Genomic DNA, 951248 nt, shown 5'->3' with positions numbered 1-951248 from the left:
ACAGTGACAGAGCTGCGTAGGAAGAGGAAGTGAGGGAGCTGGGCTAAGAGCCAATGAGAGGACAGAAAAGCAAGGCATATAAGCCTGGGTAGAGAGGAAGTCATGCTCTTTTGGAAGCTGTGGAGTTGGTGAGGTGACTTTCCGTATTTCCCTGATCTCTCTAAGGCTTTAACCCAAATTTCTGGCTCCGTGTTTTTTATTTAATAAGACCATTTAGAAATTCGGCTACAGAAATGAGAGTTTCCATTTGACTGCTTCATAAAGGGCCTTCTTTCAGCTGAACTTCTGATTGTGGCAGAGATGCCAGAGCCAGGACCAGAGGCAGAAGCCCATTCTTGCCTTGGCTTGTATGTATCTACACCCTGTTTCCCAAAGCAAGTTGCTGATTTGGGTTCAGGGTTTAAGTGTAGACCAAAGTAAAAATGATGACTTTTTATTTTATTAATTTTATATATGTAAATTCCCGTCACAGGTAGAAGCTGATGAGAGAAATGCTCTCTAGAGAGCTGAACAATTAGGATCATCTTTACCCTCTACCATGCCACAACATTAGAGTGTGCCCTCTCAAGGGCAGGGACCATTGTTCATCGACTTGGAATTCCTAGGTTCTGCACAGCACTTAGGATAGAGTGAGGGTGTAATAAATGATTTTTAGACAGAAAAAAACCACTGGCCTTGGAATCTACTGAGTGGCTGGAACCAGAATCAGTGAGCCATTTTTAACTTCTGCAGCCGCACATTACACTCTGAGTCAGTCATTAAGTAATATTGATTGACACCGTTTTATAAATACCCCTTAAATCATTCTGGCCTTTCAGGTGGAATTAAGCCTCTTATGTTTCTTCACAGCCCTGAGCACAGTCTTATTTTATACATTTGCCTCATTGTTTTACAGGTATCCATTTGTCTGTCTCACCTCAAAGGAGTGTAAAACTTTGCCCTGCAAAATCAGGATCTTAGATTTTTTTCTTTACTCTTTTGCAGCAAAAGAAATAACAGCCTATATTTTAAAGTCAGTAAGATGTGGTGAAGATACAAATTTCAAAGGACTGTTCCCCACCAAGCATTCCTGCACCTCAGGAAAATTAATAGATGCCTGTGTCTTATTTAGTCTGCCTAAATCTACACCAGTGAATGCAGACAGAATTGCCCATTGATACTCTCTTTTCTTTCTCCCTCTTCCATTATGGTTTGAATATGAAATGCCTTCCATTGGCACATGTACTGAATACTTAGTACCCAGCTGATGGCACTGTTTGGGAATTTGATTAAAACTTTTAGGAGTCGAGGCCTACCTGGAGGAAGTGGGTCCTCTGCGGAACGCCTTTGACAATTTTACTTGGTTGCTGGTCCCTTGTTCTCTCTGTCCTTCTGTTTGTCATGAGGTTAACTGCTCTCTTCCATACACTCCTGGCACCATGATGCTCTGCCCAATGATCATGGATCAGACTTTCTGAAACCATGAGACAAAGTGGATCTTGTACCCTGTAAGTCATTCTCTAAGGGACTTTGCTCACAGTTATGCAAAAGCAGCTCATGCGCCCCTTTTAAATCTCATAGATTTTAAAGATATATCTGTGCATATAGAACAGCCCCAATCCTTTCTATTGCATGAATATAACATTATTAATGAATCAATTAATTTGGGGCTGGAAAGACGGGTCAGTTGGTAAAGTACTTACTCTATAATTGTGAGGACCTAGTTCAATCCCAGGCCTCAAGTTGAAAATAAAAATAAAGCCAGGTGTGGCCATGTGGCAGTTCATACATGCAAAGCCAGTACTGGGGAGACAGAGACAGGGGATCCCTGGGTCTTGTTGGCTAGCTACTTGAATTAAAGCTCCAGGTGAAATGAGAGAGCCTATTTTAAAAAATAAAGTAAAGAGCAATTCAGGAAAACACCCAGTATCAACCTATCACAGACACATACATACAAAATCATTGACTTTTAAACTTTTTTGGATATAGTTTATTTCATGTGTATTAGCGTTTCACCTGCGTGCATGTAGGAATACCACATGCATGCCTGGTGCCCTCAGAGGTCAGAAGAAAGCATGGGAATCCCTGGAACTGGAGTTATGGATGGCTGTGAACCACAGTGTTCACAGTATGGGTATTGGGAAACAAACCCAGGTCCTTTGCAAGAGAAGCAAGTGTTCTTAACCACTGAGCCATTTCTCCAACCCACAAAAATTAATTTTGGAGATGAAGTTGCTGTATTGCCCAGCCTAATCCTGAACTTGTGGGCTAAGTGAGTCTCCTCCCTTAGCCTCCTAAGTGGCTAGGCCCAGGGACAGAAAATTGTCCTGGATTTTAGATTCCTATCATTTACTATGTCTGTCTGAATACTCTTCATTACAAATGGTCATGACAGCATTATAAATCATTTCCATTTCTTTCTTACTTCCCTTCCTCCCCTTCACCATACAATATTCTAGTTGCTCATATCCTTATTTTCAGCATTAACCTTTGTAATTTTAGATACCTCTTGGTTTTTATGACTTCTCTTACTCGGGTTCAGAATACTGTCTTTGGCATTGCTCTGCAGCACAAAACCTACTGTGTACCTGCCCTGTTTCCCACAGCCCGCCTCCTTTCCTCAAAGCTATTTCTATTCTCCCTTCAGGTTGCAAATTTGATTGGCATTTGAATTAATCTAAGTCTTACAGCTAAATGGTTTCAGCAATGGCCCATTTATTGTGTTTTCTCCATTCATATCTTGGTTTGCTGACATCTGCCTCTAGAATAATTTCTTTTTAAAGGGATGATGAGATCCATATTCCTTAAAGATTTTATGTCAAGATATCTGTGTGTTTGCTGTATGTATAGATGATTGCTCAGCTTTCTGTAGGCTTGTCTTCACTTCCTTTTATTTCTTAGGGTCATTTTATACATTGCCACCAGCATGTCATATTGCTAGAGGAAGTCTGAGGCTGCTCTGATAGGTTTTGCCTCAAAGACAATTAATTTTTTTTAAATCAAGTTTTTCACAGGATTGCCTTTGAGATAACATAACTTTATAGAAATATTTCACAGCAAGGGCAATTTTTTTGTTTGTTTCTTTTAAAAGATTTTATTTTCTTTTCAATTGTGTTTTTACATTCATCTGTGTGTTTGCACATATGAATGTGGTACTTTCAAAATCCAGGAGAAGAAGTCAAATCCTCTAGATCTGGAGTTACAGGTGGTTGTGAGCCAACTCACCTGGGTGCTGGGAACCGAACTCTGGTCCTCTCTAAGAATAGTTATATACTTTTAACCCTGAGCCATCTCTTCAGTCTCTATTTGGCATTTTTAGTCAGAATCTCATTCTCTGTCCCAGGCTGGCCTTGACCTGATAGCAATTCACCTGCCTCAGCCTCTCAAGGGTTGGGTTTATAAGCATAATCCACCACGCCTGGCTTCCAGGATTTGTATTTTAAATTTCATATTTATAGTTGATCTAGCAATATTTACTGTCAACTAATATGCCTAGGAAATGTTTAACAGACATTTCCTGAAGAGACTCTGGCCAGTTTGAACATGGCAAGTATGGCTCTGGCAGGCCTTGCCCTTCTCTCCCATACCCTCTGCCTTTCGGAAAAACCATTAGATTACATTCCTAAAGCTAGCCATCAGTCTATTCCCTTATTTGGCTGACTAGCAAGGACCAGCTACCAAAGTATTAAAACCCAGCAATCAAAAGCCCCCTTTGTAGCCTGGAGAGATGGCTCAGTGGTTAAGAACAAGTATTGTTCTTACAGAGGACCAGAGTTCAATTCCCAGCACTCACATCAGTCAGGATACTCCTAACCTCAGGCACATGTATGCAGACATACACATAAATAAATAAATAAATAAATAAATATGTAAATAAAAAGCCCCCTTTAGCTCATCTAATTAACCTGTTCAATTAAAATTAAACACCTCATCTTAACTCTGGGTTTCCCCCTTGACCTTTATAAACCGCCATTTTCCTATGTGCCGTGTTTGTTTCCCCTCTCTCCAGAGGCAGTCCTTTGTCCCCCCAGGGACAAATATCCCTGATCCCTTTCCTTTGCTCCCTTCCCCTGCTCCCTGGTCCTCTGTCTCCTCTGTTTGTCTCTTATTCCCTTACTTCTGTCCCTATGGGGCAGATGTCACTATTCTGACCTGCCCCTTGGAAGCCAATGTTTGTTACTATTCTGACCCGCCCCTTGGAAGCCAATGTTTGTTAGTATTCTGACCCGCCCTTTGGTGCCGCCCTGCGTCCTGACATAAAAGTCTCATTTTTGGGAAAGGCCCTTGTCCTTCTTCTCTTCCACTTTTCCTCCCACGAGGTGTGCACCCTTCAATCTCTCTCTCTCTCTTCTCTCCCTCTTTCCTGTCTTCTCTTTGTCTCTCTACTATAATAAATCATTTCCATGTGGATGCAGGGTCTGGGTTATGAATGAATGTCCACCTGCCACCGCCGCCGCCGCCGCCGTCCCCATGCCCACATGGTGTGGGTCACCCACTAGCCCACCGCTGCATCTGCCCAGCATGCCAGCGTGTTTCCCTGCACACGTGGAATACCCTGGCCAGCCAGCGTGCCCTGTACAATACATCATAACAGCAAATCAATCTCCTTTGGGGGTCCTGAGATGTTACTTTTCTTTTCATTTCCCATGGTTTTTTTTGTTTTTGTTTTTGTTTTTTCGAGACAAGGTTTCTCTGTGTAACTTTGTGCCTTTCCTGGAACTCACTTTGTAGCCAGACTGGCCTCGAACTCACAGAGATCCGCCTGCCTCTGCCTCCTGAGTGCTGGGATTAAAGGCATGCGCCACCACCGCCCGGCTATTTCCCATGTTTTAAATGATATATTTTATTCTTCCTGAAAACAAAATAATCAAAACATCTATCAGTCTACTTTTATGAACCATATCATCTTAGCCTCACTCTGTAAAGCAGGGGATTTCCACTTACCTCATATATAGGTCAACTACATGAGCACAGAAATAATATACATCCCTTTAACAAATTCTTTCTTTTTATTGTATTTTTTTTTTGTTTTTTTTTTTTTTTCCGAGACAGGGTTTCTCTGTGTAGCTTTGCGCCTTTCCTGGATCTCGCTCTGTAGACCAGGCTGGCCTCGAACTCACAGAGATCCGCCTGCCTCTGCCTCCCGTGTGCTGGGATTAAAGGCGTGCGCCACCACCGCCCGGCTTTTATTGTATTTTTTAATTAGAAATTATTTAAACAACATACTTTGATCATCTTTTCCCCTCTCCCTATGCCTCCCAGATTCTCCCCAGCTCCCTTCTTACCCAACTTTGTTTTCTCTCTCTCTCTTTCAAAAAATAAAAACACAAAAGAACAAGAAACAATAAACAATTCAAAAACAAAAATTAAAGCAAACAGGCAAAAGACCAACAAAACAAACAAAGGAAAAAGGTGAAACAAAGAAAAACAAAACAAAAAGTCCACAAAAATACCGCTGATTTTATTTTGTCTTGGCCAACTACTCCTAGGCATGGGACTTGCCCCGGAGAGTAGTGACACCAGCTTGGAGAAAACCAATTTTTCCCTTTGCCAGAGACTATCCATTACAGATAGCTTCTTGGTTAGGGGTGTGACTCCCTGTGGTGGTATTGTGTTCCCCAAAATATTGTGTACCTTAATAAACTTATCTGGGGTCAGAGAACAGAAAAGCCACAAGATACTTAGGCTAGAAAATGTTAGCACACGCCTTTAATCCTAGCATACCAGAGACAGAAATCCCTCTGGATATCTGCGAGTTCAAGGCCGCATTGGAAACAGCCAGGCATGGTTACTCACGCCTTTAATCCCAGAAAGCAGCCTTTAATCCCAGGGAGTGGTGGTAGAAAGCAGAAAGGTTTATAAGGCATGAGGACCAGAAACTAGAAGCATTTGGCTGGTTAGGAGGCATTTTGGCTGGTTAAGCTTTCAAGTTTTGGAGCAACAGTTCAGCTGAGAGCCATTCGGATATGAGGACACAGAGGCATCCAGTCTGAGGAAACAAGACCAGCTGAGAAGTTGGCCAGGTGAGGTTAGCTGTGGCTTGTTCTGTCTCTCTGATCTACCAGCATTGACCCCAATAACTGGCCTCAGGTTTGATTTTATTAATAAGAACTTTTAAGATTCATGCTACAACTCCCTGTCCTCCTCTCCCACTCAGTGTGTGCAGCTTATTATATCTCCCTTATTGATATAAAAAAACTGACTTACCTTTGCATAACTAATCTTTACTTTTCTCTTCTTTCCCATCACCACTCTGTGACAGCTAGAATAATGTCCCAATCATTCTTATCCTTATTTCCTGAGTCTACAAGAACATATCTCCTTCCATGACAAGATGGGCTTTGGAGATGTACTAAGCTAAAGATTCTACAGTATTACAGCTTATCTTGAGTCATCAAGGCTGGCCCCTGTAACCACACTTTCCTTCGCAGGGCAAGAACAAAACAGATGCAGAGAGGGACACCCGTGACCAGCACTTGACCTGCCTGCAGCCAGTGCTACTTGTAATGTATAATTGAGAAATACAGGTTAGTAGTTAGTCATCTATAATAATCAAACTTGTAGTTATATTAGGTATGCTTTCAAGGTTAAACAGAGATAATTTTAGATAGGTGATCTTCAAACCCTTTAGAGATCTACAGAACACGCCATTTAAGATGTCTAATAACCTAAGGCTTTTCATGACAGTGAGACATGTCTGCTCCTGGCAGCAAAATCTACTTCACAAAAGGATGATGGACATCCAAGAACCTCCATATGGAGTTTTCTTTTATTGTGGCAAAGCTAGCAATTTGGGCAAGAAACTGCCCTTGCCTCAACTGTTCACAGTATGCTGTCCAAACTGGAAAAGCAGGAAACAAAGGTAAAAGACTACTGAACTTTGCCAAGACAAGGTGGGGCAGTCTTTCAAAGTTTCTGCTTCACAGAAAAGTCTGTCAGATATTCCAGGCTTGTAGGCCAAATATGGACAACCCAATATTACAGAGGAACCTTGGTTGACTGTCCAGGCAGTCAGCTGCTTTTGTCATTTCTATAGTTTTGGAAGTTGCTTCCTCTGCACTTCCTATTTACTCAGGTAATATTATGTCCTTCTCGGGTCTTTGATGGAGGTGAAGACAAGATAGTTATGTTCATAGTTTTCCTTGTTACCAAATTCAGAAAAGAAACTTACATAAGAGTTGTAAAGTAGATAAAGTTGAGAGACATAAAAGCTTAAATTGTTTAATCTAAGAAAATGTTTTGAGGTCTAAAAAGATAATTTGGGGTTGGTAATACAAGTTAGGATAGAAAGTAAATTAGGTACACTACTTTGGACTCACCAAAATAGGATAGATAATGGAGTATTTTCTCTGAATTTGCCAGTTGTAAATGGACTGCATATTGTAAATGTAATTCTTACTTGATAATTGTTCTTATTGTATATAGTCTTACTATGTTAAAGCTTGAAACCTTTCTTTTTATTTAGACAAAGAGGGGGAAATGTTGTGGAATATTTATTTAACTATGTAAAGATGTGTTGCATTTATTTATGTTGGGGAATATTTGTTTAACTATGTAAAGATGTTGCCTGCCTAAAGCACCTAATTGGTGTAATAAAAAGCTGAATAGCCAATAGTGAGAAAGGAGGTATAGACAGAACTTCCCGGCAGGGACAGTAAGTAGGAGGAAGAATTTAGGATTGAGGAAGAAAGAAAAGGAGCTGCCAGGGAGCTGCCAAGGGCCAGCCAGCTAGTCATGGAGGAAGCAGGAAAGTAGGACACACAAAATGAAAGAAGGGTAAAAGGCCCTGAGGCAAAATGTAGATGGATAGAAACAGGTTAAATGAAGTTAAAAGAGCTAGTGGGACAAGCTTAAGCTAAGACCTAGCATTCATAATTAATAAGTCTCTGTGTCTGTATTTGGGAGTTGGTTGGCAGCCCAAAATAAATGCCAACTATACCATGTACCTATAATCCCAGCACTGAAAGTTTGAAGATCCCAGGGGCTCTCTGGCCAGTCAGTCTAACAAGTTGGTGAGCTTCAGATTCAGTGAGAAAGTGAGTGTGAAAAAATAAGATGAGAGAGAGAAAGACACTTGGAAGTCCACTTCTGGTCTCTAGACATTCACATACACACACACTTCACACACATGCATGCATGCATGCACACACATGCATACACACACACACACACACACACACACACACACACACACACACACACACCAGAAATAAACTGGTTGTAGCTGAGACTGACCCTCTGACACCTTGAAGAGAGAGATATGTTCATTATTTTTAAAGCAAGAAGAAACAGTGGTTTGGGGCATCACCATGCAGACTACTAAAAATCTGAAGGCCAGTTATTTCTATGCTCCTTATAGCATGTAGAAATTGGTTTTCTTTTTTACTTTTCTTTAATCCCATTCAGAACATAGTAGCCCTTGTGCTGTGGAATAATCCTTTTGTACACTGAAGATTTGTCACTCGGATTGGTTTAATAAAAAGCTGATTGGCCAGTAGCCAGGTAGGAAGTACAGATGGGACAAGCAAACTAAGAATGCTGGGAAGAGAAAGGGTAGAGCCAAAGGAGACTCCAGCAGATTCAGAGGGAGCAGGACTTGTAGAAAATGAGGTAACAAATCACAAGCCACATGTTAGAGGGTAGATAAGAAATTTGGGTTATTTTAAAACTTAAGAGTTAGCTAGTAACAAGCCTGAACTATCAGCTGAACATTTACAATTAATATTAAGTCTCTATGTTGGCTATTTGGGAACTGGTGAATGGGAAAGAAAATCTGTCTAGACCTCTGTGATGTTTCTTTATGGTGGTTGTAGGGGCCAGGCTGCAGCCCGGAGCACTTCCCTGATGTGTGCATGGTCCTGGGTTCCAACCAGGCACTACAGAAGTTCAATTGTTTTCTTGTTCTGAGGCCTCCCATGCAGATGTTGAACTATGGAAATGCTATAAGGACAGATCGTACCTGAGACCACCGCTCCTCGCTATCTCCTATTACTGCCCTGGTGCTTTTCCAAGGAAGTATGACATTGGTTTCATGAGGTTTCTGGGTTTGACTACTTTTTTCTTCTGCTTACTTTAATGTCATTTCCACGAGGGCACAGCAGTACTTTTTCAGTGAACCAGGCCCAGCTGATTATGGGCATTATGGCTGGGTTGACTCAGCCTTCAGGCTAAATTTAGAAAACTAAATAGAAGCAGAAAGGAGGTAAGTGGAATTAAATGCAGGAGCAGATGAGGGGCTCACTGCTTCAACGGCGCTTTCCAGGTGCTGTTTTGGTAATCTAGGTAAGAAGCAGCATGTGGTGTCTTTCAACTTCAGTTTCCTCATAGTTTTGTTAAGAAAAATATTGATCCTTTATTAAATACTGGTGCTTTATTAGATGCCCAAACCAACGCTGAGCTCCATAGAAGCCACATGGAACAGGTTTCAACAAGATTTTATCCTCAAGAGAAACTTTGTTTATATATAATGTTGCTTGACTGGAGTTTTCTTCTTGTAATTCTACTGTAGAAGTGTCTCTATTATACTCACAGAAGTAGGCACCAGGGTAAGGTTTGTAGGACCACAGGAAGGGCGTTAGCCTATGATCCTTGGCCACACCTTCCCATTCCTTTTAATAGTCTTTCAAGGGACTGCCCACCCCTCTCCCCTGCTCCCTTTCATAGTCTTCCAAATCTTTCTTTTGTTTTTTTGTATAACAAGGGTCTACTAGGCAGGGAGTCCACCTGAGATCTTTCTACCTGAGTGATCTGAATCTTAATATACTCATATGTAAATGCAAATAGAGCAATCACTGTACTTAGCAGGTATTTTGAGGACTAAGTGAGGTAACTGTTATATTAGTCAAGGGGCTCCAGGAAAACATGACAAGGGGCAGAGAGGTAAATTACAAGGAATTTACTCATGTGATTATGGAGGTGAGGAGTCCCGGGATCTGCAGTCAGCAATCTGGAGATGCAGAAAGATAATAGGAATTTTCAGCCCAAACGAGACCTGAGCACAAGAAGAGTGGCTGGTGAAACTTCCAGTCTTAAAGTTGGTCTTTTAGAGACCCACGAAGAGTCAATGTCTCATTAAAGTTCGTCAGTTCCAATGCTACTCTCACCCAGAAACACCCACAATAATGAATGTTTGACTGACTACCTGGACATCATATGGCCATGTCAAACTGACATAAAAAGTTAACAGTTACATCTTATCTTGGTACCCAGCTGTACTAATGAAAGTTTTCTAATACCACCAGTTCTCATTAATTTTATTCTTTCTCTGGACTTCTGTGGTGTTTTAGTGGTGGCACTATAAAGAAGTGACGATTTATGACACTTATGTCATTGAAATACGTTTTATTGATTGTTTAGGACCATTTTGTTTTCCCAGAGGTACTAGAGAGAAAAACAAGAAAGCCACAATCATCTCCAATTGCCAAATTAGTCAAGACAGCCATGACTTTTTCTGCCTGCTTGTTAGAGAAAGAAGGTAACTTCTTGTCTCATCCCATAAACACAACAGGAAGATACTCTGGAGCAAGCCATTCCTGGAGATAAGGGCTCATTCATCGGAGAGAAAGACTAGTGTCTCATTAGGCATCTAGTTTGGAGATGGATCGGTGCCATAACTTCTCAGCCTAATTTGTGCCACTACAGTGAACTGGCAGCCGAGGAGGGCATTCTTGGGAAAGACTGAGAAGTAGATATGGAGATAGACACTGTTGGCAAGAACTTGGGGTGGAGGGTGGGGAAGGAGCCAACCACTCAGGAAGGGTATAATGGTATAATATACAAAAAGGAGATAATGTCAATCTTCACCATAGCCCACTTCTGTGAGACTCTCGGGGGCACCAAAAAAGGATGCAGCAATTCACATGCATGAGGAAGCATGAAGGGTAGAGAAGGAAACAAACCAAATGACTTCTTCAAGCACTCAACCGCCACCCCACAGAATGAACTAGAGACAAGAGGAGACTGCAGCTCTACAAAGAGTCCTCAGTGGACCAGGAGCTTAGAAACAACAAACCACCAACCAAATGAAGATTGCCTGGAGGCCACCAGCAACATCCTCACATCAGGAGACATTGGGGCCCATCCTCCTTCTGACAGACAGCCATCTGTATTTCCATTTCTTCCAATCTTCATCACCTCTGAAAAACAAAGGATTCAGAACCAGAAGAAGACAAAGAAAGCATTCCTCACAAAGACCATAAAGTTCTTCCCTCCCTTCCCTGAGGAAGCAATCAAATAGCTTCTGGGTTAGTCATTTTTTTTTTTTTCTGTTGCCATGACAAATACCTGACAAAAAGCCACCAACAAGGAGGGATTATCCATTTTGGCTCATAGTTTTAGAGACTTTACTCTGATGTCCTTGGCTCTGTTAGTTCTGTGACTGTGGAAAGACAGTAATATGAAGCTGGGATCATGAATCAGATGCTACACATCTTATGACAGTCAGAAAAGAGAGGGGGCGGGGCTGAGGTCAAGATACAAACCCAAGGACACAAACCCTTTGACTTACTCCAGTTGGCTAGACCTGGCTATGGAGCCTTCCAGAGCCTGCTGAATCAGTGCTGCCAATGCAGGTGAACGTTGCTGTCAACACAGGAACATGGGAAGATATCTTACATTTAAGCCATAACAGCTTCTCTCCTCCAAATCTCTAAGGCAGGAAGTAAGAAGTGTTCTAAGCTAGGTTTAAGCTAGAACATACTGGAGCTCCAAATTGGATCACTCTGAACTCTTTTAAATAACAAATGTAGTAGAAATGCCGCTAATGATACAGATATCAAATTCTCTCTTTACTGCACTACCAAGCAAACAAAAAACTATCGATCTTGTAGTTGGGCAGAGTTGGGTGTTCATTCCGTCCAGTGGACCCTGAACAAAAGTTAGAAGTTTCACTTTTGAGCTAAAAAAGTAAAATCTTTAGACATTCTCCAGTGTTTATTCCCCCTGCTGGGGCCTGTGAAAGATATATATTACAGTCAACAGTGTCATGAAATCAAAGCAGATGGGGCTCTGAGTCATCCCTTGGAAGGGAGATGCCTTGGAATTCATTTTGGTCCATGTCAGGTTTTCCATGAGTAAGAAATAAGCCTCCTCACTGAAATTCCTGATTATTTTATAACCAAAAGGATAATCTAACCGATTCTGACCAATGTAGAAACTGATCTTGGAAGAGGGAGGTCACTTCAAATCCTAAACTGTTTTGCAGAAGTTTACTTGTCACAGGATGGATGAACACATCCAAGCCTGGAAAGACAATAGTCCATGCACAAAGGAGAAAAGTTAAAAGTGTTTTCAGAGAAAACCCAATATTTTCATTAAATGTCTGCTCCTGCTGTAATAAAAAACTACAAGTGTGGGCATAAGGCAACACAAATTTATTATTTTAAAGTTGCAGTGAGTAAAAGTCCTATTTGTTGTTTTACCTGCCTACAACTAAGGTATCTGCAGCCTGCTTTTCCTTGCAATTCTTCCTGCAAACTCCAGGAGAGAATGAGTTTTCTTGCTCACAGTTGAACTGTAGGCAAAAACTAGCTCCTGGCAGTTGCAGAACTGAAGTCCCAGTTTCCTTGCTGGTTGGTATCTGAGAGCTGGCTTTAGTTTCAGAGGCCACAACCTTTTTCAAAAGCATGTGGATGGAAAGATGGATAGGAAGAGAAGAGACAGGGAGCTTCCTTGTTGCTTCTAAATGTGCCCAACCATTCAGGAACCTTCACATGTTCAGCTAAATGAACATTCTCCAAACCATGTTCTCTTGAGATTTGTGGCCACTTCGTTGTGTTGGCATGAATGAAGGATACACAATCAAGTCAGAGTGTGATCAGAGAGAAATGGGCTCTCTATTGCTAAGTGCTGAGAAGGGAAATTAGCAAGGCCTGTCTATGCACTCAGATTCTTCTTGGCCTTTGAATGGCACCCTTCTCTAGTGTAAAAGACTAGACTAAAGAGGTTCTTTTGACTACTACAAGACAAGGGTAGGCTGGAGAATTTATTTTTGCCCTATTCCAAAATAGAAAGACAGGGGAAGATTAGCTGTGCTCTTAACTGCTGAACCATCTCTCCAGGCCCCTATTCCTTTTGAAACAGTATTTTTATCTTTTTTTGCTCTCTCTCTCTCCCACTGCATTTTTCTTCCTTTCCCCCTCCACAGTAAAGTCTCCTCTCCTCTGTTTTTTCCCTTTACCCCTCCTACATCCTAGTCTTCCCCTCTCTATCTCCTTCTTTCCACCCACATCTATGGTTCCCCTTTACTTTCCTGGTTTCTGCAGTTACTTCAGGTTATCTACTCACTGTTAGAATTCTGCCCTTACTCCAGCTACATGACCACACATGTGCAGTTCAGGAGTTAAGCAAAGGGTCTTGTGTCTTACGTCATTAGTGTGCGTTGGTGACTACATGTACGCGGCCTGGTCACGCATTCAGTGCATGCATAGTGTAGCTCTGTAAGCCTGCCTGTGTTCACTGGGAACCCTTAAAAAGCCAGACACAGTTCTCTCTCTCTCTCTCTCTCTCTCTCTCTCTCTCTCTCTCTCTCTCTCTCTCTCTCTCTCTGTTCTGCTCTGTCTCTTCCCCACCATCTTTCCCTCTCATCACACGTGCTCCTTTCCCAGGCCTAGTTCTTCTCCCCCACCCCTCTTCCTCTTAATAAAGCTCCAAAACTAATACTGGGTTCTGTCATGACCATGACCTTTCCATACAGTAACCAGTGCCACCACCAGAGCCTCTCGCTTATCATTCATTTCACTCACATCTAAAGTTTTCAGGCTAGGATCTGCAAGTAAAAGGGAACATGTGTTTGTCCATCTGGGTCTGGGTTAGCTCACTCAGTAAAATATTTCCTAGTTCCATCCATTTACCTGTGAATTTCACTTTTCTTAAGAGCAGTATAGAATACCATTATGTATAGCTACCACATTTTCATTATTATTCTATTAGTTGAAGGTATCGACACTGATTCCATCTTCTAATTGTTGTGAGTAGATGGAAATGGCCAATCAACTGTCTCTGTAGTTGGATCTTGAGTCCTTTGGGCATATGCCAACAAGTGGTATAGCTAGGTCATATGGAAGATGTACTTTTAGCTTTTGGAGAATTCTTTCACACTGATTTCTACAGTGGTTTCTGCATCAGTTTACAACCCACCAACAGTGTATGAGGATTTTTTCTTCTTTCAAAAATTATAATACTTTATGAATTGGTAGAGAATATAAATACATGTATATAATGCATTTTGAACATTTTTACTCAGTCTTCTCCCAGATCTTTCCTTATTTCTCCCCAATACTTCCTAATTTTGTCTCCTCTACTTTTTTTTAATGTGTATGGATGCTTTACCTGCATATATGTCTGTACATAACATGCATGCAGTGGCCTTGGAGGCCAGAAGAGGGTGTTGGATCTCCTGGGACTGGAATTACAGTCAGTTGTGAGTCCCTGTGTGGGTACTGGAAATCAAACCCAATTCCTCTGCAAGAGTAGCAAGTGTCCTTCACAGCTGAGCCATCTCGCCAGCTCTCTTTCTCACTTTTAAATAACCCAATGAGTCTCATTTGTATTGCCTATGCATTAATGTTTGGGGCCTTTCCTGGAGCATAGTTGACCTCCCAAGGGCCACGCCATTAAAGAAAAAGCTGTTGGTTTGCTCTTACTCGGGTCTCATACAGATAACTATAGCTGTTGTGAGTTCATGAGTGCAATAGTACTGACATGTCCAGAAAACATTGTTTCATGCTGGTCCTCCACAACCTCCCTCTAGCTCTTAAAATCTTTATACCTCTTCTTTCACGATGGTGATTGAACTTTGGAGGGAGAGTCTATTATTTAGATGTTGCCTTTGTGGCCACAGGGCCTCTCAAATTATCACTTGAATGCATGCTAAGAGCTACTAGTCACTCCATAAACTTTGAATGAGTGAAGCATACACCTTCGATACACTTAGCCACTGAGATGTTAATGCTTGTTACTTTAGACTAACTTAGCCTAACCTGACTAACCAGGAAGTAGTTAATAAGCTTTAGAATCTATCTAGGATGTCAATAACAATAGGCAAATTAAATTGGCCCAGAACTATAGAAATTGAGACTGGAAAAATGAAAATAATTTATTGTTTATACTTCTTGAAAGTATTTAAAGACATGATTTTTATGTGTGCATATTTACATGACTTATAAACACATTCTTAACATTGCTTTAGAGCAGTAACTTAAGTTCATGTCAAAGCTGAAAGTACAGAAATTTCCCTCTTTCCTTTTTCCTTACATGTGAATCACTGCTCCCATTGTCAACAGGCCTCCACAGAGTCATGCAGTTGACACAATGAACCTACACATCACATCATCACAAAATATCAAGGTTCACTCTTGGTGTCGTATATTCAAGAGGTTTAGAAAACTGTATGAAATACATACAACAGTATAGTGCCACAAAGCATATTTTAACTTCCTATGAAATTCTTTATGCTCTTGTTGTGGAATATTATTTTGACTAGGCAAAGATGTGTTATATTTGTTTATACTGCATTGTTTGATGATGTAAAGATGTGTTACTTTTGTTACTTTGCCTTCCTAAGGCACCTGATTGGTCTAATAAAAACCGGAGTGGCCAATAGCTAGGCAGTAGAGGGATAGTCAGGGCTGGCAGGCAGAGAGAATAAGTAGGAGGAGGAATCTAGGACAGAGAGAGGGAGAGAGAGAGAGAGAGAAGAGGAGAGGAGAGGAGAGAAGAGGAGAGGAGAGAAGACAAGACAAGAGACGTGAAGAGAGAACAAGAGAGAAATACAGGAAGACACCCAGGGCCAGGCAGCTGCCAGACAGACAGACATGGAGTAGAACATACAAAATGAAAGAAAGGTGAAAAGCTCTGAGGCAAAATGTAAATGAAGAGAAACAGGTTAAATTAAGTTATAAGAGCTTGTGGGACAAGCATAAGCTAAGGTCAAGCGTTCATAACTAATAAGTCTCTGTGTCAAGATTTGGGAGCTGGTTGGTGGTCAAAAGAAAGCATGCTACATGCTCCACCTCCATAGCTTATTCCATCCTAACCTCTGGGTACCAACCTCTGATTTTTGTGTTCCGTCATGCTTCATTTCCCAGATAGTTGCATACATGCATGTTGTTGCTACTTTTACAAGAAACTGCCAGATTGTCTTCCAAAATGGCTAGACTGCTTGGTCTCCCTTCTTGCAGTGAATGAGGGGTTCTGCTACTCCATGTGTATATTTTCAAAAGACCCAGAGGAAAAACTTAATGAAAAAGAATATTGGGATTTGTTATATAGTGTTTAAAGAACACAATAGCACAAGAAATACAAGGAAATCAGGATGTGTTTTCCTTTGGACCACAGGGGCTCTAAAATATAGATTCCCTGTGCATAAATTTGATGAGGTAATGACAGATATAAGCTGTGTAGATATAAAACTTTCTCTCTTCCCTCCCCTCTCCCACAATATTCGTGCCCTGGTGTAACCCAGTATTACTTCACGCTGAGATGTTTGAGAAGCTAAGTGAGGAAGGCTGATTTTCTGTTTCTCATTGCCTTTTCCTCTCTACGTAATTACCACTGGAGAGTCACTAATTAGCCATGAACTCTCAGGTGAAGTTCACCCTTATCATCACCATAGAATCCGAGTCTATGGGTACTGCTCATGTCACTCAGGGATGTCTTCCTGGAGTGTTACAATAATGGAAGGCTTTTGCTGTCAAATCGAATTGATCCCAGTTTCACTAATACTTTAAACCAGTACATTTTTTTGTCCCTACGTTTCTCTGCTGAGGTGTTCAGCATCTAAATGATCTGCAAATGCATAGAATTGTTTGTCTTTATTCATTATGTCGTAGGATCAACAATCTCTGATGATTTTTTAAAAGTCTTTTTGCTCTTATTACTTAGTTTTGAGTTTGTATCCATCCAAGCTTTTTCAGAAGGTTTTAGGGCTCAGTAGAGCATATGCTTAGTACACTCGAATCTTGGGTTCGATTCTCAGTTCCCCACAAAGGGAAAATGAAATCTTTATTTCCTAGAATCCCAAATAAAAAACTTAATTGTTCTTAAACATATGAGCAGCCATTCTTGGAATTCCCCAAAGAGATCGATTTTCAAAGGTTATGTCTCTGAATCATTCCCCCACCCGCGTGTGTGTGTGTGTATGTGTGTGTGTGTGTGTGTGTGTGTGTGTGTGTGTGTGTGTGTGCGTGTGTGTGCGTGTGTGCGCGCGCACACAGTGTCCTGCCTCTGCCAAGGCTGAAGGGTTACGGTCATATACCACAATGCCAAGGTTTGGGGCTAACCAAGTGTTTCTAACAGTTTGAAGTGTTTGAAATTCTGTAACCTAAGCGGTCTCAAGATATGAAGAAATACAGTCTCAAAACAGGAGATGACAGCAACTGATAGGAGCAAGAGCAGAGACCGGAGCCAAACATTAGGCGGAGCTCTGGGAATCCCACAGAAGAAGGAAGGATTGTAGGAGCCAGAGGACAGGACCCACAGAATCAACTCACAAGTGATCATAGGAGCCCACAGAAACTGGAGTGACAATCAGTTTCTTATTTAATAAAGAATAAGGGGCCATGAATTTGGGGAGGGTTGGCATGGGAGGATGGAGGGAGGAGAGGGGAGAAATGATGTGCATATAGTACTCATATATCAAATTATTAAACATAAATATTAAAAAACAAGAGAAGAAAACCATTTACACAGAGATGGGAGTAGACATCTTATTGAATAAGTAAGTGGAAGATACCTTTCAGTCTCCTCTCTTTTGGTACAGAAGAATCAAATTCAGAGCTATACACATGCCAGGAAGGTATCTTTCAGTGAGCCACACCTGTAGCCCATTCTTCAGTCTTTAAATCAGCTTAAAGTCCCACTTTAAAGAAATGAAAGAGAGGGGCTGAATAGACGACTCCGTGGTTAAGAGCACTGGCTGCTTTTTCAAAGGGCCTGGGTTCGATTCCCAGGACCCCCATGGCAGCTCACAACTGTTTGTAAGTCCAGTTTCAGAGGACCTGACATCCCCACACAGACAAACATGCAAGCAAAACCTCGATGTACATAAAAATAAATGAACCATCAAAAAAGAAAGAAAGAAACAAAAGAGATACTCTCTAACTTGATACTTGCATACTCTGTCACTTGTACACCCATAACGGTTCCTAATAGTCTCTTCAAAATACAATTTCCAGACAGTAATTTATATTCTAGAATATTCATTTCAATGAATAATAAGTCCTGAGAAACAAGAAACTGAATCAATAAAAATGCCAAACAATAGAAATATTGTTTGCATTAACTGCATAAGCAACCTACCCAGATTCTTGGGGAAAGTTGAGATTTTGCTGTGTCTCACCCAGATTCACATTTCAGCTTAAAAAAAGAAAAAACGCTTGAACAAAATCTTAGTCCCTCTGAGTATGAGTGTTCCCATCTGAAAAATAGGTGCAATCATATCTATGACTTATGGTGGTTATAGAACAGGGCAGTGGTGGCACATGTCTTTAATCCCAGCACTTGGGAGGCAAAGGCAGGTGGCTCAGTGAGTTCAAGGCCAGCCTGGTCTACAGAGTGAGTTCCAGGACAGCCAGAGTTATGCATAAAGAAATCTGTCTCAAAAAAAGAAAAAAGGAAAAAAGAAAAAGAAAGAAAAGGACTCCTTTCCAATGTCAGGAGCATCTTTTTTACTTCCTAGCTCTCAATACCCAACCATTACTTTTAATAAGCCAGGAATAACTGTTAAATTAGTCACACCAGCAGTGGTACAACTGCTCAGTGGCCAAATATGGATACTAGCTGCTATGTTAGACAGCATAGTCAGCAAACTTCCATTACTTAAGAAAATTCTTTTGACTTTGCTCCTCCAGAGCCTTATTGTATCCACAGTAGAAATGTCCTGGAAATATCAAAACAAGTGAAATCATAAGTGACAAGAATGTTTCTACTATAATAAAAATGTCAGCTTTCAACACATATCTTACTTGAATTTAATTTTTCTTTTTATTTTAATGAACATGTATTGTAACAACATATTCCAGTTTCTAAGCATTATCCTGATGTCTAGTTAAAGGAAAATAGACTTAATTACAATAGAATGATCACATTAGAAACAGTTATACATGTCACTGAAATGGTCATTTTTTTTTTTTTTTTTGGCCTGGATTTCCTTGTTTACCTTACGTTTCATTAGACATAGATCAATGCTTGATTTTTGCCTGTTTTACCCAATTCTTTGAAAAGTAATTTTTGGATTAAAATACTAATGGTTTAAAATGTCCTTATAAGTACTCCTTGGATGTATTACCCTGCTTGAAAAATACTATGAATTTGTTTTCTCTAATTAGTACAGAACATTCCCATCACTTCAGTGTATAGCATGGCATAATGGATGATTTGGAAGCCTCCTTCTTGTGATTGACACATCTCATGGCTTTATTTCTTACCTGTGAAGAATCTTCTGACTCCTCCAGTATCTAAAATATCTGGAGACAAAAAAGAATACAATAATAGCTGGATGGTGGAGGTGCATACCTTTAATCTCAGTACTCAGGAGGCAGAGACAGCAGATCTCTGTGAGTTCCAGGCCAGCCTAGTTTACAAAGTAAGTTTCAGGGCAGCCAAGGATACACAGAGAAATCCTGACTCAAAAAACAAACAAAAACCAACAATAACAATAAAAGAATACATTAATAACTGAGTCCTTGATTATTCTATTTCACATATTTTATAGTTTTAGAAATCATACTTTACTAGTTTTAACATAAAGTTTGCTTTACAATTTTCTGAATAAATGACAATTTTTAATTTGATAAAATCTCAACTCTTTGAACTTAGAGACTACAGATTCAGCTCTAAAGAGCCCTAAGTTGTCCTATTTCCCAATTGTTTCAAGAATGTAAGTTGTGACCAGCAGGGTATGACATCAGGAAACTGTTTCTCAATCTACTAAATTTGCACAATAAACTCAGCCCTAAGAGGTAAACTGAGGTCCAACTTAAAGTGCGTTAGGGTTTACTACTGATGCACACAATGGGTTTTCCTCCTGTCACTTTGTGTGCTCATTTCTTACTCATTTTTCTATATCCAGATCTATCTAGTGCTTCTGTGTATTGAGACTAGTTGGTTTTCTTGGTTTAGATTTGGAATGGCGCTCTTTCTTACCCCATTGTAAAGCACGCATTGTCATAGCCGCACTTGCTAATCTGTAATGGAAGCACTTGCTGATGGATTGTTTTGAGGATTAAATAAAAAATGTGTTCAGCTTAGTTCATGGCACCTAAAAACTTAGTGGTAGCATTGAGGATAAACTTTTCCACTCATTTCCAACCAATCATCCTCAGACGGCTGAGACTCCCAGTGATCCTTTTACTAGCAATCAGGTGTGCTGACAGTAGAAATTATAATGTAGTGTTATTTGAATGTGAAGCGTCCTCCATAGCCTCCAGGGTTTAAGCACTTGGTCTGTAGCTAGTAGTGATGTTCTGGAAGGTTGTGGAGCCTCACTGGAAGGCATGGTTCACTGAGAGTGGGTCTTCAGGCTTCGTAGCCAGGCCCTGCAATCAGTCCATTCTCTCCTTTCTGTCTATAGGAACATTGCGACCAGGTGCTTCATTAACCTGCTTCCATGTATGATGAACTGTATCTTTTCTTAAGCCATGACCCAAACTAAACACTCCCTTAAGTTGTACTTGTTACAGCAATGGGAAAATCAATGGACACATGCACCCTAGAAAGGTTGTCTGCCATCACACTGTTATGAGTTTGAGAACTATGCATTAGTCCTGTAAGGCTGATCTATCTATAGACTACCAAAACTGAATTTTGAAATATACACTTAAGACTGATCCCAAATTAGAATAACAAAACATGGCAATCGATAATCTATTACAAGAGAAAGGTGGGCCCCCTTTAGAGGAATCCATTCCTTGAGTTGCTTTAGCTGTGGATGACATAGTAGCCACACAGTTTTATGATTCATGCATATCCACCAACCCTTTGTTCACTGTCTTCTATGTGCAGGCTGATATTCATTGTAAAGATGCATCCAGATTTACCTTTTGCTATTGTTTGAGAATGTAGCTTCTAAAATTTATTGTAAAATTCAATTGCCACAGTAACAGTGTTGAAAGTAGGACTGGTCAGAAGCAATTCAGTCATAAGGGCTCTGACCTTGTGAATAAAAATGGATGGATGATGTTATGATGGAGGTGAAAACCTGATAAAAATAGTAATTTCCAGCTCTCTTTCTTCCTCTCGCCTCCCATTCTTGCATATGATCACTTCCATTACACTGGACACAATAAGATGGTCCATGTTAGATGACCCTGAATCTTGGACTTCCAGCCTCCAGAACTGTGAGGCAAATAAGCCTCCATTGTCCACAGTTGACCCAGCCTGCATTCTGCTATAGCAGCAGAAAATGAGGAAGCACCACTAATCCCATTGCTTTTTACAATGTTTTATGGCACTACATTGCAGAAGTAACTCAATTCAATCCCAAATAAACCAAAGCAAATATTTATTCTTTAAGGTTAAAAAAATATCTAGAACCATTATCCATAGTTAATCTCTCACACAAAGTCATGCATCAAAGTTTCTTTTCTCATTCCCTTTTCCTGTCTTTAAAGCCATCTCCTGACCGTCTCATGTCACCTTCTGGCTATCACTCTTCTACCTTTCCCCTACTACTACCAAAGATTGCTTTAAGCAGGGGAGGGATCCAATAACCTCATTCACATTAAAATGCAAATTAGTAATTCCCTGCAAGGCTTAATAGGGTCTTTCCCATGGGGAATTTATATTTTAATGTGAACCAAAGGACCACATCTATAAAAGTCTAATTTCAAGGATCAGATATTTAAGTAGAGAAGGTCACTCAAGGAGGCTGTAGGCCCTTCTCAGCCTTGTATGTGTCAGATCATGGGCAGTGGAGTACACAAGGCCTGTGAGGGAACAGCCAGGAACTGAGGAACAGAGTACTACAGCGACTCCTAGATGACCCCAGGTGATAGATGAGGTAGAACATTCATTGAGGGCTCTGTGCAGGTGGAATTCAGTGGTTCAAATCCTCCAGAAGTCAACAAAGGGGAGGACTGGCAAGGAGAAGCTAGTTGGCATTCCTTCAGGCATGAGATGAATCTGACAACAGTCAATTTGTAGACACCTGGACAAATTAAAAACAATGATAGGAAACATACACTCTCTTGGGGCAGGCGGGCATGTTTAATGCAGGAGGAGAAATTCTGAAGGCTTATCTTCAAGGACAATGGGCTAAGCAAGAGTGGCGTTGATGCTTACCCTCAAACAGGAAATACCCAGACCAAATGATAAGGGATGTAGCTAGAGAATTTTTCTCCAGCTCCCACCAAGTCCCGCCAGTTCTGGAGCCCACTTATAAAATAAACACACAGACTCTTCCATTATTTAAACTGCTTGGCCATTAGCTTAGGCCTATCATTGTCTAGCTCTTACTCTTATATTTAGCCCATGTCTAGTAATCTATACTTTGCCATATGGCTCTTGGCTTATCAGTACCCTATGTCTTCCTTGTCCTGGCGGCCACTCCCGGCAGTCCCTCCTCTGCCTTCCTGTTTCCTGTTTTCTCCTCTCTGATAGTCCTGCCTATACTTCCTGCCTGGCCACTGGCCAATCAGCGTTTATTTATACAGAGCGATATCCACAGCAAAGGGAGGCACAAATTTGATCTTGCTGTGCTTTGCCTGTCTATAGCTTATTCTTCATGACAGACTGCCGCTTGATTGATTCTTTACAGTGAGTCATTTTGGAACATCTTGATGCTCACTAGACATGGTCCATGGGCTCTCAATCTTTGGCTCTTGTTCCCTTGTCCTTGTTTTTTTTTTTTTTTATCAATTGACTCTTCCTTCTGGTCTTCACACTTGGCTCTAGTTCTAGCTTCTAAGATTCATCTCCCTTGGGGGCATTTATGTTTCATGCAGAGTACTCAAAATGTGCCTCTGACAGTGTCCAAGCCATTCCCCTCCTCTGAAGTCAATGTTAGCTAACTTTTTCTCAATGGTTGTTATTGAGAGCCCTGAAGAAACTTGCTGCAGAAAGAACCTGGCCATGTATGTCAGTCACAGTGTGTGATAAACTTCATCCCATATCCTGGGCCTTTCCTCTCTTCGAAGGCCAGCATCTACAAACATAGGAACAGCCATTTGTGCTTCTCCTCAGGTTCTTCTCATCCAGCTTGCTGAACAAACAACTGCACGTTGGTTGCATAGCTCTGTATATAGTACATTGATTTAGATCCCCCGATGGTTCTCATTCCTCAATCTGGACTGGAAGGAAGAGGACTACTTGAGACATGCTTTCTCATATCAAATTGCAGTAGTATGAGAAAATAAGAACTATGTGAGTATATTGGAAACATTTGAGCATAGAGGTTGTAGAGTTGTATGACCTACTCAGAGTGAACCATGACATAACCCAGAATACTAACGCATCAAACAACAATAACAACAACAACAAAAACCCCACAACCTACCACATTGGCCCACAGCTGTAATAAAGATAAAATAATAAGAGGGAAAAAGAGATAAAGTTTCACTTTTTGGGTGGTTTCTTCAGGCTCAGCAGGAGCCTTTGCGTCCCACACTCACTATCTCATACATCTACTAACAACTCTGCAAACAGTTTTCTCATTCTCTACTTGGTAGATGAAGACACCTAGGAACAGAGACATCAAGTAAGCAGGGAACAAGAGTGACAAAATAATTAAAGAGTTCATAGTTATTGAATATTATATCAGTTTCACGTCTTTTCTGCTACAAATAATAGAAAATAGAGCTAAAGTTGTTTTAGCAACGACATTGACTCCTTACTGTGCAAGAAGTCTTAGTGGAGGGGATTTGAGGGGTGGGTTCTACTGAGTCATCATCATTCCTAAGACCCAAGGTCTTCCTTGTTTCTTTCCTGCCAAACTCAGTGTGTTAGCGCTTACACCTCACAACACTAAAACACCCGCTGCAACGGCAGTCCTCTGCACATGACCTCTGTTGTACCTTTACCCAGCATCTGTTATTAAAGTCCACACAAAACACTAATCTTGATTTCTTATTGACTAGAATTACGTCATACAGTTATGTCTAAACCTATCCTTTGAGGAGAGGAAAACCACTCAGATTGATTTAGACAAAATTATGACTCACCCCTACATCCTAGAGTTCCGAGATTTCTGGTCTTCTAAACAGACAGGATTTCTGGGACAGTTAAATAAAAAAAAATTGTGTTCTGTTAATAAGGAAGAAAGAGACAGAAGTCTGGCTAGACAACCATTGACTCTGCCAATGGTCTTCTTTCTTTGTGCTTGCATTATATTGCATTTATCAATTTATCAAATACGCCCATGACTTCGCAATATAAAAAATTGATAGACTTAAATTTTAGCTTTGATTCTAGAAATTGGAGTAATTTTTTTTTTGTTTGTTTTTTGAGACAGGGTTTCTCTGTGTAGCTTTGTGCCTGTCTTGGAACTCACTCTGTAGCCCAGGCTGGCCTCGAACTCACAGAGGCTGCCTGCCTCTGCCTCCCGAATACTGGGATTAAAGGCGTGCACCACCACCACCCGACTTGGAGTAAAATTTCTAACATCCTTCAAATAATAAATTAAAACCCTGAATCAAAATTAGTTTTCCAAACCAGGGCTCTTACAACAGTTTAAATATTATACCTTCTGTTGATTATAAGATTGATACATGATAGGTAGATAGATTTTACATATGTGTGTGTATCTGAAATCAGAATGCAACTACACTAATAATCTTTTAAAGTCTTACTGACAACATTTCATTTCCTACATGTTACATAAAATATAATTATGTATCTTACAATCAGAGGTACAGCTGGGAAGAATATGACCACCAAGTTAAGATAGGGTTTTAACACGTGATAGCAGTTTGTCTAGTTTTGTGTATTCAAAATACCAGTGTGCTGATTAATTACTACTGTGAATATTTGGCTTGTCTCTTGCTCTGGTCTTGGTTGAAGAGCCATGGGGAGTCCACACAGCATGTTACAGTACAATACACTAGTGACAGTCTTCCTCTTACGTGTTCAAACCCAGACTGACACCCTCTCACTGAGGGTTGTCTCTTTCCTTGAAATTTATCCACTTTCTTTAGTAAATGAGTATGCAAACACCTACCTACAGTGAACACAGAGGACTATGAGGGTCAAAGCAGGGTGTTTTAGAAGCCTGGGTTGGTTGAGGAAAGGGAGGACATACTCAGAAATACGTTATGAAAATGTTTACATGGCCAAGCTCATCAAAAAGTGGTTTTGGTATGGGTGTAGTATGCTAAAACTGACTAATCTGCACAGGAGAAATAGAAATCAAAGGAAGACAAGAGTAACAAACAGGAAGGAATAAAGATGGTACTTTCAATTAATTCTCCAGAAACAGAAACAGAAGTTCTCAGGAAGAACTTTGCAGAGAGCACCAGGAGAGAAGGGAAATTGATTCTGTGTCAGGTAAATTTAAGCTTCCAAATGTTCAGCAACATCCTGCAATGAGAGTGGAGCTCTTACTACCTTCTTAGGCACTCCTGGGCTTCCCTAGGAGAAGGCACAGTTTCCCAGGCTATCCTAGGGAAGACCATGTCTATAGGCTTGCACTTTCACACCTGCATTGGCTTGGTGTCAGTGGGCACCTTCGTCATCAACGACAGAACTTTTATATTCTTATAGGCATAGTGGATGCTGATTTTTTTCAAACAAGATTGTTTTTCTTTTTGTTGTCACTTATTTGTACTATAGACATACATCTTAAGACATAAGGCAACGTATACACACACACATACACACAGGGAGGGAGGGAAGGAAGGAGGGAGGGAGAGAGGGAGGGACGGAGGGAGGGAGCGAGAGAGAGAGAGAGAGAGAGAGAGAGAGAGAGAGAGAGAGAGAGAAAGAGAAAGTGAGAATTAGAAAGCTCTATCTGTTTCATAGTGAAAAAGCAAATCTGTCTTCCCCTCTCTTCTCACTCTAACAGAGATACAGAATTCCTAGGACTTAATGATAAACTACATTTGAGAAAAAAAAAATGAAGCATTGGACCAGGACCGTCCATTTCAAGGCTCAAGTCACGTAAGAAAAGAAGGACATTATGGGCTCTGGTCAGTAGGAATCATGAGTCCAGAGCTATCCTGAAAGATAAATGGATGCAAGACCCAAAGCAAAGTGGCCAGGACCCATTCAGTACACTGGCATTTGTCCTCTGTGTTAGGCTCTCTCCCTCAATGCAGTGGAAACAAATAGTGCTTCCCAAACAACTTCAGATTCGTGCAGAATAGTGACAGGAGTTCTTACACTATTACTGTTTCAGCCTTAGCAAATCCCAGCAAAGACCTCTGCTTAGCTGCCTTAGGCCACGTGTATGCCATGTGTGTCAATCACCATCAGCAGGGTATGTGGTACAGACTGCTATGGGTTGGCAATGGTTTCCCTTGCCTCCTGCCACATGCATACGGCCCTTGCTTTTAGACTTAGCCATGTTGAGTGTATTCTGGACAATAGGGTGTAGAATCATCCTGATGTTCTCTCTCCCACTGTGTGCTGGATAGACACTGCGACCCAAGCGGCAGAGGCTAAGGCTAGCTGTGTGAAAATGCCTTCTGTGCTTAAACATTCATCTTGACCTTCACATGATCAAGAAGTATGTATTTCCTATATTGAGGTACCACAATTGGGTTGTTGTATGTTACAACTACTGTTTCCTGCCCCAGCTAACACAGAGTACTCTGAAGTGCTTTGTGCTCAGTCTTACAGACATGTGTACAGATAATTGTGGCCTTTGGTGCCATGGAACTCTTAGCGCTCGTTCTGACAGACTTAGTTACAATATCTTTGATAATAGTAACTGTTAATGAAGCAAGGATAGTTACCAGATTCAGCCAGGTCCAACTGTTTTTCCATAAAAAAGAATTTTTTAATGTGGATGTGGGTGCTTTGCCTAGATGTATGTTTGGGGACCATATGCATGCCTTGTGCTCATGGAGTGCAGAAGGGCACTGGACTTCCTAGAACTGGAATTACAAATGTTTGTGAGCCACCATGTGGGTGCTGAGAATTAAACCTGGGTCCGCTGGAAGAGCAGCCAGTGCTCTTACCACTAAGCCATTTCTCTAGCCTCTCCAATAGCTTCTTTTGCAACCAAAAGGTCATTGGCAGCATTCTTTTTTTGTTTGTCTGTCTTGGTTTTGGTTTTTTTGAGACAGGGTTTATCTGTGTAACAGTCTTGGCTGTCCTGGAACTCACTCTGTAGACAAGGCTGGCCTCAAACTCAGAGATCCACCTGCCTCTGCCTCCCAGGTGCTGGAATTAAAGACTTATGCCACCATGCCTGGTCATTGGCAGTATTCTTGAGAATAGGTAAACTAGAGTAGGAACTAGTCCCTAAAGGAAACAGGAGCAGCAGTCAGTCAAGGGCAGCCATGCATCTTCATCATTGAAACTGAAAAACTGACACCATCAATGCCATCTGCACACAAGATAACCACTGAAGAAGAATGCAGTTTGTCCTGACAGACTGGAATTCTTGCCTAAAAACTTTTGGTCATGAAAACCTTACTAAAAGTAAGCATCTTATCCTAATGATTAACGGTCCATGTCCTCTGTGTGTTTTGGTAAATTCTACCTGCCAGCACGCTCTCCCTGTTGCATCCAGATCTGCTTTCCTGTGTTGTAGCCTGGAAGATCAGCCCTGGTGCCCTGAAGAAGTGGTCCTCAGCATCAGTGTGCTTAGCCTCATCTTGGGTGGGGGTGGGATGGCAGTGAAATGAATATTCCTTGGTACCACACACAGAATTTTTATTTATTGAGCCTTAGCTGAGAATTGGCCTTTCTAAAAGCTTTCTGCATGATGCAGATGCTGCTGACCTGAGAGCCAAATTCTGAGAACCATTGTCCTAGGGAACAGGGAAGCTGGAAAAGTCAACCTGCCGGCATGCTGGCAACTGCACGTGACTTTTAGCGAGATGTTAGATTTAGAAGGTCACAAGGCTTAGAGAAAAACCAGCTGGTTTTGAAGTAAATATCACAGGAAATCAAAGGAATCTTAGTACAGGACTGGACCCTTACATAGCAATAGTTAAAACTGAAAAGCCTTTGATTGACAAGTTCCAGGAACGCTCCATATTAGAAAAGAATGATTTAGCCCAAAACAAAGGTCAGATAAACCTGATCCTGTACTCTTGCATGTCTCAAAGCAGCTGCCGTAGTTCAACAGAAAGACGTGGAGACTCGGCATAAGTTAACAACAACCAACCAAATAGAAAACCCACAGGATCTGAGAATTCTGCTTAGGATCAGAACTATGGAATGATATAACCATACTGTGGAGGCCCACAAAGGTTTCCTAGTGAGATCTGAGCTTGCTTTACCCAGCAGGGCTGCATTAGAGGTTTGCTTGACCACATGTATGGTTACTAGGTGATTGGAAGGGTTTGTACTTGGCTGTGCTAGCGGGAGGTCTTTGCTCCACCCCTTGGCATTCCTATACAAAGCCCTTTAGAAGAGACAGGAGGGACCAGTGGATAATGATCCAGGCCCTTCCGAGGCTATCCTGTGTTTCTGTCTTTCTCTCTCTCCCCCCTCTATATTTCTATCTAAATCTCTTATTCCTCACTCCTCAAGAGTACCCTGGGGGAAAAAGTGAGAGCTGGTCTCCCACCTCATACTGAATTTTTCAGCATGTGATTGCAACTGTGAGTCTGGGCTGAAGTTGTCTGAACCTTAAGGCAAGAGGCAGTCGGTATCCTTCACTGAATGTAAGATACACAAGAAAAGGGACTTTGTGTTCTCAACCACTATGTGCAATGGCCAGTACAGATTCTTACACAGAGCGTAGGCTTGACAAATATGAGAACAATGGAAAAGAGCCCGATAAGACTCTTCATAGATCTAAAATTTGCTGGTAAAATCTGACTATGAAAGCTTAGTGTCTCTCATGGAAGATATAGTTCCCACTGTGTTCCGCAGACATGGAGGTATATAGACATCAAAGAATTTTATTGAGGGCAGAACTAGGGATGTGGAATAAAAGGGTGAAGAGCTTTCCCCCACAGGGCAGAATCACGCTCTGTCAAGGAAGTCCCCTACTTTTGGGGAAATATTAAAGGCAAGTATGCATTGTGTGCCCAGTGGGATTTTGTAATCACTGTGTGTCTCTCTGTATTCCCTTCTAGAATAAGAAGTTTACTTGCTTTCTACAAGATCAGTCTTTATTATATGTTATAGGCATTTTCTGATCATTTCCATTTTGGAATATAGGTGAGATGGAGCTTTGTTTGCCATTACCTGTGACCTCAGGGTTGACCTGGGTGTGTGAGCACATAAAGCTGTTTGTGGCTATGTCATTCCAGTCTTCAAGGCCAGCATCTTCAAATCCCTCTCTACTCGGTCTTCACAGTGTCTTCTTCTCTGTGTGAGGGAATACCCCAGGGCCTCCCTCTTGCAAGGATAACTAAGGATAATCGCTCATCCTCAAAATTCTTAACATGGGTATATTGTGTATGTTGTCTATGACAAGTACTATTCCTACTTAGTATAAGGTTATAGAGGTCACATGGCCGCGAGTCACAAGTTGTTAGGATGGTGTGAAACTGTTTCGGGAGGCAAACTGCCCATTCACTGACACCCTTTTCTCCTCCCAGCATGAGATTCCTGGGAAAATTCCCATGACTTTTGGGGTCCATAGTTTCAGTAGTCTGAGAAATTGAGAGACACAAATGTCTCTTTAGAAAAAGCTTCATTTCTGCTAGGCCAGTTACATAATGACATCCGGGAACACTAACCCTCTCCAGTGGTTAAGCTAAGATAAAAGAGCATACATAAACTGCTATACAAACTCTAGATGTGGATTAATCATAGATTTTGGTGTATGACATTAAAGCTTCTTCCATGTAAATTTCATCAGACTATGTCTCTCACTCAGCAGAAATATTTTTAATATCCTCTATGATTTCTTGAGTGTATTATTTAGAAGAAAATTTCCAAATATTTTGATTTTTTAGGGATATGTTATTAATCTATTTCCTTCATAGGCAAAGAACACACTCTGTAGAATTTGAATCCTTGAAACTTGTTGGGGATTTATCTATACCCTAACATTTGGTCTATCTTTGTGAACCTACTGCTTGTACTTGAAAAGAATACATTTTGCAGTTATTGGGTAAGATGGTCTATAAATATCAATTGGGTCAAGGTGGTTGATACAGACTCTTCAGATTTAGAAAAAAATTAAATGACTAATCATTTGGGGAATAGAAATTAAGTATGGTAAATTTATATACAAAGCTATTTTATTACTGAACACTCTGAACAGTTTTACTCTGTTGACTCTCTCAGACATGGCAAATGCTCTCATTAGTTTCCTGCATTTCTCTTTTAGAAACATGTCCTAAGTGGATGAAAATGATTAGCCATCATTATTAAGGCCTTATATTGTACAAATCACGAAGAAACATTTGTCAGAACTCTTCACGTATCATAGTACACTAAGCCCTGGCTTTCCAAGTGTTTGCTGAAGGGCTGTTCAAAGCTTGAGTGACCTATGGATTTGGAAATATTTGCCTTTGCTCATCTTAATTATTGAAGTAAGTTAATCCCTTTAAACAAATAATAGGCTCAGGTCGATTTTATATCTCTAATGTTCACCTATGCGCTACATTTTCCTCATAAGCCAGAGTGATGGTCCAATGGTCAAAGCTCAGTACAACAAAACACCAGAAAACTCCCATTTCAAACTAAAGGGGAGCAAAACAGGACACTCAATGCTACTTTGGCGTCAGGATTAATTTGAGAGCAATTAAGAAAGAGCAGATAAAAGGAAGCTTCTTTACCTTTTTGCTGTTTGCCTAAAAAGCAGGTCACAGTTTGTAAAGGTTCCCTACTCCCACCTCCTTGCAGGAGTGATAGATTCTAACTCTAGATCCTTATGAGCCCAGACATGACATTAAAGGGACACACAGAATGAATCTGCCTAAAACTAGCTCTTTTTATTTTATTTCAACTAAAAATAGTTTTATCTTTTTTTGTACATATATAAAGTGTATCTTAATCATGTTTATCCCCAACTCCTCCTTCTCACTCCCCTCTCCCCAGTACAGCTCCCCTTTCCCTTTGATGTCCTCTTCTGTATGTATGTATGTATGTATTATTTATATAACCAATGAGTGCAATTAGTGCTTCCATTCGAGCATGTGCAAACCACCAGAGGCCACACCCCCTGATGAAAACTGACTGCCTCTGTAACTGGCCTGCCTTGTGGGACTGAATGTGTTCTGAACAGTCACTTCTGCACTGCTCTTTGACTCTGAGACTACTGAAACAATGGACCCCAAGAATTAGAATTCCACCAGTTATCTCCTGCTGGAGAAGGACAGGGGTGAAAACCCTGGTGGAGTAGGGGAGTGGCCAGGGACATAGCTAGAGTAGAAACTTGTATCTAAGAGAAAGATTTACAAGCTGTTTGATGACCTTGCAGGAGAGACTGGAGCTCAGACAATAGTAGGTGGAGGACCACATCTTGGCTGGACCATTAATTATTCATACTTCTTTGCTTCTAGTTGAACCTTACCCTCCTGTTAGGATGTGAAGATAAAGGTGGGAGGCATCCTTCTGGATCCCTTTGTCCCTCTTCTTAATGTTGCTGTACTGAATAAACACCCTTTTTCTGCTTTGAACTTTTAAATGGGCTCTTTTAATTAGTTGAGGATGGTGGCCAAACTGGGCTTGCTGGGGGAGTAGGCTGTGGCCCTAAATACTGTAATCTTCTTCAGTACCTCTCAATTGCCAATAACTCCTCAGCTAGAGTTGGAACCTCATGAGCCCCTCACCAGTCCTTGCCAGAATGACTGATTGGCATGGCCCTTGTGCAGGGATTATGCAGGTCACTGTAGCTCCTGTGAGCTCCTCTGGACAAAAGCTGTTTACACCAATAGCTCCTCAGCCTGTGCTGGGACTTCACAAGCCCCTCCTCCTCCATTTTTTTTTAAATATCTTCTACATTCAAGCACAGCCACCATGAGTTCATGATTACAACAGCCCTGTCACATGCAGAGGACACTATTTTACAGCCGTCCACAACTTCTGCCTCTTACAATCTTTTTGCATCCTTTCCTGTGATGAACCCTGAGCCCTGTGGGGAAAAGTGTGACACAATTGTCACATTTGTGGCTGAGCACTCCAGGGTCACTTATTCTTTGTCCTTTAACCATTTGTGAGTCTTTGACTTAATTACTGTCACTGAAAACAACAACCTGGTGAGGGCTGATAACTGCACAACTTGACTTTTGATAAAGTGGGTGTGATACTCAGGAAGGCACAAGAGCAAGCACACAGGGCAGGAGGCACACAAGGTTTTTTTTTCCCCGACAAAGGTGGTGACGGTGTCTTCTCCCCGTGGTCTGGGTTCCAGCTTCACAGTTCTTCTTGATTGGCTAGTTTTTCTTTGTTTGTTTTGTTTTGTTTGTTTGTTTTAATGGGGTAAAGAAAATGAAGGAAAGAGGGAAGGGATCATAGCTTCAGGTCATCCAGTACTGGGAATACAGCAAGTCTTTCATGTAAACAAAAGTCGGACTGGTTTGGGAAAGGGATTAATTAAAACATTTACATAAATGTTTTACAAGGTGGAAGATGAAGGTTTGAATTCCTTATCATCAGCAAACGTTTGACAGTGTTTGACAGAAAAGACTGTTATTTAATGTTTCTGACAAGACCTTTCCAAACAGGTCCATGGATCAATAGAATAGAACAAAGGACCTGGTTCATGCTCCTACAAACACAAAATTTTTGACAAAAATACCCATTAAAGAAAACATAGTATCTTCAACAAATTGTGCTGGAAAAACAGAACAGCAACATACAAAAAAATAAAGTTGGTTCTTTATCTTTGACAGTACCCCAACCTCCTCACCTTCCCCACCATCCCTACTCCAACCTCACACAAACTTCAACACCAAATACATCAAGGACCTCCATATAAAATATGATACTCTGAATCTTCTAGAGGAAAAATTGTGTTTGCTTTAACTTATAGGTGAAGTTAAGGACTTTTTGAAAAAAATTCCTATAGCACAAAGAGGTAACAATCAACAATTAACAAATAGGAATTCATGAAACTAAAAAGCTTTACAGCAAAGGAAATTATCAATCAAGTGAGGCATACTACAGAATGGAAAAATTTTTTTTCCCCAGCTATACATCTAACAGAGGATTAGTATCTAGAATATACAAAGAGCTGATAAAAACGAACAAAAAAAAAAAAAAAAAAAAAAAAAAAACGGACACCAAGACAACAAACAACACAAAAATGGGCTGAGAAACTGAATTTCTCAGAAGAAGAAATATAAAGAGCCAAGACATATTTTTAAAACTGTTCAACATCTTAGCCATCAGGGAAATGCAGATTAACACTACTTTTCTATTACTCCAGCCAGAATGGTAAAGATCAAGAAAACAGGTGCTGGTGAGGATGTGGAGAAAGGGAAACACTTATTCACTGTTGATGGGACAATAAACTGGTGTAGTAATTATGAGAATTAGTTTGAAGTTTCCTTAAAACACTAGAAATAGATCTACCACATGATCAGGCTATACCACTCCTGGCCATATACCCAAAGGACTCTGAATCCACTACAGAGACACTTGCTTGTCCACGTTCATTACGGCTATATTCACAATAAGGAGGAAATGGAACTAGAGTAAACATCCATCAGCTGATGAAAGGGTAATGAAAATGTGGTACATATACACAACGGAATTTTCAGTCAGCTGTGAAGATTTTGAAAGTGTGCAGTCTGTAGGTAAATGGATGGAACTGGAAACAAAAATCACACTGTGAGATAGTTCACCTCAGAAAGACAAACGTCACACGTGTTCACTCATATTTAGATTTGTGTTTCAATTGGTGTATGTGTAGAAGCCAGAAGACTAGATAGGTGAGTCTGGGGAATGATTTTAAAGGTGACAGGGGTGGGGGGGGGAGATAATAGAACAGAGGTGGTGGGAACCGGGGAGGGGGAGCAAGGCAGGGGAGGGGAGGTTTAAGGGGAAAACAGGTTTTTTTTAAATCTCCCTTACTAAAAATCAAATTAATCTTAATATGACTAGTCCATTTTATCAGGTAGGATTTCTAGTTGCAAGCAAGTAAAATGAATTCAGGATTATTGACTTGAAAAAAATTATTTAGGAACAAAAGGTAGCCCATTCAGATGGTTAAGAAAGAGAGTTGGAATTTTAAAATGGTGAAGAAGCTAAGCATAGTAGCATATGTTCATAATTTTAGTTTTGCAAGGACGAAAGTGGGAGGATTGTGACTCCAAGAAATATCTAACAGGACCCTGACTCCAAACAAACAAACAAGTAATGAAATAAAATAGGAAACAAGGTGAGTCTCATCACTGCCCCACACTTGCAGTGGCCCAAGGGGGCAGGAGTGGCTGCTCCACCCCCTCTGTCTCTAAAGTTCCCTTTGACAATTTATTGGATTAGTCAAGGCTGCTCATAAACCCATCTCCCAGCTGCAAGATAAAAGAGGGAAAATGGTCATCTTATTTTTTCAGCTTCTAAGAAGGAATTAAGCTCCACATTTCACCAAGCCGCACACAGCAGGAAATACGTGACCGAAGGAAAAGGGTTTCAGACAGAAGGCAGGAGAAAAAAATATAGATATTTACCACATTAGTGTTTCCGGTCTGTCTTTGTAAATGACTGTGTCACACAGGAAGCAACAAGAGAACTTTGCTGTTTTGGTTGCTTGTAAGGAAATCCATAGCACGTCCACATCCTGTTAATCCATAACAATCTGTGGAATCAGAGGAATTGGGTTCAATACTGGACTTGTCCTGACCAGCTGTCTGGGCTTCTTCAAGTCACTGTTAAGGAAACAGTGAGCCCCAGTGCTCTCACAAGGGAATAGGAGTAGATGAAGCCTATAGTGGTTATCAGAGACAAAAATCTCTACCATTGGAACTAGCTTTGATGATGGAAAATCTAACCAGAAAGCTACAGCCAGTGAGACCACTGAGCACTTACAATATGGTTGACATCATTGAAAAACTGGTTCTTCCATTCTCCTTCATTTAGTGAATTTAAATTTCAATGGTTTCTTGTGACTAGTGACAATTGTACTGGACAGTGTAACGTTGGATCCTAAGACCTGTAAAAATAGGAGTCTTGTCTGCCTTGCTAGCTGTCTGTTCTACTGGCTTCATGTACCAGTGTCAAGTTATCAGGTTGCAAGGTTCCTGTAAGCCTTTATTTGGTCAGCAATGAGTCAGGCACTGGGCACCACCCTGTGAACACATGAGGTACAAAACATTGTTCTTGTGGCACTCCGTTCTTCAGCGGAAACACCATAGATGAGTAACATTTTAGTATGATAAATGATGAAGACCAAGACAGGGTTTGTTGCTCAAATACAGAGACCATACAATAAGAAGGCAACATGTGAGTGAAGACGTCTCAGAAGCACAGGAGTCAGCCCTGCTGTGAGGGAACAGAAAGGGAGACCGTGCCTGGAGATTCTAGAAACAAGGAGTTGGGGAATTAAGGGATGGCCAGTAAGGCAGGTAAAAGGGCAAGGTAGTTTGTATGTGGGGGCCTAGGAGATGTTTTATTAGCAACCTCTTTCGCTTCGCTTTGAGTGAGGTGGAAGTCATTGAAGAGTTTCCAGAAAAGTCTGTGACACATGCCCTTTGTGTTTTTCAAAGGGTCCTTCTTGCTGTACTGTTAAGAGTGCTGTGACCCAAAGGCTGGTGACATAGAAGGACCACTGAGGGAGCTGAGGGAGACATTTCAGCTACCCAGGCAAGGCAAGACATGGTGATGACTTGAATTGTAGGAGCAGTTCTTGTATAATATTAAAAGGACCAGCCTTAATATTATACTTCCCAAGGGCTCAGAAGAGAAAACTATGAACGGCGAGAATTATTTTCGGGAAAAGAATCTAAGTACACCGAGTTCTTTGTCCAATCATTTATTCTTCCAAGTCCTCTTCTCCATCCTCCTGTGCCCTGGGAGTCCCAGTATATATACATTTATAAGCAGTAATCCCTTGGCAGTGCAAAACCAGGTTTCCAGGGTCAAACGGAAGGGTGATAAGAATCACACAGAGGGCCAGTAATTGTTAATTATCATTTGCAACCCAAAAGGGAAGTGACTAATGGGGAAATGAATTAACTAAGGGCTAAATTTGGGTAATATCAAGAAGAGGGATCTTATGTGCTCAACTATAATTTCAAACATGATTGGAAGAAAATGTTAAGAATCTGTAAGTTGCTAGGTCAATGGGCGAAAGTAAAACTGTCTTCTTTTTTCCTGTGGCTCCTATCTGTCCAAGCTATCTGCCGTTTTCCTGCAGGGTGGGGGAAAAGTGTGCTCGGTCACTAGGCAACCTGTGCACAGCCAGATGCCTCTGGTGATAGTTAAAGGGAGATCTGGAACTAGAGGTAAGATTTGGGAAAGGAGAAAGTTAAGCTTAATTAGCACATTCACCAGGCCTTCCCAAACAGGTAGTCTGGACGCTTAAGTCTGTTCTTAGAGAGTACAGAGGTATCTCTGATAAGGTAGTTTCCTCCATCTGGGGATGGACCTGGCCGGATGCTGCCAGTGACGATAATTACAGGGAGGCTTGAACTGGGGTTCTGGCTGAGAATAGCTATCAGTGCAGAGGGTTATCTAAATATTCCTAGAAGTGGTTAGGTAAGGAGTTAGAAGTCTATAAAGTTAGTAAGGCTGTAAGAAAAGGAGGATCTGAGCTAAATTGTGCAAAGCTATTACTTATGGTCCACCTGACCTAGGCGGTGTCTCCATGTGGAATTTACCTTAACTTCAGGAGACTTATTATGTGGTGGTTTAGACTGTTATTCCTGTTAGTCCTTGAATGTGGCTAAGGGAGATATCTGATTCCAATTCTAAAAGGAGAAAAAACGGATGGGCCTGAGGGAAGGAAGTCTTTCCTGAGGTTGTTCTCCAAATACCTCGAATATATATGTCCAAATAGTGATCAGTCCACATTGTTAGCATTAGTAATTCTTACAGAAAAATCAATTGGGAAAACTATGAAGACACACATGATTTTCATAACAGAAGACAGATGATATATAACAAGCCAAATAACACCAAAAGCTTCTTGGAATTTGGCTTCCTCTGAAGGAATTCCTTGGTCCCTTCAGGTAGTGGCTTTGCCATAACCAACTGAGTTCTTATAATATATTCCTGCGGCCCATAGCAAGCAGTGAAGGTGATATCTTAGTCTATTTTCTTTATTTTAATTTTACTTTTTTTTGTAGTGCTGAGAATCTTACCTTAGACCTTACATAGTCTAAGCAAGCAATATGTACATTGAATCATATACCCTAGCATTTAGTTTACTATCTGTAACTATGACCGAATAAAATAGATTGGGTAATTTGTGCCACATAAAAGTGTATTTATTCACACTTCTAGATGTAGAAATACCAAGGCATCAGTGATTCCCAACTTTTAGTGAAGGCCTTCTTCATGGCATGACATGGCAGAGGATGTCACATGTTGAGATAGCAGATATTCCAGAAGGATACACTCATAACAAAGCCACTCCCCTAATAACTAAACAATCCATTAATGGATTAAGTAAGCCACCCATGAGGGCAGAGCCACAAAGAAATACTCATCTATCAATGGTCCAACCTCCAAATATTATCAGCATATTAACTCAAAGTTGTCTTTAGCAAATGAATTCTCGGGTGCAAATGCTGAAACCATAGTCGATGACTGGAATGGTCAAATTCAGGGTTTGAAGGTAACGTTGGCAGCATTGGGTAATGGATTGACCATGGTCTGCAAGGAAAAGATGAGATGAAGACCAAGGTAAAACCAGAAAAAATGGAGTTAGAATTTACTAGTTTGAACAGAACTGTGGGTGAGCAGTTTTGGAGGCCAGACAAGGAGCTTCAGTTGAAATCTACTGAACCTGAATCGAAAAGTGAAGAGTGAACATGCTCCAGAAACCTCTCAGCTGCAGTGATCTAGGGGCTGTTTGTAGCGGAGTGTACCAGCTATCCACCTAGAGGAACAAGCAAAGGCATTGTGCTGTGGAGCCTGCTCTTCTGCTCTGTCAGGAGTTGGGCAGTCCCCAGCTACCTCCTGCTCCCAGAGTTCCCAGCTCTTGGTCACTGCCCATTGCTCAAAGGGCAAGCCATCCGGCTGTGCCAGTCACCATGTATTCTGCCTGGAGGAAGCTGTCTAGACAGTGTCTTTCACTCCCTGCTAATACACTTTTGCTTTAAAAATCATTTTAATTCAAAGTGATGAATAGAATATATTGTGTGTGTGTTTCCCTAAGTACTTACCTTCCACATAAAAAAAACATTGCACAATTTCAGTACAGAAGAGATTGTAGAACCCCACCCCCACTGAGACAAACTATTAGTGAGAACATTTAAAGGTAACTTTATCTTTGCTTTATGGAAGTTTCTTTAGAACCGATATGGGAAATAAATGTAATTAACTTTGAAATGCTAAATAGAAGTGAAAACACCCTCCTCCTCTTTAGCCTTGGCAAAGATTTTTCTAGGTTTTGGATTTGTTCATTTACGAAGTCTGGAAGTCTGGCAAATGCTTGTTGTTGAATTGGTGCCAAGAAAATGAGATGTTTGTCATCTGATGGAACAGAAGGCCTCTTTGATTTCCTGGGAGAGTACAAACGTGGAGAATGTGCAGTCTGCAGAAAAGGAAAGGGAAACCCATAGGATTAGCCCTAGGCTGCCAAGCTTTCTCTTGAGGGGTTTGTAGAACAGAAACCATGTTGGGAGGCTTCTCAGCTGCCTAGGACTTTCACTTATTGCTCCTTGCTGAGTTCCTACCTAGAACCTTATTTAAGAGCTAGAGATTTGTGTCCAAGTCCTAACTACGTCCATATTTCTCCTGTCTGACCCGAGGACAGCAGTTGACTTCTCTCCCAGTGTCTCTACATATGCATACCTTTATTTTACGTCCCTCCTAAGTTCCCTGTATGGAGAAAGGGTTTGTTCGTTCACCAGGGAAAGATGTCTTCATTTTAAACAATTCATGCACACTGATACGTCTCTTTATATTCCGAGGAGGCAATAGTGTTTTCCTGCTTAGACCCCATTTACTATCCTGTATCCTTGTCCATTCAGCTGCAATGAAAGCTGTTGCTGATGGTATGCTTTTCCCTGGAACATTGCCCTTGGATGAGGGAAGACACCTGGCCTGGAGATGCCTGACATGTTGTCTGTACCTTGGACCTATGGTCATTGACTAATAAACAGGAGTCGTAAACTTATGCCTAATCCTTTGCCCCAAGGTTAGACAAACCCACAGTGCAACTGGTGCTTCATGGCCCAAAGGACCAGGTTAAGGCTATGGGGTTAAGGTGTTGTCTTGAAACTACATCCTTGCTTGTCTCCTGCTTCTCTATCCTGCTTTGCTCCCTTGGTCTCCTGGAGGTCTTCTGACAGCATACCCTTAACTGTATGTGCACACAGCCCTAGTTTGTACTGTGTTTCTAGACAACTCAACAGCAGGCTCCTGATTCCAGAATTGGGAACACATCTTACCTTGGGAGTCAGAGAGCACCTGGCTAATTTTGGTTCTGGCAAATGGATTCACTCATAGCTACAATTGTGATATGCAGTGGGCCTGTAGAAGATGACTAATGAGTGACTGTTATCCCTCAAAGAGATGCTTTCAGATGTTTGGCACTTACCTGCAGGCCACAGAGGGCTATGAGGTTGAATTTGTGGATAAATGCCACCTAATGACCACATCATAAACATGTAAACTATGGTGCCATCACAAGGACTTCACAAAGGCATTGTTTTGAAGTGGGGTCTTGTTCGGTTGAGTCTAAGCTGACCTTATATTCATGATCCTCATACTTCAGCCTCCTGAATGCTGAGATTATGGGCATATAGGAGCATATCAAAAGTTGATTTTAATCTGCAAATATTTAAAGTTTTTTCATAGTGCTTAGTCAAGATTTTCCAAATGCTGTGGGATGATTCTTCTGTATGCTGTGAATGTGTGTTGCTCTCATTGGTTAATATTAAAGCTGTTTGGCCTATGGCATGGCAGGATAAGGTTAGGCAAAAAAAGCCAATCTGAGAACTCGGATGAAGAGGGGAGGAGTCGAGACAGACATGAGCAAGCTGCTCAAGAAGCAAGATGCCGGAGGACTGGTAAAGCCATGGCCACATGACAATACACAGATTAATAGAAACGGGTTAATTTAAATGTAAGAACTAGTTGGTAATAAGCCTGAGTCATCAGTCAAGCATTTATAATTAATGTAAGCCTCTGTGTGGTAATTTGGGAAGCAGCTGTTGGGTATTTGGGAACAGGCAGACAGGACAGAAAACTCTGCCTCCATTTACATCCAAAAAGAGCATCTTAACCTATTTTTTTTTTCTTCATAAAATGTGGACCAGTGGTATCAACAGCACCTGAAAGTTTCTTAGAGATGTAGACTCTTGGGTCTTAATCCAGCTGAATCAGAATTCACATTCTTAACATTTCCCATGAGATTCTTAAGCATAATGTAAATTTGAGAATATTGGCTCAAAGACATCCTTTCAGCAAATGTATTAGTGACATTTGGGTCCTGTGACAGGTGACTAACATGAACATCTTAAGGGAGGCGTCTTACTGTTCTATTGCCGTGAAGAGATAGCATTTAAATTGGGAGCTTGCTCATAGTTTCAGAGAGTTACATCCATGATCATCAAGGCAGGAAGCATGGCGGCATGAAGGCAGGTGTGGCACTGGAGCAACAGCTGAGAGCTTATGATCCACAGGCAGCAGGCAGAGAGAGAGAGAGGTGGGGGGGCTTTGAAACCTCAAAGTCCACCCATAGGACACACCTCCTCCAACAAGGCCACACTGCCTAATCCTTCCCAACAGCCCACCAACTGGGAACAAAGCATTCAAATATATGAGCCTATGGGGCCCTTCTCATTCAAACTATCACAAAGTGAAGATTTATTCTGTCTCTAGGTTTCAGAGAGTTCTGTTGATGGTGTTGTGGTCCTATATGCTTAAGCAGAACATAAGATAGAAAGTTTGTCCCCTCATGGAAGACATGAACAGAGAGTGAAGAAGGCACTGATAATGAGGATTACTATCAAAGGCATGCTTACTATGACTCACTTTCTCCAGCTAGGTCCTACCTTCTAAAATTTCCAGAACATTCCAAAATAGCATCACCAACTAGAAATCAAGTGTTGAATGCCTGAGTCTATTGGGGGACATTTCATATCCAAGGCATAAAAACATATTTTCATGATTAACATAACTAGAAAAATTTGAAAGTGACCAAATCTACAAAACAATAGCTCAAGGTAGAATAAAGTGGATTCGTTGGCCCAGTCTCTGTAATCTCAGCACTGAGGAGACTGAGGCAGGAACATTGTGAGTTTGAGGTATGTATTGACTATAGAACAAGACCCTGTCATGAAAAAAAAGATATAGCCACAGTTACAAATTTAAGATACAGGCATAGATTAGTGCTGCTCTCAGCTTTCATCAGAGAATCAATCTTCCTTTTGCAATGGTAGCAGTTAATGCAGAGACTCAAAGTGTTAAGAATAAGCAAGTGTTGAGTGCCAGGCCCCAAACAGAATTTCTCTATCACCCCTGCCAAGGCTCAGGGAACATTGAAGAAAGAGTATAAGGGTTAGAGATGTGGGAGAGTGCTGCAAAATGACGTCCCTAAACATGTCATGGGTGTTGTACTCCTGAACTCACTGTACCTGTGGTTATCTGTATAAGATCTGCTCAAGGTTAGGTGCAGGGTAAAACCAGGGCCAGCCAAAGAAACCCACCCTGACCTTGAAACCAGGGCCAGCCAAAGAAACCCACCCTGACCTTGAAACCAGGGCCAGCCAAAGAAACCCACCCTGACCTTGAAGCTAGAGCTAAAAGATTAAAAAAGGGCCAGTGAAAGAAACACACTTTGGCACTAAAACCGGAGCCAAATCTGCCCCTGACCAACTGAACATGAAACCAAACAATCCCTGAGCACAAAATCCAACCAATCCATGAGCACGAAATCAAGCCAATCTGAGTTTATCCAAGATCAAGGTCATTGAAATCCAATCAATTCCCATCCTGAAAATCTTCTCCCTGGAAGAACTCCACCCCTGAGAAGCCCTATATAAGCTCTGTGCCGATTCATTCGGCAGTTGCCCTTCTCCACCCTGAAAGGGGCAGTTACTCTCCTGGATTCCTCCCTCCCAAATACATTTCTTGAAAGAGTTTTGGGTGAAGACCTTCTTTTGTCAGAGTATAGCAGAATCTCTGTTGGGAAATTCCTGTTGCAGAGTGGAGCAGAGAAACAATGGACACCACTGCTGGGAAACTCCCTTAGGGGAGGGGAGCAGAGCTCAGTTGTAAAGATTCTCTCTTGGAGAGGAGCAGGATTGCCACATCCTGTGGGGAGACCATCCCCCACTGGGAACCCAGCTTCCTGTATAGCCTGACTTCTCCTCCGACCAGTCAGGATACCATTCTCCTCACAGTTGTGGTTATCCAGGATACCTTCCCTTCACAGTTGGAGGCATTATCTGACTTCTGACAGTCAGCGTACCTTTGTCTTCAGAGATGTAGGTATCCAGGATACCTCCCCTTCATGGCTTCAGGTATAGCCTGACTTCTGGACAAGTCAGGATGCCTTTCTCCTCACAGCTGTAGGTATCCAGGATACTTCCCCTTCACAGCTGTAGGTATTGCCTGACTTCTGACAGTCAGGGTACCTTTGTCTTCAGAGCTGTGACACTTGCAATGAGCCCATCAACAACTCCTCATGGATGAAAGGGGGGCTTATGATGCCACCCCACCTCCAAGAGACTATTAGTAGCTAATGATTTCTTGGAGTGTGTGCCATTTTCTTCAGTGGCGCAGCCACTGATAAATTATCTATGCTCCATTAAATAATCCACACCCATCCCCATGTAAGTGACCTAATTAAACTCATTGGGATACGCACAGAGACATGAAATGAGAAAGGGGACTTGTTAGAAAGAAGCGATTCAGGAGCGGGAAGAGGAGGAGAGAGAATATAGGAATTGAAAACGACTAAAATTAATAAAATACGTGTATTAAGCTGTCAAATTAACAAAAAGATTGAATGACAAAATTAATAATGAAAATAGAGAAGAAAAAGAAGGGTGAGGAGAAGAAGGAAGAGAAGGAGTAATTACTTAGTTATCTAGATACCATTTATTCTGTATCTTATAACAATTCAAAATAGACTCTAGAACTGGGGATAAACAAATTATTTCTGATAAACTGAAACGAACACCAAGGAAGTCACAAATCAAGATTATCTTACAGAAAAAAAACAAAAAAACAAAAAAACCCAAAATCTCGGACCTTCTCAGTTGGTGCTTGTTTTCAGCTGTCTGTCCCAGTCCAATCAGACTACTGCTCTGGCTTTGAAATCTCAGGGAATTTTGAGAGTCATTACACGGAGAAAGTGGCTTCCTGGCCTTCAGGTCACGTCCATCCTTGGCTTTGCTTCTGTGAGTGTGCACTGGGGGGCTCCTAGGGTGCCTTGACTTGATGAAGGAAGTGAGTAGGAATTATTTCAGTGAGATGGGCCAGTCTCAGTAAAGACACAGAGTGATAAAATACCTACTTGCATGGCCGGAGCAAAGATTTTAAAGTTTAGCAGATAAGATGCTAAGCGACAAGGAGTCATTACAGACTATTCAAAGAGCTCAACTTTCGTTCTTCTCGGTGCCGATGGGCCATTTATCTGCAAGGAGAGAAACACGGCTAAGAAAGGAAGGAAAGTGCAGGTGAGAGAGAGAGGATTCTCTTATCTGAAGGTTTAATTTGCCCAGGGTGTTGAATAAAAGAGACGCTATTATAGTCAGGCAGGCAGGGGAATAATGCCAGGTAGATCTGCCCGGAAATCTCAGCCACAAAGCACTGCTGTAACAGGATCCAGTCTACTGAGATGTTATTTTGTGATGGGGACCTTCGTAGAGAATGAGAGTGGCCAAGTTAACACTCCAAGGCCTGGTTCAGTGTTTGGTTACATCCTTCTCTGACGTCAAAACCCATTCTACTCTAACAATATTTATGTATTATAAAATTCACTTTACCATATTTTTTTTTACATTTCTGTGTCTCTAACATGCTTTCAAGCCACAGTTGGTCTCTGATTGAGTGAAACTAAGTTTTAAGTAGATATTAATATTTATTCAAGAAAGCCTCTGGTCTCCCCTGACGGCTGACTGATCATGATTTTCTCATACCTTATTAGATTTGTCCTGTTTGTGTTGATGAATTAGATAGATCGACACTAAATTACACATGTTCTCCTAGGTATGGAGCTGAGTACTAGTATTAAAACAAAATGTCAAAAATGTCCTTTAGATTGGAGGATTGCAGGGGTACGTTGTAAGGCATAACTCTGTGAGCATAATTCAGTAGCTAGACTGCTTGGCACTTTACATTTAAATTATTGAGAAGTTAAAAAAGAAAGTCAGATGATGTGGCTTCAGGGAGTGAATATGTCTTTAACCACCGACATCAAAGGGAATAACATTCATTTAAGACGGTTGTGCTAATTTAGAGCAAAATTCTACCCCGATAAACAGACACACAGCCTGCTCAGTTGAAGAGCCTGTGCTTCTGTACTTCTGAAACACAACTCTTTAAGTATCTGTGTTTCTCACCTAGCACAGAGAAAGATTTAAGCTCTAACAGTGATTGCAGGCTAAGGGGTACTCACTCTCACTGTTCAAATCTTCTTGCCACAGAAAAGAAAGACACAGGTTGCATCTGAAGGGCTTTAATAACACTTCCACAATCATTACTAAACATTCAAGAAGTGCTGTTGTTTTTTATTTCTGTTCTTTTTGTCTTTTTTGGGGGACCTGTCATCCAGCTCCCAAATAAATCACACACAGAGGCTTATTCTGAATTATGAATGCCTAGCCTTCGCTTGTCTCAGTTTCTAGCCAGCTTTCCTTAAATTATCCCATCTCCCTTTTGACTCTGAGCTTTTTCCATTCTCTTAACTTCTGTAATCCTACTCTTACTCCGTGGCTTGCTGGTTGTGTGGCTGACTGGCCCCTAATGTCCTCATCCCTGTACGATACCCTACCTCTAGGGTTGATTCCATCTGTTTTTGAGACAGACTTTCATTATGGAACTCTGACTGACTTTTGCCTCTACTTTTCCTGCCTCAACCTAAGTCTGGACTCTGCCCAGCTCTGCTGTTGGCATTTCTCATTTTTAGATAGTGCATCAGGAGGGGTGACACTTTTAGTTTGTGTCATTATTCACTCTGGGCATCTTCTGCGTAACCTGTTTTGAGACGGCTTGTGAATCTGGCCTCTGTGATCCTCAAGATGGCCTGTCCCGAGAGTTCCTGCTGCTGTTGCTGGAGGTAACTCACAGGACAGACATACCCCTTCCTGGTTAGACTTTTCTTCCCGGTCTGGTCCTGAAAGGGCAGGTGATAAGTTACCAAAGAACTTTCCACTCCAAGTCTTCCAGCCTTTGACCCCAGCACCCCAATACCAATGTTACCGTGTACTCTCCCCCAAATTAGGTCCCAGCTGTGCTGTAGAACCTCCACCCCCATAACCTTGCACATTTCCCTGCCCACACAATATTTTACTAAATAAAAACATGATTTTTATATTGTGAAAAAAGCAAGGGAGATATGAAACTATTACCTTATCTGTGTATAGATAGCCCCAGGCTTAGAATATCTAGAATATCTAGTCGGTGTTCAGGGGTTGCACGATTACTGTATCTACTTTCGTCCCCTAACAGATAGGATAATTCAAGAATACTACAATCAAGAGCCTATTAAATGCTATAATATCACTTAAGTAAACAATGCTTGTTAAATCTGCTTACAAGACAGAATCTTAAAAATGAATGTTCCCTTGCTCTGAGTTCACTAACTCTGGTGAAGGAATTTCACTAGGGGCATGTATTTTGTTCCCAGAATATGAAAATTTTGATATAGTTCTCAAAGAGATTATGAAGCGCAGGAAGAAAATCTAATGCCAGAAGAATGTGACCTAAAGCAATTTCCAGCTTGAGCTACTGTGATTTTTATCTAATAAAATATGTAATGAAAACATGCTATACACCATCAATTATTACCTCAGGATAATTTAGGCATCATTGGATAGCCCTCTCAGCCTATTTTATGAAGGTTATACCTCATCTTTTGACTGTTGTCTCTGGCTTAGGTGCTGTCCAAGTCCAGTGGCTCCTTCGTGTACACATCACCTGGCCTAGAAACCCATGGCCATTTGGCCCTGTGGCCTCCATTTACTTGATGCAGATACCCAATACAACCACAGCAAATATTCATCAGACACTGCTTTCTAAGCAGTGGACTAAATTCGTGAGAACTCTCCCACTCTCAGACTTACTGCAAATGTATTCTCAAAGCTCCTCCTGTTTTAAAAGCTAGACCACTATAGTTGACAAATATGTCCAAAGTTTCAGACTTGAAATATTACTAGTTCTGAAAGCACATGGTCTGATTCTAAAACAAGACTTCATCCCTGGACTGGACTGTTTTCACATATTAATGTAAATAAAAATGTATGTGATGAAGTCAATTCTGGTTTATTTAAAACAAGTAAGGCTAATCACAAAATACAGCTGATCCTAAAGGGTTTTTTTCCCCCTCTGTTGTATATCTAATTGAAGCATTTATCTAAATTGTTCTATTTTCAATAAAAAACTTGGGAGTCAGATTTTGAGGTAAAACTCTGATAGATCAAGAAAGCTGCAGAGGAATGACCAGCTGACCCTCTCTCCACGTTTGCCAGATCAAAAAGACCCAAGAATCGTTCTAAGCCCCTCCTTTTTTCTTTCTGTGCCTCTCTATCATATCCGGGATCCTCCAAAATCTCTATGACTAATTCAGCTGGTCTCTGACTCTGCTCCCTGATTCAAGGTTAACTTTATAACAGTCTCAGAGTGTCACAGTGCAATCAAGTATCTTGCAACATCTATTGTGTGCTGTGTTTTGACAAAGCAGTTGTGGTTTACATCTGTTAAGATTTCCAGTTACTGATCCTCTGCTATGACAGTCAGTATTCTGATTATGTGAAAATTCTGAATCAAAACAGCTCCACCTTAACATCAGAAAACAATAACCTCTACTGGCCCTGAGGGTGGTATGGGCCCACCCAGGTGGGTCACTGGGAAGTGGAAAAGGGGATTCCCTTCCCCCTAGTTTATTGATATCTTCTAATGGAGTGTTTAGGGTATATGTAGTGCTCTGTGAATGCTCCCCCAACGATTAAATGAATGAAGGGATAGGTAGAAAAGTGAGTGAATGACTTGAGAGAGGAAAAAAAAGGAAAAGAACCATACAGAAACAGTCTAAGGCCTTCTATTAAAAAACAAAGAAGGATGCCTAGCTAAGCTGAAGAGTCAAGAAATAGTTTCTATTTTATGTGAAACATATGTTAATTTTAAAAGCCATTCAATGTTAATCAAATTACTGTATTTTCAATAAATAGCTATCAAATAATGTTATAAAATATTCACTCATGACGGAACTTGTCATTTGTCATTCTGTGAAAATGGATACAGCTCAGCTAATAAAACCAAATATGGTGGTATTTTACTTGTACTGAAATGTGATTTTAATTGTATGTTAATAAATAAAGTTGCCCAGGGGTCAGAGCTATTAGAGCCATAACAAGAGCGTGGCGGTGGTGCCGCATGCCTTTAATCCCAGCACTTGGTAGACAGAGCTAGGTAGATCTCTGTGTGTAAAAAGATACAGCCAACATTGGAGACACACGCCTTTAATCTCAATACCATAGAGGACCTGGAGGGCTGTACATACATACAGGCAGTGACGAAGCAGTCATGTGTTTGGGTTTACAATCAATAAGAAGGCAGAACAGACAGTCTATATAAAGACGAACAGACAGGAAGTAGCCCCCTTTTCGGAGAGCTCTCTTGGCTGAAGAGGATCGCTGAAGCAGGAAGGGTGAGGCTCTTAGCTCTGACCTCTTGGCTTTCTTCTCTGAATCGGTTCTGTGTTTCTCATTTAATAAGACGGTTGGTTACATCTACAACCAAGTATTCCAATTATATATATATATTCAGAGTCATTGTGGCTTAAGGAACCCTGACACTGCCATGTAGAACACAAAGTGATGGGAAAATGAAGAGGTAGTTAAAACTCGCCCTTCTCCTATTCCTGGTTTCCATCAATAGAGGCCGCAAACCTCATGGAACTTCTTTGCAAATCAAGCAGCAATTGGAGTCAAATCTCTGATGACTCAGAAAATCTCAGGGCCTCAGGACCAGAACATAACCAGACTGGATATGTGACTCTGTGAAGCCCCAGAAGTATAATTTAAAAATGACTGGATTAATTTGCTTTTCTATGGCAAATGATCCCTGAAAATGATGGTGTAATTTACCACCCAGCTATGAGGATGGGAAGTTCTTGGTGGATAGCCAGGCCTTGTCTGATTGCAAGTCCCAGCATCATGATTGTCTCACTTATCCTCAGTGAGCTTGTAGAAGTCCATGTTTTCATCTTTTTTTTTTCCAGTTCTGGCAATCTAAGACTTTCTATTAAAAAATAAAAACAGACATAAACACCAATAAGCATTCAACAATTAAAATATCTAGACACAGAGAAGATTAGTACTTGTCGTAGCTCACCATCATAATCGGGACTTTTTAAAAATCTTTTCCAGCCATCTTAGAAGATGACCTTTGCCATGGTCTTTGCCACTCCAGCTTTACTTCTCAGCAGGAAAGTTCACAACTGTACCAGAACCTCTCTTCCAAAGGCTGCTGCTGCAATCCTGATGGTGAAATCACTGCTGTTATTGAGAATATGCTTTGGGGTTCAGTGCATTTTTCCAGATACTTCTCCTCTAATCTGACTCCCCCCTCTCCCTCCCCTTTCTCTCCTTCTCTTTCTTTCTCTCCCTCTCCCTCTTCTGACAGAGTCTCACCGTATAGCCCTGGTTAGCTATACAGTGGAACTCACTATATAGACCAGGACTTACAGAGGGCCTCCAGCCTCCTCTTTCCAAGTGCTGGGATTAAGGCTTGTACCAGCATGCCTGGCTCCCATTCATATTTTTCAATACAGTGCAATACATCCCTGAGATCCATTATTGTCTCTCTTTCTAGTTGAAGGGATATTTAGTTCTGCGGCCGCTTTATGCCTTAGTTTATTCTCCTGTAAAGTGAGAATGATAATACTGAAGTTGCAGAGCTACTCTGAGGGAGAGTCCGTGACTTTAGTTAACATACCTGGAACTCTTGTTTATGTCAGTGCTGAGGACTGAGCACAGGGCATTGTGCCCAGCAAGTGCTCTACTGCTGAACCACACTACCCATCATCACATAAGGGCTCTTAAACTTGAACCTGATGCCTGTTGAAAAATGGCCTAGATTCTAACTATTGAGTAACTGCTAAGTACCACTGAGTCTACTAAGCCATAAGCATACAAAGATGAAAGCATTTTGCTTGCATGTATGTCTGTGGATTACATGTGTACAGTGCCCAAGGACGTCAGAAGACAGCATTAGATTTCCTGGAACTGGAGTTACAAACACATGTAAGCTGCCATGTGGGGTTCTGGCAATCAAACCCAAATTCTCTGGAAGAGCAGCCAGTGTACTTAACTATTGAGCCATCTCTCCAGTTGCCCCCACCCTTTTGAAAATATATTTGAGGCAGCATTAAGTTGTGTGGTCTTGAAGTGGGATGCAGATGGCCCCAGATAGAGAGTATTGTGACCAGCTTATTTGGATCTTGACTCATCAAGAAAGTTAGAAACACTGTGAGAAAGTCAAAGCTGTTAGCATATTGGATTATCTGAGATTAGGCCTTCTCTAGGAGGCTGGAAGTTTAACAAAGAACCAATCAAATGTGCTGTTGGTGAAGAGGCAGCCATCTCATTACTCAGAAGAGGGCCATGGTTAGTCATCTGCGGTCAGTACCAAGTGGTCTTGTGTGTTTCCTGTTTAGACACAGAGTGAGTTTTGCATATGTTCAGTGAAGGATTCCTTGGCCTATTTGTCAAGAGATCCATTTTCACTTGCACAGTACATACATGGGGAGCAAAGACACTGACTCCTGAAGACATAAGAGCTAGCCTGGGCTCTCATGGGCAGTTAGATGGAGTTTGGGGAAGACTTCTTAGCACTTTGGGCAAACTTCAGTTTTAGTTGTGTTGCATACAGAGAGCATGTGTATACACATCTGAAATGGTAACAGGGGTGGGGGGGAGATGTCAGAGAAAAAAATGGATTCCGATTAACATGAGCAAGTATCAGTCTCACAGTTATGAATGAGAATAGCATAACCAATTATCTAGCAAGCCCTACATAGAACAGAAAACTCATTAAAATAAAAAATTAAAAGGGGTCTCTCTAATGGTTCCAGCAGTCCTGCAGATTGTTTTAGAAACTACGAACAGAAAGCTGGGTTGTATTTCTTTAACGTACATCACACCATTAACTTTACACAGAGAACAATACCATCAAGAAATAAATTGAAACAGCCCAACTAGCATCAAGAACAGGATTTCTCAAGAAAAATCACCACCTAAGAAACAAAACCCTAGTTGCCTTTCCATTTTCCATTCATATTTTCTTACTGGCCACACCAAACAAGCTCAGCTAAAAGGAGAAGGACAAAGTAACTTAAAACAACTTTGGTTCACATATTAGTGAACTGCCGGCCATCTTTATCTTCTTAGGCTGAAATGTTTTCCAAACGACTTTTTGTTCTCTGTTTCACAATTGGAGCTCTGACTGGTGGAACTTTTGTTCACGAATGTTGCCATACTTGGAATCTTAAATATCCATCAGAGGCTCGTGTGTTACCCATTTGTTCTCCAGAATGACATTATTAGAAAATGGTGGGCACAGGGGCTCCCAGGAGGTCTTCAGGCCATTACAGATATGGCTGGGAGGTCAGTTGGATTCTGACTTCTTCCTTCCCTCTTTTCCTTCCTAGCCATGAGATGAGGAGTTTGAGTTCTCCACGGTGTGCTTCCTCACTACAGGTCCAGAAGCAGCAGGCTAATCAATCATGAACTAGATAGACCTTCTGAAACCATGAGCCAATGCATCTTTTCTCTTTCTAAGCTGGTGTTTCAGAAATTTGCTAGTACTTACAGAAGGCTGACAGACACAAATGAGAAACATCTTATACTTCACACATCCAGAAAATGGAGTGTCCTTCTAATATGGTCTAAATGGAAATTTACAGGTTATCAACAAAACCAAGCCACATACCTTCAAGGAAATGGCGTTACTAAAAGTTGAGGCCTTTGAAGGTGACTGTCTCCTCTTCAAGAACAAGGCTCGTTCCCATATAAAGGAGAGCTCCCTGCCTTCTTTTATCTTGTAAGGTCAGTGACAAAGCTCCATCTGCAAACCAAAGCCGGCTCTTACCAGACACAGAAGAACATGCTAGTGATCTCAGATTTTCCAACTTTCAAAGACACAGGGAAGTAATTTCTGTAGTTTATAAATCACCCAGTTTAAGGCATTATGAGGCATCCTCTCTCTCCAAGAGTCACGGTAGCTGAACACTATGGGGAATTCCAGGGATGGGGTGGGGAAGGGCAGGAGCTTGTTCTAATGCACGCAGAAACAATGCCTTTCCAAGGAGTAGGGCTTGAGCTCAGAGGTCCCTGATGTGAGAGGCTCTGGAACAGAGACAGGAGAGAAGGGAGAAAGTTGGGGAGAAACCAAAAGGTTGGATACAGGGAGGGGGAAGAAGAGAATTGTTGTGATATTTTAATTGTGCTGAAATGTGATTTTATTTGTATGTTAATAAATAAAGTTTGCCTGGAGATCAGAGGTCACATAGCAAGGTCACATAGCCATAAATAGGAGTCAGGTGGTAGTAGCACACGCCCTTAATCCCGATCACATGGCAGGCAGAGTCTCTGTGTGGTCAAGGACACAGCCAAGCGTGCTGACAGGAGCCTTTACTCCTAGTACCAACCATAGAGACCTGGAGGTCTGTATAGACAGATAGTGACGAGGAAGTCATGTGGCTGGGCTTAGAGCCAATGAGAAGGCAGAACAGGAAGGCAATAAAAACACAAGTTAGATGGGAAGAAACTCTCTCTGGGGAAGCGACAGCGGCAAGGTGGTAAGATAAGGTAGTCGTGGCTCTTCACTAGTTCTCTGATCTCTTTGGCTATTACCTCTGTATTTTGAAGAATTGGCCAGAAGAAAAGCAAGAGAGACAGATACAGTAAGAACCTTCTGTGAATGCTATGCACTGTAGACTTGGTAACCCCTTGATGCTCACGAAGTCCCCTGAATTATATATTACTGTTCACCACATAAAGCAGTGGTCCTCAACCTATGGGTCACAACCCCTTTGGGGGCTGAACACCTCTTTTACTGGGGTCACATATCAGATATCCTGCATATCATTTTACTTTATGATTAGTAACAGTAGCAACATTACAGTTACAAAGTAACAATAAAAATTTTATGTATTAATTTAATTGTATTGAAGGGTCGCAGGAAGGTCAAGAACCACTGGCTTAGAGGAAACAGAAAACTGGAGAAGGTGGTTAGTTCCTTGGAAATATTGTTGGGACTGTAGGGACACTGATAGGTGAGGAGATATGTTCAAATTGTTTCTTTGCTAAAAGGAAACAAGCAGGTACCACGAGAGCCATTTGTGCTGAAGTTTGGGAAATATGGCCAACAAAATGCATCCTACTCGAAAACCATGATGTTTTGTGCTGAATTTGCAAAACCTTCATCGATGCCAGCAGGAAAAACTTCAGTTTAAGACCTAGGATTCACACTGATCATGTCCATGGCACTTTCTTTTCCGTCTTTTACCATCCTGGCTTCCTGTGATGTCCTCCCTGGCTCTCATCACCAAGTTTCTCTTTATTAGAAAAATTCCCTGATTTCTCCTAATCCTTCAGAATCACTGGGTCACTTGAAAGGTTGAAAAACATACTATTCTCATCACAGGTCAGCACCAAATTCATGGCCAATGCTTCTTTCATAAAAGTCCCTCACATTGTTTCTTTTTCTCGTTTCCTTAAATGTTTCTGGTTTCCATTTTCAATTTTTCTCTCAAAATAAATCTTCTCTGTCTGTTTCTGGGGCAAGTAGAATTATTACTAATATTTCCATCACCTTATCGGCATTGATTATTTACTCTTTGTAGCACACATTCTCTTTGGATAAATATATTTCATCTGCCACAGCATTTTTTTTTTTTCAAGACAAAATTTCTCTATGTAACACCCCTGGCTGTCCTGGAACTCACTCTGTAGATCAGGCTAGCCTCAAACTCATAGAAATCTGCCTGTCTCCACCTTCCAAGTGCTGGGATTACAGGTGTGCGCCATCACGCCTGGCCAGTATTCTTTATCCTAGTTACCACAGAGTCCTCGACATAAAAGCCCCTTATACCTGCGTAATTTAGTAGCAAGAACTAGTAAAATAGCCGAAGAGGAAGGAATAAAGCACCTTCAGTGATAGTTTTGTTTGTTTGTTTTTCTGGTGTCAGGAATGGAACCCAGAGCTTTGTGCGCATCAATCCCATGGTCTGCCATGGAATCATGCCAAACCTCAAAAGCACTTTCGTCTTGTGCTCTGTGGTGGATGAAAGAGACCATCCCTCCCTTGATGCCATGTTTCCATGTAAGGGGATTTCAATTACTAACACATCTGGCTGTTTCCATCTCCCTACCCATTTCTCCCCAAGAAAGAAGAAAGGGCTTATCTGATTGCAGAATTGAGAAACAAAAGCTGAATGTGCTTCCCTGTGACACCGACTTGCTAGCAAAGAAGACTCATTCTCATCTATTCCATTGTGTAACTTTTTTGAAGAGCAGCTTCACTAGGGACATGCTGCTTTGTCAACTACATGTAACTTGCATATAGGTTCCAACTGGGAAGGCTCTATTGGAGAGCAGATAAAATACACTTTTTTTTTTTTTGGTTTTTCAAGACAGGGTTTCTCTGTGTAGCTTTGCGCCTTTCCTGGAACTCACTTGGTAGCCCAGGCTGGCCTCAAACTCACAGAGATCCGCCTGGCTCTGCCTCCCGAGTGCTGCGATTAAAGGAAAATACACTTTCTTAAGCCCAGTGTTTTTAGTCATAAAACTATGGGGAAAGAATATGATCAAAATATATTGTATGAAAACTTCAAAAATAAAGTTTAAAAAAGTTTGGATGGACAAAAAATTTAATATCCATTCTATATTAACTTCATAAACTTCCTTCTTGATTCTAAAACAGATTTCCTAAATAAACTTTTCAGAACATCCTCTTCACACAGCCCATCAATTAAGAGTCATTAGATGGATTCCATAATTTATCCCACTTATATGACTGACCATCTCCTCCTCTTAAGAAGTTAAATACATGAACCTGTGGACATTACATACCTGCCACAAATGACCATTGGGATAAATGCTACTGTCGTGTTGTGTTCATGACATCAGAGTCAAAGACTCTTAAAAGTCAAAGTATCTTTAAATGGTAATGCACATTGTGTGTGTGTGTGTGTGTGTGTGTGTGTGTGTGTGTGTGTGTGTGTGAGAGAGAGAGAGAGAGAGAGAGAGAGAGAGAGAGAGAGAGAGAGAGAGAGAGAGATTATTCAACACATAAGTGAGCAAAACACATAACAAATAGGTTCCTTTTATTTGCTATAATAGACTCTCTTACAGCAAAGGAAGCCTACAAGACCACTCCTAAATATGTAACACAGACTTGTCCTTCACAACTTTTGGAATCACTTGGGCTTTCATGGAGAAAAAGTCACAGCCTGGCTGATGTCTTCTTTTCTCCTGTTCCTGATGTGTTAGCACCATGCCTGGAAGCACAGCAGCCATCTTTTACCCATGATGATGCTGGTGATGCAATGCTGTAAGTTATAAGAAACAGACGCTGAATCAGTAAGACGGAAGAGCCAAAGTGCCTATTCACATGAAGCAATTCGCATGAAGCAAAGCCACCAATTGCCCACCTCCAGTTTCCTCTTGAGAGGTAGGAAATAAATCTGTATTTATGAAAGCCCTGGTGGGCAAATGCTTTCCTAACATGACATGTGCAATGATGGATAAGACATTGTTCCTATTCTGAAACCTCCCTAAGTCTGGAGTCCCATCTATTTATCTGGAAAGCATTGTCATAAAAGAAAAGAGAAGGGTAAAAATAGTAAATGGGGGTGCTAGCTTAGTTAAATGGTTTTTGGAAAAGTTAAATCCAAGAGAAAACCTGAAAATAAGGACTTAAGTACAGGATGAAAGGAACTGGCAGGGTGAGTTGGAAGTAGGAAGAGAATCATCAAATGAGGATGCAGAGATAAATGAATGGATATGAGTCAAGTCAAACCTGACTCCACCTGTACCATCTACTCTGTAGCTCCAAGTCTCCTGCTCATCTTAGGCTGAGCGGCTCCCTCGATGCTGACCATACATTATGGACAAAGAACTATGATCAACCATTATCTCTCACTGGTCTCATTTTGTCAAGAAATATATCTCCTTAGACATATTGAAATTTTTGCCATGATTTAATATGAAAATCTCATAAAAATCTCTCTAATACTTGCATGAGATTATCCAGGAAATAAACTTTGTTTCAGATGCTTAACAACAAACATTCTATTCAGTAGTTTTCTCTGAGAAAAACTGAAATCAGAAACCAGGTTGCCTATGTCTTCTTTGAAGGTCTCTAGTCTCATTATGAACAGATAGTCTAGTTCTCTTATGGCCTTTGGTGATGGCTGAGTGGATTATCAGATTCATGGAATACACTGGGACCAAGGAACTGCACCTCAAAGAAGAGTAGGTGGAGGCTTCCTCAGAGTCACCTGGTAAGTAACGTGAACCTAGAATGATCTTGGCTTGATGATGATCTTCCTGGAGTCACCATTTCATTGACAGTAAGTATTCAAAACTTCCCCCTAAGTTGACTGGCTTGACGTAATCACTGTTTTAGTTCATTTTAAGCAAGTCAGCTCTTCATTCTTGTTTGGTTTATCTTGGTACATCGAGACTGGTTGCAGTTTTTCAAATCAATAAATTACTAAAATTTCACATATAGCCAGGTAATGGTGGAGCATACCTTTAATCCCAGCACTTGGGAGGCAGAGGCAGGCATATCTCTGTGACAATGAGGCTAGCCTGATCTACAGAGCTAGTTCCGGTGAGCTATGCAGTGAGACCATGTCTCAAAAAAAATCATATATATGTACTATATTTATATGATTTCCCCCTCTTGTACTTATTATCCCTCCCATATCCCCCCTCAAATTCAGTGCATATATACACCAATAAATATATGAATACAACCTGGTGGATCTGTTTAGTGTTGCTTGCATGTATAAGTTTTTACGACTGGCTATGTGGTATTGGATAAACAATTAGGGGGCTCTTCCCTAGAGAAGACTGCTTCGCCCTATATCAGTAGTCATTAATTGCCTGTAGCTTTTCATCTAGGAGTGGAATCCTCTGAGATTTCCCCCATCCACATTGACTTGTCAGCTGGTGTTGTGATTATTCTGACTTTGTTTAGACAGTCACCGTGTTAAGATTTCACAAGTGTAGCTTCCCCATCATATATAGAAAACACAACCTCGTAGCAGACTTCCTGGTCCTCTTGTTCTTCCAATTTTTCCATTTCTTATTCCACAATGCCCTGACCCATACGTGTAGGGGTACGTAGTAGATGCATCAACTGGGCCCGGATGCCCAGTAGTCAGTTCCCTGAATTGTGTTGACTGTTTGACTCATTGTGGCTTTCTGTAATGATTTCTGTCTGCTTCAAAAAGAAGCTTCTTGGATGAAGAGTGAGGGATACATTTATCTGAGGGTATAAGGATAAGAACTTAGAATGCAGTTAGTAATTAGACTGGTTTAGGAAAGTGGCAGTTGTAGTTCTCCTCCAGGACCCATGACCTCATTAGCTATGGGTAGTTGGCTGGGTTTGCAGGCCCAGAGATGATTTCCTTCCTGTTGAGAGAGTCTTCAGTCCAATTAGATGGCTGTTGGTTACCCTCAAGATATTGCTCCTTTAGGAATAATTTACTGTGCTGGTCATTGTTGTGGTTCCTAGGCATCGCAGCTGGCTAACAATACTAATTACTTTCCTCTCCTGACACCTTGCGTAGCACCTTCCAGTACTAGGAAGGCTGGTCCTCCAGAAGGAGGTTTTTGGGTCACATCCAACTCGGTTCATCCAAGTCCTGTGTCTGAAGTGCATGATGTCTTAAGCAATAGGGACTTACCTTCAACTTCAGGGAGGCAACCAAGGGCAACAGCAATATCTTACATTGATTTGGAAGTTGCTTAGACTCTTCTGATAAGCAACTTGAAAGGAAGTTTCTCATGCCTGGTACTGGGGGTTTTGTTAGATAGTCTATGGCTCTTGGAGGGAACATTATCACTCCAAATGATGTAACTTCGTTTTATAGATGAGGGCACTCTCTTTCTCTCTCTTACACACACACACGCATACACACACACATACACACACACAGACACTACATATATATATATATATATATATATATATATATATAATCTCTTATACACACGTACACACACAGACTATATATATATATATATGGGTAAATACAAAATAATATGACTCCCTATGCCATTTTCAAACATCCTTAGAATTATTCATCCCTCCTTCCTTCTTCTCCTTTTGTATTGTCCTCTTCCTTCCTCCCCAATTGAAGCCCACCCCTTCTTCCTATTTCTTCCTTCATATCACCAGTATCCTGTTATTCCCTTCCCTAGAACTCTCTTCTCCCAACTCCATTGTCCATTTTTACTTTTTTTTCCCCCACTGTGGTAACTCCAGGGTATATACTTACATCTGAAAATTTGGGGCTTGGAACTACAAATGAAATAAAACTTTTTATTTATTTTTTGTCAGGGAGATTACAGAGAGGCCGTCTGAAGCCTCTTCCTCATGGGCTCTCATCCTCTAGGCTGGTCTGTAGACATCCCATTTCCATTTCCAAAAGCAGCAAATGAGCAAGTTCCAAAATATGCGTGCCTTCCAAGTCTCTGCGTATGTCATGTTTGATACTACCCCATTGATGGAAACAAGTCATATGACCAACACCAACCTTATATTCAAGGAAGCAGAGATACCAGGGATGGGGAAGTGGCTCTGCTGGTAAACTGATTGCCATGCAAGTGTGAGCACCCAAGTTAGGATCCCTAGATGTATGTAAAAAGCTGAGCATGATGGGGGGAGTACCTGTAATTCCAGTCCTGAGGAGATAGAATTGGGGGGATCCCCAGGATTTACTGGCTAGCTAGTCTATCATAATCAGTAAGCTCTAGGTTCAGTAACAGACCCTGTCTCCCCACTGAAATAAAGTGGCGAGCTATCAAGGGAGACACTTGATGTTAAACTCTAGCCTACATATAGACATGCAACATATGCATGTATACCTGCATACTCACACACATGCATATACATAGAAACATGCACACATTCATACACTCATGCATACAAAATAAAGTAAAGAAGTATATTAGTTTCTGTGAGAGAAAAGAGATGAGGGAGATGGAGCGGGGGTAGGGGAGAGAGAGAGAGAGAGAGAGAGAGAGAGAGAGAGAGAGAGAGAGACAGAGACAGAGACAGAGACAGAGACAGAGAGAGAGAACAGATGCTGGGAAATAAACTTAGAGCCTTGCATGTGCTAAGCAAGCATTTTATCCCTGAGCTATACCCCCAGCCCCTAAGACTCCTCTTAATAGATAAAATAATGAAAGCATTACAAAAATCCTGCATAATTTGTGGCCATTTTGGCAATCAGTCAAGCACAGATGCATGCTGAAGTTCATTGGGGATTATGCCTAATGCTTAGGCAGCACACTAAACTAATTACATCCATTTCAGGAAGTGAAATTTCAGGGCTTTTTTTTTTTTATCAGTATGTATATATGCATGCATCCATGTATGATGCATGCTAATGGTCCAGAAGAGAAGAGTGAGGTCCTCTGAGGAATTAACTCTCCAGTTTTGAACTTTTGAATAATAGTTCAAGACTTGATGCAAACACTGTTTTAGTATAGCTAACTTTGCAGGTCAATTTGAATAGTCAAGCTGGATTGTTCTTCATAGTGCAGGTTCCTTCAAACTTTATGTGCCCAGCATCCCCTGAAGGATATATTTAAGTAGATTTCTAGACTCCACCCACAGAGATTTTGATGGGGTTGGCTTGGGATGAGGCAGGAGAATATGCATTTCTGATAAGTTCTAACAGGGTGCTTCTCATATGATATGTCAATGCCACCTCAATTAAGTATAGTAAATAATCAGCCTGGAGTCATTGCTCTGGAGAAGAGTCATGATCACTCTAGCTCAAATTTATCATTCATTCTCAAAGACTTTGTCCCTCAGGCATTTCAATACAGCTAGACAGGAAGTAACTCCCACCACAGATGATCCTCCATTGGGACACACGGTTGTTTCAGCTGTTCATTTCTGTAAGGTTGCCACTTGACTTCTTTTCATTCAGCTTCCTATTAAATGAACAGAATGGATGATGATCTGGAGTAGTTGCAGGAAAGAAACTTGAAGTCTTCAGTACCCAACAACAAAAGTGAGCTGTGACAGTGAGCTCACTTTTCAGCTAACAGCATCTGTCAGAACACACAAAAGATCGAGAATGAATCCCTGGCGAGTCTTAGTCTGACCTCTGCTAATCAGGACCTAGGAAGAATAGAGACAAATCACTTGCTTGCTCTTTGGTAAGAGTGAATGCTTTTTAAGTGCAGTATTTGCAGCTCATGCTCGGTCAGAAGAAAGTGAATGCCCTGCTATATCCTGATAATTGCAATTGAGAGCGGTTCTTATCAGCATTGGCCAGAAAAATCATTGTCTATTCTTTACTGTAATCAGTGGTCTATTTGTAAAACACACCCTCTATCCAGGCACGTCTACTTTCTAGGTAACAGGTGCCATAGTTGTCTAGACAATTAGCTCTTTCTCTTTGGGAGTTTCCAAAGACGAGAAGGATGATTTTTATCATGCGTGGGCCACTGCCTGCCACCACTTTTGTGCTAGTAGCAATGTCATCAGCTTTGCGGAGCACAGTGCTCTAACCCCAGACTCCCCAACCAATATGCAGCTGGACCTCCCATCTTAGCTCTCCAGGAAACCTGATTTTCCTTTTTACATGTCCCTCAGTCTCCAGTGTTTGCCTATGCTTAGTCAGTTAGCAAACATTTTCTCCCTGTTTAAGAGAAAGCCCTACAGCAGTGATGTTTGGGCCTGGGTTAGTATGGTTATATCAGGTTTACCACATAAGATTTCCTTTCAAATTAACAAAGAATGTCTCAGGGAACCTTGGGATATATATAGCCTCATTATATGGTAATCTACTTTTAGCTTTTGGGGAATTCTCCACACTAGTTGCCTCAGTTTTTAATCCCACCAATAGTAATGAGGGTCTTCTTTCCCTACCTCTTCACCAGCATTTGTCATAGATCCAAGAGAACAGCCTACTACTGACACTTTGCTTAATCAGTATAATTTCTAACTGCATTTTAAATACTGTCCTTATACCCATAGATATGTATAGCTCTCATCCTTTATCAAAGAAGCTCTTTGCAACAGGTAGTGTCTGTTACAAAATTCACAACTTATCTAAGTGTGCATAACAAGTGACTGGATTCCAACCCAAATTGCTATATCTACAATGCAACCCCTATGCCTAAGGCTCAGGGAAGAACCATGACACCTGCTGTCTTAGTGGTTGTCACATTGCTGTGAAGAGACAACATTTCCAAGGCAAACTCTTAGGAAAGAAAGTATTTAATTGAGGGCTTGCTCACAGTTTTAGAGGAATAATCATAGCAAGAAATAGACAAGCATGGTACTGGAGCAATAGCTGAGAGCTTTACATACTGATGTGCAGGTAGAGAGAAAGAGAGAAAGCAAGAGACTGGGTCTGTGTGGTGGTTTAAATAGGTATGGCCCCCATAGACTCATGTGTTTGAATGCTTGGCCTGTAAGGAGTGGCACTATTAGGAGGTGTGGCCTTGTTAGAGGAAGTATGTCACTATGGGGTAGACTTTGAGGTCTCATATGCTCAAGCTATGCCCATCGTGGGACACAGTTTGCTTCCTGTTGCCTGTGGATCAAGATGAAGAATTCTCAGCTCCTTCTCCAGCACCATGTCTGCTTGAATGCTGCCGTGAAGATAATGGATTAAACCCCTGAAACTATAAGCCAGCCCCAATGAAATGTTTTCCTTTATAAGAGTTACCATGGTCATGGTGTCTCTTCACAGCAACAGAAACCTTAACTAAGATAGTCTGGCATGGGTTTTTGAAACCTCAAAGTTACCCCCATTAATGCACCTTCTCCAACAAGGTCACATCTCTTAATCCTTTCTAAACAATTCCACTAATTGGGAACCTAGGATTCAAACATTTAAGTCTATGGGGACCATTCTCATTCAAACTACTCTACCTGGATTGAGATTATGACTTGTAGACATGACTAGGAGGCTACACTCACAAAATTGCAGCAATATGGTTACCTCAATAAGATCTGAATAACGAGAATACCAATTCACGTGTCACATGACTGGTGGGAATTTCTCAAGGCCCCACCCATAGGTTAAGACATACAGGCAATCAAAGACTGCTGAGAAAGGGAGAATCAGTTTTTTACAGGGATGAGCACCCTGATAAGTTATCCCATCCCAAGTGGATAGCCATAAACATATACATATGACCAGCACTAAATGGACTCAATAGGGCTTATACATGCATGTGCTTATGTTTTACAATAATAATTATAGAAGTCCTGAATTTTAGGGACTATGGGAAGGGTTAGAGGGGGCAGAGGTAGAGGTAGAAATGTTGTAAATACAGTACTCATGTATGAAATGATAAAAAATTGAATTAAACTAATATAATGATTATATATATGTATATATATGTATATATATGTGTATATATATACATATATATTTGGTTTTTTTGAGACAGGGCTTCTCTGTGTAGCTTGCACCTTTCCTGGAACTCACTCTTTAGACCAGGCTGGCCTCAAACTCACAGAGATCTGCCTGCCTCTGCCTCCTGAGTGGTGGGATTAAAGGCGTGTGCCACCACCATCCGGCATGATTTACTATTTTTGTTTCTAGTTGTTATATATTTTGGTAGCCTCTCACCTTGTTTTAATTAATTAATTTTTTACATTTATTTGTTATTTAGTGTGTGGGTGTGTATGTAGGGGGGCATGCATGTGTCATTGCACATGGAAGTTTGAGGACAAATGACCAGAGTCCATAATCTCATTTTACCATGATGGTTCCAGGGGTTTGAACTCAGTTGATTAGGCTTGATGCCCTGTGCCTTTGCCGGGTGAAACACACTTCTTTTATCCCTTGCTTGCTTGTTAAAACCAGAAGTCTAGGTTCTGTTCCCTTGCACTAAATTAAAGACATGTATCCATGATACCCATCTAGCTGGCTGACCTCATCTGTCTCCATTACAGACAGTAGGAGTGTCTTTCCAGGCAGAACCTATCACGAGTGCCTGCCACGCAGAGACAGAAAGCACACCAATGCCAGAATTACGCTGAAAGAGAAGACGCCAGTTGGAGCTGCATGAATGCCTATGTTTAGGTGGTTAACAAGACACATAGGGGACGTTTCTGTTCTGGAAACACAGTAACTTAGCCCAGCTGTGGAATAATGCCCATCAAAGATGACCATCGGGCATCACTTTAGGTAGGTAGTGAAAGAGCACCCAGGCAGGAGAGGCCCCCTTCTGAAAACAGCCTGTGAGAAGCATGTCTGCTTTCTGCACCCCAGTCCCTCACTGCACTATGTCAACTGTAGCTTGATGGATAGCTTGTTTGGTCTCTGCTCTGTCCTCAAAGCACCGTGGGAATCTCTCTATTATCTTCCAGATCTTTGCTATGTCCTTTCGCTGCAGCCCTGAGAGCCATTCAGCCTTCTAGAGCAGGGATGGCTCTCAAGCTGTGGGGATTGGAAGCTTTGCTGTGATTCCCCCCGCCCCCATGGTGTTTTGGGGGTTTGCTTTATGGACTGCTAATACTCCCTAGAAACTGGTTGGTAGCTGAAGTGAGGAGAAGGCAATGTTCTTGAGTAAGCCACAGGTATCATAAAATCTCTTATCACCACAATAGTATGCAAAGAGATCATTCACGACCACAGTGGGTGGGAACTCCGTGTTTTCTAGGTAGAAATAAGTTTTAGTTTCTGGATTTCTGTACACAACACCAAGGGGCCCTGACTTTACATTACAAATGTTGTTTTGAGAGTCTAGACAATCATAATTTTTTAAAAAATGCAACAGATTAAACAGTTACAAGAAAACTCATTAATATTACTCTATCATCAAAATTGGTTATCAACTGTGCATTTAAAAATATTTTTATTTTGAAAATTCAAATGTTCAAATAACAGTATAGAATCTGTATGTATCATTTTCCAAGGTACACATGTTGCCATGTTGGTTTGTGCTCCTTGGCCACAGTACAGATGTGGCTGTCTGCCTCTTGCTTCCCAGATCTCCCTCTTTATTGCTCTCTCTTTTTATCTCCCTCCACCCCCCAAACCCATGTCTATGGTTTGGTCCTTTGTATTGTTGAGTTTTCGTAGGCTGATTTAACCAACCATGGATTTAAATATTTGGACAAAAAGAACTGCATCTGTATTAAACAGGTACAGACTTCTTTCTTGTCATTGTCCCCTCAATAATCTAGTATAACAATGGTTTACAGAGTATTTATTATAAATACCTAGAGATGACTTAAAGCACATGGAAGATACACCTAGGTCATATGCAAAAACAATTTCATTTCATATAAGGGACAGAATGTTGTCCACAATGCTTTCCCTACATATTGCTGAATGCATCCAGACAGACAGCCATGTGTTCTACATAACCGCTGAACAGTGGTCAGACCAAGAAACTTAATATTAATACAATATTGTTATTTTGAACAAATACTCAAATTTTGCTGATTGTCTCTATGTCTTTAACAGAAGTTAGAATTTTTGTTTGGTTTTTATTTAACATGGCAAAAGCGTATTATGTTCTTCTGTGGCATTGTATTTTTGACAAGCTCAGGACAGTTCTTCATAATCTGATGAGATCAAACACAGGAACTTAGTTGAGTTAAGAATGAGCATACTTAAAATCTACAGACATGATTAGTTTCTCTTGATTGTTCCAGCTTGTGGTTGACATTTTGTAAAACTGACCCTTCTGTCTTCACTGTACTCTATGATATACAAGTATATATACAGCTCAATTAGAAGAGAACAAATGAATTTAGGACTTTGAAACACACTGTTGTAATTGGGGTCAATCCTCTGATGCAGTTGCCAATCAATTCTCTATTACAGAACACAGAGCCCAGACTTCATGCTTTGGCAGGCAATCACCACTCAATACACCACTCCTAAGAAGAAACACACCTGGAAATAAAACTTAGGGCAAAATACAAAGTGAAAATTGCATCAGCAAAATGATTTTATAGTTAAAATTTTTTTAAATGTGGTTTTACCCTTTGAGAATAAAATTGCTGATTCTATACAGTAACCTAATTTTTAGGAGATTTCCCCTTAGAGCTAAAATCCCAGTTATAATGTAGAAAAAGGATATTACTTATTAAAAATGCTCTGATATCAAAAGCACCGAAGATGGGCTCTGTTTATATGCAGCATGTCTGTATCTCCATCTGTATCTCCATCTCCCTGCACCTTGCCATTGAGTGTGCTTCTGTCGGACCAAAGTGCCACTGCTGTCACATCATTGGAGTAAGATTTTGGTTTTCAAACAGAATGAAAGACAATCCAGAAACCAAGAGAGTCAAGTAGCACAGAAAGCTATGACAGGTGCTCATCCTCGGGACTCCTACAGGTTAACGGACCTGGAACCAGGAACTGCAATGGTGCGGACTGAATGTAAGTTATCTTTATATTTTCATAGTATTACCCATCCTTTAATATACTGTGTTATGCTATGAGCCTAGAGACAGAATTTTCTCATTTGTATACAGTGTGGGGACCTACTCCTATCCTGGCAGTATTGGATGCTGAAGGGTTTCCCATGTCTTCAAGCACAGGTGCTAGTGTGATGTTTGACACATTTCTACTTTCTTTAGTCCATTATGCTCTCTTAATGACGCTAATAAGTGTGTTACAGTCCGGTCTAGTTCCAGAAAGTTGCTGCCTGATTGTGAGAGTGTACTGATTATAAGTAATCAGTACACCGTGTTGCTGCAGCTGCTGGTACTAATGTCGGGAACTGAATGATCAAAGTGTCTGTCAGATTAAGAGGAATGGAAACCCTCTCAATAATTCGTGCAGAATCCCAGATCAAAGGAGCAGAGGGCATTGCTGCTCACAGCCATCGCTCAGAGAGCATTATTATTCATTTGGGACCCAGACTTCAAGAAGATGCCCCACACAGCACACGCTTGTAGAATGTGTAATTTAACAGGTGATGGTGTCATGAAAAGGAAATTACAGAGTTGTACTGTAGCCCCAGGTAATCTTATTAATCTTTTTTACCTTTTCTTTTGCTGTTGAATTGGTTATTTCTAATAGGAAGACAGCATTATCATTCTTTACTCAAGTGGGAAGTAGGGAAAACACACAGAGCAATGGTGCAGTTTTGTAGCATGTTACACTTACTTATGGAGACAATGCACTTGTGTGGGGACACTGTAGTCACACAAGTAGATAATTCATTTGTTTAAAGCTCGTTCCTGCCCTTCCCTTTCTAATCACAAGAGAATTCTAGGTCCTGACATAGGACTCTTATCTAGCAGATTTGGTGGCTTTGAGAAAAATAAAAATACAAGTAATCAGTAAAGTATTTTTAGTTTATCTGAAAGGGAGAATCTAAAACTTCCCTTTCCCTTAAGCGATGAGAGATGGGATGCAAAATCCCTAAAGAGCTTCAGATACATCACAGAGGGGACCATGAGAGAAACCCCACATCTTTAGGTTCCCCTCAGATGTTCTTCTCCTTTCTTTTGGGGGTCACTTGTCTTTCTGTCAGAGAGGCAGCATGTAACAGATTTCCCATCACATCTGAAAACTGAAGCTCTATGAAGATGCTCATGTCAGCAAAGCTCCAGAAAGCTGCTTTCCTGGGAAGGATGTGTGATTTGTGGATTAAGAGTAGGAAAAGGGGTTGGAAGGAAACAACCCATTTAATAATTGTTTTTAAATCTGTGTGTGTTTGAAGATCTCTTTGGTAATTGTGGTGATATTTTGTTTGTGCACCCCAATAAAACTTATCTGGGGATCAGAGAACAGAGCCAGCCACCAAATTAGACATAGAGGTCAGGCTTGGAGGCACACACCTTTAATCCCATCACTCTGGGAGGCAGAGATCCATCTGGATCTCTGTGAGTTCAAGGCCACATTGGAAACAGAGCCGGTGTGGTGGCACATGCCTTTAATCCCAACACTTGAGATCTCATGCCTTTGCTACCAAGTATTTGGGAAGCACACATGCCTTTAATCCCAACACTAGGAAGGAAGCAAGACGACAGGGCACAGAAAGGTATATAAGGCGTGAGGAAACAAGAACTCACTCTCTTGAGGCTGAAGATTTTGTAGAGGTAAGAATGTGGCTGGCTTGTTCTGTTTCTCTGATCTTTCAGCTTTCACCTCAATATCTGGCTCTGTTTTTTTTTTCCTATTAATAAGACCTTTTAAGATTCATCTTATAGGCAATATTTTTAAATATCTCTTTTTACCTTTATTTTTCTTTTCTCTCTTCCCTACTTGCTACATGATACCACATTGGGCACTAACGGTGAGGGTGTACTTAAGTCCACACATGGTTGACAAAGGTGTGGTTGAAGGTCACTGCATGGTGCCTGCTGTGCCTGGAGCCCAGTAAAATGACATGGGTGGATGAGATAAGGAGCCCGTCGAACCACCTGTTGCCTACAGGCAAGGGGCTGGCCACATAGAGTTTTAGGTGGGTTTTTTTTTCCGCCCAAATAAAAGTTATTGGAACTTTTTTTCCATTTATTTATATATTGTCTGTGGCTCAAAGGGAAAGATGAGCAGTGTGACAAATATTATGTGGTTCCAAATGCCTAAAAACTTTAGTTTAATTTTTTAGCTTATTTTAATTTGTATAAAAGCTTTGAACATGACATTAAACTGCAAGCAGATATTAAGTGAATAATTCATCAGTATTGTCTATAGTTATAGCATCGTGTAGTAGATCATTGTAAAAGTATCCCTTTTCCTTATTATGACATGACCAGTTAATATGTGATCTTCCCTTTTAGTAGGCTTTTAAGCAGGGCAGTGATGGCCTTTAATTAATCCCAACCCTTGGGAAGTAGAGGCAGATGGATCTCTATGAGTCCAAGGCCAGCCTGGTGTATAAAGCGAGTTTCCAGAGAGCCAGGGGTATACAGGGAAACCCTGTCTTGAAAAACCAAAAAAAAAAAAAATTTTTTTTTAAATGTATGGTATTTTACTGTTGACTTGAGTTCAATGCTGCAGAGCAGATCATTAGACCTTGTCCATCTTGCTTGGCTGGCCCCTCTCTTCCTCCTGCAACAAACATTCTATCTTTTGATTCTGTGAATCTGACTACATATTTCATGTAAGTGGAATCATGTAGTACAGTTGATTTTCTGTGACTGGTATATTTCAGTCAAGATATCTTCAAGTTATCTACATTTTTTTCTAATTGCAGAGTTTCCTTCTTTTCAAGATCGAATGGTATTCATGGTATTCCATTGTTTTGTCATACCACATTTTCTCTATCCATTTATCCACTGATGGAGACTTAGAGTCATTTTCACATCTTATTTATTGTGAATAGTGCCACAATAAATGGAAAATACAATGTGATATCTCTTCATACCTGTCAAAATGGCTATTCATAAAAAAACAAAAGTCAGCAAGTGTTGTCAAGAATATGGAGCAATTGGAGTGCTTGCCCTCTGTTTCTGGCCATGCAAAAATGGTACAGAAAACAGTATGGCAATCCTTCAAAAAAAATTTAAAAAAAGTAGAACCACCATATGATCAGGCAGTCCTCCTCCCTGGCGTTTATCCAAAAGAATTGAAATCAGGAGCTAAAAGAGAATTTAGTCCTGTGCCCTTTGTGGCACTACTCACAATACACAAAATATTTATTATCTTGCTCATCACAAAAGTATTTGCTGCCCCCTGTTCAAAGCTTAAACTCTGCTGCTCCCAGATCAACAGATTCAGCATAACCACAGGGCTTGTTAGACTCTTATTGATCCAGCCCCATTCTAGATCTCAGGAAGGAAATCCCTGGGGGTGGGAGCCAGCAACGGTGCTTCAGCATGATCCCAGCAACAGAGTCAAGACTATGACTCATGTGGTCTAGAGCATCCTGCCCTGATGTCACACTAGGTGCAGATGTACCAGGGGCATCAATTTATGGGTCATGGTTGGATCTCGTAGTATCTCAAAAGCTCACAGTCTAGAGCAGCACACAGTTCAGGGTACCTATGAAAATTTCATTTAGCTGACCAATGGTTTACATGTACATTCAATTTCCCGTTAAACTCAGAATGTAATTTTACAATGACAAAATGAACATTTGCAAATAATTCACTGTAAACAAAGTGGCTTAGGGTGGACTCAAGAAACTTATGCAGCTTGACAATGTTACTTTAGGAAGCAAAATACCCACGATATAAGTAAGGCCTGTGTCTCTGTGCATGTGTTGGTATGTAGTGATTTTTTTTTTTTTTTTTTTTTTTTTGGTTTTTTGAGACAGGGTTTCTCTGTGTAGCTTTGCGCCTTTCCTGGAACTCGCTTTGGAGACCAGGCTGGCCTTGAACTCACAGAGATCCGCCTGCCTCTGCCTCCCGAGTGCTGGGATTAAAGGCGTGCGCCACCACCGCCCGGCGTGATTTTTTTTTAAATCAAGGACATACCCTCCTTGCCATATATGCTTCCTACTCAGGTTTCTGGATATCCATGGTGTAGGCTAAAGAAGAAATGTGGTCCTTTGTGGGCAATCATCCTGCACTATGCAGAACTACACAATTAAAGGAAGGATAGAGATTCCTCTGAAATTTGGGATCCAGGATTGAGACCCAGGTTGAGAGAGCCTAGGTTGGCTCCATATAGGACTTTCAACCTTCTCATTATTGATGTTCAAGGCTAGCTAATGGTTTGATGTGGGGAAGTGCTGTGTACTATAGGATGTGTAGCTGTATCCTGGTCTCTGCACATTAGTGATGTCAACTAAAGGTTGCCTCTGTACCATATATAAAGCCCTTGAGCTAATGAGCTCCCATCTCAGCTTCATCCAGAGTCCTGGGATGATAGACACAAGCCACCATGCTGGCCCTGACTTCTAAATGTTTACATTCATCAAGCTAGATTGTTCTTCAGGCAGCCAGTTCACACACACACACACACACACACACACACACACACACACACACACACACACAAATGACACCGAGATTTATTATTAATTATGAAAGCTCAGCCTATATCTTAGGCTAGTTCCTAATTAATTCTTATAACTTAAATTAGCCCATTTCTATTAATCTATGTGCTACCACGTGGCTCACTGGCTGTTACCTCTACTCCTGCATGTCTTGCTTGTACTCCACATCCTGGCATCTCTCCTGCTCCTAGATTCCTCTCTCCTCCTCTTTCTGCCTGAAAGTCCTACCTAACTTCTTCCTGCCTAGCTATTGGCCATTCAGCTCTTTATTAAAGCAATCAGAAAGTGTCTTGGCAAAGACACATCTTCATAGTGTACAAAAAGTTTATTCCACAAAATTTTCCCCTTTTTGTCTAAATAAAAAAGGAAGGTCTTACTTTAACACAATAAAACTATATATAATAAGAACAATTATTAGGCATTATCTAAATAAAAAGAGATTTTAACTTTATCATACTACAACTATGTACAATAAGAACAATTATCAAGTAAAAATTATATTTACAATGTCTAGTCCATTTGTATTTGGCAAATTCATAGAAAATACTCCATTATCTATCCTATCCTAGTAAGTGCAAAGTTTTGAACCTAATTTACTTTCTATCCTAAATTGTATTACCAACCCCAAACTATTTTTTTTACCTCAAAACATTTTCTTAGATAAACAATTTAAACTTTTATGTCTCTCAACCTTATACACTTTATATACCTTTTTTGTGAGTTTCTTTTTTGAATTTGGTAACAAGAAAACTCTATCTAATCTTCAACCCCAGCAGAGACTCTAGAAGGATATAATATTATCCGAGCAAACAGGAAGTACAGAGCAAGCAACTTCCGAAACTACAGACATGACAGAAATAGCTGGTACCCTGGACAGTCACCCAAGGTTCCTCTGCAATTTTGGGGCATCCATGTTTGGCCTACAGGCCTAGAATATCTGATAGACTTTTCTGTGAAGCAGGAATTTTGAAGGACTGTCCTACTTTATTTTGCCAAAGTTCAACAGTCGCTTTCTTTTGTGTCCTGTTCATTCAGTTTGGACAGCATACTGTCAGCAGTTGAGACAAGGGCAATTTCTTGGTCCACTGGCTAACTTTGCCATAATAAAAGCAAACTCCATATGGAGGTTCTTCGTGCTGCCAGGAGCAGACACATCTCACTATCACGAAAAGCCTTATGTTATTAAAACATTTTAAGTTCCATATTCTATATATCTTTGAAGTGTTTGAAGACTATCTAAAATATATCTGTATGACCTTGAAAACATACCTAACATGACTACAAATTTGATTGTTATGGATGACTAACTACTTGATAGTAAAATGGCACTGGTTGTTCTGTGGAAAAGTCACAGGCCATGGCTACCAGAGTTAGAAAGAGCTTTATTAGAAAGGAACCAGGCCTGAAGAGAAAGGAAGATGGCGGGAGCAGAGAGAGAGAGAGGCACAGAGAGGAAGCACAGGAAGAGAGCAGAGAGAGAGAGAGAGAGAGAGAGAGAGAGAGAGAGAGAGAGAGAGAGAGAGAGAGATTGGAACATGTTAAGCTTTATCAGAGACAGATTGTTTAAGGCACCTGTTTTCTTGGGAACAGAAAGAGGAAACACAGGAAGAGAGGGGTGGGGGTCCATGTCCGGCTTTTTAAGGCAGGGACTGCATGACCACACCCCCTGATGACCTAAGATGTTAGACCCAAGTTCTGCATGTACAGAATTCTAACAATACTAACCTGTGTGTTTTAATTGTCCTAAATAGTTTATAATAATAACTTTCAAGAACTAGAAATTTGCATTACATTGTTAAATGAGCTGCATAGGTACAATACCTTAACTAAGAGTCAAAGCTTATGTAGAGTATAACAACATAACCTTACATTTGTATCAACATACAGAAATATCTTAAACAAGAGTAGAAACATATATAGAGTATGTTCTAAGAAAAATAACCTTAAGTTTGTATCAATATACAAAAATCCATGCCAATGTAAAATATTTGAGATTAATAGTTGTTCAAAAGTAGATTCAACAATTCACCTTTTATTCTACCATTTCTATACTATATTCTTTTTTTTTCCCTTTAGAAAGAGATTCCCGAATCTAATCTCCTTTGTTTAGCTTTCTCCCTGACGATGACCAGTAACAATTTGTAACCAACTTCCCTAAATGATGACAAACATCCATAACTAGATTAATAGTTGCTTTTTAACTTAAAAGTTGATTCAATAATATGCCCTTTTATCATATCATCCCTATATTCCCCCTTTTCTTTTCAGAAAGAGATCCTTGAATCCAACCTCCCTTGCTTAGTTTCCTCCCTTCACCATGACCAGTAACAACTTGTAATCAATTCCTCTAAGCAATGACAAACATTCATAATCCACAGAATGACCAAAAACCACCCATCCCACCTTTTGGGAATTTGGGTGTTGTGTTCTCTAGACTGCCATTGTCTGGGGGCAATGGCATCTTTGTGGGATCCTGAGAAAATTAGGATAATGGTCAAGTTCTGAGAGAGCTAGCTGTAACACTTGTTGTCCAGTCTCTGTGCAATGAGAAAGCACAAAGCTTATCTGTATTCAGGACTAGAATAGTCTGTAAGGCTGGACAATGTTAGCCAGCAGCCTTGAAGCTTGTCTGTAACAGAGGTACCCTGGGAGGATGGATCACATGGGCCACCTGTTTTCATTGGTGTCTGGTTCCCTTGCTCTGAAAACACACAAACTTTCAAAGTTAACATATATATCTGCATTAATACAAGTATGGACTGTGCATTATACACAAGCCAGCCAAAGATATATATATATATATATATATATATATATATATATATATATATATATATATATATATATATATATATAAAATGTTTGAGCAGGTAAAAATACGTCACTTGTCTTGTAGTTTTTCTAGATTTATTTCCTTAAGCAGCCAGAATTTTCAGGGAGTCTCCCCAAATCAAGCCTGATCTCTTTCAACCTTGAATAAATCTGTAGCCTTTCATTTTTTTGTGAAAATAAAAGCATAGCCTCTTCCCCAAAGCAATACATTTTCTATTTTGATGTCAAGACATCCATAAAGTATCTAGGCTGGTTTAATTCATCAGTCCCTTCCATAAGCCAATGTCTTTCATCATCTGTTGTTCTCTGTTCATTAGCATTCAAAAAATTCAAAATTAACAAAACACCATATAGGATCCAAACTGTGTTATAATATATTCCATCCTTATTTGGCTATTTTTAAAAAAATATTAATTTAGTCTCTTTTTAAGACTTTATTACTTTTAAACTATTTTTTTCTACAACTGACTATACCCATTTTGTTTTCTTTCTGCAGCATCTAAGGACATTTTTAAACATACTTTACCTTTTTAGAGGGTTTCTGTGTCTGGATCTGGCTTTACTAAGCATCTGCAGCATTTTTCAACTATGTGAGACAAATCAACCTGCCATGTCAACCACTGCTTCATGGATCAGCTTAGCCCATTGCACTGGCAGCTGGCTCCAGCCTGCAGGCAGCAGCCGGTGGCTGTGCCTCTGTATGCCACGCACTGGCACACCTAAGAGACTATAGGACTAGAAAGCCATATCCAGCCACCTTTCTAGAACTTCTTTTTAGCTTTCTCAGGCCCTATGTTTGGATATTTGAGGCCCAACATTGGATGTCATATGTTGTCAGATTTTTCTTTGGACTGCCAGCTCACAGAAAACAACATGGAGACTTACTATTAATTATGAAAGCTCAGCCTATAGCTTAGGCTAGTTCCTAGCTGATCATTATAACTTACTTTAACCCATTTCTATTAATCTATGTTCTGCTACGTGGTTCATGGCTGCTACCTCTCCTCCTGCATGTCTTGTTTGTTTCCCATCTCCCGGTATCTCTCCCGCACCTAGATCTCTCTCCCCTTCTTCTCTCTCTGCATGGAAGTCCCACCTAACCTCTTCCTGCTTAGCTATTGGCCATTCAGCTCTTTATTAAAGCAATCAGAAGGCACCTTAGCAATGACACATCTTCACAGAGTACAAAAAGATAACTCCACAACACGATCGTCCTCGGTTTGCATCACTTCTTGTTGAAGAGGACTGTGGTCACTGGGTTTGGTAGTTTTCTGGGTGTGTCATATTGTGAGTGATGTGATTTTCTTTTAGCTATTTAAAACATAGGAGAAGATGGTGTTTCTGGATAGATGAATACAATTCTTTTTTTCTGGGTAACTGCCATAAGCATATCTTGGCTAAACATGCTGTTGTTTATTAATACAATTATCCTCAATCAAATTATTCCTCCTTAAGTGATATGTCAAAAATGTACCAAGTCTTAAAATGGACTTTAGAATCAACAATTCTCTTTGTCTTAGATAGACAGACAGATAGATATTTATCTCTTTGTCTTGATATTTGCTCATGTTTTCTCTGAACTACCAAGAACGATGTTCTGATGGATTCTTTCCTGTGCTCCTGCGAAAAGAAGGAAGGTCGGTGTTGTGTAGCTTACTATTTGTCAGTAGGGTGATTGTCCAACCATTTCATGGCATTTTCAATTTTACTTTTGCTTTTCAGATTCCAGGTAAGTCATGATTGGATTTTACTGTGATACCCCAGAGCAATCATGCTTATTTCAGACTGTTGACAGAAACTGGGGGATACTGTGTTTGAGAAGACTGAAGAACTGTAGAAAACATTTATGTATTTTTAAAATACTGGGGTTGGGGGACACATCTCTGTTTGTAGAGTGCTTTCTATGGAAGCATGAGGACTTGATTTTGGTCCTCAGCATCCAGTAAAAAGCCAAGTGTGGCAGTACTTGTTTGTAATGCCAACACTAAGGAAGCAGAGACAGGGAGATCCTGTGGCTCACTTGTGAGCCAACCTTGCCTCATCAGTAAACTGATTCAGTGAGAGATCTTGTCCTAAAAACAATTTAGAGAGTAATTAAGGAAGACATATGAATTTAACTTCTGACCCATATATGTGCACATACATGTACAAATGCGCCTTTGCACAGGTGTATGCTGGTTCACACACACACACACACATACACACACACACACACACACACACACACACACACACACACACACAAAGAATACAAAGAATTTTTTTTAATTTTAAAGTCTGAGTTTACTTGATGGTATATGTTGTACAGTACTTACAGTTCTTAGATGGCTGTAGTATACTTAATATTTTATGTTTATCATTATTGGCATTATAACATAAAATACAATATCTAGCAGCTTTAGTATTTTTGTATGTGTATGGATAGATAAGCTCTGTATGCTCATAGGTGCATGGAATTTTGTGCATATTTACAGTATGTGGAAAAACAATAAATCCGCACTGAATGTAAGACCTTGAAGCGGGAAGTTGCTTGTCAAGGTTGTTGTCTGATACAACTGAACTGCCTGGAACTGACCCTGTTGTCTTTGAATGTAGCTTCTGAAAGCTGATTGTCTGAAACAAAAAATTAGAGACAGATTTCTTTCAATTTTTGCCTTTTATTCTTGGTTTTTCCTTTTCATTATCTCTTCAAAGTTCATTTATATGAATCCTTTCCCACTGTTTTTGTTGGTGTCTCCTTCAAAGCTGGCCTTGGAGCATTCTGATGAATGCTCTTGATTCACCAGAGAAGTATCTGAGATTCCTCACAAATACAATGTCCTTTGGGGCCAAACCTTTATTTCTGTCTGAACATTCCTCAGTCAGTTACAGTCATCCTGTCCTTAGAAACAGGGAAGGCAGAAAGCCAACAAGTGAAAGAAAAGCAATAGCCCGCCAGTCCAAAACAGTGGACTAGAGAAGAGTAACTGGAACAGCAGCCAAATGCTGACGCCATCTTTATTTCTGATATTGTTACATCAGCTTAGCCTCTTCACCTTGTTATCATGTTCCTTTCCTACTCTGCAAGGGCAACTATGCATTGATTATCTTTATATTCCTCAAGACAGAATCTGCATATTCAGAGACAAATGAATATTTGTTGAATGAAAAATAATTAAGATGACTTTGAAACACATTATCTGAGAACGAGAGAATAAGCAACGGATTAGGCCCTGTTTCGGTTTAACTGATGCTGATAAAAAAACTGCAGCTTTGAAATGACTTGAAGCACTCACATAGTTTGTTACTTGTTATGTCTGTTTTGGAGAGCATTTTGGAGAGCCCCTTTTGAGGGGGATGGAATCTCATGGGACCCAATATGTATTAACTTGGAGTGAACTGTTCTTTAGACCTTCAGGAATGTTATATCAAACTTTATCAGACACCCAATAAAAGAGCTACTTACCTTAGCTACTAGACTTTAAAAATACACATGAACTTGAATTTGACTGACACTTTGTGAGCTTAGTCTATGGCAGATGTTCTTTACAACATCAGGAGCATATGGTATAATGTGTCACAGCAGACGCTTCTCTGAGTACTGAGAGTTCAGTTTGAGTCAGGGCACAGCCCTCAAGCCTGGAGGGACCTATGAGTCATCACAGATGTCCTCAAAAGCATTGTTTTAGGGAGACATCAAACTTCAGTTAGACTTTATTTTCTACAGAACTTTAACTAACTGGGCTTTAATAAAATTATATTAATATAGTCTATTCCTTGTGAGGTTTGGTCTCAGTATTCTTTCTCTCTTTAATCATTGTGAAGCCAAGAACCATTCTGTTTGCATGACAATGAATGATATGATTCATGGAATCATACTTTGATCATCTTTTTATTTCTACCACATTCACATTAAAAGGAACACAGGAACTTCATATCCGGAGAGGAAATAGTCATTTAGTTCACATATCAGCTGATGTTTGAGATATGGGAGGAGGAGGGCTGACATAAGCATTTATATGACGTCAATCAACTACATGCTAGCATATGCTTCGCACATATCTGATCTTCAGGTTACTTAGTATTATCTTCTTATATTCTTAGTACTTGCTTTGAGAATTAGAAGGATAATGTGAGAAGCTATGGCACGGTAGGTTTCCATACCAATGAGCTTCTGTACATTGGTCACCTTTCTCACTCCCTCGCACCCTACCCAAGAAGCTCCTGTCTTAGTCAATTTGGGTTGCTATCACACACTACCATAGGCTTGATGTCTTATCAATGCCAGCATTTATTTATCACAGTTATAGAGGCTGGGATCCTGAGGTTGAGGTGCCAACATCCCGGGGGGTACGGGTGACAGCATCCTTCTGTGTTGTAGCCTTCAGACTTTTCCTTGCATCCTCACACAGCTGATGGAGGGTGTCTCTTGCTTCAGAACACAAACATACTCATGAGGGCTCTACCTCATGACCTAAAGATCAGAGCACTCTTCATGTTATACTGTCAGATTTTCAACTTACTAAAATTTGGACCTTATTTGTAAAGGTGATAAGAGATACAAACATTTGGTCAGTAATGGTATCCCAGTACTAAAATCTTGCCAAATAGAAACATGAAATAATATCATATAATAGGGGATACACAGAGAGAACAGTACAAGGAAGCCATAGGCTGTAGCTAGAATTGAGGAAATCCTGTTTCGGTAAATAGTCCTGTTTGTTCAGCTCATACATAACATAAAAATGAATAGGGACTATTATGTAATATGAGACTTGAGAGACACATTAACCAGGTGCAACCCATGGACCTTGGATCCTGACTTAAGAGCCAGCTGCAAAAAGAAGAAAGTGAGAAAACTGGAACCTGAAGAGGAAGTGGCATCAGGGGCTGCTGTGGGTCATTTCAGTGTACAGCTGTGACTTTGGTTCTGTTTAAAATATTTAGGTGTCAGAAATATATGCTTAGTCATGAATGAAAAAAATATACAGGGCTTAAACTGAAGAAATTTGTTTACTTACTCTGTGTGATTGTAAGTTTTTGTTTGGTTTAAGAGCTCTAGTAGCTAGATCCCACCTCTCAGTTCTGTTATGGAGCCTGAGGTAGAAACAAAGCGACCCATCTGTATTTAATATGAGTCTATGTGTAAACAAAACCAAATTTCCTTAAAAGCAAAGACATATACCCTTGAGCTCAGTGTGCTTGAAGAATGCTCCCTTCCTGAGACCTAACTGCCGTTAGAGGGTCAGAATGTCCCATGCTCAATGCCAAGCTCCAAGGTCATCTGAAATGTCTCCTTCGGAGGCATCTCTTTAAAGCCAAGTAAGCAAGGCCACCTCTGTTCTAAAGTGAGGTCAGAGGCTCTTGTGAGCACAGAACCACTGGCTAAAGGGAAACAATTTTCAAAGAGTTTTGAAGGACTTTCCTTGAGTATGTGCATGAGGAATGTAGGGATTCATGGTTCATTTACCTAGATGCTGCCTGCAGATCCTGGGAAACCTCATTTCTTTCCCAGTACTGCGTTGGAGGAGAGCCTGGAGCGAGACAGGAAATAAATGGCTCATATCCTGCTGTCTGTTCCTCACTGAAGGCCAGCAGGCTAGCTCCTTTGTGAGGTTTAAAAGATAACGGGAGTTGAGGGCAGCGAGACAGAGCTTTCTAAGGCTGCCATGTTTTAAGCAGAAAGCAGAAACTTTTCTTTCAAAGTGAAGCAAGGGAGCGTGCAGTTTAGATACTAAAACAACCATCAGGCTCTCTTAACATCACTGCTTCTCAGTCTATAGCATGCACACACATATTTTGAGAATGCTCGTAAAATGTTTACGGCAGGGCTGGTGATGACTCAGCAGAGAAAAGACCCGTGCTGCCAAGACTAAGGACTTAAGTTGGATTCCTGGGAGCCACATGTTCTCTGACCTCCACAAATGCCCTGTGGCCTGTGAGTGCACACACACACACACATACACACACACACACACACACACACACACACACACACACACACACACACACACTCACACACACACACACACACACACACACACACACAGATACACACATATCCACAAAGACACACACATCCACACACACAACATAAATAAATAAATGTTTAAAAAGGTATATTATGACCCAGTGGGTCTGGGATGAGACCAGAAATTCTGTCCTTCTAACAGACTTGTAGAAGGTACTCCATGGCCAGTTCAAAGCTCGTTGCTTTAAGTTTGAGATCGCAATGGTCGCTTTTCAACATAGAATCAAATTTCTTTTACTGGCTCCCTCTTTAGGGTGGGTCTTTTATTTTATATCATTTGTGAAAAATACATCTATTAATCTTCACGAGTGCAATCTGAGAATAAAGCTAATGACATGAGAAATGCACGGTTACTGTTCAGAATCACATGGCGAGCCTGCAGAGGGGACTGGAAGAGGAAGGGCAGCCAGAGCTGCAAAAGAACAGTTACTAAACTCCGGGCTGTTTTTCATGTTTTCTCATCGAGCCTTTCAGGTGTTATTAGGTGAGGGCTATTGTCTCTATATAAGAAAGACCCAGAAGTGCCAGCTTAGAGCCATTCAAAGCAAAATGGGAAGCTCTGCAGAAAACATGACCCAGTTTCCTCAAAAATAAATGCCGGGGAGAAAAGGAGGAGGGGCAGGGACTCTCACAGATGAAGAGATCTAAGGGCCATAGGAAACAATACAGTATGGGCATCTTGCTGGAAATCTGATTTGGTTGAATAAAACCTATAACAGATGTTTTTGGAAGCACTTGGTGACCTGGAACATAGGTATTAAATAACTGTTGTCATTTTGTGCTACATGGCCTCATGTTATTGCAGGCCTGTTACAAACAGAGCCATTATCTGTAGAGATCAAACAGTAAAATTATATCCTGTTTTCATTTGCCTGAAAGCACACACACATGCACACACTTACACACACACACACACACACACACACACACACACACACACACACACACACACATACACAGAGATGAAACGGGAGGAGAAACAGATGAAACAAGAATGGCAGAAGGCTAAGAAGCATCATCATTCCTAAGCCTTCATGTTTTAAAGCTTACATTTTAGAATTAAAAAATTTTTATAATATTTTATTCTAGCAGCAAAGGACCCAGTACATGTTGCATAGCTTCTCCTAATACAACATCCTATGTCACTGAGACACAAAGATCAACACCAGGAAATTAGCAATAATATAACATGATCAAGTGAATCAGGAGTTCCATTCTAATTCTACTCACTCCCCCAACTAATGTCATTTTTCTTTTCTAGGAAACAATGGAGGGTCTCATCTTGTTTGCTTTCATATCTTCTTATTCTCCTCTGGTCTATAATTACTGTCAGTGGCCCACCCCCATTCTTCATGCTCTTGACACATTAGGAGCATGCTCATTTGTTACAGTGTAGAAAGTCCTTCAGTTTGGGGTTGACCTAGGTTGTCATGATCCAAACTGAGGTCTACTTATATTTTCATTATGATATTCCCTCTACAGGTATGTTTGACATTTTCCATAGTAGAAGTCAAAACGACTTTGAAGTTCAGGCATTGTGACGTTACATGACTTCTTTATGTTGAATAATTCTTAAAAGAGAAGAGCTGATATTAGAACCCAGACTCATCCATTAGCATCCTTTATATTACAGAAAATGTGATGTAAAACAATCTTTAGATGGGAGGCTGGTCACATGAGGGATCAGAGCTCTATAGACATCTCACTGCTCTGAACATCATCATCTCTTCCCAGTTTATGCGTGCTTTTCAACAACGAGTATATGCCATCAAAGCCGAGTTTTGTTTTGTATGGTTCCTTGGTTAGGGATAATGTACTTTGAATTCTCATTCAAAATCCACACAGGTAAGCAAAAATAAATATTGAATGTATGGTAACAGAGAAGGTCATAGAATTTAGAGTTAGATTGACAGGCTTCCCTTGGGAAATGAACTGAGAAAAATAATACAGTTGGCATTCATCCTTTTGTTACATTTATCCTTATGTCTCTTTCTCTCCTGGAGACACAAGAAACAGAAGATTTTTCTCAAGTTATTTTGGTGCGTGTACGTGTTCCATTCTACCACTATTCTAACCATTCTTCATCCTATGTGCCCTAAGGAGCAATTATCTATGTAGCAGGCTTTCTTTTAGACCCCCAACCAGATCCCAAATCATGACATGGGGACACTTTTAGTTATGAATGCTCTGTCTTAACTTATGCATGTCCCACTAGTTCTTATAACTCAAATCAACCTGTTTCTCTTCATCGACAATTTGCTTTGGGGCTTTTTACCTTTCTTTCATTCTGTATGTCCTACTCCATGTCTGTCTGTCTGGCCCCTCTTTTCCTCTCTTTCTTCCTCATTCTCTTCTTTCTCTCTCGTTCTCTCTTTTCTCTCTTTTTGAGCCTTGATTCCTCCTCCTACTTATTCTCTCTGCCTGCCAGCCCTGCTTTTCCATCCTCTGCCTAGCAATTGGCCACTCAGCTTTCTATTAGACCAATCAGGTGCCTTAGGCAGGCAAAGCAACATACCTTTACATTGTTAAACAAATGAAGCATAATCCAATGTAACACATCTTTACATAGTTAAAGAAATATGCTATTCCACAACATATCTGCTTGACTTTTAGAGGACATAACCTCAGGTATAGGAATATCTTCTAAGCAATTTCAACTTCCAGTCATCTTCATCCATGCAATGTAGTATAAAAACTAATTTTATGGACCTTGTGAATTAAATAGCCATTCAGTCAGATAAGCTATGGCCATGGGAAAGTAGGATGTATGACTCCCATAGTACTGGCAGTCTACTTCTTCAGTTGTGGCTATGGGGAGCTGGTAGGAATCAACTTAGCTGAAAAACCAACAAATAATTTCCTGCATTCCTCATAATCAGTCTTATGGAATATCCATATTGTGTTGATTATAAATTCCCAGGACATATCCTGATAGCCGATGGTGGTTCTCACATACACATGGTTCTCACATACAAATGACAAGAACAATACATCTCAGTAAAAACAATTCTGCAGAGAAGAAGACTTCATGAAAGCCTCCAGAAAAAATGTTTACATCTGGAACTTGAAGGCCAAGTTTGAAGACACAACTCTTTCTAGGTCAGATGTTACTGTGTAAGTGGAGGGCTCCATAGTTCAGCTCCATCTGAGCTCTCTCAAGATGAAGTTATGAGTGTTATGACTTGGTTGCCCAATGGCCAAAGTATTTAAAATTCAATCTCATTGGTCATGAATCTTCCTTAACTTCATAAAAATACTAATTTTGTCAGCTACCAGATAGTCTTGGATGACTGTATTGTTCACTTTAGGTGTATTACCTGTAGGCTTTCACCCTGAGGACTTGTACCCCATCTTCTCGAGACCTTCCATGGGTGGTGCAATTTCCCACCCCATTGATACTAGGCTTGTTCCCATGACTCACTTTGGTCAGTGGAACAGAAGCAGGCATGGCATTCTTATCCTTGAGAATGAGTTTGCAAGATCATTGGGAGACTGACAGCATCTTCAACCACCTCTTGTTTACACTGTAAAGTGTACAGAGGAGAAAAATTCTTCTATAATCAAGTGTTTGTTTATTTGTTTTAATAAATATTTCTGGTCATAGAGTAGCAGAAACAGGGAGAGAGTCATGTGAAGGAAAGGAGAAACTGTGTCTGAGTTTCTGACTGGAAGAGTAAGAATGCTTGCCATGCACATCTTTCACTATGATTCCCAGCATCCACTTTAAGCATGAAACTGTTGAATTTCTGGGTGGAGAGTCACTGGGTAAATGATCAAGAGTGCTGGGTGGAGGGGATGTGTGTCTATAGACACTGAGTCCTCCTATTGCCAACCTAAGCCTAATCAGGAGCCACAGTGTTGAAAGAAGCAACAGGAGAGAGGCACGGCTTGATTTACTCTAGAACAATGCAATGACCCCACCTTTCTTCCGATGCCATACACACATGACACCAGCAAAGGCCTAAACAAGTGAAGTCATAGTTTAATCTGGGCTTGTCTTTGTACTAGCCACTGGCCATCTGGAGCACACAATAAAGGGAAATCCACTAGAAGGGAACTTCAGAAATGTCCAAACACTGTAACTTGGATTTGGAAAGTTTAAAAGAGGATAGCAGAACCAGTTCCTACTTGGAGCGGAGTTTGTTTACTCTGCTTGTTAGAAACCAGATCCAATGACCCTAATGGTTTGGGCTGGTACTCAGGGCTCTTCTGTTTTTGTGTGATGGGACACTCGGTCTTGGCCAGTTTCTGCAAATGAGTTTTTACAGATAGAGCAGGCAGGTCTTTCTTCTCCAGTTTTAAGGACCTTCAGGACTAATGGGAAGTTACTCCTGAAGCCATAGCTTCCCTCAATGCTGCCTGGGGCTGTAGGGAGAAAAGCCACTTAAGGAGTCCCCGAGGCTGGGAAGGTAGGATGAGGATAGGGGAGAGGTGTGGGCGAAGGTATGGGGGTGAAGAAACAACAGAAGCAATGACATATTTTAGCATAAGCCCGTGCTCTACTGAGGAGGAAGATACATACTCCAGATTTAGCCGGGGCTTGGCTTTTAAAAGGTGGGGGATAGAGGGAGTGGGAAGGAAAGGCAACAATTTAGCAGTATTTCAATAGCAACATTAGAAGCAGGAATGGTGTCCTTTTGCATCTCCCCCATGCACAAAGTGGCACCAAATGCCTTCCCCAGTCTGAGCACAGTCCACCTTAGGTGGAGGGCCCTGCTCAAGATTTCTTCCTTCAATGTGGTTGGCACCCAGAAAGTCTGAGGACTTAGGACACTGGCCGTCTCCTACTTGTGATGAGAAGATGCTGACCATGTCCCGAGTGTCTACACTTGGAAACAGAGCTGGCATTAAAACCTCATCTTGGCATGGCTGCAAAGCCCAAGCCCCAGTCTTTGCCCAGACACAACAGAAGTCATGTACCCTCTGAGCCCAGATTCTTCACTGCCAAAACAAGAGTGGAATCAGTGGAGCAATGAAGCATTTCTTTCCATTATTACTCAAGCCTGAGATAGAGAGCATTGCTGTGGTTGAAGCCAGTGTAGGAGCCAGGGCCCTGAGCTCTCTATCACTCTAAGGAGACCTGTGCTCTGTTGTATTACTGTCCTGCAAACCACCGTCTTCCCCAACGTCCATGGACAATACACTTCACCCCATTGATGTCCAGCTTGCTCCCATGACTTGCTTTGGCCAATGGGATAGCAACAGATGTTCAGAATGAGTTTGAATGTCTTGGCATCTAGCATTTCTGGGGTCTGAGGTGTAAACAGTATGTCCATGAAACAATGTTCTTCAGCCTGGAGAGAGAGAGAGAGAGAGAGAGAGAGAGAGAGAGAGAGAGAGAGAGAGAGAGAGAGAGGATACATACATATATTTTACTCTTAGGCTGCTTAAACTGTAGACCCATGGATAAGAAATAAAGGTTTGTTTTTGAAGTCACTGAGATTTGGGGGATGTTTGTTACACAGCTTTATTATAGCAAAGCCTGGCTAACGGACATATTATTCCATAATATTCCAAAACATATTATCAAAACCTATGTGTAGTTATTATTTGTATAAGAAAGTAAGCATCTAAAACATTAAAAACAAGTACAGCAATCCTAATAACCCTACATGTTTCATTGATGGTGCTCATGGTAGGCAACTGAGTCGTTTTTGACACCTAGATATCTAGTGTTGCTATCTTGTTTTCCAGCCTAATTTTCTAAAAACTAGACTACTCTGTAAGCTCTCTTAATTACTCAAGTGAAGTATTCTTTAAATAGGTTTCTCTGGTTAGTTTTTGTCAGTGGGACACAAAGTGGGGTCATCTGGGAAGAGGGAACCTCAATTGAGGAATTTTCTCCATTGAATTGGCCTATGGGTGTGTCTGTGGGGCATTTTTTTGATTGATGGTTGATGGGGAAGGGCCCAGGACACTGCGGGCAGTACCACCCCTTGGCAACTGGTCTTGGAATGCAGAGGAAAGCAAACTGAATGAGCTGTGAGGAGTAAGCCAGTAAGCAACATTCCTCCATGGTTCTTGTTCCTGGTTCCTGCCCTGACATCCCTCAATAATCAAATGTGATCTGGATACATAAGCCAAATAAGCCCTTTCCTTCCTCAAGTTGCTTTTGATTATGGTGCTTATTACAGTAACAGAGAAGCAAGGTAAGGTAATGATGCCCCTATAAAAACAACAGCACCTGAATCCAGGTGCAAGATTCTGATTATTGGCAAACAAACTTAGCCACTTCACCTTCTAAGTCTCAGCTCCTTCCTTCCCATTAGCCTCACCTCTTTATAGCCAAAATAATATTTACCACAGGTACACACTGATTTCTTCATAAAGTGTCCAGGGTTAAGTAGAATGGGGAGCCCCAGGGACCATGCAAAGCGGTAGATGCCTACACACTGACCCCTTCCCACCTACTGCAGCCCAGACCAGCAGCTATTAAAAGAGTGAGCTCAGTCATCAAGGAAAGATGATCATATTTGTTCATCTAGAGGCAGCTTCACTTCAGCAAAGGTAGAATGGTTCATCCAGGCTTCAATGCCAAAAGGCTTTTGTTAGCCTCCCTCTGTGCGCTAAATTTTCTCCAGTATGTTCCAGAAACTAGTCCCTGGTTGACATCTGAACAGACCAGGAAAGAATTTCTGTATTTTCCAGGACCACTGACTGAGCACCTTCTAGACAGACACAACAGTGTGCTTAGTACCACAATATCTCCACGAGTGCAACCAGACCCATCAGAGTCATTGCTAAGTGGGCCAAAGATAGCCTAGCTTAAAATCTGCGGAATTAATTTTTATACTGCATTGTCATTGAAACAACATAGAAAGACACAGTTGGAGATCCTATGGCCTTGGTGGTTCTATGTGGGTCACAATTACACCCCTCACTTAGAGATGCCTCTTATAACAGCCCTTCCGAACTTGTAAAAATATAGACGCAGATAAAGAAGTTCACATAGATAAGCGTAGCCTTTTCAATTAACACTTGAATACTGATGCTGTACTTAATATTCAAGTAGTGCTAGTATGTGTTTCTCAAAAGTTAGTCTTTGAGCATACATTTGGTTTCTAACGATTCCTTTGCTGATCTTTTCTGCCTCAGGCACTCTCTCATCCTTTGAAGCACTGTTCAGAGGGAACCCAGTCCAAAACCTATGGCAGCTCAGCCCAGTGAACACATTGCATTTTAAAAGAGGTCACCTGTAGCTGTCCTCCCCATGCCTCACACCACAAACAAACCATGACCTTCTTTAGAGAAAAGATCAGGCCACAGTGTGGGCATTCCAATGACAATGACCATCAGAATAAGGATTAATTCAACACTTACCTCAGACCACATATAGTTCCAAGAATTTCACCCTGACGAATTACAACTTCCAAAATATTCATTAATCTCTAGTTTTGCAAACAAAGCATAAGAAATCGAGATGACCTGCCAGACAGATTTCCGACTTCACAGAGTATGACTTGTAACTCCAGTCCTCAATCTTATCAGGGATTCCTCACAAAGAATTCACAGGGAATCTACGGGCAGAATTCAGGGGACACTTGTATAAGAATGAAAAGCTGGGCATCTTGTAGTGATTTCTAACTGAATTGGTGCATTTCCTTTGGTTAAGGAATGTAGAGAACAAACTGACTGTGACTTCATTATCAGTAAACACCACAGATGTATTTGCTTATCATGTGACAGCTGTGGCTGGATTGTTTAAATATGGTTTATATCTTTCATTACATAATAATTGTGGAAGCTGTTATACCCACCGCTAGAGGTTGTTGTTTCCAGCATCAGTAAGGAGCATGTCTTTTAGAAAAATGTATTATAATTCTATGTCAGTGGGTTGTTTTGTTTTGATAATTTATCTTTTTTGTTTTGTGCTTATAAACCATTATTCTCCTACAACATGGGTAAAACTCAAGTATCATGTTAAAGGAAAGAACCCTGTCACAAAGGACCATCGTATTTATACCACTTCCGATGAAGTTTCTAGAACAAGCAAATCTACAGAGATCAACAACTGACAATGGCTGTTAAAAGCAAACACCGCAATATTCAGGAGCAGTCAGAGCTTCCCTGAACTTCTTGTGGACCCACAGTAGGAAGCACAGATGCACAGAAGCCATACTAGGGCTGTGCCCAATAAATACCTGGAAAAGTTCTATTAAAAACTTTAAAAGCGCTGGGCTTGGCAATGCATGCCTTTCATCTCAGCACAGAGGCAGGTGGATGTCTAAATTGGAGGCCAGCTTGGTCTATGTAGAATCCAGGCCAGCCAGAGTCACACAGTGAGCTCCTGTCTTAAAAAAAATGTATATATATTTTAAATAACTACTCTTGTGAGTGTAAGTAAGTGAAATTCGATTATGAATTAAACTGACACAATGAAATTGTCAGGACAGGAAATGGATATTAAGGAAAATTTCCTGAAATCCATCAAGAAAAAAAAAATCAGCAAAACAAGAACTTGCACTCTGGTCTCTGCTCCCCATCCTGGTGTAATGTTCCTTCCCAGAGTCCCCACGAAGCTGCTGCTCCTCAGGATATTCAAGAGCAGAAAACAGGGACTAGCTTTCTGTTTAGGGCTAGTCTAGCCCACAAGATGTGTCGTGCTGAGTGAGTGCAAGATAATCCTTTTCCACGCCCTTCTGGAACCATCACCTCTGCCAGCAATGAGGATTTGTGTGTGTGTGTGTGTGTGTGTGTGTGTGTGTGTGTGTGTGTGTGTGTGTGTGTGTTTGTTTTTGTTTGTTTGTTTGTTGTTTTGTGGACTGCTCTTTAGGTTAGTGGTCCACCTTGAAAGAAGATGCTTTCTTGGTGGCTTTATACCACTTAAATACTCATGGAAGATCCTCCCTACCTTCCTCCATACCCTGCAAGTCTCACCAACTCCAAAAAGACTTACCCTAACATAGATTCAGTCTGCCAGGAGGACATTGACAATGACAGCATCCTGTCCTCTCGTAGCCCACCATGTGCCCTTCAGTTGAGCTTTACTGGATACTTGGTGTCCTGACCATGGTCTTTTTGCAATTTTGGGGACAATGTGTGTGTGTGTGTGTGTGTGTATGTGTGTGTGTGTGTGTGTGTGTGTGTGTGCGCGCGCGTGTGCGCGCGCGCATGTGTATCTTATGCACCTGCTACTGTACTGGGCAGAGGGCTTCCTTGAGCAAAGAAGGGCAGCTGGCCCTCAATGAACCAGGGATTTAATGAGCCCGGGCACAATTTACAACCAGTAAAAAGTAGGGCTTGGACTTGGAACCTGTTTTCCTCACTTGTGAACTATTTATTCTGTGTTCCCAGGAGGACTGAACACCAAGTATCCAGTCAGTAGTGTGCTCATTAGCACACTGTCTATCACCTTTCCTCCATTCCTTGACTCATTGCACGCCCCCTCATGCAAGCTTGTTGAAATCATCTCCAAAACCAACTTCTTTAGACACAAATTCTTGCCTCCAGGTTTGATCTAGAGAAACATCAGTTTAAGTAAATGTGCATGAGATACATATACCTAGACCCAAGTGTAGCTAGAGTTTTCCTGCTTGGTCCACAGTCAGGACAAATCTCTCTCACCTGCCAGTCCCACAGCCGCTCAGACCCAACCAAGTAAACACAGAGACTTATATATTGGTTACAAACTGTATGGCCGTGGCAGGCTTCTTGCTAACTGTTCTTACAGCTTAAATTAATCCATTTCTATAGATCTATACCTTGCCACATGGCTTGTGGCTTACCGGCACCTTCACATGCTGCTTCTCATCATGGAGGCTGGCAGTGTCTCTCTGACTCAGCCTTCCACTTCCCAGCTTTATTCTCCTCCTTGTCCCGCCTATACTTCCTGCCTAGCCAATGGCCAATCAGTGTTTTATTTATTGACCAATCAGAGCAACACATTTGCCATACAGAACATCCCACAGCACCCAAGTAAAACAGATCTTTAACTGTGGGGTATAACAGCACCAAGCCCCCATGACCACTGGGATGTATGCTCCATAGTCCATTAATTCTGTCAGTGTTCAGACATTTGGGGACACCTGTTTGTTAACTATGAATGTATGCTGAGCTCTCCAGTGACATCGCTTTTTCAGCTGGTGAGCATTAAACACACAGTTTTAAATTGCCCAACGTTAGTCTAGGCCAAGTCTAAAGCACAGAACTGATATGGGTAGGTAATAGAACTCTTCTTTTCTTTGGCAAATCAAAAGTGGTTCAAAGGGGAATAAATAGTTAACCAACCTTGGTCAAACCATGGTCTGGTTGGTTATTGTAGTTCTTGTTCTGCAAGGTGGCTCCAGAGAAGTTGCCCTCACTGTCAGTACTGGCAAGGGCAGTTTAGTAGCCACAAGAGAATTGTTCCTGCTTGGGTGCCTCATCCAGCATGGCTCCAGGGACAGACCTGAAAGGGGCAGGAAGTAATGAAGAAATGACATGGACACAGGGACACAGACAGAAAAGCTGGGATCAGGTGGGCTGAGCTCTCTGATAGAGAGACCACAGTACCCCAGAAACTCAATGTGTTTACTCTATAGAGTTGAACAGGGAGGTGGGTTTATGGTATACAACTGAATCAAGGCGGCAGGTTTACCTAGTCTCAGTAGGAGCAGTCTCTAGAAGTATGGTCTTTAGGCCATGAATTTCTGGGAGGAGAAAGCTACAACAGATATTTCTGCAAATGCTATTAACAAATACTATTAACTCAGACCCCTGAGGAAGGCTTTGCCATCCCTCTCAGCCTCACCTGGGGAAGGTTTCACCACTCTCATGGGGCCGAGGCAAGGGAGTCGTTGACATTGCCATGCCCAGGTCAACAGCACACACTCACTAGGAACTTCATTCATTCACATTTGGGATGGAGGGGAGAAACGCCTTCAGTTCCCCCTTGTGGAGTAGTTGCTCCTCCGTAGAGGGCTAATCTCAGCATCAGGTGACCTGGCTCCCAGGCTGCACTGCTCCTGAAGGACAAGGTGAGCACAGGTCTAGGACAAGGACTGGAGACTTCCAGGTGCCACTCTGGGTATCTGAAACAGGATGTTGTAAAGCAGCATATCCTAGTTACCCTCATCCTCGTGCCTTCTACTCTAGAGGGATGAGGCAGGCTAACTGAACCTAAGCCTAGTCAGTTGTGTACCACCGGCTTCAAGACAGGCACTCCTTATGGGGTCAACATGCTTGCACGCAAAGTCAAGCAAGAACCAGCCTCAAAGTTTTCAGACAAAAAAATGATGGTTGCAAAATGAGGTCAGAGATGCCAAATTTCTGTTCTGCTTTTAGCTGCTCAAGGGGTGTCTTCAGGCCCAAGTGAAGAGTCAGTAGAAGCAGATTCTACATCCTTGTCACATTAGTGTCTTAACTGGACAGTCTTCCTGAGTATACTGGCTGAAGAGCAGCAGTTCTGCTCACAAGGGACTTCAGAGTACTGACCTTTGTGTTTGCTCAGCGGGGCCTTTTTTTTTTTTTTCATGAACATTCCTCCTTCAGGCCCCAGGGTAGAGACAGGGTTTGGTCAGGCCTAGAGAGAGGGGTAGGACTGCACCAATGTCCCTGCACCAATGCCATCTACTCATCTGGAAGCTCCCAGGGTTTGATGCCAGAGGAGAGCTGCCCCTCCCTTTCTCAGCCCTACCTTCGAGGCTGGGAAAATCTGTATTTGGGAGCCTGAGGGGAGCTCATGCAGGGAGTCCAGCTTCACAGCTTCGCTCTTATGGGAGTGATCTGGGAATAGCAACTAGAATCTTCCTGGGAAGCTCCTTAGAAAAGCCGGAACTTGGATCTTCCCCAGCCCTGCTGAGGAGGGCCTTGGGCTTGGAGGATTTCAGGCATCCTTTGCATTGGAAGCAACCCCGTCCCTTCTCTCCCTTGCAGATCTTTTACTGCCAGGATTTGGAAAGAACATATGTTGGGGTTTTTGTTGTTGTTGTTCTGTTTTCTTGCTTTGTGTGTGTGTGTGTGTGTGTGTGTGTGTGTGTGTGTGTGTGTGTGTGTGTGTGTGTGTGCTATCCCCCAAAGAACCCAAAGCAGTTTATATAAAGCCTGTGACTTCTTCAGTCTCTTGTTTTACCTTAGAGACGTCTACGGATTTTATATTCAATTCCATAACATACTGACATTTGCCTTAAACTAAAGCTATTTGCTTTAACCTCTAAAATCTTTTAAACAGACTCTTCAGGGAGATGCAGCATATGCCTACCCTTCCCGCCCATGACTTCCACTATGGCTTGGATAAGGTTCTGCCCAGGCACTTGTGTTTAAAGGCTTGGTCACCAGCCTGTCGTGCTGTTGGAAGGCAGGGAAACCTTTAAGAGATTGGACCTAGTAGGTCACCGGGGTGTTCCCTTGAAGGAGAACTTGGGGCTCCACCTTCTTCTCCCTCTTTGTTTCCTGGCAATGTTAGGTGAACGGCTCATTCCATTATAGTCTCCCCACTGTGTTTCACATTGTCAAGCTCTCAAAGCATCAAGGCCAGTGGACCAAGGACTGGAAACTCCAAAACACTGAGCTAAAGTAAACCTTTCACTTTCAAAGTTAATTGTCTTCTGCACTTTGTTATAGCACTAGAATGCTGATTCTTACAAGTTCCCATCTTCTAGCATTCTTTGCACACACACTACAGCAGATGCAAAATGGCCCGATAAGTTAATAATTTAACAGGGAAATCCCTGGAAATTGCAGACTCCAATTATTAGGGAAAACATAGGGATTCATATATTTGATTAGAATAGGAGACTTTTCTTTAAATGTTTAATACTAGACATTGATCACAAATTAGAACAAAAATTTGTGTGAGGTACTCTCCAAAAACAGAGATTTATATTAGTTCCATATTTTTTTTCTGAAGTCAGTAACACTCTTATGTTTGGTTCCCTGCAGGCAGACCCCTGAGGCAAGTGTTTGAGTGTGTCTGTCTTATGTATTTTTGGGGGGAGAGGGCGGGGTTATGTCTTGAGAGAAAGCATAACGGGCCGTGAGTTGGGTAAGAATATGGCTTTAGTAATGTCTGGCTGTGGCTTGAATTACAGAGCATGCTGGAGCATGACTCATACCACTGAGTTGCCTCACTTGAGGTAAGAGCCAAGGCTGTGTCTCCACACAGGCCAGTCACTGACTCTGAGCTGCTTGCAGAGGAGAGGGTGAGTCTAGGCAAGGTAATTCCTGATTATGGTAGCAGCAGCCCAGGGGAAGGGATCTTTTATTTCAGTCATATTCATAAATCTCCATAGCAACCTGGCAAGGAAAACTTGTGGGAGTGGGGGCTGGGGTAGGGAGTGGTAATATCAGTGTCCACCTCAACTTCCATGATGGTATGGAACTTTGACATTCCTGTTTTGCTGCAGTGTGGCTCAGAGGTCATGCCCTCTTTGCTGTATCCCTTCAGTTCCCATCACTCGCTGTATAGTGATTGGGCTGTGTCCAACGAAATGTGTGCTTAGCTGGTTTTGTCATTGTGTTAGCATCCTAGAGTATACTTATAAAAACTACTCCTAGAGTATACTTATAAAAACTACTCCTAGAGTATACTTATAAAAACTAAGGTGGCTGCAGCAACACTGGGCACAGTGACTTCATGGGCTCACAGAAGCACAAGCAGCTGGTCACTGAGACATCTGAGACGTCATTGTGTATCACATGATGTGACACATTAGCATCATTTTCTTCCTTGTACTGTTGGCAATTGCCACCAAGGTAGACAGTCCCTGGCTTCGGCTTTTGAAAAAAAAATAAAGGTTCCAAGGCGTCTTTGGGATTCCCATCTCCAAGCCTTTCTAACACGTCACAGCATTCAAGTGACATTCCTAAAGTGGCTCCCTTCCTTCCCACATTGGATTTCCATTGTGGACTTGCCCTGGACACACCCATTAGGTCAGAGTGCTTTTTCCTGAACACTAAGTCCCAAGAAAATAACAAGGGCAGCCCTGGCCTAATCGCTCTTGTTGATTACTTAAACAGCTGCCAGAATGCTGAAGCTGCCTTGGCGAGCATCCGTGGTGGGGAGGGGGACACACCAAGCCCTCACAGTGAAGCCACTGCCATTACCAGGCAGGGAAACATCCTTAAGCTTCAAGTGGCTTTCAGACATGGAGATTATAATTCTTTTGTAATCACCTTAAATGACCTGGTGCTGGGAAGGTGGCCTGCTTTCAGACTGCACAAAACCTGGAAATGCTTTTACCACTGTGCAAATTAATCAGAATGCTTAAGTCAGAATCAACAGGAGGCAGCATGCTGGGTTTTTTTTTAAACTCTTTTCTTCTTTTTACCCAACTTTCTTCTCATCTGTTTTCTTCTCTCACCAGGCTAGGGTTGCAGAATGGCTTTCCACATCCTGTGAGTAGCAGGCAGAGGCAAAAATCCTTTAAGCAAGCCTTATGGTCCTGAAACAAAGCGGGAGAATTTACAATACATGACTCTCAATACAATTATTTTATTTTATCATCTAGATTCCCACTGTATGTGTAATCACTATGTCTATCACATATGAAGAGCATCCTTTAAAAATAATATCACAGTCCATTCCACATCCTCTGCAGTGTTGACTAGTAACATGAGACTGTAGAGTTCTTGGGAAGTTTTTGATCTTTCACAGGCATCTATGGTTCCCAAGTTCTTTCTCTGAGAGCAAATTGTTGGTATGCCTGAGTTGTCAAGTTGTTCCTGAATGGAAAAAAAAGAAAAAAAAAAAGACATGACTGCTCCTAGGTATGGTGGAGAAGAAGGCTTATTGTAGATATGAGGGAGAACATAGCCAGAGGCACAGACAGAGGCATCTAGGAAAGTCTACAGTGAATGTGGCCAGATTGAGCAGGACCATGAAAAGAGAGAGGGAGGGAGGGAGAGTAAGAGAACAGAGGCTGACCAAGAGGGGTGGCCTGGGCCGAGAGACTGACCAAGAGGCAAAATAGACAAAATGGCGAGGTTATATAGGGAAGAGCAGCTGGGGGAAGGGCAGCCCAGGTCCTGGGTTGGAGAGCTCAGGGTAGAGGGCGGGGTATGCCAGCCAGGAGGATCCTGTAACAGGTAAAGACTGAGGGATGCTGGCAGAACCAGGCAGCCAGAGTCTGCTTTGATTTGTTAATAGGCATCTCAGCCATTTGTTCTGGGTTTGAGACCTCAACAGCTCCACCAGAGTTACATATGCAGAGACAACATGGTTGTGTGGAGGGTTGTGTTTTCCCCTCTCCCTAACAAATGTTTATCCTTGTTTACAGTAGTCTAAAGTACTCTTTTCATCCGTGGACATGTTAATTACTTAATTTTTCGAAAGAGAATTGAGGGGTCTGGGGATTTAAATCAGAGGGGAGTCCTTGCCTAGCACGCACAAAGCCCCTAGCATCAGATAAACTGGCCAAGACAGCACACACTTGAAATCCCAGTGCCCAGCCAGAGGAAGTCTGAAGGACATTCTTGGCTACATAGTAAATTTGAGGCCAGCCTGAGATCCACAACACACACACACACACACACACACACACACACACACACACACACACACACACCGAGAGAGAGAGAGAGAGAGAGAGAGACAGAGACACAGAGACAGAGACACAGAGAGAGACAGAGACACAGAGAGAGACAGAGAAACAGAGAGACAGAAAGACAGAGACACAGAGACAAAGAGAGACTTGGGAGAGACAGAGAGTACACTGAAGGAGAGAAACAGTCTACTTTAACCCAATGTTTTAGAAAAATCACCTCACTGTGGTGTCTTCTGGCCTAAGGAAATATCGCTTTCTCAAGTGTCCTCAGGGAAGCCCTTTTCTCCCTCATTTCTTGAAGGGAATAGGGTATGTGATGGGAGGAACCTCAGTAGCCTGGGCACATAGTCAGCAGGAATCTGCCCAAACAGCCCACTGGCCTGTGCCTGATATGGCCAAGAAAGGCCCATATTCACATAGTAAGCTGTCCCCAGGTTTCTTGGTGACAGGCGCCTTCTACAGAGATGGTGCCTGCACCCCGAGCTTTGCAGTTGTGGATTTCTAAAGAGAACGGGAGTTCAAGTGGTGGCTGCAGAGCCCAGCGGATCCTGTTCTTCTGGCCCACCTGCTTCTTTGGCTTCTCTTTAACCCAGAGCTCTTTCCCTTCAGGCAGGATGATGCTGTCTGCATTGGAACGCAGCCTCTGACCCTGAACTGCCTGGCTTACTTTCCGGCCTCACAGAACACATTGTGCTTGACCCCGACTTGTCACAATCTAGATGTTCACTTCATGGAACAAGTGGACAGAAAATGTGCCATGGGTGTGACTCAGCAGTATAGCCTGGGCTACCCTAACCTTTATTTTCTTCTCTTTCCCTCACCAATTCTTTCATCATTTCCAACCTCTTTTACACACGGGATCCAGGAGAACTCCGGGAGGAATTGAAATGTACATTTGACCTGTGTGCGAATCTCAGCATTCCCCTCATCCCATACAGATTCTTGTGCCCATCAAATCCTTGCTACCCACTCCAGCTCTCAGAGGAGCCCCCTGTCCTGATTTCTACCACTACGGATTCCTTCCCCATTTCTGAACTTTATAGAAGTGTCTGGCTTCTTTCACTTGGGGATGGTACTTTTGAGACTCAATGGATTCACTTCAAATGATTGATGGGAGCAGCGCTGTGTGTCTGGACATTTCTCTGATCATCATTAGGCTTCTGGTTGATCTCGGGGGAGAGAAAGGGAGGCCTAAGGAAGGGAATCTGCTGAGGCCTCCCCTTGTTCTTTCCAAGGTCGACACCTTGTCTGAGTGTGCACAGTGATTGGAAACTGAGATCTGTGGCTTCCCTGCAACTCCTTCACAAAGGATCATTGCCCAGGCTAGGGCCACAGTGTTTAGAGAAAGCCTCCAAGAGGTCCTTTCAGCTGTCCACTGGAAGCCCCACCCCTCCTCCCCTCCAAAGGCTGGCCTTGGCTCTCAGCACGGGACGCTGCAGACCACGTTTCCTGCCTAGGGGAATCTCCTTCCTAGTGGGATCCTCCCCATCCCCCAAGCACAGGGACATCTCTGTTCCCTCCCTCCTCCTTATCAAAGGCCTAGAATGGGATTGTTTTCTTCCAGCAGCTTCCCGTTGGCTGAGCCAGCCCTGGACCTGAGACAAAAGAACACAATGAATGGCCTTCTCTGTGGGCCACTCCAGTGGCCTTGTAGTTTGTGGAGATCTTAGAGGTGGCCCTTTTACCTCTTTAGTCTTATCTGGTACTCTGCCTTTTACTCCCTATACTCCAAACCTAGTGCCCTTGTTACTAGCAGTATTAGGGCCAGAGCCTGTGCCCTGATAGCCCTATAATATGACAAATTGGCCGCCTGTCCTCAAGAAGCCAATTAAACAAACAAGCAATAGTGAAAATCAGAAAAAGGGGATTTAGTCAGCGTGGCCACACTGGGAATCAGGACAAAGCCATCAAGTGATCCTCAAGGTCTGTCTTCTGAGGTCCCCGTTAGGTCTCAAGCTTAAGACAAATGGCTGAGATGCTTATTTCACATATCAAAACAGAAACTAGCTGCAAGGTGCTCCTAGCATCTCTCAGTACCTGTCAGAGTCATCGGGGCTGGCATACTCCGCCCCCTACCCTAAACTCTCCAGCTCAGGGTCTGGGCTTCCCTTGCCCCAGCTACTCTGATTCCTCCATCACCTCAGCCATTTTGGACATGAGGTCCTTTTTTGGTGTTCCTGACTCTTAGCCACTTGGTTCATGACTCCTCTCTTAGGCCCCATCTCCTCTCTCCTTTCTCTTCCTCTCTCAACCCTCCCTACCCATGGCCCAGTTCAGTGTGGACCCCTCTAGACACCTCTGGCTGTGCTCTCCCTCACATCTTCAATAAACCTTCTCAGCCATACCTAGGAGCAGTCATGTCCTCATTTTTTTGTGTCCCCACATGAGGTTGAAGGGAGGACAGAGCTGTGCTTCCTAAGCAATGCGGGTCAAGGCACCGTCCTGCCTGTCACTCACAAACTGTAATCACAGCTCTAGTTTCTCCTGAAGCATGTCCTGCTGCTTTGTTCAAATTGCACAAAATTTCCTCCAAAAGACAAGTCCCCCCTCTGGCTGGCACCAGGCTTCAGCTTTTTCCTTCTCCCAGAATGAAATTTGGGGAGAAATTCCAATTTCTTGGAGACCATTATTTTACTAGCCTGGTATAGCCCAAAGGAAGGGCATGCTGTCTCTTTAGCTTATTGCCATTCTTGCCAGGTTAGTTACCCTCTGTCTCCAGAACAGTCAAATCTGTCCCTTCTTTAGGGCCTTCCCTGTAGCTCCTTTTGTGTGGGTCACTTTTTTCCTTTGTCTTTGCCTAGCTGGCTTTCCTTCATCATAACCAAAATGTAACCCTCACAGAGTAGAAAAGCCATTGTTCACAGTGTGCTGAACCTACTTCCCCTTCTTACGTCAAAGACGGCTTTGCAGTGTTTTACCAGTAGCTATTTTTTCTAGTTCATTTCTTTCTTTTGTTTGTTTGTTTAAGACAGGGTTTCTCTGTGTAGTCTACAGAGGAACTTGCTCTATATACCAGTTTGGCCTTGAACTCAGAGTGCTGAGATTAAAGGGGTGTTCTACCACCACCGCCCAGCTAGCATTTATTTCTTTGTTTATTCATTCATCTATTATCTTGTTCCCACCTTAGAATGTGAACCTGGGAGAATGGAAGCCTTGTCTGTCATATCCACTATGTTTGCTAGTTATCTATTGCCACAATGATGCTGGGTAACAAATTAAAGACAAATTAAACCTCAGAGTCACCAACAGACATGTATTTGTCATGCATTTTTATGTCAGCATCTTAGACTGTGTAGTGGTGCAGTTTCTGGTGCTGAATAACCAAGGCATTTGGTCTTGGGGTAGGGACTGGGTGCTATCAGCTGCGATGGCTGGACTAGGTGAGTTTGCTTTAAGGGTACTGAGAGGAATGAATGCACTAGTGAGAGGCCTCAGTGAATGAATAAGTTACAAGGCCTTGTCATGGCACAGTTGTTAATATCTACTGGCCAAAGAAGTCACAGTCAAAGAATTCTAAGAAAGATTCTAAGTTTGCTCAAAGAATTTAAAGGAGAAAATAAACTCCCAAATGAATATCAAGAGAATGCAAACATCTGAATGAAATATGGAAATCAATACAAGATACAGAAGAGATGTTCAGCACAGATGTAGGAGTACTGAAGAGAAACCAAACTGAAATACTGGAAATGAAATCCACAATAAGTCAAATAAAGCATTATGGAAAGCCTCACCATAGATTCCAGACTATCTCAGCTTAAATAAATAAATAAAATGAATAAATGAATATATAAACAAACAAACAAGGGCCTACATGGCCTCCCAGAAAGTAATGAACCCAGCTGTGCTTGCTTAAGCCCCCTCACATCATCTCTGAAATTCCTGCACCAGGAGCCCAACCCACCCAGTCTCCTAAACCCTTCCTCCCTTGCTTAGGCCTACCTCTGCTTCCCAGGAATGGCACTCCAGGAAGCAATATCATGCCCCTGCACCAGGCTAGCCTGCAACTACCAGGAACCTTTTTCCCACAGCCTCCTGCAGGAGTAGCAGCAGCTACCTTATATCTGACAGTGATGTCATAAATGCTCTTTGGAGAAAAGATAGGCTCTTTAGCAAGTGATGCTGGGAAAATTGGACATCTGCATGTAGGAGAGGGAATTATTTATCGATCCCCAGCTATTATCTTTCACAAAAACTAATGCCAAATGGACCAAAGACCCCTATGAAAGTCCTGAAACAGCTGGTGGAAAAAGGATGAAAAATATTTTGACGTATGGGATCAGGGACAACTCTAGCCACTCTGTAAACAAGGTCAGCAATTAACAAATGGAACTTTGTGAAACTAAAAGGCTTCTGTGCAGTAAAGTAAATAGTTAATTGAGGGAAGAGACTGCCTACAGACTCAGAGCGGGAGAAAAAAACTCGCTAGCTCTAGCTATGCGTCTGACAGAGGATTAATATCTTGAATGCACAAAGAACTCAAATAACCAAACGACAAGACAACACATGACACATTCTACAAATGGCCCCTGGAACCGAACAAAGGGTTCTCGAGAGAAGGAGATTAAACAGGCAATAAATATTTTTAAAAGGGTTCAACATCCTCAGCCATCAGGAAAATATGAGCTAAAGCCACTTTGGGATTTTTATGTCGCCCCAGTCAGATGGGCATCATCAAGAAAAGAAAGGACAAGAAATACTGGTCTGAATGTGGGGAAAGAGGGGCCTGTATTCCCTCTGGGTGGGAGTGTAACTGAGGCAACCACTATGGAAATCAGTGTGGAGGTGTTCCCAAGAGCTAAATGCAGAGCTACCATATGACCCAGCTACATCACCCCCTGGGTGTGTACTCAAAGGACTCCTTCCTACCCCAAAGATACTTCACAACCATGCTTCTTGCTATCCTATTGACAAGAACAAGGAAATTGCACCAGCTTAGATGTCTACCAACTGGTAAGTAGGTAAGGAAAACCTGGTAAGGCGCACAGTGGAATTTTGTTCGGCTACATGGAAACGTGAATTTGGCAGGAAAATGTATGGAAGTGGAGAATGTTTTATTAAGTTATATAATCCAGGCTCAAAAAAGACAAACACCACGTATTGTGGATCCTAGTTTCTAATTTTTATGTGTGTGTGTGTGTGTTTCTGTGGGAGTGGGTGTGTGTAGGGACAAGACATTAGAAAGGAGCCCAGCAGAGGGGAGAAAGAGGCTTAAAGGGAGAGGAGTAGGGAGGGTAATCGAATACATGTGCTATGATTTGGGAAGTGGGTACAGGGGGTGGAAGGGCTTAAGCAGGGGCAGGGGACAGGGAAATGGGGGAGGGTCAGCAAAAACTAAGTGTGCATGAAAATGTCATAGGAAAATACGTAACTTTGCAAGCTAATAAGAAAAAGAATGAGAAAGAAGACAGAGGCAGCCCTAGAACACACACACACACACACACACACACACACACACACACACACACACATACACACACACACACATACCCACCCCACACACAATTTCCAGGGCTGTTGTAGGATAATCACTCTAAACCCTCTTAGATTATTGTAAGCATCTAATGGCCTAAAATATCTTATCTGTAATTCTAACATGGATTGTAGTACTTTGCTAGAGTATCGACTCAGAGAGTGATCTGGAAACAGGGAAGAAATGACTGGATTTATCTTCAACGTGTGCTTTCAGAAAGAGAAATAAACAGTACAGAAAAGACTGATAGACAGTCCTGGTGAAAAGCTTCATCCTTGTTCATTTCTCCAGAATTACAGGTCATTACCGGCAGCGATCCCTGGGACCGTCTTCAGTCGGAACGCTTTGTCTGATAGCTTTGCTACGTTATGAGACAATTTTTCTAAGTGACAGAAAGTAATTAAAAGATATCACAGAAAATCAATCTGCCCAGTTAATCTTGCCACTTCCAAACTCGGGAAGAACCTCCTGGTGACTTGCTTCTCAGCTCCACCATCAGACATCAGAAACAGAGTTTTACATTTAGACACCGAGTGTGGGTAGAATTCTTTCTGGAAAGTAGTACAGTAAATATTTTTATCCTTCTGGGACACGTATTCTCTATTGCAGCTACTGAGCTCTGCCTTTGCAGTCTAGAGCAGTGCTAATATACGAAGATGAACTCTGACTCAACATGACTTGGAAAAGCTTCAGTATCCTATGGCATTGGCCGTGGTTTACAAACCCTTATTTCAAGACCTTCAAGAAAGAAGACATTCTTGGGGAAGTCTTTAGAGAAAGAGTTTCAGAATGACTAATTTGAGACATAAAATCCCCTTCAAAACAAACAAACAAAAATCTCTTCCACCCCACCTCCAGTGAACAGCTTAACACATCTAGAAGATAAAACACTTTTACTTAACAAAGAGGAGTTTTGCAAAATTATGTTTTTATGTCAAGGGAACATATGGATTTCTCTCAAGAGAAGGTTGATTGGCTATCTTGGTGTGGAAAGGAGATTACAAAGGAGCTGCTGTATTTGGAACAAATCTTTTCTTTTGCCCTCTCAACAGTTCCTCTGCATTCCTTGAAAATGACAAGGTCTCTCGAGCAACTTATGACCCAGTGTGGCTGTATAATAAGAAATGTAACTTGCTCTCAGGGCATATGACTTAGTAAGTGAAATCCATGATTCTCAGTAACATTTTAATTTTTAGATCAACAAATATTAGCATAAACATGTCCTTTGCAATTCTTAGACCATAAATATTATAAAAATCCACTGTTTATTATCTTAAGTTTGTATGTAAATGGGCAGCCTGAATTTCACTAACTACCTCACCTGGACCACTTCACTCATTTGCAAAATATGAGAAATTGTACCTCTGTAATAGGAATGTTGTCAGTTATAATGTGATCAATATAACTTTAATTTAAAACACATTGATGACATCCTGACACATAATGAGAATAGAAGATGACCTACTATCACCAGCTACTTTATTATCTGATTGGTATTAGTAGTACACATAAGTGATGATGTAATTGTTAAGACTGGATTATGTCAGCCTCCAAATTTTTAAGCTGAAGTCTAAATTCCCAGTGCGACTCTGAAGGTGCAATTAAGGTGAAATAAGGTCGACATACAACTTAGATCCTTACAGGAAGAACGTGAGGATCCATTCATGCATGAGCAGAGGAAAGGCACTGTGCACACTGTGCGGTGAGTGAGGAAAGAGGCCTCAAGGAAACCAAGCCTACCAAAGCTCGCACTGTAACTGTGAACAGCTGCAACTCTGAGAACATAAATTTCTGTTGTTCAGGTCACTCAGGGGCATTTCCTTATGTCAGCATTGGCCATTAATATCGTAATCAGATAGACAACTAAACAAAGCCTTTCATAGGCTACCCAGAAACTAAGATGCTGTTTTAGGAATAGGTGGAAATGGTGCCCTCATAACGTCTTGGTCTGATGATTCCTTTTATTCCTTTTAAATCTACTTATACAAATTTCTTATTTGTGCTCTTTGCTTTAGTTTTGTTTTTCTTTGGTGTTTTTACCTCAATGCAAACTTACTCTTTATTTTTATTTTGAAATCACAGGATGTTTTCATTTATGAAAGCAAAGAACTTTGGCCCCAAGCAGTCAAATTCTAACCCACAGACAGAGCAACATTGGTTAGCATCTTACGTTCTCTTTGCTGTAAATTTCTTCTCTTCTGCCATTGAGACTAATGGACTAGATAAGAAGTGGGCATTGACTTTTATTATTTTGTGGCATTCATAATTCTAGCTAGATGGGAAGTGAAATATCAACCTCATCAATATTCAGAGTCAGTGCCTATATGCAGCATGTGGCGTTGACTGATTCTGTGTGGTTAATATGTCTTAGTGCTCATTTCTCATAGTGGTGTTGTGCTTATAAATTGTTTTTACTGTTTTGTAAACACTTTGAGATCTGAACAATCTTATGTCTCCTCTAAAAGTATAGTTTCTTTTTCTTTCCATAAAAGACCCTCATAAAACACAGGATTTGCTTCAAAATAATGAGGGAGTAGGAAATAAGATTCATAGGGAGGTGATGGCTGCAGCTGTTTGATGGGCACATTAGGGTTTATTGTGACTTTCTGTTACTCTGGAGTATGTTTACAAATTTCTGTATTATGGTAGGTGTCCAACTCTTCACTCCTCTAAATAATAGAAATATATATGTGTGCCCTTCACTGTTTGACTGTGCAGTGCTTCTCAGTTAGGCACTAATATGCCTTTTCTCAGACAGGGGATCAGGACATTCTCTAGTTAATGGAATGAGAGTAGCCCTGATCTTGACAGCTTGCATGCAGACACTCCTTGCATATGTAATTTACATATTAATACTGACCAATAAAACATGTCTATTTATGGAATAACATAATGTTTACAAAATATTTATGTATACATATATGCCCATATACACTGTGAAATGGCTAAATCTAGCCAGTCAATATAGAGACTTTAAATGTGCATGCATGGTTGTCTTTGGATCTATGTATTCTGCCTTCTACCATAGAAGAACATGGGGTAGCTATTGTTCCTTTATCCTCTTTCCTGGAACAAAAAACAAGAATCATACCCAACCTTGACTCACAATTTGAGGGCTGGCTCAGTCCAGGCTAGTTGGAAAATGGTCAAACCTCAGCCAACCTATAGGCTGTAATAGTGCCATAAAAGTTTGCATTTTCAAACCACTGGGATGTTAGAATTGCTATAGACCATTATCTGGAGAATATCTAACACAGAAGCATGACTTTTTTTTTTTTTTTTTTAGCAATTTTTGAGACTGATTAATTGATTGATTTAATGTGTTTGGAAGTTCTGTTTGACTATATGTCTGTGTACCATATTCATGCAGTGCCCAAGGAAGTCAGAAGAGGGGATCAGACTCCCTTGAATCAGGAGTTAAAGACAGTTATGAGCCACCATGTCAGTACTGAGGATTGAACCTTGGTCCTCTGGAAGAGCAGTCAGTGAATCTAATCCCTGAGCCATCTCTCTAGCCCCAGAACATAATGTCTTAAGTGAAGAAAACTTGTACTTAAAAATTCGCTCAACATTGACAGTTGAATCTACATAAAATTATAATCTAAACTTTAGATTAGTTAAATATTTTAGAATCTAAAATTTTTGTTTGAATTTTTTTTTTGGTTTTTCGAGACAGGGTTTCTCTGTGTAGCTTTGCGCCTCTCCTGGAACTCACTTGGTAGTCCAGGCTGGCCTCGAACTCACAGAGATCCGCCTGGCTTTGCCTCCCGAGTGCTGGGATTAAAGGCGTGCGCCACCAATCCATGTATACCAAGTTAACAAATTTGAGAGCTAGCAATTTATTTTACCACTGCTCCTTAGGGCCCTGTCCTATTCATTGTGATTAAGAACGTGACTTGGGGTCTTTCTGGTATTTTATGAAAGACTAGAGACCCATTCAAGGTCTGTTTAGTAGGAGAAAGAATGGAGCAAGGATTCTTGACAGAATCCAGAAGCAGAAACCATAGCCCACCTGATATTCAGGAGAACAAGAGTTAGAACCGAAGCTGAAGTGCAAACAGAGTTATCACCTATGATTGTTATATGTCGGGGACAAGGGGTCAGTCTTTCACAGTTTAGACATTGCAGTTTCTATATTTATGATGACAAATGTCAGGCAGATGACAAAATCTCTTGTCTTGTAGGTGTTTCAGTGCATGAGAGCCAAGTGTCTGGAGGGTTTTAACCTTCGCCTCTCTGCTCATGGGGTTGTGGCACTGGCTCCTCTCCGGTGCACATCTATCTTTCTCAAGATACTCAAAACGGTTTTCTTACTCCTCAATTCAATGTGTTCTTAGTATGTTGTCTTAGTGCAAAGCTAATGGCGTTTAGCAGGAAATTTTCATGTTTTCACTTAGCTGTAGTGTCTTAACAGGCAGATGGAGAAAAAGTCTTGGGCATGTGTAGTTTGGTTGGGAGATGATCCTTAAAAAAAAAAAATCCTTAAAAGAAAGAGGAGCCACAGAAGGACGAGCTGGCTGTTGCTGTGGCACTGGGGTCTCCCTACCAGAAGTTCTCCGTGGCATTATAGAAAACACATTTGCTTTTTTTTTTTTTTTTTTTTTTTTTGCAATACAACTGTACTGTTCTACATACCAGCCACGGATTCCCTTATTCTCCCCGCTCCCATCCCCCTCACCTTCCCCCCAGCCATTCATATCAGCATTGTTTGTAATAGCCAGAACATGGAAACAACCTAGATGCCCTTCAACTGAAGAATGGATAAATAAAATGTGGTACATATACACAATGGAATACTACTCAGCAGAGAAAAACAATGACATCATGAGGTTTGCAGGAAAATGGATGGATCTAGAAAAAATCATCCTGAGTGAGGTAACCCAGACTCAGAAAGACAAACATGGTATGTACTCACTCATAGGAAGATACTAGATGTGGAACAAGGATGACTGGACTGCTACTCACATCACCAGGGAGGCTACCTGGAAAACAGGACCCCAAGAAAGACACGGGGATCGCCCAATGATGGAGAAATGGAAGAGATCTACATGAACAGCCTGGACATGAGTGGGGGTAATGAAGCACATTTGCTTTCTATTTCCTTACATTTTAGAATTTACTTTAGATTTGGCCACTGAGGCCTTTCCAAACTGTCTCTTGTTTCTCAATTCTTGAGGGCTGCTTCTCCTAGGGCTGTTAAATCACCAGCTTCCTGTCTGTGTTGCAAGTGGGCTCTGCACATTTCTCAGGCTCAGAGAAAGCCCTTGAGCTGTGAAAAACGAGAAGCCGCTTCTTTGGGTCAGAAGCTGATGGGGACACCAGGAAGCGCCCCTCCCTAGGTGACTCAGGGGTCCACTGAGGAGATATGGATGGAGCATCCAACATAGCAGAGAATAGTTACTTCACTATACACTCACAATAGGTGTACAAGTGCCCATGCTCCCAGTGTGTACGTCCTCTCTAAATTTAAATATTGAAATTGCCCCGACCAGTGCATGGTGTTGTCTGGGACTTTTGAGAAGTGAGTAAGTCAGGATGACAGTCCTAATGAAGGATGTGTCCTTAGGACAGAGGTCACAGAGAGTCCTTGCCCTTTTGCTAGGTGAGACTACAGCAAAAAGACAGTGTCTGTGAATCACAGAGCAGATCTACCCTTCTTGCCCTCAAAACTGGGAAAAATAAATTTCTGTTCGGAAGTCATCCATCCGACTGTCATTATTTTTATAGCAGCCCATTATTTTTATAGCAGCCCAAAAGGATCAGGCCAGAACCTTGTATCCAAGGAGTTCTTTCTTGCACCCACCTGGTATTCTTCAAGCCCCAGGAAAGGAAGAAAAAGGAAGAACTAAAGACTACAGCACAAAATAAAAGCATTCCATCCACTTAGCCTGTTCCTCTTGTTAAGGGTCTCCTCCTCTGTGGGAGCAAAGAAATTCGCACAGGTGGAGACAGGAAGAATCATGGCTGGGAGCATCTTCCGTCTCCAGCCTGTACTCTCTCTTTTACAATGGTCGGACTAAGTTTACATGATTTTACAATTAAGTCTCTGTCATTTTTATCATCTTCTACTTCAGTTTTATTGCTCTTGGCATCTGTCAGGCTGCCCAGACTTCATCAGGAAACAAAGAGCATCCTGTATATGTTAATGTTCCCTAAAACAGCATTCAAAATCGTTCTCACACAAGGTAATGTAGCCAAGTCCCCTGGGATATTTGGTGAGCAGACTGAAGAAAGGCAATTTTGATTGCTTAACCTTGTATATTAGTGTGTGGTTTTGTTTTGTTTCTTTGTTCCTTTTTTTTTTATAAACTTGATGCAGACTAGAGTCACTTGATAAGAGGGAACATCAATCTAGAAAATTTCCCTGCCAGCCTGGCTTGTGGGAAAGCCTGTGTGCATTTTCCTGATGAATTATTGATGTGGGCAGGCCCGGTCTACTGTGAGAAGGGCCACCCTGAGCAGCTTTTTTGCAGTTACTCCAGGTTTTGGAGCTAGTGGCCTCTGATGAGAACATACAGTGTTTGTCTTTCTGGATCTAGGTCACATAGTTCACTATGATCTTTTCTAGTTCTAAACATTTACCTGCAAATGTCATGACTTCTTTCTTATTTACAGATGGAAAGGTATTACAAAGTGTAAATATGCCATATTTTCATTATCTATTCATCATCTGGAGGAATTTTTTTTTCCATTTCCTAGCTATTGTGAATAGAGCAACAATTAAGGTGGAAGGAAATTTCCCTTTATTGATGACACCATGCACTTCTGACACAGGGCAAGGAGGACCCAGGCTTGGGTTCTGATTGGAAAGCCTCTCCTCTGAGGACTAACTTTCATGGTACCAGAAGACAGCATGCAAGCTTCCAAAGGAGGGAATCAACCAAATAGTTTAATACAGCTATGATGCCTATGAACCACAGCAATATCCATATCAGCATGACACAAAAACTTTAAGGATGTACTATTGGCATTGTGGTGGTTTGAATGAAAATGGCCCCATAGACTCATAAGGAATGGCATTATTAGAAGTGTGGCTTTGTTGGAGTAGGTGTGGCTTTGTTGGAGGAAGTGTGAAACTTAGGGGTGGGCTTTGAAATGTCAGACGCTCAAGTCAGGCCTAGTGGCTCACTGTCTCTTCCTGCTGCTTGTGGATCCAGATGTAGAACTCTCAGCTACCTCTCCAGCACCATGTCTGTCTGAAAGCAGCCATGCTTCCCGCCATGACAATAACCTCTGAACTGTAAGCTATTCCCAAATAAATGTTTTCCTTTATAAGAGTTCCTGTGATTATGGTGTCTCTTCACAACCATAGAAACTGTAACTAAGACGTGCATGCTTCCCTTGGTAGAAATCAACAGCTCTCTAACTGGACTTAAAACTTGCTCAACAATAGGAAAAATCATGCCTAGTGTGGGAAACATATCCAAGTATCCAAGCTAGTGAAATCATGGATCCTGGAGGAGAACCTATAACCTCTAATTTATTAAACCGACATAATTCCTAACTACATTCTAAATATTTATTGTTATACCCACAGATAATTGTAGTTCTCATCCCTTATCAAGCAAACTTCTCCTTGCAGCAGACAGAGACCATTATAGAAAACCACAAACATAAAGATGTGGAGTTGGGGACAACACAACTCCTGTACCTAAAACTCAGGGATCATTGTAGAAGAGGGGGTGGACAGATTGTAAGAGCCAGAGGAAAAGGAAGTTTTCTGTGAGATTGTGTCTCCTAAGAATGTCAGAGGCTACACCCATAAAGTATAAACAACATGGCTGCCTAACTGTGACCTGAATGAGTACAATAGGGATAAACATGCTAACTTGGAGGGGAGAAAGCTCTCAAAGTCTCAGTGCTAGATGACGAACTACCAGCAATGAAGGAATGTTGTGAGCAGGAGAAACAGTTTTCTCTAAAAAAGAGCACATCAATTGGTTATCCACTACCAAATGGTCAGCCTTGAAAACATATGTACAAGTAACAAGATATGGACTAAACAGGTTTTATTCATATATTTTAGGAATATATATATTAAAGATTAAAGAAAAAAGCCACACATTTGAAAGAGAGTAAGGCAAAGGTACGTGGGAGGTCTTCTTGGAGAGAGGAAAGGGAAGGGGGAATTACGTAATTATATTAATGTAAAAAATTCTTTAAAAATTTTATTTAGAAAGACAAAGAAAGGAAGAAAGAAAGAAAGAAGAAAGGAGGGAAGGAAGGAAGGAAGAAGAGAAATAGAGAAAGAAGTCTGAGGAGGTCATGAGGAGCAAGTGGGTAATCAACATTCCTCTGTGGCTTCTGCTTTGGTTTATGCTCTGAGGTTCCTGCCTTGCTTGAGTTCCTGCCCTGACTTCTCTCAGTGATAGCATGTGACCTGAGGGTTATAAGATAAAATAAACCCTTTCCTCCCCAAATTGCTTTTTGTTGTAGTGTTTTATCACAGTAATAGGAACCTTAGCTAAGACAGAAATTGGTACCAGGACAAAGGGGATTGCTGTGACAGACTTGACTGTGTGTGTTTGTGAGGACTGTGGTAGCATTCGAACTTTGGGCTGGAAAAGCCGATGAGGGCTCAGAGCTCAGTGGGCTGTGCAGTGGGAACCTGGGGGATAAGATTGTTGACGGCAATGACATGATGGAGTCTCAAAAGAAAGTCTGAGAGTCCTTTAAAGACTCTGTTGGGGCCATCCAATATTTTGAAACAAGAGTCTGTGGTTCTGGCAGCCAAAGAATCTGCTGTTGAGAACAAGAGATTAGAACCACTAAAGTGAAACTTTTACTAAAACCAAACACATCAGATGAGCTGAAGAATCAGCTGCGATTAAGAAGAGACCAGAATCATTGAAATAAGATCTTTGGGAGTATTTCCTCAGGGTCAGCACACAGAAGCTGTGGGGCAGGACAAGAATACCTACCTTGTGCTGGCAGCCAAACTTCATAATTGTAAGCATCACCCATGTGGTACTGGATTTGAAGGCATGAAGGGGTCATGGAAAACGAACAGTTAAGGTCTGGCACTATGAGAAGCTGGAAGAGGACATTGGCTAAGTTACAACCTCAGTTGCAGTACCAGCCCCAGGTTTGAAGAGGTCATGGAGAGAAGTCAAGACCGGGTATCTTAGTTAGGGTTTCTATTGCTGTGAAGAGACACCATGACCATGGCAACTCTTTTTTTTTCCTTTTCCTTTTTCTTTATTATGAAATTTTCTACTCACTCCACATACCATACACAGACACCCCCTCCTCCTTCCTCCCATCCCCCAGCCTTCTTTCCCAAGCCACCCAGCATCCCCACATCTCCTAAATCGAGGTCTCCCATGGGGAGTCAACAGAGCCCAGCACACTGAGCCTAGGCAGGTCCAAGCCCCTTCCCACTGCACCAAGACTGTGCAAGGTGTCACACTACAGGCACCGGATTCCAGAAGCCTGCCCATAGACCAGGGACAGATCCTGATCCCCCTGCCTGGGTGCTCCCCAAACAGTTCGAGCCAAACAACCATGTTCCGTAACCAGAGGGCCTAGTCCAGTCCCATGGGGGCTCCACAGCCACCAGTCCACAGTTCATGGGCTTCCACTAGTGTGGCCGGTCATCTCTGCATGTCCTCCCATCATGATCTCGACATTCCTCACCTGCAGTATCTCTCCTCTCTCTCATCAATTGGATTCCCAGAGCTCAGCCTGATGCCTGGCCATGGATCTCTGTATCTGCCTCCATCTGTCACAGGACAAAGGCTCTATGATGACAGCTAGGTTATTTGCTAGGCTGGTTACCAGAGTAGACCAGTCCAGGCACCCTCTGGACCACTGCCATGGCAACTCTTATAAAGGAAAATATTTAATTGTGGTGGTTCGCTTACAGTTCAGAGGTTTAGTCCATTATTGTCATGGTGGAAAGCAAGGTAGCATGCAGGCAGACATGGTATTGGAGCTGAGAGTTCTTACATCTTGACTTAGGGACAACAGAGAATAATCTGAGACACTGGTTGGTATCTTGAACATATGTGAGACCTCAAAGCCTGCCCCCACAGTGACATACTTCCTCTAACAAGACCACACCTGCTCCAACAAAGCCGTATCTCCTAATAGTGCACTCTCTTTGAGGGCCATTTTCTTTCAAGCCACCACACTTGGCAGCATGCAGCAGGGTGAAGAGACCCCTACGGGTGAAAATGCAGCCCAATTGTAGTGTAGACCCCAGCATTTTGGAGATTCCAGTACCATGGCATGACTACTAATGTCAGCAGCAGCTGTGGAATGATGCTAGTCTGAACCTGCTAGATGTGCTATCTGGCCTATAAATGGCAGAGAAGTGGAGCTATCTAGATCCTTTGGAGTCCAAGACCTAGGGTTGTGAGTGAATCCCAGATGCCTAACACTGAGCTTTTTACCCTGTTGGACTTCGCTTTTGCTTTGATCTGATTATGACACTGGCAGCTCTTCCCCTTTGAATAAGAAGTATTTAACTTTTTTTTTTAAAACTTTTCTAGGATCCCATCGTTAAGAGACTTTGGAGATTTTAGAGAGGCTTGTGATATTTTATAGAGGCTTTGAACTTTGAAAGAGACTCTGGATGTTTTAAAGAGACTGAACTTTCAAAGTGTTTGAATTAAATAATTAAATTTAAAGACTGTGGCACTTTTAAAAGTTGGAAAGTGTTTCATATTGAGATATTGATATTAATATGATGTCTTGGGGGATAAACAAGAAAGTACAGGTTGTGGTTTAATAGTATTGTAGCAGTGTGTCAAGTTGTCAAGGGGTCAATTGTCCTGATTCGGGTTTTTTTGTTTGTTTGTTTTTGTTTTTGTTTTTTTGTTTTTTGTCAACTTGACACAAGCTAGAGTCATTTGGGAAAAGAGACCTTCAACCGAGAAAGTGTGCCCACCAGACTGGCCTGTAAGAGAGCCTGTTGCTTGAGTTTTCCTGCCTGGCCCACAGTCAGGACAAATCTCTCTCACCTGCCAGTCCCACAGCCGCTCAAACCCGATCAAGTAAACACAGAGACTTATATTGGTTACAAACTGTATGGCCGTGGCAGGCTTCTTGCTAACTGTTCTTACAGCTTAAATTAATCCATTTCTATAAATCTATACCTTGCCACGTGGCTTGTGGCTTACTGGCATCTTCACATGCTGTTTGTCATCGCGGCTGGCAGTGTCTCTCTGCAGCTGTTGTTCCTTTCTCATTGGCATTGAGAAAATTCAAAGTTAATAGAGCATTATGTAGTCTATTTCTAGGGGTTTTTGTTACTCCTTTTTGTTTATTTAGCATATCCTTTAGAGTTCTGTTTGATCTTTCTATAACTGCTTGACCTGTAGGATTATGTGGTATACCTGTAACATGGTTTATATTATAATAAGCAAAAAACTGTGGGGTTTTTAGTGATTGTTATAGGGTAGCCCAGTTCAGTGGTTGTGCAGCATCACTCCTAAGAAGGTGGTCCTGAGTTGTATAAGAAAGCAGGTTGAGCAAGCCATGGGAAACAACCTGGTCGGAAGTACTCCTCCCAGAGAAACCCTCTCTCAAAAAAACAAAAACAAACAAATAAACAAAAAATGAGAAGTACTCCTCCATGGCTATGGCTCCTGCCTCAGTTCCTGCCTTGACTTACCTCAATGATAGACTATGACACGGAAGTGTAAGCCAGATAAACCCTCTCTTCCTTAAGTTGCTTATAGTCATGGTGTTTTATCACCAGAGCAACAGAAACCCCAAGGCTCTGGAAAAGTAGGAGTCAAAGCAGTGCATGATGTTTAGTAAATGAAATGGGCACCATTGAGAACAAACTGTAGTAACTGTATTCTAGTATCTGAGTTAATAAAACATTGAGATATGGGTTTAAATCTCAGCATCTTCCTTGCTCCTCTGTCTTCTTATCCCTATGTTTACAGATTCAGAATCCCAAGAAGTGAACCTCACTGGTCTATGCTACAAGGGAGGCTACTCAGGTTGATTTTGGTAAGGACATGAGCAATAAGTGGCAGTTTGTGGGAGTTTGTGCCTGTCAGTAAGGATGTTTCTCCAAAAAGTTAAATGCTGGGAACCCTGTGTAGGAAATTTATTTCCCCAGGACATAAATCAGAAAACTGATTTATGAAGACAGAATTATATGGAGCACTCTGACGTCTTGGAACGTCTTCTAGGGGCTCAAAAGACAAAATATAAGGACTGTGGTGTGAGGAGAAAGATTGCATTGTGGCCAAGCTGTTTGAGTCTAGTCAACACATTTTATTTCTTAGCCTCAGGACTCTAGTTCACCCACCAGTAAGAGATCAATTTCCCAACTCCTGATTCTGGCATGGCCTTTTGTTACTGGTGGTCAAGGTCTGGGCCAGGTGTTTTTAGATTCTTGGCTTCTTATCCAAAAAATTGGAGATAAAGGCTCACCAGGATTGGCAAATGAAATGAGAAAACTTAATTCAGAGCAAAGTGATAGTGTAGATTACAAAGGTATACACTGGTAAGATTGACAGGTGGCCACAAGAGTGAGATCACTCAAGGGCCCTGACTAGTGTTCGGCACTTTCTTTTATGAGGTTCCAGAGAAGGAAGGGTTTGGATACTATTTTGATGGTCCTCAATTTTGGTTGATAGAGCAGGTCATATAGTCCTTTTCCTATTGCGCATACTCCTTCCCATAATGCACCTGATTTAACTAAATGTACACCCAATATGCATAGGCGTAAGATCATAAATAGGAGAATTTCCTTAAAAGTGAACTAGAGAACACAATTTCCCTGAGCTTCCTGAACATGTACCCCAAACCAATTCAGTCCTTCTATTTCTCATAAAAGGATAAGTTGGGAATATACTTAAACAGAAACTGTAGCACAAATTCTAATTGGTCTTAATAATAAAAACTCAGAGTCAGATATCAGGGTGAAAGCTGAAAGATCAGAGAAGAAGAGTAGTCAGCCACTGGAAAGACTTCTTACCTCTAGGAATTCTCAGATTGAAAGGGCCAAGCTCCTGTCTCCATCCTGGCTTGTCACTTCCTCTCTCTGCCTAGCCATATCACTTCCTGTTTCCTCCTCCCAAGTGCTGGGATGAAAGGTACGTGCCTCCTAAGTACTGGGATGAAAGGCATGAGATCAAAGTGCTGGGATTAAAGGTGTGTGACATCCCTGCCTGGTCTCTAGTGGCTAGGTCCACACTCTGATTTCCAGGCAAGCTTTATTTGTTAGAGCACACACAAAATATCACCACAAGAAACCATTTACGTTTGTTTGTTATTAGGGTTGGGGAAACTCATCCTACTGTTCAGAGATAGAAGTTGCTGTAGCGTGATTCAGATTGGGGGACAAAAGAGTTCTGAGGTTGCTTGCACATTGTTTGGAGAAGGGTGTCTGAAACATACATGGCACATTTGAGTGAAGGAACTGGGCTGCCAAGTGCATTGTTACAAGAGAGGACTTGTAACAATGACTTATGCATGAACCCCCAAACAAGATACTAAACTATGTGTACTGACCTGTCTCACATTCTTCTTTCTCTGGTCTTTTGAATGTAGTGGAGATGGCATGACCATTCTGTGAGGGTTCAGCAGTCTCACATGCTCATTTTCTTGTATGTTGAGCTATGTGCAAACAAAGAGGTCATATTACTAGAGGATGAGAAACAGCTCATATCACACTATAGTGAGCCCATCATAAAATATGTGATTGAGACCACCCTAGTCTAGCCACGTCCCCATAGATGGGACCTGCCTGCTCATCAGCACCAAACTGTGGAAGCCAGAGCCAACCTAGCAGTGATCAGTGGAATCACCCAGCTGAGCCAACGGAGTTGCTAATTCATAGATTGTGAGCTAACAAAGCTGCCATTTTTAACCCACTACAGTTTGAGATGGTTTGTTTAGTATAGTAGGTCACAGATGAAATTAAGAAACAAAAGTTTTCAGAGCAGTCATCTTTTCTTCTTCATCATTGTGAAGACCACCCCTTTCCATCCGATGAATTCCCTGAGAGCTTTCTTGTTCACTGGTGAAGAGAACAGTGGGATGAATCTGGGTTAGAATAGGGTGGAGAATTTCCTCCATATGGCACTGCTGTATTTGGCTGGGTGTTAGGGCAATGGGGAAGCAGGCACAGGCAGAGAAAAATGAGAGTGTAAAGTGGAAGCTATTTACCAGCCCAGGTCAAGCAAACACGGAAGCCAGTGCCGCCACAGATCCCAACACAAATCTAACAGCCGATGCTACCCAAGCAAGTCTTCTCAGCACGCTTGCATGCTGGCTCCTACAGCTATGCAACATTATTTCAAGAATCTATATGTGCCTGGCAATAACTCGTTTAATTCTTTCTTCTGAGCTCACTGATTTCTGCTTGTGCATAGATTAAATGTTTTGAAAGTGAGGCTGTATCCACCTGTGCTGCTGGGAACCTTCCAGGAAACTCCCCAATCAGAACGCTCAATCAAGCCTGTCCGTGAAGTCTGTCTACACAGTGGCACCATCAGCAGGTGGCACAAGTGGCAGTCTCCCCCACAAGACCACAAACACAGACATCTGTTGCCAACTTCTTGGAAGAAAGCGGCACATGAAGCGTGTCTGAGAGAGCACATGTACATGGCCTCGGAAGGGTGTTCTTAAGAGTCACACATATGTCAGGGGCTTGGCTCTGTTTTTTAATCTAAGAAGAATTTGCTAAATTACTCAGAATATACCATATGCAAGAATGGAGTTACTTTTTTCTGGGCTCTCTGATGGATTCTACTTTAGCTCCTAACTGAAGGCCCTGGATTTTCCCATAGTGCTCTCTCTCTCTCTCTCTCTCTCTCTCTCTCTCTCTCTCTCTCCCCCCCCCCCCCCCCCGCTCTGTCTCTCTCTCCCTCCCTCCCTCTCTCCAATTAGGAAAGAATTCCTTCTGAAAAATGAGCCTGTACTCCATGAGCTGCATGTCCTGGGATACCTAAGCCAAGTTTCTAAAGAGTGTTTTCTCCAAGTCATGATGGCAAGGTCTCAGCTTCTTCACCTGGAAAGACAATGGTTACCAGGAAAATCCTACCTAGATCCAGCAATCATTAGAGAATTAAGTAGGTTGAAGAATGAGGTAACAGAAAAGTGTGAACAGCTGTGTGGTAATGAGACTCTATGGGAATTGCTTCCCAGAGGATTGCTCTGGAGAATATAATATTTTCCTGATGTTTCACTAAGAGTGGGATTTCCAGAGTCTGGAAACAGGGCAATCTGGACAATTCTTAAGATCGTGCCATGTACATGATTTTAGAAATGTTTCGGTTAACATATTCACTGAGCGTACTAATGGGATTCAGTGTGCTATTTGAACACATTCAAATAGTGTGCAGTGATCCAAGTCAGCCTCTCTTCTTCCAGTCTCCCCTTCCTTTCCAATCTCTATTAATCATTATTCTGCATTTGGGCAAAAAATGCTTTTTAACTTCTTCATATGAGATGTAACACATAGCACTTGCCCTCTGTGTCTGGCTTTAGGGTTATTTCACTTAACTTGGTATCTTCTACTTTGATCTGTTTTGCTTCATATGGTAAGATTTAATTCTTCTTTATGGCTGACTAGTATCATATCTATATATGTGTGTGTGTGTGTGTGTGTGTGTGTACTCTTTTCCTTTTTCCTTTCTTATTGATTATTTGGGAATCTCACATCACGTGCCCCAATCACACTCACCTCCCAGTCTTTCCATGTCCACCCCCTTCCCCTGTGACCTCCCCCACCACCAAAAACAAACAAACAAACAAACAAAACCAACAAAACAAAACAAAACCAAGTTGTGTTGTCTGTACGCTGGAGTATGGACAAATTCCTAGTGGCCAGCCTCTCAAGGTAGGATGACTCTTTCTCTGCCTGCATCTGCCCCAGAAGCTATCAGATGAGGAGAGCCATGCAGTGGCCAGAGCCCAGCAGGCTGGGTTGTGAGGGGTGGGACTACTATCCTGTGCTCAAGCCACAGCTGGCGCCCTGTGCCCTCCCATGATGGCCTGTGGGGGGGGGGGGCAAATCTCCTGTGAGGGGCAGGGCCAGCTCTCCTGTGAGGGGCTGGGCTGACTCTCCCCCAACGGTTGGGGCCAGCTCTCCTGCAAAGGGTAGGGCCAACTTTACCGTGCCCACGGCACCATCAGCACCCCTGTGCTCCAGAGGGGGGTTGCATATGTACATTTTCATTATTTACCCATCGGTAGGCTCGTGGGTTGCTTCTGTATCTTAGCTATTGTTAATAAACATGATGAACATAGCTGCAGGTCTCTCTTTGGTCTTCTCAATGCACCTGCTCCAGCTGAGCATTGGTTGTACCTGTTTCGTGGTTAACTCAGGACAAGCCTCATTTGTGCTATCCACAGTCTGTTCTGCTGCAAAAAGTTGCAACTTAAGTTGAACAAGCATTCATTAAGCATACGACTGGCCAGTTAGCCATAGAGACTTACTTTGGCCTTAAAAATTGGGAATGATTCTCAATTTAAGGGAATGGTTCTCAATTCCTAGTCTGTTTGGTGCCCATATAGGCTTTTACCAAGTCTTGTTGTAACAAAATCAGTCAGTAAGGAAGAGCAGAAGGGGTGAAGGTGAAATGGTTACAAGCATGGGCAAGGTGTAGGAAGAGTTGTGTGTGTGTGTGTGTGTGTGTGTGTGTGTGTGTGTGTGTGTGTGTGTGAACACACTGTTCTATCACTGAGCTCCATTGCTAGCCCCTGTCCTTGTCTGAAACCAGCCATTGTTTCACTGGCCCCTTGACCAATCCTTCAGAGTACCTTTTTTTGTCATTAGCATGATGCAAATTGGGCTCACTGCTTCTGACAACTAGAGGAATAGGAATTGATTTCTGAGGTTTTTTTTTCCTAAAACAATCATTTCTCTAACAACCCACAGAAGTCCGCTTTCTTAATAGATAGCCATTTATACTGACAGCTAGTTGGAAGTGTCTGTTGTCCAGTCCCTTTATGGATACCTATTTATACTAACAGTTAAAGTGGACACGCAAGGAAGGATGCATTACCTTTGTACTTTCCATCTAGAAGTCATACCACCACAACAAGGACTGCCTGGCCACCCAGCCCCACACATCTTGGAAGAGGAGTAGATCAGATGCTCCAGACAGCATAGCTCTCTGCTGTCTTGGGCAAGGGTGGCCAAGGGCAGGGGTGGCCAGGAGACACTGGGCCAGGTTAAAAGCTTGTCCCTTCTTTTTGTTTTGGCAGCTTGAATGCTTTCCTCGTCAGACCCCTCACACCAAATGCAAACAACCAGTTATTTGGGCCAATCCTTCTTCTCACTTGCCTTCATTGCTTCTCCGTTTTTTTTCCTGTTTTTGTTTTTGTTCTTGCTCTGTGGCAAAATGGGGCATGCAGAGGAGGGAGGCTCCAGCAAGGGAATTACATAATCTGGTGGCTTCCGGAAGAGTTGATGGAGTTACACAGCTCTCTCCTAATTATTTCTCTCTTGGGCTCCAATTACATGTTAGAAACTTTTGGGCACTCCACCAACTCATCATCTTCAAATTCCCATGGATTATGAAAAGCAAAGAGCCTGGACCCAAAGCTTAACACTGTTCCAGTGCCAGCAAAAGGCTTAAAGGCTTAGATCCCGGGAGGCAGGAGGGGATAGTTTCTGTCTGAAGACGGCAAGCAACGGCCTCCAATTTGGCTAGTATTCTCCAGCTGGGAAATCTCCCTTTGCACATCACTGTCAGAGGATGAATAGAATTTTTATTTCTTACAAGGGCATCAGGGGCTCTTCATATAAGGCAAAGGTCACTGCTGAACAAAATTATTATTTCTCTCTACTTGAATGGCTACTTTGTGTTAATTTTTTTATGGTACTAATTTTCCTACTCCCCATGTTTCCTTCCACCCCACTCTGTGCACTGGTGATTCTGTTCAAGGCCTCATGCACTTCAAGCAAGCGCTCTATCACTAAGCTGTATCCCCAGCTTTTATCCTCTTTTGACGTGTTCCTAGAGGGGTTGGGAGAAGTCAGGCTATCGCCTTGCCTCTCAAAGTGGAGGTCACAAACACTTAATATGATGTAGCACAAATCCAGAACTGCACCTCACTTGGGAATAACAGCTTCTGTTACTGAGTCCTTGTCAAGGCCATGCCTTATGTTCTGGTGTTCTGGTCAGTCCCCTGACAGAAAATGCATGACACAGTCAAGATGGTAGTTGATGGGTGCTTACGAAAACACCAGCTATATAGCTGTGCCTGAAAATGCCAAGAGCTTCCCCCTTTTACTAATGGCCTGACTGGAGAAGGGGTGATTTGCAAAGTTAATGAATGCTCTAGGAGACTGAGAGCTTGGACGCCACCAAATAGAGAGCTTTGCAGATGCCTAAAAATGGCCTTCTAGTCTTCTGGATCTGTCCCTGCTGCACAAATTCACATAGAAGCCAGAGGGAAGGGAGCCACAGGGTAACTAGCCAATAGAGATCGGCTTTCTGATCTCAGCTGAAACTAGATCTCATATTTGCTTTAATGTTATGACTGTTTCGCAGAGAAACAGAGAGGTTCCATAATGGCCCAGGGTCACATGTATAGAGAATATGAGAAGTGGAATTTGAACTTGGTGAGACTCTAGTGCTGGGACTCACAGTTCCTTGGTATTCTATTGTTGGTGACTCTAGGCACAAAGAAAGCACTTCAAGCATCCTAGAGGACCTCTACATGAGTGTTTACCTTATGTTCGCTCTTATCAATGCTGTGTTGGTATGTTCATGTGCCAAGAAGTCAAGGTTATTTTGTTTGCTTCATTCAGGATGAATTTACTGCTGCACAGTGGAGTGGGCACCTGTTTTTTTTTTTTTTTTCTTTTTCTTTTTCTTTATGACTAATGAGTCTACAGAGAAGCTACAGTGTATCAGGTTCTGCCTTGCCCCTTTTTGGGGGTGCATCTTCAGTTTCCCAGTGCTATTGTGCTGCCCCAGGAATTGCCACTGCTTCAAGTGTAAGTTCTCATTTCTCCAGGCTGAAAGGAGTTTGGAGTTCCAGGCCCCAGCCGTGAGTGGGTGGAGTAAAGGGACCCAGGAGGCAGTGTTGATTTTCCCGCCCCACCCGTGTGCTTACCAGATCCCAAGGTTGCCTTTTTCTCTGGAGCCTGAACTCTTTCATTCCAGCTCCCCCAGCTGCCTCTACCGAGTAGGGAGAGTAGGGAGACTAAGAATTTCCAGGGCCTTTGTTTTCTGGCCTCAAATCTGTGCTGGTCTCTTGTTGTCCCCAAATGAGGCCAGGGCAGACCAGACCTGCAGTTGTCCTTCTTTGTTCACCCAAGCTAGGTAAAACCCAGCTTATCCAGCAACAGGTCCTACCTAGTTAACACAGGACCCACAAAGGGTTGATTGGACATGGGGAGGGAGACCATTTCGTGGCAGGATATCCAGAGGCTAATTTAATGACCACATAAAGACATGGGGGTAGAAAGCGCCAAAGAGCGTGTTGTCCTTGGCATGCTGCTTGGAAAGTGAGGAGGTCTGTTGAGGTAAGGAAGCAAAGATTTGGGGAGTGGGGAGGGGAGGCAGATTTTCAAACAGACAGCTTGAAGCTTCTAAACACAGTCAGCAAGCTGTCCGCAAACTGCTTGTCACTGCTTGGATAAAAATGAACCAGAAGAACAGCTTGTGGTCTTAAGCTGGCCACAAAGCTAAAGGGTGAAGTGATGACAGTAAAAACAATTGCTGTGCCTTCCTGACCCGAAGCTAACAAAGGCTAACGGAGAAATCCAGGTTGATAAATATGGCTGCCTATCTCCTTCCTCAGACACCTCCAACAGGCCGTTCACCTGACTGCAAAGTTGCAGCAACAGAATAGGATGCAGTTAATTATTTCCTCCTATGATGCCTGAATGGGTGGGGTGTGGTTTTGTGCCCCAGGCTCACGCTATCCTGGGCAAGACACACTTTTTATATTCACTCCAGTAAGAGCCCTAATAGGTGGGTTCTGTGCGACCTGGCCTTTGCTCTGTCCCAGTTTGCTCCGTTGGCCCTTTGGACAAGGTCACCACTTTCCCCTGCATTCTGGTTTTCTTCCAATTTTAGTATATGTGTCTTCAAAGCGAGCGTGCATTCTGCTTTCATCCAAGCTCTCTAATGACTCTCCTGGTTTCCCATGGGGTTCTTCGGGAAGATACTTGAGGAGAGGCATCTTTGACCTTAGGCTGTTTCACCTGAGGACCAAGGTGATTTTCCAGTTCTCCAGTGCCAAGTCTATACTCAAACTTTGTTCTCCGGGTCTGTCCAATGAGAGCTAAGGAAATCATAATTATTTCACTTATTATGAACTATTTGTGGTTCTCCAAATATTTATTGAAACCATATTTTACACCTTGTTTAGGGAGAAAAGCTTCCATTTCTGATACAAGATAACAAATCTGTATCTGTTTTTTAGGGGGAAGGAATCTTAAAACGTTACTTGGGAGTCTGGTGGAGATGGCTCAGTGGTTAAGAGCACTTATTATTTTTCTAGAGGACCCTGGTTCACTTGGTTCTAGTACCCACGTAGGGTGGCTCCGAACTTTGCAATCATCTGTAACTCCAGCTCTAGTTATAGGATCAGACACCCTCTTCTGCCCTTTGAGTGCACCTGCACATATGTGGCATCCCCACCCCCCACATGTGTGTGTGCACATGTATACACACACACACACACACACACACACACACACACACACACACACACACACTTAAAAAAACCATTAAAAATGGCATTCGGTTCATTTCTGTCTTTGGTACAGTTCATCATATAAAAGAAGGATTTCTTTTGTTTCAAAAGAATAAAACAATCTGAGATTTTTGTTAAACATGTATGATTACAAAGCTTTTTAGAATCTTTATCTAAATAAATTAGTACATTTAAATCCAACTACTAAAAATAATCTTAATTTTTTCATATGAACATTTCGGCAAAAAGAACAGTGCCATAAGCTACCATCTAACCATTACCCATACTGAATAATTACCAGAAAATTGCTAAGCTTGATTTATCTTTTTCTCTCTGAAAACATTTCCTCTTCCAATCTATGTTACTAGGACTTGGTTATTTGAGTCTCCTAATATGTTAGCGTCAGCTTCTTCGCAGGATTGAGGTTTTCATATACTTGTTGAATCTACTTATACCATGGTGCTCACTTATCTTATTTAAATCTCAGCATATTATTAAGTTTATGGTAGGATTATTCTGAAATAAATGCCAGGCATCGATCGTGTCATGATATGGCCACACACAGTGATATGTATCTACAAACACTACAGTGTTGGTATTGGCTTCCACAGTGTAATGCCAATAAATATTTTTTAACATAATAGCTATTACAGATTAATTACACCATAGGATCTTAGTATAGTGTTTCAGTCAAGCATGCTTATGAGAAGAGTCAGAAGGTCGTTAGAGCCAGTTCTTGGGTGTGACTATCTCTCCGAACTATGGCTGGGAGGTAGCTAGGCTATACCTCTAGGATACAACTGGGAAAAAGAAACAACATCAGCTTCTTCCCCAGGCTGCCAGGTTGTTTCCCTGACAAATTCGAAGTGATGGTAATCTCAGGCCCCTTCCTTGCACTCTTCTGATGCGACCCTATGTACGTGATGTTTCCTCACTGCTAGGACATGAGCTCAGATACTGGGATGCATGCTCAAGAGATTGCTGTCAGTCTCTAGCAGATGCCCAGTGTGTTTCTGGCAACCAAACACCTGTCACCTACCAGATGCCGATATCCCCATATTTGGATTTTATGCAATGGGGACCGACCATCTCTGTGTGAAGCTTTTCTATTCCCCAGTTTTCTGAAGCTAAAAGATTCCAAATAAAGGGGCTGTAGCATGTAGCAAATGCATAGAAAAAATAGAGCGAACTTTGACACCTTGTTTCTGTAGCTAATCCTGAAGGGGTGAGGATCTCTGGGGGACTGACAGGTGTCAGCAACTTGGAGCTACCTCCAAGGTGGGCTTGGATACTGGGCAACACTTATGACCTTAAACTAGACCACAAACCAGGAATGGTGGCTTCTGTGCAGACCAGACTCATCAGAGCTGCCATCTCAACAGAGACTATTTATTTCTCTTATATTAGTGTCTTGTGGTGTCTTCATTCTGCTCTGTCTGAAAACCAGTTTTTTTTAAACCTTTATTGTAATGGAAAGAAGAGTGTCCAGTGTACATATCTGAGCTGGACCAACTCGAGCTTCTATTTCATGCTCAAAAATATTTCCAGGTGGAGATACAGTTGCCCTGGAATAGACTTTGCATCATTTGTACAGAAAGTGTTTGGAGTTGGGGAATAGTCCTTCTAGAACTAATCTTTGGATGCGGAGATACACCCACGAGATATCTGTCATATCCCACTCAACACCTACAACATTCTATGAGGAAGATAACTTTAGCACCATTTTACTAAAAGATTAGTTGAAGCTCAGAGACTTATTTTGCCTAAAACGACACATATAGATGTCAAAACTTGGATTTTGTTGTTGATATTGCTTTAAAATACAGTATGTTCATGAAATCTTTGAGAATTTCATACATCCATAGATTGCATTTTCATCAGATCACTCCAATTTCTCTCCTAACTCCTCCCACTTCTCCCACTTGGTGTATTCTCTTTGTTTGGAAAAACAACTCACCAAGACCAAATTTATGCTGTCTGTATAGTCATAGTTGCTGGGCTATACACTAGAATGGCAGTTTGTCAGGGACCACTCCTTAAAGAAGAGTGAATCTTCCAGACAGTCCCCATCAACTGTCATTAGCTCCTCAGCTATAGCAGGAGCCTTGTGAGCCCCTCACCCCTCCATGCTGGAATGTTAACTGGCTTGATCTTGTGCAGGTCTCATGTAGGGAACCTCAGCTGCTATGAATCCATGAGTACAGTGGTCGTGTGGTATCAAGAAGACACTGTTCAGCTCCTGTCCTCTTTGATCCCTGGATCTTACCATCACTTAACCTCCACTTCCACCATGGTCCCACAGCCTTGGGAGAAGGAGGTGTTTTATAGATGCCTCCCAAGCTGGAGCTGAGCACTCCACCAGCACTTACTCTTTGCAGTTTGATGAGTTGGAGTTTCTGCATTAACATGGTCCCATGCACAAAGAAACTTCTATGGTGACAGAACCTGGATTTGAATGCAGCTCTGCATGAATCCTAATCTCACAGTCCTGCCAAGCTCTGTGGTGATATTGTGTTCCCCAAAATATTGTTCACCCTAATAAACTTATCTGGAATCAGAGAACAGAACAACAACTAGATACAGAGGCCAGAAAATGGTGGCACCACACCTTTAATCCTAGCCTCCTGGAGGCAGAGATCCATTGGGATCTCTGTGAGTTCAAGGCCACACTGGAAACAGCCAGACATGGTGACACACACCTTTAATCCCAGGAAGTGATGACAGAAAGCAGAAAGGTATTTAAGGCGTGAGGACCAGGAACTAGCCTGGTTAAGCTTTCAGGCTTTTGAGAAGCAGTTCAGCTGAGATCCATTTGGATAAGGACTCAGAGGCTTCCAGTCTGAGGAAACAGGAACAGCTGAGGAATTGACAAGGGGAGGTAGCTGTGGCTTGTTCTGCTTCTCTGATCTTCAAGCATTGACCCCAGCACCTGGCTCCAGGTTTGTTTTTATTAATAAGACTTTTTAAGATTCGTGTTACAAAGCTCAGCCTATAATCTTACCATCTTAATGCTAACACATCTATTCAGTATTCCTCATCATGGTGACCTGAGAAGTTTCTATTTTTATAGCATTTATCCTTATAGGAAACAGAGAGTAGTTGTTTTCATGTTTCCATGTGTAGAGAATCAAAATCACTTCCATCACTAGATTTCATCCAAAAGTTTAGGAAAACGCTCTCTAAGAGTCAAAAGTTAATAGATGCCATGTTGCCTATATCTGTGGCTAGCATACCTTTTCTGTAAATAATAATATAACAAATATAATAAATATATAAAATATAAAGATACAATAAATATTTTAGGCTTTCTAACCAACTACTTAATGTTGCTCTAGTCTGAAAGCAGGCATCCCAATAAAATTTTCTGTACAAACACTAAAATGGCAATTTTAAGGAATTTCCACTTTTTGAACACCAATTTTTGGTTTGAGACTTTTCAAACATGTAAAGTCATCCTTAGTTCACAGGTCAAGTTTGTTCAGTGGACAATATACATACACACATGCTGGAAACAGCGCCAGATCTTGCTATCATGGAACTGGCCATCTAGAGTTAAAAACAATAAATTCCATGGTTGCACCAGAATTTCCAAGACTACAGTAGTGATAAAGGGTAAGAAAGGAAGATAAAACAGCCCTTAGTATGTACTGCAAGGGGAGTGGATCAAGTCTGCAAGTGAGATTGGAGAAATGCCCCTTCTATAATATTCTAGTCTTCCTGTGAGCTTCCCTATTTGAAATCAATATTACTGATTCCCAGCCATCACATGGTACCCATCGTTGTGCCAAGTCAGCCTGTCTTTACAGGCAGGTGAGTTTACATAGAGAAGAGCCATCTTACTTTGGTTCCCAGAGCTTTTCTGTATCACATCCCTAACAAGCTGTCCTTTTAATGTAAACAGGATCATATTGAATTTCAGTCTGGTGCCTTAAACCCTTGAAACGCCATCTAGCTGCTTTAGCTTCTCATCCTAATCCTTATTAATTCTTTGTTCTTTCAGCCAGGCAACTGATAAAGATACTATGTCCCCAGAAGAAGATTTCTTTCCCTTACCCAGGAGCACAGCTCTGCTTCAGTTCAAAAGATTGTTCATTTCTCTTTTCATTAATCAGAAGAGCAGTAAGTAATCGTATATCTGCACGCACCAGAATTGGTTTCTAGACCCCCTATGGATACTCAAATCCCTGGACACTCAAGTTCTTTGCATGAAATGGTGTATTTGCAGAGAGTTTACATATATCCTCCCATGTATGTTAAATAATCTCTAGATTACTTATAATACCTAATAAAACATAGATGCTGTGTAAGTAGTTGCTATAGTCCATTGTTTAAGGAATAGCGATTTTTATAAGTCTGAATGTATTCAGCACAAACTTATTTTTTTCTGAACAGTTTAAATTTTGAGATAACTGAACGTTAAGGCACAGATCCCACAAATAGGGGCCCATTCTTTTGGTCCTGAAACAATGCCCAGGTCAAACATCTGGGTCAGAATATCCTAGGACGGTGATAGGATGCCAGAGGTAATCTCCAAGCATCCAAGCACTTGTTACAGATGTCTCTGAAATGACTGGAACGCTTTGAAACTCCAAGCTCTCGGAGATGTAGTTGTAAATACTGGACATAGCCCCAGAAAAAATAAACTCCAAATTTGTCCTGAAAGTTCACAGATGGGGACTTATGAACTTTCTAGGGTTCCATGACTTTCAGTATAGCAGGGGATGACCAGGCCTCTATTACATATTTAGAGGAACAAGGCCCATAAGGACTGTTCCTATTAAATTGGAGCATTTGTGACTTCTTTGATAATAAATGCAGTGGTATAATTTGATTAGCTGATTTATGTGCCCACCATCACATGTGTGATTCTAGGTATAGACCTAGAAAACATATGAAAGACCACCAATTAAATGTATTTTGATTATTGTAATTGTCTCATGGAGTGGCAATTTTTTTAAAAATGGCCAGAAGTTCTTTGAGAGCCTTTTCATCAAGAGGTGAAGTCCAATCCTCTCTCTTGCAGTTTGGCTGGGTTTATGACTTGCTTGTAATCAAAAGAATGTCATAGGAGCAATACTATGTTACTTCCAAGGCAAAGTCAGTTCCTTTTCCTGAGCTCGCACTGAACTGTCAACTTTGGGGATGGTGGTAGGTAGAAACCATGTAAGAAAACCAACTACCCTTGCTCAATGTGCTGGAGAGTCATAGGCAGAGGGACTCCAGAAACCAGCCCAGGCCAGCCATCAGTGTGAAGTACTCCAGATACTCAACTCAACGAAGCCTTCAGATGATTACAGTTCAGTCAACAGCTGATTGCAATCACTCGAAGATCCTCAGAGATAAGTTCCAGGCTCCAGTGTTAGTAGACTCCTGGACCCCAGAACCAAAAGTCTGGGGAACAATTCATGACACAGCAGAAGCATCAGCAACAATAAGCAGAACTATATTCATGACAACCTATGAATTTGATTCCAACCACACCAAGGTGGAAGAATCAGCGGTAAAACAATATTCTTACAGTGTTGGATGCACACATGCTGATTGCGGTTTATCAGTGTCACCATTAGGAGTCAAAGAGATGCATGATGGAAACAGTGAGCTGGGGTCCAAGCGTTTGTTGTTGCTCATTCCTATTGAGATTTTAGAGCCAACTGTCAAGTGCTGCACTTCTCCTTTGAGTCTGAGCTGCCTAATAGCATCAGGCAAGGTCTGTTTTACTCCTCTGTGGAGGTCTGAAAACCAAAGTGAGTTTCCTAGCTTCCATCCTCACATAGTCCCTTCAATATAGAATACTTCACTTCTGGTCACCAAAAGTAGGGTAATTTCTTCCCAGTAGCAACTATTCACCTCTCCACTGGGCACCCAGTAGGTGTCATGCAACTCAGTTCAATTATTGTACTTCCTACCTGGAAATGCTGTCCAGTTTCATGGACTGAAAACTCAGTCCCACAAGGCTGCCTCTGGATCTGGACACCAATTACAACTGGTACAGAAAGGATGCCCTTTACTGCAGATCAGTGCTATAGCCTTTCACTGCCACTTCCTTGAATTTGGTTAATTTGCTATAAAACCCTTGGAAACAGCTGGCACTTATTCACTCACTGCTAAAGGATATAACAAAGGATGCAGATGACCTGCTCAAGAGAAGTATTGTTGTTGAGTGTGAAATATTTTGGAAGGAGCTCAGAGTTCTCATGCCCTCTCTAGCTACTACCCCTCTAGCCACCTAACTTGTCCAGCTATCCAGAAGTTTCCCAAACACAGTCCTTTTGGGTTTTGTGGAAGCCTCATCACTTAGGCATGATTGGCTAAGAAATTGGCCATTATGGATGAGCTCCACTGTCAGCCCTCTCCATCCCCTGAAGGTTGGGGGCTCCTAAACCTTTAAACTTGTCCTGGTATTTCTGTGACAAGCCTTAATCCTGAAGCTGTATAGGGACCCCAAACTCCTGCTTATCTCATGAGCATACAAAAAGAAAGGCTCTAGATTACAGAAGGCGTTTAGAACTGTATGTCAGGAAACAGGGTTGAAGACCAAATATTATTCTACCTCTCACAACTTCCAGACATTATTCATGGAGAGTGAATCAATCTTGAACTGTACCAACCACTTTATGATGTATATTCTGCCATGATAAAAGACAGAAAGAGGTCAGATAGGCAGGAGATGCATCTTGTCATACATATACCCATTAAAAACCCATTTGTGCAAAAGTCTTTTAACTTGATTGACTAATTAGCAACACATAACTAAATCCAAGATGATAATTTTTCCAAAAAATATTTGAGATGTAATTCATTAGTTGGGGGTTCCTGAACTCTGAGGGATCCATCAATGAGGATCATATAATTTTATTATTATATTGTAGGCAATTATTTTTTACCAAAATATGTTATGTCTAGCATATATGTAACATATATGATATGCCTAACATAAGTAATAACTATAACATGTTTAATACATACACCGTGCTTGGTAAATTTCTTTGCACACACTTAGAGAAATACAACCAAATTTGAAACATTACAGTTCTGCAGGACTCCTAGGCCTTCCAGACTCAACATTCAAAGGTAACCATCATTCTGTCTTCCAACATAATAGATCGATTTAACTTTTTAAGAGACAGGATCTTGTTGTGTAGGCCAGGCTGGTGTCTGTCCTCACTGTAACAAACTGAGTTTATGGGTAAGAAGAAACACAAAAGGGAAGGAAATAGGGCTCCTAGAATATTCTAGAAGTCCAGAATGCCAGTATTACACTATTCTATGAGTAAGAAATAAATCTTTGTGAGGAATTGTTTATTACAGAAGTCAGAGTTAATCAGAATTTGTTATTTGTCAAATTCAAGAGCTGAATGTTTTCCTGGTTATAAACTGGCTCTCTATAGGGACCACTGACAATTTTAGTGCCAGACCCAGTGGTCACTGGCCAAAAGACATAGTAACTTGAAGAAGGTTATTACCATGGTCGAGGTAAGACCACTACTGCATTTTTGAAGCATTAATTTTTTCTTCAGAGAAAGTAGCTGTCAATCAGATTCTCCTCCATAAGAGATCAGGATTACAGTGAACTCATATGCCAACCTAAAGCATAGTACCTGCTCAAGATTCTCAACAGAATGGGTTCTGATCCATACTTCAGTTCCCCATTAATCTGGATGATATATGGTAAACCAATTCAGAATACTAATAGAGAAATGAACAAAGTTTGGTTTATTGGCATAACAGAATGCTGTACTATAATGAAAATGGATAAACTTCAGTTAGATCTGGTGACGTGTATTAATTTCCCAGACATAGTAAGCAGACAAAAGAACACGCAATGTCTGTGTCTCTTTCTATAAAGCTCTAGAATAGGTGGCATTATAGGGCATGGTGGGAGGTGCTTATACTCCTACTTCACAAAAGGAAAATAGATTAAGCCTGGCAGGACTTCAAGACTAGCCTCGCCAACACAGAAAGACCCTGTCTTTTAAAACCACAACAGAGCAAAACAAAACAGATTAAAATCATCTACAATGTTAGAAGGTAGGATGGCTGCTTCTGAAGGTTGACTCTGATCCGAAGAAGTGGTTGACTTGAATTCTGCTTCTTTAGTGATGATCTTGCAAAAAACCTCACCAAATTTTTCACTAAATTTTATTGTGCATAAACTATGCATGTCACATATATGCCACATATATGTGTATATATATGTACATGTGTATGCCAGTGAAGTCGTCAGTTTAAAAAAAATCAAACAATGAACGTTTTAAAAGACTTCTTGAAAGACCCTTTAGGATTTATAGACTTTTCAACATATGAATTATATATCTTTGAAAAAAAATCCATCTTGGATATTGGCATACATTGTCATTTATAGTCAGTTTTTAATGGACTGTATGTCCATTATGTATGTTTGGTTGGACACGGGCCCAAGGAATCAAACTTCTCATTCAGACACCTGGACTTTAGAAAGATCAAACAAAGCTACCCTTTCTACTTCTGTTGGGGCCACATCAACTACTTTTCATTTTCCTAACAACACTTCCACTCAATTCCCATTTCAACAAATTTAGGAATACTTGTACAATTCATTCTTTCTAGAACTTAACATCATAAAAGCTGTGCTGGTGGTAAAGACATTAGGGAAAGTGAAATCCCACTCTCAAAGTGGATTTGCTCACTGAAATATGTATGTACTTTTTTAAGGGTGGTAAGACACATGCGTGCCTTTAGGAAGGCCTCTGTCTGGAAATGGAAGCCAAGGAGGCCATAAAGAAACAGATATCTGGGAGAGAATGCTGCACAGAATGTTGATTTTTGTCTTTGAATGAGGGGCAGCAGCAGGGGAAGGCTACCCTGAATCCAGGAAGCTGCCAGATTCTTCCCAGCGGTTGCTGGGTTCCCCATTGCTTCCCTACTACAGCACACATAAAATGAATGGAGTTTTCTGGAATATTAGGACTGAAATTCAAGGCGGAAAATTACTTCTTCCTGGAGATGCAGGGAAGGGACTGTAGCCCTACTCCCTCAGCCAAGGGAGAAGGGCTCCCCAGAACTACTCTCATCCCCTAAATGTCTTCCCTGGATGATCACTAGCTGTTTTCCAGTCATTCTAAATGATCTTGGTATTTCAGTGTCATGTCCAGTGTGGTGGGTCGAGACCTGGTTTGCTCTGCACGAATGCAGATTATGTGAGGGTTTAGCTCCGGGGATGAGCTTGCTAGAAAGTAAAACTAGAGTCACATTCTGAGTGTCTTCCTTTTTAATCTCAACTCCCACTAGCCTCAGGACTATGTCCTTGCAGAGTGTTGACCAGGAGTCCCTCTTGTGCTTCTGGAAATATCATTCTTTGTTCTTTTAAGTGCTCTGTGGGCTTCTAAATGTGCTGCTTGACACTGCTTCATTTTGTAAACTGGCTGGAAACTCCTTGTAAATTTTTACTCTCTTTCTCTCTCTCTCTCTCTCTCTCTCTCTCTCTCTCTCTCTCTCTCTCTCTCTCTCTCTCTCTGTGTTCCCCAACATGACTTGTGACAGTAACATATTAATACTGTGGCCCTTAAACTTGGACAAAGCGAATCTGTTGAAATAATAAGCAGTTGACTACAACTTAAGTCAGAAGGTAAATGTAACTCAGAGCAGTGGATTTGGTACGCTAGTACTGCTTCTACTCTTTACATTGCATGGATGTCAAAGCTCTATGTGTTAAGATCTCACCCCCTCCTCCCCGTGTGGCAGTGTTGAGGTGGTGAATCCTTAAAAAATATGAAGCCCAGTGCAAGATAAAAAGGTGCTGAGACACCTCCGAAGGCCATGATTCATGCTGATCTCACTAAATGAGGTAACTCTTGCAGGAATGAGTTCTTATGAAGGTAGTCCACCCTTTCCACACATGCTTACCTTCCCCATTTCTTCAATAGCTTCTGATGGAACCAGAAGGCTCTCAAGAGGACATAAGTACCATGATTCAAGCAAACCTCTGCTGTGGGATGTTCTGTATGTCAAATGTGTTGCTGATTAGTCAATAATTAAAACACTGATTGGCCATTGGCTAGGCAGGAAGTGTAGGCGGGACAAGGAGGAGAATAAAGCTGGGAAGTGGAAGGCTGAGTCAGAGAGACAATGCCAGCCACCACGATGAGAAACAGCATGTGAAGATGCCGGTAAGCCACGAGCCATGTGGCAAGGTATAGATTTATAAAAATGGATTAATTTAAGCTGAAAGAACAGTTAGCAAGAAGCCTGCCATGGCCATACAGTTTGAAACCAATACAAGTCTCTGTGTTTACTTGGTCGGGTCTGACGGCTGTGGGACTGGCAGGTGAGAGAGATTTGCCCTGACTGTGGGCCAGGCAGGAAAACTCCAACTACAAATGGCGCCCAACGTGGTGGCAAGAGTTTCCACCTAAAAACCTGAGAAAAGATTCTAAAACGGAGCTAAAAACAGTTCCTAATTGCCTCTCTCAAATGAGCGGCAGCTGCCGGTTTGAGCTACTGGCGGGTTGCTGGAGTGTGCGCTCGACCTGCAGTATGGCGGGAATGAGTCCTCTGCAAGTGGCACATTAAGCTGCATGGTGGATTTAGCCTTTGCAGGTATAAAACAAAAAAAAGAGGTTTCTGGACTACACGCTGCTTGGCTAAAAGCATAGACCCCCGATAGCTCCCAGAGCTGGCGGTAAACCATGGCCATGTTGGGAAGCTGAGGTGGGTGGATCCAGCAGCCACAGCTGCTGCAGTTTAAGGCAATAGATTTACAATAAGACAGATTCAGATGTAATAGTTTACAATGTGTGTAAAAGATACGTAGGCTTGAAAGAGACAAAAAAGATGATATATAGAGTTATAGAAACAAATACATAGTTTTAAAAAATAAAGTCTTTAAAGAGACAGTAAAGGTAGTATAAAAAATAAGCCACGTAAAAATGGATATTACACAGAGAATCTGCATTGTGTTGTCTTTGGGACTTTTAACTGCAGAAAAACATTTGATTGTAAAAGCTGTTGAGTTATGCCAAAATGTATATTTTAAAGGTACCTTGACTTCAAAATTTGGATATAAGGATATGTTACTTTGGAAAGGAGACTCTGCTTTTGTTTCCACAGAAAGCCAGAGGCTATGGATTTGTTCCAGATTAAGACACATCAGGTTTGACCAGCCAAGACCCCCTGAAAGGTCTCCGATGACACCATGGCCCAGATGATCCAACATCCAGAATGGTTTGAAGGCAACTGGCTCAGACGATACACCCTCATGGACTATTCCATAATCCTAAAATTTTCTTTGTTTCCCCATAAGATACAGCGCCCCCCTCCAGCAGGAAGTAGTAAGAGAAGCTACGCCCAAATTCCCAAATTGTATGTAATTTTACTTTGTTAAGGTTAAAACCTTCCTTTTTTTTTTTTTAAAAAAAAAAGGGGGGAAGTGCTGTGGGATGTTCTGTATGTCAAATGTGTTGCTGATTAGTCAATAATTAAAACACTGATTGGCCATTGGCTAGGCAGGAAGTGTAGGCGGGACAAGGAGGAGAATAAAGCTGGGAAGTGGAAGGCTGAGTCAGAGAGACAATGCCAGCCACCACGATGAGAAACAGCATGTGAAGATGCCGGTAAGCCACGAGCCATGTGGCAAGGTATAGATTTATAAAAATGGATTAATTTAAGCTGAAAGAACAGTTAGCAAGAAGCCTGCCATGGCCATACAGTTTGAAACCAATACAAGTCTCTGTGTTTACTTGGTCGGGTCTGACGGCTGTGGGACTGGCAGGTGAGAGAGATTTGCCCTGACTGTGGGCCAGGCAGGAAAACTCCAACTACAAACCTCTTTACGGAATAGCCAGTCCTCAGGAGTTCTGCCATAGTGATGCCAAATCAACCAAGACAAGCTTACGCATATTCTTTTGCTGATGTTTCTGTAGTTAGAAAAAAGCAACAACTAATGCATTTAATTTACTTCAACTAGAAAAATTCACCTAAAGCAAATCAAGGAACCTTGGTCAACTTGCATTTATGTTATTTTTTTATAACTACTGACAATTTATTTGACATTACAAAGGGGATGCATGATTTTCAAATTTTGTACGGGCAAGGTTCTCGTAGAGACTTATTTGGTACCTTCTATGAGTCATACCTCAAGTATAGGAAGGGATGACACAGATACAGCTCTGTCCTCAGAGTTCACAGCCTGGCAGAGCTGTTTGCCTGCAGTGAAAATGGTTGTTCCAGTTAGTGTTTTCTCATTAATAACAATAACCTCGTTTTGCCTCAATAGTCCTGTAACACATTATCATAAAATGTAACTGCTTAAAATGACTGCTTATTTCTGCTCACAGTTTTATGGGTTGGAATGTGGGGTGGGCTGTCCTGCTTTCTCTCATATGGTTAAAGTCCAACTTGGGCTGGGCTGTAGTTGTGCAAGTTTGGACATCCCAGATGGTTCCTGTACTGGAGAGACAGTGCAGGGTACCAGCCAGGACTTGGGGGTTGAGGGGCATACTTCCGAATGCCCTTTCCAGCACCATGCTTCTGATAGAAGTGGCTCCCCAAGAACAATCATTCCATAAGAAACAGCAGAAGTAGCTCAGCCTTTCTGGACCCACTCTTGAAATTCCCACTTCTGCTGTCTTCTATGGATTATATGGAAGTCAACAAAGTTGGGCTGGATTCACATGGTGGGGAGGGGCATCGAACTCCTCCATTAATGGGAGCTGTTGCCCAAAGTTTGAGCATACCATGTCTGGTATAACAAGATTTATGGGACCATTTGAGGGCCTATTAGAGATAAGCCAGAAGCTGTGCTTGAACATGGCTGTGGGATTTGGATCTCTACCAACAAAGCCACCTCCAGTGTCTCTCTCTGAACACTTTTGGTAAAACTAACAGAAGCTAGCCTTTCTCTCTGCAGTCCATTCCTTATCAGGCTTCTTCACAGGCATTGTGGGACAACAACCTGTGCTGTTATAGCCAGTACTTGTTTTATTCAATATTTGTGGTATATCGGAAAGAGGGAAAGTTTGTTCTAAACAGGGATTTCTTGTTCAGACCTGCCAATGAAAAACTAAAAATTAGTATATTTGCAGTTTTAATAGCAGAAACTGTAAGGTTGTTAAAGCATCAGGAGTCACATCTGTGCCACTCGAGCACAGGCACCAAGTTCCTAATCCATTCCGACCTACAGCCTTGCTCAGCTGATGTGTAGACTTCTCTGCCATTGGCTCCTTCCACTCGAGCAGGACTTTTCTGGGAAAGCCTCCCTGGCACAGTTTTGAATATCCAGGTTTCCTCAGTTAGGACTAGAGGCATCCACTGACCTAGCTAGAGGCAGAGATATTATCATCTCACCTTTGCTACAGCCCTGCTGAGCAGGCTGCCTCCTAAGGATGCTTCTTCTGATTGTCCACATTCTAGTGGGTCCTGCTCACCAGCTCAGATCTATTTACCATCACCAGACAAAGAGGACCCCTCGGGAATCCTTCCTCCATTGACAGCTTTTGATGCATGTCAATCACATGGCATTGTTGCTGAGAGCCTCCCATGGTCCCATGAATAACTAACTGCCTCCATATATAGGATTCTGCTCTGAATGTCTTTGGGTTGGCCCTATGGATTGGATTAATCTCCCAATGTCCATTGCTTTATGCTTTCAGAAAGTGGTTTTCAATCTTTCTTGATCAGGACCCTCAGAAGAAATACATTTTATGGCATGATCCTGGATAAGTGCCGCTAAAAACTTCATGAAATAATGTTTAGCTTTACTTTTTACAAGGAGCTGGAATACTTTTAAATATTCTTTATGCGTGTGTGTGTGTGTGTGTGTGTGTGTGTGTGTGTGTGTGTGTGTGTGTTTTATGGTGATTATAAGCTAACAAGTCAATAAAATAGATATTCCCACACAGTTAGACCACAGACAGCTGGAACAGTCTCTCTCTCTTTCTCTCCTCTCTCTCTTTCCACACCCCCCCACCCACACACACACCCCACATCCCCCCCCACACGACATAGACTACTGAACAGTTACCCTCACTCCAGTTAGGCCAAATTATGTTGTTATTTCATCTTTATAACTAATAACTTCCTTAGACACGGTTTGGAAAATCACTAAGTGCTTAGGGATTTGGAAGGACGTCAGGATCAGTCAGAAATTGATCTAGACTCTGCATATCTATCGATAGCTTAGCTCTCACACACCTTTATGGGGAGACTCCTGAGGATTCGGTTTCCTTCCTTTCTGATGGATGCTGGACAGGATCATTCTGGATGACCTGACTATCTCCAACAGCTTAGCTTGGATTATCCAAAAATATGGGCCATGTCTAGATAACTTACATTCTAGGATTCTTCTTGGCTTCAAAAAGGACCATTTTGCATGACTCACCCAGGGAAAAGACTACACACCAAAGGACTGAGAGGATGTCAAACTTCAGTCAAAAAAAAAAAAAAAAGATGGCAATAAGGCAATAAACTTTCCATTGTCTACTTACCTTGTGCCAGGCGCATTTCTAAATACTATAGATTACCAACTTACATAGTTTTCAAAGTAATCCCATTTTACAGATGAAGAAACCAAGGCACCAGCAGATAAGTAGCTTGTCTGTAACATTGTTAGGAAATGATGTGGCAACAATTTAAGTCCAAGTTTCTGGCCTTAGATTTCAGTTTGTTCAGAGTAGTGTGATAACCTGCGTGTCTTTAAGAATGAGTCCTGAAGTGTGGTTTTTTTCAGTCAGCCTTCCACGACTGTGACAGAATACCAGCATAAACAAGTTAACTAAGGACAGGTTTATTGAGTCTTGAGAGCTGTCAAGTTCCAGCACAGACTGCTTCTTAAGTCTCTGTCCTACAGAGAGCTGCAGGGAGGCACCATGTCAGGCTGTGAGATCTGCCTAAAAACACAGGCTCAAGTTTTATTACAAACATGTTTTAGGGTGCTAGGCAACTTGTAGATCTCTAGATAAAGATATTTTCAGCAGACATTCACAAATAAATCTGAAACCCAGGAAAGAAGGCACATCTAGAGTTGTGAGCAGCCCATGTCAGAAACAGATGAACACACTTGTGTCTTTCTACAATGTTAAAGTTCATTGAATGATAATAAATTCACAAAGTACATTAGTTTAGTTGGCAGGTATAGTTGGTTATTCTTTTTCACTCTTTGGGGACCTACCACCTAGCTCCCAAATAAATACACGGAGTCTTATTCTTACCTGTGAATGTCCAACTTTAGCCTGGGCTTGTTTCTAGCCATCTTTTTTTTTTAAACTTAAATTAATCTGTTTTTCTTCTTCTACATTTTGCCTCTGGGCTTTTTTCCTTTCTTTATTCTATATGGCTTTCTTCCCTTCTTACTCTGTGACTGGTTGTGTTGCTGGGGTGGCTGGTCCCTGGCATCCTCTCCTCCTTCTCCTTTTCTCCTTCCTATCTCTTTTCTCTCTTCTATTTATTCTCTTTGCTTGCCAGCCCCGCCTATCCTTTCTATCTATTGGCTGTTCAGCTCTTTATTAGACCAATCAGGGGTTTTAGACAGGCAAAGTAACACAGTTTCACAGAGTTAAACAAATGCAACGTAAAAGAATGCTGCACATCTTTGCATCATCAAACAAATATTTCACAGCATAAATGAATGTAACACATCTTCAACTAATATTCCACAACAGGCAGGAATTTGTCAAATGGTCCTGATTCTCTTTTAAGTTGGCTAAAGCAAATATAGGTCCTTTTAGTATGCTAGCTCTCAGATCACACATTACAGGTCACACAGTAAATATCTACATATGTGTATATATGTAGGGTATAGAGGGTTAAGGAGGCTGCAATAGACTTCAAAGAGTGCAAAGAGGCCTAAGACTTGGAAGCAGGAAGCTGATAGACATGCTAAAAGAGTCTTGTGGAGGACTCACACAACTTTCCCTAACAGAGGTCCACTGAGACACTGCTGCAGAGTCGAATCATAGAGTCACAGATATGAGCCAAGCCTTGGGATCAGGTCAAGTCAAGCTGCAGTAATGAGATGCAGCACCAGGATATCTTGGAAGTGAAGAGCAGGACTTGCTCTAGATGGGAAAACTAGTGGACAAATGGCTGGGAGATCCAGGTGGTCGAATGGGTGGACAGACAGATGGCCATTGGAACAGTTTCCATCAATAGTGGGGAGTATGCCACCCTGAAGCCCCTGGGATAGCTGGAAGTTCTCTGCCTGCTGGTCCCTTAGCATATATACCAAGTGGTCAGATGACAGGTTTGTGGGGGTCACTATTATCTCAGTGTTATAACTTAAAAACGACATAGAAAACTGGTAGGTTTGTGGGAAGAAAGTGACATGACTCCTTATGACATGGAGGGCTGTGGTCCAGCCTTAAAATGAGAGAGCAAATGTGGATCATCATTCTTTAGGAAACATGGCAGGGCTTTGAAGGGACAGAGATCCTTCTCTTCAAATCCCAAAGAGGAGCGTCCTTATACAATATAACTGCCATATACAGCACGGCAGGGATCCTTAAGGGGGTATGATGGCAGTAGGGAGGGCAGGAGGGAGAGAGGGAGAGAGAGAGAGAGAGAGAGAGAGAGAGAGAGAGAGAGAGAGAGAGAGAGAGAGAGACTTGAAATCCCTAGAAAAAATGTTTCTGGCTCTCACATGTTCTCAAGGGCGTGGAAAAGTTTCATACCACATGTGACCCAATCTAAGTGACTTTTGGTATGGAGATAGGTACTAGGTGGGACCATAGTATAAAATTGCCTTTGCCCCAGACAGTAAAGGTGGGAGGCTGGGCTTGTTTTTCCCTTCTAGGTCTGAGTACCATAATCCATCATAGCAGGGGCTTGTTGGTTCTTTGTTCTAAAGAACAGGCTGCAGGGGTGTGGTCTATTTTCTTTTAGGCTGCTCCATCAGGCCTCTAAAACCAGCCCATCTAAAGCAGCAGGTCCATTATGTAGCAGGCAACATTAGGTCTCTTCCTCCTCTCCATGAGGTCGAAATGAGGGTTTGGCCACCTTTCCTCAGCCTGGTGTGCTTTGTAAGTTCCCAGGCCTGGTTTCCTGATAGGATTTGAATACATCCATGTGTCCATTTGATCCCAGTCAACTTTGGTGCATTTAAAGGGTGGCACTCTTTCCTCTCTTAGGTATAAGTTATTGGTAAGTCTGTGTCCTATGTGTGGTCCCGGGCAGGTGGTAGTGTTTATGTGCCCGCCAAGGTGTACAGCTATCCTACTTCTGCATTTATATTCAAAATGGAGTAAAAGGTGCTTCTGAAACAGAGTCCCTCTGGGGCAGGCAGACCCTAGAAAAACACTGTTTTACACAATGTAATATTATTTAGAGTAGGATACAGCCTGATCTTAATATCTACAAACAGAGACTTGGTAATCTTTAACAGAACATGGTAGTGCAGTTTGGATGAAGACCCTAGTTTAAAATCAATCGAGAATAAAAATCAACAAAGTTGAGAGCTTTATAAAGAGTAATGAAGTACTGACGAGATCATGGGAGACACAAAGTCACTTTGGAAAAAATGATGAGAAGGATATGTCAGAGGGCTGAAAAGAAGACCAGAGGCCAATGGGAAAGTGGACATAAGTAAGGGAGTGTCAACCAGCAGGTCATGCCTAGGATGAGTCTAGAGAGCCAAGGCAGAAAGCATCATTAGTCAGCTAAAGCATCCACCAGGCACTTAGAAGAAGCTAGACCAGTCAAGGCTGGAGAGTCAGTGGGAGAGAAGGCATAGAGAACTGAGAAGCTTGCCTAGGATCAGGCGAGAACACGGGGCAGGAAGGATTCTGGTATTGAAAGAGTTTTATTTTAAAGACTGTAGTGGATTTAAAGACAATGAGACATTGTGGGGGGGTCTAGGGAAGAGGTGATGGAAAGTAAAATCAACCCAGGGACAAAGGGTCCCAAGGAACAAAAGTGGGAACTCACCTCGGCCTTACAAACAGGATGCAGTTCACCGTTGGCCTCAAAAGAAGTGAAAGAAAAAAAATAAAATAAAAATAAAATAAAAAAAAGAAGTGAAAGAAGTCAGAAACAATGGTCCACTTCTATCATATAATTAATATTCATACACAGTCTTACAGTGACGAAGTAGATTGGTGATTGTCAGGTGTCAGTGGGAGGGAAGGGTGGGAGTGATAGCTGATGGTTCAGGCTTGGACTTCTGCTTTGTAGAATCAGGTGGTGATGATGTTTAACTTTGTGAACATGCTGTACCAAAAAAAATGGGCAAAATATATGCTATGGGGAACAGGCTAATGGTTTCTAAACGCTTGGAAAAAACAATTTTCCTTGAGAATAATGAAAAGTCTCAGTCTCTGGGGTAAAAATACCACATATCTGTGGTAGGAGGCCACCCTAGCTGTGTGATTTGTACAGACACGGCACAGTGTGAATGTAGAGCCCTTGGTCACAGTTATTAAGAATTTTAAGACAGCATTAAACTGAACATGGGGCTTTTCTAATCATGGGCCCTTTGTCGAAGGAGATCTCTTCTGAGCTTTAGGCTTTTCTGAGTGTGAATCCTGGTTCCATGAGACATATCTCATGAAGGAGCATCTTACTAGGTGGGTTCAATCATAGAACCAGAAAGTATGGGGAGGTTCTGAGATGAGAGAATGAACAGAAATCTGGAATTATTCTTGAAGGGAATTGGCAAAGAAAGAGAATTACTAGGCAACCAAGAAAAGCCAGTTAGTTTTTGAAAGCACCCATTTATAATAATATGGTTATGATTTCTTTTCAGCACTGGCTCTCCAAAAACTAAATAATTGTGTAGCGACATCTTAGTCAATGTTCCATTGCTGTGAAGAGACACTATGACCATGGCAACTCTTATAAACAAAAACATTTAATTGGGGCTTGCTTATAGTTTCATAGCTTTAGTCCATTATCAGCATGGTGGGAAGTGTGGTGGCACACAGGCAGGCATGGTGCTGGAGAAGGAGCTGACAGACAGTTCTACATCCAGATCCACCAGCAGAAGGAAGAAAGAGCCACTGGGCCTGGCTTCTACCATTGAAACCTCAAAGCCCACCAGTGGCACAGTTCCTCCAACAAGGCCACGCCTACTCCAACAAGGCCACACCTCCTAATCCTTCTCAAGTAGTGCATTCCCTGATGACTAAGCATTACAATATATGTGCCTATGGGGGGCATTCTTAAACCACCACCAGTGATAAGCTCTTTCTGGGCAGATATGGTTGAAGATCAAACAAACAGAGGGTTAAAAGTTAATAATTAGGTTAATTGGAGTTAATATATTATTTCAGGTAGGTTAGGGAGATCACCTCACTAGCACATGTTTATATGATATCTGAAAGCAGCAAGAATCAAGGGGTTAAAATCTAAAGGAAGTGCAAGTGCAGAAAATTGGGAGAGAAGAGCCAGAGTGGCGCTGGTGGATTTTGAGGGAACTGTAAGTTTTCAGATGGCCATTCTGGGCTTTGAAAAGCCAAGGATCCAGCTCTGCCTTTGTTGAATCTACTAGACAATATGACTCAGCTCCCAGAGCATTAAGACTGAAGCAATCGTTGTCGTAAGAACTAAAAAGGACAAGTTATTCTCTACCCGAAAAGAAATGTCCTCCACTACATATAGCAGATGAGCGTTGATAGATGCTGCATATGGCGTGCCAGATGGAGGAAGTCGGGGAATACACTTTCCTCTGTCACAGACATGTTTCCTCTCATGGTTTTGCTCCTTTGTGTGGTAGCTGCTCTTCTTACAGTTCTCACCTCCTCTCCCATTGCTACCTAGAAAGGGCGAATCAGCCACCGCACTGATGGAGACCAGAAACTTGGCCAGTGTGTAGTTATCCAAAGGATTGCAAATTCATTTCTTCTTCAATTTCTTTAAAGATACTTTCTGTCAAAGCTCAATAATTGTAAGTTTGTACATGCATGGGTCCATAGAGAAAGCTCCCACACCTCCTTCCAGTAAGGACTCTCCCATGATGGTGGGAATGATCCCTGTTTGTAGCAGTGAAAATTAGTTTCTTTCCTTTTGTACTTTGTAAATAGGACTGTAAAGTGTGTTTTCTTTGTATTTGACATAATTTACTCAGCATCATGTTTGTTCATCCATGTTTGTTGTACCAGCATTGCTCTATCTTTCTAATAGTTGTTATCCTTGGGGGACCAGTTCCAGGGTTTCCAGTGATACTGAGCATCACTTACTGATGTTCAAGTCCTTTATATAAGCTAGCTTAGGATCTGCATCTATCCGATACTTGTATTCCCATATGCTTTAGGTTATCTCCAGAATACTTATAATACCCAATGCAATGTAAATAGATATATACCTTATTGTTTAGGGAAAATGACAAGGAGGAAATAATTGCGCAGCTCAGTACCAATGCTATAGTTTCCAAATAATTTGAACCATAGTGGTCGAATCTATGGATATAGAGAGGCAACTCTATTGCATTGACATTCTATCTATGTATCTATCTATGTGTAAATGTATCTATCTATTGATTGTTTCCATTTTTGGTAGAAAATTTGGTTGTGTCTAGTTTGGGACTACTCATATATATTTTTATTAGACCTATCTTTTATTGAAAATATATTGTATTCCTATTGTATATATGCCCATGATCTTCTGGGTCCTAGTGTATTAACATATATTAAAATTTCCTAGATACAGTAAAAGACATTTCCAAAATTACAATGTTACTTTTTTTTTTTTTGGTTTATCGAGACAGGGTTTCTCTGTGTAGCTTTGCGCCTTTCCTGGATCTCGCTCTGTAGAACAGGTTGGCCTCGAACTCACAGAGATCCGCCTGGCTCTGCCTCCCGAGTGCTGGGATTAAAGGCGTGCACCACCACCGCCCGGCACAATGTTACTTTTTATTGTCTTCTGAACTGCAAAAAAAAATCTCAGTTGCTCTGTACTTTGCCAACATTAGTATTGTCTGTATTTAAAAATTTTTGTAGCCGGGCGGCAGTGGCGCACACCTTTAATCCCAGCACTCGGGAGGCAGAGGCAGGTGGATCTCTGTGAGTTCGAGGCCAGCCTGGTCTACAGATCGAAATCCAGGAAAGGCACCTAAACTACATGGAGAAACCCTGTCTCAGGAAAATATTGTCATTCTTTGATGTTTAGTAATACATTGTATTACATTCTATTTAACATGCACTTATGAAGTAACTCATTGTGGATTTAGCACTGTGCTAGATTCTGAAGGATATTCCTAAGTCATATGCTTGAGCTCTCTGCTTATAAGTGAGAAAAACTCAATTAGAGCTGGCACAAAGCAAAACAAATTTATTGCCTATAAAATTGAGCTGTGGGGAGGAAGCTGAAACAGAGACCTGGCACTAGCTAGCCATTCTTTTCTTTTGTCTCTTCTCTCTGAGTGTTGACTTCATTCCTTCTTGCCCTAGACAGTTTCTCCATGTGGATGGGTCCATGGTCAATGACAAGGGTCTGCATCTAAGAACAAAGTGGGAGACAAGTTGTTCTTTGTCTTATGGGTGCCTATAATAAACACTCAGAGACATATTTTTATCAGAATGGCATGGGTTGCGTGTTCACCTCTGAACTGGTTTTGGAGTTCATCAGAGGCATTGGAAAGGAGGGTGGCAAGTAAATCATCATAACTGACACTCTTTAGATAGAAGTCCACTAAAGGGTTCATTATTTTGTCAATGGAGGTATTGATTATGGAAGAGGATTCAAATGATGTGGCTCAGATTAGAAAAAGATACAATGCCTCAGGATGAGAAGGGTGAAAATATGTAGTTCCTTGAAAAATTCTGAAGAGTCAGGCTAGTGGTTTTCTGTTGTTTTGTTTTTCAGTGGATTATTTGTAAAACTAGCTGCACCATTCTTCTTTCAGTATTCTTTCAAGAGCTTGAGCAGCCCCATCTCCCCTGCTCTGCCATCTGCAGCTTCCATGACTCTCTCTTAGGCCAGCCACATTCTACATCTGAAGCTCTCCTTGGCAAATGTCCATGCTCCGGCTTTTCCAATATCCTGGGATCTCCATTGCAACTGAAGCTGCTCTTTTACGAATGACCTCTCCTGTCATCTGCAGGGACTCCAGTCTTGGCATATGGGGCCTGGCCTCAGCTCTTCTCTGTGATCCCTGAAATCCTGTATCTTTCATGCTTTTTAAGAAACCAACCCAAGTCGGGCGATGGTGGCACACTCCTTTATTCCAAAAAAAGAAAAGAAAAGAAAAAAGAAACCAATCCAGCCACATAACCTCCAACCTAAAATCTAAAATCTATCCTGCCTATGGGATGTGCTGGGATTGTGCCTAAGCCCAGTTGTTGTCAGGGAGGTTTCATCCAACAACTGATGGAAACAGATGCAGACCCACAACCGAACATTAGGCTGAGTTCGGGGAATCCTGCAGAAGAGGGAGAGAAAGAATTGTAGGATCCAGAGGGGTCAAGAACAGCACACACACACACACACACACACACACACACACACACACACACACACACACACACACTCACACCCACACACACACACAACAGAATCAACTAACCTGGGCTCATAGGGACTCACAGAGCCTGAACCGACAACCAGGGAGCTCGTGTTGTGGGACTGACCTAGGCACTCTACATATATGCTACAAATGTGTAGCTTGGTCGTCTGGTGGGACTCCTGACAGTAGGAACAGGGGCTGTCTCAACTCTTTTACTGGCTTCTGGGACCCTACTCGTCATACTGGGTCACCTTGCCCAGCCTTAGTACATGGGGAGTGCTTAGTCTTACTGCAACTTGATATGCCGTGTTGTGTTGATACTCATGGGAGATCTGCCCTTCCCTAAGCAGAACCAGAGGAGAAGTGTATTGGGGGGTGGGTGGGAACGGGGTAGGGTTGGGTTCAGGGGAGGGGATGGAAGGAGAGGAGGGAGAGAAAACGGTGACCAGGCTATAAAACAAACAAACAAACAAACAAATAAATAAATAAATAAATTTAGAAAATAGAATTAAAGCTAACAGCAGAGGGAAAAACAAACAAACAAAACAAAACAAAAAACCCAATACCACATGCACAACACCTACATACAAAATCGCTCTGTTCTGCTGCCAACTTAAGATGTAGCCTGGCTGTCTTGGACCACAGCTGCTGTGTGTTGATCCTGAGAAACATACTGCTATTGTCCCAGTGGCAGTCTAAGCTTTCGTCTAAGTGGTACTGATCTCTTATTAGTCACCACTGATTCTTCAGCAACAGCCTGATCAGCACCAATTGTCCCCATCAAGCACAAAAGCCTTCACCTCAGTGATGTTCTTCTATCTATTATAGTTGATTCCTCGGGGCCATTCTGGTCAGCACACATAGATTCTTAGCCAAAATGTCACACAAGTAGCCTGTATCTGGTTTCCAACAAAGTCTTCTCTGAATCTTGTCTTTCACTGTGCGAATTATTCTCAGCATTCTTATGTTCAGAGCACCCTTAAGAATGGCCCATGAAGCTCTGTTCATAGTACTAGATGCGTTTTCCAGCCCAAAGTTTTAAAGTCTTTCACATTCGTTCTAAAAAGCAACATGGTCATGTTTATCAGAGAAGGTGACCCCACTTTGCAGGTACAAATCTCTATCACAGGTTCATTTTTGTTATGTGATGAGAAAAAAGCAACTCGTACAAAAAGCAATGTGGGGGAGAGAAGGGTTTATTTATCTTAAAATTCCAGGTCACAATCCATTCTATGGGGAAGTCATAGCAACAGGAGCTTGAGACAGCTTGTTACTACACTCACAATCAAGAGCACAGAAAAAACAAAAAACAAAAAACGCTAGCTGTCTATGTGCTTGCTTACAGTAGGCCAGTTTCTTCCATTCTTACACAGTCCAGGGCCCCCTACCCATTTACAGATGCCTTTGAGAAAAGGAGAATTTGAAGTACAGAAGAAATAACAAAAGCTGTTCTTGATGGCTGGGCAAATAATCCATGTTCAAATGTAGCCATGAGCAGAGGAGACATAGGGGAATGTCTGCATGGGTCGGTGAATTAACAGTAAGGCAGAGGACAGAGCGTAGTACAAGAAAAGTTAACTGTGTGAGTCAAGGCAGAAGCGGACAATACATGTGATCAAAATAGGAACATAGTTCGGATCCCCCACTTAGATGAGTATTTTTAGTTTTTGAGACAAGCTGGGCTCAAAATTGGTATGCAGCTCAGGATGCCCTTGAACTTGTGACACACATGCCTCAAGGGCAAGGATTACAGGTTTGTGCCAACATACCTGGCTTAGATGAACAGGCTGAACTTTTGCTCAGTGGCAGAACATACAGATGGTTTTACTCTTTTTCTGTTTATATCTACAATACAGTGTTTTACTGTCTTCTACCTATAAATGTTATTTCCTCACCCCATGAAACAGTCTTGTAGTTTATTTTGGATAATAGAACCAAGAGGAAATAATAGTGTGCCAATTTCAAGCTAGGCTTCAAAAAATCTCGTATGTTTCCACTAATTTTGGAAGGCTGCCTTCACCATGTAAACAAGCCCAGACTAATCTCCTGGTGGATACGAGTTAATATAAGGCAAGCATGAACCCTCGTAGCTGTCTCTTTCTTAGAGCAACTGCCTCTCCCTAATCCATGCAATATAATGACAGACTGCAGGCCTAACAAGAAGCTAAGCTAAAATAAAGACATACCCAGTCATGGGTATTTGGCTAGGTTTACAATACCAGATATAAATTTCCTCCTATCTAGTCGGCCATAGACCCAATTAGGCAACTGTTGATTATTCACAAAAAAAGTGCCACTATTGCAACATTAAGGATGTATTGATAAGCCAGACATTGTTGTGGTTCACAGACTTTACAGATGGATAGGGCTATTGATTGCTGTTCTGCCTTGGCAGCTTGCATGGCACCTTTTGGTACTATGAGAGCTAGCCTTCAAGAAAGAGTCTTCCAGGTCAGTTCCTCCAAGTCCTGTGTCCAAAGTATGTGGCGTATTCAGCAATAGGAATACGTGTGTGTGTGTGTGTGTGTGTGTGTGTGTGTGTGTGTGTGTGTGTGTGTGTGGTGTATGTGTGTGTATTTTGAGTAACATAAAATAATGTTTCCATTTGGAAGTTTTCAAGTATTTCTAGTGTTATTTATTTCTTCTCTCTCCCTCTCTCTCTGTTTTACCCTCTTTCCTGCCCTCCCCCAGAGTTACAGCCCTCTCCCAATTTTTCCATTTCCTCCTTCACAACACTTGTGCCTGCTATCCATCCTCATCTTTAGAGCTCCCATTCACCCTCCCACAGTCCCTTTCTACTTTGCTTCATTCAGCTTGTATACTTGCATGTAAAGTTCTGGAACTAGGATACACCACTAAGACAAAACATGTGGTGTTTTTTTCTTCCTGGGTCTGGGTTACCTTACCCAGCATAGTACTTTCTAGTTCCATTCATTTACCTTCGAGTTTCATTTGTCTTTGCATCTAAATAAGTATTCCACTGTGCATATTATATCCATTCTTTAGTAGAAGGACATATGGTTGTTCTCATTTTCTAGCTACTGTGAATAAAGTGGTAATGAACATGGTTGAGCAGGTATCTCTGGAGTAGGAGTCTTTGGGGCATATGTCAAGGAGTAGTAGAGCTGGGTCATATGGAAGATCTACTTTTAGCTATTTGAGAATTCTCCACCCTGGTTTCCATAGTGGCTGCCTCAGTTTGCAATGGTGCCAACAGTGAATGAGTTCTCCCTTCTCCTGGCATCCTCACCAGCATTGTTGAAGTCATAGCCATTTTCCCAAGCCAAGTAGATAGGAACTCTACGAACAGATAGGTGTATTCAAATCATGTTAGGAAAACTACACCTGAGAGCGTACTGAAAACATTGGACTGGGGGAAGGGAACAGCTCTTATACAGAGGAATTAGCCAACCCTGAGATGGTGGCAGGGCCTATCAGTTCATCATCTTACCATCCAGTATACTCAGTAGGTAAATAACTCCCCTCTCTCCAACGGGCTTCAACTCAGCTTAGTCCCCACTACTTATGGGGCCTGTTTGAATTGCCATCTGTTCCCAGTTTGTTTATATGTCTGGACTTGGTTCTACACCTTACCCCTATGAATTTCATGGTCCTATAACTCATGTTGGCAAGCAATTTGACTCAATACTAAGAGTAGGCTAAAACCTGTGGCTGGGCAGCTTGGCTCTGTGGTGGCCTTCAACAGAGTTATTTATCTAAATCCTCTACATATTGCCCAAATCCTCTTTGCATCTCTCAACCTTCTGCTTCTGCCTTCAATATGGCCTCTTGAATTCTCCTATGGCCTCCTTAGCTTTTTTGTAGCTATTCTGCAACAGTATAACAGAGATAGGTAGACAGATAGCTAGCTAGACAGACAGGCAGGCAGGCAGGCAGGCATACAGATAGAGATATTATAGATATAACTACTGAGTGATATATATGATGTGAATTGTACCACGTGATCTGAGTTAATATTAGTGGTTAAGACTGTAATAAAACAATATGTTTTTGCTAACAGTCACCAACCAAGAGAAATTAACTACCTGGAGAATTGCAGCCAATAAAGTATTTTGTGAATTCATTATGAAACACATTCTGACACTGAGGAAAAATACATGTGTGCTCATCTGTGTTTCTGACATAGCCCACTCATGACAAATGAAATAGCAAATACAATTTTAAAGAAGGCTATTCTAATAGCAGAGCTTAAGACTAGAAATGTGGAGACAGAAAGCAAAGAAGCTAACAGTTACTAGAGAAATATCAACATGGAATTCAGAAGTCACTGTAAACATGGAGTTTTAGAAGATCTAAACTAGAGATTATCTCTAAGTGGCTAGAAAATTGATATCACAAACAACAATAGGAAAGTTGGAAAGAGGAACTAATTTTTAGGATACAATAATGTCTGACTTATGAGCTAAGCCCAACAGACCTTTTAAGTGAAAGCTATTACTCCACGGCATAAAATGAATAGCATCAATTCAGTAAATTCAGATGGTGAGTCAGTTGTTCAGGGAAGAATATTTAGTTGGCCATTATGAATCACAGATCTTCTGCCCTAGTTAGCACTAGCTGTTATGTATTTTTATCTGCTGATGAGAGCTTTAAAATAATCATAATCATTTTCTGATTGTTTTTCATAGTTCTGAGGCTTACCTGGGTCTGTGTAGTAGGGTATTTCATAGCTTGATGGACTTCAAGACATGCTGACATCACATGGAGTACATTGACACTTGGAGCTTTTAAAGCAAAAACAATTTGAGAAAATCTTGTACAGGAAGGTCAAGCCCGGCTAGCTCAGTCGGTAGAGCATGGGACTCTTAATCCCAGGGTCGTGGGTTCGTGCCCCACGTTGGGCGCCAGATATTGGTGAAATTATTAAGGCCACTCCACGTAGTTAAAAGGAGATTTATTTAATGGCGTAACTTACAAATTAAGGGATAGGTAGGCCGCGGGGTCTGGGGAAGGTGTATCACAGTCCAGTGGTGTTCTCTGGAGCTCTGCTTGGTCCACCTCCACTATCCAGGGTCCCGGAACAGAGCGAGTGCCCGCCGATCCAGATCTTGGGTCCCCAGGCGCCTCCCTTGGCCCCGCCTTGTAGGCGTGACAGTTGCCGAAGTCTCAATGGGGGTTGGAACTTCCAGATCAAAGCTGGAATGGCTACCCACTACAAATCTGACCTTAAGGTATGTCATAAGACCCTGATGCAAGAGTCTTATTACCTGCAGGAGAGGAGCATCTTTGTCTTTCAGACAGGGATGCTGAGAAGCACCTCAACACATTTTGAAAAAGTTTCTCCAGGCTAGTACCCTTAGTTCAGAATCTTCTTTTTGTTGTATAATATTACTTTCCATTCTTCATCAAATCTTATGGTGGTCTGAGTGAGAAATGTTCCCCACAGATTAATGTATTTTAACACTTGGTTCCTTGTTGGTAGACCCCTTTTGGGAAGGTTATGAAGGAAATACATTACTGAAGGCAGGATTTAAGAGTTTATACCATGAACCCACTTCCTGTTTACTCTCTCTGCTTCCTGTATACACAGGAAGTTGAAATGTGATCAGCCAGTTTCCTACTCCTGCAGCCATGCTATGTCCTTATAGATTCTTAGCCCTTAGAAGCCTTAAGCCAACATAAACTTTCTTCCTTAAATTGCTTCTGGTCACGGTATTTTATTACAGCAACAGAAAAATAACTAATATAAATCCACTATTAAAAAAACATAAGTTGTCAGGCAGTGGTGGTGCATGCCTTTAATCCCAGCACTTAGGAGGCAGGCAGATTTCTGTGAGTTTGAGGTCAGCTTGGTCTACAAGGCCAGTTCCAGGACACCCAGGACTGTTACACAGAGAAACCCTGTCTTAAAAAAACAAACAACAACAAAAAAACAGCAACAACAAAAATTTACTTTCTATGAGCTTTATTTCCTAATGAAGGGTTCTATGTTGGTCATACTTACACTCCATACATTTAGACCCTTTATTCATATTCAAGGGGAGAGTCCACTGTTTGCTGGGAGAAGTGTTATCGTCACGTTATTAGAGGACTATTCAGAATGGTGTTCTTTGTTTAGCTTTAGGAAACCTGCGACACACATATCTGAGTGAATATAATTCTGATTTCTTTTTATTTTGAAGAATTTCTAAGGATGTGCAAGATCACAGACTCTAGTGTGGCAAAGAAAATTTAACGTAGATGGCTGGAAATCTGGGTTTGGTATCATTGCAATTAAACTTGCCAACTTTGTAATTTCAAACCAAATAAATTCCTACCCAGGAATGAAAATGTAAACTCAAATTTGTACAATTGCTATAATGGAATACTTCACTAGAGAGCATCTAGCACATTCCTTCAACTCCAGACAATCTGACTTTAACACATTCCAATGAGATTTTTTTTAACCACCCTTTCTAGAATGTATCCATACAAGGAAATTCTTCTATGGGCTTTCTTAATTGTGTACTCCAGCTTCTTCAAATAACTCTGGACCTTTAATTTGTAAATGCTATCAGTAGTGACATTCTCCTTGTCATAACATTTTAGGTATTGCTAAAACCTAGGTCTGAATCTGAAATATGCAAATAATTCTACTAGCCTCCAAGAACTGAAAACATGCTTCAAGCCAAAAATTTATCAATCTCTTCATGCTTTTCTTAAGAATCTTAATTCTAAGTGTTCCAGGATCCTTAATTATAGGCTCACATTAATGAATGCTGTTGAAACATAAGAATCTTATAATGAAAAAAATCTATGTTAAACAAATTTTGTCTTTTATATGTAAAAGCAGATCAAAGTGAGACTGCTCAGACTTCTGCTGCATATCCCAATTCCTATATTACCCACCACTCCACTAAGCTGCCTCTCTTCCTGCCTCTGTGTTAAGCCAGACCTGAGCTCTCATTTGTCACTCTGCTCAGCTGCCTTCCCTGTGTACCTCTGTGTTAAGTCAGGGCTGGGCTCTGCAGTTCCTGGTTTGGAAATTCCAGTTACTTAGAATTCTGTGCAGATTGATGACAATTATTCTGAGGAGACATTTAAAGCTCTCTCAGCATATCATTACCACCCTGTCATCATCATTACGACTATCATCTTTATAAAATACTAAAACCAAGTATTCATAAGCACTCCATGCAAGGTCAGGCCGAGAGCCACTTCATTACAATAAGTAGAACCCAGGCAGACAAGGCACAGAAAACAAAACACAAAGCCTAAGGAGATGGCTCGGTGGGAAAGGGAGCTTACTATGTAAGCATGAGGACCTGAGGTCGAGTCCCCAGCACTCAAGAAAAAGTGGCATGGCTGCACATGTCTACAATTCCAATGTTGGAGAGCAGAGACAGGTAGATCTGGAGCTCACTGTCCAGCCAGCACAGCTGATAGCATGCCTCTTAGGTTCAGTCAGCATCAAGGGAGTAAGTGGGGAGCAATAGAGAAGGAAATCTGACATCCTTCTCTAACCTCTGTTTGTGTGCACCAGGGCACACACACACCCCTCCCATTTACACATGAAGACAGAAAACACAAGGTGAAATCATATTACAATTCATAAAAGGCTAATATTTTTTAAAAACTTTTCTACCCAAAGCATGTATTTTGCCTCAGATAAAATTTTTAGAGAAAGGAATAGATTTAGGGATGCCCGGCCTCCAATCTATTATGAATCCATGGAGGAAGACACAGAACCTGGGAGGGGCTTTGGAGATTTGGGTGTCTTGGGCATTGGCTGCTTTTCCAGGTAGAGTTGAGTAGTGTATCACAGAAGCCTGTGAACTTGGATCTAACTATGGTTCTCCTTTGTTAAAAATGAAGACTCTGATTCTGAAGGTTGCAGGTAAGCCCCCAAATAGCACTCATGACCACACTGTAAGAGAAGTGTCTGGGGAAGCATCTGTGTCGTGTTAGGAAGGATGCATTGACCAGGTGATGAGTGAATGAACAGGAGAGATACTTGGAACCACTTGATAATTGAGGAGAAGCAATGGTAGATTCTATCTCCTTACCAATTCACAGCAATGGCTAGACATGGCTATTTATTTATTATTTATAAATATACAAACCATATTATCTTATTATACATGATAATTTTGCCTTAAAGAAATTTGCCCCTTGGAGGTGGGGTGGGAATGGGAGGACAGGAACATGAGGGATAGGGTTGGGGGGTCTGGGGGACAAAAAAAATTTACCCCTAATACAGAACATATTTTGCAGAGGTTTGGAAAGACAGTTTATTGGTGTAACTTTATTTTATTCACTTACCAAGTTAATAAGAATTTGTTGAGAATACATTGTACCTCAGGCATTGGAAAAAAATCAAGTACTCCCCACACTCTGGGTATGGAATGAGGACTCAGGGTCAAGTCCAAGAGACAGCTATTTCTAATCCACATGGCATGTTTGATAAGATAACGCCACTGAATTCCTTTCCATATGGAAAGAAGACAGATGACTCAGTATTAAGCATGAGAAGACATCACGGTTTACAAACACATTATTGAAACTGTCAACAGCACAGGTCCAAAGTGAGAAAGAATTCTTGTCCTGGTGAGCATATGACTCTAACAGATGGCTGTTGTCTAATAATGGGGAATGTCTAATAATGCGAAAAAAACACCAGAACTTCTTTTTAAATAGCTCAAGTGAATAAATCAAAATACCAATTCTTTACAAACTACTATGTCTCTGTCCCATTAACACTTACAATTTTCACTGCTTTTAAAGAATGCATTAATCTTTCTCTTTTTCTGAGGCCCTTTAATCAATGTGTACATTGGACATGTGAACAAGAGTAAGCATTTTTTTCTTCCTTGGGTGGTAAAGGCTTCTGTGAAAAGCCTTAAAGACAGTTATGGGTATTGGCTACATGAGAGCATCTTTACACTAAAATGCTTAGCAGAATAAGCTTTCTTAGTCCCACAACCGGCAGGTTAGGAAGCTCCCAGAACTCCTGACAGTACATATAGAACTTTCAGGAGATCTTATAATAGAATGCAATACCATACAGTGCTGTGCGATGCTGGGCAGTTCCATCCCGGACAATTCAATTCCGGACAGTTCAATCCCAGAGTTCAGTGCATGTCCCCCAGGCATGCCCCCAGGCATGTCCCCCAAGCAGTGGAGTTATAGAGAAGGCTTCTGCCAACCCGTAGCCGGGAGTCATGGCTCGGGCCTCATTTCATCCTCCATTGCTCCTGCCATGAGCGCTCCGACTGCACTGGCTCTGCAGCAGTCCTGAAGACCTCTTCTTGTTTTGGCACCCTGTTAGCTAATGATGATTTAATTGGCAATTCAGACAGCTTGGTGAATGCTCTCAGGGGACCAGACATTTCGGTCCCTGTTTAGACAGCTAATGAAAGTAGGCAGGAACAAGCTGAAGCTCAATTAAGTTTGCAAAGACTACCAATAGGGAAAACCCTGTGAAAGGAACTATGGGAGGATTATGTAGACCAAAGAGCAGGCACCTAGCTACTTTCCATTTTTGCCTGGGAGCAGATGATGAGAGGCATTCTGTCTTGTCTTCTATCTTTTAAGTTGCTTGTCCTCATTGTACATTGTATTTATTGGAAATAAATCTCTGATGCTCAACATCCAGCCTGGAGAAATTCTGTTTTTCAAAGATACCTCAGTGGATTGGCACTCTATGCTCAGGCTTCTGTGATGAAAATACCAGAGGAGTATGTCCCACAGTTCTGGGGTCTGAAAGCCTCAGACCAAGCTGCCAGCTGATCTGTTGTCTGATAATGACCATCTTCTTAGAGTACATATGGCTGCCATCTTTAAAATGCTTTAGTAATAATGTATATTCATTATTCACAACAATTTTCATTATGACATATATATATATATATATATATATATATATATATATATTTATATGGTGTTTTGTTTATATTTGTTCCCATTACTTACTCTCGTCTCTCTTCTTCTTCTTCTAATGGTCCCTTTCTACCAAAATAGTCTCTCATTTCTTCTACTTTTTGCATATAAACATACATATACACATACATTTAGATTCTTTATATGAGAAATAATGTGATTTTTGTATGAATCTGCTTATTTCAGTTACCATCTCGGTCTTCAGTTCTATCCTTTCTCCCGAATATTATATAATTTCCCTTTTCACTATGGATTAGAAGCAACCCCATTGCTCATATATACATTTTCTTTGGCAATTCATCTGTTTATGGGCATCTAGGCTAGTTCCATATCTTACCTATTATGAAGAGTGCAGCAAATAAATATGGATATTCAAGTATCTCTGTGGTATGCAGACTTGATTTTCTTTGGGCATGTACCCATTATTTTGAGGAATCCCTATACTGATGTGTTCAGTGGCTGTTCTGATTGGTATGTCCGCCAGCAGTGCCCAAAGGTTCCTTTTCCCGGGCATCTCTACCAGAATTAGTTGATGTCTGTTTTCTTGATGATGCCTAAGATGGTTGTCTTATTCATTCACACAGCCAATCAAGCTTCACTCATGCCTGCTCTTAAAAGGGTGTTTGCTCATCTTATCAGGAGGGCTGTACCCTCATAACCTAATTACTTCCCACATTAGTCAGGGTTTGCTAGAGGAACAGAGAGGATCGATGTATATAATAAAAGGTGACATGTTTCATTAGCTTACATGATAAGAGGACTAGGTAGCTCAACAACAGCTAGCTGGCTGGCTGTGCTGCTGGACAGGTAATCAGGTAACTGCCCAATCCAAGAAAGAAGTTGCCTCAGTAGTCCCAGTCCAGTACTAAGGGCCTGAAAGATTTCTGAAAAGTCATTTGTATGAGTCCGCTTGGAAGAGCCAAGGAAGCAAGCACCTGATGCTAGTCGATGATGGTAGGGCCAATCAAAACACTCATTCAAAAGGAAAACAACGTCTTCCGAAGTCCATATGGCTCCAAGCCTCTGGAGGTTGCCATGTGTATTCAGTGCAGATCTTTGCCTGAAGTCACTGTCCTACATGGCAATGTCTCCACAGACACACAGGTACATTTTACCTGTCTCAGACAGCTCTTAATCCAATGAAGTGAAAAATCAAGACCATCAGTCATACCCCCCAGAAGCTCCACATCTGAATTCTATCCCATGAGGAGCAGGGCTTCAGCATGTGGATTTAGACGAGAAGAGAGGCAACATTTAGCCCATAGTAGATAAGACGACTTTATGTTTTTATGAGACAGACTAGAAATGAAGAAATACATTTTGAAAAGTGGATTATATAGGAAACTTAAGCCCTTTCTAACCTAACTCTTTCAGAATTGGCACAGGTTTGAGTGGGACTCATGGCATCTGGTTTTCAATTTCATCCTGATAATAATATTTTAAAGTAGGGTTTATTATCTACATTTCATGGAAAACGATCCCGTAAACACCAAGTAGCTCATCCAAATTTTAAAAGGGAAGTTAAATGAAGGGACTGTGATCTGAAGCAAGCTGCATTCTTAGTTGTTTTCTTAAGCACAGAACATTAATTTCACAGGATGCCTGACAAGAGGAACTCTGAACCCAGTGAATGAGTTAATGATGGAAATGAGGACATTGCTTGGAATCATGACCGCAGCACACATTCTCCCCATTCATATTTACATTCTAACTTCCAGAGATCTTCTGTTTATTTGATCAGATTCCACATATTTTAAGTACATTTTGGAAAAACACATGGGAAACATTGGAATGAATCAGTTTGGTTAAATAATTGCCATGGTTGAGAAGATAAATAAGTGATTATCATTTTTTTTGTGATGATGATGATATTAATAATAATAATAATTCCTACCTGTGATATTTCTTTGAGTCTGATGTTTGACAAGGAACTTGTGTTTCTTTGGAATGTGATCATGTACCAAGGTTGAGACAATCAATTGTCTGTCAGTTATGCAGTTAACAGGGACCCTAAGAGCCCATGCTATCTGTCAGTGCACTTCTGACTGATACCTATTTCTCAAATTTCTCATGCAAGTTTAAGAAAACTTGAACCTATTACAAAATATCAGGTCATATATGTGTACTTGTTCCCTCTCACCAAACTCAGTCTCAAATTCTAAATAAGATTATCCTGTTCCATGTTTCATTTTTTAAAAAGAATAACTAAGAGTCTGAGATCAGAGAACACAATAGACACCTTTCTTTCTTTGATGTCCTGTGGCATCACCTTAATGAAATACTGTGACAACGGTTGACATTTCTCTCCTTAGGAGGATGCAAAGAGCAAACAAAGGAATATTCACAGAAAGAAGTCACTCAAAGGCACCATCTACTTGCAGATTTCTTATTTTAGGTTGCCGTTTGGTTAGGTGCCTGAGTTGTTTGACTATACATGTTCCAACTGCAGCTCCGGCCTATGCAGAGCTGTCTGTACAGAAATAGAGCAGGGAGATGGAATGGAACACACCATGGCCACTGCTGCTGGCTAAGCTAATTACTTCAACATCTTAAATGAGACATTTCAAATGTCTTCAGCAAGGCCATCAGCCATGTATGGAGCAAAGACTTATTTTTAAAGTTGTGACGTTGCCCATGGAATGCTTTGTTACTAATTTAGAATGCTTGTCCTGCGAGTTCAAATCTTCGGCATCTGCTGCCACCCACCATGAGCTTTGTTCAGGCCAAAGTCCACTTGGGGTGAAATCTGAGAGCTGGGCAGCTCCACAGGGAGCCAGCAAGGCCTGGGAGAGGGGTTGTCATTCAGGGGTTTGTTTAGACAGGGCTCCAGCTTCGAAAATCACATGTCTCGGATATGAGAATTGGAAATCATTTTGGTGAATATTCATCCCATTTTTTCCTTCTTGTGGCAGGTGCCATGGACCTTCTGGCCTTTAGAATTTGGGATTGGCTATGAACTGTTAGCAGATGATAGGTAAATTGCAGCTTTAACTGGACTTGGCCAGTTAGGCTTCACTCTTGCATGCTGTGGTCGGATAAATGAAATGGCTGTTGGACTCTTGCCACTCCTCCTTGAATTTCAGTCAAAAAATACAAAGAGAAGAAGCAAATTTACCACGGAGCCCCACAGACATCAGCTGACATCCAGATCTCGGACTATAATATTAATACTTTTGGGGATGTTATTTGGATGTTTGTTATATGGCATAATCGCAACAACCAACTGACTAACATGTGAATGAATTGAATGATCTCTATTTCCCTCACATGGTTGTATATATATGTAAACTAACATGATAATTTAAAACTCCCTCCCACAAGGTATAAAGATAGATTTAACTAACATCACCTTGAAAAAGAGACTGGCTTGGGACATAGTAGATACCAGCTTTTTCCAAACAGAGTAAAGGTAAGAACAGGGTTAGTAGTAATCCAAGGGTGGTTGGTGGTGAGGTGTTTAAATTAATTGCTTTATGACCTTAAGACTGCTGAGTCTGTAAAAATTCTCTAGTCCAAGGAAATTACCTAAAAAATAGTGGGAAAAGGTTGGATTTGGGCTGGGGTTGTAAGTCAGTTACTAGAGTTCTTGACTAGCCTGCTCAAAACCTGAGGTTCAGTACCCAGCAGTGCATAAACTGGGTGTGATGGCCCATACCTATAATCTCATCTATCCAGTGGTGAACAGTATATTTATATTTGTATGCATACATTTAACAATGAAGTAGAGGCCATGGATTTGAGAGGGAATAGGGGAATGGGAAGAGCTGGCTGGAGGAGGGAGAGAAATGACACAAACAGAGTACTCATTTATGAAATTCCAAATTTAAAAATGAAAAAAAAATGACAAATGCTCATGAGTATTTGGAGGAAAAGAAGCTTAGAGCCTACTGAAGGGAATGTGATTGTGTGCAGTCATTATGGAGAGACCCTACAAACCTAAAATAGATCTACCATATGCTGTCCCTGTATCCTTCTCCTGGTATATACCCAAAGGAAATGAAACTAGCCTACTAGATCTCTATGTGTGTGGTTACTGTCCTAGCTAGGTCACAGTAGCTGAGATGTGAAATTTGTCTATATGCCCATTAATGAACAAATGCATAACAACATGGTAAAATTATATAATGGAATAGTGTTCAGTCATCATAAATAATGAAAATTTAAAAAAGTGCAAGTGGAGGACATTAAGTTACATGAACCAAACATAGGAAAACAAGTCCTGTGTGTTCTTTCTCATAGAATGGAAAGTAAGAAGAAAAGTCTTCTTGAGTATATAATAGGGGTTAGTAGAGGTTGGGGAGGTATATGTAAGAGAGGAGGACATGAGGGGGGCTTGGGTTTAATCATTACATACTGTTTATAGGTATGGAAAAATCACATTGACATCCATTTGCATGTCAATAGAAATCAATACAAGTTAATAAAAATCTTAGTTAAAAAAAGGAGTTGGCCAAAACCAATGGTTGGTATTAAGCTATAGATATAAACGTAACTATTTATGTGGCAATTGGATGGCATATCATGTCCATTTAGCAGAACAAAACCAGTACTTTCCTGACCAGGGCCTATGACCTCCCCAGGAACGGGCTTTTGGCCAGGTTTACAGTACCAAACATCGATTTTTCTCTTGTGTGGAGTGGGCCACTAATCCAATCAGAGAGGAGTAACTGGTTACCCCATTACTAACTTGCCACTGCTGCAACACGGGCAACTTTGCCTGATCAGTCCTTAGTATGCCATGCTGAGTATGACTTTTGAGCACTCTCCCCAGAAGCCTGAACAGCAGCCTCCAGCAAAGTAAGAACGACCTAGCAGGGAGGAGTCTTCAGTCCTGGTTCTGGTGACCTATGTAAATGGTGTCTTCAGCAACCGGAGTCTTACAATCCAGGTCTGGTGGGCAAAAACCTGTATTGTTTTGGGGTCTTCAGGCTTCTTGACTAAACCTCAGGGTGGTAGCCCATTATTGGTACCGAGCTTTAATAACTTATGTTTTCTGGAAACAGTTTTATGTTTCCATGCAGGGTATTTCCATTTAAACTGCTGATTATCTATCTATCTATCTATCTATCTATCTATCTATCTATCTATCATCTATCTATCTATCTATCTATCTATCTATCTATCCATCTATCCATCTATCTATCTATATTTTAAATCAGCTTATCCATTATCAGGTTTCCCTCAGGCTTTTTCATGCATCCCTGTTTTCAGCTGATCCTGTCTTCACCCCCAGCAATTTGTCCCTCCGTCTGTCTTAAGCCTTTCCCTTCCCCCACTATTCCTTCCTCTATTTTCACATCAGATATGTTCTGTTATCCCACAGGACCTTGTTTCCTCCCCTCCCATGGACTTTATTCCGGTTTCCAGGTTTCTACAAATAATCCTACAAACATTCTAAAAATGCACATGTATGAAAATTAGAAGCCAGGATTCACATATGAGTGAGAACATGAAGTGTTTCTCTTTGGAACCTGGAGTTAACTTACATTATAATATTTTCAGTTACAACCATTTTTATGCAAAGTTTATAATTTCTTCTTTCCTTACCACAGAATAAAATTCCATTGTATATATATGCTAAATTTTGATGATCCATCTATACTGATCTCTAATTGCTTTGGGGGTTTGTTTTGTTTTCTTCGAGCCCTTCTAGAAATAAATTTTCACTAGAAAGTGGGTTTCCTTCACCTGTTTAAGGGGAAGCTGAAGTGGTTTCCCTCCCTTACTTAATTGTCAGTACTCCTGGTCTAGCCTTCGGCATTACACTTGTGCCCCAGGTAAGGCTCCAAGACTGTGGCACTGGGGTGCTAGTTGGAGAAAGTAAGCTTTCTAGATCATTTAAGTAAAGGGTGTCAGTGCTGAAGTTGGCGATGGATGGAATGGGAGATGAAGGGAATACCAGGTAGAGTATGGTAAAGATGGCCCGTGGGCTGCAGGTGTGGAGTGGAAGAAAGACTTTATCAGAAATGTGGAAGAGAGGGTTTCTCTTACTTTAGGAAGGGGAGGGACAGTCATAAGGGTCTGTCATAATGTGACAGGAATTAAAACACCGTGGCTTAACAATTAAAATTGCAATGTACAAAATTACAAGTAATATGTAAGTATATATATAATATATATATATATTATATATATATATTATATATATATACACACACACACACACACACACACAATGCCAGGCTGTGATGGCACATGCCTATAATCTCACCATTTGGGAGGCAGAGGCAGGCGGATCTCTGAGTTCGAGGTCAGCCTGGTCTACAGAGTGAGTTGGAGAACAGTCAGAGCTTCACAGAGAAACTCTGTCTCAGAAAACAAAAACAAACAAGCAACCAAAAAAAAAAAAAAAAAACCAATGAGGAGAAACTAAATAACTAAGACACTAGGAAAAAAACTGAAACAAGACAAAATGAACAAAAATAAAAAAGCATACAACTAAAATATGCATGCAACCCAACTCACAAATGAGCAAACACACACATGGGGTGGTGGTGGAGAGCAGAGATGGAGACAGACAAACACAGAGCAGTAGTAACCTAAGATAGACCATATTGGTCCAGTTATTTCTTTCTCAGTGGGATGCTGTGATTCCTCCCACTCCTAAGCCTGTCCTTTCCATCAGTTCAGGCACAGAGGACAAGGAGTGGAACTCAGTAGATTAGTCATCTTAAGCCTCTGTGTGCTGTGGGATGGTCTGTATGTCAAATGTGTTGCTCTGGTTGGTCAATAAATAAAACACTGATTGGCCAGTAGCCAGGCAGGAAGTATAGGCGGGACTAACAGAGAGGAGAATTGAGAGAACAGGAAGGCAGAGGGAGACACTGCCAACCGCTGCCATGACAAGAAGCATGTGAAGGTGCCAGTAAGCCACGAGCCATGTGGCAAGGTATAGATTTATAGAAATGGGTTAATTTAAGATGTAAGAACTAGATAGCTAGAAGCCTGAGCCATTAGGCCAAGCAGTTTAAATAATATAAGCATCTGTGTGTTTATTTTATAAGTGGGCTGTGGACTGCTGGAGCTTGGCGGGACCCAGAGAGAAAACTCTCCAGCTACACTCTGTGCCCTTCCACTGAGGACTTCTGTAGGCATAGGCATAGGCATCTTCCTACTAGACTTTGCTGAGCTGGGTACCTGTATCCTGTCTACCAGATACAAATGTGCCACCTGTGAATGAGGGAACCTCCCACAGCAGAACCCTAAAAGGATGGATGTGGCCAATGCGCCCACCCGAGCACAGAATCCACAACACTATACTCCCTTGTGTGTGGCTTTCTCTGGCTGGTAGGAGTCTCCTAGTCAGTTTTGTAGGTCTGTGTTTGCCTTGCTTTGTTCAGCACTTGTTGGGTTTTTCAACTGTGGAGGCTTCACTCTGAGATTCCTAGAGCTGTATCTGCATGAGGTTCACTTGTGAGACAATTGATGGTGATGCTTGGGTAGGGTGGCTGAGCTGATCCTGGGTGAGCTTAGTGGTAGTTTCTGAAATTAAGGTGGGGATAGATAGTAGAGTGGTACAGCAGCTTTGATGGCTGGGAGGGGGGACAAGTTCTAGGGATTGCTGTCAATAAGAACACCATTGAGGCAGAAATGTACCTGTGGTACCCTTCTTTGTTTCTGCTACCCTTGGGAATTGAACTCAGGGCCTCACACATGCTAGCAAAGCACTGTACCACTGAGCTAAAGTCCCAGCTCTGATGCTCTTTCAGTGTGCCATTAGAGGAAGCATCAGCTTGGGCCTCAGAGTGCCTGTGGCCATTGGGTCATGGCTCAGGTGGCCGCTGTGCCAATGCTGAGCCCCTTTACAGAGGAGATTTTACTGGTGAGCCAGTGTTTGCCTGTGTGCTGCATCAGGAGTAGCTGGGCTGTATGGGGCAGCAGCTGTGGTCCTTCTGCTTGGCCTACTATTATCACCTGCTTGCTCAGATGCAGCTTCTGCTCTGCCCGCTTCCCTGGTAGTCCAGGATACTGATTTCTGTAGATTTTGTTTGTCTGATTTCTACTTTCAGTTGAAAATGGAAAAACTAAAACCACAGAAAACACTGGATAAGAATTTCTCTTCTGAAAATACACTTTCAGAGTCTCTTTAGAGTAGAGAAATAACACTTCAACTCAACTTTCTAGAATTTTTAAAACTTGATGTATCTCAGAAAAATCAGTACATGCTCAGTTATGCAAAAGAATCAACCTCTTTATCATTTGAGGCTTTAGGAATATATGTATACATGCTAGATTAGAATATAACACACAAGAATAAAACTTAGAGCCGGGCGGTGGTGGCGCACGCCTTTAATCCCAGCACTCGGGAGGCAGAGCCAGGCGGATCTCTGTGAGTTCGAGGCCAGCCTGGGCTACCAAGTGAGTTCCAGGAGAGGCAAAGCTACACAGAGAAACCCTGTCTCGAAAAACCAAAAAAAAAAAAAAAAAAAAAAAAAAAAAGAATAAAACTTAGAAGACTCTCACATCTAAGGCACCATAACAGAAAAGTAGGCTCAGGACCAGCAAACTCATGGCAGAGGCTAAGTTTGAAATGAGGGCATCTGACTTCCCATATGGAGTCCTCTTTTCTAAAACTCTTTCAAGTAGGTTTATAATCAAAAGTTCACACCAGTCAGTGCCTTCTGTATTACAAATCACCCCAGAGCTTAGTAGCTAAAACCAACAATCCTTTATGAATACTAACAAGTTTAGAGTGAGTTGTCCGGGTGTTTTGGGCCACTGTGGCTGCCCTAGCTAATGGCAGTGACCCATAGGGGCCAGCTGCTGGTCAGTTAGCTAGATGGCTTAGCTAATCTTGGTTGGCTTCATTCCACATCTGGTGTTTTGAACTTGGAGAATGAGGTCAGCTCTGCTTAAAAGTATTTCTCACGCATCCACAGGTTAAGGCAAGGCTATCTCCATGGCAGAGCCACGGTTCCCTTGTGTGGCACCTAGAATGGAGTAATCTCATTGATTAGCCAAAGCTCATCTTAAGGCCAGGCCGGGTACAAGGGCAGGGAAAAGACAGGAAGAGTCATTTCCTCTTGACTGCACAATCTATCAATCAAAGCATACCAGGGAGGCCATTTTTGCAATCAATCAACTACAGGTTAATTAATTTAACCTTTCTTGCCATCCTTTGTGCCTGGCCTAGTGCCACTGCAGTCCCTGTAGATGAAGAATAATTGATCTTGAACCTCTTAGTGAAAACTATGTGATGAGAACACGTGTTTCCTTAGGACATCTTTTGGTGCTTCGGGGTCAGAGTTTTCTACTGCTGTTGTCCAGAAAAGCATACTCCTTAAAGAAGATATTCTATCTTCTATTTAAAAGTCACATAGAAATTCAGAAGCAATGTAGGGTGCATAAATTAAAATTGGCTTTGGTGAGAATAATTGACTTCTCGGAGGTGCGGCCAACAGGGAACTGTCAGGATAGATGAGTTTTTACACGTCTCAGAGAGAAACTGGAGCTCTCAGTGCTAAATTTAACTTACAAGGATATCATACATACATTTGACAACTTGAAGGTCTTCAGTGTATAGGAATTTTTTCCATCTCTGTCTGATATTTTCCTAATTGCTATTTCAGATGAAGTATGTGAGTGAAGCTGCAGAGTATCCCCAAATAACACACGGGCCACTTCATTTTTAGACTTTGATTAGCTACTTTTCCCCAGGAGATTGACAGCCAAGAGAGTAAGCTATCCAGTGGCTGGGTTTGGTGTGGATAGCCACAAAGTTGTTCTTGGGGGGAAATGGTTGAAACATTTCAAATAAAAACTGAGTAACTTTGAGACAACCACTAATATGCTTGATAAAACAGAAAAGGAAGAAACAACGAAATATTGAGTGATCACCAAGCTGGAATCTGGGGGTTGGGAGTTTGGCAAGGATGCAAGCAAAGCACTGAGACCAATTTGTTCTGTGATTATATACCTGTTGGGGTACTCCAAAACATCCATTTTGAAGGACTCATGAGACAAACAAAAATAAAAGTCTGAGAGACTGCTTCCATTGGAGAGTCCATGGACTCTGCTGCGGCTCCATAGGTTCAAAGTCAGGATATAGGGAAAGCAGAAGTAATTCCATCTAACACTGTCTCTGTTATAGGCTATAGAGAGAGTTTTCCCAGTCCTGGGCCTTATGCATGCTAAGTGAGCAATACATCACTGAACTGTGCCCCAACCCTTATTTTAGTTTTTACTTTTGAGACACCGTCTCACTAAGTTGCCCAAACAGGCCTTGACCTCATGAATGCCCTATCTCAACCTCCTGAATATTTGCAATTATAGGTTTGCATTACCAGGCCCAGTGGGGGTAAAGGCATACATTTGGGGATTGAATAAGACATTATGACCAACATTTCAAAGAGGAAAATCAGTGGTCAATGAAGGGACATTAGGGAACTTTCTCTTCATGATAAATTCTCCCTGGAAAAACCTTTTATTTTGAGTGTCATAGAAGTGTTTAGGATAACACTGTAATACTTGATATTTTAAGGCTATAAAGCTTCTTACATTGGAAGAATTCTTGTTTTGGATTTAGGTGTGGGGGTGCCCTTAGGTTAGGGAGTGGGAATTCTGGCCCATTCTCTGAAGGTCCCAGTCCATCTTCTTCTGGCTGTGTTTCCTTCCTCCACAGAGAAGTATTTCTTCAGGACTTAGGAGTATAAATGATTATCTTCAATAGTTCCAAAGTCTTTGGTAAAATGTGAATTAATTTTATGAAAATACACTTACTTCACTTTTGAATATTTATCTCCAAAAGTAAAAAATAGAACCTCTCAGTAGATCATTTTCAGTTCCGGGAGGCTTAAGTAGTGTCAAGATACAGTACTGGGAAGGCATTCTGGCCTTTTTTTTTTTTTTGGTTTTTCGAGACAGGGTTTCTCTGTGTAGCTTTGCGCCTTTTCCTAGAACTCACTTGGTAGCCCAGGCTGGCCTCGAACTCACAGAGATCCGCCTGGCTCTGCCTCCCGAGTGCTGGGATTAAAGGCGTGCGCCACCACCGCCCGGCCTTTTTTTTTTTTAAGATTTATTTACTCATGCATTTTTATTTATATGAGTGCTCTATTTGCGTGTGTGCCTGCATGACAGAAGAGGGCATCAAAGAGAAGAGGGGATCAGATCCTATCAGAGATGGTTGTGAGCCACCATGTGCTTGCAGGGAATTGAACTCAGGACCTCTGGAAGAGCAGCCAGGGCTCTTAACCGCTGAGCCATCTCTCCGACCCCACATTCTGGACTTTAATGTCATCTTTTTATGCAGGCCTCCATTGTCCTGCCTTGCCACTGCCCTGGTCCATTTATTGTAGTAGTTCTTTCTGCTTCTTCTGTCTTAGCCTGAGGAATATTGAGGTTTTTCTGTTGTTTTCAGGCCACAGCAAGATACAGGAGTTTTGTGATGCTGTCTCAGCACCATTTGCTGATGCTGAATGTGCCCTCTCTGGGGTTCTGGGTTTTTCTGTTTGTTGTTTGTTTGTTTGTTTGTTTGTTTGATACTTTGCAGTGATGGAGGTGAAATTCCTCTCTGACACTTGCAATCTTAATATTCTTTACATCCTGAATTTGAATAATTCCCTCAGAAAGTGGCTAATGTCCCCTCACTTCATTTAAACCGTGTGCCCATCATTTGAATCCTTTGCCTCCCTCGGAGCATACATCCTTGTGACTGAAAAAGCCTGGGAAGCAGATTACATGTCTCTAGCCTTCCAGCTTCCTGCTTCAATCCCTGAGGCGCGGAACACAGAAAGTCACAGCATTTGAGATCAACGAAAGTTCAGGTGGAGAAAATAATATGGGGTAAAGCAGTATAATGTTTGAGATTTGAAAGCCATCAAGCTTCTTATGTTGGAAGTATTGTACTAGATTTAGATGTGGGAGTGCCTACCTTGGGCCCATGCTTTGAAGGCTCCATTCTAGGCTTCCCCTGGCTATGCTTCCTCAATGGAAAAGCATCTGTTAAACCTGGGATACCTGCTCAACTGGGGGCCTTGGATTCTTCTTCTGTTGGCTTATCACTTTAAAATGCCTTTCCCAAATATCCCAAGTCCTATTCCAGGTCTCCCTAGCTCTGGGTCTATCCCCTGAAGTCAATCAAGCTGAAATTATATTCAATGAGAAGTCTCATAACTGGGCAATGGTCAGCTGGAGGCTTAACAGCTGATGATCTATAATCCCTACTTCTCTACTTTCTAGGTAGTTTTAGAAACCATGAGACCTGCTACTGACAGATGCAATGGAGCTTTTCTTGATGGGTTGGGTGTTAGAATGAAGAAATTCCATGATAAAATGTTCCTTTTCCTTATGAGGTTCTTTCCTTCTCTGGAGGAGGTTGGCCAAGGTAAGCACTGGATTAGAAGTGTTGGAGCTAACACCCCTGCAGAGACCCACAACCGATGACCAGATTCTCAAAGTCTTGGGGGGCTAACTGTGAGAGATGTTCTGTAAGTCTTGTAAAGGAGGAGTGGTATCCTAGCCTGGTTGCCCCTCAAGGTAACTTGCTTAACAAAATAGCTTTCCTCATGTTTGCCTCACATTAAGAAACTAGAATAAAAAAAAAAAACCATAGAATCAGTTGACTGGGAATTGGGAAAATGTTTAGAGTCGTATGTTTCCAGTTACATAAAGCAAGGGGGAAAATAAACGAAGAGCAACGTTAAGAGACTGTGTAGTGAATCAACATAGCTTGCCTTTTATTTGACAGAGTTAGTAAAAAGCTTATCTCTTAAATCAGCTACCTGGACTCATAGCTCATGTCCTGGTGGGACACGGGGCCCATTCTAGGTTAAAAAGCTTGGGGCTGCCCTTTGCTGGGTGAAAGGAGGGAGCAACTAGGGCAGCAACTCTAACAAGATGGGGACGTATTACGTGCAAGTTGATGCTGAAGTGCTTCATCCAAGTCTGAGGTGGGTGTGCAAGCATGCATGTGTGCCAGTGCATACCTAAATAGCAATAGTGCTTCTGGCATGAAAGGACAGCTGTCTCTTTTCTCTTCCAAGTCATGCTGGGGTAGAGACATAGGCTGATTCATTTTGAGAGAGTAACCTGAAAGGCGGGCTTATCTGGACATGATTATCACCAAGAAACCGGCATTGTATCCTGTGCCATAACCCATGCTTGGAGCATAGTTTGTTATGTGTGTTGACCACATGTATGGTTGGGAAAATATACACAGTGCATTTAAAGTTCCTCCCTGTGGAAGGGTGATTCTGTTGCTGCCTTCTTAGTGTGTAGCTTTGGGGGCTCTGAATTGGAGGACAACACTAAAATATTTGGGAAAGAGAGAATGAGCATCTTGGAGAGCTTACAGGGTTGCTGAAGTGGCAAAAGAAAAGATACTAAACCCAGAGATGAAGGCAGAGGAGACAAAAGCCCACAGAGATTCGAACTGGTGGAGAGCAGAAGCTGCAGGATCTTTGTCGGTGGCAATCACATACATCAAGAGAAAGAAATGCACGAAGAAGTTTTACGAGACTCTGTCAGGAGTCAAATCCTAATTAGCTTTTCCTATAGAGATACCAATACACATTTATCTCTTCTTTTCAGTCGTTTTCCTGGTCTTGGCCCAATGTTGCTCTGGACACAGCAGTGCTGGAGATGGGGCTGTCTGTTGGTTTTCAGTAAATGCATGTGCAGCCTCAGGTTCTCACAAATCAGGTGTCTCATAGAAAAGAAGAAGGACATTCTGCAATTTGCCTGCTTCTAAAAAACACGTATGCTTCTTTTCTGAAGCAGGATGCACTCTCATAATTTGACAAGGAGTCATAGTTTAATTGTCAAGATTCTTCTTCTTTGAGAATAGGACATTTCTTATTGCCAGCTTGGATTTCTTGACAGTATAAATCGGATGATGTGTTATGTAATGCACTTTAACTTTTAAAGGCCATTCAATCATTATTTCCATTCACTTGTCTATAAAAAAATTTCCTCCCATAGGAAACATGAAATCATAGTGAATTTACCAAGTAGTATGCACCTTGTTCTTAAGAGAAAAGGGAAGATCTGGGGAAGTAAACTTTTGATATTTAGTTTAAAAATACACAGAAGATGACTTTGTAAATCCACAGATTTACGCTGTTGTCAACCTGAACAGAGAAGCTTCCTTCTGCAGTGGGTAGAGTTTAATTGCAGAGACTGCCCAATTTGCTGAGAGTAAGTGACTGGAAGTGCTCAACTATCGCTGGGGCCTCTGTATCCCGCAACTCCTTCCACACTCAGGGCACATCACGGATGAGGAGGAATATTGTTAAATGCTGTCCTTTGACATGACATGGCTGCTGTGCACACAAACTCAGAGCAGCTGTATTTACCTGCACAAGACCGCCACATGATCAAGTCAGTTGAAAGTCTGTTCATAGAGTTGGGCCTGAGCCCCCACTCTTTGCTGAGGAGCTATTGACAGTCGATGGCTACTGGGAGATGGAGAGTCACTTTTCTTTGGGAGGGCAACCACTGGTGATCAGCCCATGCCCTACTAGCTGACTCCATATCCATGTCCATTTGGGTATCACTAATTGGAGTCAGTGGGTTATTTTTAGATAAAGGGTATGGGTGTTACATGTTTTGGGAGGGAATACAAGTCAGGGAGCAGGGCGAGTTGGAAGGAGGAAGGAAGAGTAGATATGATTAAGATCTATTGTGTACATGTATAAAATTGTCAAAGAATAGGAAAAAGAGAAATGATGAGAACTATTTTCTTAATAATCTGCATCCTTTTTTCAGTCCAAAGAAGGATGCTGACTGGGAGAGCTTTTCCAAACGAGATTTTGGGATGGGGAAGCACAGCTGAAACTAGGGTCAACCATCAAGCAAGGGAACTCAGACTTTAAAATAAATATCAACACAATGACAGAAGACTTGAGTAGACACTTCCCTAAAGAAGATGTTCAAGCAATCATAATCTACTCAAGCATCAGTCACTTTGGTGCAAGTCAAAGCCACTGTGAGATACTTCTTGTCATGTTGATACTATTGTATCCATGCCAAAGACAGAAAATAAGAAGGGAAACATGGCCTCATCTGCTTTGGAAGAGAGTTTGGTAGATTCTAAAAAAGTGAAATATGGAGTTACCACATTGCCTTGGCATTTCCACTACTCAGTATACACACAAGACATCAAAAAATGCATTTCCACACAAAATCATCCAAATGCTGCTAGCAGCACAACTCATAGTAACTAAAAGATAGAAACAAAATACCTGTTGATTAAGTGTGAAAGAAGAAAATGTAAACCCAGGGGGTTGGAGAGATGGCCCTGCAGTTAAGAACACTTCCTGCTCTTCCAGAGGGAGGTTAGGTTCCCAGCAACCATCTCTGATGGAGGCTAACAACTTCCTGTAACTCCAGCTCCAGGGTATCTGATGTACTGGACTCATGTAGCAAAATTCACACTTGCACATGAGTAAGAGCAAAAGTGAAAAATTTTAATATGTACCCCTCATGGACTATTATTCAACTGTTAAAAGAATGAAGTCTTAGATACATGTTACAACTTATAAGAACCCATGAAAACTCTGCTAAGTGAAAGCAGCCAGACACTAAAACCCATATACAGAATCTGATTGTATGAAATGTCCAGAAAAGAAATATCCAAAGAGATAGATAGTAGATTAGTGGTTTCTAGTGGCTTGGGAGAGAAGGAAGTGGAGAAATAGTAGGAAGAGATTGCTTATGGGTATTAGATTTCTTTTGGGGTGAAGAAAATACTTTGGCGTTAGGAAGTAATGATTAATGAGAAACTCGGCAACTACACTAAAAACCACTGAAGTGTGTATTATGAAACAGTGAACTTTATGGTACCTGAATTACACTCAGTAGGTAAATTATTAGAAAAATTAATATTCAGAGGTGATGAAGTGACTGGACATGGTATCTATGGTTAAGAAAAGCTCCTGATCTTTGACAAAATAAAATATTGCTCCATGATAAAGGTTCTGGAGAGGTTAGGGATACAAGGGACATACCTCAGCATAATAAAGGCAGTTTACAGCAAGCCCATAGCCAACATCAACTTAAATGGAGAGAAACTCAAAGAGGTTCCACTAAAATCAGGAATAAGACACAGTTGCCCACTCTCTACACAGCAATTCAATATAGTACTTGAGGTCTTACCTATAGCAATATAAGAACTGAAGGAGATCAGGGTGATACAAATTAGAAAGGAAGAAGTCAAAGTATATATGAGTGACCTAAGAAATTCTACCAGGAAACTCCTACACAGCTGTTAAACACTTTTAGAAAAGTAGTTGGATACAAAATTAACTCACAAAACTCAGCAGCCTTCCTATATACAAATGACAAACAGACTGAGGAAGAAATCAGGGAAAAAACCCATATACAACAGTCTCAAAAATATAAAATATCTTGAGGTAATTTTAGCCAAGAAAGTGAAAGACTTGTATGGTAAAAACTTCAAGTCGGTGAAGAAAGAAATTGAAGAAGATGGAAAGATCCCCAATGCTTATGGATAGGTAGGATTAATATAGTAAAATGACCATTCTACCAAAACCATCCTACAGATTCAGTGCAAACCCCATCAAAATTCCAACACAATTCTTCACACATCTTGAAAAGACAATTCTCAGCTTCATATGGAAATACACACACACACATACACACAAACAAAAACAAAACAAAACAAAAAACAAAAAACCCCAGGATAGCTGAAACAATTCTGAATAATAAAAAAACCTGCTGGCAATATCACCATTCTTGATTTCAAGTTGTACTACAAAGCTATAGTAATAAAAACAGCATGGCATTGACACAAAAAACATGTAGATCAATGGAACTGAATTGAAGATCCAGACATGAATCCACACACCCATGGACACCTTTTTTTTTTTTTTTTAAATAAAGAAGCCAGAAATACACACTTGGAAAAAGACAGCATCTTCAACAAATGATGTTGGTCAAACTAGATGGCTACATGTAGAAGAATCCAAGTAGATTCATATTTATCACCCTGTACAAAACTCAACTCCAAATGGATCAAAGACCCCAAAATAAAACCAGACACACTGAACCTGAAAGAAGAGAAAGTAGGGAATAGCCTTGAACTCACTGGCATGGGAAAAGACTTTCTGAACAGAACACAGTTTGTGAAGGCACTAAGATCAACAATTAATAAGTAGGACCTCATGAAAGCGAAAAATTTCTTCATGGCAAACAAAGGACACTATTGTTCAGACAAACCAGCTATCTACAGTATGGGAAAGATTTTTTATACCAACTCCACATCTAATAAAGGACTTACAATCAAAATATATAGAGAACTCAAAAAAAAACTAGGTAGCAAGAAAACAAACAACTGAATTTAAAAAAGAAATGAGGTACAGATTTAGGCAGAGAATTCTCAAATGAGGAAACTCAAATGGCCAAAGAACACTTAAAGAAATATTCAACATTCTTATTCATCAGGGAAATGCAAATCAAAACTACTTTGAGATTTCATCTTAAACCCATCAGAATTGGTTTGATCAATTAAACAAGTTACAGCTCATGTTGGTGAAAATGGGGAATAGGGACAAGCTGGTAGAAGTACAAACTTGTATGGCCATTATAAAAATCAGTGTGGTGGTTCCTCAGGAAGATGGCAATTGATCTACCTCAAGATCCAGCTATACCACCCTTTGGCATATACCTAAAGGATGCTTTATCCTACAACAAAAGCACTTACTTGCTCAGTGATGTTCATTACTGCTGTATTCATAGTAACCAGAAACTGGGAACAACCTAGATGTTCCTCAACAGAAGAATGGATAAAGAAAGTGGTACATTTACACAATTCATTATTAATCAGCAGTTTAAAAAATGACATCATGAAATTTCAGGCAAATGGATGGAACTAGAAAAAAAACACCCTATGTGAGGTATTTCAGGCCCAGAAAGACAAATACGGTATGTATTCACTTATATATGGATATTAGTTGTTAAGTTAATGATAACTGAGTTCCAATCCTTAGAATAACAGAGGATAGGTATAGAGTAAGGGACTACCTCATCAAGAAAGGGAAATAGATAATTATGGATGGATTAGGGGGACAGGGGGAAACTGGAACAGGAAGATCAAGTGGGGAGAGGAAGGGGAGAGGGGTTGAGGGAGAGAATACAGAGAAACCTAACTAAAATTAAGGGGCATTTGGGGGTAATATGGAAATCTAATAAAGTAGAAACTTCCTAAAATGCATACATTATATGAAGATGATCTAAATGAAATCGCCAAATAATGGGGAGACAAAGTCCCAACTGGACATCTTTTGTCACTAAACAAAGCTTCTACTACCAGGGTTGCGTTACATCTAATTGAGTTGTTTGCCAATGGGGTCCCAAGGGAATTCCCCAAACAACCCAGGCTGTTGCAAAGACAATAGGTTGCTTTCCACAAACTGACAGCAAGGCCCCATACAACTCACTGAACGTGGGGAGGTTCAGCTGGTGACTACATAGAGCCTCATCCCTCAGTTCTAGTATGTTTGGTATAGGAAGGTATTCTGCATGCTACAAAAAGAGGAATGTAAGCACCAAGACAGCCACAGACCCTTTGATCTACAATGGTGTCCTCTTGCAAGATTTGCTAGGGTATTTGCAAGATTTGCTAGGGTATTCATGTCACAAAGCTTGTGGGAGTAACCAATCAATATCTGATTTGACTTAAGGCCCATTCCACGAGATAGAACCCATATCCAACACTGTTTGGGGGACCAAGAACCAGAGACTAGATATCCCAGGGACCTACAGGAAAACTGAATACTATTGATCTTTAAAGAAAAAAAAATAGTGATAAAAAGGCTTCTAATGATATTTTGCTATACTCACAGATCAGGGCCTTGTTCAGCCATCACCAGAGAAACTTTGTCTTGCAGCAGATGGGAACAAATACAGAAACCCACAGCCAGGCATTACTCAGTGAAAGAGAGAGAGAGAGAGAGAAAGAGACAGAGACAGAGAGACAGAGAGAGACAGAGAGACAGAGAGAGACAGAGAGAGAGAGAGAGAGAGAGAGAGAGAGAGAGAGAGAGAGAGAGAGGGAGAGAGAGAGAGAGAGAGAACTTGAAACTGGAATGTGTCCATTAAATCCCTCCTTTCATTGCTCAGGGAACCCTGAAGAAGAGGGAACTGAAAGAGTGTAGGAGCCAGAGGGAATGGAGGACACCAAGAAAACAAGGCCCTCTAAATCAATAGGAGCAAAGCTGATGTGAACTCACAGAGACCAAAGCAGCATGCACAGGACCTGCACAGATCTGTACCAGGTCCTCTTCATATCTATTATGGCTTTCAGTTCAGTGTTTTTATGGAATTTTTGAGTGTGTAAACAACTGGGTCTCTGATTCTTGTGCCTTCTCTTGGGCTCTTTTTCTTCTGTTTGGTTGATCTTGTCCAATTTTGATGTGATAGTTTTTTGAATTATGCTTTATTTTGTTACATTTTATTATTATTATCTCTTAGAAGTCTGTTCTTTTCTATTAGAAGACAGAAAGGGAGTGGATCTGGATGGGAAGGAAGATGGGGAGGAACTGGGAGAAGTAGAGGGAGGAGAAACCATAATCAGGATATGTTAAGTGAGCAAACAATCTATTTTCAACAAAAGAAGGAAAGAAAAGAAAAAGTGGTGGGGCCAGGACTCCTGAAGTTTTTCTTGAGACAAAGAGACTGGCTGGTACCCCTGAGAGCCAAAATGAGCATCATTTTATTCCACCATCATTTATTCTCATAACCTAACAATCAGAGACTGACCACTTTCCACATTCTGTGTTTGGGGGTTGGTCCCTTGACTCAGAGACACCATGGACTTGACACTGGTTTAGCTCGCTGACAAGAAACTAAACAGGGACACACATGCGACACAAATTTCAGTCTTTTCTGTTGGTTGTACCTTCATACATTGCTGACCCAGGGAGTGCCAGACCATTGAGCTTTGAGTGGCTGGCATTCATTATTTAGAGTTGTATTAGAGTTGTTTGCTTTTCTTCCATTTTTTGATAAAGCTAGATGAACGAATGAATTTACTCACCACAAATATAATATCTGTCCACTGAGCACATTGTGGGGAGTGGAAGGATTGACTTGTGAGGCATGGCACCTGCTTGAAAGAGGCACTTAAGGGAAAAAGAGAGAAAGGAATAGTCAGAAGTCAAGGGAAGAGCATTGGAAGCCCACTGAGACAGTGAATGAGGCTAGAGAGAGATGCATAGGGCATTGCACCAACAAGGAATACCCGGTGGAACCCCCTTGTTTAAGATCTCAGACACTTACTGGGGGACTAGTCTTTGTCCTGGGGATAGCTTGGGGCATTTAAAGGCTTTCCATCTCCTTTAGACTTTGACATTGCTAGTCTAGCTATGGCATGGGGAAAGGGTTACAGGACTGACAAGGAACTTTGGGCAGGTGGGAGGTGAGGGTGGCTCCACTCAAGTATGGGCACAACGACAGAAAGCCAATCAACATGAGTTATCATGGAGTCAGAACTGACTGACCTGAGTTGGCAATTTGTTGGAAAAGGGATAAGGAAGAAGGTACTATCAAAAACAATGTTGAGGTGTGGAAATGTAGCTCAGTTGATAGTGCTTGCTTAGCATACACAAAGCCCTGGGTTTGACCCCCTTGCACTACATACACCTGGTGTGGTGGCATACCCCTATAATCCTAGCATTTGGGAGGTGGAGGCAGGATGATGAGATAGTCAAGGCTATTGTCCCTTACATAGTGAGCTTGAGGCCATCCTGGAATACACGAGAGCCTCCCTCAACAGACAACAACAACAACAATAACAACAAAACAGCAACAACAACAAAAACAAACCATTAATGTCAATGTTCTGTCTTGTGCAAGTGGAGTAATGTTTCTTTTTTCAGGGATGAAGAAAGCAAAGGAGTTGGAATGGCCATAAGAGTGACAGGACTTCTGCTGGGTGCACACTGCCTATGCAGACTGTGTTGGCTAAAGACAGCTGTGTGTTTATAACTCTTATGTTCTTCAATGACTAAAATTCTGCCCCACGGTGTGATAGATGTGTCTGCATTGGTTCCTCACTATGAATTTGGGAAAGAGCTTGTGTCAGTACCAATGAACACTGTATGCACAAGCACATGAGACTTTCATGTTTGGTCATAATAATGTTCGCTATTCCTTCCACTGATGTCTCAGAAGCCTTACCTTTGGATTCCAGCTACCTCATTGTTAGAAAGCCCAGGCTACAGTAAGGGCACTATGGTGTTCTAGCCCAGAGAGCCCCAGATAGTCTTCCAGCTGATGAATCCATACATGGATGTCTAGAGTAAAGTCCCAAAGCATCCACTGTTCCCCAGACATTTAGACATTGTAGACAGAGGAAGACCATTCTCAACTCTGCCTTATTTGAGTTCCTGACTCAGTCCCCTAAATCTATGACAGACAAGAGATCATTTGGAGTCACTTACAGCACAGAAATAGATAACTGGGATGCTACATTTGGGGTGCTTTTGTCACATGTACAATCCTTTTCTCACCAATGCTACAAACTACATACTTCATTAAAAACTTGCAATGTCTCTTCTCCTACTTTCCATAATTTGTCAAAAACATTTGCTTTGCCTTTCTTAGATTGGGAAGAAAGGAAGGAAGAAAGGGATAGCCAGAGGAAGGTAGAAGGAATTCTGTCATGGGGGTAGTGGCAAGGACAGTGCCACTCCTGGAAGGTGGTGGTGGGACAACCACAGTGACAGCTGTGTCGCGCACAGCACCACAGAGTCTAGTCTGCCTGGGCACTGGTGTATCGTGTAGGGTGGGCATTAAGCTCTAATGACTGGCGTTATGTCTGTCCTCACTGTCCTCCCTATGAAGTGGGCTCTGACTCTAAGAAGGTCCAACTGGACTGTGTTAAGAAATTTTTATTGTTTCCTTTGGATTTGTGATGAAAGCACATAAAATTACAAGTGGAAGAAACATCATGCCACAAAATTGCATAGAATGATTACAAAAATGTGAATTATGCATTTTAAATAATTTGAGATAGAAGAACCCAAATATGTACATTTTAAGAGCATCAAATACTTCGCCCTCTCTTTCTTTTTCTTCTTAAAAGGCAAAAGTCACAATGTTCAATCCATCACAAACAGTATTAACACAGTGCACAAGGGCAACATTAAATTCAAAGGGATGCAAGCAATGGCCCTTTCTTCTGGAACTTAATTAATGACTGCTTATCTATTACAGGAGTATTAACTAATGTATGGTGGTACTGAAATGTTAAAAGCCAAAACACATGGCATGTCATTAGAACTTTGAACACTGATATACACGGCCCAACCACATTATTCTCAGTAGTTTAAAGGTGTCAGGGACACAGTCTAATTAATGCATGACTCTACTCTCTATTATAGGAAAAACCACAGTACAGAATTTCACACATTCAACAAAGAACAAGGCAAATACAGAAAGGCACAAAACTGCACATCATATAGACCCCTTTTCTTTACCTTTGTCTATTTTCAAGTAATATTAATATTATTAATGGATAGTATCACGGTAGTAGTTTCAAAGATGCAAGATGCACAGTGTTACACACTACCCCACAACTGCAAAAAGTGTCACTGTACAGATATAAAAATGTGATTACAGTAAATGACCAAATACAAAACATTGTAAAATGACTAGAATCACCAAGATAATGAAGTCCAACTACCAAAACAGGGTTTGAAAGTCAAGGTTATTCAATCTCAGTCACTATATGAACTACGATGAAATCCATTGTTCTGTAATAACCGCCACTGTGTTTGGTTACGAATGCTGTTATCAATTCATTCTTCTCCAGTTTTCAACAGTCTATAATTGTGTTTGTAAAATGCAGCATTCCATCTGGACCATTCTCACTTCTTTCTGAGTAATGCCTTTCCTTCAAAGTGCAAAAGTAGTACAGTTTACAAAAGCTCTCTCTTCGGTGGAAGGTAAGTTTTAATACGTGTCTAATTAACACTCCTGATTCTTCACATAAAATACAATCATCTCTAAAGGGGATGTGATTTCCCCCTTGTGTCTCACTAGATATGTTTTTTTTTAATCAAACACTGTCATAGTGTTCGAAGCAAGCCTTCATTTTGATTAAAACTTAATTATGATCCTAGTTATTGCTTAAAGTTAAATAAAATCATTTCCATAAAAATACTAAATTCTTGAAACACAAATTTCAGGACACAACTGGTTTTTGCATTGTAAAATGCTTTGCTAAATTATAACCAGACAGGTTCACTTTAAAATAAAATGAAGCCATGAGCGTGTCATTGCTGGGTTTTTATGTTCATTGTCTCACTCTCTAAACCATATTTTTTCTATATAATTATTATTTCTTAAGACTTTTAATAACATTTTATTAGCTTTAACATGATATAATTTCTCTTATTTCCCCTTAAAATAAAATAAAAACTCAAAAAGATATGACTAAGTGCAGTAAGTATACAAACTAAAATATAACAAAAGCTTTATTACTATTAGAATAAAATTGAAATCAATCAGTTAAAATTTATTGAAGATAGTAGTAATATATTTGCACTCTATTTCCTATGCATTTTTGCAAATTCTGACCATTAAAACAACCTCAAAATCTGATACTTAAAATCCAATTTTGATCCTACAAAATTTTTTAGCAAATTTATATTCTAAATTCTAAGTCTACCTCAAGTTGTATCAATGACTCCATAAACTGATTCTTAACATTTCCATATAATTTAATATCCATGTGACATATATATTTGACCCATTTCTTCTCTGTCCATGTATCCCTGAACTTGCTTTTAAATCTTATGGAAGAGATTTGGGTCACTGCCAATTAATAAACACACATGTACACTCATGCGTATGTATGTGTGTGTGCACTTATATGGCTGGGTGCATACATGTAATATATACATGGAGATAATGTGTATCATTTATACATGTGCATTTTGATAAATATTCTATCTTCCTTTCTACAGTAAAAATAAATGAACCACAAAAAATATCTGACAACAAAATAACCCACTTGAACCTGTTCAGTCTAGCTGAAATCCTGATTAATACACATCAGCTCAATTCTTACTCAACAGAACAGACCCGTTGTAGCTGTTGGATCATTTTAGGACAACAACCAATAAATACCCAAAGGTGTGCAGCCAAATATACAATCCATATTGATAGTAGGGAAATGGCTTCACTGGGCAATGATACAGTCAAGTGATTTATTTATTTTTTTTTAATGAAAGAAACCAGCTTATAAGAGTCACTATGGTATCTAATAAAGCCATGTCAATAGCAAATACAGACGCCTCTGTGATAAATAAATTAGCAAACGGCAAGCCACCAGTGCTTGCAAAGCAAAGGATGACACAATTTAATATACATGTTAATTTGAAAACATGGAATTGCGGGGCAGTTTGGGAAACAATGGTCAACGTGGGATGTTCCATAGTGTTAAATGGTACTATGCACTTCTCAAACTATTTCTATTTGAAATACTTTACACCAGGGCTTCAAATGAAGACATGAGCTTGAGTTTTCTTCAAAGAAGACATTGTCCTTCACTACATGTTCCATGGAGCCTGGGAGCTGCCTGCTTTCAATTTACTACTGGAAAGAAAAGAAAAATCCTGCATACATGCATCCTTCTCTCTAGACTGGCAATAGTTTCCACACGACACATGGAACTGGGGTATGGGACTTCCACACAGATCCTTCTGGAACTCTTGCTTTGGTGTGGATTTCAGGCTAAGGGATGCTTCTCAGGAAAGATGGCCCTGGGCAGTGATCTTTGTCATTAGAGTCTGATGGAACTCAAGCAGCCGTGCATATCTAGAAGGCCTGGCAGGAATATCACAGAGGAGTATCAAACTCTCTTCCTGGGTTCTCTCCTTCCACTTCCTCACTGGAGGGAGACTTGTGGTTCACCTTTCCAGGCTCTGAGGCCAGGGAGGGAGGGGCAGATCCGTGATTGCTGTCTTCACTGATTTTCCCTTTCATGGCCTCCTGTACAAACTCCAGAATCTCCAGGGGCAGTCTTTTGAACTTGTCTTGGTACTCTTGCTCCAGCTCCATCTGCAGCTGAGAGACATCAAGAGAGGAAAAGGTTTAAAATATAAAGGTCATTTATACTTCTCAACTCACCTATACAGAAACTCCTTCACAGAGACATGTGAAGGGCACAGAGAGGATACATGGACTTATGATATCTTTCACTGGTCATCTGCATTTAGATAAAAAACAGTTTAGTAGGACATATCATTCGTTCACAGCTGAAAATTAAGTCCTGGTCATGTTTTGTGTAATGAGCCTGGGGACTTGGACTAAGATAAACACAACTGTAAACACACGTACATTTGGAAAGGTTTAGAAGCAGTGTATAATGGTTGAAATTCTTACATTTAGGGATTGAATAATGTCAACAGTAGGAATTGTCAAGGTCAACTATGAACAGGGCTGAGGGTCTGAGGTGACTGCGGCGGAGAGGGTTCAAGTGAACTTCAAGGACAGGGCTTCAGTTTGAGGTTGGGAAGCTAAGAGTGTTTTGAATTTGTTTATTTGGTTAGTATTTTCTTTTTCTTTTCTTTCTTTCTTTTTTTTTTCAGGACTTCATACATGCTAAGCAAATCCTCTCCCACTGACCTATACCTCAAGCCCATTAGAGCCTTTAAAGAGAAGCCTGGTGAGGATTTTTCAAGTTAATGCTCCTCATATACAACATTAACGTTTGCTATGACTTCTTTTTTATTGCTTCCTTATTTCCTTTTTCACTGCAACTTTTATTTGTCTTTTAAACTGTTACAGTTACCTTTTAAATGTCTTCTATTTTATCTGTTTTATGCCTTGGAAAATTGGAAGACCTTTTTAATGTCAAGGAAGTGTGTCTTCACATACAGGCTTATGTAGCTGTCTTAGTGAGAAGGTGGTTGTAAATGCATGTCTCTTATACAGAAGTGAAGTGCGGGCGCTTGTAGCAGGGAGCACTGCTTACTAGGAAGTCTCTGTTATCTGTACCCAAAGAAAACCCCAGATTTAAAATATCATATGACCTCCTGGAGACAATGCTCCTTTGCTGTCATTATTAGCTTTGAGGCAACCCTTTTTAATGGCACCAGGGAGGATGAGGCAGGAGGATCATCATGGGTATGAGACTAGCCTGAGCTACACAGTGGTTTTAAAAAAAGAAAAGCATTCGAATAAAATCCAGAAAGTCTTTAAAAATCTGAAAATGATTCTGGTGCTCGTCAGCCTTTTAATGTGCACAGATTGTGGGGGGCTTGACCCTGGTTCTCGCTCGGGAGGTGTGGGTGGGCCTTGCTTCTGTATTCTCAGCTCTTCTCTGTGATGCCAGTACAGCTGGCCCACGTTAGTTACACTGATTACCATCTCTCCTAAGCCCCCAGATCTGCTTTGCCACATCCTGGCTGTATCTCTTCCATCTGTAACAACCAGAGAAGCCTCGAGGGTTTGGCCTTGACTCGTGGACCTTCCGCGGAGAAGTCTGTCCTTGTGGGTCTAAACCTCTTTTCTGGACATTGCCAGCCACTTTACAGCATCCACAAGCTCAACTCTTTCACGATTGCTTTCAGGCCAGAGATATTTTGCCATGTCTTAGCTATTTAATCTGTGTATCTATGTGTAATCATCTCTGCAACTCTGAAACTCCCAAAATTCTGAAATACAGAAAATTTCGGTAAATCTGTGACAGTCATCAAGACTGACAGCCACAGGGCTATTTGTGCTCTTGTGTAATCCCCTCCTTGTGGCTCTCCCCCCTATGTATTTTATTACCAGAAAGTTAAATTGTGTGATTAGAGTGTAGAGCAGGCCTTCTGGAGTATTGCACTCATGGTATACACAATGCATTGCTTTTCCAAATCAAAATCATTATGATTTCTAGAAAGCAATGGACTGGAAGGATGGTAGATAATGGATTCTGGATCTGGGGGAATGACTCCCTCCAAAACATATATCAAATGCAGTCTGAAAAAAAATGGCTTAGACTGAGTATTCAAAATCAACTTTCTCTCCTCTCAAAGAAAATACAAGATGTGTGTGTGTGTGTGTGTGTGTGTGTGTGTGTGTGTGTGTATGTGTGCAGAGATGGAGGGAGGGAGGGAGAAAGAGAGGAGAGAGAGGACTCTACTGGACCAGTGGAAAGGGGTGCTCACAGCCTCCAAATGCATAGGATTATGATGGAGCAAGGACACCATGAACACAGTCCCACACTCTTTGTCCAGCTCACAAAAACCACTGCAGCATCGGAGACAAGAAGACAATTGTCCTTTTGTCCCCCACTGTTCCAACAATCCAAAACAAAACATGGTTTGTGTAGCAGCTCAGTTGTTTGCAGGAATGGCGTCCCACCCTGATGACTGGTCCAATACTACCACCAGTTGTTGCCATCCGGTCACAGCCCTCCATTCAGCACACATGTGTTGAGTTTCATTTCCTAGCAAGCTAAGGAAGGGAAGAACAGCATGGGCTCCTGTGCTATGACACAGAAGATGGTCATTTTTATTTAGGGTTGATGGGTGCATCTTCACGTATGGGTGCGTCAGACCTGACCTAGCAGACAGTCTTTTCTTAAGATGTTGATCTAAGACACCATGGTATTTCAGAAATGACTCATCATAATCGTCATCGTCATTTAAAAGAAAAAAATGTGAGATTTGGTAATTTGATTCCTATGAAGACTTAATTTTGATAATTTAATTTTAATAATGATGCTTAACAATTTGTAATTGTTGACCTAATTGTGGCTAAGTCATAACTATCCTGGACTTTTCCTTTTATCGTGAGGTAGAAGCAGATTTTTTTTGCATTCTAAACTAGGTCACTGCCTCACAGTTTTGATGAAATGCCATATAAGCTATTCTTTAGAAAAGTCACTCAATTATTAATAAGCTAATTTCAAAATTGTATTTCCTACTAGATGTCAACTTAGACACTTTTCCTTTTCTTTTCTTATAAGCTAATGATCTGTTCATTGTAAGAAAATATAAAAAGTATACAGGCGAATTTCTGGAGCCATTCCCAGAAAGCCCCATCCAATGGGAGCTAGTGCAGCTCAAGGACCAGTTGATTACAGGGGCCAAGAAAGTCAGGGGAGTGAGGGAAGCAGGCTGTGTAAGAGGGCGTAGGAGGGTGGGACTGGAGCCAACTAAAGGTCGTGCCAGCAACTCTCTTCTAGCTGAGGCTTTTCAGATTCTGGTTTTTCAAGAGAAAACAGAAGTTGAAAATTTCCTGTGAGGGTTTCTTTTTTTTCTTTTTTTTTTTCTTGTCAGCCATCAAATAAAATAATATTTGTCAGTCTAGCAACATTTTCCAATGCTGAGTAGTAATCTAGTAATATCTGTAGGAAGGAAAACAGGTCTGTCCACGCTGGGTTGAGTCTTCCACTCTCAGGAGCCCCCTTCAGAGGCTAGCCTCGAGGTAGCAGGTGCCCAATCCTCACAGGTGGGTCCAAGTACAGTGATGGGGTTTGAACACAGCTCCTGGTGTGTCACAGTTGAAGACAGAGTGAGCTCTGAAGCCCACACCGGGGCAGTTTCCCTTGCCTTAGATTCTGCATTAACCTGATGACTAATCGCCTAGGGTCTCGGCTCTCCTCAGACGTGACTGAGAAGGCAGGTAAGCCTAGGTGGCCGCTCTGCTATCATCTTCATCCTCATTCCACATCAGGCTGGAGAGCAAGCCCTTTCTCCTGCTTCCCATGATTTTTGTGCTGCAAATGACCTGTAAGTGAAGCTGGGCAGACTCTAAGAAGCTGGTTTTGCCTGTATTCTGCATGAGAAGCTGTCAACTGAGTAGGCTCCAGCGTGTTTATGTGCCAGGCAGACAATATTAACTGTGCGCGGTGGCAGAAGCTAGTGCTGCCATCTCAGCTATTCCAAGACATGAGCCAGAGGGTCACCGGGGCATGAGTTCAAGATCAGTCTGGATAGAGTACTAAGGCCTCATTGTCCAAAGCCCAGGGGACAGCATTTACTTACATTTATCTTCTGTTAAAAGCACCTATTTGAGTTAAAAAAGATACCAAAAAGTATCTTAAGACAAAAACAAGCTGACAAAAGAAACAAAGTAAAAAAAGAAAAGGACAACACACATAACCTTCCATTGGGTAAGTCTGCCTTTGGGAGTCTGGCTTACAGGCAGAAGAGTAAGGCTGTTCAAAGCATTATGATGTTGACTGTTTGGAGAGGAAAACTACATGAATGATGGTAACAAAATCCACCCCGATGTCAACCTTCCTCAGCAATCTTAGTTACCTTACCTTTCTTTCTTAATAAGCATGCATTTTCTATCTTTCTCTATAACATCTGCTGAATCATTTGAAACTGTTTTAGACATGAACACCAAATCGCACGTCACCTGAAAATAAGGACATTTTCTTACACAATGACATAATTAATCACTTTCAGGAAAATAGTAACAATTATTCGTTGTTATTCAAATTTTTCAAATGTCGTCTCTTCTTAAACCTTTTCAGCTTCTTTTAGACCAGACTCTAGAGTTCACGTATCATCTTTGTATGTCTTTTTCCTTTCCCCCATTTCAGGTATTTATCACGGTCTTAGGTTTCAGAAGTCTCGTCTACATTTCTTACTGAGTTTGTGTGATTAGTGGCTTGCACTGTCATTTAAGCTGGCTCTTGAGAACAAGAAGCTAACTTTAAATTTCATTAAGTGAAATCTATAAATATTTGATTTGGCAAGAATATTCAACAGGTATTTATTTCTATCTCCTATTACTACATCTTTGTGGGTGCCTAGGTCAGCTGGTTCTATTATCAGTGGTGTTATTTAATACCTAGATAACTTCGTAACTGCTGGACCTTGATTTTGCCGGGACCTGTTTTTGTCCTTTTAATTGGCAGTTCTGCTGTGAGGTCAAATTCTAGATCTTTTTAGAAGTTTCCTTCACACCTTTTTTACTTAATCGGTAATTCTTTGCTATTTGTTGGAGGTAGATGCCGATTTCTATGTCATATTTAGTTGGTATTCCTCTGTAATGAACAGCAAGACCCTGTCTCAAAAACAAGCAATCACTGATGTGTACCAACAACTTTCAACCTGGACTAGAGTTTGCCCTCAAAGGCAAGACAAAGATTAAAAGGTTTTGTTCTTTTAATTACATATCTTTCTGAATGAGAAGTTGGGAGAGTAATCAATTTTGAAAGTTACATGACTTTTCTTCTTTTTTTTATTCTCCCCATCTTTCTTTCTCTGTCTCTCTGTTTCTGTCTCTGTCTCTCTCTCTCTCCTTCCCTCTCCCTCTCTGCCTGTCTCTGAAGTGACTGCAGCAACTCTTTTTTCACTTATTCCTTGGATTTAAATCAGTTCTAACAATTTTATGCTCCCTCTTTGCTTATATCACAGCTCAAATGACTGGTGTGTGACAGTTGGTGGCCGGGGGGGGGGGGGGGGTGCGAGGGCTTTCAGGCTGCCTCTGAGGTCTGTTATAATGTCCCTTTTGATTTTTGAGTATTTAATTGCTGGTGTGTGTGTGTGTGTGTGTGTGTGTGTGTGTGTGTGTGTGTGTGTGTGTGTTAGATGCCCAGACACTCTTGTGTGTTCTCTGCACCAAATCTGGAAGCAGCTGCTTTCCGAGGAAAGTTCGCTGCTTTTAGTCACCAAGTACCGGTGACCTCACTGGATGGTAAGGAAATGCACTTTGGAAAGCCATTGGTACAGACTGGTATTTCAAATGTCTTTGTTTGCTTTTGTTTTTGAGATAGAGCCATGCTATGCAGTCCAGGCAAGCTTGGAACTCACTGTGTCTACCTGGCTAGGTTTGAATCCAGGTTCTTCCTGCTGTCTCAGCTTCCTAAGTGCTAGCATTGCAAGTGTACACCAACGTGTCTGGCTCCAATTTTACATATAATACTATAGTTTCTTCCTAACTTATTCATTTTTTTTTTACTTAGAGTAAAAATTTTGCCTTCTGATAGCATTATTGTATTTACCTCCATGCTTTATGTCAAGTACGAAGAAAGTTTCAATATTATGATTTATTAAAATAACAAAGTAACATTCAAAATTTTTGCTGGATTCTTTTTATTCCCAGCATAAATTCAACTAAGAATAGTTCCCTGTTAAAGTGTGCCTGAAATAATTATATTCCTTCTGTAGTTGTGTTACCTTTGACAGACAGACAGACGGACGGACAGGTGGTTTGTTCTCATCAGCTCTTTTAATTTAGTGTACTCTTCCCCCCCCACTAGTTGTAGCTACCATATTTAAAATTCAATTCTTGATAATCTTTTAATATTCTTAAATTATATCCTTTTGCCTTTGGGAGATAGGTATATATAGTATTTTAATTATCTTGTACAAATATTTTTAAATTTATTGCTAGAGATAAGGAAAATAGTAAAACAAATTAGTAAAGAAATTAAAAATCAACAAAACACAAGTATTTCTGTGAAAGAGTTCTACTTAAAAAAATATGATAAAGCCAAAAAAGTGTAAATTAATAAGTGAACTGAAAACAGAAATAACCATCACACTGCTATTATGATCACTGCAAAGTCCACCTATATTGGTATACATCTTCTGTGAATATGAGAAAAATTTAAAAATATAGAACTACTTTGCCAGGAAACATGAGAACATAAACTGTATGAAGATCATGAATATTTTTATTTTTTCTATTGCCCACTCTCAGGGTAATATGATTATTTTGTTTTTGGCATGAAAATGTCTTTCTAAAATAAAAACCCAATCTAATATCTGTTTTAAAAATACATAGGAGAAAAAAATAGAACCGTGAATGTGTAATATAATCAATGATTATTGCATGGAATATAGTGTTCTAGCTTCAACTTTACTGGTTGGATAAATGGATATTTAAAACAACATGAAGAACCTTCTGAAAATACATTAATAGAATGCGTAGTTTCAGACTTAGCCTGAGCAGCCTTGAAAGGCCATGTCTTATTTTTAGAATAAGCTCATGAATTCTTAGAAAAGTACAGAGTGAGGTTAGTCAGGTTACCTGAGGATCATTCAGAAGTGCCAAGTCGGAAAAGCAGACTCTATCATGTATCTTAACCACTCTATTTTTTATTTGTTCTCCTTTAAGTTTTCTTAGAATAAGTTACCGTGAGACTTTGAATCAATAGGGCTGAGTCCATGAGAAATTCCTTTTGCATCTAAACACTAAATAAAACAGAACAATGACATTTACTTAACTTCTTGTGTGGGTTTGAATATAAGAAAAGAAAATTACTAAGTCGTGGAAATAACAAAAGTCCTGCACAGTAAGAGGCTCCGTGGCTAGCAGAGTAGTCTCCATTGTACAGGATTAGGCTTCTGTGTTCTACCAGGATGGGTGGAAGCCCTGTGTAAGGTCAGAGGTCTCTACCCTTGAGATGAGAATTAGTAAAGGGGTATGGGCAAAGAAGCTAAAATGATTCATGGGGCCTATGGAGGAAAAATATTTGCCAAGGGAATTGGAAATCAGAATCAACGATCAAAAAGTAATATAGCTTCCAAATTCAAATTACTGATGTGAATGAGGAACCCAGTGCCAGTAAATTTAAACAGAAACTAACTGTTCAGCAGTTATTGTAACCTGTGATGTCTCAGCAGGGAAACATCAAATTTAGACACTCTGGAGTCCCTCAAAACCCAGGAGGGATCAATATAGACAAGTAGGTACCAGCGACCATGAAATAAAGTTCAGAATCATAGACATTCAGCTTATGTTGGACCTTGTAATTCAAGGTTGCCATTGGCAACAGAAATCTAAAGAAGGAGCAACATCATGATCAATACATTTCTAGGTCAAAGTAGGAAATACTTGAGACATGACATAAATAAATTAGAAGAAGAAAAGATTTTTGGGTTTAAAAAGAAAGGAAACTGTGCATCTCATGCCAATGTAGAAGAATGCAGTGAATTCACAAGATGAACTTAAGATTATCAGGGGCATGAGCACAGTACATATTTTTGACAAAATATCCCAAGTAACTACACTTCTTATAAACAATAAAGTTAATTTACTTTCATCTTAGAAGCAAACATCAACTAGAAATAAGGCTTATTGTAAAGGACCTACAAGCAAACCATGAATTACATCATTGCCAAAGAGTCACACAAGGAGAATAATTCACCATCTAGATAAAATTTTTCTTCCAAATTGACATCAAATGTGTACATTCAATAAAATTGACCTTGGGAAGCTCATTTTATCTAATGGAGTTTCAACTGTCTTATACATAATTTTAATTTTATTTACTATGTTAGAGCTTGTGTGTATGTGTGTGTGTGTGTGTGTGTGTGTGTGTGTGTGTGTGTGTGTGTGTGTGTGATAGTATATGTGTGGTCAGAGAGCAACTTTCAGGAGTCTGCTATCTCTTCCACTCTGGGTTCTGAGCATTGTTGAACTTAGGTCATTTAGCCTGTACAATGAATGGTTTTACTCATACAGCCATCTCATTGGCTTCAATTGTCTCAAATATAAAAGGAAGATTTTCTATACTTATACACTCTTGCTACTGTTAAAAGGTTTAAACCAGACCAGGTGTGATTGCTTACTAATGAATAGTGTTAAATCTTATTTCTAAAAGAAGAGAAAGAACAGGATTTGTACACAAACACAACGGACACCCTATCTGCTAAGTGGCCCCATCCCTTCTAGTTATATCTCTTGAGTGGCTTACTTGGCCAAGGCAACGTAGTCATGATTCTTCTTGGCTCTCTTTTTAAACTGGATTCTGGTTTATTGTTGATTTTGATACACTTATCAATAAATAATATTTTTGAGTGGTTTGATGCCATAGGTGAGGAAGAACTAAGAATCTTTTTAAGATAAGAAAGGTTAGGTATGTTTGGCTGAGGGGATGCTACAGACCAGGATATGGTGTATAGATTGGCAATGACGCTTGGATTGTGACCTTAAAGTGATACTGGAAATACTCTTTTGAGGAGTTTAGAGCTAAAAATTGCATCACATTGTATCTATCAATACTCTTGCCATTATCATACCTGGGGGTGGAAGCCCTCAGTTTGCTCCCTTTTCTGTAGAACAGATGATAAATGACATTCCCCATGCGGACAGTTCTCTAGCTTAAATTCCCTTTTTGGTGCCACACCTAATGGTAAACTGTGTGTGTATAAATAGTTGATTCTTAGGCTTTGAATCTACTCTGATATATATATATATATATATATATATATATATGTATATATATATATATACATATATATATACATATATATATATGTGTGTGTGTGTGTGTGTGTGTGTGTACAACCCTTGGTCTATTTCTTTCATACAGAATCAACTATAAATCACAAGTCAGCCCCACATACTCTGTAGTTGAGACACATTAAGAAAAGATGATGCTGTCTAAAAAGAGGCACAGCTGGCAAGCTTGAGTGTGTCTCTAAAGTTAATGTGCAAACCAAGGAACTGGGCTTTATTAAGGTTCAGGCTCCGAGTCCAGTACTGGATCTGTGATGGGTGGTGAAAATCTGCATTTCTGACCAGCTGTCAGAATATGCAGATGTTGCTGGTCTGATCATACTTTGTAGAACTCCAGTTTAGACAATGGTCTTCAGACAGTTTTCTTCTGTTGGACATTCTTTCCCTCCTCCGTGTTATTTCAGGAATATATAAATAAATAAGTACACACACACACACACACACACACACACACACACCCTCTGAAAGACTTCTTTCTGGTAAATCTCTCCATTGTAGACCTCTGAAGTCTGTAATACTTAGGGTTGGGTTCAGAGTGTTCTCTGGAACATATAGGGTAAGGGGCAGCATGAGGGATGCTAAATGCACAGGGAGGGAAGGAGAGGAGCCAAGGACAAGGTAGGCCAAGCAGTAAGTTATTCCAGATATCGAGTCAATAAAAGGAGTCCCTAACATGCCTTTACATTCCGACGTAGCTCTTAGGCGAGCACTTCTCTTTACATCACGGAGGAAATTTGCTCTTTGTATGATGAAGAGCACCGAAGTTCTGGTGCCTTTCCCTTAGCTCCAACTCCGCCTCTTCTTCACTCTCCCTTTCTGAACGCACCCCTCCTCAGATGTTACTATTTCTTAACACAGCCCATACTTTAGACTTCTGAGCTTTGAGATGCCTTTCAAATTTTCTTTTGCAATTATCTCACAGGCACCTAGAGATTACTGCAGAGCCCTTGGAGAGGAATGTTAGCAATTATATAGTCAAATCCTACAAGATTTCAAAGTCTTGGAAAGGGACTTTTGCAATTATACAGCCAAACCCTTTCCTTTTACTAAGTGCAAACCTGTGGCCCAAAGTAGTTAGTGGTTTCTAAGAATACAGGACTCACTGGTGGCAATGCTAGCACCAGATCTAGTCAGTTCTCTTCTGTGGCAGACTGACTGGCTGACTGGCCATGACATTTCACTCGTCTCTGTATTTATAACCTTTGCCTGTAACTAAATTTCTCACATCAAAAGTGTAGATGTATTTTTTGTGTCTTTCAATATGAAGAGGCTATGTGATTTGTTTTAACCAGTCATATGTTATCGGTTGTGGCCTAAGCAGAGGCATGGAGAAAAAAAATCATTTAGCTTTTCTTCCAGCTTTTCTGCCATACCCTGGGGTTTGTTTTAGCATTTCCTAATGACTTTCATGATTTTTCTCAAAAGTTTTATAGTTGTGGTGTAGAAAGGGTTGTTTTCCATGTTCTATAAATAAGACTCCTGCCGTGTGTGTGTGTGTGTGTGTGTGTGTGTGTGTGTGTGTGTGTGTGTGAAGTTATATACGTAACCATATCCTAGCCATTCAACATCTAGAAGCAACTCATCCTACAAGTTAAGGCAGTGATGGAGTCCTTCGCAAACCACTTATTTAGCTGTGGTGCAGTTCTGGGACTCTGGAGTTTTTCTCTGGCTCTAGGACACTGTTCTCTTACAGGACCCTGTATTTGAGTCTTGGGAGTTTTCTCTTTTCAGTGGGCACATTTTTTGTACTCAGCTGTCATCTATTAGAGCTAAGAATAAATATGATTATGAATGAGGAAAGTAATTTTGATTTTGCTAAACACTCCACACTTTGTCTAATGGGATGTTGTGATTGTACTCAAAATGCCAAAGTGCAGGCCTCCATCTCTGAAAACCCATGCTTTGGTCTAAGGTAGTTTAGGAGAACTATTTTGTAATCTGGAGGGAATAAATTTTTAGCACATTATTCAAAAACTCCCATCATTCATGGAATGAGGGAACAGAGGCTTACCACCTAAGTGACTTGGAAAAGAATCATAATCTGAACCTAAATTCTTGCCTTCTCATGTAGGCTGCATCCCCATTGTTCCAGACAAAGTCCATTCTGTGGAAAAGACAAAATGTACAAAGACCCTGGCACATAATTGTATGTGCCAAGGGAAGACTAGCAAATCATTCCAATATGTGTCCCTTGAGTATCTAGGATTTCAGAGTTGTCTTCCTAGGACAAGTGGGGAGTCTTTCACTGAAAAGTGACCCCAGGGAAGGACCCCATGGAACAGTCTTACTGATACACTGTCCTTGTAATAAGAGTAGGAGTTTGTGGAAAATCATAAGGACTCCCAACCATGTGCCATTAGCCCAGTCTATTTCTAACCCTTCACTGGGCGTTTCTCCCTGGGTCTGTCCTGTTTGGAAGATGCTGGCCTTCCACTCTCCCTGCACAATTCTTCAGTTTTTAGAGCCTGTTTATTTGCTCAGCTGGCTGTTCTTCTGTTTGCCATTAAGAGTCTAATTTAATTTGACTATTTCTGTAAAGAGCCAGAGACTATAAGAAAGGGCAAGCAAATGGAAAACTGGAATAAGGAAAAAAACATAGTTGAAAAAAGAAAAGTATAAACAATCTGGCAAACTGCTAATAAACAAGGAAACACAGACCCAGAAAAAGAATTATAGTAATATAATGGGAGCAACATTTACAATTTGTCAAGTGTTTACTGTCCTTAGAGCTTTTCCTGTAGAACAATACTAACTTCAGAGTGTCCACACTGAGGTATCATTGGAGTCCAAGAAATAACATGAACTCATGAATTAGATTTGGGACAAAGCAAGAGAGATAGAAACTTCATTATCTGTGGAGAGTTGGTGTTGTGTTTCCTGCTTAAAACAGTAAATCTGCCTATTTTGACATGTACCAAAGCCACGTAAAAGACTCATCTGGCTTTGCTAGTTTTCACTAGTTTGTAACACTTTATTTCCCTTACTATGAGAAGCAAGAGCATGTCTGCCAATGGTGACTGATGCCCTCTAGAGAGACAGTAAGAAAAAAACACACCAGAGGAATCTCACTTTTCCACCACATAAACCCTAAGATGATCGACAGTCTTAAGGACCATTAAGGACAGTCTTAAGGATCATTCAAAGGTGAATTCTAGATTCCGCAACTATTTCATTTTCCTGAGAGGAAGGGTTAAATTTACTCTCCGAATTTAATTTCTGCAGGAATCAACATCCAAAGCAAGTCCATGCTCTTGTGGTGAAGGCAGCTGGCTTAGGCAAGCTGCATTTCAGTGTAATACCCTCCGGAAGTCTTGGGTTCTCTGAAGGCTTTTCACAAAGAAAGGACCTGCCCTTGTCTGGACCTCAGCTCAAGGAAGAGTCTCCCCATCTGCGCATGCCTTGATGCTGGCTCCTTTTAAGACCTAGGAAGCATAGTAAGAGCCCAGCCTCAGCCCTAGCAAGGACCACTGTCTTGACTCAGCCTGAGTATTGTATTCAGAAAACATGATGCAGGCTCTGTCACATGTCCTAGAATGAACTCAGACATGTCCCTGGAGAGTGCCTTCTCCTGATCACCTAAAATTAGTTTAAGTTTTTTTTTCTTTTTTTTCTAAGTGTGTATTTTGAGAGTGGTAAGCAGTCCTAGGGTTTTATCAGGAGAGTTGATTTTGGTGCTTAGGGAGTGAGTATGTCCTAATTATATACTCACTCCTAAACAGATGCTTATGTCTCCTGCTTAAATTGCTGTGGTTTAGGGTTGACCATTTACAGCTTGATTTGAAAGGGGGCTGGATACTGTTTTCATGGTCTCAGAGGCGTTTAAAGGATTCTGATTTCCAGGGGCCTAAATTCTCCACCCAAGGTGAAACTGAATGCGGACAGGATGTCTTAAGAGCAGCAAACTGAAGCTGAACCAAGGAGAAGGTCTACGAGTGAGGCAGGCTGAGTGGGAACTGTCGTGAACACAGAAGACATGTCTGGGTTGCAAATGGTAGTCACCCACTCTTCCTGATTAGATTACTGTCCAGCAAAGTACCTGCCCAAGTATGCCTCATCTGATTTTTTTTTTCAAAAGAAAAGACAGGAATATGGGTGTTGTATTAAATCTGATTTTTCAGCCTTGCCTTCTAAATCAGAAATTCCTAAAACATGAAGCAGGTCAATATTCACCTTCTAGGGAATCTGAGTCATATACTACATATGTGTTTGTTTTTGAAGCTGAAAGATTGCTCCTTCACTTAGCCAGAGCCTCTCCTTGCAGGGATTGGCCTCCATCAAATTCTGCACCATTTTCCTTTGGCATCTGCTGCACCTAGCTGGGAGTGCCTAACCCTGGAACATGTTTACAATTCCAACTAGAAGGTTCATTGAGATGTACAGAGTTGGGGGCTGGCTAATCTCACTGCTTAATTTTTTAAATCCATTTGCAAATTCTTTATAATGAAGTTTACTGACTGTAGTAACTCAGACCCAGAAAGACAAATGCTCTATGTTCACTCTTGTGTGTGGTGCCTAGCTCAAATCTTCAGATATGAGTGCATAACCTGAAGTCGCTGGGGAAACCAGGAAAGTGGAAAGGAATGGTGGAGGCAGAGAGAGCAAGAAAGAGCTCGAGAGAGGAAGAGCAGCTTGTGGGTCCTATGAACTGGGAGTAGACAAATGGGAGGGAGTTTGGAAGAAAGAAGGGAATGACAATACAATGAAAGGTGAAGAGATAAGGGATAAATGAGACTAAGGATGTTTGAGAAGGCTATAAGGAAACACTTTATTTTATGTTTACCTAAAACGTCATATTATATGTTTTTGTGTATATGGGTGTGTACTATATTAATGATGTTATGTCACTAGGGGTGTTAATCCACACCTCCTACTCACAAGAGTCAGTCTTTCTACTACAAATTCCAGTACCAGACAAAAAAACATCCTCTTGAGTTTTGGTCAGGGAAGCCTAAGACACTCTCTCACAAACCAATATAGACTATTGCCATTGTTTCTTGGTTACTTCTCAGAATTTGAAGGTAAGTCTCTGTTGCTGAAGACACCATACACATTGAACATAGGACTTGCAGGATATGAGATGGATCTGACCTAAAAGCGTCCTTGCTATAGTCTAGCTCTCATAATACAAGAAGGTGCTATGCAAGCTGCCAAGCGAGAAAAAACAGCCAGTATTTATACCCAGCTGTGATATCTACAAAGCACAGTAATAACCAGTATGGCAAGATACCCCTACAGGTGTAATAGTGGCACTTATATCCTGGGAATAACCAGTTTCTCTCTAATGGAAGTAAAACCTGTTCACTAGGAAAAAAATTCATACCTGCTAATATAAACCCAGCCATCTACCTATGACTAATGAGGTCATGGACTCTAGAGGAGAACCTACTGCTATCACTTTCCTAAACTAGCATAATGTCTAACTACAAACTAAATACTTATCCTTATACAGCACAGAGTAAGTGCAGCTCTCACTCTTCATCAAAGCAACTTCTTTTTGAAGCAGATGGAGACATGTACAGAAAGCCACAAATGGTCAAAATGTAGAGAACTGATTCTGGAGTACCAAGCCTGATGATTACATCTACAACACAAGCCTGCCACCTAAGGCTCAGGGAACACTGTGAAAGAGGGGGTGGGAACATTGTAAGAATCAGAAGAGCAGGGTATATGCTGAGAGACTGTGTCTTCTAGATAGGACAGGGAAGACACACCTATGAAATCTTAACAGTATGTTAGTTAAAACAATACCTGAACAATGACATTAGTTGACATGCCAACATGGAGGAGGGAAAACTCACAAAGCCCTGCCTTCAAATTAAGACTTATAGGCAATTAATTATGCTGAGAGAAAGGAATCAGTTTTCTCTGGGGGCAAGACTCTGGTATGTTATCCAATACCAAGTAGCCTATCCTAAATACATATGAGCAACACTAAATAGACCCAGCAGTTTTTTTTTTACATGTATATGTATGTACATGTAACTATAATAATTAAGTAAAAAGGAAACAAGAGAGAAAATACAGGAAAGGAGAAGGAAAGCTTGCAGGGAGAGGAAGGGTAATAGAGGGAGTAGGAAGCCAGAAATGGTAATGGGTGATTTAAGATGATCAAAGTATATTATAAAAATATTTAAAAAATAATAGGTACATGGGGTACCATTGTGTTTCAATCCCTTTGTCAAAGTGGCTCCAGTGTGTGACACATGTTAGGAAAGGAACCTGATATTCTGATTTATAATGTGGAAATAAGCTGGCCAACTGGGAACACTCATGTACAACTGTTCTATTTTATGAAGTCATTTTTTACTCGGTTTGTCGCAACAGCTAGTATTATACAGGTACATTCTGATGCACATAATTTATGTTGTATAATTTACATTGAAATTAATGAACTGATGAATATACACTAAGATATTGTGACTATTTCTCTTATTCCTGATTCGCCTTTATTAGCCATTTTGTACCGTAAAGATGGACTCTTGAAGTTGCTGTAGGCTTTTTTGCTTATTCTGAATTTAAAGTAAAAATTAGAGAATAATGTCAACTATAAATCTTTAATGCTTTAAAGCTACTCCATGGCTATAAAAAAGAGGTGGTGTTATGAAACCCAGGGGGGCATTATTATGTCACATCAATCATTATCATTTTTTCCTTTACAAGGAAACTATAGAAATGGAGGAAATTGCTCCTTTCTTCCATCAGGGGTTAAAATATACTGTATTGATGGTTTATGACGGAAGTGAAATTAACTTCATAACCACAGGGTTAGGTGACTTCAGTTCAATTCTACTGTAAATCAACTTTAAAACACTACTCCCTTTTTCTTCTGCCTGGGTAAGAAGGTAGAGAAAACAAGCAAAAGCTGACTTTGTGCACCTACCTTACTAGGTGTCCATATCCTGGAAGGGCTTAAAAGACCTGGGAGGGGGTGGGCGTGTCTCTAAATTGCTCAGTGTAGGGGATCAAAATCCTTTCTGATGAATCCTGGATCGATGCGTGATGAACAGCACAAGAGAGCTATGATTCATTTACTGGTAACAGGAAAGTCTACTGGGTTCCACCAACCCTGTCCTGCTCTCAGTTAATCACACCAGGGAGAGAGCCAACCTAGTCTCACATTACATATGGCATGTGCTTAGAAGTGGACAGTAAGCCCTGACCTGTGGTTCATTTTCTGCTTACACTTACATTCTCTTTGTCTTCACTACTTTTACCAATGACCTCACATAGCCAGATTGTAAAAGTGCATTTCTCTCTACTTGGCACTGTGTCACAAGCTAGTCATAGAGACACAGCCCTGATTTTACAAAGTCCCCAGATCAGTGGGAAAATATCACATCTGAAACAACAGTGTGGTATGGTGACAAGTGCCATGCTAAGATTCTACACAACAGACAAGGAGGTACCAGTCACCTGTCCCTGCCATCACAGGGCAGGAATTGCTCAACACCAGAAGTGTTGGGCATCATCAAATGCTAGCTTTCTTGCATATTTTTCTAGATGACAGCCACTTAGGTTCAATAATAAGCCATTGGGTCACTTCCAATTTCATCCAGTTACATTCTAATGCAACTGCAAGAGGAAAAGTGGCAGGAGTTGGGTGAAGTATAATAATGCGTTCCTGTAATCCCAGAAACTCAAGAAGGGGAGGCAGGAGAGTCATCGAGAGTTACCAGGCCAGTCCCAGACCAGCCAGGGATGTGTGGTAAAACCTCTTGTCTCAAGAAAACCAACAACCAAAATTCAAGAATTCTAGACAGGTTTTTAAAAACCTGAATAGGTTGTCTAGTTTTATGTGAACTAATGTAAAACACCCTAGCAAATATCCCATGATAAAGCAGAGACTAATAGCCTAATCAATCATAAAATCATAAAAATTATTACGCATAATTTGTTATGTGATACATAAAATGCCACTCTGATGATGTACCAATATAATTCCTATAAATGTACTCTCCCTTATGAATTACTGTTTCAACACATGCTAATGAAAAATGGGCATAAATATGAAACTTTTTATTGGTGGCACAGGCTTGTCATGTCAGCTACTTAAGAGGCTGAGGCTGGAGAATCACAAGTTCAAAGCCAGCCTGGGCAACTTCACAAGACTGTCTCAAAATGAAAAAGTAAAAAAGGGTTAAGGACATACTTGCAGCAGATCACTTGTCTAGCATGAGTGAAGTCCTGGTTTCAATCTCTAGTGTGGCCCAAAACAAGATAAATATGACAGGCTTCTCAGCCTCCATTAAAAGATTTCAACTTTGAGTTGTCTACTTTCTTGAGAGATGGGAAAGTTCCCCCGTTTAATTCTTCCAGTGAGAAGTGGTTTGAAAATGTGTCAGGGCCTCTTCAGTTTCACAAACTGACAAGGACAATATGCTTCTAGTAACACAATAATGATACAGCACAGAAGTGTTCAGCACAGGTCAGGCAAAGCATGTGAGGTCCCCAGAACTAACAATGCCATGAGGAATCTTGTTAGAAATACAAATTCTCATGGTGACCCTAAACTTAGGAAAGCCTAGGGATAGGATCCCACTTGTCTGTATCTTATTAGTTGGTTCTGATGACGCCAACGTCTAAGAAGCCTGGTTAGAGCTTGAAGAGAACGTGCAGGAGATTCTCATTTAGATGAAGCAATGGCCGTCATTCTTGTATTTAGTGATGGTGTCTTCAAAAACGTAATGCTAGATGTCAACGTGTTTTCTTGCCCCTACACACCTGGTAATTGTCAAATACAAGGACTCTGTGTCTAATATTCCTGAAGTTGGCATGGCTGTAGTGGTAGCATCATTTTCTTGGTGGCTTTGTCATCTGCTTGTCAATGCACAGCCCATAACCCTTTGGTCCAGCCATTGCAGTGACGTCTGTCTACTTCCAGCTGCCTGCATCTCTAGCAGAGGTGTAGCTGTCTCAAAGTGCTATGAAACATTTCGCCCTTTGCAAGAAATACTCAAAGGTACATATTCTGTAGGATCTCCCAGGATGCTTAGGGGACTGAACACAAGTTGCTCATAATTGTAATTTGCTGGCCCAAACCATACCTTTGAATAACTTCTTTCCTCACCAGATTAGTTTCCTGGTTTTACTATAGTCCTGCCTGAAACACTGATTTAATTAAACACAATGTTTGTCCTGGGGTCTATTTCCAGAGAACCCAAACTAAGTCACGAACTGAACTTTTAGTCTGAATGTGTTGGCTAGTACATACTGGGTGGACACTTGCACGTTTCCTTTCTTTTGGGCCTGGTGTATGCCAGCTCCTAATGCATGTTGGCATTATCTGACTTTATTAAAAAATATTGGAGAACAATCCTTCATCAATTGTCCAATGTCTTCACCTAGTTTGACAAAAAAAAAAAAACCACCCAAAAACATAATCCATAGATCCGCATGGGTTTGAAACAGGTTACAAACAGTACTCAAGTGAATTTGAGTTTGAGTATATCTTGTCCCCAACCTTATGTAGAGACCCTAACCTCAGAGCCACATATAAAATATAACAGAAGTCTAAGCTGTTGGGAAATAATTTCCATAGAGAAGTAAATACACAAGAGAACTGACGGGCTGTGCCTGGAACACAGGTATTACGTGACAGCACAAACCCATTTCTTTTCCTCTAGCAACACATGGAATAGACAGATGCAGGAAAATTCCAGTTGGTCCCAGTGTTTTCGCTACATAACATTTCAAAAAAAAAAAAAAGAAAAAAATCTGTCAAGAAAAATTACGCTCCACTTTGAAATAAATGAAGCGTGTGTGACACGTGAATGTGTTCAAAAGCAGCGTATCCCACCAGAACACAAAATATTTTAAAAGTAATTTGTTATTGCACTATGTTTAATAAATAGCATAGGCCATTCAAGAAAGTTGACTTTACACTAAACAACAATCAAATACCAATGCTGGAGATACAATGTATACTTAAAAGAAACATCTTTAAATGTTTTCCATCTCCAAGGAATTAAACACTCATTGAATTTTTCTTTTTAGCTGCCTCTTAAGCAAATATCTTGTCTCAAACACAAGGACTTAATTCACACTCAAATGAAGTAATCTTTGCTCCTTACTTTTTAAAGCAAAAGTGTATTATTCTTTGCTCATATCTTCTCTTCCTTGATCACAAATCATTCCCACAAATGCACACATTACGCCTGTTTGCCTTCTATAAGTAAATCGTTCTTCTGAGCAAATATTACCAAAATTTTTAAGTCAGAAATGCTACTAACAGAAACATAAGGCCTGATTTAAAAGATAGCCCTTTGATTTAAATGTAGTCAGAACAAGAACAAATTTCGTGATCTCTCCCCTTTCCGAGTGGAAGCTACTCTCTGGAGTAAAAGTGCCATGAAAGCATAATGGACCTAGATTCCTTTGTAGCAAAGGTATTAGAAAGGGTCGTTCTGTGTGTCTTTTCCCTTCCTTCTCTTATTCCCACTGTTTTCCCGATGTCACACAGTCCAGTAGGCAATGACTCAGTTGAATTATCTGCCACCCAGGAAGATAATTAACTTGTTCTAAGAGACTCTGATAGAGGCTACATTGGAAAAAAAAAAAAGTGTCTTCAACAAGAAATGCTCAGTCAGCATCTCACAGTTGGGAAGACAGGTTTTTAAATATCTAAAACTACACCATCAGGAAGTCCATATTCATATGAAAAATTTAGATACATGAGTTTGAACAGAATCATTATTGTTTTATTCACATGGTCATGAAGGGTTAAACAGGAAGACTACACTTGTCAACTGCTTCCTTTTGTGAACACAGTTGTTTATGCAGATGTTCAGGTCTCTCTCTCTCTCTCTCTCTCTCTCTCTCTCTCTCTCTCTCTCTCTTACACAAATTAGAACTCAAAGAGCAGGCTCACCTCCCAAGTTCGTACTGACCTTAGTGTTAGGTGAACTGACTAAAACATACCTGTGGTGGCTTGAAAGAAAATGGCCCCCCAAAGGGAGTGGCTCTATTAAGAGGTGTGGCTTTGTTGGAGTAGGTATAACCTTGTTGGAGGAAGTGTGTCATGGTGGTGGCAGGCATTGAGGTCTCATATATGCTCAAGATATCAACCATTGTCTCAGATTATTTTCTGTTGCCCCTGAGTCAAGATGTAAGAACTCTCAGCTCCAACGCCATGTCTGCCTGCCTGCTGCCTTGCTTCCCACCATGACAGTAATGGACTAAACCTCTGAACTGTAAGCAAGCTACCACAATAGTGTTTTCTTTTATAAGAGTTGCCATGGTCATGGTGTCTCTTCACAGCAATAGAAACCCTAATTAAGACAATGCCCTTCTTTCCCAGTAGAAACTGGGGGCAAGATGTCCTAGTCAATAAGGAGCAAGCCACCATCTTTGTGACTTTTCAGGTACAGGGGTTTTGCCCAATTGTCTCACCTGGGCAACAATCTGAGACACTACATTATGTCTCAGAAAGGAAGCAGAAGAGCAGGTTAAAGAAGAACTATTAACCATACTTCTGTTGCCGTTTTTTTTTTTTCTGACTCTCCAATTGCCAAACCATACTACCTTGAAACCAGGAATTGGGAAAAAGGAAGTAGGCTTTTTTGCTTACTCTAGTCCCGTTTAAAATAAGGTCTTATTTTAAAAACTTACTATTAATTAGGGTGTGTTTATTGATTATTTTTTAAGTAAATCCGTCCCCCCCCTTCACACACACACACACACACACACACACACACACACACTGAAAGATACACCAGCTGTTTTTACTACTGAAATAGTTCAGCCGTGCTATTACAAGAAACCCTGTGGAGTCCACACTAACAGCCCATAGCACTTCATCTGGAAAGTCTTATAGTGAACCACATGACCCTGGACATCTATGCCACAGACAGCCTAAATTATTCAAAGGAGCCAGGGCTCTCAGAGGGACTAGTACAGCCTTCTACCATTCAATTTCGCATGATCTCTGTGTCATTCTAGCAAGGACTGTCCGTGACCTGTCACTTTCATGTAAAAATTTCCATTTCTACACAACATCAGGGTTTGATGCCAAAAATAAATGTTCTTTCCAACTATTCCCATGACTTGTCAGATCAATTAGACCCTGAGTCTTACATAGCTAGACACTATTACCAAGTACAAGTGCATACATAAATATTTCATAATGACCACAGGAAAACATGACTATGATGACTTGCATACAAGAGCAGGCCATGGAGTACGTGCAAGTGTTTGTTGGTGAGATTAAGAAATGAAAACTATAGGTATGGCTGCACTGAATTTATAAAAGGGCTCAAAAGACAGTTCAATAATAAGAAATATAAAAAACGATGCCTTAAAGCTATTTAAAAACACATTTGAGAAAGCAGGCTACTAAGGACTTAAGACTTTTCTTACAAGGAAAAAAAAATTATAAAATTCCTGTGAATAAAAAGCCAAGAATTACTCTTCAAAGGGCTGTGTTAAGGACCAGTCCCTAACTTGATGCCACTGAGAGGCTGTGAAAACCTTCAGAGGTCATTGAGGAGATCCTCTTGAAAATCCTAGGTCACAGAGGGTCCCACCCCTTCCTTACTCTCTCTTAGGTCTCAGTGAGACCCCACCCCTTCCTTATTCTCTCTTAGGTCTCAGTGAGGCCCCACCCCTTCCTTATTCTCTCTTAGGTCTCAGTGAAACTCCATTCCTTCCTTATTCTCTCTTTTTCCACATGGCTACCATGAGGTAAAGAGGCTCCTTGACAGACATTTTGGCTGTGATACACTGTGCCATCACAGGCCCAGAGCAAAGAGGTCAACATGTCGTGGACCAAAAAATTTAAAACTATGAGCCAAAATAAAGTTAATCTTTATGAAGCAATGCCTCGTATTTGATGCAGTAACAGAAAGCAAGTAACAATAGTCAAGGCAATACTAAAAAAGAGAGGTGGAACCTGCCTGCTGGGTTGTGCTGTAGAGTTGAGACAGTCAAGAGAGCGGTATAGATGCAAATACAGATGACTTAACCAAAGGAATGGCATAGGGATCACAGACGCTGACATATGATTGGTAGAACTCTGTCATATGATGCCATGGCCAAGTGGTGGAATAGATTATACTTCTAGAGACACTTACAAAGGTGATTACCTTAGGGGTAAATCAGACATCGGTTCCTCATTATGCACTACACATCTTTAGATACTTAAAGATTTAAAAGTCAGAGTCAAAACTTGGATATTTTAGGTTATATAAATTAGTACAACCAGTCCTTGAATAGTTAAAGATTGCATTGAGATGCCTCAAGTACAATTAAATTAAATTAGAGAAGTCTGTCAATGAAATGCAAATTTAATCTTCAATAAAGTGAGAAACTGTGTAAACAGGACAAAGATGTTAGCAATGAACACATGAGACAAAAATGGCTTTGAGCACTATAAAGAATTATTACAAGCAACAAGGCAACCCGAGTTTTAAAAAGCCAACAATAGACACACAGGCATTTGCATAAGAAGGAATACATTTTACCAGAACCAAAACAACAATAAATGGAAAAAGGATCACTGTCTTCACTGATCAGGAAAAGGCAAATCAAGACCACAGAGCAATCCATCTTAGTGGGAAAAAATCAAGTCTCATTTAAAAATCAACCATGGCAAGTGCCTAGAACAGCAGGGTTCCCCACACACTACTCAGCGAAACATTGTAGTACTTTGGAAGATTGTTTAGCATCATCTTTAAACCTGAAGACCCACCCTTACTCCTGAAGGTACTTGTTGTGGGATATTTGTACACTGTGTGAAGATGTATTGCTGTGATTGGTGTAATCAAAAGCTAAACAGCCAATAGCTAGGCAGGAGGTATAGGTTGGACTTCCGGGCAGAGAGAGAACTCTGGGAGAAAGAGAGGTAGACACTGAGCCAGCCAGACACAGAGTGGAAACAAGAGGTACAAGATGGAAGAAAGGTAACACCACATGGCAGAATGTAGATTAATATAAATGGACTAATTTAACTTATAAGAGTTAGTTGAGATAAGCCTAAGCTATAGGCCAAGCTTTCATATTTAATAAGAAGTCTCTGTGTCATTATTTGGGAGCTAGCTGGTGGGACAGAAGACTCTTTACAGGCACTGCAATGATGTCCTTGGTAACCAAGTATAATTCATACAGAGCATACATCTTAGGAGACACTGTACATGGATATTAATACCAGATCTGTCCCTTATAGCAATCTCTTGGAAATCATTCAAATCACCCACCTGTAGGAGAAGGGATAAATAACTATAATATATTCATGGCATAGAAGACTGTATGGATGTTTCAAAAAAAAAAAGCTAGAACTAGGCAGGGTGGCGGTGGCACACACCTTTAATCCCAGCACTTGGGAGGCAGAGCCAGGCCGATCTCTGTGAGTTCGAGGTCAGCCTGGTCTGTACAGCAAGATCCAGGACAGGCACCAAAACTACACGAAGAAACCTTGTCTTGAAAAACCAAAAAAAAAACCAAAACCAAAACCAAAACCAAAAACCAAAAACCAAAAAAAACTAGAACTACACTCAACAGGTACAGATAGATTATGCATAGATATACTTCACCTTATTAAAACTTTCTTACTAGTAAACATAGAAAAAAGTGTGTTTATTGTAAGTAAGATAGATTGATGTTTAAAATGCCACTATTCATCACTCCTTATTTGTAAGGGTTCAGATAGGACATGAGTGGCATTGCTCAGTCTTGAGACTACTGTTCAAAAGGCCTCAAGTTCTTTCTCATTCTCCTGGATCTTTGACACCAGCATGTGACTAAGACTAGGCTTGTTTGGTTAAAACAACAACAACAACAACCTGTAAAAATAAACCCAGTTGTTATAAAGAAGGCCATTTTGTACCCCTATACAGCCTGCTAACCCCTAAACATGAGAGGGGACAACAAATGTCAGCAGTAGAGCTGTGTTCCTGACCCTCAGCCAACTGTAAATACATCAACAAGAAGTCCTAAGACCAGAAGATTTTCCTATATCACCAACTCATGAAAAATAGTGTACACTTCTTATTTCATGTCCTTGTTTGAAATGGTATTCGTTGTTCAGCAATAACTAACTGAAGCATCAATTTCATGGATTCAAGACTGTTTTTTGACAAGTGAACATACCCATTTATTTATCCAGCACCCAGCTCAAGAAATGGAACAACCCAGAAATCCAAAGGTCTTCTCGTTTTCTGTCCCAGTCACTAAGCACCCTGTGCCCCACCTAAGATGGAGGCTAACATCATATAGACTGCATAATCCCGTGACTGGGTCCTTTTACTCAGCATTTCATCTGTAGAATTTCCCCTTTCATTGTGGGCCCCTGTGGCTTGCTCATTCTTATTGACTGGCTAGATTCAGTCTTGTGAACAGGTTTCACTCTATATCTGCATGGACCAGTGGATAGCCATCAGGCTAGTTCTAGTTTGGGGCTAGTGTAACTAGTGCAGTTGTGAAAGTTCTAAAATGTCTTTGAAGAATATACATGCACATTCCTGATGACTTTAGCAGTACATTTTAAAGTGAAAATTGTATAAGAGTTGCATACAATATACATCAGTATACTTCAATACATTATCATACTTTAGTACTGTACTCATAATGTCATAGGATGACATTTTATTCAGCTGAAGAGAAACATACACACACATCCACACACACATGCACAACCTAAAATGCAAAAGTACAAAGTATAATGTTATAGAAAGACATATGCATGTGATACACAAAATCTGTGTGAATATAAAAAGTGTAGGAATTGTACAAACAAGATTCAAATTCCCGGTTACCTTGGAGGGTTGAAAGTGGAAAAAGAGAGAGGAGATGGAGAAGGATGGGAAGAAGGGGGGGGGGGAGAGATAGAGAAAAGAAGCAATGAGGAGGATTTGTGTTGTAAAATTTTTATAGGAATACAATATATTAGAAATATACTAATAGGATCTTGCATGGGACGACATGAAGGGAATTTTGTGAATTAAGTTTTTTTTTTCTTTTTCAATTCTTAAAATGTAGCATAGGGCTATCTACTCCATGAAAGAGGGAGTTAGAACTAGGTGTGGTGGTGCAGGCCTATCACCAAGCCTCAGGATATGGAGGAAGAGAACAAGGAAAGAGGACAAGGTCACCCTCAGTTACGCTGAGAATTTGAAATCAGTCTGAGCTACCTGTGGGTGACGGGAGACCATCCCAAAAACAAATCAAAGAAGTACAAAGTAGAACTGGTGAGTTCTGAAAAGTCGCTATCCCATGTGGCAGATTTTACATTTGAAATGACTTAGAAGTGATTTGGTTGTGAGCCTAGCCTTTAACGGCTGAGCCATCTCTCCAGCCGGGCGGTGGTGGCGCACGCCTTTAATCCCAGCACTCGGGAGGCAGAGCCAGGCGGATCTCTGTGAGTTCGAGGCCAGCCTGGACTACCAAGTGAGTCCCAGGAAAGGCGCAAGGCTACACAGAAAAACCCTGTCTTGAAAAACCAAAAAAAAAAAAAAAAAAAAAAAAAAAAAAGAAGTGATTTGGTGATTTGGAGCAGAAATTTGGTATAAATTTTCTTTAAAGATCTGGGCATGTTGGCACACACCTTTAATTCCAGCTACTTGGGAGGGCAGGCACAGAGGATTCTAAATTGGAGGTCAGCCTGGGAAGATAGTGAGACTTTGTATCAAAAGAGAAAGAAAAAGATTAATTTTGTAGGGGAAAAATACATTGGCACCTAACCTGTATCCTCACAAGATGCTAGCGGTTAAAACATTGTCTTTACATAATATGACAGTCTCAGGTGCAACCAGATGATTAATGCATTGTCTTTGTGTAACATCATGGTGTCAACAATTTCTTAAAAACCTGTCTGCTTATTCACTCGGAAAGTGTCTGTTCTTCAGTGAAGTGTCCTTAGCTCTCTTACTAAACATGCTGGAAGGTGGAATGGGAAATGATTTTCTTTTCGTCAGTAGTGATTAATGACACTACATTCCTTAGAGCTTTGAGGACCCTGAGCCAGGAGGTGGGAGTGATTTGGAGCAAGGTCTGCTTCAGCTAGGAGAACTGGACTTTGTAGACTTCCACCTCCAGGTGGTGCCAATAGAGAACAAAGAACAGTGATGGACATGCTGGCCTCTTTTTTCTTATTTCATCTTCCTTACTAACAGTATCGTTCAAATCATAGCCTTGACTTCATTTCTCTGGTTAGACAACTCCTTAGGGCTGGTGGGGATGAGTCACGGAGAACCTGCTCCCTGACATCCTAAGCCCCATTTTGGAATTTGTGAGCCTCCTCTCCAACCATATGCTCACAAACATTAAAGGGGGATTCCCAGATCAATTCTACATGTGGTCTCATCCCCTTATTTTAATCAGGTGTTTTTGCTACCTTCCACAACAGATAGAAATTCTAAATTCACTGAGCACACATCATTTCAAATTTCCCCTATCCCTGTTATGTTATTTAAACTTTTCCTACATATCAATTAGTTGGAAATAATAAGTCTTTAGGCTATCCATTAATTGCTGCGCTGTAGACATGATCTGTATTTAAAATTATGCAAGGAAAATTAAGGTGAAGCACGGAGTCTTGGCTAATGGAGAAGGCTTCCTAGTCCTTCGGAGCAGCAAAGGCGAAAACAGGCCAGGGGATGATGCTCTGGGGGCTCCTTCCCGGGTCTGCCATTCGCTAGTGTGAAATGTGAGAACAGCCTGCTGCAGCTGGAGGCTCCTCTCCCGGCTTTTCAGTTTTCATTTGGAATAGTTACTGTATTTGGTCATGCTGCAGCAGAAGAAAACGATTGTCTGCCAAAGGCCCTTTTCTAGTGGAAATTTATTATAAATAGTTTAAAGGCAACAAGACTTCAGAATGAATTTCCCTTTCTCTCCTCCCTCTCCCAAACACACACAACACATCTCTGGTCTGGAATCTTTCTGTAATCTTGGTTAAGTCGTGGGGTGGGGGTGGAGGGGAAGCCGAGACGGGCTGAGCCGTGGGAGAGGGGAAGAGATAAGAGGTGTCACCCCCAGCCACCTCACCCACCAATGCTTTTATTTCAGGAAATGCTGCAGTTTTCCTGGAAGATGTCTCCTGAGGAAGAAGCCAGGGAGCCCCCACTGCTGGCCCTGGGCCACTGGAGCTGTGACAATTTGTAAGAGTCTTTGCCTTTCTAATCACTAAGCCCCTTGTTGTGCTAAGTGCTCCCCCGCTCCCACCCCCCTTCTATCTGTCTGACCTAGTCCCTCCCCAGGGAGTGTGGTGAGGATTCCAGGATGGATTTAGAAGGGAAAGGTGGGAGGAGTGTTTGGGTATGGGCATCTTTTCACAGCTCTCCCTGTCCTGGGAAGTTCATGCTTGTTGATCTTTGCATTTGCATGCTCCTCGTTTTTGTTTGTTTTGTTTTTCTCCCCAGCTTCTTGTTTTGGCCTCCCCATAACTAATCATTTTGACTGTGGATCCTGAAAAGCCAAGCATTGCGGGGTCGTTCTTGCCCTCTAGTGGTGAAATAATGCATTAAAATACTACTTTATACTTTATAGTCCTGGCCAATACTTGTTTAGAGTTCAGTCAGGTAAATACTGTCTCTCTTTCCTTCTGTGTGAGCTGTTTTTGAAAATCTTTAACATACGTATGTGTTTTCGTATTTTCTTAAGTTGGAGTTGCCACTGGGACCCTTCCTGTCTCTTCTTTTTAGAGACGGGGCCCTACGTTGTCTTGAACTCCAGGTTTGAGAGAACTTTCCTGCCTCATCATCTCCAGTCTCAGAGTTGCATGTTATTTCCTGGAGAGATGTTTACACGTGTCTAATCCCCCCAGACAGGACATTGACAACCAAAGGAACAATTATACCCAAGTCCTACTTGGTGAACTAGTGAGTTCATTGGGGTTACTCTTTAGGAGCATGGGCAAAGGCCTTCCTTAAAAGAGTGTGGGTAACTCACCAACTGCTGCATCACTGCAAATCCCGACCCCAGCATAGGTATCAAAAAATGCATTATGGAGTACCCTTTTTAATAGAGTCTTGTGTACTCTTGTATACTTTAGCTTCCACTCAAAACCACGTGTACCTGGGGTAAGGGGAGCTAACGGGTAGAGCCCCAGGTAAGGGTCTTATGGGAGACCTCTCCAACTTTTTCTGCTAGGGAGTATCAACAAATCCATTACCGTTATGATGGACATAGCCATCATGCATTGTTTTTCTTACTCTATTGCCTTGACTAGGGCCACACATTTTTACCACAGCAACCTCTGTTCCATTAGGGCTCATGGCTGGCTGAAAACGACTCATTAAAAAGCATTTAATCCAGGTTATGACATGTGGACCCACTTATTCTATCTGTAACTAATTAGTGTTGGGTGAATTGTTGGAGTCCTATCATTGCCTGGACGGGTGTGTGTGTGTGTGTGTGTGTGTGTGTGTGTGTGTGTGTGTGTGTGTGTGAGAGAGAGAGAGAGAGAGAGAGAGAGAGAGAGAGAGAGAGAGAGAGAGAGAGAGAGAGAGAGCAGAAGCTCTTCTTGAGAAGTTTTAACATACATCTGTTTTTTCCTATTGTCCTTAGTGGGAATTGTTACTGGAGATGCTTCAATTTCCACATTTCCATTCCTAATGTGGGTGAGCTCATTTACTTCCCTGGCCCTCAGTTCCCCATTAGTCCTAGGAACTATTACCTTGTAGATTGACATAGTGCAACTTCTGACCACACAGGGGAAGTGACAAAATCAGAGCTCATGCCCACAAACCCTGGGGCACCTCAGGATTGGTTGGATGTGATCACTCTGTTTACTGTGTTTCTGTTACCATTTCAGTAGGTAGCTATGGCGAGGTAGGAACGACTGGTAGTTGTTATAGGAAAATAAGGAACATTAAGCAGAGGGATGTGAAGTTAGATCTCAAACAATACTTGTGGATGTCTAATGACTTCTGGTACTTTCTAGTCTTAGGATGTTAAAGTGGTACTTCTCATATCCAACTAATCTATCCTAAAAAATACACGTGGATGCTTGCCCTTGAGTCACTTATTCCCTGTCTGTGACTTGCTTTCTACTGATGACAAGGGAGCAGAGGGAACACATCTCCCAGGACTACAAGCTTGTCCTGAGAACGCCAGCATATGGCCAGCTCTACACTACTTGTTGGGATGGGGTCCTTAAATCAGACTCAGAGGAACAATGTCACTGAATAAGGCCAGTGTTAGACTCACAGTGTGGTACAGTTCACTGGGGTTCCTCCAAACTGTCTTGGAAGATTGCTTTGTTATTGATAAAGAGGAACACTCTGTAATAGTGAGAATTTCTTTTTTTAACATTAGTCCTTTCTTCGAGACATGGCCTCAGGTAGCTCACGTTGGCTTCGAACCACTATGTAGCTGAGGCTCGGTTTGAAGTCCTAATACCCTTCCCTTTACCTTCCAAGAGTTGGGATTGTAGGAGAGAGCCACTACGCTTGGCTCAACAGGGAGATTTTTCTCAAGGTCTATAATTAGGGGCTCAAAAGTGATTGATCTTTCTTTCGGGAGACCTAATGAGAAGATATTCACTAATGTCACTAGCCAGAATTTAGTAGTGACACTTCGTAACCTCAATATGGATGAAATGACAGAATAATTAAGAGGTAGTAAAGGCACATAAAATAGAGAGAACGGGAAAGGAGGATGGATGTCCACAGCTATAACCTCAGATATGATGACCAAGGCAGACAATCATGGCATGTACCTAGATAGCCCTGGAATTCTCATCAACTTGAAATCTGAGGCACTGTGGCCTGGAATTGCATGCTGAACTTGGGAGGCAAAGAGCAACCCACTGCCATTCAGAATAAAGCTCTTGGGGACCAAAGTTGGGATGATTGCTCAGGGTTGTTTTGCAGCCTATTGCAGATCCTGAAGAAATGACTTTTTTGTAGGTTAGTGTGGCCTACTGTGGTCCCTTAAATCATAACTTTAAGGGACTTTAAACTGCAGGAAAGTACAGTTATTAAATATGCAGAATGGAGACAGGTGAAGAATGAGAGTAAAATGGCAGTGGAGTATGTGGCTGGAGGATACATGAGTAGGGTAACTGGCTGAATGGAGGGCACGAACCCTTTTAGAGGGAAGTGGTACTAACGTCCCAATTCATTGGAATGTAGACTTAGAGTGGTCTTTTTATATTTCAAAAGAAGCAAGAGGCCATCTTTTTTTGTAGAGAAGTCCTGTTTATTAAAAGAAAGGAAAGGTAAAGAGAAAGTGGTATACTGACATGTGAGTTACACAGATTGCGTTTGAGGGTTATTTCAATTAGGTCACCAGTTGGAAACTTGTGGTTTACCACACTTTGGTTGGAATAGTATTGTCAGTGTCAGGTTCCTGGAACATGCTATGTCTCATGTCTCTTCCTGCAGCTACAACACATCCCTTACAATGGGTGATTGATAAATGATAAATTCATTCCTTTCGCTCCAGAGGCTGGGGCATTCAAGGTAAGGACACCTGAAGAGTCAGCATCTGGTAAGGACTTCTCTCTGTCACCAGGATGATACCTTTCAGCTGTGTCCTCCATGATGGAAGGGGAAGAAGGACATGGTGCCTCAAGTCCTTACAAGGACACTAATATGCTCTTAGAGAGTTAGCCCTGCTGCCCTGTGGATTGCATTTCAACTTGGATTTCAGAGGCACAAAGATACTCAGAGCACAGAAGGAGGGGATTTATGTTTCTACTTCTCGGATACTAGGGCTGAGACTCACCAATGCTTTTCCAGTCTTTTCCTGACCAGGTAATACCTGGCCTGGATTCTTAAAAGTGAATCATTCACAAGCCATACTGGCACAGCTGTACACGTGCCTACAGCCCCAACCCAATTCCTGAACATACTTCCTGGCTCTGAAAGGACAAATAAACAATGTGCCTTCGGGTATCTTTTAGTGTTTTGGTTTACACCGAAGTCAAGAGGGTCTGCTTTGGCCACAACAGATATTTTGCTTTTCATAGTGTTATCCCTTTGCTCAGGGGAAGGGAAATCTGCTCAGAGTCACACAGCTCCAGACCGAAAGCTGTGGCCTCTTTACACTTGCATGTTCTGAAAAAGCAGTTTCCAGCTGGGGCTCAGAGATCAGAGCTGTCGTGCCTGCCTGCCTGTTTGTTTGCTAACTCTGGTAGTGAACAGCCATCTGAGCTTGACCAGTGTGGCCATCCCTTATTCGTCAGACCTCTAACTAAAATGATGATGGCACAGTCAACCTCCCAGATGCTCTGGGAGACTTCAGAAGACAGTTCCTACTTGGGCAGGTAGTAGAGGCTTGAAAATTAGGTCAATATGGGTGATCATCATCTCACAATCTTCTACCAAAGGTACAACTTCCTTTCTAGGGTAAAGCCAGATACAGGCAGGGCTCACTGGAGTGTTTGGCTTCTTTACTTGTAAGAATATGACAAAGGGTGTTCTAACAGAAAGAACTCAGAGGAGCAGAGAGTGCAGCCAGAGCATCTCTCTCCCATTTGTCTTGGGACCTGCAGTCATTTTCTCCTGGGATAAACTGTTTGCAGACTAAGTAGTTGGCTTCCAAGCCCCCAAACACGATCCATCTGGAAAAGTGTGACAAATTCCTAGTTTGGCATTGCTGTCAGCTGCCAGGCTCTGTGGAGAGCTGGGAAGTGTTAGGCAGAAAGGAGGAGACAGGGAGCTATTCCTTAGCTCTACATCCCATGCACTACGTGTTTATCTAAGCACACCCCCCAGACGGTCTGTAGCAGAACAACCAGGGAAGACAAGGCTCACAGGGTCCATCCAGACTGCCACTATGGGCTAGGAGGGTTACTCCTTGGGCTCTTATTGGCTCCTCTGGCCCTCTATAAACACATCCCATGTGGTTGGAATGATTTAGACCCCAAGTCTGAATACTACTTTATAGAAGTACTCAGGCATGATATAATATGAATTACATTCAGTCTTGGTCCTGAGTTCGCAGCGTACAGCTCCTACAATCCTCAGGACCTTCTGAGTAAGAGGATTATCTTCCGTTAATCACAATGAGTACTTTCAATCATGACTTGATGCTAATCAGGTATATAGGGATCAGGTCTGTGGACAGTTTCCAGATGGGGCTAATCACGAGAAAGACAAAGTGATTAGAGGTGGGAACTTCTAACCTTTCATTGGTAGGGGAATTAGAGATGGTAAAAAACTCTTGGTAAAGACAGGAGAGCTTCCATGCTGGTGCAGCTTCCGTGTTTAGGACTCTCTCTGACTTTGCGCTTTACAAAATTGAAGTGTTGAGACTGAATGGCCAATGCGGTGGTGTGAAGAAGTAGGGCAGGGCTGTGGATGTGGCTCAGTTGGAGAGGACCCCGCCTAGCATGCACAAAGCTCTCCCTGGATTTGATCCCAAGCACTGCATAAACAGCAAATGTAGGGCCTTTGCAAGAGGTTATGGCCAATGGTGACTCCTTCATGAAATTACATTAAGAACCTTAGAAAAGAGACTTTTTAAAAACCTTTATAACCTTTTATTAAAAACTTACAAATAATTAAAAATACCACGCACCCAAATTAAAACAGTTTTTCTAGTTCTAATTCTGCCATGGATTTTGTTTTGTTTGGTTTTTGGTGGTGGATAAGTACAGAAAATATATTTGTTACACAAAGTTTCGTGATGCTCTACATCTTCCATACTGAACGCATTTCTAAATGTACAGAAGTTCACTGAATCACATAGACTTTGCTCTGGTTAAGCTGGGTGTGCGAAAAGAGGCTTCATGCATCTTTCAGATCTCTTAATGTTCTGCCTTCAATCATGAGGGCACAGTGCCCTTCTCATACGGAAGTGGACACCTTTAAAAGACCAAATCTGCCAGTGCCTTGATCTTAGAAAATGACTACAAGACTCTAAGAAAATGACTTTTTAAAAATGAATTAACCAGTCTCAAATACCTTGTCATAGCAATACAAAGCCAAAGCCATTCTATATTTTTACAAGCTGGTAGATACAATTAAAGTAGCCACCCGAGTTCTCTGAACCTCTAATTCCTAGTCACTTGGTCAGGACCACAGGCAGTCCAGGACTGAACTTGCAATTGAGCTGGAGGCAGCCTTGTGAGACTGGATCCCTATGAACTGATTCCAAGTCAATTGCACCAAAATCAATTGCATTGGGCATCAAGCTAGTGATGGAAAATTGGTCAGTGTCAAAAAATGTTCCACACAGTTACCAGAAATCCCTTGCTTATTTCAAAGCCTCTTTCTGGCCCCACTTCCCTAGGTCAGAATTCCTGATAGCAGAACATATAGTGACTGTGCCTGTATCTAACTTGAAGGGTGCCTAAAGGGTAGGGTGGAGTGGGACTTGAGGGTGGAGAAGGACTTGAGCTCAGGGCTCCATTATCCCAAGTCCTGCACATACCCTAGATCCCTTTATCTTCAGTTTGCATTTATATAGTTTCACTTACCTGTGGGCAACTGTAGTCTGAAGATATGACATTACAAACTAAACTAAAGATGTACAAAGCTCACAATATTTATAATAAATCTGTAATTTATTTATAATTTATAATAAATAATTCTGTTAATTGTTTAATATTACTTTCTCATATGTATATAAAGCATCTGGTACTGTCAGAAGCTTCTGAGGCCTTGGAAGGTATCCCTCTGGATATGAAAGAAGCTAATGCAGCAGAAAGGGGGTGGTACTGACCTAAACCAGAAGCTCTGAAGATGCTGGTTCAAGAGCTTTATGAATGTGGTCCCCAGACTAACTTAACTGGAAGTCCTCAACCTTGGCTGTACATAAAAATCACCCATGGACATTTAGAATGGCCCGTCTTCTTGCCAAGCTAATTACCTGAGGATTTGGGGGTTGAGGACAAGGAATCAGTGTTTTTCCAATCTGTTTCAATTCCTATAGTTAACTCAGGTTGGCAGCTCTGGCCTGGTGGATGAAGAGGGTAGTAAACAAGGAGATGATGTGTGCAGGGCAATGGAGGTGAAGCTTGGGGCTGGGGATGAATCCCTTACTTCTTAAAATGGATCCCTCTATGCTGCTCCAGCTGACTGTCATGCATGCTTGGCCCTATCTTCAACTTTCAAGTGAAGCTTCAGATCATCACATGAAAATCTGCACTTTGTAACTGCTAACAAGATGTGTACTGCCAGGATACAATTCTGACGGGGCAGCTTCTTTAATGACTTGGTGTTTAGGGTGCTAGTTGGGGCTTTTGATGTAGAATTTTCCTATTCAAAATATGGACCATGGTCCAGCAGCTTTGAAAGCATCTGGGAGCGTGTTATAAAGCTGGACTACAGAAGTGGACTTTGAGTAGGAGACTTTGTATGCTTTATATATCTGTTCTGCTGAGTTGCATTATTATGGGATTACCCATCCACTATCCTACCCCATGGAGACTGGGCCTGTGACTGTACCCGTTATGTTAAAAAATGACATTTTGGTCATGTTGTCCTGCCTCTTTGGAGGCAAAAGCGAGTTCATTTTCATTTAAAAATATGATAAGCTATCCTTTCCTTCTCAGTGTCTATTGAGGAAGACTCATGTTAAATGTCACACCATGCTCCACATGGTCACAGATCCACTTCCCCTCAGCACCCTTCCCTCCCTCTGCTCTTCTGTTTTCCTAATTATCCTCTTACCACATAATGCAACTTAACTGATGAAAAACTCTGGCATAATAAAAAGAAAATCAGCTTGGATAGAAGTTAACAAATTGGAGCTTCAAAGTAAATGCTTTGTATCTGAGCAACAGATACAGTGAACCATAATGAACTGGAAATAAATTAGTCATGCAGGGGGACTTATCAATTTTATTAATCTTTTTAGGCACATAAAGCAAACTTCTAATTTCATGGATTTTCTCGGTTAATTGTTTTTCCATTTTGCCGCTTCATGCTCTCCTTCTCAGCGTTCCCTGCTCTCTGCCCTCTTTGGCTCTAAGATGTGGCTTCCTTTTTAGTTTCTTGAGCTAGAATTATAGGGTGCCATCCTTTCTCCGTATACATGAGTTAAAGCCCCACACTTTCCTATGGACACTTCAGAAGCTCCATTCTGTATGCTTTAGCAAGTTATATTTTTTATTTCAGTTTAGTGGAAGTTCCAATTCTATTTGCTCTCTTTTTCTGACACAAGCATTTATTGAGAATGCTATTGCCGGTTTTCCAAATACTTGAAGACTTTCAAATATTCTAACTGCTTATTGATCTCTAGCTTTGATCCAAGAACTTATTCTGCATTACTTCAATAACTTAAAGCTTTGAGCCTTGCTTTATGACTTCATCTATAGACTCTGTTGGCAAAATCAATGTGTAGTTGGGTATGTATTGTTTACTAGTTGACTTTGGTGCATTGAATGTGTGATTAAGTGACACTCATTAGTTGTGTTGCTCAAATTCTCTGTGTTTTTCTATTTCATTGTCTTGCTACTTTCATCAGTAATAGAAACTATGTTACAATCTCCATCTGTGATTTGAAGGGTGGACAGTGGTACTCTTGTTTATACAATAGTTTCCAGCTACAAAACTCTCAGCTCACATGTACCTGGGTTGAGAGAATTTACAGGCTAGCTTATCTGTTTTAAACAAATGCTGCTAAGAGGAGCAAACCTCTGCAAAGCGACAGAAAAGGACCATGTTAGCAACAATGGGAGCGGTAACCAAAAGGAAGATACAGATTTGGCATTTCTTTTTTACATTCTAATATTGCAGAAGAATCAGTTTCCAAATACTGAGTATTTGAAATATAGATCTACTTCCTCTATGGCTAATGACCTTTGCCTCAAGTGTACAGGATGTTAATGAAAGCTTGAAGCCATTAGAATTAGCAGGGCACTTAAAAGCCTAATCATCAATTATACAGGTAAACCTTTGCAGTTGGTGCCTAGAATTAAATAAAAGGTGTTTGGTGTAGTTACCACAGGGGGAAAATACCTCTTCCATTTAGATTTTCAAATCTCTAAGAGGAAATTCTAGGGGACAGCAACAGCCATTAAAATTAGGAATTAAAAAAGTCTAATGCTAGACTCTGATTATGGATTTCTGTATCTCAGTGTCAAACCAAGTGTTTTGAAAATTATAAAGTTAACAAATTGGAGCTTCAAAGTAAATGCTTTGTATCTGAGCAAACACATGTGTTCATTATGGAGGCTGTCCAAACACACATGTTCTTACCTTGGAAGCAGTGAGTTATTTTGAAGCACTATCAAATAAGACTAAATGTTGCTTTTCCAATTTCCATTTGTGCTGTGGGATGTTCTGTATGGCAAATATGTTAATAAATAAAACACTGATTGGCCAGTAGCCAGACAGGAAGTATAGGCGGGACTAACAGAGGGGAGAATTAAGGGGACAGGAAGGGAAGGAGGAGACTGCCTGGAGCCACCGCCAGGACAAGCAAGATGTAAGGTACCAGTAAGCCACGAGCCACATGACAAAGTATAGTTTAATAAAAATGGGCTAAATATAAGAGTAAGAGCTAGACAATGATAGGCCTGAGCTAATGGCCAAACAGTTTAAATAATATAAGCGTCTGTATGTTTATTTTATAAGTGGGCTGTCGGACTGCAGGTGGCTCCGCAGGACCCAGAGAGAAGCTCTCCAGCTACACATTTGTATTTTAATTAAAATTTATTTATATATTATATCCTCGTATTATGAATATAGGTGTCAGTCTAATAATTCCATTAAAAAAAGCTTTGAGTGGGGGAAGAAAGCATCCAATTTTTAGGGGCATGAAATTGAAAAGTTTGTGTGGCATTGCTCTAAATTACCAGATTACTATTTGATTTTGTCCCAGCATGGGAATACAGGCAGTTGGGTTGCCAATGCAGTTTTCACTTTTCAGAAAATGAAAGTTTCCAAAGCTAGAAAACTCCAACTTTGAAAGACTTCCTTCAAGATGTTCTGTATATTCGTGATGTAGAAGATCTTCACAATTTCTGTCTAGATGATGCCAGGAAGTCTTGTCTTCACAAGTTGGTGAAACACAGATGGGTGGAACATGCTCAGTCTCTAAGCTCAAATAGTCATATTACATCTCTGATCTTCTGATTTTTAAAGAATCATACATAGGCTAAAATCAATCAAAGGATATATATCTACAATATATAGCTTCTTCTCTTTCATATTTTGGCACTTGGTTTTTCCCTAGTGATTTCCTCCTAAAGCCTATAACTAAAGCTCGTAATGTGGGGCTGGAGAAATGGCTCAGCAGTTAAGAGCACTAACTGCTCTTCCAGAGGACCCAAGTTCAGTTCCCAGCACCTGTATGACAGCTGACAGTTCTCTGTAACTCCAGTTCCTGTGGATATGACACCTTCTGGCCTCTGTGGTCACTGCATACAAGAGGTGCACAGATATACATGCAGGCAAACACTCACACACATAAAATATAATACATATATACTACATTAAAAAGGCACTGGTTGTTCTTCCAGAGGACCTAGGTTTGGTTCCCACCCTCCATATGGCAGCTGAGCTGAGAACCATCTTAAATTCTAGTTCCAGGGGATCTTGTGCCCTGTTCTGGCCTCCTTGAATGCTAGGCATGTACCTAGAGCACATACATACATATATGTAGGCTGAAACCCATATCTATAAAAATTTTTAAAAATCTAAAAAATACTTTAAATAAAATCCCTTATGTTCTGAATTCATTTAGCCTCAATAATTCAAAATGAGATAATATAAAACATTTCAACATAAAATTTTGTTTTGACACAAAACCAGACTTCTGCATATATTATAAGATTAGACTAATCCAATCAAATACAGGAGTCATTAGAAAGAAACAATAATATTTAGCTGTGTTTATTTAATATAAGGATGACAAACACTATCCCAATTGATCAAATATTAAAAATTTGCATTTAAACATCATCATGAAATGTCTATGTAAGGATTCTTGCTGATTGTTTGTTTATTCCTGAGATAAAATAAGTTAACCCTGGTAATTCTCTCAGGCTTTCATTTTTTTTCCACTGTTGAAAAACATTGGGGTTCTGAATCTAGGCCTTACACAGGGTAAGCATACACTTTACCCCGAGTTACACATTAGCTTTCCTCCTATACTCTGCTTTTCAGACTATTAGACAGCCTAGTATTTGCAACTTTCCATCTCGTTCTATTTTACATTGATGTCACCATTTTCTTGTCTTATCCTATTTTTATTAGTTTGCAACAATGGCCATATTACCCAAGATGCTTTCAAAATTATGAGGAATGTCAATACTAACCATAGTAGAGGCTGGACAATGTCAAATGTTTTACTTATGTTTATTCTCTTATTAACCCCAAGCAAAACACACACCAAATAGCTATTGTTTTTGCACTAATCTGAAAAAAAAACAACTTAAGGCCCTCCAAATAAGTTCATTTCTATAAAATGACTTCAAGATGTTACCACAAGTATGAATCACACAGCTAGGGTGCAAGCTCAGGGTCGCTGGAGAACTTGATCTGCAGAGTCTGATACCCTCCCAACACAGTCAACAGGTCTGTGTAGTTCAAATAGTTCAGCCTTTACATCTTCTGATGGCACTCTAGACTTCTAATTTTAATGTCAGTTAGTGCAACATAAGAGCAGAGGTGATAGGTCAAGAAGAGTATGCACATACTAACATACTTACTGATATACGTGATAATACTAACACACTTACTGATAGAGATATACACTGATATATATGCTAACACTAACACACTTACTGATAGAGATATACACGGATATATATGCTAACACTAACACACTTACTGATAGAGATATACACTGATATGTATGCTAACACTAACACACTTACTGATAGAGATATACACTGATATATATGCTAACACTAACACACTTACTGATAGAGATATACACTGATATACTCGCTAATACTAACACACTTACTGATAGAGATATACACGGATATACGTGCTAACACTAACACACTTACTGATAGAGATATACACTGATATACTTGCTAACACTAACACATTTACTGATAGAGATATACACTGATACGCTTGCTAATACTAACACACTTACTGACAGAGATATACACTGATATACTTGCTAAAGAGGCCCCTACTAGGGAAGGCAGAAACAATGTGGAATTTCACTGAACACAGGATTAAGAAAACTGTTGTTCTCAATTATTATGACTGTCCTGAGTCCCTTTTAATGAAGAGCTGTTTTAGAAGAAAAAAGGCAAACAAATTAGCCTCAGCATTCTCACAAGGGAAAATCATTTGTATTTGTAGCAGGCATGATAAATGGTACTGTTCTTTAAAATACAGTCACAGCTAAAGGCAATTAATGTAACAGGAATACAATGTAATGTTTGAGAAATGACTCCACAAAATGATTGAATAGCCACTTCAATGTGTTTTAAGGCAACTGCCTCATAAGATAACACGTCTAATTCTACAAACTGTGGTCACAGAAAATGATAATGCAACATAATTTTATTAATGTCTGGATCTAGAATTGTTGGGAGCTGCCATGTCTGCATATAGAATCAAACTGATTTCAAATTTTAAAATATGCTAGATTCCTCAGATCAATTATTCTTGATGAGATTCAGTCTGAAGAAGTCTCTTCCAAATTAAAAAGTAAAATGAAATCACGGGTTCTGGGTTGAACTTATTTTTTGTTTGTTTGTTTGTTTTGTTTTTTTGAGACAGGGTTTTGTTGCCTGTCCTGGATCTCGCTCTATAGATCCGGCTGGCCTCAAACTCACAGAGATCTGCCTGGCTCTGCCTCCCACGTGTTGGGATTAAAGGCATGCGCTACCACCACCCAACGAACTTATTCTTATAGAAGTTTTTTTTTGTTGTTGTTTTCTATTTTTGTTTTGTTTTGTTGCTATTTCCTTCAATAACTACATGCTAGCCAGCCCAAACTTTTGCGAAGTTTCTCAGGAAAGAGACCAAAACTGGACACAGAGACTATGTGGGGTCCTGTGGTCTAAAACATCTGTGATACACAGTGAAACATGGCAGAGAGTGAGAGAAAGAGAGGAGATGGAGGCAGAAAGAGATGAAATGGGGGTCTTATGTAGATTAGTGTGTATGGGTGTGTGTGTGTGTTAAGGATGGTGATAATGTCTATTTTCCAGATATATTGAGACATAACATATGAGATGATATTAAATCCAGAATTTCCTAGATCTGCTGCTCATGTGGTTCATGTGGCCATATCCTGAGGCAAAACACACTTGGTTTAAAGTCAAGAATCCCCAAAGTTGTCACCATTTCAACTCTGTTCAAAACTTCTAAGTTCAACTTTCTGAGACTCAAGGCAAACTCTTGTTAGTGCCTATAACATCAGAAAGAAAGTCATACCCATCCAACATACAATGACATAGAGTAAACGTTTCCATTCTAAAGGGGAAATACCAGAGGTCAGCAAGGAAAGATTGAATCAAAGCAAGATCAAAACCTAGCAGTGCAAATATGATTTCCTGTAGACACAATCTCATCATCTTGGGCACAGGTGATGTGATGTGAGCTCCAACCAGCTCAGGCAATCCTACACCTAGCGTCCTGTTGCCTACAGCACACATGTCCTCTTTCTTGGGCGGACTATTCAGTAACAACAGCTTCCCTCAGCAGATATCCCATGGTCCTTGCATCTTCAACATCTGGGGGTCTCCTCTGAAGCTCAGGATTCACCCTCACAACTTCATAAGGGTCCCTGAGTGTCAGTCTCTCAGGGACTCCTATAGGGAATCTGATAGGAAACACACACTCTACCTTCATTGACTTCCCGAGAATTTTGGATATAACCCTACACAATCATGTAACTTGCATTCTGCATATTGGTAAGTCTGTGCCATGAAGTCTGTTGCCAGTTCAAGAAATAGCTGGACTGATATGGGTCATGGCCTTATTGAGTGCTTGAGCAGCTGATACCAAGAAAACACTTCCTTAAGCAGTTGTTCTCCAGTAGGGCATCTTTTAAACTAGTCCCCCTTAGACAGAGACTTTTATTTCCTTGGAGCCTGTGATGGGTGGGTTACCACCCTCCAGACATCTTCCTTATTTTGATGTGAAAGCACATGGCTTATTACTAATGACACTTAGCCTTTTAACAACCAGGGCTGTTTTGTTGGCACTTGTCTACAGCTGTAAATGTGCCCATGCTCCTTTCTAGGACATGCTGCACATTTTCCATGTCCTTTTCTTCTGCTCTTTGCTTGTGATTCTCACTATAAATGTGGTTACAAGCAGCTAGCAATAACCACGACACAGCTTTAATGCTACACATCGGAAAATTGTCCCCTCCACATTAATTAGTCCATTACTTTTGAATTCAGCCTTACTCAAATTTTCAGGTGCTGGGTAAAATGTAGTCAGATCTTTTTAGAATATAACACAAATGCCTCTACCCTAGCAGAGTTCTTACTCCCATCTGATGCTTCATGAACTTGGGTTGTACCATCTGCATTTCAATCAGCATTCTGAATCTTCTGAATTCTCATTAGAATCACCCTTTAAGTTCTGCTTCCAGCATTCCAAGATTCCTCTAACCATGGCTCTAAAAGGCCTAAGAACCACATGGTCAGGTTAGTTATAGCGATGACCCCACTTCTACACTATTCATTTTCTGTATTACTTTCGTGTCAGAATCAGATAATGAAATTAATTACAGGAAATTGGCTTATGGGGTTATGGAGGCTAGGAAGTCTCAAGATCTGTGTTTGACAGGCTAGAGATGTCAGTGAGTCAATGTGCAGTTCCAAAATGAGTCTGGAAGCCTGCAATCCAGGGGGACCAAAGTAATAAGGTCTAGACCAAAAGTCAACAAGCTTGAGACTCAAGATGAGCTAATGTTCCAGAGCCAGAAGGCTGGTCTCTGACTAGAAATCAATTGCTCAGCTCTAACAGTCAGAACAGAGGAGTTTCCTCACCCCATCCTTTCCATTCTTGCCAAATCTTCAGCTTATTGATGGGAAGACAATTTGTTTCTCTCAATTTACAGATTCAGATGTTAATATCATCTAGACAGAGACCAACTGAGACACCCAAATAATATTTGATTGAGTGTCTGGGCACCCTGTGGTACAGTTAAGTGAACAAACAAAATTTAGTATCATAGTTAGATTTCTATAACTGTGGTAAAACACCACGACCAAAGCAACTCTGAGGAGGAAAGAGTTTATTTCATGTAGTGGGTAGCCATTCCAGCTTTGATCTGGAAGTTCCAACCCCCATTGAGACTTCGGCAACTGTCACGCCTACAAGGCGGGGCGAAAGGAGGCGCCTGGGGACCCGAGATCTGGATCGGCGGGTGCTCTCTCTGTTGCGGGACCCTGGACTGGAGAGGTGTACCAAGCAGAGCTCCAGAGAACACCACTGGACTGCGATACACCTTCCCCAGACCCCGCGACCTACCTATCCCTTAATTTGTAAGTTACGCCATTAAATAAATCTCCTTTTAACTACGTGGAGTGGCCTTAATAATTTCACCAATAATTTCAGCTTACAGTTTTACTTTATAATCCATCACTGAGGGAAATCAAGGCAGGAACTCAAACAGGACAGAAACCTGGAGGTAGGCACTGATGTGGAGACCATGGAGGAGTGCTGTTTACTGGTTTGCTTCTCATGGCTTGCTCAGTTTGCTTATAGCACTCAGGACCACCAGCCCAGGGGTACTGCCACACACAACTGGCTGAGCCCCCACACATCAATTGCTAAGAAAAGATTGAGCTTTCTGAGAGCCCAATCTTATGGAGGCATTTTCTCAGTTGAGGTTCCCTCCTCTCAGATGACTCTAGCTTATTTCAAGTTTATATTAAAAAACCAAACATGTATGGATAAAGAAGAGGCCTCAGACCCTTTGTAGCTCTCCACATCAAGCTTTAGAATCTGTTCTGTCATCCCTTGAATGTGAGCTAGCATTCTGATTTGTTTGGATTGTACGATGTGACAGAAGTGACCATTTGCTATATTTGAGCACAGGCCCTAAGAGTCTGTAAATACCAGGTTTTGAAAATCTGGGCTAGACTGTTAGAGGTTGAGAGACATGGGACCTGATCATTCCCACTGTTCCAGCTTCCAAACTGATAGCTGAAGCTCTTCCTCAACCAGTCACCATAATTATTGACATAATAACACCTGGTTACTGACTTAAATCATCAAAACTTGAGGTAGCTAATGACTCAACTGAAACTCACTGACCCAATTATTTTAAAAATGATGCCCATGCTTCAGACTATTTCTTATACCATTTGAGGTATGACTGGTTAAGTATTTATGGAGAGATAATCAAGTCTATCATGCAGTTTATAAAACTTAAACAGCCAGAAGTCTGTCCACAGCAAATCTGCAATGAGTGGTCTTGAAAGACAGGGATCCACAAATGGATTCGATTGGTCAGTGCCACCGTAGGGCAGGCTAATAGTTATAAAGACGTGCCTGTAACCTCCTGTGTGTGGCAAATCTCTACACATGCATCAGGGTAGAACCCAATGAGGTGCTTCAACATAGATCTTCAAACATCAGGGAAAGGAGAGGGATATCACAGGGGTGAAGAGTCTTACAAAATAACAAAAGGTAGGCAGAAAGTCATCGCTCTAATTGACAAGATGGCTCAGAGGGTAGAGCTGCTTGCTGCATAAGCCTGATGGCCAGAGTTCAATCCTGGAAACCTACGTAAGGGTGAAAGGAGAGAACTCACTTGCAAAAGTTGTTCCTGACCTCCACACACATGCTGTGCTATGCCATGCCTTGCCATGTGTATTAAACCCTGTTTCCATATGAGGTAATATTCATGCAGGCTATGGGAAATTAGGATGCAGATATATCTTTGGGGGGACCTCCACTCAACCCCTTGCTATTTAATGATCCTTGATAGTGTGTCCAGCTGTGAGATACTTTCTAAAGAAGTGAATCTTTGTCTGTAAGACAACTAACCCACTTGGGTTCTTCAGTACTCAGATTAACCCACCCTGCAAAGTGAGAGGCAGTTAATTATCATAAAGATCTTTACTCCGGGGTCATGCACTGAAAACAAGATCAACATAGCCTTTAGACAGGGAGTTATCTGTGGGTCAGGCTTTTGGTGTTTAGTCTTATGATAGGGATTCTTATGATCTGCTCAGAGTCGGAACCAGCATGTGCTCAAATTTATGAAAAGAGAACACTTTGTATTTGAGCTTTTAACATGTTAGTGGCTGTCAAGCTCATCATTCAAGCACAAGGCCTTGCCAAAGCTTTCCCTGGCTTTAGTCTCTACAGCCCTGGCAATAGGATACTTCAAAATGAAATGAAATTTAATTTCTTTAATGTATTACACTAGACAATTTTCAGAACCAAGTGTTACAGAACTTATTAAATATGCTGGATAGCTCCCCATTTGTCTGAGTAAGTATAAACAACTGTTCTACTGAAATTTTAAGACCTCTAAATTTTACTACAGCCAGTAATTATTTCTTTTCTATAGATGTGGATCCATTTAAGTGCATGTCTGTATCATACTTTGGTCAATAAAGCATCTGTTAAAGAGCCGTATGCAATGGCAAGGAAGACTCAATGGGTTAGTTCAAAAGTTGGTGCTGATTTTTAGACTCCTTGAAAGTCACATTCAGCTAAAACAATGGGAAAGCATTTTATAAAATTTATTTTTAAAATTCTTTAATCAACAGAGTAGCAGGACTGGAGAGATGGTTCAGCAGTTAAGAACATTTGCTTCTCTTGCAGAGAACCCAGGTTCAATTTCTAGCGCCCTCATGGGAGCTCACAGCCATGTGTAACTCCAGTTCCAGAGAATCCAACATCCTCTTCTGGCTTATATGGTCACCAGGTATACATACATACACATACAACATACATATATATACACACACATACATATAAACAGGCAAAACACTCATACACATAAACTAAAAATAAATCTTTAAAAATAAATGGCTAGTTGATCATTTTTCAAAAATTAGACTTAAATTTCAAGAAAAAAAGAGTAATAATAATTAATAGTAAATAAAAGTAATTGGTGTTGTTTCATCCACATTCTAACTAGTGTCTAGGCATGCCCTGAGGTCTTACAGCCTCATTCTTTTATAATGATCTGACTTTATTTTGCTAATCCCAAAACACCGTAAACTCAGGCAGAATAATCCAATAAGAAATAAGCTGGGTGTGGTGGTGCACACCTTTGATCCCAGCACCCAGGAAGTAGAGGCAGGCAGATCTCTTTGAGTTCGAGGCCAGCCTGGTCTACAGAACACTTCCAGGACAGTCAGGGCTCTGTTATATAGAGAAAGCCTGTCTCAAAAAACAAAACAAAAAAACCAAAAAATAAACTAACAACTAACTAACTAACTAATTAACTAGATAAAGTGTGGTGATCACAGAGAGAGGCTTAAATAAGAATTTGGCCAAAGAAAGATCCTTACTGAAATCGGATGTGGATATCTATCACCTTGCAGAGAGATGTGTGAGACAGTGGCAGGATAGCATCCTTGTACATTACATGAACATGAGCAGCTGGGAGAGGCTGATTCTGCTGAGGGCTCCATCTGTGAAGAACAGCCTTGCTTCCTAAGCCTGTGCCTGAAGCTTAGGGAATTCTGGGATTCCCTGTGTTGCTGATGGGAAATCGGGTGCTAACATATAAACCCTGCCAAGATAATCTGTTGCAGTTTGCATGTGTTCCCTAACTTTGTGAGTCAGAAGGTCATCACTAGGTGTGGCAGGGTTGGGAAGTGGAACCTGACACAAAGTGATTGGATTACCAAGGTAGGGACCTTAGGCATTGTAAGAATATGTTAGTTACAAGGATGGGCTATTAAAGTGAGACCCTACTCATACTTTATTTTGTATTTGCCTATTTGTCTTCACCTTCTACCATGTTGTCAGGCAGCACCAGCACCAAGACCTTTCTCAGATGCCCAAGGACTTCAAGACACATTAAAATTTGTCCTAATCTGTATTCTTCTGTGATAGCACGATAAAGTGAAGGGTGGTATATAATGATGTCAGCCTCTGCATAAATATAGCCTTTTGCTATATTTAATACATGGAGACATATTCAGTAGGTTCTCACAGGACTTTTAATGTTTTTCAAGCTATGAAGTTTAGCTTCATTCAGAAAAGAAACCTCCTAACTTCCAGAGGATGCACACAGTGAATCTAGGCCTGTTTTCTTGTTAGCAGGCTTATTTTTTTTCCCAGCAGTTTTAAGTCTTAGACAACTGAGAAGATAACCATTTTTAAAAACACACTTAGAAGGAGACAGGTAAAACAATACAAAAACAACAAAAATTTTAACCATCTATCGAAGTCAGTGTGGCTTCATGCATGATAGTTTCTGATAAAAGCAGTCCTATGGCACTGGATACCATGAGGAGGGGGATCAGACACATCACAAGGTAGGATGTGGGAGACCCTGGGCTCTATTCAGCCGGCAGCAATGTTTTCTAAGCCACACAGACATACTTCTGAACCCAACGGTGCAGACAAACAGATGGTGCATAGTTAACAACAGGTGAGAAAGGACTAGGGTGAGGGCCACTTTTAAGTCTCAAAGTCTAAGCCCTTAGCAGTCTTCTTTGCACCAAGGTGTTAGTGAGAATTACCACCCAGTGGCCAATACGTGGAACCACAAGGGTGACATCAGCAGTCACACAGGACTGAGCTGAGATTTATTTGCATTTGTATCTAGATTTGATCCATGCCTAAGAAATCTTGGGCAGTAATCCCTGCATCTCAGGCTTTCCTTTGAAGTCAGTCATGCTTCAGGAAAATGCTGAGGAATTTGAGGATTAAATGAAATGTATTTCTAGAGACCTTTTCTCCAATATTTTATTAGAAAATTCCTCAAACATGAGTAACAGTTGAAAGAATTGTACAGCAAGACATCAACAGACTTACCATGATAATCTACCATTGACTACTACTATGCCTTTACATTTTAGCATACATCTGCCCCATTTAATTTTTGGGTACATTTCCTAGGGACTTTCAGACATCAAAACTAATATATCTGCACATGTGTGATTGGTTGAGGTTCATGATGATTAAAAAAGGCATTCTGCAAGTGCAGCATGATTCTGTGTTTCAAACTTGAATTCTCCCAGGTCTGGGTGAGGCTACAGTGAGAATTAGTATAGGTCAAAGCCATGTTTTGGATCTTTTCCTAAATAACTACTTCTAAGTATAGAAAAAAAAAAACACTTGTAAGGGAGGGAGGAAACAGAGAAGTGTTTCTTCTCTTCCTCTCTCATTGGTTGGTATCATTAAATTAGTTGGGTTGGGTCCTCTAGGGCCCTTCATCATGGCATCATGGTATTTATGAGCATAGAAGTTGGAGCCCTGGGTCTGCTGAAATTCTCCAAAATAGCTCTAGTGTATTTTTGATTGAACGAGTTGATGAGTTTCTGGCTTGTGTCTAGGCTTGGCCTGATAAAGGCCAGCGTGTTCTTATTAGTGGGGTCATCCTCATGCAATGGCAATAATGAGAACAGAACGATGCTGGGAGATCAGCTCCCACTGTAAAATAATCGTTCTTGTCTTCACCATTTTCGTAAGGAAAGGTTAAAATGACGATTGGCGTTGCTGTCAAGAGGGTCTGCAGATTTCCTTGTTTCGGATTGCCAAACCTTCGAAAGAGAACTTAATTTGACTTTGGACACTAGAGAAGATAGTGGCCTATACATAGAAATGAACTGTTGAGAGGATCTAAAGGAATTACAGAAGACAGAGAAATCTGATGTCTCAGTGAGGCCCTGGGATGCATGATAAAGGCTACTTCCCACATTGCCTGGGACTTTGTCTCAATGTATTACGGGAGTCTAAAATGCAAGTGTCTCACAGCCAGTGGAATCAGTACAACTCTGGAAATACTCTCCATTCATTTCATTTCCCTAAGTTACACAGAATATTCTCTATTAAAACAATTTGTCACACTGCTACTTCCCTTCTCAGCTCAAGAGTTGGCAAACTTATCCTTGAGGGAGCCACACAGAAAATATTTTGACTGTGTAGGCTGTATAGTCTCTGAAGCAACTGTTCAATTTGGTATGGCAGATACAAACACAGACAACACATAAGGAAATAGGCATACTTATGCTTAGTACAACTTACTTAAAGTCCTTGAATTTTGTGTTTCAAGTTATTACATGTGTTCTAAAATATTCTTCTTTTGATCAGTTTTCAATCATTTCAAAATCCAAAACTCATTCTTTGTTCATAGGGTACCCTGGAGTTGATTCTCTAGTAGACTTTCTATGATGGTAGAAAAGATGCACCTTGGCACAGTTCAGTACTGTAAGCATGAGCTACAGGGCTGTGGGGCATGGGACTAGGGGGTCACATGAAGGAAGAGGTTAATTTCAAATGCTATTTAATTGTAATTACATAAAGGTTGAATAGCTGGGCGTGGCTCATGTTTTATAATTCAGCTGTGTAAACTTCTTTCACATTAGCTTTAGAAAACATCCTCATCTCCAGCCTACAAACAAGAATCCTTCTTTTTGCAGAGTAAGTCACATAGGTAGTGTTCTCACTGCAAAGACCACATCTGTATATACCCTTGCATGCACACTGTGGGTGAGATCACGAGCATGGATTGCATAGTGTGTGTGCTCAAGTACACATCCAGTGCATAGTGCTCACGCATGAGTACACACAATGTAGCTCTTTGTATTTCATTCATCAAGCCCAGTGAAAAGTATAATTATGAGAAGAAAAATGTTCCTTGATATGTGCTTTCTCTTCCTATTTATTATCCATGCAAACACAATATAGGGTGACGAAAACTGTTGTATGGTATGAAGTTCAACGTTTCTTTTGGTTTGCTCAGTTACTTATTTTTTTTTAAATCCTATCTCCTTTAGTCAGCTTGCAGTAATGAATCTGCAAAAGTGATCCAGAAATTGATAGGTTCTGAGCTATGTAATGTGATAATTTCTAACCAAATGATGATACACAGTCCTAGGTCATTTCAGATGAAATCTCCATCCACAGGGAGCACTTCATGCTGAGCACACAGGTAAAGGCCAGAGAAACTGATTAGTCACACACAAAATCGCTACCATTTAAATTGCTTTTGTAACAAGTATATTCAGCAAAACTATACATGACTATTTAGATGCCTCAAAGGCATGCCCAACTTGCTGTGTGCAACAGTGCTCTCATGTCTTCCTCTCAAGAGTCTAAACTTGGTTGTCTTTGGCAGTTCTGTAGTCTGCTGATAGAGGCCAACATCCTCTCAGCCCACATCCAGAAAGCCAGATAATTCTTTCCTTCCTTCCTTCCTTGACACCTTACAGCTCACTTGGTACAGGATCCTGCCTCATGTGCTCCTCTCTGCTGTCACAATCCAGATTCATATGGCTAATGGCTCTTGTTGCATTAATAGAAGGGGATTAATCAATCTCTTGAAAGATTAAGAAGTGTGAATGGTTAAATGAACGTAACTGGAGGCAGAGCTTTCTGTCCCATATACCCATTATACCTGGCAGTAGCTTCCCAAATTAGTATTCAGAGGCTTATATTAATTATAAATGCTTGGCTGGTGGTACAGGCTTATTACTAGCTAGCTATTACATTTAAAGTAATCCATATTTCTTCTTTATGCTTTGCCATGTGGTTTGTGGCTTGTTACCACATTTTCTACATGTCTTGCTTCCTCTGCAGCTGGCTGGCATCTGCGGATTCTGCCTGCTGACTCCGCCCTTCTTCATCTCCATCCTCTTGAGTTTGATTGTACTACCTAACCTTATCTTGCCTCACCATTGTCCAAAACTGCCTTATTATCAATCAATTTGAGCACCACATGTTCACACTGTACAGAAGGACATCGCACAGCAAATGAATACAAGGATCTTGAGAAAGCTTGAATGACTTTATGGTGGCACCTATGAGTAAGAGGCCATAGTACCAGTGGCACCTACAAGCTCAAGCAGTCTACAGGAGGCTTCTACTCATACTGTCAACTAATGCACAGGCTTCGAGTTGCTTCCTAACTGTTCCCAATTTACTTCTCCACTCCATTCTTTGTTGTCACTTTATCCCACACAGTCCATTTGTCCTTAGATATGTTCATCTTTCTGTGCTTCATTCATTAGTGTTCTCTGTATTCTTCTTGGGAACAAAGCTGTCATGAAATAAATGTTTGTAGCTATAATTTAGAGCCCCAATTTTTATTGTAGTGGAGATGAGTTGTTCTCCTCCCTCCCACCCACCCACCCTCCCTCTCCCTTTCTCTCCCCCCACCTCTCTCTCTCTGTCTCTCTCCCTACTTATCTATTTATTTATAGTGCTGTGGACTGAACTCAGTATCTGGTGCATGTCAGGCAAGCCATCCCCAGTTCTGATGGCTGTATGACTATCCAGTGTCCAGCTGGACACACACCTCCTTGTGTCTGTACTATTCTTTTTTGTGCCCTTGAGACTACCTGTGGTTTCTATCACATACTTTTCCACATCCACTTTGCATCACCTCACTTTCCCTGGGTTTGTGAGCATGCAATAAAGTGTATATTAGTGAAGCAGAGACTGGGTCCATTCAGATTTTGGCATCCAAAGAAAATACAAGACAAAGAAATTATAGGCAGCATTTAAATCTGTGCTGTGATGCCTTTGGTTTGATTCTGAAAGTATTATTCTGGAAGTAGGTACTATCCTGAGATCTTTGCTTGGTATGTGAAGAGTCAGGAAAAGAAACAGGATATTACAAATTGATTGGTGTTTCTTACCACAGAATTTTTAGGTCTCAGACTATTTTATTTCCTTCACATCTACTCAACATTTAGGAATTGAGATTTTTTTTATTGAAAAGGCAGATGACAGTAGGCATGGCATCCTGGTGTACTGCAAGTGCCATCTGCTGATGGAGCATTTGTCACCCTCTTTAGCATTTTTCATTATGTTGAAATGATTCATTGTAACTGTACATAGAAAGTGTAAAGCAACTCCCTCAGACTAAGCTGTTATCTTGTTAAAGGCCCTCTGAGCTCTTCAGAAGGCATGGAGGGCATCAACCTCTTTGGCGGGCATCTCCAGCCTGCTGTCTCCTGCATGAGCTGAATGGTGACTGTACCTGCTCTCTGCCCTGAGATGGCCTAAGATTCTCTTGTTTTATGGCTGGAACGCAGTTGTGCTAAATTTAGAGATTCTTTCAAGCAATGAAAGGGGCTTGGTCTTCCTTTCCTGCTTTCTTTAATTTATGGTGTACAGCAGTATGAAAACACCACATCTATGTCTGTTCCATGTAATCTTCACAAAGGATCGCATCTCTTTGTCCTCTCCCCATGCACCTGTCCTATAGTAGGTTCCCAACCAACTTTATGGAATGAGTTGATATTGTTTTAGCCTAAATACTTGATCAGTAAAGAGTTAACAATGTCAGTGACATGCTCCCTAAGTGCTTAAGTGTGCATTCCTGGTTCCCTGTGGCTTTGTCAGGTTAAGAAGGATACCCATCACTCTCTTGCTAACCCAAACTTGACAAATGGGTTTAGCATCTTATTTTCCTGCTAGTTGGAGTTGTATCCAGCAATCAGATTACTCATGCCATGTAACACAACCAATGCAATTTCATTAAAAACAAAACAAACAAACAAACAAGCAAACAAAAACAGGTGCTGAATACTTTCATTAAGTATTAAACCACAGGCTGTTTGGCCTGTAAATAGGTCGCATATTGTGTTGAACGATCCTGACCTGTTATTTACCATCCGCCTACATACAACAATGTCAGATGGATACAAATATACCTCTAGAAAGAGACCCTGTGTCAAAATGTTGATACATCAAGCACAGACCTCAGGATAGTACCTGCTCCCAGAATAACATTTTCAAAATCAAACCAAAGACATCGCAGCACAGATTTAAATGCTGGTTATAATTTCTTTCCTAATATTTCCTTTGAATGCCAAGATCTGAAAGGATCCAGCCTCTGCTATTTGTGACTCTCTACATTAGAAACATTTATTTTAGTTTTTGTATGTTTTCTATTATCTCTAAATTTATCGGAATTTTGCTTATACTAATACTAAATATGTTAGTATAATGCATAGTATATATCATAATATACTAATTAAGCTTTATGCATAACAAGAAAATATAAATAGATCCGTGCCCAACACAACCTTGTCAGTGTGGATTTTCTCATGTTGTGTTGGGCATGACCCAGTTAACAGTTTCTTCACACTGATGACCCACAGTCCTGGCACTGTGTATTGAACGATTTCTTTGCTGATCTACAATATCAACTCTGTGAAAAAGAGTTTCACATGGTGTGCAAGTCTCTATTTGTAATTTATTTGTGTCAGTGTTTAACTTGCCAAGATCTCATCAGTAACTTTAATGTTACAAGAAACTTACAATTTTTTTTATAAATGATACATTTTTAAAGCTTAAAGTTACCTTAAAGTTCAGGACTTCCTCAATAACTCTTAGATTTTTGCTTTCTCACACACATTTGGGAATCTACTTAGCATATTCTACAAGTGTTGAGCTAATTTTCCTGGCATTGTATTTCACATATAGATCAATTTGGATGAACTCCTTTTATGCTGTTGGCTCTTTGTGTTCATAAGAATGTTATGATTGGCCTTGTTCGCTGTTGGTTAATCATGTTCCTTTTTTCATAATTTTTGGTATTTTCTGCTAGGATTATTACTGGACATAACACATTGGCTAAAACATTATACAAATTAAAAGCTATTCTAGTTGCTTGCTGTTTATTCAAGAAAATGCAGTTGATTTGGGTATCCTTTCTGACATGCAGGATAGTTTCTAAGTGCTTATTAAAATAAGTTTTCTGTAGAATTTTGAATGGACATACATCATTTACAAAGTCAATCTTTCTTCACCGAAAACCCAAATAGAATTCTTTTGGTTTCTCTTTCATTTCCTGCTGCACGGAGAGGAAGGTCTGAGAGTAGAGACATTTGGGTCTATTGGGAATGCTTTCATGAGGTTTTCCTCGGATTAGTGCAGGATTCCCTTTTTATACATGCATGAACAAATTAGTAAAATTTCAAATTCTGTGTGATTACTCAAGCCTTATAATGTGATATCTTTTTTTTTTCCAGTTTGTTTCATGTGTCAGTCACCAAGAGAAGTGTGTTGAACATTTTTAATGCAGGGATGGATGCACTAATGTCAGGGTTGGTACTGCGCATCTTTGTGCACAATGACACAGACATGACATATCAATTCTCCTATGTTCTTGGACACCTGGACCTTCTTTCATTCTGTGGCACTCTTCATTTATTTTAGCCTAAATCTATTTTACTTGACACAGCATAGCTAAAGAGGGGTTCAGTTCATTTTTGTCTGATATGTTTTTCTTTAGTTTTGATATGCAACTTTCCTAACCCCTCAAACTCTAAACATGTCCTTGTTGAGCGAATTTAAAAAAAAAAAAAAGTTCAGCCGACAGTCTTTAATATTGGTAAGTGGAACCTTGTGTGAATTTTGTAATTACTCATGCAGTGGGATTTGACTTCATCATCTCACTTCAAGTTTTTTATTTCTCTCCGTCTCTGCTTATTCCTTCCTTTCTCCTCTGACTTTTGTTTTCTTGTGCTTTTTAATCTCATATTTTTCTGCTTTGCAATTTACGATGTGATAACTTTTTTATTCTTTCAGTGGTATTGGGAATTTCAATGCTCACTAGGTTGCAGGCCAATCAATCTTTACTCTCTTTCTGAGCAACACAGGGACTCAGGTTTTAATATTGACTTCTTTTGAATAAAGCATTGCTTCACATTTAATTTCTATTCTATAACCACATAAAACATCCTTATTTTCTTACACAGTCACTGTTTGTTTAGGTTTGTCTGCTAATTTACTTCCAGGATGTTGCTGTTCAGTCTTCCCCTCTGTGGTTAGGGTATTTTTCCTCATAATGTTTCCTTATTGAAGGTCTTATGGTAGTGAACTCAGATTCCTCATTGTTCCTATGGTCCATATCTTGTTTTTTTAAAATTCTTTTATTTTGGATTTCTGAAATTTCAATAAGTCAGATCTGGATATGGAATTTTTTAAAAATGTGTTTTGTTTACAATTCTGATACTATGAATTTGTGTCTTCCATGAATTCTAAAGACTAGGTATTCAAATTCTCTCCTGCTTTCATTCTCTTATCTCTTCTCAATCTGTTCCAATCCCTAACCTCTCTACTGTATTTCTGCATGCCTTTGACATTCTTCTATATTATGATAATTTTAGAGATCTCTGGAAATGTACTAATCGTCACTCTGTGACTATAACTGTGTATTGCATTTAAAATAGAACTGTGTTTTGCATTTACGGGTAATCAATTTGTTCTAAGTCTGCTTCCCCCTCATTTAAGTTTCTGACTCTTGTCAATCTCCCACACACCTGCTCACCGTCTCTCATCATTCCTACAACCCCATTCTGAGGCACTCTGTCTGCTGTCTGCTGCTTCTGTGGTTCTTACTCAGGGACTGTCTTCTTGTATAGTGTGGTCACTTTGGTGAGATGGTGTGTCCTGGAAGTTTATACACTCCCAGCAATTGTCTAATGTATGGTTTAAAGACCAATTCTTTATAAACAAATGGATTAATTATACCAGCAGTTCTAAATGAGATACCTGCAGACCAAATACTGGGTTTGTAAAGTGGTAAGAATTCAGCTTCTGTGAGAAGCAGCCAGGAATCATGACCTCTCAGGGAAAACCTTCTTTCTCTTTGTAGTAGTACATCATACCTTGAAAACCATGTTTTCTTGAAATTCCTTATAATACAGGTTTTGTTTGTTTGTTTGTTTTTGAAACTGATGCATGGTCAGAGGCTATTGGCTCCTCGGGGTTCCAGTTTTAGGTGATGATTCTTCTATTAGACACACCATGTTAGCTGCATTTTCTGTTCTTTCATTGTCCAAACACCTTAGCAAACACCTTCACGAGGGAAGCCAGCTAACACTTCCCCTGCTATGTAGTGCTGCTTCCCCTCAGAGGCACCTCCACTGGACATCCTCGCTTTTTTCCCTCGGCTGATGCATGTAGACACATTTTAAGATGCACTTTGAGTTTTAACTCTCTGTTTCTCTTTCTATATGTTTTCATGACCTAAATCATTTCCGGAAATGGTGGTTTAAGCACCATACAAAGTTAACTTTAGCTAGCATTCAGGTAGTTATGATTTTTTTGTATGAAAAAATGTACAAAATTAGTTCAAAACCAATGGTTAGATCGTATCAGCAACAGCTGTGGAAATTTTATGCTGAGGGAAACATGTGACTTTAGGAGTACTTCAGTATCACTGTGATTCTACTAAGAACCAATCAAGCTTGAAGGGCTCATTAGCAGAAACATGATGCCATCAAGGAATCATAATGGTGTCTTTTAGGCTATATTGGAGTTTTGAAAAGCTAGAAATAGAAAGAGGGTACTTAAAAAGAAATGGATGCAGATGAACATCGGGGAAAAAGTTTAGGATTTCCAGGATTTCCATTTTAAAGTAACTTTTACTAGTACTACAGTCTTTACATTAAATTAAGAGCATTTTAACCCATTCAGAAAATGAATAAATATATTATTTTTTGGAAAAACAAGCCAACAATTAATACAGATAGAGAGCAATATAGCACCCATGATACCCTATCCCAAGCTTAGTTCCCTTCCCATGTTAACCATGTTTTAAGTTGGTAAATAAACACCTGACTTCTCTATTTATTCACATTCTTATCTATGCCTACACATCCACGCACAAACATCCTTTGTCTTATATTTTGGTAACATTTATAGGTTGTATGGTATTTCTGCATGTCTGGACATGTTTTAAATCAACTCTTCTGCTTGTCTGGCCACAGAACTCTCCAGTCAACCATTTCAGAAATTTGAAGATATGGCTTTGCTTTTCACACCTCCATATTATCCTCAGAGAAGCTGACCCCATGCTACCTTTCAATGTATCGTCTACTTTCGGGAAATGTTTGGAAACTGTTCCTTGCTTGTGATGTTGTAGATTTTGTTGTTTGGGGCTTTCAAATGGATCATTTTTGCTGCTGCTGTTATTGAGTACTCCCTTTGGATCTTGATAATTATTCTGTACCTGGAGTTGTAGAAGCAATTCCCATCATATCTCAATGATATTTGTATCTTTCGGTGTCCTTCTTTGGGCAACCTTCCCTCTAAGCTCCTGGCCCTGGGCATGTAGCCACATACTGTCCTGTGACTGCCCATCCATTTGTTTTTTATCACAATTATTTAGTAATATCCTGCACATAGTTGTCTCCTCTTTTTATCCTTGACTATTCTTCACTATCATTTTCAGAGAATCACTAAATATTACTTCTCAAAATCTATTCTATAGAAATACACAAGATTCCAGACTATATGATGTGATTCCGTATCTTATGTTTATTTTATAATATACATAAATATATATACACACTATGTATATAATATTTTATGTTCTTAAACAGAGCTATAGATATTATTGCTGTTGTAGACAGAATTTTAATTTTTTATTTAAATTATATCTATAAAGTAACGAATTACTTTGTATTATATATTTTCAGTGTTTTATGATGAACAGATCCATTTTAAATTGTCAGATATTTTTAGACCTTATTTCCCTTCATGCTGCACACTGTAACTCACAAGACAGGAATGTACTTGGGAAAAGAGAATGGCTGGGAATGGGGCTGTGGTCCAGACAAGAAGGCTGGAAGCTAGATAGCATGGCTGGCCTCACCACCCCATGAGTAGATCACTCTGGCCTCTTCCACTTCTGCTAAATCAAAATACCAGTCTGCTTAGGTCAAACTCTTAGCCTTTTATTGTAGTTTTCTATTTTAGGATTACAGCCCTAGTAACACCTCCTTTATTTCTCCTTTAGATGAATATAAATGAAAATTACCCCAGCCCATCAGCAAACTTTTATGTCAATAAGAGCACAGAGATCATTTAAATACCAGCTATGAGCAGAAGTTCAGTGGGGAAATGCTCTATTAAGGAAGAGAGGGTAAAGCTGAAGAAAGGCCACCCTGCACAGGGGAAGAAGGGAAAGCTCGGCCCTCAGGGGCTCACAATCAAGTATTGAGTTAAAACGTGTCCCTTCCCCTCTGTGACTGTAACTGTGTAGCAGCTGAAAGTGAATAAAGGAAGGCACAGTGGAGAGGCACCGGAACGAACAGTGCTGGGTGCAGAAATCGTCCTCTCCTCAGACAACTGTGCAACAGGGAAGCAGAGGCTGCTCTAAAAGAAAAGAGACCAGATTTGTACAATCCTGGGCTTTGTACTCACATGACTAGCATGGGGACAGCTAGGCAGGAAGGGCCAGTGAGCTGTACTTAGTAATCTGCTTGCTGGTGTCATCTAGATGAACTGACAAATGCAAAAGATAACTGTGTGTGGTACAGAATCCAAGAAGAGCAAGGACTGACCACAATGTGATTTTGTTAATGGTATGTTCTAAGTACTAAAAGAGACGCTTTTATCAGAGTTTGTGCCAAAGCAATGAGCTGTTATGCCTTTATGTCTGCACACATGCACACCCACGCACACACCCACCCACACCCACGAGTCAACTTTGTGTATTCATAGGATCTGCATTTATGGATTCAACCAATTATGGCATCACGGATCAGAAATGTTTGAAAGAGGGCTAGAGAGAAGGCTCAGTGGTTAAGAGCACTGGCTGCTCTTTCAGCGGTCCTGAGTTCAATTCCCAGCAACCACATGGGTGGCTCACAACCATCTCTAGTGAGATCTGATGCCTTCTTCTGGCATAAAGGTGTGCATGCAGCTAGAGCACTCATCCCTAAAATAAATAAATATTTTTTTAAAAGAAATGTTTGAAAGAAAAATTGGACTTATACTGACAGTGTATAAATGTTTGGTCTTGTCATTAGTCTATAAATAATGACAATAACGCTTATCATCATAGCATTCACATTGTATTAGGAATTAAAAGTGAGTTAGAAGTATATGGAAGTATGGAAAGCTATGTGCAATTCTAAGCTAACATCATATCCCTGTATATAAGATACATGAGCATCCATAGATTTTGGTACCTGTGGGTGGTCCTACAATTAGTTTCTCATGGATACTAAGGTACCAATACACATTCAAGTGTAACATTGTAGATGCATGAATAGATGGACTGTTGGATGGATGGAGAGCTACTTTTAAATTAACTGCCATTTATTACAAGCGATAAGAAAAAAACATAGGCCGGGCGGTGGTGGCGCACGCCTTTAATCCCAGCACTCGGGAGGCAGAGCCAGGCAGATCTCTGTGAGTTCGAGGCCAGCCTGGGCTACCAAGTGAGTTCCAGGAAAGGTGCAAAAGCTACACAGAGAAACCCTGTCTCGAAAAACCAAAAAAAAAAAAAGAAAAAAACATAGTCTCTTCTAGTTGTTCATAAGTAAGAATTTTAATTACAAGAGTAGATATCTAGGTGTTGGAAGTTTTAATGTGTAGTTTTTAGGCTTTCCAGTTCTCTTAGCTTTTTTGCTTATGCAGAATGCCTCCAAAGGCCAAAATCCAGATGAGGACCAAAATGCAACACAGTTGCGGACACCACATTATTTTTCATCATGGGCTCTTGTAAAGTCTTACACAGCAGCTTTTGATCATGTTTTAATGTCACCAGTAAGATCTAAATACCACTTACAGATTCTAGCTATGACAGTGATATGGGGTAAGCTGTCAACATCTAGGCACAGAGTTTAAAGAAAAATAAAACATGTCTAGAACTTCCAGCTGAACTTAAGGGTAAGCCAAACCAGGTAAGAGGAAGTATGTATGGGCTGCGTGCAAAGCTTTGCTATGACTGGGTCCTGGCAGGGGTACACACTGTGTGTCTTCATCTCTCTAGAACCTATCTACTAGAATATGACCACAAAAGGAGCTGTCAAGAGTTAATCTACCTTTTCTAATAGAACTATTTTATTTATTAATTTTTAAGACCTATCAACTACCTCCTAATGTTTTTTTTCTGCCTGATGAGTGGGTTGGTGTTTGTGTGTGCAATATTTTATTTTAGAGCAGATACTATTAGGCTAGTCTGAGTTTTAAGTGTGAAACAGTTTTTAAACTATTCATGGAGAGGTGTATGTCAGAGACGTAGCATGTGCCTAGCATGCTCCTGGGTTCAGTCCTGAGAACCACAAAACTAGAAAAAAATCCAATTTCAGCTTAGCAGATTCAAACCTTTGAGAGATGAAAGAGAATGGTTTTTCTACAAAAAAAATATGAGATTTTAAAAGCTTTTTCTTAAAGTACTGCCAAGCCTTTCTATGAAATTACAAACACAATAGAGAAAATTAAAAGAGAAAGCAAGAAAAGGCTGGTACTACCTAAGCCATATGCTTCTTGTTACCAAGGGACCCAGTGCCCACGAAGCTGTTTGTTATTCACTCCATTATAAACGTCTATCTATCACAGCAGGTGTTGGGGCATGAGAGGACACGGTGTCCAGGAAATCTGAAATTAGGTTAGAAATCTCCCAGGTGACCAATTCCCTTTCAATTGACTCAAGTAGCTGGCTGCACCTAGCCCAGCCCCTGGGCTGCCTGCCTGTGAAATGGCTGTGATTTAAGTCTCAGCAGAGATGCCCCTAAAGCATACTCCCTACAGATGCAAGGACCACACATCCAGGGAAGGGACAAAGGTGTCCATCTCCTTTCTAACTGCCGAAGGAAATAGTTCAATTTCCTTAGGTGCTTGGAAGTGCTGCTCCCCACAGAATTGGTTCCCTTGTGTCTTGTATGAGTCAGTCTCTTGAGTTAAAAGCTGTCACCCCCCTCCATTTATTTGCTTCCCCACATGGAGGGTAAGTCTATTACAGAACTCAGAGTATCTTCGAGGGAGAGCAGTGCTACATGCTCCGACCTGTCAAACTTCTTTCTATGTCCTCTCAGGGCCCAGCACCCTACTACTGGCCTAGACTTACCCATGGCCCAACATCAGAGAAGTGGTAGAACTCACTGTGTGAGTGAGCCCATGGTCTAGAAGAACTGACGTTAGTCACCAAGCCATCATCATGTCCTTTTATGCTTGTTGCTAGGTTTCAAGTAGCCTACTCAGAATGTCATTTTCCATTACTGGGGCATTACAAAACTCCCCTGCCCTCCTGAGACACATGGGATGTGGAGGGCTATGATCCAGTCCAGATTTTTCCAGATTGTGGGCTAGAGAGACACGCACAAAACTTTACCTCCTATTCTATTTTCTCCCTCCCCTTGGACTTCCAAGTCTGCAGTTGGAAGACCCAGGCTTTCCTCATTCTCTATCTCTTGTTCCTAGCTCCACTGTCTTTTCAAAGGTAGCAAAACTGGTCACTCAGACCTGGCTTCTGGGCTGAAAGGCTCTAAAGGAATCCAGAGATATCTCTTGCAAGTCTATGTATGTCCCATTATTGAGGATCTTCTCTTTTAGTAGCTGCATCCTTCCTTTGAAGAACTCCTCCTCAGGTGTAAAGCTACAGCTTAAAGTGGGAAAAGTGAGTTCACTATATGCAAAATGCTTTCCCTCTGCCATGAGGTAGAGTGGGTTCTAATGACTGAAACTAGAACTGGCAGCCTATTGGGTAGTAGATGCCTCAGTGTAGCAGCCGGGCAGGTCATGTAGTCTTATGTTGTAGGAGATCATGGTGTAAATATTATCACTAGAAAGCACTAAACAGTAGAAGAAAAGCCAGTGTTCAAATGGTGTCTTCAGGGGTGGTTCTCCTTATATTTCATGACAGTTTGCTGTACACTCACTAAAACACTGCTCATGGGGAGAAAAGCCACCATCCTGAGAGTAGGTGACAAACCATCTTTGGTCTTCTCTATGGCTATCATCTCCTTGAGTTCCTCATGTCAAACTACACTCAACTGTAACGGAGAAGTACTTCCTAGCTTCTCGGAACTGGGTGTCCCTCTATTTCTTTTGTTTTCCCATTATTCTTCTAGAACTTCCTTCAGTCCAAACTTTCAGAAGCATGTTAGGTGAGCCGTCTTCTATTTCTTGCCCCCTCCTGATCCTACCAGTATTATCTAGACTCCCATATCTACTTTCCGCTGATTGCCTCAAAACAACAAAGTTACTGACAACCTCATAGTTACTGAAGCCAAGGGACAGTCTTCGGAGGCTATAGTTTGAGTGAGTCACTCACATTTCCAGAGCAGGAGTTTTGGCCCCAGTGTGAAAGATGAGACACTTGGGAGTGACAGATTGATGGATTAGTGGGTTATCACAAGGGTGGCTTTGTGACACAATCCACCTACCTCTCTGGCAACTTGCTCCATCTTGCTATGTGAAGACTCTGCTACAGTATGCTACATCAAGACAGGCTCAGTGGGTACTCAGTAGAAGCTAGGGGTGCATTCTGTGACTTCTTAACCTCCAGAAGTGTCAGCTGAAGAGATTATTTTCTGCATAAATGACCCACTCTTGGAGAGCACGTGGTAGCAACGGAAAGCATACAATAGCTTCCGACACAGTGGGCAGTTCCCTTCACGCTGATGCACTGAGTTTTACTGTTGTTTCCCTGCTACTCTAGACTCTCCTCCCACCTTCTCGACCCCCCTTCTGTCTTTTCCTTCCTATTTTCCTTTTACCAGATTTTTTTTAATGTTCTCTCCTTTTCCCCCCAAACACATGAAGGATTTTATGTATCCTGACCTATACATTCAGGTAGATTTAGGATTCTCAGTCTCCCCTATCTCCACCAATGTCTTATGTATCCAAATCTCACATGCAGAAAAGATGAAAATGTTAAATCATTTAATGATTTCTGCTTGACCCCCCGCCTCCTGGAACCTCACAATGTGTTGTAATGACACAGGGAATCATGAACAGGTCTCCACTCGGAGAACAGATGGACTGCAGAGTAAATCCAAAGAGCAGGCCTGAGATGAGGAAGCCAGTGCCGCCAATCATTCTTACGGAACTTCGAGCAAGTCACTTCAACTTCCGGTTCCTCACACTTCAGAGCCCACAAGTGTAACTTAGCCTTCACTTCTTAAGAGGTTGAAGATGATCTCCTCCAAATGGAAACTCATTTTTCAAAGTCTGAACAATTCCTGACTCGCTTGAAGATGATGCAGAAGGGTGACATTAGAAAGATATGCTTCCCACAAGAAAGTCATATTTTATCCCTGAACTGCTTCTTCCCCGGCATCCATTCAGCTTCACTTAACTGCTACTTAAGACTTTTAGAAAGATTGAAAAAAAAAAAACCACACTCTGTAAAATGAACCAGGAAAGTGTTGGCTTGGCATCAGCCACGATTAAGTTGAGCCTCAGCAGTGGGAGAATTGTTTATGTGATAGCGGGAGCAATTTTCAGGAGACATTGTGACTGGGTTACAAACTGTTGTCAAGACTGGATTTATGTTTTAGGGGGCTCTTTTGTTTCCCCCAAATAGTACCTTCTGGTTACCTAGGAAGGATTATTCAAAACAACAGCCTCTCCCTGCTATGGGAAGAGAAGAGCATGAAAGGTGATATAATTCAACAGGAAATCTTGTTTTGTTTATAATGAATGAGTGCTATGGTTTGAATATGATGTGTCCCCTGTGAAACTCTTGTTGCAATTTAACTCCATTATGAGATATTAAGAGGTAGCATAACGTGAGACATTTAATAGGAGATTAAGGCTCTGCCCTAATGAATGGTTTAATGTACTCATGTGATTAATGAATTGATGAGTTATCTTAAGAAAAAAAAAACCAGGATTGCTATAAAAGATTGTTCTTGTCTCTCACCATGTGAAGCATTTTGCTACCTTGGAACTCTGCCAACAAGAAAGTCATCATCAAAATGTGGCCTCTGGACCTCCGATCAGAACCATGAGTGCCAGTAAACCTTTTAACAACTCATGTAGCCCATATATTGTGTTATGAACCACAGAAATAGATTACAAGGGATAATAATCTTCCTACAGTGGCATGCTCCAACAGGAACTCTATATAAATACTAGAGAAACTCTGTGCCTGAAAACCATAGTTTGAGTCAGTGCTATGCTGGCATGTATTCAACAAGGGACTCTTTAAAAAAAAAATGTCCTATTCATAGAATTTAGTATTTTTCATGGTATAAGTTCTTATACAATGTCCAACTTTAAATAATCAAATAGATGACTTTGAATAAGGGATTGTGGGAAAATACAGTTATAACTACCATACAGACCCTGCAAATATAAAAACATAAGACAATAATGCTGAGAGCTATTAAATAATCAAGAAGTGGTAACTTTGGGGTATTAATTATCTTTTCTTTTAATTTATTTGTAAATTTATGAAATTAAAAATTTAGCAAAAGCCATGTTTAATAACCAATACAAAGTCCTCGAAAAAAATAGATAATTGACTCCAGTATGCCAGTGGTTTGTCCTTAAAGAATAAAAGAAATTAATGTTAGCTTAATTAATACTTAGTACATTTGATGATGTTTATTAAACCAATAATAAACATATTGGTTTAAGCCTTTTTTACACTTGTTGATGTTCTAGAATGGCGTGTTATTTATGGCTACATGACTATAAAACAGTGACTAAAGTCATCAGACGCTAGCGAGGTGACAGTTTTCTGTAAACTTTGTGACTTGCATATGAACAATACATTTCCTTTTCTATGAAAAGCAAAGCACTGGGAAGACATTGGCTTGTTGTCTTGTCTTCTACACTGTGTGGTCTTGAATTTGCATCCAGAAGCCTCAGTTCCCAGTGGGACTGTATTTGGGATAAAGAGAAATAGACAGTAGGGTCCATGTCCCATGTTTGCACCAAAGCAAGGACATATGAAGACACAGTGCACAGGCTCTCTCTGTAAGCCTGGAAGGGAAGCTGCACCGGAAACCTTGATCTTAGACTTACAGACCCTTCAACATGGAGAAAATACATATCTTTTCTTTAAGTTCCAGTCTGTCTTTTGTTACCGAAGCCTGAGCAGATGCATGAAACAAATAATGAGACCAGATGTAGCTCCAGGACACTAATATGATGCTCCTATCTACGGCTTTCCATAAAGCTGTGGGTATTACTTTCTGTCTGCTCCTCTGCTTCAAGCTTCAACTCAGTTCTCTGGGTCTCAGTTCAAACCTTGCCTCAGGTTTGGTTTTCCCAAGTAGCTGCTTGCTCTTTCCCACTACAAAAAGCTTTTGTTTGTTTGTTTTGGCTTGTCTTGAACTTAAGGTGATTCTCTCGCCTCAGTCTTCCATCTTCCAAGTGCTGGGATTATACATAGAGCTACCATGATGTCTAGTTTGCAAACAGCTTTTTATAATAATAATCTTAGTGGGTTTTGTCAATGCAAATCTTTTGTAGGTAGGTGGCCCCCACACTGGAAATCAGGCATGTAACTGTTAAATTAAAAACTTAATTAAATAAAGAATTCCATTGTATAAACTACATTTCACATAGTGAGGAGCCACCTGTGAGCAGTGGCTACTGCACTGACTACTCAGACATTAAAGTCTTCTGTCCTTGCAGAAAGTCCAGTTGGACACTACACAGTGGTAGACAATCATCCACTGGACACAGGGCACCTTTCTGTTTTCCCAGTTCAAAACTTAATGCCTGCTAGGTAATAGGCACCTATGAGTTGAATCAATAAAAGAAAACAATGGACACTGTTCACCCAACTGTAACATTGCAAAAGTATCCTAGATTCCACGAGCTCTACAACTAAGCATAGACACCTGAACTTTTTATTATCAATGAGTACAAAGCTAAAAACAAGCTATTTTCATTTCCTCCAGGATGAGAACACCAATATGCATCATTAAGATATAATTATAGACTCCATCTCTCTGTGGTTAGTTAGGAAGAACACTATCGATTCTAATTTATTTTTTCTAGGCCATCGAGGCTCCATTGCTCTATCAGTGACCTTAAGGACTCATTAAATCTTTCAGCATGATATTTATGCAACTGTTTAATGAGTCCTCCAACACCTCCAATTCTCTGAATCTCATGCCTATTATTTTAGTGGTAAATGTCTGCCTTTAATTAATCATATCCTTGACAGACTCAAAGGAGACTATACAAAGGTTAAGGAACTTTCTGTTGGTGAAAGAATTGTTTTCACATTTACAGATCTTCAAAGACACACACCACAGTCCTTAGAGGTCCCTTTAAGGGCTTAGACATCCTTACTCTCTGAGAAATCCCTTTATTTCTTGCTTAAATCTTTCTTAATGTAGCCTGAAGCAGTTGTTTTGCCTCTGTTGCCAAAGAAAAAGAGCAGGGTGAGGGGCCATACATTCCAGAGAAGCCCCTTTTTGCTCTGTGAGTGACACTTAAATATAATCTAGAAGGAGATGGTTCTCTTTCAAGATAGTCTTTAGATTTCCCAGTATCCTCTGGGGTAAACTAGGGCATAATAAGTACAACTTCAAAGGATGTATGAAAGCCATCTGCTTAACAAATCAAACTAGGCCCACAGCACAGCCTACACACTAGCCCCTCATACACACTGGCCCTTCGGGTTCACTAGTCACTAGTGAACTCTAGCCCCTGGTCCACTGCAGCCCCGTCTACACACTAGCTCTAGTACACACTAGCCTCTTTCTGGGACATTTCAGAGGAAAGCTTAACTAACAGGGATGCTTATCGGGGGCTAGGGATGTGGAAGACTTCACCAAGGAGGGGTTAGGGACAGAAGAGAGTAAGATGCCAAGGGAGCCAAATCCATTTCGTCTCTGGTTTGAAGTCAGCATCTACATGCATATGCTACATGGTGAGTGGAGGATGGGGCCAAGGGCGGCCACTAAACTCTCAAACCTCAGTTTCTTCAAGTGTACAACACTGAGAACAAGAAGCCAGTACAAGTGATGTGGTCAGAAGGTGTGGACAACAGTGCACGTGAGATAAGCGCTATTTTAAACTTATTTTAATTAGGACAACTTTTAATACCTTTCTCTTGCCGCTAACTGACTTTTAATATGCCAACACATGGAGGAGCTATGCGTTCTGTTCTTTTGAGTTCCCTGTTGGCAAAGTCTAGAACACAAGAGGCACTTAATAAATGCTTGTCATTAAGTTGTATTTTCCCAAGGTAATGCCTTCAGTATTTTTAGGAGTGGGTCACTCTACAGATCCTTAATTTTTTCAAAGATTCATTTTATTTTAATTATGTTTATGTAAATGTCTGTGTATGTGTGAGTGCAGGTGCCCTTGGGGTCCAGAAGAAAATGTCAAATTCCTTGGAGCTAGAGTTCAAGGCAAATGTGAGCCTCTTGACATCATGGATGTTGGGAACTGAATGTGGGTCCTCTGCAAGAACAATAAACTTTAAAACTGCTGAGCTATCTCTCCAGGTCCCCTAGGCTTATCTAATGATTCACATCTACACAAAAGAAGCCAACACTTACTTGAAAGCTTGCTATACCGTGATTTGTCACTACTGAAAATAGAAGTAATAAGGATTAGAAGTCTGGGCTACCTGTTCAGCTTCACCTATTGATTTCCAGCTAATAACAAAGAATGTACTTTTTTCATCAGTGATGGAAGTGTGCATTTACAATTTTAAAAACATGAACTTCAGCTATTGTAGACAAGTACTCTTGGGACCCACCTTCTTCACGTCATAAACACGAGAACTGTATGTACTACTAGCTTCAATTAATTTGCTCATTTTCAATTGCTATGTATAAATAGAAATGTTTAGTGAAAAATAAGAAACATTTTGGGAAAATTAAAATGGGAGCAAAAATGACTCTACATACTGTTACATAAGGATGATTTGTATTTTTTAAACTATAAAATTCTATAATTAGTTCTTTTTTTCTGGTTTAGCAGTGAGACCTATTTTTCATGAAAAGTGTGAGGTTAGTTTATTTTGACATCACCCCTTGTCTCTGAGCAGCTAAGGGGAGCAAACTAACAATGTGATTAAAGATTTTTTGGGGGAAGTCCCGGTATTATGGGGATACTCTTTTAAAAGATGTACCATTTTGGTATTTTAGTTGTTTATTTGGTTGATTGTTTTGTTACTGTGTGCCAAGCAGGAAGTGCAGTTGTTATTCTGAAGGGAATAAAGTTGTAAATGGGGCCCCATCACAAGCCCAACAGGACACTAGGACAGAAAGGGACATTTAGAGTCTTTACGTATTTGTTTTGAAAATCAAGCTCAAATCCCGTATCTTTAGGGCCACTGTCATCGGCAACTTTTGAGAGATTCCAGAGTTCTACTCATTGCAGAGAATGCCTCACAAGGGCTCTCAAGACAGAGCCAGTGAGAGATGGCTCAGCTGGCTGGCGAAGAGACTGGTTGCCAAGGCAGGTTCAAGTTTGACCCCTGGGACCCACAGGGTAGAAGGAAAGAACCAGCTCCTGCAAACTATCCTCTGCCCTCCGCACATGTGCGGTGGTACCTTCCATCCCTCCACAAACAGATATAAACCACCAGGCAGCAATAAACCAACAAAAAAGAAGACTTAACATTCAGAACCCAGTGAGGAGGGTGTCTCCAAGCTTCCCCTGTGGCTTCCTGTACAAGATGGAAATCAGTATACACCAGCCTTCCTCTCCAGGAACGAGCTTTATCACAGGGTCACACAGTTGTTGCTGATGAAATGATGTGGTCAGAAATCATGACTAGGCTGTAACTTTGCTCTCAAAGGTGCTCTTTCTCTCTCTCTCCCTATCTCCTTCCCCCCTCCACCTTTTTCCCTCTCACTCACCAAGAGAAAAATAATGATATCAATGGGCCAAGCTTATGATTAGATAAAAACATAATTTAAGTATGGAGACAGCTTACAGATTTTTCCATAGGCTTAAGACAGGATGTAGGAATGTTCTAGAACCCTGACAGTCACATCATGGCCACAGGAAATGTGAGTGTCTGGTCATTAAATGGGGAAACTGGTTAGAAGGACAGATTCTTCTACCCAAACAGACCTCTTGGATCAGGATGTGTACTTAAGAGGATGCCCAAACAGATCCCCTAAGATTTGGTCAGCACTGAGCCAACGCCCCTGGTAAAGAGGGCATGCAGGGACTTACCTCCCTTCCTTAGCAAGGAGCTGTTTACAACCATTTTTGGACATGTTTCTATGCTGCATTACACCACAGGTCAACCAATATTTGAAGAAAAAATATTTTCAGTTTCATTGTAGAACTCTATTTTTGTTACATCAGAAAAGCATCTTGCTATTAAAAACATTGTTCTATTTTAAAATACACTTTATTTTTTAATCTCTCAATTCTTTATCACAGTATCATAGTACAATATTTCAGTACAGCAGTACAGGCAGGCACATGGCATGTGTGGATCAAGATAAGGTGATTGGTGTATGTGGGTATGTGTGAGAGAGCGAGTGAGCGGGAAAGAGAGAGAAAGACGTGTGTGTGTGTGTGTGTGTGTGTGTGTGTGTGTGTGTGTGTGTGTGTCCGTGCACATGGACACACACACACACACACATTCAGAATCCTCTCCACTAATTATTTTGCAGTATACAATAAGATGTTGTCAGCCATAATTAGCCAGGCTATTGTGTGGTAAAAAATTTGACTCATGTCTCTTCCCAAATGCTCACCCTCTGGAATGGCACAGACCCGTTTTCGGATTAGTGTAAGGAATGCAATAAATTCTCACAACACAGGTGGGAGTGCAAGTCTCCTGTTCCAAGTTCAAACCTGCAGTCTGCTCCAGTCTCTAGCTGCTAACCCAGAATCTCTACTGCAGGGATCTAGTGTTCTCACTTCCACAGAGTCAGGTTCATGGCCTGCCCTCTTAACTCTAAAGATCATGTGATAATAAATTAACTTTGTTGAATTTTTAGAAGGCATACTATGATGTAGAGTAGACTGGGTTACAAAGATTCCCTCAGAGACTCCCCTTTGGTTTAAAAAATAAAATGGGGCCATGTGAAGAAGAAAAGGGGGCAGAGAGAGTCACTGGAAAATACACTTCCACAGTGGGAAGAACAGATGAAGAGCAAGGAAGGGAAAAGTCAGAATAAAAGGGGAAGCCAATGTGCAGATAGAAGCAAAGGGAAGAAGGAGGAAGAGGAGTGAAGAGGAGGGAGTTTGTGCCCATCGGAAAGAATGCAAGGATGGAGGAATAAACAGCAGAGGGAACGAGGCCAAGGAAGGCATCCCAGATGTGCTGGAAATTCCATAGGCAATAGATGGGACTGTGGAGGAGGAGGGTGAGGACCAAACAGGCAAGTCCGCACTGCCTGCACTGCGGATGGCCACAAACCACCCTTCTCTCAAAAGGGCCCTCCCATCCAGTCCTACCTGGCTAGAAGGACGGTGCTCACCACTTGAGAGCTTGAGGGTTGGGGGGAGTAAAGTTGGGGGGAACAGAGGGATCCTCATGGCAAGTTTCCGACAAGACTGAGGAGGAGCCTTCCCCCTGTGTGGAGAAAAAGGGAGGCTGTCATTTCTATGGCAGGGAAATGGCTTTCTGAGTCACCTGGTGTTTCAAATTTAGGTCTGGGTGATCCCTTGATGGGCCATCTGGAGTGGCAGCTTAACACCCCCACCTCCCTCAGCACCTGCAGGGTAGCACAGGACCCAGCTTGCCAAAAATGCAGTGGTACTGCTAATTGACTTCTTGGCTCTTCCCCATCCTCTCCAGGGATTAGATGTGATGACAAATTTGTATGTCCTACTACATCAAGAGAGCTGAGAAAAGATGATATTTGATTGACAGCTTTTCAGTGGGATGAAGCAGTCCGATGGGTTGAGTTTTGATGCTCTACTTTTCATACCCAAAGAGAGAATGTTTTAAAGTGAAGTTAATTATCCCGCTACATAAATAAAGAAATTCAAAACTCTTTACTGGAACTCCCTTCAGCAGCATATATATGTGATAACTGGAGCCATGCTGAGAAGATTATTGTGGCCCCGGAGTCAAGTGGCATACGAATTTATGAGGTGTTCTCTACTAAACAAAAATATTTACTGAACAGCAAGAATGTGGCAGGCGTTATTCTTGGGTATCTAGAGTGCAGTGCATGGGCATCAGCAAATAGAAGTGGAGAAAATAGATGAAGCTCTTCGCTCCTTGCAGCTTACACCCTATGGGGGAAAGACAGCCAGACTTAGAAAAGAAACTGATGACTGACAGGGGCAGTAGTCTAGAATAAAAATGAGAAAAGGGTCAGAAATGGAAGTTGGTGGTAGTGTGCAAATTTAAGATTTTTTTCTTAACTTTTATGTATATGAGTGTTTTACCTCCATGTATGTCTGTGCACCACGTACGTGCCAGCAGACCACAGAGGCCAGAAAAAGGTGCTGGGTTCCCTTAAACTAGAGTTACAAACAGCCATGAACCACCATGTGGGTACTGGCATTTGAACTTGGGTGCTCTGGAAAAGCAGCTAATATTCTTAACAATCTCTCCAATCCTGCCAGGCCAAATTTAAATAGAGCGATCATGCAAGGTCTCCTCAAGACCTCATGTGTGAGAAAGACTTGAAATACAGGAGAGTTGTTGAATAAACATGTGGGGTGTGAGGAAACACTCTATACAGGGGCCCAGGGTTGGATTGGCTGGCTTGCTGGGGCTCAGCAAAAAGGTTAGTATGGCCCAGGCAGTGGTAGATCCATGTGGAAACTAAGAAAGGATATAGAATGAAGGGTTGGATCTTGTACGCATATACTGTGAGAGAGACAGAGGCCATCAAAAGGTTTTGAATAGAGCAGTGGCTTGATTTAAAGGCTGACCCTGGCTGCCAGGCTAGGAATAGGCTGTAAATGGATACACAGCTGTAGGGAAACCATTATAAACCCAGGTGAGATGGTCACTGTGGCTTTGGCTAAGGTGGGTGGAGTGAACAACTACTTGATGTCTTAATACACTATGTTATGTTTCAAATCCTAGGGTTTTCTGATGCCGTCGAAAACAAAGAATAATGAGTGAAAATGCTGTTTGAACCTTTCAGTTAGAAATCTCAAAACTTCCTTGTCAGGATCAAAGATTCAACTAATGATTGAATTAGTACAGAAGGCTTGTGCTAACTGACTTTTGCTTATGTAAAATGTATGAATGGGACTCCCATGGCTGACTGGTTACACTGATGCTCCAGATGCATAACCCAGGAAATAAAGTAACTCTCAGTGTTAGCTGCTGTTTTCCTATGTTGAACAGAATTTTCTAGAGTTTTTCCAGTACAGGACCCTGTCCTGGCCCTTTTATGACAACATTTCCTTTGGTCCCCACATTTTAGAGTTACTAAGGATTTCAAGAGTCTTAAGATATACTCTCTTTGGATAATGGTTAAATATGTTTCTTGATCTGAGTTTCACCATTTTCCCCTTAAAATGTCAAAGGCTTGTGTAAAATCATGTGATAGTTTTCAGATATCAACTATACTTTTATGTATTTTGCATTAAAAGTGTTTAGGATGTTTGTATTGACAATTTTCACTATCCCGTTTACCCCAAACGAGGACTTAAAAATTAGAGATACACTGAGAATTTAAAATCCAATTAGTAGTAGAAAAATGCAGTCAAATAATGCATGGTGGCATGAACACAGGACAGGAAGCTGAAAGGAGTCCCAAAGCTACTGCCCTGAGTGTCCAGTCTTTTTTGTGTATGGCGGTAGGAAGATGGAACATCTCTCAGTCAATTCCTGATGCTAAACTGGGGTTTTGTGAGAAGACAGAACCATAACTTAAGACCATCTACTTAGCAGGTAGAGAGTATTCCCGTTGGAGTCTCTGCCTTAACCCAATATAACTAATTGCATATTGCCACATCATCCCATTTACAGGAAGAGAAAATCCAGAAAAGGAGGGAGAAAGCAAGTTACCTGGGAAGAAAAAAGAAGGAGGAATCAACTGTTCCCAAGTGAGTCTTTGTTACAACTTTGTTGAGACTTCAAACTCATCACCTTTTAGAAGTCAACTGGTAACGGGAATCTGTGAAGCAGCCTAGGCTACACCAAGCTTAAGGGGCAGCCACTTCACAGGCAGAGGTTTGTCGGTGTGCTTCTCTCATAATTACATCGTCCAATTATTCAAGAGAAGTTGAAATTTTTTAAATAAGGCAATTTCTGACTTTTACACAGCATGGATAGCTTTGTGATAATGCCCCAAAGGGAATAAGTGGGATGGTTAATGTTCTCTATATTTTTCAGCTCCAGAGCGTCAAAGGGTGGCTGAGGCATGGCAGCAGTTTTAGAACATAGGCATTTGTGAAAGCAACAATGGGCTCTTTGGTGACTTGGCTTCATATCTTTATCTGTCTAGACTGAAGCCTGCTTGCCCATCTTTCCTACTTCGTGCCTGCATTAGATGGGGAAACAGCTTTGTAACTACATGGAGCTAAACTCCACACAGCAGGAAATTTCCTGCCATGCATAAGCAGAGTTTCCTGCAGGCTGCATGTCTCTGTCGAAGTGGGGCTAACTCAGATATTAAAGAATTCAACACTGCTATGAGAGGCCTTCCTATCTCAAGCATTGGCTAGTTGAGTCACTTGGGCTGTCTTTCCCACTGTAAACAGAAAAAAGTTGAATTTGCTTTTAAAATTATCTTATTTAGAAACCACTAAATCTTAAGGAATGACTAGGCCCAACTGAAAGGACCCATGAATCCAAGCAACTGAAATTCAAATGCTTTGCATGGCCCCATGGGCCTTGCTCAAACTGGAGCATCTGAATTCCTCTCTGGAAACTTTGAAGGGTGAAGAGCCTATACCCCAAATCTGAGGCCTCTCCAGAGTCAGGGAAGTCACAGGGGATCCTCCATACAGAAAGCTACAGCCTCCAGACCACTTACTTGACAAGAAACCAAATGGAACTTTTAGAAATAAAAGAAAGCATACAGCTTGGGAATTTAAAACTTAGTGGATGAGCAGGGTAGAACCAGTGTATCAGAAAGACACCTGGAAAAATACCTGTGCACAGAACAAAAAGGCGAAAAAAACTAAAGTTAAGAGGGGGAAAAAGGAAGTAAGAGTCTATTTTGTGCATGTGTGCATGCATGAGTGTGAGGGCACACAAACACACACATGCAGACGTATGCACAAACATGCATGTGTGCGCACACACATGTGCATGCGCACACACATACACCCAGCCTCACAGAATAAAATCCTAGAAGTGAAGAAAAACATTGCACAGAAGCCATTGTTTGCAGACATGACATCTGAGAATCTGACAGAACAGATGAAGCTCTGTGTCTGGCCATCACAAACACACAGATACATTTTAGAGTCATCTGTCTGGCCACTTCAAACACACACACACACACATTATAGGGTTATCTATCTGGCCACTGTAAATACAGAGATACATTAGAGTTATCTTTCTGACCACTTCAAACACAAAGATACATTATAGAGTCATCTGTCTGGCCATTTCAAACACACAAACACATTATGGAGTTATTTGTCTGGCTACTTCAAACACACAGATACATTATAGAGTTATCTATCTGGCCACTTCAAACACACAGATACATTATGTTATCTGTCTGGCCACTTCAGACACACAGATACATTTTAGAGTTATCTGTCTGGCCATTTCAAACACACAAATACATTATAGCATTATCTGTCTGGCCACTTAAAACACACAGCTACATTATAAGCTGTACAAGACAATTAAAGTTGTGTATCTGGCCATTTCAAACACTGAGATATATTAAAGTTATCTGTCTGGTTACTTCAAACACAGATACATTTTAGAGCTATCTATCTGTCTTCCCATTTCAAAAACACAAATACATTATGGAAACAATGTATAAGATCAAAGGAAAAAGTACAAATGAAGCCAAAGGGAAGGAATACAAATCATGTCTATAGAACTACACTATCGCAGATGCAGGAAGGCAGCAGAATTTTATCCCCAGCGAGCTGCCAGAAAGTAACCGCCAATACAAAATTCTATACCCAGTGAAAATATCACTGCAGAAGGAAGGCAATGTAGATTCTGGTACACATTTTAAGCTGACGAATGTTCAGCAAAGAAGGCTATAAGCATGTAGACGAAACTGAATGAACACTGATGGCATGGCACACACTAGTCTCATATCTTATGATTAAATGCTGTCTTTATCATCATCTCATGCCATTACCTTTTCAGTGTCTCCCCGAGTAAGGACATTTAAAAACTGGGGACACACTGTAATCATAGGTTGAAACTTCTGGGGAGCCTTTGCTCTCACTGAAGGAACCACTCATACCGGTGAGGTGCATAACTAATGTTTTTTGTTTTTGCTAGTTTTACTGTATTTTAGAGTAGTGGCCAGAGACACTGAGGCTTTTTTATTAAAATTTATTCTAATTTTAAAAGTCTTTATGATCATAAAAGAATTTTTAAAAGAGTTGAAATTGGACAAAGGGAGTAAAAAATGGTTCCAATATCCAATAGCATCTCCCAGAAGGAAAGTAAACATGTTTCAGTTTTATGTTCAAGAAAATAAAAGATAACTATATCATTTTCTAAGAACACAATTCTTTGCATAGATAAAAATGAAAACTAACCTCATATAGAACAGATAAGACCAAGCTAGTGTGTGGGTTAATCAAGATTTGACAATGTGAGGCATGGCCCAAAGGCTGCTAGCTCCCACTGAGGAGTTTGCATTCCCACAAGGAGTTCTAATTGATACTGGCAGGGAAACTCCATACTTGTTTATCAAATAGCAAAGATTAGAGGTATAAATGAATTAGGTGAAGAAAGGTCTAACTTTAGCTCCCTAAGTTAAGCCTTTCCCCTGTGAATACCAGGTCAAATGTCAGCTGCACCCAGGGTTCCATCTCAAAGACTGGCAGTGGTTTCTAGCATGATTAACTTCACACCCAAGGTGAACCACTCACTCTGCCTCAGAGATGTCAGAGGGAGAAATGAGGAAACCCAGTCTATATTCCACTCATTGACAAAAGAAAGAAGAGGCAGTGGCTACATGGTGAAATGTTCTTTGGGAATAAATGAAAAATGCCCTAAGGCTTCTTGGAATTCTCTCTTGATGAAGAGCTAAATTAAAGCAGAAAACCTATGGCCTAAGAAATACCAAAGACAAATTAAGTGTCAGAGAAAAAAGAAATTACAAATTTATCGACTGTTTTATGAGGTCAGGCAGACAGTTCATTAAAAGTCTCGTCAAAGGATGATTCCTTTAACGAGATCCAGTAGCCGCAGAATGATCAATACACATTGGGATATCTGCAACAGATTGAGGGCAACATGCTAGAATAAACATCTTTCAAATGTTCAGGAGTAAGAGCAGACGGCCCTCTGTATCATTGTAACTTGTCGTTTAAGTCCACACAGGCAGTGGCTGCTTGGCATTTGCAGCTGAGCTCTTGAATTGCTTCCAACACATTTTATATACACTAATTCTTTCTTATTGGCTTGGCAAACCCAGGTATAGAAATCCCAAGGAAACCAATTATGCCACTGAGTTGGAAGCCTGAACAGTGTTCTTGCAAGCATCTTATAGATTCTGTGGTTGAATTTTGCAAAAATACCTATCTTCGACACAATCGAAGGCATACATTTAAGGGCTCAGTGAAGCAGGTGACCGCCAGGAAACACGTATCTGAATATATCTCTGGAAGGGAGAATTCTGTTGAAAAGAAGCTGAGCATCACCTTTAAGAATGTCTATTGTCTGTAACTTAATAAGTCTCAGTGGGACTCGGGCACAGCAATGGACAATTTGATCTTATGTCAAATCCAGGGTCAAAATACCTATTTGTTGTATAAATTGCCTCTAAGGATCAAACATGTCCATTTTTTTTTTTTGCTATGCTCTCAAAAGTTACAAGTCAATGCAACAGACACACTGTGCCTTTTTATAATAGAAATACAAATGAATTCTACCTACCAAAGGAGTCTGCTACCAGTTGCAAGTGGGGCAACCCAAACTAAGCTTTTTTTTTTAATTTTAATTTTTTAAATTGTTTAATCTTGCAATTTGATTTAATTTTACATATCAGCCATGGATTCCCCTGTCCTCCCTCCTCCTGCCCCCTCCCTCCCAGCCCACCCACCCCGTTCCCATCTCCTCCAGGGCAAGGACTCCCCTGGGGATTCAGTTCAGCCTGATAGATTCAGTCGAGGCAGGTCCAGTCCCCTCCTCCCTTCACCCAGGCTGAGCAAAGTGTCGCAGCATAGGCCCCAGGCTCCAAAAAGCCAGCTCATGCACTAAGGACAGGTCCCGGTCCCACTGCCTGGGTGCCTCCTAAATAGTTCAAGCTAATCGACTGTCTCACTTATCCAGAGGGCCTGATCCAGTTGGGCTGGAGGGATAGCTCAACTGTTAAAGGCTAGGCTCACAACCAAATTAAGCTTTTGCACTGGGGCCATCATATGCTCTCTGGCAAACAGGGACCAAAAAGATTAAAGATGCTGTTTCTGATTAACCATACTCTCCTTTCATTGTTCTGTTGCAAGTTAGTAAGAACTTGAGGACTCAGGTTCATTGGGAGCCTGAGTATGCTGCTGAGTGAAGGCTCTGCAAAGCTCCACTTTACATGAACCTTCAAGGCAGCTTGCTCTCTGCTGGGCCAGGGAAATGCCTTGCCACTGAAGTACTGTTGGCTTTCACCAATTGGATACATTTCTTGTGTTCAATTTTTAAATCTCCTTTGACTTTTAAAAGACAAGAATTTGTTTATCAACAAGGAAGACTATATTATGCAGATAAGTCTAGGGTTCTGAACATCTCAAAATAGTAGATTAGGATTAAAAAAAAAAGTACAGACAAAAGAGCTTTCTCCGTGTTCAGGCCATGACTGTGGACACTGACCTGTGACTATATTACATGGATGAAGTGGGTGAAGGGAGAGTGAATGAGTATGTTCAATAACATGCTGAAAGACACTGAAGACTGAGGAGAGATGCCATCTCCTGACACTTCTGCTACAAGCAAATGATGATGCACGATCAGGTTCTACTTAGAACGCTTTTCTGTCCCCTTTTTGAGAAGGGCTGCTGCTTTCCAGAACTAAGAGTGACATTTGGGCATGCTTTCAGGTGAAGCTTGCCATCTACACAGTTCTTGTCGTAAACTTGGAACAGTTCATAAATTTCTAGATGTCATAAAAATCACTCTGCCTTGTCATCACTCTTACTGAATGGAGCTGACTGGGTGAACCTGTTTTATGGCAACTATTGATTATTTTCATTTCCTTGAGTTTTTCCTCTTTCCTTCGGTTGCTGCTCTTATTCATTTGGTTCATATCTATGAAACCCTCCAGAGCCCTTCCACTATTGCGTACTCAGGAGGGAGGACTTCAAAGGCAGTGCTATTCTATTTCTGGTCCCCATCCCACAGTCATAGAGCATTGAGGTCTGTCAGTCACCCTGGCCTTTCCTAATCTACACTTGCTGTCCTGTGCTTCCATTCCCATCTCACACCTGATTGTGCCATTCCCTCTACTGCTCACCACTGTTGCTTGCAAGTCTGGATCTGGTGTCCTCCAGAGGCCCATGAACAAAAGCTTGGTCTATGTACCAAGTGCTCCAAGGAGTTGGTGGGACCTTTAAGAGGTGAGGCCTGGCTGGGCATGGTACCTTACATACCTTTAAACAGTAACATGGAGGCTGAGGCAGGAGGACCACTGTGATTTTAAGCTAGTCTAGGCTGCAGAATGACCCTGTCTCATTTTCTTTAAGTGCATCTAGTGGGAAGACATGAACTCACTGGGAATTTGCCGTTGAAGAAAACATTGAGACTCAGGTCTATTCTTGCTGATTCAGGTTTCGCTGCTGAGCATGAACACAATTCCTCCACCATGTACTATTTCCATGACATGGTATGCTACTATAGGCATGAATGGAACAGGGCCAAACAACAGCGGACTAAAACCTCTGAGCTTGTGAGTGGAAATAAACCTTGTCCCTTTTGAAGCTGATCATTTCTGGAATTGTGTCCCAGAGGCAGACAGCTGACTAACATCCTTCTTGCTTCTGCTATCCTTTTCTTTCGTTTGCTATGTATCATACAATATGACTACATGTGATTGATTTTGTTTCGCTTTGTTTTGATGGAGAGAGTGTCTTACATGTATGGCTTCAAGCCTGATGTGGAGCCAAGGATGACCTAAAAAACTCCTGATCCTCCTGCCTCCTCCTGCCTCCTCCTGCCAAGTGCTGGGATTATAGATGTGAGCTACCATGGCTGACTTCACATGTGATTTCTTGTTTTATTATCGAAGTAATAGCTATAAAAACACATTCTTAAGCTTCAAAGAACACCCTTCAACAAATGATTTGGCTTGACATGGAACCAACAACCTTCAAGGGCTACCTTCAAATCCACTTACAACATGATGGCCATAAGAACAGCCTCACAGATAAAAGAGAAAATATGTTGTGGTTCCTAGTTACACTAAGAAATAAAGACAAGAGAATGATCAAGAATTCCTAGGAACACTTTAGATCTTTTCTAAGGAGCCAAGAAAGAAGAAACAAAAGCCTCTAAATATATAGTTGTAGCACAAATTGCTCACCACCCCCAAGTACTGTTTATTCAGTATACGATGAGAAAGCATCAGTTGTGTTTTGGTTTCTGGCAACCACAGAACCAAGGAGCTGAACTTCCTCCACCTCTGTGAATGAGTCCTAGTCACTCTAAGGCAGTCATAAATATTACACTCTCTTCCTTATGATTTCTTTAGGAACCAGAATGTGGTTCCATTACAGCAGATGAGAAATCTATTGTCGGGGGGTAGGGGGTAGGGTGGGGATTGGGGGGTTCTGGAAGGTTTCCACCAATCCTAAGAAGAACATAAAGTGGGGGGGGATTTCCTTCTCTGCTTTTGAATGATTCTACATAAGATCATGATGCGGGAGCCTCGGCATCCATCTTGTCATTGACTTTAAAGTCTGAGGGCACCAAACATCAACACCGAAATTCTGAAAATGCTGACTCTCAGGGAGATTGCTGAGCCACTAAACCAGCTACCTGTCTCTAGAACCGGCTCACCATCCCTAGAAGTGGTCAGTTATCCCTAGAAATGGCTACCCATCCCCAGAACTGGCTGCTCACTTGCTGTGGTTTGAATGAGAAGTGTCCCCCACAGAATCATGTATTGGAACACTTGATCCCCAGTTGGTACCACGGTTTGGGTAGATTGCGGAACTTTTAGGACATAGAGCCCTGCTGGTAGAAGTACATCACTTGAAAGTGACCTTTGAGGGCTTAAAGCCTCAACCCACTTCCTGTTCTCTCTTTCTCTACTTCCTGCCTGTGGGTGGAGATACACTCAGCCAGCTTCTTGCTCCAGCCACCTGCTGCCCTGTCTCTCTTGCCATTATGTGCTCTCTCTCTCTCTCTCTCTCTCTCTGGAACAGTAAGCCAAAATATACTCTTCTGCAAGGTGCTTTTGGTCATGGTGTTTTATCACAACAGGAAAATTACTAATATAGTATCTACAGTATCCCTAGAACTGTGCCTCCATCCTTAGAATTGTGACCCTACTCAAACAGTAATATTGTCACTTATGAAGTTGTCACTGTTTAAGGTAATTATTTATCTATTTAGTTAGTTAAAAACCTGGCCTCACTATATCGCCCAGGTGGGCCATGATCTCTCAGTCTTCTGTCTCCAGCCCCCAGTTAATGGGATTATCTATGCATGTGAGTAAGCCAGGCAGGTTAATTTGATTTTCTGGGAAACTGGACTCAGACAGATAAGGTGACAAAGGTTATTAGTCACGTTAATGTTTGGTTGTATCCAGTGAAGAAGCTTTAAGGTGCTTCAAAACTACTTACTTAACTTGATTTTAATCATGATGACATAGACCAGTCACATGTGTGGTAGTATACGTCTATACTCCTGGCACTAGGGAAGCTGAAGGAGAAGGAATCTGAGTACACACACACACACGCACACGCACACGCACACTGTAATTCCAGCACTGGAGAGAGAGGCAAATGGACCCCTGAGTCCCGAGCCAGTCAGCCTCATCTACTGGGCAAGTTTCAGGCTAGTGAGGGGCCCTGTTTCAAACAGTAAACATGGCTAGCATGTAAGGAATTACCTTCTGGCCTCCACATGCACACACACATGGGCACCTACACACGTGTGAATGAACATATATATATATATATATATATATATATATATATATATATATATATATTATATATACTATCCATGAGTTACTTAAAGTAAATTGTATAATTTTAACATATATGCATTGCATTTGATCTGTGATTAAATAGTTTACAATGTTGAACCAACACACATGCACACACACATACACACACACACACACACACACACACACACATGCTCAGAAGCCAAACAAAACTGAAAGTAACAGTAGTTGTCATGAAGGGTTCTTAGAGGTCCAGAACTGGCTATGAGGCTCACCATAAACAAATTTTATTACACCAGGATAGAAAGTGATGACAAATCCAGCATTAGATGCTGAGCTTGAAAATGTATGTGTCTGAATATATATACTTCTGACTAATTATATTTTTCTTAAATTTTAGTCAAATCTGGATCTGTTATTTAAAATACTTGAGCACATGAGTAAGATAGATTCTGGAAAGAAAATACAGTGCCCCCTCCCCCAGTATGCCCTGAAGCCACAAAATGCCAAAGCTAATCTGTCATTTAACGTCCTCAGCTCAGGGATTCCTTAGCATCATTGCTCTTGTGCTTTGGAGCCATTATAAAGTAAAAAGGGGTCACAAACACTGTGACACCAGATTGCGAATCTTGCATGAAAGAGGGCTGCTGTGGGACTGTGCTGGACAGAGGGACAGTGCACACCCAGAGTGGCTGAAACAGTGCCTTGAGGTTTCATCATTTGGCCACAAAGTTGTGCAATTTAGGACATCATGAACTGTTCACTCCATGAATTTCCCACTTAATATTTTTAGACCATGAATGGCCATGGGCAATGAAACTCAAGAAAGTGAGACTAGCAATATAAAGGGAGACTACTGTGTGGCAATTTCTAAAGTTACACTAAACTGTATCTCACTATATTAGCATAAGCAGACTGAGCCACAATTGGATACTAACAGGAGAAACTTAAGAATTAACAATATACAAAGTAACTATCAATTCTTGCTTGAGGGTTTATATGGCTAAGCCTTAAATCTTTAGAGATAACAAATATTAAGTGACTATCAATACAATAAACATGAAGGCTGAAGAACATAAATAATGTTCAATAAATAATGAGGAGCCTCTCTGAAGCCAACTAGGGAACAATACATACAAATAAATAAACCTAACACTTAAGTTCTGCAAACTCAATAAGCACTTAGATGGAATGGCAATACTTTTGAGAATCTGTATTTTCAACTGTAGCTTAAAAGGCAGGCAAACCTAAAAAGCACATTTTTTTTTTAAACAGAGAAAAACATCCAGCAATAAATGAAAATGGATAGAACGTTCTAGAACTGAAAGCTGTTGGCTAACCTGCAAATACTTGATTTACAGATAGTTCATTCAACTTGATGTCTACAGCCAACTAATTTCAACAAGCCACAAGCACAATCCGCTCTGATTTATTGTTTTCAATTGAACCCAGGACCTTGTACATGCCGAGCACTCTCAGTACCACTGAGCTACACTCTGAGCTACAATAAAAATTTAAAGGACAGCACTGATGAGCTGTTGCCATGGGGGCAAAGAAATTTCTTTCTTTCTTTTTTTTTTCCTCCTAGTTTATGGAAGATTTTGTTGGGTCAAGATCATGGCCATCTTGGTGAAGGGTGTCCTCTGCTGGGCAAAGTTGGATATCACAGCATTACAAGATGAAGTTGGTTAGTTAGATTAAAAATCCCTTGCCCAAGCCACTTAACAGACTAGCTGAAAACCACATCTGTGGAGAGGGTTCCACGCACTCATACGTTTTAGATAGTGCCAGTTGGTAATGAATTCTTGCAGAATACTGCTGTATTGTTACTACCACCAAAAATGATGAGTTTCACACATGCAAGGATTGACCTGTGAAGTTGTACAAGGTGCTTATGTAAACCAGGGATGCTATTTTTACTGCATAGAAAGGAAATGAGCCAAGGGTGTACAGATGTCCAATATTATTTACCTTGGGCTTTTCATCTAGGATCTGCTGGCGGACCTCCTTGTGTTTCTCCACGAGTTTTTCTTGTCTTTTACTCTGTGCTTCCTCTAACTGTAAGAAAGTTACCAGAGGAAAAGTCATTAAGAAACAAGCAAACAAAGAAAATAAAGCTTTTATGCATGTTACAAGAAACAAAGCAAAACAACAACAACAAAAAAACCCCAAAGTTTTTCAAGTCCACGGCATCAACTATTTGGTATTCCGGGAAAGAATTGCCCTTTGAAGCTAGGTAAAGGGAACCCAGGGCAGTGATAGGTGGTGATGGGTGGACACACATGTTTGTTTATGTCTGAAAAAATTTCCATAACACAAATTTTCTAAAAGCTTAAAGACTGACCTGGACGTGGACGTCACCTTTATCACTGTTAGTAACAACAAAGGGATCTTTGGGAACTCCCTTTTGTGTCACTTTTTTGGGGTTCCTAACTTGGGCAGTGATTCACCCCCATTCAATTTCATAGTCCTTTTATTTAGCTCTTTTATACATACACTTCTCAACAGCCAGAACATGTGCACTTTTATGGATTATCACAAAGCAGCTGAGTGCTGGTGACAAGCAGACACAGCAAGGTACAGCTCTCCTCCTAGAAGCTCACAATGAGCCTGGCGGTTGCGAAGGAGACATTTGCAATGGAGCCAGGGGTGAACAGACATACCCTCTTGATGTACTGCACCACCTCCTGGATGTATGACCGGATCATCTCTGTCTTCTCCCTAAGTGGAAATGAGCCACAGATTATACCAACCCAGCTGGAATTCCAGTCTTCTATGCTTTTACAATCATTGTATAGCTGTTGAAAGGAACTTCCAACCTGTATGTGGGGGCAGTGGTGGTGTGTGTCTCCAGGCATAGGCCCTGTTTTTATTAGATGCTCCCAAGGTTGTCTAACAACTTTGGGGAGTGAGTATTTAGCCATTTCCCAAAAGGGATCACTTCACATTTTTTCTAAAAGGCCCAGAGTGACCCTGTTTGAGAGCTCACTGTAAAAAATGTTACAGTGGAGATTGTAGTGGTGTGAAGGAGACTGGCCTGTATAAGCTCAAAGGCTTAGTCACCAAAGAGTGAAAATCTTTCATAGGATTAGAAGGATTAGGAGGTGTGGCTTTGGTGTGTCACTGGGGATGGACTTTGAGGTTTCAAAAGCCCAAGCTTGGGGTCTCGTTCTCTCTCTCTCTCTCTCTCTCTCTCTCTCTCTCTCTCTCTCTCTCTCTCTCTCTCCCTCTCCCTCTCCCTCTCCCTCTCTCTCTCCTTGCCAATCAGGATATAGCTCTCAGCTGCTGCTCCATCACCTGGAGTGAAGCCATACTCCTGACATGATGATAATGAACTAACCCTCTGATACTGTAAGCAAGCCCCCAATTCTTCCTTTTATAAGAGTTGCTTTGGTCCTGGTGTCTCTGCAGCAGTAGAACCGTGAGTAGGGCAGGGATCATGTGGTAGTAGAGAAACTTTACCAAGGGGTCTTTGGTTAAGACACTGGTTCTCTAATAGAGAGAACCCCGTTAGGGACGGGGGCTACTTTCCACTCACTCTTCCATCTGGCTTTTGTCTTTCGATTTGGCTTCTGTTATCTTCTCCTGCCTCTTTTTATCCATCTTCTTCTTTAATTCTTTCTTCTCTCTGAAGTTACAATGGGGGAAAAATCAGACAAACCCAATAGCAATCTGTAATCCATGCACTCATGTCTATTCAGGACAAGTGGGAGAGAACACAGGCTTACTTCTCACAGATTTCCTTGAGCTTCTTTAACTGATTGTTCTGACACTCTTCGGCAACATCTGTCAACTTCTGGATAAGCTGGGGAGAGAAAATTGCAGTTTGGTGTTTTCTAGAATCACAGATACAGGCTCCCATCCCTGCCCTTCCCACCCCAAACACTAGCACATGGAGTTAGACAATCTGCAGTGGACACTAAGCTACTGTTAGAGTCATCAGAATCTAACTTTGGCAAGGAGGACATGGTTTTAAAGGATAACATTATCTGTTTGTGAGATATATATATATATATATATATATATATATATATATATATATATATATATATATTCTTCTGATTTTCTCCTTGAACTGAATTGAATTCAGTAGATTATCATTCCAGTTCCTGCAGCGTGGCTCAGGGCAAACCCAGCTAACAGTGTGGACCTAGGTTTCTACCTCTACTCTGTAACATATAAAAAGTATTAATTGGGAGCTGGGGATATAGATGAGGGGTAATAAGCTTTAAAGGTATGATTTGGGCCAAAGCTCTACTTTTTTTGAACCAACATTTTCTTGATTATAATTAAGTCATTGCTACGTTTACCTCTGGCAGGTAGTGTAAAGCTTAAATAAAATAATAAGTATGATGTAAATGGAAGTTATAAAAAGCAGTGCAGTAGAATTATGGTTTCTGGATATATTTTTTATTCTTGTTGACTTGCTTTGAGGATGACATCAGTTATTTATCTCAGAAATGGATGTAGTATTCTTGCAGGGCTAACTTCAGTTGATATAAAGAATACCAGGAGTGCTTTTCTGTGCTGTTGTTGAAGCTTGGGTTGTGTGAATGGAACAGCTGTATTGTTCTGCATCCACTTTCTTATCAAACCAAGATTCAAGACAGTAGCAACTGTATCTTTGTATCCTTTGTATTCCATATGGTTCTCAACATGCCCAATGAATGCTTGTCAATTACATGAAAGTCAATTTTCATGTCAATCAACCCTCACTCCTTATTCCACCCCAAGAGTCTGTAGAACCTCAGATGGGTGGAGCAAAAGACTTCAACTCTTTTACCAGAGCATAAACTATATAGCATGGACTTTTTTCGAGAGGCCCTACTGCTATTTGCAAGGTGAAGATTTTCTTCCCCAAAACATATAGAGCAAGATTAGCTGACTAGTGCTATATAAGTAGTATTTATCATAGTAAAAAGTCAGTCATTCCTCAAGATCCATGGAGGATTGGTCTTGGAATCCTTTGCATTTATCCAAATCCCTGGGTGACTTACGCTAAATAGTTTTGCACTTGTAATATTCACATATCCTTCTGTGTACCTTAAATAATTCAGATTGTTTATAATATTTAGAATACTCTAAATGTTGTAAAATAAATTCAGGCTCCACATCCTGGGGTCTTCACTTCTGACTGATGCTGCTCTCCATTGTGGTTTCAGAGTTGTTTTTAAAAAGTCCTTTGAGCTAGGCAGTGGTGGCACACACCTTTAATCCCAGCACTGGGGAGGCAGAGACAGGCAGATCTCTATGAGTTCGAGGCCAGCCTGGTCTACAGAGTGAGTTCCAGGACAGCAAGGGCTACAAATAGAAATCCTGTCTTGAAGAAACACACACACACACACACACACACACACACACACACACACACACACACACACACACTACTCAGTAGGTAGAACTCTTGCTCTGCTAGCATAAGGATCTGTGCTCTAATCTCCAGCACCCATATTAAAAGGCAGATGTGGCCATTCCTGTCTGTAATCCCAGCATTGATTTTTAGCAGCTTAGAGAGATCCATGTTCATTCATGATAAACATGAAAGTTGGAGCATTTGTATGTGAAGTGGGTTAGATCTGAATAGCTATCAAGGAGGATGTGGGCCATAGAACATCTGTTTCATCATTTGGAAATGACTGCCTCAACATGGCTGTCGCAGTTGAGGACATCATGCTTCAATCGGTGCCATTTATCAAACTGTCCAAATGTAAAATGCTGTTGTTTTCTTTCTATAGGGGACCCATACCAAGTATCATCTCACTACCTCACTCCTTTCCATAGAGGACCTTATTCCTGTTCCATTTGCCCTAAATGTTTCATAGAAATTACTCAGAGATTCTCAACTTTAGCACATCAGATTCTCTTGGGGAGACTTCTGAAGAATGCAGATTGCAAGGCCTTGTTCCTGGGCTTATGGACTGTAGGTATCTGGTGTCTGGGCCTGAGAGTGAGTATTTTCATAATCTCCTCGGGGAATGTGGAAGGTCTGGTAGTCCCTGGGGTATCACAGGCACCCATTTGAATTTGACAGCAGTCACACTTCCCTTTCTGTGTTTTCATCTCTCATCCACACGATCCCAGAATATTTTTTTTCTGGATTATTTCAATACCCGCTGACATTTTCTGCTTTCTTCCTACCCATTCTCCTCACCCTTAGCACTTTGGCAATCAGCCAACAAAGCCACTAAACCAGAGATCCCTGGGCTTTGCACCCACTTAGTTCTGATATTTACTTAAATTTGGGGCAAGTCCTCAAACATGGCTGTACCACAGTCTCCCAGGCTTTCCCTGGCTCTTCGTCCTCAGACCCTGTGAACTTGTTTTTTGTTGTTCTGAATTCTTGTTGGCTCCCTTCGTTGGCCCCCACTATGTGGGGGAACTATTCATTTAGGCCCAAACACAACAGACATTGATCAAGCACCTACTTATAGACCTGGCACTGTTCTAGAAGCCTGCCTGGTGACTCATCCGAATTGATCTTGTTACTCATGTGTCTTAGGATCAGCAGCTCCAACATGACAAGGACACACATTAGAAAGGAAAACTCGCAGGCCCTCCACTAGACCAATAATTCAGGCTTGGCACTTCCTCAAGATTCCCAGGACAAAGTGGGCACCTTGGAATTTGAGAAGCCCTGTCTGGACTGTTGAGGAAGACACTGACATCATTAAAGGCCATTTTGGTTTGTCTGGCCTCCGTCTCAAGGTCTTCGGAACTTTGTCTGCGCTCTCTTCATTACTTCAAATTCAGTGTCCTCATCTTTGTAACCAGGGTGGTTTAGACAGCTCTGGGAAGATACCCACAATTCTTGACGGACCGTATACCATATCATAGGTCCATAATTTGGTTTGTCTTTTTATCCCAAATAGCATTTCTTTACTTCCCCTCATGTCTTCTCTACCTGAAAAAGCATTTCATGTTCTTCGCTGAAATGTCCTGTCTGCATGGGATAAACTCCCTCTGTACAAAAAACACATTTCTATCTATCCTCCCATGAACTCTTGTTCTATCTTTTACTCCCCTTCGTTCTAGTTCTAAATTGGATAAGTGAGTCCATTCGTTGCTTTGTGCCTTTAATCCCAGCAATCTGAAGACAGAGGGTCAACCATTCAAGGGCAGCCTGGGCATACAGTGAGACTTTGTCTCACAAAACAAAACACAAGGCAAACAAATAAAACAAATGAAGAAAGACAAGTGATTCCTACACTGCAGTGACCCCCTTTTCACCTCCTCAACCTTACCACCTGTTGTGGGTTTTTTGTTTTTAGTTTGTTTGTTTTGTCAACTTGACAAAAGCTGGAGTCATCTGGGAAGAGGGAATCCCAATTGAGGAAATGCCTCCACCAGACTGGTCTGTAGGCAAGCATGTATGTCATCTGCTGCAGGCAGTGCTGCTCCTGCTCAGTGAAAACTGAGCAAGCAAGTAAGCAGCATTCTTCCATGGCGTCTGCTTCAGTTCCTGCCTCCAGGTTCCTGCTCTGAGTTCTTGCCTTGGCTTCCCTCAGTGAACCATGACTTGGGACATGTAAGTCAGACAAACAAGCCCTTTCTTTCACCAGTTGTCTTTGGTCAGTGTTTTATCACAGCAACAGAAAGCAAACTAAAACACTGCCTCAATTCTGCTTCAAATACTGGAATTCACCTCATCTTTCATTAAGATTTCAAAACCCTCTTTGTTGCTGAACTTACAGTTCAGTTCTTAGAATTTTAATTATTTCACAGATTCCTAAATTTTTCTGGTTCACAGAACCTTTAGAAACTCAGTGATGTTTTGTTCCAATGATACTTTTAAGCTAAAAAAAAAAAAAAATTGAGGAATTGCTGTAAGGTCCAAACAACTTAATGCTAGTAATTTGCATAAGATTCCCAACAGATGTTCCTGTTTCTAAAATAAAATAGAAACTATCTCACAGTGTCTCTGTGAGTTTGGTGTTGTGCCTGAGGGTGCCTTGGCACACATTTTGGGAATAATTACTTTAAACTTCATAGAATGGGTAACTACTCTCACATAGAAATCTCTTCTTCAATGTCAACAGTAATTACCAGTTATTCCTTCCTTCAGCTTTCTTAGGGGTGTCTGTTCAGTTCAGATCTGCACCTACCTCCTGATCAACCTTAGCTGTGAATGTTTTACCACCTGCCTACCTCAGCATCTGCATAAGTAAGCCAAGGCTTCCTCTCTCCCTGGAGACAAGACTTTTACTTTTTATTAGGAGTCATCATTCAGCTCAGAAGTGTACAAGGCCTTTCCTGCCCTCTTGGGTAGGAAACATCCAGCAAATCACAGACAGCTGTGAATTTTTCCACATCACACAGCTTTCTAGTAACAGGAACCATTTTGCACATGTCTAAAAACTTCAGTCTTTACCTTGCAAGCATCTCTTTCCTGTCTGGAGTCTTTCTTTGGCTTTTCTACTCCAGCCCAAATATCTTCCCTTCTTAAATGTCTCTAAGACTTAACTGGACCCGTCCCCAGATATTTTTTCGACTTGTAGATTTTCTTTTTCAGCATTCATCATACCTCAATAAACAAGGCAATAGTTTGCTCCCAGAACTGTCTGCACAGACCTTTGTGCACAACCTTTTTTTCACATTATTCTACCCTTTCAGTGATATTCCCATGTGAACAAGTCAGCACAAATAGAGATCACCCCCATGATTGTAGAGCTACCTTGGGTTGTGTTGCTCTGCCTCAACCATTCTTATCTCTATTTAAAGTTTGCCCAATTAAGCTCTAGGTGGCAGTGTGCGCACTATCACAAGTTTGTTAGTGCCTGGAAATGAGATGATATATGTGCATACACAATGAGTCTCTTGTGAAAGTTAAAACCTTCCTTTCTGAAAAAAAAAAAAACAAAAGGGAAAGTTCTGGGGATGTCTTTCTGTATGCTGTGACTGTGTGTTGTTCTGATTTGGTTGATAAATAAAACGCTGATTGGCCAGTAGCCAGGCAGGAAGTATTGTATAGGCAGGATAGGTAGAGAGGAGAATTCTGGGAACAGGAAGGCTGAGTCAGTAGTCGCCAGCCAGACACAGTGAAGGCAGAACTGAGAAAAGGTACCAAGCCACATGGCTAAACATAAATAAGAATTATGGGTTAGTTTAAATGTAAGAGCTAGTCAGTGGTAGGCCTGAGCTAATGGCTGAGCAGTTTTAATTAATATAAGCCTCTGTGTGTTTACTTGGGTCCAAGTGGCTGCAGGGCCACGGGAGCCGGGCAGGATCAGGAAAACTTCAGCTACAGTCTCTTTTCTACCTCATCAAGAGAGAGCTTGGGCCCATCTGTACTTTCTCATGCAGCACTGTCTCTCCTGAAGGGCTTATTCTGCTTTCTGGTTCATGTTTGGCTCCCATAGGAACTGCTCTATACTTCAGCCTCCATCTTTTGGCCAAAGTAATTGATCAAGGAGATTACTGATTTAATTATAACTTGATTTCTAGCCATGTGCGACTTCTCTAAAGGTAGCAGAGCTGGCCAATCATATGACCCTAGCAAGGCTTTTCCCCAAGATTCACCTACAGGTCAATGGAGAAATAAATGAAAACCCTGTCTTGTTTACCATTCCAAGTAAGACGACTAAGACTAGCCAGAAACAAGAGAGAAAGGGGGAAAGCGGGAACAATCACAGGAGGGCTACAGGAAGTACAAGAGCCTGTTTCTGGATAGCTCTCTGTCAATTCCCTTCCTTAGATTTCTATAATACTTCTTACATGATTGCATCCTGTTCATTTTCTTCTAGACTATATTATTACTCAAGTTAGTCCAGTGTAAGTTTCTAGTTGTTGCAATCTGGATAAACCTGACAAAAACAAACAAACAAACAAACATCAACGGTGACAAACCCTAAAAATTTCTCCACAGCTCCCCAAATAAGATGAAGGGAATTGAGTTTTGGTCCAAAGTTTTCATTGCTTGAGATGTGAACACATGACCCCAAGGAGTGCTTTTTCATAGTAACAGAAGCACTTTTTTTTTTTTTTTTTTTTTTTTTTTTTTTTTTTTTTTTTTTTTTGGTTTTTTGAGACAGGGTTTCTCTGTGTAGCTTTGCGCCTTTCCTGGAACTCACTTGGTAGTCCAGGCTGGCCTCGAACTCACAGAGATCCGCCTGGCTCTGCCTCCTGAGTGCTGGGATTAAAGGCGTGCGCCACCACCGCCCGGCGCCAGAAGCACTTTTGAAGTGCTAACTTTTTAAGCACTGACCTAAGAGCAGAGGGCATTAACTTTTGGAGTTAAGTGTGTTAGTTACAAGCCTCACCAGGAAAGAACAATTATAGGTAGGAATGGAACAAAGATTTAGAGTTCCTATGAAATGAACCAAGAATACACATGGTTAATCTGGAATTCTGCAAATGATGTTTAAGCTTAACTTTTGATATAATTCCTCTTTTCTCAAAGTGATACACATCTTTTTTACTTTGTTTATTTGTTTACTATTCATGGCAATCCCCTAGATAAATGTCCAAACAATTTAAAGAATCAAAAAACCAAAACCAAACCAACCAACAACAAAAAAAACCAAAAAAAACCTAAAGCCCTGGAGAATAGAATTTCACGCTTGTTTTCAACTCTGAACTAAATTTAAATTTGTTTAGTCACTGGAGGAAGGGAAATTTTTTCCACAGAAGAAAATAATTCCCTGATGCTGAATCAAAGAGAATAAAAGATGTGCGGACAGAAATGACCATATTTGTAGTCTCTCTGAGAAGGATGGTTGAGGAAATGGGCAAAATACAGCATCAACATACAGGTCCCTTCCTCCTTCACCAACTCCCTGAGAAGTGTCTTTTTCATTAGTTCTTGGTGAGCATCAAAGCCCCTCTAGTGACTTTTCACTGTGAACTGGTCAACTTCTACAAAGAAGGAATCTACAACATAGGTTAATTATTTAGTGATCCAAAGGCCAAACACAACATGACAATTTGAAGACATGGTAGATGTTTACTCTGGGGTGTCTTGGCCACTGGAGTTGAGAAATCTTCATTCATGTATTCAGCAACTCCTTGCTGAACATCTACAGCATCACATACAGTCTTATTATGAGCAAAGGGGGCCCTGTCCACAGACAGCTGACTTTCTTCATTAATTTCGTTCTCATCTCAGAGAAGAAAGTTTTGGATGAAAAGGTAGCCATCTTGATTATTCTTTAAGACAGTCTTTCATACCTATGCAATCATTACATATATATATATATATATATGTATATATATAAATATATATATATTTCTATAACTAAAGTTAATTTATACCTACTTACTTAAATCTAAATGCTTTGGTGTTGTTTATTGCAGTTCTTAGGATCAAAACCAGGTACTCATACATGACAACCAAGTGTTCTGAATTAGACCTAGACCCTCAGTTTGGACTTAAATATTTACATGATCCTTAGATTAAATTTCTGTTATTCAGAAAGAAATAAAATTGAAAATCAGGCCAACACTCCTATTTATTGTAAAGAATTTCAACCAACAAACTCCTAACATTTTAAATTATTTTTCACTCTGAAATTATGCCACATTAAGTGCCTTCTTCCACTTTTGGGAGATGTGAATGAAACAGCATGATATGCTTCCTTAAAGATATGTCTGTTAGCCTTCTATGAGGCTACAAAACTACTTATAAACCAGTAAGTTTGGTGCAAAGAACTGTGGTCTGTTGTGCAGCCTAAGTGACACATGATGGGTTGTGTCATTGTAGCTCTTTGGCCCTTATGATTTTGAAAGCCACAGTGGCCACTTACTTCAGAATAAATGAAATAAATACTAGTTGCTTGAACTAACCATTATTGAAAAATAGATGTTTTCAGAAAATTAGCAATACAAGTCTGACTAGAGGAGATAAAGTTTTGTCTTATTTGTAACTTGCTTATAAATCATGGGCTCTATAGTCCATTTAGAAGGCAGGCCCAGGGGAGCCGTCCATGGAGATAAACATCATGTCAGTCATTCCTTTTCTAAATGCAAAACATATCATTTCAGCATTCTTCATTTGACAGATGAAATGCAGTAATTCCTGAAATTCCAGGATGCTCAAGTTGAAAGGTCCCTCAGGTGAATTCTACTTTGGAATTTTCCTTACACCAGAATGTCTTCCTCTTCAAGCTGCTTTATGTTGATTCAAACAAAAACTGTTCCCTGATTTGCCTTTGGGTTTTGTTGTTCATTGTTATTTTCTTTAATCTTTCCTAAATAGTCATTAGCAACATTTAAAATACATCAAGACCATATACATTGTGTACAGAAGAAGAAGAAAGAAGAAAAACCAAGGTTGAACAATTTGTTGTTTTAAACTAAATAGCCTAATTATTATTTTAATGTATGTTGGAGGTAAGTCATTTCTACATCCTATGATGTAAGAGAAAGTAGAGAAACTAACATCTTAGCCAAAGTAGACTTTCTAAGAATTCTTGCATAAACCTCTTGTTTTAGAAATGGTGATACAGACAACAAGGAGGTGAAATAGTTTTATTAAAAGGTACCTATGTGAAAACACAAGCCATTTCTCCTTTCCTCAATCCTGTGCAAATTATCTTTGGTAAAGAACTATTACCATATTCTAGCCACTTGGTTAAATTTCCATGAGCTGTTCTATGAAATCTAACATGCAAACTATGAGGAACGTGCACGCATTTTTTTTTTCTTCTAAAATTAGCTCTGATTCTCTACCTTTCCCTGCGTTCACACTTTGCATTGTGCTTTACACCTGCTCAAAACAACATAGAGTCTCTTTCTCTAACCGTTGCCAAGTTATTATGACTTGGCTTAACCAACATAATAAAAAAGAAGTTAGGAACTCTTGAGAGACTTTCATTCCAGGTTAGGTAGCTAGTAAAGACGAACAGGGAGGAGGGGACATTTGAAGGAAGGGTAAAGAGTACAGTGTTACAAAGAGATAAAGGGGAAACTAAAATAGGAAGATTAAATGGAAAGGGAGATGGAAGGGCAGAGTAGAGGAGGGAATACGGGGAGAGACAACTAACATTGAAAGACACATGGACACCTAGAAGTTTTCTAAACTCCATACACACAGACATATATATGGAATTTAAATGGAGACACCACATAATGGGGGAAACAATGCCCCAACTAGACAACTAGACATCTTATGCCACCAAGTAAAGCCTCCTCTACCAGGAATGAGTTACGTCTTGTTGAGTCTTTGGCCACAGGGATCTATAGACCCCACCCTCAAACACCACAGGCTGCAGCTAAGGCTATTGGTTACTCTCTGCAACCCGATAGTAAGATCCCATTGCTGAAGACACAACTTACTTATGTCATTGACCACGGAGAAACTGAGCTGGTGCCAAATTAGGAGCTTTAACCCTAATGATTAATTAGCATTCATGGTACTGGGAGGTACTTGCATGATATCAGAGGAGAAAACTAATCATCAATATCACCCAGCTACAAAACACAGGGTTTGTAGGTATACTTGTGCAATAGTGGCACTAATGTTATAGGAGTAATCAAGTACTTTTGATTAGATTTAAGGCCTATTTCATGATATGGAAGCCATATATGATATATAAAGTGTCCAAATCCTAATACTTGATAGATTATAGACCCTAGCTGAAAATCTACTGTTATTCTGCTAAAAGGATAATAGAAAAAAAAAAAGACTACTAATGACATAACACTATACACCTACAGATCAGAGTATCATTTAACTCCTTTTTTTAAATTTAATTTTTTTTCAAGACAGCATTTCTCTGTGTAGTTTTGGTGCCTGTCCTGGATCTCACTCTGTAGACTAGGCTGGCCCCCAACTCACAGAGATCCGCCTGGCTCTGCCTCCTGAGTGCTGGGATCAAAGGCATGCACCACTGCCGCCTGGCTTATCACTTAACTCTTAACAGAGAAGCTTCTGTTTCTTGCCGTCAATGGCAATTAACACAAAGACCCATAACTGAACAATGGGAAGAGAGTGAGAGACTTTGGTGCTAAATGCTAAAAAGGATGTCTTTGACAAATCCCTCTCCTCAAGGCTCATGGATCTATGCTAAATAGGAGGTGGAAAGAGTGTGAGAACCAGAGTGGTGGAGGACTCCAAGAAACAGTGTTTTCTTGATATTACAGGACTAATGCACATATGATGTCACAGTTCGTGAAGAGTGACAGCATGCACAAGACTACATAGGTTCACACCAAACAAAATCCCAGCACTGAGAAGGGCAAGTGGACACAAAGACCTTCCTCTAACCAAGAAGCTAGTAGTTATAGTTGCTACTTGCTGGAAAGGGAAAGGAATGGTTGCCCAGGAGTAGTTGGACAAGACAAAGTAGACTCCATTTTCTTGTGTGTGTACTTTTTGTCTTATCTTTGTCTGGTTTTGTCTTACTAGGTTTTTTTTTCCCTTTGATTTTTGGGTTTTTTTGGGGGGTTTGGGTGGTTTTCTGAGAGAAAGTTGTGTGGGTAGGGTAGTGGGTAGGGTCTTGAAGGAGTTGGGGGAGGGAAAAGAATATGATCAAAATACATTTATGAAAAACATTTAAATAAAAATTATAAATAAATATATATTCTAGTTTCTAAATAGGAAAAAAAAAAACCCAGAGCTAATCAAATTAGTAAGTCAAGGACCTGGCTAAGAAACCACCATTAGCGACACAGGGATTTCCCTGGAAAGGAGAAATAGAAGAGATCTCCTTGGTAAACTGGGGGCCAGCGGGGATGGGAACATGAGGGTTTGAGTTGGGTGGGGAGGATGGAGGGGGAGAATAATGAAAGAGATATCTTGATTGGGGAGCATTTGGGGTCAGGTAGAAACCTGGTGCAAGGGAAACTCTCATGTATCTACAAGGATGACCCCAGTTAAGACTCCTAGCAATAGTGGATAGGTAGCCCGAATTGGCTTCACACTGGTGACTACCCCAACTGTCATCAGAGAGCCTTCATCCAGTGATTTATGGAAACAAATGCAGAGATCCATAGCAAAGCACTGGGCAGAGCTTGGAGAATCCTGTTGAAGAGAGGGAGAAGGGATTGTACAAGCTAGGGGAAGGGTCAAGGTCATCACAAGGGAACCCACAGACACAACTAACCTAGGTAGTTCATAGGAACTCACAGACTCTAGACCCAGCTGGGGAGCCTGCATTGGACAGACCTAGGCCCTCTACATATGTGTAACAGTTGTGTAGCTTGATGTATATGTGTAGTTCTTAGTGGTGGAAGCAGGGCCTGTCCCTAATCCTTTGGCTGGCTTCCAAGAACCTATTCCTCATACTGGGTTGCCTCGCCCAGCCTTAGTACAGGGGAGGAGCTTAGTCCTACCTCAACTTGATATGCTATGCTTTGTTGAAGCCCATGGGAGGTCTGCCCCTTTCTGAGGAGGTGTGGATTTGGGGGGGCAGGGCAGATAGTGGGAAGAAAGGAGGAAGAAGAAACTGTGGTCTGGACATAAAATAAATGAAAAAATTTAATTAATAAAAAAATTATTACAAAAAAAAGGAAGAAACCACCCGTAGGAAGGCAGGTTCATTTTATGACAACGTACTTTTCCCTCTCAGATTTTCTACTTTGAGTATTTACATAGAAATCCTTGTGGCTGAACCTCCTTGCACCATGAAATTCTACGTCACACACTCCTTAAGTATACTTCATTTATTTTTGTCTTTGGCATCTATCAGAATGTTGTGCTAATGTTATTATTTTTAGTGTACATTTGTTTAGGAATTTATTGATGTCATGGCCTCTTAATCTCTGAACTGAAAAACCCAAGCAATTCTAACAGCCATTTTAGGAGATGGAATAACTTCTGTTTAAATTTCCTTATGACCCTTTTACCTGGGGCCTGCTGACTTTTTAATTATACTTGAATTTGTCTCATTTAGCCTGGGTAACCCACTCATCATTCAGACTCACCACCAAAGATAAAAAACTGTCACTCTGGCCAGCTTTCAGTCAGAGGCTCTTGGGCAGACCAATCTCCAGTCATTACATGTAGAATTGAAAAATGTGCTATTCATGTTGGAAGCAGGGTGACGGAGTGTGAACTGTGGAAGCCAAATGGCCGTGAAATAAGCTGTGAGCTTCCAAATCTGTGGAGTCTGGGTCTTAGCCTTCTTAACAAAAGCCTTTGTAAGTGGTTTACCCGAACTCCATCCCAGCTCACAAACACTGTGGTGAAGCGAGCGTTTTGAGACGGTTGCTTAACATTTGACCTGACAGGGCTGTGTTGATCTGGATGCATATACATATGTTTGTTTTTACTCTAGTTCTACAGCTTAGGTGTTTTCTTTCTTCAGCAGAGGGAGTGAACACATGTATTCTAGCATTTCACCTCTCCCAGGATTTCGGTTCTTCCCACCCCACAGCAAACAGGACTCAGCTGCTTTCCACACTCTTCAGTGTGGTTCCTTCATGTGGTATCTCCCACACCCTCTGACAGCACCTATCCAGCTCTGAGGACAACACACAGGAGATGGAGTCCCCCAAATCCCAGATCTGGGTTCCCTCCCCTATATCCCACCTGTCTTATTCAATACTGTATAACCTTCCTTACATGGAGCCATTCTGCTATTCTTTCAAGACCCAGACCAGATGCTTTACATGCCACATCTTCTTTCTAGAAAAACTCTCTTCCATGCATGTGCCTGGACCAACCCTTCAGCTCCTGACTCCAATGTTGCCTCATCAATCAGTATGTCAGTCTTTCCCTGATAAGTCTCTTTAAAATTTCCAGGCACATTCTTTATTCTTCTCCAGCCTTGAACATCTTTTTCCCCAATACTAATATTATCTTTTGCTACTTAATGTGCAAAATATACTGCTAACTCATTGTATTTATGATCTATGCCTCCCTGGTAGAAGGTTAGCTCCAGAAGGGCTAGGATTGTTGTTGCCATTTTTATCCAATATTTGTTTGAAATGTTTACTTAGCAAATAGTAATACGAATAACTATTTAATGAATCCATGAATGAAGTAGATTTTTCCTTTTGAGGTGATAAAAATTATGACATTGATTATAATGATAGTTGTTCTTATCTATGCATATACTGAAATTGTGCATCTTATGTGATATGTGACACAACGTTCTTGAAGGAGAGAGAATCCCAGCCACCAAAATTAAATATTTGGCTGTGCATGCTCTGCATGAGCAATAAACACAAAGCAATCCCTTCATCATGGCTTTGGCCTGCAATGTGAAGTAGGAGAGACATCGATGTAGTGGTTAGGAAGCAGGGACTCTATGGACAGATGGCCAATGTTCAAATCACAGATGGACCACTTTCTAGTCAGAACACCTTGGAAAAGTCACCACGTGGAAAATATGCTGATAATACCAAAAACTAATGAGTGCTTTTTGAGGACCAATCAGAATGATGATTCCTATAAATGGCTTAGCATAGTATATGGCCCATTAGTGAGTGTTCAATACACTGCTAGTGTATTCATTGTTATTTTCTGGAGTTTTAGGCACAGCTTATTGGAGAAGATCAGATGGTAGTGGTTGGAGCTGGAGGCAAGTCATCATTTATTATCAAATTGAACTTTGACTCTCTTGGGTCTTTCAAGACAATTCTCCGCCCAACCCTCAGTCCCTTCTCAAGCATTCTTTTATTGTTTCAATCTTTAAAAAATAATAATTTAAAATTTTTATGTGTATGTGTCTGTGCTTGAGTGTGTATCTATACACTGTGTGCATGCAGTGGTAGTGGAGTTCAGAAAGGGCATTGGATCTCCTGGAACTGGAGTTACAAGCAGTTGTAAGCTATGATGTGGGTGCTGGGAACAGAATCCAGATCTGCTGGAAGGCCAGTCAGTGCTCTGAACTGTTGAGTTATCTGTCTAGCCTTTTATAGCTTCCATCTTATTTCAGTAGTCCATCACCAAGCAATTCATTCCAAGCTGTGGAGCTTGTTAAAAAGGCCTCTGTGAACTTCACATTTAAGTTCCAGGTCCTCAAAGAAAGGGTCTTAGAATAGAATTATCATCAACAGCCTATTCTATAGAAGGCCTGTTGAATCAGGATTTAGAACAAGACCTCCATCTGGGTTTTAAACCAGCTTTCCAGAGGATCCTGATTTACGCTCTAAATTGAGAATAATTGGCCAAGTAGAATATGATTTTGGATAGGTTAGTCATGTGATTCTGACTTTTTAATTTTATATTGTCATGAAGGATCCAGGGTGAGGACAAAAGTATTATAACGAGTCACCTATTACACAGTACATTTTCTTTTTTCTTCAATAGTTTAGGTTAGCATATAAAATAAGGGGTTTCACTGTGACAGTTTCACACACGTGTATCATTGTGTCTTGTTTAGATTCAATCCTCCTCCCTTCCTCTTCTCTACCCCTAGCTGGTCCTTTTCTTCCTCCCAAACAGTATCCTCTGCTTTCATGCACGTCTATGTGTGTGGCTCATTCACACATCCAGCTCCTGTCTATGAGAGAGACAGGGTATTTTACCTCTTTCTCTGTTAACCTTGCTTGTTCTCCCTTTCCCTTCCCCCTTTAGAGTCCCTGTTCTGTTTTCATGCCACATGTTTATATTTAAATCTAGATTGGACACGTGAGATGGCATGTGTGATATGTCTTTCTGAGTCTGGCTTATTTCATTTAACATGATGATCTCCACTAATACCCGTTTTACTGCATGTGAAACAACTTAACTCTTCTCTATGGCCTAGTAACACTGTATATTTACCACATTTTCTCTATCCATTCATTTTTCTGATGGACATCTTGGCTAGTTCCCATCTACTGACTGCTGTGAATAGGGCAATGATAAATAGGAATGTGCAAGTGTCTCTGAATACATTGAATTAATATTCCTCTGGGCATCTGAGTCATATGGCAATCCTAATTTTAGTTTTTTGAGAGCTTCAATACTTATGTTCATAGTGGCTGGACTGGTTTACCTTTCCCTCAGCAGCACATGAAAGTTTGTCTTTTCCTACCCACATCCTCACTGGTATTTATTGTCATTTGTTTTCATGACTCTAGCCATTCTGACCTGGGTGAAACGGAATCTCAAAGTAGTTTTAATTTGCATTTCCCTGACAGCTAAGGATGTTGAACATTAAAAGAAAAATTAATTGGTCATTTATATATCTTCTTTTGAAAACTGTCTATTCAATGCATTTGCCCTGTGCACTTCTTTATAGATTCTAACTTGCTCTTAGATGTATAATTGGCAAAGATTTTCTTCCTCCCATGTACCACTGTATTTGTTCCACCCATGACCTTGGACGATAGGGCCTGAAGGAGGCAGTGCTTCCTGCCACTGTATGTGACCTCTTAAAAAGAGAGGGAGAAGGGTCACATGCCCCTTCTCCCTGCTCCTGCATGCTGGGTGGATACACTCCTGGTCAGATCAGAGGACTACTTCAGCTGTCTACTCCGTTCTGTATTCGTGAGTCTATTTCCTCAATTTATCTTAATAAATTTCCCTAATACTTCTTAAACAGATTCCTGTGGATTTATTGCTTTACTTCCATAGGCTGTCTCTTCATACACAGTGAATTTCCTTATGTGTGCAGACTCATAGCAAAGAGATGATAATTCTATGAAACCATTTCCTCAATATTCTACTCATTTCGGTCAAGGTTATTCATTTCGTTTGTTCTTGGCATTTGCTTGTTTTCAAGGCTAGTATTTTATTACTAAATTCACTTGGTGTGTGTCTCTGTGTGTGATTAAAGGTTAAATATCTCTATCATTGCTTAAAGCACCAAAAACAGTATCAAGAATTTCAGAATCCAAGGGAAAATATTTTGGCAGGCACACCTTGTCACTAACAAAGAGGGTGTCTTTTGCTTTCACAGGTAGCCTTGAGGCTTTGAAGGAAGAACAGGACAGTGGGCAGCATAGAGTTGGTTGTGTTGGTTCTTGAAAAGCTCGGCGATATTCAGAAGTAGAAAGGAAAATTTACTGGCAGCATACGCTTCATTTTTGAAAGAATTTTTTTTACTTCCTTGTACCATCCCAAAGATCCCTGGAAACTAAGATAACCTGACATCCAAAAATAAGTCAAGAAAGGGAAAAACAAAACAAAACAAAACATAGCTCCATGGAGGGAACAGAGGAACTTATCAAGCATGTGAGAAGTGTTAGTGTGGTGATCACTGAGTGGCCTCTGTATTCGCCACGCTGGTGCCATTCACGTCTACACTGTGCCCTTTGAGTCATCTGAGAGCTGCAAACATTTGCTCCTCCAAAAAGCCCTGCAGCTGCACAAACACAACTCGTGCCCCTCGGCTTACCAGTTTAATGTGCTCTCGCTTCTGGTACTTCTCACTGTAATACTGCTCTTGCCGAAGATTAAGCAGCTGCTGTTGCTGCTTGTCCTTCAAGTCTATTAACTTCTGGGTCATCTCTGCATCCAGGGCAGCGAGGTCTTGCTCAATGGCGGATGAGCCATGGTCAGGGCTGCTGGGTTCAGATCTGCAAAGACACAGAGCTTAGCTTAGGAATCAAGCAGGTGGTAACAGGTGCTTGGAAGGTTCTGGAATGACTCCTCTCAGGGTCACTAGTCTTGGGAAGAAACTAAGCCACTAGAAGGAGAAGGTGAGACTCCCACATCCAGATAGAAAACTGTCTTTGGGTAAATTGCTCTTCACATTATATGGAGTGCTCAGGGGAGATGATGGATGAGTGAGAAATGATGTAATGGACACAATGCCTGGTGACTACTTTCAGAAACATGTAGGATCTACTTGTGGATTAGGGAGATGGGAGGCAGGAATTCAGAGCTAGGACCTCAAGATCTTGGCTTCTCCTGACACAACTTTAGATATTACTTGTTTTCGAACTTTTTTTTCTTTTGCTATTTTGAGGAGCAGTCTAAAAAATAACCACATGGTAATGTTCTACATCTTCCATAAAAACGGGGTTCAAGCCATTACAACGCCACTAGAAATAAATCATTGGGTGATCTGATGCTGGGAAAGCATTTCTCTCTTGGAAGAACATGCAAACCTTGTTTAATCAGAGAAGTAGAATTATCTGATCTGTATTTCCTTTTCTCAGAGGCTAAGAGTTTATAGTACAGTGTTCAAGGACAGAAACTGCATCAAAAGTTGGTGGTGTGCTGCAGAAATACAATGTGAGCTATGCACATGGTATTTTACCATGCATGTTATTTAAAACTTTTAGTAGCCATCTTCAAAAAAGAAGTGAATGATACTGGTTTTAATAAGATATGTTATAGGATGGGTATGATGTGAATACCCGTAGTCTTAGCATTCAGGAGCCCGAAACAGGTAGATTGTGAATTTGAGTGCCATTTTAGCTACATGTCAAGCCCTGGATGCAAAATAATAATTGTGTGTGTGTATGTTAATCTAACAAATTAGAAGAACTCAAAAGATGTAATAGTTATTTTATCTTTGTTTTACAATAGACTCCAAGAAATCTGTTGTGTAATCCATAGTTTGAGCACATCATAGTACTGATAATTTCTTGCCCAGGTTAAATGTGGATTTCCCCACTGAGCTATACCCTCAGCCCAAATGACCCACATTTCAAGGGCCTAATAGCCACATGTGGCTCATGGTTCTTGTCTAAGATGTGTGTGTGTGTGTGTGTGTGTGTGTGTGTGTGTGTGTGTGTGTGTGTGTGTGTGTGGTGTGATTCAAGCAGATCATAAGGTTTTGGAAGCCCTGTCTGGCTTCCTCTACATGATGGCATCTTCAGGCATCACAGGATGTCTATCCATATACACATCTCCTGTAATATGATTTTCATGAGCTATTAGGACTTTGCAGAATAAGGTGTAAAAGTGAAAAAAACAAATGAATGTGTGCATCACTCAATTAGAGTTCTTAGGAGATATTTTAGAGCAAACTTCCCATCAATGGCTGTGTAGTTACAGGTAAATGTTATCGATTTAGCCTTTAGGTTCCCCTTCAAAGAGTGACACATTTCACCTGCAAAGAGCGATAAATTTCACCTGATATCTTTTTACATCTGTTCTACCTCTAAGGAAAGGTGATTTTGCTGCCTTTTAAAAACCAAGTATTGCATGTTGATCGTGTTTTCAAGGTGAGCACATGTTACCTCATATGTCACAATATGGCTCTGAAGCCGCATCTTGTCTTTCTCTATAGCCTGGTGGCAAAGAGGATGACTCTGAGGACTGTGAGAGGAGGGATGCGGCACAGCCTATTGTGTCCTCAGCCCGTGGATAGGTGGCTTGCCCCCTCACAGTTTCAGGGTGATTTATAGAATTGTCAGCTGGAGAAGAGGGCTGTATTTCTCAGTGGCAATCTTTCAATTTAAGTCAAGCCCTTGAAAGACGTTAATGAGAGCTGATGACATGTTTCCAGGAAAGCTCAGACTGTGAATTCTACATCCGGTTTCCTGGATCTGTGATGATGGTTGGATTACCCTGACTACATCTACCCATTTATCAGCTAATAGGAAAAATCAGGAAATCTCATAAGACTGATTTGTAAAACAAGTGTCTTGACTCATCCCTAGAACCCAACACTCAGGAGGCTAAAGTATAACAATGTAAAATTGAGGCTAGGCTCAGCCAGTTCGGGGCCAACCTGAGCTATACAGAGACTGTATCTCAAAAACCCAACCAACTAACCAAATAAAAAAAAAGGAATATTTTTTAATTCAAACTACAGAAAATCAAGTAAATAAGGAAAACAATGACTTAAAATGCTTTTTTTTATATATATATTTTTGGTTGTGAGCCTAGCCTTTAATGGCTGAGCTATCCCTTTTTAGCCAGGCGGTGGTGGCACACACCTTTAATCCCAGCACTTGGGAGGCAGAGGCAAGCAGATATTTGTGAGTTCGAGGCCAGCCTGGTCTACAGAGCGAGATCCAGGAAAGGTGTAAAACTACACAGAGAAACCCTGTCTCGAAAAAGAGGAAAAAAATGTTTTTTTTAACCACTATGATATTTATTTAAAAACTCAAAACATTGAAATAGAACTCAAGGGTACTTTTGCTTTTAAAAATTAAATATCTTCTAAATTATGTATTTTAACAACATAAATAACATTTTACTTTAAATAGTGTGGACTGGTGTTCATGATGATTTTTGAATAATGTCTTACACAGTGCTATTAGTGTTCATTAAAGAACTAAAGTTAAAAAATGTAAAATTGTTTTGACATTTAGCTAAATAAACCCAAGGAAGACAAAAATTGTTCCCTAAAAAGACAACAAGAAAACTTAAGTTACCTTCTTCACTTTATTTCTAGTTCCCTAATTATTAAACATTGAAGAAAATATTTTCACAATAAAAATGAACCTCACTAATCAGAGAGCAAAATATTATTTATCACCAACAGACCTGCAAAAGAAAAATGCCCCAAGAAAATACATGATCACCACTTAGGAAAGTAGGCTCAAACATTTAGAACAGTTGATAAGTAATCTTATTTGGCTTTTGCTGTCTTATAAATACATTCACAGTACGGACATATACACTAGAGTGTAATCAGTTTCTAAATCCTTTTGTGGGACAATAGGCACCTCTTCTGAAAACAGCCCCATGTCAGGCTCCAAAGTGACTATGCCACAGAACACAGCTGATAGGCAAGTATCACGCTTTGGTATGTGGCAGCTATCCTGTGCTCTGTTCGTGTTTCTGACCAGGCCACGGTGTGAGTGGGCTTCAGGTCCTTGTTGCTGTACTGTGGGCGATGTCTGTATATTCTTTGTGGGGCTGCTGTGGGGAATGCACAGGGAAGATGTCTGTATATTCTTTGTGGGGCTGCTATGGAGGAATGAACAGGTAAGATGTCTGTATATTCTTTGTGGGGCTGCTGTGGGGAATGCACAGGGAAGTGCATGTGAGTGCTCCATTCCTTTGTGTTCTTCCCAGAACCTCAGCTTATCCAGAAACATTCTTTGGAAATTTTCCTGTTTATCTGTTGCAAATGTAATAGTTATGATAGGTTAAGATTAGATAAGGATGGACCATAATCTAGTGATTATTATCTTCAGAAGATGGAGAACATGTGGGCATGTATCCCTACACAGAGAGAAAGCCATGTAATAGTGTGGGCAAGAGTCTGATGTGATGAGTCTACATGCTAAGGTAAGCCAGGGATATTTCCTGTAACCACTAAAAGCTGGAAGAGACCAGGAATGGTGTTTTCCCATACCTCTCAGAGCCGATGCCCTGCTCACACATTGATTTTGGATTCCTAAGCTCTGGAACTGTCTAACAGTGTTTTAAACACCTGGTTTGTGGCACCTTGCTCTATGATTCTAGGTAACCAATCCAGCACATCTGCCTAACACATCCTGGATGTGATCAATAGAGGAGATCAACCAGGGGTGAAACGGCCCCACACCAAAAGGCAAAAGAGCCCAGTGTGATCAGCCAAAACCTGTGTCACAAAGCCCAGGACCCTCTAGACGAATAACCTACAATGGAATTTGAAAGCAAATGCCAAACTGAGATCCATATGGAAATTGGGAAGCAGATGCTGAGACTCTGACCTTTGGCAGCTGCTATAGTTTAGAGACAAAGCCCTCGATCTTCATGAAAGAGATTTGACAGGAGGAGCCCATGAATCTGGGGAATCCTCTCTTCTCATCACAGCACAGTCTAAGCCAGCAGCAGTGGTTTTCATGTGGCTGGGGAAGGAGATTGGAGAGGCAGGTGGGATTTAACCAAGTGCTTTATGATGTCTTTCTATTTCTAGGAACCACTGGAGTTCTGGACCAAATCTTTTTTTTTTTTTTTTTTTTGAGACCTAAACAATATGAACTTTTATTAAAATGTTGAAGTTGAGAGAGATGACTGGGAATAGCTTAGTTAGAGCAGGGGGGTTTTCAGGGAGAGTTTTCTGAGAACTAATCTTATCAATAACAAGTTTTGGACCAACAGTGCCAGCAAGCCCTATAGCTTATCAGAACTGCAGAGGGCAGACACTGGGATGGAGGCCTAGATGTCTGAGTCTGAGCAGCTCTTCCATTGATGTTCTTGTGAGGTAAACTCTGCTTTAGCCAGAGTGGAGTGCCTTGAACAGATGTGGCCATGGTGAGCACATACATATATTTCAATCTCCCCAAAGGATACCTGCAAAGTTACAGAGCCATATAGACTATGTCTTCTCTCCTCAGGGTATCCATTTCACATCCAAAATTCTCTTAGAGAAAGAAAACAAAAACAAAAACACAAGAATCCCGCCCTTTCTTCTATTTTTGCCACCCTCTTTCTAGGAGAAACATTTAGCATCATTCAGCTGGACTCCTGATAAAGTGTCCCCTCCCAGTCTCCCTGCTTATGCTCTGAGTCCTCAGTCCTGACAAAGTACCATCTGGACATAACAACTTCAGCATCACCTGCTCCAAGCGTTACCGAACCAGAACCTGCCTGTAGCGCATGAAAAGCCCAGCATAAGAGTCCAGCTTCCATGCAGCAGCTAGGAGTATTGTCTGAGGCTATTAATTAGACTATACACATTTCACTGAATTGTTTTCTTCAGCGGATTCTTACTCAACCACTTAAGTTCTGAAGTACTTGCCACTTGCTCCAGCTCTAAAAGACCTTAGTTAAATGGTGCTCTGTCTGGTAGACTTCATTTTGTGTCATTCTACATGGGGGCTTACTAGGTCTCACTCATTTTGCCAACTCTACTAACCCTGGAACAAGTTGATTTTTCCCTTCTTTGAACCTTTCCCCTAGCCTGGAAGCATCTTCTCTCTCTCTCTCTCTCTCTCTCTCTCTCTCTCTCTCTCTCTCTCTCTCTCTCTCTCGTTGTCCGTGGTTGACACCTCATTCTGTATTGACATGTAAGAATGCTTTTCCCAGCTGGGGGTTTTGGCATGTGCCTATAATCTCAGCATTTGGACAGCAAGGCAGGAAGATCATGAGCTCAAGTCCATCCCAAGTGCCTTAGGGTTTCTATTGCTATGATGGAAACACTGTGACCAAAAGCAGCTTGGGAATGAAAGGTTTATTTAGTTTACATTTCCCGGGTCACAGGCCATTTAGGGAAGCCAAGGCAGGAACTCAAATAAGGTGGAAACCTGGAGGCAGAAGCTGATGCAGAGGCCATGGACAAGTGCAGCTTACTGGCTTGCTCCTAATGGTCTGCTCAGCAGCTTGCTTTCTTTTAGAACCCAGAACCACAAGCCCAAGTGTGGAAACACCCACAATGGGCTCGGGCCTCCCATATCAACCATTAATTAAGAAAATGCCCTGTAAGCTTGCCTACAGCCCAGTCTTATGGAGACATTCTCTATTGGGATTCCCTCCTCTCAGATGACTCTAGTTTGTGTCAAGTTGACATTGAAACTAGCTGGCACACCAAGCTACATGGTGGCACTCTGCTTCAAAACTCTATAGAGACCTGGGTACATGACTAAGTAGCAAAGACTTGTCCAGCACACACAAGTCCATGGGTTCCATCTCCAGCACTCTGTAAAACAAGACAACAAACAAACAAAAATGGAGGGTATTCTGTTCTCTGAAGTCATTTTACACCATGATATTGTTCCTTTTTTTGATCATCTTCATGATTATGCTGTATGGTTACATTAGTTATCCATTTCCTTCTCATTATCATGGTATCTTGGGTTTCTATCGCTGTGATTAAAACCCCATGACCAAAAACAACTTGGGGAGCAAGGGGATTATTTCATCTTATACTTCCGGATAACATAACAGTTCATCATTGAAGGAAGTCAAGGCAGGAACCTCAGGACAGGAAATGATGCAGAGACATGGAGAAATGTTACTGACTTGTTCCTTATGGCTTGCTCAGCTTTCTTTCTTATAGACCCCAGGGCTATGGGTGGCACCACCCACTGTGAACTGGACCCTCCCATATCAAACATCAGTCAAGAAAATGCACCACAACATCTTCCATGGGCAGTTTGGTGGGGACACTTTCTCAGTTGAGGTTTTTCCCCTTAGAAAATGACTCTCGCTTGTGTAAGTTAACATAAAACTAACCAGCATACGAGACTATATATTTGCTGTTTGAAGGTAAGACTTTTATAGGCTCCAATCATTGCATTATCCACAGGGCATGAGAGATACAATAATAATAATATTTAATACCTGTGCTAGGCAGGCTTCTCTCCACCGCATTCTGAGAACACGATGCTGTGAGAGCCGTAGCCCTCCGTGTATATATCAGGGCATTATGAGCTTCAGGCATCCAAAGAAGGCTGAAACATCTCCCTTGTCTCTCCAACTACATTCTAGTTACATAAGAGTTCTGTACCTGCCCTGTTGGCAGTTGCGATGGTGGGAGGGGGCGTCAGCCACCTGATATTTGAGTCAAAGGATAGAGCTCTGGGAGTCTGTGTATCCACCCCAGAATTTGTTAAAATGTAAAGAATCCCTACCCACAGTCCCGGCTATCCTGGAAACAGGGAAAGAAAGGTAACTGGAGTTCAGCCATTCAAGATTAGCCTGGACAACTAGCAAGATATTGTCTCTTACAAGGAAAGAGAAAAGGAGGGGAAAGAAGGAGGAAGGGAGGAAAAGAGGGATGGAGAAAGGCAAATGTAGTTCACAAGCAAAAGCAGAACAACTCAAGAACAGCAGAGAGTGGAGCAGGTGGTGTGACTTTCCTCCCTGTGGTGGCAGGTGAAAAAATATGGCACAACACATAAATCATCACCCCCTGGGGGGCAGCATCTCTTTCTGCATGGTATAAAGTTAGCAAGTCCCTGTCACTCACTTTTTCTTGCTGTCCTTCTTGGCGGACTTTTCCAGGGCTGCCCTCCTTCTCAGGTAGTCGTTCTGGATCTCATTGTACTTGGTGGTGTGCTCCTTGATGAGCTCGGTGGTTTTCTTGTGGTGTCTCTTGACCAGGTCTTTCATTTCTTTGTAGTGCTTCTTCTGAAGCTTCACGAACGCTTTCTGTTGCTTGAGCTCTTCGATGGTCTGTGCCTCCACTTCTGCAACAGAGGATGAGCAGGAGAGCTGAGTGACAGGGTGGACTGAGAGTCCAGAGGAAGGGATGGGGACATCCCACTCAGAGAGGAGCAGCCCATCCCCACCAAGAGCAGCTGGACAGCACAGCTTGGATGTCAGACCTATCAGTCAGCTGCTCTGGCTCGCCAGCTTAGCAAGGTGCCACCTAACTTTGCAGAGACCCAGTTCCTTCATCTGTAGCTTTGCAGCTTCGTGTCCCTAGAAAGAGAGTCTGGGATGGGGATTCCGGTGCCTGTGACTTACTGGGGGCTCAGGGGACGGGAAGGAGGCAGAGACGAAGAGCAGCAGTGGAAATAATGGAGCAAGGTGCATGGCAACTTCAGTACCGCTTTCGCATAATCCCAGGGGAACCCCATTGTGCACTGTACCCCAGGGCTGGTCTCGTCATGAATAAAGAAGGCCAGCTTCTTGAGAATTTGGGGGCACTCGGAGGACATAACTTTCTAGAAATGATCTCCCTTTAGAAAGAGGGCAAATTTGTTGAGAAGTAGAACCTGGGCTTTAGCAACCTAGGCTCACTCCAGCTGGGAACAGGGTGTACCACATCAGAGGAAAAGGGAACAGGTTTCCTACTTCATTGGTTTAAAGGATGATAACGCTTCTACCAGTTCACAAGCCTGGTGTGATGGTGAAATAAAAAAAAAATCATGGAAAGTGTTGAATAGTTTTGGGCACCATACATGTAGAGACTTTGCAAACAATCACACATCTCTCAGGGACTCACTGACAAGGGCCACACCACTGGTTTCTCCCTCTATCTCAGTGGATATGGTAGTTGGGTGTGTCAAGAAGGTGTCCTTTAATCTGAACTTTACGAAGGCTCCAGCAGGGCTAGTGGCCACCTGTATGACTGCAGTGTTTTATCCAACGTTGAGAAAAATGGTCAGTGTGACAAAATCTGGCCATAAATCATTCTGTATTTCATATGCACACTTCATCACTTCTTTGACATGCATTTTTAAAAATGCATTATCACGTTGGAAATCAAGATTCCACACTAGTTCCCCTAGTGCTTTTCCTAGTATTACAGGAACGGGGCTTCAATGTGTGGTGTCCTAATTTCAATGAATTATCATTTATTTGGACCCAGATTAAGTAAAAGTTCATATGTCTCCATTTCTTGATATGAAATTTCTGTTTTGGGAACAACAACAAAAAAGATACTATAAATATTTAGAGCTGTCAAGTGATTCCGAAATAATATATGTCACAAATCACAACAAAGTTGACTAGAAAACGAAATGGATTGTGCATAAACAGGGGAACTGGGATGGCAATTTCTGTTGCTAAATACCAAGGCCTTTAAACTGCTACAGGAGCATTTCCTGCTCTCAGCATGCATCTGCCCTGACAGCTCATTTTTCTTCTTTTTGAAGAAAGAAGCTAAGGAGAGAACTAGGTACATTTATTTAACGGTTTCCCTCAGGCTCAAACTGACTTTGGGTGGTTGCATAATAAGTGCTTGCATTAAGAATTTATAGTCCTGAGGCATTGCCACATTTCCTGGTAACAAACTCCACCTTATTTTTTAAAAGAAATGGTTTCTGGAAAATCAGCTGTGGACAGTTTCGAAATGGGACTCCCCATGCTCTGGCCTATAAGAAAAAGACACCCTAAACTGCCTTTGAAAAAGCCTCCAGGCCAAAGGCTATCCCTTGGAATATCCCAAAGTGTAAAAGTTAATGTCCATTTGCATAAAGACACAGTATTGCTAAAGGGTGGCTGCCCAGAGACGGCCGCTGTCAGGGTGGTGGGGTAGACCTCCCTGCCTCTGTGTATACACTCACATATTTTTAGAACACTTCAGCATCTGTTTTCTGCATCAGTGCTGTATTGCTTCCCATGGAACTCTTTCAAAATACGCTTCGTTGTCTTATCAGTTCCTAATAATTTGTATATTTTGATGACACATAACTGTGTGCATAAAGAGCATCTACCAAAAATCTCCAGTCCTGAACATTTTTGCAAAGTTCCCATGCTTCAGGGACCATCACCAGGTAAAAACCAGAATACTGCCAGGACCCTAGACATCTTCTGGAACCCCCGCCCCCAAGGCATAATCTAAGCCCAGGTTTCCTACAGTGATTGGTTTTGCCAGGCTTTCTTTGATCTTCAGGCGGGTGAAATCAGGATCTCTCATGTCCTACCTCCTTTTCTCAGCACACGCCTTAGCTGTCTGCCTTGTTGGAGGTGATCACAATCTGTTCTAATTGCTAACACACCCCCATTCCATTCTTAACTGCCCCATAGTCCACTTATCCGCCTCCCTGTTGGTCAACATCTGGTTCTTACAAGTGGCTCTGTTTTTGGTGAACACATGCATACATTCTTGTTCTGTTTTGTTCTAGACATTCTAACAATTTTTAAGACTCCACTACACAGTAAGTGCTAATTGTACTGAAGAAAGCTTAGGTCAGTTTGAGTCCTGTTGCTTGATGTAACTAACCCAAGTTCATACAAAAGATCATAACCATTGTGTATTTCATGCTAACAAGCAGGCTATATTCTGCATATCTGAAATATAGCTTATTATCAGCACAGTAGGGGGACACACATTCCTGTTACCTGTCTCTCGTAGCCAGGAGGAAACTACTATTTTTTTTTTTCTGAAATGGGTATCATCAGAAACTATTATTTTTAGCCAACAGGGTCTTGTCTGCCAACTCTGGCTACTTCTCTGTGACTTTACATTAGACAATGTGACCAAACTCAGGCCAGATGTCTACAAACTCTTAAAACATTTAATGATGCTAGTTTTCAGAGATAGATGGCAATCTCCTCCCCTCTAAACACTCACCATGCGGTGTTCAGTTGCCAACTTCCATGCAGAGAAAAGGCTAGCACTCACCTGTTAAAACACTCTGGACCAGGTCTTCTGTTTTGGCGGGCACCTTTACAGAACCTGCAACCACAAAGATCAAAGAAATGGCCTTCTTTGTTTTTCAAATTTTATCCCATTTTTAAAAATAAATGTTTGGACTTGGGGGTTGTGGCTCAGTGTTGTAGAGCACTTGGACATCTGGGTTTCATCTCCAGTGGGTTTCGTGTCCACTGGGGGACAGTGCCCTTTGATTCTAAGTGTCTTTAGAGACAATAGCTGATTGTAGTATGAAGCTATTTACAACACAATTGCTCTAAAACTTCCTTAATTTGTAACTTTGATTCAATCCTATGTCAATAAGCAATTTTGTGTATTCTCCACATACAGGGAACAGCATTCCACTTGCAACTGAAAGTTCAAATCAAGGAATTAAATCTCAGTAGTGCTACTGCCATCTTCTGGCAAAATCAGGAATGACGTGATTAAAGGCTGAATGTGGACCAAAGGGCAGTACCAAGTTTTGCAGACAAGAACCATTATCAGCACCCAAATTACTGAGCAAAGAGTAAGGGGAAATACGATATGTATGCACCTGCAGAATGCTTCTTCCCATACACCTAGGAGTGGAAATCAAAACTTTCAGAGGGATGCACTTTGACCTAGGGACCTCATATCAGGATGGGACATGCCAGCACCACTTGTCCCTGACAGGATGCATCAAGAAGGGCCCAGCATCAGAACAAAACCTCAGTCTGGTCACAGGAAAGCATGGAGACAGTTCAAAGTAAGGGACATTTGGAAAACAATGATCACAACTCCTCCAAACTATCCAGGGGTCTGAGAAATAAGAGAGAGTTGGGGGCTGTTATAGAGGGAAGGCGACCGTGCAGACAGGATGAGCAAGTGCAGTGTGGGACCCTTGGTGTGAATCTGCAACAATACATGGACACTGGAGTAAGGAAGGCCAAGTTCACACAAGGCTTGCTTGTTGTGAAGGTTTACTGTGATCTTGTTGAATGCTGACTTTAGGGGAAGAGGAGAATTGTGTCACACAGTTTGTACAATTTAAAAAAAATGTTTCCTGGCTAGAGAGATAGCTCAATGATTAAGAGCACTGACTGCTCTTCCAGAGATCCCAAGTTCAAATCCCAGCACCCACATGGCAGCTCACAGTTGTCTATGGGATCTGATGCCCTCTTCTGAGGTTCAGATGTACATGCAAATAAAACATATAAAATACACAAAATAAAAGAATTTTAAACAAAAATAAAAAAACGTTTTCTGTAAGTCAAATTAAAGTATTACTTAAAATCAAAATGTTAAAATGGTAAATTCTCTTTTATTCTCAGAAGCAATAAATTACAGTTCAGAAGCACTGCAAATGCTTCCACATGATAAAACGTGTTTCTTATTTATGGTTAACCACCTCCTATTATTGATTTCACTGACTTTCTTAAAAGCAGAGTTTCAGTTCATTCATATTTGATACAAATGAAATAGGAGTTGTATTTTATTAATTTGTACCCTTGCACACCAATGAGAAGATCTGAACTTCACCAATGTCACCTTCCATCATGACAGAGAAGGAAAAGGGATGAAGTCACACTCTCACGGAGGAAACTCTTTCCCCTCCTATTTTATTAATTTTATTAACTGATTCAACTTGATGGGTCAAGCACATGCTGCTCTTCAGCACTGGGTGACTGCAGAGGATGCACGGAGCTGAACCTGCTCTCAGGAACACTTCCGTCTGTTAAGAGAAGCACACACACACAAGCCGCGGCCCCCCTCCCCCCACAATATACACTCACATACTTTAATATATCACATACCACACACACACCCCATACACATTCACATACCACTTTAATATATCACACACATACTCACACCATACACACTCACATACCACTTTAATATCACACACACACACACACACACACACACACACACACACACACACACATGCTCGCTCACTCACTCACTCACTCACCTTAAACAGAGTGAGGTGAAATGCCAACATGAGCTGCCCTGAAATGATAGGATTTCTCTGAGGAGTGAGACAAATGAGTGTAGCTTTGGGTGAATGAAGAGTAGAAGGTAAAAGCAAGCCCTTTAGTAGCACCAAGAATCATGTCTGACCTAGCTTTCCCTTCACTGGCATTGTGCCTTTCAGGAGATTCTTCATCACCCCCAAATGAGACAACAATAGAACACATCCAATGGAGGACTGGAATGATGATGATGAGCTAACCTGTGGCCAAAGCCTCACAGGCAGCCTAGCATGGGCAGACATTTAAGGTTACTGGAAAGTCTTATGTTGGCAGAGACTTGAAGTAGAAGGGAGAATGTGCTTCTAAGGCATAGTTGTAAGTTGCTTGAAGAACGCTTCACAAGCTCAACTCTATCAGTGGGTAGATCATAATTCACCCCCAAATAACAACTCATGACACAGGTGGATTCTAGGTTGTCAGCAGAGCCAGGTGAGAACCTGGAAGACCCTGTGACATTCATCCATGCATCCATCTAGCTTCTCACTCACTCAAGTCACACAAGGGCATGCTTTCTTTCCTCCCTCAACGCCATAGTCTTCTGCAGCAGTCCCCAGAGGCTGAAGGTTGACGTCTAGCAAATAGCACTGTCTCCGCTGCTTACCTGGAGCTGGCTGGCTATGTGGAGCCTGGGAAGGTGGTTTGGGTGCAAGGGATGTTGTGTGAGTCACCCCATTTTCTGCTGGCGTGGTCCTGCTTTCACTCGGTGCCTCTGATGATGTTTCCCCAGGGTCAGCCTAAAATCATAAATACCCTTAAATTTTCTGTTTCACATTGCTTTCGTTGTCTTCCTATGCCAATGAGGCTACACATTACAGCATTTCCACAGTTCGTTTGATGTCTGAAATATCAAATTTGAAACTGTCTGGAAAGCAAGATTAACTCGGCATAGTGTGAAGTCACAAAGCAGCAGGTTAATTGCACAGAAGGCTCTGGTCTCTTCTCCAACTTGCCCATACTCTTGGACAGAGCCTTCCTATACTGCCTCTGGATCTGGCCAGGTGGTTTGCTTCCATCAAATGAACGAACAGCAAATCTAATGCAAACAAGGGACCATAAAGACACGCATCCGTCCAATCTTTAGCAGACTCCTGCTGTAGCCGTGGAGATGAGAGACTCTGTAGAAGGACAACTAAGTCCTTCTGGCTGGGCTGTCCCAGGCTACACAGCCCTAGTGGAACACACACTTGAATGACATAGGTAAATTAATCTAAGCCTGGTCCAGAGTGGCAGAGCTGGGCTTCTGAATAAATATCATAGAAGGAGATAGTAAGCATTTTGTTTCAGGCCGTCTGCTTCCATGCCACAGCAAGAACTGATGTGTTGTGTAGGAGTGCAGACTTCGGAGCCAGATAGTCTCAGATTCGAATTCAGTATGCCGTTAACAAGTCACTTAGCTCTCCATGCTGTTTCCCCATCTTTATCCTCGAGGGTATACATAAGCTTGGGGTCATGGTATTTTCTATCTTAAAAGATTTCTTCCAGGATCAAAACAGTCAATGTTTATTAAGTACCTAGAACACTTTCTTGTGAAACGTTAAGATTGTGTGACATTACCAATGGATGATAATAAATGTTTCAAGATTCATGAGCCCTTCATTCCACCCACTCCAGCAGCTATGTCCTACTCAAAGCAAAGGTTCAATAAATGTCTGTTGAATCAATGCTGATCCTTATAAAATAATTGCCTTTATAATTGCATAGTATTCCAACAGTTCTTTCCAGCACTCCAAGTGCCCAGCTATGGTGGTATTTTATTTGTACTGAAATGTGATTTTAATTGTATGTTAATAAATAAAGTTGCCTGGGGGTCAGAGCTATTAGAGCCATAGCAAGAGTGTGGTGGCGGTGGTGGTGCATGCCTTTAATCCCAGCACTTGGTAGACAGAGCTAGGTAGATCTCTGTGTGTTCAAGGATACAGCCAGCATTGGAGACACACGCCTTTAATCTCAATACCAACCATAGAAGACCTGGAAGTCTCTACAGAAAGGCAATGACGAGGCAGTCATGTGTTGGGGCTTACAACCAATGAGAAGGCAGAACAGAAAGACTATATAAAGACATACACACAGGAAGTAGGTCCCTTTCGGAGAGCTCTCTTGGCTGAAGCAGGAAGGGTAAGGCTCTTAGCTCTGACCTCTTGGCTTTCTTCTCTGAATCGGCTCTGTGTTTCTTATTTAATAAGACGGTTGGTTACATCTACACCCAGCTGTTTTAGACTTGCTCTCCATGTCCACAGCAAGTTTTACTGTTGAGTTTACCCTAGCATTTTGCTATGTAGTGCATTTATAAGGTACATGAGGAATGTTTTCTTCTACCGGTCATCTGGACCCCAACATTGTGACATTTGGGCAATTTTACCAAAGGAAAACAGAAGTATAGACAGCATCACTGATTCTTATTCTCTTCTCCCCCCCCAAATCACTGCTTTTCATTTTTCAAACAAAACCTTACTCTGTAGCTGTTGATGGCCTTGAACCCATGATCCTGTTCCTACAGCCTCAGAGTTGACTTTGAATCAGTCCCCCCAAAGTATCTTTAACTTAACAAATAGCCTTGTTCATTGATTAGGCCTCTTCAGTGTAGCTGATATCCCTGGGATGGGTGAAAAAAAAATAAGCCTTGTTACCAGGCCAAACATCAAGCAGGAAAGACAGGAGCCTAGCTACATAACCTAGAAGCATTAGATCCTGCTATTGTAAAATTATGTCTTTTGATGGATGGATAAATATGGCTGGTAAACTCCAGTATGGTCACATTTAGTCAGCATCCATCAAGAAAATTCTCCCTAGAGTCACATGCCAAGAGGAATGATGGTATATTCTTTGTTCAACCAGACATTGCAAATAAGAGCCTCTTGAATGCAGTGTATGTGTGGGGTTTTTGTTTGTTTGTTTTGTTTTACTTTGTTTTTTGCTTTTGTTTTGTCTTGTCCAGTGTTGCCAGACTTTTCCATGCAGGACATGCTATACACAGAGAATGGTTTTCATGTTTTTCTTAAAAACAAAGCAACCCAGGAGCTGTAAAGTCATGAGAAGGAAAAGGGAAGCCATACCTAAATTTTGAGAAAGCTCTTGTAAATACAACAGACACTGTTCAGTTTCTACCTATAACTGCCAGATTTTGAGTAATGTTGGAAAATGAAATATTCATGTGAACTAATACATTTTCAAATGACCAAAAGGCCAAAGTGCACCTTCAGGCTGCATTAAACCCAGAGCAGGCTTCTGCACTTCGTGACTGGAGGAGCAGAGTTTGCCTGGAATCCCGAAAAAAAAGATGCTGTGTGCTAGAAATGCCCTGAGCCAGGGGCCAACAAATGTGCAGCTCGCACATCCTCTGTCCTGCCAAACACATGTCAGGGGAAGAAGGAGAGTAAGGAGCTGATTAATGGGTCCTGGTGTAGTCAGATTTGCCAGGGCCTCTTAGGATTTTTCTGGAGACAAATGTGATGCGTGAGTGAGCATCTATGATGTCAAACAACAACAGACTGATGCTTGATCGGTTTGCTGAGGGATGTGTAGAGGAGCCCCAGCTGATAGTTTCCCTAATGGAAACTGATAACAGAAGTAGTTGAAGGTTCAGTGGCCTGGACACTGTTGTGTACTGGCTTCATCTCAGCTGCTCAGATGGGTCTTGCTTACACGGCAGAGTAACCACTGAAAGTCTGCACTAAAACCTATTAAAAGGAAGCTGGAGGTCAGAGAGGTGATATGAGAACTTGTTTATAGTTTAAAGTCTAAATACTTTGAATAGCAGGCATTCTGTATTCTATGATAGTGGCAACTCAAGGAAGCATTAACGCAACAGTGAGTCATAGCTAAGCCAGAGACACGTAAGTAGGTGAATGTAATTTCCAAAGAACTCACCCTGTTGCACTAAAACAGCCCTCATAGAAAAAGCAAATACATGGTTAAATAATACCTACAGCTGGGAAGTACTAGATTTAACTTTTTGTTACAATTGGAAAATCAAGTCATTCCCACCAGACTGATACGTGAGATTAAATGCAAAAGCTAATTCTGTGTCTAGCTCAAAGAAATCTACACGTTTCTCCCCAGGCCTCTCCATAATGGTTGCTTTTATGTGTTTAAACAAAACAAGCACAAAATCCTTTCCCAAGGTCCTGGACATCATTACAGAAACAAAAGCACCCAAAATATGTTTTTATAAGCTAAACTGAAAGACCACTGGAATTCAATTACATGAATTTCAATGAAGCAAAATTCATTAAAGTGGGACTTTGGTCGCACTTACTAGATTTTCGCTTTTAGCCTCTGCCCCCTAGTGGTCATATGGAATTTCTGCAATATATTTTTCTTCCAAACAAGACCAAAAACAACTTTTAAAAACTAAGATTTTATATTTAAAAATTACACCTTTCCAATAATTAAATTGGGCACAAATTTCTTGAAAATATACTGCAGGTAAGTCAGCGAGTGGATAACTTAATGACTCTTCTTACAGGTTTTGTAAAAGGGAATTTGTACGACATGCTGTACAAATGCAAAAGACTTGCATCCTGGACTCGTTAATTGTGACTTTGGTAATCAACCAGCAGAGAATACATATCTTTTTTTTTTTTTTTGGTTTTTCAAGACAGGGTTTCTCTGTGTAGCTTTGCGCCTTTCCTGGAACTCACTTGGTAGTCCAGGCTGGCCTCGAACTCACAGAGATCCACCTGCCTCTGCCTCCCGAGTGCTGGGATTAAAGGCGTGCACCATCACCGCCCGGCGAGAATACATATCTTAAGAACTCTGTTGAATGTTTAACAGGAAAGCAAAATGTCTTTCAGCTCTCAGATGTGACTGAGCCACGTGGGTTATTGGAGGATCCTGGTTTTCCTGGTTCCTGGGATAATGAGATGGCTGAGTAGGTAAAGGTGCTTCCCACCAAGCTTGATGACCTAAGTTTGATTCCTGGGACCCACATGGTGGAAGGCAGGAACAAACTCCAGAAGTTCTCCTCTGGATCTATACATATGTGCTGTGGCACACTCATGTATGCACCTCCCCCACTAAGTAAATAAATAAACAAATGTAAAATTAAAATACGCTGTCCCTTCCAGGTGGATGGTTCACATGACAGTATGTTGACTTGAATCCTGGTGGGTGAAGGATGAGGTTAGCCATTTTCCCAGAATTACATGGAGATTTGTAATTTCAGGGTATCAGGACAAATGTGGCAAGGGTTGTAGCTCTGTTAGAGACAACATCTCACTCAAAACAGCTTTTCAAAACACATGGGTAATTTGTACCTCAACTTTCCGTTAGCTCAATTAACTCAGCTGTTGTACCTGTCCTATTCCTAAGAAATTCAGACTCGGTCCTGAAAACCACATCGTGACTGTGCATTTCCACATGCTTAGGAGTGAAGCACACTGACGTTTGCAGCCTGCTTTGAAATGTACTAAAAATAAGTTAGAGTGTTAAGTGGGTAGAGGGATTTATATGTGATAAAATGAAAATCAGGATTCAGTTGTGGACTGATATAAGAACATTAACTTTACGATTCTTTCTTCGAGTTTTACTTGTGTTTGAAAATTTTTGAAGAGTCTAGTAGGACAAATGAGAAGTGAAGTCTTTAAGTAGTGGGATGAATTTACCTTTTGCCTTCAGTCTTCTGGCTTTCTTTAAAAATTATTAATTTATTTACTTGTTTAATCTGCATGAATATTTTTCCTGCACGTATGGATGTGTACCACACGTGCGCCCAGTGCCTTTAGAGGGCAGATGAGAATACTGGATCCCATGGAATTAGAGATGCAGATGGTTTTCAGTCCCCGTGTGGATGCTGGGAACTGAAACTGGGTTCTCTGCAAGAGCAGCAAGTATTTTTAACCACTGAGCCCATCTCCAGCCCTGTTTTTTTTTAAATATCTTAAAGAACACATAATATGTAAAATTAGCTTGGTATCTTTTGCAACTAATGCCCAAGAACTTCTTTCAGTAGTAACTGGAATGTAGTCTAAACGTCTCTTCATACATCAGGGCTGCAACATCACTTAGATAAATGTAGCATTCCCACCACATATTGAACCACCAGTGACAACTGCAAATTTAATGTGTGAGCTGTTATTAATGTAATTTTCTTCCTTAGAAGTGAGGAAGAGAGAATATTATTTTTTTCAGGGTATGTATATGTAAATATATATCCATGCACATATATATGTATATGTGATTTGATATACATACATTCCAGCATAGTAACTGACGTATAGTATTAAATAATATTTATTGAATGAATGAATTAATGAATGAGTGGGGGAATAAGCCAAAATTCAGTTTCCTGATGTTACATAAGCAATAGGTACACTTCATGGGCAAAGTCCTGAAAATACAGTACCACCTAAATCTTATGCTGAATTCAGAAAAATGTGTTTAAAAGAATGAATGGATAAATCCATGAATGGAAAGCATGATGCTGCCCCTCTTTCTACATTTGACTAATCATCATGACTGGGGGGTCAGAAAGCTTTTAAAATGTGAATGAACATGGCACTGCTGACTATTCTATATATGTGTCAGTATCTATAGAAAGTTGGTTCCACAGCCCAGAAAATCACAAAAGCCACAGGTGCTAAAGACCCTCGGTGAAATGTGTGCAAAACTGTTTAGGACTTTATGCACATACTCAGTATACTTGTAGATCATTGCTATGTAAATAGTTATTGTACTGACTGTTTAAGGAGAATTACCAGAAAAAAAGCCTGCACATTCATTACAGAGGCAATTTTAAACAAAACTCACAATCTACAGTTGGCTGAATGCATGGAGGCAGAACCCACAGATACAGAGGGCCAACTGTGTCTCAGAGTTCCTGCCATTGTAGCTAGAGTTTTCCTGCCTGGCCCACAGTCAGGACAAATCCCTCTTACCCGCCAGTCCCACAGCCACTCAGACCTGACCAAGTAAACACAGAGAGTTATATTGGTTACAAACTGTATGGCCATGGCAGGCTTCTTGCTAACTGTTCTTACAGCTTAAATTAATCCATTTCCATTAATCTATACCTTGCCACATGGCTCGTGGCTTACCGGCATCTTCACATGCTGTTTGTCATCGTGGCGGCTGGCAGTGTCTCCCTGACTCAGCCTTCCACTTCCCAGTTTTTTCTCCTCCTTGTCCTGCCTATACTTCCTGCCTGGCCACTGACCAATCAGTGATTTATTTATTGATCAATCAGCAACACATTTGACATACAGACTACTGTGGGATGGTCTGTATGTCAAATGTGTTGCTGATTGGTCAATAAATAAATCACTGATTGGCCATTGGCTAGGCAGGAAGTATAGGCGGGACAAGGAGGAGAATAGAGCGGGGAAGTGAAAGGCTGAGGAAGAGACACGGCCAGCCGCCATCAGGACAAGGAAGATGTAAAGTACCGGTAAGCCACAAGCCACGTGGCAAGGTATAGATTAATAGAAATGGATTAATTTAAGCTGTAAGAACAGTTAGCAAAAAGCCTAAGAACAGTTAGCAAGAAGCCTGCCACGGCCATACAGTTTGAAACCAATATAAGTGTCTGTGTTTACTTGATCGGGTTTGAGCGGCTTGGGACTGGCGGGTGAGAGAGATTTGTCCTGACTATGGGCCAGACAGAAAAACTCTAGCAACAACAGACCATCCCACAGCATGCCATCTTTGTTAGAAAATTTTTTTTTTATAAAGTTTCTTAAAGTTGAGACTGAAGTTTGCAGTGAGGAAGGTATCCTGGCTTTCTCTTCTAAAAAGTAGTCTAAACACCCTGTGCATCTCTGTAGGTGTACAGCTTTGAGATTAAGCCAGATTGTTTTGCACAGACCACTTAGAGTACAAATGCTAGACAGTATGAGTGGGGGTTGGGGGAGAGTTACTCCAGGAGCCCTTCCTGGGTTTCTGTGACTAAGCTGCCATTGTAGGAGATGGAGTGAATAGGCTTCATTTGAGGAGAGAGGGCACAGGGCTCCAAAGCAGTAATTCTCAAAGTGTGGTCCTTGGGTCAGCACCAGCAGCCCTTCAGATCCTTATTAATACAAATTCCTGAGCTTACTTCAAACCAATGGCATCACATCGGGGCCATCCATGGATGCTGGAGGAAGCAGCCTGGTGATTCTGACACATGCTAAACACCGAGAGCCCTGATGCTCAAGACCTGGAAGGCTATTAGAACCACAGAATTTTATGACCTGTGCAAGACTCATTGAATTGGCATTATATCATGATTTTTATGCACATTAAACTTTGAGAGTTCTACCTTGGAGCAGGGTGAAAGCCTTCACTACTTGAGAGTCATGCTTTTGTAATCCTTCTGCTGTTGTGTATGGCATGGGTGATGATTCCAGTGTTTTAGGAGGATGAAGCCAAAGCCCTGAATTGTAACCCACTGAAAACTTTCAATAGATTTGTGAAAGCAGCTGGAGCAAACCAGTGATTGATTGGCTGAAGTTCCAGTGGTTATCTGGGCTTCTCATGATGTCCTTCTTTAGAAGACCACAGATCTTTAATTAAGCAAGTTACTTCACAATTACAATCATTGCCTCCTCTAAAAGTGGGGGTTACTATGATTGCTCTAGGGTATTCAGAAGAAGTGACTTGTAATTGTCAAAGCTAAGTAGCACAGAGATGAAAGGGAAGGCATCATTTTCTTCTTTAAGAAAACCTTTTATTGGGCTGGAGAGTTGGCTCAGTGGTTAAGAGCACTGAGTTCCAGAGGACCCAGGTTTAATTCCCAGCACCCACCTGGCAGCTCACAGTTCCAGGGTACCCAACTCCCATGCAAAACACCAATGCACATAACACAAAAATAAATTTAAAAAAAACCTTTTATTGACTCTTTGAGAATTTCTCGCAATGTATTTTGATTATATTCATCCTCTCCCCCATCTCCTCCATATATAACTTCCTTTTCCTACCCACCTAACTTTATGTTTTCATGTTTTTTAAACCTAGAAAGTCCAATTTGTGTTGCCCATACACTTTTGAGTGTGGCACCCTCTAAAGGAGTTGGGTGGATCCACCAGGGACCATACCCTGAGAGATAACTGACTCTCCCTCCCCTAGCAGTTATCAATTGTCAATACCACCACAGCTAAAGGAACCCACCTCCCTTGTCTATGCTGGGCTTTTGTCGGCCTTGAGCTTGTGAAAGCCTTACTCATGCTGTCACAACATGGTATGTTCATCTGTACAGGTACTCTGCCGTCTAGGAGACAATGAAGAACCTTCCTTGCTAATGGTTTCCAGAATATTATGGTTTTGTCATGTGATGGGTGTGGTGTAGATGCATTTTATTCAAAGTATGCTCCATAGGCCAGAAGATCCTGTCAACGAAGCTTATTAAAGAGGCCAAGTCTCCAGACCCACACCCAGACCCACAGAATCAGGCTCAGCATGTTAGCCTCCTATCCCAATCTTGATGTAAAATTTGGAAACATGCTGGCATAGATGAGGAGTTGTGAGAACATGTTGTCTGTGCTTCAATTCCAACTCCTTTCCTTACAAACTGCGTGGCTCTGGGCAAGAAATTTAACCCCTCAGTGTCTACATCTCCTGATTTGCTAAGGGGGGCAATTAGAACATTATGGATTTTTAAAGCATAAGTGAAAGTGGGCCTGGCAGTTCATGCCAGCAATCTTAGTTTCTTAGGGCCTAAGGTAAGCTCATGACCTGTCCAGGCTACATGGGGAGTTCAAGGCCATCTCAAGTAATTAAACTAGCTTGGGATGGAGCTCAGTGGTAGAATATTTGTCCAACCAAAATCCAACTAAACCAATGAAAGTGCCACATATGATAATACATTAAAGGGCCCAATAAACTGGCAGGTACATGGAAAGCACACAATGCTCATTATATTTATTTTTTCCTCTGGTCCTCTGATATGCTGATATGATCACTGTATAGGCAAATAAAATAAAATAAAATAAAATAAAATAAAATAAAATAAGAACAAGAAGCAGCCTGCCATCCCATCCCCACTTGTCAGATCCTAACTTCTTGGTGTCTGGCCCAGGGCCTGAGATGCCCAGTACAGACAATTAGAGCCCACCTCCTAATGGCTCCTGGATTGGCCAGTCTCAGGGAGAACTCTAACCCATTCCTTCCCAGGGCTATGGTCCTTTTTCTCTCTGGGAATTTGCCTGATGTGTTTTTGTCTATAATGTATATTGCTTATTAAAAGTTTTCCATCAGGCTCAGTGGGTACAGACATTTGTCACAATGCCCAAGAACCTCAGTTTAGACCCTAGACGCCATATGGTAGAAAGAGAAATGACTCCCACAAATTGAACTCTGTTCTGTCTGCAAGCACTCTGTGGGATATGAATGTGCACACACACACATACACACACACACACACATGTGAATAGTAATGATACTAATAAAACATTTTTATGTCAATGCTATTCTGGCAAATCCTTTCACCTCCATGCCTTGGGCACACCATTGTCAGTATGACAACCGTGCTCAAATATTTTATTTTGACTTTAAGGTCTTTATGGAAAATTTTCTAACTGAAATATTGAGCATTCACATTTTTCCTTTATAGGTATATTTTAAAAGTAGAAAACAAAAAGAGTTGCTGATAATTTCATTTGGCATCTTTGTAATTACATTAAGGTATCTGGGCTTTGAACTTTTATTAAATTTGCGAACAAAAATACATCCATAGGCAACATGCTAGTTCCATATGTATCAATGACTGACAGTACTTATGTATTACTTAAGAGGGTTTTTTTGCTGTTGTTTATATCCTAAATTTTTTTTATTTGACTTATATATAAGTACCTGTAAGTACTATAAATCTACTCCTAGGATTGAGATTGTGTTTTTATTTTGCAATGTTGCTGACCAACAACCTGAACGGTGATTTGTTTTGTTTTGTTTTGTTTTGAGACAGGGTTTCAAAATTTAATTCTCCAGTTTCAAAAATGAGGCCAGGGAGGATTTAGACAACTCCACAGGGCATGGAAAGGGTGGTATTTTATTTTCTCTGAGACCAATGTGGAGTCTCTGTGATTTAGGGCTTCTTGAATGACATTAGACATGTGCAAAATAACCTAAATTTAACCAGCAGTATACATATATAAAAATCATTTCGAATCACTTTATTAAGAGGGAAAAACGAAAGCAATATTGATCTAAGTCTCAATTTCTGCTCTTTTTACATCCTTTACAGTTTTCATTCACCACAAATAGGCTCCTAATATGTGATATCAGCTCTTGGTATGTGATGTTGGGCACAAAATGAAGCTTTTGAAGGACACCAGAGTTAGAGATCTCAGCAGTCTCAAAGGCTCGCTATCTCCTCCCTCTCCTCAGAGTGACAGTTTGCCCTGTGATAGGGAAATAACATGGGAGGCACCATCACCAAAAGGCTCCATGGTGAGACTTTCACCAATGGCTGCTTCAGCTGAAGAGCTGAAGAATGTAGGTGTCTGCCAATGGGCCTTTGATATGAGTAATTCCTCCCTGGAGACACCAGCTAAAGTACCCTGCAGGTCCTTTGCATGTATATCATGACTTGCAGTTTAGTGTTTTCATGGGATTACAGAGTGTGCAATCGAGTGGGTCTCTGATTCTTGTGTCTTCTCTTGGGCTCTTCTCGTTTGTTTTGTCCAATTTTAATGTGTTAGTTTTTGTTCTATCTGATTACATTTTACTTTATTATGTTATATTTTATTATTGTCCCCTAGAATCCTATTTATTTTCTAATGTAAGACAGAAAGCTGGTGGTTCCCGATGGGAGGGTGGGGAGGAAGTGGAGGAGTAGAGGGAGGGGAAACCGTAATCAGGATATATTATGTGAGGAAAAACATCCATTTTCAATAAAAGGATCAAAATAAATAAATAAATAAATAAATAAATAAATAAATAAATAAATAAATAAATTCTTCTTAGCATCAGGATATATTATGTGAGGAAAAACATCCATTTTCAATAAAAGGATCAAAATAAATAAATAAATAAATAAATAAATAAATAAATAAATAAATAAATAAATAAATAAATTCTTCTTAGCATCCCATTGAAACTTCTCTAAAATATTCTAGGCCACAAACCTAGTCTTATCAAATACAAAAAAAGCAAAATAATCTTTAATATCATATCAGATCATAGAGTAATAACATTAGAAACTAATTGTAAGAGAAACCACATAAGCTACACAAATACATAGAGATTAAACTATACACTCTTAAATGACTAATGGGGTTTCAGAGAAAATAAGGGAAGAAATTAAAAATGTTTTAGCATCAAATGAAAATGGTAACACAATTTATGAGAACCTTCATGATACTACCAAGACAGTCCTAAAAGGAAAATGTGTAGGTATGACACTGTGACACTCCCAGCTGTGACGCCCCCCCCCCCCCCACCGCGAGCTGCAACCATGATTCAAGCCTAACATGTGTGTGAGCACATACATGTCACGATGCCCATGTGGAATTCAATTTGTGGGAATTGGTTCCCTCCTTCTACCATATGTGTCTCAGGGATTGAACTCAGGTCATCAGGCTTGGGGGCAAGCACCCTTACCCACTGAGCCTCTCATTTTGTGTATTATAAGAAATCATAAATTACTTGGAAAAAATCATGCACTTTAAATGAAAAGCAAAAGAAAATACTAAATGATTTAGTGATGATTGCTTTTCAGTGATTTAGTTGCTAAATCAACACAGAATCACCTAGAAACATCCAGAGCAGCAAGATGTGTACTATTCATCCACTACAGCCATGGGATAAGGCCCTGGTGTTATCTAAGGAATGCTAAGGGAAAGAAATGTGGATATTTTGCTGACTCATCATGCTTTGTGACTTTAGGCTGAATTCCAAGAAGTTGTGTTCTAGCATGCCATGTCTTTGAGGTGCGACGTTGCATAGGCCATGCCAGCCAGTAGATGTGGAACTCGTTACTGACATGCGTTAAGACTGGAGACCTTCTCACCTCTTTCTTCACTTCCTCTTCGTCCTCCAGGGTCAGTGCAGCCAGCTGCTTAGCTCTCTGCTCCATCAGATTGACATATCGGATCGGGTTGGACAGAGCTTCAATCACATCTAATCAGGGAAGAGACATTCTAGATCAAGGCTTCTGGAGGAGCTGACTAGCCATCATCCATCCAAGGAACCATCCGTGCATATAACCCACCATCCACTCATGCATTCATTCATCCCTGACCCACCCACTCATTGATGTAGCATCATTTATTCTTCCACCTAACCCTGTAACTCTCCACTCAGATATGCCCCATTTTGAAAATACATAAGGGGCAGGACTTTGCTAAAACTTGAGAGAGAAATCAAAGTCACTCGGTTCTGAGAGCCAAATGACATGCATTTCAAGTCATGGTTCCCCCTCAACTGCATCTTCTCTAGCTTTCTTTTGAAGCTTTTGTCTACTCCAGCAATGGCTTCCATACTTGACTTATTTGATTAAAAGTGTATCATAAGTGGAGACTCTTTGCATAAAGCCTGTCTTCTGGCCTAATGGAACAACCAATTTGACAGTTTGGCAGTGACAAGGCAGTGGAAGTTAGAGCTGCCACCTCTGGGCCAGAAACACGTGTTCCATGTTTGTCACAGTCTCCACCAATGGCCAGTGTCTCATTCTTAGGACCCTTGATAATAAAAAACAAACAAACAAAAGAAAACCAAACCAAGTCAACAACAACAACAAACAATTAAAAATGTGACTTTTGGTTAAGTTAGTGCCTGTGAATTTGAGACTTGATCAGAGACCTGCAGCTAGCTGGAGGTAAATTCACTGTACAGATATAGATGAATAACTGTAGAAGTGAACAGCATGGGCTGGAAAGTGTTGGTCCCATGAGGATAAGACTGACCTTGTGTAAAGAGAGTAAACACTAGGATATTAGGATTTCAATCAAGAAATGTTTAACGTGCCCACAGACTCAAACAACTGACTGCTAAGCATACACACCAAAGAAGTTGTGCTTATGAGGCCACAATGTCCCACCATTGGCCCAGTTAGCCTTCCACCAGGCCACAAAGATGCGGATACCCCCCAGGTGGCCCTGTTTACCTGCATATGTATCTGGCACGTAGTCTTTGACTTCTATGTAGACAAAGACAGCCGGCAACATCAGGGGCTGGTTCCTCTCATTCCGCAGGGAGATGTAGTGATAGCCTGCAGGGTGACAATGATACTGAGTGTCACCTGTTTGCTTCACAGTGCTAGTGACATCCATTCCCACCTGTGGTGCATGACAAACAGTCCACTTGTTTTTCATTTTCATCACACAATTCTGAGTGATAATGTAGTGTGTACCTCAACAGGCTGGGAAAATAATTGATTCTGTATTATTATTATTATTATTTCTGTTCTAACCATTTTTTTCACCTGCAAATTGTATATCCCAGTTTGAATTATTGGTTCAAATGTACCCCCTACAATAAACCATACTTGCAGTGATTTTGTGACTGCAGATCTGTGTTGTCTATGGGACATTAGTGCTTCGGGACCAACACAGTGTGAACATGCACGTGTAGAGTTAGGCACTTTTGACTTACCAGTGGGTTCCCTAAAAGAGCCCCATGTTGGGTGCCACCACCCCTTCAGCGTGCATCCCAAAATGAACACTGGATAGAAATGAGTCCAAATGGCATCCCAAAGTACAACTTTGCCATTGAGCACAGGCTAGCCCGGTCAATTGTTATGCTGTGGCTGTTGCGCTTTGTCCCCCAGGTTGGAGGCAGAGTGATCACCCATCTGTTGACCCTGAACAGCTGGAGGCACAGGCCTGTGCTTGCCAGAGATGGTTCTTGAGAGAGATAAAAAGACTGAGCCTGGCCGACCTAGTTCTCTAGTTTCCTGCTGGTGAGGTGATCCCCACCCCCCACACTTCCTTGAGGAAGCCTCCACTTAAATTAGTTCCTTACCAGAAGAAAGCTGATAAAATGACATAATCTTGACCTTGTAGCCTCTAAAACTGTGAGCAAAATAAACTTCATTTCTTCCTAAAGCAGCCTGACTCAGGTATTTTCATTAGAGTAGTAAAAAATAAACTAATATATGTTGCTAACCCACAAGACTCATGAGTCAGAAGCACAAATACTTGCTAGTGAGTTTTCAGACAGCTTATTGTGCACAAGTATTGTGGCCAAAGTTGATTTCTGGCAACACTACAACATGACAAAATTGAAAAATTACCAAATTGATTTGAAAAAATTTAAAGCCTCTGTTGTACAGCAAAAACACAAAGGAGCAATGTAGCAGAATATTAGTTTAAAATGAATTACATTTGTTTATACTGTGGAATATTTGTTTAATGTTGCAAAGATGTGTGTTGCATTCTTTTTTTTTTTTTTTTGGTTTTTCGAGACAGGGTTTCTCTGTGTTGTTTTGGTGCCTGTCCTGGAACTCACTCTGTAGCCCAGGCTGGCCTGGAACTCACAGAGATCCACCTGGCTCTGCCTCCCGAGTGCTGGGATTAAAGGCATGTGCCACCACCGCCCGGCTTGTGTGTTGCATTCTTTAATATTGCACTTGTTTAACTCTGTAAAGCTGTGTTACTTTGCCTGTCTAAAACATGTGATTGGTTTAATAAAGAGCTCCATGGCCAATAGCTAGGCAGGAAAGAGAAATAAGCAAGGCTGGAGGACAGACAGAATAAACAGGAGGAAATCTAGAGAACAGAGGGAGGAGCGAAAAAAGGAGGAGAGGAGGATGGTAGGGGCCAGTGATCCAGCCACACAGCCAGCCACGAAGTAAGCAGGAAATATATATATATATATATATAAAATAAAGAAAGGTAAAAAGCACAGAGGCAAAACATAGCTAAAGAGAAACAAGATAATTTAAATTAGAAAAGCTGGCTAGAAACAAGCCAAGCTAAGACCAGGCATTCATAAGTAAGAATACATCTCCATGTATTTCTTGGGAGCTTGGTGGCAGACCCCTAAAGCATATAAAAAAAAAAAAAAAACCAAAAAAAAAAAAAAACCTACAGAGCAACAGATCCTAAGTCATTCCTTAATGACAAAGTCTCTCACCACACTATCCATACCTGCTGTGGGATGGTCTGTATGTCAAGTGTGTTGCTGATTGGTCAATAAATAAATCACTGATTGGCCAGTGGCCAGGCAGGAAGTATAGGCGGGACAAGGAGGAGAATAAAGCTGGGAAGTGGAAGGCTGAGTCAGAGACACTGCCAGCCGCCACGATGACAAACAGCATGTGAAGATGCCGGTAAGGCACAAGCCACGTGGCAAGGTATAGACTTATAGAAATGGATTAATTTAAGCTGTAAGAACAGTTAGCAAGAAGCCTGCCATGACCATACAGTTTGTAACCAATATAAGTCTCTGCGTTTACTTGATCGGGTCTGAGTGGCTGTGGGACTGGCAGGTGAGAGAGATTTGTCTTGACTGTGGGCCAGGCAGGAAAACTCTAGCTACACATACCTGGCCGAATAGCCTGCACAGGCAAGATCCGGTGGCCAATAAATTTACCTCCTTCTTCATATGCTGCTATCCTCAAACAGGCCAGAGAAGGCAGAACTACCTGTGGGGACATGAATGATGCTGGTTACAAGAATAAGCAAAAGCAAGAAAGAACTAGAAAAGTATTGAAGAACCTGGCCCTGCCCTTCCCAAACCAGGTATCTACTCATCTAATCTAGGTAAAACTTAAGCTGCCTCTCTGAAGATAAGAAAAGACATGAGCAGAAACAGGGCTGCATTTGGGTGCACCACCATGCTTCAGAGGCCATTTGAGCCAAAAGGTACTTTCTTTTTACACACACATCATCAATGTAGAAAGTTCTGTGAACTCAGTTAGGGGATCTTACCATTGTGCACACAGGTTTTCAGATGAAGCTACTTTGATATATTAAATCAAAATTAAGAGGTTAGGGGAATGGCTCAAAGGTTAAGAATACTGTTTGTTTTCGAAGAGGATCCAGGTTCAGTTCCCAGCACCCATATGGCAGCTCTTAAAGGTCTATAATTCCAGTTTTAGGTGATTCACCTCCCTCTTCTGTGGGCACCAGGAATGTATAGGATGCATAGACTTACATACAGGCTAGACATTCATATAATTAAACAAAGCTAAAATATTGAAAAAATAAAATTAAAGCATTCACGATAGCCTTCAAAATACAATTGCTTTATATACTCACAACCAAATAATTGCTTGTTTTTCCTCTGTTTAAAACACCCAGAAAACACCTGCCTCTCACAGAAGAGACCCACCTTTTTGAACACAATAGGTTCTTCTTCCCAGACAGGATTTACAGCATTTCCTTGGGATGTCTTGGTTTTAAATGCCTTCCTCCTTGTGTCCACAGGCAAACCAAACATATCCACTTCCACATAAGTTCCAACCTTCTTATCAGAAAGAAACTGACCTGAAATAATCTAGAAAATATCAGAAAGTCTTGAAAAATGAGTAACAAGGAGTCAGGAGACAACTCTAAGGAGGCCAAATGCAGCCCGTGAGTGTGAAATCATAGGCTGAATGAAATAAAGGCAAGAGTAGAGCCATCTTTCCTCTTAACGTAGAGTTGATAGAGGAGACTGAGAATGGGGGTCGTTAGGAGCCAATCAGATGGAGTCATATGGGAGCAATAAATGAACCAGCATCCCTGGAAGCTACCAAGTTATCATGATCTCTGTCCTCACTCAGCCATCTGAACAACTGTGGGCCTCCTTTGTCTGGCTACAGAATTAATCAATGTTCATTAGTTAAATGAGATTTAAGACTACATATTCCTACAAGATATCCCATGGTTTCTTCTATCTACAATAGAGTTGTTAACATCCTAGGAACCCATCACCTGTCATAAAAGTGAATGGATACATTAACCTAGGACCAACTCAGAGAACTTTCCCGGCACTGTCTCCCTGACTCTTCAGGATTGCTGATCACATCAGCAGGGTCTTTGGCATCCCTCAGCTTCTAATGCCACCATTTTGCCAGACTTCTAGCCCAGTCATCATCTTCGAAGTACTGTCCCTATCATGGGTAAGCTCAGAAAGGCACTGAGTAGCCGATGACTTTGTTCCAAACACGTGACTCAGATTCCCCGGGTTTGCTCATCACTCCCTGTTCCTGCTGTTCTTTCTGGAATAAAGTACAGGCACATTTTATTTGTTTCCTTTAACCATTATGGCAGGTGACAGATCCCTTGGATGTTGACAACTGGGCTACACAGAGAGGAAGGTGAGGGAGATGTTTTGTGAATATGTCGTCTTAAAATCTCATTCAATTCCACAGTATTGAACCGTTCCATAGGTAGGCAGAGTAGGATCACAACTGGATGACTAGATGGCTAGCCGGCAAGAGTAAAAGCAATGAAAAACTTGGTGGGTACCCACTTGGTATCAACCACTGTTGTTTAACTTGGGTTCTACCTCCTAACAGGCTTTGTACAACATGTCTGAAACTTTCAAGTGACATGAATCCCACCAGGAATTCAGATGCCCAGAAGTCTTGGGTTCTTATGTTTCCTGATCAAAAGCAGAGTCCGAAAGTAGCCATGACCCTCAGCCTCAGGGCCTTTGTCAGTCAGATGGGATGGTAAATCACCATGTTAGCTTAGAGGTCTGGGACTGTGATGTCTCTGCCAGAAGACCCACTCAGAGGTATGACAGGACCAAGGGGAGCCCAACCCCAGGTTTGGAGGTGATGATGGAGGCAGGTGGGGCTCTATGCAGTGGCCTGCATTTTGGACAGAAGCTACAGGGTAAATTTTGGCTGGGGGCTCTCAACTATTTCCCAATTCACCCCAACTTTCCTATGTCTGTGTATTGGTTTTATAACTGTTTCCACTGACAGAGTAGAATTTTCAAGACAAAAATTAATAAGCAAAAAGACATATGGGAATAAGATGGATCTAAACAAGTCAAACTACTCCTAGTGTGACTCAGCTAGGACAACAAGTGCCAGGAATGCTAAAAATTAGTCTTCTGTTACTACATGATGCTTCTGGTGTCTTAACTGTTCTTGACAGGAATTAAACATCATTTGCTGAAAACAATTTCTTAAAATCAATACATTTATGCAGCATCATTTTTGCCTAGTTCACTCTATAATACATGGCTTGAAGTAACTTCAAAAGATATAATTACAAAACATTTTGCTGAAATTTTATTTTTGAAACTATAACATAAAGTGGCTCACTTTGGGGAGAACCAGGGGATGAACAGCAGTGTTGGGCATGCTGACATGTCATGTCCTGTCATCAGCACACTTGAGCTGGGGGAACTGAGAATTTAAGGCAAGCCTGAGCTACATAGTGATGCTGTCTCAAAAAACAAAACAAAACAACAACAAAAATAACAAGGGCTTGAGATGCAGGTCAGTGGTAGAGCACTTGCTTAGCTGATGCAAGGTCCTGGTGTTTTATCACCAGCAGTATAAAGCATGTGTTTGGGTTAGATATTAAACTGTCAGAGGGATGTATGGACAAGTTTTTCACTTGATTTTGTTAAGGTCAGTCTGAAAAAGGCATTTATGTTTAGTTTTGGAAGTTTATTAGTCATATAATTATTCATGGAAACACACAGTAAATGAGATTTTAAAAAGTAAATTTTTACGTTTTATAACATTCTAGTTTCAACAACCACATGCTTCCAGAATCCATGGGGAAGCTCTTTATAAAAATGGAGTCCTCAAGCTGGGCGGCAGTGGTACATGCCTTTAATCCCAGCACTCGGGAGACAGAGCCAGGCAGATCTCTATGAGTTTGAGGCCAGCCTGGTCTACAGAGTAAGATCCAGGACAGGCACCAAAACGACACAGAGAAACCCTGTCTCAAATAACCAAAACTAAAAAAAAAAAAAAAAAAGGAGTCCTCTCATGATATTAAAATACTTCTCCACAGTTAAAAATCTGTTGTCACATCTATTTCAAAGACCGAATAAAAGGATTTGGGATTCATTTTGAGAATAAAATGCATAGTGAATAAAGCAACGCTTTAAGATTATTAAAGTGACTTTTATATCCCTGAATATTCAGGTAGATTGAAAAACATGCTATGGTAACTTGGCAGCTTTTGTCCAATATTCAATCATTAGAATTGGTGAGAACTGGGGTGGTGGGGAGAACTCAAAGACCTCCATACGGGTGCCTGGCTTCCCTGTGCACTTTCCAGTGGGATATTTGCATCCAAAGAGAGGACTGGGCAATGGGAAGTCTCCACACATCTATTTTTTTTAGCTCCATTTACTCTCATCCTAAGAATGAGACTTGGCTCCTTTATTTCTTTGTAGTCTGGGGAAATTTTTAATGAGTATTTGATCCCTGAAAAGAAAATAATGTATGAAGGAGGCTCCTAACTCTTAAGCTTTTAATGACAAAGATACTTGTTTATGCAATATAGGTGATAGTTAAGTCTTTTCTCAGGGATGGGTTTGTGACTTACATAACCAGGGAAGGGGGTGGGGGGCCTGGCAGTCGTAAGGGTGAACGTGTACATACCTTAACGGATAGAGTGTTGGCCACTATCCCATCTACGATTCCCTCAGTAAATGGGTCAAAATGCTTGTCCGGCCTCCTCATGAATTCTGGCTTTAGCCTGTAGCCGCTCTTCCCATTGTACTCGTACATGCCCATGTTTATCTGCATAGCTAGATCTAAGATAAAAGCAGCCCGGTGTGAGTACATTTGCGTTTGGAAACTGTAGACGAAGACTGTATATTGTAGTCCACTTCCCCAACTGTTCATGCCTTTACAAGGAAATAGTAGTTACACACCACAATAATTTAGAGAGAGAGAAAAAAAAAAAAAAAAGAGCTGTAGTCCCCAAACCCAGAAAGAACACTGCCTGCAGGCTGGTTTATAGTGTTTTTCAATTTAAATACATTTTTAGAAGCATTACAGCTATTTTAGCAAGTATTTTTCGGCTTTAATTTTAACAGTTGCATAAAATTCCTTTGTATGCATATATTTGAGTTGATAATTTTAACTAGTCCCTTCTTCGGACACATTTGTTTCTAGTAAATTTTCAGCATTTTACGTAAGTGTTTCAGTGGATATCATAAGGAAATTTTTGAAAATTTGGCAGTGTTTTGCTAGAGTGAGTGGAATTGCTGAATCAAAAGGTAGGCACATTAGAAAATGCTGCTTTTGTTTTGGTAAGTCTTGTTAAAATGCCCTCCAGAAAGTTTAAATTAATTTATACTCATGTAAACCATTTTAAGGGATTTTTTGAGGACTGATTTCTACATAACTCATTATCAAGGGATGCTCTAATTCTTTGTTTACTAATTTATAGGAAGACATTTTAAACGTGCATTTCTGTGATTAATTACAACCAATATGAATTGTTCACACACTCTTTTCTAGTGGGCAAAGGTTACTGGTCAAAGTTTTAACAGTCAGTGCATTAAATGAATGTCTAAATTTACGGTAATTCCTGGGGTTAAAAAAAACGCAATATAGGACACAGGAGCTCAGTGGTGGAATATTTACCTAGCATGTGCCAAAACCTGGATCAAATCAGCACTGTGGATTTGATACAAAGCCATATATATATATATATATATATATATATATATATATATATATATATATATATATATATGAAAGATTAAAAAATTTTAAGGCATGTAGGAAATAACTTGCTGTTCCAAACCATCCAGGAAGTGATCTATTTGTACGAACGGGACCAACAAAGAGGTCGGTATGTCTCTGCCTCCCCAGAGCAGGGGTGACAAGTGCTTGTCATCACACCAAACTTTTTAACATGGGCTCTATCCTTACAAGGTAAGGGCTTTATCAACTGAGCATTCTCCTTAACCCAGGATTTCTCTTTTTCCCTTTATGCTTTTGAATTTCCAGTTTTCCTAAAATCATTTTATACTACTTTTAAAATTGCTTTAAAAAAAGCACGAAATCCATAGATACCAAACCCTTTTCATAAATTTATTATAGACATCTCAACTTTCAAATTTTAGTTTTGTTCCTTTGCTTTGATGATCCTTCATTGAAATTTAGTTTTTCAGCCAAATCTGGCTATCCTCCCCCCCCCCCCCCCGAAGTTTCCATGGTAATGGTAGTAAATGCTTGGAAATGTGACTTTGCAGGGATGGGAGTAAGCTCCTGTTACTTACCCACTGTCTGGAAATTGAGTGCCACCATCTGACAGCCAGCATTCCAGAAGAGCTGGGGCATGTAGTTGGATGAGTCCACACGCGTTCCTTTGGGATATATCCTGCTAAGTTGCATCTTGTTGTATCTGGACCATCATGTTAAGTAGTGAATACAATTTCAAAATTATCAGTCTATTATATTCACGGTGAGGCTACTTTCTTATCTCTCACTGGGGAAATAAAGTAAATAGCAACGATCACATTGCCCTGATAGGCAAAATGTGCACAGAACGAGTTAATAGAACAAACATGTTCTTAGAAACAAAGTATTACTATTGGGAAACCTGTGGATGCGGAGTCCCGGGGCAGTAAGAATGACTGAGTCAATGTCTATGTGATTAGGAAGCATCAGTCACAGGGATGATGATGAAGGGCACTGCAAGGAGCTGAAACATTAAGTCCCAGGGAGGATGGTATTGTGTGTGGCAGAAGCAGGAAGTATGAACCATAAAGCTGTTTTAGAAATGCTCTGTCCTCATTTTCTTAATCTTCTCTGGGAATGCTATTTGCAAAGACTTTAGTAATCTTTAAGGTTAATAAAGAAGGTAAATATAGCACAGAAATTTCTGATCTTGCTTCAAAGTTTAGTTCAGTTTCCATCCTAAGAACCTTGTAGTCATTTAACACTACTTCATCTTTGTAGCATGACAGTATGGCTCCTACCACCACTTAAGGCAGAAGTTAGTTAATAAGGTCTGAAGCAGGCAAGACAGACTTGAGTCTTAACAGTGGAACTTGTTGGCTATCTGATCTTGGGTAAGTTAACTCATCTTCTGGTCTCAGTTTCCTCATCAATACAATAATTCCTCTGTCATAGAATTCCTTTTAGAATTAAATGAGATAAAACATTTAACAAAAGAATATCACAAAGTCAGTACTGAGTACTAATGACAATGATTGTATAGCATTTAATCATTTAATTTCAGTGTTAACATTTGTTCCCTGTTCTCTCATTGATGAGTGTGTGTGTGTGTGTGTGTGTGTTTATATTTGAAAAGTACCATAGCTTAGGCTGTCCTGGAACTGGTGATCCTCCTGCCTCAGCCTCCTGAGTGCTGAAATTATATGCACATGCTGCCATGCTTACCCTCTGTTGATAAAGCTTTTGATTTGTGTGTGTGTATGCATATGAGTGTGTATGCATGTGTGTGTGTGTTTGTGTGTGTGTGTGTGTGTGTGTGTGTGTGTGTGTGTGTGTGTGTGTGTATGTGTGTGAATGTGTACAGGTGCACATGTGTTTACAAGGTTGTACCAGAAGTCAACCTTTAATGTTACTCCTAAGGAGCTATCTACATTGGTTTGATGATCCAGGACCGCTCACAGGCCTTCAGTTTGCCCAAGTAGGCTAGACTAGCTGCCCAGCAAGCCACAGGAATCCTTCTGTCCCTACCTCACTGTAATTATAGGTGCATGTCACCATACCCAACTTTCTACAAACATGGGCCCTGGGCTCAAACTTAAGTCCTCATGCTTGACGGAGTCATATTCTTAGCCTCACTGATGAGGTGAAAAAGTAAATTTTATTCTAGGAATTGCTTCATGAAATTTAACTCTTTAGAATAGTGGCATTAATGGATGAAAAATAACATGAAGGTGCTGTGGATTTCTGTATGCTGTAAACGTGTTGCTCTGATTGACTGATAAACAAAATGCTGATTGGCCAGTAGCCAGGCAGGAAGGATAGTATAGGTGGGCTAAGGAGAGAGGAGAATTCTGGGAGATGGAAGGCTGAGTCAAGAGATGCTGCCAGCTGCTGCCACCATGAGAAGTAAGATGTAAAGTACCGGTAAGCCACAAGCCATCTGGCAACTTATAGATTAATAGAAATGGGTTAATTTAAGATATAAGAACTAGATAGCAAGAAGCCTGCCACGGCCATACAGTTTATAAGTAATATAAGTCTCTGTGTGTTTACTTGGCTCTGAGTGGGACTGGAGAAAACTCCAGCTACACGAAGGCTTCTTCAATTTTTATTCATGGGAAATAACATAAAACTAGAAATCACCATTGCCATGCATTTACATTCATGTAATTTTGACCATTGTTCCCACCACTTTTAATTGAAACTATATCACATGTGTGTGAGGTGCTAAGACAGGTTCATAGCTATATGCACATACCATTGATCTACAGATTCATACATATTTATAATCCTAGAGAGCATATGTAGGCTAGTGTATACAGTATACACACTTATGTTACATATATTGCATCCAATCAAACAGCAAATCATAAAGTTAGCAGCATTACTTCTGTTTGAAGATGATGAAAATCAGAATTAAGCAAATTGCAAAGAAACTTAGAGGTTGAGGTTTGAGGCAGCCTTGCAGCCAGGGCCTCCACTACCCTAAAGTTAGTTCATTTCTCTACAGACCAGGCTACCCATGTTGCACACTACACTGGAGACTTGGGCTATAGATGGAAATCATTCTACACATCTTTCTCATTATTGAACAGACAGTCCATGACTTCAGCAGGTGAGGTCAGCAGTCATTCATCAAATCAAGGATACTCTACAAATTCCACTGGAGACTTGGTAAGTTGTTCAAGTCCCTTGGTTTCCACGAAGGAAGACATTTCAAAGCTTTTATTTCTTTCTGAGTTCAACAACAACAAAAGGGGTAAGAAATAAAATTCAGTATTATAAATTACAATATTATAAAAGAAATAAACAAATGCTAAGTGAATTGGAGGGTAACTGCTTTAACATTCAGTGTGCATAGTCAGACTTTTATCCATCAACTATTTGCCAGTAATAAAAGTTGAGTCTTGCAAGTAATATCTTCAAGTATTCATAGCTTGGGTGAGATATCCTCATGGTTCTGTGCTTTAGGGTGTCAATTAATTAATTAACAGGTGTAGTATGACAAGGAAAATCGTTTTGTTCTAAAGCCCTCCAGACTGACTTTCTGGGGGATCTGCAGGAGACATTGTGGGGATGTAGATGCTGACATTGCATGTTATTCATGCCCACATGTCAACTCTTAAAGTCATAACTAATGTGGCATCAGAATTAGGATCTACCAAAGGACAGGAATCTCTGGAGATGTTTCAGTCTGCCAGCCTCATTTCCATAATGGATTCCAACAGCCAAAGAGGTGAGTGTGTTAAAGAACTCAATGTCCTTGAACATTGGAGTATTAGGAAAACACCCTGAATGTGGAATTCAAGCCTCTAGAGAGGGCAGGGGACAAAAGAAAGTGATTGCAGTTTAGAAAGACAGACAGACAGTTTCATGGTTTTCCCAACTGAGGATCAGTGGCTATGCCCTACACTCAGGTATACGTTACACAGTTGGTAAACAGCTCTATGTTTGGAAAAATGGTGATCTTTGGGAAGTTTTTCCCTCTTTGACTCTCTCACTTTCAAAATGAGGCCCTTATTCTTCCTCCTGATCACCGAAGACTCTATCCATCGCCCATTTGCCTAACTTGCTTTCAGGGTACCCCCAATTCCTTTATTTGGGCTCATCATTAATTTACTTTCATACAATTAATAATTTTAAGCATGATTATTAATTAAAATTAAGTTTTCACAATGGGTAAAATTCAATCAATGAGATGCCTAGCATGATCAAGTGACAGGAAGCACATGGAGAAAGTGTTTGAATGCCCAAGGGCATCACTGGGTTCCAGAGAATGCCCACTTCCTGCTCCTCTACCTCACAGCATCTCCAGGAGCTGTGCACAGTGGAGTCATAGAAAGTGAAGCCAAAGGGCAGGAAACCCCCCAGCTTTAGGATGCTTTACATCGGACAACTTCGGATAAGACGAACCAGTAATGATGGCATCAGAAAACGCTGGAGCTGTAGTGAAATTTAAATTCCTTGTGTGGATCAAGACACCAAGTGCCACTAAGTTAAGACTCAGGGCAGAAGCTCCCAAATATAAATCATCATGCCACACAGAAGCTTGAAGTTGGATGTATCTAGATTTTTTTTTAATGAGGCTGTTGCATTTAAGCAAAATTTCAATTAAGCAACTAGGAAGCCTCAAGGCTCCTCTTGCTCTGATCTTACCTTACACTTTGTGTAAGTATAAAGGGCACTTTCATAAAAGGGTTTTCCCCATTAGCTAATAGAAAGATGACTTCTGTATTCAATTTGAATGTATGGTTGGGTAAAGGGAAAACGAAAAGTGGTGTGAAGTGAGTTACATAGTCTCCTCAGTACATGAAATGAGCTGGAGAAATGGAACCTGGGTGGGTTGGTTCTATTTTGTGTTACCAAGTTTGTGTAAGTCTTTCTCGCTTCCCCTTCTGTGATGTGGGCAGATGCTTAACACTGTCACTGTGTTACTATGTGTCCCACAGGGGTTGTAGACAAACAAATGAAATGTAAAGTTCTCAGTCACTTGGACACTGGTTTGATATCTTTCAGGTAACCATGCATAGTCTGCAGGCCCATTAAATATGTGCAGGAACATCATGAAATGCTATTTTGTGATTTTCTGATATATTAAATATAATATCAAAGTGTTAAAAAGAGTTATATTTCTGTAATGATACCAAGATAGCACAATCCATGCAAATATCCAAGACATCCAGAACAGAATAGTTCCTTCAGGTCTTGATTACCTCATGTTTGGGCTATACTAGGGACTTTTTTCTGCAGAAAAGCTTACTTTTTGAAATTTCAAAGGACTCAAACTTGACAGGTTGAATATAGTTCACTAGGTTAGACATCTCTTCTGTGGCCATGGCCTCGCTGCCGGCAGTCCCCTGGAAGCAGGAATAAAAAATAAAATAAGAAATATTCCCAGAGTCAGTATTATACTATCCAGAGTTATCTTCTCAGAAAATAGTCACATGAAGCACGGGAACAGAAAATCCTTCCATTCTGAAAAGAACTGCTGCACAGAAATCCACCACGGGACAGGAACAAAAGGCAGGCCGGGTCCTCATCACAAACACTTGGCAGCACGTGTGTTTAGAGTTTGGATTTTGCAGTATTTATTTATACATAATGAATATTTTGTGAATGAGTCATAAATCCAACAAAAATTTCATTTAAAACTCACCTGTATGTTATACCCACTTCCTGTCTTTTCTCCCCAATGCTGAGTATTACAACCAGCACAGAATGATTATAAATATGAAATAAAAACATTCATGACATAGAATTTTCCATCTGTGGCATCAGGCAAGCTTTTTAAAGTTTAGGGGCTTTGGACATTTAGATTCTAGATTTTCAGATTCTGTATGGTAACTTTATGAACGGGAGAGCTGGCAGGGTGGTCTGGGTCCAACAGCATCAGGACCTCCATTTTTAGCCTCTCCACAGGCATCAGGGAGGAAAATCTGTATTAATACGGTGATGGCCACAGGAACCGCTGTCCTCTACAGCAGAGAGCACAGATGTAAGTGGGGGCTCTACAAACAATTTCTATATTTTTTGATAAGCACACCCCTCCCTCATTGGTTCCTGTGTGACAAAGTGTGCTGTATGGAAACAGGATAGTTGCTTAGGTCCCAGAGCAAGGCCATCTGATAGTAAATCCAAAGGCCAAGTCAGAAGCTGTTCCACTACTCATCTGCAAGATAAAAATCAGTCCTATAGCACGTACATTTCTATAATTATTAAAAGTAAATTAAAAAACCAGGTGTAGTGGTGCACACCTTTAATCCCAGCACTGGGGGCGGGGGGGGGGGGGGGGGGAGGGGAGCGGGGCAGAGGCAGGGGAATCTCTAAGTTTGAGGCCAGCCTGGTCTACAGAGTGAGTACCAGGACAGCCAGGACTACACAGAGAAACCAAATAAAGGAAGTGAGCTCAGAACAGTGTCTGGCAATTACATATTCTTTAATATAAGTTTCAATGAAGAAAACCCATACCATTACTTGCACAAGACAGGCTTCTACAAAAGGGTCTAATATTTTCTAATTTTTTCGTTTAGAAGAGAAAATACACAGATATTGGGGTTTCTTTGTGAAAATAGCAGCAGGAATACTCTGGTTAAATGCCAACTGGGAAATACTCACTTGAAAACAGACAATTGCAAAACGATCCAAGTGCACCCTGAAGTCACTCTCATACAGATGGAGCGTCCTCATTATTACTGCAGTCTCCCTCTTGGAAACCAAGATTACATTTAGTGGGGACATAAAAGAGCACACTTTAAACTAAGCTGGGCACCATGGCTCGCACGTGTGTGGTCTCAGCTCCATGGAGGCAGAGGTGAGAGGACTGCTTGAGTTCAGGCATTGGAGACCATCCTAGGCTACACAGTGGGACTCATTCACAAAATAAACAAATAAAATGCATAAAAATTCAGACCACATCAAAGCATATAATTATAAGGAAAAGAATGCCAAAGAAGAATAGCTTATTGAGCCATGGGTAGTGATACACACCCACAATCCCAGCATTTTAGAAGGTGAGCTTGCCTAAGCTACAAAGTTAAGTTAGAGTCCAGGCTGGACTGCCTGAGATCCTATCACAAAACCAAGCAAGTAAGCAAACTTCTCAATAAACAAATGAATGTTAACAAAAAAGAAAGAAGGCGAGAAAGAAAGAAACAGTTACTTTTCTTTACTGTAATGGAACTATAAGGCCGTCGGTACATAGCCAAACACTCTATAGCATATTTGAATGCAGATCCAGTATAATGTTCACGATAGTGACTGAAAGAAAATTCTGCAGTCCTCATTGAACTGTCCCTGATTGGTTTCCAAGTTCTGCGCAGTTAATATTTATGAGTCGGTGGCATCCCTTGGGGAGCTGATGTCAACATGTCGCTTCAGTGGTTGCAAAACCAAAACATCGGAATCACGGTCACATCTCTGAACATTCCTGCAAACCCTGTATTTTCCCTGGACTTCAGACCACTCCAAAAATCATTGAATTGCCTCAAAAATTGGAGCCGGCAATCAATAAATTAAGCTGTCCTGTGCTTATTCTTTCTGCCACTAGATGGCAGAAGGGGATCGTAAGAGAGCCATAAGCCGGCACGTTGCGGGCGAGCGCCCTAGCCTGAACTCACCTCATCCATGGAAGACTTTTTACAGTCATCATCGTCGTCGTCATCGTCACTCTCTGTGTCTGCTTCCCCTGTCAAATTTCAATCACAGACACGATTTCAGTATTCCAAAGTTCAAAGAATTTGCAAGAGCACACTGCTGACTATGGTCAAGGATGCCCTAGAAGGCTGACATTCTGCTCCTTTTAAAGTTATTTTTTTCTTCCCCAGGATTTATGGTTGCTTAGCAACAGATAATTAAACTGACATTTTGACAAATTTTTCACAAGTTTGATTTGTGATAAATAACATCGAAAATTTCAAGTTCAATTAAAAATGTCCATCTTAAAATTTTCCCCTTCATCTGTTTTAAAAATACATGTCATTGAATATAATTTTATTTCTGTGCATTCTATTGTAATGTACATGTTCTCTCGGAGAGATGCAAAACTCTGCTTTTATTTTTCTGTCCTCTCCTAAGCCATGCCTCTTTAAAATAACCCTTGGCCAGCACACAGCTCAGTGACCAACCTTCTCCAAAGAAAGGACCTCCCGGAAGTTGAAGAAGAAGTTTATGAGTGAGATCAGGAACACCAGTGACAGCATGAACACCATCAAGTGTGGATCTACAGTTATTTAAATAATGCACAAATCATAAAAAAATGAAATTCTTCAGGTCTAAGAGTGTGAGAGCCAGAGCCAGTGGAAAACTACAAGGAAGAACTGTCTTGTGAACTCACACTGGGTGTGTCAGCATGCACAAGACCTGGTCACGCTCCAGCCAGACCAATCCTAACAAGGGGAGGGGAGGGGTGTGTGAAGTCTCACCTTTAGATGAGCGACTACAGGCAATTCCTAGCTTCTGCAAGAGGGTAGGTCGGTTTTCCCTAAGAGTTTGGACCCTAAGTTGGTCATGTTGGAGGGGAAGTCTGCACATCTAACCAAGAATATTTGGGCAGCACAAATTGGTATTGAAGAATTTAAAACAAAATTATAGGGCACAAGATTGGAATGGTAGGGAAAAGGGAGTCGATCTGGGAAGAGCTGAGGGGGAACGCTATCAAAATATACTGTAAGAAATTCTCAAAGAACTAACAAAGATTTTTTTAAAAAAACGATGACATTTCTTTTAAAGGGGCAAGATAAAATAATCTAATGCAAAAGAAAAAACAATGAAAGTCAACAAAAATAGAAAATAACCTAATGATTTAAAATCACTATGCTTTAAAATCGATGTCAGTCTGAACTGATTCAGCTTCATACTTAACAATCAATATGCAGTCATTTCAATCGGTTGGTTCTACCCTCCTCCTCAAGAGTTAATGGGCATTGTTCAGGTAAAATATCCACATTAGTATATCAAGCATTAAATTCTCGTGTACTTCTGGGCTTCGTGCAAATGCAACAGAGCATGTAAAAATACTTTCAAGGAAAAAGTAAACAAGGCACCGTTTGTAGGCCACCCTCTTCAGTTTCTCGCATTGCAATAGCAAGAACATGCCAATAGATGGCGGCATGAGCTCATCACAGAGGTAGCTTGCAGAGCCTGGCACCTGCTCCTAGAGAAGCCTTCTGGAAAGTTGGCCACAGTCTTCAATCAGTGTAGATGACATGGTGCCCATAGTCCTGCCTTTCAAGAAGCTCCTAAGGTCTTCATGTGAGTGACCAAGCTCAGTCAGTTACTGGATGGTAGTGGGGAAACATCTATTGAGGGGAAAGACTTCTGTGGCTGTAAGAACTGTGGATGGCCTGGTACAAAGAGCCATGTAACGTCCAAATGTGAATCCCTTGTATTTGGTGAAAAATATACCCTGTTATATTACAAACACATTGTTTTAGGAGGCTGCTACTTGATATTTTATATACATCTTTTTTGCCTGAAGTTCTTCTTTGTATTGTCTTTAATCAGAGAGGCGATTCTTTTAATAAAGCAATTTGAAAAGAGGATTGACAGAACCTTCTACAAAATGTTACATGAGACATAACAATTGTCCAATAATTATTTCAGATACAATGTCATGTCAAATCTTGGATTGTGTGAGGAAGAAAGACTGAATTTTCCTCGACTGTGAAAGTAAATACCTGACTTTTCCTTTGCAAGTTTAAGAAAAAAAACATATGGATCTGTATTTATATATCAAATCAGCAGAGTCTGCACATACTCATGGGCTTTTCTCCTAAGACCTTGAAAGAAACCTGGAGAAATCTATTTGAAATATAAAAAATAACATCCTTTTAAAGAGCAACAATAACAATAGCCCAAAGTGGTATCTTACTTGACCCTCGTTCTTTCTGGAAAGTGTACTGGCTAAGGGTTGGCTCTCAGAAGAGAAATCTACACAACAGAGTAAATTAGCTTTGAAATCGATCCACACCATGTTTTTGTAGTTGCTTGAGTTTCCGGTACTGGGAACATCCACAAAACAAATGGTAAATTAACAGGACTCTTTATTCAGGGGCCTACCTACATACTAAAACATCCAAAAATTTGCATGGCAATAAATACTGATTGCAAAACAGACTCCTGGTTAGCTTAGGCAACCTAGAGAATTGCTAACAGATTGCAGCTTTTTCCCTGTATGAAGCGATCGGGTTCACTGCCTGTAGAATTCATTATTAGAGTTATGTATCCAGTTAATGGGAGGGAGAATTGGAATTAGATAAAAGCAGATGGCACAAAAAACACCACGCGCCCACGTGCAAAGGGAGGCACATGGGGACAGGTTGGGGAAGAAGTGGCCTCTAATGGTAATCATTTCACACTTCAAATGCAGTCTCACTGAGAACGGAAGTTATTTTTCAAAAATGAATCAGAATTATATTATGGTATTTGAAAAACACATTCGAGAACCACGGGGTGGGGGATCTTTTGAAAGAATTATATAATGTCTGTTCATTAGGCTGCCAATTTAAATAACAGGAGCAGTTGACAAGCTAGACAGAAAGTAGAAGAAAGGGTAAATGAGGCTCAGTCAGGGCTTGGGGGTGTAACAGGCACAGAGGTCGAGCACCTGCCTAGCATGTGAGAGGCCACAGCACATCAGAGGATCAAACAAAATAAATCCAAATAACCAACCAGACAACAAACCACATTGGCCATGCTTATGTTCTGATTGCCCTAGGCTTTATACTTTAACATTCCAATTGTTTAAAAGTCTTTAAATTTATGTGTGATAGGCATAGGAATTTACAGATATATGAGCAGGGCATGGATTTTTCATCAAATAAATATGTATCTACATTGAGATAGAAAATAGGACGAGACTCCTGAAGACACTATGGCTGCCTTCTAGTTACTTCTAAGGGCAGGTTCCCTGACTTCCAGCAGCCTGTCTTGCTTTTACACCTTATGTAGATGGAGCTACATGGCAACTACGTTCTTTTTTTTTAAATTTTTTTATTTGACTTCTTTTGCTGACTATCGTGTTAACAGTCACCTACCCTTTCATGGACAGCCAGAACTTGCCCTCATCATACATATTATTCTTTTGGATGACTATACCCTGATTTACAATCAGCTGATGGATCGTTGGCTTCTCGTGTTTGGGTATTCTAAGTAACATACTGCTTATAGCGATTTTTCAGTCTCTTGATAAATATTTCTACCCATTTCTTGTTAGCTCTCTTTTGCGGAATGGAGCTGGGGTGGGGGAGTATCCGTGCTTAGCTTTTATCAACATACCCAACGTCTTCCTTCCTTCCCCCTTTCCTTTCTTGGCTTCTTTCCTCTTTCAACCCCTCTTCTGTTCTCTTTTCTTCTGTGCTGAGGACAGGACCCAGAGCCTCATCCCTGCTAGGCATGTACCACTGAGAAACTGTCAGCACCCCATGGTAAACTTTAACTGAAAAACGCCCTGAAGTCAAGCTTACAGTTCTTTTAATGTCATCACATCCCCAATAAGGAGGTCTTTGCAATTGTCAGGATTCCCCTGGATAAGGGAAAGTAAATTAGGCTCAATGACAAATAACCTAAAGAAAACTAGTGGCCCTTTCAATTTTTTTCTTATAATCACAGAGAGTCAGTTTCAAACTAATGTAAAAGGAAGTGTAAGCACTGCCCAGTTGCTTTCATAAACAATGCAAGTCATTTAATCCCTTCATGTTTTTAAAGAGCTCTGCAAAACATGGGAGAACTGCAAAGCCCAGCACCCTTCAGTGACCGGCCAATCTCTTGTCTTCCCTCCTCTGCAAGGGACTACTGTAAAGCTGATTCACCTCAAGTGCAAGCAGAAGGTGGGTACACCTTCCCAAAGATGTACTGACTCTACAGGTGAGGTCAGGCTGCCTCAGACTCTCTCCCCTGGCCTAAGTGATATCGAGAGTCTGTGAACTGACAGCACTTCCCAATGGTACTTAGAGGGTGAAAGTAACCACAGAAGAAAGACTCCAGAGATGCCACATTGCTGGCTTTGAAGCTGAAGGAAGGGACCTGTGAGCCAGTGAATGTGAGTAGCCTCTAGAACTTGGAAAAACAGACAAATCCTTCCTTTGAGCTTCCAGAAAGTAACTGAGCCTGCCTGACACCTTTGGTTTATTCCATAAGCTTTCTCGAGGATCTTTGGACCTACAGAGCTTGAGCTGAAGTGATCCTTGTTTTCAAGTTTGTGGTAGCCATAGGAAAGCAATGCAGCTTAAAACTTCCAAAAAGGGGGCCGGGCGGTGGTGGCGCACGCCTTTAATCCCAGCACTCGGGAGGCAGAGCCAGGCGGATCTCTGTGAGTTCGAGGCCAGCCTGGTCTCCAAAGCGAGTACCAGGAAAGGCGCAAAGCTACACAGAGAAACCCTGTCTCGAAAAACCAAAAAAAAAAAAAAAAACTTCCAAAAAGGGAAAGCTGAAAGCCCTTCTAGTTAATTTCAGAGCAGCAGATCTGAAAATCCACTCATTGTGAGCCCAGTAGCTCCTCACCAGCTCCTGGAGACGAGGGCTCGAACACACTGGAGGAGTCGCTGTACGTGTTGGAGGCTTGCTCAGAGAGCTTCTTTTTACCACTGCCTTCTGATGACTTGTGTGATTTCTTCTTGTTTTTCACCAAGATTTTATACATTAAATCCATAGGGCTTGGAAGAGGTACCCCAGATTCCAGCTATTTAAAAGAAAGCACAGTCTTTAAAAATACGGTCCCCCAAATATTAATTATTAATCATGAATTATATGCTAACACACCTCATTAATTGACTTTTACATCTTAGCCAATTAGGCATATATGTATATTTGAAACATTTACCCATGAATATTGCTTTCATGTTACTTCATGTTTTAATTATGTCAGTATTTATACTGAAAATTAACAAAGTCTTACTTGTTTATATTTTTCCCATCAAGAAGAAGATGAAGAAACAATAGTTAACTGCTCTTTAAAAAAAAAAGTGTCCCCTCCTTTTAGATATCTCTCCAAAGGCACTGCATAGCTTTCGACCTTACAGCATCTAGATTATCATTTACTATGTTCAACACAGCTTAAGAACAGTTCTAACTGTGCCCTGCATTTTTGTTTTTTAAATGAGAGATGCATTTAAATGACTGAATTCGTTTTCCAAAATGAAACTACAAAAGTAGGACCACAGGAATGTTCTGGTATATCTGATGGACTGAACGTGGACTCTCAGGCATTTTCTGATGGACCGTGCAAGTCCAACCACTTTACTGCAGAACATGTCAGTCATCTCTGACCTGACCTGAATCTTCAGTGAAAGGCCAGACATTTGACAGGAAGAATTGGTGAAGTTGGGCAAAAGTTTCCAAATGAGTCACTCTGCCAGACATAGCTTTATGGACAGTAAAATCCTGTGTTGGCTGTAGTTGGGTTTTGGCATCAGCCAAGGGGAACGACTTGATTTCAGACCTCTTTCTAGCCCTGAGATCCAAGCTGTCTTATTACTGAGGCTTATTTCACTGTTGCACGTTTTTGCGCATATAATGGGAAATCAATTTCCCATGAGAAGGTTATGAGCTACTGTATCAGGGAGCGTGTGCAAAGCACAAGATAGGTTTATTTTTAGAAAGTCTTTTGAAGTCCCACAAGCTAGTCCTCTATTCTTTGCTTGCCTTGAGTCTGGGGACTGATATGAACTCCCTTAACAACGTGCAGACACTGGAACAAAGTGTCCAGGAGGAAGCAGCTACTTTAGGTTATGGCTGCTCTTTTCCTTTCTGAACAGGGATGCGACTGCTCCCAGTCCTCTGGGTGGCATCCTTTTACTGTACTCAGAAGTCACAAGGAAATGAAGAGAAGTTCTTGTGACATTACAAGCTGCAGTCCCTTAAAGCTGCCTAAATCGGTATGCCCAGTGACTCACAGATCCAAGCCTTGAGAGGCAGGGTTCTACTGATCCAGGCTTAAGAAGTTGGGCTTTAACCACCAGTAGCCCAGAACTGGGCAGCTGTAATCATCTTCAGCTTCCTGCAGCAGTGAACAGCAGTAAGGAGTAGTGCCTATGTGTGTTCTAACTCTTGAAAGAGCTTAGGGTGTCAGGACACTGAGCACCCAGAAATCCTAGCATTATAGGTTGGGACCCTGGGAACTTAAGGCTTTAGCTTCCTCTGCAATTAACAGATGGGTCTCAGTTTCCCTCTTCCAGCTCTTTCCAGCTCATTGCGCCTCTAACACTTTTGTCCCTGCCCTGGCCGCTCTTTGGAATCCCACTGTCATCCCTGTGATGCTGTTGCACCGCTGCTTCCACCAGCTCCGCTTGCTTCTGCAGTGACAAAGGGGGCGTGGTAAGAGTATCTACACCCATCCCAGTGCAGAACCCCACATCAGTTCAGGACTGGGCTTGCACTAATCACAAGCCTCTGGGGGGCCACCAGGAATTGGGTTCCCCTCTGGCCTGGGTGAATGTGCCACTGTTAAGAGTCCACTGAGGCTAGTGATGGCAAGAAGTCTGGTGGATGCTGTTCAAAAAAGAGGTGGCTGGAATAGTGCTTCGTTGTGGAGCTGGATTTGTGCTTTGGCAGCAAGAAGCTTTAGTTCAGAGCAGCTCCCTCAAGACGGGCATATAATGTTTAGGGCTGTCAGGCTGCCATAAGGGCAGTCCAGCTGGCTGCTAAAGAGGTGCTGCTTGGCTGACAATCCTCTGTTCAAGCATCTGGACACCCAGAAAGAGACTAACAACTGTCCATTAGGGAATCAGATTTACTCAGCTCCCTAGCATCTTGTTTAAAGGAAAAAAATAAGCAATAAGAGAGGTTCTTACAAATGACATTTAACAATGATCTACTCTTAGCGGAATACCCATGGGGAGAGCTGGGCATCTTATCTGCTCATGACAATAGAAGCTGGAGCGCTGCTTCAAAGGTGACCACAAGTGGACAGCAGGTGGCAGAAACAAGCTAAAGAATCAGTGTGGCCACATTCTGCATTTATTTCGAAAGGGTGTGACAAAGATCCACAGGGGGTAGGCAGAGTCCTGTCCTCTTGGACTGTCTCTGTGAGTTGACTGTCATTGATGAGGGCTTGGCAATCTTGACTGATTCCTGCCAACTGAAACAGTCTCTCCTGAAGGGAAGCGGGAGAAGAATGAGATTCAGGAAGTACACAAATCTCACACCCTTAGGAAGCTCCTGAAACCTACGAGATTCTCAAGGCCCTTTTCCATGGTTATGTAAGCAGTAGGGACTGCTCCGGAGGAGAGACTGTTCAGCCCGTCTAGCTGCCTGCTTATCAGTCAGGGAGCACCAGAGATGTAACTTTCATGAGCTGATAGCCATGTCGGAGCTGCCTTTGCGTCATCCACAATCCTGTAAGTAACCTTTCACCTATATTCTTGTACATAACCCTTCACCTACACTCCTGTAAGCAACCCCAAAGAACTCATGGTGCACCAAGCTAGAATTCGGTGGAATTGCTACTTTGGCCTGTCCTCAGTAACTTCTCTGAGGTAAATAGACATGTGTTCACAAAACCAAAGACCTGCTGTGTCACTCTAAGCAGAGACAAGAGGGACAAGACTGGAAGAAAAGGAAACAGACTCATATCTTCTGGTCTCAGCTGCGCGCCATGCTAGAGTCCCACAGATCAAACCATATTGCTCATCTACCCATATACTGAGGCAGTATCTCCCCAGCTGTAACTAGTAAGTGCCCTCCCTCGAAGGCACACATCACAGCTACTTACTGGGTATTTTTCCAGTGGCTCCATAAGCAGGGCATCACCGAAGATTAATCGGCAATACTCGGCCATCTTGGCTTGCTGCTTCGGGCTAAGAGCAAGAAGAAAGGAATTATGGGGCTTTTTCAGAGAAATGACTTTGCATTGCTAACACAGAAAGAGGCCAGCCAGGATCAATTTCCGTCATTCTGAAATGCTATCCTGAATACCACACGCAAGCCCGCACACTCGTGCACATGTACCATACAAGTGCAGCATGTAGGCTGGATGTGTGAGGCTGTTTTTAAGGTTGCCCTACACAACCCAGATGAGGGCGCAACACACCATTTATTTCCCTGTCTCCAGATTCAAGAGATTCCGAGAGTTAGAACGTTTGTTCCTTTTGTTGGATTCCTTGGTTTTATGTCAACTGTAAGGCACCTGGGATAGGAATGCTTTCATGATTCCATGTGAATTCTTGGGGAAAACATATCGGAGCAACAGAAAATAGAAGAGGAATATTTATAAGGGGGCAAGAGGGGAGGGAAGAGTGAGAAAAAGAGGTGAATAGATGGAGAGAGAACTGTACACGCAGAAGGAAACCAAGCAGAAGCGGGTTTGTGTGCGCACGTGAAGGCTGCTGAAGGAAGGACATAGCAGCTTTGGCAAAGGCTGTCTGCAAATCAAAAATTTTTTGAGACATGGTCTCACTGTGTAGTCTGGGCTGGCTTGATGTTTGAGATCCTCCTGCCTCACCCCCCTGGGTGCTGAGAAGACAGGCAGACATACATCTCTGTGCCCAGATTTGCTTGTCCGTAACCTTTCTGTGCAGAACAAGTGGAGTAGAGGAGGGAGCAGGCCACGCCAGCTGCCAGGAGGAGCCTGTTCTGACAGCGGCTGGGGCCCAGGCTTTGCCAAGTTGAGCTCCTCTTTCCGAACTGTTCTGAATTTGTACAATGATTTTAACTGCTCCTGGAACTGGGCAAAGGATGCTGAGAAGATGCGATGAAGCAATGGATACAAACACCTTTGAAGAACTACAAGGGCAAGCAAGATGCATATAAAATGATCCCACAGGGAGCAGATGCCCCCGTCTGTGGCTAGCCTAGACAAACTGTGCCTCCAGCCCTTGTAAAGATGCTGTTAGAGGGAACATCCACATCCTTTCAGCACTCCTGTTTCCTTTGACCTTTTCAATGCAATTAAAAAACAGTTTTCTCATCCTGTGCAATGATAAACATCATTACACAGTACCCAGTACTGCTGGGTTGGGGTTTATGGACTTTGATTGTGATCTACAGGCTGTGGGTCTGGACTTCCCCTGGTTATACTGCAATGACACTCTATTCTAGCTAAAAAAAAAATGTACTAGAGGAATAGTAACTGTGATGGAAATGATGGTGCTTTACCATAAATCACAAAGATTAGAAGATATAATTCCTATTTACATTCCTTCCCTGAAGGTACGCCTAGAACACACTGTGTTTTCTGGGAAGAGGGTACTTAGATGGACGCTCTGCGGCAGTGCAGGAGGCAACTGCTCATTAGAACTGTCTCTCACAAAAAGCAAGCATGGGCTCCATGGTCAGGTGAACTTTCCGGGTTCATGTGTCAACTCTCAAAGTTATTATCTTCTTGGAACTTCAGGGAGAGCTAAAGGAAAGATTCTAAGAACTTGCAATGCCTCACATAACAATTTCCCATCTTTCTTTTGAGACAAGGTCTTCTTACATAACTAAAACTGGCTTCAAACTGTGTATCTCAGGCTGACTTCAAACTTGCAATCCTCCTGCCTCTGCAGGATCATGTCCACAGCAAAGCCTTACACATCTACATTTGTCTACATTTTTCCCGTCTTGCTTGAACAGGATTTTACTGTGTGATTTACACAGACCTACGAATAGAGAATGACAGACAGCTCTCCGAAGTGTGAGAAAGGACTGACCATTGACTAAATCCTGAAACATCCTGGAAGTGGTAGTTTAAGGACAACTAACCAGAAGATATATGGATGGGAACTTTGGGACAGGCAGGGAAGTGATTGATAAGATAGATGATTTTTGCTGAGTGGTAACTTACACAGGAAGTCTGCCAGGCCGATGTGCTCTCTGGTGGCTGCTGAGAACAGGGCACCTACGCTGGGCCCTGTTCTAGGCTGCACTGAGGAATGTGGGAACAACATAGTGTATTTTCAGCAAGGCTGTGGGTAATTCTAATATGAGCAGCTTATGAGCCACATATCGTTCAAATCACCTGGAGTGTCATTAAAATGCAGATTCACACTTAGAATCTAGTACAGGGCCAACATCCAGATATTTCTAAGAAGTTCCCAGGGAACATATGCTGCTGGTTTGAGAACTGCATTGTGAAGAAGTCTGTGTGGAGACCGAGAAAGGAAGATGTAGGTATCCAAGAAAAAAGTGAAGTGTGCTGTTTGGGAATCAGGCCATTTGTGTTCTCGATAAACACAAATGCCCTCCTAATAAAGCAGAGAACAAACTGAACACACGAACACACACACACACACACACACACACACACACACACACACACACACACACACACACATGTGGAAAACAAAGATAGTTTAATTGCAGGTCATGCCCACAGAAATAAATACATTAAAACTGCAATTAACAAAGAAATCCTGTAGCTTTTAGAATATCAACCACCATGGCAACAAAACAAAAGGAAAATTCACAAATATATTATGTGTTTCAGGCCATGGCATATATTCCTAAACATATTAAAGTATCCACACAGCATCTGCCAAAGAAGTCAGTTTTCTGACAAAGAATGTACCGAATTGCATGGGGTAAAATCCTACAAGATCCAATGTCCTTTTCAGACCTTGTCAAAAAATCTCAGTTTGTGGCGAAGCCAAGCTTGGAAGTCATTTCAATCAAACTCAATATAAGATTTTTTTCTTTGAAAATGCTAAATAACAAATCAAGTGGGACCTTTTAAAACTAACGTTCTCTCTCTCTCTCTCTCCCTCCCCCCTTCTTGTTTGTTGTTGTTGTTGTGGTGGTGGTGGTGGTGGTGGTGGTGGTGGTGGTGTGTGAGTGTACGTGAGGAGTGTGTGTGCAACACAGTGGGGTTGTGGAGATCAGAGGACAGTTTTGCACAGTTGTTTCTCTCCAAAGCCCCTTTTGTTCGGTTATGAGGATTGAACTCAGGTTACCAGGCTTCCAGTCACCTTCACTCATGGGGCCATCTTGCTGGCAGGAAGTGGGGGTATTTTTTAAACAAGAATTCTAATTTAGGAAGTGGGAAGCACCAGCTCTCTGGGCATTCTTGGCAGCAGGCAAGTGAGTAGAGAGCAGCTAAGTGCAGCATCCCCCATTATCTACGGGTAGGCGATTTCAAATGTTTGAAGAGAAAAATAGTAAAATCTGTGGATTTCTCCCCACACCCCACAAATAAGATTTTTTTTTTTTTGGTAATGTGGGACAGATTAGTAGGGAGCAGAGTTCTGAGCCTGGCCTTGCACACGAGGCACTGAGGACCCTGGGGTAGTTAACCAGAAATGGAAAGCCGGTTTCACGATGTGTGGGGGTTATGGTGCTAGGTCACTGACTTGAGGATTCTGAGGGTTCCTCTTGTTTGGATGACAAAGAAAGTGCTAGAACATGAGGAGTAATGTTGACTTCGGTGAGGTGACGCACAGGTCAAATACAGGGGTCTATCAGGACATGAGGAGTAATATTGACTTAGGTGAGGTGACCCACAGGTCAAATACAGGGGTCTCTCCACTAAAGGAAGTCCACTGCTTTCACTGGACGTGTGATAGTCCTCCTGGGAAGCCTGAGGTTGAGCTACTTGGCTGTCTGGATGTGAAGGAGGGAACTGTCAAACAACTTCCTCTCATATCAGAAGTCAGCACTTCTGTCCTGTGCTGCCATTACATTATCACAATTGTGTGTCCTGGGAAGGTTATTTTCCTGTTTTCTTTCATCATGTGTGAATTATGAATGAACTTGCAACAGCTACATTTATTCACTCAGGAAATGCAACATCCTGGTGCTATAACCTCTTTGCTTTTGTGCACAGTGTAGGAATTAAGTGTTGTGCCCAGTTTGGGATCTCTGTGTAATTAGAGTGGAGAATTGCAAAGCACATCCTGTGGTTGCAGATCACAAGCCACACCAGAGTGAATACTGGCTGACAGTTGCCTTGCAGAGCTCTGGTTGTCAGTTGTCTTGATTCCATGTCTTAGAGGTTTCTGATATGTGTGTGCGTGCATGCACATGTGCACAAAGCATGCATGCAGTGCTAATTCAGATTCTGCACTCAGAAGCCAGGCTAGCTTGGTTTGAATCTCACCTCAGCTGCATAGCCTCAGGCAAGCTAAATGCTCATTTGGGATTCAGTTTCTCTACCTATAAGATAAGGGTAACCCCACTGTTCCTTTGGTGAACACTAGGGTTTAAAGTATGGGTTGCATCAGCATGTAACATATTGGGAACAGTGCTCAGTGCAAATACATGTTCAGTAAATGTAAGTTTTTCTATGTCAGGGTGGTTATAGATGTGGTCGCTCAGTCTACCTCAAGGGAGAGTGTACTGTGTAGCGAGTGAGACACTGAAAATTGAATTGCATTTCTCGATTTTGTCTCCTTTCAGAAAATAATGCTGCTGAATGCCCATTATTAAAGCAAACAAAGGCAAGACACTGTCAACACATCTGAAAACAGTTATGTATGCCTGAACAAAAAGTGGCCAGGCGTTGCTGGAACCTGAGGAAATATGGAATAGACACTGAGGAAGAAAATCTCCAACAAAGTCACTTGCAAATCAGAGCTGTTGCTGCCAGCCAGGTGTTAAACACAGTCTGCAGGAGTGAGGAGAAATAGTAAGAAACGGAATAAATTCCACTCTCTTCCATGCCCTCTCAGGGCGTTAGAAAATCATGTACAATGATCTTACCATTCATAGGGTGAAATGCCATGTCTCAAAAATCAAGGCTCAATGTTTCTGCTCAGTAGAGGAACATGTGCGTAATATACAAAAGGCTCTGTACTCATACTCCATCCCCAGTATTGCAAATATTTGAGTAAATAAAATAGTTATGTCAGAATTATCTTTTCCTTGTATAGCTCAGCAGTAAGTGCTGGTTATTTTGAGGTAGAAAAATGTTTGCAATACAAATAAGCAGTGTAAAGCATCAGTAAGAGGAGGGATGCAGTCAACAGACACAGGTGAGAGAAAAGAGTTTGCAGATGTTCCATCACCAGTTGCAAGCAGAGGGAACTGGATTTTTTAAGGCAATATAAATTTGTAGCAATAGGAGTCACTGAAAGAGGGTTTTAAGAGTGGCCAATTGTAGCTGGGCAGTGGTGGTGCACACCTTTAATCCCAGCACTCGGGAGGCAGAGTCAGGCAGATCTCTGTGAGTTCGAGGCCAGCCTGGTCTACGGAGCGAGCTCCAGGACAGACACCAAAACTACATGGAAAAACCCTGTCTTGAAAAACCAGAAGAGTGGTCCGTTGCATTCCAAAACAGTAAAGGAACAACAGTGTAAAGACAATGTACTCTACCACACTGTAAAGCAATGTCCTTAAAATCATTACTATGGCATGAAGACAGACCCCACAAGCCCATGGGCTATTTTAATGCTCATAAGATTTAAGTGAACAGTTCATCCTTTTTAGATGAAAGCATGCCACTTTGAAAGACACCACTGATGATACCAAATCATTTGAAATTGGATGGAAAATTGCTAAAGAGGCCTCATTAGGGAAAAAGACTACTCACTGAATGCTCTAAATACTTACGAGTCCACGTGGTTCTCAAAGGACAGGAGGATGGGAAAAGGTGAAGTCTTGAACGCACATTCTGCTATGGCTTCTATGACTTCCTAAAACAAGAACACATATACATTCAACACTGCACATTGTGTGTGCATTTTTCCCCCTTGGAGTTAAATCCTTTAGTATGGTGGAGGGTTTTGTTTGTGTGTTTTAGTTTTGTGTGTGTCTGGTTTCTTGTCATTACTATCTGTTTATAGCAGTTCTGGGGTCAAAACCCGGACCTCATGCATGCTAGGCAAGTGTTCTACTTCTCACCTACATGCCCAGCTCATATAGCTGTCTTTTTTTTTTCTTATAGAATTATATCAAATGTCTTGGAATGGCTGTGTAGTTCTGACTTCTGGTTCTGTATGGTAAAAAAGAAATGAAAGTGGTCGTTGGTGGAGGGGCAGGTGGAGAAAATACTTCCATTTACTGATTATGGCTTCTGTTCTGTAATGAAACCATCTAGTCATGTCGTGAAAATTTGGACAATAAGATGAGGCAAAAACTTTTACCCATAAATTTATTTTCTGAACCAAACTGCTATTAGCATTTGGTTATATTTACTTCTTATCTGTTTGTCATGTTTTTGTGTGATTTTGTCTTGATGATAGTTATATAATCTGTATTTTTCATAAATATTGTTACTGAGAGATAAATAAAAGAGTGGGAGTATGGCCTTGTGGCAGGGTATCTGCCTATATTTGGCAAGGTCCTGGGATTGACAGTCCACATCAAAACCAAGCAAACAACAAACAAAACGGAGATAGATCTTGTGTTCATGACAGTAGTGTTTAAAGCATTCAGAGTTTCGTAAGCCAGTCTACCTCGATACTTTAGTCATCCCAAGCTACAGCCCTGCTAGCAGTTGCTGGCTTTACCCAAGCCCTATTCCACACTCACACTCTCAACAACTGGCTCTACAACTGTTATGTTTTCTTAGATCTGCTGTTTCAAACATTTCAAATACATGCAATCATGGAATATATGGCTTTGGAGATTGGGCATTTTTCAGGTGGTGTGTTTTCAAAGCCTATGTGTGTTCTAATATATATCAGTACTTCATTTTTCCTTTTATACTTGTTTTATATGTTTCTGTAAGGGCTGGAGCTGGAGCCCAGTGGTTGGGTATTCAGTACCCTATATTCTACATCCAACAATGAAAATACATTATATGTCATAAGCTTCAATAACTCTATGTAAAATTCCAGAAAGATGGAAGTACCATGATTGACTTAACTAGTCATCAACTGTTGGATGGGTACATTCTTCTAGGAATGAACTCTTGAAAGAAAAAAAACTGACTGGAATAATATGAACTCATTCATAGTTTCTTACAGATTTCCAAATTATTTTTCATTGTAAACTGTCTACAGTAATGAACAAAGGATCAGATTGAAAAGCATATTCACCACTGGGCATTTAAGCATTACTTTTTCCAAAGTGTTTCTCTTACTTAACTGGTATTGAAGTACAATCTCATTTATTTATTTATTTATTTATTTATTTATTTATTTATTTATTTATTTATTTGTTAGATTTTTTGGTTTTTATTTTATATGTGTGAGTGTTTTGCCTGCATGTATGCCTGTGTACCATGTGCATGCAGTACCCATAGAGGCCAGAAGACAGCATCAGATCCACTGGAACTATAATTACAGACAATTGTGATCTGTTGTGTGGGTTCTGGGAATCAAACCTAGGTCCTCTGGAGGAACAACCAGTGCTGTGGATGATTGTTTGATAAATAAAACACTGATTGGCCAGTAGCTAGGCAGGAAGTATAGGCGGGACTAACAGAGAAGAGAAAGGAAAGGACAGGAAGGCAGGGAGGGGAGACACCAGCTGCTGTCCAGGGAGCATTATGTAGAGGCAACAGGTAAAGCCATGAAACACGTGGCGATATATAGATTAACAAAAATGGGCTTAGTATAAGAGTAAGAGCTAGACAATGGTAGGCCTGAGCAATGGCCGAGCAGTTTAAATAATATAAGAGTCGGTGTGTTTATTTTATAAGTGGGCTCTAGGACTGGCGGCATTTGGTGGGAGCTGGAGAGAAACTCTCCAGCTACAAGCCAGTGCTTTCATCCCTGAGCCATCTCCCCGGCCCCTTGTTTATTGTTTAAGTGTTCCACCATCCATAGAATTTAAACTTCACACTCCCATACGCTGCTTTTATTTACATTTACTCTTTGCACATTTTCTCCTGTCCAGCTGTAACTACTGCTCTCATTCTTCACACTGAAACCTTCCCCACGGACTCCTCTCCCTTTCCTGTGTGGCGCATCGCTTTCTTTATAGATACACCATTAAGCTATTTCCCTTGCCCTGGAGTGTAAATGAGGCTTTCTAATTCTGGACTGCATTTGCATACATCCTCTAAGAATGATGGGCGTGCATAGAGCAAGAATCTCTCTTACTGTTTCTTAGAAGTGAATTCACAGATTGCTTTTCATACATAATCAATTTACCCTATTATCACAGCTGAGTCCATCAAAATAAGTGCACTATAAAAAGCAAGTGATGTCAGGATGTAACTTTTTTTTTTTTTTTATTTCATACATTTGCACACAGGTTGTAGATGCAAGCGTGCTCCCAACCAAGTCAGTCTTGTGTTCACTACCACATAGGTATGGGGCTTCTGGCACCTTCCTAGTGGGCATAGGCCAAGCTGGCAGGACACTGAAACTTCCCTCGCCAGTTTTACAGAGAAATAATTCTACTGTCAGCCCTGAATGCTGGATGGGCTCATGAGCTGAGTTTCTATTTACAGTGAGCCCAGGAGGGGTACACTATTACCACCTGTTTGCTGATAAGGAATGAGGTTTGGGCTGATGGGAAGATTTTCCAAGATCTTGCAGCTGGCAGTGTCAGAGCTGGTCTTGGAGCCCCATAGTTGGCCCACCAGTCAGCTGGAGAGCAGCACCCCAACATCTGTCTTCTCTTTCTCTTTCCCACCTATCTTCCTCTCCCTCCTCTCTCTGCCCAGCTGTCCCCCATCTCTACAATACTTTTTAGAGTATTTTAGCTGCTGGTTAAAAAGCTTTATCAAATCTTCACACCAAATAAGACTTTACCGAATTTTGTCTATTATTTTAAGTTGGCTACAACTGAAAATTCTAGAAGTCCTCCTGGGTGACTTTTGCTCTTTCTAATGTTTGAAAATATTTTGTAAGGTATGTATGTTTACTCAAGGTCAGAAAACTAGCAAAGGCTCTTAAGCTTCGTTCTTTCATACATGCTGTATTAGTTGCATGGGTGTTAAAGTCCTATTCTGTACCATTGCTTCCTATTCATCCAAGACTTAAAAAACTGCATTCAGTAACCTACTGTCTTAGTTAGGGTTTCTATTGCTGTGAAGAGGCACCACGACCACAGCAACTTTTAAGAAAACATTTAATTATGGTGGCTCTCTTACAGTTCAGAGGTTCAATCCATTATCAAGGCAGAACATGGCAGTGTGCAGGAAGATATGGTGCTGGAGAGGTAGCTGCTACATGCTGATATGCAGGCAACAGGATGTAGACTTTCTCACTGGGCATGGCTTGCGCATACATGAGATCTCAAAGCCTACCTCCACTGTGACACACTTCCTCCAACAAGACCATACCTACTCCAACAAAGCCACATGGTCCCAATAGTGCCACTCCTTTTGGGGGTCATTTTCTTTTAAACCACCACACCTACTGAGCACACAGATTAATGACTAACTTTCAATCAGCAAACTGTCCTTGGACACCTTTGCCCTTGACAGACAAGAGCAGGGGGAATATGGATAGAGCCATATAAAACTACACCCTAAATTATTTCTTTCAGCAAATCAAGCCTTATTTTTAGAAATGCTTGGGCTGACCATTTCATCCATTTCCATCACATGCTTTTCTCCATTCTATTCCATGGATATAGCTGGTTAAAAGTAGCTGCATGAGGGGAGAAAAATCCTAGGATGGAGTGGGAAATGCGGTGTCTGTCCTGTGTAAAGAAGAAAGATACTGGTGGTGAATGGAGAGAGTAAGACCAAACGGTGAATTTTGAGGGCAGCCATCAGAATGACCAAGAAAGGTGGCATCAAAACAGACACAAAGATCCAGAGGAGAAGAAGCAGAGCTGGGCCACAGCTCCAAGGCTGACATAAAGAGGCTGACCTACAGCCTCCCCACTCCCAGGCTGGCATAAAGAAGCTGACCTACAACATCCCCCCCTCTCAGACTGGCATAAAGAAGGTGACCTACAGCATCTCCCTCCCTAGAACATAACATTTTACTTCTGTCCATACAATAAGCAGGTGTCATATGTCAACAGGAATCCTTGCTTTGTGAGGTACATCACATGGCACTGCTCTGGGACACATAAACTGAGAGCAGATAAACACTGTGACACAAAAATGACAAATTTTGTGCCCTGCTTCTGTCGCTGCTGCCGCATGCACTGGACTCTTGAACAGAATCTAGTCACACTGGGAAAGCCACTTCTAAATGCACAGGAAACAGTGGGAGGAACATTTCCCTGCCCACCAACATGTGATACGTGGCATTTCACACGAAACCATGGAGAAGCAGATTTCACTTACATAATGGACACAGGAAAGGCGATGGACATGAATGTGAGGCTACACTTTGATTGGTCTAGGATGGCAAAACTCCAAATCTTTATTGATCACCTCCTCGGTGTCAGGTTCAATTCAATGCACCGTGGGGAGATGGGCTCACAGAATGAAGAGCCCTGTTTTTTGTGGGGATTACATTTTAGGAGACCCAGTAAACAAGAGACACGGCGAAGAAGTTCAGCAGAATGTCACAAGGTGACTGAGTACCACATGGAAATTTAAAAACACAGAGTGAGAGGGTGAGAGAATTTCTATCTGAAGGGTTTGGGGTCACCACTACAGAAGGATGAAATAGAGAAGTCCTAATAGTCATTACTGGGGTGACATTTGAGAGCACTTCAAAGAGGTAAGCGGAGAACTTCAGTACACCTGTGTGGAGATACAGCTGGCCTGGCAGGGTTAGTGAACAGCAAGGAGAAGATAATGGAGAGCAGAAGGCCCCATCCCTTGCTCCCAATCTCACCATTATAAAGTTCTCTTACACACGGGCTCTGGGAAAGCAGACTACAATTGTGCAGAGCAGGGACTAGACTTGTGTGAGGGAAGATGGGTCTGTCTCTAAGTGCCAGACTTAAGAGCCATTCACATAGGCCCTGCACTGCACTTACAGGACTCTGAGTGAAGTGCCTGAATCTGGCATTCTTAGTTCCTTCCTCACCTGGTTCTTGGAGAAAAAATCCTGCTGCTGATTTTTTCTACAGCTCAGGCTAGCATTTCCACTACTTGCCCCCACCCCACTTCCATGTCTGTCCAAATCGCATGAGCAAGACCAGAGGGGTAGTGGTCTGGAGGGTATAACTGGGCCCTCTTTGGCCCTCCTGGTTACCCTATCCACTAGCAGGCAGAGGAATACAGTCCTCTGGGCTGGCTGATACCCTTAAGCCTCTAAAGCTGCCAGTATTTGGACATGGTAGAGAAGCTGGCTGCAGGAGTTCAGGCAAGGACGTTCAGCAAGCAGAGACCAAGAGCTCACAGATGTGACTAAAGAACCACTCATATGCCAAGTACATGGGAAGAGTCACTCCAAGTGAACTCAGTGGCTAAGGCTGGGAAGCCAACGCTCTGCTCAAAAGAAATAAGCCATAGAATGTGCTAGATGTTTATTCTGTTCCCAGGATCTCAAAAAGAAAACAGAATTGCAACCCACAAGAGACTCTAAGGGCTAGAAGTGGGGCACAGGCAGGGTGGTGGGTGATCTTCCAGCAGCTCAAGTGTAGTGCCAGTTCATTTCCACTCCTCCCAAAGCCAGGACCCTCTCTGCCGTTGCCAGTTGGAGGAACCCCTGACATGTGGGCTATTCCCAGCCTCTTGTCTCTGGCTCCTGGTCCCACTTTTTCTTACAGAACCCAACTAGGTGAAACTGAGGCTAAGCAGAGGCTAAAAGGAAGAAAGGACGTAGGGGTATGGAAATAAACCCATAAAAACAGTCTTCATTTTTCTCACTTGAAGAATATTCAAATTTTTCATAGTGGTTCGTTTCAGGAGCCGATACTGTCCTTGAACACCTTTGCCCTTGACAGACAAGAGCAGGGGGGATTTGGATAGATGGACATTTATAGAGCCACGTATAGTCTTCATTTTAAGTATATTTGACAATAGTAATATACAAGAAAATAATGACTGGACAAAAAACAAGCAAAAACTTTGATATTTCCTTTCCTAAGCCAGCAACTTTAGAATTTGGATAGTAGGATAAACTGCTGCATTTTAGCTTCTGAATTCAAACACAGTGATGATTCTCAGCCTATGAACTTCATTGTAAAACCCAAACATTATCTGAGAAAGCTTTACCCCCCCCATAGGGCCAGGTCTCCGAGCTGCCTTTTAGCAACTTCGTTCATTCTACCTTGAAGGATATTTCTGTTGTCATGGTGAATCCATGGGTGATGACAGGCTCTTCCTCTGCAGTCCTTCCCTTCCAGCAGTCCAGCTCCACACAGCGACATCCAGACAGAAGCACCTGGCGATACATCTCTACAGAGGAGTTCCCAGCCAACTGGCCAGCTGTAAAACAAATCCCAGAATCCCTTGAGTCAAGGGAAGTATGGGGTAGGAGCTTCATCAAAAGCTCTTTTGGCAAACAAACTGCTGGAGCATCAGAGCTCCCTAGTGGTGGGCTGGGAGGAGAGGAGAGGAGAGGGGAGAAAGGAAGGGAGAGGAGGGGAGGGGAGGAACAGAGGGGAGGGGAAAGGAGGGGAGGGGGAGGGGAGGGGGAAAGGAGGGGAGGGGAGGAAGGGGGAGAGAGGAGGGGGAAGAAGGAGGAGAGGAGTGGGAGAAGAGAGGAGGCAGAGGAGAGAAGGGGGAGGAGAAGGGGGGAGAGGAGGAGAGAAGGAGAGGAGGGGAAGGGAAAGGTGTTGTAATAGTAACAATGACACATACTGCTTATCTGCTTACTGGGAGTCAACTACAGCCCTTTGCAGTCAACAGTTAATCTTGAAAAAAATTAAGTGTCTGGTATAACTCTTTTATAAGAAACAGTCCACTCCAGATAATGAAAGGGTCGCAGAGCAGTTAAGTCACCCCAGTTTCCAGGGGGAATGCATAGAAAACCACAGTTCTGTTCACGGAAGATACTTAGTAAGTGAAGGCAGCAGAACTCCCCAAACTGGTGTACGGTTTTAATTCATATTAAATCCAACAGAAATTTGGCTGCAGAAATTGACATTCTGACCCAAATACCACATGGCAATACGGGGGTGGGGGGGTGGGGGGTGGGGGGGCTTAATTAGCCAAAGTAATCTTGAAAAAATATAAACAAAGTGGAAAAAAACACACTTTCCAGTTTTAGAATTTACTACCAAGTTATAGCAATCAAGACAGTATGACACCATTATAGGAAGAATACACAGGTAAATGCAATAGAAACAAGGGTTTAGAAACTAAACCTTCAGTTTATGGTTCACTGACTTCCAACAATGTAGCCAATACAACTCAGTACAGAAAAATTAGTATGTCCAATGAAGTGACCTGGGGCAGTAGGACAGCCACATGCCGGGGGGAGAGAGGGAGAGGGAGAGGGAGAGGGAGAGGGAGAGAGAGAGAGAGAGAGAGAGAGAGAGAGAGAGAGAGAGAGAGAGAGAGAGAGAGACTATGAAGGTCTTAGAAGAAACACAGGAAGTGCCAATGATTGTGTGTAGTCAACACCAACAGCACAAGCAACACCAAGAAGACCAGGAAAACTGTATAAAATTGGTACTTGTGAGCACAGCTGAAGTAACCTAGCGAAGCTGCTGTGTAGCTAGTTAGGAGTGAGCAGGCACCACCAACACCCTCATAATTAGTTTTGGGCCCAACCTCCCAAGTCCTTGTTAAGCACAATGGTTCTGAGGAAGGGGCAAGTACGATGACTGCCCCTCAGAATTTGAAATAGCAGTGAAAGAAGGAGAAAGCATCCCAATTTCCCCTCAACACTTTAAAATACCATGTTAAATGATAAATAGGTCAGACAAAAGGAGGAGGAGGAGGGCGGAGCAGGCTTTGTGAAGAAGGCCTCTTAGGGAGGGCTACTAACTCCTAGTAAAATATGGCTATTTGTATAGGTTTGTTTTCTATTTTTTCTTTCTTTAGTTATTTTAAATCTGCTCTAGTATGTGATGCCCTCCTCACCCCCACCTTTTTTGGTCAAAAGAATGAATTCTTAGTCATATCTCTGATCCTGAGTGGAGATAAAACTTTCTGAACTGCCCAAAATATCCTAAGATTACTATGCGTTTAGAGGCTTTCTAGTAAAGAAGAAAGACATACCTAGTCCCTCCTTTCGGAATGAACCCAAGTGGCCATGTCAATCACCTGGACAGAAAACAATTCCGAGGAAAGCTGTTTCTTCCAGAGACTTTTAAAAAAGCAATACAAAGTATATCTAAAAAGTAGAGATTGTCACTTGGGTTGCTCAGACTACTGCCTTCCCATCTGGAGAGTGCTTCCTTCTGTCCTCTGTCCTTTACCTTTTAATAAGCTCCACTCATCTTCTGCATTGTTATCTGAGTGTCTTGTCTGGATTCTTTTAACAAAAATCACATGGATTGAGGACCTGAAGGGAACCGGTGAGATTAGACTGTTCTCCATTCTATGTTAACTCCATATTGGGCAAAATGGTGGCTTCAGGTTGTGTCTTGTCCTGAGAGACTCCAGTTTACAGACAGCCTTTGACTCCAGTTTGAGTACAGATGCAGGGGCAGAATGCCTCTGTATCTTGATTGGCATGTGAATACCACTGTATGTCCAACACCCCCATGAAACAGAGCATGATACATAGTTTATTCTTAACTGTGAAAAGGGTGTTAGCCTATGAATTTATTAACATGAACTTGGGATCCATAAGCAGATGTGTGTATCAAAACCGTATCAGTAAAACCAGACACCAGAATCTATTGAACACACCAGACTGAGAAAGAATACAAGGCTTGGGCTTCATAAAAAGGAGGGCACTTAACACCATGATGACAATAACCCTTGTTGTGGAACAATCTTTTTGTAAACTGTGAAGATGTGTTGCTTTCATTGGTTTAATAAACAGCTAAATGGCCAACAGCTGGGCAGGAAGGGGTTAAGCGAGACTTGTGGACAGGGAGAACTCTCTGGGATGAAGAAGGGTGGAGTCATCAGCCAGGCTCAGAGGAAGCAGGACATGTACAAAATGAGGCAACAAGCTATGAGCCATGTGGCAGCAAGTAAATTAATAGAAATGGATTAGTTTAAGTTATAAGAGCCAGTTAGAAACAAGCCTAAGCTATCAGCCAAACATTTATAATTAATAATAAGTCTCTGTGTGGTTATTTGGGAACTGGCTGCTAGGACAGAATATTTTGCCTACAGATCCTGCTGACTTGACTTGGTATATGCTCCAGGAATAAACTGGCAGAGGATACTCAACTATCTCAGGAGCTTCAGCTTGGCTCAGTCTCCATGGTTGAGGTGGCCCATTTGACTTGCCATGTGTCCATTCAGTCACATGGACTGGGCCTTGTAATTTATCATCATGGCTTCCATGATCCCACATCTCACCTGAGCAGCTTGACCAACCTGGGTTCCCTCTGACTCTATGCTTTACTCTTTACATCAGCACTTCCAGCATACTGCCAACAGAGTTTGCTACCTAACTCCCACATAAACCCTCTTTGCATCTGTATCAGCCTCCTGCTTCTGTCTCTTAATAAGGTCCTTTGAACTCCTTGAACTCTACTGAGCCTTCTTCACCCTCTTGTGGCCATTCTGTAATCTCCATATACACACATGTACAGAGAGACTTACTGTGTGATGGGTAGTATATGACCTGAGAGTTAATATCATTAGTCAAGACTGGAATAAAAGGAGTGCCAGTGGCCAATGTCCAGCCATCATAGGAAATTAAGGCTACTCGGCAAATTACAGTCAGCAAAACTGATGTAGCTTGTGAACTGATTGTGATTCAATAATTTTGGACGTCTGTCTATGTTTCTGAGGAAGGATTCTCATGACAGGGATCCAGAGTGAGATCTCTGTTGCAAACTTATGAAATTATGATAATGAAGACACATGAGAGGTCTGAGGGCAGAACAGCTTCTTTTTCCCTTAAGAAGTTAAGAAAAGTCACTAATTAAAAAAAATATTTATTTATTCATTCATTTAATGTGGACATATATGCATTGTACCTGAAGAGGTTAGAAGATGATATTGAATGCCCTGGAACTAGAGTTAAGGTAGTGGATTATGAGTTGTCATGTATGTGCTGGGACCTGAACCTGGTTCCTCTACAAGAGAAATAAGTGCTCTTGACCATCGAACCATCTCTTTAGTCCAGGTAGTCACCAATTTCTTGATAGAAATGTTTTTAAAAGATTAATAACAAATACATTTTGATTTTGAAACAAGTCTTTTACTAAACATACAAGTTGAAGACTTTTATTTCCATGTCAAAAGTTTCTCTGATCACAAACTGGTATGTTTTGTTTTATTTATTTATTTATTTATTTATTTATTTATTTATTTATTCTTTTTGGTTTTTTGAGACAGGGTTTCTCTGTGTAACTTTGTGGATCAGGCTGGCCTCGAACTCACAGAGATCCACCTGTCTCTGCCTCCTGAGTGCTGGGATTAAAGGCGTGTGCCACCACACCCGGCTTATTTATTCATTTATTATTTAATTATTTTAAGTCATAGTCTCACCCTGTAGTCTAGGCTAGCATCAAATTAAAAATCCCTCCTGCCTCACCCTCCTTAGCATTGGGAGTACAGGCATGTTTTCTCTCCTTTGCCCTTTTGGATCTTCCTTTTACAGCCAATTGAAAGACGGCTTGTTGATAAAAACTGTCGAAATGACTTTGAAATGGACAACATCTGCCTTGTGGAGACACACAGGGGGAAGGAAATGGGATTAGGCCAACTGGCTTAATTTTATTTCATATGCATGGCATGATACCCGACCATTAGCATAACAAACGGACGACACTCTTCACAGTGCTACACAGCTCCCGCAAAGGCACTGAAAGGCTGATTAAGTACATTTGCATAATCACTTTTCTTTACTAGAAAAATTAGGGCATTTAGACACACAAATGTATTTGCAAAGACAAAAAACGGCTGACAGAACAACCTGGAAAATCCTGACGCTGGATAATCCATTTATGATTGCCTCAAAGTTTACTGTCCCTGCAAAACTGTCCCCGTCATCTCCGCTGCATAAAGGACACATGGGAGCAGGGAGGAGTGCAAATTAACACTGTTGTTATCCCTAAACTTCTGAACTATGGGAAATAAAGACTTGAAATAATCGTAAGATTAATTCATCAAAAGGTTTGTTCCTGCACAAAACAGCATTGGTATGAAAGAACAGGGCAGGGCTGTACATGTGCTGTTATCCTGATGGCTAGTGCTAATTGCCAGCTTTACAGACTCTAAAATCACCTGGGAGATGGACCTCTGGGCATGCATGTGGGGAATTACCTTCATTTTGCTAATTGAGGTGAGAAGACCCATCGACTGCACATAGCATCTGAGATGGCTATTCTTGGTTGTCAACCTGACTACATCTGGAATTAATTAAAACCCCAAAATGACTGGACATACCTGTGAGGGACTTTTTTTTGTTTTCTGCTTAATTGAATCATTTGGAGTGGGAAGATGCACTTCTAATCTGGATCTTTGAGGCAGAAGACACATTTTTAATCCAGATCTTTTGAGGTAGGAAAATCCACCTCTAATCTGAGCCACACCCTTTACTAGAAGCTTATATAAAGACATGGAAGAGAGAAGCTCTCTTTCTCTGCCCGCTTCTTCCTGCCCTTTCTAGCAAGTCCATTCCTTCACTGGCATTAGAGCCTACTTCTTTGGGATTCAGACATATACTGAAGACCAGCTGACATATCCAGACTTGTGGACTGAACAACTACTGGATTCTTGGACATTCTGTCATAGGAAGCTATTGTTGGGTTAGCTGGACCACAGCCTGTAAGTCATTTATATATATATGTATATATATATATGTATATACTTATATATTATATATGTATATACTTATACTCATATAACTATAAGTGCTGTTACGATAGAGAATCCTGACTAATACATCATCATCCCCAGGCTATGGTGATATTTTATTTGTGCTGAAATGTGATTTTATTTGTATGTTAATAAAGTTGCCTTAGGATCAGAGCTAAGAGCAAGCCATTAAGCAGAAATCTGGTAGTGGTAGCACACGCCCTTAATCCGATCACATGGCAGGCAAAATCTCTGTGTGTTCAAGGATATAGCCAGTATGGTGACACATGCCTTTAATCCCAGTACCAACCATAGAGACCTGGAGGTCTGTATAGAAAGGCAGTGATGAAGAAGTCATGTGGTTGGGTTTAGAACCAATGAGAAGGCAGAACAGAAAGGCAATAAAAGGACAGGTCACAGGAAGAAGGTCTCTCTCTCAGGGGAAGAACAGCATCGAGTGGTAAGATAAGGTGGTCTTAGCTCTTGGCTGCTGCTTGATCTCTGGGCTTTTAACTCTATTTGGCTCTGTGTTTCTTATTTAATAAGACCGTTTAGAATTACATCTACACCAGGCTGGGATCCTGGGATAAAGGAAGCTGAGTAGCACTTTGAACTCATCCTTCTTGTCCTGATTGTGGTTGCCCTGTGACCAATTGCTTCAAGTTTCTGCCACTCAGTTTCCCTACCACGATTAACTGTGCCCTTGATCTGTGATGCAGAATAAGTCTTTGCTCCTTTACGTTGCTTTTACCAGGGTATTTATCAAAGCAACAGGAAACTTAAGACAGTTGTGAAAGATGTGTTACTAACAACACCAACACTATGGCATAGTGTTCGACTTCTATCTACATTGTCCATAACACTTTTTGTTAAGCCTGCCTACTTTTCTGAAGTGTAACATTCCCTTTTTATTTTTATCTCAGCTGGCAAACCTGGGCATGTTCTCTGGGGCACTCTGGGATTTCTCACTATTTTGTTATAAAAGTTATCTCATCCCCACCCTCCACCCTGACATGGAAAATATCCCTGCAAATATTTTCTCTCTTCTTCCTCTTCTTCATCTCCCTCCTTGAGGGCAGCTGATGAGGTTTACAGCTTGCTTGTCCCTACAGCTGGTAGTTGTTGATTTAAACTCTAGTAAAAATTGTCCTCAAGCTTTCTTCTGAGTCCATTTTTAAATTCTGTTATTAACATGACCGTGAACCCTGAGACGGGACCCTGATTTCTATGGTAACATTTGCCACCATAGGTGGAGTACTCCCAAATTTCTGGTACCATAAGATGTTGCAGAGAACTTGGTCTTGGCTGGCCATACATGCCATGGTTGTAGAGAGATGGACAAAGTCAAAATTAATATAGGCTCTTTTAGGACCATCAGTAGTCAATTACCTTTACTTTGTGTGTGTGTGTGTGTGTGTGTGTGTGTGTGTGTGTGTGTGTGCGCGTGTGCGCATGCGCGCGCGAACACTAGGGGGATCATACTATGTAGACCTTATTTCAATCTTTCTGCCTCAGCTTCCTAAGAATCCTAGAACTGGTTTTAGTTACCTTCCCTTCTCTGTCAGACCTCACAAGCTGTGACAAGTTGATACCAGTATCTCCAGACCTCCGGGTCTTCACCAACCTGAATGCAAAGAATTGCATGAGATGACATTTGGACCCATGACAGAGATCACTCCCTTACTGTATCCTGCTCCACTAGGCTCCCATAACTGCCCTTGAATTTGGTACATGTGCCTATTAATGCTTTCCATTTGTTTGGTGACTTCAAAACATCTTACAACCTTTTCTGTAGTGTAACGTACCCCTTTGGATAGCCTGGGCCTCTGTTCCTGGGGCAGGCTTACTCATATCTCACTCACAATAAACTGTTTTCTTGTTTTCTTCAAAAGCAGAGACGTTATTTTATGTCGGGAGTAACTTAGGAAAACTGGAGTGCTGTGTCATAAATGATTCAAAGCACTTTTTGAAATATTTCTGTGAATAAATACATTCGTCATTCAAAGAACAATTAGAGGGAATTGAATGTATTTTATGAAAAGTGTGGATTTGTGAGATGAAAAAAATCTGAAAACATTAAAGACTGTGTTTACCATCCAGCACCTACAGCCTGCAAAATCCCCCCAAAGTAAATTTCTTGTTCATTCTTAAAATGAACATTTTTATAAGAAATGGAAGTGTCCCAAAGAAAGCATATTTTGAGAAAAATCCATATCCTCAATCTTCCCATTTCTTGGAATTCCTATTGTGTTTCTTGGATGTGTTATAATTTCCATTCTTCTCTTTTCCTCCCTAAAGTCTTACTTTACTTTCATCCCTGAAATAGTTTATTTTTCTCCATATACCACATCATTCCACTATATTTCCATATGACTGGAGCTATGGACTAAAGATGTGTTCTGAATCTTTCAACCCTTGGTGTGGTGGTATTGTGTTCCCTGAAATACTGTGCACGCTAATAAACTTATCTGGGGTCAGAGAACAGAACAGCCACAATATTAAACATAGAGGATAGGCAGTGGTAGCACATGCCTTTAATCCTAGCATTCCAGAGGCAGAGATCTACCTGGATCTCTGTGTGTTCAAGAATACAGCCAAGCATGGTGACTCATGCCTTTAATCCCAGGGAGTGATGGAGAAAATATAAGGCACGAAGACCAGAAACTAGAAGCTTTTGGCTGGTTAAGCTTTTAGGCTTTCGAGCAGCAGTTCAGCTGAGATCCATTCTGGATGAGGACTCAGAAACTTCCAGTCTGAGGAAACAGGATCAGCTGAGGAACTGACAAGGTGAGGTGGTTGTGGTTTGTTCTGCTTCTCTGATCTTCCAGCATTCACCCCAATACCTGGCTCCAGGTTTGTTTTCGTTGATAAGACCTTCTAAGAATTGTGCTACACCTTGGTATTTCTAAAACTATTGCTTGATATCATCTCTGCCTGGCCAAGAACACTCTATGCAATTCACTCTAACTTTGCGACCAAACTCCAAGCTGCAGTTCCATCCCGGATAGATTTATAATGGTGCCTCAAGTCAGTCTGCAGTACCTCGCTTGCTGTCGTCTCTTGTGGCTGTGCTGGCTACAACCACCCAAGCGTTGACTCTGATTACTAAGGCATCCAGGGAGAGAAAAGACCAGACACTGAAAATTAACAGTTTCGCTACTAATACAACCTTCTCAGGAATTTCTCATGTTTTAAAGCCTGGCAAGGAGCCGTCCACCTTTATGCTTATCATTGTTTTGATGTTTCCCTTCAAAGTGACATGCTTTCAGAATGGGATGCACCTGTCAACTTGGTCTTCTCCTTCTGTGAATACTGTTCCCTTCAATACATGGAGATGGACACTATTTTTTGCTAACTTTCAATTCTGTGACACTCTTTCAGGGCATATGACCTCACAGCTGCACCTATGAGAGCAATCCAGGTTACCAAGAATGCTTTGAATTCACTGTTGTCCCACTGAAAACACAAAACTCTCTTGATTATAGATTCCAGTGATATTAAAGAGCCTAACTGAGAGAGTAGGGGAGATACAAAGTCATTCCCTCTTCTAAGAAAATCAATTTCAGCCCTAAGCCTTATTGTTGACAGATGTATCAGCAACCCTATACTTTCTTTCTCTTCCTTCTGTTTCTCCTTGCCAATAGAACATTGTATTTGGTTCCAATAGTCTCCTCCCAACCCTGGAAAATAAATCTAGTATCTTCTCATGCTGTCATCTCCATGGAGGTAGTCAGTGTGGCCTCTGTTGTATGGTGTAATTCTGACAATACATGATAAGAATAATGGAAAGAATAGTTGGTGGGGCTGAAGGAGTGGTTTAGGGGACCTTTACACTCTTCACTCTTATAAAGAGTCATAAATCAGGGACTTTCACAGAGGTAGGTATGGATATATGGATAGGAAGCCCATGCTTAGGGTGCACAGTCAACCTGAACTCATAAGAGACCCGAAAGATGAGGAGTACCTGAGTACCTGATGACTCAAGGATTTCTGATTGAGCCAAGCCTCAGCAGCTGATGTTTTGCTGCAAGAGGTATAAATTCCTCGTTCTTTAGGTCATTTAGATGGTATCCAATCACGTTTGTCCATAGGAACTCTTGCTCTTTTAATTTATCTTCATTGTATAAAGAAGCCAATGTAAGAGTGTCATTTAAAGGTAAATTCAAGTAAGGCTTATTTATTTCCTAAGTTTATTGCACCACTTGATTTTCTTAGGCCTGTGTGTAACTTAAATTAAACACAAATGATAAAAGCTTGCATATGCTACAGTCTAGTGAATGGGAGAGAGGTAAAGAAGGGAGTGGGTGGCACTCAGCTTTGGTGAATAATGCTTGGTCCATAAGGGAACAGCTAGGCCTTTTCTACAGCCAAGAAAGGCTATAGGAGAAGAGAATAATTATCTGAGCTCTTCAATGAGATAATTTAATTAATCAGATTATTGGGGTAGCTAATTCTAATATTTTTCAACATTAAATCTTCAATCTTGCATTTTGTTCTAAATGGGATAAGGATGTTAATTAGGCAATGATACACAACATAGCTGCCTTTATAGAGAACCATTTTCTTCTTTCAGATTTTTGGAGACTGGGAAATTTTACGAGCCAGCTACAGTGCCTGTTGAAAAGACTATAGAGTGTTCTGCCTGAGGAGAAGAGGCTTTTACTTTTTTTTTCCTCTTTGAGTCACTGGGACAGATGTCCTAGAGAGAAACAATAACTTAAAACATAATCACTCCAGGTACACTGCCAAGGCAGGCTGAAACACTCAAAAGTGACCGCTGTCATTAATAACCAGCTCATCCTGTGCATGCATTTTATTGATCTAATGTATTTTTCCTTTTGGGTCTATCTTCACATTTAATGAGGGGCAGTAATGGGGGTAGAGGAGATGTAGGGCAGAGACTGCCAAACAGAGGCATTCATCAGGCTGTATACATTTATTTTTTACAGTCCCTTGGAAGGGATCCAAAGAAAACAATCCAAGTTTTGAAATTCTTCTTGTTTGGGTTGAGAGTGGAGTGCCTCAGAAATACAAGTTCTGAAAATGCTCCAAGAAGAGCAGAGTGGAGACAGGGTGGCCAGGACTGGTGATCATCAGGTCACTCAGTCTTACCTCCTCCTGTCAGAACACAGCCCCATTGGTGCTGCCCTCTGCTTGAGCCAAGCATGGCTTAGGCTCATGTGAACAGAACCCTCCCTAGGTTGCTACATACTCCTATGAAATACGATTTCTGTAGTTTCTATTTGTTTCAGAAATGGGTATGATGCACAGTTATACACCTGGAAAAATGCAAAACAGCAGACAGGCGAGGGACCTGCAATCTACGTTTACAATCTAACTTATTTCTTAGTCATAAATTTAATTGGATTCTTCATTAGGCTTAGGTTACACACACACACACACACACACACACACACACACACACACACGCATGAGTATGTTTAAATGATTTGGGGAGTTTGAATTTATTACAGAGATATTTATTCAAAGCTCTCTGGGTAATAGGAATATTATATTCATTTTGTGTGTAATTAAAGCATCATCCTTACTACTAGCATATGAAGTAAAAGCATGTTTTGATCCATAAATCAAAAAAGGACTTTTCAAGCAAAACCTTGAATGTTTATGGGAAGTCTATCCTTCCCTCCTTCCTTCCTTCTTTCCTTTCCTTTCTTCCTTTCCTTCCCTCCTTCCTTCCCTTCCATCCTTCCCTCCTTCCCTCCTTCCTTCCCTCCTTCCCTCCTTCCTTCCTTCCTTCCTTCCCTCCCTCCCTCCTTCCTTCCTTCTTTCCTTCCTTTCTTCCTTCCCTCCCCTCTTGATTATATGGTATTCTCCTCATTTCCCCCACAAGAAAGAGAATACTTTGACTTGAACTGGGAAAATGTAATATGGTGAGAATTTATTTGATCTAATTCAAATCTGTGTAGTTCAGACCGTGGCACAATAACAGCTCAAAAGACAGGGCAAGAAAAATAACAATTAGAATATTCAGGATCACAACAGCAGTTAGCAGAACTCATGGTTTAAAAAAAAAATCTGTGTTTCTGGAAACTTGTACAATACTAGAAATCAAATAACGAGATGGAGCAATCAGAAATCATGTTACGTAAATTAGATACAGAAATGTGAGGATGCTGGCTTGAACTCTTTTTTCAGTAAATAGTCAGAAGGTTGGGGATGTCGCTCAGGGCTAGAGCATTTGCCTACTTTGAGATGCCCTAGGTTGCATGTCGAGTAGAACAGGGAAAAGGTGAGTCCTTCTATTTCCTAGCAGCTAAACATTGCACCTTCTGAGAACTGTTAGCCATTAGTACACAAATACTCTACCTGGTTTTTATTAATGTACACTAACTGTACAAAATTATGGGCTTCCTTATGAAATTTTCATGCATGTCTGTCATGTACTTTGATCTTATTTGTCCCATTTACCCCCATCTATTGTCCTCTTTCTCCTCTTTCCTACTGGTCCCCTTTCAGTTCCCAGAATAGTGCCTCATCTGTCTTCAGGTAAGCATTTTTAGAGTGTGGATTCCACATATGACTCACGGTGATCTCTAGTTCCGTTCATTTTCCTGAAAAATGACAAACACGCTGTTCTTCTTCACCGTCAAACAGTACTCTACTGTATTTATATACTGTTTGCTTTAGTGAGGCTAGGTCCACATCCTGGCTATTGGAAAGTACCCCAACACACATGGATGTCTAGAAACTTCTCTTGTGTGCTGAATTGGATTTCTTCAGGTACACACCTAAGAATAGTGTAGCTACACAAAAAAAGGAGTTGTGTTTTCAGATTTTTTTTTTAAACCCTGTGCACCAGCCTGGCATAATGGAGCCTGACTCCTCTGTGATCAGGGAACAGAGTTATGCGGAGGGAAGAGGATGTTAGTGATTGCCAAGAAATTATTTGTGTGAAAAATCATTGCTGAAGTGCAATTTATAGAAAGAAAACATCAAGGGAATTTTGAACTATATTCTCTGTGTTTAGTACTGTTTGTGTTTCAAAACACAGTACTATTGGGTTTCAATACTGAATAATTTTCCCATAACTGTTATTGTGATATCACAATGTAACACAATATATCATCAGAAATGACATATTATTTGGGTTGTTAGTAATTACATATAAATTGATACATACTAAAATTACTAATGGACACAGCTGTGGAATTAAAAATTTAAGGTGGACGATAGAAATATCTTTGTGAACCATGTCCTAAAAATAAAAAAATAAAAAGTTTCTTTTCTAGATTTATCTAGAACTTGTCACTGAAATAGTTTGGAAATGATATCTCATAGCACAGGGTTCACATTGTTGTTAAAAGGGACCAGGGCCGGGCGGTGGTGGCTCACGCCTTTAATCCCAGCACTCGGGAGGCAGAGGCAGGCGGATCTCTGTGAGTTCGAGGCCAGCCCAGTCTCCAAAGCGAGTTCCAGGAAAGGCGCAAAACTACACAGAGAAACCCTGTCTCGAAAAACCAAAAAAAAAAAAAAAAAAAAAAAAAAAACCGGAAAAGGGACCAGGGCTTATGGTGGGTGGTGCAGGTAGGGGCAGGATGGAGGAATGAGGGGGGCGGGAGTCTCGACAGAGAACAGGGTGAGCCTGCAGGAATTCAAGGGAAGGCATTTCCAAAGATCAACAGTTTCTGTCATCAAGCTTCATAAAGGGGTAAACTGAGGCAACTGAGCATTAGAGGGAGAAAGGTGGATGGTGGCAGGTGAAGGAACAGAATTTGAAAGGAAAACCACACATCCATATACTATGCAGATAGATAAACAGGGACACATTCCAGTGTGGTGAAAAGAAGGAATGCATACTTGATGCCTAATCACTGTGCTATTGCAGACAAGTGGGGAGTGATGACTATAAATACAAGTGCTGGAAGTTTTTGTACATCAAAGGATTAGCGCTATGGTATTTGCGATTGCAACTTCCAGGCTGGAAAGATAATTCTGCATGTACAAAATTTAGACACTTTTAAAAAAATCTTGTCATTAGTAGGTGATAAAAACAAGACTCCATTGTAAGCGGGGTCTTTTCAAGTTACAATTCCATGGATTAAAATCTTTAAAAAAATTCATATTTTCTCCTCCTCCTCTTCTTTTTTTGAGATTGGGTCTCACTAGCTCTGGCTGACCTGGAACTCAGTATATAGACCAGGCTGGCCTGGAACTCAACAGAGTTCTGTCTGCCTCTGTCTCCTAAGTGCTAAGATTAAAGGCATGAGCCACCACACCCAGGAAAAGAAAATCTGGATTTTTAACTTGGCATTTGACTCAATTCCTTGAACCTGTTTTTTTTTTTTTTTTTTTTTTAAAAAAAAGCAGCTACCCAAATTGTGACATTCTTTCCAGTTGTAAATGGAGGTTACAGGTCACAGGTCACAGTTGACTAGATCTGTGGCTTTGTTACTAGTAGAAATCACAGATGTTTTCCAATTTATTCCATAGTGCCTAACGCATTTAAAATTTGTTAGTAAAAATATGTGTTATTTTAGTACAAATTATTTTAGTGCTAATTAAAATGTCAGTGAACTTTATTTTTTTTTCATGCTAGATATTTTTTATTTCATATATTTATAGTCTGAGAAGGGCCCAAAATTTTCAACAAGTTTCTAAATAGGTCAGTGGTACCAAACCGAATATACCAAATAAAGTTAAAAACCCACCAAAAATGGAAAAATCTTTTCTAAAGGCTGATAGACATGGGTGAATGGTGCAATTTGATTTTTTATTTTTATTTTTTATTTTTGGTATCCTTAAGGAGCTAAACCCAAGGAAGGTGGTAGAGCAGACAGTTTTCTTTCTTTTCTTTTCTTCTTTTTCTTCCTTTCTTTTCATTTTTGAGACAGAGTTTCACCATGTAGCCCTAGTTGTCCTGGAACTTGCTGTATAGACCAGGTTGACCTTAGAGTCACAGAGCTCTGCCTGTCTCCGCCCTCTTAGATGCTGTTTTCTTAAACTTGTGAGACCCACAGTCGTTTTCAAACAGGGCTGAGAGTTCTTTGAGGTTCTCTCATTGAGGGCCTGACCATGTCCCCTCTCTTTAGACCTGGGTAGAATTGTTACTTTTCCAATAAGTACAGAAAAAATGAACCTCGCTAAGCTCTAGAAGGTAAATTGCAATAGATAGTTAAACTTCCTCCTGATTTCTGGGCATTAGTTTCGGCAGCCCAGAGTGCATGTAAGAAGGCCGCCTTCCCTGGGTTTGCCATGATATTGGGAAGCCCAAGCTATAACGGACTCTCTTTTAGGGAACAGGTTCATAGCGTTAACTGAGTCATTACAGTTGAACTGGCAGACACGTAGGAGATGGTAACAGAAGGTTCTGTCATAGAAACAATGTCATCTCTCACTTCCCCATTCTATTCTCAGGAGAAATCTAAGACACATCAGGACACAGATATGCTGTGACCTCTTTCACTGTTTAAATTCCCAACATCGTGTGAGCATTTACTTTCTGCCTCTGCATTGGACTGATTTGCTGGGTGGCAATGAGTGACTAGAATAAAGGTTTAGGATGAGCCAAACGATTTATCTTAGTAGACAACACCAGCGAAAACAGAGCAGGTCACAAATCAGTGTGCAAGCTGTGCAAATCTGACAAGCATTTAAATTGCAGTGCAATTCACTGTAGAACTCATATACTACAATACTGACTAGAAGGTTCTGGACTGTGTAGATTACCCTGAGATAGCCCATTCTGGCTGTCTCAAGGTTATGTTGCTATCTTTGCCCACGATTGTTTCTTACTTAGTGTAGAAACAACAAATATGTACTTGAGATTGGAGTTAAGGATATACCTAAGGAAGTACCAAGGATATACTAAGTAAGTCTAAAGGGTATACTAAGGAAGTCTAGAGAAATGACCTCTGACCTGTCACCTTTCTGCAGCCTGGAATTTTCTTAGATACTCAGTACTTGAATCTCTAGTCCTAATGTGTATCCCTGTGAGTCCAGCCTGCAGCACCAACTGAACAGGTCCACATCAGGCCCGCCCACTATCGTGTCCACACACACAACCTGGAAGGTACGAGGCTTATCTACCTCCCACAAACACCAGGTAACACCCCAGACTTCAGCTGTCTTACAAACATCATGATTACAAAACTGGGAAAGTAATGTGGTTTTTACAAAGCTTTTTTTTTTTTAAACCAGTAGCTAATTTTCTCCAAGAACATTTTAAAGCTTGTGATTAGAGAAAAAAACAACAAAAAACAAAAAACAAAAAAACACCCCTTTTTCTTTTGATGGTTTACCAAAAACCTTGCCAATGCTCAGTTTAGGATCAATGTAGGAGACAGAGTTTTGTTTCCTCTTACTTTATTATATTTACTATTAAATCATCATTTAGTTAATAGCTGTTTGTTTGTCTAAAGTTCTGTTTCACCTTGAATGAAAAGCAATTTGTCTCACTGCAGTCATTGAGGGGTCTCAGAGCCCTTAAAGATGAATCCAACAGAGAGAAGTGGGTGGAGTTGTCAATGGGTTTTTTCTTTTTTTCTTTTCTTTTTCCTGTTTTTGTGGTGCTGGGGATGGAGCAAGGCTCCCTGCACACTAAGAACTCTGAGCCGTATTCCCTCTGGAAATGGCTGTAAATTCACTATACTCACTCCTACTACACAAAATCCCCTCAGTCAGAAAACATCAGACGCAGGGACAGTCTAGGAGACTTGAAAACAACAGGAACTGTGAAAAGGGATGAAAGAACTTCACAAACACACACAGAATGGCTTCCAGCTGGGGAGGTCAGCAGGGCAACCCAGATCCCCAGAAGCATTGCCCAGGACAAAGAAGTGTGTGTTTTCCAATGACAGACACTACAGAGTAAACTCTGGTGGGGCTGGCCACTTGGCAGTCAGAAACCACATCATACCTGTGAGGTAGGTGTTGTGTGAGGAATTGATGAAATAGTGGGACAGGGGCTGAGACATGTCTTCATTCAGATCCAGTTTCTCAGGAGAAACGACTCCGTTTTCTTCTCCGCTCAGGTAGCGCATGAATCCATCCACTGACATCTGCCCTGGAGAAAATGGATTGAGAGGCATGTGAGTGGCTCAGCATCCTGAGACTGGTGGGGTCAGCCCGCTCTGATCCACTCCCAAACAAGCAAAATCTGCTCTACAGCATCCAAGGAGAAGACGGCGGACACAGTTTTGTCTTAATACAGACACACACACACTTGTCTAGGATCATGCTGTATGTTACCATTATCTTCATATAAATAAAGGAAAGATGTAGTTATTCTGATGTCTCTTCAGCTTTTCAGAGGATTTAAAACAAACTTTCTCTTTTTAAATATAACAGTGAACATCAAATTCATGAATTAAAAAAGAAAGGTTGCTGTACAGTGGTGGTACAAGCCTTTAATCTCAGCACTCGGGAGGCAGAGGCAGGTAGATCTCTGAGTTTAAGGTTAGCCTGGTCCATTGAGTGAGGTCCAGGATAGCCAGAGCTACACACAGAGACTCTGTCTCAAAACAAAACAAAACAACCCAAACAAACAAAAAAGTTAACTCTGGGTAAATCACCTTGAGATGGTTTTCCAAATTTTCCATTAAGAATATATATTGCTTTTATTTTTATAATAAAAATTATGAACAAATATTTTTACTTTATGTATTTACATAATTTTTCTTTTACACAATATAAAAATAACAACAAATGACTTTTGCTTTACATAGCAAACAGAGAACACAGAAAGGAAGAACTCTGAATTTTATTTGCAAGTTTACTTGAGATAGAAAAATATGACTTTCACTTTGTGATTCAACTCACAAATTTTTCATTTCTTATACCTTTTTGAGGTAGATCTAGCTAAATATTGAGACCATCTTTTGATTTCAGCATTACTGAAGTATACTTGGCAGACAGAAATTATACATATTTACAGAGGACAATTTGAGGCTGCCTTAAAGGACTGAGATAATCCCTCATTTCCAGCTCAGCAGTCTCATAAGCCCACAGAGCGCCATCACCACAGCCTGCTTGTCAACACTAACAGGCAAAGCTTCAAAATAACAACAAATAAATGGGAAATGAAGGTGATGTTAGTCAAAGTTGGGGGTAGCATATCTTATTTTCTTGTTAGAACAGTTTTGTGTTAATCTAAAAGTCCTAATCTCATTGAAGAAATTTAGGCACTGAGGTAAGCAAAGAGGAAAAAAAATCCTTTTCAAACACATATAACTAACTATTCCTTCAGAAGAATGTACTTTGGGAGCTTTGCTGTGTGCCATCAAAGAGATGTGTGTGTGTGTGTGTGTGTGTGTGTGTGTGTGTGTGTGTGTGTGTGTGTGTTTTAATACTGTGTAAATACACACACACACACAATACAGTACAGTGATTTCTTCTGAATTAAATGAAAAATACATTATAAATATTTAATCACAGTAAATTCTCTAAAATTGGTGCTTAACTTGAACTCATGATAAATATACCTGCTTATATTTTATATATTATGAAAGATAAAAATATAATATTAAATAACAGTCTATTATTATTGGTTATTAAATTTGTTTTAAATATTTTGTAAGTATAAATGACACTGCATTAAATGCTATGACAGTAATCATATCTTTATACGTAAACTTAATTCCCTCTGCAGGCTATACTGGCAGAAACAGATCTGTTGATTCAGACTATACATGTCATCAAAACTTTTAATGCAGACCACTAAAATTCTTTAGGTGTATCATTTATGAATGGCAGAATTAAACATGACATTTTACCACACTATTTTTTTCACATCTAATATATTTTCAAGATAACTATACCAAAGTTCTGGGAATATTACAGTTAAATCAATGTTAATATTATTCAAGAATGAATGAATGAATCCATCAATCAATAAAAGCTTGACTATTGGCTCTCTAAAAGAGAGGGGCTATTGTATCAAAGAAACATTTTCTTTACATTTTTATTTATCATCATCATTATTGCCTGTGTGCATCCATAATGCAGGTGGGTGGGTGCATATGTCATGGAACATGTGGGTGTGAGGGGACAATTCTGTGGAGTGTTTGTTTTTTTGTTTTTGTTTTTGTTTTTTTTGTCATCTTTATATGAGCTCTAGGAGTTGGACACAGGCCACCAGGCTTCCTCAGAAAGCACTGGCTAAACCATTTTACCAGAGCTGAAAGAAACATCTTTCTAAACAAATGTTTAAATAGAAACAAATATTTGCATCACAAACAGCTAAAAATGTACTCTAATATGGGTCTTGATAGTTCCCATAAAAAGTGAGAAGTACCAGGAAAGTCTCTTAATTAGAGATGAAAAATATGATATAAAGGCTTTAGTTGGCATGCTTGTGACCTACAGCAGTGACCCACCTGCAGGCTATGCTTGTGTGTGATCAGTCTTTAGCAGAAACCACCATCTATATATCCAAATAGCCATCACATAATGTAGGGACCTTCCTGGTCATGTGGCCATCAGAAAGACCATCTGCCATTGGAGCCTTCTGTTAAACATGCCTTGGAGGAATGCATACATCCCTTTGGACTGATCATGCATCTCATAAGTAAACCAGTTAGCTTAGTGCCAAAGCTATTTCTACAGATGGTTTAAAAAATATTTTGGAATATAAAACTCTTGAGGCAAAATTTCATAAAAGATCCAATTTTTCCCAATCTTCTAGTTTTCTGTGATTATTCTAATTTGGTAAACATTACTCCACCTAGTCTCCATCCTTTCCTTCCTCCTTTTCTTTCTTTTTTCTTGCTTCACCTTCTGTTCAATTAACAATTTGTTTAAAACTTGCCATGTGTTAAATGCACAGACAAACAGCACAGGAAATGCAGACAAACAGCACAGGAAATGCAGGCACAGACTCTGCCTTCAAAGAGCTTCCAGTCTGGCAGAAAGCGCTACTGCCCACCCTTGAGGAGAAGGCACTGGCAGAAAGGTGTGTACATTCCCAGCTCTGCCATCCTTGGGTTCTCCCATGATGCTTCTGCACCTAGTCAAAGTCATTCTTTCACAGGATTAGGGTCATTCAGATTAGAAAACAAATTGCTCTGACAGTGGAAGATCACCCAGGACGGGAGTATTTGGCGTTTACATCCCATGCAGATGGCAGTTTCATCCAACCCTGTCTCCCACTGGAACAATCCCTTAGGGCAACTAAACTCCATGGCAGGAAAGGATGGCAGTAGAACTTCTGGATGTGAGTGAATGCCAGGCAGTAAGCATTCACTCTAGTTACCAGGTTAGTGGAAGCTTTGTGTACATTCCTTCTAATGGAATTCAAACTGTACTGGCAGAGGATGGTGTGACCTAGCATCCTTCTTTTATGGGGCTGGGCTCCATTCTGAGGCTGTCAGCTTGTATCTGTTATATTCTGGTAATAAATAACTCCTGGTTTTACTAAATAAATAAATAAAGTATATGTCAACAGAACAGAGGTGGTGAATTAGTTTTCTTTTTAAAAAGGTTTATTTCATTTTTAGTTATGTGTGTGTATGGGTATGTGCACATAAGGCAGTGGTCACAGAAGACAGAGGTATCAGATACCCTTAGAGCTGGACTTACAGGTGACGGTGAGTCATCCAATGTGGGGCTCAGAGCCGAACTCCAGACCTCCAGCACAGTACAGTATGTGCTCATCACCTTTGAGCTATCTCTCCAGCCCAGGTGTAAGTAAGGTCAGCATCAATACCTAAACATTTTAATACCTTATGAGAACCTGTGTTGAGACTTTGGACTTTGTTTGTGATTAATTTTGTTTTCTGTATTGAATACAAAATGGAGGCTACATAATCTACAAATGTCATCTTCCAATGAAGCCATTATGATTCAGGTCAACATGTAATTTACAAAAGAGTGTCAAAATTGTATTCATTCATTAATGAGAAAGCCTGGAAGATGACAAAACCAGTTTAATGAACCACTAGCTAGCTCTCTCTCTCTCTCTCTCTCTCTCTCTCTCTCTCTCTCTCTCTCTCTTTCTCTCTCTGTGTGTGTGTGTCTGTCTCTCTTTATCTATCTATCTATCTATCTATCTATCTATCTATCTATCTATCTATCTATCATCTTGAGAAAGCCTGGAAGATGACAAAACCAGTTTAATGAACCACTAGCTAGCTCTCTCTCTCTCTCTCTCTCTCTCTCTCTCTCTCTCTCTCTCTCTCTTTCTCTCTCTGTGTGTGTGTGTCTGTCTCTCTTTATCTATCTATCTATCTATCTATCTATCTATCTATCTATCTATCATCTATCTATCTTTTTAAATTTTAATTAAAAACTCAAAATTGAAAATAAACAAATATGCCTCTTTACTTTTTTTTTTTTTATAAGTTTTCATGCTGAGAATTGAATACAGCACACATGTGAATACACACATGCTAAGCGAGTATTCTATTACTGGACTATATGCCTAGTGTCTTTGTCAACAAAAAACAAACCAAAGGCCCAAATTAAACAGAGACATGGACAAAATTGCTAAATTAAATACAAACCTAGCTAAAGATCTGCATGTCAACATTTTAGATCATCTCTTCTACCTTTAACGTTCCACAGAAATATTTTAATTTAGCTTTTCCTTTTTTGGTGCTGAATATTGAATCAAGGGCCTGACCCATTCTAAACAGGTGCTGAAACACTGAGATATGACTCCAGACCCTTAACATAGTATTTAAATACAGACTACAGGCAGAAAACAATTTAGGAGTTTAGATGAGTTAGTGTTTTTGAAGATTATTTATATTAAATAAAAAATCCTCAGGGAAGAAGTTACATAACTTTACTTTAAAATTGAACTCATTATTATTAGTGAGTATGCACGTGTATGAATGAAGACATGGGCACGTGAGTGCCACAGGATTTGGTTCTCTTCTTCCTTTGAAGGTTCTAGGAATCAAACTGAAGAAGGCAGGCTTGCAGTAGGGGAGTGACTTTACCTAATGAGACATCTTGCTGGATGACATTAATCTAAATTTGAAAAAGAACAATGCTTAGTTTTTCAGAGTGGTCAGACAAAATATACCCAAGAATGTAGGTGATCAGACACTCTCCACTCCAGAGCTCTACCTGCTAGTTACAGGAACAAGTATTCAAGATTTTTGCTGCCCCAAGTGAAGGGTAGAGGTGTGGAAAAGGCAAGAGATGTCACTGTGAAAATTAGGAGTAGTCAGTGCATATAAGAGAAAGTGAGTCAGTTAAAGGGTCAGGAGTTCAATTTCAAAATATATTTCACAGGTTGTACAATGTATGAAATATGCCTTTGACTGGTCAAGGTGTGGGGGCAGAGAAAGGACTCTTAGATTTTCATTGCTTCCATGTTACCTACAGTGGAAGAATGCTGTTGTCATTGATTTAAAAGTATCAGCATTAAAAAAAATGTCTTTCACTGTGAAAAACTTCCATTTATTTTCCTAGTCCATGGAGGAACCCAGAAGATGGACAGCCTTGAGAACTGACATAGGATGGAGTTAGACGTTGTAATTCAGTGTGGGGAGCATTTGCCTAATATGTACGAGACGAGGCTCTGAGGCTATGAGTTCAGTTTCCAGCACTGCAAAAGCAAAGCAAAGCAAAACAAACAGAACCAAACAGGACCCTGTGAGATGACTCAGTGGGTAAAGGTTTGTTACATGCCTGAGCTGAGTTTGATCCCCAGGACACACATAGTAGCAGAGCTGTCCTCTGACTTCTACACATGTTCCTATACACATACACATGCACACAAATAAATGTAAAAAAACAATAAAAAAACAAACAAAGCAAAACCCACACCAACCAACCAACCAATCAACCAACCAACCAACCAACCAACCAACCAACCAAATGGAAACACACTGTCGTTCTAAAGAAGTTTGTAACCAGACAAGATGCAAGGGCAAACCAACCACAGGTCTCCTTAAGATTTTATTTCAAGCTTTCAAGTTCTGTGAATTCAAGTGGGCCAATATATTAGGGATGATTGCTAGCTAAATTAAAAAACAAAAACAAAACAAAACGTCCCACATCAGAATGATTATGAAACATCAGGGCACCATAGGGAACAATGGTACATAATGGTTTTCTGAAACAAAATCAAATGAAGTTTGAAATGTCAGGCCAGATGACAAAGGCTGAAAATAAATTCCCTGACATTTTCTGAATAGATACTGGTTTGCTTTCCATTGTCCATGTCCATCACATAATACACCTTAAAGTCCTTATGAGAACACAAACTATTACACCATTTGGAGCCAACATAGGGAAACCTAAGTCCCTTGGGGAATACATTAACACTGCTCTGTGAAGCTCTTCAAAAGAAACTCCAGGTTCAGTGAAAAGAGCAACTGGTTCTGTAAAGAAAGGGAGAACAGGCCTGACTTCATTAGAGAGAAACCATCTTTGAAGAGACCTCAGAGGAAAGTGGCTTGATCAGATGATGGTACCCATGGGCCATTTAAATATCTGGTCATTTTTTTTTCAGCAACGTATTTGTCATAAACTCTCAAATGTCACATGGTTTTGCACTGATGTCATAGCTATGCACCACACTCTCCCTCTATCTGGCCCTCTCTTGTCCTTGGGACAGACAGTGGCTGCTGATGCCCTCCTGTGTAATCAGGAAGACAGAAACTCAAAACTCATCTGTGACATTCTGACATCTTCCAGAGGTGCTTTAAACCCCTGCAGTAAGCCTGTAACACCGGGCAGTGTGTAAGTCATCTATATAATGTACAAAAGCCCCTAGAGGAGTTACAGGGTAAAGGCATCATCTGAGGCTATTCCATGGGCCTTGAGGGACAAGAAAAAGGAGGAAGATTTATGCTCATGAAAAGGAACTCTGGAAAATGGAAAAGAATAATCTAGAAGAGCTTTTTGATTGGTACTCCAATATCAGGGTCTTATTAGCACATACAGACTATTTATAATAAAACTTTCAGGAATGACTCTTATGTTCGAGGCATCTAGAAAAAGGTATATGCATCTCAAGTCCATCCAGGAACACTAAGTTTTCTAGAATTCACATAGAAACTAGGACTCTTCTTGCTAATGGCTGTCAACAAACACATTTTTAGCAAAGGCTCATGTCTATGCGCCATGCAGTGAGAGAAATCAGGTATGTGTCCATCAACTCCTTGCCCTTCAAAACTTAAAATAAATAAATAAATAAACCATTTAGGGCAGGAGAGATGTTCAGCATTAGTTACTGTTGCAGAGAACCCAGGTTCCATTTCCAGCACCCACAGGCCAGCTCACAGCCATCTGTAACTCCACTTCTGGGGGATCCAATGCTCTCTGCTAGCCTCCATGGGCAACAGTCAAGAATGTGGTGTACAGACATACATGTAGGCAAAAACACTCATATATATATAAAATATGAATTCTGAATAGATACTGGTTTGCTTTCCATTGTCCATGTCCATCACATAATACACCTTAAAGTCCTTACGAGAACACAAACTATTACACCATTTGGAGCCAACATAGGGAGACCTAAGTCCCTTGGGGAATACATTAACATAATACATTAATTCCTAAAATGGGGCTACTATTCTGCTGCCCAGGTCTAGCATAAGATGGAGAACTGGCCAATTCTGATCACCAGTAGACTGAGCCTGGAGGGAAGACATGAAGAGGGATTGAGTGTAAATAGTGAACAGAACCTCCAAGGAATATTAAGAAGTCACCTGTGTAATTTGCTCTTGATGCATACACAGAAGTGTAAGAGGGTACTGAGCAAATACCAGCATGGTCTAGAAACCAAGACTGGATTTCTAAACTCATGGCATTTCTAAAGCTGCTTTTCATAATGACTTGTCTTAAGGCAATGAGCAGAAATAAGCTCCCCAGTTTCTCCTTGATTAGGAGCAATGACTTCCTAATCTTTCAGTGATGCTTCTATGTCAATTTATTTCTAGTTCTCAAAATAATTTTCCTGTTTACTGTCTTCTTTTTTCTTCCCATCATGGAAGAAGAGGTCATCATTCCTTCTTATATGTACTCCCCCAGCCCATATGAGGTCACTATATTCAAAGCGGATATTATCATTGCTATGTACCCTACTCAGAGCCAAGTTATGTAGTGATTCAACAATTATCTTGCACAACTTTTAACTTCCCTTGAGTTTAATAAATGTCTTATTTATCATTTGCAAATTTATTTGTGCATATATCTAGGACAATGTCAACTGTCCATCAGTTATCTAAACCTCACTGTAATGTGTTCAAATGCAAGTGCTTTCTCATTTACATTGTCTTGAAGTCTTTCTTGGAGCCTTCTGACCTACTCTAACTGAAACTGATGAATTCCTATTCCTTTTACTTTTATTCTATTCTTAATCGCTCTTATTTTCCACATACTATGCCCTACTTTTTTGTAAATATATATTTCATTTTAGTTGTAGCACACTTGTCAGTAGCTTCCTGATGAAAGATTTCAGAGTATTGAATTTCCTGAACTTTGCATGTCTGAAAATGGCTCAGACTGACTTGTGCACATAGTTTCTAGTTTAGCTGGGTATAATATTCTTGGTAGAATTTTTTTTCTTTTTCTTTTATAAAGTTGTTTGACTATCTTTTGATTTCCAGCATGGACGCTGGAAATATTGAAGTCTTCCTATGTCACTTTCTTAAAAACAGTTATGTGGCCTATATTCAGTATCTTTGGTTCAAATTTATTGAAATTTCACAATGATTGTCTTGGTATGGTTTTGTCTTTACTCTCTGTTTTGGTATGAATGTTACTAGCCTGCTTGGGATAAATTTCATAAATTTATTTTTATGAAGCTTTCTTTTCTCAAGAATATTATTTTCTCATATTTAAAACTTTAAGGCATCTTAAACATATATATTCATATAATTTTTCACATTTGTCTGATTCAGTTATTTCTTCAATTCTATTCCTACCTCTTCCTTCAGTGTTTTGTTTCTTCTATGCTCTTTTTAATATTCACAAGCTAATTTCTGATAGCTGACATTTCTTTTGAAACAACATCTGTTCTTACTTCAAAGACAAATATATTTGTTATTTTTCTAAGGATGAAATGATATCTATACATGTAATTAATTCTTGCTGTATGGTTGTCTTTTTCTGCTGTTATTTTCCCCCTTATCCCTACTTTAAAAGAAGTTCTCCTCCTCCATCTAGTAACTACTGTCTACTTATATTTTCTAGTTGGCAGAATGAGACATTCACTGGGTTATTTTAATTAATGTTGATGAGTGGCTTTGAGACTCTGAGATAGATGAGGCACCACTGTGGAAGGACCTGCCTTTGTCTCTTTAGGAGTGATGGATCATCTTCAGGTCTCCTTGTCTAATCTCCTGCACAAAGAATAAATGTTTAGTGCCAGTAGTCTAGGCCAGGATGGGGAAAGCATGCATGGGTCTCTTCGGGTAACAGTCTAGGATCTTATTTTCAAGATAGGTACTTTTCTTGCACCCATTCTGTGTCATTTTCACTTAGTCTGTTCCTTTCCCAGATAGAAATTCTGGCTACATTTCAACAGCTGTCAAGCCCCATTCTATTCTCTATTGGTACTCCTTCTGCAAGAACGTAGCAACTTCAGTTCCTGAGATGTTTATGATTTCTATGGAATAACTCAGGATGGTTCCCAGCACGCCACTTGACTGATTTATGATCAGTTTCTTAGATCTATTACAGCTGTAAGCATACAGCCAACTTTCTAAGATAATTGTTTATTTTCTTAGTTCAAACCATTTCTAGATCACATCTGTAAAATTATCTCTTAATACAGTTTAATTGTAGACTCAAGGTAGCTTAATTAGATAAATATGTTCATTCCATTATGTTATCTTGAAGTCCCATGATGTTTCTATTATGATACATACATTCTAGTATTTTAGATAAAATTAATTGTATTAGATAAAATACGTTTTAATAATTATAGAAAAATTGATTCATATAGTAGGGATTTTTTTTTAAGTCTTCTATTTTGCCAGGAACTGTTGTGGCCTTTGTTTTTTCTTTTTGCAGTGGAACATGAGTAGTGACTAACATCTCACGATAGGTGGCACTATACGGATAATTTGTCTATCAGGTTTTTCTTGCTATGTTTCTGCCTATACCATGCAGTCAGAGTGGCAGAGGCTGTCTGAACTTGCAACTGGGACACTGCTTGGGCCTCATGACTTCTCTTGCGAACCTCACAGGAATGTTAGTGTACAACAGGTATCGCTGGGTGTGAAAGGTGCTGTCAACTCTCTGAGTTTCTAACATAATGATAGCTGAATCAAGCTGGTCCTTGATGTCTATCTTCATCCATGATGGCATGGGAGGAATCTTTGAGATGTCAATCAGGAAATCATGTGCACATTTATAATTGAATTTCCTAAATCTCTCATGTCGGGTCACCATTTCAGTTCAAAACACTGCTGAAGAATTTATCCAATTATCTAAAAAAAAAGTCATAAGGAAATTCCAGGGACAAATTGTAAGACTTTGAACTCATTTGTGTGCTAAGCCTTATTATAGCTGGATATTTTCTCTCTGATCTTCCAAAAGCCTGACCCTCTAACCTTTTTATGAAATAGGTAACCACAAAACATGCTATATTTTTGCCCTTGGAAAGGGAGGATGACTAAAAAGGTACATTTTCTGCTTGTTTTGTGAACACTGCTATAGCAAAGGTGCCTTCTACTTCAGAATACAAGTCCTAGACATGTTGGTATCAAAAGCTATCAGACCAGAAAAGGGAATCGGGGACAATTGGGAATATAGTAAGCCAGTCTTTAAACGGTAAAAGAGTTCAGTGCACTCTATTGCACTGCTCCTGGCAAGCTCTGGATCCATTAACGCATATTCTTCTTAATGACCTTTGCTCTGGTAGAATTTCCTATTAAAGTCAGAAGTAAAAAACATATCTGAAATAAATCCATAGACTTCAATCTTCTACTTAGAAGCTTTTGCATATGGCTTTCAATAAAGACCACCTAACACAAGTGGATGCTTCTCATTTATAATGAAATTTCTGAGCACAGCAGATACCCATACTCCATTATATTTTGCATGAATGAGATGAGTCAGGGATAGAGAAAATATATAGTGCATGACTAAAAGCTAATCTCTGGATAGAATTCATGGTGTATTGGTCTGGTACCCAGAGAGTCCTTTGGTCATTTCTTTCTCACTCAGTATGCATTTTTTTCAACTGACGTGCTTAATTTTACTTTTTAAGACATGGTCTCTTTATGTAGCCCAGGCTGTCTTGGAACTTGTTGTGAAGATGAGGCTGGCCTTGAACTCACCAAGATCTGCCTGCCTCTGCCTAGAGTGCTAGGATTAAAGGCATGAGCCCCCACCTCTGGCTTCTGATGGTTAATTTTCATTGTCAACTACCTTGGACTTAGAACCACCTAGAACAGACAGCTCTGAGTGTGTCTGTGAAGGTGTTCCCATGGAAGCTTAACTGAGGAAGGGAGGAGCGCCTGAATCTGTGGCAGCTTTCCATGGGCCCAGACTGAATGAAAAGGAGACCAGAAAAAAGAGAGGTGGGCACCAGCATGCATCTCATCTTGCTTTTTGGCTGTCTTCAGTGTGACTGGCTGCTTCATGCTGCCGGTACCACAGCTAGGGCTGGTGGAGCCACCACTGTGATAAACTAGACAATTAACTGTGAGCCAAAACAAACCCTTCCTTATGTTGCCCGTGTCAGGCACTTCATCACAAAAATGAGAAAAGTCACCAATACAGAAAATAAGTACCAGGACCGGGGTGATTGCTGCGATCAATCTGATCATGTTGTTTGTAGGAGGAACATAGAATTTGGACTGTAGAGTGGAGAATGTTGTCAACAGAGCTGAATGGAGTATTCTGGTGGGAATTTGCAAGACCAGACTGCTGAGAGTAGTGGAGTGGAGACTATGCTCAGGAGCTTTCCAAGTAGAATTAGAGGACTACAGCAGAGCATGGGCTGGAGGCCATTTTTTGCTTTATCCTGGTGAGGAACCTACATAGTTATAGGCTGTGCATGCCATGAAAACTAGACTTGAGTGAAGCTGAATTCAATGGTCATGCACTAAACTTTTTCAGAGAGGAAAACTTAAGGCAACATAATATCCAAGGTGTGCATGGTAAATGCCACTGTTCTTAGCTCAGAGGGAGATTGAGGGGGAGAGGGAACAGAAAGATATGAAAAATGAGCAGTTTAGCTAGGAAAGGAGAATCAGCAAGCTTAAAGTTGGACAAAGTAGGTGGGGAGAAGGCAATTATAACTCTTAAAGAGATCATCACCATGAAAGAGAACCCTGGAATTCTGTCCTGACCTCTAGGCAAGGTGCTCTGAGATTAAGACTCTACCCATTGAAGGCTCCAGCTTGGAAACATGCACACTCACTTGAAAGGGAGGAGATAGAAACAAGAACATTACAAAACTTGTTGTCTACTCAATACCAGCCACCTATGGAAGCGCTTTTTTCATATTTGGCTGCCAAAATGTACAGAAGGCATGAAAGCTGTGGTCTAGCCACAAAGTGCTTCAGGCTGGCAATGGGCCTTGGCAGATTAGTCCACACGGTGCTGACTTTGCAGGCATGTGAGAGATACAAAGGATCATGGAGACTTGACCAAGATTCTGGAAGTCCACTGATTCAAACAATTATGTGACAGGATTGGATTTCCTGTAAGAAGGCCCTAAGATGCCATTGTATGAGGCTGTGAAAGTGAGACCTATGTGGCAATAGAGATCCCAGGATGTTGGGGATGACAGAACTATTGTCTGCCTCGGAAAACTGCAGATATAGAATAGATGCAATTCAAGAGAACTGGAGGGTTCTGCTGGGGCAGGTCGAGCTAAGGCTGTTGAAGCCCATATAATGCCACCAAAATCCCAGATATAGAATAGGAAGCTGCAGAATTTGATGGTTTCCCTACTGGGTTTCAGTCTTCCTTCCATTTTATCTTTCTCTTTGGATGAGAATTTTTATTCTGTACTATTATATAATGGAGGTATGTGACTTTTAAAATTTTTTACAAGAGTTTATAATCTTGAGCCGGGTGGTGGTGGCACATGCCTTTAATCCCAGCACTTGGGAGGCAGAGCCAGGTGGATCTCTGTGAGTTCGGGGCCAGCCTGGTCTACAGAGCGAGATCCAGGACAGGCACCAAAACACCGCAGAGAAACCCTGTCTCGAAAAACCAAAAGAGAGAGAGAGAGAGAGAGAGAGAGAGAGAGAGAGAGAGAGAGAGAGAGAGAGAGGATTGTCTTGAGTCTTAGGAGAGGCTTTAAACTCTGTGTGTGTGTGTGTGTATGTGTGTGTGCTTTTTTTGAGACAAGGTCTCTCTACATAGCCTTGGCTGTCCTGGAACTCACTATGTAGACCAGGCTGGCCTCAACTCAGAGATCCACCTGCCTCTGTCCCCCAAGTGCTGGAATTAAAGGCGTGCACCACCATGCCTGGCTGACTTTGGACTTTTAAACAGTGTTGAAACTGTTAAAGACAATGGGGGATTTTTGAGGCTAGGCTGAATTAATTTTGCTTTGTCAAATGGACATGATTCTTTGAGGACCAGGAATGGAGTATTGGGATTTAAAGGTGATGTGGCTGGGTGCCAAGTTGAGAAGGGATGAACTTGTGATGATTAACCTTCATTGTCAACTTTACTGGTTTTAAAAATCACTTAGGAAACTCACACCTGCCTGTGTATGTGACACAGAAGTTCAACTAAGGAAGTGTGACCCACCCTGAACACGGGTGGCATTATTCCATGGGATGAAGTACTCTGGTGAACAAAGGGGAAAAGGAGAAAGGTGAGCTGAGCCCAGCATTCATCTTTCTGATTTGTGACTTTGGCTGCACTGTGGGCAGTTGCCTCATGCTCCTGCCACCCCAGCTGGAACCATCAAAGCTGTTCTTATTGCCTTGACTTCCTCGGCTTGACGGAGAGCATCCTCAAGCTGTGAGCCAGAATAAACCCTTCCTTCTAAGTCACTCTGCCAGACATTTTGCCATAGCAGTGGGATAAGTAACCAATATAGATGCTTAGCCAGGAAATCCCCCCTCCATGGCAGTACCAATCGGTGCAGAATCACTTGTGAACTAGGAGTTTCTAGCAAAGAAAATATGGCTGGCCATGTTTATATGCACGGATTTTCTTTTTAGATAATGGATTGTGACTGGAAAGAAAACGTAATATGTAAGCACAGGCAGGGTCGTGAATGAGGAAAAATAGTCTTTGAATAGGTTCATCAGTTTGATCTGTTTCCCATGTGCTGCTTAACACATCATTCCTGTTCCTTACCATATACAGAATGAACTCAGCCTGTCGCTGTGGGATCGCTAAAACCTACATGCCTGTTTTATAGACAGGAAATCTGAAGGAAGAGGCTTGCTCAAGACAACATAGAACACAGAGGATTTGTGCCTTAGGTGGACAGGCTGTGTCTCGATACTGTGGAAGACAATGCCCATGGTCTAGTGTCAGAAACTAAACCGTAATAACAGTGGTAATAATATGAGCTACCTGCCACTCTGAGAATGGACCACATGCCAGTCACAGGCATTCTTTGAAAGACTGACTCATTTTCAGCTCAGTAAACTGAGGCTGAGTGGGAAACAAGTTGTCTGGCAAGTGTGGAAGCTGAACTGGTAGCTCATGCTGGGGCGGTGCAAAGACAGATGGAGCTGATGAGACTGGTCATATCTATGCACCCATCTCTCCTCACACTGTCCTGAGTAAGGGCCATGGACCATGGAAAAGGGGACGTTTTGCTGCATAGACAGTTGGCTTCCATCTGGCTACACTGCATCAGTCCTAAAAATAGCCCTGAATGTGACCAGGAAAAGAGTCTTTCCAACGATTTACTTATCTCTCTAAAATGTGTTACTTTAATCTTTTTGTTAGGAGAAGCCCGGGCTTTTGCAGATAAATGACCCATCTGGCAGAGGTGTGAGGATTAGGGTCTTTGATTTGAATTTGTCTATCAAGGTCCAAAATTCTTTTCCAGACTAAATTATGTTCTAATCTCTGCATGCAATTTAGAGGTGTCCTCCAGCATTTTCTTTCTCCAACCCATGAATCTTACATTTAGGAGAAGAAAAATAAAATACAATACAAAATGTGTTATGCCAACATAGGACAATAGAAATGCTAAGCAGTAGGTGACATTGTTTGTGGGATTTGCAGAAACTATTCAGGTTAGCTTGAAAAGGGTAAGAAAAGCCAAATACATGCAAATATCTTCAAAGCCGTTCAGCACTGAGAAATTTTGCCTTGGAAGACAGATGGTCCACATGTATCACTGCACAGTTGAGATGGGCAAACTGGACAATGTGTCTGCCAGTTAGCATGGGCACCAAACACATTCTGCTGTGCCAAATGCCAATTAGGCAGGATCTGGCACTCATATGTTTGGATGTCATTGGGATTAGGTGGATGAAAAACCATTCATCATCATTCAATCCTCACTCTCTGTGTAATGATAGCAAAGGTCGTTGGAACACTTCCTGCCCAAGGGCTTAACACCTCCTTAAATCACTTCCAAGCTCAGCAGTGAGATGCTATTTCTTGGCTTATGTTTATTCCTGGTGCTATGACCCTTGAGGATTCTGCTAGCTCCTCTCAGGGAAAGTGCAGATGGTATCGACACTTCATGGCTCACCCAAATCTATTTGCCTGCTTTCAGAAATAATCATTAAATGTTCCTCTTGTTTTCTGCTTGGGCACGAATTTTCCTACTACCTCAGATTCTCTATAATAGACGAGCTTTTCCGGCTTCTTTATTTTTTATCCAGATTTTCCCAATCCTGTATTTAGTATATTCTACACATGTTCTCATCCATTCTTACTTTATCTTAAATTGAAAAGGATCATCCATTCTATTCCTTGTGGACTGCAAAACCTGCCCTATTACCATAGCTGTGGACAAGTACAAAAAGCTAAGACATGGTGTGACGATGTTCAGTAAAGTGCTTATTTCCTCTGCTCCAGAGTCTCCAAAGGTCAGCCCCTGGCCTTGCCGCCTCAGCTCTACAGCTCTGCTGTTTTCCCACTACAGTGTTAAGTCGTACTTGTTGAGGTGGTTTGTGTGAAAGTTCTTAATAATGACACCTAACTTTGATTTAGCACATTCCCTTTTTCAAAATATTCTCACATTTGTAAATTTATTTACTCCTCACCATTCTGTTTTGGCAAGTCAAAGAAGCTTTGCTATTTGACTTGACAGATAGACTTTGGCTTAAAGATTTAACTGTCCCTTAATGTTGACACAGAGAGATAAAGACAGGGTCTAGATTAAACCTTTTGTCTAAAAGCTAGCTGTGGTGGCTCACACTTATAATTTCAGAAACTGGGAGACTGAGGCGGGAGGATTGCTATAAATCTGAGTCAAGTTGTGCTACGCAGCAGGCTCCAGGCCAGCCTTGGCTATTTAGTGAATCTCTGTCCCCAAATAAACAAACACCCTCTAAAAATAACAAAATGAAGATGGAAACTTTCTTATTCTCTGTTTTTCCCCTCTAGTCCTAGGGGCTCCTGCATGCTAGGCATGCACTCTGACCTATGACGTCATCCTCAGTCCCCTTTCTTTTTTCAATGTAGCCTTAAACTTGCACGTGGAGCCTAGGATTGCCTGAGTGTAGATCTAGCCTTTGAGCAGAGTCTTCAGAGGGCAGGGATCGTGCTCTACTGCATTCCACGAGTACACTTTTTGTGATTCTGACCACAATGCAAAGAAGGCAAAGTCTTCTAGATCCTAGACCAAGATGTCTGGGTCAAAATGGATGCTCCTTTACAAGGACAAAGTCTTCACTTGCCTTAATCCCAACTACTCTGCAGCACAAAGGCAGGCCCAAGTGTCTGATGAGGCACTTAGAACCTTCCTGGTGCTTCAAGTGTCATGAGACTCTGTCCCTCTTGGGAACCCTGCTCTGCAGAATTCTTGAAGCAGAGCAGGAAATGGCACTTTCTTCCTACAAAGCTTTCAGATCATCCAGGGATTACAGGGTTTTGCCACTATAAGCAATTCCAGCAATTCTTAAGTTAGATGCACAGTGCAAGTTTTTAAATTTTAATTTTCTGTGACCTTGCATCAGGTATCTGGTAAAGGAAACAGATGGACGGATATCTTGCACCATGGAGGACCTCTTCTTTCACAGGCTGGAGGTTGGCTGGTTTTTTTTCTTCTGTACTTAGGCATGCTAGGTAAGTGCTTTACCACTGAGCTACATCCCCAGTCACCTTTTTACTTTGAGACTTTTTATACTGTTGCAATCAGGGGAACATCTGTTTTGCTGGTGAGGCGAGTGCAGTAGACTGTATCAGTGTCTCAGAGAGGATATGATTGGATTTCCATTTGCATCTCTGTACCTGAGGGCTTACTTGGGTGCCCCTGGGAGTTAGAACTCCCTTAGAGCAGCCGCAAAAACAGTGAAGGATGGATGTCTCACATACTTAACATAGTGTTTGTCCCACAACTGAGCTCTGCTTGTGCACAGTGGAAACATGGCCATCACTAGCTGCCTTCTCCTCCCTGTTCTCAGTCCTATGACACTGCTACTGCTTCCAAGGATTGTATTTCAAACGTTTCTAGACTCCAATTTTTCTTTCAGAGTTAGTTCCCAAAGAAATATGGAACAATGGCATATAGCAAGAGGACTATGCAACATCTTTGGCTCATATTCTATATGTTAGCTGCAGTATTAGGTAACATGGTTGCTTTTGTCTATTGTTCGAAAATAAGGATTGTCTTAAGTAATACTATCTGTAAGCCTGGAGATAATTGCTTTGTAATTGGAATTCTAAAGACTGCAAGGATTCAGAGTTAAGACAGAGCTCCCAGAATTGCCAAAATCCATCAGTGAACTTCTCAGTATCTCCAGCTTCCCTGCTGAGGCCTTTTCCAGATCCTCAATACTGTGTTAATATGGACTGTCCAGTCTGATTTCCTTGTGATCATGACTTATTTGCTCCCTACATTCAATGTGTCTTCCTCTTGTTTGGTGTGAATGCCACCCTGGGTATTGCAGTCCTGAGGATCAAGGGCCCGTGGCTTAGCACAGATCAGCCTGCCTAGCTGTTTCTCTTACTGAATGAGTCCCACGTAATCTACAGCTGAGAGGGGAAAGGTGTAACAGCAGCAGCTGTCATTATCATGTTCTGATGGCAGGGCGACACGGAAGGGGAAAAGAGCTATTTGCTCAGTCTCAGTACATCATGCACAAAATGACAAGGTCTCTTGTGAAGAGGGAAGAGGCCTTAGGAAGACACAGCATACTGTAGGTGTCTTAGCCTGCCAGGCTCCCTTCCTTTCCCTGGGGACTGGCATTCCTCTTTGCCTTTTACTATTTTTATATTTCCTGAGTGGCTATTTTCTGAACAAAAGGAATTTTAGTTGTGACAAGATATGGCTGTAAGTTTCTGGCTAGAGTAGAGCTGCTAAGCAGACACTGAGGTCACCAAAAAAAAGGCCGAGGAAAGAGGAGGAAAAAACAGGCTTCCTGGGTCGGGCCTTTGCTTCCGTCAGGCTGAGTCCCTGCCTTCTGGGAATGAAGGAAAAGCTGAGGGAGGGAAGGTATTAGGAGGTACAGTCTACCACGCAACAGCAAGCACAGAATGGCTATTCTGGGAAAAGGTGGGGTTTAGTCTGTTTATTAGTTTCTGTTTCCCCCATTCTGCGCCCATTTCAAATGCTTCAGAGAGGTCTATGAATACAAGAAACTCAGAGTAAAGAGGGGTTTGAAATGCACTCAGGAATGACAATGCCATCCTTCCTTAACCTTCCACAGGGGCTAGAAAGTCAATAGGTGGAATTTAAATAGGATCCTAATCAATAAAATGCTAGTGCGGCTTTCAGCAGCTTCCCCAGTGCAGTAAATTAAGGCATGAAAGATTCAGCCAAGTCATACAGTTTTCATCTGTCTTTGTCTTTTGAGAAGTTGCGTCTGTTCTTCCGATTCAGTTCTTTTATTCCCTCAGTTGCTATGCGAGTAATCTGTACAACACACCTTAACTGTGAGGCAGATCTTTAAACTGGTCAATATTTCTTCCAGACGAGCAGTTTTAAAACTAAACATCTTACATCTCCTGGGGGAGAGCCAGGGCCTGGCCTGCAGAAGACAGAGGGGAAGGGAGGGCGCCCCGCACCCCCTCAAATACACATTAGCTTCTTTTCTTGTTAATCTTCACAGCGCTTTTGGCAGTTTTATTCCCTCTACACACTGACTTCCTTGTAACATTTTGTTACAAAATAGTGTCTCATCAAGGGCAAATTCGAGAACCATGGCTGGAGATGCCACTGCATCTCTTTTCTGAGAAGTGCTGTGGGAGGGTCCATGCGGGACTCCAGAGCAGCTGAGGGCAAGAGGGAACCGCGAAGGGGCCCCAGCCACAGGGCAACTTCCTTCTTCCCTGCTACTTCTGTGACCTGAGAGGGAGAGCTAAATGGGAATGGCTACGTCATCAATTGCTGACAAGAGTCCCCAGTAAAAACTTCATGAATGGTAACACGGGGAGTCTCTAGGGAAGGTGGAGCGTGCACTTCAGAATCGGGCAACAGTTCCCAGGGATTTTCAGGATGGCTATGGCTGGACTGAGAGAAGTTCTTGGAGGGTTACAGAGGATGCTGCTTGGCTAGGCTTGGGCAGGATGTGCCGAGGGAAACGAGAGGAACACTCACGTCACTGAACTGCAGGTGTCACCTCGTTGAACAGGAGAACAACACAAGGACTGAGCAGGGAGAGCTGCTCGCCTGGGTTGACTTGCTTAAGTCTGCCATCATGCCAGACATTTGATTTCTGAAGCATGCACGTGACGATAATAATGATAATAAATGCTGCTGCTGCTGATGATGATGATGATAATGTTTACATTTTTTGAGATAGTATTCATGTAGCCCAGCTGGCTTTGAACTTTCTATGTATGCAAAGATGACCTTGAACTTCTGATCCTCCTGCCTTTGCTTCCCAAGACTTGGAATTATAGGAGTGCCACTGTCCCTGACTTATGTGGTGTTGGGATGGAACCCAGGACCTTGTACATGCAGGCTAGCACTCTACCAACTGAACTATGTCCCCAGGCCATCCTTAATTTTCATAAGTTCTATCTAGAAAGGGAGAAATATTGACATGGAAATGTAACTTTAAAATCTATATGGAAAACTTAGAGAAACTAAAATAAGAATCAAGTGAAACTCCTATAACAAGTCAAATACAAATTTTTATGTTTATAACTTAATCATAATTCTAAATAAACATTTATAAAAAGATATATTAACCCAGAAAAAAATATTTGGCCAAAGACCTAACATGTTATTTTTTCCAGGTTTTATGACTGAGTGATTCTTATTTGCCACTTGCTAAATGCAATATGTCTGTAAGTCAAGAACTGTAACAGCAATGTCCAGTTTTACCCACTACTTTTAGGACATAAATGATTAAGTAAATATCGCTAGTTACTTGTTAACAGTTCAGCCAACTCTGTTTAGTGGGTGATGATCCACAGCGCCTTATCACACACTCCGTAGTTAACTCTCTGAGCACTTTTTTTTCACAGAATCATTTCAAAGATGAGACGATATGGAAGGGGTGGTATTGGGCAAAGGGGATAAAGTGGCCTGAAGTGTGACAACTGGGTTTGACCTTTGATCCACTTCTAGTGGGATATATTAGTGGGATGCATTAGTTACTTTCCTGTGACCAAATTGCCTGTCGAAGATAACTAAACGGAAGAAAGATTAATTTTGGTCCAGCTTCAATTCATCAATGCGGGAAAAGCACGGTGCAAGGAATCATTTCACGGGTGACAAGCGCTTGTGGCTGAGGCTGCTCACACTGTGGGAGACCAAGAAGCAGATAGAGTACGCAGGAAGCAGGAGCAGAAATGACCTTTGAAGGGTCACCTTCAGTGACCCACTTTCTCCACCCAGTCCTACCTCTTAAAGGTTCCTCAGCCTCCTAAAATAATGCCACTATCTGGGGGACAACCATTCAAAATAGGAGACTGATGAAGACATTAAGATTCAAACCATAGCAGGCTGGGCAGTGGTGGCGCATGCCTTTAATACCAGTACTTGGGAGGCAGAGGCAAGTGGATCTCTGTGAGTTCGAGGCCAGCCTGGGCTACAGAGTGAGTTCCAGGAAAGGCTCCAAAGCTACACAGAGAAACCCTGTCTCAAAAAGCAAAAAAAAAAAAAAAAAGGATTCAAACCATAATGTTGATTCTTTTATTTTTTATTTGCCTTGCAACCATCTCTCCTGTGTCTAATGAGCTTCACTTGCTTGAACTTTGAGGACCTTCTCCTCCATTATCAGGTCACATGATAGATGGTTTAGACAGATGACCATGCATTGACTCTAGGGAGAATCATGTGTCTAGTTATTTTATTTGATCCTCCTGAACACAATGACTTTTAACTCAAGAGCAGCCTTGGGTGACCTAGACTGGCCCAGGATTCTGAGACTTTTGATGGAGCTATGAGTGAAAATAATTTCTTTACAGTGGGATATGTTGGTTGGTAGGCCTGGAGCTATCATGGTACTTCAGAGAATCTCCCAAAGAGCTACAATAAATGCAGAGAAAATGATGAGAGGTGGGGAAAGATAACTGTTTTCTATTGGCAACAAATATATAAAAAACTGTGTATTATATATTTGTAAAAACAATCTGATGTTAATATTATTATTTTCACTTTTAAATTATTTGACAGTTTCATAAGTGTATATACTGAACATTTGATTATTTTTATTCTCTCTATAATTAGCCTCAGTTTCCCCCATGGAAACTCTATTTCCCTAAGTAAGGTCCCCTCTTACTTTGATGTCTTTTTTGATTTTGTGTCTCACTGAGGTTAATTTTGGTTGCTTGCATGAATTCCTAGAATAAGGGCTACCGATCAGTAGTTATCCAGTTGAAGAATACAACACCATCTCCCCAGTACCCAGTACCCCTGGGCAATGTGAGGTTTTGCTATATGGCTGGATTGCAGGGTGACGAACTCAAGCAAATCAACAGACCCATGGCCTCGGGTCCTTGGTTTTGTGGTTCACAGTTTGAAAATCTCTTCTCATAGCTATTTTAAAATAAGCAGTACATTATCATTTATTCTAGACATCAGTACGTCACTAACGCTTAGCTTTCCTAACTTGTATTTGGGCACTTTCTAATCATCACATTATTCCTCAGCCTCAGGCAACTATCATTGCACTCTCTGCTTCCAACAAATCACCTTCTAGATTCTGCGTGTAAGTGGAACCATGTGGTCCTTGAGGAAAGAAAATTCTCAATCACATTATTTGAGCTCCTGGATTCTCATGTGCAGAGCCACTAAAACCCAGACTCTTTGCTTGTTGGATAAGTACATCCTTTTCTCTGTTTCAGTCCAATTGGCATTCCTGTTGTTTTCCAATGAAGGAGCATTGCCTCCTAATATTACAGTTTGCAGGACTAGAAAGCTCAGAACCCTGTCACACTCTGCCTGCTTCCTGGTATTAATAATGTTCCAACATAGTTGGATTGTGTCAGGATTTAAAATGAAACAACATTCGAAACACAATAGAGTTATTCCTCCTGATACAAGCAACAGTATCCTGTTTCTACTTGGAGGAAAACTCGTTGTACCTGAACTTGTAATGCTTTGCTTAAAAGCAAATTGTTGTGCCATCCTAACAGTGAGTTTATTTTAATTCTCAAACCATTAACTCCATAGGTTCTGATCAGATACTAATGGGTATTACACAGCTTCAGTTTTTTATGGTTGAACTGAAATAAAATGGGGAGGCATTTATATAGTACAGCCTATAAGTAATTTAAAAGGAGGATTCAATGGCAAAGAAGGGTAGAACTTGGAATACCTGCTAATACTGTGTTCTGCTGTTTATCAGTTAAATTATTCAACAAACACTTACACACTTGCTCTTTACAAAGGAGTAAGAGCAGAAACAAACTGGTTTTTTTTATGTTTTGTAGTTTAAGCAAAAAGTGGCTTTCATTCACGGATGTCCATTGAATCTTGAGGACTATATTCTGTTATCAAAAGTACCAATATAGCTGTCTTAATTTTCCTGCTAATTATAACTCACTGATTTTTCTAAAGAGTGTAAGTGATTAAAAAGGCATTAGTCTCCAAACTAAAGCATCCATGACCATCTTGTCTGGGAGAGGCAGGGGTCACTCTGCATTCCTGTTTCAAGCATAGTTAGATCTGCATTCAGACAACTAAGCAAGGAAGAAGCAGTTGGTGACTGGGGCAGGGACATTTATAAACATATGACATTACATGAATAAACAACACAAAACTCCCTTGAGAATGGTATTCCCTATTACCAGATTCAAATCTTCTCTTCATGGAAAATAAGCATGCAAACACTTGGTTTAGAAGGCACAGAAACCCTTTGTCTATTTGGAATGCTCCAAGCAGAAATTCCATTATGGAAATATGGCCACCAAGCTCACTGCAGCTGACTAACAGAGCAGCAAAGGCCATGCTCTCTTCTGTTTACTTTACACTTCCTTGCACTGTATTCTTCAGATAGCTTGTACTTATATGGTTTGGTGTTCAGGTTTCTGGTCACATTAATTTTTTTCATTTAATTTTTGTCTTTTACTTAAAATGTAAAATAAATTCACATGAACTGGGCATGACAGTATAAACCTTTGTCTCAGTGCTTGGGAGGCAGAAGCAGACAGATCTCTTTGAAGTCAACTCATTCTTATCTCCACGGTGAGTTTTAGGCTGTCTAGGACTATCTTAAAACAAAATAAAACAAACAAACAAAACCAGCTCCTCAGAAACTAAACATTAACATATATCATGTATGTGTACTATTTAACCATTGAAAAATCTACTTTAAATGTATCTCTTGGAGGCCTGGGAACCTACAGGCCTCACCGACCAGGGAAACAGGTAGGCTCTAATTGTGGACCTTCACTTCTTCCTACTTACCTCCAAATCTAATCCCCTAGTCTCATCTCCAGTTCTGTAGCAGCCCCCCCCCACACACTGCAGCTTCCCCTTTCTCTGCCTTCATCTCCAGTGGATCACAAAGATCTTCTTCTCCAACTTCCCTCCTTATCTGCTCCTTTGTCTCAGCCCCCAACTCCAGCATGCATTTCCTAAGTGCCCACCAGCCAGGCATGACTGAGAAGCAAGTAGATCAGGGAAAGTTCTCCCTTCTCTCCTAATGCCCTAATGAGACTAATCCCCTAGTCTCATTCCCAGATCTATAGCAGACAACCCACTGTGGTCTCTTCTCCCTTGCCTGTTTCCAGGGAACAAAGCAAACATTTGTTTCGAGATACTTGATTACACTATGTAAAGATATGTCACTGTGATTGGTTTAATAAAAAGCTAAATAGTCAATAGCTAGGCAGCAGGAATAGCAGTGACTTCTGGACAGAGAGAGCTCTGAGAAAAAGAAAGGAGGAGTTGCTAGTCAGACATAGAGAAGACCCAGAGCAAGAAGGATGGGCAATACAGGGTTAAGGTAATAAAGCCATGAGGTAGAAAGCAAATTAATAGAAATGGGTTAATTTAAGTTATAAGAGCTAGTTAGAAACAAGCCTAAGCTATTGGCCAGGCTTTCATATTAATTATAAGTCTGTGTGTCATTATTGGGGAGTTGACAGTCCCCATGAAAAATCTGCCTACAGACAGTGGTGGAACACCCTGCTTTCCTTCCTTATGTGGATCCTTGACCCCTTCCCACTTCATGGTTCATCCCCATTCCAAAGTGTCAGCTCCCAATACCTAGAAATACACTGTATCTGGAATCCCCAGTGGCCACACCTGGTAGGAACTCAGAAGCATTCCCTACCAGGCAACCCAGAGTCACTGCACTCTCCTAAGATGCGGAGGGGGCAACAGAAACCAAGGAACAAAACACCCACTGAACAAAGAAAGGCCAGATATCAGAGCTTAGAATTACAATAATCTCAAACCTAGGTGCCTAGATGCCAGCCTAAAAGCACACTCACTCAGTAACAACCAGGGCAATATGTCTCCACTGGAGCCCAGCAACCCTACTACAGCAGTCCCTGAAAAATGCAACATAGCTAAAACACAAGGGAAGGACCTCATAAGAGCCTTTAAGAATATGTTAAAGGTCTTTAAATAAAAATGAAAATGAATAATCTATTAAAGAAATCTATGAAAACACAAATAAATAGTGAAAGGAAATGAATAAAACTGCTTAAGACCTGAGGATGGAAATAGAATTAACAAAGAAAACCCAAGCTGGGCCGTGGTGGCACACAGCTTTAATCTCAGCACTTGAGAGGCAGAGGCAGGCAGATCTCTGTGAGTTCGAGGTCAGTCTGTTATACTGGTCTGCAAAGTAAGTTCCAGGATTTCAAGGGCTACACACAAAGATACCCTGTCTTTTGGATAACCTAAAAAGAAAAGAAACAATAAAGAAAACCCAAACTGTGGAAAATCTGGAAATGAAAAATTTAGGAACCTCAGAGGCCAGTCTCACCAACAGAATACAAGAGATGGAAGAGAAAATATCATACACTGAAGACACAATAGAAGAAGTGGATACCTCGGTCAAAGAAAATGTTAAAAATTTAAAAACCTAAGCAGAAAACACCCAGAAAATATGGGACACCACGAAAAGACCAAATCTAAAAATAATAGGACTAGAGGAAAGAGAAAAGACCCAGGTCAAAGGCACCAAAAATATTTTCAACAAAATCACAGAAGAAAATTTCCCTAACCCAAAGAAGTAGGTGCCTATCAAGGTCCATGAACCATACAGAACACCAAATAGACTGGACCAGAAAGGAAATTTCCCTCAGCACATAATAATCAAAACACTAAACATACAGAGCAAAGAAAGAATACTAAAATCTGCTATGGAAAGAGATCAAGAAACATATAAAGACAGACCTATTAGAATAACACCTGACTTCTGAATGGAGAGTCTAAATGTCTTGCAGACTCTTAAGAGACCACAGATGCCAGCCCAGATTCCTATACAATCACAATAGATGGAGAAAAAAAGAGACATTCTATTATAAAACCAAATTTAAGAAGTATCTATTTATAAATTCAGCCCCTAATGAAGGTGCTACAAGGAAAATATCAACCCGAAGAGGTCAACCACACCAAGTATACACAAGGAAGAAATAATTCCAGGACAGAGAATCAAAATAGAAGATATATATATATATATATATATATATATATATATATATATATATATATATAGAGAGAGAGAGAGAGAGAGAGAGAGAGAGAAAAGACCATAACAACAAATAACAGGAATCAACAAATATTACTTATAACTCTCAATGATCTCAATTCCCACTCTCAATGATCTCAATTCCCCAATAAAAAGACACAAACTAATGGAATGTATGTGAAAATTGGGTCCATTCTTCTGTTGTATCCAAGAAACACACCTTAACATCAAGGACAGACATCATCCCAGGATAAAAGGATGGAAAAAAAATATTCCAAGAAAATGGACCTAAGAAGCAAGCTGGTAGCCATTTTAATTCCTGCCAAAATAGACTTCAAACAAAAATAATCAGAAGAGATAGGTAAGGACACTACAACCTCATCAAAGGATAAGTCCACCAAGAGGACATTTCAATTTTTAACATCTATGCACCAAGCACCAAGCATCCAAGTTTGTAAAAGAAATACCACTACAGCTTGAATCACATATTGACTCTCACACACTGATAGTGGGAGGTTTCAATAGTCCACTCACACCACTCTATAGGTCATCCAGACAAAAACTAAACAGAGAAATGCTGGAACTAATTGATGACATAAACTAAATGGATCAACAGATATTTAGAGAACATTTTATCTAAATGTACATTCTTCTCAAGCTCATGGAACTATCTCCAAAACCGACCACATACTTAGATACAAAGCAAGTCTCACCAGAGATAAGAAAATTGAAATAGTACCCTGACCTATCTGACCGCCTCTGATTAAAACTGAATATCACCAACAATAGAAAGCTTACAAATTCATGAAAACTGAATAACTCACTACCTGACACGGCTTGGGTGACCAAGAACTTGGGACTAGACAGCTCAGGGACCTACGGTAAAACCAAATACTACTGTCCTAAAAAAAAGTAGCAATACAATGACTCTTAAGGCATTCTGCTATGCTCATAGATTAGTGTCTTGCTTAACCATCATCAGAGAAGCTTCCTCTTGCAAGAGACGGGAACAAATATAGAGATCCCCAGCCAGACATTGTGCAGAGAATGAGAGACCTTGGACATTCAGCCCTAAATGGGATGTCTCCATCAAATTCCTGCCATCAGAGCTCAGGGAATCCCCTGGAAGAGGAGGCAGCAATAGTATTAGAGCCCAGAGAGGATGGAGAACACCAAGAAAACAAGGCCCTCCAAATCAACAAGATTGCAGTACGTAAGAACTCAGAGAGACTGAGGCGGCATGCACAGGGCCTGCATGAGTCTGCAGCAGATGGGGCCCTAGAGCAGAAAGGAGAAGTGAACACATTCCCCATCTCTAACCCAGAAGCTATCTCCAATTGATGTGGTCTTCTCCAAGGGAGTCACGCGGGGGATACAAACTACTCTTATGAATTGGCCTCATGCCCTGCAATAGATGGCTAACAGAAAATGAACTCAATGACATCTTCTGAGGTTCCTTGTCTCATAATGCCATGTCAGGGCTCCCCCCGCCCTTTTAAAACTAATTTAATTTACTTTTTGTTTTTATTTTATTTTATTTTTACACTACAGGTCTTTGGTGTATATATTATGACTCCCAGTCTTGTGTTTTTATGGGATCCACGAGTGTGTGAAGTAGAGCGTTTCTGCATCCACATCTGTTTCTTTTCCCTTTTCTTGACTGCTTTTTCTTCTGTTTGTTTCTTTGTTTCCACCACTATTGCCTGGCTATTTTTTTTTTAAGGAGAGACAGAGAGGGAGTGGATCAGGATAGGAGGGGATGTGTGGAGGAACCAGAGTAGAGGGAAGGAAACTAAATGTATTTTCAATGAAAGAAAAATACCTCTTTCTTAAGAATCAGAGTTTATATACGTCCCTAACACACATACTGTTACATTCACAATTACATGCACTTCTTATGCCTCACATTATAAAGTTAACTTTATGCCTCTTGATTTCCTTCTAAGACATATCAGACCAAGTCTGTCAATTCAATATTGAGATTAACAGCAACTTACTTGATTCTCGGGCACACCCGAGAAAATATTCAAAATTATAGCAGCAGGAAAAAACAAGCTAGATATCGTATTGAATTTTGGCATCTATTTTCTCACATTTTCATTGATAAAAATGCAAGAATCACCTGACTTAAAGTTCAAACTGGTTTCACGAGGAACATGCCTGTATTAAGTCTGGAGTAAGCCATTTGATCACAAACTCTTGGTTTGGCTCTTTGAAAAATGGTCACGTGCTTTTAAATATTTTAATTTTTTTTTTTTACTCATTATTTTTGGTAGTGCTTGGGATAGGACTCAGGGTTTCATTCCTGTTAGGGAAGTGCTCTACCAGTAAGCTGCATTGCTAGCCCTCACATGCATCTTTAAGTCACATGATTAAAGAAACTATATCCTTAGAGCTCCACACCAGCCAACACATTAAAGTTGACAAAGCTTTCTTTAACTATATTTTATTAACATTTACTCATACTCACCTAATAGAGACAAACTGCCTTTTTCTTTTAAAAGAAAAGAAATCCCAACATCATACTCAATAGATTAGGAAAATACAAACTCAAATTAAAAATAGTGATTTTCATCATCTGACAAAATATTACAAACTCTTAGTTTCTTTCTTCCTTTTTATTGTCTTTTAGACAGTCCTTCTATGCAACTCTGGATGTCCTGTAACTTGCTATGTAGACCAGGCTGGCCTTGAACTCACAGAGCTCTGCCAGCCTCTCCCTCCCAAGTGCTGGGATTAAAGGCATGTGCCACTACACTTGGCCTCAATCTTTAGTTTCTAAGCATTGCAATTTCTCCACCCTATAGATAAATCTCAAAATCCTTATCCTTTTGACTATGAAATCATAGTGAATAAACAAGAAAAAAAACCCTAGTCTTCTTTGTTACCATAAGCAGTGAAAGCAGCATGCAAAATGCCTTGGAATAAAACAGCTGAAGTTCACCACTGTTTTCTCACTCAAGCAGCTGAGGCTGGTTAAGAAACGGATACTGTCACTGCAAAAGATTTACTCTGTGTAGCTAATGGGAAATTAAGAAAAACAACTGTCTGGGCTGTTTGTCCAGATGCACTTGTCTGTTCTGTGATGTCTTCAGACTCAGCCCGCATGACTGGGTAAGTCCTGTCTTAATTTATCTTGGCAATAATTATATAAGAATGCTCAAGATCCTTTGTTGAACGTGTGCATGAATGGACAAAAGATGCTACCCTTGATCCTTGGAAAATCTTCCATTCAATCCTGTTGAAATTAATTAAGCCTGGAAGTTCCCTGGACCTTTTCTACAGGCTCCATCTTCCAGCTTTCTACCCATCCTCAGTATCTCTCAAAGCCTGGCTGCTCAGTGTGGCCACTGTAGGCTGGGCTAGGAACTGCTCAGTACCTTGTTAGAAATGAAGATCCAAGGACCTAAGTTTGACAAAGCTTCAGATGACTTAGACATGTCAGCACTTGAGAAATGAAAGTCATTCATATTTTCATGCTCTATTCTTGAAAAGAGTAGAAACCTTTAAGCCCTACCTTGCTGCTGTTTTTCTTTTGTTTATTGAGAAAGGGTTTTGCTGTGTAGCTCAGGCTGACCTTGAACTTGAGATCCTCCTTCCTCAGCCTCCCAAATGCAGGGATGACAGGTTTGTGCCACTCTGCCCACTGAGTAAAAGTCTTCAGAAGTGGAAATTTTATCTTTTGGTCTGTCATCTCTTGTTTTTTCATCAATAGTTTTTTTTGTTTTGTTTTTGTTTTTGTTTTTAATGCTGAAGTCATAAAGAATACAGATTTGCTGGGCGGTGGTGGCGCACGCCTTTAATCCCAGCACTCGGGAGGCAGAGCCAGGCGGATCTCTGTGAGTTCGAGGCCAGCCTGGGCTACCACATGAGTTCCAGGAGAGGCGCAAAGCTACACAGAGAAACCCTGTCTCGAAAAACCAAAAAAAAAAAAAAAAAAGAATACAGATTTGTGTTTGTTTACGGATTTCCCCCAGGGTCATCACACTGAAGAATAGAATCTATGTCTAAGTGGAGGCATGCCATCATCTCCTCCCTTAAACAGCTGATCCAGCTGAGTTCAGTCCTCTGGGCAATGGGACACCCCTCAGGAAGGTGGGTCTACCTTAAGTCATGCTAACAAGACAGGAGGAGCAATTAGTTTTCTAGGTGTGTCAAGAGAGATCCACCTGCCTTTCTGAGTTCTGCTCAAAATGCATTACTTTTCCCAATATTTTTTTTTCTCTTCTGCTTTTCTTCTGGATGCTGGCCAAAGCCTAATATGCTTTTTCTGGTGCTTTGGGTTTCCTTACATTTCTCTAAGGCTCCCCTTCCCTGTGGCTGATGTTTTCGCTGGCTTAACTCAAACAGCACAGACCTCTCTCCCTCTTAAACTCCCAAATATGAATCTATAAAAAAAAAAAAAAGAAAAAACTCTCTCTAAAATTCACCTTATCTGGTCTGTGAATTTCATTCTTCTAACTCTGAAATAAGAACCCCACAACCACTGGGTTGTACAGCTTTTGTGGCCCCTGAGTTTCCAGGACCCTAGATTCCTGGGAAACTGTCATTCCCCAAAACACCCTGATATTCCAGTACCATTTCTATTTTGTCCAACTTTAGATCATCATGTTAATTTATGGCTATTAGTTGTTAAGGTAACCCAAATCACATACTTTCACTTTACCCATAACTCTGGACAGTCATCAGAAGTTCTGTTTTTTGTCTGTGTTTTGGGGTTGAAGTGGCCCTACTTAGATCTTTTATACTTTGACTAGCCTACTACTGGAGAGTTGAATGTCTTCACTGGGGAAGGGTGACAGGTCTAGCTAACCAGATCTGCTTATTCATCATTTCTGTCTCATGGGGTGACAGAAGGTACATCTTCTTGTATTAGTAAGTGGCTAGACATCTCTCCACATCTTGGTGTTAGATGACAAACATGTGCCGCTTGAGGTATCCGTGAAGAGGCACTAATCTAATCTCTGTCCAGACTATTATGGGGGATGACACTCATGCTGAGGGTACAAATGATTTATGGAAGCAATTAGATCTTGCCTCCTAGCCTATAATAAATACTGCATCTGAAGCAGGTTCACTTTATAGGTCTTGGGGAAAACAAAAGAAACTCCAAGGCCTATGCACCTTCTAATCTAGAGGGTAGCTAGGTGAAACACACCAGAGGAATTAAAACCAACCTCCTATACTTCAATATACTGAGTAGACTTAATGCTTGGTCATCACATCATACGGCCGGATGCCTTTTAGTGGATATTATTTATTTCAAACTCACAGGAAGTCAGTGAAAAACTTTTCCCTCTTCAGTTTTGCAGCTGAAGCACCTCCTCATGCACAAAGAGGTTAAATATCAAGATGGCACTCTGTGCTGCCTCTGGCTATTGCAGTTAAGGGATTCCTGAGCAGAGTCATTAGATCACAGGGCGGCCTGCTGGTTTCAAAAACTTTTCCTTGTCTCATGGTTATGAGCTAATCATGTCCAGGAGTCATTCTGGAATTGCTCCACCACTGAATGTAAGCTGTTCTTGGAAAAGTCTGGATTTCATAATGGGAATGCCAATCTTCACCAAGAAGTTGCCCCCAGCTTGAAAATAAGGAGAGGCATTAGAGGAAAAAGGACGTATTTCCATATGCTTGCAGGGCAGACCTGCCAATGACAAGGCTCACAGTTGGCTTGTTGCTTCCTTTCACTGACCTCACCTAAATGGCAACACTAAGAATAGTATCAACAACAAAGGCGAATTGCTTGGGCAAGAAAATAGAGGCTGAAAAAAAAGTCTATAAATTCCAATTAAGAGACTGAAGAAAAAAGAAGATTTATTTTATACTTAATATACACCTCCCTTTTCTTTTGAGAGGGCTGATTACAGAACAAGTACAATGTATAAAAACCTTTATGACATGCAGTCTCATCTGTGGCTTGTGATTGATTGCTATTTCTGTTACTACATGAAGTGCCTGCATGTTAACATGTGATTCATTTCTTCTCAATAAGTGGTTCATTGTGGCTTGTTTTGCCCTATAGCCTATATAGACCTTTGCAGTAAGTTCAGTCATGATGGATCAGGCTTCTGCAGGAGGGTCTTCCAATCCAGAAGATATTCAGTATGAATGGTAGAGTTTGAGGACTACGCTATGAATATAGTTGGAACATATAGCTAACTAACTGTTCATGATTATATTTTGTTAATTCATTTTCCCAGAATAAAAAAAAATATATTTAAAAACAATTTCCAGGTAACTTAGAGTTGCCATTCTGATGTCATTTTTTGTAATATTTTTTTCTACCAAGATTTTAATTTAAACCTACCAAAACTTCAATTAAAAAAAACTATAAGGCCAAATTTCAGAATATTCTCCCATGTGAAAAAAATTATCAGCTACTGTAAACTGGACTAAGACATGATTCTAGCAGACTGAATATTCTCTTTAGCTTTGTAGACTTGGAGAAAAACAAACAATAAAAAAACAAAAACAAAACAAATTCATGGGCTACTTTAGAGAACTTTTAAAAGAAAAGTGACCACAATGGGCAACTTTTGAGCTAATAAATTCTCCATATGAGAAAAAAATGCATTAAGTTACTGAGTAAATTTGGAAAAACAAATGGTGAGAAATGTAAAAATATGTGGCATATACATGTAGCTATAACTAGAAAATTAAATCACCAAAGTTAAAAAAAAATCTACATCACACTAAACAACAACAACAACAAAATAAAACAAAGCCACAAGAGAGTTCAGACACAAAGGAGCTACATGGTCTTCCATCCCTAACTTCCAGAGTGTGGCCCGTCACAGAGGAAGAAGGGGCTCTGTAGTGTGGTGTGAAGTGAAGCATACTACCTTTCTTGGCGAGGCTGCTGTTGGGCTCATACTTCTCAATCAATACTTGGACCTGCTCTTGCTTCAGAGGTGGGTAAAGTATTTCATTGAGTCGGGGATCTCTCTGCTTAAGGTTGATAAAATCCATCATCTGCTCAACAGTAAGGTACGGTTTGCTTTTGGCACCACTGAAAGCAACGGAAACACAAGAAATCACACCGCTTTCCTCATCTTATTTACGTATTTAGCTACAGAGAAATGAATACATAATTGCATCATGTCTACAATGGAATTCTGACCATGCCCTAAAAACATGGTGCTTCCACACCACACTTTTCCACCCGACTCTAATGCCTAGAAAAACATCAGATGACTAACAATGTCCTTTATTACATTTATCACTTAAATATTGCTGACTTATTAATTTAAAAAGAAAAAATCCCAATGTGCTTGAATACATTTTTCATTTCATTAAAGTTACAGGTTTATAAACATCTATACCTCTTTCATTTGCTTGTGTTTGTTTTTGGAGGTGGGGACTCACTTTGTACCTCTGATTATCCTGGTGCTGTCACTACAGTCCAGGTTGCCTTCAAATTCATAGTGGGACTCTGAGTTGGCTTCTTGCAGATAATAATGATTTTATATATTAAATACAAATGCAGAACTAAACACACAATCTCAGTTATCCTCAAAACAGCGGTGTTATTGAATAGTGTTATTCAAATGCCCATTTCAATTTTATTGGCAACCCACAACAATTTGATGGTATAAATACTGCAGATACCCAATAAATGTTTTATGGTGATGAAATCACAAGCAAAAGCATTCAGTGTACAATGTCACACTCGCAGCAGGACTTATCTGCCTGCCACTTTACTTCTTTACCAAATTTGGATCAACTTTTTTCCATTAGGTAGATTTTGGTATATCAAGAGAGATAAATTGCAACTTCCATTTAATTGTTTCTTTTTTCTTTTCATGTCTGAGTCTTTTAAGAAGCAATATCTGGGCTGGAAAGATGGTTCAGTGGTTAAGAACACTGACTATTCTTCCAGAGGACCTGGGTTCAAATCCCAGCACCCACATGCAGCTCACAACTCTTGGTAACTCCAGTTCCAGGGCTTCTGACACCCTCATACAGACACACATGCAGGCAAAACACCAATGAACACAAAATAGAAAACAATTGTAAAAAAAAATTTTTTTTTGAGGCAAAACCTACAGGCTGGAGAGATGGCTCAGCAGTTAAGGGCACTTATTCTTTCAAAGGACCCAGATTCAGTTCCCAGCACCCGCATGTGTGGTGGCTCACAACTGTCTGTAACTCACTTTCAGGGAATCCAACTCCCTCTTCTGGCCTCTGAGAGAACTAGGCATACACATGGTAAACAGACATCCATGTAGATAAAACACTCATGCGTATTAAATAAAAATAAATCTAAAAAAAAGCAATGCCTATAGAAGTTTGTAATTCCTAGATTCAGAGAAAATAACATGCTGTCTGTGTGGGTTCTTAGTAATCTCTACTTCTTTATACTGCTCTGGTGCAGAGGCATGAGTAGTGTTCAGTCAGGAATCTTTCTGTTACATGAATCTCTCTTCTGTATGTCAAGACACTTCCTGCTGTATCTATAATATTCAATCTAAACAAAGCCAACTGAGCGTATGAAAATACCACCCTGCCATCCAGGTGTTATAGTAAGTATCTGCTCACTAAAACAGTAGTTATTTGTCGAGGTCAAAAGCATATCACCACCTCCATTGTACCACCCAGAAGCACTGCTTTTGGACAATCTCTTTCTAGTTATAACAAAATCCTGCCCTAGCCACTCCTAATATAAGCATAAGCTAGAAAAAGCAGATTAAAATGCATCCTCTTACAATTCAGAAAAGATGTTATCAATTTCAGGTCGGGGACAAAGATTGTTCAGGAACACTCTGTATACATCTGGAGTGAAATCCTCTTGAGGTATGGAATCATTCTGGGAAGAAAACAACATGGTAAACAGGTGGTCTCATTCTTTCTCGAGTTTCCTCTCTGAGTGTTCTTTGTCCCCTCACTCCCTCCCTTCCTCTTTCTCTCCCTCCCTTCCCCTCCCCTCCCTTCCTTCCCTCTCTTTCTCTTTTTCTTCTTTCCAAACCAGAGTAAATATTAAGAACACATCTCTGAGGCCAACTGTAGCCTTCATTTAGAACCTGTTCGGTGTGTCAACACTATTTTCTGTTGATTTTTAATTTTAATTAAAGTGTAAGAACATCTATTTATCCTGTTAAATAGATGTTAAGATCATTTCCTACATACATTTACTAGAGTAAGTTACATATAGGAAGACAGAATCTGTTCAGTAGAAATGGTTAACTTGTCCGTCTGTCCCTCCCTCCTTCCAAGTGTGGGTGTCCACGCGGGTGCACATGGGCATATGGAGGGTCAGACCTTGGGTGCTCTTCCTTGGGAGCCACTGACCTTGTGTTTTGAGACAGGGTCCCTCATAGGCCTGGAGTTCAACAGGTAGGTTACACTGGCTAGCCGTGAACCCTAGGGATCCTCCCTTGTTCGCTTTTCCAAGTTAGGATGTCTGGATTATTTATGTGAGTCTGGGATCAAATTCAGGTTCTTAGTCCCTTTACTGAGTGAAGCACCTTTGCAAATCATTCTCATTCTCCCTGTTATCTCTCTCTCTCTCTCTCTGTCTACCCTCCCTCTCTCTACTCTGTCTTTCTCTGTTTTGGGTTGAGTCTTCCTCTTTAAAAGTGGTGGTAGAAGGTATATGGCCTTGTTTGCCATTTTAATCATTTGAAGTGGGCAGATCAGCGGCATGAAGTATTTGTACATTTCTGTGCCCTTTATCAGGCTTTTGAGTGAATATTTTTGAAAGTGATAACCCTAGAGACAGTGCTAAAATAAAAACAAAAATTCTAAAAATAAAAACATAAATTCTAACTTTATGTTGTTTCTCTCTCTCTCTTCCTCTCTCTGTCTCTGTCTCTGTCTCTGTCTCTGTCTCTGTCTCTGTCTCTCTCTGAGGAAAGGGTTTTACACTTCCAGGTAACAGTCCATCAATGAAGAAAGTTAGGGCAGGAACTCAGGCGGGGCAGGAACACGCAGGCCGCGGAGGAGTACTGGTTTACGTTATTTGATTATGAGACGCCTTTCATAGACATCCAGCACCACTTATCACTTGTTACTGATTGCTCATTGTCCTATTGTTTGGGAAGCGAGTCACTGATACAAAAAAGGCCACTTCTACGGCTTATGTTTTCTGTTTGGCTGGGCTGCCATGGAAACCGGAAGCATATATTTGAGCCTTTGTTAACAGGAAGGACATTTTTCTTGCAGCTTCCTATTTCAGGTATGTGCTTGAATGATTATTTTTATTTTCAAGCCCCTAAAACAAGGAAACACCCTTCCTTTTAAATATATTCATATATTTTAACTGTATTTTAATAGAAAACTTAGAAAAATCATTGTCTGAAATTGTACACTGCTTGCTAACAGAGCAGAAAATTTAGCTCACCACTTAGCATATTGTAGAGGCTACATGTTTGTGGAATGAAAAAAATGAAGTAATATTTCCTTGACTATGTCCATTTATAGGAGGGAAAACATAATATTTTGTAAAAATGAATTTTGAGAAAAGAAAAGAATATGTAAGAACACACAAAAGATCTTTATACCAACAGACTTGGTGTCCTTAGACAGAGTTTTGAAATCATGAGCTCAAGGACCCAAAAGATCATTGGAAATTTTCTTGAAGGGCTTTATTGGTGTTTTGACACTCATAAAATGGAGACATGATCAACCCAGTTACAGGATTCCAGAATTCCATTTTGTTTCTGAAAAGAAATACCTTTGCCTGGAGGATGCCAGTTTCTGTCTGAGCTAGACACATGTTTCTCTTCTTTTCCGGATAGGCAAAATGACTCTACTTACTCAACTATTTGACTGTGAGACGAATGTTTAAAATTATCTGTCAAAAAAATATTCAATGGCACTGTTGGCCAACTCAAGTACTGAGTTGTATTTATAAATCTCGTGGGCCACCTCATTCTCCTATTAAATATAGCTCTCTAACCTCACTTGGCAGATGTAGACATTGATCTTATCTAAGGATATCAATAATGGTCTTCCTTGACTTTACTGACCCTCTTTTCTTATTTTTCTCTGAACAGCCATACCTTCCACTTGGGCTGCATTTTTTCCTGACCCCGTTTTTCTGTCTTATTCTGCTCACCTCACAATACAGAATAAATATTTACTAAATGTACATTATGAGAATGATGAACAGTGATATCAAGGGCAGAATATTATATATCCTTTAGAAAAATAGGCTTAACTACACTTGTGTGCAGACATATAATTTCATAGACATAGCTTACTAAAATGTAGCCATTGTTTACTTTTTAGCTGTGAACTGGGATTTTCAATTAGAGTGAAGAAGCTAATGAGACAGTCTGAATAAGTGCAATATTATTTTCATTGCATGTTGAAATTTAGCACATGGAAAACTTTTTCGTGAAGCTGGTTTTCTTCATCTTGTTGCTGTCCTATCCAACTGACCAGTAAGGATATCCCATGGTCTTTGGAGTCAGTGGAGTCATATAATGGATTGAAATAAATTATTATCATTGAAAGTAAGGTTCAAGCATCTTGGAGATATTTACTGCAAGCTATAGGCAATTCTAAGTTTTTTACATGTGCAATGAGTCTGTGCTTCACAGACCTCATTCATATACCTTCCTTTTCTATCTCTGGATTTGGTAGAGAGGAAAGCACAGATTCATTTTACCTGCTTGACTAAAGAGGCAGCCCAAAGTCTGGTGTGCTAAAGGTCATGCCCAATGTCCATGCAGTTCTCTGTACCACTTCTTCATATTTATTTCAGGATGGTGCTTTTTTTCTTGCTCACACATTTGAGTATTTAAAGGATCATTTTACCATGAACTTGTATTTAACATTCAAAGAGTTTTAGACTACATTTATTGAAGCAGACTCTCCATAGGTTTATTATTATGATTATCATTGCCTTTTTATCATTTTATTCTGTGTGTATCGGTGTTTTGTCTGCATGTGTGTCTGTGTACCACATGTATGTCTTAGTGCCCACAGACCAGAAGAAGGTGTCAAATTCCTTGGGAGTGGGATTACAAACAGTTGTAAGCCACTATGTGGGTGCTGGGAATCAAATCAGGGTCCTCTGGAAGAGTAGCATGTGCTCTTAACTGCTGAGCTTCGACTTAACTCCATGTATGTACATATACATACATACATACATATAAATATATATATATAATATACATACATATATATTGCTTATTACCCAGTAATTTTTAGACATTCAGCCCTTTGTAATATTTTTGTCTTAGAACCATAAAACAAAAGTTGAATTAGCCAGAGCCCTTGGAATCACTACAAATACATTGCTCATTATATACTGAGCTGGTTTGAAATAGAATTTTGATATAATAACTCTAAGAACTACAACCATAAAATGGTTATATTTCTGATTTATCTTCATGAAGTAAGGCAATGAACTACAGTTACACAGAGATGTTTCTTTATAAACTTTATAGCTTTATAGCATTCCTTAGTAAGATGTGTGCAAGTCTCTAAATAGAAGATAACTAGTCACCTTTTGGTTTTAATGCATACCTACCTACCTACTGTGGTAAAATTTATGTCTAAAACAAATATATGAATTTATTTCTTATTTTCTTCATTAAAGTGCAACCCCACAGGCCAATGTCATAAAGACTACAATATAATTCCAAATGTCACCAAGCCCTTTCAAGTTAATAAGTCTTAAATCAAGGGAATTTAGTACTGATAAATTATTTTCAATTCTCAGAGAGCTTGTGGGTAGAATAGTAATTTTCTGAATATGGAAAGGTTTTCACAGGTCTCACTGGAAAATATGTTTGGATTATTAATAGAAGGACAGTAATTGCTTTGTCTCATTTTAGGTACCGTATTACTTTTCACCAATTAGGGTAACTTGAGGCTAGTGACTGTACTCTCCAAAGGAAAACCCTCTAAAGCAATGTGTTATTCCGTCAGATCATGTCAGCCAGGGTACAAGTTCAAGTGCATTAATTATCCCTAACAATGTGCACAAAGATAATGTTTGAAAAATCTCAACAGGTTCCAACAGGATATCCACAGCATTTCTGGTAATGTGTCTATTTACAGAACACAATTAAGTCCAGTTTGAATGATGGCTGGCTAGGAAGCAGACTCTGATTTACGCAGACTTACCAAACATTTATGTAACCCCTTCCCTCTGTGGCATGTGTAAAATACCCCTAGGCAATACATTCTGAATCTTGTAGCTAAGAAGTGACTATTTCTTATACCGACTTTTCTGTACATATGAAATTACCACAAGGTACCACAATTTTTGAAAATTGGTTTTGATGTGCTGTAGATAGCTCACAGAACCATTTATTTCTTGGCTTTGAAATGGTCTTGGGTCTTTGGATCTTAAAAAGGCATTTGAATTCTACAAGTCCTCCAAATAAATTATAGTTTACAATGAAAAATGATCTTTCAAAACTATAATGGAGGTTGATTATATCTTAAAATATCTTCAGTTTGTTTTCAGAAAATTGTCATTACATTTAATTTGCTAAAGAGAAGTACTTTTTTTTTCCAATTTAAACATAACTCCTACTGCTTGAATCTCATTTTCGTTCTAAAATGTCTCCAGTTGATATCGGACTGAAAATTTAAGCCTATAATAGACATAGTGAATTATAAAGACTCCATTTATGTTTATTGACTGGGTTATCAGAATCCAATTGTTCAGAAAATTACAATTTACAGAGAATTGATTGATGGATTTGATTTTTTTCCTAGTTAGCTTCATTCTGTGTTTCTTCTTTCACTTAACTAGATGTAGAAGAAAGACTAAGTTCAACTCTTTGATCACTGCATTTCACAAGACTGTCTCAAGAAACAATGAACTTAGTTAGAGTGGTCACAAAGGGGAAAGACACCTTCTCATGGCCTGCAACTCCATCTCTATGCTTCCTCTTTACACTGAGTGTGTATAATGGTCATTCCTCAGCTTCTCAAACTCTTCCCTAGCTCCAGGCCTCTGGGCACTGTCTTTTCTGGAATGGACTTTTCTTCTTCTCATTCTGTTTGTAACAGCACCTCATTCCATTTACAAATGCATTTGGTGGCATATTTATTGACCAATTCTCCCAGAATACTCTAACTGCAGCATTCGTTCAGAGCCTGTGGGTGTGCAGCAGGAACTCATGGAACACTGGTGGAGTCAGTGACAGGAACTGCATTGTTTTATCTTTCCTACTCCAAAGCTTCTACCAGAAAAGCATCAATGAGCAGGTCTGAGCATTGTAATTTGCTCAGCACAATGAAGGGAAAGGTATTAAGATGGGGTGTGTAGTAACACATTCTCAAGGTGTAACAGAAGTCCTGGGTTTGATCTCTAGCATTACCCCTTCCCAGACAGGGAAGAAAAGAAAGAAAGGAAATAGAGTACAAGAATCAGAACTGTGTGCAGCTCTTCTAGCGTCACTGGCCACTTGCACTTAAGACAGCAAAATTGGAATTGGAGCAGCACCCTGGCTTTCCTCTGACCTAGCAACACCTTTCTGCTCTTTTATTTTAATTTTTGAAAGAACTTCTATTTATTTATTTATTTATTTATTTATTTATTCATTTATTTGTTTGTTTTTGGAGATAGTATCTCATTACGCAGTCCTGAGCTGGCCTGGAACTTGCAGTCATCCCAATCTGCTCCTGAATGCTGGAATTGCAGGCACACAACACCATGCCCAGCTAGCATTCTTTTAATTTGTTTAGTTTTCTAACGTTTGGAACAATAATTGGGTGACAAAAGTAGTAAGTAGTGCTCAGTCCTTTACTATAGTGTCATCTTATGTTGAAAAGTGGCTTTCTGGTCTCATTCGGTGCAACTTGAACATGGCTAGTTATCTCCAGAGGCTTAGAGTTCCCTACCATAGCCAGTGATCCAGATAAGGTTTTGATTGTTGCTTAGATACTAAGTGAATGTAATTTGGAAGAGAAAGGAAAATTCTCCATAAGCATGAGATGCAGAGTTCATACAACACACTCTGTTCTCCCAGAAGCAATGGTCACAATATCCTTTTAGAATCATATAGAAATGAATTAAAATGAAGAGGAGTTCTTGTTGGTGGCTAATGTATACGAAATGTCTTATGTGTCAGGCACAAAAATAAAAGAGCACTTTGTGTGCTGGTCTTCTCCCTGGGAGCAGTAAGTGATCTCCAAACTATTTCAAATCTGCATCCCTTTGGGTAGAACCTGTGTACACAGGCTTGAAGAACGTTTATACTGTTTTTTTTAAACAATATGTGTACTATGTACCAACTGTGTCTGTAACTGATATATTTAAAAACTAGAGATTTAAAAAGATAAGTTGAAGTTTGTATTTCGAAAGCTTCTAGAGCAGTGGTTCTCAACCTTCCTAATGCTGTGACCCTTTAATCTAGTTCCTAATGTGTGATGACCCCCAACCATAAAATTTTATCGTTTATAATCCATAACTGTAATTTTGCTACTATTATGAATCATAATGTAAATATGTGATATGCAGGATATCTGATATGCAACCCCTGTGAAAGGGCTGTTTGAGCCCCAAAGGGGTCAAACCTACAGGTTGAGAACTGCTGACTTAAAAAAATAAGGGTGAGGGGTTACTTACAGGAGCAGGTTGAGAACCACTGCTCTAAAGCATAATAGTTTGACATTATTAATAGATATTATGTCAAGAGGCATCAAGAGTGGGTTTATTGTAAATGATGTTTTCAATTCACATTGAGAATTGATGGTATAAAAAATATGTATCATTGAGTAGACTTTCCTTCATCCTTACTATCTGTCCTCAGCCTTCCCTCAATTCTGCCTCTCCCTCTCCCTCTCTCTGCCTCTCTGTGCCTCCCTCTACACTGTTCCCAAGACAAAAGTCTCACGTAGCCCAGGATAGCTTTGAACTCTCTATGTGGCTTGGAACTTGTTGTATATCCTAGGCTAGTCTCAAACTTGCAGTGATCCTCCTGCCTCTGCCTCTTGATTGCTGGGGTTAGAGACATGTAACACCACACCCATCTCACTTCCGGATTTTTTAATTGCATCAAGCTGTGTCTAGGAAATACTAGGCAGAATACATCTAGTATGGAATTTTAAGAACTTCGATGTGGTGAGATGATGGAGAGACAGCATGCTTACCCGTGAAGATGGAAGACTACAAGCCTCTAGTGCAGTTTCAACTCGCTTTCGGTCTGCTGAAAACAATCGATAGATGCTACAAAGTGAAAACATATAAATGAGAGTTGGTTAACAGGCAATATGGTTCACTGTACACACAGATGACCCCAACTCAAAATATTACACAGAATGGAAGTTAGGCATCTCTGAAGAGTTAAAAAATCAACCATTTCTCCACACGTCTGTACTTGTTCTCAAGATCAATGTGTATCTTTCAAAACTTATAGTGTCCGATATAAAATAAATATTCCAAGACAGTGGAGATGACCCATGAAAAACTATTGAGCTAACTAATTTTTTAAAAGATTTAATTATTATGCATATGGCGTTCTGCCTGCATGTATGCCTGCACACCAGAAGAGGGCACCAAATCTCATTAGAGACGGTTGTGAGCCACCATGTGGTTGCTGGGAATTGAACTCAGGATCTCTGGAAGAGCAGTCAGTGCTCATAACCTCTGAGCCATCTCTCCAGCCCAACTAATTTTTCACATTAATTCCTAAAATAAACAACTTCCCCAGTCTTCTCAATCTTGTCCTTGTTATGCACATGGTCTCCAATGGTATATTATACAGAAGCTCACTGCACGCTTCCACGTCAAAGCTTAAGCACTTCTGGCTACCATAGTCTAACCATGCACTTTCTTTGCTAGCAATTGAATACAGTGATTTGAATTTGTACACTCAGTTGATACACTAGAACACTCAGCCTGGTGCTCACCACTTCTTCAGGGTAAAGGTGATCTGCCATCTTGCTTATGCTGGCTTTTCTTTGTGGCTCTCTTCTTGCCCTGCTTGTTACTTGGGCTCCCTGCCTGGCTCCTGTGCCTACTTGGCATTGAGAGCCTTGCCTTATAGTAACCAAAGGCATACCAAAGTTACACAGTGTGCACTCCTGGAATTGATCTGAACCTCCTCAGGTGAATTCGGTGATTGACACAGTATGATTTCTTCCTTATTCCCTCTACCCACTTCCTAAACTCTCTCAAAAGTGACACCACAGGAAGTGGCAGTGAGGGAAGAGTCATGAGGAAGCCAGCTGCTCCTGTCTGAGACTAGCATGACGGAGGACAGGGTCACCACATCATTTCCATGCTCCCACACAGCCTGGTGAAGAAATAAACCAGACCAATGGCACAGATTCAAGTTTTTGGAACAAAGCAGATCAATGATGAGAAACATGGCCAGAGCTTACTTTTTGAGAGGAATGCGCCCTTCTGGAGTGACCTGAAGCTTGAGCTTAGTATATCTGTTGGGAGAGCAAAAAAGTTAGCCATTCATTTTAAAAAGTACTAAAAATAGGATACAAGAAGAGTTCAAGTCCATGTGCAGTGTGTTGAATTTGCCAAACTATCCTAATCTCCAAATTGGTACCTGGATGGTGAAATGGAACAATGCCTTTTAGAAGCTTCCCAGAAGTTCCCCTCATGCCTTCTTCTGGAGTCCATCTCTGTAAATCATTGGCATGTTTACATTAAACAGTAGAGATTGTCTTTGCCTGTTTTTTTGTCCCTACATAAAATGCAATTGTGTTTTGGGTCTTGTTTCTTTCCCTCAGTATTAAGTTTCTGAGATCCATCTATGTCCTGCTTAGTTATCACAGTTTGTTTATATGAAATTCACAAAGAATATAAGGACTGGATTTATCTCCTCATCAGCCTACAGACACAGAAGTAGAGAGTTAGAGCAACAGAACTCTCAACCACTGCTGGCAGAGTGTCAACAGGAAATGCTGCTTTGGGACACTGCATATACTCTGACCCAAAGACCCCATATCCCAATTTGTACACAACACATTCATCAAAACTCATGTGCTATAATTCCCACAGCAGCCCTCACAAGGGTCATCCATCTGGAATAGACATTTTCAGTAGATTATGATTAGTCAACCAGTTTCACCATGCTGTGTCTCAGCTTGAACATTCTATTTCTCTCTCTATCTCATTTATTAACATTGTGTAGAAAAATACATTTTCTAGAAATATTTTTTGGATAAAGGATGTCAAGTAAGATAAACAGGGTAAAAAGAAAGGAGGAAAGAAGGCAAGAAGCATGTTGGGAGGATCCTCAAGGTAACAAAATTAGGAGAGGGGATTATTCCATGATGAAACATTTGAGTAAAGACCTGTGACTAAAATTTACATAAGAACAAACTAGAAAGTGCCTTAGATGAGGTCCAAAACAATGGGTATGGCTCTGGAACAAGAGTGAAGACAGAAATATATTCAGTGAATTAAAGACATGCCTATTAACATTTCTGCTTGTAGTTTTGTTTTAAAGGTCCCCCAAGCTCCTGAACCACCAGAGTCACCAAGAGGAACACACCCATCTCCCTGCTGCTCATCTGGCATGCATCATTATTTTCCTTGGTCAAATAATTTTTAGAAAGGCTGATGCAATTCCAGGGTGATTTTCTAATCTTATTTCCTTTCTTCTCTTATTTTCTTTCTGCTTGTCCCTCTATTCTCTCTCTCCTCTATTGCTTGGTGCAATAGTCTGTAAGTTCCAGAATTCAACCCATTTGAATGAAAGGGGTAGGAAGTTCTTATGGTACCCATCAAAATTGTCCAGATCTAGAATAACAAGGATATATGCTGTCCATTCTCTTCAGGAGTTAACAAAAGAGAGAACACAAGCAAAGGCAGCAGAGGATGCTCTGAAAAGAGAAACTCTGTGTTCTGAGCACAGCTGCCTGAGTTTGGAGGCATCTCCTTTTGTACATCAAAAGTCCTGGTCTTCAGGCCACCTCAGCCTGATGTGCACTTGGTGGGAAGAGCCATCTCTCCTGGAAGTCTTCCAAACCTGAAGAGTAGAGGAATCTGTCCTCCAACCTATCCCAAAGGGAAATATATGTTTATGAATGTGAGAAGCCAAGGCAGCACAAACAGAGATTCACAGGAGAAAGGGAACGGATTTAGAAGAAGCAACACCCTTAGCAGTACAATCAGCGTGACTTACGCTTTCTCCAGAAATGCATCCCTGGACATGTTCTGAGCCAGCAGGTTTGTTGCCAGGCTGAAAACCTCACTTGTCCATTCCTGAAAAATATAAGTCACACTTGAATTAGCTTAACTATTATTCAGGTGTAAAATATGCTTTTAACTTGTCTTCCAGGAAGACAGATGAGTTAATTCAAGTTGGATAGGAACAGCTTCCTACCTACTCCCTCTTCTCTTTAAAATGTTATAATCAAATTCAAATCCGAGTGATTCTCTTTTAATAAGGAAATGTATAAATGAAGATACAGTTTTCTGTCTTTTAAGTTCCTCATGGATAAAACTGCTGTGCTTTAACAACTGTAGTTTTTACTATTTTTTGTTGAATTATAAAAAAATATAGAATAACAGAAAAGTTTAAAAATGTGGTAAATCTATTTTCAAAAGAATGAGAAAAATCTATTTCCTTCACTACTCACATAGTGGAAATTTATAGTAGGTTTCTACCTACTATACAAGGTTTATAGTGTTAGGCATGGATTCCCGCTTGTGGAGTGAGCCCCACATCCAATCAGGGAGCACATGGTTACCCTTATACAAATTGAGCCACTGCTGCCCCCATGAGCATGTCTTGCAGGTTTGGTACCATAGTTCCTGGATTTGACATCTGGGAAAGAGCAATGATGCTTTCACCTCCATTCCCCCCCCCCCCCCCAGCATGCATAACATCATCTGGAACTGTGCAAGATACTAGTGGGAGAGATCTCAAACAGTTCTGGTGGAAAATCTAGAATCTTCCGATCTTTGTACTCATTGTAAAATGATGTCTTTTACTTCAGCACTTTTCCAACTTAGGTTTGTTATTATTTCTACTGCTGATTTTACTTAGCTTTGCATAGTATCTTTAAAATTGTGATTATTTGCTTCCTGGCTTAAAACCCTAATAATGTGCTATCATGTAACAATGGGATACTTTGTACAGGAGTAGAACAACAGTGGATGAAGAGTGATTGGAAAGGGAAGGCAGACTGATTAAGACAGAAAACTAACTGAAAGAGCCAGAGGTAAGCAAACATGTTACAAGAAAAAGGAAATGATCTAACAGGAAAGAGGAGAGAGAGAGAGAGAGAGAGAGAGAGAGAGAGAGAGAGAGAGAGAGAGAGAGAGAGAGAGAGAGAGAGAGAGAGGAAATTCCAACTAAAAAGTAGAGTTGTAGGTCAGAGTAAAAGAACATTTCATGTGTGCTCAGATGTTCAAAGACAGCAAGTGAAAATGTAATAGCACCAAATGGGCAGGATGGGCAGTGAGGAGAGCCAGGATGAAGCTGAGCACTAGGGGAGTTACTTGACAACAATGAAATGAGGAATCTGAGGCTGAGCATGTAAAGACCTCAGCCGGGAGGCTGCAACAGTGCAGGTGAGGATGCTGAAGTTTTGACCTTTATGGATTAGACAGCGGGGATTTAGAAAGAACAGCACAGGACAGCTAAGGAAGGAACATAAAGTCATCTACTACAAAAGCTGAAATGCACACAGCAAAGCAAAGCATCAAGACAATGTTTTCAATGGCATGGAAAACAATTTTACTAAAATTAGATGATTTGAATAAATAATATTGCCACTGGTTTTAAAAATTTGTCTCTCTTATAGATTTTTCTAGAATAAGATCAAACTTAGATCTCTCTGTGGCAACTTTATTTAGCAGTGAAAGTATTTATAATTGAGGTTGTTGGATGGTTTCGTGGGTTTGTTTCGAGCAGCTGTCATCAACCTGTGGGTGGTGAGACCCTTTGGGGGTCTTGTATCAGACGTCCTGCATATTTACATTATGGTTCATAACAGTAGCAAAATTATAGTTATGAAGTAGTAACAGAATAATTTTTTGGTTGGGGGTTACCACAACATGAGGAACTGTATTATAGAGTCATAGCATTAGGAAGACTGAGAAACACTGGTTTAGAGCTAATTTCACACCAAATACAAAAGGAATTAAAAAGTTTCCAGAAATTTAATTTTAGTTTGACGTTTTAGGCTGAAAATCTGTCTTCCACTATATCCAACCCAATAAAAATATAATGTGAGCCAAATGGAACTTTGAATTTTCTAGTAGCCAAATTTAACAAAAGAAAAAAAGTACATAAAATTATTTTTAGTAAGGTATTTATTTTAGTTCAGTATTTAACCTGTTTGAGCACCTCTGGGGCATTCCAAATAAGAAAATTCACACAATTTCATGTACTTGGTCAGTCTAAATATAGATATAAAAATAAAAATATCGTATAAAAATTACTTTCACGCTATATATAGAAGGTAATTATGAAACATAAATTGGTTTCATGTTTAGACTTGAATTCAATCCTCAAGATTTCTCATTAGATTGGAAAAAAAGGAAAAAGTTCCAGAATCAGAGGCATTTCTGGTGGCCGTGGCTGCCAATTGGTCAGCACAGGTTTTCTAGATCCATTGGTCTCTCTATGGTCCTTTCACAGAAGAAACTATCATGTCTTACTTTGGGTTGCCCAGAAGCAGATCCTGAGATGAGGTTTGATAAGGATTGGGCTTATTACAGTGTTCCATGACAAAATTAGAGTAGTAGGTAGGAACAGTCAGAGAGGAGGGAGAAGGGTGAGAACCGCACAAGGTCCTAGCAAGCCTGACATCGGTTTAATCCCACCCTGTGCAGAGGCTATCTCAGAGCTGAGTTTGCTGACAGGTGAGGAGTATGGGTGTGGAAATGATTGTGCTTGTTAGTTTTGGTGAAGGGCTACAGGAAGAGGAGAGAAAGACGCAGGCACTCTGGTCTCTTTGCTATCAAGGTGTGTTCTAGCATTCAGGGGAGCAGCCACAAAAACCACGTGGCTGATGGCAATGTAAGCGGAATGACAAAGAACAAAGTCAGTGCCCTGCTAGAATCCTTCCCAGTACAGTAACTAGTAGTGTTTTGGGATTTTTTTGAGTAACAGAAGTAGCCACCTTGTACAAGGAAGGAATATACAACCAAGCTCTGGGGTAACTGGCCCATATATGGAACATTTCTCAAGTTTCACATGTATTTGCACCAGGGTTTTGTTGAAGAGAACTTGTTCCTTCAGTAGAGCTGAGGAGGGGACAGAGATTCTGTATTAGGAGTTTCTGGGCAAGGTCTTGGCTGTACCACAACATGAGTGGCCGGCCATGTTCTAGGGTCGACATGTAGCGCCCCAGAAAGCTTGTTAGAAACGTTGATTTCAGGCTCCACACCCCATCAGAATCTATACTTACCCAGGAACTCTTTATGTGTTTTATGTGTATCCACATTTAAATATACAGCTGGGCTAAAAGCAGCCTGCTGAATAGCAGGAGAGTCCAGGATCTGGCTTGGGAAGCTTTAGCCCAGTCTTTGTTTATTCTGTTCTCAAGCAAATAAATAGATGGTTTGGGGCTGTTGAGTTTTGCATAGCCCCCAAAGACCTTGCAGCTGTGTTAGGAACAACACGGCTAAAGAGAAGGGGCCAGAGCATAATGAAGTATGAGGAAATAAGAGTCACTGCTAGAGATCAGATTACTGGTTTCTTGGACTTCAAACCTGAACTCAGGAGAATATGGAGTATGCTTTGCTGTGGGACCAGTGGATCTTACTGGGACTTTGTTTTCATAAATCCAGTGCTGAGCCTATGGCCTGAGAAGGGCAGCTTCTTTGGTGTAGAGGATCTGGTCTTTTCCTTTCAGAAACCAAGTAAGGACAGTCACTCAACTTGGCTTGACCCCAGTTGTTTAAATCCTGAAACTTCTTAGAGGACATTTGCTGTGGGATGTTCTGTATGGCAAATGTGTTGCTCTGATTGGTCAATAAATAAAACACTGATTGGCCATTGGCTAGGCAGGAAGTATAGGCGGGACAAGGAGGAGAATAAAGCTGGGAAGTGGAAGGCTGAGTCAGAGAGACACTGCCAGCCGCCACCATGACAAGCTGCATGTGAAGATCCCGGTAAGCCACGAGTCATGTGGCAAGGTATAGATTAATGGAAATGGATTAATTTAAGCTGTAAGAACAGTTAGCAAGAAGCCTGCCATGGCCATACAGTTTGTAACCAATATAAGTCTCTGTGCTTACTTGGTTGGGTCTGAGCAGCTGTGGGACTGGCGGGTGACAAAGATTTGTCCTAACTGTGGGCAAGGCAGGAAAACTCTAGCTACAGACATTTCCTGTCTTAGGTTTAAACTTCTCCTTGGGACAAAGACCTTAACCTGAGAAGATGACTAAAGATGAACTGTGTGGAATTCTGCTGGAGTTTCAGAGCTCCTGTTTCAATCCCTTCTCCATTCCCTCTCCTCTCGGATGCCAATTTAGACATATTCCAAATTACTTTTCCTACCATGTCATGAAGGTAGTGCCCTTTTATTTCTAGAACTATTTAAGTTATGAAATTTGTGGCATATGATTTCATGTGTTCACTTAATTCTACGAACACTTATTAGTCACAAGTATCAATTATGGTGCTGACAACTGTTTGAATATTTATTACATTCTGAAGGGAGAGCTTTGCATCCAGTAACTGGCTCTCATAATATTTTTCTAGGAGATGGGTAGTTACTATCCTCATTTTACAGAAAGAACTCATGGATTCAAAGCGCTTATAATTTGTACTGGGGCTAATACAGTCACTGCTTGGGATCAGATCGCTGGTTTCTTGGACTTCAAACCTGAACTCTTAGATGCTGGGTTCATCATTGTGTTGTTCTAGAAAATTCAAGGACAGCTAATCTACACAACTAAACAGATGAATAAATCCACTGAACTGCATTCAATAGCCAACACTGATTTATAACTTCCTATAGCCAGGCTATGTTGTAAACATTTTATAAATAACTAACTCATAGTCCTCACAATACCCTCTGAAAGACAGTCTATTGTCAACAGCACATTTTGCAGATGAAAAAGCTGATGATGCAGAGATGTTGAATAAATAGCATAAGGTGGGCACATATAGTTAGGAGGCACTTGGAATTGGAACCCAGGTTTGCCTCTCAAGTTAAACACTTTACCACTCCCTTAGAAGGATGAAGTGAATGAAGTAGGGGAGAAACAAGAAATGATCTAATGGAGAGAATACGAGGCCAGCCACAAAATGCAGAACTGACGTCTTGCAGCCCTGATGGAGATGGGCACCAACTCAACTCAAATTTCCTTTAGTTCCTGTACAGAGAATAAAGAAAAAGATTCAGCCCCTGACATGATTCATCTTTGTCCTTCATCCAAATACCATCCATCCAGTAGTTCAATTAAATGCTCCCAGTTCTGAGAACAAAAAGGAATTCTCCAGGGCTAATTCAGCCTCTGGCTAAGAAGAGTAAACATACAAAGACTGTGTCTTTGGAAAGAAATGTCGTTCTTGCCAATGTTTCTGTTTTCTACTCTTCTGATTCATGTTATTTTAAATGTTCTAATATATTTATATTACCTTTCATTTTTCAGTATTTCATTTTTTGTTACACATATAAAATACATGGACTGATGTAACTAACACATATCTCTAATCCAAATTTGACAAACATTAACATTTTGCCACAGTTCCTTAATTACATTTTTTTCTTAAAAAATTTCTTAATACTTAAAACATTGCAAACTGTTGCAATACAGTTTAAATTGATTCTTCCCTATGTTCTCCGCCCCCACTTTTTTTTTTTACTTCTCTTTCCAGGAGTAAGCTCTAGTTTGAAAGGTAAATATCAACATTGCATCTATTTTTATGTGGCATTCTGAAGAGGGTGGTATAGTTCAGGGTCAATAGACTGAGGCCTGAAGACTTAATCTAGCCTGTCATTTGTTTTTTTTTTTTGGGGGGGGCAGGGATATTCTGTGTGGCCTTGGAGTTACTCTATAGACCATGCTGGCCTCAAACTTTCAGAGATCCTCCTGCTTCTTCCTCCTAAGTGCTGGGATTAAAGATGTTGTCAGCAGCCAATTTACAGAATGAGTTCCAGAACAGGCTCCAAAGTTATACACAGAAACCTTGTCTTAAAAAAAAACAACAAACAAACAAACAAACAAACAAAAAAGTTGTTGTCTGTTTTATAAATAAAGTTTTATTGGAACATAGACACACTTCTCATTTCTGCATTGTTTGTGGCTGTGTTCATGCTATAATGGTAGAGGTGACTATTTGTAATGGAACCATCCCTGAAATGTCAATACTACATAGCCCCTCTTAGACAATGTTCATTATCTCATACTATGGCACCCTCTATGCTTGAAATTCATTGCATGAGTTCTTGTTTATAATGAATATTATTTCTTTAAAACAAGGCTCTTTCACATAGGTCCAGTTCATTTAATTCCCATATTCTTCCTCTGAAAGAATGTATAACTTGAGAATCTCTACTTTTACTGATGGATATTTATCTTTATTTATTTGAAAATGTTTGTTTCATGCTTCATTTTATCTTAGGACATAGCCAAATGATTCTCTATTGTGAAGAACCTAAAGAATTCTAGGATTCCAGCATTTTTATCAGTATTATTTGTTCAATGAAATGATACTGTGCATTCTTACGGGCAGAGCACAAAAACTTGTGTTTCTTGCATTAAAACAAAGCCATCTGCTATCATTAGACATCCAGAAAAGTTGTTCAAATCTAACTGACACAATATGAAACCCTACAGTAGTTTTCATTGACATCCTGACTCACCAATGTAGTTGAGCATTTCTTTATGTATTTGGGAGCTATTATTTTTTTAATTTTTTAAAATTTCATACTTATATTCTTATTTTTTTTCCTCTGTAACAGAGCAAGTGCCCTAAACTCTATCTAGCCCCATACTTATATTTTCAACCCACTTTTCTTTTCATTGTTTTAAAAAGGTGTAGAGTTTTGCTTGTTTGTGGACTGAGTTCAAACACATCCACCAATTTCAATGCCACTGCTGCTAGTAGAAGTCAGAAGTACACAGTGCTTGAAAGTTTTGAAAGGATCCCATGGCATCATGGCATGTCCGTTTCCCAGGGAATGGCTTCAACTTAATATTAAGCTGGTCGAATCACATGAAAAGGCAAAGTGTAGCCTCTTTCAAAAATATATATTCACTCAAAATATTCTTTGGGGAGGTGAAAATATTCTAGAAGGTCTCTGAGTATCTCCCTGTTTATACACATATGCATATAAATAATACATTATATAAGTATATACATATAGAATTATAAATCAATGCGTACTGCCATAAAGGACTAAGAAGGCTCATGTTCTAAAAGTAGATACTTCCAAAGTGTCCAATTTGACAGCTGTATTGTAATTATGTATTAAAAATTATTTTGTGTGTGGTCTATGCATGTGTGTGAGAGCTACACTCATCTGAGTGTATGCATGTGTGCATATGGAGGGTAGAGGGCTAGAAAGTGACTTTGAGTATCATCTTCTATTGTTCTCAACCCTATGTCTGAGACAGTGTCTCTCACTGATCTCAGAGGCTGCTATTTGACTAGACTGGCTACCTGGCAAGCCCCAGGGACCTGCCTGTCTCTGTCCCTTTCCCCAGCACTGGAGTTACAGATGTGTACTGCCATAACTAAATTTGTGTATGCTGAAGTGTGGGAGTCTACCAGAGACCAGCTCCCACCTTGCTCCTACCTTTTGAAGGGTTCTTGGGTGGAAGAGAGAAGAATGAGGAAATATTTGGTAGAAAGTTAGACCTAGACAACGAGGAGAAAGACAAAGACACGGGACAACTTCGGGAGGGCCCTGAGTCAATACCCAGTTGTGGCTAGAGCTTTATTCAAAAAGGCTTTTATAATATGCCAAGGGGAGAGGCAAAAGACTTCCCCCTTGCAAGATCAAAGCACACCATACAGCCAAGTGTAGATCCTTCCAAATACCTGGTAACACACCTGTGGCCAAATCATCTCCTTATGCAACCCTGCTGGGTAGAGCAAGCTCAGATTCTCTGACCCTAAGGTCTCACTAGGAAGGCTCTGTAGGTCTCCACACTGAAGGTCCAAAGAGCCAGCACTTCCTCTACAGAGCAGTCTCCTCAGTTCTTGTGATGACATTTTAAATAAACATTTTAATGCCATTTTACGTTCAATGCAAAACTGAGTGGCAGGTACAAAGGGTTTCCATGTATCCTCTGCAGCACCATATGAATAGCTTATTTCATTATTAAATATTCCCCATCAGAGTGATAAATTTGTTGCAATCAATGAACTTCCATTAACTAATTATTATCACCCAGAGTCCACCTTGTGTATTAAAGTTTGTTTCTTGATGTTATATGCTCTATGAACTTGAGAAAACCTATAATGGCGCACATCAGCACTTATTTATCGGAGTAGCTCTCCTGCCGTAAGCATCCTCTATGCCCTATCTATTTACCTCTCATTTTACATAATGAGTTTCAAAGGGGTCTTAGGATTTGCCATAATTTAAAGCTAGATATTTTAACACTTGTCACATGTTTTAAATACTTCATATTCTACTTACTGATAGTTGCTAACTGCTGTCATTTTTAACAGTGATTTCCAACTAAGTCACCTCATCTGTGGCAGCAGCCTGGTATGTGAATGAGGCATAACACTTTATGGCTCCTTCAGAATGGCCTCGCCTGCCTGAGCATGTGTCACTACCCTGCTAGTGTGAAACAGAATCCATGATGTAGGGCATTTTTCTTAAGGATTCTGTGAAGAATCTTTCCATGACATGAGAACTTCTATGTATTGCACAGCCTGTGTTCAAATCAGAAAAGACTCTAAGAGAGGTCACTGCATGTGTGCTCTGAGACAGAACACTCAGAATGTTAGATACCATTCTGGAACTGTTTTCTTGTTATTTGGTAACAGAGCAGGTCTTAGATCCTATCATCACAATGTTCCTATTTTCATCTCGTATGCAAAGAGAAGTGACTGTCAATCACAAAACTGCAAGACTACCATCCTTGCTACAACAAACCCCAAACAAAAAAGTGTACTAGTGTCAAGTAATTTCAGTGTTGAGACACAAATATTATATTGCTCAGCTGATATAATATCAAGGAAAGATGCATTATTATTTTCAAATGGCTTTAGGCTACAATTGGAAAATGCATAACTCAAGCTAACTTGGGAAATAGAAGAATTGATCAAGGACATCGAGTTATTTATTGTAATGGAAGGAAAAACTGGACAAATTGAAGAAGAAGAAATGCATAATAAACCAAGACCATCAAGAATCGAGTGTGAAAGCCAAGGCACATTCTTTACTGCTTTTGCAATGAATTTGCAAACAGTCATTTTTTTCTTTCCCTACCAGTGAGCTCTTTCCTGTGGCCCCAACTGCACCAAGTTGTCATAGATGGTGGCTCCTGTCACCACAGAGAATCTGGCTGATTTTTTACCTCTAGTATAGAACAAATCTGGGACTGGTATAGTCGGTCTACCTTTGGGGTCAATCAGTTCATGTCAGAACCTTGTAATACATAAGAGGCCAAATCCTGAGCTAGGTGAAGCAGTACATAGAAGGAGGGGTGTGTTAGAAAACACTGCATTTTGCTCAAGAGCCCGGGGACAAGAATGTGTGCCATCCCTTAACATACATGGATCTCATCATTCTCTGACTGATTTTACAAATTGGGTGATTAAATTCTTAGTCACTGAGTTAGACTGTCTGACGCACTTGTAAATGAAAAATACTTCTATGCCTTCAAGGTTTTGTCTTTGGAAGTTAATCCCTATGCCTCTCCTATAGTTTTAAGTTTTGAACATCACATTTGGCTACAGGGTTGGTGAGTTGGTTTTGTTTGTTTCCTAGTGTAATGTAAACTATATTGGAATGGGTTTTAAGAAAGTTAGAGGTGCTGGGTATAACATGGCTGTGGGAGTTCTCCAGTAAACAAAGTGTGAGACGTTTTGTGTTGGGGTTTGGAGATCTGTCCTGAAAGCACTGGCCTGCTCCATGCCTTGCTTTGGGCTATATCGTAAAGAACTAATGGCCAATCACCTTTCTGCAGTCAAGTGAAGCAGCACTGTGCTAAATGGTACTCTAAAGGTCTAGGGAGGCAGTCCCATGCCTGGAAGTGCATTGCATGTGCACAGCTCCACACTTTAGTCTGTTTTTGACAGGTGTTAGGTCTAGTACAATGCTAGACTTCTTAGAAGAGTTATTTGTTTGTCTGACATACAGGGAAAGTTCAGTGCAGTCACATCAGACTCAGATTATATTGAAGAGGATAGTGTGAGAAAATAAAACCCTTTTGTGTTGGTTTGAATATATTTTGTCCCCTCTGAAATGCATGCTGAATTTTATTTGTCATTGTGGCATTAGGTGATGGCGTCATCAAGAAGTAAGTAGATCAGATGATTAATGGTTCTCAAGGATTATGTTAAATCCTGGAAGTGTGAAGGAGTCCTCATTCTCATGGGACTGAATTAGTGACACAGAGTGAGGTATTAAAAAGTGTGGCACCTCTCATGTTCTGTCTTTTCCACATGAACCTGCTTGCCTTTTATGTCACAGTCTAGGGTCTTGGCCGGATATGGAGTCCTCACTCTTGAACTGCAAACTTCAGAACATGTTTAGCTAAATAAATCTCTTTTTTTTCCAAGTACCAACTCTCTATTATGTTGCTACAATGCCAAAAAATGGACCAAGAAATCCCTCAGAGAACAGGTAGAAGCAAAAAGACAGGTAAGTGTGTCTGTTGAAGTTAGACAAGGAGAGGTCTGTGCCATCACTGTGAGCTACGAGGGTACTTTTTTAATTAGCTGGGTGGTGGTGGTGGTGGTGGAGGTGGTGGTGGTGGTAGTGGTATTTCTTTCCAGCTAGTTTCCTGACTCATTCCTGGTGTGTAGAACCCCCAAAGATTCACACCTATGGCTCCATGTCAACTTGCCATATTCTTGGGATAGTACCCCTCCCGTAGCCTACTGTCACTTTTATGAAAACATTTGCTACTAGTCTAATCCTGATAGTCTTGATGTCAATTATTTTGCCTGTGGCTGACTCAATACTGTGTACTATGGATGATAAAAGTGTATAACCAGGTTCTGTTCTTATAGTAGTTTTCTAATCCTGCTTATTTTTAAAGATATTCTATTTGAAGACGTTAAAACAAAGATTTTTTTTAAAAACACAGCTAATTCTACAGTGGGAGGAACTCCAAGAAGGAAATGGGGAGCAATCACTGTTTCTTGGAAGTTAAGTGGCACTGCTTATTTGCTAAACTGAAACGTTTGATGAAATTAAAACTGCATTCCTTGAAAATTGAGTTGTAAGTATGCACAGGTTGTTCCTCGTTAACTTATAACATAATGACGGAATTCTGCTAAAACGTAATTTTCTCATTTGGAAATCGATTTGTTTTAAATACCTTAATTATACCTCCCGACTTTATTTTAAACCCACTAGCAAACTGGTTTCTTTTCCTGGAAATGAGGAGGGGCTTGGCCCTTGGTAGGAATCTGGATCCTGATGGTCCCTCCTCTGCCATAAGAGCTACTCCTCTGCCTCTGGCTTTGAGTACTTCATTTATTTTCAGATTGTTGAACTCTCTTCTAGATGATTTGAAAGTTTTCTGCAGTGATCTTTAGTGCTACTATTTGCCATATCTGAGCTGTGGGGTTACCATTAAGTGCTGCCCTTCTACACTTTGGCCTAACTGAAGGCCACTGTCGCCTATATCAGCTCTACATCCAATCCAAAATTAACTCAACAACTTGCTTAGCTCTAATGTGCTCTGTTACACATGGACAGTCATAGGAAAGCAGAAGTTGCTGGGGTTTCTGAGAAAAATGTGACTTCCTGATGTGGGTGCTCCTGAAAACACATCATGGCTAGGGATGGGGAAACATCTCGTTCCTGTTAGCCTGGGTCTATCAATTTGAGAGACCATTTTACCTTCATGTATCCTGATACACAGAGGAAAAACGTAACAACACATAATATACAGACAGAAACTGCTACCTTTCCATGTTACCATTTGCTTTGGTGTATCTTGGCCCCCTAATTCCTATGCTACACACCACGGTTCTTTCCAAAGACTTTGCTCAATTTCTTAAAAGATAAACTCTAAGATTTGTGCCATTGGAAGTAACTGGCTATAAATTATTCTGCACAACCAGGAGAAGGGAATGAAGGGGATAGCAATTTGTCTGCTTTCCTTCAGTTATTCGTCTCATTGACATCCCCCTCTGGTGTACATACACACCCATGTTCCAGATTGAGCCAAGGCCCTCATGCATGCTGCTCTGAAGTACACATCCATTCTTTTTTGCTCTTCTCATCCCACTTTCCCATTCTCACTCCTTGCTCTGCTGACCAGCAGTACCCAAGCTCAAACACCCCGAGCTGTTTCTCAACAGGTCTCAGCGTTTCCTAATGGCCCATTGCATTCTCTTAGAAACTGGCACTTACATTTCTTTACTATCAATTTCATAATATCTTAAGCAGAGTAAGAGGACTCAGTGCTCATAATTCAATGTTCTAAGGCTATTTTTCCTTCCTAATTAGCTGTGTGTCTCAATAAAGCTATTTAAAAACAACAACCCTGCAATCATCCTTAGCATCCTCTTTTGTATCCTATTATACAGTAAAAACATCAGCAAATATTTGGCCTTGGAAGATTATCAAGAAACCAGTCTTTGTTCAGACTTCAGCCCAAGCACTTGAGTATTTCCTTTACCTTTCACTTTTGCACACCTGCAAACAGAGTGACACCGTTAAAGTATGGCACATCCAACCCATCCTTTGGTCACTCATAACAATAAAGATGATGCTCACAGTATCCACATGCCTCTGAACTAGCATCACCTCTCATCCTATACATTGTCATTTCTCTGCTACTACAGAGTGTCTGCTTTCAGCTAAACTGGCCTACCGAGTCCTGCCATTATGCTGGGCCTTCTCAGGATCTTGTCTCCCTTATCTTCTTCAGGCTTTCATCTACTGGCATCCTCTCATCCTGGCCCTTTCTCAACAATGTGTTTAAAAGCAAAGTGTTCTCCCTCCCACTCTCCAGCACTCCCTACCCTTCTCTACATGTCACTTGTCCTGACGTGTTTTGCTGTCGGTCTACTCCCAATTTTAATATTTGTCTATTTCTCTAACCTTAGCTCTCAAAACAGTGCGTGACAAACAATGGATAATTAAATATTTGTTAAATAAGTGGATATTACTATATAGCCATTAAGGAAAACTACTAAGTTGTTTTCAAAAACTTCTTGTTCTCTTTAGTGATGTATAAATTACTTGGGAGCACTTAGCTAGCCTCCTCAAGACAGTGACTGATATCCAGGGAGAGCCACCAGTCTCTCTCAAAGAGTGCCAAAGAACTGTTTTTCTCCAGGACTTTACATAAGGAGGGGAACATGAGACAAATCAGGCTGACCGTGAGCTCTTCTTCCTTCCAAAACCCAACAGTGATTCTTTCTTTTCTCTTCTTTCCTTCCTCCTGTTCCTTCTTCTCCTTTCTCTCCTTCTGCTCCCTCCCTCTCTTCCTTTCTATTATTATTAATTATTACTATTACTATTATTATTATCATTTTAAATTATTTTCCTTTTCTCCTTCTTTTACTTCTGTTTTTCTTTCTGTGTCCACATGTCTGCTTCAAGCCCTGTGTCCAAGAAAACACATTCAAGGCACACTCAGCTGCCAGGCCTCCGAAGTCAGGGGTGCCAAGGAGTGGGGAGAAGGTCCCCTGGCTCTGCACCCAGGGGTGGATAGGTGAGGAAAGATGCCACCGCTGAGCTGGCTTTCTGTCTTGTATTGCTGGGGCTAGCAGGACTTGTACACCTGACCGTCAGAAAGCACAATTATTTCTGTTAGCAGGTTTATATGTTCCCTTCACTTTAGCTCAGGTGCCTCTATGTGGGATCCTGATTGGCTCCATGCAGCTCACATTTAACACATGCAGAAAAGTGACTTGAAGGACAGAAGGCAAGAGATGCTTTCTTCCACAGTCCCAGCATGACAGCTGCTGTGGCTTATCTGTGAGTAAGAAAGAGATGAAGTCCAAGTTGCCCTTTCTTCTCTTTTTATTATGAGTCTCTCTCCTCTGACTTTTAAACTTTTATAAGAGTGTTCCAGGTGGGTGACATTTTCACAATGTAAAATTCAGGATTTATCTGACTAACACTCCTGCAAAACTCAGGTGCAGACTGTGGGGAAAATTGTATTTTCCAGAGGTGGACTCCCATAGCTATCAGACAAGAGTGCAGTGGATGGAGCTTAGCCGGTGTTATGATTGGCAGGGGAGAGCTGAAGATGATGACAGCATGGGTTGTTTAAACGAGAATGTCAGAAGTAACAAAGAATGAAGAGCTCATAAAATACAATAAATAAAGTGTCTTTAGGTCACGTTTCTCAGCAGTCATTTTTGGCATGTGTACCACCAATAACAAAATCACACATAGTGCCCCTTATATCCCTAAACACATTATGGAATATCATTTATGGCACCTTTCCCCCCTTTATTATTTTGCATTTAAAGAAAATTCAAAGTTTTAGTTATTGACTACTTATCACAAATTGGTCCTGAAATGAAAATAAACTGTATATTTTGAAGAGAATATATATTAGTGTTTATAAATCTTTAACTCAATGTACATGTTTCCATAATAAAAAAATATGACTTTTATCTATGGGGATTGGTTTAAAACATATAATACTATTAATTTTGAAGAATGCCAATGAAAATTTGCAAAACTTTTTTGCATCAAGTTGCACAGTAAAAAATAGCCCAGAACTGGCTTCGTAGGTCTCTTCAGCTATTCCAACTTAATTTCCAACTTCCCTCGATTGGTTGTAATTTTCCTTCTCTTCTTCCCTCTTCTTGTATTGATGTGTTTGTTATTGTAGTTCAGGTTCTGATTTTAGAGTTACCCTCTATCTCAGCTTCCCAAGTGCTAGGATTATCCAGGCCTGGCTAGTTTTTTTTTTTTGGAACATCATCAACAAGAACAAAAGTCCCCTCCATGGATCAACTTCTCTCATTTCTTTAGCTGTAAGGTGTCAACTGCTAGGAAGCAGAAGCTGATTTCCATATTTTAAAAAGCGCACAGTGACTATTGGTATACAGGCAGAAGGAACAGGGGTTCTCGATGGAAACAGGTTGGGTTTGGGGACAATTAGAAGAATGGAAGTCATTGTAATTGATACCAAACATGTCCTCCTACTCAGAATTTTTGTAAATTATGGACAGAAAATCATGGGAACATTCTATGCGAGGAAGCTAGAAACAACCATCCATTAAAGGAACCTCAATTTCTTCTACCCTCAAGGATGAGACGATTAGAGTCCATGGTGCTCAAAGCCTTCAGGGACTTGACATTTTCCGTGATCTACCAGTTGTTCTCAACAGTTCAAATGCTTCCTTTCCTTTACCCCTTCCTCTCTCTCACCAACCCTTCCTTCTTTCTTTCATTCTTTCTCCCACCCCTAAAGACACTCGCTGGCCATCTATCTATCACATACTCATCTAGATTCCTGTGTCCAAGAGTGACCCAGCTGTGCTGTTTGCTCTCACTGGTTCACACATTGCACTGCATTAAACACTGCATTAAACACACCAGCAGGCAATTCCAGAGTAATGAATGCAGCAGAAGACATGATGATGTTTTTGGCAAAACAGAGAGAATAGTGAAAGATTCCCTGAGATTTTTGGCTGGAAAAGGAGACGGTGAGTCTCAGGTGAGGTCTACACCTTATGCAGAAAGACAGGTAGAGTTGGAAAGTAAAGAGAAATTTCTAGAAAAGCAGTAGCTGACAATCATCAAGACCTATCAAGAGCTTTGATAAAACAGCCCGGAGAAAGAAGATGAGGGAGAGATATGGGAACTAATTATAAGGGGCAAGGAGCTCGGATGCTCCTGGGGTGGTGGGCAAGCAACTGATGTGGATGAAGTTAAGTAAGTTTCCAGGAAATCTGACATCGTAATCTTCAAATAAGTGAATTAAATTCCAATACAGAGTAGCAGAGGTTCCTTTTTAGAAAGTGGAGATCCTTAAGACTAATGTTCAGTGCACACAAAGTGTTTTGGAGAGTGCATTCTCTCTCTCTCTCTCTCTCTCTCTCTCTCTCTCTCTCTCTCTCTGTGCGTGTGTGTGTGTGTGTGTGTGTGTGTGTGTGTGTGTGTGTGTGTGTGTGCGCAATATCATTTAAAAATGTAGCTAGAAATTGACCATATCTACTAAGTCAGAACAGAAAAATCTACGACCAGCAATTATGCTTTGCAGCATATGCCCCCGGGAAAGGCAGCTGTGTGGCTTCACTACTGCAATAGCCTTAAATTAGGAACTGTCAGGATGTCTGTCAAGTACAGCAAACAGTACAGAATACTGTGTAACAAAGAGAATTAATGAAGTCTACTCATAAAACAGAGAATACTAAACTGGTAAATCTGGACTGATAGAAGGCAGACAAAAATGGCTACATTCCATTTACAGATACTTTGAAAACAAGCAAAACAGATCAATGTAAGAAGCCCAAACAAGGGCTGTTAGAAGAGCAGATGCCTGGGATCCTGATGATGCTGAATTTTACTGGTTGGCTTTAAAGTCTACCACGGTATTGTTAGGATATGAGCATTTTCCAGATGCTTAGTGACCATTAGTATGGCTACATGGAAATGCATGTGTTTTGTTTTGCCCTTTTCTAAATGCCTAAAAGAATTTAGTGCTAAAGAGAGATTAAAAACATGGTATCTGCCAATGCCTGTGTAGTTAAGCCACATATAATTTCCCCCTCATGGCAATTATTGGACAACTCAGTCTCAACCTATTGGGCTCCAAAGCTGTTGAATGCACTGCTTCCCAACAGAAAAGAGCAACATTAAGGCTAAAGCATACCAGTATGGCCATTAATTTAGTATCTTATATCATAGCCTGGACCTCAAGTGCTGCCTCTCAGGTGACAGATAACTTCACTGATTTCATGGAACAGGAAGAGGGAGGGCGAGGAGATTAGTCTCCTATTTCGCTGCCACTCAGGGATCACATATAAGACCCATTTCTCCTTAGACCACAAGCACCACGCTTCCTAGAACACTGACCCTACAGGTTTCACCATGGATGATTAGAGAAGAAGCTCACTAGACCCAAAGGTAAACATGCTGGAAAACATTTGGCTTTCTGAATGCAAAACAGTGAGGCGATGCCTTTGCCTCCTTTACATAGTGGGATTCCTTGGGCTGCATTCCAGGACAGATTTCGTTACTGGTTGAGCTTCTCCGGGAAATGAGTGTTCTCTAAGCAGTTGTAATCCAGGTCCCTGAGACCTGAAGGTGGATATACCAGCATATGGCACTCAGGAGATGGGCTGCCTCTGGCTCACAGCACTTCACAGCTGGCAGCGTACAGGATGCTGCTCACGTTGCATGTGATCAGGACATAGTAGTAGACACACCTAGAAGTCAGTTTCTCTGCCACACCCCAAGAGAAAAACAGGATATAGGATAAAGAATGGAAGTGGGCAAGCAGAAGAGAACTATTTTCTCTTCAGACACACTGGCCAACTGAAAATTTGATCTGATGAGTCAGTTAGCTTACTTGAAATGACAGGAATTTTGGGGGTGGATGTAAATGACCTGCCTTTCACAGTCCACAGTAACCTTACGAGTTAGGTCTTTAAAGTAACTCACTAACTAGTGAAGAAAAATGCTTGAGAAATCAAATTCTCATTGTTCTCACTGAGTGATTGCTGGCTAAAATTCGGCTTCAGTGATAAGAAAATTGAGGTAATCAGAAACAATTTCTTCTACACTCTGTCCTGCTACTAGGACCATTGATGTACTCTGCTTATTCACCTGAGCAAAGTGCCCATTGGTCCCGCCTAAGCTCAGCCTCTCCGAGCAATAGAATAAGAACAGTCTCTCCCACACACTGTGTGTGTATATGCATGTACATATGTGTTAATATATTGTTTATAATCTAAGAAATAAAGCTTGCCTGAAGATCAGAGGACAGAGCCAGTCACAGAATTAGCCACAGAGGTTCAGGCAGTGGTGTCACACACCTTTAATACTAGCACTTGGGAGGCAGAGGCAGAGATGTGTCTGGATCTCTATAATTTCAAAGCCATGCTGGGCTACAGGAGATTAATCCAGTCTCAAAGAAACAGAACGAGGCAGTGGTGGCACACACCTTTAATCCCAGCACTTGAGATCTCGTGCCTTTGCTACCAGTATTTGAAAGCACACACACCATTAATCTCAGCACTAAGAAGGTTGAGATAGGAAGTGAAATGGCTGGGCAGAGAAAGGCAGGTAAGGTGTGAGGAGACAGGAACTAGAGAGCCTTTTGGCTGAGGACTCAGAGGCATTCAATCAGAGGACTCAAGGAGTTAGTGAGGTGAGAAGTGGTTGTGGCTGGTTTCCTCTGATCTTTCAGCATTTACCCCAATATCTGGCTCCAGGTTTTTATTATAAGACAATTTAGGATTTGTGCAACATATATGTGTATGTATGTGTTGTTTATGTGTGTATGTATATGTTTTATGTGTGTATATGTATATGTTTTATGTATATATGTGTGTGTGTATGTATGTGTTATATTTGTATGTGTTGTATGTGTGCATACGTGTGTGTATATGTGTGTATATGTATGTGTGTATATGTGTGTATGTGTGTATATGTATGTGTCCATACATCTACTACATGTGTGTATGTGTGTATACATGTACATGCCACAGCACATATGTGGAAGTCAGAGGAAATTTGTGGGAGTTAGTTCTCTTCTTCCACCACATAGCTTCTGGGGATCAAACACAGGTTATCAGGATCAATGGCAAGCACCTTTACCCATGGAGCCATCTTACCAGCCTAGGGGTGGACAGTTTGGAGTTACAGCTCAAACAGTAGTATTTTTGAGTTTTGACTACTTCTATGGTTTATATCATAGCAACTCACCTTTTGTCAAGTACAAGCAGCCCTAGACAATATGGAAGCAAATGGGAGTTGCTCTGTTCCAATAAAACCTCACTGACAAAAGGAGAGTGTTGTTAGCTCAGTTTGGCCCCAGGCTTAACTTTCTCAAGTCCTATATTAAATCTTATTTCTCTTGTCTAGCCACAGACACATCCCAACAGTCCTGCTCACCTACATGGGCTCTTGGGTTTCTTGTACAAGACTGGCCTCACCACTATATAAGATGGTGTCATTTCTTATACCTTAAAAGTACCCTGAGTTCACTTCCCTTCCCTTCCCAGGAGCTTTCCCATGTCCCTGCTGTTCATTACATCACGACATCTCAAAAAACAAACAAACAAACAAACTGATTTTGATTTCTTAACCTGTCTCCTTCTGAATCCCCAATGTAATTCCGATCTGGGATTTGAACTCGAGACTCCACTGAGGTTGTCTTAACAAAGCTAGAGTGACCTTTGTGTCATTAGATCCAGTAGTCAATTTCTGGCCTTCATCTTACTTGGAACTGTGAGCAACAAAGGCACAGTTGATTTCACCCCTAAAATTTTTTTTTTTACCTGACTTCCAATGACACACATTTATGGTTGTTGTCTTGCTGGCTGTTCCTTCTCAGCTTCTTTTAGTTCTGACTCTTACATAATGTTGGAGTGTTCATGACTCTGAGGTCAGCTATCTTCTCCATCTAGGGTCACTTTCCAGTTGATCCTTCACCCAGCTTCATTAAGTTCCATGATAATTTTAAATGTTATTAATTAACTAATGCCTTTGAGAAGTTTATATGTGACATTTGTTGCTCAACCGCAGGCCCACATACCAAACTCCCACTCAGCATCTTCACATGGATTTTTCATAATCTCAAACTGAACAGGACCAAAACCGAACCTCTGACATAGCGAGGGGTGCTTCTTTCTTTCCTGACACTCAAGACAAAATTCTAACAACATCTTTGATTTCTTTCTCTTATATAGAACATGGTTTATAAGTATCCGCTGCTGGCTTTTGCTTTAAATTATGAAGATTTAGACCCCCTCCCATTTCCTCTTAAATTTCTCCTTCACTCAAATAACTGGCAATTCACTTAAAATATCCCAGAGTTTGTTAAATGATCTGCTTTTCCCCATTGTTGTCTTCTCCCTGCCCCCTAGCCCGTTACTGAACAAACACTAAGTCAGATCATATCCGAACTCAGTTCAGAACTCCTTGATGGCTTCCAATTCACTCACAGGAAAAGTCAGAGTCCTTCCTGCTACTGTGTTCTTTCAGCCTTGCTGTCTCAGTTCCTGCTGCAGGTACCCTGTGTTGTTTCAAGACATACCAGATACTACCTTGCTGGAGGATTTTATACTTTATATTTCTCTATCTGGAATATTCTCTCTAAATATATTTCTAGCCTATTCCTTCAGATGCTTCAAATCTTTGCAGAGGTAGCACCTACTCATAGATATTACAGGGATTAACAGCCTCGGAGGCCATTGAGTATAAACCACTCCTTCAGGTTGACTTTGGACCACAACCCACATTTCCCTGGTAACACTAGAAAGAGAAGCCCTTCCTCAGGATTGAAATTACTCCATGAGAAGGCTGAGGTATTGAGACTTCCTTGAGGCCCATTAAGAAAAAGCAACTTCTCCCTAGTCAAAACAGAACCCAAGCTCTATCTCTCAGCTTAAGTGGAGATCTGACATTTTAAGCTCCCCAGAACATTATATGCTAAGCTCTCCTCCTCTTAACGGTTAATACATCTGGGCCTGTCAATCACCTGGCCTAAGAAGAGAGGATTATTACCCCATGATGTAACATCCCCTTCTTTCCCACAAGGCCCTCTGCTGGTGCAGACCCATGCAGTGCTTCCACTACAGTCTTTGTACTTTTCTGAGACCTAACCATGAAAATATAGAACTTTTTCTTTTCTTTCTTAAAAATATTTTATTTTATGTGTATGGTGTTTGTATGTATGCCTGTGTACCACTGATGTGCCAGGCACCTGAGGAGTCTAGAACAGGGTGTTGGGTGTCTTGGAACTAGAATTACAGGTGGCTGTGAACCACCATGTGGGTGCTGGGAAATGAACACAGGTCCTCTGCTGCCAGTGCTCGTATCCACTGAGCCGTCTTTCTAGTCCCATCCTTATCCTCCTTCCTGTCTTCTTGTTTGGATACTGGCAAACAAAACAAACAAACAAACAAAACAAAACCCAAAACCAAGCATGCTTCCCTGGCACTCTGGGCTTTTTCACTCTTTCTCTGAAGCCACAACCCTACCAAGCTCTCCATGGTATGTTTTCTGATTCCATTGCAAATGAAATGACCATCTCTCTCCTTCAGGATTTCAGCTCGTCTACAATGTTAAATTTCTCTCGAACTCTATAAAATCCTTCTCAAGCCTCCTTCTGAGTCAGTTTTAAACTTTTTTTTTTTATATTAAGAAGGTTGAGAACCTAAAAAGGAAACCACTGTTTCCTAGGTAATAGAGATGTCTGGTGGGACCAATCTACATAATGTCTACTTGCCCACACTCCCAATCTCTACTTTGTTTGTGTTGACCTCACTTTTCACTTCCTTATTCTTTTATTTTGTTGATTGTCTCTTCCTCACTGGAATTCACGTTCCATATGGCAAAGGGTCTTTGTTTTGTTTTCTGCTATATCCTCAATAACAAGAACAGAACTTGGGACATGGTGCAGAGCTTAATACAATCGTAAGTCAATGGGTGAGTGATTCCAACACCTTCCTGTTACCGATGAAAAACACACATACTGTCAAGGGGCTTCAAAGGCTCACATCTATTTGTCTGGAGAGTGTGGCTGAGAATTCAGATCTGTAGACTCCTTAAGTGATTTCTTCCTTTTTATGTGTTCCTTCTTGTATGCCTAATTTCAGGACTTACTAATACAGATCCTTTCCCCTGCTTATTTCTTTACTACAGTAAGCGAAAGTGGCCTCCGTACTGGAGAAATATTTCACTTACAATGGTCTTGTTTTCTCCAGCAACACAGCAGCCTGCATTTGTCTCCTCAGCAATAGTTCTACTGCTCATTTTGCATTTGTTTAATTAATGGGTAGAATTTTGAAAGGTGACCTTGCAGAACACTGAGCAGTGTTTGTGTTCTTCTTGACTTTTGGATTTGCCCTGCCTACATCATATTCTGTGCCCCCTCCACCCCAGCTTTAATTTTCCTTACATACTCAGAAACAGAGACTAGAGACATCCAAAAGATTTTCTCTCATGTTATTCTCTCTCTCCCCCCAGTTTATGGAGATACCTGATTAAGAATATTATCTTATTGGAGGTACAAATAAGTAATTATTAAGAAACTCTTATAAAATTTCCACAGTGGTTATTAAGGAGGCTAGATAACTCCATTTCTTGAAAAGAGTCATCTAAAGAGGCCATATTTCTTAGGTATCCCAAAGACTCTGGGAGATGTTTTCAAGTTAGAGAATGCACACATGTGCTGAAGAATGTCGATTTGGCTCTGCTAAGTAAGATGATAGGCTCTCCCCATTGTGCTCAGAGGTCAAGACCTGAGATTCTATTCAGCACAATGTTTTTCTTCCTCAATATGAATCTAGACTGAAAAGCTGCCAACAGAAGTCCCCAAATCACATCCAGTTCATAGTTGTATTTGTTTGTCTAACATGATATGTGAAAATAACTGGTGTCTGTCTATATTTAACATCCTATCTGAATTCTCTGGCTGCTTTTGGAGCTAAACTCAGAGGTCAGACAGCACTAGAGTGCAATGCCCAGATCTGCAGGATGCAAATCTCCTGGGAACTTGTTAGACATGCAAATACTCAGAGTCTATCCCAGACCTGCTGGGTGGCACTGTGTACCCAGTCTTTTAATAAGCCTCTGTAATGATTCTGGCCACAGTCAAGTTTTGTGCCTACTGGTTCACAATTGGTAGAAGCTGAAGAGCGGCTGCATTCTGATGAGAACGGCCTAAGGAGACTGTCAGGAGGCTCCCATCCCCCAGTCTTCTCTGCCTTACTTCTGTGCTGTGTAGTTATTAACACACCTAATAAGGTCCTGCACCGATTTAAGTCCACAACCTGTATATAACCTATGCAGTCTCTGCGAATGAATGACTGTCCTTGTGGCTGAGGTTGTTACAGCAGTAAACTGATGGATGAACAGGGATGCTGAGTATTACAGCACCTCTTAACGGTAGAGAATCCCAAGGGAGACTGGACCAAAACTTGGAGAACTAAAGGTTCCTCCAGACTACGAGAAATGTCAGAGGGCAAGCGTGTGTCTAGAGGTGATGCAGAAAATAGAGCAAGGAGGTGTGACAGTTGTGTCTGAGTGACCTTCAAGTCCAAGGTCGGCATTAGAGTAGAAGAGATTGGAGCAAAGAAGGCAGCAGTGATGGCCTATGGACATTTGCTTCTGAATGAGGCTGGTGACTGGCATTGTGGGGGGTTTCAAGGAAGATGCAGTCATGGCGAGATGGCTAAAAACTACAGTGTGTTCCCTAGAGATATCTTCAGAGCCCAGGCTTTTACTCAGATGATAAAACAGACACATTTATTTTAGAGTTTATTTGTTCTTTTCATCCTTTGTTTTCATTTTCTTAGTGGATACCCCCAACCTTGCAGCAGATTGTGAATGCAGGTCCACTAGGAGTCAAAGTAAGAGAGGAAAGAAACAGGACATTCACCATCTCTCCTGGAGCTCCTCGGAGTAGTCAGGCATCTCAGGGAGGTGAGATGAAGTGCTGGGGTGCCAAGTGATAGCAAACACAATGTGAGCATTGGCTTTCTGGAGAGCAGGGATGTGTAGAGAACAGTATGACTTACATTCCTATTTCTCAGACGCGTTGAACTCCCAGAGGGGAGCTGATTGTTAGGGTGCAGGAAGGCTGATGAGTCAGGCTGTGTGAGGAAGACGTGATTGTTGTTTAACTGTAAGAGACACTGTGTTCTTAGTCCAAGCACAGAGGGAAGTTGGAAGACAGTTTCCTTTGCATGTCTGTCTCTCAAAGGATTCAACTTTCTTAAGGACTAAATTAAAAATTTGGTTTCAGCCAGGCATAGTGGCATGCAAACTTAGTTCCAGCACTTCTGTCACTGTGCAGGATAACTATGAATTTGAGGGCAGTCTGGGCTACAGAGAAAATTCAAGGTTTGAGATCAGACTGGCCCATATAGCATAACCCTGTCTCAAAAACAAACAAGCAAAAACAAACAAATAAGAAAACAACTAACTTCAGCAAGTCTGGAATTGTATCTAGGCTAGTGTTTCAAGTCAGCAGCTTCCCTCAGAGATTGGCCTTCCCTGGCTGGCTCATTAAGAGACAAGCTCCTTCTCCTCCCCTTACTCTCTCAGGCCTCCTGCTTTATCCTTCTGCACTCAACTTTATCTGGCACAAAGCATGCCATGTTCACAACTTCATTGGGAGGTAGCTGGTAAGTTTTTCTAGAATTGCAGAGGCAATGGCTTTGTTCATAGCTGAAGCCCTAACACTGGAAGTGTGTCTGGCACAGGAAAGATTCCCATCCTGCAGATTCATGTTGAAGGATAGCACAAGCTGACGTCTACTTGTGAACAAAGTCTGACAGCATTCAACTTTCAGAGGAGCCCAGGTTCTACTGTGCATCCTATATCATGACTGTTAGGTCTCAAACCCTGGGACAGATGGCTGATGTGACTTATTTAACATATCAAAGCAGACCTGGCAACTAGGTTCTCCCAGCATCCCTCAGTCCTTACCTGTTACAGGGTATTGCCAGCATACCCCACTCCCTATCCCAACTCTCAAGCCCAGGGCTTGGGCTGCCTTTCCTTGTATAATCCAGACATTTTGATTATCCGCCCCTTTTTATCTTTTGCTCTCTTGGCTGCTGATCTTGGGTCACCTCTCATCTCCCTTCCTCACTCTCCTCACATGGCTCAGGGTCAGGTCCACTCTGGACTCTCCCAGATGTCTCTGCCTCTGGGCTATGCTCTCCCTTTTATCTGTAATAAACTTTCTCCTCCACCTTACCTAGGAGCAGTCATGTCCTTTCCTTTTTATTTCTTTTTCTCATTCAATGGCACACCCTTTCCTTCAGGGCTAGTGCTATGCAAGACACCTGAGATTAGATACAAGATGTGATAGACTCAGAAAACATTAACAGCGAGAAATATGGCAAATGTGCTTTAGAAGGAAAATGGTATCTGCAGATTTTAACCCTCTGACTGTTGCAGTTTCACTGGCAGGGAGTGGGGAGGTAATTCTATAGAAATTTATATCCAGAGAATGTAAAATATACTATATAACGTCATTAATTATGCCAAGAGCTTCAAGTATTTGCTGAAAAGCAAAACAAAACAACTTTTGCAGATACCATACTCTTGAGGACCATAATGGGATTAGAAATTTAAATCTATGGGAAATTGGTATGTGGGAATCATAGAGAGGAGGAAACTGAACATTTTAAAAATATAACTGCACAAAGGCTTAGAGCAACAGAAGATATACAGATTAGTACACAACATAAGTAGGTCTATATTCAGTCTCAGTGAAGACTTGTCTGAATGTAACATTTATTAGTGTTTTAAACAGAAATATAATGAATATCAAGGCTGGTCATTATAGAAAGGGGAATGTAGATGTATTGGGGGAGACACATTTTTATGAGGGTTAGTAAACGCTTAGCATTTGTTTATCTGCAGTTGTCCATGGTCCACCAACTCATTCAACACTGGGAAATGGGGCTGTGCAAATCAGTGAGTTAACAACGGGACTCTAAAATCGGGAGGAAAGCAGGGCAAGTATGATGGCACAGGGGCAGAGTTCCCTGCCTTGTATTCTCTCCAAGTGTAAATTATACTCTGTCGTTACAAAGAGAAAACAGATTAGGTTTTAACACACCCGGAAAACATAGTTTTCAACACCCCAGAGGATTACATCAGGTTGGTATTTTATTCACTCTGTTGCAAGGACTGAAGTTGATGTTCCAGAAATGATCAGAAACAAACCCCTGCCAAAAATGATTAAAAGATGACAGAACAGGCCAACACGTTCGGCTGTAACTCATGTAATTTTCAGAGCACTAAAGATCGGACAATTATAGACCACAAGGCTCTGACAACACAACCTGACCAGGAGCGACTGTCTAGCTGTGATCTGTGTGGGTACACCAATGATATATAGACCCCTCAGTGCTCTTAGATTCATGTTCTTAACCCTTGAAGGAAATTGAAAGTCACTAGTGTTCTGTAATACAAAATATAAACATGGATGGGGTGGGGACCCTTCTTTAAAACTTCATTTCAGTCCTTTCCAAATAGGACTATTTTAGAATAGCAGTTCTCAACCTGTGGGTCATGATCCCTTTGGGGGTTGCATATAGATATCCTGAATATCAGATACTTACAATTCATAGCAGTATTAAAATTACAGTTATGAAGTAGAAATGAAATCATTTTATGGTTGGGGGTCGCCACAACATGAGGAATTGTATTAAAGGGTTCATATTAGGAAGGTTGAGAACCACTGCTCTAGAGAAGTATCATACTCAAGTCCAGGGAGTCTTAGAATGTAGAGCTTCTTGTCTACTATGTAGTCTCACTCTTCTGTGTACATCTGGAAGGCCCATTTTTTAAAAGTAGAACAGTCATTAGTTACTAAGGAAACACCTGTTTTAAAGTCACCATTCTTGTCTATAGCTGAATAAATATTTACTATTTAAATTCTTTATGTAAAATGTATTTCTTATTTCCCATATTAATTAAATAACTACTACACAACTGCTGGTGATCTGTGTGGTGTTCAGGAGAAACCAGTTTACAAATGTGTTGAAGTTGAGCATCCTCAGGCAGAGAGTTAAAAAACGGCAATGAAGTTAGAAATAGTCACAGGATCAAAGTGAAGATGAAAGGAAGGATGTTCAGTCCCCAGGTGAAATGAAATGTGGTTTTATCTACATTTTGTTTTGCAAAGGAATTTTATCTAATGCCCTATTCCTAATGAAAACAATCTCTGTCACTGAACATAGATGCTTATTATTGAAACATGTTTTAAATACATGGATACTTGGCAGCTGAATTATTTTTAGATGGATGTTTAACCCAAACTAAATATTAAACAAACTGAAAACCTTCCACATGTATTAAACAATATTGCTAGAAATCAGATGGGGACAACAGCTTTTGGTGTCCCCACTTACCATACCTTGGCCACTTCCTCTTGGAAAGCCACAAGATTCAAGTGAGAGATGTTTACCAGGTCGGGCCCATACACCACTGTTATCATGCGCTGCTCCAAGTGCCCGATGTTCCCAACATCCAGAAGTTCACGTAACTTGGGGTCCTGAATAAGAAATTTGAAAAAGAGTAGAATATAAGGAAAGATTCTAACGTGATCGCATACCTTTAAATGAACTCGAATTAGAACCGCCTTTTCCAAGAGGAACTTGAATGAATGGAAGTATTCCATTCTACAGAGACTAGAGAGGTGGAGCACTTGCCAAAGAGCGGTAGGGGAAGACTTCCCAGGGCAAGACCCATGGTTTTCAGTGATGTGCTCTTTCTGTCATATAGTCATCCTGCAACATATGTGTATGTGTTAGAATTCTCCTTTTACTTCCTCCCATCATCTCATGAGTTACACATTGAAATGGAAAATTTCATCTTTCTCCATTTGTGGCCATGTTAAAACAAAAAGGAATTTTTTTTTTTTTCAAGACAGGGTTTCTCTGTGTAGTTTTGGTGCCTGTCCTGGATCTTGCTCTGTAGACCAGGCTGGCCTCGAACTCATAGAGATCCAACTGGCTTTGCCTCCCAAGTGCTGGGATTAAAGGCGAGCACCACTACTACCCAGCAAACAAAAAGGAAATTTTTACAGAATAAAACTGTTCATGCCTGCTACAGTCTAAACAATTAAATAGCCTCTAGAAGCATATGAGTTGGTGCTATGGAAAAGTGGTGCAAAGTTAGGGGGTGAAGGTGAGGTGCTTTGCTGGAGCCTTTGATCATTGAGGGTATTCCTGTGAAGGCCGTATTGAGTCCTGTACCTTTCTTCTTCCTCTTCTTTAGTCCTTCCAGCTCATGGGATGAATGGGTTTGCTATATGTCTGCTTCTGTGAGATGCTGTCCCCTCATTTCACCTACTAGATGCCCAGTAGTAATAGGTCTTCCCAGTCATAGACTGGAACCCTCAAACATGAGCTGACACAAGCCTTTTGTCCATATAAACTGATTGTCTCTGGAATCTGTTACAAAGACAGGAAGACACCTGTGGCAGAAACATGGCCAAGTCTCCTGCCATGGCCCTTCCTCTGCACTGAGTACAGATGTAAAGAAACAGGGTGTCAGCATCAACTTTGCCAATGATAGTTTAAGTCCCTCACTCAGTGTGTTCTGGGATTTGGACATAGGGGATGCCTGCCATCTTTTTCTGAGCAAGCCTTATTCTTTGGAAACACTATGAGTAAGTATCCCTTGGAGATATGGCTTTTTGTTTTTTCCCTCCCCCCTTTTTTTTTTCTGGGAAAAGGAAGTTTCCAAACTCACAGAACTCAAAATAAAACCGAAAATAGGGCTTAGTCAACTTGGCTGTCTTTATTTTCCTCCCATAGGACAGGCCCTGTAGGACTTTTCAGTCCATGCAGAAAATTAGCATCAAATCAATCACTTAGCAAATTTGCTGCCAGCTTCTGAGCAAGGACCACGCTTGCATTTCTATTTATTTAGCAAAACACCAGGCCAACAGGGCCTGATTACTGAGGCTGGTTATTCTGGCCTCCTTCTGGGGGTTTTCTAAAACCTTACAAAGAAAGAATGAATTAAAAAAAAAAGAAGAAAAACAAACAAAAGCTTTCCAGCTAAGTTACTTACTTGGTATCATTAATTCTCACTTCACTTAATAAAACTTTCTCCTGTGTGGCTGTACAAAGAGGCACACTTTCGGGTAAGCTATAGAGAAATAAACCTCATTTCCAAGCTTGCCCAGTAGAGCTGAAGATTTGATTCCCTGACAAGATGAGAGCTTATCAAGCCAAGTGAAGCCTCCTGGAAAGATGAGCTGCTTCCCTCAAAGTATCAATTCCATAACCCACAGAAAAGGAGAGGGATAGAGTCAAATCATTCCCAAATGAAGATTGCAAAGTGGGGGATTTCAGCACTATAGAATCATCAGAAAATTAGAAGAGAATGCTTAAGCAAAATAAACAAAGACACCAGTTGTTCTGGGAAATGATTAATTACATCATAGTTTTCAAACACCATAGAGGCAAGTTTGAGAGTTGAGTGTGTTGATCAATACTTGTATACTTGAAGAGAAGAACAGTTCTCAGAAACCAACTAAAACTTGCATAATTCTCATAGGCAGTCAAAACACATTTGCTTACTCACTAAATAGTTCTGAGTTAAGGATTTCTACTTCCCAGGATTGCAGGGAATAGGTGTGGGGGTTGGAGGTTCTTGTGACTTATCACTGAAATAAAGGACCTAGAGGCATGTAAACTGTCTCCAAAGGAAGTGTCTAAATAGAGAATAATGATCAAAGAACTTCCTAGAATTCTGTTATGAATGATATTACTACTAGATATAGTCAACAAGAATTTAGAAGCAACACATCATCTTTGTAATTTTACTATTAATGACTGCTGATACATTAAAAGTCCCTTGGTCTTTCTTTAATTGGAGTCAGTGTCTGGGCTTGGGTGGATGGAGCAGACTGTGAAAAGAGAAGCAATAACTGAACCTGAACATTGGTGATTCTACCTAGAACTGTTCACATTTCTAACATAAATTTTTTTTAATGATTTTTGAAAATGAACTAGTGGAGCAATTGGATTAGAGATATATTTATCAATAGAAATTCTAATTCTTTAAAATCATGTAGTTCAGGATACAAAATAAGAAATGATTTAAAATATCTAACAAGAAAGTTGTGTCCTAACATTGATTTATTTTATTTTGGAGTGTGATATTTTAAACTACACTTTACTTTCTCTTATACCATTGCTCATTTTAATCCCCTCTGTGCTAATCTTATAATGTGTCTCATGTGAGACATATCAACATGTGAGGCATATGCTGATGAAGATGCCTGTCTCTTCAAGTACCACAGGCTATTCCCAGCAGCTTTAGACCATCAGACTGTGCAAAGGAACAACCTGGGAACACCACTGCATTGGCTTCACAGATGGGGATCTCACAGAGGAAAAGAATTCAATGAACACAGAAGTCTAAAATTTTGTTACTTCTAGACTAGAGTACTGTAGGTCTGGGAAAATGAGTGGTTGTAGTCTAAAAACAAACATGCAAAATCAAAATTGTAATAAGGACAAAGTCCTGCTGATAGTTTGTCTAAATTATTTTTGTCCCCTGTCTTTTCTCCCAAGAAACTTTATGTGAATCTCAAAATTCTTGATAAGTTCACAGAGACAGTTAAACTACCCAGTTCTAGAGCACTTAAACACATGATATGGAGCCTGTAGATGGTTTTACAACTACAACTATTCCTCGACTCTGAATACTGTTTAACTTTCCCCAAAATATTAGAGGATATAGGAAAAATTAAGAGATGAGGTGAACTTGGAATTTTACATTTTCACCTATTATTCAAGTCTCACTTTCTACCGAGAATATTCTTTCTGTGTCTCTCCAGTTGGAGCTAATAAAAGCAACTAAGAACCCTGGCAATTTTCATTTAACCCCTAGGTTATCTCTATTCCTATAAGAATTATGAAGCTGACGTGGTCTGGCTACACAAGTCAACTTTTTCTTAATCAGCCAGGACTTTTGATTAAATTACTTCATGCTCATCCTAAAGAAAGTAGAGTTTTGTTCTTGGTGATATCTATTAGTTAGTAACATTCCCCGGTAATTGGCTGTCGGAGAAATAAAGACTGTTCCACACCTAAGAAAGGTGGACTCAAGTATGACACAATTATGTAATTATATAATTTAGAATGTCAGAGACAGATGGAAAATTATACGTAAGGTTTTTAAAAAGAATATTAAATGCCAGTTTAGATCTTAACTGGTTAACCTGACTTTTAAAGAAAAGTCATTTTATTTATATGTCAGGCTTTTGCAAAACAATGCATCTCCTCAGGATACTTAGGTATCAGAAATTTTTTGTTTGGTGCAGAAAAATATACCTTACCCATTTGTTTTTTATTGTCATCAAATACATCTTTATCAGATTTTAGGCTTATTCAACACTTTTTACATGAAGGAAATTCTGTTCTCGGCACTTAATACAATGTTCTCAATCTGAACTATGGTTATCCATCATTCATAAGAAAGATTAGACATGTGAAAGTCTTTTGGTCAATACCAGTCTAATAATTATAAATAGAAAGTCATATTCCTTGATATAGTTAAATGAGATTGATATAAAAAAATCGTGTGCATGGTTCAATTGGCAGAAAAATAAAAGAGCACCTATTAGTTACCTTCCAAAAGTGATGTTTTAAGTCAGTTTATTAAAAATACAAAATAATCCATATAGTAAATTAAAATAGGAAAGAAAATATGAGCTAATAACACCAATTACCTTTCTAGGATAAATGGAAGCTAAAGAGTCACAGTCAGTGGCCTTTAGACAGTCACCCTTACTGAAAGTCTAAGAATACAAAGTGTATAGATTTTTAAAATTTAATAAGAAAAGTAGTTAGCAACCTCCTTTTCTTGTCAGTATTTATAGCTAATATGTTACTCATGTTACAAACTGCCCCAATCCTTTCTGCCTTCTTTAGACATCTACAAACTCACAACTGCCATCAAAATTCTTATTTTTAACTTTGATTTTTAGATTTATTTATTTTGTATATGAGTGTTTTGCCTGCATGTGAATGTACACTGTATGCATGCCCAGTGCCCTCAAAGACCAACAGCGGGCATCAGATCCCCCCTGGAACTAAAGTTATAGGTGGTTGTGACCCACCGTGTGGTTGCTGGGAATTAAACCTGTCCTCTGCAAGAGCAGCAAGTGTTCTTAACCTCGGAGCCATCTCTCTACCAATGCCAGCAAAACTGCTGCAGAACAACATAAAAGCCCCTAGGCTGGAGGGGCAGAGGTGTACACACAGTAGGCGGCTCGGAGTTCTGTGTTACATCCTGTTTGAGCCCCCAGCAGAAAGAGTGAAATACATCACCATCTCCCTCAACCTGCAAGGAAGCCAGTCTACTTGGTAATTTTCAGTAACCACATGGTTTCTGTGAGTTTGTCTCATCTCCCTAACAGGTAAGGTTTTTTGTTTGTTTGTTTATTGTTTGTTTGGTTTTGTTTTACTGGTCATTTTTGTTCTGTTTCATCTCCATTTTATTTATCTATTTTTGCAGAAACATCTGTTTTCTTTCATGGCACTCTGTGGTAGTTGTATATTGACAAGGGAGCTTCTAGAACATGATAACACACTCAAAAGCCAAATATATTTCTAAAGGAGGTCTGAAAATTCCTTAATAATGAGTTTTTGTTTGTTTGTTTGTTTGTTTTTTTTTGGCTTGGTATTCAACCTGCCCACACATACACACTAAGGACTGTACTGACCCATTGTCGCTCAACTTGGTTTATTGAGCCTACAATAGTTGACTGAGTCCAGACCCAGAGAAGTACAGGAAGCAGTTTCCTAAGAGGGCATCTGTCTCAGCTAGATGGGAACTGCAACTCTAACCAACAGCAAGTCAGACTGGATGCCCAACAGAGAAAGGACAGCTTATAAAGATAGAACATCCTCAGTTCCTGCCAACTCCTTCATGCAAATTAGGGATTTAAACTGCAACAGAATGTTCTTTCTTGACTGGCCAATGACGAAAGGGACCTGGTGGCTCATCCTGTAATCCTACTACCTGCTATAGAAGCTGAGTCGGGAGGATCACAAGTTCAAAGCTGCCTGAGCAAGTCAGTGAGCCCTGTTTTTGACAACAAAAACAGACAAAAAAGACTGGGCATGTATCTTCATGGCACACCTGTTCTCTAGAATTCATAAAGCTTTAGGTTTGAATCCCAGTACAGATGTGGGAGGCAGGTTGGCAAACGGGAATAAAAGGAATTGGTGATTCAAGTTTGTGATCCTGTGCAGTGTAGGGTCCTGATGGTCACCATCTGATGTCAACTGTAATCAACTCATCATTAGTTTTGACCTATAGGGTCAGGATGGTGGCCTCTCTTTACGTTTGTTTAGGATGTGTTCACAGACATGTTTTTAACTCAAGGGTAGCACGGAAGCCCCAAGTCTCTGTTTATGTCCTTGTGTGGATTTCCTGTGAAACTGGCAATTGGGTATGATCCCTTGGGGGCCTTCACATCTTTTTATGGTTCTCATCTGTCACTCAGTGAGGAAGGCAGCAGATTCTGCACTCACTCTGTTGGGCATTTGGCTCTATTTGAAGCAATGTGGTTGTGTGAATCTTTGTTAACCATCCCATGCTTCAGTATTTTCATCTGTGAATTGAAGCTGGCAGCAATATTCCATTTAAAATCCTGTCAGAGTAGATACATAAGCCTTCAGGAGAGCAGCTGAGAAGTAAATCACAGCTTGAAAATAAAAGCCAGAATGACCCACCCACTGAACAGCTTAACCTCATAAGAACCAGAACATTCTGCTGTGTGACTTACAGTCAAAGTTTTCATTTCCATTTGTATTTATGCTTACATGGGTCATGTATAATGGACTGACTACATTTTAAAATCATATATTTGAATTTAGTATTTCTCTTAATTCGCTCTTCTACTTGAAGCATTTTGTAGAGTGCTAAAGGATAAACCATTTCTAGAACTTCTCAATTTCCAGCTCCTTCATTCAACTGGTTTTAAAAAGAAGGCAACATGATTTCTGAACTTCAGCTTAGTTTCCACACGAGGCAGATACTCAGGACAATGCCTGAGACGAAGAACATTATCACAGTGAGTGAACTGAAGTTGTGAGGCCTAAAGGATCCCATGTTCTTAAGGAATTAAAGTGTGTGTGTGTGTGTGTGTGTGTGTGTGTGTGTGTGTGTGTGTGTGCATGTACACACACAAACACACCCTGACATGATTACTGTCATGAAAAACAGAAAAATAAATGTTGACTGCTACTTATCTTTTTTTCTCATTAAAACTCTAAATGCTTTTAGGAGTTAACAAAGAAGCTTTCCGATCGATTTACTACAAGTAATTGAAGGAGTATGGATTAAATGGGTAATTTGTCTCTGAGTGTCTGAGAAGATGCACATACTTGCTGAAGGTCTCATGTATCTCAAAATTAAATGTATTTTGACTCTCATGTTTTTCCTTTAATTTTACTTATATCTGTTTTCTATTATCTCTGCTAATACATAAATATAGATATGTTATTCCTTTAGAATCCCAGGGATATAAACTCCCCTACAATTCAAAGTCTTGAGGAGATTTGATATCTACTTTCACAAAGAGTAACTACTAACACCTAAATAAATCCTGGCTTAACTATGCCTTTTTATGTGTGTGCTTTTCATTGGCAGTAAGAACCTATCTTCAAAAACCCATTATACCTATTCATCAAAGCACATTATGCATGAAGACCAGAGTTGTAATCTCTACGACCTTCAGTTTCAATGAGGAAAAAAACATCTTGAGAGTTCTGTGTTTGGGTCTATTCAATGAGACTTGAGGGTTAATGATATCTCTATGCTGTAAAGGCATCACCAGCATTCTCAGCACAGTTCTGCTCAGGGAATAGAAAAAGAGTTTACGGAGCACGACGCACTCTTAATTTTACAAAAAAGGATGATCGCAAACAGTACCACTCCCAGGACCTTATTAGTCAGGTCTTTACATTTTACTTGTTGCTTTGACTGATGAGCTGTTTGTACATTTGTTCTCACATCTCTGCTGTGTTTACACAGTTTTTTTCTTCCTACTTTCTCAGTCATTTTTTTTGTCTCTCTCATCAAAAAATTAGCCAAGATATTTTGTTAATCTGTTGCAAATCAGGAAGCCAAATGTTCTTATGTCTTCCTGAGAAGATGACATTCAGTACCTGGTATATTTTGAGACAGGACATAATGTTACCTCTTTTCATATCCAGGGAATTTTAACCACCCTACTTGTCAAGGGCTGGTTGAAAATTTTCTATTTCTTGACTTATTTATTAGTTTATCCATATACATACTATATGGTTAACCAAGACAAGTACTACGTTGGGTGGTCCAGAAATAGGTGTACCTGAGACTGCATATGCTCCTCTTTGTTTTAACTACTTCAACTCAATACCCTTATATGGAACACAGTTTAGGACAAATAGAGTTTACAAGACTGAGAGACTAGTTCCCAGTTTGACTCCACTCTGGTGATTCTGCAGCATTGCTGGGTAATTTCAACAATTAAGTACACAAATTGGATCGCACTGGGCTGGGAATGAATACCTTCCTGTGATTTGCTAGCAATTGTTTAACAATAGTCTTTCAGAAATAAAAATAAAGCAAAACATCAAACATTCAAAACACAATATTCAAACAAGCCAGCAAGTTAAAGCCCCATGCTCTACAGTGGAACATTTATGGATGCCTGTGAAATAAACAGTCAATCTTAAGCAACCCAATGACATAGCTAAACTTGGAGCAGAAAAGACATTAGCAGTAGCCCACTATTACATGCTATCTAACTCTACATCTGTAAGAGGAACAACAAACCTCAAGATCACAGATAATCATAGCATTTAATAAAATAATTACAAAGTGATAGATTTTTTTGAGGCATCTTACATATAATTCATCTGGTTGCAAGTTTATATTCTTTAATGTATAATAATGTCTGAGGTTAACAATGAGGGAATTTTGTAAATATTTAACAATTACCTATTGCAAACTAGTACAAACTGGCTCTAATACTTCATTACTTGTACCCAGAGGCAGCCTATGAAGACAAAAAGGGGGAAACTCTATGTTACTGGGAACATGGCCCGATCTCAATTTGAACACACTACCTTGAATGTCTAGGCGCCCATTCTTCTGTTTTTGCCTGAAGAAGAATGCTTGAGATTGGCTTCCTGTCACAGATTGCTCTTGCATTCTCTGAACTATGTAGGAGGACCTCACTGAGCATTCCCCAGAACGGTCTCACTGGGCAAATCCAACTCTCTGGGCTCCATCCCAGTAGAGTTAGAGCTGATCCAATATAAAAGGAACATAATTAGTGCATCTCACTCCAAAGCAGAACTGCTGCTTTCTCTCTGTGAAGGAATGGCTTTCTCTAGGGACATTCTCCTGGGGCTCAGTATAGCAGTCACCACTCATTCACTGAACAAATGTTTATCAAGCCCCTACTCTTTATGTGATGCTGTGCTTACTGATGGAGTTATATATTTTTTTTTTCGTTTTTCGAGACAGGGTTTTTCTGTGTAGCTTTGCGCCTTTCCTGGAACTCACTTGGTAGTCCAGGCTGGCCTCGAACTCACAGAGATCCGCCTGGCTCTGCCTCCCGAGTGCTGGGATTAAAGGCGTGCGCCACCACCGCCCGGCGGAGTTATATTAATGAATAAAACCAGAGAGCCTCATCTTAGTGATGCTTACAATCTAATGAGGAAATAGGTATTAAAAAAGCAAAACAACAATAACAAACACAAGGTATCTAAGCACTTGGAGGCAAAGGCAGGAGGATTGCTAGTGTGAGGCCAGCCTGGGGTACGTAGTGAGACCCAGTCTTCAACAACCACAAAATAACTAAAAAGATAATACAAGAACCAAAGAACCTCCTAACTAAATATAAGAGAGTATAGTTCAGGAATCTAACAATGTTAATGAAATGGAGAGGGGAATCTCTCTAGAGACATTTCTTACTTTTCTTTGTATTGCAGACAGGGTTGCATCCATAGCCCTGACTGGTCTGGAACTCACTATGTAGACCAGGATGGCCTGGAACTCACAGAGACCCCCTGCTTCTACCTGTGCCTCGTGAGTTCTGGAATTAAAGATATGTGCCACCAAGCCTTAGACTCCCTAGAGGCATTTTGATTAACTGAATTGTGTTAACAGATAAAGTAGTTATAGTCAGAAGCATTGCAGACAGGGGGTGAGCATCATACGCAAATGCAACTTATTCCTCCCTGTGACTGAAGGAAGGATATCAAGTTTGAAAAGTCTGAAAGTTAGGGGAGAAGTCTGGGTGAAATAAAGCAGGAAAGATAAATAGGGTGCCAAACTGTGCAAGAAAGTATGATCTGTTCTTAGGAAGGCATTCTAAGCAAATCGCTATTGAATGATTTCAAGCTGGAGAAACCTAGAATAGCATTCATTAGAATGTTGAGACAGACTGGAAGAAGGAGAATATTATATATATATAATATATATCTTTCTATTTATTTATTCTCAAGCACACTGTCATGTAACTCAAGCCTCTGCCTCCTGAATTCTTGAAGTACAGTCACACCTCTACCTCATGTGCAGCATTATAATAGCAGAACCTAGTAGCTTAGACCAGGGGTACAGTGGTAATATGTACAGATTTGAGAGCTAGGCAAGACAAATCAGCATGACTTGACATTGGTATTGAGGTTCAGGAGATAGTGGTGCCCGTAGTTTTCTGAGGTTCTGAATTGCCCAACCAAGATGGTGCTATTAGGAGTGACAGGGATACCAGGAAGTCCAGGCTTGGGGAAGTAGAGGTTATGATGCTGTGTTTAAATTTTGATACTCTAAGCCTGAAGAGGTTCAGAAGCTATACCTACATTCAGAACATAAGTCCAGTTGGAAAAGACTTTTCCTACCAGTGATAGCTACAGAAAAAAAAGTCCCCAATCTCAGTTTGATAAACAGGTTTCTAAGCACAGTCCAAGAAGCCTATAGTGCAAAAACATTAAGGAGATTTGTCACATCTTTTTCTCTTTCATGGGTTTCAGGTCATTATATTTTCAACTCACATTTTCTCCCTTGATTCTCAGTCTAAAACCATTTTATATTTATCAAAACGTGACTACATAGGAAGGCCTAATGAAGTATGGCCCTGTAAAGAATAGCTTCTAACGAATTCAAAGAGAGGTGACATATTTTGGATAAGTCTCCCCAGAAGATAGATGTTAAAGATTTCTGTGCATTGTTGTATTCAGCGGCAAACAGGGACATTTCAGAAACAAGGCACTTTATTAAAAACATTGATTTCTAAGGCTACTGTGTTTTATGTAGGTGGTTTTGAATAGTGATGTAGAACTATAAAAGCACTTTCAAAATATGATACATCAGACGCTGCTATATGTATAACAAAAGAACTATAAATCATTGACTTGTGAATTAGATATTCTCAAATCCAAGTGATTTGCAAATTTCTTAAATATTCAAGGCAACACATATGCAACAGAAATAATTTAAGTGCAGAGGATGGCATTGTAAGTAGCTTTAAAAAGTTATGCTTATAAAGAATTTTAAGTTATAATATATATGGTGCAAGCAAAATTAATAAAGCTTTGCTGGGTGGGAAAGCTTTAAGCCCTCTAGGGCAAAAGCAGGTAGAGAATCTAAAGAGGTGATGTGTGTTGGCCAACCCATAATTAGAACAGAAGGATCTGGAACACTTCAGAGTTGATGGATCCACAATACTCAGTACACTTACAGAACCTGTGACATCGATTGCTTCTGGGATATATAAGTCAGTGGGTAACCAGATCTTCTGATCAAAAACCATGGATATCCACCAGGGCCATAGGAGAGAAGAGGACTTTAGGATCTAGCAACGCAGGCCAGGAGAAGGCGAAACCTAAAAGCCTTAAAGGACTTGGGCTGAGGAAAGAATGAGCAGTCAACGTCTCACAACCTTGTCCATTCAGTGAAGAACCAGGGCAAGGCCTTAAGAACCATCTTCCTGCAAACTCACTTTTGTGGTTTTTATGTATTTATTATTATCATTATGCGTGTGTGTGTGTGTGTGTGTGTGTGTGTGTGTGTGTGTGTGTGTGTGTGTGTGTGTAAATGCATTCCTCAGTGTGCGGGTGTGCAGGTAGAAGCCAGAGGACAGCTCTGAACAGCAGGCTTTCTCCAGCCACCTGTACTTGGGTTTCAAGGCTCGTTCAAACTCAGGTTGCTAGACTTGTGCCAGCATAGCGGCTTTACTTGATGAGCCATCTTGCTGGCCCACGTTTGTGTTTTATATCACAGAATTTCACGAAAATATTCATTGAAGTACCCTTCACTCTGAGAACCGACTCACAAGTGAATGCTCTGGAGCTCTACAAATACCATAAGCATACTCCTTTCAACCTGCTCCACTCATAGTTGTCATCGTTCATTCAACAAACCATATCTTCAGCACCTTCAAGGTTCTAAGCGTCTGGTAACGGAAACAAAGGCACAGCCGTGACTGTGCAAGTGTTTTTGGAACATGCAGCAGCTGCCTAATTTTGCTGATGGGAGTAGAAAAGGCAAAGGAATAAAGCTGATGGGTTTTCAACAGAAGGAGCTTGAAGTGAACGCACCACTTAGGAGTCCTTGCACAGTGCCAAGGGGACTGCCTGGAGACACTACTACAGAGCACTGAGTCACTGATACTCCTGTTCACAGAGGTGATGGAACTCCATAAACTGTATTTGGCCTAAAAAGTCTTTGGTAACATAGGCCTCCTGAAGAATTTGGTTTTATGAATTTAAGAGTAAAAACAAGTGTGACTGACTTGTGTTTTTGGAATTAAGAAACTGGAAATTTTTGTTGGTTTGCTTGAGATGGGGAGGAGGTCTTAGATAACCCCAAGTTGGTGTCTAACTTGATATGTAGTCAAGGCTGGCCTTAACCTCCTGAATTGTTTTGTCTGTTTCCCTAATGCAAGGGTTACAAACACGCACTGACATGCTTCACACTTCCTTTTTTTATTGTTCTTTTTAAATTAAAGGTGAAATGGAGGATTCTAACATTTTAAAATAATCATCCACTCCGACTAGCCAACTTCATGCATCTAAATGCACTGACTATAGTTGTACTTGGGATCTAGTATGCATCCCAATGGTCCATGTGTCTAAGGTGTGGCACTCCGAATGTCGTGTTTCTTGAAGCGATGGAACTTTTAAGAGGTAGAGCCTAGGAGAAGGAAGTTAGGTCACCAGGTAGGGATGTGCCTTTGAAGGGAATTTGGGACTCTGTTCCTATCTCACCATTCTTCCTGAGTGCATCAGATAAGCATCACCCCCAATCTTCTTCCTCCAGGACTTATTGTCTTACCACAACCCCAAGCATCAGAGATAATGGATCATGTCAGTCTTGTAAGCCATGAGGGACAATAACCCTGTATCTTCTTAAGCTGTGTAAACTTCATACATCAGGTACTTCTTACTGATGGAAAGCTAAGACAGCAGCGGCTAAGTTTCTAAATGATAGTTTGCTGATGATATTAATTTATTTTAAATCTTAACTTTCAGTAATACCCATGCTTAATCTTATCAAAAGTATAGTATTTATTTCTCATATTTGATAAGTAAGAATTTGATAAAACAATACCCAATGCTACCATTTTAGTTTCTCAGGTGCATAATTTGGCAGCTTCAGAACACATGGGCTTCTAAATTAAGACAGAATCTTACATTCAGATTGAGCTTGGCATGTAAACATATATAGGTGCCAATATCTTTCCTAGTCATGCTTTGTTCTTGCCTTCCATAAATAATAGTAAGAAGAAATAAAAGTAAAAGTCAAGGTATTGATTTCTTTAAGAGTGTGGGATGCTGGGATGCTTTTCTAGAAAGTTTAGAAAGAAATCATGGCACATTACTTAGATGTTTAAACATTGACTTCAGGTTTTTCTTAAAATTGAAAAAATTGAAATTAAAATCCATTTACTTATGATAAACTTACCCTCATCATAGTAAATATGGATTCCTACCTCACACTGTATACAAAAATTAACACACAATGTGTAATGGACCTAATGTAGGAGCTAAAACAGTAAAGACATTAGGCAACTGTGTAAATATAAACCTTCGAGGCCTTGAATCAGGCAACCATTTTTCTCAATCTAAGAGTTGGAGCAACAACAAGAAGTAGTAAATTAGATTTCATTAAGTGTAAAACCATTGGGCTGGGAAGATAGCCTAGTAGTAGGACATCTGTTTAGTATGTGAGAATCTCCAGGTTTGAAAACAAAAAAACAAAAACAAGATTCAGTCAATCTAGTAATGAATACAGCATTGCAGAGCAACAATTCTATCAAGAAAAACAAACCAACAAAATGGGAGAAAGCACTTGTCCATTCTATCTAAGAAGAGACCTGCCAAATATATTACTGGTGAGAATATCAAGTGATGTGGCCTTTGGAAGAGTGTGAAAGTCCTTGAGATAGTAAACATTGTCACCAACATGACATTGCAATTTCATTCCCAGGTATACATACACCCAGAAGAAGTAGACAAGTGCCATGAGTTATCAACAATTTTACAAAATTCAGCATCAGGGCTCTTTATAATAGCCAAATGCTGAAAAAGCCAGACATGATGGCTTAAACGTTTTATCCCAGTGGATCACCCAGAATTTGATGCTAACCTGGACTATTGCACCTATATATAGTGAAAGATCTTGTCTCCAAAGTAAATAAATACATAAAAGTTGAAATAATACAAGTGTCCATCCATTTATAGATAAGCAAAATGCAGCATAAATATGAAATAGAATATCATTTGTCAATCAAAGTAATGAAGTACTGATACATGCTAGCATAGAGAAAACCTGAAAATATCATGCTCTGTAAAGGAGGCCAAATATGAAAGACCATATGTAATATGATCCCATTTATATGAAATTTCTGGAATAGTCTAATCTTTTTCTTTCTTTTAAGCATGTTTTACATAGACAGACCTCAAACTAATCATGCCGCCAAGAATAGCCTTAAATTCCTGATCCCCCTGTCTCTACCTACTAAGTGCTTGGATCACCAACATGTATCATCATTACTAGCTTAGAATTGTACATTTAATAGAGACTGAAAGGTAAATAGTTGCTAGGGAGAAAGGAAGGTTGTCTTGCATATGGAGTTTCATTTTGGAGTAATAAAAATATTCTAAAATTAGTGATATGTATAAATGTGTATACCAAAATAAGAAATATTCAAAAAATCATTGAATTGCACACTTTTCAAAGGCTAATTTGCTGGTGCTTAGATAAATGTCGATCTTTAGGAATCTGTGCACCCTGACAAGAGTTACTTCAGAATGTGTTCATGAACCATAGGATCTGAAAGTGATTGGATTTATTTGGCCTAATGGCAATGGTGAATTGAAGGAAAAGAAGAGGTAGTAACCATGGAGGCAGTCATCATCTATAACAAACGCAGCTGGTGAGAGGACTTTTAATTCTCAATTCTCTATAGCTGTTAGATACCATTCTATTTCATCCCAATAGAGAGGGAATCTCCACACTTTCAATCTCATTCTGATGTCCTACCCTACAAATGAAAATTCTTGAGCCAAGTCTATGTCACCTTTGGACATGGATGACTATAATATAAATCTATCAGAAATCAGCTCAAGCCCAGCCAACAACACTGGTTTTCTTTTATTTTTTTAATTTTTTTATTTTTATTTTGCAATACAATTCAGTTCTACATATCAGCCACGGATTCCCTTGTTCTCCCCCCTCTCGCCCCCCCCCACCTTCCCCCCAGCCCCCCCCCCCATTCCCACCTCCTCCAGGGCAAAGCCTCCCCCGCGGACTGAGATCAACCTGGTAGACTCAGTCCAGGTAGGTCCAGTCCCCTCGTCCCAGGCTGAGCCAAGCTATCCTGCATAGGTCCCAGGTTTCAAACCGCCGACTCATGCAATGAGCACAGGACCCGGTTCCACTGCCTGGATGCCTCCCAAACAGATCAAGCCAATCAACTGTCTCACCCATTCAGAGGGCCTGATCCAGTTGGTGACCCCTCAGCCATTGGTTCATAGTTCATGTGTTTCCATTTGTTTGGCTATTTGTCCCTGTGCTTTATCCAACCTTGGTCTCAACAATTCTCGTTCATATAAACCCTCCTCATTCTCGCTAATTGGACTCCCAGAGATCCACCCGGGGCCTAGCCATGGATCTCTGCATCCAGATCCCTCAGTAGTTGGATGGGGTTTCTAGCACGACAATTAGGGTGTTTGGCCATCCCATCACCAGAGTAGGTCAGTTTGGGCTGTCTCTCGACCATTGCCAGCAGACTGTTGTGGGGGTATCTTTGTGGATTTCTGTGGGCCTCTCTAGCACTTTGCTTCTTCCTATTCTCATGTGGTCTTCATTTACCATGGTCTCCTATTCCTTGTTCTCCCTCTCTGTTGTTGATCCAGCTGGGATCTCCTGCTCCCCCAAGCTCTCTTTCCCTCGACCCTTGCCCTTCACTACCCCCACTCATGTCCAGGTTGTTCATGCAGATTTCTTCCATTTCTCTGTCAGTGGGCGATCCCTGTGTCTTTCTTGGGGTCCTGTTTTCCAGGTAGCCTTCCTGGTGATGTGAGTAGCAGTCCAGTCATCCTTGTTCCACATCTAGTATCCTCCTATGAGTGAGTACATACCATGTTTGTCTTTCTGAGTCTGGGTTACCTCACTCAGGATGATTTTTTCTAGATCCATCCATTTGTCTGCAAACCTCATGATGTCATTGTTTTTCTCTGCTGAGTAGTATTCCATTGTGTATATGTACCACATTTTGTTTATCCATTCTTCAGTTGAAGGGCATCCAGGTTGTTTCCATGTTCTGGCTATTACAAACAATGCTGATATGAACATAGCTGAACAAGTGCTCTTGTGGTGTGGTTGAGCATTCCTTGGGTATATGCCCAAGAGTGGTATAGCTGGATCTTGGGGGAGATGGATTCCCAATTTTCTAAGAAAGTGCCATATTGATTTCCAAAGTGACAACACTGGTTTTCTATACTCATCTACTTGCTCTGAAGATGAATGCAAGGCAACAGAGGTCAAAGGTTGGAAGAGAACTATACTTCCAGTTCAGTAACTTTTCATTTATTTCAATAGGAAATTTTAAAAAGGGCATTTAACTTCTTCTTAGAAAAAAAAATCAGGAATGCTACTGGGAGGGTTACTTTGGAAGTAGGATTAAAAATTGAGGATCTATAGTGATATATTTCAAAACATTTCAGAACTAATAGTACCAAATTACACAGGCCATCACTGCTGGGCAATTGATCATTGTTACAGTCCTCTGATTATTGCAACGTAATTATTGAAGCCATTCAAATGGTAGAAACTGCAGTTAAAATAAAGCTTTGTTTGGAATCCAAATAATGACCTCTAATACTTTTATTTTTCACTCTTGAGCGCTTGTTTATTTATTCAGGAAATATTTGAGCTGCTGCACTAGGCATGTGGCTATGCCAATGGCCTCCCATTTGGTGTTTTGTTTTGGTTTACAAAATGCATTTGTGAAACTGTTTATGAAAGGCATTAGCATCATGGGGGGAGAAACCATCACTCTACAAATCCAATTGTAACTATTTAAACATTTGGAAATATTTTCTCATTCCTTGTTAACAGACTCCACATGACAATAATGTCAAATTTGGGTGAGCAGTGGAAGTTCCCATGATGAAGGGATTCTGGATCTGGAACAAGCTCACTTTCTGGGTGTAGCCTTTTCCTTTAAGCATGAGCTGATGACTACCTCATTTCCAAGTGGATTTATTACCTTAAGAGAACAATTTTACCTCACAAAGTGGAGCTCAAAGTCTCTGCAGAATCCCCAAAGTCTTTCTAAAATATATTTTTTAAGTTTATTGGTGATACTAGGGTCTCAGACTAGGAGGATAGAAAACTTTGAGTTAAGCATATGGCTTTAGCATTATTGGGTCTCTGTGTATATTAAATACATATTTACAGTTATCTTTTAGAGGATAACACATGCATTGTAAAGCAATGAGTACATTCATCTGACACACCACAAATCATAATCATCACAAATCATCCACAGTAGGGCACAACATAGCCACTTGAGAAGTAATAGTTCAACATAATGTGTGCTATACAATGTGTTTCATATGTATATGTATATGTGTATGTATATGTATGTTACATATGTATATGTATATGAATCATGCTATTTAACACATGCATTACCTCACATACTCCCAATTTTGGGTATCATTTTTATGTATAAACATGACTTTTGACCAAAACCTCTGTGTGGTGATGTATTGTGTCCTCCAAAATATTATACACCCTAATAAAGTTTATCTCAGGATCAGAGGAAAAAGCCAACCACTACATTAAACATAGAAGTCAGGCAATGGTAGCACACGCCTTCAATCTTATCACTTGGAAGGCATGGATCTGTCTGGATCTCTGTGAGTTCAAGGTCACCCTGGGAACAGAGCCAGGCGTGGTGGCACATGCCTTGAATTCCAACACTAGTTAACCATAAAGGTCTGGAGGTCTGTACAGACAGACAGGAAGTGAAAGAGCTTGACAGAAAGAGGAAGTGATGTAGCTGGGCAGAGAGAGGAAGTGAGATGCAGAACAGAAAGGCATATAGGCGTGGGTATACAGGAAGTAGGTTTCTTTGGCAGAGGATCTCTAAGTGGTATGAACGTGATTGGCTTCTTTCTACTTTTCTGATCTCTCAGCTTTTCACCCCAATATTTGGCTCTGTAATAAGACCGTTTAGTACTTCATCCTACATCTCTGAAACTGTGAACTAAGAAAAATAAAACCAATCCTCCTTTTAAGATGACAATCTCAGGCTTTTTTTTTGTGATGTTTGTTTTGTTTTGCTTTTTGTTCACGTTTATGACCATTCTGCTATGTTTCAGTGACCAAAAGCTGACTAACACTAATAAGAGAGGGGAAATTACTGTTCCAGAGGCTGTTGCTATTGCTGACGGAGAGACCATGCTGAGAATCACTGAAGTTTAAATGTATACACAGCTGGGTTGACAAGCTTTGACTGTCTTTGGCTCTGTCATCTGGGTGGAAAGTGCAGTGGCCGAGGAGGCAGCTGGTCATGCTAAACCTCACCAGCTGGAGATTACCTACAAAGCTGTTTGAATTCCACCCCAGAGTCTCCCTTCAGGGAGAGTGCAAATGTTAACCTGAGTTTGGAACAGAACCACTTTGAAAATCTTAAACACCTGGCTTAGCCATAGATTTAGAGGGATGCGTTCAAAAGGGAGGCACTTGATTCCTGAGGTGTGTTTGTGATGCCTGGATCTGCTTTTGATGAACTGAAGTCAGTGAGACAAAAAGAAGAAGAAAAAGGAGGAGAAACTCTGGAGCATTGCTAAGTTGACAGATGAGTGGATGGGCAGCACACCTCCAGAGTTGGCTTGCCTGGGACTGGGTGTGAGCCTTGTCGTTCACAGACCCTGGGCCTTTCATCTTCTGTACTTTTGGGAGCCATTAACAGACACATGCTGCTGCTATAGAAACAATGTATCTGAACACTGAATGTATACACTTGGGACTCTCTCAAAGTAGAAAGAAAGGAGGAGCTTCCTGGGCAGGAGGTCCAGGGACCTCAACTCAGCTTGGGAAATTTCACTGCTTTGGAATATCTGCACCCTTCTCAACTAAGACGGCATCTTTGAACCACACACCAATGTCAATAGCTCCAGAAATTAAGCTAGGAAGTTAAATTAACTTCTAGCACACAAGTTCTCTACATTATCACGAACAAGAAGAGAAGAATTAAAAGCAAAATTTCAATACTCTTTACCTGCCTTGCTTGCCCTTTAAGTGATGGGAATTTTTCTGTTAATATTCTTTGACCTGCGAACACTCCCGTTAGCATTCTGAAGAACTGATTGGGTTTCAGCTCGAATCTGTAACCTCTGGTTAATCATCATGTATTACAGAGTTTGTGGATGAAATACATTTGGACAGGGATAGATAAGTCTATTCATGATAATTCAATGCTGACATTCAGGGCTTAATTCAATTTTCAGAAGTGATGATCTCCATGGCATTTCAGCAAGCCCATTTTAATTAATACCTCGACACCTCTTTAAATACCATTTTGCGTTCTATACACCTGCTTTAAATTAAGGCAGTTAAAGGTCTAGCTCAAGAGCCTCTATTCTGGGAATGCCGAGAGCCAACCTTTCTTTTGTTTGATTTTGACAGAAATAACTTGGCGTCAAATCCTCTCGGTTATCTCCATATTTTTATGGGTATTAGGACAATTATGCCTTTTTTCCTAGGATCAGCTTTTCAAACTCACCTCACAAAGAACTTCTCATCTGAGGTAGATAAGGCAGTGTCCCAGGTACAGTGTGGGAAGTGACACTTGAGGGACCTCAGTTATCCTGAACTACGGAGGTCACACAGGCCTACAGCATGAAGTGTTGGTGGTAATGGAGGTGCTGGATGGAAAGTGGGGAAGCAATGGGACAGATAGACCTACAGATGAAAGCTATCAGCAAGCTTTGTCTCAAGAGCAGGAAGTGAACCCTTGAAAACATCCGCCATGAACACGCAATCACGGGTTCTGCTTCTCTATCCCTGCATTTACATAAGGGGTAGATGCACCCACTCACGTCAGGCTTATGGCTTTAAACAGTCATCACTACATCTGAGAACACAGGGCATGGGCAGCAAGTGTTAGCCTATAACATTGCTGGTATTACTGGAGAATGAATCCAGGGTCTAGTACATGCTCTACAAGCGCTTCTCCATGGAGCTACATCACTTTTACTTCTGTATCTGAACTGCATGCTCTCATATTGGATACCACAGTGATAAAAATACAGAGAACAGTTGCCTGTCCTTTTCTTTTGTTCATTTGGTATGTTTTTAGATTAATTTTTGTCTTATCAAGTCTTTTATTTTCTCCTTGTATTTGGCAGAGGAATTTTAATTGCCCTTAAAAAAATCTTTATCTTTTAGGTTGCATTAGCCTTGAAAGAAAATCCACAGACCTATCTTTATTCTTGAATAAAAATTCATGGATGCCTCTTTTAAAAAGTTCCTCTGTGCTATTACATGCATTATAAAATGTAAGAGCAACCTTTAAAACAATCCAAAGGTTAATACAATAATGTGTTCCTTTACGGAATGCCCTTTTAAGCACCTAATTTGGGAGAGTAACTGTCATCTAAGAATGAATCAGATACGTGCTTAATGTCTGATGGAGGCAAGATGCACTTAGGGAAATGGTTTGTTTCTAAAGGCAGTGATTTATCTGCTGTGCTATTTATACAGTGTATTTAAGGCCCTGAGCTCATCCTGATATGCTGTCTACAGAGTGTCATTGTTTTGTTTCCTAACAGAGATACTGAAGGATTCCTGCAACTCACATCTGCAAAGGGCTCTACAAGGACTGGACCATCCATAGTGCTCTCAGAAGTCTGCTCTTAGAAAGCCAGAACTGAGCCAGACATACAGCACCCCATCCCCCAGAGTTCAGAAGGACTCCTATCTCACCCTAGGCTGACTCAAGGCCATGAAGATCCCCAGGGGGCTTGTGCATCCATGGCTGTCTAGGAAGTCCTGAACTAGGCTGTGGTCTGGAGTGTGGTGGAGCAGCTTGGGAACACCAGAGACAAGGTTAGAAGGCAGATCTCCCAATTCAGGCCAGAATGGTTTTCAGGGCCACCTCCAGCATTTTCTCAAGACACCTCAGTTGCTCACTGGGCTGGCAAACACCAAATGGACATAGTCCACTGATTCTCTGAAACAATGTGAACTGGGCTTGAATGCCTGCCTGGCCTGGCTCTGAGGAAACTATGCCTCAGTTTCTTCAGAGTGAAAGAACTTTCCCACAGGGTGGTGGTAGCACACACCTTTAATCCCAGCACTCAGGAGGCAGAGGCAGGCACATCTCTGAGTTTGCAGCCAGTCTGGTTTACAGAGCGAGTTCCAGGACAGCCAGGACTACACAGAGAAACCCTGTCTTGAAAAACCAAAAAGGAAAAGAAAGAAAGGGAGGAAAGAAGGAAGGAAGAGAGGGAGGGAGGGAGAGGGGAGAGGAGAGGAGAGGAGAGAGAGAGAGAGAGAGAGAGAGAGAGAGAGAGAGAGAGAGAGAGAGAGAGAGAGAGAGAGAGAGAGAGGGGGGGGGGAGAGATTTCCCCCAAAAGACTGTCAGGAAGCCACACGAAATCTCTCAAAATTCCTTGATGCCAAATAATTCCATGCATTTAGCCTTCCACACCCATTCCCCCACCAAACAAGCCTCAAACCCCAATCAAATTTACCATATTTTAGGTAGGAACGATGTAACACAATCACTGGGTCATATTAAAACTGAGTAAATTTTACTTTTCATTTAGTGACACAAACCTCTAAGGAGAGTAAGTGACCACATGGAAGACACCAAACAAGTAAGGAACTGGAAACCAAGTAGAAGGAGCAGAGAGGGCTGTGCATCCTCCTAGCTTATCAGACAAAAATGACAAACTGTGATTTTCAGGAAGCTCTTAAAATCTGGCTACCTGATCCCGCCTCCAGGTACTGATTAGGTAGTTGGCCTGGGTTCATCGTGGGATTCAGGAATTTTACAAGTGGCTCCAGTGGTTCAAATGCTCCAGAGTTTAAAAACTTCATAAGGACATGGGTGTGGCAGCACACACCCATAATCCTACACTCATGAGCTTCCTGAGATCTAGGCAGCCTCAGCTACACAGTGAGTTCCAGGCCTGTCTGGGGTACAGATTGAGAGCCTATCTCTAACCATGCCATGTCAAAAAATTTACTGTGTATAAAATCAAAGCTCATGCTGCATTACTTATGTTGCTGATGTTATGAAGGGGATTGTATGCCTCCCCACAGCTTCAATTCACCTGCTGAAGCTCTAACTCCTAATGAGATTGCATTTGGAAATAAGATATTTCAACAATACAAGTTCAATGTGGTCACAAAGATCCAGCCCAGGTCCAGTAAAGGTAGAATCATTATCAGGAGGGGAAAAGGAGCCTGGGGAGAAGTGTCCAGCATGGAGAAAAGGCCTCTTGAAATCATGGTGGGAAGGGTACTGCCAGCAGAGGAGAGGCTTCAGGGGAAAGCAAACCTGCCACCATCTTGACTTTGCACTTACAGCCTCTATGGCCATTGGGAAAGACATTTCCTCTCCCTTAAGCACTGAACAGGGGATGTCCTTAAACTGAGCGTATAAGTGCAGCTGACAGGAACTATGATGCTAGCTGCCTTTCGGCCTTCCTGGACTTTCTAATCCACCCTACCCCTCTCCAGTCAGGAAAATGGAAAGTATTCATATATTTATCCCCCCAAACTCCAGCAAAAATCCTCCATACCAGGATCTGTCAGAAGACCCACATTCGGTCTCCTGTGAGTTGGGGTCAGAATACAGGATGGAGAGAACGCTGTCCTTTGAGAACACCCGGGATTGGCTCCAAGGAGCAGGCAGCTGGGCAGGACCAGGTGAACATCCACCCGTTTTTTGCCTTTAGGCTCAACTGTCATCAGGACAGTGAGTAAAAGTACTTGCCACCAAAGCTTGACATCCTGAATTCAATCCCTGGAAACCATGGAAGAGGGGAAGGACTGATTCCTCAAAAGTTGTTCTCTGACCTCCACACTCACGCTGAAGCATGTGTGCACCTACACACACACATGCACATCACACAGACACAATGTAATAAATAAGGTTTTTTTTTAAGTCACAAAAATTAGTTTTTTTTTTTTTTGTTTTTCATACTTAGAGGATCCAGGAGGCATAAGACGGACACTAGGTCACCCTGACCTAGCATGGCAGATGCAGATTTCCTGATGGCCAAAGATACAACACAAAACAAAATGTTAAAAAAAATGTTTTCTGAAGAATCTGGTGTCACTTAGGGGTAGAACATTGCCTAGAATGTACAAGGATGTGGATTTGATCCCCAGCACTACAAAAAAATGAAGTCACAAATAATACCTTTTCCTGGTTATTGCACTTCACACTCAGAAGTCATAGCACAAGGGGCCAATGACCAACCAAGACCCTCAGCTGCTTTTGTGGGTCAACACAACTGCAAAGAGTGGAATTCTCTAAACTTCCTGTTCTGCTTTCTCTTTCTTCCCATTTTAACTTACAAAAGCCCCACTCTTCATCATCTTGAAAGTATTGATTCTGGACAGCTAAAATTTGTGTTTCCTCCCTGGGTGGAAATCTTCACTTTGGCTTTAATCAACTTTCTAATCTATAGGTCAGTGTGCCCCAACTTGCCTTTTAGATTGACATTCCTGGGAACCATGCCAGGTTTCTGTGACCCTCCCCGCTGCTCTCACAGGTCTCTCCTTGATCTTGACCAGGACTGGTTACCCTTGTGTTTTCTGACCCCACGAGCCCAGCCTAAGACCGTCAGCAGGTCCTCTCTGGGCCTCACGTCTCCCTTCTCTTTGGCCAAGGCTGAGCTTTTTCCTGAGCTGTTTCCAACTCTCCTTGGTGCAAATGAGGAGCAGATTGGCATCTGCATGGCATGGACACTGCTTCCTGCCTTCTTTGGGGGGCGGAGGAGGGTGAGCTTTCTTACAAGGGTTCCAAAGTTAGGACATAGTCCCCTCACTGCCATGACCTTGATTCAATTTGTAACGAACACAATTTCCGTGCTGTATAAGGCATGCCTGCTTTTGTTTGTTTTTGCTTTGTGACTCTGATTTATCTTCCACTGGGGCTGACCCTCTTGCTCTGACCTCCGGGATAGGAAATGATGCTCTCAATGAGGAAAGCATTAGTGGAAGTACTCAGACATTGGTCCATAACCTGTAGCAGTCTCCTGGGGACTTCCGCCAGAAGACTGAGGGGACTTTCAGCTCAGCCGAGAGGAGCACATCAAGGCACCTGGGTCAGCTGACTTCCAATAAGGTAATCAGGTTTCTCAGAGACATAACTGGACTAAATGGACTCAAGAGCAAAGGTACAGAGGGGGATCTCCTAAGTGGATGCTTGACTTCCCACACAGCCCAGACCCAGTCACTCAGCCCAGAAATCTAAATGGTGGCAAATGGATCCTCCCAGCCTGACTCTTCCCCTCCTGGGCGGAAAGCCTCCCTCATACTCCAGCTGGCTCCATGGATCACACGTATGGTGGCTAACCTGGCTGGTGCCTAAAGAACATGGCTTCATTTAAGGACACTATTAAATGCCAATCTTTTTTTTTTTTTTTCCCAAATTGGTATATTTCTACTTTGGGTTGGAAAAACTCAATTTAAAAACAAAACAAAATACAAGAATCATTTTTAATGATATTTAAAGCCTTCTAAACACAGCTCAGAAAAAGTCACCTCCCTGCAAACAATAAATGAAAAAAACATCAACAGAGATGATTTTAGGAATTAAGTCTTCCAGAACTGCCTTTTCCTGCCTACCTTCTCCTACCACTACTGTAGTTCAAGGAAGCCACCTTCACGAGTATTTTCTTGTGTAAGTTCCCCTTCCAACTGTCCTTTTCTTTGTTTTCAGGTAAAACTTCATGCTGAGCATGTCCAGAGACATTTCTGTCTATCCTTTGAGTCTTTTAAACATTTGCTTCATGACTTTAAATTAAGCATGCTTCCTCACAAACGTGTCTACTATATTTTCTTCATAAATTATGACCATAAACAGCATGCTCATGAATGGACCCATCCCCCCATGTATAATGTGTCTCCTAAATCCCGATAGTTCCTTGGTTTAAGAAGTGCACTTTTTTTTTTAATAATTGGCAAGCTGTGCTTGCCTGCTGCAGATGTAAAATTTGTTTCTACTATGTCTTTATTATTTTATTTTGGATTTGAACTCCAAGATGAGAGCCCACTATGCTCTGTGACAGATAGGATTCAGTCCTTTCATTGCTGTGGTCTGGGTTCAGTTTCCCTACAGAGGGCCATGAAACTCAGGCAACCTTCATGGAATGCTCCCCCAAGACAACCCACCTAACTTGCACAGGGTTGCTCTGAGAGTCCCAGGAGGCCTTTTGTTCCTTATCAACACCTGAGGAGAAACTGAAAGATCTATTAATGTAGCACAGTCCTTGGCTCTGGTCTATCCTGGCTGGAGAGTTCTCAATCCCATCACTTTCAATCATCCCTTTCAGGCCAGAAGCTCAGGTCAGTGCTCCAACACTTACCCAGCGTGTGTCAAGATATGTGTTCAATCCCAAACACCGCAAATAACAGATTATGCGCTCCATGAAACACAGAAACCATCCAGATGATGAAGATTTCTGACATCCCCCGACTATTCACAAGTACTGACTCATCATTCCCCCCTCCCAAGACCTCTTATAGCAATGGTTCTCAACATTCCTAATGCTATGACCCTTTAACACAGTTCCTCATGTTGCAGTGAGCCCTCAACCATAAAATTATTTTCATTGCTACTTCATAACTGTAATTTTCTACTGTTACAAATCATAGTATAAATATCTATCGGTGTTTTCCTATGTTCTTAGGTGACCTCTGTGAAAGTGTCCTTCTACTCTCAGAGGGGTCGAAACCCACAGGTTGAGAACCATTGTTTTATACTCTCTTCATTTCTTTTGGCTTATCTCATCTACAATACATATTCATTCAACCCCCTCCTCTCTCTTCTAGGAGTCTGCTGTGCTGCCTGGGATTATCTTGCAGTAGAGCTCAGGAGAATCTCCAGCTTCAGTCTCACAACCAGCTATGACTATAAGTGTACAGCAAATGGCTTGGTTCTTCAAAATTCACTTCCTTTTAAAGGGGAGAATATATTAGCACAATAAAAACAACAAGACTACCCCGATTTAGCCTTCTGTGAGGATCTACAGACTGTAACCCTTCCCCTGGGACTCTTTTTCTACAACATCTGAAATGTCCCAGAAATTAAAACAAAAGCTTGAGAAAGTATTGGGCAGGCCCTCCCAAATAACTCCACCAGGTCAAGCCCTTCCAGAAAAGCCTCTTTGTCCTTTTCCTTACGGGGTTATGTCCTGAAGTCTACAATCTAATTACAAAACTAGAAGACGAAGTACATGAAAAGGACTTAACTAATCCGTCCAATTGATATACAAAGGCTTTATGGCATTATAGTTGACTATTTTAATGCTTTTAAACAAAGGGTGATTTCTTTTCTTTCTTCTCCCCCCAACACCTTGTTCTTGTTTTTTTTTTTTTTTTTTTTTTTTAACTTTCCTTGGGTTCCAGGCATTGAACTCAGTACCTATGCTTGCATAGCGAGCACTTGTTCCACTGAGCCATCTCCCCATCTCCCTATGTATTTGTTTTAAGTATCTGATACTTATCATGAAGTGTACTCTCTTAACAAATGTTAGCAGTATACCATTATTGCTGATTTCCTTTGAGCTTGCTGCCATGGCAGACATCTGTGCACCTTGCTTAACTGCAACTTATGCCTGTGGGTTAATAATTCCCTATCCCCGCCCCACCCCTACCTACCCCAGCGGCCCCAGTTCCCAGTAACCACCATTCGAATCTGACTCTGAATTTCAGTCTGTTAAATGCCTCCTGCTGGTTTCATCAGCACCTCGACCAGTATCTAATAGGAACAATTTAAGTTAAGAAAGGTTGTTTTGGTCGTTGTATTCCACCACACACCATGGCAGGTAGGAGCTGAACAGTGATGACAGGAAGATGGAAGGACAGGATATTGTTCTCAATGACACCCCCTTAGTGGTCTTCATCCTTCAAGTCATCCCTATTTCCCACAGTTTAGCCATCTCTCAATAACAGATTCATTTAATTTTTGACAGCTTCATACATATATAAAATATATTGTGATTGCATTCATCCACCATTACCATCTATTACCCTTTCCTTCCCAATCAGTTCCCCACTGAAGGAAAAGACATCCTCATCCTCCAGCACCCATTATTGAACTTTGAATGCCAAACCCTATCAGGGTCCCCTTTCACACTGGGCCTTTACCTAAGACCTTGGCCTAAGTTCTATTTTTCAGTGGTAAATTTGGTTTCTTGTTTTACTAGAGCCATACCTTTAAAACTGCCAGTTTTGGACTACCTAGCTACTGAGATGACTTGAAGCAAAGACATAATAAAAAGATTGATAGTATAAGTATAAAACTACTAAAAGACCAGCAAAAGAAAGCCCGAGTGGTAGCTGGGAGACCTTTGTTTGTGTCTATGAGTGGGAGACACAAAACACATATGTCTGTTTTTATGCTTACCTACTCATACATTTGGACATTGTCTATGTGGTACCAATGTGACTTTGAAATAAAGTCATATTTATTTCAATAACATTAAGTGAAATGAGTCTTGGTATTACCTCAAGTGGCTTCCCTTCATGCCTGAAAGTCCTTGGGAGGGATAGAAATTCAAACTGGACCCAACTTTCCCTCAATTTCACGTGAAGGGATAAGGCTTTTCTCATTCTGACCCTCCACCGAATGCTTACCAAGAGTGCCATGAGCTCCTAGACTGGGATGAAGCAGTCAGCTGTTTATCATCAGGAGCTGAGTGCTCCCACTATCAGAGTTTCAGATTTCCCTTTGCTTGATTATTGTTCTGTTACAGCTAGAATTTAGTCAATCTGTTGTCTACCTTAGTGTTTCAAAAGCAAAAACAAAATAAAACAAAACGAACCCCCCAAACCCAAAAAACTGTGCTTTAGGAATTCACTGCCTACTTGAACTTTAGCTGTATGTTCCTCAGAGGCAAGGTGGGTATTGAATCCAGTTTGACCCTAGCCCCACAACTTCAGCCTTCTTACTCTCAGCAAAGTGCAAACATGACCATCTAGGGATGAGCCTTACCACTCAGAAGACTTTTAACTCTGAACTCTTGAGGACCCATGAGTTGACCACTAATATTCCCAGAGCAATACTGGTGAGACTGGGTCTTACAAAGGACCTAAAATGCCGCCGCTGTAACAATGACATTTTTTTAGCCCCAGGAGTACATGAAGCATGAGACCTACATAATGTAATCTACAGTGTTAGACTTTTGTAATACCCTGGTGTCAGGAATGTAACAAATAATTTTCAATTTAATCACAGTTTTTACCTGGATGTATATGGAAATGACCAATGAAAGTTTTGTCCTCCTCTTGTCAATCAATACAATTGTGACAATCACTTTATTGTTATCTCATTTTTATTACTATAATTTAAAAAATTTGTAATGATTCAGATGCCTCAGACACTGTGTTCTTATTCTATGTGAATAGAATTTGGGTTTTCTCTACATTTTGACTAAAATAAAATCTTTGTTCTCACAGTTCATGTGCCTCAACTTGCCTTTCAACTTGACAAAGGCTCAACATTTTGCAAGAGATGGTTCCTATCTTGGTTCATTCAGGAACTAGTTGCCTACAAGCAATGTATTTCTCCATGCTCTGGAGGCTGGAAATTCCAATGTCTAGGTAGAGTCTGTGTCTGATTAGGTCCTGCTTATGGATCCACAGACAGATATTAGCCTTTGCATGGTGTAAAGTGTGAAGGGGGGCTCTGTGATGTCCTTCATAAATTAATCTCATTTGTACGTGCTCTCATGTGAATCATTTCCCAAATGCCATTACTTTGGGGCTTAGGGTTACAACATATAAAATTTGAGGGACATAAATGCTCTCTCTGTCTATTGTATTTTCACAAAACGTGGATGACTTCAGTACAGTAATAAAAGTACAGAAAAGGAAGTCCAAACAGGACACCCGAAAAAGACCCGGTAGGAACTGAGTTGAGACATTTCTGAAGGTACCAAGGAATACCCTGCCTATTATGAATTATGAAACAGTATCTTTGGAACTAATTCTGCTTTATTTGCAACTCATTATTTAAATATAAAATGTGCCATCAATATTAGGTGAGTTATTTTGGGCTCCTTTTGTCTTTATTTATACAATTAAATTTAGCTCAGTAGAAGGTAAAATTGATATAGACCCTTTATTTGTTCTATATTTTACTATTTCCCTTGCTGTGTAACAAATTACTATACTCAGAGGCTTAAGCAACACACATTTAATATTTTCCAGTTTTATGGGTCAAAGTTCTGACTTGGATGCTTTCGAGAGGCCTAGGGGTGGGGGTGAGGATCTGTGCCTTTTCATTGTCCTGTTTCTAGAGACAGCCAACATCAGTTGGATTGTGATACCACCTTCCTTCCGTCTTGAAAAGCAGAAACATTAAGCCTAGTCCTTCTCTTTCTTATATCCCTCTGCCTCCTGATCCACCTTTTTCTTTAATAACCCATGCCATTCCACTTGGCCCACCTGTAATATCCAATGTGTTAAGATCTGGCTCATGTTTTGGTGGTTTCAGTCCATAGTTATTTGGCCACATTGCTTGGGGTTGGCTGGTGATGATACAATACATTGTGGAGGGAGTCTATGGTAAATCAAACTGTTGACTTCATGGAAAGGAGGGAGAGTGTAGCAGGATTTCTTTGGGGCCATCAAGCAGCTCCCAAATTATGACATGGAGAATTCTTATTAGTTTTGCCTTGGGGAACTTCACATTTCCTTCATTCTGTATGTCCTGCTCTGTGTCTATCTGGATAGTGGCTGCCTGCCTGGCTGGCCCTGGGTATCTCCCTCTTTTTTCTCCCTCGTTCTCTCTCTCCTCTCTGACTAGATTCCTTCTACTAACTCTCTCCACCCATTTGCCCCACCTATCCCTCTACTGCCTAGCTATTGGCCATTCTTCTTTTTTCAGACCAATCAGGTGCCTTAGGCAGGCAAGGTAAAACAGTACCACATCTTTACATACTTAAACAAATGCAGCATAAACATAAAAAAAACACCTTTACATATTAAAGCCACATTCTGCAACATAAAAAAAAATGTAACACATCTTTACATAGTTAAAGTAATATTCCACAACAGGATTAAGGGAGAGAGAGAGAGAGAGAGAGAGAGAGAGAGAGAAGGGAGGGAGGAGAGATACTAGTAACTTAATGATCTTCCATTAAGTTCCACCTCTTAAATTTTCTACCACCTCCCAACACAACCAACAGCACAAGTCAAGAAAATAAAGAAAGTAAACCTTCAACATATGGGTCACTGTGGGGGACACTCCAAATCCAAACTATGCTGCTGTGGGATGGTCTGTATGTCAAGTGTGTTGCTGATTGGTCAATAAATAAATCACTGATTGGCCAGTGGCTAGGCAGGAAGTATAGGTGGGACAAGGAGGAGAATAAAGCTGGGAAGTGGAAGGCTGAGTCAGAGAGACACTGCCAGCCACCACCATGACAAACAGCATGTGAAGATGCCGGTAAACCACGAGCCATGTGGCAAGGTATAGATTAATAGAAATGGATTAATTTAAGCTGTAAGAACAGTCAGCAAGAAGCATGCCACGGCCATACAGTTTGTAAGAATATAAGTCTCTGTGTTTACTTGGCTGGGTTTGAGCGGCTGTGGGACTGGCGGGTGACAAAGATTTGTCCTGACTGTGGGCCAGGCAGGAAAACTCTAGCTACACTATGCCCTCCAAGTTATTAACCCAATTTTAAAGCCATCTGACCACTATCCTTAATTTCATCTGCAACTGTAATATCCATTAGCCATGAAACCTAACACATCTCCAGGCTCCTAAAAACAAGTCAGAGAAACTGCTGGGAAGCTGGTTATTTACCCAATAGCACACCAGTTTAGCCTAATGCAAAGTAACACACACCAATAAATGAACAAAAATAGACTGATCTCCTACAATAAGAGAAAACAAGAGAATCAAGAACTTTAATTACCATACTCTCTATTTTGTCATTAGACAAATTTCGAACTTAAGGTAAAGGAATAGACTTTTAAACATACAATTAAAATTTAGCTTTATCCTAAGTAGAGAGCAATGCTGTATGGCTGTGATCACCCCACAGGCACGAAGGAGACATTAGAAACTCTTTGAGAAATGTTTACTGGAACAACATTTTTTTTTTAAAGCATTTGCTTGTTCACTTTTAACCTAGCAGGCAAACCCTTCATGGGCAGATATCTTTACTATGTACAGTCAACACTGTATGCTTTGAGGGAGTGATTGAAAACAGTTTATGACATACAACTTCTGGTCACTCAAAAATATGATAACAGTATCTGCTGTTTTATCATTGAGTAGTTACTAAGCGGCCAAAACTCTACCCTAAGAGCTTGTGATATATTATCTCATTTAGATATCACAAATTACAAGGAAATCTATAACCACCATCTGGTGCATGGCAGACCACTACAGAAAGACCTTTAGATTATAGCAAGATATTTGTAACTTCTTGTGGAATTCCCCCGGCTCATACCATCATGTTATTATTATATAAGAGAGCAAAGAGTCAAACTGCCACCCTGTCTCCCTGGGATGGTCCCAGGGCAGGCTACATTAAGAACAGTGTTGGACATGATCTGATAATTGTCTTAATTCCTACTAATTAATAATAACCCAACTCATTTAGTGTAAATCCTGGGAGAATTCCCTGTTGGTACTGTTCAAAGCTGAGAAAATCCAGCATCCTCCCTTTGTGAGTTCTTACTTAGCTCTTACACTGATAGCTTGGGCATCAGTCTTAAAGAGATCATTTTCTGATCTTAAAATTTTTGAAACAATTTTACTGATTTAATTAAAATTCTGTTAGGTAGAACACTTACATCTACTGAAGGTATTTTAAAGCCTGAAATTTTTATAAAAATGCTATTGTTATGAAACTTGGATCTAAGTCACATACTCTATACAGAGAAATAAAAATGTGTCTGAGGCTAGGAATTGGTATCTTAATGAATTCCCCCAGGCCACACAGTCCTGTTGAGGGAAGCCAAGGCAGGAACCCCAGGCAGGAGCTGAAGCAGAGACCATGGAAGATCTCTGCTTATGAGATTTTTCTCTATGGCTTGCTCAGTTTGCTTTCTTATACCACCCAGGGCCACCTGCCTGGGGTGGCACTGTGCACAATGGGCTCCCAATCAGTAATCAAGAGGATGCTCCACAGACAAATCTGATGGAAGCAATTCCTCAATCCAGATTCCCTCTGTCCAGGTAACATCAGCTGGTGTCAAACTGTCAGAAAACTTACCAATACAGGGCCTCAGCCTTTGTAGCTTAGACTTTTGAATTACTATATTAATTCTGGTTATTGGAGTTGAAATTTGGGGATCTAAACACAAGTCAGTGAACATACATTTGCAGGATCCTTTAAACTTATTTATTATTAATTTAATATGTAAACAATGTGAGGGGTTGGACACACACACCACGGCACACATGTGAAAGTCAGAGAACAACTTCTAGAAGTTGTTATTTTTTTTCTTCTACCACGTGGGAGGCAGGACTGAACGTAGGTCATCAGGATTGGTGGCAATTGCCTGTCCACTTATGGGAATCTAAATTTCCTTAATCTGATTTATATGAAAACAAATTTTGCAGAACATAAGGAGCAGGTATTTTGTGTATGTGCTTGTGTGTTGTCAGGGATCAAACAGAGGATCCTGTGTATGCTGAGCAAACACTCTACTACTGAGTTATATAATTCAAAATTTAAAATTTAATATTCTCAGTTAGTTTGGTTTGTTGCATTTGTGAGTGGCCATGAAAGCACAGGGTATTTTGATTTGTCACTATGAATATCAGTCCTCTATAAAGACTGACCAATATTAGAGAGTAAGGTAATTAGAAAGAAGCTTGGTCCTGCCACTGGCCCAGTATCAGCTTTTAAAGAATATATTTATTAATGTTAGAGAAGGTGGAGCATGCCTATAATATCAATATTTGGGAGGTGGAAGCAGGAAGATCAGAATTTCAAGGCCAATCTCAGCTACATCATGAGCTTAAGGGGAGCCTGGGCTATATACAAGTCTTGTCCCAATAATAAGAATCATCATCATCATCATCATCATCTAATTAACTTACATTTTGGTATCTAGAATTAAATCCAAGGCCTTGACTGTGCTAGACAAGACAAGTGTTTGAACACTCACCTATATTCTTAATCCCACATCTTCTTTTAATTTTTATTATTCGTTTAATTTTGCTTTTCCTAATTAACTGAAGTAGAATTATATCTCTTTCCCCCTCCAACCCCTGTCACATCCCCCCACTCTTAAGTTGATAGCCTCTTTTTCTTTCAATATTACTCCTATATATGTATATAGGCAGATGGATGCACAAATATATAAACACAACTTGCTGAGTCTATTTTGTTGTTTTGTGTATATAAACATGGTTTCAGGGCTGACTATTCTCCATTTGCCAACCACTCAGGGAACTCATAATGGGAAAGGCTAATCCTCCTTCTCTCAGCAATCATAAGTTGACTATAGTTCTTTGTCTAAGGGTGAGAAGATGTAAAACTCCCTTCTACATTAGCTTATTCACGGATAATGCCATTTTCTAGTCTTCATGTTGCTATGTAGCCATTTCAAGGAGAGACTGTTTCACAGCAGAATTCTTGTTATTCTGGCTCTTAAAATCTTTCTCCTCAGAGGAGAGGTGGGATGAGGAATAACTAACACCAAGGCTATTTGATAAAGCCTCAAAGAATAATTCTATTTTATATATTGATAAAGTAGAAGTTATACCATTTGGGCTGACAATGCTCCCACAAGAACCAGAGTCTAACAAAAGCCCTATACAAAGCAGGAGGATACCCCTGTAGAACGGCAGGTCAAGGTAGCCCAACTGACTCCCAAAACAATATAGACTATTGGTATGGTCCTCAGTTGCCACATTGAACACTTAGGAGATGGATGATTTGAGCTGACTCTGACCTGAAAGCCTCCTTCCTGTGGTCTAGCTTCCAGTGGAGCAGAAAATACTAAGCAAATTGCCAAGGAAGTGAAGCAATAGTCCTACTCAGATGTAACACCTGTGAACTGTGACAATGGCCAGTACAGTAAGATATTCCTAAAAGTGCAATAAATAAGTTACACTCACATGTTGGCAGTAGCCAACAGCTGTCTAATTGGACTTGAGGCCCACTCAACAGGAAAGAAATACTGCTTGGTACTGGAAACCTAGTCAATAACCTACTACTATCACTTTGCTAGGCCAGCATAATTCTTCATTGCATTCTAAATCTTTACATTCTAACCCTATACCCACAGATACATGTAGCAACCACCTCTCATCAAAGAAACCCCTCTTTAGAGCAGATGGCAGCCATCACAGAGATCATCTGGTGGTAGGAGCCCACCCCCAATGGGTGCATCTACATCATATACCTCCTGCATCCACTCTCAAGTGCAAATACATTATTTCTGCTTCTAGCATTGATGTCAGCTCTGATACCATACCTAAACAATATTGTTTCCTTGTGAAAAATGTTCCTGGAAAGAAGTTGAAGGCTAACATTGGTAAACTGACACACAACAATGATGCTGAGTCAGGCAAAATAAAGAGATTTCAGAACTACAGCAGTAGTTCTCAACCTGTAGGTCTTGACCCCCTTGGGGGATGAATGATCCTTTCACAGGGGTCACATACCAGATATCCTACACTTCAGATATTTATATTATCATTTGTAACAGTAGCAAAATTACAATTATGAAGTAGCAATTAAATAATTTTATGGTTGGAGGTCACCACAACATGAAGAACTGTATTAAAAGGTCATAGCATTAGGAAAGTTGAAAATCACTGACCTAGAGAAACAACCTCAAAGTGGCAGTTTCTTTCCCTGAAGGATAAGTCAGCCACATATATGAAGCATAAACCTGAAATACTAACTGGATATTTGAAATTAGATACCCCCTTTGTCATTCAAAGGGCTTCTCAAACTGCCTGCCTTTTTACTAACATGGTTCAAGGAGGAGCCTCCTACATGCCCTGAGGACTGCATGTGTTCATTCAGTGTGCACTTAATGACTCTGGGGTATTGATTTTGGATGAGACAAAATTCTCTTCAAGGAGTTTTCACAACCCAGCTGGAAAGGTAGAACCACTAACGTAATTTGGAGGATTAAGAAATTGTCAATTTCATGTGGAGAGGAAGCAGTGAGTTTTCCTAAAGAGAAGACAGAAAGATTTCATGGATGCATTGTCTACATTTGAATTTAGAATAGCTTTGGTAGTCGGACTACAAGCTGGCAAAGAGTAGGGGCTGTCTCAAATTTAGGAAACACAGGGAGGAATACTGAAGAAGCACATTGGGGCTAAAGGTGGGGAATTCACTAGAATGAATGTAGCATGTTCAAGGTCCCTGGTACAATCCCTGCTTCTCAAACAACAACTAAACCAAGCTAGGTTGAATTAAGCTAAAATAGAGAACACGGGAGCTGGGCGAATTTAGGATTCTGGAATACAACAACTTGATGGAGACTTGAGAGGAAACAAGAAGCATTCAAAGTTAGGTGTGGCGGCACAGACAGATTAAGAAAGATAAAATTTTGATAGTTCTTTCGAGTGTGAAGCCTGTGTGTGTGCACATGCATGTGCATTTTTGTGTGTCTTGTACATATGTGTTGGTGTCTGTGGAGTCAAGAGGTTAATGGATTAAGGTTGGGTACTTTCCTCTATTGCCCTGCACCTTGCTTTTTGAGACAGGGTTTCTCACTGATCCCAGAGCTCACTGATTTGGCAAGACTCATTAGAAATCCTCCGTTCTCTAGTGGTAAGATTGGAGGTACATGGAGCCACCTCTGTTTTTTGTTTGTTTGTTTGTGGGTGTTAGGAACCTGAACTCGGTTCTTTATACTTTGGAAAAGAACTTTACTGATGGAGTTATTTCCCCTGCTGCAAATTTTAGTAGTTAATAAAAGACATAATAATGTAACCAAGTGCAGGGAAACATGCCAATGAGGAGCTTGTTAAGTATTCTTGAAGTAAACAGAGTAAAGCCTCATGCAGGAAGCACATATCATCTCAATCAACCAAGGCAGAGACAGGTATAGGAGGAGAAGCGCCACTGTGGGATCTAATGAGCTGTGAGCAGTTATGGGAAAGGCCTGTGGCGGTCAGCAACATGGACCCAGTGCTAGAATGTACACTGAGATGGTCTTGCCTTTGGAAGCTAAGAAATACCTGAAAAAAGTTTGCACCTTAGAATATGCATGTAGACATGTGCATGCCCAGAACAGCAACACTGAGCCTTGAGAGCATTTGCTTCCAGAAAGTGAGCAAAGCAAAGCGCCAAGCATCATGTAGAGAATCCTGTCTCAGTATGAGTGAACACCTGACAGAAACAGTGCAGGGCAAGGTTTTTTAAGTAGAAAAAGACCAATTTCTTGGGATCATGGTGACTTACAGGTCAGAAAAGAGAACACTGTGACTAGATTCATCCCGATGGTATCTGGGGAACTAGTTCTTCCAAGGCAACATGCACTGTTCAGTACTATGATGGGAGGTCAGTAATGGTTACAGTGGTCAAGTACTCAAGGAACCTGCCAGAGGACTAGAAATTCTGTTTCCATATGGGTGGCATCTCTATGGTATGTGAACATGGGTAAGTCAGTGAAGATACAGATAGAGGCCATGTACACTGTCCTTTGTGCGAGTTATATTTTAACAGGAAGCAAATAATCGGAAAAAAGAAACCAAAGATGACTACTTACTGACACATCCCTGCTCGTCTGAATCCTGTGTTTGCAGTGAGTTAGATACAGTGTCCCCACAGAATGCTACCCACCATGAGATGCAACATGCTTTATCAGTTCTGTTCTTTTACATTATATATCTTGCCACTTGACTATGATCCTGCCTAAATAATCTAACCTCATTTAAGAATAAGAAGTAAGAACGTGTTCAAAATCATTGCTATTAATAATTAAACTGGAGGCATTATTTCTTCAGTTAATTTACAAATGCAGATGCAAACCAATATTGTTTTCTGCTGCTAAAGTGCTTCATTTCATTTCTCCTAGGTCCTTGTTTCTGCCCCGGAAATACTCATTTAAATGCAGGTGTGAGGACGCATAAGCTTCTTAGCGGTGACTCAGAGTGCTGACGGGCCCCTTTTTATGATTTTTCCAGACAGAGAAGAATGGTTCCGCATGTTAAGTAGCTACAGCGGTATAATTCAGTCATAAATGGCTGCTCCACATGGCTGCCTACTTCTCCTAAGTTTCTGAGCATTAAATGCCATGCTAATACACTGGAATTTCATTTCTTCTTCCCTTACTTAGCTAGATAAAGGCAGCTCCAAAGTTCATAATGCAAAATGGAAAGTTCCCCTTGAAAGCATTTTCCAGGCATGCAGAAAGAATAGAGACAGTCACATGAAGATATTCCAGTAAGCAGAGGTCTCAAGGAGATGTTCTTTGTTCAAAGTAAGCATGCAGATTATAAATTTCTCAGAAGAGTTTGCTATTTCATATGGGAGATCCATGCTGGAGACTCTGCATTCCATGATTATTCTCCTGGGCTAGGAATATTAGGTCAGGTTGCTAGAAGCCAAGCCTCAAATGAAGATCCTTAAAACCCTCATTTCTTGAGTCAGGCTCTCAGGGGAAACATATAAGGAAATAAAGGATGAATTTTTGAAAGAGGAAAAGCTAAGGATTCAGTTTCAGCTGGAGACGTCTTGGCCTCTTCCAAAGAAGATTCTAGAATTAAATGTGCCAAAATACAGTCTCAAACTGGAGTTCCTTGGTTCATTAATATGGAAAAAATTAAGAGATAATGGCTAAAACATCCACAGCATTTTACAGAAAATAAATCCTTTGAATTTTTTAAAAAAAAATTTAATTTGAAATTACCCCCTAAGAATAAAATCATGGGCACATTCAAGAACTTGCCACTCATGACCCTTGTACTTCTGCACTTGAGATGCAGAGGCAACAGCTTAACTTTTTAGAAACGAAGGTCTATCAGCCAGGTATCAGCTCATGAATGCCACATAACAAACTGTCCCAACTCATATTATCTGATAACAATAAGCAATTTTTAGCTTACACCCTTGTGGGTTGGCTTCACGGTCCTGGTAGTATTCATGGAGCCTGCCACATACATGGGAATGAATTTGCTGTTGCCTCATTGAGAGTAGCTTGGGTTGTAGCAAATGTGTTCAGTTCTGTCCCACACTTCCCCTTCCCAGCAGGTTAGCCTAAACGTGTTATTTGTGTGACAGTGTCATCTAATTACAAGTCCAACTGCACAAGTCCTTCTTTCATATCATTGTGGGTGTCACCTCTCTCAACATCTCATCTGCAGTATTAGTCACACTGCTGAGTTGACTGGAAGGCAGATATTAAGCTCCATGTCTAGGGGCACAGATTCCAGAAGTAGAAGTGATGAAGAATTGGGGTCCACAATGTAATCAATCTTCCAACAAAGTAAATGCCAAGTATACTTCAAGGAAAAGAAATGCTCCAAAAACAAATAATATTAATATTCTATCATCCGTCTTTATGCTTGAGAATTGAGACACATTTATTAAGCAATTTCTGCTGACCCAGTATGTTTTTCTATCAAAATCAACTGCTGTAAGAAACTTCCTTAGTCTGTGTATGAATCTCCCTCTTATTGATCTACTGAGTTGTGATACATGGTAGGCTTAAAGCAGAAACTGAATCATTCATACAAGTCATAATGGAAGTGCTGATAAACTGTGATTTATTTGCAGTGATCCAAATTGTGATGGATTTCTGTTCAGATCACCTTGAGTGGTAATGGACAAAGAGGAAATCTACAGTGTATAAAAAGGCCAGAGAAACCACTAGGGGGAAAAGTAAGACTTTTCTATGAAAAAATTTAATATAATTTTTATTCTCTGTGTAGTTCTTTAAACAGTATCAGTTGGAATTATTACTTAAAACTTTCTGTCTTTAGTATATTCAGCCCTCGTATGAATAACTTAGGCGGGTTCTCTCTATAACTTCTTGCTACTGCTTTTGTAACAAACCACTCTGATTCTTCATATTCCACTCTTCCCTGGGAGAGGTTATCTTTTATTTTAGTTTTATGGGTCAAAAGTTTTGTTTCTTCACTCATCATGCTTCCCCGGATCAAGGGCCATTCAGCTCTGACAATGGACTGTCATCACACACAGACATGCCAATGTCACTTCCCTGCAGAGAGGAATCACACAGAAGTGACTGTCTCATGAGCACCCCCCTCCCAAAAAAGCTAGCTCATTCAACAAACATTAATGGCAAATATAACATATGATAAACGCTCAGTTGGTGTTCATGGAATGTGTACAAGTTAGCCTGGCCTGTGTCCCTCACTGAGCTATTAATCAGTAAAGACTGAAATGAGCACACCAAAAATAAATTATAAAGGGTAACAGAGGTTAGGATTATGAGTAGTAAGTGCTTTTAGAAGAGAGACGGAGGCGGTCCCTATGGACTGAAGGGGTCAAGTTTATTAGCTACCAGGGAGGCCATTAAAGACATGCTCACAGGGTGGAGATTTTGGAGCTCACATGCACAGGCAGGTTTTTAATGAGAATCTGGTACATACATACAGACAATGCCTCTATAAACAACCAAGTACCAGAAGGAGTAATAAGCCCTGGACATTACAAACAAAATCAAACAAGGGAGACCTAAGGGGAGAAAACCTGAAAAACAACTGATAATCTTTTAATTAGCCAAAAGAAATCATATGGTCTGCTTCCATGCATTTACTTTTAGCCTTTTATGCTTACCAATCTTCGTTTGAAAATGTCAGCTGCCATAAGACTGCTGAGATATGAGGCTCATGATCCAAAAGTAAGACATATATCACAGGAGAATGTTTAAAGGTTTTCTTTCGCCAGCTAATATTGCTTAAGTTAAAACGTCATTGAAGAAAATGTGAACTGAACTGATGGCTCAACAGGATTGATTGTGTTTAAAACTCTTTAAAAAGTATGTATTTTTTGTCTAGAAACAATAGAAAATCTGATTAGTTATTTTGTTAATATAATTTGAAAGAACCAAGCAGACCCCATAACAGGCTGCTCAGTCTTCTCTCAGAGATCAGGCCTCAATTTCAGTTTACTGAGACTTGAGCAAGCAGTTTCTGGGAGGGCCATGAACAAAAGACATAATCCTTGCAGTAGTTCCCTTTCTGCATGTACTCTGACCACTCAAGGTCCAGCCAATTATTTACTGTCTGAGACCCCTCACCAACTTAGAGTTATGTGCATGGGTCAATGTGAAAGCCTGGGCCACTGAGTCAGCTTCCACAGTCAGTATGTGCTAGGTCAGCCAGCCTCCATGGCAGCTCAAAGACAAAGCCTAGGACTTGTCCAGGCCTGCCCCCTAAATGGATAACGCAACCCCCAGCTAAACCTAGCCAATTAAAAGTTACTAACATAATTTCCAGTTGCATAAACCAATTCTGAGTCTGTTCTGTAGACCCCAAACCTCCTTTGCTTTAAAAACCCTGCCCCATTGCTACTCGGGCTCTCTCCTGCTCTGTTGCTGCGTTAGATGGACAGAGAGTCTGGAGTTAACTTGCAATAAAAGGACTCCTTGCTTTTGCATAGGATTTGGTCTCTTGGTGGTCTTCGTGGGACTCTGGGTACAACATTATTTATCATGAAATTTTCTTGTTTGTTTATTTGTTTTTTCACCTACAGCTCCTCTAATAAAGAGTTCTATTCTTTCCCACAACTTGGGGACAAGGAAATATTGTAAATTCTCCAATTTTCCTCTTGTATTTTGTGTGTGGTTTGCTTTTATTTCATGAATAAACTGTTCTCACTGTCACACACAGTCTTGGAAAAACTTATAGAAATGTAGGCGATGTATGGATTGCTGTATAACAATCATTAAATTGTAGGCTGAAATAAAGGTGAACATAAAAATGGCATAAAACACAAGCCTATAGTTTATTTCAATTTAGAAAAAAAGGAAAAGACAAATTGATACTTTAGAATATACCCTTAGAATGTATTCTGATGAAGTGACAGAAAGGTAATAAGCTTTAGGGAGGGGCTGATTAGATTCTTTTTAGATGAACATACATATGTTCCCAAATATACTTTAAATGACTTTGCATTTTATAGCAACTATATAGGAAGATCTCTATATAAAACCAACTATGTCTGTGTGCATTTAAATAAAAACTGGAAATAAAATGTATTTCAATCATTACCTGTGTGAAGTGTCACCTTCAAACCACTTGCTAAAATGAAAAGAGGGATTCTTAACCTGCATTTAGAAATAGGTATGGCAGCCAGGCAGCATTCTTTGCTTCTCCTTGGTGACATACTCACTGCTCTACAGTTAGTTCATTACAGAGTAGAGGAATCCCATCAATAACAAGGAAGGACTCTTCACAAGTGTGCACAGCAGAGCACAGACCCTGCACTCTCCTGAGCATTCATTGCCTTATTAAAATGTGAAAACAGGCTAAGTGCTTCTGGAGGGCAGGCTATCTGACTGAACACCAGGCAGAAGTACTCACCAGCTGTGTGAAGATTGCTTCTCATTATTAATTTGGCCAACTGAGAAGTCATTTACAAAATTAAAGAAGAAATTATCATTTTAAAAGTGCTTGTATCACTTTTTAAACACATGCGAATGTGTGTCAACTAATTTGACATTCATTTTAACTGTCATGTTGTTATTGTATCTTACAGCCTATGGAGATCATGACTTAAGATGCAAATATCTGAAGACCAGATGCTCTTCCTGAAGCAGGAGTTTTTGTTTCTGAGCAGTCCATCCATTGGTTGTCTCTGATGCATATGTCTAAGCTTACTCTTGGTATGAACTAAAGAGACACAGCAAGCAGCAGTGACTACTGTCCCTGGAGGGATATGGATTATCAACTCTTACATGAAATAAAATCAAGAATTCTTCAGGTTGGAGCTTTCTTCAACATCAGTCCACACAGGCAACTCACATCAAGGAGAAGCCCTCTGTGACACTCTGGAGTGAGGCCAGAAACAGGAATTTTCCTGCATACAGTGAATCAAACCTGCCCATCAAAGGGGGATTCATCTCCAGCTAACTGCTATGAGGGGTTTCTGCTCACTCTGGACCTGGTTCAAAGGACTTCCATCACTCCTACTGCTTAGTCTATGACTGAGCCAAGAAAGTAAACACAGGAGTCACACGAACTCCATGTATACACATGTACTCTATATGAACAATTATCTCCCATGCAAAAAGAAAAGCTGTTGGGATCTTGGTAATGTCAGCCTAGTTCCATTTTGAAAGACTGTACTCCATTCTTTCTCTCCGTCTAAACATCTAAACCATTTTGCTAGTGCTCTTGAAACACATATTGGCAGTAAGAGGTCCTATTTCCCTAGTGTACTTGTATATACTTGAGTTGGTTACTTAAGTAACTGTGGCTCCCTACCCTGGTGATCCAATCAATGAATTACACTAGATGGGTATCTCTACGGGGGAACATGAGAAGTTTCTGTTTGAGTGAGCATCACATACAAGTTCTGGAGGAACTTTTATCTAACCACTACTGTGCCCTCTACACCTTGGCACCCTCATCCCAGTGTTCCACTCTTTGGTCATCTTTCTCTTTCTCTGTCATTGTCTTGTATTTGGCATCTAACTCTCAATCTTTGTATCCTTCTGACTGGAGTCATTTTTCTGTGGCTAGAGTCTGCTTAATGACTCTCCTGCTGAAAGTACCACAGATTTGATGTATCCAGCAGACTGTCCTTAGCCAAGCCACTGTAGAAAGTTGTTAGGCTAAACAGCCTAACTCGCTTTCAATTCAGATAGGGACACTGACCATGCCTCTTGGTTTCCAGTGGAATTGGCTCCAACTGCCCGTGAAATAAGTGTCATGACAATATATTCTTTGTTGACTACATTCCTACCTTGTCCTGCTTCCTACCACCTCTGAAGATGTTTTCTGCTAACTCCAAAAGGAAACTATTCTGACTCAAGTCTTCAACTTGGGACCAACATCTGAACATCCTGAACTAAAATAACTCACACTACTGATTCCTGTTAGAAAAAAACAAAAAACAAATGATTAAGAATCATACACCTACTTTTGTTTCTGATCTATTGCAAAATTCTACTTTCTTAGGACATTGTAATCTTTATCTGGGAATTTATAAAAAATCATTCTGGTCTTGTTATTTTCTCTTTTGTTGTAGAAACTGATTACTGGAACCTTCTGAGATCCAATTATGAGCATCAAACATGAATCAGACTTTTAAACAGAGCCTTAGAGGAAACTGTAAGAGATCTGCATTCATCTTTTTATATTCTTCTTTTGTCTGTAGGACAAGTCCATTAGCCACTAACTGCAGAAATGTTAATGTTCAATTACCCTGAAATAACAGGTTTAGAAAGGCATGGAATTCCTGGCTTTTTGTTTTGTTCTCACTGGATCTTAGCCTGAAAGCCATGAAAGGAACTACTACTGTAATCACCCATTGATACTCAGGAGTGCTGGTCTGAGAAAGACAGTAAATAAAATGGAAAGGATTTTATGCCTTTGAAAGCTTAGAGTAAAATCTGATGTTGCTGAGATCAAAGTGAATCATGGGCATTTAGAACTTGGGCTTTTTGCTGAGGGGTCAGAGAGATGTGTAGGTAGAATCCTGCCCTTCCACCCCAACACACACACTCATACCAGTGTGAATAACTCAGGATTCTTCTCTCTGCTGATGAGAGAAAAAGTTGGCAGAATGCTATGGAAGATAGACCTATATCCAGAAATTGGAAAGGATTTAAAATGAACAAAAAGCTTCAGAGCCAGAATCTTGCACAGCACAGGGATGAATTAGTGCCACACTCATCACTGTCAGTCTTTAACAGCACACCCCTCTACAGTTGCTGTCCTAAGGATTTGCACATTTCTCAGCAATGGTTCTTTAAAAAAAATGTCATCCTTCCTCACTGCTCAAGAGAATGCCTGTGCCTATTGTTTCCAGAGACCACCTTCATGAAGGTCACCAATGACCTCCACAGACCAAATTCACCTCTCTCTGATCCTCCTCCTTTCTTCCTTCTCTTCCCTCCCTCCCTCCTTTTTTTAAACCTTCCTTCCTGTTTTCCAACCCTGGTTGCTGAACCTAGGGTCTGTCATGTGCTAGGCAAGTGTTCAACCAGAGTTATATCCCCATCCCACTCTTTTCGTTCCGACCATAATTGATTACTCAGCCATGTCCAGTTTTATTTTATTTTTTTCATCATTTTGAATTTCTCTGCTGTCAAGGATGATATAACCCAAGGCCTTGCATGTAGTCAGAAGGAGAACAGAAAAGGGGAAGTGCTGTGGGATGTCTTTCTGTATGCTGTGAATATGTGTTGCTCTGATTGGTTGATAAATAAAGGAGCATTGGCCTATGGCAAGGCAACTTAGAGGCAGGTGGAAATCCAAGGAGATAGATAGAAAGATAAAGGAGAGGCAGAGAGACACCATCCCACCACTTAGGGAGCAGTATGTAATGGCACCCAGGTAAAGCCACGGAACACGTGGCGACATATAGATTAATAGAAATAGGCTTAGTTTATTTATAAGAGCTAGCTAGCAAGAAAATTGAGCCATAGGTCATATCCATACAGTTCATAATTGATACAAGCTTCTGTATGTTTATTTGGGTCTGAGTGGCTGTAGGACGGGTGAGACACAGGAAAACTTCCAGCTACACTTGCAGATGCTCTATCTTAAATATTGCCTTTGGGTTTTCCTTCTAAGTGACTGTTCATTCCTTCTCAATATACCTCACTGGTCCACCCCATTTATGTCACCAGTGACTAGTTTGCCTGGTGCTCTTTACATTATTCATCTATACCATTCCCCCTAAGTGCCCCTACTTTGTCTATGATCTTAAATATTTTTCCACAAGTACTTATACTTCTCAAGTCTGTCCCCAGGAGTGAGTGCACTGAAACTTCTCCAGACCTCATATCTACTTCTTACACATTTCATGCAAATGCAGAGTTAGCGTCATGACAGGAAACTTGAACAAATGCAGAAATAACTACACCAGGCTGAAGGTTCTGTAGACTGTCCTAAAATTCTCAATGATTTGATATTTGAACTAATATTTTACTTCTCAAGTCTGGTTCTGTGGTGGTTTGAAAGACAATGGCCCCCAAAGGGAGTGGTACTATTAGGAGGTATGACCTCATTGGAGTAGGTGTGGTCTTGCTGGAAGAAATGTGTCACCACGGAGGCGGGCTTTGAGATCTCATATATGCTCAAGCCACACCCAGTGAGTCAGTTCACTTCTTGTTGCCTTTGGAGCAAGATGTAAGGACTCTCAGCTCCAGCATCATGACTGCCTATGTGCTGCTTTGCTTCCTGCCATGATGATAGTGGACTAAACCTCTGAACTGTAAGTGAGCCACCCAGTCAAATGTCTTCCTTTGTAAGAGTTGTGGTGTTCATGGTATTTCTTAACAGCAATAGAAATCCTGGCTAAGACAGGTTCCCATAAGAAGACACAGGAGCAGGGCTGTGTGCACTGTGCATACCTATGATTCCTCCATGCCCAAAGGTTCATGTGCAGATTCATGGGGAAGAGATCTGGAAGCTGAGAGCTGTGCTTCCATTTGGATCAGAGCCTGATTCAAAAGCATAAAGAAGGCAATAGCCATCAATCATCAATAAACCTGATCTTACTTGCTCCATCCTATATGTCAGTCAATTGCTGTGCCAAAAAGGTGACAGAGAAGTGGGAGACCCAGAACACCAACAGTTCCCTTTCATTTCATTCCCTCCTGACTCATCTAAGCCATCTCCTCAGGTCTCCATGCATTTATTTTATTGCTTGTTTTCCTCTACAGGATGCCAACATCATACAGTATGTAACATTGGGTCTGAAACAAGCTAGGTCCTCAATAAATACATGCCAATGGAGTAAATAAATGAACATATAAAAATGAGGTAGGTATAATGGTTAATCTTGATTGTCCACTTGTCTACATCTGGAATTTCTACAACCCAACCTGCTGGACACCTGTGACAGATTTTTCTTGATTGGATCATTTGAGGTAGGAAGACCACCCTAAATCTGGGCTAGACCTTCTGGTGACAGCCCACATAAAAGGACATGGGAAAAGGATGCTTTTGCCTGCTTTTCCTCACTCTCACTGGCAAGTTTATCTATCCTGCTGCTGTAGCATTCCTTCACTGGTGTTAGAACTTACTTTTTAAGGATTCCAACATAGACTGAAACCAGCTGAGACATCCAGCCTCTTGGGCTCAGCAACCACCAGATTGCTGTGGATATCTCTCTGTATAAATAAATAAAATGCTGATTGGCCAGTAGCCAGGCAGGAAATACAGGCGGGACAAGCAGAGAAGAGAATTCTGGGAACAGGAAGGCTGAGTCAGAGAGACACTGCCAGCCGCTGCCATAAGAAGATGTTAAGATACTGGTAAGCCATGAGCCACGTGGCAACTTATAGATTAATAGAAATGGGTTAATTTAAGATATAAGAACTAGATAGCAAGAAGCCTGCCACGGTCACACAGTTTGTAAATAACATAAGTCTCTGTGTGTTTACTTGGTTGGGTCTGAGTGGTTTCAGGACTGGTGGGTGAGAGAGATTTGTCCTGACCGTGGGCCAGGCAGGACTGGAGAAAACTCAAGCTATACCAGATTCATAAGCCATTCCATCTGGAAACAGCCACTGTTAGACTAGGGAGTCAACAGTCTTTAAGCTACTCTAATAAATATCCTTTTAATATTCATTCTATTAATTCTTTTCCTCTAGACCCCAGATCAGTGGTTCTCAACCTGTGGATCATGATCCCTGGGGTTGAAAGACCATTTCACAGGGGTCACATATTAGATATCCTGTATATCAGATATTTGTATTACAATTCATTAGAAGTAGTAAAATTACAGTTATGAAGTAGCAACAAAATAATTTTATGGTTGGGGGTCACCACAATATGAGGAACTGTATTAAAGGGCAACAGCATTAGAAAGGTTGAGAATCACTGTTCTAGAGGAACTTAGAGTCTCAGGTTTGGTTACACTTCCTCTCTGGATGTCTGTGTATTCTTTTGTCTACACATATGTGTGTGCACATGTGAAAACACAGATATATATATATATATATATATATATATATATTATATATTTATAGACTATCCTAGATATTAACATAAATTCCATATCCATTTCTGTGTCTCTTTCACTGTAACAGGCACAGATCAAAACAAAATTGGCTTTAGCACTATGGAAAAGGATTGCTGATTGATTTATGGTCAATCTTTTTTTTTCTGAGACAGGGTTTCTCTGTGTAGCTTTGTGCCTTTCCTGGAACTCACTCTGTAGCCCAGGCGGGCCTCAAACTCACAGAGATTCGCCTGCGTCTGCCTCCCGAGTGCTGGGATTAAAGGCGTGCGCCACCACCGTCCGGCGATTTATGGTCACTCTTATCCCTCAGCTGCAGATTTTTGCTCAGTAATGATCAGGTAGCCTTGAAATAGAAGTATTCATTCTAATCCTTGGTGTCAGCAAGAACACTTAGGGTTCTGCTGGCATAAAACAGTCTTTTGGTACACTGTGAATATGTATTGCTCTCATTGCCTAATAAAGAGCTCACTGGCCAATAGCTAGGCAGGAAAAAGTTAGGCATAGCTTGCAGACAAAAGGAGAGTGGAGGGTAGAAGTCAGGGGAGTTGCCAGGAGATGCAGAGAGAAGCAAGATGAACATGCCATGAAGAAAAATGGTACTGCCATGTGGCAGAGTGTAGGTAAAAAAATATTGGTTAATTTAAGTTGTAAGAGCTGCTTAATAATAACCTTAGGTTCTTGGCTGAGCATTTATAATTAACATTAAGTCTCTGTGTGGTTATTTGGGAGCTGACCAGCAGTCCTGAATGAAAAAGTCCACCTATAGCAGAAGGTAGAATGGTAAAAGCAAAACCATGATGAAATGATAGTCCTGACTCTACCCTAGACACATGACACATGCTGTGATTAGAGGTGTGTAGTGAGCCACCATGCCTGATCTTCTGGTAACTCACATTGTGTTCCTTGCCTAATTTTCACTCTTGTTTCCTGCTCCCAAACTGCTTATCTTTAAGTTTATCTTTAAAAAAATATATTGTCTTTACGATAAACTCTTTATGCTCCAAATCTTTTGCCAGACTCTGTCTCTAGGGAATTCAACCTAAGATACCAATCAAATGAGACACTGTTGGTTAACACCTAAGATCCCTAAAAACATTTACTAAACATTTGAAATCTCCCCTACTCTATGTTTAAGACACTTCTAAACAAAGTAACTTGGTTTACTTTTGGAAATACACATACATGAACACACACACACACACACACACACACACACACTCAAGTCTATACAAACCACACTGACCTTTAAAAATACTTTAAAGAAAATCAGTGCAAATAATTGTTTCATGATTTTTAAGCAAAATAAAGTGTTTCTTCATTATAAATGGACCTCTAGAACTGTGTTTTGTTCACCATACCCCCAACCCTATAGGGTTCTTAGAACTTCTGAAAAGCACAAATTTCTCTCTCTGTGGGCTTTAATCATCACACTTTAAAGACATTTTTGAATAAAAGCAGCATATGTTGTAATAATTGGGTGCTTTCATTAAATCCCTTCTTAAGTAAAGCCTGTATTATTAACTGTTGTTGTTGGTTTTTGGTTTGTTTTTTTTTTTTTCCTTTAGTTCAAAGAGAACCTTTGCTAGAAAATCCTACAGGTAAATAAAAAGAGTAATAAGAAATTTCCAGGTATTAAAGTTTTCCTGAATCCACAGTATACTCTCTCCAGCATATATTTGTCAGGGCTATGGGATGGACAGGGCAGCTCACTGCACACTAGTCAGAAAGCATTGGAGATAGCTGAATAGGCTGGGGTCCCATGTCCTTCCAAAGGCATGCTTCCAATAACACATCTCCTTCCACTAGGCCCCATCTCCCAGAGGTCCTACACCTTCCAAAAGCATCACCACTATGGAAGCATGCTTTTAACATGGAGGCCACTGGGGGACATTTCAGATTCAAACTATTACAATATAGCCTCCTATTTTAAAAATTAATATTATAAGAATAAATTCTTTTCAAGGAAAGCATAGTTATCCATGTACACACTCACAGAGCACTGCACTTCAGAACGTCTGACTTCTTCAGCCTTCCAATTTGTGTGTGTGATCTAAAAACTCAACTGATCATAAATTCCCTTTAAAGTATAAATTACTTCAAAGACGCAGCTTTGGTTACTAAGTTACAGCTTCTAAATAGTGTCTCTAAATTTTAACAACTTCAAATAGACATTTCAACACTGGTTGTTTTTTAAGCAGAACGGGAACAGGGAACATGCCACGTACTCTAATGATTATTATTAACCTATTTTAAAGTGCAGTACCATTGCAAAGTTTCTTATGTACGCCTGTGAAAGTTAGTTTTAAAGGCATTGTGTGATGTTCACTAAAACATCTGCAATTTGCAAGGAAGTCTTTTTCATAACAATTTAGATCTTCTATAGAGATGGTGATGTTACTGGGGAAACTCTAAATTTGGAACATTCTGTCCTCAAAAGGGGAAAAGGAAGTAGGCATCTGAGGGTCTGCATAATTTGGGCTGCAGGTCGGCAATAACAGGGCAAGAGTTGAAGGTAGAGGAGGAAGTGGAAATGAGCCCGAATTTCTGCACCACTTCATTTTTTATTGTATCTCTAAAGCCCCTTCCTAACTATTGTACTTGTTCCCAGATTTAGTCCATCTTTCCTAGATTTGCAGGTCAGTCTATTACTCTGGGTTCTCTAGAGGAATAGAACTAAGAGAATGAAAACACACACACGCACACGCACACACACACACACACACACACACACACATACACACAATACATGAGAGAATATCTTAAATTGGCTTAAGCGATACCACGGAAACCATCAAAGAATGGCTGGCTATCTCACAACAGGGAGGTCCACCAGTAGCTAATCAGTCCATGAGGCTGGCTGTCTTCAGAAGTCCTAACCTGACATGGGAGGCCGGTAGGGTTCCTGGAGAGCTATGGGTCCTCAGTTCATGCTGGAAGCCCAGAAAAGCTGGTTCTAATACTAGCAAAGGAATCAGTGACAGCAACAGGATAGATGAACTCAGTACTGAGAGAGAACGAGAGTTCAAGGAAGTGAAAGGAGGATCTGGGCTGCTCGTCGAAGGTGCTGCACACATTTGGGGTGGGTCGTCCCATACCAATTAAGGCAATCAGGATAACTCGCCACAGACACACCCACAGGCAAACCTCATGTGGACAGTTCCTCGAGCCAGGATCCCTGTCTAAGTGATTCAAAGTTGTGGCAAGTGAACATTTGAAAACAACTCTCAAAGTCAGGGACACAGATGTTAAGCCATTGCCTTGGGAGTCCTGAGCATTTTAACTGGTTGAAAGTATGAGTATTTCCCCAGGTTTAAGAGCCTAATCCTCAGGCCAGTATCACATAATGGTCAAAAATGCCAGTGACACCCTCATGGGGAAAAGCTCAGTGTGGTCTGATCCAGTGAAGGGTCAGAGCTAGAAGTGCTGGGATCTTTTATCTAGACTAGGAAATTTTGAACCATCGATTATAGACCAATCCAGGGAACTCCAAGTACAAACAGCATTAGCAAACCCAGAGTATGCAGTCTTGTGCTGCAGAATCACTGCAAATATTCTGCTTTATTGGTATCGTACTTCATGAATTCACAGGTTAGACAATCAGAAATAAATTATATCCTCAGGATAGCTATAGGTAGGTAGCTGAGGTCCAGAAAATTGAAAACAGTTTTTTACCACCTATAGGTAGTAGACAAGTGGTCCTGTATGGCAGCCAGTTGCAAGCTACATTTGTGCCATATGACCAGGAACATTTCTAGGAAATTCATTAGCGTCTACCCTTGGAATTCAGTGCTATGATCACATACTTAGCAAAGTAGAGTTGAAATTTGTTCCACTGACAATATACCTGCTTCAAAGGTACCCACAGATATGTTATGTTTATTTGGCAACACTTAAATAATGATCATCATCGCATTCATATTCATGTGCTCTCTAGAAGTTTCTTCCACATTCCTGAGGATGTGAAGCATCATTTCCCAGCTCTGTGCAAGGTGTTAAGGGTGTCTGCTGTTCATTAGGAACAACTTTGGGAGGAGGTGTGCACCCCCTTCACTGGCTGAAGACAACCTGTGTGTATGCCTCAGCCATGTGCTCACTTGGCACACAGAGCAGGTGTTCCTGGTGTTTAAAGACTGCTCTGATCCACTCAGAAGGTGCACGTGTAATCTCGAGGAAGCACTCCTGTGAGCAGCAGTAGGCTGGAAGGCAGCTAGAGCACATTGAAATCGAAAATAGCTAGGGACATAAAGCCTATTTAGAAAAATTGAAAGTACCAGTTTTAAAATATTCATGGCATCCTTTAATTATATAACTTGTAGCAAACAACTAGTGAGGTAAAATTTCTGAGCTGTTGATTTTGTTTAAATTTTTAAGATGTTGTTTTTAATTTGTGTGTGTGTGTGTGTGTGTGTGTGTGTGTGTGTGTGTGTGTGTGTGTGTGTATGCTCATGAAGTCTTGAAGAAGGTTTTGGATACCCCTAATACTATGATTACAGGTGGTTGTGAGCCACCCAGCAAGGAAGATAAGAACTGAACTCGGGTTTTCTGGAAGAGCAGCAAGTGCTCTTCACCACTGAGACATTTCTCTAGCCCAAAGACTGATTTCTTTAATACACAGGAATTAGCACTACTACTCTATCCTTAGATTTTCCCTAGCACAAACACTTTTTTTTTAAAGATTTATTTATTTATTATGTGTACAACATGTATGACTGTAGGCCAGAAGAGGGCACCAGATCTCATTTCAGATGGTTGTGAGCCACCATGTGGTTGCTAGGAATTGAACTCAGGACCTCTGGAAGAGCAGTCAGTGCTCTTAACCTCTGAGCCATCTCTCCAGCCCCCACAAACACTTTTTTTAAAGTGTAAGCTGTCGGTTTTATAAACCTCTACATTTTCAGTCCCCTGGATTTACACGCTACAATGACCAAGAAGGACCAGCTTCATGTCGGTGGTGAAAGTGAAGACATGGGTGCCTACCAGACTATTCAGAGGCTCTTTGTAGATGATGGGCTGAAAAGAAACCCTGGGATATGTAGGTTTCCTGGCTTAAAAATTGCTGCAGTAATAAAAATAGTAAATCACCCAAATGCCACCCATGCTAGTAGTCTGAAATAGAAATAGTTTAGAAATCCTTCAAAGAGGTACTATTAATGACAAGACTTTGGCCAATGTGAATTCATACTGTCAGATGACTTGAAATTCCAGCTGACTGTGCTGAGCTGACTGTTACTTGAACTGGCACCCATCCCTCAGAAGTGTAAGGTAAGTCACTGCTGTTGAAGACACCATGCACTTCAGACACAGGGCCCAGAGGTCCTTGAGCTGGAACTGACAGGAATGCCTCCTCTCTGAAGACCATGATGACTAAGACATGATACCTGAAGGTGCCATGCAAACCCCTAAAAGAGGGAAATAATCCTACTCAGCTGTGACACCTATGAACCACATCATGCTTAGCATGGCATGATAACACTAAGGGTATAATAGTAGCATGCGTGTCTTGATGGTAACCAACAGCTCTCTAATTGGACTAAAGATCCACTCAACAAGAGGGAAACCATTCTTAGTACGGGAAACCTAGCCAACTACTCAGGGCTAATGCCATCGCAGATCTTGGAGGAGAACCTACAACTGCCATTTTACTAAACCGGCATAGTCCTAATTACATTCTAAATTTTTGTCCTTGTCCCCACAGATAAGCATAGTTCTCACACCTCCTCAATGAAAACTCTTTGCAACAGATGGAGATCATTACAGAAAAACCTTAACCAATCAAAATGCAGAGTTGCAGAGCCCAGTCCCAAAAGGTACATCTACAATACAACTCCAGCATCTCAGGCTCAGGAAACATGGAGCAAGAGGGGGCAGAAAGATGACAATCATCAGTGGATCAGGGAGTTGGCTGTCTCTTAAGAATGTCAGAAGCTCCACCCATAAAGTCTTACCAACATGACTTCCTAAATATGAGTAGAACAATGACAACACCAATAAGACATGCTAATGTGGACCGGGAAGGCCCAGAAAGCCTCTACCCTACACAAAGAACTGCAGGCGATGGAGGAGAGCTGAGAGCGGGACAACTAGTCTTCCTCAGGGAGTAGCACACCAATTGGTTTTCCAATACCAAAGGGTCAGCTCTGAAAATACACATATAAGCAACAGTATGCAAACTCAGCAGGTTGTACTTAAGTATTTAGGAACACACACGCGCGCGCGCACACACACGTTATGCATTCATAACAATTAATAAAAAATGAGGCCATGGATTTGAAATAGGGCAAGGATGGGCATATGGGAGGTTTGAAGGAAAAAAAGGGAAGAGGAAATGATAATTATCATCTAAAAAAAAGAATTCCTAAAAATGCTACTCCATCAAAAGAAGAAATCAATTGTTAAGTCCATAAATATGCTGTGTAGTGGAAGGACTGTCCATTATTCTGGTAGGCAGAATGTTCTGGTAGACTGGCATCATATAAATATTAGCCACGCAGTCAGAGCAAGTGAGGTTGCTTCATCCAGTCACTAGTTAGCAGGTAACAAGGGACACTTAACCCAGTGCTTTTCAGAACAGTACTCTCCTTGAGAGCACTTCCTTCCCCTTTCCAGAGTCCCTTAGCACACTGGTGGCTTCTCTTCCCTACAGGTGAAGTGCTGCTTAAAGGTGAAGCAGTCGCTCTCAGAAACACAGCCCCAGTTAAGGATCATGGGGCAGTTTCTCAAAACTTTTGGGGCTTAAACTGTACTCTGACCCATGTACTCGGAATCCTGGAGAGGAACATTGTGTGGCCAAGGTTGAGATCTACTGTTGCAAAGGCATAAGATATGAGGAGGATGCATGGGAACAGGTCTTTGAGGCAGTTTCTCGTCCAAGAAACTCTTCCTTTGCACAGAAGGCTACAGATGAACTTGGCAAGGACCCTTCACTCCCTCTAGCTTCCTTCACTTAACACCTGCTGAGAGGAAAAAGGCAAGCAGCCTTAACTAGACATTGTTCCATGTCAGGCCTGGGAAGATTTCTTGCTGTAGAGTTATGTACGGCTTCATAAGTAAATGCACTTTCTGCCAAGCCTAATTAAGGATTGGTTTCGGTCCCCAGCACTCATGTGCTGCAAAGAGAGAATTGACTTCTGCAAGTTGTCTTCTTACCTCCACATGCAAGCCAATGCATGCACATCTTCTCCCAGTAAATAAAACAACGTGATCAAGAATATCAACTTGTCCTGGCCTTATAAATGATGGGATAGAGAAGACTTATCATTCCATATGAGATACTTGTAGTAAATATTCTTAATTTTATAGGAAAGACCACTGATTTTAAATACAACCTTTAAATTATGTAAGTATGTATGTATGTATGTGTATGTATGTATGCATAATGGGTGTTTTGCCTGTATGTGTGGACACCACATCCATGCAGTTCCCACATAGATCAGAAGAGGATGTTGAATCCCCTGGAACTCCAGTTACACACAGCTGTGAGCTGCCCTATGGGTGCTGAAAAACAAACCTTTGTAAGAGCAGCCAGTGCTCTTAATTGATGAGTTCTCCTTTCCATTCAATAGCACCACAGGCCACAGTTTGCTTTCTGTTTCTTTGTTTTGAGACAAGGGCTCACTGTGCAGCCCTGGCTGGCTTGGAAGTCATGTAGATCTGCCTGCCTCTGCCCCTCAGTTAGAATCAAAGGAGTCCACCACCATCCCTGGCAAAAGTCACTATTAGTTGTAGGCTTAAATTTCTTTAAAGTCAACAACATTCATGATCTTTAAATCTAACAGCTTAGAGAGCAAAGCAGATTTAGACTATACACTGCACTTCCTAATTGTTTCTGGTAATAGCATTTAATCTTCATGCAAATTGAGCCATCTCAGCAAATTTCTGAACCCTAGGAGGAAAAGTAACCAGCAGGGTAAAGCAGTTGAAAACTCTTTCATTTAGGACTGGCCTTAGCAGAGACTTCAATGTGATTGTTGAAATTTTCCTTGAATTTACAACAAAGTGCATTTCAGGATGCCACAGCTGAGGACTTGGCACTTACGGTGGGGGAACTAGGGAGCTAAGGAGTGTTTCTGTGCCTCTACTGCCTTAGGGGCACAGACCACAGAGGAAGCCCCCATTGTTCGATGTGAGAGTTTCTGATATTTCCTTCCTCCCAGAGATTAGTTGTATTTTTCTTGTTTCATTTCATGCTTCATTTCACTATTGTTGAAGATGGGACCTCTTGCACTTTGGATAGTAACTGTAGACTCATCGTCATTTTATTCCTTGGGTTTGCTATTTCTGTGGGATGGAGTTTATTTACTGATTTTTTTCTAAACATTTTTTATTAACCTACATATTGTAAATCTTCCACTGTAGGAGTAGAGTTGAGTGACATTAAGTAAAACTGCAATGTATTTCCCAGGCTTCACCCTACATAGTTATTGAATGTATTCATCGCAATCTGAAGCCCTGCTCCATTAAACACTAATACCTCATTCTCCTCTCCAACTGGTAACTAATAACTTCAATTCTTTGGTCTCTATGGATGGGCTTACTCTACATATTTCATATAATTGGAACTATATAGGTATGTCATAATATTTGTTACAAAGGCATCTATCCTTTTTGTGTGGCTAATTTTATTTAATAGTCTTTGAAGTCTAACCATTTTCTAGCAGGTGTCCAATTTTCTTTACTTTTTTTTTTTTTTTTTTTTTGGTTTTTCAAGACAGGGTTTCTCTGTGTAGCTGTGCGCCTTTCCTGGGACTCACTTGGTAGCCCAGGCTGGCCTCGAACTCACAGAGATCCGCCTGGCTCTGCCTCCCGAGTGCTGGGATTAAAGGCATGTGCCACCACCGCCCAGCCCCCAATTTTCTTTACCTTTTAAAAGCTGAGTCATACTCCATTTGGTGCACATACTACATTCTGTTCACATGTGAATCTATTGATATAAATTTTGGTTATTTTCACCTTTTGACTATTGTGAATAATGCTTTATAAACAGGGAAGTGAAAATATGTTTCAGTCCCTACTTTCAATTGTTTGGAGGTATATTCCCGGAAGTAGACTTGCTGGATTAAAATTTGAAAACCCACAATACAATTTTCCACGGCAACTGTACCATTTCACATTCCTGCTAGGAATGAACAAAGATTCTCATCTTTTCACAATTGTAAGTCTTACTATATGCATTGGTATTTCAACTTGGCTTTGACTGACATTTCCTTCATGGCCACTAAATAATCTGTACCTTCTCACATGCTTGTTTCTCTTCTGTGGGTCTTCACTAGAGAAACTTATTTACATCTTCACTCATTCTTGTCCACTATTTTTCAAAGTTATACTTTACGTTGTGTGCCCCTGAAACTGCTGAAGCTGCTGTTCAGTTACATAGTAACTTCCCTAGCTGCACACACACACACACACACACACACACACACACACACACACACACACCCTTTGCAACCTTTTTAGATTGTGTTGGACACTTAGTTGTTGCTTAGCATAGCTATCTAAAACTCCACCTGTGCTTTCATTTCCCAACATTATATAGCGGAGAGTTAAGGTGGAAAGAAAAGCTGAGAGTCTGTAAGTATCAGTCCTACCTGGGACATCTGCATATCTGTAGATTCCTCATTACATGGGAGTGTGTCTTCAGAGCCATTATCCCTAAAGCAATCTTCCTCTAAGCTTCTTCTCTTAGGATTTATGTGTGCCTATTATTTCTACCAACTGACATCTTTTGCTCAAGGTAGCTTGTTTATTTAACTCTTAGAGTTTTTCAGGAATATTTTATATAACAGTTTGTCTCAGTGAGAGTCAAGAAACTTCTGTTACTCCTTCTAGAAAGCCCAAATACAAGGGTGAATGATTCCTTGGTAACAAAGCCTGGTCTGTGAGGGCACCAGAGCTAAGTACTCTTATCAGGGAGACAGTTATCATATTTAACAGTGATGCCATACTGAGAAGGTATGTGGCTAGGCTAAGTGAAAATGTCACTCTGTTTAAATTTGTCAGCTGAGTTGGAGTCGGCTACCTTCTGTGTGTCTACATGAGTCTTTCCAGAGAGAATCAACTGAGGGAGAAGACCTCTTCTGAATGTGTGTAGCACCATCCCATGTTTTGGGTCCCAGTCTAAATAGAAAGGGGAAAGGGAGAAAGCCAACTGGGTGACAGCATTGAGTACTCTCTGCCTCATGGTCCCCTGGGATGGGAGGAATTAACATCCATGGGCATCAAGCAGAAGCTGGCCCTGCTGCCACACCTTCCTGGTGGGATGCACAATATCCCCTGAACACTGCACCAAAACAACCCTGCTTGACGGGTATTTGGTCGCAGGAATAAAAAAAAGTAGTGAACACAGTCACAAAGCTCTCTCACCACATTAAAATGACCTTTTCTTGGTTCAGCACATACTTGGCTGCCTGAACCTTTGTATCATCTGCAGAAGATTCACATAACTTCACAGTTACAGTGTTTTCGTTGTTGTTCGATTTATCAGTGTTTTTATGGAGGAATTGGGCCTTTGGAGCTTCTTTCTCCACTGTTTTTGCTGAGTTGATCACTGACCCTCATGTCATTAGGATGTGCAGACCCACATCCTTAATAGGATGGAAAGGACTTAAGGCAGGTAAGGCAAAGGGTCATGTGTGTGGAGTTTATAATCTGAGGTTTGATGTGAAAAAAAGCACTTCTGGCAATATCCAGTCAAACACTCTCTCCTTTCCCTGCTTTTATCCACTGATTTATTAGAATCAGGAACAGCACATCAACCCTCCAGGCCAAGGTCATTTTGGTGGTTTGAATGAGAATGGCCTCCATAGGCTCAAAATTGAATACTTAGTCCCCAGCTAGTGGAACTGTTTGGGAAGGCTTAGGAGTTGTGGCCTTATTAGAGGTATGTCACTGGAGGTGGGCTTTGAGGTTTCAAAAGCCTAGCCATTCTCAGTTAGCTCTATCTCCTGCTTGTAGATCAAGATGTGAGCTCTCAGGTGCTCCTGACTCCAAGCCTTTGCTCTATCATCATGCACTCTAAACCTTCAAAATCATAAGCCCAATTAAATATTTCCTTTTCCAAGTTGCCTTTGTCTGGGTATTTTGTCACAGCGTTAGAGAAGTAACTAATATAGCCATCTGCACCAACTCCCAGACCAAAGCCATACTCATAAACTCAAACATTAAGGCTCTCTGCACCAACACCTAAAACAAGGCGATCCACACAGACTAAAATGCTTCCTATCATTCAATGTGGACCAAGACTTGGGCATTTATGGTTTCAGCATAACATCTCTAAAGACACATTTTCTAGCCCAGAACTGACCCTAAGTCTTTTCTGGAAAGGTCATGCTTCTCTATGTATTTCTTATAAATCTCCATTTCTCTCTAATGCCTGTTAAGTGTTTCATATAAATGTGACAAATACAAAGCAAGGCAGACATTCAACTTAATGATAAGGTGTTGCCTGTGTGTGTCGGGGAGAATATGGCATGTGCTCTTATCATAAATGTTACAGCAGCGATTTGGGTGTCAGGGCTTCATCAAAAGCATCTGAAAAGGTTTGAGTTAGAGAACAGACTATAATTTCCATGTCTGCCCCAAATAATCAGTCACTGACAGGCTAGAAATTCTTATGAGTAAAGATTGAGCCAATTTTCTCGATTTTATAAAAGCACATTATTTTCACAAAGACACTTTCAAATAATGTTAGGCCTGATTGAAATTGCATGAAAGAGACACTGAGTCACAGGAATGATTTTTAAATGAACAGAAGTTCAATAAGTGACTGTGTCTATTGGTGGGCTGGACAGCCTACCTCTGCAAAGACCCACTGGGTAACAATTAAAGCATCCAGGTTGGTCTCAGGATTGGAAAATTCTTTCCAAGTTAATGGATTTTAGCCCTAGCACCCTCAGCTCCCCTTACAGAGATTGAGGTTCACATTGTCCACGTTTGTTTCCTTCCACACTCTGATCAGTTTGCCTTTCTGAAGCTCTAACAGGTTAGTTGATATTAAGCACAAGAGTTGGAGACACAGGCATAGAGAACGAAGGAATATTCCACATGGGAAAACATAGTTTTTAAAACCACTTCTCAAGCTTACAGCAAAAAATATTAAATGGCAAAAAATTGTCAACACCCCATTAGGCGGTTCAGAGAAAATGGAGTAAGTTTTGTTTAATCTGTGTTTCCAGGGATGGAACCTAGCCTTGTGCATGCTAGACGACTGCGTGGACCCTGATCTAATCCACAGTCTCAATCCTGGAAAATGTTTTTAAGGGTTTGACACTTGAAGGTAAGAGCTTTAAGTCTCCAAATATATCATACAATAGGAATGTGCACAGTCCACTGGTTTCGTATGGGTAAGATCTTATCAAATTTGAATTTAGTTTCAGAACTAATGTAGAAAAATCAAATAGTATTAATATTGTCAAGTAGGAAATCAACAAGAGCTGTTGTTCATACCAATGGCACTTTACTGATATATAACTAACATAAAGACAATGCAAATGTTTTGAGGGGAGCTCTAACTTGAACTTAAGGCCTTAGTGCATGTTAGGCAAGTGCCCTGCCACAGAGCTACATCCACAAACACTAGATTATACAAATATTAGGCATATTATTTCTTGCAGCTCTACCATCATATGTGACCACATGATCATCACCCAGACTATGGTATGGGTTCAATCCCCAGTGCCGTGGTATCTTAGTTATTGTTCTATTGTTGTGAAACAGACGCTATGACCAAGGTGGCATATAGAAGAAATCATTTATTTGGGGACTTGCTCACAATTTCAGAGGATTAGTCCACAACCATCAAGGTGGAGAGCATGGAGGCAGACAGGCATGGTGCTTGGCAGTAGCTAAGAGCTTACATCCTGGTCTGCTGGCAGCAGGAAAAGAAAGTAAGACTGGACCTTGTGTGGGCTTTTGAAATTTCAAAGCCCACTCCCAATAACAGGATTCCTTCAACAAAGCCACACCTACTCCTATGAGGCCACACCTCCTAATCCCTTCCCTGCTTGAAATTCCACTTACTGGGACCAAACATTCAAATATATGAGCCTATGGGGGACATTCTCATTTAAACCATCACCTTCCACTCCCTAGCCCCCATCAGCCATTCTCATTCAAACCATCCATACACAGGAAAAGGAAAAGAGATACCACCTCCAAAGAGCTTTCCAAGCAGGTACAGCATTTCACATCACTACCACACGAGAGTTTCAACTGATGTAAAACTTTGTCAATACATGGTATTCTTAGTATTTTTACTGTGCTAAGTCTTAAGAATTTCAAGAGCATTTTGTGGTGAACTGCTGCTTGGAGGTTCCAGATAACTTGACTATGGCCCCTGCTTTGGATACATTTACTTGAATCTTTTTTGACTACATTGTTGATTCTATTCCCATACCTGAAATACTGTCAGTAGTCATATCAGTAAGAATAAAGAGTTAAAAAATCAAAACCTCCTATGTGGTATATGTGTAGAAATAGCTGACTCATGAGAAAAATCATTCTTATAAGAATCTGTTCTTAGAAGATAAAGGGCCTTAAAGAGTTGAGAAGTTAGTACATCTTAAAACCAAATTTTGGGGTACCAAATGCTTGTGACATGTTAGGAAATGATTCCTTCCTGTACTTGGAGCTGTGCTGACATTATTTATTCCACTGAAAGTTCAATAGCAAATCTAAACAGTGAGAAACTCTATCTAAAGCCTGCATTATAACAGCAGAAACCAAAACACAACTGTGAAATTGCCTTTTTCACACTTGTAAGAGTGTGCCTTTTGAATTTTGTCCCAAGAAAGTATAAAACACATGCAGATTATAAAGTTACTGTGACTGACAACTGATTTGCCTGTGGAACTCAGTTTGCAATTTCTAACCAAATACAGCTGGTAAAAAATTCAGCCTAGTTCTTTCATAGAGCTATGAAGTATAAGGTTTTCAGTTATTGTCAGATACATCAAGGACACATGCCGGCAACAGATATCATTTGCACATGTGGTCTGTGAGCATCTCCCAAGTTTATCCTGAGTTCCTAATAATGCCTGGAGGTGATTAATATATAGTAACTATAAAATCCACTATGAAGCTTACAGTTAAAGACTGAATCAAGAGTACATAAGTTTAAGATAAGCTTAAGCACAATAATTAAAAGAAGATGCGTTAACTCGGTTATATATTGTAAAATGGTAATTTAGCAAAACAGAAATTTATGAGTGATTTGTAGTAAAATACAGTCACTAATACTTTATGAAATCCCATTGAATTCAACTATTCCCATTACTAAGTGAGAACTGTGGCAATAATGGACAACTAACTTCAGATTTTAATGGATGCAATATCTTGGTGTCTGTTCTTTGTCCATTCCACTTCTCATATCCTGTCACAAAATCTGAATTTATAAGCAGATAGATATCTTCTAAACCGGGAGAGAGGGAGGGAGGAGTACAGGAAGGAAGGAGGAAGAGAAGAAGGAGGTAGGGTAAAGGGTGGTCAGGCAGGCCATTTTGTTGAATTAGCCCTTGAATTATGAAGTAAGAGACAAGAATTGGGACAGAAGAGAAGTAGGATTGATGGATGGTTCATCTTTCAGCCAGAGAAAGTCAGGAGAAGTAATGGAGTTGGAACACACAGGGTTCTGAGAGACATTTTAAGGATTTTCGTGCTTTAATAAAAAATAATGAACGCTATTGTAAGGTTTAAGCCTGGGGTTTACTTGACGTGCAAGCTAATTAGGAAGCCACGGTCATTATAGGTAGAGAAGAGAGATGGGTGTTAGTGAGGTTACTAGGAAATGTCCTGGGGAAGACAAAAATGGATGAGCTCCAAAAAAAAGTCAGGAAGAATAAATCCAGAAATGGTATTTCAGGACATGCACAGGATTAGATATGGGCCATGAGGAAGAGGGAGATGTAAAGTGTGACCAGCTTACATAGTAGGAGAGACAGAGGTGACCCCTCGGAACGAGAAGGCCATTCTATCTACTAAAATGAATTTGACATAAGCCTCCATGCAGAACTAATTTCCCCAGTCTCAACCTGAAGTATTATGAGGGGTCAACAGTATTGCAAATGTGTGATGGATGATTAGATCATTGCTTTGATGATACCCACACCTGAAGGTGCCATAATTGCTTATTTAAAAAAAAATGATGCTAGAGTCAGCTGTAGGGCTTCCATGAGCACAAGAGCAAGCCGTGTGAAGACAGAATGAGCACGAAAAATAAATTGCTTGGTGCTCAGTAGCCCAAAGAAACAATGAGCTGGCTTTATTACAAGTTTGGGGAAATGAAAAAGTTCTGTGAAGTGACAGTCTGCCACTTTGGATTCCTCAGAGAAGTATCCAAGTTATTATTCTGGAAACGCATGCATTTGTTTTATCACTGGGCCATTTGAACCGGTTAATTAAAGCCAACTAGGAAATGCAATTATAAATTTTCAGATACATATAGCAAAATATGCTATCTGGAGACAGCAGAGTAGAGATAGAGACAGGCCACATTTAGAGATAACATTCTGAAGAGCACGATTGAATTCAAAAGAAAAGCATAACAAAACTTACTCAGAAATAGATATGAGAGTTTTGTTTCCAGTAAGATTCATGGTCCTAGCCATTTATGACAAATACATAACTTAAATAAGACGTGGCTAAAACACATGGGTGATAATTTTAGCCCCAAATCTAAGGCTTATGGGCTGTATGGTAAATATATTTTTCCCCCCAGCAAGATTCATTGAAGGGGTTTTTGTCTTTTGCCCGAAGAATACCTGTAGTTTTCACTTCTTCCGATTGCAAGAGCATGGCCTGGGTTTCTTTAACGGTTAAACTCAATTGTCAGATTTTTGGATTGAGAATCTCCTAGGAGATGAATAGTCCTGTCTCTGTATGTGTCTGTGAAGACACGTGCATGGAGATGAAAGCATGAACTCTGACCTAATGAATGACCTGATGGATTCATCCTATGATGGCATTATTGGGAAGTGGTGAAAGGTGGAGGAAGTGGGTCAGCGGGCATGTGCCTGTGGGGTTCTGTCTTGCCCTGGACCTGTGTTCTCTCTCTCTGCTCCCTGTGTGCTATGACATGAGCTGCCACCACCCCCTTATGACATCCTCATCATGGATGGAACTCTCAGAAACTGCAAGCAAAATAAACCTTCATTCCTTGAGTTATTTCTGCCAGATACTGTTGTTAGGATGATAAAAAAAAAAAAAAAGTCTAATACGGTTTCCATGTAGAAACTTGGCTGTAGTCTTAGAAATACAAGAATATTCTGAGCTAAGATGTGTTTCTAAAATATAGTTTGGGCTCTGACTAGTATGTCATAAGTTAGCAAATTACTACTGAAGAACTCATGCAAGAAGCTTATTGGAATCTGCATTAGATAGATTTTTACCAACCTGTCACTAAAGTTACCTAAGAAGGGAAAAGCTCAGCTGAGAAAATGCCCCCATTGGACTGACCTCTAAGCAAGTCTATGAGGGTACTGATTAATGATTGACTTGGGAGGGCCCAACCCAGCCCACTGAGAACAGTGCCACCCTTAGACAGGTGGTCTTGGGTTGTGCAAGACAGCAGGCTGGCCAATACATGAGGAACAAACCAGTAAGCAGTGTTTGTCCCTGGCTTCTGCTTCAATTCCTGCCTCCAGCCATTTTCCCGCCTTGAGTTTCTGCCCTAACTTCCGACAGTGAGGCAGTGTGACAGGCAGAAAGTTCTAATACAAAGTAAACTCAAGTTGCCTTTAGTCAGCATTTTATCAAGGCACTAGAAAAGTAAAACAGTACTCATTAGAAATGATGTGGGAAAACTGTCTCAGTGTTCTACAGATGTTGCAAGAGTTTGCAGACCCATGACGCATCCTAGCTAGGAAGGCAAGTTCGTGTCTTGTCCCTGGCTCTTTGGTTTTAGTTTCTTTTGTCCAACTGCCTCTTAGATTTCTTTTTTGTAATGTTTAGTAAATTTTCATTATTATTTTTGTTTTCAGGCAGGGTGTCATTCTACAGCCCAGACTAGCATAGTGTTCACTGTGTAGGCCAGGCTAGACTAATCTTGAAATCACTAAGTAGCCAAGATCAGTCTTGAACTCCCGGGAACACTCTCCCCTCAGGCTCAAGTGCTGGGATTGTAGGCATGGCCACCACTCAGTTCAATTTCTCTTGAACGGTGATTCTGTTACCTTTGCCAAGTGATTTTACCCTCTGAGGCACGGTTTTTGCAGCTACAGCATGATACCATGTGATTTTTCCTAAAAACGTTATTCTGAAGATAAAATATTTGTGGAGTATTGAAAAAGTGTCCATCCATATTAGCTGTCCCATGGTGTCATTACTTTTGTAAAATAAACTGAGTACTTCCACCCAGTGGGCTCTTCCAGGGCTTTCCATATGGGCTGGAATCTGAGCCGTCTTTGACACTTTCTTCTGATTTCCCAAATCTAACTGCCATGCTCTGACACCGCTTTTGCTTACATTTGTGTGCCCTGTCAATCACGACCCCACTTGAAGACTTAATTCTCCGCTTCCCAGCCACTGCATTTGTTACTAATGATCTCCCCTAGCCCAGCCTCTCTGAACATGATTGCACAGCCAAGGGCTGCCAAACTCATCTTCCACTGAGAAGCACTGAGTCACACCACACCCCTGCTGAGAAACATTCAGGGGTTTCTATTTCCATCCCAGAAAGACTGCATGGAAAGTCTTCCGTGGTCTCATCCTCACATCACCTCCACCAGCCCGATCTCTCATGTCTTGTTCAAGTCCAGACACAAGGTCTCTCCTAGCCAAACTGGCCAGCCCATCCATCAAGGACTGCCTGTGAGCTCCTGTCCCACGGCATGCTCAGCTCGCTTCTCTACCTGTGAGGCCCATCCTCCTCCCAGCCTTCTCACTGCTTGGCGGTCACTACACCACTTCACTCAGAAGTGGTTCTAAGAGGTAAGACTTTTTGGAAAGAAAAATCATTTATAATTCCATTTCCTACATTTTTTTTCACAAAATATTTTCCACATAGGGCTTTGCATTTGACTTCCTTCCTTCCTTCCTCCCTCCCTTCCTTCCTCCCTCCCTCCCTCCCTCCCTTCCTTCCTTCCTTCCTTCCTTTCTGACATACACATCCTTCTAGATTGTCACCTTACTGACAACTAAGGCTGTTTGATCCTTTCTTGAGACTTTCTCATACCAGTGCCAGGTCCTGAAAAGAAATGTTATAGGATGAAGGAGAAGGTGCAGCAGATGAAGACTTACTGGTCGGCAGCAGGTGTGAGAACCAGAGTTCAGATAAATCATGTAAATGGAGAGCTGGCCCACCTGTAACTCCAGTGCTCAGAATTTGGAGATGAGGTCCCCAGAGCAAGATACCGTGTGAGACTAGCCTTCTGGTGATCACTGAGCATCAATTAATAGATCCTGACTCAATGAGTAAGGTGAAGAATGACCAAGAAAAACTCTTGACATCAACCTTATACCTACACAAGCACACACACATACATGTGCCCTGTTGGGTAGCACTATTCCTGGGGAGATTTGGACAAACATCCACTTAGTCTAGATAGTGAATCAAAGACACCCTAAGTAATGAAACCACTAAAGCCCAATTTGGTAAACCAGTGAGTTTATTAGGGTCCATTATGGAGTATGAGTGAGGAGTTACTTACAGGAGCATAGGTGATTCACAGCAGCTACATCACAGAAAGCCCATCCCAGCATGTGTGAAAACTCATGGAGGCTGGAATCCTAGAGCTCTCTTCGTGAAATATAGGCAGTGGGATAGGTCTGAAGCTCCTCATCAGTCCTCACTGTTTACTTGACTTTGGGGAGGAGGGGCCTTGTGCATGTGGTAGAGACCTCCTGAGACTTCTGAGTTGTTTCTTTCCTCAGTCCTAATAGCCTCATTGTAACTTCCTGAGGTTTTTATTGTTGTTTAAGATTTGTTTTTATTCATGTTTGTGTGTGCATATATGTTATGTGCATTCCTTGCCCAAGGAGGACAGATCCCCTGCTGCTGGACTTACAGGTGGTTATGAGCTGCCCATTGTGGGTGCTGGGAACTGAACTCAGGTCCGCTAGAAGGCCAGCAAGTGCTCTTAACCTCTGAGCCACCTCTGGCCCTGAGGACTTCCTGAGTCTTGAAGAGCTTTCCTTCAGGATGAAATGATTCAACTCAGAGGGGAGTACTACACAACACACCCATACACATACTAACACACGCATGTGCACAGAAGCATCACACACACAGCTGTATATAAACATGCATATACACAGAAACACCACCCATGTATACAAGAGAAAGAAAAAAAAAGAGTTACTGGATGCATGAGTGTGTATCAGATCTATTTTGTAACTTGTAAATTTAGTGCACACACCCAGACATTTTTGTCTCCCTTCATCTTGCCTTTTACTAAGAAGACGGTTCTATCTAGGAACTCCACTGGACTGGAAGTGCTGAACCTGTCTCAGAAACACTTTAGTACTTGAGACAACCCAAATTTGGCAGAAATACCAGCAATTGAGCTCATCTTGATGTTACTGTGATGCCACAAGATCGGATAACCAGAGCCTTTCCACCTCTCTGGCATGGCTGCTATGGCTGCAACTGAGAGAAGGAGGCTTCAGCAGTCCTCACAGGTACACAGTGCCTTCTAATTGCCAAAGCATGTTCCTGGTCTTTAATTTACACTTGACCCTTCCCTTGCAATGTGGAAGCGTGGGCTGCTAGTAGAAAGATGGGGACGATGACCTGTCCAGGTCCTGAAGGGGAAGCAGGAGTAGAATGTGTTATGAACTCGGTCGCAGGTGGTTTCACGTCACCATCAGTCTGAATTCCCTGCACTCATTCTGCAAATGCCCAGACTTCAGAGGCTGCTTGATAATCAACCCATCTGCATCCCCAGTGCTAGTTTGGAAAGGGGTTTCATTTCAGTAATTTCTTCTTGAAATGCTTGTTCTCCCACATGCTCTAGGTTTTGAGACAGGTCTTGCTCTGTGTCCCACAGTGGACTGGAGTGCCTGGGACACAGTCCTCTTCCGGTCTCCACCTCCTCAAGCAGCTGCAATGACCAGCACCACCTGTGGCCGAATTAAGTTTTTCTTTTACATAATTTGAGTTCGTAATTTTTTTCCTTTCTGTGGGTAATTTTCATGTACTAGAATGGACCCATTGCACACCACAGTGAAGTCACAGTATTCTTTTCACCTAAAGTCTTCTTTGCCCTGTAGCCTATGAGTGTTTCCAAAGTCCTCTCATTGTTCACATATGCTCAACATTCAGAACTATGTTCTGTGTGTGCTTTGCATATTCTTCAGACCTTCTTTCTCACTCAGACTGAGAATGCACATGCTTCCAATGGCCCCAGAGTTCTGGGCACTCTATACTAACATGTCTTTCATATTATCATACACCAAGCTCTGCCAATTCATATTCACATTCATATTTATATTCATATTCATTCTCGCTCTCTCCCCTTTCCTCCTTCCCTGCCTCTTACTTTCCTTACATTTAGTTTTACAACACTGGGGATCTGAACATACTAATTTCTTTTTAAAAATTAATTTCTGTACATATTCTAACATGTACAGACATCCTAGGGGATATTGTTCAAAAGGGTATTTTGATTTAATAGATCTAGGATAGGGTCTAATATTCTGCACTCCCAACCAACTGCTAGACTATATCAATGTGTTTTAACTGGTGAGTGACTAGGTAATTTATCTACAAGTAAGAGAGCAGAGCCTTGGTCTGATTTTTGTTTTTGTTTTTTAACCACTGTGTTATCAGTGCCTGGATCATGTCTGGTATGCAGTAGTTGCTCAATTAACAATCAAAGATAAATGATTTTATTTGAATAGAGGGAAACACAACACGGCTTGCTTGGTAACTATGGTTTTAAGTGGCTGACTTTGCAGAGACAATCTGGGAAAGTCAATGAACTCCTCTGAGGCCCAGTTTCCCGATTTTCACAAACAGTTCTAAACATCGCCTCTAAGATCCATTGTGCCTTAAAGCATATGATTCAGTGAATTCATAGGAATCGGAAACATAAGCATTTCCCAGGCAGTTGAAAAGCAAAAGCAATTGTGTAAACGTAACTGAGGCTCTTGTCTTTTTCTTAAAAGCTAGCTACTCTTCTTACTTTTCCAGCTCTTTGGCCTGGCTGCTCTGGACACAACTTAGAGAAGGAGACTTTAGCAGTCCTCACAGGTACACTGTGACTTCTAATTTCGAAGCACACTCCTGGTTGTTAATTTATACTTGACCCTTCCCTGGCAATGTGGGTCCCTCCCTGTTCTCACTGATCTCTAGTTAAAAGCCATGGACATGTGTTTTTAGAACAGTTGGGTGCTGAGAGTTTGAAAAAAAAAAGAAAAGAAAAGAAAGAAAGCTGCTAGGCCATATTCAAAGCCATGAAGGACCACAAGCAAGTCTACAGAATAGCCCATGAGATTTCTGGTAAGAGTGGGCAGTTACTGCGGAGAACATGGGGACAAGACACTTACTGTTTAAAATGATCCAGAGTGCCTGTCCATTTTGACAGCCAACTACCAAGCTTCCTGCTGACCTCTGCTTTTACATCGTGCTGGCTGGAGCTCAGAATTCTGCCCTTTCTCCATAGGCAAAAGATACCAGGTGCCTGAGGCACTAGGAGGCTGTGTCATCTCCAAGTTCAAATCTTTGAAAGAACAGGTCATGGAAACACAGGAGTTCAGAGACCTATTCATTTCTAGGCCATTTACTTAGCTACTTGGAGAGAGCACAGCTTGACAGAGGGAGGGGAAGGACACCATTCGAGACTACTACATGAGTGAAATAAACGGCCCTGTGAATTGGGAGCGCCTTCTGGGATCCTGCTCACATTGCGGTCTCAGTCTATTCACAGTTCTACCTCTGATTGGGAGGAAAATTACTCACAGCTGGGAAATGAAGTCACATCTGTGTCCTGTATGAGCTGAAGCCACCTCATTCCTTTTTGCTCACTCCAAATTGTACTACCATTCCAAATCATATGCAAATGCGAAAGGGAGAAGTTTGAAAGGAAAGTTACAGCTCGGAGCTCTTTGTAGCATCTGGATTGGGACACTGAAGGTGAGTCCTGATGCATTCATCCTTCCCTTCCTGTGCCGTTCACTGAAGCGTGGAATGAGTTAGCCATTTTACCTGGCAAATACTCAAAAATAAACATGTTTTTCAAAAGAAAAGTAAATTTTCCACACCCTGAGGAGGCCACATCCGCCAATCCACATGTCACCATTCTGTATCCTCCTTTGTTTACTGACTTCCACGGTCAGCCATCCCATGCTCCTTTATAGAGTGAGAGACAGAATGGACATGGGGCTTCTTATGTGAACTCAAGGAGAATGTGGCATGTGGTTCTTTCCCACGTGCGTGTTACCTTGACGCATTTCCCAGTGCTTAACTCTGAGTAAGACCCTCACTGCTGCAAAGAGAAGGGCAGAAGGAGATGTGACAGTGGCTTCCCCTTTTCTCCTTTGAAGGAAGGGTCTGTGAACATTTCTGTCCCTGTGTTTGTGCATATGCCACATACCAATGTTCCAATAATAATAAAAATAACATGCCTCATTGGGAGTGGTGGAGGAATTATTAAAATAAATAAATACAGGGCATCAGGGCTCTAAGTCATTGGCTTAGAAGAGCTTGGCAAAAGGTTATAATTTCTCGAGTCAAAACCAAGCCCCAACTTCACTAGATCAATCGTAGGAGCAACAACACTGCCTTTATTCACTGTCTGTCAACAACGTGGGACAGGTGGGAATGATTCTAATCATTAATTATACTTGACACAACCTCAACTCCGCCTTGTGTCAATGGGAGTCTGTGAAGAGGCGCTCTGGTGGTTTTAAAACATTTGAAAGGAGGTTTAAGACATCAGGTAATGTGAAAGACTGGGAGGGTGTGATCTGTGGTGCGGCTGCCACAAATAGACTGCCAGGATGATTTGTGTGAAAGGGCATGTTGAGGTAGACAGGGACAAGGGGCAGGCTTTTCAGGCAGAATGAGCCTCTGATTGCTGGTTGACAAGGTGTTTGCTTTTCTGTTTTCTAAATTACGCAGGAAGCGTTCCACATTGTGATTTATGGTGAAGTGGGTTTTCAGCCACCTGTGAGTCTCGGAAAACTCTGGAGAAGCAGGATGTTTTCCGACAAGTCTCTCCACATCAAAAGCTGGAGAGATAGGGTGTCCTCTCCACCTTCCAGACAGCATGGCTACGGAGAAAGTGAGGGAATGTCAAGTCATAGCTCATTCTCCAAGACTAGAGCTAAGTGATGACCTGCACAAGCGAGGCTTGACAGGCAGAGCCTCAAGTCTCGTTTTCTTGACTCTAAGGTGGCCAGGGACATTTTCTTGAAAATCAAATCCTGTTCATAAGCTATGTGACTACTGTCCTGAGTAGAAAACTAAACTGTACTTCATTTATTCTTTCAATTTACTTTTAAATTGATACATTAAAAACATAAAACACCTTCATCTGCTTGGGATGCTATGCGATATCTCAATGATGCACACACTGTGTGCCACCTTTGTGATGATAAACACGAACATCTCACCAAACACTTGCCATTTCTTTTTGGGCAACTGAACCAGTTGTTGTTTAATCTATTATTAATTGATTACTCTTTTTGTCAACCATTAGGTTAATGTAAGAGCTTCAAGGGAGAGAAAGATTGACTGATGTAACCTCTAACCTCAGGAGAGCTGCTATGATTAGGAAAACATTTGCTCCAAGCCCAGTGAACTAAGCACTTAGTGTTCTTCTGTTGAATTCCAAAAGCATTTATGTTCTATTGTCACTTAAATAAGAAAACTAAAAAGAGTGCCGGGCGGTGGTGGCGCACGCCTTTAATCCCAGCACTCGGGAGGCAGAGCCAGGCGGATCTCTGTGAGTTCGAGGCCAGCCTGGTCTCCAAAGCGAGTTCCAGGAAAGGCGCAAAGCTACACAGAGAAACCCTGTCTCGAAAAACAAACAAAAAAAAAAAAAAAAAAAAATAAGAAAACTAAAAAGAACCAGGGATAGAAGAAAGGAGTGGAGAAGGAGGAAAGGGAGGAAGGAGGGAGGAGGGAGGAGGGAGGAGGGAGGAGGGAGGACCTTTTTAGTAACGATCATTATCCTAAGTGCTATGGGATACAACAGTCTAACAGCAAACACATTTCTTGCTCCTTGTCCTCTAAGGGAGCGATGTTGGCTCCTTAGTCCTTTTAAATTTCAAGTCCCCTGTATCAGCACTGATTGCAAAACAGTCACTAAACATACATGGATGCAGTCCAGCCTTGGAAATGTATTTTCAAGCTTGTATGAACTGTTTCCAAAAATCAGAGACAAATAATTTTCAATTACTTTCTCCAGAGCCTTCCCATTCTCAGGAGGCCATAGTCTTACAAATGATCCCATTTGCTATGTGAATCAAAGAATATAGGGATTTTTGGTGATCCTAAATTCCATTTCTGCCACGGCTGTGGTAGAAAAAAAAAGGGTATGGGGAAAATACTTGATGACTTTTTAGGGGTATGTTAGTTAAAGTACTGTAAAAATGAAATCAAGAATGGAAAGATCAGCAGAACCTCCCCGTATTATCTCATTTGCAGATCACAAACAGGGACTATCACAGTTTGATATCAAAAGTCATGATCGTTTGACATCATTGACATTATAGACTCATATATCAAAGGAACACAGTAGAAAGTAAACGAATGTACCCTGGTTGAGTTGTGGCCATCATAGCACGCTTCTGGCATGCTCATTGTGAGTGGCTCCTTTTGAGCATATTCTTTTGTGAGAATCATTGCAAATCATTTGATTTTATACAGTGTACATATCTTAATTGCCCCGACTCTTTGTTTATTAATCACAAGATTAACTAAATTCACAGAATGTCAATCCTGTAACACAAACAACAGATTCATTTTTACACTTAGATGGAAATAAAAATTTAGTTAGCTAATAAAGAAGCCCAGGGGTGGGGGTGGTGCGCCACTAAGCAGTCAAGACTAATATCATGTTGGCTCAGGGGCACACCAGAGAGTTCTGTTTCCTTTGCTTGCCCAGTTGCTCTACAATCACACTGATCATAAAAGGATGGATATCTGAGCTTCAGACACCTTGCTTCAGTAGGAAGCAGTTTATATCTAATTTAAATTCAAATCCAAATGTTAGTGATTTCTCCCAAATTACTAATATTACACAAAACATACTATTACTAGTAAGTTGTAAGCTCCCACCTGTGTTGCAGTCTCTATTCAGACTGATTTCCATAACAGAAAACTAAGTTGGTGATGCCAGCCCCCAAATGGTCCATCTACAGGGCACTCTAAATGGCCAAGTGCTACCACTGAGCTCCTATGTCCTAAGGCTGGTTGTCATCTGTACTTGTTTCTTATCCAGATGTACTGGGTGCCATAGGTACGGATATCTTAGTCCCAGTTTTCTGAGAATGTGATTCAGTCCCACATGAAATCACTGTGCATGCCCAGATCTGCAGCATAAGTCATCAAAATTCCTTATGCTATTATATCACTAAATTCTTGTGGGCATGGGGATTTGTGGACTCTTGCACAAGACTGTATACTTTTCTTTTTAAACTCATGAAAAATATTAAAGATTTTTTTTCCTCACATGCCTATATAACATAGCCTTTTAGTATTGATAGTACTGATTGATGTGAGAAATGGTAAGGTTAATTGGAGAGAGTGGTGGAAATGGGCATTTTTGGCACTGCTTGGGCAATGGTGTTTCAGAATGAAGACCATTTAAATCTTGTGAGAAATAGAAATGGAAGTCTGATATCTGTTGAAGTGGCTGCCAGTTCTGAGACTTCTTAAGAAGCTTCCCTTGGATTTAAAGGAAAAGAAGTTCCGAGTTTTGTGCACACGGTGTTAGTGAGGATGTGTTTGCCTCTGTACATAACTATCTATAAAGGAAGGGAAGTATGTCACATATGTATTTCTAGAAATGATGCCTGATCTGCCTGACAGACCCCTCCCTGTATTATGGTCAACTTAGAATTCAAATGTTCCATATTGTGATGATAGTCTATGTTTAAAGAAGGCCACCTTCAAGTCTTCCTCTGTGTATTGCACGACACTCTGTCATGCAGAAAAGGTCTGTGCTGACTCCATGAGTGTGGGGAAAGAGATGCTTTCACACTTCAGATCCTGTTGTTAAGAGCCTTCCACTCTCTGCCCCTTGCTTCTTGGAGTACCGATTTGTCATACAGGAGTTCCAGGCTACTCTGCCATTCAGAGAGGTCTAGTCAAGAGCACTGAGGCACCAGACACAGAAGGGGTGATCATGTGTGATGCTCCACTCTGCTAAACCTTGCAGAGTACTTTAGCTGTTACCACCACCTTGATGTGACTGTGGGAGAGACTCCAAATGAGAACTCAGAAGAGCCTAGCCAACCTAGGAGGTTTGTAGATAAATTGTTACCTCTTAGTTGAATATAAATATAAATAATATTGATGGAGGAGAGTAAACTACATAAGTAGAAGGCTAGACTTCAGAATTTGCAAACCAAACCCACAAAATCCTCCTAAAGTACTCGAGAGAGAGGATTCCCCACATTTCATCCCATAAATCCATGAACTTTCTTTCTCTTACAAACACTTTCTGTATAGACCACATGGTTTAATTAAATTAAATTAATTAATTAAATTAGCTACTAGGGAGAGGAAGACCCTTCACAACACACACACACATACACACACATACACACACACACACACAAAATCACAGACATTTGAGGTGATGGGAGTGCCAGGGAACTGCAGATGATCACTGTACATTGTATTTATGTATTCCAATGGCACAAGGTACCCAAGAAATATATACAATTATTATGTGTTAATTAAAAAAATTACTTAAAAACAAGAAGCCTCCTACACTTCTATAGGAAGAATTACAGTCACCAAATTAACTATAAACTAATGTAGCAGCTTTTCAAAGATGTAAAAATTAGAAAAAAGAAAAATAAATCCCATGAGCTGACCATCCTTCCATTCCTGCCATTGATGATGTAGTAATTCCTCATTATATTTTTCTCTGATCGTGACCACTCTATTTTATGCCCTTAAAATTATAACCGAAGGTGGGCTTGGCTTACTGGCATATGGAACTTGCATACTGACAGAAGAAAAAAATTACAGCAAGAGAAAATTAAAATTGCCCTGAATGAAGAAAAAAATTACAAAGTCCAACAACATTAAGAAATGAACTGCCATCTGCCCTGGTGGCCTTTGAAGACCTGTGTAGTGAGCAGTCTGTGACTACAACTTCACCAGTTTCATGGCAAATCTGCCATGAATCGTAACACATATAACAATTTACATCCAATTTAATTACAGAAAATAGTTTTCTAGGTTGGAACCTGAAAGGCTGTGAACTTTAAAGATGACACATCCTCTGTGAGGTGACTATACTGTAAGTATCCTTTGAAGTATTGACATTTGGGGCTGGGTAAGTCTCTGCTGTGGAGCACTGTCTTTTGTGAGTTACCCACTAAACAATGGTAACAAAATTGTTTTACTTCAAGAAAAGAAAATGCCCCAATCAATGAACCTTCTCTGGTTTTTATATTATTCTCTTCTCTATTACTGTAATTAAAACATATTTCAATGGCAGATGATTTTATTAAGATTTCCCCATATAAACATAATTTCTATGTTAAAGGGAATGACATTTGCATTCATAAAGGCCTAACTTTTCTTTCCCAAAAGTCATTATAAATACACAGTGACACATCTGACTACGGGTGGGGATATGTTTAGCACATTATAGCGGAACATAAAATTAATGACATTATAATAAAATCATGTCTCATCTGTAACAAAGTAGGATAATTTAAACTATAACCAAACAGGCTATTCTCCTATAAAATGATGAGCAATAAATTCTCTGTGGACACAATCTTTTTCTAAAACAATACATAGTTCTAATAGTTTAGTTTTGGAAAAGAAGTGCTTTATTATACAAACCAGGAGAAAGGATGGAAGATGTGCTGGGAGACTCTGACTTCTGCATGGCTTAGTTCTTCACAGGGCAGATCTCTGTTTGAATGCAAATAGCCAGGCAAGAAACTCCCCTAGCACAGTCTGGGCACTGGTGTGGAGGAGTTGTGGAGTCTTGTTCTTGGCACCCCATGAACATCAGAGCAGACTCACTAGGCTTTGGACCCCTGTCTGCATCTACCAGGTGGATAACTTGCTGTGACCTTCTTTTTCCTTTACTTTTGCCTAAACATCCTTCAAACACCTCTTCCACAGAGAAGCAAAGATGTAGCTGTATCTATCATCAGTAAAACCAAGAAAACAACCATCTTGCTGTCTAAAATGCCTGCTGCCGCCTCTCTTGGAAGGAAAGCTCAGGGCCTCTTCTGATGGAAACATGGCCTCCCGGAGTTCAACTCCAATTCTAGAGTCGAATGTGCATTGTGGAAGACTCCTATAGGTTTTGATACAACTTTGGGGTCTACCAGTCCCTCTGAGGAGACAACCTCCTGCATACCAGGCCTGCTCTGGGGTCAGGTGATCCTTCCAAAGTACTAGAAAGGTGAGATTTGCAGGTCCCAAGGAAATCCCAGTCCAGGCAGCTAAAGAACCAAACACAGAGCTTTTATGAGCCTGTTGTGCAGGGCCTGTGTGACCATTCACATTCACTAACAATGTTTCTCAAAGATGACCTTTCAAGTTTACTCCCTTCTTCCACCCTTCTGTGTCTCGTCCTCCCCTCCTTCCTCCCCAGATGTCTATTTACCTCCTTTTCTTCCCCATTTTTTCTGTCTCACATCTTTACCTTCCAGCGTGTTTTGAACAAATCCATGAAAACTGAAGGGAAACAGAAGTTTTTGTTTTGCTTTTTAATGCTAATTTATTCTCATGCATGTTTCCAAATTCCACAACTGGCTTCATGGCTTTGATCTATGTCTGTTTAATATTATGCTTTAGAGTCACTTAATATAAATTTACCATATTTAGCATTCAGAAATACCCCTGATAAAAGCTGGCAAAGAATGTAACATTTATAGCTGACATGATAAACAAAGAAGCGAACAAGAAACGCTCTAGCAAGCCCCTGGGAAGTTCAGAGAGATTAGCACGGAATGCAGGTGGCATAAGACACAGGTCTGGAAGGAACTACATCCCCTATAGCTGCCTAGCAACCGGAATGTGTAGCTGACCTGGCTTTTAACAGGTAAGATCAGGCAGTGCCTGGATACCTAGTAACTGATAAAGCAGCTGTCTAGGTGAGGATTTGATAGACACACAGCTAAAAAGAATTCAATACATTGTTTTCCCTTTAAATGTTCAATAAGATTTTTTTTTTTCTTTTTGGTTTTCCAAGACAGGGTTTCTCTGTGTAACAGGGTCCTGGCACTTGCTTTGTAGACCAGGCTAGCCTCGAACTCACAGAGATTCTCCTACCTCTGCATCCCCAGTGCTGAAATTAACGGTATGCACCACCTCGCCCTACTCTTCGATTTGCTTTATTTACATAGAAATACTCTAAAATGCAGACACCATGACACTGGTTAATAAAACATAGCATTTGCAAATAAGACTCTAATTTTAGACCAATGTAGAAAATAAAATTTTAATGTCCCAAATACTTACTAGGCTTTTTCCACACTCTACCTTTCCCACAATGCTTTGGGTATGACAAAGATCAGATTTCTGTATTTAACTCACTATTGTTTTTATGTATCTTTGTATATTACTTTCTATTTCTAGTTTTTATACTTTTAAGGGGATTTAGAATAAAAGTTACATAAAAAATGATTTATGCTTTAAGAAATTTACAGGTCTTGTGGCCAGAGAAATGGCTTAGTGGTTAAGAATAAATACTGCTCTTTCATAGCACCCAAGTTCAGTCCCCAGTGTACATGTCAGGTGGTTTATGAGGCACGTGTAACTCTAGCTTCCACAGAGGATCAGACTTCCTCTTCTGCCCCTGTGGACACTTGCATACCTGTGGCATCCATCCATCCATATGGACACACAGAGAGATACATATAATAAAAATGATAAGAATGGATCTTTAAAAAAACAAAAATAGTAAATAAAAATTACAGATCTTGAAATCTTAGATGAGTGGAAATAATTTTGTGTTGAATACAGTATCAGATACTAGATACATATCTATAAATATAGGATGCATATATATACATGCAGAAGACTGTAAGATTTCATGAATTACTTACTCTATCATTCTTCCTCCTTTACTTTCTGAGATGGACAAGATTAAATTTTTTTTTTCTTTTTTTAAATCCTAGTGTGATCTGACACTGGATGGCCTGGGAATTGAACCTGGTTCCTCTGGAACATCAGTCAGTGCTCTTAACAGTTGAATCACCTCTCTTCTCCAGGATTAATTTTTTTTTTCCGAGACAGGGTTTTTCTGTGTAGCTTTGTGCCTTTCCTGGAACTCACTCTGTAGCCCAGGCTGGGTAGCTTTTCGCCTTTCCTGGAACTCACTCTGTAGCCCAAGCTGGCCTTGAACTCACTGAGATGCACCTGCCTCTGCTTCCCGAGTGCTGCCACTGCCGCCTGGCCCAGGGTTTAATTCTTAATGAACAGGAAGGTGTGGTGATATTTTATTTGTATGTTAACAAATAAAGCTTGCCTGGAGATCAGAGGAAAAAGCAAGCCATTAAGTAAACACAAAAGTCAGGCAGTGATAGTAAATGCCCTTAATCTGATCACATGGCAGGCAGGGTCTCTGTGTGTTCAAGGACACACTAGTGAACAGTTTAGCATGGTGGTGACACACGCCTTTAATCCCAGTACCAATCCTAGAGACCTGAAAGTCTGTACAGACAGGCAGTAACAAGGAAGTGAGGCAGCTGGGCTAAGAGCCAATGAGAGGGCAGAACAGCAAGGCAATAAATGCGGGGGTAGACAGGAAGTAACTCACTTTGGGTAGCTGCAGAGTTGGAGAGGTAAGGTTGGCTGGTGGCTATCACTATTTCCGTGATCTCTAAGGCTTTCACCCCTATATCTTGCTCTGCGTTTTTTATTTAATGAGACCATTTAGAAATTCGTCTACAGGGAGGAAAGGCATTGGAATAGAAAAAAAATCACTAAAATTTTATAAGTGAGAATTGATGTGCATGTTCTGTACGTATTCTTGCAGAGTAGACAAATGCAGGAAGGTGGCTCACCATGGATGCTTTAAGCACAAGGAAATCCCGTGCACATGTATGTGCACACAGCTGCTAACATATTCCAGTCAAAATTATTGTATCTTACTATTTTTGTTCAAAAGGATAAATTTCTTTAATCTAGTAGGTTCAAACCAGAATCAAAACATAAGTAGTTAAGCATATATAACCTTTACTCTGGAGACCTGGGCAAGAACTGAAAGACTATTTACTATGAGACACAGCTTCCTCATATGATGTCTTCTCAGAGCCATGAATGATGGTCCTTCCTTACAGGGGTTTATTGAGCTGCTAAAATGTGTCCTTTCCTTTGCTGACATTTGCACTAGCATTCATTATTTGCATACTCTCCTTTTGCTGAAAGTTTAAGACCCCCATCTCCTTTTTCTCCAATCTTTCTTTCTAGGTCTTCAATTTTCTGACTTGGGCCCACGATAATTTTGTTATATCAGAACCTACTTTTAATTTCCATGCTGTCAGCTAATCAAAAGTCCCAATACTGCATAGAAAGATCAATCGAGTAAGATCAATAAAAGCTGCTGTGAAACTTGGATCTAGATCACAAGAAACATCCAGGAAAGTGTCACACTCAAATGTCTGAATATGAAAACTGAGCATTCATTGTCTTAACACACAAATCAGATTTTTAAGAATTGATGGGTTAAACATGAAAGATATACGATAGATGAATTTATAATTTTGTAATTATCAATTTTACAAGTTTGAATTAATGGAGAATATACATTATGTTAGAATACTTGTAGGAATTTTCGAAAACTTAGTCACATAAAATGAATAAAGTAAACCTAGTCAAATTTGAAAATTCTGACTGCTATTGTGCTGAATACATTCTTTAATGACACTGCAATTTAAATCAATCATTAAAAAAGTTACAAGATGTCATCCTCCTTTTTATAAATACAAACACTTCAAAGGAGAAACAATGGAAGCCAGGCTACATTTATTTTTATTTTTATTTTTATTTTGCAATACAATTCAGTTTACATATCAGCCATGGATTCCCTTGTTCTCCCCCCCTCCCGCCCCCCTCACCTTCCCCCCAACCCACCCCCCATTCCCACCTCCTCCAGGGCAAAGCCTCCCCCACGGACTGAGATCAACCTGGTAGACTCAGTCCAGGTAGGTCCAGTCCCCTCCTCCCAGGCCGAGCCAAGCGATCCTGCATAGGTCCCAGGTTTCAAACCGCCAACTCATGCAATGAGCACAGGACCTGGTTCCACTGCCTGGATGCCTCCCAAACAGATCAAGCCAATCAACTGTCTCACCCATTCAGAGGGCCTGATCCAGTTGGTGACCCCTCAGCCATTGGTTCATAGTTCATGTGTTTCCATTCATTTGGCTATTTGTCCCTGTGTTTTATCCAACCTTGGTCTCAACAATTCTCACTCATATAAACCCTCCTCATTCTCACTAATTGGACTCCCAGAGATCCACCCGGGGCCTAGCCATGGATCTCTGCATCCAGATCCCTTAGTAGTTGGATGGGGTTTCTAGCAGGACAGTTAGGGTGTTTGGCCATCCCATCACCAAAGTAGGTCAGTTCGGGCTGTATCTCGACCATTGCCAGCAGTCTGTTGTGGGGGTATGCTAGAGAGGCCAGGCTACATTTTTAAGTCAATTAGAGAACACACACTTTAAGCTTTTAAAATGAAGATAAACTAAGACTTGAGAAAAAGTGGCTTTAAATATTTATATTAGTGAGCAAGGCAGGTTGAGTTAGGGAATCCTGGCACATAATTTCAAATAAACCACTCAGTCAAAAGCAATAAATAATAAATAAGTAATAAAGTAAATAAAAATGAAAACCAATGAAAGACCCTTGAGAGAGGCAAGTACTTGAAGAGATAACTCAAAGAAGTAAAAACCTGAAAGAGTAAGTGAAAAGGCACTTAATCTCATTAGGAGTTATATCATGGATATTTTAACGTGCTTAGATAAGAGTTTACATTCATTTGGTTGAAATGCTGGGCATAATTAGTTGTTAGCCAGGGTTTAACTAACAATTTTCACGCACTTTGAGTGGAAATGTAAGCTACTAGCATTTCCTGGGAAAAGAGTTTCACAGCTAGGCTGGAAATAGGGCCCGAGCAGGAAATGCAGAAATTCCATTTATGATCACTTAGCTTGACTGTCAATTTGCTAGGATTAAGAAGCACCTAGGAGATTAGTGAAGCAATATTAAGAGTGCCTGTGAGAGAGTTCCAAGTGATGGTTAGATTAAGAGGGCCTGACCTAAAGTGAATTAATCCTCTGATGTATTCCCAATAAGATAGATTATTGGGAGATAGTTAAAGACAGTAAAGGCAGAGCACAGCTGGAGAAGGTAGGTCACTAAGGAATGGTCTTCAGGGTTACACCTTACCCTGGCTTTTTCCTATATGATGTTTTCTCTGCTTTCTGCCCTCCCTAAGTGACAATTTTCTGTACCACACAATCCCACTACCATAATTTTTTGTCTCACAACAAACCCAGAAACATTGAACCAGTGTCCATGGACTGGACCCTTAGAAACCATGAGCCAAAATAAATCCTCCCTCTCTTACATTATTTCTATTAGGTATTTGTTCACTAAAGTCAGTAAAGCACTATTCTATACATAATCCAAGATCACAAAGATCTCAATACAAAGAGCACCAGGGAATACTGACAGGAATGTTCATTAAAAACACTGAGGTGTCAAAAAGTAATTGGCCCTCAAATGTGTATAACTAGAATGGATTACAACAAATTGTAGTGTATTTTTGTGATCCACATTATACAAGTAAAACAGGAACAAAAATAAACCCTACTGTTCTGGGTCTAATAGACAAATTAAAGAAGAATTTATATACAGTGGTTCTACTTACATATGTTCAAAAGTACTATGTCATTTAAGAATATGTACAAACATAATTTAGAGATATGTTTATATTTGGGGGAATCATGAACAAGGGAGATATTACAAGTAAAAATTAGTTTTAGTACTTAAGTCTTTCAGAGATATGTAAGAGTGCTCCAGAGAGTATTTAGAGAGGTGTACAGTAAGTATCAAGAGTTCTGGTAATATTCTTTGTTAATGTAGAAATGCTCTAAAGAAATCTGACAATGTGAAGAAAGATTTCCAAAATATGTATTTGTAAAATTCTCAAACCATATATCCTGATAAGAATGAATAATGTAAATACAGTCCAAAACATGTTTAGTAGTATGAATATAAAGTTATTGCATGTAGCCCTATTTGTAATGGGTAAATACTGAGATCATTCTAAATAGCATCAGGAGTGGATAAAGACAGCTGAAAGCACTATGGCCAATATGCCATAATTTGTATAAAATATGATAGGAGATGTACACTCAAATGTGTAGATAAGTTCAAGATAATACTTTTTGAAATGAAAAACAAGGATCATTGCTAGAAGGGAAATAAACAGACCTGATGAGGGATGGGTAAGGGGGAATTCCTCTCCATCTAGAATCTCAAACACTACTTCTTACTAGAACCCTTGATACTTACAAAGAAACACTCACAAACTAAGTGAAAATATTGCTACAGGGCATATTTTGGAGGTTATGAGGAAAGTGTTGCTGTTCAAACCTTTCTTTAGAAAGAAGAGTAAAACACATACATACAAATATAGAAATACAAAAATAGCAGAAGAAAATTAAAATAGTTATCACCCTGCACCAAACTCAGCTCCAAATGGATCAAAGACCTCAAAACTAATCCAGATACACTGAACCTGACAAAAGAGAAAGTTGGGAACAACCAGGAACTCATTAGCGTATGAGAAGACTTTCTGAACAGAACACCATTAGTGCAGGCACTAAGATCAACAAATAATAAATGGGACCTCATGAAACTGAAAAGCTTTTGCACAGCAAAGGACACTGTTGTTTGGATAAAGTGGAAGGCTACAGAATGGGAGAAGATTTTCACCAACTACACATCTGAGAGAGGACTAATATACAAAAATAAAAAACCCAAAGAAAACAAATAACAAGATTTAAAGAATGGAGTACAGATCTAAATAGAGAATTTTCAAAAGAGGAAGCTCAAATGAATGAGAAATACTTAGAAGAAAAGTTCAACATCATTAGTCAGCAGGGAAATAGAGGTCAAAATCACTTTAAAGTATCATCTGATATCCCTCAGAATAGTTTACCTCAATAAAACAAGTGACAACTCATGCTGGTGAGGAGGATATATAGTAAGGGGAACACTCAATCACTGCTGGTGGGAGTAGAAACTTGTATAGCCCCTATGGAAATCAGTATGGCAGCCCTTCAGGAAGATGGGAAACAATCTACCTAAAGATACAGCTATACCACTCTTGGGCATATACCCAAAGGATACTTCATCCTATCACAGAAACACTTTCTCAACCATGTTCTCTGTTGCCTTATTCATAATAGCCAGAAACCAGAAACAACCTAGATGTCCCTCAACAGATGAATGGATAAAGAATAAGTGGTACATTTACATAATGAAGTATTATTCAGTTGTTCAAAAAATGAAATCATAAAATTTTCAGGTAAATAGATGGGACTAGAAAAAAAAATCATCTTGAGTGAGATAACTCAGACCCAGAAAGACAAGGATGGTATGTATTCACTTACATGTGGATATTAGCTATGAAGTCAATGATAATCAATTTGTAGTAGAACCACAGAGGCTAGGTATAGAGTAAAGGAATAGAGTGGTGGGGGTGGGGGACACAGTGATAGGTCTCATTAGGAAAGAGGAATAGAATAGATAGTTATGGATGGATGGGGGAGCCTGGAACAGAAAGTACAAATGGTGGGAGGGAGGGAAGAAGGGGATGAAGGAGGGAATACTGGAGTGACCTCTAAAAGTAGGGGCCATTTGAGGGATAGTATGGAAGCCTAATAACAGTAGAAGCTTCCCAATATGTAGTCTCAATATATACATGGGAGAGCTAAATGAAATTACCAAATAATGGGAGAGACAGAGCCCCAACTAGACATCTCTTGTCACTAAATGCATCTTCCTTTACCAGGATTGGGTTACATCTCATTGAGTTGCTGGCCAAAGGGAACACTCAAACAATCCAGGTAGTTGCCAAGTTGTAGGTTACTCTCCACAAACTGGCAGCAAGGCCCCACACAGCTGATGACATGACCTACACAACTCACTGGAGGTGGAGGAATGGAGCCGGTGGCTACACTGAGCCTCCACCCCTATGTTGAAGTGTTGTTAGATACAGGAAGGTGCTCTCTGCACACTACCAAAGGAGAAATGTAAACACCAACCCAAATGCAACCTCTTTTGATCTACAGTGTTGTCCTGGCTGCAAGATACAGTCATGCAATGGCGGCACAAAGCTTGTGGGAGTAGCCAACCAAGATCTGATTTGACTTAAAGCTCGATACAGAAGATGGAACCCATACCCACCACTGCTAGGGTGACCAAGAACATGAGGCGAGACAGCCCTAAAGCAAAACCAAATAGTACTGTTCTAAACAAATAAATAAATAAAAATGTAGCAATAACATGGCTTCTAATGACATTCTGTTATACTCACAGATCAGTGCTTTGCTTAGCCATTAGCAGAGAAGCTTCTTCCTGAAGAAGATGGGAATACCTACAGGGACCCACAGACAGACATTATGCAGACAATGAGAGACCTTGGAACACTCATCTCTAAATGGGATATCTCTATCAAAACCCTCCTCTCAGGGATCAGGGAACACAGCAGAAGAGGAGGCAGAAAGAGTATAAGAGCCGGAGGGAATGGAGGACACCAGGAAACAAGGGCCTCTAAATCAACAAGATCAATGCACATATGTACTCACAGAGACTGAGGCAACATGTACAACATCTGCATGGGTCTGCACCACATTAGGTCCTTGAGCTGAAAGGAGAAGTGGACACATGCTTCCATCCTTAACCCAGAAACAATCTCTAATTGATAACCACTTGAAAATAAAAATTAGTTTTCTCCAAGGGAGTCTCACTGGGGAAACAAACTACTCTTAAAGGTAGGCCACATGCCCAGCAGTAGATGGCTAACAGGAAAGGAACTGAATGACATCTTTGGAGGTTCCTTGTCTTATAATGTCAGGACTTTTACTTTTTTATTTTATCTTTTTTAAAAATTTAATTAACATATATTCTTTTTTATTTGCTTATTTATTTATTTATTATTTATTTATTTAGCTTCTCTGCAGGTCCTCTTGCATATACATTATGGCTTCTAGTTTAGTGTTTCTATGGGATTCCAGGGTGTGTGAAGGAATGGGTCTCTGTGTCTATATCTATTTCTTGTGCCTTTTCTTGGGCTCTTCCTTTAGTTTGTTCATTTTGTCTTATTCTGACGTGTTAACTTTTGTTTTATCTTATTATATCTATTTTATTATTACCCCTTAGGTACCCATTTGTTTTCTAATGAGAGACAGAAAGGGAGTGGATCAGAATGGCTGGGGAGGTAGGTGGGAACTGAGAGGAGTAGAGGGAGGAGAAACTATGATCAGGATATATTATGTGAATAAAGAATCTATTTCAATAAAAGTAAAAAATAATCTGTTTCTCACAGATAATGAAACTGCTCAGAATGCTGTAAAGAATTAGAGGAAAACCTTAGTGCGTGTTTTTAACTGTTTGGAAAAATGATAAATGTATGCAATTAAATGTAATCATGAATTTTTTATAGTTTCATAATTTCCTTTCTCTTTTTCAACCTCCCTGTCTCCCTGCTTCCTTGCCTGGGATGGAGTTTTCCTGGGTGGCCAGGCTGTCAGTGGGATCAGGAGATTCTCTTTGTCAGGTCAGAAGGCGTTTGGACAACAGGTGCACGCCACCCCACCAGCTATTACATAATTTTCCTAACACAATACAAAACATATTCTTGGCACTTTTTGACACAGAACAACATGTAAGCCAAAATTTTCAGAAAAAAAGGTAAGGCATCCAGTATGTGACATTGCCAGATGTGGACATCTGGTTTTGAAGGTGCCTGTCTGTCCACTGTGAAGCTTTTATGTAGACCTCTTCTGTCATTGTCTGAGCATTTTGGGAGCGGCTTCTCATTATAGTTTCCTTTCTCACATTTATGACTTTTAGCATTAAATAGGAAATAGCCTTTCTTCATTTCTCTATGTAGGGTCACACCTCTTTTAGCCCCTTACATAGCTTACAAAGAAACAGCATTGGATGGGGATGATCTAGTCACTTGTAGCAATCCTTTGGTTGGAAACGTGGACTCTCTGCACAGTACCATGTTTTATAAATGCTAATGATCTTCAAGGGCTTTCACCCTGTAATGTCGGGGTGAAGGTTAGAGTCTTCTGAAATCTCTGCCACTCTCTTTAGTAACTCCCCCGCTTTTACTTTTCACTAGCAGGAATTACACTCCTATGTTGAATTATTTTATGGACTGGATCAGCTATCGGAGTTGAATGGTTGGTTTCTGTTCATTCTCGTGAGAAACAGAGAAGCAGATGGGTTCTGACATCCATTCTACACCTCAACAATTTTCAGACAGACACTTTCACAGCTCTTGGAAAGTCTTCAAGATCACACAATGGGTGCCCCAAATCCTGTCTAGCCCCCACCCCACCCCCCAAAGACAATTTCCATCAGCAAGTAATTCCTTACCTTCTCTCTTAAGGTCACCACTAGTCTAACGCCTACTGCCAGACTCATTTTTGCCTCTGCCTCTTTTACATGGGTGGGGATCTCACAAAACCACAATGCCCTTTCCAGGCAGTGCACTCTTCTGCAAGCTTCTCTCATTGCACGTGTTGCTTTGAGTTATTCATGACGTAGTAGGTTTGATGTTGCATTGTAGGACTACATCCGTGTTCTTTTACCCATTTGTCTGCACATGTAAAGTGCTTCCCGTTTTTAGCTACCTTACAGAGGTTGCTGTGAGCACTGTCATCTAAGCATATACATGAATTCACATGTGGTTAGAGATATCCAGAATGGGAAGCACTAGATCATAGGAACAACATATAACTAGTCTTTCCCAGATCACTAGGCATTTCATTTGTATTTGTGATGCTGCTCTTTCATGTGAAATGCTGCAGTGAACAATGTTTTACATACTGCTGGGATGTTTCTGCTGTCCAGACATTTCATTGAGAAACTAAGGGTGAGAACACAGACACTATTACAATGTCTTAAATCTCCACATTCCCTTCACAAATTTGAAAATATTATTGTTCATGACCCATCTTTCCCTACATAGAATTACAACAAAAAGATGATAATGTGCATACATCTTAAGGGGATAGGTAAAAGAAGCTTTACATAAAGTGCAACAGTTATGACCCAGGTCAAAAGGTTGAACATTTCAACACCACAGAAACTCTATTCATCTTCTGGATTATATGGTAACTCACAGGTAGAATTTTCATCTGATCCTATAAAATTTTTGTATTTATACATAAGCTTCATGTAAATGTGACCATACAGTTTTGAGAGATTGTGTAAGTTATGTTAAGTTTGAAAAGGAAAATAACTTTTATTATAAATCAAATTTTAGTATAATGAAGAGAATAAACCATATTATATTTAACAGAAAACAATGGTCGCCACAAAGTACATACCAGTTGTCCAGGGCATTTATATCCATAATATTTAATCTTTCAACAATTCAATGAGCAAGGTAATTGTACTCATTTTTCTGGATAAAAGAAATCTCAGACCACTTTCACACTTGGGAAAGATGGCCTGGTCCCTCATCACAGGCATGCACCTCATCTGGGTGAGCCAGGCCTGACAGCCTAAGACCAGGATAGCTGAATCCCCCCCATCTGCCATGTGGTGGCACGGGTGAGGGAAAGATGGCTTCCCTGCTTTGCACCTTGCTATCTGTGGCATGCTAGAGAGCTGGCTCCTAGGTCATGAGAGGGAGAGAAATAGCCCTGACCCACACCAGCTGCAGCACACAGGAGAGCAGGCCCTGCACCCCACCTGGGCAGCACACTAGAGCTGACCCTATATCAGGGGTGCAACTGAGCCAGTTATTAGAACAGGAGAGTTGACATGCCCCCCCTCATCCCCCTTACAGCAATTAGGATAGATGGCCCTGCACCTTGCCTGGGCAAAACAGTAGAGCTGGCCCTCATGATGTGAGTATGGGGGAACCCAGATCTGAGGGACTGAGAGCAGGAAAGCTGGCCCTGTTTCTTGCTGTAGGCTGCATTCACTGAGCTAGCTGAGGCAGTGCTGAAGAGTTCACCTGGGTAGTGACAATGAGGGAAAGCTAGTAGGCTGACCAACCCAGCTACCACCCAGACTCAGAATCAGGGCTAAGAGTTGACCTTCTCCAACATCCACTGAATCTATTACCTGTTGGAGCACATGAAGGGGATGAACCTACAGATCCAAGGATCTCCATGACACTGGATAACCAAGTGAGAACCCACATTTGGTAGTGTAGCAGAAACCAGAGGTCTTGAACCTGGAACCAGACAAATGACTAGTGGCAACGAACACTTAAAAGTAAGATGAATAAACTGTCCGACTCAATGGGCCACACTACAGATTCCACAACAAGATTCTTCTTTTTCTTTTTTATTTATTTTTTGTTTTGTTTTTCGTTTTTTATTTTGTTTGGTTTTTGCTTTTCCTTTTAAATTTGGTTTTGATCGGGGGTGGTTTGCAAAGGTAGAGGGAGGATGCAAGGGGACTGGGAGATAAGTGGGATTAGAATGCATGATGTGAAATCTACAAAGAATCAATAAACGTTAAAAAAAAAAAAAAGAATCTCAGACCAAAGGAGATGCAAATATCTTGCCTGTCTTGAAAACCTAGTACGGCTGACAAGAATGTATACCTGAGTCTGACATCAAGCAGTTGTACCTGACATGAAACAGCTGTGTGTGTGGTTATCCTGCTGAGCCTGACATCAGCCAGCTGTATGAAATTATCCTCTTGAGCCTGACATCATTTCCCTGAGCCTAATATCATACTGTTGGGTCTGATATCATCCAGCCATGCCCCAAATCGTCCATCAGTGTCTGACATCATCCAGCTGTGCCTGATGACATCCTCCTGTGTCTGACACCATCCTGCTGAGCCTGACATAATTTTCCTGACTCTGATATTATACTGTGGGGCCTGACATCATCCAGCTGTGCCTGACATCATTCTGCTATGTCTGACAACGTTCAGTTGTGTCTGTCACCATCCCGCTGTGCATGATATCATATATCTGTGACCGACACCATCCATTTGTCCATGATATCATCCTGCTGACATCACTCTGATGTGCATGATGTCATCCAGCTGTTTTCGACACCATTCTTCAAATGGCATCGGCTAGCGTGTTTGATATCATAGACTAACTTTCATTGTATGTACTGGAGACTAGTTCTCAAAGTTGCAAAAGTTTAATAAGCAGATAAATGTCTGAGTGAGCAAAAGGAGATACCTTACTAGTCCTGTCTTCCTCCTCTTTAACATAAAATATGAAAACCAGCTGCTAGAGATGAGGGTCACGACTTGACTAGATGGCAAAATGTAACTGCCAGGCAGTTTTGGAATCACTTACACTCTCCCGTCATTTTCTGTTTTTCCCACACAACGAAGCCATGAATGTATCTTACCATCGCAGCCTACAGCTAGCCATTTATGGGATCCATTTCTCATTAAAATGCAATTAATGCCTCAAGATATAAGAATACAAAATTGTAAGTAATACAAAAAGCAAACTGACAAGGCTGGATTCATGAAGTAGCTTGTCAATAATGATGATGCTTGTACTCAACACAGTACCCTGTTGAGGGACAATGAAAATGTTTTTTGTTCAGGGAAGGGTGATAGGGAAGCCAATGCCAGGATTCAAGTCTGAAGGCAGCTGGAAGTGCCACTGCCATTTAAACCAAGTGATTTTGTAATAATAATTGGGAAGACAGTTATCAAATAGTGTAACAGCAGGAAGAAATCATGGTCAAGAAGGCCGAATCTCTGGTCTGGGTGGAGCCCTAACGTTCCGTGGGGCCAGGTTATTTACTTGGCCAAGGGACCACCCCTAGGAAGGTGAGTTCACTTCTAGCCATGCTAAAGAGATAGGTGGGATAATTAGTCCTTTGGTGAGACATTATACCTTGTCTTCCCAGAATTCTCACCCCTACTATAGGGGCTTACCATAGGTCTGCCCACTTTTCTGAAGTCTTCAGAAAGATATGATTTGTCCTTCCTTCTTTCCATTTCTTTTATAAGCATGCTTAAAAAAAACACTGTGTTTACCCAACATTTTGGGCTTTCTTACTCTTTCCCTGGAGCTTCCCTCCCACCATGAGGCTACTTGTCATCTGCTGGTTTGACCTCCATGCCAGATTAAATGGGCCCCCACCCCCACTTACTCCTTTCTCCAGGCAGATGTTAAGATTTATATGTTGCTTGCCTAGGAAGTCTTCATCTTGGAATGCTAATAACATTTTCCTTGAGCTTCCTTTCCAGTCCATTCTTAAATTATTTCATAAATGAGACTACAAATGCCAAGAGGGGCTCTAATTTCCACCATATCATCAGACAACTAGAAAAGGGTCCCAAGATTCCAGGAACAATAGGATAATACGTTGGATGCTGCAAGTAAGTTTTACAGCACAAAAATCAGGGCCTAGAAGAAGGTATGTTAGAATATACTAAAGGAATATCAAATTTGATTCACTTGATAGAAGTGCATGAATCAAAGAAATGTTCTCAGGGAAACAAAATGATAAAGGCAGTGCTTGAATAAAGTTTCAGGTCTGTGGGACACCTTAAAATATAAGAATGGATATAGGAATGCAACTTTGAAAAGTAAATTCCTTCTAGATACTTTAAAAAGTTAAGAGTATAAGAGAATGAGACCTATATGTCTAATGAATTATCACAGATCACAGACCTGAGTTCCTTTGCCCAAATCATACCACAGAATACAGATCACATCACAGAACAGCCACTGTCTCAAAGCCACCCACATACTCTTCCTTGGGGATTACTCCACTCCAAAATGAAGGGTTACTTGAATTCCACTTTTGTTAGAGTAACATGGAGCTTCAGGTAAACACAGAGATGCTTTAGGGAAAATAATACTGAAAAATTGTTATCTAATCCCAACTTGATTTGAGTTGAACAAGTGTGACCCTAATAAGATGAAGCCACACATACAAAATTTGGTGTTCTGTAATATCCAGGCAAAAAGACAAATCTCTTTTTCCCCATTTTAAAAGAAATTTCCCAAGATTCACTTCATTCAACTAGGTCTTATTCATGGACAGCAAGGAGCTGATCTTTCTTTACAATTCTACTGGGCCCTGACAGCAGCAAAACGGACTGTTGAGAGGGTATGGAAATGAGTTTGTTTCCCAGTGTGACTTGCCTGAGGTTGGCTTTTCAATATCTCTCTGTGTCCAAAAAACAAGTTGGTCAACAGGATTGGAGAAAATTGTGTTTCCTTGCCAGTTTTGTGTGAATTTACCAGTCTAATGTTGTATGACATTTTTTTGTATTATGACAAATAAAGCTTGCCTGAAAGATCAGAGAAGCAGAGGAGCAGCCACTAGAAACTTTTTACCTCTAGGAATCCTCAGACTGAATGGGGGACAGGGTCCTGTCTCCACCTCCCTAGTGCTGGGATTAAAGGTGTGAACCTCTCATGTGCTGGGATTAAAGGCATGCACCACCACTGCCCTGCTTTGTTTTTCTTTTAGACTAGTTAAATATCGTGTAGCCCAGGGTGGCCTTGAATTCCTGATCTTCCTGTTTCCTCCTCCCAAGTGTTAAGATTAAAAGTGTGTGCCACCACTGCCTGGCCTCTATGGTTAACTTGTGGCTAGCTCTAATCTTTGATTTCCAGGCAAGCTTTATTTGTCAGAACACAAACAAAATATCACACAACAGTCTAATTGAGATTGATTACGTACACTCAGCCCTATAAACACCAATATCAAATTATCTATAATATAACTATGTAGACAAATATTTATGACATTTCAATGCCAAAATAAATGAAAATCTTACTCAACACCAGTTATAATTGAATAGCAAGACTTTCTGCCAAGGAGAAGCTTTCTCTTTCTTCATGAATGGTCTACAATAGATTCCTTCTCTCCTATGTATATCTGGGCTAAGAAGACGCTTTATAATGAATTTGTTTCCCACTCCATTCTCCATCCTTCAATCTGAGATTGGAAAATTAGCCCCCTCCACCACCTTTACATCATTGTCATTGTTAACCACATCTTTCTTTGATACTGGCTTTATAAAAGCAAATGAAATGATACAGATTACTATTCATAGCTGCTTCCAATATTGTGTTTTCTAAAAGTATGTGTTGGACACATAAGCCTGCCCACCACCTATCTCAGTGTTGCCCTGATGGTAGTTTGGAAGTACAAACTGCTGCATTCACAGCTGGACAGTGAACATCTCACAGCCCCAGGCCATCTCTGTATCACAAACTCACAGGGAATGAATTACTCACAATGTTTTTAGACAACTGTGACATCAATTAATAGATTGTAGATTGTAGCATTTACTTACCCCTGTAAACAAACCAACTGTCTTATCAATAGTGTCAATTATAAGTTTTAAAACCCCAACACCAGCCAGGTGTGGTAGCAAAAGCCTTTAATCACAGCACTCCAAAGGCAGAGGCAGGAGAATCTCTGTGAGTCCTAGGCCAGCCTGGTCTACAAAGCAAGTTCCAGGGCTGTTACACAGAGAAACCCTGTCTCGATAAACCTGAAAACAACAGCAACAAACCCACCTCCTAGCACATAATAGACCTTTTGAGTTGACACTTGGTTTTATTTCTTATGGCATCTTCTGTTCTGATTATCTTTATCCAACTGGACTTATAAATATTTAATCAGCTCATTGCTGCTTGCCTGATATAAGAAAGAAGAAACCTGACTAATGATACTCAGCCAAATTGACCTTGAAAGGACAAGACACAGTTAAATGTTATTCTTGTCCTGGTTTGCATTTAAGGAGGGAAGCAAATGCCAGAACAGTTTAGCTAAATGAAGTTATTAAAAGAAATATCTCAGGCATAGATTACAAAACAAGAATACCCCATCAGTCTCCACCTTGAAAACCTCAGATACACTGGTTTCTCTCATTTGTGCAATTTCTGAACTTTCAAAGGTATTTAAATATTTATATTTTATTAACTGTATTCTTTAATCTTATTTGATAGACCATTATATTATTGTTGGTAACTCCATATGAGTAAAACATTGTTTCCACTTTTCTGATATTTTTTTTAATCATGAAATGGAAAGGAATGGAGAGATTTTTTTCTTACGCTTTTCCTCTGTTGCTGCTACTCTTATTATTTATATATGTACATGTGTTTGAATGTGTATGTCCATACATGCATGCAGATGCTGGCGGGGGCCAGATGTGGTATTAGATCTCCTGGAGCTGGAGTTACAGGAGGTTGTGAGCCCAATGTGGTACTGGGCACCAGACTCAGATCTTCTTTGAGAGCAGCACGTGCTCTTAATTCCTGAGCTATCTTCCTATACACACTAGTTGCTGTTATTCTTATTTTTCAAATATTTACTAGATATGTACATCTTTGTTGGAAGTTTTTTCTATTTTAAAATTAAATTATCAATTAACCTATTGTATTGTATTGTACTGTACTGTACTGTATTGTATTGTATTGTATTGAATGAGGATTTGAAAGCAACTTTGTGGAGCAAAAATTAGCTTCAAGGTAAAGTTCTGTAAGTGCAAACCTACTATTATAAAAATTTGAGGAGCAACACAGCCATGTTGCTTCCACTTGCTATACGCTCACACAGGGTTTCTGGGGGCCCAGTTCTCAGTGGCTTCTTCTGTCTTACTGGAAATTCATCCTTAAGTGCTAATACTCCACATGTCACCAAACACTCTCACTGAGTGCCAGCATCTCTTTCCTTTCTCTATACACTGATGTGCAAACCGTCTTGATACACCACACTCTTGTGAAACTCTAGCTGTCCTCTTTCGGCAGATTTAGAAGTATAGTTTATAACACAGAGGTTGCTCCACTGACATTGTCTTGGTCTCTGATCACTTTCTGAGTCTGAAGCTCTCCTGAGACTGTCAATCAAATCTGCATATCATCTATTAGTTCATCATAAGGTGTAATGTACAATGCCTTTGTTTTCTTTCTCCTTTGGATCCACCTCTCCATCTTTAATTCTCCCCACTCCCAAGAACACACACTTCTGTTTGATCATAATCATTTATAAAACTTTATCTTGAATCTGATTTTTGCTCCACAAATATGCTTTTCCTTTCAAATCCTGATTAGTGCTTGGTACAGATACCCTGGAACCACTGAGTGGAAGGCAGTGTGATAGATACTTGAGCACAAGTGAAAACCAAACTTCCACCTTTGACCCAAGATCACATGAGCCTTGCAAAGCCCCTGGCATTTCATCCTTAGCTGCTTGATCCACTTTTTTTTTTTGGTAGAAAGATGTAAGAATTTATGGGAATATTGTCTTTTAGCTGTCTGTTCCACTGAAAACAATGCCCATGCTCTGTGACCAGCATTCCATTTGACAGCTTGTCTGCATACTTCAGCCAGTTTGATTTAAATGCCAGCATGAAGGACCTTGATTTGAGATTTCATCATCAGAGAAGGAGATGCACTCTATGTCATGTCTCAGAAAACAAGTCTGGGATGAAGATCATCCTTCACTTCATATTCCTTTTCGGTCACCTTCCTATGCTTGCAGTCCCTTACGAGTAAAGACTTCTAAACATCCTGTGGCTTAGCACACATTTATAACCAAACCACTCTGATTATATTACCATGGTTAAGAATCTAGAAGCCACGCTTTTTGCTTTCTGGTATTTAAAATGGCACCATTTGCTTTTGGTCACTGAGTTCTGTTCATTACAACAAAAATCGTTTTCTTTAATCTGACTTTTACAGATCCTGAGGAGGCTTTGACCATGTGTGTTTACTGAAGGAAGAAAAGTAGGACACAGAATAATGAACTATGAATAGACTTTGGATTCTGTTGGTCTGTGTTGAGGCATTTGTCCTTCCAGGTGGGTGAGTTTCTGGGAGAGGGTAGCTGGTGTCCATCAGAATCCAGTAGGAAAAAAATAGAAAATTAATCAAATGAGTATCCTTAAGTGAGGACCCACCCTCAACAAAAATGGGCCTGGGATGGAGATTCTTAAAATGATCTGTTGAGGAAGTCCTCAGGAAAAGTCCAGAACAGCAGAAGATAAATGAGGACTCAGCTGTTCTATGTCCTCAGTTCAACCCCCATAACTCCTCTGGACTCTATGTCACATCCTCCAATCTGTGATGAAGGAAGAGGGCTAGGTTTGCACACCACAGGTGCAAAGAATGCTACCTGGTAACTAGGATACTTGGAGGGAGTGTGGGACTCCAAGAGTAACAGGAGAAAGCGGCTGTCATTCAAGGACAGTCTCCAGAAGCATTTTCAGCTTCTCAGACCACAGTGTCAGCACCCATGGAAGAACCCACAAGAGCTGGTGGGTCCAGGCAGGACGTTTTATCTACTCCAATGATGAAGAGCCATGCTAAGAAAAAAAGTTGACATAAGTTGCACTCCCAAACTCTGGTTTCTGTGGTGCAACATGATCTCACCTCCTTCTCATGGACTTTGTGTCCATTTGTTAGTAGCCCAAGGCTGCTGAGCCTTTGGGTATCATTTGTCCCCTAAGTCCACAAACAGCTTTGAGTGACTATCTTAATCATTAGAGTCCTTGTGTGTCTTCTCTTCCCCACAGTGATCTGTTTGCTACTACATTGCTGGTAACTACAACTTCTGTATTTTGTTCACTTGGATACACTTTTCCATATTTTAACATCTCAGAAACTAGAATGCCGTATTCTAAAACAGTTGGCAGGATTTTTCCAAAGTACTCTTGGTTACATAACAGAAGTGCCTCTTATGGTCGCTAGCTTTTAAAATTTAGTAAAATGCAATGCACCGCAATGCAACAGGTTTATATGGACTGTTCTATAAAAGTACATAACCTTTGGTTCAGCATCTGTGTTCACTTATACAATAATAGAATTAGAGGTGACCTTTTAGAATGTAGCTCATGCTTAAATACCAGTGCATTTGAACTAGTAATCCACTGGAGGCAGTGGACTCCACATATGACAATCCATGGAAAGAACAGAGTTAGTGAGTGTAGGGGAGTTTGCCCTGGAACCCTCAGCCCACAGGATCGTATCTTTCTCTCTCTTCTTACCACCTTACTAATTTGTACAAACGAGGGGGGCCTGCCTGAATTAATGAAAATTATGGGAAAAATAATTCTTTTTTTTTAAACTCAAGAACAAGTAGCTGATACAAGGTTAATGAGGCATCACCTAGAATTAGCCCTTCAGGGAGCAGCCTTAATAAATGGATAAGAATAATTTATAATTAGGCTTTTCCTTCTGTACTTGAAAAGTGCTTAAGATGAGCATATTTAGAAGAAGGTTATACATATCTTCCACTGCTTTGCAATTTTATTTCTATTTTTAATTTGTCCTAGGATAGTTTTCTTAATTTTCGTTCAGTTGATTTAACACAGTCCCCTCCTGGAATAACATCTTGTTGGCATTATAAACATTCAGGTTAGTGAGTGCAACCTTTATTTTATCAATGTTTAGACAGATGGAATTACATATGCATGTAATATTTGCAGAAATCCTAGGCTATACTTAGTGTACAGACTTCTGATGAAAGAATTCAGACCCAGAAGACTGCCTATAGTATGATTCTACAGAGAAGAAGCATGAGAAGATGCACAAGTTATTTAGGTCATAGCAACTGTGTAGTAATTGCCTTTGTGGGTGGAGTGTTTGGTTGGAGCATAGAGGGAGGAGGCTAGTGTGACATTCCACATCTTGATGAAGATGAGTGTTAAGCGAGTTTGTATATTTGCCACAGTTCTTTGGAAGATACACTTCTACCCATGTATATTGCAGAAGGTAGATCTTTACCTTAAGAAAGTGCTACTGGGGAAAGATGTGTATGCTCTTACTCAGATCTTGGTCCCTACTTTAGAGAAAAAGTTAGTACAGAAAAAAAAAAAAAAAACAACAAAACCCAAACAAACCAACAAAACTAGCTGGATAGAGGTAATGGGAAGAATAGTTAACTAAATTTCTAATATGTATAATTGATACGATTTATCCAAACTGTATTTTTTTCCTAACCTTTCCGAACACACTTTAGATATTGATTCACACTGAAATAGCAATAATTAGAGTGTTGATTTTAAAAAACAACAATAGGGTAGCCTGAAATAAAATTCTAGAATAATCCTCCCATCTGAGTCTTAGCCTCACCAAGACCTTTTCATCCCTCTAGACTCAAAAGAGTTTTCACAGATAAAGTGTTAGTGGCTCCTAAGGGGACTTTTCTTATCACTCGGTCACCTCTGTGTGATTTCTAAGGAGCTTTTCTCTGTGACTTGGAAGTTTAAGAAAAGCAATCCCTTCTGGTCTAAAACCTGAACTCAACAGCATTCATGACTTCAAAAGGAAACTGAACAGACCCAGTGCTGCAAGCCTAATAACCTGAACTACTTCAGGGACAGAGGCAGAAGGATTTCAAGTATAAGACTAGCCTGGGCTATAGAGTGAGTTCAAAGTCACGCTGGAAAAAAAAAGATCCTTTCTCAAAAAAAAAAAAGGTTTGAGACATGGCTCAATGTTGGAGGATTTGCTTGCCATGTGTGAAGCCCAAAGTTCAATTCTCAGTCCCACTCCCTCATATACATAAGTGAATAAATAAATAAATAAATAATAAGCATAGTAAGTCAGCCAAATGAGTTAGTCACATTTAGGCCGTGTAATGATAAAGCAATGACTCTGGCCAAACACTACATCTCTGCACATTATCTACCAGGAAACACCTGACAATGGATCTATTAAAATATATTAAAAACAAGAAATAAATGTGAAAGCTAAGCATTTTTCAGGGTTTAATAAATGATGTCATAGTGTTGCCCAATAGTGTCCTATAAATAAAACTATTAAACTAAATAAGCATACAGGCATACAAATTACATTCATATGAAGATTTGAAGGCAAAGGAAGAGATAAATATAGAAATATTTGCATGCCATTTTTGGTGTTTTTTTTTTCCATGAGGCGGGGTGTAGAGTTCGCTATTTAGCTACTAGTGTGTCTAGTGCCTTTATTTACTCTCATAAACAAATTGGTAGGTTGTTATACACAATGGAGGCAATAATGCAAAAAAAAAAAATTCAGGTTGTGAAGAACAACTCCTGACTACTGCCTGCAGACCTGGTGGGTGGGCTGCAGGGGACACAGTGGGATGCTCAGACTCCCCAGCTGTGGGCTGTGTGTGCTTTGCCTCCTACTCCTTGGTTCTTACCTGTGCATCCCGTTTGCTTTCACTTTTTTTTCAGGTTTGAGATCAAGGTCTCAGAAGATTTTGCTCACTCTCTGCTTCCAAACACCTCTCTTCCTTCCACACTAATGAGACCCACACCTTAGCTACTCCCTTGCTCCAGGGCTGCGTTTTCTCCCTCAGGCCTCACACAATAGGTACCAGAAGACAAGGGATGTGTTTACTTTCACTGACACACTTAACATCAGCAGGTGTGACGCTTGTCACATTGCAGCAGGTGTCTAGTGGGCACCAAATGAGTGCTTGTCTGGATAAAAAATTGAATGACAAACATCAGTTAAAAGCAGAGTTGCAGCCTTGTGATATGCCATCTCCAAGGCCACTATCTCCACTTGGATTTTCTTGTTAGTCCTAACTTGCATCTCACATCCTCGTAAGTCCTCATGGGAAGAAGCGAGAAATTTGTTTAAACATAAACATGTAACACTGGGAAAGAGAAGCTGGCAACCTTGGTATTTCTTGGTATTTTAGTGTAGATTAAGAATACTAAGGAGGGCTGGAGAGATGGCTCAGAGGTTAAGAACAGTGGCAGCTCTTCTAAAGGTCTTGAGTTCAATTCCCAGCAACCACATGGTGGCTCACAACCATCTCTAATAAGATCTGGTGTTCTCTTCTGGCATGCAGGCACACATGCAGGCAGAATACTATATACGTAATAAATAAATTTGAAAAAAAAAAAGAATTCTAAGAAACAATTGCCAAACCTAACTGGTAAAATTATCAGAAAATATGAATTGTAAAATAAAAATAATTAATTGCATTCAAAATAAATTAATTAAAAGTTACTATCATCCAAAAACATTAATTCCCAGGACCAGGTTTCAGTCAGAGTTGAGAAGTGGGTAGTCTTCTTCACAAAGTCACTCAAGAATCCAGACTCCTGTGCTTCCCTTTGGCGCCCTTCTTGGCACTTAACTCCATGTCACTGGGTCAGTGGCTAGGCTGGGATTATCATGGGGTGAACTCCCTCACCTCATGTACAACAGGCAAGGGGTTAGGCACGTGTCCCCCTAACTACAAATAAGGCTGGGAGATGTACTGCACTGTGCTTCGGAAGCAAAGGACAGAGCCAGGACCAGGGCAGAGCTGCTGCTACCGTTTCTGCTGCACTGGGACTGTTGGATTTGTTGTTTGTTTGTTTGTTTTCTTCTGTCTGGAATCAGTCTGGCATTGCTCACAGTACACTCTCTGGTTGTCAGCCTGGCATGGCTTTGGCAGAGCACTCTCCTGTTTCATCACTCTGGCACAGATTCAATTTCAAATGTGCACCATTCCTTTCCGTTATTACTTTGGTTTATATCTTTCCATGTCCCAGTTTTATCCCTTCTTGTTCCCTCATTTTAAGTCGGCTCCAGGCTCACCCCACAGTCTCCCTCAGGCTCTAGGTTTCTAACTTATGGGACTGCAGACAGAAGGTGCTAGACACAAATAACACTTCATACCATTACTTATAGTTCTTTGAATACAACACACTGCCAGCACTCTAAGGGTTTGATGTTTTTTCTCCTCTTTTGGGATTTAGCTCTAGCATCTCTTCAGCTGCCTAGTGGTTGAACTTGATCCCTGAGAAAGCTGGCATACATCTAGCAAAAATATAGGGCCCATCACCTAGTATTAAATGTCTTATCAACTCATCTGCAAGCACTGTAGGGATTACAAAGCCTGGGACAGTGTTACATTTTTCTGTATGATCATAATAAAGAATATATAGAAATCTTTGATAGCATTTTTTTTTATGACTGAGTGAATATGCTCATCACCTTTACCATGACTCAACTATGTGGTGCCTAAGGATTAAATTCCTGGCATTCTGGAATTTAAAACACATATATAACCAGAAGAATATAATACTGTAAGCATATTAGGACCATAATCTCTCATTTTCTATCAAGCTTTGTGATTATAAAGGAAACCAAACAACCCACTACTCCTGATTTAGCTAAACGTAGCTATAGCTCTCTAGCACTCAGTAACAATGATTGATTGACTCAGATTTAGATATGACTTCCACGTTTAACAGAGTAAACCTTTCTGGTAGATCTGTCTGTCTTTCTGAAGTGGTCATCCAGCCCCTTTCACTGTCATGGGAGGTGACTCCTCTGTGTCAGGGTGTTGGAACTGGCCACGTGACTTGATTCGACCTCGTCAGGAATGAAGCATTCAGAGGTGTGTCTCAAGTCTATGACTGACTTTTAACCAATATAATCTAGCAGAATTGATGCAGTAGAGGCTTGAAACAGGTGGACATTGCTGAATGTGCCCTTGCATGTGCACTCAGGCTGTCACTGGGGAGAGAGCATGGCCTTATAGGAGGTGCAGGAGGTTATGTAGGCAGAGCTCCCTCAGTTACCCTGTCCAGCTAAGCACCCGAAGCTGATCTGCGCAGAGAAGAAGCATTTTCAGCTGAGCTGCTATACTTCCGGATGTTTGTTACACACCAGCATTTGTGTATACTTCTTATGTGAATTTTTCCTTGTACTGTGCCTCCCTCAAGTCTATGCACAACTAGACGGTAAGTGGTTTCTGAATGACGCCACATACTTCGAACAAATTCTGACTATAGAGCGTGGATATCAGGAAGGAAGTTCAAATGAGCTATTCATGAAAGTGGATCACGGAAAGACCACACCTCGGTTTGGATAACTGTACAAGGAAAAAACTTTACACACAGTAACAAAAGTTCACAGAGCCTAAGTGATAGGAGGAAAACTGCAGGAGAGGAAAATGAGGTAAACGATTAGAGTAGAAATTTCTAATAATCGTATGCAACCTGAGTATATTTAGTGCCATAATTACAAATGCAATTTACTGTAATGGTGTCTTCATGCTAACAGTTATTAGTTTAATAAAACTGCTGGTATAATAACGTAGACACTATTACTGAAACAGCTCCCTAATTGAAGGACTATTATTACAGTCACTTTAGAACAGAAATGGTAAATAGCTGGTAGACTGTCGAAAGCACACAGAGGTTCCTTTAGGGCTGAACCTATGAAAAACTCCTCTACTCTTTACCCTAATATTCCGGACCTTGACTTGAACAATTTGCCCCCTTTTTCCTCTGACTTTCAGAATGCATTAACATAGAATCTAAATACCACTTTACTTTGTTTCTTCTTTTGGAGGTGGGGTCTACTGAACAGCACTTGGGTCCTTAATGGAAATTCAGTTCAATCATGAAGGAGATTGCCAGTCTTAACAGGGTCTGAGGGTGATTTGCATCAATGTTTGAGAACCATTTAAAGAAATTTGTTAACATTGAAAGTAAAAATGAGTATTTACTCACACACAGAATATGAACTATACAATGGAATTTACAAAAATACAGTTTCAAATTTTAGTTATGTTTTTGTTAGGGTAAGAATGACACTATGATAGTGTTTTACCACTGGGGACACATTATTATTTAGAGACACGGTTTTCTGTTTTATTGTGATGTCCTTTTCTTTTTTAATGTTTTTTTGGTTTTTTAATGGTTAATAGTGTAATGTTTTGGTTCTTCAGCTCTGCAAGCATTTGATAACTTTTATAAATAAAACCTTTCCATTGACGGTATTTTGGTGCAGTTCTCATTTGGTTGATTTTAGGGATAACTCTCGTATTTCAGGTGGTGGTTCATGATAGCAGCTGGCAGAAAGGAAACAAATCTTGCAATACATAATGGGAGTGTAACATTCTCAATTTTAACACCTGTGCTATATGGCTTCATTCTGAACTGTCCAGTCTATTCCAACACACTCGGAACATTGAAAGTATGAAAACTATTTTCCCTGCAAAAAAATGTAATTTGTCATATTACAACTGACTAAAAAATAGTGCTCATCCTGTATACTGTTGACACTTCACAGATTACACTGGTTTGTTCTGTTTTTGAGCTAGAAATCACACCCAAGGCCCTGCACCTGCTGAGCAAACCTTTGTTCATAGATTTATTCTCCTACTCTGAATGAGTGTTTGTGTTGCATTCTGTATAAGTAAAACAGGGATAGCTGGGGCTTTACTGCTGAATGTAAAGCTTGTCCACTCTATCCCTCAGATGATCTCCACCCAGATAAAACAAGCCTAACACCATTAAGGAGTTCCTCTTGTCCTTTCTATCTCATTATTTTTGCTTGTTCTTGAATTTCAGACTATTAGAATCACACAGCAGGTACTTGTAAGGTGTACATTTACAAACTGAAGATTTTATTTAAACACTTAACAGTGACATTATTATGCTAAAGGAGAATATTGGTTTAGTAAGACAAATATTATATGATTGCATTTATATGTGGAATCTAAAACATCAAACTCAGAAACAGAGTACAATGATGATTTCTACGAGTAGCAGAGGGGATGGAAAGTGAGAAACACAAAGGGTCAAAGGCCACCAAGCTTCAAGTAGGTAGCAGGAAGTGTGCCGATGACCAATTGCAGAGCAAAGTAACCACAGTTAGTATTAATGTATATATAGTATTAATATATAAGTATTATATATTTCCAAATTGCCGAAAGAGTGTATCTGAAATGTTCTCATCACAAAAGTATATGAGATTATGATTGTACTAATTAGTCTGATTTGTTCATCTCAAAATTTGTATATAAATAGATACAGTTTTTATCTGTCAACAAAAATAAAACGAAGCCACAGCAAATGGCTGGGGGGCTGGATATAGCTGGCACAATATGCTTGTCTCGCACATATGAGGCCCAGGGATCGATTCTTAGCAACACATACAGATAAAGGCTGTCCAGAGACAACTTGCCATCTGCATATTCTGTGAAGAAGGAATAATCCACAGAGTGGGGGATAATATTTGAAAACTTGAAAAGGGACTATTATCCAAAATTCAAAAGGAACTCAAGAAACTCTAACAGGAGATCAATGTGGCCTAAAAACAGGCGAAGAACTTGTATAGACATTTTCTTTTTCCAGAAGAAGACATACAAATGGTAACACATCTATTAAAACCAGTCACCAAATCAGCCCCCAGTTGTTTAAGAAATGCAAATTTAAACTGCAATGGGGTTATTATCACTTCATAGCTGCTCTAACGTTTTCCGTCATCAAACAGATGGAAGACGAGAGACTGACGGCTCAGTAGGGAGGCACCTGCTGCCAGACCTCGTGACTGGGGTTGAATCCCAGGACGACATGATGCAGGCAGAGAACTAGTCTCCAAAGGTTGCTCTCTGATCTCTACATGTCAAGCATATGAACACATACACATGCATGCATGAACAGAAAACAAGTATATAAATAAAAAAATAAATAAAATGATAATTAAAGGAGACAAAGGATAACAAGCACTTGTGAGGGCATGGAGAAAAGAAAACCTTTGTACAGTGTTGGTGGGAACTTAAATTTGATTCTACTTTATAGAAAACAGTATGGAAGTGCTTTAGAAGACTGAAGATGGAATTATCTCCTTCCATTTCTGAGAAGAGATCTAAAAGAAGTGAAATCAATATGCTGGGTGGAGAAGGCATACTCCCAAGTTCACGGCAGCACTAGCCACAATAGTCAAAGTGCAGAATTAAACTAAGCATCTATTAGCAGAAAAAAATGGTTAAAGAAATCAGATACATGTACAGGCACACATGTGTGTGTGCACGCACGCGCGCACAGACACACACACACACACACACACACACATACACACACACACACACTATTATTTGTCAGTTAAAAATGAAATGTTAAGTTACAGATAGTGGTGAATCTATCAGAAGAAGTTCAGGGGCATATGTGGCCAGAGTTTCTCTCATTGGGCTGGGGATCTGCCTTGGTGGTACAATGTGTGCCTAGGAAGCCCAAGGTCCCGGGTTCTGTCTCCACTATTTAAACAAAGAAGCAACCCAGAAACTACAGGAAACAAAACAAAACCAAATCAACAAAACCCCCATTCCTGTAGAAGCAGTCCAACTAGAATTTAATTACTTCTTTATATTTAAAAAAATCAACTCTAAGAGAATGTGAGAAAGTAAACATTCTGAAAAGTTAAGTTTGAAAAGTGTCAGTGTTCTTTCCTAACACAATTTGTCATGAATTTAAAGGACTGCTTGGCTCCATGAAGGAAGAAGAAAGCAACCGATCCCTAGAACCAAAATCATTTGATAAAATAAACAATATGTCACTCAATTCATTCTTGAAAGGATGGCTCAGTGATCTTTTCACCATTGACATAGTAGACCATATGCTGCTTTTAGAGGCAGAGAACACCACAGGAACGTAATGATTTGAATGAGAAATACCCACAGGCTCATGTGTTTGAATGCTTGATCTCAGCATGTGGTACTGTTCTGAGAGGTTATGGATCTATGGGACTGTGGCTTGTCTAAGGGAAGTGGGTTGCGGGGGGCAGGCCTTGAAGGTGATGTCTTCTCATTCCCATGCAAGCTCTGTTTTCTGACCTAAGAAATGTAAATTCTGATCACCATAGACAGCTGCTTCCCCCTCCCACCCCACATGCCTTTCATGCCATGATGGACTGTAACTCCTAAACTGAGTCCAAATAACTCCTTCTCTTAAGTTGTGTCTGCCAGCTACATGGCCATAGTGGAGAAAAGTAACTAGTCTGCTATCTATCAAACCTGTGATAGTTACTCAATCAAAAAATCATACATTGGTTATGAATTACAATTGTCAGAAATGATGATGAGTGAAATTCCTATGAGGCAGCCAGGAAGAAAGGCAAAACAGCAAAGTCACAATGGAGCAGACGGTAACGTTTCTTTGAAGTCACCTGTCTTAAATGCCCTACCGAGGCAGTACCATGTGTAATCATTTGGAAAATGGACCATTATCTCCAAGTCTGTGGAAGGAGGCCCACAGTCATGTCAACAGCCTAGTATTGCCCAAAAAAGATTTTCATCTGGTCTCTTATTTTAATGACTTTACGTGTGCCAGTGTCTTCAGCAGAGGTGTTACTGTCTAAACACTAAGGCATCCCCGTATTCACTCCAGTGCATACTGACTCTGTACTTTCCCTTCGCTGTATCCTGTAAGCATCAAGCAAAACACAGTTTGATCAACAACAATAACTAGCTTTCTTTCAGAACACAAACCAAATGGCAGTCATCTCCTGCCTTTGCTTTCTGCCCCAGATTGAAGGGGTCTCATTTATGAGTGTTTCTTGTAAATTTGCACTTATTTTTAAAGCACATGAAAAAGCTGCTCAATACTCTGTTCTGTTTCTGCTCAAAATGATGCCTTCATCTCCAGCTGCTTTGTGGAGGATTGTTGCTCATTACTCTCTGCTATGGAATGAACTCTGGAAGCCCATGAAGCGGTCACCATTTTTATTATCTAGTGAGACAGAGTAAGTGAATTTGGGTTGATTTTTCTGGGAAACACAGCCAAAAAAAGAAGGAGGAGGAGGAGGAGGAGAAAGAAGAAGAAGAAGAAGAAGAAGAAGAAGAAGAAGAAGAAGAAGAAGAAGAAGAAGAAGAAGAAGAAGAAGAAGAAGAAGAAGAAAAAGAAAAAGAAAAAAGCAAACAAACAAAAAAACCTAGAACATGATTAGACATCAGTCAAGATTCAATGTAGCACTGCCACTACTCCAGAAATACCAGGCTTTAGGGACCAGAGACGATAGGAACAATAATCAAAGGAAGTGTATTTAAAAAATAAGTTGATTCAGGCTGATGATGTCTTCCACGGTGGTCTTCCTGAGAGTAGGTGTTAAGGACACACCATCGGAGAGAACTGCCTTCAGTTAGGAATTAAGTTTGGTTGTGCTTTATTATCACTTTTCCCTGGTACTTCCTAATAAATCAGTAGTAACAGTCCCCTACCTACACCAAATATCTTCCTGGTTTTACTTACTGTTAATTTTCATCTCTCTCTCTCTCTCTCTCTCTCTCTCTCTCTCTCTCTCTCTCTCTCACACACACACACGCACACACACACTCACACACACATCCCTTATATGCTTCAAATTAACACAATATTACTTAATTTGTTTGTTAAAATAGCCATAAACTCTACATGGACATTCTTTTTTAAGAGAACTATTGACAGTGTTGACCCCTGACATGTAGCCATTGCACAAAGTTCCACTCATATGCTTATTTCTCCACCAAGGAAGAAAAGGTTTGATTTGAATTTTCTCATCTTGGTCAAGGATCATATGTCTCCTGTTTGTGTTTACCAATGTTTAAACAGAAGCCTAGAAATACACAAGGAAAGTGAGAAAATGGCAAGAACAAAGATGTCATTCAGTGTGGCCACTTGGCTGTGTTTAAAATCTGAAATGGTGAAAAAGCATAAACTTCTGGTTATTAAATTTTGTTCAGGAAGCCTAACTTTTAGCTCCTATGTGAATATACTTATATCTCAGTTGAGATCCAGACTTATCTTAATGTTCTTTTACCTGCAACTCCCTTAAAACTAGCTTGTTGGTTTTCAGAGCTCTGTGCTAGCCCACTGATTGGTGGGAATATTTGAAAATGGGTTTTGGATGCAAATACATAATCATTTGTTGTGTCTGTAGTCATGTAAATAGGTTCACATTCATTAATTCTGTTACTTACCAAATGGAAAAATGAAAACTAATTCAGTCACTTTAAAATGGTCTAGAATCACACAGAAGCTAGTTATCAAAAATATCTAGAATGATTGTAATCATCTCCTTTTTGAAATTAAGTATTAAAGTAATATAGAGTTTGTATAAAGAGAGAGAGTGACAGATGTTAGAGGCTACAAAAAATATATCCTGGGTAGGAAAACTTCAAAATTATGAGAAAGAATGGCTTGAAGCATCCTAGCAGAATTATAAAGGGTGACATATAAAATTATAGTACCCAGTAAAGAATATTTGATAATGCAACCTCTTATTCTATTCTTACTGTGTTATATTTAACATGTAGCTTATTGAAATATTTATTTTCAAATACTATGTCCTTAAACTGTTTTCAGTTACTAAATAAACATTATCCAATTTCCTGACACCAATCTCCCCAATTTTCTTTATAAAAAATATAAAGTTTTTATAACTAACTACTCCCTTTGATCTTGCACAATTACTGTGTCTCAGTTATCCTTAGACTCTGTCCACTATACAGTGACCTCTAATTTATTAAAAGTAATAAATTTATAACCAGTGTGACTGATGTGGCCTTGTAAATTATGTAAAAACCAGGAGACTTGTGAGGGTAAAAGTATTTGATGAAAATTTCATTTTATTGCATCAGGAGATCTATACATCATGTCAGTTAAAGGTATTTCAAATATTAAGGACCATGAAGAAGGCTCAGCAGGTAAAAGTACTTGTGCAAGCATGAGGATCTAACCTTAAAACTCCAACACCTATTTAAAAATCTCAGGTACTTTTCTCACTGAGAACCTCAGCACTGTATGGGGCAGAGACGGCAGTGGGTGGTGTCCCTGAGGCTTGCCCATCCACAGCATAGCTCAGTGTTTGTTGAGAGACTGTCTCAAAGGAACAAGGTAGGGAGTGGTAGAGCAGGACACTGGCTGTTCTCCTCTGGACTCTGTGTATGTGTGGACAATTATATCCACATACAAGATACCTATACACAGCACATGTACTCACACGTACAAGAAAACATAATAAAAATAAAAATGGTATGTTCCTATGTGAGGAAACCGAGAGATGCTCCACATAAAAATGAGGTGACCAGTGCCTTGGTTTTGGACACTTCAGCCTCCAGAAAAAACTTGTTTATCTGACTAAAAAATGGGTTTTGCACTCATGCCATGAAGCATCCTGTGCACAAGAAAAAAGCAAATGTACGGAAACAATGAGAACTGCACAGACAAGTATCTGTAAGCACTACAGATACAATGTTTTTGTTGCTGAATATGTACAATGCACAATACCTTACATTCATCTATGCAAGTGCATGTACACCTTTATATTATATCTATGGGTTACTGTTTGGTTGATCTCTAAGATAGAAAAGTAAATTTGAATAATGATATTCTGTTAAACACAAAATCTTGGGGAAGTTGCATAATAGATGTCATCTGAAATTCTGTGAGATAAACTGAAGAAAGAGTAAGCCTTTTCATAAGCATCTGGGCTTCCAGAAAATAGTTTTAGGTTAGAGGTTGTAGATTCGATGAATTCATTATTTTTACTTTGCGTTTTTGGCAATCCCCTCCATAAATAACCAGTCAACACATAGAAACCTCATTAGAGTAGAACTGGTACCTTTTAAAGTGCACCCACAACTGTGTCTTCATTAAACCTTTGAGTGTTCATGAGACGTGCTCTGGCTTATTAAAGCCTATAAAATCACTAAAATGCAAAATTATTAAATCAGTGTCAGATACACCATTAAAAAGACTGATGCAGATGATTTCCCACTGAGAAAGAATGCATTTCTGGTGAAACCTACCATTGCAGATAGCATAATGTTGGTGGAGTTTATAACTAGATAAGGGAGCTTGGTTGCATTGGGTTCAAGTCCACAGAGAAAATACTAGGTTGGTATTACTAGCCAGGTACTGATTAAGTTGTTTTTATCATTTCCTGTAGACAGAAAGTTGATTGTTTCTAATATATTTGTAAGCCAAGGGAAACAAGCCCTTACCAGCTAATACTGTGTTGGTTCAGTGCTGTGCTAGACCCTGTTATAAATGACCAAGACCAAGAAAGAAAGAAGAAAGAGAAACAGGTGCCATACAGAGACTCCGGGCGATGATCTCATACCACACACCAGAGCGAAAACAAAGCCAAAACACAGAGCTATATTCTCCAGCTCTGCTGAAAGCTATTCCCCTAAGAAACATGGAAAACAGAGCTTCCCCAGTTGTCCATTTTGACAGATCTCTCCAATAATAATAGCAAGTCATTTGCATGTAATCCAACCTGCCTTTAATTAAATTGTTACCCCCATTTACTCTCTTAAAAGCCAACTTATTTCTCCAAACAGATGGGACATAATTACTGGCTCCAAGAGATTGCACCTCAACTGAGCCAACTGTATTTTCCCTCATCTTTCAGTGCTAAAATTTCCAGGAGTTTCTTGAAGAAGAATTGATATTACTGAGTCTCTAGACAGTTTCCAAAAAAACTGTCCATAGTTTAACAAATAGGATGTAGTTAATGAAACGTTTCACTCGGAAGTACAGAAGGAATAAAGAATTTGTTACTTCAGAGATTTCTTTTTAAAATAAATTTCAAAATGCTTAGTAGTCTGTATATGACTCTATTCCTTCTACTTTTCCCCTCCCCTGTAGGGAGGAGAAATTAAACCCTCAATTATTGCTCTAGTCACCAATTGACAATTGCATTGATTCAATGTCTCTGGCAGGGTAATGAAAACCAATATCCATTATCCACTCGCTCCTTCCCAGCCCATGTTTCCCCATTAGTCACAGTAGGTTGAGATGGAGCAAGCTTCTCTGTCTCATGAGGGCTCCCTGCTCAACCAGAGAAGGGGGAACAGACTGAAAGAAGGGAAATAGCCCTGCTAGACCTGCTGTTGGCAGCCTAGGGCATGGCTTTGTGTGGGCTTTCATGAGAAAAGGCATATGGCTTCTTTATCTCAGTGAGACCTTTCTAACTTCCATGTCAGGAGGAAAGCACAAGAGAACACAACTGCCCATTTTTCAACGCCTCCGCACATTTTAGACAACTTAGTGGTGCCATACATTGCTATGCTTTCTAGGAATCAGGTATTTCAGAGAGCACATGGCTGTTTTTCTGTTTCATTGTTTGATTTGGTTTTCTGGTGACAGATTAAAATCTCTTGTAGCACGAATCTTAAAAGGTCTTATTAATTAAAACAAACCCGGAGCCAGGTATTGGGTTGAATGCTGAAAGATCAGAGAAGGAGAACAAGCCACAGCTAACCTCACCTTGCCAACTTCTCAGCCAATCCTGTTTCCTCAAACTGGTAGCCTCTGAGTCCTCACCCAAATGGATCTCAGCTGAACTGCTGCTAAAAGCCTAAAAGCTTAACAGAACTCTAGTTTCTGGTCCTCACGCCTTATATACCTTTCTGTTTCTTGCCATTGCTTCCTGGGATTAAAGGCATGTGTCACCATGCCTGGCTGTTTCCAGTGTGGCTTTCTACTCAGAGATCCAGATGGATCTCTGCCTCCAGAATGCTAGGATTAAAGGCATGTGGGCCACTATTTTCTGGCCTCTATGTCTATCTAGTGGCTGTTCTGTCCTCTGACCCCAGATAAGTTTATTGGAGTGCACAATATATCGACCACAATCTCTTCTGGGTCTGATCAGAAGAAAACAAAGAGGAAGCTATGGGATAGGAACTTAGGCCATATTCTTCCATTGTTTTTAATAAAGTGAATTTCACATGTAACCCAAAGATCTTGTGGTGTAGAGACTAAATGAAAAGTGATTACATTCTCAACTCAGAATTTTAAGGACATACTGTTGCTGCCTCTGCTGCTGTTAGGTGTATAGGATTGAACCTAGGGACTCATGAATGCTAAGTATACACTCTGCTGATCTACTGCTTTTTTTGATATTTCTGGTGGCATGGGGACACTGTATATCTCCATCTACTATGGAGTTGGGTGTCATCATGTGTTTGATGTGACCAAGTAAATGTCAGCTGAAGGAGCCTATGACATGTCTGGGCAAACATTTTTAGAGCCCGTGTGTGAACTGCCACCTTCTCTTTCCTTTTGTACTAGAATTTTCAGTACCAGTGAGACTGCACCATGATTGGGTGTCAGATGGAGGTGACACAAGACAAGCCCCCTGCCACCCTGGGATGAAACATTAGCTAGACTGAGAAATATATTTTTTAGAAAACTGTAAAACTCATCTGACAAAAATTACATTTCCAGTAAAATCTATATGACCTTTGGCTTTTCTGGCATCCTTGCTTCAACACTAGAGATACCACACGTGCCACACCGAGTAATTGAGGGTGACAAGGAGAAAACAGTGTCAACACTGGTCACATTTTTTTCCTCCACTCCAAGCTTCCAGTCAAGTAATTTAGACATTACATGGGTGAATGAAAGCTTTGCATTCAACTTTCCTAGAACTAAAAATCTTTATATTAAATGTCCAAATTATTTAGTACCTAAATGAGAAATATATTCTCAGGATTCAAAATTTAAAAGTGTGTGTGTGGGGGGGGAAGAAAGCATATAATGAAATATGTCCCTTGTACCCACCCCTGAGCCTATCTGCCCAGGTCCTAATTCACAATCCCTAAGCTCTATTTAGATGTATGGACAGGAAATACAAACCAATATCCAGGTGTGGTGGCGCAGGATTTTAATCTCAGTACTCAAGAGTCTGGGTGTTGCAGGATATATGATCACACTGTGAACCCCAAGTTTGTGTTTGTGTTAATTAAATAAAATCAACCTTAGGTCAGGAGGTGAAACCAGCAACTAGTTGACAGAGAGTGATCATCAAGAGTCAGAGGGAATCTAGAAAAAGGATAGAGAGACTCACAGGAAAGATGAGAGAGGGATTATGAGTGTGGCAGTCCTTTTTAGTTTGCATGACAGAAGAGAGGCTCTCTTTTCTGAGATACTGGTGAAGAGGGAAGGTCAGCTAGTTGCTCCTCAACCTCTCTGAGCTAGTAGGTTTTCACCCCAGCCTCTACTCCCGTGTCTTTATTGGTGAATAGAACGAAAAAGATTTAGTTAAAACTTACATTTCGTGGCAGTGGCAATGGCAGGAAGCAGATCCGGCTGGATGAAAAAGACCCACTGGGCCGCTGCCTGAGAAGTGGGCTGGTAACTGTGGAGCTTTAATACCCTAACCCTAACCCTAACCTTAACCCTAACTGCAGAGCCACAGTTACTGGCTGAAACAGCAGTAGATTCAGGTGCAGGCACTGTGCTGGTGAAAAAAACATCTAGGCAGAGAGATAGTGAAACGGACATCAGCCTACTATGCTACACAGTGAGGTCATATCTCAAAAAATCGAACCCAAGCAAGCAAACAAACATGATAAAACATAAAACCCAAATACACATCTTCGTAAAACAACAACATAAAAAAGTCAAACTTTTAGATGTTCTCTGAAAACAAGGCTATTTATAAATATGTGGTAATAATTGGAATCACTGGGTTTACCAGGTAAATGGGAAAACTAATCAATAGAATTCAATTAAATTATTTTATGAGACATAAAATAAACAAATTTCAGTTCTCAACAAACTCATTAAAGATTGCCCATGCAACCACACAAGGTTTGTTCAATGGCAAAGAAAGGAAGAGACTAAGTTGATAATTTTTTGAGGATGACTTTGGGGTCATTGAAAGAGCAGGAAGAAGGTATCTTTAGTACTTAAGGAAAGGACATATAAGTAGAGTTGGAGGGAACAGGCAGTGGCAAGGAGGGCATCATATTAAACTGTGTGTAGAAAGAGAACAGGAATTCTAAAGAAACCAAAGACTATGCACAGTCACTAGGCAACAGAAGAAGTGGCAGCCCCAAACAGACACTAGTCATTATCACACTGACTAGTTTGGACACCATGCTCACAGAACAGTGTGGGAAAGTGATCAGACCAGTCACTGGAGAAAGCTCCTCAGCATTCTGGGCCCTATGTGGTTCACTTCTCAAAGTCTTGCCATTTAGTAATCAATTTGGTCTGATCATCAATCTCTAAAGGGTTCAATATTTTATTCCTTTCTAGATAAAAGGCCTAAGGTGCCTACTATCAGAGCACAGAGCTGCAACGAGAGGACTGCATGCTCCTCCCTTATCCTTGTCAAGGCCATGAGAGATGGAGAGCACTGACTGGCCAGAGCAGGGCAGCAAAGGAAACAAAAGGAGGAAACATGAATCAGAAATAACATAATATTCAATGTTTTTGCTTTTGCTAATTTATCTCTCTCTAGAGATTAAAAAAAAACAACAACAACTATTCTACCAGCAAGTTTTCTTAGAACTCTGAAAAGAACAAAATACTTTCAGTAAATGTTAGAAAGCAGTAGTTGGACCACCACTAAGAACCATAGGTAATTACCAATATACCAATCAGAAAGCTCTAAAAGTTTTCTTCTCAGTGAGAACTCAGCTGTTCAAACACAAATGGGTGCACTTCAGAGAAATAAACTGTAGAGAATCAAATGAGCCACATGCCAAAAAAAAAATACAGATCTTATACCTCTAAATAAAGTATGTATATAGGTATCTTTACAAATATGATAAATGATTTCCAAATGTATGCCTGCCCATCCGACTCGTCAATTGAAAGATGTTAAAGAAATTAATGTTGGAGAAATGCTGTGTCTCTTACAATGCTTCCTTTATTATGAACTGTGACATGTTGACAAGAGAGAGATTTCCAGGTTAGAGTGATTCATATCAATTATCTCCTCCCTGGGATACTTTAGGAACTTGTATTTTAATAGCTATGCTATCTTTACAGCCAATGCACAGAAATCATTAATTTTAGTCTTAACTTCCTGTGCTGACATATTTAAAATTAAATATGATTTAGTTATGATTAGTAGTTATATATATGAAAACGATAAATATCCTTAGCAATAAATAGGTATATTAGTTAGCAATTTTAAGTGAACCTGTGGACCATAAGTTTTAGTTGATCTTTTTTCCTAAAACTGTGTTTCTAAGAAGTAATAACCTTAGAGAAAAAAGACATGGGACTAATATAAGCAATGATAATTTATATTTAACAAAATAAGTATCTAATTCATGTTTCATGAATATATACATTCATAAAATATTTTAATAAAATAATATGTATGTTTAAATAGATACAATTATTGTATATATCTTTTTGTTTGGTTGTTTGTTTCGAGACAGGGTTTCTCTGTGTAGTTTTGGTGCCTGTCCTGGATCTTGCTCTGTAGACCAGACTGGCCTCAAACTCACAGAGATCCGCCTGGCTCTGCCTCCCGAGTGCTGGGATTAAAGGCGTGTGCCACTACCGCCTGACATTGTGAGCTCAGCCATTAAAGGCTAGGCTCACAACCAAAAATTGTATATATCTTTTAACAAAAGTGATAACCCACTTTAAATGACTTTTTGTAATCTTACTTTAAATGCATGTTAAGATGTTGAAAATCATACTAACAAGCCATAGGCACTAATTGAGGAGGATTTGTCCTGCATAAAAGAGATTGTACAATGTACAATGGTGAGGACTGAGGAATGGAACGTTTCCTACATCTCATTTCATGGAATTTATCATAGGCTGACATTTTTCCTCTCCAGCCTGAAAACCCAGAAGGACCAGGGTCTGTGGTCCAGAAGCTCATGGTGTCTTGTGCATGAAGCATATAAAGGTTTCTCAACAGGAGCCTCAGAAGGTGGGTGGGGTACATTCAAGAACCTTCATGAGACAACATAATAGAGGTGGCCTAGATATAGTCCACTGCCCTGCACCATTACTTCTAAAACAGGGGATATATCTGTATCTCATTTCTTTAATCAGCACACACTAAGCTTCCTCACTCAGTGCCTTGGACGCTCTGCTGGGCAACTAGGGACCAGTTTTCTATGCGTGTAGCACAGCTTCCATGCCTGGTTGCCACCAGAGCCTGGAGGGAGTAACGAAGCATATAAGAGAAGAAATGAACTTAGAGTGTAAAAATGTGCTAAGAGAAAGAAAGGTATTCACACACATACAAAGACTTCAAGGTAATATGAATATAAATTATAACCAAAATGCCCTACCTACTATGCACAGGGTACACACACCTGATTCTCTGTATACATGACCTCTTTGCCTTTTCTTCACTGAATTTCTGATAGAAATATACATCATTGAGCTTGTGAATGCTTGATAGACAATCTTGATGACAAAATAAGCATATAATTGTATAAGCATCCTTAGTGTTAACTTCTGAATAATGTTGTTTTATTTAACATTGCATTGGTGTTCAAAATTACAGGTACATATGTGAGAAATTATCTCTCCATAAGGGAAAAAAGTAGCAAATACAAAAAAGCAATACTTGATTTTGTTTGTTTGTTTGCTTGTTTGTTGGTTTTTCGAGACAGGGTTTCTCTGAGTAACCCTGGCTGTCCTGGAACTTGCTCTGCAGACCAGGTTGGCCTTGAACTCATAGAGATCTACCTGCCTCTGCCTCTCAATATTTGAAATTTTTAGAAAATAGTTTTCCTACTTTCAATGTCACTTGAGTATATCAGCTTCATAGTTCTTGCCCAGTGGGGAGACCATAACAAAATAGTTATTTTCCAAATGAAAAGGGTAAAGCAGTTCAAAGTGAGACAAACATGCATCTTGCACGTGGGTAAACTCTGCAAGCTGAGCCACACCACTCCACCTACAGGGTAAGTTTTATTCATTCTGTGGGTTTTTCAACCATGGAAAGTGATCCAGTGAGGGGTCTGAGTCTATGGTATGTAGTCAGAAGAATGAATGGCTAAGATGTTGGCTTTCCCAATGACCCTGCTTCACTTTAGAATCCTGCCAATGCTTCTAGGTAAAAGCCTGGGCTAATGTGCCAGAACATGAGCTGGGTAAAAGAGAAACCACCTCAGTGGAGTTCCTGCTCAGCCAGCACCAAGCTGACAGGGAAGATGAGAGCTTAGCCTGACTTCTCATCAGCAGAATCGCTCCCCAATGCAGAACCCAAATTACGACAGGCTAAGTGGGAACCTACATTGAAGTTTAGTTTATGAAATATTGGGCTAGTTTGTTGGTTAGCAAAGCAACCACTCCACTCCCGTGCACAGGTTAGTTACTACTGTATACCATGTGTCCCTGATTATTGGCCAGAAACTCTTATATATCCTCTTTGTTTCTTGTTCAATTTCTTGAAAATGGAGTCTCTATGAGGAGAAGGACCCCTGACAGCTTTATTTTATCCCTGTATTCTGGGCTCTAGGGTGTTCAATGAATTTACGTAAAGTAAACATATGAATCTATTTCACATGCCATTCTAAAGTTAAAATAATGTAAATGAAAATCTCAGTCATTGGCTGTTCAATTGATGATTGGAACAGACTGTTTTTTTAACTTTATTATTGTTCTAAAAGATAAGCAGTGAGTGACCAAGAAACCAAAGGATATTTGCAAAGTCATTATCATATACCAAAATAAGAGAGAAACTTGGGTAATTGTGAAAAAATATTATCTACTAGATTAGCAAATGAATGCAGTGTTTTTAAAAATAAACACCCTTTAATAAGCAAGGCTAAATTTCTGTTGCTAATGAGCTTCTTGCATGGCTATTTATTAACTGATTTTTTTAAGAAAAATAGTGAGTTCAGATAATTTTCTATACTTGGCTTATTTAATGAAAACATGTTTTGTACCTTTACCAACAAAAATATTTCATAAACTTACTAGGTTTTTGTTTTGTTTTCTGTCATTCACACATATGATTCTTGTAACACTGGTTACTCAAACTGTGCTTTGATCTGCATAAAATCATCTAAAGCTTTGGTCCAGCAGCCACATCCAATTTGTTTTATGGTTAAATGCATGGTTAAGCCTTCTATAATTAATTGGTTTGGTACTGTTGTAAGTAGCCTTCACAAACTAAAAAGTATTTGTCTTGTTTTTTTATAAAATGACAAAGATGGGATGGGTAAATCGGATAGCAATTTTCTCCTCAAAACATATTTAATAACTGCTGGCAAATATTATTTTCTTTCAAAATATTATCTTCTGAATTACCTTCCAGAAATTAATTTTACACAGACTGTATTTACTTAACTTCTCATATATCATTTTATAGTTCAATAACAAATATCAGATGGAAATTTCAAATGTTCAACAATGTATTTAATGATTTTTAAAATTTTAAAAATTTTGCTATTGGTGTGTATGGGTTGCAGTTAGATCCCAAATAAAATATAGATTTATTTTTTACTCTGAATTTTAATGTGTTTCTGCACATAAAATTCATGAGCCTAAGCAAAAATGTTGTAGATATTTTTCTTTCATTTCTAAGCAATTAAATTCATTAGCATGTCTATGGTATGGTTATATTTTAGCTTCCTTAGCCACATATATACTAGACACATGGCATCTGCTGTAATTACAGAAACCATTTAAAACAGGATGTCAATTAAACTTCTAAGATCATCAGTCAATAGTTCAGGCTCAGCACATAGACTTAAGACTAGCTTTTATGCCGGGCAGTGGTGGCGCACGCCTTTAATCCCAGCACTCGGGAGGCAGAGCCAGGCGGATCTCTGTGAGTTCGAGGCCAGCCTAGTCTCCAAAGCGAGTTCCAGGAAAGGCGCAAAGCTACACAGAGAAACCCTGTCTCGAAAAACCAAAAAAAAAAAAAAAAAAAGACTAGCTTTTATTTACATGAGTCCTATCTCTCTACATCAGTTTTCTACTTGCAAAATGAGCATTCTGCCCATGCCTAACCCCCATTATTATAAATGTGAACATGATGTTTCACAAGTATATGCAGGTAAGGTACTAGATACATGACTGGACAAAAGACTAGGGCTTTTTTTGTGAACAGATCAACTTGCTATGTGTATACTCTGTACCGTCACAGTCTCTCCCTGATCTGATTTTCTAATCATGCCAAAAGAAGGTGGCCTTCAAGAATGCCCTATAGGCTGGGAGTGTAGCTCTGTGAGAGGATGGATACTGAGCATGTTTGAGGCCCTGAGTTCTGTCTCTAGTACAAGAAAAGCAAACAAGCAAGCAGAAAATCACAGAAACAGTAAAATACACTCAGCAAACCTCGTGCCAAAAGAAGTATCTGAAGGAAAAAGCAGCCTCCATAAGTGGCCTGTTGACTATCCCTAGTTTACCTGGATGGCTGTATCTTCCTTAAGAGTTCCAGGGGAAGGAGATGAGAACACCACTCAGCTCATTGTTCTTGCTTCATGGAAATGGTTCAACCTCACAGTTTTAGTGAGTAAGTTTTCATTGAATGTTTTAGGTCTGGGATATACTTTGTCACCCTCCAATAAAACATGCCTCCAACTTGCTTTCTCCAGGTCACACTGAGCATTTATTGTGTGAAGCAACAATGGCAGGCACTGGGCGTTAAAAACTAAAGAGTGGCATATTCACACTGTTACTGATTCTATCCTTTAGGGACAGACAGAAAAAGGGAAGAAAGCCTAACAAACTGAAAAGATCCTACCATTTTTTGGTGATAAGAATTTTGAGCAAAGCGAACCTGGACAATGTAAAAGAAGCTGTGGGAAGACCTTCAGAAGTTGGAATAGAGTGGTCATGGATACAGTGTGTGGAGGTGACTCTTTCCCTCAGCTAGGAAGATGTGGAAACACTAGACAGAGACTACAAATGCAGAAGAAACTGAAGCAAGCAGCAGGTTGAGGCAGGAAGAAGGTTGGGCAATGAGGCCTTGAAGCAGGAAGGTTGGGTATGGAAGCCAGCATAGGCCCATGTCATAATTTGGTGATAAGAGCCAAATCTAGTAGAGGTTGCCCCATATTGTAGAATATTCCATTACACTGTGTGAAGATGCATTACTGTGATTGGTTTAATAAAAAGCTAAATGGCCAGTAGCTAGGCAGGAGGTATAGCGGGGACTTCTGGAAGAAGAAAGGCAGGGTATGTAGCCTGAGGCAGAGAGAGAGAGAGAGAGAGAGAGAGAGAGAGAGAGAGAGAGAGAGAGAGAGAGAGAGAGAGAGAGAGAGAGAGAGAGAGAGATACAGGAGAGATAAAAGCCAAAAGTCACATAGCAACATGTAGATGAACAGAAATGAGTTAATTTAAGTTCTAAGAGCTTGTGTGACAAGCCTAAGCTATAGGTCAAGCTTTCATAACTAGTATTAAGTCTCTGTGTCATTTTTTTTTGTGAGCTGGTGGCCCAAAGAAAAATCCATCTACACAGATCCACAATTTGTGGACATCAGTCCTGTCCCAAACACCAGTCAGAAAACCAGAGGTCTTCAGTCATCCAATGGTAGAGCTACTTCACAAGAATAAGAGGAGACTGAAGGAATGGAGGAGGAAATGTAGCCTCAGGACCTGAATAGCTCCAGCCTCCCCTGATTTTCATTACGAACTCTTATCACCAACTTGGCAGTCCATAATACAGCTGATGCCATGATGTTAGCAGTGGCTAGAGTTATTTCCAGAAAAACGGAGCTGCTTTTGTGTCAATCAAATTGGCTAAAATCATAGACCCTTTGGGGCCTGTCCAGGTGTTCATGAGGTAACCTTTTAACATCAGAGGGCCCCAAACAACTCTCTCAGAGCATACTAAGCCTGCCATTCAGAGTGTGTATCCTATGAAGAGCCACGGTTAACCATGTAGAGCAGACCACGGAGTTCCTTTTTCCTCTAATCACCTCTTACCACACACCAAATAACACCTTGTTTGCTTATGCCATAACTACTACAAAATTCAGTCCTTGCATAGGTAGATTTGGGATTTGGTGATCCTAATAAATTTCCTTACTAGTGACTTGCACACAGTAGAAAAGGCAAAAGAAGCCTCATTTGGGTAACAGGAAGAGATGGGGGAGAAGGTGAGCATAATTATGTTGGAAAGGAATGAGAAAACTTTTTGAGCCACAAAGAAGGAATAGAAACTTACAGAGAAATCTGAAAGGGGGAACACTCTGGCATAGTTTAGAAGAACACCTGGAATCCTAGGCTGTGTGAAGCTCATCTTCTCTCTCTTTTTAGTTCCTTGATCTTCCCATTCACTCTGGCAGCTGGCTTTTACTTTCTGACTTTCGAGCAAGCTTGCTTCTACAATAAAAAGCAGCCTTGGATACTTAAAAATTACATTACTAACGTGAAGACACCGCACCAGGATCTTGGCATGTCTTCCTGCTGCAGTATGAACTGTCTGTCCTCTTCACAAAGAGAATGGCATTACTTCTACACCGACACCACTAAAAGCAACTTAAGGAAGAATCAGAGAAAACGAACAGAAGTAAAAATAAACGTTTTACAGAGTTCATGTAATTTTATTACTAAAACTACATATCACTATAAGTAAGATCAAGTATGTCTCATTGTAACACAATAATATGTTATTGCTATAAATAGTAACTTTTTCTTTACTGAAATTAAGACATCAAATTCTCACATTCAAAATTAAACCAATATAAGAAAAATCTATCTGGGTTTAGGTTTAATCGTAACATATATTCCAAAACAGATATTTTTAGGTCCTGGCTTATGTTTGCCTTCTCGTGTGAGCCAAGGGAAATGCATCATTTCCCCTTACTTCTTCAATCTAAAACTGTAACCCACTACATCACTCCTCATTATGGGTGTAGGAGGAAGCCTAATCAACAAGAGCAAGCATTTCCTGCTTACATTGTTTAGCATTATTCCGTGATTTTTTTTATTTTAAACCACATGATTCTGAAAGACAATTGTGTCAAGCATTTCCACAAAACATTCTTTTACGCAAACTTACAAATGACTTATTTGAAGAGTTTACTGCACGAATTACATTTGGAAGATGTAGCCAGCAAGGCAAATTGTGTGAAAGGCATGACTCACCCACAGTCAAACAGGCTCTGCACAAATCAGGACTATTTCAAAAGCCTAAATGCCGGAACACTAGGCAAGTTAATAGAAAGTAAATGAACTTTCTTTCTTTTCATTATCAAACAGAGAAGAATTGGTTGGGAAAAAAATACGATTGACAAAAGTAATAAGTCACTAAAATTGAGAAGGTTTGCTACTAAAAAAGGAAGCCAATATGCAGAAAACAGTTTCAGACAGCTTCTTTGCCCCAATCACACTCTGAATGAAGAATGTGTACTCATTTTGAAGTCAAGTTAATAATTTCCATTTCCAGTCAAACGGAGCGAAGAGAACCTTCTAGAAGTGCCTTCTCCAGTCTCCAAGACAAAACACAAAAACAAAACCATTCGAAATGTTCTAGTACATTTTGTTTTTGAGCATATGCATGTAGAGTCTGTGTATGCCATGGAGCATACATATTTCATGGCCAGAGAACACCTTGCAGGAATTGTTTCTCTCTACCATGTTTGGCTTGTTACCAGGTCAGGCTTGTTGGCAAGCGCCTTCACTACCTAGGCCATTTCACCAGCCTGAAATCCCTGCTTTTATGACACAGAACACAAGTCAACAAATGACAGTAACTCCTTGGTGAAGGTCTATCAACAGAAGGAGTTGTTTCCTTCTGTTTCCCAGATGAAATGCACCTTATTCTCTTGAGACCACTATTGTTCAAGGACAGTCTTGAGAGATGCTAGAGTGTCCTTGTGCTGGGGGGAGGGGTGTACTGCTGAGAGCCCAGAGACACTGAGCCTGGCAGAGTTCACAAGAAAGAGTACTGAAGAAAAAAAGTTTCAGAGAGAATGAACTTCAGATATGGGTACCAAGCACTTCCACCAATACTGATCAGACCATGTATGTGAATGAGTGAATAAGTTAAGCTGAGAAAACCACCGGACAAAACAAGCCATCTTCTTCCACTAGCCAAGTCTTATGCGAAGTTGAGAAAGGGTACAAATACCTGAGAAATAGTATTGAAAAACTATCAAATTTGATGAGAAGCATAAATCTTAAGATTTGAAGAGCTCAATGAATTCCAAGTATAAAAAATATGAAGAAACCTAAAGTAAAGGATAATACTAACAAATCTCTTAAAACATGTGAGAAAATTCAAAAGAATTAGAAGTCTGATGAACAACAAAAAAAGAAAAGATTAAAAATTAACAAATTTCTTTAAAGACATGAACCCCCAAAAGGTATTTGAGAAGAAACTGATAACCTGAACAGCTCTGTATCTACTAAAGAAATTAAATTGGTAGATAAAAACATCACAAAAAAATGCTCTATCTCAGACTGCCTCACTCATGAACCCTACCCAACATTCAAAGAAGAAATAATACAAATCTATCTGATAAACTTCACAGGAGGAACTGCACCCATAGCATGGTATGCATCTCCAAAACTCAAACCATGCAAAATGATGAGGAGAAAAAAAGCTCAAAATACATAGAAAATATATAAGAAAAGAATGACCAACTAAATTCAATACATAGCAACAGCAACATAGTGTGACTAATAGAGGGCTTAACCCTAGGGATGTAAGGGTTACCCTATAATTTAAAATTTAATCACAAAAATCACAATAACAAACAAAAAAGTAAAAAAAAGAAAGAGCATCTCCATGATGCAGAAAGATGTATTTAATACAATCTAACATATTTACCTAAAAATAGCTAAAAGGAAAATAGAAGCTTCCTCAAATCTGAAAAGGGACACCTATGACAGTGTATAGCTATTATAAACAATGATAAAAGACTAAGTGATCATAAATCGGCCAAATGTGTCTGATATGTCATACTGCTCAACACAGCACTGGAATAAAGGGAGAACATCATGATCATCTTTTAGAAACACAGTGCAATCTGTAAAAAAAAAAAAAAAAAAAAAAGCCATCACATCTTATAAGTGGGTCTAAAAATTGTTGGATCCAGGAACAAAACACAAAAATCAACTTTATTTCTATACAGTGACAACAATAACTTAAGTTGTAAATAAAAGAAATGATGGTATAAAACACGTAATACTTAGGGATACATGTACGCCTATAAAAGATTTTTATACTGTAAACTACAGAACGATCCTGAAAGAAATGTCAAAGCTCTGGTTGGGGTTGAATCAGTGGTAGAGCATTTGCCTAACATGCAGGAGGTCTCAATTTGCTCTTCAGCACAAGAAGAGAGAGACAAAATCAAAACAGGAGGAAGGGAAGGAGGGGGGGGGTGGGGGAGAAGGAAGAAGGGGAGGAGGAAGGGAGAAGGGGAGACAGGTAAAAGAGGAGAGGAGAGGGAAGGAGGAGGAAGAAGAGCTAAATAAATATATGTATATTATGTTCAGGTTTTAGATGACTCAATATTTTAAAGAATTATTCCCCAAATTCATCTATATTCTTAATGTAAATATAACCACAAATTTCTTGTAGGAGTTGATGACTGATTCTAAAAATTTTATGTAAATGGAGAATCTAAATTCAATCTAACTCTGAAAAGGGAAATAAATGTGCAAGACCGAAATGATCTGATTTTAATAATTTGTATAAAATCATGATAATTAAGACAGTGCCATACCGGCATACAGAAAGACAAATTAATGGAACAGAAAAATATAAGTTCAGAAGGTGACACACTTTGAGACAAGTGATTTGCAACGAAGCACCACAGACAACTCAGTAACAAAAATACTAGTTTTAACAAATGGCTTGGCAAGGCTTGGATAACCATATTTTACAAAGAACTCCCAATTCTTTCACACCTCACACCACACACAAACACTAACATCAATAACAGACCTCAGCACTTAATTCAAACTAAAACACAAATTATTTTTAGAAAGAAGACAAAACCTTTGAGTTGGGTTTGGGTTTTTAATATACAATAAAGAGAGCACAATGTATAAGAAAGCAAATTAATAACTAGACTGCATAAAAGTTACATATCTCTGCTCTTTGAGAGACATGTCATAAAAATGAGAAAACACACTATGGCCTTGGAAGAAACTCTTGCAGAACATACACGTCAAAAATGACTCACACCTGACCCTTATACAAGCATCAGAAATGATTCATACCTGATTTCCTATACAAGCAAAGATAGTAAGAAAGAAAAGTGGGAGAGATGAAGTTGCCCTTAAAGTGATATTTGGTCTCTCTCACTCATCTGACTACTGAAACAATCGACCCCCAAAATATGGAACTTTCTTCAGGAGTCTTGTGCTGGGAGAAGGAGAAGGCAATAGCCAGGGGGGTAAGTTGTCTTCCAGGAAGATATTTCACAATGCTAACAACTTGGCTTCAGTAGAAGCCCAGACAAAGATAGATGAACAGTGGTTAGGGCCAGACCTTGACCTTGCTGCTTGGATATGCATGTCCTTGGTCCTCTTAAACTTGGATCTCACTTCAGCACTCCCAAAGATGGACTTGGGAAGTGCTTTGGATACCTTTTCCTTCTTCCCAATGTTGCTACACTGAATAAATCTCCCTTTTCTGCTTCCTGCTCTTAATTTGGCTCTTTTAATTGGCTTATTGAGGATGGGTTGTTAGGCCTGACTTAGGGCAGAGATTGTAACCCTCAAGTTCACTAACACAAACTGCCATGTCAAAATTGGAGGAAGACTGGCACCAACATTTTACTAAATAGGAATTTGGTAGGCAAATAAGCAGTAGATAAGACCCTTAACATCATTAGTCATTATGTGTGTGCAAATAAGGAGCATACTGAAATGCCACTCACTATCTGTCAGTAAGATCTGAGCAAATGAAGTGTTGGCAAGGATGTTGTCTCTTTGTAGCATACTTCAACATAATATTAAAAAGTGAACATATCCTACCATTTTCAGCTGAACTCCTGTTGGTACTGATGTACAGGAAAGGAACGCATATATGTATTTACTAAAACTTCTACACATATGTTCATAGCAGGTTTTTTAAAGAATAACACATAGACAGGAAGTTGACATGTTCTCACCAAAAGATGAATGCTGTGGTAACAAATAACTCCTCAATAATAGTGGCTTCTTTCTTCCTTTTTATATGTGCTGGCAGCTGAACTCAGAATCTCACACATGCCAGGAAATACTTGACCATTCAGCTCCAGCCTCAGCTTACAAAATGCATACTTCTTGCTTACACAAGCCCTGCTGTGAGGGACTTTGCCCCTCACTTTAGACTCTGACTGAATCAGGTAGGAAGTTTCCTGGAAGACCTTCTCTGCTCTCAGTGGGTTTTGGTAGAAATTAATTACATTTCTGCCTTTATGCTTAGCTGTCCAAAGCCGGCCACATTTGAACCTTACAAAAATGACATGGAAGGGTCTTTTAAGGGGAGGGGCTAAGGATGGGAGGATGGTGGGAGGGGCAGCAGATTATTTTGACAGCAGTAAAATGTGTCACAGTACTAGAGTCTTCTCTTGCCTGGCCTGAGATATTTTAATATTGCATTCTACATGGATAGTTTTCTGTCTTTGCCCCTCAAAATGCAGGGATGTTGTCAAAGATGCCAACAGACACCAATAATGAAACGCCTTATCAAACACACCAAAAATCTAACCCAAGGAGTTACCAGAGCCACAGAATCCCTTAGAAAACTCCAATTTGGGCTGGAGAGATGGCTCAGAGGTTAAGAGCACTGACTGTTCTTCCAGAGGTCCTGAGTTCAATTCCCAGCAACCACATGGTAGCTCACAACCATCTGTAATGAGATCTGGCGCCCTCTTCTGGCAGGCAGAAATACATGCAAATAGAATACTGTAAACAATAAATAAATCTTTTAAAAAAAGACTTGAAAAAAAAGAAAAGAAAACCCCAATTTACAGAAGGAATAGGGCTCCCCTTCAGCTGCACACTGTTCCAGGGAGAACATGTCTATGTTGAAAAGCCAGCTTTCAAGACAATACCTGTCAAAAATAAGAACCTTCTAGAACTGCTGTGCTACTGTGGCTGGGAGCACTGTATGAACCTGTGACTGACCAGTGCCCAGACAAACTCTCTGCTGCCTCCATGGCTTCGGCCCACTTGATTTTTGGAGGCAGTTAGAATTTTCATAAGCTGCTGGACCAACACTAGAACTTACTACAATATAGATATTTTGAAAAAGTTACTAAATCATCTTTCAGATTCTAAGAAATCAGTAATTAGTAAAAGGAGGTAGGAAAAATGTATTTAGCTAAGTTCTCCTTTTTATAAAACAGAGCTATATAAATTCAAAAGTGTTTTCATTTATTATGAAAACATCTCCAAGTCATTTAGCTGAAATATTTTAGCTACATAACACTTCCCTTTGATAAGAAAAACATCACTTAGCTTCCAGCAGATCTTTGATCCGAGTTCTCTTAGTATTTTGCTTACTGCACTGCAAAAGCCATGTCTACTATCTTGGCATGCTGAGTAATATTCTGGTGTGCAGAAATTTCATTCATGGTCATTTATGGATCTAAGTTCATATTCCATTCATTGACCATCTTTCCACAAGAACCTGTGAAGGTCTCTGGCAACAGAACTCACATCTACATTGGTTTCCCAGTCCCAAGCAGAGACACACATGTTTTTAAGGTAATCAATAAATGGAAAAAGAATAATTCAATGTTGTAAACTGTGCTTATCAGTACCACATAAAAAGAGGTGTTTTATTTAGGAAAATACTTTCTAATCTTCATTTGTCTGCATAACATGCCACATTGAAATTAAACAGGTCTACAAACCTTTGACATGCTATCGTTTTCATAGTACAAGCTATCAATTAAATGTGGATCTCTGCTCTAGCAAGGCTTGGTGCAGGAACACAGGTAGGAGGAGAGTAGGGTGGCCTGCTCACACATGTCCTACTAAAAATACTCAACTTTCCCCTAACAGACCTCAAAAATCCTTGTCGTATTTCTATTATTTGCATCAGAAGTGCAAACATTCAGAAAGCCTTTATCCAGTAACTTATGGAAACATATTTGAGAGACCCACAGCCAAACATTAGGCTGAACTCAGGGAATCTTGCTGAAGAGAAAGAGGAAGGATTGTAGGAGACAGGGGCAGGAGGCCACGGATATCACAAGAAAACCCACAGAAACAACTAATCTGGCTCATAGGAACTCAGAGTCTGAACCAATAATCAGGGAATCCTGCATGGGACCAACCTAAGCACTCTCTATATATGTAACAAGTTTTGTAGCTTGTGAGACTTCTAACAATGGCAGTAAGGGTTGTCCCTAATACTTTGGCTCTTGGGAAACTTCCCTGGATTGCCTTGCCCAGTATAAATACAAAGGGGGATGCTTAGTCTCACTGTGACTTGATAGGCTATGTTTTGTTGATACCCACAGGAGGCCTGCCTTTTTCTGAACACAAACAGCGGAGGAGTGCATGGGGAGGAAGGGAGAAGAAATGGGAGGAGAGGAGGGAGTGGATGTCAAACAAACAAACAAACAAACAAATTTGTTTGAGTCTGAGAAAAAATACAAATATTCTTAGAAGGCAACAAACCCGCTTCACCTTTTGCACATTGTTACCTTCCTCTTTGCTATAATCAAATACCTGACAAAGCAGCTAAAGGAAAGAAATGTTGCATTGTTTCATTATTTAAGAAAGGATACAGCTTACAACCCATCCTGCCTAGGAAGGCATAGTGGGAGGAGTGGGAGGTGGCTGGTTACTTTGTGTCCATAGTCAAGAAACAGAGTCCTGGATGTGGACCTCACGCCTTTTTCATTTTTTCAGTCTGGAACCAGTCTGTGGGATGGCATTATTTACATTCAAATGTGGATCTTCCTTCTCAGTTAAACCTATCTGGAAACGCCCTCATAGGTAAATGCAAAGGTATGTTTCCATGGTGATTCAAAATCCAGGTATATTAACAACGAAGATTAACCAACACATAGCCAAAATGTCAACAATCATTTTTTTAAAAAAGATTCTGGGATGCAAGCAATGGAGAGAAGCAATAAATAAATATACATGGCTGATAATTCATCATTTTTAAATATCAGGAATATTGCCAACTTGAATGTCTAAAGTGGGACAAGGAACTGGCATTTGATAAATGTATACTTCAATGACTTAGATGCAAAGATACTGAAGAAACTCATTTGATGAAGTTTGCCTTTTTTAAATATCTAATTTCATCCATCCTCAATGGATTCCATTCTTAATACTTTGGGGCCAAGAACATTAATGTCCTGATCTTACCACCATGCTCCATGGCACTGGTTTGGATTCCATGATACCACAAAAACAAAGATTCTGTTTTTATGTGGTGAGCAGTATGGTAGTAATCTTTTTCAAAGCAGGTTAGAATATTTATTTAATTTCATAACAAACTTTCTGTGTTCTTAGAAAACCACTGGGAGCCTCAAAATAATATTTATATAGACCATTAGGCTACCTCTCTTTTACCTTATACAGGAAACAGAAGTTTCACTTTTATTATTCATCTAACGAAAAATCCTTCAAAATATGCCACTATGACAAACTTTGGGACTGAAAGTCTGTTGCCCTTTTAAAATTTCAGACAGAAGGTCTTTGAATGGATTTAATAAACATCGTCCGACTGCCTTTCAAGTGCCCATGGCATGGGGTTTGTTCATCCTAGGAAGTATATAATCCCAGACAGTTGCCATTCTCTTGGGAGTGAAAGGTACATCTAGCCAGCAAGAATAGTTTTGGTTTGCCTGCTAAGATGGTACTTGCTTATTATACAATAGCTGATGGACAAGTAGTGTTATCAAATGTCTAAAGAAGTTAGATATGGACTTGTTTACAGAGACCGGCAATGACCAGAGCGTGAACAATGATGCTATTACTGCAAATGGCATCTATTATCCAGAAGGTCACTTCCCACAGACACCTCTTGCTGTGGGATGTTCTGTATGGCAAATGTGTTGCTCTGATTGGTTGGTAAATAAAACACTGATTGGCCAGTAGTCAGGCAGGAGGAAGTATAGGCGGGACAAGGAGGAGAATAAAGCTGGGAAGTGGAAGGCTGAGTCAGAGACACTGCCAGCCGCCATGATGACAAACAGCATGTGAAGACTCTGGTAAGCCACGAGCCACATGGCAAGGTATAGACTTATAGAAATGGATTAATTTAAGCTGTAAGAACAGTTAGCAAGAAGTCTGCCACGGCCATACAGTTTGTAAGCAATATAAGTCTCTGTGTTTACTTGGTTGGGTCTGAGCGGCTGTGGGACTGGCAGGTGAGAGAGATTTGTCATGACTGTGGGCTAGGCAGGAAAACTCCAGCTACAAATGGCACCCAACGAGTTGGCAAGAGTTTCCACCTAAAACCTGAGAAAAGATTCTAAAACAGAGCTAAAAACAGCTTCCTAATTGTCTCTCTCAAATGAGCAGCAGCCTGCCGGTTTGAGCTACTTGTGGGTTCCTAGTGTGCGCGCTCAACCCACCCTATGGCGGGAATGAGGCCTCTGCAAGTGGCACATTAAGCTGCATGGTGGATTTAGTCTTTGCTAGTACAAAACAAAAGAAGAGGTTTCTGGGCTACAAGCTGCTTGGATAAAAGCATAGACCCACGACAGCTCCCAGAGCTGGTGGAAAATGTACCACCGCCATGTTGGGAAGCTGAGGTGGGCAGAGCCAGCAGCCACAGCACCATTTCAGTCTTACAAATGCTGCAGTTTAAAGCAATAGATTCACAATAAGACAAATTCAGATGTAATAGTTTACAATGTGTGTAAAATATATGTAGGCTTGAAAGAGACAAAAAGGTGATATATGCAGTTATATAAACAAATACATAGTTTTAAAAAATAAAGTCTTTAAAGAGACAGTAAAATTAATATAAAAAATAAGCCACATGAAGATGAATATTACCCAGAAAATCTGGATTGTGTTGTCTTTGGGATTTTTAACTGCAGAAAAACATTTGATCGTAGAAGATGTTGAGTTAAACCAATATGTATATTTTAAAGATACCTTGACTTCAAAATTTGGATGTAAGGATGTGTTGCTTTGGAAAGGAGACTCTGCTTTTGTTCCCACAGAAAGCCAGAGGCTATGGATTTGTTCCAGGTTAAGATACATCAGGTTTGACCAGCCAAGAACCTCTGAAAGGTCTCTGATGACACCAAGGCCCAGATGATCCAACATCCAGAATGGTTTGAAGGCATCTGGCTCAGACAATACAGCCTCATGGACTATTCCATAATTCTAAAATTTTCTTTGTGTCCCCATAAGATACAGCGCCCCCTTCCAGCAGGAAGTAGTAAGAGAAGCTACGCCCAAATTCCCAAATTATATGTAATTTTACTTTAAGGTTAAAGCCTTCCTTTTTGAAAAAAAAAAGGGGAAGTGCTGTGGGATGTTCTATATGGCAAATGTGTTGCTCTGATTGGTTGGTAAATAAAACACTGATTGGCCAGTAGTCAGGCAGGAGGAAGTATAGGCGGGACAAGGAGAAGAATAAAGCTGGAAAGTGGAAGGCTGAGTCAGAGACGCTGCCAGCCGCCACGATGACAAACAGCATGTGAAGACACCGGTAAGCCACAAGCCATGTGGCAAGGTATAGATTTATAGAAATGGATTAATTTAAGCTGTAAGAACAGTTAGCAAGAAGCCTGCCACAGCCATACAGTTTGTAAGCAATATAAGTCTCTGTGTTTACTTGGTTGGGTCTGAGCGGCTGTGGGACTGGCAGGTGAGAGAGATTTGTCCTGACTGTGGGCCAGGCAGGAAAACTCCAGCTACAACCTCTTCTTTGTTTTCAATATGGCCTTGAGAACTGGACTCAGAACTTTGGTATAAGAAACACATACCTGGGCTGGAGAGATGGTTCAGAGGTTAAGAGTACTGACTGATCTTCCAGAGGTCCTGAGTTCAATTCCCAGCAACCATATGGTGGCTCACAGCCATCTATAATGAGATCTGGTGCCCTCTTCTGGCCTGCAGGCATATATGCAGGCAGAATACTACATACATAATAAATAAATAAAATCTTTAAAAAAAAAGGAAAGACTGATTTAATAAAAAGAAAGAAACGCACACCACTGAGATTTATCTCCAGATTCTCTTTTTATTAAACTATAATCTATTAATATGTATCCAATATATACACATACATAAACAATAGAATAGAAGTTGTATATATTTATGGGTACAGTGTGGGGTCTTTAATATATTTATATGGAGGGTAATGCTCAAAGCAGGGGAGTTGGTATCCCAGACTTAAACCAATATAGCAGTTTTCTGTGTTCATACCATTTGAAAATTCTCTGGATTAGGTTATTTTGAATATTTAATAAGTTATTGTCAATCATAATTATCTACTGTGCGTTTGTATGCTTCTTAAATTGCTAAATGTTGGCACTTCCTCAATGGAAGAAAAAAATCTGTCTGTGTCACAAAATAGCTCAATGTCATTTTAACCTGACTGGCAGATATCTGGAAATAGCACTTACAATTGCCACTTCTAAGAAATAAGTAACATACACAACATTTTTTTTTTTTATGGCCATCTAAAACTAATTGCACTTCAAGTGGAAACAATGGTTGTTTTGGGTTTACTCTCTTCTGTGTTTCCTATCTGGCTTTTAATCTCATGACCACATGGTGAGCAGCTGCCAATTATAAAACCATTATTATTCAACATAAAACCAAACAATGCACCACCCAAGTCACCTAAAGTTTAAGACCCCAGAGGTATGAGTGGTGAGTCAGGCAGTTAACTGGAATTCAAGAGTGCTCTGAATTACATTCTTAACAAGAATAGCTTGAGCTCTCAAAGCACAGTCAAAATTAAAACCTCCCCATTGTTTTTGACCAATCTGATAAGAATGAGAAAGGCGGACAAATTTTCAATTAGCTAGAATAAAGTAGCACAAAGGAGAGCACCGTTAGCTGGATGCTTTGAGTTCAAAGTGTCACGAAAATTCACCCCAGCAGGTGATTATTCAAGCTGGCACAGAGTGTGGCTGCAAAGGTACCACTATTGACCTGAGTTGCACAGAAAAAAAAAAATGCTACCTATGTAGCATTCCCTTTAGCCTAGAAATGCTTCAGGTAGCTTATTTTCAGCATAAAATGCTTCAGAGATTTTTATGCCCATAGTAAAATTCATTTTTCTAACTCATCTCCATTTATCTCCTCACTGAACACCTATAAACAAGGAGTATACAAACATCCTCAGTTCAGTGAGGGTTCATTTTTACATGTCTTTTTTTTTTTTTTGACAGTGTGATACTTGAGGACCTTAACAACAACAAAACCTAAGCTAGCTGCTTTAGTGAGCTTTCCATTTTAGCATACACTGAAACAATATTTTGCTCTTTTCCCCTCACCATTAGAAATTCAAATGAAAGTAAGACAATAATGAATTAACAGAGGACTCATCTAAAAATCCTTTTATATATGTTCACTTTATCCCTCTAAAATGTTCTAAGCATATTCTGAGAAAGATGGAGGCAGTTGTGTTGGAAAGGTTATGTGAGTGACTGCTATAGTGGTCTGAGTATTGAAAAACAAAAATAAAAATAATTACAGCCGGGCGATGGTGGCGCACGCCTTTAATCCCAGCACTCGGGAGGCAGAGCCAGGCAGATCTCTGTGAGTTCGAGGCCAGCCTGGGCTACCAAGTGAGTTCCAGGAAAGGTGCAAAGCTACACAGAGAAACCCTGTCTCAAAAAACAAAACAAAACAAAAATAATAATTACAAAGAGGTCACTTCTTCTACTCCCAGTGTCCAATGTCTGGGTGTCAGTGAGAGAGTTCATATGGATCTTCCCCATGGAGCTGCCTGCTACCACGGCAATATGGGGGCTTATTACAGTAAGTAACTGCATCTCTCTAACTTGATCTCTGCTATATATATTAAGTGTGCTGGTTAGTTTTTTTGTTGTTTGCTTGTTTTTTGCCAACTTGACATAAGCTGGAGTCATCTGGGAAGAGGGACCTTCAACTGAAAATTAAAAAAATGCCCCTATCAGGTTGGCCTATAGGCAAAGATGCAGAGTATTTCCTTTATTAATGACTAACTAATGTGTGTGGGGGGGCAGGCAGCCTACTGTGGATGGTGCCACTCTGGTGCAGGTAGTCCTAAGTTGCTTAAAAAAAAGGTAAACAGAGTGAGCCATAAAGAGCAAGACAACAAACAAATCCTCAAGGGCCTATGCTTCAGTTCATACTTCAGGATCCTGCTTGAATTCTTGCCCTGAGTTCCTCCTTCATGATGGTCTATAAGCTATAAGATGAATAAATCCTTTCCTCCTCAAGTTGCTTTTGGCTAGTGTTTTATCACAGCAATGTCAGAAATTAGTAACAGGTTAATGGGGCTGTGACCCACCTGACTCTGCTGTTCTGGGGAGGACTGTGGAAATATTTGAAATTTTGCTTGGAAAAGCCATTAAGTGCTCAAAGCTCAATGGGCTATTCTGTGGCAGCTTGGAAGATAGAGTGTTGAAAGAAATGTAGACAGTGGAGGCCTGGCTTGTAAAGTTTCAGAAGAAAGCTAAGACTTCATAAGGGCTTGCTGTGGATATCGCTCTGTATGCTGTGAATGTGTTGCTCTGATTGGTTGATAAATAAAACACTGATTGTCCAGTAGCCAGGCAGGAAGTATAGGCAGGATTAACAGACAAGGAGAATTCTGGGAAGAGGAAGGCTGAGTCATGAGACACCAGTCCGCCGACCAGGGAACAGCATGTAATGGCACATAGGTAAAGCCACGGAACACATGGCAACATAGATGAACAGAAATGGGCTGAGTTTAAGTGTAAGAGCTAGTCAGTAGTAAGCCTGAGCTTATGGTCAAGCAGTTTTAATTAATGTAAGCCTCTGTATGTTTACTTGGGTCTAAATGGCTGTGGGACTGTGGGGCCACCAGGCAGCAACACAGAAAAACTTTCAGCTACAAATGGCACCCAACATGGGGCACAAACCCACAACCCTGGGATTAAGAGTTCCATGCTCTACTGACTAAGTTAGGTTTTTGATTTTGTCTTTCAGGAGAATGAAGGCTAAGGAATCTGAAGAGCACTGTACAAATGAGACATCTGTAGAAAAAGGACAAATCATCTAGAAAAAAATGTCCTGAGAGAAAGAGTAAATTGGCCTATTGGTATATCACCTACAAAATTTCGTAAGTCTTCCTAAATATTTATTTCTGCTTTTCTCTACAGACACTTAACACAAATGGTCTTTTTGTAGTCCCAGTTCAATTAAAAATTAAAGCTGGCTTTGGAGTTGGAGAATGGGCTCTCCCCTTCTTTAAACCCAAGCATGCTGTTAAAAGGAAAATGCAAAATATCTGTATCATGCCAGAAGAAAGCGCCATCTTCTGATATGGAACAGAAGAAAATAAATAAATAAATAAATAAATAAATAAATAATAAATAAATAAATAAATGGATGGAATATTCTATTGCCACTAATCTCAATTCTTTGATTCTATTTTGATTCTTTAAAATCTTCATAAAGTATGAATTTTACATCAAAATTTATAAGACTTATATATATTATATATATATATTTTAAACTTTTGTTATGATATTAATGGTCATATGGAGTACTAACTAATTCTAGAAAAAAGGCTTCAATTAGCCACCTATACATGTTTTTGTGTTCAAGTCTCTATCAGTTTTCTGCAGGGAATCATGACTAGGCCTAACATTGAATTTGAAGTTTCCAGAAAGATGATGGGGCCCCACAACAATGATTCTACATGGACAATAATAATACCACTAAGCTGACAAACATCACCCAAAGATCAGCTTTGGACTACAAACTGCTCAGAACAATTTTGAGATGGCTAGCTGAGATGGTCCAGTTTCACAGACTACTCAAAGAAGGACTTGAGATAAACTCTGAACTTGGGCATTATGCAGAGACTGGACAACAAATGATAAAGCTACCTTTCCTAGAACTTGATAATTAACCCCAAATTTTTCTTTTCAGAATCCCCTAAAGATGCCTTCACCCACAAACAGCAGGAAGCAATTTTAAGAACACGATGTCCACATTCCCAAAGAGGTGGTGTGGGGCGGGTGGTTTTTGGTCTTTCTATGGGTTTTGGGTTTGAGATAATTTTCATTGTTTAGGAGGGTTGGTTACAAGTTGTTATTGTTAATGGTTAGGAAAAAAGCTAAACAAAGGAGATTAGATTTCAGGTTCTTGTTTGAAAAAAAAGATAAATAGAAATGATAGAATAGAGGGATGATTATTGAATCTACTCTGAAAAGTAAAGAGAGGATATAGATATGATATAAATAAAAAGGTAGAGTATTGAATCTACTTCCAAAAGACAATTACTAGTTTTACATACTTTACATTGGATTGGATTTTTATATATTGTATACAAATTATATATTGAGATTGATATTGTTAGAAAATGCTGTATTATATTTTTCTAATCTTATTCAGGATATTTTACTTAGACAGTTCATTTAACAATGCAATGCAATTTGCTAATCTTTGAATGTTATTATTACCAACTATTGGGATATAAAGAAATGAAAGTTAGTAGTTAGACATTACAATCGAACTTGTAGTCATATTAGGTATGTTTTCAAGATCAAGCAGAGATGTATTAGACAAACAGGTCATCTTCAAACCCCTCAGAGATCTACAGAATATGGCATTTAAAATGTTTTAATAACTTAGATTTTTTTCTTTTTTTATGACTATGGGACATGTTGGCTCCTGGCAGCACCAATCTACTTCAGAGAAGATATGGGCATTGAAGAAACTGCATATGGAGTTAACTTTCACTGTGGCAAAAATTAGGCACTGGGCAACAAAATGCCCTCTCATCAACTGCTGACAAACAGGACAAAATGTATCGACTGGACATGCAGTACCCATAGGAAGGTGACCACTGAACTTTGCAAGATGATATGGTCCTTCAGGTTCTTGCTTCAGAGAAGAAACTGCCAGATATTCTACAGGACACAGAGAGAAGTAACTGAGAGACTCTAGGCCTATTGGCTGAGGAATGGATGCCCTAATGTTACAGAAGAACTTTGGATAACTGTCCAGGCTGGCAGCTGTCTCTGTCATTCTGGATTTTTGGAAGTTGCTTACAGTGCTCTTCCTGTTTTCTTAGGTAATATTGTATCCTTCTGGGGTCTTTGATATAGTTAAAGACTAGATAGTTATACTTTTCCTTGGTTATGATAAAAGATAAATTGGATGTGAGACTTTAGACTCACAAATGTAGAATAAATAGAATATTTTCTTTGAATTTGCCAAATATAGACTGGATATTGTAACTGTAATTCTTCCTTGATAACTGTCTTGTTATATGTAATTTTGCTATGTTGGAGTTGAAATCTTCCTTTTTGAAAAAAAAAAGAAAGGGGGAAGTGCTGTGGATATTGCTCTGTATGCTGTGAATGTGTTGCTCTGATTGGTTGATAAATAAAACGCTGATTGGCCAGTAGCCAGGCAGGATAAACAGACAAGGAGAATTCTGGGAAGAGAAAGGCTGAGTCAGGATATGCCAGTCCATTGACCAGAGAGCAGCATGTAATGGCACATAGGTAAAGCCATGGAATATGTGGCGACATATAGATGAACAAAAATGGGCTGACTTTAAGTGTAAGAGCTAGTCAGTAGTAAGCCTGAGCTAATGGTCAAGCAGTTTTAATAATATAAGCCTCTGTGTGTTTACTTGAGTCTAAACATCTGTGGGACCATGGGGCCACTGGGCAGGAACACAGAAGAAAATTTCAGCTACAAGGGCTATTCATGAGCTATATCTGAATTAAGAATTTAGGGTTTCTGGTCAGTTAGTTCTTAAGAATCTGCAAGATTAGTAACACAAAGTGAAACCAAAGTAAAATCTTTACTTTACTGGGACAATTGAGCCCCTAGTTAGCTAGGGCTAGACAATCCACTGTGATTAATAAGATTGGGGTTAACTGTCATGGGAAGTGTTTTCTCATGGTCAGCATACAGAAGCTATAATCGAGGAGACAAAAAATTGTATCTCAAGTTGGCAGCCAAACTTGTTAATATGTAGGAGTCTTCCATATAGTACCTGTTCTGGTACCATGAGAGCTGTAGGTTTGAAGAAATCATAGAGAACAGCTTATGCTTGGCACTCTGAGAGGCCAAGAGGCCATTAGAGAATGTGTAGGCATACCTGCAGTGAGACTCAGCATGCTGGAGATGTCAACACAATGGGAGGACCACCAAGAATAGTAGCAGACATGGAGTGGAACCCACCTGTGCCTATCAGACAAGGTGCACGTGCTGTTGATGGCAGAGATGAGAGATGGGACTGCCTAAGCTCTTTGGAGCCCAGAAGATCATGAGTGAGTTCAAGATGTCAGAGACTGAGGTATTTACACTTGTGACCCTGGGCTTAGCTTTGATTTAATTGTGACTGTGTCTTGGTTCTTCCTTCTTGAAGTAAGAAAGTATTTAACTTGCTTTTGGCTTTACAGGAACCCACAGTTGTTGTTTTTTTAAACCCAGAGTTTTGGATTTTTTTAAGAGATACTGGACTTTTAAAATGCTGAAATTTTTAGGACTGTGGGACTTTTAAAGTTATACTAAGTGTTACACTGTGATATTAACACAAGATCTTGGGATGAAACAAGAAAAGTTATGGTTTAATAGTGAAATATTTGTGTGTCAAGTTGACAAGGGATAAATTGTGCTTGTTAAGTTTTTGTCAACTTGACACAAGCTGGACTCTTCTGAGAAGAGAGACCTTCAACTGAGAAAAATTCCTCCATGAAACTGTCCTGGAAGTAAGCCTGTGGGGGAATTTTGTCTATTAATAATTTGATGTGGTGAGGGGGCCCAGCCCACGGTGGGTGGTACCACCCCATGCAGGCAATTCTGGACTGAATAATAAAACAAGCTCAGTGAACCACAGAGTAAGACAGTAAGGAGCATTCTTCCATGGTCCTGCTCAACTTGCTGCCTCAAAGTTCCTGCTTGAGTTCTGCCATGACTGTTCTTCATGATGGACTATAATCTGTAAGATTAACACCTTCCTGCAACTTGCTGCTGGTCAGAGTTTTATTACAAGAGAAAGCAAGCTTGGACACTCTGAATATCAGTGTGTCCCTCTCAAATGTAGTGGGGTTTCAGCTGAGACTATGTGAGCCTCTCTCTCTGAGTCTGGGCTGGAGTAGAGGAGCCCATGTTCAACACCTTCCCTATGTAGGTAGATCACAGCTTCTCTTACATGTGTGTGGATCACTGACATTAGAATAGGCCTAGATTCATCTACTAATTTGCATTCAGGCCCAGGTTCATAAATGAAGCTCTTTGGCTCTGACATCTTCCTCTCCAGCTAATATTGTTTCTCAGAACTTCTTTGTAAAGGGCCAACAGAATACAGTTTATTTATAGACACAATGAACTCCTATGTGACAATTGAATTCATATAATAGCATCATTGTCACTAAACCTCAATTGTTAGTGAACATGTACTATGTATGGGAACTTCTTCTGCCCTAAAAATCAGAAGAATATTTAAGCAAACTATAGCTTCTGCCTTTACACAGCTTGCAATATCCTCAAAATTTAAAACTATTAGCATTAAGTACAGATGAAACACTAAGAAAATTAGTTTATTAGATAAATGGCTTATTTTTTTCTTCCCCACTGCCTGAGCTCTTATTTTTAAAAAGAAAAACAAGAAAACTCAGCAGAGAAGAATGAAATCTGTGGAGGACTGACTGGAATTCACACAGCCCTGCATCTTCAATCTAGTTCTCTTTGGATGAATCATGAGAGAACTTTCCAGATTTGAACCACATAAACTTGTCTACTTATGCAAAGTCCTGTTAGGTAGGAGCACTTTTTGCTTTGGTTTTTAATTAAAGAAAACTCTAGGAAACAGCTGGGTGTTTTCTGTTCCTGGATTTTCTGTGATGCTGTTCATTGTACTATCCAGTTCCCAGCAGCAGAGTCCCTGGCAATAGAATTCTATCATCATTAAGTGCAGATTTTCTCCCAACTCTCTCTTGAGACAGGTGCTCTCTACAAAGCTCTGGCTGTCCTGAAACTCACTAGGCTGGCATCAAACTCCCACAGCTCCACTTGCCTCTGTCTCCTGAGTGCTGGGATTAAAGGCATGTGCCACCATGGCGGGCAAGTACAGGATTTTAATTGTCCTTCCCTGTGAAGCACTTAACCTGTAAGCAAACTTGCTCTTCCCTTAGATGGCCAGAGAGCTTATGGCCACAGAAGCACTCCCTAAGAACATTTATTCACTTCCATCCACTTATAAAGATCTTGCACTGGAGTATATAGTGCATTGTGCAAACTATCCTGAAGCTGTTGTTCAAACTCCAAAGATGTGTAAGACTCTACACGTAAGTGAACAAGAAAGAACAAGCAAGACTGTGATAATGTTCTAAAGACAACAAAGGGAGGTGACAGATGGTGACCAGAAGGCCAGAAGATGCTCAGAGAAGGCATGTATGAAACAAAGACCTCTTAAAGGAGACACAATACAAAGCACCTATCTTTAGCACAAATCTCTGAGAGGGGAGGGTAAGTGAGAAAGCCCCTGATGTATCACCCACTTGCTGCCAAGTCTGTTTTACTCTTGGTTCATTTACTTATTTCCATTAGATCCTAAATGATGTCTATTTGGGGTTCCACTCTCATGCTACTGTTGCTAAAGTTTGTATCTCTGCTGTCTTTATCTATTAAGGAATGAACCCAGGCAAAAATAATTACATAGTTTAATAGGAAACTATTCTTTGTTTTCAGGACTATGGCATTCTATAACGTTGTTTATCTAGGCAACAAAAATTATAGAAATTTAGAGTTTAATACTGTCCATAACAAAGGTGTGACTAGGGACTTAAAAATATGCCTCTCAGCTTGGGGAAATAAGTCTGAAATTGCACATTTTACATATTTTTCAATTTTAAAGTTTAACTGTGCATTAGCCTTTAGAAGTGAGATGGTTTTGTGGTATTTTTAAAAAGATGAATTATCACTATAACTGCTTTGGAAGTCTTTAGCCAAGCCAGGCTGGCCTGGAACTTGCTATCATTCTGCCTTCCAGGTACTAGAACGCAGGCCTGCACCTCCATACTTGGTTGGGCAACAAGTATGTGGTTACCAGGCAGAAACAGAAAGGGGCTAAGATCTTGTTTCTGCTGAGAAGCACTGTTCTAACAGAAAACCCAGTTAACTGCTTCTATTATTTGTAAGTCTAAGGGATTACCTCTGTATTTTTCATAAGGACTCCACAGAAGAACTCTGTTCAAGTCTTTCTATTTGCAACAAAGAAGAGTTAATCAGATGAGTAATTGATCACAGGCTATTCTATACCTTAACTTTTCAGGGTCAACTTCTTTTCAGTAATGCTAACTGTAATAATTTTGCATGTGTAATTGTATGTGGATATGCACATGCACATGGGGTGGTGCATGTGGCCATATTCGCACATGTCTGTAGAAGACAAAGGACAACCTTGGGCACTCTTAGGTACTCTCTACCCTTTGTGCTCCTATTTTTGGAAGGAGACAGGGTTTCCAACTGTACCAGATCCTGGTAAACAGGATACAATGGCTCATTGTGAACCCCAGGCTTCTATCTGTTCCTGCATCTCCAGTGCTGGGATTAGAAGTACATATTAACACATGAACTTTGGTGTGGGTTCTGGGCATCGAACTAAGGTCCTTGTGTTGCAAGGCCAGTGTTTTAATGGCCATGTCATGTCCTTAGCCTTAACTGTAATAATTTGATAAAAACAATTGAAAGCTGATATGTCAACACATGACATATTTTCATTATGAAAACCTGTGTGCATTTGTTGTATTCATGTCATGCTACACTCAGAGTGAGGTAGGTCAGAAAACTCAACAGGTATGTCAATACTTCCAGGGTAGCATATTGTAGCCATCCTCCAGAGGAGGACAGAAGACAAAACTCAGATACTATTGTAGGTTGCTTACAATGGAACTGGGGAAAGAATCACTATGTTTTCATTTATTTAAGCTGAATATTTGTTAAACAGAAAAACAAAGGCTATTTGTAGAAACTTGTGCTCTCAAGTCGTAAGAGTCTGATTAATCAAACAGAGCTTTGGTCTATCCCATTCTTATTGCTTCCATAAATAACAGCCAAGATACAAGTTTCAAAATATGTGGAGAGAAAAATCTCCCCCACAATATCCAACACCTCTTCTCAAGGAACTACCCTTGATTGAGTTAAGAAGACGTAGGTGGGCCTGCCACATAGTTCTCTAATCACTAACAGCCTTGTCCTCTGTCTTTCTGACATGTTTTGAGCATGTTTTTAAAACCCACTCTATTGTAAACAATCCTACTTGGCAGGAAGTCTGCATTAAAATACATATTTTTACAAAATGTAAAATTGTATCCTTTGTAATTAAATTGCCTTTTATTTTTCTCAGTGAAAATAAGAAGCACTGCTGGGTTTTCAAAAAAAAAAATGCTCCAATGCCTTTTGCTACAATTGGGATTACACATCATTGGCTGGACCGACTGCTAAGCAATTTTGAAAATATTGTTATAATCATTTTCAGTGAGGAGTACATTATTGGATGTTATACAAATATTTTTAGTGAAATATTCTTTATATTCATCGTTATAAGTTAATGGACATGCCAATTTGAGAAGCTGGACAAAACAAACCAATTTTATCCTGGAATTGCAGAACCACAGCTCTAATATAATCTCCTTCAAGCACGGAATAAATTGAGCTATAGAGAAATGAGTTTTATTAAACTAGGAGCACACGGCATACTAAAATAATTTCTAAATCTGTGGGTGTTCATGAAGATTCACATCAATAGTAAATGATTTTTTAACTTAGAAGTTATCTTGATATTTATTTTCTCATTTTTCATAGGAAGATATTCAAATAGATTCCAACTTTGTAAAAAAAAGACAATAATAAAAAAAACTATAGTCACAGAAAGCATCAGCTTTCACTTGATTTCATTACCTGTGGATTTCCAATTGAAAGCATATTCAAATTATTTGTTGAGTGCTAACTCCATGATGTTCTATCTTACTTGATGTAATTCAAGTGAAGGATGAAGACAGATATCAAAGGCATATAGAAGGTAGTTAGAGAACACCTGACATATAAAGAAACGCCTTTCAGTGGTAGGACAAGTGTATGTAAGGTACCCTATAGGGAGTTCCCAGAGACCTGACATAAGTACAAGACAATGAACATATTTAATGTTTGATAAATGAAAAATACAATATATATTGAATACAGATATTCCTAGAGAAAAGTATTTTCAAAATAAAATAAGTATCAGAGTTGTTAAATCAGAATAGCCAATACTGGTGGCACTTGCCTTTAATCATAGCATTCAGGAGGCAAAGGGAGGTGCATTTCTGAGTTCGAGGCCAGCCTGGTCTACAGAGTGAGTTCCAAGACAGCAAGGGCTACAGAGAAACACTGTCTCAAAAAAATAAACAAAACAATTAAACTAACTTGTATTATCAAAGCAGTGTTATTTAGCACTAAACTTCCCTATTAGTAATCATAAAACAAGTCAGCTAAAGATCCTTGGAAGACAAATATCTTAAGGTTTTGATGTCTGCTTTGTAATACCATAAGAGTTTATTATTAAATATTAATACATGACAGTTTAACTTTAAAAATTAAACATGAGTTTGAATTCTTTCTGGTCCAGATGCAGAGGGAGTTTTACATTCTCCAGTTTTTGTGAAGACCACCATCACAAGTGCCTCCACAGTGGTTTTCAAACTGTGTATTGTTATGTCCTCAAGTCTCCTCCACTCAGCCTCTATCTAATGGCCTGGGAGTGTCTGGTTAGGGCTTGGAGGCCCTGCTAGGAAATTGTTGTTTCTAGGATGTCACTAAGTGAGTTCCTAGGATACTATTAAGTGACCTAGAACTCTTCCCACTGATATCATAGACCACACCCTAAATATTTAATCACTCTACACTAGAAACATTCTAAAAATTGCGGGCATATTGGGGAATGCTTCAAAGATAAACATGCCTTTCCGGTGACATCTGTTGGAAGATCTCCTTCCCACTCCTCTCACCCCCAGATGTAGGTCTTGTGATACACTTGGCTAAGTCTTCAAGCTTGTCTCCTACCCTACCTTTTGAGTCCTCATCTTCCTGTTCACTTTGTGGTGGGTCATAAGAGCTAGAACATCCTCCTGATTTTTATGCCCTGCCTAGATTGGTGGATTGCCACCCACTCAGGCACAAAGTTTGTTTCATATCTCTTTATTTGTTTATTTTGGTTTTCCTATTTACTTTGTAGTAGTATATATGAACTTGAATATGTCCTAGTGGATTGCCAACTACTTAGGCCCTGAGTCAGACTAGTGAAACATTTTGATGACTGTTTTCCCCTGCTGGCATGGCCATTTCTCCATTCCTGTGCTAGAGTAAAGCTCTAGAGACCAACAGAGCATCATCCAGGGGCTCACCCAATCTGTAGGTGGTCTATATTTCACAAGCACCATAAAATAATTGGAGCTCAGCTCAGGAGATCTCTATTCCTGAAAATTCTAGAACTACAACACAACTGCATGGAGGCACTCTGTGCATACAGGCTTCTCTCTTTGGAACCAGCAATTATTTGGAACACACTTTCTCTCATGGTGGATGGCAAGTGTCAGAGAATATCTTTATCAGAAAGCAAATGTAAAATTGCTGTGTCATTATATCGCTAACATTTGACTGAACCAAAGCACACCACAGGGTAAGAAAATGGAATAGACTATTGACTTCATCCACCTTCGTCCATGGCCCAGAAAGAAGGAAAAAGAGAAATTATGAATGAATGGCAGCACTAAACCCAAGTGCTAGTGATATAAACCTAATAAAGCATATCACTAAAGAGCCTATAGTCTGTTAAGAATTTTATATTCCATGTTTCCTATTAGTGGAAGCAGAGCTAAAACTTGCATCCATTTCTCTTTCACAGCTTCACAGTGTTAGTGAATGGTCAATTATTTCACAATAGCAATGTCTACAAAGCATACAGGCTAATACATTATAAATTCTTGTGAGCTTCAGAAATACTATACCTTATGAAATACATCTCAGCACTATCTTAATATTTACAATGCAATGCACTTATATGCTGACTATTATATCTACAGTGCAAATAAAAATGTTCATTTACAACTGCACAATTTGCTGTCTTATATGTATTTTTAATGATGTAATTTGTTCCCAATTAACATTCTAAACCAAGAAGGTAAAATAAGTAAGGTTGATGGCAAATTAAAGATATGAAAAACATAAACTTGTCAGTCACAGCGTTCTGTACCATTTGGAATATATGTATTTCTGGTGAATTAGGCTATGACTCCAGAAGAGATAATACTTGTTATGATTACAGCTACAAGCCCAGCTTTCTACATTGAAGAATTAATAACAACAGACATTCCAAAATAGTAATTAGATAATGAACTAGGCATAATTGCCAAACTATAAAACTGGCTCATGCAACAATATATTTTTTTTACAAATATAAAAGAAAGAAATTTACGAAGGACCAATTATATAACATCCAAGTAAATTTGGTCATTTTTAATTTGTCAAAAAATCTACTCCAGTTAGCAAATGTTAGACCATTAGTAGCTGGAATCTTTTTTTTTTTTTCCAGAATTAGCATTTCATAAAGCTGTCACTTTGAAATTATCGAAACTGCAAGGAAATATCACAGTCCATGTTCTTTTCTTCCTTTTATTTAAAAAATGTTATTACATGTTTATTTGTTATATATGTAGAGATGGGGGATGTGTGCCAAGTGAAGGTCAGAGAGTAACTTATGGGAGTCGGTTCTCTCCTTCCACCATGTGGGTCCCCGGGATCGAACTCAGGACTTTAGGTCTGGCAACAGATGGCCTTACCCACTAAGAAATCTCACAGGCCCCACAATCCACACTCTTGGGGAAAAAAATCATTATAACTAAAATATGTTTATCTTATAACTTGTTCTCATCCAAAATAAGAATTAGAAGAACTTCTATAATTTTCCCCAATATACATAAAATTCTCTGTTCAAAATTAACACTGCCAACTGAAAAGGTCCTTCGTGCTTGGGAGCAGGGCTGCTGTGGTTTGTGCTGCCATCATTGTTTTCGTTTGTTTTGCCCTTTTCAGGCTGTTGCCTCTAAACTGAACAAACTGGAAGTTCCTCCATTACTTTTGTGTCTCTTCTTTTTCTCCCTCAGATTATCTGGAGTTTCAGCATAAAGCTGTTATTTGATATTTCCCTCAGTTTGCAGAACATACATTGGTAAGTTAAATCCACAAACCATCAACCAGTGCCAAGCAACTCACCCTTTGCCTCTGCCATGATGGTACACACTAAGTTCTTCCTGGAAATGCCAATCGGTGCTAAGGACTGCCTTAATTGCATTAGAACAACCACAGGAACACAGCTGCCTCAACTATCTATTCCCAACTGAACTCACTGATTGTTCTTCTGTCATGCCAATTTTACTCGACAGAATTCAACCCAGAAGAAAACAATGAGACTTTACGGAGGTGAAACCTGGGCAAAACTGTGACTGCGAGAAGGCAAAGATGGTTGAAACCAGTGATGACTAAGTTATACGACACTCTGAAGTTTCGGGACTCATTATTTTACAGCATCCCAGGTGTCTCAGAGTCAGTAAAAATAAAAAAGATCCTGATATTTGGATGTATCTGTTGTGTATGAGTTTTATAGTGTTCAAGACCCACCCTGGGGCCCTGTTCACACAAGGTAAGTACTTGACTCTGCTGTACTCCAGCCCTGCATCTTCATTTGCTTCTAATATGAGGTTAAGACCCACACAACTAGGAAGGGAAGGGCATCTTTAATACCTTACAATTAAATGACAGTGTCAACTCTCAAGATGTGCCCTTTCACCTACTTCCAGGGGTATCTCAAAACTTATTATATTTTGGCTTAGCCTGGAGATCAGAAATGGCTGATTCTGGTTCAGCCATCTAGACAAGGCAGGAGAGATAGTTCGTTTGTCTCATAAGTCTGCAAGGTTTGCTAACATTTCTGGTCTACAGACCACTCATTGGGCCGTGCCCAAAGATGCTGATTTAGTTGGTCTGAGTGATCTTGAACATCTGTTCTCTTTAGAACCTGCTGAGTAAGCGAAAGCAGAGTCTAATTTCAGATGGTGGAGTGTACCATCTTTCTGACAGAATCCTTCTTCTACAGCTGGTGTTTGAATAGTCCTTCATGATAAGGGAATAATGTGACTGCTGAATCCTTGATTGCTGCCCTATATATGGGGGTGTGTGCCTCCTTTCACAAGCTTTCTGTGGTGTGTAAATATATAAAATCTTTATCCCTTTGGACATCACACACAGTTATTGCCATCTCAATTCAAGGCAATAACAAACACTTTGAGACCACTCTGAAGAGTGGTCCAAAGATTCACTGTATTGGCCTCATCTAGGAACTTGTGAAGAAAATGAAACACTTTGGTTCCCCTCAGACTCACTGAGTTAAAATTTATATTTTAATAAGATTCTAAGATAATTTGGGGGCTAGTTAAAATTAAAAAAGTGCAGCTTTGATGACATTCTCTTGTGTTTTCCCTAGGTCTCAAATTCAAGCACTTGATTAAAGGGATGTGTTAGTATAGCATCCAAAGCACTTAAGAAAATTAACATTAGCATCTGGCCAGAATGAGTTAGCAGAATGTAGGGAAACGCTGCATCCTTTCCTGTTTGGTTTTGGCAAGGAAAAGTGAGGCTACCCTATGGAGCAGTATTGATTCTACAAGGTGACCGGCACCTTCCTGTACTTTACAGTGGTCAAATTCTCCCTTAGGATATACTCCCTGCACCTTGGCCACACCTACACTCACACATCATTCTCTTTCTCATTCGCACTTGCTGATCTTTTTTTCCCCTAATATTTATTTTAATTTTATGTGCATATGTGTTTTGTCTGCATGTACATCTATGGAACACATATGTTGGAGTGCCAGAGCAGGCCAGAAGAGGATGTTAGATCCTCTGCAACTGTAGTTACAGATGGCTGTAAGCCACTATGTGAGTCCTGAGAACCAATCTGGGTCCTCTGAAAGAGAAACAAGTGTTGAACCATCTCTCCAGGCCCCTGATCTTTATTTTTTATTAATAGTCTCAAATAACGAGCTACTGAAGGCGATCACTGGTGAATTTCTCGCTAGCTAAGAGTAACTGACGACTGACTGATAACCTTTCCCTATGCATTCCTCCCCCACCCCCATTCTACTTCAACTCCTGTCCAGTAAACTTTTTTCAGATCCCACTTATGAATGAACCAACTTATTGTCTTTCATTGCTTGACTTCTTTCCCTTAACACAGCAATCTCCAGTTCCATCCACAGTACAAAGGGCTGCATCCTACTTGTAGCTGATACTGTTCTGCTGTTTCCCTGAAGCACATTTTCTTTACCCACTAACTGAAGGTACACTGTAGCAGTTTCCATTTCTTACCCATTGTGAAGAGTGTTGCGGTGAACACGCAACAGTAGATGTCCCATCAATGTCAGATATCTTTCCTTTGACCATATACCCTAGGAGGGCTGGACCACCCAGGGATTCTATTTTTAATTTTTTTTTTTTGAGGAAACTCCATACTACTTTTCATTATGGCTACACTGATTTATGTTCCTGCCAACAGTGTGCAAATGTTGCTCTTCCACCTTGTTAGCACACTCTTGACCCAAGGTCTATCTTGGCATTTCTTTACATCTGCATTCCTTTCCCACCAGATAGCCACAGCACTTTCTCCTCCAATACCTCTAGGTATCTGCTGCTAGGTGGTATTTTTGCAGCAGCCTCTCCATGAAATGCACTCTCCTTGTTCTCTAGTATTTCATGCCAAAATTTCTTCCTCCTAGGTATCTGTGCTTGACATTAGGTTTTATTTTATTTATAGGAATTCTGTTTTATTCATAGCTATATCCAGCATCTAGAGCATGACTATACACACACTGAGCAGCCATTACTTGTTAAATTAAAAAAAATCTTTAAGTTCTACCTTTCTTTGTTATTGGGGGCTGAGAATGAGCTCAACACTGTCATGATGTTTGAGCCCAATCTACCATACTACGTAAGCAGCTGACAGGAATCAAGAACGTAGCCGATAAGGAACTAATTGTCCAAAGGAAGTCTCTTAGAGGCTTTAGTAGCATTCTAGAGGTTGTGACCAATTCTTGTTTCTAAAGATAGCCTTCCATGTTTTCAACCAAGAAGAAAATCCACACATTGTACAAATGGTCCCACGGTTTATACATTAGAACTGGTATCAATAATTGACTGCTGATGGCCTAGCCTGTAGTGGGTAGCCATTTCAGCTTTGATCTGGAAGTTCCAACCCCCATTGAGACTTCGGCAACTTTCACGCCTACAAGGAGGGGCCAAGGGAGGCGCCTGGAAACCCAAGATATGGATGGGCCAGGGCTCGCACTCGGTTCTGGGACCCTGGACAGTGGAGGTGGGCCAAGCAGAGATCCAGAGAACACCACTGGACTGCGATACACCTTCCCCAGGCCCCGCGACCTACCTATCCCTTAATTTGTAAGTTACGCCATTAAATAAATCTCCTTTTAACTACTTGGAGTGGCCTTAATAATTTCACCAATACTAGCCTATGTGAGAATTCACTTCAAGAATAATGACATCATGCCTTAATCCTCCTGAATCACATTTTCACCCACTGAGAAGTTCAGACAAAGCCAATTACATGATGTCATTTTCTATTTCAAAAAGAGACCATGCACATGGCTGGATTTTTTCCTCCCCATTAGTGCCCTAGAGTGACGGCAAGTAGTTCAATCTCGTTCCTGCTAATGGCAGCTGGTGAAAGGAAAACAACAAGGCTAGGCTGTCAAAACCCATTTTTCAAGCTGTATATGAAACTCAGATACTCAGTTTGACATTTAAGAAAATTTGAGAGGTACAAATGGTTATTTGTTTTATAAAGTGAGATTAGAGCTATTGCTCAATAAAATTTGCCTTCCAGTAACATAAAAACATCTGTGAACTAATTTGTTGAAAACTTATTAACGAAATTGCTTAGCATGGAGATATAGTAATTATTAGGCTGAGATTTAAATGCATAATTAATATGTGTATGAACATGTAACTTTGAAGATAACTATCTCTACCTCATGATTCAGATTAATTTCAAGAAAATCATAAACATGAATGAGTAAATACTCAGCCATGTGTGTCAGGGATACATGAGATCTCTAAAATCCATACTCTATTCCTAAGCATGTGCTACATTTCCCAGTATATCTTGTGATAAGGATGTTCACATCATTGACTTCAGGTCAGCAAATATTAATTAATGTGCCTGTGTATTCAAAAATTCTTTAATTGACAATCCTTCTAGCTTAATGTAATCTTGCTGGGTAAATTAAAGTCCCAAGTTCAACCCTCAGCACCCCCAAAACATTGTGAAATATAAAATACATACACACAATTCTCTAGTGTTTTGATACTAAGATCGGGGCCTTATCTTTTATAGCATCTAGTACCAGAGAGAACCATAGTCTCCCTCCTGGGCCATGTCTTACAACATGGTCTCATGATCTTATAGCTATGATTCTTCAGTTCTCCAAAATATTTAAGATGACTACAAGGTCTCAGCAAAGAAGAGATGATTTCTTCTTCTAGATAGGCATTCTATAGCGATAGTATATCAGGAGTTTGGCTAGCTAAGGCAGCCTGTCCTACACATCTGTCTTCTATTTGATAACACAGAATGTCACCTTTGACATTTTGGGCAAAACAATAAAGTGAGTAAAAGAAATGATTAAAATACATAAAGCAAAATAAACACAATAACAAACAAAGAAAGGAAAAGGCCATTCTTTTGAGTTACTTGAGTTAGCTGGTCCAAAATAGAATCCACAAAGTCTGAAAACCATGATGTCAACCATGACCTCTGCAGAATCAAATCCTCTGACCTCATTTTGCTTGAAACAAAAGTTATGCTAATTTTCCAAGAAAAACTTAAGTGTTCCTAATGGATGCATTTCTACTTTCCTTAGGGAAAAATTAAAATGATCATGAACACAGAATGGTTTGAGAATATTTTATGTCTTCAACTGAAGAGATGGGAACTGACAGAAGCTCACACGTGTGTGTGTGTATGTGTGTGTGTGTGTGTGTGTGTGTGTGTGTGTGTGTGTGTGTGTGTGTGTGTGTGTGTCTGGCATGATAGTGAGAGAGTCAGCAACAGCTAAATTCTTAATTTCTATTTCCAGGAATAACATCTTTCATCTAAACTTAAGAGAAAATAGCAGAATCATCAAAACCCATCAAAAATATTGCCTGAATACGATTTGAATGAAACTGGCTGTGGCAAAATTACCGAGAAAAACCCCCATTTCTACAGAAGCATAGCCCCCAGACAGCGCTATTCAAAACACACACCTTGAGAAGCATCATGTATTCCATTTAGCACTCTTTGGAATATACAACAAAAACTGCCTGTAGAATGCAGTGCACCTACCAGGGGGTCAGTCATGAACTCTGATGACAAATAACATGTCAGCCCGCAGGAGGACTCATAACCCACTGTTTCGATCTCCCTACTTCTTCCTTTCCCCTTTTCTTTTTAATTATTGCAGTCTTTGTTTGGTGAATACCCAAACCTGCCCATATTAATTCTGACTTTGTGGCAGGCAGCTTAGTAACCACTGCTTCTTCATCTGGGCTTCATACCTGTCCTCTGGGGACAATTACAGCTTTCTCTGGCAATAAGTTAACATCTGTGAAAGTGATGCTCCTTAAATGCCTTCTCTATAGCACAAGTCACACAAAAAGGAGAACACTGCAAGGAAAGGGCTTCATAAATCCCCTGAGTGCATATATAATGTCCTTTCATAGATGAAAGTCCAGGAAAGCCCTTTACTGTAGGCACTACACTATAAGTGTATTGAGCCTAAGCTTTCCCAGCTGTAGAAAGCTCCTCTTGATATTAAACCAATTAATATTCCACAGACTGACTTCAGAGATGTGTAATTAAGTATGACATACAAAGTGGGAGTCAGACACTCGGTTAGAATCCAGATGTGGGTGGTAATTTGTAACTGGTAAATGAAACGTTAACCTGTTAGTAATTGGTGAGCGTTAGATATAGTGGCAAGCATTCCATAGTACTTCGTTCTCGCCTTTTCACTGCCTTTCCCTTATCTCCTTTAGCATTGCCACTTCAGCAGTCACTACAGGAAGTAGATTAATCTTGGCAAAGACGTGGAGACTCTGGATTTTCAGCCCCTTTTGGAGGGGAGTAAACAGCCTTTCAGTTTCTTAAGGATTAAACATAAAAGTGTCATGTGACCCAGGACTTCATCTACTGAAGATATTCTGACAACAGATGAAAATGGATTTTAACTGTAGTGTTAAAGTCTAGCAGCTCCAACAGGCAAAGTTTGGCCACCTATCCCCAAACACCAAAAGATCTCAGTCATGCCAAAACGTTGAGAAAAAAAAAATGTCTAAATGTACTCGGGAAGGTGAATGGATGAAGGGGTGACTCCAAGCTCTTTCACATGGTACTGACATGAGCTTAACTTAAAAAGAGGAAACAGTGGGGCAGGAGGCAAGAGAAATGCATTATCAAGTCAACAGAGATAGGTGTGGTCTGGCTGAGAACTATCTCTGTTCTGATTGTGCAGATGAGTACAAAGAAGTCCTGTTGCTTAGGAGACAGGTTGGTCATACTCCAGAGTAAGACCTTTCCATCACAGATAATTGCCTTGGGAGGTGGTCTGTCCTGTGAGGCTCTGCTCTTCCTGGGATAAGGTGACTGGATGTCTAGGAAAACACCTAGAGGAACTTTAGATGCCTTTTGAGGGTCTCAGTCAGGCACTATAAAAAGCTGACAGTAGAAGCCTCCCTTATTATCTTTGCATCTCTTGACTTGAAGGTAATGGGGTAAGTAGGTATCATGGGTTTCTAGATAGACTCCCTTGAGTGATTGACAAGCCTGTGTGAAAGACCAATGAGTGATCCAAAAGAAAGGACACAGATGCAGAATGGGCAGATTCCAGGTTATCACCCTGCTTTCATTGGCCTTGTTAACCAGTCAGGAATCAATGATGTTAGCAAAAGTAGTTTTTATAAACCTGTTACCGAGTATCTACATAAAAATTATACATAAATATATTTTTGCTCAAAGAGTAGAAATAGCTCCAAAGTCCATCAACTAAGCAGACAGACAAATAAAAGGTGCTGAACCCAGACACTGAAATATTATCTGGCTATAAAACATAGTGAACTTAACATCAGTGAATGGAGTCATTCGTTGTACATCACGACTAAATCAATCAAATGATAAGAAGAGACAATTCTGGAGAAGAAAGTTGCATAGTTACCCTAGGTTGTGAAGACCTGAAGACAAAAGCGGCTTAGTGGACAGCATCTCTTGGAGTTAGCAGAGTGATTTTTAAGTTCCATTGGGATGATGGCTACTCAACTCCACACACAGGAATCACTGAATTGTTCACCTTGTAACAGTGAAGGACGGTGTGTGAACTGTTTCTTAATAAAACTATTGTACTTCTTTGTTTTGTTCCACATGTGACCTCTGCACATTTGGAACAGCTCAATTCTGTAAAAGGCTGGCCCGAGATAAAGAAATGATAGGGGGAAATAACAAGTTTAAAATTTTTTTCTTAATGAGAATTATGGTTGTTTTACTTTCTTTCTTTTCCTCATGCACTTTCAGCCAATAACAATACTCCCAGGTACATGCATGTACTTAGAAAACAAAAGCAGAAATTACCCAGAATTATAGTTATACAAAACTGGGGTTTAGAATAAAGACATATTTCCATACTAAAGACCTAAACAACAATGGTTCAAACACTTAAAAATCGGACTCAACACACTACAAGACCAGTTTGCAGGCTTAACCACTCATAATCTTGAATTTACTTTAGAGTTCTCTGACATTTTACAAGTCCCTGAGCACTGCCACAACCAGCCTGCCTAAGTACAAATGCCTCCCACGCACAGAATCCGAGATCTTCCCTTCAATTTCTCTTCTACCATGGAATTTTCTTCCTTCCAAGGATGCAGTGTCAGACTCTAAGAAGTCTCTTGAGGAATCTTTGACTGTATCAACTGTGGTTCTGGTGTGGAAGCAACACAAGTTTCATGATATAAAGTTGCTTGGCTTTACACAGGAGCTCAGACATGGATTCCCAGTACAGCCACAGAAACATCATCACCATCAGCATCAGCATCACCATCATCAGCAGCAGCAGCAGCATCCCTAAAACATGCCACCTCAGGTGCCACTGGAAATCCACCATCTCTGACATCCTGGGAGGGGGTGCTGCACCAGTTCAGCAGGTGGTTCTAATATATCCTTAGCTTTGAAGAAGGAAGACAAATGGTTCTGAGTTCAACCTCTCCCTAACATTTCCTGATGATATCAGGCAAGAAAGACTCCACATGCCAGTCTGTGTCTTGATAAAATGAAGAAAACTTAACACTTGAAAGTACCCATTATGGGTAGCTGAGTTAGCTAGTATATACAGAAAATTTTATTAATATAAACAACTATGTAAATATTGGCTGCCATTATAATTATAAAGTAATTCACTAGTATGTAGCTAATAAAAACATCCTTGATGTACTGAATAATTTTATTCATTTGTCTAAATAGCAGGGGGTTTGAAAAGTATCACATTTTTAGTCTGGAAGAAATTAATTATACTAAAACTTCCATGTATTGTGACAGGCATGGTGGTGAATACACCCATTGTTCCACTTAAGCTTCATGTGGACATGTTTGTACATACCTATGATACCAGATGCTCAGGAGTCTCTTGAGTTCTAAGCCAGCCTGAGATACATCATGAGTTGGAGGTTAGTGTAGGAAACTTAAAATAATAAATGGCTGTTTATGTGGCTCTGTGGTAGAACATTTCTCCACTTGTCCAGTTCTAAGAACTGCCAAATGTACAATTACTGTTTCTCTTTTACAAATAAAAAGGTTTTAATGCCATGTAGCTTTACACAGTAACAATTATCTGTATAAGACTGCAGAAACCACACTCAAAAGCACTGCCTAAAAACTGATTAGCTTTTGTAACCTAAGTGAACTGTTTTCTTTATTAAGCAAAAATACATAGATAATAAAAGTCTAGACACTAACTACAATTTTATAAATTTTCATGTAAGTATACAACTATGTAACTACTGGTAGATCAAAATTTAGAACATTACTCCCAAAAGGCTCTTTCATACTTCTTTCTGGTCAATGACCCCTAGACACACAATTAACCACCTATTAGTTTTTTTCTGTTCCTGAAGGTCCTATGATAAGAACCATAGAGTTGACAGCATTGGGCTTGAATTTTAGTGTTTTACTATTTGTAAGACTCATCCTATCCTTTTTATAAAATTTGTATAATGGTAGCTTATTTTTTTCATACTATTAAGTAGAAACTTATCTGTTTTAATGATAAATAGGAGCATTCTAGTCAAATTCTTTTTAAAGTCATTCAAATAGTGTAGACAGAAGAACCCAGATGCCTCTCATTAGTCAACAAGGTTAAAATAGAAACTAAACTAGAAGTCTTTTTAATTGTGCAAATCAATGATACATACTTGATATAAAACCAAACCCATAATGTAAAATCACCTTGGGAAAAGCTCAGAAGATATAAAAAAAAAAAGGAGAGATTCAATGTCTTGCCAAACATGGCCTCTTTGAATCCACAGAAGGAAGGTACATAATTTTTAAAGAAAAGTAGAGAGAACTCCATTAAAAACCTGATTTGATTGTTGGATGAATGTAAGGAGTAGGATTCTTAGTCATCATCTGCAATTGGTGCCATTGAGGATGAAAAAGATAGCAAATGCTGACCTGATGTGGCTGTGTATAGAGTTGTTCATAGTTCAGTTTAGAGTTAGAATTGAAGTTCAAAATCTTATTAAGTGCTTCCATTTTTTTGGCTAGTAGACTCGGAAATATAGTTAGTATATGCTGAGTACAGGAACATATTTGGCAGAATATGCTCTGGAAGCTATAATGAAGAAATGTAAGATAGATGATATCATCATGAGTATTAATGGCTCTGGAATGTTTGAAACCAGCAGACCCATGAATGCCACACTTGGCAAGTTTCACATTGTGCATGCCTCTCTACCTGTGACACAGAAGACTCTATATTCAATGTGACCCTAATTAACAAATTTACAATGATATTTATTTAAAAAAAAAAACTAATTGTAGGGCCAGTAGATGGCTCAGAGGATAATGATGCTGACCTCTATACCTGACCATCTGAGTTCTGTCCCTTAAATCCACATGATAAAAGAACAAAATTGAATCCTATGGCTTGCTCTTTGAGCTCCACATGCATGCCATTTGTGTAGATACCCAGAAGCATGAATGTACACACATGCAAACACACATACACATACACCCCCCACACACACGTGCCTGAACACAAATAATAAATGTGTTATGTAGCAGTTTCCTAGGAGGTTAAAATGTTTTATTTTGGAGGGAAGCTTTGTAAGACACAGGATGTTAAAGGGGGAGGTAAAGCAACAGGATATATTTGAGACAAGATGAAAAAAGGGAAGGGGAAAAACAAGTTATTCTAAGAGGGAAGCTCACTAAGACACAGAATGTTTACAGAGACTTGAAATGATGGGGCATTGTAAGGAGAGGTGATGCATTCCATCCTGCAGAGAAGTTCAATAAATTCAGATAGCAAATAACTCAGTGGCTTCAGGAAGTCCCTGAAACTGAGTAAATTTATTAGGCTCTTCCTTCTCATAGCATATATAAGCAGTGAGGACTTCTAAGAACCATTCTCACACAGGCTGAGGTCCTAGAAGAGGCTTGGGTCAGCCTAACAGCCTGGAAGAAGCCAAAAGCAGCCAAACTACCTAGAAGAAGCAGACATGAGCTGAGCTGCCTGGAGGCAGCTCAGACTAACTGAACTACTTGGAAAAGACATACACCAATCTGTCAAGCTGCCTGCAGGCTGTGCAGTGTGCTCCGGGCTTCTAGGTCTTGTGAGCTGTCACTCATGTTGGAGTGGGCTTTGGTGATGCATCTGTCATTGAATCATTTCTGCTCCTGTAAGTCACTCTTCACCCATATTTATTTATGTCAGTAGTTCTCAGAGTGTAGGTTGTAGCTCCTTTGAGGATGAAACGACCCTTTCACAGGTATTACACATCAGATATCCTGCATATCAGTTATTTGCTTTATGATTCATAACAGTAGCAAAATTATAGTAATGAAGTAGCAATGAAATAATTTTATGATGAGGGGAGGGTCACCACAACATGGGGAACTGTATTAAAAGGTCCTAGCATTAGAAATGTTGAGAACCACTGCTTTAAGTAATTCCAAAAACCTCACTGATCCACTAAATTAGATTTTGGTGGTCTCCTTCCTTTGGTCTGTTGTGGGTTCCCTATCTTCAATAAGCAGATGTTTGTGTGTGTCTCTTCAAGAATAGTTTCACACACCATAAGGTTATAATTCTTCTAAATTAAGACATGAAAAACAAATGTACAGATAAAATGAATATGGGAGAAACTTAATGTTATAAATGAGAACCTCAAAGTTTTATAAAGCAAGTCATATCTACAAATAAGAAACTTCAACAGTAATAAATTTTTGTACCTAAACTATTTAGTTATTATATATAAAAAAAGGTAGGGAAGAAATGTCACATTGGCTTTATTTAGCTGATTGTAAGTTAACTAGTCTTTGCTGTGGGAGGTCTGAGCTGCCATGCATGGCTTCTGTTATCAGTACAACAGCTCAGCTAAGGTTCCCGGTGTAGCTCTTCTGTTGGAAGATGAAATTTAACAAAATGGGCTTAGAAGACATTTATACCAAAGGAAGGCTTCATTGTTGGGTGTGGAGGAAGCCCTTACTGAACATGTGCTGTTGACATGGGCACAGTCATGTCAAGGACCCTCCTTCCTGTGCTTCAGCCCCTCTGGAGTGGCAGTGTTCCTTGTGTGAGGCTCAGAAGGATAGCCAAGCCTTCTTCTGATCCTTGTGTGGATGCTGACAATGTGTGCAGAAAATGTCCACTATAACCTTCTCCACCTGGGTATTTATGGCTTGAATACTGCTCCCCTATGGAGACTGCTCCTACTGATATTAGCTAAACTGCATCCTTGATTCATCTATACACAATAACTCTGCCTCCTTGTTTATCTTATTTAATAACCCCACTTCCTTGTTCAGTTATGTATCATAACCTCCATCGCCTGCTTTCTTAATTCAGCCATATGCAATAACAAATAGGCCCCCTGTTTAACTATCTAAAATAAACACACTGAGTTTCTGGGTTGCTGTGTCTTCTCCATCAGAGAGCCTAGTCTACCTGATACCAGCTTTTATGTGTCTACAGGTATTTGTCTTTTCTTCACTCGCTTGGCATCCAAGTCAGGTCAATCCCTGGAGCTTACTAGATGCAGAACTCCACCCTAAGGATATCCACAGTCTTGGTGACCTTGATGTTCAATTTCCCTGACTTTTAGGTAAACAACTAGAACACTGAAGGACCTGAATTTGGGAGTTTAACAGTGTGTGGAATTCATATACTTACTGCGGGGTATTTACCTACCAACCCCACAGTTCCCCAGAGTTTTCTTGAGTGAAAGCAGCAGGAAATATTAGAAGGATTTAGACTGTGGAGATAAACAGATAGAAAATAAAGGATAGCCTCAAGAGGGCCTGGAACCTATTCCAACGAACCCTGACTCTCTCTGCCCCAGGGTATTTAGGGGTAGAGCAAAAGAGTCCCCCCCCCCACACACACACACAGCATAGCCAAGTGCAGACCATTTCAGACACCTGCATTCAGGCCCGTAGTCCTAATCATCCTCCATGCGGACCTGCTGGGTAAAGCCACGAGGATCCTGAAAACGGGCTCCCATATCTTACACAGTTGGAAGAGCTAAAACCGGGAAAGAAATTTTTTCAGGAGACAACAAGGAGAATTGTATTGTTTGCCTTGAACTTTTTTGTTTGTTTGTTTTTCGAGACAGAGTTTCTCTGTGTAGCTTTGGTGCCTGTCCTAGATTTCACTCTGTAGCCCAGGCTGGCCTCGAACTCACAAAGATCCACCTGGCTCTGCCTCCCGAGTGCTGGGATTAAAGGGATGTGCCACCACCACCCAGTTTGCCTTAAACATTTAATAAAAGGGAAATCTCTCCTCTGAAATGGTATCAATACATATTTTTTCATTTGTTATGACTTGCAGACAGACAGACAGACAAACACACACATACACACACACACACACACACACACACACACACACACACACACACACAGAGAGAGAGAGAGAGAGAGAGAGAGAGAGAGAGAGAGAGAGAGAGAGAGAGAGAGAGAGTTGGATATTCAGCAGTTTATTGGTCATTGATCGGCTGTCCACATCTATCCCCTTCACAATCTAGACAATCTAGTTCAAACTAATAAATATTTTCATTGGAGTACCACAGATCTGAGAGAATAATTACAAGAATAGTTCCTCTAGAAAATATAATAAATATATAAGATGACAAAGTAACTTCAGCAAGAATCTGAAATATATAATAATTTTAAAACATAAAAATTTCGATACAGGAATTATCTGAAAATGGCTAATACTTCACAGAACAAAGAAAAGAATGAAAACATAACTCAGAAGGAATAAATAAAAAGGAATAGAATCTGTTATTCTCAATAGAGCATGATGAATATAGTAAATAATAATGTATTGTGTATCTGAAAATAGATGAAATTATTATGACTGTACCCTCCAAAAGGAAATGACAAATTTAAGATCAAATATTTGCTAATTACTCTGATTTGATCATTATTCAATGTGTGTGGGAATCAAAACATCACACTGAACTTCATAAATATGTATAAATATTATGTGTCAGTCAATCAAAATAAAATAAATAAAAACAAAGAAGCTCAGAAAAAAAGAACAATGCAGAGTTGTGGAGCCCAGTACTAAGGGATACATTTATAAAAGAATTCCTTCACCAAAGGTTTCAGATGTAGAACTATGTAGAACAGCTCCTTCTCCCGCTCCATGTCTGTCTGCATGTCTTCATGCTTCTCACCATGCTGGTAATGAACTAAATCTCTGAAACTGTAAGCCATCCCCAAATAAGTGCTTTCCTTTAGAGGAGTTGCCATAGTCATGGTGTTTCTTCACAGCAGTAGAACAGTGACAAGGACAAGTGAAAATGGCAGAAGACACGAGACATATGAAAATATTAACAATGACCCGAGGAAATGATAACTTCAAAGGCATAACAAGAAGACTGGCCCATGAGCCATAATACTTGATCCTAATCTGTGGAATATTGTTGCTATGTACTAAGAAAGGACTAGCACCAACTTGAAACCAAAACCCCAGAAAATGTACCCTCTGAAATAAAAGATAAAAGAGCCCCATTTCCATTCAAATAAAAATATAACCTCTTTAACAATATGCCATTAGAAGATTTCCCATGGAGCATACTTGAACTATAGATCAGAAACAAACATAAAAAACCCAAATGCCAAGTCAGATATGCAGAGTTGAACCTAAAAAGCAAGTGGACGCATGAACAAATTCATATAATCACTGGGTGTGTTTAAAATGTCAAATTCTGTGCCTTGAGAAAATTAGATACCAGATGACCACTACTGAAGTGAAAATGTCTAACACATAATCATACAAGAGGAAGGAGATTGTTATGAAACAGAGCACACTATATGCTTTCACATTAATTGAAATGGTACCACAAAATATCAAAGTTGAAATAATCAAGACAAGAATAGCAAAATAATAACAATAATGACTAGCTAATCACATCAACATGAGCAAAATTGAATCAGCATTAATTCGGTGAGAATCAAGACTGATAAGATGATAGTCAGTCTAAGTCCATCTACATTCACCATAAAATTCTTTTGAAAGTCAGATATGTAAACATTAATCAACATAGTTTTGAAATCACTTGGTATGAGATAAAACAATAAAGAGAAGTATGTAGAAAATAAGCAAAAATTCACAAAAATAATTACACATGTGGGGGAAGGAGCCATCCAGAGGCTTCCTAAGATAAAGGAAGCTGTGGTAGCTGTACAAATGTTTACTGTTATTAATCCTAAAAATAGAGTAACATAATAAATTCTTATTCAAGGTTGAAGTGACATGGAAAGGTATTCTTTCCAATGTTTTTCAATTTTATTCTTGAAAAAAAAAGATTCTTTCTAGTGGTGTTCTGATTAGTGGGCAGCCAACACTGCTTAGTCTTGCATGCCTGAAAATGGTTAGGAACAATCAAATATTTTGTACACAGTTCTTATTTTGGAAGGAGGCAAGAGGACCACTTAGTAGGTTAGGACAGTGGTTCCAACCCTGCTCTCCTTCCTCCCACAGATGCCCAGAACCAACAAAACTCACTCTCGTGTGCCTGTTAGCATATTGCATTGGCTTTTACATCTAGTCAGACTGGTTGGCTTACTTTAAAAACTAATCCAGAACAAAGGTTGTATATTAATAAACACTGGTGGATGCAAAGAAGGAGTTGGGTTGGCTTCAATATAATGCTTTAGACAAAACATTGAAATTACTTAAAAAGGTCTATGGAGCTTGTTTAAGAATATAAAAGAAATAACTGCATTATAAGATATAAGCCATTCAAGAAATGCAAATCAATCTGTTCTCTTTCAGAAATGCCTCAATATGTCTTACTCAATCATCCTTAAATGGTGAAGCTCCCAGTTTCACCCATACATAAATCATGACTGTACAAAGGTCACTGGATGACTGTTTCATGCCATTACAAGTAATCAGAGGACTATCAATATTTCTAGAAATCAACACAACAGCAGAAAGTAAAAGAAAGACCTTAAAGATTCCTTCAGCCTCAATGGTGAGTCCATGTTTATGTGTGTGAAGTGTTTAGAACAGCTTTCCATTCTCACTAAATGCTAGCTGTGGTTGTTTCCTATTTCTATGAGGAAAGCAAAGCTTAAGATAAAAAGCATTGTGTGTGTGTGTGTGTGTGTGTGTGTGTGTGTGTGTGTGTGTGAGAGAGAGAGAGAGAGAGAGAGAGAGAGAGAGAGAGAGAGAGAGAGAGAAAGAGAGAATTGGGAATGCATGTGTCTCTCTGTGAGTATCTCTGTGTGTGTGTGTGTGTGTGTGTGTGTGTGTGTGTGTGTGTGTGTGTGTTGCAAACAAAGGTTATGCCAAATTAAACGATGTCTCAAAGCAAAGTTGCTCAAGTTAAAAAAAAAGAAAATATTGTTATCACTACCGAAGGAAGAAATTATATGCTTCACATCTGGAATGGGTAGTTTCTAGATGTTATAGACTTATAGAATCCCAATCACACCACCATGACATTTACGACATTTTTTTTTTTTTTTTTTTTTTTTTTTTTTTTTTAGGTTTTTCGAGACAGGGTTTCTCTGTGCAGCTTTGCGCCTTTCCTGGATCTCGCTCATCTAGACCAGGCTGGCCTTGAACTCACAAAGATCCGCCTGCCTCTGCCTCCCAAGTGCTGGGATTAAAGGCGTGCGCCACCACCGCCCGGCTTACGACATTTTTTAAAAGATTAAATTTAAGAACAAAAAACCCAAACCAAAAATACTATCTTTTTTTCACATAAAATAAAATAAAATGACAATGAAGCACTGCTCAAGGACCATCAGACTGCTTTCTATATATAGGAAAGATACAAAACTGTATACAGTTGTTGTGTGTGGCCATGGTTATTATTGCTATTATATTAGCAGTGCTGGAACCAAACCTGCTGCAATATTCTAAGTATGGGCTACATTCTAGACCTTTTATGTTATTATTTAATCGAGCAATTAGACAGTAGTTATATCTAAGCACATTTCTGTATGATTTCACCAAAAATATAACCGAAGATGAAAGAGCTCATATTAACAAGACCAAGAATTTTCAGAGCAAATTCCACTGCAAAAATGATGTGCCAAATATCCCATGTGAACAACGCAGCAAGTCTGTGAGCTAAGTATTCCATCTCCATAATCATGATTGCTATTTTGAGATGAGGAAATTGATGCTTAGAGGATGGATTCTCTTGTCAGAAATGTTGCTATAATTGGTGAAGGCAAATCTCTCCACCTACCATGTCTCCTAACTTCAAAGTAAAGCCTTTTAACATCTGACAGTCCTATACATCTTCTCCATAACCACAGACTGGGTCTATTAACAAAAATGTCATTTATGAGATGCACATATTGTTCTTGATCCAATGCCAGGCTCTGTAAATACCCTAAAAACAAGTGAATCTTCAAGAATTTGAGAGAATAATGGTGGTTACCAAAAGCTTGAAGAGAAGAGAGAATGCGTGGGTTGGCTAACCAGGACTCAATAAAAATTAGTTAGGAGTTCTGTTGCATAGAGGGGTGACTCCAGATAAAGATTACACAGCTCATATTTAAAAGTAGCTATAGCATAGAATTTGCAGTTTTATCACAAAGAACTACTAAGTGTTACAAGATTTTTATGTTTATCCTATGTGGAACACTGCACAATGTTTACAGGTATAGAAAAAATACTTGAAACCTCATAATAATGTATAATCTTTATGTGTCAGTTAAAAAAGATTCAAAGAGTTCAGAGAAAGTCAGAGGCAGCCTTTGACTCAGTCAGATATTTTTGTCCTCAAGACTAGGAAGAGCCAAGAAGCTGTAAATGTCTTTATTAAGGCCTCCAGGAGAATCAAATATGGCAGGAAGCTACTTAAATTTAATTTTATTAAACAAAATTCATTACATTAAATTTATGTTCCTCAGTTGCACTGGCTCTGTTTCTAGTACTCCGCAACTCTGTGTGGCTAAGAGCCACTGGCTTGGGAAGGGTCAGGAATGAGTGTGTCCATGTCCATCATAGCAGAACCCTTAGCAAAGCTGGCCTGCTTCGCTTGCAGTCCCACACTAGTCCTGCCACCCAAGGGTAGCTCTGACATCCGAGTCCCTGTGATTCATGCAATACTCAAGATCTCAAATGAAGTAGTTGAGAGAAAAGGTTCAAGGGCTTTCTCAAAGCTTTCATAAGCAAGCAAAGTTTGTGGGACAGATGAAGAAGATAGTGTGGGGCACTGAGCAGAATGCAGCAGATTTGAACGAGAAATTATGGTCACCACACAAGGATGGCCACCTGACATCTTCATACAGAAAGTTAGAGAACATTCAATAAAACTTCCTTGGTGCAGAAGGCTTCCTTTGTTATTAGTGAATATCAGCTACCCGGAATGAAGGGTTTCAATGTGGCAGCTTCTTAATGCATACAACATACATACTCTGATTATATCCATCTGTCATTATCTTCCCTTATTTTCACCTTCCTCTTCTCCTGGGCTCCTCCTTCTAATAATTCCATGTCATTCATTTCCTTTCTTCTTTTAAATTCCATGCATGAGAAAAACTATGATACTTTTCTTTCAGAGTACAATTTATTGCACGTAACATGGCCACCCTCAGTTTAATCCATGTTCCTAAGAAGAACATGAATTTGTTTTTATTTATAGCAAAATAATAATCCATTGTTGTGTGTGTTTGTGTGGATCCATGTATGTGGAGGGTGTCCCTATCCTCTCTCTCTCTCTCTCTCTCTCTCTCTCTCTCTCTCTCTCTCTCTCTGTATCTGGAGGTCAGAGGACAGCATGAATTATAAGAAGCCATCCATCAAGTATAGGAAACCATTCATCTTGACTTTGAGACAGGGTCTCTTGTTGTCATGGTGCTCTTAATCTCTTAATATAGGCTGGAATGGCTAGCCAATAAGCCTCAGGGGTCCTTAATGCTGCAATTACAAGTATGCACCTATGTGCACAGAATTTTACTGTTATGTGGTTTCTAGGGATTGAATTCGGGTCATTGTGCTTTCAAAGCCAGCACATCACAGACTGACCCATCTCTCCAACTCCATATCACATTTTGTTTATTCATGTGTTGATAGGTTCCAAAATTGATTTTGTAAATTGTCTATTGTGAGTAGCACCACAATAAACCCATTTTCCCCCTATGGTTATTTGATTCCTGCAAGTATACACTAAAGACTATATAGCAGTTCTAGTTTTAGTTTTTTGAGGGACATTCATACTGCTTTCTATCATTACTGAACTAATTTACACAGCAATGAACAGTATATGCAGGCTCCTTTACTCTGTGCCTCTCACTGGTATCCATTATCTTGCATTCTTGATGATCACCATGCTGGCCAAAGAAGTAACAGTAATTTATATGAATAATGCATGTGTCTTAGGGTTTAAAAATGCTTATTTTATTTATATGTACATTGTATTTGCACCAAGTACAATGCAGGAGCCGGTGAAGGTCAGAAGAGGCATCAGGTCCCTTGGAACTGGAATTCCAGATGATTGAGACCTACCATGTGGGTACTGGAAACTGAACCCAGGTTCTCTGTAAGAGAAGCAGCTGCTCTTACCCACTGAGCCATCTCTTTCCCCCATTGACTTAAGTTTGATGGATATTTGGGAGGAAAGACTATTTCCAGTGGTGTTGGAATAGGCAGAGAAACCTACAAGAAGAGTGCACTCAGCTCCACCAGGTATTCATTTGTGACAGCAAACTTCATGTGAATTGCTGCAGAGTCACTAGTCTAGAGAATATGAATGCTCTGAGGTGATGTAGGAGAGTTGTCCTTGCATTCTCTTAGCAAAATACTGGGTGATATCAATATGTAACTGTAGCCATGAAGTCTAGCACATGCTATAAATTATGAAAACTACAAGAAAATAGATATGCCATGCACTATGTCTCTCTCCACCTCATTCCAATCTAAAGTATAGAGGTACTAAAAAGAGTACCACTTTTTAGTCAATGGAAAACAAGTTTTGAAATACGTGCAAATAATTCTCTTTCATCCACAGAAACCAAACTGACTCAGGAAAATAGAACATTAGTTCATATTTCTCAGCTAGGCATTGTCATCACAGGAGCCCATGCTAAGTGTTCTCATATTGACATTCATCATTTAGGGGAGACATTACAGAGTGATTTCATTACATTTCTTCCACAAGTTATGGCAAACCCTACTGAGAAAAATACTCTGATTCATCATCTCCACGCAATTAATATCTAGAAGTCATCATGGTTGTGCCATGTAAAGCAGTGATTTGTAAAATGACTTCAAACCCACTGAGCAAATGGTGAATACTGTGGTCCCTGTAGATGATCGCTGCATGCAAAGCCTTAATGACCTGAGGTCACTTGAGGTTTCCTAGAATAATCCTATTAGATTTTTTTAAATGACAGAGTTTTCTGTTAGCCTTCCAACCCCTACAGTAAAAATTGGCTTAAATATCATATCTGTCTTCTATATCAGGGTGTTTAATTATAACTACATAGTATATGTAGCTATACACGAATTTGTCTAATTATATTATCTAATAATATTCATTACATTATACAGAATCATTTTTCTGTACTCCAGACTAATATGATGTAGAAAATTCAAGTGAACATTGTCCAGGAACAACAAAGAGAGAGAGGGGGTCATCAACTGTCAGGTCAAACATGGATATCTGAAAGACCCAAATGTGAGAAAACAATTAGAATTAAGTATCAATAATTTAATATTTAATGGTGAGCCAAGAACCACATTAATCCCTATCCAAAGAATACAGCCGAGAGAAAAAGAATGGTCCCCACACAGAGGCATATTCATACTCAGTACAATTGTTATGCAAATGCCTGAAGATGAAATGAACTTGCTTTGCCAATACTTTCTGATGAGACCAATGGAGAGAGTAATGTGAAATTTTTTCACCATAATTTCCTGGTTCGAGTTGTAGCTCACAGGTTCTCTTAAACACAAAAGTAAATGTCTATGAACCTGTACCTCATCCTTGCCTATCCTTTAAACCAAATTGACTCATTAGAAACATTGTAAGAACCCAGCTTTTAAATTGACTAGTGGCATCAATACACCCCGTGCCTCCATGTAAAAGTGACAAGCAATTCACATTTTATTCTACATTGGCTTTTAATTCTATTGAAATAAAATCTGAACATTACAAAGAGTAGGCACCATGTTATTAGAATATTTTGTGGAATGTCAAACCCTGTACAAACATTACTTCACTCATCTGCATGATTTCTTTTCTGGAGTGGGTGGTATGTTATTATTACCGTTAAGTGAGAAAAGTTTGCTTTGAAGGTCAGCTTCCCTGCCTGTAAAAGAACTTTTCATATAAGAGTTTGAAGTGGCAACCTCAAATGCCTTTCATTCCATGCAAGCACTGTAAGTCAAGCAGGCGGAAATGGACATGCAAAAAGAATAGCCTGACTCAAAAAGAGAACATGTACAAATTTAGGTCAACTAAGGCTGGTGATATATGGAAAGAGTTAAAGATAAAGCTTGGGGAGTTCTTGGTTCCAGAAAACCTGCATACCCTCAAAATTCCATGGATTTGTATGGAAGCTCCTTGCTGTATGCATTAAGTGGGGGGCACAGATTCAAAAGTATACAGAGTACAAATTATACTTGATAGGGTTGCGTTAAACAACACAAACGACACAGAGTTGGATAGGCAGGAAATGGGGTGAGATATGGAAGACATCTGGAGAATGAGTGAATGCTTGTCAAAATATGCTGCACAAAATTCTTGGGGAAATAATAAAAAAACGAAGAAAATAACAAAGGGAAGCATGGTGTTTAGAGACATAAAAAAGCTTAGGTATAAGAATATTATTATAGCTGGGCAAAGGAAACCTCTGTGAGTTCAAGGCCAGCTTGGTTTATATAATGGGCAATGCAATAAAAGGATGAAGACGGAGGTTTCAGAATGACCAGAAACACCCAGCTGTACACCAAATAACATGCCAAGAATAGTGTAGCGGCCTTGTGTGTGTGTGTGTGTGTGTGTGTGTGTGTGTGTGTGTGTGTAGTTGTGCAAATGTAGTAAATGTATAAGGATGTAACTGGTAGGAAAAGAAGGCAGTAAGATCATGAAGGCCTGGGAGCAGTGAACCTGCTAATCTATAAACTTCATAGCTTACTTTCTAGTAAAGAGTAGCAGTAAAAACTGTAGTGGGTAGCCATTCCAGCTTTGATCTGGAAGTTCCAACCCCCATTGAGACTTCGGCAACTGTCACGCCTACAAGGCGGGGCCAAGGGAGGCGCCTGGGGACCCCAGATCCGGCGGGTAAGCGTGACAGTTGCCGAAGTCTCAATGGGGGTTGGAACTTCCAGATCAAAGCTGGAATGGCTCCCCACTACAGAGAACTTCAAATGGGTACTGATGGGACTGAACTTGAAAGTTTTGAAAGGTAACAACTGCAGCATGGTGAAAGACGGATGGATGGAAGGCGAGGTGATGTGTGAACTGTCTATGAGGGCATGAAGGCTGTGGGGAGATGGAAGATGCTGTAGACCTGGAGGATGGTGGTAAAAAGGGAAACAAGGAAACGGCAGGATGACAGACACTGCAGACACATGCCCAGCACAATGTAAGGCGAAAACAACAGAATGAGAAGTTTCTGCATTTCTGGGTGGTATTGCCCACAGAGAAAGATGGAAATAACAGTAAGCAATAATGCCAGGCCAGAGCCTTACCCTCCTGAACTGTGGATTTCTGTGTTTATCAACTATCCAGTTTACAGTATTTTGTTAGAGCAGCCTACATAGAATAAGAACAAAAATTTTCTTGTCTTGTACATGGTAAGTCTAATCATGCTCACTTTATGTGAACATTCTCTCATGAAATGTGTATGTATTTATTAAAAGCAAAAATACACTCTAAAAGACCAACCAGTTCCTTCAGCGTACTTTGCAATTTATAAAGCTGGGAAAACATTCTTACAAAACAAAACAAACCAGTTCCACTAAAGTAATCCAACAGTTATTTCACTTTTTAGGGGGGAAAAATCACCACCACAAACTCATTAGGCTCAGAATCCTCAGCAGCTGAGACAAAAATCCACACAATACTACTGATACAAAAATATTAGGTTTTACTCATGCCAGCAACATTTTACTTCAAAAGAACTTTCTAGAAAGCCAGCCATTCTTTGAAGTACTCTATTAAGATAAATACTAAGAAAGTTTTTTTTTTTGAGGAGCATTGCTGTATGTAAAATAGAAAACCATAGTAAGAATACAGTAAATTTTTGCTATTAAAAATAGATATTAGCATGCTAAATTATGTGAAAGAAAGTCATATGTACTTATTCTAAACCAAATTTTGATTTTTTTCCTTTGCCACAAGCAACTAAGAGAGATGAGTCACTGATTAAGCCATAACATATATTCCTATAATTTACCACGTGCTTTTGATTACGATATAAAAAGCTTTGATCCTGTTGTACACATTATTATGATTACTGTCCCTGCTTGATTGCAACCTTTGAACACAGATTGGCATTTATACTCAACACAAAGATGAGTGCCTAGGAAAGAACAAGGAAACAGCAATAAGCATCCCTTGGGTGACACGATAAATGGGCACTGCAAAGGAACCCGACAAGGTTACAGTCTCTGGCCTGCACAGCTACATGACTGAGGATTTCTGGCACCAGCATGTGGGTATTACAGGAACAGAACTAGAAAAATACTACTGATAAGAATATTATCACAGTAAAGCAAAAAACTAGTGACAACACATGAAACTCCATGTTCTGTGAGCTGTCCAAACCAAAATAAGACTATAAAAAACATAATAAGATAGGCTAGGAAAACAGATAACACCTTCAATGGCAATAACTGCCATCAAGAGAGGGGAATAGGAAGAAAGGGAAGGCTGAGACACAAAGGTGACATCTGAGTAATGACATGCAAGAGGGGACAGAAAGCCTTGCTAGTGTCTGGAAAACAGCATCTAGACACAAGCAAGGCCATCTCCAAACACCATCGTTTGCTCGGCTGCTCAGTCCAATAACCTATGAGTCATCCTGACTCGCTGCTTCTCATTTCACATCCAATCCATCACCAATTCTGACAGCTCTACCTCCCAGGTCTATGCTTACATCTTCCTGCTTCTCTACAGGAGGCTCAAGCCCCAGCCCAGCCAACTGCTCCCCGGGTCATACTTCCTGGCCCAGAGCAAATTCTCCCCAGAGAAGGAAGGAGTTCCTCTAAAAGACAGTAACATTCTACTCCTTAGCACATCCTCAAACAAATCCAACCCTTGGCATGAAACCTCCACTCCCTGTCAAGGTAAAGGTATGGGGGTACTTCCTGTTGATTTCATTTCTCTCCTGTCACAGAACACTGTGTTCATTGGTTAGGCTGCCATTAATAAAATGCCACAAACCGGGTGAATCAAACAATGGGAACTTATTTTCTCACAGCTCTAGAGGCTGGAAGATGCCTTCGGGGATGGCTTCTGGTAAGGATTTTCTTTCTGGCTTGTTGGTGGCTGTTTTGTCTTTGTATCCTCATGTGACCTTTCATCCATACAAGCAGGAAGAATGCACTCTGTATGTATCACTTTTCTTATAAGACTATCATACCTGAGTCCACCTTTAAGACCTTATTTAACCTGAATTGATTGCTTAAAGCCCTGGCTTCCAAACACAGTTGCACTTGGGTTTGACCTTTTACATATCTTTTGGGAAGAAGACACCATCCAGTCTATAAAAGTTATTTCCGATTGTTTCCTCTGCCTGCCATAACTAGACTTCCATGTTTTTGGATGATCTGCTCCTTCATTTTCTGCAGGTGTAATGCTTTCCTTGGCCACCTCCACAGCACGGCGACCCCTGCCCCGCACCTCTTTCTTTACTCTCCCATTACCTGACATTATATTCAGTAGTTCATAGCTTGCTTCCTGTCTGGATCCCAGAAGGCAAGGATTTCCCCACACTCTAGCTTAGTAGACTGTACACAGGTGCTCAGTTCACATTGTTAAATAAAATCTCACAGCAGTTTGCCAAGGAGAAGGCAAGCACCATCATACATATAAAGAAATCAAGGCTAAGAGAAGTTGAACATGACTAGGCTTTCTCAGTTGGAAGCAAGATGTGAATCCAAGTGAAGTCACATTTCATCTTCTATCATCTTCATCCTCCACAAGGGTCCTATGAGGTAACTACGGAGGCTCCTGTAATTGGTTGGCTTTCCTTGGAAGTCAAGGGTGCTGCACTCTTCCAATGAAGGTAATGCTGAGAAGCAGTGTCAACAGCTTCCCTTACAAGGGCTGGACCTAAAGGGTAGCTTTTCAAAGGTCCATCTTGGAAAGAATGCTCTCATGGTAACAAATAGTCTCTAAAGTTCATCTATCCTGCTCAGAAAGTGATGAGAAAAATCATAATGCAAGGCTGGCCGGGTTCAAAGAAGGCTGAGTTTTACCTAGGTTTAAACTGAAGAGAAAAGAAATTCTTGTAGCTTTCAGGCTGGTACCCATGAAAGCTGGTTTACTCAGGGACAACCAACCAATCAGGCAGACAAGGCCTGGCTATTTACGGGTATCATTATGCCAACATACTTTCCACCTTCAGTCACCCTTACTTCCCTCTGCTAAGTCCTACAGTGATCTAACTCATCACGTTCCTATCGGGATACGTTTCCCCAGGGTATTCATCTGGTAAAAATCCTACTAGTCTTTTAAAATCCAAGTTAAATATCTTTCCCTCTTTGGCTCCTTTCAGACAGAAACAAATGTTTTTTTCCAGGGTTCACTGAACTTCATCAGCAGAACCAGCCACTGTAGAAGCCAGCTCAGTCCTAGTAAACACAGCATCACTTGTTTCAGCTCACGCTCTCTGAAAATTCTCTTCAAAGACACTGCCTATATGCTCTCTGTTCTATGTCATCAGGACATCAACACATGCCTAACACTCCAAAGGAACATAATGAATGTTTGGCAAGTAAACTTTCACAGTCAAAGAAGGCCCTTGATGTTTGCCCAAGGCCAAGAAAGAATTGTCTAGCTGAGAAATGAATCTGAGTCTTAGACTTCACACCCCCATGCCTCTCCAAGTGGACCAGGGGGCATCTGTTTAAGTCATTTTATCGTATGTTTTCATAAAGTCACCAATGTTCTCAGAACTTCCTCCATCACCTGCCTTTTTAGCTTTTGGTTTTGGCAAAAATGCTTCAGGCTAAACTAAATATTTAAATATAAATAAAGAGAGGCAAAGAAAAGGAACTCTTTCTCCTGGAGTGGGGGAAATGTTTATTTATTAGCGTGTACTAGATCAGATTTAAGAATGAAACTAAAAAATAAAAATAAAAAAATAAAGCTTTGTGATTGAGAAACATCTGACATCTAGTGTTATGAGAGCACTGACTACCTAACTTGATATTCACAATGAAATTTAATTTGCCTTTTTTTAGATCTTCTATAAAAATTGGTTTCAATTTTTTTTAAAGGGCAGGAATCTCGGCGTAGATTTCAGTTAACTTTTTAGTGAATATCAAATTTAAATCCTTAAACATCTGTGAGGGATTGTTTGTTTGGTTTTGGTTTTATTTATTTTTTGGTGGGGGGGTAAATGAAAAAGAAAAAAGAAAGGAAGGCAGGAAGGCAGATAGGTAGAAAGGTAGCAGGAAGAGAGGGAAGAAGGGAGTAAAAAAAAAAAGAGAATCAAAGGGCATGTCTAACAAAAAGTAACTCCATGCCTATTTTAAAAAGGCAGTCTTAAAGGAGTCCATGACAGGAGTCAAAAATAAACTCATCCATTCATACTTTCGGTCCAAATGCAAATGGTCTGTGCTTTTCCTTTCAGTGATTTCTTGTGATTTTTACCCACAAAGAGAATGAAGTTCAATAAGTTGATCTGTGATAGGGTCATGTATAGGCACACATGACAATGGAATTGGTGATAGGATGCCGTGCTGTTAAAGGCTGGAAAGTAAGTATGTTACAGGTGATAGAAATAAGTGTGCCGTTTCTTACAGTATTGTGAAGATTTAATGTTCACTCCACTGCTACTACGGTCTTTTATAAGGCAGCAATTAAAATCTTAGTTTAACATTTGGTACATACCTCCCAATGACATTACATATAGGTTCACACAATATTTTCTTGATACAAACACCCTGTTTACAACTTAGCAATGAAAAGATGTGGTCCCATGTGTCAAATTGTGCTGGTTTGAATGGATCTAATCCTGCAGTCCTTCATACTTTTTGATAACTGCCTAGAATGGCTTGAACTTCTAAGGAACACTGTTTTTTTTATTTTTGTGGGGTGTTTTTCCTCCCATATTTATTGAGTTGGCTACATGTCACGGATGGGATATGGTAGAATTCATCAAATAAAATTTACAAAGTATGAGCATGGAATTTGTAGTCAATCCACCACTAAAGACAAACTCCTTAATAAAAGAATGTGATTTCCATTTAAGGTTGTGGTGCAAAAGTATATATTCCTAAACATCTATGCTATCAGTAACAAAAGCCAAGCTAAGGAACTATGTCCAACTTTCAGTCATCTAACTTTGTTCTGAAGAATATTCTTTTACTTTGTAGATGCATTATGAAGTGTCATATAACCAACTAGTCATTTCTACGGTCACAGAATTCCAAAAGCTCCAATGCGGAAGGAGCCACCAAGTCATCCTTGTTCAACACCCTGTGCCATGGTTCTCAGTAGAGTAAATTTCCTTTCTCACCTCGAAACTGTTTGAGCAACCTTAAACAATTGAGACTGATTTGTGTGGGGTTCATCACTTTGCTGTCTGTTGTCGCTGCCCATACTAACAGCAAAAATCCAGACAAGGAGAAAAACATTTTTTGAAAAATAACAACAAAAAGTCCCTTCATAGAGGCATTTCAGCAGAAAAGACTCTCATTTTTCAAAAATGAAATTATCCCTGAGATAGTACATTGACATTCTCTCCAAATGTGCTCAGAAATGGTAGGCATTGTTATTTCTGGCCCAGTAGGAGCTCTGATGTTGAAACAACTTTTTGTAAGACTGAATTTTCACAACCTTGGGCATACAATTTGTCTTCGATGGTGCTCTAGCACAGCAATTATTCTGCCAACGCAGGCTTCTGCTGCTGCCTTTGAAACATAACACATCTACAGATTTAGTTAGAAGTGAATCAGCCACTTCGCCACACATGCATTCCACTCCCAGGAAAACATGGCGTCTGCTGTGTGTCTTTGTAAAGTTCTAATTGTCAACTCCTACCTCCTAGTTGTAGAAGCAGTGAAAGGCACAAGACTAGTGTGCACTTTAAGATTTCTAGAGCCCATTTGATTAAAAATCCCTGGCAGGGTCAACAGGAAAACAGACACTGTGAGGTGTCTTGGCCTTGCAATGTGCTTTCCCACTGCTTAAGAAAAGGGAAAGAGTAGCTTTTCAAGGGGATTTATTCCTGGTGTCCTTTCTTAAAGAAGTCTGCCTGCCGGCAACACAGAAGTCATTGTATGCAACAGAATATGTCTTTGGTGTGCAAAACCATCACAACAGGAAAATATATGTGGTGTTATCAATGCCAAATAGGGATAGCCTATCTTGGGATTGCTGCCAAGAGCTAATTTCAAAGAGGACAATACCAATACAACCAGGGTTGGAGACATTTTCCTGATGTTCTGTCCAACAAATACATGAGAGTCCGAAATCACAGAGCCCAGGGGAAGTAAAAGGTCATCTTGTCATTCTCTCTGTCCTTCCCTCCCTCCTTCAGCCTTTGTTGAAAATGCTCCTGCTAAACCCCTATTCTGCAGAGTTTGTGTCCAGATTTCATTGAGTGGTTCAAAGGGACATTGCTCATTAGCTTGCTTCCTTCTTTGACAGTTCTAGAACTTAGAAAAGTATTTCCTCTCCCCTCCACTGAGTGCTTGGTTCTGACTTCCTTAGGAAATCCCTTTACAGTTTGAAAGCAGCAAACTCTGCCCCTCACTGCACATTCTTCATTACAGCTGAACCCTCCCCATTTCCTGGGCTGTTATTCACACTTATATTGTGGTTTCTTCACAAACCACAACCTAATGATAATAATCAGTATTTTGTCTATTGTTGTGAATAATTTGGAATGTACCACAGATCACTTTAGGTTATTCTCTCAATGAGTCATCCATGAGTCTTAGGATCTCTATTTTAGGGACAATGACCAGGAACTATACTTCTTGCCCAAGTCTCATAGCTAGTCAGGAATGTACATAAAGATAAAACTCAAGCTTCTAATAAATGCCCAACACTTCAAACTCTGAACTCTTAAAATCTGTCACACAGCTCCCCTGACAGTAGTCCTACTAGTGGCTTTGTTCCAGACAGAGGCAAGCCCACAGACAATGTCTCACTGGTACAGGAACGCTGGTATCTGACTTTTAAAACGATACCTGGAGTGTTACTATTTCTAAAAACTCACTGTTTCATTCAGGTTTTTGCATCTATCCATCCATGCATCCCCACACCAATACTTAAGACCGATATGCAGCTTCAGAATTACAATTCTACTTATCTGAAACTAGAAATCACTGAGACCTCATCAATCTCCGATTATTTTATCCAATGAATTGATCATATCTCTAAATTATGCACAAAAGAAAATCCAAAGCAAACTTTCACATTGATTTTAGAGAACTTAACAACAGAAACAACTGGTCATAAGAAGGGGTGTAGGAACATAACCTAAGCTATGACTCAACATAAACACTGACACCTGGGGGTGATTGAACAAAGAATGACTAATTTGCTTGATCAAACAGTCTAGTGCTTTTCCTAATTGTCCCCCACTAGGGACTTAAACATTTACAAAAATCAAAATCCTAGAAACCAAGCAAAACAAACAAAACTAAATATAAGTCATTCAAACTAAGTGAAAAGACTTTAACGAAAAGAGAACTCTGAGGTATGAGCAAGTTAGGAACATCAAGAGGAAAGCAGGGCATACCCCAGAATCAGCCACTGCTGGGAGCTGCTGTTAGCCTAGGAACGAAAAGACCAGCAGAGGGAGCAGGTCGTAGGAGAGAGGTGTTACTATGAGCAGGGAAAGCTGGAGCCATAGAAGGGTCATCACTGAGAGTTGATGTTGGGAAAATAGATATAGACATTGCCTAACATGTGATGCTGAAGCAGAGACGACAAGGGAAAAGTACCTTACACCTCTTGCTGTGCACTCCAGTAGCCTGGTGATCCATTCCCCTGGCCACACCCAAAGCTAACGCAGCTAGTCATAGAATGCAAGTAACGCATCTCATCAGAGTCATCTTTTTCTAGAACAAGGAATAGAAAGACGGTGGCGTGGAAACTAGCTACATAGCTGGAGAGTGTAGAGTTAACAAGTGAGAGGACAGCAGAAAAAAGTTTAGCACATACTGCACCTTTGTTTTTCGCTAGTGGATCCACAGGCCACACTGCAAATTTATTTCTCATACTGGCAAAAGGTTATTTTTAAATGGATGTTGAACTCTACATTCTTCCTCTGCCTTATGAAAATTGCTGACTTCCACCTACCTGGATGAAGGACTTGATTGCTTCTACACCAGATAATAATTTTATAGGCTGCAAGGTCAGGGCCCACATTCTAGTATTATTTGAATTAAATCTTATGAGATGTTGATACACTGATTTTGGTATTGTTACTATTGTCTGTTTGATTTTGTTGTTGTTGACAATGGTATGGCAAAGGTAACAATCTTCTGGACTTTATCAAGAAAAACATTTAAGCATTTAAATAGCTAAGTCCTTCTTCTTCTAAGTTTATGATCTGAGAAAGTCCCTCAGTGTACATTTATTCTTACACTAACATTTATGATGGATTTAAATAATATTGCAAATATTGGTCATTTACGGCAAAATAGGTCCACCTGAGTTATATTTTTAAAAGGGCCATTTTAATTTGCTATTTCACTGAACTTTTGGTGTAGATATTCATTGAATTGGGCTTTAATTGCTAAAACATATGGTATTTCTGTAGAAGTTATCAAGGATATAAAATGGCAAGTGCATAAAATAGATATCGATTTTTCTAGAAAACACTCAAAACACAAATAAGAAATATATTACAGAATCACCAAATCATGCTTTTTCTTCATATCTGTACCTAAACAAGTGGAATGCATTCCATTATTTCATGTCTAGCAATATTGTCAACTCAGTCATGTCAGTGTGCCTTCTATTATTTGCTTCTTTCTAAAATCAGAGCAAAAACAAAGCACAGTGCTGAGAAACAGAGTCCTTGTTTTCTGTATGTATTTCTCTACAATGCTTCTTTATAGTAATTATGTAACATTTCTATGGTAAGAGGCCCCATTGTTTCTGCTTAACCTTCCTCAGTTGATATAAACACAAGGAGCTAAATGAAAGCTTCAGATAAAAAGCTTCACAGTTGGACAAGCCAAGTCAGAAAGTCGTCTGTTGATTGTTCAGTAAAAGCTTATGACCTTACAACAGGCTTGGCCGCCAACATGGGGCATCTTTGAGAAGTGATGGAATTGTTAATAGGTAGGGCCTAGTACAAAGAAGTTGGGTCATGCAGAATACCCTTGAAGGCTATATTAGGGCTGTCGCTGCAGCCTCTTTTTTGGCTTCCACCCCATCAGATCAGCGGCTTAATTCGACCACACATTTCCTGCTACAATGCTCTGCCTCACCACAGGCACAAAAATAACAGAAACAATGAACCATGAACTAAAACCTCTGAAATCAAGAACTGAGATGGCTTTTAAAATCAGATATTGTGTCATAGTTAACAGCACAAAAATGACTAACAATATTCAATCCCAAACAGAAGGACTACCATCTATCCTCAGCATAAGGACAATTCTCTTGGAAGAGAGAGTAACATTAAAGGTAACTCCTGCTATGATCAGGGATCAGTCACTGCCCATGTTTCATATATGCTCAGCTCATTTGTAAGTAAATAGTGTTTCATTCAGTCCTGGGATTCATGCAAAGCCATCTGTATTTGAATAAATATTATTTGTCAGCCTCCAGAATAAGGAGTATTTATTATCTGCTGTTGACATGAGTTGGCTTGCAATCATCAAATTTCTTATTTTGTGATCAGATTAGTTTGTAAGTAGTAAATTAAGAGTCGTTAAACGTCTTGGCTGGATAATGGACTCAAAGCAATTTTCTCTTGAATTGTACCATTCTATGTTTTGGATATTCCATTCTGATCCAGGAAATCTGTAACTGATGATCTTTGTTATCAGGCTCTTTGACATTCTTTCTTTATTTTCTTTTGCTGTTGCTGTTTTGCTATATTCATTTGTTTGCATGTTTGTTTGCGTGGTCAAAGTTTCACTGCTGTGGCAAATACCTGCCATAAATTGAAGTGAAGAGGATTTATTAGGCTCACAATTACAGAGCCTCCAATCCATCAGGAGGGTAGGGCATGGCAGAGTTTAGCAGCTCACACCAAGACAGAAGAAAGCAGAGTGAAAATGCCAGCACCGACTGACCCTTTCTGTATGCCCATGTATTGAGTCCATGCCCCAGTCTAAGGGATACTGCATCTCACGTTCAGGATATGTCTTGTGCTTTAGTCAACTGTGTCTGGAAATACCCTTCCAGACGTACATAAGGGTAAGCTTTATTAATCTCCTGCAAAATTCTCAATTCAGTTGGGTGGACATGCAAAACTAATCCTCACAATATTCCATTACGCTTTTTTCCTCTTAGTGAAAAATGATTCTTTTCTCATATAATATATCCTAATTACAGTTTCCCTTCTCTCTATTCCTCCCAGTTCCTCCCTACCTGCTCTCCTCTCAGGACCCATTCCTTTTCTGTCTCTCATTAGAAAATAATAGGCCTCTAAATGATAACAACCAAACATGACAAAATAAATTATAATAAGATGAAGCAAAACCGATCATATTGAAGTTGAACACAACAACCCAGCAGGAGAAAAAGCACCCCCAAAGCAGGCACAAGAGTCTGATATGGTTTGTCTGCTTATAAATTTATGCTTTCAAAAATATCTGAACCACAAACCATATCATTTTTCAAGAAATGCCCTAGGCAAAAGCCTCACTACAGCTAACCAAATATGCCCACGTCAATGAATAAAAGCCAGTACCCCTTTAGCTAGAATGTCACCAGTTACAAAGAATAGCTTAAAAGTAATTGCATGCAACAAAAACAACTGGCCCATGATCAAGAAGTAAGGTTAGTTATTCCTAGGTAAATGATGAGTTTTTGCATTGGCACCTTTTGGAAAAGATTCCATTACTGTCAGATAACAGCAAAGTCTACTGTATTTATTCTTCAAGTTTCTTCACTGTGAAATGATGAGGCTGGAGTAATGTCTTGCCCACCTTCTTGTTATAATATAATATGCAAACTCTCCAGATAAAGGTAAAATGGATAAACCCAAAGTGACCAAGTCGTTGGGTACTGTTAAAGAGACATATGGCAGAATATAATGTAACCATGAGTTTCTATAAAAGTCCAGGTACCACATTAAATCACCATGATGCAACTGATGTGAATTTTCCTTCTCTCATCCATGATCCAGCTGGAAGAGTTAAGTGGTTTCCTTAGACACCGAAAACAAACAAAATCCAGTTTAAAGAATAAAATCAGAACAATAGCCTCTACGACAGTTTCCACCAGCCATATCTTATTCATTATAGGATTAACAAATGCTTAAACCATTTTTTGTTACTAGAATACTATCATTAAGATGATTTTTTTTTATTTTTATTTATTTTTTTTTATATTTTTTTAAATTTATTTTAATTTATTTTGCAATACAATTCAGTTCTACATATCAGTCACGGATTCCCTTGTTCTCCCCCCTCCCGTCCCCCTCACCTTCCCCCCAACGCCCCCCCCCCCCCATTCCCATCTCCTCCAGGGCAAAGCCTTCCCCACAGACTGAGGTCAACCTGGTAGACTCAGTCCAGGTAGGTCTAGTACTCTCCTCCCAGGCCAAGCCAAACAATCCTGCATAGGCCCCAGGTTTCAAACAGCCAACATGGTATGTACTCACTCATAGCAGGATACTAGACATGAAACAAGGATGAATTGTCTGCTACTCACATCACCAGGGAGGCTACCCGGAAAACAGGACCCCAAGAAAGACACAGGGATCGCCCAATGACAGAGAAATGGAATGAGATCTACATGAACAGCCTGGACATGAGTGGGGGTAATGAAAGGCGAGGGTTGAGGGAAAGAGAGCTTGGGGGAGCGGGAGATCCCAGCTGGATCAACAACAGAGAGGGAGAACAAGGAATAGGAGACCATGGTAAATGAAGACCACATGAGAACAGGAAGAAGCAAAGTGCTAGAGAGGCCCACAGAAATCCACAAAGATACCCACACAACAGACTGCCGGCAATGGTCGAGAGACAGCCCGAACTGACCTACTCTGGTGATGGGATGGCCAAACACCCTAATTGTTGTGCTAGAAACCTCATCCAACTACTGAGGGATCTGGATGCAGAGATCCATGACTAGGCCCTGGGTGGATCTCTGGGAGTCCAATCAACGAGAATGAGGAGGGTTTATATGAGCGAGAATTAAGATGATTTTATGTAGCCTTAGCAACATATTTTCCAGTCACCGATCTATTGCTGGCTTTCAAGTCATCCATATACACATCTTTTAGGTTATCCTACCTTAAGGTTTCACTGACCCCGATGCTATTAGTTTATATTACAACTGCCTTCTTGGAAAAAAAAAAAACCTTCATGCATGTGAAATTATTTAAAGAAATGATAACAGAGATCTTATCATTCTTTCAGTTTAATACTGTTTAAAGTAGCATAGTGTTATAGGATATATTTCTGTAAACTCTACAAGTAAGCCCACATATGCATCTTTAAATAAGACAGTGAATCTTGATGCTGTTAAATCAATTATGAGTGAAAGTAGAGGCCAGAATGGTGTCAAAGGAAGGCACACATAGTTAAAGGAAGCTTTTAACAATTTAGAACTGTGTTGCACAGAAAGGGGCATTTTTCTCTGTGCCTAAGGAAACAGGAAAAAGTTAGCTAGTCAAAACAAGAGAGAAAGGTTAAATCAAACAAAAGGTAGTCTCTGAAAATATAGCAGAAGCATACTAGAAATGTAAAAAGTTTATAAACCTGCTATCATGTGTCATCTAAATTGCCAAAAACCATCGGCTCAAATATCTAAATATCACACAACCTTTAAGAGTGAAAAATTCCAGTTTAGGCTTTTTTCATATAGGCCATATTCATATATATGAATATATAGCCCATAAAATTCTTTACAAATAGATGACGTGCGCTCCAACCTCTTTTATTAAATATCCAACTATTTCTGCACCTCAGCCTTTCCTATGAAATAGTCACAGTTTATTCTACTTGTTTTTATGGGTCTTAGGAAAAAACGCAGCTCGTCATCCTTTGAAGGCTCTCAAAGCAGAGGTTTCTCTTTAAGGCGTTGTTTGCAACAGCTAATAAAATATGGTCCTTAGTCTCAGTGAAGGCTACTGTGGGCTGAAACCACCACCGGGGGCTCAAAGCTTAGCAGTTTATTTTTTTTCTATAAATACTTTAGCCACAGATCCCGAACTCTAGATGGAAAAGGTACAGCAGACTAGTGATTTGCATCCCATCAAGTGTTAAATCATTTGCTCAGGCTCGCTGAGGACTTTCTGAGTGCCACACTCCACATACGGCACTGGGCATACAAAGGCAGATTAAAGGAAGATTACCCTGGAGAAGACTCTAATGAAAGGTTTAAAATAGCTCGAGAGGGACACTCTGAAAAACCGCCCTACTGGTGATGCATCCCTGACTCTCTCCTCCTCCTAACTCCCTTTCTGGTGTAAGACCGACAACAAAAGAGAAAATAGTTTCAGCATGCCAAGTGCATGCCAGGTGTGTTCCTTAGCTCCATGGAGAGGCATAAAGGATGGCTTGTCTCCCCTTTGCCAGGGACCAGTTACTACGGGATACACTTCTTTGCAGCTGAGAATTTTGAGGTCACTTCAGTCAGGAAGTGGGGAAATGAGCTATTCATACTCCACCCAGAGGCACCTCATCTAGCACAGCACAGACCACCTGACCAGGGCCTTGTAGCTATTTGACCCCTGAAGTAACCCCATGTGACAGAGTCAGGCAGCTTCCATCCAGGGAGGCCTGAGAACCACTTACTGACCTGTATGAGACACCTCTGTATGAGAGGGATGACACATACTTTCTTTATAACATATCTTGTGAATGTTCTCTTCCAATCTGCAACTATTCCCTCCCACACACACTTTCTACCCTTTCTTTTGCAAATTAGAAAATTTTCAGTGTTTAGATAATCTGCCAATTTTTTTCCATTATGGCGTCTGGGTTTTGTAAAATTTCTAAAAATCTCTTTTCATATTGTACAGTTATAAAAAGTCTTTTTTCATATTCTATTTGTTTGTATTTCTCTCAGTGTTTACATCCTTATTCCACCTCAAATTTATTTGAATATAAAATACTTACATTATAAATGGCTATCCATTATCCCAACACTTAGAAAATACATTATTTATCATTTGTAAATGTCACTTTTTTATTTATCCAAAGGGAACACGCAATATTAATTTATATACTTATAGATAAATACATAAAATAGATATATAAACATATAATATAAAAAATAAAGATATAAAGTATTATTTTTACTCAAGCATAAAATACATGTCTAACATATAGTTATGCATTTTTAACTAAGAGAATGATTGCCTCAGACTGTTATGCTCTGAATGGAAATGTTCCCAGTATCATTTATTGGTAATTTATTTTTCTTTACTTATCAATCTTTTAGGCTTCAGTGATGTATATATAGCCCATTAAGTATATTAATATTTCCCCAAAGTGGTTTTCTTGATCACTCTCTTGGAAGGTGTCAGAACACTAATGAGATAGAAATTTAATATCAATATGTTTCCTATTCTTGGGAACATTACAATAGCTAAAAACTGACAGCAAAAAATTTCCATTCAAATACAAAGTACTGGTAGACAAGAGCTCAAGTAGATGGTAAAAACGTAAGATGACCATCTACTACACCAAACGAGTGGCTATTTAAGAGAGAGATCTGAACTTCACTTTTCAGTACCATAGCATATTATTCTGTTTTTGTGTTTGTGTAGTTTAAGAAAAGTAGTCCTGACGCATTAGCCCCATTATAAAACGGATTCCATGTAGCTATTCTTGATGACTTATGCCTGTTTGGACAGTTTCTAATCTCTTTCACAACAAGGTTATAAGCTGTATATACTAGGAGTTAAAGCTTTAGTAAATAGTAGTCTTCAAATGTCCTCTCTTTTTGCCAAATCTCACTAATCTTGAGAAATTCTGTTTGTTCCCTGACCTCCACACCCCATTGTGGAAATTTTCTCAGTCTTGGAAAATTTCTTTGCATCTCCCTGTTTCATAGCGGGATATCAACACACGAGGCCTGGAGCTCTTGATTATGGGGAAGGCTTCAGTCCAAGCCTGGCCCGCAAGATTATCAATGTCTGTAGCCAGAATGGTAAGTCACAGGCTGCCCATGATTTGAGATGCTCCCCACCTCTGCCCGCAAAAAGCCACCAGGAGTTTCCATGACAACACATGGAAGCTGGAATCTTTCTTGGTTTTGGATCTAGAGAAATAAGAGCCTAGGAAAGAGGTAGGCAGCATTATATGGAGGTGAAAAAATGCAGACAGAAACTCAGGAAATAATAAAACAGACAAAGGGGGAAAGAATAAAGAAGCAGAGTGAAAGAGCTTTTTGATAACAGATTGTAAATGAGGAATCTCTTCTATGTAGCTACAGCATACATGAATTAATGTGAAGACTTAATTTGTTTGTTTTTCTGAGCACAAATGAGAATTCCACAGATAATAAAGCAGAATAATTATGGTGAAAACAAATCAATGTATATTGACATAAGTTCAAAATTCTTAATGGTGAGACTTCCACTAGAAACAGTGAGTATGTCACTGTTTTCATTGTGTGAAGTGCGTCATTGTGGGATCACTCAACATGATTCTACTCTGGACATCTCCCTGCAGTTCATCTTACCTTCTGGAGTTTATCAACCACCATGATGGTTGGCTGCTTCAAACGCTGCTTCAACTAATAAAACATTCTTTTTTTTTAAATAAAAAAGATCTTTGCTGAATATAAGTAGGAGATAGGGCATTATCTTTAAAAGTATCTCATGTTTAACTCTTATAAATGGAGACTTGTCAGTAAGGCTAGCTAACCCCTGAGGATTACAACTTGGGTGTCTCTTAGGCACACATAGTAGATTTTAACGATTGTGCAATAAACTGTCACAGATTTTACAGCTTACAACAATTCACATGACCTCGCTGTTTTCATAGGCCAGATGTCTGGGTATAGGCTCACTAAGACTTCTGTTAGGATGTCACAAGGCTGTGATTAAGGTGTCAGCCAGGTTGTGTTAACATCTCCAGACTTCACTAAAGAACAATCTGCTTTGAAACTCAACCTGGATGTTGGCAGAATTCAATTTCTTAAGCTCGATGGCTATATGACTTAGCTTTGTAGATAGCAGCTGTAGATACTGAGGGCCCTGTGCAATTCCCAACGGCTTCCGATATTCTTGGAAGCTGCCATGTTTCTTCAATATGTTTTCTCTGAAAAGGTCACTGACTGAATCGCACATGCAAAGATAACCTGTCACCTCAGAAGGACCTTGTTTTTTTTACGAAGAGCTCATTATCTAGAACCTTCTAGAATTATCTACTTTTTGATTAACTGGCTTGGGAACTGAATTTTATATGTGAATTTTCTTTACCTGTGTCAAATTCTACTATCTGGAAGCAAGCCTTGGATTCTGTCTATGTATAGAGGACAAAGCTTAGTAAAGGGATGAACAGCAGAAATAGGAATTATGGTAGTAGCACAGGAGTTTTTCTATAGTGGCTCCACATAAGAATTAAGCAGGACTGGAGAGAGCCCCAAACTCCAGCCACTGGGCAGGTATGTCACCTAATTCCATTCCCAGCTAACTGGCTTTGTAGCTCAATGTATGTAAAGAGGCATTCTACTGCAGTCATATTTTATGCTATAAACCTAAGAGTTACAGCTATGTGGCACATCCCAGTATGATATAAACTTTTGCTAGAGCATAAGTACATGAGATAATTCTCTATGTTTACAAGAATCTATATAACACAGCAAAGAATAATGAGAGGGTTTGGGATTACCTGATTCCCACTAACCATGTCCTGATTTTAAAAATGTGTTTCATTCTCAAAGAAAGTACAAAAACGATACCCTGATTGCTGTGGTAATAGGACCAGACAGTATCATCACAGATGAGGGTAATGTAATGTTTATAGGTATTGGAGCTAAGCAGATCTCTGTCTGGTCCATATGTTTTGTGTGACAATTTGGAAAGTTACACAATCTCTTCAGGCCTCTGTGTTCACACACAATATTACGATAACTTTAATAACTATCTTTATTATCTGGTGCTAAAATGCTTAGTACAGCCCTTGACATGTATGAAGGGTTGTTGTTGTTGTTGTTGTTGTTGTTGTTAGATATCAGTGCTGACATTTTAATTTATGTAAACTGCCCGGTTAAGCAACTCATTGATGGAATATTACTTGTGCACTGAATCTTTTCCTAGCACAGATGGATAAAGCATTGAGCAAGACAGGAAAATCTCTCTGCCCTCCTGATCTCACACCCTTACTTATACGCCTGGCACCTCCTAGTGATATTTTTCAGTTATGTCTTTGGAATATAAAACAGCAGGAAGATAAAGACTGAGTCAAACTTACTTGTGAACCTTTAGTGTCTGGTGTGTTGGACACAGATAGATAGATATCCAGTAAAGTTTTACATGAATGGGGAAAAGTAAACAGAGAAATTATAAGGTAAACATTGTGCCTCACAAAAGCTTTAAAATCCAGGAGGAACATACAGACAATTAGAATAAGTGCACACATTAAGAAATTAATGAACTTCCTGCCTTACTAAACTCTGTTATGTATAATCATGTCGATCTATGCTTTTTAGCTTAATAATAGAAAATTAAATGCTAAAGAATGAGCAATACATAAGCACCACAGACATTAATAGTCACTGTGATTGAAAATCAGCTTGTAATTTTCTGGTGACAAAGGGGCAAACAAAAAATAGGATGAGCTGAGTAATTTACAGTTTTTAATAGAAGCGAGTACCATTCTTCCAGAGAAAGATTTTGTTCCCCCAACCCATGCTGTCCATGACCACTCTAGGTGTCACGCTGACAAAACTAACCATGATGGAGAACCTCCTCATAAACAGATTTCATTTATGCCATTCTTGTACATTATTCATAGTGGTTCATCACCAGAAGCCTAAGAACATTATGAGCCGTATAAAACCAGTTGATCATAATGATGATGGTGAAGGCATCTAGCCTTTCCACTTGGTCTGTGCCAGCTCCAATTTTATGTCCTCTGTATATGTTCTCATATAATTCTTGGAATAGCACTATGAGACAGTTACTTTTAGCATTCATTTACAGTTGAAGAGAGAGGCCCAAGACACTAGATCTTTTTAAAGGTCAAACAGAGAACAAGATTCCAGCAATTTCACTCCATGACACATGTTTTACTTTGTAATTCATAATTCTTCTCTTTATAGAACATCTTCAGAAAGCATGGGAGAAAAAAATACATATCCAAATAATTATACTCCCCCCAAATTTAAACTCTCTGGCACACCATTAACAATTTTCATGATATTTTTCTAGCATTTTCTTTGCTCTACCATTATTAGAAAACCACATTTTGCTTTTCAATCATTAGAAAGTTAAATCCCGGATGTTTGCAATTATGCCCCTGACCATTAGGTCTGATGGTTCTCTTGTAATAGGAGCTAGGTAGGGACCGGAAGTTGTAAGGAATTTGTTTCCATTCTAACTGTCCTCCCTAGTGATAACTACATTTCTAGACCTTGCTGGGTCTAATTAAAACTTTGTTTAACCTCAGCTGATTGTGCCAATGATGGTGAGTCCATTTACTCTGGAAAATTGGTTCCAGCCAGGACTGATGAATGGATACCACATGTGGTGGGAAAACCTACAAATAGCAAAGTCCATGAGGTCTTGTTACCCTGCCCCTGTGGCTGTACTGGGAGAAACCATGCAGGGTAGGTGAGTTCAGTGATAAATTTAACTCTGGACCGGAAATGTTTTCCAAGCCAGCTAGATTTCTCCAGCTCTGAGCTGTTAATTTTGTGTATGACTGATATCTCTCCTCCTTGCTCAGCTGACAAATACGCAAGATCAATCAAAAGGTTTAATGTTGGCAACTTCAAACACCACTTCTGTGTTCTAGTCACTTTGATCAGGAGGAGAGCATTTCTCAGAAAAGAAACAAACAAGGAATTGGAAGGAAGTGGGTTAAGAAAAAAACGACCTACAAGCCACAACATAGATTCATTTGATAAAACATTGGCATTTAGTTTACATTTAGAACCTTTAATTGTCTGAGCTGTAGTGCCCAAATTCATGCTAAAGCTTAACCTCTAATGTGACCTTAGTTGGAGACAGGGTATTCTGTAGGTAATTAATGTTAAGTGAGGTCACAAGGGCATTTCCCTAACAAAATAGGATATCTGTCCTTCTAAGAAGAGCTACGAACCAGCAAAGTGTGAAACCCACATCTGGAGTGAAGAGTCATACGCTTGCTACTTGCTCTAGTTTGTTTGAATGATTTAATTCCCTCCCCTTCCTTCCTCCTCAGTTTCTGTTTCTGGACCCTCTCTCTAAAGTCCAAAAGGGTGATGTACTTTCAAGGAACCTTGCAGAGTAGCACTAATTGAAGATGTCAATATGTTTGTTAGTATGAATGTATAATATACTATATTAATTAAATATTAATATAAAATATGTAATACTACAATCAGTTCTATGCCAAATCAATTAAAAGAAACAGAATGAAAGGATTTGCTTGGATTTACATATATTTTCCCTTTTCTTGATGGAAAATGATGTGCATGTATATATAGACATGAAAATTCCTTCATCATGAGCTTGCAGAAAATATATTGGCTTATTCATTGAAAGGTTTTGATCATAGGCAGTCTGAATGCTAATATCATCCAGATCGGTGCCTTACATATGCACCTGGAGAATTGATTCTCATTCTTGCTGGGGCTCATTCTATTCCCAGGCAGGGCACTGCTGGGATTGGGTGCTATATTGGTCCATACCTCAGCTCACTGTCTCCAAATGCGCCCCTTTCCTCCAGTGTCAAGATCCTCAGGCTTCATCATACAATGTGATGAATATACTTCCAGCTCTCCTCATCTGACCTTCTATTTGGTCCCTGACTGATAGACATGTTTATTTACTACGGCTAAATCTGATTCATGCTCAAATCCAGGCTTTTGACACTTAACAAACAGCTGGGTGATTTCAAGGTAGTTTATCTTCTAAATGCTCTCACAGTTAACTCACCTTTGAAAGCCATAAAGGGTCATCCATAAACCTGGTAAGACCTAATGTCTTTCTCATGTGGCAGCTAATGATTAAAATGCTTTGATAGGGCTTGGGGTGGTGAAGCTCAATGGCAGAGTGTTGGCTTAGCATAAACAAAAACGAAATTTGGCCCCAAGCGTTGCAAACAAAGCAACATCCAAATGCCTAGGCACACTTCATTCTCGGGTATTTTAATGTTCTTCCTTTCATTTTAACTCTACAAATCTACACTGTAGACAGATCTATATAGACAGAAATACGTGGATGTGGATCAGTGGTTTTAAACTTTCCCCACCAGTAAGGAATGCATTTCCTATGTCACTCAGTACACACATAAACATATATAGATAGTACCTGAAGAACATTCGCATAATGGCAGTGGGCATTAAACCTCATTAGCTGATGAACTCTGATACTTTTATTGCACTGAAGTGTATTCGAGTGTAATGTTCTTCAAATTGTGAGTCGAACTCACAGAATTAAATTTATAACCCACATGGGCCACAACTCAAAAACCCTGAGAGACAGCAATATCATAGTAACACCTTAGCCATCTAAGGGCACTGAAAAGTGCTCTTATTTTAAGTCTGCCAGGCAATTCTCTTCTATTCCATTTCCATTATGAGTTATCTCACTTAATTATTAGAGAAGTTAAAAAAAAAACTTCACTGTTTTTACTCACCTACCAAAATAAGTAGAGTCGCTCTTCAACATGCATGCAACCATGATAACTTAAGTCACAATTAAGGAACTAATGTACTTGTGGTAGCCCAATCACACATCTAAGCTACCCAAGGTTTGTAAAAATACACAGCCAGTATACCTGGAGCATATTCTAAGGAAGAAGAGAATAAGAGACAAGTAAATCCAGACTCCACTAACAATACCTCCTCTCTTCCCTCTGCAATTATTCTCCTGGAGGTTTAAAGAAGCCCCTTTGTTTCAGGATTCCCCAATGGTATCACAGCTTATCCATAAGCCACAAGTTCCATTTTAACTGCCATGAGATAGGAATCAAACTGTTTTTTTTCCTTCCTTCATTTCATGTTTCTGATAAAAGATGGCAGAGATGCTCAGCACAGTTTGGTGGAATTTACAGAACTGACTCCCACACCATCATCCTGAGAAAACCCCGGCTGCAGCCTTGCATAGTCACCCCTCCAAGTTCAGTGTAGACTGCTGACTTGCCTTTTAATCTGCCACAGTTCCTTGCTCATAATACCTGACAGAGTTTTTAAATTTAATGTATTTGTAGTTTAAGTATTCCCTGGGGATAGGGAATACAGACCAAGAGCAATAATTCTGCCTGTTAATAGACATGACATATTTTTCCTACATGTTTTTCTTCTCTTTTACCTAAATGGCTTAAAAAGGGACCCTTCCTCTACCTTTTAGCTTGCTTGATTTCTGTGGATATCATTCTGTATAAATAAAACACTGATTGGCCAGTGGCCAGGCAGGAAGTATAGGTGAGACAAGGAGAGAGGAGAATTCTGGGAAGTGAAAGGCTGAGTGAGAGAGACCTGCCAGCCACCGCCATGACAAGCAACATGTGAAGATGCTGGTAAGCCATGAGCCACGTGGCAAGGTATAGATTTATAGAAATGGATTAATTTAAGATATAAGAACAGTTAGCAAGAAGCCTGCCACGGCCATACAGTTTGTAAGCAATATAAGTCTCTGTGTTTACTTGGTTGGGTCTGAGTGGCTGTGGGACAGGTGGGTGACAGAGATTTGTCCTGACTGTGGGCCAGGCAGGAAAACTCTAGCTACACTTGATTTGTTTTTTTTTTTTTTTTTTTTTTTTTGGTTTTTCGAGACAGGGTTTCTCTGTGCAGCTTTGCGCCTTTCCTGGGACTCACTTGGTAGCCCAGGCTGGCCTTGAACTCACAGAGATCCGCCTGGCTCTGCCTCCGGAGTGCTGAGATTAAAGGCGTGCGCCACCACCGCCCGGCTGATTTGTTTTTTGAGACATGGTGTTGTTAGGTAACACAGGCTAGTCTTAAATTCATGATTCACCTGTCTCAGGACCATTACAAGTGGGATGACAAGACTTTTATTCACTTAAGTCAGGGTTTTCACTGAGGATCTTCTAGACCAGAGTTTCTCAACCTGTGGTTCATAACCTCTTTGGCAAACTTCTATCTCCAGCAATGTTTATGTTATGATTCATGACAGTTGCAAAATTACAGTTATGAAGTAACAGTGAAAATAATTTTATGGTTGGTGTCACCGCAACATGAGGAACTGTATTAAAGAATCCCAGCATTAGGAAGGTTGAGAACCACTGATCTAGAGTTCATCCTTCTTCCTTCGTTTTGTTAATATGCTCTTTTGCTCTCTTTAAGTATTTTCTGAAAGAGACAGCTCCCTGTACAGCCATAGTCCCATTTAAACGCCATCTGATGGCTTTTAAAAAACCCACTATAACCACACTTGATTAGATATTCAGAATTCAGGCCTTAAACCTTCAAATCTCCAGAAGCCAGCTTTTCTTTTAAGCTTTCTGACTGAGAGCAGACTGGACTTTCATCTTTCTTGGCTTTAGGCTACCGATTTGTGTCTAGTTTCTATTGCATTTTTAAAAATACATTTATTTATATAACATTCCAGCAAGTTTTCCCCACCCTCCTCTCCTCCCAGTCCCTCTCCCACCTCTGTTCCTACCCCCCACTTTATTTCTCCTCCATTTCTGTTTAGGAAAGGGCAGGTCTCCCATGAGTATTAACAAAATATGGCACATCAAGTTGCAGTAAGACTAAGCACCTCCCCATGTATTTAGGCAGAACAAGGAGACCCAGTATGAGGAGTAGGATCTCAAAACGCAATAAAAGAGTCAGAGATGGCCCCTGTTCCCACTGTTAGCAGTCCCACAAGAGGACCAAGCTATACAACTGTAACATATATGCAGAGTGCCTAGGTCAGTTCCATGCAGACTCCCTGGTTCAGTCTCTGTGAGCCCCTTTGAACCCAGGTTACTTGATTCTGTGAGTTTTCTTGTGGTGTCCTTGACCCCTCTGGCTAAATGGCCATCTTACCAATGCAATCCCCATTAAAATTCCAACACAATTCTTCACATGAAGAATAATACTTGAAAATATTCTTTGAAAGAATAATACTCAACTTTACATGGAAAAACAAACAAACAAACAAACAAAAAGCCCAAGATAGCTAAAACAATCCTGTACAATAAAAGAACTTCCAGAGTTTTCACCATCCCTGATATCAAGCTCTCCTACAGAGCTATAGTAATAAAAACTGAATAGTATTGGTATAGAAACAGACAGGTAGATCAATGAAATTGATGTAATCCACACAACTATGGACACTTGATTTTTGACAAAGAAGCCAAAATTATGCAATGGGAAACAGAAAGCATCGTCAACAAATGGTGCTGGTATAACTGGATGTTGGCCTGTAGATGAATGCAAATAGATCCATATCTATCACCCTGCACAAAACTCAAGTCCAAGTGGATCAAAGATCTCAACATAAATCCAGATACATTGAACCTGATAGAAGAGAAAGTGGGGAATAGTCTTGAACACATTGGCACAGGAGACAAATTCCTGATCAGTACACCCATAGCACAGGCACTAAGATCAATAATTAATAAACGGGACCTCATGAAACTGAAAATTTTCTGTAAGGCAAAGGACAATGTCAATAGGGCAAAATGGCAGCCTCAAGAATGGGAAACGGTCTTCACCAACCCCACATCTGTCAGAGGGCTGATTTCCAAAATATATAAAGAACTCAAGAAACTAGATATAGACAAATCAAACAATCTAATTAAAAAAATTGGTACAGATCTAAACAGAGAATTCTCAACAGAAGAATCTCGAATAGCCAAGAAATAATTAAGAAAATGTTCAATATCCTTAGCTATCAGGGAAATGCAAATCAAAACAACTCTGAGATACCTTCTTACACCTGTCAGAAAGGTTAAGATTAAAAACATACAAGTGACTGCTCATGCTGGAGAGGATGTGGAGTAAGGGGAATACTCCTCCATTGCTGGTGGTAGTGCAAACTTGTATAGGCACTTTGGAAGTCAGTGTGGTGGGTTTCTCAGAAAACTTGGAATCAACCTATCGCAAGACCCAGCTATACCACTCCTGCTCTTGGGCATATAGACAAAGGATGCTCAATCATACCACAAGGACACTCGCTCAACTATATTTATAGCATCTTTATTTGTAATAGCCAGAACCTGGAAACGTCTTAGATGTCCTTCAACCAAGGAATAGATAAAGAAGATGTGTTACATTTACACAATGGAGTATTACTCAGATGTTAAAAAAAAGGACACTAGGAAATTTGAAAGCAAATGGATAGAACTAGAAAAAAAATCATCCTGAGTGAGGCAACCCAGACTAAGAAAGACAAACATGGTATGTACTCACTCATAAGTGGATATTAGCTATAAAATAAAGGATAACTATGCTACAATCCACAGACTCAGAGAGACTAGGTAACAAGAAGAAATCATGGGTAGACACCCAGTTCTCTCTGGGAAGGGGAAATAGAAGAGATTTTGTGACTAGACTGAGGGCAGGTAGGGATGGGAACATGAGTGATCAGGTTAGGCCAGGAGGAGGAGAAGAGTGCCGAGAGGGATTGCTGGGGAGGCATTTTGGGGTTGGGTGGAAGCCTGGTGCAGGAGAATCTCTCAGGAGTCTACAGGGAGGACCCCAGCTTAGACCCCTTGCAATAGTTATTAAGTAGCATGAACTGGCAGTCTCCTGTGACCAAATTGGTACCTAGCGCAATTGTCATCAGAGAGGTGCCATCCAGCAACTGATGAAAGAAGATGCAGAGACCCACAGCCAAACATTAGGCAGAGTTTGGGAATCCTGAAGAAGAGCAGTAGAAAGGAGTGTAGGAGCCAGAGGGGTCAAGGACACCATGGGAAGGCTCACATAATCAACTAACCTGGGCTCATACGGGCTTGTAGAGATTGAATGGACCCCAAGGAGCCTGCTTGGAACTGACCTAGGCACTCTGCATATATGTTACAGTTGTGTAACTTGGTTCTCTTGTGGGACACCTAACAGTGTGAACAGAGGCTGTCTCGACTCCTTTATTGGCTTATGGGAACCTCCTTCTCATACTGGATAGCTTAGTCTTACTGCAGCTTGATATGCCATGTTTTGGTGATACTTATGGGAGACTTGCCCTTTTCTGGATGCAGATAGAAGAGGAAGGGACTGGGGGTGAGAGTGGAGGGAGGGACTGGGAGAGGAGGATAGAGGAAGGCTGTGGCCAAGATGAAAAATAAAAAGATGAATAAAATCTATACATAGGTTATATCAATTTGTTACAACATATTATATATGTGATTCAATTCTTGTTTAATCTATACACACACACACATACACACACACACACACACACACACACACACACACACATATATATATATATATATAATTTATATATTTAAATATGTATATAAAAGAAAATGCCCCACAGGCTAATTACTATTGGGGGCATTTTCTCAACTGACTTCTTCCCAAATGACTCTAGCTTGTGTCAAGTTGATGTAAAACCAGCCAGGATACCAATACTATACATTCTTGTTCATTTCAGTTCTTTATTTGTCCATCTTCTGTACCCTCTGACCTACATCTCTACATCTCTGCATTTTTTAGAAGGCTAGAAGAAGAAGATTTTAAATTCACTTCTGATCCATTCAAGCTTGCGATCTCTGTGTGTAGAGAGAACTAGTGTGCTCGGATAGAGTTAAGAATAGAGGGAAAAATCAAATTGTAACAGAGCTCCCATCTTCTCACGGTGCTGGAAAGCATGGAGCATTTCTTCCTTTAGAATTCTGATTTATTCTCAGCCTTGTCCAGGAACTACTGGGAGTTAAAGTAGCACATTGCTCATGGACTTGGCCCTCAGTGAAGAGCAATCACTGGACTGTTTCATTTCTCACCAATCACCCTTCCATGTCTCAGGGAAAGAAATCACAATTCATCCTGTCCCTGGCTCTTCCAGGCAGAAATGAAGCAGTGCTTCCTATGTTTCTTTCAACTCGGCACCAAATCAGAATCTGCTAACGCACATGCCAGAAAAGTGTCGCCATGTGTAGAGCTGCAAGTGGAAGAAGGGTGAGCATAGGCAGGTCTCCCTGCTGCCTCTGCAAGACACCAGAAAATGACGAGCTGGAAAAGCAGCAGAGGAGTGCACTCTCATGGACAGGGCTTTTGAAACTTTTCTCTCAGAAAACTGAATATAACATGTACAGGACACACTAACCCATTGCAAAGGCAGGGGAAAAAACAAACAAACAAAGCTGTGGTGACCACAGGCACTACTGCTGACAGTGCCCTTGCTGTTAGGCCTGCTTAGCAGAGAATTGATCCTCATTGTCTTGGGAATGTAGATTCACCCATTGCAGAGGCTAAAGGGATGTGCTTATGTTTTAAGGGTGAGGACATGATTGTGTGTGTGTGTGTGTGTGTGTGTGTGTGTGTGTGTGTGTGTGTGTGTGTGTGTGTGAAAGAGAGGGGGGGAGAGAGAGACAGAGAGACACAGAGAGAGAGACAGAGAGAGACTCTCACTTGTGGTGGGGGTGGGGGGAAAAGAATGACAGAGAAGGAGGAGGAATTAGTGTGCTGAGAAGAGCTAAATGCAATTCCATTCAGAGCTTCAGACCTTGTCTCTTCATGTGGTATATGGCAACACCTAGGGCCGGGTTAGGGTTTTAGAATTGTAGGTCTAACACAGACACACTGAATCCAGATTGCTGTTTTTAAAGGCTCCAAGCTGGGGTGGGTGTGGGGCAAGTCGGATGCTCTCTACAGATCTAGAGACACCTTTGCAAATGGCTTCATGGTTTCTCTGGAGCATGATCATGGGTAAGTACTTTATCCATGATAAAGACTTCTTTATCAGAGGTGCATTTCCCACCATTTTAGAGGCCCAGGGCCAAACTTTGTGCAAAAATATAAAAAGAAAAGTATCTGAAATAAGCACTTGTACGTTTTAAAATTTATTTAATTTTCAGTGGTATGATGACATCTCAGCCAACCTGCAGAAGTGTTACCCATCCTTTGTCCAGTGCATCCACGCTGTCCACACTACTATATAATCCCCTCAGTAAGTCACTTGGTAGTCAACTGCCACAGCATCACGAAGCTGTGTTGATATATGGTAATTTTACTTAATAGTGGATTCAAAGTATCCATGCTGGCAGCTTGCAAAGGCCAAGAAAAGTCTAAGTTTCTTCTTTTGAATGAATAGGAAAAACTGTGTGTGTGTGTGTGTGTGTGTGTGTGTGTGTGTGTGTGTGTGTGTGTGTGTGTGTCTGTGTGTCTGTGTGGGCCTACATGTGTGCCTGTCTGTGTGTGCATGCGTGTGTGTGCATGTGTGTGTGTGTGTACATGTACATGTATGTGATTTGTCCTGTATATAGTTCTTGGCATCTGAATCTATCCCTATCACCTTGTGGGTGACTATTGAACTGATGTGGAACCTTTGCTAAATACTTAATACTTTGAAGGTTAAATCCTAAAGCCTGAACAACTTTGCTCAGCTCAATTTATGATATGATGTTGGCTAAAGCAGAAGGGAGCCAAGACTGCATCTTAAAATTAGGAAAATTTCAGAAATAGAGGTGTCATCACATAGATTTTTTTTCTAATAAAAAACCTTAGTAGATGTTGAAATGGGCTCCTCCAGACTAAAGCAGTGTTGCCTGAGAGAAATCCACAAAAGTAAACTAGTTTCAACAAGACAATAAACACTGTGTATAGTTACACAAATACTTTGTTGGCTTCAAATCCAGTAAATTGTCATCGGAGCTTGTAAGAAACAAACATTTGAATTGGTGTTGTATGACTCAAAGTGAATCTTCACCACAGCATAGTTTGTGGTGTTGTACACTCTTGCCCTCGGTCACTTATAACTTACGGTACTTGAAGCAAATTCAAACACTCTTTATAACTGTGTAAACATTTATATATATATATATATATATATATATATATATATATATATATTCATGTGTGTGTCATATGTTGTATGTGAGTGTTTATGTGTGCTTTGTGTATTGTGTGTGTTGTGAGGATAATCTTCAGGCACAGGAATTAAAGAGTGAACTGAGCCTGACTTCCAGACCCCTTCATCATTCAAGCAAGCTGAACCAAGCTTTCCTTTCAGTCCTGGATTCTGTGCTCTCTGAATGTGTTCTTCACTTTTCAGTCCAATTCAGTTAGCTTGATTAAGTACTTATAGTGCATGCTAAGAACCCTTCCAGAACTACTCTGGGAAGCTCTGAGAGATATACGAATGGGTATGATCAGGTCCTTGCCTTACGGAGTCTGATGGCAGGTGCAGGGATTAATAGAAACACAGTGCTTGCCAGATTTGAAGGTCAAAACTTTTCTGTTATTAATCTGGCTTACATCCCAACTAATACATTGCTTTGATATTAGCTGACCTACTATCCTAAAGGAGAAAACACTGAATCTAGCACAACGGGGAGGTATAATAACTACTATATACATACATACATACATATATATATATACACGTATATATATCTTAACTAAGCTTTTATGCTTTGATTTTGTTGTCGATCTTTTGAGACATGGTCTCCTCATAAGGCTTCAAACTTACTATGTAGTCCAGGCTGGCCTCAAACTCATGATCCTCCTGCTTCTGCACCCAAGTACTACTATTACAGTCCTGCACCACTATTCCTGGCTCTGAAGTATTACTTTAAAATTTCAGGTGGATTGATAAGTATGTTTTTAACTATTTAGTGTCTGTATGTGGTGATGGGAACTGTACACACAACCTTGGCACATGTCATGCAAATTCTCTACCACTGAGCTATACCCTAGACCCTCTCTAAAGTCTCCCTAAAGAAGACATTTTTGTGGTGTAAATGTTTGTGTATGAGTCTTCAGATGCTGGAACACAATCCACTCACTTTAGTCTCAGGCCTTTGCACTGACAGCTCCCTCCACATGGAATACCAATGCTTTGGGTTTTCTAATTATTATCTCCTTCTCAATACTCAAAACACTTCTCTGATACTATAAAAGCAGGGACCTCAGCCTCAATAAGATGTTGGTCCACCAGTCAGTATATATAATAGGCACACAGTAATCTAACCAACATTAACAGGGAAGTACAAATCAAAACCACTTTGAGATTCCATCTCATCCCAGTAGTCATGGCTTTTATCAAGAAAACAAATTACATCAAATACTGGCAAGGTTGTGAGGAAAGGAGAATTCATTCATGGTTAGTGAGAGGGTGAACATGTACACTGTAGAAATCTGTGGGTTAGTTCCAAAAGTTAAAAACAGATCGACCATATGACCCAGCTGTATCTACCCAAAGGACTCTATATGCTATGACCAAGATACTTGCATATACATGCTCATTGTTCTTCTTCATTTTAGCTATGAAACAGAAGCAGCTTAGATGTCTAGCTGATGAATAGATAATGAAAATGTATGTTTACACAATAGAATTACACTAAAGAAAAATGAAATTTGCAGGAAAATGAAAAGAATTGAAAAGTTATACTCAGTGAGGCAACCCAGGCCCACATATTCTATTTTTCATGTGGATCACTGCTTCCAAATTGATTTGTTTTTAACTTGGTACATCTGTAGATACCAGGATGCTATAAAGAAGCCACACTGGATTAGGAGAAGAGGCCTGAATGGAGTGAAATAGTTGAAGTCATTCAAAATTAAGACAGAGGGCAGGAATTCTGAGGTGGTACAGTTTAAACAGGAAAAGGGGTGAAAGATAGAGGAAGGGAGGAGTTTGGAGGGGATTTTAACCAAAAATAGGATTGTAAGGAGATATATGGAAACCTATCACTTTATAAACTTTTGTTTCTATAGTTTGAAAAGAGGTACCCTACAAAGTGAATAATGTCAATCCAAGAAGCCATGGGTAATCAAATGAAAATCTAAATACCTTCCTCTGCTTTGTTTGTTAGTCAGGAAGGCCCCCAAACCACATAGGCTATTGACACTGTTCCTAGCTGCCCACCAGAACTAAATGGTTAAGGTCTTTTCCTAAAGACATTACAGCTTGGTTGCAGGACACAGAGAAATCAAGCTGGAACTGGACCGGAAGCTCTCTCTGTGGGATAATATACACAGTGCCTGAAGGAGCTCTGCAGACTGTGGGGGAAGAAAATTCATCAATGTTTTGACCCAACTGTGAACCTTGCATGAAATAGTACCAATCTGCCAGGCAAAATGTGCCTACTGGAGCAAGACTGGTGTGACTGGATGAAACCAACTGAACTCTGGTGGGATTTAAGGGCCACTCCATATGAGAGAATTCATGTCTATTACTACATACAAACTTAGTCAAAAGCCCATGGCTAGGGATGAGGAAGTCATGGGCACTGAGGGCTGGGGGAGCACACTACTGTTATTTTGATAAATTCACATGGCATCAAACTGCCTTCTACTTATGTTTATATTCTTTGCCAAATGCTATTCTCAGTCTCAATCTGATTATCTTCTCTTTGCAGTAAAGGGCAGTGAACGCATTAACTCATGGCTGTTTAAAATGCTGAGAATAAATAACTGTGTGGTGCTTGTCACTATAAAGGGATTTACACCATGCCCTCTAAGGTTCTGGGAACATCACACAAGAGGAGATAGGAAGAATGCAGGAGCTTATGACATGGAAGAGGGCTGCAAAATATCTCCTGGACATGACACAGGCATTGCAACAGAAACTTCACAGCAGCTGTTGTCTACACTGGGGCCTGAAGAAGACTGGACCTGTCAACAGTCAGTCATGGATGGGAAGGGACTCCAGGGTGCTATTGTCTCCCAGAAATTACTGGTAATCAGTGAAACCTGAGGAAGGGGGAAATCACATTCTTCAGTGTGTGCATACTGGTAAGCTTATTAGACTCTAACCTATAGTTCCATATCCATTGTCACATGGATGGCCCTCATTAAACCCAGAGTGTCACAAATCAACACAGAAACACTTGAAAGTGGGAAGGGACTTTAGGGAAGGGGAGGTTGGTGGGAGCGTGAGGGAGAAGTGGGGGTAAGGGTGAGAGAAATCGGAATGCATTATACACATGTTGGAAACTGTCAAAGAATTCATAAAAATTGAGACTACATTCATGGGGATCACTTCAAGAATATGTTTTATAAGTTTTATTTATTCTTTTATTTTTCTTTATTTTATTGACTAATTTTTTCATACAATACAGTCTGATTCTGGCTCTTCCTCCCCTAACTCCTCCTAGATTTATCTAAATATCACTTGTTTGTTCATCCATTCAACATGCTATTGTTCATCTACTGCATGTCTGGTACATTCCTACTGCCTCAAGGGTACAGTGATTACCAAAATAGATCACACCTTCTGTCCTAAGGCTTATCCATAGGTTGAAGGGTGACTGTTAATAACATGCAAAGAAGTAATTCAATAGTTCAGTAACAGAACCACCTCCTAATATTTCATCTTAAATCATGATTCTTCATGTTGAAGAAATAAAACTGGTTGAGTGGATAATAATGGTACTATGCTGTGGGATGGTCTGTATGTCAAATGTGTTGCTGATTGGTCAGTAAATAAAACACTGATTGGCCATTGGCTAGGCAGGAAGTATAGGTGGGACAAGGAGGAGAATAAAGCTGGGAAGTGGAAGGCTGAGTTAGAGAGACACTGCCAGCCGCCATGATGAGAAACAGCATGTGAAGATGCCTGGTAAGCCACAAGCCATGTGGCAAGGTATAGATTAATGGAAATGGATTAATTTAAGCTGTAAGAACAGTTAGCAAGAAGCCTGCCACGGCCATACAGTTTGTAACCAATATAAGTCTCTGTGTTTACTTGGTCGGGTCTGAGCGTCTGTGGGACTGGCAGGTGAGAGAGATTTGTCCTGACCGTGGGCCAGGCAGGAAAACTCTAGCTACAGTACTCGTCACTTTATTTGTCCAAAAAACAAGCATAGAGAGTTTTACATGTTCTTCATGTGTATTAAATCATCCAGGTTTCAAACATGCTGCAAAAGACATGTTTCATCTGTTACTCCTTTACAGGTAAGGAAATGACCACACAAAGAGGTCATGCCTTAGACTGTTAGTGACTAAGGCCAGACTGAACCTGGCTGGTTCATATCCAGAGTTTATGCCACCACGGCTTCTGTCATACCTTCACCTAGCACCTTCAAGAGCTAGCATCACTAATCAAGATGCTCATGAGATCAGTATAACCAGCCTTGATGCATACAGTAAAATCCTCTGTGTCACTACCGCAGTGAAATTGCCAGCCCTCAGCCCTCTTTGCTGTGTCTGGTATCAGCTGCAGCCAGATTTCATAAGACAAATGTTTCCTTTTTAACTGAGTTATTATTAGTATTCAGTGAGATATTCAGATCTTAAGTTAATAATTCACCAAGTTTGATGAATGCATATTCATGGACAGCCCATATCAAGACAGAGATCATTGCTAATCCTCAAAGGAAGGTCTCCCTTTTACCTGTTTTTGGTCAACTATACACATTTTCCTTGGTCTGATATATATTTCTGCAGCAGTTTGAATAATGAGTGATGGTTTTGATTCCCCATAAACGCCTCACTTGTCAGGGCTAACCAACAATCACATTTGAAAGTAGTATCAATCATACTTTCATCAGCAAGCTGCAATTCTGGACTTCTCTGCCCTCTTTTTATCTATGCAATCTGTTTCAAACTGTCTGTCATGCTCTGCTTTCACTAAATACACCTGGTTCTACAAACACCGCCAACTATCAAAGTGCCCCAGAAGGGGCAGCAGCTCATTTGCCTGTCTGTCTGTGATTTGTAATGTAGAGTATCACGACTCACAAGTCACTGAACAAATGCAGCAGGTCGATTTGTTTAACCACCAAAAACCATGCCCCATCAGCACTGACACTAAATGTGCAAATAAGACTTGCTATTTCCATACTGATTTCCTTGGGAGGTCTCTAACTTAATGGACAAGAAGGTGATAAATCAGAATGCATACTAGACCCATGATTTTCAAATTCTAATATGGATGTAAATCCTCTGAGAATCTTCCTAAAATATAGATTCTTATTTCTTAGGTTTCAGCTGAGCCTGACACATTTTAAGGATCCTTAGAGATGCTGCTAATGCAGCTCACAAAAGAACCAAAGCTGATGCGGGGGGCAAGAGGTAGCAGAAAAAATTTAAATTTGGATTAAATAAACATGTATAAGTACTTTTCTCATTGACATGACCAAATGTCTTACAAGGAGTAATTGAAGGGAGAAAGGGATTATTTTGACACAGTTTTAAAGTACAATCTATCATGGCAAGGCACAAGAGCAGAGATGGAATGGTAGAGGGAACATGAGTATTGGTTGGAGTATTAAGGCAATTCCACGTAGTTAAAAGGGACGTTTATTTTGTGGGGTAACTTACAAGTAAAGGGATAGGTAACAGGGTCCGGGAATGGTGTAGCGCAGTCCAGCGGTGTTTTCTGGAAAACTCTGCTCCGTCTACCTCCAGTGTCCAGGATCCAGGAACCAAGAGAGCCGGCACATCCAGATCTCAGGTTTTAAGGGCTCCTGTCTTGGCCCTGCCTTGTAGGTGTGACAGTTACTGAAGCCTCAATGGTGGTAGTACTTCCAGGTCAAAGCTGGAACCCACTACACATGTGGTTGCTCAAATCAGTGAAGATCAAGAAACAGATGAAGAGTGGACTTCTGGCACTCATCTGGCTTTATTTTCTTTATTTTATTTTATAATTTAATTTAATTTTACATATCAGCCATGGATTCCCTTGTTCTCCCCCCTCCTGCCCTCCTTTTCTCCCAGCCCACCCCCCTTCCCATCTCCTCCAGGGCAAAGACTCCCCTGGGGATTGAGTTCAATCTGGTAGCCTCAGTCCAGGCAGGTCCAGTCCCCTCCTCCCAGGCTGAGCCAAGTCGTATAAATCTTTCGCCTTTCTTTTCTTTTTTATCCACTCCAGCACTTCATAGGCTGGTGTCATCCACATCAACCCTCTTTGGACACACGCTTACAGATACATCCAAAGTATGTCTCACAAATGCCCAAGGTACTTCTTAAGAGTCAAGTTCATAATATAAACTAACCTTCACAAGCCCCCTCCCCCAACACCTAAAGGAATTAGACAGTAAGTGGGATCTCAAGTCAGAAACTGAGTTACTGATATAAACAGAGGACTTGATTAACAAAGGTCTTAGCAGAGTGCTAATATGAACTGTCACAGTCCAAGTGCACTTCATGGTATATGAGGTTTCCTAGATAGATTGGATCCTGGAAACTTTTCTTTACATCTGATGGATGCATGTACCTCTAACAGGGTGATAAGTACTCAGAAGGCAATTTCATCCTAAATATCTGTAGCTCCGAGGGTGCTTCCTCCTTGATCTACCTTCATAAAGCAAAGACATAAAACAAGAGTGGGGAATAGCTCAGTGATGAGCAAATGTCTAGCATTAGAAAATCAAACTTCCCTTTTTTGTAATTCTTATTTTTGCTTTGCTTTGTCTCTGTCTTCCCGAAACAAGTTATACAAACTTTCAAACCAAGAAGACTGAGCTTATAAACTCTTACCAGTGTGTTGACTGAGGCTAGATCTGTGTGGAAAGAAAACCTTGGAAGGTACCAACCATAAATGCATATTCGTTCTGAGCCTCAGAAACCATGATACGGTCTATATTTTCTTTTCCTGAATGAGCAGGGGCTGTTCATCCTTCCTTGTCTACCCGGGGAAGCTTCCTGGTGTCTAATTTCCCCCAGTTTCACCCTTCTCTCGCTTCATCCTTTGCTAGGGATATGATAGCTGACAGCTCAGAGGTGAAGTTTTTTTCCAGGCTGTCAAACTGCTCTATTCCACCAAGGTATTTAAAACAGAAATAGACTTTAAAACTTGGCACTTCTAGGAAGTCTGAGTCACTGTGAGCAGCAAAGGTGATCGCTTTTTTCTTTCTGATGTGGACTTTCCTCTCCCAGGTAACTTGGATTTCTGATGTCTGGCCTCACATCATGTTATGACATTTTTGCCTCAGCTACTCGCATAGACTGTTCTGATGAACAGAGCCAAAGCTTTGCAAAGTTTCATTCACTGAAAAAGATATAACAATAATAAGACACTGTGATAACTATTCAATAAATTCATGTTATAGCTAATGTTTATGGTTCTATGTGATCATGAATAAGCCTTGTGGTAGTAACAGACTCTTCAAAAATTACAAGCTCATATCCTGTCCTTTGTGAGTTATCAAAGACAGGAGCAGATGCTGTGAACTAGCAAAGGAGCCCCTTTTAGCGTACACTTCTCATCTTAGCTGTTCACTGGGGATGGAGGAGGCTTAGCGCTGACTGGGGGCACTTCTCCCACTTCATTCAGTTTTTTGAGCAGGAAAGATTACCCATATTTTACAGGGAAAGAAATTGAGAGCTTGCTTTGCTATAAAAATGTGTATGCCTTAGATGCATTTTTAAGCTGGCAAGAACCAGGAGTTAGAGTTGCCATTGTGTCCTTTTTGTAATAATGCAGCATTGACCAGCACATTTCTAATATGCAAATGTATAGATATTAATTGCATATAAAGTGGCTGCTTCCATAGCCTTCCATGGCCTACAAAGCAAGGGCAAGGACATTCCTACCATAACATTAAGACAACAAAGCTAGCATTCTTACAGACTGGATCCATACACATTTAATTAAGGAGTAAACTATGCTTTGGAGGAGCTGGCCCCACTCTATACTATTGCCTCCATGACAAATCATAATAATCACTAATATTCTGAGATGCCTTTTATTATCAGGCACGGTGTTAGGCCTGAGACTTCGGACATTTCTGAACATATAAAGCTCATTTGGTTTTACATAGCCCACTCTTAGAGCAGATATCATAGAAAAGCACTGTGTATTTCATTAAAGCAGTTAAGCACTGTATTCAAAGTATGACATGTTTAATTTTACACACCAAAACAGTTCAACTTCATTTTTAAAAAGACTTAAGGCTATTTTAACATCTTCAATTTTCCATTTGAGCAAGAATGCTTACAGAATCATTAGCTGCAATAATCAAGTGGAAATCATATTAAGGAGTTTGGGTGGAAAATTACAAAATATTTTATATACAGTAAATTTAAAAATGAATGGGTCTCTTGGAGCTCTAAGAAATGTCAGCTGTTCCTCATGTCCTTGTTGTAGGTAGGAAATGAAACAGGGCGTCAGATGCAATGGAGAAGCATGGCAGGGACCTGTCTATCCCCAGGACCATGGGTTAAAACAAAGTCATCAGTGTATCAGAGCCAATTGATATTTCTAGAATCCTCACTGTTGTATGAAAATGAAGATACAATTAGACAAGAAATCAAAGACAAAATAGCTGTTCAGTAATGAAAACATGAAGTTTATTTTTCATTATAATATGACTTTTTCAAAATCCCAATGATTATCTATGAAAACATACAGGGCAATACAAGTGTTTTATAGTAAAAAAATAATTTTATACAGAAAAAAAAAACCCAGGGAAGTTTTGAGAAGGTCCATCAGTGGCAGCTATGGGAGGTAAACTCCAGGAAGAATTCCAATGCAATTGTTGTGGCATGAATGTGTGTCATAAAAGATTATGCATTAACAATTTTACTTCACAGCACATGTTAATATAGTGGAAGTGGGCCTCTGAGAGCTAATTAGGATTCCACGAGGTCTTAAAAAGTAGAGTCTCATGATGGTATTACAAGAAGAGTGTGGTGGTATTGTATTCCCCAAAATATTGTGCACCCTAATAAACTTATCTGGGGTCAGAGACAGAACAGCCACTAGATACAAAGGCCAGAAAATGGTGGCACTCACACCTTTAATCCTAGCATTCCAGAGGTAGAAATCCCTCTGGATCTCTGTGAGTTCAAGGCCACATTGGAAACAGCCAGACATGGTGACACATGCCTTTAATCCCAAGAAGTGAGCCTTTAATCCCAGGGAGTGATGGCGAAAACAGAAAGATATATAAGGTGTGGAGACCAGAAACTAGAAGAATTTGGCTGGTTAAGCTTTTTAGATTTTGAGCAGCACAGTTCAGCGGAGAACCATTCAGATATGAGGACACAGAGGCTTCCAGTGTAGATGTATCCAACCTTCTTATTAAATAAGAAACACAGAACCAATGCAAAGAAGAAAGCCAAGAGGTCAGAGCTAAGAGCTAAAACCTTACCCTTCCTCCTGCGGTGGTCCTACCTCTCCGAACCAGAGCTACCCCTGTGTTAAAGTCTTTATATAGAGTTCCTGTCCTGCCTTCTCATTGGTTGTAAACCCAACCACATGACTGCCTCCTCACGGCCTGTCTGTATAGGCCTCCAGGTTTTCCATGATTGGTATTAAGATTAAAGGCATGTGTATCCAATAATGGCTGTATCCCCAAACACACAGAGACTTACCCAGCTCTGCCTACCAAGTGCTGGAATTACAAGCGTATGCTACCACTGCCCTGCTTTCCTATGGCTTGCTAATAGCTCTGACCCCCGGGCAACTTTATTTATTAACATACAAATAACATTTTAATACAAATAAAATATCACCATATTCCAGTCTGAGGAAACAAGATCTGCTGAGAAGTTGCCCAGGTGAGGTTAGCTGTGGCTTGTTCTGTCTCTCTGATCTACCAGCATTGACCCCAATAACTGGCCCCGGGTTTGATTTTATTAATAAGAACTTTTAAGATTCATGCTACATCAGAGGGAGAGATCCATGGTGCAGGCTTCTCTGTCTTGCCATATGACATCCCATGTTACATTATCAAGCACAGAAAGAAGGTTGCCTTTCAGTGCTAGTGTCTTGCCATTCAACATCCCTGCTTCTACCAAATAAAACAAAGCAAGTAAGCCAAATAAACTCCCCATTCTTTAAATCCTACCTGTATTTCATTATAAGACCAGAAAAGGGGACTCAAACAACTCAGTGTTTATTTCAGAGGATATCTACTAAAAGCAGATCCACACCTCTGAAGATGTGCAAACATGGACAAGCACTGTCTACTTACTGACACTTGGAGGCAGACTCGAGATGGTGGGCCACATCCTAGGCTCTACTGCAGCCAGCACGTGTTTGGGAAATCAGAGTCACTCCAGGTGGCACGGCATTATAGTTACTATACCTTCCAAAATCATGGGAGCTTGTGACAACCTGTGGCATCGATATTATACATTCACTGATGGGAATCTATTAGCTAGAGGTCAGGACAACAGATGAAGAGAAAACTGTGTGAACTGGGGAGAAGGGGATAAGATAAAGCTAAGTCTGACCCTCTTTATCTCCAACTTCAGCAATTCACCTGACCAGTAAAAAGCAGGGTGCCTATACCGGGGATCAGCCCACAAGCCGGGCTGAAGCAGGAAATTCATCCAGAGTTGGTGGACTGTGGATGGCTGCCATGAGTCAGCCAGGAAACTTCAGATCAATATTACACAGGAAGTACTCTAGAGGGCCTGGGTTTCTGAGAGAGATGAGTTTATGGATTCATCCTGTCTGCATTAAGACACCTTGCTACAGGCATTACCATTCAAAAATACAAAAAGGGCTTCTAGAATTTGGCATATTGATATCTTTCCCCTAAGATTTTCTGCTCAGACATCCTGTCTCCTTGCAAAGTATAAGTGACCCCACTGAGAAAAAAGGACAGGGATTAAATTGAAAATCAATTAAAGAATTTAATTACAATTAGACTGTCCATGAGTTCGGGGGCATTTTTATTATGACTCATTAAATGAAAGTGTATGTATTTGTTTAATGCTAAGGTGAAGTGCTTATTAAATGGGGACTATGTTATAGTTTTCCCACAACCAACCATTCCATCAAGGCACTTTCCAGTTCCAGCTTTTATGACATTTCCTTCCTTTCCAAACGTACAATTCTTAAAATCCTGGTCTCAAGAATGAACCCAGAGATCCATTCCAACTCTCTTTAGCATTCACTACAAAGGAACCCAGTACAGACTCGAGTTCCACTGGAGATGTTCCACAAGTCCAGACAACAGTACCTACCATGTAAGCAGCTGTATTTTTTCCTCAGTGAAGGAATTGACAGGTGCGTCAGCTGTGCCCTCATTTTGGGAGAGATTTAGAGACAGCAGTGAAAATGCTATATGACTCACTCTTATAGCAAATACTCTTCAGTAGGAAAAAATGAGTGCATTGCTAATGTTCACTCGTCCATAATAAAAACAGAGTCCCCAGTGTTTCTGAATGGGTGATTAATTAGCAAATGAAAATTGCTGGAGGGCAGGGTTTCCCCAAGTTTCGGGAGCACAACACTTGCCAGGAGATCTCATATTTTGAGTCAGTACATTTGGGTAAGAGTCAAGACTCTGCGTCACTAATGAACTCCCCAGGGGATGCAGAGGACACCTGTTCAAGGTCACACTTTAAGTCTATGCAGGGCACATGTGCTCTGAAGCAGCCACTAGAAACCCATTTCCTTGGTCACAGTGTCAGGTTTCAGATGCTCTACAGTCATATGTGACTAGTGGCTGCCAGGTTGAACTACATAGACAAAGAAGACTTATAGCAGTGTAAAAAGTTTGTTAGATAGAATTCTTTGAAATACTGGAACAATGGTCTCAGCTAACATTGCAATTTTCTTTGATTTTTGTTTCTTTAGATTTTTCCCCTGTTACTTTCTCTCCATTTCCTTCACCATACCAAGTCCACGGGCCATTAAAATAGTATGTCTTTCTTTCTTTCTTTCTTTTTTTTCCTGTGCCATCAAGAGACTTCAATTGCATCACTGCAGCCACATATGCCAAGATTTACCTCTCCTGTTTGCCCAACGCCAGTTCTGCAGATCATTTGAACTCCCCAAGTCAGAGTCAGGAAAGTTCAAACTGTCCTGTAAGGATTAACAGTATGCCTTTCACTATTTATTCCTAGTTTGTTTAGGCAGAGAGCAGAGGGAAATCGCTGAATTTGCTGCCACTTTAAGTATCTTCTGTGTCTTTATATACACGATATAGCAATAATTCTTGATTTTAGTAACTAAAATAAAAAATGTTAGCATTTATTTCTTAATATCAAGACTGAGGAAGAAAGTCTCTTCTGCCCAAAAAACCAGATGCTTTTTGTCTCTTGCCCATGTTCTCCCAGGCTACTTTTCTGTGAAAATGATTCTTTCTTTAGCTCATGTAGCCAATCATCTTCATGGTAGTTGAAAATGCTACTCCCTGCTCAGCACTGGTTAATGGGTAACGATCTTTCTGGACAAGAAAGATATGCCCAAATAGCAAGCATATTACAAACTGTCTGAAGGTAGTTCAGTGAAATTCAGTTTAGAAAAAGACAGCTGGTGACAGGTTGCATCAGAGGCAACACTTTTGTGGAAGGTCATGGGACGTCACCCATTCAGTTGTCTACATTTTGAGTGTTAAAATCTGATTGAAAACAGGGAAAGTTTTTTAAAAGTGGAAGATTCAAAATATGTAAATGCCACAAATAAAGATTCTGGAATTATGCTGTATTGAATGATATCTTTGCAGAGAGATATTGGTGACAGTTACCGTCTATGTCAATCTTTCCACACTCAGCTAGAGTTACCTTGAAGCATCTCTGAAATAAGCAACTTCAGAATATTTGGTTGGCTTAAAATATTTGATAAACCACGTGCCCATGTGTGGTGATATTTTGTGTATGCTCTAACAAATAAAGTTTGCCTGAAGATCAGAGGGCAAAGCCAGCCACTAGTAGTCATAGAGGCCAGGCAGTGGTGGCACACACCTTTAATCCCAGCACTAGGGATCTCATGCCTTTGATCCCAGTACTTGGGAGGCACACACCTTTAATCCCAGCACTAGGGAGGCTGAGACAGGAAGTGATATGGCTGGGCAGAGAAAAGGAATATAAGGTGGGAGGAGACAGGAGCTCAGTCTTTCCAGCTGAGGAGTGGAGTTGGTGAGGTGAGAGATGGCTGTGGTTTGTTCCTTTGACTCTCTGATCTTTCAGCACTTATTCAGATATCTGGCTCCAGTTTTTTATTTAGACCAATTAGGTTTCATGCTACACCCATGAGTTATGCTATACAGATTAAAAAACCTTACTCATTATTGATGGTAACTTGAAAACAGACAAGCAAAAAACAAAACAAAGACTCAGGCTGCTCACTATTCTATCTTTTTGTTGTTAAGTACAAGTTTTAACAATTAAAATAAATCTGGAAGACACTCTGTGGAATGCAGGTTTATTGTAGAAATAAACACTATCTTTGTCAGTGAGAGGAAATAAAGATTTGATAATTTTGAACAATAGGGTAAGGCAAGAAAAAAATGGAAAGATGGATGACTTTATTGTTTTTATAATTTAAGCACACATAATATAAAAATAAGAACTTTGCCAGTTATGAAAGCAAATTTAAAAATATGTGCTAACAATATCTTGTACATCCTTGATGTGGTCTGATTACTTCAGAGTCAGGCTTAATGTCTCCAGCAAAATAAACATGAGCTAGGCTTTCTCAATTTGATCTCATTCATTGGGGAAAGTACCTTGCAAAATTTATAGTAAGTAGTTTTTTCAGGTTTGTAAAGAAAAATGTATTAAAAGGTATAGAAGTTCCTGTTTGATGGGTTGATGATACCAGATGTGCCTGCTCTGGAACACAGTCCTGAGAGACATCCTTTGGAGTGCTTCTTGTACCAATGTTGGAAGAGGTTTCTTTCAGAATCTTGAATTGATGGCAAGGTATTGATTGTGGGGCTATGGCTTCCGCACGGGCTGCCACTCACTTGAACTTCATTCTAGCACTCAGTTCTAAAAACGTGGGGGAATAGACAAGGTGCACATACAGCTCCTGCAAGGCCAAGGCTGCTGGTCATCCTCCACTCTTAGTTTCCAATCTCATGTTTGATCCTTTTCTGCTTTCTATCAATCCCTTGTGTCTACTGTCTATGATGGCTTCCTGCAGTGGGAGCTATTGGGGACTTTTTTTTTTAATGACAGATTATTACTGGAGAAATTTTAGAAGATAATGAATTAATGATAAAAAATTCTTTATCGTGACAAAATCCAAATGTAGGCCAAGGTGACATGCTGATGTATTCCTCCATGCTGTTTTTGTTTACACACACACACACACACACACACACACACACACACACACACACAGAGAGAGAGAGAGAGAGAGAGAGAGAGAGAGAGAGAGAGAGAGAGAGAGAGAGAGAGAGAGAGAGATTTAAAGTATCTAGGTCAAGCTGCATAGCTAGATGAAATCTACAAAGGAAGACACATACAGCAGCTGTCATCTTCATCTTCATGATCACAGTCTTCATGGATCACCTTTCCTGTGCGCAGCCTCATGAATCTTCATGTTAAACACATAAAGCCAGCAATGCTAGCATCTCTGCTTAGCAGCTGAGGAAGGATAGAAGAATAAATAATGGGCCTGTGTTTCTCTTAAGTTGTAAAATCCCAGAACACAGGCCCTGTTTGTTTACTCATCTCTTGACTTCCTGCTCGACTTCAGAATCTGATTCCATATTAGACAGTCTAAGAATACAGACCTGTAATTGAAATGAAAACTAGTCGTAAGGGGGAAAACTATGGAATTACTGGTCTTTTCTCTCACTGTGGAACAGCCATATTAGAGTCAGACAGTGTGAACATACTGGACCCACGGACAGTACCAGGCCATGTGACTGATTTGGCCAATACAATGTGGAAGCAGTAGTTGATAGGCGTGATGCAGGGGCTTTGCTGGCTGGAACAATTCTGTATATCTTTCTGATTCCTTGGCATTACTATAGAAAGAAGATCCTCAGATCCATGCTGGTTCAAAGACATGGAGACCTGAACTGAAAAATCCAAATGCAACTTAAAATTTGAGCCCAGCTCAACCAGCACCCAGAATAATTCAGTACTATATAGCTAATATACCAAAGCATAACTAAAAAAATAAATGCCTACTATTATAAATTATTACTTTGGGGGACTTTGTTACATGACTTTGTCATACCCATGGCTGACTCATATACCTTGGGAAAGCTGATTCATAGTTTTCTTATTTAAACTTGTTAATTTCTTTGATAAGGAAATGGTGTTTCTATTGATGAGGTCAGATGATGAAAAGAGGTCTGGATTACAGGTGAAATAATCTGATTTTTTTTTCAGTAAGAGGTTCTTCAGTATAATTTTAGATTAAAAATCTTATTTTTGTTTTACATGAATGAGTGTTTTGCCTACATTTATGCAAGTGCACCATGTGTGCGCAATGCCTTCAGAGGCAAGAAAATATTCAGATGCCCTAGAACTGGAGCTACAGGGGGTTTTGACCTGCTATGTTTGGGCTGGGAGCTGAACCCTGGTTCTCTGCAAGAGCACCAACTGCTCATAACCATGGAGCAATCTCCCTAGCCCCCAATTTTAGATATTTTAACTACAGAAATGGAAAACAGGATTTTTTAATACTTTTTTATACTTCAATGTCATGGGATGTGAGAAGAGTCATAACAGCAGCATCTTTATTCTTTACTACTCATGAAGACGGGAAGAGTGGCTTTATGATGAGCCAACAACATTCTGAAAGGATAGACAGATGTGGAGGCTTCCACAGGTATTTATAGAGACATTACATATCGGACATGTAAGCTGTGTTATGTGCATGCTTTGTGTTCTTCTTTAGTAGCCACATAGTTAAATGTAGATAGACAAGTGTGAGTTAATTTTAATAGTATATTTTACTTAACCCAATGCTTCCAAAATATTAATTGATCTTATCATTCACACTGAAAGCTACTAATTATAAATTCTCCTATTTTTTTCATATGAATACTAAAAAATTCAGAGTGTATTTTATATTTCTACACACTCAATATGGCATGGTTAAGTTTCGGGTAGGCTGAGGTGAGTGTCATAGTTCAGTTTTAAGTTGAAACACTGTGGCAAGTTGTCTCTCTCATGGTGGTCCTTTCCTGTGACTGCTGTGCTGAAAGGACAAAAATTGCCTTTTAGATAAAGTTCTGGAGGTCAAAATTTAAAATTGAAGTGTCAACAGGATCAAGCTGTCTCTGCAGGCTCTTCCTACCTTCTGCTTCTGAAGCCTCCATTGTCTTGTGGCAATGCCACTCTACCCTGTCTCCATCACCACACTTCTACTTCTGTTGTGTTCGGCCTGTGCCAGGTGGCATACACAACATTTGTCATTACTTTAGTCTACACTGGATAACACAGGATGTTTTGCTTGGTTTTCATCTTGATATTTAGTTATATTTGAAAAGAATTATCTTTTCAGACAAGAAATCATGCACAGGTTCTGAGATTTAGGACACGGACATTTCATTTAGGGTGTGGTTTGTTATTACATCTTCGACACATGAAAATAACTTCAAATGGAACTGGAGACATGGACCAAGTTCAGTTCACAGCAGCCAAGGTGGGTGGCTCACAACTACCTGTAACTCCAGCTGCAGGAGATATAACACTTCTGGCTTCCTTGGGCCCTGCATTTATATGTGTATATGTATGTGCACGTGCATGTGTGTGTGTGCATGCGCATGCACATGCACTAAGATGTATACACACAGACACTAAAAAATAATCTTAAAAGCCAGTAACTAAATAAAAGTAGACCGCTCAAAAATTAATACGTAAGTGGCTATACAATGCACAACAAATTCAATAAAAAGTAAATATATTATATATACTTTTATTATATGCATGCTAAAAGTGCAAACAGGCTGCTACACATTACTAGAGCATACTCACCAGAAAGGTATAAATGGCAAATTTTGGGGGAACAAGGTTGATTTTATACTGTTATGAAGTATAAATTAAGGGAACCATCTTGGAAAACTACTTTGTACCAACGAACACAGGATTCACTGACTAGGCACCCCTTACGCCTGGGCTCACCAGGAACCATGGGGTAGGATTCTGAAAGCAATAGCAAAAAGTATGCTTCCTGCAGATGCTGTGAGATGGCTACACACTCAGTGGCTTAAAAGAAGTTTATTTTTATAGTTCTGGGGGCTACTTGTCATATCACAAAATTGGAAACTGCACAAATGACTGAAGATAGTTTGACACAAAAAGTACACACAGTAATAGTTTATATCAAATGACTTGTTTATTAATTCTAACTATAGCTATAGTTATCAAGTGAATAGATCTATCATTTGCCTCTGACATAAATACAAATGTATTATGTCAGACACCTTTCCCATCACCCTCTCTCCTATTCCTCAGCTGTATTATTTTCATTGCTCCTATCATCCTCCTACATGACTGTGTTCATTTCTACATTTGCTCATTGTCAACCTCATCCTTAATAGTATAGAAGAACCATATGAACAAGGTCTTGCCTGTTTTGGAAGATAATTTGGTTCCTAACAGTGATTGCCAGCATAGGTCTGTCTGGACCGGGACATAATCTATACAATCTATATTGCCAGGCCTGAAGCATGGCAATCTCCCAGTGGTCTCTTCAGTTTTGTGAGGTCCATGCTCATGGAAAGAGTGCTACAGGTAGCCAGCTGAAAGTTATCATAGAAAAAGACTTCCTAGACTGGCAAGAGCCCCAATATGCCTTGCCTCATAGCTCAACCATCATGTCTTTGGGTTCTTATGGCCTCTGCTGATTTAAAACTGGGACCACATGGCAAGTGGATGTGGCAGCGATCTCTCTCAGTCTTTATCTCACTAAAAGGCTACTTAATTCTAAAGAACATTCAGAGTTGTTTCAGTGCTCAACACTGTAGGAAAATACTGATAATTAGGATATTTTTAATAGTCAATCAACTATACCTTACATTCAGAGTCTTTACTAAACTAGAAAATGAATCATGAAAGTTAATATGAAATAACATGACTATTAGCAATAGAAAAACAATAAATACTACTGTTACCAGATATCCATGGCTCTTCAGTGCCTTGAACAGGCAGCAATGTGTGTGGCACCAGCAGATAGAGTGATGAATGTGAGGCAATTTGTCTCACATGTCACAGCTGGGTAGTGGCACGGCTGAAAATAGACTCTTAATAGTTGACTTTTTAACAGTGTGATTTCAACTACTTAGACAAAAATGCTAATAAGCCTAGAGGTGTAACATTCCACAAAGCCAAGAATCATTATTCTAAGAATATGCTGCATTCGCCCACCTACAGATTCGCATTCAGGGTCTTCACTTTAAAACAAGCAGTGCATTGAAATCAAGCACCTATTTCCAAACCTAAGAAAATGGGGGGAAAGAAGTCAAGTATTTGTGTCCTTAATTTATAATTTTCAATGGCTTAGAACAACCATTTCAGATTTCAGTAAAAATGCTCATTCAAGCTGGTTACACACCACACCTAGCTTCCCTGTAAGTATCTCATATTCATGGGATTAACTTTTCACAATGAATGAACCAAAACTGACTGACTTTCTTTTAACTGTCGTCCATGTTTATTCATATTTCCTCCATTTGAATCCAATGTCCCTTATCAGTCTTGGAGTCCCAGTCAGGAAGCTATCACATGTAGCCATCACATCTGCCTAGGCGCCTCTATATCATGTTTTTCAGACATGGATTGGTGTTTCTAGGACTGACCTTGAGGAAGAACAATTTTAGCCTTCCAATGGCCCACCTTGCAAGAGAGAAGAAAGGACAGGAGGTCAGAAAGAGAATTAGCTTTCTGAGGCCTTCCAATGGTTTTCAGTTCAAAGTACTCAGCATGACACTTTAAGGCAATGTTTTCTGAGGTGGAAATATGAGTGTCCACCAACATAGACTATCCCAACATTTAGGTAAAATAGTTCCACATAACACTGAGATCATAGATTAAAATAATAATGGTAATAATAATAACAAAAATAAGCAGGCAGTGACTGCTACCTAAGTTGATGTCTGTGACCCACATGGTGGAAGGAGAGAACAGACTTCTTCAAGTTGTCCCCTGATTTCCACATGCCTTTTGTAGTACATGCATGCAATCTCATGCATGTGTATGCATGAACACATACACACAAATAAATAAGTAAATAAAATTATAATATTAGAAAAAATAACGAGGCCATGGTGGGTTTTACTCCTATGATTCTGAATTATATAATATAATAACTGTTTTTGAACAATTGGCTTTGTGAACTGGTATGATCAACAGCAAAGATACAAACATAAAAGTTTCTGGCTACTGATTGTACAGCTTCCAGGTGGCTCTAACTTTGGTGGAAGCAACCATCTTCTGGAAGAAGATTCACTCCAACAATGGCCCCAATTCTCCCCTTTTCATATTATCCATCCATTTCTTCATTGTAAATTTGTGATTCTTTGTATTGAGGGATAGGCTATTTGGCCACTCCAATATAAGATGAGCTAGAGACTTACCTTGGATTAGAGAATGTGGCATAGCTTGTGGGGTACCTTTTTGGATGGAGTGTACACTTCAAGAGGCCTTGGTGTTCCTTCTGTTTTCTCCATTAGAACATGAGTCTATTTTAAAGGAATGTGGGGTACTTGATGAGCAATGGAGGCAACTCTTAGCCTGCTTAGAGTCAGTTGACCCCAAAATGCACCCTCAAGAGATTCCAGTCAAAATGAGAAGAGCCACTTCCCCCACCCACAACTGAGTAGACACATGTGTGAGCCTGACCTGATGCAGAAGCACTCCCAGGTCATCAGCAGCACAAAATTTGGTAACTTTATGTCCACGAGTCTCGGGCTAGCTGCTGCATCCTATGAAGAACACTAAATTCTACCTGCAGTGTGACAACTAAACACTGAAGACTCAGGCTTTGAACATTCACTGGTAACAAAGAGGATCTTTTCCAGTGTCGGAGAATAAATGAAGGACTTCCAGGAACCAGAATTTGAGAAAAATATGCAGCTTTTCAAAAATTTCTAATCTGACCACAGAATCTTTAAGAAATATATTTTGGTAAATTATTTGGAACTAAAAGTAGTCATAATCAGTAGGAACTGTCATTTAAAATGTCTGAATCATGTTTCCAAAATATTATGGATTCTGTACTGAACTTATTTTGAAAAGAATTAAGATGTGATTTAAAAAAATTCTGTCCATGGTAATATTTCTGGAAAGGCATTGTTTAAAGGATCTTAATATTCTAGTCATAGAAATCGAAATTATAGAACACTATCCTAAATCATGTCATTTTGAGATAATGAGGCCTTTAGTTTTATACTTCAGTAGAAAACTGGTATTTCCCCCATATATTAGCTACTCAAGGAGCATGACTGATTAAGTTTTTCAAAGAAATGGAAGGAAGAAAAGTGAAATAAACTTGGGGATTATTCTTCCCCCCTCCAGCTTGCTGCCATTTAATCTTATATTTTCATGTCAGCACCAGGAGATGTGTTTCCCACAGTGAACTGCAAATGATTTGACATGCAAGGAAAAATTGAGAGAATGTCAGAATAAATGTAATACTGATTGTACACAGGAGAAAACCTGGGAACTCTGTCTTTTGATATAGATATGCAAATATTTTGTCCAAACTCTAAAATAAAAATTTTGTACAGAGGATTCATTCCACAAAACTACAACACCCATTGCTTTCAATGCAAGTTGACTGTCACTATTCCTGGTACTAAAACTTGCCTAGAATGAAACAAAATCAATGCCACATTTTTACTGGTAAATGTGTAAAACTACCTGATCAGTTATGTAAACACATACTCATGAGGTGCCCCCCCCAACAAACAAACAAACAAACAAAAAAGCAAAGAACTTTTAAAAAGTTACTTTAACTTAAAATCTAGGCACTTTTGTATGGCACAAAGGAAGTTACGCATAACCTATCTTTATCAGTGAAAAAGCAACAACTGTCCAGTAGAATGGGCATTCATGTTTCACATAAGGCTTGCATGAATAAGTCCACAGTAAACCACGTTCCTGATGAATAATCTCCAAAAAGTACCAGATGTCAACAGGCACAGCCATTCTGGGTGTTGAATACAGTCAGTCTTCCCTTTGTGTCCATATCACCCCCATGCCTCACTGGCTATCACTGAAGTTCATATCCAGGGTTTTCAGAGCAACAACCATTACATTCAAAAAGTGCCTCTTTGTGAAGCCTTGATCATCTTCTTCCAATGTCACCAATCCAATGCACATCCCATTGGGCAATGTCAATATCTTGTTACCATAAAACACTCTGTGTTCCATTTACAGCATTTACTATGCTTTGTGCTACATTTTTTTGTTTTTGTTTGTTTGTTTGTTTTTCGTTTTTCAAGACAGGTTTTCTCTGTGTAATAGCACTTGCTGTCCTGGAACTCACTTTGTAGACTAAGGTGGCCTGGAACTCACTGAAATCCACCTGCCTATGCCTCCCTGCTGGGATTAAAGGCAGATTTTATATTTCCAGTTACTGTTCTGTTTCATGTATAAGGATCACTAACACCAGAACTTCATCTTATTTCTTATTTAATATCTTAATTCAGGATGCTTTCTGTGTTTTTAACTGAATTACATGGTTCCAAATTTGGCATTTAATAATATAATATTACATACAATGTTGATTAACTATTAATAAAATATACATGAATGAGAATTTTACCAAGTTGTCAAAGTATGTAAAATTAAATTCCAAAATAAAGAAAATACAAAGCCTGGTCATGGTGGTTTATGCTTGAAATATCAGAACTTGGGAGGCTGAGACAGAAGGATAACTATAAGTTTGAGACCATTGTGGGCTATGTAGTGAATTATGGGGCAGCCTGGGCTAACGAGTAAGGTTCTGTCTAAAGATACACAAAACTAGCAAAAAAATAAAAATAGTAAAGCCATAATTACAGATATCATATTTAAAAATAAGGAGGCAGACCTTCAGAGAGGGTTTTATTGCATTCCTATCAGAAAGAAGAAAATCTAATATATTACAAAGATTCAGTGAAGTGCACCAAAACATATATCAAAATAACTCTTTAGATTACAGGCCAAATATATAAAAAACAACCATTTAATTAAAGGTCATTTGAAATATGAATAAAATTCTAACTAGAACACTATCCACATGGTATAATACTTGGGATATACTCTATGTATAGGACAAACACTTTAAGGCCTTTATAATAGCTATAAAGACAATGTGAAGGAAAATAAAGAATGTATCCATTTGGACAGACATAATCAGTATGCTAATGACATGATGATAACTACTATGTGCTAAATTGAAATACCAATGAAATTCCAAGAGTCTTTAGAACAATATAAACTGATTCTGAAATTCATATGAAAATCTTAAGGAGATAGAATATAAGCTACCGTTGGTAAAGGTTGTAAAGTGGGAGGCTGAGGGAGTAAGATTGCAAGTGTGAAGCTCCCCTGGGCTACATAATGAGTTCAAGGCCTGCCTGGAAAATGTAGCGAGACCTCCCTGCCCTCTGAAAATTGAAAGAGCTGGAGATGGTGTTTAGCAAAGAATGCCTACTCAATATGTGAAGTTCTCGGTCTCATCCTTAATGCCACCCAAATGACAAACGTTAAATGCTTTCAATGACAAGTCTCCTAAAAGAAGTCAATATTTTTAAATGTATACTTCTATTTGTGTCCCCTCTGTAATAAATAACAAGAACGGTTACATTTGGTGACCACTGTCACCAAAAACTGTGGCCAAAATACATACAGACAACTGCTCCTCCGACACTCAAGTAAAGAGAGTATCACTCAGTCTGGAACTTTTTTTCATCAGTTAGGTAAAAACTACAGTTCTCACCCTCCTCAGATCAGAATCCAATCATGAAAGGGAACATTTTACCCCACATAACACAGCCAAGGTTCATCTCTGTGCCGTGACCAGCAGTTCAGAATGTAAGGAAAGGTCTGGAATTAGGCAAGATTTCCATCTCCTAGAATTGACAAATTTAAAAAGCACAGGGCAGATGCAACATTAATCTTCTCCCACATGCTTTATGGCTATTTAAAGGGACGGCCAACATGAATAATGCACACAAGTTATTTTTACCTAAAACACACTCCAAATTATACAATGAATAGCTCAGTGATGGCACAGATTTCCAAAAGTTGAATTTATAAAACAAACTTTTATTTTGTTTTGATTTTGTGGACTTTATGGTTAAATTTATAAGATAATGTTATTTGCTTAAGTAGTAACCGTTTAATTTTTTTATTTCCTAAGAATTTGAAAATAATAAATAGAAAATTAAATTTTTGAAAGCAGAAAATGGAATTTTATAGCTCTACCACACATTATATATCATATATAATATGCATTATATAATATATAACATATAGCACATATACATTATATAACATGTGTGTGGAATATTATAGATATGCATGCCTTAAGAAAAATGTTTTGCTATAGGGCCAGATATTAAAATAGGAGAATAATATTGAGAATAAAATTGAGTAGAATTGGGATAATATTTTGTCATTCCTAAATAATAATCCTCATTTGCATTAAAGAACATGAATATACCTTAAGGTATTATAGTAAACATTCAAAGACAGACTGAGCAATGAAATGGAACAGGCCAGAAACAGACCCTGGCACAGGCAAAAACTGGTCACAACAAGGTAGTAGTTCCTAACCCCTGGGGGAAAAAGCAAGGTTTTTAATAACAAGTACTCCAAAAGACAGACTTCTCAGAAGATGCCACTTGGATAAAAGACTAACAAATTTACAAGGATCCAATTGTATTTCAAAACATAGAATTGAAAGAATTTCTGGGAGCTGTTATGGCTCAGTGGGTAGAGGCCCTTGCCGGGTCCCATGTAAAGGAAGAAGGAAGGAGAAAACCAATTCCACAAGTTTGTACTCTGACTCGTGCAACACACCCACAGATGCACACACAGACACCCCCCCCACACCCACACACACACAAATAAATTTTAAAAATAGTGTTGGAACAAAGAAATCAAAATTAGAAAGTAAGATTCACACCTCAAAACAAACAATGGGAAAACACCTGATCCAAAATGTAACTGTAAAGAAAGTAAATAACTGGAAGCTAAGTGTGACACTAGAGCTCTGCTCTCCTGAAACTCTGAAGGGAGGAAAAGGACTGGGAGAAGCGTGCCAGCTCAGCGGGGGCTGTGGAGTGAGTCTATCTCAAAACAAAAAAAAACAAAGCAAAAAGGAACAACAACAATGGAAAAAAAAAACTATAAAGTGTGGAAAAGTAAGAAAGCACAAAGATACTGTTCTTCATAAGCAACAGGATATATGATAGATTCAAACAGAAACCAAAAGCTACCTAGCAGAAAATGCCACAAACAAATCCAAAGGCAAATAAAACACATAAATGGAAAAATTTTGTGCATCTGTTAATAGAAATCATGAAGAGGCAGAATTCTTCAAGCTACCTATGCGGGGCAGTGTATGCTCCAGAACACAGCAAAAGGCAGTTCACACAGGAAGAGGTATTTGACAGGGTGGGGTAAGAGTGGTTGGTGTCAACCTAGACAGTTTGACCTTCCTAAAGGGGCCCAGGTAGACTTCTCATAAGATCTGAGGGGAGCTTGAACAATATGGAATCAGCTCCTGTGAGTGTCATTATCAAAAACAATTTCATTGTTTCAGGAAGTTGCCAGCAGTTCTACTAATGAGGAATAACTAGAATCCTAGAGGATTGTGTCTAAGCCTGTCCTTCTTTCCCTTTTTATTTTCTTTAGTCCAAGAGTGTTGTCTTTTGGCAAAACTGTCTTCAGAGTGTCATCCTTAACTCTTGGCCTCAATACCTCCTCACCTTCACAATACTGAGGAGAAGTTCCCAAAGGACTTTGGACTGATCAATCACTGGCTGAAATCCAAGTAATCTGTAGAGCTTCCAAAATTTCAAAATTGAGACTTACCTCTCTTGCCTTTAGAGCAGCTTGTATATGGTGGTTGTATATAAAGCCTCATTTTTTTAAAAAAAAGTCCTTATTGAATTGAGGATTAGGATAATCACACTGGGTAACTTGAACACCAGTGACTAGAGTTGAGAAAGTATCTGTTTTCATATATCTACATTATCTATCTATCTATCTATCTATCTATCTATCTATCTATCTATCTATCTATTTATCTAATTTTTGTCTTGCTCTATAAACTGAGAGTGGCCTTGAACTGTCTGCTTCACAAGGACTGGTGTCTTGTAAGCCTATGCCACATAGCCCCACACATTCCACTTGTCTTGAATGTGATATGGAACTATACTTGATTCTTATGTAGACCATTCCCCACTTCAAGTATGACTGTGCAAATATATTTTATTGTCACATTTCTAGATCTACTAGGTTTTATAAAACCATGAACCCACTGTTGAAAACAGGCACCAAACTCCCACCTATAACCAGAAATGCAGCCTCTCTCTTCCACATGCATGCCGACATTTCAAGATTCAGGATTCAAGATCATTCGGTAACAAAATCATTTTAGGACAATTGGCTCCACCCACTTTGCAAGCCAAAGCACAGTTAGTCTCAGGCATAGCAGTCAGTGATCCTTCACTACTGCAGAGAGTAGACAGGGCTGTTCTCTAGAGTGGGTGACCAGATGAATACAGCATGCCTAGCTAAACCTGAAATTCTAATAAACAACATATTTTTAGAATGTCACTTCATTTTCTTAGCATGTCTTACATTTGTGTATGTCCATTAGATACAAATAACTTGCTAAAGCCCATTAATTCCTTTAGGATCACTGAATAAAAAGCTTTTAAAGCCACAAAATCACCAACTCGAGTGAGTTTTAGAGTCCTTGATTGGATGTGTTACATACATAAGCTACAGAGCTTGAAACAGTTATATTACAGTGTCACAGGCATGTACAGAGACAATTCAAAAATGGAAAAGAGCCACACCATCACCACCATAAATAACTTCTTAGCACTACTGTTAGAGACAAGATAGCTAGGTTGACACTGGAAAAGTCCTGGTGAAATTCTTTTTTTTTTTTTTTTTGTGGGGTGGGGGCTTAAGAGGATAAAAGTACGTTACAGAAAAACTTACACTTCTGGACTGGATGGGAATTAAGGTCATTTGTGAAAATGTGACATTAAGAATGGAATTAGAGTTTTAAAAATTAAAAAAAAAAAGAGGAAAGAAAACAGCAAAATTCTATGAAGGACATGTTAGCAAAACAAACAGTTCCAGGAATTTGTCCTGAAGTTGGACCTCTGCCTATGTAAAGGAAGACATTTCTTTTTCAGTTGCAGCCTTACACATCATAAAAGATACAAGCAGCAGTCAGGTGTGATGGTGCACACCTCTCATCCCAGCATTTGTAAACTGCAGCAGGTGGATCTCTGGGAGTTTGAGGCCAGCCTGGTCAACATATTGAGTTCTAGGCCAGCCAGGGATACACAGAGAAGCCCTGTCTCGAAGAAACAAACAAAATAGTAGAGGGAGCTGGAGAGACAGCTCAGCATTCAAGAGCACGGGCTGCAGTTTCAGAGGACCTGGGTTCAATTCCCAGCACTCACATGACAATTTACAACTAGCTGCATTTCCAGCACCTGGGGATCTAATGCCCTCTTCTGGCCTCAGTGGATCTAATATTGTCATAGATACACACACAGGCAAAACATAAGATGTGTAAAATAACCTTGAAAATAAAAGAACAGAAAGTGTTATGGCATAGAGTAAAAAACTTAATCTTACGTGAGAATGACAAGGATAGATTTTATCTATTTTGAAAGAAACTGGTATCACAGATCACTGGGAAAAGATGGGCTTTGTATCACCTGTCCCTAGAAAACTAGATCCCTATGTGAATTACCTCTTGTGTTTGCAAAGACAAATGTGGTGAGACAAAGCCAGAGGTGAATAGGAAATGAACAAAAGAAATGAATGACCATTTTCATTCACATGATTTTGAATTTTGAGTCAAGTGCATAGTTTTCCTCTTCAAAATGTAAAGTTAATAAAAGGAATAAAGAATTTAAGCCTTAAAATTGAATGTAAATATAATTAAAAGGACCCAAACAAATAGCTAATTAATAGTATAACTTCTCAGGAAATAGATTAATTTTGATGACCTTGCAACACACCAATCTAGTAAAAATGTTCCTAATGGATAAAGAGATCCACAAAGAAACTCTGAGTTCTCTCTAGCTGCTTATGCTATGGAAGTATTTCACATAGAATATAATTAACAAGTAACTATGTCAAGGTAGAAAACAGATTTATCACTACAAATGAATTATGTGCATGCAGGGAGAAATAAGGAGAAAGATCATTGAGACAATGAGTTAAACTCAACCAATTTCGACTTACTATCCCACAGCCTGCACTATAATTTATGGAAATAATATCAAAGGCGATTAAATAGACATTAGGTCCAGAATTTCTAATAACATCAAATATAACAAAGAGTGTTTTCTAACAGTTCAAATGTCAATGAATAATAAATACTTAATATAATTTGAGATCAACAGATTATTACTTGGGAAAAAAAACCCTGATGAATATGTAAAATATTTAGAATCATGGCGATGCTTACTGTGCCTAGTTAGGTGAAAGACACATGGAGTTAAGCAGTGTAAGCTCTTTTAAGAAGCAAACAAATGATGGCCTATCTGGATTTATTCAGCATCTAAAGCAACTGATTCATCTTTCCTTTTTTTCTTGGAAAGGATTTTTTTTTTGGTAGCAGCTGTAGCTTTGGACATTGACAAAATGAAAGGCAGAATTCTCCCTGTCACTTTCCCGACTTGTATTTAACTGTCCTTTGGACAAGTTCCCATATTTGAGACTGAAGCAATAACTCAGGAATGGCCACTGGAATAATTAATTTTCATCTTCTTAGTCATACAGCCAGAAGTTGTTCAGTGCCAAAGATCTATAATCCTAGCGCTACTCTCAAGTAGGGCTAGGATTAATAGTGCATGAATTGTTTGCCACAGGCAACTAATCCAAGAAATGCTACTCAAGTAATTATTTTGTTAAGATAAAAAGAACTATTTTGAATTGACTTGGATCCCTCACAGATGAGTTTCTGCTTTAGAATCAATCTAAATTTAATTTAATCTCACCTTATTAACTGGGGCAAAGAGCCTCCCAACACTCCAGGAGCACACCCCTGAACTTCAGGCTCCCTACTTCCTCTAAAGCTTTATGATAAATACATGATTTATTGTCTAACATTCTATTGCCTAAGAAACGTGCTCAGTCTAAACACCCAGGCATAGTTCAGCTCAATATATTGTTTTCTTTTATGGCTACATAATTTTTCAATTTTTAATCTTGAATTGAGCATGAGCACTGTTAAACTAAATGCAGATCAATGAAGAGACTTGATTAAAAGAAACTTGATGAATATCTAGATTTTGGAACATTTCAAATAATTTACTTGAAAGAATTCAACTCAAATATGGCAGTTGCATATCAGTAAAACATTACAGAGCAGAAACTAAATCTCTTATGACTTTCTATATTTAAAAAATATTTTTTAAACTAGAACAACAACTCTTTTAAAAATGGAAAGTGATAAGGGCTCTTGTCACATTTCTACAGTATTTCAAATGCTCTACAGTATCCTTCAAATAAATTATTTGACTGAAGCATCATCATCTCAAACCATGAAATTTTGCACAACTAACCTGAAAATTAAATATTATATCTAGTTTGTTGTGATATAATTCATTCCTTAACAAACTTTCTCAATGGTCTATCAAACACTAACTCACAAAAATACATGCTCAAGCACTTCCTTTTATTTTGATATCGTAAGCACTATTCCTATTTAATAGTCTCTGTGGAGAGTTTATTTCAAGCATTGTTTCTTTAAAAATGTGTAAACATAAAATTGTGTTTTCCTTCTTTACTCATTTCACACACTTGTGTGTGTGTGTGTGTGAGAGAGAGAGAGAGAGAGAAAGAGAGAGAGAGAGAGAGAGAGAGAGAGAGAGAGAGAGAGAGAGAGAGAGAGAGAGAGAGAAGGGAGGAGAAAGGGAGGGAGGAAGGATATTAAATGAACTTCATTTAGATTTTTATATAGTATCCATCCATATTTTCAAGTAAAAGTTTGTAGATGATGGTTTCTAAATAAGTTTTAATTTTCAAACAATATACAAGGAAGTGATTCATACAGAAAAATGTTTCAGATGCTCTAAAAATAATGTGCTTACTCATTAACTCCTGCTTTAGATGGTGTGACAATTCAGAAACAAATAACAGTTGTTTGATTTCCCAGACCATTGTATGTGTCTTAACTCATGACACATTAAAAAGCCTTATGCAATTCACATAAAGGTACTAAAGGATGAAAACAATATAATTCATAAATTTGCAAAATGACTAGCATACTTAATTTCAACTAAAGATAATGAAAGTCAATTTCAATTAACGTTTCTAAAAGAAAACTCATTTTTGGCAAACACTTTTTTGAACAGGAATAACAAATTCTGAATCATCTTTAATCTAGTATATGTCCGATTATGAGGACAAACACTTTTCATCACCATGGCAAATAACAAAGAAAAACAACTTTAAGTGAAGAAATATTTAATCAGGCTTACAGCTTCAGTGTTTTCAATCTAAGGTACACTGGACCCATTCCTGTAAGTCTGAGCTAAAGAAAATCTCATGGTGGCCAGAGTACATTTGGCCAATGTCACTTACTTCGTGACCTTCTAAAATGGAAAGGTGACAGAGATCGTTTCAAGATATTACCTCAAAGGGAACATCCTCGGTGACAGCTTTACAATGTTTGTATCACCTTGCAGAGTTCTCTAAATATGAATCTATCAGTGGATTAATCCACTGATGAAGACAAAGCCTTCAAGAGCCAATCACTTTCCAAAGCCCAACCTCTGAACACTGTACTTGGGCCAAATTTTCAATATATAAGCCTTTTGGGGGAAATAACTCATAAACAAAACAGAATGATGACAAATGGAAGGAATTTTTGAATCTTCAGAATAACCCTCCACCTACCCTCCCATTCCTCCAAGGTGCCTCACAGATATTACTACTGCATCACATATTATAACTGCAAAATAATTTTTGTTTGTACACCATTTAATTCTGAAAGTCTGCGGTGAATATAAATACCATCCCCTGAAGATTATCTTGCACATCTCCTTCATACTGAAATATGGAATATGAGGCCCTTAAATGATGACAGGACTCCTCTAATGTCATTCCATCAACTGAACATTAGAAGTTCAAATCCAGTGTCTTCAATCATCTATGCTGTGACAACAGAATTTCTCAGGCTGGGAGTGTTATGAGTAATAGATACTTGATTCTCACTATACTGGAGGGGGATACCTGGCAGGAGATCCATGTCTCATGAAGCCTGCTCTCTGCTGTAAACAACACTTTGAATGTTACGTGCTCACATGATAAAATGGGGGAAAGGTGGAAACCTTTGTGAAGGCTATTTTAAAAAGGACCATAAGTCATTTATGAGAAAGGAACCCACATGACCTTATCTCTTCTTAGTATGTTAAGTGTCAACAGGAAACTTTGAGAAGACACAATATCCCAATCTCAGTACCCACAGCCCTTGCAAACCAGCACTGTGCTGTCTACCTCTGAGTCCTAATGCCAGTCAGGAAGGGTAAGGACAAGCTCTGTATTTTCATGAAACACTCCCATTATAAACTCTTTCATCTGTTAAGTCATCTGTCAATTAGCATTCCTGTATTGCTTCATCAGAGTTTATGTCAAATTCCTTTAGAATCTAATCTCCCAAGTGGAGGTAGCACAAGGAATCTATATGCATATGCATACTTACCTATTAGTCTTACTAATAGGGAAGGATACACCAGTAAGAGATCTTGGGCAGGTAGAGAGGTGAGTAGCAATAAACAAGTTCCTAAAGCCAATCATAATGTGGGTTTTGTTACTCACCATGGTTGAACTCATCAGACAACTCCATCCAGCTGCTATTCTCATTCCAGGCAAACCAAAGAAAATTCTGGGGAACTCTCAAACAATCTGTGCACTGAGGCTTGAATCTAGGGCTTTCTGACTCCAAACCTTGCTATTTCATTTCAAAACAGTGCTCTGCATTTTGCTTTAATGGTTTCAGAATGCAAGGGGGAAATGCCAACATACTCTTAACTGGAAACAAATTGCTTTAAAATTATTTTGATGGTTGAGAAAAATCTATTAAATCGTTGGCAAATTGGGACAGTTTTCTAAATAAGATGTGTAAATTTTAGTATAATAAATAGGATTGAAACAATGGTTCTCTAGGGGTAGGTGGCTGGCTACAGAGATAACCTGACTTCATGTTCATTTTTCATAGTTAATATATTACAAGTAGACTTTTTTCCCCAGTCATGTTTGGTTCAATCCTTGGTCTCTGGGATATCCTGCCTCTAGGACCTAGCCCTCAGGAGTAAGCTCTCTCTCAGAGTATGGGCCTCCAGCTGGGCCAGTCTTCAGTGGGTCACTCTCACAATTTCTGCACCATTTTTGCCCCCGCACATCTTGTAGGCAATACAAGTTGTAGGCTGAATGGTTTGTGGCTGGGTTGATGTCCCTGTCCCTCCACTGGAAGTCTTGCCTGGTGACAGGGGATGGTCAGTTCAAGCTCACAAATAGACTTTTGAAGGTAGGTTTAACTAAGAGAGCTACAAAGGTATAAAAATCTCAGTCAGAAGGAAACCAAAGTGGGACATGAAATTCTACAATACACAAGATAATTTCCTAACTTTAACATGCTTTTGCCTACACATTTTATAGACTTAATATATATTAATAATGATAAATTATATTTCACATACACAGTGAAGTCACAGTTGCATTGAGTCCTTTCTATGAACTTTATTCTTGGGTGCCTACAGCACCTGGATGAGATACACACAGAGATTAAGCTTGAATTCCAGACAAGGAAACTGAGTCTCATATATAGAAAATGACATGCTAGGTTATATAACTTGCAATTATCTTTGGCACACTGCTGTCTCACCCGAGAGTTTGGACCATGGTAGCTACTCTCCAGTATGTGTTTACAGTGCATGAAGACATATGTTGGTTTCTCTAGGTACAAAAATTTGTAAAACAATATGTTTTCCATAAAGCCACTCAGAATTGCAATAACATGGATTTAAAAAATGATTTCAACTGTAAGGTCTTATTCATTTTGATGATCACATTGATTATAAGGAAAACAGAACACTGATCTTTATTAGATCAGAATTACTCTTTATAGAAGTAAGTCAGAAACCTGGTCTTAAGAATACTGAGAGGAAATATTTCTTTTAGCTGTGTTATGCCCTCCTCAAAATCCACATATTGAAGTCTTAAACCATATATCCTACAGTGTAGTCGGAGGAGATGAAGCCGTAGAACATACTTCTTTTTCTTAATTGAGAACAGTGGTCAAGTTTAAAGAGGTCTATATTGAAAGAGTCTAGGAAAATTTCCAGTGCATTTCTATATCATAATTCTGAAATCACTATCTTCAAAAGAGGGACTACCTATTTAAGCTGGTGCCTTTCACATACAGAAATGCTTCTCTAACTTGACTGAACACCAGGGAAACTCCAGGGAGCTTCAGAGGAAAGATGGTGTGTGAATCCACACCACACATTGTACTTTAATTGATTTGGGTGTGGACTACGCATCGAGATTTTAAAAGCTCCCCAAGTACTTCTCATATCTTTATATTAGAATCCATAATTAGAAGCCCTGCTTTATAGTGTAGGTCAGTGGGTAGAATTACTTTTTTAAAATTATTAACAGTGAAAACCACAAGATGGCATAATTTTTCATTTGAAAGGATTAAAATTGAGAAGTGTTTGCTGAATTCTACCCTGCACCTCTACAGATTGAACTTGCTGGATATGGACTGAGATCTCATAAGACAAAAGCACAATTATCAAGATTCATGGCCTTTGGTAAACACCTGGGCTTCAACTAAATTCCTGCTAACACTGCTTTCAATGCTGGGAACCAGGACACACATGTTCTTTGTTGCCATGTCCTTTAATTCCTGTGTCTCCCTCCCTTCATTCTTCTGTAATTAAGTGTCTCAAAGACTGTTAGATAGGAAGACAGTTAAGATATCTGTCGTAATAAAAAAAATCAGAACATCAAAATGACATTTTCAGTTCACTGTATTTTAAAATGGATTTGCACATACACTGAGTAATGTGAGCATTGCTCAAACACTCAAATTTAACTTTTGATAAGAATCATACTAACATCTCCTCAAAGAAGGGAATTTAGTCTAAGATCCCACCCAGCAAAGACAGCGCATCTGAAAAAAAACTTTAGAGAAAGTAAAAGCTTCCAGCCATTAGAGAAAATGAGCTGTACCTTAATGGTCACTTTTGGTGTCTTTTCCTGTCCACTATTGACTGTCCTTGAGGGTAAAGAACATGTAAAGGATTTCAAGTACAAATAGGCACCCACTCTGCCCAACCCCAGCATCCTAATGTTTTTGCTACTAAAGTTATATAAAGGTTTCTGTTTCCAAGGAAACTACTGACATATATGGAATTTAATGAACATAAAAAGGAACCGTGCCATATAATTTACATTTAAAGATAAATGTGAATAGCTGTCAACACCCCCCACACACACACACACTCACACAAGTTCTGAGAAATTTTAGCTCTATTTTGCTTTCATTAGTCAAAAACATAAACACATTTATGGAAACAGAGTGACCAAAAACAATTCCGAAAAAGCTCTGGCAACATGTGAGGTGAATTAAGAAACAGTTGATGCCAAGAATAAGGGCCAGAGGTTGATCCCATTAGCAGTCGGAAGAAAATGAGGAAACCTTTGATTTTGTTGCATCTAGCATTCTTTTCTTTCTTTCTAGCCCACAAGTATCTACATCAGATTTTATGTCGGCAGTTTCATGCAATGATAAATCTGGACAAAGTCAGGAAATTCACTGATAGTCACCGAAAGGGGCAATGAATAAAGTTCTCATTTCAGCTCCAAACCTCATAGATGATTCATTGAAACCACTGTTGTAGAACACCCAAATAACAGCTCATTATGAGATTCCTGTGTTGGCATCCAAATCCTATGACGGGCTAGTTGGGATTTGACAACCCTTAAATAAACAATCCCACTAGCAAGATATGTTTATGATGCAGGGAAATTTTGAAAGAATGTGCAGTGTAATCCTCAATAGGAAGTTTCAGTAGGAAAATAAAAGGTTAAGAAGAAATACCACTTGACCCTCCCCCACCCCTGCTTGCCTTCTCTTTGCTAAATGCATTTTGAGGGACTTGGATGCTCTCTTCTGTTATTTCCTTTGTCCTTACTGACCGTCTCTTTTATTCTGGTGAAATACACCAAGCTGATTCACAAAGTCAGTGAAAACACATACTGTGGTACAGCAATCATCATCATACACCCATGAGGCTCTTCCATCTTCTCAAACTAAGCTCTCAACTAAGTAACAATATTTTCCCTTTCCCTCCTCACAGCCCTGACATCCATTATTTTACTCTCTGAATGTGTAATCTGAATACCTGACATCTGAATGGAATCATCCCTCATTTGTCCTTTTATATATTTAGATATTATTTATATTTACATTATTTATATATAATAATATTTATATATTATTTTATTTAGAAAAGTATCTTCAAAGTTTGTTTGTGTTGTAGTGCATGTTACAATTTAAGCCCCTTCAAGACTAACTAAAACTCAATATTGAAGCATATGCTACATTTTCATATATCCATTCATCTTAGAGAGACACTGGGAAATAAGTGTCTGCTTGCTTGAGTTTCTGCTTTCAACTCATTGAAGTACTGTTGGAAGGCTTTTGTGCTGGTTCTTCACAAACTCATCAAAATCTACATGTCATGGATATCAGGATGCAGTTGAGACTTTCTTCTCTCTCACCCCACACACTCTCTCTGTATATCTGTGTATTTTGTGTCGTGTGTGTGTGTGTGTGTGTGTGTGTGTGTGTGTGTGTGTGTGTGTGTGTGTGTTGTGTCATATGGGGGCATAGTACATGGAAGTGTGCAGGAGCCTTTGCCCATGAGTGAACATGTGGATGTTGGAACAGGATTTCAGCATCTCTTCCTCTGCTCTCTGCCTTATTGCCTTGAGATAAGGTCCAGCAGCTTGCCATTTTGGCTAGGGTAGTTGGCAAATGGGCTCTCAGGCTCCACATGTCTCTGCTTCTCAATTCTGTGGTTCTAGACAAGCCCAACCATGCCTGGAACTTTTCATAGTGAAGTGGACATCCAAACTAAAATTCTATGCTTGCAGAACAATCACTTATCTACAGAGCCATCTCTCTAGCCTTAGTGTCTTCTTTTATACACACTCATCAGGATACCTCACCCAAGCTTTAAACACCCAAAGTTTTATTTCCAGGGCCAATATCTCCTTTGAACTCACTTTGAGTCTTCATCATATTAGAAGTTTGACAGACAATACAACTATTTAATTATTCAAAACCAAACTACAGATTTTTCCATTTTAAGATGGATTCTTTTCCTTTTTTTTCCTATCTCAAAACATAGCAAATCAATTATTCTAGTTTCCCAGGTCAAAATATTTATAGTTGTTTTTGAATTCTTCCTTTCTCATCTAACACTTTAATAAATCCCATGTTCCCATTGTTAATTCATATTTAGATGCTACCACATTTTTCACACCTCAGCAGCTACCATCTTGACCGCAAGTCACCATCATTATTCTCCAGGCTGTCTGCAGCTGCCAGTCAGTCTCCGTTGCTTCTTCCTTCATGTTCTGAAGTCTATTCTCAACACAGCACACATTGCCTTCAGAGACTCTGATTCTATCCTGCTCAGAAGACGCTATGTCTCTTTACTTACAATAGCATTATCTCAAGCCACTGGCATGGTCTCAGGCTTGAAACCCACTGTAGTTCAACCGACATTTGTCGTTGTTCAAACATGCTATGTACATGCCCCATTGGGAGGCTTTGTTTTTGCAGGGCCCTCTCCCTGGATGCTCTGCCTGTGGTCATTCACCCAATTCTGGCCCTCATTAAATTCTTGTTTCATCAAGAGAGCTTACTCTATAACAGCTGCATAAAACAGAAAGCCTCCCTATAGCTCATGGCCTATAGTTTCCTCTCCTTGCTTATTCTTCTCAGGGGGATTTATCAGTCATCTCTTCCTCACACACTATGACATTATGGAATGTGTTCAGAGGGCTAGAGGCCATGGCATGCTTTATACCACCACTCTCCATTCATTGACATCAGGCTGATGACATGAAGTCCTTCAGGGTAGAAATGCTTCCCCATAGAAAGTCAGCCAACACAGAACTCTGGGGTTTCAGTTCTTTTCTTGAAGGCCCGCTTTTTGAGCACCATCATCCCCAAACAGAAGTTACACAGGGCCAGAGCTGTCTGTCCCGTTTGTTCACTCCTGGTTTTTCCTAGAACCTAGGTTTGTGCCCGCCAGAAATCACCAACTCCTTGCCAAACCCTACAGAATGAATTTGAAAAACTAATAATCATAGAAGCATCATTTACTACATAGAGATTAAAAAGGCAAAGGTAAATCAATTTTTAAAATTTAATTTTACTCTAATATGCCTCATGGGATTCTGGTGATACTATATATAATTTAGAACTTAATTATTAACCTAGATGTTTACAAAGCATCCATATTTAAATCAACATTACAGATCTGAAATAAATTGCCCTCTACAAATCAAAGGACCTGGCTGCTAGGTTAGTGTGTAAAGCAGTTCCCTTTACAGAAAGTAAAGTTCAGAAGAAAAGTCACAGCAATGTTTCTCAAAGATATTGCTGTATGTGTCACTGAATATAGACAGCCTAGAGGTGTGCACAGTCTAAAGTTGGGAGGTCTTTGTAACTGTGATGTTGCTTCCTGCAAGTTGAAATTCAATTTAGAATTACTTTTTTTTTAGATTTATTTATTTATTATGTATACAGCATGTATGACTGCAGGCCAGAAGAGGGCACCAGATCTCGTTACAGATGGTTGTGAGTCACCATGTGGTTGCTGGGAATAGAATTACTTTTAAGAAGCCATATATAAAGTCATGTGTAAAACTTAACATTAATATTATTTTGTTTCTATTGTTCAGAACAATTTCAGGAGTACTGGTATAGCTCTTCTTTAGACTATGCGCCCACCCATCTTCCAGTAAGGCACTTGGCAACCTGGGACCCTTACCTGCATATGCCACACACACATACATCCCTCTCTTAGCAATGCATCTACCAACCTGTTAGCAAACTGAGACCCCTGCCTGCATTGAGCTGCAGGCACATGCCATTCTGAACAGCAAAATAAATTTCTCCTCCCCATAAGGACTCTCACCTTTGGACAGAGTCTAATGAGTTTTACTTAGCTTTATGTCCCAATAAGAAACCAGAAAAGCCAATCCTACCTGAACTGTCTTAGTTGTATTTACAATAAAGCAAAATGTCTTAAGTTGAAAAAAATATTATTTTCCTTTTGTTTGCATCCTCTAACAGTCATGAATTTAGCACTTGGCTTTTTTTTCCCCTTTACTTTCACCTGATTAGCCATGTCCAAGGCAAGAAGTTTTAGGTTATGTCAATTTGCTGGATACCAATTCTAGAATCCACAATATGAAGCACGTGACTATGATTAATTACCTCATTTAAAATTTGGAATCAAAGGCTAGCAGAAATTATACCCCTAAAACCAGACATCCACCACAGGCCCATTGCACAGATGAGGAGAAGTGAGGCCCAGAGGAAGGAAGGCACACCTTCTTTAAGCTCATCAGTGTCACAGCTGGCACAGGAGATAGGAGCTGCTCTTCTCTAATTGATCTCCTTTTCAGCATGTCTACTGACTTGCTTCATTCTAAGGATCATGACAGTGGGGATGTCATCTCTTTGCATTAGCACCTTTTAATCTTTCTCGAATGGCCTTCTAGAAAAAATATATACTTTGCTGCATGACCCAGAAGATGTACTTAATGTACACAAAAATATTCCATGAAAGAAGCAGCCTCATACAAGGCTGATGTTTTTAATTCTAGTCAAGTCTAGTTCAATTAATGCTGGACACCAGCCATTGAACTAATCTGCTGGGTCAAGAACTACTAATAGATCTGACACCACAGTGACACTGTCTGAGAACAGAGATCCTTTTGAAATCAGCCCACAGAGTGGCTACGAACAGCATAAGGCAAATGTATAGGCCACAGTGCCTTGTAAGTTGGTGGTGGGGCAGAGGAAAAGGGCAAAGGAAGGAGAGAGCAATGCATTTTAGAGTTAAAGATATAAGTAAGGTGCCTTCTGTTTTTTACATTTAGATTATAAAGTCTTCCAAAGTCACTCCAATGAGAAATTTCAAAACCAGTGACTTGAACAAAAGCTGTATACAGAAGAACAGATTTCACTCTATGTACGATGCTGGAAGTCGACACTTAAGTTCATTAGCAGGGCATCACATCGCCTTCTCCATTTCCTATAAATGCCATTTCAAATCACAGCAGGGACAGAAAACAGTTCATTCTCAGCCCAGTGTTGAATTTTTATGTAACAAGATGCTGGGAAAAACAAAGGCAATACAAATACATAGATAACTGTCTGCAGGGTGCCTTAGGATGTTGATAAACATCTACTCCACAGGTACCTTTATTCTGATCTAGAAGCTTCTACAGAAAGTCTAATGCTGAAACTGTTCCCCTTTTAGTTTGCTGTTTTTCATGAGTCTGCCTCTGTGCCATTTTATGCTTTTATGTCCACCCCTGGTGTTTTGTTGTTGTTTGTTTATTTACACAGGGTCATGGTGCTGTGTAGCCCGGTCTGGGCCCAGGCTTGTGACCCTCCACCTCAGTCTCCCAAGTGCTAGGATCACTGCGTATCCCATCACTTCAATAGTGTTCTACTTTGTAAACCTTTCACTATATTTTTTTCTACTTTTTGTTTTGAATTTCCTATTTTAAGTTCTGAAAACCTTATCCCAGCATTTATTTTCCTGTTCCTGTTCCTGTTCCTCCTCCTCCCTTTCTTCTACCTCCTATTCTTCTTTCTTCTTCTTCTTCTTCTTCTTCTTCTTCTTCTTCTTCTTCTTCTTCTTCTTCTTCTTCTTCTTCTCCTCCTCCTCCTCCTCCTCCTCCTCCTCCTCCTCCTCCACCACCTCCTCCTCTCTCTCCTTCTTCTTTCTTTTTTATTTTTTTGAGAAAGGGTCTCATTATGTAGCCCAGGCTGTCCTGGAACTCACTCTATAGACCAGGCTGGCCTCAAACTCAGAGATCTGCCTGCCCTTCCTCCTGAGTGGTGGGATTAAAGCTATCTGCCACCACACCTGGCCTTTAATCCCAGCATTCTTAATGGTCTCTAACCAATAAAGCTGCCATCCACCTCAGGCCACACACCTTGTTCAACAAGGTGTCCTACTGGACTTATTCCTGAAGGATTTAGAGAACAACTCTTCTCCATCTATACCCCCTTGCCCTATTGTCAGCCAACAGCTGTTGAGGGTGTCACTGTGTCGGAGACCTGATGAAGGAGATGGAGACGGAAGCCAGGCTCAGCAAGAAAAATAGGTACCTGGTCCTTGATGCCATAAACCGCATGGCATAATCAGACAGAATAAGACTCCAAACATTTTAAATAAGTTATATTTGTATTTGTCTAGGTTGAGCTGAGGTCATCTTTGTCACGTTAAGGAATCTTTTCATCGACACAGTCGCCTACGTTGCCTGTGGATCCACAAAGCTCCTTTAACAAGACTCCTACTCTGATCACTCTTGACATTTAAACTTTCCCAATTTAAGAAAATGAGATGAAAATTAACTTCCTGGAAATCAGATCTGAAATTTTAAAATAATATTTTTTAAAAAATGTTGGGAGGAAGGGTTAGGGAATAACTCAGTATAGAGCTTGACAAGCATGAAGTCCTTGGTTCTGTCTTCAGTACCACTAATTTTTTTGGTAAGATGGCAGTGCCATCAGCACATTAAAGCAGTGACACCCATATTCTGCTGCAGATTTGTGTTTCAGCGCCCTGAAGCCACACATCATCTGTAACCATCAGATTCTCAGGATCCAAACTTTATGGGGGGTGAGAAACAAGCAACAACATTTTTTTATTAGTTTCCCAGATGATTTCATGAGAAGTTAAATTTGAAATCTCCTGTGCAGTTTGTTAATGAATTATTTCATTGCCTCCTTGAAACATTCCTATTAAGTACCTATTAACAGCCTATGAGGAGTAAGTAGGTCTCAGAAAGGTCATACAGGTAAAAAGAACAGAACCAACTCCGGAAATGTTAATGCAGAGTAAGGCTCAGAGAAAACAACACAGAAAGAGAATGGCCCACAGAGAAAGCAACCCTTCTTTCCAAGACAGTGTTAGCAGAAAGAGACAAGCCCAGTATCCTGGATTTCAAAAGCACTTCCTCAAGGGAGGCACTTTGAGATCTAATCATAGTTTATCAGCTGAACACAGTGCAGATGCCACTTCTATCGTTTATCAACATTCAATAAACATTTATCAAACCGCATCCATAAACCAAGCACTCACTGATAAGCTAGTGAAAGAGACCCGTTCCCGCTTGCCACTTTCCAAGAGGCCCCCGTGGAACTGGCTTTGACTCCTGATGCTTGAGAAGCAGTGGGGTCTGGGAAAAACCAGTGGTGGCGGAGGAGAAGCAGTCAGGCGGGGTGAGGTGTACAACTGCCCTCAGCTAGTACAGATATCAGGTAAGGTCAATAATCCTGGGTTAAAAGGCAAGTTTCACTGCTAAGTTATTGATATTATACATGGAGCTAACAGGCTTACATGAAAGCTGACTGAAACATTGTTTGAAGAGGAAAAGATTCTTTGCTAACCGCAAACTGGGAATCATTCTGTATCATCAACAAATTACTAATTCCAAGATGCTTGACATGAAGTGCAAAGACCAAGCCACTGAAATTCCCTGTATGGGAAGAGAAATCTAAATGGTTAACTGGTTTCACCTGAAACACGTTTAGAAGCCTTCTTGCAAACATTTCTGATTTTTTTCTTTCTAAACATTATTTTTCACATTTTCTAGTCAACCAATTTAACCCATTCAGCTACCCCCAGCAGCTGGTGTTTGCTCCATGCCAGACTCTGTTAGCACCAACCTACGGCTGCAGGATGTCTGTGGGGAAAAAAATATTGCAGCTGACTTTTTCTCTGCACCTCCAAAGTAACAGATCATTCCGAACGTTCAAGAAACTATTTTGACTTTTAGAGGCTAAAACAACAGTTGTGGGAAGACACTAAAAAAAGAAAATTGCTGGTTTAAGCTCGTAAATGGCAACTCCCCTTCTCTTGCTGCTTCACTGATACACTGTCTCTGCCAGAAATAAAGTACTTAATGTGTTAAATATTAAATCCAGTAACAAAGAGTTTTCAGTTTTGATGACAAGACAGTGCACTCTACCAACCAGGATAAGTTAAAAGACACATTTTCTTCATCCAGCACTTGAATAGTACACTCAGAAAACTTGCTGCAAAGCCAAACCAATGACATCGCACTTAACATATCCCCAAGCGTCCTTGGTCCTAATGTGAAGAATTAACTTTTGCCTTTATGGGCAAAGTTGTTTTAATTGTACAGCATTTTTTGCTTCATATCATCCCTGTTTACTAGGAAGAATGTGAATTATGACAAATGTAAGTTAAAAAAACATATGTTTACTAATAGTTCTGAATTAGGTGACATTTTGAAAGTGCTCTCAAAAACATCTTGGGCATTTTGCATTAACTGACAGAGGTAAAGTATACCTTACTCAAAATACTTGGGATAAGAGTGCTTCAGATTTTAAAACTTTGAAACATCGGCATATATGTATTCAGATGTCTTGTTAATATGACCCAGGTCTAAACACGAAATTCATACATACCTCATATACATTGCCTGAAAGTGCACTTTTAGTGACCAAGGCATATCATTGATCATTATGGAATTTTCCACTCAGAATTTACAGTATTTTGGAATTTCTAATTATAGATGCTTAATCTGTAACTTCTTTGGCATTTCATATGTCTACCTTTTTCTTCAGATAAAAGTAAAATAACAGAGTAATAAGCAAACACCTGCATTACACCACCCATATCCTCACCCATTGTTTCCATCTTTTAATGAAAGTTCAAGTGAGCGAGTAGGGCACACTGGCTGTTGTGTTTTACAACGTTTACAACACCAGAACTTTTAACTGGGGCAATTAATTGATATCTTGACACAGATAAAGAATCAAAGTAGCAGCTGGTGCAGGCCCAGACTCTGCTTCCTACCTTGGGAGCTTTGGCATGCTTCCCACACCTGGCATCCTTGACAAGGCTGAGATCTAACAGCTCTGTCTCCTGGAAGGCAAAATGGGAAATTGTTAAGAAACCACCCAGATCATTCCTCTTTGTTTTATGTCATTGACACCACTTTAAAGGATACTGCCATCTGGAGATTTGCCTGAGAAGTTATCTGCAACAGGCTACCCCTCCATATTATGTCTCATTGAATCAGGAAGAAAACAAAAAATCAACTGCTGACTGCTCAATTTAGTATGTACTCCAATATATTTGTTAAAGCATCTTAGACAAATTAAGCCCACAGTTTACATCCTTAAATCTACATCCAATAAGCCAGTGTTCTCAACATTTCTAATGCTATGACCCTTTAATATAATTCCACATGTTGTGGTGACTCCCAACCATAAAATTATTTCATTGATACTTCATAACTGTAATTTTGCAACTGTTACGAATCATAATGTAAATATCTGATAGGCAGGATATCTGATATTCGACACAGGTTGATAATTGCCACTCTAAACCAATTCTTAAATCAAGAGAAACCCAGTCTCTTTGTTCTGCTATTGAAAAGTAATCCTGGGGTCACTGAATGTAGGTGGGGTGTGGGAGAAATCAAAGAGAAGATTAGAGAGGCCAGTAAGAGGAGTTGCTCCCATCAGCTCACTCACACCTAATGCATCTGGACAATATATGGACACACACACCAAATTCTGTTGCCAACCTTTGACCACAAATCTCACACCACTACCCTTTTACATATTCATAACCGAACTTATTCATTATTCAAACAACTATTATATATACGTTACTCCAGGACACAAGAAACATGCATACATGATTGCTTTTCTGGAGTGCCATCAAGCAGGGGAAGGAACATAAAGTAACAAATGTGTATAAGACAAGGAAGAGTATGTTAATGCCACTCTTAAAGTTAACTGCTCTGAGAAGTGAGAAAAGAGGATTTTTTCCCCTAAGTACACATTGAGGAATCATTTGCCTTGGGGAAGTATAAAGTAGGTTCCTGACAATTGGAGAGTGCAGGGGGAGAAATATTCCAGATAAAAATGGCCCAGGGGTTTGAGATGAATCTAAGATATTCATTGTCTTCTGATACTTAGAGCCATAGTCCATGCACGTTGAGCGAAGTAGGAGGGAGGAAGATCAAGAAAAATCCAGGAGCAAAGACTAGCAAAGATGTAAACACGGTGGCAGCACAACAAGGGATCTGCATGGGTGACCTTCAGTGTCCCATAGGATTCAGTGGTGAATATATGAAAATAAGTCATGGAAGACAGCACCAGAGGGTCGGAATCCTTGAAAGTCTACTTGTTGGATGGTAATCATAAGGTTTGTAGCATATGCATACCAGCCAAAGAGCACAGTGATACAATGAAGAGAACACCCTTAAAGGGGTTGCAAAGATTCAACAACTACTTCCCCTTCAAGAGTCAATGGGATGCAGCCATCTAGCCCCCCTCTCCCAGAAAGGACACTATACAGCGATTCCTCTGACAACAAACTCTCTACATAATTTGCACAAGATAGTCAAGAATACTAATACTCTCAGGGAGCTTTTTCTGACAGGTACCTTCCAATTCTGAATGTCTCATCCAAAACAGTTTGATCACTTTTCTAAGGAATGAGTACAGAGTCTACTTGGATACCAAATCCCTCCACTGCATACAAATCCATACCAGGTCAAAGAGAACACTCTTTTTTGACTTCCTCTCTTAGAGATGGAGTGAAGATTAGATGGAGGAGGTTTCTACTCATGCTCATTCCATATTGGAAGTTTCCTTTCCCCATCTCAGTGGATTTCTTGGCCTACTCTTCACTGTTACTGACCTGTGGAAATCTTCCCATACCATTTAGAGTGCCATGTGGGAACCAGGCAAAAGGACCTTGAAGGATACTAACATGGATTTTTCTCCTAGGTCCCTTCACTCACAATACTGAAAGTACCTCATGAGCGTTAGAAAAGTGTGCTATCGATTTGACATTCAATGTTTGGCTTAGACAATTGCATCATGGATCTATCCTGGAGAAATAACGCACAACCAAATTTGACAAAGTTTGAGCCCATGCCCACATTTTCTTCTTTTCCACAGTAATGACCACTTTGCCCAGAAGAGAGCAGGGGGTTCCCAATAAAGCCTGCAGAAGTTTAATCTAAAGGAAAGGAACAGTGTGAGATCTGAGAGACAGGGAACAGAGTGAAGGTTTATCACAGAAGAATTCAGAACTGCAATGTAAGGAAAGGGAGAGACCAGCAGCAGTGCTTGGGGGTTATGACTTCCTCAATGGGTCTCAAGCCTCAGGCAAACTGCTTTCACTCTGGAGAGTGGTTGATTAGGGAAATCTGTTCAAGAGCAAATGCTCTTCATCAATTCACCTGAACACTGTTTATGGAATGCCTGCAAAGCATAGACGATTAGTGAGGATTCTATCACAAAATGCAAAAGTAGATTGTTCATTTTGAGGCACTTGGCAAATAACCCAATCACTCTCTTTTAAAGGAGATACCTCAAAACCCTTGCAGTTCCTGGCTATGGAAGGCTAATCCACAAGGCTGAGGTGGAACTCCTGGCTGTATAGAGGTGAGGGCAAAGGCGAATTCTCAGAGAGGAACAAGCCCGGGGAAAAGCATACTGGCAGGAATGATGAACATAAAACAGTCACGAAACAGACATGGAAAGGCACATCTGTGCCAGTCCATATCTGTTGAATGACGGTTCCACAAAGGTAGACTAAAAACTTTCTACACACATTCTATACTCACCAAATTTGATAGCAACTTTTTCTGTTCAAAGGTTTTCCTCACAGTTGATCAAATGGACGAAACATTGCTTGTTTGTTTACACACAAAAAACCCAGGCTGAGTTCACAAAGAACTTAGTAAGCGCCATTACTTTTATATTGACGATAATGAATATTGTTCTCTACTGCCAGCTCCAGAGGAAGCTTCCATTACCCAAGTCGTGCAGCGATAGTTAATGCCAGCTACCCTGGGGATTCATTCTGATACCACAGGGCTAAGAAGCCTCTCACTGGTGTGTAAAATTGTGTGTTCAGGAAAAGCATCCAGGGTGCTATGGGGTGGGTAATGTGGCATGGGAAAGACCCAGGTGGAAGTGCTGTTCATGGGCTCTCTCAGCTACAAAGGCATGATTAAAATAGCATCCCCCACTTCCATTTACATGCAAAAGCCATTCCTGGGGGGGGGGGGTCACTGCATCTTATTCTCTCCTCCATGATGAAGAAAATGAGGAACCCAAGGTAGAGGACGACAGAAATGTTACTTCTGTCATTGAAACTTTTTCTAGGTTAATTTCCCTGTGTTAATAGTTTTTTTTTTATTTTAATTTATTTTGCAATACAATTCAGTTCTACATATCAGCCACGGATTCCCTTGTTCTCCCCCCTCCCATCCCCCTCACCTTCCCCCCAACCCCCCCCCCATTCCCATCTCCTCCAGGGCAAAGCCTTCCCCACAGACTGAGGTCAACCTGGTAGACTCAGTCCAGGTAGGTCTAGTCCCCTCCTCCCAGGCCGAGCCAAACAATCCTGCATAGGCCCCAGGTTTCAAACAGCCAACTCATGCAATGAGCACAAGATCTGGTCCCACTGCCTGGATGCCTCCCAAACAGATCAAGCCAATCAACTGTCTCACCCATTCAGAGGGCCTGATCCAGTGGGGACCCCCAAACACCCTAATTGTTGTGCTAGAAACCTCATCCAACTACTGAGGGATCTGGATGCAGAGATCCATGACTAGGCCTCGGGTGGATCTCTGGGAGTCCAATTAGCGAGAATGAGGAGGGTTTATATGAGCGAGAATTGTTGAGACCAAGGTTGGATAAAGCACAGGGACAAATAGCCAAATGAATGGAAACACATGAACTGTGTTAATAGTTTTAACAACCCAGTTCATTATGAAGCAATGAAGTGGTCCTTTTTCTTAGCTCACTTGAGAGTTAGTGCCTTCTAGCATTGCAGACCTTGCTGAATATAAACTGTATCACCCACTAAGTGGTGACAATGCCTCAAATACTGGTGGCTCTCAGAAGGTGGCCTGAATTTGAGGAACTTGGAAGGCTTAAAGACATTAAGCCTGAGAATCTGATCTCTAATAAACTTATAATTGGTGCTGGTGCTGCTTGTCAAAGGGCAGGCACTTTGAGATGTGCTAATGAACACACACTCACAAGATGCTACTGTTGCAGAAGATTTGTTCAACTATGCAAAGATGTGTTGTGTTTGTTTGTGTTGTGAAATATTTGTTTAGCTATGTAAAGATGTATAGCATTTAATGATGTAAATATGTGTTGCTATCTTACCTTGCCTACCTAAGGCAGCTGATAGGTCTAAATAAAAAGCTGAATGGCCAATAGTGAGGGAGGAGGTATATGTGGGATTTCTGAGCAGGGAGAATAGGTAGGAGGAGGAATTTAGGCTCAGGGGAGAAAGAAAACGAGACGCCAAGGAGATGCCATTGGCCAGCCAGCCAAACATGCAGGAAGCAGGAAAGTAGGACATACAGAAAGAAAGAAAGGGATAAAGCCCTGAGGAAAAACATAGATGAATAGAAACAGGTTAAATTAAGTTAAAAGAGCTAGTGGGGCAAATCTAAGCTAAGGCCAAGCATTCATAATTAATAATAAGTCTCTGTGTCTTTATTTGAGAGTTGATTGGTAGCCCAAAGGAAATACCAACTACAACCTATTGTAAGGCTTCTGGGTGAGCAAGATGGATAAAGGCTACATAATAGTTATAAATTGCATAAAGAATCTTTAACTTATTTTTCTTTAGTCAATAATACCTATTGAATATAAAATGTGGCTAATAGTAAATAATCTAGGCTTCGATTTGATGTAACCGAGGGAAACCTCCACAACTTCCTAGTTTTGAAAATTCTTTTATATTAAATTTTATCCTTTAAGTTTTCAGAAATTTAAGCAATCATTAAAATGGTTTTAAGCAGTGAAGTAGATATATTTTCTTTAAGTTCTAAGGCCATCTGGCTTGCCTAGGTTTGTAAAGGGAGAATGCAGCAACAGACATCTGCTTTAGGCCCACAATGACACCTTCAAAGACTGGAGCATACCTCTAAGACCTCCAGCAAATGCACTAAAATGTTGAGATTTCCCCTCCCTTTCTAAGTATGGATAAACGTTAAATCAGCAGCAAAGGTTTGGGGGAACATTGTTTCAGATTTTTGTTTTGAATGCATGATGAGGAAAGTAAGACCTGCCAGCTAAGGAAAGACTGGATGGTCTCAGATGTTTATATTCAGCAGAAAGATTTCAACCCATCAGCCACAAACCTACTGTGAGGGAGATGAGCCATGAAATCCACTGCAAATTCAGGAAAGACTACAATTTAAAATGTAACTCTTTCCAGAATACCAATTTCTATGCATTGATACCAAATACCATTAGTCACCCAATATAATAGCATGCTTCAAGTTCACACAATACATAATCAGAACAGCAATTACAGCCATAAACATTTCACAGAGAAGATATTAATGGTTGGGTATGTAGTGTGATTATGTGTACCTCCACATGTGGTATATTCATTAAGCTGTTCAATCTTGATTTACCAAAACTAGCATGAGTTTATGTATTGGCTGCCAAACATCTTTAAAATTCAGAATTGGAGAATATTTTTGGGATCCTACAAAGAGTGGTTTGAATCAAGGAGGCGCATGAGCATATACCTGACTCTTTGTTCTTTAGCTCCATTCTGTTTATGAGGGGGTGCCTGATCATGCAGTTTAGCTCTCAAAAATCGCTGTACTGTCTCCCCCATCTGGACTCTTCTTTTATTCATTCCGTAGGCATAATTTTTGTCTTTTTGTTTTACAACCAACAGTGTAAGAAAGACCAATGGGAATGAGATGCACCATTCCTGAACAAAGGTGACTGTCTCATATTCTTTATTTAGACACACTGGGTTGAATTTAATGAAAGATTCATAAACCTAGAAGGCAGAAAATGGGAGTCATTTCTTGGAACTATCACTTGTTATCAACACAAAGTTAAGCAGTTCATTACAGATGTGTGTTTGTGTACTAGGCAACCTATGTGGCAAACAGAGATTCAGATGCCAGCAACATCTTGCTTCTTGGGCTGTTGCTAAATCAACTGAGATATTAAACCGAGATCTCTATTAAGCAAACAAGGGTAACTGCATACATATAAACCCTGATGCTTGTAACATTTCCCATTTTGAACAAATGCTGTGGGATGGTCTGTATGTCAAATGTGTTGCTGATTGGTCAATAAATAAATCACTGATTGGCCCGTGGCCAGGCAGGAAGTATAGGTGGGACAAGGAGGAGAACAGAGCTGGGAAGTGGAAAGCTGAGTCAGAGAGACACTGCCAGCCGCCATGATGACAAACAGCATGTGAAGATGCTGGTAAGCCACGAGCCATGTGGCAAGGTATAGATTAATGGAAATGGATTAATTTAAGCTGTAAGAACAGTTAGCAAGAAGCCTGCCACGGCCATACAGTTTGTAACCAATATAAGTCTCTGTGTTTATTTGGTTGGGTCTGAGTGGCTGTGGGACTGGAGGGTGTCAGAGATTTGTCCTGACTGTGGGCCAGGCAGGAAAACTCTAGCTACAAATGGCGTCCAACGTGGTGGCAAGAGTTTCCACCTAAAAACTGAGAAAAAAGATTCTAAAACGGAGCTAAAAACAGCTTCCTAATTGTCTCTCTCAAATGAGCGGCAGCTGCCGGTTTGAGCTACTGGCGGGTTCCTAGCGTGCATGCATGCTCGACCTGCAGTATGGTGGGAATGAGGCCTCTGCAAGTGGCACATTAAGCTGTGTGGTGGATTTAGCCTTTGCTAGTACAAAATAAAAAAAAAAAAAGAGGTTTCTGGGCTACACGCTGCTTTGATAGAAGCATAGACCCACTATTTCTGAGAGTTGATGGCTCCCAGAGCTGGCAGAAAGCGTATCACCACCATGTTGGGAAGCTGAAATGGGTGGAGACAGCAGCACCAGTGCTGTTTCAGGCTTAAAAGGCTGCAGTTCAAAGCAATAGGCTCAAGCTAATATAAAAAAATAAGCCACGTAAAGATGGCTGCCACACAGAGAATCTGGATTATGTTCTCTTTGATATTTGTAACTGAAGAAAAACATTTGATTACAAAAGCTGTTGAGTTATGCCAAAATGTATATTTTAAAGGTACCTTGACTTCAAAATTTGGATGTAAGGATATGTTGCTTTGGAAAGGAGGCTCTGCTTTTGTTTCCACAGAAAGCCAGAGGCTATGGATTTGTTCCAGATTAAGATACATCAGGTTTGACCAGCCAAGACCCCCTGAAAGGTGACACCAAGGCCCAGATGATCCAATATCCAGAATGGTTTCAAGGCAACTGGCTCAGACGATAAAGCCTCACGGACTACTCCATGATCCTAAAATTTTCTTTGTTTCCCCAGAAGATACAGCGCCCCCCTCCAGCAGGAAGTAGTAAGAGAAGCTACACCCAAATTCCCAAATATACCAAGCTGACTTTGGAGATGTGTAAAGGTTAAAACCTTCCTTTTTAAGAAAAGAAAAGGGGAAGTGCTGTGGGATGGTCTGTATGTCAAATGTGTTGCTGATTGGTCAATAAATAAATCACTGATTGGCCCGTGGCCAGGCAGGAAGTATAGGCAGGACAAAGAGGAGAATAGAGCTGGGAAGTGGAAAGCTGAGTCAGAGAGACACTGCCAGCCGCCATGATGACAAACAGCATGTGAAGATGCCGGTAAGCCACGAGCCATGTGGCAAGGTATAGATTAATGGAAATGGATTAATTTAAGCTGTAAGAACAATTAGCAAGAAGCCTGCCACGGCCATACAGTTTGTAACCAATATAAGTCTCTGTGTTTATTTGGTTGGGTCTGAGTGGCTGTGGGACTGGCGGGTGTCAGAGATTTGTCCTGACTGTGGGCCAGGCAGGAAAACTCTAGCTACAAACAAAAAGGACAAAGTTCTAGAAGAAAGATTGGAAGTTGTAGCATTGTTTACTTTTGTTGTTGTTGTTGCTGTGATAAAACACTATAGCCAAAGGCAACTTAAGGAAGAATGGGTTTATTTTGGCACATGGTCTCAGAGAGATGAGTCCATTATGGCAAGGGTCATGACATCATGTGGCAGTCATTGGCAGCAGAAGGAATCTTAGAGAGCACATCTTTAGCAGCAAGCATGAAGCAGAGGGGGAATCAGAAGTGGGCAGGGCTATAGAATTTCAAAAGCCCACCCCAGTGATGCACTTCATCCTTCAAAGCTGTACCTCCCCACAGCCACCACTAACTCAGGGACAAGTATTAAAATGTCTGAGCTTTTATGGAGGATATTTCTAATTCAAACTCTATAGTTGATAAAGCATATAGAAGAAAAACAGGGAATATATAAGAATAACAAACAATTTCTGAAGGTTAAAGATATTTCATGAAAACCTGAAACAATAAGAAGCTACTTCTAGAGAAAATTGATTTTTACCTTCATGTGCCAAAAATTAAATGTAAAATAAGATGAATATTTACAGTGGAAAAAGAAAACAGAAGATTGTTCCCGTGTTACAGGTTATATTGTAACTATCTACTAACATAGAATTTCTGGGCTTTGTTGTGATTATCTTGACAAAGACACTGTGCCATTTCTTCTCCACATATCTAGCACTTGGGCTAAGAGTCCAGAGCGGAGTCTGTATTCCACTTGGTTTATGGAAGGAATGATACCCTGCTGAAGATGGTAAATACTGTGCAACTTGGGCTCTAATAGGAAGAAACTATATATAAAATATCATTAGCTCTCACTTTTACACAGCAAATTAATCTGACAGGTAGTCATTATGAACAACCAACAAACACAAAAAGTTGGTTGATACAGTGTGTGGATTACTTATCGCATTTCCACGTTTTGAAGACTGTGTTCAGCACTCAGTGCAAGGTCACTTACTCGATTCTGAAGTCTCAGTGTTATTCCTAGCCTTACTTCCAAGTTCTCTGCCTCAATGAAAATAGTCAGAAATATAACCAATATGACAGAAAAATGTGGAAATTAATGTTATTTCTATTTTCTTCTCTCTTTTCTTTCCTTGACTATTACTTCTTCTTCAAATATGGGGCATCCACTAAGGACTAGAGCTCATATACTATTTCCAAAGCTAAAATATGTAAAGAGGAGGTACCACCTCAACACGCCAAGCAGCATCTTTAATGCAATGCTAATGGGCTTCTAAACAAGGTACAGATTTTATAGACTTTCTGTTTCACTTGGAACGGGAGACGTTGCAAGCACAGAATAGAGGCTAATAAGCAAAGAAGGCAGAGCCTAGAGAAAAGGGAAACTCTGATGACTAATCATACAACATCCATGGCTAAGGTGGAATCTGTAGACTATTTATGGGTCTGGAAATTTTACTACCTAATTCTTTGTTTAATAATTTTCACTTAGTAGCTGCAATTTAGCAAATATTCAATACTGAAGATGTATTTTTGAGCAAAAGAAACACAATGTTGGTACTCTTTGGGGAGATAGATTTCAGTATGCATGCATCTTCAACAAATGCTCATTCACAACAAGAGTGAATTCATAGAGTGGAGAAACAGGAGCATAAATCGTAGGCATAGATGTCTCCCTGAGAAACTACTGGCATGGTTAGTTCATGAAGGAGGCAAAGGGAGATGTTGGTATGAACACCCAGGAGAATGATGGGAAAACAAGCCATGCAAGGACACTGGAGGAGGAATGGGTCACATACAGTTTTAAAGAGCCATGTATTGTAGCAGGTAGTGTGGTTAATTCTAGCCTCATAAGGCACTGTGGCAAGTATAAGGACCTGTGTCAGTATTCTAAAAGCATTTATAGCCTCTGTTCTGAAGCATTCATCTAATCAATCTTTATCAATAAAAGATCGGGAGTCAAATATTGGGGTAAGAACCTGAAAGATCAAAGAAGCAGGTAACAGCTACCAGTCGCTTCCCACCTCTACCATTCCTACATCCAAAATGACCGAGATCCTCTCTCAGCCCTCTTTTACTACTTCCTGTCTCCTCTCTGTCTACAGTCCTCCAAACCTCTATGGTTAACTTTGAACAGTACACTACGAATGTGTATTACTCTCATTGATTAATAAAAGCTGATTGGCCAATAGACAGGCAAAAAGTATAGGCAGAGTGATCAAACTGAGAATGCAAGGAGAAAGGAGGGCAGAGTTAGAGTCAAGAGGAGATGCAGAGAAGCAAGATGAACATACCATGCTAACAAAAGTACTGCCACACAGCAGAGAGTAAATAAGAAATATGGGTTAAATTAAAATGTAGGAGCTAATTAGTAATAAGCATGAGCTATTGATCAAACATTTACAATTAATATAAGCCTCTGTGTAGTAATTTGGAAGTGGCTCCCAGGACAGGAAACTGCCTATATTGTTCAGTTTTGAGCAAGAAGTTTCAGATAATCATTGGAAGACAACATTTCTGCCTCAAAATACCCAGTTTCTCAATATTTGTAGCAGATTAGTTCCAGAACCTCCATGGACACCACTATTTACAGATGTTCCTATCCTTTACATAAACTATGAAGTATTTGCATGTAACCTAAGCACACCCTCGCTGATACTTCAAATCTTCTCTAGCTTATTTATAATGCCTGAGGAAATATAAATACTACATAAATCATTGTTAAACTCCATTTTAGGGAGAATAATTACAAGAAGTAAGTCTATACCAATTCAGTATACCAATTCATAACTACTATCTTTTGGAGTGCTTTTGATCCATAGTTGCTTGTGTCCTGTCCAATGATGTACAACCCAGGAACAGAAAGAGGTGACTCTAGTTAGGAGTTCTAAAATGACTTGGTCTTCATGGTAGTTTAGTTATCTGGAGTGAGCAGAAAAAGATGAACTGCAAGGAGTCAGATGATAATCCAGAACACCTTCCTATAACCAATGCTAAGAAAAAGTCCATCTGTGAGGAGGCAACTAATTATTACTGTTAAAAGTTGTTGAGAGCAAGTCAATGAGACAAAAATTGAAGTTTATTGCGATGGGATTAAAGTTTCTCCATCACTAAAGGGGGTGATTGTATAAACAATGTATTTAGCACTACCAACAGTAATAGTTATTAGAACTATTAAAAACAGAAACCAAAGATATATATGCCAAGAAATGTAGGAGATGATCTGCAGGTGTCACATCATTAAGCAGTGCAACAACACCAACACCTGTATCTAATTCTTCCCTTCAGCAGATGGGAACTAACAAATATGCCATTACTCTTGACCAACTGGGTAATTGCCTCACAGATTCCAACATTTTTCTTACTTGTAGTAGGGGGAATGCTAAGCCCCGTGACATCCGTGCTTTTCTATAATCACTTCTATTCAAGCACAGACAGAAGCACACTGGTTTCTAACCAAGAGAGTATGGCAGAGGTGGGAGACTATCATGCTCACGATGATGCTGGGAGAGATGACAAAGGTAAGATGGTTTTGCAGGTATTATGAAAGCTTTTAACCCAATGACTTAACCAAACGTGCTATCTAGGTGACTTTTCAGAAGACCTAGAAGTGAAAGACTGACAGGAACAGAGGTGCTGTCTGGCCTGATGGTTATGTTGTATACTAGCTAATAAAAAGAAAATCTCTAGAACAGTGGTTCTCACCCCGTGGGTCAACCCCCCACAGGGGTCACATGTCAAATATCCTGCATATCAGATATTTACAATTCATAACAGGAGCAAAATTAAGTTATGAAGTAGCAACGAAATGATGTTATGGTTGGGGGTCCCACAACATGAGGAACTGTATTAAAGGGTTGCAGTGTTAGGAAGGTTGAGAACCGCTGGTCCAGTATATAGAGAACTTAGCTGAAAAATGGTGAGGAAGTACATTTTGGCAACCACCTGACCACGGTAGCAAAATCAGAGCTCAATGTGCAGCAGCCACCATGAGGAATGCTTCCTTGCATCCTGGCAAGTCCCCAAACAGGTGTGATTCTGGCTGACTGACACTGTAAGAGAAATGTTTGCCACTAATGTGTGATAATTTGTCATGAAGCAGGAAAGAGCTAATACACTACTCCCAGGTAACATTTCAGATGAGGGCAATGACTTTATTTTTACTGTATTTAGCTGACATTATTAAAAATTAAGGAAAGGGTGTATAATCACCACGAGATACCTATGTCTATTTTAAAAGATGACTAATTTCCAGAATATGGGGAGTCTTATAAACAACACGTTTGAGTTTATTAGTTCTTATTACCAGGTAGCTCACAGAAGGATGTGCCCTGTTTGATTTGGGTGGTGGGGGGAGGAAATGCCACATTTGTTAAGGACTCAAGCAATAAACAATAATATCAATGTCAAATAGGATTACACTCATACAATCTTCTGTTACTTCCTGTGCCCAATTAATTTACTCATTTCATGCTAATCAGATTAAGGGATAATAGCATCCATCATTTTGTAAACGGTTTCTTGAGTGCTAGAAACTATTTCCATGAATATTTTGGGTAAGCACAGAATCCAATTCCCATAAAAGGTCTTTTGAAAGAAATATGAGATGCTATAGACTTATCATGGAAACAAGCTGCTTCCACTTGTGAATTCCAGATGATTTCAACTGTAGCCAGATTGTCTTTTTGAGTCATCTGAAATGTTATCTCTCGTCTATACCTATTTCAGTATGGCTGAGCCAGCCAGCAACATTTTTTTATCTGACCATGGAAGCTGCCTCTGTTCTTCAGTCTTACCTTAATATAACTGAACACACAACTTACCACATGCCACTTAAACTATTTAAATTCCTTCATGGCTCCAGAGCAGGGGTTCTGAGAATGCAGTCCACTAATCTAGGACACCAATACCACTTGAGAACATGTGCAAAATACAAAATTTTTCTCCAGTTCTAGACCTCCAGTATTAGAAGCTGAGAACATGTGCAAAATACAAAATTTTTCTCCAGTTCTAGACCTCCAGTATTAGAAGCTGTGGGGTGGAATCCAACAATTTTTTAAATAAGCCTCTGGGTAATTCAAACACAATCCGAGGTTTGAGAACTTCTGCCCTAGATCTTAAATGGAGACAACAACTGCCCACAGAGAAGCCTAATTAAGTAGGGCTAGGTAGGACATTCAGATTCTTGGACGGGCTACCTTTATTCATTAATGAAAGAATTGCACCAGAGTACTTTCAGCAATGAGGGGACTAAGCATCAACAGTCTGAAAAAGTTTGCTTTAGATGTCTTTGTGTTTCAGCCGCAAGCGTAACCTTGTAGATTAAAGGGACCATTTCTACGCTGAGCCCCGGAGGCCGCGCAGAATCAGAGTCACATTCTAAGGATGGCTGGCTTAGTTCCAGATGTTCTGATTCAACCCTTGTGCATGATACTTCTGGGCTGGAAACCAAATACACTTCCCCTTCTCTCTAGTTACAGAATCAGGGCATGTCTGGTGATCCCTGAAGTATACATAAATGGCATCCAGCCTTGCCTTACCTTTGCAGCCACTTGGTGAAATCTACCTGGATAGTCTAATTTCCACCTTCAGCTATTTGTTTAAAAATAGACACTACACATTTTTCAGCACTAAATTTTTTTTCATCCCATTGAGTCTGAGTTTCAGCCATGGCAGATTCCAAGGTACTTTTTATCTATATGACATTTTGAGGAGTTCATCTATTTAAGTTGACATATATATTTCATAATGGTCCTTTTTCCTTTGCCATGACTTGCTTGTTAAGATCATTTTGAGTTTTCTGGCAAGGCAAAGGAATCAAACCGAGTCTTTTCCAAATGCTAATTTGTACCATATGGAGTTGGGAATCTAATGGGGAGGATGAGGCTTAATGAATTTTCCTGAGGAGAGCATTCAGAGTCAATCAATAAATCGGCCCTAAGGTTCTCCCGAAGTACTGTGAATTTAAAAGTGAACTTTCCTTTTGATTCAACTGTGGATCAGCCTTAGCCCTAATGCATGCACAAAACAAACCAAGCTGTTCATACAAAGCACTCTGGAAAAACTCAAGTAGTCCCACATTGTGTTTCATGTATTCAGGACATTCTTTCTGTTGTTGCTCACCTGGCTCCCTGCCTGGCCCCTTTTCTAGGCAGACACCACCTCCCACTGTCTGTTTTACTCTCACAACGGGGCATTTGTGATCTGTGACTACCTTTGGCCTGCTAGACACACTTCACTGAGGGGCAGAGACAGGAGGACATGCTGGAAGACTGTGTACCTTGCAGCAAACTCGGAGCTTTTGACTGACAGGTGCAGAAGCAGGATGCCTGGCAACCTGGCCATAGGGCAGAACAAAGTTCCTGGTACAGATTTTGTTCTAGAGCTCTCAGGAGGGCATAAATTAGGCTAGAGCTCTGGCAGAAAGTTCAGCCTTGCCTGACCCCCAACTCCACCCCCTTGCCCAGCTTCAGCAGCTCTTACCTCCTGGTGACCCTTCCTGAATACACCTTTTAGATACAATTCCTTGCATGTGTTGGAAAAGTGATCAGTCTGGAGAACAGATCCCTTATCCTTATAACTAGTTTAGAAAGTAATGTTAAATGGAAACCAGCCAGCCAGAATCATACACATTTACTGCTATTAATCATTTTTCTTTGGTTTTACTCCATTTCTGCATGTTTTAAACCATCATTATTATATGACCACTTAATGAGAATTCCCTGAATTCTGTCTCAGTGCTCGGCACTTCACCTTGTATCATTCTTAGATTATAAACTATTTTGACCATTCCCAAGAAATAGACACATGGAAACATATCACCCACTCTAAAGTGCAAACACTTTTATCAAAAGCATAGCCACATCACTATTTAAGTGGAGGAGCTTGATTTTAGAGGAGGAATATTTTCTACTAAGAACATGAAAGCTATAAAAAGCATTCATTTACCTAATCCCCAAGTCAGCCTTAATTTTGTCTTTTCAGAGCTAAAAGGAAACATATTCATATCCACTGTGTGACTCCCTCCTCGCTAAGGATGGATTTCAGTTTTACCACCCACTCTGACTTCTCTTTGAAAAAAAATCAGAACATAATGGTACACAAATGGTATCTAAAGCTGAATAAAAAGGATTCATGGGTAGCACTAACTGGACTTGGTGGATGATAAAAAACAGAGCTACAGGAAGCTGGGAAGAGAGGGTGTTAGGGGGACATGGGGAAGCTGGAGAGGGAGATGAAGGGTAGATAGATATGCTTGTGTACATGTCCAAATTCTCAAAAATAAAGAAAAATACTTTTTAAACTCCAGCAGAAAACTAAGATCCTTTTAAAAAACATATACAAGTCATATTTTTCTAGGTGTTTTTGGGAAATACTATTAATTTTGTATTGTTTATTAGGAAGGGAGTGAATAGTGATGATTGAACCTGAATGGGATGGGGGAAGATGAGCAAGCCAGCTCAGGGAGAATGAAAGTAGAGTTAAGATTCAAAACTGCAAAAGTACAAACTTTAAATGCTCTCATCATGGGGAGTTGGAATGTACAGGAGGCCATGGGTCCATTCGTTAGCTTGATAAAATATGTACATAGCAGCACATTGTATTAAATCAATAGAGTTACTTGTTTGTCAATTAGAGATATATGTATATACAAATATGAACACAGAAGCAATAACAATTAGTGAAAAAAGAGGCCATGAATTAGAAGAAGAGTGAGGAGGGATACATGGGAGAGTTTGGAGGGAGAAAAGGGAAAGGGGAAATGATGTAATTATAACCTCAAAAAAAAGATTAGTAGGTTTTTTTTATTTTTTTTTATTTTTATTTTGCAATACAATTCAGTTCTACATATCAGCCACGGATTCCCTTGTTCTCCCCCCCTCCCGTCCCCCTCACCTTCCCCCCAGCCCCCCCCCTCATTCCCATCTCCTCCAGGGCAAAGCCTTCCCCACAGACTGAGATCAACCTGGTAGACTCAGTCCAGGTAGGTCCAGTCCCCTCCTCCCAGGCTGAGCCAAGCAATCCTGCATAGGCCCCAGGTTTCAAACAGCCAACTCATGCAATGAGCACAGGACCCGGGACCACTGCCTGGATGCCTCCCAAACAGATCAAGCCAATCAACTGTCTCACCCATTCAGAGGGCCTGATCCAGTGGGGACCCCTCAGCCATTGGTTCATAGTTCATGTGTTTCCATTCATTTGGCTATTTGTCCCTGTGCTTTATCTAACCTTGGTCTCAACAATTCTTGCTCATATAAACCCTCCTCATTCTCGCTAATTGGACTCCCAGAGATCCACCCAGGGCCTAGTCATGGATCTCTGCATCCAGATCCCTCAGTAGTTGGATGAGGTTTCTAGCACAACAAGGTTTTTGTTTTGTTTTGTTTTGTTTTTGTTTTTGTTTGTTTTTTTTTTTTTGGTTTTTCGAGACAGGGTTTCTCTGTGTAGCTTTGCGCCTTTCCTGGAACTCACTTGGTAGTCCAGGCTGGCCTCGAACTCACAGAGATCTGCCTGGCTCTGCCTCCCGAGTGCTGGGATTAAAGGCGTGCGCCACCACCGCCCGGCCCAGGTTTTTGTTTTTAAGCGAACTCTGCAGGAAAAAAAAAAAAAAAAGGACCTGGTAATCATGCAAGGCTCAAATTCAACACTTACTGAATATAATTCAAGGCAATGCAAATGAATACATAAAAGCACTAGGGGTGACAGAATCAGTTGGCATGGCACAGGGTCTGAAGACAGAAAAATTAGGATCACAGCTTCTCAAGAAATAAGACTGTAGTAGTCAATGTGGAATGGGAAAGGGAGGGTTCAAGACCTTATAGAGTTAATTAAAAACAGATGCCTTTTAAAGAATGTAGAAATTTCCATCTTCAGAGTCAGATGTGGATACCTTTGGGAGGTAGGCAGTGGTTTAGCACCAGAGAGGAGAAAGTGAATAGTTTCTCATACTGTCCTTGAACTTCTACATAGGGAACCATGGAGCTGCTCCCATCTGCCCTACTGACAATGAGAAAGGAAGTAATAAGCTGTGAAAACTCTTTGACAAGACCTAATGTTTGCTCCAATTACTGCCCAGAACAGGAAAGCCAAAGAAAACAAACAAGGGCAACTAAAAGAAGACAACTGTCTTCCTCAGCACGCCCTTGCCTTGACCTTTAGGAGAAAGCTGAGAAATTCTCACATTCATGCCTTTCATTTGAATATGCTGAAAAAATGACATCACCAGGCACTTTATTTTAATCAACTGGTGAGAAGCATAGAGTCATTCAAAAACTAAAGAACAGAAAGTTGGAAAAGAGTAAAAGAATTAAGGAGCCAGACTTAGTACAAGTGGCAGAGACCGGAAGGACTTGAGTAAAATTGCACTCCCCCCAAAAAAATCACACAAAGAAAACATCACGGGGGCAGAGTTTAAAATAACCCACATTAAAAAAATACAGACAAAGGTTTAAGAGAGGTTTGTCTCCTATTACTCTCTGTGCTTTTCTATTGTATGTATAAATTACTTCTGGAAAGAAAGAATGAGAGGAGAGAGGAAGAACTATGGAACGTAAGTGCTAGCTGTGCAAACTCTCAGCCCAAGCCCATCATGCTGGGGTCAGCCAAGGGCTTGTGTCCCCACATGCAAGCAGGGGTGATGGCAAGTGTGAATGGTCTAGGCTAGGAAAAGAGGAAGCCCTCTTTCAGGATGACCTGCTCATCTACGCTCTTGAAGGCTGACTAATAGTGGTAGCAGTTGTTACAACATGGTCCCCTGAAAATCTGCTCTAACTGAACTGATCAGTGTACTTCACATCAGTGTTCTGCACACACTCAGACCTGAACTTCCCCTTGTCACAACAGAGGAGCACTCTGAGAACAGAGACTTCATTGAACGATGCCACAAAGTCAAGTATAACAAATAAATGAAGTCCTTGGATGACTTTTCTCAAATTCTAAACTGGGTGACCTAAGAAGCATTTGATGGTGGAATTGTTCCCCAAAAAAGTTGGCACAGGCACAGTGCCAGAGAGAATTTCTTTGTATTCTCTTCTTCTTTTCAATTAAATAAATTATCATTTTTTAAAAACATCCTTGTAAAAAGATAGCTAAGGAAAAATAATTACAACAGTGGGAAGAAAGAGTCACTAGTATGTCCAATTGCTGTGAGATGTTTTCTGCCTCCAGACCACAACCTCTAAAGAGAATTCCACTGACTACTATCAGTGATCAACTCTGCATATGAGTCCTATGTGTTGATTCTCTGCAGCCTTGAACTTTCAAAAGAGGATCTATTTTGATTTTGTATCTATTCATTTCACAACTTATAATGTCGTGATAAAAGTACTTTATCCTCTAGAGTTTTGAACATTTGAATCTTATAATCTCTTTGGCAGCCTAAATATCGACTGGCTTCACTGTCATCCCTCTGTGTATAATTTTTCAAAAGAAATAAAAGTAATAACTCATGAATCCTTAACATAGGTTTCAAGTTCCCAAGAGGACAGATCACCATTTTCAATATTGAAAAATGTATTTCTTACCGTGCAGATAAAAGTAAAGCATAATAATAAATCTTCCTCAGAATTATTTCCCATGCTTTAAAAAAGTAAATACAAGGACTGGGAATGTAACTCTGGAGATGTAGCTCAGTGACAGAGCACTTCTCTGGTCCTGGTTCATCCCAGAATTGTGGGAATGAGGAGAGTGAGAAAAAAAAAAAGGAAAAGGAAAAAGGAAAAATCCTATTTAGTTCAAATATTGGACTACTCTTTAGTGAAACTATTCTATCTTGACTTTTCTTAAAATTTCTGTCATTTTCTTGTTCTTTCTGCCTGCCTAGCTCTGACCTTCTCATTCTTACCTTCTTACCTTTCTATGGATCCATTTCCTTCACTTAGGCCTCATTGAAAAAAAAAGAAAAAAAAAGTTTTTCACATCCTGGGTTATTTGACTTTCAGTCACAAGTCAGATGAATCACATTTGCTCTATGTGGGTCAGTCAAAATTAAGTACAGAAATCTCTTAAGTACCAAAATTGGTCCTATTCTGTCTTATGATTATGGAATTAAATTAACCTGAGTCTTAAGCACTGTATGTCTTTCGGCATTATTATTTTTTTATTACAAAAGCTAGGCCACAGCAAATAGTCCAACCTCACAGAAAGTGCATAGATTTCATAACTTTCTCCTTCATTCCTCTGTTATTATTTGACAGGAACCTCTCAGAGTGTAGTACTTCACCCAGTGTAGTACTTCACCCAGTGTAGTAGATCATTTGGGGGCTTGCGTCCCACCCAAACCCCCTAACTTGGAACTCCATGGGGCTGGAACCAACAGTCAGGATCTTAACAAAACCCTACGAATGATTTATGTATATCTTTCATTTTAAGAATCTCCGGGTGGGCAATTATGATTGCTGACAAACACGAGCTATACCTGGCTTTCTTCTGAATAACTACCTTGTTGAAAAGTACTTAGAAAAACATGGCATCTTCTTGATGAGCAGTTGCTGTTCTTAAACAAAATGTATAACTGAAAACTGATATGAGAAAAAGTATCTGTGCAAATACAAAGAAAATTAATTCCAGATACAACGGAGTCTGACTTTACATTATGCCCATTCTGCAAGTCTATTTTCAAAGAACGAGGATGTAGCTTGAAGAGGCTCATTGTCTCATTAAAAGCTATCTATGGGGCTCCAGTGGTTCCTTTAACATCATCTCAATCATCATATATAAATATTCCTGGATGCTTTAAAAACATGTTTTGACAGACACGGAAAACTGAAGGGTAAACTGTCACCATTCAAATGGTGACACTTCATTATAATGACTATTCTCTTTTCCCCACACAGGGATATAGATTTTCACAATAAATTCATGATGGGCTTATGCATATCTTAAGGCAGAGGTAACTCACTGGCCACCAATATTGGCATTTTGCCCTACACACTGTAGAGAAACTGTGAGGAAATTCTTTCTCTATCGTGAGCTGTGTTTCCCAGCACCCCTGGCATTTCTGGGCATGTGAAATAATATTCACAAATGAAACAGAAATGCAAGAGAGATGAGGGTCAACTCTGGCCTTATTCTTTCCTCTTCTTTCTTTGAATGAAAGATAAAGAGAGCCTAGAGAATGCTGCTGATTAGAGTCTATCTGAATCATCAGTAGAAGAAAGCTACGTTTTACGAGGACCACCTATCCTAAACTACCTAGTATATGAGAAATGCTTTTGTGTATGTTAATTTGTTTAAACCTTGAACTTTAGGTTTTTATAGGAGATATGATACTCTAAATAATTACAGGGCACATATAAACACTTTTAAAAAATGATAGATGTCATAATCTCAGGTCATAAGAAAAACCGTACACATATAGAACACTGGGAAATGAAAAACTACCTTAGAGGAGAAGAAACAATTTTATCTCCATGTTTTAGAGATGAAATTGAGACCACTCTGTGTCAAGTGTTTCGAGATCCATACACAGTTACTTGTGTAACTTACAGTTTACTGTGTAACTGTAGTCTCTAACCCCCAGAAGCCTCAATACATTGGTTAACTCACTGCATGGACTAGATAAAGACCTGTGAAATATAGAGTCAGCGCCCCTTCTTAATATTTGTGCTTAGGCTCACAGACTGGCTGTCAGCTTTGCCTAGTGCAGCTACTTTTTTGCAGTGGGTAGGGATTATTTCAAGCACTCATAACTGGTCAAAGTGCTGAGAATTAGTGAATGCCAAGTGCCCAGCTATAAAGAGAACATCTGTATCACTCTCTCCAAGGCTCAGAGAAGGTCACAAAAGACAGAACGAACAGAAAGGATGTAAGAGCTGGGGTAGGGTGCTGTGGAACACTGTATTCTGAGTATTTTGTGGCCATCACACTCTTAAATTTACAGTGGCTTTGACTATCTGCAGAGAACTGGGTCTGTCAACATCCTGTCATGGAGAAGAAAGGACTTGTCCCTTCCTCCCTAATGATAGAGATAGTTGATGGTTGGTGGAAAGGAGGAGATACTTTCTTCAGTGGTATAGCTACTAGTGAGGTACCTGTGGTCTTCTAGATCATCTCTCACCCAAGCTCCTATAAACAACTCTAATGAAACTCATAGGGATGAAAAGAAGGGGGGAGGGTAGGCAAGAGGAGGAAAAGGAGGAAGGGGAGAAGAAAGAGGACGAATAAAGGAAACGAGGACCATAGGAAGTAAAAGGAGAGATGGTTCGGAAGAGGAAGGGGAATCAATGTGAAATGGAGAGGGACAAGAGGGTAAGAGGAGTGAATATGATTAAAATAGAGTCACACACATGTATGCAAATATCATATACACGTTATTATATATTCTGATTGTGGAGGTTTGAAAGAAAATGGCCCCCAAAGGGGCAGGCAATATTAGGAGGTGTGGCTTTGTTGGAGTAGGTGTGGTCTTTTTGGAGGATGTATGTCACTGTGGAGGCAGACTTTGAGGTCTCATATATGCTCAAGCCACCCACAATGTTCAGATCACTTCCTGTTGCCTGTGAGTCAAGATGTAGCACTCTCAAGCACCATGTCTACCTTCATGCCACCATGCTGCATCATGATGATAATGGACTAAACCTTTGGAATTGTAAGCCACCCAATTAAATATCCTGGTGTCTCTGGACAGCAATAGGAACCCTAAGATACTGATATACACTAATAAATCATGAAAAAGAAAAATAAGGAAAACATTCACTAACATATATAATATATACTAGATTTGATTAAATGTTATGGTCTCCTTGAAGACTGCTGTTATATTTTTGTGCATATATAGACATTTTCAATGTTCCTAATTAACCTGAACCAGTGACTGGAAGCAATGATCTTGACCCAGCTCTGTAGTGGGAAGTAAGAATACTGACATCCAATCATGTTGAAATGATTAACAATAATGTATGAGGCAAACAGTGCAATACCAAGCTCCCCTCTCCCAGTAGACTCAGGTATATAAAGCCTCTAACTTTTGGTTGGTCTCTCCATACTGAACACCAAATTTAATTTCCTCAAATAATATTTCTTTGTTTTTTTCCCCATGGTATTTTGTGGGGGTAGGCATGCAATATTTACAAGTGAAGAAACAGAGTCTAAACCCTGAGCACTACTGTGTGCTCAGCAGAAACCTGATAAAGTGGTAGGGTCTGACCCACCAATCTTTTCAATCACCTTACAGTCTTACTATTTTTCAAATTTCATTTTCAGTCCTTCTGTAGTCTCTTTTCACTGTCTTAGGGGTTTTGAAAGTTTTAATTGTGATAAAACACACTCAACTCACAAATTACCATTTTAATCATTTTAAGTCTAAAAATCAGTGATATAAAGTGCATTCAGACCACTAGGCAGCCATCACTGTCATATTCCTCAGAGCCTTTTATCTTCTCAAACTAAAATTCTGCCCACATTAAGTAATAACTCTTCACTATCTGCTCTTCACCCCAGATTTTGACAAACTACATCCTACTTTCAACCTTGGTCCAACAAAAGACAAAAAATTCATGTTTTAATGGTTTGGAATTCATAGAGAATCATGGCATTATAAATATATGTACACAGAACTTCTGTATATCAAACTCAATGGTCCCTATGGTTAATATCTTTTATTAGTATGGTAATTAGCTGTAATTAATAAAATGACATTGAAACTTTATCTAAAGTTCATCTTTTATTCATTTGTCCTTAACCTGACCCATTATTTTTTTCTGGGACACAATCCCATTCAAGATGACATTACAGTCATCTTCCTATACTGTTAGTGTTTCACAGGCTTTTCTTGTGTTTGATAACCATGACAGTTGACAACTACCTCTACCTTTACCTTTTTCTCTCTCCACACCCAGGGCTACCCAGTGCTAAGCAATGCTCTAACATTGATCTATACCCAAACCCTTAAAAAACCATCCCACTGCATCCTATCTAAGGTACTTGTCATCAGTATTGGTTCTCTTTCTGCCTAAGGCTATTTTTTACAGACTTCTCAAGTCTAAAGCTATTCATTGTATCTCCATTTAGAGTACACTGACTGCAAGGAAAAAAAGCTCTGAGAAACCTCATTTAAGAGTCAGGAAGTTATTCACCTTGAGTGACGTTTTGTAGATCAATTATTTGGGGTTATTCTGTTTGGGGAAGTTATCATTCTTCAAAACCATCTGCTTATTTTAACTCATTGAAAATAACAGCATGGGCTCACCAATATTCATCGTACAGTTTGAGATAAAACCCAATATTACATTATATATTTTGTTGCTTTAAAGTCTTCCAGCTCTGGAAATATCCACTGACTATTCATTGACTCCTGTGTCCCTTTGTTCTATCTCTCTTGCTGTGCTTTTGAGTACTTTCTTTCTAACATTGATAGATACTCCAGTATCATCTTGCAAATGCCTTCTTCCAGCTTTCACGTCAATTATTTCTCCTTGGAAACTAGTATTTGAAACTGACATGATGTGGCTGGACCCATTCACTTCTACTAAGGTGCCATAGCTTTTAGGTCTGCTCAGTGTATAGAGGTTGAAAATGGCTTAATTAACTCTCCCACAATCCCCTACATCTACAACTGCTTCCATATTTATCCATCTGCTTAGATATAAACTCAACATAGATTTACATCACTATCTACAACTATAGTCCATGAACACATGTGTCATTCTAAGCCCTTAACTGACAGCTGCACATCTCAACAGTGATAAACCTTGATTCCACAACCAGGTAACCACTGAATTACTCACTTCTTTTTTTTTTTTTTTTTTTTTTTTTTTTGGTTTTTCGAGACAGGGTTTCTCTGTGTAGCTTTGCGCCTTTCCTGGAACTCACTTGGTAGCCCAGGCTGGCCTCGAACTCACAGAGATTCGCCTGGCTCTGCCTCCCGAGTGCTGGGATTAAAGGCATGCGCCACCACCGCCCGGCGAATTACTCACTTCTAGTACACAGTACAGTGGTCTTGGAATTGTCAACTCCCATCCTCATGGGAGACAACGGGTTTTTTTTTGGTTTTGGTTTTGGTTTTTCAAGACAGGGTTTCTCTGTGTATCCTTGGTTGTCTTGGAACTAGCTCTGTAGAACAGCCTGGGCTCGAACTCAGAGATCTATGTGCCTCTGCCTCCCAAGTGCTGGGATTAAAGGCATTCACCACCACTGCCCAGTGGGAAACAACTTTATTGGCTGGGTATTTTTGTTTTGGGTTTCATAGATTCTATTTATTTCCAAAACTACCTAAGTTGGAAATTTTTCCCTAACTCCCTTAAGCAAAGTTGTTTCATATATCTGTGAGATAGTTGAAAACTTACTACAATCTGCACTCTTTCCCAAGATGCCTTTGGTCTCCAAAATGATGTTTAAAAATCTGAATTCACTAAGGTTCCTTCTTGGTGCTACACAGTGCCAAGGACTTTTATAAATACACAGTGCATGTGCCTGTAATTCTGGTAGTACTACGCATTGACTCCTACCCTAAGAATGTCCACTATGTTTCATCTTTTCAATGCCTTTTACACCTTGGAGCAACTAACCATCACCTTCCCATCTCTATGCCTGTGTATGTTACAGAATGCCACACAAATGAACTCATTAAAAAATACAGCCCTTTCAGACTGGCTGACTTTCCTTCAAGTTCATGTAGGTGCCTATCCAGATTGATACTCACTTCTCATTTATCATTGACTACCATTCTATTCTATTCATCCTAGTTTATGCATGCAGCCATTGAAAAATGCCTTTGCTTCCAGTTCAGAGCAACAAAGAATAAAGCTTCTATAAACATTTCCACAAAGACTTTCGTGTGGACACAAAATTTCACTTTTACCTACAAACACAATTGTTAGATCAGGTGCTCAGAGAGTAGTTAGTTTCACAGTAAACTGCCAAATCGTCTTCCAAAGAGAGTGACCACTGCATCCTCACAGGATCTGGTACTGTCTTGCTTTGCCATTTTAAAAATGCAGTAATATTTCACAGGGATCTTGATTTATAGTTTATTTGTGACAAACAGTGCTGAGCATTCTTCATATGTGTAGCTAACATCTAGTATCCCCTCTTGTAAATTTTTACACTATTTTCTTATTGTTGGTTACTTAATCTTTTGCATACTCTATATAGAATTCATTTATCAGAAAAGTTTCCAAGCATCTTTTCGTGGCTCATGTTGTTTCACTGCATTCTTGCAATGATAACTTGCATGGCACAAATGCTGCACTTTCAATTTAGTTCATCAAATTTTTCTTTTAGAAATCATACTTTTGATGTTACAGCTAAAGTCCAAAATCACTCCGACTTTCATTATGTATGAATGGGGTAGGGGGTTGCAGGGGATCAATTATGGGGGCATTCCACATCATTTTCTGAGACAGGGACTCTCACTTGACCTAGAGCTCACCAAGCAGACTAGGTTGGTTGAACAGAGGGTCCCCTGGCTTCCACCTGCTACTGCTTCCCCAGTGTTGGGTTTAAAAGCATGCACCACCACACTCAGCTTTTCTACATGGGTTCTGAAGATCAAACTCAGGTTTGCTTGAGTAGCAAGTACTTTTCTGACTGAGCCATTTCCCTGGCACTAATTTTGTTTTTGTAAGACAGGTTTTATTGGTTTGCATTTTACATTTATGCCTGTCACTCATTTCCAGCTAATTGCAACTCATTTGAGTTAATAGTTTGTATAAGGTAAAAATTCCATGATTGAGTTTCATTTATGTTTGCATATGGACACCCATTTATTCAAACACTATTTGCTGTATAGACTTGTGTCTTTATAAAAACCTGCTTGCTGTATTTATTACTTCCCAGTGACCTATATGTTCAGTTACATTCACCAAAAATATCCTTTCTTCGTTATTGCAGTTTTATAGTAACTTAAAAATCAGGTAATGTAGCTTATTCAGCTTTAGTTTCCCATTTTAATAGTGGACTGGGTAGGGTCAGTTCTTTGAATTAGTATATCATCCTAAAACCAGCTTATCAACATGTAAAAAAAAATATGTTCTGAAACTTTGACTGGGATTGCATTGAATGTATAGTTTAGCTGGGAAGAGACATCTTTACAACATGGAAACTTCCTTCCCCATAAACATGAAATAGCTCTAAAATCTGATCTATCTCCTTTGACTTCTTTTATAGTATGTTGTAGTATTACATACACATCTGACTGAGATAGCTCACTAAATCTATCCACAAGAAATTTCTTTTTGTGTGTGCATGCTATTTCAAGTTCTAGTGGTTCACTCTTGGTATATAGCTAAATAACTGGTTTTTACCAGTTGATCTCAACCCTAAAATCCTGACGAACTCGCTATCTGCTCTGGATAATTTGTTACAAACAGACCTTTTGGGTTTTCTTACACAGAAATTCTTGCCATGCATATAAAGGCATTTTTATTTCTGCCTTCCATTTGGGTCACTTCATGCTCTGATTCCTCTGCTTTTCAACTGGATCATATTCAAGTCTTTCATCACACTCTGTCTGACTCTCACATTTCTCCTTCTCAGAGTCTGGACTGTCCACCTAGTCCTATATAAACAGCTTGCCACATTTCCCAGTATTACACAGCTCCTTTCCGGGCACACCCATGCTCAATCTGTATTAAGTGCCCTTATTATCCCATCATCAGTAGCAATGCTACCAGCAAGCAAACAAGCTACCTGCCTCTCCACTCATCTCATTTGAAAACAGAACTGCAAGTAGAGCAAAGACCGCAAAGACTCATAGAAAATCTAGACGCCGATTGCATGGTTTTCCTGCAAATGCAGCCAGTAGAATAGCAGAACTACCTTGGTAACCTGTGCATTTAATCACAAACAGATAAGGGTTGTCCATCTGCCAAAGGTCCTTGAGCACTGACTGTGACTATGACAAAAGCTACCTGATTTTCTTTTTTCTTTCAATCCACAGTCTTTTCTCTTGCTGCCACCTGTCTAATCTTTCCTTTTAATCTTCACAACTGGGTTCTCTGCCTAAATTCTTATGTCTTTCAGCTGCTCCTTTAATCTATTAAGGGTCTTAATATATTTGTTAAGGATCTTATTTTATTTGTTAATCTTTTGATTCCTGTACTACTGATTTTATTTGCTTGGATTGTTTCCATGGAGTGCTCATAGTTTATATGCAATAAACATTTATATATGGATGGATTAATAATGTGGATATGTGTATACTTTTTGAATGTTCTATTTCTTCACATTAAAGAAAGTTGCTTAAGAACCAAAATTCTATTTCATATTTATTAGCAATTAATACACAACCAATTACATTTGGTGATTGCTATCTGTTTTAAGTAAAGATACTGCCCTAGTTTTAGCATAAACTGAGGAAATAACTATTGAATATGAATTAAAATAATTGTATCCTGCTTCTAATCATATTGGATATGTTCTAGTTTGGTTTAAGATTATGACTAAGTAAATAAAAAGAACAAAATCAACAGTGGTTTAGACAACTTCAGACCTATTTCTCTCCCACATAAAAGTGTGGAGATAGGATTCCAAGTGTGGTGAGGATACATAATAAAGTTATCTGGTTCTGGCTTTTTTCAGCCCAACAGTCTCTCCTACTTTAGAGTTGCGTATTCAGATATCATTTACACTCACATCATTCTGGGCTGCAGCAGACAAAGGTAAAGAAGGCACATGCCTCTTCCTCTAGGAGGAAAACGTCCTGAAATCCCCATAGGATCTCATAGGCACATCTACCTGCTTGATGCAGACACTGGAATGGTGGGAAGAATGGACGCCAGGTCTATTGTCCATTGACTACTTCTATCTAGAGTAAGGACATTTATTTCTGCATATGTTTGGAAGAATGTAATCTGCACACTCCTTAGGAATCAGAGATCATGCAGTTACTAAGTACAGCTTCACCTCTGTAAGATAATTCTACAGAGAAACTTGCTTCCTAGGCTTCTCATCCCCAGAACAGCATTTCTCAGGCACACCTACAAACACCTCTTCCCCAAAAAAGGTGAAGGAAACATCAATAATCACATCTTCCCTTAGATCCTCCAAGGCATTTTTCCTGAGAGGTGTCCACCTTTCTAGGGGGCTAGCTTTTTGTGGATCTTTTGCAACACAAAATTAAACCAACTTGGAGATTTCTCCTCAGAATTCAAGTTAATCTGAGAAGTTCATCCTCCACATGCTTCATTTTGTTTTTAAGGTTTAAGTTCTCCCATTGTGACAGCAAGAGTATAATTTAATCAGGACTGCAGCTTTGGGAGTGAGAGCTGATAATTCAAATTCCTAATGTAACCAAATTCCTGATTTGCCAGCAAATAAACTCCGTACAGGTATGTGTTTCTGATCCAGTGTCACCAAACTAATGGACATTTCCATAAAAGCTGGTCCAAAGCAACGCAGAAGAAAGATACACATGACATTTACTTTAGATACGACATTTATCCCTGAAAGATTCTCTGTTCATTCTCTCTTCTGCCTTCTTGATCAGTTTTCTCCCAGGTCATCAAGTTTTTGGCCAAGGATTCTTTGCAATCTAGCCACTATTAGAAGACAGCATCTACTGTCTGATTAATTGATTAGACAGGGCCTCACTCTGGGCCCAGGCTGGCTTTAAACCTGAGAGCTTCCTGCCTCAGCCTCCTGAGTATTGGGATTACAGGCATGAGCTACCATGGCCAACTGGCAGCTAGCTTTCTTAAGTTCCCTTCCAAAAAATTATGGATTAGACATTTCAAGACAAATGACTACATTTTTCTTTTTCCTAGCTACAAAATCTATAATTTCAATTATACAAAATGTTTATTCTGACATTCTTACCATTTTTTCCATAAATAGCAAACTCCAGAAGTAAAATATATCTATCTCTTAATTGGCATATTCTTAATCCTTTCCTGTTTATAGCTTTACACAGGAACCTGTTAGAAATGCTTTGCTGCTTAACATCAAAACTAAACCTGCCCTGGGAGCCTGGACTATTTATTTGCATATTTCCTATATTTAGCACTTGGCTTTGTTCATGGCCCTGTCTCTTCCAGCCTACAAATACTTTAAAACACTCAAATTTTGAATCCTCCTTTGTCTCTTGGGCCAGCCATCCTCACACAAACTAGCTCACAGTGATGCATGTCACACAGTCCCACATCACAGAGGAACATGTTGCAGACTGCTGTATAAACAACACATAATGCTATGTCACCAAAGTTCATATTAAGGAACCCTATGTCACAGCATTCTACATTACAGAACTCTACATCATAGAGACACGTGCCACAGAACTCCACGTCACAAAACTTCATGTCACAGAACTCTACTGAACATGTGTGACAGAACTCCACATCACAGAGTCCTGTGTAACAGAACTCCAAGACACAGAGATGCTTACTGAGTTCTTTTCAGACAGTCCTTGCATTAGATTCCTTTCTGGAAGGGAAGGTAATTGCAGGAAGTAGATAATGTCCCCCAGGGACAGAACTACTATTTCTCTTTGGGATTCCAAAAGCAACTGCTGAATGAAATCTGATTAAATGGATGATTTTTTTTTCACCCCAAAAACTGTCAGTGGATTTATTTAATAACTCATTGCAAAATAAATCTTCTGTTTTAAGGTAGATTAAGTGTTCTGGGACAGAATCTTGCATGTTACTACTTTGACTAACGCAACAACAAAATTTGGCATTAGAGGGGTGTGTGTTTTAACAGTTCAACTAGCAATTAATAATAATTTTAAGAAAAGAGTCAATATCTTCATCAGTTGAAAAGAAGAAAATGCTAAGAAATGGTAAAAATGAAATCTTTACCAAGCTGGTGACTCACTCTGGCACACTTCTCCTGCACTTAATTCTCAAGACAGAATAAGAACAAGGTCAACAGAATATTCTCAAAATGTCAGAATCATAGTTATTAACTACTCAAGCCTTGAAAATGCAGGCCTGTCTAATTATCTTTACCGTGGCTAGGTCTTCCAATCATGAGCAGATACAAAGCAGAGAGTCACACAGACAGGTAGAAAGTGAGGGAACATGAGAAGGGGTACATCTCACTAGAAAGAGAAGGGTGACATTCATTTGGTTGGGACTGTAGTTTTGGAGTGCAAGAGTTTAATTATTTCTATCTTTATAATGTTAGGAAGAAATGTTTAATACATTTTTTAAAAAGATGTAATAATATGATCCAGGGATAAAAGTGCTTACCCTTTAGGATGCTGAAGCAAGGGAGTTATGAATTTGAGGCAAGCTTATACTTAACTACATAGTGAGTTCAAGGTCAGTTTCTGTTACAGAATGAGACCCTGTCTCAAGTCAAATAAAGATAAATAAAAATTAATAGGGGCTGGAGTGTTGCTCAGAGGTGGAGCACTTGCCTCACACATATGAGGTCTGAGATTTGACCCTCACACATGAAAAAATGATAGGGCAAGCCTGGGGCATTGCTAACATTACAATTTTGTTTCCTGCCACAATAAAAGGTAAACAGGAGTGGTTTTGTTCTACCCCTTAATTATGACAGGATGGTTTCCACCTCACTCTTCTATTTCAAAACCATGGCATCTTTCCTCTTCAGCTATTTTAGATTACTGAAAAAGGTGCCGTTGAGGGAGAATGGCAGAAATGAAGCAGGGGAGAAATGATGACGACAACTTAAAAAGAAAGCCACCTTGATTCTGCACAGTAGTCTTTTTGTTATTGGATCACTTTTAGGGAGTCACGTGGGTTTGGCCCAGGACAGTTTCAGGTTCCACATAGATGGATAGATAGGAGTATGACAAGGGAGAGCTTCACATACTATAGCTTCCACCTCTTCTTCCTCAGCACCACACACTTGGCAAATTGTGGCGACAGCTGCTTATCAGTTTAGTGGGTTCTAGGCATCTAGTGGGTGGAAGTCAGTACCTTTAGTAGGGCAACATTCCAGAACAGCACGTGCTCTATTACTGAACTACACCCCCTGCCCTGGACAATATCCAATATCAGTCAGAGACATTTGCAGGTAAAAATAAAAAGGGAAATAAAGAGCACGAGAAACTCAATTTTCTAACTGCAATCCACTCGGAATCCTTCAAATGCACCCATTTCAACACTTCAGAAGAACCTGAGTCAGAAGGCAGCTTTATTGTTTTTCCTAGTGAGGCACTGTGCAGTGCTAATGAAGAGAACACTTTGGCAGTTTTGACAAAGTCTTTGTACTTTTTTTTATGAGTACACAGTGTACCAAGTATACTAAAATGTAATTGTTAATTTGTATACTAAAAATAATTGTTGATTTGGTTAAAGCACTTTTCTGTTTTTAATTGCCTAAGGCCATACTTGTTCAAAGAAAGCAGAGATCATTAAGGAGTATAAACTCTTCTCAGAATGCCAAATCTGCACCAAGTATGCCTATTTTTAACATGCATTTTGTTCCTTCATCCTCTTACTAGGTCTTAACTGTCCAAACATTTGTCTGCAGCAAATACCCACTCCCCACCCTACATACACACACTTCCCAAGTACACACATACTTACAAAAAGTAGTTGAGAGGAAAACAGAGACATTTCACAATTGATTTTGGAGATAACACATGACTTGATTCCCCCTGGACTTTACAAGAGTTAGTTTAAAATCTGGGTAGGCCTGAATGTGTGGTGTGAAGGCAGCTGAGGACATCAGGAGAGGATACACTGTGTGAAGGGCCTTTTGGAAGAGGTGTGATGGCTAATCATGGTTGTCAACCTGACTGGATTAAGAAAGCCTTTGAAAAATTAGTGCAACACACTTCTGGGTGTACTAAGAAATTTCCAGAAATGCTGGCATTTGAATCAATGAACTGAATGAGGTAGGCTCACCTGACCATGGCTGGCACCAGCCAAGAGTGAGGGGCCTGGAGAGAATAAAAACCAAGAAGCTTGTACACAGAAGTAGCTTGATACTTGTTGAAGCAGTGCATGTATTTTTTTTTTTTTTTTTTTTTGCTGCTCTTACCACTTGTGGACAGCAGATAGTAGCTCCTCCAGCTTCTGGTAATGGTCTTGCACCTGTGACCCTCAAAGGGCTCCCATGATTTCAGGCTCAGACTAGGACTACACAATTGACTGGCCTCATTCTGAAGTTTTCCATCTTATGAATTAGGCAGCCACTGGCTCCCCTGGCTCCCCAACCTACAGATGGTCATTGAAGGGCTAGTCTGCCTCTCATTAGGTAAGCCAATCTAATGAATTCCTTCTTGCAATTGTGTATGTATCCTGTAATGGTTTGAAAGAAAATGGTCACTATAGGCTCACAGGGAGTGGCACTAAAAGGAGGCATGGCATTGCTGGAGTAGGTGTGGCTTTGTTGGAGAAAGTTGTCATGGGGGTGGGCTTTAAGGTGTCAGAAGCTCAAGCCAGGCCTAGTGTGTCTCAGTCTCTTCCTGCTGCCTGTAGATCCAGATGTAGAACTCTCAGCTCCTTCTCTAGCACCATGTCTGCCTGTATGCCAACATGCTTCCTGCCATGATAATGGACTAGACTTTTGAATTATAAGCCAAGCCAGACCCAAGTAAACATTTTTCTTTGTAAGAGTTGTCATAATCCTGGTGTCTCTTCACAGCAAGAGAAACCCTAACTAAGACTTATCCTATTGGATCTGTTGCTCTGGAGACCCAAATACAAGAAGGGAACCAAGAAAGATGGGAGCTTAAGAGTTTATGGTTTCACTGGGGCATGCATGGCTCTAGTAGATGTGCCAGAGTGGGAGGGAGTGAAATTGGAAAGGAAGACAAAGGCTGCAGAACTCAAGTGCCACAGAAGCCTAAAGGAACTTAGGTGTGAAACCAGATAATAAAGAATGCAGATGTATACAGATAAAGCAATCTATCATGAAACACAGAAGTCAAATTTTAGCTCAGACTCCACAGAGTGGATGTTCCCACATAAAAAAAACAAAATAAAATGTCCCCCTTTGTTCTTGTGTTCAAAGAAAAAGGTGGATTAAGGACAGTGTGCCCAGTTGTCATAGGCTGTGCGACCAAACAAACCCACAAAATCCAACTCTTGGGTTGGTTATTAAAGCTGGAGACAAGCATCTGGCAGTGTGTTCTGGAGGCAAGTCAAGCCTCTTTATGGGCTGTACTTGCAGTATTTACAGACTGAAAGAAAAAGCACTGGGATCCAGATCCCCAAACAAAACACACATCAGCAAGGACTAACTCTTGAATCTAGCAGCCTAGAAAAGAAATGGCATGAGGCCTCAGAGAAGTACAGGAAACTAGGGCAGAGCAAAGCATAGGTCAGAGAGGCAAAAAGCAGCTTCTGCTATGTGTAGGTCACAGAGGCACAAATGCAGCTTCTCCTATGTGTAGATCAGAGAAGTAGAATGAAGCTTCTCCTATGTGATCAAGGCCAGTTTTCAAAATGCTGGACTATGACTTGACAGCAGCCTCCTGCTATGTTGTATGATGGTTTCATAGTCGGTATTGTGTTTAGTTACAGTTCACTAAAACATTGTAAACATTGCTGCAGGCATACAAACTCATAATGCTCTTGTAGTTCACGGAAGTCTCTGGAACAGGTTATTTAAGGTACTCATAAGTTGAATATAGGCATTGGTGAGCTTTATCTCCCAGCTGCAGCAAGGTAACTAGAAATCCAACCCTGGCAAAATTCTGCTTGTGGGATACTTGTTCCTAGCTGTGCATTGTTATGTGCCAAAAGGCCAGGGATGTGTATGAAATGATCCATAGAGAAGCATTAGCAGTCTCATCAACAAGCCAAAAAATGAATGAAATAATCAGTTTTTAAAGGATAACACTGGGGGTATTCAAATAGTGAGTGGATACACTGAGAGATAAGCCAGGTTTCACTCCAGCAATCCAGGATGGTGGCTCTCAAAGTAGAGGAGGCAGACGAGCAGCAGAGAAGTGAGCAGAAATGGACACAGACAAGGCTAGTGAATCTGAATTTCCTACCACAGGGACTGGTAACTATAGGGAAGGTGTCTGTTTCTGGTGCTGTGGACCGAACTCAGGATCTCATACATATTAGGTACTTAGTCCTTTTTGAGTTACATTCCAGCCTAGAAATCTATGTTTTAACAAGATTTGGGTGCATGCTGTGGAAGGAGAAATACCGATCTAAGCAATGTAAGATCTGATGGAGCAGCATGGGCACCCTAGAAGAACTACTTAGAAATACAAGATCCCTGGCTCCATCCCACACCTGCTGAGCCAGAGGTGGTATGTTATTTAGAGTCCACCCCTCCCCATGCTGGTAGGAATATTAAGTCTAAAAAGCTGACCAGGAGATGGGTAATAAAATCCTAAAAGAGGGAGATGCTATGGGAGTAGAGAGGAGGGGTAGACAAGGGGAATATTTGAAACCATTAGTGAGCAACTCCTCCCTCTATGACTTGATTTATAGCCAGGCAGTATAAAAGCACAATTTGGATACTCACCTGGAATGAATGGCATGCTCTGTTGGGACTTGAGGGATGCTGAGCCCTAATATATTGGATAATAAAGATTTTCCTACCCACCAAGGCTACATATCAGCCTTTCTAACTGTCCTGCTTCAAAAGATGCAGACATTTCAGAGCTGGGCTACACACAAAGTCATGTGTATTTTTTTTTTTTTTTAAGTAGAATGAGGGGGCCGGACAGTGGTACTTGGGGAGAGATTGAGATGGGACATTCTTAGCACTGGGCAGATTCAAGGTGAGGGTCTCTGGGATTTAGCTTTTACTTAGGGTTATGAACCCTTGCCAGCTACAAGTCAGCAGGTGGTAGCGACACTAATGAGATGGGAAAGTGAGCTGTGGACTTGGGGAGAGAAGGCAAAGGTCCACCTGAGAGAAAGCATACAGACGGGAAGCACCTGCTCCCTTTAGCCATAAATGACTGTGATGGCCGAGGCTCTAATAACACAGTGGGTCACAAAAGGAAGGAAGTAGGGACCAGGTCACCTTCTATATTTGATTTCATTTATAAACTGGTTCCAGTTCAGCACAGATTATTGATTTGTTAATGAATGAACTTCCATATCTTATCAACTACGGGTTTTCGAATATATATTCCTACTCCTAAGAAGTGTGGGAGGCCGTCCATGCACTTCTGTCATCTGACACTGCCTTCCACACTCAATGCAAGTGAGCAGAGCTTCTTCATGCTTAAGCCTAAAGTGCACCAGCTATCAGCTATGCTCTGGAGGATACACAGTATCAGCTCCTCTGGTCAGGCCAGTTCCACTGAAGTTTCTCTGCCTCCCTAAGTCACTCTGTGTTCTTGGGTCACAGGGAGAAGCAGTTTTACTCAGCAGTTTCAATCCAGTCATTTATTCACAGATCTTGGTATTCGATCGGCATGATCTGACTCTTCACTATGCTACTTACAGTTTAATCTTGCCTTCCTGTACCTCACTTTCCACACATGTAAAATGAAGATGATAATCCCTTTTAGATATGGTTTCTCATGAATATAAAATGGGTTAATGCAAAGGACTTAGAAACCAGTAAACAGCAGGTATGCAATAAATGCCAGCTACCATTATTGTCAAATGTGCAATCGGCCTGTTATAAACTATTGTTTAACATATGCTTAATATACATTAAACAAATGGAAATCTAAGATCCAGGTAGTGTTAACACAATACAATTAAAAGCAAGCAGAAAATAAGGCCAAGGACCTAAAGGGAACTGCTTTGGTCAGGATGGTCCAGAACTTGGGAAGCCTCTGTAATGAAGTCCATTCCATGATACGAAGGGGCATCTTCAGGAACAACTGGCAGAAAAGAGTTTCATCAAGAAAGCAGCAACTCTAGTGCTTCAGAATCTATTGGCAGAGCATGTTTCAGGGAATGGAGCAGCTGTCAGCTTGGGCAATGATGGTAAGGCCTCCAGTGACATGGAAAGGCATGGCCAGACTTTGGACAGTGGCCAACACTTCCAGCAGAGTGCTACAGCCAAGAGCCACCACAGAATCTCTTGGAGGTAAGAAAGGGGGTGGGGAGCAGGTAGAGGGTGTGAATGAAGACCATGCTCTAAAGAATTTCGCTCTGATGAAAAACAACAAAGTAAGAGTTGGAGTAGCAGAGCATGATTTCAAGCTGGTGAAAAGCTAGTACTGCCCAGAGAGAAGGGCATCGTCAGTAAAGGCGCACAGAATAGGAGCTGCAAGACATGCAACCAGAGGGACCCACCTGTAGCCCTAGCATACTCAAGTACAGCACCACAACAATAAGTGCAGGGGAGGTGCACACAGCTAAGAGTTCATGGGCATCTTGTGTGAAAACTCCAAGACAAAGAGCATGGAAGAAAGAGAACGGTTTAGGACCAAAACATGACTTTACACTACCAGGCATAAAAAGTCCACTATGTTGTAAACTGGATAGACACTCTGGACATCCGTGAAGTCACAGGAACATAAGAAACAGAACGTAATATGTCCAGTCCCTCAGCATGTGGTAACAATACATTTTGGAAGTGGAGTCTATGTATTAAAAATAGAGTCTAACAATAGATTCAAGTTTTAGAAAAGAAATATCTTTCAAGAAGCATATTATCTTTAATATTTAATTTCATGGAGAATGGAAAAGGAAATCCAAAGAGTCCCAGGTCAGCTTATAGGAACCATGATTGGGCCTTGCAGTAGATATCCATAGGAATTCCTTGGCCAGTTACTGAGGAAGCCTTTTCAGAAATTTGTAAATAGCATTAATACATTGCTCCCCAGCATGGAAGCTAGGAAATTCGAGAGCATGTTGCCAGCAAAGTCACTGCTTGGTGAGGGTTTTGTCCTTCCTTCCAATATGGTACTCTCCATGTCACATTCTCCAGGAGAATGCATAAAAGGGGCCTCATTAGTTCTCCCCAGCGATTTTAAATAGTACTAATTCCCAGAGAGTCTTGTACTAGGATTATACATTAAGAGACTGGGGGTCAGGACGGAGGTCCACTCACTTGTCAGAAGAAAGGCAGAGCAGACCATGCTGAGAAGAAGAATACTCAGCATTTGCTGAGCTCATGTTTTGTGTCAGATCCTGAGAGGAGCCCTGTGTAGATGTTAAATCACTCGTGGCCTTCTTACAGACAAAGAAACAGAAGCCTGGAGACGCCAATACACACGTACTAGAGAAGTTGTGACTACAAAGTCTCAAGGATGTGCAGATCAACCAAGGCAATTACCAAATGTAGAAGAGAGTTCGCGAAGCAGCGAGAGGGTAGTGTGGGTGTGCAGAGAGAGGCAAACAAGAGGTCAAGGTGCAGGTGGGCTGAAAGCCAGTCCCGGAATTAATTTTGTAACACAGCCAGTGGTGATGGTGTAACGCTTAATGGAAGGTTGGCAGACGTTGCTGGCGGACGAGTTCAAGGAGTAAATATGCCTATGCTGCTGTCGTTGGAAGGATCCATGACCTTTCCAGGACCCTGACTGCAAAGCACCATCACCATCAGACCCATCCTGTCACTCTCCCCCATTACTGCCAGCATCTGGATGAAAGATGGCAGAAGTGGTCAGCACTGTGATCGCAACTATCCTCATGACACAAACACTTCAGGAAACTGAGAGATTCTGGTAAAGTTAAACAGGCACCTACCCTATGATTCAATAAGCCCATGCCTATGTAATTGCCTGCGAAAGAAGAAAACATATCCACATAGGACCAGTGTGAGTTTGGTGATGGCAGCTTTAGTCATACTAGCTCAAAACTGGGAATAACTTAGGTATACATCACCAAGAAAAGAGATAAGCAAACTAGTAAAGATATAAAAGGAATGCTATATGGGAATAAAAAATAGCAATGCAACCTCCAATAACCAGGATGAAATGCAAGACCATTATGCTGAGTGATAAACAAATATGCTGAGTCAGACACACACCATGCCAGATGATTCAACTCAGTTGACAAGCAAGAGCACCCATAAGTAAGCTGGGTCATGAGGTCTTCACTCTTTCTAGATATCTTTTGTGTGTGCAAGCTGATAGGTACTGAATGGAAGAAGAACACAAGGCAGTGGTGAGCAGAGAGATGAGTCAGTGGTTAAGAGTATTGTCTCCTCTTCCAGAAGGCTGAGCACCAACAGGACCACTCACAACCATCTCTAATTCCAGTTCCAGGTGATCCAGCACCCTCCTCTGGGCTTCACAGCAACAGGCATGCACATGGTGCACAGACATACATGCAGCCAAAAAAACACCCCTAGATGTAAAAATAGCAATTAAAAATTCTTTCTAAAACTTCTAGGCGTAGTGGCATGCTCTTGTAATCCCAGTAGTGGAGAGAGGAGACAGGCAGACCTGGGATTCGTGAGCCAGCCAGCCTCGCCTACTTACAGAGTTCCAGGCAAGTGGGAGGCCTATCTTAAATGTAATATATAGAGCACCCAAGGAATAGCATCAGTGGTTGTGATCTCACTTCCATGTGTACACACATGCACAAACACACAGAAATGAAGTTGGGTTCAAATACTAATTTTAACACATAGTAGTTGGGTGACTTTGGGTCAGTTACTTAACATCAATGGTGCTTATTTCATCATAAATCTGTATTTACTTTAAATAACAAGACCTTAAAGCAATGCCTAGCATGTAAGCTGTGCTTAGTTCTTTTTAGCTATTATTTTTGACCAATATTTTTATTCTGGTTACTCTTGTTATAATCATTAGAGACTTAACCTATATATATATTCCTTATGTTACTATGGGAACTAACATAAACATATAGATGTCATGCTAAAATACATATAATTTTTTTTTCAAACAAAGATATGTGTAAACAGCATAAATAATTATATTTTCTCTAACTGTTAAAATACAAAAGGTTATCATCATAATGTTGTAAACTGTACTAGGAAAATTAGAGTAAGAAAAAAAGAAACAATGACTAATGGTAAGACAAAAAATTAAAAGCAGTGATGTATAACCAACACTCTTGATGAATGTGTAATCAAAATAACAAATCTTGTAAGGAAAGGTAAAGGAGTTCTATCCCAGCCCAACAGGCACCTTTCTAAGCAGCTAGAGATGTCAGACCTTTGTTCTTCGAGAGTTCCCTGTCCTAACATTAGATCTGCCACACAGAACTAAATCAGAACACACTTTTAATAGGATCTACAGCAGACATGCATGAGCAACTGGTCTGAAGAGCCACTAGTCTATACTCTTCTAATTATGTGAACTCAGGGAAAACTCATGAACAGCACCATCTACCCTATTACAAAATATGACTAACTCTTTATTTTCACCATATTGGAATATCAACTTTACTGCCATGTTAAGAAAATCATAAGCTATGATCTTATTTTTGTAAACAAATGCATAAACATATGCATGATACAAAATATGTATATAGATGAGTATATAGGTTTAGGTTTACATAAAAAATTGCAAAATGGCCGGGCGGTGGTGGCGCACGCCTTTAATCCCAGCACTCGGGAGGCAGAGCCAGGCGGATCTCTGTGAGTTCGAGGCCAGCCTGGGCTACCAAGTGAGTCCCAGGAAAGGCGCAAAGCTACACAGAGAAACCCTGTCTCGAAAAACCAAAAAAAAAAAAAAAAAAAAAAAAAAAATTGCAAAATGACACGCAACTGTTTACACTAGTAGTCAATCTCCAAAGGGGTTGTGTGGACATTCTGTAGTTTTTCTCCCCTTTAGTCTTAGTTCTGGCACTGAAGAATTCAAGATCAGTTTTATTAATTCTTTTTAGAGAGCTGAAAATAGCTTCTTGTCTCCCCTGGACTTCTTTTCTCTAGGCCAAAGAATCCAACTATTCTCCCTGGCTCCTGCTGTTCTGCCACATTTCCCGTGTCCCTCAGAGCCCCCTATGTTATCAACAGGCCACTGAGACATGGTGCCAGAGCCCAGCTCTCCCTGACCAGCATTATTAAGAGTAATCATCTGTTCTCCAGGAGTTCTTTCATCTTGGTTAATAACTTCTTCCCTTGAAAATGTCATTTTAAAAGTCATAGGAGGAATTGGTTCCTAAGTCACATGAATTACTACAATTTCCCAAACACACTGATGATGCCAGGAAGAGGCCTGTGTCTGCCCTGTAATAGCATTAATTGCACAGAACTCAATATTCATTCCTAATGCAGAAGAGAATCATTATAACATGTGCTTGAAGGAAGACAACGCAGGAGCATGGAGTGTTTTCTGAGATAAGCAAGAAGGGGACAGATCTGCTCTTGTGCAGGCACAGACACTCCAGTGCAGCCAAGGGGAGTGCTCACAGTTACGCAACATGGATCAAGCTCTAGAACACAAGGTGAAACTTGTATGCCAAACCAGAAAATAAAAATAAAGGACAAGCTTTAGGGGCCAAGGGTTATGAAGAAATGGATAGATAATTCTTTGATCTTCTTTAGTGCCAAGGCAGTTTAGAACAAAACTTCCCAACAAGTCAGTGTATCATGAATCAGTTGGGACATGATGGCTGAGACACTGACCCTTTAGTGTGAGTAGGAGGCCTGATCAGTTCCAAGACCCAGAATGGTCACATCCAGCACCAGGAGGACACCATACACATTAAATTTTTCTTACCTATGATATGTTACCAAAAACTGATAAGGTTTTGTATGAAAGGTTGTCATCAATCAGCTTCTATGGTGGACACTTAGAACTCGGTTTGAACATAGAAAATACTACCTCTACAACAGGAAAAGATATTTGCAACATAAGTATCAATGGGCAGATCCTGATGATTATCACTGAATGACTCTGGAGACTCCATTCAGCACAAAAAGAGCTACAGTTATGAGAAAGTTCATAAAGACTCTAAACTCAGTGTCTGAACTTTGTGCCATTGTAAAGAGCACTCAAGAACATGGCACAAGAGCCTTGGACAGGGAAATACAAAGCCAGACCTGTAAAAACATGTACTGAATATATATGCAGAATATTAACACACCATGGGCATGAAAGTGATATGCAAACAAAACAAGACCACAGAAAACTGGAATGGCCACAGAATAAAAACCATGGGTCTTTTTTTTTTTTTCTTTTTTTTTTTTTTTTGGTTTTTTCGAGACAGGGTTTCTCTGTGTAGCTTTGCGCCTTTTCCTGGAACTCACTTGGTAGCCCAGGCTGGCCTCGAACTCACAGAGATCCGCCTGGCTCTGCCTCCCGAGTGCTGGGATTAAAGGCGTGCACCACCACCGCCCAGCTAAAACCATGGGTCTTTATCAAGAAAGTAACAGTTGTCTAAACCAAGTCCTGAAAGATGGCTTACCAGTTCTTTGTCAAGAAGGGATGACTGTACGACATAGAGGAACACACTAGAGCATAATGGAATGATTCGTCCATGCTGAGGAGTACCTGGAGGTATTATGTAGTCAGCTAAGATATTAAAGTTACCAATGGTCTTGCCCAGTCATGGACCTTGCGTGTTCCAATATCAACCTGTCAGACAAAATGTACTCACTGGTACAACAGTGGCAGGATTGTTTTAGGAGATTTGAGTCCTTCTTCATAGGAGGAAACTCATACCAGAAACTATAAACCTGGTCAGAAGCCATGGCTAGGGATGTCACAAGGCCTAGAGGGCATCTTATTACTGTCATTTTCATTTAAAAATGGACCTGGTATCAAATTGCCCTCTAAATATTTGGATTTATAACCACAACCAAGTGTTGCTATCAAGCTTTAATGAGAGAAGCTTCTTTGTGCAGTGAATGATGAATGCTCATCCCTAAACATGACATGGGTATCAGCCCATCAAAAGCTCAGGGAGCATTGCAGAAGAGGAGGCAAAAAGAATAGAGACTGGGATATGGGGGCGGGACATGAAATACTCTCTTCTGAACATAACATGACTGTTACAGTCATAAACGTAACTGCCAAGTTCTTCTGCTTTAGGCCTGCACAAGACTAGGCCTATAAACAGTCAGTCATGAATGAAGAGGAGCTCATGGAGTCCTACCCATCATCCCTGTGGAATCAGTACCTCTTGATATAGAGAAAGCTGTTGTCTTCTGTGGTATAGCCAACAGAGAGGTCCCTGTACTAGAGTCAACAGCTCCATATGATGGCTCACAAAATGGTCCTAGTTAAACTCAGTGAGTCACAAAAACAAAACTAAAACAAATACAATGTAAAGATATGAAGATGGTGAGAAAAGAGAATGGGTTGCTAAGGATGGGAGGGTAATAGAGAGGGAATAGTGTGAGCAGAATGCATTATATACATGTATGAAATTCTCAAATAATAAGCTTAATAAAAAAGGAGAGAATAGAATACTGAACTATATTAAGTTAGAGCTGAATATTTCAGTTTTTGTATTGTAGTCCCTTTTTTATTGGGGAAACTAGTTATTTTTTCAAACAGTATGTGAAAAATATACAAGTGTATGTGGGCCAGCACATAATGCCGCTCCATAAATTATTTCCTATTTATTCAATTGCACAGTTTCAGGACTTATTAGCAAGTTATTTTTGTCACATTTATGACAATTCTAGGAAAGGAAAGCATATTTACAGTGAGTAACTTTTTATATGCCATGGCTATCAGAATGTTTTATGTATATCATTCTATTTAAGACCCATAAACCTAGGAAGTAATGCTAATATTCCAATTTATGCATTAAGATAGTGAAGCTTATAGGTTTATTAACATGGTCACAAATTATACAGCTATTAACATAAATATGTAGCTTTAAAAGCCATCCCCACCACTGCGTGTGTGTGTGTGTGTGTGTGTGTGTGTGTGTGTGTGTGTGTGTGTGTGTGTGGAGAGGTGTGGTACATGCCTTTGCATATACTCATGCAGACAGGTCAATGTCAGGTTCCCTTCTGTATATACATTGGAGACAGGATTTCTCACTGGACCTATAGTTCACTGATTGACCAGACCAGCTATTCAGTGAGCCCCTGGGATGCTCCTATCTCCACCTCTTAGTGCTATGGTTACAGAAGGGCAGCACCATCCCTGGCTCTTTCTGTACTTGTAGGAGAGCTGAACTCGGGTCCTTATACGTGTGCAGCAAGCACTTTAGCCCCTAAGCAATCTCTCTAGCTCCTAAAACCAACATTTTCTTTTCTACGTAATGCTCATTCCATTGCAACATGCCACCTGAGAGCCAAAAGGAGCCTTATTGTCAAGACCCTGTGGCCTGAATAACATACCTAACAAACAGGATCTAAAACAGAGCAGGGGCCAGACAGGGTCTCTATGAGTTCAAGTATGCCACCTGTCATGAGAACGTAATTGTGACACCAAACATGTTTCTAAGACAGGGCCTCCCAGCTTCATGACTGTCAGTATTTTAGGTCAGATGTTGTTTTTCTTTAAGAGGGTGTCATAGTCACTACAGGATGCTGATAGTACCTGGGCTTCTACCCACAAGATGCTAGAAGTACCTTCCTCTATGTATGGACATCACACATCTCCAGATATTGTCAGACATTCTCTTGGGGTGAAAGGCAAAATTGCCCTCAGTGGGAAAACATCACTCTGAGGCCATACAATAACATTATTTATTGAAAAGTAACAAGGCATTGCTAAGTTCCACTACTACTCAGCAATCCAAGGCCTGGCAGTAAGAGAATCCCCAGTTCTTTGCTTTGAACCAAGATTAAAGCAACAACAGCTTTGCATGGTGCTTTTAGCCATCCGTAGGCTAAGTAATGTTAGCTGCTCTATACCAGATAAGCCTCAAACTCTCAAGTGCCTTAGGTACTACAAGATTATCCCCTACCCATGGTATAGTCCAATGTAGGCATTCCTGGTTACACGGCTTCTCTGAAAGTGATTACTTCCGAATTAAGATTCCATGGTTTGGGCTCTATCAGCTCCAACACATGTATTCAGACAGGTGAGGGAAAAAAAAAAAAAAAAAAAAAAAAAACAGTAGTTGCTCTGACCTGTGGTTTAAACATGTTCTCCAAAGTTTCTATGTTGGAAATTCAGATCTCAGACAAGAGGATTGAGAGCTTGTGAGCCCTTCAAGGGGTGATTAGGATTAATGGCATTATTGTGATGTCATTACTAGGAAAGCAGTTTCCCAATGAAGGTGAGTCTGTGTCTCCTCTTTCCCTTCCCCACTGACTCACATGCTGCTCCCCACCTTCTGCCTCTGGATGACAGCAAAAAGTCCCTCACTGGATGCAGGCCCCTCAACCGGTACATCCTAGACTTTAGACCAACTAGGGATCAATTTCTTTACAAACTTTCCAGCCTCATGTATTTTGCTATGGAAACATGAAAGGAGCTAAAAGAGGAAGACATGTCCTTTCTGGAGCTGTATGAGTCTACAAGAGATCAGCTTTACTTGTATTTCTTTGAAGTGAGATGGCCGTATAATCCTTTACCAAGAAGACATTCGCTAGTGATAATTCTAACCCAATTGGCAGGAATGCATATTTTAGTGACTTTATGCCCACCTATGCCTCAAATTGGCAGTTTTCAAAGCAGTATTTCAGATGAATAATTCTTTAAATTCAGCAAATGCAATCCCAATCTTACATGTGATATTTCCCAATTTTATACATGATAAAGTTTGCATACAGTTTGTTTCTCTGACTTAAAGTTAATATCGATGTCTACAACCCCTGCTTTTGACTAGGAATTGAAGGTACCCACCTCAGAAGGCAGAGAAAGCATAGTCAAATGAGGAATGGGAAACCATCAGGCAACGGTGGGGTCAGGACAATAGTTATAAGCCCTGCCAGTGGACAATGAGCAGTTCCAACCTTGGGCTTCCCTACCAGGTAGTTGCATGTGACCTTAGGCAAGTAATTCAGTCTATCAGTCCTTCCACACTCTCACCTAGTGTGATGATTCAAATAATAAAATAGTCTTCGACATTTGAACACTTGGTCCTCAATTGGTGGTAGAGTTTGGGAGGTTTAGGAGGTATGGCCTTATTGGACAAAGTTTGTCACTAGGGCCAATTTGCTTCTGTTTCATGCCTGAGCCCTCAGCTTCCTGCTCCTGCCACTGTGCCTTCATTCCACCCCAACTCTCTGTGACCATAAATCCAAATAAATTCTTTTTTCTTTAAATTGCCTTGGTTATGGTATTTTATCACAGCAATAGAAAAGTAACTAATACACCTGCAGATGATAATAGCTACAACTCTGGAGGGCAGACAAGAGTGTTAAATGATACTTGAGCAGCACTTAAAATAAATATCCATAGTAAATTCTGGTGATTGACACTATACCATAATAGACGTCTAACAAGTGCTCTCTAAACAGTCATACTTTTCTGACATATGCATGACTCTTTAGAGGGTCCCTTTAGGTTTTCCCACTTTAGCTAGTTTATGAAGATCAAATAAACGCTGTCTTAAACTTTGGCAGACTTATTCAGTTCTACAGTAGGAGCCGGAAAAGACAGCATCTGGGAAAGTAAGTGTCGATGAATCAGCATAAATCCATCCCTTTGGCTGGAAAGCAGCCCAGAGTGCAAGCCCCACTGACATTGAGCCAGTGGCATCATGTTCACTTAAATATCAAGGGCAGCAGCACAGAGCATGATGAAAGATGGAAGCAAGGTCAAATGCTTTGTGTGTTCTTCCGCCAGATCAGCAGCCAGAGACTCCAGGGCCAAGACCAGAACCCAAGTGCCCAACCTCTCTGCCCATTCACAGTCCAGAATCACCTCATTTTGTAAATGAGAAGATGAAGACTCTGGAAAGCTACTGTTCAGACGGGCGACATGATTCCAAACCCAGATTTATTGATGCTGGTACCAACTGTCTCACAAGTGCTGCTAGTCCATGTGTGCTGCTGTATATTTCATAATTCTACAGAGAAACTGAAATCTGAGGCACATGAGACCAACAAAAAAAACCCCAAAGGATGTCTTTTAGTAAGATGCCAGGCTTTCCCATGTACAAACACATTTATAAATTTCACAGTCATTTCCCCAAATGGACGATGAATTCCTACTGTCTAACAGTATACAATAGCTTACTATAGTAAAACAGACAACCCAATGCCACTTGACTCCAACAATAAACTTTGGTTTAGGAACAAAAGACCCCAAAGCCACTCTTCAAGTGAGATGCCTTAGTAATTAAAGAAGTTAACAGTTTCCTGGACCCCAAACTTATGCTTCAGCTGCTTCTGCCAAAAGAACAGTGTATGAGAGACTGTTGACATTACTGTGACATAAGCAAAACCAGAAACAAAACCTTGAGAAAGGTTTCACCCTGCCAGGTGAAAAGGTTTCTGCCCCAGCAGGGTAGTATAAAAAGTATACCACAATGTCAGCTTTGAATAATATTTTTCTCTCAGTTTTAACATAGACGAAAATTCACACGTAGAATCTCGTTCCTTCAAGGTATAAAATTTGAGAATATAGTAGGAGGCATAATATTCCAAATCAAGTATCTTCCTGGGTAACATTATTTTCTGAGATAATCCTAATAATGGGTTCTGATAGCTGCCTCATAATTTCAATTCCTTTTCACTGGGTTCTGAAAGCCAAGTACAGTCCAACTGTTTTGACTGAGATAGCAGCATAAAAATCTCCAGACATGAATGCATACACAAATCTGCAGATATGTATGCATGTGTGCACATGGACTTTTCTGTAGTCCATGTTTTTCTGACCTACAAAGAATGGTACTTCACAGTGCATCCTTCAATGCATCAGAAGCGCCAATGCATATTAAATATTTGGTATTCACTGAAAGCCTGCTGGACAAAATGATATCAGGCTCCCTGCCTCTCTCCTTTACAGATCATTTTACTTTACATGCAAGCTTTACGCACAGCAAAACTAAGACACTGTTAGCACAGGTATCAGTGATAGTTCTTCAAGTCAACAAGTAATAAATACTACCACAATGTCAGGAAACCATCTCTCAGGTCTGGTGCATGCCGGGGAGTCTGTCCTCAAAAGCAGATTTGTCAAACATTCTGCTGACTCGGCAGGGCCCATTGAATTAAATCAAGAAGATGAGAATTCTAAACAACCTTTTCTACCACAAAGGAAAGCTCCACAGAGTGACGCCCATTCAGCAGGGCCTCAGAGCTGAGAGTGAAAGCTGCATGTGAATAGTGAACGAATGGTGTTGCTGCTATGCCACTGAAGCAGTGGAAAATGGGCAGGAAGGCCATCAGTGAGTTACTGCACCTTGTAAGAATCCACTGAAGGTCAGTATCAACACAGCACGTGTCCTCTGTGGCTCTGGGATGCCCCTTTCCGAGCGTTCACAGGCAACAGCTGGTAAAACCATGTCTTTTTGACGATGGCTAAGGATACAGATTCTGCAACCAGACCATCTGGGTTCAAATTCAGCTTTACCAGTGAAAGCCATGAGTCTTGGTTCACCTTATTAACTTATCTGTGTTCCATCTTTCCACTTACAAAATAAAGCCTTCACCTTATGTTTCCTATAATAATCAATTGAGTTAATACATTAGGATGTACTGAGAATAAGGCCTCGGGCATGAGAAGAAATTAATGAAAGAGATATTATTAATACATTCAAAGTCACTGTTTACTTTCATCTAAAGATTACCTGTTTTTTTTCTTGTTTTTTTTTTTTTTTGTTTTTTGTTTTTTGTTTTTTTTTGTCTTCCCTGACACCAGTAGAAGATATGGAAGGAGATTTTTACTTTTGTAAGTTTTGCTTCAGGAAATAATTATAATTATTTATAATGAGACCTGCTTGCCATCTACCTATTTTGCCATGTTCAGTGGCAAAATAAGGCAGTATTTACAAGAAGCAAGCCGGCCACAGAGCTCTTTTACAAAGAGTTAAGTAATGCTTGCTTTAATACACATCTCAAGATTTTCATGAAGTTACTAGACTATTGAAAGAGAGACCCAACGTCCATCTAGAGTGTACAGTGGCATAGCTCTGAAAATACTGCATGCGTGGACTCTGGAAAAAAAAAAAAAACTAAAAGCAACCTGCAGCCACGATCAAATGATTATTTTCCTAAGAGAACACTGCTGGAGACTCTCGGGCAGCTGAAACACAGAGCCACTTCAGTTCCAGGCACGTGTGGGAGGGAAACAAGAGATGCAAATGTGCTGGATAAAATTCTCAGGTTTTGCTGGAAGGACAAAATACTGTCCACTCAAAGAATGGACATCTTTCGGTGAGAGGCTACCTACAACTTCTGAGTATGTCTGGTGGAGAACAATTGGAAGATTTGAAAGGCACCATTGAAAGAGGCTGGCGTTTGTTTCTCTTGCTGATAACACATAGTAATCTATTTTATCAAACTTACTCCTTTATGGAATATGGATAAAAGAGAAAAATATAGAATTAGTGTTTTGCTACTTGAGATACTTGAAACTAACTACCTGAGTAATGAATGGGCTCCTTATTTGAACTTTGTATTCTCACTGGAACCTGGATGAGACTGCCAAAAGCAACTGTTTGTATCTGGATTGCTCAAGAGTGATACATTTTCTTGATCCTGTATCTCATTCAGTGTCCTACACATCTGACCACTAATCTCCTCAATTTACATCATTAGTTGTATATAACATATTCAGCCCATAGTTCATTTTCCATTCTGAGCAATCATCTACCCCACCAAAACTTTTAGGAACCCATAAAATATTAAGAATAATTCAATACTTTATTTTGAGGCATCTCCTTCCGAGTATATAAAAATTTAAAGCATGACCAAGGACAATAGGCAAAAAGTAAAATGTTACAGCAGCTTTAAGTTATGGTTTTGTATGCACATACAATGATTTAATTCACAAAGCTGACATGACATACATAATACATGTAATATATATTTATTTATTACTCATCCAGGAATAAACAACAATTAAAACATACAAGCAGAAATGATGCAAGATGAGTATAACCAACATGTAATGGTTAAGTCCAACATGCACACACAAAAAACCCTAGTCACATACAAAAAATTAAGACAATTCAACAGAGTGACAGGAAAAGCTGACTTCAGACACTAACATCACCCACCTCTGCCCCCCATTTCCATTTTAAGGACCCTATAAAAGCAGCCAAATTCAAAGTGAAGCCATGATTAAGGAGCAGCAGAATGAGAGAAAAAATGTGATTTAACAAGAGACTAAAAAAAAATAACAGTCACATTTTTATGTATTTGTGTATACACTTCTTTTTTTTTATTTTTATTTTGCAATACAATTCAGTTCTACATATCAGCCACGGATTCCCTTGTTCTCCCCCCTCCCGCCCCCCCTCACCTTCCCCCCAGTCCACCCCCCATTCCCATCTCCTCCAGGGCAAAGCCTTCCCCACAGACTGAGATCAACCTGGTAGACTCAGTCCAGGTAGGTCCAGTCCCCTCCTCCCAGGCCGAGCCAAGTGATCCTGCATAGGCCCCAGGTTTCAAAGAGCCGACTCATGCAATGAGCACAGGACCCAGTCCCACTGCCTGGATGCCTCCCAAACAGACCAAGCCAATCAACTGTCTCACCCACTCAGAGGGTCTGATCCAGTTGGTGACCCCTCAGCCATTGGTTCATAGTTCATGTGTTTCCGTTCGTTTGGCTATTTGTCCCTGTGCTTTATCCGACCTTGGTCTCAACAATTCTTGCTCATATAAACCCTCCTCATTCTCGCTAATTGGACTCCCAGAGATTCACCCAGGGCCTAGTCATGGATCTCTGCATCCAGATCCCTGAGTAGTTGGATGAGGTTTCTAGCACGACAATTAGGGTGTTTGGCCATCCCATCACCAGAGTAGGTCAGTTCGGGCTGTATCTCGACCATTGCCAGCAGTCTGTTGTGGGGGTATCTTTGTGGATTTCTGTGGGCCTCTCTAGCACTTTGCTTCTTCCTATTCTCATGTGGTCTTCATTTACCATGGTCTCCTATTCCTTGTTCTCCCTCTCTATTGTTGATCCAGCTGGGATCTCCCGCTCCCCCAAGCTCTCTTTCCCTCAACCCTCGCCCTTCACTACCCCCACTCATGACCAGACTGTTCATGTAGATCTCATTCCATTTCTCTGTCATTGGGCGATCCCCGTGTCTTTCTTGGGGTCCTGTTTTCCAGGTAGCCTCCCTGGTGATGTGAGTAGCAGTCCAGTCATCCTTGTTCCACATCTAGTATCCTCCTATGAGTGAGTACATACCATGTTTGTCTTTCTGAGTCTGGGTTACCTCACTCAGGATGATTTTTTCTAGATCCATCCATTTGTCTGCAAACCTCATGATGTCATTGTTTTTCTCTGCTGAGTAGTATTCCATTGTGTATATGTACCACATTTTGTTTATCCATTCTCCAGTAGAAGGGCCTCTAGGTTGTTTCCATGTTCTGGCTATTACAAACAATGCTGATATGAACATAGCTGAACAAGTACTCTTGTGGTGTGGTTGAGCATTCCTTGGGTATATGCCCAAGAGTGGTATAGCTGGATCTTGGGGGAGATGGATTCCCAATTTTCTAAGAAAGCGCCATATTGATTTCCAAAGTGGTTGTACAAGCTTGCATTCCCACCAGCAGTGGAGGAGAGTTCCCCTAGCTCCACATCCTCTCCAGCATAAGGTGTCTTCAGTGTTTTTGATCTTAGCCATTCTGACAGGCGTAAGGTGGTATCTCAGAGTTGTTTTGATTTGCATTTCCCTGATGATTAGGGATGTTGAGCAATTCCTTAAATGTCTTTTAGCCATTTGAGTTTCCTCTGTTGAAAATTCTCTGGTTAGCTCTATAGCCCATTTCTTAATTGGACTGTTGGACATTTTGATGTCTAATTTCTTGAATTCCTTATATATTCTGGATATCAGTCCTCTGTCAGATGTGGGGTTGGTGAAGATCTTTTCCCATTCTGTAGGCTGTCGCTTTGCCTTGTTGACCATATCCTTTGCTCTACAAAAGCTTCTCAGTTTCAAGAGGTCCCATTGATTGATTGTTTCTCTCAGTGTCTGTGCTACTGGTGTTATATCTAGGAATTGGTCTCCTATGCCAATGCATTCAAGACTACTTCCTACTTTCTCTTCTAGCAGGTTCAGAGTAGCTGGATTTATGTTGAGGTCCTTGATCCACTTGGACTTAAGTTTTGTGCACGGTGATAGATATGGATCTATTTGCAGCCTTCTACATGTTGATATCCAGTTTTGCCAGCACCATTTGTTGAAGACGCTTTCTTTTTTCCATTGTGCACTTTTGGCTTCTTTGTCAAAAATTATATGTTCATAGGTGTGCGGATTAATGTCAGGGTCTTCAATTCGATTCCATTGGTCCACATGTCGGTTTTTATGCCAGTACCAAGCTGTTTTTATTACTGTAGCTCTATAGTAGAGCTTGAAGTCAGGGATCGTGATGCCTCCAGAGGTTGTGTTATTGTACAGGATTCTTTTGGCTATCCTGGGTTTTTTGTTTTTCCATATGAAGTTGAGTATTATTCTTTCCAGGTCTGTGAAGAATTGTGTTGGTATTTTGATGGGGATTGCATTGAATCTGTAGATTGCTTTTGGTAAGATTGCCATTTTTACTATGTTAGTCCTGCCTATCCATGAGCATGGGAGATCTTTCCATTTTCTGACATCTTCTTCAATTTCTTTTTTCAGGGACTTAAAGTTCTTGTCATATAGTTCCTTCACTTGCTTGGTTAGTGTTACCCCAAGGTATTTTTTGTCATTTGTGGCTATAGTAAAGGGTGATGTATCTCTGATTTCCTTCTCCGCTTCTTTGTCCATTGTATATAGGAGGGATACTGATTTTTTTGAGTTGATCTTGTATCCTGCTATGTTGCTGAAGGTGTTTATAAGCTGTATCAGTTCCTTGGTGGAATCTTTGGGGTCGCTCAAGTATACTATCATGTCATCTGCAAATAGGGAAAGCTTGACTTCTTCCTTTCCAATTTGTATCCCCTTTATCTCCTTATGTTGTCTTATTGCTCTGGCTAGAACTTCAAGTACTATATTGAATAAGTATGGGGAGAGCAGACAGCCTTGCCTCGTTCCTGATTTTACTGGAATTGCTTTGAGTTTCTCTCCATTTAATTTGATGTTGGGCTGTTGGCTTGCTGTAAATTGCCTTTATTATGTTTAGGTATGTTCCCTGTATTCCTGATCGCTCCAAGACCTTTATCATGAAGGGGTGTTGGATTTTGTCAAATGCCTTTTCTGCATCTAGTGAGATGATCATGTGGTTTTTTTCTTTGAGTTTGTTTATATGGTGTATTACATTGACGGACTTTCATATGTTGAACCACCCTTGCATCCCTGGAATGAAGCCTACTTGATCGTGGTGGATAATTGTTTTGATGTGTTCTTGGAGTCTGTTTGCCAGTATTTTATTGAGTATTTTTGCATCAATGTTCATGAGGGAGATCGGTTTGTAGTTCTCTTTCTTTGTTGTATCCTTGTTTGGTTTAGGAATCAGGGTAATTGTAGCCTCGTAGAAGGAGTTTGGTAATGTTCCTTCTGTTTCTATTGTGTGGAACAATTTAGAGAGTATTGGTATTAACTCTTCTTTGAAGATCTGGTAGAATTCTGTGCTGAAACCATCTAGTCATGGGTTTTTTTTTTTTGGTTGGGAGACTTTTAATGACTGTTTCTATTTCGTTAGGGGTTATTGGACTATTTAAATAGTTTATCTGGTCTTGATTTAACTTAGGTATGTGGTACCTATCCAGAAAGTTATCCATTTCTTTTAGGTTTTCCAGTTTTGTCGAATAGAGGTTTTTGAAGTATGACCTGATGATTCTCTGGATTCCTCAATGTCTGTTGTTATGTCCCCCTTTTCATTTCTGATTTTGTTGATTTAGATGCTCTCTCTCTCTGTCTTTTGGTTAGTTTGGATAAGGGCTTGTCTATATTGTTGATTTTCTCAAAGAACCAACTCTTTGTTTCATTAATTTTTTGTATTGTTCTCTTTGTTTCGATTTTATTGATTTCAGCTCTCACTTTGATAATTTCCGGGCGTCTATTTTTCTGGGAGACTTTGCTTCTTCTTGTTCTAGAGCTTTCAGGTGTGCTGTTAAGTCACTAGTGTGAGATTTCTCCAACTTCTTTATGTGGGCATTTAGTGCTATGAATTTCCCTTTTAGTACTGCTTTCATAGTGTCCCATAGGTTTGGATATGTGGTGTCTTCATTTTTGTTGATCTCTAGGAAGTCTTTAATTTCTTTCTTTATTTCTTCCTTAACCCATTGGTGATTCAGTTGGGTATTATTCAGTTTCCATGAGATTGCAGGTTTTCTGTAGTTTTTGTTGTTGTTGAAATCCAACTTTAAACCATGGTGGTCTGATAGAACACAGGAGGTTATTCCAATTGTTTTGTATCTGTTTAGATTTGTTTTGTGGCCAAGTATGTGGTCGATTTTAGAGAAGGTTCCATGGGGTGCTGAGAAGAAGGTATATTCTTTTTTGTTAGGATGGAATGTTCTGTAGATATCGATTAAGTCCATTTGAGTCATGACATCAGTTAAGTCCTTTATTTCTCTGTTAAGTTTCAATTTGGGAGATCTGTCCAGTGGTGAAAGTGGGGTGTTGAGGTCTCCCACTATTAATGTGTGGGGTTTTATATGTGATTTAAGCTTTAGTAATGTTTCTTTTACATATGTGGGTGCCCTTGTGTTTGGGGCATAAATGTTCAGAATTGAGACTTCATCTTGGTGGATCTTTCCTGTGATGAGTACGTAATGCCCTTCTTGATCTCTTTTGATTGATTTTAGTTTGAAGTCTATTTTGCTGGATATCAGGATGGCTACACCTGCTTGTTTCTTAAGACCATTTGATTGGAAAGTCTTTTCCCAGCCTTTTATTTTTAGGTAGTGTCTATCTTTGAATTTGAGATGTGTTTCTTGTATGCAGCAGAAAGATGGGTCCTGCTTTTGTATGCATTCTGTAAGCCTATGTCTTTTTATAGGTGAATTAAGTCCACTGATATTGAGGGAAATTAATGACCAGTGATTGTTCATTCCTGTTATTTTTTGGTGGTGATGTGTGGGTACTTCTCTTCGTTGGGGTTTACTGCTGTGGCTTTATCTATTGCCTGTGTTTTCGAGGGTGTATCTGACTTCCTTAGGTTGGAATTTTCCTTCTAGTGCTTTCTGTAGGGCTGGGTTTGTGGATAAGTATTGTTTAAATCTAGCTTTGTCATGGAATGTCTTTTTCACTCCATCTATGATGATTGAAAGTTTTGCTGGGTATATTAGTCTAGGCTGACATCCATGGTCTCTTAGTGTCTGCATTACATCTGTCCAGGTCCTTCTGGCTTTCAAAGTCTCCATTGAGAAATCGGGTGTTATTCTGATGGGTTTACCTTTATACGTCACTTGACCTTTTTCCTTTGCTGCTCTTAATATTCTTTCTTTATTCTGTACGTTTAGTTGTTTAATTATTATGTGGCGAGGGGACTTTTTTTGGGGGTCTAGTCTGTTTGGTGTTCTATAGGCTTCTTGTATCTTCATAGGCATTTCCTTCTTTAAGTTGGGAAAGTTTTCTTCTATGATCTTGTTGAATATATTTTCTGTGCCCTTGAGTTGGTATTCTTCTCCTTCTTCTACCCCTATTATTCATAGGTTTGGTCTTTTCATGGTGTCCCAAATTTCTTGGACATTTTGGTTCATGACTTTGTTGGCTTTAGTGTTTTCTTTGACTGATGAATCTATTTCTTCTACTGTATCTTCAATGCTAGAGATCCTCTCTTCCATCTCTTGCATTCTGTTGATTATACTTGCATCTGAAGTTCCCAATCGTTTACTCAGATTTTCTATTTCCAGCATTCCCTTTGTTTGTGTCTTCTTCATTTTTTCTATTTCCCTTTTCAGATCTTGGACTGTTTCCTTCATTTGTTTCATTGATTTTTCTTGATTTTCTTTCAGTACTTTATTGTTTTCTTCCAGGACTTTATTGATTTCTTCTAATTTGTTTGCCCTTTCCTCTAGTTGTTTACAGCGTTCTTCCCATTTTTTTGTCTTTTCCTCTACACAAGCCTCTAACTTCTTCATGATGTCATTCATAAGGCTGTTTTCTTCTGCTTCTTCCAATTTCTGATGTTCAGGTCTAGGTGTTGGAGGAGGGCTAGGGCCTGGTGATGCTGTATTGCTATTCATTTTGTTGTATGTGTTTCTGCCTTGACGTCTGCCCATCTCCTTGTGGTTTGTTCTTGGCCTTATCCGCACACTTGGTTCAGACAGAGCTGACAGATTCAGGAAGTCTCTCTCTCTTGTCCAGATGGGAGCTCTCTTGTCCAAATTGGAAGTCCGGGGCAGGATGGGAGCTCTTGTCCAGAAGGGAAGTCCAGGGCAGAATGGGAGCTCTTCTCTCTCTCTCTCTCTCTCTCTCTCTCTCTCTCTCTCTCTCTCCTCCAGAAGGAAAATCCAGGGCAGGATGGGAGCTGGATGGGAACTGGGGGCCGGGCTCTAAGTCTCAGGAAGAGGCTTGGGGCTCAGGCGGATGGGCATGGGGTCAGGAAGTGGAGACTGCAGGGTCTGCCAGGGGTCTTGGAGAAGGGGATCCTTCCCGGTGGGGCTAGAAGGGAACCTGCCCGGTGGCCAGAACCTGGGGCCAAGTTGGGCAGGTCTTCCCCGGAGTGGCTGGTGCCCAGGGATGGGGTCTGGGGCAAGCTAGGGCACTCACCTGTGCTCCAGAAGGGAAGTCCGGGGCAAGATGGGAGCTGGGGGCCAGCCTCTAAGTCTCAGGAAGAGGCTTGGGGCTCAGGCAGATGGGCGTGGGGGCAGGGCGTGGAGACTGCAGGGTCTGCCAGGGGTCTTGGAGAAGGGGATCCTTCCCGGTGGGGCTAGAAGGGAACCTGCCCGGTGGCTAGAACCTGTGCTCCAGAAGGGAAGTCCGGGGCAAGATGTGTATACACTTCTATACAGACCCATACAATCATATATGCACAGATATGCACAAAGATAAAATACCATATATATGTACATATAGAGCTGGATACATGCACCTGAGCTCATGAAATAAACTAATCAGGTGTTCACGGTAACAAGCACAAAACAATACAACTATTCAACAATGTGAAACAAATGCCCAGCCAGAAAAGCAACAGAAACACCTGAGGGCATAAGTGAAGCACAAGTTAATTAAAAATTTGGCGTATAAAATTTCCATGCTCTAAAACTGGAAGGATGCTGGTATCCTCTGCACTGAACTGTGACAGGCAGCCTTCCAAGCAGCAGCCACTGTGTGCCAGCAGCCAAATTCCTTTTATCCTTGCAGTAAGGGTCCCTTTGAGATGGGGGAACTTTTGACTACTAAATCACATTTCCCTGGCAGATAGGCACAGGAATTTAACTTAATTCTAGCCAATAGGCTACAAGTCTCCTTGATGTATGAAATTCTGTGTCACGTTCTTAATAAGAAAAGAGGTCCCTCTGTTTCTACATTTTTGCAATGGGAATTGGGCATGGTGGGTGATGTGACCCATACTCAGCCACATTAATACTCTAGCATCTGGTTGAACAGTGCAAGGAAAACGTGGATATCCAGACAATCACATGGAATAGGGTCTTTTTAAATTGCCCACTGGTTCAGATCTTAACATGTACAAGAAATAATCCTCCACTTTGTTTAGGTTAATTTTTACCTGAGCCTTGTGTAGAAGCATGTCTTTATTCTGCAAATATTACCTTTTGTTTCACTGTTCTGTCTCAGTATTTTAAGTGAGTGTATGTCTGAAAAACTTTTGGAAGCTCACAGAATGAAATCAAAATGAAGCTGTAATCTGGACTTAATTGAAAGGAAAAGGCGTTCTATATGTTTTCCCTTTTAAAAAAATTAGAGGAAAAAATATTGCAGATTACCCAGTGAGAAGGATAAGTGTTTTTTTTTTCATTTCATATTTCATAGGTTAATAATTAAGTGAAGTCATCTGCAAAACTTTCTGAAGAAGCAAATAACTTTCATCAAGAACATTTTTTAAGTCATAAGAAAAAATAAGTATTTTTAAGACTGTATAAACTAAAGGGTAAAGGAAAGTACATGTTTCCTTCCTAGACAGCATAAGAACAGTTAGAGATGGCTGACCCATTGGCCTTTAGTGTTACTCCCTGGAGCAGTAGACGCTGTATTGGAATGCAGACTTTAGAATGCCAGGATCTTTTTCCTAGGACATGGATGAGCATTTCTTAGCCAGGCAAATGAACCACACCACAGAAGTAAAACCAGAGAAGTAACTTTACATGATTTTGTGAGGAAGTCAGCATACAATTCATAATTTGCTGGAGAAGTGAACTGTGGAGGAAGAGTCAGAAAGAGGACTCATCTTGAAGTCAGAGAGACCCATGAGAATATAACAGCAGATGTTTACACTTCCAAGGAGAAACACTTAACAGAAAGTCAAATATTTACTTAGACAACCCTGAAGGGCAAGTCTCCTTTGAAGGAATAAATGTTAATGGCTCTTACATAGGCTGGGGAAGTAGATGGAAACACTTGTAGCTTCATATGTTTAAAGTACTTGAGACTGTCTTCTCCTCTGGAAGCAGCTTTGTTAATGGGCGATGCCCTTTCCAGTAAGGTCAAGGGTGCTATCCTCCAGGGAGTTCCAAATCCCCCAGGCCAAATGAAACCTTTCATCCCTTGAGCTGGAGATGCGAGTCTTACTTACATTCAAAAGCACAGACTCTGTAGCAACAGTTCTCAACCTTCCTAATGCTGGGACACTTTAACATAGTTCTTTGTGTTGTGGTGACCCCAACCACAAAATTATTTTCCTTGCTACTTCATTAAAAGTAATTTTGCTACTGTTATGAGTTGTAATGTAAATATCTGTATTTTCCAATGGTCTTTGGTGACCACTGTGAAAATCCCTCTCAACCCCCACAGGGGTCATGACCCACAGGTTGAGAACCATTGCTCTAAAGGTAGTGAATGTTTAAAGTCCTCCAAATCACATATATGTGGCTTTAGGCATGGTACTTTACTTTCTCAAGCTATATCCCTAAAATCGGTAAGATCATTAAATGGATAGCTATAAGGATTGCATGGGTTAATATATAAACATTTCTCAGGCTAGTATCTAGAACACTGTAACAATCACATTAATATAGAATCAGTGTTAGACTCTAGAATTGACTGATAAAGTCATCTATGAATAAAAGGTGTATTGATGGCAATGTTTTCATATTTATAGGTAACTTCAATTTTTAAATAAGCATTTATTTCTAAAATATTTTAAAATATTCCAGTGAAAACATAATTCAAATGACATACTGGAATGACTGCAAGGCCAAACAATCATCTCTTGAGTTTATTCAAGACTCTAAAATGTGGAGTGGAATGACAGTGTCCTCTTTGAAGGCATGGGACTTGAATCTGAAACACTATTTTTCAGAATGTCCCCTGACTTATCTAACTTAGAAAATTGATCTGAAGTTTGAAGTCATTTATTTCAGAGACTCCGAACTATCCCTTTATATCAGTCTCAGCTTCCAGCCCCCACTACATTCACTCCTATGAACTTGGTGACCTGTATATGCCATAATTATTTTAAGAACGAACTTCCATGTAAATGTAAAGTTATACAAGAAAAGTACCTGGAAACCTATTTGTGTATAATGTAGCCAGCTCTCCATTTCCATAGGCCCAGCATCCCCAGATTCAGTCTTCTGGCAGATTGCAAATGCAGTCAAGAGGCTGGAGAGTTGGCTGAGGGGGGAAGAGCACTTCCAGAGGATCTGGGGTTGATTCCCAGTACTGGCATGTCTATTAGGATGACTATGAACCCCAGCAACAACCAGTATGACACAATAACCCAAAGAGTGTAGTAGTGGCAGGCCTACCTTGATGAAAATTAATTCTTATTCTCTTTCAACCACAACTCTAACATCTCTGCTTCAAATAATTCAGGAATTTCTTATTCTCTGATCCCTACTGTTGTAAGCATCATATCAAAGAAGGCTAGGTTATAGCGCACTTCCCCAGTGACACTTAAATACCCCTTTCCTTCATAATGTCCCCTTCCTTTATAATGTCCCCTTCATTTAGTGAACATTTTCATGATATTATGACATAACACATCCTCAGAAAAAATCCCATCCATGTGAAATTTCTCAAATGCAATAAATCTCTGTGGCAGTCTATATATTCAAGCTATTGTTTATAGTGTCCCTTGAAGCTGGCCATTCTGCAGAGCGTCACAAGTGAATTGCTGTTATTTTCATTAGTGTGACTTTTACTAAGTTATGTGGGAGTAATCCTTATCAATGAATTACACAGACACAAAAACACAGACACACACACAGACACATAAAATTTCTAGAGACCGATATAGAATTAAGTTCTAATTGTAATTTGACTAGAAATTCTCCAACTGTGATGGGGGATCGGACAGCATTTGGAAAGGCCATTCCTCTCAAACGAACATAGGTGTTGTCTCAATGTGAACTCATTGTGAGGTGTATTTTTATGTGAGTTCTGTCAAACCTTGACATGCTGCACACCCCACACAGTTCAACAGCTCTGGTCAGTAGCATCTCTTCCCCACCCTCTGACAAGGCAACTCAGCTGCTCACTCTACCAAGTAAAGGAGACTTGTGGGTAACTTGACAAATGTATACATCTGTCATTTGTAATTTGGAAAATTAGAAATGAAATTTGAAGGTTCATTTACTTTCTCTGAAATACATTCTGTTGTTTTCAATATTTTTCTGCTTTCTTTCTGCCGCTCTTAAACGAGTGCTTAAAAATTTATGTACTATCTCCCATATGTTTATTCTGTGATTGCAGCTCTCTCCTATCTTGGAATTCAATGAATGACTTGTTTTATTTTGTTATTCACTTACAATCACAATTATGATTCTAGTGCTGTATCCTACCAACTGATTCTTTTATTATTTTATACATTATTCTTTAGCTAGTATACAAAGAGCTTTGACCTTATAAAAGGGGGTTTTATGACCTTGGAATGCTGTGGGGGTGGAATAAGTAGAGGGTTGACAGAACAAAGACCACAAAAGAAGGAAAATATAAAACAGTCATAACAAAGATGGCCTTGGAATTTAATTCTGAGAATGTTACAGCATATGGCTCCTATTGGGCATGCCAAGGAAGGCATAAGGGCTAGAAGTAGGGAGTTCATCTGAGAAACGCAATCCCAGGAAAAGTTACAGGTGAGTGGAAATACAAGATAAAGATGGGAAGAAAGCAAGAACAGGGCATGTAATAGATGAATAATAATGCACACAGAAGTTCGATCTCATTGGGAAAATTGAGAAAAGCACGTCTCAAATCTCCCCTAAGTAAAAGCTGAGACACTTAAAAAGACCTTCCTAGCAGATCCCATCTGTAACTGGTGAAGGGCTGCTCCGGGGCATCATTCCTGACAAGCTTAGCCTGCCAGTGCCTGACTGTAAGCATTCCAGAGGAGACAGCACAGTAACCAGAAGCAAGGGGCACATCCTGGATATCAGGAGAGTTTCTGAGGACAAAGCACATCATCCGCTGCAGGGCACAGATTCCTCCTGCACACATTCCCACAAAGGAGACATAATGTGGCAAGTTTTTAACTGGGGATTCACATTTGAATCATCTAGATTGACATTTAGAAACATTCTGATGACTGGAGGACAGGGTTTTAGACCATGTACTGTTACCAAAGCCCATCTTTGTTGTTGACAGTACACCAGGGAACTTTTCCTAAGAGACTTTGGAAAGGACAACATCCTGATAAAATATTTAAAGGACATCAGCTCTATAGGTGTGCTATCAGAAGATGCCTTTTCTAATCCCTAATGTTTCTCCTAGTCTCTAGGGCAGAAATAATACTTTTTTAAAGAGCTAATTTTCATTACCATATACCAAACATGAAGGAAGCAGAACATAGAAGTATATATGAGGGCAGAGCCTAGGACACAAACATGAGGGATTCAGTGGGTAACAAGAAGGTATAACATGAAGGCCCCCTGGATGAAAACTGTGTCAAATCAGTATTTTTCTCACATGTGTTTACGTTTTGCTACGAAAATAGAACACGTCCATTCTCTCAAATAAAAGCCTCCTCAGAGAATAGCTCTGTGACTTGTTAGCAATGTGTACCATTGTTTGTGAACACCACAGAAGCAGCTTGTAGCTACACGAATTATTTCAATTCTATTTTCACAGAGGCATGACAAGTGGACAAGCTTAACTTTGATGACAACGCCATTATGCTTTACTATTCTCCTCTTCTCCTGGTTAGGCTTCCTTCTCTCCTTCCCCTCCTTTCCTGCTTTCTAATTTTTCTCCTGATTTTTTTCTTTGTTTCACTGTTTTCTCTTTGTTTAATGTTAAGTATAAACTTGTATGAAAACATAACATGGTATTATATGCAATGGAATATATATACATATATAATAAAAAATATTAAGTAAATTCATTGTTAAAGTTTTGGAAAATGTTTTCATAAGAAACAACTTTGTACCCCTTAACATGTGAGTAGACAGCAAAGGGGATTCTCCAGATACTGAGTAGGTGTCATGAGAAAGCTAAAGCTGGATTAAACGCAGCCACAGAGTGAATATGCGTGCTGTGGCTTGGTTTCCCTGAGGAGTGGCATACAGGGAAGAGCTAGAATTGTATTTAACAGCGGCTTCTGGCTCTGAGCCTGGACCTGTCAAGTTCTGGATAAATCATGCCATTGTCATATATTAGCGGCTGATTTTGAGAGGGATAATCAAGATATTCTGTGAGTTAATGCAGTTTTATGCATCTATAATTGCTTACCTATAAAACTTTTAATGCCTAGTCCCTCCTTACAAAATAGATTTTTAGTAGAAGGGAAACCCCAAATAAGTTTGCTGGGCAACAAATACTCAGAGGTTCTAACAGCTGTCAGGTGCTTTCTCAGATGTATTATAGTAATAACCACAGTCATATGCACATGTGTCTCTGAAAGCTACTAGTGTGAGAGACACACTGACTTTAATAATAACACAATGTGGCATACAGAGAAACACGTTTCTTCACCTTTTGTGTACTTACTGAAATGATCTCAGATTTGGACCTAAAGAGAAGCCAACATGCCACTTTCCAGACTCCACAATTACCCTACCTATTTAAAAAACAAAAACAAGAAACGAACAAACAAAAAACCAGTGCCAACACTTTCGAGCCAGCCTCCATCTGTATTGTAGCACATTGACAGCATGTGCTGGTCCACACCCACTCTCTGACGTGAATGAAGAGAACAACAATTTACCAGACTTACGTATTCTTCATTGGGTGGCAATAATAATGAACAAAATGGGAACTCTTCCATCCGTATTTGGGAGTGGAAGAAAACTGTGCAGAGACAGTTTAGAAACTGCTCTGTGTGCTGCAGGATGAGCAACTGAGCCCTCTGTCTGCAAAACACTTTGCCTTTAAGAAGGAGAGTCTAACCCAGATACAAGCCTGAGACCACAGCACTTGGAGGCTGAGACAGGAGAATTGCTAGTTTGAGACAAGTCTAGGCTACAGATAGTGAGAATCTGTCTCAAAAAAAAAAAAAGACAAAAATAATTGGAGTCTAGTTTTCTTCCTCTTGAGTCTTTCAGGCTTTGAGAAAATGGCACCAGAAGTGACAGTATTGATGTCATGATGAGCCTAAAATTCTAATAAGTTTGCTTCCTTCCCCATTCTCTCTGGTTCCCCTGCTCAGCTACCATGTGAACAAGTGGGGATGATCTCCTAGAGGATAAGTGACACATGATCCAGTTACTCTGTCATGACAACCTTCTGACTATGAGTAAACTGGACCAGAAAAACCGCCCAGTGAGCCCCTGACCAAATCTTCAACATGCAAGCATGTGACCTAAACAAGTACGTAGTGTCTTAAACCACTGGAATTGGGATAATGTGCTAAGCAACACTGACTTGGCAATAGAGAATTAATGTAACAAGGGAGGTAAGATTTCAACACAAGCTGAACTCATGACGTAGGGATTCCCAGACCCATTTGTTTTAGGAGAAAAGTGATCATCAATCTCATTCAGCTATGAATCCTGCGAGCTACAATAATAACTATCCTAAACAGATAAGCTCACTGGTATAATAGTGAAATGAGTGCCATAGGAATAACCAGCCACTTTTTGATTGGATTTAAAGCTGTTAACAGGGCCAAGAACACATGACTGAATAGGTAATAGGCCCTATGGAAAAACTTAACATTATTATTCTGCTAAATGGACATCATATTAAAATGACTTCCAATGACTTATTGCTATACTTATTGATCAGCACATCTTTCAACTATCACCAGAAAAGCTTCTCTTTGCTGTAGATGATGGTTAACACAGACACTCTCAATGGGTCAACATAGAGAGAATAAGAAACTGGAGTGTTCATCCCTAAATGGAATATACCTAGCTTACCTTTCCCCCAAAGGCTCAGGGATTTTCCCAGAAGAGGGGGTTGAAATATTGTAAGAGCCAGAGGAGGTAAATGACTAAAAAAATCAGTTCTTTCCAGACACAAAAGGTCAGTTGTACATATAAACCCACAGTGACTCTGAGAGCAATGCTGCAGGACCAGTATGGACTGAAACCAGACAAAATGCTCGCATGAAAGTGAAGGTGGGAAGTGGATATGAAACTACCACCAGCAGAGGGGCTATTGGCAATTGACAGCTATGACAGCTACTAGGAAATGTAGAGTGAGCTTCCTTTAATGGTGTGACCCCTGATAGGTTAACCACACTCCAGGGCAAGCCACCTCTCAAGAGTAGCTAGGTAACACATATTGGACTTGAGGGTTTAAGCTTCTTTTAAAAACAGACTTACCTTATACACTAGGATATACTTGTAGATAAAGCTGGAGAGAAGTAAAATTTTGTTATCATTACCATTTGGTTTGTGAATTCCAAATTCACTATTGGTCTATGTATTCTCATTTGGAAATTGTGGTAGTTAATAACTTTCAAAGCAAGACATAAAGAGAAGAAAGTACTCCAAACAGAATCTAAATGGAAAGAAAACATCACTGAAAGTGCCCAAGAGGCAACAATAAGAAATAACAAGGTATGTTTTAAACCAAAAGGACCAATGAATGGACTATTTCATAACTGCACAACTGTGAGTTTTAACAAGGAGAATGCTTATATTTTACTCTTCATTTTCATGATGAACAAAGTAACAGAGAGCCTTATTAAATTGAGGCGAAACGAATAAATTATGACTGTGGAAAAGCACATGCCAAAAGAGATCACAGGCCCACTCACACTGACAACATTACTAACAAACTGGCCTGAGTGGGAAGCTCATATCTTCATATTAAGTCACCTCACAAGCAGGGAACAGGAGCCCTGGAAGTTATGCTTTCATTTTCCAGCACTAAAGTTCTGCAAGTTCTTCAACTTCATGGCTGCATGGTGTTTTGGGGGAATAAGATTATTTACCCAGCATACACTTTCCCTGCTGAGCACTTACTTGGACCAAGTACTTGCTAAGGGATCACCTGTGCACATGTGGTAAGAGCTACCTAGCATCTCCTACCATGCAGCCTGATGAAACTGCTTGGAAAACTAATAATGTATAAGAGAACCTGTAGAATCAGACACTCTGACAGTGAGGCCCAGGAGTTTGTTTAACAAGCTCTCTAAGAGAATCTGGCACAGCCTTGTATGAAAATTGTGTTTTCAAAGCATTTCAGTGTATTTGGTTTTCTCTAAATCCTTAAAGTCTACCCACTCTTGACTCTCTTACTCTGAAATCATCCAGTTGCTAAGGGGCTGACATGTCACAGTTACCCAGTAACTGCCTGCCCTTTCACTAACTCATTAGTTTATTTAATACTTACTAATACCTACTACGTACTAAACACATTACTGAAAACAAACATGGATTTTTTTCTTTCATTTTTGTTTTGCATTCATTTCTGTGTGCATATGGGAGAAGCATTGGGTGTAGACAGAGAACAAGCAAAAACACTGTGGCACACAACATGCTACCAAATCATGTAACATAGAAATTGAGACATAGAAAAGGAGAGTAAAAAGAGAGCTCATGTGTCCCTAGCAGGGCCTGGGGACACAGAGCTGCTTTCATCCTTCCAACAAGACCACTGTGAGGAGGAAAACAGAAACTTGACCCTACTAATTCTAAGAGATAGTCCATAGTTTCCAATCCTTTTCTTTCTTTCCCTCCAGCTACAGCCTTCATACCTTGGGGAAAACACCCTGTGCCGTAGAGATGGCATACAGGCACTGTTAGGGAATAGATGTGGCATCAGTTTGAAGGGAACATAAGGAAAATAAAGGCAGGGGAAACAGGGAAGAGAAGGAAAGGGAGGGGAAGAGAGGAAAAGAGGGGAGCTAGGAAGGGGACCACAGAGGAAGGGAAGGGATCAGAGGAGATGGGAGGCTAGAGGAAGCGGGGAGGGGGAGACAAAGTGGAAGGGAAGTGAGAGAAGGGGAAGAGAAAGGAGCTTAAAAAAGAAATGAGACTATAATATAATTGCTGAAAATAGACAAGGCAACTTCTTGGGAGCTCTGAGCTGAGATGGTCTTCCAGAACTCTCCTGAAGAAGGATGAGCCCCTAAATTTGCATACTGGAGCCAAAACTCATTTGGTCAATTTCTACAGAGGGTTATTCAAAATGAGTTGGTTCACCTGTACATAGCACCTCACAAAACCAATTAACTTAATAAGGTCATGCAAAAAAAAATGTGGAAAGGAATGCAAAACCCAAATTTCTTTAGTTTTCTTGGAATCTATTCTTCCATTTAAGAGTATTCAGTATTAAAACCTTGCCCCAGATGTCCATCAAATGCTAATCTACAGCTCAAGTGCTTTGTAGAACTAGCAGTATTGAAACTATAAGTAAGTCTTTGCAGGAGAGTGTTCATTCTGCCAGATATCAATAAAGGACACAGGCACTTATTCAAGGCGGGTGAAACTGCCAAGATTATAATTGCTTGTAACTGGAAGTAGGCAAAGAAATTAATATTGCTGAATACTGTTCAACTCCCCGAGAGCTGGCAAATTTACCCAAGACAGCATACCATTAGGAAAGCGGGGAAGGGGAAAACTCCACACAATATGGCCAGCTTTCTCTGAAGCCCACAAGTGGTCACAGTTAACATGGTAAATATTTAATTCCATCACTTTCAGGTGCCCTTTGCCCTTGGTGTTTTACTTCAACAGCTCCAAGAGCTTAGACAAACATTCAGACTCCTATCGCCTGCCTGGTATTCTTGCCGGATTAGCTGGCTGCCTTGGGCCAGAATCACAGGCAAAGGGTAAGTAAGACTAGGAGACAAGACTTATTTAGTGGAAAGGAAGAGGATAAAACAAGAGCTGAACATGACCTCCAAGGATGAGAAGGACTGCACACACCCTTCCTTGTTATTTGAGAGACTATGGACTGAAACAAAAAGGGCAAGCTTATATTTAATAAGTGTGAAAAGAAGGGGGAATGATTTCTTTCTCTTTGGAAAAGAAATCCATTGACGTGGCAAGTGTTTGTAGACTACCAAGAGCCCGAGGTGCGGTGACGCTTTAGTGCTTATGCTAACCGAGTTCCAAGAGTTTGCAGGAGCATCAGAAGTGAAGCCACAGCTACCCTGATCTTCCAGAAGAGCACACTGGAGTCCAGTATACACTGTGAGCCATCCATCTCCAAGCTAGTTAATGCAACTAGAGGCTGCTGTTACTTGGCACATTTTACAGTGACATAAATGATACCACTCTCTCCTGTTGCGTTCTCTGACAAAAAAAAAAAAAAAAATATGCTGTTGCTTTCTGTTTTAAAGAAAAGCCATGCCATGAGAAGGCTAAGCACCTCCTCGAGTGCACCAAAATTCTTCTTCAAAGAGCAAGTGTCACCCACAACTCACTGTACCTTGCTGACTGAAGACACCAGCTAAGTGGAAATCTCAAAATGCAGGTGGAGATCAGGGGCTCATTTTCCTCCTGAGGACACATAATTTAGGCTCTTCTCCATTCTTAGAAATCGAATCCCTCATGTGTAATTATGTATTTCTGCCAAGTATGTGATATGGATCAATCACAGATTTAGGGCATGAATTAGGGATTATCTATTAGTTTCCCTAGGATACGACTGCCTTGGAGACCACCTCTTTAGCTTCCTAATCAAGTTTTAAGTGTCAACTGAGAAAAGCCAAGATACCAAGATACTGCTAAGAGCAAATAATGACTCCATAGTTGTGGAAATACTTCCTTGTTAGCTCAAGGTCCTTTTAAATCATCAAGCCAGCTAGCATCCGAGAAGTGACTCAAACATTTAATAGAGATTAAACCTAGCCTCACACTGAGAGACAAGATCTATCAAATGCCACTCAATCATACACAGTCAAGTATGCCTCTGCTCTCATTTCGAAAAAGGAAGATGGATCACAGTGAAGTCCAAACGGTGCACTCAACAACTCTATCAAGCTCCCACTGATTACATAAAACTATAAATGAAGGCAATGCTCTCCAGACCAGACAAGGTCTCAGAGGGATCCAGAGAGTCTCAAAAATATGCACTGTAATAGAATAGATAGATCCACTCACTATCTAACATTGCTGATGGAACTTTGAGAAGACCAAGAAAGTCCAATTTCCTTTTCTCAGTTTTTAGTGTATTTTTGTTTTGTTTTTTTGTTTTTAAATAATTGACTTTATAACAAAGAATTTTACTTTTATAAGTAAATTTTATATGTGATGAAATGCATATACATTTGTAAATTTTGATGAAAGCACTCACATAATACAAACCCTACTAAAACATGGGTTATTTGAATGACCCGGAAGTCTCCATGCCCATCTTAGTCAATCACTGCCCTGAACCCCAAGAGGGATCAAGACTTCTTTGGACACCATAGATTAATTTTGCCTGTTTCCAAGTTCATGTAATTATAAGATGTATATACTTATTTACTCAGTTTCATATTTTAGATGAATATCCAGGGCTGTAAATAGCAGACTTCACCCTTCATGTTGCTTCATATGGCTCCTTGAGGAAATGTAGAAAAAAAAAATTTCAAGCTTTTATTCTGATAGTTGAAGATGGTTAAAATGTTAATTTAGATAATATAATATGGATTGTCCCTTTCAAAAAAGTATTATTTTATAAAGACACTATTCCTAAATAAATGTTTTTTTCCACCACTGGAGAGATGTACAGTAATAAAAAGAAAGAAACAGTCTTCAAACTCTCAGAACCCACCTTTGCTTCTCAACAGGACTCCAGATAAATAGTAAGTAAATAGATCTGTTTTAATAATTGGAAACTATTTAAAATACAGTAAGAAAAAGAAAAGAATGCCAATACGCTAGAGATACACTGAAAACATTTTATTTTCAAGACCTATTGCTGGCCTAAGAAAAGTGCATCAACCTGCCCTCCGCTCTGAAGCACAGCAGCAGCAATACAACCTGAAGAATTCCCTGGGTGCTTTATTTCTGGCAATCTCCCTTAACTGGCTAGCATGCTAATCCCTTTCTTAGAAGAACACTTAGCACTGGAAATGTGTGAGGCAAACACAAAAAAGCAAGCCCCAGTTTCGTATGCAAATCAGCACCATGGAAACCAGGGCGGCACTGCTGTGCTCAGGGCAATCGGTGGGGAACAGATGTGCTATGAATCAAAAGCTGAAGAAAACTGCTGTCAACAGGATTATGGACAAGGCCTACTCACCCTGTGACTTCCTTTAATTCTGAACTAAGAGATTACAATTTAGCACTTCAATAGACTAGATCATCATGGGGCTTCTAATTCTCATTTGTGACCCCAACTAATAAAACCCTTGCTTATCTACAATACAGACATTGAAGGGTGACATTAGTGACTCTTTTCCTTATAGTAAATATAATTTTAGAAGTCTTAAAGGTATATACATTCCTACCCAAATAACAAAATAAATGTGTTTCTGTATCAGCCTGTAGGAATTCTTTCATACCCAGATCCTTTGTATGACCATAATCACCCCTGAACGTAATTATGAAATTCAACACTACATCTGATAACAGAAATCAATGTGATTACCTGTGGGGGTACACTCTGGCTCTAACAGAAGGAGTGCATAAATTTTTAGGGTGATAAAAATGTTCTTATTTTGGTCTGGACAATGGTGTCACTGAAGAGTGTCATAACTGAGACACACACACACACACATACATACACACACACACAAATCATTCATTTCACCATAATCAAATTTACCACTATAACGTGGCAGAAATCATACATTATTAACATAGAGTTCCATAGGCTTCACTATAATAAGAGGTTTCCAATTCCAAAGAATGCCTGATTTACTAAGAGTAGCTAAGGAGCAGCTGTGAGGCCAAGCAGATCCAGGAGGATCTGGTTAGTGAGTGACCCATCATCCAGTTAGCCTCCAGCCCATAGAGAGTCCAGTCTCATAGATCGTGCCTACTCTGAAGACCTTCCAGATGTGTTCATTCCATGTGGACACTTCACAGTCATAATCCAATATACATGTCTAACTCCCTCTGCCACCAATCCCCTTTGTAAGACAGCCGGGGAGCACGTGGACTCTTTGCAAAGCCATGATGTCTGGAGAGAAGAGCCTCCCAACAGCCAAGGCAAGGTGACATCCCACACTGAGTAACACTTGTAGTGAAGCCCTGAACACTTGTAGTGAAGCCTTTCTCCCTTATCCCCTCTCTAAAAAACTGGGAAGGAGATTTTGCTGTGCTCAGTCCCAGCATTTCCCTAGTCTATTTGTTAAAATATTTGTTTTGTCATTTGATTCTTATTTTTAAGCTCCAGTATGTCAGGCTTATCCTAGCAGATAATCCAACTCAATTATTTATAGATAAGGAAACTCAGTAGTGATTCTTTTAAATAACTAATCATTAGTTGTGCAATTCAAACCTGGGTGATACCTATCAACCATTCACCATTTAAAAATACAAATACCTTCCTTCCAAAGAAGTCAATAGTCAATGTACTCACCTTGATGTAGAGCCTATGAACCAACTCTTGATCCAGGGAAGAGAGAACAGTCAAAGACATCCTTAGGTTTTCTTTATATTCTCGGCCTATCTTCTAGGCTGTGACTTTTAATGCTGGTTCAGGAAAATGGTCCATTGAAGAGGCTGCTCATGAGCACTGTCACCAGATGGATCTGTGACCCTGGTGCAGGCATATTTCATGCCCTACCTCAGATCCTTCATGTCCATAAATAAAGGGATAAGAAATTACTGTCTTCTCCTCACAACAGTCAGTGATTCTGTGGAAACTACTTATAAGGATAACTTATTTGTTTCAATAATACTTGATTCCAGGCCCAAATATGGTATATATGTATATTTAATTCTGTCTGGACTTTAATTTTAAAGGGGACCAGTGGAAAATGGAGGAATGACAAAAGAGTATTTGGTATACCAGGGGAAAGTTAATGAGCATATTTGATACCTCTTACCATTAGAAAGGGAGAATCCATTAGTTCATATCTAGCTTGTATAAAGGGAAGATAATGTTATGCTAATGTTGGCAGGTTTCACTGTTATTGTCATTATTCATAATTAATCAACACATAAAAGTTCTGGTAGAGCTCATTTGAAATCCACAGGTCCATGTGTATTAAAATTCTACCTCTTTCACTTTTAATTATATGGTATTTGGCAAACTACATAACCTCCTGCACTTTACTGATTTTTGTCTGTAAAATGGGACTATTCACAATACTTCCTTGGTGGTCACTATGAGAAATAAGCTAGCTAATTTTTGCAAAGAGTATAAATCTTCTGGCTGATGGATATTATATTATATTTATTATATTATATACATGTTTATTAAATGATAGATTAAAAGTAAATGAAGAATTTGAAGGAGACTATCCCTCCTCTGAAATAAGTTCCTTTTAATGAATCAGTACTAGATTTTGCTTGTTTGAGACAAGTACACTGTTTCTGGATTAACCATTCTAACATTTAAGTCTCATCTAATAGAAAGACCAAAACAGCCCTGGAAAAGAAACTATCAAGCATCAAGCACACCAGTTCTTAAATAACAAAATAACTAATGATTAACAATGAAACCACTTGACTAAAAACAAAAAAAAAAAAAATCAAAACATTGAAATATCCTCTCCACTATGAAGAGAGACAGCTAGACTTGGGCAGATGATTCCAGTTGATAACTTGGGGAAATCAACCAACTGCTCCATTCATCAGCCATTGGTCCCTCTGCAGAGTCCATCCCCCACCAGGAATAATTTGATGCTGACAGCAAAAATAGAAGGCTATCTCTGATTAGTTTTATTGAACCAATTAACATTGAATCCAGAGATGGGGAGGGGTTTAACTGACCCTCAGAACGTTCCTTCCTGCACCCACTATGTGCTCCCAGTCCCACCCTTGGTCTCAGGAATGTTTCCTTTAAAATCAACACTATTTTTAGTCACTGAAATGTGGAAGCTTTTGTTAACTCTATTTAGAGAGCATGCAGGATGCCAGCTAAATGTCCCACTTTGCCTCATCCCTCACCAGACCGACAGTTGGAAACATTTAGTTCTGCTCTGCATCCATTGTGTCTCTGAAGCCATTTGAGTGATTTAAATCACAGATAAGTATTTGCAAATGAGCTGAAGAAATAAAGATGTGTCTGAACACTCCAAACTGCCTTGTTAAGAATATGCATGGTTCTAGGTTAATTCTTTGGGCTCTGGTTAATGCTTTGCAAATTGCAACAGAGTTCTTCCCTGGTTGTAATGTTTCCTGGCTAGATTTGTGCTTCCAGGTCAAGAATTTGTTTAATGTTGTTAAAAGATTTTTTTTCAAACTCTCCACCTACAGAATTGCAGAGGAAACGAAATTCTGCCCAAAAAAAGCTCTTTGTCCACTTTCCAAATAACCTCCAACTTGCTAAGAAAACAGCAGTAAACTTAGTATTGTCATATTTCATCGAACATTACTGTGATTAGCTTTAGACTAACATGGTAGTGTGGTGATACCCTAATAATCTTGCCTGAGGATCTGAGGACAGAGTCAGCCACTAGATAAGACCTAGAGGTCATGCAGTGGTGGCACACACCTTTAATCCTATCACTCTGGAGGCAGGGATCCATCTGAATCTCTGTGAGTTCAAGGCCACACTGGGCTACATGAGATTGATCCAGTATAGGAGAGAAATAGAGCCAGGGAGTGGTGGCACACACCTTTAATCCCAGCACTTGAGACCTCATGCCTTTGCTTGGGAAGCACGCACACCTTTAGTCCCAGGAATTAATATGGCAGGGCAGAGAAAGGCATGAGGAAACAGAAACTCACTCTCTTTAGGCTGAGGATTTTGTAGAAGTAAGAACTAGTGGCTGGCTGTTCTGCTTCTCTGATCTTTCAGCTTTCACCCTAATATCTGACTCTGAGGTTTTTATTAAAAGACCATCTAAGATTCGAACAACATTATAGAGATATCAAGATACTCCAAAAAAAGCTGATATTAACCCCACTTTACAGATGGTAAGGCTAAGCATTACATGCACCAAGGATGTTGGCCAGAGTGAATAACCGGGCTGCAATGAATCTGAAACTTGAGTGAATTTAGCGAAAGCACCAAGTTTCTAAGACAGGGTATGTGCAGGAGGCTTCACAGCCTGAGATATCCAGTGCCCTGCATGTGGCATTTCTATGATCATTCTTCTCCATGGCTTCCTTGGTGGAACTGGAACTTTCAGTCATTATTAATCCATTGCAGAAAGAGAGGAAAGGGTTGAAGGTTTTTGGAAACACTGAGACTTTTCATCCTTAGCTCTCTCTCTCACTCCTCCTTCTCTAACAGACCACTATGCCCTGTATCCAAACTCAGTAAAGTGATAACCAATAGAGCAATATATTCTGTAATAGGAATGGCTTCGGACTTAGCATCTTCAACTGTGAACAAGAAAAGCATTAAACCATCATATTAAATTCTCATCAGTTAGATGCAAAAGAACAGGCCTAAGAAGGAGTGTGGTGGCACAAGCCTACTGCCTCAGCTATGTAGGGAGGTTGGGCCAAATCACTGGAGCCTTAAGAGTTGAAGATCCATGTCTAAAACTACCACAACAAAAGCTCAAAATGGGCCTTCAGATCCTCACTGACTTGTTTGGAACTGACTTTATGGAGCTCCGTTCCCACTCTCCTCTGTCTCCTCTGTTGTTCATAATCATGAGAGTGATGATGTTCATTGGCTTAATTTATGTTAACAGACTAAAAACAGACCCTATAATCTCCATTGTTTGCCTTGTATGCCTGTCTATGAAAACAAAAGTTAGATGCTGCACAGGCACGGAAATGAGGCTTTGTAGTTGCGTGTGGAATTCTAACAGTTACTAAAGACTGAGTCAACACTGCAGCTGATACAGGGCCAGGGCCCCAGACTTGGGGAAGACATATAGAAACACCAACTTGTAGATTTTTGGCCTCCGAGGACAAGTCAAACCATAAACCACAACTCACTTCACTTTTCCCTCACACCACTAGAGAGTGATACCTGTAGACCACAAGGCTGATGTAACAGGATTTTGGCTTCTCATTCATTCCTTCATTCTTCATTCACCATATGTGGCTGGCACCTGCAGAAGCTTCACTTGGTATGAGCTCTCAACATGAACTGAAGAATGAAAACTCTCATGGTTTTGACCTGGAAAGCACCTGGAGTCAAGCCCTGACGCGACTGCTTACAGGTGTCTTTAGCCACTTTGAGCCAACTTCTCTGCAGCGAAACAGGCCTGCTAATGCTGGCTGAATGTGGAGAGGATCAATCCGTATAGCACCTTTAGAGATCCAGTGCATATACTGTGTAGAGCACATAACAGAAATAGCAGCTTCCCGCAGGAAATCGGCAATGTTTGATGTCTTCAGAAGGATGAGGGAAGCATTGAAGCATCACAGGAGAGTGTGGATTCTGGATTCAGAATCTAATAAGGAACTACTTCCTGTTTCCTCATTTATCACATATCTCATCTATAGAGTGAAACAAGCCAAGTACTCAGTTCATGAGACTGTTTTGAGGTTTATATGAACACTAGCAACTATGTATATACCCTACTACAAGCACTCTGTAATGATTGGCTATTTATTATTACAATCATCATCATCATTTACACAAGAACAAGTAGAAACACACACACACACACACACACACACACACACACACACACACACACACACTCAGTGCCAACTAAATAATTTTGGTAGGCTCTGAGATGTTCTGCCCATAAAGGAGGCTCCACATAAGGAGCTTGAGACCTGCTATCTCATTTATAAAAAAGCTATCATGCACAAGAAAATTTTTGATTCATTGTGTTTGACCCTAAGGATAAACCAGCCTCAAAGGATCAAAATAACAGGAAACTCTCTCTTTGCTTAATTGAAAGAAAGAAAGAAAGAAAGAAAGAAAGAAAGAAAGAAAGAAAGAAAGAAAGAAAGAAAGAAAGAAAGAAAGAAAGAAAGACCAACCAATATGACAGAGAAGACAGAATGCTTCTGGAAAGAGGGAATTTGGGGTGACTGGAGAAATCAAGGCAGCACCTACAAGTTTCTTTTAGAGAGGTGGCCCCAAACCACCACAAACACTGACTCGAGGGAGCACAGCTGATCTTTGAGAGCCTCTGGAGACTGAAATAATTAATCCCAATAAACAGGTAGATGCTTCAGAACTACAACCATGTAATGAGGACATTGCCCAAGTGCTCTGAGTCCATCAGGTTGGGTACCCTGTTTCTTCTAGGCCAGGACTTTATGCTGTTACTTGTCCACACAGCTCACTCTTTCCAAACAGAGAGCTGGTACAGAAGCTCGCTCACCTCTCAATCTGACGATCTTTCAAGGAAACAGCAAGGAACACTATTTGTTTGAGATGAGAACCTGGCCTTTGGTGACCGGTCCATTTTCATTCATGGCTTATTGGCATTCACTGGTCTCCTGCTGGAAATTAATTAAGGTTTGTGTTCAGCAGGAGCTGGTATTTGCTTTGAATCCCAGACTCTAACACCTGAAACTCTAAAATGACAAAAACCACATCTCCAATTTGGGGCTCGATGAGGCAAATTGGAGGAGCCCCCTGTAGCTCCCAGCTATTCTGTTCTGAACAATGCACTATAAATGTTCCCAGCCACAATATACCAGGTGGATTGCAGCCTCTTGGAAGTTCCTGCTGATTTTACCAAGGGGGAAAAATGCATACCTAGATGGGACAGAAAAAGCCAATTTGAACAGGCAAAAACTAATATTTTCAGTATTTGAATATTTTACCATTATCTTTGTCATGATACTTCTCTAGTCCTTTTCTGAAAGAAATAATTCATTGTGTATAGGAAAAATTCTAGCAAGTCCCTTAAGTAGACTGAATTATTCCAGCTAATAAGATTTCTGCTTAACAGAGGGCATATCACCCATGGATTTCTCATATTTCCCATACATATGCCTTTGAAAATCTCTATGTATCTCTGTGGCATTCTTGTAGCTTCCATCTGCTCAGAAGAGTAAATATAGACACTTTGGAGAATGTCAAGAGTTTGAAGTAACCCTTGCCAGGAAGGCAAATGGGGAAATAAAATCACGACCTTTACTTTGAAACCCCAGGTCTCTATAAAGGATAACATAACAAAGAGGGAACAGGAAGCTTTCTTTTGTCCCAGATTTTTTTCTTATGTTTTCAAGAGCTGCTCCTGAGAGCAAACCATCTATTTCAGGGACACGCACAGGACATCTCAGATGGATTCAATTCCACCTTTACCAGGACAGGCTACTCCTCAGGACTACTATACTCCCACTAGATGGCCACACATGGTGAGCTTTGTAATCAATTCCTACCTTACAGCAGATCAGTAAGTGCAGTCAATACAGGTTGTTGTAATTTTATTTCTCTACATTTTCTTGCATCTCTTTACACCAAGACAGTCTCCCAGCAGCCCTAAAGCTCTACCCCAATGCCCAATGCCCAAAACTACATCAATTATGGCACAATATTTGATAAGTAAAATTATTTCTTAGATAAGAAGGGCCCAAGCTTTGACTTGAACATTGCACATGATCAAATAAAAGGCATGCTGATAAAATAAAATTAAAAAGTAAAAAATGGATTAGAGTACGTGTCTTATAATTTCTCCAAGAGGCAGTGGTCAGAACACTCTTTAATTAGAGAAAAAACTAGACATGGACATTCCAACACAGGGTTAGAAAGCAATGGTGACTTTGTGTTACATTTCTAACTGAAAGCCAAAGATTTAAGTAGCCAAAACACAACACTGACATTAGATAAAGTATAATTAAAAGGCTAATTTTGATGCCATCAAATCTACTTAAAACTGAATTGTAGTTGACTTCAATTGGCCACATCTTTGGCCCTAATCATTGAGTGCCAGAATGTTGAATAACTGTCATGTGATCAGCAGATGCTATCATAAAAATGGAATAGTTTCCCAAATTAGAGAATTGGCATGTGTTTCTTTATAAAAGAAATTAGTTTAACAATCTTCATTATTTTTCTTGACAAGTCACCAATTGTTCATTTTGCACTAAATATAGCTAAAATACTAAACTAAAGGTTTCAGAGAACCTAAATGAAGGGCTCAACCACTCTACTAGTAGCAATGGAAGCAAGAAAAAAAAAAGAAGCTATAAATAATGCAATCACATTTGAAGGCTGAGCAGGTGCTTACATGAACACTGAGTTCCTATCAGGCATCAAGCACTGTGCAAAGTGCATCACCTTTACTGACATTTTTAATCTTGCTAATACCTGTAGGAGGCAGTTGCTATTATTATCTCTATTTTGGTATGAAGTCATCAAGGCAAAAGGAAAAGTGATGTGCCAAGCTCAGACAGTCAGGAAATGATAAAGCCATTGTTGGAATCTAGGTAGTCTCACACCAAGGCCACAGTCTTACCAAATCCTAACTCCTGGAAATGATGCAAATTCTGCTAACCTTCTGGCTATGCAACCTAAGTATCAACTCCATTTATTTCCTTAGGATATATCCTTCAATGCAGATTTACTGAGTCAAAGTGAAACACATTTTCAATTTATACTTGGTGCCTAGATGGTAAACAGACCTGGTCTATCAGGAAAGGCAGGTGAGAGGACCCCAGATGGTGGACTCGGCATGAGCAGAAGGGCACTGGGGATGTGCTTCAGCAGCAGCAGCAGGAGTTTCATTTGTCTACTGAGTGGAAAACATAATGATGCAAGAGAGAGAGAGGTCTCCCATCCTAGGAGTCTGGTTTCTTTTTAATCTCATAGATTTTATGTTTTCCTTGAATCTAGGAAAAGCATACACTTGCACAAATGAATATGGCATTGTTATTTTGAAACAAAAGGAAGCATTATGGATTCATCAGTGCTTCCTATTTCTTAATAAATTACAGAAAAACCCTTTTTACAAACTCTTTACAATAGAGAAAAATGATCTGACTAATGAATTTGGGGCATCAAACTCAGTTCTTTGAAAAGGGCCTCCTTTCTTTTAGCTGTAAGAAAGTTTTACAGACAATATCGCTGTGTTTTGCAGGGAAAATGATACTGAAGAATCCAACAGTAGCAGGATATAGGTTTTCTGAACTTACATTCCTGAAGAAAAGTTGTATTTCCAGAAAGGGAATAGGGTTCCTTCAGCTCCCATGACTGGGTCTTGGAATTCCAAGAGTCTAACTAGTAAGAATAGGCAGAGAAGATTCCTCTAAGTATATGGTCTAATATAGATTTTTGCACCCAATTCTGGCCCAGGTAGAAGATACACACACACACACACACACACACACACACACACACACACACACACACACACACACACACACAGAGTCACTTATACACAACCACTGCCTAAGAAGCCAGAATGTCCCTCAAATGAAGTTGATGGTGGTATTATTTACAAAGTCCTTATCTCTGCAATAAGTATTGCCATTTCCTGAGGCTATGGTGAAGATATATCACTTGTGTCTTTAAGTCATTCCTGCCGGTTCTTCCTCATAGACAGTCCACTTTTAGTGAATACTCACAATGAGTCAAGAACTGCACTACACTTTGCAATTAGGAAACAATGGGAGTACCTTTCCCAAGTGCCTATAAATAATGTCTCCCAAACAAATAGCTGAAATTGTAGAGAAGGAAGGTCTGTGAAGCAATACCAATGGGAAGGTGAGACTGTGATTTTGGGGATAGGCCCTTTTGACCTATGGTGCAAGGCTTTAATGATCCCAATTCATCATCTTCCCTATATCCAAGTCTCTCCATGGAATCAGCAGATACTCTGTTCTTTGAAACTAGTTTAAGAAATGTGACATGTTCCAGCCAATGGGATATTAGAAGTGGTATGACAGAGCATGGAGAAGCACTTGGTGTCTCCACTCTGTCCTGCTGTAAATATATTTTGCAGCAAGTGTGCTGTGGGATGAGACAGGTTGGGAAGAACTAAGTCACCCTACTCTTCCTAGCTGAAGTCATCTCAGACTAGACCCTAGCTATGGATTCCCAAGCATATAAGTGAGCTTAGCTAAGAAAGGCCAAAGTGAACCCAATCTCTCAAGTGTGTGAGCAACAGATGCCTACTGTTGCCATGTAGGGCAGCATTATTGTAGCGAGAGCTAGATGATACATAAGGTGGCATCCAAGCTGAGTACTGAGAAACAATATGCAAGGTAAATCAAGAAGAAAACCTTCAACTTTGAAAAAAGTAAAAATGAAGATAAATTGATGAATCTGGGGATCTTTGGGGTATGAAAGCAACTAAATATGATGATAGATCAGATAGGAGACATAAGTCTAAGAAGCACTCGTGGATGACACTTAGGCATCCAGTTTGGGCAAATAAATAGATTTGCTATAAAATTTACTGCAAAAGGAACAATTGGGAGTTTAAGATTAGGATGAAGGTGTGAGAATGACATGCAAGTGGACATGTCAGATAGCCTCAAAGGAGACATATGGAGGGTAGGGTGGTATGAACTTGGGAGTGGAAAGCAGAATATTTCTATCCAAGGTCTGATAAAGTGAATGATTGAGAATAGATTTAAATTGGGCCTAAAAGTAGCATGTGCATGTTTATATGTGCAAAGTAAGGCACATGATAAAAATGCAATGTGACTTCACTAAAAACAAAAACAAGAGAAACCCAAAATGGTATTTTAAAGTATAATTATTAGGGAGCTTAGCCTATAAGTCTTTATGTATTACTGAAAGTACTGGGCAGAAAGAATAGCCTAAGAGCCTCAGTCAACTTCCATCTGAAAAGAGAAGATGTTCCTGGAAGAAAGTAGACCCACAAACAGGCTCCAAGATAGAACCTGAGAGCAGTTGCTGTCATAATGGAGGATAAGTGGGTGCCAGAGTCCTGGGGCACCTCTGATGTCTCCCATTGAGTCTGTTCTAGGTAATCTACTATGTCTACCATTGTATCTGTCCATTCATAAACTATCTACTATCTAACAAGCATCTATCTAGTAGCTCTATATTCCTGATAAATGGCACCATAGGTAGCATTTCCCACATATAACATGTCTAGACGTGTATTCAATTATATTTTAAATACTATGCTTCATTCATTGAAGTTCCAGTGCTCTATAACATCATCAGCAATTTGAAGAAAGAAAGAAATGCTTAACAAGTACTTCTAAAATTACAGAAGAGATGGTGTTTACATGCAGTTCTTGTGCTTTTAATGTGAGGAACAAGAATGCAAACTGTGTTGTTTTTTTTCTCTCAGCACCTATCCTCATAAGGAGTCTTGAAAGGATAACATGACCTCCACTGATGACTCTTAGAGTTTGAAGATTTAGCAATTTAATTCAAGTTCTTGCTTCATCTTATTAGAACAGGCATTCTGAGAGACTGTGATTCCACACATCTTACAAGAGCATGAGAGCCTATAAAGTCAATGGGAACTCTGCACAGTAAAACATGTCAGCATTGAGGTTATGACTAAAGAGGCACAGAACATACTTCAAGATGCATGAAAATTAACATGTGATGATGGCCAGTCCACCAGAAACCTTCCTGTAAAATGTCTGATTTTAATTCCTAACAGAGTGTCCACTCCTCACCTTTAAAATACCTCACATCTGCTAGGCATGAGTGATTCTAACATCCACAGAGTCTCAAGAAAGCTTTCTGTTCCCAATCAATACTCTCACTCTCAGCCATCCCTTGGTGGATATGATTATTATTACTTGGCATTCAATTGCCTTTCCCCATTTTCTCCAGTTCCCTTTCAAGAATTTTGTCAATAAACAATTAAAGAGGCCATGGCATTTAGTGGCTTTCCCCCATACTATTTTTGTACTTTAACATCAATGTACAGCTATTCTCTGATTATTGAACAGTTTTACTACGAACATGGCAAAGCACACTTTAGAATATAAGTTCATCTCAGTTGGTACACTCACACACTGAGACAATTTTACCCTTAATTTTATACATCTGTGTATAGGCACAAAGGCACACATATATGCATATAAATATATGTGTGTATGCTTGCATAATGTCAACATATTTGTATATATGTGTATGTAGATAATGATAGACAGACATAGGTCTATACAGTTATTTTTACCCAAGTTCTTCCTAAATAAGGCACAAAAAAACTATGCACTAAAATAGCATAGGATGCTGAGTAGGAATTATTTTGCATTGAAAAAATGCTCTTTAAGCTCCCTCATCTTCCACATCAGTGGTAACACAAACATATGATCACCTCATCATATGTAAAAGTATAAATGAAACAGCAACACAGGTAAGCCTCATGCATTCTCCTAAATATACGACCTCAGTTTTCACTGTGCATGTAGTAGAAGGAGAGACAGACAGAGACAGAAACACAAAGACACACACACACACACACACACACACACACACACACACACACACACACACACAGAGACAGACAGACAGAAACAGAGACATAGAGGGGGGTAAGAGTGAGAGACCTACACACACATGGCTAGACATGGCCCAGCAGAAGAAGGACAAGCAAAGCAGCCCTGACTTGAGGGGGAAGCAGTTGTTCACAGGTCCCTTCCTTTGCTCCCCTTCCATTGCAGACCACCATTTCCTCCAGATTGGAGACAACCATCCACACCTCAACACTAAGGAGGAAAGTCACCAAAAGGTTGTTTCCCACCTCAGCTAGCAAGGCACAGCCAGCTGCCTGTTCTCAGGGGGCACACTTGCTCCAGTTTCCCCCAGTCTGGATTGTACTTAAAGATAATGGACATCGGGCACAATATGGAAAGAAAATTTTGGATCATCTCAGATTCTCTAAAGCACCAAAATACAATGAGGAAGAACTCCAAAGAATTTCAGAGTATTGATGGATACATGACAACCCACACACTCATACACAAGCACATCCACACTCATGTCTTACTTAAGACAAAACACTGGACACTCACAGGAACTCTGTGCCTTGGGGAGGCCTTGGGATATCCCAGAGGAGTTTCAGTAAGGATCCAGTGGTGATGGTGTACCAGAAACCAGATGCCTTAAACCAGAGCAGCAGCTCATTGCAATGAACATTTGCTAGTAAGGTTGATTGGACAAGAGGGTATGTTAAGTGGCCCACTGCTGCCACTGCCACCAAGACAAATGAAGAGGTGATGGAGATCAGGAAAGATGGAGAAGTGAAGAGGTTTTTTTTGTCTTGTTTTTGTTTGTTCACTTGCTTGATTTGTTTTGGTTTGGTGTGACTTTTTAAAATTTTTCTTTTGGGGGCACTAAAGGGGTGAGGGGAGGATATGGGGGGACTTGGAGGTGAGTAGAATTAGAATATATGATGTGAAATTCCCAAAGAATCAATAAAGAAATTATATTTAAAAAGTGACAAAACATTGACCTAAACATACTTAGGAAGCTACAGGAAGAGATAATTAATGATGCAATTAAGTTGAATATTCAATGGCTAGTTGCTAACACAATACCATAAATTTACTTTTTCATAGAATATTATTATGCCCTCTGGTTTTTACCCGGAAATAACTGCAATGGCTATCTTAACACAGATATTAACCCTCTGCATTGTTTGGTTGAGGTAAATTAGTTAAACAAATTCAATCAAAATTGCCATAGTAGTCTTTCTCCTACAAAAATTATAGCTTATTTACTGTCACTTTAGATTGAATAACATAGTAAATGAAATAGACACAGCATTCTGCTGTTTTGTGTGTATTTATATAAAATAATATCCTCACTACAGTAACTACGGGCCAATATATGAGAAGGAATTGATGGTATATATAGTAGTATAGTATATATATAGTAGTATACATACCAATTACATCATGACTAAAGGCTACATGATGGCTAATTTCCTTAAGCTAAAAATATAAGCATTTTTACTCAACAATTTTGGTCATAGACTAATTCACAAAGCAGTCTATTTGCTCATTTTGATAAATCTTCAGTCACAAACATATATTTGCTGCATGATACATCTTAGATATCCTTTTAAGGCAGATATAAAATGACTGAAATGTTTTCTCAGCCCAGCTGCTCTCAAAATTTATCAAGAAATATGCAAATAAAATCACATTTACAAAACATGAGAATAATATAAACTTTACTAAGTCTTCAGGTCAAGATGTGACAAGAACATTTTTCCTTCTATCATATTTTATGTTATTTTTGTTATGAAATAACAATACACAAAAGGATTTATATCAGACATGTGTGCATATCCTAAGTCTTTATAATAAAATAAGTCTATCTCTCAATTTAAAACAAATTAGGAATATCACTTTGTTTCTCTCCTAAATTGTACTGTTTTCTGTTTATATCCACCAGGAGAAAACACTTTATTAAAATTCTGGGTTAATGCCGGGCAGTGGTGGCGCATGCCTTTAATCCCAGCACTCGGGAGGCAGAGCCAGGCGGATCTCTGTGAGTTCGAGGCCAGCCTGGGCTACCAAGTGAGTTCCAGGAGAGGCACAAAGCTACACAGAGAAACCCTGTCTCGAAAAAAAAAAAAAAAATTCTGAGTTAATGGTACTCTTGATTTATGCTATAGTTCTGTGGGAGAGACATGTGATAATTAACAAAGTCTAGAGAGGTAGCTCTGTGGTTAAGTGTGCTTGCTGCTCTTTCCAAGGTCTTGGGTTGGGTGCCCAGCACCCTTGTAGGATGGCTCACAACTGTCTGTAACTCTTTTGGTGGATATGGCACCCTCTTTGGCCGCTGAAGGTACCCACATATGTGTGGTATTCGTGCACATACACACACACACACACACACACACACACACACACACACACACACACGCACACATACAAATAAAATATGTTTAAAGATGAAAAGTATATTTAAATTATATGTCTTGAGCTTTATAAGTAATATGTTAAGTTGTTTATAGCCTTTCTGGAGTTTAAGCTTGTATGTCTAAGAGTTTAAAGTGTTTCTGCAGGTAGCAGTAGCTAATTTTTACTATAGTAAAATTCAAGAGCAGGACTATGCTACTGTTGATTCCACCAATATTCACCTGTACTGCTCGCTCTTGCCTTTTTTGCCCTTATGAACACACCACCACTGTGGTGATATTTATTTGTGCTGAAATGTGGTGATATTTTATTTGTGCTTTAATAAATAAAGTCTGCCTGAAGATCAGAGGAAATAGCAAGCCATTTTAAGCAAACAAAGAAGTTGGGCAGTGGTAGCACACTCCCTTAATCCTATCACTTAGCAGGCAGGATCTCTTTGTGTTCAAGGCCACACTAGGGAATAGAGCCAGGCATGGTGACACACGCCTTTAATACCAGTACCAACCATAGAGGCCTGGAGGTCTGTACAGACAGAAAGTGACAGAGCTGTGTAGGAAGAGGAAGTGAGGTATCTGGGCTAAGAGCGCCAATGAGAGGGCAGAACAGCAAGGCAATAAAAACCTGGGTAGACAGGAAGTCTTGCCATTTGGAAGCTGCAGAGTTGGTGAGGTGAGGTTGGCTGGTGACTTTCCCTATTTCCCTGATCGAAGGCTTTCACCCCTATATTTGGCTCCGTGGTTTTTATTTAATAAGACCATTTAGAAATTCGTTTTCACACCACCGAGCTTCTTACAGTTCTCTCCATGAACTTGAGCTACTTTTTTGGTGGGGGATATCACCCCAAAATTGTTTTTATAGGTACAAAGAATACAATGTTTAATATCATAGGATAACATGACATTCTTTCCCAAATGCTGTCACTTTGCTCTCTTACTTCACAGAGAATAGGGATACTAAATAACTAACATGATGCTCATGCCTCAGAATTGCCAGTTTGTCTGCCACTAGTCTTCTGGAGAAGAACACACACTATGGTATCATATTTCCATCTTCCTACTTTAGGAAAAGTGTAAAATGGTTGTGCTTATTAGTCTGACCAGGAAAAAAGAACTGAATAAAAACTGTATCATTTCAGGATGGTAGGAAAGGGGGTTTCACCACAAAAAAACCCACATATCCTGCCTATGGTTTATATGATATTAGAATCATATTTTCATATTTTCCCTAACTATGTAAAGTAGGCCATCCTTTAAGTAAGTTTACAGTTTCTCTATGAAAATGGTTTCTGCTTTGCAAAGTCTGAGATGAAGCAGATTTCTGCCATGTCCACCTGCACCATTTTTTCCTGAACTTTTGCACATGCTGTCCTGAGATGAGTCACTCAGGACAACATCATGGAGTCCTCTCATGCCCTGTGATGGAACTCATCTTCCCAACACAAACTCACTCTTGTCAGTTTTCTCCTCCTCTGTGGCATCTGTGTCCACCTGTGCTCACAGACTGAGAACTCAGTCATCACAGACTCTTTCTCTCTCAAGCTTTCGTTCATTGACAACAGGCAGCAACTGAGGGTTTCCACACTATGAGCCATGGGCCTTTGGGATCCTGTTGAGTGTCCCCAAGACCAAATGCTATTGTAACACTACAAGGTACCGAACTTTTCACTGTGATGATATTTTCACTGCACAAAAGCAATGAAGAGCAAAACACCTGGTATCATCACTAAAATGAGGCCATTGCCACTATACTTCCTGGAGATCAAGTCAATGTGCTATTCCTATAAATGTCCTTCTTTTTTTTTTTTTTTTAATTTTTTTTTTTTTTTTTTTTTTTTTTTTTTTTTTTTGGTTTTTCGAGACAGGGTTTCTCTGTGTAGCTTTGCGCCTTTCCTGGAACTCGCTTTGGAGACCAGGCTGGCCTCGAACTCACAGAGATCCGCCTGCCTCTGCCTCCCGAGTGCTGGGATTAAAGGCGTGCGCCACCACCGCCCGGCTAAATGTCCTTCTTAAAGCTGTCAATCTGTTGTTCTAGAACTTCAGTGTTGTTAGTCCCCATGGGAAGAATGATAGCTTTGCTATTTCTTGACATCTAAGAACATGTTTCATTAGGATTTCCTGTGATCAAATGGGCAGAATATAAGACAAGCCTCTTTAGAGCACCAAAACTCCAGAAGTAGAGGTTTGATCTGAGCTGGCCCTCTGCCTCATGCAAGGTCCTGTCTCCTCAAAGCATGGCTGATGAGGAAAACGAAGGGTACTCAGTCCTGAGTGTGTGGCTGGCTATTTTCTTGAAAATGGAGGAAGTAGGTCTGTCACTTCAAAGTAAAGAACTGATAGTATTTGTTACCATGGAAAATGGAAGCTTCTATGCCTACCTCAGAGTCCACAAAAATAGTATTCATCACCAAAGCCTGAAGGCTTCCCAATACTGCAGACCTTTCTGGTAAGACCAGATATGACAATTAACGTGGCCATATAGGACATCATTTCTCATGTCAAGCATTATCTCCTTGGAAAAGAATCAGTCAGATAAGACTTCACCGTGAAAAATTCTTTGCTATAGCAGCCACTAACAGTGTGCTCATGAACTGAACAAACATTTACCAAGTACCTACTATGTGTTAAGTTCTAGGATACACACATGATAAGAGGCAAAAAAATTTAGATGCTTTCCCAGGAGTTTTACATATAAACATTAATTTAATGTATGATAAAAGGAGTGTGAACATCATTTTGCTAAAAAAAGAATGGGACATAGCAAGGTTGAAGGACTTGATTAAGATCATAGAACAAAGCCTTAAGATACCCATCCTAAACTTTAGGACTCCAAACTGCACTTTTTGAATAATAAGAGCATCTCTTTAAAATGTGTCCAGCATCATTTTATCGTTGTCACAGGAACTACTGATTATGTGCCCATTTTATAGGTTAAAAAAACTGATTTTTTTAATGTAACTAACCATCATTCAATATACAAGAGACTCAGAATCAAACACAGACCTGCTTCCTTTCTTAACCATCAGGCTACACTTCCATGGACAGTTCCTTGTTACACACCCTCAAAGCAATAAATAAACCCATTACCAGGCATTAGGATGGAAGAAGGTTTATGTGAGAATGTTCAAGATTGACAGGGCAGGCAAGTTAAACAGTTCATTTGCCGGTCCTCACTCAGCCCTAAGGATTTCATGCTTATCCTATAAGCCAGATGATTGGAAAGTTCCTTTCTTCTGTCAGTCTGTTCTAGAACATTTGCATCCTTTGACTCACCATAGAAGATTATCCACATGAAAACACAGAGCAGAGCTTAGGAGGTGTCTGAAAGCATTTTCAATGTTATTTTTTGCTCTGTAGCATTTTCTTCCTTTTGCAGTCACTTAATCCTCCGAGAATGCAAATCAACCCTTTGCTATGTATTTTAAGACGTTTCCTAAAGCCTCCTGGAATAGATACATGAAAGAACAGAGGCTTAACCAGAAAGTCACATTATTTAATCTTTATATTTCCTCCACCTTAATATCATTTTCTTAGTTATCACCTTGTTAACGTCCATTTCCACATCTGTAAAATGGAACTGTAAAAACAGAACTCATTCCTGGAAAAATTCTGACAGCGACACAAGACTGACTTACTGAGTATTTAAGATACTGTAGGAAACATGTTAGTACCACGCTTTGTGAGGCAAAGGAAAAGCAACAGTGAGCTGCAAAGACCATAACAAGGAACACAGAGGTGGACCACAACAGAAGATCTTGAATGTTTACCCAAGGACCAATATGTCTTCAGAGAACAATGTGTCAAGGGCAAAAGTGGGAGATGCACTTTTTTTTTTTAGGAGGTGGGGTCTGAAGGAGGAAGCTAGATCACTGGGGATTTGTACCCTTGTAGGAGAAACCCAGCTGCCTTCTGCCTCCATAAACACACACTTAAAGTACCAGAGTACGGAGATACAGATCCTGAAGCTGTCTTCCTGGTCTGTCAAGTCTACAGATGCACATGACTTCTAAGGAAAACATTCAGACAAAGAGTAATAAGTAGCTAAGCCTGTATGAGAACCACAAAGTGAGGACCCCAGGAGACCTCTAGCCTTTCTTGAACCTTGGTCAGAGGCTTGGTGAACACAATGATGCCATTCTACTTCTCTTTCCATGAGCAGGAACAAGGTAAGCACAACAGCAGCTGGGCCAGGAAGGCCACAGAAATGCTTGGGTGGTGCCATTCAGGCAGGTAAATGCTGACACTCTGCAGGCACTGGATAGGAAGGAGTCAACTTACTGTTGGCCCAGAACACACTTTCTTATTCTTCCTTCACTCCTGACAGTGAGAAACATACATGTGACACTCTGAAAATTAAATTTTAAGACCATTTAAAATTACTGCCATACATAAGCTTCTATTCAATTTTCGGTTGGACTGGGCATCTTTCATTCTCACCCCTCCCCCACAAAAAATGCTACTGACAGGGAAGGTCATTCTGAATAAATAAATGAATGAAAGCCCCAAATACTTTCTAGTCTGCCTAAACTTGCCAGCAATTATAATTTATAATTGTAAGGTATACAGTTGCTACCTATTGTGTATGCTAATATTTTAAAGTCTCCTAAATAGGGTTAAAGTAGACAATTGCTTTAATTTCTTTGAATCGGTTGCAAAGGTCTTCTAGATTTTGGAGTTCTATGAAGGTGACAGAGCAGGGCTGGGACTGGATGGGAAGGTAAAGGTGATCACTGGTGTACAAAACATCCAAGCAACATAGTTTACCTTCAGATACTTTATGGGAAACTCAGCTGTGCTGTCCACAGCCCATTATCATTTGCCATTTCGGCATGGACTCCTTCAGTGCCTGTTGCTAGAGTTTTCCTTCCTGGCCCACAGTCAGGACAAATCTCTGACACCTGCCAGTCCTACAGCTGCTCAGACCCAACCAAGTAAACACAGAGACTTATATTGCTTACAAACTGTATGGTCGTCCCAGGCTTCTTGCTAACTGTTCTTATATCTTAAATTAACCCATTTCCATAAATCTATACCTTGCCATGTGGCTTGTGGCTTACTGGCATCTTTACATGCTGCTTATCATGGCAGTGGCTGGCAGTGTCTCCTCCCACCTTCCTGTTCTCTCAATTCTCCTCTCTGTTAGTCCCACCTATAGTTCCTGCCTGGCCACTGGCCAATCAGTGTTTTATTTATTGACCAATCAGAGCATTTGACATACAGACCATCCCACAGCAAGTGCCAAGTGTAAGCACTCCTAGCCTTGTCTGCCAGGTGACTGACCAAGAATTGGGTGTTAATGTCACACCCCTCAAGCCACTGACCCATGCCTGACGGGACTGGAAGAAGCACCACAGTTACCCAGTTCTTTGGTGGGAGGTATAAGAAACAGACTGTCTCCTAGGAAATTCCCAAGACATTCCAGCTCGCCAGGGCAGGAGCAACTTACTTGAAATGCACATCTCTAGTGACTTCTTCCATTCCCTCTCTTACTCCGCTAATGAACAAAAGAGTTTTCTGGAACTGTCTTTCTAAAAGTAACTGCACTGAAATTCTTGCCTCAGTCTCTTCCTAGGGTGTGGTGATTTGAAAGAAAATGGCCCCCAAAGGGAGTGGCACTATTAGGAGGTGTGGTTTTGTTGGAGGAAGTGTGTCACTGTGGGGGCAGGCTTTGAGGTCTCTTTTGCTCAAGCTTTCCTCAGTGTGACAGTCAACTTCCTGTTACCTGCAAGATGTAGCACTCTCAGCTTCAGCACCATGTCTGCCTGTCATGATAATAATGAACTGAACCTCTGAAACTGAAAGAAAGCCACCACAATTAAAAGTTTTCTTTATATGAGTTGCCATGGTCATGGTTTCTCTTCACAACAATAAAAAAACTAAGAGAGAAGCTGGTACCAAGGACTGGGGTACTGCTGTGATAGGCCTGACCATGTGTCTGTTTGGAGGAATTTGGACTTTGGTACTTTGGGTTATGAAAGCATTAGAATGCTTTAAGCATTGCTTAGTAGGTCATACTAGTAGGATCATGGAAGACAGTGGTGTTAAGTGTGATTTGATGGACTGTGGGGGTCTACTTCAAGAGGTTTCCGAGGAAAAGAATTTTAGTATGCTGCCTAGAGATCATTCTTGTGATACAGAAAAAAAGTGGCTGTCTTTTGCTTTTGTCCAAAGAGTCTTCCTAAGGCTAAAGTGAAGAGTTTTGGATTAATTCCGTTGCTAGAAGAAATCTCAAAACAGCTTAGTATAGACTGTTGTGTGGATATTAGTGGAAACTCTAATGAAGATTTATAATGAAAAGGAGCAAGGTGAGCAAATAAAAATACAAAGTGGACAGATTGAGCAAAGGGGTATGAGGAAATAGAATAGAGCTAAATCCTGTGCTCAAGGATATAAACAGATTATGAAATTGAATAAAGGGAGTGGTAACCTCAGGGCAAGTTCCCAGCTAAATTTCCAACTTGTGGAAATAAACTAAAGAAAAGCTTAGAGCCAGGTGTGGTGGGGCATACCTTTAATCCCAGCACTGGGAAGGCAGAGGCTGGCAGATCACTGACTTTGAGGCCAACCTGATCTACAGAGTGATTTTCAGAACAGCCAAGCTTAGGCAGTGAAAGACAGAAAACTGGTAAAGATGTAATTGAACAAGAGGGCTATGTTCTAGCCCCAGCAAGCAGCAGAACTTGGCAGCTTCAGCTACCTGATTCTGGCTTTAGAGTTAAGGATAGAAGAAAGGAATAAAGTCACTGAGACCAGGCACGTGTTAGGTGTGTCCCTGAATGAGGGGGCCTAGAAGAGAGGCCATTAAGTGAAGCTGTGACGTTATAGCCTGAATTGCCTTGGAGAACCCAAGATGTTAAGAGATGCCAGAGTCTTTGGATACCTGCCAAGCAGAGCTGCTAACAGGGAGTAGAAACAGAAAGAAGTGTGTTGCAGTCAACAAAGCTGAACAGAGTTAGAGATCTAAAGAGCACTTTGACAACAGATATGGAGCTGCAGAGTTTGAAGTTTGTCCAGCTGGTTTTCAGTCAGTCCTGCTTTTGTCCAGTATTTCCTTGCTATACTCCCTTCCCTGTGTTTTAGAATGGGAATGTATATCCTGTGCAGTTATATGTTGGAAGTCTGTGATCTGCTTTTTGACTTTGATTTTTACAGGGGAATTAGAGTTAAGAGATTGCCATACGTCTCAGAAGAGACTTTGGTCTTTGACACAAGTTTGAGATTGTTATAGACAATGGGGACTTTTGAAGTTGGAATGAATGCATTTTTTTTTTTTGCATTATGATATGGCTATAAGCCTTTGGGGGCCAAGAAGTGGAATGTACTGGTTTGAAAGAAAATGGCCCCCAAAGAGAGTGGCACTATTAGGAGATGTGGCTTTGTTAGAGGAAATGTGTCACTGTAGGGGTAGGCTTTGAGATCTTTTTTGCTCAAGCTTTCCTTAGTATGACAGTCAACTTCCTGCTACATGCAAGATGTAGCACTCTCAGCTCTAGCACCATGTCTGCCTTCATGCCACCATGCTCCCTGTCATGATAATAATGAACTGAACCTCTGAAACTGTAAGCAAGCCACCACAATTAAAAGTTTTCTTTATAAGAGTTGCCATGGTCATGGTGTCTCTTCACAGCAATAGAAAATGCTAACTGAGACATAGGGGAACTGAAATAAAAAGTCAACCATGGTCTTCTGTTGCATTCTGCAGCCAATTTCTCTCTTTCCTTTCTGGATCTCAATAGCAAAATCGATTTCAATTTACCTACCAACTTTTAGATGTTCACAAACTGAAATGCAGCTATGTGCTCTCAGCTTTTAGGAGCCTACTGTACCATTCTAGGGTACATAGCAAAAACTAATTAGACCCAAGGAAGCCAAGAAATCCATTAGAATGAATCAAGTTATCTCCAATTGCCTGCTATTTTACATTACATTCTGGATTATCAAAAAACACAAATGAAATGATATTTGTGAAATTATATCTGCTGTCATTCATCTCTCAGAGGCTCTGACACTCACTCATTAGTTACTTTTAAGCCACTCATAAACACTGTCAAGCTGTAGTGAAAAGGTTTTGGAGTCCTACAAAGCTGGAAGAGAAATCAACAAAGGATCAGTCTAAGCTCTCTAAGTCACACTTGATTACAGCTGTCAGTGAGAGTCTTGGCCAATGACTTGGCCTCACTCATCTTGGGATTCACCACAAGGACATTTGTCTTTCATTTGTTGGCTGTGCCAATTTACTTAAAGCTTCACCTTCCTGTGGAGACCCTCCATTAGAACATTCCAGATGAGGCACAGAGGAGCCAGGCTAGCCAGACACAAACCCTGGTTCCAACCATTCTTAGCTCTATAATTTAAACCAAACTACTTAGCTTTGCTTGCCCCATGTTACTCATTTGCATAATGGAAAATAATACTAGAATCTACTTTGAAGAGCTGGGAACTCTTAACTACATGAAATGGCCTGGTGAGAAGCCCATCAGATTTCCAGGGTATCTGAGTGGAAATGCCTCCATGAAACCTGAAATGAGACTACTTTTCAACAAGGCTCAGGGGGAAGTTTGAACACTCTACTGCTTCAGAAGCATTGGCAAAGCACCTGCCCAGTGTTCAAGCAGAGCTGGATAAGCTCAGCATTACCCATTGATATTTACTATTATTATCTCAGTTAATGTACTTCCTTGGGACCACATTTCAATGATCGCCAAGAATCAGCTAAGTATCTCTATTATAAACTGCACATTCTTTCATGATGTTGGTTCTGTTGTACTTTCTCCTTTTATATAACTATTTGATCCCACCCTGTCTCACAGACTTTTTACATAGTATCACCAATCTGATTTTTTAGAATCAGATGCTGAGATACAGGGTCATAACCACTTTATTAATATTCAGAGCATACAGAAAAGATGGATGAGGGGAGGGGAAGTGTGGGGAAATGAAAGAATCTAAGTAAGCCACAACCACAGGTAAATCTCCAAGTCCTGTCCTGATTTTATAGGAAACCCTGCAGTATAAATCAAATCTCAGTGTCTCTAGTCTTGAAGCAAAGGAGATGGACTTCATAGTCATGCCCTCCATGAGAAAACTCCAACATCAAGAAAGAGCTGCGTTATGAATGAGAGACCAAAGAGAACCACAAGGAGTGAAGCTTACCAAAGCTGAAGATTGAGAACCCAAAGCAAGGATCCAGAGTCAGAGATGGTCCAATGGCATGCTAATAATGCCCACTGCAGACAGGCACTTTGAAGATGTCCACGGTTCTACCTCAGCCAACCTGCACTCATAACCACATCCATTCAATGAATTGAGTTCTAGATATTCAGTATATGATAATGACAATGGAGATGTAGCACGGATGAGCAATGTAGTTTATGGAATACCATAGAGCAGGGACAAAAAAAAATCACATAAAAATAGATATATCATCTGCTTCCAAATATGATACATGCTATGACTGCAAAACAAAATAAGAGACAAAGAAAGAGAGATAGAGGTGGAAAGTTCTTTTGGCAAGAACAAGATTAAGTCAGTAATGACAGCTGCTCCATCAATGTTGCTCTCTGGTTTCTTTGCCACACTCATCCTGCAGTTGACAGAAACAGCTTGTACCCATGCTCCTCTTTGGAGGACAGTTTCTAGCTAAGTGTCTCCTTGTCTAGGGATGCCTAAAAAGTTGTATTCACACCCTTGGGGCAGGGGGCTGCTAGTAGGCAGGGATTCACAGTATAGTCCTCTTGTCTTTCTACAGGATGACTCTGAACTGCAGTTCACATACCAGAGAGACACATAGGATCAAGCTGAGGTGATGATTAGTTAGTGCTTTCCTAGCATGTTTCGCCTTTTTCAGTCTTTCCTAAGAACATGTCTTCAACGGCTCCCTTGCATAAGGATCCTAGTCCCACACTCTGCTCCTAGGGAAAGCCAATGTAAGATATAACGGCCTCTTCTTTCTCCTCCTGCTCCTCCTCCCCCTCCTTCTTCCTTCCTTCCTTCCTCCTTTCCTCCCTTTCTCCCTCTTTTTTCCTCCTTCTTCTACTTCTTCCTCTTCTCTTGAAATCGCCTTTTTCTACAGCATCCCAGGAAAAGAGTTTCAGATCTTGAGATGAACAACCACTTCTCATTTCTTTGTAGCCTTCCCTGAGAAGAAAAAGCTGGAGCTGGGATTGACTCACTGGTAAGGTGTTTGGCTAGCACGCACAAGATTCTGGTTCAATGAAGAACACTTCAAGCAATTAAAAAAGAAGAGCAATCTGGGTATAAAACATCGAACTTCAATTTGTATTTGCTAAATGATGGGAAGGATAGACTAGAAAGGACAGCACTAAAATACAGGCTTCAAGATTTGCCAAGAATTCCAAATATACTGGTTAGAAGAGCCATTTTGGTGCCCAGTCTCTGCTCACTACCCTGAATCAATGGGAGATGAAGACTAGACAGTTATATTCCTAACAAAAAATTCTCCTGTTTAGAGAGCATTTAATAAGGTACTGACAAGCACCATGGAGGCTCACTCTAGCATGTACCTTCATCTCCTTCCCTGTCATGTAAAATATTTCATAAGGATGATATCAGGAAAAACTACCCAAACCCTCAATGCTTATGTTCCGCTGGTTAGAAACTGGGTTTCTATGGCCCACTGGCCCTTAAAGGTACTGCAGCAAAGACTATTGTCACATGTAAATGCCATGAACCCCTTGAGTAATTACTAGTCTGTGGAGGTAATGTGGAGGTGATGAACAAGCCAATAGGGTCCCTGCTGATTCTTTGTACACCCATCAGGCGGACACTATGATTCTGTTGGCTTAATTATTACACCTTGTATAGATGAATGCAGGGAACATGCTTGCCTTGTCATCAGCCACCCAGGGGACTAGTACTGAGTAATTGCTTTCCATCGCGGCAGGAGCCATCGACTGCCAGCCACAGGCACCATCTGGTACTCGATCCCTCCCCCACATGCCTCAGAAAGCCTCCTGGGGACAAGATGAGATATCAGGGTTGCAGTTATTATCAATATGCTCATGGTCTCTTATCTCCTTTATTCCAACCATAGATTTTACCATACTAAATACCCCCAAGATACTAAGCTGAATACATTTACAAAGGTATAAATTCATATATTATAGTATTTTATTTGCACTGTCATATGCAATATGAAATATTCTTCTATGCTGTAGAATTATATAATTATACATATATGTGAACAAACATGAAGCATATATATTTATCGTTGCACTGTCATCTTTTGAGAAATAGGCTAAAAAAGCCATTCATGAACAGATAAATATTTGATAAATGGTATTACAAAAACTAACTTGAAATGACACTCATTTGAATGTCATTTATTACAAAAATTCACAATAAGTTTCTCTTGAATTAAAAGTAAAATGTTAAAATCATAAAAGATGAAAATTATGTAATTGAATATCAGTGTTAAGGTTATATGTATGAATATATATGTACATATGGTACTATATGGGACTTTTCAACCTCTCTAAGTCACTTTGTTATACACTTATAAGGAAAACAGGAACCTAGAAAGGCTGCAGATAGAACAGACAGGTGGAGAAAAACCTTAGGTCCTTTCCTTAATAAAAGGAATTGGCAAATACTAAATAACAAATTGAATTTAACAATCTGAGAGTTTTAACATGAAATAGACAACCACTGTGTGTTGAATTAATTACCAACCAATCAACAAAAAGAGAAACAGACAAAAAGCTCGACCAGCTCACATGTTAGGAACCATGAAAAAGTATTACACTATGGAAGCCCTATCCCCTGAACTGTTAGCTGCTCTCAATTCTAAGGAACCTACCTAAAAACCAACCCCACCCTCACCCCAGGCCAAACTCAGTAAATCACCAACTCTCCTGGGTAGGTGGAAGTGTACATGGATGTATGATGGCGGGAATCATCAAAGTCACTTTTGCTATTAAATCACACACACACACACAAAAAAAAGTCAGATGAAGATCAAACAGCACATGCCACCTAAGTTATGACCCTGATACAAACTGGGCTTTATTCTCTACAATGGCATGCGTGAACACACTTCTCTTTTTCAAATGCTTCCTAAATCCATTCTGTGAAGATTGTCCATTGGGAAGTCAGCTGTTATTCTGATGGGTTCCCCTTTACATATGATTTGTGGCTGTTTTCAAGCTACTTTCAGTATCCCCTCTGTTCTGTTTTAACTACTATGTGCCAGGGGGTTTTATTTTCTGGTCCTATTTGGAGGTCTCTGTGTTTCTTATACCTGTATAATCATTTGTTAACAATTACTCTGTATAATTCCCTTTTTGGAGGGAAGTTTTCTTCTATGATCTTATCAGTGTCAAATGTTCTATGACACTGACCTGGGATTCTTTTCCTTCATCTATGTCCATATGTAGATTTGGTCTTTTCATGATGTACTATAGTTCTTGTACATTCCTTTCATACATTTATTTAATATATTCATATTCTTTGCTTGAATGGTTTAATTTCTATACTTTATCTTCGAGTGCTGATATCCTATCTTCTGCTTGATCCAGTCTACCGGGAAGGTTTTCCCTTGAATTTTCTAATTGAGTTATTGAGGTTTTCAATCGCGTCTTCATTTTACCTTGTGTTCTCTTCAGTATTTCTTTTTAGAGATTAGATTTATTCATTTTATTTTATGTGGGAGTGTTTTGACATGTATGATTGGTGTCCATGGCAGTCAGAAGAGGATATTGGATCTCCTGGAACTGGAGTTACAGATGCTTGTGAATGACCATGTGGGTGCTAGGAATCTAACCCAGGTCCTCTGCAAGAGCAACAAGTACTCTTAACCACTGAGTCATGGCCAGTCTCCAACCCCCCCTCCCCCGCCCTTACATCAATATTTTCATCTCTTTAATGAATTTGGTTTCAAATCCTGAATTTTCTTCACCATAGCATTCAGCCTCATGTTTGTGTGTTTTGGGGCATCACTTGAACACCTATTGTCATTCTCTTTAAGTTCATTGAGCTGATTATTACTGTCTTCTTTAAACTCCTAATTATTTGATAAAGTTCATGCTAGTTCTCTTTTTTATTCTGTGTCCTGGGATTCATCTGGATAGTTCTCATTAGAGAACATTTCTAGAGAACTAGAGAGTTTGAGGGAGATACACTTTCCTGGCCTTTCATATTGTTTGTTTCTGCTATGTGACCTAGGCATGTGGACTTCCTTTTTTGGTTGCATGTCATATGTGCTATTCTAATCTGTCTTAGGTTGGGCTGGTGCAGAAGCTGAGCCAGAGACAGCAGGTGCACGAACTGCCCACTGCAGGTAGAACTGCAACTTTGGAGATGGTGCTGTGGTGGGTGAGCTTCAGAAGAACTTAGTAGACAAAGGTGGTATGCAAATTGGGTATATGGAACTAGACCTGTGAGGCCAATGGACCACAATGTATAAGTAATACCCTACTGGCACAGAAACAATACCAACAATGTAAGGGAAGAAACAAGAAGCACCATGAAATACTTTTTGAGACTGCTTCAATAAATAAGTACAATATGATTAAGGCAGTGCTTCCACCATGCAGCATCTTAAGACCCCCACAGAGGATGGGAATGGGCAGTGGGTCCTGGAAGCAGCATGCCCATATGGAGTGGTCCAGTCTTGTAAAATATGTACTTGGGACCAACTTCCTGATTTGGAGTTTCATTTCAGTGAAGGCAAAAGGTCACACATGGCCACCCCACCTCCAACAGAGAGGCCAGTCCAAACAGATAGTTAAGTTAGACAGTTGTTCCCATAGCCATTGAACTAGCGATACGAACACATGGACTTACCGCTACTATTCCAGGTTAAAAACTAAGAGGATCTTCTTAAAAAAGAAACAAAAACATTGATTGGGATGTCAAAGGTTCACATTTTCAGCCATTATTAATTTACATTTGTGGTTAAATACCAAGCCTACTTCACCAGTATCCCCTTGTTCAAGGATGAATATGTATTATTACATAAGGAATTTTTAAAAAAGTATCATAAGTTTAATCCCTAATGATACTGATCTACCTGCCTACCGATATTTATAAGAACAAAGGGAAGATCATACATTTAGGAGAAATATTTACTTTGGCAAACACAAGCAAAGCATCTGGTTCATAGAATCAATAAATTCCTGAAGTAAGAGTTCTGTAAACAATGAGAAGATAAAACCAGAGAGAAGGAAAAAAGGGAGTAGGATGTAAACAGAAACTAGACAAGGGGTGGGCAGGCCAGGACAATAAAAGGGAGAAAGAAAAATACCACAGCAAAACTAACACATTTATTAGAAAGTGCACACGTAACTATCCAAACACAAAAGGCAAAAGCAAACCAGCATGTGTACAAGCAAACCATTTAGACTGACCCAGAATGAGCGGGCAGAGGAGACAAGTAGCCCTGACCAACAGCCCAGAGCAACAGGCGAAAGACCACAGAAACAAGAGTCAAGAGCAGAGTGGAAGGAAATATGGCAAGTCTGTGGGATTAATATTCTTCCCCAGATTCCAGAATCTTCTTGCCAGCATCTGTTCATCATATACTGATTCAAGCTTTTTCATATTTCAAGAGGAGAGAAAGCATCCTTGGCACGATGGGAAAAAAATAACAATTTCTTACAAAGGTATATAATTCCAGTGTCATAATGCTCTGTACCCCAATCAGAAGGCAGGGGGAGGCGTTTAGATGGGAAATAACAGTAATAAAGAATCCTGTGTAGCAAATCCATAGGAGAGTCAGAATGCTCTCTTCATGCATGAGCTATGAAATGTAACATACATGATCGCACTCACACTTATCACAACAAGTGGTGGTTAGTCATGGAAACAAGTAAGGCCAAAATGAGAATGATAGGCTTAAAACAAGCCAGGGCCAGCAGTGAGCAGTAACGAGTGATAAGGACCAAACTGTTCAGTTTTCAAATCTCCAATCAAACAACCACTTAATTGATTCCTCGATAGGTACAAGTAAGTATCTGTTCCACATGCATTAACAGGTACAGTTTCTAGGAATACAAATGTTTATTGAAACAGAAAGCTTCCTCTAAGGAAAGAAAATATATTCAAAGATGAACTGCCTCCTTGCTGTTTTTCATTAAATTCAGTAGCTGCCCCAGTAGCAACTGCTGTCCTGTTCACAATTGCAGCTCTGCAGCTACCTACCAGTAGTTTGGTCGCACTGGCTGTAGCCAGGTGGGAATTTGGTTCCCTCAGGCACTGGCTCTAACATGGCTGCTAAACGGAACATTATCTAGATCTCTATTCCTCTACAGAACTCAGGATTCAAAGGTTGAGGTGAAATTCTGCTAGCTCGGAGAGGTTGAATAGCAAGCAGCTAATCTTCTCTCCTGGTTCCCTTCTCTCCCCAAATAGGGCATCCTTCTGATCAGCCCCTACTTAAGAACCCTAGCTAGACGTGGTTCCTCCATACCACTTCCTGTCAGCTAATGGCTGACTCAGCCTATTGACCCCAGGTTAACTTTATTCAATCAAACAAATGTAACATATTTTTGCATCAATAAACATATTGTAACATAAACAGCATAAATGAATATAACACATCTTAAATTAATATTCCACAACATCTCCTCATCATAGAGTTTTCACAAATTCATTACTAAAATAGACTGATGTCATATAGAGAAATTTTTACCAAGAACTTGTTTTAAAAGCTCTATGGTGATCATAATGAAACAGAATGGAAACAATAATATAAAATTATGTTAGCTTTCAAACAACAATCTGTATTAAAATATTATTTAGTCAGCTGAGAGATCGTGCCACACACCTTCAATCCCAGCACTTGGAAGGCAGCGGCAGGTGGACTTCCGTGAGTTCAAGGCTAGCCTAGTCTACAGAGGGAGTTGTAGGACAGCCAGGACTACATAGAGAAATTCTTTCCCAAAAACAAACAAACAAACAAATGCTGTGGGATGTTCTGTATGGCAAATGTGTTGCTCTGATTGGTTAGTAAATAAAACACTAACTGGCCAGTAGTCAGGCAGGAGGAAGTATAGGCGGGACAAGAAGGAGAATAAAGCTGGGAAGTGGAAGGCTGAGTCAGAGAGACACTGCCAGCCACCACGATGACAAACAGCATGTGAAGATGCTGGTAAGCCACGAGTCACGTGGCAAGGTATAGATTTATAGAAATGGATTAATTTAAGCTGTAAGAACAGTTAGCAAGAAGCTGGTACGGCCATACGGTTTGTAAGCAATATAAGTCTCTGTGTTTACTTGGTTGGGTCTGAGCGGCTGTGGGACTGGCAGGTGAGAGAGATTTGTCCTGACTGTGGGCCAGGCAGGAAAACTCTAGCTACAAACAAACAAACAAACAAATGTTATTTAAGTATGGGGGGCGAGTTCATGTGTTGAGTATCCTTAGATACAAATTTGAAGTTTTGAAGTATAACTTAGTATATACTTTTCTTTCCTTCTTTTTTTTGTTTGTTTGTTTATCAAGACAGGGTTTCTTTATGTAGCCTTGGCTGTCCTGGGGCTTACTCTGTAGACCAGGCTGCCCTTGAACTCACAGAGGTCCACCTGCCTCTGATTCCTGAGTGCTGGGATTGATGGTGTGTGTCACCAATGCCCAGTTGGTATATACTTTTCTGATGACTTAATTTAGAAAATATAATAAAAGTTTACAATATTTTGTTGTATCTTCAATTAAGCACCTTATAAATTTATTAAAATATTTATAAACATCACTGTGTTTAAAATAATTTTTAAAATCTAAATAGTGAAAAGTATGAATTTGGTGAAATATGTTACATGCATATAGATATACAGTATATAATACCATATAGTCATTTAAGTAGTATCTTGATGGGCCTTAAATACTGAAAGAAATATTCAGAGTATCTTACTAAATTAAACAAAAATAGCAATAAACACTATACAGTGTAATTCCATTCTGCAGTAAGTAATGGAAGGAAGTATGCCAAAACTCAAAAGTGGCTATTTTAAGTGGAGAGTTTATGGATGCCATTTATTTTCTTCTTTACAGTTTTATGTATTGTGTCAGGCTGTCAGAGGGCCTCCAATACCCAGCCTTCCTTTCTTCCTGTACTAACTGAAATTCCAATTTTAGCTAGCTACATGACTATAAAAGTGAGATGAAGTTTCCCAGTGCCCTTTGTGTGACTAAGCAAAGGTTAATGGAACTGCAGTGGAGATGATATGCGTAACCTTCTTTTTCCGTTTCTTGCTGGTAAGTGACTACAGAGCTGGAGCTGAATCAACCATCTTGGATCATGAAGTAGAAGCTAAGTTTGAGGACATCAGCATAAGTACAGAGAGGCCAGGCCACATACCATGGAGGCCGTAGCTCCTCTCACTTGTATACCTCAGAACAGCACAGGATGCCAAGAGCCCCTAATCACAACACACATGATCCAGGGTACAGGAGCCAGAGTTGTATCTAACACACACTCTTTCCAAAAGTTCGATCATGACATTGTATTAACTTCATAGGAGAAAATACCATGAAAGGAAGAATAAGAGATTTAACTGTACCTTATTGGGACAAACCCCAACTGTGAGGCTCACAGTAAAAATCAGTATCCAAAATGTTAAAACCCACAACCACTACCACAATGAACATGATCTACAAGCCTTTTAGCTGACATTCCCCTTCTATGTGTGCTTATTTCTTTTAAACACAAAGTATATTTGGACAAGAAGATTCATCTGTATTCTTCCTCCAGATGTTTCCATCATTTTTCAGTGCAGACACAGCATAAAAAGATTATTACACTAATGACCAAAAATCGGACATAAGGGTGACTAAACACAGCTTCTTTTCAAAGATCTTAAGGAAGAGACAAGATTGGCCTTACCCTTTCAGTGCTTCCCAACTAATATTTAAAATACAGGACAAAACTGAGAGCCAAGGAGCTGTCTTTACTCAACACAGCCAGCTAGCCCAAGTTTAACAGCATGGCTGTGTAACCTTGAACTCGACAGGCAATAAATGTCAAAATCAGGAACAGAAGAGGAAGAAGTAAGAGCTGCACATTGGGTTGCTTCTGTTTCATTCTTGTGCGCTCTCCTTTATATTAGAACTAAAACCAGTGACATCAAACGACAGCACTCAACACACAACTGATCCCCAAGAAGGTTTACTTTATCACTTTTTTTTTATTCTTTTCTGCCCCAACTCCTCTCCCAGATCCTCCCCAGTACCAATCCAGTCAATTTCATGTTCTTTCTCAAAAAACAAACAAAAACAGAAAAAAGCTACTAAAAATATGGGTCTAATTTGTGTTGACCCACTCCCCTGAGCACGGAGTGTAGTTGGGATGCCCAGTGATACTCCACTGAAGAAAAGTGACTTACCCTTTCCCAGATGCTTTCATTTGTAAACAGCTTCCTGGCTAGGGGCAAGGTTTGGTGCCTGTCTCCCCCTCCTTCCTGTTGGGGTTTTATCTGTCTTAAGCTTGTGGAGGTCTTGTGCATGTGGTCACAGGCTTTGAGTTCATATGTGCACCTGCCCTCTTGTATCTGGAAAATGCCATTTCTTTAAAATCATCTACAACCTCTGACTCCTTCAAGCTTTCTGACCCCTGATCGGCATAGATCCTGAACCTTGAGAGAAGGGGTATGATAAAGACATCCCATTCAGGTCTGAGCACTCTAAAGACTGCATTCATATTTTAAATGGTTAAGAATAAATTATTCAAACAATAGTACAATAGGGAGAGAAAGGTACAGCGCAACTGCTCTAAAAGCTATTGAGGCTTACATGCATGACGCTATCCTTTTGTACACACACTACAGGATCAATGATCATAACAAAGAATGGCTGCCCCATGACTGGCCATGAGCTCCCCCCAAAAAAAGACAATCATCCCCAAGAGGAAAATCCATAATGCGCAGAGGCACAGACTCCCCAACAGGACACTACTTTGAGTGATAAATGAAGGTTTTTAAAGAAACACTGTAACATTGTCTCTTCAAATTCCTATAGTATTTGAAATTCCATATTACTCACACATGAGCTTTTGAAATGGGAGTAGAAAGATCATGAACTTTTCTGTCTTCTTGAAGTAGACAATATAAACAAGGTAGGAACACCAGGAAAGAACAAGCCTCCCAACTGGCCAGGGCCAGGGATACCTTCCACATCTTAACCTTGCACAGTGATTCCTACTTTCTGTTCCCTGTGCCATATTTTTTTTTTTATCTGGAAGTTGAATGTTGGATTTGAACATGGAAGTTAATTTGACTGGTAGAAGGCTCCACTGTAGGGACAACTGCTGCTCTCATATACACTTTGGCCAAACAGATTCCAGTATGAAAAAGGATTCCATTTTTCTTTCTCTTTTTCCCCCCTCTTTTTTTTCCAAGACAGGATTTCTTTTTGTAACCACCCTGGCTGTTCTGGAACTAGTTTTATAGACCAGGCTGGCCTCAAACTCACAGAGATCACCTGCCTCTGCCTCCTGAGTGTTGGAATTAAAGGTTCACACTACTGCTGCCCAGCTTCCTTTTTATTTCTAATTAAACATTTCATACTTAATGCTCTCAGCAAAAAGGCAGAGAACCAAAATGCAACTTAATAAAGAATTATGGATTCTGGAGAAAACCAAAATTGATTCTGGTATTTGATAACACAATTGTTTTGATATTTGTGCAAAACAAACATTGGTATTTTCTGGAATCTATATATAAACTGAATACATAAAAATCAAAATGTCTTACAATAATCTAATGCAGATCATTTGATGAGTTCCTGGTATGGTAATTTTAATTGAAAATTTAAATGCAATGGAACTTATAGTTTTAACAAACTAAAAAATGGCTTAAGGATAAAGGAATTATCTCTGCTATACCCACTTTTCCCATTACCATCCTCATGGAATAACTATTTTCACTAAAAATACTGTGATATATAAAGCACACACCTAATATCAAAATTATTACAGGGAAGTGCCTAGATCAAGAGAGAGAATTCTGTCAGTCTTTCCAAAGCACCTTCTTGTGCACTCTTGGTGCTCATCTGACACTAACTAATTAATGAAAGCCATACATCTATCTACTACTATGCTGGATAAGATTGCTGGAGGCTTGGTTGCCTGTGTAGCAAGACGGAATGGTAGAACCTGTACAAAATATAAAGTAATTATATTACTGGAGACATCACCCTTAGAGAAGATTAACACAATTTTTGTAGAGTGTGTTAATTCCCAGTAGAGTACATCAAAGTGAGCCCACCCTACACATTCAACCTTTACTACATGTGGCTGGTTCCTTTTCCATCTCTCCATCCTGTTTTAAAAAAAAAATATCATCCCACAACATGCTGCCAAGATTTTGCAGTTACCAGAATTGTAAGCTAAATGAGCATCTTTAAAGTGTACACAGTCTCACGTACTTCTGATACAGCAACAGAGCTAATATACCTGCCATCTATGATGCCTTCTTTGCTTTCTTTTTACTTCAGTCAGTCTCATCGCATTCCTTATATACATGTTTGGCTTTTGCCTTGCTGTCTTTTATATATATATATATGAACTCCCTACATTTAATTCTGTGTATTATTTTATATATGACCCTCTTCAAGTAACACCGTTTTGGAGAAATCTGTCATGAGTATATGGGGTATTATTGCTGTTGTAGCTATGAAGCAATACTTTGTGTAGACATACTATGCTTTTATATGGAAAAAATCACATAAAATGCTATCTTAAGCATTTAAAGTATTTGACTCAGTGGCACTGAGTACATTTACAATGTTGTCTAACCATGACCACTATGTGGTCATCCCAAATAGGAATTCCCAAATAGCAGTCCCTGCTAACTTTCATTCTATAATTTAATTGTTTTTAGAGACTTCATGTATGTACAGTCCTTTACCTTAATGCTTTCAAGTTCATCTACATATTGGAAATTATCAGAATTCCATTCTTGTATTAAGTTTTCCTTGCTGTGGCAAACATATGAAACAACTTATAAGAGAAAAGATCCTTCTGGTTCAGAGTTCCCATTTGGCTTCTGATTGGATTGGCTTCCTCCCTGCCATGAGAGTCAACCTTATGCAGTGCTTTGGGCTTGAACTGAGCCATAATATAATGATAGTGGGATGTGACGGGGAGGGAGCTTACCTCATGGCAGTGAGGAGACACACTAAGAAAAGGAAGAAAGGTCTGGGGAGCAAACACACACTCTGTAAGCATGCTCCCTGGACTAAGTCCTCCAACCAAGTCCCAATGCCTGGTTTTCATCACTCCCCAATAACGTCACCAAATTAAGAAGCCATCAATGTGGTACTCCTCTGTGGAACCGAGAGCTTCCCAGATTCACTCATCACTCAACAGCTGAATCTACCAGTTCAAGATCAAGCCTTCAATGAGTCTGTTAGGGGATACCATATCCAAACATAAAAATTCCTTTATAAAGCTTAATAATATCCTCCATGCATGCATATCCCACTTCAATTATGGATTCATAGGTGGATGAACACTTGGAATTGCTTCCACTTTTGGTCTATTTTGAATTATCCTGCTAGGCACATGGGATGTCAGTGTCTATTAGAGTCCATGATTTCAACTCTTTGCAGAGATTATTCCCACCCAAATCCCAACTCCTAGGAATTCCAGTATTTATTTCTTGGCCATAAAGATTGTCATCTCCTCATATTTTTTACCAACCCATTAGGGAAATAAAACAAAATAAAAACAGGTACTTGGTTGTGGTTTTGAATCATCTTTTTTTTCTTTTGATGCTGTGTTTTACTCTGTAGCTCAAAATAGAATTCTTTTTGTAGCCCAGGCTAACCTCAAAGTAGTGGCTCTCCTAGCTCAGCCTCCTGAGTGCTGTGATTCCAGGCATGTGCTACCACACCCCCAGCTCTGCAAAAATTTCAATGTGAGTTGGGAGCATCAGCTTTATGTACTTAGAGACTATTTATATCCACATTTGTCTTTCAGATTATAGCTTTCTCCACAAAGAAAATCTCACCCACATCAGCACTGTAACAGCAAATACTGACGTTCATGAATATCTGTGAAATTTTGTGAAAATACAAGTTGTGTTTCAGTACATCTGAGTTGAGGGTCTGAGAGTCTGCATTTTAAATGGATTCTCAGGGTCAGGGAGGCAGGTCATGAGCGTAATGGGTAGTATGGATGCTATAAAACAGCGCAGTAATATGAACTCAAAGCAAACATCAAGCACAATAGCCTTTTGTTTAAAGCAACCCACACTGTGGAAGCCACACTCCAAATGTCTTCTCTTTTGTGTGTGGCTTGTTATCATATAAGACTTCATATGAAATGACTCACACTCAATTTCTGAGTACAAAGGGGAAGTAAACTCTATGAGATACTCAATGTAATGAACAGTGACCTGCACAGGATATGGTCAACATCGACATCAGTGGTTATCCACCCACATTCTCCACCAGCAGTGATTTCCATAGACCCTGTGGTTCACAGAGCTGCCTTAATGCTCTGAGCCTGGTGACTCAGGCTAAGAAGACCACTTGTGAACTTGAGGGGACTCTGTCAGACTCCTTTGACCTTACTAAAAAAAACTAACCAGTAAACCCACAATACTCTGTTCTTTAAGTAGTATGCAAATTTCTAAAGCACTTACGATGTCAAAAAGAATGTTTACTAAGAACAATTCACACATGGAACCTTCACCTGGATGATATAACAACATCATCAGGAGGAGAAAATACTTATTAGAGTCTCATCATGCCCTTCCGTGCATTTGCTCATGTTGTTTTCACAGCTACATTGAGGCAGACACTTCAAACAACACTCTTTGGGCAGCCAAGTACACAACAGGAAAATCCAATGTTGTACTTCAGTGTTCCTACCTTCGAACACTATTTATTCACAGACAACAGTTACCTTTACCGATTACTAGCATTTGGAAGTAAGGCAGGATGCTGACCCGATGTTGTCCTACCTGCTTTGGGAGTGGCAAACATCCTCATGTGTCATGGACGTTCTGTTTTAGTTACTCTTTCATCAGGGTTTTAACTTTCAAAACATTGAAGGTGCTGGTGTTTTGTTTTTGAACCATCTAGATAGCCCATCTTTCTCTGAACATTCACACTCTTTCTTTGGTTTTGTAAGCATCCAAGCAAGGAAAAAATAAATCAAGAGAAACAAAAAATAAGAATGTCCAAATATAAAAAAAAAGACAGTGGGTTGTGAATGTTCCTTTTTATTCAGCTTATAAATGAGGAATGAAAAAGAAAGGGATGGTGCTCTCTACATGAACAGGAACTGAAAGCTTATTAAAGAAGAAGAAGAAAAAAAAAAAAAAAACAGAAGCCAGTGGGTGTTTAGCTAAACACTCTCCTAACAAGCTTAGCTGAGCTAAGATGTGCACTCTTCTAGACAGCTGAGCAGGCACAACAAACACCTTCCAGGGCAGTAGAAATAACCTCCTGACCTTAGGTCAATACACTGTGAGGATTTTCAAGCTGGAAAGTAAAGGAAGATTTAAAAACTGCCTTGCAGAATACCTTTAAAAATGAGAAAAATCATTATAATGAAGATGGAATAGAAACAAACAGAAATGGAGTTTGACCTGATACAATAACTCTGATATCTAAGAAAACAACAGATTTTTCTGGACCGAGGAGCTGGGAGTCACTGATTCTCTCTCTCTCTCTCTCTCTCTCTCTCTCTCTCTCTCTCTCTCTCTCTCTCTCTCTCTCTCTCTCTCTCTCTTTCTCACACACACACACACACACACACACACACACACACACACAGGGACTCACACAAGCACACACATGGGCATGGGTATGCACACAAACACAAAATTATGTAAATCTGATGCATTTGAGATGTTACAAGGGGAAAAAAACAAAACAAAACAAAACCACAGACCTCCTCCCCAGAACTGTATGGCACTGGTAGTCAGTCTGTCCAGCCTCCCTGTTGAAGATAAACAAAATGAAGCCTTAGCACCCAGCTCTCGAACCACAGCTTGCAGATGCAAACACTCTGGTCTCCGACAAAGGAAAGAAGCTGAGTCACCAATATTTTATTGAAAAAGGTACAATGTTTGAAAAGCAACATCCAAGCAAGATGAAAAGGGGGCAAAGCAACTATGTTCCAAGGAAAACAAAGAAGACAGTTTTTTTGTTTTTGTTTTGTTTTGCTTATGTTTTGTTGTTGTTGTTGTTGTTTTTGCATCCAAGCATGAAAAGCAAATAATACAGCACAGAAAAAGAACAAATCCTTCTCAAAGCTGTGCATGGCCCTTAGCTAGAAGGCCATGAAGCAATGACTGTAAAGGTGACTCAAGAATAGTATATCAAGCCGCACTACCCATCATGGAAGAGACCACATATGATATACACATTGGAGCCCTTTCCATATCCTCATAATCATAGAGTTTGAGAGTGGAACTGAGGTAAGGTAGACAATCAGCTAGACAAGGCCATGGTATGCGGTGGAAGGAGAGCACAAATGACATTTGGATACAGTGCTGGCAAAAATCTAATAGCAGAGACATGATTTCAGGGCAACATGGAGCCTTTCAGCATGCACAGTGTACAAAAACAAATGACACAGGTCCCAAGACCAAGACACGGGTTCAGATGGAGTAGAAGAGATTCCGTAGAGCTCTTATGTACCTTAGGGAGGAAAGCAACAGTAAAACCAGAATATTTTGTGTGTTTGTTTGTTTTTTCAAGACCAGGTCTCTCTGTGTAGTTTTGGTGCCTGTCCTGGATCTCACTCTGTAAAACAGACTGGCCTCGAACTCACAGAGTTCCGCCTTGCTCTGTTTCCTGAGATCTAGGAGAGGCTTTTGCAAACAGTGGCTACTCACCATTTAAATAAGTTCCTGCATCCATCCACTGTAGGTGCCCTCCCGTGTCCCCACACTTGCTAACTCGGCCATGACCACCTCTCCATGCTCCCTTTCCATCACTCTCACCAGAGTTTGTGATGGACATACATTTGATGGCCTACACATCGGGGTCTTCTCTGCTGTTTCCTCTAAAATTGTTGTCTGAGTATGAATCAGATATCAACTTTGTACAAGTCTACACAAAGCTGATGAACACGGAACCGAAATTCATCTTGGGCCACAGCCCACATGGTTTGTGCCATCCCGTTTTTGGAACAGTTTATTTTCTCACCTTCTTTTTAAACAGGAATTCATGCAGCCTTTGAAACCTCCCAGAAATCAACTTCTTAAATGTAAATTGTCACTGTTCCTAAAACACAATGTTCTAAAAGAGCTTTGAAAAAAATTACACTGAAGGAAGTTCAGGAGAGCCAAGTCTTTCCATCAGCCAGTGAGGTTGGGTCTCTTGCCCAGGAAAGCTCCCAGGGTGGGTGCTCGCAACAGTAAAGCAGGACTTTCCATGATCGAAGACCTGTCTAGCTGGCCAGGGACCTGGTCACTGATTCCAGCATAAACATTTACTGGTGAATAACCGTTACCAAAGGAGATGATTATAAAATCTAGCCCCTGTTTTCAGAAACAAAATTAATAATCAGAGAGGTGTTTTTAAAAAATTCATTCTGGCCAGTTTCACCTCTGACCTTTAAATTTACATCCAGCAGATTTCAAAGTAAGCCATTGCTATTTCCATCAGCCAAATAAAGGCTGCCATAAAACAGGAAGTAATACTGTGAAATGACTAAATTATCCCCAAAGTCTTTAAGTATGAATTCAATTATTATCCAGCTCACTTTGTTAAATTTTAATTTATCTAATGATCATGTCAGGCTACTTCCAAATGTGACATTTCCCCCTGTTCCTGGCAATCTCCGTAGTCCCTTTCCAGCTACGTCACTGACTGGGATCAGCCAGTGTCCAGTCTCGTAAGAGTTGTTCCATGATCACTGGCCCTGATTTGCTCTGACTTGTTCTTTTTCATCTAACCAGATTCTAGCATGAGTGCAAACTTCCACGAGGAATGGGGACGTGGGCCCTGCTGTTCATCGCCAGCTGTCAGGCACCCAGGCAGCACAAATGCAGAGGTGGCAAAATGGCCACACATTTGTCTGCAGCTTCAACAGTGACATTTAGTTTAGCAGGGACTTTAAATTATTTCCTTCAGCAAAATTTGTTACCCCAACTCTGAGACAATCCAAAGGTGCTAAGGAGTTGGTATCTGGTAGACTTAGTAAGAGGATGTTTCCCTGGAGATCTCAAGCATCTAATGTGGATAAAATCATAGGCAACAAACAAGAAAGTTGGCTGCAAGTTTAACTTTCCAACTGCTGTGTAATCAGATAGTTAGAAATGCACACCTTTTCAACAAGAATTATTGTTGTATCAGATTCAATACTACAGAAATAAAACACATCACATGGAGTTTCCCAGTGAAGAAAAAGAATAGAAATCACCCAAGGGTGGTTTGTTAGGATGAAGCTCCTCTATTTATTGCCCTTCTCATAATCCCTGGTCATGGGACAAACCTCCCAGTTACTACCCTGCCTTTGCTTCCTTTCCTTTACACTGTTCCATGATGCTGCTGCACAAGCAAAATACAGGCATTATCTGTGACAGTGACATCATGACCTCAACCCAAACCTCCTGTGCGTACATCTAAGGCACAAACAGTATCCTCTCTATACACCCAATAGTGCTTCCCCAATGTGCGTGATTTTTCCACATGGACATATTCTTATTTAGCGTCTCTTCCTTTCTTCCTTGTACTACTGTTTTGTTTAATTGTGCTTTAAAATGGTTCCTGCCGAATCACAGGACTCTCTTACCTACCCCAGGACTAACGTAATCAAAGCCTTGGAAGGATCCGATGGATGGTGCACTGAAGTTTGCCAGGATGGTAACACTGCACATTTGATATTGCTCTTCATTCTTGTTCCTTAGAAATCCCTCCCTCCTCCCCACTTCTCCCATCTTCCTTCAGAGCTGTGTAGGTGGAATGTGCTACTTGATAAATGTAGTCTAGTTATATAACCTGGCTGCTTCTTTACAAGATGTTATAAGTAGGGTTACCTTAGTTTGTCTCTGTTATGTAATTGGGTTGTAGACTCCTTTAAATCCCTTCACCTACATAAATATTAATCTTATTTCTAGCTTGTTTGATTCCTGGCACTTGTGTCTTGTACTTTATACTTGTATGGGTAACTTTATCTTACCTTATCTCTTTGCTGTATTTTCCAAACATTCCGTAGTCAAACTGTCTTATTTCCAAGTTATTACATGCACCGTACTTCTCAGATGAGCTATGTAGAAATTTCCCTCCTTGAGAGCTAAAAGGCACTCATAAAGAAAGTATAGTATGAGGAATGAAGAATAGCAGTCTTAAATAATATAAACTGTTTTCTACAAATTAATTTAATTCTAGTTTTAAAGTTTTCATTAATTTTAAACTGTAGGTCCTTAATTAAGTCAGAAGTAGAACTGAAACCTTGAAATGGGGATTATAATAGGATGGGGTGTGGACTCCACGAAAGCAGAAATGGCAAAGCAGTCTTTGCAGGAGGGAGCATTATAAAGCCAACAAGGCAGCAATGAGACTGGCTACAAGAGACCTGAAAGAAGCCAGAGCATCATCTGCCCCATCTCTTTTACTCCCACATTTCTGCTAAGCTGACCGAGAGGGTCTAGGGAATGCTGCCTACCACTTTCAATGAACCTTCCTGTAAAGAAAAGTTTATAAACAGAAAAAAAAAAAGCCCACAGTAGCATGGCAGGGAACACATGGCTCTGGCTTGAGAATGTTCAGCATTCTCGGCCTGCACCATGTACAACAATACGCTCTTGAGTGAGTAGCACGGGGGTTGGAAACTGCTGTGGCTAATTTCTTCCATATTTGCGGAGGTTTGTTTGCTCTCTCAGCAAAAGGGTACAAGATGGGATGGAGGCCAGTTATGTAACAGCAGCTCTGTAATTTTTTAATGTTTCCCTATGACTCAGTTGATAAAAAATTAGATCAATTATTTCACATACTATTGACAGAAATGAGCAAGAATCTTAAACAGTTATCACTTTCAGAAAGTGGAGGATCAGAAGTTACACTTGTTTTTTGCTTTGTTTTGTTAACTTCTAGTTCATGGTCCTGGGACTAAACCTATTGTGTTGAGTTACAACCACAGTCCTTATAACAGACTATTCGTTTGGAGATCTATTGCAAAGCTCCTGTCTTGATTGGGGTTACTATAGCTATGATGAAACACCATGACCGAAAGCAACTGGGGAAGGAAAATGTTTATTCCACTAAAAATTCCATAAAGCAGTTGGTCATCAAAAGTGGTAAGGGTAGGCACTCAAGCAGAGCAGGAACCTGGAGACAGGAGCAGATGCAGAGGACACAGAGGAGTACAGCTTCCCAGCGTGCTAACCATGGCTTGCTCAGCCTACTTTCTTATAGAAGTCAGGAGTAACAGTTCAGGGATGGCACCACTCACAGTGGGCTGCCCTTCCCCCCATGAATCACTAATTAAGAAAATGCCTTACAGCCAGATCTTATGGAGGCAGTTTCAAAATTGACAGAGATGCAGAACTTATGTTTTGGTTTTGGCTAAATAATAAAAACAGTAAGCAAGAAAACTTTAGCTTTGGGGGGAAAGTAAGTAAGAAAAGCAGTTTGGAAAGGTGTTGGGCAAGACAATGAGGGTGTTCTATAACTCATGTCACCATTACAATGCCACTGGGTTTTACTTCTGATTTGCAAAAGTTCTGAATTGTAAAATGCACAATGTATAAATGCAACAAATCTGTGGCCTATTCTCTCTAAAAAATGCTTGGCATGTATTATCTCATCCAAGTTGATTTCAATATGATTTATCCCTTGCAATTGTTATCATTAATTCCACTTTGTTCATAATTAAGTTGAATGATCTGTAGGAAGGGTAACTGGCAGAATCAGGAAGAGTGAGAGATCTTTTCCGAAATAAAGTTGATATTCCTTCTTCCAATACAAACCAAAGGAATATGTATGCACACATTTGAAATAACTGTATGTGTGTGTTAAAAACCATCTCATTTTGTTTCACCCAGGTATTATATATTTTCTCAATTCAGTAGAGGAAATACATAAAGAAAAAGAAAAAAAGAACATCATAAAGTTTGTTAAGTTGGGTTGCCCCAAACCAGAGAGGCCAAGACCTGAGACTGGGTGAACATGATTAACACAGGTGACCACTGGGCAGAGGGGAAGGAAAGAGGCCATTGATACAGAGAACTGAGTTGAGCCAGAGAGTGGTCTCAGATTAAGTCTACCCTGCTCCCTGTCCTTGAGGAGCTTTGCTCCACACTGGATACTGTCCTGTGAATTATACACATGCTGACATGCACAAGTTTCAAAGACAACTTACACTATAACTGGCCCTATTATCTTTGCTCTATGGGTGTAAAAAGATTAGTGTGTGATACAGAGGTAACACAAGACAGAGAGCTTTCATTCACACACAAGCAGACTGCCTTCACATCAGCTCTCCCAACAACCTCACAATGTTACCTCAATAATTACACTCAAATACAATATTCACGGGGCAGAGAACTATCCAATTTTCCTTATAAAACCATCACTCTGTGAATAGACACCAAGCACTTTGTTCTCCAATATCCTCTACTTTGCTTTTTAATTTGTTCAGCTTCAGACAAACGACTTTATAAAACTCACTCTAGCATTTGGTTATTTCCAAAGTTACTGGATAAAACTATTCTCAGGAGATTATGTTCATTTTATTAACAAGATTGAAATGTGAGCATTTCTGGCCCAAGTTTTGAGTTAAACACAGCAATTATGTCCTACCAATGAAGGATGCACTAAGTGACATCTACCTAAAAACTAGGCGTTTTAAAGGTACCTGTGGAAAGAAAACAGATACAAAGGAGTGCTTTTTAATGAAGGCTCAATATCCAAATCTTTGTTTCATTGATTGTTGTCTTTGTCCACACACTTTTAGGAAGACGTGTGCTCACTAAGTATCAGAATGCTTTTAGAAAAAAAAGAAAATCCTTCCATTAATAAAACAATACTCGTAAAACTATGTATTATGATCAAATTGGGAGAAATGCTGCCAGTTTAAGGAAATGGTCTACTCCCTAATACATGGATTAGATTAACTTCTACATTAATTTTCTTTTTAATATGAATTTATTATGAGTCAGGAAAGATAGTGGGTATGAATATTTGTCTACAGGATTTCTTGGCATTGCTCCAGTGAAAATTATAAAGAGAGAAAGAGTAACTGGTAGGTTGATTACACAGCCTACCCCAGTGGCTCCCTCCTTGTGTGTCTGCTCTTTTCCTAGTGACTTTGCCATTCCTCCCTGTGGGAAGTGTATTTTCCTCCTCAACTAAAGTATAGGCTAGACTTACAAAAGCCACAGAATGCAGAAAAGTGATATCACAGCAGCTCCAATCAATATGCTATCAATTATATATATATATATGTATATATATATGTATATATATATATAAAATGATTATAATCTATAGGTCTATCAATATGCTTCCCATGCTCCTGCTGTCTCCCAACCTTGTCTCTACCGTCCAAAGTGATCTCACCTGGTCTAATGAGATGTGATTAGAGTTAGGGAAATTAAAGTTTCCCAGCCAACAACTTAACCCTCAGAATCAGAGTGCCTCAGCAGACCATGGATGACCAGACATGTAAGGGGCAATGGAGACCTGAAGAACTTAACCTTGGGGTCAAAGTCCCTACTCCAACAAATTGCTTGGCCACCCATACCTGAGAAGTCAATTCAAACAGCCAAATTAATAGAAAAGGTAGATTTTTTTCAATGTGGCCACATTGAGGAGATAGACAAAGAGAGCCAGTGACCCTGCAATCCATTTCAGGGTCCTGGAGTGACAGAGTTTAAATACTAGGTACACCTCAACATTCTTCATCAAAGTATGATCCTATACATCACTTGTCTGGGCTTCTGTCTCATCCTATGAAGTGTTCTAGCAAGTTATAAATCTTTGTTCCAGAAGAAAAGCTTCCCCTTTTGCTGGAGCCTTCTCCTTCTCCCAAAACAAGATTGCTGTGATGGGAAATTTTTCTGAATCCATTATTTCAATAACCTGATAGTCATATTGAGGGACACATGTCTCTTTAGACTATCTTCATTTCTGCCAATCAGTTATAGAACCCCTTAAAGAAAGCCCAATTTAGGCCAACAACCCACAAAATTGACATTAAATAAGTAGGGGAAGAGTATTGCATTCTTTGGAATGGTTTGTTACACAGCAATAGATAACTGATACAGTCTCTATGAAAGAAAATACATACAACAATAACTCAAATCATATTATAAAATTTGTAACAGTATTTAATGAATCTGTTTATATAATGTAGCTCATATAAAATTAATATTTTATACATAAAACTAAGTTGTTATTTAACCTAAATTATGATACATGAATTATAATTTATCTTATTTATTATTTGTGCTTACACATTCATTTCCTCAAAAACACGTACAATTGAAATAGATTTCTATTTTATGAGAAGAATATAATGACTGAATGTAGGTTTTACATGGAATCAGGAAGGAGAAACATAAGATATCTGGCAACTTCAACATTTTATTAATGAAAAATATTTTTAGATTTATTTATTCTAATTTTATATGTGTGAGTGTTTTGTTTCTATGCATGTAGGTGCACCATTTGTCTGCCTGCAGAGGTCAGAAGAGGGCATCAGATCCCCTGGAACTGGATTTACAGATGGTTGTGAGCCACCAAGTATGTATTGGGTACTGAACCTGGGTCCTCTGCAAGAGGTTCTCAGTGCTCTTAACCACTGAGCCATCTCTCCAGCCCCTTGTGTAAAAAATTAAATTCAATGTAATAAATGCCAAGTCTAAGGACAACAACAAAGACTGTATACTTGAATAGAGACCAGATAAAAGTAATTTTATTAGGTTTGCTTATTTTTTCATACTGATTCAAAATTAGAATATTTGATATTTCCATCCATTGTCTTCATATGTATAATATATATATATATATATGTAAACCTACTAATATTCTCAAAACAATATCCTTCCTTCCTATTCTGATAACTTCTAGTGTATTCTTTTATATTTTATTCAACTATCCTTTTTTTTAAATTTTGGTCTCCAAGAAACAAGCCTATTTCACATCTCGCTCCTGGGTGAAGACCACTAGTTTGAAAAATGCTCGCATTAGTGTTCAGCTGCCATGAATCAAAGTCATTAGAAAGGCTTTGATGATAAGCACTTGCCTAAGGGGTGAGCTGTTCTTTGCTCACTGTTGAGACTTTTTCCACCACTGTGAGTAGCCACAGGTAGTTTTTTTCTTTTCCAATAATAATGGCAACAATTAACAACTGCCTAGTGTCTTCAGATTACAGAGTACTTTTCAAATATATTACCTCAAACCTCCCCTGAGTTAATTGGCAAAGGCAATATAATATTGTGCAATTAAGTTCAATTCTAGGTAGTTTGGTAATTTTATTATTGAAGATAAAATGAACGTCCAGTAACTGAGATGCATCACCCCACTTTCCCATGGTCTGGTAATTGAGTTACTTTTGGATGCATGACATGCTGGATCTCCTAGGGAAAGATGCACACCATCCAAGTCTAAGAGATAGCTTCTTTTGAGCAAATAAAATAAGTAAACCATATTAGATTGAATGTTTCAAATTCCTTATAATGTACAACTTTCAATGATGATATAAAAGATACAAGGGTAAACAGAAGCATGTAGAAAACAATGACATAAGCCAGTTTCTGTAAAGCATCCCTCAGGAAAGCAGCCTGACTTGCCACCAAGTCATAACAAAGCTATCAGTGTTAGCAGTGTTCTGTTTTGATTTTTTTTTTAACTGTTTTAAACAACAGTCTAACGCTTGAGGAAAACACATTGACATGCAATCCTAAATCCTAATTTGGCATCTTTTAGAGGTTTATTTAAATAGAAGTTGTAAGTGAGATATATTTTTAACTAACATATATTTAGTTTTTCCTAGGTGGCTGTAATTTTAGAATTGCAACTATTGAATATAATTTAAAGAGGCTTTTTAAAGATAACTTCAAAATCAATAAAGTAATTTTAGAGATCTTTTTACACATGCTCCCCCAAGTACTCTAATTTATTCAAGTAATATTGTGGTTTGAGTTAAAATTTCCAGTTTTTATATCACATTGAAACTCTCGAATTTCTGAATCTGAAAAAAGGGAAATAAAAGTGTAGAATGTTCTGAGAAACATGCTAGGTAGCTGTCAAAACTATAGTAGTAATAAATATAGTGTGCTCTGCAAGGTGAACATTTGGGAGAACAGAAAGTTTCTCCCAAATGATTGTAGAGTTGCACACTATTCATAGCAAACATACTGTTAATGTGATAAGCTATTAACACATGTGTACAGAGACACAATTGGTTGACAATGCAGTACTTTCACATTTCTTTGTGAATAAAATTCCAAATTCATTTGGACCATGATTTGAATTATGGCTTAAACTGGTAATTCTTGGCTTTAGGGCAAATTCAAGACACCCAGGGGTAATTGCATCAGCCTCATGTGGGTGGGTATAAGAGTAGTTCAATAGTTCAGAAGAAAATCCAGAAATAGATACACACATACAAATGCACTTAACTATGACAGGTTGCCAGGGAAAGGCAGTAAGACAAACAAACTTTCTAAATGAATAGCGATTGATCATTTGGACACCTCCCAGAAACAGAGAACAAAATCTGATCACCAATTGTGGTCCCTCAATTGCTGGTTAGAGGATGATTTGGAGGAGGTAACACTTAAGAACTGCAGCCTACTAGGTGAGTGGGTCCAGAGTTCCTGTGGCATAAAGAAAGTGATCTGCAAACAGTGAAAACAGGATAATGTGAACAAGAATGCTCAAGAATGGTTAGGTCAAAGGATAAGAACAGAACATTCACAGCATTCATGGTAAAAAATCATATAACCACATCACATACTAACGTCATCATAGAAATATTTTATCCCTACTCTACCAAACTGATACTAATAAATTATACCTGTGAGAGGAAGACATGGCATAAAGTTGTTCCTTTCATAGATATCTATCTTCAGGGATTTATATGGCAGGGGTAAAAGGAAAAGTGGGAGAGCTGAAGCAAAAAAAAAAAAAAAAATCAATTGGCCTTAGAAAAAAATCAACTGAACAAAGAATATGGCCCAGTGGTACTTAACTGCTTATGCATGGAACAGCTATTTAATAAAAAAAATCAAAATAAAGTTCTCCTTCATTTTAATGTTTTAAGGTATCACTAGATACAGTTAGCCATTTTGTCCATCAACACTCTGCTTGGATACATGAAAGGATGTTATGTATCAAGATTTCACTGGTTAGCAACTGTCTGCAGCTACAACACTAGATCTACATCATTCAATCACATTTTTTTTTTCACAAGAGCAAGCAGCAGTTCCACACCATTTGGAAGTCCTAGGTGGAAACACATTACAGAATCCAAGAGTCACCCTTTTATGGGACCTCAAAACCAACATGTAAGTTTGTCCATAGGCGGCCATGTTTGCTGAGGCAATTGAAGCTGGAGTCTCCAGAGAGCCTCCCTGCAAGTTTCTTTACTTATTTTTTTTTAACCCTTTTAAAAAAGTTTGGAGGTTGTAATGTAATCAAAACATTTCTGCATTCTCTTTCCTCCCTCCAAACTCCCAGAAACAACTCTTGTTCTCTTTCAAATTCATGGCCTCTTTTTCATCAATTTTTACTGCATGCCTATATGTGTATGTATATTATAAATATATGTTCATAAAGATAACCACTCAATCTGTATAATGTTACTTGCATATATGTTTTGAGGACTGACAATTTGATATTGGATAAACAGTTGGTGTACTCTTCCCTGGAAAAGACTATATCCTCTGCTCTTAGCATTCCTTAGTTGCCTTTAGTTATTTGTGTCTGATTGAGGCCTCTTTCCTATCAAATTTACATAGATGGACCACTCAAATCTCTCTCCTCCATCACCCATATTTTCCTACTACCTATGGTTTACTTCTTTATCCTCTGAAGATCTTCTTGAATGTGCAGGCAATCCTATCACCATGGCCATTTTCAAAGAAATGAAGAGCCGTTGCCAAGATTAACACACCAATAAGAAAATAATATCCACTTTCCTACGTCCATTGTGATAAACACTTTCTCAATTCTGGGTACCCTTAATTCCTCACAGTGGTATTCACCGTAGCAAACAAATGATGTCACCAGAAACCTTAATAACCTTAAAATTTTAATCAAGGTCAAATTCAGCTTCATTCAAAATTTTTATGCTATCATCACATACCTCTGATCATCAGCAATTGACACAAATTGCTTTCTTTCTAACCTTCACTTTCTCTCTGTTGCTCTTGATATCTCTTTACTCTCTCACTCTCTCTTTCTCTCCTTTGAGAAATAGTCTCTCTCTGAAGACCAGTCTTGACTACAACCCAATATGTAGACCAAATTCACCCAGACTACGCAATCCTCCTGCCTCAACATCCCCATTGCTGGGAGGACAGGTACCACAAGCCTTCAATCACCACAAACTTTATCATCACACAATGAATTCCACAATGAAAATCTTGAGGAAAAGCAGATAGAGGTTTGTGTATCACAATGATGTAATCTGGAAAATTCCATTTCCTGTTCTCTTAACTATAACAGATCTTTCCTTTAAGAGCAGATTTCTTTCTAATAAGGAGTTTAATAATAAAAGAGAAGACTCACTTTGAATAGCATATGCAGACTGTCACCCAGCTATGCCTCTAGGCTGTAGATACTCTTTGCCTATGGAAAACTTCTATGTACCAACCCTCAGCTTTCAGGCTTGCCTTTCTTCTCTTTGCTCTTTTCAAGAACAAAAAGTTTCTGATTTGAGAACCTAATTGTATTTAGTCTCATTTTCCACTTGCACTATATTCTGAGTACTCCTCAAATTCGTATCCCCAATATGACACTACTAAGAAATAAGGGAAGCCCATGGAGACTTGAGGAAGTCTATCCATTTGACTCTCTGCCACAAGAAGATACAGTTAAAAGGCATAGGTGTGAAAAATAGACCCTTATCACCGGTTATGCTGGTGTTTTGATTATGTATTTCCTAGTCTTCAGAACTGTGCATAGAAATTACTGTTTAGAAATAATACCAGTTTGGGTATATTTGTTCTAGCAGCCTGAAGACAGAGACTTACGTCTATTGCACTGTTTTTATTTGTAACATTTCTGTGAATAAAAGAAACTAGGTCTTCCATCTCTGAATCCCTAACAGCTAGCAATGTCCCTGGCATATTGTTTGGATTTAGTAAATACTTATTGGCTGACAGTCTCAAAGTAAGATGAACTGCAACATGGTTCATGTCCTCGGACATAACTGATAGCCACGTCGCTGATATATTGTTGCACTCAAATAAATATTCCTTGACTCTCAGGAAGAAATGATGACTGAACGCACCAGTTGACTAAAAGTTTAAAATGGAACTTCTGCAAATACACTTTTTGAATATTTTTTCTATTTAAAGTGCACTAAGATTATACAAAGAAGAGACTTAAACAGCAATTCAAAATGACTAAAAATGTGATGAAAAGTAACTGCCAGTCACTTAAGAGTTGCAAAATCATTCAAAACGCAGGATCACAAAACTCAATAGACCATTAATAAAGTAAAGTGAGTGACACGTGGTAACACAGAAGTCAGGATATTACTAGGAATAAATTAGTACATTGTTATTAAGTGATAATTTTCTTTATTAGCTGCAACTTGTAAAATACGAGATGAGTATCGGCCAAGGCATGAGTCTGCCTTTGATAGACACTTTGGAAGCATGCTTCACAGCCCACATTTCACATCCTGCAGGTCAGATTTTCCCAGATACAGATATGCCCATCAGATGTGGAAAGATAGGCTTATGCTTAAATGCCAGTTTTCAGCAACTCCCTTTGTGTTTGATTTCCAAGTTGTGTTGTGAAATATTTATTTATTCTCAGGTAATTCCACACTAAACATACTAAGACAAGGATTGAAGATAGATGGCCTGCTTGTTAATATTTTGCACCTAAATGACAGCAAATCTCTGGAGGCAGACTTGAGTATCTAATCTTCAGGCTTCTAATACACTGTCTTTATGGTCATCAGTTCCAACAGGGTAAGATGGAAACATGGACACTGCTAACATGCTCTGACACTCACATCAGAGAAATAGCATAGACAGCAACATGCAGTAATCAAAGCAAAGAACTGAAGCTTGGAATGTTCTTTCTGGTTCTAGGACCCGCTGGAGTCACAAAACCAACAGGCTGTCTCATCTTCCTGCTAGGTTGACTTATGTGAAGGGAAGACTTTGATAAAGCCTCAAATTTCAGAATGAACATGACCCAAAATCACACAAAAGTACAAAGCAAATGAAAGTGAGCTCTCTACTGATGAAGGTTCTGTCCATCAAAATGAGCTACATCACTTCAGGAGACTTCATAATTGAGTTTGGAATCTCACTTCTATTCACCATTTAAGATTCTGGTTCCAGATCTCACATAGCTTTGGGCAAAGCTTTCTTTTCAATTACTTCCAGTGATGGATAGGTCCATAACTGAGACAAGAATAATGTAAGAATGATAATAAGCTCAAAATCATAAAGTGTTTTATTAACTTGTCTCCAAAATATTCAAAATTGCTTATCAGCAATTTCTGATTACTTAAGAGATCCTAAAAATGAGGTACATTAGAAATAATGATACTTTGAAATAGATCATCTTTTTATAAATATAAATGCATTTTGAAATAAGATGGAAACTATTAATACCTTTTTGGAAATTTGCAATGTCTAATAATTTTGTTTCTTTCCCTCTGAATTTTAAACTTTTCTAAAAACTTTCCTTATTCACTGTTCAAATTGTATTTTTCTAAAATCTCTAGATAATATGCAAAGACTAGATTCCTTCAGAAGTAAAGCTAATAGATGGTTGAAACACTTTGCAGCAGGATAATAGTCGTACACAGCCTGGAAAAATAATCTTCATTTCCTGCTTTAAAGGAGTTTATGAAAGTCAGCCACCACTATCGTTATCCAGCAATGCTCTAATCAAATTATCATGGCTGCATTCAGATATCATCTGGCAAATTACCTAGGGAGGCTGAAACCTGAGACAGATTTTCTAGGTATTTGGTCTTCAACCTTGGACCACATTTATACAGACTGGCATTGCTTTAAGAGCTGCTCGTGAATATAGTGGGTATGAAGTGCTTTGACCTAAGTGGCAGACTTGCCATTTCCTTTCAGAAGCCTTCCATTTGAACATGAGATCTGTTTACCTGGTCCTTATAGACTCTGAAAGTGTTCAGGGGTCATTATGGTTGCCACCAGGTCTGACCTCTCCATCCTTCTTCTGGTTCTGTGTCCCATCTCCACTCCTACATGCCACGTTTGAAACTACATGCAACTGCAGTCTTCTTTGGGGGGCTCTGCTTGAGCTATTTACAACTATCCTAATGATGTAAAGAATGGAAGGGACTACAAAGATACAGTCTATCCCTGCTAGTGCCCGCTTACTGTCTTCTGTGAGAGCCCTCTTCACTGTGTCCATACTCCCTTATTCCTATCTCTTTTGATGCTTCCATCTTAGGTCATCTGAGCACACCCTCCTCTAGAGGTCTGTGTCTTGGGAACCCAATGTAAGACAGCACGCTAATTTAAGGGCTGACTGGTCTGTGAAGGAGAAAGAGTGGAAGAAGAAAGCTAATATTTACAAAGCACTTACTCTCTCCAAACCTGCACTAGGCACTTTACATGTATTATCTCACTGGCTCTCACCCAAGAAGCACACATGGACCATTCTTACATTTGAAATCCTGAAGCTAAAGAGAAGAAACACAAGTTCATAACTTCAGTGACCCTTTGTTACACAGTGTTCTCTCTTGATCTGACTGAGGAAGGTCATTTCCTAGTCTGCCTTTTGTTTCCAAGGAAAGTAATAAACATACATCTGTTACTATCATTCAGATATTGGGCATGTATATGTGATTGTGTGTGATGAAATTAATTAAACTGCCTGAGTTCATTAATCATATAAATGCAGAAAATAGAGTTTAAATCCCTGTCTAGATAATTCCTGAACCCATGTCATTTCATTTTAGTCACATGCTATGTGGCTCGAAACAAATAAACAGTGGTCACTCAACTTCTAATTTGATGTGGTTTACTATACAGGGTCATCATCACTTCTATGAGAATGGACCTTCTAGAGAATTGCAATATAAGATGGGCATGTGAACAAACACTCCGGCTTACAGTTTCTAAAGAAAAACAGTGATGCTCCTTAGAAAATATGGAACAATCTGAAAGTCAAAAGAAAATGATGTATGTAGCTACTATTATATGTTCTGCATCAAAAGGATGTATTCCTGGACCTCAGTGTCGTGACCGGAAAACTATGTGTCTTTCTTTAGCATAACGGAGCATGTGCTGTGGGAACTCAGAGTAGAAAGACAGGGTGCTGGAGCCGTGGAAAGCTTCCTATCTTGGGAAGGAAGCATGCCAGTCTCCATGGACAACAGACAGCTTATTCATACTACATAGCTGACTTAGAAGCTGTAGGATATTTTGCACACGTAAGCCACTAGGTCTGGTGTTTTGAAAAAAAAAAAAAAAAACACAGCATAATGCCATGTGTTTTGGCTGCCTGAGTAATGGAGGGTTAAATCGTAGCAGCAGGACTTCCAGAGCATGAGGGCAGCTCTAGAGAAATCCGATCTAGCTTAGACATTCAGAGCCAGTGAAACACTAGCTCAGAAAGAAACTCCCTACGAAAAGAAAGCAACTGTTTACAAACTAACCAATAACTATATTGGAGTCATTCTCAGAAAACCTGCACATATGTGCTCACTCATTCATACATAGTTTTATCACTGTTCAGACCTTACCAGGTAAGCTAAGCAAAGTAGTGGGAGATTATTCTGTCTTTGCTTGCCATCTGGAGTAAAATTACAGCAACAATGCCTCCTGTCCCATCTCCTTTGCTTTTAGACAAGTGACTTGGCAGTGGTTTCCTTCAAGTGGTTAAACCCAGACCAAACTTGTGGCTTTTTTTTTTGACTTAGAGACTGTGGTAGAGACCATACTAGCAATTGTAATGGCAGCCCTCAATAACTGTTTGCTTCTAGTCTTTCTCTTGAAACCACCCCAAAAAACCCTGCATGACAGAACCTGGGGAGAATAGAACCTGCAGATGCTCTTCCATCCCAGCTAACAACAGTCAGACTGCACATGGGGCTGCCCTGCTGACTCAGCAGCCAGTTGCAAATGCTGAACTGGTCCATGAGCAGACAGAAGAACTGGCAGCTGAACATAGATCAGACTGCTGATCCACAGAATCACAGCCTAAATATAGGATGGCCATTTAAAGCTACTGTAATTTAAGATGATTTCATATACATACAAAAATACTTATCTGATACTCATCTCACTTTGTTTTCAAATTTTACTATTGTTTATGATTGACAATGTAATTACTTCATTTTCCTGGGACTGCTGGCATTCATATTAACAACAGATACTCACTTAAAAGAAAAAGCAGAGAGAACACCACAAACAAGAGGTTAATATTACATGATATAAAAAATAGGGCACAACCCACCTTTGGAAGAGTGAGCTAGTTATCTGAAGTGCAGCCCTATTGATCAGTTTGGCCTTTCTTGACATTAGATGTGAACTTATAGTTTGTGTCTGACTTCTATCATTTAACACAGTGTCATGGGATTTCATCCATATGGCATCATGAATGACTAGTTCTTTTCGCTTCACAGCTGAATTGTACTTGCATTATGAATACACTGCTGTTTGTTTCTCCACGTTCTTTTGATGAACAACTGGGTTGTCTTGTGAACTATTACTATGACATTATGAGATAGTCTTGCAACTATCATCTGATGGTCATACATGCACATTTCTATTTGGGTTATATAATATTATGTGGTATTATATGATATGCTATGGTGTGATACAATATGGTATGGAATGATATGCTATGATATAGTATGGTATGGTATGGTATGGTATAATACAATATGATGCAGTATGATACAATGGACACAGGTATAGCTTTAACACTTTTGCAAGGGACTAAACCGAGAAACCCAGGGAAGTTCCAGTTATCTATATCTTTTCTCAAACCTTTACTGCCAGATTTTTCTATGATCATGTTGTATATCTTTATAGGGACATAAAGAGTATGTCCATAGAAATGTTGATTTTTTTACTATAAAAATACTGTGATACAAAAGAATAGAGTCCTTTTAATTAATAATTACAATGTGATTAATAAAAATGGTTCTTTTGATTCTTCAAAAGTAGAAAATTACATTTAATTGTCTTCAACCAATCCAATTGAGAATGGATAACGATGATTAACAACCTGAAATGCTGCTAAGTAAATACATTTGTAACTGCATGCTATATTTTGAGTGTAACCTAGGATTTATTTTTAACTCTAAGAGGACAGCTAAGATCAATCACTATTAGCCTTTAGCATTTAAACCTATCATAAGCCTGGGAGAATAAACACTACCATTTTCTACTCAGTTTGCTAAATTCCAAATCATTCCTGTGCTCAATGCATGTTCTAAAGGAATAAATTAGAGGCATTTTCACAAATTCAAATATTTGTAAATCAGGTCTAAAATTAAATAAAGTAACCACTAGGAAAGAAATGGCTTGTCTCTTTAAAGGTTCTATTTATACCCACTGGATGGCCACCATTAGGAAGGACATAGTTCCCTTAGCCAGAATTATAGACGCCTCAAAATATATTTCCGGTATTCCATCAGGAACAGGCAGGGACTCAAGAAGAAGCTTCTGGTTTGGCCAAAACACAACCATTCCTTCAGGTCCACATTGCCTGCACTAGAGGATAGCTAGGTCCTGTAAATGAGTGCAACAGGAAGAACTATTCTGCCCTGTGTCTGGAAATTTAACCATTCCTTGTTTGCACTTGTCATAAAAGGCGCACTTGGGCATCACTGGCCATCAGCTGAACACAGGCTTCACAGCATGGTCTGGCAAAAGTTTCTTCCTTATTCATAAACATGTCTTGCTTCTATTCTACCAGAATAGACTGACCTATTATCACTATGTTTCAGAAATCCCAAACTTACTGCAGATCATGTCAGTTTTCAAGTCTTTCATCACTTAGCACTTGATAACCTGCTTTAAACATCTACTGCAAGGGCAGCGGGGTTTTGTTTGTTTTTTGTTTTTTGTTTTTTTTGTTTTTGTTTTGCCACAAACCCTGAAAAAGTACTTTCCACAGTGATGCAGATTTAGATATACGACTATTGGCCACTAGATTCTGTTTTCCTCCTAAATATGTGCAGCCTTGTTTTAACTTCCAGCTGACAGGTTTCACATCTTACACAACCGACTCTAACATTCCACTTACAACTTTAGAGCCAACATTTCTATATGACAGTTGAACCCTAGTCAGTGGTTTCAAACCAGGAGCATCATCACTGACCTAATCATTGTCCTCCCCCTCCTTTTTCTCCTCCTACTCCTCTTTTCTTCATCTCCCAAAGACACACAGCCTTGCCTTGTTCCTGGAGCTGACAGCCCCCTTTCCCTTATATGCTCAATACACTCTGTTAATCTTCCCTTCAGACTGAGCACCCCTGAACTTCTCACCTACCCCCATTCCTCTTCCATCTCTCTGGGACTATGCTTCAAGCCCTCGCCCATGTTACTGTCATTATCTCTTAATTTACCTATGCCTCAGTTTACTCATCTTTTCAAATCACTTTACAACAAACTTCTTTCCATTGTAAGGTTTCACCATTCAATGTAAGGATCAAGTGCAAGTGTTTCCACTGGCCTTCAATGCAGTCCATGAGAACTCTTACCACACTAACCTCTCACTTGTTATTTGTTGTTCAAATGTCAACCAAATCTTTCTTAAAGAAGGTGTCTGTGCCGTGCTATCAATGAACTGTTCTGTGGCAATGGAAAGGAGCTCTGGAAGTCAATTTTTTCACCACTGATAACTGGGCCAGGGATGAACATACAACCCTGGAGTCTGGTGTTGAGCTCAATGAGGCTAGTGTACCTCTGTTGTGGCTGGGGTAGCCACACACTAGACATGTCTGTCAAGATTTAAGACATGTATGAGGAAGATGAAGAGGAAGTGAGAGGTGCTACAGTGTATCCCAGAGAGACACAGGGACCATCTGAGTTACTGACTCTCAATTTCAGGCTGTTATTCTTTATGATGTTCTACTGAGTTTCTTGCTAAATCCTTTATCTGCTCCAATGATAATTGCCCAAAGCCAGTTCAACATGGTCAGAAATCGGGCTACCTTTTTTTTCCCCCCTTATAGGTAAATCTATTAGATCATCCTTGATCACCATGGCTGGCTTCATCTGAATGGCTTTCCAAAGACTCTTCCCCTCTGTAAATACAAGCCCCTCTTCTCTCTTCATCTAAATCATATCTTTTTAGGACTTGACTCAAACTCTCTTCTTCCAAGAGGTGCTGCTTGCTACAGCTTTTTGCTTCCTCTTTCAAGGTTGGAGACTGAGATCACAAGAAGATAGAGAAGAAGCTATGAAGTTCTATCTGCACCACATGTGTTAGCTCACTTGACTTCCATTTGCTGATGGCAGAAATCAAGAGAAATGAAAATTGTCTCATAGATTTGTCATGAAGTTTTAAGTAACATATTTAAAGTCCTATTCCAGTTCCCTGTCTTCATGGGGACCAGTGATATAGTATTTCTTGTCTTTTTATTTCTATAGAACTTTGCTTCAATATTAAACTGACCCTGAGTAGCAAAAAAGATTTGATACTAATTTAAAACAAATGTGAATGAGTCTTGTTCTTCTTAAACAAGACAGTTTAAGTGATGTGTTCTTCCAGGTCAAGAGCTTTCAATACTCCCTGCAACAAGCTAGCAAAAGAGTTGGCTATACGTTAAGCAAGATTACCAACTGGAAAGCAACCTGCCCTCAAGACATGGGACTTGAGGTAAGTAAACAAATATAATTAAAACTACTTTTTCTAGAAAGCAAAGGCTTAATTTTTCAACTACATTGCTTTTCTTGTTTTAATAAACCCACTGTGCATATTTTCTTACATTTGGAAAAACATAAAATGAAGGAATAAAGATGATTCTGTTGATAAGCATATTAAAATGAAATTTCTCAAGCAAGAGAATTTCAATTTTATTAAGAAGCACACAACCATGAAAACTTTAGCAGATGTCAGAAAACAGGATCATACAACCCAGAAAAATAACTTAAACCAGACAACCTTGTATTTACAATAGTTGCCTCTAACTCCCAATTTGACAACTACACTTTTGCTCTCTACAGCTCATTGATTTAAATGACCAAAACTGAGCTGGTTTTCAAAAGTAGTTTTAAGAAATGTTATGTAGGCCTCCTGGACATAAATAAGCTTTTTTGTTTTGGTTTGGGAATTTTTTCCTATAATTCTATGGACGATATTCTCTATGCTTTTGCTGTGGTATTCATCTCCTTCTTCTCTGTCATAATCCAAAAGCTGGGTCTTTTCATGGCGTCCCAGAGCTCTTTCACCATCTGTTCATACTTCTTTTTAAATTTATCATTTGCCTTTACTGCATGATCCAATTCCTCTGTCTTGTCTTCCATTCTTGATTGTATTTTCTATATAGTCCATTCTATTGGTAAGGCTTTCCACTGAGGTGGTTTTTTTGTTTGTTTGTTTTAATTTGGCTTACTTAGTTTTACATTTCTAGCAATATTTATGCTTTGGGTTTTCTTCAGCAATTCTATCTCTATTTTTTATTGGATTGACTTCCCTAAAAAAGCTCAGTTCTAGTATAGGTTACCTCTTGTCCAGTTCTTGGTAATGGGGCCCCATAAATTCCTCTAAACATTGTTCTTCATTACCTTCCAGACTTGACAGTAAGACCCCATGGCTGAAGATACCACATACCTAAGTCACAGCACATGGAAATATTAAGCTGGTACCCACATGGAACTTTCATCCTATTGGCTAGATTTCATAGTTGTGGAGGGTTATATATACACTACTTGAGGTGGTGGCAGGGGATCATCAACAGTCTTACCACCTGTGAACTCTGAAGGCTATAATAACCCTTGGCCTGGCAGGATATGCCCACTAGTACTGTAGTGGCACAAACATTATGGGAGTAACCACCAATTAAAAATTCTATTCAAATTATAATCCAGATGATGGGATCCATCACTGGTACCAGTAACTAATCTAAACACCCATAGCTGGCTAAATCATGTGCCCTAAGGAGGAATCTATTATTCTGATAAATGTACATAATAAACTGACCCCTATATTCTTATCTTCATACCCATAGATTCGTCTATCTCTTAACTCTCATCAGAGAGGCTTCTTTTTGCAGTAGACAGTGACATATGGAGATCCACAGCCAGTCAACATACAAAAAATAAGAAACCATGGATAAGTACACAGCTCTAAATGTGTTATCTATATCACATGTCTTCCCCTTCCTGACTCATAGGTCATTGTCAAAGAAGGGAGAGAAAGATTGTAAGAGCTAGAAGGAATAGATGTCTATAGTGAAGCAGTATTTGATAGATAGAGCCGTACAGTTGTACACCTGAACTCATAGAAGCTTAGAAAGCATGCAAAGACTTGCAAAAGATCAAGCCAGCAAAAAAAAAAAAAATCCCAACATGGATAAGGGAGTGAGAATTCATGAAGTTCTACCTCATCCAAGGAGCTATTAGCAGCTGGTGACTGGGATGGAGAGTCAGTCTTCTTCAGGGATATAGGCCTGGGAGACTACTCACACTCCGGTAGATGATTCCATACTTATGCACATGCAGGAACCATCACTAAATGGAGTTTGTGGGTATTATTTTTAAAAAGAGAGAAAGGAAGCACATGAATTCAGTAGGGGAATGTGGCAGAGGAGATAGGGGAGGGCTTGGAGGGCAGAGAATACAGGGTGATTGGATTCAATCATATTTTATGAGTGTCTGATTAGGAAATAAAATATTTTCTAAAACATTACAAATATAAAGCAAGTTTATGTGGTCCCTAGGATGATATAGTCTCTGTTTTATTTTATAAACTTTGAATATTAACACAGAATTCTGAAATACATAAGGAAGACAGAAACATTGAATTTTTATGATTTTTACCAAGGTACATATGTGTTTTCACTCTCCTTATTCCTACAATTAAATTAAGTTGCTAGAGATGATTGGTATAGTCACATTCAAGAAAACTGGGCAATGCCAGTTAAGATGTGTACATTCTGGTATTGTTTGTAACAGTTCCTTCTTCAGGTGATGCGTTGATAAGACTTTCAACCCTTACTATTAGCAGCTTCATTTCCATTAAGAACCCTGGACCAGGCTATGCTGACCTTCTCTACAAAACCACCCTTAAATATGGTTCTCCTTTTATGGTACTGCATGGAACCTCAGCCAGGGTCATAAACAATAGGTACAGTCAGCATGCCACCCTTGCTCAGCTTCAAAAAGCTATGGAAGAAGAGATCTCCAATCATCTTCCCAGAACTGTGTTTGTTGTTGAAGGTAGGATGTGGTGAGCATAAAGAGAAGGGTACAACTGAGAAAAGAGAAAGAGAATGGTTCCTTAACAGGGAATTCCACAATCAGAAGCCTCACCGAGAAGCATTCCCCAACAGCCCAAACTGGAAATGCACAGAAGCATCAACATTAGTCATAACCCTGGACCTTCCAATCTGCTTAGCCCCTGTCCACAACCAACCACAGATCGATCAGTATTTGCATAATGAGAACTGAATGATAGAACACTTGCTATTTAGCTGTTCCCCTTAACCAAATCAGGACTGCTGCACAGTGCAGACATCCATGGCTCATCATGAGGTCTGCTGCACAGTGCAGACATCCATGGCTCATCATCAGGTCTGCTACACAATGCAGACATCCATGGCTCGTACTGTCCACAGACTTGCTGTTACTACATAGACAAAGTCCAATAAATAAACTTTACTTTCTACTATGGTCTAAAGGCCTATTTCTTCCTAAATGTCCTACTATATATTGTACCTGTAACCTGACTGCACAGCTTCCATGAGAGAAGTTTTGTGGAGTCTTCAAAGCTTTTCATTTTGTTTAAAATAATACAAACCTTTAGGAGAACACATCAACATTTTAATCCCAAACTGTGTATCTTTCAAAATTTCTTTTTATCTTCTGCAGCCTAAGTCTTTCCTTAGGACATTAGACAACCCTTTTGCAACATTTCAAGATTGTTTTTTAAGTTGTTTTATTGCTTTTATAAATAAAAATCCATTTTTCAAAAGGTATGGTGGTGGAAACTGAGATCTGATTTACATAATTGGTTAGCTAATTAATGTCATGGTTGGTGTCTGATTATATTACGGATTCTATTTGTGTCTCCATCAGATCAAGGGCAGAACCAGATTATCTAATTTACTAGCAATAAAGAAACGGCTAAACAGAGATGCCTCCATCCAACTCTGAGTTAACAAATAATCCTGATCACCCTATTTCTGTTCTTAGAGTGCGAAGCATGCCTCATGGAAAACAAGATTAAATGTAATTTATAATGATAAGTGATGAATGTTATTTATTCTCATTCTAGAAAAATTACAAATGTGAATAATTACAAATGAGTAAATTAAAATGTTCATAATTTCCGACCCAGAGGAAGTCACTATCAGTTAGATTCCCATCCATATAGCTTCCAGGCATTTCATCTTTTAACAAAAGATCTAGTTCATTTTCCTTTCCAGTCTGAATAGTTCCCTTAACAACAAGAGTGTGCACATTTTATGTATTATTTAATCAGGGAACATTTACTTAATGTCAGAAAAACATCATCATAATTTATCTGATTTCCTGTTTTTGAGAAATTTATAAGCATACTATTATTACTATTTAGTATTTCATCACATTTTATTTATTATATGTGCTTGTGCGTATGCATGCACATGTATGCAACACAGACCATGTGCGAAGGTCAGAGGAAAACTTGCAAGACTCCGTTCTCTCCTTCTGTCATGTGCATCCTATGGATTCAACTCAGATTGTCAGACTTGGTAGCAGAAACCTTTGATCTCTAAGCCATTTCATTGGCCCCCAATTTGTTTATAATATTGATCAGTGTTACAATGGATTTCATTGAAATAGCTGATAAATTTCACAATAACTATTTTAGAATAAGATATTAATAGTAAAATTGTTGAGTTGGAGGGTTTGAAGGCTTTTATATGATAAATTTGTCAAAGACTATAAAAAAACTGAACAAGTCTAAAAAACCTTCAAAACAGCAAATATAGAATGGAATCACCAACCACCACACAGAGTAGACTCACCAACCACCACACATTGTGGAATCACCAACCACCACACACTGTGGAATCACAAACCACCACACAGAGTAGAATTACCAACCACCACACAGAGTTGACTCACCAACCACCACACACTGTGGAATCACCAACTACTACACAGAGTAGACTCACCAACCACTACACAGAGTAGAATCACCAACCACCACACGGAGTAGAATCACCAACCACAACAGAGAGTGGACTCACCAACCACTTCACTTTGTGAAATCATCAATAGAATCACTGACCACTACACAGAGTAGAATCACCAACCACCACACAGAGTTGACTCACCAACCACCGCACAGAGTGGTATTACCAACCACTACACATTATGAAATCACCAACCACCACACACTGTGGAATCACCAACCACCACACACTGTGGGAATCACCAACCACCACACAGGGTAGACTCACCAATCTTTATATAGAGTGGAGTCACCAGCCACTGGTTCTTAGCTTTCAAAAGAAGTAAATTTTACAAGTGAAGATTATTTTTCTATACATTGCATTTGGATATGCATAGGTTCGGTTAATTTTAAAGCTAATAAGGCTCACTCCTATTTCTTTTCATCTTTGTTAACCGTTCATTGTACTCCTTTACCCATTTTCTTATTTTTCATATGAATTTACTTCACAATAAATACTTTCAGAATGAGGATTTAAACCTTTTAAATGTCATTGAGTTTGGTTTGCTGAAAAATAAAAATAAATAAAATATTTAAAAGCCCTAATTTGTTCTACTTTCCCCTTTAAATTATGAATTACTCTTTGTAGAGCATTTTAAGTAATGCTGTACAGTCTGCCTCTTATTGAATAATCTATTGGTCACGTGACTTAGCACTATTTTGATCACCTTGAAACTATTTCAGAACTTTATAAATATTTGGAGGTTATATATTTGGTTTTTATCTTAATGTGTATTTTTATATTAGGAGTTGAGGCTGGAATATTTTCTAACTTTCCTCTTCAGGATCATGTTAATTATTCCGATTGCTTTCAATGAACATGTTTCTGGGGTACAGTGTGGGACTGAGACAGGAGTACAGTGTGATCAACTCACAGGAACCACCCAATAAATTCCATTTTGTCATAATCCCCACCTCCTTACTGAAGTCCTCCTGAGAATTTTTAATTAATTTGTTTTCCCAACATAGATAATTTTGCCCCCAGCAAATGTTAACACGCCCTTCTTCTGTCTAGTATTTATGTTGTTTACCACAGCGTTCTGCTACAGACATGTCAGTGGGTGCTCTGGTTCTTGCTCCATTTATCAGAAATGCCCTGAGTGCAACTACCACATGGGATCTCAACTGTGGCTTTGAGATCATTGGCAATATTCCAAACTTTATGAGATCTTTTAAAAATCATTAATAGAACATTATCATCTTTGTCACTTTATGAGAATGATCATGTGATTTCCTTCCTTTCACCTGCTGAGATAATAACTGTAAGGATATGGTTTCTAATATTAAAATACATTTAAGGATCGTCTCTGTTATGTTGGACTTTTAATATAGTAGATTTTATCTGTAGTTGACTTCAATCTTGACCACCTAGTAGAGGAATTCTGAAGCACAGTTTAGAAACAGAACACATTATGCAAAGTAGCTATATAGTACATGCTGTAATGTTGTCCAGTTGATTAGAACCAAGTCACAAACTTTCCAACAAAACTACACAGATAGTCTATTCAAAAATACTTAAATAAGCTGGGTGGTGCGCACCATTAATCCCAGCATTCAGGAGGCAGAGGTAGAGGGATCTCTGTGAATTTGAGGTCAGCCTGGTCTACAGAGAGAGATTCAAGACAACCAGGCTACATAGAGAAACCCTATGTCAAAGGAACAAAAAACAAAACAAACAAACAAGAACAGAAAAAAATTAAATAAACAATAGCCTAACCCAGAGAAGAAAGTATGCAAATTAATCTGACCAGAATGTTGTTTCACTTTAGCTTTTAGGGGAAATCAATTTTAAAGAATTATATTGCTATGCTCCAGACACATTTATTACACGATTCTGAATACCCTCGCCTAAATTAGCTTCTCCCATAGGGAAAACAGAGTCTCAGCATAAAAGCATAAACAAGGGGTGTAGCTAGTCTACTGTGTTCTGTGTGATGCTTAACATCATGGCTAAAAACTGAAGAACCATGGAGCAGACTTTCCCTCACATTGTCTCTTCAGCACTGATAAGCAAGCCAGAGGTCTATTTTTAGTAAAATGCTGTTTTTAATCTAGTAAGCTTCTACTCCAAAACAATTTATCAACTGCTGCCAGATCTACAAAGCCAAGACAAAGGAGGAAATATGTCTAGATTCAAACAAAGAATTCCGTGTACTCGATTGTTCTGTGACAACTCTTAGGCCCATGATCATATCTTTAAGAACTCCATACGGCTTTAGGACTCGTATTTAACAGGACATGGAATTTTACAGTTAACCTTTAATGTGGTACTGTGCTAAAAAAAAAGAAAGAGTTCAAAAGGGGTAGAGTGTTACATTCCACCAGTGACTGGAAAATTCAGAAAGGAATGAGCAAAGTGAATACATGACAGGCTTTCCACAGGCTTTCAAATCCACACTCCACAAGAAATCATAACAACCAATTCTGATCATTATCCAGCACACATTTCTGGAACATCTTTTTCTACTTTCTCATCATCATCATCATCATCATTATTGTTGCACTATTAGTAGTGTCACTATTATTATTTCAACCTTCTAGGTAATTCCTGAATGTTTCACAAAACTCAGGTCTGGATACAACCACTTTGGAAAACTCCTTCATCTTTAAAGAATGAACATTGAACAATCACACTCCTTTACCAGAACTGTGCTGAGGCAGCTCTCCTTGGAGTGCAAGCTGACTGTGCAGAACCCTTTCCTACTTTACACTCAAGTGCTTGGTGCTTGCCTCTCACTCAACACGTCCACTCCAAGGCAGAAGTGTTTGCAGATGCACAAGAAAACGTGTGCATGAGTTATGTGCGGCAATGCCATTAATAATAATCTTAATTGAGAAGCTATGCAAGTGCCCACTGTAATACCATAGGTAAATACGGTATTATGCAAACACACTGTGGAATATTATACAGCAACAAGAATTACAAAGCATAGGGCATTGTGAATAAGTCTCACAAACACCATGGTGAATGAGTGACAGAAAGAAAAAAACAAAAAACAGACACACCCCAACAGAGCAAGCTGTGAGTTTCCCCTGACTTAGAGTGCCCAACTGGCAGCTAGTCTGTGTGGTTGGAATCAGAAGGTTAATCTTTCAAGGAGCAGCAGCAACTGCAAGGTAGGAGGAGGATGTGGAAGGAGGGCTGAGAAGTGCTCCATTTCTTAGTCTGTACGTGCTGGTTACATGGTTGTACTTTGATAATTTAAAAAACATCATGAAGTGATATTATGCATAACCTCCACCTTCTAACTATATTTTATTACTCTATAAAAAGTTTTTAAAAGAAAAAAAAAGTCAGCTTAGCTAAGCACCAATTAAGAAAGGCTGTATGCCCTTATCATTGCTATATCCCCCTCACCCAGGCATCACAAGACAAAATTGTAAACCATATGAAAGGATCAGTACTTTACTTGGCATAAAGACTCAACATTTATGAAACAGTAACTCTCCTCACCATTCTGACTTCTTGTCTCCACATTGTGTGTCATCCTATCACTCTGTACATGCTCCTGCAATGCACTAGGGTGATGATTCTCCTTCCTCATTTCTTCTATTAGATGGTCCAGGACAGCCAGGTCTAGACACAGAGAGCTTGTGACAAGAGACTACAGTTATGTCATCCATAAGGTGCCACAGTGACCTCCAAAATACATACCTCAATGATCTCAGAAGATGTGGCTTTAGTATCAGTGGATAAGATGTTCACCGATTAGCCAGTGACCAGTAAAAGAACAAGATGGCAAATCGCCATGCACCATGAATCACTTCGTAATGAGAGGGAAGAACAGAAAAACCCTAATACAGGTGACAGGCAAAAAAAAAAAAAAAAGAAAAAAAAAAACAAACAGAAGCATTATGCTTGACAAGCTTAAGAGATGATTTTATGGGAAACCTCTAATATTCTGTGTTATCAGTGGTGAAACTGCCTGAAAGTAAAGAAAAGTGTAAGAGAAAAAAAAAATCCCATAAGCAAGCACCCAATGTGCTAGTCTGGCTGCCATACCCTTCAAGATGTTCCCTCCAAGTTGCACAGGCAGCAGTGAGAGCTGAGGATGAGAACACTGGCTTTCTCAAGATAGCTTCCTTCAAGGAACTTTCTCAGGTCTTAGTGTTGACTGTGTTCAGTCAAGCTGAACTAAGATAGCCCGCTGTGCTTGTCACTTTGCACGCAAATCAAAGGAGCCAAGTAGCAAAATGGGGCTTTTGTAATACCAATAGCAAAAAGTAAAATGAAATAAAATAGAGCAAGCTAGAAGTCCATCTCTGAAGCACAGAAAGGATTTGAAGTATGCAATATACAAGATATGAAGTAATTAAAAGCTATCAAAAATTTTAATATCTAAAGATATTATAAACCCCAATAGCAGCTGTAATTTGAAAAAAATGCAAATCTATTCTCTTTGTAAGAGTCATAAGGAGCATGTAATCCCATCCAATATTCAGTTCATATAACTAGAGTCCAGTACCAGACTTTACAATAAAAGTTTAAAAGAAAGCATCCAAGTCAGGTATGGTATTGCATGCCGGTGGTCCCAGCTTTCACGAGGGTGCAGCAGGAAGATCAAGAGTTCATGGACCCTAAAAATTCTAAGCAAGCTGGGCCACACAAGACCTTCCCTCAAACAACATCCATAGTATACACATCCTTTCTTCAAAGCCTATTGTGAACAATAACTAAAATCCAAATGAGAAAATTAGGACATGTCCATTCCCAGTACAATGTTGATTAGATGACATTTGTCATTAAATTCATAAGTGTGACAGAGGATCCTGTTCATATGGAGACATACACTGATATTATTGTGGATATAATACCAATATGAGCCGGGCGGTGGTGGCGCACGCCTTTAATCCCAGCACTCGGGAGGCAGAGCCAGGTGGATCTCTGTGAGTTCAAGGCCAGCCTGGGCTACCGAGTAAGTTCCAGGAAAGGCGCAAAGCTACACAGAGAAACCCTGTCTTGAAAAAAACCAAAAAAAAAAAAAAATACCAGTATGCTTGGAGACAATCATCCAGGGATTTGGGGTTAGTAATTAGGTAAGTGTTCAAACAAAAAAGTAGTTAAGGTGGTTTCTCAGGGCTATAGAAGGGCCCATTCATCATTTTTGATCTCTGTGTACAACTGATGTTTCTATAATAAATGAGATTTTTGAAAATAGATCACAAACAGAATATAAAGCAGAAAGCAGACTCCCCCAAGAAAAGAGTATATCACTTATAATTTCAAGTATATAAATAACAAAACCAGGTAGAACAAACACAAAGCATGAAAATCAGAAGAGTAGTCTATCATGGTAAGGCTGGGCAGTGACCAAAGGTGGTACATTTCTTAATCTAAAAATGTGTAAGGCTTGTTTAGAAATTGAAAAACAGTTTAATTTTACAGTAGTGAATCTTTTACTTTTAAATGTGTACATTAAAAACAAATAATCACACTGTGTCACAGGTATCAAGGTGTTTGTTACTATTAAATGCATTAAAGAACACATTAAAGGCAAGATGTTATGTTTCACAATACAAGCATTTCAAAATAGAGTCTTGACCTCCACAGCAGCATGAAAATCATAGCTTAGAAGTCATAAACATGGACAAAACACTTCCTTTTCTTGGTCAGATCTAGTCTCAAGATCAAAGTGTTTGTTGAAGACACAGGGGGCAGACTCCATTTGGTAACTCCTTACCTCACTCTTGAAGACAGCCCCTAGCATTTCTAACTCATAGAAAATGACACTGTGGCCCATAGGAGTTATGCCATTTACCAAATGGTACCATGCTGATCAGAAAGGATTAGCTCTACACCCATGTGGCTCAAAAGCCTATGCAGCAATTTCCATTTCGCCCAATGACTTCCAAAACAAGCATCCAACAAATGTGCAAATTAAGTTACATGTTTTATTGTACATTAAGCAGACTGTTTTGCTTAAATTTTGGTGTTTGTTTCTAACCAAAATAGCTCAAAATGAAAACAATCTGAAACTGTAAGCAATGATCTACTTTAAAAATCCATTAACCTCCCACGTGCCAATTCTCACTGTAATTCATCTACTGAATCCATCCTTCTTGTGTTTTCTAGAAAGAAATGACTTCCCCTAAAGCAAGGACTTCAACAATCATGCTGATTCCCCACCTAGAGAGGAAAGCATACTGCATGATGGAAGGAGGGGTCATTGTTGCAAGTTCCCTAATATCCAATCAATTTAAAAACTATGGGCACAGTATACCTTCCTAAAGAACAGGTTTAATCTACATGCATGCATCTGAATTGAGTCACTGCTAAGAATGCATGCACTTTCTGAATTCTACAAGTATTTGGCTAGATGTTTATATACTCAGAACACAAGCCTTTCCCATGGAATTTAACCAAGTTTTTGTGCCCTGGGAAATGAAGAGGCCTGGACTTCATTCAACAAAAGCAAATGTGCACATTAAAACAAGTTTAATGCTCAATTGCCAAATTTCAAAAGTTTATAGACCTCACAATCAATAACAAAGAAATTCTTCTGTTTTCTGAAAGGAAAAAAAGGGAAAGGAGAAAAGAGAAAAGAAAGATGAAGAGGTCAGTGCTGGGCCTCTACCAGACCTTCAGGCAGGACTGCTCATGGGTGTTCCTCCAGATGGCAGACTTCCAGGGAGCTTGCCAACTTGCTGGCCTTGCTGGGGACACAGAGGTCTTACAGCTTGTCCTAATGGAACTGTGAGACAATGTAAATGTTTGAAGAAGGCCTAGGGCTTGGGATCTTATTGGGTGAGACACCTTAGAAGCACTGTATTATAATCTCTGCCATAGAAATGCCACCAAGCCCAAATATAGAACACAGGCAGGAAAACAGCATGATGCCAGGGTAGAGCTGGAATTCCATTTAACAGAGGCACTGCCAGGCACTCCAGGAAGGGTGCAGTGTTTACCAATTACAGGAACTGGACCAAACTGTTTGATTTAGAATAGCCAACCTATAAATGGAGGCATGTATGTTACTCATGAGTACAATGGTAATTTAACTAACCAAATACTACAGTCACAACATATTTACATAAAGATGACACACACTTATTTGTTGTCTAGTTGAACAGTATTCATTGCCAAAAGGGGACAGGGAATATAGAGAAAGACTGGGATTGTCTCAGAGACTGCTAAAGTGGAGAGTTGCAACTGATTGCAGTGTTACAGATGTGCTGAATAAAATTATTTTTAGAAATTTAAGTTAAGACATATAAAAATCCTCTGTGTGTACAACTTCAATGTCAATAACAGAGAAGACAGAGACAGGGTGACAGAAAATACTTGGAAGAAATGACCATAACTTTGTCAAATTGCTGAACGACATCAATTTTCACATAGAAGCTTAGCAATCTTGAGCAGAATAAACTCTTTAAAATAATGTATAGACTTATCACAGTGTACATACAGAATAACAAAGGCCAAGAGAAAATCTTGAAAGTTAGTTGAAATAAATATGATATTACCTATAGATAAATAATAAGCAGTCAAATATCCACTAAAAATGAGGGCGTGTAGGAGACAGATTTCTTTAAAAGAGTTGAAAGGACAGAATTACATCACCTAAGATTGGTAAATCCAAGAAATGATATAACTCAGAATTGAGGGCAGGAGAGAATTGGGTAATGAAAGTAAATAAATCCCTGTTATGGACCAGGGCAAGAGCAGAAGTTTCAGGAAGCTGCATTAGCTGAAGAAAAATGAAACTGAAATTCAAGATGAATAGTCGATGCAAGGTTTCTGAAAAAAATGGCATTCTTATTAATTTCTTTATAACACACAGTACTATCTGAAGCAAAATTAGAACAAATATCTTGTTAGGCTGAGATGTAATGAGCAAGAAGCTGGCAAATGCTTTTGATAAGACTTGGTTCACTATTAATGCTGTTTGGGAAACCAAAATTAACCGAGGGGAAATTATGAAAAATTAAATGTTAATTTTTCACAATTTTGATCTTTTTTATTTTAATTCAGCCTAAGAAACTATACAAAAAGACGCCTGAGACGTCTCAATGTAGATGTCTATGGACTGTGACATTTTCATATCTCTTTAAGTACTGAAACTCCTGGATTTCACCCCTGACCCAGAGCTTCTCTTGTAATGCCATTTTTATGAATGCGTTTAGGCCGCTGTTTGCCATTTTAATCCCAATGGAGCACCATTCAGTGATGTGCAACAGGAGAGCCCAGCCCATGATCACAGGGCCATAAAAGACTAGCAAGAAAGCATGACTTATTGTCCTTTCAAATGCAGGTCCAAGAGCCAGAATGGAACTGTCCCATAATGACAGACAGATAAAAGCTTGTCTTTATTTAAAACACATGGGGTTATAAACCAAGGATCAGGGATTTTTTTTTTTCAGGCTTCTCCTAACTTTTCACTTTTTGTATTCTTTCTAAGAACTAGCAAGTGGCAATTAAGTGAAAGGAAGAAGAGGAAGAAAAGGTGAAGGGGAGGAGCAGGAGGAAGAAGAGATGGTTATGTTCTATTGGGAGAATATCAGTAAACCAAGAAAGCTTCACTCAATAACTCTGGCTACCAACATCATGATAGGTGCAAATTCCTACACTCTGACAGAGATGTTCAACAATCCTGAACTGAAATGGAAAATAGCACCTTTCCCTAATCTTGTAAAGCTGAACTGTCTTGAATCAGACTATGGTCCCAAGTGACTCAGCTTATCGTAATTATCACAGACTTCTGGAAGGTATCATCTCAAGCTACTTGTGCAAGCATACTCAAGCTGTGCATATTAACTCATTTAATTTTCATAACAATGACTAGGCTACAAACAGCTTTTTTTTTTATTAATTTATTTTGCAATACAATTCAGTTCTACATATCAGCCACGGATTCCCTTGTTCTCCCCCCTCCCGTCCCCCTCACCTTCCCCCCAACCCCCCCCCCCATTCCCATCTCCTCCAGGGCAAAGCCTTCCCCACAGACTGAGGTCAACCTGGTAGACTCAGTCCAGGTAGGTCTAGTCCCCTCCTCCCAGGCCGAGCCAAACAATCCTGCATAGGCCCCAGGTTTCAAACAGCCAACTCATGCAATGAGCACAAGATCTGGTCCCACTGCCTGGATGCCTCCCAAGCTTTTATCACCTTGAGTTTGCAAATGGGAAGTAGAGCATGATCAGTGGTGGAAAGAGATCCTATTGATGTCTGCCCCAAAGCTGGTGGTACCCTTAATTCTCAAGATAGCTATTTTGTTAGAGAAAACCAAGCCTGTAGTTGTGATGTCAGGACACCAGATGTCATTTCACATCATCCTGTCTGCCTTCACAAGAGACAAAAAAAAGGCAATGTGTAATGATTCCCAGAGCTGCTGTAGAAAGGGCTACACCAGAGGATTCAAATAACAGTACTGCACTTGCTCACAATTCTAGAGGATGGAAGTCTTAACTGTAAGGCACAGAGGAGCCTCATTCCCCCTTCCAGGATCTAGGGGATCCCTGGTTTACTTCTTCCTCTTAATTATTCATGTTCTATCTATGGCAGGTCACCACACCACACCAACCTCTAAGACCAAGGCCATATTCTGTTCCTCCCAATATGTCCCCTTCTGTTCTTGTCAAAATGACCAGCCATGAGATTAAAAGCCCAATCAAATCCATTAATGTCACATCTTATCTAACAGCATCCACAAAAAAATGTGTATTTCTAAAAACTGTTACATTCTGAGTTCTAGGCAGATATGAACTTGGGGGAAGGCTCTATTCTAACCATTATACCCTAATGGATGCCTCATTCTTACTTGTATGTTCCCAAATCTTATTTTACACTTTTTACAAAACAGTTAATCTTGTATTTGGGTAGCACTTGTGGATTTCAAATCCGGATTCCTTCTTTTGAGCAATGTTATACATGAGTTATTAATCTCAGTTTGCAGTGATAAAACCAAGACTTTACAAAAATCATTTATCCAAGTTTAAATCTCGGTGCAATGACACATCAGGAGTCAGAGACCAGAATGCATGACTTTAGCTCAGTGTACATGCCTGTACCCACCACCCTTGGACACAAGGACCTTCATTCATCAAGGGTGCACTGTACTCCTATTTTGTATTAGGTATTTTTGTAGATAACATGTCATAAAGATATTAAAATCTGACTACCTCTAAGTGACTTGCAACTTAGAAAATGAATCATATTATTTAAATGTATGTGGAATGCGTATGCTACTTTGAAACAAGATCAAGTGTGTTCACAGTAATATGAGCCATATACAGCATATACTACTTTCAAGTAACAGTATACTATATGACATATGTGTGGGTGACTTATAAGTTTGACATGTATTATAATTATTAAATGATAATTCAGGTTCTTATTTATCCATCTAATAATGTCATTGTCACACGAGAAGGAGTCAATGAATAATCATCTCGTATCAGAGCTCAACTTCACTCTAGGAATGTGTAAGAACAGCGACCAGGTATGGATGTAAATTTGAGCTGCTGTTTGAAGAATATAGAATGCTATCCATCAGACATTAACCTCTGCCTGGCTTATGATGGTTTAAAGATATATGTCAATACCATAACTTAATAAACCAGAGTTTAGCAAGTTAAGATGTACAATTTAAGGACTAGTTTCCTGGTAAAGAGCAGCCAAAGAACAACTCAAGACTATCCAAGCTCCTCACCTCTGACTGACACTTGCCCCAGGGCCTTTGCTTGTGCCAGTGGTTCCCCTCCATGTGAGCCACAACTCTAATAACTAACACATTATAAAATAACATTCAATGATAAAGTAACCGATCTAGGCACTCATATCACCCAACAAAACATCATTCTTGTAAAGAAACAAAAGGGAGGTAAATTATTCCAGCAACATATGCACCTCAATATGTTTGTTTGGCCTTAATTTCTCTAGAAGAAATGGAAGTATTAAGATGCACACACACACACACACACACACACACACACACACACACACAAAAAAAAAAAAAAAAAAAAAAACCCTTAATGACAGAGATAACTCAAAACCCCAGTGATTTCTCACTGATATTCTGGCACGGTAACTAGTTTTCAGTAACTTTCTGAGCAAAATTAAGTAGGAATTGCCCTTCACTAACAAACTAACTGTACTCTTAAAAGTCCAGTGCATAATAAAACTCAAAGACACCTAATAATATGGAAGATAGAGTGAGAGTGATATGTAACTTTGGATCATTTTAAATATCTCCTTTTCTACATGAATGTCTGCTAAGAAACTGTGACATGGATGGGAATATGATTCTCCAACTAAGGGAACAACCTCAAGCCCTGTGAAACCTAGAATACAATGGCTTAGAACTGACTCCACTTGAAACTAGCAGTTCATCATCTCTGTTCCCTGTGACAGTCCGGTTTGGGCCTAGCTGACTGATTATTTCTATTATCAATACTTAGAGACTATTTCCTATGTGCCAAGACATTCTACAAATATTTAACCTTAAAAATAACTCTATGAAGTGGGTGTTTTTATTTTTATTCCCAGTTCAGCTAAGAGGAAACTGAAAGCATAAAGAATTGCACCAAAACAACAGAGCTAAGTGACAGGGACTGGATAATGTGGTCTAGCTGCAGAGACAGCACTCAACTAACTATACATCTTTAATGCACACAGACAGGTCCACCTATAACATGCTCCCAAAATATGTAGATGCTGGCCCTTCATGCTCCAGACTAGGAATAGCAGAGGTTTATGCTCTGCTCCTTGCAAATGCAACCAGAGCTGTGATTCTGTCTGCATGTACCACTAAACACACTCTAGAATATTTAATTGATTAAAAATGTACTTTGGTAGTAAGGGCATCCACTTCTAACTCTCCTCAAGATCCTCCACTCTGAATGATGCTATTGACAGATCTCTTCATTTTTTTTTTTTTTAGTTTCAGGTCACAAGCACAAATCCCAGCAATTTCTTTCTACCCTTCCCATCATCTGATTGCACCAAGCCTCTTTCTCTTTGCCTGGAATGTCCTCAGTGGTGCTCTCCCTCCACCTACAGTACAAGCAGGGTATTCATCTCACCCCCACTTCTCCCTCTTGGATCAATTCCTTCGTTCTCACTTGGGCTTTCTTCCATGTCAAGTAATCAAGTCCTCTTTCCCTCAACTTTGTAATCTCCTGTGACTCTAACTGGACTTTGCACACACTTACGGGAAGATGATACCCTGCAATAATGCTAAAGCCAGCATACACAGACTTCACTCAGAATTGTTACACACTACGGCTTATGCGGAAATATTCCAGTTGTTTTTAAAAAAAAAGGATATGAGAACTAGAGAAATGGCTCGGTCAGTAAAGTTCTTGCTGTACAAGCATGAGGACCTGAGTTTATCCTCAACTCTTATGTAAAAATAAATTAGGCATATGGTTCATTCCTGCAATTCTAGCCCTTTGTGGGGAGAGACACATGGATCGTAGGAGCCTGCTGGCCAACTAGTCTTGGTGAATTAATGTGCTGAAGCTTCAGTGAGTAACCCTGTTTCAAATAAATAAGATGGACAGCAATAGAGGAAAGACACCTGATGTCAATCCTGACCTCCAGTCACAAACATGCACATTCACCCTCACACATGTGCACACACAAACACACACAAATGCAGATGTACATATGGGATATGTTCTATGAATGACTTGCAATTATGTCACCTTTAGTAAGGAGTGATCAAAGTATTTGAAGGTTCTTAGTTTTGCTTTTTATCAGGTGCAGGGGATTAAACCCAGGGCCTTGCACATACTGGACAAGTGTTCTATCCCACGCCACACCCACAGTTTGAGTACAAGGGTTTCTACATGGCCACTGAAGGCAGCAAACACTTCTTACATTCATGTGCAGTAAAGGAAGTACTCTGGATTTCTTTTTCTTTTATTATGTGTCCTGGTCTGTGTGGCTCTGTAATTTATCTTTAAGCAGTTGTGAGGCCCTTTCTCTGACCTCGTGGAGAATGGGGATCTTTTACTTACCAGGAAATGACCTTTTTCTGAGTGATGCCATGAATTATGATCAACTTTCTAGTTACACAACTATCACCCATTTTCTAGCTTTACTTAGAATTGCATGTTTAAAGACAAATTCGACATTGAACTCCTGTCTGTTCTGGAAGTGGGCATCGAAAGAGAACACAACAAAGATCATTTTGGAATCCAAGAACATTCTTTTAAGCTTCAGGAGTGAACCCTAGATCCTGGGACTTAAGTCTGAGACCCACAATGACCTTTGGTTCAATTTTAGCTCTCATTTTTTTCTTCAACCTAAAACTCCGTATTGTTCAAAGGCTTTGCTTAATCCACTCTGTAAACACAAGTCCATGTTCAAAGTATGGTGGATGTTCATAATTCTGTTATAAAGATTTCCTAAGTACAAAACATACAGTTTACATCAAACTTTGCCAAGGACTCCCAAATATGGCATTTCTTCAACTGTGAGAGCCTTCCAGTTTTCCTGAACTTATGTCCCCATGTCCTATAACCATGTAAAATGTCAAAGGATCTTAAAATATCTAATTTTAACAAACTCAAAAAATCACATAAATAGCCTTTCTAAGTGAAAGAAACAGGATGTTTGCAAATGCAGTCCATGTAAAATATGTCTGTTACTCATGGTGTATACCCTCCTCCTTCCTGTGAATCGACGGACCCTGTAAATAGAGACGCACACAGAAAATTCAAATATAGTGGATTGCCTGCTCTTGCTCCTATCTGAGCATTTTCCAAAGCTCTTCAGCCAATTTTCTGGGGCTGATCCACTCATGCAGGTTTTGGATGGAAGCTCAGCTCCTGGTCTGTAGAACCAAACGATGCTGATAGTCAGGAGCCTCTACGGACAGTTCAAGGCACTCAAATAGACCCAAAGCTGTCAGTGTGCACATCTACCTTTCCCTCAAACTAGGGCGGTTGATGGAGAATTTCAAATGAATTGCATAATATCTGGCTGTCTTATTCCAAGAATGGTCAGGATAGTAAAGTCTGAGCTTTCTCAAGAGAAAATTCCTGACCCTCTCCACCTTACCCAAGATTACTATGGCTTCCCAGCTGGCAGCTCAGTGCAACAGAAAATAATGGTGACTCTCCACCGCCACACACACACACACACACACACACACACACACCACGCCAACACACACCCCTGCAACAAAGCATCTTCACCTACAAGACATTCAGATTTCATCTCAACCCTACTTCCCTGGACTTTCAAAGTCTACAGAGAGATTTAGAAGAGATGATGAACTACAGTAGGAGCCTGTGACTTGCCTCTTGGTTACAGAGTAGAGGAAGGGAGGGAAACAGATAATGGGAGCTTACAGAAGGTCAAAAGATCAAAAAAAAAAAAAAGAAAAAGAGGAAGAAGAAGCAATTTTTCAAGTGGCCTCCAATTCAGAAGGTAAACACAGCACTTTGGTTCTGCCCAGCTATGGAAAACAGCCTTGGAAAGCTGCTGTGGTGCTGAGAAGGCAAAATATTTTTAAGCCAGTAGCATACAAAGGAGTAAGATGGTAGGCAGCATATGTTCGCAGTATCTGCACCATTTTCAAGATAGCTTGGTCCTATCTGTAACTTTAGTCATCCTACAGACAGCCTCCCTTGAGCAGAAAGGCACATTCTCCCAAATAATGATCGAGCAGGCCTACCTCCTTTCTGTACCAGAGAGTGAAAAAAAGTTAAATAGCACACCAGCCCAAACCACCTTCCTAATCACATGCTTGTTTAAAGGGCAACTCAAAAGGCCACATCAGAGGGCATTATCACACACAAAAAAGGAATGAGCTAACAGGAGTCTCTGGCATCAAAGACAGCAGTCCTACTGTGGGAAGGAAGCAATGGGGAGATGCAGCATGAATACACGGTAGCAGCTTTTAGATGAATGAAGACAGCCAGAGTCATCAGATGATGAGGCCACTTTTAGCTGAAGTTGTTATTTATTATTCACACACACTAAAACTTCTCTTTGGCAGCCCCTCCCCATTGTTAACCTTTGGCTTTCTTAGCCCCCTTATCAGGGAATTTAAAAATATGTTTATGTTCAAATAGTAAACATATTATCAAATATTTGAAATATGTTTATTATTGTCCCTGTTTTGGTAAAGCAGTTAAGAATACATTATATGGGAACTGTTAGATGTGGATGCTAAATTGGCTGGGGACTCTCTGCCCGATAGGAAAATGGCTTTATAAGCGTTTCTTTGTTCAGCGCTGGAAGATACCTTCATTATTAAAGAGAATTGCCTGCAAAAACATTATAAACTATCATCTGTCTCTATGCATAACAGATGTTAGATAAGCAAGCTCAGAGCTTTCTAAAGGTAAAGGATTTTTTCATATTTTTCTTATTGTGTGCTAATGAAAATCCAGTCACAATGGGACATACACATGACTTTCCCTCCTGCTTCCCATGCTTAAATTCTCCCCTGGCTTTTATAGCATATCAGACATAATAAGATTTGTCCAACAGGACAAGCTGGTGTTAATTTTGTCCACCCTTAATTCTATGCTACAGATTTGGCCTCCTGGCCTTTCCTTGGTAGCTTCTTTTGCTGCCTCCTGCCTTGGAGTCTTTGTGTCTTCAGATTGCTCTGATTACAAAGGTTGATGTGTTACCAATGATCATGTGTTGGAGGACCTCTCAGAAAGCCCCTGTCTCTGCACCCTCAGGGTACTTGGTTCCTTCTCTATACACAGGCTGGACTCTCCTGGGCTCATCTCAGGAACGCCCATGCTTTCTGGCTGTTATGTAAGGAGCATTTTTGTCTCTGACTAACTAAACCTTAACCTCCATGAGATATGATTCTTGTACACCACTGGATCCTCAGGCTCGGTTCAACAGCAGCCTCCAAAACAAGTCCTGCATGAACTAGTAATATATAAGTGCACTTCTAAGACAATGGAACCATGATTTCTAGCAAGAAACAGGATGTACAATCTCAAAGTTACCTGGAAAGGCTTTAGTTAAATGGCAGTTCACAACATGGGTGGATTTAGGGACCCAGGAAGATCAAGATTTTGTTTCTCAACACCAAATGTGCAAAGATAAAACCATCTACATTTTAACACAGCTTTTATTACATCAAAAGTAAGACATGTTAAGGCTCAAACATTTTGATTAAACGTTTTCAGTTGTGAATCCTAAAGTGTATCCACAGATGTTCTTTGGTAGCTTCCACGTGCAGAAGCAACTGAAAGGTCAAAGTGCACAAAGTGTCTTTCAAAGGATATGCAGACAAAGATATACCTCAACTGCACAGGTGGATCTTTTGGCCACTGGTGAACAGTGAACAGGACTTTAGGCCTTGGTTTGAAATTACAAGTGTGAGTATGGTTTACAAAATAAGTATACAGAATCCTTACACATTATTTGTTTACAAAACATGAAAAAAATTATTTTAGTATACGAATAATTGTATTGATTAAGAAAGCATATCTGCATGCTAATAAATGGTGTGTTGGCGTTTTACATAAATATTTACTTGTGAAGTTTTTATTGGCTTATAAAGAATTTCATTTCATTACAGCATTTTTCAAACAAAATTTGTTCTTAGGTTTTCTCTCCTTCCCTTCTCCCCCCCATCTCTCCCTACCCAACCCTAGAAGCCTTCTTTTCACTTCCAAACCACATTTGACCGTTAGCACTCCCCGCTTCCTCATTACCCCTTGCTCCCCTCTCCAGTCTCACATCTCATTTCGTAGTTGGATACTCTCTCACAACCTCTTATTTACAAGCATATAAACATGAAAAGTTGCATGAAAGAGAATATCTAATTTTTGTCTTTCTGAGACTGGGTCACCTCCAACAATACAACCCTTTACAATTCCATTCTTTTCCCTCCAGTTTTCATAACACATTTTCCTCGACATCTGAGTAAAATCCCATTGCTTACATGCTACTTTTGAAAGAACTACATATTTTATCAATTAATACAATGAACTAAAGGTTCAGGTGCTGCTTTGAGCTTTATAAATTATATTATGGCCTATCAATGCTCAAGAGGTTTCTACTTTCTTAAAATAATAATAATAATAATAATAATAATAATAATAAAACCCAGACTTTTCTGAATGTCCCCATGTCTTCAATGTTACTGCAATTGAAAAAAAAATACTCATAGAAATCAGATAAGTCCGACCCCAGAACTGAAGCAAAAATCTAAACTTGGCTCATTAGACACAGATATGCCTAGATTTCCCTGTGCCCACATGTGCTGGAATGAAGGCTGCTAACATTGGAATTCAAGCATCAGTGCTTCAAACAAGGGAATTCACACACTTCAGCAACCTGGAGCTGCTGATAAAGGAAAGAAAACGTCCTACAGTGTGAACAGGATATTAATAGCTTAATGAAGATTGACCTAGAAAGCAGATTTTTATTTTTACCAAGGATGGCGTGATAGGTAATGAACTGCTTTGAATGGTGTATTTTAGGAAAATTGATAACACGAAGTTTGGGGATCTGTTCTAACCTTAAGACACTGAAGACTTGTTTTAGATTTCCTTAGGAAACAGAATGAACACAATTTCTACTCTGAAACACAAAGCTAAGATTCAGTGCATCTTAGTTAGCAATTCCAACAATATAAAGCTCTCTCTCTATGTTATTCCATCAGTGATTCCCACAGTTATCCATTTTGGCCTTTTTTCAAGATATTTATAGGCCATATCCACTACAGTTTCCTGTAACATAGATGACCCTGTAATGATTCAACTTGGAATTATTATTTAATAGTAATAGTGAGAAAGCACTATTCATTCAGAACAAGCAGTGCTTCAGATGTTGACCCCTTCTTGGGCTACTAATATGTGATAGTAACCTTTCTTATCTTTTTCAGTTCTGGGAAGAGAAGATAGCCCACACTGCACAGTGTACTGTGTTGACACCCCAGGGCATGCAGTGTGGTGAGTACATTTAATGTTCTACCAACTTGTGGGGAATTATAAGTGAAGGAGGGTCCTCACTGCATGATTACCACATAATGAGCCCAAAGATTCAAATTCACAAATGCGAACATGTTCATCACTGGCATTTCTCCTTATACTTAAATCATCTATAACAATGCTAATAGTAGAAAGAGTATGCACACCAACATTTCCCAAGAGAAGCAGGGATATGGAGAGTTTAAAGGAACATAGTTTCAGCTTTCCTATTTGATGAACATGAAAGGTGCTTCTTTTATTGCTAGCTGTGTTTCATTTCATGGGTGCCAGCCTCATCTTTCCAGAGACAAACAATGCCCTTTGTCCCAACAGCATCCTGCTACAGGTTTTCTCAGGAAGCAGAAACTTTCTAAGCATGAAATGAAGAATATGCAAAGCCTCCTTCATGCAAGACACCACGAGCTTGTATGGACATACTGAGTTTCTCCGCATCACACATATGTTCTGACATTAAATGTGTTGTAGTGAAAGCTAACAAAGCTCGTTTAGCGAATGTCTCCTTTCATCCTCCACTATCAAAACTGAATGCATCCATCCCGAGGGACAGTCCCATGAGATCAAATGGAGTAAGCCCAAACCCATACCGACAGCAGCACAGCAGAGCACAGCTTCCTAGAAACCATATCGCAGGGTGAGCAATGCACCTCTTCTACCTCTACAGGATTTAAAACTGGGATGGGAATCGTGGCAGTCTACGTTAACATTTTTCTAATGGAAAAAAAATGACATTGGACTTTTTCCGACTGTGAGGACAATGCTTCGGTTTTCCAATTAGATTAGACCCGGAACATTTCCCATAAATTAAATGACTTAAAATCACAGTGGCAAGGTTTGGACAGACATCAGCTTATGATACAATCATCTATCTGGTCACAGTGAAGACCTCTAGGTGAGTCAGGGAAAGGAGACCTCATTTTTCATTTTGCATATTCTTGTTTTGTTTATTTCTTCTTTCCCAAGTGTGAGATGACAGCATTAAAATTGAAAATCATCAAACACTTTCAGCGAGCAGGTGCCACTTTTGTAATTTAAGAACAGAGAGGCAAAAAAAAAGTAAGTGTAGTAGAATAAAATAACCTTTTGAAACAATATAATATGCCACAGTTAAATTATCATAAGATTACACCCTCCTTTGCCGTACCTTAATTGCACTGTACATGTGCCCATTGTCTGAAGACAATAGCTGACTCCTTGGAGAACAAATTCTCCATTTGTCAAGATAAGCTGTTTCCCACTTTCACGTATAATGGAAGTCACTTGGGCACTGAACTAAAAACTGCACACTGGTTTGTTCCCAACTGTTGACAAATCCCAAGGTTAAACACATTGTGTAACCTCAATACTTACTTTGAAGGGGGTGAGGGGAGTACCCTTTCTCTTTCCCTCCAAGTTTAATTAGAGGAGCAGCAGAGTTCCTGTGGTCCTGGCAGCTGCCCCTCACAGCCCACAGCTTTTTTTTTTAGTGTTATCTCTAGCACAATTCATCATCCTCTCCAAAGAGAACTGCCAGCGAAGCATTTCTAGAAACAAATGCATTAATACCATCTCGAATTGCCTGATCAGAATCTCCTCTGTGACGACCCAGACAAAAGCTGAGAAAAACTTTAGTATCACTCGGAACAAAAACATCCCCCATTCTCTATTTCATTTACCTAACTGGCCTAGAGTTTTGGATATGAAAACTAAACTCACTGGTAAAAAATGTATGTTCTGTATAATAATCTTAAAAAGTTACGTCATTTTTATTAAGTGACTTTTGATTATCTTCATGCAGTAAATGAAAGTATGAATTCGGTTTTGCTTTAATAATTTGATTCACAAAACTCTTCTCTATCTGTGTGAGTATATAAAGAAGTACACATGGGGCTCAAAGTCCATCGCTATAGTTGGGAGCTTGAACCAGATGCAACGATCCTAAAGAGCTTACCTTTTATTAGACCTCTGTGTGTTTAGTGGGATGGCACCTGTTAAACACTTTAATTATCTTGGGAAAGCACATTACACAAACAAAGAATTTCCTCTCTAAGGACAACAGCCTAGTGATGGAATGAAGCAATTTCCCTCCTCTGACTTATTACTATAAAGGAAAATGACTGTCCCCTCCCTTGTTATCACTGCTTGCATCTATTATCTCCTTCTTAAAGAGGTTTCTACGGAATTTAATTCTAGCCTATTTATAGAGAAAAGGGTAAAGAAATACCCTATTAGAAGAAAAATAATAAATCTAATGGAATATTCTACCTGTTAGCCAAGTGTAACAGAGCATGCCCATAATTCTAGAACTTGGGAGGCAGAGGCAGGAGGATTGAGAATAAGAACATAGCCTGGGCTGTACTACAAGAATCTCAGAAAACTGACAAATTCTCTGGTCACATGCTTCTATCTCCACATTCCAAAAGATGTTTCTTCAAGCCTATATCCTAGTACCTCTACAGCAGGGCCTGAGGTCTCTGGTAAAAAAAGGAAGGGGAGGGGCAGGAAGCAAAACACAGTACCATCCAACCGTTAATGGTGCAGTCCAAATACTGCTGTCCTCTTTGCAACTGGCCTCCTCCTTCTGCCACCATGCAAATATCCCCAAGAGATCTTAAGGAGAGGTAACACTCCATGTCCTGCTTGGAAACCTTTCCGTTGAAAAGTTGTAACACAGATGAAGGAGGAGAGCAGCCACTGAAAAGGGAAAAGAACTTGATACTGTATAGAAATAAACGTGTCCCTATGAACTAAAATGTGCTTTTGGACCAAGATAAATATGTAATAAATGGTTGACTCATAGGTTTTACTCACGGGTATTCTTCGACTTCCTCTGAGGTTTCCTAATTGCAGACCAGGTACTGGCATTGAAGCCCATCTTCTCAATGATGCTACAAAAGAGAGCAGGCTTGACGGCACCACAGACCTTTTGAGTTTAAGGGGGATAGACATGAACTGCAATATCTCTCATGACAGAAGCTAGACAGACTGCTGCAACACACCCACTGTACTTATTAGAGTTAATGTAACACTAATCTTCCATTTATAACTACACTCTCAATATAATTAAAGTTTTTCATGGAAGAATCAATTTTGTCTTTTCTGTGCTTTTGAAGATGTTGTATAAATATCGTTATGACAGCGGAAGGGAACTTAAAATGAAACAGCTGGCTTCATGTCTGAATACCCCCTTCCAGTTCTATATAAACTAATGGTTACACTTTACATGTTTATGATCAGACTGGATGTGTCCTGCTTTACTTCTCATAATTTAAAACATAAATATTTACATATTGCTTCATTTTCCAATTGTATGCCTTGTGGCACTCCACCATTTCATGTTGTTGAGACATCAAGACTTCCTTTCTTTTTTAAATTTTTAATCATCCATGTCTAATTGTTTTCACTCTAAAACATGGTCATCACTTATTTCCTAAATAGAACTCTTAAAAAAAAAAAAAAACTAGTTTTGTTCTATCCAGAACTGTGATGATTTCTCCTTTACCTTGAGGACATTTCCTTTACAAATGTTGCAATGAGGATGCTGCCATGCTTCTCTGTTTGGCTGTAGATGTCTCATTCTGCAGTTCTGACACTAAGAACATGACTAAGGGCACCAGTCACAGTGCAGATACCTGACCAAAATGTGACTCACGTACACTGATGCTTGCAATTTCAGTGACCTAAGTAGGTGAGTTGAGGATGAATACTGACAGAAGACTCCTCACCTAAGACACTAAGAACAACAGAAACACGTGTGCACACAGACACAAATCACAATCAGGGAAAGCAAAACATGTACGTATATACCTCTCTCACAACCTCTTCTTGGAGCAAATGTCCAAATTAGAATTGCAATGGAGTTTATTCTAAAATGGTTTTAATTTCTTTCATTTTTCTTTTTCTTTGTTTTGGTTTTTAAATACAGGGGTTTTCTGTGTAACAGCTTGGCTGTCCTGGAACACCCTTTGTAGACCAGGCTGGCCTTGAACTCACAGAGATCCACCTGCCTCTGCCTCCCAAGTGCTGGGTTTAAAGACAAGGGCCACCACACCCAGCTGGTTTTAATTTCTTATCAACATACTTAATGTTATTTCTGTAAAATATATGGGTGCAAGACAGTTTTCTTCTCTAACAAAAGCTGTCAGTAGAGAATGCAACCAGGCTCTGTCCTCCCAGGAATGCAATCTCAGATACACAAACTTTAACTTTCTTGTTTTTATCATATGCACAGAAATAAACAGAAGAGAACTTCAAGTGCCAAGGCTGTGACCCATCGACCTCTGCCCCACCCAACCATACACAATTCTGATCCTTCCACTGCAGTTTAATTAAGTCCCAGAGACCCTGAAAATATACATAAATAATTTAGAATAGATCTCTAAAAGCGTCTTCTTCATAACATAACCAAAATACCTAGACAGCTAACAGTGATTCCTCCACATGATTAAATGCCCAGCATCCAAACCTGTTGAGTAAGTGTCACGATTAATTTCTAAAATACCCATCTGCGTAAAAGCAGTATGTTACACTCAGTTCTTAGACACTGTATGTATTCTAAATTGTAGTGCCTCTTTGATTTTTTCCATCTTATTTGTCAACTAAATGAGGTTTATTTCCTGAAGGTTTCCGATCACATCTTCTACCACTTAGCACATGGTTCTTATTTTAGTCTCCCTAATAAGCCAGCAGTAAGATCTTGTGACTTGATAAATTTCAAGACTGATTTTCCTTTTTTAGGGCAAGACTCCTTCATATACTGAATATCAAGACCTTTAATTAAGTTAATATATACATGATAATAAAGTTAGACGCTAAAGAGCAAGACGAAAAAAATCAAAAGAGAAAATACCACATCTTGTTCTACTACAATCCAGTTCAAAGCATAAATTACTCTGTTAAGAATGCTGCCAGATTTCATAGCAACATTATCAAACTGGCTGTTTTAAAACTGATTTTTGTTCTTCACTCTTCCCCACTATTGCCCTAAATGGATTTTTATCACACAGAATTTAAAGAAGCTGAAAAATAGATCTGAGTTTAATTCAAAACTTATTTCCAGTATGTTATATATTTTTCACAGATGGTAAACAAACTTAGAATAAAATTAACAAAGTTTAATGTCAGAGAAGTAGATGTAACCAGTTCCGGCTGCCAGCTTTGTGGCAAGGGTGGCTAATGACAGAAGGGAACTGTTACTCAGGGCATAGCATGCACTTCATAGGGGTAGGATGATTGGACTCAGTAAACAATTTGTTCTCCATGAGAAATGATAAAATGTTCACACTGATAACATGCATATGGTCATCCATTCCATTTGTGGCTCAGGCGATAAAAGGTTCCTAGTCCCCCATTTCTAGACCCTTTGGTTCTCCTCACTATTTACCATTTATCCAATTATTTCTCCATCTCATCAGTTGTAAGTTCTTTCTCCGCATGTCAACTCTTGTCTAATCCATTGTACTTAGATTTTTAGGAAGAAGAAAACAAGCCTTCCTGTTTCTCTGAATCACGGTGTTTCAGTAGTTGTGTTTTGTTTTTCCAGGTTTTGACTGCATGTATTACTCTGAAATGACTCTAGGAAGAACTCAGTAGAGTGTTGAGACACAACAGAAAGGAAAGCAGGTGGTGAGGGACATTAGAATGAAGAGGTTACCACTCTCTATGAGCAACTGGAGCTGCAGGTTGCCAGGAGATTATGTAAAACTTTGTGCACCATGACTAGGTTATGCTGACTGAATGACAAGGAAGTTAAGAATATTTATTAAACAATTCCCATCAAAATTTCACTGTCTATTCTCCCCTGAGAATACATACCCCTCAATTTTTAAACAAATACTGCCCAAGCATTCTCCCTACAGCTCACTTCTGCAAAAGGCTAGCCCTTCCCTTAAAAGCATCTCTCTTCCATATGTGCATCTCCCCCTAGACACACTTAACCTTTTCTTGTCTTTGCCCATCACACTGTCCTAGCCACACCTGGTGATGTGCCCCTCTCAACCTGTCATAGTGCCAAACCCATTCCTCTATATGGTCTGGCATCTCCACCTAAATAGCTCTGTGAGTTTTGCAAACCTGGTATTTTCAAAACCAAACTCACTACCATTCCCCACTCCTTATCACAGTGGAAATATTTTTTTCCATGAAACAAAGGATAAATGCATCCCTGCCTTTCATTCTACTTGTGAGTTGCCTTCCGTCCGGTCAGCCACATGAGACTATCCCTCACTACTTCTGTTTCTTCTTCCTTCTTCACTGAGTGACTTGTCACTGATTCCATTTCTTTCTCATGTTTCTCTAATGTTCCTCCTACTCCTACTTTGTTCATCTCCTAAACTGAACTCTCAACCTAGTAGAGACGCCAGACTAATTTGTATTAAAACAAAGCATGTGAGCCCTTCTAGGCCCCCTTTCCTGCTTTGTACTCACCCCCTGCTCACTTTGTACTTTATGTTGTCTATCCCTCCTAAAATGAATAATGTCCTCACATGGTTTGGTGCCTTCGGTTTTGTCTCCCTAAAATAAACCTCCCTTTAAGACAAAATTCTATTTTCTCTATCACTCCTTACTTCTTCCACAGCTCTCTGTTTCTCTATGATCCCTCAGCATATTTTTGTGCTACCAAATGCCAATCATCATATTGTCTGACACGATTGTGGTTGACGAACCTCCTTCTTCTCTCCTTTAAGAGTCCTCTATTCCTGTATGAGACCCCAGGACACAGATGCATTACCTAACATACACATAGCTCTCACTCTGTTATTAAGTGGAATACAAAATAAATTAGTGTGATCCTGGTATTATCTCATCTAGCAAATACCTGAAATCTTCTGCATTTGAAAGCCACCATGTGTGTCGTAAGAATCCAGTGGCAGAGTCACTGTCGAAGCAGACCATGCACAATGCAACCACACACACTGCATGCCTCAACACGTACAGTGGCTGATGTTCTCAACATAAGGATATTGACATTAACAAGAACGAAAAGACAGGTAAGAACAGAACAACCGAAAATACACCTGTGCTGAATATATTAGCTGAAGAATAAAGTTAATATTAAGAAAAACCCCACTGGCAACTTCCATTTTGACATATGCATTGCACGTGGACAGAAACCAAGAAGGACCTACATATTCTATCTCAGGCAAAGATGCTATGCTCCTCCACTCACGTTGTAGTTCCTGAACTGCTCATTTTAAAAAGATGAACCTTTTTCTTCAACACGTTCAAATTAATATAAAATGATGTCATAAGTAGCATCACTGATAACAAAGCTGAAAGAGGAGGTTTCATCACAGAGTTGTACTCTTTAAAATTCATCTTTGACTTGCAGCTGACTGGCCCCTGCTTCAGCATGCTTGGAAGTTTCAACTGTCACCTACAATAAACCCAAGCTCCAGGTTTAACAATGTGCTTGAGTTGCAAGATTTTTTAAATTAAGTTTTATTCTCAGGTTATATTTTTGATAATAGGTCTTAAACTGTATTAAAGATAGAATGACATTGCTGAATTAGTTAGAAATATGGACACATTTTAAGATAAAAACCTTCAGCAACTTTCTTGGTCACCCCAGATGGTTTCATGAAAAATATAATTGTGACTACTGCTAAAAACAGATCAGATTTTTTTCTGTTTTTAAAAATAAAAATTCCAGCAACTCATCTTTATATGTCTGTGGAAGAGCCAGGTATAAGTTATTTACAAGAAATGGAAAAATTAAAATAAAATGAAATGTTTAAAATACAAAAAAAGGAGATATTTAGAAAATAACACTGAGAGCAAACTTTCTCTTGAGAAGTACAGTAATCAAAAAAGAGGCTAAAAGTACGTATTTGAGGGTAATTATGAATATGAGAAATAGCAAAGACCCAAAGAAAAAATGAACATTTATCTAACATTTTACATATTTGTATTGTCTTGATATTGAACAAGGAAAGGACAAGGCAGATGAATCTCAGTCTATTTCATTTGTGAACACAAAACCAAAGTAAAATATTGTCAATCAGATCTTAGCAATGGCAACTAAGACTTGTCCTAGTATGTAAGTGGAGAACAGCTCACTTTGGTTATGCACAAAGGAGTCATTTGAAAGGCACATTACCAAATTATGGTCATTTTATAGCCTGTAGGGCATCAAGGATGAAGGCAACCTTCTTGACCTGTTCAGGAACATTTCCCAAAAGCCTATAGCAGACATTGTGTAACATTAAAAGCTGAGATGCATTTTCATTTTCTCTAAGATCAGAAAAAACACAGGCCCAGACAGCTCTGCTTTATTTAGCGTTATCCAGAAATCCTAGATCTTATCTTAAGAATCAAATTATTAATGTATAGTTATAAATGGCAAATTGTGAAACAATACATCAAAATCCAAAGTTCCCTGTGTCGCCATGCACCAAGAAAGCACATCATTTCTGTGGCTTTGGCCAAAGGTGCAGGACCTTAGCTTCCTCTCAAGAAAACATCAGGTCTGAAGAGACAGTCTGAGAAAGAAACAGCCAATACTCTTCCAAGTGTCAAGTACATGAGTGACAAAGGAAGACAGGAACTGTCACAGATTTCCCCATATTTGTGAAACTTGACAACTAAATGCAAGGTGGGATATTGGATTGGATTCTGGACAAAGGAGAAGTCAGGTGAAAAGGTGGTATCATTCACGATATCTGGGTCAGCATCTAATTCATACTACTTAAAGTCATACTACGATCACGCAAGATGTTAAGATTGTGGAGCTACATGAACACAAGACAGGCATGCGCTATTTTTACAACTTATACCAATTGTTTCAAAACAAAGGGTTGAGAAAGAAACAGCTGAGAAGTGGCACTTACATACAATGAATATTAGACAGCCATGAAGAAAAATTAAATCGTCATGTTTTGCAGGAAATTAAAAATAATTAGAAATCATTACATTAAACAAAATAAGTTGGGCTTAGATAAATACTACGTGTTTTCTCTGATGCAGGAACTAAATTTAAATATACATATAAAATACTGTTTCCTGATCACTGTTACATGAATATGCAAAATGTATTTATCCATGCCAACCGTCATCCATTCCTGTTGGAATGTTTTTGTTTGTTTTTGCCATCCTAGGCACAATGTTATTCAGTCCCTACTGTCTGTCTTGTTAGTCTCTGGCATTCTGTTAGGATTCTTGTCTCTCCCACTGTATTCCCTGCTTCTCCAAATCCTTTCCAGAACTTTTCCTTGAGTGGAAGATGAAGAAAGAAAGCCTTGAGCTTCAAATGCTTCTGCAGTGTCTTCCTTTCTCTCCTGCCTCACCGGCCCTATCTGCCACTCACCCTCTAGGCTCTGGTTTCACTGAGTTCATGCTGTAAGCCTGCTTTGGGGAGGCTCCTTAACATAGCAAAGCTCACAGGATTCACATAGTTAAGACTCAGTGTGCTCCCCATCTATACTCATATCCCACTGACTCTTGGTTCTCTAAGCCCACAGCCTGGAGAGGCTTCCTTTGAAATGCAGTCTCTCAGGGTAGTCTACCTTCTTTCTCCCCGACTCTGAAACACCACTCGCAGTATTTCTCAGAGGCTCTTTTATTGTAAGTCCCACTTACAGAGTTCTACGTCACTGGGGACCAACCCTACCTCCAGTTGCATGGTTCTAGAACAAAGTAGATGATCAGTGAACAACTACTGAATAATAGATGGCTTAAAATATGTAGAAAAGGCACATCAGTTCTGAATCAAATGTTGTGCTACAGTTACTGTAGTTTTATATATATATATATATATATATATATATATATACACACACACACACACACACACACACACATAGATATAGATAGAGATATAAAATGGCAAGAAGGAAGAACCTCTCCCACTCCATTTGTGCTGTTGAAGCAAAAACAGTCAGCAGAATGGCTTATAATAAGAAATCATATTTCTCTCAGTTCTGAAGATGGTTATGTATAAAATCAAGGGACCTGGTGGATTTGGTGCCAGTTGGAGACCACTCTCTTCTTCACAGAGGACCATGTTTTGGTGTATCTTGTGTGGCAGATGGGGTACAAAGGGGTCCTGAGAACTCTTTTCTAAAGGTGCTAATTAGATCTTCCAGGGGCCACTCAGGACACCATTCCTCATTATCTCCAAAGGCCCCATGTCCACATGCAAAAACAGTGGGGATTAGTTCCAACAAAGTAATTTGGAGGACACAGAAACACTCAGCTATGGCAGAACTTTACTCTCAGCAACACAATGACAAATTACTTCTTTATCTGCTAAGTCTCCTTTATTTTTTCTCCTTTGAAATGCTTTCTTCTTTATTTTCCTAAAAGATTTTCCACTAATAGCATGTGGGAAAAGCCCGTCTTCATAATGTCGAATAATTATTCAAAAAATTGCTGTGGAATATTATTTCTACTTAAAGCAGAGAAAAGGTGCTAAATTGGGCATGCAAATTAGAGTTAGTATAGGGGGCCCAAAAGAAGTCATCCCAGGTTGCAAAGAAGTCGGATGTTATGAAACATGAGTCAACTTTGTCTCCTTGCTGTTATTGCATTGTTCCCCAGGCCAGAGCAAAGCTGGTCTAGGCTGACATGGACAGTAAGAAAGACAATGGTATGATCACAAATAGAATGTCCTTTTGCTTCCAGTACTAAAAGTGTAAGTCTTTTAGCAAAGAGAAAATGAAGCTCTTTATTACTAATTCTTTTTGAGGAAATTACTAACATTTGTTTACTATAGTCTATTATAACCAAATTAATAGATGTCCTAGCTGAAAATACATTAGACCTCCCCATCAGGACCAGAGGACCTCCTATCAATCTAAAACATAAACTCCATCAGTGTTGCCATCTTCTTTTCCCTAGTACTCAACACTTATTTGTGCCTAAATGGTTAAGTGCAGTAGTACTACTGACATGTACCCATTCTGAAATCAATGTAATCTTTAAATTCATGATTGAGATCAAGAACATTTGTTCTGACACATGAATGTGGTTACATTAAGTGCTAAGGAATATTAAACATGTAGCTGTTTACTTGCAAACATTTACTTGTAAAAAATTACATGATACCTTAATGAGAATGTTTCTAACTTTGGCACTTTGAATAATAAAACAATCATAGCTCATGATTCTCTAGCAAAATATATGCTCTAATTGCTTCAATCCAAAGATTTGAAGAAGTAACATGAAAATCTAAGTCCCAGGAAGGTCCACAAAAAAAAAATCACAAAAGAAAACAAATTTCAAACTAAGGACCAATATTGGATCAGTTCTAATATCTCATCAACGCTATAAATTACATCAAAATAAGAGCACTAGATCAAAACTGTTTTCCCTTCATGTAAGAGAAAGCAAAATCAGATAATGTGGTGGCGACATGGTAGCACTAGAGCTCATGTTTCCGTCTTCCTACTCTGCACTCAGTCCATTGCTTCCTCATGGACCACAGTATCTGCTGAGGTTCTGGACATCAAATTCATATTTAGGGAGAAGAAAGCAAAGCAAATACACACTGTAGATGATTAGATTTATGAAAAAAATAGCAAGGGATACCACATGACACTGGTCTTGGAGCTGCACATAGCTGCAAGGGAAGCTGGAAATATACTTTTCATTTCCAAAGAAAAATGTTCTCATTTAAATGAAAAACAAACAGGGGCAATACATTTGGGGTAGAAAAATAGCTGTCCTTGTCATTCCTATAAGAACATAACAGTCCTCTTTTTCCACATTTTTCATTAACTAGTACATGAACACACTTTAAAAATATAAAGTAAAAAAAGGTTTATTTAGCCAGTGAAGATTTTCACACCCACCCATCTCCATCTGCCAGTTTCCACCTACCACAAAACACTTTTACTCATTTTTTTTATATCTCCTTCTAGTTTCTTTAAGGCAAAAAAAAAAAGGTACAAAAGATTATTCTTTCCTCTTCCCCCTCCCCAGGAGCTATTTCCAAATCAGTACATAGAGCCATTATCCTTCTCTCCTGCTGCTACTTCCTTTGAATTGCCTTTTATAGCTGCATAGTACTCCATGGCTGTGTCTATCAGGGCTTTTCTAATTAGTTCCCCTGTCAAATATTTTATTCAAGTTCCAGTCTTCTGTAACCCAACTATGTGTAGATGAGTCTCTGAGATAAACTGCAGAAGTTGCACTTCCAAAGCAAAGGGCATATTTATAATTTTGATAGGCATCACCAACATTTCCTCCACGTATGTGATAATGATTTAAACTACTGTCATAAGTACATGAATGTATCTGTTTACCACAGCCCCACCTACGAAACAAGGATCAAAATACCAGCTATTAGTGCTCTGAATGTTGTCTGTCAGCTTCTATTTATATGAAAAATATCATAAATACTACATGCAAAGGCAGAAATTCTAGGCCAGACTTGAGCATCATAAAATGTACACAACAAAAGTTTTAGCAATGCTTTAGGTATACTGGATAGTCAGTGGAAAGTTATTTTCCCATTAGGGTCTGTTGGTTCTACGTGGATATTAGACCATTTACTCAAAACAAGCCCATTTTCATTGGAACTTGCAACAAAATAGTAATCTTCGACACACTCCTTCACCATCTGTCCCCATTGTACTGACCTGAACATACATATGCATTTTCACTTACATAGTTTCCTTTGATCATTCTTCGTGTCTCTTCCACATTTCCAATTCCTCTAAGTCTCTTCGTCTTTTCTATCTGTTCCCAAAGCACCATTTCTACCTGCTGAAGCCTCAGGTACCATTTGTTCCTTGTAGCTGACACAGTGCAATACTGCCTCCACAGCTAGAATAGGAGTGATGCACACCCAGCCTGTCTCTGACCTGAGGGTACAGGCAATGCTGCATTCTTTTTCATGGGTGCCTTTAGGTCAAAATGCTCAGGATATATGGCTGATGGAAGGGCTCTCTTCCTATACCTCATTCTTCCCAGGGGTGATGCCACTGGTCACCTGCTCTTTATGTTGTTTTCAGTCATTTCAACTCCCCATTTAGCAGTGTACAGTTCCTTGTTTTGGTTTTACAGGTTTTTCTCTTAAGTTTGAAATTACATTAAAATAAAAAGTTTCAACAAAAATCCACAAATGTACTAGCTGGAAGTCCTTATGCATATGCTCTTGCCTCATTGACTCGTTTCATCTGAAGTCCTACTACAAACTCCCATCACATCTGTTGAGTTGCTTTACTTGCCAGAGCATAACTACTACGAAATGGCTGAGTAGGCTGGGTCCTGGGCAACTACAAATAACAACCTAGCCAGCTTTCACACTGGCCGGGGGCCACTCACTTAGGAAAGGACATTAAATATTTGAAACCACTGAGTGACCTTTAGTGAACTGCACCTTTTAAAAAAGCCAGTGCGTTTAGAAAAAAATACAGATTACCTCCAGGTCTCTCGTTACTTATTAAATGACTCCCAGTGACCCTAAAGAGTTAACACTCACCTGTAAATAACCAGCTTTAAGTTGGAAAGTAATTTGGGTGCTGTTAATAGAAAGCAATCAGGACCATTATGTACCTACTGGTTGTCTGCAGATGTCTTAGCCTATAAACCCAGTAGCTAACCAATCTGGAGGACCAGCAGTCAAGACAACTGTCTGAAATCCCGACTTACAATGCTGTCATAAACACAGAGTTCTATATGAGTATCAAGGTCACTGACCACAAAGCATAATTTGTCTCTGAATGGGGAAGGCAAAAGTATTACAAGTTTGAAAATGGCAGTGTTGGCATTTGGGAATAGTCAGGATTTTTATAAGTGTAGAACTGAACAGTTTCACATAATGAAGCAAAAATAACACTAATCTAAGTATTTTAAAAGCAAGTGTAAAAAGTGATATCATGAGACTACTTATCTAAGAATTTCAGATGGTTTGTACACTGCCCTGGTTAATGATTAACCAGGTTTCACAGAAAAGGCATTGAGGGGGGCATATATAACTAGTAAAATCAGGGAGGGAGCAGAGCACACTTCAGCGACACAGGGGAATGGGGTCACCTGCCATCTGATTGGAAGAACTCTGATTCTAGAAGCTGATACTGAACCTTTAGTTTTGTGTTTCTGTGTCTTAATGTATCAGTCTGTGAGAAAAGGAAATGAGTGGGGTGCTGTGTTCACTACCAATTCTGGATACCCTAGCAACAAGCTAGCTAGTCTTGTCACAGCCTTGAATACCAAATATTCTGTTAAAATTACCCTTTCTGCTCTGCTTTCTCTTAGACACTTATGCAACTTGTTTTCCGAGCAAAGCATCCCCAAAGTGTCCACGTTCCTCAGTGGCTCTGCAGGTGACAAACAGCAAAGAAGTGCGAAGTTGTCAGCTCTTAAGTTCTCCCAAGTTGAAACAGATCTAACTCTTGAATAAATATTACTGTAAATTATACAGGGTATAGGATGTGGGTGATGGAAAATCGAATATATTGCCATTACCTTGTTTCTTAAGAATAATGGATGATAAATTCTGATGAACTTTACAATGTGATTGAAAATTCATTCATTATGTTTCCCAGGACTAGGCCAGATTGTGTCTACAAGCATCTTTGTTACAAAATAGAAAGGGACCCATTTCCCTTGTATAGTATCTCTACTTCCAATAAAATTAAAATTAAAATGTCTACATTTACATGTACAAGTAGAATATCTCCTAATAGGGATAAAATAAACATAATACATAGTTTCAAAAAAGTTGTGTGCATTTAAGAATGTATCTACCTACAGAGGATGTTCATTCACACCTTTATAGTAAAATGTTTACTAAAATGAAACAAACTACCGTGTCCATCCCTCACAGTACTCATTGTCTCCCTTGGAAAGAGATATAATTTGCTTATTTAGCAAAAATAAAAATAAAAATTAGAAAATGTGGTTTTCTTTTTCAGTCAAAAACTGTTTGGTTCAATAATCAACTATGATCTCTTCATGGTATCTAGTGCCAATGTGCATATAAGGCACAGGCATCAGCAGCCCAATGCACACTAGCCAGTAGCCATGTTTTTTTATTGTTTAGCTATCTACTTTAACTCTTTATCTGTTACTATACAAACAGTAGGCATTGTCGGAGTCTGGAATTTGAACAGTATATCAAAGCGATCATTCACAGTAGCTGTGCAACAAGCAAAGTTGGGGAAACTGCCACCACCACACTCATTCTCCACTGTGAATTTTCATTTTGATTTCAACAGGCATAAATGCTAAGAAACTATGGAGAAAAATAAGTTATGAGAACTCTATGAAGAAAGCAGAGCTTGACAGCCATTGCCATGAGCAAAAGAGAATGGACTGAGAATGTCTTGCCTCACTATAAAATATGTGAGTTTAGAGAGAAACCTGTGAACCAAATTAGATTTGTCATCGAAGAAATGGGAAGAGCAGGGGTGGGGCAGAATTACAGATATACCCAAAGGACATGGTAGCTGGCTAGGGACTCGAGGTGAAGTAGAGAAAGGGGTGTCCATAACTCAAAGTTTTTAGCATGGGAAGGACAAAGAGGATGACATGGGAAGCTAAGACAAAGATGAATGGTAGGATCAGGGGTGGGAGAAGGAAAATACAATTATGGTAAGGTACTGAGTTGGGGAGGGTGTCTGTAAGATTACAAAGCACAGAGGTACACAGGCCACTGGGAACTAGGTTTGGCATTGCAGGTAATAGATCGGGACTGCACACTGAAAAGAGGGTGACAGTGTATATCATGGATGTGGGTAATGTCATTTGAAAACAAATACAAAGTAAGAAGAGGCCCAGGATGAGCTTTGGAAGAAAGCATTATTACAGGCAATGCAGAAAGCCAGACTGACCAAAAGCTCAGACTACTGAGGACAGCATACCATCATCACATTTATGCTGAAGTTAAAACCTACCCTGATGTTCAGAATCAGTGATGGATCCCAGCAGGGTGCATACTGGTCTCTGCCTAAGAGATAAATTTTCTGAAAGCTGATATTGACTCAAAAAAAAAAAAAAAAAAAAAAAAAACTCTTTCAGATTTCTCTAATCAACCCATTTGCTCTCCGTCAAAATTATAGCTTGGATGGAGGGACCTCCCAGTCTCTCTCTGCCCACTTTATAATTATTTTCTTCATCACAGAAGTACTTCCACTAATAAAATCTTGGAATACTTAATCCCACCTTAGCTTCCACTTCTTAGAGGTTCCAGACAATCAGAGGTACATAGAGAAACTGATGACATGCCTCACTTATTGTCCACCATCAGATTATTTCAGCATTGTGGTTGGCAACAAACACCGATTTGCAAAATGTGCAAATACCTCTGGTACACATAAAATGTTATATATAAATCTTATACCACTGTCAATGAAAAATAAAGACATTAAATAGCCTATCTCACTATTAAAGCAGAATCATAAATTAAATAACAAAAAATATGATAAAAAGCTAAGAAAATTGACACCAAGTGTATGCATGGTATATATGACTAAAAGAAGTATAAAATGTCATATCATTCTTACACTAATTTCATTTACTTATGCAAAGCAATCATTTCCATTTTAAGCAATTTTGAAGTAAATTTTAAATCAAATCTTTCAGGAGTCAAAATATCTCTCTGTGTATATTCCATAATGAAAAGTTGGAGATAAAGCTAACACCAGGAAAATAATGTAAAGTTAAAAGACACCTTAAAAAAACAATCTAACTCTTCCACTAAAATCTGCAGACAAAAGGTAGAAACAAATAACATTAAAGCATTTCAAAGGTTTTCAAGTGAGAATCATATATAAAATTATAATTTAACCATTCATGCAGAAGCTTAGGAAACATGACACTCATAAATCATTCAAAATGAACTAAATGATAAAATACAGCTAAGTAAAAAGTGAATCAAATTTAAATAGTCATGAATGGAAATTACATAACTAAATCCATAGCTGTTTTGACTCTCCTTCTCTTGTAAGAAACTGCCACTGGTAAATGGATGGAAACCGTTTAGAGGTACAGTGGTCACTCCACCAGTACCCCTTCCTTTCCTGTCTCTGTGCATACAAGGCAAATGCCCTGAAGGCCATATATGTCCTCAATGCAAACACATGGCCTATTCTTATTCATTCCTCTTATTACCCACTTTCTGGACAGGACCATGCTAGTGACTGATATATAAAACAGGTTTTGTTCATCAGTATAGAGAGATCTCTTTTCATCTCTCCTTTCAGCTCTGGGCAGTCTTCAAAATCTTGCACCATATGAACAGCCCACAACTTAATCAGCTGGTTATCTACTGATGGGCACTTATATCATGTCTATGATAGAATATTACAGCAGCCCTGAGACTTCTCTGATACATACAGCATTTTGTACATGTGCAAACACTTATAAGAGATAACATTCCAAAGAGAGACTGCTGAGTAAACCTACATGTATTTATAATTCTGGTAGATATTACTAAATTACCCTCAATAATAAAGGACTAATTGCACTTTCTCCAGAAATGCATGCATGATAAGGCCTGTTTACTCAGCCTTACCATTAGAAGGTGTAGTCAAACTATTAGATTGCTGATACTAGTGTGTTAGAAATGGAAGCTCAGCATAGTTATAATTTGTACTCAACTGTTATGAATGGGTCTGTGTTTCTTTTTTCATAGCTAAGAGCTTTCTGCATTTTCCACTTTAATTGGATTGCTGGAATTCTGACAATTAATTTTAATCCACTTCAAGAATTATTACAGAGAGCACCATGGCGCGGTAGAAGCTTTACAAATGTAAAACTATTAAAGGTAATACCTTTAGGGAAAGAGAGAGTGATGTGAGTAAGACAGAAACCTCTCTGATATAGCTTCTCCATCTTTTATAGCACAAATTAGATATGGACACAAGCTAAATTTTAGTTACAGAAATAGCGACTTAAACTCCATGTTCTTCAGAATCATTCTAGTTATCTCTCAAGTAGTGATTCTCAATGTGTAAGTCATAATCTCTTTGGGAGTTGAATGACCCATTCACAGGGGTTGCATATCAGAGATCCTGAATATCAGATATTTACATTGAGATTTATAATAGCAGCAAAGTTACAGTTATGAAGTATCAATGAAATAATTTTATGGTTGGGGGTTACCACAACATAAACTACATCAAAGGATCGCAGCACTAGGAAGGTTGAGATCCACTGCTCTAGAGGGATCTTTTGGAAATGTTACCTGGAATTCAGACATTTAGATTAAATGAAAGCTTTTTTATGCTTAATGCATGGTGAGTGAAATCTCTCAATGTTGGTCAGATGAATTCCAGCCATTCTGGAGCATTCCTGTTTCTAGACTATCTTAGCACATGCATATAAGAGGAATGAGTATCTGAAATCATAATCTTGTACAATTTTGAGTATGTGCTCCTGGGTAAAAAATGTCTGAAGCCTATTTTAATCACTTGTAATGTCTTTATTAAAAATTCATGATTCAACATCATTGTTACAAAAGTAGCCACTATTTTAAAAGTAGGAACATTCATATTTTCCAAGACAATCCATATAAAGAATAGAAGTTATAGCCACTCCAAGAAAACCATTGTTTCTTTAAAATATTTAAGGGTGGAAGTCATATTTCAGTTGTTCTACTGATTAAAAAAAAACTTGGTATCAGGAACCAAATTTCTTCTTCATAGCTGCTAACATGGTGATCCTGAACGCAAGTAAGATTTAACTCAAGAATATTCTATTTCAGAACCATACAGATACCTGCATACTGACACATAAAGGCATAGATCAGTGAGTAGAGTTGACTCACAATTCACTACCTTCTTGCTTAAGTCCTTTCACAATTACAGCTGGCAAGTTTTACTTCCAGAGTACGTCTAGCTCATGACCTGATAAGCCTAAAGACTGACATTTACATTTGGTATTCTTGAACTCATCAAGTGAAACTAGCTAATTGAAAATTGGTTCTGCTTTCTTTTTAAATCCTTTCTTTTTTATTGAGTTTTTTTATTAAGAAATTTTTTTTATTCATTTCACATACCAATCACAGATCCCCCTCAATTTCATATATGTATATATGTTTTGATGAAGCTTTATCTCCATTCCCTCTACTCACTCTCTCTTATTCCCTTTACCACTACCCCCTCTCCGTTTCATGTGTTTTTCTTTTAACCCACTTGAGTGCACTTAGCCCTGACAGTATGTACACGAGTGTAGGACCATCTTCTGGAGCATGGGTAGCCTCTCAGGAGTCACATCCTGCAAGAAAACAGAATCCCCTCTCCCAGTAGCCATCAATCGCCAATAGCTCCTTGGCTCAGGGTCAGGGTGGGACTTCATGCCTCTCCACCTACTCCATACTGGGATTTTGTCTGACTTGATCTTGTATAAGTCTTGTGCAGGCTATCACAAGTGATATAAGTTCCTATGTGCAACTGTCCTGTCATGTCCAAAAAACAGTTTTGTGGGTGTGGTTGTGAGTTTGGTGGTGGTGGTGGTTTTCTTTTGTAGTCGTCCAACACCTCTGGCTCTTACAATCTTTCTATCCCTTCTTCCACAGCGATCCCTGAGTCTTTAGAGGAGGGGTAATTTATACATGCCCCACTTAGGGCTGAACATTCTGCACTCTCACAAGTTGACAATTTGTGGATCTCTGTGTTAAGTGGCAATGAGTGCAAAAAGACACTTCTCTGGTGAAGGTTGAACTGTGCACTAATCTACAAGTATAAGGATAAACTATTAGGAGTCACTTTACTACTGTGTCCATTTAGCAAAAACCGTATCGGTAGGTTTCTCCCAGGACCTGTGACTTTCATAGACCTTCCTAGACTCCAGTTCTTGGTCCTATTAACAGTATTAGGCATAAATTCTATCTTGTGGAACAGGCTTTAAAGCCACTTAAAAAGTAATTGGTATTTGTCACTCCTATAATATCTGTACCACTATTGTATCAGTGTGCATATCTGGCCAGGCCAGTTGGTATATAAGGATCACAGCTGGGTAAGACTGATAGTCAATTTTCTTCTCCAGTAATGAAACACAGGACCTTCCAGAACTACAAAAGCCAGCCAGTAGCAATGAAGCTTCTTAGTACCAGCTTGATTTTTCCATGTCCTATAAATTAAATATGTGATGTCCTCAGCAATAGGTACCTCCATTGAGTTCTGGAGGGTCTCTAAGATCAATAGCCTGTAATGTTTGGGGTCCTAAGGTATACTACTGACCAATAACCCGGCGACCACTGTCTTTGCAGTATGAGGGAGGTAATGAGGTGTCATGGCTGAGCCTAGACTTCATGCACTCTTTTGTGTTCTGTTTCATTCTACAGATCCCTACCTCTGTCCAGAGAACAAATTCAGGCTTTCCAAGTAGAAGAGAACAAATCATATAGAGCAGAACAAGTCATTCTGTGCCTTCCATCTCCTGTTCCAAAAGGAGTAACCGATTCTTGGTGCTGAGCTTTTCATTTGAGAGCATATTATGTCTAGGCAATGCCTTGTCCTCCACCCCCCATCCCGTTACAGGATAACTCCATTTAAAATCTGTTCACATGTGTACATGTTTTAAGACACTTCTACGGTACCAAACAAGGTGTTAATTTGAATACACTACAAGCCTATGAGGTGTTCCAAATCATGCCTCAATTATTTTAATATCCTGAATAGTGTGACATTAAAATACCCTTCAGGTATTTGCTTCATTTGTTATTACCTGAAAGAATAACTGAATTGAAAAACCCCATACATGGAGTTTTATTGTAAGGTGGGAGGTTGACATTAGCCAAATTTGCATTGCACTTAACAGCCAAGAAATATATTTGCAAATATTTCATTTCACTTAAACAATTTTGTGATTTGGAAAGAAGTTTCTTTTATGGTTTACAAATGGTGCTCTGAGAACTTTAAATGAAAGTCCCATAGTTGAATGAAAAACAAGGATGGAAACCCAGAAGAACACAGGGATCACCACTTGCATTGCAGGAAATGAAAGAGAATGACTGTTTTCATGACTGTAGCAAATACACAGCAAGTTCAAATCATGGATGCTAAGTGACAAAACCCGATCTTCCCTCACGTTTATGCGCCAAGATAATGGCCCTGTGCTCTGGGCCAAACCCAGCTGAATGATTCATCCATAACCTATGGTTTTAGTCCTGAGGTTTAGGCAAATGATTATTTCACTCAATTCCATATCTTGCAAATTGTGCATGTGTATATGCATGTATGTATGCATGTGTGCATGTACTTGTATGTATATGCTCAGGTGCCTGTTCATGTCCCTCAAGGGGTTAAGTCCATCTGTCATTTTCACATTAGTGTGAAATTATTTAATTACAACAACACAACATGTATTACTGTAGCATAAGATGGTTTCCTGTAAATGTAATATTACTGATACTGAGAAGGTGGTAATGCTAAGAGTAACTTTGAGTTTCCTTTATGATTTATCATGTGCAGATGTGAGTATTCCCCAATAAACTCAAACATGGAATACCATCTTCACCGCAGGGTCCTTCATATTGCTGTTTTATTGCCACTTCACTACCCTTCCTTACCTGCACCTGGGCCTAATACCTGACAGCCACACATAGGTTGCCCAAGTCTAAAGATTTTATTTTAAAACTCCTTACATAAATGGAATCAGAAAGAATGTAACCTTTGGGCATGGAATATTTTACTCCACATACTGAGTATCTCTGCAGGTTGTGTGTGTATGTATGTATAGCAGTAGTCCACTACTTTTAATTGCTGAGTTTTGTTTCGTGCACCAACTTAGTGTAACTATTCACTACGAAAGAAATCAGAGCAGTTTTGGGGTGAGGCTATTGAGAAAAAAATCTATTATAATCATATTGGTGTAAAAATACTTTTTCTGCTATATGCTTTCTGAGCACAAGTGCTATATAATACAGCAATACATGACTATTTTCATAGGAAATATGGCCAGCTGTTTCCCAGCATTCTACACTGTCTTCCCACCAGCAGAGAGAGCACCAGTGATCTGATCTCTCCACTTCCTTGCTAGCCACTCTTTCCAGTGTAGCTCTGGACAGGTGTCCAGTGGCATCTCACTAGGTATTGGTTTGTATTTCCCTAAAGGATTTCATGTTTTCTTGCATGCCAACTACTTAGCTACATTAAAAGTTGAACTGTCTGTGCATAGCTTTTTATCAGTTTTCTTGCTTTCTTGATAATGCCATTTTTTAGTATTCTGCCTTTATCTCTTTAGAGTTTTATTTTATTTATGAGACAGTGTCCCACAATGAATCTCAGACTGGCCTTGAACTCATTATCCTCCTCTCCCAGCTTTCTGAGTGCTGAGATTACACTGTTTAGCTATAGACCTTAATGTAATACGTCTTTACATATTTTTGAATATAAATAATTTTAAACTTATTCAAACTTTGTTATAAAGAACTTGCAATTAAAACACAGCATGCAATGAAATTAATTAGACATAGCCTTTTTATCTCAATGAAGTTCAACACAGTTAAAGCAGCCCTTCTGAAGTTGTGGAGCTTCACAATGGACTTTATACATTCATTATCAAATGTATTCTTATGCACTTATCCACCACCAAAAGCCAAAAAGTCTACAACAGTGTTAAAACTAGAAGAAAAGAAAAACAGAAACAGCTTTATATCCTTTCTCATGAGTCAAATGTCCTTTGCTTACATTCAGCCTTCCTTCCCCACCACCAAATATTTACTCTTTCTTGTTCTCTTTTCTGCATTTTAGACTGTGCCCACATGAACATTTGTTTACGTGCACACGTGCACGCCCATGTGCATACACACACACAAACATAAACACACATGTGCTCACACATTTTAGGGTAGAATCTGCTTATGAGGGAAAGCATATGGTTTTATTTAGCTGAGATGGTGTAACCTCACTTAATATTAGACATTTTAATTACATCCATTTTCCCAATCACTTTCGTGATTTCATATCTTTAGAGTTGGGTAGTGTTCTGTTTTTCATATGTTCTAGATTATCCATCCATCAGTTGGTGGACAACTAAGTCGGTTCCAATTCTTTGCCACAGTGAATTAAGCAATAAACTGCCAATAAAATGAGTAAATGACCTGAATAGACCGTTGTCTTTATACATTGTTGTAGCAGCCATTCTGGCTATACAATGGCCATACAATAATAGCATGTGTGACTTACCATAGTCTATAAATATCAATGTTTTGCTACTTTTGTTGAAATACAGAGATGATTTCATAGCTACTTAGGCTTTCTAACTCTCCCTTGCCTTGCATGGAATTTTCTTAAATATCATATAGTAACATAATTTAGTTTCAACTAAAAACAGTGATTTATAAAACTTGCAGGATTCTATTTCTCTTCTTCCCATTCCTTATTTCTTTCTCCTGGTCCTTTTCTTTCAGCCTGAACAGTATGTTACTGCCTCTGGTCTTCCTGCTCTGACCAGGACGTCAGTCATCGGATGGAGCTTCTTCAGTGTCTCCCTTAATTCTTTGGGTGTTTCCAAGCCCCCCACATTTGGCTTAGTTGACAGAAGCTGAAGTATAATATCCCTTGACTGAGGTTTCTCTAAATTGGTTCTGATGGAGGTTAGCTGAGATTCTTGGATCCATAGGTTTGTGTCTTTCACCAAATTTTAGAAGTTTTTTTTTTTTTTTAGCAATTATGACCTGAAATACATTTCCGTCTCCTTCTCTTGTGACTTTCTGGGACTCTAGCGACTGAAAGCTTAGCTGTTTTGTTAACTGTATCATTTAGACCCCATTTTCAAAGAATTTCATTCCTATTGTGCAGCTTGGGTATCACCTACGGATGTGCCCTCAATTCCCTGGCACCATCTGTCATTTCCACTCTACTGCTGATCTCATTCAGTGGGTACTTTTCTTCTGACTATTGTTTTGTTTGTTTGTTTGTTTGTTTTGTTTCATTGTCTGTATTTGCTTCTTTTTCAAGGCTTCTATTTATTTCCCGGGGTTTCTACTCTTGCATTAATTTTAAATCATTTGTAGCCATCCATGTGTTATTATGATGGCTGCTTTAAAGTCCCTGTCAGATAACTCCAACATGTGATGTGTGCTCCTGTGGACATCAGTCTTTTCCCTCTCAAACTGTAACTTTTCTGGCTCTGTGTCTGATGGGTTATCTCTAGATCCACAGGAGGTGAGGGTTTTTCTGTGGCTCCTGCTGCAGCGGTCAGGAAGTGTAGGATACTGGAGGACTGGGAGGGTACTTCTCCTCACTGGGGACATAGGAGATGACTCCATGTTGTTCCTCTAGCCCTGAGGTTACAAACCAATGTGTTTCCCCCTTGGTATCATAAAGGCATCCCCCCGGCCACCTTTCTTTTCATTCTTTTTAATTTTTTATTCTCTTTTTTAAATTATTTTTTATTTTTAAGTTAGCACATAAAACTTGGGTATCACTACATATTTACAAACAAACTTTATTTTAGTGCTCTTTTCCTCCCTGCCTGCTTTTCATCCTCCCCTACCACTTTATACACTTTTGGCCCAGTTTCTTTTACACATTCATGTCACCTGTGCCTGTTTTCCTAGACCCCTTCCTCGGCACCTCATTTTACCTTCCTTTGTTCTTCTTTCTAGCATTTACAAGCTTTACCCACATTCATACCCTTCATATACACACACACACATACACACACACACACACACACACACACACACACACACACACACAATTAGGATCCATACATGAGAGTGAATCATGTAGTTTTTGTCTGAGCCTTCAAATTTCATCATTTCATTTTTCTTTACAACTGAGTAAAATTACATTCCACTGTGGAAATATAGCACATTTTCTTTATCCATTCCCCTAGTGATGGACATCTAGGTTGGTTCCATTTCCTTGCTACTGTGAATAGAGCAGCAATAACACCGATATGCAAGTATCTCTGTGAGAGAACATTGAATTTTGAGTATGTGCCTAGGACCCACAGTTACCTCTTGCATTATTCCTAGACTGGTCATTGAAAGCATAGAACAGAGAGCTGAATCTACGCCATCCCTCTGGATGATCCTGTTTTTAAAATACAAGTCCATTCGGCCATATCTTTGTCTGAAACTTTATAATGGCCTCAAATTTTATAGCCCTTCAGCCGGATGTACTTAGTGGTCAAGCCTTTAATACCAGCACTCCAGAGGTAGGTGGATCTCTATGTGTTCAAGGCCAGTCTGGTCTACAAAGTGAGTTCCGGGACAGTCAGGACTGTTACACAGAGAAACCCTGTCTTAAAACCCACCCACCCACTCATCCCCCCAAAAAAAGAAAAGAAAAAAGGAAAAGTCATTCATTGAACTGGTTAATAATCCCAATGTAATCAACCCTTGCTTTCCCATGTGCTCTCTGACCTCACCTCCTACTATGGCTTCCAGTCCCCATTCGCTTTGCCCAAGGCAACTGGGCTCCACTGTGCATCAAGCCCTCTCTGGCATTACAGTTCTTGCCTAGGACACATGAAGGACTGGATTCTACCCCTGGTACTGGAAAACAACAATAGAAGAAACACAGCTTCACGCTCACGATTTCTCTGCTTGGAGCATTCATCTTCTAGATAGCCAAATACCCCATGCCCTCTAACCCTCTGCTCAGAGGTCAGCTTATCAGAAATGTCTTCCCTGGCCATGTACAAAATAGCCCTTCTGACTCCTTTTTTAACTCTTCTCAAAGTCTCAGTATGCTCTGTAGTAGGCTATCCCCTCATCAGCCCTGCAAGTAGCTGCATTTTTTTATCTGTGATGGCGCTGACACACAAGAGTGCTGACATTCAGTAGATGCTCAAAAAATATGAGTGACCTACAGCCTGCACATCCCATTCATAGACGCAGCCCCAGCTTAGTGTGGTTAGAATGGTTATAGCAAACTTCTTCTTGGGAAAGAACACACCTGAAAAGAAACTGCCCTGGAATGTTGAAAGGGCAGTAACAGGTGGGATGGTTCCCAGCCAAGTAGATGCTCAAGGGCAAGTTGCCCTCTTTAACCAATCGTTACAAAATATATCAGGAGGAAGAAAGGTCCCCCTTGCAGTTCACTACAGCTTTCTACTGTCGATGGGACAAGTCCACAGATGAACATCTGGTAGGAAAGGAAATCAGTACAGTTTCTCTCATTTTAAAAAGCAAGACTTATTCTCCAGATGGCCCATGCCTTCAAGTTTCAAAACTATATGAACTATAATGAACAACAATTTGAAGAAACACATAGTGCATCCAGTGTATAGACACTAGTGACACATACCACATAATTCATGCAAGCTCAACCACAGCCTTTCAAGATCCACTATAACTATCTTCTTGTTATATATGTGAACTATGAAGTCAAGGGAGGTTAAGCCACTTGCTTCAACTGACATAGCTCAGAAGTTACAAGTCCAGGGTTCAGACCTGGGCTTTAGAATCTTCACTTTAGGCGATGCACTGCTTCAAACACACACACACACACACACACACACACACACACACACACACACACACACACATCTAAGTCAGCTCCTCTCCTAAGTAAAAAAAAAAAAAATGAACATAACTCGTGAGCAAACAGGATGGTAAAAATACAAGAAATGAATTTCAAGCACCTTACCCCAAACCTTCACTGTAAAGCTGACCTTCAGCAAAGGCCCTAGTTACCCTCACATAGGAGGGTAAAGTTAAACACAAGAAGCCAGTGCTGATCCTTGGAAATCGCATGTCTTCTGTTGTCTACGAACTTTCACAGTACACACAGATGTTTCAGAATGCAACCACCATCATTAAGAACAGGAAGTGATCTCCTGTCTCCCCCTCCTGTGTGTACCAGATCCTCTTCAGTGGTCAACATGCGGTTGGTCAACCTAGCAAAGGGAGTAATGCTGCCCTTTGAGAATGACAACATTCTGCACCCCACAAAATAGCCCGTGTTTCATCATTTGTGACCTGTAAATATAGCAATTCTGTATGTCTTAACCTAACAAACTCAGGACTTCTCTATCAACTTCCTATAACCAGTTTTTTCTATTCAGTTTTTATGTTTAGATGAAGCCGGAAATTAAAGGTCACCTGGATTTTGTGTACAGTGTGCTTTTTTAATATAATATTCTCCTCCAGGTTAAAAAGCAACAAATAAGCAAGAGCTACTCCACAGTCTATTGCCTTTGGACTTTTACATTTATTTTCCTGAGAAGTTATAGGAAATGATATGCTTTTCCCACCCTGGCCATATAAATCTAAAACTTTAAATTTGATTTAAAATAAATCTTTAAATGTTATTTTCCAATCCCAGTGTGCCCACCTACACCTTGAGAGAAACTGATTTATGCCAAATCTTACATTTGATTGTTTCCCCATTCTTACCTGCTTTTTAAATTTTATATGTGTTTTATAAGATTCAAATGTAACTACCATCGACTTGCAATCTTCTATGAAAAACACACAACCACCAATATTGTCCATTTGTCCTGACAACACTTAAGGTTCTCAATCAATTTAAGCAGACATATCTTGCTACATATCTTATATACGATAGTAAGAAGCACCAGGTAGGCACAAAACAAACAACCAAACAAAAATGATCAGCACATGAGTGTCCCACAGAATCCAGGTGGAACATAAATAAGACCATCAGAGGGACTAAGTTGGTGTTTCTCAAAATTCCATGGCAGTTTTAGAGCACGCTGATAAGCCATTAATAATAGGGAAGTTAATTCCTGTTTGCTACATCAACATCAGTGTAGAGGACCCACAGAATCCACGTGGAACGGTGACATGGCCAGGAGAGGGACATATCAGTGTCCCTCAAAACTTCGCAGGATTAGTGCACAGATACCCACAGAACCTAGGTGGAACACTGAAACTGGTCAGTAGAGGGACAAAGTCAGTATCCTCAAATTAACTGCCTCAAGCTGTCTTGACCCTAATGCCACTATTTAAATTTGAAATTTAAATATAATATGAAAGACCGGTGTCAGATACCCAAAGAGGAATCAGATATGATGCCTATTTTTAAATGGTAGACATTTAATCTCACTCTGAAGGGCCATCTGCCTGGAGACTTGGTGTAGATCAAACTATGATCTCCTTCTCAGTCTTCCATTCCTGAGGCTCAGTGGGTTGGGACCAACAACTGTCTTCATTCAGTCACGTGCATTGAGTCCTCTCTTAGTTGAGACTCCGTGATGAGTATTTTGGAGTTCCTAGTGTCTGAGCAGACACAGGAACTCCTATCATGGAGTGTATCTGACAGTTGTTAATATATCCGCTGACATTCCTTCAAAGTACCAATTTTTCAATCAGATTAGGTAGACTATGGACCAGAAATACCTTGTCTCCTGTTAGAATTCAACTTCACACTTGCCAAAAATTCTACTGAAATTAGCTAGCAGCTAGCCAAAGGAGAACTTTACTGTCTGTGCCACGCCAAGCAGTTCACAAGATTCCTGTGAAGTGCATGCGTTATTCCCATTTTACAGCCCAGATAACCAAAGCACAGACCAGCTAAGAGCCTTCTGCAGAGACACACACAGTGTTCAAGTCTGAACCAGAGTGTTGATCCATGCTCTCACACAGGGCACTGCACAAAAGCACAGTTATGGAAGCCGTGACCTAATTCTATACACACAAAGTGAGGAGATGGAGATAACACGAACTTTTCATGCTCCGCAGCTCCCTCCTCAATATACATCCACTAGATAAGGGCCTTCCGTCCCTTTCACTGCATGCCCTGTTGGCTCAGTTAGATATAAATACGCTGATGCCCGCATCTTCACAGAGCACACTCAGCTTTAAAAAGGATGAGCTCAGAGCAAGGACTGATCCTTTCGCACGCTTCATTGACAAAACCTACTGCCCTCACCCTCAGTCAAATGCGTCTGTTTCCCATCTCAGAAAAATGCTTGTGTGGCCCAGGCTACAAGAGGTTTGGAATGATTTCTACCTCTACTGTGGAAAATTTCCCGTAATCATTTTCCAGCAGTGGAGAGTCCCGAGGTTTAATTCCTATTTTCCCCACTTTTGTAAAAAAAAAAAAAAAAAAAAAAAAAAAAAAAAAAAAAAAATTGGGTTATTTCCACATTCTTAAAACAGACTTTTTTTTTAAAAAAAAAAAAAAAGACTACTGGGCACTGAAAGAAAATCACTTGAAAATCTTCAGAGGAGAGGACCAGTGAGGCAAAAAGCTGAACACAGTACAAGATTGGTACCAATTACAGTAGTTAGTTTTGTTTGTTTACTCATTTGCATTTAAGCTCTGACAAAGGAGACAAGGCAAGCATCAAACTCACCATCCTTCTGCCTCCACCTCCTGAGTGTTGGGATTATACTCCTGGCTTAGTTTGGTTCATATTACCAAAGGCTCATGTTTTCAGGCTTGACATTCTTGGGAGGTGGTGGGAACTTTAAGAAGCGTGGCCTGATGAGATGTCTTGTAATCCTTGGGGTGTGCTTTTGAGGGGGTGGGAGACCTGTAGTACCTCTGTCCCTTGCCCTTTATCCACCCATGACATGAATGGTGTTCCCTCTGCCATCCAGCTCCCTACCAGAGGCCTAAAAGCAGTGCATTTACTTGATGATGGACTGAATTTCCGAACCTGAGAGCTGTCCCAGATCTTCTCCCCTCTGTAAGTTGATTGTCTCAGGTATTTGTTATAGTGGTGGAAGCTGACTAAACAGCAAGTTGGGAGTCTCGTAAGTGACTTAACACTTCTCTGACTTATTACCAATGTCCTACCCCACCTCATTCTTCAGTAGATCTAAACACTGCCTCGTTTCCACAGTTATCACTGGGAAAATGCTAGGTTTGAATGGAGCTTGTGTCTCTACTACCCCACAGGGATCTTTTTGTTCCCTTCTGAGAATCGGTCAAGTATCTGAAGGCCAGGGTATGGAGAGAGAGACTCTACGTCTCGTCATGGAAGAGCTCTAAAGGGATATGCACAACTGGCACATATTCCTGGTTGGGACATCACATCGCCTCAATGATTTCAGATGAGGAAGGAAGCAACTGTCCTCTCTCACTGAAACAGCCCATTAACATAAGAAGATAATCTACTGATTTGAGACAATTTTTTAAAGGGCCTTTCTGGATGTGATTACATAACTGCCCACGAAGTGTTCCCCTCTATATATCTATGCCTTTTGACAAGATATTTGTGGGCTTTGTTGTGAATACATGGTATCTATTACCTTTTTACATGAATGACTTGCTCGGACATTAAAAAATCCAGAAGACTCACTGGTATGGCAACTCTATTTCTAAGGCCTTGAAGCGTCTACTCTCCTTCAGAGACTACAAGGCCAGTGCCCTCCAAGAACAGGTTGGGCCAGCCTGTTGAAAGATTCAAGACCATATGGGTCACACACCTACTGAAGCCTTGGCCATAATAGATGGCTCTTCTGTAGCCATACATCCACAACAGGCTCACTATAGAAGCTAGAAAGAGCCCAGTGGAGATCAAAAATGATCCACCAAAGCCCACACCAGAATGTCAACCCATGGAAGCATGACCCCACCCAAATGAAGAAGCAGTATTCTAGGGTACTATGTTTTAGGCCATTTTTTTCTACAGAGAAAATACTAGTAACTTCTGGGTGGTGTTTGTCTGTTTGTTTTGTTTTGTTTTTTACAAATAACTACATTACAAAAATAAAAGAGAAATAAAGTAAATATCACTTCACAGACAACATGTACATTTAAAAGGAATAACAAAGTATTACCTTCAGCCATTTCTAAAGCAAATTTATTTATATGTTCAACTATAAACCTTCTAATATATCAACCTTAGCTAAATCACTGGTTTTATTCAATTTTGAGAATGACAGTGTACCACACTGGAAATAATCTTGCTAGGTATTTTAGAGTTGTGCATTTTAATTTGTTTGCATGTATGTTTATGTTCATATACATGTGCACGTGTATAAATGCACATAAAGTCCAGAGGACAACCTATGTCAGATATCACTCCTCAGGAGCTTATTAATCTTTTTTTTTTTTAAAAAAAAAAGGTCTCTCACTGGCCTAGTATTCATCAATTAGGTTAGACTGGACCAAGGATCCACCTGTCTCTGCCTCCCCAAAGCTGGGATTATAAACACACTCCACCATGCTCAACTTTTGTATATAGGCTCTGAGGATAAACTCAACTCCTCAAGTTTGTGTTTTACTGGCCAAGTTATTTGCTCATCCCTCTTGGTCCTCAATTTGAGCAGAGAAAAATGAAGGGATTGAAGAGAATCAATTCTAAAGCCTTGTCAAATTTCAAAAGGAGAGATTTGGTGTGTTTCTGTGGGAGGAGGGGCGGGGGGACGACTTTTGTCTAAAATATTACCATTTTGACCAGATTTCTTGTAGAATAAAAACACTGCATTTCTACCAAATAACAGTCACTGGGAACCAGCACTGTGCCAGGCATAGCCTTGAGCCATGAGAACAGTAGTGAAGGGGACAGACACACATCTGTGTAAGTGGTGTGCTAGCATATGCATGGCCGCTTAGCCAATTGTACAATGACCTCTGGAATCGACTGTTAGTCCCAAGGCACTGTGGCATGAAATCCCTCATAATGGAAATCATCAGCAGTCAATACAGGAACTGAACATTGTGACTCGACTTTGTAAAATTATTTACTGTCACTAAGATGTATGGCCAAACAAGATGAAGGTCATTTACATGGGAGACCATACACTGCCTAAGCAAAGGGAAATTACTGAAATGATGTCAAGTGAAAAATAATGTGCTCCATCCCAGAAAATGGAACAAAGCATAGTTAGTGTGGCTAAAGGATGAAAGGTAAGGGGCCAGTGATCTGAGGGAGGTGGAGAAGGATGTGTTAAAAAAAAAGAAAAAGAAGAAGAAGAAGAAGAAGAAGAAGGAGAAGAAGAAGAAGAAGAAGAAGAAGAGAAGGAGGAGGAGGAGGAGAAGAAGAAGAAGAAGAAGAAGAAGAAGAAGAAGAAGAAGAAGAAGAAGAAGAAGAAGAAGAAGAAAAGAAGAAGAAGAAGAAGACTTCAGCCTAGGAAAGGGGTGCTGAAAATGCAGCAGGAGCAGGGCAGGCATGAAGCAAGAGATTACAGTGTGAATAAGAAATGCTTGTCCTCAAGTATCTCAGATGCAGGGTATTGTATAAGGAAATAAAACGAAGAGCCATGTGTCCGGGTAGTGAATGAGGTGCAGATGTGCAATCTCTGAAACGTGACCAGAGAAGGACTGCCATTTGGCTCCAGGAAAGTTGACTGAGATGAGCAGCTAGGGAGGCAGGGGAACATTACAGGGAGGCAAACTAGCTAAACATTTCCAGGAAGATGAGCTATTCATCTTCCTGAATAAGTAAGACACTGAGTTATTAAAAAAAAAAAAAAACCACCAAACCAGTAAGGATGGTAATTGGAGGAAGGATGTGGACAGAGCTCTGGTGAACATCAATTAAGAAGCAGCTGGCACTGGGCGGTGGTGGCGCCCACTTTTAATCCCAGCACTCAGGAGGCAGAGCCAGATGGATCTCTGTGAGTTCGAGGCCAGCCTGGTCTACAAAGCGAGATCAAGGACAGGCACCAAAACAACACAGAGAAACCTTGTCTTAAAAAACAGAAGGAGGAGGAGGGAGGAGGGAGGAGGGAGGAGGGAGGAGAAGGAGAAGGAGAAGGAGAAGGAGAAGGAGAAGGAGAAGGAGAAGGAGAAGGAGAAGGAGAAGGAGAAGGAGAAGGAGAAGGAGAAGAGAAGAAGAAGAAGAAGAAGAAGAAGAAGAAGAAGAAGAAGAAGAAGAAGAAGAAGAAGAAGAAGAAGAAGAAGAAGAAGAAGAAGAAGAAGAAGCAGTTGAACTCAGAGAATCACAGCTGAACTCAGAGAAAAGATCCAGGGTAAGAAGAGTTTTCATTCATTATAGAAGAGGCATGACATGGTTAATATAGGTGTACAGATCCAGTTAGAGGGGAAATACTGATAACTCAATAAAGACAGGAAATAAGCATTAATGTAAATTCATTGAGAAGCCAGGTTCCTGGACCAAAGGAGTAGAGACCACTTGGGAAATGAGATAGATAAGAGAAGGAGAGAAAGGGGGCTCTGGGGCTTCTGGAAGCAGGTGTAGGTGACCTACTACATGTTCACATTTTCTCTCTTCTACAGGAGGTTGGGGGTCACATAAAATGCTGAGGGAAGCAGGTGGTGGTTGAGATGTGGATACTAATGAATGAGCAACAGAAAGAAGGAGCCTTGGCTTTGGACACTGACAGATGGGCCTTTCACTACTCAGTAACCTTTAACCCTAGAAGAGCTACTGTACATCCTTCCTGGGTCTCAGCCATTTGGTATAAAGGAATTGAACAATTACTGTACACTAGCAGTGTGCTAGAAATAGGTAATGGCAATTGGGTAATATCCTTGACTTCGCAGGCTTCATCATCTAATGGGCAAGTGAAAGGGAATTTGACAAAATCATCACGTCACTGAAAGTACAAAGGCGAAGAAAATCATGAGGTGTTCTGTAGCACCAAAGAGAGATTCCACTCCAAACCACAAGAGTTAGAAACAGCCTTCCAAGGAAAGAACTGCTACAATTAGCTTGCATAAATTGAGTTAATTATCACACAAGCTAATTGGTGTAAAACAAGGCCACCCCATGCACATAGCCATGCTCTTTGGACTCACCAGCTTTCAGAACTGAGCCTTGAGTACCTTCTTAGAGTAATGCAGAACTGACTGAGACAATGTTTTCTGCAGGATTAGCTTCCTCACTTGACTTCCGAAAGTAGTGTGTGAGCTGTCCCAATATCCTCTTCCATAGGAACTAAATAACAAAGTCTGGATCCACTGTCAGTACCTATACCTCAGGATCTAGCCACACACACACACACACACACAAAAAGTGTATGGAGCAGGGAAAACTTCATTCTCTGGAAGATCTTAGAAACATATCACTGCAAAGAAACTGTGCACTGGCTCAGAAAAGCCATTCCAAATCCATATTCCATCCAGCAATACCCATTGAAATTTTCCACCACAATGGAAATGTTACATAATGAGGTTGCTACAAAGCACTCAACCATGGGCACTATGCCAAAGGAAATGAATTTTTCTTTTAAATGTTAGCCCAGGCTGGCCTCAAACTCGTGATCCTCCTGCCTCTGCCTCCTTCAGCAAATCCTACCAGCTGCACCACCACAACCAGCATGAATTGTAATCAAAATTAATTTTAAATTTTAATTTAAGAGCCACATATGCCTATAGAATATTGTATCAGACAGCACAATCTAGTCACTATGATGAGCAGGAGATGAAGTTAATCCTCGTTCCATAAAAGGAACACATTCAGCCTGGTGTCCCAAGTCCACCACTCTTATTTCCTTTAGATTGATGGACCAATTCAGCCTGAAATCCTTTGCCAAAGAGTCATATTTATAAATCTTACCTAGCACAATGCCACGTGAAAGTCACTTTGGAGTAACAGCCTTTTAAAGTGGAGCAGGACCCCAGGGCACATACACTTCAGATCCATATTTCAGAGACAGGGGGCAGGCTTAGAGAAACGACTGTTTTGTTGAAAACACTTAGGGGCAGGACTGAAATATGCTGACCTTCAGCCATGTTTTCCACTGAAAAACTCAATCTTTATGCCACATATTCTCACGGCTCACTGAGACGAAATTAGCAACATGCCGCAAGAAGCTTCATAGTCACTCACTTATTGAAGATTCCAGATAGGATGTTACCAGAGTGGTCTGATGTTTATGCTTAATGACCTAATGAGCATACAGGTTCTAGTAAATTAAGTAGGCTGGCCTGCTGGAGACTGGCAGATTGGATATCACATGCCCTGGCTATGACAGGCATCTGCTGTCCTGCTTTGGCCAAATGTGGCTGTAAGAGCCTGCTGGACAGTATTACTTTGTGATATTTATTGGAGAAATTTAGAATTACATATAAACTCCCTAGATTTTGAAATGTAAGAAATGCATGTGAATGCATTAAAAGCACTGTGCAAACTAAGCAAAATCTGTTTATGAATGGGTTCAACTCCCAGTTTGTAGCTTATGTAATACAGAGACACAAAGTCAGAGTAACTGAAAAGGAAAGCTTCCATAGCAGCCACTGATGAGGGTGCCAGTGTATACACCATACACACCAATTAACAGGTCTCAACTGCAACTATGTCTGAGAGCTCTCGCAAAGCCTGAAATCTGCTGGACTTATGGCCCTGGATCAAGGGGAGAACTTGGAAAAAGAGCTGGGACAAGAACCCTGGAAGAGCTGGTCACTTAACTCTGGGATATGGTGGGCAATTGCCACAGCTGCCTCTCCTCTGTGCTGTCTCCAGAGTTCCCCAAAGGAATGGAATCTCTCATCTCCCATGTTTAAGCATTTATTCACTTGCCTACTTCATGTCCCCACTGTGTGTCCATATTTCAAAGGGTCACCCTGAATCAAGCTTGTGATTGACAGCTGGAAGAATTCAGCCAACACCAAAGCTTTTTTTGTGTGCTTCATTTCTCTCCTTGATTGTGCACCAAACAGGGCTCAAGCCTATGAGAAAGCCATAATATATCTAAGGTTGCGTTTACTCTGGTATTCTAATATCTCAATATTCAAAACATAGTGCTGAAGCCGCTGTCCTCTTGCATAATGAAGCCATGCGAGAGGAACAAATGTTCACCTAAAAATAGACTCCATTATGGATAGCAGCACAGTCATTAGCTTCTTAGTTTAGCAACTAGTTCTGCCTCATAAAACTTTTCATTGAAGTCTTCATTTCACACAGGTGCACCGCATGTCATGGTGCAATTTCCAGACCACAGACCCGAAGCGGAGTTCTGCACAGTGCTGGACAGAAATCTCATGCAAAATCATCCTTGCCCTGTCAACATGCGTTGCACAAGGCAGAGTGAAAACAAAGTACCGTAATGAGAGAAATGGGGATTTGGCTTTGCCCATTTGTACTATCCAAAGATGACTAAAAGTCAGACTTCCTGCCATGTGTGAGTATTACCTGACTTCCCATGGTTTCCCTGTTTGGATGTATTTGGAAATAATGGGGAAGTTCTTATAAACTGACAAGAAATTATACAATGTTCCAACTTAACAAGATAGAGCCCGCCTTTATATTTGTAGATGAAAGTTTAGTTATAAAATTACATAATTTACAGGGTCTCGGTTGTCTTTTCTTTTAGCTGCTTTGTTTTGCTTTGTTTGTTTTGTTTGGATTGTGTGTGCTAAATATGGACCAAGGCCTTGTACATGCTAACACATACCCTGTCACTGTGACTGCCTGAGCTCTTTAAGGCCATTCTTAATATCACATTCTCATATTCAAAAGGGCAGCTAAATAAATTGTGTCCCTTTATCTAATGGAGAATCTAGCAAATAAACCCAAAGGAGCATAGGCAAGCATGGATGGGGACATTTGGTAAGCTCAGGACACAGGGATAACACCTGAGCGTTTGGGGCAATGGAAAGCTAATGAATTTTAATTAATTACAAATATAACCCCCAAATCCTATTCTGATCCAATCTTGGATATTAAGAAACATTCTAAAAATGCTATTAATTTCCTGACTTACTAAACACAATATAAGGAATATCATCCAATCATTATCAAATAATTCAGAATCTTGCCAGACCTATAGGTGAATGTTCATGCTGAGTGTTACTGCTGGTGGAAAGTAGGCCATGGCACAGACTGCTACTAAAGTAGTGTGTGCACAGCCTCTAAGTTTGCTGACTTCGTTGGTAATGCTCACCTGGGCTGTGTGATACAAACAAATGAGAAGCTTTTTTTAAATATGAAGTGCATACCACACACCAGCCCAGTAAATCAGAGTCCTCAGGGGTTGAGGGCAAACAGCAATATTCTCTGTAGTTCTCCAGTGAATTGTAATTTTCAGCCCAAAGCTGGGAATCCTTCTTCATACTCTGTCTCTTCTTGGCAAATGCACCATGCCTATTAAGGTTCTTTATTCAAACAAATCTGAGGAGGAAAGTCCTGCAGATAAACAACCTAACACATTAATCAGTTTGTTAAAAACACAAAGTGTGAAAAGCGAGGCCATATGGCCAGACTGCTCTGCTTGATTCTATTTCTGACACGACTCAAGCACACAACCAAAGATCAGTACATTACCTCCATGTGTACTTAAATTTACTTGCTTATAAATGGAGATAATTATAGCACTGACCTTCACAAGCTTATGGAAATGATTAAACAGTGTATATGTTATTATAACACAATTATATAGCTTGTAAGGTTTGTATAATACAATATACAAACATTAAAATATATAACATAATATATTGTATAATAGTATGTGTATAATATAGTATTCTAGTATACGTATAATATACAAATATTATAATACATAATGGAATATACTGAATAATAGTATATGAATATTAAAGTACATAGTATGTGTATTCACATTATCATACCATAAAAGGTCATTGGAGAACCATGTACACACTGTCTATGCCGTGAATACATACTATAAAACTATATGCTTATCTATTTAAAACACAATAATATAAACAATAAAACTCTATACTACATGTATATCTCCCCATCTCCCATTTTCTCTATTATATTGCATGTGGACAATATCACAGGTGTGTTTGCTGTTATTGGTACTAATGGTAACAATAACACTAAAGAAAATATACAAGCAAACAAACACACTAAGAACAAGCACTTTGCCAGACTTTAATTTGTATGTGAATAATGGCTTCTCAATGAACTATTTGTTCAAAGGTTGCATTTTCTCCTTTTGAAATTATTTAAATAAACAATAATGAAACATGAAAATGCAACAAAATAGATATGTAACTTGTTTTAGTCTTGTTGTGTGGTGATAAACACTTTCAATTAGTTTTACCAAAGTACAAAGAGAGGTTTGTCCTGTTGTTTAACTATAGAAAGCGCTTGATGGGACCCCATCAGTAGACTAAAACAATCTTGCCTTGGCAAGAAAATGAACCACAACAGAACCAAGAACATTCACTATCTAAGACATCTGCAGCTCAAACAAGCTAGCACAGTTTTATGTCAGTACCGTGTATCTGTCCTTTTATTTCCTACAAAGGCCAATGATTGTCCCCATAAAATAACATTGTAAACAACACACAAATGTATTTCCTCCACATATTTTTCCAATTCAATACCGCAAATCATGTTTCTATTAAAAAGAATTGAAGTCCCCCATAATAACTCCATGGTATGGAAAATATCCCATTTAATTTCTAAGACTGAGAAAAGCTAAATATAAGCAACTCATAAAACAAAGCATAATTTTGTAATTAAGTTATACGGAGAATATTGAATTTAGAATTAAAGCCAGAGTGCCACCATATTTCTAGATTCCGTGTATCATTTGCATGTGTGTTGCTATTGTTGTTCCCATAAGGACACACAGTGATAGTGTCATAACAATTCTATTATACTGGAAAATGATAGCAAAGAAATGGTCATGATGCCATTTCATCATAACTACAGTGATTTTAAAATACACTTCACGAAACTGTGCTTCATTCAAAATTCTATCAAAATGTCATGAATTACCATCCACCAAGGATTTGCAAAAGATTCCAATCTAATAACATGTACACTTAAGTTGTGTCTACAAACACTAAGCCTGAGTAACACCTGTCTTTCCTGTCCTAGCCAGTATTTCTGGAAGTGAAAATCGAGGGGAGGTTCTCGCAGTGAGAAGATGGTGTTGATAGCAATGGCACTTGATGGGAAATTGAATTGATGAGTAGGAAGATTGCCTGCTCCTAGCAATCTGACTTGTGACTGTTTGCTTATGCTCAGAATCCTAATTTCTAAGAATCAATTCAGTTGTGGATGAGAAACAGTGCCTGGTACCAATATAACTGTGATAATCCTAAAACGATTATCTTAGGAAAAAGATACAGGCAACTCTGCAGCATCCGAGTCTCCTAGAAGATATTAGTACCATTTTCTCTATCAACGACCTCTAAATCATCTTAAAGCTTATTCCATAAGATACTTCAAATCCCCTATGGTCTAGAAAACTTTCACCTATGTTGTAGTATTTATTAGCAAACATCCTCAGAGGAAACATCTTCCTGGCAATAAACTCCTTCTTTCGCCTTCCATGGCTCAGTTCCCAAAACATTATGAAATGTAAACATAAACAAACATCTTGTTTGTCCAACAAGCCCCAAGCTTCCATGCTCTAGATCAAAAGACCACAATAAGTCTGAATAGAAAGCAGGTCACTGTTACCAAGAAGAAAAAAGGGAATAAGAATGCAAACATACATAAATGGCAACTTGGCTTTCAGAGCAGCACATTTATGGTCCCTAACAATGCATTAGGAACTATTGTGTAGCCAGAGATTGTTTATAGCAAAAGTCATCACAAAGAACTAGGTGTTCACAAAGTAGTAGGCATGATGTTATTATTCACAGTGAACTTTCATACCAAACCTAACTCAGCAATACTTTTCTCATGGATGAGCAAAGCATGGCCTAGACAGTTACTGAGGTAATTTGTTAAACATACATCAGACTCAGAACCCAAAGGCACATCTGCCACAGCAATATAAATTGCTACTGTTTAGGAAAATCAGCCATGGCTTAAAGTAATGGCTCTTAACTAAGGAATACCTTTAACACTCTCAATCGGGAGGCATCTACACTAACCTGATCAGTATTACATACCCATAATAATACATCCCTAGACAAGGATTATAATGAAAACAGTACTTTAGAAGTCACTCTAAGATATAGTGGGAGTGAGACAGAAAGAGAAGAAAGCCCTATAGCGAGGGTGTTTTCAAACCAGCTAACAACAAAGTGGGTGGGCGTTATTCTACAGGAGCGTTTTAGGAATTAACATTCTGCATGCACCTCTGAGTTTTCCTGCCCAAGAGGAGGTACAGCTGTGATATGTACCCATCAGATATCATTGGTTAAGGTGAGTGTGCTACTCACCAGACCCTGAGAAGCTACAGAGGATGCAAAGTGACTTCTAACGGTTGAGGGGAAAAGTAAAAGGATATAGATGCTGACTAGACACTGGAACACATCCAGGGTCCTATGGAGGGGCAATGACCAGGTAGTGCACTTGACACTGCTTCTATCTTCATTGACAGTGGAGATGGACAGACAGAGGAGACAGAGGAAAGCACTGGCCACAGGTGATATCAGTTAGTCTGCAGCAGCTGGTCCTCTGCTTTGGGCCAGGGAAGAATGGCCATCATGTCAATTGTGCTGCTTGCTAAGGTAATTTCATTTATTGTTTCAGCCTCCAGGAAAAGTCCACAGATAAAATGAGCAACCTTCATCCCTTAATCAGATCTTTATGTTCAAGCATGCTGTAAGTTCTGGAATACCGCATGAAAGGCCAGAAGTGATGTCCCTGGAATGGACTCAACTCGTGTCTCCCAAAGAGGAAGCCCACTGCCAAGTGGTCCATCCTGAAGCATGTGCCCACCGTTCTTTATGGAGGCCAAACTGGTTTCTTCATAGGAAACCACATAATTTTTTTGGTGAGGTTTATGATTCATCATCTAAAATATTTCCTAGCTCTGGACTCCTGTTTTAAAAATATCACCGTGGCTTATGTAAATATTTAACTTCTAAACTTTTCATTTGAACTCTGTATAGAAATCTCAGATTACAAGAGAAGGGTATCTACAGTTGACATTTATAGAAACGCCAGTCATTGGCACTCTCTACAAGGGGCCCACAGACTGTTTCAAGGCCTAGAGGAGGAAAGAGTAGCAGATGGAGCAGGGAGCAGAGTCAGTCTCTCTCATGCAGCTTCCAAGAAATGACTGACTATGCAGGCATAGATGTATGCCACAATCTAGATCATGGGTAAACAGAAGGGGTGGTGCCTGCTCAACCAGAAAGCGCAAAAGGCAGAAGGTAACTAAGAAAGAAGCAGGAACGACAACTGAGAAGTTCAGAGGCACTGCCATCTTGAGCTATTCACTTCAGGTATGACAACAGGGTGTCAGCTCAGTCCACTGCCTTTGCAGTCCCACGTGCCTTTCACATCCTAAAACAGGAAGAAGGCCCCAAAGCAAATGGTGCCATGGAGTGCTACCCTCACTGGCTACAACTAGAAAGTAGAGAGCCACCAACCCATAGGATGACCTATTTGAAGAAATCAAATTAAGAACTCCATCCCCTGCCATTCATCAGTATCCATTACCTGTGAATTCCCAACCACAATTAATAGTAATGATAGCAGTAAGGATGATGAGTCAGAACAAAAGGAAACAAAGAAAAGTTGAAATGAGACTCCATCAAACTTTAAGACTTCAAGCCATCTTTTGCCATGCATGAATTAGATGCTGGGGAATTCAAGACAAGCCACAGACAGAAGAATGTATTTGCAAGATTCACAACAACTATTATACGAGAGCAGGGGATGTAGCAAATAACCCAGAACAGAAACGGCCAGTAATGACTGAAAATATGCCCAGTATCTTGGCAAATCCAGTTAGAGCAGAGGAAAACATAGATCCAACAGTTGCATCCGTCAGGCAAAAGTTGAAATGTTTCCTAACAGTGTTGATTGGGGTATGAGAAAACAGTTTTTCTCACATAAGATTATGTAGGTATAAACAATGGTAAAGCCAAAGACTAAAATTTAAGATATGTAAAGCTTTCAAGCAGCAATGATACTTGTAAGTATTTCCCTTGGGGATGCCCTGACCCACATACCCACAGAGACAGAGCATCAAGCTGGCCATTACTCTGTGTTATAGGAGGTTTGCTGTTGCCCCAAATTAGAAACAAACACCAAAACCCCATCAATGGGAACTTTACTTTTAAATATGTTTGCAATCCAATATTAGAACACAATAGAGCAAATGAAAAGAAGGGGTGGATTCATACATGAACATCTCTAAGACATCCTGTGAAGTCAAAAGCAAGTTTTGAAACAGCAAAAATAACATAACAGGATAAAATGGATTTGAACAAAACAAAATGCAATATTTCCACAGTTATGCATGTTCAAATTCATGAAGGAAACCCAGGAATAAACCAGAAAGATGATACTCATTTCTGACTGGAAAACAAACAAACAAACAAACAAACTAGGATTGGGGTTATCAGATTATCAGATAATGTTGAAGACATTTATACTGCTTTACTCTCTTACTAAAAGGAAATTACTATGCATTAAAAAAATCTGTATCAAAATACAGTAGAATGCTTTTCCCTCCCATTCCTTTTAAATCTTATGTAATTTCCCTCCCTTCCCCAAAGCTCCTCTTTTGGGGAAAGAAGCAAGGATTTATTGAACTTTCTTGAGCTTCCTAGATCGGAACTAAACTGGTTTTATTTTTATATCAAACTTGGCACAGAATCAGGGCATCAAATTGCAAGACAACATTCTCCTGTGTCACAGTCTAGATAGGAGTTTGTGGGTTCTTCTATGTTGACCCTTTTCTCAGAGTCTCATAGTGACGTGGATTTTGTAGCTAGCACTCCCTGTTATGAGTGCCAGTGTCCTGTGGTGTAGACTAATGCAGGCAACCTCTTTGGTACTTGGGGTGGGCAGGACTTCTTCTCACTCATCACTTATAAATAAACGCATCCTTCTTACATACTCTACACTTACACCCGAAAAACCACTGTGCTTAAAATAAAATAATCATATTCAGTAACTTGTTTTTTGCTAATTGTATGCAATAAACTTTATAGAACCAACAGTAAGTGGAAAAACTGTCAAAATAAGTCCAGCAATGGAACAAACTATGAACGTTTATGGCTAAAAGTGATATTCACATTCATCTGCTTGCACTAACCCAAATATCCTGTCCATGTTTCACTAAACACATTTCAGCTCTCTGAAAATGACTGCCAGTTCTGGTTTTTAACTCTGAACTGTATCATCGGTGCTGTCTGTCTTCTTTGTCACCTACCATTTCTATGGGGACAAGTCAAAGGAGCGGTTGGGTAAGGCAGAATTGCATTGTCTACAGGAGGAAGCCAGTGGCTTGAAAACAGTGGCTATGGGACAAGGTGCTGTGCAGTCATGACAAGAAATGGACACACATTAGATACCATGAATGTGAGGGGTTCCTTCCAGAGCTCTGCAAGGCAAACTCTTATAACCAAGGCGCTCTTCAACCACGCATCTTGCCTGTGAGCACAGGAGCCTCCCTGTGATTACTAATCAAGGTGCTACCGCACAAGCTTCGTGGAGCAAAGGCAGAGCATGTTGGGGGATGACTGAGAAAGACAAGGCATCTCATATTAAATACCAAGGCAAGTTTCCCAAGCATGGAAAACAAATGTGTAAACTCAAATGGTAACCTCAAAAGTATTATATTGTTTTCCCTGATATCTCTGTAACACAGATGACAGATTCTTAAGACTAATTGCCAAAAGAAAAAAAAAAGATACCTGAAACAAGTAGTCCTCTAAGGAGCATCACGACTGCACCCCTCAGCCCAGTTCCTTCAAAGGATCTTATCCACAACCTCAACTGCAAGCCTGGCGTGCTGCCCTCTGTTTGTGTGCACAGTTTGTCCGGCCTACATCGACTCTAATGCATTGTTTACAGTCGTCCAAGACCAAAATGGGGATACATCACTTGATCTGGTTCCAAGACTGGGATTAGAGCCAGAAAGAAAATGACAAACTTGAAAATGTGGTAAGTTTCTTTTATTATTATTTTCTTAAATCCTCTGGTCTTTTAGAGCCTAAGATATATGATCCTTGACCAAAAAATAAACCTCTAAACTGATAAATGACTGAGGAACGACTTAAAGATCTAAGAAGTAAAAAGTAAAATTTACCATGTCTTGACTAACATCTATAAGAGAAAAAGCAATAAAGAGACAGAAGAAATCCCTTGCCTTCCCCCATTCTTTGTTCCCATTGGTTATAAACAGCATTGTGACCAAGAAGGAAAGGCTGGTATAAAACAAAGATATTTTCTACACTTAAAATATGCCTGGGTCAAAATATTGGGCTCCTAGAACAACAGAGATGCATCAAAGAGCCTTTGGCCCTACCCCCTTCTCTTCTACAAGCAAAGAAATGTTTATGATTGGTCTTCTAGTAGAGCTTAACTGAGTTGCCATGAATTATTTAAAAAACCCAAAATATCTTCTGTTGCTTTTATGGAAATTTGATTTACAGGTTAAAAAAATCAAACTGACAGTTTGGTCTCTTGTACAAGCACCCAACCTTTCAAAATGCTCTAGGCATTATAAATAAATCTTTCACAAATATAGCTGTGACTGTTCTAAAAATAGTCTTTAGGGGTGAAAAAAAAAACTCTTTCAAGCCATTGTTTTATACATAACAGCAGGAAACCAAACAGAATGTCTAAACCAATGTGATTAACACACCCAGTAACAAACATGAACATTAAGTATGAACTCTTACCCACACATAATTTTTGACACTGGCCTAAGTTCTATGGTTTACAATCACATCTATGACCATAGAAGCTTTCAGAACACACAGACAGTAGTTAGATATAACTCTAGGACCATTAGGGTAGAATTTGCTTCTTGAGAGATTGGGAGCTGGCCAGTTCACGGCTAGCCTTGAAACTAGGTACTAACTTTTCAGTATGGAAAACTCTGAAAGGACCCACACTCCAAGGATGAAGCTGCCTAGGCCAGTTACAACCTGTGCTCACAAGTGTAAAAAGATGCCCAAGGCCCAGCCTAAGACCCATTGTCCAAAAACTCTGGGTACCTGGGCTATGACACGGTGTTTCAAAAACTAATATTTGAACCCCATCATACAGTAATTGAGGAGTCCCTAGTTTTCTAATACCATTCCGTTAGTATTGCTTCCTATTGGTTTATAAATGCATTTAGTGCTCTCAAAAACAACAACAACAAAAAGAAACTTCCTCTTCAAATATCAATACTTAGAGGACCCAAACAGTCTACATACTGGGCCTCTTAGGTGTCAGTGATTATTGAAACAATAGCCACTTCCTATGAATATTCTTATCTAACTGCCCACTAAACCTCAAAGAAATCTTATGGTCTGAAGACAGTTTTTAATAATTCAATATGGAATTATCAACTGGCTTTATCAAAACTAAACTACTGAATTCTTAGTATTTGGGGCAGAAAGCTAATGTGGGAAGATTCTTGAAAACTCAATAAAAAGGTTAAAGGAATCTTAGCTTTAATTTTAACACTGCTCTAGTCTATTCTCTGTTGCTATGATAAACACCATGACCAAAAGCAACCTGGGGGATGGTTTATTTGGCTTATGGATTAGAATATATAACCAAGGAAAACCAAGGCAGGAACTCAAGGAAGGAACCTGGAATCAGGAATGGAAGCAGAGTCCACAGAGGAACACTGTTTACTGGTTTGATGCTAGGCTCAACTGTTTGTCTACCTTTCTTACATAGGCAGACCCACCTGCCTAGAAATAGTACTGCCTATAGGGAGCCTGACTCTACTACATCAAATGAAGTGATATATATGTCCCATAGACATGTCCACAGGACAATGAAAGAGGCAATTCCTAAACTGAGATTCCCTCTCCTGAAGTGTATCAAGTTGACAACCACAATTGGCCATCACAAACATGAATAAATTATCAAGGCCAAACCAGGCTACTACTGGGAGAACTGTTAATTATAGCACAGAGAGAAGAGAGAAAAAAATGACTGACTGTTGAACCTTTCATCATTAAGGTCAAAAGGAATTGTCTCATCATCTTTCTTCATTCTGAATTAGAAGGGAGTTAAATCAATGAAAGTCCAGGATTGTGTTCACCAAATGCAATCCACAAGCCTGAGTTTTTGCCTTAAACAGAAAACAATTATTCTAGGATCTAGTGAATCCACCATTTCACACAAGCATCCATGAAAGGTCCTAAGGCCTTTAGCCTGAGTTTCTGGAAGTAGAATCAATAAACACCACAAAAGGTGGTCTGTTAAATGGGTAGACTTACCTAGAAAGTAAACAATTACTTTATAAGTAACCAACAGAATAATGTAAGGAGGACATCTTATCTCTTACCTTATTTTGATCTGTCCAGTAAAAGAAAAATCCCTGAGGATCAGTCCTCAAAATAATTGGAGTCACAATAGTGGAGTCCTAGAAAATGGAAAAAGAAAGCATGCATATCAATTCATGACCTGTGGGAAGCTACTGAAGAAGCAATAATTCATAAGTGATTTTCTAAGGTTATTAATTATTAAGAAAAGTTTAAAGCAAAGTAGACATGGTAATGTTTAACTGCATGAAATTATTAATGATAAAAGTGATTGCTTTGCAAGCATGAGGACCCCAGTTCAAATCCCTACAACCTACATAAAGGCAGGTTTACGGTCACAGATGACTGTTACACCAGTGCTCCTGAGGCAATACGGGAGCAGGTACAAGAAAATCCCCAGAAGTCCCTGGGTCAGTCAACCTGGTGTAAACAGCAGTGAACAACAAAGAGATCTTGTTCCAAAGATGGCAGGAAGTGAGGACTGACACCCAATGCTGTCCTTTGACCTCCACACAAACATCATGGTATGTGTAAACACTTGCAAATACACAATCACATACATACTCATGCGCCAAAAGTTTATTGGATCCAGACCTGACAGAGTTAAGCAATAATCAGAGCATCTTCACCTAACTGGATAAGAAAGATAGTCATGCACGCGTTTATTAAGACAAAATTTGAAAGACATTGGCATATTTTGTGTTAGAAAACTATATTAAGATTTCCAAATAATGTTAACACTAACCATCATTATGTATTTCATCTAATTAAGGTTAATTAAAATCCATGCTTGAGGATAATATTTTAAATTACATTTGCTCCATAAAATGATTTTTAATTGTACCAAAGAAAGTAAGCATAGCATTAGGGCATTGCTGTTTCCAAGGTAACAGTAAATAAGGCCATCTTTCATATATTTGGAAAGGTACATACAAAAATTGTTGAAGATTTAAGTTTCATATACTAATCTAAAAGATCATAGGCAAACAGTACTCTGAATTTAGCAGCATGAGTGTAAGAAGCTAGGCTGCTTTCATTGTATTATGACAGCTAACATTGTTGAGATGTGTTCTGTTCTGCCTATAATATCCAACAATATTTACTTCTTACACACAGGCGTGTACACACACACACACACACAAATATGGACTTTAGGGATTTTTAAAAATTAAATAAAACTATATCATTTCCCTTTCCCTTTTCTCCACACACCCTAATTTCAACCTGTTCCAATTCAAATTCATGTCCTCTTTGTCTTTACTTGTTGCACATATGTATAAGTGCATTTAGATATGTATATATGTATATATACATATATGTGTGTATGTATTTACACACACACAACCTGCTGAGTTCATTTAGTGTTCCTTGTGTGTATACGGTTTCAGGGATGACCACTTGGTATTGGACAATTAATTAGGGGGCTCATCCCTGGGGAAGACTAATTCTGCCTCTCTCAGCAGTCATTAGTTGCTTATAGATCTTTGTCTAGGGTGGGATCCCATGAGATTTTCCACTCCCACATGAGCATGTTTAGTGGCAAACTGAAATACTCAGGCCTCTACAGAAAATACATTTTTGCATTTTTTCTTTTACTATTTTGAGATCATAATTACATCATTTCCCCCTTCCCTCTCCTCCCTTGAAGCCCTCCCATATACCTCTCTCTGCTCTTTTTCAAAATCATGGCCTCTTTTTTCATTCATTGTTACATACATGTATTCTTATGTAAGCATGTATGTGTATACATATATATATGTATACACACATATATTCATACACACACATATATATATACATACATACATACATACATCCCTAAATATAAATTGCTCAGCCTGCATAATTTTACTCAAATGTGTATTTTCAGGGTTGATAATTTGGTATTGGATGGCCAACTGTAGTGCTCTTCCCAGAAAAAGACTATCTTTCCCACTCTCAGCATTCCTTAGCTGTCTATAGTTCTTTGTGTAGGGCTGAAGGGGCTTAACTGCCACTTTATTGTTTTGTGTGTTTGTTTTCAAGATTGTAATGTAATTACAATATTTCTTCTGTAAACAAATTTCTAAATTGTCTTGTTAAATCAAAAAACATGGAGCCAAATATAGGGGTGAAAATGTTAGATCAGGGAAATAGGGAAAGCCATCAGCCAACCTCGCCTCACCAACTCTGCAGCTTCCAAAAGCAAGTTACTTCCTGTCTACCCAGGCTTTATATGCCTTGCTTTTCTGCCCTCTCATTGGCTCTCTTAACCCAGCTACCTCACTTTCTCTTCTTACACAGCTCTGTCACTTTCTGTCTGTCTGTACAGACCTCCAGGCCTCTATGGTTGGTACTGGGATTAAAGGCATGTGACGCCATGCCTGGCTCTGTTCCCTAGTGTGGCCTTGAACACACAGAGATCCTGCCTACTAAGAGATAGGATTAAGGGCATGTACTATCACTGCCTGACTTCTTTGATTACTTAAAATGGCTTGCTATTTCCTCTGATCTCCAGGCAAACTTTATTAAAGCACAAATAAAATATCACCACAGTCTTCCTTTCCTTTCTTTCTTCCAAATCCTCACATATACTCCTCACTACGCTTTCAAATTTCATGCCTCTTTTTTTTTCAATTGTTATTGCATGCATGTTGTGGAATAATCTTTTTGTATATTATGAAGATGTATTACTCTCATTGGTTTAATAAAGAGCTAAATGGCCAATAGCTAGGGAGGAAGAGGTTAGGCAGGACTTGTGGACAGGGAGAGAGTGCTGGAATGAAAAATGGCAGAGTCACCAGGAGACACAGGGAGAAGCAAAATGAACATGCTATGCTGAAAAGGTAACAAGCCATGTGATGGTACATAAAATATATGGGTTAATTTAAGTTGTAAGAGCTTAGTAACAATCCTACACTAGCAGCCAAGCATTTATAATTAATAACAAGTCTCTGTGTGCTTATTTGGGAGCTGGCTGGCTGGCTGATGGGACAGAAAATTATATCTACACATGTATATATGTACTTCTATATACATATATACAATAAATACTGCCTATTGAGTCCACATAATGTTACTTGTATGTATGCTTTCAGGGCTGATTGTTTTGCATGAGACAATCAATTGGTGTGCTCTTTCCTGGGGAGGACCACCTCTCCCACTCCTAGCTTTCCTCAGTTACTTGTTGTTCTTTGTGCAGAGTGAAGCCCCATCCAGTTTGGAATATTCATTGTTGTTTTCATTGTTCAGCTCACATTTAGGCAGTCTTGTGAAAACATGGTTATTGAAGGAGAATCTACAAGTGCTAATTTACTAAACCAGCAAAATCCCTAACAATCTACAAACATTTGTCCTTATATCCACAGATAAGTGCAATCTTCACTTCTTTTCAGGGAAACTTTCCTTTGCCATAGACAAAGACCATTACAGAAAACCACAAAAAAAAAATCAACATACAGAGTTGTCAAGCCCCATCCCAACGGATACATAGAGAAAACACTCCTGCAGTCGGCTCAGGAAACATTACGACAGACGGGGCAGAAAGACTAAAAAGGCCAGAGGATCTGGGAGTTTGCTGTGACGCTGTGTGTCCCAGGGCTGGAGAGATGGTTCAGTCATCTAAAAGCAGAGCTCACAACCAAAACATCAAGCGATTGTGTCTCCTAGTGACATCAGAAGCTACATTCATGAAGTCTCATCTAAACACCTTTGCTTTCTTTTTATTGAATTTAGATTTTTTTTCCTCACATATTATATCTTGATTACAGCTTACACACCCTTCTACTCCTCCTAATCCCCCCCTTCTATCTGGATCCACTCCCTTTCTGTCTCTCATTAGAATAGAAAGTAGGCTTCTTCTAAGTGATAATGATAAAACTTAGTAAAATAAAGTATAATAAGATTGAACAAAAACTAACACATTGGAATTGGGCAAAACAAACAAACAGAAGGAAAAGAGCCCAAGAGAAGACACAAGAAACATATCCACTCATTCAAACACCAAAGAATCACATAAAAACGCTCAACTGGAAGCCATAACATATAAACAGAGGACATGGTGTAGACCCATGTAGACGCTGTGCACGCTGCCTCAGTCTCTGTGAGTTCATGTTGATCATGCTGATTTATAGGACCTCATTTCTTGGTGTCCTCCATCCTCTCTGGCTCTTTCTGCCTACTCTTCCTTGGGGTTCCCTGAGCCCTGAGGGGAGAGATTTGATGGAGACATCCTGTCTAGGGCTGAATGTTTGAAAGTCTCTCACTCTCTGCATAATGTCTGGTTGTAAGGTCTCTGTATTTATTCCCATCTGCAGCAGGAGGAAACTCTCTAACAATGGCTGAGCAAGGCACTAATCTGTGAGTGTAGCAGAATGTCATTAGGACTCATTTTATTGCTACATTTTACTTTTTTTTTAGAACAATAGTATTTGGCTTTACTTTAGGTCTGTGGGCTATCTAGTCTCAGGTTCTTCTTCACTTAAGCAGTTTTGGGTATTGGTCCCATCTCCTGGATGGACCTTCAGTCAAATCAGATATTGGTAGGTTACTCCCACAACATTTGCACCAACATGGCACTAGCATGTCATGCAGGTAGGACACCAATGTCATGTTGATCCAAGGTTTTATGGATGGGTTTGTATTTATGTTTTTCTTTTGGTAGAGTGCAGAGTACCTTCATGTACCAAAGATACTAGAACATGGGATGAAGGCTTGATGTAGGCACCTTTTAACTTCTCTGTATTCATTGAGTTGTGTGGGTGGTGTTTTCAGCAATGTGCCTTGCCATCAGTTTGTGGAGAACTGTCTTGGCAACAGCCTGGGTTGTTTGAGGATTCACATGAGACCCTCTTGGACAACAACTCAATTAAATGTAACCCAACCCTGGTACAGGAAGCTTCGTTTGGTGACAAGAGATGGCCAGCTGGGGCTCTGTCTCCCCCATTATTTGACAGCTTTGATTAAATCATCTTCATATATGTATGTATTTTAGGAAGCCTCTACTGTATTAGGTTTCCATACCACCCCACAGATGGCCCTTAATTTTAACCCTCTCACCCTATATTCCCTCCCTCAATCCCCCTCCCCCTCCTCCTCCCCATTTGGTTATTCCATTCCATCCCCCCATCAATCCATAACTATCTATTCTATTTCCCTTTCCTAATGAGATCTGTCTGTCCTCTCCCAGACACTTATTCTAAACCTAACCTCTGTGGTTCTATGGATTATAGGCTAGTTATCATTGACTTAAAAGCTTATATCCACAAGTAAGCAAATAACATATTTCTCTTTCTGGTTCTGGGATACCCCACTTAGCATGAACTTTTTTCTAGTTCAATCCATTTACCCGAGAATTTCATAGTTTCATTTTTTTTTTAACATCTGAGTAATACTCCATTGTATAGATTACCACATTTTCTTTATCTATTCATCTGTTGAGGGACATCTAAATTGTTTCTAATTTCTGGATATTATGAATAGAACAGCAGTGAACATGGCTGAGCAAATGTCTTTGTGATGGGACGAAGTATCATTTGGGTATATGTCCAAGAGTGGTATAGCTGGATCTTGAGGGAGATTGATTCCCATCTTCCTGAGGAACTGCCACACTGATTTCCATAGAGGCTGGACAACTTTGCAGTCCCATTAGCAATGGATGAGTGCTGCCCTTACTCCCCATTTCACCAGCATGAGTTGTCACTTGTTTAATTGTTCAAACCAATTCTGATGGCTGTAAGAGGAAATCTCAAAGTAGTTCTGATTTGCATTTCCCTGATGAATAGGGACGTTGAACATTTCTTTAAGTGTTCCTTGGCCGTTTGAGTTTCCTCATTTGAGAATTCTCTGCCTAAATCTGTACTTCATTTCTTTTTTAATATGGTTGTTTGTTTTCTTGTTACCTAGTTTTTTTTTATTAATTTATATATTTTGAATACCAGTCATCTATTAGATGTAGAATTGGTATAAAAAAATCTTTTACCATACTGTAGACAGCTGGTTTGTCTGAACAACAGTGTCCATTGCTATGCAGAAGCTTCTCGCTTTTATGAGGTCCCACTTATTAATTGTTGATTTTAGTGCCTGTACTAACTGTGTTCTGTTCAGAAAGTCTTTTCCCGGGCCAGTGAGTTCAAGACTATTCCCCACTTTCTCATCTGTCAGGCTCAGTGTGTCTGGTTTTATGTTGAAGTTTTTTATCCAATTGGAGTTGAGTCTTGTGCAGGGTGATGAGGATGGATCTATTTGTCTTCTTCTAATGCAGCCAATCAGTTTGACTGGCACTGTTTGTTGAAGGTGCTGTCTCTTTTCCAGTATTTCTTGGTTCTTTGTATGGATGTATTTCTGGGGCTTCAATTCTAATCCACTATTTGATGTGTCTGTTTTTGTGCCAATACCATGCTTTTTTATTACTATAGCTCTGTAGTACAATTTGAAATTGAGGATGGTGATACCTTCAGTAGTTTTTGTTTGCTTTGTTTTAATTCAGGATTGTTTTATCTATCTGGATATGTGTGTGTTTCCATATGAAGCTGAGCACTACTCTTTGAATATCTACGATAAATTGTGTTGGAATTTTGATGGAGAATACACTGAAACTGTAGATTGCTTTTGGTAAGATGACCAGTTTTACCATAGTAACCCTACCAATCCATTTTCCATCTTCTGATACTTTCTTCAGTATCTTAAAGTTCTTATCATACAAGTCTTTCACTTGCTTGGATGGAGTTACCCCAAGATATTTTGTATTATTTGAGGCTATCAAGAAATAGCCTCAAATTTTCTATTCGTTTTATATACCAACCATAGATCTCCCCTCCTCCTCTTCCCGTCCCCCAGCCTTCCTCCCCAACCTACCCCCTATTCCTTAGTTACTGCTTCTAATTCACTAGAGGTTATAAGTTTGTTTAAATTGCTTATATGATCTTGCTTTAACTTTGGTAAATGGTATCTATCAAGAAAATTATCTATTTTCTTTTATATTTGGAGTTACCCCAAGATATTTTGTATTATTTGAGGCTATCAAGAAAGGCGTTGTTTCCTTGATTTCTATCTCAATTCATTTGCTATTTTTATATAGGAGGGTTACTGATTTTTCTGAGTTAATTTTGTATCCAGCTACTTTGCTGAAAGTGTTTATCAGCTATGGTAGTTTCTCGGTGGAAATTTTAGGGTCTTGTATATATACTACCATATCATCTACAAATAAAAAGTACTCTTGGACTTCTTCCACTTCAATCTGTATTTCCTTGATCTCTTTCAGTTGTGTTATTGCTCTAGGTAAATCTTCAAGTACTATATTGACTATACATGGAGAGAGTAGACAACCTTGTCTTGTTCCAAATTCTACTGGAACTGCTTTGAATTTCTGTCCATTTAAATGGATGTTGGCTATTAGCTTGCTGTAAACTTTCTTTATTATGTTGAGGCATGTCCCCTGTATCCCTAATCTCTTCAAGATTTTTATCATGAAGAAGGGATGGATTTTGTCAAAGCTGTTTTTTTGCATTTCATGAGATCATCACATGGTTTGTGCCTTTCAATTTGTTTACATGATTATATATATATATATTATATTATATTATATATATTGATTTTGATATGCTGAACCATCCCTGAATCACTGGGATGAAGCCTACTTAATAATGGTGGATTTTTTTATGTGTTCTTGGATTAAGTTTGCAAGTATTTTATTGTGAATTGTTGTATCTATGTTCCTAAGGGAAATTGACCTGTAATTCACTTTTTTGTTGGACTTTTATTAGGTTTGGGTATCAGGATAACTGTGGCCTCATAAAACATACTGGGCAATATTCCTTCTGTTTCAATTTTGTGGAGTAATTTGAGGAATACTGGCATTAACTCTTCTTTGAATAATTCTGTGTTAAAATCACCTGCCTTTGTTTGTTGTTGTTGTTGAAAAAAAATTTTATTCACATTTTCTTTTTTTAATTCTTATTATTAAGAAATTTTCTATTCATTTTATATACCAACCATAGATCTCCCCTCCTCCTCTTCCCGTCCCCCAGCCTTCCTCCCCAACCTACCCCCCATTCCTTAGTTACTGCTTCTAATTCACTAGAGGTTATAAGTTTGTTTAAATTGCTTATATGATCTTGCTTTAACTTTGGTAAATGGTATATATCAAGAAAATTATCTATTTTCTTTTATATTTTCCAATTTGGTAGGGTACAGGTTTTTTTTTTTTTTTATTTTTTATTTATTTTTTATTTTTTTTTTTATTAATTTATTTTGCAATACAATTCAGTTCTACATATCAGCCACGGATTCCCTTGTTCTCCCCCCTCCCGTCCCCCTCACCTTCCCCCCAACCCCCCCCCCCATTCCCATCTCCTCCAGGGCAAAGCCTTCCCCACAGACTGAGGTCAACCTGGTAGACTCAGTCTAGGTAGGTCTAGTCCCCTCCTCCCAGGCCGAGCCAAACAATCCTGCATAGGCCCCAGGTTTCAAACAGCCAACTCATGCAATGAGCACAAGATCTGGTCCCACTGCCTGGATGCCTCCCAAACAGATCAAGCCAATCAACTGTCTCATCCATTCAGAGGGCCTGATCCAGTGGGGACCCCTCAGCCATTGGTTCATAGTTCATGTGTTTCCATTCATTTGGCTATTTGTCCCTGTGCTTTATCCAACCTTGGTCTCAACAATTCTCGCTCATATAAACCCTCCTCATTCTCGCTAGGGTACAGGTTTTTTAAAGTATGTCCTTATAATTCTCTGGATTTTCTCAGTGTCTCTTATTTTGTCTCCATTTTCATTTCTAAATTTGTTAATTTAGATAAGATTTTGTCAATCTTATTGATTTTGCTAAAAAAAAAACTTTGTTTAATTGATTTTCTGTATTGTTTTCATTATTTCTATTTTATTGATTTCAGTCCTGACTTTGATTATTTCTTGCCATCTACTCCTTTTGGATTAATTGTGATTTATTCTTTTTGTTCCAGAACTTTCAGGTATGCTGTTCAGTTTACTGGTATGAGATCTCTCCCATTTTTCTATGTAGGCACTTAGTGCTATGAACTTGCCTCTTAGAACCACTTTCATTATGTTCCATATGTTTAGGTATTTTGTGTATTCATTTTCATTCAATTCTAGAAAGTCTTTAGTTTTTAACTTTTCTTTATTTCTGCCTTGACCCATTTTTCACTGAGTAGCGAGGCTTTCAGTTTCCATGAGTTTATAAGCATTATATTGTTTCTGTTGTTATTGATATCTGGCTTCAATCCATGGTGGTCAGATAACATGCAGGGTGTTATTTCAAATTCCTTCTACCTGTTGACACTTGCTTTGTGTCCATGTATGTGGTCAATTTTGGAGAAAGTTCCATGAGCTGCCAAGAAGAAGGAATATTCTTTTGTGTTTGTGTGAAAAGTTCCATAAATATCTGTTAGGTTCATTTAGTTAACATTAGTTGGCTCCAGCATTTCTGTTTAGTCTTTGTCTGAACCACCTGTCTATTGGCAAGAGTGGGGTACTGAAACCTCCCACTACCAGTGTGCAAGGGTCAATATGTGATTTAAGCTGTAGTAGTGCTTCTTTTATGAACTTGGATGCTTTTGTGTTTGGTCCACAGACGCTAAGAATTGTAACGTCCTCTTAGTTGATTTTTCCTTTGATGAGTATGTAGTGTCCTTCTCTACCTCTTCTGATTAGTTTTGGTTTGAAGTCTATTTTGAAAGATATTAAAATGGTTACCACAGCTTGCTTCTTAGGTTCATTTGCTTAAAATATCGTTTTCCATCCCTTTACCCTAAGGCGATGTCTATCCTTAATGTTAGGTGTGTTTCTAGAATGCTACAGAAGGTTATATCTTGTTTTCTCATCAATTCTGTTAGTCTGTGTCTTTTTATTGGGGAATTGAGACAACTGACGTTGAGAGAGATCACTGAGCAGTTTGTTGATTCCTGTTCTTTGTTTGTTTTGGGGTGTGTGTGTGTGTGTGTGTGTGTGTGTGTGTGTGTGTGTGTGTGTTTCCCCTCTTTTGAATTGCTGGTCTTGGATTATTATGTCTAGTTAACCTCTTCAGGTTGGAGTTTTCCTTCTAGTGCATGCTGTAGGGCTAGGTTTGTAGACAGACAGTACTTAATTTTTGTTTTATCATAGAATATCTTATTTTCTCCATCTATGGTGACTGAAAGTTTTGCTGGGTATAGCAGTCTGGTCTAGCATCTGTGGTCTTTTAGAGTCTATAGAATATCTATCTAGGCCCTTGGCTTTTGAAGTTTCCATTGAAAAGTAAGGTGTTATTCTAATCGGTCTGCCTTTTTATGTTACTTGTTCTTTTTCCCTCGCAGCTTTTAATAGTCTCTCTTTGAGCTGTACATTTAGTGTTTTGATTAATATTTGACAAGGAAAATTTCTTTTCTGGTCCAGTCTATTTGATGTTCTGTATGCTTCTTATACCTTGATACGCATCTCCTCCTTTAAGTTGGAGAAATTTTCTTCTATGATTTTATTGAAAATATTTTTCTGTGCCTTTGAATTGAGTCTTTTTTCTTCTTCTATTCTATTATTCATAGATTTAGTATTTTTGTGGTGTCCCACATTTCCCTGGATGTTTCAGGATTTTTTTTTAATTTAATATTTTCTTTGACCAACGTATCCATCCATTTCTTCTCTCATGTCTCCAATGCCTGAGATTCTCCCTTCCATTTCATATATTCTGTTAGTGAGGGAGGCCTCTGAAGTTGCTGCTCTAGTTTCTAAGTTTTTCATTTCCACATTTCCCTCAGTTTGGCTTTTCTTTATTGACTCTATTTCTACTTTGAGATCTTTAACCGCTTTATTCATTTCCTTCCACTTTTTGGGTTTTCATAGATTCCTTTGATGAATTTATTTGTTTCCTCTTTAAGTGCCTCTATCATAGTCATAAAGGCTACTTTAAGGTATTTCTCTTGTGCTTCAGCTATGTTGCAGTACTCACTCGCTGCATACTGTGGTAGGGTTGCAGGGCTCTAGTCGAGACATACTGTCCTGACTGTTATTGATTGTACTTTTAGGCTGGTGTCTAGGCATCTGGGTTTGGGAAGATGATAACTTTAGGTGCTGATATCTGATCTTGTCTTTGTTGGTGGGTGTTTTGTTTCTTGGTTTCCGTTTCCTCTCTGGTTCTTAGGAGAGTGATGCAGCTGTATTGCCTGGCAGGAAATTCTTCTGGGATCCTGATAGGTGTGGCTACTGGGGGTTCCAAGTAAACAGTGTTTCTAGGTATTGGGAGCTGACACTTAGCAATGAGGATGAGGGTATGGGGAGGATCCCCAGAAGGGAGGAAAACAGGTTGTTCCACTAGGATGTGCTTAATCTCCTGAGAATAGAGGCAGAGAATGAGGAGAAGCCCTAGTAGGTGGTCTGCTAGGGAGCTGGGGCTGAGAATGGGGGACTGGACTTGGAGGAATGGGGAGGGAGAGGTGAAGATTTGCAGTGGGCTGCCTGCTTCCCTGGCGGGAGTGGCCTACGAGTTCCCAGGAAATGCCTGCTGGAGTTGGGGGCTGAGATAAAGCAATGAGTGGAGAGGCAGCAAGTTAGGAAGGGAAGATCTGTGTAATCCACTGGAGGTGGGGACAGAGGGCAAGGGTAGCCTCAGTAGGTGGTCTGCTTCAGAGCTAGGGTTGAGACTGGGGTATCAGATTTGGAGGAGAGGAGAAATAGGTGAAGAGCTGCAGTTAGCCTATCTGCTTTCCTGGCTGAAGTTCACTTTCCCCCCCCCCCCCCAGCATTTTCATATACATCCTAAGCACAGCAAATTCTAACCTTTATGTCTTCAAAAGAAGTTGTAATGAAAACTCGTAGAGAACTTACAGAGAGAACTTTGAAATTTTTTATTGTTTGTTCAGGGTAGGCAGAGTAGGAGTAATGGATTTTCATTCCCCTGTACATTTAATTTTTAAGAGCTCAGCACTGGAGGCTGCCCACTTGATTTCCAATGCCTCCCTATTCCCTATTCCCTTTCTCAGTTCCTGTGTGTAGGGATATCCACTGTGTAGGGATAGAAAGGCAGGAGTACTGATGTGTATCTGTGAGAGTTGCAAAAACCGAAGAGGATGATTTTAGTAAGTCACCTTCACAAATACATGCACACCACATAACAATGTTTGCTATTAATATTAGCATATTTAAAAACAAATGTTGGCCCAGGATATGTGGTGAAAGCACCTACTGCCCAGGCCCAAGAAACTGAATGTGACCCTGAGAACTCACACATCACCAGAACCCATGTGTTAAAATCTGGGTGCAGTTGCACAAATCTGTAGTCTTGTATGCCTATGATGAGCCTGAAGACAGAGATAGAATTGACCAGAAGCTCACAGGCCACCTACCCTGGAGTCCTGGGCAAGAGAGACAGTGAGCTTCAACAAGATCAAAAGTTGAGAACCAACTCCTGAATGCTGTTCTCTGACCTCCACAAATTCATCTTGACAAACAAATGTGAACACACACACACACACACACACACACACACACACACACACACACACAACTAATAATAAATAAAAATGTCCTGAAGAACTAAATGTAGGTTTATCTTGATATGCATGTTCTTGAGCAAAACAGCTATAACCTAAAATTTATCATTACTAAACTCACAGTTGAGTGGCATTACATTTATGTATACTTACATTACCAGGCTATGCCACCACCATTCATTGGCAGAACCATTTCATCTTCCCAAACTGAAATGCCACAACCACTGAATACTACGTGCTATTCCCTACTTCTACAGTCCTGGAAACTACCATTGTTCTTCCTGTCTCAAGAAATTTGATGACTCTATGTGATGCTTACAAACAGAAGCATACAATGGCATCCTTTTCTGCCTGGCTTATTTCACTTAGCAAAATGTCCTCTATGTTCATTCATGCTGTAGCATTGTTCAGCAGCCGTCCTTTTGAAGGCTCCATATAATAGCTGCACCATGTTTTATTATCTACTTATCTTTCAGTGGACCTTTGATCTACTCACTTTGGTAACTGTGAATAATGCTGCTGTGCATAAAGAAGTGTGGACATCTCTTTGAGACTTTACTTTCAATTATTTTCAGTAGATACCCAGAACTGCTGGAACTGCTGGGTCATGTGGTAGGTCTATCCTTAATATTTTGAGGCAATCACCATCCTGTCTCATTCTGATATTCTTTATATATTCTTTTTTTACAACTTTTTAAAAATATATTTATTTTATGTGTACAGGTGTTTTGTCTTCATACATGGCTGTGAACCACTTGCATGTCTGTTGTCCACAGAGGTCAGAAAACAATGTTGGATGTTCTAGGACTGGTGTTACCAATAGTTGTGAACAGCCATGTAGGTGCTGGGAATCAAACTGAAAGAGCATCCAGTGCTCTCAACTACTGAGCTGCTTCTCCAGCCCCTTTCCACACATTCTTAATATATAGCTTGAAAAATCATCTTTGAAAAGAATTGCACTGGTACACGGAACTTCAAAAGGAGTTGAAATTCTCAAAATTATTTAAAATTTAAAAGTCAAAAAAGGAAGACATTTGGAAATAAATTTTGTTCTTAAAATGCAGGAATAATTAAAAAATGTTTTAGGCTTCTGTGAGATTACATGCATGACAGTTGACAGAAACGTTTGCAGACATGTTTCATCACCCAATCTTCTTGAGGTGAGCAAAACAAAAGTCCTGGTGAGCTGCACAAAGCATGTCCTCTAAGTTCCACACCAATTGGTATTAACCTGCAGGTACAGCTTAACATTTTCAGGTCACCTCCTCTTCAGAGCAATGGACAAGATTCCAATAAAAAAATCTTGGTGACAATTCACTGCAAGAATCTTAAAAATCAAATGTTAAAATTAAAAAACCCAAATCTATGAAATTTAGATGCTGGGTCTCTGTCTTATGCCTCTTCGCTTTGTTCAGATGCTGCTGATTCTAGTTTATTTGTTTTCCTTCTTAGTCCCACACTTGGGTGCAGGTCCTCAGTAATCATTTGTCTCAGCTTCATGCCCACTTCCTCCATAATCACCTCAAACATTCCAGGACCGACTGGAATTCAGCACTCAAGGCATGATCTCACTCAGAAATCCAGTCTTCATTTTCAGTTCCACTTGTTACATAGCTGCAAAAATCTGTGTTTTCCCCACATCAAAGCAGCTACTCAGCCAAGATGCTACATAGTAATTGTCAGAATATATGCCTGAAGTGATGTCTGAAATACATGGTCATCCTTTTACTCCCAAAGGATATGATTCTTAGTTCAGTTGGCTACTCTAGAATTGAGCCAACCCCCAGAAGGTTTGTTTGCTAACTAATTTCTGTTCTTGTTTGCTTTCTATGGCTATGATAAACACCATGACTAAAACAACTTGCAGAGGAAAGAGTTCATTTAGTTTACAGGTTACTGTCCATCATTGAGGGAATCCAAAGCAGGAACTCAAGGCAGGAACATGGAGGTAGGAACTTAAGCAGAGAACATGGAGAGATGCTGCTTATTGGCTTTCTCTCCATGACTTATTCAGCTTGCTTTGTTATACAACCCAAGACTACCTGCTACAACCCAAGACTGCCTTCCCAGAGGTGGCACCACTCACAATGGACTATGTTTTCCCACAACAATCATTAATCAAGAAAATGCCCCACAGGTCTGCCTATACTCCAATCAAATGGAAGCATTTTCTCAATTGAGGTTCCCTCTTTGCAGATGACTCTAGCATCTATCCAGCTGTCAAAATCTAACCAGCACAGGTATTTTTTTTATTCTTTCTCCATCCATATCAATAGCATCTGTATTCCAAGACAGTTTTGAAATTCTCAGGTACACCAAATGTACTAAGCCATTAAAATGGATTACTGGCCCCTATCCACAGAGTCACTAATAAATGACTTTTTCACTATGTGTAGGATGTAATCTAGGAATTCACACTTCTAATAAATTCACAGAGATGCTGATGTAGCTGGTCTACAGTCCACACTTTAAAAATCACAGCAGTGAGGCTTTGAGTCAGAAAGACACTGACAACCTGGGATGACATTCCTTGGGCACTGTCTGCTGTTTGTGGGGGACAGCTCTCCAGCCTTGAACTCACAAAGCAGGCCGTGCTGGGTGGCTAGTAGCGCATGGATCTACCTGCATCTGTCACACACATAAGCACATATCCCCCCATACGCACATAAGAAATCTCATGTGGGCCACAATATATTCCTATGAGCCAGTACAGCTAAATACCCTGATGAAATACACTGTGAAAACTTGGTTTTTTTGACTGACAATCTTATCTGGAGATTTTCCATGTTTGTTTTATGTCTAAGTACTGAAAAAGAAACGCACTTGTTTCTCCAAGTATCAGGCTTCAACATACAAATAGAGTGATTACGTCGTTACCTAAGAACTACTTTTTTACCAGGCTGAGGTAGGCTACAAGCTGACCTGTATCCCCTCCCCTGCGGTCATCTTGAAGATCTCAAAACATGGCCTTAATTGGAGATGGGGTCTTTAAGATCTGATGAAGTTAGGAAGCCTTCAGGGTGGGTATTAATCCAAGATGATGTGCATCCTTACAAGAAGAGGAAGCTTGGGGACAAACATAAACTGAAGGAGACAGAGGGAGAAACCAGCCAAAAAGAGAGGCCTGGAACAAACCCTTCCCTCTCGCTCTTAGAAGAAAATAAGCTTGCAAAAATTTTGCACTTCCAGTCTCCAGAAGTAGGAGGGAAGTATCTGTTGAAAATCTGTGCTCCTTTGTTAGGGCAGTCCACATACATTGGTATGAAAATCACCCTAAGCCTCATGACTAACCTCAGCTACCAGTCCATTGACGCCACAGCTCATTCCTTAGCACCTGTCTGAGATGTATTGGCCAAGGCTGACCACAATTCTGACTTCACAGTGATTCTCATGCTTTCATGCTACTGCAAGAGAACACATGTGACTAGACACATGCAATTCTAAAGGCACCAATGCTGTAAAATCAACACAGAAAAAAAAAACTTGCAATGGTATGAAGATATTGCACAAGATTTATATTAGGAAATGGTAGAGAGAAATGCAATGATAATGTACACTGGGGTGAAAAAGTTATGCCAAGGAAGGAGAATTCTGAGACAAAATACAAAACATAATCAATACAACTCTGAATATGAAATAAGCACATAATAAATTTAACCTAGGGTGCTATATTCATTGCCTTTCTCCTGGCTGTAACTAAATAACCAACAAGAAGCAACATAAAGAAGGTTTGTTTGGGCTGATGGTTTGAGGTAATACAATTTATCACAGTGGGAAGGCATGTGGCTAGCAGCTCTGATGTGGTCAGAGAATATGGTACCCACATGCTCACATCTCAAAGAGTCAAGAAGCAGAGAGAGATAGGGCAGTTAGAAATAGAGCAGGTCTACAGCCCCCCAGGCCCATGTCCTAACAGTCGACTTCCTCCACTGAGGCCCCTTCCCGAAGGTTTCAGAAGCTCTGCAGTTAGCACCACCAGTTGAAGACCAAGCGGTCAAACACATAAGCTTGTAGAGGACATCTGACATCAAACTATAACAAATTGGAAAGTAGAATGCTGAATTAGCATAGCTGAAGCAGAATTTCCACGAAACTCTTCATTGATGGGTGTTTTCCTCTGGGGCTCCAAGAAGACTGGAATGTCTCCAAATAAAGAAAAGCAGAGACCTATGAAGCTTTGGAATAGAGAAGGGAACCAGTGCAGAAAGTTCAATTAGGAAATTTACTTTTAACTGGGAGGTATAAGAATTCCTTTTGACAGAACATATAGGAAAAGCAGAAGCATGATTCTTTAAATACCATACAGTGTGTGTCAGACACTGAACTAGGGAACCAAAGGAAAGCCTAAACCCCCTGTGATCCACCTAGATGCTCAGTATGTGCATGTTTATCACATGGGAAAACTGATCATTTTAATACAGCTCTGGTGAGTATCAAGTAACCATCCTATTTGACTTTAATTTACAATGATTTATAACCAATGATGTTGAATATCTTTTTATATACTTACAAACTAGCATGCTTGTGGTGGGCAGGGACACAGAGAGGAAGAGAGGCAGGAGAGGGGCCTGATACATTTTAAATCAGGTAAGAACAGGGCCTGTGATTTTAATCAGTAGTTCTCAACTGGGGGCAGTTTTGTAACTCAGGGCACTGCTGGAAATATCTAGAAACAATTTAGAACATCACAACTCTGGCATCTATTGGGTAAATCAGATATGCTACTAGGCATCTTACAATACAAGCAGGCCAGAACCCTACAACAAAATATTCCCTGGCCCCAAATGTCAGTAATGTGTACACTAGAACCATGTGTTTAATAGCTTCTTGTTGACTTTATGTGTAAAAACTTCCCAGACCAAAGCACTACACAGGCAGGCTGTTGCTACCACACGTCATTATCTGAGGCACCCTCCCCACTTGCTTATCCTGCTTCTGTCCATCAAAGTCCTGTGCTCTTTGACTCCTTATTATGTCCCCACATCCTCTTTCTTAACATCCTGTCTGTCATGTTAAGTCCTATGTAGTACCTAGGTCTTCTCATTAATCGCATGTCTCAAAAGATAGTCCTTCCATACGTCTTATAAATATGTGTACCTTTTTTCTGTAACCACCCAATTAGAATAAAATGATACCTTGGTTTGACAAGTATGTATCTCCTCCACTGGCATATAAACTCCATGAGGACAAGAACAAAAGCATTTATCATTATAAATTCATAATACTGTGAATACCTTTTAAAATGTATCAACATATTTTAAAGCATGAATATTAACTGTGTGAAAGGATTTTAAAAGTGTACTGTAGGAAAAGATGCTATGTAGATTCCAAACAATATCATTTGAAGGTGGGCCCAGCATTGGTCAGAAGCCATGAGAAGAAAAATTTCAAAGCAGTGATTAAAATTTTCAAACCAATGATGAAGGCAAAACAAGGCTTTGGAGTGCTGAGGAGGTGTGAGTAGACAGTAAGAGATGGTGAACCGAGGTTACATCCTCAGGGCTGGCGATGCAGCTCAGCAGGTAGACTGCTTGCTTAAGCAAGTCTGGCACAATCTCACCTGAGTGTGGTACTACCCACCTCTACTCCTAGCTCTCATGAGTTAGAGGCAAGAGGATCAGAAGTTCAAGGGCAAATTCTGCTCCCTAGCAAAAGTGAAAACATTAGATTTGGGAGACTGGGGAAGAGAAAGTACATCTTCGTTGTGGGAGTGGGAAGAAAGTGAGGGAGAAAAAAGAACCGGGAACACTGCAATGTTTTTATGTTCAGAACGTGGGGGGCTAAAGGTTTTGCTCCAGTTTGGATAGTCAGTGTCACCTAAAAGCCCATGTGTTAAAATCCCCATCCCCAGAATGAGGCTACTGGGAGCTGATGGAGACTTCAGAAGGTAGGGACCTACTGGGACATGGCTAGGACTATGGGACCCTTCTCTCTCTCTCTTCTACTTCCTGATAATGAGAAGATCTGTTTTTCCCTGCTGCATTCTCCTATGCTGCCTTGCCCAAAGGAAAAAGAACCAACCTATCATATGCTTAAACCTCTAAAACTATAAGGAGAAATAAAATTCTCCTTATGAGTTGATTATCACAGATATTTGGTACTGTAATTGGAAGTTGATTAATACAAGCATATTGACTGGTATGTTCTTAGAAGAGATTCAACAGAAGAGAAACAGATACTGTCAAAAGACAGGTGAGGTGGAGATAATAACAAAGCCTAGACTCTGAGATGCCTAGGGAAAGAGCAGGGCTGTTAAATGAAGAAGGAGCAGGTGCTTTAGGGGCAGGAGCTTAGAGGAAGGAGACAGCAGGCCCAGGTACACACTGAAGTAGGAGTAGGAGGACATTTAGTTGTCTGATGACTATTGTGTCTGTGCAGAATAATTGATGCAACTGGAACTTTTATTTTAAATGCAAATTTAGATCTGTAGGTCTGCATTTGCTATTTCCCTCATTTTAGCAATGGAGGTAACATTACCTTTCCCCTATGAATCATTCTCGTGGCAGAATGTTTTCAGACAAATCAATCTTTTCTTTCCCTGTAATTCCCCACATTTGGGAATTCCTTGAATATGTGATTCAAGGGTGATTTTCATTGGCTATATGGATGAACATCTCTTTAAAAAAACTGTGGTGATGTTCATAACACAAGCTAGATGGGGTGGCAAGTGCCTGTAAGTAAGAGAGGGGGAAGGCAGGAGGTCAGTGAGTTCAAGTCTAGTGTCAGCTAACTAGTGAGTTCAATGCAAGTCTGAACTTCAGCCAAAGAGCAGGACTTTTTCTGGCAGAGGTTAATGAGACAGAAACCTCCTTGGGATTCTGAACACAGAGGGATGAATACAGGTGAGCAAACACTTGACAAAATCACTGGGAAGGCCAAAGCAGTAAGCTGCAGATGAGTCTCCATGAATGACTCCAGTATCTTTCAAAGGCAAGAAAGACCACAGAGATGTAACACACCAATTTAATAAAGACAAAAGGAGAAGTTAAGCTGACAAGAGTGGCCTCTAAGGGACATGATGAACTCTTACCCAATGTGCCAGCTTTCCAGCATCTCACAGAACTGTAGAAACAACACAATGTCAGGAGTTGGCCTATTTCACACCTTTGCCCTCCAAGTTTCACTCATATTTATCAATTTAATATGAAGCCAGACTCTCAGCACCAAGGCATTCTGGCACATGTAGCTTAGATGCCCAGACATTTTTGTGACTAGAAGTCCTACCAAGAGTGGATGGGGATGGATGCAAAGACTCAACCACATTCAGCAGCACAAATGCACAATTTATATCAGTAATTTTTCTTCAATCAGCTGGACCACTTGCTGCTGACTTGCTCTGTGGACTTATTGCTCCTTTTTAAGTTCCTATAACCCCTCTTATTACATGAACAAAAATTAATTTTCTGACATTCATTATGTAGGTAAGTCTAAAAAAATGATTTTTTTTAAATACCAAAATTGTCTCTTCGAATCCTCCAGGCCCCAGTGCTGTCCAGTGATACATCTATGTCCAGTCCAGGTGACAATGTTTCCTTTACTCACTAATCCCTTTTCCCCTGGACTTGCTCATAAAACTTTGATGCAATAAAATGAAACAAAACACTGTGAACTAAAAAAGAAACCATGGAAATGGAAAACAGATGTAGGATGTTTTTAATTCTCTTTTAATATCAACTACCTATTGTTCTCATTTTATATTAATAATCTATTTCTCAATCTATAATAATTTAGTTTCTTGGTAGATGTATGCATTTAGTCAGTATCAATTAATACACATACTAAAACATTTCAAGAATACAAAATTTTTCAAATTAACACATAAAATGAAATATTAGACCTTCTAAGAGATCAAAGGGGACTAGGAAAAACTCTTGCAGAGCCAGCATTCTGTGTATCCTGTTTCAGCTCTATTTTTCTAAGAATTGAATGTTTCCTTAGGATCCAACGAGTAAATAAATTATTTCATCAATGTGTCTCCAGGTCCTTTGCTTCAGAGACACAGGCCATCTGGCTCTGATCAGGGACTCCAATATTGTAAATCTGCAGTGCATATGGAATTTGTGATATGACCTGAAAGGCTGCAGGAACCTAATGCTAGCTCAGGTAACAGGAAAACTAATGTTTTCAGCTAGCAAGGGTTTGTATTCAAGTGGGGACCCATAGCGTCAGTCAACAGCTAGCAATCAATCCCATTCCATTTCTGCTGCAACTTACCACTCACAGTCACACGGGACACTTTTGAAAAAGAAACATTTAACTACAGGTTACCAGGTTTGCCATAAGAAAACAAAGTGTTCCTATTCCATTTAAGTATCGCCACAGGTAAGTACAAGTTGAAGCAATTTATTGATAGGCTACTTTCCACGGAAATATTCAAGATATTCTAATAGCCAAGAAAAAAAAAAATTAAGCTAATACACTGGGAGCAGTGTCTGCATCAGGTGTTATGAAGGGAAAGGACTGCAGTTAATGCAATTCTATTGGTACACGGGGTGCCAGTGAACTGTTCCCTTTAAAATGGTTAATTTGTGTTATGTGAATTCTTCCTCAACTTTCACATGTTATAATAAAAAATAAAATGCTAAATTAAAAACAAAATGACAAAAAAAAAAAAAAATGACGGCTGGGTACAGCCAACTGATACAGTGTCTGATTTTCATATAGTGAGACCCCGAATTCAACCTCCAGCATAGAAACGGACGTGAAGGGAAGAACAAGGAAGGAAGAAAAAAATATCCTGGCAACGGCACTCCGTGAACCTGCTGTGCTCTGCCAGTAACTGCCTGTGTGCAGTACTCTCCGGGCTAAATTCCTGGAGCTGTGTTTCTTCCTGTGGGCCATTCTTCACACCTGCTACACTTTCCAGACTCAGCCTTAGGACAGATAAGGACCTAATCAGGGGTCATCTACACTAAGGATCAGCCACTGCTGTTGTGACTCTTGGAGAGAGGGTCAATTTCAGCAACAATAAAAATGCTGTAGGCACGAGAGGTTTGGTTTAGTTTCCATTCAAAATAAAAATAACTGTTGTAGATTAAAAACAGGCGTAAGCATCTATGGAGTTACCAGTCATAAAAAGCTACCCACCCAGAGGGTAGGGATGGTGTTCAAGCTTGCCAGGGATGATGTCCCTAGAGAGTGTGTCGGTGACAAGTGAAGACTCTGTGAACACTGATGCATCAGGACACATGGCTTGTATTTTTTCTTACATGCCTGCTACACTGTGATGCCAACCTTAGCTCACCTTCATCATCTCACTTAGAGAAAAGTATAGTCTTGTTAGATTATAGTCATTACTGGTTGTCAATAGAAAATCAGAGGTTCCTGACAGACAAGAAATGACATATGAAGGTACTTTTAAAATTTTTATTCATTTCACCTGTTTGTGTGAGAGAGGGTACTGTGTGCATCATGACCATGAAGAAGCCTGTGGAAGTCAGAGGAGAGGGTCAGAGCCCCTGGAACTGAGTTATAAACAGTTGTTAACAACCACATGGATGCTAGAGACTGAACCCAGGTCCTCTGAAAGAGCAACTAGTGCTCTTAACAGCTGATCTATACCCCCAGACCCTGTGGGAATGTTTAAATGGCTCTGTAGAGAGGATTTGGTGCCTTCCAGTCAAAACTCCACTTCTGTGGCTGACCCAACCTGGCAGCCAACGTGGATCCACCTGCTGTCAACTCAGCTGCTTCTTCCATTCCCCATAACCTTTCCAAGGAGAATCTGCTGATTTCCCACTTCATGGCACTCTCCACTCCGCTCCCTCAATTAATCTTGTCAGCATTATCCTGTCATTATAGAAACCAGAAATGATTCTATAGAATACTGAAGTTATAGCGAAGCTTTTGTTTAGTACTCTACCTTAGGTGTGAGGTGTTTTGTTTGTTTTGTGTTGTGTTGTTTTGCTGTGTTTTTAACTTGTTTGGCCCTTGATTTAGTTCTTTTATTGAGTGGCATGGAGCAAAGGAGGATATAACTTGTTTCAAATCCAGGTGACATGAATATAAATCTAGGCCCCTAAGCGTCCTCAAACATTCCCAACAATTCAGCCCAGCACTCTTGGCATCTGAATGGTAGGTTGCACTTACAAAAACAGGATGTGCCACGTGAAATTATTTGTGTGTGCATGTGTGTTCGTGCGCACAAGTGTGGTGTGTCTGTATGCATGTAGAAATAAAACTTCTGGATGGGTTGTAAACTGACTTGCTCGGAGAGAGTGGAACCTGTTTTGAATTATAGAGACTCATTTTCTCTGGAACATCTGAAAATTTTAAAAAGGGTAGAATTACATGCTTTTTCTCTTTAAATTACAGAATACACAATTGAAACACATATTAAATGGAATGCAAGGAAGGTCTGGGAATTACATCTGTGGAATAAAAGTGGTATCTTATTGAATGCCTTCCCAAAATCCATATCTCTTTTCTATTTCTACTTGTATAATCCGGTTGTTTTTTAAACCTCCCTTTTATTGGGGGTTCCTGTGTGCCAGATATGACACACGGAAACACACATGAAGTTCAGTAGCTCTTCTGTGATCTAGGAAATACAATAGACATTTTACAGCAAAGAAACACGAGATTGGGATATACTAGGCAACTTGCACACAATGTGATAGGAATTTGGGAAGCAAGGGTGAAAAACAAAGGAGAAGAGAAAAGAAAAAGGACACTGCCAGGCTGGTGGCACACACCTTTAATCTCAGCACTTGGGAGACAGAGGCTGGGGTATCTCTGTGAGTTCGACGCCAGCCTGGGCTACAAAAAGAGTTCTAGGACAGCCAGGGGCTGTTACACTGAGAAACTTTGTCTTGAAAAACCAAATAGAAGGAGAAAGAGAAGGAGGAGAGGGGGAGGGATGGAGGAGAGAGAAAGGGGGAGAGGGGAGAGAGGAAGAAAAACTCCCCAGAGATCAGAAGATAAAGAAATAAGGTCCTAGGTTTGAAAAGCCAGCAGCCCAGAGGCTGGGGAAAAGGGCTGTTACACAGTGTTGAATCCTTCCTTTCCTAGCTCATGTTCAGTTGTTGAGTAGCAGTTTTGTCAGAGATTGAAACATTTGACCCTGCAGGGAAGCATCTTAAGCCAGAAGACAGACCATTCAAAATAGCTTCAGGAAGGCCCTGAAACTGACCAGATTCACTGGGCCTCTTCCTCCCTAGAGCAAACAATAAAGACTGCGGAGAGGGCCTCTCAGACAAGCCAAGCCGCCTGGAAGAAGCAGAAACCAACCCAGCTGCCCGAAAGAGGTTTAGAGCAACTGAGTCACTTGGAAAGAACACTCTCCAAGCTGCTGAGCTGTCTGCAGGCTGTGCAGTGTGCTCCAGGTTCACCCATGCTGAGGTGGGCTTTGGTGAATGCAGCTGTCTGTCCGTCATTTCTGCTTCTGCAAGTAACCTTTCACCCACATTCCTGTAAGAAACTCCAATGAAACGTAACATTCGCCAAGTTGGACTTGGGTGGCATACGTACTTTGGTCTGTCCCAGGCTTCCTATCTGTGGTGAGTAGATATGTGTGTAGCGTCTTCCCAGAAAAAATTTTGCCCCACAACACCAATCCAGACAGAAGTCAAAACTCAAAGAAAAAAATGGGTCAAATTGGTAATAATCCCCCTGGCTCCCTAGCTACCATGAATTACCTTCCACAGTCTACCTCACCATAGATCTCCTGTAACATCCACAGTTCAAAGGATTGACCATGTCCCACCTTTAATCCGGTCATATGCAAATACAAAATAAAATGCTATAATTTACTTTATTTGCTGCTATTAGTAAACAAGTAGCCACAATAAGTCAGCTCTTTCTCCTTTCAACAAGTTCAGGAACACAAGGTCAGCTTTGATGTTACATCATGTCCACAGTTAGTTTAAAATCTCACAAGATTCCAAAACTTCCCTCACTTCTAAGGACTCCCAGATCTTCCTTCATAAGACAGCAAGTGTCTGGCTCAGTACTACAGAGTGCCTGCAGACCCCAGCTACTGCTCTTAGTCATCTGAAACCTATTGTCATCTGATAGTGCCTGTCAGTGACAATCATCCTTAGAACATCCACAACCTCACCAGGACTTCAGTAAAGAGTCAACAAGTTGTGCATGGCATAGTACTATCTAGATGACACCTCCCATTCAATATGGGGGGTTGGCAAAACAGGACTATTGATTATGTTGTATAGCACTTTACAACCCTAAACAGCCCCAACACATCATTTTCAATTCTTAGTATGCACTGTGCTGTCTAATGGGATAGCGGATAGCAAAACTCCATGGGATTTGCCCACACTCCCTCTTTACAATGGGATTCTACTGTTTTCACAGCAAAGCAGGTGTACAAAGGGCTTCTAAGTTGTTTGAAGCATTTATTTTTCTTCTAGACAAGGAAATGGGATGTTCCCTTGGGGTAGAAACAGGGAGCATTCCCCCAAGACAGTGCCAAAAGTTAAAAGAGGGAAACTTCCATAGCTCAGTGACACAAAATCAAACCAGAGACCCTCTCAAACCTGGGGAACAGAGAAGGAAAAAAGGAAAGAAGGAAAGGAGGAAGGAAGGGAGGGAGGGAGGAAACAAAGAATGTAGAATTATTCACTCATTACCTATCAACAGTTCAAACGAAATGTATTAATATGAGTTATTCATTCTAATCTGAGTATTGATGATGTTTCAGTAAATAACCCCCTCTAGGGTTATTTATCTAACAATACTGCCACTGGAGTGTTCCCAATTCCTAGATGACAAATTTCTCAAAATGTAAGCATAGAGATAAAATTAAATTCGTAAGTCAGTGAACATTTACGTAGGCTAAGAAAACACAGTAACAGTTCATTCACAAACCTTCCCCCTGGACATATATGGAGTGTTGTTTCTCAGACAAGCAGCAGCAGCCACCACATTAAATACTGCCCTGTGAGAAAGGAATACTCTCAAGCCCTTCTCCAGAGCTAAATGAGAAACAGGATAGACCCAGCAATCCCAGGACTACCAGGTCTTCTGGATGCTTCTGGGGGGAGAAGTGAGGAGAAAGCAGATCACAGAGGCTTCCTACAAACTATTACACTAAATGTATAGGAAATGTAGCACTATCAGTTTTGTACAAAAGAAAACAAAGGTCCAATGTGATTATTGGCCTAAAGTCACACTGCTAACAGATGACAGAACCCAGACCCTGGATCCAAGATTTGGTTTTCTTTGTCTTACAAGCACAGCTTCATATAGATGCATTAGAAACAGCCAACCAGATCAAACTGGCTTGGTTCTAACGGAGGAAATACAACCTAGGAAAACTAGAGAGGGGGTGCTTAGGGTCTACAAATAATACTAAGAAAGTCTGGATGCCTCCTAGTGCACAGACCACAGAAAGCAAGAGAGCCAGAGTGCCTGCAGGGCACTCCTCTGAAGTCCAGTTAATTCATCCTCTGGGTGCAGTCTGTTTTCTCTTTAAGGATACTCTAGATCTCTCCAAAGTGCCTGCCTCCTTTGCAGGAGCCTCCCCAGAAATTCAGTGCTGTAGTGACGGGAGGATGCTTCCCACCTCCCCCTTCTCCTAGGGCTGACTAGTGGCTTCTCCATTACTCCCAGAGCATCATTCAATCTCTCTCATCAGTGTTTTGATGATTTTGGTCTCTTCTATAGTGTGCCCAGTCTGTAACAGGAGAGATTTTACCTACTTTCTCCATCACCCCAAAATGTAGTTCAAGACAGGCACTGACGAATGAGCTTGAAATGTTTGTTACATAAATACATGCAACACGAATCACCCACCTGGTTATCTATAGCCTTCCTTCTCAGTGTGTTATTTTCTCACAAACCAGAATTCATGGAGGATTACTTAAAATATAGTTTAAAAACCATGAGTTTAGTAAAGAATTCTAGAGCCAAAACGACCCCTTTTTTACTCTGGGACTGTTCCCTCCTCTCCTCTCCCCTTCTCTGCTGATTCCCTCTCTTTCCCTGATCCACCATTTTAACAGCTCTTTACTTAAGTATGTCTAGATGGGCAAGAACATTCTACTTGTTGAACTGCACTTCCCTTTTGTTTTCTTGACATAAAATAATTCATCTGTGTCTGGATTTGTTATTTAGACTCTATTCCATTTATAACAGCATCCGGTCCAATTAGACTGGGACAGAAAGGAGAAAAGTGCAAAGCCCCTGGTAAAGAGGGCGTGTTTACGTCCTTGCCTACATCATTTAATAATTGGCAAGAGATTTCAAGGAGGCTGTGGCTCCTCCGGCAAGTTCAGTTTGCGCTTCCAACTGGACAAAATATAGGCACAGATGCACTCAGCTAAGTAATTGGATTCACTACCTGGAATATTTAAATTGTTTTCAGACACTGGAAATTGGCTTAAGAAGATTAAAGTAAAATACCCAGGAGGATAACAGGCTGTAATTTACGAGGTGGGAAACCTTCTCAGTGAGAAGACCAGTTCACTCTCCCATAGCTGCTCCTGATAAGAGATGTATTCATCATTAGGACTTGAATTTCTTTAGATCCTGACAGCTCAGGTTTATTCAGGTGAGTTGTTCTTACCAACCCCTTTGGATGGCACCCAGGAAGCTAAATTGATAGTATAATGTGCATCCCATCTGCGTTTTCAGTAAGAATTCTTTAAGTGTTCTTAAGGTAACTAGGGTAGAGGAAAGGGAGAGGTCATGGGAAGTCCTGGGATCTGGACTGTAGGTGAAGCAGTGGAGTCCCAAGGCTGGACAGGATCTGTCCTATACAGCAAAGGGTGCAAGTAGATCATAGGGTGAAGTTGTGAGTCTATTTCCAAGTGAAGACGTCAGCAAGCTCATCTCTCAAAACCTGGCCCTCTCCGCAGGCCCATTCTGCGTTCCTCAGCCCTAACAGCCCCTCATTTGCTCACCAATCCGCCTTTAGTGTGCCCTCCCCAGTCCTTCCCAAGGCCCCTCACTCCGGAGCCAGGCGCTGAAGTTTGGCATCAACGACCACCTGTCGGCTGTACCGCTGTGTCTTCTGCCGCGTGGCCAGCATAAAAATGCTCAAGGGTTAGCGGTAAACTGCAAGGTTTTGGACCTGGGTAGTAGGGATTCCTTCTTCAAAGAGGGCAAAGGAGGTAAAAGGGATCCTTAGCCTGCCAGCCAAGAGGGGTGCGTCTAGTTCTTTCCAGCGCTATCCAGCTGGTCCTAACTTCACGCTCTTTCCAAACTCTCAGGGACCCGACACTGGGTAAAACCTGTCTCTCCAGCTCCACTGGCCCCAAAGACTTAAATCTCTCAGGAGGCTCTGGCCAGACCCAGCAAGGATGTCAACTCCAAACACCCTAGGAGGAGGAGAGCGCGCGCGAAGCTGTCACCCTCTGCCACCCACCCTGGCAGCTGGCAACCTGTGCGCCCCGGGCTGCCCGCGCCCGTTCCAGCGCCCCATTGCATAACGCGCCCCTCGCCCCACCCCCACGCAGCCCGCCCTCGGGTGCCCGGCCCGCTCCCCACCGCGCCACCCCTCACTTACATCATCCCACTTGACGAATTTGGTGCCCTTCTTGAGGCTGTCGGACACGCACACGGGCTTGAGTTGCAAAGCGTGCACTCCGGGCTGAGCCCCAGCCATCTGAGCTCATCGGGGTCCCCGGCAGCCCGGGTGAGCGCGGCGGGGATGGGGCGCGGAGCTCCGGGCACGGGCGGGCTCGGCTCTCGGCTCAGCAGGCTCTGGGCTCCGCCGCCTGCCGGCCTCCCGGCCTCTTGGCCTCCGCACCTCTGGCCAGCACCGCTCAGCAAGCGGGACGCGCGAGGGCGCAGCAGCCGGCCATGCCCCGGGCGGGACGCAGGGTCGAGAGCCCGCGGTGGCTGTGGTGCCTCGGAAGACGCGAAGGAGCAGAGCCGGGCAGTGCGAGCCGCCCGCCGCCGGATCCTGCTTGGCCGCCGCCTCGAAGCGCACCATTCAGCACATCCTCTGTGCCCAGAGGGAGCGCGCGAGTGACACGCTCCGGTCCCCTCCTCCCTCCGCTCCTCCCGCCCCTGCTCCGCCACCCTCGCTCGCGGTCCTCCTCCCCCAGCTCGCTGCCCAACTTTGAGCGCTGGGTCAGCGGCGGGAAGTGGGGACGCAGCGGCACCTCCTGGCTCCCGGGCCCCACTGCAGCCGACGTCTGCGCCACGCGCCCTCTGAGCATGCCCCGTGCTGGTGCCAACGCTGGTGTTCCCGGGGCTTTTCGGGGAACCTGGGCGCGAGCCTGGGTGGTGTCTTATCGGATCCTAACCTACAAGTAAAGAAAAGAAGGACGTTGGAGGGGCGGGAGGGGGGCGGAGGGAGAGCCGTCAGCTTTCCTTCTCACTGGTGCTCTCCTGTCCTTTCAAAGACAGGGTTATTGTTTATATAGAGAAGCACTTGAGAGGTTTCAATCGAGAACTCCATAGAAACCTCGCCCCGCCAGAAAGTTGGCAGCGTGCTTGTCTGGATGGCCCGAGAACAGTGTTTTGAAAATTAAAAGTTCATCTGGGGGGAAGGGGAAACAATTTTATTTTCCAAGGAAGATAGAAGGTGTGGGGCGCGGGGAGGGGTGAGGGTTATACAGAAACACAGGTGACAAGATGTCTGTCTTCACTCCCAAGGTTGAGAATGTCAAGTGTTTGAGAGGATGGGGAACAACTGGAACCTGCTTCCATCACAGGGGTGGAGGGTGGGGCATAACGTGGTAAATCCACTTCACAAAGTAATTTCTTATAAACGTTTACTTACCACATAATCCAGAAATTCTAAGTTTTTGCTCAAGAGAACCCAAAACATACAGACTTGACCAGCCATGTTAAAGGCAACTGAAAATCGCAAATGTCAAGCAGCAGGTGACTAGAGAAACAAACTTTAGTATGTACATGTGTACCCCAAACCAGAATACTATCCCATAATAAGAAGGGACAGACACTCAAGAACATACCCATGGGTGTACAAAAATTAAACTTGGTGAGAAAACCCGGGACAACGGTGTGCAGCAAGTCTGTAGGATCTGTAGGCAAGGTATTCTGTGGTGACAGAAAGAATATCAGGTCGGTGCCTCTGGCCAGGGGTGGGCAAAGATTGGCATAAAAGACGGACCTTTTGAGAATGATGGAAACATTCTGTATCGGTGTGTTTACATTTATCAAACCTCATAAGACCAGACACATAAAATGAATGAATTTTATTGTAATAAGGATTACCATAAAGGCTGATCTTAGAAAAGAAGAAACAATATGATGAAGAGGCTCTGGCGAAGTGGTTTAGCCAGTCAGCAAGCCTGATGGCCTGAGTTACATCCTTAAACTCCACGTGGTGGAAGGAGAGAAATGACTCCCCAAGTTGCCCTCCGACCTACCCACCTATACTATGGTACAAAAGAATGTGTTCGGGGACGCGCACGTGTGAAAAGAGAAACATTACTCTCAGTCTTTTTTCTCCATGTGCTTAGTTCCCAGGTCGCTGTGGGCCAAAGTTTATAAACTCGGTCAAAAGACTACCAAATACACCTGAAAGGATAAGGAGGGTGCGTCCCAGTGCTGGATCGCCTGCCTGATACACGGAGAATCCTGGTATGAATCCCAAGTACCACTTAAATATACATATGTAGACAGACAGCCAGATGACAGATTGGTTATCGAAAGTAAAATGGATCACCAGTGATATTCTTGGAACTATCATAATTAAGACTCCAAACTCCTGTCATCTTTGGAGGTCTTGATTTTTTTCTTGGAGCAACTTGCCACCAAAAAAAAAAAAAAAAAAAAAAAATTGCAAGACTGTCTTGTTTCATTCTGGTCCTGCATTGCCAAAGTACAACAGGAATCTGATACCCATGTTCCTTCAAAGTAGTGGCCTTGACCCACTAGTTACCTCACGGGGGCAATGCTGTCATGTTCACATTGGTCTTTGCTGTCAAAGACTGCAGTAAGGCTCTGCTTCCAGGGCTCCAGACCTTCTCAATTATACTTTCAACATGCCCTACCGGGTTGTTCTGTTCCAGTCTGGTCTCTCCTTTTCTTGTTTCTCCATCAATTATTTCGTCACCCACTGGAATAATTATTGAGCAGAAAGTTTTACCTGTTGGAGTGCCTTAGAAAGTCAAGACAGACCTTGGCTGTTCCCTAAAAGGGACCCTAGAGGAACCTCAGGCCAAAGCATTGAGCTGAACACTTCCCAGCACTCCATAATGAAATCCTTGCTATCTGTCAGCATCTCCACCCTTTTCGTCTTAAAAGCAAACCCTAAATTGTTTCGCTGGCAACCACACTTAGTGAATGAATTGTGAAACTAATTATAATCATTCTATTTTCCTCCATTGGCCTTGGTAACTGATGGAGAGGGTTCATAAGGGAGCCAGATTTAACCAACAGAGTGAAGATTGGGTGCTTCTAGAGGGAATGTCTCATATTTGCATCACCTTTCCTCCCTCTCTCTCTTCCTCTTGCCCTTCCTCTTCTTCCTCCTTCTCCTACTTTCTCACATCTGAATAGAAAGATGCAAAAAAAAAAAAAAAAAAAAAAAAAGCATTGTTCCTTCCTGGACTCTTTAATCCTCTAAACCATCTCTAGACTTTCTGATATGTGTCATAATACATATCTTTATTGGTTAATCCTTAGTGTTACTCTTAGCTGACCTGCCATATAAAATAATTAACTCCTTGTCATGATTAGTTTAATGGTCCACAAAACCTAAAATCATTTTGGTTGATAGTCTCCACTGAGTAATTATCTACATCAGGTTGGCCTGTAGGCATATCTGTAAGAGACCGCCTCCATTGTTAACTGATACAGACCCAGTCCACCATAGGCAGCACCATTTCCTAGGCTGTGTCCTGAACTGGATGAGTGAAGAAAGGTAGCTAAAAGCAAGCAAGGATTCACCTCTTCTCTAGTCTCAACTGTGGATGTGTTTTCATTTGCTGCTTGTGTTTTGCTTCCCCAAAATTCTGGACTGTGTTCTAGGTTACAGAGCTGGGAACTGATATTGACCCCCAGGAAGTCTGATGTTAGAATTCTGACTTACTACACGGATCTGGGAAGTTTCTCTCTCTCTCTCTCTCTCTCTCTCTCTCTCTCTCTCTCTCTCTCTCTCTCTCTCTCTCTAAAGCAGGCACATACAAATATTCCAAATTCCCTAGAAACTGTATTATGGCACTGAGGCTTGCTATACTGGAAAGGACAGGTGTTTGACTTGAGTAATGTCTCTTAAATAGCCACTTGTACCAATTACTAGCTGTGTGAACATGGGAAAATGGTCACTCCTTCCAAAATGAAATATGCTAATATAGTTTTATTTGTAATAGCCATCACCTGGAAACAACCTAGGTGTCCCTCAACTGAAGAATGGATAAAGAAAATGTGGTACATTTACACAGTGGAGTATTACTCGGCTATTAAGAACAATGGCATGAAATTTGAAACATCCTGAGTGAGGTAACCCAGAGTCAGAAAGACAAACATGGTCTGTATTCACTTATAAGTGGATATTAGCTGTAAAATAAAAGATAACCATGCTACAATCCGCAGACACAGGGAGACTAGGTCATAAGGAGATTTCAAAGAGGTGACACCCAGCTCTCCCTGGAAAGGGGAAAGAAATCGAAAGAAGAGATTTCTGAGTGGACTGTGGGTGAAGATGGGAACATGAGAGATTAGGTTGGTAGGGATGATCGAGAAGGAGAGTACTGAAACAGACTACTGGAAAGTAGGGGCATTTCAGGGTCCAATTAAAAACCTGGCACAAGGGAATCTCCTAGGAATGACCTCAGCTAAGACTCTTAGCAACAGTGGATACTGAAAAGTAGCCTGAACCAGCCCTCTCCTGTGATCAGGCAAGACTTCAAGTGGGGGGAGTGGGAAACCAACCCAGCCATATAACCTTCAACTTACAGTCTGTCCTGCCTGTGGGATATGCTGGGGTAAGGGTGGCCTAGAGATAATGGGAGTGGCCAACCAATGACTAGTCTAGCCTTAAACCCATGCTAGAACAGTAAGCCCACCCCTGACACTGCCTGGTGTACCAGGACCCACAGACTGGATGACACAGAGACTTAGGATAGAACCAAACGAGACTGAAGGAATAAAAGGAAAAAATGTCAATGTAATTATGCCTAATGATATTCTGCTATATTCATAGATTGGTGCTAGCCCAGTTGTCATCAGAGAGGCTTCATGAAGCAGCTGATGGAAGCAGAGGTAGACCCACAGCCAAACATTAGGTGGAAATAGGGGAATCCTGGAGAAGAGGGGGAGAAAGGATTGTAGGAGCCAGAGGTCAAGGACACCACAAGAAAACCCACAAAATCAACTAACCTGGGCTCATAGGGGCTCACAGAGACTGAATCGACAACCAGCGAGCCTGCATGGGACTGATATAGGCACTCTGTATATATGTTACAATTGTGTAGCTCGGTCCTCTTGTGGGACTCCAAGCAGCTGGAGAAGGGGCTGTCTCTGACTCTTTTACTGGCTTTTGGGACCCTCCTCTTCATACTGGGTCACATTGCCCAGCCTTAATACATGGGGAGATGCTTAGTCTTACTGCAACTTGATATAGCATGTTTTGTTGATATCCATGGGAGACCTGCCCTTTCCTGAACAGAAACAGAGGAGGAGTGGATTGGGGATGGGAGTAGAGGGGATTGGGGGAAAGGACTGGGGGGAGAGGGGAGGAGAGGATACTGCAGCCAGGATGCAAAAGGAAGGAAGGAGGGAAGGAAGGAAGGAGGAGGGGGAAGGGAAGGGAAGGAGGGAGGGAAGGAGGGAGGAGGGAAGATGCTAATATGTAAATAATAACGATGCTGAGGGCTATCCATGTCCCTGGTACTTTATAAAAAGTTTTATACCAATGATTTAATCCTCATATTAACCATATATACTGTGTTTCTGTTAATCTCTTTATTTTATACTTGAGGAAAAATAGTCAGAGAAAGAGGAAATGGTTGCCCCAATTTTTCAAACAAGTAAATGAGAGAGCCAAAGTCTAAACCAGGGGAGTTTGGTCCCCCAGTCTACAGATGCAATCGCCACTACAGTCTATCTTGAAAAGTAATGATAAAGACCAAATACAATCATGTGTGTTAAGTTCCTGCTTCATACCATAAATCAATAGTAGTTAACATACTTTAAATTGTTCTAAAGTCATAATAAATTGTCTCTATTAGCCTTAAAATAACTGAGTTTTCAAAATAGTACCCTAATTCTGTGGTCTGTGATTCAGTCCGCTCCATTTTTGCATTGATTCTATAAACTTCAATCATTTCCATTTTCATCTCTAACCTTCTAGAATTGAAAAGCTCTCTTCCCTCATGAATAAATGAGTTCTAATTGCAGCTAAGCGTCAGGGTTCTTCTGACCTTGTCTTTTTTGAAAAATTGGAGAAATATTAAGAAAACCACACAGGTCCTGCTTTGTAATGACCACATCTGGGTTGTAGTAAAAGCCCCCATTTATGCTGTCTGCCCCACCTCCACCTGCCTGGCAGGAATGGATATGATCCACACAGCAACTTTGGGATCTATCTATTGAAGAAGGTAGAGCTACAGTTAGCCAGTCTCTTAATAGCTCTGCGGAAGGTCACTCTGATGACATACTCATTTGTCCAGTTCAGTGATGTAAATAAGAAATATGTTTATAGCGTGTTTGAGCCAAGAATTAAATGTCATTGGCATCATGGTTATAATTATACTCCACATTAATAAAAGAGATAAGGCTTATATATCTTAGATGGTAAATAAGAAAATACGCCCCTGATGGCATTGGTTGCCAAGTTCTGACTCAGTGAGGACTGTTATCCAGTGAAATAAGGAGATGGGCAGAGCCCCAAAGAAGACAACATGAAATTATCACCAGCACATGGAAAGGATCCATATTTTCTCTTTCCTGCAGGGGCTTATTTGAACCTTTTCTTTAAAGCGAAATATACTTTACTAAATTCTATTATCCAAAAGAAAAAAAGTACTGTTAGTGATGCTACAAAAACAATGGCATTTTTTTTTCTTCTTGAAAACTGACCTTAAGTTCATTTAAGTACTGCTTTACCCGTCACTTAAAGCAAAGGCTTTCATTGAAATTGGCTGATTGCCTTAAACACAATTCCAAAAAAAGAATTTTGAAGCTCACATCCAAAAATGTTTAAGGAGAGACACTCAGCGGAATATGGATTTCACCGAAAATATCAGTGTTCGGGAAGGAAGGCTGCAGAAGGGAAGCCTCACACTGGAAAGAAGTGTCCCCGCCTCCTCCTCTCCCTGCTATCTCTGACCCATAGATGGAGCGACATAAGGACCAAAGCACAATCTCCATGAGTCAGTTTCTCTTCCAGGCATGGATCATCCCTGTTCCTAAAAATAAACATCACACTCCCTACTTCTTGCTTCAAATGAAACCAAGTCTTGATTCTCCAGTGTTACCTACGTCATATGTGACAGAATCTAAAGATTTCTTTCTATTTTCATGCTTTTGGTTGCTATGAATGGATTCTTTTTATTTTTCAGAAGGTTTGCCTTATGATTGGTTTGTAGTGGATTCTCTTCTAAGTTAAGCTGAAACTAAATTCTGTGTTTCTGTATACTCTTTCCCATCATCTATGCAGATTTCAGTTGCAATTACTGATGTAGTAGCTAAAAGACACAAGAACCATTCACTAGTATTTTTCCATGATCTTAACAAACATCAACATGATCATACTCAGCATCAGGACTTCTCTCTCTACCATTGCCTCACTCGGCTATGGTTATCCCAACTTAAGAACTAAAATCAAACTTTGCAAGCACCCTTGGCTGTTAAAAGTAGTTGTATTACTTATACTTACAGGGTTGTCAGAAGAGTGGCTGATCAAAGAGGTCCTGCTGGAAATCTCTACCTGTTGTCCAGTACCAATTCTCTTAGTGTCTAGAAGTAGTAGGACTCCAGAGTCAGTTTGCCTCACTTACCTTCCCACTTCTTCCTGTTGCCTGGAATGTAGGCTTGATGGAGCATGAAACAACCTTGAGGAACTCAACTTGAGAAACTGCTCATGAAACAACCTTGAGGAACTCGACAATTGCTGGGTCTTCTAATCACTATAGGATTCTGGATCACTTGGATTTAAATATGAAAATAGAAAGTTTCTGTTATATTTAAACTCCTCCAATTTGGAAGGGTGTTTGTTGTTGTTGTGTTTCTTGTGGAGCCAGAATGAATCCTTGTTGATACAACCACAAGCAAGAAGCACCAGTAGCCTCTGGTGATGGTGCCATCTCCACAAGTGGGGATTTCAATGAGAATGCCCCACGGGCTCATAAATCTGAATACTCGATCCTCAGTTGGTGGAACTGTTTGGGAAGGATTAGGTGTGGCCTCATTGGAGGAAGTGTGTCACTGGGGCAGGATTTGAGGATTTGAAGATGTACACCATTCCCAGTGTGCTCTCTGCCTTACTTGCAAATCAAGATGTGTGCTCTCAGCTGTTCTTGCTGCATGTCTTTGCTCAGCTGCTGTGAACTCTAACCCTCTGAAACCATAAGCCTAATTGAATGCTTTCTTTTATAAGTTGCTTTAGTCATGGTGATTTGCTACAGCAATAGGAAAGTAATTTAGACTCTACAAGTTCTCTAATTGCCTTTCAATGCTCTTGTCAGCAGAGTGTGGACAATCTCTTTTGTTTTATTACCATGTGTTTTGCAGGGTTCTGATCCTGATGAAATTGCTGGTATTGAGCCAATCGACTTGGAGATTTCTTTACCCTGATTTCCCCAGGATCAGGACAGAAGCACTGATTTTCATAGAAAAGAACTGTGCTTAAAATATGTATGAGCGTGGGTCATGAGGGAGCTAGCATAGTGATGCGTTTTATTTAAAATGAATCCCAATGCTACTGTAGCTGCTACATAATTACAGTGCGTATCACAAGTTATGTCAATCTGGCATGATTTATAGAACTGTGAAGTCTTACTTTTTCTCACTTGAATATCTTTTTTTTTTTGCATTAATATTGATACCATGTATGCTAGGAAATTCGCAGACAAGGCTTTGGCCAATTTCAACCTTCATTTAACTAAAGAGTACAACTCAAATATTTTTTCTAGAATTCCTCTGATTTTAAAGACAAACATAAATGAATAATCTGTCATTGTTGATCCAGTTTTGTGATGCCATTCCATTTTACATATGTGATATATTTTTTGTCAGTTTTTTTTTCTATTAATGCATAGCTAGGTTAGTTCACTTTACTTGATATAGTGAATACAGCGGTGACAAACCCAGGAGTGTAAATATATCTACAGTGGGGTATGGAGTTCTCTAGGTATATTCAAAACTGAAATAGTTAGGTCACACACACACACACACACACACACACACACACACACAATTTTTATTTCTTTGAAGGAATTTCCAAACTGATTTCTGTAATTGCTGTATTTTTTTGCACCCGTCAACAGTGACTTTGTCTCTCTCTCCACATCACTCCAACATCTATTGTTGTATTTCTTGATTATGGCCACTCTTACTGAGGTGAGGTGGTATCTCAAAGTGATTTTAATTTGCATTTCCCTGATTTCAAGGGATATTGAACACTTTTGAAAATAGTTATTGATCATCTGTGTTTCCTTTCACAAAAATTATTTGGTTCATCTGCCCATTTGTTGGTAGGCAGTTTTATTCCCTTGGTATTTAATTTCTTCAGTTCTTTGTAAATTCTGGATATTAGACTTCTGTCTGAAGGGTAGCTGGTAAAGATTTTCTTTCATTCTGTGGACTATCTGTTTGCTCTGTTGGTAATTTTCCCTACTATGCAGAAACTTTTCTACTTTCATGTAATTCCATTTGTTGACTCTTGGGCTGTTTGCTGTTCTGTGGGAGTTCTAGTAAGAAAGTTTTGCCTGCCACAATGCCTTGAAGAGTATCCCCTGTTTTCCTCTAGAGGTTTTAGTATTTTGGTTTTACATTGAGGTCTGTGATCTATTTTGAATTGATTTTGTACAAAGTGAAAGAAATAAATCTGATTTCATTCTTCTTCGGGTAGATATCCAGTTTTGCTTACATCATTTGTTACAAATGCTACCTTTTTTTCCAATATATGCTTTTGCCTCCTTTGTCAAAATTAAGTGGGCAAAATTTTGTCATTTTATTTCTAGGTCCTCTATTTTAATCCATCACACTACCTTTTTTTTTTAAATGCCAGTAACATGCTTTCTTAATCACTATAGTTCTGAAGCATAAGTTGAGGTCTGCTATTGTAATACTTTCAACACTATTTTGCACCTTAGAAATACTATGGTTATTTATGCATTTTGTGATTCCATATGAATACTTGAATTTTTTCTAAGTCTGTAGCATGTAACAACAGAATTTTGAAATGTATTATATTAAATGTATAGATTAATAGCCATTTTCGCAATATTCTCCCATCTAGGGAAGTCTTTCCATCATCTAGTGTCTTCTTTAATTTCCTTTTCCAGTGTACTGATGTCTTCATTGTAGAACTCTTTCTCTTATTTGGTTAGGTATATTCCTAAATTTAGTTTTGAGTAGTTATTTTGAAAAGTATAGTTCTCCTAATCTCTTTTTCTGGGAGTTTGTTGTTGTTATGTGTGAAGACTGCTGTTTTGCTTTCTTTTTACTGCAACTTTACTGTGAGTATTTTAGGAGCATAGTAGATGCTATAGAGTCTTTTCAATGAAGAGCTATGCTATAGGCAAATAGGAATAGGTTGATTTCTCCCCTTACCATTTTTATCCCTTTTATCCATTTTCTATCTAATTGCTATTGCTAAGACTTCAGCCACTGCATCAGATAAGAGATAATGGGCACCCTTGTCTTCTTCCTGATTTTAGAAGAAATACTTTATTTGTCTTCATTTAATATAATATGGGCTAAAGGCTTGTTATAGCCTTTATTATTTTGAGGAATATTTTACCTTTTCCTAATACCTCTAGAACATTTATCATGAAGGCACACTGAACTTTGTCAAATGCGTTTCAGCATCAATTGAAGTGATGATGTGGTTTCTGTTGTTAGGCTTATTGGTGTGGTATATTACATTTGTTGTTTATGTATGTCAAACTAACAGCCTTACCGGGATAAAGCACACTTCATAGTAATGTGTAAGCATCTTAATGTATTCCTGAATTTAATAAGCAAGTATTTTGACAAGAACGTTTGCATTTGTGTTCACCAACAAAGTTGGTCTGCATTTTGCTTATGTTGTTGTGTATTCCCTGATTTTGATGTCAGAATAATACTGGCTTCTTAGAATAAATTTGGTAGTATTCCTTTGCTTTCTGTTTTGTGGAGGAAGTCAAGAGGAATTGCTATGAGATCTTCCTAAAAAGTTTGATGTAATTCAGCATTGAATCTCCATATTCCTGGACTTTCCTTTCAGGTAAAGCTTTTTAATTGCAGTTCCTCTCATTTCTTGTAATGGTTGTGTTTAAGCTATTTATAACATCTGGATTTAAATTTGGTAGACAATATGCATTTAGAAACTATTCTGTTTATTATTCAGCCTGTAAGCATATAGATTTTCATAACAATCTCTATGTATTTCATTAGAGTCTTTTGTAATGATACCCTCTTGACCTCTAATTTTGGCAATTAGTGTCTGGTTCTTCCTTCTTTTATCAATTAGGCCAAGGGCTTATCAATATTAGCAACTGTTTCAAAGAACCAACTCTTTAGTTGATTTTATATATTACTCTTTCATTCTCCATTTCATTAATGTCTTACTGTCTACCATGCCTGGAATTGGTGGCCTGGCTTTTGTTTTTGTCTTTTAAGAGCCCTGAGGTGCATCATTAGGTTTGTAAATGATATATCTCAGATTTTTTAATATCAGTATTTATCACTACTTGCTTAGTGACTTATATAAAATCACAGACAAAGAACCCCAAAGAAAGAGTATAAATATGTCCAAAGGTCTCAAAGAGGACACAAATAAATTTATGAATGAATTCTAAGAGGATGTGAATAATTTCCAGAGGGAACTATTAAAAGCTGAATGAGATAACAATGCCCTTGTAATATATCAAAATAGAATTTAATAAAAGAAATGTTTTCTAATTCAAAAGATATTATAATAAAAAAATTCTATAAGCCACATAGTAACTTCAGTCAAAAATTTTTCAAATAGAATAGATCATATGGACAATGGAGTAGCAGGACTTGAGGATAAGGTAGAGGAACTAGATAATTCAGTTAAAGTCAATGATAATTTCTTTAAAAACATGAACAGAATATAAGAGATTTGTGGAATATTTTGAAAAAGATCAAATTTACAAATTATAGGCATATAAGAAAAAAATTCTATGCCAAAGGCATAGAAAATATTTTCAGTTAAGTCACAGAAGATGGTTTCTCAAATCTAAGGGGAAAGAGTTGCTCATCCAAGTAAAAGAGGCATATAAAACACCAAATTGACAAGACCAGAAACATCCTATGTTGTTGTACATCAAATAATTATAGTGCCCTCTACATGTGTTCCATGAGCCTTGTGTCTTGAGATGTGTATTCTGCACAGAATATCTGACCTGCACTCTATGTAGTAAGGTGTCATGAAAAACTTTAATAGATTATTAAAGATGGATCAGAAAACTTTATGCTGACACTGCCATGAGTAATCACCTAGTTACTCTTATTAGAATATATTTCCATATGGTATAAGGATAGGAAATAAAGATTGAACCACAGGAAAAAGCTAAATTCTGTATTTATTTAATTATTTGCCCATTTAGTGTGGGTGTGTGTGTGTGTGTGTGTGTGTGTGTGTGTGTGTGTGTGTGTGTCTTATGTGTTTGTGGGAGGGGCCTGGGTGCCATAGTATACATGTGGAAGTCAGGTCAACTTTGTGAAGTCCATTCTCTCCTTCCACTTTTATGTAGACTTGGGGATCAAACTCAGGTCACTAGGCTTGTGTGGCAAGAACCTTTACCAGTAGCCATATAGTTGGCCCTTAACTCTCAACTTCTACAATGGTTGCTTTTGACTGCTAACTACATTGGATTTAAAATTAACTCAGAGATGGGTAAGACATATCTTGGTCTATAGTATGTCTCAGTAGGCATATCTAAAGAGGATTAACTGAGGGGTATGAAGCCACCCTAAATACGGGTCTTGTGTGGGCCCAGATGGAGAAAATGGGGAGAAGAAAGTCAGGCAACCACTAGCATTCCCCAGTCACTCATTACATCTTTAGCCTCCATTTATTTCTGCCACCTTTATTCTCTGTCCAAGTAACATCATGAAACTATGAGCCAAAATAAATGATGCTCCATCCAGATTATTCTCAGGTGTTTGCTACAGCAATGAGAAAAGCAACTAATATAATTTCCATGTCAGGATAACTCATTTATCCTAATGCTTTCCATCTTTGTCATTCTTACATGTTGAGAATGTCAAGGTACAGTGACCAGTACTACCCAGAGAAATGGTACTCTGCATGATTCTAAGTTCCTAACATTTGAGGCTTTGCATTTTTAAATACAATGAGTAACTTTATGTATTTAATTTTTGATCTGTCACTTTATCAAAGGCTTTTATAAATTTTAATGAAACCAATTAAAATAGTCTATTTCTAGAAACACATTTCTTTGTGGTCCCAGGAAATTTTCTTTCATGGTGCTCCAGTGTTCGTTGCAGGGGAATAAAAGAGGCTGCAAGGTTGGTTACTGCTTTCTTCTTGACTGCTTTCTTAGTGACTGGCCGTCACTCAGAAGTTGTTTAACAGGTTTGGGGCCTCAAGAGTATGTGATGGAGTCTACAGATTAGAACTAGATAAAGAGCTGCAGTGATTCACAGAATAAAAGGTTGCTTGTGATGGTTATGATATCAGCATGTGTGCAATCACAAGTATATGCATGCTCACATCTTGAAGCTCTCACTAATCTGTTTAGGTGGAAAAAACACTAACTTTCAGTTTTCACAACTGAACCAATAAGTAAGGCCATGCATACACTGTTTTTAACATTCCTGTTTTGTTTTCATCAAATTATATGCAAACTTATTTTTTTAAAGATGAAACAAATCACCAAAGCTTTTTAGCAAAAGGAGTAGTCTCCTGTCCTACCCTCAGCCAACTTCCTTCTATTCAGCTAAACTTTGAGTTATTTTTACCTTTTATTGAATACTATATATTGTTTTTCTATGGCAGAGGCTGTGCTTTAATCTACTGCTGTTTTAGCCAGCAAATTCAACTCCACAGTTACTGGCCTGCTTCTCTGGCAGTGGCCTGGCCACTCAGGCCACGGACTGGAGGGAATTCTGTTCCCACAGGCACTGGTTATGCCCCTGCTACCAAATATAGTCTTTAGTTAAATCTCTATCATTCTATTTATCAATTAGACTTGGGAATCAAAGGCTCAGGTGAAAACCTGCTAGCTCAGAGAGGTTGAGTAGCACCTAGATGACCTTTTCTCTTTCCTGGTGTCTCTGAAAGAGAGAGTCCTTCCACTCCATCAAAACTCACATGTCAACTCACAATTTTTTGGACCTGAGTCCATGCTACACTAAGTCCCTCCCAACTACTCTCTGTGCATCTATCTATCATCTTACAGATACCCTATGACTCTCTGTGATTACTTTCTGCCAACTAGTTGCTAACTCAACCTCCTGACCCAAGGTTGATTTTATTTAATTAACACAAATGCAAATTTGGGTTTCTACAACATTTCCCCCTTTTTGTCTAAATAAAAAGGGAAGATTTTAACTCTAACACAGTAAAACTACATACAATAAGTACATTTACCAGGAAGAAATATATTCAGAATGTCCAGTCAATTTGTATTTGACAAACTTGGAGAAAGTAATGTGTTGTCTACCCTACCTTAATGAGTCCAAAGTTTTATACCTAAACCACTTTCTATCGTAACTTGTATTATCAACCAAAAAATGCCTTTTTAGACATTAAAACATGTTCTTACATAAACAACTTAAGCTTTTATGTTTCTCAACCTTATAAACTTTACATCTTTTATATAAGTTTCCTTTCTGAATTTGGTAACAAGAAAAACTGTAACTATAACTTTCTAGTCTTCAATCTCATCAAAGACCCAAGAAGGATATGATATTACCTGAGTAAACAGAAAGAGCAGAGGAAGCAAGTTCCAAAACTACAGAAATGGCAGAAACAGCTGGCTGTCTGGACTGTCACCCAAGGTTCCTCTGCAACATTGGGACATCCATCTTTGGCCTATGGGCCTAGAATATTTGACAGATTTTCTGTGAATCAGGAATTGTGTGAACAATATCTGACAAACTTTTCTGTGAAGCAGTTGAAGGACTGTCCTACCTTGTCTTGGCAAAGTTCAGCAGTTGCTTTCTTTTGTGCCCTGCTTGTCCAGTTTTGACCACATACTGTCGTCAGTCAAGGAAAGTAATTTCTTGCCCAGTGGCTAAATTTGCCACAATAAAAAGCAAATTTGAACATTAGCATGTAACAAATTCAGAGTCAACAAAAATACCATACAGGATCCAGATGCCCTGTGCATTTCCCGTCTTCATGTGGCTTTTTTTTAAAAGATTACTTTACTCTTTCTTTAAAACATGTTAAATGTCATATTCTGTAGGTCTCTGAAGTGTCTGAAGACCATCTATCTATTTAAAATATATCTCTGTTTGACCTTGAAAACATACATAACATGGCTACAAGTTTGATTGTTATAGATGACTAACTACCAACTTGCATTTCTTGTTACCCTAAATAGTTTATAATAATAACTTTCAAGGACTAGAACTTTAAATTACATTTTTAAATGAGCTTCATAGGTATAACACATTAAACAAGAGTAGAAACATATATAGAGTATAACAAAAATAACCTTAAATTTGTATTAATATACAATAATCAATATCAATGTAAAATATTTGAGATCAATATTTGCTTTTTAGTCTAAAAGTAGATTCAATAATCTACCCTTTTATCTTATCATTCCCATATCCCCCCTTTTTCATTTCAGAAAGAGATCCTTGAATCTAACCTCCCTTGCTTTGCTTCTTCCCTTACCATTACCACTAACAATTTGCACCAACCCCTGCCCCCAAATGACAGCAAACATCCATAGCCCAAGGAATGGCCAAAACCCACCCATCCCACCTATGGGTGATAGGAAAATGTGGAGCTCATCTGAAGTCCTAGTGGGAGTAGTCTGTGAGGCTGAACCATTGCAGCTAGCAGCTTTGAAGTTATTCTGGATGCAGAATTTTGAGGAAACTGCAACAGAGGCATTCTGACAGGCTGGATCACTTTGGCTACTTGTCATGTCTTTATTCATGTCTGGTATTTTGTTCTGAAAACATACAAACTTATTAAAGGTAACATACACATCTACATTAACACAACTATGTAATGTGAGGTATACACAAGTCAGCTAACGATTTTTTTGTTTTATGTTTGAGTAGGTAAAAGGTATCTGTTAACTTTATCAGTCTGTGTGGACTGTATAAACAAACCTCTATCCGTGCCATATGAAAGGATAACATGTAATAATAAGTGATGAGTACTCTGTAGTCACCAAGATTTATCATTTCTCATCTAGTCTCAGAACTGTTCCCATGTACAGAGATCAGCATATACATCACCTGTCTTGTAGTTTTTCTTGTTGTTTTTTTTCTTCATGTCTGTAGTCAAGATTTTCAGGAGGTCCCTCCACAGTCAAATCTTGGCTTTATTAATTTTGAAGAAATCCATAGCTTTTTGTTTCCTATGGAAACAAAAGCAAAACCTCTCCCCAATGCAGCATATTTTCTGACTTCCATTCTGAACTTAAGACATTCTTAAAATATATAGGTTGGTTTAACATAACAGTTTCTATAATCCAATATCTTCTAGCAGCTATTGTTTTGGACATTAACATGTAAAATTTCAGAGTCAACAAAAATATCATACAGGATCCAGATACCCTGTGCATTTCCCATCTTCATGTGGCTTTTTTTTTAAAGATTACTTTACTCTTTCTTTAAAGATTATATTTTTTAAACTATTTTTTTTTGACTATCTATACCAATTTCTTTTCTTTCTTTAGCATCTAAGCACATTACATCTAAACATACTATATCTTTTAAGAGATTTTCTCAGTCTGGACCTGACTTTTTGTGTGTCTGTAGTGTTCTTATGACCTTGTGAGGCAAACCTTAACCTGTTAGGCATGCACATGCCTGTTAGCTTAGCACAGGGCATTGCTGTGGAGATCGCTCTGTATAAATAAAATGCTGATTGGCCAGTAGCCAGGTAGGAAGTATAGGCGGGACGATCAGAGAAGAGAATTCTGGGAACAGGAAGACTGAGTCAGAGAGCCACTGCCAGCTGCCACCATGACAAGCAAGATGTAAGGTACCGGTAAGCCATGAGCCATGTGGCAACTTATAGACTAATAGAAATGGGTTAATTTAAGATTTAAGAACAGCTAGCAAGAAGTCTGAGCCATTAGGCCAAACAGTTTAAATAATATAAGCGTCTGTGTGTTTATTTTATAAGTGGGATGTCGGACTGGACTGCCGGGGCTTGGTGGGACCCAGAGAGAAAACTCCAGCTACAAGGCATGCTGATGGCTGGCTCTGCCCTCCTCAGCCTAAAGGTCCCAGCACTGAGAAGTGTCCCTGATGTAATGTCCATGATGAGGCAGAAGTTTTTACCTAGCACTCAGCTGCTCAAGTGCTCTGCTGCACATCAGGGCCTTTTAAAGGAGGGAAGTCTCTGGATACTATGAGCAGCGAGCCTACTCAGGACACCTTGGTCACCAGGAAACCAAACTGCATCTTTTCTTTTTAGCTTTTTCCAGCTCTATGTGGATTTACCTGCTGTGTATTGGGCAACAAATGTTGTTTTTCCATTGGTACAGAGGCTGTGCCTTAATCTGCTTCTGTTTTAGCCAGCAAATGCAGCTCCACAGTTACTGGCCTGTTTCTCTGGCAGCAGCCTGGCCGCTCAGGCTGGGGCCTGGCAGGAATTTTGTTCCTACAGGCACTGGCTGTGTCACTGCTGTCAAATATAGCTTTTAATTAAATTTCTATTATTCTATTTATCAGTGAGATTCAGGAATCAAAGGCTGGGGTGAATACCTGCTAGCTCAAGGAAGTTGAGTAGCAACTAACTGACCTCTTTGTCAGTGTTTCTGAAAGAGATGGTCATTCTGCTTGCCAAAACAAAAGAATCCATACAAAACTAAGTTCCTCCCTACTACCTCCTGTGCATCTCTCTATCATCTTACAGACATCCTATGACTCTCTGCTGAAACCTTAACTAATTATTCTTATCAATAAAAAATCAAGAGTCAGATATCAGGGTAAGAACCTGAAAGATCAGAGAATCAGGGAAGTAGTCACCAGTGACTTCCTACCACTTTGGTTCCTTCCTCCATAAAAGGCCGAAATCCTCTCTCAGCCCTGCCTTACTACTTCCTTTCTCCTATCTGTCTACAGTCCTCCAAATCTCTATGGTTAATTTTGGTCAGCTCTGCCCTCTGACTCCAAGCAAGCTTAATTTGTCAGAACACAATCCAACTATCACACAATACCCTATGATCACTTTCTTTCAACTAGTTGCTAACAGCCTCCTAACCCAAGGTTGATTTCATTTAATTGACAAAAATACAAACTCAGTGTTCACAATGTGATCCAATATCCCACAGCAACTATATTTATATTTATACTTACTGATTTCTTCTGTTCATTGTGCATTGAGTACTTGATTCTAAAAATAATTATATTGCCTTTTAAAATCATCTCCCTATTTCTCTCCATGCCCTTGTTATCCCACATAAAAGAATTCATCTTAATTTTTTAGCTCAATATTTACTGTTTATATTGTTGTTATGAGTCTTACAATATGGTACATATGGAGTTGTGCTATTTTATATCCTCATATTATCTAAATACACTTATTGACTGAGTTGGTTATAAATGTGCATATTCTTCAGTTCCTGCATAGTGGTTTGTTCTATGTACTTTAAAAAAAAATTGATCAACTTTCTGTGTACAGAACAGCATAGCCTCAGTTGTTGACAGTTCTCTGTGATGTGTATAGACACGTTGAGAATTATCTCTACCTCATCTTAAAAGGAACTTTTGTGGGACATTTGGCTGCATTTATCCCAGGCTGAGTCTCTCTTGCCTCTCTTGTTCTTGTCTTTTCCTTTATTCCCCTCTGGGCCATGTTTTGTTTTGTTTTGTTTTATTTTGTTGTTTTATTTGTTTTTGGTCAACTGAATGCAATCCTGAACTTATTTGGGATGAAGGAATGTCACTCCGTCATATTGTGCTGTAGGCAAGTCTATGGAGGCATTTCTTGATTAACAATTGATGTGGGAGGGCCTAGCTCACTATGCACAGTGTCTCTCTTGGGCTGATAATCCTGAGTTACATAAGAAAACAGGCTGAGCAAGCCATGAGGGCAAGCCAGTAAGCAGTGTTCCTCAATGCCCTCTGCTTCAGGTCCTGCCTCCAGGTTCCTGCCTTGAGTTCCAGCCATGGCTTTTCTTCATGATAGTCTTCAAGTGCAGTTTAAAAAACAAAATCCTTTCCTCCTCAAGTTGCTTTTGGCCATGGTCTTTGTCACAGTAATAGAACCTAACTAAGAAGTTGAGAGCTCCCTAACAAAGTAAGAGCAGACATGTATAAAATATCTTTTATGCTATTAAATATTAGTAACTATTGAGTGATTAATTGGATGAACAGAAAAATTATAATATGGAATCAGCTTCTCTCAGAATTTGGGAGGATTAAAAATTCTCCACTGTCTTTTTTGTTGCTGTTAATTAAATAATGTATCTTTAATTGGTGTACAACAATTGCATATGATCCTGGAGTTCAACAAAGCAGTTTTCATACGAATATATATTGTAGTTAGAGCACATTTACCCCCATAATTTCAGACCATTTCTCACCCCTTCCTCTTCCCTATTAGTTACCATTGTTCCTCTAGATAGAGTTATTTATGTTTTCACATTCTTTTGCAAACATTTTAAGTAAAATATAATTACATCCCTTGACCTCTTTTCTTCCTCTAATCACTCACATGCCCCCTCCCTCCTTCTCAAATGGATCACCTCTTTTATTATTATTGCACACACACACACACACACACACACACACACACACACACACACACACACACAGAGACATACACATGCAAATATAGAAATACAACCTATTGAGTCAGGGCTTCTTTTTTGTGTCCGTCACCACCACCACCATGTGTATATTAATACAAGAATGACTACTTCGTATTGGATAACAAATTAGGAGACCCATCCTTAGGCAAGACTAATTCTCCCTTTCTCATCAGTCATTAGATGCCTGTAGTTCGTTGTCTAGAGGGGTGTTTTTGTTAGGGTTTCTATTGCTATGATAAAATACCATGACCAAAAGCAACTTGAGGATGAAAGGATTTATTTCAGCTTAAGTGTCTCAATCAGAGTTCGTCAAGAAGGGAAGTCAGAGAAGTTACTCAAGACAGGAACCTGAAGGGAGGAACTGCAACAGAGACCATATAGGAACACTGCTTACTGACTTGCTCCTCATAGCTTAAGCAGCCTGCTTTCTTATACAACTCAGGATGACCTGCCTAGGAGTGGCATTGCCCACAATGAGTTGAACCTTCATACATCAATAATCAATCACAAAAAAAAAAAAATGTTTCACAGACTTGCCTACAGGCAATGTGATAAAAGCATTTTCTTAGGATTCTGTCTTCAAAGATGACCCTTATTTATGTCAAGTTGACATAAAATCTAGCCAATACAGTGTGGGACCCCATACAACTTCCCCCTTCCATATTAGCATGGGTATTTGTATTGTTATTGCTCAGGTCTTGTTTAGGCAGCCATATTGTTGAGGTGTCATGGGTACAGCCTCCCTGTCGTTTCTAGGAGACCAAAGTCTCAAAGCAGACTTCCTGGTTGTCTGTCTCTTACAGTCTTTCTATTTCTTCTTCTTGTGCATGTATCTGTTGGGGATGGACTCTCCAAGATCTGTTGATCTCTGCATTATAATTCTGAGGATAGTTGATGAACCTTCAAGGAATCTTCATATTATTTTATATTAAGTAGAATATATAAGCATATGTATACAGTTTAAATGAAGTTATGCCACTTGGGTTAACAATGCTCTGCAGAAAAGCCATACACATCTAATACAGATCTCTTACCAGGCATGGAAATCTCCATCCCAGTTGTTGATCAGAGTAGTCCAAGTGACTCCCAAAACAATAAAGGCTATAGCTGCTGCCTTGGTTGCTGAAGGCTAGTTGCTATTACTGAATACCTCACACACTTAGGACACGTGAATCAGATGACTTGAGCTGGATCTAATCTGAAAGCATTCTATCTGTGGTCTAGCTTTCATAGTACTCGAAAGTACTATTAGAGCTACTGAGGGAGGGAAGCAATCAATAGTCTTATCCAACTATGATATAAGTGGATGTACTATTCAAATGCCTTCTTTCTGAGGACTCACACTCTCATATTTAGTGAATACAGATAACCATCCTCCTAAAAGCAAGATGTAAGTGAGATGGAAGCTATCAGAAGGTAACATATTTAAATTACATATAGTACACGACAATGTGTAGAAGTTCAAAATTATTCTGTTAAAAGGATGCCTGAGAAAGATGTCATACCCCAGTTACTATACCACATTTGATTGTTCTAGTAGCACAAATGGGATGCTTCAGATACTAGAAAGTACATTTTAGCCAAACTTGTACATTCATAAAAATAGTTGGCGTGTATCATAGATCCCTCTAAGTACAAATTTGGCTTTCCTATTGCAGTAGCATGCTGCTGTTGCAATGGCCAAATTTCTGAAGCTTAGCAGATGTTTATTAGTCTTTGAATGTTGTTTATAAGGAAATTCAACCAGAGTAGTATGTTAAACTGAATGCAAAATGGCACTAATTTTCTACCTATTCCTATACCCAAAGCCTTTTTACAGCTTCTCTTATCCAGGGATCAGCTGATATTAGAATCAGAATAATGATGCTACAGTGAATGTGTCTGTTTTGAGCTTTAGCTCCAGTTGTCCTGGGCTGACCTACAGAACACAGGTATAGTCACCCAGCAGAACCAACTCTAAGAGATCAATTTAGAGCCAGCCACTCTGAGCATGTGAGACAGTTGAGCCAAGGTCAAGAGAACTGTCTTCCAGTCCACAGCTAACAGGGCATCTGAGTGGACAGTAGCTACCAGGAGACCCACTGGCCTGCATACTAAGGGGCAATTGTAAATGCTCACTGTTTCACTGGAATTTTGGTGAGGTTTATAACACAGTACTGATATAGTAATAGATAAATAATGAGTATGCATAGCCATTACTATTAAACAAATATCTGACTATGCTTACATTGTTTTTTTTTATTAATTATGTTGTATTCTTCTTTCTCTACACAATTTAGGGTGTACTTACAGTTAACCAAAATCATTCAAGGTCTGAGTTTCATTTGTTTGTTTTAGAAATACTCCTAAATTCTGTTTTCTCAGATAGGGATTCTGACTCTAATATTAGTCAAGAGTAACAAAATACCATTTATGCAAGAAGAAAATAAATTGACGTAGGAAATGTTATGACTCACCAGCTACACTAACCTCAAGAGGAACTTTCATTTAATGGGAGAGAATTTAAATTTCTTTTTTCTTGCTTCCTTTATTCATTCCTTGCTGTCTGCCTGCCTCCTGCCCTTCCTCTCTCTGTGTCTCTCTGTTTCTCTCTGTCTCTGTCTCTTTGTCTGTCTGTCTCTGTCTCTTTGTCTCTCTGTCTCTGTCTCTCTGTCTCTCTGTCTCTCTCTCTCCCTCTCTTTCTGGGACTCAAACACAGAAACTCATATATGATAACCATACATGTTCCTGTCAAGCTATATACCCAGCCCCAGTTACCTTTTTCTCTAGATGGAGCTACAATATTCTAGAGATGTAATTGAGCTCAGTGGTGGAACCAGCTGTGGTTCATCTGTTTTTAGACATTAATACCAAGAGGCTGAGTCTAGTCTTTTGCTTGAGAGAGGTTTATTTTGGTCAGTTCCTTGATATTATGGGTGTACATGCCGCACACTAACACAGCTGAGATCACCATGGCCCAAGAGGGAAAGCTAGGCCAACTAAATTCATGGGAAGACTATTGCTGGATTAGTGAGGGTGAACAGTGGGGAGACTTTGCAAATTAGGACTCCCCATGACATTCCACACAGAATAATCTATTCATGAAGAAATAGATCCAACTGAATCTGTGGCTTCAGTTGTGTGTATTGTTTGGTGTTCAGAGACAGAGTATTCTTTGACTCAGTATTTTGTTCTCAAAAAGGAGGGGTAAGTGCACTGTCACATTCAATTAATGATGACTATGCTTTGTTACTTGCAGTGTGGATAGACTGTGCCTGTTCTTCCTCTGCAGAATATGCCAGTTGTTCTCTGGAAGATCTCAGTACTAATTACAGCTTGCAACCCTCTGGAGCCCAGGACTATAGCCAAAAATGACAGTTGCACCCAGTGTATATGGTGAGTGAAGCTGTGGACTCCATTTGCTTGTGCTTTGTGACAAGAACAAGCTACTTTTCAAAAGGGAGATAGACAGCAAGATCAGCTAGCATACCAACTCCATCTGAGTACCCTAGCTTACTAAGTCTTTAATTAAACTAAAGCTAAGTAAATACATAGATTTTCATTTCTTTTACCTAAGATTTGGTGTGGCAAAGTCTCCAGGTGGGATCCCTTTTGTTAACTCTTCCAGATCTCTCCCCATCTTTCTCCATTTTATAATCTCTCTGGCCTCTGGGATATTGACAAGGATGGATATGTCAACTGAGGTATCATGCTGTGTGGCTCCCGTTGGCTTTAGTCTCCCAGTGCATCAGGATGAAATTGGAAGCAGGAGACCAGGGAACAAGGTAGAGGAGGAGAGCCCATAGATTAACATATAAAAGACTAGAAGGCCTTAACCTACTGGTGCTTCATTCAGTCAAGGGAGGAATCTCAGAAAAGAAAAAAAAAAAAAAACCAACTCAGGGAGGGAGTTACCACACAAGGACCCATAAAAGGTCACATAGCCCTTCACCCCTCCCTTTTTTACTTCCTTGGCACTAGGCCACAGGCCACTTCTGGCACACCTCCAAGCTCCTTTGTATTTCCCCTTTCACAACCTCTCCTTTCCCATAACTATCCACATGTCTCTGTACAGTTCATTGTTAAGAGTCTCAAGAACCTGAAAAATGATGGCTGCCTCTCCAACCCAAATACACTCCTGTTACAGAAAGAAGGAAACAAGAAAGGACGACTTGTTCAGCTGGCTCCTGCCTCTTGGATCTCAGCACATTAGCTCACAGCATCCAAGTAGGGCCAGCTGCTGCTAAGTAGTCCTCAAAGTTCTATTTTATTCTGAGAACATTTGTCCCTAAAACTGCTGGTAGTTCCCTGCTGTTACTATGAGGCCCAGGGTCTCCCACTGTCCATGTTTTTTTTCCCCTGTAGTTTTTAATCCTTCCTTTACTAACCTTCCTTAATTATCTTGCTTGAGTATGTCCTCTACTTGTTGCTGAGATTCCTGGTTTAATCTTTGTTAAGTAGAATCTCACAGTTTTCACTCATTGAAAAAAAAATTATTGAAATCTTTTTTGTAACATATATTTTGATCATATTCTGCCTTCACCCATCTCCTCCCAGATCCTCTCCACCTCCCTACTCACCTACCTTTATGTTCTCCATCTTTCTCTCACACCCTCTCTCAAAATAAACAACAAAAAGAAAATCAAAACAAGCAAAAGCAAAAAAAATAGTAAGATTTAAAAAACCAACAAAACAAAAGGCATGCAAAAAAACATGGAGTCTGTTTTGTGTTTTTCAACTATTCCTGGGAATGCGGCCTGTGGTGATTTGTGTGTAAGATTTTCTATAAATGGCTTTGGTCATAGTGTCTCTTCATAGCAATAGAAAAGTAACTAAGACATGAGTTGGTATCAGGAGGAGGGTATTGTTGTGAAAGACCTGACTGTGCTTGCTTTGGGAGAGATTTAGAAAACCTTGGGACTTTGGGCTGGGAAAGCAGTTGAATGTTTTTTTTGTTTGTTTGTTTGGTTGGTTTTGGTTTTTCGAGACAGGGTTTCTCTGTGTAGCTTTGCGCCTTTCCTGGAACTCACTTGGTAGACCAGGCTGGCCTCGAACTCACAGAGATCCGCCTGGCTCTGCCTCCCGAGTGCTGGGATTAAAGGGCAGTTGAATGTTTTAAGTAAGGTTTAAAGGGACATTCTAGTAGGAACTTGGAAGAAAGAAATACTGACAGTATTTGGATAACGGAGGTCCACCTCAAGAGGTTTCAGAGGGGAATAACATTAGCAACTGGGATACAGACCATTACGATGATATTTTGGCAAAGAATGTGGCTTTTTGTTTGTTTGTTTGCTTGTTTGCTTGTTTGCTTGCTTGGTTTTTTTTTTTCTCTCTAAACCTAAGAATCTGCATGAGGCTAAGTTGAAGAGTTTTGAATTAATTTTTTTGGCAGAGCTATCAAGACAGCGTAATATTGACTGTATTACATGGTTATTGGTAATCACTATTATTTGGTCTACAATAAAAAAGATCAAGCAAAGCAAAAAGAAATACAAAACGTACAGCTTGAGGAGATTAAAAAGAACAACAGGAAATGTAATGTTGGAGCCAAGCCTTGTGGTGAAAGAGATAAGGAGAGGCCTGATGAGAGGGAGTGGTGCCCTCTGGGTAAATCCCCACTCTGCCAATTCTACTTGGGAAAAGAAAAGTTCTGAGAGATTTTCTGGTCCTCAAAAGTATCAACATATCAAAACTTATCCAAATGAGGTTTCAAAAGCTCCTGTAAAGCCCAGAATCTCTCAGCTACTACTCCAGCAGCTGCCTACACGCCCCCGTGCTCCCCACCATTGTGATAAAGGGCTAAACCTCTGAAACTGTAAGCCAGCCCCAATGAAATGCTTCCTTTCATAAGAGTTGCCTTGTCATGGTGTCTCTTCACAGCAACATAACAGTGACTAAGACAAGTACCAAGCAGTCATCCCTGAAAACACAGGTTCAAGTAACATTATCCAGAACACACACACACCACCACCACCACCAACAACAACAACAACAACAACAATTAATGTAAAAAGAGGCTGTGAATTTGAAAAAGAACAAGGGGGATTGTGGTATATGGGAGGACTTAGAGGGAGGAAATGGAAAGGGGAAGAGAGGTAATTATATTACAATCTAAAAATATAAGAGAAATAGTAAAATTGCTCTTTTATTGTATTCCCATGGATATCCCTGAAGATATGATCTTTTATATTCTCATGAATACCTAAAGATATCTGATCAAAAAAATTAAAATAAAAAATGTGTCTCAAAATGTACAGAGATTTTGTCTGATTTCCTTATTGCAGAAGGATGTCATTATTATTATTATTATTTTAAAGAAAACAACCCAGGTGGTTTTGGTGAGGTGGTTGTTCTTTTACTCCTTTTACCTTAGACACATGAGGACCAAGTTTTAAATCACAGATAATCTTAAAGTTTGGTTTAATGGTCACTTAGCATAAGCCAATCCAAATCTTCACTGAAATTCCCTGCTACAGTTACCCATCTGCTCCTGGAGTTCTTAAACCAACAGAATGGCAACTTAGGTTATTGCTAGCCTTTGACAATTCATTAGTTTTGCATTGTTATTATCCTGACATTTTTGGGACACCCATGCTGTGCACTTTATGTTACTGGGCAAACTGGGGTTCCCTTTCTTAAGTTCTTAGCCTCATGAAGAACTTTACAAATTACTTGGAAGGAAGCTCAGTAGTAATTTTGTTAGATTTGAGAGCAGAAACAATAGGGAAGGCAAGGAGACTGGCAGTTGCCCAGGGAAGGAAGACTTAGATGAGAAAGAGAAAATAGTATCATTTATAAGCAGCTCTGAGGTAAATGTGGGGGTAGTTTCAGAGCAAGAGTGAGAAAACCAAGAACATCAGGGGAAAAAAATGCCCAGGCTTTGGGAAAAAAAAGGAAGAACAAATGAAAGTGACAACTTTCTGGGTAACTCAGAAAAATGGATAGGCCACAGAACTATTTAATGGACACTCTGCATGGACTATACAGTGACAGAGTTCTTGCAAGGATAGTACATCATCTCATTTACAGGATAATTATTCCTCCCATATTGGTAGCATGACTTTAGGCAAAATCAGCCTTCGTGAAGGGTGATTTCCTATCAAGGTGACAGGCTCCACTGGATTTACTCTTGAGGGAGGAGCCAATAGTATATAATGTTATAATCTTTAGAAAAGATCAGAGTCATATATCTTCACCAAGAGCCAGAGGTGAATTCCATTCTTTTGACCAGGAAGTAACAGCTTTTTCTTAATGGACGGAAACAGAGCCCTGATCTGCAGCCTCAGTGGCCTCCAAGGCTATGCTAACATCACCCCATCTAGAGTTAAAACCCTAAAATCATTCAAGAGATGGGCCAAAAATGAGGAATAGAAATAACCCATTTTTACCCTAAAAATATGGAAACACAATTCCAAAGCTGTTCACCACAAGGGATTTGTTTTTTGTTCACACCTTCACATGTAGTCTTCAGGCAGAGGTGTTCATTTAGAAGAAGAAACAAGAGCTCCCTTCTGGAACTCCTGGCCAGAGAACTAAGGACATATCCTGCTTCAGGACAAGGAGAAGAACAGAACTGTTCACTTTCTTGGTTCTTTGACTCTAAATTTGCCTAACTAGTTTCTATCTTTTATGTTCTTTTCCTCATCCTTGGGACTTGATACCTCACTAAAACAAGGATAAGCTGTGTTAGGATTTTGTTTTTCTTTTTCCTCTTCATGATCTCAGAAGGAGCATGCTGTAGTGATATAATGTGTACCCTAATAAAATTTGCCTGAAGATCAGAGAACAGAACAAGCCACTAGATTAAACATAGAGGCCAGGCAGTGATGCCACACACCTTTAATCCTAGCACTTGGGAGGCAGAGATTCGTCTGGATCTCTGTGAGTTCAAAGCCACACTGGACTACATGAGATTGATTCAGTCTAGGAGAGAAACAGAGTCAGGCAGTGGTGGCACACACCTTTAATTCCAATACTTGGGAGTCACATGCCTTTAATCCTAGCACTTGAGATCTCGCACCTTTAATCTCAGTATTTGGGAAGCACACATGCACTAGGAAGGAAGTGATGGCTGGGTGGAGAAAGGTATATAAGGCATGAAGAGACAGGAACGAAAGGCTTTTTCAGCTGAACCCCTTTCAGCTAGAGGCTTTTAGGCTGAAGGCCTTTTCAGATTGAGGAGTCCTAGAAGTAAGACATGGCAGTGGCTTGTTCCTTTGTCTCTCTGATTTTTCAGCATTAACCACAATATCTGGCTCCATAATTTTTTTTTTTAATTAAAAGACCATTTTAACATTCCTGCAACAGCATGCAGCTCATCATGGTGTGGAAGAGATGGCTGCTGGAGAGGTTTCATTGCATAGAAGCAGGGGTGTGTGGCTGGTATTTCTCATACTCTGGCTAAACAGGCAGAGAATGCCTGCTGTAATGATAAAGCAGCAGAAAAGGTACCTTTGGCAGGCTGGCTAAAGTTAGAGGTTGAGATCACTCTGTGTGCAACAGATATAGTGCAAGAAGTTTACTGGGTGAAGGGGTAGAGAACAAAAGGCTGCTGGGAGTGGAGCAATGAGAGAGACAGAGAGACCAGGAGACAGAGAGAAGGAACAAGACAGCTAGAGCGATCTCGGGTAGCCCGACCCTTTAAGGGGGCAGTTGTCGCTAAGCAACTCTGTGTAACTCGCAGACTCTACCTTCAACCTTGAGCAGAGTGTCTGTCTAAACCATGGCAGGGGAGATGTGTGATTCAGTCATAGGGACTGACAGACTGTCAGACATCTCAGTTCAGCAGGTTCAAAACAAATTTTTTTCTTTGCTAAATCTAATTTGATTTAAACACCTGGAACTGGCAATTAAGACTTGATTACTGCCTATTGCCATACAACTTAGAGGTAAAATGACTCAACAAGTTAGAAATTAGGATTTAGGAGGTTTTTTTGATGTTGTTCTGCACCTTTAAAAACATGAAGCAATTAAGAAACAAGTCAAGAAAGAAGTACACTTGAAAAAGAAATACTACATTGTAAATGTAATTCTAAACAGTTTTATTAAATAAGAAACACAGAGCCAAATAAAAGATTAAAAGCCCAGAGATCAAGTAGTAGCCAAGAGCTAGGACCACCTTATCTTACCCTTGCTGCTGTCCTTCCCCTGAGAGAGAGACCTTCTTCCTGTGTCTTTCTGTTCTGCCTTCTCATTGGCTCTAAACCCAACCACATGACTTCCTTGTCACTGCCTGTCTATACAGACCTCCAGGCCTCTATGGTTGGTACTGGGATTAAAGGCCTGTGTCACCATGCTGGCTGTGTCCTGGAACACACAGAGATTCTGCCTGCCATGTGATCAGGTTATGGGCGTGTGCTACCACTACCAGACTTCTGCTTAATGGCTTGCTCTTAGCTCTGATCCCCAGGCGACTTCATCAACATACAAATAAAATCACATTTCAGCACAAATAAAATATCACCATACTACATAAATGATTAATTGAAGAAACAAAACAAAACAAAATAACCATTTGATTTTTAGCACATGAGCCTATCCATTTATTCAACCCATTTAATAACTTGTTATGCACATGGTCCTGTTACAATGTCCTGAGTGCTTGGATTACACTAAGTAGACACAAAATTTCACCCTTAAAGAGTTGGTCTGTGAGAAATATGCAACAACAGTAAATACAAACAATAAATAATGACAATCATAGGATGTTAGGTGTACCACCAATTGTTAAACAGCCCTATTAATAAAAAACCTGGAGCCAGATATTGGGGTGAAAACCGAGAGATCTGAGGAATAGGACAAGCCACAGCCAACCTCACCTTACCAACCCTCAGCATCCAGAGAAACCTACTTCCTGTATACCCACGCCTATGTGCCTTTCCTGTTCTGCCATCTCACTTCCTCTCTCTGCCTAGCTACATCACTTCCTGTCTGTCTGTACAGACCTCTAGACCTTTATGGTTAACTAGTGTTGGAATTAAAAGCATGTGCCACCATGTCTGACTTTTTTTCCCAGTGTGGCCTTGAACGCACAGAGATCCAGGTGGATCTCTGCCTCCTGAATGCTAGGATTAAAGGCCTGTGCTACCATTGCCTGACTTCTATGTTTACTATAGTGGCTGGCTTTTTCCTCTGATCCTCAGACAAGCTTTATTGGGGTGCACAGATAAAATACCACCATAGCTGGGTAACAGATTGTTCATGGACTACAAGAAGAAAGCAGTTTGGGAATGAATGGTACTGTCTTGCTTAACAACAATAGGTTGTGAAGTTAAGATGTGCAAAGACTTGCAAGGAGTGGGCTCAAGAGAGTGAGGAGAGGCATCTTAGAGATCTGTGAAGTAGGATCTGGGATGAGGAGAAAGGATGGAAGCTGTGTAAGCAGGAAGAGAAAGATCCTGAAGATGAAAGCAAAGTGCTTACAGGAACAACTCCTATAGGGTTTTACAGTGATTCCCAGGACCTTGTATTCCAGCAAACAGGAAGTGGGGAGGGTGTGGGTAAAGTTGCCATCTGACATGTTAATCCCTGTTCACCCTGGCAACTGGGCTGGTTAATAGAGCAGGAAATAAGTTTAAAAAGAGGAAAACTAATTTAAAGAACAATTTAAATCATCAGTTGTTATTTGGGGAGGTCTAATAACCATACAAAGTTCCAGAAAGAGAAAACAGAAATCGGGGCTGGTGGAAACAACCACAAAAATCATATAGGTAAGTAAGCTTCTCATTGTCAAATAAGACACAACTCTTCTGCCCAAAGGTCTCACTGAGATCTATCTACATAAGTGAAGAAAAGTCATACCTGAAATCATTTGAAAAAAATAAGTGCCTAGATGCTTTTAAAGAAGAAAACAACTAATACGGTGATTACTCAAGAAATTAGAATGAGAACATCAAACTTTTTACCAACAACAACAGAGCCAGAGCATGTTTGGCAAAGCCTTCTAAAATTAGGGATCAAATTATTTTGAACTAAGAATTCCATATTCAAGTCCATTTTTTAAAAGCCAGCAGAAAATAAAGATATTTTCTGACATGGGAAGGTTCAGCTAAATGTTCTGAAGGTTCTATTTCTAATGTAATTCAAGAAAATACAAAGGAACTTGGAGAACACTGAAGACATTGAGAGCAATTAAATAATAAGAACCGATAATTAATGCATTGTCACATTATCAAGATAACCAAAGAAATAAATAGAACAATAACAAAATCAGTAAAAGTTGCTGTGCTTCAGTTAAATGCCAGTTCCATAGCCACTTATATTTTTCAAATTTACCTTTTAAGATAACTGTAGACTTACATCAAATTTTACAAAATAATAGTAAGAGATGATACTATGTATTTTCTACTCAATTGCAAGGTGTGGAAATCAGAAGTATAATGTCTTAAGAAACAGCCAAACTCTTTTTTAGATCACTATATCATTTAATATTACATTCAGCAATATATGAATGAGATAGCTTAGGTGCACAATTGCTTATATTTGGCATTATCAAACTGTTCTGAATTTAACTATTATGATGGACATGCAATGGTATCTCACTGGAGTTATCAGGTTGAATATCTTATGTCCTCTTTGGTGAAACAATTCTTTTATTTTAACCAGGTTTTTAATTGTTGAGTTTTTAGGTGGGGAGGAGAAAAAGGGAGTTCAGGCTAAGGCACTGAATTGAGTGTCCTCCTTATAAGAGATTAAGCACTTGAGCAAGCAGTTTGGAAGGAGCCCTAAGCCAGAAGCTTCAGTCTCACTAGACAGCGTGAGATATCTACTTAGATGTTTCTAAGAGTGAGGAGGTCCTGTCCTTTGTGGAATCTGGCTTAGTTAGTATGTAACCTAGGATAAGTGTCTGCACTCAGGTTGCCTCCAATTCCACGCAGAGGATGCTAGGTGAGGAGAGGATTTATTTGTGGGGTCTGTATAACTCCTCATAGCAGCTAGGTTTGGACCATACCAGGCTTTTTCTTTTGAGCCACCAACCAGCTCCCAAATCATGACACAGAGACTTATTATTAGCTTTGAATGCTCAGCCTAGCTTAGGCACATTTCAGGCTAGCACTTTAAAACTTAAATTAACCTGTTTCTCTTTATCTATCTCAGGGCTTATTACTTTTCTTACATCATGTATCTTACTTTCACTGCTTCTCTATGTCTGGCTGCCTGCTGTCTTCCTGGCTTCTTGCCTGGGCATCTCCCTTGTTCTCCTCCTCCTTCTCTCATTCCTCTTCATCTTCTTTTTTGAGCCTAGATTTCTCTTCCTATTTATTCTCTCTGCCCACTTATCCTTTCTCCTGCCTAGCTATTGACCATTCAGCTCTTTATTAGACCAATCACATACCTTTGGCAGATGAGGTGAAACAAATGCAACGTATCTTTACATAGTTTACACACATCCTTACATCATTAAACAAATGCAGCATAAACAAATGTAACACACCATTCCACAGTTAAAATATTCTACAACATTGGACAGTCAGAGTTTTCTGCAGTTGTGGAAGGAGACTGAGAGTTGCTGCACATTGAAGCTCTTACAAGTACTTGGAGGGTCTGAGTTCTAACAATGGTGTTCCTAGGGCTTTTATTGATGACTTCTATGACCCAAGCAGTAATTAAGTTAGATATAATAAAAGTTGAAAGGTTTTGCTCTGTGAAAAATTTCCTTAGAAAATGAAATGGTGCAGTGTGGAAAATTTCATATTTGGTTCTGCTTATCTAAAAGCAGATCAATATCTAGAATATATACACAAATAAACCACCATACCATGTGCAAATTGTTAGAATTTTAGTTATTCCTCCTTATCTCCATGCTTTTATTTACTTTCCTGCTTTTGTGGAGTGCTGAGAACTTGCAGTGTTCTGTTCAAAAAGAGTAGCAGGAACAGGGTACTTGTTCCATTCCTGTCTAAATGGAAAAATCTTCCCTTAAGTAAGATATTATCTTTGGGACTTGTAGATAAAACCTGACCAGTTCAAACAATTTCCTTTCTACCACTTTCCTAAAAGGCCTTCTTTTTTCTTTCATGAAATGGGTCCTGAACTGCATGGAATTCCTTTCCTTCTTTATTGACATGATCATGTGACTGTTCTTATTCATCTTGTTAATATATTTATCATTATTTATGTTTGGATGTTCAATTACTCTTCTAGCCCAGAAATCAATACCACTTGACTATGTTTACTATTTTTTGTAAATGTTGCTGAATTTCTTTAATATTGTGTTAGATACTTTTGTCACTATATTTATGAGAGATATTTATATTTCCCTTAAAAAAAAGTCTCAGGCCAGTAAGATGGTTCAGTCTGTAAAGACATTTGCTGCCCCTGGTGATCTAAATTTGGTCCCCAGAACTCATGTAAAGGTGGAAGAAGAAAACCAACCCCACAAAGTTGTCCTCTGACTTCTACAGGCACTGCGCTACATGTGCCTACACACAAATCATGTGCCTACATGCATACACAAACAACTATAATAGTAATACACTTTTTGAGAAGCAAAAATTTCTCTGTGTGGTTTTAATATTGGGATAGTAATCTGGAGAATGTGTGCTTCTATTTTTCAAAAGATATTGCATAGAGTTACTATTGATTCTTTAAATATTTGTTAGCATTGTGTAGTGATATTGTCTAGGCCTGGAGAATTTTCCTACAGAAGTTAGTTTTATAAAGTCAAGTTTCTTTATGGTTATAAGGAATTGTTTGTATTGGGTGAGTTTTGTACTAGGTGTCATTTGAGGAATTGGTCCATTTCATCTAAGATGCCACATTATTGTGTTAAAGTTGTTTATAACAGTTTCTTTGTGCTTGTAAGGTCCACAGTGACATCTCTTTACATTCATGACTTTGGTAGTTTGTATCCACTTTCTCAGTGTTATTAGACACAAATTTTATCAATCTTTTCAAAGAGTCAACACTTGCTTCTTTAAAATTGCACTTTCTATTCTTGTCTTTATTATTTTCTCTTTTTGACTTTTTTCACTTAATTTATCATTTTATTAGTCAGGATTTTCTAAAGGAATGGAATGGATAGAATCAAATGTATGTGTGGATAGATAGATAGATAGATAGATAGATAGATAGATAGATAGATAGATAGATAGAGTGAGTAAAAAAGTATGGAATTTATTAGAATAACTCACAAGCTGTGGTGTGGTTAGTCCAACAATAGCACGCAGTTTCCCAACAGAAAGGCCAAAAACAGCTACCAGTTGTTCAGTTAATGAGATGTCTAGATGTCTTGGCAGTTCCAGTGTGATGCTGGGGTCTGGGAGGATTCTGATGCAGATGCTACTCTTCAGTATACGTTGGAGTTCTGAAGAAGCAGGTTCTAATACCAGTGTAAGGATACCTCAGCAGCTGGGTAGATGAACTTTCCAGCTGGAGTAGGGACAAGCAGGAAAAAAGTAAAACTTCCTTTTTCCATGTCCTTTCATGTGGGCTTCCACCAGAAGGTGTAGCCCAGACTTAGAGTAGGTCTTTCTGCCTCTAATAATACAATCAAGAAAATCCATCAGAGGCATGCACAATTGTTTGGATTTTAGTTGATTCCATATGTGTTCAAGTTGACAGCCAAGATCAGAATCACAATCATTTATGTCCTTAGAGTGGAAACTTTGATTATTCACGTGAGACTTTTTCCCTTCTTTTGTGAATGAATGCAGTACTCAAATTCTAAGTACCACATTGACTGCCTATAACTTTTGATATATTTTCATTTTCAGTTATCACAGAGTGTTTTAAAATTTTTTCTTGAGTATTCCTCTTTAACCCATAAGTCATATAGAGACATTTTGCTTCATCTCCTCTTGCTTGGAGATTTTCTTGTCATCTTTTTTGCTAATTGTATTTAATTTGAGTCTTATGTGGCTAGAGAACATACTGTATCACAATTATTTTAAACCTTTTGAGTTTTTGTTGTAGGTCAGGATATGGTCTACAATGGTATACAATGGTATATATTTCTTTGGTGCATGAAAAGTGTACACACACACACACACACACACACACACACACACATATATACATATGTATATATATTCTGTCTATCAGGGAACTGATATAAATGCTAAATGCTAATCCTATCCTATTGGCTAACAGTGTGGTGAGTTTCTATATGTGTTCTCTAAATTGTCATCTATTTGGTCTATCAATTGTCGCAACATGGATTTGATGCCTCCAATGATAACTATGGCGCTGATCTCTTTTTAGTTCTATCAGTTTTATTTTTATCCATTTAGCAACTGTTTTGCTTGGTGGACTGCTCATTCAGAATTTCTAAATTTTCTTTGATGACTGATACTTTTGTCAATATGTAGTGTCTTTATCTTTGGTGATCTTGTTTGCTACTTCATTATCATCATTATTATTATTAAACATTATACTAGATATTATATATCTTTTTATATTATATTATTTATTACTTCATTATTTAATCTACTTTATTGGATATGATGTATATCCATTTCCTGCTTGAAAAATACTCTTTTTAATATTTCTGCCTCTATTCTATTGCCATATTATATATAAAGTAGGTTTTTGAAGATAGCATATGTTTGAGGTGTGATTTTATTCATCTCTTTTTTAAGGTGTAGTCCAGGCTGTGCTTGAACTCATGATCCTCCTGCCTCTGCCTCTTCAGTATATCCTACCATTGTGCAGAATCACAACCACCTGAGGGCATATTTTTGTTAGAATGTTTAGACCATGGACAGTTGATATAGTTACTGATGGGTTAAGATTATTTTCTGTTTTAAATTTTCTTTACCTTTATTGTATCTTTTCCATTAATTTGCTGTTTAGAATTCCTTTGTAGATTCCTTTTAGTGGTTATTATAGATATTGCATCACACGTACAAATGCTATTACACTGTACTAGTGAAATGATTCTCCAATTTTAGTGATGGATCAAAACTTTACCTCTTTTGAATTTGCTTTGCCTCCACACCCTGATAGTTATCTTAAAATGTCTTTATTTCATTTGCATTTTAAACCACATAAGACAGCATTATCATTTTATTGCTCTGAAAAATGCATGTTTTGGGAAGATGAAATAAGGTGCATCATAACCAGTAAGCATCTTAAAGATGGTTACTATCATTAGCCACTTGAAACAACTCACCCCACAATGAGATACTACTTGGCAACAACCTTCAAGACAGCTATATTAAAAAAGATAATAAACAGTGTTAACATTGAGGCAAAACAGAAACCATCACATATTGCTGATGATAAGGTATATGATAATTTTGCTTTTTGGAAAAGAGGAAGTTCTTCTACATTAAATATGCAGTTACCATATGATCCAATGATGCCACAGATTATAGAAAATATGCTTATTAAAAGTGTACACCAGTCAGTGTTCATAACAGAATGACTCAGAATAGCTTCCAGATAGATACAGTACAGATGTTCATCAACTGGTAAGTAGATTAAAAATGTATGGCATATACATACAATGAAATATTTAACCATAAAAGTAAACAAGATTTTCATAAGAATAAACCCAGAAAACTTTGTGCTACATGTTAGAAGCCAAACATAAAAGACTGTGTATTTTGTAATTCTATTTATATGAAATTTCCAGAACAGACAAACCCTTGGAGAGAGAAGGTAGCTTAGGGATTTCCAGTAACTGATAGGCAAAAGGAACAGAGTAAAAAATAACTGCTAATACATACAGAGTTCTGTGAAAGATTATGAAATGTCTTGGACTAAATAGTGGCGACAGTTGTGCAATTTCAAGATGATATTTCAAAACACTGAATTGTATGCCTTTCGTGGACAGGTTCTGTGAGATTTAATTGTATCTCTTTCCTGTAAAGGAAGTTTATGTCCAAAGGGAAAGTAGAAAGTTTCTGTTGGCCAAGAAATTTGTCAGTGCTACCTCCTCAGTCTTTTTAAAAATTTATTTATTTATAATTAATTCTTTGAAAGTTTCATTCAGCATATTTTGATCATATTCACTCTTTTCTAACTCCTCTGAGACTGACCATCTTCTGTATCTACCCAACTTTAGTGTTCTGTTTTTGTTTTTTTGTTATTGTTTTTGTTTTTGTTTGGGTTTTTTGGTCACTGTTGTTTGTTTTTTTTTTTTATACCCATCATGTTCAATTTGTGCTGCTCATGTATTTTTTGATTTATAGCCCTTCACTGGAGCAGGGCCTACTTACCAGAGGCTATGCTTTTAAAGAAAACTGACTCTTCCTCTTCCAGCAGCTATGTATTGCCAAAATCTCCTTGGGTAGAGGTGGGACTTCTTGCCCACCTCCTCTCTCCATGTTGGGATTTGGTCTTGCTTGTGTTTGCCAAAGTGTTGTGCATATTGTCATAACCACTGTGAGTTCATATGTGCAGTTAACCTGCTGTGACCAAAAAATATATTTCCTTGTAGTCATCTACATCCTGGTCATATTTCTCTGACTTTTGCAATCTTTTGGCCCCTCTTTTTCAGTGATCCCTGAGCCTTGGCAGAAAGGGGTGTGATACAAGTTTCCCTGTAGTGCTGAATATTCCATCGTCTCATATTCTCTATATTTCGACCAGTTGTTGTTTTCTGTGTTAATCACCATTTTCTACATAGCGAAGCTTCTCTGATGAGGGATGAGAGATGCATTAACCTATGGGTACAGCAATAAGTTCTTAAGAGTTAATTTGATACTATGTCCATTTGGCAAAATAATAGTAGTAGGTTCTCTTCTAGAACCTATGACCTATTTAACCACAGATTCATGACCCTGTTAACGGGGTCAGGCGTGGAGTTCATCTTGTGGAGCATCCCTTAAATCCAACTAGCAAGGGGTTGGTTGCTGCCTTAATACCCATGCCACGACTGCACCAGTGGGTAGCAGGTCCTGCCAGGCCAGTCATTATTGTAGCACACAGGATGCACAGCTGGGTATGACTGATTATTACATTTGTCTTCTGGTGATAAGTATAGCATTTTCTAGGACTATGAAACTTACCCAGTAGGGATAAAGCTCAGTTTATACCAGCTTGATTTTATCGTGTTCTGTATATCAAGTATGGAATGTCTGCAGCATAGGGTCTTCCTGTCTAGTTCTGGAGGTTAACAATAGTACTGGCAATACTTGTAATCTTTGTGGGTCTGTGAGAGCTCACTGGCCAACAACTCCAAAAAAGATAGCCTAGTACTGGCACCAGACTTTTGATTGTTACCCTATGGGGGCATTGTAGTACTCCACCCCCATTGTAGGATAAGTCCACGTAAACTCTTTATATATATGTGTGTGTATGTATATATTTTCGGAGGCTTCTACAGTTGTAGGTAAGTTTCTGTATCACTTTTGTCTTAGTTATTCTTCACTATAGTCTTTTGTCTATCCCACCTTCCCATCCCCCACACCAATTTAGCCCTTCCTGATTTTTTTAACTTCCTTTTAAGCCTTTATACTATTGCATTCTATCTCTCTGCCTTCAACATTCCTCCATGACCCCTTAATAAATTCCTGACCTCTATGGATATCTCATATAAAACAAAAGTTATTATGTACAAGTGAGAGAAACCATGTGAAAATTTTCTTTCTGGGTTTGGCTTATTTCACTCAGAGATGAGCTAGCTCCATCCATTTATTTGTGAATTTCATTTTTCTTAATGGCTGAATAATATTCCATCATGTTAATGTACCACGTTTTCATTATTTATTCATCAGTTGCTGAACATTTAGGCTGTTTCCATTTCCTAGCTCTTATTAATAAAGCAGTAATAAGCATGAACTAGTAGGTACCTCTATAAGTCAGATATAAGTCCTTTGGGTATATGCTCAATAGTGATATAGTTGCAACAAGTGGTGGATCTATTTTTAGTTTTATAAGAAACTTCCACAGATTTCCATAGTGGCTGTTCCAGTTTTCATTTCCACCAGCAGTAAATAAATGCTACACTTTTCTCTTTTCCCATATCCAAGCCAGGATTTGTTCATTTGTCATTAATGATGTTTTTGCTTTTGTTTTATCTTAGCCATTCTGTCTGGGGTAAGATGAAGCCTCAAAGTAGTTTTAATTTGCATTTCCTTTCTGGATAAGGATGCTGATTTTTTAAAAAGAAATTTTAGATCCATTTGTATTTCATCATTTGAGAACTTTCTGTTTATTTTCATGCCCCATTTTTAAATTGGATTGTTTGCTTTCTTGATATTCAGGGTTTTTTTTTTTTTTTCAGTACTTTGTATGTTCTGGATACTAACTCTCTGTTAGATGTATAACTGTTAAGGTTTTTTTTTGTTTTTTGTCTTATTCTATGGGCAGTCTGTTAACTCAAATGATCGCATCTTTTGCTGTATAGACACTTTTTAGTTTCATGATGTCCATGTATTGATTGTTGATCTTAATTCCTGCTTCTTTCCTATTCCTGTAAGTTCAAGGTATCCCTACTTTCTTTTCTATCTGATTTAAGTACTGAATCTTATATTGATGTCCTTGTTCCATTTAGAGTTGCATTTTGTATTGAGTAAGCGACAAGGATCTACTTTCCACTCTTCTACATTTAGCTGTCTGGTATGAACAATACCACTTGTTGAAGATGCTTTCTTTTCTCCAAGTGTATATTTTTAATAATGCTGTTAAAAATCAGGTAGCTGTATGAATATGGTCTTATCTGTGGGTCCACAATTCTATTCTATTGATCAATGAGTCTATTTTATTCCAGTACCATGTGGGTTTTATTACTATTGTGTCGTAGTATAAATTGAAATCTTGGATGGTGATTCCTCCAGTAGTGTTTTATTATTCAGGATTGTTTTTGGCTATCATGGTTTTTTGGTGTTTCCAAATATAATTTTAGATTACTATCTTTAAAATTTATTTGAGGTATTGTATTGGAATTTTGGAAGAGATTGTCTTGTATCTGTAGATTATTTTTGGTAGGATGGCATTTTCCACAATATTAATCCTAATAATCCCTTGATATGGAAGGACTGCCTTTTTGAGTCTTCAATTTCTTTTTTCAGTGTCTTAAGGTTTCATTGTGTAAGTCTTTCACCTCCTTGGCTAGATTTATTCCAAGATTTACTTTTAAGCTATCATGAATGGTGTTGTTTTCCTAATGTATTTATCTGTATGTTTGTCATTTGTATATAGGGAAGCTATTATTTTTGTTGTTGTTATTGGTGTGCATTTGTTTGAATTTTGTATCCTGCTACTTTTCTGAATGTATTTATCAACTACAGGGATTTTGTAGGGGAGCATGTAGGGACTTCTGTGTATAGATATATCCATCTGCAGCTGAGGATGCTTCTCACTGGCCTATACTAAGGGATCCAACTCCTCTTCCTTGTCTTTCCTCCTTGACTCTCTATGTTCAGTGTGATCCATTCTATTGGTGATGCTTTTCAGAACTTTTAATTGTCTCATTGAGTTTCTCATATGTAGCATTGCTTCAGTTTTCATTTTCTTTAAAAAATCTGACTGGCATTGGGTGTGGTGGCACATATCCTTTAATCTCAGGATTAGAGAAGCAGAGGCAGGCAGATCTCTGTGAGTTTAGGCCAACCTGCTCTAGATAGTGAGTTCTTGGCCAGCCAGAGATACATAGTGAAACTGTGTCTCTAAAAAAATTTTTTTTCAGATTGCATTTTCATGTCTCAGATTGCCTTTCCTATTTCATTCATCTCTTTGTTCTCTTTGAGTTTCTTGACCAGAGTCATTGAAAAAAAAATTCACCATAGTGTGTGACAAATAGATGGATAATCATGAAAGAGACTGACAATCACCATGCCCTAAGATCAAGGACGTCTACAATATAGCTCCACACTGAGACAGAAAAAGACTTGGGGAATCTTTATGATTAGAGTTTGTAGGATAAACAACATTACTCTGTTGTTCTGTGCTATAATGGCACACTCCTCCTCCGTCTGTTATAATGATCAGTACTGATGTCTCGTGTTCTTCTGATGGGTAAGTGGCAGAGAAGAGAAAGCCTCTGAGGGACAGCAAGAAGTAAATAGAGAATTTCACATGAGTAGGATAAGTGAAGACAGAGGCAGACATGGAAGTGCAAACTATCCCAGGAAGTTGTGAAAATCTTAGAGAAGGCATGAAAAATTGCACCTGACTCTCTTCAGGGATTCAAGGCAGTTTTGTAATCTCAAAGGACACATTGTAATATTTTATTACAACGTCAGAAAGCTAGCAAAAGCATTTGTTGGGACACCACCAATAGCCCACTTTCTTCCAATTCTGGTAAAATAAAGAAGATTGACTTGGCTGCCTGTAAAGTGAGAAGAATCTGCCACAGGACAAATGTAGCCAATTTATACCCTTACAATATTTATAACAACCTATAAGAAATGATTGTACTCCATCCCATCCCCACTACCACACAAATATCTACAACAAAAGCATGCTAAGATGACCTACTCTAATGTGGAGAAAATAGAACTTCTATTTTCATTTACTTTTGGTCTATATTTTGAAATATACAGAGTACTTTAGTGCACAGGTACATGTATATAATTTATAGACAAGTATATTTTAATAATTTTATATGTAGATTATTTTTTAATGAAGATATAGCCTGTAAATTCTTAGATAACAGACTTATAGATAAGGTGTAGGTTTAGTGTTCAGTTAGCATTTATCACAGTAGACTAGCAAGTTGAAGAATGGGCTAAGCTTAGGTAAACCACCAAGTATTATAATTCTTCTAGCTGGCCATGTCATGTAATTCCCTCTGGGGCTTCAGTGGATTGAGGATATCAAGATGAATTATGAAATTTCTTTGGAAAAATATCCTAAGAAAAGACAATTTTACTTATAGCTGTAATTGGCCCACATGCCACAAACTTGGGCAGGTAAATATTGGCAGAAACTTGATTTCTCTGCTTTTGTTGGTTCATAAGAACCAAACTCATTGTATCGCATTTATCATGAGTAAAGAAGGTATTGGTATTTGTGGTGATTTGAATAGGAATGGCCCACATAGACTCACATGTTTGAATGCTTGGCCATAGGGAGTGGCACTAGTAGGAGGTGTGGCCTTGCTGGAGAAAGTGTATTACTATGGAGGCAGGCTTTGGGGTCTCCTATGCTCAAGCTAAGCCAAGTGTTATTGGTGGAAGTATTAAGGCAACCCCATATAGTTAAAAGGGAGGTTTATTTGGGGGTTTTACTTACAAGTAAAGGGATAAGTTACAGGATCTGGGAGAGGTGAAGTGCAGTCCAGCGGTGTTCTCTAGAGAACTCTGCTTTGTCTACCATTCAACATCCAGGATTGCCAGGAACCAAGAGAGCCAGCACATCCAGATCTCGGGACTTAAGGGCTCCCATCTCTGCCCAGCCTCTAGAGCAGGCCATAGGTAGGCGTGACAGTTACTGGAAGCCTCAATGGTACAGGTAGTATTTCCAGGTCAAAGCTGGAACGACTACCCACTGCAAACAGTCTCTCCTTCTGCTACCTGCATGTCAAGTTGGAGAACTCCCAGTTCCTTCTCCAGCACCATGTCTGCCTGCACACCATTATGTCCTGCCATGATGGTAATGGACTAAAGTTCTGAAACTATAAGCCACCCTCAATTAAATGTTTTCCTTTATAAAAATTGCCATGGTCATGATGTCTCTTCAGAGCAATAGAAACTCTAAGACAGTATTTATTAGTAGTTTTTGTACATATGCTATCTATTTGATTCTCATTCTAGTTCTATAATATAGTGATCACTCCTCCCATTTTTAGAAAAGAAACAAGAGCTGTGCAGTTTGCCTAATGCTAGGAACAAAAGTCTTTATATTTAATCCAGCTCTCTCTGGTCCCCCTGGGCCTTGGTTGCAGGTCGGTGTGCTTCTTCCTAGCTCGATAAAGATGAAGTTCTTCCCAGATTTCTAAAATATATTGTTTTCCTAGCATGCTGGAGCAAAGGAAGGGCAATGACCATGCCCTTATATTTGGAAATGGAAAGAGTCCCAGTAAGAGAATACTGAAATTCATTTCAAAAGGAGAAGGTAAGGTCATTTAAACTCCCTTCCTGCTGTTTAGTTACTGACCCCTGAAGGATTTGTGGAGCTCCCTTTGACACACAGTTACTGAATGTTGAATTTCAGAAATGATAATTGGAAAAAGTTAATTGTCATCTTCATCTCATTAAACCAATTTTGTGAGACAATTCAAGAGAGAACAGGGCTGCAATTTCCATGTATCATTTATTTGGTAAGTCACTCAGACTTGGATACCATTTACTTTTCAATTCAGAGCTACATACATACATTATTTTTAAAAAATACAAACCTGGGTCTGGAGAAAAGATTGGTATGAATTTGATGAAAAAGTTCAGTAGGGCCACTTTCTTAGCAGCAATATGATTGGGGAGAGAGCCTATCTCTCCAGAGAGTGGTTGCACTTCAAAGCAGGCTATTAAATGATAAGGAGGGGGAAAAAAGCAATTTCCCCAGAATAATTTTTACAACTACAGAAATATCTTACAGAAGTGGATACTCAATTCTCTCCAAAATGCATGTTTCTACAGCCTGTGATGAAATATTTAAAATATCCAAGGACTAGTATGTCCTGGAAGCTGCAGATAATACCTCTCACCTGAACGTTCCTGTTTCTACTGTCTGGAAAGGGGTATACAAAACACTGGAGGACAGATGCAAGTGATTCAGTGTTTGAGGCCTGGAAACAAAACTGTTAGTCAATCACAAAAGGCAAGAGAAAATGCCAGTTGAGATGTTTCATAGAGGTGATTGTGTGAGATATTTAAAGGGAGTTTTAAAGGGGAAAATAATAGTATGTCTATATTTACTGTTCAAAATAGTCTGCTAGTGTATATGGCTATTATATTAAATATTTGCAGCATTTTATGCTACTGTTACATTTTTAGTGGTTTTAAACAGACAGACTGTACTGCTTTAATTTGAAGCATTTATAAGCAAATTATGATAGACATCACAGTTATTGGAACAGCAAAATTGGTAAAAAATGGTAGCGACAGGGAAGAAGCAAGTGTTTTCCACTTATCCTGAATATCTACCTTTAAAATAAACATATCCTCTTTCTTTCTCCAATCGTTCTTCAGTCAGTTTTGCATTTTTTTTTTTTTTTTGGTTTTTTGAGACAGGGTTTCTCTGTGTAGCTTTGTGCCTTTCCTGGAACTCACTTGGTAGCCCAGGCTGGCCTCGAACTCACAGAGATCCGCCTGACTCTGCCTCCCGAGTGCTGGGATTAAAGGCGTGCGCCACCACCGCCCGGCTCAGTTTTGCATTTTAATTCCTGTTACAGTAGCCTAAAAACATCCCTTGAGAATAAAGACTATCCAAAGCATTGACATGATGTCCAATTCTGTTTCTCTACTTATAGTAGCAGTTCTCAACCTGTGGGTGGTGACCCTTTTAGGGGCTGAATGACCCTTCCAAAGGGGTTGCCTAAGACCATCAGAAAACATAGATATTTACATTATGATTCATAACAGTAGCAAAATTTCAGTTATGAAGTAGCAACAAAAATAATTATATACTTGGGGTCACCACAACCCTGTATTTAAGGCTCTCAGCAGTAGGGAAGTTGAGAACCACTGACTTATAGGGTATTTTGCCACTTCAGGGGGCTTTTGATATGTTAACTTTACTTATATTTGTCAGTTTATTTTATTTTTAAAACATTTTTAATTCATTCTTTGCAAATTCCATACAAGCATGTGATGTTTTGTTATCTTATCTGTCCCCCACAACCTCCCTCAACTCCCCTCAGCCTCCCTCTCATATCATTGTTATTATTATTATTATTATTGTTATTATTATTATTATTAGCCTCTGGATCCTTTTAATGCTGACTATATGTACATAGATGTGTGATCATCTACTAGAGCCTAGGCAAACTGCCAGCAGTCACAGCCCCAAAGTGATTTTCCCTCAGTATCCATCAACTGCCAGCAGCGGTCAGCTGGGGTGGAGTCTCATGAACCTCTCTCCCATCCATGTTGGATCTTTGACTGGCTTGAATTTGATCAAGCCAAAACAAAACAAAAACAAACAATCAAAAAAACCACCCAAATCATTTGTATTGTGTATTATTTTACCTACAGGGCTTGATGTCTATTTCTGAGTGGATTCAGTTATGATAATTGCTGTGCTACTATGTTTCCATTTCCTCTTTCTTCTCCTTCTCTTTCCTTCTCTGTCTCTCTGTGGCATTTATATCCTCCCAAAGTTTTATTCATAGAAACCTAAGATGTCAGTCATTAAGTGTCTACTCTGCAGTATGCCATGAGCTTTGCACAAATTAATTTTAATGTCTAGACATAAAGAGGGAGATTGAGAAGAAAAAGAGAAACCATTTCAGTATTTTTTTTTCTTTTGCTTTGAGGTTTGCAATAAGCATCACTTTCTCAATTACCAAATGAAGAGTAATTGGAAGCTACTGGAATCAACAAGACATAGTGTTAATTAGACAGTGTCGTTGTTGGGAAGGGATTGTAAAATGTCATGGTGGATTGTCAATGAGAGTGTATGTACACATACAGTCTAATACTTGCGTATACTTATCAGGCATAAAATGACATGCTGCCTCATTTTTAGAATAAAACAACTGAAACCAAACATGACAGTAGATGCTGGACAACGTTTACCTCCTTTTGTCTTCTTATTCTCAATACAAAGTTCTGCATAATTACCTTAGCTTTTCATTTACAATGTTCTAGCAAAGTGAGCCGATGGCATTTCCATTAATCATCCTTGTCAGAAACTAATAACATAAAGAACAGCAGTACTCAAGCATAGACATTACATAGATGTTTCAAATAGCTAAGGTTCAGCAAGATGAAAATGAATTTAAACCATAACATAGTGAACTCAGACTAGGTTTGGGGAATTCTTGTTCTGGAACATTTTAGCACATCTTACCTCACAACTCTGGACTCTCGTTAGTTTATGTGATCTACATACAGTTCCCTGACTGCATATATATAGTTTTACCTATAAAATACTTCTGGTCACATATCCATTTTTTTATTTTCAGTACTGTTTTGTTAATTAATAATATAAAAATAAGTAATACTTTCAAGTGCCAAGTTACAAAAACAAAACAAAACTGTATAGACTAGTGCTCCAGAATGAACTTGAATATCTCAGTTTCTGGAATTGAATATCTGAGCTTAAACCCTGACTTCAGTGCCTTTAGGGTCTGACCTTAAACAAGATACTCCTGTGTTTCACTGTACTCATCAATGAGTGATGAGGTGTTATAAGAACATGTCTGATCCAGACACTTCTGATTCTAGCAATGATGAAATAATAAGGACCAAATTTATCTTATCACCCAAAACAATAAATGATTAGACAAAATATAGGTACCATAAGTTTTAAGCCACCCAACAGTGAGCACCCAGGAATGGAAATCCCTGAAATTTCTAAACCTAAGAATGTTTCCATGTCTTTGTGGTACAGATAAGGGGAATCTCAGACATGCGGAGAAGATTTTAGGAGTTGTAGACAGGAAAGTGTCTATGGAGATCAGATCTGAGCTGTTATCCTGGCAGATGGTTAGAAAGGAAAGATTTCAGGAATGTGCTGTAGATTTTCCGTGAGCTTTCAGCAAAGTAATGATCAGCACATACTATGAAGGAATTACCTGCACGTAGGGAAAACGTCACCTGAAAGGATTATAACAAATCCACGCAGGGTTGGGAGTAGTGTTTCCATCAACCAATGGGACTAGAAAACATCAAAGCTTATTGGATACTAGATGCCCAGAAAGCACTCAGTTGTTGGCTTAAATGTGGGGCTTGCCATACCTAGACCAAACATTGTATGGCTAATTATAAAAACAAAACTCTAAAGGACCAAATTTTCCTTCAGAGTGAAATAAAGGAATATGCATAGTAGTATAAAACATTTACCATTAAAAATGAAAAAAAAATCACAGCCAATGACTGATACTGAACAAAGCATTATGAGGCATGAGAAGAAACAGGAAAATAAGATTTATAATGAGAAGGGAAGGATTAATGGTGGTGAGGATAGGCAAGAAATTGGAGTGGATGAAATGGAGGTTGATCATAATATATTATATGCATATATGAAATTCTCAACCAATAAAGAAATAAAAATAAGTAAGAAAGCTTTGTAATAAGAAAACTAAATATGTCTATTCATGGCACAAATTTAAAAAAACCTGTTATAAAAAAAACAAAATCTTATCAATAGAACAACATACAGAGGCACAAAGAGAAACATGACAGCATATTTCTCATCACAAAAATGCAGAATGGAAGACAATGGAGCAAGAGATTGAAGATGACAATCTAAGGATGATTCTACTTGTGAAGTGTGAAAGAGATACACTTTCAACCAAGGATATGCAGTAAGTCCATTGCTTACAGTGAACGTAACAGTAATCACATGACTCAAATTCTCCAGGTAAAAGGCAGTGCTCTACACAGAAAAACAACCAAAATTCTACTATATATTGCATGAAAGAAACACAATACAAGTCTAATATGAAATAAGTGAGGTAAAAGAAAAATATATACTGTACTCACCCCAAACAAAAGAAAGCGGAAGAAGATGCATTAGTATCACACAAATGAGATAGTACATAAACTAATATTACAGATGTAAAAAGGGTGTCCTTTCATAATGATAAGGAGGTCAATTCATCTCAAGGATATAAAAGTCCTTATTGTTTTTTTTTTGGGGGGGGGATCATTTGCTTTTGAGACAGGGTCTCTTTATGTAGCTCTGGATGTCCTAGAACTCACTAAGTAGACCAGGTTGGCCTCTAACTCACAGAGATCTGTCAGACTTTGCCTCTCAAGTGCTGAGATTAAAGACTTGTGCCTGGAAAATTGTTAATGTAGATTTTAACAGTTTGAATATTCATTAACTGAAATAGATTTGACATCAGAAAACTGACAAATCCAAGTCTGTCAGACTTAAATATATCTCTCTTGGAAAATAATAGAACAAAGTAGTGAGTACAATGGTAAGATTCTAACAGCCTTAATAATACAGTCAAATTTACAACTCCCAATGACAGCAGAGTATATGTTTTTATCAAATACCCTTTGAATATTTACTCATGTACATAATATTTGGAGCCACAGAAGTCTCAGTGAGTTAAACTGGAATTCTATCATAAATGATAACTTCTGTCAACAATGGAGGAAAAGTGAAAACCATTAGCATAAAGGACCTTTGAAAATTTTGATAACTAAAAGACATGTTTCTATAGTACCCTGTGAATTAAAGAATTGGTCCAGTACTATTAAAGCTCAGCAGAGCACTTGCCTAGAATGTACTCAGGCTTGGATTCTAACCTCAGCACCAGGAAAGCCAATGAGTAAGTTCAAAGGACATTTTAAAATATTTTAATTAAATTCAAAGTAAAATAAAACATCTCAAAATGTTTATATCCTGGTGCTCTGTACTTAGCAGTAATATTTCAGCATGCAAGTCCTATTTTACAATGCGAGAGAGGCCTTGAGTCTGTCACCTTAAGAAACTAGGAAATAAAAGAAAGGTGATAATAAAAATTCTGGAAATGAATGAAATAAAAGAATAGCTGACTTAAATATGCACCTGTCAAATAAGTTGTCTACAGCCAAATCTGAGGCATGGATTTGAGTACAAATGCATTATTGAGTCATCTCAAAGACACTGACAATTGTGAGAAAATATTGGGAGTGCACAGGAGAAGCAAGCAGGGTAGGTCAGCTAATATTCATCAAGAAGTTTACCACTTTGGATGGCTGGAGTTTATGTGTGATGCAGGCAGTCTTGGAGCCAAAGTGGAGTATGTCTTACAGTTTGCCAACAAGGCTGTGAGGAAGATGGTGTCTGTCTTCCAGTTCCCAATCCAATATTTCCCTCCTGAAATTCTTACTATTTCCCTGACCATAGTAGGTCAATATTAACTCCCATAAGAAGAGAACATCAGGTGTTTTCAATCAGCAGCCTCAGCATGTAAGGATGAGCCCCAAAGGGAATAACAGTGAGCAATCAATAGCCTCAGTTATGTTGACGTCATTCAGAAATGTAGTAACTTTTCAATTGTTCTTGCCAGTTAAATTATGTTTTTTTATCTATTTATTTAGAATTTTTCATTTATTTTAATCCTGATAGCAGTTTCTCCTCCCTCCTCTCCTCCTGTTCCCCCCACCCCCAAGCCTCCCCTCTGCCCCCCTCCCATCCACTTCTCCTCCATCTCTATCTCCTTTCAGAAAGGGTCAGGCCTCCCATGGGCATCAACAAACAATGGCACTTCAAGTTGAGGCAAGACCAATCTCCTCCTGCATCAGGGCTGGGCAAGGCAACCCAGCTTTGGGGAATAGAGTCCCAAAGGCCAGCTCAAGGGCCAGGGATAAGTCCTGATCCCACTGCTAGGACCCCCCCCCCCCCCCCAAAATAGACTAAGTTACATAACTGTCACACACATGCAGAGGCCCTAGGACAGTCACATGCAGACTCCCTAGCTGTCAGTCCAGGAGCTCCCATGAGCTCAGGTCAGCTGTCTCTGTGGGTTCCTCCTTCAGGATCTTGACCCTCCTGGCTCATACAATCCCCCCTTCCTCTCTTCAACAGGACTCCCGGAGCTTGGGCCCAGTGCTTGTGGGTGGACCTCTGCATCTGCTTCCATCAGTTACTGGATAAATGCTTTCTGGTGACAACTAGGGTCATCACCAATCTGATTATAAGAGAAGGCCAGTTCAGGCACACTCTCCACTATTGCTAGGAGTCTTAGCTCGGGTCATCCTGGATTCCTGGGATTTTCCTTGGCAGCAGGTGTAGTGGGTAGTCATTCCAGCTTTGATCTGGAAGTTCCAACCCCCATTGAGACTTTGGCAACTGTCACGCCTACAAGGCGGGGCCAAGGGAGGCCCCTAGAGACCCGAGATCTGGATCGGCCAGCTCTCTCTCTGTGTCGGGACCCTGGACTGTGGAGGTGGGCCAAGCAGAGCTCCAGAGAACACCACTGGACTGCGATACACCTTCCCCAGACCCCGCGACCTACCTATCCCTTAATTTGTAAGTTACGCCATTAAATAAATCTCCTTTTAACTACGTGGAGTGGCCTTAATAATTTCACCAATAACCAGGTTTCTCCCTAACCCCATAATGGCTCCCCTCTATCAAGATATCTCTTTTGTTACTCTCTTTCTCTGTCCCTTCCCCAACTCACCCAGTCAGATCCCTCACCTACCCGCCCTCTACTCCTACTCCCAGTTTATCCAGGAGATCTCATCTATTCCCTCTTCCCAGGGTGATCCATGTGTTCCTCTTAGGGTGCTCGATTAGACATCATATATACTATAAATTGGAACGATACAGAGAAGATTAGCATGGCCCCTATTCAAGGATGACAAGCAAATTCGTAAAGACCTGGCTTATTTTGTTTGCTGCTCTTCAACAGAGCCTATGAAAGTGACACGTAAAAGACACTCATAGACAGACATTGGTAGTGAGTAGGGGGTTTAACTGTTGCTAGTAATTGTTAAATACATGATATTTCAGGGATGGAGAGCTGACCCAGGGACTAACGGCAGTACTGCTCTTGCAGAAGACCTGGACTCAATTCCCAGAACCCACGTGGGACAACTCACAATTGCCTGTAACTCTAATTCTAACTGGCCTCCATGGGCACCTGCATTCATGGTGTGCACACACAAAACACACACACACACACACACACACACACACACACACACACACACACACACACACTACACACACACACAATTAAAAATAAAAATCTGTAAATAAACAATCCTTGTATTTAAAAGTGGTATACTTTTTTGACTGGAGTAAAGTTATTGGCTTATTTCAAATTGTTTTAAAATATGTTCTAATTTATTCTTTGATAACTTCATACATGTATACTCCTCCTAGATAGCCCCACAATGCCTCCCTCCCAACTTATTGTTTTCTCTATTTTATTTTATTCTATTCTTATCTCATACAATACATCCCAACCTCAATTTCCCCTCCCTCCACTTCCCCCAATTCTCCCACACCTCCTCTCTCCCTCAGATCCACTCACCCTATGTTTTTCTTCAGAAAATAGAAGGTCTCCCAGAGATATCAACTGAACATGGCACAAACCCTCCTATCAAGGTCAGACAAGGCAACCCAGTAGGAGGAACGCGGTCCCAAGAGCGGGAGAAAGAGTCAGAGACATACCATTCCCACTGTTAAGAGAAAATCAGAGTCCCCACTCCCATTGTTAGGAGTCCCATAAAAACACAGAGCTAATAACCATGACATATTTGCAGAAGACCTAGTGCAGGCCCATGCAAGCTCTGTGATTGCCACTCGAGTCTCTGTGAGCTGCATGAGCCCTGCTTAGTTGATTCTGTGGTCCATGCTCTCCTGATATCCTCAACTTCTATAGCTCCTACAGTCCTTCCTCCCCCTCTTCCACAGGTTCCCTGAGCCCAATGTTTTGCTGTAGGTCTCTGCAACAGCTCCTATCAGGTGCCAGAGGAAGCCTCTCTGACGACAGTTGGGCTAGGCACCAATTTATGAGTATATCATAACATCATTAGGAATCATTTTATTGATTTTTTTTCTACCCTAGGTCTTTGGGATATCTAGCCTCTGATTCCTGGCCATCCAGGCAGTGTCTGGTATAGGCTCCCTTTCCATGGTATGGGCATCAAATTAGAACAGTCAATGACTGGTCACTTCCACAAGGTCTGTGCCTCCATTGCTCCAGCACATCCTGCAGGCTGGTAGATTATCCCCCCCCCCTCTCTCTCTCTCTCTCTCTCTCTCTCTCCCCCTTTCTCTCTCTGTCTCTCTTTCTCCTTCTCTCCCTCCCTCCCTCCTTCCTCCCTCCCCACCTCACTGAATCCAGTTACCATTGCTAGCTACCATGCTTGTGAGAATGTAGAGCGCCTGCTTAAGCACAACTCTGAAGAAAACCAACCATCACCAACCCCCATAACCACCTGATAAGTGATATACTTTTTTTTTAAATGACATGGGACAAATTAGGGAATCAAGGTTACGAGTGCACCATGGAAATTGTCATAAATAAATGAGGTGATATCTGCTGTCATTGGAGAAAGGAAGCATTCAGTAGATGATGCTGGAGAAACAAATTATTCATCTGCAAAAAATTCAAACCTAATTTCCCATCTATACAAATATATAAATAAAAGGTTAACAGAAAGAGAGAGCGCATGGTTGTGACCTTGGGACAGGTCTGACAATGATCTAAGGAAAAGATGCTTTTAACCATATAATACCAAAGTTGTATAAACTATACCTTTATCAAAGTGAAAAAAGTCATAAAGAGGAGAAAACCAATTACAATTTATATAGATATTTGTGATACATAAATAACTAGTATGTAAAGAAGAAAATATTTTCACAAAATATTGCTCAAAAATTGGTAAAGTTAAAATTATCTGACTCACTATTTAATCATTATACTTTAAATCTGAATTTCATAAATACAAATCTAAGCTAGAAAATTTATCTGGCTCATAGCTACATAGGAAATATATTCAACTGCACTTGTTACCCAGAGAACTGAAATTTCAAACATCTTGGCAAGAAATGTAAAACTTGTTAAACTTTGGTGCTGGCAAGAATTGAGAATGCATTTACTTTCCTGCATGACTGGTGGGAATAATTTGGCACAACCATTTTGAAAGAGAATTTGGTAAAATTCCTGTTAAAAAATAAATACGTATCCTCTTTTAGTGAACAGTTCCACTTCTGATTATGCTATAAAAATCCAATAGATATAAAGAGGAACAAAGGAGAATAAGCAAATAAAATCTGTTCAGTCTCCTTAATGAAACACAAACTGGCAAAAAGAAAATGGTGGTTCTTAGTGTTCTGGCATGAATGTGGCTGAGGGTTTTCTAAGTGACCAATAGGTACAGTGATACAACCATAGGAAGCAGTTATACATTAAAAATCTCTCTCACACACAGGCACACGTATGTGCATGTGCATGAGAACACACACACACACACACACACACACACACACACACACACACACACACCCATATGATCTTACTTTAGATTCCATTCACAGTAAATTCTTGAATGGTGGAAAACATGGAGGCTTGGCATGGTAGCACACATCTTTAATTCCAACACTTGGGGGGCAGAGGCATGACCATGAACTTGGTTTGACTGTATAACATAAAAGACCTTAAATGGCAGGAGTGAGAAAATCAGGCATGAGCATTCCCATCGTTCAAGGCCAGCCTGGTCTGTATAGTGAGTTTCAGGTCAGCCAGGGTTAAACAGGGAGACTCTATCTTAAACAGAGAAACGAACATGACCAAAATATAAAACCGCTTGACTTGGAGTTTAGTAAATATAAGAATACATCCATAAATATTCACCCTATGCACACATATACACAACAAAGGAATTCGAAGATACATACAAACACATACATACAGCATCAAAAGACTAGAGTTAGAGGTCATTAATAAGCACTTTAGTTTTATTTGCTATGTTTGCAACAAAAATTGGTAACAGAACCCACATATAAATCCATGAAATCAAAATGAGTAAAATGAAATTAATTAAAAAAACTATAAATGAATGTTTGAGTGGAATTACGTCTACCAAATGTATTTGAAAACCTCCAAGGTTACTTTCCTGCACAGTTGCTCACAGATGACGCAGGCATTCCCAGGTAGCAAGAAGATAGGGATGCTCATGCTTGATTTTTCTCTCTCGAATTTAAGGTCCTTGAGGTTTTGGAGTCAAACAAAGTTCATGACCATTGTCTCACAACAGTGCTTATCATCTAGTCAGTAATTTACTTAAAAAAAAAGAAAAGACTGTTTTCTGAAATAGATTAGGAACCCTGTTCTAATGACTGAAATTTACTGTTTAAAACTGTGTGTAATAAAGAACACCTGCTTTTACTCAGTGACAAAAGGTCATTGTTAGTAATGACTGGATTGCCAATATTCCCATTGTTTGTCAGAATAAACTCACATGAACAATTTTTTATAGATTCAATGATTAGGTTTGTTTTCTTCCTGAAAAGATTTATACTGGTTTCTAGAGTTTCATGTGACATACTTTAGCACGTGTTCTAAGCCACAAGTGTAGTTCAGTGTTATTGCTTAGCATCCTGAAGGCAGTCATTTTAGGTTGCCCATGCTTGACTGTGTTCAACTGTTTTAAATGTTTTATCACTTTTGGCAAGTGTACTATTAGTTATTGGGGACAGGTTTATGCAATTGTCCAAATCCATAAGTTTGTAAAAATCAATTGTTAAAGACTGGAAAATGATTCTCCTGTATATGTCACATTCCTTTTTATCTTGTGATTTAGGAGAGCCGTGGTATACATGTTTGAACACACATGCTGTGACTCAGGCCTTCATCCTAACAACAGAAGGTGAATTCCTTCTGTAGTTGTAGGGTGGTCACTGTCCTGAGGGGAAGACAAGTTAGTTTTTCCAGTATCATCAAAGAATTAAGTCTCTTCCCACCTCTGGACTCTAAATGGGAATCTCATTCCTTCCCTCCCTCCCTCCCTTCCTCACTTCTTCCCCCCCCCCCCTCCTTTCTCTGTCTTTTTCTTTTCTTGGGTCTCAGTATGACTCACAGGAGTTAAAATCACCTGATGCTTCAATTATTCTAACAGAAATAGTAGGCTAATGCTAGCTAAATTGCTCTTGTAGTTAGCAAGCTTCAGGCAAAAATCACTAAGAGGATATGAAGGAGAAAAAATAATAATTCTTTTAATTCTGAATGTAGACATCAGTTGAGAAAAAAATTCATCAGTTAATTGTTCTTCTGGAGAATTTTCAAATACACAATTTAGAAAAGTATCAAGCAATGGAGATGAAAAGAAACAAGCATCATTCGTTCCCATTTTTGTCTCAGAGTGCTACATTTAGTCAATATTTTAAAAATTACCGATGTAGAAGCTATAAAACTTAATATTTCATGATAAAGAAAACATATGTTAGCCAATGGCCTTTTGGGTATTTGTAACTTTGGCAAAATTCCTGTCATCTGAGTTAGAGCAAAAGAAAAGGTCAGGCCCTGGCTAATCTTGGTTATCTCTTCTACAGACTCATTGGCCCATGTCTGATCAAGTCTGACCTGCAAGCTTCATGTGAAGAATCTCAGCCAAGTTTGGAAAAGGCTTTAGCTTTGCAAATTGCACACAAATTATCCACTTTCTTCCTCTGAGCTCTGACAGTTAACAATATATATTTATATTTGTGTAAAATTACAAGTAAAACAAGGCTGGAAAAACACTTATTTCCCTACAGCTATTCCTGCCTAAAAGTCAGAAGCTCAAGACCAACCTCTGCTCCATTTTTTCTAGCCCTGACAATTGGCTCTGTTTTTGACACAAGGAAGATGCTTGAGAAAGGAATTTTGAGTGGCTCGCTGCCAGATGGATATCATTCCTAGGTAGTCATAGATGTGTTGCTCTCTATTACATGTACATTTCACGGAATACTGGATATGGTCTGAGGTGTAGGTGTGTCAATGTGGGGCCACATCTCCAATGACACTACCTCTGGATCCTCAAATCCTCTGAAGATGATACCCTCAACCTCAACAAACTTACTCTTGTTTTTTCTGCCTGTACCATGACTAGAATGATAAAACTTGGGTTTTTTTTGTTGTTTTGTTTTGTTTTTCAGTGGAGGAGATGGGGTTTATTAGAGTAAATCAGAGCCACCAAGGGATGAAAGCAGGTAATGACTAAGTGGAATCTCACAGAAAACAACACTCATTGGGTGACAGTGGATAATGGCCAGCCTACTGTTTTTCTAAGTTTATTGGTAGTGTGTGTGTGTGTGTGTGTGTGTGTGTGTGTGTGTGTGTGTATAGATAGCACATGATCCTAACCTTCCATATTTATGTGGGTTCTGGGAATTGAACTCAGTTCTCCCAGGCTTCCCAGGCGAGCACCTTTACTTGCTGATCACTCTTACCAGTTCATGCACCAGGCAGCTTACACTTTTAAAAACTAAAGTTTTTAAAAAGTTAAAATATGTTTTTAAATGCATTTTAATGATTGTTCATTTAAAGCAAAAAAAAAGATTGACAATTTAGCTCTGTATACACTACTTGCCTGGCCAATGTACACACACACACACACACCACACACACACACACACACACACACACACACACACACACACACACACACACACACATACACACACACACACATACACACACACACATACACACACACATACACACACACACACACACACACACTGTTTTAAATGCTTATCATCTAGGAAACTTTGTAATGCTCAAAAGAAGACAGGAAAAAAAAAAAGAATTACTTAGTTATCTGAGCTGGTCTCAGAAACAGGATGTAAGGTTGTTTGTATAAGAAGGGTCTGTTTTTCAAGGGAGAAGGAATTTAAACTTTTCCTACTTATTCAAAATTAAGGATTCCTCAGGCTAAACTATGGTGGCAGCCCCTGAGGTCCAGGAACAAGGGAGGGTTCCAGTGAAGGGAAGCATACAGTTTTGGAGAGCAAGAGATTCAACAATCAACTCCAATGTTAGAATAGAACAGAGAATGAGAGTTGCATTGTTTAACCAGAGCTTGCTCTCCTTCAAGTCGGAGGAGTCACCAGTCTGAATTGACAGGGCTGGGTGCGGGGAATTCCACAGTCAGAAGAGCCTCTCACTCCCTGCAGGACATCCTTTGGCAGAAGTAGATCAACCGAAGGTATGGTGGCCCTGGAAACCCTTCCACTGCAGTCTGAATTTCCATCAAAGAGCAGTGAGAGTGAACTCTCTACATCACTGCCTCGTCTGAATAAGAACATTAAATAACAGCAGCTCTCCCGCCATGAGGTCAGTTTAACTGCGAGGAAACCCAGCAGCAAGCATGGTGTTATAATGCCATCAAAATGAGGTGACAGTGACTTGTATGGCCGCTGGCACCCCTACAAAGATGCAAGGCCAAAATGGCCTGGAATGTTCTCATATTTCTGCGCACCCATGGACTGCTGTTCTCTTGTGGCGTGTTCTAGAACTACAACGGGGGAAAACTGGACTTCAATGCTTCTACTATCTAGTGAGAAATAAAACTGCCATGTAGAGCCTCGCTGAAGAATTTACTTGTTCTATAAATAATATAAGGTTACCAATTAAATATTTATATGATGGCTTCCAAAGTCAGCCAAATTAGTAACTCTCATTGCAGAAACTACAAGAACCATGGGTAAATTGAAGGGTGTGTGGTCAAGCATTATAGCAGCATACCATGGTCCTCCACCATCAGCATCTGTACTCAGCTAGTTCTCCTCTGCTTCACTTCTGGCCTTACACTCAAGCAAACATTAAAACAGCACTTCCTCACTTCTAAATCATTGTCTAGACCTTTACACTTCCCCCCAAAGTGAGAGGTAAGATGCATATAAGTAGATCCTAAGCACTCTATGCTAGGTCTTTCAGTCCCCAGCAGAGTTCCAATCTGATATCAGATAAATGAATGAGCCTGGCCACTATGCTGAGCAACTATGAGAAACAGGAAGTAGACGTTGGTCTTTGGAATAGTTACAAAATGTAAAAGATGCAGCATATAATCACAGGACAGAAAAGAAATAGAAGGCTGTGAGTGGAATAAACTGGTAGTGAAGGCTAACTTGAATCTGTGAAGAACAGGTGTTTAAAAGTTAAAGGAGCAAATACTCATGTATTACTGTTCCAGTCTGACATGTGAAATGTAGTAAGATTGTGTAGTGGGTAGCCATTCCAGCTTTGGTCTGGAAGTTCCAACCCCTATTGAGGCTTCCGTAACTATCACACCTACAAGGCGGGGGGCCAAGGGAGGGCCCTGAAGCCCCGAGATGGGGATGCACCCGCTCTCTTCCTTCTTGGACCTTGGCTAGAGGTAGACGGAGGAGAGTTCTCCAGAGAACACTGCCGGACTGCGCAGCGTCTTTCATAGAACCCGCAACCTACCTATCCCTTCGTTTGTAAGTTACGCCATTAAATAAATCTCCCTTTTAGTTACGTGGAGTGGCCTTAATAATTTCACCAATAAGATTGTCCCATAAGATTTCCTCAAGTAGGGGTTGGGGATTTAGCTCAGTGGTAGAGTGCTTGCCTAGCAAGTGCAAGGCCCTGGGTTCGATCCTCAGCTTCGGGGGAAAAAAAAAAAGATTTCCTCAAGTAATTGTTTTTTCTCTTAAAGTATTGCCATACATCACTTTAGAAAATTTTCTGGAGATTTCTGAGTCTTGTGTGTCACCCATTATAATGAAGAAAATGGTGCTAACATGATCATTTTCAATATTATTTTGCTATTTTGAAAAATAATAATTCATTAAAAAAGCCAAGGATCACTAGGAATTTTGGGTTGCCTCCCCAAATTTATACATATGTAATTTATAAGTTATGTGGGTGATTATAATTAAAAATAAGGAATAACAAACAGTAATAATATATATTAGCATAATTACATTTCTTTTCCTCAAGGGATGAAGGCCCTAATTTATCTCTAGAGGTAATGACCATAATTAATTTGGTTGTTTTATTTTTTGAAGCCTGGAGCTGAAAGAAGTGGAGACACACCCTTATCCCCAACCCAGAAGCTATTGTCAATTGATATCTACTTACAAATTAAAATTTAGTTTTCTCCAAGGGCATCTCACTGAAGAAAGGAACTACTCAAGGGTAGGCTGCATGCCCACCCAGCAGTAGGTGGTCAACAGAAAAAGGAACTTGATGGCATCTTTGGAGTTTCTGTCTCTCATAATATTGTGTCAGAGCTTTTTATTTTCTTTTTTAAAATCTGTTTTAAATTTTTTCTCTCTTTTTTAACCTTGCAAGTCCTTGGCATATGCATATATGTATATTTATATATGTGTGTGTGTGTGTGTGTGTAGGTTTCTAGTTTTGTGTTTTTATGGGATTCCTGAGTGTTCGAATGAGAGCATCTCTGTGTTTATATCTCTGTTTTGTGCCGCTTCTTGGACCCCTTTCCTTCTGTTTGTTTGTTTTCTCCTAATTCTGATGTTTTTGCTTTTGTTTCATCTTATTATACTTTGTTTTAGTTTATTATTATCCCTTAGAGGCCTGTTTTCTAGTAAGAGACAGAAAGTGGGTGAGTGAGGATAGGAGGAGAGGTAGGAAAGAACTGGGAGGAGTTGAAGAAAGGGACACTAATCAGGCCATGCTATATGGAAAAAACAATTTTCAATAAAATAAAAAAGTAAAATTTTAAATATATTCCATTACTTAATTAAGACTATTTTGCATAATTTATTACATAAATAATAGCATGCCATCTGTCATGAACTTTCATTTGCTTCTTACCTCTATGCACATACTAGTATAGAATTAATCACCCATTCTATTTACTCTGTGTTAACTTTCTATGCTGAATGACATCTGGGGTACTTCTTATTTTAACTTCTGGAAGAGTGAATGCCCTCATTCATATCTTTGAAAGCATATATCTCAAAAGAGAAATGCTGGGTCATAAGTATGCATCTTTAAATTTTTATAAAATTCTTTTCAGAATACTTGTAATTAATGGCATTTTTCTTGGCTGGCTGTGTATGTGTATATGCCCAGGCAGTGCTTGACTTTATAGAATCATTTAAGCTTGACTTTATAGAACCATTTAAAATTCTGTCAAGCAGTAAGTAGAGAATACTATTTGGTCTTTAAGTTCTATGCTTTGAAGTGTGAGTAAGAACAGCCATTTGTTCATACGATTGTGGTCAATGTGAGCTTCTGTTTTGTGAACTGTCCAATCCTTTCATCCATTGGTCTTTTTTCTCAAATCACCACTTTCTGTGAACTTGTAGGAATTTTTATGTAATCCTGGTAACAAGCCTTTGACTGTAACATGTGTTGGAATGCTTTCTTCACCTCTGACTCAGATCAACGCGTTCATGACATCTGCACTAGTTATCTGTTGCTGGGAAGCAAATAATCACAAACACAACAGCTTAGAACACTGCATGTTTATTGTCTCACTGTTTCTGTGGGTTGAGATTGGGTCCAGGTTCAGCAGACTCTCTGCTTCAGTGTCCCTCACAAGGCTACAGTCAGGGTGTTACCCAGAATGCAGACCCCTGTGAAGAATCAACCAAGCATTGATCAGCTTTTCATTTATCTACATGGCATTCATAGAATTATGCTTCCTTTGTGTTGATCTTCAGAGTGCTCCACTTGGGCCAGCTGACATGACACCTGTTTCACTAAAGGAAAGCCATGCATGTACATGAGATGTGGTACTCAGAATCTTTTGTTATTAACCAAGGGAATGGCAGGCTCTGCATGTTGAGGCATTCTGTTGGTGAGACATAAGGTACTCCAGGGGAAGTAATTACCCAAAGCCATTAATAGCAAAAGGAAAGGATCAAAAGGGATCATATTAAGCCCTAACTCTTATTTAATTATTTAATTCAGTATTTCTGTCTTTTATTTATGATAATAATCTTCTTGTTGAAATTTTCCTTTATGGTTTTATTCACACATCATTCTGTCCTGAGGAAGAAACCTACATTTTACCTATTAAGTTTTCAAAGCTACCTTATGGTGTAAACTACAGAACATTTTTCTATATAGAAAATTATGTAAGCCAATACCACCATTTCTCCATAAATTTGGAGTCACATTAGGTTCATGTCACTGATAATTTTGTTTCCACTTTGTTCCTTGTGGTCTGTTTCTCTCCTGGGCTAACTGTAGCAGCTCATCACAAAGAAGACGTTCCATTAACTTTATACTGACTTGATAGCTGGAATGCATATCACTTACTTTCTTTCCCATACAATCTTAGTAGTTATTGTACATTTTCACTCTATGGTTTCCTCTTAATTTGTAGAAGTTATTACAAAGCCCCTACTGGAGTTCCAAATGATTACATATACTGAATTTTATATGCTGGAAATACATATATATATTCATTCCTATATATACATATCTAAGATGAAGAGTAATTTATAAATTATCATAGCAAGAGATTAACAACAGTAACTAACATTTAAGAACAATTATAGTAATATGCTATAATAAAAATTCTTTAAAGGCTGGAGAGGAGTTGGCTCAGTGGTTAAGAGTGGATGCTGTTCAATCATGAGGACCCCCAGCACCCACACAAAGCAGCTCATAACTGTGACTCCAGTTTTGAGGGATCCAGCACCCTCTTCTGAATTCCACAGGTACATGTACACACATGTGCCCACATACTCAACACAGAGTGTAGAGTGTACAGAGACAGAGATGCACACACACACACACACACACACACACACACACACACACACACACCACAAATAAAATAGAATAAAACTTAAAAAATCATTAAAACTAGTTATTTTGGTTTGACTATGAAAGCCTCCTACCCCAAGACACATTAAGTAGAGGACTGGTTGGCAGCTGATGGGCTAAGGGAAGTTGGTTATAGAGGGTTCTGACTCACTCAGAAGATTCAACACTTGATGAACTCATCATCTGATGGCATTATTGGGAGATGGGGAAAGGAAGAGGTGGAGCATAATTGAAGGAAGTAGGTCACTGAGAGCACGCCCTGCAAAGATGTGCCTTGGCCCTCCCTTTCTGTCACCTGGCTCTGCTTTCTGACCATGAAGTCAGCGGCCTCATCCTTCACCTGTGCTCACTGTCATGATGTTCAGCTTTGCCCCAGACAGAGAATGATTCCAGACCACACACTGAATCTGGGAACCAAAATGAATGTCTCCTCCCTTAAGTTAATTTGTCAAATGTTTTGTCACAGAAATGGAAGTCTGTCTAACAAACTTGCAAATTGTTAATTTCCAGAATTTTGCAATTGTTGGTTTTTAGCCACAGGTGGCCAATGGTAATTAAGACCACAAAAATAAACTCATTACAGAGCACTACTGTCAAGAAATTTTAGAATAGATTCGTCAACTTCTTTGATAAATTTGATGTTCAGTTAAAATTAAATTGGAATTTATTTTAGGTCCACGAATGGCAATCCAACACTTTGTTGTTGTTGTTGTTAATGATGTCCTTCCCCATCTGAATATCCTGGTCCTGTGGTGACTTTGAAAATCCATAAGGTGGATCTCAGACTTCATCACTGAGTGGGTGGGAATCATGGTGACCAAAGCTCTAGTTTGGTTCTTTGCTACACTTGATGAGAAATACGCTAATTTTAAAGAAGTCTGTTCTCACGTTGACTCTACCTAGTCATGGCATGATTAGAATTCTACATGTAGGATGATCAGATTGAATATTGATTTCTAAGGACTTATGGAACCCAGTCTGTTACCCCAAAGGCCTTATAGTTGCAGAAGCCAGGAACTGTATGTATCCACCTTTTGCAATATTTCTTCAATGATGCATGGAGAAATGACATTACCCTTTTAGGAGGGAGGGGTAGTCATCTGACAGTTCATTAAGATTCCATCAAACTTCAAAGCATAAATTGATAGCCCAAATTGACAATCCCATTGTCCATAGGGCAACCAAGGGTAAACTCACTCTGGGAAATTTATGTATCCTTAACTCAAGCCCTCATCCCCAGAGCCGCAGGTACACAGGGATAATCCTGCTGCAGTTCCCTGCCCCTTCCCTTTTTCCCTTTCATGTTTCCCCCCCTCCCTATCCTTCTGCCTCTTTCCCACACATAAACTGGAGGTCTTACTGAATTTTCTGCTATAGATTTTTGATACCTGTTCCCACTAAATGATTTTTAAAATATTTAATAAAGAATTCAAAATTGTCAAAGAAAGATTATATGTGTGGAATTGTGTCTCTGTCTGTGATGCTCATTTACTCTCTTCTGTCTTGAAGACATTGATGATTTTATGTTCTTGCTTGAAAACCTTAAACTAAATCCACAGAATCAACTAACCTGAACTCATAGGGGCTCACAGAGACTGAACTGTCTGCATGGTACTGATCTGGAACCTCTGCATATATGTTACAGTTGTATAGTTTGGTCATCTTGTGGGACTCCTAACAGTGACAGCAGGGGCTGTCTCTGACTCTTGCCTGCTTTTGGGACCCTTTCCTCCTATAAGGTTGCCTTGCCCAGCCTTAATAGAAGAGGAGGTGCCTAGTCTCACTGAAACTTGATTTGTCATGGCTAGGTGATATCCATTGGATATCTGCCCTTTTCTGAAGGAAATGGAAAAGGGACTGATGGAGGGGTGAGGTGGGGAAGAGACTTGGAAGAGGAGAGGAGAGAGGGGAAACTGTGGTCAGAATGTAAAAACAAAAGAAAAATCAAATAAATACAAAAAAAGAAAGAAGGAAAGGAAGGAGGAAGATAGAGAAAGAGAGAGAGATGGAGAGAGAGAGAGAGAGAGAGAGAGAGAGAGAGAGAGAGAGAGAGAACCTCAAATCAACCCAAGGTGATGCTGTTACCCTTCTTGAGATTAATGAAATTGAGGCTTCCAGTTTTTGACTAATTTACAAAAAGCCTCCTAGTCATAGAGAAAGTATTCAGGTTGTAAATCCATGTCTTCCTGACCACAAAGTCCATGCTTATACATTGTGTCATTCTTTTTCTTTCACCTCAAATATGCTGAACTGTGATGCATAAACATATTTGAAATGGTCAGCGAGATGGTTCAGAGGGAGAAGGTGCTTGCCGCCAAACCGGGGAACCTGAGTTTGATCTTAGGGATCCATTTAGTGGAAGGAGGCTACTGATGCTTACAAGTTGTTCTCTGAACTACACAAACATGATACACACAATGATAAATAAATAAATAAATGTAAAAAAGTGTATTTTTGTATTAAGGCCTCGACTATTTAGAACAGGATTACCCATCCTTACTTTGTGACGTTTTGATGTAAGGCCTGCGTTAATAGTTTTTTTGTTGTTGTTATCCATTCTGCCATTTTGTATGATATAAACCTACAGCCAATCAAGTAAAAGAAAAGCTGAAATGTCTCTGATGACATAAAATAGATAAAAGGATCCCTCCTCCTTTCATCTCTTTATGTCTCACCTCTGCTAATACACATCAACCAGAAACCCATGCTCATCATTTCCGTTAGTTTCTTCCTTGTGATTTAGTATCTAAAAAACATTTACCTACATGTTCTAAACTTTTAAAACTTTGAAAACCAGGCCGGGCGGTGGTG

The 951248-nt window shown here is 40.1% G+C and overlaps 2 protein-coding genes and 2 non-coding genes across 5 annotated transcripts in view; 3 read left to right on the top strand and 1 right to left on the bottom strand.

Moving 5' to 3' along the window:
* Positions 1 to 147050: 147050 nt before the first annotated feature.
* Trnak-cuu (transfer RNA lysine (anticodon CUU)) lies at positions 147051 to 147123 on the top strand. Its single transcript has one exon. It is a non-coding gene; the product is annotated as a tRNA-Lys (tRNA).
* A 26847-nt stretch (positions 147124 to 173970) lies between these two features.
* Plcb1 (phospholipase C beta 1) lies at positions 173971 to 888110 on the bottom strand. Of its 2 annotated transcripts, XM_052724082.1 has the most exons (33): positions 887695 to 888110; positions 859791 to 859868; positions 664681 to 664749; positions 427974 to 428111; positions 400972 to 401051; positions 399209 to 399262; positions 397976 to 398051; positions 390622 to 390722; positions 388759 to 388925; positions 355720 to 355866; positions 339235 to 339392; positions 332765 to 332847; positions 327015 to 327099; positions 323807 to 323984; positions 318925 to 318992; positions 316569 to 316665; positions 314459 to 314543; positions 311908 to 312032; positions 310274 to 310428; positions 307045 to 307209; positions 306256 to 306355; positions 303875 to 303979; positions 302780 to 302889; positions 290462 to 290594; positions 287834 to 287887; positions 284729 to 284948; positions 277322 to 277502; positions 260846 to 260922; positions 260656 to 260745; positions 259781 to 259838; positions 259089 to 259175; positions 246349 to 246466; positions 177131 to 177166 (listed from the first exon to the last, which is right to left on the bottom strand). In XM_052724082.1, exons 1-32 carry the CDS (start codon positions 887791 to 887793, stop codon positions 246368 to 246370), a joined length of 3522 nt encoding a protein of 1173 aa, XP_052580042.1. In that variant the 5' UTR covers positions 887794 to 888110; the 3' UTR covers positions 177131 to 177166; positions 246349 to 246367. The 2 variants fall into 2 exon arrangements, with proteins under 2 accessions (XP_052580041.1, XP_052580042.1); XM_052724081.1 differs by lacking the exon at positions 246349 to 246466 and having other exon boundaries at positions 173971 to 177166; positions 887695 to 888109.
* A 41974-nt stretch (positions 888111 to 930084) lies between these two features.
* The window catches only part of Hao1 (hydroxyacid oxidase 1), a 34213-nt gene continuing 13049 nt past the window's right edge, over positions 930085 to 951248 (top strand). Inside the window, exon 1 of the mRNA XM_052723704.1 lies at positions 930085 to 930181. Within this exon, the coding sequence (XP_052579664.1) occupies positions 930085 to 930181 (97 nt within the window). The remainder of the gene's footprint in view (positions 930182 to 951248) is intronic.
* LOC128102811 (U6 spliceosomal RNA) lies at positions 937457 to 937564 on the top strand. The gene has a single exon (XR_008215557.1). It is a non-coding gene; the product is annotated as a U6 spliceosomal RNA (small nuclear RNA).

Source organism: Peromyscus californicus, unplaced genomic scaffold (genome assembly GCF_007827085.1).
Source record: "Peromyscus californicus insignis strain IS unplaced genomic scaffold, ASM782708v3 Scaffold_7__1_contigs__length_154581171, whole genome shotgun sequence".
Taxonomy (NCBI): Eukaryota; Metazoa; Chordata; class Mammalia; order Rodentia; family Cricetidae; genus Peromyscus; species Peromyscus californicus.
The sequence above is the reverse complement of the archived record's forward strand: the minus strand, read 5'-3'. Positions and strand labels throughout refer to the sequence as shown.

Bases quoted from the DNA above. Each gene is read 5' to 3' on its own strand.
- Plcb1 (XM_052724081.1), bottom strand. From the start codon at position 887,793: ATGGCTGGGGCTCAGCCCGGAGTGCACGCTTTGCAACTCAAGCCCGTG. The intron at 355,867-388,758 runs GTAGTATGCTTC...CATTTTCTCCAG, and splicing joins CAGCAGCCTCGCCAAGAAAG to GGCAGATGTCAGTGGATGGA. The intron at 323,985-327,014 runs GTAAGTAGCTGT...TCTTTTAAATAG, and splicing joins AGCCACTGGAAAAATACCCA to CTGGAATCTGGGGTACCTCT.